At 37.4% G+C, this 1153433-nt stretch overlaps 2 protein-coding genes and 2 pseudogenes across 4 annotated transcripts; all 4 read right to left on the bottom strand.

The window, feature by feature from the left end:
* Positions 1 to 27245: 27245 nt before the first annotated feature.
* LOC307069259 (large ribosomal subunit protein uL29-like) lies at positions 27246 to 27607 on the bottom strand (annotated as a pseudogene). The gene has a single exon. The product of its transcript is annotated as a large ribosomal subunit protein uL29-like (transcript).
* A 145145-nt stretch (positions 27608 to 172752) lies between these two features.
* On the bottom strand, positions 172753 to 173295 carry LOC307069124 (protein ripply3-like; annotated as a pseudogene). Its single transcript has one exon. The product of its transcript is annotated as a protein ripply3-like (transcript).
* A 66593-nt stretch (positions 173296 to 239888) lies between these two features.
* DIAPH2 (diaphanous related formin 2) lies at positions 239889 to 1135418 on the bottom strand (the record flags this gene model as incomplete). Its single annotated transcript, XM_079728322.1, has 27 exons — positions 239889 to 239972; positions 401447 to 401542; positions 437466 to 437601; positions 470231 to 470393; positions 551716 to 551842; positions 656082 to 656211; positions 681946 to 682185; positions 695190 to 695291; positions 735379 to 735473; positions 737293 to 737394; positions 858706 to 858820; positions 860388 to 860702; positions 864884 to 864988; positions 868253 to 868317; positions 875724 to 875842; positions 878574 to 878690; positions 880570 to 880688; positions 886011 to 886121; positions 904484 to 904592; positions 907464 to 907600; positions 910178 to 910247; positions 910327 to 910401; positions 934222 to 934361; positions 1054859 to 1054963; positions 1074632 to 1074808; positions 1077353 to 1077385; positions 1135284 to 1135418. The coding sequence occupies 27 exons, from the start codon at positions 1135416 to 1135418 to the stop codon at positions 239908 to 239910; spliced, it is 3303 nt and encodes a 1100-aa protein (XP_079584448.1). The 3' UTR covers positions 239889 to 239907.
* RPA4 (replication protein A4) lies at positions 931798 to 932631 on the bottom strand (the record flags this gene model as incomplete). Its single annotated transcript, XM_079727197.1, has 1 exon — positions 931798 to 932631. The coding sequence occupies one exon, from the start codon at positions 932629 to 932631 to the stop codon at positions 931798 to 931800; it is 834 nt and encodes a 277-aa protein (XP_079583323.1).
* Positions 1135419 to 1153433: the final 18015 nt, after the last annotated feature.

Raw genomic sequence — 1153433 nt, 5'->3', positions numbered from 1 at the left:
TAAGAACACTTAATATTATACCCTCTTAACAGATTTTTAACTGTACAATGCAAATTTTATTTATTAAAGGACTGGCACACTGGTGACTACATTCCTAATAGGCCTGCCACTTTAATAAAGGAGAGATGAGAGGCCTGATATTGTCCTAACCTAAATAATGATTTAGACCCCAGTCTTTTCTTCCAACCATTTTCAGAGTGCTTTTGAGAGTACCCATACCTGAAATGTGGAATCAAAATCTGCCTGGAACTCTTCTTAGTATATTTGTTTAATGTGTGGACACTGTAGGGAGTCAGGGTTCTCATTGTGGAAGAAAGAATATACAAATAAGGAATGAAGAAAGATGAGATTAGGATTTGAGGTATCCTTCCCACTGAGTAAATATGGCACTATTTGAGCATCAAAATTTAAAAGGTAATGAATAATAATCCACTGAATAAAATAGGTATCCATGAGTCCATAGCTATAAAGTTAATTGATATATTGGGACCCACAAAATGGAGGCTGCCCCAGTGGCCTGGCCCACATCACAAATCTAAACCTTGGTCAGCCTGCACTTACAGGAACCACCTGTCAAGGAAACTTAAAACCAATCACAGTCCTCCAACTCAGCTTTAGTTAGCTTAAATATTTAGCTAGAATAGGACCTGCCTGCCTTATAAGGAAATCCCTAACCTCTAGTGAATCATGCCATTTTCGCATTGCATCTTCTAGTGCTCTATAAACTCACTCTTTCCCAAAATCCTTCAGAAAGACTCCTCCACTGCTTGTTAGGCACCGTACTCCCCCAATCCATGAATTGTTTTCCCTAGAATAAAGGACAGCAAATTCATTACTAAATTGTTTTAGTTTTGTCATTTGACAATAGTGATAACAAATAGAAAGAGAGAGACAGACAGAAAGACAGAGAAAGACAGAGAGGGAAACAGAATGTCAACTAACAAGTATGGAGGGAGTGGTGGATTTAGAAAAGCACCATTTTGTAACCATCATAGTAAAGATCAGTTCAGGCAACAATCAGCAATTTATGCTAAATACAAGGTGGGGGGATGGATGACAAACAATATTTGCATGGTTTTAAAATGTCTCCCCACAATTTCTTTATTAGTTGCAAGGGGAAAGTAGTAACTGTACAGTGAATAAAACAGATGATATGTTGATCAGTGATCAAAATTAACCTCATCAGTGAAGGACAGACAGACAATGTGCGCTTCTGTATGTGCTTCCCTGATATGATATGCTTCCCTACACTGTTGTTGTAGTATGTAGGGAGGTCTCACTTGAATCTAATTATGAGGAAACAGTAGAGAAACTTAAATTGAAGTACATTCTATAAAAAACTGAACTGCGTTCTTTAAATTTCCTGAATTTGATAGCTGCATTGTGCTTATGTAAGATAATTTCTTCTTTTGGGGAAAGACACAAAGAATAGTTAAAGCTTATGAGCATATTCTCAAATAGTTTATTTTAAAATGCTTATATAAATGTATAAATCTATAAATATATATAGAGAGAGGAAAAGAGACACAGAGATAGAGACAAAGAGGACTGACAGAGAGACAATAGTAAAACAAATGTGGCAAAATATTAAATATTAGTGATGAGTGAATCTGGGTAAAGGGCAATCAGAAGTTTTCTATATTGGCCTTCCAACTTTTCTGTAAACTTGACATTACTTCAAACTAAATTTTTCTCAGTTTAAAAAATTGACTGGTGCTGATATTCATTCTAATTTCAAATGATAAATAATATTTATTTCTTTTAAAATTTTCTTGCCTGGGAAATTAATTTATTGGGAAATACCTTTTACTCAAGTACGTTTGTTTTATTTGCAGTGAAAAGGATGATAATGTGAAACATGTGAAGCACTGAACACATATAACCCACTTAGAAGCAACTTTTAAAAGTAAGGGAACAAGCCGGAGGAAGATGGCGGAAGAGTAAGACGCGGAGATCACCTTCCTCCCCACAGATACATCAGAAATTCATCTACACGTGGAACAACTCCAACAGAACACCTACTGAACGCTGACAGAAGACCTCAGACCCCCCAAAAGGCAAGAAACTCCCCACATACCTGGGTAGGGCAAAAGAATAAACAGAGACAATAGGATATGGACGGGACCTGCACCAGTGGGAGGGAGCCGTGAAGGAGGGAAGGTTTCTACACACTACAAGCCCCTTCGAGGGCGGAGACTGCAGGTGGCGGAGGGGGAAAGCTTCGGAGTAGCGGAGGAGAGCACAGCAACAGGGGTGTGGAGGGCAAAGCAGAGAGATTTTGGCACAGAGGATCGGTGCCCTCAGGCACACACCAGCCCGAGAGACTTGTCTGCTCGGCCGCCAGGGCGGGCGGGGCTGGGAGCTGAGGCTCGGGTATCGGCTTTCAGTCGGAGCGCAGGGAGAGGACTGGGGCTGGCGGCAGGAAGAGAGCCTGAAGGGGTTAGTGCACCACAGCTAGCCCGGAGGGAGTCCGGGGAAAAAGTCTGGAGCTGCCGAAGAGGCAAGAGACTTTTTTCCCTTTTGTTGCCTGGTGCGCGAGGAGAGGGCATTCCCCTCCCTCCCCTCTGCCTGAGTGAGCCAGAGCCCCCGAATCAGCGGCTCCTTTAAACCCGTCCTGTCTGAGCGAAGAACGGACGCCCTCCGGCGACCTACGCGCAGAGGCGGGGCCAGGTCCAAGGCTGAGACCCGGGAGTTGTGAGAGCAGAGACAGGGAAATCTCTCTGTGCAGCCTCGGAGGCAGCGGATTAAAGCTCCACGGTCCATTTGATGTGCCCTGCGTCTGTGGAGTGCATGAATGGACAGCGAATCATCCCAAATTGAGGAAGTGGACCTTGAGGACAAGATTTAAGACTTTCCCCCCTTTTTTTCCTCTTTTTACAACGAATTATCTCAAATTAAGGAGGTGGACTTAGCAAGATTTCAGACTTTTCGCCCTTTTCCTCTTTTTACAACGAATTATCCCAAATCGAGGAGGTGGACTTGGAGAGCAAGATTTTTGATTTTTCCCCCTGCTCTCTTTTTGTGAATGTGTATGTGTAATCTTCTGTGTAAGATTCTCTCTGTATAGCTTTGCTTCCACCATATGTCCCAGGGTTCTATCGGTCCGTGTTTTTTTTCAATAATTACTTTTTAATTTTAATAACGCTACTATATTTCATACTTTATTCTATTTTACTTTACCTGCTCTTTCTTTTTTTCCTCCCTTCCCTTCCTCCCTCCCTCCCTCTGCCCCTCCTTTCCTTCTTTCTTTTTCTTTCCTCCATCCCTCCCTCCCTCCCACCCTTCTTCTTTCCACTTTCTTTTTCTTTCCTTCCTCCCTCCCTCCCTCCTGTCTTTCTTTCTTTCTTTCCTTCCTCCCTCCCTCCCTCCCTTCTTCCATTCACTCTTCCTTTTGCTTTCATTCCTCCCTCCCTCCCTCCTTTCTTTCCTTCTTTCTTTCCATCCTTCCTCCCTCCCTCCCTCCTTTCTTTCTTTCTTCCTTCCTTCCTTCCTTTCTTCCCTTCTTCCTTTCTTTCAATCTCTCTTTCTTTCTTCTACTAATTATTTCTTTCTACTTTTTCTCACTGTTATTCTGAGCCGGGTGGATGAAAGGCTCTTGGTGCTGCAGCCAGGAGTTAGTGCTGTGCCTCTGAAGTGGGAGAGCCAACTTCAGGACACGGGTCCACAAGAGACCTCCCAGCTCCACATAATATCAAGCAGCGAAAATCTCCCAGGGATCTCCATCTCAACACCAGCACCCAGATTCAGTCAACGACCAGCAAGCTACAGTGCTGGTCACCCTATGCCAAGCAACTAGCAAGGCAGGAACACAACCCCACCCATTAGCAGAGAGGCTACCTAAAAACATAATAAGGCCACAGGCACCCCAAAACACACCACCAGACGTGGACCTGTCCACCAGAAAGACAAGATCGAGCCTCAACCACCAGAACACAGGCATTAGTCCCCCCCACCAGGAAGCCTACACAACCTACTGAAACAACCTTAGCCACGGGGGACAGACACCAAAAACAACGGGAACTACGAATCTGCAGCCTGCAAAAAGGAGACCCCAAACACAGTAACATAAGCAAAATGAGAAAGCAGAAAAACACACAGCAGGTGAAGGAGCAAAATAAAAACCTACCAGACCTAACAAATGAAGAGGTAATAGGCAGTCTACCTGAAAAAGAATTCAGAATAATGATAGTAAAGCTGATCCAAGATTCTATTTCCCAGATCCAAAATCTTGGAAATAGAATAGACAACATGCAAGAAACAGTTAACAAGGACCTAGAAGAACTAAAGATGAATCAAGCATCGATTAAAAACACAATAAATGAAATGAAAAATACTCTAGATGGGATCAATAGCAGAATAACTGAGGCAGAAGAACAGATAAGTGAGGTGGAAGATAAAATAGTGGAAATAACTGATGCAGAGCAAAATAAAGAAAAAAGAATGAAAAGAACAGAGGACAGTCTCAGAGACCTCTGGGACAATATTAAATGCACCAACATTCGAATTATAGGGGTTCCAGAAGAAGAAGAGAAAAAGAAAGGGACTGAGAAAATATTTGAAGGGATTATAGTTGAAAACTTCCCTAATATGGGAAAGGAAATAGTTAATCCAGTCCAGGAGGCACAGAGAGTCCCATACAGAATAAATCCAAGGAGAAATATGCCAAGACACATATTAATCAAACTGTCAAAAATTAAACACAAAGAAATCATATTAAAAGCAGCAAGGGAAAAAAAAAACAAATAACACACAAGGGAATCCCCATCAGGTTAACAGCTGATCTCTCAGCAGAAACTCTACAAGCCAGAGGGAGTGGCAGGACATAATGAAAGTGATGAAGGAGAGAAACCTGCAACCAAGATTACTCTACCCAGCAAGGATCTCATTCAGATTTGATGGAGAAATTAAAATCTTTACAGACAAGCAAAAGCTGAGAGAGTTCAGCACCACCAAACCAGCTTTACAACAAATGCTAAAGGAACTTCTCTAGGCAAGAAACACAACAGAAGGAATATAGCTACAATAACGAACCCAAAGCAATTAAGGAAATGGGAATAGGAACATACATATCAATAATTACCTTAAATGTAAATGGACTAAATGCTCCCACCAAAAGACACAGAGTGGCTGAATGGATACAAAAACAAGACCCATATATATGCTGTCTACAAGAGACCCACTTCAGACCTAGAGACACATACAGATTGAAAGTAAGGGGATGGAAAAAGATATTCCATGCAAATGGAAATCAAAAGAAAGCTGGAGTAGCAATTCTTATATCAGACAAAATAGACTTTAAAATAAAGACTATTAGAAGAGACAAAGAAGGACACTACATAACGATAAAGGGATCGATCCAAGAAGAAGATATAACAATTGTAAATCTTTATGAACCCAACATAGGAGCACCTCAATACATAAGGCAAATACTAACAGCCATAAAAGGGGAAATCGACAGTAACACAATCATAGTAGGGGACTTTAACACCCCACTTTCACCAATGGACAGATCATCCAAAATGAAAATAAATAAGGAAACACAAGCTTTAAATGATACATTAAACAAGATGGACTTAATTGATATTTATAGGACATTCCACCCAAAAACAACAGAATACACATTTTTCTCAAGTGCTCATGGAACATTCTCCAGGATAGATCATATCTTGGGTCACAAATCAAGCCTTGGTAAATTTAAGAAAATTGAAATTGTATCAAGTATCTTTTCCGACCACAATGCTATGAGACTAGACATCAATTACAGGAAAAGATCTGTAAAAAATACAAACACATGGAGGCTAAACAATACACTACTCAACAACGAAGTGATCACTGAAGAAATCAAAGAGGAAATTAAGAAATACTTAGAAACAAATGACAATGGAGACACGACGACCCAAAACCTATGGGACGCAGCAAAAGCAGTTCTAAGGGGGAAGTTTATAGCAATACAATCCCACCTTAAGAAACAGGAAACATTTCGAGTAAACAACCTGACCCTGCACCTAAAGCAGTTAGAGAAAGAAGAACAAAAAACCCCCAAAGTTAGCAGAAGGAAAGAAATCATAAAGATCAGATCAGAAATAAATGAAAAAGAAATGAAGGAAACGATAGCAAAGATCAACCAAACTAAAAGCTGGTTCTTTGAGAAGATAAACAAAATTGACAAACCATTAGCCAGACTCATCAAGAAAAGAAGGGAGAAGACTCAAATCAATAGAATTCGAAATGAAAAAGGAGAAGTAACAACTGACACTGCAGAAATACAAAAGTTCATGAGAGATTACTATAAGCAACTCTATGCCAATAAAATGGACAACCTGGAAGAAATGGACAAATTCTTAGTAATGCACAATCTGCCAAGACTGAATCAGGAAGAAATAGAAAATATGAATAGACCAATCACAAGCACTGAAATTGAAACTGTGATTAAAAATCTTCCATCAAACAAAAGCCCAGGACCAGATGGATTCACAGGCGAATTCTATCAAACATTTAGAGAAGAGATAACACCCATCCTCCTCAAACTCTTCCAAACAATATCAGAGGAAGGAACACTCCCAAACTCATTCTACGAGGCCACCATCACCTTGATACCAAAACCAGGCAAGGATGTCACAAAGAAAGAAAACTACAGGCCAATATCACTGATGAACATAGATGCAAAAATCCTCAACAAAATACTAGCAAACAGAATCCAACAGAACATTAAAAGGATCATACACCATAATCAAGTGGGGTTTATTCCAGGAATGCAAGGATTCTTCAATATACGCAAATCAATCAATGTGATACACCATATTAACAAGTTGAAGGAGAAAAACCATATGATCATCTCAATAGATGCAGAGAAAGCTTTCGACAAAATTCAACACCCATTTATGATAAAAACCCTGCAGAAAGTAGGCATAGAGGGAACTTTCCTCAACATAATAAAGGCCATATATGACAAACCCACAGCCAACATTGTCCTCAATGGTGAAAAACTGAAACCATTTCCACTAAGATCAGGAACAAGACAAGGCTGCCCACTCTCACCACTCTTATTCAACATACTTTTGGAAGTTTTAGCCACAGCAATCAGAGAAGAAAAGGAAATAAAAGGAATCCAAATTGGAAAAGAAGAAGTAAAGCTGTCACTGTTTGCAGATGACATGATACTCTACATAGAGAATCCTAAAGATGCTACCGAAAAACTACTAGAGCTAATCAATGAATTTGGTAAAGTAGCAGGATACAAAATTAATGCACAGAAATCTCTGGCATTCCTGTACACCAATGATGAAAAATCTGAAAATGAAATCAAGAAAACACTCCCATTTACCATTGCAACAAAAAGAATAAAATATCTAGGAATAAACCTACCTAAGGAGACAAAAGACCTGTATGCAGAAAATTATAAGACACTGATGAAAGAAATTAAAGATGATATAAATAGATGGACAGATATACCATGCTCCTGGATTGGAAGAATCAATATTGTGAAAATGACTCTACTACCCAAAGCAATCTACAGATTCAATGCAATCCCTATCAAACTACCACTGGCATTTTTCACAGAAGTAGAACAAAAAATTTCAAAATTTGTTTGGAAAAACAAAAGACCCCGAATAGCCAAAGCAATCTTGAGAACGAAAAACAGAGCTGGAGGAATCAGGCTGCCTGACTTCAGACTATACTACAAAGCTACAGTAATTAAGACAGTGTGGTACTGGCATAAAAACAGAAAGATAGATCAGTGGATCAGGATAGAAAGCCCAGAGACAAACCCACGCACATATGGCCAACTTATCTTTGATAAAGGAGGCAGGAATGTACAGTGGAGAAAGGACAGCCTCTTCAATAAGTGGTGCTGGGAAAACTGGACAGGGACATGTAAAAGTATGAGATTAGATCATTCCCTAACACCATACACAAAAATAAGCTCAAAATGGATTAAAGACCTAAATGTAAGGCCAGAAACTATCAAACTCTTAGAGGAAAACATAGGTAGAACACTCTATGACATAAATCACAGCAAGATCCTTTTGGACCCACCTCCTAGAGAAATGGAAATAAAAACAAAGATAAACAAATGGGACCTAATGAAACTTCAAAGCTTTTGCACAGCAAAGGAAACCATAAACAAGACCAAAAGACAACCCTCAGAATGGGAGAAAATATTTGCAAATGAAGCAACTGACAAAGGATTAATCTCCAAAATTTATAAACAGCTCATGCAGCTCAATAGCAAAAAAACAAACAACCAAATCCAAAAATGGGCAGAATACTTAAATAGGCATTTCTCCAAAGAAGATATACAGACTGCCAACAAACACATGAAAGAATGCTCAACATCATTAATCATTAGAGAAATGCAAATCAAAACTACAATGAGATATCATCTCACACCAGTCAGAATGGCCATCATCAAGAAATCTAGAAACAATAAATGCTGGAGAGGGTGTGGAGAAAAGGGAACACTCTTGCACTGCTGGTGGGAATGTGAATTGGTACAGCCACTATGGAGAACAGTATGGAGGTTCCTTAAAAAACTAAAAATAGAACTACCATATGACCCAGCAATCCCCCTACTAGGCATATACCCTGAGAAAACCATAATTCAAAAAGAGACATGTACCAAAATGTTCATTGCAGCTCTATTCACAATAGCCTGGAGATGGAAACAACCTAAGTGTCCATCATCGGATGAATGGATAAAGAAGATGTGGCACATATACAATGGAATATTACTCAGCCATAAAAAGAAACGAAACTGAGCTATTTGTAATGAGGTGGATAGACCTAGAGTCTGTCATACAGAGTGAAGTAAGTCAGAAAGAGAAAGACAAATACCGTATGCTAACACATATATATGGAATTAAAAAAAAAATGTCATGAAGAACCTAGGGGTAAAACGGGAATAAAGACACAGACCTACTTGAGAATGGACTTGAGGATATGGGGAGGGGGAAGGGTAAGCTGTGACAAAGTGAAAGAGAGGCATGGACATATATACACTACCAAACGTAAGGTAGATAGATAGTGGGAAGCAGCCGCAGAGCACAGGAAGATCAGCTCGGTGCTTTGTGACCGCCTGGAGGGGTGGGATGGGGAGGGTGGGAGGGAGGGAGATGCATGAGGGAAGGGATGTGGGAACAGATGTATATGTATGACTGATTCACTTTGTTATAAAGCAGAAACTAATAAAAAATAAAAATTAAAATTAAAAAAAAAAATAATAAGGGAAAAAAATTCTTACTCAGTAGAAGGATGTGAAGCACAGCATTTTACTCCTGCACATACATTCAAAAATCTATTTGTATATCAGGTCATTGAACTTTTTTCCCGCAGTTAAAGTCACCCCTGGTCAAACTTTATTAAAACTTTCCCTGTAGAACAGCAAATGGAGCAGTGGAGTGGGAGCCAAGAAGTCCTGAGTTCAAGTCCCAGCTTTGTCACTTAACTAGTCACATAGGTGTAACTGTCTAACTTCAGCTTTCCCATCTATACAATGGGGATAAGGATATCCTGATAGTTTCAGGAGCACACAGACTTTCTGCAAGTACACCTGCAAGTTGGCCTTGTCATGAGGGATAGTGTGGAGCTGGTAGTAAGTGTTGGACTTGCTCATATACTTGTCTTTCTGTTTAATCTGACCATCCTCTAGGGTGGAGCTTGTCTACAGGAGCTATATATTCCTAAATGGAATCTGACAAGCTGCTTTCAAGAGTAGTAAATCCTATACAATCAGTTGCAATGAATTCACTAGCTTGTGCATACTATGGCCAGTTTGCTTCTTGTGTCTGAATCTTCCAAGTAATCATTGTGTTGGTCCAGAGAGTGACAACACAGGAAACAATTTTTTTTATACCCCAGATCTTTCTTGTGTGTACCTTTGAGACCTATCACTTACTGACAATTGCACTTTTTTCCTTCTTGTTAGCTCTGTTGAACCAATCTTCCTATGAGAGAGTAGGAACTGAATTGTATTCTGCCTTCAGCAGCAACAATTTCGTCAGTTAGACTGTGACTGCTGAATCTTTATTCCATGGATATGGCAAGATAGGGTGACAGCTTCAAGATTGCTGACTAGCTTTTCTGGGACTTGTAAATTTGTGGCACAACTGACTTGTAAATCAATGCTTGTATAAATGCATCTGATACCCAAACATAAAAACCTACCATTTTATGTGAGTCTTGTTCACATTAAAATCATAATTTTCTCTAATTCTTCATCTTTTCTTCACATTTTATGCCATTCATGAAACAAGCAGGATTAACTACCAAAGAGAAAGTGAAATGTAGTTGGTAAACATAGGACATACACAGCACTTTGCACTTATAATCTCCCTATATTTTTTTTTTCGAATCTTCACTCTCTTAGGTAATTTTCTCCATCAAAATCTTTGTCCCCGGTAGTTTTCTTTAGTTGTACCTATAGAGTTTTATAGCAGAGGAAAGGATGACTCAGAATATTAAGTAGCAAGCTGGGGAAATGAGTATTGTATTTCTAATTCCTAACATCAGCGCTTCAGTCCAGTCATCTGCAAAATGGGACTAAAGATACACATGATATATAAGTAAAAATTCGTGAGCATGTGTAATGTGATATAAATTCAAAATGATAACACATGTGCTGTCTAAGATTTTTACTAGGAGGAAAACTGCTGGATTCAGAAAGCTCAACGTTCAGCCTGAACAAATTAGTAGATACCAAAGTAATACACCTCAAAATGCACCAAAGTTGGTAAATGATACTTTAACTCCCTGGTGTGAGAACTGGAAGGTGTATTAGTTTTCTACTACTGCTGTAAAAAATTACCATAAACTTCGTGGCTTTAACAATACAAATGTACTATCATACAGTTGTATAGGTCAGAAGTCTGACATGGGTCTCACTGGGCTAAAATCAAGGTGTCAGCAGGACCAAAATCCTTTCTGAAGATTATACTGGATTATCTGGGTGGGCCCAGTATAACCACAAATATCCTTAACACGGGAGCAAACTTGAGAGAAAGAGAGAGGCAGAGAGAGGCAGAGAGCGAGAGAGAAAGAGAGAAAGGGAGAGAAAGAGATATGATGGCGGAAGCAGAGGTTGGAGTGAAGCACTTGAAAAATGAATTATAATCGATTTACAATATATTAATTTCAGGTGTACAGTATAGTGATTCAGAATTTTTACATATTATATTCCATTAAATGTCACTACAAGATAATGGCTACAGTTCCCTGTGCTATACAATATATTCTTGTTGTTTATCTATTTTATACATAGTAGTTTATGTCTCTTAGTCCCATACCCCTGTCTTGCCCCTCCCCCTTCACACTGGGAACCATTGGTTTGTTTTCTGTGTCTGTGAGTCTGTTTGGTTTTGCTATAAACATTCATTTTTATTATGTTTTAGATTCAACATATAAGTGATATCATACAGTATTTATCTTTCTCTGTCTGACTTATTTCACTAAGCATAATATTCTCTAGGTCCATTCACATTGCAGCAAATGGCAGAATTTCATTATTTTTTATGACTGAGTAATATTTCATTGTATTTATATACCACATCTTCTTTTATCCATTCATCTGTTACTGGACACTTTGGTTGTTTCCATGTCTTGGTTATTGTAAATAATGCTGCAATGAACATTGGGGTGCATGTAGCTTTTCAGATTAGTGTTTTTGTTTTTTCTGGATATATGTCCAGGAGTGGAATTGCTAGATCATATGGTAGTTCTATTTTTATTTTTTTGAGGAACCTCCATACTGTTTTCCATAGTGGCTGTACCAATTTACACTCCCACCAACAGTGCACAAGTGTTCCCTTTTCTCCACATTCTCTCCAACACTTGTTATTTGTAGACATTTCTATGATAGTCATTCTGACAGGTGAGGTGATATCTCATTATGGTTTTGGTTTGCATTTCTCTAATAATTAGTGATGTTGAGCATCTTTTCATCTTTCCATGTTAGCCATCTGTATGTCTTCTTGGGAAAAATCTTCTCTATTCAGGTCTTTTGCCCATTTTTTTGATTGGGTTGTTTGTTTTTTTGATGTTGAGCTGTATGAGCTATTTATATATTTTGGATATCAATCCCTTGTCATTCATATCATTTGCAAATACTTTCGCCCATTCAGTAGGTTGTCTTTTCATTTTGTCAGTGGTTACCTTTGCTGTGAAAAAGCTTTTAAGTTTAATTGGGTTCCATTTGTTTATTTTAAGTTTAATTGGGTCCTATTTGTTTATTTTTCCTTTTATTTCTTTTGCCTTAGGAGACAAATCCAAAAAAAATATTGCTACAATTTATGTCAAAGATTGTTCTCCCTATGTTCTCTTCTAGGAGTTTTATGGTTTCAGGTCTCATGTTTGGGTCTTTAATCCATTTTGAGTTTTTGTATATGGTATGAGGAAATGTTCTGATCTCATTGTTTTACATGTAGCTGTCCTGTTTTCCCAGCACCACTTATTGAAGAGACTGTATTTTCTCCATTGTGTATTCTTGCCTCCTTTGTTGTACATTAATTGACTATAGGTGCATAGTTTTATTTCCGGGCTCTCTATTCTGTTCCATTGATCTATGTGTCTGTTTTTGTGCCAGTAACATACTGTTTTCATTACTGCAGCTTTGTAGTATAGTCTGAACTCTGGGAGGATAATACCTCCTGCTTTGTTCTTTATTCTCAAGATTGCTTTGGCAATTTAGGGTCTTTTGTGGTTCCATATGAATTTTAGGATTATTTGTTCTAGTTCTGTAAAAAAATGTCATGAGTATTTTGATAGAGACTGCATTAAATCTGTAGATTTTTTTAGGTAGTTTAGACATTTTAACAGTATTGATTTTTTCAATCCATGAACATGAGATATCTTTCCATTTCTTTGCCTCATCTGCGATTTCCTTTATCAATGTTTTTGCTCTCTGAGAAATTCTTTATCTCTCTTTCAATTCTAAATGATAATGTTGCTGGGTAGAGTGTCCTAGGTTGCATGGTATTCCCTTTCAGGACTTTGACTATATCATGCCACACCCTTCTGGCCTGCAAAGTTTCTGCAGTGAAGTCAGCTGATAGCCTTATGGGGGTTCCATTATGTATGACTCTTTGTTTTCCTCTTGCTGCCTTTAGAATTCTACCTTTACCTTTTGCCATTTTAATTATGATATGTCTTGGTGTGGGTCTGTTTGAATTCATTTCTTTGGGATCCTCTGTGCTTCCTGTACCTGGACATCTGTTTCCTTCTTCAGGTTTGGGAATTTTTCAGTCATAGTTTCCTCAAATACATTTTTGATCCCCTTCTATCTCTCTTCTCCTTCTAGGACCCCTATAATACAAATGTTGTTGGTATGTTTAATGTTATCCCAGAGATCTCTTAAATTGCTTTCATTTTTTTAAATTTGTTTTTCTTTTTTGCTGTTCTGATTGGGTGATTTCCATTATTCTACCTTCCAGGTCACTTATCTGTTCTTCTGTATCACTTAGTCTGCTATTCATTCCTTCTAGTGTGTGTGTGTGTTTTTTGTTTTTTTTATTTTAGCTCTTAAATTATTCATTTCTGATTGGGTCTTTCTATATTTTCTAGTTCCTTGTTAAAAATGTTCACTGTTCACATCAATTCTTTTTCCAAATGCAGTTAACATTTTTATCACCAATATTTTGAATTTTTTGTCTGGTAAATTATTTATTTTTGTTACATTATGTATTTTTCAGGGTTTTTCTCTTGATCTTTCAATTGAGAGTAATTCCTCTGCCTTTTCATTTTGCTTATTTTCCTCTGCCTCTATGAGTTTAGGTGCAACAGTTACCTACTGTGGCCTTGAAAGGGTGTTCTTATATGGGAGCATCCCTATGCAGACTATGTGTGTCCAATGCCTTTTGTGGCAGAGCTAGATTTGATGTGGATGCAAGTCACATCTTCAGGGTGTGCTGGCAGCTATCACCTTGGTAGGGGGTAGGGCTGGAGATGGAGATGCTAGAACTGGAGCCAGGTGTGAGGCAGGACATTCCCTCCACTCAGTGACCATCACCACCCTATCAGGGTCAGGGTCTGACTCCAAGTTGCTGAAGCAGAGCCCCTGACAGTCAGCCCAAGCTTGCTCTACTCCCTTTAAGTGTGTGATTTTCCCTCTCCCCGCTCTGGGACCCTTGCCCCAGAGGAGGGGAGTGCTGAAGCAAGTGGGACCCATGCACACAGAGGTCCAATGTGCTGCCTTGTAGGCGCCTGTGTCTCTGCTCAGACACAGCCTCTGGTGCAAGTCTCCTTTATCCCTCACAGCTGATCACTGCCCCCAGGCTCTGTTGCCCCCGTCTTGCCAAGGAACTGCCCCCACAGGGCTGGCAGGGGCCTGCTTGGACTCTCAGCATGTTTCAGGAGGTGAGCTGTGGTGGAGTGGCCACCATCAGAGATCTGGGCAGCTTCTAAGGCATTGTTTGAGAAAGTGCCAACAAAGGCCACCACCACCCTACCCAGGCTCTATCCCGGGACTGGGTCATCTCTGCATCCCACAGTTGAATATTTTCTTTGGTCATGGCCACCCCAGATCCAGTGCTGTGCTATGGTATGGAGTGAGCAGGGCCAGAGTGTTTGTTCAGCTTGGGCTATGGTGTGCTGCTAGGCATTTGCAGGAAACCCAGCAGCTGCTAGAGCATACCTCTCTCTCCCCTGCCTAGGGGTGCAGCCAGTGTGTGCATGTTCCTAACCAGCAGAGTGCAGGCTTCCCACAGCCCCTCTGTCTGTCCCAGTGCTCCTCCAACCAGATAAGGGGGCTTGTCTCCTCCTCATAGGACCCCAGGACTGAGGTGTCTAATCTATGGTTTATACCAATGACTCCCTAGTGTGGGCATCCACCTGTATAATCTTCCTTTTCCTCTGAGTCCCCTCCCAGGGACACAGGTCCTGACCCAATCACTTTTCTTCCTTCCTACCAGAGCACATGTGTATCTTTCTTACAGCTTTGGTTGTACAGAAGGCCTTCTGCCAGTTTCCATTCAGTTTTCTGTAAGAATTATTCCACATGTAGATGTATTTTTGATGCATCCATGGGGGAGGTAACCTCTACATCATCTTACTCCACTATCTTGATCTCTCCTCTGCTGTCTCTAGTAGCTTGAAAAGGCAAGGTAATCGATCTTCTCCTAAAGCCTCCAGAAAGAATGCAGCACTGCTAACACCTTGATTTTAGCCTGTAAGTCCTATTTTGGACTTCTGGTTTTCAGAATTGTATGATAATAAAATTGTGTTGCTTTAAGAATTAAGCTTGTGGTAATTTGTTAAAGCAGATAGGAAACTAATATATGGAGAATCCATTTCCTTGTCTTTTCTACATTCTAAAAGCCACCTGCGTTACTTGACTTCTTGTGCTGTCCTCCATCTTCAAAGCCAGCAATGTCAAATCTTTCTCTGACCCTTCTTCCATTATCACATCTCTTTCCTTTATTTTTTTAAATAAATTTATTTATTTTTGGCTGCATTGGGTCTTCGTTGCTGCGCACGGGCTTCCTCTAGTTGCAGTGAGCAAGGGTTACTCTTCATTGTGATGTGCAGGCTTCTCATTGTGGTGGTTTCTCTTGTTGCAGAGCATGGGCTCGAGGCGCACGGGCTTCAGTAGGTGTGGCATGTGGGCTTCAGTAGTTGTGGCTTGTGGACTTTAGGGTGCAGCCTCTGTAGTTGTGGTGCCCGGGCTTAGTTGCTCCACAGCATGTGGGATCTCCCCTGACCAGGGCTCGGGCCCGTGTCCCCTGCATTGACAGGCGGATTCTTAACCACTGCGCCACTAAGGAAGTCCCTATCACGTCTCATTCCGACTTTAGCTGGGAAAGGTTCTCTGAGTTTAAAAATTCACATGGTTAGATTGGATAATCCAGAATAACCTCCCCATATCAACATACTTAGTCATTTTCACATCTTCAAAGTCTCGTTTGACATGGACGTTAATTTATTCACAGGTTTCAGGGATTAGGACATGAACATCTTTGGGGGGTGGGGGCATCATTCTGCCTACTACAGAAGGCTTAAGTTCTATGCCTAGTTCATCAGCTCTCTAAAGATGGTACTTTGGGAAAATGTTATCAAATCTCTAGATCATAGATTTCTTTATCTGTGTAATGATCATAATACCTTGCTATGTCACAGGGTTGCTCTCAGCATTAAATGAGTGAAAGCATGTGAAAACACTTATAAACCACAAAGGTTACATAAATATAAGAGATTATTATTTCAGGAAGGATGGAAGGGCAAAAATAACAGTAATTTAAATAATGGATAATGAAGGAGATATGGGTATCCTACCTGTCCTGCACACCAAGCCTTATCAAGCTATTTATGGGCATACTTAGGGGTATCCCTGTTAACTTACAGAGTCCTCTCATATTCTCTTTTCTGAACACTTTCATTTATCTCATTAATTTGGGTTGCCATACAGCCACTGGAGGGTGGCATCTTATCATGACCTAGTTGCTGCTTGCCACAGTGCCCTCCATGTCCATTCCACATTCTTTTGCTGCTCCCAAAGCTGTATACTGTAGAGGTGTCAAAGAGATGCAATAATTTCTTCAAATGCTCATTGAGCTGAGGCCACAGTATGTCCATATAGGATATCCTTTTCCTCCATTTTTCATCATATTTGGTCACCTGACCACAATGGCTGGGCCATTAAAGATTGGAGACAATGATGACTTCTTAGACTTCATTCAAAGTTACTTTCACTCTGTGTTTTTACCAAACCAGCAAACAGGATTGGAAGGACTATACACCAGAAGCACAAGAAAATCAGTGGTGAGTGCACCCTATGCAGAAATAGAGAACTGCAATGTTAGAGGAGTCAAATACCATGAACTTGCTGCCTGTTAGATGATTTTAGCTGGGAGAAGGCCCACATCAGCACTCAAGGGTCTAACCATTACTCTTCACTAAATTCTCACTATACCACAGTTAAATACTTCTGTGTCCTATTGCTTACTGACTCCTTATGGCTACCTGCAGCCTGACCATGGCATTCCACATCACGTGCCTCACAAGTCCTTTGTAAATACAGGTCTTTCTGCTTGTGCCTGCAATGCCTCTATTCAGAAAGCTCAGAAGTCTTTGGGAATAGATCGGGGGACAGACACTGGGCCAGCCGCCCCACCCCTTATCCTCCATCACATCTTTGCCAACCAAGTGACCACTTTCAAGACTCTCCCTGCCATTTCCTCACCTCCTCCTCATCTCACTCTTTCCACACCTCCTCTCTTCCTTCTCCTAGGCCTCTTCTCCCCAAGTGACAAAACCTATTTAAATGGACCCTGTGGATTATTCCTATCAGCTAACTAGATGCACTCAGGTGTATATGAATGGCAGTTAGGCTTAACTGGGACCACTGCTAAAATTATATTTGTTGTGATACATAACCAATAACAGGTACAGTTATGATCACATAACAGATACAGTTCATGATTCAAATAAAAGACAAATGTCTTAAAGCCAAGAAGCTTGTGGCTCTTTATAGAACCACATCCATTGTAACTTTGGGCAGAACTAATTAACTGAGCTCCTGAGACATGGAAAAATCTGTTCCTGTCACTGGGCAGACAATAGCTAATCAGTTTGACTGAAAGTTGAGGTCAGAATGGTTTAGAAAGGATACTGCAGCCCCACATGGAGAAAAAGCTCTATAAAAGAAACATCCACGTCCACAATGACGATTTCATGGTCTGTGGGAAGAATCTGGAGTACGTGCACATATATTAATACCTTCGCCACCCACTATGAGATCTGGGGTATACTTAGAGTTTGCACACCCTTCTGATCTGATAGATCAGAATGATGGATTCAGACCAGAGACTATCACCAAACAAGTACACAAGGAAAAGGAAAAGGTAGACATCTGAGTTCCTCTCCCTGAACCACCCACATGGCTGAGCTGAACATTTAATTCTTACACTTCTTATTGAAGTGTTGTCCGAACTGATCCTTCCAAGGGGATCCAGGGTCTGTAGAAGCCAATGAATCAACTCTGGCACTGGAGGTGAGCAAATTGTTTCATACACACCAGGGAGTGGTAGAGAATTGCTTGCCATCATAATGCAGCAATCAGGGGTCAAGGGACTTCATATCTGAGTTACAACAAGGGATGTGCTATGGAGGAAGCTTGGTTCGTGCCCAAGTTTGTACTTTAATGCTGAGGTCATTTCACTTGGGAAGAATACAAAAGTTCCAAACATTTTGTTTCGTGCAATTTTGTGTCCCAGCAATGCCTGTTTCCACTGATTCCATTCAGTCACTTTGAAGGCTTTGCTTGCACTGCAATGATTAATGAACATTGTATTTTGCTTATAGCAAAAATTGAAAAAATTGGGAGCAGGGCACAACGTGGTAACTCCTCCGGTGTAAGAAATAACATACAGAGGTGTTCATCTTAACTCAGTAGAAGAACCAGTTGTCAGTCAAACTGTAGAGATGGAAATAACTGGTCAATTCAGTCCAACAACTGGTCAGTGACCACTCAATAGCAAGTAGGTAAAGCCTTGGTTCTTTCTAATAAGCTGTGTTATTATAGGTGTTTGAAGGGCAACCTGCCTCCTCAAGATAAATTTCTAATATTTTTCTAACATATAGTGTTTCTAATATACTCTAAATATTCTTGATAGCTCTTGATAGACTATGCTTTATAAACTCTTCACAAAAAATATGTTTTTTCCCCATAAACTCATAGATAACAGAAATAGGGTATTCCTTTATTCTATGATTTCCTCCACTATTTCTACTATTGTCTAAAATGTGATATAAGCTGGAAAAGACTGGAATACTTTTGAAGTCACAGATGACTTTCTGACCCTTTCAAAACGTATGAAAGTTCTCAATAACTGAAACAAACATGTGAATCAAAATATCAGAAATGTAACCTATAGCACATGTCCCAAATGTCACCTTCCCATACAGGATTCGTAGGTTACAATCTCTTAGTAACAATTGAAAATATATATATATAAAATATATATTAATGTATATATATATATATATATATATGTATATATATATATATATATATATATATATATATATATGGCAAATAAACCAACATGCTCCTGATTCAAAACTCTCAACTTAAGGGGCTTCCCTGGTGGCGCAGTGGTTGAGAGTCCGCCTGCCAATGCAGGGGACACGGGTTCATGCCCCGGTCCGGGGAGATCCCACATGCCGCGGAGCGGCTGGGCCCATGAGCCATGGCCGCTGGGCCTGCGCGTCCGGAGCCTGTGCTCCGCAACGGGAGAGGCCACAACAGTGAGAGGCCCGCATACCGCACAAAAAAAAAAAAAAAAAAAAACTCTCAACTTAAAAAATGAGGGGAGGCGGTGACCAGAGCAGTACACAATGAGAGATTATTTATTAGCTGTTTTCTCTTGTAAGAAAAAAAGAAAAATGACAGCAAAGAAATGTCTAAGAAAACTGTTCAAGGCAAGTAAACAATACCTGAATGAAGTCAGAACGTTTGTGTTGGTAGTGCTGCTTCAGCAGCCAGTTAGAGAGATGAACGCTTTTTCCAGAATATGAGTAGCACTCAGTTTAACCATATATAGTCTTCTGATGTCATGTAATAAATAATAGAATATGTACTGTTAGACAAGATGAAAGAGCATGGATGGTACATCAGGGTTTATGCAAGAAAAACTGGTGTGAGAAAAAACAGCTCGTGTAAAGCCAGAGAGGGAAAATGCTTCATGCTTAGAAACATAATTTGAAAGTCACAGAAACCAAAAGTGTCATCCCTGGGAATGGAGATACCATTGATAATCAATCATATTGGTTTGACACTTCCCAGGACTCAGAAAAGGAACGATTAGTATATAAAAGTTAGAGAAAAAATGTCTGACTGACTTGCCACAACCTCATCTTCAGTTCTGTCATTAACACTGAATGTAGATTTATGAGGACAGAGAAATTAGACTTAGCAAAGCTACAGTGAATGGATTTGTAGGGAAGCCCTGTACTGGATGACTAAGGTAGAGTTAAGAGGAGGTTGGCTCTATATTTCCTAAAGGAAACTAGAAGTTAGCCACATGGAATTTTCTTTTCTAGAAGTTGCCTTCATTTTGTGACAAAGAATTGTTCTCTGTATTTAATATTTTTGAATGAGTGGCAGCCTTAGAAATTGAACAGACTATTCCCCAAAGGTTTTTTGGGGGTTTTTTGGGTTTTTTTGTTTTGGTTTTTTTGCAGTACGCGGGCCTCTCACTGCTGCGGCCTCTCCCGCTGCGGAGCACAGGCTCCGGACACACAGGCTCAGCGGCCGTGGACCACGGGCCCAGCCGCTCCGCGGGATGTGGGATCTTCCCGGACCGGGACACGAACCCATGTCTCCTGCATCGGCAGGCAGACTCTCAACCACTGCGCCACCAGGGAAGCCCTCCCCAAAGGTTTTTTTAAAAGAGAATGATAGTTCTCTGCCATACTCCAACAACAAATACATTTTAGTCATTCAGTAGAGACCCTGCAATGCTCATGAAATTGCAAGGGAAAACAACAATCCTGCCAAGAAGGAACATAAAGGTAAAATGCCAAGCCTCTCTGCAATTCTTTTTTTTTTTTCCAAGTGCTAGAAGTGTTGGCAGATGTGTATGTAGGGTCCCAATAATAAGCAAATGAACACGTTTAACCTCTGGGCCAGATGAGCTGTATGGATGAGTCATGTCAGATTGTGTCAAGTCTAGGGGAAGCCACATAAGATGTCAGTACAAACTAGGCTGGTATCCACCAAATATTAGATTCACCAGCTTCTAGGAAGTGCATTCCCCTCCAATTAAGTGACTTTCTAAAAGGAAAAAGAATAAGATAATTCTCCTTCAGTGAGCTATTGCTTTTGGAAAATGTATTTCATGGAAAGCAAAATTATCAAGTTAGAAAAGATTTATAGATATCATTTAGACAAGGTTGTTTAGACCCAGGGAAAGGAAGTGATTTCCTCTAGGAAGTTGCATAGAAAAGCCAAGAACTGCCTGACCAGTGCTGGATCTACATTTGCTGTTAACAAAATATTCCAACCAGCTTTCCTGAATACCCTTCCAGATTTTCCTCCACTGGAGACTTCCTAATTCTTATTCAAAATACAAAATACTCCCTGACATTTTCACTCAGGGCATTTCATGAGGAAAGCAGAGTGGATACTGTAGGTAATAGTGATAAATACAAAAGAGGCTAAGGTCAAATCAGAGGTGATTCAAATTTACCTATGACTTAAACCCAAATTGAAGCCATGTGGACCAATATGTTCTTACAATTTGAGCATAGGACTGTGATCATCCCCCTTCTGTCTTGAATAAAGCATATTTTGCTCAGTAGAAATATTCCCTTTTAATAGCCCACATGATGAATTAACAGAGTGCTAAATTAAAGGAATTTCATCTGTAACACTACTAGTTATTTATTCATCATGGAATACGGGTATTCATCACCTGTAGCCTTATTTTAAGCTATGTATTCCATTCTGCTTTCATACTCAAATGCTACTGCACTAAAGGTTGGAAGAGAAACGGCCTTTCTATAGCAAGAAACACCCTTTCTTGCCATAGAAAGAGTACCTCATTCTGTCACTCACTAGCCATACAACTTTGGACCAGATAACTTCTCTGAGTTTTAGATTTTTCATGTATGAAACACAGTTCACAGAAAGAGTTAAGATCAGTATGCAAAAGTGCTTGACATGTAGTAGGTGCTGAATATATATACAATAGTTGAATATGAGTGTTTGGGCAAGCATTATCTTCTGTTACCAACCTGGAATGGGTTCATGGAGAATGAAATAGAATTAAAATAGAAAATGTTCTTTTTCAGGCTCATAAGCAACTTTTAAACAATGGAGGAGCATAGTAGTAAAAACATGAAGAAAATAATGTAAACTTGTCTTGTTCCATAGGCCTGGGTTTACCCCTAGATAATTCCTTCTTGCTGTATAAGATTACATGTGAATTAAGTCTTCTAAGCTGGAACAGCCCTGGGTGTTCTATAAATAGCATGAGTATTAGTGGATATTAAAGGCACACATACATACACATAAGTGCAGCACACATATACACACACACACATAGGGGCTTGCCATGAGAACCTAGCCTAATGCTATATTTGGTTTAAACTCTGAAGAGTTTCTTGTTTGTGCCTTTTGATTCTCAACTTACACCCTCTATATCAGAGGCTATCCTGTTTCTCAGTCAGCAATTGTGGGCTTCAAAGAACAGGAATGTATTCAGGCAGCTTAAATAGAATGGAATTTAATAAAAGACTGCAACAAACAATCTCATGGAAATCCAAAGGCATCCAACAAAGCCCAGTCAGGAACCTAGGAACCGGAAATTTACCTGTTAAATCAGAAACCATTGTTCACACTATCTCAAAAAGCCTCTCTCATCTCTGCTCTTCTGCCTCCTCTCTCTCTGTCTCAGCTCATTTCCTCTGCTTTCATATGGCACAATTTAGCTAAAGCAGCCATTCAGGTCTATTATCTGCTCATTTGCTAAGTGACTGAAACAATCATTAAAATATGTTGTATATCAAATATTTTATATGAAAAATATTTTATTGAAGTATAATTTTTAAAAAAGTATAATTACAATAATATATTAGTTTCAGGTGTACCACATAGTGATTTGATATTTTTATACGTTACAAAATGACCACTGCAAAAGTCTAGTTACCATCTGTCACCATACAAAGTTACTGATGTATTATTGACCATATTCCCTATGCTGTATATTACATCCTCATGAATTATTTATTTTATTTTTGGAAGTTTGTATCTCAAGCTCCTTCACCTATTTCACTCATCCTCCCACCACCCTCCCTTCTGGCAAACACCTATTTCTTCTCCATATCTATGACTCTGTTTCTGTTTTGTTATGTTTGTTCATTTGTTTTGTTTTCTATTTATTTATTTTATTTTTTACTTGAAGTATAGCTGCTGTACAATATTTTATGAGTTACAGGTGTACAATATAGTGATTCACAATTTTTAAAGGTTATACTCCATTTATAGTAAATATAGATATTGGCTATATTCCTTGTGTTGTACAGTATATCCTTGTAGCTTATTTATTTTTGCTGAAAAGACAGCTGAGAGTTCCCTTCTACATAACTAGTTGCTTTTCTCTTTCTGCTTTTAAGATTCTCTCTTTAATTTTTGCCATTTTAATTATGTGTCTTGGTGTGAACCTCTTTGGGTTTGTCTAGTTTGGGACTCTGTGTTTCCTTGAACTGGATGTCTCTTTCCTTTCCCAGGTTAGGGAATTTTTTAGCTATTATTTCTTCAAATAAGTTATCTGCCCCTACCTCTCTCTCTTGCCTTCTGATATCACTATAATGCGAATGTTAGTGCACTTGATGTTGTCCCAGAAGTCTCTTACACTGTCTTCACTTTTTAAAATCCTTTTTTCTGTTCAGCTTGGATGATTTCCACTACTGATTCTTTCAGTTTGCTGATCTGTTCCTCTGTATCATCTAACTCAGGGGTCCCCAACCCCCGGGCTGCAGACCAGTACTGGTCCACGGCCTGTTAGGAACCCAGCCACACAGCAGGAGCTGAGCAGTGGGTGAGCAAGTGAAGCTTCATCTGCCACTCCCCATCACTCCCCATTGCTTGCATTACCGCCTGAACCATCACCCCTATGTCCATGGAAAAACTGTCTTCCACAGAACTGGTCCCTGGTGCCAAAAATGTTGGGGACCACTGATCTAACCTACTTTTGATCCCTTCTAGTATACTTTTTTACTTCAGTTATTGTATTGTTCAGCTTTACTTGGTTCTTCTTTATATTTCCAAACTCTTTCTTAAACTTCTCACTGTGTTCATCCATTCTTCTCCCAAATTCATTGAGCATCTTTATGATCATTACCTTGAACTCTTTATCAGATAGATTGTTATTCTCCATTTTGTTTAGTTCTTCTTCTGGGATTTTGTCTTATTCCTTCTTTTGGAACATATTCCTCTGTCTCCTCATTTTGCCTAATTCTCTGTGTTTATTTTAAAATATGAGGTAGGTCAGTTACATTTCCTGATTTTGGAGAAATAGTCTTATGTAGGAGACATTCTATGGGGCCCAACAGCATATCACCCCCTGGTCACCTGAGTTATATGCTCTAGTGGTTCCCTTTTGTGGGCTGCATGGGCCCTTTTACTGCAGCAGCACTGACTACTATGGATGCACTGGTAGGCATGGCTGGCCCCTGGCCCAGCTGGCTGCTAGGCCCTTCTTTATGTGATGGCTACCAACCTGCTGGTGGGGGGCTGGGTCCCAGCATGGCTGGCTGCAGGGGTTGGGGTGTCCTGGGGCTGGTGCTGGCCTGCTGGTGGGCAGAGCCAGGTCCCAGGGTGGCTCCTCATCCCAGGAAGTCCCAGGCTGGCTGCCCAGCCCAGAGGGTCCCAGGGCTGGTGCCAGCCTGCTGGTGGATGAGTAGGCCTTGGACACTAATAGGCTAAAAAGATACTCCAAAATGGTGTTTGCCAGCACTAGTGTCCTTGTAATAGAATGAGCTCCAAAAAAAATGGCTTCCACCAGCATCTATGTCCTCAAGGAGAGTCCTAATTTCCTCCTGCCTCTCCAGGAGGCTCTCCAAGATCAGCAAATGGGTCTGACCAGGCTCCTTTCAAGTTACTGCCTCTGTGCTGGGTCTTGGAATGTGTGAGCTTTTGTGTATGCACTTTAAGAGCAGAGTCTCTGTTTGCTATAGCCCTCCACCTCTTGCATACATAAGCCTCACTGGTCTTCAAAGCTACATGTTCTGCAGGCTCATCTTCCCAGTGCACGCCCCCTGGGCTTGGAAGCTTGATGTGTGGCTCAGATCCCTCACTCCTCGGGGAGAACCTCTGCAATTGTGATTAACCTCCCATTTGTGGGTTGCCTCCTCCTGGGATGTGAGTCTTGACTATTCCCCATCGCTGCCCCTCCTACCCATCTTGCTGTGGTTCCTTCTTTTTATCTTTCATTTTATCTTTTCTGCGAGTCTTCTCATAAATAGTTGCTCTGTAAATAGTTGTAATTTTGGTGTGTACTTGGGACGAGTTGTGCTCAGGGTCTTCCTACTCCACCACCTTGGCCATACGTTCCAAATTTTTTTTTTTTGATAACAGGATGATAAGTGGATAGCTTCTCCCTTCTAGGGCCCAGTACATGGATTCCACAATTTTTTTCTACCCTCCAGACTTTTTCTTAAGTATGATTTGACTTTTGTACTTTTGCACTATCTTACTTACGCAAGCCACATCCATAATTTCCAGTTTGGATTCCTTTAAAGAGGAATGAGAACTAAAAAAGACCTATGAGAGGAAGTGATCTGATATCTGTGATTTGCTTCAAAATAACTGTAGCAAAGGATTGGGTGGGTATAGCTAAAATAAGATTGGACATGTATGGATAATTGTTGAAGCTGGGTGATGAGAATATCCTGTTTAATTATACTAGACTCTCTAATTTTAGATATGTTTGAAATTATCCATAAAATAAAGTAAAAAACAAAATATGTGAAGCAATATGAATGTAGAATCTTCTTCATTATAATTTCCCCCATCTTTTACTTTTTTCTTACCCATGCCTAATTTGACAGATTTTTTTAGCATCCTGCATTTACTGAGACTTACAAAGGCATTCAACCTAGATTTCATTGAAGCAACAACTCACTTTGCATTCATATTTCATCAGTTTACATAATATTTAATTAAATCACATAATTGCATTATTATGTACAACTGGCATAAATAGATTTGGAACAAACTCAACTAATTTTCAGTAAGCACACAACTCAAACTGTTGAAGCAGAAGTATCTGGGCACACTAGACTCTTCTAGTCACACTACTTCTAACCACACTACTAACTATAAGCACTTAGCGTACCATGCTTATCGGTCCTGGTTCTCACTGTCAATTAATCCCGCAAGATGATTAAGCAGAAGTTCACTAAGAGAGAATCTACTGTATTTTGTTGTTGTTGTTGTTTATGTATATGTTCTCCTACATTTTTCAAACTTTAATTCTGACTTCAGTTAATCTTCTTTCATGATCTCAAACTCAAGACAGTTGAAGATTTTATGTTTGCCTCAAATGGTCTTCTGGTGTGTAATGGAGCCAGTGGGACTAAATTTTTCAGTTACTTATATTTGGCAAGGATGGGGAGGAAGGGCGTTTCACTTCTATATTCTTATTATTGTATTTTTCTTCTTCCTCACAACTCTCTGATTTTCTCGCTTAAAAAGAAACAGAAGTTAGGTTGTTTTATGGACATTGGCTTTGGCGAGAAGCCTGATTATACTTGCTAAGCCTCCTAGTAGCAATATTGAGGAATTAGTTAAAATGCTGAGACGAGAGTACAGACCCAGAGAGACAAAGAATGAGTGTGCTAGTAGTCCCCAGCTCTAAGTTTCTGCAATCATTTGTTGAAATACCTTGAGGAAGTAAGTCAGTTTTTATTTCTCTACGCAGGGTGGCAAAAGGTGATATGGCGTACCAATCTTTTTATAATGATAAAACTGTAAGGACCAAAATTCCCTCTTTCTCCTCCTCCCTCCATGATACCTCAAAGCTGCTTCCAGAATGAACTAGTCATACTGCCCATTGAGTTTCTTTTACCAAACTCACAGCCATAGATGTTGGAAGGGACTGCTTTCCCTTCACTTAACCACTTTAGTATGACTAACTCATGAACACACAGAAGCAAGGCAATTTACTCCGCCATTTTTCATCTCGAGTATGCAGCAACAGCATGCATTCTGAGTCACGCAGAGTCCACTCTAAAGAATGTGTGCTGTGAGCTCAGAGGGGCTAATAATCAAATTAGGCTGCTAACAAGTGGCAATTTATAATGCTGAAACTAATGAGAGGTCAAAGAACAAAACTCTGCAAGGAGTTTTAATTATCCTGTCCTTTGTGACTCCACAAGAACATTTTTAAAGGAACACTGTCACCAGTATTCAACTGGTACTTTAAGTTCCATTAAGATTTATATAAGCTATTACATAAATGGGAAATACACACTTTCTTTCCAAGTAGAGTAGGGATCTAAATCCTTCTCCAGGGATGGAAAACAAGCACTCTCTTGCTTTGATGTTCAATTTATTGGATACTTTCCTTCCCATAGCAATGATAGAGAAACATGAAGCCTCTCTTCAAGGGAATCTCTAGATTGGATAGTATATAGAAAGAAAAGAACTGTAACAACCAAAACAACTACAACAGTTTTTCTGTCCTTGTGCCCTGTGCCATTTCATTTTCACTTTTTTTTTCTAGTTTGTTTGTGTTTTATTGACTCTGTGATGCTCAGGCCTTGACCACGAACTTTGGCAGTGGGTACAGCTGTTTCTTCTGCTGCTGCTTCTTGGTATTCAACTTCTCCTCATGCTTGTTGAACCTGCAGCATGTGTTTTCTTGGGCTGCAGATCCATAGATTTGTACTTCTTGCCCTTGTAGAATTTCCTGAGGTTCTCTTTCTGAGTCTTATTAACAACAGTGAGAACTCGGACAATGGATGTATAAACATCTAGGATCTTGGAGAGCTTGGATGTCACACTGCTTGTCACTTTGGTGATTTCCAGCTAAGACAGCTCCACCTTCAAGTCATCCAGATGTTTCAGCAGCTCCATCTTTTTGCCAGGAAGATCTCAAGCTTTAATCTTGGCCATGACTGCACAAGCTGCGCCACTGCCTGCTCTTGAGGGAAAGAGTTTTTTCACTTTGTATTTTCACTTTCCTTTGTCATATATATATCCACACACACCACCATAACCACCACACCCAGCATTTCTGCAGGTCAAAATGCCCTTCATCTCTCAGAGCCTAACTTCTTTCTAGGTGTTTAAGATGGGTTTGTCTATTTATCTGTTTGTTTGGAGAAGAGTGGCATAATTAATGAACTGAAGAAAGTGACAATATCAACTGAACATGGAACCTCTCAGGCAAAAATAAAACCAAAAAGCTGCTACCCTTAAAAGCTAGAGAAAAGTGGAGACGTTAGCAGCAACATACTGTAAACACGGCTGGTCTGGAAAGGCTTTTGCTACCAAGAGGGTTAATTGTCCAAAGGTAATGTCTACCCATCAAGCCAATTTAAGGCCAAAGAATGCATCTTGGCAAGTTTTCTTTTATCAATAACTGTGTCAATAAAACAGCACATTCCACTGAACACAAAAAAATCGAGCACATCCATGTCATCAGGGCAGCAAGACAAGTAGCCCAGAGCACTGGAGGGTCTGGGTGTTGAACTAGTTGCCCTTATTACCGAAAAAAAACATTAAAATATAAAGGCAATTCCAACAAGGAAATTGGGAACAATGCAAATAACAAAACTTTCTTCCTGAAAAGGAAGAAAAAATCTGCAAATTCTTCCGCTAAACTTGTCATCACCACACCCTGCCATGTGACATTTACATTGTTCTTTTAAATAGGTAGCCCATTGTTTTATGAGACAGTGTAGCTTAAGGGCTAAGAGTGTGGGCTCTAGAGTCAAACTAAATCCAGTTCCATCACTTCTTAGCCACATAGTCTTGGGCAGGTTACTTTTTTCTTTCTAAGCCTCAGTATCCTCATGTGTAAAACTGGGATAATAGCAAGGCAGCAAAAGTCCAGGCTTTGGAGTCAAACTGCCTGGTTCCCAGTCCTCTACTCCATCACTTACTGGCAGTGTGACCTTGAGCAAATTGCATAACTTCTCTGTGGCTCAGTTTCCCCTTCAATAAAATGGGCCCGATTGATTGTCAGGACCTCACAGGATCATTTTGAAAATTATATATATTACAGAACACATATAAAGCACTTAGTAAGTGCTCCACAGATATAAGTCATTAGTACCTACCTCAGAAGGTTGTAGTAAGGACGAAATGAGACAATGAATGAAAAGCTTTTAAGCTTGGTATACTCAGTGTTCAATAAATGCTAGCTTTTGTTACGTGCTTGTCTTTTGACTCTCCAACTGGCTTTTAAGCTTCTAGAGGAGGAATCTTAATTTTTTTTCTTCATACTATAATATCTAGCACTCTGTTATATGCAAATAAAAGTAACTCAACTATAGCCAAAGGAAAGAAAGGAACAAATCCTCATGCAGAAAAAGTAGAAACTCAAATATCAGAACCGTGGACTCACATGCCATGAAAAGATTGGGTTTATTAAAAATTAATGGTACAGGTCAAACAACATGTCTGATTTTTGGCAAATCATAAATATTATCAAGAGCAAACAATTTGGCATTTGATTTCTTACTTGTGTAGGGGAGTATAAATATTTTTCCCTCTACCCTTCTAGGTTCTTTGCTGAGACCCCCTGTAATAAAAGACAGATTAACAGGAGAAAAACAATTTTAATTATGTACATACTATGTAGTACCAGAGCCCCACAAAGATATGAGGCTCAAAAGGAAGCCAGACAATAGAGGCTTATATACCATCCCGAGGCAAGGAAAAGAATAGGGGTCTGGGGCTTTAAAGCAGGGGAGGCAAGTCATGGGACGATGAGAAGAGAAAATGTATGGTAAACAAAAGTTGCACTGCCAGGTAGATAAATTTCTCAGGTAAAAAAATGATCTCTGATAAAAGCTCTCTTCCTGCTACCAGCCCCCTTTCTAATGTTAATTCCATTTAAAAATGTAGATTTCCCTTACAAAAGGGCAACATTGTTTTCAGAGCTTCTCCTATGTCTGTAGTTTCTCAAGATGATTCTTAGGCCAAAGAGATATATTTTGGGGTGGTGCTTCATTTGAAAATATTGATGACTACAATAGATGACTCAGTTAAAAAAAAATGGCTAAACTAATGATGTTACATAGACACAGCTTAGGAGGTAGTTCTCACACTTGAGACTTCTGTGAATCACCTTTACAAATTTCATTACTTCAGTATACCACCAAAAAAATTCCTTCACAATTTATGCTTTATATGCATACTACATTTACTATTATTTTCTTAACAACTTTTTCTTTGAACTAACTTAAATTGTGTTAAAAACAAGGCAACAGGCCCAAAATGGAGTCATTTATGCCAAGCCCCATGTCACCAAGACTAAATTATGGTTTTGGCCTCTCCCAGAAATGGAATCGAAAACCAGTCAATCAGGAATCACCTCGTTAGCGCTAGTGAGGTCATCTGCCTGACAGACATCTGCCATCCCCTGAAGGAAAGTGACCTTGCCATAAACAATCCACTTTTTGCCCAATTAACTTTTTTTATTCCCACTCCCTTCTACCTATAAAATTCTGTCATTTTGTACAGCTCCTCAGAGCTCCTGTCTATCTGCTAGAAGGGATGTTGTCCAATTCATGAACTATTGAATAAAGCCAATAAGCTCTTTAAAATTTACTCAATTGTACTTAGATTTTTTTTTTTTTTTTGCAGTACGCGGGCCTCTCACTGTTGTGGCCTCTCCCGTTGCGGAGCACAGGCTCTGGACGCGCAGGCTCAGCGGCCATGGCTCACGGGCCCAGCCGCTCCGCGGCATGTGGGATCTTGCCAGACCGGGGCACGAACCCGTGTTCCCTGCATTGGCAGGCGGACTCTCAACCACTGCGCCACCAGGGAAGCCCATGTACTTAGATTTTTAACAATTGTTTTTACTTATCAATTTGAAAAGCTGAGTTTATATCATTACATAAAATAGAAACCAGTATCATTTATCATAAATAGAAGGTGAGAGTAAAAATAAATATAATGAAAACAAACAGTGTTCTTAAAATCTAGATAAATATTGTTGCCTGGCAGAAGCTCCTGAGTCTGTGGCTTTGAGACCTGCTTTTTCTTTGTTAAAAAGTTTGTTTAGAACACAGCAGAAATGTTTAAGACTAACTTTCACCAAAGTGAAAACTGAAAAAGAATTTAAAAGGGAAAACTTCCCCACTCTATGACTCAGTATTATTTAACGTCTATATACTCTGTGCACCATCTGAAATCATTTTGTGATTTTATGAAACACTGGCCTAGATGATCAACGAAGAATGGTTTCTGGCTCCCCAAATGCCTGTGTTCTCAGGGTGTAGCCCCTGAATTACCTGCATCCGAATCACCTATGGGTGCTTGTTTAAAAAGGGGGGTGGTAAGTAAAGAATCACTACTTAATCTGGAGACTGGGACCCGACATATTACGTTATTAAGAAACACCCGCAGGTGATTTTGATGCACAATAAAGTCTGAAAACCAGGGCTATATTATTGCAATTATTGAAGAAGGTGGAACCATCCCTATAACAGCTCTGTAGATACAGAAAAGCTGAAAGGAAAAGTGAACAGAGAATTTAGCTAAAGGAGGTAATCTGCCCCAGACCTGAACTGTGAGGCTACAGCCTGCGAGATAACCACTGCATTTAACTGGAGTATTTTAATACCAGAATGAGGTAGAAAGGAAAAAAAAAAAAAAGGCATCCGGCAATGAGAGAACAAAAAGATTCAATGAAGAAAGGGATTGATTTACAAGAAAAGATGAAAGGAATTTAAAATGTGGCTTTGCTAAGTGATCACTAAGCAGGAGTGTGATAACAGTTTACAAATGTTTGAATCATATACTAAAAGGAGGAGGAGGAATTTGTTAAGTAAGAACAAGAAGGGATAATTAGACATTAAGAGAATGTAATTGACCAAATTCTCATTCCATATAACTCAGCTTAAGCATTCCTGCTCTGCATGTTGTGTCCAACTTCTGTCCTAAGGGATGTGCTCTGATCTTCTCCCCAAAAGAGGCTTGAGCATCACTCTAGTATCTGTGCCTTTGTTCAAACATACTCCTCTGAAGGGGAGCAGAATATGCCATCCCAAAATATGCCTCTTTGGCGTGAGGATTATTTTGAGCTGATTATTTTTGAGAGGCTGCAGATAGAAGATTCTCTGAAAATAGAGTAGAACTTGCCCTTTCCTGAGGGCAAATTACATTTATGAGGGAAACCTCCATTTGTAAGGGTGCTTCCCTCTCTCTACCAGGAAGAGAAAGTTGGCTCTAAATCACAAGAGAATTCTGTCAATGGAGAAGGCACTGACTGAAATCTGCATAACAAGACTTACCCTTGTTTACTGTGCTTTTCCTGGCCACCTCTCATAACTGACTCCCCCACCTAACTTCCAGGTCACTGTGGCTATCATGACCTCCACATCCCTTCCAAAATTACAGCCTAGACTCTCACTCCACTAGGGCAAAGCCTACAGGTCTAGTGGCCCTAACACCTTAAAAGCATTATAGGGGAGTCTGCACTAGAGCTTGGGAGACCTCCACTTTGAGGAGCTGAGAAATTGATTGGCAGTAGGGCCAGACTGGCAAAACCAACCAGTTGTAAAATTTGTCTTCAGCAGCTTTTTTGTGCCACCCCCAGGTCCAGATTCCCAGACATCTTGGAATATATAAGTAAATGTCTCTCTTGTAAGAGGAGAAAGGGATCAAATAAATACCACTCATATATAGAATGTCTTAATATGTATTGGGCTCCACCCCACAGGTCTGCAAGCCCTGTACTTGCCCAATGTCAAGACTAAAGAAAGAGCCCAACATCAGCAATAGAGACATTCGTGGTTTAATGGATGGGGGATCTTACACAGCTGAAGCAACACCGTGTGCAGTGGAAGGCAGGCAGGACACAGCAGCAGTCTTCACTCCTGGGGCGGAGGTTGCTGGGAAACCAGGTGGAAATGTTCTGACCTAGGATTAGGACAATCACTAGCTGGGTCTGGGGGCACGTATGTAGGAAGGTCGGTCATGTGAGTAGGGTGTAGGTGAAGCAGGCACTGGTCGAGCAGGGGATGTAAAGAGAGCAAGAGAACAGCCATCTTGAGTGGTCTGACCATATAATATGTTACCTCTGGGAGCAGGAATGGTAATTACTTTAAAAGAGCACTGTGGGGGGACTTCCCTGGTGGCGCTGTGGTTAAGACTCCGCACTCCCAATGCAGGGGGCTGGGGTTCAATCCTTAGTCAGGGAACTAGATCCCACACGCATGCCACAGCTAAGAGTTCACATGCCACAACTAAGGAGCCAGTGAGCCACAACTAAGACCCAGCACAACCAAATAAATAAATAAAATAAATAAATAAACATTAAAAAAAAGAGCACTGTGGAGAAAGGAAGATGCTTAAATCAAATGCAAAAATTCTAAAATTAGAATTTTAGACACTGAGCATCTGAGTGCTGAGCTTTTGAGGGGAAGAGGAACACCATAAATAGACCTCAGTTTACCACATTAGTGATTCTGTGGGGGAGGAAAACTAATTTTCCATTTACCCTTTTCGTTCTTGATTGAGACTCCCTAGTAATCAAAGACAGATTACAAGAGAAAAACAAACGGAAGTCTAATAACATGTATACCTCCTGTATACATGGGAGATACTCAGGAAAACCAACTCCCTGAGATGAGCTGGGCCAAGCCATCACCTTAAATACTATTTCCATCTAAAAACAAAAGAAGTTGGGGGAGGGAGATGCCAGTTATGGGAGGTGACCAGGAGAAGCACAGTAAACAAGGGTAAGGTTGTTATACAGATTTAAGTCATTGCCTTGTCCATTGATATTGTTGCTGGTGAATTTAAGGTTCTTTCTTCATCGCAAAAGAATTCGGAAATGAAGTGATAGGTAAGAAGTGGATTTATATTTACATTTGTGGATACAAACACTCCACAGACAGAGTGCAGGCCATCTTGGAAGGCAAGAGGCAAGAGGCCTCAAAATATGGCATGGTTAGTTTGTATGGGCTGGATAATTTCATAGACTAATGAGTGGGAAGATTATTCCAACTATTTGGGGGAAGGGGTGGGAGTTTCCAGGAATTGGGCCACCACCCACTTTTTGACCTTTCATGGTTGGCCGCAAAACTGTCATGGCGCTGGTGGGTGTGTCACTTAACTTATGCTAGTGTATTACAATGAGCATGTAACGAGGCTCAAGGTCTACTGGAAGTCGAATCTTCCACCATCTTGGACCTAGTTGGTTCTCACTAGTTTTCATCATGTACAATGGCTATGTCTTCCTTTTAAAGGTTGTGCCTTTCCCCCTTCCCTCCTGTTCCAATATGAGTTTCCAGAAATTTACAGTCATCCTTCCCTTCCTGGTAGAGAGAGGGAGACACCCTTACAAATGGAGATCTCCCTTATAAATATAAATTTGCCTCAGGCAAGGGCAACTTCTACTCTGTTTTCAGAGATTCTCCTGTGTCTGCAGCCTCTCAAAAATAAGTAACCCAAAATAATCCTCAAGCCAAAAATATATATTTTGGGGTGGCATATTCTGCCCCCCTTCACCACATTAGTGACACTAAACTGCTGTCCCCAAATTTCAAACTGATCAGTGACACCTGAAAAAACCTGGATATTGAAGCTATGCCCCGTACTACCCTCTTCTGTCCCCTGACAGTTCAGAGACATAAACCTATTGAGTGACTTTCAGAGCCCACTTACTGAAGGTCTGACATAGCCACATAGCAGTTTGTAACTTTAGATACACTACCAAATGTAAAATAGATAGCTAGTGGGAAGCAGCCGCATAGCACGGGGAGATCAGCTGGGTGCTTTGTGACCACCTAGAGGGGTGGGATAGGGAGGGTGGGAGGGAGATGCAAGAGGGAGGGGATATGGGGATATATGTATACGTATAGCTGATTCACTTTGTTATACAGCAGCAACCAACACAACACTGTAAAGCTATTATACTCCAATGAAGATGTTAAAAATATATATTTTTCAGATTTACATACGCCTTCACATATACCACCTGTATTTCCCCTCCCAGTCCTTTTATAGTTTCTCAATAGCTCACTTTACTGTGGACTCACATGAGCTTAGAAGGCTGTTCAATCAACCAGCAATTTTCTGACTGAATGATTAAGTAATGTGGCATAAGTGGCATAATTTGAGACTCAAGCTAGACTAGACTGAGAAGCAGAAATGCAGAGGAAGGGCTTTAAAATACATCACTTGATGGATAGCCTGAATCATTGCTGGGTCTCTTCCATCTATGTATTTTATATAGTAAAGTAGCACTGTACTTTCCAAGGAATTTCACATTACCATAGAAGATTCTCTTTCATTGTATTTTAATTTGGGTTTAATATAGAAAATATTTGAATGTCCTATTCATCAGCTGAATAGTGTTTCTATCAGAAGTAGATAAAGGCTGTGTTGTTTTTGTCTGTTCAGCACTTTTTCCTCCTTCACTTGGGAGTAGAGCTCTCCTTTCCTCTGGGGAAACACAGTTCATTTGGTTTTACTCCTGCCCTGGCCACTGGGGTGGTCTTATGACCCAGAAGTGTTCTCATGACCCAAATTTGGTCAATCAGAATACCCCATGTCTCTTGCCCCAGTGATTAGTCCAGGGATGATCACATGATTCAGGTCAGACTAGCCAAGGTGCTTTGGCTGAAATCACTGCATGCAAGTCTGGGGTCATCCTTCCATGCCTGTGCCTCTGTAGAGGGGAGCTGTACGAGAATGAAGACAAGCAGAAGTGATGGATGGAGAGAGAGAGAGTTGGAACTCCTAGATGTAGCTGTGTCTGGAGCTCATTGAAACCCCCCTTCGACTTCACACGTACATAAGCCATTACATTCTCCTTTTTTGCTTATTTGGGTTCATATTGGGTTTCTGACACTCGCAACCAAAATATTTCCACATAACACATTTCCAGGTTTTACTTAGGAAAAATGAATTAAACATAGAGGAATACATTGCTTTATGTAATTGGTATCTTTTTCAGAAGTTGAGGTTAAATAAATTTCTGTGAATCAAATCATACGATGGGGGACAGAACATGCCATCCAAAATAGGCCCCTTTGGCATAAGGATTATTCTGAGCTATTTTGAAAAGCTGAAGAGACAGGAGAAGCTCTGTAAACAGTGGAAATGATTCTTTTGTAAGGGACATTTACATTAGAAAGGGGGCCTGTAGCAGGAAGCTCACTTTTTCACCTGAGAGATCTGCCTGGCAGGGCAAGCTTTGTTTACCAAACATTTTCTTTTCTCACCTTCCTGTGAATTGCCTTCCCTGCTTTGAAGCCCCGGACCCCTATCCCCTTCCTTAGCTCAGGATGATAAGACTCTATTGCCTGGCAGCTTTTTGAGTTATATCTTTGTGGGGCTCCCATACATACTTATGTGCTATGTAATTTATTTTTCTTCTGTTCGTCTGTCTTTTTGTTGCTGGGGGTGGGGGTGGGGAGGTTTCAGCCAAGAACATAGAAGAGTAGAGGGAAAATTGTACTTCCTCCCATATACATACTACATCAAAAACAGTACATTGTTAAAAGGAGACTTGTTGGGAATCTTTCATAGTACAGGTTTTTTAGGCGGCTTTCTGTTTGTTTGTTTGTTTTTAAGGAAAGACATTACAAATGTAGAAATGTGCAAGTACCTGTTGGCGATTCTGGGAGAACTACTTGGCTGCTTTCATGATCCCAGAAAGAGAACAATGACTTTATTGATTTCATTATTTCTCGGGTATTAATTCTCACGCTTGTAAGCTTAGAAATTTGATTTAGTTGGTACACTAAGATAGGATCTATCCCTCAGGGAAGGATTCCTAATGAGCAAGCTCACAGAGACTAAAATAGAAAACCAAAATGCCAATTGATTAATGGACAATTACAAAGACAGTCCTCCAATGGACAAGAATCCTTGCGTCAGCAGATCATTGCATTTTGTTTTTGAGGGCATAAGTCTCATCCTGATAATCTTGATTCAGTCACATATGCTTTTCATAGGCCTATAGTATAATACAGGCATACTTCAGAGATACTGGGGGTTGGGTTCACTGCAATAAAGCAAATATTCCAATAAAGTGAGTCACATGATTTTTTTGGTTTCCCAGTGCATATAAGAGTAAGGTTTACCCTATACTGAAGTCTATTAAGTGTGCAATAGCAAAAGCAATATATATACCTTAATTTAAAAATACCTGACTGCTAAAAATGCCCATTTATAATAGTTACATCAAAGATCACTGACACAAATCATAAAAAATATAATAATGATGAAAAAGTTCTAAATATTGTGAGAATTACCAAAATGTGATACATAGACGTGAAGCGAGCAAATGCCGTTGGAAAAATAGCGCTGATAGACTTCCTCCTTGCAATGTTGTCACACACCTTCAATTTGTAAAAAGTGCAGTAACTGTAAAGTGCAATAAACTGCAATAAAATGAGTTATGCCTGTATATAAAATGTTTAGAATTAGATATCAATGTTAACAAATCATGGAACTTCACATAAAAATCTGGATTTACAACTTCTCTTGAAAAATCAAAATACCTACCAACACTAATTTCTCTGATCATGGCAACAATTACATGGACCTGAGTAGGGCCTGAGCCCTTTATATGAGACATGGACTCTCCTATATACTAGAGTCCCCATCAGGCCCATTGTCTTCATTTATATTCCCTTCCTGGCCTATACAGGTATTTGAATTTCATACATTTAGAAATGAAAGCTACATGTGAAGTCAATAAGCTCTTTCCTTCCCCTTAGCCACAGAGTTTGATTCAAGAGTGGGAATGTGAGTGAAGCCAATGTAATTAGAATGAATCTCAGGGGTTTTGCTGGGAATGTTGGGGCAAAGATGCTCACTTTTTTTTCTGCTGAAAATGAAAAAGGAGGCATGTATATCTGGGTGTTACGGACAGCCATCCTGGGACTATAAGGGAAGCAAGTCTTATGATGACAAATTAAATCAAAGAAGACAGCAGAAACACCAAAAGAAATAGGATCCTTTGGGACTTGAGTGAGCCGCAGGATCAAGCCTTACCTAAAGCTGCACTGGAATTTTCAGGTACATAGGTGTCATTATTTAAACCAGTTTGAGTTGGGTGTGAGGGGAGCAGAATATGCTGCCCCAAACTATGTCTTTTTAGCATAAAGATTATTTTGGGCTGATTATTTTTGAGAGCTTGCAGACACAAGAGAATATCTGGAAACAGTAAAAGTTACCCTTGTTAGGGAAATTTATGCTTATAAAGGAAATCGCCACTTGAAAGTGTGGCTGCATTTCTGTACCAGATTATTTAGATGACTAAATCTCTAGGAACTTTTGAATGGAAAAGGCAACCACTCAAATCTGCATAACAACCACACCCTTGTCTACTGTGCTTTTCCTAATAGCCTTCCATAACTGGCCCCCACAACCCTCATCTTCTTTGTCTTTAGCTGTATATGGTGTTTAAGGTGATGACTTGGGCCATTTCCAGAAGTTACTCAGTTTTTGTGGGTCTCTCCAATATATATAGGTATTAAACGTGTTTGTTTTTCTCCTGTTAATCTGTCTTTTATTACAGGGTGTCTCAGCCAAGAACCTAGAAGGGTAAAGGGAAAATAATTTTTCTTCCTCTACAGGTGATTTGCCACAAAAAGTATTCTGATATGGGAAAGGTATCTTTTTTCTCCAATAGAATGTCTAGCAAAACTATTGTTACTCATGAGAGCATGGCAAATCCCTTAGAAATCCCAAAGCAAAAACAGATTAAGAATTACTACTCTCAACTACAAGATATAATAAAATTAGGGTTCACTTACTGAATTCCAGTTTTAGTCTCACTTTCATGAGGTTGTACTTAATTCACCTGGATTAGACTTTTGGATCTTCCCAGACCCTTTAGTCCTCACAGGCAACTTCTTGCTTTACCCACACACGGCTAGTCACATATCTTTTTATAAAGATTTAACGTTTGAGGTCAATTATATTAACCCAATCTCCAAGGTTTGTGTGAGATAATTTAAAGACTTACTCATGTACTGTAAATAAGAGGAACATATATGACTGCACAGCATATAATCTACGTATGCAGGATATTTTAAAATCCAGGAATATATCTCTTATCAAAAGAATCATTATCTGGCAACTCTAACAATCTGAAATATTGATAAATATTAGGAAGAAACTAAAAGATCTTTCTATGAAGCCCAATTACATATAATGAAATTCTCACAAAAATTAACATTGCTTCAGTCAGAGGACTTGCCCCCCCCACCACCACCACCCCACAGACGCATACACCCTCAGGACCATAGAGCCATTTATTCTTATTTTGTATAGAATTCAAACTAAACTGATTCCTCAAGTCATAAAAGTTTAGAAGTAAAAAATCAGAAGTATGTGTGGAGGTGGCATTGTTGAAGTAGGCACTGGAAAGAAGGGAGGGGGATGGAAGAGAGACAGAGAGACAAAGAGAGAGACTCGAAAACCACAGCATTATTATTGAGCCAGAGAAGCTGAAATACAAGAATTTGTTCTAAAAGAAACACAGTATCATGTACAGGGTAGTGTAATTGCTGGTATTTAATTTGATGAACCTGATTAACCTGAAAGTTAAATTATGTCCAATAACTTTTATTTAAGAAGAAATATAACTATGTTATATATTTTAAAAGTATTTCTTCCCAAAGAATTAAGCTGTAGCTTTTAAAGAAATATACTTCAGTTATAACAAATAACACAGTTCTTGGCATATAGTAGGGAATATATATATATATATATATATATATATATATATATATATATATATCAGGTACTTGTAAATCCATTTTGCTTTCTTGTGGATACCATGTCCACTAATTGACAATTTGAGTGTGTGTGTGTGTTTGTAATTGTTGGGGGAAAAAGAAATCATTTATGTGGAATATTACTTACTTATTAAAAAAAGCTGTGTTAAGCTGACCATATTTTTCAACTATAAATTAAGTCATATAGTCAGAAAATAAAATACTTTTTTCCAATTTGTGAATGTATGTGCAAGTCTTACAAAAGCATAGAAACAAAATAATTCCACTTCATTTCAATGAATAAAATGAGATGAAATTAGGGCTGTTCACACAAAAAAATTTAAATTCGTATGGAAACAAAAAAGACCCAAAATAGCCAAAATAATCTTGAGAAAGAAGAACAGAGCTGGAGGCACCATGCTCCCTGACTTCAGACTATACTACAAAGCTACAGTAATCAAAAGAGTATGTTACTGGCACAAAAAAGGATACAGAAATCAATGGACCAGGATAGAAAGCCCAGAAATAAATCCACACACCAATGGTCATTTAATCTATCACAAAGGAGGCAAGAAGATACAGTGGAGAAAAGACAGTCTCTTCAATAACTGGTGCTTGGAAAACTGTACAGCTACATGTAAAAGAATGAAATTAGAACATTCTCTAACACCATTACAAAAATAAACTCAAAATGGATTAAAGACTAAATATAAGACTGGACACTATAAAACTCCTAGAGGAAAACATAGGCAGAACACTCTTTAACATAAATCACAACAATATTTTTTGGATCCGTCTCCCAGAGTAATGGAAATAAAAACAAACATGAACAAATGGGACCTAATTAAACTGAAAAGCTTTTGCACAGCAAAGGAAGCCATAAACAAGATGAAAAGACAACCTACAGACTAGGAGAAAATATTTGCAAATGATGCTACCAACAAGGGGTCAATTTCCAAAATATACAAACAGCTCATACAGCTTAATATTAAAAAAACAACCCAAACAAAAAATGGGCAGAAAACCTAAGCAGACATTTCTCCAAAGGAGACATACAGACAACCAACAGGCACATGAAAAGATGCTCAATATCGCTAATTATTAGAGAAATGCAAATTAAAAGTACAATGATGTATCACCTCACACTAGTCAGAATGGCCATCATCAAAAAGTCTACAAATAATAGGGCTTCACTGGTAGCGCAGTGGTTGAGAGTCCGCCTGCCGATGCAGGGGACACGGGTTCATGCCCCGGTCTGGGAAGATCCCACATGCCGTGGAGCAGCTGGGCCCGTGAGCCATGGCTACTGACCCTGCACGTCTGGAGCCTGTGCTCCGCAATGGGAGAGGCCACAACAGTGAGAGGCCCTCGTACCACAAAAAAAAAAAAAAAAAAAAAAAAAAAGTCTACAAATAATAAATGCTGGAGAGGGTGTGGATTAAAAGGAACCCTCCTACACTCTTGGTGAGAATGTAAATTGGTGCAGCCACTATGGAGAACAGTATGGATGTTCCTTAAAAAACTAAAGATAGAGCTACCATATGATCTTGCAATCCCACTTCTGGGCATATATCTGGAGAAAACTATAATTTGAAAAGATACATGCACCCCAATGTTCATAGTAGCACTGTTACAATAACCAAGACATGGAAGCAACATAAATGTCCATAAACAGATGAATGGATAAAGATGTGGTATATATATACAATGAAATATTACTCAGTCATAAAAAATAATGAAATAATGTCATTTGGCAGCAACATGGATGGAACTAGAGATTATCATGTTCAGTGAAGTCAGACAGAGAAATACACATATCATCTGATATCACTTATATGTGGAATCTAAAAAAAAATGATACAAATAAACTTATTTACAAAACAGAAATAGACTCACAGACATAGAAAACAAATTTATAGTTACCAAAGGGGAAAGGGGAGGGGGAGGGATAAACTAGGAGTATGGGATTAACAGGTACACACTACTATATATAAAATAGGTAATCAACAAAAGACCTACTGTATAGCACAGGGAACTATATTCAATACCTTTTAATAACCTATAATGGAACAGAATCTGAAAAAGAATGTATATAAATAAATCACTTTGCTGTACACCTGAAACACAACATTGTAAATTAATTATACTTCAATAAAAAAAGAAGCATCATGTAGGTATAAAAACTCACCTTACTGAAATAAAAGGAATCCAAATTGGAAAAGAAGAAGTAAAGCTGTCACTGTTTGCAGATGACATGATACTATACATAGAGAATCCTAAAGATGCTACCGAAAAACTACTAGAGCTAATCAATGAATTTGGTAAAGTAGCAGGATACAAAATTAATGCACAGAAATCTCTGGCATTCCTGTACACTAATGATGAAAAATCTGAAAATGAAATCAAGAAAACACTCCCATTTACCATTGCAACAAAAAGAATAAAATATCTAGGAATAAACCTACCTAAGGAGACAAAAGACCTGTATGCAGAAAATTATAAGACACTGATGAAAGAAATTAAAGATGATATAAATAGATGGAGAGATATACCATGCTCCTGGATTGGAAGAATCAATATTGTGAAAATGACTCTACTACCCAAAGCAATCTACAGATTCAATGCAATCCCTATCAAACTACCACTGGCATTTTTCACAGAAGTAGAACAAAAAATTTCAAAATTTGTTTGGAAAAACAAAAGACCCCGAATAGCCAAAGCAATCTTGAGAACGAAAAACGGAGCTGGAGGAATCAGGCTGCCTGACTTCAGACTATACTACAAAGCTACAGTAATTAAGACAGTGTGGTACTGGCATAAAAACAGAAAGATAGATCAGTGGATCAGGATAGAAAGCCCAGAGATAAACCCACGCACATATGGCCAACTTATCTTTGATAAAGGAGGCAGGAATGTACAGTGGAGAAAGGACAGCCTCTTCAATAAGTGGTGCTGGGAAAACTGGACAGGGACATGTAAAAGTATGAGATTAGATCATTCCCTAACACCATACACAAAAATAAGCTCAAAATGGATTAAAGACCTAAATGTAAGGCCAGAAACTATCAAACTCTTAGAGGAAAACATAGGTAGAACACTCTATGACATAAATCACAGCAAGATCCTTTTGGACCCACCTCCTAGAGAAATGGAAATAAAAACAAAGATAAACAAATGGGACCTAATGAAACTTCAAAGCTTTTGCACAGCAAAGGAAACCATAAACAAGACCAAAAGACAACCCTCAGAATGGGAGAAAATATTTGCAAATGAAGCAACTGACAAAGGATTAATCTCCAAAATTTATAAACAGCTCATGCAGCTCAATAGCAAAAAAACAAACAACCCAATCCAAAAATGGGCAGAAGACTTAAATAGGCATTTCTCCAAAGAAGATATACAGACTGCCAACAAACACATGAAAGAATGCTCAACATCATTAATCATTAGAGAAATGCAAATCAAAACTACAATGAGATATCATCTCACACCAGTCAGAATGGCCATCATCAAGAAATCTAGAAACAATAAATGCTGGAGAGGGTGTGGAGAAAAGGGAACACTCTTGCACTGCTGGTGGGAATGTGAATTGGTACAGCCACTATGGAGAACAGTATGGAGGTTCCTTAAAAAACTAAAAATAGAACTACCATATGACCCAGCAATCCCACTACTAGACATATACCCTGAGAAAACCATAATTCAAAAAGAGACATGTACCAAAATGTTCATTGCAGCTCTATTCACAATAGCCCGGAGCTGGAAACAACCTAAGTGTCCATCATCGGATGAATGGATAAAGAAGATGTGGCACATATATACAATGGAATATTACTCAGCCATAAAAAGAAACGAAACTGAGCTATTTGTAATGAGGTGGATAGACCTAGAGTCTGTCATACAGAGTGAAGTAAGTCAGAAAGAGAAAGACAAATACCGTATGCTAACACATATATATGGAATTTAAAAAAAAAAAAATGTCATGAAGAACCTAGGGGTAAAACGGGAATAAAGACACAGACCTACTTGAGAATGGACTTGAGGATATGGGGAAGGGGAAGGGGAAGCTGTGACAAAGGGAAAGAGAGGCATGGACATATATACACTACCAAACGTAAGGTAGATAGATAGTGGGAAGCAGCCGCAGAGCACAGGGAGATCAGCTCGGTGCTTTGTGACCGCCTGGAGGGGTGGGATGGGGAGGGTGGGAGGGAGGGAGATGCATGAGGGAAGGGATGTGGGAACAGATGTATATGTATGACTGATTCACTTTGTTATAAAGCAGAAACTAATAAAAAAAAAAAAAACTCACCTTACTATTACATCAAAAAAATATTTGAAGAAGATGCAATATTTATAAATCAGTTTCAAATTAAAAAAAACAGAAATTTAAAAACTAAACACATTCTCTTTGACTACTGATCATTTTCAGTATTAAATGTCAGTTCAACCTTGGGTATTCTAACCTCGGAGAACTTACCTAGATGGTTTAATGAGAACAAAAATCCCTCTCATTTATCTTATGAAATATGTATAACATGATTTTCTAGTCAATTATTAATCTTTGAGGGGCATTTAAAAATAGACCTGGAAATATTAACTAAAGTCATGTGGTTAACTGTACAACTCATTACAAAGAAACTGAGAAAGTTGTTAAATATGCCTTAAGCATCTTCATCATGAGCAGAAGCAAAAAATCTTGGTAACTTCATTTGAATATGGTTTATAAAAGCAAGCCAATGTTCAAAAGATTTGAAATAAAGTTGTGATTTTGAAAAAAAAAAAATTAGGGCTGTCCAAAAAAAATATCTGGGATGTGTTCTATGTGGAGTATAATCCCTTACCCACCACAAAATTTCCTTAAGTGAAAGTGTATCCTTCAAGAATTTACTTTGGCATAACTTCTACAGCAACAAGGATTTGGTTCTGTTGAGGATAATTTAAAAGAAGGGAATGACCACGTGAAGGAACACATTGCTATGGTCCCTTCCAGGATTTGGAAGTTGCTCCTGCAAGTGAGGGTCTTGGAGCGTAAGCTTCGTTAGCTTCATGGTAAATTTACCTCTGAGGGAGGTAATCCTTCACATGTCCAGAAAGTAAGTAATGATAGATTTAAATTAACTGTACAGAATCGTTTATTATTAAGTGTATATATCCAGAATTAGCCAAACTCTGAGGATTGAGCGCACAGTCCTTCAGACTGCCTAGTCTTCCCAAGACTTCTGATACCAACTGCAAGGAGTTAGTCTAACTACTGTTAAAAAGAAACAGACCCCAAATGGAGTCACTTGTAAGACCCACCTAAATACTTAACCTAATTGCAGTTTCAGCCTCTCCCAGGAGTGGAATTTTAAACCAATCAGTATGGAACCTCCTTATTAGCATAATAAAACCCCTGCCATTCCCTTCACCCCAAAAGAAGATGAAGTGGCCTGAAACAATTCTTTTTTTGCTAATAGCCTTCTCATCCTGCCCAGTTTCTGCCTATAAATACCTTACATTTTGTACTTCTCAGAGTGTCCTCCTGCTTGCTAGGTGAGCTGCTGCATAAAGCCAATTAGAGTTTCAAATTTACTTGGTTGAATTTTCTTTTTTAACACTACAAATTTGGAGAACACCGTCCCCAAGACTACCCTCAGTTTTGACACCAATTGTAAGTTCAGGGGAGCTCCCAAAACCTTCCTCAAGTTTGAAAATTCACTACAAAGAATCACAGTACTCCCTGAAGGCTATTATACTCACAGTTACGGTTTATTATGGAAAAGAGGCACAGATCCAAAGGAAGAGACTCATAGGGCAGGATATGGAGGATTCCAAATGCAAGGCCTCCGTTGTCTCCAGGATGTATTACCTTCCCAGTGTACATGAGCTTTGTGTTTGGAGATTTTATTGGGGCTTCATTGCATAGGCATGATTGACTGATTGCCCTTGTGGTTGAACTCAATTTCCAGCAACCTCCTCCTGTCCCCAGAGATCAGGCTGATACCACATGGTCTGAGGGGCTCATTATAAGTCACCTCATTAGCATGAACTCTCAGATGTAGTTAAGGGGCCCACCATGAATAACAAAGACACTCCTATTACTCCGGAAGTTTCAAGGGCTTAGACATTACCTCCCAGGAACCAGAGACCAAGGTCAGTCCTCTCTTTGGAGCAGGACAAATTCTTTACTACACAGTGTAAAATACCACTGATGTACTCTTTAGTATACTTCTAATTTTATTTTTATGAATCTAAAACTATTCATGTTTCTATAGGTCACCATGGTTCCCCACCTTTGCTTTTTTCTTGCAGGCTTATAAATTCCTCATCGTCTTCATAGTTGCCAGGTAGTTTGAGGGGAGATTATTTTGTCAATGTGATTTAGGTCATCTCTGTAAAATGTGACAATTTACAACTGTGACAAATGTCAAAACTGGTTAAATTGATTTTATTTTTGTATTAACTATTGCAAATGACAGCAACACGTTTAAAAATAAATTTAAGGTAAGAAATGAATTGATTGGCTAGAGTATCTAGAGTAACTAGAGTATCTTGCAAGGAGTATCTTGCTTTAAGAATAGCTGGAATCAGACTTTTAGAAAGTACTATCATGAGTTCTTGAATTTCCATTTTATGTATATATATATACATACATACATATATATATATATATATATATATATATATATATATATATATATATATTGCTGTTGTTGGGATTCTAACTCTGATCACTCATTAATGCAATTTCTCTTTCTCTTTTAATTCTTTGAATACATTTGTAATAACACCTTTGAAGCCTTGTCCATTATAGTCAGTGTGTAGACCCATTCTGAAGTATTTTCTATTGACTGCATTTTTTTCCTGAATGTGAGTTACACTCTCCTGTCTCTTCACATATCTATAATTTTTTTAAATTGGACATTGCAGATAATACATTATGATGATTCTGGATTATGTTTTATTCTGAGGATTTTATTGCTATAATAGGAAGTTAATTTGCAAGAATTGAAACTGTAAACTCTGTCTCCTCCACGGAATGTAGCCCTGATATATTTGCTCAGTTCTTAAGGTTTCCTGCTACTGCTATTTTTACCTCAGCTTTTCAGGAGTTTCACCTGCACCTGCATATCTTGATGGTCAGCCAAAGATTTGGGCACAGATAGTGGGGTTCTGTCCTCTGATACCTCAAGCCAGTAACACTTCAGATTTCTGCCCACCTGAGCAGATTGGGGAACAGAATCAGATTTTAACAAAAGAGAAGCAGCAAATTCACAAACCTCTTAGTGCACCTAGTGCAGTTGTTTTTCAAGAGTAGAAAAACCTCATTGTTTTCTCACCAGATGCCCTGGTATCTCTCTTGCACATGTGTAGTTTAGCAGTAAACCAGCAGTAGCACAGAGTTTATGTTCAGATTTTGTGTCTCACCCATTTTGCAATTCTCTTGCTTCCAGAATTTTCCCCTTAAATTTACAGTTGCTTTTCCAGTTTTGAACTCTTCTCTGCTATCATAATGCTGATTTTTTTTTTTTTTTTTTTTGGCTGTCATAAACATGGAGTAGGGAGAAACCCCGGGAAAGAAAGCCACAAACTTGTAATTCTGCCTCCTTGAACTGCAGATTTTCAAGAGTAAATTTTTCTCCTTCTTCTGTCTACTTCTGGACACCTAATATTTTAAACTGTTGGGAATATATATATTCTAGATTTTGTAATTATGAACTGCACAAGGTTTTGCATAACGACTTCACTTTGCTGTCATTAATGGAAGTACTTCAATAAAACATTATTTTGAAAAGAATCTAAAAGGAATTTGTGGGCTCAATGTAGTCATTAGGAATTTTGATAGCAAATTGACAATTGGACTTTTTTCTTCATTTTCACTTGTTGGCATCACATGGACAGAATGTCAAGTCTATGTTTGTTTGTTTTTTGCCACATCCACAGAAATAGCCAATTGCTAAACCGTTGATTAGATTATCCCATAGACAATCTCATAGGTATTAAGAAGGGAGAAATCCCCTATCTCATGAAAAAGAGTTGATCATATAAAATCAATTAAAATATGATTTGGGGGCTTCCCTGGTGACGCAGTGGTTGAGAGTCCACCTGCCGATGCAGGGGACATGGGTTCGTGCCCCGGTCCGGGAAGATCCCACACGCCGTGGAGCGGCTGGGCCCGTGAGCCATGGAAGCTGAGCCTGCGCGTCTAGAGCCTGTGCTCTGCAACGGGAGAGGCCACAACAGTGAGAGGCCTGTGTATCGCAAAATATACATATATATATATGATTTGGTAAAGTGTGTATACCAAAAAGCAATTACATGATTCAGCATCTTATTAGCATTTTTGAAAAATATTAACTTGACTGAATTTTTTGGTTAAGATTATAAAGAAAATTCTACCAATTTTTGATCTATAATAGAGAAGATTACATACAAATGTAATATCCTATTTTAGAAAATAGGGTTAAAAAGATGATTCTCTTAGAAGTTGAGAGTGGTATTTTATATTTTCCTTTCTTGTAAAAATTTGTATTAATTTAGAATGCTAAAATCTTTTGAGAAAATATTTTAATTTAGAAGAACAAATTCCCTTAACTGATCCAGATGTATGTATCAAAGTGAAGTTACTCTTAGAACAGACATTAATTTTAATGTTCATATTTTCCAAAACACATATACATGCATGTGCATACACCACACACAGGGCATCTCTTGATGTTCAACAACTCTGGTTTTCAAAAGTCATTGATTCTGGGACTTCCCTGGTGGCACAGTGGTTAAGAATCCACCTGCCAATGCAGGGGACAGGGGTTCGAGCCCTGGTCCGGGAAGATCCCACATGCCGCGGAGCAACAAAGCCCATGTGCCACAACTACTGAGCCTGTGCTCTAGAGCCTGCGAGCCACAACTACTGAGCCCATGTGCCACAAATACTGAAGCCGACATGCCTAGAGCTCATGCTCCACAACAAGAGAAGCCACTGCAATGAGAACCCCATGCACCGCAATAAAGAGTAGCCCCTGCTCGCCTCAACTAGAGGAAGCCTGCCCACAGCAATGAAGACCCAACATAGCCATAAATAAATAAATAAATAAATAAATAAATTTATAGTAAAAAAAAGTCATTGACTCCACTTGTGTCTAAGAGTACTATGAACTAAGTAAATAAGCAAGTGCCACCTCTCCAGGTGGGTAGCAATTCAAAGATCATTCTTTAGCATTTCAGAAACATAATACTGAGCATCTCTTTACAAAGAATGTCTCCCCACTATTGAAATTTAAGTGCAAATTACAAATAGACCAACAGTGAAAAAGCATATAGTTCAATGCCTCAACTACTAATAAGAGAGGCAGCTAGTATTACAAAATCAACTTTGTGTAAGGACCAGAATTGTCATATGTGACCAGACTCCGGGCAGTCAAAAGATCAGACCATATAACCTTCCCGGATCCTAGTGTTTCCTTGGGATTTCTACAAAAAGCACTTTCCCTTTGTGTTGCTTCCTTTTTCAGACTTTTTTCTCCACACAGCCAAAGAATTTTGATAAGAAAGCGATGTAAGGAAAAGTTATAAGGGAAAACAGTAATAGCTAATATTTTTAAATAGAAAAATAATCTAGATTCTATTTTGCTTTATTTTTCAATAAAGCTCAATTCAATAAAGTAAAATACTTTCTCAAGATTTCCTGCAGTTTATATAGAAATAACAAGACCATGTCCATGTGGAGTAATTTTTAAGTAAGCACAAATCATAAGTCACAGTTCCATGATATTTTACAAAGTGAACTTTTGTGCATACCACCCATATACATAAATGGAAAATGCCCAGCTTCACAGAAGTCCCTCATAGCCCCTCCCAATTCCTTCTTCCCTAAAGGTAGCTACTGTTATGAGTTCTATCACTATGGGTAAGTTTTGTTTGTTTTTACTTTTATACAAATGAAGTAATAAAATATGTATTTTTGTCTGACATCTCTTGCTCAATATTTGGTTTCGTGACACATTCATGCTGTTGCATGTATAAGTAATATGTTCATTGCCATTGCTGTATAGTATTCCATTTTATGACTATGTCAGAATTTATTGATTTTACTGTTGAATATTTTAGATGCACCTAGTTTTGTCTTTTATGAATGGGTGTTGCTGTCAACATTCTTATACATGTCTCCTGGTGAACATATGTACTAATCTGTAGGATACATACCTGGGAATAAAAGTGCTGAGTCATAGTGTAGACTCATGTTTGTCTCTAGTAGATATTGCCATTTGGGGCAATTTTGAATGGTTCTTGATAGGCTTTTAGGGAATGATTTGGGTCTGATAAATACCATAAAAGTCCTTCAGCAAGACAGCTACAAACATTCTCTGAGATTCAGAGAGCATGAACAGAGTAGTGAATGTGATTCACATTCATTCACTCATTCAACAAGTTTTTGGTAAGCAATTTAATATGTCAAACACTGTGTTAGGCATTGGCATTACAGCATTAAACAAATCAGTCTCTGTTCTCACCAAGTAACTTTACAATTCTGTCTATTAAAATCATTTGTATTTAGCAGAAAACATAGAAGAAAATCTTTGTGACCTTGTGTTATGAAATAAATTATCCTTCCACCCATCTCCCCCATTCATATGTCAAAGCCCTAATCCCCAGCATCTCAGAATGTGACTATATTTGGAGATAAGGCCTTTAAAGATGTAATTAAGGTAAAATGAGGTCATACAAGTGGGTGCTAATCTAATATGACTAATGTCCTTATAAGAGTAAGAAGAGGAGATTAGGATATAGACATGTGTATGAACAGAGGAAAGACCATGTGAGGACACACTGAGAAGTTACCATTTGTAAGTCAAGCAGAGAGGCCTCAGAAGAAACCCAGACTGCTGACACGTTGATCCTGGATCTCTAGCCTCCAGAGCTGTGAGAAAATAAATTTCTGTTCTTTAAGCCACACAGTCTGTGATATTTTGTTATGGTAGGCCTAGCAAACTGACACACCTTGGGTTAGGCAAATAATTTTTAGATATGACAGTAAAAGTGTGATGCATAAAAGAAATTCATAAACTAAACTTAAAACTTTAAAAAGTTTGTTCTGCAAAACATTGTTAGAAGAATGGAAAGCAAGCCACATAATGGGAGAAAATATTTGCAAATTGTATCTCTGATGAAGGAATTATATTAAGTATATATAAAGAATTCTTAAAACTTAATAATGAGAAAACTGAATCCCAATAATGATATAGGCAAGTCCTTTGAAGGGACACTTCAGCAAAGAAGATATACAGATAACATAAAAGCTTATGTAAAGATGCCTGACATAATTAGTCATTATGGAAATTCAAATTAAAACCACACCTATTAGAATGGCTAACATTCAAATGCTGAGCATACCAAATGTTGGTGAGGATGTGGAGGAACTGAAACCCTCATATGCTGCTGGTGGGAATGCAAAACAGTAGAGCCATGTTGGAAAACAGTTTGGCAGTTTTCTTATAAATATGCACTTACCGTACAACTGAGCAATTCCACTCCTGGGCTTATGTCCAAGTGAAATGAAAACCTGTGTCCACATAAAAAAATGTATTAGAATGCTCATAGCAGTTTTATTCATAATTACCCATAACTGGGAACAACCCAAATGTCCTTCACCCAGGGAGAGGGTAATAGACTGTGGTATATCCATACAATGGAACACTACTCAACAATAAAAATGAATGAACTTCTGATACCTGCAACGACATAGGTGTGTCTCAAAATTATTATGCTGAGTGAAACATATATACTGTGTGATTCCATTTACATGTTATTCTAGAAAAGACAAAACTATAAGAATGTAGAACAGATCAGTGGTTGACAGGCAATAAGGGTTTGACTACAAAGATGACAAGAGATTTTCGAGGGAGCAGGGGAGAAGGCAGTGATGGAACTGTTCTGTATCTTGATTGTAGTGGTAGTGGTCACATGACTCAGAATAGTCAACAAACAGTGAATTTTTCTGTATAAATATAAATAAATATAAATAAAATATAAATGACAAAAACATTGATGGACTCAGATATTCACATATAAACACCATCCTTCCTCCTGAATAAAATCATTTGCCAAGTTTTCTAAAAGTAGAGATAAGTTCAAGGATGGATAAGAGTGAGGCAAAAGATACCATGGTGTGTATGGAGAAATAGAATCAATGTATTATTGTAAAGGAGTGATGCTGGGCTTCCCTGGTGGCACAGTGGTTGAGTGTCTGCCTGCCGATGCAGGGAACACGGGTTCGTGCCCCAGTCAGAGAAGATCCCACACGCCACGGAGCGGTTGGGCCTGGGAACCATGGCCGCTGAGCCTGCGCGTCCGGAGCCTGTGCTCCGCAACAGGAGAGGCCACAACAGTGAGAGGCCCGTGTACCGCAAAAAAAAAAAAAAAAGAAAGAAAAAAAAGGAGTGATGCTGAAGAAGTTGACAGGAATGAATTTATGGAGGGTCTTGTATGTACTGCAAAAGGATTTTGACCTTGTACGGTAGGGATTGGGAGCCACTGAATGATTTTGAGAAAAAGCATGGTATGGTCAACTTTTACATAAATCAGTCTGGCTGTGATAAACAGATAGGATTTGACTTGTAGAAAGACTGAAAGCACGGAGATCAGTTGGAAGGTGTTTGCTGTAGTCCAAGTGAGATATGAAAAAAATCCTGCACTCAGGCAGATGCAATAGGAATATAAAGTAGGGAGAGGTTTCTGAGCCCCATGGAGTGTGTATACATAAGTTCAAGAGAGCTAGAAGAGAAGTAATGACCTAAGAAAAGCATCTCTTAACTTTGGAAGGCTTCAGAGTACCTTCTTCTTACTATCTTTTTTCAGTCATAAGGGAGAGAATCACTACTGCTTGACCCTATCTAATTTCTGTGATATGAACCCACATGAATCCCAGACAATTTTTTCAATTACATGGTCTCATATGTTTTTTAGATGTTTCAGTGAAATCCAGATGGCAACAAAATAACAGTGATTAAATGACCTACAGTTAGGATGACCATATATCCAATTTTGCTAAGAGATAGTCCCTGTTTATTCCTGATCTCCTAGAATAATTATTATAGTGTATTAATAATAGTACCTCCTTTCATTCTCAAAAGCACCCTGGTTTGGATGGTAAAATTTATGATCACCCTAGCCTATAGTAGCTTCCCCATTTGACTATTCTTCAAAGGGAAAAAGGAGGGAACATAAAAATGCCAATACATTCATCTTTTTTTTTTTTTTTTTTTTTTGGCCGCACCACGCGTTATGTGGGATCTTAGTTCCCCAACCAGGGATTGAACCCACGTCCTCTGCATCAGAAGAGCAGAGTCTTAACCACTGGATAGCCAGGGAAGTGCCAATACGTTCATCTTTTGAATATAAGCCAAGAGAGATTTTTTCATCTTCAAAGGCCTATAGAGCAGTAAAACAGAATGGAAAGCTATATAATCTGAACACAAAGGTAATCATTTAACTATATATGTATATATACACCCAATTAACAGACTTGATCCTCAAATAATTATTGAGTTATTCTCATTTACTTTTTCTTCTTGTGTACTAACTTTTGTTTAAAATTAAAAACATTACTATCCCTTGGTACTTAAAAATTTCAACAGATTGCCCCAAGGCCTTGAAGGGAATTAGGAGGTGAGGTCGTGACTGATTATGATACCCCTGACTGTTTTCCTTTCAAAGATTCATCCTTCATTCCGTCTCCTATAATCCTGTGAAAAGCCAAAGCAAGCTTGCTTAGAAGGGTTCCTTTTGAAATATCAAGAATTCTACACTAAATCATCACCTCACTCATGCTAGGTCCACATAGGGCAGACAGAAGAGAAAAGAAGCATAACAACTTTGCTTCGTGGCACACTGTTCTGTCACATCAAGACTGGTTTTTGATACACCCCAAACCCTGTTTTCACACTCTGACCATAATGGTAAAATATAATTCTGGCCTGTGTAAGCTAATATGACAGTGACAAACAAATAGAGTACTGAGGCAGACAAGATTGGATTTCTCCCAGAGAAGATTTCAGAGACTGGATTTCTTCCAGAGAAGATTTTAAAATACAAAAAATTGTATTTTATTATTTTATTTACTATTTTATTATTTCTACCCATCCTACTTCCATAAAGGACTTAAAGCAATAAAAACAAATAAGAAGTTGTAATGAATTATAATCATGTTAGCAATAATCAAATGAGGAGTAGTCATTATATTGCCTTTTTTTTTTTACTTCTTTTGCTTGATCTTTAGTTTTATAATAAGAGTCCTGAAAAAACTCGTCACAGGTTCAACAGCTTGAATAAGATACTAACTCAAAAGATTAATACTTGGTTCTTTTATCTTTGTGACAGTCTGATGCCTTCAAGCTTTCTAAAATGAAATTGAATTTGAATAAGGATAGCACTCCTGAGGTCTGTAAATTGTCAGTTCTCAAAAGGTTCCTTGTCTGTATTCCATATTCTCTTTCTAAAGCCTATAGGACAGATAATACAGACTCAATTCTAAGTAGAAGATGTTACATGCATGTCAAAATTTTTCTTTTTAAAGAAACTGATGTGCTCTTCAAGTCTATTAAATCTGAAAGATATCTGCATAAAATTTATCCACAGAAGATGTTTTGACATGGTCAGCATGGGCTTTTGCAAAGAGGTAAAGAAAAAGGCTCCCTTCATCTTCTCATACCCCCAGTAGGGCCCAGAATAGGTACTAAATCAGTTACCACCACCATCTGTTCTATTATTTATTATGTTACACTGTAATTTATCTGTTTCTCTATCTATCTCCCGCACTAGACTCCATGAACTGCTTGAGGGTAAGGGTTGTTTCCCATGCATTTTTATTTCTCTGGCACCTAGCATGAAAGGAATTCAGTAACTTGCTGAATAAATGAATAGGGTCTCATTTTAATTTTGTTAGAGGCCATATACTTAACACTGTGCCTCTTGCATAGTAAGTGTTCAATAAATGTTAACTGTTATTTGTTATAATGGGGTCAAATGGAACTGGGAGCTGCACTGGAGCAGATTCCTACTGGCTGTTAAATTTTCAGGAATTCTGCAAGCTGGTTGTTAAGTTATTGGTAGAAATAGCCCATGGAGGGAGAATTCATACCCTGGAAATTAGCAAATGCCACAGTTCCACACACAGACACCACCTCCCCCCCAAGTCGGTAGTTAAACATTTACCAGCACAACACTGAAGTCAGATAACATACTACCCTGGAGCTTGAATCCCTCTAAACGTTATTAATGTTCATATGATAAAGTGTGCATGTGATATGTGTTGAATGTAGGAGAGAGAGGAAAGTGGAACATTGGGGACAGAGAGGTAGTCTGTCAGCAACTGAGTGAAGTTCCAAGTCCAACCTCCCATAACGCTTCACCTCTCTCAGACAATAGCCTTTGCAACAATTTATGATGCAGGGTCTCCTGGTGGGCTTAATTTAGACCAACAAGAAAGAACTGGCTGAAGGTCTTAGTTCAATATCAATCATTATCGTGCTTCAGAAAAACTTCAAATGTTGTGACACCAACAATATAAAGGTTTACTAACCATTGAAGTTCTCCACGATGAAGTAGTTTGCTTTAAAATGTGAGTTTTTTGTGTAAATTAGGAGTGTTCACAGGGAAGCTACATGAAAATCTGCAGAGATACTGCAGAATGAATTCTCACTAGGTGATTCTCTCACACCGTGCTTCTCAAAGTCTCATCTGCAGACTTCTTGGGACCCACCCAAGACCCACTGAATGAGGACCTGCATTTTAATAAGCTCCTCAGGTTATTCATATGTAAATTAAAGTTTGAGAAGGCTTTGCCCTAGATCACCTCTGAGGTCACAGCTAACTCTGGGATTCTTTGCCTCTACCGTGACTTGATGAAGACATACAAATCACGCTTATAATATTTGGAAGGAAATAAAATGACAGAATGAAACAATTCGACACTAAACTCCAGATACAAGTTCCAAAATAATCTCGACATACTTAATGATAGGCGGAAATCAGCAAGATGAAATTCAAAAGGCAAAGTATGAAATCTACATTTAGAGAAATTCCTAAAACAAGGGAATCAGGCACATCCACAGGACTAAGTCCTGTCAAAGCATCCGGGTGAGTGACATATAGGCAAATCCTTCTGTCCTAGATTCTGAGTTCTATTCATGTGTTCTCATGGGTTTATATTACTTTGTGAATTTTCTGAAGTCACTGCAGGAATATGCAATGACTTTCTGAACTAGATCATTTAGTAAGACCCTTAGTTACAACATCTGCTTCTTTTGGGCTCTCCCCATCTCCCACTGGACCTGGAACAGAGCTCTTTACCAAGTGAGTGCCCAAACAATGCTACTGACTGATAATAATTATTAGTAGCATTTTACATAGTACCCTTGTTTCTATTCCTTTCCAGTGACTACAAAATCTTCATAACACAACAAAATATCTCCATGATAGAAATTATTTATATTGTAAGCAGTATATATGATATAAATTTTAACAAATCAATTAACAAGTGTTAGACTGCTACAATTTCTAAATAATATCCTGCAACTAATATTTTCAGTTTAAACTTTATACTATAAACTTTAAATGTTTCCCCAAAGTGATCAAATCCATTGACCGCTTCTCTGAACCACTGCATTTCTTCCTGATCTCTGTTGGGTAGAACAGAGTTGGCAAATGTGTTGAGAAGCCAGAGCTGTTGTATTAAATGAACAATATGCAGATTGTGACCTGCTGAATGAGGAGACACAAGCCACCACACGGGGATGGCAGGGAGCTCCCTCAGCATCTTACCTCCCACTTTGGGAACCTGAAACCCGTGGGGTCGTTTTGACCAAAGGTGCGGTTTCAATCAATACTCCCACACAAAGGAAATCGAATCACAAGATTTATTATTGCTTACAGATCCGGGGTTGGGGGTTGCTGGCAGCACAGTGAGCCAGGGGAAGGGTAGTCCTTCATCCCAGGTCACAAGCCAGCAGGAGATAGAGAGCAGGGCAGCAAGTACTTATTACCTATAAGGTGGTTGGGACAGAGGTCACTAACTTCGCGGGCTTAGCTTTAACTGTGGTTATTTTAAAAGGTGTCCCAGGGAAAAGCAAAGCAGGAACTTATGGCGGGCATCCTAAACTCAAGTCCTTATCTCAGTGTCCAAACTCTGGGTGTGTACAGGGTTATCATACTGTAAAATGCTGGACAGCAACTCAGAAAAGCAAAGTTGTTTTCCTCAAAAGTTGTTTTTCCCATCACAGCAAACTTTTTGTAAAGGGCCAGACAGTAAATACTTTGGCTTTGTGAGTCAGATAGTCTCTGTTGCAACTACTTAAAAGCAGCCATAAACAATAGGTAAACAAAAGAGAGAATGAGTGCTGCTGTGTTCTATTAAAACTTGACCACAGCAGGCAGGCCACAGTTGGCTGAGCCTGAGTTGGAAGATTCTGTATCACAAGAAGCCAAGGTCCCCTCTTGCACTTACTCCAGGAAAAGATTGCTCCAATTCACATGGATTTGCCCTTCTCAACCCAGGAACCCATATGGATCTTGTTTCTTCAGTAGAAACCAATGAGTATGATCCAGATTCATGTCAACCAAATATTGCAAAAAAATGTCTTTTTTCCCCATTTCTCCTTCTTTCTTCTGTCCTTGTGTCAATAGAAGGCTCTATTTTATTCTGCTTATCTTTTGCAAAGTCGTTCTGGAGGAGAATTCACACACAGAAAATTTTTCTTTCGGTTCTAATAATAGAGATAGGCAGGCCCATGAGCCAAGGCTGAGTTAAGTTGCCTAGAGAAATCTAGGCTGAGAGGGCTGGAGACATTTTGTTCTTCATCCCCTCTACCAGTCATGCCAGAGGAGTGACCAGTCAGAGAAAACATCCCTGCCCTCTGGGGGGTGGGAGGTAGGGGGGTGGGGGAGGGTGTCATAACTAATTCCCCCTAAATCTGTTTAGTTCCAAGTCCATGATACTCCTTCCCATGACACTACTTCCCACATTGACTTATTTAACCTATTTGAAGAGGATTAAGGGCTCAGTTGACACTTACAAACAAGTTTCATGTGGTTGAATGAAAAACATGTTCTGGCAGCTTTGAGCTGTATGTAGCACAATGAGTTGGAATGTCAGAAAAAGGAATCTGGAAATTGGATCCCATTTTGAATTCAAGCAGATATCAGAAAGGCCTTAAAGTTTCCGTTTTAATTTGCAAATTGAGATTTACCAGAAGACAAGAAAGACAAACAGTCTTCATCAAGGCAGTATTTTTGCAAGTTTAATCCACAGGTTCACAGTTTCTTTGACCCTTGTGGTACTCGAGATTACTTTGCTCCTCCCAGAACACTGTGCAATAAAAGGGAGCTGATCAATGGAGAGAGACCTACATTGCCTGTGAGAAGATAGCCATGTGGGATGATAAAACTGTTTTATTTCATGCTTGAGTATATCTGATATTTTTTTCAATATTTTCAATTCAGAATTTTTACCCTGCTTAAAACAAAACAAGGAGGAAAAAAAAAAAAAACCCAAAACCTTATTTTAACTTTTGAAATGTGTTAGAAACACTGACTTTGGCTTGGCTTCTGAAGAGATTTGGGGGGTTAATTTATTTCTTTGAGAAGAGAGACAGTACAGAATCAGATAAACCAGCTGTTATAATTTTGAAGAAAGCATAATTGTGATTTAGAAGCATATTCACCTTGCTATGTGCCTGCTAGTAAAAGATTGTAGTGAAATCCTCAGTAGAGACACCAATTGCAGTAATCTTAATGAACTGGAGCTTGAAAACCATCAAGAAATAGCCACAACATCTGCAATACAGAGAATAAGCAATGGAGAAAACAATGATAAACAAGGAAAATGTTAATATTCCATTTATTCTTTGCAAGACATGCATCAAATATCCCGCAGCGTCTCTCTTTAAACATAGAAATGAATGTAGGATACTTCCCCTTTCACCAAAATGAATGTTGAAGAGAAGCTTCAATCTCATTGACTAATCCAGCTGTCCCTTTAAATTGAATTTTTAAACATATGGGCACACAAGCCAATCTATATGCAGAACAATTCTTTGAACAGCATACAAAACGGTTTGGGATTACATGCTATGTATCACACAAGTGAGTTTTCACAGGACAAAAGAATGAATTTCTTATTGTGACACTTGAGATAACAATGCTAAAGAATTTCAGCTCAACTTTAAATTGCTCCACAACTGCTGTAGTTTTCTTAGTAGGAGTCTAACAGCCTCCTCAGATTCTGGTTTCTCCTACCAAATAATAACTGCTCAACTCTACTAAAGAATGGGTCATTGATCTTCTCATTTATTCAGTCATTCAACAAACATTTCTTGAGCAACTCATGTCTGGTACTCTCTCTTTTTTTAAAATATTTTATTTATTCATTTATTTCCTGGTCATACTTAATTAATTTTAATTAATTAATTAATTTAGTTAGTTATATTTGGCTGTGTTGGATCTTCATTGCTGCACGCGGGCTTTCTCTAGTTGCGCGAGCAGGGGCTACTCTTTGTTGCGGTGTGTGGGCTTCTCGTTGTGGTGGCTTCTCTTGTTGCGGAGCATGGGCTCTAGGTGTGTGGGCTTCAGTAGCTGTGGCACGTGGGTTCAGTAGTTGTGGCTCGCAGGCTCTAGAGCACAGGCTCAGTAGTTGTGGCGCACGGGCTTAGTTGCTCTGCGGCATGTAGGATCTTCCTGGACCAGGGCTTGAACCCCTGTCCTCTGCATTGGTAGGCAGATTCTTAACCACTGTGCCAACAGGGAAGTCTCTAGTACTATCTTTTTTTTTTAACGTGTATTTTTTTTTATTGACGTGTAGTTGATTTACAATGCGTGAATTTCTGCTATACAGCAAAGTGATTCAGTTATACCTATATATACATTCTTTTTTTATATTCTTTTCCATTATGGTTTATCTCAGAATATTGAATATGTTTCCCTGTGCTATACAGAAGGACCTTGTTGTTTATCCTGGTACTATCTTAAACATTGAGAATAGAGAGATGAATATGGAATAAAACCTCTAAAAACTACATTCCTAATAGGTAGGATAGACTTATATAGAGACAAATTATATGAAAAGGAAGAGAAAGGGAAACATCCCTACTTTGAGATTTTTATTCCAATTCAACAAATCTTTTCATCACCGTATAATATATTGACCTTATGTTTTAATTTATGTGTGTGCCTGGGAAATTCCTCTTGTCAGTCATCTTTCTTGGAAAAGAAATGATTACTTAAACCAGCACCTACTATTGTATGTAGAGCACTGACAACCAGGACAGAGCAGGCTGGAATGTGGAGGCCTGATGGAACCTGTTACCAATGATGTATGAGGATGGAAACAATTCAGCCCTGAGATTTCCACATATTATTGGTACACAGTGAGGATTTCAGCTGCTGATTCTGCCCCAGATCAGTTGCCCATAGTTTTGCTGATAAGGGGAACCGATGAAGGGAAGAGGAGACAGGAAAGGAAAAAATGTCTTTAAATATTAAGGTGTTTTTGTGGTCTAAGCAGGGTTGGTATACAACCTGTATGTACTGGTTAGGCATCTGTTCTTATTGCTCACTATTTTAATATCACCCTGAGTGTAGGTACCAAATTTACTGCAGAAAGTGCACAGAAAATTGAAAGAAAATGTGGTGTATATATACAATGGAATACATTTAGCCTTTAAAAAGAAGGAAATCCTGCCATATGTGGCAACACGGATGAACCTGGAGGACATTATGCTAAGTGAAATAAGCCAGTCACAAAAAGACAAGTACTACTATATCATTCCACTTCCATGAGGTAGCTAAGATAGTCAAACTCATAGAAACAGTGTATAATAGTGGTTTCCAGGAGTTGGGGAGAGGGGAAAATGGGGAGATACTGTTCAACAGGTGTAAAGTTTGTTACACAAGATGAATGAGTTCTAGAGCTCTATGGTACATCATGCCTATAGTTAACAATACTGTATTGCGCACTTAAAAGTTTGTCAGAGGGTAGATCTCATGTTAAGTGTTCATACCACAATAAAAAATGGAAATATAATCTTGAAGAACTGCCAAAAAAGAGAATTTGAGTCTTTGAAGCCATGTCATATTTAAGACTAAATTTGGGACGAGGTGCCACATGGGATGAGTCTTTAAAGGATAAATAGGAGTTAGGCTTGCAAGGAGAGGACTGGGGACATCTGAGGCAGAGGGAACACACTCATAAATGGGAAACATCATGATGAGTGTAGGTGAAAGTACAAGGATTTTAGCATGGATGAAGAGGAGAGATAGCAGAGCAGAAATGTACACAGGGTACAAATTATAACTAGTCTTATATGGCAGGTTATGGAGTTTGGACTTTATCCTAAGAATCATGGGGAGCCACTTAAAGGCTTAAGTAAAGCAAGTTGGGGAGGGGAGTCCACCATATGATCAAATTTGCATTTGAAAAGGTTACTAAGGCTGCAGTGTGGGGAATAAATGGGATTGGGCAAAGAAAGGGAGTGAGAATAATTTTGAATACCTGAGGGTTGCATTTTTGCTGGGCTGATACAGCAGAAGGGACAGGTTACGTGACTTTGGAGAGGCCAGTAAGGGGCAAATAGACTAGAGGAAATTGGAGTACAGTAGCCAAGGTAGTGAATGTCTCACTTATAGGAGAGAGCAGCTGTAATGGGTTTGGGGAACAAATGAGTTGGAAAACTTGGAGGTTATAACCAGAGAATGGATTCTTGGAGTGTAAGATTTCTTAGGTGGTGTGGTTTAAAGTAAATGTGATATTGTGATGTATAATAAATATTTTGGTCTTTAGTCCACGATTCCTGACTTACAGCTTCCCCAAACCCTTGGAATTTCCTGAGCTATAAGAGCGATGGGAGCATCTTTTGTCATAATATTTGGCCTCTTGTCCTCAGTTTCTGAAATCCCTTCAGAGCCATAAAGCCGAAACGGGTGTCTTTGAAGCCGAATATGGCCTCTGTACCCTGACACCGAATTAAATCTTGGAGACAGAGTTTTGGATGAAGTAGAAAAGAATAGCTTTATTGCTTTGCCGGGTAAAAGGGGTCACAGCAGGCTAATGCCCTCAAAACTGTGTGTCCCAACCTGGAGGTTGTAGGTAGTGAGAAGTTTTATAGTAATGGTTCAAAGAGGGCGTGATCAGCTTCTAGACATTCTCCTGATTGGTTGGTGGTGAGGTAAGCGGTCGTCAGCATCATCAACCTTCTGGTTCCAACATGTCTGGGGTCTATGTGCTTGTGGGCAGCACACAGTTAAGTTCTCCCACCTGGTAGGGGTTTCAGTGTCTGCAAAACAGCTCAAAGATATTGTTATGTGTATCTCTTGAGGGGAAACCAGGCCCCTGCCCCAAGGCTGCACTATGGTTTCTTGACTGTTCCTCCCTTGTCTCTGCATCCCCTCCCTTCCCTAATTAGCAACTGTTTGAACCTGCCTGTTGGAACTCAGGGAAGGTCATGGAGGCTGAATGAAGCCTGTTTCCTGTAGTCAAGAAATGGGGACACAGGAAGGCTTTTGTGCCCAGGAACCCCGCAGGGTCCTGTTCGGTATCATCGTGTTATTCATAACAAACCCTTTTGTCAACTGAATTGATATTAATGAGCTGACTTTGGAAATCCTCTAAAGATGAGGGGGCTGATTGCCAGGGGAACCAACCAGAATTTTTTTTTTTTTTTTTTTTTTTTTTTTTTTTTTTTTTGTGGTATGCAGGCCTCTCACTGTTGTGGCCTCTCCCGTTGTGGAGCACAGGCTCCAGACACGCAGGCTCAGTGGCCATGGCTCACGGGCCTAGCCGCTCCGCGGCATGTGGGATCTTCCCGGAACGGGACACGAACCCGTGTCCCCTGCATCGGCAGGCGGACTCTCAACCGCTGCGCCACCAGGGAAGCCCCAACCAGAATTTAAGGGTTGAAACTTTCAGTCCCATCCCCTGATTTCCAAGGAGGGGGAGAGGGGCTGCAGGTAGAATCAATCACCAATGGTCCATGATTTAATCAGTTATGCCTCTGTAATGAAGCCTCCATAATAGCACAAAAGGATGAGATTCAGAGAGCTTTTGTGAGTCCTGTGAGCCACTCTAGCAAATTAATTGAACCCACGGAGGGGGTTGTGGGAACCTCAGATTTATAGCCAGTCAGTCAGTAGCACAGGTAACAACTTGGACTTTAGATGGGCATCTGAAGTGAGGGGCAGTCTTGTGGGACTGACCCCTTAATTTGTGGAATCTGATGCTACCTTTGAGTAGATAGCGTCAGAATTCAGTTGAATTGTAGAACACCCAGCTGGTGTCAGAGAATCGCTTGCATGGGAAAAAGCCACACATTGGAATTTGGTACAGAATTGTAGTGTAATGCAAATGTCTACAGTGTAGCCATGATGTTGAACGCAGAGGTAAGAGTAGAAGCAGACAAAACCCAAGGCTGCAAGACAGCTGCAATTCTGATGGTATATCAGAATCATCTGTGGTGGGTTTACAGGTTACAGAATGTAGGGCCCCCATCCTGAGAGATTCTGATATGGTAGGTGGAACTCAGGCATATGCACTTTTAAAAAACTTTTACAGATATTTCTAATGTGCAAGCCAACTTGGGAACCCCTGAACTGAAGTTGGATGGATTGTCCATACAAATCCTAAATCTCCAAATGACAGCAAATTCGGTCAGGATAGAAAGCAAAGTCTTCACCGAGTGTGAGATAGTGAGCCAGTAGTCAGTTTGTAAGGAAGAGGAAGAGGAACTGATTGTGGCATAGCCAGAGGGTAAAAACTTGAAAGGAGCAGGGATTTTTACTGGAGGGTGAAGGATTTAACTCAGCATCACAGAGCAAAGGATGAAGGTGTAAACCTCACCTCCCAACAGTGACTTCCTTTAAACTAGATCCTACAGCACAAAACTGTTTGTTCATCCCCAGTTCACAACTGGCATTTCCAAACTTCTACTTCACTATTGTGAGAAAAGTGACTTTGGAGATGTTCTCATATTCTGAAGTTCTACTTTCCACTTTTCAAAGCTCATTGCCCTCTTTTAGATATTTCCTTCACTTTTAGATAACCACTATGCTTGGAAGGAAGAAATTTTCTTCTACCCTTCTAAGTTCCTCCAACTGCCTAAGAATTAAATTAGCAAGAGACAGGTTAACAGGAGAAAATCAAACAAATTTGAATAACATGTATACATGGGATAGACCCAGGAAAACTGAATAACTCTCCAAAGTGGCCAAAATCCTCACCTTAAATACCATCTTCAGCTAAAGACAAAAGAAGATGTTGGGGGTAGTGGTTTGGGACTTCAAATAGGAGGAAGGCAATTCACATGGAGATGGAAAAGCAAACGTCTGGTAAACAAATATTTGCTGGGCCATGCAGAAAGGATGGGACACAGAGTGGACTCTGATCTCTAGGTTTTGCTGAGTTTTTCTCTCCACACCTAGCCCATATTCTTTGCAGATATCTGGTGATAGCTCTATTCCAGGAACAGGCCCTTTATCTAAATTCCTGTAGGCAGTTAAGGGGGAGGTAAAAAGAAAAAATTCCTGAGTCTTCTGTTTCTTAAAAACAATCAGCCTAAATTAATCTTCATGCCAAAGAGATACATCTTGGGGTGGAAAATTTTGCTCCCTGACAGTAGCTTCTTGGGGGAATGAAGTGAATCCTGTGGACTTGAATCCAGGTAATTTTAAATCAATTATTTTCTACAAGATTCAGGAGCCCACTTCACTTACTTGGTTTTCAAGATATTTGTGTGAAAGAGGATCAGGTTAGAGTGGGATTAGATAATGTAAATTAGATCATTTTTAGAAAAATGGAATTCTATAGAATACATTATGGAGTATTTAGATTGAAGGAAATTCCAAATGACTGTCTCTAGTAACAGTAGTAGTAGTAAGAGGAATAGTAGTAGTAGTAATTCAGCACTACAAAGAAATGAAGAGCATCAAGTCTTATTCACCTAGTATATTTTATTCTTTATCTTTTAAAATGCTTTCATTATAAAAGTAATGCAAACCACGATGAAGAGTGGCCCCCGCTTGCCGCAACTAGAGAAAGCCCTCGCACAGACACGAAGACCCAACACAGCCAAAAAATTAATTAATTAATTAATTAATTTTAAATAAATAATAAATAATAAATAAAAGTAATGCAAGCTCCATATAAAAGTACTGAATAATTCACAGGTATCTAGAGTAAAAGTAAATGTCTTCTTTCCACAACACCACTCCCAACTCCCCTGGCCTAGTGTGCATCTTTTCCAGAACCTTCCCTATGCATTTATAAAATATATACATATACATACATATATAAATATATTATGCATTTTCTGCAACTTCTCTTTCTGTTAACAATATATCACAAATATCTTTCTATACTGATACATATGGATGAACCTCATTCCTTTATCATCTGTATAGCATTTCATAGTATGGGCGCACAATCATATTTTTAAACATACTCTCCTTTTTTGGGTGTTTGTTTCAAATTTCTTTCTTTTATAAAAATAATACTCTCCAAAAAATTCTTGTACACATATTTTTGTGTGCATGTGCTAATATTTCTGTAGCATGTATTCCTAAAAGGAGAATTTCTAGATCAAAAGATATGCATATTTAAATTGTTGTTAGGTTATTGTCCAAGTGTCCTTCAAAAAAAACTTACATTTCCACATATATCAAGCGCCCATTTCCCCCACCCTCTTGCCAATTGTGTATACTATAAATCTTTTTCATTTTACAAGTTAGCTTATTGTTTTTATTTACATTTCTTTGATTTCAAGTAAGGTTTCTTTGATTTCAAATAAAGCTGAGAGCATCTTTTCCTATTTTACTGGCAACATCTCTTTTCCTTGAATTTCTTCATATACATCAGGCTTTTTGGTGGGGGGGCGGTGCCTTCTTAATGATTTGTAGGAGTTCTTTATATATTGTGGATATAAATGCTTTGTCTATTATGTACATTAAAAATAATCCTTGCCAAATCCAATGCCTGTCTTTTAATTTTGTTTATGATGCTTTCATAATACAGAAAGAAAATTTTAATTTTCACATACATCATATCTTTACATAAAGCCATCCTTTATGGCTTCTAGCTTTTATGTTATGTTTAAGAAAGACTTTCCCACACAAAGTTATTTTCAAGATAAATACTCTTTTACATTTTCTTAGAATGTATTTTTGCAAGTTGAGTTCCACAGTATGCAGAATCTGAAACAAAGTTTAGCCTTTTGGATATTTCTTAGGGAATGATCTTGGGACCAACACCTGTGGAAAATGGAGGGCAAGGAAGCAGAAGTGGTCAGAGGAAGAAACTGAGCCAATGACCACCTCAACCCACCTCATGGGTACCTCTGGTGCTCAAATGGTGCTTCAAAATTTTTTTGAGTTGGGCTGAGATAGCCAGGCCTATATATTCCTGCTTTTTCATCAGTCACTGGATGTGGGCTGCCCTGGGAAGGGGTGTGACCCTGCGTGAGGCAGCTCTTTGCAACTGAAGCAATTACTGAAGAGGCCGGCATCTGAAGACTGTCTCCTGACAGCACTCTCAGCAAATGGAGCAGTAAGTCCTTCACTGAAGAGACGTCTGGGCAGTACTTCACAGTGTCTACCAGGCGTGTGTATGGTTTAGAGTCTTTAACCCATCTGGAATTTATTTTTGTGTATGATATGAGGTAGACAGAGGTTCTGATTTTCCTATTCCAGCAGACAGCCAATTCTTCCAACACTTGCTTGATAGTTCATAATTTCCCATTAATCTTTTTACTCATTTTTTAAAAAAATTCAGTGAAAACATTTATTAATTTGTAATCAACTTGATTGGTATTTATGACAACTCAGATACAATGTGGGTATTTTCTATTACGTTAGAGAAAAATAATTGTCTTAGTTCGGGCTGCTATAACAAAGTACCATAAGCGGTTTATAACAATGGAACTTTAGTTTTTACAGCTCTGGAGGCTGGAAGTCTGAGATCAGGGTGCCAGCATAGTCAGGTTCTTGTGAGAGCCCTCTTCCGTGCTTCAGACTATCCCTGACTTCTTGCTGTGCCCTCACATGGCCAAAAGTAAAAGGGCTTGCTATCTTCCTCCTCATATAAGGACACTAATCCCAGCCTGAGGCTTCCACCCTCATGACTTAATTACTTCCCAGAGACCCCACCTCCTAATAACATCCTACTGGGGCTTAGGGTTTCAACATGAATTTTGGAGGGAGACACAAACATGCCGTCCATAACACTAATCATAAAACAGAAGAATGTGTGAAATCATGGGGCTACAGAAAAGAATTTTCTATCACTGAAGGTTTTTTATCATTAGAGTCATAAATCATCAAAACCAGAAGGGAACATAGTACATATTTTCCAGTCTCATTTCCCAGATGAGAAAACTAAGACCTGAAGAGTGGTAGGGGTAGATTAAAAACCAGATCATAAGACTTGATTTCCAGACCAGTGTTACTTCCTCTGTATTGGCAGCTTCTAATATATCATTTTACAGTGTAGGCCTTTGAGGCTTTTTAATACTTTCATTAAAATATTTATTTGTTTACAGTTATTTATACTTCCTAATATGTCCTCTAGTTAAAAATAAGAAAACAGCATTTCATTAAATAATCTTCTTTACTGTAGACTCTTCACAAATCTCAACTGGCCTCTCCTCTCATCCTCTAATTATTTAGAATTAGTGTAAAATTTTTTGTGTTGGCCGCACTCTCCTAGAAACCATGGAGTAATTAGCAAGTAGAAGGCACACCAAAGGCAGATGATACTATATTGGCTTGTAAGGATAATTGTAAGTTTACTGATAAAAATTAATTTTTATCAGCTCACTTATACTTCATAATAAGGCCACCGTGGCACTTCCTGCTCAAGGCACATAAGTGAGAGCTAGTGTGTATTTGATTTTAATAAATACTATCTGTGGGAAGCCTGGGCAGGAATGAACAGATGTTGGAACCATATGATAATAGTGTGACAGGGTAAAAAACCTGTGCATTTATATGGCACACCTGGTGTTTATAATACTTTTTCAACTTTTATAACTACAGCATCTGGCCCTTTGCTGCTGTTCTCTAATTTTCAAATACCCAGGATCTTATGTCTCTTGCAGTGTAGACATGTCCATCAGAAGAAAAAGAAAGGCCATACAGATGTCACGATTCATGCAGAAAGAGACTACTGCCTCCCCACAAGGAACTTATATTAAAATTGTTAGTAAAATTTAAAAATATGAGAAAACGTTTGGATCGGCTTTTCCCAGCTCTTAAACGGCAAGAAAAATTCACTCAAGGATTGCTACATCATCCATCTGCACTGTAAACTTTCCAATATTTTTAATTTGCAATATAGATAATTTAGAGGAAATATCTAAAATATATATAGCACTATAGGCTCTAAGTTATGTCAGTTGTATTCTATTTGATCCAAGTGATGTAGGTTGAGCTGGACAAAGAGAATATAATTTGATGTAACTCAAGTTGATTGAATTTCATGATTTTTCCTCTGAGCTTTAGGGGGTGTTCCATGTGTTAAAGGATACCAAATGTATATACCTGAACCTAACACGATATTGTAAATCAACTGTACTTCAATAAAACTTTTTAAAATAACTTTAAAAGGATATCATATGTAAAATAGTTCTTCTAAATTTTCAGTTGTTCTAATGAGTAAATCAGATTAATAGTATAACTCACTCAAGAGATGGTTTTTAAAAACATCACTAGACACACACACATAGCTTTATACTAAAGCTCATTTAGTAACTCTCTAACTCTTCTGGGGTTTTCTGGACTAGAACTTGGAGGAAACTTCAGAGTAGTGAATATGATCTGAGTTCTATAGCAAAGCATGCTCCCTGAAGATGACCCCAATTTTGACAAGACAGATTTTTCAAAAAACACATCTTACTTGGGTTTTTGTGATGATGAACCTGCTAGGGTTTGTCAGTAATCAAACTTATATTAATATTTTCATGAATTGATAGATTTCAGTGAGAAAGAAGTCCTTCAGATGGCAAAATGAAACCCCTAAATCAGGGATGGAAAACACTCACTGGTGTAATGGATCAAGAATTCTTTCTCATTAAGTACTAGAAACCTTCAACACATGGCCCCAGGAGCCCACTCCCAAGCATTCAGAGTTGGTTTATGGGATAAACCAGGAATGAAAGACAGAGGGCATGAAACAGGGAAAGAAAAGAGAACCAATTCAAGGATGCATTATCAGGTGGCCCACCACTGAGTGCTCAGTCATGTAGGACCATCTAAGTTGCCTCATGAAATGCAACCCAAGACCATCCATGTAAAAGAATGGGAAAAATGTTTAACCATCAGCTCTGTTTCCCCTTGGCTAAAAGTTGCCATACAGGGTATTAACTTTCCCCACCTCACTTCCAGGTTGCCCCTGCTTGAATGCCAAATGCCTTCTTGGAGCATCCATGGGCAAGGAATCAGAGAAGCCCTGTTCCCAGAAGTGAGAGTCATTTGTGGCTGGCCAGAGACAAAGGACTGTCAATGGCATTGAAGCTGGTCAAGGCCTACTAGGTTGCCCAGGTATGACTGGGTGGGAAATGAAACCAGAGGATTTGAAGTGTTTCACAAGCAATGTTCAATATACCTTATACGGGGCCTTCCAGTGAGAAATTATTGGACTATTCCATACAGTAGTGACAAGCAGAAGAGCAGTTTGTTTTTTACAGCTGTTATTTTTAAATTCTCCCCCATAATTTAAGCCTAAACTGTAAAGTTTGTTCCCCTTTCTATTAGTATTAATGAAATAATGCTACTGAGATTGGTTACTATGATTAGCACCATGGAACTGATGAAAAATTGATTTTTTTATTAGTATTTTATCCTTATTAGTAAGGAAATTCCACAATCATGCCATTACACATAATTTTGAATAAGCAGCTTCTCATAATTATGAAATATAGAGTTATGGAACCTAATTTAAATAATTCCACTCATTCTCAGGTTTTTAATCACATATTGTGATTTTTTTTGTTTTCGAGACCAAAGATGACAGGTTTACCTTTTGTGAAAGAAGACAATTTACTTGTCAACAAAATCTTATTGTATCATAATTACTAACATGTCTATTTCTCTTTCTGGCATTGATTTTAAATATTTTGAAATAATGAAATTGCTGTAACTTAACTTTGTGGATATGCTTCACAATATTCCTACTTAGCCCGTTTACTAAAATTACCCAAGCGTATATCCACGAGTACGGAGAATGGGGTGGAGAGTTGAGGGGGGAGTGGAGGAAGTTCATTTTGGAAGGCAATATTATTAATACCTGCCATTTATTGAACTCTTGAAATGTGCTGTTCACTGTGCTAAGCAAATGCTATTTCTATATCATGTCATTTAATACTCACCAATAGGTGTTTTTATCTGCATTTCATAGATAAGGAACATGAAGGTCAGGTAGGCTGAGTAATATGTCCATGGTCACATAGTAGTAACCAATTTAGCCAGGATTCAAACAAGTGTCTTTTATTTCAGCATTCAGGCTGTTATTCAGCACAGTTAGCTGCCTATAATTTAGGTGTCTGGAATGACCAGGAGAGGACATATAATTCTTTATATACTGAGTCCATTAGAAATTGGGTCTCTTGCTAAATGTCTGTAACCAAGTGTCTGGAAGTATCTGTCACTGCTCACTCCTTTTGCAGCTTAGAGCCACGGATGCCCTGTCCAGCTTGGCTGCCATGTACTGCCCTTTCCCTGTCAGCTGCAGTCAGACGATATTGCTTGGCTTTCTTTTGGTATATTCTCAAAGTATTCCAAGCAGCACATTATTCCCAAGAAAAGTAATTCATAAAAAACAATCACATCTCTATTCATCAATTTTTCATCAAACTTACAGATGTCCATTTGAGAGTTTTTAATGAAGTCTCTAAATATTACAGCTTCAATTGCCCTAACAATTTGAAAATTTTGATGTTGTTTGGGCTTCTCTCACAGGAAAAGTCCACATGGCCTCCCTATTCACTGTAAGTCCATATCACTCCCATTTGTATTTTCAAATGTTGAATTAAACAGTATTCATTAAATTCATTAAACTCATCCATTTTTTTTAACATGTCCAAATAGGGACATGGGTACTTAATGAAATTGTTATTCTTCATTTCTCATCCAGCAGAAATGACCCAGCCTAGGCAAAGTGGGTTAGAGACAATATTTTGGGTTCTTTATTTCTAGAACATGTGTGACTCAACTTGGAGGAAACCACATTATCTCTGCCCCAGTCTCAACAAATGTTTCTTTATAATTTGTAATGCTTGACCAAATTATCCTGTATGTCATGAACCAAGACTACTGAAAACCATGAGCTTAATTAATTGGCAGGTAGAATGTCTTTCTACACATCCTAGTTCCTGTTGGAGCAGTGTGTGTTCAAATGGGTCATCACACCAAGACAGAGGTTAAATCTTTCATCTTGTTTTGCTACAAGTTTCCAATTGACATATACCATTTAGTGGTTATAAGAATGATTAAGGCACTACAAAAAGGGTCTATAGCAATAATTAGCTAACTGTACATCAGAAGGTCAAAAGACACTTAGAAAGTTTGCTTACCTAACTACTAAGCTGTGCTCTGGGAGAGATCAGAGTTCTTTTGCTTTGGCAGATTAATGTCACTTCCTTGATAGAGCAATGGATATATGATAAGGAGAGTTAAATTACCTACAGAACAATTCCTGAATTGTGAGATCAAGATTCTTTGTGACAGCTCCCAAGTGGGAATAAAAACTTTTCTGAGATAGTCATCACTGTCTCAAATCCTTACATTGATCTGGGCCCATAAGAGGCTACAATCACCCTATAAGTCAAGGTAGTCTAACTGTTGTAACAAAGAATTCCAGTATCTCAGTGATTACAAAGAATGAAGGTTTAGTTCTCATTCTCCACATAGTCCAATTAGGTGATGAGTGGGAAGCATTCTATAAAGTCATTCAGGACCCCAGACTCCTTCCATGGTGTGGTCTGCCATCCCTAGTGCCTCAGAGTCCTCCACTGGATCCTCTGCTTCTGGCTGGGTGACAAGGGGAGGGAGAGAATATGGAAAAGGTTCACCTGTTTTTAACAGCCTTAGCCAAGCCATGACACCCATGGCCTCCCCTCACATTCCATTGGCAAGAACTAGTCACATGTCCCCACCTAGATGCAGCAAGACTGGGAGATATTGTCTGGTGATATGCCCAAGAAAAGGAAGGAAATGGGTTACACCTGACACAACCACAACAATAAACACATTCCAAAAGGATGCACTTTAGTAGCACCTTGTTTGCTTACTTTGTAACACATCACGCAGTGCCATTACTTTATTTGTTGATTAATTTGAGGTTTACCCGTTGTTTTATTTGTCTGTCTCCACAACAAGAATGTACTGAGGAGAGTGACCATGTCTGTATTTGCCACTATTGTATTCCCAGCATCTGGCATAGTGTCTGGTACTTTATAGGCACTTAAAGATTTGTTAAATGAATGAATGCCAGTGCTACGGTAACAAAGATGAGGGAATAACTGTAATAGTTCCTTAATTCTAAGATGTACTATCTAACAGGTAACAGATTTTCAGTGGAGTGGGTAAACACCACCATAATAAATATCCATGTTGATGATAAGACACATTCAGATTCCAGAAATATTAATCATAAAAACATATAAAAATGAATCATATTTCTGCCTGATGGGCTCTGGAAAGATTCACTGAGGACATGTTATTTGAGCTAATGGAAAGATGGCATTGTCAGGTTTAAAAAAGTTGGGAAAAGACATTCTGGACATGGAGGAGAACATGCACAAAGGCAGTGCAGTTTCCTCCTATTGGGAAGTCAGTAATTCGGTATAGTTAACTGGAAGAGTGCTTAAGGGGAGAACTGGAGATGAGTCTGGAAAGGCAGGCTCCAGCAATGGGGTGTCATTGACAACTCTGAAGCAAAGAACTGTCATTGTCAGGCTTGTGTTTTACCAACTTCATTCTGGCAGCAGTAGGAAGGGTATAATTAAGGGGTCTAGAATGGAGCCAAGGAAGCCAGTTATGAGGCTATTGGAAGTGTGGAAGGTACATGGAAGGGTTAGTGTTTGTTCTATACGTCAGCTCCACAAAATGCAGTATGAAAACACACAATATAATCCCTTCTTTACCAAATATAATTAATATAAATTTAAGGAGTAGAAACAGCATTTGTTGTATGGGATTATTTATTGCAGACAATTCTTTATTACCACAGCAAATTAGCTTGAACTGCCCAAGAGAAATAGAAATGATTTTGTTAATACAGAACTCTTCTTTATAATGATATTCTTTGTAATGTCCTGTATTGAAACCCAGTTTTTCTTTCTGTCTGTTTTAACAATTAAGAACATTCCATCTCCATCATCTATTAAATTATTGTGTACGTGGGGATGGGATATTTTGCCTTCTTTATTTCCAGGCCTATCCTTTCTCCTATGTAAATAAGAATTTATTAGTTACATTTCAATGTTTTATTTACAGATTTGAGGCTCTCCTAAAGCACCTCTTATTCTTAATAGCATTGTGATTGTGGAGCTGAGAAATGTAAACCTTCTGCAGACTACACGTTCTACTAAATATATTGCAAGGATGATCTTGTGCTTTCTAGATATATCCCAGTTTAATGGAAAGAACACAGGCTTTACAGTCGGAACAACCTGGACTGAGTTCCAGCCACTTACTAGCTGTGTGACCTTGGGCAGGTCACTTCACCACTGCCCCATGGGCTAGTTGTGAAAAGGAAGAGGAAGTACCTCCCTACTATATGTAAAGGGCCTAGGACATTGACCCAGGGCTCGGCTAACAATAATCTGATCCAGCCTCCAGGGCCCTAGCCAGCCATCTCCCCACCACCCAGATTCACCCTTTTTCTTTTCACATCAGCACTACATTTTGGCTGGCATTCAAACAGTATTTTTTTCCTTTTGTTATATTATTTATAGAAAATGTTTTTGCATAGCATTCCTTGTCTCTTGTGTTGCATGTAAAGTTGTTTTCTTCCCTAAGTGGCATGGCAGGCAATTCTGCCCATTTCTCCCCATCAGCTTTTATAGAATTTTCTCCTACAAGATTTTGCTTCTTTAAAGTTTGTTTCCTGGGACTTTCCTGGTGGTCCAGTGGTTAAAACTCTGAGCTTCCAATGCAGGGGATATGGGTTCAACCCCTGGTCAGGGAACTAAGATCCCACATGTCACGCAGCCATAAATAAATAAATAGATAGATAGATAGATAGGTAAATAAATAAATAGATAGATAGATAGATAGATGAATAAATAAAGGGGCTTAAACTATAAAAATATATATATAAATAAAGTTTGTTTCCCTATCAGCAGTAGGATTTGTTATAAAAATTAAATCAACAGCAATTATTCCTTAACTTTTCCCTTTAACATATGCTTTGCCTTGTATATGTCTCCCAATTAAGTAGTAGCCTGGTGGAGTGTCCATATGATCCCGCTTTTATCTTTAAAAAATTTTGTTGATGTTGTTTTCTAAAAGTTGGAAATACCACTTCTCTTCCAACCTGCAGACGGTTTCCATGAAATCTCCATTTTCTAATTTCCAGTTGAGTGCACACAACTTTATCTTTTTTAGTAGTTTATATTTTGGATCCAGTCTTCTTGCCTTGAACTTTTACTGAGGCGTCAGCATTGTAAAGTCTTTCTTCCACTCCCACACATCTAGTTATTCTTTGTCCTTAATCATTCCATTTGGGGTCTATCTCTGTTAGTTTTTACTTAACCTGTGCAAACAAACTTGCTTATTCCTCCTACTCGATTGCTTTGGCTATGTAAACTTGATTACACTAAAACAGATTTTATGCAACTTATGACTTTCTTTCTTGGTGGTGGTGATTGTAGGGAATTCCTTTAACGGTTCTTATTTGTTTTAAGAGACTTTTATTTTGTTTATTATACAAGGTGGGCAGGAATCACTGCTTCTTTGCAGTTTTTCCTCTATACATTAAAAGCAACTTAAGACATGTCAGTCTTGAAATCACTTGGAAAGTGGAAAATGTCTCAGTATCCCTATCAGTGATCTGGAGAATCCATATTTTCTGCTGACAGAGTTGAAAGGGACAGTACAAATAACACCCCCTGCTTCTAGCCTTTAGCAAAGGACCACCTCCCAAACTACTGAATATACTCAGAGAATTGTTGGGGAGGAGGACATTTTCATCTACCCTTCTAAGTTCTTTTGGCTGGTCTAAGAATTAAGTTGACATGAGGCAGATTTACAGAAGAAAATCAAGCAAAAGTTTAATAACATATATACATGGGAGAGACCAAGGAGAACTGAGTAACTCTCCAAAATGGCCAAAATCCTCACCTTGAATATCATCTTCAGATAAAGACAAAAGAAGATGTTGGGGAGAGTGGTTTGGGACTTCAAAGGGGAGGATGGCTATTCACATGGAGATGAAAAAGCAAATGTTTGGTAAAAAAATGTTTGCTGGGCCATACAGAGACAATGGGACACAAAGAGGAATTTTAACAAGCAGACTTTGCTAGGTTCCTCCCACACCTACTATACTTATATAACTATAAATACTATAGTTATCTATGGTGATAACCCCCTTTCTGGAATAGGTCCTCTATCTACATTCTTTTAGAAGTGACCAGAGCAGAAAGCTTTTATACCTTTTAGACAAAGAAATAATACATTTGTGAAGAATTGACAAGACAAACGGGTTTGGGCTTGGGATAGCAAATGGGGAAGAAGTAACTATGTTTGTTTATACAGCTTCTAGGCCCTAAATTCCCTGTCTCCAGTGGTAAGGGTGTCTATCTTCCTGGTACAGGAAGGGTATCTTTCACATGGGAGATTTTTCTTTTTTTTAAATAACCCTTTCTTTTCTTTTTTTTAAATTTATTTTTATTCTAATAATTATTTACTTATTTGGCTGCTTTGTTTCTTAGTTGTGGCATGCGGGATCTTCATTGCAGCATGTGGGATCTTTAGTTGTGGCATGCAAACTCTTAGTTGTGGCATGCATGCGGGATCTAGTTCCCTGAACCCAGGCCCCCTGCACTGGGAGTGCAGAGTCTTACCCACTGGACCACCAAGGAAGTCTTCTCACATGAGAGATTTATCTCTTGCTTTCAGGAGGACAAAAGAAGACCAGAGTGTCCTTCTTGCACCAGCTGTTCCCTAAGTATGTTTAATTCAAAATAATCTGTATGCTGAAGGGGCATATTCTGAGGTGGCATATTCTACTACCCTTCACCAAAATGAAGGCAATGGTTTCCAGTCACATATGCTGGAGTTTTGTTTTGCAACTACATGAGGAAAGAAGAAGGTTTGCTTGGGAGAAGGTACTGAGGGAGACTAGAGTGAAGGCTCAAGGGGATGGAATGAGATCTATCTACATTGGGTCTTTGGCCTGGATTTGGCACTGTTACAAAGATAGTAGGTCAGAGGGAGAAGCTGAGGAACAAAACACAATCTTGCTACCCAGAGACAAGGTCCTTGATGTAGACAATGGCCTTATCTTTGTAGAGAATGAAAAATATTTTTTTATATTTTTTCATGTTTGGGGTGTTATATTTTGCTACCCTTCATCATTATGGTCTATAATAGTGGTGAGGTCCCACCAGGATATTTTAAGGGCAGTGAATACAAACAAATGGGATCTGGAGGGGAAGAATACAGAAGATCCTACTCATGAAAGTAGCTGACAAGCTGGTTTTTAGGCTCAGGTGAAGCATTCCTCTGGGGACTCTCAGAAATAACTGGGTAACATTTGCAGGTTGTAACGCTGAGACCCTGTTTCTACGCAGTTGGAAGTTAGCAAGTCAATGAACATCTGGGTAACAGTTGGTAATGCTCTCCCATACTAGCATGCAAAGGTAGAGAGAGCTACAACTCAACATTGTCATGTTCTGGCCTCAAAAAGAATTTAGGGTACTCACTAACCACATCTCCAGAAATGGAAAACTCTCCAGCTTCTCTGTAAGAAACCCCGATCCACCCCAACACTCATCTCAACATATATGCACACACATCTAACCTTGTTTAATTTAAAATCAGCTCGCAAGGCTGTATAGTCAGTTTGCCACCCCTTCATACACACCCACCCCCAATCTGCTCTCCCACCTGAGCACAAAGCACAGTTGCTCTTTTGAAGCATCTGGTTTCTGCTACAAAGTTCGACCTTTTCTTCATGGTCTCCTGCTGCCTACAGGGAGGAAAATCTTTCACCATCCAATTTCTCAGTTTGTTTTTAGCATCCTCCAAAACCCCTATTTCATCCCTTTCCATTACCACCCCCTTTTCGTTTGTTGTACTTTCATCTTCTTTCTTTTTTTTTTTAATTAAATAAGTTTTTTTTTGAAGTATAGTTGATTTACAATGTTTCAGGTGTACAGCAAAGTGATTCAGTTATACATATATGTGTGTGTGTGTATATATATATATATATATATATATTCTTTTTCAGATTCTTTTCCCTTATAGGTTATTACAAGATACTGAATATTGTTCCCTGTGCTATACAGTAGGTCCTTATGGGTTATCTATTTTATATATAGTATTGTGTATATGTCAATCCCAAACTCCCAATTTATCCCTCCTCCCCACCTTTCCCCTTTGGTAACCATAAATTTGTTTTCTGTCTGTGAGTCTATTTCTGTTTTGTAAATAAGTTCATTTGTATCATTTTTTTAGGTTCCACATATAAGTGATATCATATGATATTTGTCTTTCTCTGTCTGACTTACCATCTTCTTTCTACACTCCACCCATCTCCCTGCAGAGAAGTGCCTAGTAACCTACATTCCCTAGGAACAAAAGGCTTCTTTGCGCTCAGTCCCCCAGGGGATTGACATTTGAATAAGGGACAATCCTCCAACCAAATGAAATTAACTACACCTGAAGAAATTGGAGACTTCAGCAAAAGGTCCTGAAAAGTTTGTATGGAAAGTGGGGACTTGCTGCAAATCCTACCACTTAACAATTGCATGCTTTAGGGTAGAGTAGGTTCCTTTATTTTGGTATAGCCTTGGGACTTTACCACACACCCCACTCTTCCCCTGCATCTTCTCTTTTTTTTTTAATTAATTAATTTTTTTATTTATTTTTGGCTGTATTGGGTTTTCATTGTGGTGCGCGAGCTTCTCATTGCAGTGGCTTCTCTTGTTGCAGAGCACGGGCTCTAGGCACGCGGGCTTCAGTAGCTGTGGCATGTGGGCTTCAGTAGCTGTGGCTCGTGGGCTCTAGAGCACAGGCTCAGTAGTTGTGGTGCACGGACTTAGTTGCTCCACGGCATGTGGGACCTTCCTGGACCAGGGATCGAGCCTGTGTCCCCTGCACTAGCAGGCAGATTCTTAACCACTGAGCCACCAGGCAAATCCCCCCTGCATCTTTTCTTGAATTTCGTTTCCTTACACATCTTTCTCAAGTTTTTCAGGGAGGGAAGCATTTTGTGACAGCAACAATAAAATCTAGATTCTGCTGATCCTAGTTGTTTTCTAGGCAAAGGGAGTAAAAACATAGGTCATGTAAGATAGAGAGACAACTGATCTTCTTAGATAGGGAATTTTCCTTGTCACCTTTATGTAGTTACTAATTTATATCTTCGATAGCTATATATTCTAGGGTTCCTTTCCTCTGAAGAGTTTGATATGCCCTTATTGGTCTAAAATTCAAAATAACAATAAAGGTTCTTTTGGTAATTAGTGAAAAACTGTCTTAATATGGTCTTGAAACAAGACTAAAATGGCCGGGAAAAGGCCATCAGTGGGAAAGAGATTGTTCGTGGTCTAGTTTGCAGTAATGAGGACAGGACCTTAGTGGGTGAGCCTAAATTATGCTGTTTTTTTATTCAGAAGCAGTGGGATGGAGACAGAGCCACAGGAATTGTACATTCGTAAATAGAAGTAGGTTAAAGTAATTAATCCTATGTCTTGCAGCTCCAACATTCTTTCCCTTAAGAGAAATAACCCAGGGTCCAAGGCAGCTAACAGCAAGGTGCAATGATAAAGTGGTCGAGTTCTCTCTAATTTGGGACCTGTTATTTGTTTCAGTGTATGTTGTGTGCAAAGCACATGTTTTAGGCAAAAGAGCAAGTATAAATTTGGTGTAACCTCAGATCCTTCCCAGTCACAGATATGGAAAATGCTTTTAGAAACATAAAGTCACATTTTTAAAAGCAACTCACCGGAGCTCTTCAAGAAGCAATTAGATGCCATCCTGAGGGGAAGAAAGCTTCAATAAAATGAGTGGGTGATTTCTCTTAGCATTTCTTGTATTTCTAGTTTCATTCTTAATGAAATGGAAGCATGAGAAAGAAGCTCTGCCCATTACTGTTGTTGTGTTTTTTTTTTTCCCCCTGGGGTAACTTTGAAGTCATTTTTGAAAATTTCACCATTATTTAGGATCCCAGAAAAATAACTGCATTTAGAAGTCTTACTCCTGCCATGTTAATCCTGGAGCTAAGTGCTTCATCCATTGATGCAATAGAAAACACCAAAACAACCTTCAGAAATTCATTTACAGAAAGCCCCCCAAAAAAGACGGATCTGCAATCTTAAAGCTTTTCCAGCACAGTAGTATGCATATTCCTTTAGAGCAAACATAGAGTGCCTATTATGTGCCAGGCATGGCTTAAGTGTCATACCTAAGTTAACTCACTAAATACACAAAATCCTCAGACAGAGGAACTGAAACATTCCCATTCCAATTGTAAATATGGGGCAACTAAGGCTCAAAGAGGTTAAGTGGTTTGCCCCATTAAGTGGTGGAGCTGCTCCAAAGTGGGTCCAAAGCCCATGAATCTCCACATATTCATCCCAGTATACAGCTTCCCCTGTACACAGCATGCTTCTAAGGCACATAAGTAAAGACATATGCTAGTCTGCGGGCATTAGTGTTAAAAACTCCTGGTCTGACACTGATTAGAAAGAGCCCCAGGCAGGTGTGGAAGAGCAGAGTTGAAATATACTGTGCCTGGAAAACAGAGTCTCTTGCTGACTCAGCAACAGATCAGAAACCCAGGGGCTGTTAGTTCTCCTCAAAGCTTTGTCTGAGCACAGATGTGACCTTGATCTCACTAATGAGCCAGGCTGGCCTCAGTTTTCTCATCCGTGACTTAGAAATGGAGACAGAATACTTCAAAACATACCCAGGTGACAGGAAATTTCAAGAATCTAGGCTCTCATACTTGAGGTACAATACATAGTTCTGTATGGAGTTAAGTATATGCTCAATGCAGAAACGTGGACAAAAGACTTATTCCCATTTAGGAAAGAAAAAAAGCCATTTACCAAGTTTTCCCTCTGCTAATAAATGTCACCTTGATGGATATGGCTAAATAGAACATTGAAGGAATGGAAAGGCCTGCCATTTTCAGGAATAAACTTTTTGAATATTCTTTGTTTCTACACTTAGTCAAAGTAATACAGTTTTAATAAACATGGAGATAATAAAATAGTATTATTTTGAGCTTATGAATTGTTAAGCCTATTTATTATAATGATTAATGATGAATCATTTTATAAAGCTTGGGTGATTCATCAACAGAGCAGCATGCCTTTAAAACAGGTGTTCTGAGAATTTAGAACCTCTGTAACATAAAGGTTTTTTTTTATTCTCTAATTTGGGAATTTCCAAATTACCTGCAAATAGGAATAGAAACCAGGAAAGTAGGAGATATATACTCTTAGCTCTTCATATTACTTCCATCTTCATGGAATCTTAATAAATTCAGTATAACAAAATGGAAACTACAAGTAGAGTCCAATTTCAAAGGAGATCTAGCTGCATTATCTAAAAAAGACTGTATAGCTTTTGTATGAGTATTTTTCTTTGAAGTATTTTGTCCCTGCTGTAATCTTAAAGGATTAAAAAAAAAAAAAAGGGAAGAGTAGAAAAGCTATGTCTGCTCCAGAGCTCAGATATTTTGAAAAATGTGGACGGCTTCCCTGGAATTATTTTTCAGAAGGAAGGGTATAAACTTTATTTTAGATAGAAGATATAAGGTGATGTGACAAAGATCATGGAGGAAGAAAAGAAGCTAATAACTGCCCACTGAATTCCACTCCTCTGAACTCATAAAATCATCATTTGGTGGAAAGATAATGATGATAACTATACTTCTATCTCATGATATTTTTAGCTTATCTGAAAAGAAAGTCAATATAAATGACCAACAATAAAGAAATGCTTAAATTATAATATACCTCTCAGACAGAATATGCTACAGCCATTATAACAAATGTTTTAAAAGAATATTTATTTATTTATTTATTTTACCTTTTATTTATTTTTTTATTAGTTTCTGCTTTATAACAAAGTGAATCAGTCATACATATACATCTGTTCCCACATCCCTTCCCTCTTGCGTCTCCCTCCCTCCCACCCTCCCTATCCCACCCCTCCAGGCTGTCACAAAGCACTGAGCTGATATCCCTGTGCTATGCGGCTGCTTCCCACTATCTATCTACTTTACGTTTGGTAGTGTATACATGTCCATGCCTCTCTTTCGCTTTGTCACAGCTTACCCTTCCCCCTCCCCATATCCTCAAGTCCATTCTCAGTAGGTCTGTGTCTTTATTCCTGTTTTACCCCTAGGTTCTTCATGACATTTTTTTTTTCTTAAATTCCATATATATGTGTTAGCATACGGTATTTGTCTTTCTCTTTCTGACTTACTTCACTCTGTATGACAGACTCTAGGTCTATCCGCCTCATTACAAATAGCTCAGTTTCGTTTCTTTTTATGGCTGAGTAATATTCCATTGTATATGTGCCACATCTTCTTTATCCATTCATCCGATGATGGACACTTAGGTTGTTTCCATCTCCAGGCTATTGTGAATAGAGCTGCAATGAACATTTTGGTACATGTCTCTTTTTGAATTATGGTTTTCTCAGGGTATATGCCTAGTAGTGGGATTGCTGGGTCATATGGTAGTTCTATTTTTAGTTTTTTAAGGAACCTCCATACTGTTCTCCACAGCGGCTGTACCAATTCACATTCCCACCAGCAGGGCAAGAGTGTTCCCTTTTCTCCACACCCTCTCCAGCATTTATTGTTTCTAGATTTCTTGATGATGGCCATTCTGACTGGTGTGAGATGATATCTCATTGTAGTTTTGATTTGCATTTCTCTAATGATTAATGATGTTGAGCATTCTTTCATGTGTTTGTTGGCAGTCTGTATACCTTCTTTGGAGAAATGCCTATTTAAGTCTTCTGCCCATTTTTGGATTGGGTTGTTTGTTTTTTTGCTATTGAGCTGCATGAGCTGCTTATAAATTTTGGAGATTAATCCTTTGTCAGTTGCTTCATTTGCAAATATTTTCTCCCATTCTGAGGGTTGTCTTTTGGTCTTGTTTATGGTTTCCTTTGCTGTGCAAAAGCTTTGAAGTTTCATTAGGTCCCATTTGTTTATCTTTGTTTTTAGTTCCATTTCTCTAGGAGGTGGGTCCAAAAGGATCTTGCTGTGATTTATGTCATAGAGTGTTCTGCCTATGTTTTCCTCTAAGAGTTTGATAGTTTCTGGCCTTACATTTAGGTCTTTAATCCATTTTGAGCTTATTTTTGTGTATGGTGTTAGGGAATGATCTAATCTCATACTTTTACATGTCCCTGTCCAGTTTTCCCAGCACCACTTATTGAAGAGGCTGTCCTTTCTCCACTGTACATTCCTGCCTCCTTTATCAAAGATAAGTTGACCATATGTGCGTGGGTTTATCTCTGGGCTTTCTATCCTGTTCCATTGATCTATCTTTCGGTTTTTGGGCCAGTACCACACTGTCTTGATTACTGTAGCTTTGTAGTGTAGTCTGAAGTCAGGGAGCCTGATTCCTCCAGCTCCGTGTTTCGTTCTCAAGATTGCTTTGGCTATTTGGGGTCTTTTGTTTTTTCAAACAAATTTTGAAATTTTTTGTTCTGGTTCTGTGAAAAATGCCAGTGGTAGTAGAATATTTAATAACAGATTGTTTAGACCATAAATGAATAAAAATGTCAGAATACAAAACTATAAGAAGAGTATGAACTCATTTTAAAATATATAACTAGAAAAAAAGAAACAATAATGTGAACGAGTATTTCTGGTGGTAGTTTTATTTGATCCTTTATACTTTTCTGTATGTCTCAAGTATCCTACAATTAACATATATTTGTTTTGCTATTAAAAAACAAATATGCATTTTTAGTCTTAAAGTTTAAAACTTGTACTTCTTTTCAGACGAGTAACATATGTTGACTTATTTTTATCATTTATCTTTATTTTTCTAGAAACAAAACAAAAGTTACTGACATAAGGTCAAGAGTGACAGAATTTTACTTTTTAGTCTCTATCTCTCTCTCTCTGTCAAGGTATATGACCCTCATTCTTGAGAGTTCTGTAAACTCAAGCTTGAGAGCTCTCATTTTACATTATGTTTCACTTTCCTCTGTAAAGAAATCCATTGTCTTTATAATTGTCATGTATTAATGTTTGCATAATCATTTGTCCATTCATTGATTCACTCAACATTCTCTTATTGAGGAACATAAGCATAATAATACCTCAATGTGGGGGGATAGCTTAGAGAAGAAAAACTAAAGATGGTAGACCAGTTAGACAAGGAAAGATGCATGCCTAAAACAGGCTAGTTAGTATGAGAATGTGAAGGAAGAAAGTCAAAAGATATCCTGAGACAGAGAAAGACAAATATCAAATGATATCACTTATATGTGGAATCTAAACAAAATGATACAAATGAACTTGTTTACAAAACAGAAATAGACTCACAGACATAGAAAACAAATTTCTGGATACCAAAGGGGAAAGGAAGTAGAGGGATAAATTAAGAGTTTGAGATTAACAGATACAAACTACTATATATATAATAGATAAACAACAAGGACCTACGGTATAGCACAGGGAACTATATTCAATATTTTGCAATAACTTGTAATGGAAAAGAATCTGAAAAAGAATATACATATGTACACCTGAAACATTGTATACCTGCTGTACACCTGAAACATTGTAAATCAATTATACTTCAAAAAAAAAAAGATATCTTGAGAGTATAAAGAGAATGTGATGACTTTTCATGTGTAGTTATGCCTAACATGTACCAGATAGTGTGGTAATGTAGACTGTATGACAGTAAACAAAACACCTTCTCCTCATTCCTCAAACCTCCAACCCAGCATCACTCACTCCCTCTCACTCTCAGCTGATGTTCTGGGAAAACAGAGCAATCAGAAGAGAACTTAATTACAATTCCACCTCTAAATCTACAATTCTCTACACCCTATGCCATATAGTCTTCCTTTTCTCCTGCTAAAATGGAAGACTTGTTCACCCCTTGATGTATGTCCTGAGTTGCACCCCCTGTCACCTCCACAAGGACATCACTCTTATAATTGCCCAGCTATTCTACATCCTCAAAATTTCCCCCTCTAATGGATCATTCTAATCAACACACAAATATTCTGTTATTCTCTCATCTTAGACAAACAGTCCCTTGAGCTCAACACTCTCTGCAGCCATCACCCCATTTCTGCTAAAATTAAGACTCTAAAAGCTGGTATGTATTCACATAGTCATATGATTTTGTAAAATTTATTAGGTAAAATACAAATTATTCTGATGTTAAGAAGCAAATTTGAGAAGATGCTTTGGAAACTTTCCATAAAACAAGTGAAAATTTACAGACTCCTTATTTGGCTGAATATGACAGGTACTCTTTTTGTCATCTTTAAATTTATTTATTAAAGCACAGAGAGAAAATTCAGATAAAAAATTAATGAAATGTGATGCAAAAGTAATAAAGATGAGTGATGAAATCAATAGAAATTATTCTGACATTGAGAAGTGAATTGAAACATTTTTTTCCAGATTATGCCAAAAGCAGTAATTCATTAAGAGGAAGAGATAAATTTTGAATAGAAGTAATGAATAGGCTCTTGGATTGTTTAAGAGTTCAAATAGTGAAGAGAAGTGAATCATATGAATATATCAGGAAAAGATTTAAATTTCTTGCTGATTTGATACAAAATACTGACATTGCTGAAGATAACATAAAACTCATAATAATGCTACTTACAATGAGCACATTGATGCAAAACTGGTTAATGGATGTCATCAATTCAAATAGTATTTAATATTAGTCACTGTACAAAAAAATTGAAGTACTCTGAAATCTTACAGCTCATAAATTAAATAAACTTGATAGAAGTTTCCCAAATTCGACAAAAAATCTTAATCTCTCTATGATATTACCAATATATGTTGAAGAGGTGAAAGAAAGTGCAAAAGCTATCAATAAAAAAAAATTGATCAACCATGATAGAGATGATTGACTTCTTCTCAAAGAGTTTACAGACAAAAACTGTAGGGAAAAAAAGATAGTATAGCCATGTACCAGACAGTTAATTACTATGAGTATTATGTTATTTTCCTGGATTTGTGTCATGTTTGTGGTCTTTGCCAGGTTTTTTTAAAAAAATAGATGACTTATTGTGATATTATTTCTTGTTTTGTAACAACGGTTACTTTCAATTGCTGCAATAACAAATTAGCCCAAAACTTAGACAATAACAGATATATCATTTCACATCTGTACATCAAGAATTCAAAAGGTCTTAACTTGGTAGTTGTCATTCAAGGTCTTTTATTAGGCTGCAGTTAAGATGTCAGCTGGCACTGCACTTATGTGAAGGCTTGACTGGTGATGGTGTTGCTAAACTTTCCATTCCTATATAACAACGATCCCCTTTCCTCCAGTTTCTAACATTTCCCATTTTCCTTTAAGCCCACATCTGAAGCCTCCTCAAAGCCCATCAGGATGTTATGAACAGTCTCATCAATGTTAGGCTTAATATAACACCTCATAAAAATCCTTCTACCCTTTGATTACTACCTAGTTTCAAAGTTTCTCCATATTTTATGTTTTTATTATGGTAACACTCCACTCCTGACACCAAAATCAGTATTAGGTGTCTTTTCTTACATAACAAATTAGCTCCAAACTTAGTGTCTTAAAATAATAATCATTTATTACCTCACACAGTTTCTGTGGGTCAGGAATTCAGGAATGGCTTCACTGGGTAGTTCTGGCTCGGGATCTTTTATGACATTGCAGTTAAAATATTTCAGGATGCAGTGAAGATCATGGGGGACCATCTTGGAAGCAGACCACAACACATTCAAAATAAATATTTGCCTTCATATATTATTTTTATTTGTAATTTTATATTCATTACATGTATAATTTTCCTTTTCCACAACACGTGGATGTCCAGTAAATCAGACTAAAAGTCTTGACTTCTCTCATTGTCTCAGACCACACAGATGGTCAATTAGTACATCCTGTTAGGTCTACCTTCAAAATATATCCCTAATTCAGTTATATATCACAACCTCCACTGTTACCAAACTTCCTGCAATGATAATCATCACTCACTGAGATTTACTACAATAGTCTTTTCATTGGTCTTCCTGCTTCTATCTTTGTCCTCCTCTCATCTATTGCCAACATGGAAAAGTGATTATTTAAAATAACAGCCATGTCATGTTACCACTTTTCTCAAATCCTCCAATGACTTACTATCTTACCCCAAGCAAAAGCCAACCTCCTTATATGTTCTATAAGACCCTATGTGCCCTGGTCCCTGTCTACCTCTCTGACAGCATAACCACCTCTCTCCTCCTGCTCACTGTGCTCCAACTGGCTTCCATGCTGCTCCTACCTCAAAAACTTTATATTTTCTGTTCTTCTGCCTGAATGCTCTTTCCCCAGATACACCTCTTTTTTTATACTTTTTTGTATATAAACATATTACACACTTTACACTCTAAAAAATATTTTGTACTGCCTCTTACCCTCCACTAAAATATAAGCTCTCTGAGGACCAGAGCTTTGTTTTGTACATGGTAATATTCCTAGCACATAGAACAAGGCCTAACACATGATAGATATTCAATCAATATTTATTGAATGAATGAATAGATGAAGGAATGAATGAATAATTGAATTTTTGGAGAGATCACATTAGAGCTAGAACTGTGCAGTGTTAATATGGTCAAGAGGAAAAAGGATACAGAAAAAACAATGATATGATTGTCTCTGTTAAATGCTGTAGAAAGGTAAATGAGACTGGAAATAAGAGAAGGGGGAAAAAAAGTCAAATTTAGAAGATTAGAAGATTTTTGATAGAATAGTAATGCAGTTGTGGAAAGAGTAGTCATTGCCAGAAGTTAATGAGTGAGGTAGGTAGATGCTATGTATATCCTTTTGAGAAAGAGGATAATGAAAAATGGAAAGGAAGGAGAGAAGAAAGGAAGGAGGGGCAAAGGGAGGGAGGAGAGAAGGAGGGAGGGAGGGATGTAGAGAGAGGGAGAGATGGAGAGAGAAAGAGGGAATGAGAAAAATAGTACCCAGTGCAGTGGTTAAGATCTTAGGCTTTGGAGTCAGACAGTTACGTTTTCAAGTCCCAGCTCCACCACTAAATACTTGCATGATTTGGGGCAAGTTGCTTAAACTCAGGAGCCTCCGTTTTCTCTGTCAATTGAGCATAATATTACCTACCTCATAAGGCAGGTGTGAGGATTAAGTGAAATAACTCATGTAAAAGTTGAGTTTGATCCACTTTCTCAAACACAGTAAGAGCTTAGTAAGTGCTAGCTTAAGAATACGTACCTTTTGGGGCTTCCCTGGTGGGGCAGTGGTTGAGAGTCCACCTGCCGATGCAGGGGACATGGGTTCATGCCCCGGTCCAGGAGGATCCCACATGCCGCAGAGCGGCTGGGCCCGTGAGCCATGGCCGCTGAGCCTGCGCATCTGGAGCCTGTGCTCCTCAGCGGGAGAGGCCCGCGTACTGAAAAAACGAAAAACAAAAACAAAACAAAATACATACCTTTTAAAAAGTCACAGGGTTGAGCAAGGAAGTTTTGGTGTTTTTTTCAGATATGGGAAGACTTGATTCTGCTTAAAACCCAAAGGGAATAAGTTAGTGGAGGGAACAGATTGAAGATGTAAGAAATGTTCCAGTGAAAGGGAAGTGGACAAGTACTGACAGTCCTGAAAAGAGTGGGACTGAATGAGAAAAGTTTCTTTCTGACATTGAAGTAGGGAAGGACAATTGAGTGGGTGACATGGAGAAATTTAAGAAAAGAGGGAGAACTGACTTGTATTTAATAAAACAGAAGAAAGCAAGGCATCTGCTGAGAGGATGAAGATATTGGGTTTAAAGCTGTACAATGCACTGCCTCGTTCTTCCAAATTTGCCTTCACTTTTTAAAGGCTCAGACATTATTTATACTCAAATATATTCACCTTTCCACTTTCTCCAGCACAATCAGATACTGTCTTATGCCTGCCTTTGTAAGAGAGAGAACATTGGAAGTTTCTTTTTAAAAGAAGATGTTCACAACCTGGTAGATAACATATATATATCTACAATTTACACTCTGTATATACATACATAGCATACATAGCATTTGTTGTAAAGTTGGTTTGGTGGTGCTGAATTCTCTTAGCTTTTGCTTGTCTGTAAAGGTTTTAATTTCTCTGTTGAATATAAATGAGATCCTTGCTGGGTAGAGTAATCTTGGTTTTAGTTTTTTCCATTTCATCACTTTAAATATGTCCTGCCACTCCCTTCTGACTTGCAGAGTTTCTGCTGAAAGATCAGCTGTTAACCTTATGGGGATTCCCTTGTATGTTATTTGTTGTTTTTCCCTTGCTGCTTTTAATATTTTTTCTTTGTATTTAATTTTTGATAGTTTGATTAATATGTCTTGGCGTGTTTCTCCCTGGATTTATCCTGTATGGGACTCCCTGTTATTCCTGGACTTGATTAACTATTTCATTTCCCCTATTAGGGAAGTTTTCAACTACTATCACTTCAAATATTTTCTCAGTCCCTTTCTTTTCCTCTTCTGCTTCTGGGACCCCTATATTTCGAATGTTGGTGCATTTAACATTGTCCCAGAGGTCTCTGAGACTGACTGCAATACTTTTTAGTCTTTTTTCTTTATTCTACTCTGCAGTAGTTATTTCCACTATTTTATCTTCCAGGTCACTTATCCATTCTTCTACCTCAGTTATTCTGCTATTGATTCCTTCTAGGGAATTTTTGATTTTATTTATTGTGTTGTTTATCATTGTTTGTTTGCTCTTCAGTTCTTCTAGGTCCTTTTTACACATTTCTTCTATTTTCTCCATTCTATTTCCAAGATTTTGGATCATCTTTACTATCATTATTCTGAATTCTTTTCATGTAGACTGCCTCTTTCCTCTTCATTTGTTTGGTCTGGTGGGTTTTTACCTTGCTCCTTCATCTGCTGTGTGTTTCTCTGTCTTCTCATTTTGCTTAACATACTGTGTTTGGGGTCTCCTTTTTGCAGGCTCCTGGTTCGTATTTCCCTTTGTTTTTGTTGTCTGACCCCAGTGGCTCAGATTGGTTCAGTGAGTTGTGTAGGCTTTGTTGTGGAGAGGACTAATGCCTGTGTTCTTGTGGATGATGCTGTATCTTGTCTTTCTGGTGGGCATATCCACATTTGGTGATGTGTTTTGTGGTGTCTGTGACTCTGTTTTGATTTTAGGCAGCCTCTCTGCTAATGGGTGGGGTTGTGTTCCTGTCTTGCTAGTTCTTTGACATAGGATATCTAGCACTGTAGCTTGCTTGTTGTTGAGTGGAGCTGGGTCTTGGCATTGAGATGGAGATCTCTGGGTGATTTTCACCATTTGATATTACTTGGAGCTCAGAGGTCTCTGGTATACCAATGTCCTGAACTCGGCTCTCCCACTTCAGAGGCACAAGCCTAATGCCTGGCTGGAACACCAAGGCCATGTCAGCCACACGGCTTAGAAGAAAAGGGAGAAAGAAAGAAAGAAAGAAAGAAAGAAAGAAAGAAAGAAAGAAAGAAAGAAAGAAAGAAAGAAAGAAAAGAAAGAAAGAAAGTATAAGTAAAGTTATTAAAATAAAAAAATTATTAAAAATTCAAAGAATTTTTTAAAAGTAATAAAAAGAAAGAAAGAAGAGAACAAACAAACCAATAACAAATCCACCAATTAAAACAAGTGCTAAAAAGTATACAAAAAAAAATAACCCGACAGACAGAACCCTAGGACAAATGGTAAAAGCAAAGCTATAGAGACAAAATCACACAGAAGCACACACATACACTCTCACAAAAAGAGAAAAAGGGGAAAAAATATATATATCATTGTTCCCAAGGTCCACTGCCTCAATTTGGGATGATTTTTCATCTATTCAGGTATTCCACAGATGCAGGGTATATCAAGTTGATTGTGGAGATTTAATCTGCTGCTCCTGAGGCTGCTGGGAGAGATTTCCCTTTCTTTTCTTTGTTTGCATAGCTCCTGGAGTTCAGCTTTGGATTTGGCAGTACATTTGCGTGTAGGTCACCTGAGGGCATCTGTTCCATGCTCAGACAGGATGGGATTAAAGGAGCAGACAAGCCTCTCAGGCTGGTGAATGCTGGTCGGCAGTGATCCTCTGTGTGGGAATCTCTCTGCTTTGCCCTCTGCACCCCTGTTGCTGCGCTCTCCTCCGTGGCTCTGATGCTTCCCCCTTCCACCACCCGCAGTCTCCGCCAGTGAAGGGGCTTCCTAGTGTGTGGAAACCTTTCCTCCTTCACAGCTCCCTCCCACTGGTGCATGTCCCATCCCTATTCTTCTGTCTCTGTTTTTTCTTTTTTCTTTTGCCCTACTCAGGTACGTGGGGAGTTTCTTGCCTTTTGGGAAGTCTGAGGTCTTTTGCCAGCGTTCAGTAGGTGTTCTGTAGGGGATGTCCACATGTAGATGTATTTCTGATATATTTGTGGGGAGCAAGGTGATCTCCAAAACTTACTCTTCCGCCATCTTGAAGCTCCTCAGATGAATGACTTTTAAATGTCACAGCTTAGTGTTGGGAGATTTATCAAAAGAAAAAAACACATCATTTGTAAATTACTTGGATGGTTTTTTTTAAAGACAGATGGGTTACCTAAACCATTCCCCTCATGTGTCTTCTAAATTCTAAGAAGCCAAGAAAATATTATTAGTTTAATATGGCATATGTATTGTATTTTTTCACACCTTGGATTTAGATAGGATTGTGATAGCTGCATTTTTTTACATGATAGTTCCTGCTTAATTCATTTTTTAATAGTTTTTAGAAACATACAGTGCAGCAAGTGATAAGGATCACATGCATGTTTTTCAATTTCAAAATTTGTCCCTTGAATCCATACCTTAAAGTTACTTACCAGTCTGAGTGTCTTTTTTTTAGATTCATTGAAATGTTATTATTTCTTTTAAATTTTTTTAAAAATTGAAGTATAGTTGATTTACAATGTTGTGTTAATTTCTGCTGTACAGCAAAGTGATTCATTTATACATATATAAACTTTTTTTAATATTCTTTTCCATTATAGCCTGAGTGTCTTGATTGGAATCAGCTGAAAAATCATGCCATCCCCGCCCCCATAGGCAGAAAATATTCAAGTCCTAGAGGAGTACTGGCTTAAAAGCTCAGGTACTTACTTAGAGATTTGCTTTTGAAACCTGTTGCAGAGAGAATCTCAGGGAGGGAAGCATGATGCAGGAAAGAAAAAAGGCTAGAAGAGAGGTTATGTTCCAAATAAATGGCTTTTTAAAAGGAATGGCACTTCAAGATGTTCCAGGAAGAGACTGTTCTGAAACTTTGAAGAAGCTGCTGGCCCTTCTGAATTTCAACAGAGTGGTGAGAAAGTAAGTACTAATATTAAACTGGAGTCGTAAGAGAACCTTGAGTGGCTTAGAAGCACCCCTGGGCATGCTCTGTATGGCGAAGTGGCCCCAAGGATGTGTGTTACAAGAGAACATGAAAATAGAGTATCTGCCTTGTATTTCAGTTTTGCTTCCTTTTTCTTGGCTCTGTATTTTACTGTTGTTTTATTTATTTACTTGGGATGCATGAAGTGAATGATAGAGAACTAGCATAACCAATTCACCAAAAGTTTTAGCAAAGAGAAATATTAGATAGGAGTAGAAATTTGTACAACCTTTTTAAAGGGGATTCACATTGAATTTCAAGGCCCTTAAAAATATTTGTAGCCTTTGACTCAGTAATACCACTTAAAGAAAGCGTAAGGAAATAATCAAATGTGCATAAGGGTTTTGTTTATTTGTTTGTTTTTTCAAATTTAAGTATTATTTATTTGAATCAAGTTAGTCTTTTTTTATAAGGTTTTACACAATAGATTAATCTATAAGATTAACAATCTTCTCTCTCCTCTCCTCCCTTCCATTATAGATGATTTAGCAACTACAGAAAAACATCATAATAAAAGTCACCTGTAATTCCAGTACCCAGAGACAATCACTCTAATTACACTTTTCTTGGTGTTATTTTCTTCCAAACTGTGTTGTTAGGTTTCTCTTTGAGGCCACCATAACAAATTATCAAAAACATAGTGGCTTGAAACAACACAAATTTATTATCTTACAATTCTGTTAAGTCACAAGTCAGATGCAGGTCTTACTGGGCTAAAAATCAAGGTGTCTGTGGGGCAGCATTCCTTTCTGGAAGCTCTCGGCGAAAATTCATTTTCTTTCCTTTTCAAGCTTCTGGAGGCCACCCACATTCCTTGGCTAATGGCCTCCTTTGTCCATCTTCAAAGCCAGCAATGTTACCTCTCTGTGCCTTTCTTCCATAGACATAGCTCTCTCTCACCACAGCAGGGAAAGATTCTCTGCTTTGAAAGGCCCATGTTATTAGATTGAGCTCATTCAAATAATTCAGGATTATCTCCCCATTTCAAGGCCCTTAAACAGAATCACATGTGCAAAGTTCTTTTTGTAAGGGCGCATACTCACAGGTTTTGGAAATTAGGGCATGTATAGGCATCTTTGGGGCATTCTGTCTACTACACAAATGTTTTCATGTATATTGAAATATATATATTTTCTAAAATTAGAAACATAAATAATTTCGTATCATGCTTTCCTTCTACTTACACATGGGTAATCAGCTTCCAGATGAAGAAACAGACAATTACCAGCATTCCAGAAGCCCCCCTCATGACACTTTCTAGTCACTACCACCAATGTAAGCACTATTTTGACTTATAACAGCACAGATTAGTTTTGAATGTTTTTGTAGTTATACAGAATGTATGCATTTGTATCTGGTTTCTTTCATGTGACATTATATTTATAAGATTCATCTGTATTGTTTTATATAGTTGTAGGTTGTTGTTTCTCCTACTCTATAATAGTCAGTTGTGTGAGCATACCACAATTCATGTAACCATTCTACACTGGGAAGTTTCTGTTTGGGGGCTGGTAAGCATATGAACACAGTTTTTTAGTTATTAACCTAGGAGAGGAATTGCTGTGTCATAGAGTATGCATATAAGTTAGCATAAGTAGATACTGCCAAGCCATTTTCTGAGGTGATTGTATCCATTTCATTCCCATTAGCAATGAGTGAGAGTTCCACTTGCTGTATACTTTGTCAACACTTGTTATTTTCTATCTTTCTCATTGTAGACATTTTGGTGGGTGGACTCATACATCTTTATATTTATTATCCTCAGTGTAGTTCTATAGTTGCAGCTATGGGTTTTCTTAGTTGATTAAATACAGATTTTCCTCAACTTACCATGGGGTTACATCTCACTAAGCCCATCATAAGTTGAAAATACCATTAAGTCAAAAATGCATTTAAGACACCTAATTTACTGAACATCATAGCTTAACCTAGTCTACCTTCAATGTGCTCAGAACACTTATGTTAGCCTAAAGTTGTTCAAAATAATCTAACACAAAGCCTATTTTATAATGAAGTGTTGAATATCTCTGGTAATTTATTCAATACTGTACTGAAAGTGAAAAACAGAATGGTTGTATGGGTTGTAAGTGTATCAGTTGTTTACCCTCATGACCACATGGCTGACTGGGAACTGGGGCTGGCTGCTGCTGCCCAACATCAGGAGAACATAACATACCATATATCGCTAGCCCGGGAGAAGATCAAAATATAAAATTTGAAGTATAGTTTCTACTGAATGTGTATTGCTTTTGCACCACTGTAAAGTCAAAAAATCATAAGTCCAACCATTATAAGTTAGGGATGGTCTGTAGTTATTTAGGAAAGGTTTTTTGGGTTTTTTTGTTTGTTTGTTTGTTTTAAATTATAACTAGTTGTGTCCTTTAAATTGTTGTTAAATTTTAGTTTTAGCACATTGTGATCAAATAAAGTGGTCTTTACTACCTCGGCTTTTTGGAATTTGTTTTCTTTTAGAATCTAATGTGTGATCAGTTTTGTAATTGTAAAGAGGATGGTTTAAAGTAATATATTCTCTGTAGTCTTTTAAGTTTGTTATGACAGCCTGATTAATGTTTAAATCATTTATTGTTCTTTCTACTTAATCTGTCTAAGACAGAAAGGGTGGATTAAAGATTTCCACTTCAGTTATGTTTCTCTCATTTTTCTAGAAGGCAGTACATGTAGTGCAGTGGCTCTCAAATTTTAGCATGCAGAAGAATCAATTGGAGTACATGTTAAAATGCAAATTTCAGAGCTCTAGAATATATCTGAGGTGATGCCTGGAGTTTGTGTTTTTAGTAACTGTTCTAATGCAGGTAATGCAAGGACTAAACTTTCAGATACAGTAAGGTAGTATCTGAGTGTTTCTCAAGTCATAAAGACCTGGGTCCAAATCCCAGTTATGCCCTTAACAGTGAAAACCTTGAACAAGTCATTGAACCTCTCTGTGCTCAGTTTTTTTGTCTATAAATTGGAATAATTACCATGTCTACCACATAGTATTGTTCTGAACATTAAATTAGTTAATCCATGTGCAAATGGTAGTGCAGTATCTGTCCACATTGTTCATTAATGTATTAGGCCATTCATTGACCATATACTATTTTATATAAAGTGACTCTGCCCCATTTATTAAATTCTACTTTGATTATTATTCATTACCACCTCTTCATTTTATATTTTTCTATTATATCTTTGCTCATTTAAAAAATATTTTTAACTTCTACGACACTTTAGATATCTCTCATATGTTGCAAGTAGTTTTGTTTTCCTTTTGTCACTTCAGTCTGAAACTCTTTTTATTACAGGAGTTAACTCATTTACATTTGCTTGATCTTCAACAAGCTCCCTTGCTTTAGTATTCTCATATTTTTTACGCTGTTGGTTTTGTTTTATATACTATATTTTTCTTTATATTTTTGTTTAGATATTTGGAAGAAATTAACTACCTTTTAAATTTACCTTTGTGTTTAAAATTGTACCTATATTTCTCTTGTCAATGTCAGGTATGAAATGGTATCTCCATCTGTTTGTATCAACGTTAATTTTTTTCAGCAGTGACTTACAGTTTTCTACATACAGGTCTTTTGTCTCCCTAGGTAGGTTTATTCTTAGGTATTTTATTCTTTTTGTTGCAGTGGTAAATGGGAGTGTTTCCATAATTTCTCTTTCAGATTTTTCATCATTAGTGTATAGGAAGGCAAGAGATTTCTGTGCATTAATTTTGTATCCTTCAACCTTACCAAATTCATTTATTAGCTCTAGTAGTTTTCTGGTGACATCTTTAGGATTCTCTATGTATAGTATCATGTCATCTGCAAACAGTGACAGTATTATTTCTTTTCCAATTTGTATTCCGTTTATTTATTTTTCTTCTCTGATTGCCATGGCTAGGACTTCCAAAACTATGTTGAGTTATAGTGGCAAGAGTGGCCAACCTTGTCTCGTTCCTGATCTTAGAAGAAATGCTTTCCGCTTTTCACCATTGAGAATGATGTTTGCTGTGGGTTTGTCATACATGGCCTTTATTATGTTGAGGTAGTTTCTTGCTATGCCCACTTTCTGGAGAGTTTTTATCATAAATGGGTGTTGAATTTTGTCAAAAGCTTTTTCTGCATCTATTGAGATGATCATATGGTTTTTATTTGTCAATTTGTTAATATGGTGTATCACATTGATTGATTTTAGTATATTGAAGAATCCTTGCATCCCTGGGATAAATCCCACTTGATCATGGTGTATGATCCTTTTAATGTGGTGTTGGATTCTGTTTGCTAGTATTTTGTTGAGGATTTTTGCATCTATATTCATCAGTGATATTGGTCTGTAATTGTCTTTTTTTGTAGTATCTTTGTCTGGTTTTGGTATCAGGGTGATGGTGGCCTCATAGAATGAGTTTGGGAGTGTCCCTTCCTCTGCAATTTTTGGGAAGAGTTTGAGAAGGATGGGTGTTAGCTCTTCTCTAAATGTTTGATAGAATTCACCTGTGAAACCACCTGGTCCTGAACTTTTGTTTGTTGAAAGATTTTTAAACACAGTTTCAATTTCATTACTTGTGATTGGGCTGTTCATATTTTCTATTTCTTCCTGGTTCAGTCTTGGAAGGTTATACCTTTCTAAGAATTTGTCCATTTCTTCCAGGTTGTCCATTTTATTGGCATAGAGTTGCTTGTAGTAGTCTCTTAGGATGCTTTGTATTTCTGCATTGTCTGTTGTAACTTCTCCTTTTTCATTTCTAATTTTATTGAGTTGAGTCCTCTTCCCCTTTTTCTTGATGAGTCTGGCTAATGGTTTATCAATTTTGTTTATCTTCTCAAAGATCCAGCTTTTAGTTTTATTGATCTTTGCTATTGTTTTCTTTGCTTCTATTTCATTTATTTCTGCTCTGATCTTCATGATTTCTTTCCTCTGCTAACTTTGGATTTTATTTGTTCTTCCTTCTCTAGTTCCTTTAGGTGTACGGTTGGATTGTTTATTTGAGATTTTTCTTGTTTCTTGAGGTAGGCTTATATAGCTATAAACTTCCCTCTTAGAACTGCTTTTGCTGCATCCCATAGGTTTTGGATTGTCATGTTTTCATTGTCATTTGTCTCTAGGTAATTTTTGATGTCCTCTTTGACTTCTTCAGTTATCTCTTGGTTATTTAATAACGTATTGTTTAGCCTCCATGTGTTTCTGTTTTTTACACTTTTTTCCCTGTAATTCATTTCTAATCTCATAGCGTTGTGGTCAGAAAAGATGCTAGATATGATTTCAGTTTTCTTAAATTTACCGAGGCTTGTTTGTGACCCAAGATGTGTTCTATCCTGGAGAATGTTCCATGCACACTTGAGAAGAAAATGTAATCTGCTGTTTTTGGATGGAATGTCCTATAAATATCAATTAAATCTATCTGGTCTATTGTGTCATTTAAAGTTTCTGTTTCCTTATTAATTTTCTGTTTGGATGATCTGTCCACTGGGGTAAGTGAGATGTTAAAGTCCCCCACTATTACTGTGTTACTGTCAATTTCCTCTTTTATAGCTGTTAGCAGTTGCCTTAGGTATTGAGGTGTTCCTATGTTGAGTGCATATGTATTTACAATTGTTATATCTTCTTCTTGGATTGATCCCTTGATCATTATGTAGTGTCCTTCCTTGTCTCTTGTAACAATTTTTATTTTAAAGTCTATTTTGTCTGATGTGAGAATTGCTATTCTAGCTTTCCTTTGACTTCCATTTGCATGGAATACTGTTTTCCATCTCCTCACTTTCAGTCTTTAGCGTCCCTAGGTCTGAAGTGGGTCTCGTAGACAGCATATATATGGGTCTTGTTTTTGTATCCACTCAGCAAGCCTGTGTCTTTTGGTTGCAGCCTATAATCCATTCAAATTTAAGCTGATTATCGATATGTATGTTCCTGTTACCATTTTCTTAATTGTTTTGGGTTTGTTTTTGTAGGTCCTTTTCTTGTCTTGTGTTTCTCACTTAGAGAAGTTCCTTTAGCATTTGTTGTAGAGCTGGTTTGGTGGTGCTGAATTCTCTTAGCTTTTGCTTGTCTGTAAAGCTTTTTTTTTTAATTTTTTTTAAATTTTTAAAAAATTTTTTTAATTTTTATTTTATTTTTATTTATTTATTTATTTTTATTTTTTATTTTTTTATTTTTTTTTACCGTAAAGCTTTTGATTTCTCCATTGAATTGGCATGAGATACTTGCCAGGTAGAGTAATCTTGGTTGTAGGTTCTTCCCTTTCATCCCTTTAAGCATATCATGCCACTCCCTGCTGGCTTATAGAGTTTCTGTTGAGAAACTAGCTGTTAACCTTATAGGAGTTCCCTTGTATGTTATTTGTCATTTTTCCCTTGCTGCTTTCAATAATTTGTCTTGGTCTTTAATTTTTGCCAATTTGATTATTATGTGTCTTGGCGTGTTTCTCCTTGGGTTTATCCTCTATGGGACTCGCTGAGCTTCCTGGACTTGGGTGGCTATTTCCTTTCCCATGTTGGGGAAGTTTTTGACTATAATCTCTTCAAATATTTTCTCTGGTACCTCTCTCTCTCTTTTCCTTCTGGGACCCCTATAATGCGAATGTTGTTGCATTTAATGTTGTCCCAAAGGCCTCTTAGGCTGTCTTCATTTCTTTTCATTCTTTTTTCTTTATTCTGTTCCGCAGCAGTGAATTCCACCATTCTGTCTTCCAGGTCACTTATCCGTTCTTCTGCCTCAGTTATTCTGCTACTGTTTCCTTCTAGTGTAGTTTTCATTTCAGTTATTGTATTGTTCATCTCTGATTGTTTGTTCTTTAATTCTTCTAGGTTTTGTTTAACATTCCTTGCATCTTCTCGATCTTTGCTTCCTTTCTTTTTTCTATGTCCTGGATCATCTTCACTATCATTATTCTGAATTCTTTTTCTGGAAGGTTGCCTATCTCCACTTCATTTAGTTGTTTTTCTGGGGTTTTATCTTGTTGCTTCATCTGGTATATAGCCCTCTGCCTTTTCATCTTGTCTATCTTTCATTGAATGCGGTTTTTGTTCCACAAGCTGCAGGATTGTAGTTCTTCTTGCTTCTGCTGTCTGCCCTCTGTTGGATGAGGCTATCTACGAGGCTTGATGGGAGGGACTGGTGATGGGTAGAGTTGACTATTGCTCTGGTGGGCAGAGCTTAGTAAAACTTAAATCCACTTGACTGTTGATGGTTGGGGCTGGGTTCCCTCCCTGTTGGTTGTTTGGCCTGAGGCAACCCAACACTGGAGCCTACCTGGACTCTTTGGTGGACCTAATGACAGACTCTGGGAGGTCTCACACCAAGGAGTACTCACCAGATCTTCTGCTGCCAGTGTTCTTGTCCACACAGTGAAACAGAGCCACCCCCTGCCTCTTCAGGGGACCATCCAACACTAGCAGGAAGGTCTGTTTCAGTCTCCCCTGGGGTCACTGCTCCTTCCCCTGGGTTCTGATGTGCACACTACTTTGTTTGTGCCCTCAGAGAGTGGAGTCTCTGTTTCCCCCAGTCCTGTTGAAGTCCTACAATCAATTCCCACTTCAAAGTCTGATTCTCTAGGAATTCCTCCTCCCGTTGCCAGACCCCCAGGTTGGGAAGCCTGACATGGGGCTCAGATCCTGCACTCCAGTGGGTGGACTTCTGTGGTATAAGTGTTTGCCAGTCTGTGAGTCACCCACTCACCAGTTATGGGATTTGATTTTACTGTGATTGTGCCCCTCCTATCATCTCGTTGTGACTTCTCCTTTATCTTTGGATGTGGGGTATCTTTTGTGGTGAGTTCCAGTGTCTTCCTGTTGAAGATTGTCCAGCAGCTAGTTATAATTCTGGTGTTCTCACAAGGGGGAGTGAAATGTTATTTCTTGATTCTTTCCCTTCTCCTGACACTATCACTAGTGTAAATACAGTAATGTTTTACATAGCTATTCATAAGTCTTATTGTTAAACTGTGAATTTATCAATAAAAAAATTCAGTCAGGAAATGTCTGATCTTGCTTGCCTCATTTCATTTGTATTATATTGACCCTTTTCAGCTCAAAGTTTTCTTCTAAACTTTTGTTTTTCATTTTATTTAATCTGTTCTTTATGTAATGGGAAAGCTTGGATCCCCTAGATCAGTTCTCCCTATCTTATTACATTTTTTTTTCATTGTGGACTAAGTTTTGTAAAGGTCTTTTAGGGTTTGATTCTGGCCACTAAACAGCATCAACCCCTCCAATATTATTTCCATATCCCCTACTGTACTCAAAAGACATTTTCTCAACCCTCACAAACTATATAACTTATCTCTGAGGTGGAATAAAAATAAAATAAAATGGCGCTAATTAAACCACAAAAAAGTGACTGAACTATGGTGTTTATAAGAATGAAGTTCTAAATGTCATAAGCCTGCTTTATCTTTCTATTCCTCATTGACTGCCTATTTGGTAGAAGAACTCTTTCTATTTGGACTCCCTGAGCTTAGTGTGTGTTGCCAGCAGAGATAAGGTCCCCAAGACTTTGCCTCTGCCTACTTCTCCAGCTTTATCTTCTTCCATTCCATAGTCTTGTTATGCTGAATTTCTTTCACCCTGTCAAATACTCTCAGTCAGGATACCTTTGACTTTAGGTAGAAAACACTGACTCACACTAGCTCAAGTAATGAGATTATTAACTCAAAACTAGAGGTACAAAGAATGGCATGCTCTAGATAGGATAAAAATCATTTGTTACTCAATTATTATTATGAAATACTTGAATTTATTTCTGTTTGTGCTAAGCTCTCCAAAGTTTGGTTTCATGTTAAGGCTGGTGTAGCAAGAGGATTGCCAATGGAAATAAGGGTTAAAGCTTTTTTTGATCGCATCCAACAGGAAAGAGAGAGGAAAATCTCTCCTTGAAGCATGGATTAGGTCTCTCCCTTTAAGTTTTATTGGGCTGAACAAATAATAGTCGCCAAGGAAATGCCACACACTAATTAGCTTAAACTAATCAAATTCTCCTGTGTATCCAGAGATGGATTCGGATATCTGAGCAAAATTGAAATCATATTCAGAGTAAGAAAAGGCTAAATGGATGTTGATGTGGCAATAAATAGTGTCTACAATGGATGCTATGTTCTTTCTCAAATCCTGATCTTTACACACATCTTTTCCTCTGCCTATGATACTTATTGCCTCCCTCTTTACCTAGCTTACTTTTACTTAGTAAGTAGAAAACTCTCATCTTTTTTCCCCATTTTTATTCAGATATAATTGAGATACAGCACTGTATAAGTTTAAGGTATACTGCATCATGATTTGACTTACATATATTGTAAAATGATTACTACAGTGTTTAGTTAACATCCATCATCTCATATAGATACAAAATTTTTAAAAAGAAAAAAAAGGTTTTTTCTTCTTGTGATGAGAACTCTTAGGATTTACTATCTTAAAAACTTTCATAGAGATTCCCTGGTGGCGCAGTGGTTGAGAGTCCACCTGCCAGTGCAGGGGACACGGGTTCGTGCCCCAGTCCGGGAGGATCCCACATGCCATGGAGCGGCTGGGCCTGTGAGCCATGGCCGCTGAGCCTGCGCATCCAGAACCTGTGCTCCGCAACAGGAGAGACCACAACAGTGAGAGGCCCGTGTACCACAAAAAACAAAAACAAAAACAAAAACTTTCATATATACCATATAGCAGTGTTAACTATAGTCACCATGCTGTACATCACATTGCCAGGACTTATTTATCTTTTAACTGGAAGGTTGTACCTTTTGACTGCCTTCATCCAATTCCCCTACCCTCCTACCACCCCCATTTCTGATAACCCACAAGTCTGGTCTCTTTTTCTATGAGTTTCCTTTTTTTTCTTCCTCTTTTTTTTTTTTAAAGATTCCACATATGAGATCATACAGTATTTGTCATTCTCTGACTTATTTCACTTAGCATAACACCCTCAAGTTCCATCCATGTTGTCACAAATGACAAGATTTCTTCTTTTTTTTTTTTTTTCTTTTTGTGGTACGTGGGCCTCTCACTGTTGTGGCCTCTCCTGTTGCGGAGCACAGGCTCTGGATGCGCAGGCTCAGTGGCCATGGCTCACAGGCCCAGCCATTCCGCGGCATGTGGGATCTTCCTAACTGGGGCATGAACCCGTGTCCCCTGCATCGGCAGGTGGACTCTCAACCACTGCACCACCAGGGAAGCCTGATTTATTCATTTTTAATGGCTGAACAATATTGCATTTACCATTCATCCACTGATGAACACTTAGGTTGTTCCTATGTCTTGGATAGTGTAAATAATGATGTGAGTATAGTGGTGCAGATATCTTTCCACATAGTGTTTTTGTTTCCTTCAGACATACCTAAAGTGGAATTGCTGGATCATACGATTGTTCTATTTTTAATTTTTTGAGGAAACTCCATACTGTTTTCCATAGTGGCTGAACCAATTTATTGGGTTGGCCAAAAAGTTCATTCATGTTTTTCCGTAAGATGTTATGGAAAACCCAAACTTTTTGGCCAACCCAATACAATCCCACCAACAGTGCACAAGTGTTCTTTTTTCTCCACATCTTTGCCAACACTTGTTATTTCTTGTCTTTTTGATAATAGCCATTCTGACAGATGTGAGGTAATATCTCATTGTGGTTTTCATTTGCATTTCCCTGATGAATAGTGATGTCGATCATCTTTTCATGTGCCTGTGGCCAACTGTATGTCTTATTTGAAAAAAACGTTATTCAGGTCCTCTGCACACTTTTTAATCAGGTTTTTGTTTTGGAAATTGAGTTGTGTGAGTTCTTTATGTATTTTGGATATCAACCCCTTAATGGATATATCATTTGCAAATATCTCCTTCCATTCAGTTGGTTGCCTTTTCATTTTGTTGGTCATTTCTTTTGCTGTATAGAAGATTTTTAGTTTGATATAGTCTCACTTGTTTATTTTCTATTTTGTTGCTTGTGCTTATAGGTACCATGTCCAAAAAATAATTGCCAAGACCTACGTCAAGGAGCTTTTTTCTTATCTTTTTTTTTTAGTAGTTTTGTGTTTTTCAGTCTTATATTTCAGCTTTAATCTATTTGGAGTTAATTTTTGTGAGTGGTGTAAGGTAGGGGTTTTATTCTTTTACATGAGAATATCCAGTTTTCCCAGCACCATTTATTGAAGAGACTATTTTTTTTTCCTCCATTAAGTATTCTTGACTCCCTTGTCAAATATTAATTGACTCAGCTCTCATCTTAAAACGAATTCTGTGACCCATGCAAACTGCATTATAGAATTTGGGGCTTATGAAGATTTTTGTAGATTAAATGCAATTTTGCAGAGAGAGTGAGGATAACTCAACAATTTCAGAAATTGTTGTTCCTAGGACATTTCTCAGGGTAGAGGAAGACTGTACTGTATGACCTCACAGGCTGTGTGCTGCAATTGAATGACAACCCCCTGACTAATTCCAGGGGGTCCTCAAACTATGGCCAATGGACTAAATCCAGCCATCATCTCATTTTGTAAATAAAGTTTTATTCAAGCACAACCACATTTATTGATATGTGGCCTACAAGATAAAAATATTTAATATGTGTCCCTTTATAGGAAAAAAAGAAAAAAAAAAAAGCCATCCTCTGTCTTGGAAAACATACAGGCCTTGTCTTTAGGCCTTGTCTTGCTGAGAGTTGCTACACATTGGGAATTGACTTGAGATTGACTACCCTCACTCTAAACAATAAGAATGCAACAGGGTTCTTTTGCCCCTTTTACTTGTACTTGGTGAGGATGCAGACCAGTGACCATAGTTTCTATAACAATTGAGGGAAGAGAGTGTGGGTGGGACAGGAGTTCAGAGAAACACGCATGAGATTGACAAAGATGAGTGACTCACACTTGTTAGATTCCTCATACCATGCTGGCATCAGCAGTGGTAAGTCACTGTGGAAAACTGGGATAAATGGCTAGTTTATACATCCATCCAGGTTCTTGCTGCTTTATTTTCTGTTTTATGGTGTAGTCTCTGAATAGATGGGTTTCTATATCTGTTGGCTTTAAACAGACAGCATTTTTAAATTATACATGTGCATCCATCAATCACTGGACTCTAGTGTAAGAGCAGATTGTCAATCTATATTGATGGCTGAGGGACTTATGGGGATGTAAGGTATGAAAGTATTTACTAAGCAAGTTGCACCTGATTACTTTTTCCAAGTGGTGAACTTGTGGAAGACAAGGACCATACTTGTCTTATACTAGTCTTATACTATTTTCACCTAGAAGAGGATTAAGTGCTAGGCTGCTCAATAAATGCTTATGAATGTGGAATAAAAATAACATAGTCTAGCTTGGCAATCAACAAGATTGAAAGTTTTGTTTGATTCACTGTTTTAAGGAGGGAAAAACTCAGAACACTTTCTATTACCTGTATTTTTATGTATTCTCTTATATAAAAGATGTAAGTGAAATAGTAATAAACCCAAAATAAGTGCAACTAGAATGGTGTATTTGCTGTTAAAAGCACGCATAAGGACTATTATGGTAGACTATATCCCTGATCTGTATTCATAGCCATATTCATAAAAACACAGGGACTTATGCATGCTTGAGCTGCCCCAGACTAACAAGGCAACTCTGTGCTCTATTTCTCGGAAGTGGCATGTAAAAAAACAAAAACAAAAACAGGAGACCTTCAAGATGGTGGAAGAGTAAGACGTGGAGATCACCTTTCTCCCCACAAATACATCAGAAATACATCTACATGTGGAACAACTCCTATAGAACACCTACTGAATGCAAGTAGAAGACCTCAGACTTCCCAAAAGGCAAGAAACTCCCCACGTAACTGGGTGGGACAAAAGAAAAAAAGCAAAAACAGAGACAAAAGAATAGGGATTGGACATGCACCACTGGGAGGGAGCTGTGAAGGAGGAACAGTTTCCACACACTAGGAAACCCCTTCACTGGCGGAGACAGGGTGTGGCGGGGGGAAGCTTTGGAGCCATGGGAAAGAGCACAGCAGTAGGAGTGCAAAGAGGAGAGATTCCCACACAGAGGATCGGTGCTGACCAGCAATCACCAGTCCCAGAGGCTTGTCTGCTCACCCGCCGGTGTTAGCGGGGGCTGGGAGCTGAGGCTCAGGCTTCGGAGGTCAGATCCCAGGGAGAGGACTGGGGTTGGCCACGTGAACACAGCCTGAAGGAGGCTAGTGTGCCACGGCTAGCTGGGAGGGAGTCCGGGAAAAAGTCTGGACCTGCCTAAGAGGCAAGAGGCCATTGTGTCAGGGTGAGCAAGGAGAGGGGATTCAGAGCACCGCCTAAATGAGCTCCAGAGACAGGTGCGAGCTGGGACTATCAGTGTGAACACCAGAGACGGGCATGAAACGCTAAGGCTGTTACTGCAGCCACCAAGAAGCCTGTGTGCAAGCACAGGTCACAATCCACACCTCCCCTCCCGGGAGCCTCTGCAGCCCGCCAAGGCCAGGGTCCTGTGATCCAGGGACAACTTCCTCGGGAGAACGCATGGTGCACCTCAGGCTATTGCAACGTCATGCCAGCCTCTGACACCACAGCCTCGCCCCAGATTCCATAACCTTCCCTCCTCCCGGCCTGAGCGAGCCAGAGCCCCCTAATCAGCTGCTACTTTAACCCCGTCCTGTCTGAGCAAAGAACAGATGCCCTGAGGTGACCTACACCCAAAGGTGGGGCCAAATCCAAAGCTGAACCCCAGGAGCTTTGCAAACAAAGAAGAGAAAGGGAAATATCTTCCAGCAGCCTCAGGAGCAGCAGATCAAATCTCCACAATCAGCTTGATGTACCCTGCATCTGTGGAATGCCTGAATAGAAAACAAATCATCCCAAAATTGAGGCAGTGGACTTTGGGAGCAACAATATATATATATTTTTTTCCTTTTTCTCCTTTTGTGATTGTGTATGTGTATGTTTCTTTGTGTAATTTTGTCTCTATAGCTTTGCTTTTACCATTTGTCCTAGGGTTCCATCTGTCGGCTTTTTTGTTTGTTTCTTTAGTATAGTTTTTAGCACTTATCATTGTTGGATTTGTGCTCTGGTTTGGTTGCTCTCTTCTTATTTATTTATTTATTTATTTATTTATTTTTGCGGTACATGGGCCTCTCATTGTTGTGGCCTCTCCCGCTGTGGAGCACAGGCTCCGGGACGCACAGGCTCCGGGACACTCAGGCTCAGTGACCATGGCTCACGGGCCCAGCTCCTCTGGGGCATGTGGGATCTTCCCGGACCGGGGCATGAGCCCATGTCCCCTGCATTGGCAGGCGGACTCTCAACCACTGTGCCACCAGGGAAGCCCTCTTTCTTTTTTCTAATTGCTTTAATTTTTTAAAAAAATTTTTATAATTATTTATTTTAATAACTTTATTTTATTTTATTTATTTATTTATTTATTTCCTTTTTCCTCTCTTTTCTTCTGAGGAAGAAAAAGCCCAGGAATCTAAATAAATAAATAAATAAATAAATAAGGTTCTGAAGAACTTAGGGGCAGGACAGGAATATAGACACAGGTGTAGAGAATGGACTTGAGGACACAGGGACGGGGAAGGGTAAGGTGGGACAAAGTGAGAGAGTGGCATGGACGAATATATACTACCAAATGTAAAATAGATAGCTAGTGGGAAGCAGCCGCATAGCACAGGGAGATCAGCTCGGTGCTTTGTGACCACCTAGAGGGGTGTGATAGGGAGGGTGGGAGGGAGAAACAAGAGGGAGGAGATATGGGGTTATATGTATATGTATAGCTGGTTCACTGTGTTATACAGAGAAACTAACACACCATTGTAAAGCAATTACACTCCAATAAAGATGTTAAAACAAACAAACAAACAAAAAAGAGCCTGTCAATATCAGAAAGCTCAAAGTCCAATTACTCACAAAGATGAGGCCTTTTGACAAACTCAGAAATGCTTAGAACCAAAGGTGAATTGTGACTTCAGTCTACAAAGTTGATTCATGAAAGGTAGTAAAGGTAGCATAATGCCAACTATATACTGAAATTGAGCCCTAGCTCAGCCTTGGTTCCTGATTCATTTGCAAAAGACATAAGGCCAATAGATTAATTCAGTAATTCTTCCTACCATGTGTCAGACACTGTTCAAAACAATATAAGCACAATGTTGAATAATACAAGCAAGGTCTCTGCCCTCAGGGAGATTGTATTCTACTGGGAAAAGACATATTAAGTAATTAGATTCATTGCAATATAATGATCATATAATAAGTGATGAAGTACTGGGTGCTATGAGAGCACAGGTGAAGAATATTGAAATGGCAGTGAGGGATCAAGCAAGATCTCCCTGAGAAATTACACTAATACCTAATAGATGGGTTGAAGTTGAGTCAGCAGGCAGGGAAGTGGGGAGTTGGTGAAAGTAGTGATGAAGAATATCCCAAGGAAAGGGAATAACAAATGCAAAAGTATCAGGATGGAAGCAGTTGGGAGGAAAATTAAAATTTTAGACAGAATAGCTGATTTTTTAGAAAATGTGTATTTACAAAAAATAAGTCGAGAAATAGTCTGACTGACATAAAATTAGGCTTAAGAGTTAGGTAGAGGTGATGTCATAAACAGTTTTGTTGATTGTGCTAAATATTTTGAACCACATTAATAATTTTAGAGGAATAAGATGTCACAAAAGAATTTTGAGCAGGATAATAGCATGATCAGATTTATGTTTTCTTAAAGAATATCACCAATTCCAGGAGTAGAGATAGCATGAAGGCAGGTTGCCCAGTTGGGATACAATCCACTTCTCTTCTTCACCATGCTTTCATTTGTAGGGAGCATTATGCAGTGTAATAACTACTACTGATGATAAGTCAGTTAGTGACTTATTTGACCCTTTGTATAAGTCAGGCAAGGCTATTATGCTTCAGTAACAAAAAAACCCCAAACCTCCATGACTTAAAACAACTAAAGTTTGTTTTTTGCTTATGATACATGTTCATTTTGAGTCAACTGGTACACTCTGCTCAATGTCATCCTCATTCCAGAACTCAAGCTGACAGAGAAGTCATGATCTAGAGTGTTACTCATTGCTGGGGCATTCACTTGGGGTTACATAAGTCAGCACACTAGCTCCTAGACCTTCCACCTAGAAGTGATGCATATCACTTCTTCTCACATCAAGGAGTTATAGAGAAGTGTAGTCCTATAATATTATTGAAAAGAGGAGAACAAAAGTATTATGATCATAAGACAATCTATAGAATGAGAAAAAATATTTGCAATCACATATCTGATGAGTCTAGTATCTAGAATATATAAACAACTCTTAAAACTCAACAATAAAAAGACAACCCAGTTCAAAAATGGGCTAAGGACTTCAATAGACATGTTTCTAAAGAAGACATACAAATGGCTAACAAAAACATGAAAAGATACTCAGTATCATTAGTCACTAATGCAAATCAAAACACAATGAGTTATTACTTCACACCCGCTAAAATGGCTAATTTTTTTTTTAAATAGAAAATAACTAGTGTTGGCAAAGATGTGGAGAAATTGGAACCTTCATGCGTTGCAGGTGGGAATATAAAATGGTTCAGCTACTGTTGTTCCTCAAGAAGTTAAATATAGAAGTACGACATCACTGAGCAATTCCACTCTTACATTTTGTACTCCAAAGAATTGAAAACAGGTGTTCAAATACTGTACACATGTATTCATAGGAGCACAATTCACAGTAGCCAAAATATCCATCAACTGATGGATAAACAAATTCTGGTAAATACATATAATGAAATATTATTGAGCCATAAAATGGAATGAAGTACTGATACATGCTGCAATGTGGATGAATCTTGAAAACATGCTAAGTGAAATAAGCCAGACACAAAAGGTCACGTGTTGTATTATTCCATTTCTATGAAATATCCAGGACAAGTAAATCCATAAGAGATAGAAAGCAGATCGGTTGTTGTCTGGAGCTGGGGGATAGGTTGGATGGAGAATAATGACTTAATTGGTACGAGATTCCTTTTGAGGTGATTAAAATGTTTTCAAACTAGATAGAGGTCATGGTTGCACAACACCAGAATGTACTAAATGCCGCTGAATTATTCACTTTAAAATGATTAATTTTGTGTTACATGAATTTCCCCTCAATAAAAAAATGTATTTATGACAGGAACTAATGATTACCACACCTCTCTAAAAATCTGTCATGAGGGAGCTTGTAGGGTATTTTGAAATATTTATTTAAGGTACAAAAATACATTTTAGAATATAATGTGAATCTTTGGGAATTGTTTTTATTTAACCATAATCCCCATCTTCTTTTGTAGTTCTATGACAATATAAGATATTTTCCTACACATTTACACATTTTAACTTTCTCTCCATGTAGGTCATAATCAGCAAGAAACTGACAAAATATCCACTCCCTGAAGACCGTTAGGTTTTCCCTTGTCCCTTTGTATAGAGATCAGGTGTGGTTGCCACCTGACTATTTGAGTCAAAATTAGCAGAGTATTTGTTATAATTGTTCAAGAGGAACCAGCTTTTAGTAGGGGTCTAAATGATCAGAATCCTCAGATCTGGCTCAAAGTGCTTGTTCTGTGTTTTTTAATGATATATTGGCCAGCCCTGAAAAGAATCCATCAAAGTGGCTAAGAAACAAAGAAGGTTAGGGACGCTTGCTAAGGAAAGGAGAACAGGCACAATTACCATTTCAAGCTGCAGAGTTCATGCTATTCAGACCTTAATATGCTTGCTGATTAAGAGCATACTGGTAAAACTCTGATCACTCAAGGTCACTTGGGATTGCACTTTCTGCCCAGAGATGGTTTCGTGGTGTGGTCAAGTCATGAAATTCAAATGTTTTTTACTTGCAAAATAAAATGAAAGGTATTTAAATTGTTAGAGCATGTCAAAATAATTTGTCTAATGGTTCCCCAAACAGTCACTGTCCTTTGTAATCTAAGTTGACACTGCTGACAATGGTGTTTTCTATATCAGACTTCTCTACCTCAGCAAGCAATACACAGAGAATCACTCCAGTGGTATGGCCGGTGCAACACCTGCCCTTTCATCACTGACCAGCCTCATGCACAGCATTATGTATGTTCAAGACCAAGTGGGTCCAAAAGGGTATAGATAAAGCAATAGGTTGTGACTTCTTTTTGGTGCAGAACACTAAAAGCATGAGGATAGCTGGGAACAGGCTATGATATCAGAAAAGGGGAGGAAGTGAAAAGAGGCAGAAAGGCTAGTCCCAAGAAATTTTTGAAATTTTGAAAATTTAAAAAATGGGGTTAAAAATCTTGTTTCCATTTCTTACTGGCTGTATGACCTTGGTCACTTACTTACCTTTTAGTGCCTCAGATTCTTCATCTATAAAATGGAGATAATAATAGTATCTACCTCATTGGGTTGTCATGGGGAATAAATGAAGTCAATTCATGTGAAATGCTTAAAACAATGATTCTCAGTCTTTTGTGGTCATCTCAATCACCTGGAAGAGCTTGTTAAAACAGAATGCTGGTTCTCACCCCCTGACTTCCTGATTCAGTAGCTCTGGGATGGGGCTGGAGACGTGCCTTTCTAACAAGTTTCCAGATAATTCTGATGCCACTGGTCTGGGGAACGACACTTTGCAAATCATTGTATTAGAATGATGCCTGGCATGTGGTAAGTTAGGAATTACTGTTTTATAAAATTACAACTACGATTTATTAAGCATTTACTGTTTGCCAGGCACTGTGGAGATTATTTTATGTGTATTGCCTCACTTAAGCATCACCATAGCTCTCTGGGAAGGTGCTGTTACCAGTAAATGAGTAAGTGGTAAGCGAGGAAGAATGAACACCCAAAGCAGTTGGGGAAATTGACCAAGGCCCCATAGCTTATAAAGGCAGAGAAGCAAATTAGACTGTCTGACTCCAGAGAGTATGCAGGTGACTGCTCGAATCTGGTAGTGCCTTCCAACTCAGTAGTACCTTGACCCTGCCCCAGGTATTTTTGTGTTGTTCTCTTTGGTGGCACCAAGGAACCACTCTCCTTGCCAGGCTGTACTAGACCTTTCGAAATGGGGTTTATTTTTCTCCATCACCTCCACCCTTATCTTCTGCCCCTGTTAACCCCAATTAAGGAACACTTGGCCAGTGATCACAGCTTATATCTGGAATGCCCCCCAGCACAAATGTTTCCTATTTTCTATTTTTCACCAATACCTAGCTCAGATGTCATCTTTAGAAACCCTTCCCTGATCACCTCTCTCCCTCTTTCTTCCCTCCCCCCTCTCTTTCTCCTCCTCCCCCTTGCTCTTTCTCTCTCTCTCTCCACCCCTCTTTCTCAACCCAAAAGAGTTGATCTCACTCTTCTGAGAATGTAGTATAGTGGATAAGAGCACAGGACTGGATTTGAATTCTAAACCTACCTCTGCTCCTTACTATCTGTCTGACCTTGAGCAAGTTACTTAACCTCTCTGGGCTCAGTCTCTTCATCTCTAAAATGGTCATAATAATGCCTACCTTAGGATTGTTGAGGACTGAATGAGCTTGTCCGTGTAAAATACTTAACGCAGTTTAGATGATATATACTGCAATATACAAAAAAAAATAAAACCAACTCAAGAGTAGCTATGATTTTTTCATGCTACCTTTATAATATAGTCCATACCTAAATTCTATACCCAATGTTATCTCCTTATCACACTGTATTATAAACCGTCTGTTTCCATACTCATGCCCTTTGCTAGGCTAGGAGCTCCCTGAGGAGATTTTTGCCTCTGCAGTCTCTATACCAGTTGTTCTCAAACTGTGGTCCTTGCTTGTAATCCACTGCTTGGGTTTGTGGTCTAGGTCATGAACCTGGGTTCATTGCTCACTGAGGCCACATTCCTTTGACTCTAGGCCCTATACTTTCATCATCTCTCTCAGAACAGTGTGATTCTCTACGGATGCTGTAAAGGGGAAGTTTTGGATTTTTTTGTTTTTGTTTTTTTTTTTAACTAGTGATTCTCAGTGTGGCCCTTGGACCAGCAGCATCAGCATCACCTGAGAACTTGCTAGATCAGAAACTCTAGGAGAGGGACTTCCCTGGTGGCGCAGTGGTTAAGAATCCGCCTGCCAATGTACGGGACACGGGTTCGATCCCTGGTCTGGGAAAATCCCACATGCCATGGAGCAGCTAAGCCTGTGTGCCATAATTACTGAGCCTGTGCTCTAGAGCCCATGAGCCACAACTACTGAAATCCGCGCACCTAGAGCCCATGCTCTGCAACAAGAGAAGCCACTGCGATGAGAAGCCCGCAGGAAGCCTGCACATAACAACGAAGACCCAATGCAGCTAAAAATAAAAGAAACTCTAGGAGAGGGGCCCAGCAATCTGTGTTTTCACAAGCCCTGGGCTGAAGTTTGAGAACTGTTCTCCCATGCCCGGCTTAAGAAATGTGTGATTTCCTAAAGGTCTACTCTCTATTTGCTTTCTTTTTTATTCACAAGGCATAGTGTCTTTGAGATTTTTCCAGGGACATACACTAGTAACATCCCAGCGAACTAGGCTTTACTGGACTTGGAATTCATATCAAGGTTATGAGGAGAAAAAAATATGGATCTCAATTTTGTATGTAATATTCTTAAACTCACTGCGCTTTGGGCAAGCTGAAATTTTCTAAATCCATGCCATTCCTAGGAGGAAAATATCATTTTTAACCATCCTTATCGCAACTAATAAAGCATCAAAAGACTTAAGGAAAACAAGCCTCTTTCGACAAAAACAAAAAACACCCTTCTTTATGCTAAGCTAAGGCAATTTCCCATTGATTTTAAGATATCTCTTAATCACATATTTAACTCCTCTATTGAATTGTACTACTTATTTATGCATACACGCAATTACTGACAACTGTAGAGAATTTTAACTCCTTGAGAGGGTTCCAGAGGCAAATCCTTAGTGAAAAAACAAAAGTGGCAACTTTATCAATATACTGTAGACTTCGTTTCCACACTGCAGTGTATTCAGGACTCTCAATAGTTCCTCAAAATCATTACAACATGCTTTGTTTGCATAGATCTAAGCAAGAGACTGGGCTGGTGAGGCAACAAAATCTCACTTTCTGGGGTACTTCAGAGAACACTGAATGGGGAGTTAGGACACCTGGATTGTAGCCCAGGCACTTCTGTACACTAACTATGTGACCTTGAGCAAATCACTCCCCCTCTCAGTTGTATTTCCCTGTCTGTAAAATACAGAGGTATGGACCACGTGATGTTTAAAACATATTGCTTCTCTGAAGTTTCCAGATGGCCTGAAAGTCAAGATTTAAAGTGATAGTAAAAACCTGAGCTCACCTTCTTGTAAATGGAACTGTAGGAGCACGACTCTAAAGGAGTCTTGCTAGGGGCTGTGTAGAAGCCACTGGATATCAGCATAGACCGACGAAGGTGGATGCTTCCCAAGCTTAGCCTACTTCCTGAGTGCAGGTTGAATAAACAGCAGACCCAGGGCCTCCTAGATTCACCCTTTCCATTAAGGACCATCCAGGCTCATGCTGTTTAATTTCTAACCCCCTTCCAATAAATTCTGATCCCCTTCTAGGTGTCTTAACACTCTTGGACATCTCTTTTTGGTGTTAGTGACTGTGTCACCAGAGGTTCTGAAAGTAGAATGACCCCCCGGGAGGTCCATCTGGTTTTATGTAGGGCTTCCTAAGGAGGCTCTAGGCTTGGCGTACCAACTCTCTCTTCACTCTTCAGGCCATTCTGCTTTAGAGCCTGCTGCCATCTCAGAGGCTTATGTGGTGTGGGGATTCAGCTGTATGTGACATTGAAGCAGGTGCCAGGATGATGTGCTCTTTTTTTTTCATATTTTTTGGTGAACCGAAGAACATTCTTTAGAACCTCTTAGGTGTCTAAGAGTGATCCAGGAAATATCTTTGAATGTGGAAAACTTTTAGTTCATTGGGTATTTAAAGTGAAGCCATATATATATATATATATATATATATATATATATATATATTTTTTTTTTTTTTTGCGGTACGTGGGCCTCTCACTGTTGTGGCCTCTCCCGCTGCAGAGCACAGGCTCCGGACGCGCAGGCTCAGCGGCCATGGCTCACGGGCCCAGCCGCTCCGCGGCATGTGGGATCTTCCCGGACAGGGGCACGAACCCGTGTCCCCTGCATCGGCAGGCGGACTCTCAACCACTGCGCCACCAGGGAAGCCCGAAGCCTTATATTTTTAAGGCTTTAACCTATTTGTCTTCCTTGTAACATCCATTCTTAACAAGTTTTTTCAGAAACAGTGACCAAAGTAAGAAAGAGCTTCTGATTCACTCCCAAGAAAGGTAGTGATACATTAACCCATTCTCCACAAAACTAAGCATTTAAAATCTTTGTATTGATAGTACTGATAAAGCTATGCTAGAGACATGTCAAAAATTACCATGTGCTGCAACCTTAATTGGCTCACTGTGTAGAATTTTCTATTTCTACCTTAACCTCTAAATGTTTGTTTGGGTCCACATTTATAAGTTTGATGCCTCCTGATTTTGCCTGCCTGATTTGGGATCATTACCCTTGTTTTACCGTTGGTTTTCATCTTTCAATTCCAAGGATTTTTTTTTAAGTGAGTAAATACTAAAATAGCTTCAAGACGAACATAAGCATCTGAGTGCCCAGGGATCTGGCAGTTAGACAAACAAATACAGTCTAAGCAGATGCTTGAACAGCCAGGGGATGCCTTAGGCAGAACAGAGTACTCAGTACTCTGGGGTGATAGAGCCCAGAGACCATCATTTCCTAGCTTGTAAGCAGCCTAATCCCCCAACATTATGCCTCCAGCTTGGGAGTTTTATTTCAGGCCTCAAAGTACATTCCAGTAGCTTTCCTTCACTTTCCCCAAACCTCTGCTCCATCCCACAGAGACTTAGGCCAAGAAAACCAAATGGGGAAGCACAAACTCGAAGCAACAGAGATGAAATCCCCAAAGTTCTAAAAACACTTCCTTGAATTTTAAAATAGAGTTAACATTTGTAGAGCACTTCTGATTTACCAGCCACCACACCAAGCGCTTTATGGGGATTATCTAATTTAATCTCCCACAACAGTCGAGGAAGGGAGACACTATTATTTCCCCCTATGATAGCAACAAGGAAAAACTTGGGCTGAGGAAAGTTAAGGGAGTTGCCCAAGGTCCCAGAGGTAATAAGGGATGGAACTAGAATTTGGAGTCTACAGATCATTTGCCAAATGCACCTAGCAAAAGTCTCATTAAAAAAAAAAAATCCGGGGCTTCCCTGGTGGAGCAGTGGTTGAGAGTCCGCCTGCCGATGCAGGGGACACGGGCTCGTGCCCCGGTCTGGGAAGATCCCACATGCCGCAGAGCGGCTGGGCCCATGAGCCATGGCCGAAGAGCCTGTGCGTCCGGAGCCTGTGTTCCGCAGCGGGAGAGGCCACAACAGTGAGAGGCACGCGTATGGCAAAAAAAAAAAAAATCCAGCCAACACACCGAGCAGGTGAATAAGTGATTGCTAGCAGGTGCACAAAACCATAAAAAAAAAAATCCTGCTTTTCCTGCACGGTCCCATCCTTGATGGCTGTTCTTGCTGATTCTAGCCTGGCATGCCAAGATTGCTTTAGTGCCTGCTTTTTGAAACACAATTATCCTCCTCAGAGGAGTCTAGAGACTCTGGGCCAGGGAGAGTTCTGCAGGTCACCAGGCTATTCTTCTGGTCAAGGAAGTGATGCAAACAGGAGAGGCTTCCAGAGGCTTGAAGAAAATGCACCAGGAGGGAGGAGTGGGTCCAATGGGAAAAGAATGCTACAGAGAACTCAAGGTGATAGTGGCTCCCTAAGAAGGCCCCATGTCTTTTCCTCATGTTCCATATAACACGTTGAACTTTGTCCCACGAGCATTAAAATCTAGTTTACTTTGGTCATGAGCACATGCATTAGTAGTCAGTGGCAAGATGCATATGCATTTTCATCATCCAGGTTGATCCTGTTGTGGCCTCCTGGAGTATTTCCCCACCATCACTCTGCCCCACACCCCTCAGTTTTTACGTCTGGAGAACTTAGGTACCAAAGCTCGAGTTTCTCTCCTGTATTATCCTGGCTCCCTGCCTTGGATGCTAGCTCCGTTCTTTCACTCGTTGAGTGCCCACTCCAAGCCAGGCTCTGTAGGAAAGCACCACTAAGGCTACAGAAGATCTTTAGACACAGCCCCGGCCTCAAAGAGGAGAGAGAGCTATAAAGAAATGTTTCCCAAATTTGAATTTTCCCCAGCCTCAGGATCTACAAGTACAGATGAGACCACTTAACAGCAATGACTTGGTTATCCGCAGCTTACTCTCACGTGCTGATGAAGGAACTACAGGCTCTGTGCCAATAATGTTAGCGTTTTCAGCAAAAAGTCGCTTGCAAGTTTTTACTTATAGCCCGGGTCCTGCTCTCCATAGAGCTTAGACAGGAGCTAAATGGGGAGCTGAACCGGGCACTTACTCCAAGCGACACACAGTAGATGTGGGACAGGAGCTCGGGTCTATTTGGTTTCAGGACCTGAAATCAGAATGACTATACTGTTACTGTCTCTATACACTTAGAGTTTTGCTTGTTTGGGAATGTGAACCTTCCAGTGGAAATTCTTCTGTCCTTCCATTTACACATTTCCAACCTGAGTTTGGAGTGTGGGCATAAGGGACACTGAGAAGGCAATAAAAAAAGTTGAAAGCCCCAAGCCCCTATAAAGCCAAGTTTACAATCTCTCTCAGCTGTGGAAACTAAGAATTGGGCTTTTTACAAAGCATTTCCCCATTTTGAGGGTAGAGAGTTCCCAGAATTTGCCAACAGAAACACTAGACTGACAAGCCAAGCTATAAGCTGCTGAGTACAAAGTAGTCTACAGCCTGTTCTCCACCTTTATTTTTAGATTCTTTTCTGTGTAATTGTGGTAGCTGAGGCTGTCTGTGATCCCTTCTTGGAATATGTTCTGCCCTATTTTTCTCCCCTAAGACTATGGTTTCAAATTCACCTAATTACTTCCCTGTGCAGCATTAAATCATGGTGGCTTCAAAATGGAGACGACCCAGTGACTTTAATTATTCTCTAATGTGCCTCACTGTGGCAAAGGTGTGTTTACTACATAAATAACAATTCTAGAGGACAGCAAGGGTTTTTGTTTGGTTTTTGTGTTTTGTTTTATAAAGATAGAGTATAAGATTTATCTGGATTTTAAACCTTGAGTGCCATCATTTTCAAGTAATGGTACACTATGACAAAACTGTTCATATTAACTCAGAATCTTTCTCCTTGTCTTTTTGAAAGGAACAGACCAGGTCCGATTTTTAGGGAAATTGCATCAGCTATCACCCCAATGATTCTTTTTTTCCGTGGAAATCACTGATGTAGTAATAAACATTGGTGCTACTTTTCTGGGAGTTAAACAGGAACACAGCAATGCATGTGTTAAAATGACAGCAAGACAAATGAAAGTGTAGGAAAAGAAAGTTTGTTGGCCTTTTATCCTTTAACTCATGTCTATTGGGAACTTGAAGTTTTATTTCTCTTTGGGTCCTTCTCAGTTTCCCTTTAATTTTTTCCTGCTAAAGCAGAATGCAGTATGGCTTTAAAGAGAACATTCTCAATTCTCTCTAAAATTGAGAACGTTCTCAATTCTCTCAATTGAGAACATTCTCAATTCTCTCTATCAGTTAACACCTGATAACTAAGATGGCCATCTCTTGGTTACCAGGTGTTATTTCTACCCCACATTTGGAAATGAATCCACAGATTAAAAGACTTTCTGTTGTTGTTTTTTGTTTTTGTTAACAAATAGACTTTCTGGAAGGGCTTTGTATACCTGTTTCATGAGAAAGTGGAACCAGGTGCTCTGAGATTTCTTTGAGTCATGATGTAGCACCAGGCTTTAGTACCCATTTTAGTTAGACCCCACTTAACTTCACACTACAAAGAGCATGACAAAGAGACTCTAGGGGTCCCCGGAAGGGGGGAGTCAACATTCAAGAAGAATTTTGCTCATTTCATTTTTCATTTATCTAACCTTTCATCCTTGGGAAAGCCTATAATCTGCTCATACCAAAATTGAGCAGAGCAAAGGAGTTATGTTGACTTGAATCCATTTAAGATCATGGGCCTCCACTGGGACCAAAGAGAACTGGACTCAGGAGAAGGAAGGGCAGTATACAGTAGACCACGTTCATTTGTGCTGTCCTCTCCGATCCACACGTCACAGGGCCTGGCTACCTCTGCCATTTCATGCCTCTTTCACTAAGATGCCAGAATTTCCCATCTCTGACAAAGACAACACAGGGGACACTATGAGACTGGGGGTTCCTACATAGATTAAGAATTTTTACCAGATCAGTTAGAGCCATGGAACAGCATTGTCCTACAAATGGAGATCTGAGTTCTAGGTCAATATTTGTTCATCTCTAACCTGGGAATTTCTGAGCCTCAGCTTCCTCATCCTTAAAATGAGAAGGTTGGATAAAAGATTGTCTCTGTGGTAGCTTTCAGCTCTAGCATTCTGTGATATTTCCCTTCTCCTCTTCCTCTTCCTCTTTTGGTTTAAAGCAAATCACTGAGCCCAGGGACTGTCTGGTTCAATGCCCTTGCCAAAGGACATTTGGGATACATGAGGCACTGGGGCTCTGCACACATGACTAGAGCATACTCATGGCCAGATCCATCTTCATTTCCTAGGCAATAAACCACTATCCTCATCAAAACTCTATGTAAATGTATCTATCCTCTGGTATCCAGGGCTATAAGTCATGTTAGGTCATTCTACCATTTTCCTTTATAATCTCTTCTACTTTTTATTTTTTTTCACTAGGTAACTGTGGTGGTTACACTTCTTTTTTTCATACACCTTCAATTCTACAAATATTAATTAAATACCTGCCTAGTTCCCACTACTGGACTGGAGGTCATGCTGGGTTAAGCATATATATATTATATATAATATATATATGTGGTTTACATTTATATTATTATACACACACACATACACACATTTGGGAGAGATGAGATTACATAGGAAATAGTTGTAGAGGGGCCACCATTTGTAAGTGGGATGTTTTGGACTACATCCAAGACAATTAAATGTCATATTATGTAATGGGGTCTGTATGAGCCATGGGCCATCAACAAGGAGAGGGGGTTATAATGATTTAAGGAAGACTTCATCAAGGAAATAGGGTTATAATTGACTCTTGAATGATGGATAGGATCTGAATAGGTGGAAAAGTGGGAAGGCCTTACAGGATGGGGTTGCAACCTGAGAAAAGATACTATATTTAAAAAGGTTCTTTTGGTTTCAAGCAACAGAAACCATGTGGAGCTTTGCTACTCAAATGTCACCCCTAAAGTAGTAGCATCGACAGCATCTGGGAAATTATTGGAAACGAAGCATCATGGGCCCCACCACAGACCTACTGAATGAGAATGTGCAGTTTAACGGGATCTTCAGGTGAGTCATGTGCACGTTAAACCTTTCCTAACATTGGAGTAAGGTAACTATTCTCAGCTTTGAATGCCTACTGGTGACCAAAATCCAGAAATAGCTAAATTAAAACCACCAAATCAAAAAATAGTATTTAGTAAGAATTTATTATACATATAAGAATAGTTTATGAACTGGGAGCTTTCAAATTCAAAGACTGGTATGAAGCTCAGGGGCATGAAGTTACGGGATGGCTCATAAAGTAAAAATGAGGAAGTTGTTTATCCTTAACAATGATTGGTTATTACACTGGAGGTTTCTAGACAGCAGGGGATTGGTTAAAAGTGATTATCTCCTACCATTTTTAAGATGACTTAAGTTTCTTTTATGATTGTCAGGCATTAACAATAAATAACCTAAGTTTCACTTATCTTCATGAAATAAGATAGGTTTAGTTTTGCTTAAGTGGCTTAGATGGTCTGTCAGCTCAGGGAATTCTCAAATCTGGTCTCCATGTTGTATTTAATTTTAATATTAGGATCACCTGGGGAACTTTAAAAACAAAAAATACTGGGTCTCGCTCCCATTGACCTAAAGCTAGCTTAAATAGTGGGCAGTGAAAGGGTGAGTTTATTAAAATGTCACTAGAATGTTTCTTGGAATTAGTGAAGAACGAACTCAAGGTGGCCAGGAGCTAAGGTACCTACAGAGAAATATGAGGTGTATTTCATGAGTATTCCTTCTAGAGCAGTGCTTCTCAATTTTAATATCTACCACTAAACCAGTCAGCTTTGGGCAGAAGAAGACAGAACGACTACTTTGTATCCAAGGTCATTTTCAGAGAAGGGAAAATTCTGAATGAGGCATCTGCCTTACAAAGTGTCTGCTATAACCACAAGGGCAAAAATGAGCATGGAACATGCACTCAGACAAAAACACAGAGAAGGAGTTTGTACCTCCTTTCAGTTGAAAGTTTCTTGGCTTAGATAACCCTGATCATATTGATATGTAATTTTATTGCTTCTTTGTTTTGAAGGTGTGGAAAAAATTTTCCTTCTCTTCTAGGTTCTTTGGTTGGTCTAATAATCAAATTAATATAAGACCAATTAACAGAAAAACAAACACATTTTGTATGTATAGGAGCCCCATAAACATGAGATGCAAAGAGCAGCCAGGCAATGGAGGCTTATATAACATCCCGAGCTAAGGACAGGGGTTGGGGTCTGGGGATACAAAGGGGAGTAAAACCATTCACAGGAAGACAGAGAAGATGTTCGGGAAACAAAGATTACCCTGTTATGCAGATAAGTTTCTTAGGTAAGAAGAGAACTCTGGTATATGCTCTCTTCCCGGTACAGGCCCCTTTTCCAATGTAAATTTAGGCAGTTGAGGGGGAGGTAAAGAAGCTTTTCCTGAATCTGCTGCATTTTGCTTGCCTTTAGCTCCAAGTAATCCTCAAGCCAAAGAGACATATTTTGGGATAGCAAAATCTGCTCCCCTTCAGTTTCATTTGTTTCCTTTTAGATATTTTGTAAATGGTTAATTAAAAAAAAAAATCTCTAACAGTACAAAACAGTGTACAATGAAAAGTAAGTCTGCCTTCCACCCTAGATTATCTATCCCGCGGTCTTTTCAGGTTCCGTACACAGAGACCACCACAGTTGAGCCTCTCACACTTGTACTTTGCAAAGACCGCAGTTTCTAGCTCTGAGTTTGATGAAATAAGCCAGTGCCGTTGGGAGAGTCTCCATAATCATATTATTACAGAAAGACTTTCCAGGAAATAAATTGTATGTTAACCATTTGAAATGGAAACAAGTAGATCAAATTAACATCCTAATACCACCTTACCCTTGTATCACAAGACTTTAAATTTTACAAAGCACTTTTGTATTCATTATCTCATTTGATCTTTATATTGATCCTGTGAACTTCTGCAGGGCAGGTATTTTCCCCTGATCTAATTAAATGGTTTCTGAGGTTCATAAAGGTTATGATTTGTCCCATAATTACGTTTTTCACCAAAATAAATGGACTTCTGAGGGTGCTTTGCATATTTCATGGGTAAAATTGAAGTATAGTCAAATATTTATTTTCAACACTTCTCTTAGGAGGCCTCTTGCCCCTGACTGCAAAATTCTACACACTAGGGTAGGGTATCTGACCCCTTTCTCCAATTAAAACATTCTCTAGGTTTTTCCCAGGCCCAGCTATTATGATTAACTAACCAAACTCAGGTAATGAATACAATACCTTGCCATTAACTAGAATTTTCCAGTTTACCACACAGCTTCTTATTCAGGCAAGCATCAATTCATTCAACAAATATTCCATCCTACTCTGTGTCAGGCACTGTTATAGACACTGGGGACACCAGACAGGCAAGCCCCCTGCCTGGAGATTCCATTGCGGGAAAAGAGACAAAGAAGAAAACAGATGAACACAAATTTTAGACAATCCTGGGTGCTATAAAGAGAAGAAAACAAAATGATGGTGATAATACAGAGAATGACTCATGGAGGGTGCTCACAACTTTAGATTAGAGGAGTCAAGAAGACTGAGGAGGTAACCTTTGAGCTGAGATTTGAATTCTAGGCCTGGAGCTGTGGCATTTGCTAGCTCTGTGAACCTCAGGCATGTTAGTTAACTTCTTTAAGTATTACAGTTGACCCTTGAACAACACAGAGGGTTAATCTGCCTATAACTTAGAGTTGGCCATCCATATCTACCTTTCCTTCACATCTGCAGATTCAACCAACCATGGATCTTGTAGTACTGTAGTATTTACTGTTGAAAAATATCCGAGTATGAGTGGACCCACACAGTTCAAATCCATCTTGTACAAGGGTCAACTGTACTGTATTTCTTTGTAGAAAATGGGTTATATATTGTAGTATAATAATGATATCTACTTCACAGTATCATTTTGAGGATTTAATTGAAGTAATGTATGCAGCAAATTACTCACAAAGTTCACTACATAGGTAAGTGCTCAACAAAGATTAGTGTGTGGTTATCCATGATTTCACTTTGTCCATGTAAAGAGCCCATTAAATTGTGTTAAGGAAATTGAGATTTAGAAAGGTGAAGTGATAATGGGTCACTCAATGTGATGATAACTCGCCCAGGTGGTCTACTTGCAGTTAAACAGAGAGTTCTACCAGCAATGCTATATTTGAGGTACTTTGACAGGTTGAAGACCAGGGAGATTTGGAGACAGCTAACCATTTTATGCTGTTCAAATCAGAACAGGGCTTGCTATCCCATTCTGAGACTTCTAGAGGTGTATGAAGCAATCACTTTAATGGTCTCTAGAAAGAAAGCATTATAGGGGATCAGTAATACTAAATACAGTAGGTATAAAGCATCTTCACTAGGTTAGTTGAATGTGTACACCATCACTTGCTCCTGAATAATAAGCAATACTCATTCATTAAAATTAATACTCTCCTGTAAAACTCTAACCTACTTTTTGCTTAGCCCAGTGCATTTTTAATCTAACAGAGTTAGAAAAGAATAATTTGCATGTGCTCAAATCATTACATTTTTATATTCAACAGTGTCTGATATATAGAATCTATAAAACTTGTGTTATTACAAACTGATAGGTTGTGATGGTGCATGATAAAGTTAAACCAACGTTCACAGGAACCATTCACAACCCTAGGATAAAAAGAGCAGACTTCTTAGTGAAATAATCTGCTCTAAAAGGGAATGCTAAACATGACTTCCTAGGCCCACCAGAGAGTCAATCACAACATTCCTATTAGGATCCCTAGAATGTTGAATCCCCTTCAGGGCAGAATCTGGGGTCTATTTTCATCCAGGTCTTTAGCAAAATGAACAGGAAGAGGCCTGACTCCTGTCCCAAGTAAGGTCAGAGGCCAATGGGCAGGTGGCTTTGAATTACACTCAACAACAATGATAATCCCCTTTTGTTGTTCCACTTAGTAGTTAACATACAGTTGTGTTGAGAAGCCAGAGCTGTTGTATTGGATGAAGAATATGCAGATTGTGACCTGCTGAATGAGGAGACACAAGCCACCACACGGGGAAGGCAGGGAGCTCCCTCAGCATCTTACCTCCCACTTTGGGAACCTGAAACCCATGGGGTCGTTTTGATTGAAGGTGCAGTTTCAATCAATACACCCACACAAAGGAAATCGAATCACAAGATTTATTATTGCTTACAGATCCGGGGTTGGGGGTTGCTGGCAGCGCAGTGAGCCAGGGGGAGGGTAGTCCTTCATCCCAGGTCACAAGCCAGCAGGAGATAGAGAGCAGGGCAGCAAGTACTTATTACCTATAAGGTGGTTGGGGCAGAGGTTACTAGCGTTTTGCAGGCTTAACTATATATGGTTATTTTAAAAGGTGTCCCAGGGAAAAGCAAAGCAGGAACTTATGGTAGGCATCCTAAACTCAAGTCCTTATCTCAATGTCCAAACTCTGGGTGTGTACAGGGTTATCATACTGTAAAATGCCTGGGCAGCAAGTCAGAAAAACAAAAGTTGGTTTTTCTCAAAAGTTCTTTTTCTCATCACAACAGTGTTAACTATATGTCAGCCTTCATTTGGGGCATTCTACATGGATTAACTAATTTAATTCTCACAGCACTCTTATAAGGATAAATACTACGTATTACTTTGTTAGGGCTGCCATGACAAAATACCACAGAGTGGGTGGTGTAAACAACAGAAATTAATTTTCTTGAAGTTCTGGAGACTGGAAGTCCAAGTTCAAGGTACTGGCAATGTTGGTTTCCTCTGAGGCTTCTCTCCTAGGCTTATAGATGGCCCCCTTCTTGCTGCCTCTCCTCTGTGCATGTGCATCCCTGGTGATTGCTCTTCTTCTTACAAGGTCATATTGGATTAGAGCCCTATCCTAAAGGCCTCATTTTAATTTAATCACCTCTTTAAATATCTTATCTCCAAATATGGTTACATTCTGAGGTACTGGGGGTTAGGACCTCAGCTTATGAATTTTGAGGGAAGGGAGAGACAATTCAGCCCAAAACATAATATTATTATCTTTGCTCTAAAAATGAGGAAACTGAGGCACTAGGAGATGCCATATCTTGTCCCAGGCAGCACACTTATACGTGGCAACACTGAAAATTGAAACCAAGCAATTTGGCTCCTGAGCTAACAAGTTTTTACTCACTAACCGAGAGTACCTTGTGTGACAGGAGGGTGGAGTTCCCTGCCCCCTCCTTTAATCCCCCTCAGTAGACTGGTTTCTTTGTACAATTTCTCACTATATGTAGGATGTAGGCAAACCTATGACTGTTAGTACTAACTGAATTATTGTTTTGAATTTGGGAGAAGGGGAGGGCAGGATAGCATTTGTTTACCCAAAGAACAGCATATATTGAGTGAGCATTCCCTAGAAGAGTATCTCCCTGAAGGACAGTCCCATATTTCTTATATCATTATACTTCCATCTGGGATGCAACACATTCTGTGAAGAATAGAACCAGGGAACCTTGATTTCTCTCCCAGGTTCCCAATGTCAAGTTTCCCAAGACCTCTCAGTGACTGGGTATGCTCTGCGTTGGTCTCACTTCCTGTTCTCAATGAGGGAGACGAAGGAAAAAGGTGAGGACCAGCCTTAACAGAGCAGACAGTAAAGGTGGCCTGAACGGCCTGAAAATTCTGCTCTCAAGACGACATCATGGAGATCTGTCTGACTTCTGAACAGGTCACATCCCACCTTGCTTGTTTCGAGTTACTTGAGCTGATGTTGTCAACCATGTCTGCTTTCCTCCTTTCTGAAGAGCTGTTTTCAAGGGAATCTTTTTCTTTTCGGAAGCAGGAGTGTGAAGAGCAATATAGTTCCCAGGAAGAAATTTGCATGTGCTGTAACTGTAGAAGCCTGCTTTATGCAGGTACTATTCCAGTGCTGTCGAGGTGGTTTTGAGGAATATTTGTCAGTGACTTCTGAGTCACATACTCCCAGGCTTGTGGGATAAATCCATGATCATTAAGTGCTTTGAAAAACAAAGTCCCTTTAGCTTTCTAAATGTCACACCTGAAAAGATTTTTAAATGGCTAAGTTTCTAAACATTGACATTTTTTGGACAAAGTCAATTAAGAAATTACCATTAATAAGCTCTACCTGTTGGTTAGCTTCAAAACTGGCTCCTTCTGGATTATGCTTCTCCCTCTGCCATTGACAAGAAACGATCTTGTCAGTCTATTCTTGAATTTTCAAGCTGAAAGAATATCAGAGATTACTTAGCCCAGCTCCTTCACAAAACATGGTGGAATCATTTAATAAGCTTCAGGAGTATGGAGATGGGTTTTCTTTTTCATTGCTCTCTCCAGAGCCTAGCACGATGTTTGGCTTATGATAGGTATGCAACAGGTAGTTTAAAATGGGGAAATGATTAGGGACTTCTATGCCTGAAAAAGACCTTAAGAAAGGCCATATGATTATTAATTTCCCTAGCTTTCTAAAAGCCGTGTTAAATCCTCTATAAAAATGCACGTTTATCTTGTTGCTGAAGGCTAACAAAGAAAGAAATTTCACAACCTCTGTGGTAAAATATTCTGTATACCAATGACCTTCGCTGATCAGTAAATCTCTCTCTGATAGATTCTCTGTTCCTCATTTGCACTATTCCCAAGTTGATTGTTTCTTTGAAGACCAACGTTCAGTTGCCCCTCTGTCATCTCTTTCTCTAGCCTGAATAATCTTTACTATTTTGACTTTTTAGTTAACTCCTTAGTTCTCATTTAGTGCCTCTAAGCTTTTCTTAAGAACTAAAAGTACTCTGAATGTACAGAGGTCAAGTATGAAAGTGATTACAAAAATGTAAATGAGATTTAGATAAAATCTATTTCAAATGCAAATACACACAAAAATGATAAGGATAAGCCTTTTCTCTTTATTTTAATGGTATTTTCCAATGGGAGCTAAGTTTGGCAAGTAGGGAAGAGTCAAGAAGAGAGATTTATTTTTTTAATGTTTTCCTCCATTGTCCCACATGAATTTCTTTCAGTCCCCCTTACAGTCTGTGCTTGATAATTCTCTAGAGGACTGCTATTTCAAATGTATTGTTGTGCCTGTTAGCTAGTTGCAAATTGTCACCTATCTCTCTTGGGAGTTCTACCGCCTAGTAAGACTGAAGAAAAATCAAGAAAATCATTTCTAATTACTGCAGTACTGAAGCTGACCAGAAACAATGCAGATCCAAACTTATTTTTCACTGGAGCTGCAGAGTCTCAAAGTTCCTGGCTGCTTTCCTGTTTAGCAACAGTAGTTGATTTTTAAGAATATGCTATGGTTTCCCAGAACGGGATTGTAGATTGTGGGTATGTTAGAAGAGATGATAAAGGAAGTTTCAGACCTTAATGATAAATTGTCATGGGGTTTTGTTTATTTATACAGCTTGAATGCTTCAGAAAATTGAATTTTTATTATGTTTTTATACCTTTAGTTCCTAAGCCCCATCTCATTCTTATGGGGGAAAAATATTGCATAAAGCACAGCTTGCTAGCTGATGCACACACTGAGAAGGCAGAGTGGACACATAGCCTGTTAGTACCGGGTAGTTTCTTGGCATCCTGCTTCTTTTGAAAACATTATTTCTGATGTTTCCCTAGCTCCAGAGAATACCATCAAGTGCAAATGAAAATAGGTGTAGTCCTGTGAAGCTGCACAAATATTGAGAAATTGGTTTTCCACTCTTGTTTTTTTCTTTGTCAACATTATACATGCATAAAGATTAGAGTCAAATAATACAACAGAGTTCTGTAATAATAAAATAATTTTATAATATAATATAATTCTATAATATATGAAAAACAGTGGTCCCTTGACCTTCCCTATATCCTATATCTTGCTCCCTGGAGATAACTTTCATTTATTTTAGTGGGTTTTTGTTTGTTTGTTTTGCTGTTTAATGCCATTAATCTAAATCAGCATTGTCCAGTAGAAATATTAGAACCACATATGTCAATTGTAAATGTTCTAGTAGAAACATTTAAAAAGTAAAAAAAAAAAAAAAGTTAAGAATATTTCATTTAACTTAATATGTCCAAAATATTATCTTTGAAGATGTACTCTATATAAAAAGATTAATTAGATATTTTACATTTTTTTCCATACTAAACTTCTGAAATCCAGTATATAGTTTACATTTACAGCACACCTCTATTTGGATATTAAATTTTCATTAGAAATGTTTGATCTGTGTTTAGATTCCCTATATGTTGAAAAAGGAAATTCACATACCCAAGTTGTTCCAGACACACTTAAAAGCTTTCCAATAACTGAATTGAGTTTAAGATCTTTAAATTTTAATTGTTTAAAATTAAATCAGCTTAAAAATTCAGTTCCTCAATTGGTCTAGCCACACTTCAGGTGCTCCATATCCACATGTGGATGGTGCCTATTTTATTGGACATTGCAGGTCTAAGTGATATGATTATATTGTTTCTTTGTTAGTTTTTAGTTTTTGATGTAATCTACTAGTATCCCACTGTTGAAAATTAGGCTTAACTCTTTTATCATCCCCAACCTCACACAGACATAGAAGCATATTCTCTTCCTATCTTCCCATCCTTCCCTAATTACATCATTTGATTAAATCAAAATTTATAGTTAGTAGTTGTGTTTGTTTTTTTCCCTTAGCTTTCTATATAGGTATTCTTTCCCATGTAAAAATCTTCTTTAATACATTCGGATACATCAAGTATTCTATTAATTTCATCTTCTTGGCAAAAATATCTCCTATAGCTTTTAGAGTGGAGTGTGCTGAGTCTGACTGTCACCATCATTCTGGGAATTGCCTTTGTCTCTTTTCTAAGTTGGAGTCCATGTGACTTTTATTATCAGCCTTCCTCTTTCTTGGTTTACTCCTCCATTTTGGTAGAAGATATGTCCTAGTTACTTTCCGGAAAAGTTTACATAGGAAAGAGGGGTATTTTTTTGAGATTTTTCAAGTTTGAAAATGTATTTATTCTACCCTCACACTTGATTAATGGTTTTGTTGTGTATAGCATTCCAGGTTGAAAATATTTTCCTCATAACATATTGAAAGTTTGTTCTATTGCCATCTAGTTTCCAGTATTGCAACTGAGAAAATGTTTGTCATTCTGAATCCAGTACATTGTCTCTGAAAGCATGTAGGATCTTCTCTTTGTCCCAAGTATCCTGAAATTTCATAGTGATATGCTTTAGTAATGGGCCACTACAATCTGGATTGATGTCTTTTAGAAATGGGAATTTTTCTTGAATTATTGTTTTGATTTTCTTCACTACATTTTCTTTGTTACTTTTCTGGAACTTCTTAATATTTTAATGTTGGACTTCTTATAATGATCCTCTAATTCCATTAACCCTTTCTCTCCCTTTCCTATCATTGTCTTTTTACTCTACATTCTAAAGATTTCCAATGATGTTGTCTTTAAAACAGTCTACTCTTTTGAGTGTTTTTATTTCTGCTATATTTTTTAAAATTTCTGAGATATCTTTCTTATTCCCAGAATGGGGTATGTGTGTGAAAAACATGTTATTGTTTCATGGATCTTTTTTATATCATATATCTCAACTGCATAGTCTGTTTCTCCCCAGTTTCTTTTGTTCAACTTTTGTATATGCGTTTGTTGTTTTGGTCTCTGTCATTCATATGAGACTTTCCTCATATCCCTAGTCATCCTTTGCTCTCTGTTCATGTTGAAGGATGAGAAATTGAAAAGCCAGTTATAAACTTTGAGCTTGCATGTTTCATTGTAGGGTATTCTGGTTGAGTCATTTCTTTAGAGAATCTCTCATTTCAGTATTTTTAGGTCTTTCCTGTTGTGTTGGTTAGATTCACAAAGAAACACTTCAGATTTGCTGCCTCAATAATGACATCATGAGAGACGAGTGGCAAGAGAGCACTGGGGGTCTCAATATTCAACTAATGCTTCTCTTTTCAATACAGTACCCAACCCTCAACTATAACTGTTGGCCCCTGCTCAGAGTCTCTATTTTACCCTCTATGGAGTATAAATTCCTAATCTTCTGTCAAGGTATGGGAAGGCTGGTTCTCTAGTTTGTGGAGAAGAAAAGGGGATTTATTAAATCTAATTGTTTCTTAATGTAAAGTTTGACAATGTGAATTGAATTGTTTCTCTTTCCCCATTGTCAGTTTAGGATTAGGCTTTCTTGGGGTTTCTAGATCAGGTACTACTTACCCATATGCTTTCCAGCTTCCAAAATTTTACTGCTCTGGACAGCTTTCAGGTTTACTTTTTTTTTTTTTTTTTTTTTTTTGCAGTACACGGGCCTCTCACTGTTGTGGCCTCTCCCATTGTGGAGCACAGGTTCTGGACGCGCAGGCTCAGCGGCCATGGCTCATGGGCCCAGCCACTCCGCGGCATGTGGAATCTTCCCAGAATGGGGCATGAACCCATGTCCCCTGCATCAGCAGGTGGACTCTCAACCACTGCACCACCAGGGAATACCCCCATGTTTACTTTTGATTGTAGGTTTATGCCTTTTAAAATATCCCCTTAGTTTTTGGGATAAATCAAAGGCTAGTATTTTTTTTAATCTACCATCTTTAATTTGAAATCCTATTTGCCATTCTTTTGTGGTTTTTGGAACATCATTGATTTTTCTGGTACAAATAGTGTATGAAACCCCTCCTTCCCTGAATCGCTAACCCATTGTTCTCTTCTGTGAAAAATTTCTGCAAATCCCAAGCTGCCATTGTAACATCTGCCATCCCATCCCTGTAGTGGTGGTGCACAGTGAGGCAATAATTCCTGGATAAGAAAAGGTGGCCAAACCCTCTGTGCAATAAATGATACTAGACAGAATTAAGTGATTCTCATACTGCACTGAGTTTTTCTTTCTATAAAAAAGAAAAAACACTTTAGTTTGGGAGAGGGAAAGCAATGACAATTGCTAATGTTGCTCTAATTGTATTCTTTTGAAGTTACTTCAATTTTAATTTATTTTTATCTTAAATAATTTTCAAAATGTTACCAACAAGCTGTACCTTTACAACTCTCAAGTACTGCACCAGCACTTATGTACTATGATGGTGGATCAGACCTTTTCTCTTTTGCTTGCCTACTTTAGACTGTGAAAGGAATAAATCTGTTAAGAGCCCTATATGTCTTTGCATCTTCACCCATTTGTCTTCTATAACTCCAAATCTTTTTGTTTCTAAAGCAGTAGAATTTTTATTTTCTCATTCTACAGTGGTCTATTTGATGCCTTACCCATAAACTCTGCTTGCTGGATCTCCAACCTAGACTATAATACATAAAAATGAGTCCAGTGTATTATTTGCCACTATACCTTGATATTATGGATGTTAGGCTGATTGCTTCAGTAAAGCGTGCAATTAAACACCACAGTGAGCCCCATCTTCTTACATACAACCTAAAATTCAAGGTGAAAAAGATGAACTAATACTGTCACTATTTGCCTAAAATTATTGGAGTTGTCAAATAGTATCTAGGAGAGAGTGTGGTTCTCATCAAGAGCTCCAGAAATCAACCATATAATGTCCAACAGCTCTTACAACAAGTAGGTGAAGCTTTAACCTCAGGTAGAAGTAAACTATTTTTCATGGAATGTCTAAAAATCATCTGCAGTACAGGTGGTCTATTTTGAAAGAAATCATGAATGCTATGCTAACCACAGGGGTATAATATTGTACTTGTTTCAAAAGAGTTGTTAGTCCATGTAAGACTTGGAGAATTCACAACAATATTTCCAACACAATTCATTGTGCACTTGGTACCCATCGGCTATTCTATTTAGCTCTTTATGTCAGCGTCAACAATAGGTGTGACTTGGGTGTCATATTCACAGATCTACTAAAGGTGTTGGTTGCCATAAGTGAGCTGATATGTAAGAAATCTTTCAAAAGTTTAGTCTTATGTGCTATTTTATCCCCACGTCTAGGTAGTCATACGAAGAGTTGGAGGTTGGGAGGTTGGTAGTGCTGGGGGTTGGTGAGGGGTGCATTTGCTGGAAATAATTCCAACTAGATTCTTGAACTCTATTGCTTATCTTGTTTTCAGCAATAGCCTACGCTGACATTCAAAGATGGCAATTTATGAGATTGGGACAGGTGGGAACATGTTCTATCTATGATCATTTTTTAAAATAGTTTTTAGAAATTGAATATAACATACCACACAATAATATTTTCTGGTAAAAAAAAAAAAGAACTAAGGTTTCCGAAGGTTGATGAATGAAAAACTGTGGTTCAGGCAGGGAGTTCTGCAGCAATTGCTCAGTTGGATTTCCCAAGGTTCACTTTGCTTTGGTCTGATCACCAGAACCCCAGAGACAGAGAACAGCACCCAGATAACACCTGTCATCCTGCTAAGTGATTTCCTCTGAAACTTAAGGATATATTTTCTTTATCACCATAGTATCATCTCTTGCAGAACTACCCATGAAGAACAGATAAATGTCTGGATGGCAAAAGCCGTTGCTTTGTGATGAACTCTCTGTAAAAGGTCCACAGTGTTCAGATCAGTACCAAAACAGATGCACATCACACTATCATGCTGGTCACTATGATATGCCACAGTGAGAAATGGTCTTTATAACAAACGCCACATCAAGAAAGAGGGACATTTTACATCAATTGCCTGTACAAGATACACAAAAAATGGCCAAAAAAAAGAGGGCCAAGAAGTCAAGGCTCCAGAAACGTTCAATTCACCCCAACAGAACTTCCTATGGCCAAATCTAGTGTCCTGAATATGCTACTATATTATACAGTAAAGACTCTGATTCTTCTGACTCACCTTTGGGGAATCTTTATAACAACATCTGCTCTCTGTTATGGAAAGCTGTAGTGAAAGTACACTGCATGAGGTTTGAAACATGAAGAAAGTTATGCCTGAGAAGGCATTGTGAACAACAGGAAACCTTTGGCTGAGTTCTGTTGTAACAAAGTAGGCAGCACCTAGCATGGAGCCTGGTGGGTACTAATTGCTCAAGAAATAACGGAGAATTGTGGATGGTGATGATGATGATAATGACATTGATGATGGTGATGGTGATGATGATGATTTTAGTCTCACATAAGCCAACCATAAGACTCGGACATATCATGATATAATCAATATAATTTCGTCTACCAATCTATTTTTTCATTCAGAATGCTCTGTTTTATGTATGAAATAGTGACCTTTTAAAACTTCAGTTTTAGAAACATCATTCTGGCCACTCTCCTAACTAAACAGTTAAAAACAAAATCAGAGAACTGTTGTGTAAATCAAGGGACCTGTAGTTTTAATCAAAGCAGTAAAATAGTCTATTAAAGAGATGGAAATACTATCTTTTTTTTTTTTTTTTTTTTTTTTTTTTTTTTTTGTGTGATACTTGGGCTTCTCACTGTTGTGGCCTCTCCCGTTGCGGAGCACAGGCTCCGGACGCACAGGCTCAGCGGCCATGGCTCACAGGCCCAGCCGCTCCGCGGCATGTGGGATCCCCCTGGACCGGGGCACGAACCTGTGTCCCCTGCATCGGCAGGCGGACTCGCAACCACTGCGCCACCAGGGAAGCCCCGGAAATACTATCTTATTTTATAAATTCTAACTAATATTTGTGTGTGTGTGTGTGTGTGTGTGTGTGTATATATATATATATATAGTTTCTCCCTTCTTTTCCCATTGGGAGAGAGAGAGAGAGAGAGAATAAATGTTACTGAGGAAATATGGCAAATAGCATTGTGGAGAACACAAGCTGTTGCTCCAAATAACAAGGTGCCTTTCTCTTCTTATTCTTTGGGTAGGTTTAGGGGAAAGAAGCAGGGTCTTTATAAGGTGGAGAGACAGAAGGAACTTATTTCAGATTAGCCAGGCAAGGTGGATTGGCTGCCCACTAAAAGACAAAATACCTGAGAGAGAAGTACCCTGGTCATTTTGACTTCCATTTTGGCCTCCTGGAAGTTGGGGCCAAATGCATAGGATGGCTTTTTGACTATAATTCAGAATGATATCATAAAATTCAAGGTTAGTAAATCTGACACCAAATTGTACATAGGCATATATTTCTTTGAAAAGAAAAAAACTAAAACAAAAGAAAATCTTAAAAGCCAAATTATGTCTTTATGGGTTTAAGCAAAGCTTTTTTTTTTTTTTAAACTTTTTTTTTCAATAGGTGATGGGAATAGTGTGCTAATCTTTTCCCTAAAACACATGTTTATAGTTTGTGCCTTATCACTTGGACTATATGGTTGTGCCATACTATCACCACCTGGTGGCAGCATACCTAAATTGAGACTTTGCAAGAGTTTTTTTCTTTTTCATTTTAACAATGTGAGTATTCCCTTGAAGGGCAACACCACAAAACTAGAAATATGAAGGACAGAAAATATCACCCATACTCATCCAGGTACTTAGAGCCCATTTGTGGGCACTTATTAGTCCACCTCCCTATAGAAATAGACTATTGTGATCCGATTTCTGCCATTTACTTGTACATTTATTTTCTTGGTTGCTAATTTGAGATAATTTAGCCTTGGCACGGGTATTGAATCCTATTTTTTTCAAGTACTATACAAATTGCTAAGTGTTGGAGATGAGCTTCTGGGCCTTGTGCGTGTGGCTCATGAACGCTTTGATTAACTTGTTAATGAGACAGGTGGAGTCTCATTATGTGAAAGTTTGTCCTGATGAAAAAATTTTAAGTGTATGATAAAGAGGTTGCACAAACAGGATTTGTCGGGGGCAAAATGATGAGATATGTGAAACTCTTCTTCAGTACCCTGCCTTCTTCCCCCTTTGTCAGTACCTCAGATCTTTTGCAGCAGCCTTCTCTCTCCAGGGACCTGTTGTAGTTCTCTCCTCCCTGTCCAAAATACAGTTGCTCACCCGCCCCTCACCTAGAGCCTGCCCAGGGCTTTCCTGGCCACATTTCCCTAAGCTCTGCAATCAAGTGGAAATTGATCTCTCCTGGATCTTCTCTCAAGCTTTTCAGGATTCTTAATGCAGGGGTTTCCAACCTTCTTTCCACTGCAATGCGTGTGTGTGATGACATTCCCATACATACACTACTCCCATCACATACCAGGATTTCTGCAATTCCTTGTGTCCAATCTGTAATTCTTGCCCACTCAAGAAAACATAGCCAAATGGGAAGAAGTACAAGTGGGGATGTTATAGGGCTATCCTTGAAAGTGCTCTATTTTTATTTTAGTTTTTAAATAGATATTTTAGTAAACAACAAGGACCTACTGTATAGGACAGAGAGCTATACTGAATATCTTGTAATAACCTATAATGGAAAAGAATCTGAAAAAATATATGTATGTATATATATATATATGTATAACTGAATCACTTTGTTGTATACTTCCACACAAAACTGTAAATTAACTATACTTCGATTTTAAAAAATCTTTTAAACTTCAGAAATTTTTATTCCCCCATATTACTTATGATATCTCACAACTGACTGTGAGACACCAATATGTCAAGACACTTCAATACACTATTCTGGTCATGGTCTGATACAATATGTCAATCATTTTTTCTGAGAATCAAATATTTACTTAAAAATGTCAAGCTGGCTTCCCTCTATACTTCAAAATAAATATGGTAACATGAGAAGGAAGAGAGTAACATTTTGATAGATTATTAGGAGAGAGATTTGCACCTGATAAGGCCTTTTACTAGCCTTTTAAATTTTATTTATTTACTTATTTTGAATTTTATTTTATTTTATTTTTATACAGAAGGTTCTTATTAGTTTTCTAATTTATACATAGTAGTGTATACATGTCAATCCCAATCTCCCAATTCATCCCACCACCACCTTACCACCCCTGTGTTCCTGCCTTGGTGTCCATACATTTGTTCTCCACATCTGTGTTTCTGTTTCTGCCTTGCAAACTGGATCATCTGTACCATTTTTCTAGATTCCACATGCATACGTTAATATATGATATCTGTTTTTCTCTTTCTGACTTACTTCACTCTGTATGACAGTCTCTAGGTCCATCCACGTCTCTACAAATGACCCAATTTCATTCCTTTTTATGGCTAAATAATATTCCATTGTATGTATGTACCACATCTTCTTTATCCATTTGTCTGACGATGGGAATTTAGATTGTTTCCATGACCTGTCTATTGTAAATAATGCTGCAATGAACATTGGGGTGTGTCTTATTGAATTATGGTTTGCTCTGAGTGTATGTCCAGTAGTGGGATTGCTGGGTCATATGGTAATTCTATTTTTAGTTTTTTAGGGAACCTCCATACTGTTCTCCATAGTGGCTGTATCAATTTACATTCCCACCAACAGTGAAAGAGGGTTCCCTTTTCTCCACACCCTCTCCATCATTTGTTGTTTATAGATTTTCTGATGATGCCCATTCTAACAGGTATGAGGTAATACCTCATTGTAGTTTTGATTTGCATTTCTCTACTAATTAGTGCTGTTGAGCAGCTTTTCATGTGCCTCTTGGCCATCTGTATGTCTTCTTTGGAGAAATGTCTATTTAGGTCTTCTGCCCATTTTTTGATTGGGTTGTTTATTTTCTTAATATTGAGCTGCATGAGCTGTTTATATATTTTGGAGATTAATCCTTTGTCCATTGATTTGTTTGAAAATATTTTCTCCCATTCTGAGGGTTGTCTTTTCATTTTATTTATAGTTTCCTTTGCTGTGCAAAAGCTTTTAAGTTTCATTAGGTCTCATTTTTTAATTTTTGTTTTTATTTGCATTACTCTAGGAGGTGGGTCAAAAAAGATCGTGCTGTGATTTATGTCAAATAGTGTTCTTCCTATGTTTTCCTCTAAGAGTTTTATAGTGTCCAGTCTTACATTTAGATCTTTAATCCATTTTGAGTTTATTTTTGTGTATGGTGTTAGGGAGTGTTCTACTTTCATTCTTTTACTTGTAGCTGTCCTGTTTTCCCAGCACCAATTATTGAAGAGACTGTCTTTTCTCCACTGTATATCCTTGCCTCCTTTGTCATGATTAGTTGAACATAGGTGTGTGGGTTTAACTCTCGTCTTTCTATCCTGTTCCATTGATCTCTATTTCTGTTTTTGTGCCAATACCATATTGTCTTGATTACTATAGCTTTGTGGTATAGTCTGAAGTCAGAGAGTCTGATTCCCCCAACTCTGTTTTTTTCCCTGAAGATTGATTTGACTATTCAGGGTCTTTTCTGTCTCCATACAAATTTTAAGATTTTTTGTTCTAGTTCTGTAAAACTGCCATTGGAAATTTGATAGGGATTGCAATGAATCTGTAGATTGCTTTGCGTAGTATAGTCATTTTCACAACATTGATTCTTCCAATACAAGAACATGGTATATCTCTCCATCTGTTTGTGTCATCTTTGATTTCTTTCATCAGTGTCGTATAGTTTTCTGAGTACAGGTCTTTTGTCTCCTCAGGTAGGTTTATTCCTAGGTATTTTATTCTTTTTGTTGCAATGGTGAATGGGAGTGTTTCCTTAATTTCTCTTTCAGATATTTGTTGTTAGTGTATAGGAATGCAAGAGATTTCTGTGCATTAATTTTGTATCCTGCAAGCTTACCAAATTCATTGATTAGTTCTAGTAGTTTTCTAGTGGTATCTTTAGGATTCTCTATATATAGTAGCATGTCATCTGAAAACAGTGACAGTTTTACTTCTTCTTTTCCAATTTGTATTCCTTTTATTTCTTTTTCTTCTCTGGTTGCCGTGGCTAGGACTTCCAAAACTATGTTGATTTATAGTGGCAAGAGTGGACATCTTTGTCTCGTTCCTGATCTTAGAAGAAATGCTTTCAGTTTTTCACCATTGAGAATGATGTTTGCTGTGGGTTTGTCATATATGGTCTTTATTATGTTGTGGTAGGTTCCCTCTATGCCCACTTTCTGGGGAGTTTTTATCATAAATAGGTGTTGAAGTTTGTCAAAAGCTTTTTCTGCATCTATTGAGATGATCATATGGTTTTTCTTCTTCAATTTGTTAATATGGTGTATCACATTGATTGATTTTAGTATATTGAAGAATCCTTGCATCCCTGGGATAAATCCCACTTGATCATGGTGTATGATCCTTTTAATGTGGTGTTGGATTCTGTTTGCTAGTATTTTGTTGAGGATTTTTGCATCTATATTCATCAATGATATTGGTCTGTAATTTTCATTTTTTGTAACATCTTTGTCTGCTTTTGGTATCAGGGTGATGCTGGCCTCATAGAGTAAGTTTGGGAGTCTTCTTTCTTCTGCAATTTTTGGGAAGAGTTTGAGAAGGATGGGTGTTAGCTCTTCTCTAAATGTTTGATAGAATTCACCTGTGAAGCCATCTGGTCCTGGACTTTTGTTTGTTGGAAGATTTTTAATCACAGCTTCAATTTCATTACTTGTGATTGGTCTGTTCATATTTTCTGTTTCTTCTTGGTTCATTCTTGGAAGGTTATACATTTCTAAGAATTTGTCCATTTCTTCCTGGTTGTCCATTTTATTGGCATAGAGTTGCTTGTAGTAGTCTCTTAGGATTCTTTGTATTTCTGCATTGTCTGTTGTAACTTCTCCTTTTTCATTTCTAATTATATTGATTTGAGTCCTCTCCCTCTTTTTCTTGATAAGTCTGGCTAAAGGTTTATCAATTTTATTTATTTTCTCAAGGAACCAGCCTCTAGTTTTATTGATTTTGCTATTGTTTTCTTTGCTTCCATTTCATTTACTTCTGTTCTGATCTTTATGATTTCTTTCCTTCTACTAACTTTGGGTTTTATTTGTTCTTCTTTGTCTAGTTCCTTTAGGTGTAAGGTTGGATTGTTTATCTGAGATTTTTCTTCTTTCTCGAGGTAAGATAGTATTGCTATAAACTTCCCTCTTAGAACTACTTTTGCACATCCCATAGGTTTTGGTTCGTCGTGTTTTTGTTGTCATTTGTCTCTAGGTATTTTTTGATTTCCTCTTTGATTTCTTCAGTGATCTCTTGGTTATTTAGTAAGGTATTTTTTAACCTCCCTGTGTTTTTGTTTTTTATGTTTTTTTCCCTGTACTTGATATCTAGTCTCATAGCACTGTGGTCAGAAAAGGTGCTTGATATGATTTAAATTTTCTTAAATTTAACATGGCTTGATTTGTGACCCAAGATATGATTCGTCCTGGGGAATGTTCCATGAGCACTTGAGAAGTAAGTGTAATCTGCTATTTTCGGATGGAATGTCCTATAAGTATCAGTTAAATCTGTCTGGCCTATTGTGTCATTTAAAGCTTGTGTTTCCTTATTAGTTTTCTGTTTGGATGATCTGTCCATTAGTGTAAATGAGGTGTTAAAGTCGCCCACTATTATTGTGTTATTGTCGATTTCCCCTTTTATGGCTGTTAGCAGTTGCCTTTTGTATTGAGGTGCTCCTATGTTGGGTGCATATATATTTATAATTGTTATATCTTCTTCTTGGATTGATCTCTTGATCATTAGGTAGTGTCCTTCCTTGTCTCTTGTAACATTCTTTATTCTAAAGTCTATTTTATCTGATATGAGTATTGGTACTCCAGTTTTCTTTTGATTTCCATTTGAATGGAATATCTTTTTCCATCCCCTCACTTTCAGTCTGTATGTGTCCCTAGGTCTGAAGTGGGTCTCTTGTAGACAACGTATATATGGGTCTTGTTTTTGTATCCATTCAGCAAGCCTGTGTCTTTTGGTTGGAGCCTTTAATCCATTCAAATTTGAGCTAATTGTTGGTATGTATGTTCCTATGACCATTTTCTTAATTGTTTTGCGTTTGTTTTTGTAACATAACAAAATTTCTCTTGTGTTTCCCACTTAGAGAAATTCCTTAGCATTTTGTTGTAGAGCTGGATTGGTGGTGCTGTATTCTCTTAGCTTTAGCTTGTCTGTAAAGTTTTTGATTTCTCCATCAAATCTGAATGAGATCCTTGCTGGATAGAGTAATCTTGGTTGTAGATTTTTCCCTTTTATCACTTTAAATATATCATGCCACTCCCTTTTGGCTTGTAGAGTTTCTGCTGAGAAATCAGCTGTTACCTTTATGTGAGTTCCCTTGTATGTTTCTGTCATTTTTTCCTTGTTGCTTTTAATAATTTTTGTTTGTCTTTAATTTTTGTCAATTTGATTACTATGTGTCTTGGTGTGTTTCTGCTTGGGTTTATCCTGCCTGGGACTCTCTGCATTTCCTGGACTTGGGTGGCTATATCCTTTCCCATGTTGGGGATGTTTTTGACTATAATCTCTTCAAATATTTTCTTGGTCCTTTCTCTCTCTCTTCTCCTTCTGATACCTCTACAATGCGAATGTTGTTGCATTTAATGTTGTCCCAGAAGTCTCTCATGCTGTCTTCATTTCTTTTCATTCTTTTTTCTTTATTCTGTTCTGTGGCAGTGAATTCCACCATTTTGTCTTCCAGGTCACTTATCCATTCTTCTGCCTCAGTTATTCTGCTCTTGATTCCTTCTAGTGTATTTTTCATTTCACTTATTGCATTGTTCTTCTCTGTTCACTTGTTCTTTAATTCTTCTATGTGTTTGTTCTTTAATTCTTCTAGGTCTTTGTTAAACATTTCTTGCATCTTCTCTATCTTTGCCTCCATTCTTTTTCTGAGTTCCTGGATCATCTTTGCTATCATTATTCTGAATTCTTTTTCTGGAAGGTGGCCTATCTCCACTTCATTTAGTTGTTTTTCTGCGGTTTATCTTGTTCCTTCATCTGGTACATAGTCCTCTGCCTTTTCATTTTTGTCTATCTTTCTGTGAATGTGGTTTTCGTTCCACAGGCTGCAGGATTATGGTTCTCCTTGCTACTGCTGTCTGCCCTCTGGTGGATGAGGCTATTTACGAGGGTTGTACAAGCTTCCTAATGTGAGGGACTGGTGGTGGGTAGAGCTGGCTGTTGCTCTGGTGGGCCGAACTCAGTAAAAATTTAATCTGCTTGTCTGCTGATGGGTAGGCCTGAATTCCCTCCCTGTTGGTTGTTTGGCCTGAGGCGACCCAGCACTGGAGGTCACAGGCTTTTTGCTGGGGCTAATGGCAGACTCTGGGAGGGCTCATGCCAAGGAGTACTTCCCAGAACCTCTGCTGCCCGTGTCCTTGTCCCTGTGGTGAGCCACAGCCAGCCCTCACCTCTGCAGGAGACACTCAAACACTAGCAGGTAGGTCTGATTCAGTCTCCTATGAGGTCACTGCTCTTTCCCCCTGGGTCCTGATGCACACACTACTTTGTGTGTGCCCTCCAAGAGTGGAGTCTCTGTTTCCTCCAGTCCTGTCAAGGTCCTGCAGTCAAATTCTGCTAGCCTTCAAAGTCTGATTCTCTAGGAATTCCCCCTCCCGTTGCCGGACCCTGAGGTTGGGAAGCGTGATGTGGGGCTCAGAACCTTCACTCCAGTGGGTGGACTTCTGTGGTATAAGTGTTCTCCAGTTTGTGAGTCACCCACCCAGCCATTATGGGATTTGATTTTGTTGTGATTGCCCCTCTCCTACCATCTCATTGTGGCTTCTCCTTTGTCTTTGGATGTGGGGTACGTTTTTTGGTGAGTTCCAGTGTTTTCCTGTCAATGATTGCTCAGCAGTTAGTTGTGATTCTGGTGCTCTCACAAGAGGGAGTGAGCACACGTCCTTCCACTCTGCCATCTTGAACCAATCTCTTACTAGCTTTTTAATAGTATCAGGTAGTCAATTTCTTATGCTACCTGTGCACAACATCAACCCTTTGTACTTTCCTCCATCTTGGCTTAGTGGGCATCTATTAGATTATTTCCCCAGCACACCTTTTTGAAGGATTGAAGCTGTTTGCTCTACATGATTGTAGCTGAAGCTGTCAGAGTTAGACATTGCAACCTCAGCTCCTAGCCAGGCCTGTTATTTACTAACGATGAGCTGAACCAATTTAGATATGGAGATGACAAGGAAACCAGTTTGTTTCTGGGTGACTGGACAAGAACATGGAATCCTGAGCACTGAGGTTGCATTGTTTTCTATGATGTGGATAAAAGCAGCAGCAAAGCCTGGACTGCAGAGCAAAATAGAGAAATCTCACATGACATTTAATTTCTCACTTTAGCTTCTTCTTGAAACCCAGTTACATTTCTGTCCATGAATTCTCTGAAACACTCCTTTATCCTCCTTATAATCTCTCTTTTTTTTTTCCTTAAGCTACATTGAGTTGGTATTCCATTAATTTCAAGCAAAGAATTCCTAAGCAAAATATCTAGTAACATAATATTTCATTAAATAAATTTTTAGTCTCTTTGTTCAAAGGGAAGGGTCTTTGGGATGTGATTTTAAGAATGTGATAAGTTCTTTTACTGCTCTTTCTCAATTTTTTTTTTTACTTGACAAAAGGGAAATTAAAAGTATATTACTTATCTGTTTATATTACATTTAAATATAATCTCTTAGAAGGGAAGGACCATGATTTTTTTTTTTTTTTTGTATCAAGCCTAAAGTATCTGGCATGGCGTCATATACATGACGGAGACTAATAAATACTTCATCGTGATGTTGCGTTTGATTCCAAAAGGGAAAAACCTCAATTGACCATGGACTTAGAGAAGAACAAGATAGAGGAAAAGTTGTGATCAATGGAGGTTTAGGAGACTGTATTTTCCAAAGATGACTGCAATGCAAGCTCCCATCCCTCATGCTCTCTAGAAAGTTGTCACTCCTCCATCAAGATGTACAGTCTAGTTCCTCTCCCTCTTAAATCTGGCTAGGTTTGTGACTTGCTTGTAACCAGTAATGAGGAAGAAATAGTGCAGTGGGATTTCTGAAGCTAGGTCTTGGAAGGTTTCTTCCTTGTTTTCTGGAACAATCACTTTTTAAAATTATTTTATTTTATTTTTTTTAATTTAATGAAAGAGTTTTTAAATTCTATGGTGCTTTACAATTTTCAAAAGTTTCATACACAATTTCATATAATCTCATAATAATGCTTTTATTTTTCTCCTACCCCTATATTGCCCCTCCATCCTTCCCTCTCCCCACTGGTAAGCACTAGTTCTTTTTATCTGTGAGTCTGCTTCTTTTTCTTATGTTCACTAGTTTGTTGTATTTTTTAGATTTCATATATAAGTGACATCATACAGTATTTGTCTTTCTCTGTCTGACTTACTTCACTTAGCATAATGCCCTCCAAGTCCATCCATGTTGCTGCAAATGGCAAAATTTCCTTCTTTTTTTTATGGCTGAGTAGTATTCCATTGTATATATATACCACATCTTCTTTATCCAGTCATCTGTTGATGGACACTTGGGTTTCTTCCATATCTTGGCCATTGTGAATAATGCTGCTATGAACATTGGGGTGCATGTATCTTTTTGAATTAACATTTCTGGGATTTTTTGCATATATACCCAGGAGTGGAATGCTGAGTCATTAGACACCCTGTAAGCAGTCTAACAGCCCTGAGACTGCCACACTATGAAGAAGCCCAAATTTGCCTAGGCTAGTTCTCCATATGGAGAAGCACTGAAAGTGCAGGAAGAGAGAGAGATGCCTGGCCAGCCTCCTTTGCTCCAGCCCACCACTATCTGGCTCCAGCCACTGTCTGGCTGCAATTACATGGGAGACTCCAAGCCAGAACCTCCCAGATGAACCCTTCCTGACTTCCTGACCCATGGAAGCCATGAGAGGTGATAACATAATTGTTGACATTTTCAGCCTTGACATTTTGAAGTGATTTGTTACAAAACAATAGTAACTAGAACAGGAAGAGTAACTTCAAAATCTGCAGAATGGGAGTTCAAATATAAACTGCACAAGTAATCCTGATGAATAGCAGACGTCTAGAGGAATTCTATTTATCCATCTCTCCAATAAGGTAGTGAGTTAGGAAAGCATAATTAATAGATTATAGATGGGAAGCACAGTAGCAAATCCATTCTAACTAGTAGTGGTACTCACAGCCTTCTACAGTCATTTAAGGGTTATTAACAATCAAGCAAAGAAACCACAAAAACATTCGTGGGTCAGGAGCTCAAAGCAGAGGGGATAAGAAAATGCATTATTCTTAGCTGTATTTTTTCTCTTAAAAATAAATCTAGCCTCTCTTAAAAATAAATAAATCTGTCCTTTCTTTAGAGCAACACCATTTTATTTAGTGTTTTCTATATCCATTGCTCCCATATGTGAAATGTGGTGATAATGTAACAGATGATGGATTTGGTGGTGAAATTGTTTTGGTTACTCAATGATTGTCAGTCTGTAGTGACGTATAGTCACAAAAAATATGCTTATGGACAATTGAAGGGAAGGAAAAGGAAGAAGCGAAAAATCCGTTTAGGAATAATGGCTTATCCTGCTAATTTACTAAGTAAATCAATAGTTACTGTAAGTTCTGATACGCATATGCCCCTTACAAAATAATTGACTCAGATAGCAAGTTGCCCATACAGGTCATTGCCATCCCTCTTTGTAGGATACCATGTAACATGCTCTATATAACCAGGGGAAGGTGATTGACTGGAGAAACATTGACAATGGAATCTGTGGATGAAACTGTGGCTTTGCTGTAAGTGATGTTGAGCAATACTTAAAAGAATTCCCATGCAACCTTCCAATTTTAGGATGAAAAAAAAGTTTCTTCCTGATACGTTAGCAATTAAAGTGTGGTTACCTACCCTAACCTTAACACTCACAGAAAGCTATTTCATCTGTGAATTTCCAGGACAACAATCTAATTTTACCTGTTTGACTCAGCATATCCAAATAGTACATATAAGTTTTACTCAGTATTTTAATTGCTTTTCCCAACTACGTATGAGAAGAACTTTGACAGTCTAGGAAAGTGTATTAATTTTCTCTAGGGTCCGAGAACATGGAAGTTGTAATTTGCCTAATGGCACCCTTGTGGTCTGTAAGTTGATGCAGCTTCTCCAAGTGTCTAACTTTCCCCCGGGGAGGAGTGGAAGCCCTTGGAGAATTTGGCTTTTTAACAATGAAAAGATGTGAGGTTCACTCAATGAATGTGGAGCAGAAGTAAAATATGGCTCTTTTGGGACAGTTCGAGATTTTGTCTCTGACAATCCCTTTTCACAACTCTCTGATAGACTGTTGAATCCGGGGAGAAAACACCGTGTGAGTGAAAGTATGTATGGCAAATATTAATGAATACTGAGTTAGTCCTGCACTGCATGGAAATTTAAAATGCAATGGTTCTAGTTAAAATCAATTTCTTCCAGAAAATAAGGATTGGTTCCATCCAAAATAGTACATGATGGAGAAATGCCCTGACTTAACAACTATGTATTTAAGTGATAAATATACTCATCTGCAAAGCCTGATGTTTGTGACCATTTCATTATAACTGTCATTATTTTACTGAATTAGCATAGTTTTAAGAACAATCTGGCTAGAAAACAGATGCCCTGGCTCTGATAATGTAGAGTTACCATATTCCTAAGCTAGCATGATTTCTTCTTGGGTTCATTTATTTCTTTAGAACATCTTTTGAAACAAGTAGCTTAGCCCTGAATGACAGAAATAGGGAAAAACACTGTGTTTGCCCTCCCTATCATCCTCTCACCTGCCAGAGAGCTCCAGGTAATTGTGTTTATTGAGGTGACATTCACATAGCATAAAACTGACCATTTTAAAGTGTAAAATTAAATTGCATTTAGTACATTCACAATGTTGTATTACTATCACTTCTATTTAGTTCCAAAACATTTTCATCACTCTAAAAGGAGATTCAATACCCATTAAGCAGTAATTCCCCATTCCCCTCTCCCTCTAGCCCATAGCAACCACTAACCTGTGTTCTGACTCTGTGGATTTACCTTTTCTGTATGTTTCATATCAATGGAATCATACAACATTTGGTCTTGTATGTCTGGCTTCTTTCACTTAGGATAATGTTTTCAAGGTTCATACACATTGTAGCATGTGTCAATACTTCATTCTTTTTTATGGCTGTATAATCCTCCATTGTATCTTTCTCCATTCATCTGTTGATGGGCATTTGGAATGTTTCCACCTTTTGACTATTGACAACAGTCACGCTATGAACATTTGTGTACAAGTTTTTGTTTTCAGTTCCTTTGGGTATATAGGAGTGTAATAGTTGGGTGATATGGTATTTCCATGTTTAACGTTTTGAGCAACCACTAAACTGTTTTCCAGCATGGCTGAACCATTTTACATTCCTACCAGCAATGTATGAGTGTTCCAATTTCTCCACATCCTCACCAACACTTTTTAATTTTTTTTTTATTCTAGCCATTCTGCTGAGTGTGAAATGTTATCTCACTGTGGCTTGAGTTTGCAGTTCCCTAACCACTAATGATGTTGAGCATCTTTTCATGTGTTTATTAGCCACATGCATATCTTCTTTGGAGAAATATCTATTCAAGTCCTTTGTCCATTTTTTAATGAGTTGTTTGTCTTTTTGTTGCTGAGTTGTAAGAGCTCTTTATATCTTCTTGATACTAGCCCTTTATTGGATATATGATCTCTAGGTAATTTTGAAATGTACTGTGCTAGCTGTAATATTACACATTCCTAGTGACAGATAGTTGGTAGCAATCTTTCATGGAAATTCCTGGACCTTCCTCAAAAGAAGAATGGGATCTAGACCAATGGCTTGGCCTTATGTACAGAAAGACCCAAGTGAAAAAGATAATTTAGCACTTATGTCTCAGAACCTAATAAATATCTACAGTGGAAGGCAGATTGAATTCCTTGTTTGCCATTTCAGTTCAAAAGCAAATGTCTAACTCTCCTTTTGCCCTGGATACAATGGAATATGTTTGGGGCATGAATTGAATCCTTCTTACCTTGGAAAATTAGTGCAGTGTAACAAGCTAGAGGGAAGGCATTTTCTCATTCATAAGAGAAATGTTTGATGGAACTAGAATTGTCTAACCTAGAGAGCAAAAAACTGAGGGGATATGGTAGCTGTCTACAAATATTTTAAGGGCTGTCATGTGGAAGAGCAATTAGAATTGTTTTACACATCCCCAAAGGGTAAAACCAAGACCAATGGGTGGAAAAACTTCAGGGAGACAGATTTTCAATTCTATTAAAGGATAAAACGTTCTAATAGTCAAGGCAGTCCAAGGCTAGAATGGGCTGCCATGACAGGAAGTGGGCTTCACATCCCTGGATGCAGGAATGCATAGCTCTTGAGTCAGACAGATGGGTTAGAACCTCAGCTCTGCATACACACTAGGTGTGTGACCTGGGGCATGGCTTAGTCTCTTCAAGCCTCAATTTTCTCATATATAAAATGGGGCTAAAATGGCTACCTTATAGTAATGCTATGATGACTAACTGTTCAGTCCAAGGCATATTCCCACTGAGTGCAAAGGTAAGTAAAATCAACAGAACTGTTTTCATGGTGTTTTTCTCTCTTTCTCCCTCTCCTTCTCTCTTCTTCCTTTCCCTCACTCTCGCTCTCCCTCCTCACCTCTTTTTTTCCTCTCCTCCATTCTGATCTATGTGCTTATAGTTAAATTTGCCTGTGTTAAATATGCATATAGTATAGCTCTTTTCTAATATGATAGTTATGAAGTGTTCAGGCAGTAGTTAAATAACTCCTTGTCAGAGATGCTGTCTAAGGAACTCAATATTGGGTAGTAAATGAGACTAAATAGTCCCATCCCCACATTCAATGTAGGTTTTGTCGAGTCATATTTAAAAACCAGATCATCTTAACTGTTCAGTTTGTTTGCCTTGGGAAAACAAACAAACAAACCATTCCCATTCCACCTCCCTTCCCTTTCCTTCCTGAACTATTTAGTCCTAAAGTCATTTGAAGGATCCAAGCCAGATAGGCGTCCATACTGTGAGGGACAGGGACAGCTAATGGGCCTAGAGAAGGGTGTCAAAGGCAAAACAGGGTCAGGGAAGCATCCACACATATGGGTGACTAAGTAAGGGGTGCCAGAGCAAAAAAAGAGTGAAGAGGGTGCCTTGTGGAGGGACAGCCCAGAAAGAGGTAGCCTAGGGAAGACTGTCAGAGCCTGAGCCCACATGGGGGATGGCCTGGTAAGGTCTGTGGGAGCACAAGCAGGATTAGGAGGAATCCACATTGTGGACAGTGACAGCTGTGTAGCATGGCATTCAGAGCCTAAGTAGGACAAAAATATTTGCTCAGGGGAGGACATGGCACCAACAATGGGAAGTTAGTACATGTAAGAGGATTTATCAAATAATCAATGCATTAAGAATAATGGGAGAAAGGTTTCTCACTATCTGAGAAAAGTTAAAATATGGAAATGGAAAAAACTAGAATGAACCCTGTGGTGCTAGATTGGAATTAAAGTTATTGGTGTCAACTCATAGTTATCAGTATACATAATTAGATAAAATTAATAGATGTCAACTTGTGTGTATGTATGTACAGTATGTAATACACATGTCCCCTAGTTCTGTTCATGGAGAGGGCCTGGGAACAGTGACAACAATCATATCTACCATTCAGATCTTGATTCATCAATACCCTTATCCACAAAAAGGAACAATAACTCTTTGCAGAAATGGATGATTTGTGAGCTAGGGCAGGGAGAATACAAAATGATCATAGAATAGCATGTGATAGAAAGTAAGAGGGTACTCAAAGAATAATGAGGACATATCTAAAGGACAGAGGAGCCAGTTTGAATGAGCCTCCCACTAGCCAAATCTGGGACAATGTTAAAAGTAAATACTAAATTTATGGATGACATGATCCTATATGTAAAAAATGCCAATGAACCCAATAAAAAAAAAAACTTCTAGGGCTAATAAAAGAATTCGACAATATTGCCAAATACAAGATCAACACACAAAAGACAATCGTTTTTCTATATAATAGCAATCAATAATCCAAAAAGGAATTTCAGAAAACAATTATATTTACAAGAATATCCAAAAGAATAAGCTACCTAGGAATAAATTTAACCAAATAGGAGCAAAAATTGTACATGGAAAACTATACAACATAGTTGAAAAAGATTAAAGAAGACATGAATAAATGGAAATACATTTTGTGTCCATGGATTGGAAAACTTAATATTGTTAAGAAGGCAATACTCCTCAAAGCAATCTATAGATTGAATGAGTTCCCTATCAAATTTCCAAAGGCCTTTCTTCTTCAGAAATGGAAAAGTCTATCTTAAATCTATATGCAATTGCAATAGCCAAAAACACAAAAACAAAAATGTAAAAGGAGACCAAAATGAGAGGACTCATATTTCCCAATTTCAAAACTTACTGCAAACCTACAATTATGAAAATACTGTGGTGCTGGCATTGAGACAGGCATATAGACCAATAGAACAGAATTGAGAGTCCAGCAATAAAACCATACCTTTATGGCCAATTGATTTTCAACAAGGGCACCAAGACCATTCAGTGGGGGAAAGTATAGTCTTTTCAAGAAATGATGCTGGGACAATTGGATATCCAAATGCAAAGGAATGAAGTTGAACCCCTACCTCACACCACATACAAATATTAACCCAAAATGGATCAACACTCTAAATAAAAACTAAAACTAGAAAACTCTTTGAAGTAAACATAGGTTTAAATCTTCATGACTTTGTGTTTGATAATGGATTCTTAGATATAAAGAATCCATTAGAATTGGATTGGAATTCATCAAAATTAAAAATTCATCCAATTGAATTTTTAGGTTGGAATTCATCAAAATTAAAAATATTTTTGCATCATAGAACATTATCAAGAAAGTGAAAAGACAACCTATAGAAAAGGGAAAAGTATTTGCAAATCATAATAGCTGTTAAGGGTCTGTTATGCAGAATATATAAAGAACTCACACAGAGTTATCTTATAGAAAATATAAAGAACTCAACCTCAAAAAAGACAATCCAGGGCTTCCCTGGTGGTGCAGTGGTTGGGAGTCTGCCTGCCGATGCAGGGGACACGGGTTCGTGCCCCGGTCCGGGAGGATCCCATATGCTGCCGCGGAGCGGCTGGGCCCGTGAGCGGAGCTTGCACGTCCGGAGCCTGTGCTCCAAAATGTGAGAGGCCACAACAGTGAGAGGCCCGCATACTGAAAAAAAAAAAAAAAAAAAGACAATCCAATTTGAAAACAGGTAAAAGACTTTAATAGACATTTCTGTAAATAAGATATTCAAATAGTAAATAAGCATAGGCAAAGATGCTCAATATCATTAGTCACTAGGAAACACACATCAAACTCTCAAAGAGATATCACTTTATACCCACAGGGGTAGCTAGAATCAAATAACAGAAAATAATCAGTGTTGGTGAGGATGTGGAGAAATCAGAACCCTTATACATTGCTGGTGGGAGAGGAAAATGGTTAAGCTACTGTAGAAAACAGTACAGGGAGACCTTCAAGATGGCTGAGGATTAAGACGAGGAGATCACCTTCCTCCTCACAAATACATCAGAAATACATCTACATGTGGAAGAACTCCTAGAGAATACCTACTGAACACAGGCAGAAGACCTCAGACTTAGCAAAATGCAAGAAACTCCCCATGTACCTGGGTAGGGAATAAAAAAGAAGAAAAAACAGAGACAAAAGAATAGTGACAGGACCTGCACCTCTGGGAGGGAGCTGTGAAGGAGGAAAAGTTTCCACACACTAGGAAGCCCCTTCACTGCTGGAGACGGGGGGTGGTGGGGGGTAAGCTTTGGAGCCATGGAGGACAGTGCAGCAACAGGGATGCAGAGGGCAAAGCAGAGAGATTCCCACACAGAGGATCAGTGCCAACCAGCACTCACCAGCCTGAGAGGCTTCTCTGCTCACCCGCTGGAGCGGGTGGGGCCTGGGAGCTGAGGCTTGGGCTATGGAGTTCAGATCCCAGGGAGAGGACAAGGGTTGGCTGCATGAACACAGCCTGAAGTGGGGTAGTGTGCCACAGCTAGCTGGGAGGGAGTCTGGGAAAAAGTCGGGACCTGCCTAAGTGGCAAGAGGCCATTGTTTCAGGGGGCGTGAGGAGAGGGGATTCAGAGCACTGCCTAAACAAGCTCTAGAGATGGGCATGAGCCGTGGCTATCAGCGTGGACACCAGAGACAAGCATGAAATGCTAAGGCTGCTGCTGCAGCCACCAAGAAGCCTGTGTGCAAGCACAGGTCACTATCCACACCTCCCCTCCTGGGAGCCTGTGCAGCCCGCCACTGCCAGGGTCCTGTGATCCAAGGACAACTACCCCAGGAGAACACAGGGTGCGTCTCAGGCTGTTGCAACCTCACACCAGCCTCTGCCACCGAAGGTTCACACTGCATTCCATTCCCCTCCCTCCCCCCGGCCTGAACAAGCCAGAGCCACCTAATCAGCTGCTACTTTAGCCCCGTCCTGTCTGAGTGAAGAACAGACCCCCTCAGGTGACCTACACATGGAGGCAAGGCCAAATCCAAAGCTGAACCCCAGTAGCTGTGCAAATAAAGAAGAGAAAGGGAAATTTCTCCCAGCAGCCTCAGGAGCAGCGGATTAAATCTCCACAATCAACTTGATGTACCCTGCATCTCTGGAATACCAAAATAGACAATGAATCATCCCAAAATTGAAGCAGTGGATTTGGGAGCAACTATAGACTTGGGGTTAGCTTTCTGCATCTAATTTGTTTCTGGTTTTATGTTTATCTTAGTTTAGTATTTAGAGTTTATTATCATTGGTAGATTTGTTTACTGATTTTGTTGCTCTCTTCCATTTTTTTATACATATATATATTTTTTTCCCTTTTTCTCTTTTTGTGAGTGTTTATGTTTATGCTTCTTTGTGTGATTTTGTCTGTATAGGCTTGCCTTTACCATTTGGCCTAGGGTTCTGTCTGTCTATTTTTTTTTTTTTTTTAGTATACTTTTTAGCACTTGTTATCATTGGTGGATTTGTTTTCTGGCTTGGTTGCTCTCTCTTTCATTTTTTAAATTACTTTTCATTTTATAATTTTTTAATATTTTTTTTATTTTAATAACTTTATTTTATTTTATTTTTTTCTTTCGTTCTTTCTTGTTTTCCTCCCTTTTCTTCTGAGCCGTGTGGCTGACAGGGTCTTGGTGCTCCAGCGGGTGTCAGGCCTGTGCCTCTGAGGTGGGAGAGCTGAGTTCAGGACATTAGTCCATGAGAGACCTCCTGGCTCCAAGTAATATCAACTGGCAAAAGCTCTCCCAGAGATCTCCATCTCAACACTAAGACCGAGCTCCACTAAATGACCAGCAAGATACAGGGCTGGACACCCTCTGCCAAACAACTAGGAAGAAAGGAACACAACCCCACCCACTAGCAGAAAGGCTGCCTAAAATCATAATAAGGTCACAGACACCACAAAACACACCAATGGACACGGTCTTGCCCACCAAAAAAGAAGATCCAGCCTCATCCACCAGAACACAGGCACCAGTCCCGTCCACCAGGAAGCCTACACAACCCACTGAACCAACCTTAGTCACTGGGGGCAGACACCAAAAACAATGGAAACTACGAACCTGCAGCCTGTGAAATGGAGAACACAAACACAGTAATTTAAGCAAAAGGAGAAGACAGAGAAAAACACAGCAGATGAAGGAGCAAAGTAAAAACACACCAGGCCAAACAAATGAAGAGGAAATAGGCAGTCTACCTGAAAAAGAATTCAGAGTAATGATAGTAAAGATGATCCAAAATCCTGGAAATTGAATGGAGAAAATATAAGAAATGTTTAACAAGGACCTAGAAGAACTAAAGAGCAAATAAAAAATAATGAACAACACAATAAATGGATTAAAAATTCTCTAGAAGGAATCAATAGCAGAATAACTGAGGCAGAAGAATGGAAAGGTGACCTGGAAGATAAAAGAGTGGAAATAACTACTGCAGAGCAGAATAAAGAAAAAAGAATGAAAAGAATTGAGGACACTCCCAGAGACCTCTGGGACAACATTAAACACACCAACATTCGAATTATAGGGGTGCCAGAAGAAGAAGAGAAGAATAAAAAGGGACTGAGAAGATATTTGAAGAGATTATAGTTGAAAACCTCCCTAATATGGGAAAGGACATAGTCATTCAAGTCCAGGAAGCACAGAGAGTCCCATACAGGATAACTCGAAGGAGAAACACGTCAGGACACATATTAGGCAAACTATCAAAAATTAAATACAAAGAAAAAATATTAAAAGCATCAAGGGGAAAACAACAAATAACATACAAGGGAAACCCCATAGGGTTAACAGCTGAACTTTCAGCAGAAACTCTGCAAACCAGAAGGAAGTGGCAGGACATATTTAAAGTGATGAAAGGGAAAAACATACAAACAACATTACTCTACAAAGCAAGGATCTCATTCAGATTCCATGGAGAAATTAAAACCTTTACAGACAAACAAAAGCTAAGAGAATTCAGCACCACCAAACCAGAATTCCAACAAATGATAAAGGAACTTCTCTGGGCAGGAAACACAAGAGAAGGAAAAGACCTACAATAACAAACCCAAAACAATTAAGAAAATGGTAATAGGAACATACATATTGATAACAACCTTAAATGTAAATAGATTGAATGCACCAACCAAAAAATAAAGACTGGCTGAATGGATACAAAAATAAGACCCATATATATGCTGTCTACAAGAGGCCCACCTCAGACCTAGGGACACATACACACTGAAAGTGAGGGGATGGAAAAAGATAATCCATGCAAATGGAAATCAAAAGAAAGCTGCAGTAGCAATTCTTATATCAGAGAAAAAAGACGTTAAAATAAAGACTATTACAAGAGACAAAGAAAGACACTACATAATGATCAAGGGATCAATCCAAGAAAAAGATATAACAACTGTAAATATTTATGCACCCAACATAGGAACACCTCAATACATAAGGCAAATTCTAACAGCCATAAATTGGGAAATAGACAGTAACACAATCATAGTAGGGGGACTTTAACACCCCACTTTCACCAATGGACAGATCATCCAAAATGAAAATAAATAAAGAAACACAAGCTTTAAATGATACATTAAACATGATGGACTTAATTGATATTTCTAGGACATTCCATCCAAAAACAACAGAATACAGATTCTTCTCAAGTGCTCATGGAACATTCTCTAGGATAGATTATGTCTTCGGTCACAGGTCAAGCCTTGGTAAATTTAAGAAAATTGAAATCATATCAGGTACCTTTCTGACCACAACACTATGAGACTAGATATGAATTGCAGGAAAAAATACAAACACATGGAGGCTAAACAATACACTACTAAATAACCAAGAGATCACTGAAGAAATGAAAAAGGAAATAAAAAAATACCTAGAAACAAATGCCAATGAAAACATGACGACCAAAAACCTAAGTGATGCAGCAAAAGCAGTTCTAAGAGGGAAGTTTATAGCAATAAAATCCTACCTCAAGAAACAAGAAACATCTCAAACAATCTAAATTTACACCTAAAGCAATTAGAGAAGAAGAACAAAAACATCCAAGTTAGCAGAAGGGAAGAAATCGTAAAGATCAGATCAGAAATACATGAAAAAGATATGAAGGAAACAGTAGCAATGATCAATAAAACTAAAAGCTGGTTCTTTGAGAAGATAAACAAAATTGATAAACCATTAGCCAGACTCATCAAGAAAAAAAGGGAGAGGACTCAAATCAGTAGAATTAGAAATGCAAAAGGAAAAGTAACAATGGACACTGCAGAAATACAGAGGATCATGAGAGATTACTACAAGCAGCTATATGCCAATAAAATGGACAACCTGGAAGAAATGGACAAATTCTTAGAAAAGCACAACGTTCTGAGACTGAAACACGAAGAAACAGAAAATATAAACAGACCAATCCCAAGCAATAAAATTGAGACTGTGATTAAAAATCTTCCAAGAAACAAAAGTCCAGGACCAGATGGCTTCACAGGCGAATTCTATCAAACATTTAGAGAAGAGCTAACACCTATCCTTCTCAAACTCTTCCAAAATATAGCAGAGGGTCGAACACTCCCAAACTCATTCTATGAGGCTACCATCACCCTGATACCCAAACCAGACAAAGATGTCACAAAGAAAGAAAACTACAGGCCAATATCACTGATGAACATAAATGCAAAAATCCTCAACAAAATACTAGCAAACGGAATCCAACACCACATTAAAAGGATCATACAACATAATCACATGGGGTTTATTCCAGGAATGCAAGGATTCTTCAATATACACATATCAATCAATGTGATAAACAATATTAACAAACTGAAGGATAAAAACCATATGATCATCTCAATAGATGCAGAAAAAGCTTTTGACAAAATTCAACACTGATATGATAAAAACCCTGCAGAAAGTAGGCATAGAGGGAACTTACCTCAACATAATAAATGCCATATATGAAAAACCCACAGCCAACCTCGTCCTCAATGGTGAAAAAGTGAAACCATTTCCTCTAAGATAAGGAACAAGACGAGGTTGTCCACTCTTACCACTAATATTCAACATAGATTTGGAAGTTTCAGCCACAGCAATCAGAGAAGAAAAAGAAATAAAAGGAATCCAAATCGGAAAAGAGGAAGTAAAGCTGTCACTGTTTGCAGATGACATGGTACTATACATAGAGGATCGATCCTAAAGATGCTATCAGACAACTACTAGAGCTAATCAATGAATTTGGTAAAGTAGCAGGATGCACAATTAATGCACAGAAATATCTTGCTTTCCCATACACTAATGATGAAAAATCTGAAAGAGAACTTAAGGAAACACTCCCATTTACCACTGCAACAAAAAGAATAAAATACCTAGGAATAAACCTACCTAAGGAGACAAAAGACCTGTATGCACAAAACTATAAGACACTGATGAAAGAAATTAGAGATAATACAAACAGATGGTGAGATATACCATGTTCTTGGATTGGAAGAATCAACATTGTGAAAATGACCATACTACCCTAAGCAATCTACAGATTCAAGGCAATCCCTATCAAACTACCACTGGTATTTTTCACAGAACTAGAGCAAAAAATTTCAAAATTTGTATGGAAAAACAAAAGACCCCGAATACCCAAAGCAATCTTGAGAATGAAAACGGACCTGGAGGAATCAGGCTCCCTGACTTCAGACTATACTACAAAGCTACAGTAATCAAGACAGTATGGTACTGGCACAAAAACAGAAAGATAGATCAATGGAACAGGATAGCAAGACCAGAGATAAACCCACGCACATATGGTCACCTTGTCTTTGATAAAGGAGGCAGGAATGTATAGTGGAGAAAGGACAGCCTCTTCAAAAAGTGGTGCTGGGAAAACTGGACAGGTACTTGTGAAAGTATGAGATTAGATCACTCCCTAACACCATACACAAAAATGAGCTCAAAATGGATTAAAGACCTAAATTTAAGGCGACAAACTATCAAACTCTTAGAGGAAAACATAGGCAGAACACTCTATGACATAAATCACAGCAAGATCTTTTTGACCCACCTCCTAGAGAAATGGAAATAAAAACAAAAATAGGGCTTCCCTGGTGGCGCAGTGGTTGAGAGTCCGCCTGCCAATGCAGGGGACATGGGCTCGTGCCCCGGTCTGGGAAGATCCCACATGCTGAGGAGTGGCTGGGCCCGTGAGCCATGGCCACTGAGCCTGCATGTCCAGAGCCTGTGCTACGCAGCGGGGGAGGCCACAATAGTGAGAGGCCTGTGTACCGTAAATAAATAAATAAATAAACAAACAAACAAAAATAAACAAATGGGACCTAATGAAACTTAAAAGCTTTTGCAGAGCAAAGGAAATCATAAACAAGATGAGAAGACAACCCTCAGTATGGGAGGATATATTTGCAAAGGAAGCAACAGGCAAAGGACTAATCTCCAAAATTTACAAGCAGCTCATGCAGCTTAATATCAGAAAAACAAACAACCCAATCCAAAAATGGGCAGAAGAGCTAAATAGACATTTCTCCAAAGAAGATATACAGATTGCCAACACACACATGAAAGGATGCTCAGCATCACTAATCATTAGAGAAATGCAAATCAAAGCTACAGTGGGGTACCACCTTACACCGGTCAGAATGGCCATCATCAAAAAATCTACAAACAATAAATGCTTGGAAGGGTGTGGAGAAAAGGGAACCCTCTTGCACTGTTGGTGGGAATGTAAATTGATACAACCACTATGGAGGACAGTATGGAGGTTCCATATAAAACTAAAAATAGGACTACCGGGCTTCCCTGGTGGCGCAGTGGTTGAGAGTCCACCTGCCGATGCAGGGGACGTGGGTTCGTGCCCTGGTATGGGAAGATTCCACATGCCATGGAGCAGATGGGCCCGTGAGCCATGGCCGCTGAGCCTGCGCGTCTGGAGCCTGTGCTCTGCAACGGAAGAGGCCACAACAGTGAGAGGCCCGCGTACCACCAAAAAAAAAATAAATAAATAAATAAAATAAAATAAAATAAAATAAAATAAAAAAAAAATAGGACTACCATACGACCCAGCAATCCCACTACTGGGCATACACCCTGAGGAAACCATAATTCAAAGAGAGTCATGTACCACAATGTTCATTGCAGTTCTATTTACAATAGCCAGGACATGGAAGCAACCTAAGTGTTCACTGACAGATGAATGGATAAAGAAGATGTGGTACATATATACAATGGAATATTACTCAGCCATAAAAGAAATGAATTTGAGTTATTTGTAGTGAGGTGGATGGACCTAGAGTTTGTCATACAGAGTGAAGTAAGTCCGAAAGAGAAAAACAAATACCGTATGCTAACACATGTATATGGAAACTACAAAAAAAAAAAAAAAGAAAGAAAGAAAATGGTTCTGAGGAACTTAGGGGCAGGGCAGAAATAAAGATGCAGATGTAGAGAATGGACTTGAGGGCATGTGGAGGGGGAAGGGTAAGCTGGGATGAAGTGAGAGAGTGGCATGGACATATATACACTACCAAATGTAAAATAGATAACAGGTGGGAAGCAGCTGCATAGCACAGGGTGGTCAGCTTGGTGTTTTGTGACCACCTAAAGGGGTGGGATAAGGAAGGTGAGAGGGAGACACAAGAGGGAGGGGATATGGGGATATATGTATATGTATAGCTGATTTGCTTTGTTATACAGCAGAAACTAACACAGTATTGTAAAGCAATTATACTCCAATAAAGATGTTAAAAAAATAAAAGGAGGAGCTATGCCTGATCTATGAAAATGAAAGGAACACATTTCAAGGTATTCCTTAAGAAATTAATTGACATTCAGAAGAAATCAAGGATGATCCCAAATTTTCCCTTTACATCTTGTTTATGACATTTCTTCCATTGGGAATCCCCTGCTTATCTCTAAATAGGTATTTGATAAGCAGTGAATTATTATAGCAAGCACAATTCTTTTTCTAGATTATTGTTTTCATTTTTGTAGCCTTAGCATTATTATATTTTATTACAATTTTAATGTAGTCTAAAATTTCCTTTTAAGAATCTCCATTATCCTCTATATTTTACATCTATTTGGGGAGAAATTATATATTAAAATCTGTCGCTATATGAAAAAAAACCCCAGTACAGTATTTTATCTGGGGATTATGGAAATGTTTTGGAAGTACATAAGATAGTGATTACACAACACTGTGAATGTACTAATTGCCACTGAATTGTTGACTTTAAAATAGTCAAATTTATGTTATATGGATTTCACCTCAATAAAAATCAATAAATAGTTATTGATAGTAATAGATTATTCTCCATTCAATAAAATAGGAAGTCCTGAGCCTGTGATGATATAAATTTTAAAATTGAATAAATTGAAAGCTTAATGAGGAATGAATACCTACATGGCTTCAATGTACCCACTCATAAAATATTAACATGGTCATTCAAGATGCTTATGTTAGGGGAAAGCGGGTGATGGATACATGAGATTTGCCATAATATATATTTGCTATAAATCTAAAATAAATTTAAATTAAAAAAATTTTCAAAATATGCTAAAGGAAAAAAAATAAAATTTATAGCAGAGAGACCTGGCAGACATTAAGTTAATCTAGTTATCAAAGTGAACACCACTAATAGAACAAATAGAAATTACATGGCACATGATAAGATGTAGTGAGAAGAATGCAGCATCACTTCTGTAATATTCCTGCCAAATGTCTATAACCTGATTCTCATTAGAATATAACAGAAGACAACCCAGACTGAGGGAGAAATGACAAAGTAACTTGGTCTATAATCTTTGATAGTGTCAAGGTCTAGAAAGTCAAAGTCAAACTAAGGTAACTTCCCAGGATCAAGATGGAGAAAGAGTCATGAAAACTAAATGCAACTCCTTATTTTGAACTGGATCCTCTTACTCTAGAAGACATTATTGGGACAAATGGCAAAACTTGAATGGGCTTTTAGGAAGCTGTCAGGGAGAAAGAATTAAATGGACATGAGACAGAGTAACAGGAGAAAATCAAAGTGTAATAGCATGCATACATGGGAAAGTCCTAGAAAAACTGAATAACTTCCATGTCTGCTGTTTCTTAGAAAATAACCAGCTTAAAACATTATGCCAAAAAGACATGTTTTAGGGTGGGAAACTATGCTCCCCTACAAAGTGATGGTAGTAATGAACATCCTGGTTTGGGTGGTAATATTGTGGTTATGTGGGAGAATGTACTTGCTTGTAGGAAATATGCACTAAACTAGTATTATGGGGTGATGGGGCATCAACTGACTCTTAAATGGTTCAAGGCAAAAACATTCTTTGTACTGTAATTACAACTTTTCTGTAAGTTTGAGGTTACTAAAAACAAAGAGCAAGAAACCTTAAGCCAGTTTACTAAGGGTGCTATTCTTTGAGCATATGAAATGTCATTCTACACCATCTAACGTGAGAATCAGATTGCAGTGACTGTTTTGGCTGTGGCTTGAAAATACCAGTTCTACCATTTATCCTAATCTTTCTTTTCTTGGGATAAGTTACCGATGACATAGCTCATTACCAAGGTGGAGGGTGATTGAAAGGAGAAGCCGGGAAAGCATGACGCTGCCTAAGGAATTGTTACTGAACCAAACTCGGGTCTGCTCACCAACACGTTGTAAAGCCAATCTACTGACACCAGGTTGTGGTGAAGGAAAGTGCAGTGTTTACTGTAAGGTGCCAAGCAAGGAGTCTGGGACAGCTAGTGTTCAAAAAGCCTGAATTCCCCCTGGGTTTCAGCAAAGTATCAATCTGTCATCTATCTATCTATCTATCTATCTATCTATCTATCTATCTATTTATTTTTGCAAATAGCCAAAGAACCTCTTTTATATCATCTCTGTGTGATAGCAGGAGAGAGACAAAGAAGACCTAAACAGGTGGGAGAGGGGGTGAAAGGGGTAAAAGATGCATGTGTGCTCTTTTTTTTTTTGCGGTACACGGGCCTCTCACTGCTGTGGCCTCTCGCATTGCGGAGCACAGGCTCCGGACGCGCAGGCTCAGCGGCCATGGCTCACGGGCCCAGCCGCTCCGCGGCATGTGGGATCCTCCCAGACCGGGGCACGAACCCGTGTCCCCTGCATCGGCAGGCGGACTCTCAACCACTGCGCCACCAGGGAAGCCCCACACGTGTACTCTTGATCTCCAGTGGCCTTGGCCCACAGCGGCTTGAAGCAGGATTTCAGTTCCCCGGCCAGATATTGAAGTTAGGCCGCAGCAATGAGAGTGCTGAATCTTAGCCACTAGACCACCAGGGACCGGTAGCCAGTGACAAGGCCCTGGCCCGTTGGCTTTGTAGAAATGAATTTCCACAAAGAGATGGAAAGTAGTGAAGCAAGTAAAGTGTTTATTAGGAGAAGAGGACGTGTGAATAGACTCACCCGGGCAGACTCAGAGAAAGAGTTGCACTTTTGTGGTAGTTTGAGTCACTTATATGGGGCATTTCTTCTGGGTTTTCTCTGCCAATCATCTCGTATGCCTGGCTCTGAGTCCATATTTGGTTTATCTCAGGGTCCTCCCCTGTGTGCACGTGTATCTCTTAGCCACGATGGATTCTAGCACAGAGGCCTATGAGTAGGTTGACATCACCTACTATGGGGTGGCGCCCCCTCCCTTTTTGGCCTCTGAGGAGGGGGTCCTGTGTATGTGTAGTAGGGAAGGTCTCCTTGACCTTTAGAATGAGAAATATGTGGTCTCTTTATCTCTAATCTGGACAGGGCTCAGCTCCTCCTCGCTCCTGCTATTATCTTCATCTTGGAGTATCTGTCCACAGGGGACAAACTCCAACTGCTCAGCCCGCAGCCCATCTATCTCCTGCCTCACTCTGATGAGGTATATATCACATCAGCAGGATGTCCCCACTGCCAAGTTCCATTGAAACCCAGCTGATATGTTTTCCTGCCGTCTCAGGAAAAGAATGGATTGGCTGATACACAACCATCTACTACCTACTACCACTTCTGCTTGAAGGCACTGGGCACTGAAGTAGCAAAAAATACTCTGGACCCCTTGCAGCGCTGGTGGATGCTTCACTGGTCATCACACACCCAAGAGTAGAGGAGTAGTGAGTAGGTTCTTCCTCAGAGTGTTTATGGTTCATCTTTTAGTGTGAGCAGGATCTGCTGGTGTTGGAGGGTCTCCCAGGGAGGTGGGGGGGTGGTCGCCACCATGGCTCACCCCGGGGTCCTAAAAGCTGATGGCGGACATATCAGGAGGTATGCCCATCCATGCGAACTCTGGCTGGAGGCAGACATCTTGCTTGGGTCCCTGGCACTGAGACGTGGCCCAGCAAAGCATTTTTAAAGGCCAGGTGAGGGAGGGGAGTCTCGGGGTGTGTGATCAGCTCGTGCACAATTCTCTGATTGGTTGATGGTGAGCTAACATGGCCAGGTCACAGGGGTTAACATTATCAATCCTCAGGCTCCAGGAGGTCTGGGAGCTATGTGCTCAGGGTTATCAAGTAGTTAATGACTTCCTTTTGGTGGGGATTTTAGCATCTGTAAAACAACTCAGGAAATGTGCATCAGATTCTGTTAGCTAGGTACTTCAGAGAGGAGCTAAAACAGAGAATATGGGGGATGGATCTGTCTCGGGAAGGCCCCATAGGGTCCTGCTTGGTTACTGAAGTAGTTACGTTGAAGAGGGTACATTAACTCTCCAATCCTGGTTTTGAAGAGGGGCATGATTTGGAGCTGGTGCTTACCACAGCTACCCTCATTGCCTTCTCCTCCACCCCGCCAGTGGCTGGATGATTGTCCCACACTTTGAAGACAGCTCTGTTTAACAGCCCTTAATTAATGTGTTGACTCGACTGGAACCTGGCTATCTTATTAGCAAATCCATCCATTTTCAGGGCCCCAAAGCCTGTTCAGAGTAGACACATTCTCTTTTTAGTTGAGAAAGAGGGAGCTTAGCTTTATAGTTAACACTGTCAGAATCTTTATTAGGACATATGGTAAGAGCAGGGGACTTTAACTCAGAAATGTAAGTGAGCCTCATTTCTTAGCATAATGACCAGGGAGCATAAAACAGTCCGGGAGCCACAACATAAAAGTAATGTCTATCAAGTGTGCAGTTAAGCATTACCTAAATATAATAAACTGCAGGCAACAGCATCCACCCAGCCACACACGGTCAGATTACTCCCTTATCCTTTTATATTACAGTATGACAAAACCACTTTCAGAGAGAAATTGGGGCTTCTTCACAGCACTTGTGAAGTTATTACAAGCTTAACCCAAGCCACATGGGCTGCATCGACAAACACAGACTCTTTAAAATAAAACTACATTTAAAACTCTCTGCCTTTCTACTTGACAAACAATCCATGCAGTTGATGGTGGCACACATTGGTTCAAGTTCCCCTCATTTTTTGGACCCATATTTTATTTCTCATACTATATTAAGAAGCTTTGGAAAAGGTATCTTGTAAAAAGAGAGAACACAGCACCCACTAAAATCTTTCCCAGTTAAGATGCTGGTCCAGGGTTGTTTCTATGAAAATGGCCCTTTAAGCTTAGGTAATTACACCATCCTAGCACAATCACTCACTGTAATTTAAGCCACTCATATGAGTATGACTTGGTACTTAAAGCACCCTTCTTGTAGTAGAGCAAAGCACTTGCTTCTTAACAGGAGCTTCTGTAGCTTAACAAGTAGGCCATTGCAAATCGTTGATTGCTTAAAAAAGAAATCAGTTAAAAACAAGATGTCATTGGTCCAAAGAACCAGAAGCCAGGTTTATGGGAATATGGACAATTGACATATTTCCTAGTGAGAACTTTGTCCAAGAAGAAGGGTCTTCAAGCTACAGCCCTCAGGCTAAGAACAGCTTGCTGCTTATTTTTGTATTTTATATTATATTGGAACACCACCACACCCGTTCCTTTAGTTACTTTCTATGGATTCTTTTTCACTATAATCATAGAGTTAAATAGTTGCCAGAACAGGCTGTCTGGCCCTCAAAGACTAAAATATTTACCATCTGACACTTTATAGAAAAAGTGGGCTGACCTCTGTCCTAGACAACTCTGGCATATAGCACAGCTCTTCTTTTTTTTGTTGTTGTTTTTTTGTATGCGGGCCTCTCACTTTTGTGGCCTTTCCCATTGCAGAGCACAGGCTCCAGACGCGCAGGCTCAGCGGCCATGGCTCACGGGCCCAGCCGCTCCACGGCATGTGGGATCTTCCCGGACCAGGGCATGAACCCGTGTCCCCTGCATTGGCAGGCATACTCTCAACCACTGCAACACCAGGGAAGCCCCCTAGCACAGCTCTTCTAATGCCACTCTGCATCTCTGGCTCCCCACCTAGTCTAGAGATGTCAGTCATATCCTCCTTGCTTATAAAACTTCTTTAGGGAATCTGATCCAGACACTGGTCGGAAGGGGTAGCTCACATGGCTCTATCTTTTGATCACAGCTAATAGGGCCCAGGCTGGAAACCTGGCCCAACTGCCCATGAAAATTGGCAAGAGAAACTGGTTTACCTGGTATCTATGAAGTTGAATCCAGAGTTATTATTATGGCCAACCAAACTAATGTGCAAGCTTATGAGAAGAGGGAAAAGGGGCTGTAAACTTTGCAATGAAGCTTCCGTCTGCAGAAAGGAAATTGGGAGCAGACAGGCAGCACATATGAGAGACCCCCAAAGCTGCAAAGAGACAGACAGAAACAGACCATCTGTCTCAGCACTTTCTAAGACCCATGTGATCTGGCTGTATTTCCTGTCATTGGGGGCCTGTGGGACTTCCTATATTTCTTAACCTAAATTCCTTTTGCTTAACCTAGTCTGAGTGTATTTGTGGTTCTTGTTTTAAAATAAATAATTGACCTTAGACAAAAATACAGGTAGGTATAATACTTATTGAGTGACTGTTATATTATAAACATTGTTCTAGATGATCCAAATTCAGTTGTGAAAGATACAAACTAAAATTTCTGCCCTCGTAGAGTTCATATTTTAGTGGGGTGTGTATTTGGCTCAATTTTCTTGCCTTTCTTTTGTCATTATTCCCATTTGGAAAAAGGACATAAAATAGTACCCATCTCACTCAGGTTATCAAATGATAAAATGAAAACACTTTAGTAACTAGTTTGATGTCCTTTAAATCAAGGGTAAACAATCCATGGATTTGGGGAATATGGTGCCTCATAAGCAGAGGAGCACTCTTCCCAAGGAATGTGGGGCAAGAGTGAGTTTTCTAGAGCATTAGAAGAGGCCTCCCAGAAACAGGCTATGATTGGCTAGGAGGTAGAAGATTTCCTTACAAGGCTGATGGGTCCTATTTTCTAGGGTAAGGTAATCCAGCTAAAGCTGAGTTGAAGGATTGTGATTGGTGTTAAGTTTCCTTGACAGTGAGGGGTTTCCTGTAAGTACAGGCTGACCTAGGTTTAGATTTGTGATATGGGCCGGCCAACTGGGGTGGCCTCCATTTTGTGGGTCCCGATACATAAATTAAGTTTATCAGGGTTCGTTTTGTGATTAAGTGGAATATGTACATGTAGAGTCCCTAGTTATATATGGTGGTGGTGGTCGTTGAAAAGATAAGCTGAAAAGAAACAAAGTCCACAGCCAGAAGAAGGCTTGTGAAGGAGGGCAAATATAGACAGGTGTTGGTGCAGGGATTGCAGAAGGATAGAATCATTTGTATCTTTGACTTTTGTAATCCAGAAAGTAATTGTCATTCATCACTATCAGTGTCCCCAGCAACAATCTGCCTTTGGACCCTTCTGACTCATTTATAAGTTTTGCTCTTTCTTACTCTCCCCAGCAGAAAGGCATGGGGAGAGGAAGAGGGAGCTAGGGTCAATAACTTCCCTCAGTTTCTTTCTGACTATGACAGGGGGTAGTTGTTGTGTTTTGGGCCCCAAATATCCCTGGATGATTTCTACCTGCCCAACAGTACAAACGTTATTATAGCCAACCTCATGACTGTTTACAGCAAAAAATGCCAAACAGAGGACCAGAACTGGTTCTAAATAAAATATGCTTATTTTGAAAAAACCTACAAAGAGTCTTCCTCTTAAGAATTTTCTTTAAAGTATTAATATTTTTCAGAATGGACCAAAGGTGTAGGCAACCACTTAGACCAAAGTGGTCTGTGGATCAGCTGCATTGGAGCCACATGAGGGTCCATTTAGAAAGTAGATGGTTGGGGTCCCCCCAAGTAGATCCATTGAATCAGATTCTCTGTTGATGGCACTTAGGAATCTGTAATGATAGCAAGCTTCCCTGGTGATTGTTAAGCTGGCTAAGCTTGAGAATCACCGACCTGAAATGTCACCATCAAAGATTCTTTGGTTTTATGCTTTGGCCTAAGTTATGACTGTTTCTAGAAAAGACAATACATTAAGATGTGAATGTAATGAATGTGAGTTAATTTGTATCCAGCTATCTAACATCACAGTTCACAGAAAGCATGACTGGAATGGGGAGAGAATGAGGGATCAGCAAGGTACTGGCTCCTGGTGGGCGTACCACAAGGGGAAGAAGGGGTAGAGAGAGTTTTTCACAAGTCTGTTCTGCCTCCACATAGTAGTTATGCCATATGTGAAAGCTCTTGGATATAAGGTGTCCTTCCATCAGAAGTTGCTCTTGAGCTTGGGTCACACCTACCTGACAGGCAGCCCTGCTACTAAGGATAATTGTAATCTTTGCGGTGTGTATTGTCGGGGAGGAAGAAAATTTTCCTCTCCCCTTCTAGGTTCTTCTGGGTAGTTAAGAATTCAATTGACATGAGACAGATTAACAGGAGAAAATCAAATTAATTTTCATACGTACAGGAACCCCACATACATGAGAGGGTCAAAGACATAAAGGGAAAATGAGGTATACAGGCCATCCTGAGCTGAGGAATGGGATAGGGGTCTGGGGCTTCCAAGAACAGGAGAGATATTTACAGGACGATAAGCAGAAGAGTAGATGTTTGGTAATTAGATGTTTGCCCTGCTGTATAGATGGGGCCACTTAAATAAACTTTATCTCTGGTAATAACTCTTTTTCTCCAATTTAAATTCTTCTAGAAGTTTCTCTTGAGCCCACAAGGTCTCTATTGTCTTTAGCACAAAAGAATCCATGTGCCAAAGTGGCACATCTTGGGCAGGCCTGTTGTGAACCCCTACAGCATGTAAAAGGGGACCTTTCTCGGTAGGGCTGGTCCGGCTTGCTCTTGGCTGTATGAATGGGGAGTGGGCTTGGGGACCTTCCTGCTCTCCTTTGCAGGCATTTCTCGGGAGATGGAAGCAGGGATCCACCACGCACAACTCAGAGCTATTCCTTCCCTAGACTGAGTGGTGACCGTTACGGAAAAATCCCTAAGCCTATTATTGTCCGTGTCTTTCCTATGGCTGAATTAAAAGAAAAAAAAAATCATTAGGTGTGTGGGGAGCAAGCTTCCTTTCCTGTTAAATGCTATAAAGCCAAGCCTTGTGGGCAGCTCTGGCTGATTATCAGGATTTTCAAATTGACTCTTCTACTGTGTAGAAGGAACTTAATTCCGTATCTAATTTTAATCTGCATCCCACGGTCAGAAGTGTTGTGTTAAAGCATTTGTTAACATTTAGAGAGGGGGAGCTGATGATATTGATCCTTCTTGTGTAAATTGGCCAAGGTGATCAATTTTGGGTTGTAAACTTTTGATGTTTAAATGCATTACCTTAATACCATTTAAGCACAGTCAATTGTCAACCCCATTAACACATAGTGAACAGTCTGAACTTGGAATTCAACATTTCCAGAATGGTGACGTGAGGAGGGAAGTTTAGCAATTTGCACACAGAGTAGATCCGCTGTTCCCTTACAGGCCATTTCCTGTGTGTGCTGCTGAAACAGGCAATCATGGGGTCGTTGGCATAATCAGAGTAGTTGCCGAGAATCCACTCTTCCTCCCTTATCCCATCCTGACTGCAGTCATGAGAGAATGAGCAGATTTGTATTAAGTTAGCATTCAGGCAGTTAGCATATAGGTAGGAAAGGATTAATAGTGACATCTGTTGTTGCAAACCAACAGATAAACACAGAGACAACATATTGTCAGCGTGAAGCTGCTGACTGACACCCAGAAGCTAAGGGCACAATGATTTCCACGGCCCCGGAGATGGTTCTTGGACACAGGGCTGCTTTGACCTGGTGACCAGAAAATTGCCAACAAATAATCCCCTTCCAAAGGGCTTTCTCTGCCCTTTGCCCATGCAATACATTTCCTTCTATAAGGAAAGAACTTAATTAAATGCTGTATCAGTTAGGATTAGGTACAGCTGTGAGTGACAGAAAACCCAAATTAACAGTAGTTTAAACACACAAGATTTAATCCTCTCATTTGAGAAATCTAAAGTTTGACAATCCAAGGCACAGTTGGCAGTTTCATGAAGTTACCAGGACATGGTCTTCTCCCAGCTTTTAGCTCCATCATCTCTAGGCTGTGTCTCTCCTGCTTGTAACCCAAGGTGATTGCTTAAACTCTGGCTATTGTGTCACTTTTCCAGACAGCAGAAGGGAAAAAGAGGGCAAAGGACAGTGCACCATTTTCCCTTAAGGACACTCTTCAGAAGCCACACATGAAATTTTCATTTACACACTAATGGTCAGGACTTAGCCACATGATCATACTGAGGTACAAGGGAGGCTGGGGAATATAGTATTTAGCATGTGTCCTGCTAAAACTCAAAATTCTCTTACAAATGGGGAGAATAGATATTGAAGGTCAACCAGCTATCTCTGTCCCAAGTGTTGTGTATGTTGCAGATGGGGACAGAAAAACTAAATCAAGCTTTTTGATTTTCCCCCTGCCATCATGGACCAACAACTCTCCATTTCCCCTTATCTCGACCAATCTAAAATGTTTACAGCCTCCTAAACAAAATGGAAAAGCATCCAGAAAGATCCAAGAGAAGGGGAAGGGGCATCTGTAACATCAGTATTTCTCCCCCAAGTGATTTCAAAGCATTTTGTTTCACTTGATCATTGTATATGGCACAGTCTGGCCATCAGCTCTGTCTCATTTTTACTCTGATAAACTAGGAATGTGATGGGGGCGTGGGGGCAGTGCATTTGCCACTCTCATTAAAGCACACCAGTGGAACAATTAATCTTTTTGAATAAAGGTAACTCACATGTAATTTTGGATACTCCAGAAGGCACCTACCTACCTACCTACCTACTTATCACACCTACCACACCAGATGTCCCGGTTGCCTGTGAGAAGTCTCATGAAAACTTAAAGCCTCAAGGTGTCCCTAAACCATATGCCCAGTGTCCAAGACCCAGTTCTGGGGTCACTAGGTTCTCCTGGGGTGAAACAGTCCTTTTCTTAGGAATCCTTTCTTAGGAACTAAGAATTCTTATTTGTTTGGGGAGGTTTGCTGCACACATTTTCAAAAATGAAGAAATCTCTAATAAGGATGATTCTCAACTTATGGATTAACCATGCTTAATGATTCATCCAAGACAGGCTTTGCACAACTATTACATGCTTCTCGACCGTCTCTGTGACTGCCCATTTACGTGTGCTGACGGAATGCAAATTTAAGTTTAACAGAAGCCTAAGCAAAATATAATTGAGAAGGTAACTTTCCCCGAAATGATATACAAGGTAAAATAGAAATGATTTCAAAATTATCAGTGTCACATTCATTGGTGTGGATAATTAAGAAACGACTATACAGAAAAGTATCATTATTTTGGGCCCCAGTAATTGAGAATTTGTGATTAAATTTCTACCCACTTCCTGTTCAAAATACCATTGCACTATCTCTGAACGAATAGTTAGTTCAGCAACGTAACAGTGTAAAGAAGATTGCAAAAGGGCATGTTTCACCTAGGAGGGATTGATCTCTTTTTAAGGGCTTTGACACATTAATTATTTGCATGCAAATGAGTGCTACTTATTCCAAATGAGTCTTATTTGTCATTAAAACTCTTATAAAACGACCTCATTTGGAAATATTTGTTTACCAGTTAGTTTGTTATTAGGTGTTATTGCAAATAATAAAACGACATCTAATCTTTTAAATATGTAACTTAAACCCTTCACAAATTGAGATTAACCCTCCCTGTATTTGGCCTGTATCACTGAGGTTTCCCTGTATGCATGAAGATATATTTAGCTATCCATAGGCTGAACCTAACCCATTTATAGATCAGCAACTATTTCTGCAAATGGGCCAACTAGCCCTGCTGTGTGCAGAAAACATTCAGGATAATTGAAAACTACCTGAAATATTTATAAGCTTTGAACGAGTTCAGTGAAGGCACTGGTCAGACATTCAGACTTTGATTCTAGTCTAATTACATCAAGTCACAGCCAATGATCTCAAATGATTAGAATGGCACTGAAAGTTTTTCTTTGTTTTTGTAGATCTAACCAGCTCAGTCACAAATCTGAGTAATTAGATATGTTTAATACAACTAAAACCAACAAAATATCATTTATAATACATTTAATATCTATGGCTTTTTGGTAAAGTAGATCATGTAATCCAGCTAGTTGCTTTATTATTAATTAAGTCCCAAGACTTAGTCCCTTGGCTTAGCAAATATGCTCACTAGGGAAGCAGTCTTTCATTTAATTAAGAGCATAAGACAACAGAGTTCAGACTCCAGTTTTTCTCCTTCTACCTTAAGCATTCTATTAGTCAGTCTCCTCACTTATAAAATGGGGACTCCAGTCCCTACCTCAAGAGTAAGGGCTTAGCATAGTGCCTGGAAAATATCATTATTATAGCTGTCATTAGGATTAGTGATAATATTTACTGAATTGACATGGAAAGGTAACAGAACTGAAGAACTTTAAAGGGGACAGACAGTCCCATTGGTGGCTAGTTGCAACAAGCTTAACCAATGAAGCTCCCAGTCATCAGCCATTGGCCATTGCAAAGTGTTTAGACCTCAGTTAACCTTTTTATACATTGATACTACTTGAAAACCCATTATGAACTGTGTGTGAGTGTAACTGAAAAGGTCACCGTGGGATCAATCGTACCTTCCAAACTAAGCACATGTGAAGTCTGTCCTCTGATTAGTGAGCATGGCCACTATCCAAATTGCCTGCCACCTAGATTCTTCATATGCCACAACATATTGTATACATGTAAGAAATTCCCAGACTCACGGCATTTCAATAATTTTGAAGACATGTTCATAGATCACGATTGCCCAACAGAAAACCTCCATACAGCATCCATTGAATAGAACAAAATAACAAAATGAATGAAAGTCTGTCTAGAGTCAGTCAGCTAAGCATGTTGTTTGTGGTCTTTTACTGAATGGCACACCTTTCAAAAAGCAGTGTTTATTCCTCCTCAACATCTTAATCTAAGAACACTGTATAAACTATTCGCCAATCTCTAACCCTTGAAAAGTATTTATCGGTACATTACCCACAGGAGCACCCATAGGTGCATGTGAGGAATTCAAAGAAAGAGATCAGTCCTTGCTCAGACTCTAGCCATACAAATTAAGAGGTACAATTTGTCAGAGGAGAAAGAGGGGAACTGGAAGCTTCACTAGCTCGTGTGTATGTCTGTGAGTTGTTTGGTGTGTCACAAGGGATTTGATAAAAATCGTATTTAAACTACTGATGTTTGGGTATGATTTAATTATTTCAAAGAGAGTGAAATCAAATTGATCCTTCTAATGACATCACTTTCATTATTCATGCTGTCTTGAGTAGCAGCTAAATGGGCAGGGTTACACACAGAAAGCGGTATTGCATATAACTCTGGGCATATTCAAAGGGAGGTGACTAGACAGCAACAGTCTCTATCCTGTATGTTGCAACTGGGAAAAGAAAGGTAGTTAAACCTCAGCTCAGAGTACCGTCTAAGGCACCTGCTGCCACCAGGCTTTGTCTTGCTCAGAGCTCCTCATTCCATGGTGTTTTTCACCCTCCCTCCTATCACCATCCCAACTCTTTCCTGTCTAGAAACCCGACATCTGGACATTACTCTTAGGTTTTATTTATTACTAATCAGAGCATAAAAAATATCATTTAAAAAAATTCTTCTTTTCTGTCTAGGGCCATGTGTTTTTGGAATGCTCATGGACCCACAATGAGATGTGGACATGAATTCACATTTGCCTGACAGCTGATATCATGTTGAGGTGAGGAAACTTTGGGACAAAAAATATAAAAGTTTATCTTAGGTAAATGGAGAAGCTCAATCACAGACAGATAGGGTGACATCGCCACCTATCCCCCAAGGTCACATTATCACCGTGTAATAATGGGGAAGTCTGGCTATAGGAATCTACCTTTCTCCACTTTTGAGATGGGTTAGATAACAGTGACCTCCTTTTTTATTGATGGATTCTGAGGGCTATTAAATTAGCACTTCTTAAAGGAGGTTAAATAAATACTAAGCAGTAGTGTAAACAAATTTCACTTAAAACTATGAATAATGGAATCTCAGCTTCATTTATCATTTCTGGCAATGCAAATATATCAGAGGAAACCAGTCATTTCTTCAGCTTTCATGGAAAATTTGCAATTCAGAAATCATTCTTTGGGTTCTTTATGCCTTCCTGCTCAATCTGTCATTGACTGTTGAGATTAGTGCCTGCTTGGTGGTTCTGTTTCTGTTCCCCAGCAATCTGTTAGAAACTAATGGTAAATAAAAGGATACTCTGATGAAACAGTGTGGGCCTGAGGTTGAGAATGCAAGTTAGGCTGGAAAAGGTGAAGGACTGTATGCTGTGAGTTCAGTCTGGAAATGCAATCAGTAGACAGACCCACAATGGGAACTTCTAGGTCTAAATAAATCCCAATTTACTATTATTCCATTATTCAGAATATACACTTGATCTTCCATCTGTGTATGCCTGTTTAAGGCTCTGATACTCATGCACTAATCACAAACCCAACTTACAGCTTTTCCCATTGGGGGATGCTCTATTCCTCATGCTTGAATATTATGGTTGGATGGCTGCATTGCAGGATGAGAAAGCACTCTTAAATGAAGAAGTAGATCAGCATCACAAATTCCTTTTCAAAATACTTTGGCCCACACAGTTTGGGTTGGATCATCCCACATTATGGATGTTACATCCATGTGCCCTCTCTAGGTGACTGGCTTGGGCTTCTTCACAGAATGACAGTCTCAGAGTAGTCAAACTTCTTATGTGTAGGCTAGCTTCCGCCAGGGCAAGTGTTCCAAGAGACAGAAAGTGGAGACTGCTATTTTTTTTTAATTTTTTTTAAGAAGATATTGGGGGTAGGAGTTTATTAATTAATTCATTTATTTTTGCTGTGCTGGGTCTTCGTTTCTGTGTGAGGGCTTTCTCTAGTTGTGGCAAGCGGGGGCCACTCTTCATCGCGGTGCACGGGCCCCTCACTCTCGTGGCCTCTCTTGTTGCAGAGCACAGGCTCCAGACACGCAGGCTCAGTAGTTGTGGCTCACAGGCCTAGTTGCTCCGTGGCATGTGGGATCCTCCCAGACCAGGGCTCGAACCCGTGTCCCCTGCATTAGCAGGCAGATTCTCAACCACTGCGCCACCAGGGAAGCCCGAGACTGCCATTTTTTTAAAGGCCAAGCCTAGAAAGTGGCACATCTTCTTTTGTTCTATTATATTCTATTATTCAGAAAAGTCATACAGGCCACTCAATTTCAATGGAAGGAGAAATAGACCCCACCTCGTGATGAAAGGAGTTTCAAAGAATTTGAGACTGTTTATGATAGGCCACAGGATCCAAACTTATTTCTTTCCATATGGAGAAGCAATTGACCCACTAAAACCTGCATGAGGTCACTACCAACAAAAAAACACTTTAAACTTAATTTTCAAGGGAGATTTTTGCCCCACCATCCAACACCAAGTTTTGAGACAGGCGATTTTCTTTAGAATCCCTTGGTGTGTGAGGAGGAGTATGTTTATTTCCAGTTTACCTTTGTACTGGGCACATAGCTTTTTGGAATCCTAATTTTATAAGAGAGTGGGTGTCTTATAGTAGATGTCCCACCTGGTTGACTCTGGTCTTTTTTTTTTTTTTTTTTTTTTTGTCTTTCAAAATATTTATGTCAAGTAGAAACTGGGAAGACAACCACATGTAAGACAGTTAAGTAAGAAAAAACCTTGACAAATACACTCATTTGGTCATCAAAATATAAAAAGCTGAAAATCATATTGCATTAGATACTTTGATTGAAAACAGTGTTATTCTATGTGTATATGTATAACTGATTCACTTCGCTGTACAGCAAAAACCAACACATTTTAAATCAACTATACTCCAATAAATTTTTTTAAAGTGTTATTCTATTCAAGTAATAAGCCCAAAGCAGTCCCAAACTAAGAGTTAAAGCTCTTCTATTCACACAGACAGACCTTAGACAAGAATCATATACATTTTTATCCAGAACGGTCCCCCACAAATCCTTATCTTTTTATTTTTGTTACCCTTATGAAAATTATTCAGTGTTTTGTGTTTTTCATAAATAAATTTTTTTCAGAATGCCACTAAACAACCACATCAACCTTGGACAATATCTAAAATCACTTTTACGAAAGTGGAAATAGCTAAAGAAGAATTCTCAGGTTAAGTGAGAGGTGTGGGTGTGGGTGGGTTATTAATCGACATGGAATAATTTTTCGTTTGATCGGCACAGTGATATTGCTGAACGTGCTTTGAAAGTTGGCCTACCTGATAACAACCCATGTGGACTCAAACCTTTTCTTGGTCCTAGAATTCTTTCTCAAAGGTATAAATGAGGCTCAAAAAATCACCAAGAGAAGGACGAGTAAAAGCTGAGTCCTTGCCAAGAGTGGGGTGCTGGCCAGAGACAGTCAAGTTCTTGTACACCCAGTGGAAACGCGAAGTGTCCTGGCACAGCTGTCCCCAAGGGCTGTCCCCCAGGGCATATGTGAGGTGGGTCTGGTGAAAGAGAGACAGGCTTATTTGGATGAGGGGCACGCAGCACCTCTGGAGAGTCAGGGCTGGAGAGCGGACCCTTACCACCGAGGCCGCCATGGCCTCCAGGTTGCCGTCCTGGGTTTGTCAGCCTGTCTCTGCCCTTTCCTCCCGGGCCGCCTCCAGCCTTCTGGCACTGAAGGGTTTCTTCCTCTTGCTCCTCATCTGAATCTGACTCATTGCTGCAGAAGTGAATGGTGGCTTGCACAGGGAAACTAGCCAGCACCTTCTCGCACGAACTCTGCAGATACTCTTGACGCTTAGAAATGGGTAAAAAGTCTTAACAGGATGCTGAAACCCAAAGGGCCCCTTCGATTCAAACCTTTGTTGGTCACTCCCGAGCTCAAGCTCACCTCCAGTTCTGGTGGGCTCAGCATCCTGGGGGCGGGGGGTGTCAGGATCCAAGGTCTCCATGGTGTTTGGCTCTTGGGCCGGAGCAGCGTCGGTGGTAGCCGGGGACCATCCCGGTGGCAGTGACCGACGCATCCCTGCGCCTCCCGGGCTCTGGCCGCCGGCTCGGGTCTCATAGTGCCATTGGAGCTCGCGCCCCTCCAGCGGCGCCAGCTATCCGCCACGCCTTTAACTGCTCTGGCGAGGGCGCTCTGACTCTGGTCTTTATCTCTAATCCCCTACACCCCACAAGGTCATAAAAAGCTGAAAGCTCAAATTCACGGTTTTGTTAATGTTCTCCGAGCAAAAGCAAGCTTACTTCTCTGGGTTCCTGTTTTTGTTTTGCTTCCTCTGCATATTCCTTACTTTCTTGACAACTCATTTATGCATTTAATACACACACACACACACACAAATAACACTGTTGAAAAAAATCAGGAATTAATGAATGCTAGCTTTATGGAAATGAAAAGGGGTGGAGGAGATGAGAGAACAGCCTTGGAAAATCTGTGCTCCAGGAGTGTGGAATTCAGTGGAAGCTGTTATTGCTTCCTTAATCAGTGCAAGACATTGATTTGTTTTGTTTTGTTTTGTTTTGCATTGATAGTGAGATTGCTATAGCTCACCCCAGGGGGACAGGAGATAGAACGTACTCATCCCATCTGGGTAAATAGTAAACCGTAAATAAGTCACTACTATTTTGTTGAATTTGTAAATAGTATTCTCCTAACAAGGAGATACTTCGAGTAACATTTCTTAAACTAAATTTGTTTTCCAATCATCATTACCAGGTAGATGTGAAGATTTGAACCTTGAGAAAGAAAGAAATTGATGAGAATTCATGGCAATTTGAAATGGTGGTATTCCTTTTTTTTTTTTTTTTTTGGCGGTACGCGGGCCTCTCACTGTTGTGGCCTCTCCCGTTGTGAAGCACAGGCTCCGGATGCGCAAGCTCAGCGGCCATGGCTCACGGGCCTAGCCGCTCCGCGGCATGTGGTATCTTCCTGGTCCAGGGCACGAACCCGTGTCCCCTGCATTGGCAGGTGGACTCTCAACCACTGCACCACCAAGGAAGCCCGGTGGTATTCCATATTTTTAATTGTTGTTGTTGTTCTGTGTTTGTTTTACTTGGGGACATTGTTATGTGTCCTAAAAAGCAAATCATTAAATTATGTGCTTTAAAGAAAGTTTTATTAGCAAGTAAGCTTTTAAAACAAAACTCTGGGGACTTCCCTGGTGGTGCAGTGGTTATGAATCCACCTGCCAATGCAGGGGACACAGGTTTGATCCCTGGTCCGGGAAGATCCCACAGGCTGCGGAACAACTAAGCCCACTCCCCACAGCTACTGAGCCTGCGCTCTAGAGCCTGCGAGCCACAACTACGTAGCCTACGCACTGCAACTACTGAAGCCCATGCACCTAGAGCCCATGCTCCGCAAAAAGAGAAGCCACTGCATTGAGAAGCCTGTGCACCGCAACAAAGAGTAGCCCCTGCTCTCCATAACTAGAGAAAGCCTGCACGCAGCAATGAAGACCCAATGCAGCCAAAAAATAAATTAAAAAAAAAAAAACTTAAAAAAAAAAAACAAAACTCTGGATCTTCTCCCATGCCTAAACCTGGGATGAGGTGATATAGTATAGCAGTTGCTATGATCTGAATGTGTCACCTCAAAATTCATACATTGAAACCCTAACCCCTGAAGGGTCATAGTATTAGGATGTGAGGCCTTTGGGAGATGGTTGAGTCATGAGGGTCTCATGACCTTTTATAAGGGCATGAGATTAATGCCCCAGAGGCCCCAGAGAGCTCACTTGCCCCTTCCACCATGTGAGGACACAGAGAGAAGGTACTATCTGTGCAAAGGCAGGCCCTCAACAAACACAAATCTGCTAGCGCCTTGATCTTGGACTTCCCAGCCTCTAGAGCTGTAAGAAATACATTTCTGATGTTTATAAGCTACCCAGTCTCTGTTATTTTGTTATAGAAGCCCAAACAAAGTAAGTAAGTAGTCAAGAACAAGCTCTCCAATGTTACTTTCTAGCTCCGCCATTTCCTAGATAGATCATTTTTGTCAAGTCACTTCATCCCTCAACCTTAGTTACCGCATCTGCAAATGTGGACAAATGAATGTTAAATGAGATAACATGTGCCAAGTATAAGATCAGTCATGACACTTATTTGCCTGGCACTTAAGCACATAAATGTTAGCTGTAGTTGTTGTGGCTCTTATAATAATTATTAATATGAAATGAGCCCTAGGAATGATGGTATATGATCAGGGTATTTGCTATAGGTACTACTTGATGGTTAATAGGAAGACAATTAATTTTTTTCACATATTGGGATGACTATTTGACCTCAGTTAATTTTTTTTTTAATTGGAGTATAGTTGCTTTACAATGTTGGGTTAGTTTCTGCTGTACAGCAAAGTGAATCAGTTATGCATGTACATATATCCTCTCTGTTTTAGGTTCCCTTCCCATTTAGGTCACCACAGAGCATTGAGTAGAGTTCCCTGTGCTATACAGTAGGTTTTCATTAGTTATCTAATATTTTATACATAGTATATATGTCAATCCCAATCTCCCAATTCATCCCACCCTCCTCCTTCCCCCCTTGGTAACCATAAGTTTGTTTTCTACACCTATGACTCTGACCTAAGTTAGTTTAAAACAATTATACCATCAACTATACTCCAATAAAAATTTTAAAAAATAAAACAATTGCACCAAAATGGCTGTGGCAGATTTCCTGCATCTTTCAATAAGGACCCTAATAAGTCCTTTACCTCTCAAGAGGAAATAGTCTAGTCTTCTATGAATAGTGTGTGTCAACAGGAAAAGTTTCAGTTAACCAAGCTCTTCTTACAACAATTACTGTATTTCACCTAAGATTGAACAGCAGTGTTCACTATTGCAGGGCAAGGCAATAGGAATTAAAGAGAATCTAATATGTTTAAGATTGTTGTATTTTTACTTTATCAAGAAAGTGTTGACTGAGCTGGCTTCTTCAGTGTGCAGTTGTACTTACAGTTTTATTTATTAATGATCACCAATGGTCTCCATTATTTAGGTGTAATGGTTAAACAATTACCTTTTGCATTTGAACTGAAAAAAGAAGAAAGTCATTTAATTGCTAGTAATTTTTCCTCATTATACAAAAGCCCTGCCTTACTTCTTGGTAACATAATAATAATAACCAGATAAAACAGTGAATCGGCAAACAATAACTCATTTTGCTCCTTAAAAGCCAAACTATAAATCCCAAATGGCCGCATATAGCATATAAGCCATAGGGCTGAAAAGAGTATATTTTCAAAAAGGGATCTTGGTATGAGTTGAGGATAAGGGAGCTCTTTCTCCTATCCCATTGTGTCTTTGTAATAATGTGGTCAACCACAGCAACACAACTCTATGCACTGATTTAGTCCTCCTTTTCTTTTATCATCACCCCACTTTCCAGACTTGTACGTTCATCCCCCCCACCTCATACAGCATCTCCTTACCGTATTCTTGGAAGTGACTTGTTGTGATGACAGGTTTGGGTGAATAATTCTGTCTTTCTGCATGAAGGAGAAAAATATATATACGATATGCATTAGTCTTGTTCTGTGGTTTGACTCCCAGCTGCTCCCAAGCAGCTCACAGAGGGCTAACACGGGTTTGATTAGAGAAATCTGGGGTATTAAGAAGGTCACACAATTTCTGGCAGCTTTCTTGTAAATTAAATCCAAGTAGTTTATTCTTGATGGTATCTATTTCAATTGTGGAGAGAGAGAGTGAAAGAAAACATAGTCTGAACATGACTTGGAAAACAGAAACTCTTGGGCTTTGCTCCCAGCCTTAATGTCAACTACCTCTGTAGCCTGGGTGTGCACCCCAGAAGGGTACTCCAAGGATTAATTAGCTTCTTAAATACTTTGAATGTGGAAATGTACTGAATAAACATATGACAGATTGAATTCACCAGAGGAAAAGAGAGACCTGAGCTGGAGAGGGTGGGGGTGGGAGGAGTGGAGAACAGTTATAGAGTGAGAGATTATTGAATGTTTGTTCATTCTTACTTTGGAACAATAAGAAGAAAATATCCTTAAGGAGTATTTTGCTTTATGTAAGCTGAAGGAGGGGGAAAAGAAGGCTAAAAAATCATCAGAAACTAATAGAATACTGTGATCCATAACCAGTGAATAGAGATGGGAGGCTGAGTGAGGACGAGAGTGAACCATATAATAATGTGGAGCAAGGCTCTGTGGCTAGAAACAAAACAAAAAAAAAAAAAAAGAAAGCTAATCTTTCAAGAAAGGAAATAGGACACTGATCTTAGGAGGCAGGGAGCATTGTGGTACAGAAAGCAAGAGACAAGACTGGATAATTAGATGGACTTGTCCCAGAGGAAATAAGTCAGGACGAAGAGGAGGTGAGTAATATTAATGTTGTAGGTAGATGGACACTATAATATACCACATCAAGCCTGCTGATCTAAAACAAAGGAGTGGAGACATGATGTAGTCAAAACGGCAGGTAATGATTGAAAATGAGATCGAAAATTTCAGCTGTAAGATAATAAGCTCATCATAAAATGCTGCTTATCAGGTCAAAAAAGAAAACCACTGTGAAATGCTGAGGAGGTAGACAGTGAGACAACATAATGTGATCCAAGATGCAGTTTCGGTCAAGTATTAGAACACGAAAGGAGAGAGAAATGGAACAATAACACAAAGAAAGAGAGAGGTACTGAAAATTAGATGATACTGAGGGTGAGGGGCAGAACATTATAGGAAAAGATTTGTAGTGTAATAAGACTGAGTGTGGGTCTTAGACATGCGTGCTCTCTAGGGTTTCAATAAAGGAGGAGTTCAGAAGCAGGAATAGAACTATTCATATATGTGATTGGCTCATTGAACCCAGTATCTCTTCCCCATAATTACTTAGATGTCCAGTTTGCATTTGCTTCTGCAGAATAAATGTGTACACCTGGCCAAATCACTCTGCTATCATATTAGCCTGTCATCCAAGAAAATAATCATAACTTGCTTTCCAATTAAGAGGTTCAAATTCCATCATTCCCCATTATTTCCTTTCAGGGCAATAATTCCATCCAGCAAGGTTTGCTAGTACTATTACCTGTCCAGACATTTGGGAAATCCACTTCATTGACACCCATCATTTAACTCAAGCTTTACATTTTTGACTGAAATTTTAAAGTTAAAACCTTGTTATGAGCTTGTCTTTGCTTATCTTTATTTTATACAAAGTTGGCCCCTAAAATGCTTACAGAGTATTTCTTAAAATCCAGATTACAAAATTATTGGTGATTTAGCTAGTTACCCCTTCTGAATTGGCTAGATAAAAGCCATAAACCTTAATTACATAATAAAGTTCCCTTCTAAATATCAAAATCCCTAAGAGAACAATCATTTGCAGTATCCAGATCAAGATTTTGTATGCGAGATCACCAAGCATCCCACATGGGTTTTGGGCACAGGCTGTTACTGCTTCATGGTTGCATTGCCAGCTCAGCTTGACTTGCTTAACCCTCTGCCTGCCCTGCTTTATGTCACCCGAGCAAATTGATCCACAACGGATAGAGGGGCCTTGGTTTGGAATAAAGTTGCCTCTTTAAGTGTTCTTCAAGTGTTTAATCCTAAACAAGGGCAGTTGCCCCACCCATAGGTTACCTCAATTAGCCAGTCAAGAGTGGCCCATCTACTTATTGCAACAACTTGCTTTATACATTTTTTAAAAATTATTATTACTATTATTCCCAATAACACCTTCAATATAAAAGTTAATAAGTGCTCACTGCAAAAAAAATTAAATATATGGAAAACCACAAAGAGAAAAACAGAGGCAAAGACCTTGACTAGATAGTGCTCCAAAGAAGGTAGACAAATAGCCAACAAATACATGAAAATATGCTCAACATCACCGATCATCAGGAAAACATGAATCAAAACTGTAATGAGGGGCTTCCCTGGTCGCGCAGTGGTTGAGAGTCAGCCTGCCGATTCAGGGGACACGGGTTCGTGCCCCAGTCCGGGAAGATCCCACATGCCATGGAGCGGCTGGGCCCGTGAGCCATGGCCGCTGGGCCTGTGCATCCGGAGCCTGTGCTCCGCAATGGGAGAGGCCAAGGCAGTAAGAGGCCTGCGTACTGCAAAAAAAAAAAAAAAAAAAAAAAAAAAAAAAAAATGTAATGAGATATCACCTCATGTCTATTAGGGTAACCACTATAAAAAAAATTTAAAAAAAAACAGGAAATAATAAGTGTTGGTGAGGATGTGGAGAAATTGGAACCCTTGTGCAGTACTGGTGGGAATGTGAAATGGTGCGGTGTTATGGAAAATAGTATGAAGTTTCCTCAAAAATTAAAAATGGAATTACCATATGATCTAGCAGTACCATTTCTTGGTATTTATCCAAAAGAATTGAAAACAGGATCTCAAAGAGATTTTTACACACACATGTTCATTGCAACATTATTCACAATAGCCAAGAGTCAGAAGCAACCCAAATGTCCATCAGTGTATGAACAAATAAAGGAAATGTGATATATACATACAACAAACTACTATTCGGCCTTAAAAAAGGAAATCCTGTCCCGTGCTACAACATGGGTGAATCTTGAGAGCATTATACTAAGTAAAATAATTCAGTGACAAAAAGACAAATACTGTATAATTTCACTTATATGAAATATGTAAAGTAGTCAAACTCATGGAAACAGAAAAGGGTGGTTACCAGGGGCTAGAAGGAGGGGAAAATGGGGAGTTGTTGTTCAATGGATATAGAGGTTTAGTTTTGCAAAATGAAAAAGTTCTAGAGATCTCTTGCACAAAAAGTTCCAGAGATCTGTGAATGTAGTTGACACTACTGAGCTGTACACATAAAAATGGTCAAGATCATAAATTTTATGGGTTTTTATTACTCACAATTTAAAATATTTAAAGAAAAAAAGAAGCAGCAGCAGCAATAGTTTGAAAAGCACCTGTGCATTAGTACTTATGGACTTGTCAAGCCTGGAACGTTACCAGGATGTGAATGAGCCTGGGCTAGACTACTGGAGGTTACAAGACCACATCTCAGCAGACAGTCAATCAGCCACCAGACAGCTAACCAGTCATCAGCCAACCCAGCAGCCAATAACAGACACATGCATGGGCCACAGCAAAGATCTGCTGAGCCTGACTCAGACCTGAAGAAGCCCCCAGATGAAAACAGCCCAAATTGTTGACCTGTATATTTTTGAGCTAAGTAAATCATTGTTATTTGGGGGAAATTTTTTAATAAAACAGAAATCACTCAAAATTCTTCTACTAAGAGGGAACCCTTGTGAACTAATATAAGTTTTGTGTATGTGTTTATGGTTTATGCTTGTAACAGTATGCTGTCAGGTGTTTACACCTTTATTTCTTTAATCCCAATGCATTTAGCTTGTTTTAAAATCTTGTGATATTGAAAATAACACTGAGATGAGCACTTTGTGGATATATTTTGTGTACAACCATGATTATTTTCTTAAGATGAATTCTTAGACATTGGATATCTGGGTGAAAGTTATATAAATTACTCAGGTATCTTAAAAGTATTCACTAAATCCTTTTTAAATGGGGGAGGCAGAGTTTCTTTTCACATCTGTTCACTAAGTTACACTTTTAAAAAATGATCTAGCATTGTTTAACTGTAAAAATAATTTGATTAACTACTTTGGGTGAGCAGACCAAGAAAGAAATCTATAGGCAATGAAAACAGATATTAGTGGGTAAATTCTTATGACAGTTGAGAGACATGCAAATGCAACCCAAATAGAAAAAAAAAACTTATTGCTTCTGTTCTGATGTCTGCCTGGTCTGTAAAACATAGCAGATTTTTCAGTGCCTGTGGTGAAATGCAGCACATATTTGAGTGAGAAACCAGGCACTAAGAGCTTTATATGTTAATAATGCTGTGAGATCCACTAAATTGTTTGTGTATAAATGTGCCCCAAACACTTAGTTTTATTCACACCCTGGAAGAAATAATATAAAGGTCTATTTATTGTTCATCTTCATCTATTTTAAATGCCAGCCAATGTGTGAATGGTTCATATCAGAAGGCTATTTAGCTGAAGACTATCATTAAAATGGCATAAATCAACATTCTTTTTATTAAGTAAGCCTTCATCCTAGCTAAATATTTTGGATCTCAAGCAAGGGAAACCCTTGTCCTTTTCAACTAGGGAGTAAATAGATGTCTAGTCCCTCTTATTCCCTGTAATGCAAGTATGACCTGGTTCTTATATATGCACGTTGTTGGGGAAAAAGAGCAGTATTTCCTTAGGCAGACAAGAGTGTTTAGCTTATACCCAACATGGTAAGTATAGACTAGGACATTCAGATAATGTTCAACAACTGGTGATTTTCTGGGTGATGTGGATGAGGAATGTCAAAAATGCCTCCTAAACATTGATCAAATCTATGAGGCACTGTGGACAAAGAATGTCACCTGCCATATCAGTAAACAAAGGATGTTGCAGCCATCAAGCCCTCAGACACTGCAGTCACCCCTAACTGTGCACCCAGAGGGGATTCAGGATGAAGAAAAGCAGTATACTGGCCTTAGATAGTTAAAGTACATATGAAAGGATTGATTTCAATGAGCACAGGCTCTTGCATCTTCCCATACATAGAAAAGCGCTAAATTCATTAACTTGAGATGTCTGGTTTTCTTTAATTAATAGTAATCATTTGATGTTCTGACTACCTGGTTTTTGTTGCAAAAACTCCTATATATCCCTTCTTCTCCCTTAGCTCTTTGGAGCAGTCCCTCAGAGCTACCTGAGGGGCTGTCTCCCAGGCTTAAATCCTTATAAAGCCCGCCAGAAAAAACATAATTCTAAACTTTTAGGTTGTGCATTTTTTTCCAGTCAACACTGACTAATATTTGGGGTGAATTCCTATAAGCATAGAAGGTTTAGTTGCCATTCATAATGCATTTAATGGATGTTTCTTGTCAATTCTCTGCACATATTCCTTTGAGAATTAGCAGAACTTTGAATCAGTATGTAGGCAACTAATAATTAGCCCACTTGGTCGATCTCTGGGCCTCAAATCTTACAGGAGATGCTTAGGAAGTAACTATTTCTATAAAGTTAGGGAAGCTTGGTTGTAAATGACACCATTCTTACACATAATCCTTCTCTTTCTAATTCCCAGAGTGTGTATGTGTGTTGGAGGAGGGTCAGTGTGTGTGACTGGAGAGAATCTCCAATATTCTAACAGTTGGGGTCAACAGTCCCACTGAACCCCAAGAAAATTGTCTTCACTGCTGCTCCATGAACTTCATTCACAAAGCAAGTGGTGAGAATGAATCTTACCAAATTCTAGCAGTGGAGCCAAGTCAGTGTGAAACTGAGCATTGAGAACAAATTTAAGAAGATGCAGTATTTTGGTAATTGTTAAAATAATTTTATTTCTTTTGGTGGTGGCCATTGGGATCGGGAACGTACTCCCTTCCCCCACCTCCCACCTTGAAATGCAAACAAAGGCTTGTTAAAGTACTGCTATGAGGAGTGGTTTGGTTCTTGAAGAGCAGGAGTGTTTATTTGTTCTCTTTCATTTGCAAAGCATCATATGAGTTTTGCAGATGGCACTTATAAAAGAAATGGTTCAAATACCTATTTGATCTGGCCCTGACACACACACTTACATGCACATACAAGTTCAAGTCAACCTGATTTCCTCCCACTTTAGAAAAATAATTTATAAGAGACATTTATGGTTTTAACATTTATACCTAAAATATGGTATTTAGCAAGACGCAAAAACCTCTCTTGCTAGTGCTCTCTCTGTCTCTCTCTCTCTCTGTCTCTCTCTCTCTCTGTCTCTCTCTCTCTGTCTCTCTCTCTCTCTCACACACACACACACACACACACACCTTTTGGAAAGAAGAGAAACTTAAGAAGCATAAAACTTTACCTGGTATATAACCTAGAAACGGTACATTTAGGGTATTTTAAATCTAAGGTCTATGATTGAATTCTATCTCCCCCACCTAAAAAATATGAGTTAGGTGCTTTCTTTTTAACCAAAGACTAGACTCTCTTATCTTTGAATTTCTCACTTGAGGAATATAGGGCCTGAATATCCTTGAGATATTTGTAGATACAGAAAATAGAGTGAGGGCTTCCCTGGTGGCGCAGTGGTTGAGAGTCCGCCTGCCGATGCAGGGGACACGGGTTCGTGCCCCGATCCGGGAAGATCCCACATGCCGTGGAGCGTCTGGGCCCGTGAGCCATGGCCACTGAGCCTGTGCGTCTGGAGCCTGTGCTCCGCAACGGGAGAGGCCACAACAGTGAGGGGCCCGTGTAAAGCAAAAAAAAGAAAATAGAGTGAGATTGCGGACAAGCAAAGCAAATCTTTCAAGTACGTAAGTGGAAAGTGGAAATAAGATAGCATGGTAATTAACATAGATAAAAATAGTTCATATGCTTCCCTATATTTCTTATGGGTGATAAACTGCCTTAGCTGGAAACTACATTTTCAAGCTGTAAATCTTCATATGACTAATGACTTCTCTATATCTTGCAATGAAATTAGAGAACAAATATTAAGATGTAGTGTTTATTTATCTGTAAAATTATAATACCAGAGCAACAGCATGAACCTGTACGTGAAATTATGGCCACAAATTATTACTTGATGGCCATTTTCCCCCATTAAATTATATGGGTAGCAGTAGGTAGATAGAAATGCAAGATAAATAAAGTTCATGGCCTGCATCTTGTCAAGTGGTTAAAAGGTTTCCATTGAAAGGACCAATTCATGTTGGGAATATTTATTTTAATTTGAATCTCTTTCATGTATTACAAACTCAGTTGGCTGAAAAGGAAGATCAGAGCTATCTTGCAAACGTCTTTGAAGAGTGCATTTGCCACACCTTAATTTGTATGTCTATTGTAGAATGTCTCTATAAGTGGATATCTCTGGCTTCCCACATATCACAAGTGCTTCAGCCGATTGTTAAACCAGAGAAAGGTACATCAGAAAAATAATGCTTCTGTTGCCTTCCCTGGGCATCCAGTGTGAGTTGCTTCCTCAGTCTAAAGATTACATGGAAGGTGGTTAAGAATCCACCTTCCAATGCAGGGGATGTGGGTCTGATCCCTGGTCAAGGAACTAACATCCCACGTGGGACAACTAAGCCCACACGCTGCAACTACTGAGCCCACGTGACACAACTAGAGAGCCCACATGCCACAGCTACAGAGCCCACATGCTCAGGAGCCCCCACGTCACAACTAGAAAGCCCGTGTGCTGCAACTACTGCACCTCTGCACTCTGGAGCGCACACACCACACCTAGAGAGCAAGTGTGCTGTAACTACTGAGTCCGCACGCTCTGGAGCCCACGCACCACAACTAGAGAGAAGCCCACGTGCCACAATGAAAGATCCTGGTGCTGCAACTAAGACCCAATGGAGTCAAAAATATAAATAAATAAATATTTTTTTTTAATTTAAAAAAGTATAGATTACCTGGAGGGATTTAGCTAGGAACTTAGAACCGCCCTCAAACATGTACATGAATTTCTGGGCACCATTCACACTTTTTTTTTTTTTTTTTTTGTGGTACACAGGCCTCTCACTGTTGTGGCCTCTCCTGTTGAGGAGCACAGTCTCTGGATGCGCAGGCTCAGCAGCCATGGCTCACGGGCCCAGCCGGCTCCGTGGCATGTGGGATCTTCCTGGACTGGGGCACGAACCCACGTCCCCTGCATCAGCAGGCAGACTCTCAACCACTGCGCCACCAGGGAAGCCCCATCCTTCACTTTTTTTTTAAGCTCTCTGCATAGTCCATGGGTGAGAACTAACCTAATTCCAACAGAGGTGGGAAAAGACTGGTTTTGATTCACAAGTCAGCAGTTGTTAAATCTTGAGTCTAATTACATAAGCCACCTCGTAATGTGGAAGAAGTATTTGGAATCAAAGGATATTGATATATTATAGAAAATATAAAAAGTGTAATGCTTTTAAATCTTGGAGTTTAATCAGAGTCTGAATGCCCACGTATCTGGGATGTTGTGAGGTAGATTTCTATATTGGGTGTGTCTTCTGAGGTCCATTCCAACTTTCTGATTCTATGACTTGGAGGTAGAATTACTAAATATGAATATTTGGGGCATAGCCTTATCCTGATGATTTTTATAGTTTTAGTACATAGACACTTGTGCAAATTAGAAGATGCTCCCTTTGGTAAGGTGAGAAGGTGTAGCCCAGAATCTATAATAAAACACCTGGGTAAACAAACTGAGTGTTAAGTGTTAATGTCCATCAGTTTGCCCATTTGATCATTGCTTTATTATAATTCTTATGCTATTAAACATCAGTCTGGCGAGTTCTGGTGATGGAAGACTGGCTTATAGCGACTAAAACTCCCATACACAACAATTATAAACTCTGGAAAAGAAAACATAAAAATAACTGCTATTTGAAGGAGCTGGAGAGTAAGCAAAGCCTTCAGAAATTGTAGGGTTTTTTGACCCTTGAAGAAAGGAAATCATACTGTTTAGGGACCACCTTCATACATCTTTTCCCTGAGACCAATTCCCAGCCTGAGCATCATGGAGGTGGAGGGGAGTTGATAAGCAGATTTGCAAGCTCAACTCATGTAAAGTTTCCTCTTTTCAAGATTTCCCCCCTCGCTAGTGTGCCACGCCTAGCCGGGAGGGTGTCCGGGAAAAAGTCTGGATCTACGGAAGAAGCAAGAGACTTTTTCTTCCCTCTTTGTTTCCTGGTGTGCGAGGAGAGGGGATTAAGAGCACTGCTTAAAGGAGCTCCAGAAACGGGCACGAGCCACGGCTATCAGCGTGGACCCCAGAGACGGGCATGAGACGCTAAGGCTGCTGCTGCCGCCACCAAGCAGCCTGTGTGCGAGCACAGGTCATTATCCACACCTCCCTTCCAGGAGCCTATACAGCCCGCCACTGCCAGGGTCTCGTGATCCAGGGACAACTTCCCCGGGAGAACACACGGCTCGCATCAGGCTGTTGCAACGTCCCGCCAGCCTCTGCCGCGGCAGGCTCACCCCACATCCGTACCCCTCCCTCCACCCGGCCTGAGTGAGCCAGAGCCACTGAATCAGCTGCTACTTTAACCCCGTCCTGTCTAAGTGAAGAACAGAGGCCCTCAGGATAGCTACATGCAGAGGCGGGGCCAAATCCAAAGCTGAGCCCCGGGAGCTGTGTGAAAAAAGAAGAGAAAGGGAAATCTCTCCCAGCAGCTGCAGGAGCAGTGGATTAAATCTCCACAATCAACTTGATGTACCCTGCATCTGTGGAATACCTGAATAGACAATGAATCATCCCAAACTGAGGAGGTGGACTTTGAGAGCAAGATTTATTATTTTATCCCCTTTTCCTCTTTTTGTGAGTGTGTATGTGTATGCTTCTGTGTGAGATTTTTTCACTATAGCTTTGCTTTCATCATTTGTCCTAAGGTTCTGCCCATCCGTTCTTTTTCCTTTTTTTTTTTTACTTTAAAATTTTTTTTTCATAATAATTATTTTTTATTTTAATAACTTTATTTTATCTTACTTTATTTGATTTGATTTTATTTTATCCCTTTCTTTCTTTCTTTCTTTCTTTCTATTTTTTCTCCCTTTTATTCTGAGCCATGTAGATGAAAGGCTCTTGGTGCTCAGGCCAGGAGTCAGTGTTGTGCCTCTGAGGTGGGACAGACAACTTCAGGACACTGGTCCACAAGAGACCTCCCAGCTCCATGTAATATGAAATGGCGAAAATCTCCCAGAGATCTCCATCTCAACACCAACACTCAGTTTCACTCAACGACCAGCAAGCTACAGTGCTGGACACCCTATGCCAAACAACTAGCAAGACAGGAGCACAGCCCCATCCATTAGCAGAGAGGCTGCCTAAAATCATAATAAGTCCACAAACATCACCAAAACACACCACCAGATGTGGACCTGCCCACCAGAAAGACAAGATCTGCCCACCAGAGAGACAAGATCCACCCTCATCCACTAGAACACAGGCACTAGTCCCCTCCACCAGGAAGCCTACACAACCCACTGAACAAACCTCAGCCAACAGGGACAGACACCAAACACAACGGGAACTACGAACCTGCAGCCTGTGAAAAGGAGACCCAAAACACAGTAAGATAAGCAAAATGAGAAGACAGAAAAACACACAGCAGATGAAGGAGCAAGATAAAAACCCACCAGACCCAACAAATGAAGAGTAAATAAGCAGTCTACCTGAAAAAGAATTCAGAATAATGATGTAAAGAAGATCCAAAATCTTGGAAATAGAATAGAGAAAATGCAAGAAACATTTAACAAGGACCTAGAAGAACTAAAGAGGAAACAAGCAATGATGAATAACACAATAAATGAAATTAAAAATACTCTAGAAGGGATCAGTAGCAGAATAACTGAGGCAGAAGAACGGATAAGTGACCTGGAAGATAAAATAGTGGAAAAACCTACTGCAGAGCAGAATAAAGAGAAAAGAATGAAAAGAACTGAGGACAGTCTCAGAGATTTCTGGGACAACATAAAACGCACCAACATTCGAATTATAGGGGTTCCAGAAGAAGAAGAGAAAAAGAAAGGGACTGAGAAGATATTTGAAGACATTATATGTGAAAACTTACCTAATATGGGAAAGGAAATAGTTAATCAAGTCCAGGAAGCATAGAGAGTCCCATACAGGATAAATCCAAGGAGAAACATGCCAAAACACATATTACTCAAACTCTCAAAAATACAAAGAAAACATATTAAAAGCAGCAAGGGAAAAACAACAAATATCACACAAGGGAATCCCCATCAGGTTAACAGCTGATCTCTCAGCAGAAACTCTGCAAGCCAGAAGGGAGTGGCAGGACATATTTAAAGTGATGAAGAGAAAAACCTGCAACCGAGATTACTCTACCCAGCGCGGATCTCATTCAGATTTGATGGAGAAATTACAACATTTACAGACAAGCAAAAGCTGAGAGAGTTCAGCACCACCAAACCAGCTTTACAATAAATACTAAAGGAACTTCTCTAGGCAAGAAACACAAGAGAAGGAAAAGACCTACAATAACAAACCCAAAACAATTAAGAAAATGGGAATAGGAACATACATATTGATAATTACCTTAAATGTAAATGGATTAAATGCTCCTACCAAAAGACACAGACTGGCTGAATGGATACAAATAAAAGACCCGTATATATGCTGTGTACAAGAGACTGACTTAAGGCCTAGGGACACATACAGACTGAAAGTGAGGGGATGGAAAATGATGTTCCATGCAAATGGAAATCAAAAGAAAGCTGGAGTAGCAATTCTCATATCAGACAAAACAGACCTTAAAATAAAGACAATTACAACAGACAAAGAAGGACACTACATAATGATCAAGGGATCAATACAAGAAGAAGATATAACAATTGTAAATATTTATGCACCCAACGTAGGAGTACCTCAATACATAAGGTAAAAGTTAACAGCCATAAAAGGGGAAATCAACAGTAACACAATCATAGTAGGGAACTTTAACACCCCACTTTCACCAATGGACAGATTATCAAAAATGAAAATAAATAAGGAAACACAAGCTTTAAATGATACATTAAACAAGATGGACTTAATTGATATTTATAGGACTTCCCATCCAAAAACAAAAGAATACACATTTTTCTCAAGTGCTCATGGAACATTCTCCAGGATAGATCATATCTTGGGTCACAAATCAAGCCTTGGTAAATTTAAGAAAATTGAAATCGTATCAAGTATCTTTTGCAACCACACCGCTATGAGACTACATATCAATTACAGGAAAAGATCTGTAAAAAATACAAACACATGGAGGCTAAACAATACACTACTTAGTAACCAAGAGATCACTGAGGAAATCAAAGAAGACATCAAAAAATACATAGAAACAAATGACAACGGAGACATGATGACCCAAAACCTATGGTATGCAGCAAAAGCAGTGCTAAGAGGGAAGTTTAGAGCAATAAAATCTTAGCTTAAGAAATAGAAAACATCTCAAATAAACAACCTAACCTTGCAGCTAAAGCAATTAGAGAAAGAAGAACAAAAATCCCCCAAAGTTAGCAGAAGGAAATAAATCATAAAAATCAGATCAGAAATAAATGAAAAAGAAATGAAGGAAACGATAGCAAAGATCAATAAAACTAAAAGCTGGTTCTTTGAGAAGATAAACCAAATTGACAAACCATTAGCCAGACTCATCAAGAAAAAATGGGAGAAGACTCAAATCAAGAGAATTAGAAATGAAAAGGAGAAGTAACAACTGACACTGCAGAAATAGAAAAGATCATGAGAGATTACTACAAGCAACTCTATGCCAATAAAATGGACAACCTGGAAGAAATGGACAAATTCTTAGAAGTGCACAACTGCCGAGACTGAACCAGGAAGAAATAGAAAATATGAACAGACCAATCACAAGCACTGAAATTGAAACTGTCATTCAAAATCTGCTAACAAACAAAAGCCCAGGACCAGATGGCTTCACAGGCGAATTCTATCAAACATTTAGAGAAGCGCTAACACATATCCTTCTCAAACTCTTCCAAAATAAAGCAGAGGGAGGAACACTCCCAAACTCATTCTACGAGGCCACCATCACCCTGACACCAAAACCAGACAAAGATGTCACAAAGAAAGAAAACTACAGGCCAATATCACTGATGAACATAGATGCAGAAATGCTCAACAAAATACTAGCAAACAGGATCCAACAACACAGTAAAAGGATCATACACCATGATCAAGTGGGTTTTATTCCAGGAATGCAAGGATTCTTCAATATACGCAAATCAATCAACGTGATACACCGTAGTAACAAATTGAAGGAGAAAAACAATATGATCATCTCAATAGATGCAGAGAAAGCTTTTTACAAATTCAACACCCATTTATGATAAAAACCCTGCAGAAAGTAGGCATAGAGGGAACTTTACTCAACATAATAAAGGCCATATATGACAAACCCATGGCCAACATCGTACTCAATGGTGAAAAGCTGAAACCATTTCCACTAAAATCAGGAACTAGACAAGGTTGCCCACTCTCACCACTATTATTCATCATAGTTTTGGAAGTTTTAGCCACAGCAATCAGAGAAGAAATAGAAATAAAAGGAATCCAAATTGGAAAAGAAATAAAGCTGTCACTGTTTGCAGATGACATGATAATCTACATAGAGAATCCTAAACATGCTACCAGAAAACTACTAGAGCTAATCAATGAAGTTGGTAAAGTAGCAGGACACAAAATTAATGCACAGAAATCTCTGGCATTCCTATACACTACTGATGAAAAATCTGAAAGTGAAATTAAAAAAACACTCCCATTTACCATTGCAACAAAAAGAATAAAATATCTAAGAATAAACCTACCTAAGGAGACAAAAGACCTGTATGCAGAAAATTATAAGACACTGATGAAAGAAATTAAAGACTATACAAATAGATGGAGAGATATACCATATTCTTGGATTGGAAGAATCAACATTGTGAAAATGACTCTACTACTCAAAGCAATCTACAGATTCAGTGCAATTGCTATCAAACTACCAATGGCATTTTTCACAGAACTAGAACAAAAAATTTCACAATTTGTTTGGAAACACAAAAGACCCTGAATAGCCAATGCAATCTTGAGAATGAAAAATGGAGCTGGAGGAATCAGGCTCCCTGACTTCAGACTATACTACAAAGCTACAGTAATCAACACAGTAAGGTACTGGAACAAAAATAGAAATATAGATCAATGGAACAGGATAGAAATCCCAGAGATAAACCCATGCACATATGGTCACCTTACCTTTGATAAAGGAGGCAAGAATATACAGAGGAGAAAAGACAGCCTCTTCAATAAGTGGTGCTGGGAAAACAGGACAGCTACATGTAAAATTGTGTAATTAGAACACTCCCTAACACCATACACAAAAATAAACTCAAAGTGGATTAGAGACCTAAATGTAAGGCCAGACACTATCAAACTCTTAGAGGAAAACATAAGCAGAACACTCTATGACTTAAAGCACAGCAAGATCCTTTTTGACCCACCTCCTAGAGAAATGGAAATAAAAACAAAAATAAACAAATGGGACCTAATGAAACTTCAAAGCTTTTGCACAGCAAAGGAAACCATAAACAAGACCAAAAGACAACTCTCAGAATGGGAGAAAATATTTGCAAATGAAGCAACTGACAAAGGATTAATCTCCAAGATTTACAAGCAACTCATGCAGCTCAATAACAAAAAAGCAAACAACCCAATCCCCAAATGGGCAGAAGACCTAAATAGACATTTCTCCAAAGAAGATATACAGATTGCCAACAAACAGATGAAAGAATGCTGAACATCATTAATCATTAGAGAAATGCAAATCAAAACTACCATGAGATATCATCTCACACCAGTCAGAATGGCCATCATCAAAAAATCTAGAAACAATAAATGCTGGAGAGGGTGCGGAGAAAAGGGAACACTCTTGCACTGTTGGTGGGAATGTAAATTGATACAGCCACTATGGAGAACAGTATGGAGGTTCCTTAAAAAACTAAAAATAGAACTACCATACGACCCAGCAATCCCACTACTGGGCATATACCCTGAGAAAACCATAATTTAAAAAGAGTCATGTACCAAAATGTTCATTGCAGCTCTATTTACCATAGCCAGGACATGGAAGCAAACTAAGTGTCCATCAACAGATGAATGGATAAAGAAGATGTGGCACATATATACAATGGAATATTACTCAGCCATAAAAAGAAACGAAACTGAGTTATTTGTTGTGAGGTGGCTAGACCTTGAGTCTGTCATACAGAGTGAGGTAAGTCAGAAAGAGAAAAACAAATACTGTATGCTAACACATATATATGGAATCTAAGGGAAAAAAAAGCAGTCATGAAGAGCCTAGGGGTGAGATGGGAATAAAGACACAGACCCTACTAGAGAATGGACTTGAGGCTTTGGGGAGGGAGAAGGGTAAGCTGTGACAAAGTGAGAGAGTGGCATGCACATATACACACTACCAAACGTAAAATAGATAGCTAGTGGGAAGCAGCCGCATAGCACAGGGAGATCAGCTCAGTGGTTTGTGACCACCTAGAGGGGTGGGATAGGGAGAGTGGGAGGGAGGGAGACACAAGAGGGAAGAGATATGGGGACATATGTATAAATGATTCACTTTGTTATAAAGCAGAAACCAACACACCATTGTAAAGCAATTATACTCCAATAAAGATGTTAAAATATATATATATATATATATATATATATATATATATATATTGCCCCCCTCAAATTCCAATCACTATAGCATCCACAAACTCCATCCTTAACACAGGAGACAGGAATGTTTTTGTGTAAAGGACCAGATAGTGCAATAAATAATTATGACTTTATAATACAGTCTCTGTTGCATAATCCCTTTGTTTTCCTTTTTGCTTTATATAAACTTATACAAATACAAAAACCATTCTTAGTTCCCATTTTTAGCTAGAGGGCCCTATAAAAAACAGGCCATTTTTGTCCAGGAGGCAGTAGTTTGCCTATTCCTGATCTAATACCTCAAGCAAATAAAACTGTGCCATCTAACATACATGTATTTGGATTCCCAGAAGGAGAGGAGAGAGAGAATGAAACAAAAAAAGCATTTGAAGTCAAAATCCTGAAAAATTTCCAAATGTGATGAAAAGCATCAATATACTAATCTAAGAAGCTTAAGAAGCTTAGTGAACCCCCAAGAAATATAAATACATAAAACAAAAAACCCAAGGCTCTTCATAATCAAATTTCCCAATAACAAGGTACATAGAACATCTTGAAAATTACTCTTTTTATATTATTAACTCTAAGTAGACTTTGAAATATTAAGGATACATATTGTCATTCCTAAAGCACGTACTAAGAATAATACAAAAATTCAAAGGTTAAAGCTATAAGAGGAACTTAAATGGAAAACTTAAAAAAATTAATTAACCCAAAAGAAGACAGGAAAGGAGAAATAGAGAAACAAAAAACTCAAATGAGAATGCTAGAAAACAAACTGAACAGCAAAATAGTAGACTTAAACCCAACCATATGAATAAACTATTCTACATGTAAGTAGGCTAATCTCTCCAACTGAAAGGCCAAAATTTACAGATTGGTTTTTTTAAGTGACTTTATCTATGCTATTACAGGCATTGTGTTTTGATATTATGACACAGAGAGGTTGAAAATAAAAGTATAGAAAAAGTTATATTGTACAAACAATAAACATAAGAAAGCTTGTATTTCTTTGTGATTATTAAATTAATAAATATAACTTGAGATAAAGAGGGAAATTTCATACTATAAAAGTGTTACTATATAGGAAAGACATGACAACTAAATTTGTTTTTGTAGCTAAAAATATTGCTTCAGCTAAAGCTGACATAACAAAAGGGAGAAATAAACAAATCCACAAAGGGCTGTGTATATGCTCATAAAAGACCTGAGAAAGCCCTCAGCTCTCCCCTCCGTCTGACTTTCAGGTTCTGTACAAACAGGAAGTGAAAGATAAGGCAGAGTTGTAAATTGCCTGTCTGAGTGTTTATTGCGAAACATACACACACCCAGTGCCCATCTGCAAAGACTAGGAGATTTTTTTTTAGTTCTAGCCTTTAAAGAAATTTCTGTACAGTCACTGGTTGACTACTAACCTGAAAGAACAGAGACTTCAGTGGCCATGTACAACAAAGAATACACACTTTACAAAATTAGTTCAGAAAAGTCTCTAACAAACAAACAGACAATTACTACTACAACAAGCAGCACCAACAATCCCTGGGGAGGGAGGAATCTAATTTCTGGAGTTGCCACATTATAATTTTCAAAAAGTCCAGTTTTCAACAACAAAAAATTATGAGGCATGCAAAGAAACAAGAAAGTATAGCCAGTACATAGGGGAAAGGGCAATCAATAGAAACTCTCCTTGAGGAAGCCTAGATATAGGACTTACTACACAAAGACTTTAACTATTTTAAATATGTTTATAGAGCTAAAGGAAATCACATACAAAAAATCTGAAGGAAACTCTGAGAACAATATTTCATGAAATAGAGAATCTCAGTCAAGAGATAGAAATTGTAAAGAGAAACATATAGAAATTCTGGGGTTAAATTGTACAATAACTGAAATGAAAAGTTCACTAGAGGCACTCCCTAGAAAATGTAACCTGACATGAGTTCAACTGAGGTTATCTAGTCTGAGGAACCAAAAGAAAAAAAAATGAAGGAAAATGAAATAAAAAGAGCCTAAGACAACTGTAGGACAACACCAACCATACCAACATATGAACATATGCATAATGGGAGGCCCAGAAGGAGAGAAAGAAAGGGGCAGAAAGAATATTTGAAGAAATAATGGCTGAAAACTTCCCCAATTTGATGAGAAACATCAATCTACACATCCAAAAAGGTCAATGAACTCCAAGTAGGATAAACTTAACAATATCCACAGTAAAACACATTATAATAAAACTGTCAAAAGCCAAAACCTAAGAGAGAATTTTGAAAGCAGCAAGAAAAAAAACAACTCATCATGTACAAGCGTTTGTGAATGAGATTAACAGGTAAATTCTCATCAGAAACTATTAAGGCCAGAAACAGTGGGATGACATATTCAAAGTGCTGAAAGAAAAAATCACAATTGTTAACTAAGCATTCTCATCCAGTAAAACTATCTTCGTAAAGATAAACCAGAAAACCTAAGCAAGTTTGTCACTAGTAGACATACCCTCAAAGACATGCTAAAGGGACTCATTCAGTCTACAATAAAAGTACACTAGAGAGTAACTTGAATCTACATGAAGAAATAAAGAACACTGGTAAAGCTAACTACACAGGTTAATATAAAAGTCAGTATTAATAATTTTTAAAATTTTTTATTCCTCCTTTTTCTTATTTAAAAGACAACCATGTAAAACAGTCATTATAAATCTACACTGATGGACACAGAAGTTTAAAAATGTAATTTGTAATAACAATAAAGGGGAAGAGAGAGCTATATAGGAGCAAAGTTTTTATATCCTATTGAAATCAAGTTGGTAGTAATCCTAACTAGATTATAAATCGTTCACTGTAATTCTCAGAGAAATCACTAAGAAAATAATATTCATAATAGTCAAATGTGTAATCAACCCAAATGGCCATCAGTTGATGAATGAATGAACAAAATGTGGAGTAATCATACAGTGGAATACTGCTCAGCAATAAAAAAGAATAATTAATGCATGGAACGACTTAGTGAATCTCACAAACACTGCGTTGACCAAAAGAAGCCAGAAACAAAAGAATAAATACTATATGACTTACTTTATGAAGTTCTAGAACTGACAAAACTAATCTATGCTGATAGAAATCAAAACAGCTGTTTTCAAAGTAGGGTAGAAATATGAGTAGAAGGAGGCACAAGAGCACTTTCTGAGATGATGGAAATGCTCTCTCTCTTGATTAGTGGTGGTTACCTGAGTGCATAAATTTATCAAGCATCATTGACTTGTCCGCTTAAGATTTGTTCATTTTGCTGAATACAAATTTTGTGCCAATTAAAAGTATGATACACCTTGTGGTTCATGAAATCAGTCTTTTTAGTACAACACCCAAATCTGTAATGTAGTACTGGGGAGAATATTCTTCATCATTTTGTCAGTGAAGAAACAAAATTTTAAAATACTTTAATCTTGAATTATAAAAAATGGTTCAGGTCATTGATTCTAGGAGAAAATACTGTTTCTCCTTGCAAACACCACTTCCTCCAATGTGCTAAAAAGCAAAATTTCCCATGTGTATAAATTTCTTTGTAAAGATATATTGTCTTCTTGCAAAGTCCACTCTTCCCTCCTCCCACCAAATAAAACCATGTATTTTGTGCTTTGTAAAATTTTAGGTAATTTTTATGTGGGCACATTCAACCAAGTCTCTGCTAGGTTCACAAAGGGTTCACGTTCTTCATGGAAGTACTGCTACTTAGTAGATGTTCTTTTTTTAAGATAGAAATACAAGTCAAGATACCTTTGCTTCAGTAGCTGCTAAAAGTTTATTTCAGAAGCCTCTGACAGTGTGAACTTCTAACCAAGGGACAGGGGAGGAATGTTGGCTGCTGTGTGTGCTTCCTTGTCTCTAGTTTATACAGAGTTGGATTATTTGTTTGGTAAAGCATGCAATTTGCTCAGCAGAGAACACCTCTTTGCTTTCTCCAGCAGGATCTTCATTATATTACCTAAAAGTGGTAGGTGCATATTTTTGTTGACGTTTTTCATAAAATCTTTTTAAAAATCTTTCCAATGAAGGGGTTCCCAAAAGGGTCAAGGGTTGTCAAACACCCTTACTCAAATTCCATTCACCAACATCTCCTTAAGTGAAAGGTCTTATTTTAATTTGAGACATCTTAATAAGTAGACATCATTCATTCTATAAATACTCACTGAGCACCAACTGTATGCAGGATCTGAGGTGGGGAGGAGAACAGCCATGCCTGACCTCAAAATCTCACACTCCAGTAAAGAGATTTCTTAAAAAAATGAGAATCAGTTTGGACCATACAATGTTGCCATTTTTGTAGGTCAAAAATAGTAGATTAACAGTGATTTCATAGGATCAATTTAGTGTAATCTGGGGGGAAAAGTGTTCAGTCCAATGCAGTCCAGAAGAAAGGAGTGATCACTTTCAGATGGGGTTTTAAGGGGGTGGGAAAGAAGAGAAACAAGAGAAGTTGCTGCCTTTTTGTGACTCATTTCTTTGTTCCTTTTGTGGTCATCACGAAAGTTCATTGGCTGCCAATCCAGATTAGATAAATACTTCATTTGTGCTTCAAGGGGGAAGAAATGTAAAAATAAGAGGGATGATATATAAAGAGAATGTTGGTATGGAGCCACTCACAATCTGAGCCTGTGAGTAAGGCATTGTGTGACCCTGAAATGTCTCTAATTAGAGTGCTTATTACCTGGGGCGGGGTGTGGGGTGCTCTGCATCTGAAAATTGGGGGATCTTTGTGGGGGGGGGGCGGGGATGCATAGAGCTCTTAGAATTGTAAACAAAAGTATTTGTGTGTTTGGATTGGGATATTACATGCATTTTTATGGGGGCGTGGCAGGTGACATGGGAAGAGAGTTTGTAATGTTCATCAGATTCTCAAAAGGTCTGTAACTCAAAATAGGTTAAGTACTGTAAAGGTATGTACACACAGACTTTGAACATGAATTGGTATACTTGGAGGAAGACTGATCAGCTTCATGATGTCAAGAGGAGGAAAAAGGTCACTTTCAGTGAGAGGGGTCAGTGAAAGGTTTGGAAGGGAAGTTTGGCATCCAAGGTTAGTAGATTTTTCTACAGTGGATTTGGTGAGACATAATGAAATGTAGAACAATCGCAGTGTCAGGGAGGATGGAGAGGTGAGAGGCAGTGCAAGAGCTACCGAGATAGAATTAGCGAGATTTGGCAGCTGATTAACTGAGGGGCCAAGAGAGATGGAGGATTTGAAGTTGATGCTAAACTTTTAAGCCTGGGTGAATGGGGAGATCAATTTCCCACTCAAAGAAGTCTTGAGGTGTCAAATATTTCTTTATAAAAATCATGCTTCTGTTTTCTTCTCTTTTAAAAAAAAAAGCTGGACCGACACTTTAGCTTTTTAACTCTTTATAATGGAAAATTTCAAACATATACAAAGTAGAGATAATAGTATATTGAACTCCCTTGTCCCCATCACCCAACTTCAATAATTATGAATATCAAAAGCCAGGTTTCTGGTTTAGCAACAACATAGCCTAAAATTAAATTCTCCAATAGCTCAGTTCTCCATGGGTAGAGATTCCCTATGATCCCCTAAAAGCGTATATAAAATTGTGTGTGTGTGTGTGTGTGTTTGAAGATACACACAGAGAAAGGATCCATAGCTTCTGATAGGTTCTATGACACGGCCCCATCCCATGCCTTCCCACCACCCTCCATTTCATAGGAAGTCCTGCTCATATAAAAAGAGAATATATTTAAGACATGATCTCTGGAAGCTTGGATACAGGTTAAGCATTACTCTTGAAGAGTTACTCTGATTCTTCAAGACTAGAATATTAAGGAGATAGGACACCAAATGAGTACATTCTCATTTGAGGCCAGGGAGGTCTGGAAGATGGAATTATGCCCACAGAGGATCTGTCCAGATGGGTGTGGACTATGGACCTCCCTGCAAGCACTGGTTGCTTAGGTATGTGCTGAAGTTGTAGCAAGTTGGAGGAGAAAGATTAACAAGGAAATGAGTGTTGATTATATACAGAGTCTTCATTTGTTCACTTAGCAAGTATTTATGGACTGTATATTAGGTACCAGGCACTGTGCTAAGTCCCAGAGGTACAGAAACATTCTTGACATGTGTGAAACTTACATTCTAGCTGGGAATACAGATGTCATCCAAATTATCATAAAAATAAGCACATAACAGTACAATATGATAACTACTAAAAATGAAAGACACAAGGAATAACATGTACAAATGCCCAGTGTTGGGAATGAGCATGAAACTGTATCTACACCCTAAATCATGGCCGCAATTAGCAGGAACTAAAATCTTAAAAGTAGCTGATGCTCATATTGTTAGGAAAATCAGAATGCAGGAGGAAATTTGAGGGAGAGGTAGGCACAGGAACCCTGCGGGGTATTGAAGGCCATAGTAAGGAGTTTTGTCTTTGAAAACTATGGGAAGCTTTTAAAGCACAGGCTCTGGAAGGAGGGAAAGTAAGTTGACATGATCAGCTCTGCATTTAGAAAAGGTGACTCTGCCTGATATATGACTATCAGATTTTGAGAGGGGACACAAGTGCATAGTGAGTGACCAGTTTAATGGCTATTGTAGTTTAGATGAGAGATGGTGAGAGATGATGGCTTATGTTAGGGTGGTGGTGATGAAGATGAAGTGAATTGGATGCTGTGGGGTATGTTAGTCCACCAAACAATTTTGACACAACCCATTGCCGTGGAAAGCATGAGCCCTCACTCTGAATATAAGTAAAATAGAGTTTCATGGTAGTTCAGGTGTTCAACTAGAGTTAAAGCTCTGGGACATACCAAAAGCCACATAGTAAGTGGTCAAGTCAGGCTTTGAGCACAGATACAGGCTCAGGTTGTGTATAGCACAAGATAATAACCACTGATTAATTCTTAAAAAAACAGTTGATCAAGTGGCCCTGTGTAGCCTTAGCTTCAATCAACACAAGATATCGACTATGCACTATGTAGAAAACAGAACTATCCCACAAAAGTAGCCTCTAGTGTACAAAGGAATAAGCACCACCTCAATATGTATGATCCACTCAATGAATACATTCTAAATATTGAATAGATACTATTGAACCTAGCACTTGGCTCTGCAAAATTGCCAAGGGCAATTCACAGTGTGGATATGCAGAGAAGTCTGTTTCATAGGGTGATTTCTAACAATCAGGATGCGGATGGGGGAAAGTCAGTTGTCTTAGGTGTAAGTAAAAGAAGCTTAATGATTCCTTCTCCTAAATCAAAAAAGTAGCAAGTCTGTTGATTTCTCTCTTGTCTCATCTTCTGCAATGGTGTGGTTTTTTCCCCCTCTCTTTTGGGGCCTATATATGACTGTCATTAATAAAGGGATAGAGGCCCTTTAAGACTAAGCTAGCTGAGTAAGAGAATCCAAAAATGCCATCCTCTAAAGGCCTTTGGTTTCTGGAGGAAGTTTGTGCACAATTGATCTCATGAGCCTCAGTTTACAATAACCCTCCGATTGGTCTGGCTGATCCTGCTCTGCTAACTCTCCAGAATCTCTGGCACCTTGAACGGGCTAGCTGACACATGGTGCTTACTTCTCAGATCACCACCCAGCTACCTGTCTTCCATCTCCATCCTTTCCTGAATCTTGCCAGCCTCCCATTCACTGTCTGCCATCTTTACCACTGTCCATTTCTGGGTTTACATCGTTTCTTAACATGGCTTATTGTCCTTCATGTGGCATCATTGGCAATCCTTGGAAGAACATTCTCAACCAGTGGTTTTCAGTCCTTAGTCGTGTGTCAGAATCACTTATCAGATCTTTGAAATGGAGATTCCTTGGTCTGCTTTTGTGTTAGACTCTCTGGACAGTGATTCCCAGTTGTATGCATTTTTAGAAAGCTGTTTTGGAAGCAATGGACCAGTTTTTGGAATCCCTGCAAACTCTTTGACTTCTGTTCTACTTAGAGGTTTCAGATTCCCAGAGGAGGAAAGATGGGTCAGCATGTTGCCCTTTATGAGCCTCTTAAGAAAGAATTTACAATTTCCTCAAGCATGATACTGAATTAGAATAATAGTACTAACCCCAGTTGATACAGAAAATATATTATTTTCATTCATGATAACAAATCCCACTTATTGAGTTCCTGGCGTGTGTGTGCCACCATGCTAAGTGTTTTTCACAGCTTCTAAAACTTAATCTTTTCTTTAAAATCCCATGAGGATTTACATTAATCAGATGAGAAAAGTGGCACTCGGAGGTAAGCAACTTGCCCAGGAGGAAGTGGCCAAGTTAGGATTTGAACCCAGGACTCTCTGATGGCAACATTCATTCTCTTAGTCACATGGCCATCAACTCATAATAAGCAGGTGGCAGAACTGAGAACCAAATGAAGGTCTCCATCCTCTTCTGGGTTCTCTGGTGCTCACTATAATGTGTTCCACAATGTGGAACAGATATCCCCTCTGTGGTTGCTGGGGGCGTTAGGGCAGCTAAGACCCGTAAAGAAGGATTTGATCTTATTGGTGAGTCTCATGAAATGGTTGTGATTACAAACCTGAGGCAAAATCATAAGTGTTTTGTACATCCTGGCTGGCTTTAGATTACTTCAGCCGTACAATTCCAGTTAAAGTCTCAGCCACTTCCTCTATTTTGCCGCGATGCTGTTTCCTCGCTGTGAAACCCCCAGCCGACTAGAGATTGCCAATACTGCAGGTGAATCTCCGGGCAGCAGCAGTGGTTCCTTGATGCCACTGTCTTCCTGACCACTATAACTCCCGCGGTCTCTTCCCCCTTGGTAGGCAGGACTCTGTGTTCACTAGCACAGCCGGCTGCTTTTGTTCAGACCTAGAAAGAGTGGAAAAAACACAAAAAGGTACCCTCTCCTTCATCGCTGTTAAACTACTGCAATCAAAGCACAGTGCTCTGCTAGTCACAAGAAGTTGATGGATCTGTGGCAGAGTTCTAAGAAGTGGACAAGAAAGCAAAAGGATTTTGTAACAGATGGGATTCCTGTTGAGTTATTAACATTTGTATCACAGGTTCTATTTCTGCTACATTCACCAGGGACAAATAACACAGTAGCTCTGATCCTGCTATTCAAAAGGAAGTTATAAGGTGATGTAGTACAAAGGCTGCCCATTATAAAAGTCCCATTGAAATGCAGTATACTCTTAATTGTTCTAAAGTTCCTCATAATGAAAATAAACTTATTCTTAAATGCAAAACTGTATTTTAAAAATAACTTGTATATAATGTTGGCACCAAATACTTATAGTAAAATTTGTTTTTTTGCACTTCCTTTCCCATTGTGCATATACTATTGTTACATTTCATCTTAAATTGTGTTACACAGTATTATCATCCCAATAAAGCATATAACGAACACTTACCAGTCAATAGAAAGGACTTACCCATTTCTGATTATCTATGGAGATCAGATTATAGTATGGTGCTTCCTGAACAATCATATCTTAATGTAAGGGGTAAAAGGCACAACACATACAGACAATGGAGACAGTGATGTCGGATGGACCATTCAGCCATAGAATGGCCCCATGCAAGGATTAGAGACCTCTCCTTTGCCACATTCTAAGATGCCTCCTTGATCCAGTTTGTACAAGTAGAGAGATACTGAAATAATTTGACACTGGCAAAGTGTCTGTCAACTGTCTGAGGTGACAAATGAGGCGTGAGTTTTCTTTGTCACATCTTGAGACACTAAAGTGGGAAGGGCAATTTCAGGTTAATCTTTCAGGAGAGTCCAGATACAGAGGTTGATACATTCCAAGCTGCCTCTGTTCACAGGATGGCAGCTGGGAAAGATGGGACTTTATATCTAGTTGCCCCTCTCAAGAAACACAGGTTTCTGATCTCCCACTTCCCGCCATCTGAGTACATAGATGGACGTTACTTTGCAAACCGAGTCCGGCTTTAAAAAATATAGTCCTAGAAAGGCAACACCCTGCAAGCTTGCCTTTTATTTTCTCCAACATCTGAAAAACAGTTGTCTCAAAAATTTTTCTCGTTTTCTTGGGAGTTAACCATGATTCTTCTCATGACCATATCAGGAAAGCTTCTGGAAATGCTAGCTAACCGACTAGAAGTTTCTTCCCTGAGCTCAATTGTATACCCACAAGAAAATAGGCATTTGGGATTTAGGTGGAGGGATCCACTCACTAAACTTGACGGCAGGCTAAATCCAGACTTCTGACAACTTCCGTTAAGGAAGACATGAGTTCTCAGCACATTATTCAGTTTGAAAAATCTGTATTTTGACTCCTTAGGTTTTTTGGGTTTGCTTTTGTTTTTGCTTTTTTGGACTCAGAATCTTTGCAGGATATCAGGGCTTCAGAGGTAGAAATGATCTCAGTGTAATGACCACAGAGTAACTTTTCAAGGCCACTTTTTATCTTAAGTAGAAGCTATCAACAGGCATGCCAGCCTCCTGGAGAAGGGTAGACTGTCTACATGCACCTTGGTGTGTATTTAAAACAGAGTCCTCCTGAAGTGAGTTAGTGTTTTCTAGAAGCATTCACCTAATTAGCTCTTTTAACTTATTCTTCACTGAAGAGAACACCGGATACTTGACAAAACTTATGTTTTGTCGAGTATTAGCATAGGTACCATTCGCAGAATTCTATGACAATTAGTTTCTATTGTTGGTTGTCCAACTGTCTGGTCAAACACCAATTCTTCCACCATCTGTTTGGAAATTTCTGACAGGAGAAATTGAACCTGGCAAGGCAAACATTTCCAGCCTGTCTTTGGACAAAAGCATATCTCTTGTGGGGTGGTTTCCTCCTCCTTTGCTCCCCAAGTTTGCATGTAGCACAGTGCTGGTTTGGAGGGTGGAATCCACCAAAAAATCAGCGACTGGGCTAAAGAAGCAGTATTTAGGACACTGCACACATTCCACAAGACAGAGCTTTAATCGAAGCTAAATGTTACATTATCAGTGGCAATGAAATTTGCTCACAAAGCTGGCCTCATCAGTGTTTCCACTCCCAACTATCTTTTTCCTGCCCCCTCCCTTATATTTTTCCCTTCTCTTGGCTCCTTAGAGCTGCGGTAAATCATGTTGTGAAATAAGATGAGTTTGAATAGCGAAAACATTGAGATTTCACATTCTGCAGCATAACAATGAACTGCCTTATGTTAGAATTCAAGCTTGTTATTAAGGCTCACAAATATTAACATCTCCTGCGGTGGCAATTTCCTATCTATCCAGGGAAGTGGTTTTGCTACCAGAGCCAACATCAGCCATGCCTTGTGAGCTGCAGATGGGCTCTCTTTGCCACAGTTCCACATTCTGCACTGCACGACACCCCATTCATACTGGTACGCATGGGTGTCATCATCTGTGATGGATTGTACGGTGGTGTCATATTGATCACATGATGGGAAAGGTAGTTCAAAAGTGCCTTTCTTTTTTTTTTTGGAGAGGCAAAGCCTGTTCCAAAGAAGAGGGCCAGTGCCCAGGCACAAGCCTACCATGGCTGTGGGCTGTGTGGAAAGCAGCAATGCTATGTCCAGGTCTGAAAGCGAGGTGGGCAGACAGGCGAGAGGCCTTTCCAGCTAATCGTGACTCTTTCAACAGCCTGCCTATTCAGTAGCCTTGGAGATGCCACTTATCTCTAGTAGCTGTGCTCCAGCTCAGCCCAGGGAGTTTGGGGAGAGTGGAGTTGGAGGGTGCATTGTCAATTTCATGGGTAGGAAACACTTGAAAGATGACGAAAAATTCATTCTGAGACTACCAAACAAAGGGATTGCTGTCTTGGAAAGCCATCAATCTCTCCCTCCCTCATCTCCCCTCCACTCTACCTAGAGGGGCTTAGAGTCTTTGAAAAAGCCAGAGGAGAAATATATTATCCCACTTTCTAACAAATAGGGAGGAGCAGGCCAGATGAGGAATTTTTTAAACTGTCCGTGCTTGGAGTGAATGGGAAACCATTTTTGTTCCTTTTTTTTTTTTTTTGCAGTACACGGGCCTCTCACTGCTGTGGCCTCTCCTGTTGCGGAGCACAGGCTCCGGACGCGCAGGCTCAGCGGCCATGGCTCATGGGCCCAGCCGCTCCGCGGCATGTGGGATCTTCCCGGACCGGGGCACGAACCCGTGTCCCCTGCATCGGCAGGCGGACTCTCAACCACTGCACCACCAGGGAAGCCCCTTGTTCCTTTTTTTAATATTAAAGTTCCTAAGATAAAAATGGGTCAGCAGTTCATATACATAGAGAAGGTTAACCCTAAGCAAGGAGATTTTTTCAGTTGATTATCAGAATTAAACTCTAAACCTCAGAAAGCCTGGAATTTGGCACTTTTCAAATCTTTATTGAGGGTTAATTGCTATGCCTAGTTAGGATATAGATGAAGAAAGGTGTCAAAATTGACAGAGAGATCGGAGAAGAGATTAATATGCTGATGAGAAACATGTTTGCATTCTCCTAACTCAAAAATAGTTTTCTAATTGGGGTTATGAAAGGGACACTTAACCTCTGCGGGGCTCTGGAATGGAAGTAGATATTTTGCTTTCTAATCATCAAGTCTGGCCTTGAATGTAGGCTGACCATGAATTCCTGCTCTTGGAGGAATGAAACCTAAGGTAATACAGGAATGTAAGGAAAAATGTGTTTTCATTTTTTCCAAAAAACTTGAATACTAACAAGAACAATGCTTTTGAATAGTTTATCCTCTCAGAAGGAGAAAGGAGATTGCTAGGAATAGCTCAGTAGCAGCAAGAGTCCTGTCGGGGGGCTCATCTATTCACTCACCACAGGAACTCTGAGAAGGCAAGGAGTATCACCAAAATTGCATCCTTTGATCCCATGGGAGAGATGACAAAGACGTTTCAGGACTGAGTGGCTTCTGGGAAATTAAGGACAAAGACTCGTGAATTTGAAAATGGTTCCAGTCTCTTTTCTTCCTGTGTTGCCCTAGGATTCATTTCTCCGAGAGAAGGAGTTTGCAGTCAATATAAATTCCATGTCATAGTCAATGAGTAAAAAATCCAAATATTGACTTCGACTCCAGGGACACTCAGCAGCAGCAACAGCAAAACCTTTCTCTGACGTCTGTTTACTCCCTTCTCAGCCAAATTCCTCACAAGAGTGTTCTAGTCGAGATTTACTGTTTCCATTGTCCTGTCTCCCAGTTACTTCTCAACCCACTGCATTCTGGTTTTCCTCCCAGCCCCTAAAATCCCACCCCCCAACACAGCCACCCAACTACCATGACTCCCTTGAGTATGTCCTGAGCATGGTAGCCGGTGGCCTGCATGTAATAAAATCCCAAGTGCTCTTTTTAGCCTTGTTCTATCTTGTTTGACTCCCATGTGCAGTTGACGTTTGACCTTCCTCCTTCAAATTCCCCCTTCTGTTGGTTTCTGTTACACTGCCCTCTACTTGTTTTGTTTCTACTTATCTGACCACTCCTTCTCAGACTTTTTCTAAACTTCTGTTCTTCTGCCAAGTCCTTAAGACAGGTGTTCCTAAAAGCTATCTTCTAGGTCTTATGCTTTTTTACTCTACATGCTCCTCGTGGCCTAGCTCGTATATTCACAAATATAACTTCATTCCTGACCTCTCTTTTGTGCTTCAGTTCCCTATATCTATCTAATTGGCATCTCCACTTGCATGTCTTAAAGATACTTCAGGCTCCAAACTCTTAACACCGAAATCATCTTCCTCCCCAAACCAGCTACTTGTCTTGTATTTTCTACCCTGATAAGTGACACTACCACTGACCCCAGTAAGCTACCCAATCCAGAAATCAGGTGCCTGATTCTTTCTTTTCCCTGTTTTCCCATATCTAATTTGAATATATTCTATCTCTCAAATCTGCCCAGTCAGCTCTATCCCCATGCCAGGACCTCAGATCAGGTCACCAACACCTGTAGCTTGTCCACTACAACAGTAGCCTCTTAACTCTTTTCCCCTCACCCTTCCTTGCCCTGTTCCAATTAGTTCTTTCACACTATAGTCAGAGTGGTCTTTCCGAAGTGCAACCCTGTTTCTATCCCATACATGGCTTCCTGTTACTGCATGATAAAGTCTAAAGTTTTTATTTTATTTTTAAAATATTTTTATATGATACATCTTATATGTATATAAAGACTTAAGATACACACACATATGATTTTTTTTAATTTTTATTTATTTTTTGTAAATTTATTTATTTATTGTATTTTGGGCTGCGTTGGGTCTTCGTTGCTGCACGTGGGCTTTCTCTATTTGCGGCAAGCGGGGGCTACTCTTCGTTGTGGTGCGCGGGCTTCTCATTGTGGTGGCTTCTCTTTGTTGCAGAGCACGGGCTCTAGGCACGTGGGCTTCAGTAGTTGTGGCTCATGGGCTCTAGAGAGCAGGCTCAGTAGTTGTGGCGCACGGGCTTAGTTGCTCTGCGGCATGTGGGATCTTCCCAGATCAGGGCCCGAACCCTGGTCCCCTGCATTGGCAGGTGGATTCTTAACCGCTGCGCCACCAGGGAAATCCCTAAAGTTTTCAGAATGTGTTACAAGGCTCCCCATCATATAGATTTTTCCTGTCTACCTGGTCCTATCTCTTACCTCACTTCCCTTTATGTTCTACATTCCAGTTATGCTTAAGTTTTTTTCAGTTTTTTGTTTTGTTTTGTTTTGTTTTTCAAAACTGCCAGGTTCTTTCTTTCCTCTGGTCTTTCATACTTGCCGTCTTCTGAGAACAATCTCCGCCCCTACCTCACCTCTTTTCCTCCTAGCAAATGCCTTCCTGATTCATCTGAAGTGCCATTTCCCTAGAGAGGTTTGTTAGATTCTAGTGCAAAATCTGCTTTCCCCTGCATAACACTTATTGCACTTTTATGCAATTACTTGCTTGTTCTCCTGCTAAACTGTAAACTCTGTGAGGGTCAGAACCTTATATGTCTCATTCATCACTTTATCCCTAGTACTTAGCACAAGTGCTCAACACACATTTGTTGAATGATTGATAGGTATTGTGTGAGGGAGTTATGGGAAAGGAGGTGGGGGAGGACTACTTACCTGTGCATTATCTTGGGAGAGTGGTTAATGGTCAATGAGAAATGCCAAGAGTTAGTCAAATACTTCATGATACTTTCTGGAGGAAATTGCTCTTAATACTTCAAGAATTATAAACCTGAAGGAGTAAATCTACTTTGGATTGGGGATACAAAATCATTGTAATGATCATTCAGGACATTTGAAAATACTATGTCCATGTAGTAGAAAGACTCTCCTCCAGAATCAAGGGTAGCAGAACAAGGGTGCAGGCGGTATAAGTAGGTCCTGAGTCAGGGAATAAGGGCCCTGGTGAGTGCCTCTGTAACAGGAGGAGGACACCAGCTGTAACAGTGGCAGAGAAATCAATGATGAGCTCAGTTATCATCTAAACAGGAATTGCAGATGCTAATGTCATTGCAGTAAGCCACTAGGAGCCTTTGGAAAAGGGCTGCTAATTTGAGGGACTCTTTGCATTTCCCTGGAAAGAAAATTTTGTTTTTTGTGTGTCAGGGACATAGTAGGGAATCTTTGCAGTTAGGATCCTTAGTTCCACTCGCCAAACAGAAATAGTGACCACTTCCTCTGAGGAACATGGGCAAGCCCTCCTTGCTTGCCTATTCTCGTTTTTTCATTGAGCTATCACGTGTATGCCAGCTATCACCCACTCCTTTCCCATCCTGTGTTCCCATCTAGAGCTAATACAAGCTTTTCAAAGAGAAATCACCCAGTCCCTTTCCCCAGACAAAGTGATTCCTTAACTGCTGCTTACTTTCTAAACTCCAAATGGAAAAGAAAACAGGAAAAAAAAAACCCCTCCAGGTTGCAAAATAGATGCTGAAAATGGTAAAGATACAGAAGAGAAATCAAACTTGGCACCTACACATTTCTGACTAAGCAACATACTTTCCCTTTATCTGAAGATATTTGATTTTGGAGCAACAAAGTTCTAGAGAATTCAAAACAGCATATTGAGCATGTGTAATGCCACATTGTCTTCTGTACCTTTACAAAGACATGCTGAGATGTGTTCCTTTGAATGTTCACACATGTGGTTATTTGAATGTATGATTCAAAAGGAAGAGGAAAAAGAAACAGAAGGGAAAAGACCTTGAGGTGATATTAAACACCATGAAGCAAAATTGATCTCCCTTGACCGAGTTTCTTCTAGGAAGCCGGTGCGCTCAACAGCATCACCCAGAGCAGAAGCCAAATCACCTACACTTAATGGTTGGGCTCATCAGCTGCAAAGGGTTTTCCAAAAGTTTCATAAAAAGAAGAAAATGAATTCAAATAATAAAAAAATTTGGGAGGGGGACACATTGTAGTCCTGGAGAATTGTGGTAGCAACCATTTGAGATTCTACTTTTAGATCCAGTTCAGGAAAAAAGGCTGCCTTACTTTTCAATACTGTATTATGATTCCACCCTTAATTATTAAATATATTAATGATGTATCTGCCTACTTTTAGAATGATAATCAATATCTTCCCTGAAAAGAGCCATTAGTGCATAGCAAAGGTCATAAAGAATGAACAAATGAGGTGGGTGATGTTTGTTTCCTACACATTCAGATCTAGCATGGCCATGAACTAGGCTTCTGAGAAAGTATATATATATATATATATATACTTTCTCAGAAGTATATATATATATGTGTATATATATATATGTATATATACTTATATATACATATACATTTTCTCAGAAGTATATATATATGTATATATATACATATATGTATGGTATATATACCATATATAAAAGTATATATACAGTGTTTTCTTTCACCATGATGCCATGTCAAAACGGCACTGAATATCCTACAGTATGGGTGATTGTAACTATTTTTGTAATATGGATTTGCATCTCCTTCTCTGTGCCTTTTCTGTTTTCTCTGTCTTCTCAGGATCTCTCTTTGTTAGTGTAAATGTGTGTGTGTGTGTGTGTGTGTGTGTGTGTGTGCATGTATGTTTCTTTCTCCTCCTTATAGCTGTCTATTTCTGTCTTATTCTAAAAGTTTCTCTTAGACTATGTAACTGTTTGTCTTAGCCTTTCTCTGCCTCTGTTAGTCTCTCATTTGCTAGCCTTGCTAACCTCTGTGCATTTCTACTCACCCTTTGAAGACTGAAGGATAACTCACCTTCTCTGTAAAGCTTTCTATGACCCGTCCTCCCTACTCCTTTCTGACCCCCTCCTCCCTTTAGTTACCTCTCTTGTAGCCCTTTCACATTGGACTATAATCTGCAGTGGGAAGGAACAGTATGGTTGACCAAGTCTGCCCTCAGAGCCAGTCACACATAATATCTAATGTGGTTGAAGAGTTCTGGAAGGGAAATGACTTCTATTCCAGTTCTTCAATACTCATCATTTTACTGTTGGAGCCTAGGCCTGTTGTTACTAAAATGAGAAGGAAGGTGTGCTTCTCTCTGTCCATGGCCTTGAACAGTGGTTCTAAACCAGTGGTCCATGCAGTGGCATAATATTTTCTCAGGTCACTTGTTGTGTAGAGGCATATACCTTTCCCTGAGTACACCCATCCCCTGCTCCCTGACACTGTACTTATATGCTAGAATGATGTGCCTTAAACTTTGCTGTGCATCAAAATTCCCTGGGGAAGCTTGTTAAAAATACAAATGCCTAGATCCTTCCCCAGAATCAAAGTTGGGGCGGGGGATGCTGGGTATTTGTATTTTTAACAAGCTCCCCAGGGCATTCTGATGCTCAGTCAAGGTTGAAAATCAATCATTGAGAAGAATTTCTGTAGGTTAAACATTAACCTCTCCCTGGCCCTCATTTAAAGTAAAAATACTTCTTGAAGAGCAACACAGTAAGAAACCAGTGCCTTGGTATGAATGAGTTTACTGTGAGGGTCTTCGAGGCATGAAGGAAAGCAATAACATGTGTTTAGTGCACACTGTCTCTATACCATATGGCGGTCAGGAGAGCCCTCCATTCCTATGGCCTTATGGGTACTGCTTCTTCTACTAGAGCAACACACTCCTAAATTTTCTTCCCACGCTTACTAACTTTCATCCCATGGGTAGGGTTGCCAGATAAAATACAGGATGTCCCATTAAATTTGAATTTCAGATAAACAAATTTGAATTTCAGACAATGTTGGGGGACTAACTATGCCCTAAACACTGTATGGGTCATACTTATACTAAAAGTTATTCATTGTGTATCTGAAATTCAAATTTAACTCTGTGTTCTGTGTTTTCACATGGTAAATCTGACAATCCTACCCATGGGAGGAGGATTGAATTATCTGAGCAGATCCATTGGCCCATGTTTTGCAATTGGGTAGAACTAGGAGCACATTCTGTGTAAGTTTGTCTGCTCTGCAGACCCAAATTCTCCTTTACGTGAACCATCTCAAAGATTAGAGGTGGAGAGGAGAGAACTACTAAGACCATTTGGCTGCATGTCAAAGTTATATCCTTGAGTTCAGCATTATCAATAATAAAGCTGATATTTTTATCTTCATTTGCCCTAAGCCTGTGTCTTATTTCTCATTTTGCTTTGAAATCAGATATTATTTGTTCCCATGACAACCACAATGGTTATATTATTTACTTTAATCTTAACAGTCTCTCTGTGGGGTAGGTGCTATAATCCCCATTTTACAGTTACAAAATGATGGGACACTGAACTAGGCAATGGAAGAGGCAAAATTCAGATTTCCCAACACATGATTTAGCCTCAGGCATTTGACTGAGGTAGATATTTTCATCCCATTAAAGTGAAACTGACATCTGAATCTGTGTTCGATTTGGCTATTTATAATATACTAGCCTTAAATCATGAGAAAAGGAAAAAACCCTTCGGTGCTAATAGTGCCTTTATCCAGTTTGACAAACGGAAAAGTGAAGTTTTGTCCTTTAACTCCCATCCTATGCTTTATGAATGCACAAATAATTTTTTTTTAATAAACAACAAGGCCACTGACCCAGATAAAAAGCAGCATGCCTAAGGGAAAAAAATCCCCTCCTCAAACATCAATTAGAAACGTTTATTAGTGGTATTCGATTGACAGTTCACATTTATTTCCAAGAAAAGAGAATGAATCCTCTTTAGGCTAGAATGCTTAAAAGACTGCAGGTAAGATGCAGCGCTTCAGAGTAATTGCTAAAGACAAGTGACCTTTGGAGTCTAGCTTCAGTCAGTTTCGGGAAGAGAAAGAGAATGTAGGCAAAAGACCTGCTCAAAACTCATCTTTAGATTTATTCAATGGCCCTTTATTTTAAGCCATGAATATATGCATAAGCTTTAGCTTTCTAAATAAATTAAGGGTAGGTAGGAATAAGTAGTCACTTGAAAAATGATTGCATGTTGACTCTTGAATGTGGATCTGAATATGAGTCTGTAGATCTACATCTGGATCTTTGAGTGAGAATACTGTTGGGTGGGTTTGGATGTTTCTACAGGTACCTGCTATGCTTGACCTTGTAGCTTGTGAGCTCTCTCTCTCCCCTCAACAATTATGGTACAAATAAAACAGAGACATCGGATGTCAGGCCTCCCCAGCTGGAGTCACTAATGCAAGGGGTCTGCAGGTTCAGCCTGGCCAAGTGATTAAGGTAACCCTGACCAGGGCAGAACATATAGAACAATAGAAAATATTAGAAAGTGTTAGCCATACTCTTTGGTGAGGGCTAAAGTTAGTGTTGTTGCCCTAGTACCATTATCTCTTATACCAGCCACAACTCTTGGACATCTGGGTGCTGTTTCCCTACCCCACCCGTCAGATCAGACCACTGTGCTATCAATTCCTGCTGAACCAAGCCCAAGGTCATTACTCCTCCCTGGATATTCTACATTGGAATTTCAGTTATTGTCTTCAGATGTAAGCTCTATGCCCTCCTCTTCCATATCATTTATTTCTTTATCATCTTGTAGCTATTCTTCATTTTCTGTGTATTGAATTATATCCTAGTTCTTACCAGATGATCAATTCTCAATACCAGGCCTGTTGATGCTCATAGCAGAAAGTTCTCACCCTCTCTGCCCACAATTGTACAAACGTTAATCTGTGAAGTATATGAGATTTTTGCCTCAAATACAGAAAGCTCACTCATCACATTTCTGTTGCTCTAGCTATTACACAAATCCATGTGATGTAGACATTCTGGCCTGCATGGACACTGACATAGTCTTTGCTGCTGTAACAGGGCTTCTTTTGGTCTGCTGTGGTTTTAAGCAGAAATAAGAATATCTTCTTGGCTAGGGAAGTTTTTTCTCCATTCTTCAAATAGCCTTTTGTGTGTTCCTTCTAGCCTTTCCATAGGCTTGGGGGACCCAAGCCATCGTTTTTCTTTACCACTACGTATACAATGTATACAACATGAGTCTTGAGCAAATTGTGAAATACCTTTCTGCGGTGCCATCCACCACTTATGCTCAAAAAACCCTGAACTCCTAGAAGGGTTTCAGCAAAGCATTTTTATTTTTTAAAATGTTTTAAAAAATATTTACTTATTTATTTGGCTGCATTGGGTCTTAGTTGTGGCATGCAAGGTCTTCGTTGCAGCATGTGGGATATTTCATTGTGGCATGCTCACTCTGCGCTGTGGCACGTGGGCTTCTCTAGTAGCAGTGCACGGGTTTCTCTCTAGTTGTGGCGCACAGGCTCTCTAGGTGTGGTGCGCAGGCTCAGTAGTTGTGGCGTGCAGGCTCTTTAGTTGTTGTGCACAGGCTCTAGAGTGCACCATCTCAGTAGTTGCAGTGCACAGGCTTAGTTGCCCCGCGGCATGTGGGATCTTAGCTTCCTGACCAGGGATTGAACCTGTGTCCCCTGCATTGGAAGGCAGATTCTTATCCACTGGACCACCAGGGAAGTCCCCAGCAAAGCATTTTTAAAGGCCAGCCGAAGGAAGAGCATCATGTGGTACACGGTCAGCTTGTGAACGATTCTCTGATTGGTTGATTTTGAGGTAATAGGGTGGTTAACATGATCGATCCATAGGTGCTCATGATCATCAAGTAGTTAATTTCTTCCATTTGGTGGTGGTTTTTAGCATCTGAAAAACTCAGGAAATATGCATGAAATACAGCTATCTAGGTACTTCAGAAAGGAGCTAAAGCAGAGGATATGGGGGAGGGGCCTATCCCAGGAAGGCCCCATAGGATCCTGCTCGGCTACATCCCCAGGGCGAGCACAGAGCCTAGCATATGGAAGGTCCCGTAAATTTGTTGAATGAACAAATAAAGTAGGTTCTATAATAAACCTCCTGTTTTACAAATGAAGGAAATGAGGCACAGGGAAGTTAAGTGGCTATTCCAATGTCACACAACCAGTAAATGGTAGAGCCAGGACTGTGATAGACCCATCTCATTCCAAAACCTGCATTCATAGCAACTATCTTATACTGTGTCCCTTTTCAGCAAACCTGTTCCCACCCATTGGGCCCTCAACAGCCCCACGACCTCCACTAGAGAATCCCAATTGGGCTATCCACCCGAAGCAATGCCCATGCTCCCTTTATGACACCAAAAGGATCTGCATCATGAATGCCATCATCCCTGTCACCTCACTTATACTAAGGAGCTCATGGATTAACATTCCTGTTTGAACTTTAGGGTTTCGATCTAGTCATTTAAAGAAGTAAATAGGAGTGGCAATTCCAGTCAATATAGCAAGCCACTGAAGAAATATTTCTAGCCCAGGACATTTCAATAGGAAATTTCAATAGGAAATTGAATCATAACTCATGGGTGTCCTAGTATTTAGGGACATTGTGAGACAATCACTCTTTTACTACATTTAGCACATTAGTATAAAAATGTGGTGAATGAATCCCTTAGTGGTGTGAGTAAGGTAAGAGGTGATGCACTATAGTAAATTATCACATGTGACAGGACACCATGCAGGGTTCTGTCAGGGGGTGTGGAGGATCATGGTACAAAGCTGGATCAGGCAAGGTCCCTACCCTTCAGAAGCTTACAATTTAGTTTTAGAGCTAAGGCAATTTAAGAGTGAAATCAATTCCATGATACATGAGCTGTCACAAGGCTGTCTGTGATTAACTTCCAAATGAGTAGTCCAGTCAATGAAGGCTGAGCTCAAAGGCATAAGACTTCAGTGTGGACTGCGAAGGCTTAGTTGCCTCCTGGTATCTGGCCCATTATTTTCAAAGCGCTTACCATTCAAATGTTATCTTTTCCAAATGGGCTTCAGAATATTTCTATATTAAAAAAAAAAGACTATTTCTTTATTCAAAACATGGCTGTGTCTCTGTGACAGAACAATGGAGTACCCTTCTGCTAATGACTTCCCTGTCTACATTCTATGTCTCTCTATATTAAAATGAGAGTCAAATGCAGCTGTTGCCATACTTGTGGATCAGTTTCACCTACTACAAATACAGATTCCTGGGCCCAGTTCCAAACCCACTGAATCAGAATCCCAGTAATTAGTATTTGAAAGAAAGATCTGTTTTCATTTTGAAATATTTATGGATGAAGTGTGCTTCAAAATAATCCAGGGGTTGGTTGGATGAGATATAAATGAAATAAGATTGACTATGGGTGGTTAATTGTGGAAGCTTAGTGATGATCATCTGGGAGGTTGTTTTTTTTATATTCTCTCTTTTTTATGTGGTTGAAGTTTTCATAATAAAAAGTTTAATAAAACTAAAAGCAAAAGAGTCTATATTTATCACAGGCCTCCTTCCATTTAGATGGAACCATCAAAGGTAGAGGCAGACACATGAAAAAAATATACTGGCTATTATTTTGCATAGAGCTAAAGTCCAGGACAGAAAGGTTTTTTGTTTTGTTTTGTTTTGTTTTGTTTTGGGGGGGGAAGTGAAAAATAGAAGTCTTTCCAATGAAGGTAACTAATAAGTAAACAGTCAAGAGGCTCCTTTGGAACAGTTAGTAATGGCATCATTCAAATAAGAAATGAAGAGTGATGATGCTAATAGTTTGGAGCATCTTTCTAAATACATCTACATTGGCCATTTGAAGCTCAGACTTCACTCATGAGGTAAAGGGGGAGGCTGGATGAGTTGATTTGGGGGAGGCATTTCCAACATTCACATTCTAGGATTCAGGGGGTATGTTGGCATGGCAGGTTTTATCATTCTCATTTTATAAGTGTGGCTACAGAGGTTCAAAGAAGTTGAGTCAAAGTTTCTTTTAAGCTGCTTTGTTTCTTTAGATTAGTTGAAACTACCAGTGTTTTCAAAACCTTAGAACAGGTTTCACCAGTCTGGAAACTTCATAGTATACAAAAACTTTGCTGGGATAGAGGGTTTAGAGTTTGAAAAGTCAGCATCAGACTTTAGATTTCTTTGATTAATATAGGTACAGCTTCTTTGTCCTGGAGTAATAACTGCTAGAAGGTTGAGTATTGGGTTCTATCCCAAGAAGTAAGGGAAATGTTGGCAGTGTCCCCAAGCTTTGGACAGATCTAGCAGAGAGGCAGGTTCATCTAGAAAAGGTACATTTGATAAGGTATGAACAAACAATTGATGGTTAAAGGCTTCTTTTGAAACACTTGAGCAGAAATGTTTCCTGTTTTGAAGGATTATGAGTTAAGTGTTATCTTGGGTGTGGGTTTTCCTCACCAGGGCTTTAGATGACAACATGGAGGTATTCTTCAACTAATTCCTAGGAATGTCATTTTGTCTATCAAATACTTTATACATATCAATCTGGAAATTTACCCATGATCTCACAGAATCATTACCAGCCTTTTCTACACACAAGCCAACATCATAGTGTTGATGCAGTTGATAGCAGCAAGTCTGAAGAAGTACATTATCTCAACTGTGACTTATCTTTTCAATTACTTGAGGACTAAAGCTCTTCTGATAAGGAAGTAAAGTTGATCTTGCAAATACCATTACACAGGGAATGAGGAGACCTCTGTTCTTATTTCAGCCTCTGTTTGATCCACATTGACAGCTGGACTTCAAAAAATTTTTAAAGTTGATCCATGTGTTAGACACAGTCAAGTTACAAAGAATAGTGACATCCTCAACATATCTCAGTTAATGAATGTTTACTGTAAATAAATGAGCCACACATACCTTCTAAAGAACTTGGCCATCCTTACTCATACAACAGTAAGCTCTCCTCTCACAAGGAGTGTTCTATTACTCCAACTTCTACTGCTCTGCTGTGAGGTTAGCTCAGCTATTGTGTCTCTGCTGCTACTTATCCCCCTACTGACCAATGGACTGAGTCTGAGTCTCAAATTGAGACTCCCCATGAGTAAGGATCTGGTTAGGATTCTTAGGCCAGTCCACCTTGGAGGCTGCTGGTCAGCACATAAATACTGCCTTTGGGTCTAGCATTGCTCCACAGTCCAGTTATCTACAGTAAAGTAGCTAGGTCATGTAGTAACTCATCATCTGATCTCAGTTTTCACCTCATTTTTGGAAATTTTTCATGCATGCTTTCGGTGGAGACTGGGAAAAAAGAGTAGGCAGGGAATAATTATATCCAGTGGACACTTTCCAAACTTTTCACAAATGAATTTTTAGCAAACAGGAGATTATTTTGTACAGCAGATGGTTTTATTGAGAAACTTAAAATTACATATGGAACAAAAACTTTGAGTATCACGAAGGAAGGAAATTTTCCAACAGGCTTCCTAATCATAGAGACTAATGGAAATATGTATAGAAGATGGGCTAAGATTACCTGAAAACCAAAGCACTTTGACAGAATATTTCCTTTTTAAATCTTCAAATTAACTTTACTTTTGGTTGGCTTTTATTTCATTTACCTATTTGCCGGTTGGACTAAAAAGGAAAAGTCATAACACACACACACACACTCATTTGAAAAATCATTATATTAAAAATGGCTTTGCAAACCCTGCAGAAAGCTACCCAAATTACTCGGAATCCACAGGTCCTGCCAACAGCATCTCAGATGTTGAAGAATGTCCCTTATTGCATCAGTTGACAGAACAGTTAAAATAGCCACAATTACAAACAAACAAACAAACAATAAAACAAATAGCAGAATATTTGAGCAGATAGAGGAATTGTGAGGCCAATCGGTTTTATGCTCTTTCTGTGGCATGCCTCTTCTCAGATGGACTACAGGGACAGCATGTGATATTAGAATGCTTGGAGAATTATGACCAATTAGAAAATCACTCAAATTGTCCAGTTGCTCTGTAGTTAAGGTTCTCACAGACAGAAGCATTAGCATGTCATACCTCCAGCCAGAGTCATAGGAGTCCATGTAGAGTTTCCCTATGCTGGGTGCTAAGGCAATCTACTAACTCAACCTGAGTTTTAAAAAATCTAGGTCTTCATTTATCCTCTAGCCCAAAGGTTCTGAATCTTTTTGTGTCTATGATTTTACTGGTTGATTCATAAGCTTACAGACAAGGAGTTAATATATTTCAACTCTTGGACCTATTTGAGCTGAAGCTTTCCAAGTTGTTAAGGTAGCTCTTCTGTCCAATGCTGGCTCTACTCTTGTGTGAAATTCGGAACGGCATCTGGTGCTAAGAAATGACACATAACACACTACACTAGCCATCCATTCTCCATCACCATCATCAGCAGTTTCATGTTACTGCTCCCCCTTAATTTCACTTCAAGAATTATAGTTACATGCATACCAGAAAGAGTGGGATAGATAACTTAATTGAAGTACCACTGTTAAGTGTTTAGTGTAGAAGGCATTTGTTGGCTAAAGTGATTGACAGCTAACAAGATTGAAACATGCTGAACTGCACCTGAACAACTTGAACAGGGATTCCATCATTACCTCCCAATGCCTAGGTGGCTTCTAGGACCATGCTATTTAGTGCAGAAGTCAATAGGCAGGGATATTCAGTGCCATGCTTGTTTGGTTCCATGGCTGAGGGAGCAGGTCTAAAGCTTAAAGATTAAGTGGGTAGGTTTGGAATCCTATTACCTGGATTGGGGTCTTTCCTCTAGGGGAAATTTGAACTCATGTCACTCACACACTCCTACACACAGAGTCGGGATAGTGTTAGATTTGGGAGGAAAGTAGAGAAGTTTGGACTGTTGTGGTCTGCTCTGGAAGAAACAGAAGGGATTCATCCTGTCCATTGACTTAAATATTTATTAAGTGCTTCCTCTATCTGCTAGTCACTATGCTAGATACTGAGGATAGAGTGATAGGCTTTGGGCCCTCAGGGAGCTTACTGTCTAAAAGATGAGTTGGGCTTTAATCAAACAATTACACAAATGGTAATGCTTGTATAATCACAACGTGAGACAAGTATTCTGAGGAAAAGATACATGATCCTTTGAAAGGATTTAGCAAGGGAAACTAATGCACAGTAGGGAGCTCAGGAGGTTTTCCCTGTGGTAGAGACATTTGAGCCAAGATCCAAAAGATGAGTAGGGGTTAACTAAGCATGGGTTTGTGTGGGTGTGTGGGGTGGGGAGGGTACAATGGGAAGAGCATTCCATATCCATGGATGAGCATATGCACAGGCTCGGTAGCAGGAGGAGATGGGGTCTGGTCATAGAACTGAAAGAAAGCTAACATGTCTGAAGCACAGAGAGTCAGGGGAGAGGGAAGCAAGATGAGGTTGAAGAAATCGGCAGGGCCAGACTATGCAGAGCCTTGTAGACTCTGATAAAGAGTTTGGTGTCTATCCTAAGAGCAACAGGAAACCATTGAAAGGTTTTATTTAGGCAGGCGATACAACTAGAATTTTATCTTTTAAAGATCATGCAGGCACCTATGTGGAGAATGGACTACTGGGCAGCAAGAGTGCAAGTAGGGAGACCAGGTAAGAGGCTAGGGCAGTAATCCAAGTGAGAGAAAATGGTAGATGAGGTCCTGAATAGCCTAATCAAGGAACTTTCAGTCAATGAATAAATCAGCAAGGAATTACTCGGCACCTATCTAAATATGCATGGCTAGCTCTACTCATCATCTTGAAGGGAGATTCATCTTCAGCCTCCCACCTCTCTTTTTGGCAGCCTGGCTTCTATCCAATGATCAAGAATTCCAATTTAATGGAGCTGAGTTAATAAGGTGTTACTTTATTAAAATTATTAGCATTTAAGGAAATCTGGAGAAAGAATTGATTCAAGTGCCATTAACTAGTGTTTTCACATAGAACAGTATTTCTCAATCTGTGATCCAAGAAAAGTTAATGCCACAGAGCCTCCTGGAGGAGTGGGAAAGGGGAGGCTTTATGAACAATCAAATTCCTGGGCCCTACCCCAGACCCACAAAATCAGAATTTTGTTGTGGGGCTCAGGAAAGGACATCCTTAATGGGTTCCCCAAGTACCTCTATGAACGTTAAAGTTTGAGAACTACTGCATATGGAGGCTAACTTGGAGATTGAGTTTGAACAAGGCAAATACCTGTGACAGAAGAAAGAAGGGGGCATTCCAGGTTGAAGGTGGTCCTGAGAAAGTGTCAAGAAGTAGAATCAGCCAGTTGAGCGCAAGGAAAGAAAGTAGTGAGTAGACTGACTTCGCTGGGTTGTGGAAGCTTTGATGGGAGCAATGAGAAATCACCTGTAGTAGAAGGGAGAAGAGGAGGGACAGCATGCCTAAGAGAGCCAAGCCTGAGAGACACTAAATGAAGAGATTTCTGTAATCCCAGAGTCACCAGGTGAGGGGCCTGTGGGACTGCAAATTTGGAATTTCCCTCTCCCATGAAATGGAGGGAATGTTAACACCACTACTGGTCACATAGCAACAATAGCCAACCTTACTGAGTTTGTACTGTGTGCTAGGCATTTGGCAAATTATTTTAAATACATTGCATCATTTAATCCTCACAGTATCACTATGAGGTAGATACTATAATTATCCCCATTCTACAGATGAAGAGACTGAAGCACAGAGAGGGAAAATAACTTGCTTAAGGTCACACATCTGGTAAGTGGTTAAACCAGAATTCTAATCCAAGTCTATCTCTTGAGACTGCATCTTTAGTTACAATGCCGGGTTACTCACATCAATTCTAACTTATGCCCACAAGTGTTCATAGTCCTCTAAATAAGGGTGCCTCTGTTCTTTGGGACATGATAATGATTATGCATGATGGAGGCTTGGCCCTGCAGGTGCAAAGACAATTCAGGCCATAAGCAGTCCTGGCTAAGGCCAGGATAAGCACACCATCTCATGCAGAACTCCATTGCAGGTTGATGATGGTCCACAATCAGGTAAGTGTAGCTGTTGAGAGTGAGCATTTGGAAACCTTACAGCAATTTTACAGAGTACTTTTATGTCTGTTTATGCTCACCAAAAAATGGGGGTTTTATTTTGCATGTCTTTTTTATTATATTTTTTTCAAGAAATTTTTATTATATTTTATAAAAGTATCTACAGATTGAAAATCTGAAACAAATCAAGACAAAAGGCATGGTTCTTCATTCCAGATGGTTTGTGACGCATGGGTTTAGTGGATATAAGAAAACTGTAAACAGCTAACAATACTAAGGTATTTTCATGCTCAGGTATGGGTGGTAGGCTGACCAGTGGAGCTGACCTGAACCTTTATTTTGAAATGGCAGCGTCTTCTACTTTACAGAATCAACCCCCTTGAGAATTATTATGACAGATTACAGTGTGAAACCAGCCCTTTTTTTTAGTAGACATATTCTTAGAGGTCATGTATTCAATTCTGGGCAATTACTGTCAGTTTAAACATTCAAGATGAGAGAAGGAAGTGTATAATTAATCAAGCAGAGGCACATAGCTCCTGAGCAGTAAAGATTCCATGGGATCATAGACAGAATAGAGGGAATAGGGAAGGGAACTCCTGTCATTTTTCATTGACACTATCCCCAGAGTCATATGTTAAAGAGTCTTAAAGACTTCTAATTTGTACTTTTGCTAAAAACAGAGCAAGACGGGAGGGAAATGATGCGGTAGCATTGAAGAAGTCCTTTTCTGGCACTGTTTATTTCTTCATTCATTCAACAAATATTTAATGTGTACCTATTATCTCCCTGTCTCTCTGCTTGGCACTTGTGGATACAAAGATACAAAGATTACATAGCTGTCCTCAAGGAGGTCACAGTCTAGTAGAATAACATGGAGACAGTTATAAAAAACTTGATAAGTAATGAAAGAAAAATGATCCTCAAGGGGCTGTATGTTTCAGAATCAAGGTGGGAGAGAAATAGTTTGAAAGGTCATATCAATACTCTATCAATCACCTTAAACGTAGCAGAGAAAAAAATAAGCATATTGGCTTCTTAAGACCGAAAATAAAGATCAGTGAAAGTCTGGCTGTTGGGAGGGATAAGATGATGGCTATCCAAATTAGGAGTCTGGACTCTCACTTGGGTGTGAATGTGTATACCAGTGTCTTTGCAAGGAACAGGGGAGAGGGGAGAAGTGGCAGGACATGTAAGATATTTATCCAAAATGGGCATAGTTTTAAAAACTCAAGAAATGCTTTTGAATTTAGGTATAAAGAGAGACTATGAGAACTATGGAGGCTAATAAACTACCTGGGGTTGGAGGGAAGGAGACATATAGAAACGATGCATTTTGAGTCATAAACTTTCAGTAAGGAGTCAGAGTGTAAGAAATAAGAAGTGAGTGAGGCAGGGGAAGGTCCCCTTCTGAAGCACATGGCTATCCCCCTAACCTCCTTGGCAGTTAAAGAACAGCATATGCAACCTACAGCAACAGTGGTGCTGAAAGCTGCTGCCTTTGAGGCATCTGGGATGTAGTGCCATTGGCGCTAGAAGCTCTGGCTTTCAAATGCTACTCTTTCACAAACAGGGCATCATAACCTCCATAGACCTCACAGACCTGTTGTGAGACTCAAAGAAGATGCTAGATGTTAAAGCATTTTGTGAACACTTAGGGAGTATGTGGTTATGTGTTGACTTCCCTGGTCCCCCCAAACCCCCAAGGGTAAGTGAGATCATTGATGTAGAAGGCACTAAGCCCCTCAGAAGGAAGTTAGTATATGGAAACATGAACAGTAATGATCTACATCTGCTTCTTTCTGATAATTCCTTTCTTTTAAGCCTTGACACCAAGAAAGCCCACACACCATGCCCTCTGTTGCTGAAAGTGGGCTGCATTGCCATGTGGTTAGCTGCCAAGCATTCCGTTTCCAATTCAAAAGCAGTGGTGGTTTTTTTCTTGTTTTGTTTTGTTACTTCAATGCTTCTTGCCAAAATCTGGAGACAGAGACTTACATAAACGTCACGTGCATACAATGCTCATCATCTCCTATTGTTTGAGGCCATATATCCGATATCAGATCATGATGAGCTTTTGGTCACATCTGGCAGAGCCCTTTAGGAAACTTTGAGATTGGAATCGCTGGTGGAGCAAAGCTGACTGAAGGCAAAAGATGAAGAGTGTAGTTTTTCTAAAAGTGAAATAATGGGATGATAACTCTCAGCCAAATATCTGGGAATGCTCGTGGTCCCTTAAAATGCCCACTTCTCTCCTTGATGGGACTGGCTGGGTCAGGCCTGGTTTTGGTCTTCCTCTTCCCTGTACTTCCTGGAGTGGTGTAGGGGTGAGTCCATTGCAATTGTTAGCGATGGCAGCCAGCAGGACTGTTCTGAACCATAACCATGAAGTAAGCAAAGTTGACCTCTGTGTAACTCATCTACCCTCTCCCCATCCTGAGCCCTGTCCTGGCCTTCCCAGCTGCCCAGGCTTCAACCCATTCCCTCCTCTCCTTCCTATTCCCTTGTCCTGTGTCCTGTGCCTGAGTGTCTTCCCCAATTAAGTTCTGGTCTGGTCAATTTATTAGAGCTAAAAAATGAATAGTTGCTAATGGCTTTGCTTCTGAACATGGGCTTTCTATCTTCAAGCAAAGAAGTAAGTAGAGCAGCAATTAGGTGTTGGGGGTAGACTGAGGATCTGCTTCTGGATCTCTCCTTGTCTATTGATGGAAAATGTGGGTGATAAGCTGGCATATAGGGCAGAATTTCCACTCTGATTCAGAGGTACAATATAGAGCACGGTGGTATATTTTGCCTCTACCTCAGTCCAAGAGAACTGAGAGAGTTAGACTCTACAATTCAATATACCAAGATTAAAGCAATTATTGTAAATTAGCTTAATCATTCCTCCATATGCCTTCAGAGACAGGGTTTCTTTTTCTTTTTTTATCCTATTGTCACGACCAAATAAATGGAGGCTTGTAAATACAGATAAACTTAACTTTTAAAGGGTTATCTGTGCTCAAATGTTCTGATGCTTTTAATTAAAAATTTCCTCATTATATATAGGAAAGTGTCTGTGTTGAGGCAGTGTGAGACACCAGGAAAGCATGAATGAAATATGGGAAGGAAATGGTGGCGAACACGTAGCTGACTTTTCATTTCACCCACATATATTTTATTCTAAAGACAGCAAGATCTACTCTTAGCATGGCCTCTGACTGACTCTGGAGCTCCTCAAGGCCAGAGAACAGGGAGCAGCTTAAATGATTCCCTCCCTTTCAAGCCATAGGTTTTAGACTTGCGTTTCTGGAACACTCTGCAAGAAATTACTAAGGGAGTACTCCAAAAGATGGAGAGCAGTGCTTTTCAAGCTTTAATGTGCACATGAATCACCTGAGAATGTGTTAAAATGCAGATTCTGATTCAGTAGTCTGGAGTGATGTCTGGGATGCTTCATTTCTAACAAGTTCCCTTGTGATGCTGATGCTGCTTGTCCATGAAGCATATTTTGAATAGCAGGAACATTTGAGATATAGAGGCTAGATACTGAGTCCTCTTTGGCTAGCATTAGTGCAAGGATGAAGAGGCTTGGTGGAAAAGTAGCACAGTTCTATCTGGATCAAGTGAAGGGCAGAGGAAACAAAAGGGAGGCAGATATGAGACTGAATGCACTCATGCTCCCCTGGGCTTCAAATAGATGGGTTTCAAGAAATACGTACCAGAAAGGCAGTTGCTGTCTCAAGCTAAAACAGGACATATGCCTTGTGGTGAAGAACATATGTTCTGAAGTCATATTCTCTGAGTTAAAGTACCACCTCTGTCACTTCCTAATGGAGATCTTGATCATGCCACCTTACCTCCCTGAGCCTGAGTTTACTCTTCTGTAAAAGTTGAATAATAGAACCCATCTCAGGGTGGATGTGAGGATTAAATGAAATGAGAGAGTGGCATGGACATATACACACTACCAAATGTAAAATAGGTAGCTAGTGGGAAGCAGTCACATAGCACAGGGAGATCAGCTGGGTACTTTGTGACCACCTAGAGGGGTGGGATAGAGAGGGTGGGAGGGAGGGAAATGCAAGAGGGAGGGGATATGGGGATATATGTATATGTATAGCTGATTCACTTTGTTATAAAGCAGAAACTAACACACCATTGTAAAGCAATTACACTCCAATAAAGATGTTTAAAAAAAAAAAAAAAGAACATAAAGCCTGAGAATAGCACCTGCTATAGAGTGATTAGTAAGTGGTAGCTATTGTCACTCTTTCCATCCTTGAGCTGATCGCATTTAAGTACCACTGGGCTTTATTGAAATGTTAGGCCAGCCATGGTAGTGCCATATCTGCTTTTGATGTGACTCTCAAAGTAGCTTTAATTGTTTGAAACTTAAGAAAAGTTGGTGATTTCGGATTTAAATAAATGGGATTCTAGACAAAAGCATGAAAACGGGAAGAAAAACTCCCTGGCAGGAACTATGCTAATTTTGTGCTTTGACCCTTGTCACTGCTTCTGCCTACAACTTCTCTGGCTTGAGAATCACTTGAATAATGAAAGAATGATTTAAAAATAAAATGGATTAGAGAAACAAACTGTCTTCTGTTTCTGCAAAAAAGGAAATGCAGAACCTGGCTAATTATCATCCAGCCTGGGGCAGGCCAGGCTCAATGGAAGGGAAGGGAGAAAAGAAGGTTTGAAGAAAGAGATTTCCAAGTCCATCAACTATACACAGAGTATCACTGAGTTGTAGGTACTGTCCTGGGGGTAAATAAGGGCATCAGACAGAACCCCTGGGTTATGGTCTAGTTGGGAAGATATTGGAGTAAAATACACACATGCGTGCATGCACACAGAGATGGATAAAAATACATGTCAACCTGTAGCAAAGCTCCAGTGAGGACACCTGTTCGTTAATACAAAGGATGCATCTCTGGGGAGTAAGGATTAGTCTTGGGGGAAGAGTGGGTCTGACTGTGAAGGTCCTTGAATATGAAAGGTATCTTGTGGGCAATTAGAAGTCAATAGTGTTTTGATGTGGGTGGGGTACCCTATGCAAAAGAGCATTTTAGAAAGAGTAATCTGGTAACAGTTTGAGCAATTCATTTTAACAAACGTTTACTGAGTATTATGTAAAGCACCAGAGTCCAAAACGCAGAGCTATGCAGTGATACAGGAAAAAAAATCTATATCCTCTGAGAATTAAAAGCCTTGTCAGGGAGACAGATATACTTTGTGTACTAGTGTGGAACGATTTCTAAGACAGAGTATTACGTACAAAGAGGTAAGGTACAGAACAGTATGTTTAAAACATGCTGCCATTTGTTAGGAAAGAATGCAAGGAAGACATGTATGTTTACACATGTATTTGTATACATATAAGATTTATACGAGATGTATACGTATACGATTTGTGCAAGGATACCCAAAAGTCTGATGACGTTGCTTGCCTCCAGGGGAAGAAATTAGGGTGACTAGTTGGTGGAGGTGTCAATTGTATGCATATCCTTTGGCACCCTCTGAGTTTTGAAACAAATGAATATATTACCTACTTGCATTAAAAAATATACAATAAAATAATGTGTATGGGAGTATGAGAGGGAAAAGATGAATTCCAGTTGGAAAATCTGGGGAGACTTCTGAGAGCATGTGGGCTATGAAGCTGGGTCTTTGGAAGGTAGCATTTCTACAGGTGATGGTTTGAGTGGGAGGTGTTTCAAGCAGAGGATAGAGCTTGCCTTGAGCCACAGGGTAGGGGCTAGATCGCACTGGTCAGTATGGAAGCCACTAGCCACATGTGACTATTGAACACTTGAAATATGGCTAGTGTGTGCGAATTGAGATGTGCTGTAAGTGTAAAATACTCATGGGTTTTTGAAGACATAGTAAGAAAAAAGAATGTAAAGTTTTTCATTAATAACTTTTATGTTGATTACATATTAAAAGGATAATATTTTGGATATATTGGGTTAAGTTAAATATATTAAAATTAATGTCACTTGTTTCTATTTACTTTTTAAAATGTATCTACTAGATCATGTAAAATTACATCTGTGACTTGCATTAGATGTCTGCTGAACAGGGCTCATCTAGGTAATGGTGATTTTCAGAGAGTGTTGAGTTAGGTAGGTATGGCTGCAGCAGGGCGTATATGGATAAAAGTGGGAGGGAAGTTTGGAAAAAGTGGGCCAGGCCAAATTGTGGAGGGCATTGGCTACTCAGCTAAAGAGTTTGGACTTTAATTTTGTATTCACTAGGGAGCCCCTGCAGGGCTTGGAGTGTAGGAATCAGATGATCAAATGGTTGCTCTGGACAGGGGTGAAAGTATGGTCAGGAAGAGCAGTTATGACAGTAACAAGGAGTGAGGTTAGGGTCTGGGCTTGGGTGGTAGCTTTGAAATCAGAAAGAGATCAATGTAAACTATATTATGAAGGGAGAATTGATAGAACTGAGTGGAGGTATAGATGTCAGAGACAACATGAAGTTTTACATCCCTGGTGATTAGAAGCATGTCAGTGCCAGTAATAAGCATAATGAAGCCTGGAGAGGGAGGTGGATGGGAGCTGCCTGGGAGAGAAAATGATTTTGATTTTTTTTTTTTTTTTTTTTTTTTTTGCGGTACGCGGGGCTTTCACTGTTGTGGCCTCTCCCATTGTGGAGCACAGGCTCCGGACGCGCAGACTCAGCGGCCATGGCTCATGGGCCCAGCAGCTCCCGCGGCATGTGGGATCTTCCGGGACCGGGGCACGAACCCGTGTCCCCTGCATTGGCAGGTGGACTCTCAACCACTGCGCCACCAGGGAAGCCCCGATTTTGATTTTTGATGTGGTGAGCTTGAGGTGGCTGGCTGAAGTGTAGAAGTGAGGGTATGAGAGAAACAGATTTTTGGGTCTTAGTAGAGGTAATCAAATCGGTCAGATAATTATAATAATGATTAGTACTTGTATGGCATTAAAATACACACAATGATCTCACATGGATTATTTTACATAATCCCTACAATAGTCCGGGGCTCAAAGAGTTTAAGTTTCTTGGCCAAGATCACACAGCTAGTTAGTGGCCACGGTAGCAGGCCCAAACTTGCTTTCTATCACTGCACTTGAAATAAAATGCTATGGGAAAATGTAGGGAAAATCTTAGACTCTAGATTATAAAATTTCACTTCCCCCAAGCTGCTGCCTAAATTGAGGGGTGGACCCAACCCTGAGAAAACTATTTTAGCTTCCCCTCAGTTGTTTTAAACATCCTTTTTAGAGATGAGGAATCTGTGGCCCTGGAAGTTAAGTAAAATGTCAGAAATGTCTATTAATGAGAGGGGTAGGTGGAACTCAGACACGTGCTGTGGTACATTGCATGGTTGTTTCCAGGTATTAATATTTCCTCCCGGTTAGAGAGAGTGTCTCTGCCTCCTGCCATGAGCCCTACCAAACTGATGTGGGCTTGGTCATAGAACTTGCTTTGGCCCATGGAATGTGGGATAAAGTGACCTCCGCCACCTAGAATCAGAAGCTTTAACAGCCATGACATGGTTCAGCCTCTTTTGCTCCCTTCCCTCTGTGGTTAGAATGGCATGTCCCAAAGAAGGGCTCCTCCTTCAGTTGAGATCCTGGAATAAGGAAGACATATGAAGCAGAGCCACAGATGACCTGTAGCTACTGCAGGGCCTTTTTCTATGGTGATTGAGTTTGAGAGATTGTTTGCAATTTAGTGCAACCTAGCCTCAGCTGACTGACACACTACCCCATTATATGTGCTTTGTTTCCATTACACTGACTGTTCACAAATGCTCACATTTCACCTGGTTAACTTCTCATCCTTTCGGTCTCCAATTAAATGTCACTTTTTCAGAGAGGCTTTTCTTGACCACAGAGTCTAATTTAGGTCCCCCTCCCCACCATACACTCATACACCATTATTTTCTTTTATAGTATCTGCATTCTTTCCTTCTTAGGCACTTAACGCAGTTGTCATCATATAGACAACGTAGACTTGTTTATCATTGGCATGTTCTGCTTGACTATAAGCTCCTGAAGACCTGGATCACATCTATTTTTGCTTGCTATTATATACCGCCTGTTACACAGTAGTTGCTCTGTGGATATGTGTGGAATAAGTGATGAACAAATGAATAGCTTATTGTTAACCTGGTTGTTGGATCATAAACTGAGAAGGTGGGGGGATGTAGCAATTCGGGGAGATGATAAAGCTCCTAAAGAAGTTCCTGGGTGCAAGGATCAACTACTTTTTTTGTTTTTTGTCCTTCTCTTTCAAGGAAACTTTGAAAGCAGTGGCACTTTTCAAAACCCTTAAAAACAGATTCACTTGCCAACAGGCCTGCGGCCTGGCAGGTTTCCTGCCTAATACCAGGGAGGCCTGCGGAAGACCACAGAGAGACCAGAAGGGCTCCTTTGAAAGAAAAGAGGACCGTTGCCATAGAATGCTTATTTATATAGAGTACAAGAGTCACCTGCCCTTCCCCTTCTGAGTGGTTGTTGCAATTTAGTGAAAAGTGGAAAGGAGGGGGAGAGAAAGAGACAACTGGGAAATAGAAATTATGGGCTGGGTGTAGTGGGTCCTTTTCCGGTCCAAACCAAACAAAAAATCAGGCCTATGCCCCCTCACTTTCACCTGCCAAGAGACCACTTAAGAGGTGGCTCTGGACTGTATGACACCAAGTTGGCAATCAAGAATTTGAAGGCTTTCTGCAAAACTGCCAGCCTCTTCATGACAGGGACATGCACACATGCTCAGGTGGCAGGAGGCAGGAGGAAGGAGGAAGCAACAGTTGTGTATTTTATATCATGAAGTCTCTTGTACTGAGAAACCCACTAGGTCCCACAGCTTGAGTTATGGAAAGCTGCAGTGAAACCTGAGGTCAGGGCTACGTGTCAGTGGGTGGAGTCAATGACCCTTTCCTCCAGGGATGCTCATTAATCCTGTGACCCTCCAGAACACACAGCCAGGGCAGGTTCCTTTGGCAGGGCAGGAGAGCGGAAGCTTATGGGGATATACTGCGCTTTTAAAAAGTAAAATAAACGTAATAAAAAGCAGGCAGCGTAATTGCAGTGACTTATATCCCATGACATTTGATAATAACAAGGTTGGTACGCTACAAATAAGTTCCACATTTACAACTCTGCCTTGATATTTACGCTTATTAAATTGTTTAGGGAGGTGGTTCCTGGATGCTGGAGGACCATATATAAAACATATTAGCATAATTGGAGTACAGCCAAATCCCTCAGTGTACTTTGCAGATACTTGTTAAAAGCTTGACCTTGGAGGAAAAGCCTTCCTCCTTGTCTTCAATCAGTCATCAGCTCCTGAAAGCGCTCCTCTGAAATCAACTTCCAGTCATCCACAGTTCGGGAGGCTTGTCCTCAACGCTGACCTTAGGCAGGCCCTCAGATCCCAGGACAATGATGAAGGCTGCGTTCTCACCTGGATGAGGAAATTAGCTATGATTTTCCATTACCTGTACCAAACATTCCTTTTCATTTGTTTAATTCACTGAGAGTTGACACTACACATTAATTCATTGAGCAATTGCTTTGTGTAAAGGCACAGAGATGAATGAGACAGTCATGGCCATCAAGAAACTTACATTTTAGTCAAGGACACAGACAACTAACTCTAGTAGAAGGCAGAATGAAATAAGGGCCATAATAGGAGCATGAACAAATTGCTATGGGAGCTTAGATTACACAATTTATTTTAATGAGGAAAGGAGAATTAAGGAAGGCTTCAGAAAGGCAGCACTGGTCCTTGAAGGATTAATAGGAGAAAAAGGGTGAAGTTGGGCAGTGAGGTCATACCAGTCAGAGTAAAGTGCATAAAATAGCATGAATGTATATACGTGTTTGGGGATGTAATCATATGTTTGTTTATCACTGGCAGACTCAAATGATCAACCCAGTGCAGCATGGCTGGAGGGATGGCAAAGGGGCTTGGAAGTTATGTTTGAGTCTGCTCCTGGAAACTTTGATGCCTGTACTAGTTTTGTTAATTAAGGGGAACAATCAAAATTTTTGATCAAGAATGGCATTTTAGGAAGCAATCTCTAGCAGTGCGAAGGACAGGTTGAAGAGCTAAAACACCGAAAACAGGGAGACCAACTTCTGTGCCTGACTGGATATTAGGGGAGAAGGAATAATACAAAGATGCTTCTGGTGTTTTTAGCCTTAGAGATTGGGAGAAGTGTAGTGCCCGTAATGACATGGGCAACCTGGAGAGAAGGATCAGCTTGCTGGAGAAGAACATATTTGGTTGGGAGTATACTGAGTTTAGCGTGTGAGCTATCCTTTACAGAGGGAGGGGGGTTCTGGCACTCTGGCGAGATCTCAGTTACCTGCTCATGGGAAATTGTCAAAGCCATGGATATGGCTACCACGACCCTGATGGTGGGGACAATACAAACGAACACTGGAGATACTGCCTGTATTTAGGGGTCATGTGACCCCCTACATATGTGAATATTTACATATTAGTAAATATGTGAAAACAACCACTAATAAATGGGAGTGAAGAATTTTCTGAGTGGTGGGAGAAGACAAGGCTAGGTGTATTTTGTGCCAAACTGGCAAAAAGTAAGCAGGATGAGGATAAAGGGGAATTCGTAGGATTTGGCAATTAGGTGATCCGTGGTAGCCCTGAAGGAGAGAAGATTCACGGGAAGGTTGCTGTTGTTGTTTAATCAGATAGAGGAGACTTGAGGATGCTTGTAGACTGAGAGGAAATGAGCTGATGGAATAATGGATGTGAAAAGTGAAAGTCCTTTTGAAAGTACAAAGCACCACACAATACAAGGTCACAGCAAGTCAGATTTTTATCCCAGATGCTCTAGAGTTGAAAGGTCATTGACATCTAACAGATGCTTTGATTTTTATCATTATACTGAGTTCTGCTAAGGAGACCTTATTCCTGACCTCTTTCATCTCCCTTTCCTCCCTCCTCCAAGCACCACCATAAGTGTTACCAGTCGTTCAGCTGTTCAGCCGGGTAAAATACTCATTACTTGATTTTTGTCAGCAAGTCTAGGTCACTCTGCCATTACATATCACAGGTTTCCAAAAACTGTTTAAAGAGAAAATTCTTAGGATTTGGTTATTTTCAATGTAATTCCCATTGTGATATGCAGGTTTTTGTAGGAAAACAAAGGGACAATAACACAAGGTGTTTGTGGGTAGGGAGGAGATGGAGCAGATTCATAAACCAGGTCCCCTTCCAAAACAAAAAAAATATTAGCTAAAATAAAGCCATTCAGTGTCACATGTACACAGCAGTTGAACGTACTGAGGAGGGAAGCCTTATATGGTTGTTAGAGTAGAAAGGTATTTAGCATAAAGGGAATAGACCTGAGTAGAGTTTGAAAGTCTGAGAGATTCCTGAGAAAACAGTAAAACAGGAGAATTTGCTGTTATTTTAGAGAGTAATGGTTTTTCAAGAACCTCGTAAATGTATGACTTAAAATATTAACCAGACACTTAAGAAGTCCTAGCTATGAACTAATTAAAGCGTTTCCCACGAATTATGCTTCATCTACATGCCTTTCTTTCCTGTCAGTATGGGACCAAAACTGAATCAGTACATTTTAATGTCCACTCAATCTTTGTCAGTTTTTCCTTTCTTTGAACAGCCATTCAGTGTTTTGACTTTCAGTATTATTGAGAAGAAAACAAAAGAGAAGGGACTGGAAAGGGAAAGAGAAAGGGGAAAAGAAGAAAAGGAAAGAAAAAGAACACAGCCTAGAGAGGTTACCCTGGTCCTTATTACCATAATCACTACAGTATCACTAAATACGCTCATGTGTGGAATCATTTTCTCCTGCCTGCTCTATGTCTTCATGACTTGATGCTACTTGTACATGAGGTTTGTTTGAGCCATTCAACAACACAGATAGTAGGATCGTATCAAGTGTCAGAGCTGCAGCTGTACACATCCATGGTATCACTGCAATGATGAGCTCTTCTTCTTGTGTTCAATTTTTTCTGTTGAAAGTAGCCCATCAGTCACTCAGGCCTGAAACCTTGGTGTCAGATTTGAATCTTTCCTCTCCTCACACCCTCAACACCTAATTGAGTTGCCAGTTATTTAGATGCTACTTGGATCTGTCCCACTGATGCTATCCTAGTTCAGGCCTTCATTAATTATCAAAAGTATTATTGCAAAAAAAATATTATTGCAATTGCCTCCAACAAAGTTGGCCTTCTGTGACCTCTCCCATCTGTCTTACACAGAGCTTCCATCACCATCTTCCTTAAGTGCTCCATGTCATTTCTTTCCTCAAAATCCCTCAGTATTCCCCAACATTTATAAAATCAAGCCCAAACCACACAACCACTGCTGCCTTTCATGGAATCTTAAGTTCTAGTCCAACTGAATTGCTCCATATTCCTTGCATATGCACATCAAAATTGTACTTCTGCTTATGCCTTCCCTCCCTCCTCAAAAAGACGTTAAGTTCCATGAGAATAGAGCCCACATCTGTCCAGTTCACTGTTATGGTCTCAGAGCCTAGCATTGTGGTTGGCACACAGTAGGTGCTCATTAAATTTTGACTGAATGAATAAAAACTTGACATATCCAAACCTACTTACCCTTTAAATTTCATTTCAAATGCCACCAGTGCCAAAAAAATCTATACTGATACCTGCTTTCCACCTCAATACCCACCTCACCTAAGTCAACTGTGTTTTCTGAACTCCCCTAGGCCTTATCTGTACCACTCTTACAACACTGATCATGTGCTTTCCACTTTGAATTACAGTTCTTTTTGTACATGTGCCATCTCCCATTAGACTGTGAGATCCCTGAAGGCAGGAGCTGTGTTTAATTCATAATAGTGTCCTGAAAAGTAATGATGTCCACTGAACGGGCACTTGGTGATTAGAATAGCCACACTGGAGCCTTTAGCAAAGTAGAGAAGTTGAAGGTTTATTATTAATATTTCTAATAATATGATAAGAGCCCTTGTGCTTTGCTCATACACATCAAAAGGTGAAAATATTTTCTGCACCTTAGCCAAAATATAGGTAAAAATACTGGCTGAACTTCTATTAGCCAAGATATAAGGTCATCATGGCTAAAGTCTGAACTCTGGCTAATCTCCAAGAACTAGGAACAAAGTTGTGATTTGCACAATTCATGAATTTGCAAGTTGTTTTTCCCTGCAGTGGATACTAACTATAATAATATTTTACTTGTGGCTATTGGGACTCTAGACATCTAAATAAATTCAGTCTGTAAATGGGATCTTTGGCTATAGCTTTCTTTTTACTATAAATCAAAACTATACACCCTGTTACATGCATTGCATATATATCAATTTCCAGATTTCCATTTTCCTTTGAGCTCTTGGCATTAAGCTCGAATTCCCGTAGTTGTGGATACTAAGGTTTTCAGACTCCCTACAAAGGAGTTTGCCTACTTGGGTCTTTGGGGGAGAAAAAGACAATTTTTTTTTATTCCTGGAGCAAACCATTCCAAGGGAAACAATGGTCTTGCCAGGTACTTTGGACCATATCACTTATAGACCTGGTTATTACCTTGTCCAACCCTCCATCTTCAAGTCAGCCCACCTATGATGAGAAATTCTTTTGAAAGCCCTCCAGAGAATAAGTATCTAAAATCCTTTATGACTAATTCCAGATTTTTAACCCTCTGAGCATTTGAAGCCCATTTACTTTCATTCTATAATCACGGTAAAAAACCCTTTTCTGTAGAAACAGTTTCTCTGGAGGATGTAAATCACCCTTCTGACTTTTCTGGACTTTTAAGTAAATAAGTTGTGCAAACATCTCTCCACTACTCTGGCAAGAAGTGCTAAAGACTACTTAAAGAAAATCTTATGATTCCCACAGGTGGGTGTGTCTTTGAATATATCCCATGATTTCCACCTGACCAGGTCCTTATAGAAATACTTTTGTACTTCTGTTAAGCTGAAGCTTCTCCTTCTAGAATGTTCTTACATTCCATCTTTATACTTCTTCAGTTTGTGCCTTTTCACCCATCCTTAGTATTAATTATCATAGGCAGCACAACATTTAATGTAACCTTAAAGTATTAATTATCATAGGCAGCACAACATTTAATGTAACCTTAACTTTATTGAATAAGTAAGTATGCATTACAGATAGATTGCAAGTCATTCTTGGTCCTGCAGAGACAGCTGTTTATGCTGAGGCAAAACGAGAACATGAATCCACAGTTCTACTGCTACTGAAATACTTCTGAGTGTCTTGGTATGGGCACAATCTCCCTCAATATCCATTCAAACAGGTTTTGCCGTCACCTCTCCTTTCAGCTGAGGGATTCACAATATCTAAAATAAACTTGAACGCTTCTGTATCAGAGGTAGTTTTATACCTACATTATTAATCATAGAAAACATTTGGCCAAAGACTCCATAAAAGGGGCAGAGAAGATACACCAGAGCTCAAAGTTGGAACCAATTATTTTTTCAAGCTAATTGGCCACAGTAACAAAATTATCAACTGAATTTTAGAATAGCCTGTTCAGCCATTTAACATCAAAGCATGCAGTAGCCTGTGCATACAATAGCTCTTAGCGACAACCTTGAATTTGGCTTGAGCACCAAGGATGCATTTCAAAATGTGAAAAGTACATTTATGTGCAATGACTAGTGCTGTGAGCTGAAAGGTGGCTCCCCAAAGATACCTCCATGTCCTAATTCTCAGAACCCGTGACGTTAACTTAGTTGGGAAAAGGGTCTTCACAGATGTAATTAAGTTAAGGATATTGAAATGAGGAGATTATCACAGATAAACCCGTGGGCCTCAAATGCCTTCACAAGTGTCTTTATAAGCAGGAGGCAGAGGTAGACTAGACATACAGAGGGCAAGGTGATATGAAGACAGAGCAGAAAGAGATTTGGCCACAAGCTGAGGAATGATGACAGTCACAAGAAACTGGGAGAGGCAAGGAACAGGTTTTCTCTTAGAGCCTCCAGAGGGAGTACAGCCCTGCTAATACCTCAATTTACCACTTCTGGTCTCCAAAACAGTAAGAGAATGAATGCCTGTTGTTTTAAGTGAACGTTTGGAGTACTCTGTTACAGCAACCATAGCAACAAACTACAGATTTTGGTACCAGGAAGTCAGGGACTGCTGTAACAAATACCTAAAAATGTAGAAGTGGCTTTGGAATTAGATCATGTGTAGAGGCTGGAAGAATTTTGACGTATGTGATTGATAGAAAAAGCATGGATTGCCTTAAACAGACTGTCGGGAAGAATAGGAATGTTAAAGGCGCGTCTCGTGAGGGCTCAGAAGGAACTGAGGAACATTTTATTGAAAACTAGAGGAAAGGTGATCCTTGCTATATAGTGGCAAAAAGCTTATCCAAATTGTCTCCAACTGTTGTGTGGAAAGTAGATCTGTAAGTGATGAATTTGGATATTTAGCTGAGGAAATTTGAGAGCAAAGCATTGGCGGTATGGTCTAGTTTTTTCTTGAGCTTAGAGTAAAATATAAGAGGAAAGGGATAAATTGAAGAAAGAACTGTTAAGCAGAAAGGACCCAGCACTTGATGATTCAGGAAATTCTGGGCCTATTCAGATTGCAAAACATGCTAAAATGAAGATTCACTGTTAGGATAGTGTGGATAGTGTGCTCTGGAGAAAAGCCAAGGCTGGATAACCTTTGGCTAGTGCTGTAGAGATTAGGCATTGACTCACTCACTGATCCACTCAGTCATCTCAGTAGAAGCCAGGAACAGAGGTGGTGTTATCTGGCAAAGATCTGTGAGGACTCTCCTGTCTCACTAGTAAATCAATATGATATATATGGGGAGCCCACAAAGTTTTTGAGAAAGCTATACCAGCAGAAACAGTTCCAGCTTGGCCTGAAAGGGACAGAGACAGGACAAAATGAGAGAAGGCGGTCAGACTACCAAAACTTTACAGGCAGGAAGTAGGCTGATAAACCTGCAAAGAGGTGATACCCTTCAATAGAAAAGATCAACCCTAGGGCAGAGCTGCAGGTTTAGAGACAGAAATACAAGCCATGGGCACAGAGGCAGAGACTTGATCCATGGGCCAAGAGGCCAGAGCTGCAGGCCTAAAGGGTGTAGCCCTGAGACCCAGAGGATTACTGTCAAGCCTTGAAACCTAAGGGGATTCTGCCTGGCCAAATTCTTAAAATCATCAGGACAGGTGACTCCTTTCTATGTTTGTTCCATTTTCTCCCTTTTGGAATAGGAATGTCTATAACTATTATCATATGCCTGTCCCACCACTGTATTCTGGAAGCAGGGGCCCTGTTGATGTCTTGTTTCACTGATTCACAGACGCAAAGGAATTTTGCCCCAGGGTTTTCACCTATAGCTGATTTAGATGATCTAGGTGAGCTTTGGGACTTTTGAACTGAAGATGTTTGGATGAGATTTTAGACTTAGGGTTGAGACTTTTGGGAATGTTGGGATAGGGTGAATATACTTTGCACATGGGACAGACATAAATTTGGGGGTCCAGAGGGCAGACTGTCATGGGCTAAAGGTCACCTCCAAAAAGATATGTCCACATCCTAATCCCCAGAACCTATGAATGTTACGTTTTTGGGAAAAGGGTCTTACAGATGTAATTATGTTTAGGGTCTTCACATGAAATTATCCTGGATTATCTAGGTGGACCCTAAATTCCAACAAAAGTGTCCTTATAAGAGAGAGGCATAGGGAGATTAAATACACAGAGGAGAAGGTGATGTGAAGACGGGGCAGAGAGAGATGTGGCCGTAACCAAAAGAATGCCAATAGCTACCCGAAGCTGGAAGAGGCAAGGGAAGAGTTTCTTCTAGAGCCTCTGGAGGGAGCATGGCCCTTGATTTTGGACATCTGGCTACCACAACCATGAAAGAATAAATTTCTGATATGTTAGGTCACCAAGTTTGTAGTAATTTGTTACAGCAGCCAAAGGAATCTAGTATAACTAGTAAACATTTTAAAGGGTTTTGCACTTTTAAAAAACATTCTGAAGAAAATCCGCATAAATTGGTGCTTCTCACGTGTGGCAGTAATAAACCCAACAAAAGACTTTAGTATAATTTGGTTCTATACTAAAAATGTCACTATGTACTTTTTTCTGGTGATAATTTTCAATCTAAAACAAAACTGCAAATGGCTAGAGCAGGACCATTATAAATCTGGGAAGCAAACCCTTTGAGTTATCAGAACTTCGTGAAAGACCCTGAACAGTCTCATAATGTTTGTGAAAAGCATGTGGACTTATTCTAAATACAAATATATAATTTATCAATAATAGTACTTTTTTTCCCCACAAACTAAAAAATAAGGCAAGTTCACATCTGGAAAAGGTGATATGCATCAGTATGTCCACCTTGACCAGCCTGATAATATGGCATGGCAAATGCCCCTAAATATTAGTCAGGGTGAATATTTCAAAATATCATTTTCCTACAGTCTGAAAAGCTATCAAAAGACTCAAAGAAGCCATACCATGAAGATTTCAGAAAAGACTTTGTGAAGTTAAAAATACATACATTAAGTATTTACATAAATTAGTAGAACCTAAATCTTTGTTGTTGTTGTTGTTATTGTTAAAAAAACAGTGTGTGAAGTTGATATGTCCCTTAAACTTGTTTGTGTGTGTGCATATGTGTGTGTCTTAAGATAGATGATAGGATAAAATTGTAAAATCTCAGATCCTGTTACTGCTTTTGATTTCTGTATTGTAGCAGCTTCAGAGCTTTGTAAAGGATAAGACCCAAGTAAGAATGCACTGGAGGAAAAGGCAGCAGTTTGAATCACTGTACATCTATAAAAAGGAAACTGTGAGCTATTGGTCACTTGGTTACATTATCTCAGGGAGTGACTTGCCAAGCCAGTCACTTGTTCTTTCTGAATGTCTATAATGTGCTTTGGAGGAAGTAGAAATAGGATTTTCTTTATAAGAAATATACATATAAGAAACCTTTTACAATCATCTGCATGGATTAGTCCAGAGAAGTTATACATTATTACAATGCATTTTTAAAAATAATAGACAAGTTAAGTATAACTTTTCCTCCCTCATCTTTTTAAGAAAAATGTAGAGCCTGTTTTTTCCTCCTAGAGTTGTTTCGGCAGCATCATTTGAATTTGTTAATATAAGGTAAATAAGTATGATGATGATTGAGAAGTTCACTTAGTCACTGGGATGTGGAATTATTGTAGCAGGAGATATAAATATATACACATATATACAGATACATACATATAATTTCTTTTTCTTCTTCAGATCACCACGGCGGAACTGGAAAGGGGAGTAGAAAGGCAGATGATAAAACAACTGACCTTTCGGACAGTTTTCTGCTGCCTCCTGCGGAGAGAAATCTTTTTCCCCTCAGGTCTCCTAGAACTCTATTCCCTGCTTTCAAGGGGGTTGTGGGAGAAAGAAGCAATAGAGAGAAGAAATAAACCATGGAGAATAGAGAGCAATATTTACCTTTAAAAATCTGAATAAAGGTAACAGAATTTGCAGGTTCAGCCCTAGCATAAACATTAAAATGTGAGGTTTTCCTCAAAAACAGCCATATAAAGTATTTGTATAAAGTAGATATATGTGCATAATTAGAAAATACCTCTTTAAATAAAGTTTAAATCATTTTCTCTAACTGCTTCTGTTAAACTTTCTGGCTTATTTTTAGCAATGATAAGTGCCTGCAATATCATGCTGAAACTCTAGATTAATGATAAGTTTAATTTCAGCCGAAGCAGATGAATCCATCAACTTTCACTTGAGATAAGATTCTAAGTAACTTGACGGGGGGTGAAGCAGTACTTTTTCTGAGTTTCCAAAAATGGCTTCTTTTATAGAGTGTGCAATATCAGTGCCTTTCCAAACCATTAACATACACATTTTCACTGGCCTTTTCCTTTTCTATATAATAGGAATCAGAAGTAGACATTGACTGACTAATTCTTTCTATTCTTTTTTTTCTCTTTTCTTCCTTTTTTTTGGGGGGGGGTGACTTCAAATTTGAGTTATAATATTATACATTTTTTGACAGACTGAATGGTCTTGAAAGTCTTTGGAACGCTTCAATTTCTTACACTTTTCATCATCATGGTCAAGCCACACAGAGTAACAAATAATACACATCTTTACACTAAAAGGGAATGCATGTTTTATAATCCTGGTAATTGTGTTCGTATTAGTGTAACTGTGGGAGGAGTCTTGCAATAACTTTACATATGCACACTATTGCATGTAGCTTAGCTTGATCTTTGCAGAAATGTACTTATTTCCTCTCCATCCCTTGAGTGCATGATGTTTTGTTCTTCCCAAAATGTATGATTTTGTTTACTTTTAAGTATTTTCATATTCTTTGGCATCGGGAATCACTTAGATGAGACAGCTCCATTGTGGCGAGAGCGTGACCTTTCCAAAGGTACTCGTCTGTTATCTGTAAGACAAAGAGAAAAAGAACCAAAAACATGGTGAGCTTTAGATCCCAGCTGTTACGTGATGTCAGGTTGAGAGAGGTTTTCAAACAGTCCTGAAAAATTACTTCAAATGGATATGTAAATAACAAGGAGCCAACATCTGAGGCGTTCATGCTGAAGCTCCCAGGCTGAGTTCAAGAGTTTGCAATCAGCATTAAATGACTTTTCTTGGTAAGTGAAGTCAGAGTGATAAAAGAGATGGAAGAATTCGCTCAAGCACGGTCCCCTTGGAAATAGCAGGCGACAACAAAATTCCTTGGTAAAGATGTTAAATTGAAAGGATCTATGTACAGTGCCTTTTGTTGGAAAGCACTTCAATTCCCCATGAGTTTTCAATCTGTATGTTGGCTATCTCTAGAGCACACCAGCGTGGGCAGAGCAAAGACGAGTTTTTATTTTTTACAATGATTGCAATATATGGCAATCAAATCAGCTACCAAGTCTTTGCCTGATTATGTGATGTAAACAAATTCAATACATTATATAGTCATTATGGGACTGAATAATGAATAGGTCCCATTCCCCTCACCCGTCACGGGAAAAATAATCACTGTAGAGAGAACTGTTGGCACAAAGCATGGAAAGCAAAGTTTAAAAGCATTGAAAGTTGCTGAAAATAGTTTTAGCTTTAATAGGAAAAAGGTTTACAGCTCTGCATTGTGATGATCACTACTATGTTATTATCACCTCCGTTTTATGCTCAGCTTAAATGCAACTGATGTTGGTGAAAATCCCTTTCTGACAAAAACATAATGCACTTAGATTCTCTATTTAGAATGAGACTAGGTCCCTAGAAATAATGACAACTACCAGCACTTACATAAATGCTAACACTTTATACTCGTTAATTTGCTAATTCACACAACATCCCTGGGAGGTGAGCACATTTCATTCTATCCTATTATCTCTGCTTTAGTGATGAAGGTTACACAGCAAATCAATGGTATGACAGGGGCTTATAATGCAAAGTTAATGCCTAAATGTCAGGCCTGCTTTGTTCAGAGGTAGATGTTGGAGCCTCCCAGGCTCCTACTCATTTCCTCCCTAAGATCATACCCAAGGAGCACATTCTGCCTGTCCCATGGGGAGGATGGACTGTGAGAAATGTTCAGGTTTTGCCATGGGCTCTTTCTCATCTGTGCTAGTGTTTCTTGAGTGATTCCGGGTAGTCTGTGGTCAGTACACAGAGCAAAAGCTAACTGGCCTCCATAACCTTGGCCTCATTAACACCACAGAATGAGTGCACTGAACCAACCAGCCATAAGCTCAAAGTGCCTTATAATGCAATAATATCACTGAGAGGTGAGAAAGAAAGAGAGATTTTCTCTATTCAGAGATATATCTGAGTGATGGATTATTTGGGCATCCTTTTAAAGATACCATTAAAAAATCCATTATTTAGTTTGTGATATGGATCACAATTCAGCTAAAAATGTAAAGATAACATTCCTAGATAAAGGACTTATTACTTAGATGTCACTGGTTTGCATACAGATTGGTTTGGGACTTCTTAGAAGACATTTACAAATGAGATTATACTATGATGGCTACCATTGCATTGCTAGCATTTAAGTATTCAGTGTTAAAGCTATCAGATATGAGAATGATGGTACCATTTACAGAGGATTGTCCCAGCTTAGAAAAAAGGCTTGTGCCTTGGTGGTCCTACACACTAAGGTCAGCTGGCATTCACACTCACTCCAGGAATGCTATTGGTACCCCATACCACCACTCACTGCCCACTGGATTCAAGAGACGTACCACATACTAAAACCTAGCCTTGCAGCAGTAATGAAGTGATGACAGGATTCACATCAGCCTGCAACTGTCTTGGTAGCATCTGGTGTGAGAAAATAAACTTTCAAGTTAAAATGAACTGGGGAAAGGACACTGAAGCTTTTGGAAGGCAGGATAAACACTGGTTGATGGCCCAAATCCAGCTCTTGGCATACACAAGAGAGAATTATTCTATATTTCATCCCTTCCTCTCTCCTTCTCTCCCTCTATCCCTCCCTTCCTTCTCTTTCTGTCTCTCTCTCTTTAAATTTTTTTGGTACCTAATTGGTACCTATGTATATGAGATAATTATAAGTAGAAGCAATCCTGAAGGGCCATCACTTGTATTTTGGAAATGTCAACCTCCAACATTGTTTATGAGAAAATGACACTAGAAACAATGGCAGCGGGGGACCTTCAAGATAGCGGAGGAGTAAGACGTGGAGATCACCTTCCTCCCCACAAATACATCAAAAATACATCTAGGGGCTTCCCTGGTGGCGCAGTGGTTGAGAGTCCGCCTGCCGATGCAGGGGACATGGGTTCGTGCCCCGGTCCGGGAGGATCCCACATGCTGCAGGGCGGCTGGGCCCGTGAGCCATGGCCGCTGGGCCTGCGTGTCTGGAGCCTGTGCTCTGCAGCGGGAGAGGCCACAACAGTGAGAGGCCCGCATACCACAAAAAAAATAAAAATACATCTACATGTGGAACAACTCCTACAGAACACCTACTGAATGCTGGCAGAAGACCTCAAACTTCCCCAAAGGCAAGAAACTCCCCACGTACCTGGGTAGGGCAAAAGAAAAAAGAAAAAAACAGAGACAAAAGAATAGGGACAGAACCTGCACCTCTGGGAGGGAGCTGTGAAGGAGGAAAAGTTTCCACACACTAGGAAGCCCCTTCACTGGCAAAGACAGGGAGTGGCGAAGGGGAAGCTTAGGAACCACGGAAGAGAGCGCAGCAACAGGGGTACAGAGGGCAAAATGGAGAGATTCCCACACAGAGGATCACTGCCAATGATCACTCACCTGCCTGACAGGCTTGTCAGTTCACCCACCAGGGAGGGTGGGGGCTGGGAGCTGAGGCTCGGGCTTTGGAGGTCAGATCCCAGGGAGAGGACTGGGGTTGGCTGCGTGAACACAGCCTGAAGGGGGCTAGCGCACCACAGCTAACTGGGAGGGAATCCGGGAAAAAGTCTGGAACTGCCTAAGAGGCAAGAGAGGAGATCCAGAACACCACCTAAATGAGCTTCAAAGACAGGCGTGAGCCGTGGCGGTGCAGCTATCAGCGCGGACACCAGAGATGGGCATGAAACGCTAAGGCTGCTGCTGCTGCCACCAAGAATCCTGTGTGCAAGCACAGGTCATTATCCACACACCCCTACCCGAGGAGCCTGGGCAACCCGCCAATGTCAGGGTTCCGTGATCCAGGGACAACGTCCCTGGAAGAACACACGGCACGCCTCAGGCTTTTGCAAAGTCACGGCAGCCTCTGTCGCTGCAGGCTGGCCCCGCATTCAATTATGGCTACCGTACCCCTCCCTCTCCATGGTCTGAATGAGCAAGAGCACCCTAATCAGCTGCTGCTTTAACCCCCTCCTGTATGGGTAGGGAACAGATGCCTGAGGGCGACGTACACGCAGAGATGGGGCCAAAACCAAAGCTGAACCCCAGGAGCTATGCAAACAAAGAAGAGAAAGGGAAATTTTTCCTGGCAGTCTCAGAGGCATCAGATTAAATCCCCATAATCAACTTGATGTACCTGCATATGTGGAATACCTGAATAGACAATGAATTGTCCCAAAATTGAGGCGGTGGACTTCAGGAGCAACTGTAGACTTGGGGTTTGCAGTCTGTAACTGATTTGTTTCTGATTTTTATGTTTATCTCAGTTTAGTTTTTAGTGCTTGTTATCATTGGTGGATTTGTTTATTGGTTTGGTTGTTCTCTTCATTTTATTTTTTATTTTAATAATTAAAAGAATTTTAAAATTATTTTTAATTTTTCTTTCTTTTCTTTCTTTTTTTTCCTTTTTCTTCTGAGCTGTGTGGCTGACAGGGTCTTGGTGCTCTGGCCTGGTGTCAGGCTTGAGCCTCTGAGGTAGGAGAGCCGAGTTCAGGACACGGGACACCAGAAACCTCCTGGCCTCCCATAATATCAATCAGCGAGAGCTCTCCCAGAGATCTCTGCCTCAACGCTAAGACCCAGCTCCACCCAATGGCCAGCAAGCTCCAGTGCTGGATGTCCCATGCCAAACAACTAGCAAGACAGGAACACAAACCCACCCATTAGCAGAGAGGCTGCCTAAAATCATACTAAGCTCACAAACACCCCAAAACACACCATGGGATGTGGCCCTGCCCACCAGAAACACAAGATCCAGCCCCACCCACCAGAACACAGGCACCAGTCCCCTCCACCAGGAAGCCTAAACAACCCACTGAACCAACCTCACCCATTAGGGGCAGACACCAAAAACAATGGGAACTATGAACCTACAGCCTGTGCAAAGGAAACCCCAAACACAGTAAGTTAAACAAAATGAGAAGACAGAGAAAAACACAGCAGATGAAGGAGCAAGGTAAAAACCCACCAGACCAAACAAATGAAGAGGAAATAGGCAGTCTACCTGAAAAAGAATTCATAGCAAGCATAGTAAAGATGATCCAAAATCTTGGAAATAGAATGGAGAAAAATAAAAGAAACGTTTAACAAGGACTCAGAAGAACTAAAGACCAAACAAACAATGATGAACAACACAATAAATGAATTTAAAATTCTCTAGAAGAAATGAATAGTAGAATGAATGAGGCAGAAGAATGGATAAGTGACCTGGAAGATAAAATAGTGGAAATACCACAGAGCAGAATAAAGAAAAAAGCATGAAAAGATTGAGGACGGGTCCCAGAGACCTCTGGGACAACATTAAATGTACCAACATTCAACTTAAAGCAGTCTCAGAAGAAGAGAGAAAAAGAGACTGAGAAAATATTTGAAGAGATTATAGTTGAAAACTTCCCTAACATGGGAAAGGAAATAATCAATCAAGCCCAGGAAGCACAGAGAGTCCCATACAGGATAAATCCAAGTAGAAACAGGTCAAAGCACATATTAATCAAACTGTCAAAAATTAAATACAAAGAAAAAATATTAAAAGCAGCAGGGGAAGAGCAAGAAATAACATACAAGAGAATCCCCACAAGGTTAAGAGCTGACCTTTCAGCTCAAACTCTGCAAGCCAGAAGGGAGTGGCAGGACGTATTTAAAGTGATGAAGGGAAAAAATTACAACCAAGATTACTCTATTCAGCAAGGATCTCATTCAGGTGTTTTTTTGTTTTTGTTTTTTTGCGGTACGCAGGCCTCTCACTATTGTGGCCTCTCCCGTTGCGGAGCACAGGCTCCGGACGTGCAGGCTCAGCGGCCATGGCTCACAGGCCTAGCGGATCCACGGCATGTGGGATCTTCCCGGACCGGGGCACGAACCCGTGTCCCCTGCATCGGCAGGCGGACTCTCAACCACTGCACCACCAGGGAAGCCCTCATTCAGGTGTGATGGAGAAATTACAAACTTTACAGGCATGCAAAAGTTAAGAGAATTCAGCACCACCAAACCAGCTTTACAACAAATGCTAAAGGAACTTTTCTAAGCAGAAAACACGAGGAGGAAAAGGCCTACAAAAACAAACCCAAAACAATTAAGAAAATGGTAATAGGAACATACATATAGATAACTACCTTAAATGTAAATGGATTAAGTGCTCCAACCAAAAGACATAGATTGGCAGAATGGATACAAAAACAAGACCCGTATATATGCTGTCTACAAGAGACCCACTTCAGACCTAGGGACACATACAGACTGAAAGTGAGGGGATGGAGAAAGGTATTCCATGCAAATGGAAATCAAAGAAAGCTGGAGTAGCAATTCTCATATCAGACAAAATAGACTTTAAAATAAAGACTATTACAAGAGACAAAGAAGGACACTATATAATGATCAAGGGATCAATCCAAGAAGAAGATACAACAATTGTAAACATTTTTGCACCCAACACAGGAGCACCACAATACATAAGGCAAATGCTAACAGCCATAAAAGGGGAAATCGACAGTAACACAATCATAGTAGGGGACTTTAACACCCCACTTTCACCAATGGACAGATCATCCAAAATGAAAAAAATAAGGAAACACAAGCTTTAAATGCCACATTAAACAAGATGGACTGCATTGATATTTATAGGACATTCTATCCAAAAACAACAGAATACACTTTCTTCTCAAGTACTCATGGAACATTCTTCAGGATAGATCATACCTTGGGTCACAGATCAAGCCTTGGTAAATTTAAGAAAACTGAAATCATATCAAGTACCTTTTCCGACCACAATGCTATGAGACTAGATATCAATTACAGGAAAAAATCTGTAAAAAATACAAACACATGGAGGCTAAACAATACACTACTAAATAACCAAGAGATCACTGAAGAAATCAAAGAGGAAATCAAAAAATACCTAGAGACAAATGCCAATGAAAACATGATGACCCAAAAGCTATGGGATGCAGCAAAATCAGTTCTAAGAGGGATGTTTATAGCAATACAATCCTGCCTCAAGAAACAAGAAACATCTCAAATAAGCAACCTAAACTTACACCTGAAGCAATTAGAGAAAGAACAAAAAACCCGGCAAAGTTAGCAGAAGGAAAGAAATCATAAAGATCCCATCAGAAATACATGAAAAAGAAATGAAAGAAACAAAGGTAAAGACCAATAAAACTAAAAGCTGGTTCTTTGAGAAGTAAACAAAATTGATAACCATTAGCCAGACTCATCAAGAAGAAAAGGGAGAAGACTCAAATCAATAGAATTTGAAATGAAAAAGGAGAAGTAACAACTGACACTGCAGAAATACAAAGGGCCATGAGAGATTACTACAAGCAACTATATGCCAATAAAATGGACATCCTGGAAGAAATGGATGAATTCTTATAAAAGCACAACCTTCTGAGACTGAACCAGGAAGAAATAGAAAATATAAGCAGACCAGTCACAAGCACTGAAATTGAAACTGTCATTAAGAAGCTTCCAACAAACAAAAGCCCAGGATCAGATGGCTTCACAGGCAAATTCTATCAAACATTTAGAGAAGAGCTAACACCAATCCTTCTCAAACTCTTCCAAAATATAGCAGAGGGAGGAACACTCCCAAACTCCTTCTTTGAGGCCACCATCACCCTGATACCAAAACCAGAGAAAGATGCCACAAAAAAATAAAACTGCAGGCCAATATTACTGATGAACATAGGTGCAAAAATCCTCAACAAAATACAAGCAAACAGAATCCAACAGCACATTAAAAGTATCATACACCATAATCAAGTGGGGTTTATCCCAGGAATGAAAGGATTCTTCAGTATATGCAAATCAATCAATGTGATACATCATATTAACAAATTGAAGGATGAAAACCATATGATCATCTCAATAGATGCAGAAAAAGCTTCGACAATATTCAACACACATTTATGATAAAAACTCTCCAGGAAGTCGGCATAGAGGGAAACTTCCTCAACATAATAAAGGCCATATATGACAAACCCACAGCCAACATCATTCTCAACAGTGAAAAACTGAAACCATTTTCTCTGAGATCAGGAACAAGGCAAGGTTGCCCAATCTCACCACTGTTACTCAACATAGTTTTGGAAATTTTAGCCATGGCAATCAGAGAAGAAAAAGAAATAAAAGGAATCCAAATCGGAAAAGAAGAAGTAAAACTGTCACTGTTTGCGGGTGATGATACTATACATAGAGAATCCTAAAGATGCTACCCAGAAAACTCCTAGAGCTAATCAATGAATTTGGTAAAGTAGAGCGATACAAAATTAATGCACAGAAATCTTGCATTCCTATAAACTAACGACGAAAAATCTGAAAGAGAAATTAAGGAAACACTCCCATTTACCACTGCAGCAAAAAGAATGAAATACTTCAGGATAAACCTACCTAGGGAGACAAAAGATGTGTATGCACAAAACTATAAGACACTGATGAAAGAAATTAAAGATGATACAAATGGATGGAGAGCTATACCATGTTCTTGGATTTAAAGAATCAACATTTTGAAAATATACCACCCAAAGCAATGTACAGATTCAATTCAATCTCTATCAAGTTACCAATGGCATTTTTCACAGAACTAGAACAAAAATTTCACAATTTGTATGGAAACACAAAAGACCCCGAATAGTCAAAGCAATGTTGAGAAAGAAAAATGGAGCTGGAGGAATCAGGCTTCCTGACTTCAGACTATACTACAAAGCTACAGTAATGAAGACAATATGGTAGTGGCACAAAAACAGAAATATAGATCAATGGAACACGATAGAAAGCCCAGAGATAAAACCACGCACATATGGTCACCTTATTTTTGATAAAGGAGGCAAGAATATACAATGGAGAAAAGACAGCCTCTTCGATAAGTGGTGCTGGGAAAACTGGACAGCTACATGGAAAAGAATGAAGTTAGAACACTCCTGAGCACCATATACAAAACTAAACTGAAAATGGATTAAAGACCTAAATGTAAGGCCAGACACTATCAAACTCTTAGAGGAAAACATCAGCAGAACACTCTATGTCATAAATCACAGCAAGATCCTTTTTGACCCACCTCCTAGAGAAATGGAAATAAAAACAAAAATAAACAAATGGGACCTAATGAAACTTAAAAGCTTTTGCACAGCAAAGGAAACCATAAACAAGACCAAAAGACAGCCCTCAGAATGGGAGAAAATATTTGCAAATGAAGCAACTGACAAGGGATTATTCTCCATAATATACAAGCAGCTCATGCATCTTAATATCAAAAAACAAACAACCCAATCCAAAAATGGGCAGAAGACCAAATAGACATTTCTCCTAAGAAGATATACAAGTTGCCAACAAACACATGAAAGGATGCTCAATATCACTAATCATTAGAGAAATGCAAATCAAAACCACAATGAGGTATCACCTCACACTGGTCAGAATGCCCATCATCAAAAAATCTACAAACAATAAATGCTGGAGAGGATGTGGATGAGATGGAACACTCTTACACTGTTGGTGGGAATGTAAATGATACAGCCACTATGGAGAACAGTATGGAGGTTCCTTAAAAAACTAAAAATACGACTACCATATGACCCAGCAATCCCACTACTGGGCATATACCCTGAGAAAACCATAGTTCAAAAAGAGTCATGTACCACAATGTTCACTACAGCTTTATTTACAATAGCCAGGACATGGAAGCAACCTAAGTGTCCATTGACAGATGAATGGATAAAGAAGATATGGCACATATATACAATGGAATATTACTCAGCCATAAAAAGAAATGAAATTGAGTTATTTGTAGTGAGGTGGATGGACCTAGAGTCTGTCATACAGAGTGAAGTAAGTCAGAAGCAAATACCGTATGCTAACACATATATATGGAATCTAAAAAAAATGGTTCTCATGAACCTAGGGGCAGGACAGGATTAAAGATGCAGACGTAAAGAATGGACTTGAGGACACGGGGAGGGGGAAGGGTAAGCTGGGACGAAGTGAGAGAGTATCACTGATATATATACACTACTAAATGTAAAATAGATAGCTAGTGTGAAGCAGCTACATCACACGGGGAGATTAGCTTGGTGCTTTGTGACCACCTAGAGGGGTGGGATGGGGGGGAGATGCAAGAGGGAGGGCATATGGGGATATATGTATACATATAACTGATTCTCTTTGTTATACAGCAGAAACTAACACAACATTGTAAAGCAATTATACTCCAATAAAGATGTTAAAAAGAAGAAAAAGGAAACAATGACAGCAAGACTGCTCTGGGTTTCTGTGATTTATTTACGATTCTCTGTATGTATGTTAAAACTATTTTAGGTACAAAATATATTTATACTCTAGAGCTGTATGGATCAGGTAGAAGTGCAACTTGGACGATAATATGTTATATGTATATATAATATAGATATATATGAATATAAATATTCATCTCTTCTCACAGTCTAATAGCTCGAAATCTACTGATAGCAATTTTCATACTTGGATTCATGCCTTCTTTGAGGCAGAGATTGAGAATCACTGAATATTTAAAAATACAACTTCTATATTTATAGTATTAAATTCTAATGGGTAAAAAATCAGTGGTTTGACCCTTATAAGGTCAGGACACACGGTTGGCATTAAATTTATGAGAAAAGAGCAAATGCTAGTTATTATTGCTGTCGGGGTGATGGAGTAATTTGGGTGATTGTGAGAGTGACTGCACTTCCTATTTGGAAACATAGGTGAAGGAGGCAGGTGCCCATGTGATATGATTTGAGAGCTCCAGGAGTCCCAGACTGAACCAAATCCACTTTTCTACCCAGTCTTATTCTCCCAACACTACTGATACTAGAATAGTTTAGATGGAAAAAAATAGGAGTCTCTCCTCCAAAAAGTCAATAGTTTAAAAAATATGTATTTACCTGAGGTGATGCGGAGGGCTTTGTTAATAAGTAGTGGCTTCCCTTTCCAATTTGCCTTGTTGTGTTTCTGGAAATGAAAGAGAGGAAGATGGGGGGAGGCATCAGGCTATGTGTGTATACTTGTTGGGTATATTGTGCAATGAGATACAGGAAAATACATTTCATCAGAGGTTGAGGGAACATGATTTGTGATAATGTTCCTCTCTTTCCATTTTCTGAATGTATGAGGTAACACAGTGAATAAGAAAGCCTAGAGAGTCCAATGTATCCTCCTGGTCTAAGAATTCACTAAGGGATTCTATTGTTTGTAAACACAAGGATTAATGCAACAGTAGAGCCTGAGATGTCCATCCCAAGATGAACGCTCTAAGTCCACCATAGTTGGGCATACATACCCTATCAGATTCTTTTTGGTCACCAAAGGCTTGATGCCCTATGTGAAGGTGAAAAGATTCTGATATTACAGACAGTAACCTGGTCATAGTGTGAAATTGAAGAGAGGGGAATAGTTATATGAAAATGTGCAGTCCATGGAGGAGGGGTGACCAAACCTAAAACAATATGCCAATCTGTCACAAAAAGAGAATATAAATACATGGTCCAGCTTTGACATGATTCTGCACATTGTGAATATCAGGTTAACCAGTGCAAACCACTTTCAAGCCTTTCTCCACTGTCATAAGAGCAGGAAGCTCTATGCTTTTTCTGAGCATAAATTGATTTGGCATTCCTCTCAAAACCTTCCCAATAGAGTCCTGAGTGAATAGATTAAACCTGTTATTGTATTGCTCTAAAATTCATTCATGCAATCATTTATTCAACAACTATGTACAAAGCACATCATCCATGAAATACCTGAATGTCACAAAATTTCAGATCATACCTAAATCTACACTGCTAATTTCCTTCCTACTGAAAACTTTGTCAAAGTGAGATAACTGAGGAATAAGCATATGATAAATAAAGCTTAAACAAAATGTGGTGTGAGATAGACCAAAGGACTCAAGCCTGTGGAATGTAACCTGGGAACGTTTAATTACTCCTCTAATAAAGTGAGTGTATGCCAAAGGTACAGGGCTGTGTGTTGGATATTGCATGAGTAGGTCAAGTTGAGATTGAAAACATGTGATAAAAAGACCATGTCCATTATTCATTTCTCCCCAGGCTAGGCATCCATCTGTTGTCTGTAGAAGAACTGTTTCCTTCCTGGTGCTTCATAGGCACGTCAGATGTATCAACGTTGACCTAACACAATGCAGCTATACTCTCCCAATAGGGTAACATAAAATAAGTGTGCCTGGCATATACTGCACATTGTGCTACAAAACATCCCGTTTTAATGATAATTAGTTGGCTAGAAAACAAAGGAAAAGAAAGCCTCTGCAATTTACTGTGAGCTTTCTTTTCTCCAAAGCTCTTCAAAAATGATGGCGTGGCAGATTGACCATTAATGGACAGGCATTGTTCCCAGCAAAAAGAGCAAACAGAGGATGGGGTTTGCGCAGCTCAGGCTAAGAAAACCAAGAAAACTTTAGGTTGCTTTGGGAAATGTCTATTGAGTAGCTATTTGCATGCCAAACACTGATGAAAGATAATTATTTTAGACTGTTATAGTGAAATCATATCATATGAACTTACATCTTTTTTCCCTTCTGTCCCATGATTCCAAAACAGTTTATGTTTTTTTCTGTGCTTTTGGAGATCCTGACTTGATACAGTTTCTCACTCACTAGAAACGACTGGAAGGAAAGTGGCAACAGAATTAGGCTTGGGTCTAACCTCTTGGTGGAGGACAGCCAGTTTGTTGACTATATTCATTCTCTTCACTTACCAGAATAATGTCTTTAAAAAAAAAAAAAAAGTTGAGCTCGAACTATATATTCAAATTGGTGTTCTACTTTTTCATTTAACATTTTATTGTAGAAATTTTCCATGTCTTTAAACTTCTGAAACATGATATTGAAAACATGATTTTTAATGGCCACATACTCTTCTTTTTATATAAATATGTCACAATTTGGTTAACCATTTCTCTACTGTTGGACATGTAGGCTGCTTCCAAGTTTTTGCTATTATACAAAGCCTTGAAATGAATATCCTTATAGTTTATATCTTATTATATACATCATGTGTAGAAGTCCAAATTGTATTCCAGAATACTTGTATTAATTTAAATCCAATCGGCAGTAAGTAAATGAATTTGTCTGTCTTATTGTTGGGTATTAATTTTTTTAAAATGTGCTAATATGAAAAGTGACTAATGGCATCTGATTCTTTTGGCCCTTCTTCAAATCTTAGTAAAGTGGAATTTTTCATATGTTATTATCCATTTATATTTCTTCTTTTAAATGCTGGTCATATCCCTTGCCCAATAAGTTGATCGATCTTTTACACTGTGATCCATTCCTTTATTGTTAACCTTAGGAAGTCTTTCTCTAGCCAGAGACATTTGATAAACATTCAACTATATCTCTTCTTCTTCTTTTTTTAAAATTTATTTATTTATTATTTATTATTTATTTTATTTTGGCTGTGTTGGGTCTTCATTGCTGTGCATGTGGGCTTTTTCTAGTCGTGGTGAGCGGGGGTTACTCTTCGTTGTGGTGCACGGGCTTCTCATTGCGGTGGCATCTCTTTGCTGCAGAGCATGGGCTCTAGGTGTGCGGGCTTCAGTAGTTGTGGCACGCGGGCTCAGTAGTTGTGGCTTGCAGGCTCTAGAGTGCAGGCTCTGTGGTTGTAGCACATGGGCTTAGTTGCTCCACGGCATGTGGGATCCTCCAGGACCAGGGCTCGAACCTGTGTGCCCTGCATTGGCAGGCAGATTCTTAACCACTGTGCCACCAGGGAAGTCCTGATATCTCTTCTCCTTTAAGGTTTGATTTTTTCTAACACTTATTTAAATGATCTAGAATTTATTTTGTTGTACAATGTCAGGTAAGTTTCCACATTCCTTGCTTGCTTTTTTCCTTGCAAAGAGGAAATGGGTTGTCCCAGCATCATCTGTTGAATAATCATGAATTTCTACATTGATTCATGATTTTTTTTTGATTTGTGTGTGTGTGTTTTAATACAGTTTATTTATTTAATTTATTTATTTTTGGCTGTGTTGAGTCTTTGTTGCTGCACGTGGGCTTTCTCTAGTTGTGGCGAGTGGGGGGCTACTCCTCATTGTGGTGCATGGGCTTCTCATTGCAGTGGCTTCTCTTGTTGCAGAGCACAGGCTCTAGGAGCGTGGGCTCAGTAGTTGTGGCACACGGGCTTAGTTGCTCCACGGCATGTGGGATCTTCCCAGACCAGGGCTTGAACCTGTGTCCCCTGCGTTGGCAGGCTGATTCTTAACCACTGCACTACCAGGGAAGCCCCATGATATTTCATTTTTATATATTAAATTATCTATATTAGGGTACATTTCTGTTCCATTGCCTTAAGTATTTTTCTAACTATTTTTGTGCCAATGACTTCTGATTTCATTATGTGTCTCATAATATGTTTTAATGCCTAGTGGAGATAATCCTCTATAATTTATATTTTCATTTCAAACATGTATTTTTAGGGTACATTTTAGAACTCTACATCATGCTCTAATCACAAAACAACTTGAAAACAATACAGTTTGACAGACAAACCCAATAGGTACTAACTAGGCTATCCTAGTAAGGCTAGGCAGATGTCTATTTCTTGAGTGCCAATGAGTCAAGTGACTCTAAAGTCCCTAACGATGTTTTTAAGAGTTCTCCTCAGGTTCTTCATTTTCTTAAAGACTTAATAAGCCTCTTTCCCTGTCTTCTGATCACTTTTTTTTTCTTTCCTGATGGCTAACCACTTTTCTCCTGAAAATACAGCACAAGCCAGCACTAAGGAAAAGAGCATCACCAATTCTACTTAGAGATTTTATAATACACTTATTCTCATTATTTTTGCTTTGTCAAAATTTTGAATAATTGGAATTAAATGTATAGTTTTGTTGTTGATAAAGTCTAGTGCCTCTAGTTTGTAAACCTTATTTTTTTCATACATTTTATATGTTTTACAAATTTGGTTTCCACTAGATACCACAGGTGATAAAATATATTAAATTATTTTATTCCAACTGAATTGTATACACAGGGTGCTGTGCAAAAATGCATGCCTAGAAGCCAACCAATTACCTCTACTTAAATAGTTCTAACCCTATTCTAATCTCAGTGACATCGTAATGTTTTCAAAACTAGAAACAGGCCATGTTATGTAATCTATATGCTTCATTACATGCAAATAAATCCATGCAAAGAAAACAGAAACCCAGATTACCATGGTAGTTCAGGTCAGCAGAAGAGATGAAAGTTATTTCAATGAGGATGGTAATGGAAAGCAATAATGTTAAAGTAGTTCAGAGGCTACTGTGACTATAGACACACAACTCCCATTAACTGTAATTGGAGTTAAGCACATGTAATGATAACAGAATAGACCCCTAAATATCTTTCCAATTGGAAAATAAGCAGATGTGTTCCAGGAAACAGCATGCCTTTGTGTAGAAAATACAGTATTCTAATTGAGATGCACAAATTATTTTCACATTGATATTGCTCAGGGTATGATGGCATTTTTCCTATGCTTGGGGATGTAGATCTGCTCTAGGTAACATCTGTACAAAGAATGCCTTTCCTTTTCTTAATGCTCAGCATTTGTTATGTTATTAAAGGAAAAGTCTCAATAGTTGCAATGGATTTATTATTATTAATTCAGTAGCTTGTTATCAGCATGAAACTCTGCTGTGCTGGGGAAAAACAAATTATATTTTACAAAACTGCAGTAGTGAGATTAAATCACTTTTCTATATTTCACTTTCTTCTTATCCTCCCTGCCAGGTAGTAACTTGACTATCTCTATTATGAACCTCATATTTTGCAAACTATCAAGTCTCGTAGTAAAATAAAGGTACATTATCAAACAAACTCAATTATAGCAACTTTAGGAAGATTGAAATATGTGATAAAAGTAAAACCACATAGTACAATAATATTACTTCAAGGCATTAAAAACTTAATCCATGTTAAGCTACAAATGTAGAAAATATGCAATGCTTACTTTTATCTGTCATAACCATGATATTTTCATAACATGTACAACCAACCTCTTGGGATTTTAAATGACTAGCATTTACCTAATTGATAACTTGAGTATCTCAAGGGATTTTGGAAAAGTATGGCACAGAAAAAATAAAATCAGTATATTCAGTATTTCAACTGCAACAGACCTTGCCATCGATTATCTTTGGACTCAATGTCAAAGCTAATGAATAGGATTTTTAAAAATGTCCTTGGTTTTATTTATTGGCCATGCATTATGTTCGCTTCTTCACTAGGAAATGCAATTGGGCCCTAAGACAAATTTTCTACGAGGTTGAAAGTCCAATGACGATGCCAGCCTATCTGGAAAATATGGGAAAGGGCGACAAATAAAAATGTGAATAATGTTAGAAAATAGTTGGAAAAGCTCCCAAGTATATTAGATATGTGAAACTTATGTTAAAGAGCAAACCAGCAGAAACTACACAAACTGTAACAGAACTGCTCAGGTGTCTATCACAGTGGGTTACACACAGTGGTTTCTCAAAAACTGTCTGTTGATTAAGTAATAATCCAATCATTAGCAATGAATCAGGAACTGGTCCTGCAAATTCACCTTCCACTATACTGCTTACACACAGGGAATATAATTTGCCATTAATATAGGCAAAGGTAAGAAAACGCTCCCTTCCTCCCGTTCATCCACCCACAAATTTTTACTGAATAAAATATCTGCAGAGTACCATAATAAGCACCCTTATAAATTATTAGGAAGGAAAGGATAAATGTACAAACAACTATAACATGAAACTAACTACATGTCTCTTATAGCATCTCTTACAGTCTACGTACAATGGAGGTTAAGAGAAGAGAAAAATCATATCCTTTGAGTGTAGAAGTTGGGGGGTCAGGGAAAACTTCATCCCAATTAGCCCTTAACAGATAGGTGGGATTTCAACAAGAGGAAATAGAAGTGTAGCTGTTAATTTTTGATTAGAAAAAGTGAGTTCTGGTTCCTTATATTGCTGACTATTTTAATTACCAATTTTTTCCTATTTGGAGGGCATGAAAAGCAATTAAAGGGAGAATCAGGATTTCTCTACATGTTTAACCATTTTTTTCTAGGACATGGAGGAAAATAATGATAGGGAATGCACCAAACTGGTCAGATTTGTAGTGTTTCCGTAAACACGTGATTTTAGTTTTAATGGTATTTAAAAAAACAATCCTGAATGATTTACAGAGAAGACAGCAGTTTTGTTTCAAAACAAACAAACAAGCAACCCAGAAAAAGCCCACAACAAAACCACCCAGCAGAAATGAGGTCCTCTGGCATTATCTGGTTAAGTTCTGTTGTTGAAGCCTAGCTAGCATTATTAAGAGTGGCAGCAGAAGAGCTGATCAAGGCAAACATAGATTGCAGTGACCTGGGCCAAGAGTACTTGGCAAGATGAGAGCTTGAGCAACCATTTGGGTTGATGCAGATAAACTAGCTGTTAAATGACAATGTGGATACAGGGTCATTCATTCCTACCACCTGTCATCTCTGTGTCTTTCTATTCCACGTGTGACAGAGATCCCTATGACTAAGAACATTAGGCATCAGCCATTTCTCTAACTTTGATCATATGATGGACAATCCTCTGTCATGTTCTGTGGCAGTTATTTGTGATCTGCCTGAGCTTTGTTTCTGATATGCTGACCTAGAATATATTTACCTGTCATCTGCTTTTGTTTCTAAATCATTCCAAGACTATATATCTACTCTTTTAGTTTTTAACGTGTGCAACCTATCTCTTGGGTCTGGGCTACCTGATTCTTGCTGATGATGAAAGTTTGAGAGTAATCAGCCCAACTCCCCAGCTTCAGTAGCCCTGGATACTCTGGGGTTATGTAAGCTCGCTGGCTTCTACAGCAAGGCAGAAATGGCAGGCTTTCCCCTGCATACTTCCATTTCCCAAAGGACAGGATCACAGAACTATCCCACTGGCTATGATTTTGAGGAGAGAAGATATTAAGCTACAACTTACAATCCGTGAGACTATAAACAGGTGCTTCCTATTAGTAGTGTTCCCCACGCCTAGCCTGTGCTTAATTACTTAACCAGTTGTATGGACAAAGGCAAACTGTATGGGTAATATCACAGACACTTTAGCAGCTGCCAGTGCCATTGTTTTAAAATATAAGCTGTCCCTTAAGGTAGAAGCCAGTCAGCAGTTGTTTTAAAAATGAGCAATTAGGACAGAGTTAAAACACAGCTTCTCAATGTCATATTCATAACTGACAGAAGTGCCTTTGTAATTGTAGTTTCTAAGGCAATCTATTTACAACCCAAGTGCAGGCTGAGCCTTTAGATGATGAAAAATGGTTACTGACTAGCAACTTATCCCTCATACAAAAAGTGTCAAAGAACCCTTTCTGATGTTTAAGTCTACTGGAATAAAGCCAGTCCTCACATTATCAGACAAATATATATATATGGATGGCTGTACATCAATGTTCTTTGCAACACTGTTTATACTAGTGGAAATCATAAAAAGTCTATCTGTCCATCATGGGGTTCGATAAATAAAGGATGGGACCCACATACACTACGTTACAATGCAGCCATTTCTAAATTATCATATAGATCTACACGTACTTGACAGAAAGAGGCCCACACTATAAACTGAAGAGGCAAGTTACAGAAGAGTATATCATATTCTTAGTCCAAAAAATATAATTTTTAGAAGTTGGAAGGCTATCTACCAATGAAAACAGTGGTTATCTCTGAATGGTGAGATTATGTTTTCTTTTTTATATTTTTCCATGTCTGAGTTTTTGGCATTGAGCATGATTAACTTGGTAAATTAGGGAAGCAACCTAGGTAGGACGTAAAATTTTTAGCCTTCAGAGCAAAAGCACATACTGTTCTCAACTTAAAGGGCAGTTTAGGATTCAATAATCTGCATGAATTCTCTGTTGATAACACCATCACTAAGTACACTATAATGTGGGGGAAAAAAAAGACCAGTCAGGTACTATTTTCTGCTTTGTTTAAAAAAGGGCCACAGAATGTTCCCTGGTCAGAAAGTAATGACTTACAAGTAGGCTGGTTTTAGGGCACAAATAAATTTGTCTTCATATACTGCTGTCATTTATAAAAGGATATTATGAATCTTAGATTCTAAATTCTAAAAGTTGGAGTCTTAAGAAGTGAGTGTAGACATTGCCTATCCAAAAGGATAGGTATAAATTCAGAAGGATGAGGAGGTATGTCATGGCATCATCTGGAGAGTTTTACTCCAATGGTAAAATCAAATGAGACTTAAAAATTGCTTTCAGCAATATGTTACCAGTAAATGACAAATTAAAAATAAAGTCTGTCCTTTGATGGGGGACAATACTGACCCATTTTCAATAAGACATACATACTGGGTTATTCTTCCTGGTTAATGCAGGCGGTGTGAGGTTGGAGAGGGGAGTCTTGGCACAAAGCATTACTATACTCTTTCTTACTACCTTTGTACTAGAGCAACAAATGATGATGGGATAAGGTAAAGCTAACTGGTATATGTAGTCTTTGAACTTATTAATGTAGATTACTAGACTCAGTGTTCTAATGAAATGGGCTACCCTCATATTTATGCATCTGCAAAAATGATTCTTCCTAAACATGTCTCCTAATCTGCAAATAATAATAGTACATACATTGTAGGGTGTTAACAGAATGAGATAATCTAGTACTTGGCCCATATTAACCTTTTGATAGATATGAAACACACACACTCACATACACACACAGACACACATGAATCAGTCAACAATCCTCAAGCAAAAAGTGGTTTCTACCTTTAACAGTTATTTATAATGTTGTATTACAAAGTCCTCAGTGTATGACCATATGGGTTCAAATCTTTGTTCCATTGTTTAATAGCAATGTTTTCTTAAACTTATTTTCCCATTTGTGAACATGAAAATAATATTTAAATACCTACCTAAGAGGATAGTTACAAGAACTAAATGAGGCAATAACGTAAAAGGACCAGAATGGTACCTGACAGAGTAAAAGCTTAACATTTTCATATTTGATATTGTAAGAGGCACATTCTACAGATTTCAGCACGAAGATCTTATTATACTTTTTAAAGTCTAGACAGCCTCATTATGGAGACTATGACATGTTTTAGCCAGTTTTGGGACAATGGATAAGATGCAAACATATGTTTATAAAAGTGTTTTTCAGGGCCTCCCTGGTGGCGCAGTGGTTGAGAGTCCGCCTGCCGATGCAGGGGATACGGGTTCGTGCCCCGGTCTGGGAGGATCCCATGTGCCGCGGGGCGGCTGGGCCCGTGGGCCATGGCTGCTGGGCCTGCGCGTCCGGAGCCTGTGCTCCGCAACGGGAGAGGCCACAGCAGTGAGAGGCCCGCGTACCACAAAAAAAAAAAAAAAAAAAAGTGTTTTTCAGATTAGCATATAAAAACAAAGACTAATAAAGATCAGTTAGGAAATCAGAATTTATCAAGGTTCTGACTTTTTATTTATTTCACAAGTCATCATGAGCGAGGGTATTTCTTATGTCCTTCGGAAGCAATGAAAATCTTTTATAGCAATTTATTTATTTTTCTTATTGCCATCCGATGAGTAGAGAAATGCTGCCAGGCTTTCTACTACTTCTCTGCTTTAGGATTCCAGTTGTCTGGACAGAGTTGTCCCCTGGGGTAGGAAGAGATAATTTCTACAGATTCTAGGCTGGCTTGAACGATGCATCTAGTAAAACCAGTCACTCGTTTTTTTTCCCCCTAGGACAGCAGATTTTTTCTTTTTTTTTTTTTTTGCAGTACGCGGGCCTCTCACTGTTGTGGCCTCTTCCGTTGCGGAGCACAGGCTCCGGACGCGCAGGCACAGCGGGCATGGCTCACAGGCCCAACTGCTCCGCAGCATGTGGCATCTTGCCAGACCGGGGCACGAACCCGTGTCCCCTGAATCGGCAGGCGGACCCTCAACCACTGCCCCACCAGGGAAGCCCAGATTTTTTTTTTAACATCTTTATTGGAGCATAATTGATTTACAATGGTGTGTTAGTTTCTGCTTCATAACAAAGTGAATCACTTATACATATACATATGTCCCCATATCTCTTCTCTCTTGCGTCTCCCTCCCTCTCACCATCCCTATCCCACCCCACTAGGTGGTCACAAACCACCGAGCTGATCACCCTGTGCTATGTGGCTGCTACCCACTAGCTATCTATTTTACGTTTGGTAGTGTATATATGTCCATGCCACTCTCTCACTTTGTCACAGCTTCCCCTTCCCCTTCCCCATATCCTCAAGTCCATTCTCTACTAGGTCTGTGTCTTTATTACCGTCTTGCCCCTGGGTTCTTTATGACCATATTTTTTTTTAGATTCCCTATATATGTGTTAGCATACAGTATTTGTTTCTCTCTTTCTGACTTACTTCACTCTGTATGACAGACTCTAGGTCCATCCACCTCTCTACAAATAACTCAAGTTCATTTCTTTTATGGCTGAGTAACATTCCATTGTATATATGTGCCACATCTTCTTTATCCATTCACCTGTGGATGGACACTTAGGTTGCTTCCATGTCCTGGCTATGGTAAATAGAGCTGCAATGAACATTTTGGTACATGACTCTTTTTGAATTATGGTTTTCTCAGAGTATATGCCCAGTAGTGGGATTGCTGGGTCATATGGTAATTCTATTTTTAGTTTTTCTAGGAACCTCCATACTGTTCTCCATAGTGGCTGTATCAATTTACATTCCCACCAACAGTGCAAGAGTGTTCCCTTTTCTCCACACCCTCTCCAGCATTTATTGTTTCTAGATTTTTTGAAGATGGCCATTCTGACTGGTGTGAGATGATATCTCATTGTAGTTTTGATTTGCATTTCTCTAATGATTAATGATGTTCAGCATTCTTTCATCTATTTGTTGGCAATCTGTATATCTTCTCTGGAGAAATGTCTGTTTAGGTCTTCTGCCCATTTTTGGATTGGATTGTTTGTTTTTTTGTTATTGAGCTGCATGAGCTGTTTGTAAATTTTGGAGATTAATCCTTTGTCAGTTGCTTCATTTGAAAATATTTTCTCCCATTCTGAGGGCTGTCTTTTGGTCTTGTTTATGGTTTCCTTTGCTGTGCAAAAGCTTTGAAGTTTCATTAGGTCCCATTTGTTTATTTTTGTTTTTATTTCCATTTCTCTAGGAGGTGAGTCAAAAAGGATCTTGCTGTGATTTATCTCATAGAGTGTCCTGCCTATGTTTTCCTCTAAGAGTTTGATAGTGTCTGGCCTTACATTTAGGTCTTTAATCCATTTTGAGCTTATTTTTGTGTATGGTGTTAGGGAGTGTTCTAATTTCATACTTTTACATGTCCTTGTCCAGTTTTCCCAGCACCACTTATTGAAGAGGCTGTCTTTTCTCCACTGTATATTCTTGCCTCCTTTATCAAAGATAAGGTGAGCATATGTGCATGGGTTAATCTCTAGGCTTTCTATCCTGTTCCATTGATCTATATTTCTGTTTTTGTGCCAGTACCATATTGCCTTGATCACTGTAGCTTTGTAGTATAGTCTGAAGTCAGGGAGCCTGATTCCTCCAGCTCCATTTTTCCTTCTCAAGATTGCTTTGGCTATTCGGGGTCTTTTGTGTTTCCATACAAATTGTGAAATTTTTTGTTCTAGTTCTGTGAAAAATGCCAGTGGTAGTATGATAGGGATTGCATTGAATCTGTAGATTGCTTTGGGTAGTAGAGTCATTTTCACAACGTTGATTCTTCCAATCCAAGAACATGGTATATCTCTCCATCTCTTTGTATCATCTTTAATTTCTTTCATCAGTGTCTTATAATTTTCTGCATACAGGTCTTTTGTCTCCTTAGGTAGGTTTATTCCTAGATATTTTATTCTTCTTGTTGCAATGGTAAATGGGAGTGTTTTCTTGATTTCACTTTCAGATTTTTCATCATTAGTGTATAGGAATGCAAGAGATTTCTGTGCATTAATTTTGTATCCTGCTACTTTACCAAATTCATTGATTACCTCTAGTAGTTTTCTAGTAGCATTTTTAGGATTCTCTATGTATAGTATATCATCTTCAGTGACAGCTTTACTTCTTCTTTTTCGATTTGGATTCCTTTTATTTCTTTCCCTTCTCTGATTGCTGAGGTTAAAACTTCCAAAACTATGTTGAATAACAGTGGTGAGAATGGGCAACCTTGTCTTGTTCCTGATCTTAGTGGAAATGGTTTCAGTTTTTCACCATTGAGGACGATGTTGGCTGTGGGTTTGTCATATGTGGCCTTTATTATGTTGAGGAAAGTTCCCTCTATGCCTACTCTCTGGAGGGTTTTTATCATAAATGGGTGTTGAGTTTTGTCGAAAGCTTTCTCTGCATCTATTGAGATGACCATATGGTTTTTCTCCTTCAATTTGTTAATATGGTGTATCACATTGTTTGATTTGCATATATTGAAGAATCCTTGCATTCCTGGAATAAACCTTACTTGATCATGGTGTATAATACTTTTTATGTGCTGTTGGTTTCTGTTTGCTAGTATTTTGTTGAGGATTTTTGCATCTATGTTCATCAGTGATATTGGCCTGTAGTTTTCTTTCTTTGTGACATCTTTGTCTGGTTTTGGTATCAGGGTGATGGTGACCTCGTAGAATGAGTTTGGGAGTGTTCCTCCCTCTGCTATATTTTGGAAGAGCTTGAGAAGGATAAGTGTTAGCTCTTCTCTAAATGCTTGATAGAATTCGCCTGTGAAGCCATCTGGTCCTGGGCTTTTGTTTCTTGGAAGGTTTTTAATCACAGTTTCAATTTCAGTGCTTGTGATTGGTCTGTTCATATTTTCTATTTCTTCCTGGTTCAGTCTCGGCAGGTTGTGCATTTCTGAGAATTTGTCCATTTCTTCCAGGTTGTCCATTTTATTGGCACAGAGTTTCTTGTAGTAATCTCTCATGATCTTTTGTATTTCTGCAGTGTCAGTTGTTACTTCTCCTTTTTCATTTCTAGTTCTGTTGATTTGAGTCTTCACCCTTTTTTTCTTGATGAGTCTGGCTAATGATTTATCAATTTAGTTTATCTTCTTAAAGAACCAGCTTTTAGATTTATTGATTTTTGCTATTGTTTCCTTCATGTCTTTTTCATTTATTTCTGATCTGATCTTTATGATTTCTTTCCTTCTGTTAACTTTGGGGTTTTGTTGTTCTTCTTTCTCTAATTGCTTTAGGTGCAAGGTTAGGTTGTTTATTTGAGATGTTTCCTGTTTTTTAAGGTAGGATTGTATTGTTATAAATTTCCCTCTGAGAACTGTTTTTGCTGCATCCCATAGGTTTTGGGTTGTCGTGTTTTCATTGTCATTTGTTTCTAGGTATTTTTTGATTTCCCCTTTGATTTCTTCAGTGATCACTTCATTATTAAGTAGTGTATTTTTTAGTCTCCATGTGTTTGTATTTTTTACAGATCTGTGCCTGTAATTGATATCTAGTCTCATAGTGTTGTGGTTGGAAAAGATACTTGATACGATTTAAATTTTCTTAAATTTACCAAGGCTTGATTTGTGACCCAATATATGATCGATCCTGGAGAATGTTCCATGAGCACTTGAGAAAAATGTGTATTCTGTTGTTTTTGGATGGAATGTGCTATAAATACCAATTAAGTCCATCTTGTTTAATGTATCATTTAAAGCTTGTGTTTCCTTATTTATTTTAATTTTGGATGATCTGTAGGACAGCAGATTTACCAGGCAACCTGCTGACCTTTAATTTGGTTTCACTGGAAAGAGGGAGTCTTGCCGTCATAACCAGGGTTGGTTCCCATGTCAGGTATATTTCCTTATGTACAAAAACTGGCCTGCAATTTATTTTAGCGTTCCTTTCTCAAACACTGACCACGTGCCTGTCATAGTGTCAGAGAGAAATGAGCCAGCCTCTTCTTTCCAGGCAGGTACTAGGTAGTGATTGGGGCCTTTGGTTTAAAAATTAGTCTAGTGAGATGTGTTAGGGCTTCCGTAACCTGCTACACAGTTCTCAGTGAGTAAAGTTTAGAGCCTGAATTACATTATATCCCCTGATACAAAACAAAAAGTCTCAGAGCTTTCCATCAAGATATTCTCACTGAAGTGAAGGTAGCATATAAAGATAATGAGAATACAGTTACACTGAGTATTATGATTAGGGGTATACTCTTCTGGAGCACAGAAAAGGAACACTTAGCCAAGCCTTAGAGGGAAGCATCTGTGGGAAGGCTTTCTAGAGATGGCAATGTTCTAGCTGATTCTTAAAAGATGAGAATGAATTAGCTTGGAGGAAAAATATATTCCAGGTAAAGGAGACACTGTGAGAAAAGGGAGAAAAGACATGAGAAAAAATGTGTCTGTGTGACTACAAGTAAATCTGTGTTGATTAAAAGAAGGGGACTATGGGCTCTGAAGCTAGAGAAGTAACATCCAGATTAAAGGCTCTCGGACTTTAGATGTGCAATGGGGAGTGAAATTGTTAAGATCAATCCATTTCGTTATCGTGTAGTGGAGAGGCTTAAAGGGGACAAGACAAGAATTAGGGAGTAACTGGACATGGAGGATAGAGAAAGAGTTAAAGATAACTCTAAAATTTCTAGCTTATACATTTGAAAAAAAATGGTGTTTCCATTGACTATAACAGGTATATGAGGAGAAGTTGCATTCAAGGAGAAGATTATGAGTTCAGTTTGGGATTTTTCAAGTTGAAGGTGTCTTTAAGACATCCAGATGGAGCTGTCCAGCAGGCAGTTAAATATTACAAGACTGAGGTTCAGGGGAGAGGTCGGGAAAGGGTGTGAGAGACTTGGGATACTTATCATAGATGGTAGTTGAAGCCATCACTCAGGAAAGTATGTAGAGTGAGAAAAGCAGTTGGCTGATGATCAACTGCTGGGAAACACTGATATTTAAGAGATGGGCATAGGAAGAGGAGTCCTTGAAGAAAACAGACAGCAAATAATCAGAGAGGGACAGAATGAGACATTGGGGCACATATTATGGAATCCAAGCGAGTAGATATTTTGAAAAATGGAATAAGTAATAATATGAAATGTTGTAGAAAGATGCAGTAAAATAAAGACAGAAAACTATCAGCCTTAGAAATATGAATGTCATTAGACACTTTAATGAGAACAATTTCAGTAAAATAAGGGGAGCAGAAGCCATATTGCAGAAGGCTGAGGAGTAAGTGGAAGCAATGAATATAACTTATACTTGCATTTCCCATGATCCTGAATGCGGTGTGTTCATAGAGCAAAACAGTTATCTCAGGCCACTGTGTCTGACATGCCCAGCACCACTTCTAGCTGAAACTGTCCTGCTCATAGTTTTTTACTTAGGGGAGCAGCACTGAATAGGCTTCCCCCCCCACCAACACTGGCCTTCAGTGAATGGACCACGATGGACACTTGGCCCCCTCAAGGGCAGCCAATTCATAGGCTGGCTAGTAACACATGGCATACTTTGTGATGAAGGGTACTACTCAGTAGGGTAATAAATGAGTCAAAAGAGAAATAACATACCTTGTGATGAAGGGTACTACTCAGTAGGGTAATAAATCAGTCGAAAGAGAAATAAAACAGAATGAACAGACACACAGAAGGAAGTGAAACCCATTTTGTTTCGTAGATGTCCAGAGTAAGTTTCTGTTCTAAAAGAGCCTAATACAACAGAAATGGATTACATGATGCAATTCCTAATATTGGGGCCAACTGCATTTAAAAAATAGTCAGCGAAGCTCACTAGGCCATTGTTTCTTTTTTTTTATTTTTATTTTTTATTTTTTTGCTTTATAACAAATTTAATCAGTTATACATATACATATGTTCCCATATCCCCTCCCTTTTGCGTCTCCCTCCCACCCTCCCTATCCCACCCCTCCAGGCGGTCACAAAGCACCGAGCTGATCTCGCTGTGCTATGCGGCTGCTTCCCACTAGCTATCTACCTTATGTTTCGTAGTGTATATATGTCCATGCCGCTCTTTCACTTTGTCACAGCTTACCCTTCCCCCTCCCCATATCCTCAAGTCCATTCTCTAGTAGGTCTGTGTCTTTATTCCTGTCTTACCCCTATGTTCTTCATGACATTTTTTTTTTCTTAAATTCCATATATATGTGTCAGCATACAGTATTTGTCTTTCTCTTTCTGACTTACTTCACTCTGTATGACAGACTCTAGGTCCATCCACCTCATTACAAATAGCTCAATTTCATTTCTTTTTATGGCTGAGTAATATTCCATTGTATATACGTGCCACATCTTCTTTACCCATTCATCCGATGATGGACACTTAGGTTGTTTCCATCTCTGGGCTATTGTAAATAGGGCTAGGCCATTGTTTCTTAAAGCAAGGTATATTGAATGTTTTGTTTTGTTTTTTCATTTTTATGTAAAAAATATTGACATATGCATATTTGGTATCACCTTATAAGAAACTAGTGTATAGCTCATGGATATATACATTTGTTTCTTTGTGTATTATACAAAAGCCAAGCAACATCATGATGTACTGAACTAAGGAAACTTTCACAATAATATGACTAAAGAAAAATTTTCAGAGTCGAGTCATCCCAGAGGGTGATACTATTAAACACCACAGCATAGGAAAGTTGGACATATGAGGTCCTGTGACAAAGAAGTCAGTACTGTCTTCACGGTGTAAGCAGATGTACTTTGAGAATGTAGTTTTTATGAACCAACTTGCAACTGTTAATTAGCAATAAACAGGGGGTAAATGTGCACTGAATAATTTTTTCTGTTCCTGGTTCCAGCAATAAATGGATTAGATAGCCATATTATGAAGATTTCACTCCCAGCCTTACCTTCTTGTAAGCAAGACAACTTTACAAAATTATCGAGTTGACACCCTATTAAAACTGGAATTTGAGAGTTGCTCAATACCAGAGTTTTCACTCAGTGTGGAGTCCAATGATCCTGAGTTAGATGACAAAGCCTTGATTAATACCATTTTGTTCAGTCTACTTATACAACAGAGATTCTCTGCATTCGTTTCAATGAGGTCAAAATATATAACTGGATTCAAAGCTGAATCTTTCAACTATTAAATCTAGAATCAGTAGACACATTAATGTTAATTTTATTTCTATCTGCTTTATAGTTTTATTCAAATTGTTAAAGCATAAGGACTTTATGCCTATTTTTATATTTGTCCATATTTAAGTAACAACATATTAAAAATAGTTTTAGGTCAATTACCAGAGATCCAAAAGAATTAGATTTCCATTAAAATGAATCTACAGATACCTTTCACTATGACTAAAATTTGAGAAACAAGGTACTAGCTAAACTAATCACTACACCCAGGTTGTTATCCATTCAAGTCATCCTCCATCCCCCCTTTCTGAGCAGTCTTCCCAAAGACACCATACTCCCCAGCTCAAAAGGCTGCTGTGGATTTAAAACAAGACTAACCTGGCTCAACTCTAATTTGAAGTGGTGAAAAAAAGAAAAAAAAAAGACAAACCAGCAATAAAAATTATAACAGGTTAACTTCCAAAAGAACTTTGGGGGGCTGATAGATTGAAATTCACTGCAAGATAAGGCATCTGAAGATAAACGTGAACAGTAGCTCAGGGAAGTTAGACTATATGTGTAATAAATTTGGCTCTAAAATTTGTGGCAGCTAAAAAGGAGAAATTTATGGATTACATACTTGGTTTTCATGTTCTTTTTTTTTTTTTTACACAGACCCCACTCTATCCAATCAGATTTTCCCTTATTCTCTGTTATGTACCCTTAAATCTAATTCAGTTGGCTTCTAACTATTCCGTGAACACACCTATACATAGTCCAAATTTTTGCTTGGGTGCCCACCTTCACCTTCTCCCTCCCCTCTTTGAAAGCCTACCTATCCTTCAGAGCCCAATTCAAATCCCACCTCCCTAACCTCTCTAGCCTTCCTCTCCTCTGGACTCTAAAAGCACGGACTTTGTACAACACAATTCAGCTTTTAATTTTAGACAGTCTCACAGTTTTCACTATCAGTTCATGTATTGCCTTTCCAAGATGATAGTTCCATGATAGCCGAGAATGCGTCTCTTCAGTCTCTTTATTAGCCTCCTCAATACTACATGGCCATTTAATATATTCCTGTTCTTTCTCGGAACAAAACTTTTATGAGGATTTATAGACACAAATATGCCATTTGTTCCCACATACACACATGTGTAGGGATGAGAAATAGTTTACAAACTCTACCTTTTCTATACTTTCTTTTACTGTGGGTCTAATTGTGAATGTTTGAAATTGGTTCTCAAGAGGGCTTCGTGTTTTTAGGGGAACTGAGAGAAAAGGATAGTATGTATGGTTAGATTGTGAAGTAGTACATAAAATGGCATTAACAGCTCTGAGAGCTCCAATGTTGACCACACACAAACAGGCAACGACTTGAAGGGAAGGATATTTCCTTAAAAGACTTTCTTCTAACCAACTGCATTACAATCTCATTCTGAGAGGCTCTATTTTATCCTCTTCTGAGCACTAGTCACAAAATACAATAACCATAAATATCAGAATTTCAAGACCAAGGCAGAAATGCTTGTATTGCTTCTAAAAGAGTCTGATCTGTCAGGATTATTTAACTACCTTTTGAAAGATACTTCAATAGTGAAAACTTTCTTATACATTAACTAGATCATGTAGAAAGATACAATTTCTATAAGTATAAAATGTTACACTGTATAAATAAATTCATTCTTTTCTCTAGTAATACAAATAGAGTGAAATTCTATTGAAAATACAGGGCATGTACCATGATGACCATATTTATGAATAGGCCTATTCTGAATAATTATCATATTCCTGCCTTAAAGCTTAGAAATTTTCTTTCAATTTTTATTTTCCTTGACCTCTCTGTAGCACTTGATACTGTTGACAATTATTCCTTCCATGAAAATCTCTCCTTTCTTGGCTTTTATATTACCATTCTTTCTTAATTTTCAAATTACCTCTTTGTCTGATGCTTCCCTGTATCTTTTAAAGCTACCATTCTTTTCCTTGTCCCTTATATGTTAGTAATTTTCAGGGTTTTACTCTTTGCCCTTTCTCATACTACTCTATATACGTTCCATGAGCTACCCTCCATGGGTATATTCATCCACTTGCAAAACTTCAACTACTCTACTCTATCTCTTTTAGGCTAATGGATCTCAATTCTACATTTCCTAGGCTCCAGTTTCAGTCACCTTCTAAGCATTTCTCCTGATTGTTCAGAAGATACCTCACAGTATCCAAACTGAACTGATTTCCTTTCCTTTGATCCTATTCTCTCCTTTCATGTTTCTTTATTTTGGTGAATGGGGCCATGATATGTGTTGAATTGGGTCCCCCCTCCAAATTCTTATGTTGAAGCCCTAAACCCCATTACCTCAGAACGTGGCCTTATTTGGAGATAGGGTCTTTACAGAGGTAATTAACTTAAAAGGAAGTCATTAGAATGGGTTCTAATCTAATACGATTAGTGTCCTTATTAAAAAGGAGAAATTTAGAGACAGACACAAATTTAGAGACAGAGAATGCCATGTGAAGATGAAGGTAGAGATCAGAGTGACGCTTCTGCAAGCCAAAGAATGCCAAAGATTGTCAGCAAACCACCAGGAACTAAGAGAGAGGCCAGGAACAGAGCCCTCCCTAGCACCTTCAGAGGGAGCATGGCCCTGCTGACACCCTGACTTTGGGCTTCCAGCCTCCATAACTATGAGACAATAAATTTCTTTTGTTTAAGCCACTCAGTCTATATGGTTCTTGGTTATAGCAGGCCTGGAAAACTATTATAGCCACCATACATTAAGTCATAAAAACAAAAACAAAAACACAAAAAACCAACAATTGCCCTAGGCTCCTTCCCTTTTTCCACCTTCATATCCAATTGCTCAACAAGTTCAGTCACTTCTAACTCCTGAATCACTCTTGGATCTATTCCTTTCTCTTCATCATCTCCACTGCCACTGCTCTAGTGTAGGCCTTCTTCCATTGCCTATGCTCTTATAATAGACTCCCATTGAATCTCTCCTGCCTCTAGCCTCACCCTGACTCAATCAACCTTCCACATTGCTAGGAGATTCTGGAAAAGAAGGTAGAAATGACTCCTCATCACCCATGCAATAAAAAATCAAGTTCCTTTAGTATCCAAGGCCTCTCATGACAGTTCATTTTCCTAGCTTCTCATACCTATACTTTAGCAACATTGAACTACTTGCTCTTCCTTGAGTATATTGTGCTCTCCTATTGCCTCTGTAAATGCTGTTCCTTTTCTTGAGACATGTTTCTCTTCCTTTTTCTTCTCCTGCCTGAGAAACTCCTATGCAGTTGTTAAGATTCAGCTCAAGCTTTCTTTTTTTAAAAAATAATTTTATTTATTTATTGTTAAAATTATTTATTTGGTTGCGCCAGCTCTTACTTGCAGCTCGCTGGCTCCCTTGGTTGCGGCACGTGGGTTCCTTAGTTGTGGCAAGCGGGCTCCTTAGTTGTGGCATGCATGTGGGATCTAGTTCCCTGACCAGGGATCAAACCCGGGCTCCCTGCATTGGGAGCACAGAGTCTTAACCACTGTGCCACCAGGGAAGTCCTCCTCAGCTCAAGTTTTCTATTATGACTATCCCTGTGTCAACTATCTGTCTCCCCCACTTTACTGGGAGCTCTGGAAAGGCAGGAACTGCCATTTGCATCTGTTTCCTTGGCACCTGAAAAATAACAGGCACTTAAGAAGTGATTTTTTTGAATAAATACACAGATGAGTAGTTCTTTTGTTTATCCACAAAGAACGTGAAAATATTAGAGCATAATGTTCATGAGTAAGTTTGTGTGTGTGTATATTAAAACTATTCTTTAGGTAAGTTAATTCAGCTTTGATGGCCTTTTCTGGTAAAGAGGACTGGCCATATATTTTTCATAGTTGTTCAGGATATACTGCAAACCTTTTAATTTCCCTGTATGCTCTGAAGCCTCCAATGAGAGAGTTCTATTGAATATCTGTTAGTTCAACAGTCATTATAGGACAGAATTAAATTCATCTTTCCACTCTTTAGATCTTAAATTTTTTTTTTTAGGTCTGTCAGCTCTCCTTAGCTATCTTGTAGGAGAATCAAAAGCAGTCAATTTGCTGCTACAGTCATATAGTGACTTAGGAGAAATGAAAGAGTGCATTACTAAAAAATGCCTAATTGCTCCTTTCTACTTCAATAACCAAAATCATGCTTGACAGCATTTTACTTTATGAAGGGAAAGAGTAAGTGATCCTCATTTCTACCAGGTTACATCCGTTATTTAACAAAACTCTCCCCACTCCACCCCATCCAGTGAGTTCAATCATCTCATATTCTTGCCTCCAGGTGGCAAATGCTTGAGGGCACTTTTATTGTCTTTCGCTGGTGAGAAAACCATTCCCGGTTATACATATCTCCCTCTTCTCCCTCCCTAAGTAGGGACAGGGCAGAGACATACACACTCAGAGCTTCGTTAACACATAACAAAAAATGTATTGCCAAAAATATTCAGCGCCTTCTTGTGAAAACAGTAGCAAGTCCCTTTGGACCACAGCATGGAAAGTGTTCCACTAAACCTTTAATGTGAATTTGCTCAATGGGACTGTGAGTACAGGTGTAGAACAATTATTAGATTTGATATCTGAATGAGCCCAGGTTCCCATTAGAACCTGACTGCTTCAGTGACCCCATTATTTTGCTTCCACTGCTCCCAGAACTGATCAACTTAATTATTCTGACTAACGAAACATTTAGGACATGAATTTCTGATTTGTTTTAAACCATATGGGACATCTAAAAGTGCTTCACTTAAAAAAATCACAATAGAGAAGAAATGACGATAAGGATGTGTAAGATGCCTGGAAGTAGGGCAGGGCCAGGTTCTATGCTGGGACACAGACACCTTCTTTCCTGGAAGGGCCCCTCTGTCTAGATTACTCCTTGGGACCAGTTACATCTTAGCAATTTCGCTCTTCCCTGGAATTTCACTCAAAACAGAAAGCATGAATTTGGCAATGGGGGTAGGGGCATGGGAGTGGCTGAGGTTAAACCCTGCACTTCCTGCTGTAAAACATTCAGTTCCTTAAAACAATTAATGTTCAGAAGCGCAAACAACAACAAAAACAAACAAACAACCCCCCCCCCACTTTGCAGAGCAAGCCAATTACAGTGATTCTTTGTCAAGGAGAATAAAGAACAAGAAATGTCAGAAAACTGGACTAACTTTAGAGTTGATGTGTAAGGAATACGACCTTTTATATATGGAAAGTTAAGGTCAAATTATATTTGTTAATAAAAAACGTATCACCTTTGAAATACTGGATTTTGACATTAACGTTAGCCACAGTGGTACATTACTAGTAGTACGTACCTAGGAAAGAAAAGGATATACTATTTTGATACAGAAATATACTGATTCTGATAAGTCATAGCTGCTTCATAACTGGCATCTTTAAAAGCAAGTCCAACATCACCCATTCTTTCAGTTTATATTAATGACTATTAAAAAGTTATATGTTTACTTACAGGAAAGGGAGGCATAAAAGTATTACCAGTCTCTAAAATTTTACAGATGCCAGTTTATTTCCCATCAGTGAGTGCATCTGTGCTTAAAAAGAATGAAAGTGACATCAAAATGGTTCCCTTTGCCCCTTGCCTCCTTTCACTAATGATATGTAACGGCTGCTGAGCCTGCAATAAATGTGTTTGTGTCCAGTCATATTCCCATCATTTTACAATCCAATCTGATTACTTAAAAAAAAAAAAAGGAAAGAAAAAAAAGCAAAGAAAGCAAGTCACAGGAGATGAGCCCAAGTTCCTGCTTCAAGGCACTGCCTGATATCAGCCTTCACTTCGTACTTCTGCTCGAAGTGCCTGATTTGACAAAGCACACAAAGTCAGCAGACAAGTCGCTTCACCTCCTCTCCAAAACTGTCTGACAGGAGTCAATAATGATCCTTTCACACAGCTATAATCTAACAATTTTAGATGAAAGTCTGAGGGGAAACTTTCTAGCTATTCCTTACAATATTTTATTAAAGAGGGGTGTAGAAATGCATTTGCCTCAGTGGGGCTATTCTCTTCTGGTTCAACTCAATCCATTTTAACAGTTGGCAGTTTCAATAACAGAAGTTACAGGCTGCCATGCACAGGCGCTTTGCATGCGACATGAAAGGAAAGGATTCAGAGATGGAAGCAAAAACGGAAAGAAAAAAAAAAAAGCAGCCTCTCTTCTATAAAAGAATTTCTTTAATAACAGCAGCTGGGAAAAATTTCTCTGAGCTTGTGTCCTTCTCCTACTGCTTTATATAAAGTGGCTACCATACTTTTCTTCCTAAGCTACATCTACTGACAGACTGTCAAAAGCAAACAACTTTCCCCCTTATATTGCAATAATCATCTTCTGTATTTTTAATGCAGTCAAAACAAATTTTCTTATTATAACAAGACAGTGACAATCCCCCCTGTATTCCCAATGTAAAATGATATATTTTAAACATGAAAATCATAAAAGCAGCGTATCCATAATTACTATTTTCAGGTTAAATAAAATATCAACATTTTTTATTCATGTTTAGGTTAACATTTGCAATTCAGCTTTTTGCAATATTTAAATGGAATTGAATAACTTATGGGAAATTTTTTTTTAAAGAACAAAAATTAAAACTGCTTCTTTCTTGGCTGGGTTGTCATCCTCACTGCCCACCCACGACCTTCATCATATAACGTTAAAGAAGACCTTGAAGTTCACCAGATGAGCCCATTATTAACTGTTAGCTATGTCTCTGTGCCCACCAACTGTGACTTACTCAATTTTGAACTTGTACTTAATGATTATTTAGAAAGAAAGTATGTCTATTTTTTATACAATGCGCTGTGATTACTAAGATTAATAGATACAACATAATTCACAAGTTTCTGACACATTGAGATTGTAAATTGGTTAGTGTGGAGGAAGGGGAGGGATCAGGTTCTGTCACTGCATCTTGATACATATAAACTAACTACGTATAAACTTGTGCATACAAACTAACTTTGGGTGCAATGATGATGTCTATATCTTTAAATGCCAATTTCCTATAGCTAGGTCTGAGGGTTTTCTCTTAGGGGAAACAGCTCAGAAAAATAAGTAATTAACAAATATATAAGTAAATACATAAAATGCCTGCACGTGGAATTAGGAGAAACAGCTCCAATCTTGTTTTACACCCTCCTCCTCTTTTTAAAACTCCCTGGCTTTAAATTGCTCTAGAGGGGAGGTTACCTGATATTTTATAATAAATGGTTACCTTCCCTAAGCATCTCCAGCTTCTACAACATGTTGTGGAGCACCATTAAGTTATCTACTCCGGGATTTGGTACAGTTTGCTCCTTCTTAGTTTATCCTTTACCAAGAGAGTGAAAACTGGTCACTCTTTCATCATAAACCTAAAGACTGATTATCCCTGTGCCTTGTCTTAGGCTAAACATTTCCAAACACATGTATGAATCCCTCATCACAGATTCAAGAAAAGAGGAGTTGTTGATATCACATCAGTTCTCAATTCATGTGGGTCAATAAAGTGTTTTTAAAAAGATAGTTATTTTTAAAAGAGCCTCATGAATTTGTATAATAGTTTGGAGATAATGGAACATAGAATTTTAGAACTGGGAGGGAATTTATTGATTATTTCAGTTCAGTCTAACCCTTCATTTTAGAGATGATGATACTGACCTCCAGAGAAGAGAATCAACTTGTCATAAATACCCTGCAATAAAGATATGAAACTGAGAGGCTTAAAGCAGGGAATGGGATGTAAGGTAATGACCCATGTAATCATAATTGTTCTTTCATTTATTGGATAATAGATGATTATGTTTTTAGAAAATAGATATTCATGAAGGAAGACAGCAGTAAAATGATAGAACACGATCTTCTGATGGCCCTGTATAATAAACACTCGAAAGAAGTAATTAGGAAGTAACAATAAGTTTAAAGTTCCTGTAATATTATAATACAACATTCAGTGATCCAGCTCTTTGGTAAGAAAAAGTTCATTGGATCCTATATATAAATCCTATAATATATGTATATATATTATATATATATATATAAATACAGATTATAGGATATATATATACATATATATATATGTGTGTGTGTATAAATATATACATATATATATATATATATATATATATATATATATATATGGCATTAGACTTCTACATAGTTAGGATCGAAAAGTTAAAAGCTGTTCAAGCTGTGAATGTAAGTTAGAAAAGTCACTGCATCGCTCTCTCTGGTGATTCTATCATGCTCCCCATTGTTGACAGAACAGGCTCAAAGCTGCTGGTATCACGTCAATGTTCAGTGTCATTGCTTTTGTTAATCTTTGTCCTGACCTCCATGTTACTGACATACAGTATGTGCTTTAGTATTCAAGACACTGTTTTCAGGGTTTTGCTATGAGTTGGGTATTTTAATTTAGGTTGACTGGTAATAAAATATAATTCAAAGCCAACTGTCAGGTGAACAAGTTAAACGAGTGCTCGGTTTCATAAAGTCCCTGTTCCTAATTAGTCTCTGGAATCTGAATGAGCTGTACGTCGTCAATAGAAGTATTTAGAACTTGAGTAGAAAGCAATACCTGTTTTGCATGCATTCTGTATGCTACTTACTATTGGGTATCTGTTTTAAATGCTAGAAAATGCTGTTTCTTTCACTGACTTCAACTCAAATTCTTTTTCTGAACAATGACCTCTTCATCTTACTCCTGTGAGCCACAAACATGGTGTGACTAGCGCAAAAGGAGATGAATTTTTGGGTATACATGGTTTATGTATATGGATCTCATTATATTAAAGCCACATATCCTATTTCTAAAATATTTACCTTTCCTCCCAAACTCTCCTTTTCTTCTGTTAAACAGGATAGTTTTTCAATTCATCTTTCTACATGATGCATACCAGCAGCCCCTCCTGCCCCCACCTTAAAATATTGGTGATCATCTGGTATACATTTCCAATCTCAATAGTATTCCAGCAGTCACATAGAAGCTAGCATTATACATCCCAATGCAGTCTTAATAATGTTATATGATGAGTGAGAAAACGTTCTTATAGTTAATATACTTTATTGTACCAATCACCCCTTGATGCTTCCATTTAGTCCTTCTGGTTTGTTTATGATTTTCTATGGCTTACTTCAAAATTTTCCTTGTTTGCATTATGTGTTGTATTATGTAATGCTACATTAATTTCCTGTTGTAATTGGTCAGCATGCCAACATCATGCACCTCTTTAAATACAGCTTCAAAATTTTTTATCAGCTCATAAGTTTTATTTAATTGAAATCATTAATGTAGTAGAGAATCTTGCTGCATGCTTGGATTCCACTTAAATTGCTGGTATAATTTTGAATTGCTTTGTATCAAGTTTTGAAATGCCCTTATAAAGAAATTTTATGGCAACTATATACATTTTTTTAAAGTGAGGAAAAGCAGCACACTTCTCTTTTTCTTTGTTTTTAGGAAGATCTTTCTTAAAAATATGCTGCTTTCTAAAAATCTATGTGATACGGGTTCATGACCCGGTCCGGGAAGATCCCACATGCCACGGAACGGCTAGGCCCGTGAGCCATGACCGCTGAGCCTGCGTGTCCAGAGCCTGTGCTCCACAAAGGGAGAGGCCACAACAGTGAGAGGCCTGCGTACCGCAAAAAATACAAATACAAATAAATAAATAAATAAATAAATAAATAAATAAATAAATAAATATGTGATATATTTAAAACTATACTATAAGCCATAACACACAGTGTACCTTCTTTTTGTTGAAAGCTAGCCACTTCAGAGGTACCATGGCAGAAAAGAAAGAGCACTCTCCTAGGCTCTGAAGAGAACTGCATACTGAACTGATGCCTAGAATAGGGATAATGTTTCAGACCTCAGATGGTTACTACCAAGATCAAGTGAGATCTCACAGATATAGAGAACAAACTAGTGGTTACCAATGGGGATGCGGGGGAGGAGCACCATAGGGGTGGGCAGGGGCAGGAGGTACAAACCACTGGGTGTAAGATAGACTCAAGGATGCATTGCACAACATGGGGAATATAGCCAATATTTTGAAATAACTGTAAATGGATTGTAACCTTGAAAAATTGTATAAAAAATAAAATAAATTAAAAAAAAAAAGATCAAGTGAGATCTTCTCTGTAGAGTGCCAGGCAACAACGTTTGGCACATAGTAGGCATTCAGTGCATTCAGTGTGTTAGTTGCATATAAATCTGAACCTTAGCTATGTGTGCTTAATAAACACATCTCAATGTATCAACCTTAAGGGGGGAAACACAACTATCAACTAACAGGTAGAGGTCAAGAATGAGCTACTGGGGACTTCCCTGGTGGCGCAGTGGTTAAGCATCTGTCTGCCAATGCAGTGGACACGGGTTCGATCCCTGGTCTGGGGAGATCCCACTTGCTGCAGAGCAACTAAGCCCGTGTGCCACAACTACTGAGCCTGCACTTTAGAGTCCACGAGTCACAACTACTGAGCCCGCATGCTACAACTACTGAAGCCCATACACCCTAGAGCCCGCGTGCTGCAACTACTGAGCCCACGCGCTGCAACTACTGAAGCCTGCGTGCCTAGAGCCCGTGCTCTGCAACAAGAGAAGCCAACGCAATAAGAAGCCCGCGTACCACAATGAAGAGTAGCCCCTGATCGCCGCAACTAGAGAAAGCCCGCAGCAACGGAGACCCAACGCAGCCAAAAAAAAAAAAAATGAGCTACTGAGTATTGAGAGGATGGTAGCGAGAATCAGCAATAGCAAGCTTATACTTTCTGTATTTATTTTAGGGGAAAGAACTCATGGTGAGGAAGGATTTAAAACGCAGATTGTCAGGATTTATGCGGAGAAGATCTCCTCTTTCCTCATTACTATAATAAACAGTGATCAAAAAATGCCTCATCAGACTTATGGTAGATAACGAAAGGAAGTACAACTTTAATTACGTCCTTGATTTATAGATAATGTTGCAACATCTCAAACAATGAACATCAAATTTTACCACAATCTATTTGCAAAGATTTGTGTATGTGTATGTGTTTTAGGGGTGTGATGGGAAATCATTTTTCATTCCATTCTTTTTAAATTAGAATGCACTTAAATAACTGTTCCAGAAAGAAAATGCAAATGAACATTAAACTACTTACATTCCTTTAAATTCTTTTCCAGTATGTGTCAACATACACACATTATTATAGATATAATCAGTGTTTATATACTCTCTTGGGATCTAATTCTTTCACTTAACATTGTTTCATGTACACATTTCTATGAGTTGTCGTGCAATGGCACCACCATCAGACTGTACCTGTTTCCCTACAGTTCCTCCCTCACCTCACTTTGTGCTTAGACATTCTAATAGATACATGTTGCTACCTTACTGTTATTTTAATTAGAATTTCTTGCTGGTGAAAATTGTGTTTTTCCATGTGATGATTTATCGTGTATTTCTTTTTACATGTAAACTTTCTCTCTCTACCTTTTATTTTCCTGTATGAACTGCCTTGGGAACCACGTCTAGAGGACCCTTATGCATTTATTCCAATGTCAATGTAACCAAATTTGTTGATTACTCCACTAAACTTATACAACTACATGGGATAGCTATATACCTAATCATCGCCCATCTTCCTATGCTTCGAAACCCAATACCCAAATGGTCTCCAAATCCTCTAATAAATCTCTAAATTATTTCCCAATCTATTATTCTCTCTCTGAGACTACTTGCATCTCCTCACAGTTATTTTTAGAAATCGACTTAGAAAGGTAACTAAAGGGCTTCCCTGGTGGCGCAGTGGTTGGGAGTCTGCCTGCCGATGCAGGGGACACGGGTTCGTGCCCCGGTCTGGGAAGATCCCACATGCCGCGGAGCGGCTGGGCCCGTGAACCATGGCCGCTGAGCCTGCGCATCCGGAGCCTATGCTCTGCAACGGGAGAGGCCACAACAGTGAGAGGCCCGCGTACCGCAAAAAAAAAAAAGAAAGGTAACTAAAATACAAACCCGATTGCATAATGCAGTCTCCAGTTAATAAATCTTTTATTGCTTACAGGATAAAAATAAACTTTTGAGCATAGCCTAGAAGGCCTTTGCAATGTAGCCTAATTTCATTTACAGCCAGCCTCATTTCCCCATTGTTTGCATAAATTCTACATTACATCTAACTGTTACATCAAAATATGCTATTCATTGTTCCTGAATATCCTTCTTGCTTTTCTTCAACCATCCCTTTGCTCATGTCATTTTGCCCCCCTATTAGGCTCAGGTCCCCTTACTCCCTATTGTACTCCAAATGCCTATGAATATCTTACACATCCTTTAAGTTTCATCTCAAATATGACTGACCACCTGAAGGCTTTTCTGATATTTCTCAACTGGATATGGCTTCTCCTGTCTGTGAATCCTCAGAGCAGTTTATAGCTTGTTTATTTTCCCAGGTAAGAATTATTTGTATATTTGTTTTATCCCCTTGGAATAGCTTATAAGCTGTTAAGAACAGGGGCTCAACTCACATCTTTCTCCCCACAAATGCTGTGCACATAGTAGGTGTTCTATACATTTTTCTTGAATTGAATATTCTCCAAGGTCTGAAAATCCCTATAACAGCAAGAACTTTGCCACCTACATGGTTGGATCATCCCAACACTCAACATAAATATGGAATGAATAAAAATTAAAAACATGAATGCTTTCAAAGTCATATAATTGGGTAAAAATTAAGAACATGTATATTCTTACCCTCCTAAATCCAAGGCACGCCTCCCCCTCCCAGTTATGTCTCAGAAAAAAGGAAGCTGTCTTATATTTAAGTCCTTATAAATTCTTTAATTATAAGAAGCTTTATCTAAATTACTGTATTTTTTAATATTAAAGTACTCTTTGGAGAACACACATTAGTCTGGGACAAACTCGATTTGAGCTTTAGGTGATTATGGAGGTAAATTTACAGAATTGGGGGGAGGGTTTGGAAACCACAAAATGTAACAAGACCTAAGAATTATTTACAGGGTATGTTCTCAGAGTAAAGTGTTGGATATGATGGTTAAAAAACAAAAAACAAAAGCCTTTGAAAGATCACCTAAAATTGCAATTTAGTAAATACCTAAAGATGATTAAAAAATATACATATTTAGAATGAATGGAATAATCAACTGACCTAGTGTTATGCAAAGGGATGTGTGGCTTGGGATAAAAGTGACAGGAATGCTATCATACACCGATTAAAGTGCTGTATCTCTATCTAACAACTTGGACATAAATGTGATGTGTTCCAGAAAACCGTTAGGTGACTCAAAAATTGGTTACCGTGCTTATACAAACACTGATGTCAGAGATATGTGTGAAGAATTTGAACAACACTGTTTTACAAGATGGGATAGTGGGGGGAAAAGCAATTTTTCTACATGAAGATACTATATTACACCATATGCAAGTTGAATACATCTGTACAATTAAATGAATTTAATATCATAATTAGATATTTTACTATTTCATCTACATTTTTGAGAGGGTATCTATATTCAAAATGGTCAAAAACTTTTAAAAAATTCTATTAGGAAAATGGGGGCACACCTTAGCCATCATATTTGTTACATGTTTTTGAATCCAGGGTGGTACACATGGCTCATTTCAGCCACGATAATAGTAAGAGCTGCCACTTAGCATTTGCTGGGTGTCATGAACTTTAAGTGACTTGAACATGTTATATGTCAATGATTCTTCAAACAATACTACAGTGTAGGTATTAGGAAGCCATTTTACAAATGAGGAGAGTATGCCTCCAAGAAATTAAAACACCTGCTCAAGATCATGCAGTGAATAACTAGTGGATATCCATGGAGTTTCAAAGTCCATAACCTGAAGTGCCACATCGTATGGCCCCCATAAACACTGAGCCTGAATTTCTAGGTCCATGACTTTGACAGGATGGTGCTTTATATGAATAATGGTGAAGTCAAAAGTAGGACAAGAACAAGAATTTTTGCAATCCATAAATGCATTACCATCTTCAATACTAACCCTTTTAATACATTTTTTATTTTGAATACATTTTTCAACTAGAAACCTGAAGAATACCACACTCATGATCTGTTTTGCCACATGATTCTATTTCTGGTGAGCTTCACCAAGGGCTTCTCTATAGAAAGAAATGGTTTGTCCTCCTTTGCTTCCCACGTTCTCTCTGCTAACCACGTGTCTACACAATTCATGGATGAATTGACCCGAATCACTTTACTTTTCAAAATATGCGAGTTCTCTATACTCAATATATTGTAATAACCTATAAAGGAAAAGAATCTGAAAAAGAATAGATATATATATGTATAACTGAATCACTTTACTGTACACCTGAAACTAACACAACACTGTAAATCAACTATACTTCAATAAAATAAATAAATATGCTAGTTCTCACAACTTCTGGGGTAACTTGTTCCACGAGTCATGTATAGTACTACCCCTTCCCCATTGTTTACTTCCATAATGTTTCAAGGATATTCCTTAGTTCCAATATTCTCAGCTTTGGTAAACAGGTTTGCACATATCCTACCCAAAGATTTTTATGATTTCATTTGATGGACTCTGAGCATAGCCTCACGGAAACACTATATTTTCCAACAGAAGAGTCCTAAATATTTTTTAGCCTTTCATAACAGGGAATTCTCACTATTTGCCAGTTCATTACAAATGCCTTCTCTGGCCTGATGCAGCAGCAGCAGTATTTTTTTTTTTAAAAAGGAGCAGCCATCAGAATTACCTGCAATATTTCATCAAGTCTGGAGGACCTTAATCGTGTACAAAGGAAGCAGAATGTCTTCTGTTTGGATGCCAATCTTTTTCCAGATGCAGACCAACAGAAATGTTGACCTTTGTGGCTATGGCAAGTTCCCGAGCTCATTTTTTCAGGGGACAGCTACCAGTCACTCCTAGATCCCTTTGCAAGATGGGAACAGAGAACCCGGAAGCCTGCCAGCCTGTGAATGCAGCCTGGCTTATTTTACTTTTTTTTTTTTTTTTCTAAATACATTTACCCACACAGAAGCTCATCTGCCACTCTCAGCCCACTCGTGAACCTCAGGAGAGCTTCCTGCAGTTTACCCCTGGCAGCTTGGCATTTCACTTTCAGTGAACTCAGAACAGCTGAGTGTCAACTGCAAACTCTCTTTCTTCAGTTTCCTTAACTTTTTGACAGGATCAACTACTTCCTTGAAGTAATTAAAGTGATAATGTTTGAAATTGAAGGAGAAATACTAAGTGTAAAATTATCCTCCAAGTAAACAAAAATGCTCCACACAGTGATAGGTTGTTTTTTTTTTTTTTTAATTTCACCGTTCTTCACAGTGATGATGAAAAGTAGATTGTAACAGAAGCCTAGATTTAAGACATGCTACTGGCCTCATATCTCTGAGGGCATAACAACAAAGGATTAATCTGCCAAATATCCTAAAATGCATTTACTTTCATTGTCATCAATCCTTCCAATTGGTCCCCGCCAGGTTGCCTTGTAATTCTATATGCCTCTTACATAGGTAAAGAGCTTACTGTTTATCATTACTTCATTTTTAAAACTTTTATTTCCTTCTCTAGGAAGCCTTATTAATTTTTATAAGACTCCCTTTTCAGATTGTAAAATAAATAAAATAGATTTTAGTCTTCTCAGATATGCCTCAATGGTATGAAGGCTACTATGGATTTTAAAAAATCAATTAGCAGAATTCTAATTTTCCCAGAGACATTTTAACCGAAAATAATGAAGACAAGATTTTAAAATTCTGTTGTAGCTAATTTAGTATGTGAAGAAATAGATTGTGTAATTGCCTTAATATCTACCTTAGTTTTAAGTTCTGACCTGAACATGGGTTGCTGTGTCATTTAAAGTTCCTGAATGATCCACACAAATCTCACATTAGAAGTAGACTCAGCATGATATAGTGGAAGGCACACAGAACTTGGACTCAGAGGTCCTAGGCTTACATTTTGCTCAGCCTCATTCAAGCCAGGAAACCAGTAATGAGTCAATCTTTCTAATCCTCAGTCTCTTCACCTGCAAAGTGAGGAGGTCAATTTATCTTACTATGTTCACATGTTTCTTGTGAGGCTCAAATAAGGTATTGTAAAATTTTTTTCAAGTAGTTAATAAACAATAAATTTTATTAAAATTGGCTTTATTAACTGCAAGGCTTATCTAAAAATAAACCCTCTTGCAAATGGGCTACTTTGTATCTTTTCTACTGTTGGCTCTCTATTTTATACTACGATCCCTTGAAAAATAGTCATGGCTTTATGGCTGTGCTCATAATTAAAAAAAAAAAAATCTAAGTATTTCTCCATTCCATCTGAACAAGCACAGAAAAAAAAGCCTTGTTGTTTTCATTTTACCATTTTCTTTTTAGTTCAGGTTCTTCAGCACAAGCCACTCTGATGATGTTTAAAACCAAGATATCAAATGACACTGTCATGATCTGGAAATGTCTGCAAAGTCCAATGGGAAGTCTTGGCAAATGTCAGAGTACCTCTAAGGCAAGGCAGATCCTCAGGATGGATAATGATTCAAGAGTTTAGTACTAAAGATACAGCAGGGTGCCAGGGAAAGGCCTGCTTGAGGCTCAAAGGTCAAGCAGCACAAGTTTAATGCGAGTAAAGTAAAAGGTCACTTAGCATTGTGATTAGTGATGCTGAATGGGTACAGGGTGATGTAACAGATACAGTCAACTAACACTTCCATTTTGGGAGGTGTCAGAATGGATATTTTCATCCATTCCCCTTCCTTTCTGACAAATAATTACTTAGAAAAGCCAACGACTGAAAACACATCCTAGGCAGCAGTCAACTGTTTGGTAGTTAGTAGTCTACTGTGGTTGAGTTGCAGTTAAAAGGCATTATAGAGGATGATAACTTACAGACTTTAAGGGAAGAGAAATTATCTCTACACATCTGTTAAGAATGGTCCTGGTGTGTCTGTCACTGGCAATTCAACTGTTGATTTTCTTTTACAGCAAAACAAACACACGCATCAAGACAAACAGAAACCTGGAAGAGGAACTGATCCAAGTGGATGATACTAAAACAAAGGATACACATCATCAAATATGATAGATGCATAGCAATAATCACTAAAAGAAGGGGACAAAAATCCCCCCAATAGGGCTTCCCTGGTGGCGCAGTGGTTGAGAGTCCGCCTGCCGATGCAGGGGACACAGGTTCATGCCCTGGTCCGGGAAGATCCCACATGCCGCGGAGCGGCTAGGCCCGTGAGCCATGGCTGCTGAGCCTGCACGTCCAGAGCCTGTGCTCCGCAACAGGAGAGGCCACAACAGTGAGAGGCCTGCATACCGCAAAAAAAAAAAAAAAAGTCCCCTCAATAACAATATCCCAATACCACCACCACCACCACCACCACCAAAATATTCTCAGAAATAAAAAAAAATAAAGGTTCCCCACCATCCGCTTTAAATAAGTATAAGGAATGCTGAGATATATGGTAATGTGTGAAAGTGAACCCCACACATTCATAATACAAAGGACTTGTGATGGTTAACATAATAAAATCCTTGTAGGGTGATGGCCCATCCTAGGATATGAAGTATGGATGTAATTGGAGTGGAACCTAAGGGTTTTTCATGTGGCATCCACAGGGTCCCAAGAAGAAAGTGAAATCAAAATGACACATTTGAAAAGGAGAATATATATTTTAATCTCATTTTTGATCTAGTCAGAGCATTGAAGGATTTATCCTCACAGCTAACTGGCTATGCATATGTATACTGTAGCCCTCTAGGTTTTATACAGGTTAGAACTGTAAGCTACTCAAGGATTTTTTTCTACATCTTTGTATCTTTAACACCTAACATGGGACCTGCCACAAAGCTTGTGGCAAATAAAAGTATGTTGAATTAGGGCTTCCCTGGTGGCTCAGTGGTTGAGAGTCCGCCTGCCGATGCAGGGCACGCGGGTTCGTGCCCCAGTCCGGGAGGATCCCACATGGTGTGGAGTAGCTGGGCCCGTGAGCCATGGCCGCTGGGCCTGCACGTCCGGAGCCTGTGCTCTGCAACGGGAGAGGCCGCAACGGTGAGAGGCCCGCATACCGCCAAAAAAAAAAAAAAAAAAAAGTATCTTGAATTAAACTTACAGAAACTTTGCTCTTATGGGCCTTAGAGTCTTGTATATAGATGGGAAAAATAATTAAAAAAACAAGCGAGTGAAAACGGATGCTAGGAATTATAATGAGAGCTACTCTTTTTCTCTTTTTTTTTTTTTTTGAGCTACTCTTTTTCATGTCTGTATCTCTGGCATCTAGTGCTGATCCTGGCATGTGGGCAACCCTTAGGAAATATTGAGCTATCAGTGTGTCACATAGAGAAGGTGAAATGTGATGTGGATCTTGAGAGGTGGGTAGGATTCGAAGATGTTTATTCCCAACCCTTCTTAGCAGCAGTTTCTAATGGAACTGGAGAGGGACATCTCTCCCCTAACCCCATACAAATTTACATGAGTCTCTTCTTTCTTAAAGAAGGACCTCTTTTTGATCTTCTTGGGATAGATATGACATGATATCTATCCCAGTTTTCTGGTAGGTCAGGATTGTATAAATCAGAGTTGGAAGTTGGACCAGAGGACAAATACCAGTGAATATCTGTCTTGCTGTAGAAGAGAGCTACCTTTTTTTTTTTAACATCTTTATTGGAGTATAATTGCTTTACAATGTTGTGTTAGTTTCTGCTGTATAACAAAGTGAATCAGCTATATGCATACGTATATCCCCATATCCTCTCTCTCTCTTGCAAGAGAGCTACTTTTGATTTTAAATCCTTGTGGTTTCATGCTATTTAAGTATGTATTTTGTTGGTGAAAGTTTTACTTTGTTCTTGGTGATATTAATTCAGCAGACATTTACTGTGTCTACCATGCATGTGGAAACAAAAAGTGAATTCATAAAATAGAGATGTAACACTATAGGTTGAATTGCATTTTTTTAATTTAATTTAATTTAATTTATTTTTATTTATTTTTGTTTATTTATTTATTTATTTATTTATTTGCAGTACACGGGCTTCTAACTGTTGTGGCCTCTCCCGTTATGGAGCACAGGCTCCGGACACGCAGGCTCAGCGGCCATGGCTCACGGGCCCAGCCGCTCTGCGGCATGTGGGATCTTCCAGGACTGGGTCACGAACCCGTGTCCCCTGCATCGGCAGGCGGACTCTCAACCACTGCGCCACCAGGGAGGCCCTATTTTTTAACTTAATTTAATTTTTACTGAAGTATAGTTGATTTACAATGTTGTGTTATATATATTCTTTTTCAGATTTTTTTCCCTTATAGGTTATTACAAAACATTGAGTATAGTTCCCTGTGCTATACAGTAGGTCCTTGTTGGTTATCTATTTTATATATAGTAGTGTATATATGTTAATCCCAAACTCCTCATTTATCCCCCAACATGATTTTTAAATTTTTAAAAAGTTTTGAATGTTCTATTTATGGTAAATTATTTGAGCCATTGTGACTGTTTTTAGGGGTTCTTTTCCCTCCAGTATCTGTCCTTTTTTATATTTTTAGATCAGTTCTACTGAAGAATACCCTGACATGGCAAGGAGAGTTGTTTAAAACATTATTTACAATGACTTATTACTGCAAACCAGAATTGTCTCAATATGGTACAGTAATAAATCAGATGTAATTTTGATGCTGAATCTGATGTAACACAGAAGCTGTAACGTATAATCCCCAATTTTACACTTTTTAGTTTGAAGCTGTCTTTTTTCACCACCTCCTAGTAAATAAATGTTCTACCTTTGAACACACATGTTGATTCTAATAAAATACCACTCTTATCTTGGTTAGCTAGAAGATTTTATTTAGAAAAGTTTTCTCTGCATAAAAGAAAAAGTGTTTGAAAACCACTGCTCTAGTCTCTTACTCCAAATGGCTCCCAGAGGTCACTTTCTGAAACCCCAAATTTGATCATGGCCCTCTTCTGCTTAAAACATGTCAGTGGATCATACACCATATAAAAGTTCGAACTCCTTTGTATCAGAACCCTTCTTGGCTGCTGTCCAACTCCCCAGCCTCATCTCTCACCTTGCCTCTTCACATCTGTACCTCAAACCATATACTTCCCCCCCCAAACCATACACTTTTCAGTTTTTGCAGTTCTAGGACCATGGCAAAGCCTCCATTTCTCTCAGCTTTTTATTTATTTATTTATTTATTTATTTTTAATTTTATTTATTTATTTATGGCTGTGTTGGGTCTTCGTTTCTGTGCGAGGGCTTTCTCTAGTTGCGGCAAGTGGGGGCCACTCCTCATCGCGGTGTGCAGGCCTCTCATTATCGCGGCCTCTCTTGTTGCGGAGCACAGGCTCCAGACGCGCAGGCTCAGTAATTGTGGCTCACAGGGCCAGCTGCTCCGCGGCATGTGGGATCTTCCCAGACCAGGGCTCGAACCCATGTCCCCTGCATTGGCAGGCAGATTCTCAACCACTGCACCACCAGGGAAGCCCATCTCTCAGCTTTTTAAAGAGTTGTGCCCCAAACCTCAGATACTGACTACGCATTCTGGCCTCCTTGTCTACTAGGAAAACCACTTTTTATCCTTCAAAGTTCAACCTAAATATAAAGCCTTCCCTGATCGCCTGCTTCCCTTCTCCCACTAAGAGTTGAGTCTTTCTTCCATTGCATTCACCCAGCAACCGGTATACACCATTATCCAACTCAACAGATTTTAACGTGATTATTTGTTTCCACCTTAGTCTCTCCCACTAGACTGTCAGTTACATGAGGATAGTGATGTGCCCTGTCATATCTTTGAATCCTTGCTACTTAGGACAGAATCTGGTTCACAGATCTTACGTAATACAATACTTACTTAAATAAATAAAATGTGACTAACTCAGAATTCTTGTTTCCCAGGGACTAGGGTTGACGTTTACTTTTGTTAAGCAAACTCCTTCCCCATAGATAATCTAAAATTAATAGTATAAATAAGATTATAAGGAGAATATTTAAAATGCTTAAGAGAACAAACTTTTCAAATCCCCTCAAGTACTTTACAAGCATCAATTTACATACAATTGATATGCTAATTACAATTTAGCCCTATTTGTTCATTAAAACTGGGTCCTTAAGGACCTCACTAATGTTTGAATGACTGAATCTTGTTAACTTAGCTGAAGCTCCTGAACATACTAGACGTAAATAAACATGCATTTCCTTAAAATTATTGCATAATTCCAATAATTTTCACTAAATCAAAATGGCCTTTCTTATTTTGTAAGATGCTTTATTAACTACTGTTTCACTTCATTTTATGATACTACTTAAGTCCATTCATTGTTACTTTAAGGATTAAAAAAATATCCACAGTGGTATTGGTAGAGGCTTTCTATTATATATTATAAAGCCAAATTCTTTGGCATGAAATAGAGCCCTTTACCATCTACCACCTGTTCATTCTCTCCTATGTAGCCCAACCGTGTATCCTACCATTCCCTACAACTAACCCTACAGTCCAGTTACATCTCCTTGACTTTCTTGAAGGATGCTGGGTCTTTTCATGACATCATCTTTTTATACATATTGTTGCTTTTTTCTGTAATGACCTTTCCATACTCATGACCATGAATTCACTTATTAACTCCAATATCCGTTTTCCCATGCCTCAAAAGACAGCTCCATAAGAAAGCTTTTTGGTCACCTAATACAATGTTAGTCGCCCATTTCTCTGTGTTCCCAGAGCATTTTGTTGAGACGTATATTATTTATGACAATATATTATATATTTATGTCTACCTCCATTTGAATGAAGTCTTTGAGTGCAGAGACTGCATGCTATTCATCTTTCCATCCCCAGCATCCAGCACTGTATCTGGCACAAAGAAGGCACTGTTGTGAGTTGAATTGTGTCCTCCAAAAAGATATGTTGTAGTCCTAACCTGCGGTACCTGCGAATGTGACCTTACTTGGAAATAAGTTCTTTGCAGATGGAATCAAATTAAGATGAGGTCATACTGGATTAGGGTGGGCTTTACATCCAATGACTGGCATCCTTATTAGGAGAAAGAGATTTGTCAACACAAAGACTCAGAGGACACACAAAGGGAAGAAGGCCATGTGACAACAAAGGCAGAAATTAGAGTGATGCAGCTGCAAGCCAAGGAATGCAAAGGATTGCTGGCAACCACCAGATGCTAGCAGTGAGATATGCAGCAGATTCTTCCCTCAGAGCCCCCCAAAGGAACCAGCCCTGCTGATACCTTGATTTTGTATTTCTAGCCTCTAGAACTGTGATAGAATAAACCTCTAGTTTTGCCACCCAGTTTGTGGCAATACATTATGGTAGCCCTGGGAAACTAATATAGCACCCAATATATTTTTATTGAATAAATAAATAAGTGGATGATGAATGACTTAACAGAGGCGATCCTTTTACTCGGTAGAGGATCTATGTCCAGTGAATTCTCCAAAGCGTCTATTCTTCTCTGCCAGCTAAGAGTCTCAGTAAGCATATGGAGCGTCCCTTTACAACTTCCATACATGTTTAATTCCAAGATGATTCTGGCTAGAAGGAAGGGAACAGACATAAAACCCATGGAAAATTGACTGCTTCTCTCTACCATCATATCCACTGGGAATAGAGCAGAGATCTCAAAGCCACAGCTGAAATATTTAGGATCATGTTTCACCTAATGAAACTGCTTCTCTGTTGTACGATATTCCCTTTGAAGTTTTGGTTGGTGTTCTGTGCTCTAAAATGGGATATATAGTGCTGGAATGCTCATGTGAAAGTTCCTGAGTCCATAGTAGAACGGTAGAGTCATGAGGATGGTTGCTACTACTGCTGTTGTTCACAAAACCTATTTTAGGGGAAGTTTACAACAAAAATTACAGTAATGCACACAGTAGATCTACATATAAAACCAGGTAAAATGTTACTTCTCTAGCCATTTCATTAACACGGCCTTTGCTATACAAGCATAACCATCTTCTACAGTCATAGAAAGTTTTATTATTTATGAAACGCTTTGACAGTCTTATTTAAAATAAAAATAAAATCACCTTTTATTCATTTTTTCATTAAAAAATTCCTTTTCTACCTTACAGTCTTTTTCCTACACTAACACTGATTTCCAGGTTTTTTTACCTGAAGTCCTTTTCTTCATCGCTGTTTCTCATTTTCTTAATAAGGTTTTCTCCCACTCACGCTACTTACAACTATAGTCAATCACATTGAATATAATGATGTCTCTGTAAAAATATTTCAACTTCCACCTTGTAGCTAGCTCTCTCTTCTTACCTCTCTCACTTAAAAACCATACAGTGAAATAAAACACGAAATTGAAGGTAAAGGAAGATTGCATTTCATAAAGGTTGCCATATAACTGCTTTTCTGAAGATCTGGTTTGCAGCCAACGGACATGCAACTCTTTCTTTGTTGGTGCTAGAGCTATCATCATACAGAAGTATTAGAACTCAATGAGATCCATATTCTTCCTCTCTTCCAGGGACCAGTTTAAGTCAAAACAGACACAGATGAGTAATGACAGAGTGCAAGCCCAGAAAAGAGACACACACTAATGATGCAGTCACTAGAAACACAGACTGTAAAGCATCAGAGAAACACATACCAAATGTCCCACCAGCCTGTTTCTTTAAGCCTCTTCAGGAAGGCCTTGGCTGGGAACAACTTATACTCTTCTGTCTGACGAACCCCAACACAAACGCTGAGAGATATACAGCTGCCTTTTTGGGAGAGCTCTACTAGACTTATAGTGGCTCTTGGTCGGGAAGACCTGTGTGGAACAGACTAGTTTTGGGGCCACTGTTTTAAGTAGCTAGGAGGTGTCAACCATTATTTGATTTTACTTATGTCGCATATACTTAAGGTAAGTGCTATCACTTACTTTGTGCCAGGAACTATTTTAAGCATGTTACAAATACACATTTACTTAACTTCAGAACTCTATAAAGTAGATAATCTGATTATCTCCAGATTATAGAGGAGGAAAATGTGGCACAGAGAAGTCAAACAACTCACCCAAGTTGTACAACTATTGAGCTGCAGAGCTAGGATTTGAATCCAGGGAGCCTTTTCTCTGTAGTCCAAGCAGTAACCACTATCCTTCCTGCCGTTCACTAATTTCTTGAGCCTTCTAGACTACTGTGGTTCCAGAGGAGGGAACCTCTTTAGCCTTTCTCAGTTTCTTGGATTATGGGTTAGTTTCAGGATCCCATTGGACTTCATGATTTACTCAGTGTTTAAGGTGTGAGAAAGCTTCTAGCAGGTATCTCTGGATTGTATGAGAGAGGGGTGTAGTCTTTGTCTTCTGAGAGCTCGAAAATGAGTTAATCATAAAGGCCACATGTAGACCAAAGAAAAACTTAAGGACCTTTACAAAGCTTTCTATGCATCAAGAGATTGCTCAGGGACTGAGAGGCATGGAAGCAAGGGATTTGGATTCTGCGCCACAATTCTCCTCTAGGCTAGAGGTAGTGTCTGAGGCAATCACTAGGCATCCTGCTATGGATCCTATGTCTGATTACAGAAAGATGTACCATTTGAGACTGATTTCACCAGCTGACTATGTCTCTGCTAGCTTCCACCGTGAGAGAAGGAGCTCTATAATTGTAACTGAGCCTGTAATTGAGCTACATACACCCTAGTAGTATACCAAAGGGAGGGTGTAATTGAGCTACATACACCCTAGTAGTATACCAAAGGGAGGGTGGCAAATGTGAAGATGCATTCTAATATTTATGTATTCACATACATAATATGAATAATATATGTGTGTATATATATATATATACAAGTATACATATACATAGGCACATATACATATATACACATACACCAATATATAACTAGAAATTGTTGAGAATTTACTCTATGCCAGGCTCTGTACTGAATGTTTCATGTGAATTATTCTGTTCTTCATCACATCAAGCCTGTAATATAGGTATCATTATTTATCCACTTTGACAGATGAGAAAACGGAGGTACAAAGAAGTAAAGTCAGTTAGTAAGTAGGAATTGTCAGGATACAAATCCAGGCTGCTGGCACCACAGCCATATAATCTATGGCATATAATTTGAGTTAGGCCTTATGCTTTATCATACTTTCTTAAAACTCTTTTACTTTTACATTTTCCCAACCATTTTTTTTAACCTACTCATTACATAAAGTCTTTTAAAGTCAGCCAGAGAATAGAGTTGCAGATTCAGTAAAATGTCAAAAGTTGCAGTATTGTGTTTCAGCACTGGGCCACACTGGACTTGAATATTTTCCCTCTTAATTTTTCTATTTCAGGTTTAAACAACTGCTTCATATATAATATCCCTTGTAAAAAAGTCCATTGTGTTTGTAATTAAGGGAGTCTTAGAAGTTGAAGGCAACAAAATTTATTGTTGCCATGGGGAAAAAAAAGTCCTTATCAACACAGAGTATGGTAAAAATGCCTGGTTTATTGGCTGATCTGTGATATGTGAACAACATCCAATTCTCTGTTATGTTTAACAAGGAAAAAAAATCAAATGCTATGAAAATGTTGTGAATATATAATTATCTTAATTAGGATGTATTTTGAAGCAGTAAATTTCACATCCTTGGCACATGGTGATAAGCTGATACATGTGCAAGGCAATTATATAATCAAAATTAAAATATATTCAGTGCACAAAACAGTAGTAAGAATAACATAAATCCAGGTCCATTATTTTGGAAAGAAACATAGTATTATGAGCTGAATTGTGTCCCTCCAAATTCCTGTGTTGAAGCCCTAACCCCTAGTACCCCAGAATGTGACTATATTTGGAGAGTGGGCCTTTAAAGAAGTAATTAAATTAAAATGGGGCTGTCAGGGTGGGCCCTAATCCAGTATGACTGGTGTCCTTATAAGAAAAGGAAATTAGGACAGAGGCAACACAAAGTAATGACCATGTGAGGACACAGCAAGATGGAAGCCATCTGCAAGCCAAGGAGAGAGGCCACAGAAGAAACCAAACCTGCCAACACCTTGATCTTGGACTTCTAACCTCCAAAACTGTGAGGAAGTAAATTTCTGTTGTTTAAGCTGTGGTATTTGTTACAGAAACCCTAGTAAATGAATACACGTAGCAATGATTAAGAAGTCAACAACTATTACTAGTTCTTCGAAATTCCATGATTTAGAAGTTCTAATTTAGGGGGGGTTCTTCGGATAGGAACACATATGTTACTTTTCCATATGGAGTTGTATTATCATTAAAAGAAAAAACTCTAGCCATCTTGAGATTTTCTTTTTACTTTATCTTATGGGAAAGAAATTTATACTTTCAAAAAGAAAACTGTGAAGAGTGAAATGGATTAGATGCTACATTTTGAGGTGATGGTTCCAGAGCATAAAAACCTATTCATTAAGAGTAGGTATTCTCAAATATAATTTAGCCCCGAATGTTATGATTCCATCCACTGGAAGTCCACTATTTAACTGAGGCTGTATTAATTGCTGATTCTATTTATTATCTATCTATTTATTTACAATGTTGACTTGCTGATTTTTCATGTAAACTTTTCACATTCTCTTCTCTAAATATGTACAAACAAAATAACTTAGTAAGGTTAAGATGTCTGGCTTTTTCATTCCCATGGAATGCTGTATATAGTAGAAGCTCAATAAATTTGCATCCATAAATGAATGAAATTTTTCCCCCTTAAGTGATTTTGTAAGTTCCTACACTCAAAATTATTGAGTTCATAGCTTGGGAGAAAATGCAAAGATCATCTAGTCCAACAACCTCATTTCATGCAAGGGGAGACTGCTGATGCCTAGACAGCCTTAGTGACCAGATCAAGGTCACACAGTTATGGACTAAAATTAGACTTCTGTAAGTCTTAGTAAGTCTAAGTCTATACACTTGCCATGATCACTAGCTGAGTCAGTGTTACTTTCAGAAATCATAAGTCAGAAATGTTTCATACATATCTGTGGACCATTTGCCTCATTTTCCAATGAGGAAATGACTTCATGCTATAATTTTTTGGCTTGTACCTTCACAACGCCATTTCTAGAGAATGGAGAGATGGAAAATAGGGATTAAAAAAAATGTCTTAGGAAGGAAGTTATATGTAGAATAGGCAGTATGGGAGACTCTATGCTTTGGGAATAACCAGAGTGAGAAATCCACCTAGGGACTTCTGAAAATAGCCACTGGATTAAACAAATTATAGAGAAAAAAAAAAAAAACCTACCATGACACACATGTTTTACTGAATCATAACAATGCAAATATTAGTTTCAAAATTCATTCAGACAATAACCAGGAAGTGTTACTGATCTAGTTTATCATCATTTGCAGATGTGACAAACTCGAAACCAGGCTTCAGCTGCATAGATTTGTGTTACCAGGCAAAATTGCAAAGTAGGTGGCCTTCTACATATTTTTAGGCACTCCTTCCCTGCCTTTTAGTGCATGTACAGGGCCCTCTTGCTACTTATAATTCCCTAGTATAGGGGCCCAAAGAGCCACTCTCACCTCTAACCCTAACCCTTTCACCAAATAACCCTTGCCCTACATTACTTCTCCCATTCTCCCTGCTCCACAACAAAATATTCTATTCACTTACAAACCAGAAAGTAGTCAGAGTGGAGTGATTAATATGGAGGTGTAAAATATTGATAGTGATAGATATTCTTACTTGTGTTTTATAGGAAGATCTTATTTAACTAAATGCAGCCTGAATTGGTAGAGGACCTGTGGGAGGTCTTTTTGGGGAGATGAGTCTTCCCAATTGCCCTTACCTATCCCTCCTTAAAGGAAAGATTCGTAAGAACTTCATATGCCATTTAGAACTCTTTTCTAGACTTTTGGGCTCAGAGTTAGGTGGTGGTGTTATATGCATGGTAGTGGGAGATAGCTATGAGGCAGAATGTAAGAAACAAAAGTACTCAACAAGCAGGAAAATGTTCTTAGTTTAAAATCCCATGGAAGAAATATTGCTCAACTCAGAATGAACAAGCAATTGTCTGAAATCTCTATATGAAAGATAGATTTTCCTTAACTTATTATATAATACTTCTTTTTGAAATGGCCATTCTATGTTTAAATTAAAATTTGAGAGTTTGAGTGTTTTTCTTTGACATTCAAAAATAGGTCTTTAGGGCTTCCCTGGTGGCGCAGTGGATGGGAGTCCGCCTGCCAATGCAGGGGACACGTGTTCGTGCCCCGGCCTGGGAAGATCCCACATGCCGCGGAGCGGCTGGGCCCGTGAGCCATGGCTGCTAAGCCTGCACGTCCAGAGCCTGTGCTCCACAACGGGAGAGGCCACAACAGTGAGAGGCCCGTGTACCGCAAAAAAAAAAAAAAAAAAAAAAAAAGGTCTTTATTTGAAAACATACTTAGGTATTATTTTGAGTTTTTCTTTTTCTTAGAGGAAATTAAAAAGGAAAAAATGCATCTGTACTCTACTAGAGACGTGCCATAACTTTAAAAAGTATAATATTTCTGAAGAGTACAGGTAAATTAGTTTGTAGAATGTGGATTTGTTTGACGTTTCCTCACGGTTAGAGCCAAGTTAATGCATTTTGGGCATGGGAAATGTTCTAGATTAAAGGGGATTAAAAAGACATTATAGAGATTTGAGAAGATGTTGGAAGAGTAAGACGCGGAAATCACCTTCCTCCCCACAGATACATCAGAAATACATCTACATGTGGAACAGCTCCTACAGAATACCCACTGAACGCTGGCAGAAGACCTCAGACCTCCCAAAAAGCAAGAAATCCCCCAAGTACCTGGGTAGGGCAAAAGAAAAAAAAAGAGACAAAAAAATAGGGACGGGACCTGCACTAGTGGAAGGGAGCTGTGAAGGAGGAAAGGTTTCCACACACTAGGAAGCCCCTTCACGGGCTGAGACTGCGGGTGGTGGAGCGGGGAAGCTTCGGAGCTGCGGAGGAGAGCACAGCAACAGGAGTGTGGAGGGCAAAGCGGAGAGATTCCCGCACAGAGGATCAGTGCCGACCAGCACTCACCGGAACGGGAGGCTTGCCTGCTAACCCGCTGGGGTGGGCAGGGCTGCGAGCTGAGGCTCGGGCTTCGGTCGGATCGAGGGAGTCCAGGAAAAGGTCTGGAGCTGCCGAAGAGGCAAGAGACTTTTTCTTCCCTCTTTGTTTCCTGGTGCGCGAGGAGAGGGGATTAAGAGCGTTGCTTAAAGGAGCTCCCGAGAAGGGCGCGAGCTGCGGCTATCAATGCGGACCCCAGAGACGGGCATGAGACGCTAAGGCTGCTGCTGCAGCCACCAAGAAGCCTGTGTGCGAGCACAGGTCACTATCCACACCTCCCCTCCCGGAGCCTGTGCAGCCCGCCACTGCCAGGGTCCCGTGAGCCAGGGACAACTTACCCGGGAGAACGCACAGCGCGCCTCAGGCTGGTGCAATGTCACGCCGGCCTCTGCTGCCGCAGGCTCCCCCTGCATCCATACCCCTCCCTCCCCCAGGCCTGAGTGATCCAGAGCACCCTAATCAGCTACTCCTATAACCCGGTCCTGTCTGACCAAAGAACAGACGCTCTCAGGCGACCTACAAGCAGAGGCGGGGCCAAATCAAAAGCTGAACCCCAGGAGCTGTATGAAAAAGAAGAGAAAGGGAAATTTCTCCCACAGGAGCAGCAAATTAAATCTCCACAATCGACTTGATGTACCCTGCATCTGTGGAATACCTGAATAGACAACGAATCATCACAAATTGAGGAGGTGGACTTAGGGAGCAAGATATATAATTTTTTCCCCTTTTCCTCTTTTTGTAAGTGTGTATGTGTATGATTCTGTGTCAGATTTTGTCTGTATAGCTTTGTTTTCACCATGTGTCCTAGGGTTCTGTCCGTCAGTTTTTGTTTACTTAAAAAAATTTTTTTCTTAATAATTATTTTTTATTTTTTATTTTAATAACTTTATTTTATTTTATTTTACTTTATTTTATTTGATTTGATTTTATCCTCTTTCTTTCTTTCTTTCTTTCTTTCTTTCTTTCTGTTTTTTCTCCCTTTTATTCTGAGCCGTGTGGATGAAAGGCTCTTGGTGCTGCAGCCAGGAGTCAGTGCTGTGCCTCTGAGGTGGGAGAGCCAATTTTAGGACACCGGTCCACAAGAGACCTCCCAGCTCCACGTAATATCAAGTGGCAAAAACCTCCCAGAGATCTCCATCTCAACGCCAAGACCCAGCTTCACTCAACGACCAGCAAGCTACTGTGCTGGAAACCCTATGACAAACAACTAGCAAGACAGGAACACAGCCCCATCCATTACCAGAGAGGCTGCCTGAAATCAAAATAAGGCCAGAGACACCCCAAAACACACCACCAGATGAGGACCTGCCCACCAGAAAGACAAGATACACCATCATCCACCAGAACACAGACACTAGTCCCCTCCACCAGGAAGCCTACACAACTCACTAACCAACCTTAGCCACTGGGGACAGACACGAAAAACAATGGGAACTACGAACCTGCACGCTGCAAAAAAGAGATCCCAAACACAGTAAGATAAGCAAAGTGAGAAAACACAAAAACACACAGCAGATGAAGGAGCAAGGTAAAAACCCACCAGACCCAACAAATGAAGAGGAAATAGGCAGTCTACCTGAAGAAGAATTCAGAATAATGATAGTAAAGATGATCCAAAATCTTGGAAATAGAATAGAGAAGACGTAAGAAACATTTAAAAAGGACCTAGAAGAACTAAAGAGGAAACAAGCAATGATGAACAACACAATAAATGAAATTAAAAATACTCTAGAAGGGATCAATAGCAGAATAACTGAGGCAGAAGAAAGGATAAGTGACCTGGAAGATAAAATAGTGGAAATAACTACTGCAGAGCAGAAGAAAGAAAAAAGAATGAAAAGAACTGATGACAGTCTCAGAGACTTCTGGGACAACATTAAATGCACCAACATTCGAATTATAGGGGTCCAACATGAAGAAGAGAAAAAGAAAGGGACTGAGAAAATACTTGAAGAGATTATAGTTGAAAACTTCCCTAATATGGGAAAGGAAATAGTTAATCAAGTCCAGGAAGCACAGAGAGTCCCATACAGGATAAATCCAAGGAGAAACATGCAAAGACACATATTAATCAAACTGTCAAAAATTAAATACAAGAAAACATATTAAAGCAGCAAGGGAAAAACAACAAATAACACACAAAGGAATCTCCATAAGGTTAACAGCTGATCTTTCAGCAGAAACTCTGTAAGCCAAAAGGGAGTGGCAGGACATATTTAAAGTGATGAAGGAGAAAAACCTACAACCAAGATTACTCTACCCAGCAAGGATCTCATTCAGATTTGATGGAGAAATTAAAACCTTTACAGACAAGCGAAAGCTGAGACAGTTCAGCACCACCAAACCAGCTTTACAACAAATGCTAAAGGAACTTCTCTAGGCAAGAAACACAACAGAAGGAATATACCTACAATAACGAACCCAAAACAATTAAGAAAATGGTAATAGGAACATACATATCAATAATTACATTAACTGTAAATGGATTAAATACTCCCACCAAAAGACACAGACTGGCTGAATGGATACAATAACAAGACCCGTATATATGCTGTCAAAAAAGACCCACTTCAGACTTAGGGACACATACAGACTGAAAGTGAGGGGATGGAAAAAGATATTCCATGCAAATGGAAATCAAAAGAAAGCTGGAGTAGCAATTCTCATATCAGAAAAAATAGATTTTAAAATAAAGAGTATTACAGGAGACAAAGAAGGACAGTACATAATGACTGAGGGATTGACCCAAGAAGAAGATATAACAATTGTAAATATTTATGCACCCAACGTAGGAGCACCTCAATACATAAGGCAAATACTAACAGCCATAGAAGGGGAAATCGACAGTAACACAATCATAGTAGGGGATTTTAACACCCCACTTTCACCAATGGACAGATCATCCAAAAAGAAAATAAATAAGGAAACACAAGCTTTAAATGATACATTAAACCAGATGGACTTAATTTATATTTATAGGAGATTCCATGCAAAAACAACAGAATACACATTTTTCTCGAGTGCTCATGGAACATTCTCCAGGATAGATCATATCTTGGGTCACAAATCAAGCCTTGGTAAATTTAAGGTAACTGAAATCGTATCAAGTATCTTTTGCGACCACAACGTTATGAGACTAGATATCAGTTATAGGAACAGATCTGTATAAAATATAAACATATGGAGGCTAAACAATACACTCCTTAATAACGAAGTGATCACTGAAGAAATCAAAGAGGAAATCAAAAAATAACTAGAAACAAATGACAATGAAAACATGATGACCCAAAACCTATGGGATGCAGCAAAAGCACTTCTCAGAGGGAAAATTTATAACAATACAATCCTACCTTAAGAAACAGGAAACATCTCAAATAAAAAACCTAATCTTGCACCTAAAGCAATTAGAGAAAGAAGAACAACAAAACCCCAAAGTTAGCAGAAGGAAAGAAATCATAAAGATCAGATCAGAAATAAATGAAAAAGAAATGAAGGAAATGATAGCAAACATCAATAAAACTAGAAGCTGGTTCTTTGAGAAGATAAACAAAATTGATAAACCATTAGCCAGACTCATCAAGAAAAAAAGGGAGAAGACTCAAATCAATAGAATTAGAAATGAAAAAAGAGACTAACAACTGACACTGCAGAAATACAAAGGATCATGACAGATTACTACAAGCAACTCTATGCCAATAAATTGGACAACCTGGAAGAAATGGACAAATTCTCAGAAATGCACAACCTGCCGAGGCTGAACCAGGAAGAAATAGAAAATGTGAACAGATAAATCACAAGCACTGAAATTGAAACTGTGATTAAAAATCTTCCAAGAAACAAAAGCCCAGGACCAGATGGCTTCACAGGCGAATTCTATCAAACATTTAGAGAAGAGCTAACACTTATCCTTCTCAAGCTCTTCCAAAATATAGCAGAGGGAGGAACACTCCCAAACTCATTCTACGAGGTCACCATCACCCTGATACCAAAACCAGACAAAGATGTCACAAAGAAAGAAAACTACAGGCCAATATCACTGATGAACATAGATGCAAAAATCCTCAACAAAATACTAGCAAACAGAAGCCAACAGCACATAAAAAGTATTATACACCATGATCAAGTAAGGTTTATTCCAGGAAGGCAAGGATTCTTCAATATATGCAAATCAATCAATGTGATACACCATATTAACAAATTGAAGGAGAAAAACCATATGGTCATCTCAATAGATGCAGAGAAAGCTTTCGACAAAACTCAACACCCATTTATGATAAAAACCCTCCAGAAACTAGGCATAGAGGGAACTTTCCTCAACATAATAAAGGCCAAATATGAAAAACCCACAGCCACCATCGTCCTCAATGGTGAAAAACTGAAACCATTTCCACTAAGATCAGGAACAAGACAAGATTGCCCACTCTCACCACTGTTATTCAACATAGTTTTGGAAGTTTTAACCTCAGCAATCAGAGAAGAAAAAGAAATAAAAGGAATCCAAATCGGAAAAGAAGAAGTAAAGCTGTCACTGTTTGCAGATGACATACTATACAGAGAGAATCCTAAAGATGCTACCAGAAAACTACTAGAGGTAATCAATGAATTTGGTAAAGTAGCAGGATACAAAATTAATGCTCAGAAATCTCTGGCATTCCTATACACTAATGATGAAAAATCTGAAAGTGAAATTAAGAAAACACTGCTATTTACCATTGCAACAAGAAGAATAAAATACCTAGGAATAAACCTACCTAAGGAGACAAAAGACCTGTATGCAGAATATTATAAGGCACTGATGAAAGAAACTGAATGTGATACAAATAGATGGAGAGGTATACCATGTGCTTGGCTTGGAAGAATCAACATTGTGAAAATGACTCTACTACCCAAAGCAATCTACAGATTCAATGCAATCCCTATCGAACTACCACTGGCATTTTTCACAGAACTGGAACAAAAAATTTCACAATTTGTATGGAAACACAAAAGACCCCGAATAGCCAAAGCAATCTTGAGAAGGAAAAATGGAGCTGGAGGAATCAGGCTCCCTGACTTCAGACTATACTACAAAGCTACAGTGATCAAGGCAATATGGTACTGGCACAAAAACAGAAAGATAGATCAATGGAACAGGATAGAAAGCCCAGAGATAAACCCACGCACATATGGACACCTTATCTTTGATAAAGGAGTCAGGAATGTACAGTGGAGAAAGGACAGCCTCTTCAATAAGTGGTGCTGGGAAAACTGGACAGCTACATGTAAAAGTATGAGATTAGAACACTCCCTAACACCATACACAAAAATAAGCTCAAAATGGATTAAAGACCTAAATGTAAGGCCAGACACTATCAAACTCTTAGAGGAAAACATAGGCAGAACACTCTATGACATAAATCACAGCAAGATCCTTTTTGACCCACCTCTTAGAGAAATGGAAATAAAGACAAAAATAAACAAATGGGACCTAATGAAACTTCAAAGCTTTTGCACAGCAAAGGAAACCATAAACAAGACCAAAAGACAACCCTCAGAATGGGAGAAAATATTTGCAAATGAAGCAACTGACAAAGGATTAATCTCCAAGATTTACAAGCAGCTCATGCAGCTCAATAACAAAAAAAGGACAATCCAATCCAAAAATGGGCAGAAGACCTAAATAGACATTTCTCCACAGAAGATATACAGATTGCCAACAAATAGATGAAAGAATGCTCAACATCATTAATCATTAGAGAAATGCAAATCAAACTACAATGAGATATCCTCTCACACCATTCAGAATGGCCATCATCAAAAAATCTAGAAACAATAAATGCTGGAGAGGGTGTGGAGAAAAGGGAACACTCTTGCACTCTTGGTGGGAATGTGAATTGATACAGCCACTATGGGGAACAGAATGGAGGTTCCTCAGAATACTGCAGATAGAATTATCATACGACCCAGCAATCTCACTACTGGGCATATACCCTGAGAAAACCACAATTCAAAAAGAGTCATGTACCAAAATGTTCATTGCAGCTCTATTTACACTAGCCAGGACACGGAAGCCACCTAAGTGTCCATCATTGGATGAATGGATAAAGAAGATGTGGCACATATATACAATGGAATATTACTCAGCCATAAAAAGAAATGAAATTGAGTTATTTGTAGAGAGGTGGATGGACCTAGAGTCTGTCATGCAGAGTGAAGTAGGTCAGAAAGAGAAAAACAAATACCTTATGCTAACATATATATATGGAATCTAAGAAAAAAAAAAAAAAAGAAGGTCATGAAGAACCTAGGGGTAAGACGGGAATAAAGACACAGACCTACTAGAGAATGGACTTGAGGATACGGGGAGGGGGAAGGGTAAGCTGTGACAAAGCGAGAGAGAGGCATGGACATATATACACTACCAAATGTAAAATAAATAGCTAGTGGGAAGCAGCTGCAGAGCACAGGGAGATCAGCTCGGTGCTTTGTGACCACCTAGAGGGGTGGGATAGGGAGGGTGCGAGGGGGAGATGCAAGAGGGAAGAGATATGTGAATATAAGTATATGTATAGCTGATTCACTCTGTTATAAAGCAGAATGTAACACACCATTGTGAAGCAATTATACTCCAATAAAGATGTTAAAAAAAAAAAGTGCACAGAAAAAAAAAGACATTATAACTAAATGCAATGTGTGATCTTGCATTTTTTTTTATTTTGCTATAAAATATATTAGTGAGATAATTGACAAAATTTGAATAAAATCTATCAATTAGATAGGATTTTATCAATTTGAACTTACTGATGCTGATAAATGTACTGTTACATTAAAGAATGTTTTCATTTTATACTTAAATACATTTAAGTACTTAGAGGTAAAGGAACATCATATTACAATTTACTCCCAAACATTCAGAAAAAACAATGCATGTGTGTATGTCTGTATCTAAAAAGAGAAAGAATGATAAAGCAGATGTGATGAAATATTAATATTTGGGAATCTGGGTGAAGGGCATATGAACATCTTTGGACTAGTTTTGTATTTTTTGTTACTTTCCTGTAAGCCTAAAATTATTTCAAAATTAAAAACATTTTTAAGAGCTATAGAATATTTTGAATGTGTTTATGCACATTAGGTTATTTCCATATTTCCGTATACACTTAGGCAAGAACACCTGAAAGGCAAGTTTTAACCTGAAACTTTAATTTCTAAGATCCACTTTACAGTAAGTTAAACCCAAATACTGAAGCCATTTAGCAAGTCAGCCTATCTACAAATTGGATCATAGGTGAATAAAATCAAACAAATCGAATAAAAAGCAAGTTAAAATCACAAAAAATGTTAAAGTGTTTTCAAATTTGTTTCTTTTCTTCTTCTTTTAAAATTTAGATAAAATATTTTCCCAGCACTTGGGAAAATCTCTACCTGTCATTTTACAAATGGGCAGATTTCTCATGTGGGCTTTCATGTACAAATAACTCAGCAAAATTCCAAAATATATTCTTTTTAATAACAAACATGAATTAACTTATTTCAGTTGCAGGTAAGTTAGTGAGCTGCTTGGACGTTTTTCAAGTTCTTATTGTGACAAAAAAAAGCCTTCAAAGCAACATAAAGGTTTAGAGTCAACTTGGTCAATTAATTAAATCAAACCGTGAGCCAGAAGACCAAGTTACATTAATCTTTTTATAGATATTTTTTCATTTCAAGGTGTCATCTTGCACAGAGCATACAAGAAAAATTATGTACGGCATATGCAAAAAAACATTCACAAGAAATGAGCAAAATACTACACATTGCTTTAAAGGCATTGTCAGCTTTGGATAGAAGTGGGCTTGTATTTAATCCCCAATACCCTATCATTGTACATTCGATTAGATTAGAAAACTAAGGCATATCATTGAATAGTGGTGCCTTTTCACGATTAAGAAAAGCAACATGGCTTACAGAGCCATCCTGACATGCCATTCTTTCCCACCAAAGGCCACCCCTGCTCTTTAGACCATATTCAAAAAGGAGGCACAGAAATGAGAACTCATAACAAGGGCCCTCAAGGAGAGTCACAGAGAGTGAGTCATACTGTTGTGGGCAGGTTGTAGGGCCAAGTAATTAGAAAAGAAGAGAGGAACAAATTCTCCAGATTAAAAATGATATAAAATTGTGTGTCCATCAAAAATTGTGTGTGGGGGGCTTCCCTGGTGGCGCAGTGGTTGAGAGTCCACCTGCCGATGCAGGGGACGTGGGTTCGTGCCCCGGTCCGGGAAGATCCCTCATGCCACGGAACCGCTGGTCCCGTGAGCCATGGCTGCTGAGCCTGCGTGTCCGGAGCCTGTGCTCCGCAACGGGAGAGGCCACAACAGTGAGAGGCCCACATACCGCAAAAAAAAAAATAAATAAATAAACCAAAAATAAAAAAATTGTGTGTGTGTGTAGGGGGTGCTAGTGATAGAGAGAATATGAATAAATGAATGACTGGGGAGTTTGGCTTTGGATTGCACAAAGCATTCTGGCATCCTCAGTTCTGCTCCTTTCCCTAGAAGAGAGTGGTTTCTGTTGTCAGACGTTGGAGCATGGGTTTGAACTTGGATCTGGAGGCCACTGGAGAATTTCCATCAGCAATGTCGAACCCAGACCAGCTCAAAAGAACTGATGCTAAACTTACTGCAACTTAGTTCCAATAGGATAGATATATGTGAAGGGCAAATATAAATAAGATTCCTAGCAGCCGCATAGCACAGGAAGATCAGCTCGGTGCTTTGTGACCACCTAGAGGGGTGGGATAGGGAGGGTGGGAGGGAGACGCAAGAGGGAGGAGATATGGGGATATATGTATATGTATAGTTGATTCGCTTCGTTATACAGCAGAAACTAACACACCATTGTAAAGCAACAATACTCCAATAAAGATGCTACAAAAAAAAATCTATATCTATCTATATCTATATTTATCTATATCTATATCATCTATAACTAATCTATATCTATATCTATATCTATCTATCTATCTATCTCTATATATATAAATAAGATTCCTAAATAGGGAGGCGACATGGAATAACGTGAAGACCAAAGGATTCCGAATCAGGCAGATCTGGTATCAATTCTAACTATCATTTAGCCATTGTATGGCCTTTGGCAGCTTCCTTAACTTCTCTGGGCCTCAGGTGCTTCATCTATCAAATGAGGATAATGATATCTATCCTGTAAAGATTCTTTGAGGATTAGATGAGTGATAGCTCTTGCCCCAGATTGGTACCAAAAATGTTAGTTGTGTGGGAGCAAAGGTTGGAATGCTGGAAACTGAAATGAGGCATGGAAAACCTGAAGCCACCTCAAAGGAGATGCTGGAGTTAGAGTGACTTCTAAGAAGAAGGGTTATCAAGCATCTAATCTGAGGCTGATTTTAAAAGCACAGGCTTGGATAGAAATTCAAAGAACAGCACCTATGCAAAGTAAGAGGCATGCTGGTCATGTTTCAACATCTTTTGAAGCAAAAGCTTAGGGATTTGCTGATAATGCTCAATTATCCACAGGTGATTAACTAGATTTTGGCCTTCATCCTCTGGCTTCTTTCTACTTCTGGTTATACTCATCTTGTTCTGCTTGTTGACATTTATACATTTCTTGCTCTAGGACTGCAAAAGCTAGAAGAGTAGGTCTGGTCAACTTAACCAGAGAGAACCTTCCATGCCCCAAGCAGAGTTTGAGCTAGAAAAGTAATGTATCTGAGCGAGACAGAAGACAATTTCTTGTAAAGTTTTACCATCGGTCTGATAGGTGATACCACTGATCCCTAGCAAGAGCAGGGGAGGCAGGGAGAAAGGATGTGGTGTCCACAGGCATTCAGCTCTTTCTGATTGAGGTCCCCACAGTTTGACCTCATTCTTTCATGTAAAGTATAATGACTGTCATGAACGTGAACCACATCTATATTCAAATGCTCAGTATAGGATTGGAGTTGCAAACAGAAATAATTTGGAGTTGTGTCTGCTAACATTTCCTCTTAACTATATGAAAAAAGTTAACTTTGAGCAAACTGCTGCCTGGTTAAAAAAAAGTGGAAGTGAGTGACACACATGAGGTCATACTACACAGATAGAAATACACTCTCCACCTTATTGCTTCACTGAGAAAGTGATTGTAATTCTGCACTGCCTAGCAGATGGACATATTCTATCAGCAGTCTTATGACAGCTAAATGTACTGCTGGATGGTACATGATGCAACTTGGGTTAGAAAAAAAGAGTGATTGGAGGCGAAAGAAACCCCCACAACATTTTAAGCCTATTTATCAATGTCTCTCAACCTTTTGTAATTTTAATGAACTTTTAATCTGAGGTCATGTACAGATGTGTAGCTGAAACTAAAAATTAAGAGCTATATTTTATTAGCTTGATGTAAGTTAACATCTCTGGATATATAGGGCAGTTTGGTTTTAGGAACTGAGTTGTGATTTCAATGTGTTAGTATCAGTATGTGACAACAAAATTCCTTTGCAGGGAGGGAGGAGAGGAATGCTTTTGTTTGTAGAATAAACACTATTTAAATCTCATGCAAATCAATTTCTGTGTTATTGTACTGAATTTTCCTTTGATTTCCAGAGTATCACCTTTCAGAGTTAGCTATATGGATTGTCCATAAATTAAGGCTCACTGGAATTTGAGAAACCTCTCAAAGTGAATGAAAATAGACTCCTCCCTCCCCACACTGAGAAAGAACTATACCCTTCCATTCTAACTCATTTAAAAAGGGGAGGAAATATTAAAAAGGAAGAAACAGGTTCTGAATTCAATTGATTCTTTTTTTCCTATTAAGGCTAAGTTGAAAATTGGTTATCCAATTTACCACGGAGACGGTATTCAAATATTTCTGCTCAATCCCTCATTGCTTCTAAATTCACTCAAAGGCAAGATTATTAATTCCTCCTGACAGAAAATCAAGATTTAAAGAGCAGCTGACAGCCCTTAGGAATTACTGGGGAAATTTAACACGATAGTTCTGACTAAATAATGTGCTTTTACCTATATGAGAAACACATTATGCAGAGTAATGAACATACAGTAATGTTAGTTTAGCAGTTAAATTTTGGCCAAGTGATTCATTTTACAGGAGTATATATTTTTTATCAAACTTCCAAGAAAAAAAGCTACCTTGTCTCCTACACTGTCACAGGGACTATACATTTTGGCAGATGGTCACAAAATTTTCTTGCGTTCACTTTTAATTCAACTAAATAGCTATTTTGCCTCTAAGTGCTAGGTACTGGAGGAGATAGAGCTAAACAGTGTCTCTGCTTTCAGTACTCCACATCTAATGGGTGGTGGAGATAGGATAAAGAGACAACTATAACACAAAGAATTAAGTGCAATGACAGAGGGACAAGGGGAAACAACGTTGGATTTGGGGGCGAGTGGGTGGGAGTGATGTGTGTGTTTTCAGGCAGCAAGTCTTCATGAAGGAATTTGTATTTGAAATGGGCCTTGAAGCGTGGATATGGGGAAAATGGTGGGGAAAGCCATAGAGGTTAGAAAGGTAAGGTATAGTCAGAGAAAAGGGAATCATTCAGTTAGGCTGGAGTAGAGGGTAGGTAATGGGGGAAGTAGTGAAAAAACAGGCAGAAAAGGTCTCTTGAAGACTATACCATGGAAAGTCTTGAATACCAAGTTGAGTCCATAATTAAGTGTTCAGTTTGTCTCACCAACTGGATTCTAAGTATCTCAAGCACAGAGACTGTTTGAATTTGTCTCCGCTATTTCCATAGCAGCCAGGGACAGCAAGCTTGGATGCAGAGTAGGTCTGCAATACATACTCAAGAAACTGAATGGGTTGTAAAATTATTTTTCAGTGGATCTTTTTCTTTTACTATTTCTTAAGACTTCTTTTTTAAACCTCCTTTAAAAGTAGAGTTTAACTTGCCTTTCTAAGATGAAAATATGAATAGAATGTTAGTCCAATGATTCAGACAAGCATTAGAGTCCCAACTAAAAGAATGTGCCACTGCTGGAGCTCAGGTAGTCTGTAGAGCCTGGTGCCTCTTGAACCAAAACTGTTAAAGTAATATCTTGTGGTATATTTCATAGGAAAGCTGACTTCTAGTCAGTAAAAATGACATGGCCTAAGTGATTTTTATATAGGATTTTAGCTTTCAGATAGCTTCCAGAGGGAAATAACATCAAAACTAAAACTGAGGTGGAAAAATGGAGATGCAGAAACACTGCATCTCATGCATTGATTTTATTTCTGGTTCCCTCTCTCCTCAGAGGAATACTCTACAACAAACTGAAAAGAAGCTAGTGACAATCCATTTATAAATTTCACTTTGTTGCCGTAATGACAACTGAATCACTTTGGTTTTAGACACTCTACATAATGTTTAACTATCACATTAAATAATATTCATTTAAGTATGTATATTATTGATTTAATATTCTATTAGCTTTCATTTCTTGGGAAGAAGATGTCTCATATGCTTGGAATTCAATTTAAATAAACCTTACTAGTTTTCCCCTTCCCTTCCAACTACAATTTCATGTGATGTGATACTATTTGAATCTCTGGGACAGCAGAATGGTGACAATTGAAGGAATTTGATAGGGAAGGGTACTTCTTGTGTTTTTGATGAAAAAATATATGAATTAATCTTTTTTCTATCAAAGGTCAGTAATGCATTTACAAAGAAAGTTCAACAATTATTATAATAAAGCAGCAAAGAATCATTTTACATCTCAGGCTGCTGATAGATTTGAGAGTGACAGATCAATCATAGTGCCTGACACCAATTGGTATTCAATGCTTTTTGAGTGAATAAAATGTAAATATTTCTCAGTACTATTATCTTTCAATGGATTCAAGAATAATATATGTTGAGACATTTAAAACATGTTAAATGGAGGCTCTTCAAGGAGTACTTTAAAATGGCGGATATTAAAAATGATTCCACTTAAGAATACACTAGACTTGGCCATGATTTTTTTTTCACAGTCCTTTAAATTCTATCATAGATTAAATATGAACATGTATTACGTGCAGCTTCTCCCATCTAGAGGTAGAATCTATTTCTCCCACCCCTTCACTCTGGACTGGCTTTGTGACTTGCTTTGGCTAATAGAATGCAGCATAAGTGACACTATGTGACTTCTGACCCAGGCCCCCTGAGACTGTGTAGATTCCATTCTTGACCTCTTGAAACACTGCACAGGCCATATAAGAAGTCTGCACTTCCTTCTGGAGAGGCCATGAGATTGGAAATGCTGGGCTGACATTTCCAACTAACCACCAGGCATGTGAGCGAGTCCACCCTGGACCATCCAGACCCAGCAGAGCCTCCATATAACTGTAGCCGTATGAGTGACCTTAGGTGAGCCTAACAGAGGAACTGTCCAGTTGAGGCCTGCTTAAATTGCAGCATCATGAATTATTGGTTTAAGCCATTAAATTTGGGGTGGTTTGTTATACAGCAATTGATAATGGATATACCTTCTGATATTAATACTTATCCTCTCTTGAGCCCTTTATTCTTTCTACTCTTGCTTGCTTTTTCCACTTTTCACCTTTATCTCAGACTATTCATTCAGTATATTTCTTGGCTTTTAAAGAATGTCTCCTCCAAAAAAAAAAAAAAGTCCCCTCCTGGTCATTTTCTCTACCATATATTGGTTATGTTTTTGCTGCTGAGTTTAGCATGTATGTTTAAGACCAATAAGCAGAATCGTGTGTTCCAGGATATAGAATGATGCAACCACCACCCAGAGCCCTGGCAGGAAAGGGGATTATGTCTCCCTTGACTGCAGTGTCATGGCTTTGCAAGAATGCATGAAAGGGGAACAGGTTAAACTGTCAGTTTTGAATCTAAAACACCATCAAGAAAGATCCACTGAGAAGTCCTGTTTCTTCACATTTAGCAGGTAGTAATGAATCACCATTTTCGGAGCTGATACCCAGAAAGAATTGCCTTTGATAGACCCAAATCAGAATATGAGATTCAATGATCAAACCCATATCTGTATTTACTTACATATAATACAAATAATATATCCATAATATATTTGAGTTTTCCAAACCAACAATTCAGCCTGGTATTCTGGGCCTCTAGCACCCATTATTAGTTACATTCTCATATAAACCTCAGCTAGAGTCTTGTCTTACCCTTACCCATCCCTCTACTTGAAGCCTGAAACACTTACTGAGGGCCTTCTGACTGGGAGGCTGGCATAACTGGTTACCATATGACTATATGAAAAATTAATCATGCCGTGGCAGCAGCTCCAAGATGCCCAGCAAACTGCTTAATCTCATGCCTATCAGAAAGAAGAACCCATTTTGAATCAGCTCTCATCTGATTCCGCTGAAGTTGTTTTAGACCCACATTGTGCTTCCAAGTAGGCTTATGTGCCAAAACCACCAGAAAACTGATCAGCCACTGTCTTTTCAACGCATTCTAGGAGATCTCACTATCTCCCTTTGCAACACTCTTTCACAATCCTTACAGAACAAAACAATGCTTTTAAAGTCCATGATCCTAGTTGGTAATTTAAACATGATACTTTTTATTTCTCCTAAGAGGAAAAGAAAAACACCTCCTCTTTAGAATTCTAGAACCACATTTATTTTTGTGATTCTTATTTTTGTGATGTTTTTGTGATTTTTATTCTTGTGATGTTTTTGTGATTATGCTGCCCATCTGCCCTCTTGTCCAGGGCATATAATGGAAAGGAAATTCCAGAATGCAATTAGTGAAGCCAAATTTATTTTGGCATGTGCACTCAGGTGTGCACGCACACACACACGCACACACACACACACAGGCATGTATGAACACTGGAAAAAAGAACTGTCACTCTGAGTTTGTCCTTCCCTTGCTAGCTCAAGTGTATCATGGCATGGCAATGTAGAAATATTTGCATTCCCTTCGGATATGGCAGGAATGGATAGAGTCACAAAAGACTTATTTTAGGTCATGATATCTTCCTATTGAGTACTTCAGTAATTGCCCCCCCTTTTCATTGCATGTGATATACAGGCAATATTGACCAGAAAGATGACTTGAGAGAAGGAAAGTTTGCTTTCCTCTGTGAGATGAACTTACCTACCCTCCCCCCTGCTTTGGTTACCATATTCAGTACTTCTTGGCAACCTCATAATGATTCCTCTAGTACCTATAAAAATCATTTCATCCCAATTTAAAAAATGCTAAATGCAAATGCCACAGTGAAAAAATGTTGAGTACCCTAGTAAGGATCTAAGTGGATTGGGACCCTTGCGAAATATAATTAACTCTCTTCTCTTCTCCTTATCTTCTTGACTTGAATTTTCTTTAATTTCCTTTGCTTCAGAAACAGAAATCTAGTTTGGCTTTTAATATCTGGGAGGAAATGTCAGGGTGAATTGGGGAGTTAGGTTACCCATGAGGAATGGGCAATTTTTACCATGCCTATAAGTAGTAAGTAGTAGGTAGTTTACTTTTCTTATCTCCCTGCTCGTGCCCTCTCTTTCTCACTTTCCCTCTCTCTCCTTCTCTCTCCTTCCTGAGAGCTCAAGAGAGATATATGCATATATCGTGTCTAGAAAATTCAATGTCACTCTATGAACAGTTACTAGAAAGTTATAGAATTATTATAAATATAAAATTTTAAGTGTCTATAACTGATGACTAGCAAAGGAACTGAAGGTCACACATCTTCCCTTCTAAAGAAAGTTTCCAACAAGGATGCTAAACCACTGTTTGGCTTCTAGACTATATTTACAGGTAATTGTTATTTGTCAAGCACTTGCCTTCACAGCTTAAAATTCTGCAGCACCTACTATTTTATACATGATAGATTCGTATATTTATATCTTCTAATCAGTTGCATATTGATGATCAATTCTCTGATAATAACTTGGTGATATTAAGTTATTTAGGACTTTCTTTGCATTTTTAATTTACAACCTTATTTTAAAAAACATGCAAAACAATGTCATATGACTTGAAGTCCATTAAACCATTCTAAAGTTAAGTATTGCTTCACTTAGTCTCAGCAAGATGCTAATTACCAGAAAATTCTACTGTAGGTTTTGCAAATCAATGAAAAAAACATCTGGTTTGCATTTTGTGCACAGGGGTAAATTACATAATATTTTATCTTTATCTCCACTCCTGTGAAAGTGTCCATTTCTAGTTGGCATTTCCCACTTGCAGAACTCTTCTTTTTCTCATTAAACACACACATGCCCTTGGGGAGGGAGTGTGAAACAAGACAAAGATAAACAAAACAATAGAAAGCTGTGTCCATTCATCTAAGCCTTTAAAAAAATGTAAAGATTTTTCACTCAGATCTTATCAATGACTGATTGCAGTTCATATATTTCTCTCTTCTGGATCCTGAGTTGAGCCATTTTGGGCAAATATTTGCTAATGCCAACAGCATACTGAGTATGAAAAAGATAGAAGACAAGCATTGTCTTTAGGGATCTTTCACTGCTAGAGCAGATGGATAATCATAGGCCAATCGCTTAAATTAATGCCTTTGGAAAGGAAATTACTTTGTATCCAGTAGCATTTCTTTGCTCATATTTCTCATCAGTAAATTCAACATAATCCTAGATAATCTATAATGGAGTAAACATGTAATCCGCTTCCTAATGAATGGGTATTACATGCTTACGATATGGTGGGGATAGCATATGAGGTATAAATTTATATATATCTTTCTCTATTTTTTTTCTCATTCTCTATGGTACTACCCAGTAGGATAGGGTCTCAAGGTAGAATTAAGTTCAATTACAAAAAATAAAGTTACATTTCTTATGTACCCAAATTTGTGGATTTCAGACTTATGCCCATTATATATATGTGTATATCAAAAGTCTAATATTTCTGAACTCTTTTAAAATTGAGGACCAAAATTAAAGGAATAGATAAATAAAATGATATATCAAAATAAGTTATCATAGGGCTTCCCTGGTGGCGCAGTGGTTGAGAGTCCGCCTGCCGATGCAGGGGACACGGGTTCGTGCCCCGGTCTGGGAAGATCCCACATGCCGCAGAGCGGCTAGGCCCGTGAGCCATGGCTGCTGGGCCTGCATGTCCAGAGCCTGTGCTCCGCAACGGGAGAGGCCACAGCAGTGAGAAGCCCACGTAATGCAAAAAAAAAAAAAAAAAAAAAAAAAAAAAAAAAAAAAAAAAAATAAGTTATCATATACATCTGTCCATATGAAGGGAGTCTTTTGTTTTTCTTTTTTAAAGACTTTTTTTTTGATGTGGACCATTTTTAAAGTCTTTATTGAATTTGTTACAATATTGGTTCTGTTTTGGTTTTCTGGCCGCAAGACACGTGGGATCTTAGCTCCCAGACCAGGGATCGAACCCACACCCCCTGTATTCAAAGGCAAAGTCTTAACCACTGGACCTCCAGGGAAGTCCCCCAAGGGAGTCTTAAATGCAATTGCCAGGTCATCTGTTTCTCCTTCATAGGCTATTGCTTTGAATCTAAATTATTTTGCTTTCAGAAAATAACACATACTGGTGTCTGGCTCAAACCTAATGAAACTCAAGTGAGTTCCAATTCTGAACCTGCAAATTCTTCTAGGATTTGGCTTTTAAAAACACCAATACATTTGAAGGTCAGTATCAAGAGAGGAGAGGAAGAGCTATATTGTTTTAAGTCAGATTTTAGTCACCCCTTTTACCCTTTAGAGAACCTTAGACCTTGTGAAGAGACCTCTCTGGAAGATCTACTCTAATTATAATTGAAAATCTATGTTTTTTCAGGCTACAATGCCTCACTGCCATAATTATAGCTAAGGCACCATAGAGAGTGGGAAGGACCAGATGCATTCTAACTGCTGACAAATATTTTTGTCCATGGACAGAATTTTGGGTAACCTTTTAGTATCCAGCTATTTAATCCTTTTGATTGGGTTACAAAACCATTGTTGTAATGCAGTGAGCAAGGTGTTATTAGTTTTTTCCTCTTCTTTCTAAGTATATTTAGCATTCAGAAAATGAAAATGGTCAACGGGTTATAAATGCAAACAAAACCAAAAGCAAAAACTAAAGACAGACTGATTAAATATAGTTCAAAGTAATCTTGAGAACTAAGGCATAGTGCAGAGTCTTAGTGGAAGCTTGAATCTATGCATAGGTGGAAGTTTCTTCATTCAGTGTTTTAGAGACAGATCTCCTTAGATAGAAATCAACCACAAAGGAAAGTCAATTTAGTTTATCTTCCCTCTTGACTTTATTTGCGAGGGAGTTTCTGGCTAACACAGCACCCTTTTCAATTTGTTTCTGTATAATGTGCAGCAGATACACTTGATTAATGAAGTGATTAGCAACTTCTTTAATTATTTTCCCGTAGGTTTTTATCCCCCCCATTATCAAAGTGGCAACAAATCCTCAAAATTACTGTCCTCTAACTACGGTACTCCAAAAACTTTAAAAACAAATTTGTTTTCCTAAAAAGAATAAACAGAAAATACGAGAAGTGTCTAATTTCAAAATAGGTGCCTAGGGGCTTCCCTGGTGGCGCAGTGGTTAAGAATCCGCCTGTCAATGCAGGGGACACGGGTTTGATCCCTGGTCCGGGAAGATCCCACATGCCGCAGAGCAACTAAGTCCGTGCGCCACAACTACTGAGCCTGTGCTCTAGAGCCTGTGAGCCACAACTACTGAGCCTGCGTGCCACAGCTACTGAAGCCCATACACCTAGAGCCCGTGCTCCACAATGAGGGAAGCCACCGTAATGAGAAGCCTGCACACTACAATGAAGAGTAGCCCCCGCTAGCCACAACTAGACAAAGCCCACACACAGCAACGAAGACCCAACGCAGCCAAAAATAAATAAAATAAATAAATTTATTTAAAAAACGACAACAACAAAAAACACAAAATAGGTTCCTAAGACCTCTCTTACATATAAATCCTGTGTCTTTCATTTCTCTAAAAGCTTTACTTATTTTTTTTAGAGGTTATTTCGATGTGGACCATTTTTAAAGTCTTTATTGAATTTGTTACAATACTGCTTGCGGTTTTTCATGTTTTGGTTTTTTGGCCACGAGGCATGTGGGATCTTAGCTCCCTGACCGGGGATCGAACCCGCACTCCCTGCACTGGAAGGTGAAGGCTTAACCACTGGACCTCCAGGGAAGTCCCTCCAACAGCTTTAAATGTCAAGGGATCACAAAGATATTTTTGAATGAGCACTTTACACACAGCGCAAACAACTAGAAGTATTACCCGGGGGGAAATACTTCTACAACAAATATAATAGTTAAGATTATACAAAGAAATATGGAGAATATTCTGGATGTTTTTAATAATCCAGTAATTTTCAAGCCATATTATGTACAGAAATGACAAAGATGAAATATTTGATAATCTAGCACAAAGACAAGACAGGCTAGATATTGAATTTGACCTACTATATGCATTAGTTACCTACTGCTGCCTAACAAATTACCCCCAAATTCAGTGGCTAAAAAATAAACAGTTATGATCTCACAGTTTCTATATGTTAAAAATCTGGATTTAGTTTGGGTGGTGCCAGCAGCACAAGGTCTTTTCTGTGGTTACAGTCAAGCCATTGGCCAGGGCTTCAATTTTATCTGAAGGCTCAACCAGGGCAGGATAGTCTTCCAAGCTCAATCACATGGTTGCTGGTAGCCATTGACTCCTGAACATGTGAGTCTCTCCTCAGACTGCCTAAGTGTCTTCACAACGTGGCAGCTGGTGATCCATGAGAGGGACAGAGAGAGAGCACACAAAATGGAAGCTAGGTCTTTTTGTAACCTAATCTCAGAAATGACATCCCATCAGTTTTTCCATATTCTATTATTAGAAGGACATGAATACCTGGAGGTTGGGATCATGAGAAACCATCTCAGAGGCTGTTTACCACACATTCTAAGCTGTTAAAATTAAGCTAACTAATTGACTTCCATAAACTTGAGCTTATCATTGCATCACCTAAATGATCTCTGTCCCTTCCATCTATCCTTCATGTGACTGTCCAATAGATCATTCAAACATCAGGTGTGATCTTGAAATTCTATTGCCCAAGAACATTTAATGTTTTCCCCATTGCATGCAAAATGCTGTTCAAACTCCCATGTCATCTATTTGACCTCCTGTGATCTGATTTCTTACTCTAGTCACACTGGACTACTTGTAAACACTGTACCCATTTCCACCTTCAGCCTCCCTCTGTCTGAAATGCTTCCATCCCACACTTACTTCCCCTTCTCCTATTCCACTTTTACCTGTGAAAGTTTAACCCATTAATTTAGGACCCAGTTCAAATACTTTTCCTGCCATGAATGCTTCCAAGAGGTCCCTAGTAAAAGCTAATCCTTCCTTCCTCCATATTTCCGTATAGTTTAGTTTTTACCTCTATTATAGAATTATGTACATGTACCATATTAAAATTATTTCCCTCTGTACTTGTGTCCTCCAATGAACTGTACGCTCCTTGAAGATAGGGATTATGGTTTATTCAGCTTTAATATTCAGACTTGACAGCACCTAGCACTTTGCCTTGCTTATAATTCAGCAGTAAGTAAATATATTTTAGACTCAATCACTTGTGTATAATTTTGTGTAATTTTTGTATAATGCAGGTCTCTATTGGATCTCACTCAATCTGATGACATATTCTTTGGCAATAGTATTTTATGAGGTCACAGGATATATGCTTCTCAATCCAATATTTAAACATACTTGAAAAGAGTGCAACTGGGCTGCTGGATTTATGGAGGCAGAAGGTGTGAAGCCAAAATGCCACTGAAAGAAGAGGTAAATGATCCAGTGTACCTATTCTACAAATAGGTATTTCTAGTGTGGGGTATTTGAAGGCCTTGGTAATTTAATATACTCTGGTATAAATACGAAATGGCTATTTGTCTTTTAGGATAGTTGCCATACCTCCAAAATATTCTGTTTAAAAATAGCTGATCCAAATGTTGAGGATAATTTTCATGTAGCTATAATGTGTTAAGATCAGACCAATAGAAATTCTTTGAAAGTTCAAAAGCTGACTCATACAATATTTTCATTCTAAAGAGCCAGAAGTGCTCATGTGACTTCATACACTCAATAATACAGCCGAGTAATTTGCTAACTGGGGTTCTTATTCACAGCAAAATTTACACTGAGTATTCAAGGTCAAAAATGGTATTAAGTTTTCAAAGGGATTTATTTTGCCTTAGTCCATAAAATGCCACATATTGTAAGAGCTGCGCCTGAGTTTCCATTGATACATTTTAAAACTTACACTCTTTATGATTCACTCAGCTGTATTTTCCTCTAATTCTTCATTTAGTAAAGTCCTTGAAATTCTTAGAATTCCCTGGTATTACAAGTGTTTTAGTTGTATGGCATCTCCATGAAGTGTAAAGCAATTATCTCATTTAGATAGTGCTTTCCCTAAGGATGCATAAAAGATTGGAATCAACACTCTATTCTCTGTTGTTGTATAAATTATGTTCACCTATATTACCATGTACAGGGACCACAGTCTTTTAATCATTTTCTACTATTTTCATGTTTTCTGCAACATATAGTACTTGAAATACTGATTAATAATAATCAGGGGCTTCCCTGGTGGTGCAGTGGTTGAGAGTCCGCCTGCCGATGCAGGGGACACGGGTTCATGCCCGGGTCTGGGAAGATCCCACATGCCGCAGAGAGGCTGGGCCCGTGAGCCATGGCCACTGAGCCTGCGCGTCTGGAGCCTGTGCTCCGCAACGGGAGAGGCCACAACAGTGAGAGGCCCGCGTACAGAAAAAAAAAAAAATCAGTATATCAGTAAATATCAAATTATATTTGAATACTTTGTTCTTAAAACAAAAGCTAGATTATAGTGACCTTGGGCATTATCTATTCTTTATCAAGTATAAAAAAATTATGGTATTTTTTATTTTCAGGAACTTCCTGATTTTAGAATTTTTAACTTTACATCTCATATCAAATATAATATTCCTAAGGCACTTAATTTTTTAATAAATTATTTAAAAATAATTTTAGACTTATAGAAAAATTATAAAGATAGTACAGAGTTCTCATATACATCATGCCCACTTTCCTCTATTATTATTATCTTACATTAGTGTGGTACATTTGTCACAACTAATGAACCAACACTGATACATTATCATTAGGTAAAGTTCATACTTTACTCTGATTTCCTTATTTTTTACTTAATGTCCTTTTTCTGTCCCAGAATCTCATCCAGGATATCACATCACGTTTAGTTATCATATCTCTTTGGGCTCCTCTAGGCTGTGACAGTTTCTCAGACTTTCCTTGTTTTTGATGTCCTTGACAGTTTTTAGGAGTAATGGTCAAATATTTTGCAGGATGTCCCTCGATTTGGGTTTGCCTGGTATTTTCCTCTTGATTAGACTGAGCTTATATGTTTCGGGAAGGAAAACCACAAAGGTAAAATGCCAGGTTTATCATATGAAGGGAACATATTATCTACATGTCTTATCACTAATGATGTTGACCTTCATCATCTGGCTGAGGTAGCCAATGAACCTAATTTTCATAATTTTTGTTTATCCAAAATGTATCAGAGACTTAAGGAAGTGACTAGAAAGTTGTCAGGTAAATGATTTTTTTCACCTACTTCAATTTACTTATATATATACACTAAGCAGTTAGGGTTCATGAGGATGTTGAATTTTTTTTTTTCATTGAAACACTAAAATTGTTGGCTATTTATGGGGGATGCTAAATAGAAAAGATGAAATTTTTTAATTAAAAAAATTATATTAAAATATTAAAATTAGGGTTGTTATACAGGACAGAAGTTGACTTTTGTACAGTTAACTAAATATATAAAACATTAGTTAGCAACTCTGATACAAACATTTTATAATATTGATATAATGCAACTTTAATCTCTTTCATCGTGATGCCTGAAAAGTCTCATCTCCAACTTTAGAAAATGGCTGAGAAAACCAAATTGAAAAATTTAAGTACTCCCAACCACAAAGGATTTAGGTAATGTGGAAGGGCAGAAGGAAGGAAGAATAGAAATATATAAATTAGATGAAACATGAATAAATGGATGAGGTGATAATTTGTTAAAGACACAGAAAAGCAAAGGCTGAAAAGTTTGAAAGTACATAAACAAATTCTAAAAACATAAGGTTGTTGGAAACTACAGAATTCTGCCATTAAATCAATTAAAAATACTTTCATTTTTTCAAGAAGCACTGAAATCATGTTTATATATACCTCGTGTATTGTTTTAGCAGAGTTTACTGTATAACTTGTTGGAGAGCATTTATACATTTATCTTGATTCTAGAGCAAAAATCATTTGATTTTAATTACTGCTCGTTTTGAGTTACATTGAATAGACTACTCTGATTCCAGAGAGAACAATTTCCTTTATTAGAACATTGTGGAAGGAAATCAACTGGATTCTTCTGAAAATTACCAGAATAAATTATTGGATTTTCTTCCCCTGCTCCCAAAGAAATTAACACAAGATGACTCGCAACCATTGTGGTAAAGATTGGTTCAGGCAAGAATCATCAATAGTTGTTAAATCTATGGGGGAAGTTTGATGCAGAGCAATATATTTACACAGTCTTAAAGTGTCTCCCCACAGATTGCTTATTATTTTGAACAGGAAAAATAATACCTATTAAGTGGAGACACCAGGCAACACATCGACCAGGTGATCAAAATGACAATCACCAACGAGGGACAGAAAGACATGGTGTGCCTCTAGATGGGAAATCCTAAGGAGGATATATTTGGCTCATGTAATATTCCAAATGGAAGTGCATAACTTGAACCTAATCATCAGAAAAATCGAAACTGAGGAATGTTCTATAAAATAACCGACCAGCATTCTTCATATTTAACAAGGTGATGCAATGCCACAAGGGGCTACAGTAAAGGAGACTAAAAGGACAAGACAACTAAATGCAGTATAGGCCCCTGAAATGGATCCTATATTGGAGGGGGAAATGCTATAAAAGAAATCATCGGGACGATTGACACAACTGGAATACAGACTATGGACTGTTGATTAGATGAAAGTATTATATTATGATAAATTTCCTGAATTTGATAATTATACTATGGTTCCCTAAGAAAATAATCTTCTTCTTAGGAAACAGTCACTGAAATATTAAGGAGTAAAGGGGTATAACAAAACAAAGGTGGCCAAGTGTTTAAAATGGTGAATCTGAGTAAAGGGTATACAGGAAATTTCAATAGTATTCTTGCAACTTTTCTGTGAATTTGAAATTATTGCAAATAAAAATTAGTAAAAAAAGGATGACTTTGGGGACCCAAGCCAGATGGCTTGTCCACTAAGATAAAAATTGACTAATTACTCTACATATTAAATACAGCAGACGAAACCAAACTTTTCTGTCACTCGCAAGTCACTGGGCTAGCTAGCTCACTCTGCTGTTAGTCAAATACCATGTCCTCAGGGCAGTTACACAGTCTATGGAGAGGTTCTTCCTCCTGATTAGAGGGAACAAATGTCTTAAGATGGATTTTTAAAGAAACTTTATTGAAGTATAGTTGATTTACAATGTTGTGTTAATTTCTTCTGTACAGCAGAGTGATTCAGATATACATAGATATTCTTTTTTTATATTCTTTTCCATAATGTTTTATCATATGATATGGAATATATAGTTCCCTGTGCTATACAGTAGGACCTTGCTGTTTATCCATCCAATATATAATAGTTTGCCTCTGCTAATCCCTAACTCCCATTCCTTCCCTCCCCTAACCAACCCCAACTCTGGCAACCACAAGTCTGTTCTCTATATTAAGATAGATTTTAATTTTATGTTAAGTGAGGGGAAGGAATGTTTAGCAGTTTTTTTTCTACAGTATGCTAGTGATTTTTACTTAGAATCAACTGATACATTTCTTCAAACAGGATCACAAGAGAAAAAGAATGCAGAGTTAAAGCTGTCTGTACTTTTGGATTTGGGATTTACTTTTTGGATTTTGTTAACCTATTTCTGACTCTTAGCCATTCTTATTATTTACCTGCTGACAGAGCTATGTCCTTTGTTTCAAACTGCCCACTTACCCAGTGTGGGGGAAAAAGCCTCTTTCTGGGGATGATACTGGGCAGCAATTCAAGATGGAATCAGATTTAGTGACACTTAAGATTTGGCCTAGACTAGAATGCAAAATGAAATGCAGAAGTTTTACAGCTCACCAAATTGCCTCTGCATTCACCCAGAAAAAAATGTTCCAAAGTATTCAAGCTAGCTTTTCAGAAATATTACAGTTGTAAAATCTGTGACACCAGTAATAGTTGTGCCAAGCATGGGTTTTATTTTCTTAAGTTGTTTACCTATGCCAATGTTTAAGTGTACTTCTGTGCAAAAAGATGTGGATAATAGTTCTCTTTATAGAAAAATCAATGCACCCAAATAGCCATAAAATATACCAGTGTGTACATGTACATGCATTATGCAAGTACAAATAGATCTACATTGGGCCAGATGTGATCTAATCATTCTGGAAGTTCTGTTTAGGTATATGATATTAAAAAATGCTGAAAGGGCTTTTTTCCTCAGAGGGAAGTCATACATTTCACGTTACTCCTAGCAAATGATATTTGACATGTAATTTTAAAATGAAGTTACTCTAATCTAAAGTAATAGTGCAACAACAGGGATAAGCACTGAAGCTTTTCATAAGACAAAATGGATTTTAAAATTCTAGAAAGTTTTAGTTATAAGTAATTAGAAATGTAATTTAGAACACTTAAAAGGTATTTCTTTCAATAGTTAATTACATTAGAACAGCTATTGTTCCAAATGGTGATGGACTAATAAATTGTAATAATCACCTCTCTAAAAATTGGATTGCAATGTTTTAAAAAGTAGTCTGTATGACTAGAGAAGCCTATTTTTCCAACTCTGGAAATTTACTTCAGTAAATTACATATATGGATGCATATAGATATGTGCACATGACAGATAAATAGTATGTGTATATATAAATATATACATTTAATTATAGTCTTGTAAAACATATGGGACTCTAAAAAGCATTTTAATTGTAATGTATGCTATGTCTGTAAAAATTCAGATAGTAGAGTAGATTGTACTAGAATACACATCACTTTTAAAAATCATCTCAGATTTATGATGGCATGGCTTGGGTCTAAGTAGGTCTCTTTGTATACAGGCTCCATTCTCTTAATCTACAAAAGTTATCACTCTTTCCATTATTAGAAACAAAGGAAGGAAAGAAAGGAAACAGAAAGAAATAAATGGAAAGGAGGAGAAAGAGAGGAAAGGGAAAGAAAAGGGTACAAGACAGAAGTGGAAAAGGAAGCAGAAATGGAAATGTGCAGGGGTGGGGACAGGGTAAAGAGGGAAATCTCCACGTTCTTGAACGTGTAAAAACTCACTTCCACCAGTACACTGACCACAGGAAGCACAATCATTAGGAAAAGGTACAACCTAAGGCTTTGGTCACACCCAATTTTGCCACCCTACAAATAATGTGAATTATTTTATGTCAAAAGCAAATAGATGATGATGAGAACATGATCATGAATTTGTTAGGATTTTTAATGAAATCTTAATGTACATTTATTATATATTTTTGGAGATTATTTTTCTACTCATACGGTCAGTACTGAACACCCCCTCCATGGGGTACTTTTTATTCCCTGTGCCCCGCACAACACACCACACACACATACACAGATGTTTCAATCATTGACTCCATACATCTCATTTAAGACAGTAATTCAAACTAATTCAACTAACTCCACCCCAGAAATGATAATAACTTCATGCATCCCTTTTCTCTGATGGCAAGCTCCTATGTTTCCAGCTCTTTCACATAGTGATTCCTACTATACCCTTTCTTCCATTTAAAAGGCATTCCTTATTTCTGGACCCCTCTACTTTGTTTTTAGCTGTATGTCCCTTCCTGTCCTAACTTCCTTCCATCTTCAGCCTAGAGCCCATAGTATATCTGTTGTTTTGTTGCAGATAACAGTGGTTAGCTAACCCAACAACCATTGCCAATTACACTGTCCCCCACCTTGATAGGTAAGTAAACTAAATAGCCACTTTACCAGCATCTTTTGCAGTGACAAATGTAACAGAGTTCTGGCCAGTGAAATGATAGTGAAAGTTTTCCTGATAAAAGAAAATGACAGAATTGGCATTTCCCGCTTTCCCCATTCTGCCTGCCTTGAATGCAGATAGAATGCTCCAAGTTGTGAGATATATCTTGTGACCATTAAGGAAAGGTGAAAAGAATGAGGTTCTAGCTCTAACACACTCGAGCCACTGAACCATCAGGAGGAGCCACCTACTTCCACACTTGTTATGTGAGAATAAGTGCATACTTGTTTAAACCACTCTAAGTTGGGTTAGCTGTTAGTACTTCCAACCAAAAGCATTCTTATCTTCTCTCTCACTAATTCCTCAATTCCCCTGGCCCACTGTACTTCTCTCAAACTTTGCTGATGAAACTCCAACTCTGAATCAACCTAATAGTCCAACCGATCCCTAGATTTCTACCCAAGTTGATGAGTATTACTAGAGAAAATTACAGAGCCATATAGATTGATGTCACTATAAACTCATGGACCACAACTTTAACTAAGTCCATCATGCCATCTATGTTTGCACAGTCACATTCCCTACTCACTTCAAATCTATGACCTTATCATCACCATGGCTTCTGTATCCATCACTCCATTGAAAATGTTTGCATCCAAGGTCACCAACAAGCTACTTATAAAATTCAAAGGACTTCTCAGTACTTACCCTCTTTGTTACAACATCCAAAGGACGTCTTGGCAGCGTGAGTCACTATCAACTATTCCCTCCTTCCTGAAACAGTCTTCACTAATATTAATGACACTCTCTTACCTCTTTGACTATTCTTTAATTGTTTAAAGTGGATTCCAGTTCCCTGGTGAAATTCTCCACAATGTCATCTATTTTCTTGAACATGTTAACATAGTAACTTTTTAATCAGAGTGATTTAAAAGTCTATGAGAATGCCAATATCTAGATCATTTGTAGGTCTATATCTATTGTCCAATTTTTCCCTTGGTCCAGTTTCTTCCTGTGAATATTAATGTTTGATTGAATGCAGGCATTTTGTATGAAAAAACCCATAGAGGCTCTGAATGGTATCTTCCTTCAGAGAGGATTCACCCTATCATTTGTAGGCAGCTAGAGTAGAGGCAGATCACCTTAATCTAATCAAGGAGTAAAATAACTAGAAGTTGAGTTGCAGGTTCAGTCTACCTCTAGTTCACCCCCATTCCTAGAGGGCAGGTTCTTCAGGGGTCCCAACTGACGTCCTGAGGTGTTTCTTGGGGTCACTCCTCCTTGGACGGTCATGAACATTAATTGCTATTTCTTCAGTAGCTGTGAGACTGGGAAAAACTCTACTCTGTTTTACAGCCATTTTCTGCTCAAATAGTAAGGCTCTTGCACCATGCATAGCTTACGACTTTGGCACGTGCCTAGAGGGAAAAACTACTGAGTGCCAAGCTCACTTCTCTGCTCATCCCTTCTTTTCAAGATTTTGGCCTCTCAAGAGCTGACTGATTGACAGCCCCCCAGCTTTCTTCTCTCCCCATCCCTCTAAGATAGCTGAGACCTCTGGTGACTACTTCATATCACGCAATCAAGAATTGGCAAATGCCCCAAGGGGAAATCCATATGGCTAACTTCTCTATAGTTTTCCTTACCTAGAGATTTTAACTTAAGCCCTGGCTGCCTTGATAGCTTTCCCATGCCTTCAAATAGAATTTTTGTTTTTTACCTGGCATTTATAGAGGTTCTTAGTAGATCCCAATTGAGGCTCAGGTTACTACATCATTGTCAGAAGTGGAAATCCTTCTTTGGCAATTTTTTTTTTCAGTCCCCCCCCAGGTCCTCGCCATGTGATTCAGTCTTGAATATGATTTCTTCTGCTAGGAACATTTGTCACTCATCTTTTCTTTTCCTGTTTCACTCCTATCCATCTTTTAGGTATCAGCTTAGAATGCTCTAGGAAGTGTTTGGTAATTGCCAAAGTCTGAGTTAGATGACTTTTCTATATATGCCCTTAACACTCTATAGTACTTCCACATTAGCACTTAACACAATTCATTATGATTTCCTATTTAATTCCTACTTCTCTCTACCTGCTCTCTATGTGAGGGCAGAGACAATATCATGCTTACCATTATATCCCCAGTACTTTTTTTTTTTTTGCGGTACGCGGGCCCCTCACTGCTGTGGCCTCTCCCGTCGTGGAACACAGGCTCCAGACGCGCAGGCCCAGCAGCCATGGCCCACGGGCCCAGCCACTCCGCGGCATGTGGGATCCTCCCGAACCAGGGCACGAACCCATGTCCCCTGCATCGGCAGGTGGACTCTCAACCACTGCGCCACCAGGGAAGCCCTCCCCAGTACTTTTTTCCACTGCATCTCCAAGCACTTAGCACAGTAAATATTTGTTGAATTAATATCTGGTAATTACCTGGTGAGCAGCATAGAGAACTATGTGGCTCAAGGTCCTTCCTCGATCACCTTTCTTCTCTTTCTTCAGGGTAATCATGCTATGAGGAGTTCCTCATCTCCTCGTCCTTACTGACAGCTCACTTCATCTCATTTTGGGAAATTATCACACCTGTATAATTTGAGCAAAGCCAAGCTACCCCACGGTTCCCTACTGGCATGGAGCTATACGCAAGTAAAAATCAATCTGAATAAAACATGATTGAAAAACAATGTAAATAGTTACTGAATTCTCTCCAAGGACACCCAAAGGAGGATTCCATTTATAATGTGCAACAAAACTGAAAAAAAGTTTTTTTCTATACCTTTCTCTGACTCAACCTTTCACAACTCAAAGCACCACATTCCCAATTCTTCCTGTTCCATCCTAAGATCTATCCTACACAACTGAAAAAAAAAGCCAATAAATAGTTTTCTCCCTACCTCAGCTCATGCAAGCTCTGCAGTTCACTCTTCCCTCCCTGTATATTATGGCTCAACTTAGGCTCTCTAACATATTTCAACTTTTCTGTCTATTTACATATATATAAAAAATGGCCTGAGAATTGACTAAATAAGCAAGAATTCCCTTTCCTTTGGATGGTAGTGCTTGTGGATGGCTAAAGCATATATGTTATTTATTTTTTTTAATCCTTCATATTTGTATATGTCTCCTCTTTCCAAAATTTTCCTCTGACACCATATTTTCACCCTCCCCCCTTTAACTGATGTCCACTGTAGTACAGTAGTAGTCTCACTATAAAAACCCCTATAACCGAAAAAAAAAAAAGGAAGCAAAAGTTCACAAGTTTTAAAATCCAATTAGGCTTGATGAAGAACACATGGTGTCATTTAAAGTCTTTAAAAATGCTCATGAATCCTATTCTGAGATTTTACACAGTTTTGATCTACTTCTTCATACTCTTATAATTAGACCTGCTTTTTCTCAAGTACCACCATTCCAGCTAAAAATATAAAATTCTCTTATTCAGTGGTAGTGCTTTTGTTTAAGACTGTATCACAAAAGTGTTTGCTACTGTTCACTGAAAACGTATAGGATTTTGTTGACTTATTGGTATCCTGGGGGGGCCCAACCACCATTTATAACATTGCTTCTGTGGGAAAATGCTTTCTGGATTCCAAACAGCTGACATCCAAGCAAAGTTTTCCCACTTGAGTAATCAGGATTCAAACTATTATATGCCCTACATCTGTCTACAAGCCATTTTTAAGAACGGGACTTCCTTTATTTGAAAAACACATGTTGGTATGTTGCTCTTAATCAGGGAAAAAGAAATATTAGGATGATGAGGTTTCATGCCTGAATTTTTCTTCCCAGTTTTCAATTACATTCCTCCCTTCTATCAGATTAGACTCATGTAAATCCCAAAGAAAATTCTATAAGGACAACAGATGCTCTATTTTTTAATCTTTTGAGAATAATTTTCAACACACAAAACACCAGTTAAGCATGCAGGTTACAGAAACCTCTCAATAATTACAGAAATCAGTTTTTCAGAACCAAGGAGATATACTGGGACAGACGTTTTGCTTTCAAATTTTTATCTAATGAATTGAAAATTTTTCTTTCACTAACAATGAACCCAAACAACATACTACTGTTGAATGACATTGCCTACCAGCATGAATTAGCCTGGGGGCAACAGAGGAGGAACCGGGTCAATGGCTATTTGTAGAGTTAGGGGTTGTAAAGCCAAAAGCAACTGAAGAACTGGGTAATGAGTAAATTAGGAGTATTCTTGAGTACAGTGCTAAAATGGCTGTTGGTTCATGGTTGGGTAGGGACAAAAATGAGACCAAGAGGGAATGAGACAATGGCTTGTAGAACACCAAATGGAAAAGCACAAGTACAGTGGGTGTGATGGACCAGGAAAGATGGAAGGAGAAGTGGCTGTGTTCAAATAAGAGAATTTTAGAGTACCTAAGGTACAACAGTTTCAAGTGATAGAATCTCTATTGGTGATTACTGAATCTAGGGAATCAATGAGAGGCTTGAGTCAAAGTTGACTCCAAGGGTTTGAACCTAGGTGCCTGGGCAAAAGTAGAAAGAGTAACATGCTTTGGAGGGAAATGAAACTCAGCACTGTGCTGGGATAGATACTAACTAAAGATGGTACAAAATTCAATGCCTGTTCTTAGCTTTTTGTTAAAAAGTGACAAATGGATAGGATGGCATTGGTTTTTATTTTTCATTCCTTCTTCTCAAGTGGCCTGATCACAAAACTTTCCATTCCTATGGATTCAATAAGAGGAGATTCTATTTTAAGACCTCAAAAGCAGTGGCATTTTACCCTTCTGTTTGATGGGTCACTTTAGGACAGCCATTCAAATCCCTCATGTTCAGTGTCACAATCATCTGTATAAAGCAACCTCTGCATGACTGCTTCAGACATTTGAGGAGGCTACAATCTGCTCAGGGTTAGAAAAGCTTTCTCAGAGAAAACTACACACTCCTGCTTGAGGTCATTTTTGTTAGGAAACAGGTCTGAGAAGGCTCCACTGATACTAACTCAACCTGCCATGCCAGGGTACAGTTATCTAAAGATGACAAGGAATTTCTCTGGACAGTCAAAATTGTGAAGTGATTGCCAGAGGCCTGGTTTGCTGACATTGATCAAGGTCAGATTTATGTATTTGAAGTAGGAACAAAGAAGCATTTTTCATTTATAGCAGTCATGCAAATTAGGTCTACAGTCAAGGGGCTTACATGGAGCCAAGCCATGGGCAAAAGAATTTGTCAAAACATTCCAAAGCTCTAGCAGTTTATCAAGGCCCATATACTTTCTGTAACATCAGTGTCAAAAAGGCCAAGTTGGATGAAATGGCAGTGGAACATAGGACTGCATGTGGGCTGGTAGATTACAGCCCTTTCATGTTTTTATTTTTCCTTTCCTTTTTTTTTTTAAATTGAAGTACAGTTGATTTACAATGTTGTGCTAGTTTCAGGTGTACAGCAAAGCGATTCAGTTATACATATGCATATACATATATCCACTCTTTATTAGATTCTTTCCCATATAGGTCATTACAGAGTATTGAGTAGAGTTCCCTGTGCTATACAGTAGTTATCTATTTTATATAGATATCTATTTAAATAGATTATTAGTTCTCTATTTATATGTAGTTATCTTATTAGTTATCTATTTTATGTATAGTAGTGTGTATATGTTAATCCCAAACTTCTAATTATTTTTCCTAATCAATTTATAAGATTGATAGCTAAAGGAGAAAGAATATAATTTTATATTCTTTTATACCCTAATATCATACCTCAAAGCCACCCTCTGCTGGCTTGTTTGTTCTTTTGTTCATTCATCTATTCATTTATTCAAACATCTCAGAAGGGCCAATTAAGTTGCAAGTGACATGCTTAATGCTGGATCTACACACATGAATAAGACACCATGCCCCCAGAGAGCTCACGGTCTAATAGGAGAGGCAGGCAGGCAAAGAAACCAGCACAGAGTGGTGTGGGAGTTTGGCAAGGGCAATGTGCTGAAAGCATCAGGGGAGGGCTGAAGAGATATAGGCAGCCCTCCTGATCATAGGGCCAAACTGAGTTTGAAAGGATGAGCAATAATAAATCAGGTGAAAAGAATAAGGGAGGGTGGTCGAGGCAGAGGGACACAGTGAGCAAAGTTACAAAAGGATGGGTGGGCAAGATGGTGGACAAGACCAGAAGCTGGAATACCATTTTGAAGATTGCTGCACTAAGTCTCGGCAAAGCGTGGTGAGAGATGGAAACTGGGCAGTGGACGTTAGGATAGCACAGGGGTGACACATTTCAGAAATATACAGGAGTGGAAATAGTCAGGATGTGGAGATCGTAAGATGTGGAGACTTATCATAGAAAAGGAGTCAAGGGTCACCCCCAGTTCCTAGCCAGAGTGATGCGCTGGGTGGTGGGGCTCCCTACGAAGAATCAAAAAAATGAAGAGATTTTAGAGGAAAAAGCAGAGTGAAGATTCTGACATGTTGAATTGAGGGTGCCTGTGGGGCATCCCGGTAGAAGTGTTCAGTAGGTATTTGGCTATGTAAGTCTGGGAAACATCTGTATGGCAAATACGTAAAAACATGAGGGTGGGAAAAGTCACACTGACAGAGTCTCATGTAGAGCAAGGGCTGAGGGTGGAACCTTGGTCAACAAGAGCATTTAACGTGCAGGGAGAAAAGGAAACATCAACCGAAGGAGAAATAGAAAGGTGTCAGAATAGTGGCATCACAGACACAACACTGAAATACAGTTTTGTGGAGAAATTCACAAACAGCTATGGAGATGGCAGAGATTGTAAATTTTTTTCTGCAGTTGTGTTCTAACAGTTACAGCAAGGGTGTGGTATCTGAATTATCTTTGTGTCTCTCTTTCGGGGCTAGTGTCTGGCTCGCTGTTTTTAATGAATATTTATTGAATGACTGAATGAATGAATGTCTGTTAATGTGCAGACTGTATATGTTGTTTGTTTTTGTAAGTGTATATTTTTAAGTAAAGTATAAAGGTATATAGATGTGGAAAATATACGTCTATAAATATTTGCCAGACACTGTTCTAGGTACTGTGGAGTCTTTGCATAACTAGAAGACTCAAAACTTTTTTCTCTCATGGAGTTCACATGTTGGTAGGGGAGGAAGACAGAGACAATGAACAAATAACTAGATGGTAGGTGGTGATATACACGGAACCAAGCCATGAGCAAAAGAGTTTCTGTCAAAATATTCCAGAGCTCTGGAGAAGAAGTAGTAGGGTAAGGAGAGCTAAGAGAGGGTTACTGGCTTTACATTAAAATCTAGTTATTTCTTATTTCTAACACGAAGGTGATTATAAACTTTATGAAAAACAATATGGAAAATAAATGTAAGAACCAAATAATTTGGGGGAAATTCTACTACAAGCCATAGTTTAAAATCTTTTTAAGTAACTTAGAAAATAGAAATGAAATAGGTCATAAAAAGCTGCAAAAAGGAAGCAACAGCTGCTATCTATTTCAAGTAATATTTTTAATGGGCAAATCTGGTTTTGAAACTGCTCCAAATTTTCTTGAATGAGTTCTCCCCCCAGATCTTTTTTTTTCTTCCCGAATATTGCCCAAAAGGGGAGGGCAGGGGTGGACAAGTGAAATTATGTCAAGACAGATTCTACAAAGTGAACCCTGGGAGCTGTAGAAACAGAAGAAATAATTTCCCTTGGCAGGCTGTATTATTATCAGCACTGGCATCCGGTGGCTACTTGGAATTCCAAAGGACAAGGATAACCGCTTAAATAAAATAGGATTATGAACTGGAATTGATATGAATGAGATGTTCAGTCCTTTTAATCTTGGTTATTATCTCAGGCTTGTATCTGAGGTTAGTTTGAATTCTTTCGAATGAATTTCTATACATATTAGGAAGGGAGAGCATTCTGGATAGAACTTAGGGACAAAGGAATCCCCCATCAAACTTTCTGCCTCTATCTGGTCTCAAAAATATGGGGGTGAGGGTATGGAGGTGCAGAGGGACACAGAGAGGAAAACATTCAAATTTTCCACTAATTTGCTTTGAAAGTTTATACGTAATAAGAACAAAAGTCTTATGACATCCTCTTTGCCTCTGGGATGAAATAAATTGCCATTGTTTGTGAAAGTCCTGTGAGACTGAGGTTTTACTCAACTAGCTGCCCTTTTTCTGGGATCTCCCAAGGCATGAAAGGGTATGGCACCACCGTAAATAACAAAGCAAAACAGCTCTGCCTGAATCAGTTATGTAAAGGGTTAAAAATGCCTTCCATTCTCTGCTGGTGATCACCAGCTTCACTTTCTTGCACTGCACGCTCAGTTCAGGACTGCTGCTGGGGAACAGACAAGCGTCGAGGAAGACCCTCAAGGAGTGAACATCAAAATCTTCATCTAGACCCTTAAAAAGAGAAAGGTGTAATCATGGGCAGGAGGGAAACAGATTTACTGTTTGTGGTAATGTGGTGATGATGCTCCTTTTCCTAGTAAAAACAAGAGCACACAGAATATTGATAATGAACATAAGGACAAAAAGTCAGGGCTCCATCTGCCTAAAAGGAATCTTGTACCTCAATTATCAGTTAAACCCAGTTCCCAGTTTTGCCTCTCTGAAATACAGAATTAGGCTAATTAAAGTGCTAATGAGAGCAGTCATGACTTTTAACCAAATGGACCTCAAATTAAAAACTATATAGTTCAGAAGTATTTGTTGACGGAATGTATGGATCAAAGACTCATTCATCTGTTAGATAAACAATTTCATTATGAACGTTAAAAACTGAGAATCGGGCTTCCCTGGTGGCGCAGTGGTTGAGAGTCCTCCTGCCGATGCAGGGGACACGGGTTCGTGACCCAATCCGGGAAGATCCCACATGCCGTGGAGCGGCTGGCCCCGTGAGCCATGGCCGCTGAGCCTGTGCGTCCGGAGCCTGTGCTCCACAACGGAAGAGGCCACAACAGTGAGAGGCCCGCCTACCGCAAAAAAAACAAAAACAACAACAACAAAACAAAATAAAACTGAGAATCTACATGATAATCAGGAATATGCATTCTATATAGAAAGGGAAAAGATTATATGAGGCTCGGGTTTGTGACATGTGGGGATGCCACAGCAATTTGAAAGCATACCTAATCCTGTGATTCTATGTTGAATAGTCATCAGAGGGTGTGAGTTCTAGTGTCCACTTTTGTACTCATGAGGTATGTGAGCCTGCTGCACAAGTCCTTAAACTTTATGTAAAAGGAATGAGTTGGTAAATATACTTTAAGATCATGTCCATCTTTAAATTTCTATGATTCTAGGACATAGATGCAAATAACTTCCACTGGTAAGATAGGTAAATAGTTATTAATCACAAACTCCTTCTATAAGGTCTGTTTGGTTAAATATTTCTAGGGTTAACATTTCCTGTCCATTTGAAATTGTTTATAATTTGAAAAGAGGGAGAGGCACAAAGTTGGTTCTTGATACATGCATGCAAGTAAATTTAAGATTTCATAACTTAGAAATAAATGATTTTTTTCTGGTCCCAGAACTATCACCAGTCACATACTTTTGGGGGTGAGGAAAGGCAAGGAAGGGATGTATATGGGGAAAGGGGAATGAGGAGAGGGAAGAGGACTTATTTCAGAATAAATGTTGTTTCCTATAACATCTTGCAAAGGTATTCCACAAATGCAATGATATTTAATTGTGCTTCATAAGTGAACGCAATCAAAGGAAATAAGGAAGTGGCTTGTTGATGAAGCAAATGACCATGAAGAATATTTTGGTACTATCTCTATTTTAGAGGAGATTTTGTATCGTCTCTCTCTCTAGTTGGTACCTCAAACTGCTATTGAAGACAATGTTGTTCTTTGTCTATCATTTTAAACTGTCTTTGTTTTCATAATGAGAGCTATAAAATACATCAGGTTTTTCTTTCTGGCTTGGCTTCTAGGAAGCTCGAAGCTAAATTTAATGCTCAATAATAATAACCATTCTTTTTTTTTTTTTTTTTTTTTTTTTTTTTGTGGTACGCAGGCCTCTCACTGTTGTGGCCTCTCCCTCTGCGGAGCACAGGCTCCGGACGCGCAGGCTCAGCGGCCATGGCTCACGGGCCCAGCCGCTCCGTGGCATGTGGGATCTTCTCGGACCGGGACACGAACCCGTGTCCCCTTCATCGGCAGGCGGACTCTTAACCACTGCGCCACCAGGGAAGCCCTAATAACCATTCTTAATTTAGGTATCTGTAGTAACTGCCTAAAATTTTCCCTCTAATTTTTAATCTTATTTTAATGGCCTTTTGTTGTGAGCTATCTGAAATCATTCTGGGAAGTAGATGAGGGATAAATACATGAATGCATACAGAAAAGAAAGGAAAGAGGGAGGAAGGAAGGAAGGAAGGAAGGAAGGCCTGCCGGCCAATTTAGATGGAAAGAGGAAGGTTGAATAACCAGCCCTTCCATATTTAAATTCGGGATAATAACTTGGTGAAATGGACCAAAGATACCTATCTGGTTAGGATGCAATCAACATGTATCCATGTTCTATCTAGAGGGGGAAAACATTTCTATACACGGAAAATAGAGTATATTTTAAAATCATGGTCTGACAAAAATTCATTAGAAATAAATCAGCTCTGAGTAATTAATTCCATGAAAGCACTGTTATTTGTGGGAAAAGGTATAACTGTTAACTAGATGTGGAACCCTGCAACCAATCTAGAATGTAAAATTCAGCGCCTTCAGGCATCACTGGGACTACACAGAACAACAGGAAGTATAAGGAAAAACAAGATGAAACAATTTTGAAAATGCAACATTTGGAAATCCTTTGAAGTTGTACAATTTTAACAGTTTCCCTACAAAAATAGAGTCTCTACATACATCAAAAATCCTTTTTATTTCAATTGGAAAAGACTAAGAAGAAAAGAAGGTCTAAGGATAGCTAAGATTAAAGTAAAAACTAAATAACATTCTTGTTATCCAGACTGAGGAGGTGAATTTCTTGATTCACTTTTAGAATGGAACATTGGGAAAAGGGGGAGGACGGATGTGGGGAAAGAAGAAAAACAATCTAAGGGGCTGCAGAAAAATGAATAACAAATAAGCTATTTGACAAAGATTGACAAATGGATATCTGGGCCACCATTGAAATAGTAACCTCTGTTGAAAATTACTGGCATCCTTATCAATCACACTCACAAGTATACTTCATCTTCTTAGGTTCATGGAGGGCTATGCACGGACTACTATTTCTTTAAACATTTACAAATCGTTGTAAAGGCATCTAAGCATTTTTAAAGAAAAGACAGAACATCTAGCTGGTGAGTGATATGTGGCAATAACTATCTTCTAACCTGTTCTTGCAGATGCAGGTGACTTATGATGTATTTGTGGCAGGAAAGTTATTCATAAATTTGATTTTTTTCTTTAAAACAGAGATGTTTTAAATGCCATCAGGGAAATGCCTAAAGAAGTAACCCTACAGTGAATCTCTTTCTAAGTTAAGAGATCCATGAAGGGAAAAAAAAATCACCTTAGCTTATCATTTTTGTAAAATACTATTTTTTCTTTTATTGAGTGTGCTTAAATAGAGGCACATCTGTATACCACTGTGAGCAAAAATGAAGTAGCCCAGCCTGGCTTTGTGCATCTGAAATTGCAGCCATTAAAATGTACTGTTCAGAATGTTCAATTCTTTTTATAGGTATCAGGTAATATACAGCCAACTCTCAATTATCTAGGCTAATGGAGAGGAACAGTGGCATGGCTAATTTAAACTAGCAAATAATCCAGAAATTATTTATGTAGATTTGGAGAGCCATTTTCAATCCAAAATTACCTTTGAGGGATGAGTCACTATTCAGGAAGATTAGAAACCAAGCTGGCATCGGGAATCCTGAGGGGGCTGAGCAAACTTTCTTGATGGATTCTCGAGGCTTTAAAATTCCAGCTTCTAGAAGTGGAGGCAATAGAAGGTCTGCATCTATTATGTTCAGCTAGAGGGAAAGGTTTAAGAATAGGAAGGGCAGGGAGGGTCCTGGAGGATGACAGCCAAAAAGTTTCTTGGAAAATCCCGTATTTTCTCATTTCGGAGTGTCCTAGTTCATTTAAGGACTGAAGCTGCACTCACTGATGCCCTAATACACAGATTCTAATTCATGGCTTGAGAAACCACCCAGATTAAGTGGACACTACTGAGAGAAAACTAGAAAAAAAAGACATATATATTTTTAATATATCCTTATATATAAGGACTTAAAAATAATTGGAAGGAATTTTTTAAAAAGTTTGCAACATGTTTTCCAGCAGGGATTAATAAAATGTCAAGCTGTTCTGGGAAGTCTTCCCCATTCTGACTTTTCAAACATAGTCCTATGCTCTCCGTTATCTCTTCAAGTTTTAGAACTACATGTAAAGAAACTACTGACTTTAGATCTCTAGTAAATATCAACATCGAGAACTCACTGTTTACGTAGGTTTATCGCATACTTCCAGTTCTGCCTACCCCAAATATGGTAGAATAGAATGAAACAAAATAAAATTGCCTCCTGGGCACTTAGAACCCATGCCAGGTTCCATGGCAGTGAGCAGTCTTCACGTCCATTTAAAGTTTAGATAGAGCTTCATAGCTTTCTGGCCCCAAGACTTCTGCTCATTTGATTTGCCATGAAAGATTACATTCCTAGTGCCAGGGCCAGCAGGAATTGGCCCAAGAGTAGAGTGTCATTCATTTTCAGAGCAACCTGATTTTGCAGGTGAGCTGTTCTACCTCCACAGAGTTCTACCTCTGTGGCTAACAGACACCTATTCTGGGGTCTGATGAGTATCATCATTGGGTGTCTTAACTCAGCATTTGGCTCTATATAACATCATTTTGTTTGTTCTGACATCCGCCATATGTCCAATCTTAGAAAAATTACATTTTTGCCTGTAGGGTTTCCTTTAATAAAAACAGGGCTAGAGAAATGTGGAGATGATGCATGTAAACAGATTTTTTAAAAATCATAAAAGCTATAGGTTTCTGAAAAACTAAGAATATGTCTGACCAAAGCTTCAGCTGCTCATATTTTTATTAGCAATATATTTTAATAACAACTTATAAAAATGCTATTGTTCCCCCCCCCCCAAAATATAGCTTTGCATATAATTTTTTTTTTAGAAAAGCTGGGGAAAACTATCATCACTTTATGTAGAAAGATGTCTTTTCTCCCCCTCCCTTTTTGTCCTGTCAATGAATCTCAGCCTTACAGATGAAAGATACATAAATTATACATCATTGCCCTGCTTTGTGAGAATTGTGAGAGAGATGGTTTGAATTGCTCATTTTTATTGTTTCATTGATAAGAAGAAAACAAGAATCAAGACAGACTGTTGAGGGCTTTCAAGTAATTTTTTTTCTTCAAACCATGGAACGAATGTTTATAAAATGAGAACAGAATTAGACTTGCTGCCTGACCACAATGAATGGGTTCAAATGCTGAGTTTACTGAGTTCAAATGCTCTGTAATTATTTATTCCATGTTACTGTGAACTAGCACAGTGAAATGTGTTTGAATGGGGACTCTGATAGAAGCAGGGTTGAAACAACCTAAAAATTAATTCAAAAGATGTGGAATTGCTTCCAATTCTGGGTTATTATGAACGAGTGGAAAGGAAGACAAAAGAAAAAAAAATCAAGTAGTAAAAAATTCAAAGGGAAACAGCAGAAGTTTCATTAGAAAAAAATTATCTGAAAAGAGATAATGCAATATTTCTAAGATTAACAAACTGCCCTGCCTCCTCTGTGAAGCCTTCTTGGAATATTTCAAACTGCAGTAATCTTGTCCCTCCCTGAGGTCCTATTACCATAGAGGCATTTTTTTTTTTTTTTGCAGTAACAATGTGAACACATGATGTGATACTGAATTGAGACTATTTTGGAAAATCTAGGATATACCAGAACCTATAGAACAACATTTTAGTACGTTTATTGTTGTGCATAATTGTTTGATTTTGGTAAGTCTGATTCCCCAAGGAAAGGGACCATGCTTTCTACTTTTATGCTTCCCACAAATACTAAGCTCATGATATTTCTTCAATAAATACTATTGGTTGAATATCTTCATGGCCTGATGGGTTATTTTATATGTGTGAGTATGATCCTTCAGAAGTAGAGTTCAACGATCTAGTACCTTTCCAGAATGAGAAGTCCCTTCTCTGTTTTGCTACATAAGGGCAACAGTTAGATTTAAATGGGTATCATGAAAGACTGCTTTGCCCAGAGACAAGTCCTGTGTCAAAACTGGATTTAACAAATGTTGCTTTTCTATCATTACCCAGTATTCTAGCCCCCTTCAAAGGGCAGTTTAAGCTCTGTAAATTATAAACTCTGCTGGGTAGGAGCTATCTGCATTTAGAGAACAAATCCATGGTTTCCTGTGTTTGTTACTTCATAATGTAATGACTCCAGATGTATTAACCATAGATATGAGAGGACGACGGGGTGGGCTGGCGGTGGGGAGCAGTAGGTGCAATTAAAGAGACAGCACACGCAGGTTTGCTGGCATAACTCTCCACTTTACAGAATTCCTAACAATGCTAATTAGGCAGGTCTATTAAAAATTTTATCCATTCTCTATGCTAGATATGTAATCTCATTAGTCTTGACAAAGGTCAAGAAACCGAAAGTAAATCAGTACATACAGTAGTATGCTTCAATTTCCTTCATTTATAATTAAGCGTCTCCATTACTTCATTTTAAACTCTCATTTTGTCAGCTATAAATCTATGCAAGGAATGAGGAATGAGCAGTTCCTTAAAAAAGCAAAGTATTTAGATTCACAGTAGTGCAGTGTCTAAGGGAAAGTGTGCAGGATACTGGGAGTAAGGGCTGTGCAGATGAAAGGGCCAATGGAAATAAAGATTTAAAGAAAAGGTCATGTGATTTTTCTTTTTAGATCAGTACCTCGTCTACTTCTAATTTTGAATGTTAAAAGACAAAGGAGAGTATAGGAAATTACTTGGTGGTAGTGATGGTTTGGGTGGGGATAGGAGGGTGTTACAGCAGATAACTGATCAGGTGGGACACTTTGCCATTTAGGGGTTGGAAAAGGCAATTACATAGTCCTCTTTACCATCACCATAATCTGCCGGCTCTACCCTTACCATAATCTCACCCTTTCCATTTCCTGCGCCCTTTCACTGGCCCCTTCCTCCCTTCCACTCTCCCCTCATCACCCTTCAACTCATCCTCAGCATCCAATCATCAGCTTCTAAGGGCTGTATGCTCTGTTGGAGAATCAGTGGCATCTATGGCCTGACTTTGTAAAAAGCTGCCATAATATTAGCCAACTCTGAGTCTCAAGCAAAAGGTTGTCTTTTGTTATGGAGTAAAATGCTTTCGTCTAAATTCCCATTCTCCAACGCTATGAACTTGGAGAATTCAAGGATGGAGACTCCCTGGAAGACAAACTCATTGTTTTAACTGTCACATATACAAAATGATCTCTTGTGAAACATCTACCATTTTAGAAAGCTTTCAGAATCAAATATAATTATGATTATCTCTCATAAGGAGGCTCCATAATCAGGACCTCATCAGGAATAAAAGTTACACTAAGATAGGAGACCATTTTATTAAGTACCAGAATAAAAATTCTTTGACAAGTAAGTAGTGTTTCAGTTTTTTAATCTAAAAACTCCAGGAAAAGAGTCTTAATATAAAGGTTAAAAAAATACATTTAATCACATTATATAGAATGTTTGTCTATATTATGTGATATTGGAGGACAGATTCCATGTATGCCTCAGTCATTCACTTCACAAATATTCATTGAGTATGTACTGTATGTAAGTAGTGTGAAGTTAACAAAGATGGGTTCCTATTCCATGTAAAATAGACCTATAAATAGAATTTAGTTTCCTTGAAAGTAGGAATTTTTGGTCTGTTTTGTTCATTGTTGTGTCCCTAACATCTAGAACAAGGGCTAGCAATCTTTTCCTTCTAAAGGGTCAGAAAGTAAATATTTAAGGTTTTGCTGTTCACATATGGTGTCTATTGCTTATTCTTCTTTGTTTGTTTTTACAACCCTTTGAAAATGGAAGATTGTATAAGCAATGGAGAAATAACAAAGACAGTATGGTTGATCCCCTCTAAGAGCTAATGGATAAGGAAAGGAGACAACTGGACAGAAGTATATATAGAACTAATGATAGGGTATGAAGATTCAGAGAAGGAAACTTGGAATGCACAAGGAATATGACATTTGAGCTGATCTTGGACAGGACTTTTAGTGAAAAAGTGTTCAAATAAGTTTAGTTCTGATGACTTGAATTAGGGGAGCAATTTTGCAGCTCATGGATGAATCTATGTAATTATTTCTGCACCTCTCAGAATGGATAAACCAAAATTATGGCACATCCTCCTAGTTTAGCATATGCATAAAAATGCCAGTGGATATCCAGAAACGTTATGCTGAAATCTTTTCTTTGGATGAGGATGATGAATTCAATGGTCTACTTTTGGTAACATACAAATGCCATTGCTATGAGGTGAACCAAGCATAATAGGCAAGACAAATCTTTCCAAGCTGGCTGTTAACTATAATCAAAGCAGTATATTCTATAAAAAGAGAGACGATTAGCAGATATACAGAGCCATACCAACACAACAATCCATTTAGAGTCTGATAAATAAGAAGAACAGGGACAATCCAGAGACCTTGTTAGTGAAACTGCACATCGGTATTTATATACAAATCATTTGACATTTTCAATTTGTTAGTACAGGTGTGGAGTTGGCTTTAAACTGCTGTTCATTTAGTTATAGCAGATGCCTGAGATTTTTTTTAAAGCCCACAACTTCCTGAAAAGATAAGTTCGAATGTTCTAGGATTGATGAGTTAAAAACAAAACCAAAAAAACCTACCTCATTTGCTGCATTATGCTTCAGTGATCACTACAGCGGAATTGACCTTTCTTTATTACGTACCGCATATGTTCATTCTTTACATGGCATCCAAATGATTCAAAAGGCAGTGAGGCTATTTGCTCCATTCTGCACACTCCAGGATGCTCATTTACACAAAGGAGGTCGTTCAATTCTTATTTTCCTTCAATCCAGGGCTAATCTATACAATCTAGGATGTTTGTAATCCTACTCAAATGGTTCCTTGCATCCAGCTGTCTTTGCTAACGTTGCTTCTGAATCTTGGGTTTTTCTCCTTAAATTACATGATGATGGATGCCCTTTCCCTGGGATGTTACAGGGATGTTACTTCTCCCTGTTGAAAATCACCGTTGTCAGCAGCATGGCCTAACATGACTAGTGTCATACCCCATAATGATGATGATTCCAAAGCAGACATGACACAGAAAAGAAAAAGCAGCATCAGCCACAGAAGAGGAAGCCTGTTCTGCAATGTAGGCATCACAACCTCCTTAATTGTAAAACATGATAAGGACTTTTAAAGACATAATTGTACATCAATGTTTGCACTGAGAATGTTGACCATTTTGTACCTGATCCTCTAGATTTCCCATTAGGAAAGACAATATATGAAAATAGCTTCCTGGCTTTTGATTAAGTGAATCACAATTCTGACCTATGTTTATTACAGCCATGTGATACGTTTTATACTATGTCAGTGTGTCTATTAGTGACTCACTCTTAGAGACCCACATAACAATCTGGTTTAGGTTGTAAGAAAGACTGTGGCAATCTCAAAATCATCCTTCGGGAACACTAATCCTTGAAAAACTTCAAATTAGTGTATTTTTTCTCTTAGGAAATCTTTCTGGGTTTCAACAGAAATGCTATGAATTTGGATTTCTCCTCTCTATTTTACCTGGCATCACTTCCGACACAGAAACTGACCAAGTAATAGTCAATTAGGTTGACTGTTGTCATTGCACATGTGAAAGAAACAGTAAGTGCAGGACCTGCTTCATAAAGGCAGCTCCAGTGAGTAATGACTTATTTATCACGGATATTCATATGGATGTTAGAAAAGGGATCCAGGATGCTTGCCTGACAGCTGACTTACATGAAAAGGACATCTGAGAGCCAATGAAAACAGTATAACCTTCCTTTACTACAATACCAAAAGACTTGTAAGGTAGCAGAAGGTAAAATAATCTATTTACCCAACATGTACTTTCAAAACATCATTGGGATGAGATGGGCAACAATTGGGCAGGGCAGGTTAACATTGTGACAGGCTATGTATTCCACTTTTCATCAGATAAGGATCAAGGAAAGTAAGAAATTAAAAAAACAAAACAAAAAAACAACTAAGGAAACATCTGGAAAGACAAGTAGGACAACATAGCGTCGTTCTCCTTCCAGTAAAATATCTACTCTGTGGCTTAGCTATGTTATGAGGTGCTATGGTGAACTTAAGATGCTTTCATAGATAATTACCAGTGATATTATCATAAACATATTCCCCATTTTCTAAGAATTTGAATATAAAATACGGTTTAAAATGAAAGTAGGCTCAGCATAATAGAATTTTTTTTTGATGGTTCAAAAGGTACTTTGGGGCATTACACTGCCTCAGGGTCATCATTATGCATATCAGTCATCACTACTCAGCAGCTGTACAAATGTGCCGGGTAACAGAGTTCTGCAGTTTAATGTGTGGGTACCTAACAGAGCTGACTCTATTTATTTTGAAAAAGAAAAATGTTGAAGCAAACTGAATGCATAAAACTAGACCCATGGCATTTTAGCCTGTTTTTCCATAAAAATAAGTGCTAATGGATAATTATTTCAGTCCTCTTTTCTTTGTAATTTTTTCTTTTTTTTTCATTCTTGCCATTGGGTGTCTCTGAATTCTCTCTCTGGTCTTTATTTGCTCCCTCCTTCCTTTTAACCATTTTTTCACCTTGTCTTCCAATTTCTTTACTGACCTCATGAGCATTCTATCCAGGGCCTTTTTTCCTCATTTGGGGAATTTCCTTTTTCCACAGACTTCTTGTGTCACTGTCTTTATCATTAAAGGGGAGGATGGGGAGAGAGCTTAAAGAAAAAGGTTTGTCAGTGTGGAGGTTCCTTAAAAAACTAAAAATAGAGTTATTATATGATCCAGCAATCCTACTCCTGGGCATATATCTGGAAAAGATGAAAACTCTAATTTGAAAAAAACACATGAACCCCAATGTTCATAGCAGCACTATTTACAATAGCCAAGATGTGGAAGCAACCTAAATGTCCATCGACAGATGAATGGATAAAGATGTGGTACATATGTATACAATGGAATATTACTGAGCCATAAAAAAGAATAAGATAATGCCATCTGCAGCAACATGGATGGACCTAGAGATTATCATATTAAGTGAAGTAAGACAGATAGAGAAAGACAAATATCATATGATAGCACTTATATGTGGAATCTTAAAAAATGATTCAAATGAGCTTATTTAAAAAACAGAAACAGACTCACAGACATAGGAAACAAACTTACGGTTACCACAGGGGAAATGGGTGGGGGTAATTATGAGTTTGGGATTAAAAGATACACACTACTGTATATAAAATAGATAAACAAGGTCCTACTGTATAGCACAGGTAGCCATTCATAACCTATAATGGCAAAGAATCTGAAAAAGAATATAAATATATATATTTATCTACTGAATCACTTTGCTGTACACCTGAAACATTGTAAATCAACTATACTCCAATAAAAAAAAAGAAAGAAAGAAAAAAAAAGAAAAAGATTTGTGTTTGTCTCCTCCAGAAAGACTGGACTGAGAATTAAGAGAGCTGAGTTCTAGTCCCCACTGTCATGAATTCACTGTGTGACCTGGATTAAATTACTTTACCCTCTCTGGGCCTAGTTTTCCTCTTCTGGGAAATGAGAGATTTGGACTAGGTGGTCTCTAAGAGTACCTCCAGCTCTATAATTTCCCATCTACAATTTTGTCAGCAATCACAGAGGATGACAGTTATTCAGGGTAGTTCAAATACATGTAGACTTTGCCTGGATCCCACAATCTTTGAGTAGATCTGTCTGTAATATGTCAATTCACTGTGAATTCCTTCAACTGTTGGCCCTTTGGAGTGTTTCTACTCAGTGTTTATACACTGTTCTTATATCAAGAAATTATTTTCTTGAGGAAAGGAACCATCCTTTCAGTGTCCCCAGTACTTAGAACAGTGCAGGGTACTTAGTAGCAGTTAATAAAATGGTCCTTCTACTTTGTGTTTCCTCACATCACAGCATTTTTTGTCCATAAATGTTTATGTTATAAAAGTTTATCACATTTAACTTAAACTATTCAATGTCTATGGTTTCTGCCTACTTAGTTACCAATAATATCCTGGTTTTGGAATAGAATATTCTCCTATAAAATGGCAGCACTAATGGGAACAACACTATTTTCAGAAAGAGACGGGAAATGGACTGACTCATAAGGGAATCAATGTTTCACCTCTTAAATAGCTCAGTAAAACTTACTACTAGGACTCTGCACTGGTGTATACTACTTGTGTTACTAGAATTTCAGTTCCCACGTGAAACTGTGACTTTCATAGTAAAAGGCTTAAATTGAAAAGCCATGACTTTTGGAAACACATTTGAAAAGGCAGCTACAGATAAAATAAAAAATTTTAATAACATGTTTCTGTTTCTCAGATTCCAGAAGTAAGCCCACAGTAGTATAATAAAAATTACTGTCACGACTTACACTTAACATCAATAATGGATTTTAGAGAGGGAATGCTATTAAGAGAAGTTCTCAGATTCATACACTGATCTTGTAAAAACAGGAAAAGAAAATCTGTAGACCAGTCATAGATCTCAAATTAAAACACTGGTATCTGTTTGGACCACTTTGTATAAAAAGTATGCTCTCTTTGCATCTTAAATTTTACATTTATAACATTTAACAATGATTAATCGTAAAGGACACATGTAAGACTATAATGCAGCCAAATGATGCATTTGTAATTCATGTGAAACAACATAATTAGTTCTCCAAGGATTCATCAATATATTATTCTACTAAACAGAATACTTGAAAGTCCCACTTGAGTTTTAAATGCAATATGAAGCCTTTATTTTAAGCATGGCTTCCTCTGTGTAATATTTTCATAATTATTTTCCAGCAACAAGAAATATTAGGTTGATTATTTTTATTCTAGCTGTTAGCCCCTCATGCTGCGAAGAAAGCAACTTCATGAATTCATTTATTTCAATACAAAACTGACATATTTGGGCAGCTATGTTTAAAAGAAGAAAAAGAAGAAAAGATCTAAGTTCAAAAATCTTAAAAGAGGAGAAAAGTTGAACTGAAATAATTCTTTTAAAAGCCATATTTATTAAAAGCCAGAAAATATTTCTATCACCGTCCCACCAAAAAAAAACACCTTTCTATCACAACCATATATAAACAAGTAGAGGTCAGCTTTAATTATAAAACTTAATTTATGGAAATAAATTATCATCCTGCAATACATAGTAACATTTTCATACATACTAAGAAGAAAAACAAAAAGCCATCTTCTTCATTTTGATACATGTCTCTGTGTACAAGACAAACTCCTTAACACAAACTTTTCTTTTAAGAATAATATCAGTATATGTTGGCTAAACTTTTAGGTATGAGTTAATGCTAGTCATACAGCTTACACATCACATGAAAGTTCTTTTTCTTGCAACTACTGTCTGCTAATTGTCTCCAGAAACTCTAAAACTTGAAAAATACATAGTACTTTTGAAAAGAAGCTGGATGAGGTCATTCAAAGACTTTTCCTTCTAAACTTCCAGGTAATCTGGTTTTCAGCCACTGTTCTCAGTTTATTTAGAAAATCTACAACCCCAAAGAAGAGTATTCGGCTTTGTACAGTGGCCTGTCAATGTGCCTTGCTCTATAGAAGGAGAACACAAATTAGCAGGCATGAAGCCATGGGAAGCATTTGCTTAAGTACTGCCAAAAGGACTAATGAGACTTTTATTCCTGATGCTAGATTTGGGGAGGAGGCTCAGTGGGGAGTATGTGCTAAATTAGTTTCAGACAAGAGCAGCCTGCTGCATTTCCTGCGAGTTAGCTGAGGGGTGGAAAATAGAAGACTGGAATAAAAACCAAAGGAAAGGAAGAAATAGAAGAATAGATGCAAGAAGACCCAGCACATGTGCAGGAGTGGAAGGGGAAGATTGAAGAACACATGTTCCAGGCTCCCAAGAAGGCACCTATAACGACGAAGACTTACCTCCATCACCAAAGGACCAATGCTGGTCATTTAAGTCACTTGGAGTGTATTATGCTAAATGAAATAAGTCAGACAGTAAAAGACAAAGTGGATGATATCACTTATATGTGGAATCGAAACAAATACAACAAACTACTGAATATAACAAATATAGAGGACAAACTAGTGGTTACCAGTGGGGAGAAGGAAGGGGGAGGGGCAATATACGGGTAGGGAGTAAGAGGTACAAACTATTAGGTATAAGATAAGCTACATGGATATATTGTACAACGTGGGGAGTATAGCCAATATTGTATAATAACTATAAACGGAGTATAACCTTTAAAAATTGCGAATCGCTATATTATATACTGATATACCTGTAACATATAATATTGTATATCAATTATACTTCAATTTAAAAAAAAAAAAAGGAGCATTTACCTGTTTGGAAGTGGGGTTGGAAATTGGGCAGAGATGAAAACAGGTATGAGAGGGAGACTTTTTACTTTATACATATTTTTCAAATTTATTTTATTGAAGTATAGTTGATTTATAAGTTATATTAGTTTATGGTATACAGCAAAGTGATTCAGTTATACATACATATAAGAGTTTGCATTTGCTAATCCCAAACTCCCAATCCGTCTCCCACTCCTCCTTGGCAGCCATAAGTCTGTTCTCTATGTCTGTGAGTCTGTTTCTGTTTTGTAGATAAGTTAATTTGTGTCATATTTTAGATCCCACATATAAGTGATATCATATGGTATTTGCCTTTTTCTGTCTTACTTCACTTAGTATGATAATCTCTAGGTCCATCCATGTTGCTGCAAGTGGCATTATTTCATTCTTTTTAATAGCTGAGTAATATTCCATTGTATATATGTACCACATCTTCTTTATCCATTCCTCTGTAGATGGACATTTAGGTTGCTTCCATGCCTTGGCTATTGTAAATTCACTTTATACATTTTTATACTTAATTTTTGCCTCATGTGAGTGATTATTTTAAAAAATGTTCAATAAACAATTCTGTGATTGTTTAAAATAGTCACTTGGAAATTGTTCAATACAGTTAACCCTTGAACAACATATGGAGGTTAATCCTAATATAACTTACTGTCAGCCCGCAGATTCAACCAACCATGGACTGTATAGTACTATAGTTTTTACTATTGAAAAGTACCTGCTTATAAGTGGACCTGCACAGTTCAAACCCGCCTTGTTCAACAGTCAACTGTACTTCATCCTATTCTGCCCCCCCAAATATCACTGAATGGCCTCTGTAGAATCCAAGTGTATTTATAGACATTGTTACCCTAGTCTCCAATATGTACAACAAATGGTACTGAAATAATAGATAGAAAGGTACTGTGTATGAGAGAGCTTTTTATCATTAAAGCTAAGCTCTTTCTTAGGATATATAAAGTTCAGCCTATCAGGCTAGCCCTTCCAGTGTGCTCTAAGGACAATATGAACACTTGAATGCCTTCTTCCAGAGCATAACTGAGAGTTTAGTTTAGGCTCAGAAACCAAAATGCTCCCTTTATTGAAATTCTCCTTGTGAAATGTCTAGGGCAGTGACACACATAACTAGGTACTTTGCTATCATCTTGAGCCATCTTGCTCTGGTTCATAGTTTAAAAGGAGTCCCCTTGGGGTTGGGCTGGGACCACAGTAGTTTTGAAGTGTGTAGGAAAAGATTAGTTATCTTAGGCGTTGAGGTCTCAGAAGGTGAAAGGGCCCCAAGAGACCAACCTGAAAATCATAGTAGCTGTGAAAATAATCCTATGATAGCTGTGGAACCTACGAGTAGTACCCAGAGGTTCAGCAAGAGAGAGTTCTCAGAACCCTTTATTTTACCCAACGTTATTTTATCCAGCATTTTTACCCAACCCTTTTTTGCACAAGACATATAGCAATGTCTGATAAAACAAATGTTGAGTAGCAACACATTGGGAAATGTGGTCCTAACCAACAGCTGTCTTACATCTCATAGCTACAGACCTGGAGTAAACCTATCCCTGAATGCTGGGACCATCGCCTGGGAGCTCTCTCCTCAGATAACTGCCCAGTTGGCATGAGAGCCAAGGGGAGTCTGGTAAGGACTTTCTTCCATGCCAATCACATTAATGTGGGACTTTGCTCTACTAACTCAGTAGAGACTCAAAGAGAGCCATGTTGATTCATAATTATGATTAAAGCTATGTTACCTTCCTAATAACAAAAAAGGTGTCAACAGCTAGAGATTATTCATTAACGTATCACAATCGTAAGCTTAACTCTCCCTGGCCATGCTATTTTAGGCACCTTATAGACAAAATACAGCATTTGTTTTATTAAATGACCTTACTTCCAGAGATGTAGTTAATGTACAAGTAATAAACAAAGAGGTGTTTTAGAAGACAAAAGAAATAACTGAATTGAGTATAAGTGGAGATTTAACACAAACAGACATCCATGATCTACCCATGTCATTTAAAACAATATGGGAATGTGCTCCTCTCTCCCCTTGGGTCCACCTTCTGATATTTGTCAGATCCCTGACCCAAACCACACTCTGGATCAGTGACTGGCCTCCTCCTTACTTGCAGACAGATACCAGCTATCTATCCTCCAGACACTACCTTCTAGTTTCTCAGATTTGTAACCTAACCCCCAGCCTTTAGCATTTACCCCACTGTATGCGTCAGGGGGCTCACTCAACACACTTTGATCCCATGACGATCTCAGATACATGACAGACACCATGTTTCACCATAACGTCTTTGAGACTGGGATACATCTAATAACCAATGGTGTGCTGTGGTTTAATTGGCAGCATTTCTTTCTTTCTTAATGGTATACATAAAGTAATGTATATCTTACAATTGATATCATCTTAGATTCAATGATATACGGTAACAGTAAACATTAGTACCTCAAGTCCCTTGATGTGATGGCTCAATACACAAAATATTCTGGGCATGATGCTTCTAGGTTGCACTGCCCTCTTCTGAGATAACTTAGAGTGTTCTTCTAAAGAGGTACCTTCTATATAGGCCACAATGCTTGGTATAATATGATCCCCATCACAGTAGATTAGATAATGAGTAAGTGCTCAAGAAAAATATCCATAGGCTACCAGGAGAGCTCTTTCCTGCAGGGACCCTCTGCTCTGAACCAAACCAACCAAACCTTTCTGGGGGGAATTTAATGAGACATATGCAGAAAGGGATACAAATGGTAGGCAGCAGCAGAAGCTACGAGAGATGTTAAGCAAAAGCAACATGGTGGTAGAAGCCATGAATATGCAGACCCCTTGATGTAAAAGGAGAACAGAGAGTTACCTTCATTGTTAGGGAGTACAAAGAAGAATTAGATAGACAGAAAAAAAACCAAATGGAGTAGCCGAGTGAGTCACCGCAACAGCAGAGCATGAGAGTGGACAGATTAGTAAGCACAAGTGGAAGGAAGACTCCCAGCAGACTGGTCACTGTGTCACCAGAGCTGCTGTCAGCCTGCCAGAGCTGCTGTTGTAATTGAGACATTCTAGTTTTGATGAGGCATGGCTGGGCAACTACTGTTATTTTTTCCCCAGGTTTCCTTAACACTCTGCCAGGCCTCTGTTCCCTGCAATTGAAAAACCCCTTAATACACTATTAAACAACTGCAAGAAAGCAAAAGATAAAGTACAGAGACAATGTGGTAAGGAATGTGGTAAGAGTTACAAAGTGGTTGAGCCAGAGAAAGGAAGAGGAGGTTAGCAGAGAGGAGCTCAAAAACTTGAGGTGGGGGAGGGGCAGGACAGAGGTAGAGGGCCAACTCCATTCTCTCTCTTCTTTTTATCTTCTGAAGGAGCATTAGCATATATCCCAGTGTCTTCTCAGTGATAGTATTTTATTGGGTCCTGGCCAAATCCTAAAATTTGGCTTTCATTCTGCACCCCCAGCAATAACAGCTCACCTCTTTTCCTCAAATCACCTTGGACTAATGAAACTCGGACTTTTTTCCAGCCAACAGATCTAACAATATTCCCACGATGATTTAAATGAATTTGGTTAGGTCAAAATTTATTAGGGGCCTTGTTTTCCTGTCCAACAGTCCTTTGAGGGGCCCGAGTTCTTCGACTGAGGACTGAAAGAAACTCCCAACTCAAAGGTGTATCCTTTTTTTTTTTTTTTTTTTGCGGTACACGGGTCTCTCACTGCTGTGGCCTCTCCCGTTGCGGAGCAAGGGCTCCGGACGCACAGGCTCCGCGGCCATGGCTCACGGGCCCAGCCGCTCCGCGGCATGTGGGATCTTCCCGGACCAGGGCACGAACCCGTGTCCCCTGCATCGGCAGGCGGACTGTCAACCACTGCGCCACCAGGGAAGCCCCAAAGGTGTATCCTTTATTTTGGAATTTTTTAATCGGAAAAAGTACTGGTTTTAAAATTTAATTTAGGGAATATAAAATTATGAGAATTCTTTTTCTCTCTAAGAGAAAACTATCAAAAGCTTCTCCTAATTCAGTGTCACAAGGGACTACTTACCCGTGGAATGTACCAATCTGTATAAGGGTGTTTAAGAGAACTGTTTTCATTCATTGTATTACCTCCTGTGAAGATTGCAAACTAAAACGTGGTTATGCTCTCTTTTCTTTTTAACATTTGCACGAATTTAAGACTCGAAATGGTAGTAATTCAAATCCAATTTGTTACTCTTAATCTTTGTAAAGGTGCAATTCTATTACAGTCTTTAGTATCTGAATTCTAGCAATGACCTTCTGGGATAGTTTCTGCCCCTTAATAAATTCAATGCTTTTCTTGCACTTCTTTGGCTTTGAAAAGACTAGAGCTTGTTTCATTTGGATATCTTTGCTGCTTTTTCTAAGGTTTGACCATACGGGGTGAGCTGTTAATTCTCTTCCATTTTGGCTACCAAATAGGCAATGATTTCCTAACATAACAGAATGACACTCTCCAGGACTGGTCATCACTATGGATTTTACTGTGTAAGGGAAGGGATAAAATGAAACAGAACAGTCATCTTGGCTCTGATATACATTTATCACCAGGACAAGAAAGAGTTCAAACTGTATATTTAATACGTGACAGCATTCCTTTGAAAACATGCTTTCAAAGACTTTTATCACCTTTCTCTTTCTTTCCTTTCATCATCTTGAATACATTTTTAGTCACCTTCTAAGATCTCATTTTCCATCAAATTCATGAATAAAACTTAATTGTGGGAATTCCTGTCTCTTATCCTTTAGACTGGTGGCCTGTGGGGAGTGTTTGGTTTTATATTAGGCCCCAAACAGCCTGCAGGGACCCTGTCAGTTACCTGAGCACCACACTGAAACCCTTTTTTGCTTTAACAGTGCCAGAGTGGAGGGGGGATTCCAGATGGCCTTTTGTAATTTAGTCATTCAAGGGGAAATGCGCACATCAACCTGCATTAAATTGTATTACTCACCTAAGTAAAGGAAACTGCCCATTTAAACAACAGTCTGTTGTTTCTGAGGGGAAAAAAAAGTGACTGCCAACTGACACCAGAGTATCTGAGTAGGCCAGGCTACAAGGTATGTGGTTATATATCACTAGAACTGTAAACTCAAGCTCTGCAAATAATTTCCAGGCAATGCTTAGAATGGCCACAAGTAATGTCTCACAAAAAGGCTAGGAAGTTTTCCCCTGGCATGATTAATTTTATAAGTCAGTTGCAACATATATACTGTTTAGGTAAGCTGTAGGTTGAGCTTGGCTTCATTTTTTATAGCTCTCTCATTTTTTCTAGCTCTAGAGTACAAAAAGCACCCAGAGAACACTGGTGCAAGGACGGACATATTCAAACCACATGCTACTTTCTTGGTCTTGAGCTACCGCAGAGGATACAGTTTTAGGCAACTAAAACTAAAGCTGTACTGTAAGTTCTATAATTGGTCTCAAAAGCTATTTTTCAATAGTCAAAACTACTTATTTGCTTAAGTTAAAGGGTATATAACATTGCAGCAAAATAACTGTCAAAGACATAGCCATTTCCATCAACTTTTTATTTTAAATTACTCAGACTATCTCGTGTATATCTTTTTTTAGAAAAGAAGCACAAATTAGATGCAGTTTATTTTTCTTGAGAAGGAATGCTGACCTCTATCCAGAGCCTGCTAATAGCATTATTTCTCCTCCTCTGTCTGTACATGCAGAGCAAGGGAGGGGAGGGGTATTGGGGGAAGGGAGTGTTATAAAGACCTTTCTGTAGAAGTGGTTTTTTGCACTTTCAATTACCTCATGGCAGGTGCAATGACCACTCTGTGTTCTCTTGAGGACAAACGTGGCAATTTGTACTTACAAATACATAACCATATCAGTAAAAATGAGGTCATGCTGAAAATCTGCCCCGAGATGTTTAAAGGACACTGAGTTTTGGCTCAAATTTACACATAAGTCAATGCCAAACGACAAATTTCAAGTTTCACAAGTTCAGACATTGATCAGGGAATTGGAGCTTCAAAGCCATAAGGCTGAAAGCTTTTGGACCAAGGAATATTCAACAAAAGCTGTATAAAAATGCATCAATGAAATCTGGTCACCTCAAGCAAAAATCAGCAAGGCACAACAAGGATTTGATGAATGAAGAATTCTAATTTCATCAATTCTTTGGACTTCTCTGGAAAATGAGAATGCAATCACTGTCAAAAGTTGATAACTACATTTTCCAAATGGACTTTCAGTCCATTTGAAAAGGCATGAAGTAATACCTTACATTTATATAGAACTTAACAGTTTACAAATGATTCCTACATATATTACCATATTTCCTTCTCACTTCAAGGCTCTGAGGTAGGACAAATATGATTTATCCTCATTTTATACAAGGAGGCGTTGGGGGTAAGAGGTTTGTCTGAGGTAACAGAGTATTATGGACTGTATGCTTGTGTCCCCCCATAAATTCATATGCTGAAGCCTAATCCCCAATGGGATGATTTTTGGAGGTGGGGCCTTTGGGAGGTAACTAGGTAATAAGGGTAGAGCCCTCATGAAAGGGATTAATATCCTTATAAGAAGAAACATGAGAGAGATGATCTCTCTCCTTGTCTCTCTGTCTCTGTCTGTCTCTCTCTCTGTCTCTCTTTGTCAGTCATGTGAGAACATGGTGAGAAGGCTGGCTGTCTACAAACCAGGAAGTGAGCCCTTACCAGACACGGGATCTTGGGCACCTTGATCTTGGACTTCCCAGCCCCCAGAATTGTGAGAAATAAATGTTTGTTGTTTAAGCAACCAAGTCTATGTTATTTATTTATTTATTTATTCATTCATTCATTTTTATAGCAGCCTGAACTAAGATACAGAGCTAGGAAGCACTGGCATTAGATATGAAAAAATATCCAGTGATCTTTTCTCCATTCCATGCTATGAAGATAAAGACTCTCCCTGTTTAGACATGATAATATTTGACTATCTTTGGGTGTGAGATGGGTGGTGCTGCTGGTGTCTACAGTATCACATTAACATCCTAGGCGTTTTTTCCCCCCCTCACTCAATAAATTCAGTACCTTAATGCTCTTTAATTATACATTCATAATGAATAAGATGTATAACCAGTTGCCTACATACAATTAATATTAATAAGGATATTCTACTCTGAGAATAAGCATGTACCATTACTGTAGTCTAAGATAGTTTTGTTTCCCTATTGGGTAACATGAACTGATGGGTATGACTAATCTTATTAACTCTTTGAGACATGAAAAAGGTACAGTAATATAACCTAAATGGGAAAAGAATTTGAAAAAGAACAGATACATGTATAACTAAATCACTTTGCTGTACACCTGAAACTAACACAGCATTGTTAATCAACTATGCACCAATATAAAATAAAAATTAGAAAAAAAAAGAAACTTGGTCAGATAAAGGAACTCTTTAAAAATAAAAGAGACGTTTATTCTTTCATTTAGGACATAATGTGAATCCAATGTCATTTATTTAAAAACGTGTTAATTTGGTTAAGAAAAATGCCTTCTACACTGAACAGAATCCATGAATGAGTATAATTGGAGAGAATTAAAATCAGTGATTGTGGCAGAATACTGATTTAGAACACAGCTACTGGATCAAGTGGGATCAAGGGGCCACACAGTCCCTTAGACTCATAGGAGTCCTCTGAAACCTGCTGCTCTTTCCCACATAATAAACTTGAGTGATTATAAAGGGAAGGCACTGGTTACTGGAGGATCCTATAGCTTAAAGGAGAACCAGTCCTGACTCCTTCAGGATGATTTATGTGCTTTTTTGTTTCTTCGGTTGGTTCACTGATTTTAATCTATAGCAAAAGAATCATTTTGTTTGTGGATAAATATCATATCAAGCAACATGAGGTCAGCCATACCACAACGAATGAGCTTAAATACTAATTTAATATAATAAACCAGATCTGAAGCAGACACATAGTTGAAAATTGTCACCTTTGTTATTTTTCCCAAATGCTTTAGTAAATTGCCAAAATCCCATGAAAAGTAAATGAATAATAAACTCATGATCTGAATGTAGATCTTCTGGAACCTAATCTAGACCTCTAAGTAAGTAAAACTTGGAATACACTGTTACAACTGCTTTGTTAAAACATTTATGGTATAGATTTTGATGATGAACAATATTTAACACTTGCAAAGAATAACAAAATTAATATAAAAAGTAAAGTTTTAAAATAGTTGAGTAGGTTACTTGACCTAACCAAGTCTCAGTTGCCCTCCTACTAAAATGGGGTGGAAAGAAACGGAGTTATGTGTGTTACAGCATCTGTTACGATAGCTGGCACAGAGCAGATCACCAATAAAGCTATATTCCCCTCCCTGCCTTTTCCTGTTCTCTCTTCCTTGATCTTTGTATTTCATTCTCATTTCCCCTTTCTTCCTTTTCTTTCATTTCCTTTGCCAACCTTTATGTTTCTTGCTCTCTTTTTCATGAATTATTGTTTACTTTCAAAGACAATGTGTAGTTTAATACTGTAGAAAAAAAGGTACTGTATGGGCTAATATAATATTGAAGTAGAACCTTATATTTACTTCAAAGGCAAAACGAACAACCCATAGGAAAGAATCTATTTCTAAATCATAAAAGATAAACAATATCAACAATATGGACTATATATTGGTATTATAATCACCAACTACTATGTTAAGTGTTTTATAGTAATTATCATATTTGATCCTCAGAACAACCTTATTATGTAATAAGCATTGTTATGTACACATGATGGGTGAGGAAACTGGGTTTTAGAGAGCCCAGGGAATTTACCAAGGTTCACACAGCTAGTAATGGTGAAAAATGGATCAGAATCCAGTTTATCTGATTAAACACTGCTCTTTAACCATTATGTCTCTAGTGTTCAAATTTCAGTAGTACGCACAAGAATGATTTGGAGCACGTGTTAAAATGTGATTCCTGGGCACCATATACTGGGATTCAGTAGATCTGGGGTGGGGTCCGAGAATGTAAATTTTAATAAGCTCCCCAGGTAACTCTCATGCTGATTTTTTTTTTTTTACAGACTTTGAGAAATACCACCATCCATTATACTGACATAGCTAACATTGCTTTCTCCGTATTAATTTCTATGAGTCTTTTTAAAACAAGTCATATATTTGAGATTGCTTTCCCTTTTCTAAAAGTTATGATGCTCACTGTCTCACTGTAATTGAGAAACTCACCAGGAGAACAGAAATTGTGATGTGATGTGAAGTGAATGTATTGATATTTGCATAATAACTGCATATGTACGAAACAGGGTTAGTCTGATTCAATGAGGCCAGACAACAACAAGCTTTCTCTGTAGGTTTAAGTAAAGGCAGGTAGATAGGGAATTCAGAGAAGAGGGAAAGGAGAAAGGAAGGTAGAAGAAAAGAGAGGGCAGAAAAGACAGAACGGGAACACAGTAAAGGAGTAAGCTACTTTTGAACATAAATAACTACATTTCTCTCAAAAGACAAACAGGTTCTGATTAAAATTTGTGTTTTGACAGCTGTGTCTTTTATTTGGTTTTGTTTAGGTCCTCAAATTGATGACAGGGCACACAATCCAATTGGCAGTTGTGATTAAGAGGTCAGGCAGTGAATTCAGTACTTGAAAAAAAATCTCGCTCTCTTTCTAGTCTCCCCTTCAACTGGCACTTTAGTCTCCTAACTTATTCATATCAGCAGGAAGCAGTGGCCGAATACCGCCCTCCACACACAAATCTAAGGACAGGCTTCATTATTGCCTTTTGCTTCATGGAAATAAATTCAGTGACGTTTAGATAATCCAGGCACATATATAGCTTTTCAGTCTCAATTATTGTTTTCTTTTTCTCCTTCTGAACTATTAATCTAGTATGAAAAGCTTAAAAAATTAAAAGGCCTTTTAGAAAAGGAATCACTTTTGTCCCCATACAAAAGAACAGCAAAAAAGGCACTCCCAAGGACAGAGTCTGCTAAAAATCAGATTATTTCCACCACGCTCCCCTATTATTCACCTGTCAGTAAAATATTTCCCCTCATTGTCTTGGTTTGAATGCCTATTTTTATCTGACTGGAGCTATATGGTCATTTTTTGTATTTATTACTAAGTTCTTTAGGTTTCCTCCCCATTCTACTCTCCCCACCCCAAAGCATGTTTTTCTGTTCTTAAAAACTGGGCCACATGCCTCTGAGGAGAAAGTAGTGCATTATTTCATTCCCACCTTTTCTTCTTTTTTGGCATCTCTGAGGCCTGCTATGCCCAGAAGTGCTTCCACTCAAGCTGGACCATCAAATCAATTATCACAGCAGTCTGCTTTCTAAATATGAATGGCAGTGAATGACAACAGGCCAGGCAAACTTTCAGCTTTGATTTGTCATTGGTAATGTAAATTTTTTTTTTCCTTGCCGCCTCCCCTCCTCCTTTTCCATCTCTCTCAATTTCTCCCAGTCAGTCTCTCCCTTTCCATCTCTCCCTCTCTCACAGATGTTTGAGAGGGTCCAGCCTTTCGGCCAAATTCTTCCCGCTGCTGTCTGCAGCTGCATTGTATCAAATCTTCAAATAAAAGTTTCACCTTTGTGAGTCAAAGTCACAAGAGAAAAATGGTACTGGGAGCCATTATTGCTATAAAATCTCTTCCTGCTAACCTCTAAGCCTGATTATGACTACACCTGAAGAAACAAGACAATGTTGCATCCTTATTCATTTGGGCTGTTTAAAATTCTTGCCTGCTCCAGTGTTTGAAGCTTCAATTGTTTTGTGCTTAATGTTGCTCATTTCATATCAAGTTTTTGGTTACGGGAAATACTTTAATTTTTAAAGTGTTATTATATCCTAGCTGTTTAAAAAGATTGAGGATGCCATAAAGAGAGAGACTGGTTTAAGCAAACTATAACTAGCTTTCCTAATGCTCTATGTGATCATGAATCCATCACTTTGGTGGGGAGGCCTGCAATTTCTAGTAGACTACAGTGCTTTAGTTTCTTTTCTGAAACTAGAAGCAATTCCTTTCATTGGTCAATGATGCCATAATTTTACCAATTATATTATAAATATTGCTTTTAAAAATGACTTCAGAGCAATAATGTAACTTGAAAATAACAGGCAAGAGAATTAATTATGCCAACCACTATTAACCAGAAATTCTGTACCAGAGTCTTAGAAGACAGATTGTCTTGATTTAGTCAAATAATGATGAGTTGTGTAAGGCTATGCCTCGAATCAGTTAATTGCTGAATTAAGTTGTTGATTCTGTCATAATTAGCCCACCATAATTGAAAAATACTTATCACAACCTATTTTATGACATGCATATACTGCTCTTTGTGTACTGCAGGTGCAGGATAGGGATACAAGAGTATGAATTATAATCCCTATCCTCTAGAACATCTAATTGAAGAGGTAAGTCACACAGATATTAAAAAAAAAAACTATAACAAAGGATACTACTTGCTAAGTGCCAAGGGAATTACATAGAAAGCATAAATTATGTAATTGTGGGAAGCAGATTATTTCAAAATAGGGTGGTTGATGATGCCTTCAGAAGAGATCTGAGCTGTACAGAGTGGAAGCATGGATGAGGTTTTCATAGGTAGAGAGTAGGAAAGAGGTTATTCCACATGGGCAAGTAAACAGCTTAAATTGATTTATTCATTGTTCATCTTTTAAAAAAGTATTTCTGAGCTCAAAGATCCTTAGTATCTAACTGCATAAATGGTTAACTAAAAATGGACAAAGAAAACCTGCATAAAGTAGAAAAAGGTATATCAATAAATGGATGAGAACTCTACAGCACAGTCTTTCTGCTTCTTACCCTTAGGCTTGTGGGTATGAAATCCTGGGTCAAAGGTGGCTTTCAAGGGACCAGTACTAGCTATAACAAATAGGATTCTAGTTCAGGCTGATTAGAGCTTTTAGACGATAGTTCCTGATCTTTTAAGGAATTCTGAGTTGCCCCCAAAAGATATCTTAATGGTCAATTTCCATCTAGATTTATAATGACATCCTAGGCTGAGGGTGGATGTCCTACAGTGGTCTGGAGCTGTATCCCTTGGGGACTCTTCCTAGACTAGTGTCCAAACCTTCTATATTAGTTTCCTAGGGCTGTTGCAATGAATTACCACAAACCGAGTGGCTTAAAAACAACAGAAATGTTTTCTCTCCTGGCTCTGGAGGGTAGAAGTACGAAATAAGGTGCTGGCAAGGTTGGTTCTTTCTGGGGGCTCTGAGGGAGAATCTATTCCAGAGCTCTCTCCTAGCTTCTGCTGGCGGCCATCAATCCTTGGCATCCCTTAGCTTGTAGCTCCATCCTTCCAATCTCTGCTTCCATCATCACATGGCATTCTCCCTGTGGGTCTCTGTGTCCATACATGGCCTTCTTATGAGGACAACAGTCATTGGATTTAGGCTCACACTAATTCAATACAACCTCATCTTAACTTTATTACATCTACAATGACCCTATTTTCAAATAAGATCATGTTTACAGGTACCGGGGAGGTTAGGTCATCAACATATCTTTTTGGGGGGATGCAATTCAATCAACAACACTTTTGGAGCCAGTTATTAAAGTATTATTCCTCTAAATAGGATTACATGATCCCAACCCAATGATTCATTTACCACAATTTTTTTTCTTTTGAAACATGCAAGTTTGTATGACATCTACACCTAATAAATAACCTGACTTTCAAATAAAATGGAATGTCTAATTTCTAAACTAGTTTAGTACTTATTACAGTTGTCTTTAAAATCTATTCTCTATTTCACATAGTGGGAGCAAGGTAGTGAACTCAAAGCTACATTAGGCCCTGTGGGGAGATAAAAAAATGATAAAAAAAAATTGGCTCCTACTCTCATATAGTTTACAGCCTTGAGGTTTCACTGCATAGAACGTTGGCAATGTAAGGGATCATAAAGATCATCTATTCTATACCACTCATTTTAAAGATGAGGACTTTGAGGCCCAGAGAGGTTAACTAACTTGCCCAGGGCTCAAAAAGTTAATTGGGGAAATAGAACATGCAAAAGAAACAAATGAAGGGCACAATTTTAAAGAAACCCCACAACGGCTAGTATTCGGTTTTCATATACGAGGTATACACTGAATGGTGATGATGTGCCATAGAAAGATTTGATCGAAGTTTAGCAGTTGCATGCAATTCTGAAGCAGATGCCAAGGCTCTTCCTCCTCTCCTTTGTGCCGATCTCTGAAGCCTCCCAGAAAGCAAAGTGATTCCCTGACCTTTCTTTCCTGGGCACAGGTGTAAGTCAAGTTTCAGTTGTCTGGGGAAGCAACACCTTTACAGTAGAAAGGTAAGACAGGCTTTCATGACCGTGTTATTCTGTCTGGTGTAATTCTCTGATGACCACAAACGAATCAGGGAGAAGTAGCCCCCAAGGAGGGCGGAGGCTGGGAGGAAGGACTTAGGAATTATAGATCTGTCACAGATAAGAGAACTGTCATACGGGGTTCACTCTTTCTTGTTTCCAAAAGGAAATATGCAGTATTATTAACTGATTCTAAAGGAAAAAACAAAAGGTGCATTGCCTACTTCAGATATAACTAACTGCTGGAATGCTTGCAAGGCACTGTCAGTCACAGCTCTTCTTTTCCTTTCTCCTTTTACAGAAAAGTTTGATATTTAAAAAGTGACTACCAAGAACGGAATTAAAATAACCAATCACTAGTGTTAAAGAACAGTGAGGTCCCATGGCATTCTTATCACAACCTAACTGAAGATTTAACAAACCAAGAAAAAATCTGGAAAAAAATAAGAAAAAATTATAGGAAGGAAGCAAGAATTTGTTTATCTTATTTTTTAACCAGCATTAAATCATCATCAAATGAGCCTAGTTTCCCTAAAGTAATGGAGCTAGCATTTCATCTGACTTGCCTAATATAGGCACAAGCTTGTTTCTTGCCCATAAAATGTACAGGACTAAAATTAAAGTAGAAAAGCACCACTTTCCAAGCTTACTATTTTGGGATGTATTGAAAAATTAACTATGTGTCCACTAATTTATTCAATATTTCATTCAAAATATCCTTTACATAATTACATTTCTTAGAGCTAACTCTAAGAACTGCAATTTCAAATTAGGTGATTTCCAGTACACCTATATGCCTAGATGGGAATTAACACAAATTTTAGCATCATCAGCTTGAAAACAGAGCTGCAATGAAACCAAATAATGTGTTATAGATTAACATAAATGAATTTACATACTCAGAGATTCGGAGACATAGTAGAATGCCACATTTTCTTTGGGATTTTGAAAAAAGAATAAAATTTGACAGTTACCACCTCCATGAGTGTATAACTGTGGAATAGAATTTTTGACTTTACTAGCAACAAGCCTCACAAATTGAATGCTGTAAGTGTATGCACGTCATGATTCTTTGGGGATAGTTACACACTCGCGACAATACCAAAAGATGAATTCTCATGAAATGTTTTCACCTGATAGGAAAGTTACGATGCACGCTAACTTTGGAAAACTCCACAAATGATTGACTAACTAGAAGAGTCACTCTTCCACTTATCAGTGACTTATGCCTGGAGAGCTGAGTTTTTGGTCATTTATGATGTAGCTGAGGTGAGGAGCTTTTTAGTATTTTTTTTCATTAGAAATCTCATGAAGATCTGTAATTGGAAAAAGTACTGATTACCTTGGCATTAAATCTAAATTCTATAATAGTCCCTACACTGTACTTCAGTGGTCAAACACACACACATAAATCAATGCGAGATTTCAATAACACATTGATAGGAAAATATAATTTCACATGACAGTTGAAATCGAAATGTACTTCAATTTGTAATTATTTAATTCACCTTCTGAACACTATAGAGATGATTCATTTGCATAACTTTTTCTTTCTAACACAATGGATTAACCTGAAAAGGATATATATATATATATATATATATATATATATATATATATATATATATATATATATATATATATATATATATGTTTTAACATCTTTATTGGATTATAATTGCTTTACAATGGTGTGTTAGTCTCTGCTGTATAACAAAGTGAATCAGCTATGCGTATACATATATCCCCATATCCTCTGCCTCTTGCGTCTCCCTCGCACCCTCCCTATCCCACCCCTCTAGGTGGTCACAAAGCACCGAGCTGATCTCCCTGTGCCATGCGGCTGCTTCCCACTAGCTATCTGTTTTACATTTGGTAGTGTATATATGTCCATGCCACTATCTCACTTTGTCCCAGCTTACCCTTCCCCCTCCCCGGGTCCTCAAGTCCATTCTCTACGTCTGCGTCTTTATTCCTGTCCTGCCCCTAGGTTCTTCAGAACCGTTTTTTTTTTTTAGATTCCATATATATGTGTTAGCATACGGTATTTGTTTTTCTCTTTCTGACTTACTTCACTCTGTAAGAAAGATTCTAGGTCCATCCACCTCACTACAAGTAACTCAATTTCATTTCTGTTTATGGCTGAGTAATATTCCATTGTATATATGCACCACATCTTCTTTATCCATTCATCTGTCAATGGATACTTAGGCTGCTTCCATGTCCTGGCTATTGTAAATAGAGCTGCAATGAACATTGTGGTACATGACTCTTTTTGAATTATGGTTTTCTCAGGGTATATGCCCAGTAGTGGGATTGCTGGGTCATATGGTAGTTCTATTTTTAGTTTCTTATAAAGTACTACTCATTCAATCAAAATAAATTAATTCTACAGCCCAGGTTTTTTTGAAGTCATATCTCACAGTACAAGTTCTGTACAAAAGCACCTTTTAAGCTCTTAAATATTGGTTGAATTTCAGAATTTCAGTCCTCAGACCCAGGAGACATATAATTTAATTAAGATTAGGCAAGATACAGGCATCGGCTGTACACAATGGCGACAGAGAGGAACTTTAGCTTAGAGTGTTTACACGCTCACTATTACATTTCTATCACAAGCCCAAGCTGAACTTTGCCAGTTTATGCAAATCTTTAGCTCAGGGGAGTGGCTGATGTGTAAATTTACACTTCCACAACACTAACGTGTTAAACCACTACTCCTCTTGACTCCGTGTGAAAAGTACAGCTATAGTTTTGAACCAAATCAAAACACCATAGTAAATTCTGGGTATTTATATAGTTCATGACTTAACCCAAAATTCGAACATGACTTTCTCCATCTTTATGTTAATGTGTTGTGACTTATCTCCAGGTAGACTGAAATCAAATATGAACATTTCACTTAGAATGAAAGACTTAGGAACTTCCCTGGTGGCGCAATGGTTAGGAATCTGCCTGCCAATGCAGGGCACACGGGTTCGAGCCCTGGTCTGGGAAGATCCCACATGCCATGGAGCAACTAAGCCCATGAGTCACAACTAATGAGCCTGCGCGCCACAACTACTGAAGTCCGTGCGCCTAGAGCCCGTGCTCCACAACAAGAGTAGCCACCACAATGAGAAGCCTGCGCACCACAGTGAGGAGTAGCCCCTGCTCGCCGCAACTAGAGAAAGCCCACACGCAGCAACAAAGACCCAACGTGGCCATAAATAAATAAATAAATAAAAATTAAAAGAAAAAGAAAGAAAGACTTAGATGACAGGAAATTTCTCAAGTATTTATGTACTGGGGTCTAACAACACAAAGTAAAGCTGCAATTGACTGAATTTTACATGGAATATGGTGCACGTAGGTGGATTTCTAACGTCTTCCTGATGACTCATGTACAGTGCTTTATTGTTTTAAATGGGTCATGTTATTCACTCTGGAATACTAATGGTATTTTGTGATTAATTCAGGAAGCCCTACAACCTTTCCCTAAATTACTGGGAGATGCAGCTTGACAACTGTATTTACTTAGCTAGCACAATAATTAGAATCTAAAACTTTCATTTCAAGATGGCATATCACCTACCTATATAGCTCTGTCAATAAGCCATTTTCTTGGCAAAGAACTGATTGATGGTTCATTCTTAACATGCTTGGAGAAACACATCAATAAGATAACCCATGCCTTTTTTCACTCTTTAATATCTACAGATAATCTCTATTTCAGATGACTCTAAGTAGCTAAACACGAATAAAAACGAACACCTTTCTGGCTCATTAAGGCAAGTGCTCAAGCTGTCATTAGCATTACCTCTCTGCAAATGCAGTATGGGATATGCAGTAGGCCTTGTCTGCTGCAGAAACTAATGGCACAAAGTTACCTTTTGACAGCAGGACTAAATTTACATACTCTACATATTCAGTGAGTAAAGAATAATTTACATTAATCAAATAGGCTATGTTTGGGGGATTTCCCCCTCCCCCATTTGAAATATACCTATGCACATCACAGGCCTAGTCACCCAGGACTGCATACTAAACGAATTAATTGTGCCAAAGCCAAAGGAGGCTTTTTCTCCTTATTTAATCCTACTCATTTTCTAGAGTGCAATTGTAAACTATGCCTCCAAAGCAAGTCAGGCCTGAAAAGATGAGATGCTCTGGTTTTCATCCTCAGACCTGCTAGGCTGACTACCTGTCAGATAAGGTTGAAGGCAGGATTATGCCTTGAAATGCTGACAAACCACAGATTTTTATCACTAAATCAAACCTGCTGGGTTTAAACTCTGTGAACTTTAATGATTTCATATTTAATTAAAAGAACGAGATTAAACCCAAAGTGGAGGGGTGAGGGTTCTGGCAAAAGAGAATCAGGGAGTTGTTGGGGATGAGACTTCATTTTCACAAATCAAATTTCTCATTTGTAGTAAAGCAAGGTTTCCATATAGAGGAGATTCCAGGAATCACTGGGCTGCACAATACTGGAGGTTATTTAGTCTATCCCAGAATGATAATCATCTACCCTGTTCTTAAAAATCTCCACAGGAAGAGGTTCTGCATGTGTTTAGAAGGTTTCCAGCTGCTAAGGGCACAATGTCAGTTTACTGGAGATGGAGAAAATAAAAATTGTACTTCAGCAAGTAAAAGGCAAGAATGATCTGTGCTCCAAAGGTTGCTTTTATTGTTTTGTTTTTTTTTAATGTAAGGTAAGACAACATAATTACCAGTCCTTTCAGAGTATCTTGTTTCATAATGGAAGAGTCATAAGATATTGAATTATTTAACCAGTAAGTACTCACTGATGGTCTACTCCAGCACTTGGCACACTTTCTCTGTAAAGGGCCAGGTAGGAAGTACTTTAGGCTTTGTGGGCCATAGGGTCTCTGTCACAACTGTTCATCTCTACTGTTGTAGCCCCAAAGCAGCCATAGACAATAGATAAATGAATGAACATGGCTATAGCTCAGAAAACTTTATTCTTCTTCTTGTTATTGTTTTCAACCATTTACAAATGTAAAACTCATTCTTAGATTTGGGGCCAGATTTGCCCTGTAGGCCAAAGTCTGTCAACTTCTGGTCTAGTCTATATTTAAATCATTATGTAGGGGAGAGAAAATAGTGTCAAACATGGCCACTTTTCATAATGGTTGGAGAAACAAGGATAAAAATCTTAAAAGACTGGCTAATAATACAGTAAAGGGCTAAAGCATGTAGGACAGCCCATGTGGGCTAAAAGAACAGGGGTGAGGGGGACATGACTCTGTGACAGTAGAACAGTCAGAACGGGACTCATGTATCGACTAATTGTACCAGAAAGAACTAGCTGGATTAATATAGATGGAGAAGAGAAGAAAAAATAACTCCAGGTGAGAGAAATAATATGAACCAAGATAGAGGAACATGAATTAGCAGGATTCATTTATGGAGAAGTAGAAGAAAGGCCTAATGAAGTAGTATCAATTGAAGAAATTCATTGGCTCATTCAATAGATAATTTTTGATCACTTCTGTGCCAAACATTTTGCTAATACTAGAGATACTGTGACAATTTTAAAACTTATGTCAATCCTCAACATCTCATTCATTTACATTTAAGGTAGAGATCTGTGATTTAAACCATAAAGGGAATCCAAATGCAAAATAAAAATCTCTTTGTGACCCACCCAAGGCCTGATCAGTTAAGTGTTCACACCTAACTTCCTCTCCTACAGAAATGGCAAAATCACAGAAACTTCCTATGAGTAACTTCCAGGGACCCTTTGAAGATTATAATTTTCAAAGGGATTATTATTTTATTGGCTTAATTCACTGGAACTGGACATAGTGTCATTAGCCCTAACAATGGAAGCCTTTTCAGCAGTGAAGTAAATTACTATGGAAAAGCCTGAAGTATTTTTCACCAGAGATCTTTAAGAAAAGGATTTATATCTACCTGCATGAGATGACTCAGGATCACTAATGCCTAGAGCACAGCATGAATTTTCAACTCTATGATTTGAAAACTCTTAAAAGTATTCCAATGACTATTTCCACAAATTAATTACTCAATTCTTTAAAAATGTAGTGGTGTTACTAGCCTTATTTGAGGCCAGAGCTAAAAATTCAGCTACAAGTGTTCTTAGGAGTATGATGGAAGAAAATCTGAATGATCTCATAAACCTTTTGCATGAGCCCTCAAGTGAAAGGCAACGTTGCAAGGAAATAGCAGAGCGTGTGGTTTGGAATTAGACAAACTAGACAAACTAGGCAAATTAGAACTGGTGTTCAGATTCTGATTCAACTGCTCACTAGCTGTGACCTTGGCCAAGCTACTTCTCTAATCCTCTATTCCTTCTCCTGTAAACTTGAGAAAATAAAAGCTAACATTCCAGAATATTGTGAAGATGTAGTGAGATGGTTACTAATACAGTGCCTTTGCAGAAAGAAAAGGGAACTGGGTAGAATGAACAGCTTGTTTTGCCATTTGATTATCTTGAAAAGTCACGTTGTACAATCATCCCATCTTGTTTAAAACAGCTCTTAGGCCAGTAGCCGATCTTGGATTAGCCCTTGTTGTGCAAGGATGATTTACCATTGTAGAAAAGAAGAAATAAACAAAAAGTCTTTGAAATATGCAAAAAAAAAAAAAAGAGATAAGTGTTATACTGTTCCTGGAACACTGAATAAGACAAAATGATGAACAGTACATTTATAATACGGGCTCAGGATAAAAATGAGATTATAGATTAGACACAAATCACATTTTTATTTCATTGGTTATTATGCAGTTCATGATGAATGTGTTACACAATAAAGGAACAAACTGGTTATTGCCAGCATTCCATCCCAAGCTGCATTCTTGCTTCTTTCTTTGGAAAGTAGTAAGTTAATGAATAGATGCTATTTTCTATGATACGGATGTCCTTCACTATTAGAATCTATTGAATTCAGCAATGAATGCATATTCATGAATGTGCACTCTTCTCAAAACAGGGATTTAGACAGTCTACTTCATTAAACATAAGTTTATTTTTCTTCCAGGTGTCAGCCAGGGAATCAACATTTTGGTCAGTGGCCTTTTCTTGATGTTTGTCCTAATGGATGCCACCTGGAAATAAAATCAACTTATGTTTAATGGAATAGATTTTCTAACTCTCCGTTCTGAGAAGGCCATTATTTCAGGAAGAAGTAATTAATTCTAAATATCAGAATTAAAACATAGATTCATAAACATAACTAGCTTAATTTGGTGTTGATTAAAACAAGAGTTAAACAAAAACTACATAATTTGCATTTTATTATTTATTCACATTATATTGATGATGCTAATAATTACAGCCTGCATGCCATCATCCACTTGTCATTTTCTTAGGTGAACTGTTTATTTTGCTAATCCTACTGGGGTTTCTTGCATATTTGATGAGGCCAACTGTGTCACCCATCAGTCTGTTCGAGTTACAACAGGTATACACAACACATTACCTTTGTGTTGATCTAGCGATCAAAACTCCCGATCACCTAAATGGTTAATAAATATTAGCTAATGTGTTAGTGTTAAATAAAATGTGTACATAAAACCTAACAAACTGCATATTCAAACTGCATATTCTTGGTTTCCTTTACAAGTAATGATTTAGTTTTAAAAAGCCCTTTGAAGTATTCTATTCATGCTCAAGCAATAGATATACCAAAGTCAAACTTAAATAATACAGGCTTGCTAAATAGAAAACAATACACCTTGACGATATGGCTGAAACACAAGAAATAATTTTGTTAAATTTTGTTAGACCAAAAGGAATGGGGAATGGGGTGGTGAAGACCATATATATGCTAGATTCACACAGTAGTTTCTGTTTTGGGTGTTCAGTTAAGACCAACCAACATCTGAGCACCTTCTGTGTTTCCACTGCTGTGGTAAGATACTGGGGCTACTCTATTCACTCTAGGTGACGATGATGATTACAAAGAGGACAGTGGCAGCCATGCTCATAAGTGACTGTGGCCAGAGGCTGACATTTGGAACATTATAATGGCCTAAAGAAAAAAAAAGTCTACTCCCTGGTATGGACAATGTGACGGCCGTAGGGATACAATGTGGAAAAATCCTAAGTGGGAAATTTTTGCTTCTATTTTTTTTTTTTTAAAGTATTCTCCTGCCAGCTTGACCTGACTGACAGCTCTTACAGACTGACCTAATGAACCTTCAGCCTGGGAGCCTTTGCATATTCCCTGATAAGCAGTGAACTCAGGTTTTACTGTAGGCATCATATCCTAAGCCCCACTGATCTGACTAAAGTGGCACGGCCTCCAAATACCACCACAAATAGTTAGTGAAGGCCAATCCCAGCAGAAATGTTGTCAAACTGATTTTTCAGCTTTTCTAGTCCCTCTGCAAATCAGCTCAAATCACATTGTTCCAGGTTTAGATGAAGCATCTAATTGTATATCCCCATAGAAAATACATGGTCTCTGCTAGAATTTTCCAAAGGGGTAAATTATGGCATATGAAAACACCAGAGAGACACAAGGATATATGCAAAGTATCTGCTTATTCCCCTATAGACTGTGAAATATATTTTAAAGTTTAAAAAACTCTACCATTTATCTTATAGTTATTTTATTTTTCTGTTTCTTCCTTAGCTATTAGAGCCAGCTTATAAATGTACAACAGGGAAGATGAGTCATAAGGCCAGGACAGGAATGAGTCAGGACTGCAATTAACACCAAAAATGTGTCCTGTACAAAGGGAGTCCCTGGGTCACCTTTAGAAGGAGTCTTCTACACTGCATATCTTAGGTATTAAAGGCTAATTCCACCAGTAAAGTGTGCAAACCAGTATACTACTCTATTAGACAGAAGGAAGACAGTGCATTGGTTTCAGATCTTTGTGCAACAACAACAAAAAGGAATTAGTCTAACTATTAGTAGTTTCCTAGAAATAACGAGTGACTTACCTTGGAATTAAATGAGGATCATGGGACTTTACGGTATGGAAGCTGTGATTAACATTTCAAACTTCAGAAACCACTTTTATGTTGGACTTTTCCTATGAGTTATTCTTAAATTAAGTAAATTGATTGCTCTAAATCTTAGATAAAGGGCGTGCTCAGGGGATTATATTTAGATAGAATTCTAATTGTAGCTTTAAAATGGTCTTTCATTCCTCTTAGAAATTAGAATGACTAATCTAGACACTCATTTAAAAAAGAGGGAGGGCTTCCCTGGTGGCGCAGTGGCTGAGAGTCCGCCTGCCGATGCAGGGGACACGGGTTTGTGCCCCGGTCCGGGAGGATCCCACATGCCGCGGAGCGGCTGGGCCTGTGAGCCATGGCCGCTGAGCCTGCGCGTCCGGAGCCTGTGCTCCGCAACGGGAGGGGCCACAACGGTGAGAGGCCCGCGTACCGCAAAAAAATAAATAAATAAATAAATAAATTAAAAAAATAAAAAAGAGGGAAATGGGGGCTTCCCTGGTGGTGCAGTGGTTGAGAATCCGCCTGCCGATGCAGGGGACACGGGTTCGTGCCCCGGTCTGGGAAGATCCCACATGCCACGGAGCGGCTAGGGCTATGGCTGCTGAGCCTGCGCGTCCGGAGCCTGTGCTCCGCAACGGGAGAGGCCACAACAGTGAGAGGCTGGCATACCGCAAAAAAAAAAAAAAAAAGAGAGGGAAATGAAGACATTTTAATCTATAGGAAAAGAGAAAAAATATATACAACACTTTTCTCAAATCACTTTTCACATACAGCATATTTAACCCAATGATTTTGCATTTGTCTGCAGAAATACATACAAACATATCTACACACGCGCACACACACATTTAAGCTACACAGCTGTCATGAAAAGACAGTGTCTAAGCACCAAAATGAAACCAGGTCCATCTATTTTGCTGAATTTCAACTACCCCATCTGGAGTTTCTGCCTGTATTTGCAGCACTGATTGTGTTTAACTATGGCAAAACAACAACAAAAACAACAACAACACACAAGAATTAGTTAAACTGTCTGGTTCAGGAGGAGATCCATGGCAAGGTGTTCTTTTCCTTCTTCTCAAAGCTCTAAATTCATCTACTTAATTTCTTGTGTGTACAAAGCACTTCAATCTATATTTTTTCTATGTGGGCATAAGAAAAAGTATACTGATCACGGGTCAGAGTAGCTGACCAAATTATTTTAAGTCTCATAACTGGCTAACTACGGACTGAACTGGGCATTTGTATTTTGTATACTTTCTTATAATTTTGATACTATAAGTCATGTGAATGATTTCGTAAATAACCTCCATGTGTTGGTAAATGAGATCTATCCTCATTAACGTAGTTGCTTTGGGAATTACAGAATCAAGTAATGATGGTGTGAAACATTTGTGAAGTGCCTCTTTGGGATATATTTAGAGTCAGCCTCACATTCTTCTGAATAGTCTCAGTGACAGCAAATCTTTGATCTTTTGTAGTGGGTTTGAGTTTTGGAAAACAGATGAGTATTTCAGAGCCAAATAGAATAAATAAGCTGGGTAATTAAGCCGTGTAATACTAATGTTTGGTTAAAAGCTAGGTGCGACTATAAAGAAATGATACTGAATTTCTTCTTTAGCTCAAATCATGGTACTTTGAAGAACATTTATTGGGATAAATCAATTCTTGTTGGTTTGGTAATAAAAGCAATATAGTCATTAAGATATAATAAATGCATAAATATATAGGTACATGTGCGTGTGCATGCAAGTGGCAGAATTCTAAAGCTAGACAGGATCATTTATCTTACAGATAAGGAAATGGAGGCCCAGCATTTTCTATTCTCCTAGTGAAGTAGCCAGCATATAGTAAAGTGCTTATTAAGTGGTAAAATATTATCTATGCAGCCAAAACAATGATCTATGGAGAAATACACAGTATGTTTGAAAACAGCATTAGTGCTAGGATGATGGGTATAGCAAACAGACCATTTGCTTGCCCTTCCTATACTTGAAGAATCTGCTCTTCCAAACAGTCAGTGCAAGAGGCAACCATCCTATGGACCCTGTGATCTTATCCCTCCCTGGTTGATTGTACACAGGTTGGACACCTGACTCAAGGGGAATAAATCCATAGGCTAGGCTGGGACAGTTAGATTCTGTCACAAGAATCTGCACTCAAAGGGACCAATGTCACATAAAGATAGGCACTTGAAGAAAGGGTCACGCTGTATCACAGCTGTGGCAGTCATGTTCAAACAAAGGAAACCAATGAAGAAAAAGAGGAGACAGAGATGAGTGAGACCATGGAAGGTCAGAGAAAGCAACTTATATTTCTAACTTGCCAGTTTTGGTTCCAGCCCAAGGCACACTGTGGTCTAACTGTTGTTTCCTGTCCTTGGATGCCCAAAAGGTCACCTATCATATCCTTGGAGAAATCCCCCTTCACTCAAGCTAGCTTGACTAGATTTCTCTTCCTTTTAACTAAGCAAGCCCAGAGACAATGTGTTATTGGGCTACTATTCCCTCTTTTAGCTTTTTAATAAAAAAATTAGGAAAACAATTTTTAAACTGTTCAGGGAATGGCTGAATGCCCAGAAAGATTAAAGTGATTCCCTCCAAGTCATTCACATAGCGACAAGTTAGAAACCAGATCTCCAAACTCACCACACAGTACCTATCAGTAGAGTATGCCATTTCAGAGCATAGACCCGGGAGCTACATGACCTTGGGAATCTTACCTAACCTCTCCTTGCCTCAGTTTCCCCCTCTATAAAAGGGGGTATAATAATAGTACTTAATAAATAGGGTTGATGTGAGAAATTAGTTATCATATGACACAAGTAGTAATAGCCGATTGAACCTGTGTAGGAACCTGACCTAAAGGGCAGTCATCCTAGGCTCTGGTACAGAAAATATAGGAGGGGCTAGGTGCACCAAATAACATTCCTCACACAGGAATATGGAATTGGGACCCAAGAGTCTTTGTCAGGGGGTAGAAGGGGAAGTTAGATTGGGATAAGTAAAGTCTCCCTCCAAGCACAAGATAAGCAAAGTACTCCACTCCCCCCCCCCAAAAAAAAAGCCCATGAACTCATGCTGTGGAGGACCTGAGAACTACTTGGAATATAAAACAAAGATCCCACTTCTGGGGATCTGGCTCTAGATGTACAACATTTCTTGTCCTCAATTCCCTTGAGCCTCTCTGTATCTCTTCAATAAATACTCAGTTTAAATAGTTTTTTGTTTCTTGAAATCAAAAGAGACAAAATTAAGTAAAATACTTATTAATATTAGCTTACCTTTTAGTATGAACATTAAAAGTAATGACATACACAGGGCATAGGCAGTCAGGGATGGCCCATATGCTTTCCATCTCAAACATGTTTTTCCAGTGTTCTTGCACTCTTTTCCTGCATTGTCAACACAATACCCGCATTGCTCTCTTTCTGGGTAAAAGTGCTTTATCACCACCTTATCACCAGGAACTAAATGGCACAGGTCTTAAGAATGAGTAATTAATTATTCTATATCCATTTAGAGTCATTGGATTCATTTTGTTTAACATGATAGAGAATAGTTTAAGCCTACATTCTTCCAATTAAAATGTGAAAATGTTCCTTACTGAGACCAAACTCTAGCGTATGTTCTATAATTAGCACCCTGAAAATAATTTTTAAAACAGCAAACCAGCAACCTGAGCACAAACCAGAAGAAAAACAAGACAACTGCAAATTGTAAACAACTTCAGATGATTTATAGGGAGAGAATTCTACAAAGCTTCCTTAATGTCAGGATATAAACAGTTTTTAGTGCTATTTAGTTAAATGATAATTATAAAACTCATTGAACTGAATGAGAATCAGGATTGTCAGACAAATGCTTGTAAGGGGTTAATTAATTCATATGAACCGCACAGCTCAGCTGAAAATGGGCTCATTATTCTAAACCACCAACTTTGTTTCTTAGTACTGTCCTTTCTCTATCAGATTCACCCTGTTACAACCCCATCCCCAGTAGCATATGTCAGGAGATAGAAATATTTAAAAGGAAATGTGAGCTAAAGGCATTTTACAAGGGAACATCGGGGGGTACAAAGATGTCTGCTGGAACACTGAAATGGAAAGATCATTTATTAGTACACCATGGTTCATAACATCCCAAAGGGTTCAATATTTTCATTACACACACAAACAGACCCCCCTCCTCCTTTTCAAACGCCTCATTACAGCTAAGCCTGGAGCTCTTTTCTTAAAAAGCTTTCCTCTGAAATTATTAATAATTTGAAGTTCCCTACAGGCCAAGAGTATTATTACAGTCAAAATGCATCAATATGTATATATACTTATATATTCTCTTTTATGGTATTTTAAATAACAAAGTATTTAGTGGGAACAGTAAAGAATTTATAAACTATATACAGAAAAGCCTAGAGGAAGATGGCAATATCCCAGGCTCTAAGGCAACGGCTCTTGAAGCTTATTAGGTGGCTATAGGAGACTGTAATAGGATTATGAGTTTTGGTTTAGCCTGTCCATCATTTCAAAATCCCCGTAACTAAAGGGAATATCTTCATAGGGGTCTCAGTTTAATATTGAAGCTGCCTTTTTTAATTCTTCCTATTTTATAATGCTGAGTGCTAATTAGTTCCATCCACTTTCTTCAGGCTTGTCAATAAGGCAACTTGGAAGCCAAGAACCTGCTGAATTATGGATTAACCAGTTCTGTAACAGCATGTTCAAGCAACGTAGTTAGCTACTCCAAAGCATAATGTTATCATGGGTACAGGAGAGCACAAAACACTCTTTTGTTATTCTCTGCTTAAAAGCAGAAAAATAACTCCCTAGAAGTAAACTGTTTATTTTGGATGTGTTAATGAACATTTTGGATACGTAAACTAAAATAAATAACATTTATTTTCAAGTGCGTCTGACATTGCCTATCACATTCACAACATCCACAATGTCTGCTACAGAAAATGACAAACTAGTCTTAAAATTCTTTTTTGCACATACCATGCGAACAAATTTTAAAGGCAGCAAAGATTGGGAGATTGAATCTGACTAGCATGAGTTCCCTCGTCTACCCTCACTTTTATTGAACCTTCACGCTAACCTCCCTGAGCCTTCCCATCACTTTCCTACTTTTGGCATTTCAATCAACTCCTTTCCTCTGCAGCTAGACTCTAGAATCAGTCCCTTAGTATCATAAATTCCACAGTGAGAAGGGATGTTAGAGATAAACTGATGTAGCGCTCTCATTTCACAAGGGAATTAACTGAGATCCAAAGGTCAAGTGACCTATTTGAGGGTCATACAAGCTAGGTGATTGTAGAGGTGAAAAATGAACCAAAGTCTCCTGATTCCCTGTTCAATGCTCCTTCACTTCTACATCATAACCATTCCACTCTGGCCTCACTAGGCTACTGAGCTACTCCTCCAATAACCTGGGATCGCCCTCCCCAGACATTCCTTTCCTTAGGCTCCAGGAATCGAGCTATGTTAGAGTAAGGACAAAACTCCACTTGGCTGTATCTACTCTGTGCTCCCTGGCTTACTCGCCAAGTGTGTCCAAACTCCCCTTGTGTCCACAGGCTTCCAACTCTACCTTCCTTTCCTCATTCCTAAAGGATGATCTTGATTTCTACCTTCTTGTCTGAATGAGTCTGTCTCCCAAAAGTTTCACCATCTGCTTTTGCCTAGACATCAATTACCTTCTCTGCTGTCCGTCTTTGTGGTAGAAACAGCTCTCCTTTTCTTGCCTCCTAAAGGTTAACACTCCTACACTTATTTCCTTCCTCCTGAGCACCTTCCATCTCTCCTTCTTAACTGCTGCCGTTTCTTTAAACCCAAACTAATATAAATAATTGATAATAATGAATAGTGCAGTAATAACAACTAGCTAGTATACACAAAGTGCTTATTATGTACTAGGCATCATTTTAGGTACTTTGCAAGTATTAATTCATTTAATCCTCATAATAACCTATGAGGTAGGTATTACTATCATGCTCATTTTATAGATAACGAAACTGAAATATAGAGTGCTTAAGTAACTTGACCAAGATACACAACTAGGAAGCAGCAATGCTAGGATCAGAACCCAGACAGCTCAGCTCCAGATTCTGTGCTCCGAATCATCACACTGCCTCTTTAGTATGTATCTCATCTATACCATCACTTATTACCTCCATTACGTTGGGCAACTTACTGAACTTCTTGGAGACTCAGTTTCCTTATATGTAAAATGAGAATAATATTGCTAATCTTGTAGGATTGATATGAGGATTAAGTGAACCAGAGAATATATGTAATCCACCATGCCTGGCATATGCGAAGTATTCAGTAAATAACAGTTAATTTAATAGTGATGACATTAATAGTAATAAGAACCAAGCCTTGATTTTACTAAAAACAAAATTAGATATTTCTCCCAGAGGGAGACAAGCTTTATTATGTGTTTAAGAACTGCTTACCAAGGACTATTCTAAGCATTTGACCAGTGTTAACTCATTTAGTCCTCAAAACAACCATCAGGTGAATCCTACTATCATTTCCATTTTGTATATGAGAAAACTGAGACACAGAAGCAATTAACTTCTCCAAGGTCACAAAGCTAGAAAGAGGCAGAACCAAGATTTGGACCCAAGCAGTCTAACTCCAGAGTCTATGATAGACAGATTTCAATGTAACAGTTTGTTGCAGGAGGGCAAATTGAGATACCCATGTCCTGGTAGAATAGCATAGACACATACAGCCACAGTAAGTATGTAAAGGTACCATCTAGTGTAGTTCCCCAAACTTGTCAACTCAAGAGAATTACCTGGAGATTAAAAAAAAAAAAAAAAAAACAGAATCATGGACCGCATTCCATACCTACTAAGTCAGACTCTGGGCATGGTGACCAGTAGAAGTTAATAGAGGAGCAAATCAGAATCACTTAGGAAGCTTTTACAAAATCCCCATGCCTAGGACCCACCCCTGGAGATTCTGCTTCAGCATATTCATGGTGGTTCCCAGACCTCACTTGTTACCTTTGGGGGATGCTAGGGAGCCAGCAAACCATTCTGAAAACAAACCATTTGTAAATAAAGGGAAAAACAAGCATTTACCCTGCCTTCTCTGTACAAAATATACTTCGATGTAACCAAATGGCTGATGAGAGGACATTGCTCTTTATCGAAGTATTCCAAATAATAAAAAAGGAGGGAAAGATAGAATATCACTCTTTTGAATTCATGGATCTAGGCAATGATTGTCAATACCTGCCAATATAAGAAGAGCCAACCAGCCATCATGTGCTCCATTATAAAATGACACACCTATAACTACAAGGAGGTCTTGCCCAAAATATGGAACCTGAATCTGATCAAGCTTTTATATCTAAGTTTATAGGAAATGTATGGAGTGGGTGGGGTGGGGGGCAGGCAAGGATATATGTAAATGACACCACTGGGATGCAATAAGCAAACTACAAACTCTATCAGATAAATGACCTGGTTGCTTCAGCAAAAACAATTTTGAGAATTATAGTTAAAAAACTTATAATTAAAGTATAATTATACAAATTATAATTAAAGTATAATTATACAAATTATAATTAAATTAAAATTTTAATTTTAAAAAAGAGAGAGAAAGAGAGATGTAGTAGCCAGCCTCCAAGACGACTGTCCAATTATCCTCACCCTTTGGTGTTCATGTTCTAGTGTATTTCTCTCCCACATTGTTTCTGGGTTGGTCTGTATGACTAATAGAATATGCCAGAAGTGCTGTTATATCATTTCCAAGGTTAGGATATAGAAAGTACTACAGCTTCCTCTTTGCTCTCGCTTAGATCACTCACTCTTGGGGAAGCCAGCTGCCATGTTGTGAAGAGACTCAAGATGCCCTACAGAGAGGACCACATGGTGAAGATGTGAGCTTGAAAGCCCATTCTCCAGCCTCAGTCAAGCCCACAGACTATTGCAGCCATGGCAAACATCCTAACTGTCACTTCATGAGAGACAATGAGACAGACTAAGCTGCTCTCAAGTTCCTGACACAGAAACTTTGAGATAATAAATATTTGCTATTTTAAGCTGCTAAGTTTTGAGGATAATTTATGTAGCAACTGATAACTAATACAAGAGGGATCTCACAGTTTTTTTAAAAGAAAATAATTTAATATTTTTTATACAGCAGGTTCTTATTAGTTATCTATTTTATACATATTAGTGTATATGGGATGAATTGGGGAGAATCTCACAGTTTAAAAGAACAATAATAATAAATAGAACTTATTTAGTTCCTGATTCAAACAGGAAAGGGGGGGAGTAGTAGACAATCAACAAAATGTGAAAACTAGATATTTGTTATTAAGGAGCCTTTTTTTTTGGATACATGTACCCCAATGTTCATAGCAGCACTATTTACAATAGCCAAGACATGGAAGCAACCTAAGAGTCCATCGACAGATGAATGGATAAAGATGTAGTGTATATGTGTGTGTGTGTGTATACACATACACACACATACAATGGAATATTACTCAGTCATAAAAAAAGAATGAAATAATGACATTTGCAGCAACATGGATGGACCTAGACATGATCATACTAAGTGAAGTAAGTCAGACAGAGAAAGACAAATACCATATGATATCACTTATATGTGGAATCTAAAATATGGTACAAATGAACTTATTTACAAAACAGAAACAGACTTAGACATAGACAACAAACTTATGGTTACCAAAGGGGAAAGGGAGGGGGGAGAGATAAAACAGGAGTTTGGGATTAGCAGATATGACTACTATATATAAAATAGATAAACAACAAAGACATACTGTATAGCACAGGGAATTATATTAAACATCTTTTAATAAACCATAACAGAAAGGAATCTGAAAAGAATATATATATGTATATGTATATATATGTATTTCTCTCTCTCTCTCTCTCTCTATATATATATATATACAGACACACACACACACACACACATATATATATATATATATCTGAATCACTTTGCTGTATACCAGAAATTAATACAACATTGTAAATCAACTATACTTCAATTAAAAAAAAATTAAAGAACACTTTTTTGGGCGATAAGGCATGATAATATTATTTGGTTATGTTAAAAATAATCCTTATATTTTGTGGATAGATATGGAAATGTTTACAAATAAAAATTAAAAAGTAATGTCTAGGATTTCCCACTCCAAGAGTGGGAGTATAGATGGAACAAGATTCATGAGGAGCTGATCATTGTTGAAGCTGGGTGCTGAGTTCATTATATTGTTCTATTTGGTACGTATTTGAAAATTTCAAAATAAAGAGTAAGGGGGGAAAAAAAGGACTGGCTGGCCACCAAGGCACGATATCAGATGAAGCAATTCCAGCTAAACCACCCAATATGGAGAGGCAATTTCCCAATCCATACCTTGTACATACATACGGGTATATATATATATATATATATATATATATATATATATATATGGAGGAGGTAAGAGCGGTGAGATGAAGAGCATAATGTGGGCCTTAGGAAGGGGGACTGAGGGAAAATGAGGGAACTTGGAAGATTAGGTCATTTACTAAGATTGACAGGTGTGAGTTTCAGTTTGCAGGATTGGGGAGAGTATAGAAAATCTGAAAAAGGCACCAATGCATGTGGCTCAGTGAATAATGAATAAGGAGACTGCTAAGCAATAATGAAGACTCAATTAATGCTACAAGCATACTGCATACCTAAAAAATGAAGATAATATTTGAGATTCTTCCACGGGGGCCATGAATTCATTTTTAGTATTTATTTTGTTTTGTTGCTGTTGTTTGATTTTTATCTTTAGGAGGAGAGGATTGAGTAGCAACTGTGCTTCAATTGTAACACGACTAGCAGAGAGTTATGATTCTAAATACTATATTCTGTATGTTGTATATGTTTTTCCCAGGAAACTTTCCAAATAGCTTGAATAATTTATGGTTTGATTTGAATAGTTTGCAATAGTTTGGAAATATGTAAATATTTCGTCTCTTACTTTGTGAAAGTCTGAAAAAGCAAGGGTCAACCAGCAAAGACAAAAATCAAACAGTAAAAACCTCATATTTGAGAAAAGAAGATATGTTTTAACATCTAACTGGGCCATTTACAAAAGAATAAAGACAATCACTGCAACATTTGTTCCCATGGCCATCTGAGAATAATCCCTCAATAAATAACTATGGACACTTAGGAAAAGAAGCTTAGATATAATAATACTGCATAATTTAATAGGACAAATAGCTGCAGAGCAATTTCATTTTAAAATAGAAAAGAACTAAAATGATATCTCAGCTATCCAGAAACTTCAGAAAATGCATTGGTCTGGATAGCTGAGGGTTTATAAATTTTAAATAACAACGTTTTTTTAGCTTAGCTATTTTGTATAGAAATGTTTTGAAGATGTATTATACACTTTGCTGCCTTCATAAAGGGAATCTACTAAAAATACATCTTTGTTGATTCACATAATTATCATGAACATCAAAGACTGTGCTGCGCTCTAAATCCACCAAGGTCCTCAGGGCATACTTGAGGTACGTCTATTTGTTTCTTTAAATACACCAGAACTACTCTGTGTTTAAAGTTCTTTTTCATCTTAAAAATTTCATGTTTAAATTATTATTTTATTAAATCCAATGATATAATCAGCACATGGTCACGACAGAATATTTTGAAAAGTAGAAAGTAAAAATCACCCATAATACCATGACATAGCCACAAAGCCTGTTAATATTTTGACATATTTCATTCTGATTTCTTTTTAGAAACTATATACATATATTTTACTTAGCCGAGATCAATTATAACCAGTTTTGTATCCTGTGCTTTTGCTTTGCGAATTAGTTCATCTCCTACTGGAGTCAGCATATTAGCTATCATTTCTTATTGCTGCCAGTGGGTCTTAACATAACCATCCCTCTCCCCATCCTACTACGCTGTTTCCCAATTGCTGGGGGATGAAAAACCAGAAAACCCAATTTCACAGAACTGTGTCTAACAGAAGAATAAATAGATTTGAGCGAGGGACTGGGAAAGCTGTCTTCAGATGAAAGTCCATGTGCTATTGTTTAGGGACTTGATCACATTCCTTTTGCCTATTCAGAAATCTTTTTGTTTTTGTTTACTTTTAGGCTTATGGCCATGTTTTGAAGAGACAGATGCCATTTCCAGGTAAGCATGATTGCTGGAATAGCTGAATTTCAGAGAAGTGAAGTGTTACTGTACTGCAATGCCAATTAATACCATAAATTGAATGCATGAGTCTGATCTACCATCTTTCTGGTACACAGACAAGAAAGGACCCACTCCAATTCATTCTTGCTGAATAAGCAGCGACAATGTACATCATCTCTCTTCAGAAGAATGAATTGCTTACACATCTGTGTTCCTACACCACCATGTATTCACTTCAATATAAAATCATATTGTATTACACTAGGTGGAAGAAAGTAAAATGAACATTGTTTTGTAGATCAAAAATTGACAATTCATATGGCTCAACCTAATGGTTAATTTCATGTGTCTCTCTTGTCCACACTAGATAGTAAGTAGCCTTGGGGGAAGGTCCATCTTGGTGCCCTAAAGGTCTGGCTATAATAAATATTGAAAATATTTCTTTAAAGAATGTGAAAAATAGGTAGATTGATCTAGATTTGGATATCTAGATCTATCTATCTATCTATCTATCTATCTATCTATCTAAAAACCAGCAATTACAGGTTTTATGCTGACTTGACCCAGGTAAATGATGCTTTGTACCTGGTAAGTAATAAAGAATTCTCATTTCACTTCGTTTATTATTTTTAAGATAATGCAGTGGATCAACTTTATTCCCCCTTCTAATTGCTTTTTTTTTTTTTTTTTTTGGTCTATAGCTTGGAGATGTTCTTCTCATAAGCCTTCTTTTTTTCCCCCCAGCTTTACTGAGATATAATCAACCTATAACATAACGTATGCTTCAGGTGTACAACACGATGATTTGATATACATATATATTGTGAAATGATCCATCACCTCACGTAGTTACAATTTTGTTGATGTTGTTGACATTTAGGATTTATTCCTTTAGCAACTCTCAAGTATACAATCCAGTATTGTTAACTGTAGTCACCATGCTGCACATTAGATCCCCAGAACTTATTTCACCTTCTAACTGAAAGTTTATACTCTTTGACCAACATCTCATTTCCCACACTCCCCAGCCCCTGGCAACCACTAATCTACACTTTTTTTCTACGAGTTCACCTTTTTAATATTCCACATGCAAGTGAGATCATACAGTATTTGTCATTCTCTGCCTGACTTATCTCACTTAGCATAGTGTCCTCCATTTGGTCTGTAGTGTTATTCAAGTCCACTATTTCCTTAATGATTTTCTGTCTAGATGATCTATCCAATGTTGGAAGTGGGTATTGAAGTTCCCTAACATTACTGCATTGCTGTTTATTTCTCCCTTTAGTTGTTAATATTTGCTTTAAATATTTAGGTGCTCCAACGTTGGGTGCGTATATATTCATAATTGTTATATTCTCTTGATGAATTGACACCTTTGTCACTATATAGTGACCTCCTTCATTGCTTGTGACCAATTTGTTTACTTGTTTATCTGTATTCTCTTGAATTTCATTAAATTCCTTTAAAATAATTATTCTGAATTTTTTGTCAGGCAATCCATGGATCTCCGTTTCTTTGAGATCAGTTACTGGAGCTTTAATTAGTTTCCTCTGGTGATGTCATATTTGCCTGATTCTTCATGATCCATGTAGCCTTGCATTGGTGTCTGTACATTTGAAGGAGCAAACATTCCTTCTAGTTTTTACAGACGGGTTTCAGGAGGTAAATATCTTTTCCTGTTGGTTCTCCAGACTAAGTGGATTGTCTCTGGAATTGCAGTCCTGACGTGTTGGAGCTGGATCACAAGGCTATCGCTGCGTCTGCAGTTGGCAGGTGGGTGTGGATACCGTGTGATCCCTGGGTGGATGGGATGGCCTCTAGGAACTTGCTCAGTAGGGTGGTGCTGGGACAAGGGTCTGCTTCAGGATCCACAATTGGGTCCTCAGACAGTGTGTCTGTCACCAGGTGTATGGATGGGTATGACTCCCACTAGGTCCCTGAGAGGGTTCCTGCCGGGTCACTGGGTGGGTCCCTAGGCAGGCAGGACTGGCTATGGACTAGGGTTGAGAAGTGTTAAAACCAAGTCCCAGGGCAGCTTAAGGGTCCACTGCCAGGACTGAGGTTTGTAGAACTGACTCTGGAGGCTTGGATGGGTGTGTCTTCTGCCAGGTGCCTGGGTCGGCTGGACTGCTCCCTGACCCCAGCAGGGAGGGGCTGGAGCCAGGTACAGGGTGATTTCAGGATCTCAAGAGGTGCAGATGGGAGTGTCTCTAACTGGGTTCCTGGACTGGCAGGACCGCTCACAAACTGCAGCTATGAGGGGTTGGAGCCCAGTTACAGGGCTGTTTCACAATTTCTAGTTGGACCGAGTTTGGCAGCCTTACCTCCAGGGGCTTCAGGACCACAGCTGAGAGAGGCTGGAGCTGGTTCACTGGCCACTTCCAGATAAAATAGATAATACATTTATTTAGATAACTTATTCATTCCACAGACCTTTACTGAGGACATATAATATGCCAAGATCATAAACAATCTTAGCCATTATTTATTATATGGGTGACAGAATACTTCAGAAGTCCATTTCCATTGTGTTTTGCATTTTATCTTTTTGAAAAAGAAACCAAACCATATATTATTTTAGTCAGATGGTTCTAGAATACTAGCAAGGGGGCACTGACCAATTTGTAATTCTATAAGTGATGTCCTTCTTCATGTGGTATGGTTCCTTTTCACAGTCACATTATTTACCATCAAAATCAAATATAATAAGAGCACAAGAACCTCTAGAGAATAAGAGTTTTAAATAAGAATTATATTTGAGGGGACTTCCCTAGTGGCACAGAGGTTGAGAATCTGCCTGCCAATGCAGGGGACATGGGTTCCATCCCTGGTCCGGGAAGATCCTACATGATGCAGAGCAACTAAGTCCGCATGCCACAACTACTGAACCTGCGCTCTAGAGCCGGCAAACCACAACTACTGAGCCTGCGCACCTAGAGCCAGTGTTCCACAACAAGAGAAGCCACCGCAATGAGAAGCTTGTGCACCTCAACGAAGAGCAGCCCCCGCTTGCTGCAAATAGAGAAAGCCCACACACAGCAACGAAGACCCAATGCGGCCAAAAATAAAATAAAAAATTTAAAAGAAAAAGAATTATATTTGAGAATAAGAATGCACCCACAGTCATTTCTCAGGATGGCCAAATTCTGGATGACCTCAGCAGGAAATCCTAGTATCACTTTTTACAGCATGCTGAATTTGTCATTTGAAGCCAACCTCTAGACACTGATAGCTTCTGTTCATAGGTTTCATGAAAGCAAGTGGAAAGCTAAAATATTAATATCAATAGTACGTTTCTGCTTCTGACAGAGCTGTGATGGCTATGGCTCCTCTGATCATAAGACTTAAATATACATTTGTCTCCAGGAAGGGACACTTAAATCAGAATAACAATATGAAAATATTTATGGTGATATTATTATGTATAAACAAGTGATATCTCTTAGATGCATATTTGACTATATCGGCTTCTTTTTTTTAGAAAGATATATTACTTTTGTAGTCCAGTTATAACTAAAATGTTTGAATATTCAGTGTATCAAAGCAAAATATCAAAAAAAATTTTCTAGATTGAAAAATAATCAGGGGAAAAAATGACTATTTTAACTCCTGGAGTTGCTTGTCCTTCATCCAAAATAATTTTTCTTTCAAAAATTTTACTGCACTCGAATAGGTTAGCCAGGAAAATAAAACAATTTCTATATTATAGATGTAGCCACAGAAATATAAGTCTAAGGTTGAACTATGAAGGCCAGGGTACAGGCAATATTTCCATTGCTTTGTAAAGTTATAATAGTAGCAACATTAGATATCACTATAATTATTTAGAACCTGGAGTATGGAGAGGTGGATACTTTAAAATAAGGTTCGTTCTAATTGTCCCATTTAGAAAATATCAGACTTACCCTATATTGAAGGTCTGACAAGCAGTGTAACTGGAAGTTCAATATACTATATTTACTGCGATTAATTAAATACCTCATAAATTCCGGCTTACATTTTATTTGTTCATTACCTTAATCAATTAAAGACATAAATGAAACCAATAACATTTTACCTATTTTCATAAGAATGACCAAACAATCATAATAATCTGGTATCACAGTTTCTTAACCATCAAATGACTACTCAAGTATTACCAAAAGCTCCAGTTTCAGGGATGAATACTGGAAGATCTCTTCACCCAAAACAATGCTCCTCTTTTTAATATGATAACAGTTTTGTAGCTGAGTGCTCTATGTCCTCCCAGCCTTGAACTATTCAAGAAGATGCAGGTAATGTAGGTACAAGTCAGATCATACAGAGCCTTTCCAGCCACTGTAAAATTTTTGAATTTTCCTAAGAGTAATGAGAAGCCACTGACATAAATGGTATTGATTTAATATAGTAATGATAGCAACCTTTAAACACTGTAAAGTTTTGTTCAAGCTTTAAATAAATTTACTTTAAAAGTTTCAAAAAATTTCACAACTACCATCTCACTTTAACTTTTTATTAATTTCTATTTGCTTAACTATTTTAAAAAATTTAAGTATAGTTGATTTACAATGTTGTGTTAGTTTCAGGTATACAGCAAAGTGATTCAGTTATACATATATATATATATAAATAGAAATATATGTATTCTTTTTCAGATTCTTTCCCCTTATAGGTTATTACAAAACATTGAGTATAGTTCCCTGTGCTATATAGTAGGTGCTTGTTGGTCATCTATTTTATATACAGTAGTGTGTACATGTTAATCCCAACCCCCTAATTTATCCCCCCCCTTCCCCTTTGGTAACCATAAGTTTGTTTTGTACGTCTGCTTGTCACTTTATCTTCATAGTCACTGTAGGAAATAAGCAAAGTATCCTCACTTGTGATTAACTTATGGATTAATTTATAAAAGTATGGAAAATGTGCTATCATTATGAAGATTCCCCAAGTTTCAATGTCGAAACTTCCTCTTTTATTGAGGGAGAGGGTGTTGAGTGGATTAGCCATGGTAGATTTTCTGAGAGGTTTTAACTTTTTTTTTTAATTACAAATTTTCCCTTCCTTCAAAAAAAAAAAAAAAAGTAGACCATTTTAAAGGCGGCTTATCCTGTGACTTAAGGCTGTCACTCGAATGGGCAGTACATCTTAATGAATGGTGCTAATCGCATTAATATTCTATACTACCACATAAAAGCATAGCACAGAGATATGTTAATAAGAGATACAGGCTGTAGTTATAGCACTTCAGTAAACTGTGGGACATAAGAGTTCCCAGATGGAAAGAGAAGAAAAGAGACAATGTGGTTGAGGGATCAAGGCAGAACCTGTGGGGAGGCAGGGGCTGCAGAATGAGAAAGTCTCAGACTTGAAATAGCCCAAGGAGAGAGTGGAAAACATGATAGAATGGCACCTAGTTCTTACTAGACACCAAAGGAGTTACATATGTACATGCAGACATACAACATAGCTTGTTTTACCAAGTATGATTTTCAAAGAGGCTTTTATAATTAAAACCCATCCTCCCCAGACCCACATACTTTAAAAGAAACTAACCAAGCTGCTTATCATTCTGAAGGTATCTTTTCAAGGGTGTTATAGGTTAAAAAATTGTACACGTATTAATTCATGGTACGCACAGACATCCCTTAGTTTTGAACCATTGTAAAAACTGAACTATATAACATGATTTTATAATATCTTTGAGGATTTTTACCTTTTGATACCCACGTGCAAATAAATTCCACTAACATTAAGGTGCAGATGTATATGTGCTCACCAATGGATGTATATATCTAAGTTTTATTGAAATAAAAGGGTCCTACAGCCACTATTTATTTCCAGGCAATGTAGAATTTGAAGAATAGCATAAAAGTCTTTTTTTTTTAAAGCCTAATGTTTATTTACTACCCTTCATCTAGATGCCACAGCACTCAAGAAACTTGAACTGATGTTCGCACAATACATAATAATCACTTGATCCACCAAAAAAAAAAAAAAAAAAAAAAAAAAGCAGCTGCTTTGTAGGCTTAACCATGCTACATAATGCTGAGGACAGAACATGATAAATACCATAGCCAATTGAAATTGTATAAGCAATTTTAGTAAGTAGAATGTAAGACATACAGCACCATTCAATGCCGAGTATTTTCACAAGCAATGGTGAGAGGTTCTAACCCAGGGCATAATGGGTCCCTCTAAAGGGCACCATGGGGGGAGGAGGGGCTCATTCAGATATTGGTCCCCTTATCCTTTGTTCCTGACTACAGCTCTCACTCCTTGCTTGTCATCTGAGTGGGGATTTAGGCAGATGAAATTCTCTAGGATTATAATAGGAATTGTTTTGTTAAAAGCCTGGTAACCAATTGAAAATCCTACCTTCTCCCACCCCTCCCCAACAATCTTGCTTTGGAATGACCATCAGTTGTTTCACAAGATAAAATACATTTATATTGTATCAAGTTGTTTACCTGCTAGTTAGCCAGGAAATATTATTTAGTTTTATTACTTTAATTACAAAATCATAAAATAAAATACATACGCAATAAAAACAGATTATGCAACAAATACCTGTTTTCAGATTGCCTTGGGACTGCTTATGGAGCGGTTTGGCCCGACGCAGTGACTAAAACCAGATTTGAATGCTATTTTAAACAGGCATAGGCTTTCCTTACATAACCCATATTTATATTTATCAATAAAAGCTGAGACTTAAGGCTTGCGGTAATAACTTTGTGGAGAAAGCAGGGCAAATTTATTATCTGTGATCCCTTCTTTATCTCCCCCTCTTTACATCTGGGACAACTCTGTAGTACTTAGGTGATATGACTAAATCTTATTAGTGGAGGGCTTTTCTATTTTAAGCACAAATCTGACATTTAAAACTCCCAATGTAAAACATTTACATAGAAAATGTCAGGAAATTAAGCAAATTAAAAGATACTGTCAATAGCATGCAGTACTGTCAAAGGACTAATAACCCCAGTTAAATAGTATCAGGAATGGGTAGTAGATTTTTAAAAAGTAGATACCAAGGCAAGAGAGACATTTAATGTCAAAGCATAAAAGATATCTAGAGCACAATAGCTATTATACTGACCATCAGTCCTTTGATTATTATTTTATCATTTGTACAGTTGACACATAGGGTTACAAAGAGCAGTAAAAATCTGAGGTTTGTAAATTACCAGCTTGCACCAGTGCTAACCATGAATCATACATAACCAGTGCTAGAATAAGGAAGATTCTTTTCCAGCTTCACATATTTACATGTTTCAAAACTACCTTATTTAAGAAAATATAAACTACCAAAAGTGTTAATATCATCTTTTCAAAGCAGGCTTATTTCTTTTTATTCCACAACTTGATTTTTCCTTCCATGAATGTTTAAGCAGCAGGCAGTCAGTAATATAAATTACCCATGTGAATTCTGTTTCAATTAGCCTACGAAGGATCATAAATGTGAGAAAAAAGAATTTTTAAAGTTTGTTAGTTAAGAAAGAAAACAACATTTTAACCATAACAAAATATTAATTCCCTTGCTCTTCTGATGCAGAATCTTGACATTATTAAAGGAGTTAGAAGAGTAGAACACTTTAGAGTACTTATTGAATTTCTCACTTTAATAATGAAGATATGGTTCCATGTAATCTACAATTAATTTAAAGGTAGTGAAAAAGAAGTAATATTCTACTATCTCTGTTCTGTTCTCTCCCATTCAAATTTAACAAGTGGTGGGAGCTTTCAGAACAGCATGCACAAAAGATTCAAATTAGATGTCAAAGTTGAATGTCAAGTTTGCCTCCTTCTATTATTTGAGTGGGATTTAACTAATTTGTTTGATAACCTATTTTTTTTTATTTTTTTAAGAAAATTATCATCTTCTCAATAAAACTTAAAGCTCTGGAAAGTGAACTTCAAAAGCAGTGACCATGTCATAAATAGTATGATATTCACATTGAAAACAAATAAAATGACAAGTGTGTGGGAAAGTGGAGGAATCACATAAAAGAAATGCTTTGGAGGAAGGGGAATAAACAAGGCAACCGTAGCAAAGTTCTCTCATTCTCTGCCCCAAATGCAAGTCAAATGGGACTTTTTCACTTGGCAGCAATGTTGTCCTATGACTGAAGCACCGTGAAAATGTACCAGGGGTTTGTTTTCATTTTAGCTGCATTTCTGACGTTTTATGGGCTGTGGAGATGTTCCCCGTATCACATACACAGGGAATGCACTGTGTGTCATCTCTAAAGATCGTGTTATTATGACTGTGTTCAGAGGGCTCTTGCTTTGGGTTATTTCTCTAATAGAAAAGATGGATTTATAAGTATTCATTCAGACCCTCTTACCCATAAACCCATATGTCTCCATAATTCCTACAAGCTGCATGGTCAACTGATGTGAAATAAGTTGACAAAGAAACAATGTGCTTTAAAAACGCGACTGAGGCTTTCACATCATTTAGAAGAGGAAAATTCCAGGAATAAAAGAGCGTGGGTCTACCCTAAAGCAGGAATTTACCTGCGGAGAGAAACAGAAAGAAACGAAGGCACGTAATGCCACTGCAGCTGCAATATTTCTTAAGTAAGACACTCAGAAAAGGGCACAAGCTCTTCACATTTTCAGAAACATTACGTTTATTTCCTCTGTGAAAGATTTAGCAGCTTAGTGGAAAGAAGCAGCACACGGGGGGCGGGGACCGCCCTGAAAAAGAGTCAGCACTGCAAGGAAATTTGCTTAAACTACTATTAGAAAGAAAATATTTCAGAAATGGTTGCCTCTAATAATCTCATACCTTAAGGCTAGAATAAAAGGTCATAGCTAATTGGTACAAAAGCACCTTTGGATACACAGTTAGGAAGTGAAATTCTGTGATGAATTCTACCCAATCACTACCCTTTTTACCTTCAATTATGCCAGGACATGTACCACATGTTATAGAGCTCAGAAAAGCCAAAAGAAGGGATACTTCAAAATGGAGCTTCTTTTCCATTAAAAAAAAATTGCCACATTTAACTTCTGTAGCCAAATCAATGAGGGTAACAAAACTTATTTAATGGTCAAGAATAGAAGTTAAGTAGTAGTTGGATAAATTATGCATAATGCATAACAAAAATGTTTTTGCATGATTTGATGAAAACAATCACGATTGATAAGTGGTGCTACTTTCCAAGGGCCACACTTGGGTTTAGGTAAACAGATAAGAACACACACTGTACAGTCTTTCTTTTACTGGAGTTAGTCTTCAAGTTAAGGAAAAAAGTAAATGAACGGAGGCGTATGTTTTCAAGATATTAGAGAAAAATTTAACATATTAGCTTATAAGAAAAGTGCTTTTTTAAGAAAGTTTTGTTTTATGTGCCTTAATAATAAAGAAATCTCCTTAGAGTAGAACTTAATTATGACCTGTTCCAGGAAAATCTAATATTTTATTTGAATGAATGTAGAGAGACAAAAATAAAAAAATACTAAACCTGCTAAACTACTCATTGAAATCCTGAACATCTTCCTTTTCATTGAAGACATTCATACCTGTCAAGCTGTAAATAACAGTGCATTGTGATTTGAGGAATTTTTATGAAAAGGTATTTTTGGTTTTCTTTTTAAGAGTGTATACTTTTTGAGAGCAAAAAATCATGTAGTCATTTCACAACTGTCTATACTAATTGATGAAATAATTTATGTATTATGTAATTTATTAAGGTTTATTGTCTACTTGATGCTTTCCTCACTATCAGGAGTACTTATAAATTTCAGCAGCAGTGACATCATAATTCCAAAAAGGTTGGGAGCCAAGAGTCCATCCAGGAACGTTTCCCTGTCCCTTTGAAATGTCCTTCGTTGCCCCCCTCCCTGCCACTAAGATCAGGAACAATTTGGCATAAAGTAAGAGAGGATTTATATGGAACAATAAGTATTGCCAGTGGTCTTTGTTTTCATAAAAGGGACAATGCTGAGATTTAAGAGAAATAAAATAGACTTAAACAATACTGATATAATTATATTCCCCCATTTCCTCCCCCTAGTTTTTCTTTTCCACGGCTAGCATGTGGAAAATCAGATTGGGACAATGGAGGTGGGAAACAGTGTTGTGAGGGAGATAAGTTGATAAAACAGGATTCTTCTGAAGCAGCAGAAGGGAAGTGAGGAAAGTGGTGTACAAAAGGCCCCAGGACCTCAAAGCATGGTAAGTGGGAAAAAAGTTAAGAAACTGGAAGCATAAGGATAATTTATAATGCAAAGAATCTGTGTGGACACCATTCAACTTGACCATAATCCTTTTTCAGTGCTTTGCATCTTCCTCTGCCAGGAAGTTTCAGTTCTAAATGAGCCATGCAAACTAATCAATACTATTTATGGCAACTGGAAAAAAATATTTAAATTGCTAGATGTGATACTTTTCTTCCCATTTGCCCTTCCCAATCTGCTACCACCCTGAATTCAACATTTTAAATATCCTCTAATAATTTCCTAGAAGTTCATTATGTTGGAACTTCATTTCTAAATTTATTTTCTATCTTGGACCATTACCCCAGTCACTAAGGAAGGCACTTGGTGCCTTCATGTTGTGCATTTTTAGGACTATTAACTGAACTTGTTTTAATGTTCTCTACATGTGCACGAGAGTTCAATTTGGACCTTAAAATGAAATCTACATACTAGAAAAGTTTTTTAAAGAGTCCTTTTTCTTTTCAATTCAAAAATGTTTATGTTTGATTTCAATTATCTGTTGATATGATAATAAAATAAAATCTACAAATATTATGCACAAAGCACAGTCATCTCTCATGATCTCTGTCACATAAAATAATACTGATATAGATGACTGAGATGAAGTCACAAACATAACTAAAATAAACACTGGCCTATCCACACAAAGCCATACTTCTTATCCCTCCTGGTACAAATTTCCCTTCACAGGTTAACTCCAAATATTTGAAGATAATCTATTAGTTTATTAGGAAACACAATAAACATGTACACTTTTGATTAATAGCTATAAGGCTGCTAAAAGTCTAACAGGAATTCTAACTGTGCAAGAAAGATGAAATCCATGTACAACAGTATTAACTTTCCAAACAACAAGATGAAAATCATATCCCGTTTTTGTGTTTTTTCGTTTCTTTGTGTCCAGGATATGCACTGGCTTTCTGAAACCACTGCAGAGTGGTGAATAATGTATGACATGAAAAAAAAAAAATCCCTGTTCATTGTCCAGAGAGTACTGTATTGCTTGCTATATATTACATCTATGCAAGACAAACAATAGAACAGACCAGTAACCCCAGAAATCTCAAGCTAAAACCTTCCCAAGTGGAAAGGGAAAATATCATCCTGGATTCTAGAAAGTCTCTGAAACAAACAGTTCAAATCCCTAGAATACCCCTACGTAATAGATAAAACCCCTTAAATTTCAGAAAGATTGGTCCTCCTGAGTAAATCTGTGAGAAAACTGGAAAAACAATTACAATTTAATGTTATTCTAAAGAGATTCACTAACTCCCGTCCACCTCCCCTGTCTTATAGGACATATTTGCAAAGACTGATGAGAAGATATGTAGAACTTAAAAGGCTGTTGTCAATCTACTTTCCCTGTATTTTCTCTAGTAGTACTTAGGAATTTTGCCCTCTAAGTCATAGGAATAGAACAAACCATGATTTGAGTTGAGAATGACAAAGAGGCAGCAGTCAAATGCAAGTACAGTGGATGTAAGAATAGGAGTAACGGCATATAGTTATATTTCGTTTTTTATAAAAACTCAGTATTGGGCTTCCCTGGTGGCGCAGTGGTTGAGAGTCTGCCTGCCGATGCAGGGGACACGGGTTCATGCCCCGGTCCGGGAGGATCCCACATGCCACGGAGCGGCTGGGCCCATGAGCCATGGCCGCTGAGCCTGCGCGTCCGGAGCCTGTGCTCCGCAACGGGAGAGGCCACAACAGGGAGAGGCCCACGTACCGCAAACAAAACCAAAACAACAACAACAAAAACTCAGCATTTTTCTTCACTTGTCAAGCCTAAAAACATTACTGAGTAGAAAAGGTCATGTGAAGGTAACATACCTAGGACATTCGAGCTTGCCCATAAAATAAACTCAGATTTAATGGAATTCCATTTACATTGATGTAGAATGGAATTTCTATTTCCTTCATCCTTCAAATTTCAAACTTGAGAGATAGCTTTAGGTACAATATATTGAAAAGGCTTTCATGTAGATTCAGTTTTCTTTTTTCTGATAATTGTGAAGTGTTCAACAAGCAGTTATCAAGAGTATACACTATACTGAGGTATGTGCTAGGTAATAAAAATATATCACAATCTTTTAATAGTGAAATATAGTTATAAACCTTGCCGTATTTTAACACTTTGTATCATCAGTATCTTTAAGAGAGTTGACACTGTGCATAACCTTAAAAGGCTTCCTGGAATAGGTGAAGCACAATATTAGGTTCAAGGTATCTGGGCTCATCCTTTTGCAAATGCAAAAAATACCAATGAATAATGGAAGAACCTGAATCTCAGAAGGGTATTATAGAGCCTTAGGTACCCACTGCCCTCTTCCTTCCTTCTCCTTCGGCTCCTCTCATTTTAATGGACACGAGGAAAGAAACTACTAGGAGTAAGGTTCAAATCATAATACACAGGAGAGGTATTTCCAAAGGTTTCATTAAAACTGGGAGATGGGTAGGGAGTACATTCATTTGCAGGTGAATCTAGCTGCCTTTGGCCATTGGGGCAGCAGATGGAATTCAGCTGGACAGGAAGCAGAGTTTATCATTTCTTATCCCCGTTTAGGAAAATTTTCAATAATATACTACCGAGTCCATATGAGAGAAATAAGCCTATCATTACAACCACCAATTAGAACAATTATTTCCTTTTAGTTTTGAAAGCAATTAGTTTTCTAGAAAATTTAAGATACTTATGACAGTCTGATAAATACCTTGTCATTTAATATAGTTATAGATGCACAGAGTGTCTGCTCATGTTAGAGCGGTATCACGCACCTGACATATAGGGTCCCAACGATTTACTCCTGAACTGAAGGTTTGTAAATAAGCAGGTGGCTATGGGAGCTCAGCTACTAACATTAGCATGTCTGCGAATTCTTGACATGGAATTAAAACTACCAAGGGAACTTTACTGCTGCATAATAATTGCTTGTCCTAACTTATCCCATATTCCAATATCTAAAGGAAGCCTGTTAAATTCATATTCTCATAAAAATCAACTGAAATTGACCTTATCTCCTACTAGCTTGCAGAGATCACCAGTGAAGAAATCTGCAGCAGAGCTGATTATATTGTGTAGGAGAACAGACAAGCAAAGTGATTGAAATTTCTATAGAGAACATCATCAGTGCTTGCTTAGAACAATTTTGCATATAAATAGGGCATAAATGGTCTGTGTTCAATTTGTTCTCTAGTTGTCAAAGAATAATCAAGGATAGACTACATAGCAATCTTCTGTTTCTAGCCTCCCTAATGCAAACCTAGGTCTTATTAATCAATACATGTATGTGTCTGTCCTGAAAGTAAAATTTAATTTCTGTAAAGAAAAAGATAAAAAACAAAAATTAAGTAACTAATACAGGTACACACTTCATCGTAAGATTCACATGAGACGATGAAAAAAAAAGACACTAAATTAAGTGGCCTTAAAAATGAATAGCATTTTAGAACTCAAGGCATCTGCCTCACTCTCACCCCCATCCAAACACACTCTTCTAAAACTGTTTTTGCTAAGGTCACCAATGAATTCCTAACAGTTAAATCCACTGGATTCTTTCCAATCCTTATTTTATTGGTCCTCCTGGCTACATCCGATGCTATTCAGCACTTACTCTTTGAAAAGCTCTATTCCTTTGGCCTCAGCGATACCACACTAGCTTTTTTCTCCCCACTCCTCCAGAACAAACCCCTTCATGCTATCTTTTATGTGCTTCGGTTTCCAAGCTAGTCCCATAAATTGGTGGTTGTCAACTTTTGTGACACATTAAAATCGCCCGAGTAACTTTTTTTTTTTATTGAAGTACAGTTGATTTACAATGTTGTGTTGGTTTGAGATGTACAGCAAAGTGATTCAGTTACACACATATTTCTTCTTTTTCAGATTATTTTCCATTATAGGCTATTATGAGATATTGAATACGGTGCCCTGTGCTATACAGTAGGTGTTCGTTGTTTATCTATTTAATATATAGTAGTGTATACCTGAATTACTTTAAAAATATGCTATTGCTCAGACTCTGACTCCATAGATTTGGATTTGATTGCTTCAGAGAGGAACTGGACATGGGTATTTTTTAGAAGTACCTCAAAGTGATTCCAGTGTGTAGCCAGGGTTAAGAACCAGTGTCACAAATGTTTGTTTTCTCCAGGGTTTTCCCTTTGCCCGCTGCTCTACTCATTTTCCCCAGATTATTTTACCTGCTCTCGTATTTTTAACTGTCACCTAAATGTTGATAGACTTCACCAAGATCCTAGAATTCACCCTCTAGTTATTGCCAAGAGGTAACCGAGCTAATGCTCCTGAGAACACTGAATGGCTGGCCTGAGGATTATTTGATCCTTTTTGTCTCCTTCCCCACCTCCACCCCCACCAGCTAAAATCTCTGTATGAGCCACAAATGTCCTTCATTTTAACTTATGCAAACAGAACTCTGCATTATTAGATGGCTATGAATCACATACACACAACAGATGAGAAAGTGCTTTGTTAACTGTAAAACGCCAAGCATGCTAAAGTATTTTAAGTACATCGTGTAGTATATGCTCAATAAATAGAGTTGAATTAAGAGGGAAAAGTGTCCTATATTTGGAAGTAAAACCAGGCATAATTTATGATTGGCAATGCCATTCAAGACCCTTAAAAGCATCTAGAGTTTCCTGTCAGAATCTCTAGAAGAGATACAATTTATCTTTTCATTCTCTAACTCCCTTTCTTTCCTTCAAGCGCCAGCACTTAAGGAACAAAAGATATTCTTCATTCTTTAATCCATTAAATCCTCCCTCTTGGCCCTCACCATTCTACTGAAACTGCTCGGGAAAAGGACAGCTGTTACCTGCCAGTTGACAAACCCACTGGTCTATTTTCGGTCATCATTCTACTTACTTAATTTTCTGCAGGATGTGACCTTGCTGACTTTCTCCATTCTGAAATTCTCTCTAACCTCGGTCTTCCAGGCATCACTTTTTGCTGTTTATCTTCTTCCCTTTCTGACTATTTGTTTTTTCTCAGTGCCCTTTGTTGATTCCTCTATTTTCCGCCTAAATATTGTAATTCCCAAAGGCACTAGTCTTGGCCTTTACCTCTCATTGGACATACTCTTCCTGGGTGATCCCAAGGTTTCTATATTCATATACATGCAGATGTTCTCCAAATTGGTTATCTCCAGTCTCAACCCCGCTTGCTTTCGTGTGTGTGTGTGTGTGTGTGTGTGTGTGTGTGTTGGCTTTTTGTTGCAACAAACTTTTCATCATTACCACTGTTCCCTTCCATGTCTCCATTGCATGTATTTGGCACCATTCCCCCTGCTCTCCAGACAAACTACTGTTCATCCTTCAAAACAGTTCAAATGCCACTTTCATCATGAAAACTTTCTTGAATTCTCCAGGCAGTTTATTCCTCTTTTAGGACTTTGTACATACTTATATCATAGCATTTACATTATGTATAATTCTGTCTTTCCCATGAGCCACTGAGTTCTTGAGGGCAAGACCCATGCTTTATCCATCTTTGCCCTCCAGGTCCTAGCACTGTTGCCTGGTCCCTACTATTTGATCAATAAATAGGGGCTTCCCTGGTGGCACAGTTGTTGAATGTCTGCCTGCTGATGCAGGGGACATGGGTTTGTGCTCCGGTCCGGGAAGATCCCACATGCTGCGGGGTGGCTGGGCCCGTGAGCCATGGCCACTGAGCCTGCACGTCCGGAGCCTGTGCTCTGCAACAGGAGAGGCCACAGTGGTGAGAGGCCCGTGTACCGCAAAAAAAATAATAAATAAAATAAATAAAATAAAAATAAATAAATAGTTGGATGAATGCTGTGTGTTTATTTGTTTGCATAATGTCATTTTTTACTAAATTTGAACTGCACATTCCAATCTAATAACTGTACTATTGACAAAATGGGGTTTAGTTGGCTAATCTAAGATTCTAACACTTAGAAACAGAGACTGAGGAGGCTCAAGGGAAAGAACTCTTCCACAGGGAGAAAGAAGTAAACAGCTTAGAATGAATGACCAGCTTGACCTAGTAAAAATAATAAAAGAAAAACAAACGCAAAACCCCAACAGACCCTGGTCATCAAAAAAGGAGGAGGATACTGAGTACTACATGGGCTTGTCTTTGGGCCTTGCTGTATGGGGCCAAATCCTACGGAGATGAAGAGGGCTATAACTTAAATCTGAAAGCTGTTTTTCTAAAAATGTCTGTAAGACCTTGATGCTTAAGTAGTATATTATCTTGGTACATTGGTGGAGTGTCACACTCAAGGAAGAGAGAGGCATTTCTTCCCTCTTTGCCACTGACCTCTCACAGGCTCTGGCATCGTGAAGGCAGAAGAGTGCCGGTTGCTATAGCAAACAGCAGGCAGGGAAATGCATGGTATTATAGGTGAAAGTGAAGAAACTGGTTACTGTGAGGTAGAGAGGCCCAAGAAAATGTGGGTTTTGTTTTGCTATGAAAATACTTCTCCTAATACTTAGAGTTTGGTTTTTTTCCTCTGTTGAATATCATTGTTTCTTGTCTCCTCTCTATTCTCAAATGGTAAATTATACCTTCTCATTCAGACTTTTATCTTGCTGATCCATAGAAGTAGGATCATGTGTCTCCAGAGTTTCTTCTGTTTTTTTCAAATTTAGTTTTCTTGGTTGCCCTGAGTGGTTCTAAAACCAAAGTACATTTCTTTTGTTTCCTGCTTTCATTTCTTCATAATGCTTTTCTTGTGTGTGTGTGTTTTAATGTCTAGAACTATATATCAAAATCTAGTCAGAGCCAAAATAGCTAAGTTAGATATCTATCTATTGTCGCGAAGCCTGTTTATACTTACAGTGGGCAAAGAAGGAAGAGGTGGAGTTGGTTCAAAGAGAAGAAGCATGTTCTAAGTATCTGTAGCTATTCAGAAAGAAAACAGATGTGGCATTGTGTATTAATATTTTAAGTGTGGTTTTTACTCCTGCAAGGTTTTTTGTCATGTGTTTCTTTTTCCTCCAAAGCTTGCCTTTGATCTTATAATGACAAAGTCGGGAATACTGATGGGCAATTCTTTACAAAGTAGATTGTAAACATATGGGACTTATTACCTTAAGTGCTAACACAGGCTGTAACAAAGAGGGTCCAGAAAGATTTGGCCAAATTTATAGATGATAAATCCATCCTAGATAATTAAGGAAAACTGAGATGCTCCTTTCGCAAACCAAACTTCTAGAAAGTGTAGTCCATATTCTAGGGAATATAAAGACGAGAGGGGAGGGGATGCAGGGAGTTACTCTATGTCCTGTGCTGCACAAGCACACGATTCCTACCTCATTATGGCACATATAAGATTGCATTGCATTTTTTAATTAAAATTTTTTTTTTAAATTGAAGTATAGTTGATTTGAAATGTTATGTTAGTTTCTTGCACTACACTTGTATCATGTGGATTATATTCATGTTTCCCAAATGGTACGTGAGCTCCTTGAGGCAAGAGTCCTGTTTGGTGTTGCATCCTCAGTACCTAATCCAGCACGTGATGCCCAGGGGGCATCCAATAGAATTGTTTCATTGTTGAATGAATACTATCTACCCCTAGAGCCTCACCATCTACTCACTGCTGAGTCCCTGCATTCTGGCTCCCAATTCCATTCCAATATTGAAAAGATGCTCTTAAAATGTCACCAGAAAGCTCCCAAATGGCAAATCATTGGTCTTTATCCTTTTTGATTCCACTGTAGCATATGCCATTATTGAAAATGCCCACCTTTTCTGCCTTCCTTTGCTTCTAGAATAATAATGTCTTGATTGGCCTCCTACATACCCAACTGCTCCTGGTCTATCTTCTCTGCTAGTTCTGCTTTTAGCCCCAAAGGGGAGGCATTTTCAAGGTTCTGGTTTTGGATCTCTTTTCGCTTAATAATCTCTCTAATAATCTCTTCCATTTCCCAAGTATAACCAGAAATCTCACAAACTCAACCTCTTGTGATGAAATCTACACTCATATTTCCAAGAAAGTTCTGGACATCTTGACCTCAATGCTCTGCTACCACTTTCAGTTTCACTTGCCCAAAACTGAATTTGTCTTCTATCACTATTCCTTTTCCCTGATCTTAATAATTTTCTCTCATAACCCAACTGTCCTCCCGGCTAATCAAAGTCAAAACCCTAGGATTATCCTTGACTCCTGGCTACTCCCCTTCCCCTAAATTATCTCCTTTTGACTAAGAATTAGTCATATGACTAAGAATATGACTAATTCATCACCTACATTCCTCTAGATTAAATGTCCTAATATAGAGCTTTGATCATATTCTTCCACTGCTAAAAACAATATACTCCCATTGCCTAAAGAATGATATGCGAACACCTTAGTCTCTTATTCAAGCACTGTATGATAGGGTAACAACCCACTTTTCCAGAATTATCTCCATACTTTTACACTTTATATAACCTATTTTCTTACTAGCTGTACCATTGGCCATTCTCCCAAAATGCTTTGCACTTTCTAAACTCTTAATGATGTTTCATTTGACTCAAATGCCCACTATCCCCACCTCCAACTCCTACTGCTGAAATCCATACTCATCCTTCAAAGCCTTTTTCTCCATGATTTTTTTTCTGATATATCAATATGGTACAATATTTCCCTCCTCAGAACTCACACAGTATGCTATTAACATCTGGTGTATAATGCCCCTTATCATCTGCCTTATCCTGTAGTCCTTCTGTCTTTTTTTTATCTTTCCTATAAGACACAAGGGTCTTATAACGAAGGAAATCTTATCTTAATTATTTCTGCATCTGCCATCATGTCCAGCATAGTACCTTTCACAGAACAGAGGTCCAATGCATGAATAAATGTTTAGGGGCTCATTTCCTAAGCTCCAAGTTTGACACCAACACAGCCATAATCTGGGTAATACAGCCAGTAGCAGCCATAGTGGCTACTTATAGCCTGTGCACGTTCTGATTGGCTGGGGCCCACGCTATATCAGTTATTTATATTTTCAATATCACTGCTGATATGATCGTCTCCCTTAAAATGGTTTTGGTGCCCTTAACTGAAACAACACACTCAGCTGAATGGGCTGGAGGCAATATTTGGGAGCTCCTTCTGAGTTAACTAATATGAGTTCTTCTTGGGGAGGGGAACATCGGCTCACTGTGGAAGATTTGCAATGTCGGTAACTAATCATACCATTTATTAACATTCTGATTTTCTAATGAAGAATACAGACTCTCACCTGATTTTGTTTAAATATGCAATTGAAAACACTGCAATTAGAAGCACAATTGTAGGGCTCTGTATTTTACATGCCGGGGTGTCCATCTGTAAGCAATGATAATGGGGTTGGCAAGTGGAGCAGTACCTCTTTGCTGTCTGTGTTGACTCTGATTCCAGATTTTTTGGCTATTTCCTCTGATACGACTTTACTTGGAGAAAACAGCCTTCTTTATAATTTGAGTTTTCTGCTTTTATCTCATCATGGTGAAGTAGAGGTTTCTGGACAGGAGCAAGGATGCTGGGGTTAAACAGGGAAAGTGTAGCAATAGAAAGTCAATGGGATCTTGGAAAGGAACCTAATAAGGTACTTAGGAAAGTGAAAACAAAAGGAGGCCAGCAGGAAAAGATGATCTTAGCTAAGAGAGGCAGAAACAGAGAGGAAATCTGGAAAAGCCCCCCCAGTTCTGTCGCTTTTAGAAAGAGGGAAGCAGACGGGAGAGTTTTTGGCAGACTTGCTAACTCTGTGCCTGCCTTTCCCTCCCCATCCCTTCAAGCACTTCTACTGATGTCCAAGATGCTTTACCAATCACTGCCACTGTCTGCCTTCTAGTTTCTTACCGCTAGATATTTTCATTGGCTGCTGCCACTTGGAATGACTGCCAGGGCTAACTGGGCTGATATTTTTGACCCTACGTGTTCATGGAGGCCCTCCAACTACAAAGCAAAAGAGGTCCCAATTTAGATTACTTGGAATCAGTACTAAAAAATTATGCAGTTTGTGAATATATTCTTGGTGTTTCACAGTTGACAACACTATATTCCCTTGAGTACCCAACTCACAGAAACCCCATGGAATGATCTCTTTCTCTCAGTACAGTTGTTCTAGAGTCAGTATGAGGTGTGAGACTAGTCAGACAGGGGCCTTAGCAAATGTATTTTAAAAATAAACAGCCTAGAAAGATGATGGCAGTTCTTTTATGGCACAGAATAACATGCTTTTACTTATCAGCTGCTTAACAGAGAACAGAATTGATAGAAAAATTATTTCAGTTTGCTTCCACTGCCTATTAATGCTCTGATTGTTCAAGAAAGAGCAGGGAGGGTTTCTATTTTCCTTAAAAGGTGGCAGGGGCCTCTGGTAGCATGATAGAATATTCTCATTTTACAGGTAAAGATTGAGGACAGACTAGTAGTGCTCCTAACATTCTGCTATGCAGCATTACTGTAAAAAATATGGACATATAAATATAGATGTTAAGTTTCTTTCCTGCAGTCTTCCACTTTTTGTGTAGGCCATCTGCAATGTCTTCATCCACATAAAGCGGTCTTACACTCCAACCAAAACACTCTTGTCCTCTCAACCAAATCTAACCTTCAGGCTAATGTACCCATCGGGATTCACTCAAATGTGAAAAAGATGAAATATAACTTATATTGTCTTCCACCATGAATTTCACCATTGCCAAAAGCTTTTCTGGACCATTCTTCTCTGGGCTCCATTTCTTTCACTGGTTTGTTGGAGTACAATGGTTTTGAGAGGTACCCATTTCCATTTTAATAAAATGTGATCGTTTCTGGTCTAAACACAGAATATTTTTGAATTGTAGGCTATTCACGGCAAATCTTACTAATCTAAGTAGAGTTTCCATGTTTACTATTAATTTTCCTTTTTTCATTTATGTCTCCATATAGCTCTACAGCCCATGAAGAGAGCTTTTACAGTCAACACACTTAGTTTCTCCCTCTACTTCAAGAAAGATAGGGACTAAAAATATAAAAATTTCCTTAGAGGAGATGGATAGCTCAGCCTACTTGGATTATTCTGAGAGGAGCTATTATTTACTTCAGTCATAGGGTATGAAGAGGAAAGGCAGACAACTTTCTGGGTCCACTTGAGTGAGGGAGGTTGTTCTGCTTCTTTTATGTTTTTTTCTTCCTCCAAGATCAATTTTTCATAGTGTGGCTTTGTTACTAATCAAACAAACACAAAAGGGGGGTTCCAACATTTTGGGACTTTTGGGGATCTTGGATCATCTGTGCCTGTCCTCTCTTTAGTAACATGGAGAATGGAGAATGGACTGCAAAGCCAAAATGGCCTCTGGAAAGGAGCATTATCTCAGTTTCCTTACCCATAAGTAGCTAAAGTGACATCATTAGGACTAATTACTTGGAATGATTTAATTACATTTATGGTTTTAAACCATCTTCTACTCAAACCACATGTTCATAAAATCACAATTAAAAATATTTAATATGAAACACAGCAGGAATCCTTGCTTCTAAATTTTTTTTGCAAAGCCTACAGTTATTTGAAGATGCTTTTACCAAGTTGAAACTTGTGATCACGTAGATATAGAAGCCTGCTGAGATTTCACACATGAACTGAGATCAACTGTTTAAAAACATTTTTTTCATGAGAAAGGTTGTTTTTGTCTTTTGGGTTATTTTTGGTACTTGGCTCTGAGCACTTACATTCTATAATATCATGTGAGCTGGAATGGCCCTTACCTGGATTCCTTGGAATCCTCTTTCTGCGGTCTCGGAATGCTGCACCTGATTGCAGGGCTTCTAGAAGATTATCCATCACGCCCGTCTCATCACCCTCTGGAGGAAGGGAGAAATTGGAATTAATCTTGGAGCAATTAAAGTTAAACTACAGGAAAATAAAGGGAAAAACTCCTGTCAGATTTACATAATACCCCTAAATTAAAGACATATATCTGTTTTAACATAATGGATCCTGTCAGTTTCTGGCACCACAGACTACTTTCCTTATTATGCACCATTAAGCAAAATTCATGCCAATCCCACTGTTCTTTCAACTTAAAGACCTTGTCTTTTGTATTATTGATGACATGCTCAGTATGCAAATAAACAGTAGCTGATCAGCTACTGCTGCCTTCCTGTTCAGATTCTTATAAGATATTCCTAAGCAAGAAACCACTGACCCGGCTTAATGCAATCAACGGGCAGGGCGTGATTTGATGAAGCGGAGTTACACAAGGTTAAATACTGATTGTATTAATACCTTAAGCATTCAACCATCATCTGCAGTTATCTTAAAAGACACTATTTGCAAAACACACTTGCATTCAGTTCCTATCTAATCCATATCCTTTACCCATTTTGAAATGCTGACATTGCAGAAGGCAAAGGTGACCACATCATCTGAAAGTCCACATTTTACATTTGAGAGACATTAGCCAGAGTCTCATCACCCCTTTTAGAATGCTGTTGTGTTTCTGAACTTTTCCTATGAGCAGGGTACTCAGAGATGTTCATGGAAATTCCTAACGGAAACGTATATAAAACATTTCACCCTACTCTTATCTTTGACAATTCTGGCTGTCAAAAATACTTTTAAGATTTGCTAGGGCAAGGTGTCCATTGCCAGAAACTCTCTGCGAAGCTGTGGATGATCCACAGTGAGCTGAGGACCCTCTTCTCAACAGGCCTCACTGATGAAAAGGACCCTCTCCAGGTGGTTAATTTGAGTGGTAGCTAAGTGTGTGGGTCTGGGGTAGAGGACACTTGTAGGCAGGAGGGTTAAGAGAAGAAAAGGGGGCCAGTGAGGGAGAAGAAATTATTTCTGATGTTACTCCAAAGTTAAATTTAAATCCTACTTTGTTTAAAGAATTGACTGTGGGGTGTCAGATCACAGGAAAAAAAAATATTTTCTTATGGGGCACGAATAAGCTAAAATCTCTTTTGATTATGCTCTTCATTTGACTTGAGATTTCCTCAATGTTACAATCATTTATTCTTTGAAAAATGAATTCTTTAGGACAGGATATTGAGTGAAAAAATAAAAGGAAACACAGAGGTTCTCAGGTATAATATTTGGTGAAAACAGGAAAAATAAAGGGAAAGTAGAACCCCAGTGACTAAACAGGGAAAGAGGATTGTGCACTTTTAGGAATATTAAGGCTGCAGACACATCTGAACCATGACCTGCTCTTTACAATGGAAAGAAAAGAGGAAATGAAGTAAGTCTGGCGTGGCTGGAATATATCTGGGAGAATTAAGTTTTATGCAGTACGCACTTCACACTGGTTATATCTTTTTTTTGTTTTTTTTTTTTTGGCCGCACTACGTGGCTTGTGGGACCTTAGTTCCTCGACCAGAGATTGTACCCAGGCCTACAGCAGTGAAAGCGCTGAGTCTTAACCACTGGACCGCCAGGGAATTCCCATATTGGTTATATCTTATAATCCTCCCAACAACATATTGAAGCAGGAAATATCTCTGTTTTTCAGCTGGGTATACTGAAACTTAGAGAGTTTAAGCATCTTGCTCCAGATGGCACAGCTGGCATGTGGAGGGGCCCAGGTATGAACCCAGGTCAATCTTTGCATGACAGCTAGAAGAAGATGAAATGAACTAGGCAAGTGATGGCCAGATGATGAAACATCATAATTCTGTTGTTAAAAAAGAGACAACAGGCACAAAATGGAGTCACTTGTGCTAAGACTCACATCAACAACCGGAGACTTGATACTTAACCTAACTGCAGTTTCAGTCTTTCCCAGGAACGTAATCTTAACCACTCAATCTGGAATTTCCTGGTCAACACTAGTAAGGAAATCTACCTGATAGACCCCCCACTGTCCCACAAAGGAAGGTAACCTTGTCTGAACAATCCACTCTTTGCTAGAAGAACTTCCTTGTCTTGCTTCCTTCTTCCTATAAAAGTCTTCCATTTTGTACACCTCTTTGGAGCTCCTTTCTATTTACTAGATGAGATGCTGCCCAATTTATGATTCATTGAATAAATCCAATTAGCTCTTTAAAATTTACTCAGTTGAATTTGATTTTTTAACATGATGATACGGGTTTGAGCACTATCTTATAAGCCAGCACTTTCCAACAGATATATAATGCAGGTCACAAATGTGAGCCGCCTAAATAATTTTAAGTTTTCTAGTAGCCATATTTAAAAAATAAAAAAGAAAGAGGTGAAATGCATTTTAATGTATTAATATTTAACTCAATATATACAAAAATTATATATTTTACATTCCTTTTATTAGAGCAAGTTTCAGAAACCTAACATGTTTTTATTTCATCCTTCACTTCAGATTAGCTACATTTCAAGCGCTCAACAGCTATATGTGGCTCGTGGCTGCTGTATTGGGCAGTGCAGCCATAAGCAATATAGGAAGTGACTTGATCAGATTTATACTTTAGAAAGACTTGTCAGACAGCACTATGGAGGATGACTCTGGGGATGGCATGACAGAAGGCAGGGAGATGTTTAGGAGTATAGTGTAATTGTCTAAGTAAGAGATAAAGAACTGAAATAAAGGGCTAGCAGAGTGAATAGAGAGGAGGGATATTTTAAAGGTATTAGTACATTCATTAGGACCTGGCTGGAAGGGTGAGATCAACGGGGAGAAAAAGAGTCTAGAGGACAAGGGATAAACAGGTTTGAAAAAAAAATTTTTTTTTGAGGAATATCTAAGTAGAGAAATCCAGTAAGAAGTTGGAAATATGGGGAATTCCCTGGCGGTCCAGTGGTTAGGACTCTGTGCTTCCACTGCCAGAGGCATGGGTTTGATCTCTGGTCCAGGAACTAAGATGGAAATATGAATCTGGAACCCAGGAGTGAAGTCTGGGCTGGAGCTAAAGATGAGAGTGCTGTTGGAAGATGGGTGAGATGACCCTGAGATGTATGAGAAGGAGGGGCATAGGATGCAATTCCTGAGGATCTCAGTTTTTAATAGGCAGTCAGGAGAAGCAGAACTGCAAAGAAGACACAGAAGGAATTTTTAGACACAGAAGTACAACCGGAAGAGAACTGCGGTACAACAGAATCTCAGGCATCCTCATAAAAACAGTCACTATGAAGACTATGTAGAAAGATGAATATCTGTATATGAGTGATGAGAACAGAATACCAAAGAGTATTTATGAGTTTACATAAATAATATGCAAACATGAAAAAATCTACAACAACATTATGGATGTCATTTCATTAAAATTCTTTAAAGCTATTATATTGTTTACGGACTAAGGAGATGAAAAGAACAAATATGACATAAAGTAGAGAGGAATTACAAATAAATCCCTTTGCTTAATTTAGTGGTTGCCATCTGAAAACACTTAAAAAATGTTATGCCAGATCAGTTTCTCAACTTTTTTCTTCCATTGTCGTTCCCTCCTCCCTTAACAGAACCTTGTTAGATATCTTTTTCCTAATCCCCTCCACATTAATATTTACAGATATAACTATATATCTGCTTATGTATTGTGGTCTTTTGGAAGGTCACAAACCATTGTAATATCTAAGATTTTTTTCCTCCCACCTCTCCAAGAACCAATATTGATTCCCTTGGGGGTGATATTGCTCCTGCTGAGAAGGCATATTCTAGATGGTTCTGTTAAAAAAAAAAATCCAGGTCTTTGTAAACATCAGTAATGCCTTTAAGGAAAGAAATATAAGTTTTAGTACACCAGTCCACCATTACTTTTTCATTGGCTTCATGATAACTTTCAAAGGAACTGAGAAATTTTCATGAAATGTTTAACCTTAAGGAATAAAGCTTTTATGAATATATTATAGATTTATATTTCAGTTAGTCTTCCTGAAACAAAATGAAAGTAAACATGATCATTTGAAAGTTATCCTTCATTTCAAATAAGTTTCATTGCAATTTGGTCAGTGATTGAATTGTGTGAGGTTGACAGTTCACTTAGAATTTCCAAGTTCACAGAACCATTAATTCTTACTTAGATGTGATTAGTAGTGAGTAGTTGTTTGGATTTTTTTTTCTTTTTTCTTTTTTTTTTTGGTCTATGAGATCAAACTCAGGGGGAAAAAAAACTTTTAAGTGCTTTATGTTTCATTGAAAAAGAGAATAACCTTACTGAGTTACATAGAAAAATGCGTTTTCTTAAAACTTACAATACGTATTTTACTGAGTGAAAGAATATCAAGGAGAAATCGGTAATGTTTTTTAGCCACTAAAACAGTAACATATGGGCATGTCTGAGAAATAACAATTCAGAGGCAACTTTCTAATCTTTCATCCTGAAATTAGATCACAGACAGTATTAAGGAGCTAGAAGGGTTGCATGCAGTCCAGTGGGCTCTGTGTGAGCTACTTATCTTTGGGTATAATGAAAGGCATGGCTTGTATCTTCTATTTCATATTTCCAACAGTGTTGGTCATTCAGTGGATCCTGAATGCCCATTGATTTCACCTTTCAGCATCAGTGCATACCTGGGTTGTGTCGACTTAATTTCTCCAGAAGAGTTTGGAGATGCCACAGATTAAAATTAGCACTAGGTAAATTAATGATCTCTACGACAGTTTTATGCAAGACTATTCACCGATAGCTAGCACAAACTTATTTAGAGGGAATTCCCTATGGGTTTCTCACATTTCTGTACATTTTGTGGGCACAGGCGTTGATGACCTTTGTTCTGGACTATCTTTTCAAGAATTTTTTAGAGTCAATGGCCTTGAAGGCACAGTGTCTCCCTCCAGAGCAGAGGGTAGGTTTACTTTGAAGAAAGATTATATCTCCCTCTAGGGCAGATGTCAGACAGGTTTGCTTTCAGTCCATTATAAAAGATTTGGGTTCTTTAAGCGTGGGATCCTCAGACATAACACAAACCCACTCTGTGCCTAGCATCCACCTGGGCCCACCTTGGCATCACCCTGTGGGAGTTGGAGTGCAAGGGAAAGCAATTCGAACATGAAGCTCACACTGCTTGCTGTGCTGTGGATAACAGTTCTTTGTCTCTGAACCAGGAATCTTGTGTCTTCTGCCGGCATCCCTGAAACTGTGGCAGCTGACTTGCTGGCATGCAAGAAGAGTAAAATCTCTGACCCTTTACAATTTTTGAAAATACTCTGAGCTCTTCTTCCTTTTTAAGCAAACATTATTAATTAAATACCCTTTATTCCTCTAGAAACCTAAACATCTAGTGCCTTGGACTTTTCCATTAACTAACACCCAACTCTAGCTCATTATTCCTCAAAAATGACTAAAGTAAAACCAATACCATAAAAATCATTCCCTAAGATCCTTACAACCTGGTCATAATGGCTTCATTATTCACTACAATTGCCTCCTTGAATTCTCAATTATATAATTAAGGCTTTCTGGAAAAGTTGAGCCACTCAAAGTTGAAGAAGTTGCCATCAAACAATAAAAATGGCCCAAAAGTAAATAAAGGGAACCAAAAGAAGCAAAAGCCTTCTTAATGAGGGCAGGATCCTACCACACAAAATACTACTTAGGTAGATTAAATAATTTAAAAAATAAAACTATGTTCTCCATGGGTTCAAACAGTAGGGGAGGGACTTCCCTGGTGGTGCAGTGGTTAAGACTCTGCCTGCCAATGCAGAGAACATGGGTTCAATCCCCGGTCAGGGAAGATCCCACATGCTGCGGAGCAACTAAGCCCGGGCACCACAACTACTGAGCCTGTGCTCTGGAGCCCGTGAGCCACAACTACTGAAGCCTGCGTGCCCTAGAGCCTGTGTGCCCCAACTACTGAAGCCTGCACACTCTAGGGCCCGCATGCCACAACTACTGAGCCCGTGTTCTGCAACTACTGAAGCCTGTGCACCTACAGCCCGTGCTCTGCAACAAGAGAAGCCACCTCAATGAGAAGCCCATGCACCACAACAAAGACCCAATGCAGCCAAAAATATAAATAAATATAAAATAATTTTAAAAAAGCATAGCCAAAAAAAAAAAATAGTAGGGAAGCCTTGTGGAAGAATTAGGGCTTAAGTTAAGCCCCTGAAAAAAATTAACATTTAAAACGTTGAATAGTGACCAGTTTAAAGAGAGTAAAATCCAGATTTAAAAAAAAATATATAAAACAATTTAATTTATTTAACCATAAGTTTGTTTTCTATGTCTGTGAGTCTACTTCTGTTTTGTAAATAAGTTCACTTGTATCATTTTCTTTTTTTTTAGATTCTACATATAATCGATATCATATGATATTTGTCTTTCTCTGTCTGGCTTACTTCACTTAGTATGATAATCGCTAGGTCCATCCATGTTGTTGCAAATGGCATTATTTCATTCTTTTTTATGGCTGACTCTTGGCTATTGTAAATAGTGCTGCAACGAACACTGGGGTGCACGTATCTTTTAGAGTTTCCTCCAGATATATGCCCAGTAGTGGGATTGCTGGGTCATATAGTAATTCTATTTTTAGTTTTTTAAGGAACCTCCATATTGTTCTCTATAATGGCTGCACCAATTTACATTCCCACCAACAGTGCAGTAGGGTTCCCTTTTCCCCACACCCTCTCCAGCATTTATTATCTGTAGACTTTTTGATGATGGCCATTCTGACCAGTGTGAGGTGGTACCTCACTGCAGTTTTGTAAAGTCTAGATTTAATAACTCCTCGTGTACATGCATATGCTTACTTGCTCACTTTATGTGTGTGTGCATGTGTCTGTGTACAAATTTACAAGTATTGTAATGCACAGATCTTGCGTACAGCTTGATGAATTCTGACAAGTAACTAAACCCATGTAACCACCACCACGATGAAGGTACTGAATGTTTCCATCATCCTCAGAAAGTTCCCTCTTGCCTCCACCACTCAAAGGCAGCCACTGTTCTGATTTCTATCACTGTATATTAGTTTTGCCTGTTCATATCATGTAATGTTAAGAGGGTAAAATGTGTTGAGGTGGTTTTGAATCAGCATGGCCACCTGAAATCAAATATGCACGGAGTACATGAGAAACCATGAGGAGAGCATCAGAGCAAAGTTCTAAAGGGCCTCGGGTATGAAAGTAAGAAGTTTGAATGTGATGAAAGGGCCTCCAAAGAGCCATTGGTAGATCTTCAGCAAGGTAATGACATGATAAAGGTGACATTTAAGATCAGCCTCACAGTATTATGCAAAATAGACCAGAGTGGGTGAGAAATTCTGCAAAGAATACAATTGAATTTGCAGTGACAAATATTTTTCTGTATATAACCCTGGGCAAAGTACGATAGTCAATTTTGGCATTATTGGTAAAAGACTGAATAGAACAGTAAAACTGGTTTTGTGAGCAAGGTCATAAGCAGTGGTAAATGGAAGCTGACAGCATAAGAAGGCAGTGACAAGTGGAGGGCAAGAAAAATCAGTGTTAGATTCAATCTTTTTCACACTATCTATTATGGGCCAGATTAAGACCCTGCTGCAAGATGTATGGATTTGTAGATGACACAAAATTAGAAGACCGCTCACTTATCGAAAAAGAGGGAAACAAAATTCCTTCTCTGGGGTCTGAAAAAAATGAAGGCCTGGGGCTGACAAATAGCTCTTATAATTCAACACAATAAGAGGTAAGGCATGACAAAAACCTGAACAACTTCTACTGCAGTCCACAAACATCTAGAAAGCCTCTACCTGATGGGAGGTTTTTGTCAGTTTGCAGTTTAATTGGAAGTGAGTGAAGAATGGAGATAATGGTGACTTGACAAACCAACAGATGGTAACTAAGATAATAGTCTATGAAGTAATTTAGGGCCACAAAAAGTGTTTAAAAAATCAAGATATTATTCCATAGAGATTAAAAGAGGGCATAAATAGAATGTACAAAGTTCTAAGGGAAATAATGAAGGCAGATGTTCCTGTTCAAAAGAAGAAAACTTTCAAGAGGGAAAAGAGGACAGAGGAGCTTAGAAGAAATTACCAGAAACCACAGGATGAGCTAGGGGCAGACTAGTAATTACATTATGCAGCAGTTGAAGATTTGCAAAACAAAACAGAAAAACATTATGCTCCCAGGTTGAGGCCTTGCACAGTGGTATGCACCAAAAAGCAAAATTAATCTCAGAGCAATTAAAGTTAAAACTATAGAGGAAAATGTTGGTTAGAGAGTTCATTCATTCTGTTATCGCATCTCCTTGCCAGAACAGATAATGAACAGTTTCCTATAGTGAAGGGAATTATCAGATTCAGATAAACTTCATAGTGAATACTACTCTTCCTTACCACTTTTAATTGAAGGTTAATGTGATAGGTACATTTTGTCATGAAATAAATATTGTACTAGAGGGTCACAAACTAATGGATATTCCACTCCAGAGTGATGAATGGTAAAGGATAAAGTGATTTCTCCCCAAATATCTACATGGTAGGTGTCACCTCGAAGTCTGTCACAGTAGCTAAATTGGTGAGTTAACTTTCCTTAATGTATTTGCACTTTAAAGAGTTGCCTGTTGGGCTTCCCAGGTGGCGCAGTGGTTGAGAGTCCGCCTGCCGATGCAGGGGACACGGGTTCGTGCCCCGGTCAGAGAAGATCCCACATGCCGCGGAGTGGCTGGGCCTGTGAGCCATGGCCGCTGGGCCTGCGCGTCCGGAACCTGTGCTCCTCAACGGGAGAGGCCACAACAGTGAGAGACCCACGTACAGCAAAAAAGGAAAAAAAAAAAAGAGTTGCCTGTTAACACACTTGAATGGATTTCTACTGGTGGTCTCAGTGAAGGAAATTTTATGGCCAGAGGCACCTTTTGGGCAGTCCACCTGCGGTAAGACAGCTTGATAGTAAATGGTAGTTAAAAAGTAATGTTTATGCGTATTCATTTTTTCCCCAGTTACCTACATGCTAGAAGATTGGGAGAAGAAAATTACACTCTATAAATAAGCCTGAATAAACCTGAATGTTAACGCTTACCAGAACCAATGTTGATGCCTCTGGTAAAATATCTCATGTTCGATATTTTAAATAATTAATATTTCAAAGATACCTTTGAAATACTGTGTGTCTTATCAGAATCAATCATTTACTAAGGGCATGGAACACTTGTGAAGGGAGAACTAAGCAAAAACAAACTTGGAAAAAGAATAAATTCAAAATCATCCGCCAAAGTAAATCTCAGTGACTTTCTGAAAAGATAAAGCAAAGATGTTTTGGGACATAGGAATAGTAATAATGCCTGTCATTTATTGAGAGCTTACTATATGTCAGGCCCTGTTCTAAGGGATGTTGGATCCCTACGCCAACCTATTTTTCAGGTAACGAAACTGAGGCATATTTGGGTAAAGTAACTCACTCAAGTTCGCAAGGTTGGGAGGTGACAGAACCAGCCTTAGACCCTCAGGAGTATGTCTCTAGAGCAGGGGTTGGCAAATTATAGCCCCAGTGGTCAAATCCAGCCTAACACCTGTGTTTGTACAGCCCACATCATAAGAATGGTTTTCACATATTAAACGCTTTTTTTTAAAACTAAAAGAAGAATAATCTTTCATGCCTCATGAAAATTTCCCCAAATTCAAATTTCAGTACCTGACTTTTATTGTAACATAGCCATACTCATTCATGATGTATTGGCCTATGGCTGCTTTCAAGCTACAACAGCAGAGTTGAGTAGTTGTAACGGAGATTTTTGATCTTCGAGGCCTAAAATATTTACTATCGGGCCCTTTACAGAAAAAGTTTGCTCACCCCTGCTCTAGAGCACACTCTGTCAACATCAGCATCATGCTACATACAGACACCTGTGGAACTCACAATCTGTCTCTGAGGTGCCGAAGGAGCTTGGCAACCTCCGTGTCAGTGAAACAGGCTCACCATGGGTGGAAGGTGGGAAAGAACGTGCAAAGTCGATGTCGGCCTACTTGAAATTGAAATGCTTCCTTTTAGAGGGCCAAAGCCAAGAATGAGACAGAATCATTCATGAAGCAACAATTATACATACACTTCTATGTGGATTTACATTTAAGAATCCTTGAAGTTAGTTCCAAAAGAACAATTACAAAAAGAGAAGAGAGGTTTTTTTTTCAAACGCCAGTGGGAGGCCAGTGGGAGACCTGCTTTCCAAGTTTTGATTTCCTGTCTGAGAACCAGCCTCTGACTGACAGAGAGTAAATTCAGCTCCGTTACAGAAGACCTAGCTCCTTACCTCTGGACTTCAACTGGATGGCCATATCAGAACATGATACCATGCAATGAACCTAACCATCATCATAAGAAATACGAACACAGCCCTAGTGGTGGAGAGAAGGAAATGGAGAGTTTGAGCTTCCAGAGCACCATCATGAGGTCAAATGTATACTTTTATGTTCCTTGGTGCCTAGCATAGGCACCAGGTAAGGGAGGGATGGAAGTAACTTTTGAAGAACGGCTGTCATGAGAGTCCTGTCAGGTAGTTTTAACAAACGTCACACACCACAGCTACAGTGGCAGCCTACCACCAGGTATAAAAATGTACGAGAGGGAATTGGTACTCTTAGTTGCTGATGGTTGGAGTACAGGAAACAAGTGGACAATTCATCTGTTGCTAGGCCATCTTTTGAATTCTTCTTCCTCTCTCCAGTCAGAAAGGCAATGACAACTTCACTCCACTTTTGCACAGGAACTTAACTGTTGGTTATACATTTTTAAAGTGCAAGGAGTCATGTGTGTACGTGTGTGTGTGCATGTGTGTGTGTGTGTGTCTTTCTGATCAAGTCATTTTTTTGAATGCCCCAAGAGTGAATATTGCTGCAAACTGATTTGTTCTTATTACAACTACCACTTTCAAATTGAGGAGCACATATCTTGTTTTAACATGATATTATACACTTTTGCTTTTTTCAAAAAGCAAAAAGCAGTATGAAAAAAGGCATGTATGACCAACTAGTTTTTTGAACAGTCTCAACTCAGTGAAGGAACAAACATAAAATTGGTTTTCATTTTTTCAGCATTGTTCCTAGACATATAATGTCAAGTCTCACTTTCATGTCCCTTAATGACATCTTGGGAAGATTCTACAACTTTCTGGTTGTAATTTAAATACTGATTGTATGTTTGCTTCAAGGTGTTTCCTTCCCCCTTGTTGGTTAGTCTTTTGGACCCAAGGGCCTGAAGGGGAGAATGGGTGGCATAAGCTGTTTGCCCGCTCACTCCCCCAGCCTCTCTCATGGAAAAATTTGACCCCCAGTAGGCTGGGGTGGGGAGGAAGAAAAAGGAAGACAGGGAATGTTATAATCCTCTTGATGAACGTGTTAGATGGGCTTACAAGAGACAAAGGTGGGGATTTAGTGTAAGGATGTATGCAGAAGTAGAAGGAATAGGAAACAGGCTTCAGCAGCTACGTGGTCAGGTGTGACTCACAAAGAAGTGAAACACCATTCAAGATACAACCTTAGGGCTTCCCTGGTGGTGCAGTGGTTGAGAGTCCGCCTGCCAGTGCAGGGGACACGGGTTCGTGCCTTGGTCCGGGAAGATCCCACAAGCCGTGGAGCGGCTGGGCCTGTGAGCCATGGCCACTGAGCCTGTGCGTCCGGAGCCTGTGCTCCGCAATGGGAGAGGCCACAACAGTGAGAGGCCCGCGTACCACAAAAAAAATAATAATAAAAAAATAAAAGATACAACCTTAAAGGGAAGGCGTGTGGGGGAGGGAAGGATTGGGAGTTTAGGATTAGCAGATGCAAACTATTATATATAGGATGAATAAATAACAAGGTCCTATTGTATAGCACAGGGAACTATATTCAATATCTTGTAATAACCTATATTGGAAAAGAATCTGAAAAAGAATATATATATATATATGTATAACTGAGTCACTTTTCTGTACAGCAGAAATTAACACAACATTGTAAATCAACTATACTTCAATAAAATTAAAAAAATATGTAACTTTGACTCTAATCCTCCAGCTACAACAATAGCACTAGTCATCCATTAATGTTATTACTTCAGTACTTTGATGTCCATTCTCACCTACCATGTGAACCTACTCTTAGTATTTGTTATTATTTTCTTTTCTGCTATTTCTGAACTATCTCTCCATCTTTGTGTCTTTGAGTCCAAACTCCCCAAGAAAAAGAATCAAACTGATTCAACCAGGACAGACCATCCTTTGGAGGAAGAGTGTTCATGACAGGCTATTTCTTAGGAAATAGAAAAGCCTACAGATGGCTGTCCTTGGGTCAAGAATCAATCTCTGGCCCATTTTGAAGGTAGGGGAGGAATGCGTGGCACAAAGCATGGTCAGCATTGCTTAAGAAGCTGCCGATTGCCACATGCCTCAGAAAAGGAGCTGAAGGTATGCACTTCTGATATGCATTATCATAACTCAATAGTGTAATTTACATTGATGTTTCAAAATGGGAGAGGGAAGGATTTACCTTTAAGCCTTGATCTAAATCCCTCAATAATTCCTTAAGAGGAGTTTAATAATCTGCTCCAGGAGAGAGCCAGTCTGACTCTGAGCATGGCTGGCTTCCTTCTCGATCAACTAGAATGTATATTTGTACTTCTAGCAATCTCACTCCTGTCTCCTGATGGGATTGAAACAAGTTGCTGAAAAATAATTATTTAGAAAGCAGAATGAAGTGTCACTGGACAGTCTGTGGCCTTTCTTTCTTGGGCTCTGGGAAGTGATCTCAGTTTCAAGGCTTCTAGTTCTCTTCTATGATGGAGATGCCTTAATTCACAACCTCACTATTTACCTGCATTCCCATTTCAAGGACAAACCATTAGCTATGCCCAAACAATGTTATTTATAAAATTTCCTATCATTTCAGACTCATCTCAGACGCATGGAATCACCCACAGATTTCCCCACCTAATCACACCCCTAATGACTTCTTATCCCAATTTTCTCATTTTTGATTATCCTCCAGGCTTAGAACCGTTGAATGGTCTCTAGTATTTTTTCTTCATTTCCAAAGTCAAATAGTGACTAAGCTATAGCACATCTTCACAGGCAATACAGAGTCTCCTCCCCTAGTGTAACACTTATCCCTTAACCTGGATAACCTATATGAATCAACTTGCTGAATTTTGTTTCTAGTCTCTCCTATCACTAAACTATAACTTTAATTACATTATCCTCTTTTCCAAGATTCAATGCTCATCTGATCCAATCCAAATTCCAAAGGTCTCACTAATTATTTCCAGATTTTTCTTTGGCTCCTCCAACCACACCAACCAAGCTACCTCTCCTTACCATTTTCTACAGATCCTAAGTATTCACACCTATATGTCTTCCCCCATGTTCGTAATTTAAGAAACAAAAGATTAATGTAAATTCTAAAGAAAAAAGCAAACAACAACAAAAAAGATAGATACTTTATACTTTCAAGTTTAAATGGATATAGCTTTTAGGAAGATTATTAAAGTGAATACACTTCAGCTCACCAGACCTATTCCAGGGGTCAAATTCTTAGAGTGAGTGCTTTGGAAACGTAAATGGCCTAAATTCAGGTAATTTAGGCAATTTATACAGATACACATTAACAATATCCTGTTCTATTAAATAATTAAAATTTAGATAAACCTTAATTATATGCTTTACTAAATAAAAGGAAGTTGGTCTCCAATAGAAAAAATTTAATTTCAAAATAAATAAATAAATAACTCCCTGAGGCAGATACTCATGGTAAATTTAACATACTGCTACTACCATTTAATTGAATTCAACCTTTAAATTAAAAAGAAGACATATTAAAAGTAATATGGTAATTGTATATTAGGTGGTATTGCCTTTTGGTGTTTCAAACAATCAAGGCAACAGTGATTAAACTCTTCGTTACTTTATAATGTTCATCAGGGAAAAAAATTCCCCTCCAAGTTCAAATTTTCTAAAATTGAAACCCACAGAGCTCCTAAGAACACAGGGCAATAAAGCATAGGGTGCTTCATTAGAGGAAGTCTATAATTACAGATTACTGAGTAAATAATATGGATGCCATTGAATTACACGGGGGTCGATCAGTTAGTAGAAAATGGCATAAAATTACAAAATTAGGCACCAATACCTCAGAGATATAATTATGTCAATTTCTGAACATTATGTTGTTCTTTTAAAATAAAGTCATAAGGACTTCCCTAGTGGTGCAGTGGTTAAGAATCCGCTTGCCACTGCAGAACACACGGGTTCCAGCCCTGGTCTGGGAAGATCCCACATGCCGCAGAGCAACTAAGCCCGCGCACCACAACTACTGAGCCTGCATGCCATAGCTACTGAAGCCCATGTGCCTAGAGCCCGTGCTCCACAACAAGAGAAGCCACCTTAATGAGAAGCCTTCACACCTCATGGAAGAGTAGCCCTCGCTTGCCGCAACTAGAGAAAGCCCACCCGCAGAAATGAAGACCCAACACAGCCAAAAATAAATAAATTTATTTTAAAAAAAGGCATAGATGATAATTATGCTTAACTTAAATAACCCACTGCAAGCTGGTAAAACCAGAGAAGACACTGGCATTTAAACATTGTCATTCCTTGGAGCTTAACTTCATAAGCACTTTATTTTGACATGTCTACTTAATTTTTACTTTTACACACAAAAACTTCCATGGTTTATATTATACTATTTTATGAAGTAACTATATCACTATCTAGCTACTGTTGGGTGACTACTGTTTGTAAATATTGTTATATTTTTATTAAAATGTATAGAGCTCTGTTCAGAGACAGGACTTGCAAACAGGCGCTAAATTTCTTACTTGGGATTAAGTAGAAAAGGTTTACAATTTCATTGTTTCAGCCATCTCTCTTCTTGGGATAGTAGGCTCCCAAGAAGAAAGCAGGGAGGACTTAGACACAGTATGCTTCACTCATACCCCCAGCACATTCCTTATTTAGCATTTAATTCACTCTTTCAAGCTATCAACACATGACCACTGGACACTTAGTAGTGGATAGCACTGTACAAAACAGGGAACTGTAATGCATCCTCCTAAGATGCATTTCCGCAAAGAGGTCAATTATGTATTTCTTCTACTATGTAGTCTAATTTGTAAATGAAGAGAATTTTTGGCTAATAAAGAGCCTTGCAAATCAAACTGAATACAAATGAAATACTCTGAAAATCTCTACTTGTTTAACATATATCTGAAGAACAGAAAGAAAAATACTGTAGATTTTTTGGCTCTTAGAACATTAATTTAATAGGACACCCTAATTTTTACATTATAATTTGGGCATGGCTCAAATGTTTGCAGAAGCCAAGATTCTACCATTTAGAAAAGCAAGTTATTTTTGTATAGTCCGTGTATTGATAAATTACCTCAGATAAATACACTATAAAGGGAAGAACTGCTGATTTTATTAAATAAAGGATATTAAAACGACTGTTTATTTTCCCTGTCCACTGAACAGTAAATTTTTTAATATTCTTAACTATTTTCCCTCTTTTAGATAAGTAAAAAAAAATCAAAACCAAATATCTGTTACTCTTCAAAAATGGGGTTAAAAAGTGGTATCTGCCCAAAGGGTAGAGAGTGAGGAAGTCACTAAACACTCCTTGGCAAAGATTTAGGACCAGGTACTATTTTGTTCTTTTTATGATTTGCTCACCTAAACTTATCAGTGAAATCTTTGCATACTATATGATTTCATTCGACTGTTTATTTCCTATTTATAGCCTATATCAAGGGGGAAAATTGCAGTCCACAAAGAAATGATAAGGACTATCTTTTACTCAGCACTTCCGTGGCAGCTGGTGATTTTTAGTATAAGGGAAATTTATCCTCATCCTTTAGAAGGAATGTACAACGTATGCTCTTATGACGTATGGAATCCTGGGTCTTAGAGAAGACTAGGATTTTCCACTTCAGGAAAAGGAAGGAAAAAAATGCACCATCATTTCTTTAAAGCAATTACCTGCCTTGTGAGGCTTTAAAAATGCTGTTACATTTGTTTTAGTAACTAAGCATTCACATTAGCACTGTCTTGAACAAAGAAGTATACTTAGAGAATATATTCAGTGCTGAAATCTTATTTCTATCCAGTCTAGAGGAAGCTATTTTAAGGTACATCCTGAACTGGGGAGTAAAGTGAGGAAGAGGTCACTTCCACCTCAGAGTCAAATTGGGAGAAGTCAACATGTGCTGGATGGATTAATCATCCTCATGTAAGAGGTGATTTGGAAATAGGTGGCCAAGGAAACCTTGTCAACATCCAGCTCCATCCAAGAAATGACAATGTCTCTTAATCTCATTAGAATGACAGAGTTTGAGTTTCATACACAACAAAAAGTGGCTAAGTCACCATTGTAAAGCAATTATACTCCAATAAAGATGTTAAAAAGAAAAAAAAAAGAGTGGTTAAGTAATAGGAGAATATTACCTTTCTGTTTGGGGAGTTGTGTGTTTTTCATTAGTTTGAACCATGTGAGGCTGCCATTTTTATAGGCCAAAAAGTAGTTAAAGAGCAACAGTTTCATATGGTTCAAAGTGTTATTTAGGGATACAGTGAAGTCATTTGAATTATTACCAACTCTCTGAAAAAAAATATTTCAAAACAGAAGAGGGAAGATTGTACAATGCAGAAGGCTATGACAATGATGATATGCATTTTAAAATATTTTCTAAAATGCAGAACTTGAAAAGCACAGTCTTTCCAATAGTCCCTATTTCCCATAACTCCAAATTCCATGTTCTAACTCTGTATGAGTCATCAATACAAAATCAAGACAAGCCTGTGCTCGGCACACAGTCAACACGTCCTCTGAGCTATTATGTTCATGATGGCGACGCTGCTGACTTTTCACTGAGGTCAATCATTTGCACTTCTTTCCCTAAAGCTTAGGATGGTTTTGCAAAATCTCCCAGAACTCTGTCCCTTGCCCCTACTACAGCATTGGGATGCAAGGCAGCTTATCTTGTCATTTTCATGAAACATCTTTGAGGTATGATTTCACTAGGGAGAGATTTAGAAATCAAAGCTTAAGTAGGGCTGTGAAAGTAAGTTATCCAGTACTGAGCAAAACACAATCTCTAGAACTCATTTTTTCCCGTGGCAAGCATTAATGAATGTCAAGCCTTTATAGATTAGTTAATATACTTAGAGATAGAGAATGCATGTTTGTTTTGCTAAAACCTTGATACAGCCAGTACCTCACTGAGAACTGAATAAATAAATCCACTTGTTATAGTATTTTTCAAGGAAAAGTTCACCAGTATTTGCAAAAAAAGTCAAATTTATTTTTTTCTATTGCAATCACATGAAATAATGATAACTGCCTCAATATTATGTAGAATACCAATATGTCTGCTACATTTGTACTCTCTTATTAATTGTAATTTTATTTTTGTGTATTAGAATTTGTCAGATAGGAAAACCAACCAACCAGTGCCGTTCAACCAAACATCTAATTACATTTTTCATGCTCTTTGTCATTTTAGTGAGTTTCTTGTAAGAGAACGCCAGCATGACTTTTATTAATGTCAGAAAATGCATTTTTTCCTTTTGATAAAAGAAGAAAGGACCTTTCACATTCAAATTCAATTTTTTATCCTAACATTTCCAATATGACATAAACATATGGTAAATAAAATTATTCTAATAAATATTAGAGCCAGTGGACCAGTGAGAGAAACTCTGAGCATGCTGTGAATATACTGAATACTAAAAAGCATTTGAAATATAAAAATCATTGAACTTTTAAGAAAAACTGAATAATTCAATAGTTTTTCATTAAAAAAGAAAGAAACACACATAACAATAATGATTAACCAGGATATGTCTACATATCAGAAAGGGCTGACAAATGGACAAATGTGATGACAAAGTTTTCAAGAGTTTTACATGGTGGAATATATTGGTTAGAAGAGTCTGCTTTCCTCCACGAGAATATAATTAAGGTTAGTTTTCAAAATAAAGCACTTTGCCTAAAGTAAGGGTATAAGACACATCAAATAATTTCAATAAAAAGAAAAGAATAATGATTGCTTTCAAGAACAATGGAACTTGTGAGGAATATAAGTGCATTGGTGTTCCCCAGACATCCCTCACTATATAAGGATTATTGGTGCTACTACAGTTTCCTTCTCCTGGGACATTTAGAAACATGCTATCTAACCATTTGTCTTACAGAGTTACATACGGATATACCTTGAGGCAGGGAACTGGCCTGGATAATCTAGAGAGCATCTTCATGTTTTATGAAAACCAAATCACAGAAAACAAATTCAAAGGATGGATATTATTCTAAATGAAGTCAACATCAAGTGCAAACAGACCCAAAGACAACGCTGAAGAATGAAATCCTATGTCTTATTACGTTACTTATATAGAAATGTGGTGTAAACTATCTGTAGATAGGATACCTTAAGCCACTGGGGATTTAAAAAAAGAAATAGGAATCTCTTCAGAAAAATATGTGAGAAATTTGAAGCTGTTTACTCAGAGTATATAAAGTATTCATCAGAGGAAAATGTTCAAACCTACTTTAAGACAGATGAAAACTATTCCTTAATATATCAGAAGAGGGCCGAAGAAGATTGTTTCTTGACAGGAGTTCTCATGGGAAAAGCCCCCTATTTCATTTGCTACAGAGATCATGCTGGAATTGATGGGAAAAGAAGAGACATTTTGAAATAAATAAAAGAGGTCGCTTGCAGGAAAAGACTTTTTTTTAAAAGAGGATTCTTGTTAAGAGATTCCCACTTTTATTCAAGTTAAAATGTTCATTTTGTTCCATGAACAAAGGCATGTGGATTTTACTTCTTTCATTCACTGTACACTTAGGCAAAACACAGGGGCTTCCTGGGTATGTGACCCATGCAGTCGCACAGGGTCTTGGGCTCAGAAGGGCCCCATACTTGCTTTAATGCTCTGCTGCTGCCATCTTGAAATTCTTAACAATCTTTGAACAAGAGGCACAGATTTTCATCTTGCAGTCGGCCCCACAAATTATGTATCCAATGCTGGTAAAAATAAAACCCATCTGTAACGTAATAAACAATTTTGATTGTCCATTTTTCATAAATTTCTTATTAGTATTTGAAAAAGATTACAAGGTCTTCAGAATGATGTAGTACTGACTACTCCTGATAATTTCTTCATGCTATTTTCTTTTTATTTATTTATTTATCTGTCTAGTTATTTATTTTTTCTTTTTAAAAATGTATTTATTTATTTATTTATTTATTTATTTATTTATTTATTTATTGTCTGTGTTGGGTCTACGTTGCTGTGCGCAGGCTTTCTCTAGTTGTGGCGAGCCGGGGCTACTCTTCACTGCGGTGCACAGGCTTCTCCTTGCAGTGGCTTCTTTTGTTGAGGAGCAGGGCCTCTAGGTGCATGGGCTGCACTGGTTGCAGCACTTGGGCTCAGCAGTTGTGACTCACGGGCTTAGTTGCTCCGCAACATGTGGGTTCTTCCCGGGCCAGGGCTCGAACCTGTGTCCCCTGCATTGGCAGGTGGACTCTTAACCACTGTGCCACCAGGGAAGTCCCCATGCTATTTTCTTTAACATTCATAAAATCATATCAAAGAAAAATTTCCCAGTGTTTGAGTCACTTCCTTTAGAGGCTACACTAACTTTTTCAATCCACTCAAGTGTGATTTAGTAAGAAAATGGTCTCAATGCTTTAATTATCAGTGAAAAGAAATGTTTGGCTGTTGAAAATAAAATCGAAAGCAGAAAAGATTGAAACAGTAGCTTTGTATTTCCTTTCCTCTAAGTTCATATCCATGAGGGTATATGGGGCAAAGATGTCAACCCAAGACAAATGGAAACTCACACGTTTATTTGCTATCTGAATCCATCCATCAAGAGCAAACAAAAGGCTTTAAATGATGTACAAATAATGATAATTATACAACAAATATACTAATACTCAATTAATAAGTAATATAAAGTAAACTTGCTTTTCAATAGATGTGTTCCTAGTTATGTAATTCAGTATCTACCTCCTCCCCATGACCAAGAAACTCTATTTTAACATATCAGGGACATTGATACTTAAGAATTTCTTTGGTAATTCACTTTACAAATCAAGTACACACATACATATATGCATACATATATATATGTATATACATATACATATATACACACACAATGTAAATGATCATTCCTTAGTAAATCAGTTGCTTGAGTTCATTTTGGAATGTTATAGTTGGAAAAAACCTGGCACTATCCATCCATCAAAGCCATATTGGACAACACAAATACTCTGCTGAGTTCCCTGTAAACTTCCAATGCCAAGGATATCCTCCCACCTTGTCACTGAAAACTACTTGATTCTGACTGATCCTGTCACTTGTCAGAAGGTTCAAAAATGATAGGAATGTAAAGCTTGGAGGACAAGTCTCTCATTTTCACATGTACAATAATCAATCATGACTACATTTAAACAATTTAAAACAATTTAAAGGACTAGCACTGTGGAGTAGTACAGCAGAAGGAGCAGTGGATGAGGCAGGCTCTACTCCTGGCTCTCCTATTTAGCACTAAACTAGCTTTATGACCTTGAGCGGTGTGCTGAGTGAGGGACCACACTTTGAGAACCACTGGCCTAGGAGAATGCCAAGAATCTGAAGGGCACGATCTGAACCCACCCACTGTGGGAGAGTTCCTGAGGCACCCGCCAAAGTGTCACAAGATATCAACAGATGATGGCAGTATTCTTTTGAAGGAAGAAACTCAAGCTGAAAGATGGCACTGCATTAGCCTGCCAATTAGCAACAGGAGCAGGGTTGGGGGGAAGGGGGTGGGTGAGCCAGGAGGAAATCAGGAAGTTGTAACCTGAAACTGAGACTAATAAGACTACACAAAGCCCTAAATCAGGAAATAAAGCCAGGTTGAGCCCAAAGCTGGATGAAATATTTTGGTTTGTTGTAAACTAAGGGATGGGAGAAAATGACTGAAACTAATGAGTCAGGACACAGGAGGAACACTTTTGGTGAGATAGAACTATAGGAAGGAAAACTCCTGTGAGATTAATAAGAAGGCCAAAGGTCCTAAGCTTTGGGGGTAGGGTGGGACAAGGGTTGGGTCTCTCTTGGCCCAGAAAGTTCCTAAAGAGGCTTGGCCCAAACAGTTTGCCATCTTCACTCAAAGGAAATTCTAAAAGATGTATTGCAGGCAGAAAGAGTAATTCCAGGTGTATGGTCTGAAATATAAAAAGGAATGAAGAGCAATATGTGGGTAGTATAAATGAACACTAACTGTTTGAAAATAATTATCATACCATCTTGCTCTAAGGTGGGTAATGCAAGACCCTGACATCACTACATATGCCTTTCTGTTTCGTTAAAAAAATAATTCTTTTTTTGAAGTCTAGTTGATTTACAATGATGTGTTAGATTCAGGTGTACAGCAAAGTGATTCAGTTATATATATAGTCTTTTTCAGATTATTTTCCAATATAGGTTATTACAAGATAATGAATATAGTTCCCTGTGCTATACAGTAGGACCTTGTTGTTTATCTATTTTATTTACATTAGTGTGTATCTGTTAATCCCAAACTCCTAATTTATCCCTCCCCCCCTTCCCCTTTGGTAACCATAGTTTGTTTTCTGCCTGTACATCTGTTTCTGTTTTGTAAATCAGTTCATTTGTATCACTGTTTTAGATTCCACGTATAAGTGATATCATATGATATTTTTCTTTCTCTTCCTGACTTACTTCACTTGACATGATAATCTTTAGGTCCATCCATGTTGCTGCAACTGTATGCCTTTCTAATTAGCTTTAAATACTTCAGTGGAACTTGAAAAATAAGTTGTGATAGTCAATTCTATTATTACATAGACACATACAAATAGCCACTTATTTGTGGGAGTCCATGTAATAATGTGCATGTATGTATATATGTATGTATGTATGTATACATTCATTATATATATTGTAACCTTTGTTATACTTAAAAAGTATCTTTGCTAAGGAGTTCATCCAGTAAAACCACATCCATATTCACTTTTGAACATATTAAAGTTTTATTGATCTCACACATATTTTCTTGCTTACCAAAGGCCACAAAACACCTATGTACATGTAATGTCTACAGTCAAGAAGGTCGAAGTTTGATAATTCACTCTTATCACTCTTTCTAGATAAACACTCCTTTAATATCAGCAAAAATAAAAACATACTGATTGAAGAAGCATCTGTAGTTCCTGAGATGCTCCTAGAAAATGAGTAGTTATTAGCTATTGCTGAATGATACATTCTAGTGTGATAAAAATGTATATGGTAGGAGAGGTCTATTATAACACATGGGGTAGTACATTTCCAAGAAGATTTTGAGTCAACCAAATGTTTTTTGAAATGGAGTGAAAGTGAAAAGAGGCCCTCCTGTAGTGCCTAATATAATTGTGAAAACACGATGTAGGGGGAAATGTAAGAAAACAGAAAGAGACTGCTTAATTCCTTTAAAACAGAAACTGAATTGCTGAGGCAGTTCTTACCACCTTATTTATATATTGGATTGCTTGCAAATCATGATGTCACCCACGAGGAAGCAATGCATCAGGAAGAGTGTGACAGTGTCACAATCCCCAAGAAGGCGAGAGAGGTGCAGCTGAATGACAAAAAGGCACCATCAACTCAAAAAAATGCAAAAGGTTTTATGGATAAATATTGTATAAAAGCATCACATGGGAGTCAGAAACCAGTTTCAGAAACTGCCTAGAGGCCCCCCCCCCAAAAAAGATGCTTATAACAAAGGACTTGCATTTTGTGAACTGAAACTTGGTATTTCTTGAATACCAGAGATTTAGAGATGGCCAACTACCATAGTTGTGAGATGATCAACTAGCTTCTTATCCTCCTCGCCCCCCAAGAAGCAAGCAGAATGAAACAAAACCCGGCCCTGTTTTCTATTTAAAGAATACATTTTTTTCTTTAACACATACTACTGTCTGTGGAAAAGTTTGTGAGGGGATACAGACTTCCAGTTTTACTTTGGAATGTAACTTCCAATCAGTCCTTAGTTAACTGTTGTCTTTAAAGAGCCTTCTCCTGCAGAAGAAGCGTTAACTACTGAAGTCCAAAGCACACAGTAGATTTTCCTAAGGTTATAATTACCTATGATTTTAAAAGAAAGAACCTGTATATTTCTTTTTTTAAATTTAATCAATCAATATTCTTTTATTGAAGTATAGTTGATTTACAATATACATTTCTTTATAAAAATGCTTATTTTTCTGGGGTCTTAAAATGGGAGAGGGGACAGGAAGAAGGGCTGGGAACTGTACTGCAAACCCCTCACGGCCACCTCCTTTTCCACCCTTGAGGAGAGAGGTACCCTTAGGGGGTTTCATTTACTGTCATGGTTACTCAGGTGAAAAGGGCTAGTTTTCAACATGCCTGGGTCACAGGAGCTTACATGAGATTACTGAAAAGTCCAGGCTGTATGTACTGTGGGGATGGAGCGTGGGTACACTTAAAGCTTAATGTAGCCAGAGTTCACCTCTATAGCTCAATCTCCATTTCCCCTCAAAATATGATCAGATAGCCCTTTGAACAAAGCTGCATTCACTCTTTGAGATGCAAAGAACAGTATAACAAGGCCTAACAACATAATGGATTCCAGTGATGCCAGAAAGAGCTCTGACTCAGAAACAGTTGCCTCAAACAAGTAAAGCATCTTTTTAAAACACTGGGGAAAGACACAGGGGAGGCAGTTTCATATACCATACTGAAGTGCAGTAGAACAAGGTCGGTTAAGCACTCTATCCTGAGACACACACCTTTCATTTTCAATTGTTTTCAAATAAAAAGAGAGAAATCCCCTTTTCAAGTTGGATTGTTTAAATGCACCTACAGCTACTCTTGTCTAGCAAAGGCTAGGCAAGCTCTCCCTACTGATGCATTTCAAAAAAGGTTCAATTGGCAAAAAAAAAAGGAAGTGCAAAGGGTTTTTGACAAAAGAGGACTAGAGGGAACACATTTTCCTTTCACAGAAATACTGTTCTAGAAAATCAGATGAGGTAGCAACTCAAACCAGGAATGTGTACATATTGGTGAGACAAACAGGGAATTTGGAAAACTTCAACTTCAGACATTCAACTACATAAAATGATTAGCTTAAAAATTGGGGTGGGGGGGATAAATTTGGAGTTTGGGATTAACAGATACACACTACTATATATTAAATAGATAAACAAGGACCTACTGTATAGCACAGGGAACTACATGGTCAATATCTTGTAATAACCTATAATGGAAAAGAATCTGAAAAAGAACACATATATATGTGTAACTGAATCTCTTTGCTGTACACCTGAAACTAACACAACATTGTAAATCAACTATACTTCAATTAAAAAATTAAAAAATAAATTGGGGTGGGAGTTACGTTATAAAAATGGGAGACTAAACGCTTAAACAAAACAAGGTATTCAGATTACAGTACAGCCTAACTCAGTATGCAGTTCTTCTACCACAGAACCTACAGGTCTGTAAAGAACCCCTGGGACACTGTCCCACCCTCAGCAGGGCTGTGCCTGCAACTCCCTAGACCTATAGCCATACATCCTGTTTAGCGATGCTCTAAGTAATTCCTAGGCAGCCCTCTCCAGGGCTCAGCAAATGTAAAAGACTAAATCAAAATCAGGACCTCTAAAATATCTCCTCTGATGAAGAGATAATTTTTTATATATATATAATGTACATTTAGAGTAGATTCCAATACTGGTTCAAACAAATAAAAGCATTATGGCATCCATAGTTAATTGCACATTTAAAAGGATAATTATTTTTTCCTTCCCAAATGAATCATGCCATCATCTCCTGAGCTACTATGAAATAGTATATAAAGCCAATTGTTGATTTAGATGACAATCAGGTATTTTAAGTTTAGGTTATAATGTGTTTCTAATACCATTATAACAAAGACATAACTGCTTTCTTAAACTAAGATCTTTTTTCCCATTTTTTTCTAACTAGTCAAGATATCATATACTATATAGATTGTTCATGTGTGAAGGGAGTGACTGAGGACTGAGGCTTGACTAGACATAAAGAAGAAAAATAGAATTTTTCATATATTAAAATATGTGGAAAAAATGAAATATATATGCTATATGCTGCATATAGCATGGTCCCGTGTGAGTGGATACACACACACACACACACACACACACACATACATACATATGCAGCAAGAGCCATTATTTCTTACAGAAAAGACACACACAGAGGCAGAGAGGCTGACGGTTAGTAACCCCTTAAGTAGTCTAATGGTGCTGAGTTAACAGACAACAATACTATGATTAGGGTGTGTCACCCTGCTCAGCACACTGTGGGCACTCAGTAAACACTTGCAGAATTAAATTAAAAATCACTGAAAGGTTTTCATCCATAATAAGCCTTTCACACGTTTAGCATAACAATAGATTTTGCCCTGATTCTGAAGCAGCCCGGGGGCTCAGGGATTCAATGTGGGTGGAACAAATATAATATTCAAAGAAAAAGAAGTCCTTAGAGACTCAGCTGGGTCCAGTGCAGCTTATTGGTTCTATGAAGCTGTTAGGTGTAATTACCGATGTGAATCTAAATGCATTTGACTGAGAACACAGCCAAGTTAATTGCAATGTTGGTATATAACAGCTGTTATTCATTTGACACTTTTGTAATAAGAATTAGAATACTGAAATATGGAACGGAAGCATGTTTCTAATAAATGATTAGGCCATCTACAACGTGTTTTGGTCATTTCTTATGTAGTCAATTTGATTGTTTTCACCCACCTGCTCCAATATTTTCATGGTTTTCTGGCTAGTGAAGTTACATAAGGCATACATGGCAACAAGCACATACTGTAGAGAAAAGCCAAATTTGTAACTGCTAGCAGTACTCATCTTCTACATAAAAACTGATGAAATCTTGTTAAATGCTCAACACACTGAAGACAGTTCTTAGAGTTTTTGCAAATCAGAGTTTCTGCATTTAGAATGTAAGAACCCTTAATGAGATCTAAAGTGCATTACCTATCTTCTTTCGCATATTTATTTTTGTGTCCTATTTAAAAGAATATTTTGGGCTTTCCTGGTGGCGCAGTGGTTGAGAGTCCGCCTGCCGATGCAGGGGACACGGGTTCGTGCCCCAGTCCGGGAAGATCCCACATGCCGCAGAGCGGCTGGGCCCGTGAGCCATGGCCGCTGAGCCTGCGCGTCCAAGAGCCTGTGCTCCACAACGGGAGAGACCACAACAGGGAGAGGCCCGCATACCGCAAAAACAAACAAACAAACAAGAATATTTTTAGTTGGTGTAGAAATTTGCTTTACTGCTAAGGCAGACAGAATCAGAGTTTAGCACTTATTTCCAGTGAACTGATGCCAGAAATGTAATTATTCTAGCATGAGGTCAGAAAAAAATTACTAGTGATAAGTGGCTCAAATAGACTACTGGAAAAATAACTAGAACTTTCGATTAATCTAGAGTGTATTCTGGAATTAGAACAGATGAAGCCCACTCTCCAACACTTGTTTGCAATGATCACTCATGCTCTGAATACAGGTCCAGAGACAATAACAAAGTTCTATTGATTTACCAGTGACCTATATATTGTGGGCTGACTGTATGTACAAACCTATATTTAAACACTATACGTGGCACATTTTCACCTGTGTAAAATGTGAAGCCAAAAATACTGGGGGAAGGTATTTGGGTGAGTCAGAGGAGGGTTGTGCACTGAGTTCAGAAAGATTATGAATGATAAAGACTGATACCCAAATGGCTTTCTTATAATTGCAAAATCAGATTAATCAAAACACCTCTTCCCCTAGGCATTCTAGTCAACTAAGATTTTATTGTAGTGATTATTGCTATTAATTGTTTTCCATGATATGTTCACTGAAATAACTATTATTATTAAGGGGATAACAACATTTAACACTTATTAAGTGCTAACCGTGTACCAAGCAACTGCTAAGAGATTTGTACGTATTGTCTCATTTCATTCTTATGAAAATCCTGGGAGGTGGATGCCATTCTTTCCTCTGTTTTATAGGCAAGGAAGCTGAGGATCAGAAGGGTTAGGTGAATTGCTCAACACACACACACTCACACACCACATATTTCCACTGAAAAAAACAAACCTAGAGAACAAAGAGAAAAAGTTCTGATTTTGAATAAACAGATTTCTTGAAATGTTTGCTGATATAGGGAGCAAGACAATTTAAATAAATGGAATATCAGATATTATTTTTTCTTCATAAGTAAGGCTTATTAGGTCAATATTTAGTTTTGCATTAGCATCTATGAGCTGCTCACTATCATTTGTAAAATATGCCAGAATGGTGGTACCCATTTTGTCTCAGGAATTTATATAGGGGTAGACAAAAAGTTCGGTCGGGTTTTTCCATAACATCTTATGGAAAAACATGACCGAACTTTTTGGCCAACCCGATGTTATCGGGGGTGCTTTAATACTACTTGGGATCAATTCCATTATTTAGCGGTATTCTAATCTATACTACTGGTTACTATAATTTAATGCCTGGGGTATGACATTAGGAAACATAATTTTGATCTATTCAGATGAAAATAATGTAATGTGAAATGAATTAATTCACTTATAAGATGTAATTATTTTAAAACTTGGAAAACAGAAAAATAAAATTGCTATTCACCACTAATGATAGAGCTTAAATGTTTAGGTTTATTGGTTAAAATTTGCTTATTCACTCTCAGAAGACTGATTTATCATGAAATCTGACTCAGGTAGCTATCTTTATCATCATACTAGAAGTAAATAGGCAATTCTAATTTCCATATAATCTTATATAAGGAGGAGCAAAACTGTTCCTGATTAAATGATATTTGCATAAGAATCACATTTGGAGTTTCCAATTTCAAAACACCCTTTTTTAAATGCACTTCTTTTTATTGCTTCCTCCAAGTCCTTGCAATTAATTTGCTGACTTCCAGAAACATGAAGAGATTTATTCACCAATATTACAAATATTCAGTAAGCTTTCTTACTTTACCTACAGAATTAATTAATTTATTTTCGTGATCCCTAAGTTAATTATCATATATTAATATAATCAAAGGTTGGAGAACATAGATTATGCCAAGTACTTTGCACAGTTTACATACTATTACACACATTTTAGAGTACATTTATTGATTTAGCATATTTTTGCTGCATTTAAATTAGCTTTCTCAATTTTACATTTAAATAAATGGTGTATTACTGTGCATGCTTTAATTATAATTATTTGGGAAATGGTGCAATAAATGTCGGTTGGATGAATGAAATAACCTAATATGTCAAAAAACATTAATACATAGTTATATATTGATGAAACCTTGCTGTTCTTAAGAAAAGTCTAGGCCATCAGTAAATCCACTGCTTCCAACTCTCACTGCCTTTTTTTCCATCTCTTTTATGACATTTTTCTTTCCTGTTACCACCTTCTTAAACTGCCACAGGTTGAAACTCCTTTGAAGAGAGCATCAGCTATGAGCTAACTCCTTTTTTTTTTTTTTTCTTTTTTCACCTTTCACTGTTCTCTTCCAGCTACATCCACCTTGTGTTCACCTTTCCTTTCTTGTATTCTGGCTCACTACCTGGGTGATCCCTGAACAAATTCCTATAATCAATTTGGCTCTCCTACCTCATCGCATCACAACCTCCCATCTGACTTGGAAAGCTCTTCACAGTCTTTCCAACAGTCTTCCTACTTTTCCAACAGTTTCCCAGTTCAAACCCTCCTTTGCCAACGACGACAACGAGGACAATGACAACATGAGAAAATATTTACTGAACATTGAACTATTCATCAGAGACCAATGACATCAACATGTAATGGATAGGCTAGAGTATTAGTAACACCAGTCTCTGTGGGTTACCTCATCTAACCCTCAGAATAACAAGGGAACGTTTTACTATTCCATTTCATAGAGCAGGAACTTACGGCACAGAGAGATGAAATACCTTGTCAGAGATTATATGGCTACTCAGTTGTAGATCTGAGACCTGAACTTAGGACCTGTCCTTGTCATCATTTTGATGTACTTCCCTGTGGGCCACTGAACAGATCCTCTGTGAGGCCTGTTGCCTTCCGTGCTGACGTGCACCACTGCTGACGTTAGTCCCATTTACTTGAAGAGTCTCGCCCCTGCTTTAGCTAAATATTACCCATCCTTCAGCATCTAGTTCAACAGATACATTCAGAGACCATATTTAGCCTTCTCCACGAAGCCTTACATCATTTTACCAGATCTCATTGATCTCCCCTTTTAGATAGTTCGAAATGATCTCTATTATTTATCAGTACACTGTTTGCTGGTTCAGCTTTATTACATCTGAAGAGTAGCAGAATATGTCACCCAAAGATATGCCACTTTGGCATAAGGGTTATTTCGAGCTGAAGGTAAGTGAGAAGAAGCAGATACCAGAAAACCTCTCGGCCCTCTAGCTATTTCCTTAAAAGCAGGATATAAATTTGTAAAGGTGTCCCTCTATTACTCTTTACCAGGAATAACAGAAGTTATTCACCAGAGACTACTCTAGATAGACTCTTATCCGTCCAGAAATGGCACCAGAGGAACCTACATAACAATTTACTAACTAGCCCTTATCTTCCATTAGTTCCCCCATATATTTACCTTCCCACAATTTGCCACACTAGAAACTCAAAGTCCTCTTCCTTTGTCTCATCTAAAAACTTCTCAAAATGGGGCTTCCCTGGTGGCGCAGTGGTTGAGAGTCTGCCTGCCGATGCAGGGGACACGGGTTCGTGCCCCGGTCCGGGAGGATCCCACATGCTGCAGAGCGGCTGGGCCTGTGAGCCATGGCCGCTGAGCCTGCGCGTTGGGAGCCTGTGCTCCGCAATGGGAGAGGCCACAGCAGTGAGAGGCCCACGTACAGCAAAAAAAAAAAAAAAAAAAAAAAAAAAACTTCTCAAAATGTATTATCCTTTTGCTAAGATGCTATATAAGCCCACATTCTAACCAGCCCTCTGAGTTACTCATCACCAAATGCTGCCAGGTGTATTTTCTCCTGCTAACCTGTCTTTTGTCAGTGTAGTTTACAGGGCCCCAGCCAATGAACAGTTTCTCCTCCCCTACACATCTCTATGACAAAATTGTCAACTAGAAAGGATGGGTTCTATGTCTTGAACTGTCTTGAACTTTTTTCTGATTCTCCAGTGAGCACAAAATGACTCTTTCATCATCAGCAGTGGCAAGAATATTCTAGGCCCCTTGTTATATACTGTACTTAATTATCTCATTTAACCTTCACTAAAATGATAGGAGGTAAATGTCATTATCCTCCATTACAGATGAGGTAACTGAGGCATGAAGAGATGAAGGAACAGAACAAGGTCATAAAGCGAGCAGGTGGCAGAGCTAGGACTGATCTCCACTTTTTTAATGTACAGACTTTAATAACTTTTTAGGCATGCCACTTAATGTTTGCAAATGATGGTCTCTTTAATATATAACCATGTCTTTTTTCCCTTTTACAATTAAAAAAATACTATTTCTTATCATGGTCTTTGACTTTGGATCTCTAATTCTTTCAAAATGGAGCCTTGAAACATGGCTTTTTTTTTTTTGAAACATGGCATTTTTAATGGATTTAACTGAAAAGGTATAATTCTCTGGCTGCTTGGTTTCCATGATATCTTTACTTAATTCTGAGCTCAGCTGATCACATCTAGATTACAGAAATAATCTTTTGTGGTTGCTTTATCCTATTATTCTTCTGAATAATTAGATTCCAGAATATTTCCTCATGATGAATGCATATAATTTTGCATGCCAGATAAATATATATTGTTGTTGTTACTTATTAGCTATATGGGATCACAGGAGATTTTTTTAAAGGGAGGGGTTGGCAATTTTGCTAAGTTGATATGAAATACAAACTTTACAGAAAGAGTATTTGTGTTTTCAAAGTTGTTTGTAATTTTCAAGTGGCTTTCTTTACCCAAGAGACTCTTTACTTGACGACCTTTGTTATAGGTCAGATCCCCGGGTTCCAATGGTATGTATCTCTAGTCACATGTGCATGAACTATCTCTACAGTTTAAATTATATGTATCTCACAATGGCAATCAAATGTTCTATATCAGTTCTCTTTCAGTGGAAAGTGGATAACACCATTCTAGTTGGACACATTTAAAAGTTCTCTATGGCACCTCATTCTCATTTCTAACATGGATTCACCTTTTACGTAGCTCCATCATGCCTCCTCCCAGGCTCTCAGAATATCTGCAACTGACTTCCACCTAGTTAACAACAGCATCTTTTATAAGGTACTAAGAAACTCACCGACACTGAGCTCCATCTTGACACCCAATTACCCAACTCTGTTCTTATTCTTTCTTTTCTGCATCTTTTCATCTTCTTAAGACTATACAATTTCAATGGAAGGATCTCTTTTTAAAACATATTTATAAGTACTAACAAACATATACTCTTAAGTGTAAAATAATATTACAATAAATAACAATAATAATAATAAGTACTTGCCACATATGGGCCACAAATCAAGAATCTAATGGTGAAGTTTATTATTTAATTGATCTGTAAATAGAGATATGGTAAGAATATACAAAAGATTAATCCTATTTTAAAGTGTGTCTTTCGCATTCAGATCACTCAGCTCAGCATTTGCATAAAAAACTTATTTGGATCTATATACTATGCCTTCAATGATGTTTGAAGAGGTCATCAATCAAATCTTGGCAAATGAAAATATATACATATTATAGACACAGTCAAAATAGGTTCTTTCTTTTTTTTCTTTCTATTGTAGGTATGTTTTTAAGGAAATAGTGAAAGCTTGATACATACTTGGGGTGGAGGTCAGGGAGGGGGGCAGTGTGATGTGGGAACAAGATTATGTTCTCGGCACAAAACTGGACAGACTCTGCCTTGACTCCCTCTTTTCACTATTCACCCCGGAGAGTCTCAAAAGTGTAATCTGGGAACTTGTGGAGACCTCTGAGATCATTTCAGATCTGCAAGGTTGAAACTATCTTCATAAGAATACTGACACATTTTTGCCTTTTTCTCTCTCATTCTTTCATGAGTGTATAGTGCTTTCTAGAAGCTACATGAAGAATGATATCTCATTAGAACGAATGTAGAATCAGGTATGAGAATCAAGCTGTCTTTCATTAAGCCAGATTTTGAAAAGATTTACAACACTATTTTTTTCTCTTCTTACTAAGTTTTTTGAAGGGGAGATTTTGGAAGATAAAGCTACATTTCATTAAAAAAATGTTATTTAACACATAATAGTTTATTTTAATAGAATTAATAAATAATTACTTTTAAAATTATTTCTTAAATAATTTTATTTATTATGTCTTCACTTAAATTCTAATATAATAAATGTCAATACATATAGCCCAAATAAGTAAAAGGTATTGGAGGTCCTCAGTAATTTTTAAGAGTGTAAATGGGTTCTGAGACCAAATACTTTCAGAAATTCTGATTTATACTTTACCCTGTGATCTCATTCAAACTCATATGTTATAAGATAAGTTGTGTAATTAATTAAGGTGAATTTAAACTAGACTAGGTTGGACCCTTAATCCAACATGACTGGTGTCCTAATAAAAAGAACACCATGTGAAGAGACAGAAGTGCACACAGGGAGAATTCCATGCGACCATCGAAGTTATGCTGCCACAAGCCAAGGAACTAACAGAAGATAGGAGAGAGGCCTGGAATGGGTCCTTCCCTAGTGTCTTCAGAAAGAGCAGGACACTGCCTACACCTTGATTTCAGGCGTCTGTCCTCCAGAACTGTGAGACAATAAATTCCTGTTGTCCTAAACCATCCAGTTTGCGGTACTTTGTTACAGAAGCCCTAGCAAACTAATATACCCTAACTTTAATCCTCAAAAATCAATGATCCCCAAGTCTGTCTGTCTAGTCTAAACCTCTTTCCTGAGTTTCATACACGCACACACACAATGGCTTCTTAGACATTTCCCATCTTTACAAGGTTTCTGAAAATGAAACAGTTTCAAAATGTCACTAATCATTGTAACCCTCCTGATAAAGTCTGCTCTATTCTTGAACTGTTTTTTCTTTATGAAGGGTACCACCTTCTTTAATGCCTCCTTCCCTTAATTCCCACATCTAAAATCATCAGGGTCAGTCAGTTCTACCTTTTAACAACCCTCTGGTGATGGTTAATTTTATGTGTCAGCTTGGCTGGGCCATGGTGTCCAGATATTTGTTTAAACATTACTCAGGATGTTTTTCTGAGGGTGTTTTTGGATGAGATAAACATTTAAATCAGTGGATTTTGAGTAAAGCAGATTGCCCTCTGTAATGTAGGTGGACCTCATCTAATCAGCTGAAGGCCTGAATAGATCAAAAAACTGATCTCCCCAGAGCAAGAGGGAATTCTACCAGCAGACTGCCCTTGGACTTGAACTGCAACACTGGTTCTTCCCTGGGTCTCCAGGCTGCCATCCTACCCTGCAGATTTTGGACTTGCCAGCTTCCATAATCACGCAAGCCAGTTCCTTAAAATAGATCTGTCTCTGCATATCCACAACCTAGAGAATCTAATACACCTCTTACTGGTGACTTCTGTAACCTCACTACCACTGCATTAGTTCAGGCCACCATCATCTCTTGTCAGGACAATGATAACCTCTTAACCTCTGTTGTCTCAGGCTGTTCCCTTTCCAGTCCATTCTCTATGCTTCTGTCAAAATGATCTTTCTAAGATAAAAGCATATCACTTTCCCATTTAGGAACATTCATAGGTTTCCCACAGCTCTCAGGGTAAGACCCTTAGCATAGCCAAGTGAATGCACAGTCTGTCCTGTACCTCTTCCAGCCTCTTCTCTCAGTACTTCTTCATGCACGTAAGGGAACTAACATTCAGCACAGTTCTACTGACTCCATCACCTATTAAGTGATAACTTCCTACAAATACTGTGCTCTAGCACTTTTCCTAATTGAGTGAGACATGTCCCACCCAATCCAAGGAGACAGAAAATAATCAAGTTCAGGGAAAGACCTTGCCTTTAACATGGATTTTATGGAGTGGGCATGAATCAGCAAAGAAACACTGGAGTGAAAAACACGTCAATCTCCACACCTTCAGTATTACAGGTGGGTACCTTGAAGTGTGTGTGTATGTGAGTGTATGTGTGAGTGTGTGTGTGTTTGTATTTGCAAGACCCAAATGTTGCACTGAGATTCTGCCTCACTTATAAAACTGGGGATGTCAGCACATCTGTGTAGTGGCTTACAAGTACTGTTGTGCTCCATTTTCCCCCAAGTAAATCATAGTCATTTATTAAAAAAATATATATATATATTATTTTTCATATTCATTTCTATTATGGTTTTTAATAGGCTACTGAATATAGCTCCCTGTGCTATACAGTAGGACCTTGTTGTATCCCTTCTATATACTTTTCTCATCTTTTAAAATTATGTTATATTTATTTCCTGGGTAAAAATATAAACTGCAGTCAATTCCTGAAAAATTTTATGTATTTTAGAGATATGAAGAAGAAAGGTATAGATATTATTTCAGAAGATTCGCCATTAAGGGACATTACTACAGAGTGACTGAAAATGATTAAAAATATGTAATAATAATTAATAATTAACTTTGGCCACAGAATGCCTAGGCTCAGATCTTGGTTCTACCTCTTACTATCTTTGTCAACTTGGGCAACTCAATTTCTCTGTGCCTGTTTCCTCATCTAAAAATGAGATAGTAGCACCCTCCTACTAGGGTTTTATGAGGATTAAATATGTTCAAATGCATAAAATTCCTAGAACAGTTCTTGGTACATAGTAAGTACTATATGCTAGCTGTTGCTGTTGTTGTTATTGTTATTATTATTTGACAATGGCATTTATAAGCGCAAAGATTCTATCGCCAGACTACTTAGATTCTAATCTTGCTGCTAATACTTCTATTTGTGTGACCTTGGCAAGTTCCTTAATTTCTATGAGCTTCAGTTTCCTCATCTGTAAAATGAGATAATAATAGTACCTACCTCACAGAGATGTTATGAAGATTAACTTACTTAAAATATGGTACACAGTCAACATTATACAGTGCTTGCAATTTTTAATATCATTATACTTAGAAATAGGTGGTCCATATTAATCATATTATCTTGCATCTTGTTCAGATTTTGTTTTGTTTTTCAATTCTCTAACCCTCAGTGGCAAAGGCTATGTTTTTGCATTCTTAAGTTGCAGCTACCTGGTGCTGATCATTTTCATTCCTTACCCTTTCTTCTTTAAAAAGAAAACCAAACCAAACCAAACCAAACCAAAAAGATCTACCTTTAATATACAGTCATTCTTGCTAAACAAGAAAACAACTTACTGTATACTATGTGGATATATCAGTGTTTTGTTTGTAGGCTCACAGCTGGACAAGGTGCTTCTCCTTATTTTTTTTGCAACTTATAACAGTGCTATCAATATCATTATGACTTGAAATGTTCAAGCCCCCAAGAGAGGGTGTTAATTATTACTGTACTGTCAACAGACATGTGTCAACAAAATAAAATTAGAGCCATAAGGCTCATCTCCCCAGACCAGTGTTTCTCTTTTCATCTCACTCTCTTCTTCTCTTACCACTGCCTCATCCAGAACATAATATGATTTGGTAAAATAAATGAAGAAAAAAAGAGTGTTGCAACAACATATTACCTTGCATTGGTTATCTAAAAGCCTGTGTTCAGTGCAGGATGAAAAGAAATACAGATAATAACATGAAAGACATTTGATAAAAGTAACTAATAATATTGTGAATTTTCTACCAAAACCATTATTCACTTTATAATTCAAAATTATCAATAATTAAGTGCAATTATTTTGCACTTCATACCTCTTTCTTAAAAAACGGAAGCACTTCATACCTTTGTTTATATCAATGAGTTGTTTCTTTTTCTTCTGGCGTTCTAACTTTTCTTGTTCAGCTTTCTCTTTTGCAAGCTTTGCCCTCCTAGTCTTCTCTTCCATTTCTTTTCTCTTGTTGTTTTCTTTCACTGCTTCCTGTACAAATAAACAAAGTTAAACAAAAATTCTTCCATTACATATATATTGGAGGAGTTGTGCAACATTAAAATTCTATACACACAAGCGTGGGTGCTCAGAGGTGGAAAAGTATTACAGCAGCTTTGAGGTACATTCATATACTTTTTTGTGTGTGTGTGTGGTACGCGGGCCTCTCACTGTTGTGGCCTCTCCCATTGCAGAACACAGGCTCCAGACGCGCAGGCCCAGCGGCCATGGCTCACAGGCCCAGCCACTCCGCGGCACGCGGGATCCTCCCAGACTGGGGCACGAACCCGCGTCCCCTGCATTGGCAGGCGGACTCCCAACCACTGTGCCACCAGGGAAGCCCCCATATACTTTTGAGAGAAAGAAATAATCGTAAGATAATTCTTCTTGAAAAAAAACTATATGCAACTCAGGCTTTAACTGCTATTACCTGGGGTGCTAGAAAATTCGAAACATGAATGTTCACAGATTTTTTAACAATAAATATATTGTCTCTGTGGTTGAAATATGAAATAGTTTTGATACATAAGAAAAAGTTTAAGAGGGAAATATGGCTTAGCAGGTATTGTACCACTCTATTTTACATTTTTCCCTTATCTGAAAAATGTTCTTTTTTAAACTACGTGATAAGATTTTTGTAAGAAAAATGAGATACATTTATAAAATACTTAGAACACTTTTTCTACAACAGTGATAGTGGTGGGTGGGTGTGGCAGAGGTGGTCACCATTCCATCTATATTATTACAGGAAGGAAACACCTGCACGTTTAATAGCTTTTTTACATGCCAAGGTCTTTAAGAGTGCTGAAGCATATTTCAAGCTATTGTCTATTTTATTTTGGATAGATTATCTGTGGAACTCAAGGTAATCAGTACATTCCAGTAGACTGTATGGGAGAACGCTGGAGTAAAGTGTTCTGCTGGACTAATAGTATTTTAGAGAATAGTCATTTTAGAGAAATCACTAATGCAGAGATACACCGACTGCAAGTTCCTTCCATCAAGTTGTTCTGGGTTTTTTTCCTCTTATGATTCATCAGACATACTTCACAGCATGTACCAACTATCTCACAAAAGCTATTTTGTTCCAGAAACCCTAAAGAAAAGGACTCAATAACAAGAATACATGTACAAGCCTTGGCCTGGAGGTGTCTACATTGAAATATTTTTTCTTTGTATTAAAAGGTAATAATAGTTTTTAAAAGCCTTGAAAACACTTTCAAAAAATTCTCTTGATTTGCAAGAATTATTGGTACCTCCCCCTTCTCCTGCCCCTGTAACACTAGTACATCTAACATTAGGCTAAGAGCACAAAATAATCTGGCTCCTGTAGACAAACTCAAAGACTGCCACTTAAAATAAATTTGAATAATAGAGTCATAATTTTAGAACAGGGTTTCTTAGCTTCAGCACTATTGTCATTTGGGGCAAGACAATTCTTTGTTGTGGGAGCACCCTGTGTCTTGTAAGATATTTAGCAGCACTCCTGACCTCTACTGACTAGATGCCAGTAGCACCCCTCCCCGGTACTGACAACCAAAATTGTCTCCAGAGATTGCCAAATGTTACCCAGGTTGAGAACCACTAACGTAGGGGGTTTCATAGAGATTAATTTATTCACCCAAAATTGCAAATTGTCTGCCTGCTGAATCCAGCTTCTTTTTGCAGATGTGGAAACTGGGTTCTGAATGAGTTTAAATATTTGCCTAAGGTCACACATTTATGTAATTGCAAAGTTGGGAAAATAACTCATGTCTCTCTTCTCAGGGTTTAGTGTTTGTTTTATTCTTCATGGAAGAAAGACAATGTGGTTGACACCAAAAGCACAAACAACCAAAGGGAAAAAATAGATAAATAAGACTTCATCAAAACCAAAAACTTTTATCCATCAAAGGACACTGCCAAGGGAATTCCCTGGGGGTCGAGTGGTTAGGACTCGGCACTCTCACTGCCAGAGCCCAGGTTTGATCTCTGGTTGGGGAACTAAGGTCCGGCAATCTGTGTGGGGCGGCCAAAAGGGAGGAAAAAAAAAAAAAAAAAGAGAACACTGTCAAGAGAGCGAAGAGATAACCCACAGAATGGGAGAAAATATCTGCAAATCATATATCTGATAATAATATATAAAAACTCTTACTACTCAACAATAAAATGACAAATAACCCAACTAAAAATGGGCAAAGGATTTAAACAGATATTTCTGCAAAGAGGATAAAGAGCCAATAAGTATTTGAAAAGACGTTCAACATCATTAATCACTAGGGAACTGCAAATCAAAACCACAATGAGGCACCACTTCATGAACACTAGGATGGCTATAATAAAAAACAACAAAACAGATAATAATAAATGAAGAATTGGAGAAATTAGAATGCTTTGTATTGCTGGTGTGAATGTAAAATAATGAGTCATCCTGGAAAGCTGTCTGAGTTCCTCAAAATGCTAAACATAGAGTTATAATATGACACAACAATTCCACTCCTAGGTATATATCCAAGACAAAAGAAAACATGTGTTCACACAAAAACTTGCACAAGAATGTTCATTAGCAGCATCATTTCTAATAGCCAATAAGTAGAAACAACCCAAATGTCCACCAATTGATAAATGGATAAACAAAATGTGGTACATATATATCCATATGATGGACTATTATTCAAGTATAAAAAGAATAAAGTACTGATACATGCCACAACATGGATGAACCTTAAAATATTATGCTCAGTGAAAGAAGACACGAAAGGCCACATATGGTTATGATTCCATTTATATATAATGTCCAGAATAGGTAAATCCATGGAGACAAAGTAGATTAGTGGTTGCCAGGGGAAGGAGGAGGGGGGAATGCAGAGTGACTGCTAATGAGAATGGGGTTTCTTTCTGGACATGATGAAAATGTTCTGGAATTATGTACTGGTGATGGTTGCAGAACCTTGTGAACATACGAAAAAACACTGAATTGTATACTGCAAAATGGTGAATTTTATGATATGTAAATTATATCTCAATAAAAATTAATACAATTTTAAAAAGTAGATGTTTGAAAAAGGCAGGATTGAAATAAAATTGTAACTTAGAATAAAAAGACAATGTGCAAAGGCAACATACATTCAGGCTCTGATATTAACAAGTTGCATGATCTTTGGTAAGTAATATGAGAGAAGGTGAGTAGAAGAGGAGAGAAGGGAGGTTAATGCTTGTGTACATTTTATTATCAGTCAAATCTCTGATCTGGTAAACAATCAACCAACATCTGGGTGTGAGGCAGGAGGTAGATGGGCCACCCCCTGCAACCCAGGGAAAGCAACTGGAGATTCACTCTCTGTGGACCGATACTCCGAGATGAGAATAGCAGGACAATTGAGAGAGGAGGCTGGCCCTGCCCAGCTAGAAGATAGGAGACCACATTTTTCTCATTCTTGAAGTCAAGGAAACCTTCCCAACTAGAAAGCTCCTTGGAGGTCAAAAAGGGAGGGGGCACCACCCCATAGTAAGTGGTGCCAACTACCCACAGGCCTCTTCGTTAGAATCCATCTTGGCTGAGAGACGTGTGCACACACAGGGGAGGATCCTGAGCCAAATAGGGACTCTGAACCAAGCAAATCAAAAGGACTGGCCAAAGGAAACCCGACCTCAATCTCTAGCTGGGAACCGAAAGCCTGCTTCAAGCCACTGGAGGCCGAGGCCACCTGAGATCAGGTGGACTCTTCCATTATCAATCTAATGGGCTATTTAGCTGCTGAGTGCTGTCATTTATTATGAAGATGGAAAAAACTGGTAACTTGCTTTTGTATTTCTTCCTTGTTCTGATAATAACAGCTATTGTTTAATGGAAATTTATTATGTGCCAGGTGTTTTAAGTAAATAACTTCAAATATTTATAGAAAACCTAGTATTTGTTCTCATTTTACAGATGCTGAAACTTAGGTTGAGGTAGGTTAAGTGAGATGCCCAAGGCTACACAGCTACTTAAGTACCAGAAGCACATATGTTCACTCACATTACCATGATGCCTTCCAAGTAGAGTTGTCAGATAAAAGACAGGACACTCAGTTAAACTTGAATTTAGATAAACCGTGAATCATTTTTTTTAGTGTAAGTATATCCTATTCAATACTTGGCATATACTTATACTAAAAAATTTCATGCAATATGTGGGACATATTGATACTAAAAATTATTCATTATCCATACAATACTTGGGATATATTTATGTTAAAAAATCATGTAATATTTGGGACACATTGCTAAAAAAAGATTTTTTCATGGTTTACCTAAATTCAAATTTAACTGGGCATTCAGTATTTTTATGTGATAAATTTGGCAATCCTATTCCCAAGACTGTTGATTTTTTATAAGCATCCTTTTATAGACTAAGATTATGTAATGAAGACAGTAGAATAATTATAAAAACACAAGAAAGCCCAAGTCTAAACTATATTTTGAGAACAGAAATGTTGATATAGATCACTGATAGGCATTATGTGATTCATTGACGTGAATCATACTATTCTGTAGCATTCTTCACATTTCATTCCTTTTTCTTTCTTAAAAATAGAGTAAAACTAAAAAAATAGTTTATATAAAAATCTGAACTAATGCAATTTGGGGTAGAAGAAAATCAGTCAACAATATCACTGAATCGCCAGTAGAGAAATTTGGCGTATGTGAATAGGTTAAATTTCTATATGAAAGGTAGACTTGCAACTGGCACTACTAAAACACCATGAATGTAAATCTATAAACAATGAAACAGACCAAGTAATAGGTTCATCAGTTCACACCTTAAATGTTTTAGGAATAAATTTAACTACAAAACAATCACACAATTTGAAATGGCATGTGCAATCCCAAAGAGACCGAAACAGAAGAGGAAAATAATTTCTGTGGTTTGGCATTAATAGAAATGAATGAACGCATCTACAAAGGCATATATTTTTCAAGCAACATAGACTGTGGAGTAAGATTCAGTTCTGATATTACCAATTCTGTCTTCATGAAGAGGCCTCATGAAGGCCTAAAACGAACATCCTATTCGTCTTGGTGGTTTCACTCTTTGACTCTGGCTTTAGGAAATTAGGGATGGGAAACACATGCCTGTTTACTTCTCTCTCCTTAAGAAATAAATTTAAAAAGAGAAAGGGAAATCTTAACTATGGTTTCATATCAACAACCTTTAGTTTTACTAGAGAGCAAGATAGGAAATTTCAAGACTTTGTTTAACTCTCTAAAAAATGTGAAAGCTGATGGGGAGAGAACCCTTTTGAGGGATGGGATGTATTCTTTTCACCCTAATTCCTATAAAACAAAACCCAAATGATTAAAAGAATAAAAGCAACAGGAACAAATTTAAGCTCAGAATTTTTTTTGAAAAAACCTTTAAATAATTGACTGTGGTTAACAACACTGTATATTTGTTAAGCCTCACTAAACATTTTAAAATGCTAACTCCTATACTTCAACATGATTCTCAAGTAAGCGTCAATCATTATTTCTTAGGGTTGGGAATGCCAGCTGATTAGATTCTGTCAATGTACAGAACTGTGTTCTGCTAAAAGGATGCTGCTAATTGAGAAAGTTTTTTGGTAGTAACCTCATACAAGATAAGAAATGTTTACAGAAAAAAAAGTCTCAGTTTTACTGGCATATCTATTTTTCAAGAGTCAGGAAAAAGCACAGAAGGAGCAAAATGTAACAAAAATTGTCTCTAGGATTTACTGCAAAATGTATTCACTAACCTCATTTTAAGTCTCTCACTGATTGTAAGACTCTATTGCCTTACTGAAAAGTATGAATAAATTACAAATCTTATTTCCCTTGTTGTGCATAATTAACAAATGAGACCTATGGACTAAAAATGTCATATGCAAAAAAAAAAGCTCATGTAAATGCTAGGACCTCTCATATATTCTAATTAGGCTTTATGAAATGGATGAAACTGGCTTCGAAAATTCCAAGGGGCTCAGATGCCAGCTTCTTTCATGTCAGGTCTACACAAACCCAGCATCCAACCTCGTGATATTTAAAAACAAAAACCACCTCCCACCAAAACCCTTTCCTTACTCCCATTGCCTTCAATGGCTTTTTATCCCAGTGCTGACTTCAGAAGCACTTTGCGAGCACTGTGATCTCACTGGAAGACAAAGTTTATTTGAGGGATGGAGAAGTGCAGCAATTAGGAAGAAAAATATATCTTGGAGTCACCTTAACCTGGTTTCATATCTAAATTCCCATCACTTATCCTAAAAGCTGTGTGACCTTGAACAAGTTAGTTACTTCATTTCTCTGAGCTTTAGTTACCACATCTGTAGAATGGAGACACTACTACTGAAATCGCTTGGTTGTTAAATAGATTAAGGGAAGTAATGTTTATATAAAACACTGAAGACGATGCCTGGTACAGAGAAATGCTCAATACATGATGGCAGTGATTATTATGTGTAAAAGAAACATCTGAACGTTTAAACAGTAAGCACACATTACCTCATAGGTTTTCAATAGTTTATTCTGCACAACCCCCTCCCTCTTTTTTGGAAGACATGAGGATGTGACCCAGGACTAGAAATGTAGCATCTTGACACCATCTACCCTCATAAGCATACTGAACATAATTTATAACTGTACCATATTATTGGCACCTAAGGTAATTTTAAAAATCTATATATATCACCATCACTTGGCACTCATGAAAAAAAAACCTAGAAATTTATTCTTTTCTGAGTTTTGGATCATCCTGGGTACCTGTGTGAATACACTTGTCAAGATTGTGATTCATTTCAGTCTCAGAAGCTGTGTTAGAAGAGAGTCACGTAACCTTAAAAGAATGTATTGGAAATGTCCTGGTGAACAAATTGGCAATATTGGTGCCAGAGGCACACTGTGATCATGCCCCTGAGTGTTTCTTCATACATCAGGGATATTAGAAGGATTCACAGATGATACTGAGTCAAGTCATTTAGCAACAATATAAAGAAACCTGGTACGTATTATATTGAAAGTCTTTTTATACACTAAATGTAAGTCACTGAGAGATTATTCTTTAATGAAAACTCAGTGAAATAGGTGAAATTCTCTCCACACCTTTTATCTTGAACTGTCCTAGGACCTGATCCTCTTTTAACTTTAATTCAAACGGTGCTTTTGGAGCTTTTTTTTTCTTTTACCTTCTTTCTGTTTTATGCTAACCTCTTTAGAATTTGAAATTGTTTCTTTTAATCACCTCTTTTAAAGTAACATAGAACACTTAAAATTTAAATCAAAGAAGTGCTGACCTGGATACTGTACATTTCTATCTTTCTTAGATAGGTATGATGATTCTAAGGCTCCATTTTTTAATGCATCTTGTTGCTAAGATTTCTAAAGTTTCCTGACCCAGAAATTTTATTCCCAGAGTAAAAATAATGGGAAAGAGGCCTATTTATTTTGTTCCTCTCAAATCAGGACCCATAATCCAAACACTCTGAGTAGAGCAGCATACCCTTGTGAACACAGGATGGCCTTTAGGAGCTGAGAGATCTGGTTTAAATCCTAGCTGCCTAGTGATCATCATGCTTTATCACTTTGGGTCACTTACTTAACTGTGTTAAGCCTGCTCTGCTGATCTACGAAATAACTGTACTTCACAGTGTTGGTTTGTGATTTAATGCGATATTGCATCGAAAGCAATTAAGCACAGTGCCTGGCACATAGAAGAAGTATGCAGTAAATGGGCTGGTTATTATTATTATATAATTCCACAGTTGGGCAGTACCATTTCAGAATCTGTACTCCATTTCCTCTAGCCCAGGAGCAGGCTCACATATGCTCATGTGCACTGGGGAGAAGGAAGACTCCTTTTTGATATGGAAATCTTGCAATATCAGTTAAAACTATGAAGAAATGAAACACACAATCTCTCTCAGACCCCAAACCTTTGAACAGATGACAGAAGTTGCCTTCTTGAGCCATGAGAAAAAAGATATAGATAAAATGAACGATAAGTTTTGGGGGAAAATTCTGGGGTTTATATACTGTATTTGACAAATCTAAGAAACAAAAACATCATAGAACATTTTGCTATGTAGACTAATAATGAAATGCACACATCGTCTTACTTAAGGTTCAACACGACTTATGAGATTGTGGCAAAAACAGAGGGATGAAGTTTCCTGGGGGAAGGCAGTGGATTTTTTTTTTTTTTTTTGCTGTTATTGTTTGTTGTTTAACATCTGGAGTTAGTTCTGTCATCTCCCTGAGAAAATGAAGCACATACTCTAATGCCATTTGATGTGGAAATAAGAACTTTGCTTTTCTTTCTTTTGTGAGTATTTATCTCAGAATGTCACATTCACTTGGTCTGCTTAAAGGAGAATTAGTCTACACTCAGTCTTCTACCCCAGGCCTCACGAAACTTTCTTAAACTTTCCCCACCTGACCCATAGGAGGCTGCTGGTCCTGCTGGAAAACCATCTACTGGAGGATTTCAAAGAGAAGAGAAGATGAACATTATAACCTTTTTGCTGGTTGGGGTTCTCATTTAATTCCAGGCATAACAGGAGGCAAAAAAGGTAGAGATGGAAATGTGGTCCAGACCAGTGAACTAGGGTTAGAGCAGCAATGTCCTTTCCTTGTCCCAGAGATGTGCTGAGCATGATGATGAAAAGGAAAGTCAATTCTATGTATGATGCCTTTTCATCATTTTCCAAAAAAATTTTCTTTAACAAAATTCTCCTTCCTTCCCATTTACTCTGCTTCATATAGGTAGATACCTACCACATTCTCTGCTTGAATTGTTCTGGCTGCTAGACATTTCTGAAATTTGCTGCACTTGCCTGTAACCAAGGGTAAGGGCTACTGGGAAACACAGATCCCAATATATGTTACCACTACTGATGTGTAACTTGGGCTGAGGTCCCTATTTGTTAGTACAAGTGGGTGAAAATCCTAAAGAATACCAAAGGTCATAGTAAATCTGGACGCATCTACTCTTCCAGGTCTTTGTCAGTCCCAATTTAAGAATGGTCATGGCAGGTTACAAATGGGAATAGACAATGTGAGCCGAGATGAATTTTTCAGTATTTGAACAAAGAACTGAACTACCAGATGATTAGAGAAAAACCTACATAAGATGCTAGCGTGATTTGGGCACAAATTTTATGGCTTTCCATTTAAAAAAAGGAAAGAATCCTACTTTTTTTTTTCTTTTTTCTTTTTTTTTTTTTTTTGCGGTACGCGGGCCTCTCACTGTTGTGGCCTCTCCCGTTGCGGAGCACAGGCTCCAGACGCGCAGGCTCAGCAGCCATGGCTCACGGGACCAGCTGCTCCGTGGCATGTGGGATCTTCCCGCACCAGGGCACGAACCCGTGTCCCCTGCATCGGCATGTGGATTCTCAACCACTGCGCCACCAGAGAAGCCCCTACTCTTTAATTAACATCAAACAACTTTAGATGTTCCTTTTCTCTAGTTTCACTGTGTTTAGAGGGCATGTTGGATTGAAGGAGTCATGACAAATGCTCAGGGCAAAGAATTTTCAGCTGCAGCAACCACACTGAGAGTCAGTACCTTTGAAGACTCTATCAGCACCGTAATACTGCTAAACTTTTTTCTTTCCCAGATATTTCCACTTATTATGGTGCAAGCGACCTATAAAATTCCTCTTATGGAAGATCTCATGAATACTTCATCAACCAGTCAACTGTGATTGTAACTGAGAAGTGTAACTTTCTCACTGGGGTAATTGAAACCTTGATTAGCTTGCTCGAGTGCTTAGGTGTCTCAGTAATAGACACCGAACATATGTACTGATACTGTAGTTAGATGGAGATTTAAGTTGTGCTCACTAACCTAAGTAACTATGGTATGAGTCACAGAGGTATAGGCTACATAACCAAATCAAACAAAATAGATATTTTCTGCCCTCTTAGATTCCAGAGATGCTATGTTCCTTCCTTCCTCAACTACACTGCCCTCTCCCACCCTTAATTTTTACCTTCTCCTAAAGCTCTGTCCTCAGCTCATTCCCCCTCCTTCCTTCCTCCTCCTTTCTCTCAGTCTGTTTGTCAGAGAATCCATCTATTCCTACTCAGAGTTGAAGAAAAAAAGCCCTTCCAACAGCCTACAAGGCCTGACATGATCTGGTCCCCCCCTACTTGTTCTGGGTCATTCTGTTCTATCTCCGCTGGTCAACTTCCCTCAGAGACTTTCCACTTGTGTTCTCTCTGCTCTCAGACAGGGCTACTGAGTCTCTGCTTCAATGTCTCCTAATCAGTGAGGACTTCCCTGACCACCTTACATAAAATAATCCCTAATGAACTTCCTAGCTCCATTCTTCCCTATTGTAGTCTTCCTAACATAAAAGGTCAAAACCTAGTTAAACTTCAGATACGCTTCTCATTTTCTAAGAACTGGAAGCTGGAGTTTGTCGATTTACATAATAATAGTTTTCAGCCTGGGAATTCTCAAAACATGAAATTACCAAGAACCTCTCTATACATAATTCCCTACACATCTCATATTTCTTTATTGTGGAAAATCTGAGTGGCCTTGAAATAAGCATCATCCACCTTCGAATGGTGGGTTTCTTTCGTAATCATCCAAAGGTTGTGGTTCACTGACCTCTACATTTATTTTCTTAAAAATGCCAATGCTTAGTGTTTCTGAGGGCTGAAATCCATGACATTTGTCACAGGGACATAGCGCCACACTCTGCAGCGAAAGTTCACTTGTGTAGAGATGAGTGTTTACATAGAACCTCCAAGGTTAAAAGAAAAGATGTTTTCTAACTTTGAAAAGGAGATCTTTGTTTTGAATGAGATATTTGCATGATCCACACACGTTCATAACACACAGCTTTGCCAGTGATCTTTTGGTTTAAGACCAAACCGTCTCAGGTTCGGGAGGAAAGTTTAGATGAAAAGTTCCTTGAGTTTATTTGTATAAATGACTCCCTCTTGGCAGAGGAGAGACATAGAAGAAACTGATCTGCTGCAGGAGAGGAAGCCAGTTAAGTGAATTCCAGTACATGTTCACTAAAGCAGTCCTCTCTTGTATTCAGCACAACCAGCTTACTGTTCAGCCTCCTTAGGAAACAAGTAAAAAATTAATGCATCTTTCACATGCTGTACATATCAGGAGGTTTGACAGACAAACAGATCTTTGCACACTAGTGTGGTCGTGAAGAGAATCTCAAAGGTAAATTATTCAAAATGAGAAGAAGGAAGAAAAGAAGACTGTTATGTGCAAATCTCCTTGTATATTAAACTTGCAGTTGGTTACAAAGCGGTCATGCACTGATAATGAAGGCTGGATGTAATCCCCAAGGCCTTCTTTTAAAATTTGCCTTACAACTGCAAAAACATGGGATCTGAAGTTGGAGGAAAAATTGCCTCTCCCGTCACAGTCCATTAGAAAGCTGAACTCTGATTAGCTAGAAGTTAATCGACAATCTGGAGCATGGAGGAGGTTTTCAAATGCTGCAAGTTTCTTCAGACATATTTTTCTTAGTAGGTATTGGAGTATCCCTCTTTCCATCTGGGAAAGAAAAACAATTGAGTTTGACATGCCTCTATGGACCTTGACTTGATTAAAATCTAAGAAGCGCTTTGGGCGCCTATAGGAAGTTAATCTATAACTTAAAAAAAAAATTATATTTTGAACCAAAGAAACAAAATAAAATTCTGAAGTGACTGATAAGATATTTTAATGGGAAAGCATCTTGGGGAGGAGTGGGTGGGGAGGAAAGGGCAAAACAAGTGGTATGTTACAGCTCTGAGAGCTGAGTTTACAGCCTTATTACTGTCACCATCTTAGAAGATGCAAGAGGCAGCACAATCAATTAGGTTTTTGATGAGACCAATTTGGGTGGGTTGAAAAGCACCTTGGAGACTTGGAAAAGAATATCAGATTACCTTGACAAGTAGAAATATACACTCAGAACAGGAAAGACCCTCAAGAAATGCGCTCCAGTTCTCTGCCTGTGAATAGGGTTCCATGAACTCCTGCAGGAACCTATGCTGATACTTAATCACTTCTAAGAGGAAATACTTACTGATGTCTAATTAAAAGTTGCTAGTTTCTTAAGTCCATATCTTGTCTACTAGCTGCTGAGAAATAGAAACCTGGTCAATATCTTCCTTAAAAAATTCCTCACGGAGGTATAACGTGTCCCCAGGAAGCACTGTGGTGCCTGAGTCCCACAAAAGTAAAGCTGATCCTCAAATGCAATGTGGGGGAATTTCTGACTTTGTAGGGTAAATGCTAGGAGGAGGGAAGTGGTAAGAGAGGACCTTAGGGAAATTAGTCTGGACTCCAAATTAAGCCGCTCAACATCATTTTCTAAAATAACAAGTCTCAGCTTCCCCTGGTGGCGCAGTGGTTGAGAATCTGCCTGCCAATGCAGAGGACTCGGGTTTGAGCCCTGGTCTGGGAAGATCTCACATGCTGCGGAGCAACTAGGCCTGTGAGCCACAACTACTTAGCCTGCGCATCTGGAGCTTGTGCTCCGCAACAAGAGAGGCTGCAACAGTGAGAGGCCCACGCACCGTGATGAAGAGTGGCCCCCGCTGGCCTCAACTCGAGAAAGCCCTCGCACAGAAACGAAGACCCAACACAGCCAAAAATAAATAAATAAATAAGTAAATTAAATTAAAAATTAAAAAAAAATAAAATAACAAGTCTCTCATACAGAGTCCTCGCTATAAATTTAATAATGTTTAGGTTTTCCCTTGGGTCTTCTCTCCTTGTTGGACATTATTTTTTAAATTATAGGTTTCTCCATCCTCATATGTATGTCTCCCCCACCCCCGAAAATGAACCAAGCTGGGAAAAAAATACCCTAAAAGATGGGCTAACCAATATCTAGAGTAAGGCTATTCCCAGTTTTCCATGCTCTAATTCTCACAACACATCATAGCATTTGTTTTGTAACATTTTAAGGTGCAACTGTGAACTTGTAAGATTGGTTCCAATATATCTGTTGAAACCAGGAATCCCATCCTTCAAATGGCCACCTTGGGAAGCCATAAACTTATTTTGGTGAGGACCATTACTCTGTGATTGAAACTCCTCTTTCAGAATTGAGCTCTGAATCAAATAAAATCAGTCTCATTATTTTAGATCCGCAATATTTTTGACCAGAGATTTTGTTACCCAGTTCGATCATACACCTTATTCATAAAACTTGGCTCGTTATCACTTTTGGCTGAGTTCAAAAATCAAATCTACCTTCAAATTGCAAAGATTTAGTACCCCTGAAAAGATCTAAAGCACAGGCCACATAACCCTTCGGACAAATCTAAAACAGGCATTTACAAAATATTTTGGGAAATGTCATTATCTTTCTTTTTTAAAAAATAAATTTATTTATTTATTTGTTTTTATTTTTGGCTGTGTTGGGTCCTCGTTGCTGTGCGCGGGCTTTCTCTAGTTGCGGCGAGCGGGGGCTACTCTTCATTGTGGTGCGTGGGTTTCTCATTGTCGTGGCTTCTCTTGTTGCGGAGCGTGGGCTCTAGGCATGCGGGCTTCAGTAGTTGTGGCACGTGGGCTCAGCAGTTGTGGCTCACAGGCTCTAGAGTGCAGGTTCAGTAGTTGTGGCGCACGGGCTTAGTTGCTCCGTGGCATGTGGGATCTTCCCAGGCCAGGGATGGAACCCGTGTCCCCTGCATTGGCGGGCGGATTCTTAAGCACTGCGCCACCAGGGAAGCCCTGTCATTATCTTTCAATTAAGATAACAATGGGGGTAAAATTCCTTTGACTCTACACATTTCTGGTTTGTCTTTAAAAAATAGTCATACCTCATATACTGCTGATTCACGATTAGTACTCTAAGAATCAAAAACCTTTTCCTAGTGAATTTATGCATGTTGTTGTGTCTATGCTGTCTGCTTGATGCCCTTAATTATTTTCTATTTGACTAATTCCTAACTGAACTTATTTCTAAGGGAAGATACACATCAAAAAAATGTTCATATATATATTAAATTTGCATATACATATTAAAATTTATATATATATATTTTTTTTTAATGAAGTGTTCGAAATTCCTCTGGACTTATTGCCATTGATAATTTTTCTGTCCTTTTGGTGATGGGAAAGACAGGGAAAGGAAGAAAAGCCCCAGGAAGCACAAAAGCTAAGACAAATGGAGCCTTATTTGCACCCAGTGACTTGCACCTTCTCTGAGAAGCAGGAAACTTTCATTGAGTAACTACCATGTAGGGGGATCAGCGACAGTATTACAGACAAGGCTCTTGTGCTTCTGGCACTTAGGGGTCATCCAAAGAAGCACTAGAGTATTAGTCCTCTTTCAGTCAATCTCCTAGACTGTCAGTTGAAATAGTATTCTAGAGTCTAGAGTCTAGATCCTATTTTTTTGTTTCAATCATCATTGAGAATAAATGTCACATGGGAGGGAATCAAATTCTTTGCGAATAAAGATTCTGTCTTGGACTAACAAGGCACCAATTCTTTCACAGAAGTAAACGAAAATGGTTTTGCTCATTTTGCTTTTCACAAAGCCATCTTGATTGCCAGTCAGAACTCTGTGCTCTTCTAAGAAGAAAGTGATTATTTGATGAGTTGTTGTCCCACTTTCCAGGATATTGAGAGAAAGATGTCCTTCCGGTAATTATGGAGTAGCACCTTTCCCTTTATTGATGTCTGAACAATCAGGGTACTTTTCATACATAGAGAAACATATATAACACTAAACAATGACTGGAAGCCAAGCAACACAAATAAAAAAAGGAAAGCTGATGAGGCACAGTAAAGCATGGCAAGACGGCCCCTAGAGGTCACAGCGGTCCTGCAGTGAACCTGACACTTCCATGCTTTATTGTTGGTAAGGGAAATGTCATTTTCATTAAGTAGAAGAGAGAGAGCATACTTCTAAACCTCTCTTCCCTCAGATTAAATTGGAGACCCCAAGGACTGCTTCCCTAACCATCACATCAAGATACGCTCATCCTTTTTCATATATGTTAAATATGTAACATGGATTCAGATAACCAAAGATTTCCTTTATGTACGTTTGCTTCAGTCTTGGTTTAGTTTAACAGCATCTGAAAGGGCAGGCGCTGTGTTGGTTTAGTTTGCTTCACATATGATATATTCAGATAAGCACTCAAGTATAAGCCGAACAGAGCATCTAATACAAAGGCGGCATGTAATAAGTATTTCTTAATTAATGAAGACAGTGATGATTAAGTTAGTGTAAATACTAGCTTAGCATGTGTTATAACAACATTCTGACTTAGGTTTATCTCTTTTGACAGTTTGGCCTTTTTTAAAGAGCCGTGCTTAATTTATGGGAGGAACAACTCTAAGGGAAGAGGCAGGCAGATTCACCATGAAGCTAAATGAAGCAAGAGCATCAGTACCCCTCACTTGCATGGAGTGGGGGAGGGGCGCTGGCAACGTGTTCACCTGCCCATGTGTTTTTGTGAAGCTTGCAAAAGAAAAATATTTTCATATTCTTTTTCCTAAATGGATCATCCCAATTTATATAAACTCAGGCCTCACAAATCTGGATCTTCCTTTGTTTAAGGGATATATAAAAACCTGAGGAGAACTCTAATGAAGAATAAGGGAAGTGCTGAAAGTTTGGGAAATGCCAAACCAGGAACCAAAAAAAGATGGATAACTAAGCTCAGGGAAGACAGGATTAAGGGATATAACTCTATCTGTGGAAGTGGATATTTATTTAAACGACAAAGCTTATCTGATATCTTCCAGATTTCCAGAAGCAGAATAACAGTGCCTGCGTTTGAACTCTAAGAAGAGAAACTCTGTTTGAGAATTAAAAAGAATTTTATAGTAAGAATGGCAAAGCAGGGGAACCAAGTCAAGTTATGAACATGCTTTCTCTAAAAACCTATTTGAAGAATAGCTATTTAGCTGCTAAAAGGCTCTGGAAAACATGCCAGGAGCCTGAGTTATGAGATAAACCTACGGGGAATTCCTCACTTTCTATTCTAGGATATTTTGGCTCTAGAAGTGTGTATGTCTGAGTCAGTAGTTCATAAAACAGGAGAAACTACATGAATATCTTGTTATTCAACCCCTTGAATTTGGGGTTGGTATAGCCAGAAAGAGTTGATCTGTAAAAATACCTGAAAATAAAATTAGAGTGTGGATCACTTCACAATTGGGTTTAGATAGGATAGAGGGCAGGGACCAGGGTATCCTGCTTTAAGATCCTCTTTTCAAAACTAGAAATAATAAGGACATTGTTATACGGTGGTGATTGTTTTCTGGGAAGCAAGCCATTCCATCTGTATACGCGCATTGCAGCTACATTCCACAATGTAAAACCCATCCCATTTGTGATTATATCCTTGATCATGACCTAGATTTGGCCAAATATCACTGCTTCCTTACTGATGGAAATATCCTTGTCTTACTATGCTAATGATCTACTGCCCTCTCTTTTACCTCCTCCCTCCCTGGATACTATGCCATTATTTATAGAGGGGTTTTCTGGCTTCATCATGAATCTTCTGCTTAAGTTGCCTTATTTATTGGTATAGAGGGATTTTGCCATTAGGCCTGACATGTTGGACAAATAACTTACTAGGGGATTTAGGGAGTTTACAGACACACTGGATTTTATTTCCTGTACAAAACTTTGCAATAATAAACGTTGTGTTTTAGATTTGACTTTTCAGTGTGAACTTCTGTATAACGCCTTTCTGACTCACAGATACTCTACTACAATGAAATCTCAATGTTACTTTCTACATACTGTGCATGTTTATGCTTAAGTACTATAAGGGTAAAATACAACACTATGATATACTTAAGAAATTTAATATGACTAAATTTTATCCTGTAAAACTTAACGACTATTTTTCTTCTTTGAAAATGCAGCAACTCCCCTAAATAAAAGTTTTATTCCCTTCAAAGGGTTTTTGAAGATGGCAAGACTTAGAGAAGGTAGAAAGATCAGGTGTATGTTTGAAGAATAGTCCTTCTGTAATGATTTTTACCATAAAGAGAAAAACATCCTAGAGACATAAGCAGGGGAGTAGTTGGCCATGGATAAATAATGAAGATTTAAGGGGTCATAGTCAGTCATAAGGGAACAGTAAATCACAATGTAATGCTGACAAATGAGAGGCTGGATACTAGAATGTACAAATAAACCAGTAAACATGAGGTACTTCCTGTGCCTTTGGATAGCTCACTCAAGAGTTATATGTACGTGGAAAATATAGGTCACTTTGGGATTTCACAATGATGAGTGATGGGGTGAATGTAGATAAGTTTAAGTACTTCAGTCAAATATTTGCTGAATCAATGTTGATGAAGAGTCAAAAGAATCATTAAAATAATGAAAGGTTTTGGAAAAACTGGCCGAGGAAGTCCAGGGGAAGCGGAAGGAGACAGCTAGAGGACTTTGAAGCATTTAATACAAAAGACATTTATTATTTGGTGTCTAGCACAGAAGGAGCACGATCACCAGTTACAAATATGGTTACGGATCAATAAATATCTGCTGGTGACTAAGTGCCACACACTCTGCTGTGTGACAAAAATTCACAGACAGGTGAGATACATTTATTCCAGAGGAACTCACAGCATAAAGGAGAAAGCAGGTCTGCACACCACCAATTATAATGAGCGCAGTGTGACATCACACTAACCACATGATGGAAACATACAAACTAGGGAGTGATGAATTCCCCTTGGAGTTGAGGAGGAGAGATTAGGAAAGATGTAATGGAGAAAGTCACCACTGAACGGAGTCTTGAAGGAAGAAAATGATTTCACCAGGTGAAAGGACGATGGTGCACATGATGGCATTCTGAGCAGAGGAAAAGAAGAGTGGTTGGGGGCAAATTAGACTGCCAAGGGTTTCCAAATGATAGTTTAGACTTTACTGTCACCCGTGGGTGGCCATTAAAGGTCTGAGAAAATGGGTCTCCCAGTGAGACCTAGGCTTTATTATTATTTTTTAAATGTTTAAAATTGAAGTATAGTTGATTTACAGTGTTGTGTTAATTACTGCTGTACAGCAAAGTGACTCAGTGAAACATATATATACATTCTTTTTCATATTCTTTTCCATTATGGTTTATCACAGGACACTGAATATAGTTTCCTGTGCTATACAGTAGGACCTTGTTGTTTATCCATTCTGTATATACCAGTTTGCATCTGCTAATCCCAAACTCCCACTCCATCCCTCTCCCACCCGCCTCCCCCTTGGCAACCACCAGTCTTTTCTCTATGTCCCTGATTGTGTTTCTGTTTCGTAGACAGGTTCATTTGTGTCATATTTTAGATTCCACATATAAGTGATATCATATGGCATTTGTCTTTCTCTTTCTGACTTACTTCACTTAGTATGATCATCTCTAATTGCATCCATGTCACTGCAAATGGGAGACCTAGGTTTTAGAAAGAAATATCTTCCAGTGGTATAAAGATGGTTTGGAGGGTACTAAGTCTGAAGTCAGGATGACTGAAAAGATTACTGCAGGGGAGAGACAACAAATACCAAAACTAGGGCAGTTGAAGTGACTGTGATTCAGACAGAATCAACATGAACTTGGGGTTGAATAGATGTGAATGGGGGCGGAGAAGAAGATATCAAGTCGTATAATTAACCAAAAGAGAGAATATGTTTATTTAATTAACAGAAGCAGAGAATCTGTTTATTTAATTAACCAAAACAGAGAATATGTTCATTAATTAGTTATATAATTAACCAAAACAGGAAATTGGGAATAGATGTAATGAGTTCCATTCTGAATATGCTGAGTTGGAGACAGTTGTGGGAAATCTAGTTGGAGACATCCAACAGACAGTAAACTTGAGGCTAGAGCTGAAGAATGAGATCACAACTCAAGAAAGAGTAGAAACCGTGAGAATAGATATGAACTGCTCAGGAAAAATTATGTAGGACAAAGGGTAGACCCTTGGTAATGCTCACATTTAAGATTGAAGGATGGGGATCCAAAGGAATAGACTGTGGAGATATTCCTCCTGAAAGTCAAAACCAAGAAATTCTGCCCACGTTATGACAAAGGATTGTTCTACTGATTGGGATACATGTGTATCATAGTATAAGGCAGAGTAGGGGGAAAATAAGGAGTATAAAGCATATATTGTATATCTAATATACTATAGGCACTAAAATGACATAGAAGTACAGTATCTTTTGCCTCCAGGGATACAGAAGTAAGTTCAGGACTATTGGCTAAGAAAGACTTGGGTCTCACTAAGGCTTGGGTCACTCCCAGCAGTATCCTGCTGAGCATGCAAGATGAGGGCAGCAGTTCTGTCTCAGGGGCAATATATAAAGACATGAATGTCACCTGGAAAGGAAAGGGGAAATCAACAGTCCAGCTGATACCACATCTCTTCTAGTGAAACTCCTAATTCCCATCTTCTCTAAAAGCTAACCCCTCTTAAGGAGGGACTTCATTTGAAAGTTAAAACACAAGAGACTGTATCTGTTTTCTGTGATTTTCCTATCAGAATCTCACCTCCACCCCCTTGTTTGCATGTGCTATATTAAGGGTCAGCAAGCTTTTTCTGTAAAGGGCCATATGGTAAATATTTTCAGTCTTGTGGGTCCTATGGACCCTGTCTCAAAGACTCAGCACCACCATTGCCATCATAGAGTGAAGGCAGCCACAGACAATACAGAAACAAAGGAGCTTGGCTGTGAGCCAACACAACTTTATTTACAAAAGCAGAGGGCAGGTTGGATTTGGCCCCTGGGTCATAGACTGGTGATCCCTGATCTATATCACGGGGGAAGCCGACACCAGAGGATGCCAATCTGAAAAACACAGATCATAGAGCTGGATTATGAGACCAAAACAGACAAGTTGAGTTGTGGAATGTCCTTGATGGGGAGAAAAAAATCTTAGACCTAGAAAGATTAGGCAGCCACTTACATGATGTTCTTTCAGAGTTACAAGAAAGGCTGCCTTTCTCCCCAACATTTCCTCTATCAGCTAGCCATGCTGCAAGAAGTTCTTGACAGCAGAATTGCTCTGCCAGATTAAGGCACTATCCTGAATTTAAAGGGCATGCATGTAGTGGAGAATTGAGTGACACAGTACTGCATTAGTTTATCAGATCAATTAGCTGACAGCTGGCAGAGAACAAGGACCAGTGCGAAAAGAATCCAAGATGAACTCAATGTCTTTGTAAGTTCCTTAGAATTTTTCACTTTTTTGGCACTAAAAATATGCTTTTACTGTACTACATGCTTTGCTATACATCCCATCTTTTGTCAGAGCTCCTGTCTGCTTCTAGGTAAAGATCTCTGTTTGCATAGACTCCATATTTCAGATGACAAGGTTATAATTATTTAATTGAAATGATAAAGCCCTTGGGAAGACTCTCTCTCAATGGGGGCAGAATTCATTTTTATTTCTCCTATACCACATAAGGATACACAACTTATGAAATAGTTAGGGTTTGTATAAAAAAAAATCATCTAATTGTAACTAGTGAAGTCTTCTAAACAAGAAAACTCAGTGATTCCTATACTTACAGAAAAAGTTATAGTGCTAAAATCTAAGTCTTAATTTAAAATACTGATTGTACAAGGAACTTTATCTTTTTTTTTTTTTTTTTTTTTTGCAGTATGTGGGCCTCTCACTGTTGTGGCCTTTCCCGTTGCGGAGCACAGGCTCCGGACGCGCAGGCTCAGCGGCCATGGCTCACGGGCCTAGCTGCTCTGCGGCATGTGGGATCTTCCCAGACCCGGGCACGAACCCGTGTCCCCTGCATCGGCAGGCGGACTCTCAACCACTGCGCCACCAGGGAAGCCCTGTCCAAGGAACTTTAATGCTGAAACCTGTCAGCCATTGCCATGTGGCTTTCCCATTTGGCACATTTTTTTTTCTTTCCATTGCGTTTATTATGTTGTAACACATAATTCTCCTAATAATAATGTTTATAGTTTATTATCTCATTTTCCCCATTACAAGTCAAATTTCATGAGGGCGAAATTTTAGTCAACTAAAAAGCGCCAGTAGCTAGAACACTATCTTTAATTCAGTGGGAACTCAGTAAATATTTGCTGAATGAATGAATGAGAAAAAGCAAGCAAGCAAGCTGGAAAAGCAGAGCTGTCTTGTATCAGCATATTCCAGCTAAAGACAGAAAACAAACAAAGAAGGGTACCTTGGAAATAAACAAATAATCTTTTCTATTTAAAGTTCTATTCCCCAAGATTGTTTTTTAAACTATTTAAATGAACCCAAGTGTGCATTTCACAAAAAACATCTCCTTCATTTGTATTTTGTGAATTTGGAACTTTTGGCAATTCAAACAATGCTGAGCAGCAATGTACTTTTGGGTTGTCTATTTTATAGATACTTTCCAGGCACTTACAAAAATATTCGAGCAACAATATCTACATACGTAAGCAGTTATAGTTACAGTAATAGTTATAAATTAATTTGCCCTATGCATTAAAGCCTGTTGCCTAAAGGATTATCTAAAACATATCTGGCCTAAATAATGCTCAAATGTAATAAAAATGTATTTCTATGAAAATATTATATGCTTTAGACTTTTAATACAGTATGAAAGAACAACCACATAATTATGATGTATTAAAGAAGCTTAATCTTAAATTGATTTTTTATTTATAAATCTTGTATTTTAAACTAAGGAGCAAGTATTTGGGCAAATACTTTCTTAGAGATGTCATCTGATGAAGGAGAATGGCTTATAACACTAAAAATAATTAATCTTCAAAATAAAGTTTCCAGGTTGTAAGGGACATCAACCCATATCTCCCATCTGGAGATTACAATTGGTCATTACAGTTATATTTATTATTTCATCCACATTTTAGTTGATCATCTGTCTTGCTCTTCCGAATCACTGTTGCTTTATTTGTCTCTAATGCACATGAAGCTTGTTTCTTTTTCTTCTAGACCAAAGACAACTGAGCAAAAACAAATTATACACTATTCCAAACTATACTGTCCCCATATAAACAAGTTTGGCTCTTTTATGCACTATTAGTGAAATCTGAAAAAAATAAATGACTTCAACTAAACCATCATAGTGAGTAATCCACTAATTTGAACACAGAATTTATAAGATCTTGAAGAATAATAGACTTTGAACATCTTCCAATTCAAAATGCCAGGATTTAAACGAATGACTGGTCTATTTCCTGGATTTTCGGGAATACCATACAATCTCTGATTTGCCTAAAAGTCCTATCAAGAAAATCAGGACATTCTGATTATTGTGAGACCAAACACTTGTAGAAAATAAAATCAAAACAGTTATATGAGCAAAAATAGAAACTGTTTCATCATCAGGATTATAACATGTTTTAGATCTAAAAAAAAAAAGGGCTTCAAAGACTGTATTCTATGATTTAGAAATTTGATTCAAGGAGAGAATGAGAGGAAACAAAAGGAAAACATATATATATATATATATATATATATATTTAATATATAAATATATTTATATAAATGTATTTATATAAATATAGATAGATATATTTAGAAGGATATTTGGTCTGACTTCAAATCATACTATTACTTTTGTGAAAGGTTTTTATGATTTAACAGTTTGCATTTGTTAACTAAAAGACAGCCTAGCTGAGGTAAATAATGGTTCTTAAATCAAACTGTACAGCAGAGACAAGTAGCAGAAGGCTTATGAAGCACTAGTGTGAATGGGCCCAACTAGCAATTCACCAATTACCAATTGCCACAGGCAAGTTTAATGAGGGTATTATGTAAAAACAAAAAGAGAAAGCAAGATTACACTGGTCTATTTACAGGTAACTTCCAATAGTCAATGATGGCTAGCATGGCACCAAAGACCAGGTATTTTGGAAAAGGCATCATGAAATCAGCTAATTAATATTTTAAATCACAACTGAAGGGATAACCAATGGCACTATACACTAAATGCTGATGGTCATATACATACAGGCATAAGCTGCTAGGAAGTACAAGTAAATATACACTTAGGGCTTAAACTTTCACAAGACTTTTTATTATTATTATTTTAAGAAAAATACATTCATAATTTAAATACATATGTACTTGCACAGACAAATGTCTGGAAGAATATATGGCAAGCTATTAATATTGTCTCTGGGTAGTAGGATTTCAGTTAATTTTTTTTTCTTTTTTGCCTATGGTTTCTAGTTTTCCTACAATTTACATGCATGATTTAAAAATTATACAAGTCATATGAACCAGAACAGCTTTCAATGATACAGAAAATATCAGTAATTAAAACAATACTTTACAGTGATCACATCAATAATTGAAATTATTGTTAATATATTAAATTGATGTGACAAATAGATGCATTATTAATTTATCTAGTACAAATTCTGCTTATTAATTTGAGTCACCTCACATTGTCTTCCAAATGAAAATTAAAAAAAAAAAAATCTTTAGCAGCTAACCCTAAAGCTGGGTTTCTCAATCTTGGCAAGGATTATTTCTTTGTTGTGAGGGACCGTCCTGTACATTGTAGGATATTTAGTGGCATCTCAGGTATCATCCACTAGATGCTAGCAGCACTTCCTCCTTGTTTGTAACAACCAAAAATGTCTCTAGACCTTGCCAAATGTCTCCTGGGAGGCAAGATCATCCCTGGATAAGACCCACTGCCCCAAAGTAACACCAGACAAGTCAATCTTTAAGTAACTGATTTTGCCCTAGATAATCTGCCTTGATTAGCCTATTGCTCAGGACGGCTGTCAGTCATAAGAAGTAATTGAAGCTTGGTTACTGCTGTCCAACCATATGATAGATAACCTTTAGATCATAATAATTACCTGAAAGCTGCTTCCCTGGAAATGAAGTAGCTGTCTTTCCACTTTGAACTCAGCATGGAAAACTAGGAAATATACATGTTTACCACTATACATAAACACCAAACCAGTTGGGGAAACAAAAAAAGGAAGGACTTCTTTAAATGTGAAAGGCTGCAGTACACATGTCTCTTCTTTGAAGCCTTCCTTAAATCAGACAGAACAAATGCCTCTCTCCTCTTCTCTCTCACAAGCCCTTCGTATATATGTATCATTTTATTATTAGAATTTGTTCCTTTGATGGCCTTTTCCACTAGAATGTGAGCTCTGGACAGCCAAAATTTTGATTTTCTTCATCTATGGTTGTTTGGTTCATTCACTGTTATATTAATTCATTGAGTTAATATAACTCAATGAGTATATGTGTGTGTGTGTGTGTGTGTGTGTGTGCATGTATGTGTGTGTGGGGGTGGGTGGGTGTATACACACACACACACACATCCTTAGTGATTAGCCTACCCATGGTAGGCTAATTATAGTGCTGGTCACCGAGGATATGGAGATGAACACATTACAGGGTAAAATATGCTAAGATGGAGGTACGAAAGCACCCAGAAGGGATATCTAGGCTAAAGCTGGAGCTGTAGAGAGGGTTTCTTAGATGAAGGGTTTCTTGATCAAGTTGTTAAAGCAACTGGAGAGGAAGTGGGGGGAGGAGAAGAAGAGGGAGGAGACATATTGGGCAAAAGGAGCTCCATGGGCAGGGTTCCAGGGAAAGTCCTGCCTCCTACTGCCTCCTACAGGGACTAGGGCATGTTTTCTGATAAACAAATGAGGATGAAGCAGAATGAAGAAAAACAGCAAGCTGAGAGGGTGACACCAGGAGCATTAACCTCTGGAATCTTCCTGCTCAGGTTTTAACAGGCAGGCTTTGATAACAATCAATAGGTTTGGCCAATCTCAGGGCCACTGGAAAAGGTCAGCTCATATATTTTCCCGCTTATCTTATAACTTTCCAGCTAGTGAAACCGAGCGGGACTCTGTGGGGTTCCTGGGCATGAAAGCCTTTCTGTGTCCCGTTTCCTGTTTGTAGAGAATAAACTCCAGCCTCTGTGACCTTCTCTGAGTTCCAAAGGGCAGATTCAAACAGTTACTAATGAGGGAAGGGAGGGGATGCAAAGACAAGGGAGGGGCAGCCAAGAAACAACAGTGCAGCCTTGGGGCACGGTCCTGGTTCCACCTCAAGGCATACACATAACAATATCTTTGAGCTCTTCTGCAGAACTAAAACTCCCAACAAATGGAAGATGAACTGCTTGATGAAGCATTTCTTCATTCCAGAGAGAAGGTCATAGTTTGATAACCTCAAGAACCACAGCTCATCACGAGACCACGGGAGGCCAGATTCAAGGAATGCAGACCCTGCACATACCCTGATACTTACTAGCAACGCTGCCCTTGAACCATTGCTATTAAACTCCTCACCAAACTCCTCTGGGTTGGGACACAGAGTTTTGAGGGGCATGAGCCTGCTGTGTCCTCCTTTGCCTGGCAAAGCAATAAAGCTATTCTTCTCTACTTCACCCAAAACTCTGTCTCCAAAATTCCATCTGGCACCAGTGCACAGAGGCCGAGTTTCAGCATCACTTCCTGGTGTTTGGACATAATTCAATAATAACTTATTTATGGGGAACACTTCCTTGAAAAATTCTATGTGAGGTGTTATTGCTAGAACTAAAGATATTGCATTGTGTGTGTGTGTGTGTGTGTGTGTGTGTGTGTGTGTGTGTGTGGTACGCGGGCCTCTCACTGCTGTGGCCTCTCCCGTTGTGGAGCACAGGCTCCAGACGCGCAGGCCCAGTGGCCATGGCCCACGGGTCCAGCCACTCCACGGCATGTGGGATCCTCCCGGACCGGGGCACGAACCCGCGTCCGCCGCATCGGCAGGTGGACTCTCAACCACTGCGCCACTAGGGAAGCCCAAGATGTTGCATTTTGTTTCCTGGTTCTAGTTATTACTAGACTTTAATGAGAAAAGTAGGCATTGAACTGATTTTGTTAATATTTTCAGTGTGAGGTATTATGTTGTCTTAGATTTCTAAAGGGCAATATCCAGCTTGCCATAATCAATTCTGACAACTTTGAGAAATATCTTTAGAAACATTTATGATATCCTAAATTTTTATAATATTAATCTAAAATGTGTACCCATTTAAAAACCATTTATAGGGCCTCCCTGGTGGCGCAGTGGTTGAGAGTCCGCCTGCCGATGCAGGGGATACGGGTTCGTGCCCCGGTCCGGGAGGATCCCATGTGCCGCGGAGCGGCTGGGCCCGTGAGCCATGGCCGCTGGGCCTGCGCGTCGGAGCCTGTGCTCCACAACGGGAGAGGCCACAACAGTGAGAGGCCCGCGTACCGCAAAAAAAAAAAAAAAAAAAAAAAAAACCATTTATACCAGTAGGCATTTTTCTCATGTTGGGGAATGTGGGTTTTCTTTAAACCATGGATGCCATTATTACATATTCCTTTAGTTCCTTATGATATAATATTTAGCTTTTTTATACAAGGAACAATCATATGAGAAAAATAGGGCATCTACTTCTGGCCCAAAGTAAACAGTCAAACAGAATACAACAGTTGATAGGTGACATCATTTTCTAAAGAAGAATTCAATGGTGTCTGTATAATACAGTAAAGTTTGCTCTCTGGCACAGCTGGGGAATGAAGTATTCTGGTCAAATATTCTGCTTAATAGAGTTACCATGTATTTTACATGGATTGCCTATTTTCAAAGAGTTGCAATAGCTCAGAATAAACCTAAGGCTATGTAGCCAGGGTGGTCCCATCTGAGCTCAAAGGGAATTATCTGGGTGTGTGTGATTAAATAGGGGGAGCTGGTGGGCCCTTAGGGCTCTATCTGCATGAAAGGATTTATGCTGGTACTTCATTTATCCCTGGCTTCTAGGAAAAGGAAGATACCTGCCTAGGTGCTTGAACAAAAGGGAGGAAGAAGGGCAATGGAGGGGATTATGGTTTGAGGATCCCCTTTAGGTCTCTAGGACTTCAAAAAAAAAACTTTTAAGCCTACAAGGAGAAAGGGATCAGAAGAGATGAGAAATAAACTTTTTAAGAAGGGTCTCGGGAAGCGTGGCTACGTCTGCACTGAGCATAACCCCACACTCAAGTACTGCAAGGATTGATGGCAAAATTGGAGCAGCAGGAGACTGCAACCTTGGCCCGGATGTGGCCATTATCATTGAGGGCAACTCAAGCAGCTTTGCCAGCAAAAGCATTCAGCAGAGGGGAGCGGGAGCTGCAGGAGGACAGGAAGGGCAGGACTTTGTCTATTTTGTTTAATGCTATATTCTCATCACCCTAGAATAGGAGGCACTCAAATATGTGTGGGCAAATGTCAAGCGGTGACTATAGATGACACGTTTGAGCCCATATGAGATGACTCCAGATGTACTTGTGGGAGTGGAGACTTTGAAGAGAGTTTGAGTCCTGCCAGTGGGGGTAGAGAAGAGATAATCTGGGATATCTGGATTATTGTTACTAGTGTAAACATCTGAATTCACAGGTGATGAGACAGTTAGCTTACAAATAAAACTATATTATTTCAAGAGGCACATCAGGGTCTTTGCTGTTTCTCAAGGGCATCTTCATAATATTAATTACCATTTTATTGGCAAAGCAAATAGGCATCAACTTTTGAGGCATCTAATAGAGATTTTGGATGACGGAATTCTAGATAATAGAGCTTATATTACTGATTAAGACTTCTTTGCTCAAGAACATATTTGGTTTCTAACATAAGTCCACCATTTTTACAATACTGTACTAAAGTTTCCTTTAAATGTCAAGTGCTTTGTGAATTGAAGCCTTAAAAATGTTTCAAAATAACTTAGTATTCTTGGATCAGGAATTATATACACAGTCTTTTTATGCAAAAATTCATCCTCATTTCTTTAAAGGCAAATTGCCTTTAATGAATGAATAAAATGTTCTATATATTATCAATTTAGCCTTTGAGTGCAGATGCAGATGCTCACCTTGCTTTCCAATTATAGCTTAGATTTAGACATGATTGAGTCCTTATAAAGAGGAAGATGGCTTGAGGAAAATGAGAGCTTCTCAAAATTAAGTATCTCCATAAGCCAAAATGGCTACAAGGAGCTTTCGGATAAGGTTAGATTTTAAAAGAACAATTACTTAAGACAGAAGGAAGAACATCCCTAACTGAGAATTAGGATAAGAGTGACCTTGGTTGTCATAACTCTCGATGCTGCACTAGCTAGGGAGCAATTAACACAAGATGACAATCACACATTTGCCTCCGAGCCTTCATTTACTAAGCCTTCGATACTGTGCTCTCTGTTGTAAGAGGCTCAGGTTCTCTTAGGCACTTCCTGCTGTTTTGTTCTGCTGCCTCCACTGTCAATACTTGACTTTTCCCAGTCTGGAAGGAGAGTTCAAGTGATTATGGCTTATTCAGCCAACCTTAGGATGGTCTGGGCTTTAAGTAATCTTAGTTCTTTTGATTTTGTAAACCACATTAATTTTCAACAGTTTAGGCTTTATCCTGAAGACACAAGTCATTAAAGAATCATAAGTCAGGAAAGTAACATTATCTTGTTTGTTTGGTTTTCTAAGTTTTACTCTGACTATAATGTGGGGAATGGATTAGAAGTTAGAAATGGTAGGAGAAGTAGGCAGAGAGACCAGTCAGGACATCATTGTAATTAATAGTCCAGCTGAGAGATGGCAGGGACCCAGAACTAATGTAGCGTCAGTGGGCTTGGAGAGAAATGAGTGAAGTCCAAAAATATTTAGGCGGTAGAAGCAACAAGACTGAACAATGGCATAAAACGCCATGATTTATAGATATCACTTAGCCTCCTAACACAGCCATTTTAATGCTCATCTAAGAGCTGTTGAAAAATCGTTAAAGTCTTGATTTTTAAAAAAATTCTTAAAGTTTAGTTATCAAATGAACAGTAGCAAACACTTATTTTGTTGAGGGGAAATCTGCTAGCCTGATTAATAGTAATGGTAACATTTTCTTCTTAAGTTAGGCCAATGGATCTAGTAATCCTATAAAGCCTTGTTCCTCTATTTCTAGTATATAAGATATAGAATGAGGACGTTCACACAACAAATATTTATTGAGTGCCTGGGTAACAGATTGTTCTTTAAAAAACAAAACAAAAACACACAGAAGCAGCGGGAAACTGACAGATTTAAAAGAGAAAAGAAATATTTTCTATAATTTATTTGGAGCTATGAAAGTTATTGAAGTATAATACTTGCCTCAAACACTTTCCCAACAGCTGAAATTAATTTTTATGCCTAAGCAAGATGCTGCATGGTGGTGAAACACACAAGGTTCACTGATTTTGAACATTCTATTCCAAATATCTCGAAAGAAAAAAGACTGTGCAGTCAACTATTTGAACTAGTCGAATGACTGAAGCATAAAGGAGAATAAGCAAAAGAGATGCTTTGATATTATGTAAATCTGGAATTTTTCTTCTACAAAATATTCAACTTAAATTTAGGGATTATTAATTAACCTTGCCTATATTATAAGCAGTTTTTAAAACTCTCTTGCTCTCAGAGAAGCTAACTAGAAAGAGAGTCTTAATTCTGAATTTAGAAATGTTTCCAATTACATATATCTTCATGACAATATATAGGACATTCAACTGAACATCTTCAATATCCTTATTAGTTGATTAATATGTAATATGAATGATATGAATAATTTATAGAGCAGCATCTCATAGAGATTGCCCAATTTTGCTTTCATTCATTTGAATGTGATTATTTTGAAAAAGGTCTTAATCCATAATGTCAACCCTTTTTGTTTATTTCCATATGCCCCATCTTTTAGAGGTTATCTCTTTTAGGAAGATTTTTTTCGTATCTGTATTTTGTTTATGCTACACATGCCAAATAGATCTCCCAAGATGAAACTCTGAGCTCATTTGGAAGTAATTTTATGTAGCACATGAATCAGAACTCTTATTTTCTTCTCAGCACTACTGATATTTTATTGCTTCCATCTATAGTCCAATATGCTTTTAAGCGCCAAGAACCCTGAGGCCAAACACACAAAGCACTAAGAAAATGGGAACTTGTGGTGATGACAACTTTTGTCTCTCTTTCAAGGCTCTTCCCCCCCCCTGGGAGAGTGAAATCACTTTAAGCTCACTATGAAACAGGGACATGGTGAGCATAGATGATTGACTGAAGTTGGTGATGTTGATTTAGGAGTCTTCGGCTTATAGGTCAGGTATAAAACCCTTAAACCTACTTGTCAAAATCAGCTTGTCAAAGTCCTATGGATTTTTCCAGACTGTCTAAATGTCACTTTCCCTATGAAGGCTTCTCTGGCCAGCTCAGGCAGGGTTAGGCAGCCCCTCTTTTATATTACTATAACACCCTGACATATTTCTATGGCAGCACTTATCAAACTATATTGCATTTGTCCATCGCCCTCCACTCACGGATAGAAACCATTCTCTTCCTTTTGTCTCTGGACTAAAGCATTACCAAAATCAAGTTGGTTCTCAATAAGTAATAATTGAATGGACAGGGAGAGAATGGCTAATAATACTCTCCATCTGCACAGCATAGGTTATGAAGTGTTTTCACATTGTGGTGAGGAAGCCATGGCAGGAATTATCACTCATATTTTAAAAATGAGGAAACTGATGCCCAGAGAGGTTATGTGACCAACTCAAGTTCAAAACAGCTAAAAAGTTGCACACTACTTCTCATGACAGCAAGTCTAAAAGGATTGGTAAATAGAAGTGGTAGCAGTAGTATTCTGTAGGACAGGTGGCAATGGCTGGCCAAGACACAGTGTAGGAGCTGGTCACCTGTTTTGAAAGCTCCCAAACTCTTAGCAGGTTCGCAAGAAGTTAACTTAAATGCACACACAACCGGGCTTCAGAATGTCAACTTATTTACAATGAGAATGATTTGTGACAAATAATTTCCCTGTACTCAAGATACACCCACAGTGAAGCCAGTAGACAAAAAGATATATCCTGTTTATGTATGGAATGCAAATGACTCTCTGAAATTCCCACCATGACTCATAGACTCTAAAGAGAAAGAAGTTCTTTGAGATCAGCAGTGTAATCCCACCATTTCCTAACTAACTAACTAGCTAACTAGCTAGAAAGATAAATGACTTACCTAATCACATAGCTTGTTTGTGAGAGCACCAGGACATAGAATCAGTTCTTCTTAACAATAATATCCTTACCTTTTTAAAACTAAGCTAGGACTGAGAAATAATACAAGTATAGTTCTTGGCAAGGCTTCTAAGCATCTGGCTAATAGGACTAAACATAGGCTGTCACACAGGAATTATAATTAAACAAATGCTACAACATGAGAGAAGTACAGCAAATTCTACTCTATGTCCACGTATTGGGGAGGTAGGGGGCACATAATATGACAGGCAGTGTTTTAGGATCCTATTTATGTTAAAAACAAGGTCCTTTTTCATAGAGATTGACAATATTAATTATATTTATTTATCTCTATTAACCCATAGACATTGATGCTACCAAAAAAGAGAATTATTGGATTTATCTTTTCTGTGTCAACTGAAGTGTATTTTCTAGTCCCCGTCCCTTTTCAACATACATTTTTTTTTTCTTTTTGAAAATTATCCAAGTAAGTATAACCTGGGTGTGTTCCTAATGTCCAAGTTTTGAAAAAGCCACTCATTGCCCGTAGAATATATTTTGCTACTTATTGACCAGCTAAAAAGTTAAATATGTGTGTCTATTAAGAGGCAAAGATCTAAAACAAAAATCAGCTAATATTCTCAGCAAAAAATAAGACAAATGATCATATTTATGAAAGTTTCTGGTTTAGCTTCTATTATCAAAGCCGGGGTGTACTCTCGGTTGTCTGTCCTAAATCAGTAGATGAAAGCAAGTGCTTTCCACAAGTATATTTGTATTTCATAGACTGTGCAAATCACACCAAAATCAAATGATTTCATGGAGCAACACCATCAATTAAGAGAGAGAGTCTTATTTAGCGAAGGATTGCTTTGGGGATAGAAACATACCTCTAACTACAACGAATTAGTTTGTTGATTGATCTTCCTACTGGGGATAATTGCTAGAATTCCTTCTTTAACATAAAGGGACTTTTACCTGTTTGATATCAACTATTGTGCATATCTTTCTGTTACTATCATAATCGGAGACTGTGCTCTTCTATGTCTTCACTGGATGCAGAGAAATATTCCCACAGCATTTATACAACAAAGCTTTTGCTTCCCTCTAGCATCATAACAGGCACCCTGATGATCGACCTCCGATTAATGCTAACGTTTACCATTATCCCCAAGTTACAGTTTGAAAAAGGAGAGCTCACATTCTGAAAGAAACTTTAGGTATTTCAGGTCATTTATTGATACAGAGTCCAATTTAGAATCAGTTTCTCATCTAGACTATGAAAGAAACTTATTCATCAGTCACAGCATTTTAATGTATTGAGTAAAAGATGATTTTAGATGTTAATTTTTAAGCTAGGTCAAATCATAGTATGCTGTATAAAAAATCAGGGTCATTTGAGTACCAATTCATTCATTTTCTATAAAATTTCAGCAGTAAAATTCCCATGTGTACCTAAAGTTGAAGATAATTCATTTAGGTTCCCATTATACATTAAGCCAGCCAACAATTTTTAATCCATGTCACAGGTATAAAATATCTGTCAATTCCTGTTAAAGGGCTATAACATGAAATCAATATGGTCAGTAGGTATGTAAAATAAAATGCCTATGGAAGAAATTATATAAAAACAAAAGCAACAGGCCTTGCAAGGCTTTAAGACGTATTACTTACCAGGAACAAAGTTTGGAAGTTGCTGAGATCACCGAAAAATTCTTCTATGCTCACTCTCTTAGCGTCAAAAATAAAGTATTCTCCAAGATTCTCATAGAGCTTTATCATGTTGTTGTGCATGGTGAGTAGTTTTTCATACTGTTCTCTGGCACCCTTTGTAAAGCTGTAGCTTTCTGTTAAGGAAACTGATCCAATAGTACCTCAAAGGCAATCACTAGGTGTTAGGACTGAATTATAACATTATTTCTGTAAACACTTCTGCATTACTTTGCTCGGGTTGCCATGACAAAATACCACAGATCAGGTAACTTAAATAACGGAAATTTATTTTCTCACAATTTTGCAGGCTAGCAATACAATATCGAGGTGTCAGCAAATTTGCTTTCTTCTGTGGCCTCTTTCCTTGGCTTGAAGATGGCTGCCTTCTCCCTGTATCCTTACCTGGTGGTCCCTCTGTACATGTTGTCTGTGTCCTAATCTCCGCTTCCTAAGAAGACACTGGTTATATTGGATTAGGGCCCACCCTAAGGACCTCATTTTAACTTACTTACCTCTGTAAATGTCCTATCTCCAAATACAGTCACATTTTGGAAGTTTTGAGGGTTAGGGCTTCAACACATGAATTGGGGGGGTACAATTCAGCCCATAACAACTTGCTGGAGTCATTATATTGGTCAGTGAGCTTTGAAAATCTATAAATGAGGCAGAACTATTTAATGTATAACCATGAAGAACATATTTGCTAAAACATGTTTGCTAAATGAAAACACAGAAGTATAAACACCAGAAAACTGCCTCATATCTTTTTAGGAGGGAGATAGGGTAGAAACAAACAGCAATGAAAAACTTAGGGAAAAAAGTATATATTTTCTTTTTTTTAAAATACATATTTTATATAGATGGAGAGGTTACAGTGAATTCTATATATAGGTTATGTATCTATACGTGTGTATATATACCTATACACATATATCCCATATGAGGAGGGGAAAAAGAGGGAGAGAGAAAAAGAAGGGACGAGAGGAAGAGCTTTGGAGAGGGAAGGATGGAGAGGGGAGAGAGAGGGGGAGAGAGATTCTGCTGTAGCTCTAGAACCTTAATCGCCCAAAGGGCTTGTTCAAACCCGAATGCTATTTGCTGAGCCTGAGCCCAGGGGCCTGAGGATTATAATTTCTAACAAGTTCCCAGATGATACTGAGGCTGCCAGTCCGGTGTAACACAGCAGGACCCAATGAGGCCTTCCCATGACAGACCCCTCCTCCATATCCTCTCCTTTAACTCCTTTCTAAGTGCTTAGATAACAGTATCTGATGCACATTTCCTCAGTTGTTTTACAGATGCTAAAACCCCCACCAAATGGAAGAGGTTAACTACTTGGTGACCTTGAGCACATAGCCCTGCAGGCCTACTGGAGCTTGAGGATTGACAGTGTTAACCCCTGTGACACCACCCTGTTACCTCACCACCAACTAATCAGAGAAATGTGCACAAGTTGATCACATACCCTGCAACCCCCCTCCCTCACCTGGTCTTTAAAAATGCTTCCCTGAAACCCTCTGGGAGTTTGGAGCTTTTGAGCACAAGCCACCCACACGCACTCTCCTTGTCTGGCGCCTATAATAAATGCTGCACTTTCCTTCACCACAACCTGGTGCCAGTAGATTGGCTTTACTGTGCATGGCCAGAGGACCCAAGTTTGGTTCGGTAACACCAGGACTACACTTTCAGCAGTATACTCCAGAAAAGTATTTATCCCAAAATTAATTACATCACTGTTTTAAAATTTTTATCAAAAAAGTGATAACAACTACCACTACTACCAAACATAAAATGAACCAGGTATGTAAATGTGTCTGACTAAATGTATCTCATTATGTGTAAATTTATAGAAAGAAATTATCGACTTTATTCCTGATTATAGAAGATACAGATATAGAAAATTATCTCTTTAGGTGACTTAGAAATATAAAAACGTAAGTAAACTAAAATTTCCAGCAACTCAGTATTGTGAACTTTTTGGGACATTTCTTTCTGGTCTTTCTTCTATGGCTGAAAGCTTTTGAATGTTAATTGATAAGAATGCTTCAGAAAAAGGGCTTCCCTGGTGGCGCAGTGGTTGAGAGTCCGCCTGCCGATGCAGGGGATATGGGTTCATGCCCCGGTCCGGGAAGATCCCACATGCCACAGAGCGGCTGGGCCCGTGAGTCATGGTCGCTGAGTCTGCGCGTCCAGAGCCTGTGCTCCACAACGGGAGAGGCCACAACAGTGAGAGGCCCGCGTGCCGCAAAAAAAAGAATGCTTCAGAAAAAAGTAAGTAGACTAACCATGAAGAATATAAAGGAAAGCAAATCTACCTTTTACAATTAAGTCTATTAAAAATCAATAATGATCACAGAAGTAAAATGTCTTTAAATGTAAAGGTACTAGACTTGGACTTGTTAAAAAAAAGAATAATAGCACAGTTTGGGGTGTGCTATTTTAAGATCTACTACAGTGTATTCACATTTTGTGATAGTATTATTTTAACAGGTACTGATAACTGTGTCTTGAAATGCTGGATTTTATAAAATTTTCTGAACTCTTCAGTGTGTTTTATCATAACCTGGGGCCAAATTTATTTTCCATGGGAACACAGCTCTAGTTTCACAATGGAAGTCAGTGGGGAAATCAGACCCTTTCTGGAAAATTACTTTACAGCTGACACTTACAGGATACAGCAGGATTTTAAAAGTGAGATGCTCCCCTTACCAGTCTCCTTCTTATGCTACTTAAGTATTAGCATTCATATTAGCCACACAACAACCTCTTCCTTGCTAAGGAGTGACATTAAATCTTTTAACCCTCAAGTCCATTTTGCTGTCAATAGACCAGAAAGAATTAATGCATTTCTGACTTATTCTACTTGCTTTTTACAAACAAAAGGGTTGTATGTAATGCTACCTAAATATTCTGATTTTACCTCTGAGAATATCAACATATATTTGTTTGATTTTTAAAAATTAATTAATTAATTTATTTATTTTTGGCTGCATTGGGTCTTTGCTGCTACGCGTGGGCTTTCTCTAGTTGCGGCTAGCGGGGGCTACTTTTCGTTGCAGTGCGCGGGATTCTCATTGTGGTGGCTTCTCTTGTTGCGGAGCACGGGCTCTAGGCACATGGGCTTCAGTAGGTGAGGCTCGCAGGCTCTAGAGCGCAGGTTCAGTAGTTGTGGCACATGGGCTTAGTTGCTCTGTGGCACGTGGGATCTTCCCGGACCAGGGCTCGAACCCGTGTCCCCTGTATTGGAAGGCGGATTCTTAACCACCTGCCACCAAGGAAGTCCCTATTTGTTTGATTTTTAAGAGAGTGTTGAACATCCTGTTTGAGAGCTGCAGAAATAAGACAATTTTCTTTATTTCTCAGCACAGAATGAAAGTTAGATTTTTGTTTTCTAGTCTCTCTTGCCTAAATAAAACAGACTCATGCCAGACTTGCTAAGAATACACACTTTGCAAAGGTCACTTACTTATATTCTATTTGCAGCAAGGTACTAAACTGTGTATATTTCGGAAGGCTCAACACCTGTACAACACACAGAAAAAGCCAAAGATAAAAAAAAAAGGCAAAAAAACTGGACATTTACCATTTATCATAACACAATTTTTCACCAGCTAAAATATGCCCATGTGGTGATACCCAATTTCATAAATTTGCTCTCCTAGAAGAAAAACTGATTTCGGAAATTCTGTCTGTATACCAAAGTGAGAAAATCTGAAAACCTCTGGGAATGGTTTCGCTTAGAAATAACAAATGGAAAGCAGCCCAGTCTCCAAGTCCTTTACTTCTCTTCACAGTGATTACTTTGTAAAAGGGATGCAGGGCATGACTCAGCACTGAAATCTTTCACAAGAGCAACCCTGTCACCAAATCCTACTTGGGATTCTGCAGGTGAAAAAGAACTGGACACCATCATTCCTTTCCACCTCTTTATTTCATTTAAGACATTTTTTATTTTCTTTTTTTGAGCAACCACTAAACACAAGATACTGGTTAGTATTATGCTAAGCATTGTGCTTGATACAATGATCATTAAAGCCTAATCCAGACCCTGAAGCAGTTTATAATCTAATATTACAAATAATTCTACTTATTAATTTGCATTTGTACAGGACTTTACCATTTTCGATATACTTTTCCTTCCACTATGTTCCATATCCTTCATAACAACCTTGCCAAAAAGGCAAATACCACTATTCCATTTTTAGAGCTGTGGAAACTAGATAAAAGGCACTCATTTTATCAATAAAACTATAAACATAATAAATTACATTCTCCCCCCCCAAAAAAAAACAAAGGCACTCATCCATCTAAGGTTAGAATGTAGTGAAGGTGAGCAGATGTGCCACACCAAAATATGCCTCTTTGGCATAGATTATTTTGAGCTGATTGAAAAACAGCAGACATAGGAAAAGCTCTGAAAAGAGTAAAAGTTACCCATTTGAAAGGGAAATTTCCATTTATAAAGGAAATCTCCATTTGTAAGTGTGTCTTCCTCTCTGTACCAGGAAGAGAAGGACGACACCAGAGAATCAAGGGTATCAGGTGCATCACTGGTGAAGTTGCAGATTTAATCCTGCAGAACAAACCTTATCCTTGTGTATGGTGCTTTTCCCTGTAACCCTCTCCCCCATTATGGGTGTCCTCACATCTTTCATTTGTCTTTAGCTGAAGATGGTATTTAAGCTGGTGACTTAGGCTACTTTGGGGAGTTACTCATTTTTTTCCGAGTATCTCCCAGGTACACATGAGGTATTCAAGTTTATTAACTTCTCTCTGGTTTTCTCTTGTTATTCTGTCTTGTATTACGGGGAAGCGGTGGTGGTGGGGGGGTTGGTCCTCAGCCAATTACTCAGTAGGGTAGAGAAACAATTATTTTTCCTCCCCTATAGTAGACATCATGATAGACCCCTGCATGATACTAGTCTAACATTCTTTTCACATGGTAGAAGTGTACTATTTATAATGACAATGACCTTCACGCTGCCAAATCCAACATTCACCCCTCTGTCCTCCTTTTGATGTCTCAGCTACATCTGACACATTTAGCCACTCTTCTTAGTTTCTATGACACACACTCTCATGCTTAAAATGTTTTTCCTCTTACCTCCTCTCCTTCTTTGGCAACTTCTATAAAATGTTAGAGTACCCTGAGGGCTTGGTCCTGACTCCTCTGTCTATAGTCTAACTGACCAGAGCAATTCACATGACTTTAAATACCATCTATATTGATGACTCCCAAATTACTTGTAGCTCCAGTCTCTCTCCTGAGATACTTTTATAATCAACTGCCTGCTTGTCATCTCTACTTAATTTTTTTTGTTGTTCATGGCATCTATTGGTATCTCAAATGTAAATCCTCTCCTTCAAACCCTCTGATAGTTTCCCACGACACTTGGAATAAAATCCAATTTTCTTCTCAGCATTTATGAGGCTCTACATGATCTGGCCTTTACCCACCACTGCAACCTAATCTCACCCCATTCTCCCTCTTAAGCACTATGCTGAGACTCATTAACCTTCTTTCTCTTCCTTGTGCCTAGCAAGCTCTCATACCCAATTCAGGGCCCTTGCACTTGCTCTTCTTTCTGCCTAGAATGTTTCTTTTTTACCAGGTCATTCAACCTCAGCTCAACTGCCACCTCCCCAGAGAGGCTTTTCCCCAACCATCCAGTCTAAAAGGTCCACTCCCATCACTATTACTCTGGCCTATTTTATTTCATTCTGAGAACTTATCACTATCTGACATTATCTCTTTTATTTATTTACCTGTTCATTGCCTATCTTTCCTCACTTAAAAATATAGCCCAGGAGAATAGACCTTGCCTGTCTTGTTGACCACTGACTCACTGAAAGCAGCTCTTTTGCCCCTTTCCTGTTTGCCCATTTCTGTTCCCCTCTAACCTTAAAAGAACCTAATTATAAGAATGAGATCACTAGGTAATTTAACCTAACTCCTAACTTATGCTCTCCTGAATGCACACCACACCTTGCCTAACCTGTTGGTTCTTTTCCTAGATAAAAAGCAGTAAGAATGAAGAATTAAGTAGTTAAAGAATGACTAGCTCTCTACCCCCAACGGCCCCCTTAGCAATTCTGCAGGCAGATCACACAGGCAAGATACCATCTGAAGAGAGAGTCAGCCCCTCTGCACACAATGGAGAATGATGCAGAATCCAACCTCCTGCCTTGATGATTCACTGAGATTCTTCCTCCTTTTCCCCTTTAAAAACTGTCATGGCTGAGCAGAATCTTGGGAGTTGGTCATGGGACATGAGTCCATCTTTTCCCCAGATTGCCAGCTTTTCTGATTAAAGCACCTTTCCTTTCTACTGACACTTGCCTCTTGATCATTGACTTTAGAGTGGTGAGCAGCCGAACCTGAGTTCAGTAACATCATCAGCCCCTAAAACACGTAGCAGAAATAGTAGCAGTGAAAAAATAACTAAAATCAACAATAATAATAATGATCATTATACCTAATCTTTTATTTATTTTTTTGTTTTAACTTACACTGTGGGAGTCATTGTGAACGCTTCCCATGGATTAATGCAATTAATCCTCACAACTGTTTTCTGAGGTAAGAATTTACCCAAGGTCAGACAGCTGGTAAGTCACAGTAATGGGAACAAACTGAGAATGGGTCCAGAACTCATATTCTTAACAACTATGCTATAGTTTCTCAAGAAATATTTAGTGAAAGAGAAAAGTCTCATTATAACATCACATTGGAAGATGAGCCATGGGTTTGACTTGGATACTTGGGAAACTAAAACCCTTCTTATACATCTTAAGATAAACCAATTTCACAACAAACCTTATTGATAGAGAATATTTTAATAGTGATTTTCTGAATACTTGAGAAAAATTTTCAATCCCCTCATATTTTCATCAATCTTGACATTTTAAATTCATTTTTAAAGGTAGACTTCAATCATTGATTTTATTTTAAACCTATATATGCAATAGAATATATTTATCAGTAGAATGATGGTCTGTTTAAGTTGTTTGTGTAATTAGACCTAGATGTGGCCCTAGTAGACACTTTAGTAGATAACATTTTAAATTGGGCACTTTATTTATCTCCCATATTAGAGACCTGAAATTGAGAATACATTTTAAAGGAAATAAGTCTTAAAGTTATCTTCTGGGATGCCTGGTAAAGAAATAATTTATTAGAAAATGTATTTTATGAAAGGGTATTTTGTGGCTCATGGGTAGTTTTCATCCTAGAGGCCAAAAGCCACTTTCTTGTCATAGAGATACAAGGCATCCTTATAGCTACCTATAGAATTCTGTTCTATTTATAATGTAAAGTGCATATAACAGGATTGTGCCTACAGAGAAGAGGGAGAAAGTAGAGATTTGAACTGAGCTGCTGCTTCCTATTTGGGAGTATTTAAAGCTTCATTATAAGAGAGACTTTAGAAAATATGTTGTAGACTCTTGTGATGGACTTCTCTGGGCCAGGCAGCCTGCCCTTAGCTGGGTTGTGAGAGCACGGAATGAGAAGCCAGTGGCCATGTTTAGGGTGAAATAGGAAGGACAGTTACGGGCACACTGTGTAACTAATGCTAGAAGCTCTTCTGATGCCTTTCCCTGAAGAAGTATTGAAGAAAATGGTGAGAGCAGCAGGAAAAGGCCATTTGCTCCTGGATGCCCAGATTTCTTGGCCTTTGGTGCCACAGGAGATGGTGACAATAGCTGTATTGGTATCAAAGAATAAGGTATTTTGTGGAAGATGGTTAGACTATTCTGGGACCAAAATGTATACTGACCTCTTCCCACCTGCTTAAGCAACCTTGGGAGTCCTTGAAATATTGAGAGAGAAGAACCCTGGAAAAACAATGATCTTTCCAAGATGAAGTTCAGAGATAGGGGTAATTCATAGTAATTTATATACTAAAAGAAATAGAAGCTTAAAGTGGTAAAGTGGGCATATCAAATGCATGTAAAGTTATCAGTTGTAAGGGGAAAAAAGCAATTGAGAGCAATTTTCCTTTTATTAGTTGACTTTCAGATTCCTTTTTCTACAAAGACAAGCATTTCTGATTTTTCCAGCTTAGAAATTTTTGAAGATAACTGTGAACTATTGTAAAATTACATCATCTTCTCTCTAAGAGAAGTGTTTGTTGCAGGGTTTATAAGCTAAAATGTGGTCAGCATTTTGAAAAGCTAGGAGGTAAAATGTTAACCTTCAAAAAGTATTATTAATTTTAAACCATTTGATATCAATCATGAATTTGGAAACAATTTATAAAACATACATCGTAAGTCCCACAAAGCATTTTTATATTAACTCATTTGAAAATCTGACATAGGGAAGCAGTCTTCACACAATTACTTTGGTATTTACACACTACACAGAATTGTCTAAAGCTTTTATCATCTATGCTTTCGTGTGACTATATACATATTTATAGATTATATTCCTTACTAATATAATAATAGTATGGACTTGAAATTCAACCTGAAATAGCTATAATTCACCCATAGGCATATATTCAAATAGGAAATATTTTTAATACTTTTATATTATTTTATACTTTTATAGTGTATATTTATATACATTATATATAGTTTTAAACTATTTTCAGTAGCTATAATTAGCTGTCTATAAGTTGATTGAAGGTAGGTATTATAACCCTTGCCCTCTAACTGGCACAATAGCTGATGGGGTTCATAACACATTACCCCAAAATATGGCACGGTGGCATACTGAATACTTTAAGCTGAAGGAATTTGAGAAAATGGAAGAAGTAGGAAGATCAGTGCTCTTCTCCCCTGAAACAGGTCAGAAAATGCCGACGTGGGAGGTAGCTTCCCTATACCCCAAAGAAAGGAACAACCTTATCTCCAAGATGGAGGAGGGGCACCAAGAAGTATCTGAATGAACAGGCTTTTCTTAGTCCCCCCCCCCCCAGTTTACTATACTTCATACTATTTGCCCATTCATATATTTCTATGACTTTCCACTATTTATCAAACCTAGCATAAAACCACTCAAGTTTAACCATTTCTTTGGGTCTTCATTTCCTAATGAAGGCTTCCATGCCACATAAAACTTATATTTAATAAATGTGTATGCTTTTCTCCCATTAATCTGTCTTTGTCAATCTTAATTTTCAGATGCAGCCAGGGACCTTATGAGGACCGGGGAAAACTTTTCGTTGCCCTACAATAGCATTGCTGCATCAAATACTAGGTAGAGTACTACTAACACTACTGTTTGTCATTTTACTTAATTTTGATGTGGAGAATAATTGTTAATACAGAAAACTTGTTCCATTAGAACTGGAATAAGCATTAGCAGAGCACTGGGGATGAAGGAGTTTATGTACCTCACAGCTAATTGAGTGAAATCCGTTCTTACAAGTTCTCATATTAATAGGCAGTACATTAGTTATGATTTTAATAAAAAACTTGAAATTTGAAATATCATTACTGCTGGATTGTTGAGAACATGGAAAAATCAACTTGAGATCCACTTAACCTTCACACAAGATTTAGTTAGGAACATAGCATAATTATCCATTTAAATAAAAGGAAGTCACAAATATAAAATCTATTACAGAATACAGACAGTATTTCCTCTTTCCATAACCTGTCAGAAAAGATGTCTCTAAATGCTAAAAACCAAATATTAATTTTTTTCATTTAATTTGAATACATAATTTTTAGTCAAAAATGATTACTATTTTAAAGAAATTTATCTTTAAAAACTAATACTAAGGCATATTAAAGCAGCTGGAATTTACTTAGAGACCACACATTATGTGATAAATACACACTGGTGAATAGTTTAAAATGTGAAACATTAATAAGAACAATATAGAATATATATATTAACCTGCAATTGGGTTCAACATAATAGTTTAAAATGGTTCAGGATTTAGACTACAAAATTCTTTTAACAATCAGATTACAAAACTTAGGCATAGGACATTTAAATGACATAACAAAGATAGCATAGCCAACGATAGGAATTCTGAACCAGTCTCCAGTTTTTAACATATAGGAGGCAATTATGTTTCCAGAGAGATGAACCAATTTTGTAATGAGCCCACTTTTTCACAGATGGCCTGAGTCGGCTGGGTATAAAGAAAATGCTTTTAAATCAGTTTCCAGTTAAAGCCACAAATGTGATGATCATTATAGAGGTAAGAGGTGAGTAAGAGGTACACTCAAGCCCTCCTACTTTTCTCTACCCCATTCATTTCATTATTCACTCACTGTGCCTTTTGTGTACATTTCTTTTTACTCTTCCTTTGAAGACAGACTCTAGCTTTGCAATCTGAGACGCCTAACAGAGTGATTTTTCATTTAGTCAAAGATATTTATTAAGTGCCTACTCTGTGCCAGGTATCTTCTAGGTTCTGAAGATATAGTAGTTAATATTGATACAAAGTCACTGGTCACTGCTTTTATGGAGATTACAGATTCATGGGAAAGCATACATTAAACAAGTAGAAAAAATTTTAAATTACAAATTGAAAACTGTGATTGCAAAGCACAGGTTGTTAAAGAGTGTATATTTGGGAGACCTAACTCAGACTTGTGGGAGTACGGGTGGGCCAGGGGTCTGGTAATGCCACTTGAGGGGTGAAATATTAAAACTCAGACCTGAAGGGGCAGAGCCAGGAGGAGCACTGGAGTAGGGTGAGTGAAGGCTCTGAAGGATATTAAATACTGTAGGAACATAAAGGAGAGAGAAAAGTCCTGGACTACTAGAGCCTATGGAGGAAGTGGGAGATAGGAGGGAGATGGTTCCTGACGTCCGTAGGGGCCAGATTCTATAGGTCTCTTAAGCATTTTGAAATTTTTCCTGAGACAGATGTAAGTCATTGAAGGGTTTTAAACAGGGAACTGATACCATCCGATTGTTTTTGCTCAAAGGCATAAAAAAAGCTAGCTAAATGAACAGGTACACTAACAACAATAAGAAAAAACCCTAGGACTAATGCAACACAGAATACTGTCCAAATGATAGTAAGTCTACTAGCTAGTTCCTAACTACTGATAAGAAGAGTATATATTATGTAAACATCCAATTAAAGTGTATCTGATAAATTATTGAGAATTTACATAGTATCAAAGGCAGTTAAAAAATAGCAGGTGTTAGGCAACGCATAACTATTGAGACTGGCATATAAATAGTTGCATTTAGAGTAACATAAGAGTTATGATTAGAAAATTTTGAGATTGATGTGTATGTTTTGGAATGTCAGTATTATTATTGAATATTCATAGTCTACACACACAGGTGTTAATTAGATCAAGTACTACCTCCAGCCCTACCTCATGTTCAGCTCTCAGCATCATTTATCATGTGGCAACAATGTATAAGAAACTGGGAGATTAAGTAGAGAAAAAGGAAGTAAATAAAGTGATCAGACATGGCTCCTAACCCTCACTGAATTTACAAACTAGTGTTGGGACACAGATAAATAATAGCAGAGCAACAGTAGCAGGAACTAATGTTTAGTGAACTCTTACAATGAACCAGGCACTGAGCTAAATGCTTTACAAGCGTTGTCTTATTTAATCCTCCCAACGGCCCTCTGGTGCATATATGCTATCAGTAACTCCATTTTACACATGATGAAATTTGCCTCAGGGAGGCCTTCTGACCTTCTCAGTGCCATCTCCGCAGTAAGTGGTGGCTTCAGGATTTGAACCTGGGTACCCTTACCCCCATAGCTCCCCCATAACATAAAAGTATGAATTTAACCAGCATACCATACTGCTTCTCTTGTTTAAAATAAATAAGTAAATAAATAAAAGTGCATGGTAAAATAAACTAAGCTCCACAAAGGAATTCCAGAAAATTATAGAAACACATAGAAAGAAGTGATTCTGAGATTATTAGGTAAGGTTTCAGAAGGAAGTAACTTTCGACTTCCATCTTGAGGTATGGAAAAGATTTTTCTATCCAAAGAGAAGACACCACAGGCAAGGAGAATAGCATGACCAGAGGTATAACTGTATCTGGAGTTATCAAGAAACTTGGACTATTCCAAGATAACATAGATTGGGAACACAGGGAGCTGTAGAGGAGGACAGCCTGTGATGGGTGGCAGAATAAGTCACCCTAAAATATGCCCATTAGGCATAAGAATTATTTTGAGTTGAAGGCACTTGGGAAAACAGCAAATGCAGGGAGAGGCTTTCTCTGAACTCCCCTTATCTGCATAAAGACAGATACTCCAAAAAGAACTCAACTGTCATAAACCTCTTCCCTGGGAGTTTCATCAACCAGAGAAGAATGACTCTTACCAAAGGAGAGGAGACTAGAAGTCGACACCACACCCAGACAAACTTTGCCTCATACTATCATATCTTCCATCTATCCTCCTGAGGTTCCACTCATCTTTCCTAAAAATCCTTTACTCTCCTCTAAGTGGCCTACGTCCCATCTTCCCTTCCCCTATTAAGATGTTGTATAAGCTCTCAAATATCACCGCTTGTTGGGTGTTCACTTTTTTTTCTCCCTGTTATGTCATAATATTAAATCTTAATAAATTTGTATACCTTATCTTCAGGCTAACCTGTCTAGTGTCAGTTTGTTTCATAGACTCAGCTGTTGAACCCAGGAACATGGAGGGCAAGTCTTTCCTTCCCTACACGTGGAAAGGTATTGAATGCATGTTAAGGTTTTCAAGTTTTCTTTGGAGGTAATGGCTAATCAATGGTTTTTATACAGAGGAGCAATATGGTCTTATGGTTTGTAGGAATCTCACTCTGGCAACCATGGAAAGGATGGTTTGGAGAGATGAGACATTGAACCCTGGGACATGGTGACTAGACTAGATGTGAGTGGTTAGAGAGAGGGAAGTATTGAGGATACTTGAGTTTTCTTGCCCTAGTAACTCAAAGTGTGTTTTCTGTATACTTGTTTTTTAATACAACTTGGGAGACAAGAAAGGGAACATTATTTAGTGTGGGTGGAGCAGGGAGAGAGGGAGAATAATAAATAGTTTTGAACACACTGAGTTTGAGATAGCTAGGAAACACTGGGATGGTAATATCTAACAGGCAGGTGGAAATAGTGGCCTCCTTGATAACTTGGAGATCAGCTTATATGGCGACAGTGAGAACAAATGGAGCAAAGATTTCCCCTTATCTATTCAGATCTAGATCAGGACAGTACCTCAAGCCTGTTCCCCAACACTCTTGTGGGTTCAATGAACATGCCCTTAGTCTGAATATGTTTGGCCCTGATATGTTCTCCCTAAATAGAAACTATCCTGGGATTATAATAACTTCAGCTAAAAGAGCAAAATATCAGATCCCGCAGTCTCTGCTAACAGTTTCCAATGATCTTAAAAGATCATTTTACTACAAATGTCAATGAAGCAAAATATGTAGTCAGTGTGAATTTTGCCAAAGGGTATGTCCCTGGGGAATTGAGTTTTATTGTTTTGGGTAGTGACAGAGTCAGGGTGTAAAGGACTTTGAGACATATTACTACAGACTCAACAATAACTGTACACAGTTACAAAATTAGTTATAAATGGTGATGCCGAGTATCTGAGAATTCTTATGTTTCTCATCATTACTGTGCACCCATTTGTTTTTTTATTTTTTAATTTTTACTATACCAGGTAATTCTGTCATGTCTGCTGCTCTGAAATGAATGTCTAGGTGCTTGGGATTGATCGTTTACTGTAAAATAATTCTGTGACTTCTTTGAGCATTTATTTTTTCTATTTTTCCTACATTTGTTTTCAAGGGCCCCTGTTTCAAGTTTGGGGATTAGTATACTGAATTGTAGACAGTTTTCAACCATGCATTTTCAATTCGAGTGGTAGCTTCAAATTCAGCAGATAATGCTTTATCATTTTTTGCTTATCTTTCCTTAATTAAAATCACCAACGAGGTAAAGAAGTAGTAACGAAAAGGAAAAAGTCTTCTTAAGCAAGTTTACTCATAAAGATAAAAGGCAACTCTGTGCTTTTGAAAGACCTATGAACTGAGGTAAGAGATTTAATCCCTTTTTTGCATGGACAGGGTCATCTGTAGGATTTACTTCCCTCAATTGCAAAATAGAGCAACAAGAATAGAAATTCTGTGAAGTTCTTTCCAGCTGTAAAATGCTTGATTCCATAAATATTCAGTAAAAATGGAAGCACTTTAGAAAAAATGAATACTTTGATTTCTTTAATGGAAATACTTGAATATATTATTTAAGCTACTTGCTTAATTTTATATTGTTTTCCGATTCTAGATTGAAGGCAGTTGGTGGTAAAAATATATTTTGCACATCTTTTTTATGTCCTATAATCTCTAAAACAGGGTAAGAACCTTGTAAGTGCAGAGCAATCTCATCCTGAATTTAATCCACAATAAACTACCTCAAAGACTGACATGTTACTCTAAAATAAAATAATGGCATTTAAACACAACTTTGTATTTCTAACCCAATTGCTTATTGATGGCTCTTGTTTCTTTTCAATCTGGGCTGTTTGTCATCCCTGACATTCAACTTCCAACTCCTAGTTCTCTAAGCTTTGAAGATCTATGTTCACTTATCAGAATCTATTCACACCATCACCTTATATAAAATTTTTTTAGATGATCATGTAACCCCAACCCTAAGCCTAGTCTCTTCCTCATTTACTAAAATTTTTTGCAAGGTTGAAAACAAATTCATTTCAGGATATAAAGCCCATTAATCTAATACCTCCGTCATGGCACCTAAACATTTCAGAATGTTTCCCTGCATTTATTCAATATAGTCAGTTATTCTGGACCAACACTGGGCCAGACATTCCACTAGGAAAATGTTATTCTTGCTACAATAGAATTTTCTCAGACAAAGCTGTGTTTTTTGCACCACATTTCTTATGCTTTTCAGCAACTCTTCATCCATTTTTTAAGGTTCCCTAAATATGTATGTATGTGTATGCGCATGTATGGACCTATGTATGTTCATGTATATATACATATATAACAATTGATTAATTTTACTGTATCACTAATGGATGCTGTGTTTTCTCTAGTATCAATGTAATGTATGTCTTAAATATGAAATTGTATTATTTAATTCTGAAAGACAGTTTTAGATGCTTTCTGTGGAAGAAGCTATTCAAATACAGTGGTATTACTTCCAAACAACACATCCCTTCTCTTTTCTCTCCTTTGTTGGAAAGATAAAAATGTGCCTGTGAAAGTTTTCTGCTTTAGGAAAACAATAACAAAATAGCTTCAGTAGCGTTGTATTTGTGACATGGATATAAACTAGGACTCTGAATCTATCTTTCACTGTGTTTGCTGTGTCTAGGTGTCTCTGACATCTCAAAAAATTACATGATCTTAGGAATCATATATATTTCAATGTCAATGTGTTATTCAAAGTCAGCACTTGAACTTAAAAAAAAGAAAAAAGGAAGCATTTCAAAGAGATATTTGCATTCCCATGTTCATTACAGCATCACTCACAATAGCCAAGAGGTGGAAACAATCTAAATGTCTCAGGGCAGATGAATGAATAAAGAAAATGTGGTATATACATACAATGGAATATTATTCACCATAAAAGAGAAGGAAGTCTGTCATATGCTACAACATGGATGTACCTGGAGGATATTATGCTAAGGGAAATAAGCCAGACACAGAAGGACAAATACTGCATGATACAATTTATATGAGGTGTCTAATAAAGTAATCAAACTCATAGAAACAGAAAGTATACGGTAGTTGCCAGCGGCTGAGGGGAGAGGAAAACGGGGAGTTGCCATACAATAGGTATAGAATTTCAGTCCTGCAAGATGAAAAATTTCGAGAGATTGTAAGCAGCTCTTTGAAGGAAACAACCCTCAGTGGGAAGCCCCTTTCCTTGTCATTTCAGCAAAGCTATATGGTAACTAACTTTTAACCGGAAACACCCATGCTCTACTCATCTCCAGCCCAAGCACACCTTTCAGATCTTTTAATCACACAATACCTTGCCTAACTCAGTTCTTTTCGTAGATCAAAGAAGTAGGAATAAAAAATAAATAGATGACCAGATCTCTTCCCTAGCTTCCCGTTCGGTAATCTCGAGAACAAGCTGTGTGACCAAACTGTGTGAACAAGATAAAGTCTAGAGGAAGATCACAAGGAGTCAACAAGGCTGCACACAAGCCTGCACACAGTGGGGGATGGCGATGACTCTGACCCCCTATCTAAATGATTCACTGAGATTACTTCCCCCCTTTCCTAAACTTTCATGACTGAGCAGAATCTTTGGCGGTGGTTCTTTGGGGACACTGAGTCCATCATCTCCCCAGATTGTCGGCATTCTGATTAAAGACAACTTTCCCCTCTACAAAAGCTTTATGAGTTTGATTTTGTAAGTGGCGAGCAGCAGGGCCTAATTCAATTGGTAACAAGATGTACCACACAACGTTGTACTTAAAGTTAAGAATACTGTATTGCACACTTAAAATGTTGTTAAGAGGGTAGATCTCATTTTATGTATTTTTTACCACAATTTTAAAAAGGGCAGGGCTTCCCTGGTGGCGCAGTGGTTGAGAGTCCGCCTGCCGATGCAGGGGATGAGGGTTCGTGCCCCGGTCCGGGAAGATCCCACATGCCGCGGAGCGGCTGGGCCCGTGAGCCATGGCTGCTGAGCCTGCGCGTCCAGAGCCTGTGCTCTGCAACGGGAGAGGCCACAACAGTGAGAGGCCCGCGTACCACAAAAAAAAAAAAAAAAAAAAAAAAAAAAGGGCAAACTTCTACTGAGGTCATTAACTGTACACACACACGCACACACACACACACACACACACATACCCAAACACATACCTACACATAAAATGAATCTGAAATTTTACTTGTACGTCTGAGTAGTCTCACGGTTCTGTGCAAGCTCAAGGTAGAGGGGCCAGTGGCTTTCTCCTCCCCTCCACCCACCGCCCCGTCAATTTAGTATACAGACTTTGCTTAGGAGCCCAGAAGATGTTTGTGTGTGTGTGTGTGTGTGTGTGTGTGTGTGTGTCTTGGAAGGAAGAGAGGGCAGAAAGAATGCCAGCGGATGTGCCTAGATAAATTTTGAGACTCACATTTTAGAGCTACTTTGTGACAATGCCAAGAGAAGGCTTCTAAGTATTAGGCAGAGTTACCCAGGGAACAGCAAAGAACAGTAGAAACAGTCTCTCATTCTATGATTAAGCTGACTCTAAAAGTAGAGAACCTGGCTGGCTCCCTCTGGTGTGCCCTCCCCTTTATAACACGTGGGTGCCCTGGAAGACCTATTGCTGCCTGAAAATATTGGAAGTAGTCATTGGCTGGTCTAAGGAAATTCAGATACTTCTACAAAAGCTCTGCATAAGCTCTAAACAAGTGATAGAATAGGTTATATATACCAGTGCCCAGTTTAGTGAAAGTCTCGAAAACAAAACAAAAATACTGATTGTTCATGTATGCTTCTTTTGTATATTAATACTTAAATCACTCTCATACATAAGATTTCGTGTTTGTTTGTTTTAAAGTGGGTACTTTCCTTTTAGCATCTCAGTGTATTCTCATTTTAGTGAGGGGAGTAGCTGGGAGTGATTTTCACTCCTCTCTATGTACAAACAAAAATATATCTCTTTTACCCACAAATGCCCAGGCTTTGTCAAGACATAAGAGCGAAGTGTGCCAAAATGTTAGGCTGTTAGTATTTTGCATAAAACACACATTTAAACATGTATTAACTGAACAGCAGATGGCAGAGAAAAGAAAATCAGATAGATTGCAGTGTGGGTGAAACAGACCCAGCAAGTTCTGTAAAGATGGAAACCTGGGCATAAAAGACACCATATTGAGTAAGCAAATGGAATGTCTAATCTGATTCTTTCATCTTTACTGCTTTTGATTTATCCTGTCTCTATAAATACATTATCATTTTTATCATAATGCCTTAAAGCTACTTTTTGCTGGAAAGGGAGGGGGGTGGAAATAATATATTTATATAGTAATACTTCTTGGGAAATACTTAGTCTAGGAATAAAGACTTTTAATGATGTACAATGTTTCCTAATATTCATTAGTGGATGAAAATTAATTTAGATAAAAATACTCATGTACTAGCAAAAAAAATGATGAATATGGCTATATAGTCTAACACAGCGGGTCCCCAAACTTTTTGGCGCCAGGGACCGGTTTTGTGGAAGACAATTTTTCCACAGATGGGGCGGGGGGGAAGGGGTGATGGTGCAGGCGGTAATGCGAGTGACGGGGATTGGGGGTCAATGGGGAGCGGCAGATGAAGCTTTGCTTGCTGGTCCCACTTCTCACCTCCTACTGTGCAGCTCAGTTCCTGACAGGCCGTGGACTAGTACCAATCCGTGGCCCGGGGGTTGGGGACCCCTGGTCTAACATATACGAGAAGCCCCTTGAGCTCATTTTACGAATCAAATTAACAGAATATTTATATATTTTAATATTATTTAGCTTATAAATTACTTTTTTCCCAGTCAAAACAAAAGTGGAAAATGAGGATAAATATCTAAAAAGAACATGTAGAAAAGAAAGAAAATATTTACACATTCACTACTGATTTAGAACTTTCAGCTAATAAAAATGGCATTTTGTTAAAACTGGATTGAAACTTAGGTGCATATAAGCTAAACAAGAGCAATGACAGATTCTAGATCTAGGAAAAAAACAATAAGATAACCTAATACTTAAGGAGCTAATAATATATATTTTAGACCAAAATAATTATATGATGAAACTAGACGCCCCAATACTATATACCTATATGTTTTGATATTACAAAACAAAAAAACACATGCCCCAAGCTAACAACAACAGGGAAGAAAAGTGATTGCTTATGGAGGAGCAATTAATTAATTAAGAAGGAATTAATTAAATGGATTATAGGGAAGGGTATGAAAAATGCTATTTAAAAAGGCAATGAAGGGACTACCCTGGCAGTCCAGTGGTTAAGACTTTGCCTTCCAATGCAGGGCATGTGGGTTCGATCCCTGGTCAGGGAGCTGAGATCCCACATGCCTCGGGGCCAAAAAAACAAAACATAAAACAGAAGCAATATTGTAACAAATTCAATAAAGTCTTTTTAAAAAAATTAAAAGGCAACATAAGTATTAGGGAAATGTCAACTTTGAAAAAGGATTAAATGCATAACAAAGAAATTCCCTAAGCCTGCAGATACTTGTCCATAAAAATAAAACCTGGTGAACATTCTTATATTTCAGAATGCAAGCATAGAAATTATACTATAACTGTTCCATTTGTAAGTGGTGGGGATTCTTTCTCAACAAGATTTCAAACTGTCTAATCAAACAACCTCCTCCTGTTTACTTTGTTACTGTTTCCCTCTTCTAGAAATGACCGAGTGAAAATAGCACAGAGACCCCTTCTATGAAAACACAAAAGCACTACATACATTGCTCTCCCAGGACAGGTGGGCATCAATTACCACGGCAGGCCGTGAGTGAGTCTTTGCTATTGTGATGCTGAGCTTAATATATGCACATTTGCCAAGCAGGAGGATATTAATCAATCACGGAGAGTCATTGAGTGCAGCTCAGCACAACTGTGGACCCCATCTTGCTTTCCTTTGATGCCACTTGGCTGAAACCTTAAGCAGCAATGTGTCCTTCTGAGACTAGGTTTTGTACCATTCTGGACAAGCTGAAAATGGTATTGTCACAGCCCATTATAATTTTCATAGCAGCCATCTCACAGCCCTAGGAAGCGAGTCTGTTTTGTATGCATAAAAGAAAGTCCCAAGTCTCAGGCAGGTGGGTAGGTGGTTATTTCTGGCTGCAATTTTGCTAAGTTTCTAGATCAGTCCTGCTTTAATTAGGAGCTTTTCTTCTGAGTTATTTTGATGTTAATAATATATGGCTGTCGCATTCCTTGTACATGTTCCCAAACAGTGATACAAACATTATTAAATCTAGTCAGTGTTTATGGAGTATTCCATATGCTACCCACCGTGAATCTTTTAAAATGCCATTTTATTGGATAATGCATAAAGAAAGGTTGGTATTTACAATGACATGCTTTTGTTCCTGCAGACAGTGATTTTTATGAAAAATTTTCTACAGATGGTAGTTGCTTTCAGTTTGTATTTGACCATCTTTAAAAAAAGAATCTTTTATTTATTAGACTTCTATATAATGTATATTTAAATTCACAGACTTTCAACTCCAAAGAGTACAATCATTAACTTTCCCTTCACTAAATTAAAGAACAGAAACAATGCTGCAAATGATGTAGATCAAATAAAGAAGATCCTGTTAAAATGAGGCTCCTCAGAAGTATGCATTAAGAAATATTTAGCAAGAATTGAAAACCAGGCACCATGCCTAAAATACCTAAAGTAACATTAGGAAGAAAACCTAAGCAATGCAAAACTTACTTTTGCCTAAGACATCTACGTGACTGCCCAGACTGGACTGCTGCTGTGCATTCCAATATAATGTCCTTCCTGCTCACGGTATCAATGATGAACGACTAACATTCAATGTGTCCACTAAAAGTAATTCTAACCAGATGGTCCTATATTTCTGAAGATGTCTATATGTAGTTTCTCTCCTTGAGCAAGGCTATCAAATACATTATGTCTCTAAGAAGCAGGGCTGCAGATGCAGACTCTGTACTAAAAAGACACATTGTCAACCACAGAAGAGCCAGCTCACCACTCACATGCGTGAAGTGGATGCTGTAGCTTGTTCACCTATCTCTTCTATAGCCAGGTACACAAATAGCAATCGTCACTAGAGTCACTGTCTTTAAACTCTAAGATGAGTGATATATGTTTAAGAAAAACAATTTGCTTCTATAGCTTTCTAGCACTCTTGGTATAGATGGTTTAAGTCATCACTGCCTAAAGAGAGAGCACTGAAAGAGCTGATGAGTGGTGTTTTCCTCTGGACATCAATACGTTCTTAAGTCTTAAGCTGCACAGGACTTTTATACTGCACTATTTGTAGGTTCCTCTTGATCTCTCAAACCTTTGTGTTTGAATATAGACTATCAAAATATGTCTGTTAGGTTAGACAGAAAAACAGGAACAAAAATGGAGATGCCATCATTAAAAAATACAAGAGATGAAAAGCAAAAAAAAATTGTAAAAGACAGATTTTAAAAATTTATTATTTGACTAGTTGATTATATCCACTGTGAATGTGGGGTTGACTGTTTTGTCATTTTACTGATCTTATCATGCTTTCCTATCACTATGGCATTCTTTTCTAAGATGTTATTTAATGCTAGTAAACTATAAAGGAGTTTTTGCTTTTTTTTCTCTCTTTTTGCAAATCTGTTCTAAAAAGCACTAGAAGTATGTGACTTCTCTACTGTTTACTTTCATAGTTAAAAGAAGGACATTCAAAGCCTGGCAGGCAGGTACAGTATTTTATAGTTAATGAAAGGCATTTTACATGAAATGACAGTACAGTTGCCACCTGAAAATATTAAGTGGTATATCTGACTTTTAGAACATGAGGTATTTATTTGCTCCTTTGATTACAGCTTTCTATATAGTGGTAAACAATGCATGCCTTTTCATAAGCCCTCACCAACCCCTGCTGGAGACTTGCCAGAACCATTAGAGAAAGTGGCTTCCCAAGTGGGAATATCATGGAAGTCTTTGAATTACCAGCAAAACACTCGTTTTCTTGAAATATGTTTTATGAAATGCAGAATCATCTTTAGGCACCAAAGAGTAATTGTTTCCCTTAAAGTTGGTTATCAGTAGAGTCAAATTAGAGCACTGAGATATTGAATACACAAATGAGGGATGAATTAGGTCCAACTAAGTTATTTGAAAAAGCATCTCTTTTCTGTGCCTGCTTTTTAAGGAATGGGGAAAAAATTAAGAGTAAATGTTAAAAGATTTCTATTTGCAAAGGTATTACATAGTTTACAGCAAATCCTAGAGTTGTAAATGACCTATTGCTATTAACAACCTACTTTTTAGTCAGGAAGAAAATCTCAAAGCGCCGTCTCTAACAAATTTTGAGGGATCGGTTTTCAATTGAAAATGTGTTTTCTTCTTCTTCTTCTTGAAAAACTAATCAAAATCAGTAGATTCAGGTGGACTCCCAAACCTCTCCAAAACTGTACATATTAAACCAGTGGCTAAGAGTCAGCAATAGTTTCTGGTGTGTTTTCTTTCCATATGCCTTCAGGCACACACATGTAATTTTGTGCTTCAAGGAGTTAGCACTTCATAAAAACAGAGATGAACAGTTATAAAGCATATACGAGCACCCTTTGCAAATAATTAAAAATATGGCCTTTCCCTGTGCTCATTTCCTTTCCTTTTGACATTGCCCCTTCTATAACCTATGTGCAGCTTCCCCTCTAACTCACAAAATACATTTTATCTCTTTTTTGCTCTCCCCAAAGAATCGTATGCTTAAACTTACAGAAATGTGCCATGAATAATATTATTAGGCTTCTAAATTCATTTTTAATTGCATTAAAACTAATAAGAATAAACTCAGGGGAACACTGGCTCCAATCCACAAACTATGTAGACTATTCTCTGTCTTGAAAGTACACTTTTACTATCTTCAAAGGGGCCTCCAAAGTGAGAAATAAAAACAATATATTTTCATTAAATACAGTGGGACATATATTTGATGCATACATTAAAATTTACTTGTAATTAAATGCTCAACTCTACTGCTGTGGGCTTTTGCATTTGGCACTACCATTTGTTAATCCAAATACTTTAATAAAATTGTGTCTTTCTAAAGTATACCACATGCAAATATCTTTCGAGAGGTATAAATTAGCATGTCATTTGTTTGAACATGCATAAAATCAAAACAATTTCCAATCTGGTTTTCAACCAAGATTTGAAGGTAACTTTAAAGATCTGGTGGGCTTCCCTGCTGGCTCAGTGGTTGAGAGTCCGCCTGCCGATGCAGGGGACGCGGGCTTGTGCCCCAGTCTGGGAAGATCCCACATGCCGCGGAGCAGCTAGGCCCTTGAGCCATGGCTGCTGAGCCTGCGCGTCCAGAGCCTGCACATCCGGAGCCTGTGCTCCACAACGGGAGAGGCCACAACAGTGAGAGGCCCGCGTAAGGCAAAAAAAAAAAGATCTGGCAAGTGACCATTTAAAACACACGTATATATCAGTGTATGTGAATAGGACTATAATTATACATAAGTTCATTTAAGTTGTATTACTTATTATGCAATGACAATATTCTAAAAGGAAACATAACTTAGGAGAAGAAACAGTATACTAATGACAGTTAAACACATTTTGTTGCGTGCTCGGGGCTGTGATAATGTCTAGATATCATATGCTATGTGCATTATTTCAGATTTTAACTACACAGTAATGCTATCTTTCACATGACATACTTTGATCTCTGATATATATGAGACAGGTTATGAAGTTCCACTAGATGCTTTATCCTTAAATTTGTTTCCACACCACAGTAAATGTAACCCTAATTTCCTAGTATGTAATGTGATTCAGAGGTTAATTCTCTACCTAGCCCTCTCTCTTCCAATCTCCAGCTATTGAAGAATTGCTTAATACTATTCTAAATAGTTCAGCTTAGAAAACGTGCTCCTATTCAGTCATCTTATAAATGATGTCATAAAGGATAACTGAAAATCATAGTGGACTCATAAATATTAACTGAATTAGTAATAAAATCTCTACTAATACCACTTGAAATTAAAGATCTAGTCTTTAATGAAAATAATTTTTATACTCTTCTTTTTACTCTTTCTATGATGAATATAATGTTATATATTTCAAGTAAAAGGGAGGATCCTTCGTTGGACTCTCAGGTTTTAAGGTAAAAAATTATCCAAAAGCTCAGATTGACCTACATACAATGTAACCTCAACTTGAGAAATAATTTTGAGGGTGGACAGTTTGTTCCAGTTTTCCTGGGACTTCCCCAGTTTTAGCACCAAGAGTAACACTCAAACATACGGTCCCTTAGGCTGTTTAAATATTTATGGTCTGAATATTCCACAAAAACAAATAAATAGGCTTTATTGTTGTTGTTGTTGTTAGAAAGTAATGCATTGCTTAGCAGAAACAATAACTTTTAAAGAATATATTTAAATGTGCATCATCAGGAACACTGATGATGTCTTGAATGCCTACTAAGTCCCAAGTGCTATACTAGGCACTAATTCTTTTTTGAAACCATTTTATGAAAATTGTATGTTCGAGATACTTGAAGGTTCTGATGACCTATAAAAGAGCTAAATCTTTCCAATTAGAGTAGGAAAAATGATGTTTTACCAACCTTGATTTATTACTGCCTTTTGTGTGAATACACCCTAAAATCTCTACATTGCCATGGAGGGGGCAAGGAACACAGATTAAAACTTATTTATTGAAGAAGTGGGATAGCAAACATTCAGGATAGCTGGAAAGACAAGCAAATACCTTATCGAGTTCTGTACAACTTTTTTTTTTTCTTACTGTAAAACCTGTTTACTCATCAATTTTAGAAAATTCTCAAGATTATGAATGGAAAACAGTCATGCTCAACATTCTAGATTGAAAGAATTATGAAAAAAAAAGAGTGCTTCGAGAAGTGTATCAAAAGGCAAGATTTTTAATCTGATCTTTTCCTCAGAAGGGAAAAAAATACAGCTACTTTTTTTTTTTTTAATAATTGTTTTCCTGTCCTTTTCCTGGAATGTCTATTAGTTTTCTTTTCTTTTTTTAAATTTATTTATTTTATTTATTTATTTTTGGCTGCATTGGGTATTTGTTGCTGCACTCAGGCTTTCTCTAGTTGCGGCGAGCGGGGGCTACTCTTCATTGTGGTGTGCAGGCTTCTCACTGTGGTGGCTTCTCTTTGTTGCAGAGCATGGGCTCTAGGCATGTGGGCTCAGTAGTTGTGGCTCACGGGCTCTAGAGTGCAGGGTCAGTAGTTGTGGTGCACGGGCTTAGTTGCTCCGTGGCATTTGGGATCTTCCTGGACCAGGGCTCGAACCTGCATCCCCTGCATTAGCAGGCAGATTCTAAACCACAGTGCCACCATGGAAGCCCACAGCTACTGTTGCTTCTTGAAGATCCTTTTGTGTTTGAGTCCTTATGAGAAAGCATTCTATATTTCTGACTCTTAACAATACATCTGAGAAGCCTTATCTGAGTTGAATGTTTCTGTAGTTTTACCACTATCCTTTCTCCAATGATGGGTGATGTTTAAGACATTGGTGATGATGTGACATGTTAAAAACTGTAATCAGTTACAGTGGAATGATTACAATCACTGACAAGGTCAGGATACACTGGTTCTTAAAGTGGAAAGGGGTGCAGGTAATTACCATTGCCTTCAGTCACATTTATGCATATGAACAGTAGTACCAGAATCTCATTCTTTTGCAAATGCAAAGTGTAATATTCCCCAGTTCTACTAATTTCCCTCTGGTATTATTAGGCAAAAATATATGTTTACAAAGGTTCAACGTGGTTTGGTGTTAATACCAATATTTCTCCCATCAAATTGATGTACGCGTTTTAACATCTGGCTGATTTAACTTGAATTATCACCAGGTAATAGGAAGTACAAGAGTAATGTCTGTTTATAAACAACTAAAAAATGAACAATCACCCCTAAGAGAGGAAAATGATATTCAAGTCTGAATCTTGCCTTGTGTTCCCTAGGCAAGTGAAGGTGAGGCATTAAAAAAATGCCCTTGAACCTTTTATTTTAAAGCATTCTTAATACGTTATTTGAGTTTAAAGAAGTTAATCATAAGAACTACTGACAAACAATGGATACAACTGAAGAACTCACTTTGCAATCAGAAAACTGGTGGTTGGGCTGTAAAACAAATGATGACATTTTAACATTTTCAGTGTTCACCTGTTTTAGTTCATTTCTTACAGATCACACCCAGAATGGACACGCAATCCTTCTGGTTCAAGCTCAACATAAAGCCATCCTGAATTTTCAGAAAATAATAGGAACATCACAAGAGTCATCATGCAATTCATATTCAAGGCAATTTGCTTTCTCATTTTGCCTAGACGCCCTGCACTGGTTTCTATTACCTTTCTGTTTCAATTCGTGCTGTTTCCATTACGGAAGCTAGTGCACATCTGACTTTTTCATTTGGCATGGACTCCAATACGTGAACACATTTGCCCCACGTACACACAACTGTTGCAGATTTTGCTTGAGGCAAATGGAAACCCAGAGGGAATCTAGTCAACTTGTCAAAACATATTTTTTCCTCTTAATGTGTAAATAAAGTTTATCTAAATAGGGCTTGAGGTCCAGAAAAAAAGAATTGGACTCTCTTGCCTTCATCAAATTGCCTATGCTCCCTACCCCTAGTCTCCTTGTTTTTTTGGTCTTTATGAATCAGGGGGTTTGAAGGCAAGAAAGTGAGAAAAGAAGGAACAGAGGGGAAGGGGTAAAAGAGGAAAGGAAACAGGAGAAGGACCATCTATGTTTCTCTATGCATCTATATACAATTTATATATTGTGGTATATTTAAGAAATGATAATATTTGCCTGGCACTCTGGGAGAAATGGATGAGGCTGCTCATGTACTGAGGCAACAGGCTCCAGGGCATGGGCTACCCCAAGGGCTAAGGGGTCTCATATCTCATCATAGTGAGGCTAAAATTTGGCAATTCTCTGCTCCAGAGCTCCAAATTCTACACAATTAGAAAGACAAAAGATAAACACAACAGAATCAAATGTAATCGAAATGCTTTATGTTCTGTGGGGATCAGAAACAAATACAAGTAGATAGTTAAATGGATGCCAGCTATGGTTATTTAGGCAAAACCACACGAAGAAACTTAGAATAGACATGAAACCAACAACCATCAGCATAAGAAATATGTGAAGCTGCTTTTTCCAAGTTTTTAAAATAAGACCCATGATATCAAAATAGTTGAATAGAATCCACATTCTTCTAATTCAATAGGAATGTTTGGTCAGCCACTGCAACAGGTGCTGTCTACAAGTCACTCATTTGATCTTGACAAATGAGAGACTTCTGTAGAGGGCTTATGGTGATGGATGATGTAAGCATCATCTAAGGGCAGAACTGAAATTTTAACCTAGAATTCTCTTATATCAACCCAAATATCATGTTCTTTCTACTAAAGTTGTGGCTTAAAAAAAAATTGTTTTAATCAAAAGAATGCTTTCATTTCACAAAGCCTTACTTTTGCAAAAAGATGAAAGAGATAAAAATGGAGCTGTTCTGTGTGAGCATGTGTGTAGGGGGATGGGGGTGGAGGGTGGTAAGGTTCCCATCTCATCAACAGTCTCCGATGCATCTTGAGGGAAATCCCTAGGATACCTTGGTGCACACTTTGAGAAACAATTGCATTGAATCATGAAATCACATACATATATGTGATGTATAATTCACATCTACTCACATGCTAACTTCCAGTAAAAACAGGATTTAACCTATAAAAGTATCTGTTACAACCACATCATGTCATGTTTCTTGTTTTATTTGTGTTCTTGTTTTATCTCCCTTACTGGGTCTTGAAGGGCAGAGGAAAGAAGGATAAGAATTTAATAAAAAGAAGGAGAATGATAAATAAAACTAGTCAACAGCCATATATTAAAGGTAAGTTTCTATACTAAGGGTAGAATATTGCTTCTCATCATCCTTTTCTAAGGGAGGAAAATGTTTAAAATGTGGAGCAATTTGCTGCTAAGGATTCTTCAACTGAAACATTTCCCAGTGACAAAATGAAGCCTGCCTTCCAACGACTTGGGGCACCACTTATGTTAATACACAACGTGTTATCTTGAAAATAGTAGCTTGAACAAACAGCTTTTATGGTTTCTAAATTTGGACACACTGTATGATGCATATAAGTATTCCTCTAAATTCTCTAACACTTTTTCAGTCCAATTCTATTTTTCCCCTTATAAATTCAAATGCAGAAGAAGAAATCAGCCCCCATAATAGACAAAGATATGTATCACAGAGACTACTAGTCAGGCAAAAGGATAACGTCAGGCCACGTGATAGACCCTTACCTTTAACTCGTCCTAGACAACTACTGGGACTCCTTTAAAAAGTATATTATCAGCATTCTTGACAAATAGCTATCAATGGTTGCTAATTTCTGACTTAAATGTAACTCAGCAGTACACATTTTCCACAAAGTTATATTTTGCCGTGATGAACATGCCTCATATCTTTAATGTACCGAAAGAAAATACATGGTCAAGTATTTTACTTTCACTTTTATGGATGTATACAGTATTGCTGGCAAGGCCATTCAAGTCAGGATGCAAAGTTTGTTCAACTTGGGCTTGTGTGTATCTACCTTCATTGCTTCCTGAAAGCAGACTTAGAACATGGTAAAACCCTACTCTAGCCTGACTCTAAAGTCCTAATTTCCACACTTGATCACAGAACATAAAGACAAGCCTTCCAAATTGTATGTACCAACATACACTTAGCCTAGCTGAATCTTAACTGATTTAGAGTGACAGGAAGTCGTGAAAGAATATAATAAAACAGGAAGAAAATGAGCTGGGACAATGAAAGTTGAAAGAGGTGGTATGAGTGTAAGCAAATATTGAAATCACATATTTTAAACCACATTATATAAAAGATACAAGTAATGCTCTATTCTTCTAACATGAAGATGACCATGCTGATCCAATATCAATCAGTATAACAGGAAATCTTGATTACTTTTGCCATCAGTGGGCACAGATCTACAACGAACATGCACCTTATTATCTAGTGTCCACTTGTGACCACTGGTATACAGCAACAAAATATTTGGTGGAAACTAAACTAATTCACTGTCTGGGAACAGAAAGCTAACTAGCTCCAGCAGGTATCAAACTAACAGCCTTGGGCTCCCCATCATCTCAATTAATGGCAACTCTATTCTTACCAAGTACTAAGGTCAAAAGCCTTGGCATTTTTCCTTGACTCCTCTCCTATCTCATATGTTCATTCTGTCATTCTAGTAAAATTATTTCCATACTACCTTCAAGATTAGAAAGAACTATATTAGAAGTCATAGACTTTATTGATCAAAAATGTTACATATTGGCAATTTCATATGGTTCAGACTGATATATCAAGGTATTTGGCCACTTTTCACGACCTCTACTAACACTACCCTGGTCAAAGCCACCATTATCTCCAGCCTAGATTACTGCAATAACTTCCTATCTTGTCTCCCTACTTCCAACCTGCCACACTGATCACTCTGTTCTTAACACAGTAGTCAGAGTGATTTTTATCAATATCTAAGTGGCAGTGCGTCTTTTTTTCTGTTCAAAACCTTTCAATGGCTTCTCATCTTTCTTTTAATAAAAGCTCAGGTCCTTATTAATGACACATGAGGCCCTACCTCACTTGGGTGTACAACTCCCTCCCTTCCTCAGGACTTATCTGACCTTATCTTCTATTCCTCTTCCCCTCATTTAGTTTGCTCCAGGCATGCTGAACTCACTACTTTTCCTGGATCACACCAGGATTTCCCAGTATACTTTTGCCTTAGGGCCTTTGCACTTGCACTTGCTCTTGCCTCATGCCTGGAATGCTCTTTCTCCATATGTCTGCATGACTTACTTCATTTAGAGCCTTATTTCGAACTCACCATGTCAAGGAAGCTTTCCTTGGCTACCCTCTCTCAAATACCAACATACCCTCAACTCCTTTCTTACTTTCTTTTTCCTATGGCACTTATCATCTTCTGACATACCCTGTAATTTAAAAAAAAAATGTTTGTTTCTCCTTACTAGTATATCAGTTCTAGAAACACAGAGATTTAGCAGGCACTCAATAACTTTTTGCTGAATGAATGAATGAATGGGTCTTAAAAATTAAGCTCATCAGTCAGTTAATTTACCTTTTACTCTATTCTATTCTTCAAAACCCATTCATACTGATTCTTTGCAAGCAATTTTGTCCCTTTGCAAATTCAGAGTAAGGAAATCTCATTTGACTCATGAATCACTGTGTTATTCTAGGAGGGGACCAGGTAAAGCAGTATAGGGAGGATTTCTCTAAAGTTCTCTCTGGAATTCTTTAGGAACAGAACACCAGTCTAGCTTTTTCTTTTCTTTTCCTTTCCTTTCCCTTTTTCACTCCAGGAAGGTCACGATAGCTTGTCCAGCAACTTTGGTTATTACGTCAAGATGAGAACTGGCAGGGAAGAAATAGGCCTGTGAATTCATCATGCCTTGGGCCCTAAAACTGTTTCCTGCTTTTCTTCACCCAAATGGCTCTATCTCTCAAGGACTCAAAGAGATCCTTCAGAAGAGGACATGAAATCTTAGATAGCTTATCCACAGTCTTGTATAATTGATACTTAAAGCCGTCATCTATGAAAATGGTTGAAAACTGACCAGGATCTACACATAGCATTCTTGGGAGACATAAGAAAAGTTTCCGGGAAACATTCTGGCAGCTATAATGAGATTCACAGAAATATTGTTCTCAAAATGTTATTTATAGGGCATTTTCTAGAGCAACACTAGTAAAACAAACTATTTAAAAAGTGCGACTACAATTCCTTCAGTTTCTTCTATGACAAAGTTACCTTATTGCTAAAGCCCATGTGGCATTAGAAAACATTACCTTTGGCAGGCACTCCATTATTATTTTAGTCTTGAGAACGCATCAGTGAAAACTGGCGCTAAAAAAAGTAAAATTGAGCAAGCCACTGATAAAATGTTGAATCAAAACCTACTAGCACAGGTTTTTTAACACATAAAACCTGTAGGTGGTACAGAAGTGAGGGCAAAGTGGAGGATAGCAAGCAAAGCAAAGGGGCAGGGTCTGAGGATTAGAGTAGCCCTGCCACTTCAGATATGAGGGGCCTTAATAAACATAGTGTGAGAAGACTTCTGACCCAGAAGTGAGTCAAGGTCTGTCTGTAAGATCAGAGTCAGTTAAGCAGTAATGAAATCCTGTTTCATTTAATTAGGAAGGTACGTGATTTAGGCCTAGGTCATTCTATTTCTTTTCAACCTTGCCTCAGTCTTTTTTAATTTTATTTTATTATTTTTTTATCATTGCTAATATGCATGTCTAACTAACTAGTGTTTAGACAGTAGTGACACTGTTTGAAAATGATTCCTTTTAATATCAAAAACTTATTGAAAAGTAAATGATAATATTATCTCTGAGACTCATAAGGCTAAGTTTGGAGAATCTATATGATCTGCCTTTTAAGCCACCTGGTTCACAAATACTACCCTAGTGCAGGTCGCTGAATGGCAGGTATAAAATTACTAGGTAGAAAGAGTCAATCTCTAAATGAGATTTAGTCATGCCAATCTAGTCTTTGGTAATACTTTCTTACAGCTAATAACCCTATGTGCTAATAAAATTTATACAGCTAATGCTTTTTCTATTCTCTGTTCAGACTGAATCTGAAATCTATAAAAGCTTAGTAAATATTAAGAAAAAATAAAAAGAAAACCTTTACATGGCTTCATAATCTTTTTAGGCAAAGTCGATTGCTTATAAATCACATTTAATTATAGTCTTCTTCCAATCAACTGATCATTCAATTCTCATAAAAGATTACTATCATTCTTTCACCAAAAAGATTTCCTTCCTGACAAAGGGCAAGGCTGTTTCTGACTAGGGCCAAAGATGGTTTGCCAAGTAAGACAGAAGGATTAAAGCTGAAAGGCAGGCAAATACTACCAGCTTTTGCACAAATGTTCTTTTCACTTTTTTTTCTCTCTATAGTCAGCTATGACTATTTATTTTTTTTTAAATTGAAGTATAGTTGATTAACAATGTTGTGTTAGTTTCAGGTGTAGAGCAAAGTGATTCAGTTATACATACGTATATACATATTCTTTTTCAGATTCTTTCCCATTATAGGTTATTACAAAATATTGTATATAGTTCTCTGTGCTATACAGTAGGTCCTTGTTGGTTATCTATTTTATATATAGTAGTTTCTTTCTGTTAATCTCAAACTGTTAATTTATCCCTCACCCCTTTCCCCTTTGGTAACCATGAGTTTGTTTTCTATGTCTGAGGGTCTATTTCTGTTTTGTATATAAGTTCCTTTGAATCATTTATTATTTTTTTTAGATTCCACATATAAGTGATAGCATATGATATTTGTCTTTCTCTGCCTTTCACTTAGATTTCTATCTTAAAGGAATAAACTTCTAGCTTCCCAATGCAAGGAGTCTGTAACTGGCAAGATGATTCAGTACTGGCCTTTTCTTCATGTCTGCCTCCTCACAGTAGGCTCTACTCAAAAATCTGACTTACACATTTAATAAAAGCTTCTTCCTTAGGCACTCAAGACTCTGAGGGGGCTAGCCTCAATGGACGTTTCCAACCTTATTTTGTACTATATCTCATGCACAATTCATTATCTACCCAATCATCCAATTAAATATAACAGTCCACTGTTCCTTAACTGTTAGAGTTTCCCACTTCTCAGCCTTTGTTAACTGTCCCTTTGGTAGGGAAAGTCTTTCTTATCCTCATTCCTACTTGAGATACATAGCTGAAAGTCAATCTCATTGTGGTAGAGGATAAAGTTCCAAAGCAAGTGTTGATGTATCAGAAGTGCTTCCAGGAAGCTATGTTGATAAGCACAAAAGTATCACTGAGGAAACAGATTTGTGACTAAGGTCCTCCAAAAATCGAGGCAGGGCTTCCCTGGTGGCGCAGTGGTTGAGAGTTCGCGTGCCGATGCAGGGGACGTGGGTTCGTGCCCCGGTCCGGGAGGATCCCACATGCCGCGGAGCGGCTGGGCCCGTGAGCCATGGCCACTGAGCCTGCGCGTCCGGAGCCTGTGCTCCGCAATGGGAGAGGCCACAACAGTGAGAGGCCCGCGTACCGCAAAAAAACAAAAACAAAAACAAAAAACAAAAAACGAGGCAGTATCCTAACCCTCCAGATGAAAGGATATTAGAGAGTGTACGCGCATGTGGAGCGGGGGTGGGAGTGGTAAACTGACGGCAGGAAGTGGAGAAAGATACTGTTCCAGGATACCTGGCCTTGACTCTTTTGTCCTCCCTTCAGATGGAGCCCACGGCCTCGGTAATTCTGAATTTGGTTCAGGGATGAGGAAAGCCCAGTGTTTGTACACATTCCTTTAAATGAGAATGTAGACATTCTAGAAATACTATACGAATGGTGATGATAGGTGTGTATGAAAAAGAGCAGTGGTACAGCAAAAGTTGAACTTTCCTGATCCGGCGACAGCTGACAGTAAGGGGATAAGTAAGCCTATCACTCCCGACCACTACCTCCCCCCACCGCCAATGGCGCCATCCCCTCATGCAACTCGGAACCAAAGGAGCTATAGGCCGAATTCTGCTGTCTGTACTTCTGCCCTTACTTCCTATAGCGTGGTGCATCCTTGGCTAACAAAGTCGAGAACTTTTTCTAACCTGAGAAAGAAAGAGAGTGGGAAAGAGAGAGAAGGAGACGGAAGCACAGGAGGAGCCAGTCTGTACCTGATTAGAGACGCTTTCAATGGACTAGCACACTGCAAATTAATTACACCAGGTTTCTTGAAACTTCTTTTTTATATACGTTCTATTCAACCTTGTTCAATTTATTTTACAGACAGACCTTTCTGGGGCCAGACATCAATTTAAAAATGTCACTGGGCATGAGGTCGTTAAAAGCATCTCCAGGTGAGAAAAACACTACCCAGCACAACTGGCTGACCTGCCCTAGTGACAGCTCCCTGCCTCCTTGCCTCCCATTCTTTGACTATTTTCTCAGCCTGGGATCTCTCAGCTCCGAGTCTTGACTATGGCACTAGACACTGCCTCAGTTCAGCTTAGGAGAAATGATGCTTATTGACTTTGGATGTTCTCCTCCTGGGACTCTTGCATTGTGGTCAATCTGATGTGCTCTCCCTTACTGCATGCTCATTTTCCCTGGTCTTCGAGTTGTTCTTCTATCAAAGTATGTCCAGCCACACAGTATTGCCTACTTTGTTATTTCTCCTTAAAAGTGTACACTATTTAAAAACAAATACAAAATAAAAATAACGCTAGGTCCTTTCTTATAACGTAACAACAAAACACACTAATCGATCCATTAAAAAAATATAGTCCTGCTCCGTTGGTGGCAAAATACTCACTTTACAACGTGGCAATGACTAGTGCAGCATACAGAATGTAATTTCTGAAAAGACAGCTTCCTGTCAGTGTTTATACGCAACAGCATCCTTTATTAAAAAGGAAACAGCTATAATAAACACAAATCATAGTGACAGCAGGAATCATGCTAGCAACAAACCCATCAAAATGGAATCAAACATCATGAGACGAATGCCATCAGAGAGATATGTACAAGTGTTTTTCCCATATGGGAGTCTCTGCAACTTCCATTTGAAACTACAGAACTAGGGCAACTGTTTCTGGCAATATATCTACGTGGGTTTTTCTCAGTGTTACTCTGTTCTCAGTAATGGTTCACAGAGGGTTTTATGCTGTAGCAGGAGAGTTTTTCATGATCACAGCTTCACTGCAGTCCCATGTTTTTCATATTGCTGTTATAGGTATTCACGTTCAGCCACTGTGACTTATTTTCAGATCAACTAAAGATATTGTTAAACACCTGGAGAATGTTTTAAGTAACTCACACAGGAAATAATATGTTTACAAACTGATAATCCTTGGACGGGGTTATGGCATGTTGGTGTAAATGGATCACATGTTCTGAAAGCAACATCTTTCTAATTACTGATAATCAGGCTTGCATTCATGTGTAGCTTTATAACGTTCTAAAGTCCTAGATATAATATAATCCATATTGTTTAGATAGTAGCTAAAGTATTCTATTCTTTCTTATATCCAACAACAGGGGTATTGCCAATGCATTTTTAAAAGTAATCCTATTTGATTTTTTTCTCCCTCCTCCTGAACATTTCAAGGGGAATTTCCTATAATCAGGAAGCTTTGCCAGTAAGGTCTGCAGCCATTTAAGGTATGGTGTATAATGAAATTTTAACCATTTTCTCCGGGTCCATTTCACTTACATTTTAGGCATACAAGAATAAATAGCTAGACCACCTTTTCCCAAACCGTGCACCATGCTTGAGATGTTAAAAGGTATTACACACACACACACACAGATGCACACATGGCTAAATAAGTTGGGAAACATTTCATATCATAGCTCCTCTTAGAAATTTACAACAAAAGTAGCATATTAAGTCAGGAGCAATTCTGCAGTAAATAGACTTGTTGATCTTTGTTTAACCCAGCATATCCACAACTTATTGGCCACAGACAATTTCCCTGACTACCCTCAACCAACCTTTTCTTTTTAATTTTATTTTCACATCCTATGGAACAATATTCTGTAGAACAGTTTGGGAACACTAAATTCAATAAATAAATAATATCCCCCATGTATAATTTAACATAATTTCAATATCTCAAAATAACAACCTATCACAACCTTCTTTCTTGAGAATGCTAGTTTATCAAGACTGGTATGTACCATTTTCTGAGTGGTATGGGACTAAGAAGCAGAGGACAACATAGGGAATTTGCAACCTTCTCTGTATATCTTACAATATATGTAAGCTATAGTTGGATGTCTCCTGTTGGTAACAGAAACTAGATCTAGCCTTCTGGTGTCCATATGGATTTGAAAAGCAAAAGCAATGGCAAAACAGACTATAATCCGTTAGAGGCTAAAGCAAATTACTTCTCATTACTGATCAAAGACACTAAGTAACAAAAATTCAAACCAATAAGGGCATAAACCTTTTATCTATACCAAAGTTTAAAAAAAGGGACATGCAAATCTGAAAAGCAAAAAGTTAGGTCAAGTACTAAGAGTGTCAAGAGCAGCAAAACAAAATAGAACCGAGATTTTTTTTTTTTTTTTTTGCGGTATGCGGGCCTCTCACTGTTGTGGCCTCTCCCGTTGCAGAGCACAGGCTCAGCAGTCATGGCTCACGGGTCTAGCCGCTCCGCGGCGGCATGTGGAATCTTCCCGGACCGGGGCACGAACCCGGGTCCCCTGCATTGGCAGGCAGACTCCCAACCACTGCGCCACCAGGGAAGCCCCGGAACTGGGATCTTAATCAAGCAAGTCTTCCTCGCATCATTGGGATAGGCAAGGTATAGGGGACAGCTAGCTGTATGAGACAACATGCAACTCCCCAGGATCATGTTCACTGCAGCTCTATTTACAATAACCAGGTCATGGAAGCAACCTAAGTGTCTATCAACAGATGACTGGATAAAGAAGATGGTGCACATATATACAATGGGATATTACTCAGCCATGAAAAGAAACAAAATTGAGTTATTTGTAGTGAGGTGGATGGATCTAGAGTCTGTCATACAGAATGAAGTAAGTCAGAAACAGAAAAACAAATACCGTATGCTAACACATATATATGGAATCTAAAACAAAACAAAAAAATGGTTCTGAAGAACCTAGGGGCAGGACAGGAATAAAGACGCAGATGTAGAGAATGGACTTGAGGATACGGGAAGGGGGAAGGGTAAGCTGGGACGAAATGAGAGAGTGGCATGGACTTATACACACTACCAAATGTAAAATAGATAGCTAGTGGGAAGCAGCCGCATAACACAGGGAGATCAGCTCGGTGCTTTGTGACCACCTAGAGGGGTGGGATAGGGAGGGTGGGAGGGAGGGAGACTCAAGAGGGAAGAGATATGGGAACATATGTATATGTATAACTGATTCACTTTGTTATACAGCAGAAACTAACACACCATTGTAAAGCAATTACACTCCAATAAAGATGTTAAAAAGAAAAAATAGCGGGTTTCAAGGTGAGCGTATGCCTTAGAAATAAGAGCTGCACGTAAGGGAAATTCTGCCATTTTCAAAAGTCTTTTGGGTATCAGAAAACCTCCCAAACCAACTCATCTGCAATTCCTAAGAATAGCAAAATATGATATCTCTGCAAACAGCACAGAATTGTAAATTAGCTATTCAATATTAATCCAATGTTTGTCAGTCTTACAGCACACAATTGGGAAAAGAATTCTTGTTAATCACTTATATCTATAGTTATGCTTTCCTATTCTATTACCAAGCATAATTCTCAAGCTTCAATTGTTCTAAAAGAGGTGCAATAAACAAATCTCAACTAGTATTTGAACATAAAGAAAACTGACATGGCTTTTTCAGTTGGAGCATAAATTAGCCTTGATATTTGAATTTGAATGTATTATAAATGTACGACATAGAGAATAAAGTAACTATAAATGGCATTTATTATGCAGCTTTGATGAAAGTGCCTTAATTTAAATTTTAAAAGTCTGTTTACTTTGGTCACTATGGTTACATCATCTCCAATGTATATGCATAATTCTTGATTCTCTAACTGAAATTAAAAATATAAAAATATTTTGCTTTAGAGTGACATTTGGCAATCCCTTTATAATATCCATTCTGGACATTGTTTAAATGAAAAGACTACTAGGCTATCTTCATGTCAGGTGTCTGAGGTGCAAGAGCTTGTTTTGCCACCAACAAATGGTGTGACCTTGGGCAAATCACCCAAACCTCGCAACATTTCAAAAATGGTAGGGGTTGCACTCAGCAATGTTTAAAGCTCCTGAAATTCAAATCTATGATATAGGTCTTCCTAAAGTATTTTTCCATTAGTGCATTTTTATAAGGTAAAGTTCAAGCTATACAGTCTGTAACTCAGGATCCTCTGACTTTTCCTTCTAGCCTTTTCTACCAGCACTCTCCAAAATGTAACACTTTATCCAGATGGGTTGATGGTAGTCCTCACTGGGAACTTCATCATATTTAAGCCTGAATTATGTTTTCGTGTGTAACTCAGGATCCTCTGACTTTTCCTTCTAGCCTTTTCTACCAGCACTCTCCAAAATGTAACACTTTATCCAGATGGGTTGATGGTAGTCCTCACTGGGAACTTCATCATATTTAAGCCTGAATTATGTTTTCGTGTGTATCTCTTGTCACCTCAAAATATAATAGTATTAATAATACTGATATCAACATTAGTATTATTAATGCTAATGATAATTTAAGGCCCCCAGCATTATTTAGGTCAAGGCCTTATCAATAATAATAACAACTATTATTACTATTAATTATAGGACACTATATGCCACATCTATGCTAGGCCCTTTTTATCTGTCTCATTTAGTTTTCACAGCTAGCTCTGGTTACTTTCCCTTTTTATAGCTCCTTTTCTATTCTACCTCAAAAATGTGGCAAACCTCTCAAGAGAGGCAGGCCAACAAATTAACATTCTTTGTAGTCTGTGTGACAGGTACAAACCCAGAAAGGGGGAAGAAAAGAATTGAGAGTTCCCTAATAGTAAATGTGAAAATAACATACATCAGACCTATAATTTCATAGATTGTTTAATAACAAATTCTACATCCTGGGCTGTCTAATGATGAATTTCTACATTTCTGATTTATTCAAATGAGTTTTGCAAACATGATTTCTTAAATCTTATCATTTCATTTTCTTTTAAATGTAACTAAAGTTAAACTATGTTGTATTTATCATATAATAGATTTGTTTCCATACTGAAAAAAATAAGGAAACCATAATAAAACTCTGCTGACTCTTGTTATCAACAATGTCAGGTATCACGTTCAATCCATGTCTCTATTTTATCAGTTAAATAAAATTCATTTATATCATCTTCATTATTTATTCAAATTTCAACTACCTACTAAGTTCCAAATGCCTAGTATCATGGTATGAGGATAAAATTAATTCAGTTATGATAACAACCAGAAAGCATAAAGTCAAATATTAAATTATTGTGTTAATATTTAATACAAATCATACTAGGAAATATACCATATTGAAATTGGAAGCATCTTGATGCAAACATTACATTAATATATGCAGTTATCATGATGGGATGATATTATAAACCATGGGGCAGTTGTTAAGAAAGCTCTCCAGTGAAATTCTGCCTTTATGTAAATGCGTGCTTATTTAGAGGTACATAAAATTTTATCAAGTCATAGGAATATTCTTTCTGATATAGCAAATAAACAAAAAAGAAAAGTAATGAAATGGGTAATTTAGAATCTACAGCTAAAAATATCAATTGTTTTTTTAAACATCTTTATTTGAGTATAATTGCTTTACAATGGTGTGTTAGTTTTACAGCATTAGTTATAATAAGAAACATGTCTTATGTGCTCAAAACCATAAACAGAATTATATACTGCTTATGATTTTGGATTTAACACATGCTCTTGACCCCTGAGACAACTATGGCTGTGCAAATGTGTTCTATTTTTGTTTGCCCAGAAAATTCACTGATAAACGTGTTAATTCTCACATCAAACTCAATACCTTCGTGTCCCTGTATTAAGGGGCAGAGGGGAACTGTGGTGTACAAATAAAGAATTTTCCCAAAGTCATGAAATTCACAAGAGAATCAGAAACAGTCCTCAGTTTTCACAATAAAAACTTGATCAAACTCCACCCCATATTTTGTAAGGTGGAAACAAAATAGTAGTAACAGTAATAGCAATGATTATCTTTAGGGGAAAAAGTCACTCCAATGGTAATACTTGGTACCTGTCCATTTATCAAAACCACTACAACCCATAGCCATTTTCACTCATACTCTGCTTTGGTCCAACACCACCGAAAAAAAAAACCCCAAAACACAAAAAAACCGGGGCACTATAAATCACTGAAATAAACTGGCAGAGTAGTTTATGGAATTGTGCAGGATACTTTGACTCACTAGCTCATGTTTGCCACTAGTGCTATTTTCATGAATAAAAATCTACAGGAAAATTGACAAAAACATATTACTGACAGGTGGTTAGAGCCCCTGTTTCTATATAAATCTATATTACACAGGAAAGAAAATAGTAAGTCAGGACAACTTGCTTGCTTTCAATCTCTACTGCTATTTTATATTGTTTTTCACTCTTAAAACAAGCAACTCTGTGGGATCAAGAATTTCATATAAGCTGCTAAATGCAGGTCTCAATTTGGATATACTCTTTAAGAAAATTATTTCCCCAAAGGCCATATTTTAGTTCTGTTTTCTCTTATGATTTGTCACTTGTGTAATTTCTACATGTCAGAGTTGGTTAGCTCATGGTGCTAATGAGGCCACGGTCATGAGTCTGATTCCTATAGGAGCCAGTTAGCTTTCTAAAAGGAAAAAAAAAAAAAAAAGGCTCTGTAGCCAGTACCTATAACTGCAGCCAGCCAGGATGCAAATTCACATCTTTGGTAAAAACAAGAACCAGAGAAGGTATAGATGAGCACATGTCCTAATGGAAGTGAGTCAAGGGTTTCTTCTTCATATTCAAATCCTGTAAGGTTCACATAAACATTGGGGAATTAATGCTGTAAAACCACCATCATGCCAATTACACATTGGAAACATTTTCAAAAGAAATCAACACCACATGTTTACATGTGAGAGCATTTTAAAGGTCTCAGAGGGAAAATAAGTAATACAGATGATGGCTATTACATGATCTAGAGGTATACATACATAGGATGATGTATAATATGGATAATTACAAAATCCCATATATAAAAAAAGAAATTACATGTGAGAACATTTTAAAGGGAAAGGAAATTATAAAGATGAAGTTTCTCATATCCAAAGGAAAGATTCACTATGTTAATGGCATAAAATAAAATATACATGTAATGTCATATACTTAGAACTCCATAAACATTAGCTGAAATTTTCTTAACTTATAAATATCTACTCTCAATTTTATAATCGAGTGCTATGACCTACACATTTTCCAGAGAAATTAATATAATGATGATAGTATATAACAAATCGTTTCAAGGTTCAATAGAGTATGATATATCTAAATTGTTATGTTAATTACTATTAATTTTTTTCTGGTGGTTGCTCTACATTACTATAATTATCTACACAAAATAAGAAAAACTAGTGTCCCTTCTGTAACTATTATACACATACACAACTCAAATAACTCAAAGGAAAATATAATTTCTTTTAAAACTCTGCAAAACTCTATAGAAATCGTCTCTGTCTTCAGATTCCAATAAAAAGGTTACAAAATGTTATTCAATGCAAACGTAAGTCACCTCTTCTAAGTCTCAGTTTACTCATCCATAAATTAAGACCAATAGACTAGAATATTCTTAAATTACTTTCCATTCCTAATAAGTAAAGATATAATCTTTATAAAAACCTTGCTTGGATAGTCTGGCACTGGGTAGTGAAAGTAAACAAGAGGCTGGCCAGGTGACCATCAGATAATCTATGAGTGACAGTCAGGGACTGTCTGGGACTCGAGAGGTGAACTACAGGGTAGACAGCAAGGGCTGGTTCGTGACTATGAGTCTACCCAGGATAAGAAGGCAAATAATCCATTTAGGTATAGTGATGACTAGTGGACTAACAGATCGTATCCAGCCAGTAAATTCTTCTAAGTAGCTTCCTTCAAGCTATTTTTATGGAATCTCTTTTGTACACAGAGAAGCTTGCTTTCCACTTGGTCTCAGATGCTAAAATTTTACCTTAGATACTTTTAACATACTATTATCATAAAAGGAATAAGGTAGTTTTTGAAATTCAAGTATTATCTCTTGCAGTAGCCACTCTGAACTGGAATCATTATTTGTGTACAAATTAGAAACAAACTAAAAAAGACAAGAGAATCAAGAAAATGTGAAACCAAAGCTATTAAAAGAATGTTGTTTTTCCCTGGAATGTAATTAAATCTGACTGCTTAAATTACAACAAAGAAACAAACACCTAAAACAATCCAAACATAGAGTCTATAAAAATAATCAAATATTTATAAAACGTACATTTCAAAAATTTAGTTGTTATATCTACTGTGAAAGACTAGACCTTCCAACATCTAAATCTCTAGCCATGATACACACAAAATAATTAACAATAAAGAAATGTCAAAGAACGAGAGAGCAAAAATAAAAATTATAGGGCCTGAGCATCAGAGACTATAAAAAATTGAGAGATGATGGGTAGGACACAGAAGTGCTGGAATTTATAGTGACATTATACAATCTCTGGAGTAGAAGATTGGTTGGCCTAAGTCATTTGCAGTTTCACACATGCTTTTTAACTTGCCTGTTATCACTCAATCTTATATTTTATTTAATCAGTGGATGCTTATCTGACTTGTCAGCTACTTCCTGCTTTAACCAGCTTGAATGGGTAAGTCCCCCATACTATTGCTCAGCCACTTAAACATTCCTTTGTGCTTCTTCTTATTCTTTTGCACAAATTTCCAAATGGTTATTATTTCATTTCTAAGGTAAGGATTTATATCCTGAATGCTTCCAAATGTATTTGAAGTAACATAAAATGTAATATGAGAAAATTGAATATAATGTGAAAATAGCATTGTCAAGGATAGAAACAGTAGACACCATCTAGAGCGAGTCAAGGGATTGGATGAGCTAATTTTGAAAATTGGGTGCTGAGTTTGAATATAAGTTCCCTGACAGCCAGGTTAAAGAGTGGTGCATGGAACATTTTTTAATGTCTGAGTAAAAGAAAACAGACATCTTGGTACAAAAAAATCTTGCTGGCATTCAACTAAAAAATCCATCATGTGGATATTTGTATGTACAAGGAGCTTTGAAAACACTGTGGACAACGTCTTTAACTACAATTTAGTGCAATTCACCAAAAAGTGCAAACGGACAAAAAGATGCTTTAAAAATTGCTTTCATTAAATAGTTCTTAATAATAAAACTAGTAATACGAGTAGAGTAGAAATATCAGTAGTGCAATGTCAAAAGGGCTGCTTCAAATCCCTTATACATCATCCACTAGCCACATAATTGTTGGCAAGTCACTTAACTATTTCTTTATCTATAAACCAAGGATAACAATATATACCTTGCCTGACAATCAGGTGGTTGAAGGATCAAATGACAATAGTGTACATGAAAGTGTTTAAGTGCTATACTAATGGAAGCTATTACTAGTACCATCACTACTATTACCAACATAAGAGTTAAAAATCACAGAAAAAATATGGAGATAGACACACCAGTTTTCATAAAAGCCACTGGTAGTACCTGGTGTCTCAGCTCAACAATCCATTTATCTGCCTAGCGATCAGAGCAATCTTTATAATGAGCCTTAAGTCACTCCCTTGCCTAAACCTTTCCTGTCTCCCACTACCTTCAGAATTTAACTAAAGTCAGGGCCATCTCTGAGGGAAGGGACTTGGGCAGTAACACAGGGCCCCATGCTTAGAAGGGTTCTGTGCTTGGTTTAATGTTCTTCTGCCGCCATCTTAAAATTCTTAATGATTTATGAACAGGGGCTCCACATTGTCACTTTGCACTGACCCCACAAATTATGTACTTGGTCCTAATCAAACCCCTTGAAATGAGATACAAAGTCCTTCAGAATACAGCGCATACTTACCTCTCCAGCTATTCTGAGGCTCCTTCACACTAAACAACCATTAGCTCCCCCAGTGTCTCATCCTCTTTCAAACTCCTTTGTCTCTGCTCAGTCTCCTGGCCCTTCTCCCTTTGTATCACAATAACGTGAGTGTAGAGCAAATGGATCTCCTTTAAAATCTTCAAATGCAATCTTACTTCTGGAATCCTGTTGCATTTTGCAATAGTAAATTTGAGGCAGGTGGGGAAATAGTAAGCTCTGATAACCCATGAATGTGATGGTTTTTAATCACATTAAAAAAAAAAAAACTACTGCCAAATGAAGAAAAATAAAAGTGGAAGGGATGAGGTAAAGAACTGGACTGTTGCTGTTTTAACTGCCTCAACCTCACACCGAGCAGAGTGTTCTGAGTGGCACTGGTCAAAGAATAGGAATTATCACCATGGTTCTCGGAGCTACAACTCCCAGAGGTTCTGATTTAATTAGTCTGGGATGGTGCCCAGGCATCAGTATTTTTTAAGACTTCCCTAGATAATTCTAATGTGTATCCAGGGCTAAGAACCACTGAGTTACAAGAACTTTAAAGAGCAATAAGTTAAATGAGATGTAGCAGCTCAAGGTGTTGAGGTATAAATAAGCCAAATAATTACCAGAGCTGACTGCTGGGGAAGCCTATTACACGGACAGTGTAAATGAAGACATACCAGACCACTGTTTAAAGCAAATCAAATTGAAAAGATTAGAGACATTACCGCATATGTTGTACTTGTGATTTATCTTGAATATTTCTGAGCTCCTGAACGAATTAACAACGTCCATATATGTTGAAACATATATGTGGTGTGAAACTACCATTTCAACACCTGATAAGATTATAGACAAATATCACATAATTATGGACATGTCACATTTTAGCATCAACTTAGAAAGCAAGATTTTACATCATGCTAAACGCTCATATTTTTCTCTCAACAATCCTGTATTTGGCTGACAGAGTCCACAATTCGTTTGAGTGAAACGTAATATGTTTACCTACAAAATAACCATGACAGCAGCAGTACCCTGGACAAAAAAAATTGGTATGCTCAGAAAATATCTGAGAAGAATTCTCCAATATAAAAACATTAGTTAACCAAAAAGATGAAATGATAAAGTTGTTACAAGAGAAGGAATACTGCTCCCAATTGACCTGGAACAAAGAAGAGGAGATGAACCAGTTTCAACTGGTTGGCTTTCCAATGTTACAGAGAAGTGCTCCTAGAGTGAAAGATGTTTTTAAAAAGAGACAATAATGGTTTATATGAGAAGAGTATGGTGTAGTGGAAAGAACATAGGCTTTGAAGTCACACAGATCTGGGTTCAAGTTCTGGCTTAGTCACTTGTGAAATAGCCATGGAATCTTGGGCAAAGTGCTTAAACTGTATGAATCTCAGGTTTTTTTCACCTGAAATAGGGATTAATTGGTAAAATAGTAATAATTGCTGAAGCTGAATGACAGGTACACTGGGGCTCATCATGTCATTTTCTCTACTTTTGTATATACTTATTATTTTCCATAATAAACAAGATAAAAATAATATGTATTTTGATGAGTTAGGGTACAAATTAGTAAATATGAAGAACCCAATCCACTGTAGACACAAAATGAAGGAAGTGGTTTTCTTTTCCTAATACTGCTTTCATTTTCTTACCTTTCCACTCTAATCCTTGTTTCTTATAGGCATGCTGTTCAACTATACCACCACCCCACTACTGTTCCATTGACAAAATTTACAAAAAATTCAACCATGCTTATGAGGTCTTTGGTGCCTGGCTCACAGACTCATCCTCTACAGTAAATCCTACCAAAAACACTGTGCATCACTTCACTAGCTCTCCTCTCTCTCACTGCCACATATTGGTACTTTGTCATTGCCTGGAGGACAAATGAATGCTTATTCCACCTCTGAAATCTTAAACTCAAAATCCCCCTCTATGACAGCAGTCTCAAGGCCTTCTACCCTCACATACTCTCACTCTCTACAACATCCATTCTTTCACAGAGAAGTTTTCTTATTCACTTCATGTATGTGATGTGACTACCCAGAACTGCACTGCTCTTGAAATCTCCAAGTAAAACATCCCATTTTGTGATCCACTGTGATCACAGCCTTTAAGTCTTCTCATTCCCTGCTCTTCACGTGCAGAAATCCTTTTATGTAAGCCATCTATTAGTTGACTCTTGGCCTCCTTCCTTCACCACCCAGTATGGCTCCATGGCTTATCACTTAAACTGTAATCCCTAGCCCTATCAATTTCCTTCTACCATTTTGCTTCATCATCTGCCAAGGAAAGCTCCAACTCTGGACCAATACTACAAGTACTATCTCTACTCTTATACTGGAGTGACTGCATGATACTGAAGAAAATCATGTAACTACAAAATAGCAACAATAAAAATCCATAAATCCAACCACAGCCAAGCCCTCAGCATCATCTATGAGGTTTTTTGTTTGAATGTGGTTAGTGTTTCCTGCTACTCTGCACAGCTAATATCCCAGATCCACCACGTTTCTAACGTCCCACAACTAGACTCTTTCAGTCACACAGAAAATTTAGATCTTTAAGTCTTCCTCTCTAAAGACAAGAAGATGTGCATCTTTCTGAAGGTATAATTGGCTTTCTTAAACTTCTTTTTACAGAAGTCAGATATCAACTTCAAAACAGAGGAGAGCTTATTCTGCAATCTAAGAATTGTGTCATCTACACCCTGATTGTGGTAATCTGCATGTTTCTGGTGGCAAATAAAAGCACCAGACACCACAAAGTATAGAAATGCCTTTTACTGTCTCATAGAGCCTACTGAAGCATCCCAGGTGTGAAAATAACAACAAAAACACACTTAATGTGTAACTAGATTGGACTCCAATCTAGTGACGTGCCAATGTCAGATAAACATTCGATAGAAAAATGTCTGTAGGCAGACTCCCATATGCAGAACTTTCAGAACTATAAAAGGTTAGCAGAGTGGAGGAGGACAGGATTTATAAAGAGACTCTTTGGAGAAAGCATGTTGTCTGCCAAGGGTGTGTATGTATACGGAGATACTACATCCTTCAATTCAAGCTTAGAGAAGGGGGCTTCCATCAGACTATTCAGAGCATGAATGTGTTCTATGATTTTGGGGGACACAGAAGAGGGGTACCTGACTTATTCCTGAAGAAGCTAAAGTGGCCTGGTCCAGGGGCATAGACACAGCTGGGCTTTGATCCCTACAGAGTTTTTCAGGACAAAGACCTGCATGAGTGTTTTCCATGGACTAGAAGTGAGCCTGGTGGGGAAGAGAGATGATCTGGAGCCTTAATTTAAGTCCTATACAAGAGGAACATCTGAGAGGGGGCGGGTACACTGACAGAGAATCTGTGTTATAATGCGTGTGGCATGGAGCCCTGAGAAAAGTGGGACAAGGGGGAAGTGGCAAGCTGGAGGAAATGCCATCAGCCCACATCAAGGGAGTGGCAGGGGAGGCTCCCTGCACTATTGCAATAGCCTAGCTTGGGAAGCAGAAACGCTTTTACTTTCAACTCGAAATCTGTGAGTTTAGATTGCCAGTATCACTAGCACGCTAGAGGCCAGCACTCTGATTTCTGGATTGAGACTGTGTTCGCAATTTAAAGAGACTTCAGAGATCTGAAAACCATGGGGGACTGTCTGTGTTTCCCTCTATGTGCAGGGCAAGATAATCCCCACGGAATAAACATTAAATAGGTAACAGGAGACACACAATTGCATTCTGACTATTTCCTATGGGATTTGCTTGCTCAACATATGGGTTACGAGTACAAGTTGTAAGATGATAACAATAACCAAGTTTGTAGGATCTAACCCTGACATCTTTTTTTTTTTTGCGGTACACGGGCCTCTCACTGCTGTGGCCTCTCCCGTTGTGGAGCACAGGCTCCGGATGCGCAGGACCAGTGGCCATGGCTCACGGGCCCAGCCGCTCCGCGGCATGTTATCCCTGACATCTTGATGTAGTATTAAAAATGGTGCAACACAGCCTTTGAAGAGATCATATGGAATATCAGCCTGACCATAAGTGAATCTTACAAGCCTTCAGGGAAGCATAATTTGAAAGGTTCATGTCATGATGCACGAAATACAAGAAAGGGGGAAGGGGGAATCATTAATTTAAATAACTGAGGTTGTTTTCAGGTTTTTTTCACTGTCAATCTGACTGTTATAAACACTTGGCCAGTTGGCTTCACACTTGGTGCATTGAGGACATTGTACTTTCTTTGTTTTATAGACGAAGAAGTAAACTTACAGCTAGGTTAATGACTCTGGCAAGATTAGGGAGCTTATTTCTTTAACTTATGCCTCTTGATTACCAATAGAGTGGTATTTTATTAGTGGGGTTCAATGCTTTTATTTGTTCAGTAACTCTTGAGCCCCTGCTCTGTGCCAAGTACTGTACTAGGCAGTAGAGACAGAGATGAGTAAGATACATCCCTTGCCCTCTCTGTAGCCATAGTCTATGGAGACAAGAGAAAGATACACAAGTAAGATATGGCTCACTGGACACACACTCTCTCTCTTTCCATTGCTGTAACTCCAAATAGTCACAGTTTGAGGATTTCCTGGGGGCTGGTGAGAGGAAGAATGGGGCTGGTGCATGCAGTCGGCCTTACTACAAAGGGTCACAGCATGTTCATTCACCTGTCAGGAATCGTGTCACTCTTATGTGTTGAACACAGAAACACCAGTAAGAGATATCCTTATGAATGTGACAACCACCACTGTCAATTAGCTTGTCCTGTTGAACACCGTATTGGGCCGATATTCAGCCATTATACATCAGAATGGCCATGCTGGTTATTAAAATGTTTAAAATACTACCATGCGACCCAGCAATTCCATTCCTGGGTATATATCTGAAAAACAAACAAAAACACTAATTCAAAAAGATATATGCATCCCAATGTTCAAGGCAGCATTTTTTACAATAGCTAAGATATGGAAACAACCTAAGTGTCCATCAACAGATGAATGGATAAAGAAGATGTGATACACACGCGCACACACACACACACACACACACACACACACACACACACACACACTGGAATACTACTCAGCCATAAAAAAGAACAAAATTTTGCCATTTCCAGCAACATGGATAGACGTGGAGGGCATTATGCTAAGGGAAATAAGTCAGACAGAGAAAGACAAATACTGCATGAGATCACTTATATGTGGAATCTAAAAAATACAACAAACTAGTGAATAAAACAGAAAAGCAGACTTGGATAAACAGAACAAGCTAGTGGTTACCAGTGGGAGAGGGAGGGGCAATACAGGTGTGGAAGAGTGAGGGGTACAAACTGTTGGGTGTAAGATAGCCTCAAGGATGTACAGGTGTGTATCATACAGCAGGGGCAATATGCTATATAAATCGTGACACAAGTCATGATTTTTTTGTTCTATAATAGTGAAAAGAACATTTTTGGTAAGGCAGAAAAAAACAACAAGCATAAATTAATTCAGAGAGCCACTACTATCATGTTAGAACTGTTTCTAACCTCATTTTAGTTACACCATGCCTCTGGTTGAAATTGTTAAAAAGCAAAAATACAAAGTGTATCTATTGAGAGGACAATAAAAGGAAAGGATTAAGGATGACTTCAGTTAAAGAATGTGCTTTTCTTAATTCAATTGGTCTGTTACTTGGATACATTCTTTTAAAAATGCACTGAAAATGGCTACTGGGAATTGCAATTTAGCACTTCTGGGTGTGATTCAGTTGCAGCTGTGACGGCAAAGGCACATTAAGACAAAATACAGGTGCCTTTTTCTATACAAAAGCCCACGAGACTTCATCTAGTTTATTGTTGAACTCCAAGGGCCTAATTTTTTTTTTTTTTTTTTTTTTTGCGGTATGAGGACCTCTCACTGTTGTGGCCTCTCCCGTTGCAGAGCACAGGCTTCGGACGCACAGGCCCAGCGGCCATGGCTCATGGGCCCAGCCGCCCCGCGGCATATGGGATCTCCCTGGACCGGGGCACGAACCCGTGTCCCCTGCATCGGCAGGCGGACTCTCAACCACTGGGCCACCAGGGAAGCCCTCCAAGGGCCTAATTTGACAAATTAGTTTTCCCACTCCCCAAACTTCACAACCGACACAACTGAGTTCTTAACCAGTAAGTAAAAATTTCATTTTTTTTCCTTAAAAGCAACTACTCATGTGGGTTTTCAATTAAAAAACTCCCCCTTTTCTCAGACTTAACATTAGAAAAGGCTAGTCTTTTCAAATAAGTGTTTACTGGGTGTCAAAATTGCTTAGTATATTTAATATTGCAATCTTTACATTTTGTGGTCTTCTATATCAAGCTAATGAGCCTTCCATTACACATTTTTTTCCAGTGACTTCAATGAACTTTGTTGCAAATGTATATGCAATGAATTGCTTTACCTTAACCTTTTTCATAGGTCTTCTATTTAATATGTAAAAGGTATCAGGAGCTTTAAATGATCTCCCCATGAATTTTGGTAAGTTTCAAGAAATCTTTGCAAAGGGACCAGAGAAACTACAAATATAGTAAATAGTAAGGATGTTAATCTATTAAAATCAAATTCTGAAGAAGAACTTGTTCCACATGGATTATGCTATTCCAGTGATGTGTTTATACATAAATATATATCACTTTTTTAAGAAATACTTTTTCTGCATGTTTTGTCCCTTGTGAGTATCAACAGCACTATTAAATATAAAACAATCCTCAAGGAGCATAGAGTTTTACTCTCGTATTTGAGTTTAAAGAAAATGTATCATGATACAGAAAGTAGAAAATCTTTCAATGTAAGAGCAACTTAAACACATTTTTACATTTAACTTCCTTTACTTTGGAAACTACTGAAGGTATACCTGTAAAACAGTCATTTCTCGGTTGAAATTAGTGATAGCTGAAAGCTACACAAAAAGAACTGGTGGTTTTAATTTTATTCATCACATCTCTACCTCAGGGACCTGGGGAAATGCAGAGAAGTGTACTGCATATTGATAAGGCCTCTGGGACCCTAACAGGCTTCCAAATGCTTTGTTTGTTGCAATCTGCTTGTCAAACTATTAAAGAAGTAAAATCCACACTTTATCCCCTATTGTATATGCAGAACTTTCTCTGTTAATTAAATCAAACTCTATGATTCCAAGAATGAGAACTGATGTAACATCTAGCTTATCAACACCTTTTCTAGGTAACCTGAAGATGTAACACTTCTAGTAACCAGACTTTCATTTAGAAAAAAAATTTCATCAACTATCATGTTCAACAAATATTTTAACCCTCATTACTCAAAATGTTCACTGCAACTTCAGATTTCACAGATCTGTTATTAAAAAGGTCTCTACTCTAGCCCTTAATTATAGCTACTGTAATATAATTCTAATCTGGTGTAGATCTATTTACCCCTCAGTTCAAAGAGGCTAAACACGAAAAAGGACCGAGACTAAGAAAGCTTGTGATGATTAAGGAAAAAGAAAACTCCAGGATTTTAAAAGATTAGAAAAGGAGGGAGAAAAAAATCCATATCTATCTACATCTACCATTCTCTCAATGTATTTATGATGTAGAAAATGGGCAATTTTGGTATCCACTTGAACTGCAACCAAGTCAGCGGAAAGGCTAACTCATTCACCTATCTACTTGATAATGAACTTGGTCACAGGTGGTTACAGCATTACAAGGTTATAAGTGTAGTGGCCTGACTGGGAACAGTGAAGAGACACCCCAGGAAGAATATTCTTTCACTTATTTTCACCCGTTACATTTTGCAATGCTATTACGGATATAAATAAATATTCACTATCCTTTTAAATCTGCTATGATAAGTGGGAACAACCCATCAGTGGTGAAAATGTTATAAAAAGCATTTACCTCCGGGACACTATAGAATTACATGTTTTAGAAATAGAAGCCTGGATGCACATTTTCAATGCAGTCAAAGCTCAGATAAAGAGAAAAGATTCTGTTCCTTTCAATCTCTATTTCTTATTTTTCCCCCAATTTACGTAATCAGTGGCTGTTAAAAAAGCCACTGATTACGTAAAAGATAGGTTCCTACATGAAAAATTAGGAAGCACGGGGTGAAATGAGGGAAAAAATGCTAGACCAACTGTAGAGACTAAATTTCTAGTCCAAGCAGTGCCAATAATTTGTTGTATTAGCTCATTGAGATTAGTTAGTTTCCTTGTGCTTTGTTTTCTCACCTTTAAAAAACTAGAGGATGAGACCAGATTATCACATTTCAGAATTTAAATGACGCTTAGAGTTCATCTTGCACCTACCTTATTTTCCACATCAGGAAACCAAAGTCCAGAGAGGAGAACGGCACCGTTTAAGGCATTCAGTAAGCTACAGAACACAGCCGTAAGCTGCAGATACCTGAAAACCTGTCTTGCATCTTTCTCCTACACGTTGTTATGTCCAGCAAACCAGTGCTGCAGGTCCTTTCCTTATCTTAGTGGCTGGGATTCTATGGTTGTGACAACAGAATATGCTTCACTGATAAACTGCAACTTGTGCCAGGGGCAAAGCTGAATACGGACATGCCTTGGAACTATTTTCAAAACCCGTGGCTATTTTTAAGCATCCAGACAATAGAATATTATTTAACAATAAAAAGAAATGAGTCACCAAGCCTTGAAAAGCCATGGACAAACCTTAAATACATATTACTAAGTGTAAGAAGCCAGTGTGAAAAATCTACATACTGCATGATTCCAACTGTATGAGACTCTGGAAAAGGCAAAACTATGGAGATGGAGACAATAAAAAGATCAATGGTTGCTAGAGGTTCTGGAGGAGGGAGGGAAGGAAGGAGGGAGGGATGAATACAAGAAGCACAGGGAATGCTTAGGGCAGTGAAACCATTCTGTATGATACGGTAATGGTGGATACAAGTCATTATACATTTTTCAGAAACCATAGATGTGCAACACAAAGAATGAACCCTAATGTAAACTATGGACTTTAGTTAATAACAGTATGTCAATACTTGTTCATCAATTGCAACAAAAGTACAGCACTGATGCAAGATGTTAATTACAGAGGAAACTGTGAGGGGTGAAGAGGGTATATGAGAACTCTGTACTATCTGCTTAGTTTTTCCATAAACCTAAAACTGCTCTAAAACATATATTAATTTTTTTTAAAAAAGTTCTTCTTTTCAAGGATTTAGAATGAGGGATGCTAACAATAGAGCAGCATGGCCCTAAATCCATATTTTTGGAGTGGAGTTGTTCAATGCACTATAGTCATTTCTACAAATTGTTCTCAATTGGGGTAATAGCATGGATTTGATCAAAGTCCCCTGACAAGGAACACTCAAACCGAGGAGTAGGGTTGGGAGTAGGGAAGGGAGGGGTAGAGGTAGCTCCAAAATCTAGTGGGAGGGGTGCTAGGAGAGGACACTGGTGGACTTACGCTTGTAACTCAGCTGGGGTCTTTGGGGCATACATATGGACCTTCCTTATCCTGGCTAAAGCCACTCTATCCACTCAAACTTCTCCTGATACTCCCTTCCAAAGGTGATCTTTCTCACCTCTGACAGATTCTTCCAGCATTTCACCTAATATTGGAAAGGCACCCATTTGGCCATGCAGTGTCATCCTTTTATATAAAGCACTTAGCTTCTCTTCTGTGCTCTATAGGCCACTTCGGGCTTGGATTTTATAGTATGTGATATATATAGCAGGTGCTCAATGGTATTTCTTGGCTGAATGGATTTTCTTTACTATGTTGAACATGCTAAAGGTTTTTGGTTGGATGACAAACAAGTATCTCAATGAAGACACTACCCCTATGTTTAACTGCATCATTTATTCATTTCTGTGAATGGCTTTGTTTTACTTTACAAGTTTTCTTTAATGGGCTTTAATTCACGCAAGATTCATGGGAATTTCCAAACTGAAAGAGGAAACAATGTTTAGATCCCCTGTACAACAGTGGGAGCAGACTCAACCTTCAGAGCTAGAAAGAACTATAAAAATCATCTAGTTCAACTTCTTCACTTGCACAGATGAGGAAACTGATAACCAGAGGGATGAACTGATTTTCAAACAAATTCACAGCTGTTTTGTTTTGTTTCTTTTTTTTTTTGCAGGATCAGGATTTGAATCCATATCTGCTAATTCAGTACTCTAATATCCCACATGCCTTTTTAGTTATAGCAGTTTCTTCCCTAGAATATTTTTAATGAATCACATAAGACATCTAACATTGACCAGCAGAAATAGTCAATGGTCAATCATAGATTATGTCATTTAGACATTTCAGTTTCACTTCAATTGTTTTTGTTTTTTTAACTTCAACACCTTAAACATCTAGCCACCTAAATTGCTCTTCTTCTATGGAGTGAACAGAGTACAACTGTATATATTTCAGGCACAATTCTCATATAAATGCTATTTACTATATCTCTATTAATGTATTTATGTCCAAACTACTTAATGTCACACTGAGTCATGACTATAGACGTTCCCCATTCATGAGAAGACATTAAATGGTAAACTCTAGAGGTGATAACAGTGTATATTTCAGCTTACCTGACAACTCGAAGCAACTGGTAAAGACTGCCTAGGATGCTGCACTTGAGAAGGATTCTGAGGTCATTTCTGATAGTGGAAATCTAGAAAGGCTAGAAATCTGGATTGTTTTGCTGGCTCTGCCTGGGGAAGGAAGCTCATTTGAAGTACTCCATCTCTCAGAAGTAAAAAATGAGATGAGGCTGGAATTTTGTAGCTAATGAACAGGTGCCTGGCTTCGTTATGGTAGGAACGCACTGTAGTGGATTAGCAAGGGAAGGCCTGACTTTGTCTCCAACTTTCCCACCACATATAGTCTTAGGATTAAAGACCAAGAAAAGATAACCCTTTTCAAAATGATAAAATCTTTTAAAAACTTGGGCTGAAAAGATGACAGGAGAAAAATACTGCCCTTTATATACTGACATGATTCTACTTATCTTTACCAACAAGATACATGACTTTGTTATATTTCTTGTAGCCAAAATGGGTTCTAATTATCCAGTCTTCTTGGTTCTTAGAAATGTGTTCCTGATGAGCTAATGAACTCAAAGATGTGTGTTCAGTACCTGTTTAGTTCATGTAGTTTAGATACAGAGAAAATCTAAATTGTTTCCAGGTTCTCTCTCTAAACACACACACACATACACACTGATCACTAGTTTTACTTGCTGCGAAAGTTTCAAGTCATTAATTAGAAGGAGGCTGATGATGGCCACTTCTACTTCTTGCTGGTAATGATGTCAAGGCTAAGAGTAAATATGTGGAATTATTGGCATAGCGGAAAAGTTTCCTAAGGCCCAAGTATTCATTAAAATGACCAATGTCAAATTACATGTGAAACAGGGTATTGACTCAGTGGAAACCTAAAATAACTATTATCCTGGCCCCCAGGTGGCCTAATTAGTCAAACAGACTTCTGGGGCCATTTTAAATGTAATAATTCCCCCTTGAACATAAGCTTAATGGAAAATACCTGAGCATCACTAAATAGTATGTCATTTAGCTGATGGTAAATGTTTCCAAACCTGTTTTACATACACACACACACACACACACACACACACACACACACACACACACACACACATTTATGCAATCTTTCATATTATTATAGGAAGCAGCATAGAAAGATCTGAGTTCAAACCCAACTCTACCATTAAATGGGTACAAGATCTTGGGAATTTTCATAATATCTCTGAGCCTATAAAGTGTGACAAGCTGAAAAAAACTAATAATGTATTTAAAGTGCCTAAATACAGTGATTGGCTAATAGTTTACATTCAATAAATGTTAGCTTCTTTACAAGTTCTGCCATTCAGATAATATAATTATTATTATTATTATTTTTGGCGGTATGCGGACCTCTCACTGTTGTGGCCTCTCCTGTTGCGGAGCACAGGCTCCGGACGCACAGGCTCAGTAGACAAAGCTAAATTACTTATATGTGGAAATATATTCAGAGCCCCAATCACAAACAATAGCTGTTGCTTCCTTGTTGACAACGATATTTATTTATTTTGTTCGCTTACCTATTTTGTATACCCCTTGAATGCAGTGGATATTGCCTTTTATTTGCTGGTGTAGGGGATGACATGTGGCCAATGGAATTCCTGTTACATTTCTGTATCTTATAAATTCTCTGGTCTATTTGAATTATTTCCCTGTCTTCATTGGTATTTTCTGCATCTATTAATTTATTACCCATGAACTTAAAATGTTGTTTACTCGTACTCCTTACAGATCATTAATGAAAATGTTAATTAATTACAGGCCTAGCACTATCAGAATCTTTAACAATAATAAAAGAACCTCTCCCATTCTATTATATCTTAGGTTTTATCCTAGAGTTATTCCACAGAGGTCCTGTACAATAAATGTTGACTTATTCTTAAAATGATTTTTAAAAATTATGCTACATTAAATTTCTCAGTTAATTATCAGTACGGTAACACTAATAAAGGCATGATATTAAGGTTATGCCAAGTGAGACAGCAGAAAGGATAATAATTTGTTCACAAATAGGCGCCTGAAGTTTTTAACATGGGCATGAATCATTGTATTATTTACAGTACCCTGCCACTCATACAACTTTTCACAGACTACAGAATGGAAAAAAAAAAAAAAAGAGGGCTTCCCTGGTGGCGCAGTGGTTGAGAGTCCGCCTGCCGATGCAGGGGACACGGGTTCGTGCCCCGGTCCGGGAAGATCCCACATGCCGTGGAGTGGCTGGGCCCGTGAGCCATGGCCGCTGAGCCTGCACGTCTGGAGCCTGTGCTCCGCAACAGGAGAGGCCACAGCAGTGAGAGGCCCGTGTACCGCAAAAAAAAAATAAAGATATATAGATATAGATATATAGATATATCCATAGACAGCCCGTCCTCCTTAAAAAGCAGAGCAAACAATAATGTACTGGGGTTAAAATCTCATCTGAACTTGACTGCTTGACTGTGTGACGCACTATACAAATGCCAACTGAATGGTCAGAGTACAGATTCCATGTTTTTGCTGCACTTTCCACTATGATAACAATATTAGCCAGGAAAATAGGCTCCAAAGGAACACTCCATGGTGGTAACCTAGAAAATGACTCTACTGGGCTTACATGGTGGCAGAGAACTTCTCAGATGATAACAGTGAATCTTTTCAAAGAGAGTTGAGCACTAATCAATACTGTTAAAGTCCTATACTTCTGGCTGCTGAATCGCCTTGTTGTCTTTCAAACATTCTACTCAGGCATTTCTCCTGGGGAAATTTGTTTCTTTAGTGCTATTATTTAACTTGGCAAAATAACAATTTTAAAGAAATCCAAACGGCAAAGTAAAACTGGCTTCCTTATTGTTATTACCACATGTGAATTTCATAAGAATAATTATCTGAAGCAGCATTAATAAATACTGTATTTCTCTCACTCATTCACTCACTCACTCATTCATTCATTCAAAAACATTTATTGTTCATTTGCTCCACACAAGGCTTGGTGCTAGGAGCTGTGGGGAATACAAGGCTGGATTAGCGGTCTCTGCCCACAGGTTTGTAATCCGGTGGGGTAATTAAGGCATGCATACAAGTGCACCTAGGAAGCCACCACTTATTTCAAACCTTACTTCAATTAGTGCAGACAATAGGTCTATTCCTCAGTTTGTATCTTATATGATAATTACAACATCTTGGGTAGGAACTGAATAGCTCAGTGCAGAGAACTTACTTTGCTATTCAGTCTCTCTCCAGTTGGTAGCACCTGGTACAACATTTTGCACATAGTAGAAACTCTATAAATAAGTGCTCAGTTAAATAATGGAACTTGCGAATTACTCCCAAATACTATTTTCTTTTTAGATCCTGTTGCCCAGCAAATGGAAAAGACAGTGCAGAATTCAAGCAGGAGGCATGGGACATGTTTTCTGATACTTCAACAGTCATCATGTGGAAAGAGGTGTAGAATTAATCTGTGTGATGTCAGAATGCAGACACGGAATCAGTGAGTGGAGGTTATAGGAATAGCAGAGTTTGGCTCAAATTCAGAACTCTTTAGTAATAACAGCTGTCCAGAAATGTAGCTAGCTATTTCAACAGGTAGTTATTAGCACCTTGTCATTTCTCTAGGTCCTCAAATAGAGATCAAAATGGCCACTTCAGGATGCCATAGAAGGGATACTAGCACTGGATTCAAGCATAGATGTCAACTTCTGTGTCAGTGGGTGATGGGGAAGCACTATAGCAAACCTAGTTAAGGGTGCCACCTCTAGAGCCTGACTCTCAGGTTCAAAATCAACTCCGCCAGTTAGTAGCCCTGTAACCTAGGGCAACTTAGCCCCTCTGTACCAATTTTCTCATAATGTAAAATGAAGTTAATAGCATCTACCTCACTGCGGTTACCAATAGGATCAAACGAGTTACCATTGTAAAACATTTAGAACAGTGTCTTGCATATAGCAAATACTACACAAATGTCTGTTAAAACAATCAATGACACTGACGGTAAGATTGTGTCTTAGTATCTACAAAGAGTTTTTGAATTTTCCACACCTATCTTGTTTTATCCTCATTTTTCACCTATTCCCCATTCCCCTGGTCAGAGGTCACTGCTTCCACTTCCTGCCAGCTATGGCACATTTGTATATATCACTTGTGCCACCGATTCCATCAGGAATTTATCACACTTGCTGAGTGCTTGGCTTTTCCCCCACCATACTGTGGACTCTTTAATATAGGGACCCTGCCTCGCCATCTCTCTCCCCTGTTTGTCTGAACAATGCCTGAGTACACGGGAGGAGGTGCTTGATCATTTCAATCAACTGACAGTTACTCTACCTGGTGTTAACAATGGGAGAAATATAGGACTTAAACACTTTATCTGCAACTGACATTTACTGCATTGATTATTCTAACCTTGTAAAGTTTGGAGAGAGATGCAAAAAACACTACTTTTAAAACTGAGTAGGGACTTCCTGGTGGTCCAGTGGTAAAGAATCCGCCTTCCACTGCAGGGGACATGGGCTCGATCCCTGGTCAGGGGACTAAGATCCCACATGCCGCGGGGCAACTAAGCCCATGCGCCACAACTACTGAGCTCATGCGCCTCAACAAGAGAGCCTGTGTGCTGCAAATTACAGAGCCCATGCGCCCTGGAGCCCATGCGCCACAACTAGAGAGAAGGCCATGTACCACAATTGGAGAGAAGTCCATGAGCCACAACTAGAGAGAAGCCTGCACACCACAACAAAAGATCCCACATGCCACAACTAAGACCCGACGCAGCCAAAAAAGATAAAGAAAATTAATAAATTAAACAAAAATTGAGTAAATTCGAGCAAGAATTGGCAAGTGACTTTCCCAAGGTCACATATTTGGAAGAACTAGGCACATAACTCTAACCTAAGTTTTATATTATTTCCCAATAGGCCACACCACCTGAAAAGAAGTGAGAGTACACCCTAGGCAAGACATTTTGTTAATACAGTCATTTATAGGTGACCAGAGAAATGCTATAAGAATCAACATATCACAGTAGCCCAGTAAATGTGAAATACCGTTGGATGACATATCTTCTTCAGGATAGGCCTTGGAAAAATACTCAGTTGTGGGCTTCGCTGGTGGCGCAGTAGTTGAGAGTCCGCCTGCCGATGCAGGGGACACGGGTTCGTGTCCCGGTCCGGGAAGATCCCACATGCCGCGGAGCGGCTAGGCCCGTGAGCCATGGCCGCTGAGCCTGCGCATCCGGAGCCTGTGCTCCACAAAGGGAGAGGCCACAACAGTGAGAGGCTAGCGTACCGCACACAAAAAAAACCAACAAACAACAACAACAACAACAACAACAAAAATACTCAGTTGATTGGAGTTAGAAAGATTTAAAAATAAGCCAGGACACATTGTTCTGGAAGTAGGTAGAGTGTAAATAATAAATAAATGAAGTTCTTTGTAAATGAAATGAAATTACTCAAGCATGTATAATAGCACAATTCAAGGGTCAGTAATTTGTTTCATTTTACAAATTAAGAACAAGAGGAGGACTAGAACAGTAGGCGACGCAAAATAACCCAGGGAGCTGCCAAGAGCAGCATTGCACAAACACAAATTGGCTAGAAATCAGAACCAGCATATTTTCTGCTGGAACTCTTTGATTATGGTAAATTGCCAGACTTAACAGTGCTTAACTTATTCAGGCCACGATGGTTCATCTGGTAAATGGCTCTAAATGACTTGCAAGTTCCTTTCATTTAGTGGCCTGAGAGCAGCAAGGCAAGGGGGTGAAAAGAGCTCCCTTTCTCATTAGAGGGAGGAGACCCCGTTGAACCAGACCCTCCCAGATGAGTGAACTATTTGGGGGGGTCAAAGTTGGACAGTGTAGCTGTACGTTAAGTCTTTTAAGTCACATGGGTACTATTTCACACACTGAGGTCACAAGGAAATCAATGGGGTCTAGGCGCCCTGAAAGAGTTATGTATGTAAACTGCCTAATTTATACCCCAGGGAGTATCTTATTCACTAAGCAGGAACTGACATGCTGTGACATGAGTTTTTCATTCCACTTAGTGAAAGCAAGTCCTAAGTTCATTCAATCATGGCTCCTGAGAACAAGCAGTTTCAGAAGCAATATCTCATGGCCAAATGTAGTTCTTGTCTGAGGAGTTAAGAAGTTAATGTGACTTACTACTTGTTAGCAGTGCACCTGGGAGCTTGGCATGTTCTATTTCTAGGGATTGTCATTCTTCATCTTAATGAGGGCACCAAGACAAAAAAAGTTAAAAAAAAAAAAAAAAACCCTTAGGATACTGGAAAGGTCAGTGGTCAGAGACTACCTCAAAGGTTTGTTTGTTTGTTTTTTTTTTTTGGCTATAACCAAAGTAGGTTAATTTTTTAAAAGAAAAAAAGATACATTTTAATGGATTAAAATATTATGCAAAAAGAATAGGTGACAGATGGTAATGCTGAGCAACATTTACTACAATATCTCACTCGGATCCAGCTGACACACCCCATTACATTTCATACATAGCATTCTTATTATTGATAACTCGGAACCTCTTTGCAGAGCTTTAATGTGTCCAAGTCAGATGGAACAATCGATAATTGGAGAGTTAATTTATATTACAAATCAACTCTATGCACAGTCCAAGTGGCAGCATCCTGTGTAAGAAAATCAGTTCTTTTATGCATGCATGTTTCTGGCGCAACACATCATTTCTTGGTTTGATGGCAGATATTAGAAAGCTTATTCTTGTAGATTAGCTATACCTTGCAATCTCAAAATAAGCAATTTGTTCTAAGCCATGGGAATCTTAACCACAGCAAAGGAGGTTTCGAAAAACAAGTTGTGCTACACTTCAGAAAAGCAACAAAAATCACATTTCACGTACACTGTTTTGACTCAAAGAATTAGCCTGTCATTTTTGACAAATACAGCAAAATGCAGTGATTTTTCTTTAAAGGTAAAGCCAAAATAGATTTGGCAATTAAAAGCATGCACGGATCAGAAAAATTCCTACCAAGTGTAAAAAAGTAAAAACTATAATCATATTTTTTTTTGTTTGATACTTTACTGAAACAACACAGATTAAGATGTGACATGCTTTACCAGGACAAAGGCTTGATGTGCTATGTTTTTTTCTAAATTTTCACTTTTTCTCCCGCTCCACTTTACAAATTAGATTATAGCAGAGAAGTACATAAGGGGAGAAGTTATAAGATATCCAACCACCAATGAATCATTTGTTTGGAGGTAGAAGGCATAACTGCTTTATATTAAACATGGTGCCAGATGTCCTGGCAGTGTTCCAGTAAGGATGATGATAGCCATTGCACTAATTCTAAGGCACTGCACATAAAAATAATACTGTCCAAACTTAGAGTGAATGAAACTCACAATTTCAAGTCCATCATCAAAATAAATGCTTATGGGACAAAATAATTTGTTTAAGGCAAAAAGAAAATAGCCAATATTGGTTCTTCCAAAGTTGTGGGCACAATTCAAAAGAATCTTATTTTTTTAAAATCAAAAGAATATATTATTTATACTGTAAACTCCTTTGGCAGCAAGTACTATGACATTCTCCATGAGCTCTCTAGCACTGAGCTAGGATTCATCCTAAACACTAACTCATTTGGAGAACTGGCTAGTTAAAACTCAACTCAATAGCAATAATAATATTACCCAACACCTAGATTGGTTCAGTTATGTTCAAACTCCTCATCCTGGCGAACAAGGACTGACATGATCTATTTCCTACCTGTTTCTCAGCTTTCATCTTACATTAATTTCCCCTTCTTTAACCACACACCAACCAAATCGACCTTCTTTCCATTCCTTGAATATATTAAACTCATTTCCATTTTCATAATTTTGAACAAGTTCTTCTCCCAACCCCAAATGCTTTTACCCAGATTTTTGTCTTGGTTCAAATGTCACCGTGACGAAAAGGCCATTTCTGCCCTCCCAACCGAAAGTAGCACCTCAGCCACTATCACATAACTATTTCATTTCATGGCACTGCATCCCCAATGCAACCCAACTAAGATTTAAGCTCATGAGAACAGGGACCTTATCCGTCTCATTAAGCCCTCTACCTGAAAGGCCCAGAATAGTGCCTGGCACATAGGAAATATTTGATTTTCTTAACTCATACTGTTTTCAGCTTCAACCATTTCTTCGTCATTGTGCATGCCACTGGCAGATGGAGATTATTAAATACCACTCCTCTCTAGGCCCCAGCTTTCTACCAAGAGAGAAGAGCATGTTTTGAGTGCCTCTCATCTCCACTACTGTCAGTGGCCTCCAGCTTTGATATTCTTACTCTGTACTGATCTGGACTGATGAGGTACTGGAACAAAAATAATGGTAGAATAACTGTTGCAGAAATGAAGAGCCGTAACACAGGTAGTACACACTGACGACAGAGAGTAAAGTCAGTTCTAAAGAGACAGAAGATAGACCATCCCTGAATTCCTAGAGGGTAGAAGGTGAAGAGGACCAACAGAAATATAGCCCTGGAAGCCATGTAACTTCTCCAAAATGTATGTGTGCATTTTGACTGAACAGATTGCCCTGATGGCATCAAAGGCATGGGCATATGTGTGTGCATGTATGCATGTGCACAGGCGGGAAATGAAGAGCCAATTTTGCTTCAACACACTGCCCTTAAACAATGCAGGGCATGTTCTCTGTGTGTATACGAGTGTGTCTGTGCATAAGTATTTCTGTGAGAAACACATGCATGTAGAGAGACTGAGAAAGAGAAAGATGAGAAAGATATAGACATATATTCACACATTCATGCATGTATTCACACACAAGGGGGCAATCATCTGGGCCCCAAGAACACAAAGTTGATATTTTTAAAGCAAGAAATGAAATAGAGTTTCAGACCTAAGGTAGGATGGACAGATATAATACTGCATCACCAGGACAAATATTTCTAGAGCGCTTCACAGGAATTGAGAATCCAAGATCATATGAATAAGGTTAAGTTATAGTTGGAACATTGTTTAGGAAAGCAGATAAGAGTACAGTTACTGTGCCTAATGAGATGCCTAGTGCTCTATATAATAATGAACTTCAGAGGCTATTCCCTAAAAACCAAAACCCAACCAAAACAACAATAACAAACCTCAAAACAAACAAACAAAAAGGTATAATTCTAGCATTTTACAAAGGGATATATGCTACTGAAATTACAAAATAATTGAGATTTCACTGAAAACTTGTTCAAAGCATTTGATAGCATTTAATGCAGAGGATTCTAAAAACATGAAATGAATGGCTTATGGCAATTATTTGTGACTTAACTGACAACTTAATGGGGACATTTTGATTGATCTGGAAATACAGAGTCAGGTACAATAGAAGAAAAAAAATCTAACATAACTCTGTGTGTGCTATCTGAACAAATAGAGAAAAGAAGAAATGCATGATATGAGTCTACATTTTGTCAATAAAATACTGAGAGGTTCTGAAGTCACTAGCTCCTCTCTGCTGTCTGAGCTCAATGCCTTACACGTATTACTGGTCGAGAGTTTAGCTAAACTAGTGCGTGATGTTGCTGCCTCATCATCCATTAAATATAGCCAGGTGGCCTGCAGGGTCCTTGAACTGACACTAGTGAAACCGAGTCCCCCTAAAACCTAGTTTTCCTGTTGAGTTAATGATTAACCTCTCTATCCAAAACTTTATTCTCTTTCTTGTCCTGCCCCCTGGTCCCCTCAGGATAGAGGAGTATCAAAGAAAAGGGGGAACTGAAACCGAGCAGGACCCGCTGGAACCCTCCCAGGTAAAAAGCCCCTCTGTGTCCCTGGTTTCTTGTTTGTAGAAAGACTTTGGTCTCCTAGACTTTCCCTGAGTTCCAAAGAGCAGACTCAAACAGTTACTAATTAGGGAAGTGAGGGATGCAGAAGCAAAGGAAAAGCAGTCAAGAAATAACAGTTCAGTGGTAAAACAGAGTCCTAGTTCCTCCTCAAGGGATACATTCAACTATCTGACACATATCTTTGCCTTGTTCTGCAGGAACTAAGACCCCCAGCCAGGTGGAGGATGGTGACTACATGCTGACCACAAGCCCACAGACCCCAGACTTGTTGGAACCAGAAGGTTGATGATTAAGATTCCTGAAACACTACCCTGTTACCTCACCACCAACCAATCAGAAGAAAGTCATGCCCCTGGCAACCCTACCCCAAATGTTGCTTTAAATATGCTTCCCTGAAAACCATCTGGCAATTTGCGTTTTCTGAGCAAGAGCCACTTGTACTCCTTGCTTGCTGCCTGCAATAAACACTGTACTTTCCTTCACCACAACCTCATGTCAGTAAATTGGCTTTGCTGCATGGTGGACGAGCAGACACAAATGTGGTTTGGTAACACTAGTCCTTCCTGAGTAACAGCCCACAGAGTCACAAGCAAATATAAGTTCCTGATGTGATGTCCCCAGCAGCCCACATGAGCAAGTCTCCCCCACCTCCCAGGGCCTTCCCCTAGTGTATCAGTAGATAAGACCCCTGAAGAGCTTGACAATCTCCCCCCCCACATGCTCTTTTTGGTTTGAATTGACCAATCTGGCCTTAGCCCAGGAACCCCAAAGCAGTCCACCCATGGACCCTAACAAAGGCATGTGCCCCAGGTCTTGCCCTCTCCCTCTTCTTGCACCCAGCTTTAACCTCCCCATGGGGCCCCTGGAGGCCTGCTTTGTACTTCCTCCAGATCTTGAGGGTAAGAAACTTCCCTTTTGCTGAACTGGCCTGGGGCTCTACTTAACAAATGTTAATTTAACGAAGCCACGGCGATACCTTTTAAATCAATGCATAGAATAAATGGGTCCAGTCAAATGGATCCTTCTTCAAACATTTTTGTTACTTGGCTTCCAGGCCAGTACAATTTTCTGGTTTCCTCCTACCACACTAGCTGTATCTTTTATTTCTACAGGTCTTTTGTTAAAATTCTTCTCATCTTCTTAACTTCTCAATGGTGGAGTAGCCCAGACCTTAGTTCTTGGACCTCTCTTCTCTGTCTGTACTCTCTAGGTAATCTTATATAGTCTAATGGCTTTAAATACCATCTATGTGCTGATGGTTCCTAAATTTTTATCTCCAGTCTGGATCTTTCCCTAGAGTCTAGGCTCAATTATTCAAACGTTCTAGGCTTTGAATCTCCACTTGGATGCCTAATAGTGTCTCAAACTGAACATCTTGAAGCCAAACTTTTGATTCACCACTGCTACAACCTCCCTTCTACCTCATCCAGTCTTCCTCATCTCTGTAACCATCATTCTTCCTCTTTTCAATCCTCAAATGGCTTTCCATCATACATCAAGGTCTTCCATGATTTTACCTTCACTACCCTTTCTCCTTCTTCCTTTCTCCCTCCCTCATTGCAAAACAGCCACACTAGCCTTCTTGCTATTCCTTGTGGAGGGAAGAAAGTTTTGTCACCCCAAAATATCTCTCTGACATCTGGATTATTTTGAGCTGAAAACAATCAAGACCCAAAAGACTCAGGAAGAACCTTTGACCTTCCCCCTAACTGCCTTTAGAATGTAGATAGAGGATGTGTTCCAGGCAGGGAGCTATCACCATAGATAACTATAGTATGAAGTAGGTGTGTAGACAGGGAGGAACCTAGCAGAGTCTGTTTGTTAAAATTCCTCTCTGTGTCCCACTGTCTGCATAGACCAGCAAAGATTTGTTTACCAAACATTTGCTTTTCCATCTCTAGGTCAATTGACTTCCTCCCCTTTGAAGTCCTAAACCACTACCCTCAACATCCTCTTTTGTCTTTAGCTGAAGATGGTATTTAAGGGTGAGGGTCTCAGCCATTTTGGAGAGTTACTCAAGTTTTCCTGGGTCTCTCCCATGAATACATGTTACTAGACTTTTGATTGATTTTCTCCTGTTAATCTGTCTCATGTTAACTTAATTCTTAGGCCAGCCAGAATAAACTAGAAGGGTAGAAGAAAATGTCCTCAGCCTGACACATGCTTCAAGCACACTCATGTTTGCACTTTAGAGCCTTAGAACACTAGTTGTCCCCTCTACATGGAAAGCTCTTCCCTCAGTTATTCACACAAATCATCTCCTCACTTGATTCAAATCTCTGTTTAAATGTCACTCCCTCAAGAGGGGTCCTCCCTGACGAATTTATCTTTTTAAAAAAGCAACACTATCATTCTTAATCCTTTTGCCCATCTTATTTTTCTTATCACTTATTACTGTCTGGTATTATACTATGAATTTGTTTTTTGACCATCTACTGCACCAGATTATATGCTCAAAGATTGATATATATATATATATATATATATATATATATATATATATATATTTAAGTTTCTCATCACTGAAAACAACAGAGCTTGGCATATAGTAGGTATTTGATACATATTTGCTGAATGAACAGATGAATTTGTTATCAGTAAAAACAATGTTATAGCATTATACTATGAATACTGGTAAAATGAATCAGGGAGCAAATTAATTCAACATTTATGCATTTAATGTTTGAGTGGAACAGAATGGATATACTACACTGGATTGAGAATATAAGAACATTTTAGAGCTGAAAGGGACATTCGAGATTACCTAATACAATCCCTTTGTACTTAAAATGTACTTAATTGCGTAACTTGGAATTATCATTTCATTTCCCTGGTTTTCTGGATTCAGGCTAATTTATTGAAAGGTGATACTTTTATTTCCTCTAAATAAAATGAGGATTAAAACACTTTATTTTTAAAAATATTAAGATTTAAATGCAAAGCAATGATTTACAGGAGAGGAAGATAGGTAAAAATCATTCATAAGTCCAAAGAGTTTCAGATCAATATTAGTATTATTAACCTAAGCACATCTTGGCATTTTATGTTATGAGAAAGATAAATAACAACATATAAAATATGTGCAGAAAAACAAATAGTGAGGCAATATGTCTCATTTGTAGTGTGACAATGTGTATTTGAGTTAACATAATCTTCTTTTAATTAACATATCAATAATGTTAATCTCATTACTCTTTTGGTATTTCACACACAGGCGCATGCACACACATATGCATGCACGTGCACATACACCAGACACAAATCAAAAGAATTGCCAGGTTTTTATAAACTTGTAATTAAAAGATATGACTTTACAATCCAAACTAGATCTTTTGGTATTTAATAAAACATCATTTTAACACCTAAACTTCCTGTAGGCAGCAGGGTTTCTTCTGTAAGACTAACCCATGGCAGCTGCATTTCATTTTTATTTGAAAAGACTGATCCAGTGTTTTTATAGCTCTCGATTAAGCTGTTTAAATAAAAAAAGTAAATGTTGAAAATGGAAACCACTGTAGTTAAGCTCTATGTAAACAAGTAATGGGAAAATCTCTGGTGGTCTGAAAGTTCGGTTTGGATAAATATCTAAATCTGTTGGAACCTCTTTAGCTAAAAAATTCCAGCTCCCACAAGGTTAGTAGAGCTTTAGGTTTTCCACTGAATCTGACATAGCTTTTCAAAAATGCTTTTCAGAAATACTCACATTCAATCCTTAACCAATAGTAAAAGCAACTTTGGGGGAAAAAAGTTAAAAGATCTTAAAACATAAAATGTCTTCAGTATTTGGTTCCACTTGAGAGATTTCTAACTCTCCAACTTTAAAACTCCACTAGAAGTGCAAATCCAGTAAGACCACGGACAAGAAAATAGATGAATTAGAATTTCAATAAACCAAATCATCATCAAGCTACCAAACTGTCAAATATTTTTAATACCTATAGATAAACAGGCAGAAGTAAAGATTCATCTTCACCTCTTCCCTGACTTCTTATCCATCCTTCACATCTCAGCTGAAGCATCACCTTCTCAAGAGAGATCTCCCTAACTAGGTTGCTGACTGGTATGGCATTATAAATCTCTTCCATGTCACCTGCCACGGTTGCTTGTGGAGTTGTTTAATGTCCATCTCTTCCATCAGACTAAAACCTCCCTGAGGCTATGTCACGTCTTTTTTGCTCACCACTGTATTCCAAGTATCTAACACAATGCCTGGCACGTAGCGAGAATCACTAGGTAAATATTTGTGGAATGAATAACTCCTCATAAACATCGACTAGGTGCAAGACTTAATATAACAGTTTTCATTATGGAACATTTCAGAGGAGACAGGGGAAGATAAAAGAGCTTTTTAAACTGTAAAATACTATACAAATATAAGTTGTTATTGCTGTATTACAAATCCAAGCTACAGGACAGTTAAATTGAAGGTAAAAAAAAAGTCCATCTGCCCCATCAGACACACACAAATACAATCTTTCTAATACTGGAAACAATTCTGATTTTAGTCCTTACTTGGATCAGTAATTGGCAGGTAGCAAGTAGCACCTCATTCAAGCAAATGCCATGTGGTGGTTGGAAACAGGGAAAGGAGAAGTAAAGTTATGTGCCTTTCAGCCCTTTACAACCCACCAAATACTGTTCAACCTCTTCAGACCACTCTTCTTGATCTTTTGGGATTTGATTTTTTATTCGTTTTCCTAGTTGTAACTCTCACTACTTTGAGCCAGTCATGTGTATTTGATATTCTTTCAACACACTTTTGATCTTTACAGATTGAGTCTTTGCTTGTGTCTGGTCTGTAACTCTCCATAAAACCTTCCCCTAAGTTTTCAGTCAGAAGTGATCTGAAATCAGAAGTGGTCTGAATTACTAAGATGATGTATGTGAACACTCTACACAGATTGGAAACCTCTATGAATGTACTAGGATTTATTATTTTATAGAGCAATTTCCCCACTTTATATTGCATTTATCATACCCACATTGTCTTACAACTGTTTGGGTATATTGTTGATTCTGTTCTGAAATTAAAGGTCCACGTTTTACTCATTTTTATATACCTCACAGACCTAATGCATTGTTCACAAGGCATATTCGGGCATTAAAGGAATGACAATACACGTGTGGGGAAAAGGGAGATACAATCTTTTGTGTACAAAAGGGAGAGCAGAGGGCAAACTCTCTGGGTCAATTTTGTATTGATAGCTGAATTTTTAGACAGATATGTTAAATAACCTAACACATATGCTCATCATATGGTATCTCAATTCCTATAACTAATTATTTTTAACATGAAATATGAATTTAAGCTATTTAATTCTATAATATAGGAATCACTGAACAAAATAAAGTTTAGTAATAAAAAATCCTGTTTGTAAATACAATAAGGCTTATAATGTTTAGTTGATCACTTCAAATCTTAAATTCTGACTCTCCTTCCATCCAATCCTAGAATATCTGCATACAGTCCAGTATGGGTGAGTTCTTGAAATGCAAAATCATTTTCATATTTATCGAATCAGACATAGTTAATGAAGGGCTTTCGGGGGGTTTGTTTGAATAGACATTAAATGAACTTCAAAGTCAAACAGAATTACATCTTGGATGACCTATGAGAGGATCTAACAAAATATTTTTAACTACTACCTCTACAAAATACTCCAACATCCTTGAAATGTCAGCAGAGAGTAAATCATGCATTCACTCACTCCCCAGACATGTATTGAGCCCTACTGTGTGCCAGGCACTGGGAGTACAAAAGATGATCAACACAAAACCAACACAGTAAACTTCCTGCACACGGAGAGCTAATGTTGTAGCAGGAGTTGAGTCTTATCTCCTCTATGAAGCTGCTCCAAACTCCACAACCTTCCCTACTTGGTGAATTTTTAATGCATTTAAAACCAATATTGTGACCAAGCAGGACCCTATGGGGCCTTCCTGGGACAGGACTCCCCACCCCCACTGGCAATGTCCTCTGCCTGCCTCTTGTTCCTAGAAAAGCTATAAGTTTCCCAGGCCTCCCCTCAGTCACAAAAGCCTGGCTCAAGGATGAATGATTGGGGTGGGGGGGGGGGCAGTGGTGATGTGATGAATTGGGGGATTGGGATTGAAATATATATACACAAATATGTATAAAATAGATAACTAATAAGAACCTGCTGTATAAAAAATAAATTAACTTAAATTAAAAGAAAAAAAGGAATGAATGATTGAAAGGATGTGACCATGCAGCAACAAAAACAGCAATTGAGCCAGGAGAACTGGTAAGAATTTAAACAGTGAATCAGTCATATGGCAGTCACAGACTCTTTAGTTCCTCCCTGAAATATATAGATAACAGTATCTGATGTACATTTCCTGAGTTGTTTTACAGATGTAAAAACCGTCATCAAATGGAAGTGGTTAACTACTTGATGACCATGAGCACACAGCCCCCAGACCTACTGGAGCCTGAGGATTGATAATGTTAACCCCTGTGACACCACCCTGTTACCTCACCACCAACCAATGAGAGAATTGTGCATGAGCTGATCACAAACCTTGCAACTCCCCTACCTCACCTTGCCTTTAAAAATGCTTTCTTGAAACTCATTGAGGAGTTCGGGTTTTTTGAGCATTAGCTGCCCCGACTCCTTGTCTGTTCCTTTACCACAACCCAGGGTCAGTAGATTGGCTTTATTGCATGTGGGCAAGCGGACCCAAGTTGGGTTCAGTAACAATGTCACACAATTAAACTTTATGAAACACCATCATTTGAGTGCCTTATTTCTCATACACATGCTCTTAAGTAAATGTTAAGCTTCTTTAGAGCAGAGAATATTTTGTACTTCATTTTTATGCTTCAGCCCCATGGTACTTAGTATGGTGCTAGGTTCTGCAGTAGCTGCTTAATGAGTAGATGTTGATTGACTGATAAAAACATGGAAAGAAACTTATTTTTGAACTTAGAGAAATTGTTGGTACAGTCAGTTCTTAATTATCTGCGTTGAGGGAAATAGTTGATGCAAAACAAAGACTAATATACAAGTCATTTCCATTTGGCTTTGGAATGCATTTCCATAATTAACTTTTCATTTGGGTCTATTGCTTGGCTAGAGAATACATTTCCAACAAAATAATAAAGTTGCCACGTTAATTTCCAACTGTGGTCAAAGCTGGAATGCTGTCTCACTATAGACGAAAGAGGGGAAGAAATATTGAAAAGGCCTATTGCATTTTTAGTCTGCACTATACTCATTTATTATGAAATGAGCTTGGATTATTTGTTGCTATCTTCTCTCTATCACTTTTATCTCCCTGACTACATGCCTTCTTGAAAGCAGGAAACATACCTGCATCTTACTTTATAGGTGCCCTAACATTTAGAATATCACCTTTCATGGAGTATACAAGTATCTTCAAATTCTATTAGTTGCTTCTTTCTCTTGTATACCTAAGTGAAAAACGTAGGGATTTGTTTAATCCCAAACATCTGGATACTCCTAGAATAATGAAGTACAAGCCTCCTGCTTCTTCCATAGGCACTTACTACATGAATGTATATTTTTTCTTTCAGTCTTAAAAAAAAAATTGAAAACAACAACAACAAAAAAACAACTTAGATAAAATGAAGTTGGACAAAAGCAGACTGTGGTTGTTTACAAAGAATATTTTCCTTGGGGGAAATAATTTATCTCCCATTTGTGAGGTTTAGAGCAGAATGACCAATGACACCTTGTATGTTATTTCTTCATTTTACAAAGCATGTTCAAAGTCATTACTATACATAGTCCTAATAAAAACATATGTGAGGTGGGCAAGGCAAGTATTTTCGTTACAGTTTTACAAATGAGGAAACAGAGTGTCTTTCCTATGTTTGCAAAGACCAAGGCTAACACTTAGGTCTATTGATACTCATCCACATGTCTTTTCATTCAAATGGATTAATAAAAATGCTTTGCATTTGTACAGAACATTAAAGTTCAAAAGTACTTTTATATATATGGGGCAAATAAAGTGGACAGAGTACTTCTCAACAGTGTGCAAAATGAAATTGGATCTCTTTAGGTTTTGAGTCAGGACCATAATACAGAAATCTGGAGATGAGTAATCAGTGTTGCCATGCACAAAGTTGATAATGCCTTAGCTGTTATAAAAAAGCCACTTACTAAATGTTTGCTTTTGATAAGGTAAAGAGGAGTTGGTACCTTCACCCCTTGGAACCATTTTCAACTCAGTTACTCATGACTTTTCTTACCCAGACAACATCAATTGGTGACTAGGTCATATTCTCCTTTTCACTAATGATTTTGGGAAAGCTTTTCTATAGTTTCTTTTTAAATTTTTCATTAATTTTCAATTCTCACCACTGGTGAGTGCCTAAGCTTTAAATGAGTAGATGAGATGTAATCCTCTCAAGTTGATTGTAATTTTAAATGTTTGTCTTATGAGGTATGTGTGTATGTGCATGTGTATGGATATATAAATATCCATCATTAAGATTCAACTGAAAAATTTCAGTGATGTTTTTTTATGTATTTCTTTCCATTTCTAACTTCAGTAATGAATTGGGACAATGTAGTAGGTAATTATCCTATTTTACCTTTGCAACACAAAGGACAGTATCATTACATGTTTATTAAGCATATTGACTTGCTTTCTTGCATTTTTTTGTTTTCACTTCCCATACCTCAAAGTTTAAAACCAGAAGAAAGGAACAGGGAACGTTCAATGAAAAGCTAAGTTTACTTGCTATAATTTTCAAAAGTTATATCTCAGAGAGCCTAACTAGAAATAATTGAACAGACATCTAATATAGAAAAAGACACTTATGTATTTACCTACATTTCTCAAATAATACCTGATTGATATTTTGCTGCAAGAGTATATTTACTGACTAGTTATACTAACATCACCATCACTGCCTATAAACTGTGTGTATTTAACATACTATGTGTGCCTTCAATAATTGAAAATAAAAGAATTTTAGTAAATTTGAAATCAAAGCAAAAGGAAACAAACTCATATTCATTGCTACGATATCCAATTTAAGCTCTTGTGAATACCAGAATGGCTTTAAATCATATCTCTATCTATGTATAGATACATGTATATGCTACATGTTTTCTAGTATACATGCATACACAAAACCATAACCACATTGGGTCATTTAGTTTTTCAAACTTCTTTTTTTATATCATTTCTACTCAGTATGAATAAATCCCATAGAAAGGTTTTTAGTCTCTTAAAACTTAGCTTCTGGTAGGAATGAGAATTTGTAAGGTTGAGGGTACATTAACTCTTTCAGATGACTTATGTCCTGTTTTATGTTCTGAAAAAGATGATTTCTCAGATGAGTCTCTAGTGGCCTGAAAGGGTTTATGTACCCTTTAACCAAGCAGTATGTTCTTCTCTCACCATTAGCATCATGCACCAAATGTCCATCAATTCCCTAAACAAAGTTTGAAAAATGGAGCTCATGGTAATTTCAGGCTGAAGTTCAAACAAGCAAGACTCTTCAAATAAAAAAATTTTGAACTGACTGATCTGAAAAACCATATGCTCCATTGAGACAGTTTCTTAGAATGTGATTTCTAAGAGCTAAAGAGATAATTCTTAATACCTGTATTTAAAATCAAAACATATAAAGGAATAACAGTGGAAACATGTTATACCCCTTTCTCTTGTCAAATTGAAGTTATGCCAGGATCACAAGCTAATGTTTTCTGTCTACTTGCCAGAATGTTGTTTAACATTAATCATTTTGCAATGACCTCTAACATCTTAAATAAACGTTTATTACGACAACTTTCTATAAAGCATTGTGCTAGGCTTGTTGTACTCAAAGATGAATAAGGATCTCTATCTCAAAAGATTTTATAACCCAGTGTTCAAAACACACATGCACATAAGCAGAGTACAGGCAAGTCAGCGAGCACAATAATCAAAATATTAAAATGTTATGAGAACACAGGGGACAAGGAAATTAATTTTGATTGCTATGATTAAGGAAGACTTTGTGGAAGACACGAGCAGCTAATTTTTAAATTAGTTTACAAACCTTTCAAAAAGAAATGCTTTTTCTTCTGAAGCAACACATTATTTCACAGTGAACAAATGTGGAATTCATCTCAGATTTACAAAGCTTTGTGACCCTAGAGGCAGCACAATACCATGGTTACAAGCACAAGGCTTGGAGTCTGAAGGACCAAGACTTACTTGAATCCTGGCCCTCATTAACCAGACTTGTAACATACATGATCTCACACACGTGTTTGAAACTTTGAACCCCTATAGCCTCAATTCTCACATATTTGAAATGGGGTTAATCATAGTACTTCCCCTATTGTATTGCATTGGAGATCACTTGAGATTATACAGACACCTATATATTCTTAGCACTGTGACGGACACATGACATTCACTAAACAGTTGCTATTATTACTATTTTATCATTTTTATTTTTATTATTATAGATGATCATGCCTTCTACTGCAAATCAATGCACAAATAATGGAAGTTAAAAAAAAAAAGAAAACTTGCTTTCACTGCAGAGGGCCTGGGTTCAATCCCTAGTTGGGGAACTAAGATCCTACAAAGCATGCACAGTGGACAAAAAAAAAAAAAAAAAACAAACTTCCAATACCATTATGAAGAGTGTATATTTCAAAGAATGCTAACAATCTTCCTTTTTTAAAAAAGCAATATTTTCCCCCATGTGATTTTCTAAAACAATTTGCTTTTCAATGTATGCATTTTCTCTATTACTGCTCCCATATGCTCACTGTCTCTTTTCTTCCTTCCCTTTCCTTTCCTTTCCTTCTTTGTCCTCCCTCCCTCCCTTCCTTCCTTCCTTCCTTCCTTCCTTCCTTCCTTCCTTCCTTCCTTCAATCCTGGACCCTCTCTCCCTGAGCAGTCTCATTTAAAAATGTTTTGCTTTGAACTTCCTAATTTTCTGAGTTTGAGACCAGCAGGCAATTAAAGGTAATGAGAGAGAGTCCGAGCCACTAAACTTCCCTCCAGTCTAACTTAAACCTCTCGATTTTTCGGAAGCTAGAAAACAGCCTGGATTAGTACATTCATACCAGAGAGGAAAAAAAAAAAACCCAAAACAAAAAACCTTGCTCTTGAGGTTTCCGTTTTGTTTTTGTTTTGTCTATTTTTTATATGGCATGTTCTCAAATGTGATTAATATTACTGAGGTTGAACACTAACCCTGTTAGTTTTTCATCTTTTCAAAAATTACTCACTTAATAAAGAATAGTGGGAGAAAAATCAACGTAATTGCAGTGCAGTAGAGACCCCGAATCTGTTCTGAATTGTCTGGTCAGGGCAATGTGCTTCCTCCGGAACTTGATTTTTAACCACTTCAAATGACTCTCCCTCCCACTATGAGAAACTCCCAGGTGTTGATAGTTAGCTACAGGGTGTTAATGTCATTAACTTTCTGTCAGCTCCTTTTGTCAATGTGTTAATGGGGCCCCTGCTGCTCAGTCCTCCCTGCCCTCCAGTTGGTGAGATGATTTAGCCAGCAGTCAATCAAAAAGCTAAGCTGATTTGGGGCAATAGACAGCTCTGCCATTGACAAAAATCTATGTAAGTAAATGTAAGAAATTTGTCAACAGGATATAAGCAGTAAGGTCAACACGGTGGATAACGTGTTTTTTAGACAGTGCAAGATGTTAAGAATGGACCACAACGCATATTCTAAAGTCTAAGAAGCCCTCTTTTAAGAATGGTTTTTCCCGTTGGAAAAAGCAAGGAGCAGTAAGTAAAAGTGATGCTTAGATTTAAAAGAAAGAAAGAAAAACTGTTTCATAGTCACATGATTGATCAAAAGACAAAAGCTGAAAAAATCAAAATCCTCATATAATGTCAAGTCCATGAGAACAAGCCTCAGGGAATTCTCTGGTGGTCCAGTGGTTAGGACTCCTTATTTTTCACTGCCTAGGGCCCAGGTTCAATTCCTGGTCAAGGAACTAGGATCCCAGAAGCCGCATGGTGTGGCCAAAACAAAACAAAACAAAAAACAAAAAACAAAACCCAAGAATGAGCCTCAGGATTGGCACACAGACCACTCACAGTGCTCCCTCTCACCCCTCCTTAGCATGGGTTATTTTTCAAAACTTTGAAACCGGATGTGATTCTGAACCTCACCCTACCAATTTTTGCAATAGGTGCCAAACACAGACAGAGACTACAGAATTCCTGGTAACCTTAAAAGATAAAAAGAGATGACCCTTCGAAATTAATGAATTTAAAACCATGGGGCTATGACAAATAACTTTATGGGTTGCTATCCTGAGACAATTTGAGCTCACTACAATGACAAAGGGACAACTGTGATCAATTTCATCACCAGATATGGAAAATACCCTTCATTTAATGAATACGACCATTTTTTAAAAGCTCAAGTATGTAAAATTAGGCAGTGTCTGCTACATAGTAAACATTCAATTAATGAGTGAATATTATCATCATTTTTATAACTTACCCAAAAAGGAATATAGATTCTATTTGAATTCACTGTACAAACAATTGAACTTAAAACTTCTCCAATATTATTATGATGAGCATACTGGCATGAAGAATACAAAGAAATTTGCTTTTTAAAAAAATCAGAATAATAGCAAATTCTCACACATGGTATCCAGATTTTTGAACCATGTGTGTTTCAATATATATGGTGCTATTGTATCCATTATAGACCATCCCCTTTCATCCTAGAAACTCTCTCCTATGATTTATGAGAGAATTTTCTCCATTTCTCCCTGTTTTGTAGTCTTACAAAATTAATATTGCTTATTTTACTCCTTGCTTTTTTTTTTTTTTTTTTTTGAGTTGGAACAAGCAACCAATTTGGGGTAGAGAAAGGGAAGCAGAGTTGACAAGCTTCATTCAAAAGCCAATGACTATTGCTTAGGAGGCAGGAAAGAGCCTGGGCCACTCCATTCATAGGAGAGGTATCATTCTCTTTTTTTTTGGTTAATTTTTTTGACATTTACTTTTAAAAGGTGTGGATTATCTTTTCTAAAACTGATTACACTTTACATGCTCTGAAAAGGTGATTCAATGTGACTCAAGTTCCTGTGAAAATTTATATGAAGAAAAGTTTTATAACTACAAGCACAGCCTACTACTCTTTCAACAATATCCCCTTTGATGTGTTAAGTCAAAGTAGGATCTTGGACCAGATGATCTCCATTGTCTCTATAGCTATAATATTCTGTGATTCAATATGCATTTACTGAGTGCCTTCATGTTGCTAGGTGCTGTGCATTGGGATGGGCATATAGAAATTAACACACTAGACCTGATCTTGGCCACTGGGCCAGCAAGACAGAGAAGCAGGTAAATGCCAGACTGTCAGCAACTTGTGGTCAAATCTTCTATCTCGTGCACTGTTGTATTTCCATGGCCTGTCAATTCCGAGTATGTTATGAGTTCAATCAATAATGTGAAAGAAAAATTAATGCACAGAAATCTCTGGCATTCCTATATACTAATGATGAAAAATCTGAAAGTGAAATCAAGGAAACACTCCCATTTACCACTGCAACAAAAAGAATAAAATATCTAGGAATAAACCTACCTAAGGAGACAAAAGACCTGTATGCAGAAAATTATAAGACACTGATGAAAGAAATTAAAGATGACACAAACAGATGGAGAGATATACCATGTTCTTGGATTGGAAGAATCAACATTGTGAAAATGACTCTACTACTCAAAGCAATCTAAAGATTCAATGCAATCCCTATCAAACTACCACTGGCATTTTTCACAGAACTAGAACAAAAAATTTCACAATTTTTATGGAAGCACAAAAGACCCCGAATGGCCAAAGCAATCTTGAGAACGAAAAATGGAGCTGGAGGAATCAGGCTCCCTGACTTCAGACTATACTACAAAGCTACAGTAATCAAGACAGTATGGTACTGGCACAAAAACAGAAAGGTAGATCAATGGAACAGGATAGAAAGCCCAGAGATAAACCCACGCACATATGGTCACCTTATCTTTGATAAAGGAGGCAGGAATGTACAGTGGAGAAAGGACAGTCTCTTCAATAAGTGGTGCTGGGAAAACTGGATAGGGACATGTAAAAGTATGAGATTAGATCACTCCCTAACACTATACACAAAAATAAGCTCAAAATGGATTAAAGACCTAAATGTAAGGCCAGACACTATCAAACTCTTAGAGGAAAACATAGGCAGAACACTCTATGACATAAATCACGGCAAGATCCTTTTTGACCCACCTCCTAGAGAAATGGAAATAAAGACAAAAATAAACACATGGGACCTAATGAAACTTAAAAGCTTTTGCACAGCAAAGGAAACCATAAACAAGACCAAAAGACAACCCTCAGAATGGGAGAAAATATTTGCAAATGAAGCAACTGACAAAGGATTAATCTCCAAAATTTATAAGCAGCTCATGCAGCTCAATAACAAAAAAACAAACAACCCAATCCAAAAATGGGCAGAAGACCTAAATAGACATTTCTCCACAGAAGATATACAGACTGCCAACAAACACATGAAAGGATGCTCAACATCTTTACTCATTAGAGAAATGCAAATCAAAACTACAATGAGATATCATCTCACACCAGTCAGAATGGCCATCATCAAAAAATTTAGAAACAATAAATGCTGGAGAGGGTGTGGGAAAAAGGGAACACTCTTGCACTGCTGGTGGGAATGTGAATTGGTACAGCCACTATGGAGAACGGTATGGAGGTTCCTTAAAAAAACTAAAAATAGAACTACCATATGACCCAGCAATCCCACTACTGGGCATATACCCTGAGAAAACCATAATTCAAAAAGAGACATGTACCAAAATGTTCATAGCAGCCCTATTTACAATAGCCCGGAGATGGAAACAACCTAAGTGTCCATCATCGGATGAATGGGTAAAGAAGATGTGGAACATATATACAATGGAATATTACTCAGCCATAAAAAGAAATGAAATTGAGCTATTTGTAATGAGGTGGATGGACCTAGAGTCTGTCATACAGAGTGAAGTAAGTCAGAAAGAGAAAGACAAATACTGTATGCTGACACATATATATGGAATTTAAGAAAAAAAAATGTCATGAAGAACATAGGGGTAAGACAGGAATAAAGACACAGACCTACTAGAGAATGGACTTGAGGATATGGAGAATGGGAAGGGTAAGCTGTGACAAAGTGAAAGAGCGGCATGGATATATATACACTACCAAACGTAAGGTAGATAGCTAGTGGGAAGCAGCCGCATAGCACAGGGAGATCAGCTCAGTGCTTTGTGACCGCCTGGAGGGGTGGGATAGGGAGGGTGGGAGGGAGACGCAAAAGGGAGGGGATATGGGAACATATGTATATTTATAACTGATTAAATTTGTTATAAAGCAAAAAGAATAATAATAAATAAATAAATAAAAATTAAAAAAAAAATACTGTGAAAGAGAAGGGTGAACATAGGATGCTATGGTACTTAGCCCAACCTGGAGATTTGGTGAAGATTCAACCTGCATACTCACTTGCCCTTGGCCATCATGCCACTGCTGCTAACTATAGCACTGATGCCCTTCTGAAAGCCCAGAGGAGTGGCACTGCTATTCAGTTTTTGAACTCACAGTCCTTATTGAGAGATTACTGTTTAAGTAGGTAAGGTTATTTTCAAGGGGAAACTACCCCCATACTTGTGCCCATAGTTATTCAATTTAAAAGGCCAGTGCCTGAAGCAAAAGAATTTATTGGCAGGGGACAGAAACATTGGAAAGATCATCCAGTACAAAGAATCCTATACTAGAAATAGGATCATGGCTCTAATTTTAAAACAGAATCAAGTACCCCACAAGAAAATATCCCTCTCTTTTGGAATTGCCAGAAGAGTAGAAAAAATATTAAGAAGGTACCAGAATTCATATATCATATATATATATGATGATTAAACATTTTGTTTGCCATTTTCTAGAAGATACAAACTCTCACTGGGTGTCCAAAGAGTCTCCCGAAGCAAGAATAATTTGAGCTACAGTTCTATCATTGTAATTTATTAATTTGGAGTTCTTAGACAACTCAACACAATAGTCTAACTTTTTCTCTAAAATAAATTGCTGTGTATTTTATTTTGCTTTTTAAAATATGATATGCAAAGTAACAGCCCAATACATTTTAATACAGTTTTCAATTCCCTAGTGGACAAACAGTCACACTATAGTGTCACTTAAATGAAGAATAACCATTCATCTGTAACATACAGATACAGAAGGCTCTGGATTTTCATTTTAAAGCGCTTAATTACCTGCATAAAGAGAGAATTAAAATAGAGTCCAGGCCAAGTTCATGAGGGTTTGAAATTACTTTTCTTTTTCTAAATGAGCAACGAAGACCCCTCAATGTTGTATGCTGTCGTGTGGCCACAAGCCAACTATAGAAGAAAATGTTAAAAAGAACAAGGGAATTAGGAATTAAATTCAAATATGTGAGGCAAGAATCAAAATCAAAAGTTGAAAAATGTAGGTGGTGCTTCCAGCCACAGGACAATATAACAAATTTGAAAGAAAAGTCTAATCAGCAACAAAGTTAAATCTTCACATTAAATATCCTGATGTGGACAGTTATGTAATCCAAGGATATTTTTGAGGATTTCCTGCCACCAGTCACCCACAAACTTATGTTCCCAATATTCCTATTTATATAACTACTCACGATCACTAAAGGTCCACACAAAATACAGTATTAATTCATGAACCAAAAGAGTGAATATAAAAATTTTTTTTCACATAAACCTAAATTGCCATTCTCAAGTAATTCAAGTTCAGGACCATAACTTCCAAGTTGGGCAGGAAAGAAAGCATATCAGAGAAGAAAAAGGCAATAGATTTAACCTTGAAACAAGGTGACTGCCGTATAGTTGTTGAAGGAATTTACTTATTATCAGATAAAGAATTTACAGTATTTATTCCCTCTTGAGATATAAAATGGTGAATCAATCTGCAGTTCAAGATATTTATTTAAACCCAGAAGAGTAGGATATGGCTTTAACTTTTGAAAACCAAAAGAGAAAAAAAAATCAGCTCTAATGTAGTTTATCTTTAGACAACAGATTTAACATTAAACAATTCAAGCTAAATATCATTTCTCAAGTTTTCCTTTCATATATTTCTGTAATTTATATGAATACACTATATGTAAAATAGGGATTTAAAAACATTTAGGTAGCAGGCAATGCCTAGCGTTATACAGATAGTTATTACAAATTACTTAAATACATAATCTACTGATCAATTAATCTATCTGTTCATGCATGCATCCATTTTATTCTTTGTAACCTTTCAGTCTACTGATACCAGTTATCCTCTGATTGCCCTTGAAAATGCACATATCACCTCAGGAAATACCTGCACACACACATAAAAAGAAAAAAAGAAAAAAAAACCTCTGAGCAAAAAAATTCTTCTGTTGATCATTTCCTTTAAACAATAAGGAGATTCTTTGTTTTGTTTTAGGTCACATCAAGCCTCAAAAGACTTACCTTGCATATCTTGTGGGCCTTCAAATGAAATTCGTCTTTGAGAAATGGCATTTTTTCTTATATAATTGTTCCCTTGCCTACTCTAGGATTCAAAACGTCATGAACTAAAATTTATGCTGGTAATATAAAAACAGCCTATATACAAATATTTCCAAACTGTGAATAGAATGGTAAGTTTAGAACTAACCACAAGGTAAATAGGTATATGGACAGAAAGACAGACACACACACACACAGAAACTAACAAATAAACAAAGTGCTTAAATAAATAAAGGATATCGTCAGCTTTTCCACAAACTTATCACGTTGATTTTCTGTTTTGGGGAATTGCTTGATGTCACGTTCCAGATGAAGAATTTGTTGTTCCATTGCTGCAAGGTTGCTCTTGAGAATTTGAGCTGAAACTAAAGAACAATGTGCAAAGTGTTTAGAACATTTTTTTTACAACTAAAAGAAAACAGTATCAGTTCAAGTATTTTTTTAATGTGGAGAATAGTTCCATGAAATCAACTCACATTTTTCTGAATTACTACTCATAAAAATTCTACTCTCCATGAAATAAGTGAAAATGTGTAATATAATATACCAAATCATGTTTAATATGGCAACGTCATCATTTTATTCAGCCATTAGCTCAAATGAATCCATTTCTATTTAAATTTATTGATGGAATTCGTAATATTTCATTCTTTAAAATCTAATTTGAAGATTAAAGAGAAACTAAGGTTCAAAGAGATCCTATTTTATTAGTGCGTGTTCTTGGCTATATAAATGATTTAAAGTTAAATTACATAAAAGGATCAAATATTTTTCTCTTGTTGAAAGATCCTGATTTTTATAAACCAATATCTATGGTAAAAGTTCCTGACTTTAGTACTTTTCATACTCATAGAGAAATGATAAATAACTGTTGATACAGAGAATTTAGAGCAAACCAGAGCAAACATGTGTGTGCATACACACCCACAAAGCTTCAGTGAGCCCTCAAACACTAATGTTAGTTACTTTAATTACCCCTAACATTCTCTGCACTTTTCTTTTTCTCTCCTCATTGACAACCAATAATCTTAAGTATTGTATTCCAACTACTCTTAAATACGTGCACACTTTCCAGATCTCTCACAATGCTTTCTTTTTACAGAGGTACTTTTTTTTATTAAGCTTACACTAGTTTATAGATACCCTATTACTCTATGACTGCCAATTATGTATGAAGACACTTCTATCAATATCAATGGCATTTGGCAGGGTTCTAGTTGAAAAGGCAAGGTAACTATTAAAATTTGATAGGTAGCCCGTGACATTGTTTTTTTTTTTTTTTTTTTTTTTTTTTTTTTTTTGCGTATGCAGGCCTCTCATTGTTGTGGCCTCTCCCATTGCAGAGCACAGGCTACGGACGCGCAGGCTCAGCGGCCATGGCTCATGGGCCCAGTCGCTCCGCGGCATGTGGGATCTTCCCGGACCGGGGCACGAACCCATGTCCCCTGCATCGGCAGGCGGACCCTCAACCACTGCGCCACCAGGGAAGACCCCGTGACATTGATTTTTAAATCCAGGTCTCTGAAACAGTTCTTTTCATTAAAGGACCATGAAACAGAAATAGAATAATATTACAATTCTTTTTTTTTTAAAGTAAATTTCAGCCTCATTCAGAGGCATATCAGTATTACAATGAAAAATTCAAGAGACTGACAAAAATCAACCCCGTGGTAAATTTCAGCCAAAGTCTTCTGATACAAATTCATCACGCTGACACGTACACCTTTATAACTCAATGAGGAGAAATTGCTTAAATATACCTGGAAGTTCAAGAGACTGAAAATCAAACACCAACACTAAAGACAAATTATTTTTTTTTTCCTATTACTCTGTCAGTTCAAGTAGCTATGTCCAATTTAGTTCCATTTGTTTAGATCTGACAAGCTTGGAAATTATTCTTTATTGGAGAAGTCGAAGAGAGTCTTGTCCTGCCATAAATGTGCTAATGGCTCAGCAATCATTGCTTGCTTTATTTAAAAGATGAGTTTGCTGTGGAGGTAACCATTTTCTCTGACTTTAAAGCTGAACTTTTTCACTTGGGATTTTCCAGGAGGTTCTTGCTAATTATTCAAAGGGTTTCTTCTTTCCCACTTGCTTGACTGAAAAACTGAAGATATGAAGTTGACAAGTTGTTTATGTCATATAGGCTACACAGAAGAAATAAACTCATGACAACTTTCTGCAATAAACAAAATGTGCCCACAGGCGAGGTTTAAGTCACAATAGTAATCCTCCTGCTAAAAGCAATAGTAATTCCAGTAGTAAAAAAGGGGGTGATCATGAGGATTCTTCTGATTGTTCAACAGAGTAACAGCCTAATCAAGTTGCTATGCACACAAAAGTCTAGATAACTCAAATAACGAGACACTCTTTTTAATCCACTAAAATTGCTTTTACACTAAAGTTGAATTTTGAATAAAACAATGTTTTCTAGACATCTATCCTCCTCAGTTCCACCTGTCAAATCCTTAGTCCTCTGTAAATCCCTCTAGAGCTCTAGTCCAAATTCTCTACCATTTATAGACACTTCTATTTGTTTAAGTGATCTTCCACACACCACCTTCTGCTTTAAGTGAGAATTTTTTTTTCGTTTTTTGTATATGGAGTCTCTGCTATAAAACCTCATGCTACTTAATGGTAAGATCCCTACCTAGTACTTGGCTTTTCCCTCAGTACTTACCACACATGGTACTCAATAAAGGTTTGTTGAATGAATACGTATATTTCAAGAAATTTTGATTCAGATTTAAATGTTTTCCCACTTCTGCAACTGGATGTGCATGTAGAAGTTAGATACGACCAAAGTGATTGGAAGTTAGCATATCAATTATTATGTGAGTATGAAAGGAAGCAGAAAGTTGAAGGAGATGCTTAGACAAAGGGGAAAGTGAGAAACAGAGATAAGGAAGAGAAGTAAGGGACACTTTTTTTCAGCTTCTCTATTCTCCCTCTCTAATAATTTATTAACATTATGAATGAACGAAAGAAAATAAAGTACTGGAGATGTAAGAATCCAAGGATGTTAGCCCACATGCAAACTTATGGCTGCATTAAAAGTGCCCTGCACTTTGTTTAACGCTTTGTTGTCACCGTTTTGAAAGTCTTAGTAATTTTTTAAATGGGGCTCTGCAATTTCATTTTGCGCTAGGTCCCCCTAAACATGTAGTCAGTCCTGGTCTCCATGTAAGACAACTAAAGCAACTCCAACTTGGAAGAGTTGGTTAAAGGGGCTGGGAATTTCACCTGCTGGCTCCTTCTCATTTCTTATTCTCTCATTGGTGGAATTCTATTTCAAGGGGTGTTAATCTACGGTGTTGCATAAACTAGACCCACAACAGGGGTTTCACTCTATCCCTAAGTGGCTTACTTCGTTTTTGACAGTTGATATAATTAGAAAAATTTTATTTGCTTATAATCGAAACCAGCCTACTTGAACTCTTTTTACCCATTAGTCCTCATTTTGCCTTAAATCAACACTGCTCAAGTCTACTCCCTATTTTACAGGAAAGGTGTCACTTGCATCTTCTTAATCTGCCCAGCTTACAAACACCCGGTTCCTTCAACTAGACCTCCTAAGGTATAAGGGTTAGTCATTACTTATGCTCCTAAGTAATAACTAACATTTACTGAGTACTTACTATGTGCTAGATATTATTTTAAGTAGTTTTATGTATTAACTCTCACAAAAACTCTATGAGGTATATACTACTCTCAAGAAGGGGTATAGTATGAGCTAAATGATGTCTTGTCAGGAAATTGCAAATGTAAAGCAGTGTCTCTAGTTCTGGAAGGCCAACAACTTGAAATAAAATCTGGGAAAGGGGGTGGGGGGATAGATAAATTAGGAGGTTGGGATTAACATATACACACTACTATATATAAAATAGATCACCAACAAGGACCTACTGTATAGCACAGGGAACTATACTCAGTATCTTGTAATAACCTATAAGGGAAAAGAACCTGAAAAAGTACATACATATATATATATATATATATATATATATATATATATATATATATATATATATACACATATATATGTGTGTGTGTGTATAACTGAATCGCTGTGCTCTACACCTGAAACTAACACGATATTGTAAATCAACTATACTTCAATTAAAAAAATTTTTAAAAAATCTGTACCCATTGGCACAAGGGTATGTCACCTATACTTGGGGACAGGAGTCAGGGTCAACCTAGATTCTAACCTCTACCATATCCACTAATAGGTGGGTTACTTTGAGCCAGTCACTTAGCCTCTCTGGGTCTTCATTTCCCAATGTGCAAAATAAAGATAATAATACCTTCCTTAAGTGGTAGCCATTCAAGTTAAATAATTTGATTAATATAAAGTTTCTATCATTATAACAAGTACATAATAGGTAATCTATAAATATTCATTTCATATTCTACTATCCTTCCCACTATATTCTACCAACAGACAAATTCCTACTGTAAATGTGCCACCAAAAACTAAACAACAATTTAGATGTAATCTGAACAAAAAAAGCAGTCATTCCCTACCTGCTACCTCACTACGGCCTGATTTAATATCGGTCTTCTTTCTAATCAAGAGAACTAAACTTAGATTGGGTTCTCTTTTTGTAGGTTTTACAGGGTACGTGGAATTTTACGTCTGGGAGGCAGTGACAGTTATACTAATGAACAGCCAATTTATTAGAGATACAAGCAAGTTCCAAATTTAAAGAATATTTCTGGAAATTAAAATCTGTGCAGTATTATTTCTCTGGAGACATTTACAAGTTAGTTACTTTGCTTTTCTAGACATGTCTAAATCATAAGAGATTTTTTGTAAGTGTTATAAAGAATTAACATGTGTTTACCTGCCTGATTATTTGCCTTGAATACATTTGTTTTAATCTTAAGAGTTAGGAGACAATTTGATTATGTAACTAGTTAGATCCTAGCCTACATTTCTTCTAATATATCTTCAGGGTGTGTGTGTGCATGCGTGCGTGTGTGTGTGTGTGTGTGAAAGAGGGAGAGAAAGACAGAAATATATATATATATATATACACATATATATATATATATATATACATATATATTTACTGGAGGTGGTAGGGAGATGTAAGGCAGCTGGAGTTCCAAGAACATTTAAGTACCAGAGTGGGTTAGAAATGCTTGTCTACTGCATAGCCCCCACCTCAGGGTTTATTGTTGTGCCTGTCATTATATTAGTTCACTAATATAAATTAAGGAGTCTTTAGTGACAGGGCAAACATTTTCTATCTGAGTAAATTTCCACTACAAGCATTTTCAATGACTGATTAGTCAGTCTGGTGGCACTTTAACTTTTTTCACTAATTTCATTTTTTACATCTGCTACTGAATCACTGAATCTGAATTATAACACTAAAAAATTAAATTATAGCTATCAGGTTCTTTATTATAGCTTTCTTCCTTATACTCCATAAATAACCTTTTAAGCTTAGTACACTTTCTTGAGTTATACGTAGGTAGAAACCTTCCCCACGAATCTAATTTATCTGCTTACTTCAGTTGAAAAATATACATATAGTACTTCATTGCTGGCTTCAAGCAAATATAGGAGAGTGGCCTGATCTTTATTCAAAACATTTGAAATGACAGACTTGCTCCAATTCATAATTTGAAGAAAAGTAAAGTGTAAGAAAAATATTTTAAGTGAGATTTTTATATGGAAAGACTCTTCAATTACATAGTACCTAAGAGAACTGATATGCATTTAAGGAAAAAAAAATCACAGTACTCTGGTGACATTCTCCAGACCATGTGCAGAATGTGTAATTTTATGTAAATATAAAAGCTTTTCCAGCAACTTGAGGAATTTTTTCCTCTGAATTAAAAATTTCTATTAATTTTACCCATTGACAAAGTAACCCAGCACTTCTTGACATCTTTGCTCTAAGAAAGGCCAGGTAACAATTGACTCTTGCAAGTCTGTATGTGAATAGGCCCCAACCTGATTATAAGCACCCTGTAATTTTCTTTAACTGAATATATTTAGTTGAAGAATTACTATCAGCCGAGCGGCATAACATTAAAGTGACTCATCCAGAAAGCACATGTATAAAAGAAAAGGACATTACAAGCAGCCCAAACAATAGGCACAGTTGTATTCTTTCTCAAGTACATTTATAAGTTAATAGTTTCATTTTATATGACTGTTATACACGAAAATGAAGCAAATGTGTTTATACAATAAAAATAGCAAAGGCTCAGTCAGCACTGTGGGCTTCTCAGGCCTTTAAAGAAAATAAGTGATAAATGGCACCCAAATAAGAAATTCCTCTAATTAAAAAAAAAATCTGTTAGAGAATGACTCATTCTTAGGAGAAAAAAAAATTGTTAAAAAGTCACCTTAACAGAAAACACAACTAGAGTCCTTACTAAATGAAATTTAAAAACGTATGTCCTCAATGTGTGTTCACAAGAGCCATCCATCACTTGCCCCTGGAACACGTGCGTTTGGGTATAAGGTGCAGTTTTTCTCAGTCGGATCCATAATACGGCCTGAACTGATGCTGAGAGCAGAGGAACATCCATAACAAAACATGAAAACTACTTTATAAACCATATACATGTTTAACTCGAAAAGCTTCACTAAGTATATTTCACTGTCTGGGTTCATACATTTGTACGAGATCTCAGCCTGTAAGCCTCAGTCTGAATGCATTTTTTTTAAAGAAAGAAGTGGAGCCTTCTAACGAAAAGAAAAGTCAAAACAAACAAACAACCTTGCTAATAACTATGGAAGGTATGGTGAAAGGATAGCCGGGGTAAAGGAGGAGAGAAGAAAAGTTTAAAACCCTCTGAATCATGATTTGCAACCCCAAATTCTGTAGCCTGACCACCGACCCACTAGCACTGGACAGCCAAGCTGCCTGTGAAGCATCGAGTTCTTTCACCTGCTGTCTCTTCTCCAACTGTTATTCTGCCTGCAGCAAATACTATGTGTGAATTTTTAAATCAAAGACTAAAAAACAAACTAAAATCTCTTACTCTTGTTAACAGTCTTAGTTCAAGGCCAGGATTGGGAAGAACAGGTGCAAGCTGAAGCTTCTATAAAGCAATGCTAGATGTAGTCTTGTTGGAATAATTTGTTCTCATTATGAAGAATCTTTTTTAAAGCTCATTTGTTTTTCTTATAGTAAAAGATCTCTCACTCACCCACATCACAAACTGGAATAATTTTAATGGGTCAAGTCATGTCTTTATTTTTTATTTATTTTATTTTTTTGCGGTATGCGGGCCTCTCACTGTGGTGGCCTCTCCCGTTGTGGAGCACAGGCTCCGGACGCGCAGGCTCAGCGGCCATGGCTCATGGGCCCAGTCGTTCCGCAGCATGTGGGATCTTCCCAGACCGGGGCACAAACCCGTGTCCCCTGCATCGGCAGGCGGACTCTCAACCACTGCACCACCAGGGAAGTCCCTAAGTCATGTCTTTATTGAGTTGAGGCTGGGCTATACTGACTTGTCCTCCCTTGGAGATTTTATGTAAGTGGCTGGAATGGTATTCTCCTTAGCAAAAAAGCTTGCTAGAACCTTCAGATATTGATAAATCCTTTATGGCAATCCTATATTAAAGTCTTCACTTGTCAAGTCTATGTAATGCATTTTTCTTTTGCTTGTAATCAGAACACAAGTGGTAAAAAGGACCCTTATGAAAGGAGGCTACTTAATATTACCTATAACAGGAGGCCTTAAAACTAAATTAGTGAAATTATGGAAAAATATGTAAAATGTAGACTTGTTGACTAAAGACTAGAAAGGACAAAAATCTTACAAACTCTGAAATTACATCTTTGTAAATTTTGGAATTTTGAGTCCATGTTTATGTATGCATTTAGTTTTGAGCTATAATAATTACTGAAAAAAATCACACAGAAAAAACATGTGAAAAACAACTATATTCAATGTTGTCAAAGTTCTGATAAACCAGCTGTGAGAAATGAGCACTGTTTTTTTTTTTTTTTCACATCAAAACAACTACGGCTTCTTGAAAAAGCATTCACAAATGTTCTCATCCGAGGAACCACTTAATGGCAACTTTACTAACCCCCCTACTCCTGGTATATTATATCCTTAATAAGGTATAGAAAGATTATATTGATTGATAAACCATTTGAATACTTTCTTCCACGTGTTACTTGGCAAGAATTAAATACATGTAGGTAGCGTCATCATAAAGCTATAATGCAGGACTTCCCTGGTGGTCCAGTGGGTAAGACTCCATGCTCCCAATGCGGGGGGCCCAGGTTCAATCCCTGGTCGGGGAACTAGCTCTCGCATGCCGCAACTAAATAGTCCGCATGCTGGGTTTCCCTGGTGGCGCAGTGGTTAAGAATCCGCCTGCCAATGCAGGTGACATGGGTTCGAGCCCTGGGCTGGGAAGATCCAACATTCTGTGGAGCAACTAACCCTAGGCGCCACAACTACTGAACCTGCACTCTAGAGCCCATAAGCCACAACTACTGAGCCCACTCGCCACAGCTACTGAAGCCTGCGCGCCTAGAGCCCGTGCTCTGCAACAAGAGAAGCCACCGCAATGAGAAGCCCGCACACCACAACAAAGAGTACCCCCTGCTCACCGCAAGTAGAGAAAGCCTGTGCGCAGCAATGAAGACCCAATGCAGTCAAAAATAAATAAATAAAAATAGATTTAAAAAATAAAAAAAAATAAATAAAACTATAATTCTATATTAAAAGACTGTTAGCCTTCTTGAGTGTAACTTTTGTGACTATGGCCAAATTATCCAAGAAATGTATTTCTGAACTCACTCATCAGGGGAATCACTGGGACTGTACGATTTTGCAAGGTTATTCTTGCACTTGCCTGGGTTCTCCCGGAACAAGTCTAATGAGTGAAGTCCACAGATATGTACTTATATAAAGCCATCGACTTTCACCCAAACTGAATGCAGGTTGTCATGAGGTCAGTGTCAGTGCTGAGGTCATAATGCTGGAGTCATCAGAGTCCCTTCCACATTAGTGCTGCTTGAATTGGCAGTTCTGCCTGGCAGTAGGGTTACAGGTCAGATAAAAGAGGCTTGGGAAGGGTACAGTAAGGTTTGAGTTACGTTTTCCTTCTTCATTAACTGACTGTGGATACTAAAAGGATTACTATATGCCCCCAGATAAGAGATTGGCAGTGCAAACTAAACAAATTAGAGGATATAACTGTAATGATTTTCTAAGTTCCTCACCACTGAAATCAGTCCATAAATAAAGTGGGGCTTTATCTGGGTGTTATCATCTCATAAATCTACTATACCTTAAGTGTTTTTGCCTAATAACCTAACAACGGATTAAAAGAGGAAATGAGGTTCGAGGGGTAGGTGGGGCCTTTTAGGCCATGATAAGGACTTTAGGTTTCACCCTAAGAGTAATGGGAATGCACTGAAGGGCTTTAAGCAGGGGAGGCTGATGAAAATTACACTTTAAAAAAGATTGAACTCTGGCAGCTATGTGGAAAATGGAGGGAGGGGGTCAAGAATAGAAAAGGGGAGAAGAGTTAAGAAACAATGATTATGGTCTAGACAGGAGGTGATGGTGGCTTGGATTAGGGTGACCAAAGATGGTTGTGGTATGTAATTTAGACACAGAGCTGACTGGGCTTGGGGTGAATAAAACGTGAGTGGTAAGGAAGAAGGGATTGTTAAGAATGATTCCTGGGTTTCCGGCATGAACAAAGGAAACGGAGACATCAGGAGGGAGATTTTGGGGGAATATTCGTGGGTTTATTCAGCTTTGGACCAACTAAGTTTCAATTGTATGAAGCATCCAAGTTGAGATTGAAAATAGGAGGTTGGATATATGGATCTGGAGGTCAGAAGAGAGTTCTGAGCTGGATACAGGAAATAGGGAGGCATTTGTATACAGATCCAACTTCAGTTACATTGTTTCATTATATAATTTAGTGCAGTTAGTTTTCTGGCTGTATAAGTCTAGGTAATAATTCCTCATCCTTGACTCATTCCAAGTACAGACATTTCTAGATGTTGGGTAAGGTCATTCTCCTCTAGGCTATGCTTGTAATTTATTCCTATTTTTCCTCTTTCCTCTACTTTGCTGTGAGTTACTCTGAACTTTCATAGGTACCAGGGATATTCCTATTGTCCCCCCCCAAAAGTCTTGCTGTTATACTTCTCTTGAAACAAATATTGCTAATAACAACCACACAGCTAACTGCATTTGGAGGTGGGGGGGAGTACACAAAATCTAAAAGCTGCAGGCCTTTAAAGCACAGAGTCAAGAAAATATCTGCCTAAATTTCCTTAAAAGAAGGAGAAATCTGAAAGACTCGATTGTTTTTCCTTCACAGTGTACATAATTGATACATTAACACTGGTACAAGTGGAAGGGTTAAGGGTGGTTTAGCCAATATAAGACAAAGTAGGTTTCATCCTTCTTTGGTCCCTCTTTCCCACCAGCTCCACTTGAGGTATTCATGGCAAGCATGTCTTCTTCCTGTTTGTAGCTCTACAACCTTATTTTAGGGTATACACATTTCTAGCTTTCACTGTTGCTTGTTTTTCTTTGAGTGGTCATTGAAATTAATTGCAGAGTTTCTTATCAGTGAACTTTTTTTTTTTTTAAGGCTGACAGCAGTGATTACCTGTATTTTAATCAGAGTGGAACAATATAATTACCACTCCTGAGTGTACTGAGTAGAAAGGGATGCTGCACACATCTGCTTTAGTTCCCAGGTCAGTAACCCTGTTGCTGCCCTGGACGTGATAAAGTCCTTCTCTCCTTTATTTTTTTTAAAGGATCTATTTATTTATCCCTTTATTTTTATTTCTAAATTTTTAAAATTAATTTCACCTTCCATCAATTTCAAAAGATCCATCATTGTCCCTCCAGTTAGTCAGCGAGTTACATTTGCCACTGTAATCTCTATCCTTCAGTATTTGAAAATAAATGTTTAACAATTATGGTCCTTTTACCGAAATTATTTTGCCAATTTATAAAGGATTTGGAGGTCTTCTATGGAGCCAGTAATGGATAAGAAAACTCAAATAAGAATTCCACCCAAATGGTCATTACTTTCAACCTCAGTCAACTAGAAATTAATATTCATTATGTAGGTCTATCAATTTCCCACCAAAATCAAAACCACTATTTCAGTATTAAATATGGTTGGCTGCTAAAAGTTGCAGAATGACATTTTTTAACCTGTGATCACAGGAAATTCTAACCATGACACACAACCAGATGCCATGCTGGTAATACTTGCTGACAAAAGAGATTTAGCCCTGAACATCATACATGTTCTTCCAAAACAGTTTTTCTAGTAGCTCAAACTAGCCAAATGTTATAAAACATGTTTCAGCATTAAAATACTGTATTCAACCACAATTAACGCTAATTTACAGAATGTGGTAAAACACACGTAGCGGAGTGCCCAGCACTACGAGGTGCTGACTAGTGTCAGTAGAATTGGGATTGGAATCCGAAGGAACAATACATCTGACGAAGTAGTCCTCCTAGAATAGAAACACACCTCCAAATTAGTCAGCAATGGCGTCATAAAATCTGGTTCCACACTATGCCAGACTTATTCTTTAAAAACTAAAACCTGATTTTGCCACCACAATACTTAAAATCTTTCAGTATCCAATGGTGTGCTATGCTATGGTGGAGAAAAAAAGCATGGCCTTTGGAGTCAGACACACCTATTTCAAATTCTATATCCACTACTTATTATGCGATTCTGGGCAAGTTACTTCAACTTTATGAACCTTCGTTTCTTCATCAGTGAAATGGGGAAAACAATTCTAACCTTATAAGGTTGTCATAGTGATAAAGTGAAATGATGTAGACAGAGCTCTTATCATATAAACTAGCACCTTATAGAATTAGAAAGATGTTATTTCTTTTTGTGCTCCCCTCACATACAGGATCAATATGTATAAGGCCTTTAAATAGATGACTTCCATCTCCTCATCTCTCATTTTCATTTAAGGTCATTCTTCCACACTTAATGCTCCTGAACTGCCATCCTCAGCTTCTCTTTCATGTCTCCCTCCCTTGGTTCACATTTCTCTGCCTGGAATATCTTTCTGCTACCCTGGACTAATGAACTCCCATTCTTCTTCTTCTTTTTAAAGAATAAGCAACTTTTAATTATTTCTTTGTGGAAGTTTTAAGCATAGTTTTTGTTTTTACGAAAGTTATAAATGTACATAATTTATAGAGTCAAATCATTCTATAAAACTGGTTACGAAAATAGCACCTGCTGTCTCCTGCCCCCTATTTCCCACTCCCCAGAGGCACTTGCTTCCTTTTACTTGATTAAAAAAAATTTTTGCCCTCCATAATGGGGGGATAAAAGCAAATGTTACTACTTCTTATTTTATTGTATGTTTTTGTTTTTCCTTCTCAGCTTTATTGAAATATAATTGACCCATAGCATTATGTAAGTTTAAGTATACTGATGTGTTGATTTGACACATTTATATACTGCAAAATTATCACCACCATAGCTTTAGTTAACACCTCTATCCCGTCACATAATTATCATTTCTTTTTTGTGGTGAGAACATTTAAAATCTACTCTCTTAGCAACATTCAAGTATCTGATACAATATTATTAGTTATAGTCACTATGCTGTATAATAGATCCCCAGAACTGCTTAATCTAATAACTAGGAGTTTGTACCCTTTGACTAATATCTCCCAATTTATCCCACGCCACCCTGGTAACCATCACTCTACTCTCTTTCTCTGGAATTTCCATTCTGTTCAAGGTCAACTTGTCTATGGAGTTTTTCATGACATCTCTAGATGTAGTAACCCCATTCTCAGTGCTTCCATAGTACTTTTGATTCTTTTAAGGTTTTTTCATTGCATTCTAATAGTTTATACGGCTATTTCTCTCAAAAGAATTTTAGTTCCTTGAAAGCACAGTGAGGCTATCAAAAATATTTGCCTATTCTCAGCTTTTAACACTGTACCTGCCATACAGTGAGTGCTTAATACATTTTGTCTGAACTGAGACACCACGTTTCTTTTACCCAATTAGCAAACATGATTTTTAAAGTGTAGACTACTTTGTACTGCTGAGGGTACAGTTACAGAAACTCTTGTACAATGTAAACCGAAAAAAAAATCATAACTTTCCAAGAAAAGAATTAGAGTTAAGTGGCTTATAAATATTCTAACATTTGACACAGTAATACTAGTTGTTGTTAACTATCTTCAAAAAAAAAAAAAAAAAGCCTGAAAGAGAAGCCAGGCTTTTAGCCAAAGAAAATCATATGATCTTATATAAAATGACAATCTAGATGATCAGAGTTAAGGGAATAATTAAGTAAAAACTTTAGTACAATGATATGAATGATAATTATATAGCCAATAATGTGAAATTCACAAAAACTTTGTAATACATGTGATTTCTTTCATATTAATTGAAAAAAATCATCTTATGAAAGTTTATGTACAGTAGGATCTTAACTGTTTAATGCATTATGTTTTAATAATCTCTTTGTAAAAGAAAAGACACTCCCTAACTTTGAATGGTACCCCCATATCACTCATGTTCATTCTGAATTTTATAGGAGATACAATATTGGGACATAGGGTGAATCTGATAGTTAAGAAAGAAGGGAAAGAACCTTTTTAAGTGTATAGGGAGATTCTATGAAGCAACACCTACCCACCAAAAATCACTGGATATGTCTCAGGTCCTGAAGAAATGAACTACCTTAGAGGCACAAAGGATGTTTTAAATCTGTCATCTTCCATAAGACCCCCCCCCCCAAATTATCTGAACTTTGTCATGAAGAATTTTCAATCTATTCAAATATGTTCCTGAAAAGTCCCTCCACCCCTGTAAAAAGGGACTCATCAAATATACAAGGGAGGGCTACAGAAACCTTTGGGTAATTTAAATAGCAACTAGTTTTGAAAGCCATGCAAAGAAAAGCTGTCGAAAACCTTCATTCATCTACACAGATGGGAAAACATTCGGCAAAGTAAAGGTGAATAAAGAGCTCAGAGACTTTGAAGTATTCTGGAAAAAATATCTACAAGCACATACACACATAATCTGGTCAAAGGCCCTTCGGATTTTTCAAATGCCTCATGATCAGGTATGAAATCAGGGAAAGGAAAGTGAAAATAATTGTGAATACAAGCACCACAAGGTAATACCTTACGTATTGTATGTCCTCAAATATATAAATACATGTATAAATTGTTATTCCAGATCAAGAGTTGGCAAACTACTTGCACATAGGCCAAATCTGGCTCACTGCCTGTTTTTATATGGCCTGCAAGCTAAGAATGCTTTTTACATTTATAAGTGGTTGCAAAAAAATGAAAAAATAAAATTTGTGACACACGAAAATTGTATGAAATTCAAATTTAAGTGTCTATAAGTAAAGTTTTATAGGAACACGGCCATTGACACATTGCCTACGGCTGCAGAGCTGAGTCCTTGTGACATGGATGTTGTGTGGTCAGCAAAGCCCGAAATATTTAACTTCTGACTCTTGATGGGAAATGTCTGCTGACCTGTGTTCTATTTTTTTTAATTGAGATATAATTGACATATATCTTTGTATTAGTTTTAGGTGTACAATGCACTGATTGGATGTTTGTATATATTGTGAAATGATGACCACAATAAGTTTAGTAACATCCATCACCTCACACAGTTACAAAATTTTTGTGTGTGTGATGAGAAATTTTAAGATCTAGTCTCTTAGCAACTCTCAAATATATAACACAGCATCATAACTACAGTCACTTGCTATCCATTACATACCTCCCTAGAACTTGATTATCTTATAACTAGAAGTCTGTACCTTTCAACCACCTTCACCCATTTTGCTCACTCCTCACCCCTCACCTCTAGCAAACACCGTGAGCTCTAGATGAATAAAAGTACACTCTTGGGAGGGGCAACAGCAATTTCCTAGCCCAGATCGCTCATGAGGATATGGAGAAAGAGAGGAATCAAAAGTGATTGTCCATGTATATACAGCCAGGTCTCTGGATTTCTGGTTCCTCTTCCAATCACAATGCACCTGAGTCTCTTTACAACAACTATTTCCATCCTTCTGAGGATAAATGCATACTGTGAATTCCACAAGGTGCAGCTGATTATATAAGCTTATTCTGCCAAATGCATCAACAGAATAATTATTTAACAGCTAAAAAAAGCATTTTTTTATATAGCTAGCATAATACCACAGGCAGATAGGATCAAGGCACCTCTGGCAAAATTTGAAAAATCTTCAAATTAAGTAAAATATAACAGCAATAGGTGCATGCAGAAACTCAAAGCCAGGTCGTGTAAGCCAACCAATATAAGAGGAAAAATCAGCCATTATAAAGTAATATGATATGTAATCTCAATGGCCAAATGATCACTTGTCAAAGTAACACAGAGGGATGCAAATCAAATTCTCCAGTATTGTATCTTTACCTTATATTTCCTTTCAGACTTTTCTAAAGATCTAATAAATAATTGACCAAGAAGTATACTATATAACTGATCTATTTGTAGTTAACTTGGGCTTTAAAATGATAATCCAATACATTTTAGGAAGTTGACAAGTTACACATCCCAGTGTTACACACACATGCGTGCACGCACACACACACACACACACACACTCATTTTATTCTCATAACTACTCTGGGAGATATAACCTGTTATTATCCCTATTTACATATGAGAAATCTGAGGCAAAGGGAGACTAAATAATTTCCTCAAGGTTATATACATAGTAAGTGGCAGAACTAGTATGTGAAGTTATGTAGTCTAGTCTGTGCTTTTAACCAATATGCTCTACTGGCTCTTAGGAATAAGGAAAGGCAAGTTTTAGTTAAGCAGCATTTCCAAGTATGAGAAGTTATGTAGTCTAGTCTGTGCTTTTAACCAATATGCTCTACTGGCTCTTAGGAATAAGGAAAGGCAAGTTTTAGTTAAGCAGCATTTCCAAGTATGAGAAGTACAAGCGGAACTTGGTACGTGAAGTTCTTTTATGTCCCTAATTTAACACATGGTTATTTAGTGTCTGCTAAGGGCACAACATTGTAATATCAAAGGACAAGGACCTGAGAGAGGAGTAAAGCACAGTCCTACTATGCTCAGAGCTTGTAATTTTGTAAAGAGGTTAAAACAAGTACATACAAGGATGGATACATTGATGAGAGGTACCAGTCAGATTATAAGCGTTAAAGAGTGAGTAGGCACAGACATAGCAAACAAACTTATGGTTACCAAAGGGGAAAGAGGGGAAGGGATAAATTAGGAGTTTGGGATTAACAGATACACACTACTATAGATAAAACAGATAAACAACAAGGACCTATTGTATAGCACAGGGAACTATACTAAATATCTTGTAATAACCTATAATGGGAAACAATCTGAAAAATAATATATGTATATATATATATATACACATATGTATAAATGAATCACTTTTCTGTACACTTGAAACTAACACAACATATTAAATTAATTATACTTCAATAAAAAAAGTGAGCAGGAAGTAAGAAACTTTGGAAAGAGATGGAGGATGATGTATTCCTTGAGATATGTAACTGTAAATGAAAGGGGTAGTTTCCATCTTCTCAGTCAAGAGGGAGAAAAGGTGATCTTCTAGGCATACAGAGGATGGACTTGGGGGCTTGAGGAGAACAAACACAGTTTGGAATTGCTGTTGTGGGAGAACAAGAGAGGATTTGAGTTAAACGGAAATCGGTCGCTACTCCATTAGGAGCTCAATGTTAGAAATCATGGGATAGAAGATCCCATCAGGTGGACTGTATGACTTTTGTTATCTATGCAGGACTTGGAATTGGAACAGAGCAATAGGAATAGCCGGGTATGAATGACAGAAGACAAAAGGAGGGGGGCTTGAGGAAAAGTGTGAGATTCCAATGTGCTGGCAGTGTGTGCTAGAAATGTACAGGTCAGGTGATGTGGTGAGTGCAGCGAGAAGGGAACTGATAGACTGGAAGAAAAGAGAGAGGGTAAGGAAGGGTAAAGGTGAAGTCATAATGAGGCCAACAGACAAGCTTGAGAGGCGAGGGCTGTGTGAGGATGGCTGTGGGAATGAAAGGCACATTTCAAAGTATGGAATCCTGGAGGCAGCCATATTCTATGACAAAGGCTATTGTTTCCATGCTTTTGGGGGAGCTGAATTGGAGAGAAAAATTCATGGGGATGGAATCCAGGCCAAGGAACTTTGAGGCCAAGTGGTAGAATGGGATTCATTTTCAATGGCAGAGTCATCAACGTTCATTTCTTATTTTCTACTAAAGAGACATATTCATTTTCTTGTTTTTTATACTGCTTTTGTAGTTCTGTAATTTTCTTTCTTGGAGGATGTTTTTGTTTTGTTTCTTGTTTTGATGGAGTGTTATAGTTAGAAGGGAGTAGGAGAAGAACTCTGAGGAAGAGGATATGATTAGCATAAGGTGAAAATCAGATTTTAGCAGAGCAATATTTGATTATCTCTCCAGGGGAATGCAGATTAACAAAAACTGTGTTTTGGTTCATGGAATGACATGCACACAAACATCTTGAACAATCTTGTTTCCCATATTTTCAAAGCAGATAATATAAAAATAATTGGTAATTCTCTCAAAATGAGAATGGAGTGCTGCTGTAAAAATGTTTTTTAGTTATTTAAATTACACTGAATTCATAGTTACATAGATACACTGGGATATTTTTAACATGGTGCTATAAACTTGAGGGCTTTTTCTTTTTTAAAACATTTTTATAATGTGCATAGAGCTACAGTGAATTATTCTTAATTATATACATACTGTTTACTTGCCATAGTTTTTTTAAATGGCCACAGTTTTCAGACATGAATACATAATAGTAAAAAAAAAATAAAACAGTACATCCAGATGTTAAGAGATGAGTGAACTATTCCCTGAGTGCAATCCACATATGTTTTGTAAACCAATTAACTCATCTGGGCCTCTGGAGGGTACCAATAAGAACCCTTTCAAGAGTAATTTACTCAAGAAGCTTGAAGGAATTAATATGCCTCAAAATGTGTCCCCCAAAGCCCAGTAAACAGTCACTTTTGACCTCTGACCTAATGTATGGCATACTGCCTAAATGGATTTTTACTCAGTAAAACAGAGAGTAAATTCATAATGTACCTTTAGGATCCACTTTGATGAAATTCTAGTCTCACTTACAGTGGTCTTCAGGGAAGGTATAATAAATGTGGGGCAGCAGGATAACAACAAAAAGAAAGCTGGTCTTAGAAGACCCGAGTCCCACTTACTTTCTATATGACTGCATAAGACACATAAACCACTTTGAGTCTTTGTTTTCTCACCTGTAAAACACAAATGATACCACCTGCCTTGCTGACCTCATAGGGCGGTTATAAAGTTACAAATGAGTTGTGAAAACTCTTTGAAAACTGTGCTTGTGTCATAAAAAACTTGAGTTGATGGTGTTACGAGATGTTGATACAGGGAAATTGTAGTTGGCAGAAGGATGGGGCCAAAACAGCCCCCTAACTCTCTTTTCTATGTATAAAGGTAATATTTAGAAAGCAAGGCACAGTACATGAGATATATTTTTCATAGGAAACATTTCAGGAATATCTCTATTCTATGCCACAGATACTTGTATTCATTAGAATTCTATCAACTCATAAAATGGTTACTTTTAGGCCCAAAGTATAGGATATGAAATTTCTAGGTACCTGGAAAAATTATTTGAGGCCAATATTATCATGCTGATTCAACTCCAAATACAAATTCTCTTTCATTCTATAGAGCAATATGACTCTTCTTTCTAACTGTTACATTTGCTGCCTTCTATGCTTCTCCCTACCATGTAAATGGAAGTATTCCCAAGACCCTCTGCTCTTTTCTCTAAAAACTCTTCATCTTAAGGCATTGCTTTCACATCAAGGCTTTCATTATTGTATATAAGCTGAGGATTCCCAAATCTCTATATTCAAGCTCCTACCTCTTATTTGAAGAACAGTCTTCTCTTCTCACTTACCAACTAAACACATCCCATTGGGTGGTCCATGTCCTGGTAAGCAACATATCCAAACCTGGGCAATCACTTTCTGCCAGAAACCAAAATCTATTTCCAATTATCCTGTTTGCCACAATGGTACCACCATTCTTTCAGCTGCCATTTCTTAAAACCAGTGAGTTAGATTTTACTCTTTATCCTTTTTATTAACCACACCTAGCCAATTCTCGTCAATTGTTATTTTTCAATATGCCTTTTAGCATCCATCTTTGCCTTTCCATGGCAACTGCCACTTTTCTGAGACTCACATCACCCAAAGATTAGACTACTGCAACTGGTCTCCACACTTTCAATCCATCTCACAAATGCCTCCAGGGGAAAATGTGTTCTTCTTAGAACACTGATGTCACCATCACTCCTTGATTCTATGAGTTAAAATGAAAACTTTCAATTACATTTGAAGTCTCAAAAGCTACCAGAGGTTACCAAATGCAATTAGAAACTAATGAATATGACTAATATCCTGAACACAAATCAAGAGGTTTTTAGGATAGAAGGCATTAAAGTAACACAAATTAATAGAAGATTACCATGCTATCTCAGAGATAAACAATAGTCACAATATCCATGGTGGACATAAAATGAAACAGCTTCTGTAAACTTCATACACCAGCCTTATTGCCTCTGAGAATTAAAAATGCACTAGTGTCCTGACAAACACATGGACTCTGCTACACATAGACGGACAATGGTGCATCCATGTTATGTTGCTTTTCTCTCTGTGGAGTGGGTTACAAGCTATGGTTTAAATCAATTCTTTAAATATGCAAATCACATTTCATGCAGAGATCCCTCACTGATCTTGCAAAGACCAGCTCTTAGCTGCATTTTTAGCATGATGTACAGAGAGAAATCTCAATTTTGCCAAGATAATCTTGTTTTATTGCATTTATACAGTTTGCTCTTTGCAAATTGTTACTAGTGTCACTCTTTAATGAGTAGCGAGGTACAGGGATTCTAATTTTATTTGAGACTTTATTCATTTAGGGAGGAAATGTTCTATTACTTTTCAGAAATAGAAAAACTATGCCTTATTTACAGAATTGTAAACCGCTCATTTTCTTTTCTCCATTAGGAGAATATTGCTGCCTAATAAAGGGTATGATCTTAGAAAGAAAATAGTGATCATACACTAATGAGTAGTACTAGAACAACAAGGAAAGTTAGAAAACACTTTCTTTTTTTCACTTGTAAGACACTTCTTTTTGTCCTACTATACATCAACAGACTTCATTTTCTACATGAATTCTTTCCTCGTAAAAAAGAGTATTTTCAAATTTTCCACCATAAACACAGAATCCAGCATGTGACCCCAATCATTTTAGGATCATGTCCTCATATTATTTGTAGTCAAAAGCTCAAAATATTAGGCAGCAAAACTATCATTTTCTCCCTAAGATTTGCTTCAGGTACTTGCTGAATTTTCTAATATAAATTCGGGGGAGGACAAGATTTAAGAATATAAATAGTTTAAGGTTTTATACATTTGCCTAGGAATGACTTGGATATTAAAAAAACTGGATCTCAGTTTTGCAGTTAGTTTTATTTAACTATGCCTTATATTCACTAACATGAACGTAGCAAATGGGTTTGACTTTTTGATTATTGCCTCTACTTATGGGATCTAAAGAAGACTCTTGGTTTCCTTCAGTATTCACTATTGCATGTAAGTTTGACTTTGCAAGAGTTGGAATAAACTAAGAACTGTTTGAAATGTCTTTTAAAAATTTATCTTAATCAACCTGATTAAATTCTTTGCAATCATTTTATCAGGGAAATTATATTCTGGTCACGTTCTTGAAGGTCAGAGGTAGTTTTTGCTCTTCTCACAGGGCCTAACACAGTGCATCACACAAAGTACGACTGAATAAATATTGGGTAAAATTAAAAAAACATGTTACTAACCAATAGTCTAATCATTAGTCAACTAAGAACAAACTACATCAAGTCCTAAATAATAAACGGGTAGAATGGGGAAATACCCTTCTGTTATTTATGTATCATGTCGAAGCACACTGCTTCAATGATTTTGTAAGTCTTATACTGTGTCCAGAACACTTCAGTGCCATGAATAGCTCAGGTATTTTGTTAATGCTGATCAAATTAAGTGAATGAATAAATGTGGTATATATTTTACTGTTAATATATTTTCTATATTGTTATATAGCATTCTTATACATATTAAATGTGCCTACTGGAAATACGTGTGCATATATATATGTAGATATATGCATTTCTACTGATTAATGTCCCCATGGGAATTTTGAATATAAATGTAATGGTTGAACCAGATGAAACTGCCATTTGTAGGACAGTATCTCCATGCCAAGGTTTAGATGATGCAACAAGTTCTAATTCCATCCTAAGAAGCAGAATTCTTTTGACTTCATTGACCACCTGAACATTTGCATTACATGCTTTTAAACAAATATTCATTCTTCACCCTTCAGAAATAAGTCTTGTCATGTTTTAAATTATATTAGGTAATTCCTAATATAGTATTTATTTTTGTAGTCTTACGTTTTATCAATTATTCTCCAATTTACAATGGAAAGGATGTTCCATTGATAACACCCAGACTTCCAAGTCTTCCTGAGCCATTCTCTGATTCAATCATTAGAGATGGGTAAACATTCTAGGATTGGTAACATAATTATACTTTTTACTATCTTTCTCTTAGCTCCTAGAAAATTTATAATCTGCCCTTTACCATCTAGGCATTTCAGTATCTTATATGGCTCTCTAAGTATTTCTTATCTGTAAAACTTATCTCTTCAAAAAGGTTGTAAATTCCTCTAGAGCAGAGGCATCACATTTTTCTTACAGGATGTACCATGGTCAGGCCCCACAAGAAGCCCTCCCTATTTATCTCTGATCTTAGCATTAAGATTGCCAACAAAATTATTCTCTGGCCACCATGAGACTCTCCTCCTCAGATGGTCTGTATGCTATTGGTAACATATTCACACTGGTAATAATATTCACAAGAGAGAGAAAAAAGATGCCTTCAGCTTGTTTGTATGATTTTTAATACCTTAACTGGGTAAAATGACAAAAGCCTATAGAAATGGAGTTTGTCTTGGGGGAAGAAATAAAATCTTCAAGGTATAAACACACATGGCCCATTTTTACACTGCAGAAAGGAGAGAAAAGGATGGACTTAGAATATGAAGTTAACACTTCTAGTGAATATGAGTGAGCAGCAATATAGTTTTTAATACACTAGACATGACTAGAAAGACAATTAGAAAATCAGGCAGGGTCAGTTAATCAAAGAGTTCAGTTAAAGTAGGTGTTCATAAAACATGACATACATCTTAAATATTTTAACAGAAAAAGTATAAATAATATTCATTTGCCAATCTTTTTGATGTAGAACTAAGGTATTCTATTTGAGTTAGGGTCCTCTGATTGGCTCCGTGCCGAGGCTTGCTTGCATATAAACTACACACAAAATATACCCTCTCAGCCAGTTTCTAGATTGGTTTCTAGATTTAAGTTGCTAGGACTTAAATACAATCATGGAACAATCTGAGTACAGAAGGCTTTTGGAATTGGTTCCTATCTTTTGTTTTCTTACCCACCCCGATTAGACAGCAAACTTAAAATGACTTTATCAAGCATAAAGCATTTTGCAAAGCATTCAACATAGTTTTCATAAAAATGACATTTTTTTTTTTTTTTTTTTTTTGGGGTACGCGGGCCTCTCACTGTTCTGGCCTCTCCCGTTGCGGAGCACAGGCTCCGGACGTGCAGGCCCAGCGGCCATGGTTCACGGGCCCAGCCGCTCCGTGGCATGTGGGATCCTCCCAGACCGGGGCACGAACCCGTGTCCTCTGCATCTGCAGGCAGACTCAACCACTGCGCCACCAGGGAAGCCCAAAAAAATGACATATTTTTGAAACACTATTTCTTCGTTCACATAATATTTAATTGAAAGACATAACTGAGGTGGTGGGATGAATTGGGAGATTGGGATTGACATATATACACTAATATGTATAAAACAGATAACTAATAAGAACCTGCTGTATAAAAAATAAATAAATAAGAAAACAAAAAGAAAGAAACTTCTGTATAGTGCAGGGAACTCTACTCAATACTCTGTAATGACCTATATGGGAATAGAATCTAAAAAAGAGTAGATATATGTGTATGTATAACTGATTCACTTTGCTGTACAGCAGAAACTAACACAATATTATAAATCAACTATACTCCAATAAAAATTAATTTAAAAAATAAAAAAAAGAAAGACATAATTGAACTAACAAGTACAACTGACACATACAGGAGGTTTGGAGAATAAGCACAATAGACTTGTGGCACGCCACGATCTCAAACGTTAAGAGTACAAGTGCCAGGATGTACTTGAGAACAGCCTACTAGCTGCAAGGGCATCAGTCAACACCTTACATCCAGCGAAGCGTGAGCATTGATTTCTCAGGCAACTTGGTTACGAGGAGGTGGGTTAAGAGAATTTCTACCATAAAGGTGAGAGAATGACAGAGAGCCCAATATGAGACGCCTCCTTTATGAACCCCTCGCTGAGATCATTTTCAATTCTTAGAATATTCAAGTATTTTGAATTGGAAATTGTATAAGACAGATATCTGTCTAAAATGAATGACTCATGTAAAGATTAAGATGCCACTGATTTTGGAGCTTATCTAATCTTAGAAAATCTATTCCTCTGTCAAATCTATGCTGAAAAACTGAGAAAGAACACAGCACATTTCCCTTAAAAGACATACCAGTTCACCTAGAAATAATTTATTGCTTTCATAAACAGGTACCAAAAGTCAAGGAAGTATAAAAGCAACACATACTCAAAGAATTTCTGTTAAGCCATCGTCCCCTCAAGAATGAAAGAAGGTAATGAGTTTGTTGTTAGATTTGCACACAATTAGAAGTAGGATCATTAGAGGCAGAAAGTAGTTTATTGATGGGACTCATTGTTCTCAGTCCATAAATGAGACCATTTTACTCCTAATGACCATAATCCCCTCCTTAATCTTGACAGTGTTAAATTACAGTTGGATATCTAATGATCTCAATCTTTCCCTTAGTTTATTAAAGCATAAAAAGATTAAGCAGATACTAAGTGACCTGACGATAGTTAAAAAAAGACCATATCGTAATTTTACTGACTAAACTCTAGTGATTAGCAAGACTGGCGTTTGTCACTACGGTCTAATTGAAAATCTTGAAATGTTGAAAACTGCTATTTTCAGAAACTGAAAACTAACCACTGAGGTAACACTACAACCCAAATAAATTAAGCACCATCATGTTTTTATAGTTAATAAGAGTCTAATTTGGTCCAGAAACAGTGGTTTTACATGAGTACATGCAATTCCACTTGATAGTCAAGACTAATCTAGTCTTGTGTTTTTCATTTGATTTTAAACTAAAAAGGATAACAGTTATAATTAATAATTTACTTTAAAGCTAGACCCACCATCTGTTTTTTGAACAATGACCAAAAAAAAAACCAACAACCCCCCCCCCAAATTTCAGAAATAGATAACCATTGCTTCCTGAATTCCTAATGTTGAAATTCTCTGATCCACGCATCTTTGACCCTACAGATCAAATTCCTAAACTACAAGGAGTTGAGTGCTTGCTTAAAGTTGTTGCTCATAAATACGAGGACACTACTAATTAAAAAAAAATTTATTGAAGTATAATTGATTTACAATATCATATAAGTTTCAGGTATAGAGCACAGTGATTTTTTATATATATATATATATATACACATATATATATAAATATATAATTATTCAGATTCTTTTACCTTATAGGTTATTACATAATATTGCATATAGTTTTCTGTGCTATACAGTAGATCCTTGTTGGTAGGACACTACTAATTTATTTCAGTAGAAATATTGGTTTTACTACATATTAGGGAAAGTTTATTAAATGTCAATTACCCTACACGTTTTAGTAATCAGAAAATACACAGTAAAAAATGGAGAAAGACAGTACAAGAGTTATCAAAAATGACATTTGTAACTTGACCTATATAAAAGATTTGTAGAAACGTACAAATAAATGAAAACATATCAGAAAATAAATGAGGAATTAACAGTGTTTGAACTTAAAATAATCAAGCCATGGTGACTATAATGATATGGTACAATCTACCATTTTCTACCCCAAAGGCAGTGGGGTAAACATTTACAAAAAAGCAAAAACAAACAAACGAAAAAATACACAAGCTCATATAAGTCAACTGGAATCACTCCTATTTGAGAAAATAAGAAAAACACTATTCGTGGGCTAAAATTTAGGGAAGGAGAGTTGGAAACCATCTATAACCAGTAAGAGCACACTAAAATAAACTAACTGAAAATTAGAGTAAAAAACTAAACCATATATATAATAAGAAAATTTCTTCATTTAAAATAGTAAACATTACATAAGAAGAAAAAATCACTTTGGGCTGAGAAATAAGAAAAACTCAAGGACAAGAGCAAAACCAAGATACTTTTTCCACTTTTAACAAAACTAAAACCACAAAACAAAGCATAATCTCCAGGCAATTCTCTCTCAGAATTCAGGGGTCACATTATACTAGCACTGTGCTTTAATTCAAGCTTGTGAATGAATGAAGTCTAATATTACGACCTTCAGACCTTCCTTTAAATTTTTTCCACAATATCATGTTACAGTGAATTTAAGAGAAATCCAAGAGATGATTCATTTATAACATGCATTCTTACCATTAAAATCTATTTTAATTTCTGTATATGGGTTAACCTACTTCGGTTGGAAATATTTTGTCATTCATGAACACTTGTTTTTCCTATTTGATAAACTAGACTTTCCCTTTTTTCTTCAAATACCAAAATAAACAACAAAAGGAAGGAACAAGCCTGGATGTGACTGAGACACTTCTCAAAAATGATATATGCTGGGCTTCCCTGGTGGCGCAGTGGTTGAGAGTCCGCCGGCCGATGCAGGGGACACGGGTTCGTGCCCCGGTCCGGGAAGATCCCACAAGCCGCGGAGAAGCTGGGCCCATGAGCCATGGCCGCTGGGCCTGCGCGTCCGGAGCCTGTGCTCCACAACGGGAGAGGCCACAACAGTGAGAGGCCCGCGTACCGCAAAAAAAAAAAAAAAAAAAAAAAAAGATACATGCTACAGTGTAATTAATACTATGAGGTTTGCTACAGACATGTAATTAACATTTCAATACTGTAATAACTTCATCCGAATACAAAACCCAGTTCAACTTTCATCCCAGTTCAAAAAACTAAGCACTTTCAGACTAAAGAGACAGATATTTAATCATCTGTGCACTTTATAGTTCATTCTAATCTAAAAACTGTCTCAGAAAGAAAAAAATAGGGAGCAAAATCATTTTGTTAAATTGTGGGGGAAGTTTAATGCTATTATTTTGGACACAATTTTGAACAAGAAATTCCAGTGACCACGATAAGAATTAATTCATTTATTTTTAAACACATTATTTAGCTGCCTCTCTGTTGCAATGAATATATTTATACATAACAGAGTTACGTCTGAGTAGATGTATTAGCAAAAGAAGCTTTGGTTAATAAAATACATTATCAACCAACCTTCTCAGAGCACTTTTATGAAGACAAATCTCAATACCTGGGCAAACTATTTTTAATTGAGCTAGACACTCTGAAGGTTTGTAAAATTACATATCACCTTTATTTAGCTGCAAGATGAAACATACATATACATGGTCTATAATTTATTTATTTTACTCAAACTCAACATAAAGAATAAAAAAAATGTACAGATCAGGATGAACCATACCAAATTGCTATTTATAGTTCAAAAATGATTAAATATCAGCAATTACATGTGGTTTGACCTAATACAATATATTTTTTCTTCAACTGTGCCATATGGGTGAAAACTTCAAATTAATGCACTATGTATATCCTCTAAGGACATTTTAGGCACTGGAAATGGCGGTAACATTTGCAATGAATGCATTTTTGCAGAAATATGAGACTGTAGTCAAGGATCTATTTCAACTTAAATTAGGCCATTTCCTTTTATTTTTTGAAAGGAAACCAGAATTTCAACTAAAGATGAGACAAGCAAATGCTCACGAGTCCTACAACCGAAGGGGAAAAGAGGAAAAAAAAAGTCCACCGAACTGTTTTTAACAATATTTGCTCCTGCTATACAAATAGATTGTACGGCAAAGCTATTTATAATCACACACACACACACACACATACACGTGTGTGTGTGTGTGTGATTATTAGGAGACCAAGCACAGTGCACACTTTTTTCCTACATATCAGTAGATTAATTATAACACATATAAGGGTTATTATGGGGCTTATATGAAATCATCTGTGTGAAACTTTTGAAAATTGTAAAGCACTATAGAATTTAAAGAATTTTTCAGTTAAAAAATAGCATTTAGACAGTGTATGGAAAAGAATGTTTTTTATAGGAACTGTTTGCAAAAGGGGAAGCTATATGGTGATAGCAAATGAGTAAAGTTTGAGGCCACAAGCCACAAAGTGGAATTCTTGAAACACGCAGTGATGGACACAGCTTGTCAGCACACTTACCGCTTCCCAGCTACCATCTGCTGGGCACCACCTCCCCTATTCTAACCTCATCCCCACTGTACCACGCCCCCTCCTGCTCCTTGCTGTTCTGCCATTCCACTGTCAGTCTGCTACTAGATGGAGGAACAGAATGTTTACCAGTAAACCTACATCTTCAGGCTGTTGCTCTATTTGCTCTCCTGAAGACCCAAGTTAAATAATGACATTAAAGGTCATCTTAGATTTCTTTTTTTTTTTTCCTTCCTTCTAAAATTTGTAATCGCTGATAAGGTCATCCTGAAAAAGAGGACTTGTCAGAATGAAACTTGTATACATTCAGGTTTTTAAAAACAAAACTTTCACTTCTCTAGCTGGGGAGTACAAAAGTGGCAGAATCCAGGGAGTAAGGCCTGAGAGGAACTACTTTCAACAAAAGATAGCAAAAGAAATAACGTTTTGACAGAAGGTGAGGAACATCTGGGGAGGAGGAAAACGCATTATATAACAAATGTGGATCGACAATAAATACAGGTGTAATTTTCTACTTGCAGCGTTTATTCTGCAAACAATCGCACACTATAAACTGTCCCCCTTTCCTACCATGAAAGGAAAATATCCCTGAGAATTTACTGAATCACTGCTATGATTCTGCATGCCTGGTGAGAGACCTATTTTCAGTTTTAACTTGTCCTTGCCAATCTTCTAACCGGTCTATAATTCTCAACAATGAGTATCTTGCAGACGGTAAATCTAATCATTCTGACATCTATAAAAGATATTCACTTGGTGAGTGAGATGAAAAATGATGGTGCAGAAATATGAAAAGTCTATCTTGGGATAACAATAGGCTACAACTATGGGTAAGCATATACCTTCATCAAGGTAGTTTCTCTTTAGAGCTCTATTTCCATTTCGGTATTATTGATATTCCTGCAAAACAATCACACATAAAACCCGTATAGATATGTTTGGTCATACTTATTTAGTGGATTTCATTATACAGCTGTGAATCCCTAAGAATAAAAATATGGCTCTAAAATGTGATTTTAAAAAATAATAACAACAACAGTACTTATAAGACCTATTGGATTATGGGTACATTTTTCCTTTTTTCATCTTTACATTTCAAACTTGGTGAAGTATCATGGAAGAAAATCTGTTTGCCTTCTTTTACTTCTGTTTTTCCCCAGACTTGATGACAATTAAAAAAATCCCAAATTTTATTTCAAAGAATCAATAAGTAAACTATTTACATGTAATATTCCCATTTGGTATCCTATAAGACAAGATAGTTAAATAATATATTATTATTATTGTCTATGATAATTACCTATCATGGAAAACACTAAAATATTAAAAAACTATAGCATAGGAACATATGTATATGTATAACTGATTCACTTTGTTATAAAGCAGAAACTAACACACCATTGTAAAGCAATTATACTCCAATAAAGATGTAAAAAAAATCAAATTAAATGGTAGAATCATAACACACTGGAAAAAAAACACTATAGCACAGAGTTTTAAATTTTACTATTGAAATAATTATACACCTTTCTCTATGACTTGCTTTCAGAAGAACCTGCTAAACATAGGAAACAATATTTTTCAGGTACAGCTTAACCTACACCAGACTGCTAATTTCATATGTGCAGAACATATTCACTGTATACTCATTATATGAAAGTTTAATAATTTCTCTGAAGACTGCCTACAAGAAGTCTATTTGAAAGAAGCAGAAGATATCCTATTCTGACTTTAATAAATAACATTGTTTTAAGTATGAGTTACAGTAACCCATAGATAAGAAAATTTATTAGAATATATATTGGGCGTGATTTCTTTTTTCTTGCATTGGAAGGCAGTATTTAATTTGTCCTCCTTGGTCACAAGGCTAAAGTTGATAAAGCCAATGGAATAAAATACATATACACGTGAGATATTTCAATAACTGAGATCACTAGTCTAATTTATTACATGTGCTTTTCATATCATTATTGAAAAGCTCAAATGTCAAACTCACATGAAAAGCTTGCCTTAACTTCTCAAAACATAAATTAAGAGTGCTAGCCTTTGTATTCCTAGTGCATGCCTCAGCTCTAATTTTTGGGAAATCCTAAATTTCTTTTTGCAAAAGTCAAGTGTGCACCATTGAATTAACAACAACAAAGAAGTATGAATTAAACACCCATGTCAAATTATGAGCAAATACTTGATTAGTTAAGGGAAAGCATGAAATGGTGGGAAAACATCTCCTTCACTGTGGGTGGGGAGAGAACAGTGGCTTTCAGGAAAGTGGGTGGGGGATGAGTGTGGTGACAGTGGTGCCTGAGTCAGCGGACACAGAGCAGAACATGGCAGCTGCAAACAGAACAACTTTGGGGTGTGACCATGAGGGTGGCAGCGTAAGTACCCATGAGAAACCCAGGAACAGAGGTGTATTTCCTGCCTTCCAAAGCAGGGGGCCAAAGGAATTAAGTAGTAGCTAGAGTTTGTATGAGAGTGACTTAAACTATTTATCTCTTCCATGTGGCTTGAGGAAACAAGAATTTGAAGTGAGATGACATGACACCATAGTTTTTAATGTGGTCTTGATTCTCTGTACCGATAAGTGTGAGTGATATAGAGAAGGAGATGGGCACGGCCCTGGTGCTTTTTATGGGAGCTTGGAAGGCCTGCATCAAATACATTTCTTTCTATTTGATTTTTGTCCTCAGCCTCTTGGACTTTAACCCATACTATAGTCTACATTTTCTTGTGTTAAACTGATTAATATTAAACTCAATTCCACACATTCTCATTAAGTGTTTATTATGTGAGGGAAATATTGTGTTAGGTATGGCAGAAGTCTTTGTCTCACGTGTTCCCACTCCCCCCTTTCTGATTTTAGATTCTAATAGTTGAGAGCAGGTAATCAAAATACCCTTCAAGGCAGAAAATCATGAGTTCTATAAAAGAATTACAAGAAAAGTGTTTGTTCAAAGGAAGACACCATTGCCTCCAGAGCAGGTATTGCCACTGACGAGAAAGCTTTTGAGATGAAGCTCAAAGCATAGTATATTTTATTTGTAACACGGAATTCTTCTCTCAGGGTCATACAGACATCACAACCTGATTCTTCTTTCTTACCTACCCCACTTGTTCTCTTAACCAACATTTGTCGCTTTCTTGAGAAATGTGTTGCATGAGCTAACAATTTTATCTCTAACCCACATGACAGGCCTCTGTATAATTACAAAATATTTTTAACATAGTCAACATCATTTTGAAAGATGTTTGCTAGAGAGTAGAAAGGTGGTTACCAGGGGCAAGGGGGCGGGGGAATTGGGGAGATGTTGGACAAAGAGTACAAATACCCACATAGAGAAGATGAATAAGTTCCGGGGATTTAATGCACAGCCTTGTGATTATAAGTAACAATACTGCGTTGTATGCTTGAAAATTGCTAAAAGGCTAGATATTAAAGGTTCTCACCACACACAAACATAAAATGGTAATTATGTGATGTGTTGGAGATGTTAGTTAACATCTATGGTGGTAATCATATTGCAGTATATAAGTGGATCAAATCAACACATTGTATACGTTAAACTAACACAAATATATGTTAATTATATCTCAATAAAGCTGGAAAAAAGAAAAAGTAAAAAAAAAAGATCGAGGTTTCCCACAGAAGAGTCATTAATTGAGGCCTTATAGTATCTGCATTGGTATAATGACATTCCTGGCTAAGAAACACTAAATATAACGTTTCACAAGTAAATCCACCAGTTCTTGGGCTGATCCAAATGTTAGTTAAAAATTCCTTCAATAGATGAGTCCAGTGAGTAAGTCTCTAATATTATGAGAAAGGGGTTAATCACTACACAATAATACAAAATAGGATAACTTTGGTCTCAAGATTTGATTGTTGAACCTATTAGATCAATTTCATACTTGTATCTTTAGGAACAAAATATTTTAAGCATGTGAACTACAAATGAAAATAAACTATAATTTTTCCTCATTGTCAATAAGATATATGTGTTCTATATAAATGTATGAGCCATATGTACATATGCATGTGTGTCTATATAGGTAAATATATATTTTTTTCCATTATGGAAATCTAACTTAGTCAGCAGAAGGTAGCAGTGGTTTAATAGCACAAACAAGCAGATAAACCCACATTATATATCTAACAGACTTTAATATAAAATATGGGTTTCACACATCACCTTGCAGTCCCTTAATGTATAATCTCATGGCTAAAAAGGCACACGAAGGCCTACTGAATGAATGACAGAACACCTAGTGGAGGATTTCTCTCTTTAGCCTTCTTCATCTTCAATGATTATATGGCTGATGGTGAGCTAAGAACTTGATTCCCCTTTCTCTTTTCCACAGGCAGTGATATGATTCACTTCACAGAGCTACCCACAGTTAGAACTAGAAATTAACAGGTTTTTTAACAACTGGAACCTATTTCCCTCTTAGTATACATGAATGACTCATATCACTGTTAATAACAGTTGAATTCTTGCATGACTAGAAAGAAAAATCTCCTCAAGGTGGAATGTTGACCCAACTCAGTAAAAGGCTTTTAAACCAATCAACTGCTGAAATTCAATGAAACAAAACCACCTAATATCCAAGAAAACTATATTACAAGAATCCTAAGAGGAAGACCAGTAGGCCCCTGTCTATCAGCAGACAGATTTAAGAGATCACTAAATTTCCTTTATGCAAGTTGTTATTAAAAACAAAAAACACCTAGGGACTTCCCTGGTGGTGCAGTGGTTAAGAATCTGTCTGCCAATGCAGGGGACATGGGTTCGAGCCCTGGTCCAGGAAGATCCCATATGCCCCGGAGCAACTAAGCCCATGCGCCACAACTACTGAAGCCCGCGTGCCTAGAGCCCTTGCTCCACAACAAGAGAAGCCATCGCAATGAGAAGCCCATGCACCGCCACAAAGAATAGCCCCCGCTCATCGCAACTAGAGAAAGCCCATGAAGTAACGAAGACCCAACGCAGCCAAAAATAAATAAATAAATAAAAATTAAAAAAACAAAACCTAAACCTATTCATCTAGATTGAATACTATATGGAAGTTGCATATCAGAGATTTGTTTTTAAGCAGATTATAATAGGCTAAACCAACTCTGTCATTTTCATGACCAAAAATTTGACCAGCTTAATCATGTCTTATCTAAATTGTCCTTGTTATTATAGAAAGAAACTTGAATAACCCAAGAAAAATAGAAACCCAATACCCAAGTTTATAATAGGCATAAAAATTTAGGATTTTTTTAAAGAAAGCCGTTTCTAGGAAAATCATAAATATGAAGACATTACAATTTTTAACACCATGCACACACAATAAATACTTTTTGGTCTCACTTTTCAGTGAAAACATGCTATATTCAAATTCTACGATTAATATGGTTTGGCCTGTGGAATGTCAGAATAGAAGATTGGCCTTTTAGTTATCAAGTATTGAATAGCATACATTTCATTCTATGCTCCTACAATTAGCTACTCCTTAGTCTATGGATATTAGATACTTTCATGACCCCATTTCTCTGCACGTGCAATTCTATGCTCTTATACTCCTTCCTTTTTATGGAGCAATCTCGCACTTGTCCTCTGAGATCAAGACCAAAAGCCAGTTGCTCAGTAAAGCTTTCTTGGACTCCAACAGACAGTTGCTTGTTAGGTCTACTGTACTCCAAAGCACTGAGGTTGATATTAGTACAATATATGTTAACAGGCTGTACTGTAATTTACATGCTTAGATTATCTGTTTTTTTTTTACAGTATGGGACTCTGGATGGCAGATGCTACACTGTATTTATCTTTGTATCCTCACAGTTTCTGATATATAGATATTTAATAACTGTTTATTGAATGAATTAGTGAAAATGAAAATATAACCACTTTAACAAAATGCTTCTCTACAGTAAATCAAGAGTGCATTTGCATATTGCCCAAGTAGTACATTCAGCCCTTCACTAATATTTAATACAGTTAAGAGTTACTGGAAACATTTTTTTTTTTTTTTTTTTTTTTTTTGCGGTACATGGGCCTCTCACTGTTGTGGCCTCTCCCATTGCGGAGCACAGGCTCCCGACGCGCAGGCTCAGCGGCCATGGCTCACGGGCTCAGCTGCTCCGCGGCATGTGGGATCCTCCCGGACCAGGGCATGAACCCGTGTCCCCTGCATCGGCAAGCGGACTCTCAACCACTGCGCCACCAGGGAAGGCCTACTGGAAACATTTTTAAAGATACAAACCAATATTTGCTGCATCCTAACACCTGATAATGCAAAGCAAAATTCTAAAACATATCATGTAGTAGTATTTAGATGGCTTTGGTAACTGACAGCAATTTGATAGGAAATGAGAGAACTGACGTAGAGGTTAGTCTTTTTTTTTTTTTTTTTTTTTTTTTTTGCAGTACGCAGGCCTCTCACTGCTGTGGCCTCTCCCATTGCGGAGCACAGGCTCTGGATGCGCAGGCTCAGCGGCCATGGCTCATGGGCCCAGCAGCTCCACGGCATGTGGGATCCTCCAGGACCGGGGCACGAACCCGTGTCCCCTGCATCGGCAGGCGGACTCTCAACCACTGCGCCACCAGGGAAGCCCGAGGTTAGTCTTAATGATATTAAAACCATAATGCACACAGTGTGCATATTTTAACATTTCAACGAAAATGCTTTTCTTAATCTTGCAAACAAGTGAAAACAGAAGCAGTCTTAAGAGAATATGATGAGTAGCATAGAAAGGGGGGAAAACAGAAGAAAAAACAATCTTTTCTCCTTTGGTTTGGGGAAATCCAAACGTGATCTGTTTTCAACTGAAGTTAGAGCCTGATATATGTCTATTATTTCATTATTTTAACACATTTTCATCTCATATCTTAGTAAATAGTCTCAGGTTGCCTTCTTAAAGTTCATACACTCCAACAAGAAAAACATGTGCAATCCCTTTCTTGATAATGAAGGTAATTTCTATAGAGAAAATAACATTGACCTATTATCAAAATTTCATGTGAATTCCAAGTTTTTAAAATTTCTTAACATCAACAACCCAAACTGCATTTGCTACACATTTCAACCATTCCTTTACAGCATACAGACAAACTTAACCATAATAATGGTTGTATGATGATGAAAATACCCAAGCCTACCTTTCAACTATTTAACCAATGACTTTTTACAAATTTGAAAATTTATAAAAGGTAATAAATCACAGATGCTCCTGTGTATGCAGTGAACAAAGCACTTTTTATGTAGATTATCTCACTTAATTTTAGTAACACCCTCAAAGAAGCAAATATGACAATTATACTTATTTTACTAGGGAAATCTAGTGATGGAAGAAGTTACAAGTATGCCTAATACCACACAACTAGTCACTTGCAGAGCAAGGACTCTAACTCAGGTTCCGTGACTCTAAATCCCGTGGATTCACCCACCTACCAAACACTGCTTTCCTCTTTAATAACCCCAATTAAAAACAAAAACAAAGGGACTTCCCTGGTGGTCTAGTGGTTAAGACTCCACGATCCCAATGCAGGGGACCCAGGTTCCATCTCTGGTCAGGGAACTAGATCCCGCATGCCGCAACTAAAAGATCCCACATGCTGCAACTAAAGATCCTGCACACCGCAATGAAGATCCCACACGCCACAATGAAGATCCCATGTGCTACAACTAAGACCCGGCACAGCCAAATAAATGAATAAATATTAAAAAAAAAATCAAAACAGAATTCCTATTATTTAATACCACACTGTTTATTTTATTTTGAGAAAGAGGAAAACAGGATCTTGATTGAGGCTACCTTAAAATTAATACAATTTTAAAAACCTAGACTATTTAAATAAGATGATACCAAAATTAGGCCTCCTTAGCCATGCATCTGATGATTTAAGCAAAAACCCAAACCAAAGGTTCTAACATACTTTTTCTTGAATAACCTACAAAATAGTGAGTCAAGATCATTATCTTTAAATGCCCTAAAATGCAAACTGATAACTTCCATTAAATATTTATCATACTCTCCACTCATCTTCTGACAATTTTACCTACTCCTAACTAGAGTTCACAATGTTAATTCGAGTGGCATTTCTGAGGCTAATAAGGGATATTTTTTTACTCAGTAGAAGACAGGATAAATATGGGTATACCATATTACTTCAGGTCACATGAATAATGTTTATGGATTTTAGAACTAAAATTCATCATTGCATGGAATGGTAGAATCCCAAGATACTATTAAAGTACGTATTGAAATGGTCCCAGATTTTCTTTTTTTGCCCTTTTACCAAACATGGAGGTTGACTGATAATCCTTTAGGCCAGTTGTTCTATGAATTTATGGGTCTCTGGTTTGCTATTTTTTCAAGTTAAAGTTATTGTTTTATACTAAAAGACCGCTGCTATCCCTATACACAAGGGCAAGTTTTCCAAATTTCAAATTGATTAGGTAGCAAACTGACACGGTTTACAGAGTAAAAACCAAGACACTTTAGGCAACAGTGCACAATATGCTAGATGACACTACTTATTTACAAAATGTTAGATGGCAGAGCAGCTCTCTAATATGCTGCGTAAAGACTCAGAGGAAAGCCTGAAGAGCAGAGTTCTACAAATTCTGGTGTTGGGTCAGGGAAACGGTACACAGGGGTGGAATTCATGTTATGAGGGTGCCGTATGGCAGTGGCTGGGTGGTGGGATGTAAGAATCAGGAAAGAAAAATCAGCTGCTAGATGGTGATCCCAACCCTAAGGAAGCATTCACAACTTGTCCTCCGATGGCCAGCATGATCCAGGGCTGGCCAACATCTTCATTCCTTGCTCACAAAGTGTTTTCAATTTAGTCTATGGAAGGATTCACCTCCTTTTTCTGCCTCTCATTCATACCAACCAATGACCATGCCCCTGACTCTACAATGGAATAGAAGGGGGAAATATAATTGTTACAAAGTTGTTTTGTTTTGTCTTATCTGTTCCTAAGATAAGAAAAACAACCATTGAGATAGCCCTTTTACTGAAAATGGATAGAATAAAACCCTTACCCTCAACTCACCTTGCGTAACTCAAGAAATGAGAACATTACTTTTTAAATGAGGCTGGGGAAGAGAAGGACTGTCAGTATGTTGTTTAATTAAGTAGATATGTTCTGTTTGTCCAAATAAGGCAAAATGTGATTGAAGCAAAATAGAATAATGCCCAATAATACATAAATTTGTAGTCACTCTTTATGCTGATCTGCTTTATGTGTGATTTTAATCTCTCTATCCCACGGGCTTATTTTAGCAAAACAATATTTCAGTTTGTCAAAGATAAAGTGCACTGTGCATTGATTTCACTGTCTTGTCCATTTCCTTTGCCAAGAGGGACAGAACAAAATTTTAAGATAAGAGTGCTTCATAACAAGTGCAGCCCAAAGTAGCTCCTGGCCTCATCAGAGTTTAATGAGACATTCAATCTAAGAAATAAATTAAATGACATTTTGGGATCATGCTTAATGAAGCGGGTACCTACAGAAGCTCTAGACCGCAATAGTGTTCTCATAATCTGTGGAGAATAGGGCAGGAAAATGTCATCAATCATTTGGGACAAAATGGCACTCTGTGAAATAGAAACTCTTGAACCTCGGTAGCTCCTGGTCTCAATCATGGCCTGGAACTGGTTTCTTGTTATGTCAGTACCATAATATAGTTTGCACGTGTCTATGTTAATTCCATAAGTCAGTGTCTCATCATTGTCATAACCACATAAAGCAGACAGTGTCTGTGAAACTCCAAAATGAACAAAGCCAGGACAAATACAATGCTGGAAAGGTAAAGTAGAAAATAGTGCAATTTTCCTATAACAGAAATGAAAGTGAGTTAGGTATAGCATGTCTAAATGAAATACTAAAGAGCCATCCTAGTTAAGAAGAGATTTTTGTCCAAATCATATCGAAAGGAAGATAATAAGTGGTCCTAACAAAAGGATGCACTTAGCCTATAATAGCAGTTGTGATAGACCCACAAACTCATTTGGCATCTATGATTCCAAATCAACAAGATATTTCACTTAAAAATTAAGTGAAAATAATTTTAAAGTATCTTATTATTTACAAATACAAATATACTAAGTCATAGTTACAATTCTTGATAAGATTTTTGAAAATTATAATCATATAATGATAATTAGAGAATGAGGAAACATTTAGAATGAATACATGTTATGTAAAGAATTCATAGAAAATAAAGAGCAAAATACTTGACCTCAGTCAATAAATGGACAAAGCAGAAAAGAAGTGATAAAGTTAATTTTAAAGATGGGAAAATACTCTCATTCACAGCCATAGGCATTTAAATTACAACAAAAGAGATTATGACTGTATATTTATTGGCACAATTCTTAAAAAGTTTCATTTTTATTTTTACACTTTTATTGAATTTATTTCTTTTCACAGCTGTCTCAATCTCTCTTTGAAAATAGGAATAATATAAACAAAATAGATAAAAATTACTGTTTTTGAGGCTGTGGTGAAACTCATATTTATTTATTCCTGATGGTTGATATAATCTTCCTGGAAGATAATTTTTCCAGAAAATTCCAGACCAGAAAAATGTTTATAGATCTTGGCACAATTAAAGGAAATAATCAAATCAAGGAAAGGCATGTATAGTTAAAGAGAGAAATTATACAGCTATTTTTAATAGTGAAAACTTAGAAGTCTTTGTGTCTCACAGCATGATACTGATTTAATGAAGTTAAGCACATCAGTTTGAGTCAAGATTACATAATAAAAATAATTATAAGGAAAATGTAGCAACAAAAGAATATTGTGCTTTAAAATATTAAGTATAATAAATGCAAATAAAGACCATATAATTCTATAAACATTGTCTATGAACAAAGACTCGGGGGGGTGGGACTTAAAAATAGAGACAACAAGAACTGATCAATGTCTTAGATTCTTGAGAGAGGGGATATTAAAAACATCCTTTCGTTTCCTTAATGCTGTTTAAAAAATAAATAAGATCGAAATTAAAATAATGCAAAGGCTTACATAATATTCCACTTAATTCTGGGCCAACAGAATGAGAATCCTACTCAAAGATATTTTTTGTAAGAACATTTGTTAGAATATTTTATTATCTTTAAACACTCAGAGATGCCACACATTCCTCTCTAAATATATATTTCCACAGAAAATAGACTATTCTGCATATTAAATTGATATAGAATTGTGTTAAACATTCCTCTTTGGCTGAAGTAGCTAACAGAGAACAGCAACCCTTATCTAATAGTAACTAATGCATTAATTAGACCCAAACTAATCTGAAAACATACTGAAGCAAATTAAGCAAATTAAATTCAAGTTTGAAGCAAAATTTATTCTTATAATCTGAATCACAGAACTGGTCGACTCCTTGAAAGTTAATCTGCTTTCAGGAAGGTGAATATATAATCATCAAAGATAAATGGGTTTCTATTCTCTTCTTGAGTTTGATTAAGTTTTTTGAAAACAGGACCCATGTCTTGTTTACTATTATTTTCCTATCACCTATGACAGTGTTGGTCACACAATAAGCTCTGGATGGATGGATGGATAGAAAGAATATTTCTAGTGAAAGACATCAGAATTCTTTTTATTTCCCTGATGATTCACGCTGGTGGCAGAGTTCTTCCTTTCAAAAAGTAAAACAAGAATTTCAGTAGGAGCAATCACAGCTGCATATGGTTTTGTCTACTAAATATATGGGTAGTGACTGGTAAGCAACACTTACTGAAAGTATTATCTTTGTGTAGCTCCTTGATGTTTATTAATCAGATACTAAGCAGAAAGTAAGAAAACTCTTACTATCTCAATTTGATGAATGAAAAAAATAGGGGTCAAGTTCTGGCTCTTACACTTCCTAGCTTTATAACTTTGGGCATGTTACTGCTCAGTTTTCTCACCCATAAAATGGGACGGTAATGGTTCTAACTTCATAAGGTTGGTGTAAGGATTAAATAAATTCATGTAAAATACTTAGAACAGCTCTGACATATGCTAAAAACTCAATAAATGTGAGCTGTTACCACCATCATTGTTATTACATTGTATCATTATGATCGTTACAAACTTGTCCTAGACAATCTTAAAAGATGTCCATAAGTGCTTGTGGAAAGAGTAGCTTTCACCCTAACTTGGGTTTATATTCTGTTCACAGTGTTAAAGAATTTCAAATGAACCCCATAGACATTTGTTATATGGCATCTATACTATACAACTGGTAACATTTTTGTACTATATGGATATTTTCTTTATGTGATTAAACATGCAAATATCCAGTTCACCTATTAATTTGATAAGAAACAGCAACAGAGATACTGCTAGCATGATAAAGGATTGGTTAGGAGCAGTGCCAAAACCCAATAAAATGACAGTAGGTTTGTTTCATGCTCCAAGAGATTGGCAGTGGCAAACATCAGGAGGCAATGAGGAGATCATTGGAGGTCGCTATGAGACACTGAGAATAGAATGAGGGAGATGCCAAAATGCAAAATCCAGAGCAAATTTATAAAACATAGTCAAGGTAATTGGTAACAAAGACATAGAAACAGGGTCACAGGCCATTAAAATAACTCTGCCAAATGATATCATTCCTGCCAAGGATGCTTTTAGTGTGTCACGAGTATATATCACACTGAGTGTGCCTGATCCATAGCATCTTAAAAGCACTGCCTGACCCTTGACAGGTATGACTGCCTTGACTTTTTTTTGGTCAAACATAACTACTTTAAACTCGCCAATTTTTGAAAATTGATTTTAGTATAAGCTCACCTGAGCTTAAAATGAGTCAAATACTAAATATTCATGTTTAATTATTGTTCAGTATCACAGGAGATATAATGACATACGAATATCATAAATTGACCGTTTGAATACATGCATTGTACATGCCTTTATATGTTTTTTTTTGTTTGTTTGCTTGTTTGTTTGCAGTACGCGGGTCTCTCACTGTTGCGGCCCCTCCCGTTGCGGAGCACAGGCTCCGAACGCGCAGGCTCAGCGGCCATGGCTCACGGGCCCAGCCGCTCCACGGCATGTGGGATCCTCCCAGACCGGGGCACGAACCCGTGTCCCCTGCATCGGGAGGCGGACTCTCAACCACTGAGCCACCAGGGAAGCCCTATATGTTTTTTAATGTATGATCCAAGTCTTTCAAGGTGCCTGTTTGGGAAAGATTTTATGACACAAGTATTCATTTTCCCTATTAAACTCCACAGTGAGTATGAAACAGCATTTTAGGACTCCATGGTAAGTACATTCATAATCACTCCACCATTTAAATAGGTTGGTCTTTTTATAACGTGTCATTTCCAGAAGTAGTCCAGATGAGGCAGAGTTGAAGAATGCTGTTAAAAAGGTATATATTTTATTATACTTGGTCTAGCTCTTTTAAAAGTAGGTAACCTTTAACAAGTACTTAAGTCCAGAAAAGAAATATAAGAGACCATATATTCAGATTTCTTTATGGCCGAAAAAGTTTCAAATAATTCAATTCCATAGAAATAGGAGTAAAAGCCAAAGCATTAAGTTGCTATTGATACCAACTTGGTGTAAGGAAGCCTCCTTTCTTTACCACCCTCCCCCCAGTCCTGGTTCAAATCAGACCTGAAAACAGCTGTTGGTATGTAAAGGTCCCAGCTTCAATGCTGAGAAGAGTAACATTTCAGAAGAACTAGAACATTCTGGGAAATAAATAAAAAAGAAGAAGAAGAAAAAAAGGCACTGCTTCAAAAAAGGGGCAAGGAGCATGATGTGAAGGAAAAAATGTCCCTAGAGTAAGCTTTCTATAAATGTTTGCTTGGGAGTCTGGAATGCATAATTATGCCACTCCATATCTTAGTATATAATATAAACACACATCTATATACATAGACACATGAGTATGTATATATACATATATACATATATTCCATGTGCATATATGGAATAAAAGCAATTTAAATATATTATGAAAAAGCAAGCTATTCTTATAACCCTCATATTATCAGTTTTTGTGCTGTGATTATATATATATATATATATATATATATATATATAATATCTGTATCTATAGATATAAAATCAGCAAAAAACAACCCTATGGGGTGATTGTTGGGATCTAGTGGCTGATTATTGAAAGGGGAGATTGCAAAAATGGGAGGAAAAAGCTCAGTGAGCACCACCTTCCCATGGAAACGTGCTGATGGCTAGGCTCCCTTCCTCACACCAGCTACCAACCGGACTCCCCCTTCCCAAGCCACCTTATTCTCTGCTTGTTAATTCTTCTTTCTACATTTACTTCCCCTCACCTTTAATAAAGTTTGACCACAGCTCACATGCCAACCTAATATATTTGAAATACAAAGTATATCTCCTGATTTCCTTTCTTAACAGAGTATAATGCTGTCTAAGTATGAGAGGGATTTGTGGGCTGTCAGGGATGGAAATATCAAAGGAATGTGTCGGGAAATCACTGCAACTTTACGATAAAGGAAGGCCACATTGCTTAAACTATGCAGGTGAAGGTCAATATATGTGATTCAACCTATCAAGTGCTTACTTGTCTATACTCAGCATTGCACTAACAGATAGAAATGTGGTAGCTGGTATGGACTGTTTGCCTGAAGTTTCATGGAATAAAAGATCAAAAGAAACAATATACTTAGGGTATTGTTGATGGTTCCATAAGCTTGTAATAACATGCACATAAGGATATTATATAATTGTGTAATTACATAAAGATATTGATTATAAATGCAAATATATTAAATACAAAGTCAAATATATTTGTGCCTATATATATGCATAACATACATATTCAAATTAAATATGTTCTAGTTTCATACCCTTAACTTTCTATGGGAAACACTTTTGTGACCTTACACAATATTGGACAATTTTAGCTTAAAAGGGATAGTAAAATATCATATTTCATATATATAGATTACATTCCTTATATATATATTCATTATATTATATTCCATATATATATATATGTATGTGTGTGTATGTATATATAATACATTTTTTTTTCTTTTCTCCCCTCACTGATCTGACCAGCATGTTTTAGGTAGAGCATAGCATCCTTAGGTTTCTTATATAGCTCTCTAGAGCCATCCAATGAGGCTTTTTTTCCTTTAACATGAGATGAGCTTCTCAACATTCATGACACATGCACCAGAATCATTCATTCCCATTGCCTTTAGAAAGAAACAAATGGTATTCAGCTGACTGTCATGAATCTGCCAGTCTCTCTGCTTGAGTCCTATAAAGCCCTCTAAGTGATGCACACATAACCAGCTTGCTTTGGAATACTGAATAGTCGTTTCTTTTCTATTTATTTTTATTCAACTAGAAACACATAAGGCATGGGAAATACAAAAAAGAATTAAAATAACTGGTTTTGAAACAACAATCTGGTGAAATGGCATTAGCAAATATCTAAGTCCTTGACAGTCAACTTGGCTGTGGTCAAGATCATAAAATGACCTGAACACCTCAAACTTAACCAAGGGGAAAGGCCGAGCAGTAGCCATCATTAAGGGGAAGCTACTAATTCTGTAACATGTATGTAAATATCACTCTCCCCTGCCTCTGGTAAACAAAATGACTGGAACAAATGTCATCAATAGTAGGTGAGGTACCTTAAAAGCATTTTTAAAATGCAGATGTAGCTCATTTTCTACTGTAGAATTCTCTTCCCCAAAAGTAAGCTCATTCAATTTCTTATGTATTGATTCATCTGTTAGATACCTGAAGGAAGTTTATAACTTACACTGTAACCTTATAAGAGATGAGTAACCACCCAAATGTTTCTCCTTTTTATGGACCTAGACTGTTGTAATTAGAAGTATTCTTAAAATTAGGCATATATATAAATTGAAACACGTAACATTTGACGACTACTTTGAGGAAATATATTAAAAAAAAACAATAATGTGTAATTGGAGAAGGAAAATGAAATGGAAGGAAAAGAGGAGGTGACTTCCTGTGCTGCTGCTACTTGGCTGTTTTACTTACCATACCCACCTGCTACTTCTATTTCCACTCATGTGTCAGAAGAAAAATTGCTTTATACCTAATTCATAAGTGTGTAGTGAGGAGAAATTATATTCCACATGTGATGTGTTCTGAGTTAATAGAAGGTTATCTGCATACATATACATAGGCCTATACACATATAGAACAAATCATAAATTAGAGAGTATACTTGATAACTGTTATGTGTAATAACGCACACCCTAGAATGTTTCACAGATCCTGATAAATCCATCCACCTGCCTCAGAAATGAAGAATGGAAATAATGGAGCTAATTCACTATATTCAATGGCAGGGGTCAAATCTTTTATTACAAACCTTTTCTCATTTGCATTTTCTGAATGAAAATCATATGTGCACCAGCTTCAAAAACATATTCTCAACATAGAAATCTCCTTTTAAATAACTATACAGTGGTATCTGGCCTATTATCTATATTTTTATCTTGAAAGAAGTTGTTAGTAAAGGGAATAGTGAACATTTTTCCTCTTTCTGTAAGAAACTTCCAGTACTAGCTCATAACTGAAGCATTTCATGTTCTTTCTTTCTTGGTATCTCTACCACTTCTATGTTTATTAACATTTGATGAAAAATCCCTCGTTAGTTTTGTGAATTTCACACCACTAGAATCATATTCTCTTTCAACAAATTTCTGTTAGCATTTGATGATTTCCTAATGCCTACAATCTTCTGTTATATCCGGCTTAGCTTCGAAACAGATAAGAAGGCAGTAACATGGAACTGAATGAAAGAAGGCAAAATATAATATTGAAAATCCCCTTTTTTTATTGTTCTTTCTCCATGCACTGCAATATAACAAAACTACACCCGCACACGTGTGAGTGCAGATTTTTCCATGCCTGCGACTATAACTCCAAGCCTGAGTTCCAGATCCAGTGATAAGCTATCAACATCTGCTATCCTGTGCTATTGTCACTGTATGTTTCAGGCGACTGATGGTTTCCTAAGAGATCAGGGGTATGCTCTTTCATATGTTTTTAATTACAAGTAATAAAATGCTGCCAGGATTGCTTTATTTTATTTTGAAAAACAATGACACCATGTCATTGTGTTTTATTTGCATGTGCCATTTTTATTTGCCTATAATTTAACTATCCAGTTACAGATATAAGCTCTTCTGCTTATAAACGTACAATATCACTTCCCCATGTATGCCTAGTCTTTTTTTTAAAAAAAATAATATAGTGTATTAGCTTCCCTTCTGTTTCATTAACATGTAGAACATATTTCAACACCACAAATTTGCAAAATGTTAGGCTGGTGTGAGCTATCCTAGGGTTTGTACTACTTTCTATTTACCAACAACCTATACGCTTTTAATCATTTCCAGTTTTGCCAAGGGCAATTTCTTATAACACACTACAAGGGACTTTGCTGCATTTAAGTTACATTTTAAAAGTAAAGTACAAATTTATCCTGATACCTGTAATTTCTAAACTGTTATACAATATATCTGGGTGTTACATATGTTTCAACTATTTCTCAGAGTATATCATTTGCCTTTTAATTTTGTTCATACCTTATTTTTTGCATTACAGAGTTTACTCTTTGATACGTATCTAGTAAACTGTACCTGTGTTTTTTCCCCAAGCTTTCATGCTTTGCAAGCCCTACTCTATCCTAAGATCAGACAATAGTCACCTACATTTTATTTTCTTTCTTCTATTGATTTATTTTATTAACTTTTGCTTTTTTAATCTAGATGGTAGAAATTTATTTTAGGATATAGTGTGAGGTTAGGACCTATACCCTGCATCCAGATAGGTTAACCAATTATCACAGAACTACTGATTAAGTAATCCATCCTTGAGGAAGACAGTTATAGAATTTGAGACGTGATTTTGATGGATCTACAATAAAAATGGACCTTTAGAACCTGAATGTGGACTCTTTCACTTGTTAACATAATTAATATGCTTCTGTATAGTGTTAGGCTATAAAATGGTTCATTTAATCAAGTTTATGATTTTATACTTAATTCAGGTTTAAACTCTAGAACAATACTATTTATTCTTTTCCCTCCCTTCTCATCATGGTGTTTGAAGTAACTTACCCCAGAAGGTAGAACCACTAAAACAAATTAAACAATTTGAAAACATTTCCAGGATATTAAAATGAGAATGGGATGTTTGATTAAGAATGGTGTCACTCTCGGGCTTCCCTGGTGGCGCAGTGGTTGAGAGTCTGCCTGCCGACGCAGGGGACACGGGTTCGTGCCCCGGTCTGGGAAGATCCCACATGCCGCGGAGCGGCTGGGCCCGTGACCCATGGCCACTGAGCCTGCACGTTCGGAGCCTGTGCTCTGAAATGGAAGGGGCCGCAACAGTGAGAGGCCCGCGTACCGCAAAAACAAGCAAACAAACAAACAAAAAAAACCCCCAAAAAAGAATGGTGTCACTCTCAGAGAGGGAAGGGGGAAGACATATTTTAAGAACAATATGCCAAGAGAAGCACTAGCATGGATCTGAAATATAGAACAAATGCAAGACTTGCAGTCATGTGACCTGAGGTTCCAGTCCTGACTCTGCCATTTACTGGCTAGTTGTGCAATTTGGGGCACATTGCTTAGATATTTGAGCTTCAGTTTTGTCATCTATAAAATGGGAATAACAGCACCGATGTCCTCCCAGCATTACTGAGAAAAAGTCTCACAATGTACATAAAAAAGTGCACTGAAAACCAAAATAAATATTTTTATATTATGTAAAGTTTTGTACAAATATAAATTATTATGATCATAACAAACTTATTTATAGGCCTGGAATTAGAACCCATCATATATGGATTTAAATTTTCCACCTGGCTTCATATCCTAATTCCAGCAGAGAAAACAAACTGACTAGGCATTTTCTTGGGACAGATAATAATTTGTAAGGATGCTAAAATCCTGCTTGGTAAACAGCAAAATAAAATAAATGAATGTAACATGTTATTAAATGCATCATACCAGTACCCATTCCATTCAACTCATCAGCATAAACTTCACCAGAAAATGAAATAGCTTTTCCAGCACCAGGAGGCAGCCAAGTAAAATGCTATCAATGCCTTTCTCAAATGATACCAATGGGGAGACAGCTTAGTCCTAGTACAAGGACAATGAAAGGCCTTGAATTTTTGACAAATGTACCTTTAATTCATTTTGATAAAATAAGAAGCAAGTCAATAATGAAAAAGTGCTTGACAAACTAACAACTGCATAATGAAAGTAACCAAATGCAGCACTGGCATATCAAAATATAGGAGACATGAATCTGGTAAAAGAAGAAAAGTAAAAGGGACAAAGTTTAGGTTAATTTAAACATATAAATGCGTTATTTAGGAAAGAGAAAAGGTAATTGATTGCTTGATTCAGAGCTCTGGACTAGGAATATGGATGCTTAGATTCTAGTTTCAATTCCATGATTTCCTGGCAATGAATTATGGGAAACTCTCTTGACTTCTCTAGGCCTTACTTTTCTCAACTGTGGAATAAGGAGATTAAACTAGATCAGCTGTTCCCAGGTGTAAGGATTCCAGAGAGCATGCCCCCAAAAGGGGGGAGACTACCTTTCTGTATTGCCACATTAGGCCATTATTTTTAAAGGAAAACTACCATTTATCACCACTACTATCTCATAAAAGTAAGACATTGATCATGAAAAGTAGTGGAAAGAAAATAATCTCAGAACAAAGGAGAAGTTCTTTATATTTAATACGTTTAGCTTAACTTTCTGAGTGTATGTATGTGTGTGTGTTTATGCGTGTGTATGTTTGCATGTGCATTTACATTATCATTTAACTACAGGCTGGTGAAACGTTACAGACTGACACTGGTCCGTGGACCAGTGTTTTATGACCAATGAAGACTAAGGGTACCACCTCAAGCTTTTATATTCCGTGGCTCTACTCTCCTTTTCCCACACTTTTTAGTTTATAAAATTGGTATGTGTATGTACATGTATAAAAAACATGTATTAGGCGTCCTTCTAGTTGCTGGATGGGATGCTGGCCCATTCATGAATCACTGAATAAAGCCAACTGCATCTTTAAAAAAAGAGAACAAAAACATGTATTAGTGTTGGGTGTTAGGGGTGGGGATGGAGAGGACTTCTATTTTTTTTTTAAAGTACTCATTTTTCATTGTGCCAAGGCAACATGTCTGGTCAGGGATACATTCTTTTTTGCATGTGGCCATTCTCATATTAGATTCATTGAACATACTAATTATTAGTGTTTCATTCCTTCTTTTGAGATGTCTAAAGTAGACTCATATTGATCTTTTTAGCACTGATTTGGAGGGCAACTAAGATTTTCCTCTTTACCTTGATCAACCTAAGATTTAACTATAAATTGATGATATTATGGACTCGAAAGTTGAAAGGCTTTAAATATGAAAAGTGTCCTGTTTGTTTTACACTTGGAATCATAAGCATAGAATACTAATGAATGAATAGTAGGTTTCTTAAGGGGTATTCTCCATACTTAGCAAGGTAATTGAACTATTGTGCTAATTCAAATATAGAAATAGAGTTACACTTTGAGCAGCCCATAGCACACCCTTTTTAAAAATTTTATTTTATTGTAGTAAGAACACAACATGAGATCTACCCTCTTGACAAAACATTTAACTGTATATAATACATTGTTGACTATAGATACAAAGTTGCACAGTAGATCTCTAGAGCTTACTCATCTTGCTTAACCAAAACTCTATGCCCATTTATTAGTAACTCCTCATATTCCCCCACCCCAGCAACCACGATCCCACGTTTTGATTCTATGACTATTATGGTATATCAAATAAGTGAAATCATGCAGTATTTGGCTTTCTGTGACTATATGATCCAGCAATCCAACTTCTGAGTATTTATTCAAAGTAACTGAAATCAGGATCTCAAAGAGATATCTACACTCCCATGTTCACTGAAGTTCTAGTCACAATAGTCAAGTTATGGAAACAACCTTTGACTGTCTCTCTTGCTATGGAGCAAGATGGGACAGCATCCCCAGTGAGGCTCACCCCCATGTCACTCATCTGAAGCTGCTTAGATGTGTACTTTGAAAAGTTTCTAAAAGTTACACAAGATGAAGTTTAAACACTACTGGTAGTATTGAGAGTGCTTGGTTTTGAATTCCCACCATTCTCTTGAAACAAAAGTAGGCCCACAGAAAAACCTTTAAGCCTTTAAAACCTTTTTCTAATCAGCACTAGCACAACATTCTAGAACCCCAAATCTCCCCATTTACCCTTGTGATGACCGACGCAGCTATAACTGAAAACCTGTATCCCTCAAGATATGAGTGGTCTGATGACCAGGACATTAGACTGACACAAAGAACAGGCTACAAATACAAATGCACATGGAATTTGGTTGAAAACCAGAGCACACCACTGGTAGCTAAGCAAGTGACTAGAAACCAAAATTAAACTTGAAATCTGTTTCTGCTACTTCTTTGTTATTTAAGATTGGTAAAGCCATTTTTATACTGCCTATGTGAAACAGGCGTTTTCCAACAGCACTGGAGTTTTTGTCCTGAGCCAAAACACCTGTACACATAGCACACAACTAAACAAGCCAACAAAAAGTGCCCAGAGTTGCAGTAGGCAGCCTTTACTGCCCACGTGGTGACAATCTCCGCCTCTGCTTTTACCCTAAGAACTCTGCGATCATCATACCTGCATAGTTAAGCACCTCTCAAGGGCCTTGCCCTACAAAGGGAGGCAACACACACTGCCTGCTAGCTTTAAAGGTTACATTTTCTAACAATAAATCCTACTCACTTTTTGTTTTCTTTTTCTGTTTGGCTAGGCAAAGGGCAGGGTTATTTTATTTTATTTTTTTTTAGTTGCTTTCTCTTATTTGTTTTTATTCTTTTAGTTGAGACTTTACTATTGTACTTTGGGCCATTTGAGGCTGATAATTTTTAATGAACCAAATTATTTTCTTTGGTAATAGGTGGTTTTAAGTATCATTTATAATTCACTATCTGTATTCCTGAGATACATCTGGGGATGTAGTGTTTAGCCATTCCTTAGCATTGAAGGAAGGAAAGAATGAACAAAAGAAGGGAGAGAGGGAGGGAGGGAGAGAGGAAGGAATCCTGAGGACAGTAAGGCAAATTTTCAGAGGCCAATCTCTTTTGTATCTTTTCTCAGAGCCTTCTCTCTGGTTAACATGACCCATGGGGCCACATTTTTCTTCTATTCTTCCAAATACTACTGCTGCTAGACCTCTAGTCAACCCTAGTTATTGATTATTGTGGGTTCACGTATGGCTTTTTGTTAGTCAACGTTTCTCCTGACTTTCTTTCCTCAACGGCCAGAATAATGTTTTCATTCATCTCTTGAACTTGCTTATATACCTGAATTATTTGCCCAGCTTTTCTCTTTCTATATCTACTTCATTTTAAATTACTGCACACCATTTCCCTCTTTTTTTCAGCTACAATAGCTGTCTTGGCACAGGGAAGAAAAGGTAATTTTACCAACTCTTCTGGCTGTTATTTACCTTTTTCATTTCTTAGCTTTTTACTGGCACCCTGGCTGGCACGTGCTCATATATACCTATGGAATTCAAAACTGGATCACTAGGGAATGTAAATGATGGTGGCAGTTTCAAAGCAAGAACCATGGAAATGCAAAAGTTACAATCATTTTGCACCAGTCTCCAGACAGAAGGCTTTCTATGTTACATGATGTGGCATAAATGTGCTTCTATTACCATAAAAAAAGTTTTTAAATTATTTTTTTAAAGTACACACATATGAATGTAATTAAAATGCTCTATAGCATTATAAGTCCAAAGTAATTTAGAGAACAACCTTTGTTGCTTTTACTGAAAAACTAACATCTGTCTGTTATTGCAGTCACGCAGAGTAAAGAACTCAATTTCATTCCTGTGGTGGTTAAACTATGTACTCATTATTGAACAGTCTGAAGTTAAAATCAATTAAAACAGTAGAGCAAACTTCCAGTAATTTTTCAACAAATAAGTGAAACTTCCCTTTCCCTTTCATTCACAAAACTACTGGATAAACAGGAAGAAGTAACAGTAAAGCCATTTTCTTACTGTCACAGCCAATTATGTTTATAATGGATATATTGCTCATGGTTCCTCCACTCCTGGTCATATTACATAAGGGCTTCCAATCTGCCCTTAACATTCTCCTGAACCTATTCTGTGGAAGGTCTCCGATAACTATGTCATCACCAAATATGAACGCCTGACATTAGCTTACACTTCTCTACTTCTTTGGGGAAGTTGATGATGCTGTTTTACTCCGTAATGTCCTTAAACAAACAAACAAACAAAAAATGCTTTCTCTCTTTGGCTCCTGAGATGCAGCATCAGTTTTGTTTATCTTCCCTCTTTCTTAACACTCTTTTGGAAAATTCTTTCCAACCCCCATCCTAAATGTAGGCATTATTCTCCACGATTTTATCTGTAAGCCCTTCCTCTTCTGCTCCAAAGACTCTTCTCTGAATTCACCTATTATCTTCTTGGCAACAATCCCCAAGTATCTCTCTAGGTAGGAACTTCTAACTGTATGCTTAAAATCACCCAGAGTATGCTAGCATCATTAAAAATCCATCATGATTTTCTTCCTGCTCTCTTCCTCCAGTAGACATCATTCCCAACTGCCTTGTTCCCCGAAAGAGTATCCCTTTTATTCAACCATCTTGGCTCAAAGGCTTCACTTATTATCTGACTCTTTTTCTCCCTTGTCTCATATTTTATCTATTTCCCAATTCTACTGCTGGACTGTCTATCCATTCCCACTGCTACAAAGTAGTTAAGGTACTCATCACATCTCACATAGAAGACAATAATAGCTACTTAACTGGTCTTTAATCCCTAGTCCTTCCTAATTTTCCACATTTCTGCCTGATTAGGTGGCAGTTTATGACCATACTCCGTGGTATTGCAGGATGGTAATCTCCGCCATATGAATGCCAAGGTCATCATGTTACTACTATATAAGTTACTATTTTATTGAATGTATATGGGAAAAAGTCATAAAAATGTAGGTAGAGTGGAATCTCACAGAGAGGATGAGGTCATTCCTGGTAAAAATCATGTAGAGATAAAGCATCCCTTTCATTCTAGAAACAGGAATTGAGAGAGTGGGCAGATGTGGATGCAGACCAAATTAAGGGGTCAAAGTAAAGCCTCTCTTTTCCATAGGTCTCCATGTGGAATGGGTCAGGCCCTGTAGGTCACATTAGCTAGAGGGGGATTCAAATTCTATACGTTGCAAACCATTTTTTTTTTTAAGATTTCTTATACCTTCCCTGCTTCTCCCTTAGCAAAGTCTTGGTTAAAGTATCAGTGTTTCTCAGTTGTGTTAAAGAAAATAAAGCAGCCCCAACCCTGCCCCATGTGGGTTTACCAAACAAAAGGTTTTCATGAGCTTACAAAACATGTTGAAAATCAAGATGAAAATCAAGAAGTAGCATGGATTATGTAAAATAACTGATGCCAAGTTACTGACAAGTCTTTCTTAGAGAGAAAAAGCAACTGAAAGGCAAAAACAGAGAATATTTTTATTTCATGATGACTCTGGGCAAATTCTCTCCATACCATTGTTAGAAAGGCATATAAGTACCTACAGGATAACAGTACAGGGGGGTAGATTTTAATGTGGTTGAAAAATTAAATTCAAAGCCTATTAATTATTAGATTGATGTCAACCCAGTAGGAGGTTTCTGATAGTTAGTTCCAGGCATTTCTTCTTATTCCTGTCTTTTTCAATATATCAATGGCATAGAAGATGTTTGAAGGTATACTTGTTAAATTTGCAAATGATGCAATGCCTGAAGAGATTTTAATAAGATAGATGATAGAATCAGGATTCAAAGTTTTTGTAAAAGGAAGCAGTGCTGAACTAAAACTGAATAAAATTAAACTTAACAAGGATAAACACAAACCTTACAGATTGTTTAAAAAAACAAAAAAAAAATCAATGGCATAGGTCCAGGATTTGGGATAATCTAATTTGACTGTGGTTTGTACTTTTTTAAGAAATGAGGATTTCAGTTGCCCACAGAGTCAACATGTATCCACTGCAAGATGCAATTACTATAAAAGCTAAATATCTTGGTCCGTCATTGATAATCTAAGATGGGAACCTATACTCTACGGATTTGATCTTTAAATGTATAATGTGTAAGACGTCATTCAATAGTATTCTGCAAAGATCAGGCTCTATTTAGAGTGCTGGGTTAAATAATCTGTGACATTTTAGGAGAGGCATTGACAAATTATAATAAATGAGAAGGGGAGCAACCAACATTCTGGAGAGGACAATGATCAAGGGACGGGTGATAAAATTATGCATATAGACCATAGAAAAGTTCTTTGGAAAAGTGAACAAAATGGAAAAGAACTTCAAATATTTGAATAGCTATTATGAGGAAGAGGTAAGTCTTGGATCCTATATTGTCCCTCAGGGCAGAACTAAGTGAGAGCTTACAGGAAGACAGATCACAATTCAGTACGAAGAATATATTTTTAGTGGAAAAGGAGCCCACAGAAAGTAAGGTATTCCATGTCATTGGACATTTCTCTCTCAGGTGTGTTAACAGAAACTACTGCTGTGCTGGAAAAAGAGAACAAATTAGATGATCCTCTAAGGTTCCTTCCAACAAACCAGATTTCATTATTCTATGAAACAAGTGTTACTCCAAATCATAGGAGAATCACAACCTCAAAGTTTTCTACCATTTTTCAATCTGCTACTCATTCAGAGTATTACACTTTGGATGCTGTGCAAACAGAATTCCCGACTGCCCTAACATTACTAAGATGGCGTTTTGAGTTCATTTGCCAATCATAATGATTGGTCTCACTGAGCCATACATGCTTTAACCCAATCTCCCAAGTTCTAGAGGCATATTTGTAAAATAGCTAGCTGGATTTTGAATTTCAGCTTGTGACTGTGGAGTAGAGATTTTTCTCATGTGAAGCTAAGGGATAAAACCTGCCTCATTAGACTATGAGCTAAACAGTTAAACTTTCTGCCTTTCTGCTTTACAACCTGTCTCTCACTACTCTGTAATATGAATTTATACATGTATTTATATATGCATGGGTATACGTACGTTGTGCATGCCTGTACGTGTAATGTATATGGAATGTATGTATGTGTAAATGACATGACACAGTAATAATAGAAAAAAGGTGAAGAAAAAGAAGAGAAAAGTGACAACAAAGCCATATGAGATTAAAACACTGTTTGCAACTAAGACGAGCCACTAGCAGGTTTCCAAATTGAAAACTAGAGGAAAGCCCTTGTTTGCCAATGGCGGGGAAAAGGCAAGAAGAGCAGAAGGGGAAAGAGGAAAATAAAAGCTCATGTCCCTGGTGGCAGACAACTCAATCAAGAAATTATAATTGGATCTCCATGAAAGTATGATTTACTCCAACATAATATATTTTCATGATAATCATATCTTATTATTTGGCCACAATTAGAAATATTGGTCAAATAAAAATCTCTCAAAATGGGTAGTTTCACCTGGTATGGGGTTATAGTGTTACAAATCAACAGAAGCTAGTCAGAAGTGAATTGTGCATCATCAAATTACATTTTGCTGCTCATTAGCATTTGAAGAATAGTGCATTCAGTTCCATATCAGAGAACCTACAAAATACAAATAATGTCCATTCTCTTTCTCATTTTTTGTTGTTCATGCAGCACATATTTATCTTAGTGAGTACATGGCTTTTTAAAAGATAGCTGTAAAACAAAATAGCACTATTTGCATTTCAGAGTAATCAGTAATATCCAGCTTGAATTTTGTCCAGAACTAAAACGGTGCTAAAGAGAATCTGTCTCATGCTGATCAGTTCAAAATCTGAAATTAGAGCTTTAAAAATCTGCTACAAAATGATAAAAATGCTTCTTGCGTGTAATATAAAAATGTATAATAGGCCCAGCTTAACGCTATGAAAGCAAAAATAAGCAATGTTCACCTTCTGAAAAGACTGCAATCTACACAAACTTGACTTCACTTCATTAAAACCCAGGACCTGCTTAACCCCTTCCATCTGATCCCTATCCTTTCCACTCCTGAAATTGTCCTGACAGCATCAGCACTCTGACCAAGGCCAACAAATTCAACAACTTTTTCATCCTCAACCCACGTATTTTCTCTTGATAATTTTGGATTGTTGATTAACCCTTTCTTCCTGAAATTTTCTCCTCCATAGGCTTTCTAACACTGCTTTCACATGATTCCCCCACCCAGCTCCTCTAACTTTTCCTTCTCTAGCAACTCTCATTTCTTTACTCAAATGAGGTGTTCGCCAAAGTCCTCTCCTTGGCCTTCTTCCTTTCTTACACTCTTCCCTAGCAACCTCTTTTAATTTCATAATTGCAATTATTTCCTTTGTGGGGATACCTGCAAAAATAGGTAATTATTTATACCCCTGCAAACACCATATGTACATCTCCCTATTAGGCAACTCTAGCTATATACTCAATCTATACTTCAAATCAGAGAAGTTCAAAAACCATTTGTCCCCAAACAGGATCCTTTCTCTGAAATGATAACTCTCTCACTTAAAAAAAACGGCATCCCTTTTCAGCAAGTTATTCCGGCTCAGAATTGTCTTTGATTTCTAACCTGTTCCCATAAAAAAAGTCAAGTACTGTTGAGCTATTCTTCCAAATGTCGGTTGCATCAATTCTGGTTTGGGTTCTTCTTGCTCGGACTATTGCACTTATCTAGTAGTAGTTCCTCCTTCTTCAGTTTTTCCTCTTCCATTTTATTCTTATCTCTCAGATCAATCTTCTCAAAACCACCTCTGATAATATTCCTCTGCTACTTAAAATTCTTCAACGGTTCCCCTACTGCCTTATAAATAAAATCTAAATTCCTTAAAAATGGCATTCAAGGCTATTCTTGATAGGGTCTCAAACTTCCTTTTCAGTGGAATTTCTCTCAATACCATACACATATCTTATGATTCAGCAAGATGGAGCACTCACTGCTTCTCAAATTTACTCTGTACTTCCTTCACCTTTTATCTTGGTATAATTTGTTCTTTCTACCTTAAATTCCAACCTCTTCTCTTCCCCCTACCTTGCCTAATCCGCACAGGCTATACCAAGATCTCAACCTACGGGAATCCCAACAAGGAATTCCACCACTTCTATGAAGCCAGGCCCCTAGCCAGAAGTTGCCCGTACCTTCTCTGAAGTCCCAAATTATTTTATGTAGCATATTTCAGGGTCCATTTTTATCGTTAAGGATACTAACAAATGATAGCAAAGAGTGACAGGCAAAGTAAATGGTTAATCGATGGCTCACATCCTTAAAAGAGTGTTTATAAAATTTTCACAATCCTACAGTTTATTACATATTAACATACCATGATCTTTTTATAAAAGCTAAATGTATAGCACATTATTGGTAGCAATTTATATATTACATAAAATGATAAAATAGTTACCTACTTATAAATCTTGTAATCTCATAAAAGACTACCATTGTCACGTTAATTAAAACTAGGATTGGGATAAGGATATGGCACGGAAGCCTTTGTTAAAAAGATAGACTCAGAGCTTGGGATCACCAAAAAATTAGAGCCTCCCATTCAACCAACACACATTTAACACATACACATAAGTAACCCCACCTCCACCACTAACACCACTTGACTAGGTGTTTGGTAGAGGTTGGGTTAATTTAAGGCATAGGGTAGTACAATAAGTGCAAAGAGCAATATAACGCTGTCATAGGGCTTTTAAATCATTGTCCTGAAAAGCTATGGATATACTAGTTTTTAAAAATTAATAAAATAACCACCAATACCAAAACGATCACCTTTCTTTTCCATACCTTAAAACACAGCAATACCATCATATATTTTCTATGCACCATTCTCAGAGAAAGCCCTAAACATATCCAGATCTTTAAATTAAATTTTGTTGATAACTCTTCAGCACAGAGAAAAACCACTTTATGGGTAGAAAACTGGAGCACAGAGCATTTATGCCATAGGTCAAGGTAAGAAAAAACATCAGGGTTTTCTTATTCCCAATCTAGTGTCTTATTCAGCTTATTCAGTAGACCAGGAAGAAAAACCAGTTAGCAGGGTGATTGTGTGTGTGTGTGTGTGTGTGTGTGTGTGTTTCTTTAAGTAAGCTTTTCAGAGGTTTAATGAAAAAGTGATGCAGAAAAAAGAAACAAACAGGAAATTCCAAAGGAAAATTATAGATACTTCTATGGTTTCTGAAATGCAGTAATGAAGGAGAAAGGAAGATCTTATAGGGTGGGAGGGTGGAAGAAAGGGAGGAAAAAAGGAAACAGAAATGGGGCACAACTAAAAACTTTCTTATCAGTGTTCTGCTCTGAGTATGAATTCTGAAGTCAGGTAAGTCACAGAGTTTGGTGAGGAACCTGAAGCCAGCGAAGTATAAAGATATTCAGATGTACATAGTCAAGCCAGTTGGGAGGGAACACTACCAAGTGAACAGAATACTGGAATGCCATGAGATCTAGGTTCTAACCCTACCCGAGCCATTTAATTGCTAGGTGATATTTGACAAGTTGTTGAAACCCTAAGGCCTCAGGTTTCTCATTTGGAAAATAAGGTTGGACAGAACAGCATCTCAAGCCTGTTCCGAACTAACATCAGAAGACACAGGATTCCAAAAGGCAGCATCACATCCAGCTTTGAGAAGGAAGACAGGAAATTGCTCAAAGCCTACAAAGATAGCTGGATTTGGCAGGCTCTCAGATATGAAGGAAGAGATGGAATCTGGAATCTAAGTTCACTTGTATTCAACTAATCAAATTTAACACAATAATCACTAAGAAGAGACATTTCTAGAGTATACTGTATGCTAAGAAAAAGGAGGGTGGAAGAGAAAGACTGAAGATAAAGGAGGAGAAAGAATGAGAAAAGGAACGTTAAAAAGAAAAAGAAAGACAGTAAAGTAGTTATCATGGGTCCATGTTATCTGGAGCTAAGGCACTTGACAGCCATTCTTAAGAACAACGTGTTTGGAGTAAGAAAAGAGCTTCTTTGTTGATGCTGAATGGTAATAGTAGCTAGAGAAAGAACCCCTCATTTTTATGGTCACTTTCCAACCTAGATCTTTCCAATTTTACCGTGAAACTCCCTAAGTCTTGGGGCACAGGAAATTCATAGAGCCACAAAACAACATACAGAAAGTTGTGAGCACTCCATTTGGTGACATCTGAAAACACCTGCGAAAGATAACTCCACCAATTGTTCTATAAAGTAGACAAATGAATCACAAATAAACACCAAAGAAGATACGTTGTGAGTTAATTTGCATAGTCATCATATACCTGTAAAGTAATTGAGTTTTTATACATCTTTTGTCTTGTAAAAATATTTTTGTTAAGCTGGCACTCACCATTGCAGTCTTGTCAAATGCTTAAAATGAATTTACCAGAGCAAGTAGCATCTGGCTAAACTAATCATAGGCAGTTGTCAGCTATTTTGCTGAAAATCAGCAGTAGAAATGGCCAAACTGGGGGTGGGGGGAGTTTAAAAAGGCAGCGATTCCAACCCCACCAGTAGTTTAATACAAATAGCTTAATCTCCACACAGGCTGACATCAGTGCTACAAATAATACTGCTTGCCATTCAGGCCCCAGCGTACTGCTGCTCTGGCTACCAGAAGAATCAAGAAGGCAGTCAAGGTATTTTACTAACAGAGAATGAAAGAATGTGGTCCTTTGAAAAATTTTTAGTTATTCGTGAATTTCCTAAAAGCAGGGCTCAGAAGACCTTTTTATATTTTTTCTCTCCTTTTGATTTCACTGGTCAAATAACACTTTATATTTTCCTATAATGCCAATCAATATAGAGCTATGGCACCACCTATTGTGACATTACTTAAATGCTGATATCAAATGACAACCTATTAAATACTGGAAGACTAGAACAAGACATTTAGTATTCAAGGAAATGTAAATGATTATTTTCTCCAATAGCTCCTTCTGAGACCATAATGATATAAAAGGTGGCTGTGAAACAGATGCCTCAAACCTGTTATAACTTGTTTTTAATCTAGTAGAAATAGGTTCATAATGCAGTGTGTGCACACAACTATCTTGAGTAGCAGTAGGACTGTAGGTATTAACAACATTCTTTCATCCAAGTGGCCAAAAGCTGGGATAATGGTTACTATAATCTCCTGGCTAGATATCTCTTTCAGAGTATTCAAAATGAATTCCTTTCCTCCCTCCCTCCCTCCTTCCCTTCCTTCCAGAAATACATGCTAGTATAACCGTGTATCCTCACTGATAGAGTCCCCTCTAAGTCACTATTCTCTAAGGGAAGTGTATGGCTGGGGGCAGTCCTAAGTTAGCGTATGCACGTGTCAGGTCAAAGTGGTTCAGGTACCTCTCCTTAAAAAATGTTTTAAGAGGTTGTTCTAATTTAGAATCTAGAAGGCAGGATCAGTCAAAAATAATTAAAATGACAACGAAATCAAGTATGTGTAGTTTTACTGACAGCTCTTTTAAACAGATACATGCTCTTAGAAACTTAACTCCAGGAATTAGGTTTCTAAAGAATCCCACTTTGGGGTAATTCATTATTTAAAATGTTAATGTTTCATAGGAAAACAGCTTTAAAGGCATAAAGGGATCAAGTTAGTGCATGAAAGCTTTTATAAATACATTTTTCCCCATTAATATTTAAGACCACTAGAGATATATTAATTTAACCTTTTTCCATTGGTTAGGAGCTCTTTTCCATTACAAAGTCATAATGCATACACATCAATATTTCTTACTCACAGTAGTGACCTCCTTCCTAACATACATGGGATGACAATCTTAAAACCCAGGTAAAATTTCTCTTGTTTTCCTTTCTGGATCCTAAGACTCCATTTCAAGACGTTATACTCTGTCTGTGACTATATGTGGGAACTTATGCAGGTCTCCCCAAGTCCCACTATCTTCATTAGTAAAATAGGGAAAATAATAGTATCTTACCTCATGGACTGTGTGTAACATATAAAGGAAATAATGCATATGAACAACTTATAATGTACCATATAATAAATGCTTAATAAGTGCTACTATCATTCTACTCCTCACCACTGCTATTTAAGCTACTATTCTACTAAGCTCCTTTTCTCACTTCTTAAAAATACTCGTAAGAGGAATACTTAGGATTTGTGAATACTCAATCCAAAACTCTTATGGTTGCCAAAAAGGTACATAAATATAAATCTACATATGCTAGAGATTTTCAAAAGGAAAACTTACACTTATGGATTATCTACTGTATACGTCACACATTATAATAGTGTAACAGAGCAGATCAAGATCCCACACAGTCAGAACTATGTTCCAGCACAGGGGTAGCCTCTGGGGATACAGAAATAAATTAAAGTTCAATGGAAGAGCCTGTACTTTTAGTTGTGGTATTCAGGGAGGCCTACTTGGAGGAGGTGGTAGCTTAACTGAACCTAAAATGATGGATAAGATTACATTTTCAAAGTCCTGGATATAGGAAATCTAGGTGGAGAGAATATCTTACAGACAAGAGTAAAAAAGTGCAATTGTGAGTGGTGAATAGAAAGTAAATTCAGTTCACTTGGAGTACACAGTCCTGAGTGGGAAGTTTAAGGAGACAATTTGAACTAGGGGGCTTGATCTTCAAATCACAGTGTTTATAGATTTTGACTGTTAAATAGCAGTAACGGTAAGTTCTATGCATATGTAATAAAAAAGAGTCCCCATCAGGCACATCTCTTAAACTCTTCACTTGAACCCTCTTTTCATCACCTAAAATAATAATTTTTAAAAAGCTTTATTTTCCCCCTGATCTTTCGGACAATGCATTCTTACTGGGAAATAGTCAGAGGCTATATAAAAACGAAAAGAATATTTTATCTTACTTATTAATGCTTTAGTAAATACAATGTTTGAAAAGGAAGGCAAGAGATACAGACGTTTCTGTGAGCAGTAATAATATCCAAGCTATTTGGCCTTTTGAAAATCTAAACTGAGAAACTATTCCTGTCAACTGAGTTACTAAGCAACATCAACATCAGGTAAAACACCATCTCCATGGTCCCTTTTGCTGGAAATCACAACAGAAGCTTCAAGAAAATAATTTGATTGACTTACACATTCCTCAAGATAGTAAACAAACTGGAAAACTATAGAGTTCAAGTAGTTCAAGGTCAAGAAAGAGAAAATACTTGTTTTGTCTTCAGAAAATTGAATCCTCTCCAAATTGATTTAAAAATATTTTTAAATTCTAGAAATCTATTTCAAACCATGTATTCTGTAAACTATCAGTATAACGAGAATGAAAGTTCCTCACCTACAACACAGGTATATATATATACATATCCAAATGGGGCTGTGTTGGATTCTGGAATGCATAGAAAGTTTATATTTGCACCTATAAGATAATGTGGTATAACAAACATCATGTGACTTATAATTCAGTGAAACATGGAAAATTTCTGATTTAAAAATTGCTATAAATATAAACAACTGTTGAAGATCCCATCCAGATCTTTCTATGGATGGGACCACTTCCTGCCCCCCTCTCTACTACCCTCTGCTGCAACTCTTCTTATATCCTCTCTTTGTATGACGTGGTTTCCAGACCTACCAGCATCAGAGTATTTCACTTTTGGACATGTTCCAGTGGACTAATTGTCTAAACAGTTAAGAGTATGTCAGTGAAAGCCCATTTTTACATATTCATATGCTCAATGCAGCGTTCTTCTAAAAGATAATGTTGAAAACTGGAAATAACCTAAATGTCTTAAGATAAAGAGTTTCTTTAACAAAACACAAAGAGTTTAAGCCATAAAGGGAATAAATAATAAAAATGATTAAATATTTTAAAAATTCTGTTCATTAAAAGGCATGGTTTTAAAAAGTAAAAATAGAAGTCTTAACTGTGATAAGACATTTGCATCACATATAACTGACAATGGATTAGTATCTGCAATATTTAAATAATTCGTTAATGGAATTAGGAAGAAGATAGCCCAAAAGAAAATGGGAAAAAGACCTAACAGTTTTTTGAATAGCCAGTAAAAATCTTGAGCCTCATTAGTGATCACAGAAATGCAATTTAAAACCACAGCAAGACACCATTTTACACTCACTAGATTGACTAAAATTTAAAAGCTTGACAATACTTAAAGTTGGCCAGAAGGTGTAGCAAAGCAAATACTAATATCCTTCTACTGAAAGTATAAATTGGTACAACTGCTTTGGAAAAAAATATTTGGTATTATCTAGTAAATTTAAAGAGACATATGCCATCACTTGATAATTCAAATCCTAGATCTATACTGGAGCAGTAGTTCTCAATGTGTGGTCCAGGGACACCACGTGTCTCTGAGGCCTCTTCAGCAAGTCTCTGAGGGGAAAACTACTTTCATAATAATACTAAGACATTATTTGCCTTTTCACTCTCATTTCACAAGAGTGTGCAGTGGAGTTTTCTAGAGTCTAGATGATGTGTAACATCATCATTGCTTTGATGGTTAATGCAATGTAAGCTTGTGTATTCTTCTGTTGTAAAACTACCTCACTTTTAATTTCTAATATAACAAATATTGATACATTTAACCCACATAAGCAAAAGCTCTTAGAGTCCTCAATTCTTAAGAATGTAAAAGGGTTCTGAGATTTAGAAGTTTGAAAATAGTTGCCCTAGAGGAAAATCACTGCACACTTGCATCATTGTTCACATGTACACTGACAGTAGAATAGATAAGTAAATTGTGTAGTATTCCTCCAATGGCATGCTATATGACAGGGGAACTGAAATTCAAGTATATATACCAACACTGGTAAATGTCAGAAACATTATGTTTAGTGAAAAAAATAATTGCATTAGAATAAAGCAAATTTTATGATTCCATTTATAGAATGGCTTAAAACTGAGCAAAAGTAGATGCCATACTGTTTAGGGATGTCTCATGGTAAAACTATAAGGAAAAACAAAGGGATGATAGACACGTAACTGAGGACAGTGGTTACCTTTGGAGTGGAAGAAAGAGGATGGGACCTAAGAGGAGCACACAGGAGGCACTACAAGGGTGTCAACAAAGTTGCGATTGGTAAGTTGGATGGTAAGTTCATGAAATTAAATTTTTTTTTCTCCTTTATATTTTACATGGCATGTAAATGTGTGTGTTTTTCTATAACCATAAAATATTCTGTAATGGTTTTGAAAATGTCTTTACTAACATTTAAAAAATATGAAAGACAACTGTTTGCATAGATGTTGTTTTCTAGTCTTTTAGAAGGAAGGGAGTGGGTCAGACCCTATTCAATAGCCCATGTAGCCTGTGTGTGTTTGTACTTTTATTTTCATTTGTTCATTTCTGTATTATATTCTAACTTAATTTCAAAAAGTAGATATACTCATCTCTCAGTCTTTCTTTCTTTCTTTCTTTTTTTTTTTTTTTTTGTGGTACGCGGGCCTCTAGCTGTTGTGGCCTCTCCCGTTGCGGAGCACAGGCTCTGGACGTGCAGGCTCAGTGGCCATGGCTCACGGGCCTAGCCGCTCCATGGCATGTGGGATCTTCCCAGACCGGGACACGAACCCGTGTCCCCTGCATCGGCAGGCGGACTCTCAACCACTGCGCCACCAGGGAAGCCCTCTCAGTCTTTCTTAAACATTTATTTATTGCATCATCTTTAATGCATCAGAATGTTGTCAATCATAATTGACCATTTTATTGACATTATTGTATAAAACAGAATGATATTCAAGGCATTAATAAGCAGTAGGATACATTACACCAAAGGCTCTTTTTTTCCCATAAAACAACATTTGGCATTGATGTCTTACCTTTTTCCCATATTATAAAAATACTCAGTATACAATACCTAAGGCAATAGTCAATTAATACAAATTAAATAGGAATTTTGTTAACTGCATAGTTTTATAAGAAAAAAAGAAATAAAATATTTAGAATTCAATGAAGAATACTGTTAACATATATTTGGTTATCCTTAAATAACTCATAGTATTAACATCTCTCTTAAAATGTAAGGAGTGATAGTCAAGCAGTATGCAAACAGATTTAATATTCCTAAAGACAGGACAGAGAGAGAGGAGAGAGGTAGGAGGGAAGGAGAAGGGGAGGGGAGGGGGAGGGGGAGGAGGGAGGAGGGAGGTTTTATGAGGAGCTGAAGTTTTAATCATGCAGAATACCTTGTACTTGCTGCCTATACTTGTTTGTTCTGAAATTGTATCGCTGTATGAAGAATGGATATAAATTGAAATATTCACAAACAAGCACAATCCACAGGTTAAGATGTAAAGAATCTTATTCTGATGATGCTTCTTTGGAAAAAATTTTATGCCTCCCACGAAACACTAATGCTGCCAACAGAAAAGACTGCAACCTCTTTCTAAGCACTTAGATCACCATCTAAGTGGCCACTCTTCAGAGAAGCCATCTCTAAGCATACTATCAAAAGTAGCCCTCCTGCTGCACCCACCCCACAGTATTACTGTCCATTTTTGCACCCGGTATGTTTCTTTCCTAACATATATCAAAGTCAAATAGTTATGTAATTGTTATTGTCTGTCTCTCCTATGAGACTCTAAGCACCAAGAAGGCAGTGACCACATCTGGCTTGATCACCAATGTATCACCAGTGCCTAGTATAATCCCTGGTATATATTCAGCATTCAATAAATGTTTGTTGAAAGAACGAATGTTCTTCAATGTGTCCTCCTCCTGCTTTACTATTTACCTGGAATATTTCTCTCTTGGTCCTCTGTTGCAGTTTCCATTTTGTTTTTATGATGCCCTGAGGTATCATGGGAACAGATAATACCATGGGGGACCATATAACAAACCCCATGATGTACATATACATATCTTTTATATCAATCACTGTAGAAAATCATTACCCATCATTCATTTTCAGAGAACTTGTAAAACACTATTAGATGGAGGGATAAAGAAGAGAATTTAAATTTATTCTTAAATACCAAAAAGAGTAACAAAATAACAAAGACTTCTAAGAAGCAATTGCCAAGAATGCAAAACAATTATTTAGCACAAGAAAGCTGGTAACAGGCACATATCTAAGAAGTTAAAAGTCACATGTGTTAAAATAGTAAAGCCAATGTGTATGAAGACATACTTTTCTAAATTTGATGCACTGCTCAGAGTTGAACATTTCACTGTATCTATGGCAACTCGGTCTCTCCTTTTTGATTAAAAAAAAAAGAGTAGTGTTCACTCAGAACCATAAGCCTGCCTCACTTTTGCTGACAGACAATAAAGGTTGGGGGTAGGGGCATTTTAAAAAATTTCTTCTTGGAAAGTAGGAAAGATAGGCGTGCCTTGGGCATGTATAAGTACAGTTGTGTAACCTGCCAGTTTAAGGTACTCCAGCCCAAATGACTCTGATCTAGAGGAATATGGAACAGTTGCTTTGCACTTCTACTTAGTCCTTTTCATTATACTTTATTTATTTATTTCTTACTTCCAACTAGACTGTAAGTACCTTAAAGATTCACAACATCTTTGAAATGGAACTAATATAGTAATGACCTTAAAAATGTATTAAAGTAGATTCTCAATAAACTCTTTTTTTTTTTTTTTTTTGCCTCTCACTGCTGTGGCCTCTCCCGTTGCAGAGCACAGGCTCCGGACGTGCAGGCTCAGCAGCCATGGCTCACAGGTCCAGCCGCTCCGCAGCATGTGCGATCCTCCTGGACAGGGGCACAAACCCGTGTCCCCTGCATCGGCAGGCAGACTCTCAACCACTGCTCCACCAGGGAAGCCCTAAACTCTTGATTTTAGTGAATCCTGCTTACTTATGTGAAATCAGAGATCTTAGATATCACGACACACACACAAAAAAGGTAATTATGTGAGGGGATGGAGGTGTTAAATACCCTTATTGTAGTAATTATTTTGTAACATATATGTATATCAAATCATCCCACTGTATACCTTAAACTTACATGTTATGTATCAATAATATCTCAATAAAGCTAGAAAAGGGGGCTTATGAATCAGTTAATGCATACATTGAGCTACTTTACTCATTAAAGAAATATAACTTTGGTAAATTTACACTGTCATTCTTTTTTTTTTTTTTTTTTGTGTGTGTGTGTGTGTGTTATGCGGGCCTCTCACTGTCGTGGCCTCTCCTGTTGCGGAGCACAGGCTCCGGACACGCAGGCTCAGCAGCCATGGCTCACGGGCCCAGCCGCTCCACAGCATGTGGGATCTTCCCAGACCAGGGCACGAACCCGTGTCCCCTTCATTGGCAGGCGTACTCTCAACCACTGTGCCACCAGGGAAGCCCTACGTTGTCATTCTTGACAGTATTCCACCAAACAAAATGGTAGCATAAGCTAATATGAAAGGATACTACTGCTATTCAAGTTATTCTATATAATATTTAAGGAAAAACCCAGGTTCAAAATTACACTTGTCAAATTCCCAGGGGCTAGAAACAAAAAAGAAAAAATTCAAAGCCAGAGCTCCAATAAGAAGCTAAAGGATAGACCAAGAGGAAAATGGAACTAAATATAAGCATAAAGACTAGGGATTTAATATCTGCATACGGAAGCAAATTTATGTCACAAGCTTCTTGAACATGAGGAGCAGGAACTGAGCTCTCTGAGTAAGAATAGGAGCCTGAAATGGTGGTCCTTTCTGGAAAACCTTCAACCGCTTGCTGAGGAGTGTGACAGGAAAACAAACTAACCATGTCAAGCTATGGGTAGAAAAGTGGGATACCGTGCCTTACCAACATGTGTGGGAACCCTGTACTAAAAAGCAATATAAAAACTGGTAAAACTTCGCAGAGGCAGAAAAACAGAAACCATTCCATATGGTACCTCCACAACCCAGAGTATCTGGAACTTTCGAAGAAAACAATTTCTGCTGAAGGTGAGCTACCAAGTAAAGAAATTACAAATCTTATGAACAAACCAACCACTAGGAGATAGTCAGCAGAAATAACAAAATGTGAAATTCATACCTTAAGAACTACAGATATTAGAATAATCAGAAGGAAATTTTAAAATAACTATGGTCAATAATCCAAGATACGGAGAAGAGAATGGACAACATAAAACAGGGAGACAAAAGCATGGATAGATTAGAAAAAAGAAACAAGCTATATATGTAGCTAACTCCCATACTAGATTGTCTTTGGAGGGCAGGGACCCAATCTCACTCATCTTTTTGTCACCTTGCAGTATCTAGCACAGAGTATTATGCACAGTAGACAAGGTTTATTTAACTGAACTGTGTTCTGTGCCCATATTTTAATGTTTCCAATGTTAAGAAGAAATAAATGTTCATCAGGAAACCATTTTTTTTTAAACCTCCAGCTAGATTGATTAGGAAAAAGTAAACACAAATTAAGAATGAGAGAGGGGACCTCACTACAGATTCTATAAATATTAAAAGGATAATAAGGGGATATTATAAACAATTTTATGTCAATAAATTCCATAACTTAGATGATATGGACAATTTCCTTGAAAGACTCAAACTACTAAAGCTCAGTCAAGAAGAAATAGATAACTTGAATAGCCCTATATTTACTAAAGAAATTAAATTTGTATAGCTAAAAAATCTTCTCACAAAGAAAACCCCAGGAAACCATTCTTAATGGCAGTCTATTGTATTAAAACATGATCAATGATGTTAAAGATATGGAGGATTTAGTCAAAATAAAACAATGATTTGTGTGCATTGTAAGAATGAATGCTTTTTCTTGCCCACCTCCATAATATTGGACAAAAGTACACATGACAGTGAAGGGTGGTAGAATATGTCACCTCAGAATATGCCACTTTGACATAAGCATTATTTTGAGCTGAAGGCAATTAAAAAGGAGACCTGAGAAAAACTCTCTGCTCCCCGCTCTCCTCTCCCCCCTCCAACACACATACACACAAGGAAAGGCAGGGTGACTTTTAATCACTGGAGACAATTCTAGACTCTCATCAGCCCATAAACAGCAACTGAAGAATCAACATAGCAAACCTCACTAACTCACTTTTACCTTCCATTAATTTTCCCCATTCATTTATTTACCTTCTCACAATTTGCTGCGCCTAGAAGCTCAAAGTCCCTTTCCTTTGTCATGTCGCTTCTCTACAAAAGGTACTGTTCTTTTGTTAGCATGCTATTAAATTAAACCTCAAGTTCTAACCACCCTTTTGAATTACTCATCACTGAATACTCCCCTGTGTATGCCATTTGCACATGTTTATAAACTTGTTTGTTTTCCTCTTGTTAATCTGTCTTTTGTCAGTCTACTTCACAGGGCCCCAGCCAGAGAACTTAGGAGGGTGGAGAAAATAAAATTCTTCCTCCCCTACAACAGGTACATTTAATAAAAAGAATTTGGCAGGGAGACTCTGAAATGCCAAACGTTATTAACCAATTTGTAAAAGATTCTTCATACTAGAAAAAATAAATCCACTAGAACAATATTTAAAGAAAACTTTAACAATTAGAAAAATATGTACTCATTATTTTTTTAAATATAAATAATGGCTGCATATTAAACAAAAGGTACTGAGAATAATGCTTGGAAATAATACTTAAAACTTGTGAAGCAACTATTTAAGTAAAGTCAAACAAAGTTGATACATTAGGATTAATTACTGCTAGTAGTAAAAGCATTCATACCTACACACACAGAACATATGCCCAAAATATGTGCTTGAACTACAGGCCCATGAACTTCTTGTCTGTGCTTCTGTTATAAGAAACACAGAAATTGTTAGTCTGTGACTCAACTTTTCACTAACACCAGTGCTATTTCTGTTATAATCTTGTTAAATTTTTGCCCCTTTCTCTCCCTTAATACCAAGACATCTGAGGCATGAATTCTGCTGGTTACTTTAATAGACCTATTTTTACTGGCATAAGTCTCTACAAGGTTTATTTATTAGTTCCATGGAGACTAGGTAACCTTTCGGGTAGAAAGATTTAGTTTTAAAGATTCACCGTCCTGAGAAATTTTTACGTGTGAGTCTCACTGTTTTATTGACCTCTCAGTGATTTGCAGTATTCGTATTACAAATTCTAATCATGAGCTACAGATGAATCAGAAAACGAAGAAAAGGTGAATCCTGGTAGAGGAAAATACCCATGATGGGCTGCTGAGAGGGAAGTATGGCAGAATGAAAAAGCCAAGAAAACCTGAGCAGCACAAATAGGCAGATTATCTATATGCTTGTGGGTAAATGAGATGGTAAGAAGGGGAGAGGTAAGAAGGAAAGGGGCTAAAGGAAAGAAAAAGAGGCACCTAACAAAAATCAGAAGTGAGGCTGACCTCAGTTAAAGATCATGATGATGATAATCCATATTGGAGAGGAAACGTGTATATATCTAAAAACAGCCAACATCACTTGGCCACAAAAAGCCCTTGGCTCAGACCTCTTCACTTCTAAAGGCCAAAAGAAAGGAAACATGCATATTCATCAAGCACCTCCTCTCTGCCAGGCATGCTGTTGGGTACTCAGTTCTACTCTGACCTAGCCCTTGTGTACCTTTCCAGCCTCATCTTATGCCACTCTCCCCTTTCAACACTATTTTCTAGCCACACTTACTTATCAGGTCCTAGAACATGTTAAACTCTTTCTGCCTTGGGCTCACTGTCCTTGTTATTTCCTCTACCTGGAAATCCTAAATGCCACATCTTCAGAGAATATTAATCGAGTCATCTGACCTAAAATAGGAAAACCTGTCATTTTTTTTCCTAGCACTTACCACAATTCATAAGTATATATTTATGTATCTGTTTGTCCTCTGTATCTCCCACTAGACTGTAAGTTTCATGAGGGCAGGGATTATATCTGTCTAGTTCACTATCACATCCCTAAGCACAAAACCTGAAGTATATAGTAAATGCTCAATAAATATTAGTTGAATATTAGTTGAATGCTACCAGAAATCTACTAGAGCTAATAAATGAATTTGGTAAAGTTTGCAGGACACAAAATTAATGCACAGAAACCTCTTGCATTCCTATACACTAGTGATGAAAAATCTGAAAAAGAATTTAAGGAAACACTCCCATTTACCATTGCAACAAAAAGAATAAAATACCTAGGAATAAACCTACCTAGAGAGAAAAAAGACCTGTATGCAGAAAACTATAAGGCACTGATGAAAGAAATTAAAGATGATACCAACAGATTGGGAGATACACCATGTTCTTGGATTGGAAGAATCAATATTGTGAAAAGGACCATACTACCCAAAGCAATGTACAGATTCAATGCAATCCCTATCAAATTACCAATGGCATTTTTTACAGAACTAGAAGAAAAAATCTTAAAATTTGTATGGAGACACAAAAGACCCCGAATAGCCAAAGCAGTGTTGAGGGAAAAAAACAGAGCTGGAGGAATCAGACTCTCTGACTTCAGACTATACTACAAAGCTACAGTAATCAAGAGATTATGGTACTGGCACAAAAACAGAAATATAGATCAATGGAACAGGACAGAAAGCCCAGAGGTAAATCCACACACCTATGGTCAACTAATCTATGACAAAGGGGGCAAAGATATACAATGGAGTAAAGACAGTCTCTTCAATAAGTGGTGCTGGGAAAACTGGACAGCTACATGGAAAAGAATGAAATTAGGACACTCCCTAACACCATACACAAAAATAAATTCAAAATGGATTAGAGACCTAAATGTAAGACCAGACACTATAAAACTCTTAGAGGAAAACATAGGAAGAACACTCTCTGACATAAATCACAGCAAGATCTTTTTTGATCCACCTCCTAGAGTAATGGAAATAAAAACAAAAATAAACAAATAGGACCTAATGAAACTTCAAAGTTTTTGCACAGCAAAGGAAACCATAAACAAGAGAAAAAGACAACCCGCAGAATGGGAGAAAATATTCACAAATGAATCAACAGACAAAGGATTAATCTCCAAAATATATAAACAGCTCATGCAGCTCAATATAAAAGAAACAAACAACCCAAACCAAAAATAGGCAGAAGACCTAAATAGACATTTCTCCAAAGAAGACATACAGATGGCCGAGAAGCACATGAAAAGCTGCTCAACATCACTAATTATTAGAGAAATGCAAATCAAAACTACAATGAGGTGTCACCTCACACCAGTTAGAGTGGGCATCATCAGAAAATCTATGAACAACAAATGCTGGAGAGGGTGCGGAGAAAAGGGAAGCCTCTTGCACTGTTGGTGGGAATGTAAATGATACAGCCACTATGGAGAACAGTATGGAGGTTCCTTAAAAAACTAAAAATAGAATTACCATATGATCCAGCAATCCCACTACTGGGCATATACCCTGAGAAAACCATAATTCAAAAAGACACATGCACCCCAATGTTCATTGCAGTACTATTTACAATAGTCAGGTCATGGAAGCAACCTAAATGCCCATCAACAGACGAATGGATAAAGAAGATGTGGTACATATATACAATGGAATATTACTCAGCCATAAAAAGGAACAAAACTGAGTCATTTGTTGAGACGTGGATGGATCCAGAGACTGTCACATAGAGTGAAGTAAGTCAGAAAGAGAAAAACAAATATTGTGTATTAATTCATGTATATGGAACCTAGAAAAATGGTACAGATGAACCGGTTTGCAGGGCAGAAGTTGAGACACAGATGTAGAGAACAAACATATGGACACCAAGGTGGGAAAACTGTGGTGGGGTGGGGATGGTGGTGTGCTGAACTGGGCAATTGGCATTGACATGTATACACTGATGTGCATAAAATTGATGACTAATAAGAACCTGCAGTATAAAAGAACAAACAAGCAAACAAACAAAACAACTAATACTAAACTTTCTTTAGGTTATTTGTATGGAAATCTGTTAATATATATGTTTCAGACATAACATGAAATTTCTAAAAATCTTATATGTTCTGGTATAATGTTATAAGTCATAATTCTAGTTATTACTTTAAAATGTATATCTCAGAAATAACTAAATTTCCTTGTCAATTGCATTATTATTATTATTATTATTATTTGTGGTACGCAGGCCTCTCACTGTTGTGGCCTCTCCCGTTGTGGAGCAGAGGCTCCGGACGCACAGGCTCAGCGGCCATGGCTCACGGGCCCAGCCGCTCTGTGGCATGTGGGACCTTCCCAGACCGGGGCATGAACCCGTGTCCCCTGCATTGGCAGGCGGACTCTCAACCACTGCGCCACCAGGGAAGCCCGTCAATTGCATTATTATGAACATTTATCGAATCTTTAACTGTGGTCATTTTTAAGTCTTTTGTCATTTACAGACAGTTTTGGGTGTGCTCTGATGCTTTTGTAAATATGTTCCTATAAAAGGCTTTCATCTTCAAGGAATTCTTGGAAAATACTCTGACAAGTACAGGTTTCTGGTAACTGACTATACTGCTGAACTGAATGAATAAGCATTTTCAGAACTCTAATGGAAAACTGATGAATTCATAAAAGTTCTAACGAAAGATCAAGATGAAAACAAAATTAATTACATGGGACTGAGTGAACTGAGGAGGATGATTATAAGTTTTGTAACTTTCTGTTTGAATTAAAAAAAAAATCCCACAAGGACTCAGGGGCAAAAAATATACAAATCAATTTTCACTGAAAAGTAAAGGAGCTGTTACAGTGGAGTATTACTGGACTGAATGTCAATATTATAACATAGTATGGGTGTGTTTCGTGTTTGGTAATTGCAATCATTGTTGCTTTTGTTGTGGTCATCCATTTACAATGCTTGGTGTCAGTCTATTTATCTCTTGTAAAAATAAAATACAGTGTGTGTGTGGAAAAAAAATTGCATAATAACCCATTTAATGTTTACAACAACACAGCGAGGTAAGTATGATCTACATCTTAAGGACGAGAAAATAAGGCTCAGAACAGTGGCATACCTTACTTAAAATCACATATAACCAGAAAGCAGACTTGAGATTCAAACTCAGGTCTTTCTGATCACAGAACTCTTTATATTAAATAATATCCTATTCTTATGGCCAATGCCTGCCCCCTCAAAAAACAAACAAACAAACAAAACCCTTAAAGGGAGAAATGTTATCTGTAACAAAATTTCCTCCTTAATCCACTCCTCAAGTTAATAAGAATTCAAAGGAAATGATCATTCCACTGGTTGCAAATTTATTCATTTTTATAATTCTTTTCCATTTATACTATAATCATCAATAGCAACCATACCAATAGAATTTAAGTATTTGGTAATCATCTCTATGTAATCAATAAATAACAAATTCTTTATTTTAAATACATTTTCCAATCAACAATTATGAATTGTTAGCATTTGAGGATGCAGTAACTAGGGTACTATGAAAATATCTAAAAGTGTACAAGATTCTGACCAAACTCTAGTTGTTAAAAGGTTTCAATAGATTTTAATTCTAAAGTAAGATTAAATCATTAAACAGATTTCAAAATCTGCCACTATAGGTGCTAAGTTAAATGTCACTCACCCATACAGTGGAATACTGTGCAGCTAGGAAAATTATGCATTAGAAAAATTTTTAATGACAAGTTTGTGTTCTCCTACATAGGAAAAAAATCATACTGTGATTCAGCTTGTGATACCAATTTTACAATATATGTACCTGTGTGTACACATAATATAAAGATTTGAAGGACGTGCACCAACATGTAACCAGTGGTTATCCCTGGTGTGAGGGATTAAGGGTTCGTATTCTTTATTCTTTTTATGTCTTTAATTTTTCTATATTTACTAACTCTTCTGTAATATTTTAGTTTTCCTAAGCAGTGAATTTTATAGCCAGAAAAATGAGATTAATTCAAAAGAAATACATTTCCATTTTCTATAAATCTGTTCAGTGTCTGCATATGTGGCTATGGATATATACAAAATCTCAAACTGTCAGTTTAACGTTTCAATCCCCATGCTTCTCACTGACCTTTGAACAGAATCAACCAGTTGCTTGGCTGTAGTGTTGATACATTATGGAGTGCTTTCAGAAGCCATTATTCAATTGGTAACAGGAAGTATTTTGGCTCACGGCTCCGAGACAAGTTCAGAGTTTCTTGGGTACAAGGACTAAATTAGATTGAGAAAAGTTTTCTTTAACTCTGTTAATCAGTTATACTGACAGGGCTAATATTTGTCAGACAGTTTCTATAATTAAGGAGCCACAATATATGATTCCATTAAAATATTTCATAGCATAAAAAGTAGTATATGTTCATTTTAATGTTTACTACATATTTAATCACACTCATACCCATCACTACCACTACAAGTTAGAAATGCATATGCCAACCTTCAGCCCAGGGTGACTTCTAAAGCTGAGTTATGAACCCCAACTGGAAATGCTGACAACCTTAACTATAGTGGCGTGAACAACGCTGACTATAATAAAATTCTTGTTCAGATATAACTCACATAAAAAGTAAAAGCCAAGGGCTGTGAGTAGCTCAGTACATTTAAGCTATTTTTCAACACATTCGAGATCCATATAATTCTGCATTACTTTCAAAGCAATACCTGATGGCTTTTCAGACTTCTGTGTTTTGTTTCTAAAAATCTGTATACAGTAATATCTCATACGACTCCCGATGAAACATTCTTCCCTTTTATCTTCGGCTAGTGAGAGTGCTAATGAAACTTTTATGAAATAAATGTTATTTCTGTCTTGTCTTGCTTTGCATGTTCAATATTGCAGGGAATGGACCTGTTCGGTGAATTCAGAGATAAAAAGCGCCCAAGAAATTCTGATTTGCAAAGCCTGTTAAAGTGACTCTGCACTAAAATTGTCAGTGTAAAACTGAAGAGGATATTGTTCCACAACAGTTTAATTAGCACTTCACTTTTCTTCCCCCTGAATGTAAAAGGAGGGACTACTTTTTTCTTTCATGCAAATAATAATAATGATAATAATAATAACAATAATAATAGCAGAGGAAATCAAGTACATGAGTCCAAACCTCTGGCAAAAGCAGCAGTGACAGTCACTGTTTATTTTTTATTTATTTTTTAATTGGGGCATAGTTATTTTACAATGTTGTGTTAGTTTCTACTGTACAGCGAAGTGAAGTAGAGTTCCCTGTGCTATACAGCAGGTTCTCATTAGTTATCTATTTTATACATATTAGTGTATATATGTCAGTCCCAGTCTCCCAATTCATCCCACCCTCCCCTTTCCCCTCTTGGTGTCAATACGTTTGTTCTCTACATCTGTGTCTCTGTTTCTGCCTTGCAAACCGGTTCATGTGTACCATTTTTCTAGATTCCACATATATGCGTTAATATACGATATTTGTTTTTCTCTTTCTGACTTACTTCACTCTGTATGATAGTCTCCAGGTGCTACAGTGCTCTGAACACTCATAGCTGCAAGTACCCCACACGTGTGGATAGCTGGCTGCGAGCACTGTTGAAGGGAACAACACTGATTAGCCACAGAGTTGCTATAGATACTCCCTCAAGTCCAGTTGGCACAAACTTAGAATTTAACGATCTGGAGAATTATGTAGAATTGATTTAGTGTATATTAACTATTTCTAGAAGAATCTGAAAATTCCTTATGGGAGATAGAGCTCTTTGTTTCCTCCAATCTCAGATATTTGCTTATAATTTAAACATTATAGCATTTCAACATGAATATGGTCCTAAACATCATCTTGCAAGTAGCCTTATTAATTACAATCATTTCCCATTGTAACGCTATGGAAGACCAGGGTAAGACACAGAATGAAGATGATCAAATGATTATGGTTGGTAGAGAGGCAAGAAAAAAAGCCTGTTTATAGATATACATTTCTTTTCATATATAATAAATCATGAATGTGATTGACTTCATACAAGATTGTATTTAGAGGCAATTCTGCCATGACTAATATCCATGGAAAGTTAAATTTTATTTTGCAAACTATTTGAACTTCACAAGCCTTTAACATCACTGTAAGGCTCAGCATATACTTTTATGTACTAACTACTTTAAATGACAGTAACTCTTAGAGAAATAATTAGTTTTGAGAATGGAAATACAGCTAAAACACAAAATACAAATATGCTAATTGTTTGACCCTGCTATACACTTGTTTTGGAATTTGATCAGACAGACTAAATACTTTTTTTCTTTATACTTCCTTCCAAAGTTAATTGATGATACTAAATCATCAATTCTAGAACTTTTATTTAACTTTGAAGTGTTAGGGATATGACACTGCTGATGCTAGAAGTAAAATCCATTCAGGGAATTGTGTGTTTTGAAAACCAGATACAGGTGATTTCAAATTCTTACATACATTTTTTGGGTGCAATATCTGCACACAAATATTATTTCCACTGTTTTTGCAAACTGTCTCCCCATTGGTGGTTTCCTCACACTGCATCCCAAATCCAATAGATTTTTAAGTCCTGCATTTTTTCCAAAATCTCTCCTTTCCTTTCTAGTCTCACTGCTATGACTCCTCAGCTACTAAAAAGTAAGATTCCAGATCATGGAGGACTTGATATTATAATAAAATAAGATTTGACTAAATAATGAAAGAGTTCAAATTGTGTTTGTAAATCATTTTAAAAAATCCTCAAGTCTAAGAAATATGTTTCTTTCTGGGTGTTAATTCCACGTCTATTAGTTTACTTATTAAAGATTTGACAATGTGGAAAATTCTGTAGCCTATATTGCTGCTTTTGTAAAACAGTCATTAAGACAGAAAAACTGAAATGTCAGTGATCACTTTTGTACAATTTTCTCTAGGAGAAGACAACATAAACAGGATAATAACTTCTAGTGCTAGAACAAAGTCAAGATTAGGTGGTTATCTATCACGCAGATGGAGTTTACTAGGTGCATACCTGAATTTCATTTTTCTAGGCTTTATTTTGGTAAATAGTATTTCTGAAGTAAAGCAATTAGTTGGGCTCATGTTGGCTTACTGTTTTCAGGAAAAACAGTTGCCTAACTTCATTATTAGCAATGCAAAACCTTTGAAAAAGTGTTGCTCAGTGCCACATGGCAACGGTGTCAGGCCTTGGAAGACACTACCACAAAACCCTTGCTTACTGGCTACTTGTCTACCTATGTTTAAACTGCATCCTCCTGTGATAAACCATAATGGAAAAGAATATGAAAAAAGGATATGTATATATATACGTATAACTGAATCACTTTGCAGTATAGTAGAAATTAACACAACATTGTAAATCAAATATACTTCAATAAAATAAATTAAAAATAAAAAATAAGCTGCATGCATTTCCTGAAATTACCTGCCTGTCAATTCCCCAAATGATTATATTTTAATGCATGAAAATATAATAAATATATAGACATACACATCAGTCTTCTATTTAATAAAACGTTGCTGGTGGGACTTCCCTGGTGGTCCAGTGGTTAAGAATTTGCCTTCCAATGCAGGGGATGTGGGTTCGATCCCTGGCCGGGGAACCATGATTCACAACAACTAAGCCTGCGCACCACAACTACTGAGCCCCTGCGCTCTGGAGCCCGTGCACCACAACTAGAGAAGCCCACACGCCGCAACGAAGATCCCACGTGCCTCAACTAAGACCCAATGCAGCCAAATCAATCAATCAATCAATATTAAAAAAAATGTTGCTGGCTACAAGTAGGTATTTTGAGTAGGTGTTGAAGGGATTTTTAATGTTTAAAAATATGGTGAGGAGTTGAAACCATAAAACTCTTAGAAGAAAAGATGGGGGAGAGCTCCTTGACATTTGGTCTTGGTGATGAATTTTTGGATTTGATACCAAAAGCATAAGCAAAAAAATCAAAAATAAACAAGCAGAATTACATCAAACTAAAATGCTTCTGTATAGGAGAGGAAACAATCAACAAAATGAAAAGACAACTTACAAAATAGGAAAAAATATTTGGAAATATATTTGATAAGGGGTTAGTATCTAAAATATACAAGGAACACATGCATATAAATCAATAGCAAAAAAAAAAACACAAACAACCCAATTAGAAAATGGGCAAAGGGCATGAAAATGTATTTTTCCAAAGAAGACATACAAGTGACCAACGGGTATATGAAAAGGTGATCAACAGCACTAATCATCAGGGAAATACAAATCAAAACCACAATGAGATTATCACTGTACACCTGTTAGGATGACTATTATAAAAAAGTCAAAAGACAGGAGGCATTGGTGAGGATGTGAAGAAAAGGAAACCCCTATACACTGTTGGTGGGAACATAAATTGGTACAGCTACTATGGAAAAACAGTATGGAGGTTCTTCAAAAAATTAAAAATAGAGCTACTATATGATCCAGTAATCCTACTTCTGGGTATATATCCAAATGACAAGAAATCAATATTTTATAGAGATATCTGCGCCCCCATATTCATTACAGCATTATTCATAGTAGGCAAGACATGGAAAGAAACTAAGTGTCCATTGACAGATGAATGTATAAGGAAAATTTTATATATAAATTACACACACACACACACACACACACATACACAGTCCCTGGTGCCATGAGTTCAATTTTTTTTTTTTCATTTCACACATAATTGAGATCATGCAATATTTATCTTTCTGTGTCTGGCTTTTTCATTGAGCGTAATGTCCTCCAGGTTCATCTATATTGTTACAAATGGCAGGATTTCCTTCTCTTTTAAGGCTGAATAATATTCTATTTCACTTATATGTGAAATGAAAAAAAAAAATTGAACTCATAGTACCAGAGAGTAGGCTGATGGCTACCAGAGGCTGGGGGGTGAGCAGTGGGTGGGGGAAAAGGGGAGATTTTGATCAAAAGGTACAAACTTTCAGTTATAAGATGAATAAGCTCTGGAAACCTAATATACAGCATGGTGACTACAGTTAATAATAATGTATTGTATACTGAAAATTGCTAAGACAGCAATCTCAAATATTCTCACCACACATACATGTGCATGCACACGCATGCATGTGCACTCACACACACACACATACACAGAGGGTAACTCTGTGAGATGATGAATTGTTAATTAGCTTGTTTTTGGTATTCATTTCACAATACATAAATTTATGAAAACATCACATTGTACAACATAAATATACACCTTTTAAACTTGTCAATCATACCTCAATAAAAAAATACAGTGAGGAATACATATGGTAGAGTCTTAAGGCCACCAAAATGGTGTCCATTTTCCTCAATGCTTTTTTCATAAGAATTTCAATATGCTCAGAGTTCTGATTAGAAGATTCCGTAACCAAAGATTTATAAAATAAATAAAAGCAGTCATACGTATTAAAAAATAAAAGACTTTCTTGGTGACAAATCTTTGTGCACTTGCAGATCCTCTCAACCCCAGAACACTGTATACTATTTCATGTGTGTTCATCTCTAAATAACTATCTACAGTCCTCCCTTGGTATACATGGGATTGGTTCCAGGATCCCCCATGGTTACCAAAATCCATGGAAGCTCTTATATAAAATGGCATGGTACAGTCAGTTTTCCATATCCATAGGCTCTGCATCTGTGGATTCAACCAACGGGGGACGGAAATTTGTTGAATCTGTGGATGCAGAACCCGTGGATTTGGAGGACCAATTGCATGGAGTTTTGTGATGATCAAGAGTTTATCAGGGCTCATACATATCTACGTGTGTTTGCGCACATGTGTGTGTGTGTGTGCACGTGCGTGTGATTTTCTGCATGTATGTGTTCATGACTACATTAGTATTTTTTTCTTTAAAACAAAGGCTCCTTCATAGGTAATACAAATGATACATTATGTGCAGAACAGAACAACATCTGGTGCACTGGTTTAACAGAGCATATCTAAACATTGTACTTATCATTATTCTTTACAGTTTCAATCAAATTAAATTCTTCTCCATGCTGGAAGGTCCAGAGGCATTTTTATGCCCTCTCAAATGGGTGTCCTCCTAATTCACTCAAAAGTACCCTATCACTTACCTGGATCCCTGGTCTCAGGGTTTGGTATTTCAGCCACTTCTCTTGACTATCCATTCTCACTCTCTTGGTGATCGTATCCACTCACACAGATTTAACTACTATCTATGTCCTCGTCACTTTCAAATGTCTATCTATCTCTAGCCCCAATATCTCCGTGAACTCCAGACTCCCATATCCAACTGCCTACCTGATGTCTCCATTTTGATATCTAATAGGTATCGAAACCTTACTATGACCAAAACTGAACTCCAGATATTCCCAACTCCCAAACCCAGTCCTTCCACAGTCTTCTCCACTTCGACTGATGGCAAAACCATCTTATTTCGGTTGCTCTATTCACAGCCTTTGGAGTCATTGTTGAAGAATCATACTGTCATACTCCTCTTCCTATTCATAAGCAAATTCAGGTGGCTTAATCTTTAGAAAAATAGTAAGTCTACATTTCTCATAAGCTCCACCACTGTCACCCTAATTGACACTAACATCTTTCCTCACTTGATCAACTTCAGTGGTCTCCTGATCTCCCACTACTCTTGCCATATTGCAATCCATTTCTCCACTTGGCAGTCTGAATGATTCTTTTAAATATAAGTCAGATCTCATTACTCCCATACTCTCAACCTGCTAATTGTTTCCTATCAGACTCTGAATAAAATCCAAAGTCCATTCCAGAGCCTACAATGTCATACATGCTCTTGCCTGTGGCTACACCTCCAACCTCTTTTCCTATCACTCTCCCCGACCACTCACTGGCTCCCTTACTCTCCTTGAACTACAATATGCACTTAGAAGACTCAGCGAATTTTGCATTTGCTGTTTCCATTGCTTGAAGTATCCTTGACTGAGATATGAATGTGGCATGTTACTTCAGTTTAATCAAGTTTCTGGACAAAGGTCACCTACACAAAGAGGCCTCCCTGACCACTATATGTAGTACTACAGTACCCTCTGCCATTCTCTATTCTCTTACCTTGCTTTATTTTTCTTCATAATACTCATGACTGAAGGCAATTATATTTTTGTCTGTTTTTCCCATGAAAATGAGAACTTTGTTTTATTCATAACTATAGCCCAAGGGTCCAGAATATGATCAGTGCTCAATAATTACTTGTTCAGGAAATGAGTGAATGAATGAATGAACTGTATGATGAGTTATATCTTAAAAATATTTCATGATTATAAATATAAATACATAGTCGATCCTCATTATTCATGGATTCCATATTTGTGAATTTGCCTACTTGCTGAAATTTATCTGTAACCCCAATCAATACTTGCAGTGATTTTGTGGTCATTCAGAGACATGCGCACGTGCAGAGTGGTGAAAAAATTTGAGTTGTCTTCGGTGCATGTTTCCAACTGAGGTTGAACAAGGGGACACTGTGCCTTCTTGTTTCAGCTCTCACACTGTAAACAAGTGTCCTTTTGCAACCTATTTAGTACCATATTTTTCTCATTTTTGTGCTTTTTTGGGTGGTTTTGCTTTTTTAAAGTGACCCCCAAGCACAGTGCTGAAGTGCTGTCTGGTGTTCCTAAGTGCAGGAAGGCTGTAATGTGCCTTACAGAGAATATACTTATGTTAAATAGGTTTCATTCAGGAGTGAGTTATAGTGCTGTTGGCTATGAGTTCAATGTTAATGAATCAATCATATATATTAAATATGGTATCTTTAAACAGAAACACACATAAACAAGGTTATGTATCGATTGCTTGATGAAAATTGTATGAACAGAGGCTCGCAGGAACCTAACTCCGTATTTCCCGTAGAAGCAATGGTTCAGTATTCCCTAATTCAATGTTTACGATGACTTTATAGAACATAACTACTATAAGTAACAATAATCAATTGTATATACCACACAGAAGACACAGAAAATACAAAAATACTACTGACAACAAATATTACTGTTACGTATATTATGATTAATAAAATTTGGATCTTATTGTCTATTATTTGTATTCACCATGTCATTAAAGTTCATTGAAGGCTTCATTTTATTCAAAATATATTACATTATATGTATGTTCTATGATTCATTTTATTATTTTTCTTAATTCTTAGCTCTTTTGGATATTTCCAAATATTCACTGTTACAAATAACGTTACAAATGAATTTTTTTTTTTTTTTTTTTTTTTTTTGCGGTACACGGGCCTCTCACTGTTGTGGCCTCTCCCGTTGCAGAGCACAGGCTCCAGATGCGCAGGCTCAGCGGCCATGGCTCACGGGTCCAGCCACTCCACGGCATGTGGGATCTTCCCAGACCGGGGCACAAACCCGTGTCCCCTGCATTGGCAGGCGGACTCTCAACCACTGCGCCACCGGGGAAGCCCACAAATGAAATTTTTGTGCATAAATCTTGGTACCCATTTCTGATCATCTTCTTAGGACAAATTAAATGTTTGCAATTAGTTTGAGGCTCTTGATACATTTTCCTTTCCGAAAAATTGAGATCATCTTGAACTTGGACCATTAATGCATATGTATCTCCCTTATACCACCTGTGTCAGTACTGAGTATGTGACAGTTTGTTTTTAAACTTTGTCACTTCAATAGCTGAAAAATTGTATATTATTGTTTTATGTGTATTTCTTCCATTACTGATGAAGTTGAATATTTTTGGTATGTTTGTCTTCTGAGAACATTCTGTCCATGTGCCATTTGTCCACATGGATGGCACATGTATTAGAATTGTTTCTAATGAATTTCTAAGTTGGGATATCAACTGAAATAATTAATAGAAGTGTAAGATATAACTCATTTTCCTTTGAAGAACTCCTATTCAGTGTGATTTCTAGTAGTAAAAGATACATGAATAAACACCCAAATTAATTTACAGCATGCCCCACACTTCCATGGAATAGACAGCTGAAGAAAAAGTGATATATTTAAAACAAGGGATACAAATGTGCAACTCAGGGACTATAAGTCCTTATACTATTAGAATTAAATAAACAAGTGTTTAGGTGGTGACCATATCCCTCAAGAAGGGTGAGAAATAGAGATATTCTTTGTTCATCACCACAGGGTGTGTTACTACTCTCTGTGAAAATGTAGAAGGAAAAATGAATTGAATGAAACCCTAAATCCTGACAATACCATTTTATATATTTATCAGTTTACTGTAGTTTTAAAGTAAAACAATAAGTGTTTGTATTTATACGATTTCATTGGGTGTTTCTAATGGTAATAATTAATTTCCCATTAAAATCCAGAATTTATCAAGGTTTATATTGCCTTCTCAGTTTATCTTAAATTTATGAGGAAAAATTTCATTTTTCATATCTTCTTCAACTATGTTTTTGATATTACTCTCAGTGTTGTTATAATGAAAAGAATAAGTGATATAGAAGTAGCCAAAATCTTAGCTCTTATTAATTGTGTGACCTTGAGCACTTTATTTAATGTTTCTGAGACTCAGCTCCTTTTCTCTAAAACCAGGCTTACTGCAGTGCCAGGCACTTAGTAAGCCCTTTATAAATGGTAGTGGTTAATATTATCATTAGTATTAGAAAAAAATGCATAATTAAGTGAAGAAGCAATAGCTAGCATAAATATTAGCCTTGGGTTTTGTGCTACAAATGCAAGAAGAATCCATTTCTTAAAAATGCACGTAAAAGAAATGTTTTATTATCATTGGTATTAGTTATTATAATAATATTTTAAATTCACACATTTTTTATGTTCCCCTAAACATTTACTATTATTTAGAACATTCAATTAAAACTATACATTTTTTCTTTTCTTCCATGTTTACACATGCTAAGGACAAAGATATCCTATCAGAATAGGATATTGGAAATTTTATGGTCAACTCTTAAATGTGGAATAATAATTCTTCCATCACAGCTTGGAGATGTCATTCAAATGAGATGAGCCTATGTGATCACGTTTTCAGAGTCTAATTTCAAAAAGACTAAGAGATGGAAAAAAGTAAAAGAACATGTAAAGAAAAGAAAATTAATGACATCATATGTTATTTCTGAGTGCTTTATGATTTAACAAGTGAATTTTTTTTTTTTTTTTTTTTTTTTTTTTCTTTTTTAAAATTTTTATTGGAGTATTGTTGATTTACAATGTTGTGTTAGTTTCAGGTGTACAGCAAAGTGAATCAGTTATACATATAGATGTATCCACTCTTTTTCAGATTCTTTTCCCATATAGGTCATTACAGAGTATTGCGTAGAGTTCCCTGTGCTATACAGTAGGTCCTTATTAGTTACCAGTTTTATATATATAGTAGTGTGTATATGTCAATCCCAATCTCCCAATTTATCCCCCCCCATTTTCCCCCTGGTAACATTCTTAAAGTTATGAGGGGATTTTATTTTATTTTATTTTTTTTTATTTATTTTTTTTTTTTTATTTTTTGCTTTATCACAAATTTAATCAGTTATATGTATACATATGTTCCCATATCCCCTCCCTTTTGCGTCTCCCTCCCACCCTCCCTATCCCACCCCTCCAGGCGGTCACAAAGCACCGAGCTGATCTCCCTGTGCTATGCGGCTGCTTCCCACTAGCTATCTACCTTACGTTTGGTAGTGTATATATGTCCATGCCGCTCTTTCACTTTGTCACAGCTTACCCTTCCCCCTCCCCATATCCTCAAGTCCATTCTCTAGTAGGTCTGTGTCTTTATTCCTGTCTTACCCCTATGTTCTTCATGACCTTTTTTTTTCTTAAATTCCATATATATGTGTCAGCATACAGTATTTGTCTTTCTCTTTCTGACTTACTTCACTCTGTATGACAGACTCTAGGTCCATCCACCTCATTACAAATAGTTCAATTTCATTTCTTTTTATGGCTGAGTAATATTCCATTGTATGTATGTGCCACATCTTCTTTACCCATTCATCCAATGATGGACACTTAGGTTGTTTCCATCTCCGGGCTATTGTAAATAGGGCTGCTATGAACATTTTGGTACATGTCTCTTTTTGAATTATGGTTTTCTCAGGGTATATGCCCAGTAGTGGGATTGCAGGGTCATATGGTAGTTCTATTTGTAGTTTTTTAAGGAACCTCCATACCGTTCTCCATAGTGGCTGTACCAATTCACATTCCCACCAGCAGTGCAAGAGTGTTCCCTTTTTTCCACACCCTCTCCAGCATTTATTGTTTCTAGATTTTTTGATGATGGCCATTCTGACTGGTGTGAGATGATATCTCATTGTAGTTTTGATTTGCATTTCTCTAATTAGTAAAGATGTTGAGCATCCTTTCATGTGTTTGTTGGCAGTCTGTATATCTTCTGTGGAGAAATGTCTATTTAGGTCTTCTGCCCATTTTTGGATTGGGTTGTTTGTTTTTTTGTTATTGAGCTGCATGAGCTGCTTATAAATTTTGGAGATTAATCCTTTGTCAGTTGCTTCATTTGCAAATATTTTCTCCCATTCTGAGGGTTGTCTTTTGGTCTTGTTTATGGTTTCCTTTGCTGTGCAAAAGCTTTTAAGTTTCATTAGGTCCCATGTGTTTATTTTTGTCTTTATTTCCATTTCTCTAGGAGGTGGGTCAAAAAGGATCTTGCTGTGATTTATGTCATAGAGTGTTCTGCCTATGTTGTCCTCTAAGAGTTTGATAGTGTCTGGCCTTACATTTAGGTCTTTAATCCATTTTGAGCTTATTTTTGTGTATGGTGTTAGGGAGTGATCGAATCTCATACTTTTACATGTCCCTGTCCAGTTTTCCCAACACCACTTATTGAAGAGACTGTCCTTTCTCCACTGTACATTCCTGCCTCCTTTATCAAAGATAAGGTGACCATATGTCCGTGGGTTTATCTCTGGGCTTTCTATCCTGTTCCATTGATCTATCTTTCTGTTTCTGTGCCAGTACCATACTGTCTTGATTACTGCAGCTTTGTAGTATAGTCTGAAGTCAGGGAGCCTGATTCCTCCAGCTCCATTTTTCGTTCTCAAGATTGCTTTGGCTATTCGGGGTCTTTTGTGTTTCCATACAAATTGTGAAATTTTTTGTTCTAGTTCTGTGAAAAATGCCAGTGGTATTTTGATAGGGATTGCATTGAATCTGTAGATTGCTTTGGGTAGTAGAGTCATTTTCACAATGTTGATTCTTCCAATCCAAGAACATGGTACATCTCTCCATCTATTTGTATCATCTTTAATTTCTTTCATCAGTGTCTTATAATTTTCTGCATACAGGTCTTTTGTCTCCTTAGGTAGGTTTATTCCTAGATATTTTATTCTTTTTGTTGCAATGGTAAATGGGAGTGTTTCCTTGATTTCACTTTCAGATTTTTCATCATTAGTATATAGGAATGCCAGAGATTTCTGTGCATTAATTTTGTATCCTTTCATTTCTAATTCTATTGATTTGAGTCTTCTCCCTTTTTTTCTTGATGAGTCTGGCTAATGGTTTATCAATTTTGTTTATCTTCTCAAAGAACCAGCTTTTAGTTTTATTGATCTTTGCTATTGTTTCCTTCATTTCTTTTTCATTTATTTCTGATCTGATTTTTATGATTTCTTTCCTTCTGCTAACTTTGGGATGTTTTTGTTCTTCTTTCTCTAATTGCTTTAGGTGCAAGGTTAGGTTGTTTAGTCGAGATATTTCCTGTTTCTTAAGGTGGGATTGTATTGCTATAAACTTCCCTCTTAGAACTGCTTTTGCTGCATCCCATAGGTTTTGGGTCGTCGTGTCTCCATTGTCATTTGTTTCTAGGTATTTTTTTATTTCCTCTTTGATTTCTTCAGTGATCACTTCGTTATTAAGTAATGTATTGTTTAGCCTCCATGTGTTTGTATTTTTTATAGCTCTTTTCCTGTAATTGATATCTAGTCTCATAGCATTGTGGTCGGAAAAGATACTTGATACAATTTCAATTTTCTTAAATTTACCAAGGCTTGATTTGTGACCCAAGATATGATCTATCCTGGAGAATGTTCCATGAGCACTTGAGAAAAATGTGTATTCTGTTGTTTTTGGATGGAATGTCCTATAAATATCAATTAAGTCCATCTTAACAAGTGAATTTTGACCTTCATTTTTTTAAATGGGACCAAACAAACATAAAAAACCTGATCAAAATCATCTGGAATTAATATCTTTATGCTAGCTTGAATAATAAATCATTATTTATATATAACACTTTTCTCTTAAGGCATATCCACACTGAATATCTAATTTTATTATCATAATCACCTGAGGGATAAATATGACCATCTATATTTTTCAAATTAAGAAATGTTATGATACAATGAGGAAAAAGGCACTGAGAGGTTAAGTGTCAAAACTATGATCCAACAAGTAGGTAGTAACAAAGTTGAAATTAGAATATATATGTTATGATTCTCATCCTTGGCCATATTATTTCTAGCATGCGTCTCTTTCAGATATGACTGTATCAGAATTCTTTGCCACAGAGCTATTAGCTTCCAGTAGGAGTCAGGGTTTTTTTCCCTCACTATTTCAATGAATCTTCTAATAGAAATGCCAGCTCCATTCTGACTGTTTTATGTGGAAATACTCTAAAGGAGTTTGGGTCATATAAAATTAGCAAAAGTCAATATTACATTTGCTATTTACTATAATTTACCTCATCAACTTGTAGAATCCCAATTCCAGAAAAAGACCCAGTTAAATTCAAGAAATCACCCCAGCCACGTAGTCCCCTGTGTTCAAGCCACGTTTGAAATGTGTAAAAAATGGAGAATGGGGGCAGCTTATTAGGTAGATCTGATACTGTTCTTTCTTCTTCCAAAATCACCAACCCTAATATCCCTAAACCAGATTCATCCTTATTGATGAATCTATCAAAAGAACTGGTAGTGGTAAAAACTGCAGTGACAGTAACAAGTTGATTACCAGATGATACCAATTTCCCCTGGTGGTACAAGGGAATCTCCACTCAGGACAGGAGCCACCTCTTCCTATGATTCTGCCGTGGTGGCAGAGAGCTGGTTTTTTCTTCATTTCTTTCACTCTTCCCTCTTCCCTTACTCTACCCTCTCTACCTTGACATTACTACTTAACATCAGTCCCTAAACCTCTTGCATCAAATATGTCTCCGTGTTTTACTTCAGGAGTCAATCACATTTTAACATTTGCTCTATGAATATTCATTTTTCACCTAACAAGACTGTATCCACAAGGAGATTAAACAAGCAATATTCCCACATATCCTCTTTCCTGACATTGAAGCAAAGACACAATGATAACAATGACAGCAGTGACAGGCCCTTGGTGAAAATTTTACCTCAGGATGTGCTGAGGACATGTTAGGACTCAATGATATACAAGACAGCATAATATTGACAACAGCTATGGAAAAGAAACATTCACCCTGAATGTTTACATGGCATATAATGTGCTTGGTGATTTTTTTAACTTTTTTTTTTTCCTTTTTAATACGAGAGTGTACCCATCCACTCTCAGACTAAAAGACACTTTGACAAAATCCTTAAGTGACATACAACTTGCTGAAAAACAGTAATTATTTACAATAACATCAGATCAACTCTGACAGCAGTTATTTATACAACACGTGATTATTATAACTAAGCACAAGTAAAAACACGAGGACCTTTTGAATTAAAATGTAATACCTTTCTCACTTTTCATCATTCATTACACATTTTAAAAATACAAATGAACACCTATTAAAAAATGCTTTGTTGGGCTTCCCTGGTGGTGCAGTGGTTGAGACTCTGCCTGCCGATGCAGGGGACACGGGTTTGTGCCCCGGTCTGGGAAGATCCCACATGTCGCGGAGCAGCTGGGCCCGTGAGCCACAGCCTCTGAGCCTACACGTCCGGAGCCTGTGCTCCACAACGGGAGAGGCCACAACACTGAGAGGCCCACGTACCACAAAAAAAAAAAAAAAAAAAGCTTTGTTGAAGCATATATCCCTGGTGCACACAGGTGAACAGCTGAATTTTCACAAACTGAACACACCCATGTCACCAGGATCCAGATCAAGAAACAGAATGTGACCAGCACCCCAGAGGCCTTCACATGTTCCCTTCCAGCCATTAACCCACTCCAAAACTAACCATTTATAATGATTTCTAACATCCTATTGACAGATTAGTTTTGCCTTAAACAGCTACTTTTAAAGAAAACATTTTGAAGACCTGGGCTCAATGTGTAAGAAGTTGAAATTAAGTAACTGCAGATATATTTTAGCTATTTTAAGTACCCAGAAAGTTTCACTGGGGTTAAATAAAGATGGCAGCTAAGATCAGGTGGAGGTTTCAAAATCATTCACTGAGCTGAATTTACTATGCCAATACTGTGTTAGATTCTCCCTTGAGAAAGCAAACTATGATAACATACATTATTTCAGAAAGCATCATGCCAGGATGCCATGATGCAAAAGAGTATAGGATATTGTAATGCAAAAGAGTATAGGATCAAGCACGAAACTAAGAAGCTCAAGTAAGTACTATGGTAGAAGAGGGGAAGTGAGAGACGCCTGAAAGCCAAAGCAGTTGGGGAAGGCTTCATAGAGGGCCATCAAAAGATACATATATTAGGTTCAAAAGGGCTGAGAGAAGAGGGGGGAATTTCAGTTTAGAAAAACACAGAAGCCTAGGCTCTGAGACAGGCTGGGCCATGGAGTGGGTGTGAGACAGATGAGCTATGCATACAGTTCTCTAGCAGAAAGAGATTCTGGATTGCAAAAGCTAAGGTACCCTAACAAATGCCTATACGTCTATAAAAAATAGCTGATTTATATTGAAGCATTTTACTCAAGTACAAATGGCCATGGTCTCTGCTTCCTTTCACTGTTCCCTGAAGATATGAATGTTTTAAATAGTTTCCTGTAGAAATGAAAATTAATTACAGGGTTTATATGTTATGAATTAAAAACACTGGTTGGTAATGACTAGATTACTGACCGGTAAGAAAACATGACTCTCTTTCCTAAGTCCTTTTGACATTTCAGGTTGAAAACATATTTTCTATGCATGTGTTGGACCTCTTGTGGTTTGTACTATTTTAAAGAAATTCACTTTGTTTAAAAAAAAAATTGGACCTTAGTGTCCATTGACAAATGAATGAATAAAGAAGATGTGGCACATATATACATGGAATATTACTCAGCCATAAAAAGAAACAAAATTGAGTTATTTGTAGTGAGGTGGATGGACCAAGAGTCTGTCATATAGAGTGAAGTAAGTCAGAAAGAGAAAAACAAATAACATATGTTAACACATATATATGGAACCTAAAAAAAAAAAAAAGGTTCTGAAGAACCTAGGGGCAGGACAGGAATAAAGACACAGACGAAGAGTATGGATTTGAGGACACGGGGAGGGGGAAGGGTAAGCTGGGATGAAGTGAGAGAGTAGCATTGACATATATACACTACCAAATGTAAAATAGATATTTAGTGGGAAGCAGCCACATAGCACAGGGAGATCAACTCGGTGCTGTGTGACCACCTGGAGGGGTGGGATAGGGATGGTGGGAGGGAGGGAGACACAAGAGGAAGAGGATATGGGGATATAGGTATACATATAGCTGATTCAATTTGTTATACAGCAGAAACTAACACACCATTGTAAAGCAATTATACTCCAATAAAGATGTTAAAAAAAGGAATAATAATAGTATCTGATGAAAATATAGCAAATATTTGAAAAACCATACTGAAAAAGAAACCTCATTTTCATTACTGGAAATGGCTATATCACCAACCCATTACTTTAAAAACTGACAAATAAAGGGAATAAGTTGAGCATTTAGCCTAACTTTCCTGTATGAGCTATATTTCAGCAAAGCCAATAGTTGCTGAGGAAAGTCTTTTACACAACATTTCTAGCCAATAAATGCAGAAAGTATAGTAAAATTAGAAAGTCACCATTCTGCAACCTCTAATAAAATAATGGATCAGGGTAATAATCATCGTAGGTGCTAAGACCACGAGGTGAAATTTGATAAAGAACTTTATAAGGAAAAAATCAGGCTGACACCATCTGAAAGTGGAACATCCAATATTACGTCTCCTCATATGATGCAACAAAAAGTACAAAGCACTTGCTTCAAAAAAAAAAGAAAGAAAGAAAAGAAGAATAAAACAAAGAAACCCAGCTCTAATCAAGCCTCCAGTTCTAATTTCTCATGTACAAGAAATAAGGAGGCTAGTAAAAAAGTTAAACACCAGAAGAAACCAATCAGCCACATTCAGAATCCAGCACATTCTTCATGATAATTAACTTGGTTTATACAATAAACAAAAGCATTTTTTAACAAAAAAGGAGAGACCATTATAAATTAAAAATATAAAAACCAAATGTGATGTGCACATTTTGTTTGCACCCTGATTCAAATAAACTAACTCTAAAAAACACTTTTGAAATAATCAAGGAAACTTGGACTGGGTATTAGATAATGATAAGAAACTGTTCATTATGTTAGGCATGGTAATGGCATTGATTTGTGTTTTAAAAAATATGCCCTTATATGTCAGACATATATTATACATATAATGTGCATAATAAACTAGTAACTCTAGTTAGATAATAGATTGGGATTTTCTTTAAAGGCTGAAATATACCTGCAAAAACACTATCACCATCACCAGTAGTAGTAGTAGTAGTAGTAGTAGTAGTAGTAGGGATGGGGAAATAAGACTAACAAAATGTTTTATAATATGGACACTGAATACTAGGTACCCTAGGGTTCATTATATTTTTCTCTGTAATTCTGTATATGTTTGAAAATTTCCATAACAAAAATAATTTAAGACAAAAACAAGATGGTGGAAGAGTAACACACGGAGATCACCTTCCTCCCCACAGATACACCAGAAATACAGCTACACGTGGAACAACTCCTACAGAACAACTACTGAACGCTGACAGAAGACCTCAGACCTCCCAAAAGGCAAGAAACTCCCCACGTACCTGGGTAGGGCAAAGCGGAGAGATTCCCGCACAGAGGATCGGTGCCAACCGGCACTCACCAGCCCGAGAGGCTTGTCTGCTCGCCCGCCGGGGCAGGCGGGGCTGAGAGCTGAGGCTCGGGCTTCGGTCTGAGCGCAGGGAGAGGACTGGGGCTGGCGGCGTGAACACAGCCTGAAGGGGCTAATGCACCACAGCTAGACGGGAGGGAGTCCGGGAAAAAGTCTGGACCTGCCGAAGAGGCAAGAGACTTTTTCTTCCCTCTTTGTTTCCTGGTGCGCGAGGAGAGGGGATTAAAGAGCGCTGCTTAAAGGAGCTCCTGAGACGGACACGAGCCGCGGCTGAAAGCGCGGACCCCAGAGACGGTCGTGGGACACTGGGGCTGCTGCCGCCGCCACGAGGCCTGTGTGCGAGCGCAGGTCACTGTCCATGCCCCCCTTCCGGGAGCCTGTGCAGCCCGTCACTGCCGGGGTCCTGGGATCCACGGACAGCTTCCCCGGGAGAACGCACGGCATGCCTCGGGCTGGTGCAACGTCATGCTGGCCTCTGCTGCCGCAGGCTCGCCCCGCACTCGGTGCCCCTCCCTCCCTCCCGGCCTGAGTGAGCCAGAGTCCCCGAAGCGGCTGCTAGTTTAACCATGTCCTGTCTGAGCGAAGAACAGATGCCCTTCAGCGACCTACAATGGAGAGGCGGGGCCAAATCCAAAGCTGAGACCCGCGAGCTGTGAGAACAAAGAAGAGAAAGGGAAATCTCTCCCAGCAGCCTCAGAAGCAGCGGATTAAAGCTCCACAATCAAATTGATGTACCCTGCATCTGTGGAATACATGAATAGACAATGAATCATCCCAAACTGAGGAGCCAGGAGTCAGTGCTGTGCCTCTGAGGTGGGAGAGCCAACTTCAGGACACTGGTCCACAAGAGACCTCCCAGCTCCACATACTACCAAACAGCGAAAATCTTCCAGAGATCTCCATCTCAACACCAGCACCCAGCTTCACTCAACGACCAGCAAGCTACAGTTTTGGACACCCTATGCCAAACAACTAGCAAGACAGGAACACAAGGCCACCCATTAGCAGAGAGGCTGAATAAAATCATAAAAAGTCCACAGACACCCAAAAAAAACCCCACCAGACGTGGACCTGTCCACCAGAAAGACAAGATCCAGCCTCATCCAACAGAACACAGGCACTAGTCCCCTCCACCAGGAAGCCTACACAACCCACTGAACCAACCTTAGCCACTGGGAACAGACAGCAAAAACAACGGGAACTACGAACCTGCAGACTACAAAAGGAGACCCCAAACACAGTAAGATAAGAAAAATGAGAAGACAGAAAAACACACAGAAGGAGAAGGAGCAAGATAAAAACCCACCAGACCTAACCAATGAAGAGGAAATAGGCAGTCTACCTGAAAAAGAATTCAGAATAATGATAGTAAAGATGATACAAAATCTTGGAAATAGAATAGACAAAATGTAAGAAACAGTTAACAAGGACCTAGAAGAAATAAAGATGAATCAAGCAACGATTAAAAACACAATAAATGAATTGAAAAATACTCTAGATGGGATTAAGAGCAGAATAACTGAGGCAGAAGAACGGATAAGTGACGTGGAAGATAAAATAGTGGAAATAACTACTGCAGAGCAGAAGAAAGAAAAAAGAATGAAAAGAACTGAGGACAGTCTCAGAGACCTCTGGGACAACATTAAACACACCAACATTCGAATTATAGGGGTTCCAGAAGAAGAAGAGAAAAAGAAAGGGACTGAGAAAATATTTGAAGAGATTATAGTTGAAAACTTCCCTAATATGGGAAAGCAAATAGTCAGTCAAGTCCAGGAGGCACAGAGAGTCCCATACAGGATAAATCCAAGGAGAAATATGCCAAGACACATATTAATCAAACTGTCAAAAATTAAATACAAAGAAAACATATTAAAAGCAGCAAGGGAAAAACAACAAATAACACACAAGGGAATCCCCATAAGGTTAACAGCTGATCTTTCAGCAGAAACTCTGCAAGCCAGAAGGGACTGGCAGGACATATTTAAAGTGATGAAGGAGAAAAACCTGCAACCAAGATTATTCTACCCAGCAAGGATCTCATTCAGATTTGATGGAGAAATTAAAACGTTTACAGACAAGCGAAAGCTGAGAGTTCAGCACCACCAAACCAGCTTTACAACAAATGCTAAAGGAACTTCTCTAGGCAAGAAACACAACAGAAGGAAAAGACCTACAATAACGAACCCAAAACAATTAAGAAAATGGGAATAGGAACATACATATTGATAATTACCTTAAATGTAAATGGACTAAATGCTCCCACCAAAAGACACAGAGTGGCTGAATGGATACAAAAACAAGACCCATATATATGCTGTCTACAAGAGACCCACTTCAGACCTAGAGACACATACAGACTGAAAGTAAGGGGATGGAAAAAGATATTCCATGAAAATGGAAACCAAAAGAAAGCTGGAGTAGCAATTCTCATATCAGACAAAATAGACTTTAAAATAAAGCCTGCTAGAAGAGACAAAGAAGGACACTACATAATGACCAAGGGATTGATCCAAGAAGAAGATATAACAATTGTAAATATTTATGCAGCCAACATAGGAGCACCTCAATACATAAGGCAAATACTAACAGCCATAAAAGGGGAAATTGACAGTAACACATTCATAGTAGGGGACTTTAACACCCCACTTTCACCAATGGACAGATCATCCAAAATGAAAATAAATAAGGAAACACAAGCTTTAAATGATACATTAAACAAGATGGACTTAATTCATATTTATCGGACATTCCATCCAAAAACAACAGAATACACATTTTTCTCAAGTGCTCATGGAACATTCTCCAGGATAGATCATATCTTGGGACACAAATCAAGCCTGGGTAAATTTAAGAAAATTGAAATTGTATCAGGTATCTTTTCTGACCACAATGCTGTGAGACTAGATATGAATTACAGGAAAAGATCTGTAAAAAATACAAACACATGGAGGCTAAACAATACACTACTTAATAACGAAGTGATCACTGAAGAAATCAAAGAGGAAATTAAAAAATACCTAGAAACAAATGACAATGGAGACACGATGACCCAAAACCTATGGGATGCAGCAAAAGCAGTTCTAAGAGGGAAAAGAAGGAAAGAAATCATAAAAATCAGATCAGAAATAAATGAAAAAGAAATGAAGGAAACAATAGCAAAGATCAATAAAACGAAGAGTTGGTACTTTGAGAAGATAAACAACATTGATAAACCATTAGGCAGACTCATCAAGAAAAAAAGGGAGAAGACTCAAATCAATAGAATTAGAAATGAAAAAGGAGAAGTAACAACTGACACTGCAGAAATACAAAAGATCATGAGAGATTACTACAAGCAACTCTATGCCAATAAAATGGACAACCTGGAAGAAATGGACAAATTCTTAGAAATGCACAACCTGCCAAGACTGAATCAGGAAGAAATAGAAAATATGAACAGACCAATCACAAGCACTGAAAGTGAAACTGTGACTAAAAATCTTCCAAGAAACAAAAGCCCAGGACCAGATGACTTCACAGGCGAATTCTATCAAGAATTTAGAGAAGAGCTAACACCTATCCTTCTCAAACTCTTCCAAAATACAGAGGAGGGAGGAACACTCCCAATCTCATTCTACGAGGCCACCATCACCTTGATACCAAAACCAGGCAAGGATGTCACAAAGAAAGAAAACTACAGGCCAATATCACTGATGAACATAGATGCAAAAATCCTCAACAAAATACTAGCAAACAGAATCCAACAGCACATTAAAAGGATCATACACCATGATCAAGTGGGGTTTATTCCAGGAATGCAAGGGTTCTTCAATATACGCAAATCAATCAATGTGATACACCATATTAACAAGTTGAAGGAGAAAAACCATATGATCATCTCAATAGATGCAGAGAAAGCTTTCGACAAAATTCAACACCCATTTATGATAAAAACCCTGCAGAAAGTAGGCATAGAGGGAACTTTCCTCAACATAATAAAGGCCATATATGACAAACCCACAGCCAACATTGTCCTCAATGGTGAAAAACTGAAACCATTTCCACTAAGATCAGGAACAAGACAAGGCTGCCCACTCTCACCACTCTTATTCAACATAGTTTTGGAAGTTTTAGCCACAGCAATCAGAGAAGAAAAGGAAATAAAAGGAATCCAAATTGGAAAAGAAGAAGTAAAGCTGTCACTGTTTGCAGATGACATGATACTATACATAGAGAATCCTAAAGATGCTACCAGAAAACTACTAGAGCTAATCAATGAATCTGGTAAAGTAGCAGGATACAAAATTAATGTACAGAAATCTCTGGCATTCCTGTACACTAATGATGAAAAATCTGAAAGTGAAATCAAGAAAACACTCCCGTTTACGATTGCAACGAAAAGAATAAACTATCTGGGAATAAACCTACCTAAGGAGACAAAAGACCTGTATGCAGAAAATTATAAGACACTGATGAAAGAAATTAAAGATGATACAAATAGATGGAGAGATATACCATGTTCTTGGATTGGAAGAATCAACATTGTGAAATTGACTCTACTACCCAAAGCAATCTACAGATTCAATGCAATCCCTATCAAACTACCACTGGCATTTTTCACAGAACTAGAACAAAAAATTTCACAATTTGTATGGAAGCACAAAAGACCCCGAATAGCCAAAGCAATCTTGAGAACGAAAAATGGAGCTGGAGGAATCAGGCTCCCTGACTTCAGACTATATTACAAAGCTACAGTAATCAATACAGTATGGTACTGGCACAAAAACAGAAAGATAGATCAATGGAACAGGATAGAAAGCCCAGAGATAAACCCACGCACATATGGTCACCTTATCTTTGATAAAGGAGGCAGGAATGTACAGTGGAGAATGGACAGTCTCTTCAATAAGTGGTGCTGGGAAAACTGGACAGGGACATGTAAAAGTATGAGATTAGATCACTCCCTAACACCATACACAAAAATAAGGTCAAAGTGGATTAAAGACCTAAATGTAAGGCCACAAACTATCAAACTCTTAGAGGAAAACATAGGCAGAACACTCTACGACATAAATCACAGCAAGATCCTTTTTGACCCACCTCCTAGAGAAATGGAAATAAAGACAAAAATAAACATATGGGACCTAATGAAACTTAAAAGCTTTTGCACAGCAAAGGAAACCATAAACAAGACCAAAAGACAACCCTCAGAATGGGAGAAAATATTTGCAAATGAAGCAACTGACAAAGTATTAATCTCCAAAATTTACAAGCAGCTCATGCAGCTCAATAACAAAAAAACAAAAAACCCGATCCAAAAATGAGCAGAAGACCTAAATAGACATTTCTCCAAAGAAGATATACAGACTGCCAACAAACACATGAAAGAATGCTCAACATCTTTAATCATTAGAGAAATGCAAATCAAAACTACAATGAGATATCATCTCACACCAGTCAGAATGGCCATCATCAAAAAAATCTAGAAACAATAAATGCTGGAGAGGGTGTGGAAAAAAGGGAACACTCTTGCACTGCTGGTGGGAATGTCAATTGGTACAGCCACTGTGGAGAACAGTATGGACGTTCCTTGGAAGACTACAGATAGGGCTGCCATGTGACCCAGCGGTCCCAGTGCTGGGCATGTACACTGAGAGAACCATGGTTCAGGGGGAGTTATGTACCAGAATGTTCACGGCAGCCCTATTTACAGTGGCCCGGAGATGGAGGCACCCTAGGTGTCCATCATTGGATGAGTGGATGCAGAGGATGTGGCATATGTATACAATGGAGTATTGCTCAGCCATGGGGAGAAACGAGATTGAGCTGTTTGTGGTGAGGTGGATGGACCTGGAGTCTGTCGTGCAGAGTGAGGTAAGTCAGAAGGAGAAAGACAGGTGCTGTGTGCTGACATATATGTATGGAATTTAAGAAAAAAAAATGTCATGAGGAGCATAGAGGCAGGACAGGAATAAAGACACAAACCTACTAGATAATGGACTTGGGGATATGGAGACGGGGAAGGGTAATCTGTGACAGAGCAGGGGAGGGGTGTGGACATATATACACTACCAGGCGTGGGGTAGATGGCTGGTGGGAGGCAGCCGCGTGACGCGGGGAGATCAGCTCGGTGCTTTGTGGCCGCCTGGAGCGATGGGGTGGGGTGGGGAGGGTGGGGGTGAGGCACAGGAGGGAGGGGATATGGAAAAAAAAATTAAGGCTCTCCAGGCTTCTCTGGTGGCGCAGTGGTTGAGACTCTGCCTGCCAATGCAGGGGACACGGGCTTGAGCCCTGGTCTGGGAAGATCCCGCATGCTATGGAGCAACTAGGCCCGTGAGCCATGGCTGCTGAGCCTGCGCGTCTGGAGCCTGTGCTCCGCAACAAGAGAGGCTGCGATAGTGAGAGGCCCACGCACCGCAATGAAGAGTGGCCCCCGCTCGCCGCAACTAGAGAAAGCCCTCGCACAGAAACGAAGACCCAACACAGCCAAAATAAATAAATTAATTAATAAAAAAATAATAATAATTTAAGCCTCAAAAAAAAAAATTGGGGTGACCTGGTGAGAGTAAGGAAGAAAGTATATCAAACTGGAAAATGTATGAATTAGACTCCCTAAAACTTAATATTCCTCTCAATTTTTATAAGATTTTTATGGTGTCAATATGATAGAATGTAATTCATTCAGCAAAATTATTTATTTGAAATAGTGTAGGAAAGGTCCAAAAAAAGCTAAACAAACAATTTAACTTTTTTATTAAAATGATATAGTGGTACAATATATACTCAGTTTTATTCAGACTGCTAACATCTAAGTAAGGTCAATTCCACGGACATTCTGTTAACATTGGTTTATTATCATTCTGTGCTTCTAAAAAGTTAGACCAAAACAAAAGTTTTTTTTAAAATTTTTATTACAGTATAGTTGCTTTACAATGCTGTGTTAGTTTGTACTGTACAGCAAGGTGAATCAGCTATATGTATACATATATCTCCTCTTTTTTGGATTTCCTTCCCCTTTAGGTCACCTCAGAGCACTGAGTAGAGTTCTCTGTACTTTACAGTAGGTTCTCAAAAGTTATCTATTTTATACATAGTATCAATAGTGTATATATGTCAATCCCCATCTCCCAATTCATCCCATCCCCCCCTTCCACCTTGGTATCCATGCATTTGTTCTCTATGTCTGTACCTCTATTTCTGCTTTGCAAATAAGATCATCTATACCATTTTTTTAGATTCCACATAATATGCGTTAATATACGATATTTGTTTTTCTCTGACTTACTTCACTCTGTATGACAGTCTTTAGGTCCATCCACGTCTCTACAAATGACCCAATTTTGTTCCTTTTTATGGCCGAGTAATATTCCATTGTGTATATATGTACCACATCTTCTTTGTCCATTCCTCTGTTGATGGACATTTAGGTTGTTCCATGTCCTGGCTATCGTAAATAGTGCTGCAATGAAGACTGGAGTGAATGTATCTTTTTGAATTATGGTTTTCTCTGGGATTGCTGTATCCCAGTAGTGGGATTGCTGGGTCATATGGTAATCCTATTTTTAGTTTTTTAAGGAACCTCCATACTGTTCTCCATAGTGGCTGTACCAATTTACCTTCCCACCAACAGTGCAAGAGGGTTCCCTTTTCTCCAAACCTTCTTCAGCATTTATTGTTCCAAAACACAAAGTTGAAATCTGCTAGGATATCCTATGGTTTCATACTTTCTCACATCTTGGGTCCTATGAGTTACTGTGCATTGAATGCTCTAAAAACAGTAGGATTTTGTCCCATAACTCAAAAGATTTTTCAATAAAACAGTAGACAGTATAAAAGTAATTTTTTTTGTTCAGTCATTAGAATAAAAGATGTTTTAGCAGTTAGATATTACGTTAAGACAGTTGGCTGCCATTAGTTCCTATGAGACTTTTATTTTTATTTTTATTTTTTTTTGCAGTACGCGGGCCTCTCACTGTTGTGGCCTCTCCCATTGTGGAGCACAGGCTCCGGATGCTTAGGCTCAGCGGCCATGGCTCACGGGCCTAGCCACTCCGCAGCATGTGGGATCTTCCCGGACCGGGGCACGAACCCATGTCCCCTGCATCGGCAGGCAGACTCTTAACCACTGCGCCACCAGAGAAGCCCTCCTATGAGACTTTTAATCCTTACTGTTCACCATAAACCTTTATGGTTTGGCAGTCTCCATAAGTTTAGATATTATCCATTAAGAGCTTGATTGTTTCCAATTTTAACTTTCTCCATGAAAGAAGTAAAACATGGACCAGGAAATATTGTTAAGTCATGGTGTCTTCTTTATTCTAACTTATCTTGTTTCTCCTCTGGTATTTACAGTAAACAGTAATTTTCAGGTTACTATTCTCAACTTGTCAACTTCCCATAATGCCTTATTTTGAAATACGCCTGATGTACTAAAAGGATATGCAATGATTCAATGTAATAAACATTTACTGAGCATTTACTTCTCTCTGAGATGCTGGGCTAGCACTGAGTCTGTTGGGACAAATGGGGCATATTCTTTGCCACTGAGGTACTCAACCTAGGAGGTACAGAGATAAGCATACAATGAAATAAAAAAATGCAAATGTGGCAGGTGCTGTATTACTAATAAAGCTAAAGTACTGCTGTGACTCAGAGAAAGGAAAGGGTATTTCTGTCAAAATGGGGATAGAGAGACTGGAGTACTATATAGAGGAAGTGGCATTCATACTCCAGTAAATCTTTTATTTGGTCAGCGTTGATTTTCTATGTTTTCCAATATGTGAGCATGAATCTCTGTTGTATATTTTAGACCACAAAGGAAAGAAAAGTGGAGCTGAAATGTATGTAATAAAACAATAGACAAAGGTCTGTAAACCTTCATTGACTGTGTGATCGTGGGCAATTCCTTCATCATTCTGGGCCTCAGTTTCTTCAACTGTAAAATGATGAATTTGGACTAAATGCCATCATGGGTCTCTTAGCAGGGACGAGATGATCTCTAAAGCTTCTGCCAGCTCTGGAGTTTCAGAAAATGTTGTTTTGTTTTTTTGCATTACCTCAACTTTTTTAAAACTCTGCTATGATTTTACTTTTTTCTTTTCCTTTATCTCATAGGTTTTCCCCTACAATATTTCCTCTAATCTAAACTTTCATCATGATTAATCCTGTGAAAAAGTCAGAGTGGGTAAATAGCTAATCAGAGTTACTAATATAGCATGGAAAGATGGCAGATTATCAAAAGGTATGGTTGGTCATTAAAATTTATAATAGTTGATTTAAATCATAAGAAATTAACACTGCTTATAGAAAACTTAACCAACTTTTATTTTGTAGGATGGCAGTAATTTAACTGAAGTGAAACCCATTTCGGAGGTATGCAAAACCTTAGGATTAATAGTACCTTCAAATACATTAATATAATTTTCTCCTGCTAAATGGAATAGTTTTAATTAAACTTTACTAACCCTTTTGGTTTAATCCCTGGAGCTGTCCTATAAAACACTAGAGGTTTTACATCAAACTGTAAAAATCCTCAAAGCCGAAAGTTAAAGTGATAGCCACAGGGTGGGGAAGAACAATGAAGGATTTACAAACTAGGTCTCGTAAACCAGCAATGCTTTATACAATACAGATCTATATATCTATTATATATAATTATATATACATATGTAATCTTTAAAATTATTCATTGGGGAAAAGGTAATTGTGGTTTATCAAATATATTTTCAATATTTTAAAGGCATTAGATTCTCTATAGCAACCACTTTTTTTCTCTCTAAAGACTCATTGGTATGTCAAACAGGAATGAGAGGACCTGCAGATTTATAATTTAACTTGGAAGAAAATGATGAGAGAAATATTATTTTATGAATTCCACTGGTAATAAAATTCCATTGTACTGTTTGATTCTGAACTTCATAGGAGCGGCTTGCCTCCTGCACTCCCTGCAATAATAACTAAATAGATAAATAAATAAGTGAAACCAAAGCAAAACCAAACCACTCTCCAATTCTTTAGGCAATGCTTCATAAACGTTTCCCACCCAAGAACCCCTAATGGAAGAGAAAATTGAACACACTCCCCAAGGGATCTGCGGCAAGTGTGAAATTTCTTTGAAGTCATCTGTTTTATTTTAAAAATTCATGTGAATTTTGCATTCCACTCCATAATATATATCTGTGTTAATGTAAAATGATGTGTTTTCTCCCAATATCTTTGAGTTACTGAGCTCTAGGAAAATATGCTAAGTTTATACCATAGCTTTGCATCGTCCAAGACGCACACAATTTTAGAAGGTTAGCTTAACAAGGAATGAAGGCAATTTATAAAATACGTTTTTCCATGAATCCCACATATTTCTTACTTTCAGTTTTCTTTTCACTTCAAGGTAATTTTTTTTCTTTGTCAGTTAATTTGAGGTCTATAACTTTAGCACTGAGCTGAAATACATTTATTTGCTAGAGCAGACAGAAAAGATCCTTATTCTATCAAAATAGGTACTTGGGTTTTAATAATCAAAAAACACAGAAGGGGGGAGGGATACAAGAGGAGTATGGGATTAATAGATACACACTATTATATATACAATACATAGGCAACAAGGATTTACTATATAGCACAGGGAACTATATTCAATAGCTTGTAATAACCTATAATGGAAAAGAATCTGAAAAAAGATATAGATATATATAACTGAATCACTTTGTTGTACACCTGAAACTAACACAATATTGTTAATCAACTGTACTTCAAAAAAAATTAAAAAATAAAGAGAGAATTTTCAAAAGTATAAGAAAAAAAAACAAAAACAAAAGAAGATATTAGTAATCATACAATTATTCTTGAAATATGAGTTATATAACTCAATTATTAACTGAATTAGTTTCACACCAGTTTAAAAAGACAGGTACTTTTTTTCTTTTTGTAGGCAATCATTTCACAAGGAGATAGTCCAAAATCATGGAAAATGAATTAATATATAGTGTTGATCTATTTTTATTTTTGTGGTTGGTTGTGAATATAGATATGCTTGCTATATACACAGTACTGGAGGTGACAGAATGTGATTCAAACAGGACTGAAAACTGTATTAAGCAAAAAAGACAAGTTAGACACCAAGGAAAAGCATTTAACTATAAATAAGAAGTTGGGTGGCTTGATCTTTCACACCACATTCTGTTTTTTCTTGCAAACTAAATTCACAAGTATTTTGTTCTAAGGCTTTAGTAGCAAAACATTAAAAAAATTAAGGAAATGGATTCTGAACAGTGATTTGACAAATAATAGTCAGTTGTCTTAGAGGAGAGGGCAGGTGAGATTTCCAGGCATATGATGCAGCATGAAATCATACACAGAGACAGGATTATTAGAAAGGAATAAAAATGGCTCAAAAGAAAATATTTCTGGACACATGAGAACTAGAAGGAAATGAAAGGGGGATGCAAGCAGGCAGAATGTACTTAAAGACTTGTTGAGTTGCAAACTCTGAGTCTGAATTTCATAGGGAAAGAAAAAGAACTAGTCAAAATAACTTGAGAATGGGGATTGCCGCAGTCCAAACAGAAAGATAGGAAGAGGACTTCTGGCAAGTCTTTCGAATACAATGTCAGGAAGACTACACCAAAGCAGAAATAAGCAAAATACAACAGAGAGGTGTTGCTCTTGAAATGGATAGGAAGAAAGAAGTTGGTGATATCGTAAAAGAAAAATATGAAAGGATTTACCAAAAGCCCAGACGTAGGAAACAAACAAATAGAACTGAGTATAATACATACTTGGCTGAGACCAGAGGAGCTATAGGTACCCTTATGATTGTTCTCTTCCAACAAGACAACAGCAACAACTGTAATATTCATTATATTAAAGGAATTAAAGAAATTTCATTAACTTCATTAAATTCAAGAAATATGTTGAGGATGTGATCAACAATACCAGACCGGCAGAGATGACCACTGAACAATATTACACAAACGACTTTCTGGGTTTTGTAGACACACTTTTTTTCTCCTTCAATGGACACTAATGGTTTATATGATTTGTAATAAACTCGGGAAACGTATATGCTTTTGAGTCCTTACTGAAAGTCCTCGGAGTTATAGAGAAGCAGAATTACTATAGTGCAGTTTCAAATATAAGATTTATGGCCTACTCTTCTTATCCAAGAGGAAAAATGTACTTCTCCACATACGTCAACCTCACTTTCAAAAAAGTTTCCTTGACCCTTCCTCCTTTCTTTCACTTTTCAACTTCTTCTAAAAGTAGACAATAGTTACTAACCAACAAAGCTAATCCGTTCGAATTAAAGTCTTGGAGACATTTTTGTTCCTCCTCTCTTGTTCTTCACTGGTGCCAGGTTCTGCCCATTCTAGTCCTTCAATGATGCCCTGCCACCTACCTCATCAAGATCAGACTGCTTAGCATGACACTGAAGTCTCTGAAATGGCTACCTTACTACTTCAGCCTGATAGTCAATGACTCTTTCACCATCCTAACACATTCCGCCACTGTGCCTTCTCATATTGTCTGCTCTCTGGACAGCATACCCCTTTTCCATGTCAGTAACAATCCTATTCTCGTGCTTCACCCTGTTGGCCTCCTCTTATCTATCCATTCAAAGGTTCTTCCTCTCTCATCTAAACCACAGTCCATTATCTTTTCCTGTAGCACTTCTCATATTCATCTTTGTTTTATAGAGTATTTGTGTATATGTCTTTTCTTCCCTTCTGGATTTTAAACACATTCAAGCAAGAACTATCTCACGATCATTTTGATATCACCAACAGCCCCAGAGTATGATTCCTTTGCAAATAATATACACGTAAGTATTTATGAAATGAACAAATATACTATTTGATCAGAGATATGAAAGCTTCAATAACCTAGAGCGTTAAAAAATAAAGTCGGTCAAAAGCAGGTCATTAAAACACACTATGCTGTCAAATATAAGCTAATGGAAACTATCTTCCTGCTTTTCTTATATCAGTAACCAAATAAAAATTACTATTAATGCTTATAAATTATTTAATCCTACCGTTTAAAATATTTACTTAGACAAGATGTAGTCTCAAAGCAGTTACAAATCAATTACCTTTGCTTGCACTTTCCACATGTTCCAGTTCTTCAGGAAATTTTAGGATATCCCGGTATTTTTCCTCACAAATTTCAGCAATAAAATGCAAGAGGGTTGTCTTTTGATCTGCTGATTTAGTATCTCGGATCTGGAATGGAATAACAACAATATTTTTAGTTGTTTTTTTTTTTTTTTTTTTTTTTTGTGGTACACGGGCCTCTCACTGTCATGGCCTCTCCTGTTGCGGAGCACAGGCTCCGGACGCGCAGGCCCAGCGGCCATGGCTCACGGGCCCAGCCGCTCCGCGGCATGTGGGATCTTCCCGGACTGGGGCACGAACCCGTGTCCCCTGCATCGGCAGGCGGAGTCCCAACCACTGCGCCACCAGGGAGGCCCTTTTAGTATTTTTTAATAATATATATAGAGAGATTTTTTCTTTTTTAAAAATTATTATTACTTATTTATTTATTTTTGGCTGAGTTGGGTCTCTTCATTGCTGCACACGGGCTTTCTCTAGTTCTGGCGAGCGGGGCCACTCTTCCCTGCAGTGCATGGGCCCCTCATTGCGGTGGCCTCTCCCATTGGGGAGCATGGGCTCTGGGCGCATGGGCCTCAGCAGCTGTGGCCCACGGGCTCCAGAGCGCAGGCTCAGTAGTTGTGGCGCACGGGCCCAGTTGCTCCACTGGCATGTGGGATCCTCCCGGACCAGGGATTGAACCCATGTCCCCTGCATTGGCAGGTGGATTCCTAACCGCTGCACCACCAGGGAAGCCCAAGAGACTTTTTCTTAAACAAGATAAATAAATGAATAAATGAACTCAATTCATTGTAACTAATTAAATTTTTTTTAAATGTCTGGGGTAGTTCCTACTGGGGTCTAGTGACAATGCTCTGGATTTTAAAATGAACTCCGCATTTTAAAAGAGAGAAAGATGACCAAGAAAAGTAAAAAATTAAACATTAATCTGTATTTCTTAAAATGTCTAGATTATTATGGCAAAATGAACTATTCTTTTCATGAGAAAAGAACATTCACTTAAGTATTGATAATAATAGTCCAAGTGAATGTGTGTTTATGTTATCAGCATTCTGTTCTTTGCTTTATCACAGAAATATATTCTTGAAAGCTGGATTCGTCTGTGAGGTTATATTTATTTCTGGCCATTGCTGATGCAAATTAATGTAAAAGAGCAAGCACATTTTACCCTCGTTTACTTGCATGGGCCATCAAAAAAGAATAACTGAAGGCTTTTTATGCTGATTTATAAACAGAATCTGACCACACAATCGTGATAATATGTCAAATTTTATTTGTCTGCCTACACATTGTATCTTCTTTTCAGAGACACTAGAAAAGGGATGCTGCGGTTAGAATGATAAAAGTCTTTAAAGTATAGGACCAAAAAAATCTATGATGAGAATCTAAGTGTTTTCTTTAATATAACTCTCATACTAGACTAAGCTGCAAATGAAATCAAGGATTTACTTCAAAACAAAGGATAAATACAGTATAAAGTATCAACTTTTCTCATTCTATTGGATGTTTTAATTCTATAATCCTTAGATGACGGATTTGTCCACTGATGTTCATACTGATTTGGGGTTTTCAGCTTTAAGGATTACTGTTTAGAATAAATGAATATTCTTTGCAAATAGGTTTATGTAAAGGCTGTGGAGGATATTTAGGTAATTACAGAGTAATTTAATCCTTATTGTTTTAGTGTCTAAGGAAAAAAAATCATATTTAATCAATCAGTCCCATACTTTTTGTGCTACAGCTTTCTAACAACTGTTATGTTCTAATGATATGAACAACTTAAAAGAAATGTTAGTCTTCAGGCTCAAAACAAATAGCCACAGGAAGCATGATGCTGATAACTTAAGTGGCCACAATGATTTCTTTAAGAATTTCTGGGATTACTATTTATCCCATGTAGGTAAAATATTTAAAATTTTGCATTATTATGCTGATCCACCAAACACTTTTAAGTACTACAAGGTTGAAATGACACAATTCAAGAACAAGCTATAAGAACAAAAAGCAACAAAAACCTCAAGGGCAACTTGTCTTAAGTAAGGCTTGCAGCTGTAGAAGAATCAATGGGAGGTTCACTTTCCTAAAGAGAGGGCTTTACCCGAGATTGCAGTGTTATATGATAACAAAGTGCATCCCCTTCAGAGTATGCTGAATATTCCAAGTAATAAGGAAATAAACATTTTCTTTTTTTCTTACAGATTAATTGAATCCCTAAATCCTAAAATCCTAAAAACATTAGGAGCTTAGGGAAACTGAAGGCATATCTTCCTAAAGGAAAGGCAATTGATCTATATTTTGTGAATTCTATAGAAACAAATTATTTACACATACACATACACATACATCAACAACAAAAAACCCACGCAATTTTTTAGGACACTAAATTGTACAAGTATATCATAATTTTTTTTAAATGCACATGGTGAATACAAGAAAGGAACACACAAAAATAGAAAAATAGCACTGTGCTCATATGGCAATCTTCTGGGTGATTTAAAAATTTCCTTTTTGACATGCATGCTTATAAGTGGTTAATTTTCAGAAACTGTATTTGATAAATATTTATCCAGAAGGAGGGCCATACATTTAATTCCTGTTAAAAAATTTAGTAGAGTCAATGGTTACATTTTTAAAAGATAAACAATGCATAACATTTATATCATTAACTATTAAATATCTTTGTCGAAATCAGAAAGAGTGGTAGACAGAGTATGCATGTATTTTTTTAGAATTGTAACATTCCTTTCAAAGCAGGGACAAAGATGGCCAAGTGCCTATCCTGTCAAGCTGAGAAATATCTTGGTATGGTAGACAAACTGCTAAGTTTGTATTGCAATATTTATTTTTTACATAACCTTACACCAGGAGTCCATCTTAAGGTTTCAAACTGGCAGGGAATAAGTGGTCTTTTAAATTTTTCTTTATGTGCATGACACTTAGACCAATCATTTAAAAATGAATATATATATTATATATATATATATATTATATATATATATATATATATATATTTAATATATATATAAAGGGAATTCACTGGCAGTCCAGCGGTTAGGACTCGGCACTTTCACTGCTGTGGGCCTGGGTTTGAACCCTGGTTGGGGAACTAAGGTTCTGCAAGCCGTACGGCATGGTCAAAAACAAATGAATATATAATATTAAAATATAAAGGCAAAGCATTTTTACTTATTAAAGTATATTTACTTTGTATTATCATGTCTTCAGTCTCTCTTACCACATCTACACGATCCACACATTAGCCATCATCTCTCTCAGGACCTATTGTGTGGTTCGATGTCAAGTACAGAAGGCAGTTAAGAACATTCACCTTCATCGCTTCTAATGGCTAATGGCATTTATGCAATAATTTGCCCTTCCAAGTGTACTACCTGTATATAGACATCTCTTGGGTTAGTACAAAGGTAATCTAATCTGAGTATGTTCAAAATCACTTCCAAAGTGTTTGGGTTAGTTTATTAAGAAATAAAATTGTCTTCCCTTCGATATCGGGTTAACTCAAAATTATGTTATTTTTACATTAACATCAAATATTCCAATAATACTTGTCCAGATTGCCAGAGTCTCACTGGTAGCTATTCCATAAGCATTTCAAGGTTCACTCCAGCCAGGAGCCAAGTGCCATCTTGCATCCTAGACTGTGCTTCCCCTCTCACCAGCAACAGTTAGGCAGAGGTATGAGATAGATATAGGACTGCTCTTTATAACATGCAAAAGGATGAACAAAATGGTCACCCTATAATCCTCTGTCTTGTATATATTTTCAAACAATAAAAACACAAACAGTAGTTCCAGAAATTGGAATTATTTGAAAAAACTAACATTTTATAATATCTTAATAAGGTGAGTTATCAACAAATGATAACAAAAAAAAGAGTAATTCACTATATTCACTGATAAAGTGCCATCAGTTAATAAACCATATAGTGATTTTAATTATAATCCTCTGAACAATAAATGTTACACATAAAGATTAATAACTGAGTTTATACTAACTGTATCTACCTAATCTTTAATAACTTTCTGAAATGGTACATGAATACAAAATACCTTTAACAAATTAACACCTATTTCTCTAGCAAATTCTGATCATTTCTTTTTTCTAATAAACAGGAGTGCTATATTATGAAAGATAATATTTATATGTGATGTGTTCAAATACATTTCCAAAACTTCAGTTAGGCAGATAGCAAAATATCTGAATAACTAATTGCCTTGCAAAAGATTTTTTCATTTTGAATACTCTCATTCAAGCCTGAAAACCTGCAATCTCTGCCTTGTTTTTGAAATCAGGTGGTTTGAACACACAGAAGCCAGCACACAGCCAGAGAGCCTGAGCAAACAACATTTTAATCATCTACGTCAGTCACACACAATCTTTCTGCGAAGGACCCCTTCTATAGGTAATTTTCCCTTCTACTGAGATCTTAAGCCTATTTCTTATTGCTCTGTCGACAGTGGAAACTGAAAATAACTGGTTGCTATTCTCTGTATAACCACCTCTCAGAGAGTGAAAGCTCCCTTCTCAGGTGTCCTGTTCTCTTAAACCAAACAATTTCAGTTCATTTAACCTCGCCACACAGATGTTAGTTTTCAAATGTTTAATTTTGTTAGGATGGTTAGAACCCATTCAAAGTTTCCATTGCAAAGTCTCCCTTCAGCTACTAGAAAAGCACACAAACTTCTTGGTTTTACATTTAAGGCCCTTTTCGAGCTGGCCCTTGCCTACCTTTCTAATGTGTCCCCTGCTGCTTCCTGGTGCCTACCCTTAACTTCAGTCTGACTACAACTGCTTGAAAATACCATGCAATGTCATACCACTGTGCTTTTGTACATCTTGCTCTCTCTTTGACCCTCCTCTTTTTTTTTTTTTTCTATCTGCCAAGTGAATACCTACTCAAATTTCAAGACTACTCAACTACCCCCTCCTTTCTGAAGACTCCTCTAAGGAGTAATTGATGACTTCCTTTGCCATATTCCTTCACTATAAACATTTCAACACAGTAGTTTCTTCCAGTCAGTATGAGCTCTTTCAAGGGAAGAGACCCTGTTTTACTAATTTTTATTATCCACGGTACCTAGGAGCATGCTAGGACATACTAGGGAGGCAATCAATGTTTTCTAAATGAAGATTTCTCTCCACTTGGGTGGGCTACAGAGCAATACTTCTAAATTCAACTCTACTCTTGTTAAGTGTGTGTGTGTACATACATATACATATACAAATATACATACATATATATATACAGAGAGACTGACCCCAAAGCCCAGACTCTTCTAGGACACCGTATTTATTGAGAGTTATGTGAGAGTGAATGCCAGAATAAAGTTACAACGTTCCCCTTGGGAAATGAAGCACTGTACATTTATAAGGGGAGACAGGAGCAAAGCAATTATGAATGTAGAAGTACATTTGATGATCCACTGTGGGCTGGACACTAGGGATCAGAGATAAACAATGCATGGTACTTTCAAAGCCTCAGGGAACCCAGAATTTAGGAGACAACACAAAATTATACAGAAAGGAGATGACATAGGAGAGTAATTTGGTGGTAAATGTCAAGGACTGATATAGTTAAAATGATAACTATGGTACATGTAAACAAAGGCAGAGAAAGGACAAATTCAAGACACATTGTGAAGACAAACAGGATTAAGTCACTGAAAATAAATACTTGGGATGAGGGAAAGGGAAAAATCAAAGACTCCAAAAGTTTTTAGTCCTGGTGATTAAAAGAATGGTTGTATTGTGTCAATGATAAGGAAGCAATAACTCTAGAGTAAGCTGGCTTTGGGAAGGAGGTGGCAGTTCATTTTTTAAACATAAGTCATAGGTAGCTATGTGGAGCTAATCTATGAGAAGGTGGTCATGGCCATTCCATCCTCTCTGCTTCATTTTATCCTATATGATTTCACCTAATAATGCTTCTTAAACATCCATATGATCATGTCACTCTCTTCCTTCAAAAAATCCAATGGTTCTCTACAACTCATATAATAAAGTTCACATTTCTAATCAGAACAGTTACTGAGCACAGACTTTGGATTCAAACAGAACTGGGTTTGAACCCTGACTCTACCATTCACTAGTTGTGTGACGTTGGGCAAGTGAACCCTAAACAATCTGTGTCTCAGCTTTCTCATCCATAAAATGGGCATTAGATAACACTTGTAGAATTGAATAAGATAATGTATTATCATGACCATGATCATCATCCAGATTAGAAGTGATGAGAGGCTACTTTAGCTTCCCATCTTCACACAGAGTAAGTCATTACCATAACCTAAAAGTCCCTCTGTGATCTGGTCCCCCATTACCACTGAGATCTTATCTCTAGCTATTATCCCTCAGCAGCCCCCTTCAACCATGCTGGCCTTCATTCTGCTGCTCCTTGAATTCACCAGGCATGTGTCTTACTCAGAGTCTGTGCGTGTGCTTTTTCTCTGCCTGGAAGGTTTCGCTTTTATTCACTTGCATGCCCAGTTCCTTCCCATCTTTCAAGATCTATACTCAAAAGTCACTTTCTCATTATGGTCTTTCCTAGCTACTCTATCTAAAATTGCAGTCCACTCTCAAAACACCTCTTACCTCTTTCCCTCTTTTATTTTTCCCCATAGCAATTATCACAAATATACTATGTACCCTATTTATTTATTTATTGTCTGTCTCTCTCTGCTACAATGTCAGCTACACAAGTACAGGGTATTTTTTTCTTTTGTCTGCTTTGTTCACTTTCATACACTCAGCAACTAGAACAATGGCTGGCACATAACAGGCACTTAATACATATTTACTGAATGCACGGATGGATGAAGGTTTCCACCCATTTTCTTATGCTCTTCCTGACCTTAAATGCCTTCTTCCTTCATCAGGTGGTAGTAGCCTGTACCTCCTTTAAGGCAGAGGAGAACGAATATTTTTAACCCATCTGTCATGTGCTTATGGGCCAGACACTTTGATAAGTGTTTTATATGGGTCACCTTTTTAAAAAAATCCTCAAAAGAATTCAGTTACTCAGTTATTAACAAGCCCATTTTATAGGTAAGGGACCAGGTTTAGAGTGCGTAAGTAACTTGACCTAGGTAAACAGATAATAAGAGCTGGTGCCAGAACACAACATGGTTAACTTATGTACACTGGGTGTCTAATGCATAGTGGACTGAATTAAGTGTCATGGATGACTAAGGTGATGGGAGTTGGGGGGCCAGGTCATTCAGGGAGAGCGGTGCTAATGATCCTCTCTAAACTTTCCTGAACAGAATTAATAAATTCTGTTTTTGTTTTCCCATAGTGCCTTATATATACTCTAGTTACAGGGTTTATTCCACAAAATATAATTTTGTTTATGCAAGGAGTCTCACCTACCAAATTGTGAACTCCTTAAGAAAGAGGAATACATCAATTTTGTTCAGTAAATGTTTGTTGAATGAATAAATGCCACAGAGAGGCCAAAGATAATGAGGACTGACTTGATGACTAGAGAAATCTTCGGTAACCTTCAAGCAGTTTCAATACAGTGCCAGGGGTGCAGACTTAAAAACAATGGACAGCCAGGAAGAGGAGGTAACATGTAAGGTAATTTATTCAAAATATTGATTATGGATAACAAATAACTAGATAATAAAGGGGGCAGCAGAGCTGGCAGCTAGAAAATGGTGAGTCTAGTAAGGAAGGTTATTATAATTATTTGTACCAAATACATTGAGCATAATTAGGCCTGTGGGGATCAGGCAATGGAAGAAATAAGAATTAAAAATCATGAGAAAGGAAAATGGATGGACAGTGACTATTTCACTGGTTCTCAAACCGTGGTCCCTGAACCAGCATTATCAGTATCACCTGTGAACCTGACAGAAATGCAAATTTGGGGGCCACACACCAAACTGACCAAATTAGAAACTCTGAGGGCAGAGTCCATCAATATGTGATTTAATATACTGGCCAAAAAATTCTGATAGCACCTCCAGGTGATTCTGAGTCATGCTAAAGTTTGAGAACCACTAGACTTTTTTGAAGGAAATTTCCAGGCAAGAAGATGCTTGGCAATTGTCCACAGCTTGCTTGGGCCCTCTCATAATTACTTTCACATATAAAAAGTTGAAGTGCTGATATGATTTCAAAGCTTAGTGTCAATTCAAAACTAGAGAGGAACAGACTAGCAATCTGTGCCATCTGAAGGACAGAATCGCTCTGAATGTTCTTAATTTACATTAAAAATGAGACTGATTTGTATCATAATTTACCATCTACTTATCTAAGAGTAGATGACCCAAACAGTATGTCCCATGCTGTGAAGATTCTAAATACATTGTTCATAAGTCTTTTAAACTGTCCCTCATCCTTCACCCAAAACTGTATTGAAAATACACTCACATGATGTTGCAGTGTGTCTTGTCTACTCTGTATTATCAGAGTGATGGACTAGGTAACCCAGGAGATCGTTTACCCCTTCAACTCTAACTGAAGCTGCACACTCACTTCTTACTGGCAAATCTGAATTAGTGTTTAAATATTTACTCAAGAATTTTTGAATCAGAATAACAAACGTCAGTTGCAGACCTCAGGTTTCAATGCTTTCCCTAAAAAGTCTTGCCTTGCAAATGCATTTCACCAGTCCTAATTTCCGGGCTAATGTGTACTGGCTCTAAGTAGACAAACACCGTGACCCATATGTGAAACAGTTTCTTCGTATGAACCTACAGAGATCAGACAACAGCGGGTGAATGTAAAGAGAAAGAGGGCAAAAGGGGGGAAGCATCATCTCTGTCCATGACACAGGCACATTCTGATGCTGCCTCTCCAATGTCGGCAACAGCATGTGTGGTGGAAGGCCAAGAGTGAGAACGTGTTCCTCCATTACCACACATTATGTAGGAACAAAGTTGTGGACCGTATGCCCCCAGCTAAAGAAATCTTACACCCAACTTGCAGAGTGGCCCAGAGAATTCTCAGAATGACTAAACAAGCAAATATTCAGCCAGCTGCCAGAGAATATTCTCTTGCAGAAGAAGCAAGAATGTGCAGGATAAACACCAGGTTTTCTTGCATGAATTGCTGTAGAATGAATATTTATCAGAGAAGAAACTGATTTTCATGTAAAGATTGTAAGAAATGCCATGGTAAGGCAGAGTGGACGTTACTTAAGGAAAATTTTCAGGACACGTTTAAGCAGGCCTAAGAGTATTAAAACTTCAATGTGATATAATCTAAAATCTACAACAAAGTAGTGAATGTAACAAAAAAGAAGTAAACTCAGATTTAGAGAATAAACTAGTGGTTATCAGTGGGGAGAGGGAAGGGGGAGGAGGGGCAATATAGGAGTAGGGGATTAAGAGGTACAAATTGTTATGTATCAAATAAGCTACAAGGATATATTGTACAACATGGGGAATATAGCCAATATTTTATAATAACTATAATGGAGTATGACCATTAAAATTTTTTAAAAATTGTGACTCACTATATTGTACACCTGTAACTTACATAATATTGTACAGCAACTATACTTCAATAAAAATAGAAAAAACTTCAATGTGAGATAAAAGTCCATGTCTCTAGACTGTATCAGAAGGAAGGCCTTTCTAGATACATCCCGTCCTTTTTCCCCTGGTGTTTATACAAATGGCCACATGAAATTCAGCAAACTTATCAACAGGTCCTTTACTCAGGAAAACCCAGAATTGCCTAATCCCTCTGTGTCAAGAAAAGGGTTCTGACAGATAGCAATGCCACATGATCCACATTTACATCGAACTGTCCTTAGAAGTAAAGGAGATAGTGAAATGCAGTGAAGGAATCTGGTTGAATCATTGGAATAAACCCACCTAGATTACCAATACGATCAGATCATTCAACTTCAGTTATTTTAGCAAAAATTTTCCCTAATCATGGCTCCTTTTTTCCCTATTATATTTGTATATTCATGGAACAGTTAATATTTAAGCAATCAGGAATGCTCCAGTGCATATACCAAAACAACTACTACTGCATGCCAGTCGTGGTACAGCACATGAATTCTAATGTTTGTCTCCTTTATTTAAACAAAATTAAGTTCTGTGCTCTCTGCCAAGGGTTGTTTACAAATTATTGCTTTCTTCAACACCACCACACGCTGCAATAACATTGAGAAAGATAATGTATTTTTAAGGATTGCAATTATCATAAAGACATTAGCTTTGTAGCGGAGACCAGACAGGTTTCATACATGCTTTCCTGGCTTTACTTCTAACTCTCACCCAAAATGCTTTTCTGGGTACTACATGACCAGGGCTGACGCTAATTCAGCCAAATGTAATCTAGAGTAGAAAGATGTCTTAATTCTTTATGTAGGCCTGACTGTCCCGTTTTTATGCTCTTGATTTGGGTATTAAGTGGTATTTCTTATAAAAAGGGAAAAGATGATATCAACTGTGTAAAAATCAAGCAATATAAGAGTTTTACACTTGTTAGCATAATTTATGGCAGCAATCTGTGAAAGGAGAGCTTAAACTTGAAACCATGACAACATGAAAATGGCATAAGGATTCATCTCAATTGCCACCTCCAGGCTCAGCAGGACAGTGGTGATGTGAGTTTCCCAGAGAAGACAAATTTTGCTTTCCTGTTCTTCCTGCTTCACCTCTCACCATCTCCCCTTCTAGCCCTACTTATGCATTCAAGGAGAATACCCTGCATATGCATTAGCCTGAAGTAGCCAGCACCAGTGGCAAATCAACAACCATTTTAATCCTTATTTGAGGAAAGGCCAGAAAGAATTAATGAATTATGTCTATACTTTAAAAAGAAAAGCTGGTCTGGCACTTTCAACGGCTCTTAGTTAATCAACCTGCCTATAGGAGGCTTACCAAATAGAAGTTCTTCTGAGAATGGTTTCAACAAAATCAAGTTATTCTAAATTGGTATAGAAATAGTTTACAAGCATGAACATCCCTAAGGTCTTCAGTGGTTTCTCTCAGAAATGGTTTAAGCATTTAACTAAAACTTGTGACTTTTATTGTCATGAGGATTTTACTTAACAAAACTGTTTTATATGCATGAGGTTTGAGAGTGGGTGGAAGAGTTTTGGGTTTTTTTTTTTCTGTACATAGCTTTAAAGATTATCACCACCACCAACTGAGTGTATAGAATTGATCTTGCTATCTATATACAGTGTAAATAAATGACATTTGGTGGTGCAACACTAGTGGTTTTATCTATTTAAGAACAACCTTTAAGGCCCAAGATATGTAATATTGCTAAAGTATAATTAGAATCTGGCATAATTAGAATCTGAGGAGTGGCTATTTAGGGGTGAGTTACATAATTAGCTATGTCCATTCATTTGTTTTCATGACTGTATATTATTCCACCACATGAAAACAATTAATTTTAGTTACAGTCCCGTGTTGACCATTTCCATTATCTAGTTTCCTTTTTTTGGTGGGTGGGGGAGTCATTATTACTGATATTCTTATAGATAATGGTGCCGTGAACATTATTTTATTATAGTAAAATACACATAAAATAAAATTTACCATTTTAAGCATTTTTAAGTATACAGTAAAGTGGTGTTAAGTACATTCAACACTGTTGTGCAACCATCACCACTGTCCATCTCCAGAAATTTTTCCCATACTGAAATTCTGTACCCATTAAACAGTAATTCTCCATCCCCCTCTCCCCTCCCCACCCCCCAGCAACCACTATTCTACTTTCTGTCTCTATTAAGTTGTCTATTCTAGATACCTCAATTAAGTGGAATTATCAATATTTGTCCTAATGTGTCTGGCTTATTACACTTAGCATAATGTCTTCAAGGTTCATCCATGCTGTAGGATATACCAGAATTTCCTTCTTTTTAAAGGCTGAATAATATCCCTTTGTATGTATATACCACATTTTGCTTATCCATTCATCTGTCAGTGGACACTTAGGTTGCTCACACCTTTGGCTATTGTGAATATAATGCTGCCATGAATAATGGTATACAAATATGTGTTCAAGTCTCTGCTTTCAATTCTTTTATGTGTACATCCAGAAGTGGAATGCTGCATCATATGGTAATTCCATGTTTAATTTTTTTTTTTTTTCCTGTACGCGGGCCTCTCACTGTTGTGGCCTCTCCCGTTGCGGAGCACAGGCTCCGGACGCGCAGGCTCAGCGGCCATGGCTCACGGGCCCAGCTGCTCCGCGGCATGTGGGATCTTCCCGGACCGGGGCACGAACCCGTGTCCCCTGCACTGGCAGGCGGACTCTCAACCACTGTGCCGCCAGGGAAGCCCCATGTTTAATTTTTTGATTAACTACCATACTATTTTCCACAGGGGCTGGACCATTTTACATTCACACAAGCCAATCCACAAGGGTTCCAATTTCTCCATTTCCTCTCTAACACTTTTGTTTTCTGTTTTTTTTAGATAGTAGCCATCCTAATGGATATGAAGTGGTATCTCATTGTGGTTTTGATTCACATTTCCCTAATGATTAGTGACGTTGAGCATATTTTCATGTGCTCATTGGCCATCTTCTTTAGAAAAATGTCTTAAAATCTTTTGCTCAATTTTTTTTTTTTTTTTTTTTTTTGCGGTACGCGAGCCTCTCACTGTTGTGGCCTCTCCCGTTGCGGAGCACAGGCTCCGGACGCGCAGGCTCAGCGGCCATGGACCACGGGCCCAGCCGCTCCGCGGCATGTGGGATCCTCCCGGACCGGGGCACGAACCAGTGTCCCCTGCATCGGCAGGCGGGCTCTCAACCACTGCGCCACCAGGGAAGCCCTTTTGCTCATTTTTGAATTAGGTTGCTTGTGTTTTGTTGTTGTTGTTGTTCAGTCGTAGGAGTTCTTTATGTATTTTGGATATTAATCCTTTATCAGATATGTGATTTACAAATACTTTCTCCCATTCTGTGGGTTGTCTTTTTACTCTATTGATAGTGATTATTTCTTTACATGTCTACAGAGTGATTATTCTTGTACCTGTCTCCAGAGTCCTTATGTAAGCTCTTATCTAGAGAATATACTAGGAGTTGCATTTCTGGTTATTGTATCTTCAGTATTTCTAAATCTTACCAAATTGTTTTCCAAAGTAGAGGTACCAAGTTACATTCTCACCAGTAGTTCCCCTTGACACATATTCTTTTTTTTTTTTATTATTAGTTTCTGCTTTATAACAAAGTGAATCAGTCATACATATACATCTGTTCCCACATCCCTTCCCTCTTGCGTCTCCCTCCCTCCCACCCTCCCTATCCCACCCCTCCAGGCAGTCACAAAGCACCGAGCTGATCTCCCTGTTGACACATATTCTTAGTCATACTTGATATTATCAGAATTTTAAAAATTTTGCCCATCTCACAGGTATGAAATGATATGTCCTTGTGGTTTAATTGTAGGTGTGAATACAAAATGGTACAAGCATTTTGGAAAACAGTATCTTTTAAAATTAAACCTTACTTTCCATAAGACACAGCATTCCCAGTCCTAGGTATTTACCCAAGATAAAAGAAATTTATATCTTGTACATGAATATTAAGAGCAGCATTATTTGTAATAGAAACAAAGTAGAAACCCAAATGTCCATCAACTGATGAATAAAAATGTGGTATATGCATACAGTGGAATATTATTGAGTAATAAAAATAAACTACTGATATATGCCACAATATTATGCTGAGTGAAATCCACACCAAATACAAAGTAACACAAAAGACTACATTATTGGATGATCTCATTCATATGAAATTCTAGAAAAAGGTAAAACTATAGTGACTGAAAGCAAATAAGAGGTTGCCTGGAGCTGGGAGTGGGGATTGACTGCAAAGGGGCATGAAGAAACTACAGGTTGATAGAACCGTTTCGTGCCTTGATTGTAGTATATACAAATAACAAATTTCATCAGACTGTATACTTAAAAATGAGTCAATTTGATTGTATGTCAATTATATTTTAGTTAAGTTACTTTAAAAAATTACAGGTTAAGTTCAAATCTATCTTGATTGTGAACATATTTTACTTCTGAAATAATTAACACAACAACAAACAAAAGTCCTATGGAGATGCTTCCAGAATTTGACAAGTACCCAGGCATTTCTCTATATTTCTCATATATTTCATGAAAGCTGAAACTTGTAAACATAAAAAGATTTGAATGAACCAGGCTGTGGCTGATGAAAAATCCTTTGAATCGTACATCAGCATCTCTCCCCAGATCTTTCAATAGCTTACAATGCTTTTCAACTTCCTTCAGCACAGGTTTCCAAAGTAAAATATTCTGTTTTGATATAAGTATCTAATAAGGAGTTTGGGATTAACATATACACACTACTATATATAAAATAGACAACCGACAAGGACCTACTGTGTGGCAGGGGTCCCCAACCCCCGGGCCACAAACTGGTACCGGTCTTTGGCCTGTTAGGAACCGGGCCACACAGCAGGAGATGAGCAGCGGGCCGGCCAGTGAGCAAAGCTTCATCTGCTGCTCCCCAGGGCTCCCTGTCGCTTGCATTACCGCCTGAACCATCCCCCTCACCCCGACCCCGGTCCGTGGAAAAACTGTCTTCCACGAAACCTGTCCCTGGTGCCAAAAAGTTTGGGGCTGGTGCTGTATAGCACAGCGAACTATACTCAAAATTCTGTAATAATATATATGGGAAAAGAATCTGAAAAAGAATATATAAACATATATGTATAACTGAATCACTCTTCTGTACACCTGAAACTAATACAGCATTGTAAATCAACTATATTTCAATAAAAATTAAAAAAAAAGTATCTAGTTATTTGCTTGTATTTTAAGATTCAGTTCCTTTTTCTAAATAGTCAACTTCTGAAATAGCTTATATTTCCTCATACTAAGTTGCTTGGATTCCAAAGAGTGATTCCTCACACAGAGCATTAAACAGTGACTTTCTTCATTCTTACTTAATATATCTGAAAAATCTCAGGACATTCTCTTGTTAAAAGAAATATTACTTGATTTTTTTTTTGTCCAATTAGTGAATAAGGAAGGGTACAGACACATAACAGTTATACAGTGGTACCATTATATTAATGTTTTTGAACAGGTACTGATGAATTTTGTCCAAAATTTTAAAAATAATAAGAACTAATTATAGAAAGCAGGTAGAAACTTATGAAAAGCAGTTTTAAAGATACTCTTACTGTACCATAAAAGGCAAGAGAGTATTCTGAGAATGCAGATTAAAAAAAAAAGATGAAAAAAAATGAATGGCAAGTCTGTGTGCTCGTCCCCATGACAGAAGTCAGGAAAAGCAAAATCTAAGCTTTGGTTTGTGGGAGAGAAGTAAAGCACATGTTGTAAATAAGGCTGGTATTGTGCTTTTCCTTTCTAAAGAAGAGGGGGGCAGCTTTATAGTATGGGCTATCATATAAATAACAGAGTACTTTGTTATTTTGTAGTTAGTTAACCAGTATTTATAGCAACATAGACTATTTTTCATGTGTGCTATTATATAAAAGCCATCACCTCCCTGCTCTCCACCCCATTTTTCCCTATTTTTCCTCCCTGTCCCTTGTTTTAGTATTACAATGTTCTGTATTTGGCAACTAGCTCATCAGGCCCTCAAGGACTAGATACATATGTTTTATTTCTCTTTATTCCTGCAAAGCATCTAGCACAGGGCTCCACAGAAAATAATCAATAAATGTGGCCAACTTGCTGCCCCAATACTATCTAAAATGTATTTATATGTATATAAATACTTCTTAGATTCCCTAAAATTATCATAGGGATAATTGGATGTTCAGAGTTTTATTTGAATATTAACTGCTTATAAACCCCCTTCCATGGTCATCAGCCCTCCTTCTTAAAGTTCTGCCATGCCTTCATTAGTATGGTTTCATTGGACAGGAAAATCAGTTTGTAAGATAATCACTCACATTCAGTCACAGTAGCCACAATTTTTTGAACAACAGTCTCATACAGGGTCGAAATCCCCTTTGAACAAAGCTTTTATAGAGTAAAAAGGCATTTGTCTTCAAGCTTCCTAATTATATTCACTAAATGCTGTTCATGTTGTCAACTTTCCCCCACTGTGAGAATTACAAAATCAGTGATAAGATTAAACTCAGAAAATGACTAAGCAATTCACAGAATACTAAGCCAGCTGGGTTCATTTAAATCCTCTATGGAAACAGTCTTTGTGGTGAACCTAGCAAGACCTACAGCTAGTCCCATAAATCATCATTTTTTTGGTCTGCTCCAGTGCTGAAATTATTTATTGCCACTCCTGATATATGGGAGACTCATCAAGAACCAAAAAAAAAAAAAAGCTTTTTTATAAACTAGAGAATTATTCATCTCTGCCAGCCATACTACCCAATAGAACAGTTAACTATATCCATTATTGTTTAGTCACAATGACTTCAATGAGTATCTTTATGGCACAGTATTAAGTTGACTGTGTTTTTCATATCAATGTAAGAAGATAAAATTTTAAAAATGAAAGAAAATACAGATGTGTTCGTTGTTTTTGTTTCCTTGAAACGAGTCTGTATTTAATGAGTCATAAACAAAGCCATATATGAGTCCCCTACTGGAAACAAATTATACCCCTCACTATAGTTCTCTATACAAATATATATTGTTGGCTTTTTAAATAATTATTATTGGCAGAAGATAAGGAGCATAATATGGCAACTCATACTTTGCATTTTTAAAAGCTCTTTACAAGTTTGTCAATTTACATGTAAGAAGTATTTAACTCAATCTTATTTTTCTCTGATCATCCAATTCTGAAAATCATTGCTGAAACTTTCTCACTCCTTCATTCTCTCTCTCTTATTTTGTCTCTCAATCTCTCTCTCCCACTCTCATTCTCTCTCTACACACACACACACACACACACACACACTTTTTGATTGGGTCTGGCTTTTAATTCCTTTTTCTCAATCCTTCCCCTAACATAAAACTTTCAAAAATTGGAATCTCTTCCATATCAAAAAGATCATGTGTTTGCATAGGGAAGTGCAGTAACTAGGCATAACTAGTCCACAAGGCAAGTGTGTACGTATGTACAATATATATTCATGTTACCCCTCATATCAAGTTATCTAGACTAATGGAAGGCAAGTTTAACTGTAACACAGAGAAGTTAAAACCAGGGCTAGCAGCATAGGCATCACAATATTAAGAATTACAGTTAAGAGTCTTGTGTGTGTGTGTGTGTGTGTATGTGTGTGTTTAGAGGACAGAACATCTTCACATATATAAGTAAAATAGAAAAAAATATTGAGAGGGAAAAAAAATGTTTCCAAAGCAGCCTGTGTTGACAAGGAATACTAATCAAGTCTGTATCAGACAAATTACATTTATAGACTACTGTTCTCCAGAGAATTTAATAAACTGAAAATTGGGGGAATATAATGAAGTTTTCACACAACCTATAGTGTTGTAAATGTGATAATATCTAAACAGATGCAATCAAATTCTGAGAAAACAAACAAGTGTTACATTTAAAGTATTAGCGGACTAATTTGCAGCAATGGAGGTAAATTAATGAATATTTCAACTTAGAGAAAAATCTTTAAATAAGCTCATGGAAACTCTGTATTTTTAGAGGGAAGTAGGAAAATAAATGTGTGAGTCTGTTTCTTTTCATCAGAGCTCAAGATTTCAAAAAAAGGTATTCTCATAGACATACTCTTTCATAACTATACCAATTTGAAGTACATCTACAAAATAGGTTAATCCCTGTGCCTAACATGATCATATAGTTTTACCCCTGCTGATACAGCAGTCTTTTCTCCCATCTCAATTCTGTAACGTAGGCCACAGAGAATAAGAAAGATACAATGCGTCTCCACATTAACATAAATCTGGGAAATGTGACCATTTGGAATAATTGAGATATCTATCTTAGAAGAAAGCACCTCTAAAGACAGAAACACACACTACCTTCATCAAGTTTTCTTTCTACTTAAGGAGTCAATCTGTATGTGCAGGACACTATAGTATAGGGATATAAAGAGACTAGGTACCTTACATCTTAGAAGTGGAAAAAAAGCTGATTTTCAAACTGAAGGACAATCTTCAAAGCATTTGGTAGCGTATTCACGGGATTACAAAATTAGGGAGATGGGCTCATATGTTCCCAACTCTTAGAGGGCTGTATTTTTAAAAAGAGAACCTCAGAAGTAGCCTGTGTTTTCCTCAGATTTTTAAATGGCATGAAGGACACTGGAGGTGAGGACTCTGGATTGGATTTCTGAGCTGGTATCCACACATCTTGATTACTGGAGAAATGAGATGACTGAAGCAATCTTTCAGTATTACCATTTGCCCATTTGCACAAGTCCACATGCACTGATTAATAATATGTGCTTGAGGACATATAATGAATAACATCTGGGAATTAAAAGAACTTATGGAGAATTGTTTCTTTAAACAAATAAATTTAGAGTTCTTTAAATTTAAACATTTCTGCATTTACTGACTTAAGTAATATTAATGCTTGCTCTTTGAAAATCACAACTTTGGGTATACTGATTTTTGTGAAGAACTACGGGAAACAAAACCCTTGACACAGTTATAAAAACTGAATCTAAAATGTCACCACTGACATAGTCACACAAGAGTTGAACATTCATCTTTTCAACACTGAATGCTTCTCAATGATGAGAACCCATTAAGCACAATACAATACAACACAAAGGATTTAAATAAAGGTCGACCGTCAAATAAGCTGAACAAAGAAAACCATCTAACATTAAGAATGATATCCTGTCCTTATGTCATTCTATGGTGCTTAGTTATTTCAAAGTCAACAATGGTGAATGTTCTTGCTTCAACGTAATATAATGAGACACAGACAAACCCTTAACTTGAGATGTTTGTGTCTATTGGTCATGAATAATGAATGAATGATATGGTGTATCACTATTTTATGTGGTGACATTTTAAAATGCAAAGTAACATGAGTGAGCACCTCTGTATTTTGCTGTAGCTTTGGATCTTATATCACTGATTATAACAGGTGAATCATAGAGATCACCAGCTGAAAACTCTGCTGCAAAGAGCCCACAGAAAGGAAGGCTAAAAGGACCCACAGGGAAAAAAAGGAAAGCTTGGTAAGAGGACCTAACATTCCATCCAACCCTGTTCTTGACAGAGAATCTAATCTTCCCTTACACAGAATTGTTCCAGGACAAATTGTCTCCCTCAAAGCAATTTTCTTCTCAGCAAATTATCAATCACATCTCCCCCAAATCCAAATAATGCCATACACTGTCTTATAGGAGAAAGCATATTTGAGTGATGCAAAAGAGGTCATCAAATTCTAAAAACTACCTTGAGCCACTGAAATAATTTGAGTCCCAGGAAATGTGGGATTCTAACTTTGCCTCCAATACTGAGTGATCCTGGGTAAACCATCTCTCTGGAGAACAGATGTTCATTTGTAGAAAATATGTATTGAGAAGAGCAGCCAACCCTGCCTCCACAAAACTGATATGGTCTGAGAGCCTGTACATACAAAGCAAGTGATTGCTCTATAATTATGTAGATTATTAGGTGTTATTTTATTACAAATATATAGGTTCCACTACCTGGATACATTAAAATCTATTAGAGGAAGACAAACTTTCTATTAATATTCCTCTAATGACTTCTATTTCAATTTGAATAATAAAAAAGAGAGATTCCTCATTTTACAAGCCACTGGAGAGTCAAGAAAGTCCACCTGTGATTTTCCCCATTTTCAGTACCCTGTAAGGGACAGAGTTGGTTCTGTAATGCTTCCTTGAAATGAGCCACATATGACTAAACCTTCTGTTACAATTTAGTGAGAGGCAGTGTGTTGCAAGGTTTTGGACACAGAAAACCTAGATTTAGGCCCAAACGTGGACATTTAATAGCTTTCTGATCTTGAAAAAAATTGCATAACCTCACTGGGTTTTAGTTTTCTAATTTGAAAAATGGGGTTAATAATAATAAACCTCTCTGAATCACAAGGGATACATCTAAACTGTAAAAGCATAGGCAACCAAGTGTGTAGACTAGTGACCAGGATTTATTGACCTTTGCTAAGGTGCCTTTCAGTATATTTTACAGTGGTTATTTTCAACAATATCTTTGGTTTTAAATTAATAGTCCCATATTTATTTATTAACCCATATTTGAGGGTGAATTTTTGGTTTATATTGATAGCAAACAATACATTTTTATGTTTTTACAACTAAACCATAGCATAGTGTTACATTTACATATTTAATAGTTTCGCTGGTAAAAATACACTCTTTATATCTGTGAGACACTAAATTCTCTCACTTAAAAAAATGCTAATACTTATGTTGAACACTCACAACAAATCCTTTTATTTAATCAAATTGCCTACCTTTCATTCAGTAGTAATCTATTGAGGGCTTCCTATACAATAGACACTGCGGATAAAATGTAGAATAAAATAATAACCACCCTCCATGAGTTCTGAGTCTTTAGAGAGAAAGAGAGATAGAATAATTATAGTGCAGTGTGAACAGTCCTATAATAATTAGACTCACAGTGTGTAGTGGCAACCAGAGAAGAAGAGCTAAAGGGTAAAAACCAGGTGAAGAAGAGTAGCAAAGGACATTATAAAAATGTGAAAGGCAAGCTGTTCCAGTTACATGTTTTTAAAAAAAGGGTGAGAGAGAGAAAGATAGAAAGCGTAATCAGGAGGCCAAGACTCTACCTCTAATTTCATAACTAAAGTGACCAACTGTCCCAGCTTACCTAGGACTGTCCCAATTTTAGTAGTGAAAGTCCTGAATCCCAGGAAAGCTCTTAGTCCTGGGTAAACCAAAACAGTTGGTCGCTATATCCAGCTTTATGAACCTGACTGTCACCTAGTAAGAAGGTGGCTGTCTGCAATTCAGAAGGAGAGCCCTCACCATATACCAACCAGGCTAGCATCTTGATCTTGAACTTCCAATCTCCAAAACTGTGAGAAAATAAATTTCTGTTTTTTTTGTTTTTTATTATTTTATGACTTATGTTTTTTTTTTTTAACATCTTTATTGGAGTATAATTGCTTTACAATTGTGTGTTAGTAAATTTCTGTTGTTTAAGCCACCAAGCCTATGGTATTCTTTTATGGCAGCACGAGCTGACCAACACACCAACCAAAGTATTTCACTTCTCTAATGGTCAGTTTTCTCATTTGCAGGCTGAAGGGGTTAGATTAGATACTTTCTAATGTTAAGGTTCTAAGTTTAGATAGAGATAATCCACATCATTTCAGCTAAAAACGATTAGATACTGTAAAGTTTTTAGAATACTTAGATGTAACTTTTTGCTTAGATCTTTTATAGATTTTCTCTTGAATTACACATTTCTAAATTGTGCTTCCATAGACAGCAGTCATTTTCCTTACAAATCACATTTTCTGGTACATTATATTTTGCACTGAAACTGAACCTAATTCACTCTCCATTTTACAACTTCTCTAGGGGAGATAGATGCCTTCTTTTGTATACTTGGGGAGATATCTGTAATACTCTGTCACTAATACCATGAGATGACCTCTAGGAAATAAGGCCTTTATGTTACATACACTTTATATAAATGATGAATCTTAGAAAAAAGTAGCATAATTACATTACTTTATTAACCCTACTAAATTAAAGTTAGATATCTAAAATTTTCTCCACAGTAAAACTAAATGTTTTCTTCAGGTTCTTTGTATGCCATATTTCACATCTGTACAAAAACACATCATTATACCATATCATAATTTGTTATGTCTCTCTGTCCAGCTACAATGACTGGAAAGTCACAGTATGGGTGAAGGAGATATTAACTCAAGGCAGAAAAACAAAGGTTTTTGGCCTTCATAAGTTATAAAATGGGCTGTGAGTGATTTTCAAAAAAAAAAAAACAGTTACGGAGGCAAGATACTGAAGCTAGTATACAAATTACTCAAAATCGTCTCACAACCTGCCAATCAATGTTATTTGTTTCCAACCTACACCCAATATTCAAGGCAGTGTAGTTTTCCAATTCAGCTTCAAACACATCATGATTATTCCTAGTCATATACCATCATTAAAAAGAACTACTACCATTTTTTAACATTATAATTCTTCAAAGTACTGTGACAAAGATCGTTTTATTTGACCCTGAAAACAACCCTATGAAAATACACAAGGGGTATGGTATACTTCCTCATGTATAGATGAGGAAACAGGTTTGGAGAGAGTAAGTGACTTGGCCATGAAAATTTAGCTAGTGATGGGCAAAATGGAAGCTAAAATGTAAGTTCTAAGGCCAGTGTTCTCCCATCTTATAAGGTTATGGCTTCTTCCCTTTGTATAACTTAATTATACCTATCCTTCAAGATCCTTCTGTTCTAATTTATGAGTACCACTCACCGCCACACCCATCACCAAAAAATTCCTCCCTCCTGAAGTCCTGCTAATCTGAAAGTAATCTCAATGGCCATTAATTTTTATATTCATTGCTAGAAGTATATTGTGACATTATGTAATATTCTGTATGTATATTTCCTGGCTACTCAACTGTATCAACTGTATCACAAGCTCCTTGAGCTTTCTATGTGTCTTCTGTAATGTTTGTATTCCCTAGTATACCGACCATCTGTTTTGTTTTGCCTTTGTTTGTTCAGGCCTGGCTTTTATCCCTTCATCTGCCCCTAACCTTCGGTATCCTCATCCTTGGTAACAGCCTCCTTTAGGGCATGACCAATCATCCATCACAGTAGTCTTGGTAGCACTGTCACTCAAGGTTCTTTGCCCTCCCTTGGACAAAGGGTATTCTGATAATCTACGCCAGGCCAATTGGTCTCTCTTTCTAATTAGAATTTGAATCAAATACAAGGAAAGGAGGAAGAAAATGGAATATACCCCAGAGGCAACTTCCTGGAAAGACTTTCCATTCATTCCTGCTCTCTGCATTCTCAAAGCTGCCATAGTTGCTGCTCTTTTAAAGGCCAAGTTCTTCAGCCTTTCCTCAGTTTCTGGCTGAGCTCCTCCTTATAAATTCTATTTTTTGCTTAAATCAGGCAGAGGCACTTTCTGTTGCTTGCAAACAAAGATCCTTATCTGATATACCCACAAAGCTTAGTGCCTAGGGAGTGCTAAGTATTTTTAAATGTTTCATTCTTATGTAGATTATATGTTATTACACACTGAAAACACAAACAACAAATGGCCCTGAAGTACAACACTGCTATTGGTTAGAATTTTAATAACCAGCAGGCGAGCAGGGGCCAAGCTAACATTGGAGACTCATCTGCATAGAAATGATTTTTATTACAGTTCAGCACCCTGGATTGGAGACTCACAAAGTGATACTACACTGTTGCAAATGAACAAAGTATTTTGTGGTGAGGGTAGTACTTATAGTAATGGTACCATTTAGTGATATTTGACATTTAAGTTAACCCGTCTGTTTTCCTTTTTGTCCCAAATATTATAGGAGCCAAATGTGACCATCTGAATTTTTAATATTACTTTACTACAAGAAACATCTGATAAGTTTAACTGCTTATGTTGTGGTTCCTTTTTAACTAGGTGAATATTTTAACATAATCTATAGCTTCATGTGAAAAGCAGTAGATTACAGTTTTAAATTCACTGAGAAAAGAAATTATCATTGAATATTAATTAGGTAAATGGTATCATTTTAAAAGCATAATCAGTGCCCTGCAAAGCAATTTCCCTCTGCTATTTTTTAACAACAACAACAACAACAACAAACAAACACTGAGAGAAATCAACCAAGTAATCTTTTACAATATAACTGGAATTTAACACCAATTCTAGCTAACCATACATCAGTAGTTAACTCAGTTTCGAACAGTTTATAAACCTAAGCTAACTATTTCTATGTACTTCAGTAAATTTCTGTCATTTTAGACATTTACATCTAATCAGAATCCTTTGTATTCCAGGAGCATCCTTTTAATCCTAGATATTGTGGGAATATCATACATGTATATGATATTTCTTTCTTAATGACAAGTATTTCCCTGAAGATAAAAATCCTACTGAAAAGTGGGAGAGGGTAGAAGATTTTTAAACATTCACTTCTTTCTCTTTTAGAACATCTATTACTACATGCTAGTATTTCCCATAAGATTATTTTTTATTTTATTTGAAGTTGGCGAAAATCTTTGTGCAGAATCCTTTGAGCATACCTCTAGTGATAGATGTCAGAGCAGCGCTGTGTGGAAGAACTTTTATTTGACAGGTAGATGACAGGAAGAAGCCTCTCTCCAAAATACAAGATGCAACTGTACAATCCTTCTGTGAGATTAATATAATCTTTTGTTCCTACGTATAAATGACTTATTCATTCTTGCCTCAAAAATATCAGTTCATGTAATTAATTTGAAATTAAGACACTTAAAAAAGGTACATATTTGTTCAAATTAGGATAGTTTGTTTTAAATGTTTTTTTATATGAATTAAATGTGAAACAGGTAACAATACAAATTTCCAATGATATTTTCTTTTAATTTATAATATTTTTGTAATCGCCAACCAAGAACACTTTAAGATTCACTCACTGTGCCTATAGTGTATACTCTAAACAAGTAGCATCTTGATAAAATATGCTTTTACTAGTGTTGAGTATATGATGTGCAATAAAATGAAAAAGTCTTAAATATTTAGTTTATCCTATAAATCGGGGTGTGAGTTATTCTAATTTATTACAAGCATAGCCTTATTCTTGTTGGTATTATCAAATAATTGCACATGTCCCCTAATATCATAAGAAGAGGGACCAAAAATATTTTTTTGACAAAAATCTAGCATGCCAGACCATCTTTCCTATCTTTCTTGCTTTCTTTCCTTACACCCCTCAAAAATAAATCGGGGGTAAACAGATACAATTTCATTATTCATCCTACTATCTACAAATGTTATTCTTTATGTCTATCCGGGTGAGAACTACCAGGAGCAAATCATTTTTGATACATATTAAAATGCTAGTCCATGTATATGTAATGCACATCTATTTAATGCATGAATAGAAAAGAAATTTATATCCATTCCTAGATTGGGGATTCTTGTAATAATATACTTCAAGAACTAACCAAAGTTCTGTAATGTTTTCAGATGTGAAAGAAAAAAAAAAGTGAAACAATGGTGAGATGTCAAAGATACATCGCTTGTTTTCAGACTTATTTTTGTCTCCAGCTTTCTTACAGGCCTTCCCCTTAGAGTCTGTTCAGTTTTCTTGTGTAACAGACAGATCTTTTCCTTTAATAAGGTGGTTTGCGCTAACCTAGAAATGGACATATACCATCACTTTTGCACTTGTCTGTTTCTTAGTTTACTTTTCACAAGAATGAAAGCGTAATCAAAACAATAAAACGATTATCACTTGATTTTTAAAAAAACTTTTAGTTAATGCACTAGATACCTAGTATAAGTTTAATAACACAACACTATTCAACAATAAAGAGTATTATTTTCTTGGAGGACAAAAAGCAAAGCATATTCAGAAGGCAATTTCTGGCTATCACCTCATTGAATTTAGCTCCTCAAATACTTTTTGGAGAGACATAAAACAAGTTTGAAGGGACTGAAATACAAGATTGCATCTACTTTATAAAAGCAAATTTTTTTGGACCTAAAAACTCCAGAAAGATTTGATCAGCAAGAGCTGAGTACTATACTACAAAAGAATTTGCAGTCTGAGATTTTACTACAGTAAGGTTTTTAAAAATAATTTATCTGTTTTAATTTAGATACAATTCACGTGCCATAAAATTCATCCTTTTAAAGGATACTTTTTTGGGCTTATGTACTATTGCTATTTAAAGTGACCCCTCTTGTAGATGAGATTATTGCTGTAAATTGGCATTATAAAGTGTTATCTTACCTTAGAGAGAAAGTTGATCTTAAAACCCAAAGACTGGGCATTTCTTGAGCCTGAGTTCATGTAGTTTCCAACCAAAAGAACTAACTCTAAAAGTCTGTTAAAGCTTTCACTTTTCTTCAGTTCTTCACAGGCCAGGGTTACTGCTATGATGCTTGGTTTGATGTTGTTTACATGTTCTTCAAACGTGAGCTTGAAAAGAATGCTATTGAGACGAGGACGCAACATTTTCACTGAGCTCATCTGTAAGATAAGGAATGCTGTATAAGAATATATATATATAGCCTGCTATTTTTCTCTCTAGTAGGGATCATTTTATAGACAATACTGTAAAACTTCTGAATAAAATGAATTCTCTCTGGGTTTTAACAAATATTATTCTACTTTGTTTTAGACATTTCAAAGGAATATTTTTTTTCAAAGTTTAAAGAAATAGCTGTTCAATTTTAAAGGAATAAATGAAATCATCCTTACCGCATTAAGAAAATATTATTGAAGCTAAACAGTTGCTGTATGTTAACTGCATAATCATTAGTCACCAATAGCATTTAAACTGCCAAAAATCTGTCCCTGAGGCAAAGTACAAAAATGTACAAACATGACATTGAGTTGAGTGAATAGTTGGGCCACATATAAAAAATGTACACGATGACAGAAAATGTAAGTGCAACCACATTTCCTAAAAAAAAATTACATATCAGTATGCTGTCTGAAACCAGAAGACTATCTCTGATTGAGCATTTAATAATTTTAAACCTAGGATTTTTATTAATAAAATGTATTAAATATTTATATATGCTCTAAAGAAGTTCACCTACTTGACAGAATGTTGATGTTAAATAATTAAGTTATGGTAAAATCACATGAACTTACTTTTAAGTACATTATTCAAGAAATCTATATTGGTTTTCTTCAAAACAGTTCAACTTAGGTTTTAATTAATTGTTTCATAGTATCGGTGCACATTCTCTATTCCCTTTGGTATAGCTCCTACGATAATAATTTCTTTTAGTCTTTAATTCCCCAAAACTCCAAGTCATTTCACTAGTTTTTATTCACCAAAGGGATTCTGGGAGAGAGGTGGGGGGAGGGTAGACACATGCACACACACAATGAAATTATTAACAATCCTAATTACATTTATTCTTTTTACACATATAGCTTAGTTTTCTTTTTAAATACAAATGCCAGGCACAGTGTAGGCATGAGATATCTGTAGACAACATGAAAAGAACTTGACAGCATAAACAAGAGTCCTTAAGCCACAAAGAACCCTTCAAAAGCAGCAAAATGAGCTGCTGAATAGACCCTACCTGCTCTAATACAAAAGCAAGCATAATTTATCATTTTAACTCTTTGAAATGAATTTTCACATTAACCATGGGTGTCTGCCTGTCCAAAAATTAACCTTTGCCATCTGCTAATCCCCCATACGCTTTCATGCTTTTTATAGGCAGATTATAAAAGTATGCTGGGAATATCTGCCTGTTACTATATCTACATAAGTCAGATCACTTATCAATAGCTTTTTTTTTAATACGATCAGGGTAGTATTCAAAGCATCCTACTGGGACTTCCCTGGCGGCGCAGTGGATAAGACTCTGCACTCCCAATGCAGGGGCCCAGGTTCAATCCCTGGTTAGGCAACTAGATCCCACACGCATGTCGCAACTAAGAGTTCGCATGCCACAACTAAGGAGCCCTGGAGCCGCAACTAAGGAGTCCACCTGCTGCAACTAAGGCCCGGTGCAACCACATAAATAAATAAATAAATAAATAAAATCTTAAAGAAAGAAAAAGCATCCTACTGTTTCTTCAGTACTCGCATGGTAACTATAAGACACACCATCTACTCACAAAAGGTGTCCAATATACCTCAAAACTCATAACACAATCACTTGAAAAATATACCTAGCGATAGAACCAGCCCATGATTCTAAATGGGTAAACAGAAATTAAGTGCTGGAGATGTTCACTGAAAGAAGAGAAAACTTTAAACTCTATGACTACAATGTTTAATGAAGGCTACACAGTAGAGGGGATACAAATGGATAAATAGATAAAAATTAAACGAGAGAGAGAGAGAGAGAAAGCGAGCAAACACAAACGAGGACCAAAAGGAAGTTGTGAAAAAAGGTTTATAGGTTAGGAATATATGAGGTATATACCTAGGGGCAGAATTTAGATCAAAGTACCTTAAGATTCCATGTAAAGGCTATAAAATTGGAAGCTAACCACACCAAAGTCTATGTCTCCATGAATGTGCAAAACTCCATGTGTATGTTTGTGGGGGAATCTAAGTTTCTATGTCATTTTCTGCCTTCATTTATGCCTCTACCACTGTCTCCAAATCCTTTCCCACTTAATTTTTCCTTTCTTTTCATTGTTAACTGGCTATCATTAGCACAGAAGTATGTTTCCTATCATTTTATATGTTTAGGAAGTAGTGGTTTTTCAGTCTCCCTGATGGTTAAAAAAGCCATAGAACTACTTTGACCAGGTGCTAGTCACCAAATACCTGTCCTTCTGCCCATGCTCTGTAGGATTTGTAGGAACCCTGCTCACCAGGGTGGCCTTGGTCTGAGGTCCACAGGGAATTTAAACCCTAGGCTCACATAGATTTTCTTTTAGTCTTGCTTCAGTTCTAATACCACTTGTTTTCATTCATATTTGTATCCTTTCTGGACTTTGTATTTCAATCCTTGGCCTAAAAACCCAAAGAGCAGGGATTTGATTTTTTTTTTTTTAATACCAGCTCCAACCAAAATAATGGACCAAAAGTGTACTTTCATAATTATAATAACAACAATCACGGCAAATGACATTTATTGAGTATTCTGTGCCAGACATTTTTCTACAGATGTGTTATATACATATATGCAGATTTGATTATCAAAACAACCCTAGGAAAAGGTTATTAGCCCTAGTCTCATTCTAAAGATGAGGAAAGTGAGACACAGAAATACTAAGGAACTAGCAGAGAGTCAAATTGTATGTTGAAGATCTGGAGATTTGAACTCAGGCATTCTGGCTACAGAATCCAGACTCTCAACCACTACACCACGCTGTCTCTTGAGTCATACTGAGAGCAGTATGTATGAGTGGCTGAAGGAGAGATTAGCGGCAGGGATACCATTAGTTAAGTCTTCAAATGGTCTTAGAAACAGGTAATGACCTAGGATGCTGACAGTAGGAAAGGAAAGGAAGCAATAGATACAAAAGGCAGAGTTAAGGAAGAAGCAGTGGGACTTAGTAAATGACCAGTTATGGGAGGAGAAAGTCAAAGATGGCTCCAAGGTGTAAAGTCCTTTGTGAGGTAAAATGTTGTTGGCATTAATGAAGGCCAAAGGAGATGCTGATTTGATGCAGTTTACTGTTTGTTTTTTTTTTGTTTGTTTCAGAGAATGAGGATAGATGAATTTGCTTCCCCTTATCTTCTGCCTACACTTCAGTAAGCTAACCAGGGACTAAGGCAGTGGGGGCCGGTAGGGTACAGCTTATTAGCAAATGCAACCAAAGGACTGAATCTAGAAACTTTTGCGTAGTTAGACTGTGTGAAACTAATCCACCTAATTTTTCTGCTTCAGTTTCCTCATTTGTAAAGCAGGGCAAAGTCCTGTCGAGCAGTCTTGTTTTGATAATTAGGTAGGAGCCAAATAAATGATCCATATATATTCTTTCTTTCTTTTTTAGTCTCTGCCTCTAGAGTTATGGAAAAGGTGAGGTAAACAGTGTGAGATTCAGAAGTGAAAAATATTACTTGGATGTTACCAAGACATTTTTATTAGCATTTAAGTGAACTTGGTTCACCATCCTCTCAGACACCAGTGTATTTTATTATTAACAAAGACACTATTAGATCCCCACTATGAAGACTCCAAATCTTGGAGTCATATTCAAATTCTGGTAAAGACAATGTAAGTTAATACCATTCCTTGCCTATATTTTAACCTGAAGAATTTCTTAGAATTGGTTCTTATTTTCAATTCTCACCATTCAAGCTTAAAATTTATGTACTTCAAGGTTGAATTACTAAAATAGACTATTTAAATATGTTCCCTGATCCCTCCAGCCTTCCCCCCTCCAAATTCTCACATGAATAGTAAAATGACACCTCTATAATAGGGAAATAACATTGCTTTCTTGGCATTTTGAGTTTTAGGTATTGTTATGATATCTGATAGCATTTGGAGATTCAGTCCTTGAGTTTAGGAGGAGATAAGTATCAGAGTTGGCAGATTTGGGAGTGACTGGATGGGTCACCTAGCATGGGTCCTTGCATTTATTAGACATTCAAATATTTGCTGACTGATTTTAAAAGCACTCCTTAGATGACTAACCATTTTCCAGATCTTCTCCCAAGGAGGACAGACAGGTTGTCTATTGAACAAAATTAACAGCCGACGGTAATGTTTTACTGCCCCCAAAATAATGTCTTCAGCTAAGATGTCAAACCAGAAATGCTAGGGAATTAACTTTGTTGAACTGCTGTTACTGGATACAATCTATCGTCAGTCAACCTGATTTGGGGAAGAGGTTGTGCGTCATAAGAGGATCAGAGTTGACCTCTGACTTGGCAAATTTTCTTCCGTCAATTACTCACTAGAGTAAAGTTTAGTGCAGAGCAGGTGATAAACATCATAGGTGATTTGAAAAAAAAAATCCTTGTAAAACAAATGGATGGATGGATGTATTCATTCATACAAACAGAAACTCCAGTATCAGCAAAGTGCTGGATTGGGAAGCAGATGCATAGTGTGAAGAGGTATCACAGTAGGCTGATGTGAGGCAGGAGGAGGGTACCCTACTCCCTATGTAAAGTCATTAGCTACCAAAAGTGTCATCCCAATTGTATTGCCCAGGCTCAATCTTAGCCTGGATTCAGAGCCCCGTATAACTATTTTGAAGGGTAGGTTAGAGAGAATTTTCCCCTTAATCCTCAGGGAGGGAGAGAAACTATTCTCTGCATTCTCTAGACCTATAAGGTACATTGTAGTGGAAGAAACAGGGACTTTTGAGTTATACAGACCTGGACTTGAACTATACTTCTGTTACTTTATAGTTATGATCTAATCCAAGTTACTGAATGTTCCTGAGACTTTATGTCCCCATCAGTAAAATGTATTTCTTAAGTCACTCATGCAAGTTGCAGTAAGACTTAAATGAGATCCTATGTGTAACATTACTGTCATGGTAGCTGACACAATGGAAGCACTCTAAAACAATAGCTCTTGTTGTTATTACCCTCTTTACTCATCCTCAGAAATTCCTAAGAAGGTACCATGGTCCCTGACTGTTCTCCCAAACCTGAGATAAAGTTTCTCTCATCCACAATTAAGGATTGTGTGTTACCAGGGCTTGGTGAAGAATGGCCCTCATTATCTATTTCACACTTTGTAAATATCGTGCAGTGCTCCCTTCAGTCTGTTTCAATGCATAATATACATTTACTATTAGAAATGTTAGCACTGAAAATGTGTTACTGTAAAAATCAAGAGGATTATGGAGGAGGTGAAACTATATGGATGTATCTCTTTAAAGGAGCCACAAAACAGTATGCTTTGATCATACTAATAGACTTTGCTGCAATCAGAAGTGTGAATTTTTATGATCAGACCAGGGTAGACTGATAGACAATAGTTGAATCTCCATTAGAGGATTTGAGTGTGTAAGTGAATGTCTTGGATAACTAAGCTTAGAAATCAAAGGAAGCACTGAGCGACATCCCCAGCCACAGATACAATTATTAAAAGGCGCATGTCTCGTAAAGGCATTTGAATGCACCTAAGTGATATAAGAAAATATAACAAAAGCTTGGCTGAAATGTATGTTTGTTTTTCCTTGTGGTTCCTCGCAGCATTTTAGATGACTGGCATCCTTTGTTTTATAATTCATTCCTTGAAGTGCTGTGGGCTGGTGACCAAGGTGTTGTATTATGTAGGGGATTTTTTTGTGTTACAAGATACTTGTCTGTCAAATCACATCAAGCAGCTATCATTTCTTTAGCTGATCTGCACTATATTAAAAAGAAAAAAAATGTACCCTGATGGCTTTAGTGAGAGCAGCTACAAGTGGGTTATTTCCCCAAAGAGTTAGACACAGTTTTGTTTATATAATTTGAATTTTATACACTTCACTACCTATGCAGCTGGTGAATACTGATGTTCTGCCATACTACCATAAGAATCCATAGAGAAAGAGAAAAGACCCAAGTGTAACAATCATGTGCGAAGAAGGAGGTAGCCACGTGCCACTCCTGCAGTCACGCGTCGCTCACCTTTAAGGGGATTTCTGTTACCTTTCATTTTGCATTGCTAAGAAACACACCTTCAACTGCCATCATATGTGAACATAACTGATCTTCTAGTGTCTTCAAAATATAATGTTAAAAATTTATTTGAATTAACAGATATATTTGTAAGAAATATACATTTGTTACAAGATGTCCCCTCCATACCTAAATACTATTGGGACCCAATGTATGGATACATTGAATATACAGAATAACTTTGTATAAGTGACTATAATTAAGGTGATGATAACAAAGTGACAATAAAGAAGAGTGGATTTAAGTTAGAAAGCAGGCAGAACTGCCTATAAAAGTTGTGAGATCCAGACTCCATGACTGAGCAAAAGTCTGCCTGGAAGTATGGAAATAAAGCAAGGACATCTGTAATTCTCTGTTAAATAAATCATTTTACTATCCTATTTAGACATAACTCCCTCCAGACTAGGCTCTCTACTGCTCACTGCTTTACTTTCCGCAGTACACCTAGTACTTGGACTGCACAAAATCATAAATACAGGTATATCTGCTGTATGGAGCCAATGGCAAATGTTTGTGTACTAGATATCAGGAGAGACAAGAGCTATGGTTGATCTGTAAAATGAGGCTTTGAAAAAACGGAGTGTTGAAAACTGACTGTACCCCAGAAAAGCAATGATAGGCTGATAGAGAATATTTTCCCCAAATAGAATGATATGTGGAAATTATGCATCAACAAACATTTACTCATCTACAGTCTGGAACAGAAAATGGTAACAATGTCGGCCCCAAGAGACACTGGAAACTCAGAACTACACTGAGAATTAGAGCAAGAATTTCAAAACATCCTTCTGAAAACAACTGTCTGAAGCCAAGAACGGCCATCAGAGCATCTGTAATGGTAATGCTATGCTGCTATCTTATGGATTACTGATATATGGAGAAAGAAAAGGGGTTAATTTTTTATTTAAAAAATTAATGAAAAGCAATCAACAGCAAAATTGATTGACATCCCCAGACTTAATCTGAATATTCAGTTTTCAGGTGGTTTTATTTTACCTCATTTTATTGCAAAAGCTGATGGAAATAAGCAATCTTGTCACAAAATGGACTATTATGAGAAGTTAATGAAATGAACAAGAATCTGAATACATGGATTTGAGAACGAGTCATGGCGAGTTTTCTTTTACTTGATCTCACAATTATTAAACCAGCTTTTTTTCAGATAAAATGAATGCACATCTGGAAGTAAGAGCTAGCATTCATATTTACAGAAGGAATGAAAATAGAAACAATCAAGGCATTACATATCAAAACACTGAACACTTTGAATGAAAGCAGATAAAGAAAAATGCAATTTTCCAAATGAATATGCAAACCTGAATAATTTAATATTAATGGAACAGAAGAGCTACAATTTTCCATCCAAACTAATTGCCTTTGATGATATGTAGGAGAAAAAAAAAAAGCTTTTAAGAATTTCCTTTTCACCTGGTTAAGCTATCTTGAATAGAGCTCATAAGCTCTTAGGGGACTTTAAAAAAATTAAAAAGCACACTGACTTTATAGTTGTACTTCCAACAATAGGCATAAATCCACTCCTCCTGCCTTCACATATTTATGTAGAGAAAGAAAAAAATTAAATATGCTGTCAGCAGTATCACATAATCTTTGCTTTTCATTATAAATGTTTTTATGCACAAGGCTATCTCAACATCTTTTTATTAGATTATAGCTTTAGAATGTTTTTAATTGAAAAATATGGGTAATTTTTGAGGTGAGAAAAACAAAGTACCGATTACCAAGAGAACTAATAATTGCCTTCTTTTTCTCAGAAGATGTGTTAGTTTAATAGATACACATAGTATGGGTCTCCATCCTCAGTGCAAGACAAGTGGGAGTTTCCGACGCTCTGAGGTTTAAGAACAGCTGAGCTGCAAACACACTCAGAAGAATCTAAAAGCTCCTGCTGGGGGGTCTAACTGGCAGAGCTTTCAAAGATCTGTGCTTTATTCCCAGTAAAGGTACAGCACATAATTACAACAATGTACCAAATTCAATTCTGTGTGAGGCAGGGTGGAGGACAAGTCAGTGGGAAGCTATGCAGCCAATATACCCCCCTAAAGAAAAGGATTATTGATCATAGAAGGTGTGGGAACTAGCATACCCCTCTTCCCAGGAGGTCTGCTTGGGAAGACCTCCTGGGAAGAGGGATATGCTAGTTTTTTTTAATTTGTTTCTTTTCTCTCTCTCTCTCTCTCTCTTGCTCTCGCTCTTTTTTTTCTTTTTTTTTTTTTTTTGGTTTATTTTAAACTTATTATTTTAAACCCAATGATGCTGCTTTAAAAAAAAAAACAAAAAACAAAGAAAACAAAACACCCAAAACGTTTAGAGAAAGCTTAGCAGCCCAGTCACTGTCTCAGGTAAGTTTATTTCTTTCAAAAAGTCAAAGCCAGATTTTTCCCTAGTCTTGCCAATTTTATTCTTTTTTGTTTGATGATGATTTTAATGAACCTTGCAGGAGTAATCACACTTCTGGCATATGTCTATCCCTAACTGATGAGATTTTGTTTTTATCATCCAGGAAGTTATGTACTAATGGAAACTCTACAGGACACTGGCAAGGGTAATAGGTGTAAAACTAGGAAAGAGTATTTATCGCTAGAGAAGGCAAAGAAAGAAAAGGACTCAGTAAGGAATCTAAATTCTTCAATGTTATCAAGTGCCATATGGATACAGAATTAGACAGGACTGAAAAGAGCCCACTTGATTTTGCATTCAAGCTAATACATTCAACAAACATTTGGCAAGTATATGTCATGTGAATTAAATCAATATGATACATATACTTAAAGAAGTTGCAATCTAGCAGGGGTTATAGATATTCAATAAATAACTTCGCAATTAAATATTTAATTAAAAACCATGAGAAAGGAAAAGAAAAAAGGTGCTCTGAGAGAGTTTAATAGGGAGACCTAATTTTGATTGATAGGTAAGTGAAGGCATCATGGAGAGAATGAAATTTAAGCAGAAACTCGAAGAATAAGCAGGAGAGAGGCAGGCAGCGAGTGGGAGTAAGAGGGAGCAATGTGTATAACGGTCCAAAGGCAGGAAAGAGCATGGTAAATTCAGAAAACAATGCACTCATGTTTTAAGCAGGTAGATAAATAACGATGCAACACAAATGTACTCTAGAAATGTCACATCGAGGGCTGTGCCGAGGCTGATTTGGAAAATGGCAGAAGTATAAGTGGAAAAAACAGGCTAAAAGTATATTATAATGGTTAAGGCAAAGATGATGCTGGCTTGGGCTAAAGTGGTGACGGCACGGAAAAAGAGAAGTGAGTAGAACCGATGTATATTTTAGATACAATTAGGAGGTAATTAATGATCTCTTCTAGATCAGTTTCAATGCATTGTTTAAGGCAGAATTCTGATTGCTGTTTGTTAAATAGTAACTAGAGGCAAGGAAGTAGAGAACAAATACACTAATCTTTGAAAAAACTGATGCTAGGTAATGAAGAGAGGGCAGTAGCTATCATGGACCTCAGGGCCAGTGAAGGATTTTTATTCATCCATCCATCCATCCATCCAGCTATCCATTCATACTGACGAACTGAAGAGGCAATAGAATAACAAAACAAGAGTAGGCAGGGGATAATAATGCCTTAAACAGAGATAAGTAAATTAGTATGTAGTAGACTATCTCACACATACGTGGACGTACACACCAGCTCAGTACAGTGGTTAAAATCACAATCCATGATGTCAGATTGCCTGGGATTGAATTCTGTACCTACTACTTACTATGTAACCTTGGACAAGGTCCCCAGCCTTCCTTGACCTTAGTTTCTTCATCTGTAACATGAAGCTAATAATAGTGCCAATCTCATAGGGCCGTGAGGAATTCATAAGATGGTACATGTAAAAACGCTTAGCATAGAATCAGACACAGTAACACCTCAATACGTTCTTATTTCTATCACTAATCATGACAACAATAGTATTAGTGATAATAAAGTATCCCTTTTTCTAAGGTTTGACAGAAAGGAAGCTAATAAAAGATATGGGTAGAGATAACTGTAGGTAGGAGAGATGTTGGAAGTTCTGAAGCTTAGGTGCTTTCCCTTTTCCCTGGTAAGAGATTAGGTTGTTTGTAGTAAGTGAAAAGAATGGGGAGGGGAGGGAGTGAAGACTTGTGGAAAGCAGGTAAGATACAGTATAGGGTACAGCCGCTATGGAAAAATGAAAGACCACTGAATAGGAACAAGTAAAATAACTGCTGAAATGGCAAAGAAAGTTCCGCTGAGGTAAAAGCTAAAATGTCATAAAGACACCAATTCGCTCAGTTCACCAAAGAGAACAGGGAGGCATAAAGCCAGAGAGTTAGAGGCAGAATGAGAATGCAAAGGAGCTTAGGTTTGTAAACTCTGGAAGACACTGAAGGGTTTTAATACAGAAATCATAAGGTTAATATAGATTTTAAGATGACTACACTAATACTTTTGATGGGGGAAGAAAGCAGAAGTAAGACAACCAGTTTGGAGCCTTTCTCATTAGGGCAGATGATTCTATGCATTTCCAAAGTTGTCCTAAATGTAGGCTGTCAATATATTTTGAGGATTAAAAAGTATTTGGGCGTTTCCAGACAGAAGTGAATTTAATTTCAGCATAGACCTGGAGAAATATACTTGAACATAATTTTTACTTTTAGAGATCTAAACTATGCTATTTTTAATATCAGGCTCATACTTGGTTTGAATAATTGTCCTATAATTCAATTCAAAAAACACTTATCTACTATCTATTATATACAAGATATACATGCTTACATACATAGTTAAAAGACTGAGTCATATCTTTATCTCAAGAATCTTTTTGCTAGATATATATGAGATGGCCTAAACTTTATTTGGCACATCCTGATTGATACTGCCTTAAGTAATTTACATAGCATAAACTACTTTGTAATGTCCTTGACTATTTCGCCTACAGACATGTAGCTAAGGATGGGGAGAGTAAATAAGAGGACCAGGTGACTTCATGTTCACAGCCCCAGAATTATTTATGGTTATGTGCACAAACAAGAAATCTCTTTCATTTTCTACTTTGCTTTGAGTTCAGAAGTTATATTGCTTTTTATGTCCCCAAACTTCATTTCCTCAGTGTGGTACCAAGGATATTCCTCTTGAAGGATTTGCTTGGCAAACTAATACATCTTCCGAGATAAACTGTATTCAGAAAAAAAATGGCTTCAGAGAAATTGTGTAGTGTACCTACTGTAAAACTCATAACCACCATGGCACAGCTGAATTCTCAGATGGTATATAGCCTTGCTTCAATTATAATACGAATTCAAGTAGCTTAAGTTTCAAGTGTGGACTTCGGTCTAGAAAATTTTACTATTTAATATTGTGTTAAAGTGCTGCTACTTAGTAAATAATATTTGGCCAGTTTAGTTGATTAATTTGCCTAATTAAAAAATGAGAGATATCTCTTCCTCAGGTACCTTTACATGCTCTATCTCACCCTAAAAATACATTCCTGATTTGCTTTTCAAGGATTTGACAGAATCCTCCTACATCAGCATATGCAATGCCATATCTGAAAATTAATAAACTCTAAATATGATCAAGCAGTTATTGCATATGTTCAAAAGGAACGCACTCTGTTCCATCTATCACATTTTGATTTTAAACAGGATTTTTAAATTGCAAGGTACCAAATCAGATCAATTCAAATACATTACTATTAAAGAGGTTAAACCCGAACGAACTTTTTGGCCAGCCCAATATTTCAGATGAAGTAGACAGTGTTTGACTATTTGGTCCGGTGGTAATTTTAAGAAGTCTTAGTATGCAGATGGAAAGTGGTCAGAGAGCCAGGGTAAAACTAAAAGCTGTAATAGAACTGTTTGTTCACATGGCAAACAAACTTGTATGGAACACCTAAGTCAAAAATAGCTTTTCTCGGGCTTCCCTGGTGGCGCAGTGGTTGAGAGTCCACCTGCCGATGCAGGGGACACGGGTTCGTGCCCCGGTCCGGGAAGATCCCACATGCCGCGGAGCGGCTAGGCCCGTGAGCCATGGCCACTGAGCCTGAGCGTCTGGAGCCTGTGCTCCGCAACGGGAGAAGCCACAACAGTGAGAGGCCCATGTACCGCAAAAAAAAAAAAAAAAAAAAAAAAAAAAGCTTTTCTTTAAGAAAGTAAATAAATCATCATGCCCTCTTTCCCACCATCTTTTTAATATTTTTCCCTATTATTTGAATAGAGGTTTTGGGGAAAGCTAAAAACATATATATATATGTATACGTATATATAGGTATATGTATATATATACATATATATATTTTTTTTAATACATATTTATACCTCATCATCTTTTGTACCCCTTAAAATGAAGAGGAGATAAGAAAACATAATTCATTCCAATAATTATTTAACCATGATAAAGCATGATGTGTATTTATGAAATTTTCTTTCTAGTTGAAGCAGTGTATGTAAAGCTTTCAATCAATTAATGACACTCTATGGGATATCTGAAAATTCTTGTGCTTTTTCTAATACAATATATACCACAGAAAACAGTCTCCAGAACATTACTAAGTATCTAGTTTCCACCCTTATTCTTAGCCTAACTCTTTTAGGGCTAAATTCTAGCATCAAGATCTAAATAGAAGAAAAAACAGTCAATACAATAATATGTATTATTTTTCATATATTAATATCAGCACTGATATAGAGGAAGGTCCATGAGATGTCTAGAGGTATTTCATAATGTAAATCTTAATTTCTTTAGTTTTCAATAATATTATAAATAATAAACAAGGATTTTTTTCCTGACAGCTAATGTTATATTAAGTTATATAGTTATTATACAGTAGAAAAAAATATCAGCGATTGAAATGTCTTTTTTTTTCATTGTTTCTGATAAGTGTTACCTCCAAGCTGAGTTTGTGGGCCCTTAGGCTAGATACATACCACAACTCCAAACTGTTCAGGCTCACAAAGGTCATTATATTCATTCTTCAGCTGTGCTAATTCATTGAGTACCTTCTGCTCAGGAAGATGTTTTATAAGGTTCTAAAAAGAAATAAAAGCATAAAAGTTTAGTATTTAATGATTAGGATTATTAAACATGCATTAACAACTCTAAAAGTGATTAACTAGAAAAGTGGATAAGTTTCTGATTATGGTTCTGCCATAGTACCAGTGTATCTTCCCCTTCTCCCCAAAAACTTAACCAAAAAATGAACGACAATTTAATGTGAATAAATACATAAACATGTTTGGTGTCTATGCACTACAGTACATAAATGTTAAATTAAAAAATCATATGACAATAAATAACAATCCAAAACTGACTAACTTTCTGGGCCTTAAACACATAGCATAATTTTTAAGTTTTATTTCCTGTCCTGGTAATTAGTCAATCTATATAAAAAACTGAAAAATACTATGTAGAATTAACTCATGGGCAATAATAATAATAATAATCAACTTTACTCTTCATAATTGGCAAAATTGGGAATCATCTTCAATCTTATAAACCGCACCAAGCCTGTAAAAATTAATCTCCCATTATTTACAATATCTGCATTTTTTTTCTTTTTTTCTATTCTGTTCTTCTATGTGATTCCTAATTTCCAATACAATTATCAAGAAACAAGCCTAGTCTTGGCCCCTAAAGTCCATACATCATTTTCCCAGCTATTTCAGCTTTACCACCTCACAGCTGGCCACATAAGAGTCCAACACTGAGTCTGAGGGACAAGTGTGCAGCCCAACTAAAATATTCAAGCACATTAAAACTGCCTTTCAGAACAACTTGAATATATATACAATACCTGTATTTAAATACATAATACATTCCAACTTTAATGGAGAACCAAGAAAAAGTGATGAAGTCTGATGCATGTTCAAGTTTGATGCCTAAGAGAATCAAAATTAATGAATTCTTCCCAACCTAGCTTATCTTGGACTTTGGTACAGTTCTAACTATCATCACATTAACCTGCAACCAATGTTTTGGGGATCTGTATGGAATTTAAAAAGGCATATCAAAGGGAAAAAAGCAGGAAACAAAGATTTAAGAAAGTAGAGTTGATGAAAAATGGCAGAGAAGGAAGCTCCAGAGATTGATTCCTCCATCAAAGCAGCCACTGAGCTGGAAAGAGTGATTTAATAAACTATTTCAGAACTGTAGAACCTGACTGGATAATTACAACAAGGGAAGTGTTTGATAAAGAGAGACTCTGGTAAGAGAATGACATGCATAAAACAGATACCATATACTATTCCTCAGCACCACTGTGAAGATAGTGCCTGAGTTGCAAAAGTGGACGGCTGATGCCAGGGTGAGCAGTGGGGACCTTGTTCTCCGAAATTTGGAGATCTGAGTTTTGGTTGGTTTGGCAGATGCTTGCCTTGGTTTCAACATTCTCTGCTTGCAGCAGCTTTCCCTGATGGCATCTATTGGAAGATTTAAACAGATAGAAACACCTCTCCTGCTTTTTGGAACCAGATATTTAAGGAAATATTTGTCAGGTCACTGGCTGACAGAAGAGATAATGAAACCCAAACTACAATGACCACACACAAGGAATACACACTACCACTCTCAGCAAACAAAAATCAGCAGTCTGTAAGGAGTGGCAGAATCAGATTCCCAGAGTTATAGTATATTCAAATGTCCAGTTCTCAAAAAAAAAAAAATTACAAAACATGTGAAGAAACAGGAAACAGGGCCTGTGAAGGGGGAAAAAAAAGAATTTGACAGAAACTATCCCTAAAGAAGCTCAGACTTTAAAGTTATTAGTCAAAAATATTAAATCAACTGTCTTAAACATGCTTAATGAGCTAAAGGAAACTATGGACAAATAACTAAAGGAAATCAGGAGGATGATGTTATGAACAGAATGAGAATATCAATAAAGATATAGAAATTACAAAAAGGAATCCAAAAGAAATTATGGAAGTGTAAAGTACAATAACTGAAATGAAAAATTCACTAGAGGGGTTCCACAGAAGATGTGAGCAGGCAGAAGAAAGGACTGATGAACTTGAAGATAAGGAAATTGAAATGATTCAGTCTGAGGAAAAGAAAGATAAAAGAATGAAGAAAAATAAACAGAGCCTGAGGGATCTGTGGGACACCAAGCACACCAACATGTACATCACAGGATTCCCGGAAGAGAAAGGGGCAGAAAAAATATATGAAGAAATAACGGTTTAAAACTTCCTGACTCTGATGAAATACATAAATATTCACATCCAAAAAGCTCATTAACTCCAAGCAGGACATCAAAGAGGTCCACTCTGAGACACTTCCTACTTAAACTGTCAAAATGTAGAAAAAGAATTTTTAAAGCAGCAATAGGGAAGTGAATTGTCACATTTAATAGATCCTCAATAGGATTAATATATGATTTCTCCCACAGGAGTCAAAAGGTAGTGAGATAACATATTTAAAGTGCTGAAATAAATGACTATCAATAAGAATTTTATATCCACCAAACCATCCTCCTCCAAGAATGAAAAACTAAGACACTCCCAAAGTAACAATAACAACAACAAAAGAGACAATTTATTGCTAGCAAACCTGTCCTGCCAGAAATACTAAAGGAGGTCCTACAAGCAGAAATGAAATGACACCAAAAAGTAACTCAAAGATATAAGAAGAAATAAAGAGCAAGGTAACTACATAGATAAATATAAAAGTCAATGTTATTGTACTTTGGTATGTAACTCCTCTTTTTTTTTTCTATATGATTTAAAAGGAAAGTGCATAAAAAATAATTATAAATCTTTGTTAATGGGCATATAATGTATAAACATGTAATCTATGACAACAGCAATACAGAGGGAGAAAAACGTACAGGAACACAGTGTTTATATATAATTGAAATTAAGTTTTTATTATTAAGACTAGGTTGTTATAAGTTTAAGATGTTAATTTTAATCTCTAAGGTAATTACTAAGAAAATAACTAAAAAATACACAGAATAAAGAGAAGAATCAAAATAGTAGGCTACCAAAAAAAACCACAACTAACTACAAAAATAGATAATAATAGAGAAATTAAGGAACAAAAACATGTAAGACATACAGAAAACAGCTAAATGGCAGAAAAAAGCCCTTCCTTATGAATAATTAATTTAAATGTAAATGAATTAAACTCTCCAATTAAAAGAAAGTGTTTTGCAGAACAGATTTAAAAACAAACAAATATTATGTACTCTTGGTGGGCATGTAAATTTGTACAGGCACTATGGAAAACAGTAAGGAGGTTCCTCAAAAATTTTTAAAAAGAACTATCATATAATCCAGCAATTCCACTTCTGGGTATCAAAGAGATATCAGTATGCCCATGTTCAATGCACTATTATTTACAATTGCCAACGTATGAAAACAACCTGTGTCCATTAATGGATGAATGAATAAAGAAGATGATACAACACACACACACACACACACACACACACGCATGCACACGCGTGCACGCATGCCACAATGGAATACTATTCAGCCCTAAAAAAGGATGAAATCTTGCCATTTGCAACAACACAGACGGACCTTGAGGGCATTATACTAAGTGAAATAAGTCAGACAGAGAAAGACAACTACCATATGATCTGATTTACATGTGGACTCTAAAAAAACAAAAACAAAACAAGAACCAAAAACCAAGTTGATAGATGCAGAGAACAGACTGGTGGTTGCTGGAGTGGGGGGGTGGGGAGCAAAATAGGTGAAGCGGGGTCAAAAGGGACAAACTTCCAGCTATAAAACAAGACATGGGGATGTAACATACAGCATGGTGACTATAGTTATTAATACTGTATTGCATATTTGAGAGTTCTAAGACAGTAGATCTTAAAAGTTCTCATTATAAGAAAAAAAAAAGAAGAAAATTTCTATATGTATGGTGACATATTGTGGTGATCCTGTTACAATTATACAAATACTGAATTATTATGTTGTACACCTGAAACTGATATGCTATGTGTCAATTATACCTCAATAAAACAAGTAAATAAATAAATAAATAAAAGACATATCTTCTATATGCAGTCTACATGAGACTCACTTTCAATAAAAAGACAAAAAGTTGTTGAAAAGGATAGAAAAAGATATTGCATATAAACAGTAACCAAAAAAAAAAGCTGAGGTGTCTATATTATTGTCAAACTAAATAGACTTTAAATCACAAAATGATAACAACCAAGATATTATATATTAAAAAAAGTTTCAACCCATCAAGAAGATATAATTATAAACATATTCACATCTAAGAACAGAGCTGCAAAATATATGAAGTAAAAATTGACAGAATTGAAGGAAGAAACAGACAGTTGTAAAACAATAGTTGGAATGCAGGGGTGATTCAACATACAAAAACCAATCAATATAATATACCACATTAATAGAATGAAGGGAAAAAAAACCCTCACATGATCATTTCAACTAATGCATGAAAAGCATTTGACAAAATCCAACACACATTTGTGAGAAAAAAATATTCTTTAAACTAGGAGTAAAAGGAAGCTTTCTCAATATGATAAAGGTCGTATATGAAAAAGTCACAGTTAACATCATACTCAATGGTGAAAGACTGAAAGCATATCTGTTAAGAACAAGAACAAGGCAAGGATGCCTACTTACACCATGTCTATCCATCATAGTACTGGAAGTTCTAACCAGAGAAATTAGGCAAGAAAGAGAAATAAAAGGCATCCAAATTGTAAAAGAAAAAAAAAACTGTCTCTGTTTACAGATGGCATGATTTTATATGCAGAAAACACTAAATAATCCACCAAAAATAATCCACCAAAAATACTGTTAAAGCTAATAAATGAATTCAGCAAAGTTTCAAGATACATAATCAGCACACAAAAATCAGTTGTATTTCTAGGTACCATCAATGAACAATCTGGAAGGAAATTAAGAAAACAATTCCATTTATAATAACATTTTTTTTTTTTTTTTTTTTTTTTTTTTGTGGTACGTGGGCCTCTCACTGTTGTGGCCTCTCTCGTTGTGGAGCACAGGCTCCGGAAGCCCAGACTCAGCAGCCATGGCTCACGGGCCAAACTGCTCCGCGGCATGTGGGACCTTCCCAGACCAGGGCTCGAACCAGTGTCCCCTGCATCGGCAGGCGGACGCCCAACCACTGCGTCACCAGGGAAGCCCTATAATAACATTTTTTAAAGCACCCAAAATGAGATACCATTTCATGCACACTAGAATAGCTATTGCCAAAAAAATGGGAAATAACAAGTGTTGGTGAGGATGTGCTAAAATAGGAACCCTCATGCACTGCTGGTTGGAATGTAAAATGGCACCAGCACTGTGGAAAACAGTTTGGTGGTTTCTTAGAAATTAAACATAGAACTACTGTATGACCCCACACAATTCCACTCCTAGGTATGTATCAAAAAGAACTGAAAACAGTGTCTCAGACAGATACCTGTACACAAATGTCCATGGCATCATTATTCAATAGCCAGCAGGTAGAAACAACCTACTTGTCCATCAACAGATGCATTGATAAATGTGGTATGTACATACAACAGAATATTATTCAGCCAAAAAAGGAAGTTTTGATCCATGCTTAAACATGGATGAATCTTGAAAATATTTCGCTTAGTGAAATAAGATAGACAAAAAAGGACAAATAATGTATGAACCCACTTATGTGTGGTATCTAGAACAGACAAATTCTTAGAGACAGTAGAACAGTGGTTACCAGGGGCTAGGGGCAGAAGGGAATGGGGAGTTACTGCTTAAAAGGTATAGAGTTTCTTTTAGGATGATGAAAAAGTTCTGAAAATAGTGGTGATGTTTGAACAACACTGTAAATATACTTAACACCACTTAAATTGTACAATTAAAATAGGTTAAATGGTATACTGTATATTATTGATGTTTCCAGATCAAAAAAACAAAAGTAGACAACATATAGCCTTATAAGTTCCACAGGAAACAAGTGTATCATGTCTACTTTAAGTCCTCTTTTTTTTTTTTTTTTTTTTTTTTTTTTTTTTTTTTTTGTGGTACGCGGGCCTCTCACTGTTGTGGCCTCTCCCGTTGCGGAGCACAGGCTCCGGATGCGCAGGCTCAGCAGCCATGGCTCACGGGCCCAGCCGCTCCGCGGCATATGGGATCCTCCCAGACCGGGGCACGAACCCGTATCCCCTGCATCGGCAGGCGGACTCTCAACCACTGCGCCACCAGGGAGGCCCTAAGTCCTCTTTTGTTCTCTCCATTTACCTTTTCTCTCCTCCCACTAATTCTGCGTTTCCACTAAGCGCTACACCTGCAATGGCACCCATTGTGTAACTGATGAGACCAAAGATTTAAAATATCAAGTCCTTTGACTTAAAAGAAATATCGATGTTGATATAACAATATAAACATATAATCAAATGAAATTAAGAACATCTACTATTTTGCTTAATTAATATCATTTTCTTTTATAGAATGAAAAGGTAAGTAAATACCAAGGTGTTATTTCTATTTTTCTAGAACATTTCTGATGTATATAAATTGTTTTTAAAATTTTTTCTCTGTTAATGGGACTTTTTGTGAAGTATGTTATTAAGAAAAACAAAGAATCAGATTGGTAACTTGTATAATTTTCCCGACAGGGAAACTCAATTAGAAAGATTAAGAACATTAATATAATTATTAAAAATATCAATTCTGCATATTTCAAACTCTCCATCTCAATTTAAAGTTTTAACTGTGAAAATAACTATCACAGAATGAATCAAGCCTAAAATAGAATTTTAGCTCTGAATGTGAAACTTGTTATTTTGCTTCTCTTCCAGCTGTAGATAACCTGTTAAGTCATCTTTACAACACAGGCTCCACTGTAGGTGGCATATCTTTTCTTTCTCTGCTTAGCTATATGAAATATTGAACACATTCGGTGGGCTTAGATGTATTCTGATTCTGGATATGGTCTTCTGACTGAGTTACAAGCTTATATAACTGCCAGTGCTTAATGGGTTCTACTTGCAAATAAGGCTTAGAGTAACACTCTCTCAATGCGTGGCAGATGCAGACTACTTTATAGGACTTATTGCTTAATGAGCCCACTACCTCTAGAACCCCATGTTGCAAGTGGCCATCATAGCCAATAGATAAAGATACCTGACTTTTTTTCCCATACATACTAGACTTTATAGACAAAATGGTGTATAAGATCAGACATTAATAATGTTTTCATGCCCATCAATTCCTGAATAGAAGAGAAAGGAGGATTAGAAGACAGAGGAGAGAGAGGCATAGTGGTACTCATTTGCCTCTATCCCCTTCACCTGCTCAATAGCATGTCAAGAGAGAAAACAGATGTTCAAGGCACAGTTTGAGACTAATGTGGACAGTCCTTGGAGTCAGTTGGAAGTCTATTTGTAAGGCCTCCTGGAAGAGAAATGTCCCACCTAACAGAAGGGAAGTGTGTATCATGTAGTCAGGCTGGGCCCAGTAAGAAAGCCTACATTTTGGAAAGGATCAGGGTGATTCTGAGCACAGTACATTTGTTTCTTGAATGTGTATCCAGGCCTGGCCTACCCACCCCCAACAGAGTCATATGTCTGAGTGCTGTGGAAAGGGAAGCTGTGTGATGAGCATGGCTTGGGTATCCCCCAGATCAAGGATGTTAAAAAAGGAGACAAGGGAAGAAACACATGTTTCTGTATTTTGCCACAGGACACTCCACACCCTTGGCATTGAGAGGGCTTTAGTGCATATCAGCTGTGCCCCGTGAGAAACTCCTCCCCTCTCCCCACATACAGTGGTCCTTAGAAAAGGGTTCAAAGCAGGAAATGAAGAAAATCACCCACAGCAGCTACATGGAAGCTGACAAAATTAGTTCATGAGATTTGGAAGATATTCCCTGAGAGCCATAGAAACATCTAATGTAGGTAGTTTTTAAAAACAATTAAGGTTCTGCAACAGCAGCTAGGAACAAGAGGAAGCAAAACACATGTGAACAGATGTGGACTGGGCTAGTGTTTAAAAATCATATTGCCCAAGGACTCTGTACTTAAACAATTGTAAATAGCTTTTGACTTTAGCTGCCCTATTGATAGTATCGGTACTTATGATCGGTAAATAAATTGCAAAGATGAGTTCAGACACTCTCTATACTGTAAGGGAAAAGCTGTTCATAATAGCAGAAGCTAGAAATTATACATTTTTAAGTACAACTTAGATTCTGGCAAACTGTGAGTTAATAGGCAAATATCCTGTAAAGTTTCAACCCGTCTAGTTTTCCCTCCTGCTGCTCCTGCTTACTACCGACCATCTTCTTTCAAATATTGTACGATTTGTGTTTAAAAGATCAATTCTAGGTCAGTATGAAAATTTCATCCTAGAAAATGTCAATGAGCTGAAGTTCACAAAGAAAACAACAAAGGGGAAAGCAGTAATCATGTCACCAAATGAGCAGATTTTTCTTCCTCTTTTATGCATCACAAATTCACTTTCTGATGACTGTCACAGTTATCTGAAGGGATTTCTCCTAACAGACCATAGGCTTTTAACTACTTTTTACATTTCTGCAATTACTCTATAATACTTTCAAAACTTTATTTCCTTTAAATGTTAATTGCATACTTAAAGGTTAGTTAAGTGAAGGTATTGAACCATAATGCCCTTTCCTTCTTGCCAAAACATAACCTTTCTTTTTTATCTTATATCTCATTAAGTCTTTTTAGTAGTAGGAAAGTCAAGTTAGGTTCACTGTGATTAAGTCTATCATTCCCCACGTAAATGGACTGGGGCCAAAATTTCTTTTTAAAAATTTATTATTTATTCCTTTTAAAATTATACTATTATAGAGCATGTATAAATATGTTTATTTATATTTATACACAGGATTATATTTATATATAGGAGATATATATACATATATATAAGTGTTATCTTAACTTATGTCATCAAATACTTTATTTTGTAGAAAAACCCAGATAAGAAACGTTTCTCCGAAGTCTTGGATAAATCTCTGTGAGCTTAACGTAACCCTCCTCCTATTTTGCCTGGTCAAAAAACTCAATCCCTTAACTACTGTAATTTATTGTATGTTTTTCAACACTTTCTCATGGCATGTCTTAAATTGTGTGTGTATTTTCATGTTCTAAAATCACATTCACGTGTTCTTGTTCTTTGGTTTGAGTTAAATGGCACACACTTTGATGCCGGGCCTAGTTCTGTATTTATTTTGTGATTTATCCATCGTTCAGCTAATATATACTGGCTGCCGACTATGTGCTTACCACCACATTAACCACTAGAGATTCTGCCCTGACGAAGATTACAGGTCCAGAAGGACTGTGTATACTCCTCCCTACACAGTGAAACCATAATCAACATATGACTGACAGTAATTTGTTGCATTGGATCCTAAATACATTTCTTGCCAGGTGGTCATGCTACAATTCTCTCCTTTTGATTTGAAATTCTTAACATTTCTGTAACCCCTAAAACAGACTCTAAGAGTCTGCTAAAGTATGTTAAAATGCTGATTAAATGGCCTCAAGCATTCAGTGAGAAATTTTCTAGCCTTTTTCACGGAGCCACTCCTTTAAAAAAATATTAGTTGAGGGGCTTCCCTGGTGGCGCAGTGGTTGAGAGTCCGCCTGCCGATGCAGGGGACACGGGTTCGTGCCCTGGTCTGGGAAGATCCCACATGCCACGGAGCGGCTGGGCCCGTGAGCCATGGCCGCTGAGCCTGCACGTCCAGAGCCTGTGCTCCGCAACGGGAGAGGCCACAACAGTGAGAGGCCCGCATACCGCCAAAAAAAAAAAATTAGTTGATTAAAAAAAAAATACAAGCATGAAAACATGATAAGAAAATTCATGACCTTGGAGTATGACATTTATATCTTACAAAGAGGCAGCCTTTTACAGGTTTCCTACCTATTTGATCTTCAACTTGGCCCAGGTAGGAAAATTTTCAGTAACACCTCAGCGCTAATAACACCAAATGAACAGCTCCAGCCCTCACTACTCCTGCCCATCTCTAAGTTCCATGTTTCTAACCGACAGTCTGTCCCATCCAGATGTCCCGTCGTTAACTCAAATTCAACAAATCTAAAGGAGAATCCATCCTCACTCTGACCCCTCATCCCTACCTCTTGTCAGCTTCTCTTAAAGGCCCCATTCTACCAACAGGACTGGCATCCTCTCCACCTTCTAAGCCTTCAAACTGGCATTTGTCACTCAGTCACAAGTTCTGATGGTTCTTTCTGTCAAAATCTCTTTTGGGTTCAACCCTTCTTTTACATTGTACAGCCAAAAATCTGGGCTATGGAAATCATATGTATCTAAACTTTCCTAATTTAACTTCAATTAAATTCCTCAAAGTGTTCTCATTTTGTATTAGATTAATGGAGATCGCAGATATATTTATAACTTCTATAATTATAAAAAGAAAAATTGTGACTACTTTGTATATAAAAATTTCAACTCCCACTAATGTCATGATCCTATTTGCAGACAAAATGTATTGCCTTCTAAAATAATTAACATGATTTACAATTAATCTGAAAGATTATTACTAAAAGCATTCATTCTTTTGATGCTAATTATCTTCTATTTTGTTTATGTCCCACTCTGTACTCAAAAATAAAACTTCGAAATCATATTAAACCTAAAAGGTGATTTTAAGAATTAAACAAAATATAGAACCTACAGAATGAATGACTATGAATATTGAATAGCATATGAGGTGGGTATGGCTGTGTCTAAATGTAATATATTCTGCCTAAGTATAATACAAACAATATCCACATTATTAACATTCCTTTATAAATTATATAGCCCTCATATATTTTAAATTAACGTATTTCAAATTAAACGTAAAATATCTTCTCATTATAAGAAGACAAACTGATATTCTCAGATATTTAATAGAAGATTTGTATTAGCTAAAATAGATGACAGGTATACAATATCCTGTTTACGCTACATTCTGCTTTTATTAGATATCCCCTTATCATGGCCATGACAAACAAATGCAAGGATGTATTACTATAAAATATTATATATAGATGTCAACCAAAGCTGAATCCTACCATAACAGTCAAGACACCTATCTACGATTAACTATAGAGTTTGAAGGGTGCTAACATTTCACAGGTCTTGAAATGAGAATAGTGCAAAGTACTTTATGTGAAATATCCCAAAGGACAACCTGGAAATTTCACTCAAATATACAGGTGTATGCTAATGCAATATCCAATCATTTCACATTAAGAACTCTGTTTCTCCTCCACAATTTTTGTTTGGGCACATGGAACAATGTAAGCCTATGCAGACTATGAAAACTAGCACAGTAACAGAATGGCCATATCATTAAATGAAACAGGCCACATCAGAATGCCACCACTCCTATGCAAATCCAAAGGTAGAAACACTTCACTGTCTAGGAAGACAATCCACACACAAACACAAGGTTGCTTCTATTTCCAAGATCATCATAATACCAGTAAATCATTCCAATTAGTTCAAAAAGAGTTGTAATAGAAACATACATGACAAGCTATTGTTAAGTATTTATTTCCCAGTTTTCATATAAGTACTGGTTATAGACACCTGCATCCAAAATAAATGTAGAAGTATATAGTTATGCCTTAGATTAAAGAACCAGACAGTCAATGTGAAGCATCTAATACTCTGGACATTTTTTGACACATCAAGCATCCATGTCAAGCTGAAAAAATGTTTTGTTTTGTTTTTTTAATTTATTGATTGATTTATTTATTTTTGGCTGCATTGGGTCTTCATTGCTATGTGCGGGCTTTCCCTAGTTGTGGGGAGCGGGGGCTACTCTTTGTTGCAGTGTGCAGGCTTCTCATTGTGGTGGCTTCTCTTTTTGCAGAGCACAGGCTCTAGGTGTGCGGGCTTCAGTAGTTGTGGCTCACGGGCTCTAAAGCGCAGGCTCAGTAGTTGTGGTGCACAGGCTTAGTTGGTCTGCGGTACATGGGCTCTTCCTGGACCAGGGATCGAACCTGCGTCCCCTGCACTGGCAGGCAGATTCTTAACCACTGTGCCACCAGGGAAGTACATGTTTTTTAACTAAGCAGAAACAACATTTGGCATCTGTGGAACTTAAAACACACTGACCTGAACATAGTGGTAGATTAGCACTATCTAATATGTTTCTCTAAACTTCCCAATAAAAGAGTTGTCGAGATATTTTAGAAAACACTTCTGTTTCTTGTCGGTTAGTTACCCTAGTCAATTGGGTAGTCAAATTGCCTAGGGACTGTCAATTTACAGAACACCTAAAATTCTTAAAAATACCTTTAGATGAAAAGCTAAGCTATGCAAGAAATTAAGAAATACCTCCCTCCACCTCCCCTCAAAGAAAGAAAACTAAAGGAAAGCATTAATGCAGAGACATAACCAAACACTGAAGGCCAAGACTGCCCTAGGAATATGTACCAGTTTCCAGTGCTCTAGAGTTTTTAGATTTAATGGGCCTCAAACATAAGATGGTACACAAAGCCTAGAGCTTTCACAAGATATAGGCAGACTCAGTTCATGGTGGAAATCTAAAACCCCAAAAGATAATCTCCCCAGTGAAGGGCTTACTGTAAAGAAAACAAAAACAAAAACAAAAAGCCCACCCACAGAGTAAAAGAGTACAGGATCTTGTCTGTTTTTGCCTTGACTGTGGGTTTAGGAGTAAGACTTTACTCCCTGTAAACCTCTAACCACAAGACAGCACCCATGCAGGTTTTTGGTCAGAATTTAAAATACCTAGTTGTCAAAAAAATATGCTGAGAATTTAAATTTAATGTGATTACATTTTGGCAGTGCTCCCAAATAACTGGCAGTCATTCATGCAAATTTCCAAGGAGCAAAGTACCTTTAAACTTCAGTTTCAAAATATTTCCACAGATTAAGGCTCAGCAGTCATTAGTTCACAACAAAAATACAGATGATACAGAAAGAAGTAAACAAACATTAGTAAGAGTCAGCAAAAACAAACAGAATTAGACCTATAAAGACATAAGACAGAATATTCGATAAACAGAGAATCTCTAGATATAAGAAATATAATAAGTGACATTAGAAACTCATTGGATAGGTAAAACAGGTGATTAGGCACAAATCACAAAAGAATTAGTAAACTGGAAGATAGGCCTGAAAGAAATACTCTGGAGTACAGTATGTAAAGATAAAATATGAAAGAGATGTAAAAATAAGCAATCAAAAAAACCCCAAACAGAGTGAGAATGTTCAAAATGTGCTTAACTGGAGTTACAGAAGGCAAGAATAGAGAGCATGGGAGAAGGATAATATTCTAAATGAAAATGGCTAATAACTTTCCAGAATTGATGGAGCAGAACAATGTTTAAATTCAAGAAGCCCAATGAATCAAGATAAACAGAAGGATGAAAAAAAGAAATCCACACCAAGACACATCTTAATAAAACTACAGAACACCAAAAACAAAAAGAAGATCAAAAAATAGAATAGAGAGTTTACCTCCAAGGAATGTCAATTTAGACTACAGCTTGCTTAACAATAATCGAAGCCAGAATATGGTGCAATAATTTGTTCATACTGCTGAGAAAAAAAAAATTTGCAAGCTAGAATTACATACCCACTGAATATATCTTTTAATAAAAAAGGTGAAATAAATACAATATCAAACAAATAAAAACTGTTTACTATGTCTAGAATCTCACTAAAGGTACTTTAAAAAGATGTGCTTCAGTAAGAAAGTGATCCTAGAAGGAAGTTATGTCACACAAAAAAGAAGGTAATTCATGTAAGTTAAATATGTGAGTAAATCTAAGCAAACCTGCAAGAGTCAGCAAAAATAATGTCTAACCTGTTAAATTTTAAACATAACCAAAATATGAAACGACAACAGATAAATTAGGAGGGTGTGAAGAAAGGTTTTTGCAAGTCATGAATAAGTAAATAAATAGACACACATGCCATGTTCCAGAATAGGAAGAATCACATGTCATATGGGTCTCAATATACCCAAATTTGACCAGAGACTTTATGTAATTCCAGTAAAATACCCAAACAGAGTTTGTGTTGTTGCTGGAGCTTGACAAGCTGATTATAAAATTTATGTGGCAGAATGAAGAGAGAATAATCAATACATTCTTGGAAAACAACAAGAATGTGGGTTGACTTCCCCCAGCACGTATCAAATGTTATTACAATTATACAATTAAAGAGTGTGTGATATTAGTACAGGGACAGATGTATGGGTCAATGGATCAGAACTCCAAAACTGAAACCCCAGAAACAGAGCCATACATACTTGGAAACATGATATATAACAGAAGCAACATTACAAAAATTAGGGGAAAGATGGATTATTTAATAAATTATGCTGGCACAAGAGTTATTCATATGTAAAAAAAATGAAATTAAATCTGTTCCTTATAGTATACACAAAAATCAATTCCAGGTAGATTAAAGATTTAAGGCAAATGACAATCTTCTTAAAACTTTTAGAAGAAAATAGAAGGAGAATACCTACATGACCTTAGATAAGTAAGGAATTTCTTAAATAAGACACAAAAACTAAAAGAAAAGTCTGATGAATTAAACTACATTAAAATTAGCAACAGATGTTCATGAAAAGATACTGTGAAGAAAATGGAAAGAGAAGAAAATGGGAAAATACTTGCAATACGTAAGCAACAAAAAAAATTACTATTCCAAATATATCAAGAACTCAGATGAAACAAATAAAAAAAGATAAGCAGCACAATAGGATTTAAAAAGTGGACAAAAGACTGAATCAAGCATTTTAAAGAAGAGGAAACACAAATGGCCCATAAGTGGTCCACAAATGGCCCCAAAGTGGCTCAACTTCACTCATACTCAAGAAAAAAAAAAATTTGAATGCAAGAAATGAGATTCTTTATTCACATCTTCCAAGCTGGCAAAAGTACAAAATTCCTACAATATCAAGTGTTCCCCAGGGTGTAGAACACTGGTTTTCAATACCATCTTCACATAAAAATAAACCTGGAAGCTTTAAAAGATGGTGTGTGCAGAATGGCCAAAGCAACATGGAGAAAAATAAATAAAGGTGGAATCATCTCACTTCTCGATTTCAAAATATATTACAAAGCTATAGTAAGTAAAGCAGCATGGTACTGACATAAAGACAGACATATGGAAAAAAATTGAAAGCCCATAAATAAATCCATGCAACTGATCTTTGGCAAGAGTTGAAGAATACATGATGGGGAAATTTTAGTGCTGAGAAAACTGGGTATCTACATAACAACAACAACAACAACAAAGAAATTGGAATTCTATTTTACACTTTACAGAAAAATCAACTCAAAGTAGATTAAACACTTAAACATAAGACCTGAAAACATAGAGGAATTGTTGTATCATTTTGGTCTTGGCAATAATTTCATGAATATGACACCAAAAGCAGGGGCAAAAAAAGAAAAAAGAAACAAACGGGACTACATCAAACTAAAGAGCTTCTCTGAAGAGCAAAGAAAATAATCAACAAAAAAGGCAACCAAGGGGGAGAAAATATTTGCAAACCATAGATCTGATAAAGAGTTAATTTCTAAAATATACAAGGAATTTCTACAATATAATAGCAAGAAACTAAATAACCCTGTTAAAAAAAAAAAAAGGATAACAGACTTAAACAGACATTTCTCCAAAGACATACAAATCAGGGAAACACAAATCAAAATTACAGTTAGATATCACCTCACACCTGTTAGAATGGCGATTACAAAAAACAAAAGATAACAAGTGTTGGTAAGGGTTGGGGAAAACTGCAAACTTTGTACCCTGTTGGTAGAAATACAAAACAGTGCAGCCACTATGGGAAAAAGTATGGAAGTCCCTCAAAATACTAAAAATAAAATTACCATATGATCCAGCAATCTCACTTCTGGGTATATATCCAAAAGAATTGAAATAAGGATCTTGAGGAGATATCTGCACACCCATGTTAACTGCAGCATTATTCACAGTAGCCAAGATATGGAAAAAACTCAACTGTCCACTGACAGATAAATGGATAAAAAGTGATATGTGTGTGTATACATACTTAAATACACACACTGGAATATTATGCAGCCTTAAAAAAAAGGAAACCCTACCATTTGAGACAACATGGATGGAGCTAGAAGACATTATGCTAAGTGAAATAAGTTAGTCACAGAAGGACAAACACTGCATTCCTCCATTTAAATGAAGTATGTAAAATAGGCAAACTTATAGACACATAAAACAGAATCGTGATTGTCAGGGATGAGAGGAGGGTGAAATGAGGCACTGTTAAATGGTTATAAAGTTACAGTTATACATGATGAGTAAGTTCTAGAGATCTACTCTACAACACTGTGCCTATAACTAACAACATGGTATCATGCACTTAAAAATTTGTTAAGAAGGTAGAGCTCATATTATGTGTTCATACCACAAAAACAAAAACAAAAAATTAAATGGACACAGGGAAACTTTTGTAGGTAAAGGACATGTTTATTACTTTGACATGGTGATGGTATCATGGGTATATGCATATGTCTAAACTCATCAAATTATATACACTAAATAAGTACAGTTTTTGGAATATCAATTATATCTAAATAAAGCTAAGGGGAAAATGATACCTGGGTCCCATCCCCCCAAATTATGATTGAATTGATCTGGTCAAGGCAATGGTATTTTTCTAACTTTCCCTAATGATACTAATGCACAGCTGAGTTTGAGAATTATTCATTTAAAGCAATGAGAGTTCTCATACAGTGTTAGTAGGATAAATTAATACAAGCACTCCAGAAATTAATTTGGCATTACTTGGTAAAGCTGAAGAAGCATACACGCCATAACCCAGTAATTATAAGACTAGAATCAAGGCTTCCCTGGTGGCACAGTGGTTAAGAATCCGCCTGCCAATGCAGGGGACATGGGTTTGATCCCTGGTCCGGGAAGACCCCACACGCCGTGGAGCAATTAGGCCTGTGCGCCACAACTACTAAGCCTGCACTCTAGATCCTGTGAGTCACAACTACTGAGCCCACATGCCACAACTACTGAAGCCCAAGCACCTAGAGCCCATGCTCCGCAACAAGAGAAGCCACCTCAATGAGAAGCCCGCGCACTGCAACGAAGAGTAGCCCCCACTCACTGCAACTAGAGAAAGCCCGTGAGCAACAACGAAGACCCAATGCAGCCCAAAATACAATAAATAAATAAAAGTAAAAAAGGGACTAGAATCAGTCTCAAACTACAGTGTGCTATGGAATCACGTGGAGGGCTAGTTAAACAAAGATTTCTGGGCCCCAAACTTTTTGGTTTGATTCAGCAGGTCTGGGTTAGGGGTGGAGATTATCCTTTCCTAACCTGTACGCAGATGATGTTGAAACAATCACACTTTGAGAACTACTGATCTGGAGGAGCTCTTCAAGATTTGCACCGAGATGTATATAAGAATATTCATGGCAATATTATTTGTACAGGCAGTCTTAATGATAATGATAACAATAACAACAACAGTAATAAAACAAAAACCTAGGAACAATCCAAATGTTCACTGACAGGATAATGGGGAAATGAATCATGGCATATTCATACTATGGAATACTATAGCATGGCAAAAATGAAAAAAAAATAGCTACATACATCAAAATGGATCAATCTCAAAAAAAAAAGTGAAAAATCTAACAATATAACATGTATGCAGAATGAGTCTACTCATCCAATGTTTTAAAAAAGGCAAAAACTAAGCATATATTTTAGGGCTACATATCCATATGTAATAAAAGCATAAAGAAATGCATGAGATGATGAGCCCAAGATTCAGAATAATGGCTTCTTTGGGAGTGAAGGGATAAATAATGGGCTTCACAGATATTGGTGATGTGGGCACATAGGGATACATTTTATTAATGTTATGCTTTGAAGTGCATACATACAGCCAAATATCAGAAAAGTAATCCCAAATGATTTTTTGTAAAACTTACTTCAATCTTCTGTCCTCAGGTATTCCTGATCATTCTGAGAGAGTTCACATTGTTGCCTTAATACTTTACAGTTTGGGACTTAAGCTTCTATTCATCTGATTCAATTCAATATTGATTTCTTCTGTTGAGCCAGTCAGGTACATTTTTCAGCCACTCATCATTATCTACATAATGACTCTTCACATTTGCAAAGTCCTAGACTTACTCCTCAGTTTACTTTTCCTCTATGGGCTAAGTAATGATCCCCAAGGCTTTAACTCATCTTGTTCAAACTTTTGATTTTTTTTTTTTAAGGAAAAATAATTGTTGGCTTTTGGCTGACTCTTTTCAAATATCCCATACATTTTCACATGGAGAACTGTCAATTGAGTTTAAAAAGAATGAGATAAGAGACAATGAGATGATCCTGAACAACTCTTATCCTTAGGCATTCATTTGTACCATAAACTGAGGGGAGCTAATCAAACAAAAATTGAAGAAATCCTATAACAAATCACAAATCTAGTTTTGTTTGAAATATTTCCCCCTTGAAGCAATATTCAAATTATCTATTGAAAATAACCCATACAGTATTTTTGCTCTGCAGCACTGAGTTTGTAAACCAATAACAGTCTTCACTGTGATCCTCAAAAATTGATTGTTTTCCCAACTAGTGACATGTGTTAAAAGTTTATTTATAAACATTCATTGAACCAAGTTTACCCCTACTCTGCCATCAAATGCAAAGCAATGGATTAGACTATATGTAGAGAGGATCTGGAACATATGCCAATGCCAAATTCCACAAAAATAAAATGATTACTCATCACAAATAAGACAATATATCAATATAGGGTGACCAAACACGTTTGTTATCCCATGCCTGGCTTTTTGCTGGTGAGGCAGAGTTTATCACTTTGGGGAATCTTGGCTTCACTTCAGATGTAGTCCTACTCTAAGCAGTCACTCCTATGTGGCTGTTCACTCCATCAGCAACTAATTACTCATCCTCTGAAGGTCTGCCCTCTTTATGACACACGACCTATTAGAATCAACATTGTGAAAATGACTATACTACCCAAAGCAATCTACAGATTCAATGCAATCCCTATCAAATTACCAATGGCATTTTTTACAGAACTAGAACAAAAAATCTTAAAATTTGTATGGAAATACAAAAGACCACAAATAGCCAAAGCAGTCTTGAGGGAAAAAAATGGAGCTGGAGGAATCAGACTCCCTGACTTCAGACTATACTACAAAGCTACAGTAATCAAGACTATATGGTACTGGCACAAAAACAGAAACATAGATCAATGGAACAAGATAGAAAGCCTAGAGATAAACCCACGCACCTATGGTCAACTAATCTATGACAAAGGAGGCAAGGTTATACAATGGAGAAAAGACAGTCTCTTCAGTAAGTGGTGCTGGAGAAACTCAATAGCTACATGTGAAAGAATAAAATTAGAAGTTCCTAGCACCATACACAAAAATAAACTCAAAATGGATTCGAGACCTAAATGAAAGACCGGACACTATGAAACTCTTAATGGAAAACATAGGAAGAACACTCTCTGACATAAATCACAGCAAGATCTTTTTTGATCCACCTCCTAGAGAAATGGAAATAAAAACAAAAATAAACAAATGGGACCTAATGAAACTTCAAAGCTTTTGCACAGCAAAGGAAACCATAAACAAGACCAAAAGACAACCCTCAGAATGGGAGAAAATATTTGCCAATGAAGCAACTGACAAAGGATTAATCTCTAAAATTTACAGGCAGCTCAATATTAAAAAAACAAACAACCCAATCCAAAAATGGGCAGAAGACCTAAATAGACATATCTCCAAAGAAGACATACAGATGGCCAAGAAGCACATGGAAAGCTGCTCAACATCACTAATTATCAGAGAAATGCAAATCAAAACTACAATGAGGTATCACCTCACACCAGTTAGAATGGGCATCATCAGAAAATCTACAAACAATAAATGCTGGAGAGGGTGTGGAGGAAAGGGAACCCTCTTGCACTGTTGGTGGGAATATAAATTGATACAGCCACTATGGAGAACAGTATGGAGGTTCCTTAAAAAACTAAAAATAGAGCTACCATATGATCCAGCAATCCCACTACTGGGAATATACCCAGAGAAAACCATAATTCAAAAATACACATGCACCCCAATGTTCACTGCAGCACTATTTACAATAGCCAGGTCATGGAAGCAACCTAAATGCACATCGACAGATGAATGGATAAAGAAGATGTGGTACATATATACAGTGTAATGTTACTCAGCCATAAAAAGGAATGAAATTGGGTCATTTGTTGAGACATGGATGGATCCAGAGACTGTCATACAGAGTGAAGTAAGTCAGAAAGAGCAAAACAAATATCATATATTAACGCATATATGTGGAACGTAGAAAAATGGTACAGATGAACCAGTTTGCAGGGCAGAAATTGAGACACAGATGTAGAGAACAAATGTATGGACACCAAGGGGGGAAAGCGGCAGGGGGGTGGTGGTGGTGGTGTGCTGAATTGGGTGATTGGGACTGACATGTATACACTGATGTGTATAAAACTGATGACTAGTAAGAAACTGCTGTATAAAAAAATAAATAAAACAAAATTCAAACAAACAAAAAAATATTATATACTTCATGGAACTTACATAAACTGAAACTAGTGGTTGCTCCCTTTGGATCTAATGTGCCAAAAACACTGTTTGCCGTGTTTAGATTAATGGAGACCACCAATATCCCTTTGGCTGAATGACACTCCCTCCAAATAGCCAGTTGGGGCCCAGGGAAACTACACAGACTAGGATAGTTTTCACCGTTCAGTGCAAAAGAACTTTCAGAGCAGAGTCATCTATGACAGAAATGTGTAGAAACACCTACAACTAATCATGACTCTATATAAGTATTGCTTGACACTGTATGGAATCCTTATGCTTATTTTGATAAAGACCTTTGGTTCATCAAAGGAGGTTGGGATGGTTCTTATAATTCTCATAAACACCTGAGAGACAACACAGACCTAAACATTCAAGAAGGGGAAATCTGTAAATCTGACACCAATCTTAGCATGGACTGCTCACCCCCTCAATATGGCCCTGCACAGAGGGTCAGTCTAACATTTTGACAATCTCTAATTTAAAATGCCACCAAATGACATGATAACAGAATGTTTATCATATAAACAGAGCACAATACCATGTATCTGATTGGTTCTAAAAGAACTAAAAAAAATTACTAAAACGGAGAATGCTTATGACATAGTTCAGAATGTCAGCATCACATGCAAAGATCATTTTCAAAGACCATTACAAAAGACTATGAATACCATAGTACAAATGTGCAGGCGAAGAATAAAAAAAATATTCAGTTTGGTATAGAAAGTAGGGAGTATTTCTAGGATAAGGTGAGTTTTAAGTCGTGTTTTGAAAGATATGAAAGATACCTAAAGGATGCAAAGGCATGGAGAAAAGGAAAGACAAGTCATGTACAGATTATTCAAAATCAAGACTGAGAAATTCAACAAATCTTTGAAATTAACTAGAGATCCCCTACAGTATTTAAAACAAGCAAGCAAGCAAAAACAGATGGCAATCACTGCTATTGCTTCTTAAGGAAGAAAATGAATTGGTGGAGGAAAAATAAAATCGAGTTGAATCAAGTTAAGATGCACTGGATTGGAGGCAGCCTAGAGACAAAAAGATTAGCTAGGAAACAAAAGCAATAAAATGACTGAAGTGATGAGAGATAAGCCTAGTCCTGTGGGAATGGGAGGTAAGAGTGGCTCTAATGAATCTTCAGTCAAAGGATCAGTAAGAATGCATGATGAGCTGGGATGAGTCTCAGGCAGAGTCAAAGAAGAGAGAAGGGATGAAAAGAATTCCAGGAGATAAGGAAAGGAGGTCTTTAGTTGGGGTATAGAACAAGAAGATGAGTTCTTTTGGGGAATGCTCTTTCAAGGGATGGTTGAACGTTTAAGTCAAGAGTTAATTATCTTTACTAAATGGCTAGAAAAGGTGAAAGAGTAGAGCTAAGTAGACATCCAAGGGACTTGTCCATATTTGTGTTCTATTTGTTTAGTGTTTTACCAGTTTGCACATACGCTCATATTGAATTGTTATAATAACCCAGTTTTGGAAGTACACATATCCCCCCTTGTATATACAAGAAATTAAAGGTTAAAAGAAGATAAGTGACTTGTCCAAGGTTGCAAAGGGTTTAAGTGACTAAAACCCAACATAATGCTTTTTTTCCCCACTATACTGAGAGTGGTATTTTAAGAATAAACCACTGAAGAGTAGAAAGTCCGAGGAGATGATGTAGCAATTAGTCACAGCACTCAAGGAAAATAAGGAGACACTTTATTTACTTTTCCTGAGAAGCAAGTAATTTTTCAACTCTATTCAACTGTATATATTTAAGAAAAATTATAAAATGAAGGCCAAAATATTGACTCTTATTTATCTCAGAGAGTTGAAAGACTTCATCTCATTAAAAGGGGCCATCACTTTGAATCCTTCATATGGGATAAAATAAATGATGGTCTTATTAGTATTTGAACTACACTTTCATTTTATTAAAATGCTGCTTATTAATACGGAAATGAAATCCTATGCCCCTTATATTGCATTAAGTAAAATTAAGTCTTTATTTCTTGGCACCTAATTATACATTTCACAACACAAACAATAATGAATGTCAATGAAGACATTTATAATGTCTTCTAATACTGGAAGAAAATATTTTCAACAATAATTTAATTTCTACTCTGACTTTTGATGATAGATATTGCATGAACTCTTTAATTAGTAAACTTTTGTGGCTACTTTTTATTCCTGTCCAACCTCCTCACTCATCTGCATATCACAACAGGGAAAAACACATACCAAACAACAGGAGAAAAAAAAAAGAAATCAATGAACTGGGCATCACATGAACTGAGTTGTGATCCCAGATTGACTGTGTGATATAAACTTCTTTGAGCCTCAGTTTCTCCTTCCATGAAATAAGGGAAATGAATAAGAGAATTTATAAAGTTAATTTTAGCCTTAACTTTTGATGGTCTCTAATTCCATGATTGAGACACAAAGGCAAAATTAAATTTAAGTACAATGTGTACAGTCTGGAAGACAATGAGGTATTCTAGCAAATACCTCATAGAAGACAGGTTCCACAGTTGGAAGAGAAGGAAAAATAAGATCTTTTAAACATTCCATCATGTAGAATTCTCTGTATCATATCTGCTCTCACTCATGCTTTCTTACCATTCCTAGGAGGTTATCTTGCTTGCAAACTTTCACGTAAGGTCACAACTCAGCAGGTTACACCCATCTAACAAGTCTCCCCTTTCCTTGCTGTCATAAAGCAATCCCACCTTCCTATTTCTGGCCAACCCAAAACACTCTTGAGGCCATGAACTGTCATTAGCACTGTCTGTTAGCACTGTCATCTAAGCTTATTTAGCCCCTAAACTTTTAATGTCTTTTGTGATTCTTTATTAGAACAAATACTCAAAGTAGCTATTAAATTATAAGCAATTATTTGGAATGCATCACAACATTTCTGATTAACTCTTTAATATGACAAATTCTTCTACCACCAAAACTTTAGAACAAGGTCATGTTCTCAATTTCAGGTACTTTGATTTTTATAAAATATTGTTTACTAATATTCAAACTAAAATATACAATTTCATTCACAATAGATATTGGTAATTTCATAAAGCCATGATTTCATATATGTTGGCATATATTTTAAGTGATTCTAAGTATAAAATATATGATTCTAATACTACCCAACATACTAAAATAAAATACTCCTAAACAAATAAAACACAAATATAAAAATGCCAGGCATTTATCTAAAACATTTTCAGATCATTTGCCCTAAGGACCTCAAATTATGATAGCCTTATCTCATGCTTAATGATAGTACAAGCATTGAAAGCTAAATTTTACGACATGAAGACAGGAATAACATAATAATATAAATTCAACAACAGTAAAAACTGTGGGAAACAATTGGTGGATAAAATTTTGTTTCATTAATTCAAGTGGAATATTAAAAATCTACAAAACACTTTAAAAAGGTTAAAAGGTTTTGATAACATCTGAGGGTCCCCAGTCTCAGATCTGTGAGTCCCCCAGTCGGCTCCATCAATGAATTCTATCTTAATTCAAGCATATTTGTCTACTTTAAAGTCTACATTTACCTTTGCAGCATGCAAATGAACAGAACTACAGAATAAGGAATATGATATAAAGGATCAAAGAGGTTGAAGTGAGGCTTCTGAATTATCCTCTCAAAAATGGTAGACTATTCCTGGAGATTTCCTTTGTCCCTATTTGATGTCTCTGTTTCTGAGATTACAGACAGTGCATAGTAAGCAAGACGCCCCAGGAGAATTATCACCCTGCTGAGATTCTTTCTATTAACATAGAAAACTGAGCACTGACTATTCAACCAAACGTTTTGCAGGAGGATGTTTGGGAAAAAAAGGAAACCTAACTGAACTGATCTCACTCACTTCAAAAGTCATTTGTTGTATCCTTACCTTGTAACCAGCACTGTGCTAAGGGGATTTTCACGTATGTTTAACTTAATCCTCATAACAGACTCATCACCTCTTTAGAGGATAAAGACAAGGTGCCCAGAGAGGCTAGGTAACTTTCTCAGGTTCACATGGCTGGCAAGTGGCAGTGTTGGGATTCAGACCCAGCTTTTTGACTCCAAACTGAAAGTTGTAATCACTATACTATTTGCCTTACTTTTATGACATATTTTTTTAAAAATAAACATAAGGTTTTTTAAATGGTGTAAAGTGAACTGTTCAACACTATTGAGTTGTTAATGTAAAACAACAACAACCAAAAAACCCATCTAGTACATTATAAAGGAAAAAAAAATCAAATCACACATAGAATTGTCTGTATTCACCACTGAAAAATAATTAGGCCTATATTTTAAACAATGCTTGATATTTGCAATTTAATGAGAATGTATTCTATCAGAATTTGAACTTAACATGAACACTTTACATTCCTGGGAAAGAGATTTTTTTAAACACATGGAATCAAGTTTTGGTTTTGCCTATAATAATCAAATGTCCAAAACCTCTGTCATGAGGGTTTCCAATGAACATAGAAAATAAAAGCAAATGATTGGAAGCTTATTATATTCTGAAACTTTACTACCTGTATTTCAGAAATAAAAATAATTCTTCAGACAGTCTAACCTGGGACAATTTTGCCCACTCGGGGACATGGGTCAATGTCTGAGGCATTTTTGGTTGTCACAACTGGTGGGCTGCAACTAGTAGGCAGAGGTTAAGGGTACTGCTCAACATCCTACAATTTATAGGACAGCACTCCACAAAAAAGAATTAAGTCCTGCCTTAAGCATACGCTTTCAGCACTTGTCAAATAATCTAAAATGTATTTATTGTGTAATATTTAAGACATACAAAAATATATACATAATATAATGACTCTATGTGCCTACCACTGAGCTTAAGAAATAAAGAGCATTCAGTCTCTCTCTTGTGTATTCCTTCCTGACTGCCTCTCAAAAATATTTGGTAAAGAGATTAAAATACCCATTATGTTATATCTATATTACACTGTATTAAAGTATGCCATAGCATGTTAACTACACTCTATTATGTTAAATTATACTGTAACTATCATATGACTTTCCTAGACTTGAAGACTAGGTACCATTCTTCTTTACACAGGAGATCTAGAATTATAATAGAGCATTGAAAAAAACAATATGGTAAGTAAATATTTATTCCCTGTATACAGAAAATAATGTTTTGATTACCTACTGAATGCACAAAAGAGGAAGTAGGTTTTATAGATATAATCAATTACAAAGGTGTTATACTTCATTAAATATATGACTGGCCAACCAACAATCTTTGGATTCAAAGAAATATATAGTAAAAAACGAGTAGGAAGATAGTAGGAAAAAACAGTGTAATTGTTCTCCATCTCTGTTAGTTTAATTGAGGGCATTGGCAACTGGACACTCTGCCCTCCAATTATTTTGGGCTGAGAGACTTCAGCTTTTTGTCCAGAGGTAGCCTTATAGCTACAAGTTAGAGTAGCGGGGGTTGGGTCTAACCTTGCTTCTCATTTCCTAATTCAGGGTTCTGGAAGTCTAAGGAAAATAAGGGCACTTTCCAAGTTCTACAATTGCAAGGGAATTCCTAGTCAACCCCAAACATCATCTCACATCAATAGACTCAGTGGATCTGTAGTATGAAAGGGCCAGTATTTTAATGAAGTTCTACCATGGCTTAAAGTCTACAAGGCTGCATAAAATATGATCTCTGAGGCCACATCTTACTCAACTATTAATAAGACCTATGCTTTGTTCAAAGTATAAATAGACTAATTTTTTTTTTGCCTGTTTAATGTATGGTTTACAGTCTGACTAGTATAAGAAAAATTAATGAATTGTTTAAAGCTACCTCTTCTTTCTTTGTGAAACAGTCTGGTATCAATTGTGGAAAACAGCACAACCAGTAATGGTGACAATTGAAATACTGGTATTAATCAACAATAGACATAGAGGGGGTGAAAATAAATAGTCATCACATTTGCTTGGAATAGGTGTGATTTTACCAACAGACTGAAAGTAGCAAACAAGGGCCAAAGAAAGTTTCAGTGAAGGAAGGGTAAAGAAAAAAAAAATTACTCAACTAACCAGTTAGAAGCAAAAGATGAAAAAGAACAGCAGCTCACAGATACAAGTATTTTAAGGTTACAGTAGCATGACATAAAGTAACTATTTATTCCTCCATGATGAGAAATGGGAAAGAAATGTTTTGTGATTGTTGCCATCATTGCTAATGTTTCATTTTCCCTAAAGAACTATGAAAATGAACATGGTGAATACAAGTTGTTATCTCAGACAAAAATGTTTTCAAATTCTACAATACTAATGCCATTATAGCCTTAATTGATATACTTGTAGTCTTCTAAAGTCATCAACCCTTGTAAAGTGCATGTACACAGGCAGAATCACAAGCCTGCATAAAATACAGATGGTCGATAACCACGTAAATAGATCAATGATTACAAAGATGGATTGAGGAGACAAAAACGAGCTCTACTATTACACATGCATGAATTTCCTGACTATAAGAATAATTATACTCTAGAACTGGTTAATTGAGGGAAGTTGAAGAATCTTTTTCCCCCGCAGAATCGATAGATACCCATCTATCTTTGATGGCTTAGGAGGAGCATTGCCTGGAATCAGGGGAATGGATTATATGACCTTTGCTCCACTCCCATCATTTTGTCAGGACCCAGCAATAAGTTCTATAAATCATAAAATCTGTTTTGAGACATAAAATAACATTTGAAAACATAATCATGTGGTTACCTGTAGACCCCTACACACTGGGTTCAGAGTTGGACACTTGAATGGGTTTCAGAAAAGTAACAGAGCCAGCATAAATGGAAACTATCTGGGGAAGAAAAAGCCAGCTGGAATATTCCCGTGCATGTGAATGCAGCTCTTTTGTCCCTTTCCTGTTTGTCCATTTCTGTTCCTCTCTAACCTTAAAAGAACCCAATTATAGGAATGAGATCACTAAACTATTGAAACTAACTCCTGACATACGCTCTCCTGAATGCACAGCATGCCTTGTCTAACCTGTTGATTCCTTTCCTAAAGAGGAGTAAGAATGTAGAATTAAGCAGATAAAAATGGCTAGCTCTCTACGCCTTACATCTCCCGTAGCAATCCTGCAGGCAGATCACACAGGTAAAATAACATCTGAAGAGAGTCAGCCAGTCTGCATGCAATGGAGAATGATGCAGAACCCAACCTCCTGCCTCGATGATTCACTGAGATTCTCCCCCACTGCCATTTCTCCCTTTAAAAACTGTCATGGCTTAGCAGAATCTTCAGAGTTGGTCTCTGGATACAAGTCCACCTTCTCCCCAGACTGCCAGCTTTTCTGATCAAAGCACCCTTCCTTTCTACCAACACTTGCCTCTCGAATTATTGGCTTATGAGCGGCGGCAGCTAAACCTGAGCTCAGTAACACAGGTATCACAGAAAGACATCTATGCAGGTATTTCTGTAGTTTCCAGGTAAGTAGGAGATACCCTAGAGCTATATTTCACCAAGGGATAATTATTTAGAATGATTAGGACCCTTTACACAAAAAAGAATTTATTTAAATGAAAGAAAAGAAGAAAGGAAAGGAGGGTGGAAGAAGGAAAGAAAGAAGGGGGGAAGTGAGACAGAGTAGGAAAAAGGGAGGGAGGGAGGGAGGAAAGGAAGGAAAATTCAGAGAAAACAAAGCAGGTGGAAGGGGAGCAGAAAATATTATACCGGACAGTTGCATGCCCAACAGGAATGCATCTGTCCCTTAAAAATAAGGGCAGCAGAGACCAAAAGGCAATAAATAGAACATTTGCTTAAGGAATACAGGTGTCTAGTAAATAGTGTGGATTGTTTGAAGAAAGAACTGCAAGAAAATAACTACTTTAAGTATGACACTTCATTTCAGGATATCAAGAGAGGTATCCTTTCCCCTGATATCATTCTCTTATTCATCACTCCTCAAAACTCTCTCCTGTGCTAGCTTTTGTGATGCACCAAAGAACCTGGCACTCCCTCTGATATGCTGGCTCCCTTTGTTCTTATTTCTCTAACAACATCCATCCCCTCAACCTGTGTGGTCTCCAGAAATGTGGACCTTAACGTTCCAATGGTCACTTTTTTCACTAGCAACCTCAAGAATGTCTCTGGTCTTTAAACTAGAACAATCATTTCTTTGCAAATGATTCCCCAAATCCTTAATTTCAGTCATCATCTCTATTCTGACTTCCAACACATATTCTAATGCAGTGTATCCATAAAAATTTTCTCCTCTACCCTGGAAGTATTTTCTCTCCCACATGATTTGCCTCATTTTATTAGTAGTACAACCATTCTTTCTATCACCAAGACTTTTCGATGAATCTTTTCTTTGTAACTTCTTATTTATCCACCTTTCCTCTTTTTTCTCTACCCACAATGTATTTCAGGGCTTCATTGTACCTTATACTTGTTTTTCTGTTTTTGTTTTTGTTTTTTTTCAGCCATGCCACATGGCTTTGCGGGATCTTAGTTCCCTGACCAGGGATTGCACCCAGGCCCTCAGCAGTGAAAGCATGGAGTCCTAACCACTGGACTGCCAGGGAATTCCCCTATACCTTATACTTGAAATTACAATTACCTCTCTATCTGTAATCTCTTTTCACAAAGCCATTTGGCATACTGCAGCTACAGAAATCTTCCTAAACACACATGTAAACATGTCCAAATCCAATAGCTTGGCATTCAAATTATCTACCAGGGGTCAAAAAGCCTGATGCTTATAGGGACTAGGAATAAATCAGAGTGGGTAAAATGTAGTAGGGGGTGGTAGGGCCTGTAGCAAATGGGACAGTATGTAACACTCAAATTCTACCATTTAAGCACTACAAAGGCCAAAGAAAACATATTGTGGGTCACTAATTTGTGATCTCTATGCCTCAAGAGTATGACCCCAAAAAATCTTTTACATGCTCTTTCTCATTGCCACCCTACATGACTTCTGAGGCATAGCAGAATATAAATATTTTCCTTTAGATGCTCAAGCCTTTACCCACTATTCCCTTTTCCTAGCCCTCTCTAACTGAGCCCTAATAATGTTGCAAAGTCCAATTTAAGTTACACTTCTCCCAAAAAAACACCGTAACCACAGGCCACCCAAACCTAGAGCTCCCCTTCTGTGAGCCTCTGTACTAGTTTCTTTCTTTTTTTATTAGATTTTATTTTTTAGAGCAGTTTTAGTTTTACAGCAAAACTGAGCAGCAAAATACAGAGAATTCCCATGTATTTCCTGCCCTTACACACGTATAGCCTCACCAACTATAAACAGCCTCCCCACTAAAATGCTACATTTGTAACAACTGATGAACCTACACTGACACATCAATATTGCCTAAAGTCCGCAGTTTACATTAGGGTTCACTCTTCCTTTTGTACATTCTATGGGATTTTAACAAATGTATGACATGAATCCACAATTATATTACCACACAGAATAGTTAGTTTCACTGTCCTAAAAATCCTCTGTGCTCTGCGTATTCATCCCTCCCTCCCCACTAATGCCTGGTAACCACTGATCGTTTTACTATCTTGCAGTATTTTTAAGGGAAACTTCTAAGTCATGTAACTGGGAGACTTTTTCTTTTTAAAATGTTTTTTCCAGTTTTATTAAGATATATAACATTGTGAAAGTTTAAGATGTAAAATGTGATTATTTGATATATGCATATACTGCAAAATGATTATCAGAATAAGGTTCCTTTAAACACCCATCACATATACAATGGAATATTACTCAGCCATAAAAAGAAATGAAATTGGGTTATTTGTAGTGAGGTGGATGGACCTACAGTCTGTCATACAGAGTGAAGTAAGTCAGAAAGAGAAAAACAAATACAGTATGCTAACACATATATATGGAATCTAAAAAAAAAAAAAAAAAAGGTTATGAAGAACCTAGGGGCAGGAAGGGAATAAAGACGCAGACCTACTAGAGAATGGACTTGAGGACATGGGGAGGGGGAAGGGTAAGCTGGGACAAAGTGAGAGAGTGGCATGGACATATATAGTAAAATCGATAGCTAGTGGGAAGCAGCTGCATAGCACAGGGAGATCAGCTTGGTGCTCTGTGACCACCTAGAGGGGTGGGATAGGGAGGGTGGGAGGGAGGGAGACACAATAGGGAAGAGATATGGGGATATATATATGTGTATAGCTGATTCACTTTGTTATAAAGCAGAAAGCAACACACCATTGTAAAGCAATTATACTCCAATAAAGATGTTAAAAAAAAAAAACCCACCCATCACAACACATAGTCATAATTTTTCTTTATTCTGGCAAGGACTTTTAAGACTTACTCTCTTAGCAACTTTCAAATATACAGTACAGTACTGTTAACTATAGTCACCATGGTGTACATTACATCCCCAGAATTTATTCATTTTATAGCTGGGATTTTGTACCCGTGAGCCATTTTCATCCATTCTCCCCTTCCCTCCACCCTTGGCAAACAAACAACAACCTACTCTGTTCCTATGAGTCTGGTTTGTCTTAATTCCACATATAAATGATACCCCACAGTATTTGTCTTTGCCTGACATATTTCACTTAGCATAATGTCCTCAAAGTCCATCCATGTTGTCACATATCACAGATTTCCTTCTTTTTAAAATCTGAATAATATTCCTGTGTGTGTGTGTGTGTGTGTGTATGTATACATACATACATAACATCACAACTTTATCCACATATCCATCAATGGACACCTAGGTTGTTTGCATGCTTTGGTTATTGTAAAAAAAAAAATGCTGCAATGAACATGGACATTTGGATCTCTCTCTGATATGGTGATTTTATTTCCTTCAAATATATACACAGAAGTGAGATTTCTGGATCATACAGTAGTTCTATTTTAATTTTTAAAGGAATCTCTGTACCTTTTTCCATAGTGGCTGTACCAACTTACATTCCCTCCAACAGTGCACAAGAGTTCCCTTTTTTTCATATCCTCACCAGCATTATCTGTCTTTTTGATAACAGCCATTCTAACAGGTGCAAGGTGATATCTCATTGTAGTTTTGATTTGCATTTCCCTGATGATTAGTGATACTGAGCACCTTTTCATGTACAGGTTGGCCATTGGAATATCTTCTTTGGAAAATGTCTACTCAAGTCCTTTGCCCAATTTTTCTTGTAGTGTCCTTATCTGGCTTTAGTATCAGGGTAACGCTGACCTCAAAAAATGAGCTTGTGAGTGTTCCTTCCTCTTCAATTTTTTGGAAGTGTTTCAAAAGGATCGATGTTAATTCTTTTTTAAAGGTTTGGTAGAATTCACCAGTGAAACAGCCTGATCCCAGACTTCTCTTTGAGAGGTTTTTAAATACTGTTTCAATCTCCTTAGTCATTACTGATGTGTTCATATTTTCTACTTCTTCATGATTCATTCTTGGTAAGTTGTATGTCACTAGGAATTTATTCATTTCTTCAGTTAGTTGGTATCTGTTTATGGTAGTCTCTTATGATCTGTTGTATTTCTTTAACATAGGTTGCAATGTCTCCTCTTTCATTATGATTGTATTTATCTGAGTCTTCTCTCTTGTTTTCTTAGTCTAGCTAATGGTTTGTCAAATTTACCTTTTCAAAAAATTACCTCTTAGTTTCATTATCTTTTCTATTGTCTTGTACTCTCATTTATTTCTGCTCTAGTCTTTATTATTTCCTCCCTTCTACTAACTTTGGGATTAGTTTTTGCTTATTTTTCTATTTCCTTGAGGAGTAAAGTTAGGTTGTTTGAGATCTTTCTTTCTTCTTGATGTGTTTATCCCTATAAACTTGCCAGTTAGAATTGCTTATTTTTCCTCATCCAATAAGTTCTGGTATGTTGTGTTTCCATTTTGATTTGTCTCAAGGTATTTCTTTATTTCTTCTTTTTTCCTTCTTTGATCCATTAGTTGTTCAGGAGTGTTATGTTTAATTTTCATGTTTCTATGCATTTTCCACCTTTCCTCCTGTTATTGATTTCTAGTTCTATGTCACTGTGGTCAGAAAATATATGTGATACAATTTCAATCTTCTTAAATTTGCTATCTATTAACTATCATATGATCTATCTTGGAGAATGTTCCATGTGTACTTGAAAAGAATATGTAGTCTGCTGCTGTTGGATGAAATGTTCTGTATATGTCTGTTAGGTTCATTAAGTCGTAGTGTTGTTCAAATCCACTGTTTACTTATTGATTCTCTGTATGGATGGTGTATCCATTGTTTAAAGTGGGGTACTAAAGTCCCCATCTATTACTTTATTGTTGTTTATTTCTCCTTTTAGCCCTTGTTTTAGTTCTATTAGTATTTACTTTATATATTTAGATGTTCCAATGTTGGATGCCTAAATATTTACAATTGTTATATCTTCTTGATGAACTGACCACTCTGTCATTACATAATGACTGTCTTTGTCTGTTTTGACCATTTTTTTGCTTAATGTCTATTTTGTCTGTTATAAGTATCACAACCCTTGCTTTCTTTTGGTTACTATTTGCTTGAAGTGTCTTTTTCCATCCCTTCAATCTCAAGCTATGTGTGTACTTAAAGCTAAAGTGAGTCTCTTATAGACAGCATATGTCTTAATCTTGTTTTTATACATTCAGGCTATTCTATGTCTTCTGATTGGAGATTTTAATACTTGTATCTTTTAAAGTAATTTTTGATAGGTAGGAACTTGCTTTTGCCTTTTGTTAATTGTTTTCTGAATGTTTTGTTCCTTGCTTCTTCTAATGTTCTCATCCTTTGTGATTTGAGTACTTTTTGTGGCAGTATGTTTTGACTCCTTTATCATAATCTTTTGTGTATCTACTATAGGCTTTTCCTTGGTGGTTACCATGAGGCTTACATAAAATATATTTATAACATCCTAATTTAAACTGATAACAACTTAATTTCAATAGCATACTAAACTTTATAATTTTTACTTCTTGCCGCCCCTCACAGTTTAAATTATTTTAGGTTACAATTTACACTTTTTATAATGTGTACCTAATAACAGATTATTGAAGTTATGATTATTTTTAATACATTTGTTTTTTTAACTTTTAAACGAGTTGTAAGTGAATAATGCAACACCATTATAATATTAGAGAATCTGACTTTGGCTACATATTTACCATCACCAGTGAGTTTTACACATTCATATGTTTTTACAGTTTAAATTAGCATCTTTTCATGTTAGCATAAAAAACACCATTTAGTATTTCTAGTGATGATGAACTCCTTCAGCTGTGTTTGTTTGAGAAAATATTTATCTTTTCTTCATTTCTAAAGGAGAGCTTTTCTGGGTAGAGTGGTCTTGGTTGACAGGTGTTTTTTCTTTTTTTTTTTTTTTCTTTCAATATTTTGAATATATCATTCCACATTTTCCTGGCCTGTAATATTTCTTTTGAGAAATTCACTGATAGTCCTGTAGGCTTTCTTCATTCTTTTTCATTCTTTTTCCTTTTTCCTCCTATGACTGGATAATTTCAAATGGCCTACCTTCCAGGTCACTTGTCTCTCTTCTGCTTGATCAAGTGTGATATTGAATCTCTCTATTGAATTTTTCAGTTCAGTCATTGTATTACTCAGCTCTAGGATTTCTGTTTGTTTGTGTGTTTTTTTGATGGTCACTTTTCCTTTGTTCAACTTCTCATTTTGTTTATGCATTGTTTTCCCAATTTTGTTTAGTTGTCTTTCTGTGTACTCCTATAGTTCACTGAACTTCTTTAAGAGGATTATTCTTAATTATTTTTCAGAAAGTTCATAGATCTCCATTTCTTTAGGGTCAGTTATTGGAGTCCTATTAGTTTCCTTTGGTGGTGTCATTTTTACCTGATTCTTTGTGATTCTTGACTCCTTGCATTAGTATCTGTTTGCTATCACAGGGTAAGACCTTCACTCATCAGCCCAACCTGGGGTACTAGATGAGTCAGCTGGTAGCATTTTTTGGTAATTGGGGCTTGCTATTGGAGTCCCTAGTTGGATGACGCTATTGCTCAGTATCTGAGGTCAGAGGTGGTGCCACTGGTTGAGCTCCACTGTTGGCTGGAACCGCTGGCTGAGCTCCACATTCAAGCAGGGCTACTGCGTGGATGATCAGATTGAGTGGGGCTACTGACTGTGCTCTGTGGTCAGGTGGGGCCACTAACTGGGTTCTGTAATCACCTCTGGTCAGGCGAGGTGACAGGCTGTGTTCCCTGGTAGGGTGGTGCTACTGGTTGGCAAGTGGGCAGGGCTATGAATGGGCTTTGCAATTGCTCCTGGTCAGCTGAGGTCTCAGGCTGTGTTCCTTGAGTGAATGGCACTGCTGGCTGGACTATGTTCAGTTGGAGCTGCAGGCTGTGCTCTGTCATCAAGTAGGGCTTCAGGCTGTGCCCTAATGTTGCACAGGGCTGCAGGCTGGGCCTCACGACCTGGTAGGCTACTGGCTATGCTCTGACCAGGCTCTCTGGTGGTGAGGGACTTCCAACTGTATCCTGCAGTTGGGTGGGGCTAGGGACTGTGCTCTGTGGTCGGGCACGGTCACTGTCTATGGTCCCTTATCAGGTGAGGCAACAGGCTATGCTCCACAATTGGGCAGGGTAACTGTCTGGGTTCCCTGCTTGGGTGAGGCTGCAGGCCTGGACAAGGCTAGATGTTCAACAATCGGGCAGGGTCATAGATTGTACTCTGCTGTTGGGTGGGGTTATAGTCTAGACTCCGCGGCTTAGTGTTACTGTAGATTAGGCTCTGAGACTATCCATGGTCACTGTTCAAGCTTCCTGGTTATGTGGAGCCAAAGAGTATGCTTAACAGTTGGGCAAGGCTGCTTGCTTGGCTCTCTGACCAAGCAGGGCTATAGCATGGGCTCCACAGTGGCCTGGGTTCTTAGGCTAGGCTACTTGGACAGGTAAGACTAGAGGCTATGCTCAGCAGTTACACAGGGCTGCAAATCTGCTTTCCAGCCCAGGCAGGACAGCACAACAAGCTCCATGGCTAGCACAGCCCATTGACCAGGCACCCAAATCAGGCAGAACTGTCCACCAAACTCTCTAGCCAGATGGGGCCACCAGTTTGGCTCCAAAGATGGGCAGAGCCACTGGCTGGGATCTCTGCTTGGGCACTGCTACAAGCAGAAATATAGTCTGCCAAGATCTAAGTGTTGTTGCTGTAAGCCCCACCTCAACTCCTCCACCTCTATCTGATCTCCAGTGGTTGAGCCCCACAGATTCCCCCAGTTATCTCTATGCAGTGTGGCCCAAATGGTCCTTCTGGGAAGCGTCCTACAATGCTGGGGGAGCTAGACGTCCACCTAGGGCTCTCTTTTTCCAGTGGAGAAACTATAGGCCCAGGGGGCCCTCTTGGTGCAGTGCTGTGCCAGTCTGGGGAGGGGCAATGTGGTCAGAATGCAGCTGATCCTCTCACCCTTCTAATGTGGTACTTCTTAGTCTGCCATCTTGATTGGCAAACTTTTCTGTACTAGTTTCTATCCTCTTTGTTTTTGCCATGAACTCTGTAACACCAGCTTACGGATCCCTTCTCAGAATAAAGTAAAATACATAAAAATGCAAAAGAAACAAATTACATTGAAATAGTTATCAAGATATTTAAGAAAATAAATTGTGATATAATAATAGATGTGCTGCTTGATTAAAGCATTAAAAAATAATATCTAGTGGCAGCTTTAATAACTAGTGTAATTTTGAAGTAGTAATGACTGTAAACAATATTTCAAGATATCTGCCACAAATTTAATATGATAGGAAAACATTTATTATTTCTATTAGTGACAAAGTTAGAGGTACTGTTAATACTACTTTGGTCTGTTGCCTATATTGTTCATCAGATGAAATACTAAATATTAGTTAGCAGGTAAAGAAAATAAAGAGGCAGTATTTTTCACATCTAAGTTCAGGAGCCCCTGAATTCTCTCCATTGGTCTCCCAGGGGCCTTTGGACTCCTGGTTAAAAAACCCTGCTTTATACATATCTTTGTAATTATTCTGCAGCAATTTTATACTGCCTTCTATGTTAATCATCTTTTTTCTGCTTAGGCTTTGTGAATATGACCGTAATCTCCCTACCAACATGAATTTCCTCAGCATTTAAGAATCATTTGCATGCACTGATGTTCTAAAATAGAATATACTGTTATTTTCCCTTCAACACTTGAATCACTTTTTTAAAACTGCTAATTTTTTTTTTTTGTTCAATGTTCTATATGTAAATGTGCCTACAAATATTTCATTTTTACCACTGATGCCCTAAAAACACTGGTCTTAGAGTTTTCTCTCAATAGATCAAATTAAATTACACTAAAGCAGATTTTCAGAGCTGAAATAATAACTCGAAGAATCACCTAAATTTAGTACACATTATTTGGAACTCATAGTTGCATATATTAGAAGCTCCTCAACAATCTCAGGATATGGTGTACTTTTTAAGTGTTTCTATGTGTTCTTGTAAGTATTTTAGGACTTTTCAACTTCCTCCATATAGTGAACTTGGTTTCTAGCTTCAATTTAGATATTTTGAAATAAAGGAGACATTAATATTTTTATTAATAACCTTAAATTTGGGGCTCTCTTTTGCTGATTAAATTAACATTTGGGGGTTTGTTTTTGTTTTGTTTTGTTTTGTTAGTAAAGGATTTATCCTGCCAAATAACTAAAATCTATCAGTTGTCTGGCAGGAAAGAGCTTATTGACCCATACTAGGAGAGATAATACTGGTGTTAATTCAAGTCTCTGGGAAGCAATGTGTCCTTAATTGTTTTGTGTTGTTTTTGTTGTTATAAGGAGACAACCATGCCACATGAGCAACAAACTATGATTATGCATGGATGGAGTTTAGCACTGTAATCAAGTAGAACTTACAACAAAGTTAATCTGATGATACATATTTAATGCTATGCATTATCAATGTGCTACATGGTAATTAGTCATAAATGGTAAACAGCTCCTTTGAATGGCAAATTGATGTTACTTTCGCATCACTGAAGCAAACCCTTTCTAGGATGGGAGGGAGAAAGGCAGTGGTGACCTAGTCTTTTCTCTGGCCTGAGGGAAGCAGTCTCCTTTGGGTACTTGAAAATCAAATGACTGTTTCTACCCAGGACCTTCCTCCTTACTAGAAGATACTCAGACATTGGATTTGTCTGCATAAACGCAATATTAACTTTCATAACTCAGATGAGTTATTCACAATCTGTGCCTCATACCCAAGCAGCACAATTCCAATCATGCATACTATTAAATTACATGTTAAATTGTTTTCTCCTACAAGCAGAAGTAAGAAAATGAGTTTTGATTGAGCAGGGTAAGGAATGAGAAGAAAGTTTAGAGTATCTGGCATCGAGGAGGAAGGCAAGCCAGCTTGGAAGAAAGTCTTCAGTGGCCTGTTTTAAACAAAAGGAAAGCACAAAATTGTTGGGGCAATGGATGCAAGTGATAAAACACACAGAGATGTGAAAAAGAGAAAGATACAGGCTTAGAAAAGGGAATGGATGTCTAGAAAAGAGGAAGAGATGAGACAGAAAAAGGTTAACCCATCCCCAGCAAACAGGAAATGCATGGAAGCAATGGGTATAACACTCGCAGAAGGAACCTGGCAGGATCTACACTTTGTGGTTCTCCTTCACTCACCTTCTGAGATTTAGCATAATAATGTGATTTCACAAGCAGTCCTTTTGACTGCATAGTGGATATGATTAAACCAGCTGAATTCAATAATTTAGACATAATTGACTGCCTTCTCCAAATTGAAAGCAATTCCTTCCTCCCAACTGGACCAGGCAATTTAAAGAGAGAAACAAATATGTATCGTTTATGCTACAAAATCAAGTGAAACAGAAAAAAAAAAAATCCCACGTAATACATTTCTATACATACATTTTTAAAGCTTGTTGCATATTAGAGGGCCATTCATAAGTGAGACTCCTTCTGTTTCTTACATTCCATAAAGAGCTGAAAACATGACTTAAAAATAATAAATGTTTTTAATGTTACTGGTAAATAAATATCACAGTAGCATTCTGCATATTTACATTCTTTTTTATTTACTAAGGCACGTGAAGGAAAAGCTACAGTCTTAATGGGCAAAATAAATGCCTACGTTGATTAATTCTTCAAAATATGGTTCTCTTTTACTAAAATTTGATTATACAGAAAACACTAGAAAGCTTCAACTACTGAATAGGAGTCAGATGTTTGTTTGCCTTTTTGTACTTTAAAATGAAACTGTCCAACTGGATAAAAAGAGGGAGAACTAAGTCACATTTAGGCTTCTTAACTTGCTCATTCTGACTATTGTGCAAAGAATCATGGGACTAAGCCGGGCAGGACAAATGTGATCAGCTCTCCATTTCAACTCAGAGAACTCTGGACCTGGCTAGCTGGACAAAGAAAACACATTTTCCAAAAAACATTTCCACAAGGGAATTTCTTAGCACAGTGTAATTTTTGTTGAGGTTAATAAAGTTGTGTCATGATAATAAAGAGCCTACATAAACTCATTAACCCTTAGTCTTACAGGGTAAACTGTAATGCAAGCCTACACTACGCAATGGAGAAACTTCTATATAGACACAGCCTGCTCAAATGGCAGACACTGGTGCTCTGAGATTTAGAGACAGTCTAAGGGAGGTATAACAAAATTGTTACAGCATAAACTACTCAATCTTCTTAAAATCAAAGCAAGCCACGTGGCTCAAAAACAAACAACAAAAAACCTGCAATGACTATGCCCATCCATGAAATATCTTGCAGTTCTTCCTTCCAAAAATTAAACCAGACAGGGTCAAACATATGAAGAATTCTAAGAATTAGATCTAATAGAGTGCTTTATTCTACCAAGCAGTTTATTTGGTGTAATCCTCACAGTGACCTAGTAATGTCAGATGAGAAGATAGGGCTTTAGCAAACTGACATAGTTTGCCCATAGGAGGCAGAATAATAGAATAAAAAGAGCAATGGCTTTAGAGTCTTGATAGGCTTTGTTCTGAGTCTCAGCTCTACTACTCTGCCACTTACCAGCTAGGTGACAGCGGGCAATCTCTCTAAGCCTCAGTTTCCTGATGTGTAAATGAGGATAATAGTACTTATCTCATAGGACTGTTGCAAGATTCAATGAGATAAAATATATAAAGAGCACAATCCCCAGCACGTTAAGTGCTTAACAAGGGATAACTTTACCATTCACCCATTGATCCTGAGGAAGCTATTTTAACCTCTTGGCCTGTACACTTTTACGTCCATACAATGGTAATAACAATATCTACTTAAAAGTGTCATTGTAATGATGAAATAGATGCAATTTTATGTACAGAGGATGATGCGTCTACATGTGCACAGACAAATTTAAAAGGACACATATCTAATAAATGGCAGACACATACCTAGAACCTAGATTGTCTGAGTCCTCTTACTGTCCACACAGCTAGATATTCCTAATTCTATTATCCAAACATAGAAGAACATTTTCACACAACTCCATTGAAAGGACAGCAATCTAGAAATATCTGTGAAAATGAAATTCAAAAGCAAAATATGCAAGTTACCTGAATTAAGGCCTCACTCAACATGTCTTCATTAACCTCCAGAATGATGTTTTTTATATCTTCATATGGCATACGATACGATCCTAGGAAGATAGCTAAAATAAAAATTGATTTTATTAAAAAGAGAGCAGCATCACAATTTTAAAGTCCTAATAAATACCTGATTCCCACTTCATAGACTCAAAATATGAAATTCCTGTCACTAATATTACTCTACAGAATTATGAATAAACAAAAGTAGCTTCCATTTGATGGACTATACTACTCATCTAGGCAAAATGGCCTATTAGCTCAGGGTCTAATGTTTACAGTTCATGCGTATTTATATACAAGATAAAACTACTAACAGCACTGATGACTACATGCTTATGCATTTTAGATGAAGCTAATACAAAATAACCCATGAAAAGTTAGAAATTTTATCTCAAGTAAGCCTTTTAATTCAACATAGAATTTACTGTGGAGATTGTCAGATGCATCCAATACAGCACTTCTCGAGAATGACAATAAAGTAACCCGATACTAAGAAAACCATATCAATCTACTTTGCAGTTCTCCCACATAACAAAAAATTAAAGTGTCTGAATCCTCGATGTTCTCTGTATCCCTGATGACATTCATGAGGTATGCTATTAGTTGCTTTTATGCTGAATCAACGATTTCCCTTGTCAACTTTTTCTTAAATGGATATATATTATGCCACATGGGAATAATTCAACAAATTATACCTAGAAAAGCTCACACTGACTCAGAAAGCATTGTTCAACAATACATTCCACTTTAACCTCCACTGAACATACTTTTTAAAGAACATACATGTGTTCTTATCACCAGAACATAAATATATTCCTAAGAATTTTTTTTTTTCATGGAGAGGTCTATATGCCTTCACTGGTACCTAAAGAAAAAGCATCCTCCCCTGTCCAGGCAAACATAAACACCAAATGAGACCTCCATAATCCAAATAAATAATGTTGACAGATATCAACTAGCAATTAAGATCATACTATGTTTTTTTTTTTAAAGTACTGAACATCCACTTTATAAAAAAAAAAGGACTGTCAGGTAAGCAACGTACACAGGCAAAACAGCTATTAGGAGACTGCTTTTCTGACAACAACATTCCTACTGACACAAGAATGAGATTGACGAGTTGTTTATTTTAATCTGATTCTCTATAGCACACTCCTTCACAAAATAAACTCCCAAGATATTTCTCTGCATTTTTAGAAATGCTTGATGTGCTGAAATTTTTCATACATAGTGTTTTAGTATCCTCAGAATATAAACACAGCATACTGTGGTGACACACACACACACACAAATGCTGAATTTAATACAGAGTGGAGACTATGTCAAGAAAAACTTAGGACCTGTGTAAATGAAGATGGGTTTAACTGTCCAGCTACTTTAGGAAAAGCGTATTTAATGGTTGACTGCTTTGTTAAAGGCTTTAAGGTTCACTAACCAGTTTTAAAGTACAGTGGTTAACAACTAGCTCACATCACAATTCCTTCAAATATAAAGCAAATAGTAGTAAAAGGATTTGCCCAATGTGACTAGTGAATACTCTAAAACTAACACTCCCAGGCCTAGGCAGAAGGAAAAAAAATATAACACTCTTTTCAACTCTGCCTTTCCTCTCACTGTGGCCTCTAACAATGTTAAATGATCAGTACTTTCCAAAGCTTTATTATTCATAAATTTCACCTGGCCTAGCCAAGGCTAAATTATGGTAGTCTCTATTGTGGCTGAATGCCAAAAGGCAGCCTAAATCATGTTTACACAGAATTTTGTTCCTAGTAGGCGCTAAATATACCTGTTCAAAGAAGTTATAACTTTGTTTTAAATACATCCAACAACCCCTCACCACCACCATCACCACCACTCCCTACTGAGAAAATAATCACATACAAAGATTCTGGGCTGTTTTGGGATCCAAAATTCTCAACTCTTTCACTTTCTTCTTTGTAGGCAGCGTCTTCTTTTCTTCAAAAGCTTCTGCATTCTTTTGAACTGAAACAAAAATGTTGATTCATAAATAATAACAGTGCTAATCCAAATACACAGAATCACATTAGTAAGGCATATTAACTACATTAATAAAGCTCATGCCCAAATCAATAAACGGGTTTATTTCATTAGTTCAAGGAAGAGGATAAACATAAAAATATAGACCTGTTTAGAGGCTTCCCTACAAATTAAATATCAGCACTTAAGCAGAAAAGATAAGCCAAATAGAACCAAAAATCAATTGCTGCTTCTTACCTAATGTGCAGCATTAATTACTCCTTAACCAGGTTCCTACAGCAGTAATAGAATTAAATATATAGTAAAATCTCCCTAATTTGGACTAGTTGAGGAAAAAGGCAGATGTGCATTTATCCTAAAATATGCAGGTCTTTAATTCAGTGAAATTGCTTTAAAGATATCTAAGGTAACTTTAACTGCTAAACAGGTTGCCATATAAAAACTCCTGCTGAGACTGTTTTGAAGAATAGACATGAAACATTGGCAAGTTAGACAACAGTTAGCACCTATTTGCATACCCATAATTAATAAACCTCAAAGACATGGTCTTTTCAGTAAGTTCCCTTTGTCTCCCTCACCATTTTTCAGTGCTCTTTGCTTTCTTTGAATGAAAGATTTATTTATGCTATATTCAGAAGGTAACCCTTGAGTTCCAAACAGTTAAAATGTCCTGAAACCGTGAGGAGTGACAGTGTCAAGGAGGGGCTTTAGACCCCCATCACTTCCACCAGCCCTCCCTCCAAACAAGCCATCCCCCAAACCAAAGTGAAAAACAACATCCTGTCTGCTAAGAAAATGAAGATTTATGTCAAATCCCTAAACCCCTCCTACACAGAAATTCTACAGCTACCACTATATTCCTGTGTTGGCAGTTTACCTCTTCTAATATAAAAACAAGGTTGCAGGTAATGGGAAAAAATATGAGAAAAGTAAAGCCAACATTTTTCAGTCAAGTAGAATGATATGCTCTTGGCCCCAAACTCTTGCTGCTAAATTTCATCACTAAATCACATGGCCATCATCATGCTGTTTCTTTATTACTTTTAAAAAATATAATGTCATTTTGAGGCAATCAATATTTATCTGATCTTTGTTAAGGAGATCACAAATGAGTTACTGATCTTCTTGAGAGGAAAAGTAACCCACGACCACAGTAGATTTTTTTGCTAAGCTATGTGTTCACAGATGTGAGCATCTGGAAAACTTTCTAGAAGGCATCAAAATATTGTGGGTCCATTAAGACACCCCCCCTTTGTTTTACTGGTGCAAAATATATGAAAATTAAATGAACTTACTATAAAATTCACAGGAAAAAAATAATTACCTGAATAAGTAAATTCCTAACAGTGCTAAGCTCTACAAGTATGACCAATCTAAAGTGATGGAGAGTCCAATCAGGCTAGGTAATTACACTTGACAATCACGATCATATGGGAGTGCCAAGTAGTTTGCCATGTTTACACAAGATAAGAGAGTTATTGGTCAACTGGAAGAAAAATGCCTTTTAAGATATTCTTTTAAAACCATCACAAGTGTTCCCCCAAAGAATCTAAGACTACAGTGTCTCTCCTATAAAATAATCAGCATTTTAATTTATCCTAATTTTCAAGCCACTCCCAGCTTAACACAACTCTATATAAAGAAATAACAGTCCAAGAGTCAGTCCTTTTGTCAATAAAAATTTATCTGAATTTTACTGAAATTACTTCTAGTATCATTCAGAAATGTGTCCTAGTCAAACAGATTAGTCAAGAAAACTGTCCTAATCTTTCAATATGCCTTAAATCCCACTATGGGAGACTAATTAACAAAGTACATATACAATGAAAATGCTATAGTATGAAAGACATATTAAGATTATCCTTCAAACTAACAGATTCCTGACTAACCCAGGCATATATAATGCTCATTTTGTATGACTTCATATTTTTGCTTTTTTTAAAAAGTATATTTCAACCTCTCCCCTTTTCACATGAACAGACTGTTTAAAATTAAGATTAGATCTCTTAAATATCTTGAGTTCACAGTTTTGTTTTTTTGAATCCTAGCATATTTTCCTTGTATTATACAATTTGGTTTTATCTTGGGTTCAAGGAATGGTAAGAATTCCATGAGTGGGCACTGCTGTTCTGAGAATCATTAGAGCAAAGCTAGTTTAAAATAACTCCTTAACTAGACAGGCTTTCAGAAACAATAATATTTTCACCAGGATCAGTAGATATTGACCAGTGGCTATTATCACCTTTGGCTTTCTTGTCTTTAAAAGCATTCCTTAGCTATCACAACCACAGGCTCAGATAAATATAGAATTTGAAGAGACGCAATGATATATGAAACTTAACTATATAGTATTGAAGCTTTCCTATATTAAAAAGTTCCTGCTTTCATAATGACTAGAAAATGCCACTTGTCCTAAGATGCTTTTATTTCATATATGTTTCTAATACTTACAAAACTTAAATATTCCATAACTTAATTTAAAAAATGGATAATCCCATAACTCGATTAAAACTCAAATAGATATCTCTCCAAGGAAGACATATGGAATGGCCAACAGGCTTATGAAAAGATGTTCAACATTGCTAATCACAAAGGAAATGCAAATCAAAACCATAATGAGATATCACCTCACACCTGTTAAGATGGCTATTATTTAAAAAAAAAGATAAGTGCTGGTGAGAATATTGAGAAATTGGAACCCTTGTACACTATTTGTAGGAATGTAAAATGGTACAGCAACTAGGGCCAGTAGGAAAAACAGTATGGAGATTCCTCAAATAATTAAAATAGAACTACCATACAATCCATCAATCCCACTTCTGGGTATATATCCAAAAGAATTGAAATTCAATTCTTGAAGAGTTATCTGTGTGCCTATGTTTACTGCAGCATTATTCACAATAGCCAAGATATGGAAACAATCTAAATGTCCATCAAAGGATGAATGAATAAAGAAAGTGTGGTATATACATATAATGGAATATTATTTAGCTTTCAAAAAGAAGGAAATCCTCTGAATAGCCAAAGCAATCTTGAGAAAGAAAAACGGAGCTGGAGGAATCAGGCTTCCAGACTTCAGATTATACTACAAAGCTACAGTAATCAAGACTGTATGGTACTGCCACAAAAACAGAAATATAGACCAGTGGAACAGGATAGAAAGCCCAGAGATAAACCCACACACCTATGGCCACCTAGTCTATGACAAAGGAGGCAAGAATATGCAATGGAAAAAAGACAGCCTCTTCAATAAATGGTGTTGGGAACACTGGATAGCTACATGTAAAAGAATGAAATTAGAACACTCCCTAACACCATACACAAAAATAAACTCAAAATGGATTAAAGAGCTAAATGTAAGGCCAGACACCATCAAACTCTTAGAGGAAAACATAGGCAGAACACTCTTTGACATAAATTGCAGCAAGATCTTTTTTGACCCACCTCCTAGAGTAATGAAAATAAAAACAAAAATAAACAAATGGGACCTAATGAAGCTTAAAAGCTTTTGCCCAGCAAAGGAAACCATAAACAAGAAAAAAGACAACCCTCAGAATGGGAGAAAATATTTGCAAACAAAGTAATGGACAAAGGATTAATCTCCAAAATATACAAGCAGCTCACGTAGCTCAATATCAAAAAAACAAACAGCCCAATCAAAAAATTTGTGGAAGACCTAAATAGACATTTCTCCAAAGAAGACATACAGATGGCCAGCAAACACATGAAAAGATGCTCAACATCACTAATTATTAGAGAAATACAAATCAAAACTACGAGGTATCACTTCACACTGGTCAGAATGGCCATCATCAAAAAAAAAATCTACAAACAATAAATGCTGGAGAAGGTGTGGAGAAAAGAGAACCATCTTGCACTGTTGGTGGGAATGTAAATTGATACAGCCACTGTGGAGAACAGTATGGAGGTTCCTTGAAAACCTGAAAATAGAACTACCATATGACCCAGCAACCCCACAGCTGGGCATATACCCAGAGAAAACCATAATTCAAAAAGATACATGCACCCCAATGTTCACTGCAGCACTATGTACAATAGCCAAGACATGGAAGCAACTTAAATGTCCATCAACAGAGGAATAGATAAAGAAGATGTGGTACATATATACAATGGAATGTAACTCAGCTATAAAAAGGAATGAAATTGAGTCATTTGTAGAGATGTGGATGGACCTGGAGACTGTCATACAGAGTGAAGTAAGTCAGAAAGAGAAAAACAAATATCGTATATTAATGCATATATGTGCAACTAGAAAAATGGTATAGATGATCTTATTTGAAAAGAAAAAATAGAGACACAGATGTAGAGAAAAAACATAGAGAACAAATGTATGGATACCAAGGGGGAAGGAGAGCGGGATGAATTGGGAGATTGGGATTGACATATATACACTACTTTTTTTCTTTGGCTGCATTGCATCTTAGTTGTGCAACATGGGATCTTTCATTGTAGTACATGGGCTCTTCATTGCAGTGCGTGGGCTTCAGAGCATGCAGGGTCAGTAGTTGTGGCGTGTGGGCTCTCCAGTTGTGGGGCACGGGTTCCGGAGTGTGTGGGCTCTGTGGTTGTGGTGTGCAGGCTCCAGAGCATGTGGGCTCTGTAGCTGTGGCACAAGGGCTCTCTAGTTGTGGCGCACAGGCTTAGTAGTTGCAGCATGTGGGCTTTGTTGCCCCATGGCATGTGGGATCCTAGTTCCCCTACCAGGGATCGAACCCACATCCCCCACATTGGGAGGTGGATTCTTAACCACTGGACCACCAGGGAAGTCCCTGACATATATACACTATTGATACTATGTATAAAATAGATAACTAATGAGACCCTACTATATAGCTCAGGGAACTCTACTCAATGCTCTGTGGTGACCTAAATGGGAAGGAAATCCAAAAAAGAGGGGATATATGTATACATATAGCTGATTCACTTTGCTGTACAGTAGAAGCTAACACAACATTGTAAAGCAACTATACTCCAATAAAAATTAGTTTAAAAAAAAAGAAAGAAAATCACCATCCCAGAGTACACAGAAAAATAAATAAATAAATACAGAAGGAAATCCTGCCATATGCAACAACATGGATGAACCTGGAGAACATTATGCTAAGTGAAATAAGCAATTCACAAAAGGGAAAATACTGCAATGATTACACTTATATGAGGCATCTAAAATGTCACACTCATAGAAACAGTGTAGAATCGTGGCTGCCAGGATCTGGAGGGAGAGGGATATGGGGCATTACTGTTCAGTGTGTTATACAAGTTAAATAAGTTCTACAGATCTATGGTAAAACACTGAGCCTTACAGTTAACAATACTGTATTGTGCACTTAAAATTTTGTTAAGGGGGTATCTCTCATGTTAAATGTGTTTATAACAACAAAAAAATAAAACTTAAATTTATTTTAAAACAAAGTAAATTATAGTGATTCGATAATTATTTCAAATTACTTGAATGAGACTAGAGATGTTTTTTAATTCTCAATACAAAAACTTCAAAAATTGATTTTAGCATCAACGGCCCTATGATCCTCAGGTTCACAATGAGGCCTCCAGTCATATGTGATCTCTCCCTGTACAAATGAAAACCCATACAGCCACTGGGCTTAAAACCGATGGATTAAATTAATTTGTGTGCTTAAATTGGCAATGCTAATCGACTGAATAATGATGAAACATTATAAAATACTGTCTGTAGGAAGATAATGATGTAAAAATAAAGACATTTGTATTATTATTAAAGATATTTTAACATCAAGATACTAATTATCTAAGATAAAATGCCCACTGAGTATTCTTATATTTCCTGTAATACATGGATTTTTACATGCAGTTGTACTATAAATTTATTCCTTTACAGCTGAGGGATGATCATCAGCATAAGTAAAGTAAACATGGTTACATTCTTTCCCCAATCTAATTTAGGCAATGTTCAGGAATCCCCTATTAATTTCCACTATCCCTGTGGATACACAGAACATGTGTCAAGATGTTTGTAATTTGTAGCAAATATTAAGATAATATAAATGGGTAACACTGAATGATTTACATGGTGATAACTGCCATAAATCATAATAAAATTTTTATAACTAACTTATCTCAAAATTCCTGTGAGAAAGATTGATTCCTAAAGTCGGCATCAATACTATTCATTCATTTACTCATTCATCCAGCAAATACTTGTTGAACACCTACTATGCGTTAGCCTAGCATGAACATATAATGGTACACAAGACTTAAATGTCTACTCACATGTCTTTAGTAAGTGGTCATAGAAAAATTACTAATTGTGGAAGTATCTCCAAATGGTATATAACAATTATAATTTCCTTATCCATAATAATATAGCTTGAACGAATACCTGCACAGCACTCAGCAAATCTCCCTTTTGTTATTGGAAGGCATAGCTCCATATTAGATAATATTGTTATCTTCAAATCAGCATCAACTGATGTGTTACATCATAGAATAAGGAATATATGAGAACTTTCCTGGTTGTCCAATGGTAAAGAATCCGCCTTCCAATGAAGGGGACACAGGTTCAATCCTGGTCGGGGAACTAAGATCCCACATGCCACGGGTCAACTAAGGCCATGTGCTGCAACTACAGAGCTCGAGCGCCTCAACCAGAGAGGCTGCGTGCCTCAAACTACAGATCCCATGCGCCCTGGAGCCTGTGCACCACAACTAGAGAGAGAAAACCCACACGCTACAACTAGAGAGAAGCCTGCATGACAGAACGAAAAAATAATGATCCTGCATGCCTCAACGAAGATCCCATGTGCTGCAACTAAGACCCAACGCAGCCAAAAAAATAAATAAAATAAAATAAAATAAATATTTTTTAAAAGAAGGAATATATGGAAAAGTAAAATATGACACTTCCTATTAAGTGCACTATATACAAAGCCAGGGTAAATAAAGCTAATAATAGTAGTGTTCCAAGCCACACTGAAAATTTGTATAGCTTCATACATACATATATGCATGTATATTCAACAAGTAATGCCCAACTGTCATTTCAGATATATCATACAAATAAAATAATTGTGATGTCCTGACATATGTACATATTTTGTTCACCTGCATACAATTCCAGAAGTGATTCTAACTATATGGAAATAACTTTTCATGTATTAGTTGAAACAGCTGTTATTTTAGCTTCAATTAACAATTGGTAAAATGAGTGCAACTATGACAATGGCAGGAAGGGAAAATCTACTATGATTTCTGTATGATAGCTGCAGCGATTTTTTCATTTAATTGTTAGCTTCCACTCTCTTCAAATCATCTTTATCTTTGCATTTCTGGAAATATTAAATAAACACAACTGAAAAATGCACAAAGGCTTATACACGTATATATACATATATATACACACACGTATATATACATGTATATGTATCTGCATACACACTAAAGAGGTAAGTGTACTAATGATAATAACTAAAACAATAATAATAGTGGTAGTAGTACTAGAAGTAGTAGTAGCTACAACCACAAACATCACAACCCCCACCAAAATCAACTTTTATTAAATATCTGCTCTGTGTCTGGAACTAACTAATTTAATTTTTATATCACCTTATATGATAGGTATTACCATTGTCATTTTACAAAGGAGGAAACTAAGGAAGAAAAAAATTGAGTCATTTGCCCAAGGTCGTATAGCAAGTAATAAAAGGATGCTCAACCTCATCAGTAAATCAGGGAAATGCAAATGAAAACAACCAAGGAAACACCATTTCACACTCATCAAATCGGAAATCACAAAAAAAGTCTCACAATACCAAGTATGGATGAGAAGGTGGAGAAATAAGGATTTGATTGTGCCAACAGCAATAAAAATCAGGACAACCTTAAAATAAGCATTTATTAATGCCAAATATATTTAAGGTCTGCTTACCCTGAGTATACCCCAATCCTTCCACTTACACGTCAAACGATCAAGGAGACAAGGATGTTCACTGTAGATATGTTTATAACAGTACAAAAATTGGAAACAACCCACATGCCAGGGGTTATGAAATGGGTAAATAAATTGTGGTATATTAATATAATGGAATACAACCCAGCATTTACAGTGACAGTGCTACAACTAAATATTTCAACAAGAAGAGATCCCAAATACAATGCTGAATGGAAAAATAAAAGTGGTGGAAAATGGTGAATGCAGTATATTAGCATTCATCTAAATTAAAAATAAAACACAGACTAATCTGTATTATTTGTAGATGAGTATATATATATACGTACACACACACACACACACACACACACACACACATATATATATATATATATATATATATATATACAGAAAAAGTATAAAAACATAGAATAGATACTCAGGAGATTAATGACGGTGTCTGTCTTGGAGGAGGAAAGTGATACTAGAATAAGTAGAACCCTTAAAACCTCAACTTTATCTCTAATGTTTTATTTCTTACAAAGCAAAGATCTGTAGTAAATAAGACTAAATGTTATTAGCATTTGTTCATTCTGGGAGGCTGCTGCATGGATGTTTGCTATATCAGCCTGTGCAAAGTACCTTTTTTTCAACATAAAAGTAAAAATATGGCTAGATTGATACTTAAATATGTCCATCCTTTTTTACAGTTCACAGACTGTTAGTTAGCCTCAGCAATCCCAAGTACCAAGTGTAAGCAGGAATCAGAAACAATAGAGGAGAGAATGATTAAAAAAAAAAAATACTGGTCAAGATTAGTCAGTTTGGAAAGCAAGCACGATTTTGTTTTCAATTGTCTGTGAATCCATTTTGTGAGGAATAACACATTTGTTTACAAAACCTTGGGAGGAAAGGCTGATGCAATATGTACTGGGAAATTGCTTCTGTCTCCTCTTACAAGAGCCGCATATTGCAGCTGTGAAGCTTCCCCTCTCCACATTGCCTACAGCTGTGCACTGACTACAGCATCCCACAGAAAGGTAGATTTCATCCTGACACCTGCAGAGTACCTGAAGCCATAGGAATGGCATTACCAGGAGTGTTCTCGAAGTTTAGAGCACATTGCACAAGACTAATGGTTCTAATGGTGGGAATCACACACACATACTCTGTAATGATTTCCTAATTAAGGAGCAAATCTTACTGGTTGTATTTTAGACAAGAACCCCCCAAATCAGGCAGCACATGTTACTGCAAATTAACATCTGCATAACTAATATACTTGTACACCTGTTCATTAAACCAATTCCTGAACACTGCTAAATGTCACCAGAACACTATGTTTAACAACGTGCATAGCTAATGTATATCTTCAATTGGGCCTCAATAGCTAAGCAGGTAATGGATATTTTAGGAAGGACAAATAAAGTTAGCTTAGAGGTTTTAGGGAGAGTTTCCCTCATTTGAAATGATCATTTAAATGCCAAAACTCAAGTATGGTTTTTACCTCAACCTCATACTTGATAAATGAGGTGGTGGGAGTTCTTCCTGTTAACCTTTACTCTCTGTGAGTACCTGACTCAAGCTCTAGTTAATCCCTTTACCTGCAGCTTGGCTCTGGCTTTGCTACGTAGGGACTAATGTTTTTCTGGCCATCCCATACACTCAGAGGACCTCCTGTTCTGTCAAATTTCCTAATTTCTTGTCACAAATCAATAAGTCCAGCAAGAAACCCCAAACAAAGAGGAGTATTGAGAAAACATCAGGGTTGGAATTACGATGCTAAAACCCAGTGCCACTGGGCTAATAGGGCATTTCTTGTTGAGAATACAGTTTGGGCATTCATCATATCCAGGTTTTTCTTTCTTGATGTGGTCCATCTCAGACTGGTACAAGTCCTGCACACAATTCAGTTTAATGCAGAAGGTAATTAACCTTGTTGAGCAAAAGTGAGCAAAATAACACACTGAGAGAGTTGGAGCCAGGGCCTCAACTTGACAATGTAGGATTTTTCAGTCTGGGTTTCAAGTGTACCTGAGCATGTCTAGAAGAACGTCAGTGTTCTAGATCCCACCAGGGACTTATTAAAATGACAGAAACTGGGAGACTATGTATCCTAAAAAGAAACTTCTAATCTCCTGGATATTTCCACTTGGTTGCCCAATAATTGTCTCTAATTTAGCACATCCCAAACCAAACTCCTTGTCTGACTCCCAAACCTGCCTTAGTCTTTTTCTCGACAAATGGCAACTTAATTCCAATTGTTCAAGCAAAAAAAAGTTGGAATCATCACTGACTCTTTTCTTTCACAGGCCACATCCCACTCTTCAGCAAATCCAGCATTTGATAACTTCTGATCACCTCCACTTCCTACCCAAGGGTTTCAAGCCACCGTAACTTCTAGCCTAGGTTATTGCAGTAAACTGATTAGCTGTCTCCATCCTATCTTTGCCCTTCTTCACTATATCCTGTCAATTCATTTTATTCCACTGTTCAGAAACCCCCTATGGTTTTCTGTCTCATTCAGAGTAAAAACCAAAGTCTTTACAGTAGCCTAGAATGCCTTGCTTTGTTTTTTATTAAATTTAATGTTTTTATTTTATATTGGAATATAGTTGATTTACAATGTTGTGTTAGTATCAGGTGTACAGCAAAGTGATTCAGTTAAACATATACACAGATCCATTCTTTTTCAGATTCTTTTCCCACATAATTTATTACAGAATATTGAGTAGAGTTCCCTGTGCTATACAGTAGGTCTTGTTGATTATCTACTTTATATATAGTAGTGTCTATATGTTAATCCCAAACTCTTACTTTATCCCCCACCCCACATTTCCCCTTTGGTAACCATAAGCTAGAAGGCCTTACTTACTTACTTTATTTATTTATTTATTTATTTATTTATTTTTGCAGTACACGGGCCTCTCACTGTTGTGGCCTCTCCCGTTGCGGAGCACAGGCTCCGGACACGCAGGCTCAGCGGCCATGGCTCACGGGCCCAGCCACTCCGCGGCATGTGGGATCTTCCCAGACCGGGGCACGAACCCGTCTCCCCTGCATCGGCAGGCGGACTCTCAACCACTGTGCCACCAGGGAAGCCCAGAAGGCCTTACTTTATATTCCATGTCCTCTCCGTAGCTACTGTGACCTCAGCTCCTACTACTTTCCTCTCATTCTTTCTCCTCCAGCCACACTATCTTCCTTGCTGTTTTTCAAATATACCAGACCAACTCCCACAGCAGAGCCTTTGCACTCAAGGTTATATCATCCCCAGATCTTCCCCCACTTCTTTCAGATCTTTGGTCAATGTCACTTTCTCATAGAGGTCTTTCCTGATGATGTGCTTCAAAATCATAACTCCTCCCTCTTGGCACTCCTTTCCCCCTTTGCCTGCTTCATTTTTCTCCATAGCAGTTATCACCAACTGACATAATACATGTCTTCTTTATTTATTGTCTGCTCCTTCCACTTTGATGTCAGCTCCATTTAAGAAAGGTATCTGTGACTGTTTTGTGCACTGTTACATGCTAGCACCTAAATCTGTGCCTGGAAAAGAACAGGCCCTCCAATTATTTCACAATTTATCCATATATATATTTTTTGGAATAATTCATATATATTCACATTTGTGCACAATGATTTATGTCTAAGATTATGTATTCCAGTATTGTTACTAGCAAAAAATTACAAATGTTCATCAATTGGAGACAGATTCAATAAACTATGGTACACTGGGCATTGTTTGGGTTTTTTTTTTTTTTTTGGTTTTTTTGGCCGCACCACGCAGCATGTGGGATCCTAGTTCCTGGACCGGGGATCGAACCTATGCCCCCTGCAGTGGAAGCACGGAGTCCTAACCACTGGACGGCTGGGGAAATCACTGGGCATTGTTTTTAATAGCAAAAGGTTTGAAATGATCCAAAAACTCATCAGTAGAAGACTGCCTGATTAAACCATCGTGTGTTCCACTCAACGGACTACTCTGCTGCTATATCCATGACCAAGGAAGCTCTTTATGGAATGATCTTCACAAATATCGTTATTTGAAACAAACAAGGTATACAAGACTGTACAGCACATGCTACCATTTATGGGGAAAACAGAGGAACGAATATTGATATGTATTTGCCGGAATATACGTAAATGTTCCCGGGAAGATTTACAAGACATTTATTACATTAGTTACTTCTAGGGAAGCAACTTAGGTAGCTGGAGGAACTGATTTCTGTGTAACTTATGAAGAACTAGAGTGAGAGGCTTAGAGATTATATCAGGGACCCAAGGACTCAGAGAAGTCACCAGATTTTTAAAAAATGGTTGTGCGGACTGGAGGAATATACTCATAAGAGGCATAGGATTGATGAGGAAGCCCAAACCAAAGAACATTAGCTGACGAAGTGTGATCACCGCCACCCCCACAGACTCCTGGAATGAACCAAGAGAACCTTTGAAAAGCAGTTGAGGCAAATTCTAGGAGTTGTGTAAGTGGCAGTCCCGGATAGGGCTAGATAGTAAATATTTCAGGCTTTGCAGGTCATACAGTTTTTGTTGCAATTCTATTCAACTCTCCCATTGTCTCCTAAAGGCAGCCATAGACAATGAGTAACAAACAAGCATGGTGGCTTTCAAATAACACCTATGTGTTTACAAAACTAGGTGGCAGTCCGGATTTGCCTTCTGTAGTTTACCAACCCTTGACATAATAAGTGCTCAGTAAGTATCTAGTCCCTCATCCCCTTCCTTTTGTAACTGAGGTCAACTTATTCTTGCTTCAACTTTTGAAAATGTGAGTAAATGTTCAACCTCTTCCCTGCAAAATAGCACCTAGAAGTGCCTTACTGTAACTGTTGATTGATAATTCTGTTTCTCAAATAGCGTTCACGTAATCAAACACATTTATACTCCTGATGTTTTCTTAAATGTGTCAACTCTATGGGAATCAATGATTTAATCCCAGACCATAACTGTCTCTTATTTATTCTCTGTATATTCTCATATGATTTCATCATATGTCTACAAGTAAAATGACCATAAAAACAAATCAGCCTTAATAAAATTATGAAATTAGCTTCTACCATCCCATCAATATCTGGGTAGAATGAGAGCTCATAAGGAGCTAAAATGTTTGGTAATGTTTCACTTGGGATACACTGGTTTATGAAAAGATGAAAATCCGAGTTCTATAAAAAAACACACATAAATCAGAACTTTGAATTTCATATAATACAGTTCTCTTACTTTATGTACATAAAAATATTACTAAGTATCTCAATTTGGTTTGTTACTGGCTGAGCTCAATGGGAAACAACCACAGTTACATCGTCTCTGTTTTCCCCTTTCGGATTCCAACTGGTTTCAATTTTATCTTTCAGCAGTAATTTTCTTTAGTTCAGAAACCACATCAGTGTATTTTGTTGAAGGCAATCGAAGCATTAGAAAAATTTTGAGAGGGTAGGAGAGGGGGTATCTGAACTTTTCATTTCTTTTTTTTTTAAGTCAAGTTTGGTTTGTTGGTGACTTTCTATTTCAAAGTAGTAAGCAATATGTTAGATTACTCTGGAAATGTTGGAAAGACATGTTCAGAACAAAATTTGAATAAGCTTAGAGTTATCCTATTCTTAAGACAAACAGATTCATAACCCTCTTCTATCCCTACCTATCATCCTGTTATACTATCAAGAATGTCGAATGCTTGACCCCATCTTCTTGTCCTTCCCTACTCTCTCAGCTACTTATAATCTGGATTGGAACACACCCATAACTACAGAATCAAAATGCCAAGATCTCTGTACGTAGGGCCTCAGGACCTGTATCTCTTAACGACTCCCCAGGTAATTCTGGACGTCAACAAGGTTTGGAACAACTGCTCTCTGGCATATAATACAACACTCTGTAATAGCTCAATAATCCCCAAATTGAAAACTGCAAATATCATCAACGGTAATCTATGGAAGTCCTGTTTGTAATTTCTTCTACAGCTCAGAATCTAACACTGAAGGCAACACTTGCTCAACAGCTGGGTACACAGTAGTGACAACTGAGGAGATTTTAAAAGAAAGCTAATGATTCTCATGGCACACTCTTTACTTTTATTTTTATTTTTTTCAGCCACGCCACGCGGCATGTGGGATCTTAGTTCCCCGACCAGGGATAGAACCCGCACCCCCTGTACTGAAAGCATGGAGTCTTAACCACTGGACTGCCAGGGAAGTCCCTAGTTTTAAATCAATTATCAACTAGATATATTCCCTGAGAGCAAGGATCTTGCCACATGTTCCTTGCTATAATCTATCACTCTAAGTACATAGAAGTACATAGAAGTTTTAAGAGTAAATAAGAATGCATTTCGGGCTTCCCTGGTGGCGCAGTGGTTGAGAGTCTGCCTGCCGATGCAGGGGACACGGGTTCGTGCCCCAGTTCGGGAAGATCCCACATGCTTCAGAGCGGCTGTCCCGTGAGCCATGGCCGCTGAGCCTGTGAGTCCGGAGCCGGTGCTCCGCAACGGGAGAGGACACAACAGTGAGAGGCCCGCGTACCGCAAAAAAAAAGAGAAAAAAAAGAAAAAAGAATGCATTTTGTACATTAATTTAAAATGTGTATATACATAATATATTAATAGATGATACTAAAATTAATATTAGATACCAGGGCCTCCCTTCCCTTTTATAGATGCAGTTATCACCATGCTAGAAGAGAAAGGAAAAAAACAATGGTTTGTTGTTGAAAGGAAAGTGGAAGATAGTTGAAGACAGATTCATCGTTGTTTGATGTAAACACGCTCCTTTTTTATCACGTCACTGAGAACAACCAGAGCAGGTAAGGCTTGGAATATGCAAAATAGGGAGACTTAAAATATTTTATTCCATGAAAACTAGAGTTTTCAAGAAAGGGAAAATTCAGTCTAACCAAAATCCACAGTTGAGCTCAACAAAATGATACCGAAGCAAGCACACTGGAGCTTGGTTTCATTGCTTTTGCTCACCAGGTAGCCATTTTCAAGATTGTATGCCTTAGACCAATAGATCTCAAGAACCAAACTCTAGTGAAAGTACATAATCCCTAAAGAAAATGCTCTACTTTATGCCAAGGTCAACTTCAGTTATGTTCCTAGCTAGTAGCATGTTGATATCACCTATAAACAATGAGAATAATGATAACCTGAGTTCAGCATGTAAGCTATTCATCAAAATAAATTAAATCAACTTCTATGAAATCTAGTCCATAGATGCACTCAGTTTAATATTGAGGCATTGATAGCCATAACTGGCGTCTATGTGTGAGTGTGCACATCACTAAATAGATCATAGTTAGGTGACTTCTGTTTAACAATGAGCTTCCATGAGGTACTTTATTCTACTAAATGCCAGAAACAGTTTGGGTTGTAAGCTTTTAAGAACTTAAAAAAAGTTGTTGGATAAGGGTCCAGCTATAAGAAACTCTGTCTCCTGTGACAACTATGTTTTAATAATACAATATTCAGTGCTGTAGAGCATTTTTAACATAACTATAAAAGATACAGTATAAAACAAGAACATAAGCCTAATAGTTTATTGTAGAATAATTGGTAATTGCCTTCTGTGTACCTTTTATTAGTTTTTGAGCCTAAGAGGTAGATAATAGAGGTTCCTGTATTGTTTATAGAGGCATATATAAGATAAAAACAATGTTTAAGATTAAATACTAAATCTCAGAGCAAAGCAAAACTCAGTGTATCAATACATTGCATCCTCACTGCACTGCCTCCCAAATTCTCTGAAATCTGTAGAATTCAGATACAGCTATCACCATATAAAGTCAAACACATCTCATAAAGATTAGAATGAAATCTACATTGTGTAAAAAAAAAAAAAACCTCAGAAATCCCTTGTATTGAAGGTTTTACCTGAAATGTAAAAGAGAAAGTAATAACCCAGGTAAGAAGCAGCTCCTAATAGTCACAGACAGCAAATAAATTTGACTGCATGAGGACAGCAACCTGCTGACTCTTTTTCCTAGCAAACTATTTCAAACCTGCTGTGCTCGCCATTAGGCTGGCCTTTACTTCACCCCAGCCACTTCAGTCTCATCACTGCGGGGGCTCATTGTGGCATTACTCATGGTTGCCACCAAAGTGTGCCTCTGCTTTCAGCCTGGGATACTTTGAATGCGAACTTAAGCACTGGTCATAACTACAGAGAGGGAGCAGGAAGTCAATACATAAAATTTGGAACAGAGGTGTCATAAAGAAATATAATCAGTGACTTCCCTGATCATGCAGTGGTAAAGAATCCACCTGCCGATGTAGGGGACACGGGTTCGAGCCCTGGTCCGGGAAGATCCCACATGCCGCAGAGCAACTAAGCCCGTGTGCCACAGCTACTGAGCCTGTGCTCTAGAGCCTGCAAGCCACAATTACTGAGCCTGCATGCTGCAACTACTGAGCCCACGTGCCACAACTACTGAAGCCCGCACACCTAAAGCCCGGGCTCTGCAACAAGAGAAGCCACCGCAATGAGAAGCCTGTGCATCACAACGAGAAGTAGCCCCTGCTCACCACAGCTAGAGAAAGCCCGCTCGCAGCAACGAAGACCCAAAGCAGCCAAAAATAAATAAAATTAATTAATTAAAAAAAATTTTTAAAAAAGAAATATAATCAAATTAAAAGCTTCAAATTGGTTAGTAAGAAATGATAAGACTCCTATTTCTTCCTGGAAAATGGTTCTAAAATATCAGGTGAAAAACACATGAACTCCAAAGTTGGGTGTGACAATCCATGAAGAGGAATGAAAGAAGCACTAATATACCTAGCTTTCCACTCAGAGCTCATGGAGAAAAATCTGAAAAGACACTTAAAATGTCAGAGATTACATCTGATATCTGGTGTAGTATATTTAAAAGCCAAGGCATACAAGATACAATAGGAGTAAGTAAATGTAGAAAGCTAAACAGTTATACTTCTTTAAAATTACCCTTGAAGTTCTGCCTCTAATACATATGTATTTTAAATATATTACGGGTATGACATGAGTTATTGTGCATATGGTTATTCTGGGTGTCTAATATAGATGAAAAGATTACAGGTTCCAATTTTAAGCAATTTTTTGTGTATTGTCTACCTAGGACAAGTCTACCTAAAGTCAGAAGGATATGACAGGACTCCCAAAGGATTGCAAAATAATTTGAGCTCACCTCCCTTCACATCTGTGCTGTCAAACCTATATCTATCCATTAAGACCCAAATAAAGTGTCACTTTCTCTATGAAACCTCCAATTACCACTACATGGTTTGCCTCCTACATCACTGATAATGTACTTCCATATGTTGTCCTACTTAACTAAGGCTCATGTATGCATCTTTTTGCCTTCTCTAAGTTACAAACTCACAACTTTGTGAGGGAAGACAACAGGTTTGGTACAAATTTGTCTCCCACATCCATTCCACCTCCCATGGTATCTAGAAAATGATACTCAAGAAATACTATGTGAATAAAACATGTGAAATATGAGAGTGTTAAATGATGAGGGTGCAGGAAGAGAAATGCGAATTTGACGATCTTCTGTCTTCAAGATATAACTGAAGCCTAAGCGGAGATTGAACAGTCAGTGAGAAAGAATCCAAGACAGAAGATTAGACCCTGGGGATGATGCCTGAAGTCGTGGACATGGAGAAGAACATCCAATTAAGAGGACAAAAAGAACAATCAAAAAGGTGTGAGAAACAGGAGACCACATTGCCCCCACAGTGAGAAAGGAAAATGTTTCAATAAGAAAAAGTAATCAACAGTGTCAAACATAGCAAGAAGGTCAAGCATAGACTAAGTCCCGAAAAAAAAGACCAGAAGAATATAGGCCATTTCAGACCATATAGAGCAATTTCAAGAGAGCAATGACAACAGAAGCCGTATTACAGGATGCAGGGAAGAAGTGAAGGGAAATGGCATAAAGACCACTCACTTGAGAAGTTAGGAAAAATAACCATCTATAGTATGAAGGAGACAGAAACAAAATGACTGAATCCCAGCTTGGCATAAGTTTGCCAATTACAAGAAGGTACCTGGTTGTCAAACTCAAGAACAGCTTTTATGCCCCCAAAAATTTCAGAACAAACCCAGCATACAATGATTTACTGGACAAGATCAATAGAAACTGTGCAAAAGAGATTATACTGTTCAGTGATCCATGTTGCATCAATATCTATAATGGAATGAAACAAAGTGATACAATGGCCCAATGCTTCCTGGAATTGCTCATTAATGAAATCAAGCAGGAAAAGAAAGTCCACATAGACAGTAAACAAGTACCCCACCCTCTTTTTTTTTTTTTTTTTTTTTTTGCGGTATGCGGGCCTCTCACTGCCGCGGCCTCTCCCGCCACGGAGCACAGGCTCCGGACGCGCAGGCCCAGCGGCCACGGCTCACCGGCCCAGCCGCTCCGCGGCATACGGGATCCTCCCGGACCGGGGCACGAACCCGCATCCCCTGCATCGGCAGGCGGACTCTCAACCACTGCGCCACCAGGGAGGCCCCCCACCCTCTTTTTACTGATGATGAAAGAGCATTTTCCAGGGTCATAGTAAGAGAAAAGTAGTATTTAGCAGTACCACCAGAACTAGATTGGAAATTATTGTTTAGAGAACTAAATGTTTATACAGCAAAGGCCCATAAGGTCCTGTCAACATCTACGGCAAAGAAATACAACAACTCCATCTATCTGGGTCGACAAATGAACAAAATTGGTATGTTAAAATGGTAAATTCTCCAGAAGCTGCAGCCTCTGACATTTTTATTGAAATACAAAGTTTCTGGGTCACAAAGTGCTGATGAAGATTAGAACACTGTAATTCTGTCATATCAGGGCTAAACTAAAATATGAAGTGTTTATCTACAACATTAGCTGAAGGAAATAAACTGGCTATCACCCAGTTAACCACGGTGTCCTGAAGGTGTGAAATCTGACACTATGCAGACCTAATGGTAGTTTTTAAAGCTGCCCTCTACACCGAGTCCAGATGGACCAGCTAGGTAGCCTACCAACAAGACAGCAGGTGGCTTTCTCAACTTACTGACTGCATGTATAGTCATATTAACAGAAAATATTCAAATGAAAGAATAAAATTTGCTGGGCCAATTTAGTTACAAAATCATGCTACCTCAAACAATTTCAGTGTGATACAATTAAAGAAATAGTTAAGTTCCTAGTAGGGGGCAAGATGTTACGCTAGGAAGGGAAAGAGTTCCATGAAACAGCCACTGACTTTAACAAACCTACGATATCCAACATGCTTGCCAAATTAACATTTTAAAGTTTTATTTAAAAAGTGACTGCCTATACCTTCCCATATCTCTGTATGCCATGCATGAATTATCTAATTCATGATAGAATTAAAATCAAACATTTAATTTCCTTTCTAATATCCGTTATTATTAATGATATTGATTATTCTATTATTTCCTATCTAATGAGTGCCTTAGGTTATATATCTCCATCTCTTAAATCATAATAACTCTTCAAGGTAAATATTCTGTTTTTACTATAAAAAAACCTAGGCTCAGAGCAGTGAAGTAACTTTGTCCATCCAACAAGTAATAAATCTGGATTTCAAACCCACATCAGTAGAGCTTTCCAGTTCATATTCCTTCCACCACAGCAAGGTGCCTCCCGTAGCGTGTGAACTAACATATGTAAAACATGAAGCAGAGTGACTGGCTCTTAAAAGGAACCTTCTTAAATGCTAATTTCCATTCAATAGCCTCCACCAATCACTCTCAAATACTGCACTACATGTTATCTAACCCAGTGAGCTACAGAAAGAAAAGGGCTTCAGTAAAGTTACAAGTAAGCATACCAGACATCCCAAATTCCATCTCTAAAGATGATAAAGGAAAAACCTGGTTTAATAAAAAGAACAGAAATGAATCCATAAGTCTATCCACTGATATATTTAATGGTGATTGAAGCATGACACAATGACTTAACTGTTTCCTAAAGACAAGGATGATTATTTGCTGGCAGTTTTCTGGGCTTGCCGTCCAGTGCATATGGTCATTATCAGTTTGAAAATACAGAATCTCGGTATGAATTTTGCTTAAGTAACTCCAGTAATTTATAATCCACAGTAAAAATGCACACTCAAAAGATAATATAAAACCTAGCCTTCTATACAAAGTGGAATGAAATTTCCCTGGCATAAAATACCTTTGGGAATGAGTTACCTCTTGGCAAAATAAAGAGTATCAAAATAATAACAAAAAACCTGTCAAATACAATAAGGGAGAAGACACTGCATTTTCAGCAGTTATTAAATGCTGGAGTTTACCACCACATAAAGACTCATACAGCTACATCGTCAATACTTGGCCACATTAAAACCTTTTAAAGCATGTAATCAATGAAACTGAAATGCATAAACACACATAAAAAAAAAACTACTTCAAGCTGATCACTTGAAAAATGAGAGAACCATTCTATTAAATGAGACATAAACCAAGAAGTGTCTGTTCTTTTTTTTTCTTCACTCCTTCCTAGAAATTGTCTTATTGCTTTAAGGTATGAAATTACATAACACCAGATATGGGTGATCTCACTATCCTCCAAGTCTATAGTAATATATGTGTGTTGCATACATATCCATAATATCATATGCATCAATACAGGAAGCTACTGAATTACTCCTTATTACTAAAACAGTTCTGGAAACTTTCTCTTCAAGACCAAAGACTTCCCTGATAATCAAACCTATGCTTCTGACCAGCCTTTGATTTTCCACACTGTATTCTCTACCTACTCCTTAAATATTAGTGACCCATGCTTCCAGCTTTTTTTTTTTTTTTTTTTTTTTTTTTTTTTGAGGTACGCGGGCCTCTCACTGTTGTGGCCTCTCCCGTTGCAGAGCACAGGCTCCGGACGCGCAGGCTCAGCGGCCATGGCTCACGGGCCCAGCCGCTCCGCGGCATGTGGGATCTTCCCGGACCGCGGCACGAACCCGTGTTCCCTGCATTGGCAGGCGGACTCTCAACCACTGCACCACCAGGGAAGCCCCAGCTTTTTATTTTATATTTTCACCCTGTGTGATCTGCTCCCCTGACTTTGATCATTAATCTATGTGCTTATGTTTCTTGAATCTTTATCTCCAGCCCAGGACTTTCCCCTGAGCTACAGACTCATAAATCCAATTTCTTACTTCTTCCACAGGGTGTACAAATAAAGATGCTCCAACATGAACTCAAATCCAGTAAAGTGAAAAGTGGTTTGCCTGTTCCCTACATGTGTTAAAGGTATCATAACCCAATTATCATACAAGTAAGAAACCATCAAGTCATCTTTGACCTTTCTCTTCCTAAGCCTATGCCACACCCTGTAAAATTCTGCTTCCCTTTCTACTGTCTTGTTTACAGCCTTCCACAATTATTGCTTAGATCATTCATTCATTAATCTATTTATTCTACAGCTATGCACTATGGTAGGCAATATGAATGCAAAAACGATTAAAGGACAGCCTCTGTCTTAGGAAAGAACAAATGAGTAACTCCAAAAATGTAATGTGTATGAAAGAGCTATGAATTTAAAGTAGTCTCCTGGATTTTCGTTTTGAATTTTTTTCATTCTACTCTGTTTTTTTCTACACATTCATTACTGTGGTTACCTTTGAAAAATATTATGATCCTACTACTTATACATGATTTTTTTCACTACCTTATAGGATAAAGCTTAAGTAATAAGCGTGGCATTCAGGGCCTTTCAAAACCTCACTGGTAAGTAAAGTAATAGCCCCCAGATAGCCCAATGATCCAGCGATACCAGAGTACTCACCATTCCTGGAAAAAGTCAGTAAATTCCAAGCCTATATGTCTTAGCTGAAAGCTCTTTATGTCCCATTCCTTCTGAGCCTGAAAACATTTGGCTGGGCTAAAATATCATCTCCTCCGGGATGTCTTCCTGAACTCTTCCAAGCAGAATTAATTACTCCCTCCTCTGGACCTCTACAGCTTTTTGTTCCTAGCATGGATATAGCACTTAATATACTGCCTTATCATTAGTTTAGATAGCCAGCTCCCTAATTAAGTGTGAGCTTCTTAAAGCCATCAGCCATATCTTGTCCATATTTGTATCACTGGAAACTAGTACCAACTTGGTACATAACAGGCGTTTTTAAAACATGCTTGCAGAATTGGATGAAAGTACTACATGGTCAAACCATAAAATTCCTTAAAATTCTATGCATTAGAAATGAAAACATATTCTAATTTAACAAATTAAAAGCCAGCCTTTCCAGAGTTATTGGACATCAACCCTTATATCCATAATTAAATTACTTTTAAGATGACACAGCTATTCATTGCTGCATATTGCATTTAATAATGGTGATTCGATGATTGATTTGTTTTCTGTTTCCATCACTAGCATGAAACTTAACAGCTGGCATATGTGTTTCCCTGGTAAAACCCATTACTGGTGGCAGATAACAACTAAGACGGATTTTCCCATGGCAAAATCCTAGTGTCAAGTCACTCTACCTGATAAGCAGAGCCTCTGTGAGTGCTTCTAGAGCCTGAAGCAACTGCATGCAGGCAGCTTTCACTGAATGCCCTCCAATCCTGAGCTGAAAATGCAGACACCACACACATATACACAGAAGCACACATGCATTCATTAAGGGCCTGTTAGTATGATACTGTTCTATGTAGACTGAATTGATTTTTTTCTTGGTCTTCTCCCCACCTTTTTAAAAAAATTCTTTTGTGAAAGAGGAGGGGGATAATTTTTCTGTGAAAGTGGGACTAGAAACTATACCTGTTGACAAAACATAGTCCTTGGAATCACCTCTTAAATCACTGTGATTCTTCAATAGCTCGTTACAATTTTTTTTCCTGTTCTAAAAATGAACATTAAAATGTAACTAAGTTGGATCAGAAAAAGACTGGACACCACAATTTCTGTATTCAAGTATGAATGTCTCATGTTTAGGAAACTACAAAATAAGAATAAAGTCATTTTGAGGTGTCACGTGTCCACAAAAAATGGGTCACCTGAACTTCTGTTTCTGAAAGTATGGCAGAATATATACTCTGATTTACGCCCCACTGAAAGAACTAAATGTGATGAATCTTTTAAAAATAATCTTAAAAGCATAATCTGGCCAGAAAGTAAGGAATACCTGGAGGCCAAAAACTAAGTGAAAGAACTCAGAGAGGTAAACATCATTAGACCTTGAGTGAATTTGCTAAAGCCAGATGAACTTGAGCTTGTTTCCAAGGCATCAAGTATGGGGGAATGGGAACCAAGCCCAGGGCCTGATCAAAGCTGAAAGAGTAATAATAGAACATGGTCCTAAAAGCCCCAGAAGACTACAACTCAGTTTAACAGTAAATTAGAAATGAACTTGCTCATCTCCCAAGGGGCCTAAGAAGAAAACTGCCCACATCAAACCCTGGTGCTAAATGGAGAAGGTAAAAATCTTCTCCGAGAATTCCTAGTCAAAAGCCAGTCCTCATACAGCCTGAATTCACACTTCCTCCAGTCTTAACTTAAGCCAAAATTTTAACATGATTCTAGGTTTGTAGTAACCTGGCAAAAGAAATATGAATCTCCTCTGAAGGATATTAACTCTCACATGAGGCCTTAAAATATTCCCACAGATACATGTACAAGAAATAACATATTTAATATGTTTAAAGAAATAAGAGGGATTGAAATTATTAATAAAGAGCAAGATGCTATTAAAATACTAATACCAATACTCAGCAGATCTGCAAAAGAACCAAATGAAATTTCTTAAAACTAAAAAAAAAAAAAAAAAAAAAAGTAACAATTAAAATTTTAAAACTCAAGAAGGGGGCTTCCCTGGTGGAGCAGTGGTTGAGAGTCCGCCTGCTGATGCAGGGGACATGGGTTCGTGCCCGGTCCGGGAAGATCCCACATGCCGCAGAGCGGCTACGCCCGTGAGCCATGGCCGCTGAGCCTGTGCGTCCGGAGCCTGTGCTGTGCAACGGGAAAGGCCACAACAGTGAGAGGCCCGCGTACCTCAAGAAAAAAAAAAAAAAAAAACTCAAGAGGGTTGGTTTACCAGCAGATGAAACAAAGATTAAGAGAGATTCATGAAGTGGAAGATACAGCTGAAGGAATGTTCTAGAATGTATCACTTAAGCAATAAATACATAGAAAATTTGAGAGGTTAAGTGAAATGCAGCATAGAGTGACAAGGTATAATTTTTATAATTCAATTTCCAGAAGGTCAGAAAAGGGTGAATGGGACAGAGGCAATATTTGAGGAGATAATGGTTGATAATTTTCCAATATTCCAGAAAGACACAAATACACAGATTCAGGAAGCTCAAAAAACTCCCAAGCAGGATAAATAAAAAGAAATCAACACCTAAGCATAGTGATGTAAACTCTAATACCAAAGATAAACACATGATCTTAAGATCAAATACACAGAAAAGACATTACCTTAAAGGTAACAAACATAGAATGAGAGCTAACCTATCAATAACAACAGAAGCCAAAATTGGGGGACTGATCTCTTCAATGTGCTGAGAGAAAATAATAACCCAGAATATCTAGACAAAATATTTTTCAAAATAAGATATTAAAAAGGCATTTTCAAAAAAGCAAAACCTAGAACTCTGCCACCAATAGACCCTCACTAAAAGAAATTATAAAGGACATACTTTAAGGAAGGAAAATGACTCTAGAAGGAAGGTGGAAAATATATGAAGCCATGTGGAGCAAAGAAAGGGGTAAACATGTGGGCAAATCTAAACAAATAATGATGTCATGAAACAACTGCAACAACAATACCAGTTTTGTAGATGATGGTGTGTATATCCCACGACCCAGCAATTTCACTCCCAGGAATATACTTTAAAAGAATTTTCACCCAAGACTAGACTGGCATTTCTAAGCCTACTGGATAGTTCCTGCTGGATGCTGAGAACTAGCAACTCACTCTCATGGTTTCCAAGACCCATTCATCATCTTCCTCTGAGCCTGTTCTTCCTCTCTCTTTCCCTCCCCTAGTTACGTTAAAAGTATCGCCATTTTCCCAGTCACATAGTCTTAAAATTCCAGACTCACCTTTAACTCTTACCTATACCCTACTACACAACAATAATAAGTTCTCTAGTCCTAGAGATTCTAACTTAAAGGGACAATTCTTATTCAGGCCCTCAGGCCCTTTCACCTTAGCAACTCCACTAAATGTCTTTAAAAACAGCTTTGCTCAGGTCAGTCTTCTAAGATCCCTTAATGCTTCCAAATTTCTTATCAGTTAAAATCAGGATTTCTTAGTCTAGCAATTAAAGGCCCTCATAATCCAGTTCAAACATATCTTTCTAACACCAGTTTCTGCCATTTCCTCTAAAGTGCCCCCCTCCTTCCATCTCTAACATGAACTCTACAGTCTAGCCACATGTTAACACACCTGCTGTTGCCTGGGGAAAAGAACATTATAAGCTCCAGGTTTTTCAACATAAAATTTGTTCCGCTGAAATTTTTTTTTTTTCCTTCTCAGCCACATTACTTAAATACCTGAATCTCACTCATCCTTAAAGGCCCAGCTAGCTTACCTCCATTTTCATGACACTGTCCACTATATCCCCTTCCCTCATTCCCTTAAAACCAGCACCACTTCATCTCAATCTCACCTACATGACTTTGCTATGTTTGGTATATTCTTATTAGCTGTGTGAATGTCTCATTCATGAAAATTAAGCTCCTAGATGTAAGGGTCCAAGTCTAACTTAATCATCTTGGTAGATCTCACAATGCTTAGCAAAGTAGCTTTCATGTAGCTCAATAAATATTGTTTGAACTGATCAATAAATTGGCCTTAAAAGCACATATTCAGTAATCACTAAATTGATGACCTATAAACTGAATCATGAGCATCCCAAATCCCTGTTGTTTGTCAATGTTTATTTTTAACCAAAGCAGCTAATGAGGTAAAAGATAAAAAATCAGGTTGGCCCAAGTTCTTTACAGGCTATCTCATCTCAGATGAAATGGGGAAAATGGTTCTTCTTTAGCCTAGGTAGGTGATTTTACTATAGAAATGAGCCATGGAAATGAAGCTGGCTGCGATTTTCATTTTCTTTCTTGTAGGTAAACTTTTGAGCTAATTATAGAAATCCCACATTATTCTTGAAAATATATTCAACTACTTAACAGAAACGTCCATCTAATTCAAAGGTTTTGGTAGATATATCCCCTAAGCTTCCTTTGGGGGGCAGGGGCCAAAAAAAAAACCAGGGAACAAAGCAAGACAGTTTTACACCAGCAAGATCACAAAGAAATAGATATTATGAAGTGTTAAACTAGAGAACAGATATCTGTGTCTCTTTCTATATATTTGAGAGTACTTCAAACTCCAGATTCTGCAAACATCTGCTAAACATACCCCCCAAACCCACCAAGCCAGCAGCTGTGTGATCTATTCATATTCCCACTACCACCTGGAAAAATGCAAATTGTATAGCCTTGTTCATAAAAGAAAATAAATAAATGTCTCTGTTGAATTTCTATACTCCCTGTATCATAAAAGTTAACAGCCCTGCCAAGGGAGATTATACAATTAAGAATTAAAATCTTAATGACTTAAATATTCTAATCAGTCTTTGATATCACCTTAATTATATGATAGATGGCCAGAAAGGGAGAAATCTGATGTCCTGTAGAAATTTAAAGTCTCTTTAAATCAATAATAAAAATGAGAGTGAAAGTATATTTAACATTTATATTATCCTAGATATACCATAGGACCAGACACTAAATATAGTGTTTTAAGAATTTATGTAAACTGATACTTTAAAAAATCATTCTGTAAACCTACAAACCATGTTACCTCCTTCCTGCCACATGACTGTTAATTCAAGATACAATATTCCACATAATTTGCTTTAAATTTAGCAAGTAACATTACTGAGAGTAATGAATGCAAAGATAATCATTGAGACAGTATGAAAAATAAAATAGAAGTAAGTGCCAAGTTTTCCAAAGACGAGACAAATCAAAGGAGAAAGGACTACAAAAAAATTATAAATCAGATGGACATATTAAATAGGATCCTGAGGCAATGATCTAGTTTAATGTAACACTCAAAGAGCATAACAAAGTTCTTCTGTTCCCTTAAGCTAAGCGAACATCTTTGTATGGTTTCACAAAATTGACACATTTAAATAAAGTCCAAAGATGACTCCAGTTTCAATGTTAGTATTCCCTTTCCAGAGAGGGAAAAAAAAAAAAAAAAAAAACATGGCTCAATTATTTGTAAGTTGTTGATGTCTCATATAGCTTGGGTCAATCTAAAAGAAATTCTTAAAATATACTATCATAATTATGCTACTACTACTTAATGAACCAAGTGAGAATACATAATTATTCATAAAGGAAGAGGCAATAAAAGGAAAAGATGAATCAAAAAGAAGCACTGGTTAAAGAAAAAATACCTCATTTGTACATGTCAGGAAAATGTTTCAAAAAGCAAGCACTTGAATTGTCACTGTCATGTCAAAGGGGGAAATGGTACACCATCAATTCCAAGATATGTTTTAGAGAAAACTTAATAGCTAAAAATATAAGATTTTAGGAAGAAATATATTTGGAGAGAAGAGAGATAAAAAGTATTATCTGTTTTCACTACCAGATATGGCACTGGTAATGAACAGAGAGGGAAAACTTCAAATGTCATTATGTTATAAACTTCAAGCTCTGACCTTATGCCTTAGCAACCTAACAAGTAATGTATCTTACAAGGTGGTCTAATGCGGTTTGGTAGGGAGGGACCATACTCTATTATCAGCTTCACTGGAAACACCAGTAATTCAAACAACTTTTTTTTTTTTTTTTTTGCGGTATGCGGGCCTCTCACTGTTGTGGCCTCTCCCGTTGCGGAGCACAGGCCACGGACGCGCAGGCTCAGCGGCCATGGCTCACGGGCCCAGCCGCTCCGCGGCATATGGGATCCTCCCGGACCGGGGCACGAACCCGTGCCCCCTGCATTGGCAGGCGGACTCTCAACCACTGCGCCACCAGGGAGGCCCCCAAACAACTTTTAAAGAAATAGAGCTCCCTGCACAATGCCTTGAATACAGTAAGTGCTCACTTAATGTCTTGAGCATAAAAGAACATATCTAAGTGTGTTAACTAGGTTTCTGTTGCTGTAGCTCCATGTATGCTGATTTCTAGAAAGGTCAATTATCAAGTGATGCAAGACTGAAGAGAAAAATGTAAATGCTTAGGAGGAGGAAAGGAATTCAAATAAACAGGGTGATTTCAGAAAATAAAGTAGAACACGGAATGCAGGAGTTTTGAATTGAATTTTGAATTTAATTATTCAATTTATTGAATAGGTAGGAGTTTGTTTCATCAACTGTTATTTCCCAACTACCATAAAGATATGTTCAGAAAAATCAAAGAACTATTTATACACAGAACAAACTCTATGAAACTCCATAACCTGAGAGATATTTTTATGTTGAAAATATAAATTCAAGAAGAGTTTTGTTCATCTGTAGCACTCCATAGTGGATTATTAAAGTTACTGTTTAACTGAAACTTTCTGAGGTGGAAACAGATTCTGTTTTCTCACTAAAATCCCTTGTCTAATTCTGTTTGATATTTTAATTTCTCATTTTATTAACTATGTTATCAAAGCAACTCAAATAGAGTACTAATATATGGCCATTACACAAGTTGGCAGTATTTTCTTTATGTTAGGTCAGGTAAGTACTTGCTACTTCCTCACCTTACATACTAATTATTATTTTTTAAAATTAAACTTATTAATTATAACTAGGCTACCACATATGGGTTTGAGGTTTCATACCTCTGTCACACCAATGGGACATTCGAAAAGTGAAACCCAATGATTTGGGTAAAAATGTCATATCCTAACTACATTTTTAATGCTTTGCCCTCTGTTGATTTAAATTGTTTTTATTTTCCTTCATTCCAGTAACAATGACCACATACCTAGTATCTAGGTATTGCTCTGTCATACGATTCTCCACTAAAAGGAATAAGATTCCTCAGAGAAATAGCTATCCCATGGCTATGGAAGAGTAGGCACAAGATGAAACTAAAATATCTTTATATCAGCAAGTAAGGTAGTGCTAAAAGTGTAGGGAGGGGGTAGGTATGTCACAAGGATAGCTTAAGGGGGTTCCCTCTGACCAAATCTGGGAAAAGTTGAGCACCAAAATCATTCAGTAATGCATTATGAACCACTGCAAAAGAGGAATTTATAAGTCCATAGTGATAACAAATCAATCATTAAGTAGATATATCAATATACTGATCGATTGATATATGAGAAAGGAGAGGTCTTGCTTACAACAGAATGCTGATTACCAACTGTGTGGAGGGAGGTTGGAAAATCATCATTTTACAACCATTATGGAAAATATCGGATAACCGAAGGGAACACTTTGATGAGAAGCAGGAGATCTGCATGGTCTTCAAATGTCTCTCTACACGCTGCTTACTAGTTTCGAAGGAAAAATAGTAATTACACACTGGAGAAATCATATAATACCTCGACCAAGTGATCAAAATGAATGCTATCTATGAGGGACAGACAGAGATTGTGTGCCACTAGATGTGATACTTGAAACAGCATGACCTCTGTATAATTCTGACCAAAAATGCATATCCTAAATCTAATCATGAGGAAACATTAGATATATTCAAGATGAAAAAACATCCTGTTAAAGAAAAGGAGATACATATTGCTCAAAAATGTCAATGTTTTAAAAGACAAAGAATGGCTGTGGAAATGTTCCCAGATTCGAGGAGGCTGAAGAAGAAACGGAGCCAGAGATGGAGATGGGGTTGATGGGAGAGGAGTGAGATAGAAAGAGATGGGAGGGCGGAATGAGGTCAACAGTAGGTGAATCTGGGTAAAACATATATACGAATGTTCTTTGAAATATTCTCACAATTTCTGTCAGTATGAAATGATTTCCAAATAAAAACTTAAAATATAACTCATCTTTCCTTAGTGTTTCTTAGTTTACTATGTTATGCTATTTTCCTGGTCTTATTTTAAAGATATGCCTATTTAATGATATTTATGATGATTTATATTTAATGATGCCATTTAAATGATATTACAGAATAAGAGGAAAACATGAAGCATTAAATCACACCATCACTAACAGCTTGGAATCCTGTATCAAGGGGGTACAAATATACATAGCATATATTTATATTTGTCTACACTAAAAGCTAAGATACAATTTTCATAAAAATGTCTCAAATTTATTTTCATAGAATCATAAAACGGAATCAGAGGATCCCTTAAAAATCTTTTTTTTTCTACAACTTTATTGGAGTATAATTACTTTACAGTGGATTGTTTCTGCTTTATAACAAAGTGAATCAGTTATACATATACATCTTTTCCCATATCCCTTCCCTCTTGCGTCTCCCTCTTTCCCACCCTCCCTATCCCACCCCTCCAGGCAGTCACAAAGCACTGATCTAATCTCCCTGTGCTATGCAGCTGCTTCACACTAGCTATCTACCTTACGTTTGGTAGTGTATATATATCCATGCCTCTGTTTCGCTTTGTCACAGATTACCCTTCCCCCTCCACATATCCTCAAATCCATTCTCAAGTAGGTCTGTGTCTTAATTCCTGTTTTACCCCTAGGTTATTCATGACATTTTTTTTTAATTCCATATATATGTGTTAGCATACGGCATTTCTCTTTCTCTTTCTGACTTACTTCACTCTGTATGACAGACTCTAGGTCTATCCACCTCATTACAAATAGCTCAATTTCGTTTCTTTCTATGACTGAGTAATATTCCATTGTATATATGTGCCACATCTTCTTTATCCATTCATCCGATGATGGACACTTAAGTTGTTTCCATCTCTGGGCTATTGTAAATAGAGCTGCAATGAACATTTTGGTACATGTCTCTTTTTGAATTATGGTTTTCTCAGGGTATATGCTCAGGAGTGGGATTGCTGGGTCATATGGTAGTTCTATTTGTTTTTTTTTTAAGGAACCTCCATACTGTTCTCCATAGTGGCTGTACCAATTCACATTCCCACCAGCAGTGCAAGAGTGTTCCCTTTTCGCCACACCCTCTCCAGCATTTATTGTTTCTAGATTTTTTGATGATGGCTATTCTGACTGGTGTGAGATGATATCTCATTGTAGTTTTGATTTGCATTTCTCTAATGATTAAAGATGTTGAGCATTCTTTCATGTGTTTGTTGGCAATCTGTATATCTTCTTTGGAGAAATGTCTGTTTGGTTCTTCTGCCCAATTTTGGATTGGGTTGTTTGTTTTTTTGTTATTGAGCTGCATGAGCTGCTTATAAATTTTGGAGGTAAATCCTTTGTCAGTTGCTTCATTTGAAAATATTTTCTCCCTTCCTGAGGGTTGTCTTTTGGACTCATTTATGGTTTCCTTTGCTGTGCAAAAGTTTTGAAGTTTCATTAGGTACCATGTGTTTATTTTTGTCTTTATTTCCATTTCTCTAGGAGGTGGGTCAAAAAGGATCTTGCTGTGATTTATGTCATAGAGTGTTCTGCCTATGTTTTCCTCTAAGAGTTTGATAGTCTGTGGCCATACATTTAGGTCTTTAATCCATTTTGAGCTTATTTTTGTGTATGGTGTTAGGGAGTGATCTAATCTCATAAATTTACATGTCCCTGTCCAGTTTTCCCAGAACCATTATTGAAGAGGCTGTCCTTTCTCCACTGTACATTCCTGCCTCCTTTATCAAAGATAAGGTGACCATATGTGTGTGGGTTTATCTCTGGGCTTTCTATCCAGTTCCATTGATCGATCTTTCTGTTTTTGTGCCAGTACCATACTGTCTTGATTACTGTAGCTTTGTAGTATAGTCTGAAGTCAGGGAGCCTGATTCCTCCAGCTCCGTTTTTCGTTCTCAAGATTGCTTTGGCTATTCGGGGTCTTTTGTTTTTCCAAACAAATTGTGAAATTTTTTCTTCTAGTTCTGTGAAAAATGCCATTGGTAGTTTGATAGGGATTGCATTGAATCTGCAGATTGCTTTGGGTAGTAGAGTCATTTTCACAATGTTGATTCTTCCAATCCAAGAACATGGTATATCTCTCCAACTGTTTGTATCACCTTTAATTTCATTCATCAGTGTCTTATAATTTTCTACATACAGGTCTTTTGTCTCCTTAGGTAGGTTTATTCCTAGATAGTTTTTTCTTTTTGTTGCAATCGTAAATGGCAGTGTTTTCTTGATTTCACTTTCAGATTTTTCATCATTAGTATATAGGAACGACAGAGATTTCTGTGCATTAATTTTGTATCCTGCTACTTTACCAAATTCATTGATTACCTCTAGTAGTTTCCTGGTAGCATCTTTAGGATTCTTTATGTATAGTGTCATGTCACCTGCAAACACTGACAGCTTTACTTCTTCTTTTCCAATTTGGATTCCTTTTATTTCCTTTTCTTCTCTGATTGCTGTGGCTAAAACTTCCAAAACTATGTTGAATAAGAGTTGTGAGAGTGGGCAACCTTGTCTTGTTCCTGATCTTAGTGGAAATGCTTTCAGTTTTTCACCACTGAGGATGATGTTGGCTGTGGGTTTGTCATATATGGCCTTTATTATGTTGAGAAAAGTGCACTTTAAGCCTACTATCTGCAGGGTTTTTATCAAAAATGGGTGTTGAATTTTGTCAAAAGTTTCTCTGCATCTATTGAGGTGATCATATGGTATTTCCCCTTCAATTTGTTAATATGGTGTATCACGCTGAATGATTTGCGTATATTGAAGATTCCTTGCATTCCTGGAATAAACCCCACTTGATCATGGTGTATGATCCTTTTAATGTGCTGTTGCATTCTGTTTGCTAGGATTTTGTTGAGGATTTTTGCATCTATGTTCATCAGTGATATTGATCTGTAGTTTTCTTTCTTTGTGACATCCTTGTCTGGTTTTGGTATCAAGGTGATGGTGGCCTCATAGACTGAGTTTGGGAGTGTTCCTCCCTCTGCTATATTTTGGAAGAGTTTGAGACAGATAGGTGTTAGCTTTTCTCTAAATGTTTGATAGAATTCGCCTGTGAAGCCATCTGGTCCGGGGCTTTTGTTTGTTAGCAGATTTTGAATGACAGTTTCAATTACAGTACTTGTGATTGGACTGTTCATATTTTCTATTTTTCCTGATTCAGTCTTGGCAGGTTCTGCATTTCTAAGAATTTGTCCATTTCTTCCAGGTTGTCCATTTTATTGGCATAGAGTTGCTTGTAGTAATCTCTCATGATCTTTTGTATTTCTGCAGTGTCAGTTGTTACTTCTCCTTTTTCATTTCTCATTCTATTGATTTGAGTCTTCTCCCTTCTTTTCTTGGTGAGTCTGGATAATGGTTTATCAATTTTGTTTATCTTCTCAAAGAACCAGCTCTTAGTTTTATAGATCTTTGCTATCATTTCCTTCATTTCTTTTTCATTTATTTCTGATCTGATTTTTATGATTTCTTTCCTTCTGCTAACTTTGGGTTTTTTTTTTTCTTCTTTCTCTAATTGCTTTAGGTGCAAGGTTAGGTTGTTTATTTGAGATGTTTCCTGTTTCTTAAGGTGGGATTGTATTGCTATAAACTTCTCTCTTAGAACTGCTTTTGCCGCATCCCATAGGTTTTGGGTCATCGTGTCTCCATTGTCATTTGTTTCTAGGTATTTTTTTTAATTTCCTCTTTGACTTCTTCAGTGATCACTTCGTTATTAAGGAGTGTATTGTTTAGCCTCCATGTGTTTGTATTTTTTACAGATCTTTTCCTGTAATTGATATCTAGTCTCATAATGTTGTGGTCAGAATAGATACCTGATACAATTTCAATTTTCTTAAATTTACCAAGGCTTGATTTGTGTCCCAAGATATGATCTATCCTGTAGAATGTTCCATGAGCACTTGAGAAGAATGTGTATTCTGTTGTTTTTGGATGGAATGTCCTATAAATATCAATTAAGTCCATCTTGTTTAATGTACCATTGAGAGCTTGTGTTTCTTTATTTATTTTCATTTTGGATGATCTGTCCATTGGTGAAAGTGGGGTGTTAAAGTCCCCTACTATGAATGTGTTACTGTCGATTTCCCCTTTTATGGCTGTTAGTATTTGCCTTATGTATTGAGGTGCTCCTATGTTGGGTGCATAAATATTTACAATTGTTATCTCTTCTTTTTGGATCTATCCCTTGGTCATTATGTAGTGTCCTTCTTTGTCTGTTCTAATAGTCTTTATTTTAAAGCCTATTTTTTCTGATATGAGAATTGCTACTCCAGCTTTCTTTTGGTTTCCATTTTCATGGAATATCTTTTTCCATCCCCTTACTTTCAGTCTGTATGTGTCTCTAGGTCTGAAGTGGGTCTCTTGTAGACAGCATATATATGGGTCTTGTTTTTGTATCCATTCAGCCACTCTGTGTCTTTTGGTGGGAGTATTTAGTCCATTTACATTTAAGGTAATTATCGATATGTATGTTCCTATTCCCATTTTCTTAATTGTTTTGGGTTCGTAATTGTAGGTCTTTTCCTTCTGTTGTGTTTCTTGCCTAGAGAAGTTCCTTTAGCATTTGTTGTAAAGCTGGTTTTGTGGTGCTGAACTCTCTCAGCTTTTGCTTGTCTGTAAACATTTTAATTTCTCCATCAGATCTGAATGAGATCCTTGCTGGTTAGAGTAATCTTGGATGCAGGTTTTTCCCCTTCATCACTTTAAATACGTCCTGCCCTTCCCTTCTGGCTTGCAGAGTTTCTGCTGAAAGATCAGCTGTTAACCTTATGGGGATTCCCTTGTGTGTTATTTGTTGTTTTTCCCTTGCTGCTTTTAATATGTTTTCTTTGTATTTAATTTTTGATAGTTTGATTAATATGTGTCTTAGCGTATTTCTCCTTGGATTTATCCTGTATGGGACTCTCTGTGCCTCCTGGACTTGATTAACTATTTCCTTTCCCATATTAGGAAATTTTTCAACTATAATCTCTTCAAATATTTTCTCAGTCCCTTTCTTTTTCTCTTCTTTTTTGGAACCCCTATAATTCGAATGTTGGTGCGTTTAATGTTGTCCCAGAGGTCTCTGAGACTGTCCTCAGTTCTTTTCATTCTTTTTTCTTTCTTCTGCTCTGCAGTCGTTATTTCCACTATTTTATCTTCCACATCACTCATCCATTCTTCTGCCTCAGTTATTCTGCTATTGATCCCATGTAGAGTATTTTTAATTTCATTTATTGTGTTGTTCATCGTTGCTTGTTTCATCTTTAGTTCTTCTATGTCCTTGTTATATGTTTCTTGCATTTTGTCTATTCTATTTCCAAGAGTTTGGATCATCTTTACTATCATTATTCTGAATTGTTTTTCAGGTAGACCGCCTATTTCTTCTTCATTGGTTAGGTCTGGTGGGTTTTTATCTTGCTCCTTCACCTGCTGTGTGTTTTTCTGTCTTCTCATTTTGCTTATCTTACTGTGTTTGGGTCTCCTTTTTGCAGGTTGTAGGTTCGTAGTTCCCGTTTTTTTCTGGTGTCTGTCCCCAGTGGCTAAGGTTGGTTCAGTGGGTTGTGTAAGCTTCCTGGTGGAGGGGAGCAGTGCCTTTGTTCTGGTGGATGAGGCTGGATCTTGTCTTTCTGGTGGGCAGGTCTGGTGGTGTGTTTTGGGGTGTCTGTGGACTTATTATCATTTTAGGTAGCATCTCTGCTAATGGGTGGCATTGTGTTCCTGTGTTGCTAGTTGTTTGGCATACAGTGTCCAGCACTGTAGCTTGCTGGTTGTTGAGTAAAGCTGGGTTCTGGTGTTGGGATGGAGATCTCTGGAAGATTTTCGCCGTTTGATATTATGGGGAGCAGGGAGGTCTCTTGTGGACCAGTGTCCTGAAGTTGGCTCTCCCAGCTCAGAGGCTGAGCACTGACTCCTGGCTGCAGCAACAAGAGCCTCTCATCCACACGGTTCCTCAATTTGGGATGATTTGTTGTCTATTCATGTATTCCACAGATGCAGGGTACATTACGTTGATTGCGGAGCTTTAATCTGCTGCTTCTGAGCCTGCTGGGAGGCAGAGATTTCCCTTTCTCTTCTTTGTTCTCACAGCTCCAGGGTCTCAGCTTTGGATTGGGCCCCGCCTATGCATGTAGGTCACCGGAGGGCGTCTGTTCTTCGCTCAGACAGGACGGGGTTAAAGGAGCAGCCACTTCGGGGACTCTGTCTCACTCAGGCCAGGGGGGAGGAAGGGGCACAGAGTGCGGGGCGAGCCTGCGGCGGCAGAGGCCAGCGTGACGTTACACCAGCACGAGGCGTGCCGTGCGCTCTCCCGGGGAAGCGGTCCCTGGGTCCCAGGACCCCGGCAGTGGCGGGCTGCACAGGCTCCCCGGAAGGGTGGGTGGACAGTGACCTGCGCTCGCTCACAGGCCTTTTGGCGGCGGCAGCAGCAGCCCCAGCATCCCATGCCCGTCTCTGGGGTCCGCACTTTCAGCCGCGGCTCGCGCCCGTCTCTGGAGCTCCTTTAAAAGCAGCGCTCTTAATCCCCTCTCCTCGCACACCAGGAAACAAAGAGGGAAGAAAAAGTCTCTTGCCTCTTCGGCAGGTCCAGACTTTTTCCCGGACTCCCTCCCGGCTAGCCGTGGCACACGAATCCCCTTCAGGCTGTGTTCACACCGCCAGCCCCAGTCCTCTCCCTGCGCTCCGACTGAAGCCCGAGCCTCGGCTCCCAGCCCCGCCCGCCCCGGCGGGCGAGCAGACAAGCCTCTCGGGCTGGTGAGTGCCAGTGGGCACCAATCCTCTGTGCGGGAATCTCACCGCTTTGCCTTCCGCACCCCTGTTGCTGCGCTATCCTCCGTGACTCGGAAGCTTTCCCCCTCCACCACCCACAGTCTCCGCCCACAAAGGGGCTTCCTAGTGTGTGGAAACCTTTCCTCCTTCACGGCTCCTTCCCACTGGTGCAGGTCCCGTCCCTATCCTTTTGTCTCTGTTTATTCTTTTTTCTTTTGCCCTACCTAGGTACGTGGGGAGTTTCTTGCCTTTTGGGAGGTCTGAGGTCTTCTGCCAGCATTCAGTAGGTGTTCTGTAGGAGTTGTTCCACGTGTAGATGTATTTCTGGTGTATCTGTGGGGAGGAAGATGATCTCCGCATCTTACTCTTCCACCATCTTCCCCGGAAGTCCTTAAAAATATCTTAACACAGCCTCCCCATGTTTCTGTGTATGGAACTGAGGTCACACAGTCACAGAGAACCAAGACTAAAACACTAGGACTCCCTTTGAGCCTTGTTACCTCCCAGTATATAATCTTGGCTAACCTGACCAATCTAAACTGTTTCAAGTAAGTCCCTTACACACCATTCCTATGAAACAGAGTAGAAAGCACATTTCATCTCTGAAATCATGACTGTCATGTTATTTTAAAATCATTTGTAATTATATATTTTTCTTTACAACGTGCTTTTTTCTCAAAGAGGAGTATGTAAACCTAACTGATCAATCTAAGATTGACAAATTGATTATAATCATAGCTAGCCATCATTAATGTCATTCCACTTAAACTGTCCTCATTAAATGTACCATCCGAACTAGATAAACACAATGGAATCCATTTTCATTGGGCTACCTCTAACAGTGCATGAGTTATCTTCATTCAGTCATCAGTTTATAAGGTAATTCGTTTGCCAATGTTTAATTTTCATATTACCCTTGTGAGGTAAATAGGTAGTAGCTAGCATAATCCAGCTACACCATTTTTTCCATTATCTTCAGATCTCTTGGTCACTCCCCTTCATTTACTGAGGACTTGACCAACTGAGTTTATCTTTTTGTCCACTCTAAATTCTGTTGTTTTCACTGACTTTATCAGCCACATCCCAAACCTATCTAGTCTCTCAATTTCCTGTGCTTCTTTAAATCTATGTTGTACTGAATTCAACTAAAGCCATTCAATCCCATGGCTACAACATGGTCACCAAAAATAACTCAACCTCCTAAATCCCAATTCAATCACAATATCTGATGATCTTTTCTCCCATAGTTCCTGCTTAATTGATTAAGTAACCCTGCTGAATCAATCTCTAAGTGTCATTGAAACCACCAGTCCTTTGACCCAGCATCCATCATTCCTCTCCTGTCCTCAATTTTCTCCCCCTCTAGTTTAAATTCCAAGGCCAAATAAGTATTACTAGGCATTAGTAATCATTTTCTAACATACCATACTCAACGCACTTTCCTATTAATGCTTCTACTCTATTTCCTAGGCCTGCATTTTCACAGCTGAGTATTTCTGAAAAAAAAATGACATAACTGGGAAGAGTCATATCACTCTAAAGTAATAATCATCAATTTCAAATGAATACTCAATATTGCCCAGCAATGGTGGCAACTCTTTACCAACAATTATTTCAGTTTTTTCAAATGATCTACTCCTCATCAAATCACACTGTTGCTAAACTGTTAGGTGATAACCCTGATGACTAACCCATGAGAAAACAGAAATCACTAATCAAATGGAAACATTCTAATCATGCCACTAGCAAATAAACCTGCATTTACACCACCTCCCTCTTTCCTATTATAAAGGAGAAAAGGATTCTCCTATCAAAGGTAAGTTCTTCTACATATGGATCTAGTATTCCTCTCTTTTCAGTTTTTTTTAAATCACTCTTCTATATCTTCAATCTTTCTTTCTCACCTCTATTATTCCCAACAGCATTCAAAGATGCTTTAGCATTTCCCATCTGAACAAAAATCTTAAATCCCCTACTAACATACACCCTGCAGATACCACCCTCTCTGTGCTCTTCCAGAACCAAGCCTCTCAAGGGTTATCTAGCCACAGTGCATACACCTTCTCACCTCCTATTTCACTCTTCAACTCACTCCAACATGGCATCTAGGTCAAACTCTATTCTGAAACTTCCTAAGGGCATCAATGACCCCAATGTTGCCAGCTCAACTGATATTTCACAGTCCTTCTCCCTAATCTGTCAGATCATATCTTCCTTCTTGGAACATTTTCTTATCTTGGTTCTCTGACACCATATTATTCCACTTTTTTCTGGCCATACTCTGCTCGATTTCCTTTGCTGAATCTTCCTCCCTTCTCCAATCTCTAACTGATAGAATACACCAGGGCTTGGTCCCATACTTCCTTTCCTTCTCCACATACACATTATCAAAAAATGATTTCATGCAGACACATTATTTTAATATGATCTGTGTGACAATGATCTTAAATTGATATCTTTAGCTATAATTAATCTTTGGAATTCCAGACTCAAATCCAACTACTTACCTGACATCTTCACTATGATCTCTGCCTAGAAGATATCTCAAACATAACGTGGCCAAAGCAAAATTCTTCATTCCTAACCCTGGCCCTACCACTAGCCAAGTCTTCCCTTTCTCAATAAATGGCACCATCATCCAGTTGCTTGGGCCAAACAATTAGGAGTCTTTCTTGATTCCTTTTTGTCTTTTATCCCACACATCCAGTTCATCATCAAGTCTTGTTGACTCCAGCCCCAAGACATATCTCAAAAGCAACTAAAACTGTGAACAATACAAACTGAGAAAGAGTGGGCTGGAGAAGAAGGAAACCCAGAGAGTATGGAGTCATGTATAAATGTCCTCTATGAGAGATGGAGTGATCAGCTATATCAAATGGTGCTGAGAGGTTAAAACAATAATTACAAAGCAAACATTGAAGGTCACTGGTGATCTTGACAAGAGTAGACTCTGGAGTGATGGGGATGAAAGTTTCGTTGGAGGGGACTGAAGAAAGAGAGTAAGATGAGAATGCAAAGTCAGCAACTAACATAGAAATCTTTCAAGGGGTTTTGCTCTCTGGAAAGCATAGAGATTAGTAACAGCTGTAGAGGGTGATGAGGTCAAGAGTGGTTCTTTTTTTTTCAAGAGAGGAGATACTAAGGCATGTTAGTATGTGACTGAAAATGGTCCATTTGTGATGAAAAAAATAAATATAGCATGGGGAAAGGGGATAAATCACTGAGGAGTGGGAACCACTGCCCAAGTGGACAGGCTATTTTTCCACAGGTGGAGGGATTCTTTTGATCCACAGTCATAGGAAAAGGTACACTTATAGATGCAGGGCAATTTGGTAGATTTCACAGGGGGAGATGAAGGAACTCTTAATTGAGTGCTTCTAGATTTGTCAAAGAATTGTGAAGCGGGTAATCAGAGTGTGTGTGTATATCTGTTTGTCTGTATGTGTCTGTGTGGTGTGTGCTTTGGGTATTGAGAACTTGGTAATGAAAGAGGTTAAAGAAAAGGTATAAATTAGCTATGTTAAAGAGAAGATACTAGGCAATTTATTAATACAAGGCAGAACTGAGTGTCTATTTGGTCATGTATAAGGTTTTCTAAAATGTTTTTTTTTTTTTATTGAAGTATAGTTGACTTACAATGTTGTGTTAATTTCTGCTGTATAGCAAAGTGGCTCAGTTATACACATATATAAATTCTTTTTTATATTCTTTTCCATTATGGTTTATCCCAGGAGACTGGATATAGTTCCTTGTGCTATACAGTAGGACCTTGTTGATTATGCATTCTATATGTAATAGTTTGCATCTACTAACCCCAAACTCCCAGTCTATCCCTTTCCCTCCCCACTGCCCTTGGCAACAACAAGTCTCTTCTCCACGTGTGTGAGTCTGTTTCTGTTTTGTAGACAGGTTCATTTGTGCCATATTTTAGAGTCCACATATAAGTGATATCATATGGTATTTGTCTTGTGTAAGATTTAACAAAAAATTTTATATAAATATAAAATATATGTCTATATAGTGGATTTTCTTTTACTGCCAAATTAGAATTTCTTATTATACAGCAAAGTATTTTTGAAAGATAAAACAACATCACATATTTCCATTGTTGTATGCCCAGACAGAAACTCTGTTATAATGGTTCACAAATGAAATGACATTCTTGTAGACAAAAAAGTTATTCATTTTCCTTTATACAAGTCTATCCCTGTATAGAGATGTCATGAATTAATTTGAAGATATAGAAGCATACAATTAATATTGCACCGTGGTAAAACTATACTCATTTCAAACATGTTTCTATTATTCTGTGGTTTACCATTACATGATCAGAAAGCATTATGTCTTAATGTCAAGAGTATTTATTTAAAATTATATCAAGTAAGCAAGTTGTATTTACAATACCAGCAGCACTGGCTGCAACTGTTTGCCTTCCTTTTAGCATTTTAATTTAGAGCTTTCTAAATGCAAATTAGGCAAAGAAAGTCTCTGCTCACTAGATGGTAAGTAGTTTTTTTTTTTTAATATCTCACCTGTATTAGCTGTGTTATTTTATTGGGAGTATACGTACAGACAGCCTTCATGCATGGCCCTCAAAATAATTTATAAATATTAAAAGCACACCTACAATTCCCTCCTCCAAAATCTCTGCAATGTACCATTAAAATTATCCTCCAGAAAAGGCAAAATATCACTATGTTTACCTAAAGAAGTAAGCTGTTGATTACTTTTTCTTATTGAAACATTCTCCTTTCTCACTGGGGGGACAATGTGGTTTCCTGTTTCTCACTCCTTTTTGATTGTTCTTTTCATCCTCTTAATTGGCTGTTTGTTCTTCTCTGTGTCCATGACTTTGGCCTTTCAAGTCTCTGCTCCATTTTTATTACAGGGAACTAAAACACTGGGGCTAAGTAGCAGAGGGAGTTTTCAAAAAGTCATCAAATCCTCTCCCTCTGTCAAGCAAAGATAGCAAAGAATTCAAGAGATAAAGCCTTTTGTGAAAAATGACTCATCTTAAGTTCTCCAAAATTGAAATGCTAAAACTGGTGAAGCTTGTCCACATTCACAAAAAGGAATTCACTCATTTGAAAAAATACCAACAGGGAAAACAGTCTAATCCCAGTAACATTTGCAGCCATAAATATATGAACTTTATTACCAAAAAACAATGTCCACTTGATTTTGCCAGCTTTCACTCTAGATAACACAAAAGAAATCTCATTTTAAACATCTAAATAAGTAAATTTGCACTATCAAAACTAATGTCCATGCATTTTAATCTATAGATACTGTCAGACAAGTGTGGTTTAAAACTCCAAACTTTAAGGTTGTTTAAAAAATAAAAGCATCTTCATGTGGCACATATATACAATGGAATATTACTCAGCCATAAAAAGAAACGAAGTTGAGTTATTTGTAGTGAGGTGGATGGGCCCAGAATCTGTCATACAGAGTGAAGTAAGTCAGAAAGAGAAAAACAAATACTGTATGCTAACATGTATATATGGAATCTAAAAAAAAAAAAAAAAAAAAAAATGGTTCTGAAGAACCTAGGGGCAAGATGGGAATAAAGACGCAGGTGTAGAGAATGGACTTGAGGACATGGGGAGGGGGAAGGGTAAGCTGGGACGAAGTGAGAGAGTGGCATGGACATATATACACTACCAAATGTAAAACAGATAGCTAGTGGGAAGCAACCACATAGCACAGGGAGATCAGCTCGGTGCTTTGTGACCACTTAGAGGGGTGGGACAGGGAGGGTGGGAGGGAGATGCAAGAGGGAGGAGATATGGGGATATATGTATATGTATAGCTGATTCACTTTGTTATACAGCAGCAACCAATACAACACTGTAAAAGCAATTATACTCCAATAAAGATGTTAAAAAATATTAAAAAAATAAAAGCATCTTCAATGGAATTTATAGCTACTTAAAAACAGCTGGTTGAAAAACTGATTTATTTTGACCAATTACGGTGAGTTCCAAATTTTAGCAGTGGTTTTCAGCATAAACTCACTTAAATTTTTCCTCAGTGCCAAGTAGCAAACAAAATAAACAAGATGATAATAAGCAATAGTTTCTCCAGTTTCGTGATAATTGTTTCATTTCTTTTATTCTTATGGGACTGTCAAAGTTGAACTGACCTCACAAAACAAAAATAAGCACAAATAGGATTTCAGTCCTTTAGGTTAACACACACAGACAATAAAGGCTGCTATTATGATAGTAAAACTCAAAGGTCAAGCATTCTTATTTTAAAATGTAATATAGTTAAAAGAATTTTGACTAGACTTTATTTTCAATGACTGACTCAACTATTTTCTGGATTTTATCTTATGACATTAGAAATGGTCCAATAGTCACTCAATGAAAACATAAATCAGAAGCCTGAGAGGGAGAAAATAAAGTACTAGCTTCCCGATTTACATAGAAAGAGGACTGTAGTTCTACACTGAATAGGAAATTTTCCCAAAGCACAGCCATTAGCTATGAAAAGAAAGCTCTCCCATGTTCAATAAATTCGTGTAAGAAACATTAGAAATGTATTCATGGATCAAGAAGAAGTCCAATTTGGTCTATGACAATATTACAGTTATTATTATAACAACAAATTACTAGTGACTAATGGCAATGATTTCCATGTACATTATTCTATTTAATCACACTAACAACCATATGAGAAAGGTATTATTATCATGACTCAGAAGAAACTGAGATTTAGAGAAGGTAAAATATTTTCTCTTGGTTGCATAGCAGCTAAGATTTAAACTCAGATTTCCTAACTTCAATCATATGTTCTCAATTAAACTCTTGCTGGAACAATAACAACTAACCTCTGCAAGAGCAACAGTCAGCAGATTATGTAAGAATTTACCAAGAAATGATGCTAACGCCTAGCCTGGAGGCATCATGGCCAGCTAGTCAATGTATAATCTTACAACTAAAAAGAAAAAAGAATGATAGAACTAGAAAAGAAAATAAATTAACTCAAATAAGTCTACATTTATACTCCTCATTTCTGCTGATATTTACTTACTTATTATTTATTTATTTATTTGGAATGCTTTGTTCCACTAAAAAAAATTGATCCACCCATTCAGGGAGTGTAAATATTAGAATTCTTTTTCACTAACTGATAGACTTATTGCAGAAAATTTACAAGGGGAAATTCATTAAGTGAAGTCAAAATTTCCCATTAACTTACACTTCCCCAGAAGCAAGGAATAATTAGTTTCAAGGAAAAATACTGCTTTTTCTAATGCCTCCACTAACTTCTAATAAGGAAGACATGAAGAAATGTCCATCACAAACAGGAAAATGCCCAGAATGGCCACCAATTAAAACAGCCCCCATACATCATTTCCTTGCAAATAAATGTCTGAAATATAATTGGAACAGGCCACCCCTGTGGAACTTAGGGAAACACTTCACAAGCAGAAATCTAAAGTCAGTAATCAGTTATTATACCATTTGGTCAGCAAAGGGTTTTCCCTTTTAAAGCCTTTTGTCACACATTACCTCATTTCATCACTGGGGTGCATAGGTTGGTGACTTCCTGCAGAGTCTCTCGGAGTGTCTTAACACTCAATAAACAAATTTTATTTATTGAGCACTCAATAAATAGTTACTGGAGAAAGGTACAGTCTAAATGAATGAATGAATAACCTAAAGAAGTGACTACACCATCATCAAAGGATGAGCCAAATATCAGTACACATATACAGGACATTATGTATTTGTCAAAACCTATAGAATGTACAACACAAAGAGTGAACTCTGATGTAAACTATAAACTTTAGTTAATAATAATGTATCAAAACTGGTTCACCAGGCTTCCCTGGTGGCGCAGTGGTTGAGAGTCCGCCTGCCGATGCAGGGGACACGGGTTCGTGCCCCAGTCCGGGAAGATCCCACATGCCGCGGAGCGGCTGGGCCTGTGAGCCATGGCCGCTGAGCCTGCACGTCCGGAGCCTGTGCTCCGCAACGGGAGAGGCCACGGCAGTGAGAGACCCACGTATCGCAAAAAAACCCAAAAAGCAAAAAACAAAAAAAAACTGGTTCACCAATTGTGACCAATGTACCACATTAATGATAAGGGTAATTCTGTGGGGGTGGGAAGGGGCATATGAGAACTCTGAACTTTCTGCTTAAATTTCCTGTGAGCCTAAAACTGCTCCAAAAAGAAAGTCTATTAAAAAAAAATGAACAGTATATTTTCAAATTAAGAAATGCCAGACCTGTCTGAAAAGCTAACTTATTATTATTATTTTGAAAACAGGAAAAAGAACAAAAAGCAAGAAAAATTTTTAAAAAAGATCTGTTACTAATACTTCCCATGAAAAGTTACAGTCATCAAAAGAAAGACAACCAAAAGAAAAACAATGAACACCATATGTATTATTTATTATTTTGATTTTTAAAATGTAGCACTGCAAAAGCGCCTCCAACAACGTGTATAAAAATGTGTCAATCTACATATTAAAATGAAAACCCTCAAAAAAACCCAAACACAGACTAATAAAGCTGATATACATGAAATTCAAAGTACATTCAATGCAACCACAAGTCTCAAATCGCTGGGAAAGATAAACCACTCAGAGGCAGGCTTGCTCAAAGCCCTGACATCTGATGATGTGAGCTACGGTCCTGTCAGGTCAGGAGGGAATAATATATTTCATCTGAGGCCCCAACATATTTCCAGCCTATAACATTCCAAGCTGGGAAATGATGGCTATCCCAAACTGCTGTGAGACCTGTGAATTAAGTAGTACTCACACTGACTGAGATATGTTTGTTAAGTTATGTAAACTGTGAAAAACAGTTACTTTTGTCTCCCTATGTTAACAAACACATAAGTGTGTTTAATGAATGCTTTTCATAATAGCGCCATAGACAGAACACCACCACAGACACCACATTCTGGAAAAACCCTCAAATGGCTAGGTTATTTGCCAAGTCTCATAGAGTTTTTGACAAGAATCATGCACTACAGTAGCCTAGCTTCTATTAGATCAAGAAAATATTATGCTCCCATATATTATGAGTACAAAGTAAAAGTGTAGTGGGATCAATACCAATAAAGTCTCTACAACATAGTGTGGCTGTCCAGGACTCAAGCAAGTTCACTTTTTCCAGTGAAGTCTGCATGCCTGAGAAAGAAAACAAAAGCAGTGTCTCTGGGTTTGACTCATCTGCACAGTGAGATTTTCAGACTTAAGGTCGCTTTCAGATTGAATATGGTTTGGTTTGATGACATAGCTATGACCCACTTGAGTCTTAGGAAACTTGAATGTTCTACACACATGCATATATTGTTCTGCCAATACAAGAGCTCCAAGCCAATATGTGTACAGTGACAGGGAACTCCTCCCAGAGAGCAGGAGAAGCTGGCTCAGCTCCAACCACAAATAGAAATGATAGAAGTGGATTGAAATCCTGCCAAGAGACTGTCACAGATGGAGACTCAGGAAGGGGAATATGAAAATAACAAAGCTTAGCTCCCTCTGAATGGAAGCCAGGGATAATGAATAGCACTACTTGTATAATTTCTCTTGAGTCTATATTACAATTATTATACTCTCCCCTGTGTCCCTGGAGTAACTAAAGTAAAATTTTTCTACCTATACGGGAAATTCTGGTTTAAATGGTTCCACCAGCTTTCCATGAAAACAAACAAAAACACTTTTTTTTGTGAACAAAAAAAAGTTCAACACAAAATTAAAATGCAAATGAAAACTCTGGGGAAAAAACTGCAAACTGTGATAAAGGTGACAAAGGGTTATTATAAACATACAACAAGATCTTTAAAGAAATAAGAAAAATACTATCCCTGTAATATAAAGTTGAGTAAAAAATCTGAACAAATAACGGACAAAGAAATACAAGTGGTCAATATGTATTAAACCTGTTTAACATAATTAGTAAGCAAATAAAACAAATGAAAACAATGAGATACAGTTTTTCAGTCATCAATGACAAATTATTTTTTAATTATGATACTCAGCATTGGTGATGGTTCTAAATGATTGCCACTCATTTACGGCTGGTAGGAATCTAAATTTGAGCAGGGTTTTAGAAACAAATTAGCAATACATAACAAGAGTTGAAGATAACTCATACCTTTCCATTAGTAATTTCAATAAGAGATTTACAAAAAGATTAATGTATACAAGACTAGTCCATGTGGCATAAGACCAAGTAACTGGAAATGATCTAAATATTGAACAACAGGGGAATTACTAAATAAATAAGGGTATATCCTTATGAAGGAGTTTTATACAGCCATTAAAATCATGTATTTGCAAAATATTACTGTTTATGTCCCAAGAAGATATTAGGCTCAAAAAGCAGAATATAGTATATACCATATATACAGTAAGATACTATTTTATTAAAAAAAAGATACAAACATAGATTGAAAAAAAAGAACACAGAAACTATCACTGAAATAATTCATAACAAAATGGCAAGAGTGGCTATCACAATTAGGTGATATAAATTCAAGAGATCTTTTTAAAAATAAATCTCTTCTATGCTTTCTAAATGGTATAAATGAACATACATACTAGAAATGGACATGAAAGGGAACATGAAAACAGCCCCCAAGGTAACCCTTAGGGGAAAGAGACACTATGTGTAGCAACTACAGTGTGAAGACAAAGAGGCCAAATTACGAGCATTTGCAAGAGCAAAAGGTATGTGGAAGAAGTAGAAGGGAATACATACATGCCTGAGATCTCAGCAGCAGAAAGCTTAGGATGATTTTCTAACAGCAATATTTCAGTACAGTATACAAAAGATGGAATGAGGTCATCTATTGAGCAGCTAAATCAAAAAGTTGATTCAAGAGAAATTTTCATTCATCTCAATGCTTAATTATATAATTCAATTGTATTGAAGTGGATTCGATGATTGAATTCTGGATTTACATTTAAAATTTGTATGACTTCAAGCAAAATGCTCATCTTTATAAATTTGTTTCTTCAACTGCAATTTTGAGATTAAAAAAATAGTTCCTTTAACTCACAAGGGATCTGCTAGCATTAAATGAAGAGTCTTAGGTAAACTCATCTAGCACATCATGTAGCACAATCAAAATGATCAACACTCAGCAAGTATCCTCTGCTATTTTGATGACTGTCATATATCTACTGCACACCCCTAAGTTAACATCCCTAAAGTTAAGTATGTTCGCATAAAATAAAGAGCAGTTTAGTCTGACTCATGACCCACTTGTTGTCAGTCAACTCTCTCCTCAACAGTGTCCTGACAGTGAAATGAAAAACACCATGTGCTTTTTGACTTGTTCAAAGCTGGGACAGATAGAATGATAATTATTTCTAAATTTATTACTATTCTTATTCTATTTTCATCACCAAAATAGGTATAACCCCCTGCTCCAGTTATACTCAGTGAGTGCATATAAAGGTATGAGTTAGTATTGTGGACAACCATGAGAGCACTGGACATGGTAAGCGCCATACAGAGCCTGCTTTTCTGCTAAATGGTACATAGCACTATGATCCTACATACAAATAATCGGTTTCTTAGAAGAATTCTATAAAATAAATATATGGATTATTTTAGCTGTTTTTGTTCTAATTTCACATCTCAAAACACTGACTTTTTTCAAGAATATTGTCTTTGTAGTGGTTTCTAAGATGTTTGCAAACAGAAAGCACATGAAAAATGTTACTGAGGTCAGATATAAAATAAAAAAATATTAACATTAATTGTGTATTTTACATAAAAGCTAGCCATACATTTAAATGAGGAATCTAATGCCGAACTGTTTTGAAGGCGGTGGGAGTGGTAAAAAATAATTCCTCAAATTTAGAGTCTTTAACAGTTATCAAAAGTAGTTTTAAATTCTAGGTGTTCTTATGCTAAATTATAAACCTTAAACTAAGAATAAAATATTGTTTAAATTGAATGAAATGTCTAATTTTCAGACAGATCTTATACTCCTGGATTTTTTTCAACTGGAGATAAATCTGTTTTTGAATATTATTCCTCCTACCACTTCTTTGGCTCCCCTTCCCATAAGCCTTAAACTTAAAACAAATTAATTCCATTCACTCTCTAAATCTTTCCTCAAAATTGATGATTTCTTTGGTAAAGAAATCTTATAGACCCCAAAGAACTGAATCCAAGATTTTCAACACTCTGGCTAGAGGCAAATATTCTGGAATATAATGTGCCCAGATCACCTTATTTAAAATATCAAAGCGATAATATCTAGTGCATCTCTATCAAACTACTCATAATCAACTTAATTGGTTCTATGAAGAATAGCTACTGTTTCCCACCTTGTGTATTTGAGACTTTGAAGAAAATAGGTCCATTTCACTTGATCATACTATTTCATGATATGCAATTTCTTTTTTTTTGTGCTCCAGAAATTGAGACTATGCAGAATCAAAAAGTTAAAATACTATTTTAAAATTCTTTATACAGCATAATGCCTGAATTTCTCTTCATTAACTTGGCACAAAAATCATTCCCAATAATGAAGGAGTCCCATAGATCAAGACTACTTATATGAATGTATTCATATTTCATGATAATTAGTCCCTGTACACGTAGTATCTTCCCCTGCTGTGTCCAGTACATGTGTCTCTGTCCTAGATTGCTCATTAAATCTGCTATACTTCATTTGAGCACTGCATCACTGTGACTGGGTTAGACATTGCAGAATCCAAGACCTATGATTCCTTTCTCCTGTGTATTTCTTACAAAATCTTACAAGCAATGCTCTGGTAGTGTTGTAGAAATGATGCATACAGTAGTCAATATGTTCTGTAAGTCTATAAACAAGGTTATCACAAAGGTAGACTGCTACCCTCAATGCCTCCATTGTGAATGCAGGTAATATGCCCAGTATCTGACAAGGTTTGAGAAGTAGCAATCCTTATTCTTTTTAATGGGGACCTCTGAGACCAACAATGTCTAGAAAAATACCAGGCTCACTGTTACACAGAGACTTTTCCTAGATTACTGGATATCCAGGCCACACACACACATACACACACGCCCTTTTTAAAAATTAGGTAGCAGAGAGTGTTCAGTAGTTACAATGGTAATATATTCCTGCCTGAACTATAATGTTCTGAATCCAGTTCTTTATAAGTGACAGAAGGAAGTTATGTTAAAATGACACAGTGGTGCAGGGGTCTCAGGTATGGATTAATTTTTAAATCGTTACATGGTGGTAGCTTGATTTCTATCTTTTTTGCAGTCCTATGTTATGAAAGAACATTGCTGGAGGATGAAGTTTCTGACTTTTCTTTCAGAACCAGTTCTGCACAATCCCAAGGTAAGATATTTTGCAGACTTGACAACTCCAGATTGATTTTCACTTTCCTATTTTTTGGAACCTTAGGCTAACAACACTGAAAAAAAAAAATCTGTCCTCTATATACCATACAGATTGTTTTAAAGACCAATTTATATCATGTATGTGTTTCTACTCAGAATATATTTGAAACTGTTAATTATCTACACGTCAATAATACAAGTAGACTGCAATGCTTATTGAAATAACTATTTTCTCTTTTTCGTTGACTTTTTAAAATCTAATTTCTATATACAAACGATTCTGACCAAATGCTATCTGGCAATACCTGTACCCTTTTATTTTTCATTTCTAGCAGTAATAAAAGTATTTGCCATTAAGATTAAATCACAAAACAGTATCACGGTCTCAGAAACATATCCACTAAAAATGCTTACTCTACAAAAAGTAACAAAATTAATAACTTCAGATTTGTGTAATTTAAATTTGAAATCCCTGTTAAATTATCAATAACCTTCAATAGAAAGTTTAAGAAATTGACTTAATAAGTCAGAAAGAGAAAAAACAAATACCATATGCTAACGCACATATATGGAATCTAAAAAAAAAAAAATGGTTCTGAAGAACCTAGGGGCAGGACAGGAATAAAGATGCAGACATAGAGAATGGACTTGAGGACACGGGGAGGGGGAAGGGTAAGCTGGGACGAAGTGAGAGAGTGGCATGGACTTATATATACTACCAATGTAAAATAGAGAGCTAGTGGGAAGCAACCACATAGCACAGGGAGATCAGCTAGGTGCTTTGTGACCACCTAGAGGTGTGGGGTATGGAGGGTGGGAGGGAGACGCAAGAGGGAGGAGATATGGGATATATGCATATATATAGCTGATTCACTTCGTTGTACAGCAGAAATTAACAACATTGTAAGGCAATTATATTCCAATAAAGATATATAAAAAAAAGAAATTGACTTAAGACATTCCCAGCTGAAAGACAGTTCCAACTGGTAGACCAGTTGCCTTCATGCTAATTACAACTTATATACAAATATAAAGAGTTGTCATCAAAAGAACAAGTTAGGTTCTGAAGAACCTAGGGGCAGGACAGGAATAAAGATGCAGACGAAGAGAATGGACTTGAGGACACGGGGAGGGGGAAGGGTAAGCTGGGACGAAGTGAGAGAGAGGCATAGACATATATACACTACCAAATGTAAAATAGATAGCTAGTGGGAAGCAACTACATAGCACAAGGAGATCAGCTAGGTGCTCTGTGACCACCTAGAGGGGTGGGATAGGGCTGGTGGGAGGGAGACACAAGAGGGAAGAGATATGGGGATATATGTATATGTATAGCTGATTCACTTTGTTATAAAGCAGAAACTAACACACCATTGTAAAACAATTATACTCCAATAAGATGTTAAAAAAAGAAGAGCAAGTTAAATAACTTTTACCCTTTATATCTATGTATATTTTCTTTTGGGGGCCCTTGTGTTTAATACCTGCTTGTAACGTCATAATCATCAAAATATGGGTTTACACAATATTTATAGTTTATTTTTAAGAGTTTGAAAAGTTACCTTGATCCACTGACTTTTTAAAATTTATTCTTATGTATCACAAAATATCTGACCCTGAGTGAATTTGCTAATCCTTGTGATAGTGACTTTTGTTTTCCAGTTCTTCTCTTTGAAGAAAGTATGTGTTTACTTATGTTGTTATACTACTTAGACATTCTCTATTACTTTATTTTGCTTAAATATAGAGGCTTTAAATAATTCATAAAGTTCTCTATTTAGTTAAAAGTAAGTTATGGTACACCAGCGATCATTTTAAAAAGAAAAGAAGAGAGAGAAGTAGAGGAAAAAAACCTCAAGGACAGCAACAGAGGAACTAATGGAGATGACCTTTCAAAATGACATTTATTAGCACTCTAATGCAACTGACTCAGTTTATTAGATCTGGAATCTTTCTGCTCTCCAGTGCTATTATCTTACTTCGGAAAATAAGCACATTTCGAATGTGAGGATTCTAAATATTTAACGTTCCTAACTGGTTTTAACTGTTTTCTGATTTTACTCCTAAAAATCTCACATTTTCATTCCTTGACATAGAATGGATATCTCATCTGGAGGCATCTAGGCATACCTAACTATATCTGAAGATCAAATATTTTCAACAAAATTTTTAATAGCCTACTAGGAATTATTTTTTTATAGTAGAAAAAGAAGAAAAGTTGTTGTGGATGGGTGCAATGGACTTGAGACTTTCAGAATACAGAATACAGAACCTTTGGGGAGGATACCATACAGTGGTTTACATGTGTTCCCTAAGAGCATCATGGTGTCTTATTACATGGGTATTACAGCCCTTCAAATAGAGTAGCCCTTCAGCAAATGACTGTGTGAGATAAACAATTAATCATCCCAACAGAGATGCCAACAATGGAAATTAAATTATTTTGACCAAAAATAGGTTTACTGCATTATCTGAGAAAAACATAAAACCGCCAACGTAGTTAGTTATACAAATCAGACTCTCTTAAATAAAGGGGCTCCATCCCTTTAGGCAAAACTTAAAGGGTACAAATAAAGTTTTCATAATATATTCTTAATAAAATGTTCCAGGAAATATTATACAAGTCGTCAGGTAATTGGGGTAATCTCTTTCAAATTCTTTTTTTTACCCTAAAATTTGTGGACTTGAGTGCTTTTTAAAGTGGAATATGCCAGTAATAGGAGATATAAAGGGGGACAAGAGTGAGAGAGATGCTACACCAGCCCCCAAGAGCTTAAAAGTTAGAGAAATAAATAAGACCGGTAAAAATCCTACACATAATAGCTACTGTTAGCTATCTAGTGGCATAAAATTGAGATTAGTTCAAAGATTTGGGCACTAAATTGCCCAATCACCACTCGAAATCCCAATTAAGATGACAGGGATAACCACAGGAAACAGAACTATAATTTAGTAAATTGAGTAATATAATATAATAGCCCTTATCATGTTCTAGGAATTAAATTTTATACTTTCTACATCTACAGAATTTGTACCAGCCTTTATTCCCACTACTTTTGTTTGGATGTGTGCAATGTCTTGCTTAGATTTCTATTGCAATAAGCTCCAGACAGGTCTCTCTTCCTCAAGTCCAAATGTCCCCTCCATACCTGCAACCATGTCCCAATCACCTCTCCTACCATAATCAGAGTGATCTAATGTTTTAATGTGAAAATGTCAATTCTGTGCTTAAAATTCATATTCCATGTTGCCTTTAGGAAAAAAACATCCAAATTCCTAAATACTGCAGAATAGGCCATTAATGAATTGACCCCAACTTGCTTCTATACACTTATTTCTTACCACTTTCTCTAGAATTACACTACCCATTTGCTATACCAAACAACTTAAGAGTTTTCTGAATACACCTTGATTCCTTATACCATAACACAGGCCTCGATTTGTACTTCCACTCTGTCTAGAATTCCTTGCTACTGTGATCTCCTTTTTCCATTGACTAATCTTTATTAAGATTTCGAAACTCACAACTGGCATCAACATCCACTCTGAATTCTTGCTTACTTCTCTTCAACTGAATTCAGTGGTCCTCCAGTACCCTACTTAACCTCTCTTCTGGTGTTTATCACATGTTATGATAATAATCTATTTGCCTATCTTCCCCACTATACTTGAATTGCCTGTGGACATAGAGTCTTATTTCTGTCTCCCCAGCATTCAGCACAGTGCCTAGAAAAAAGTGGGCACTTAATAAATGTGTATTGACTGAAGAAAACAGAAAGATGCAACTAGCATTTGCAGCTAAACTGCTATTAACAAGATTGGATACAGGTAGGCAACTCCTATAAGGAAAGATGCTGGGACAAAAATATGGGAATACATTATGTCATAAGGTTTATTGAATTATGGGTTTTTTCCATTATTTCTCTAACATTCTATATAGTGTTATCAGAATTTTGGCTTTCTTCTCTCCCTTAGGTTCTAATGAAAACATCATAAGGTCATTCCTCAAAATTTTATCATAGAGCATTCTGGTGAAAATTAGTTATGGAGACCTCTTGTGGGGCTCCAGAATCCAGTAGCCTCCATAACTAAATGGCTCCCCTGAGGTAACCTGTAGACATCAGCTTCAGCAAATACTTAACGTCTCCCTACATAGCCTGATTCCAACTCACACACTAGAGCTGAGAAATATTGCAAACGATGGTTAATCAGTGGGCCTTGGGAAGCCAGAACAAGTCAAGATGGATGTATAAAGAGGGTAGAAGAAGTAACACCTCTGAGCTGAACAAATATCTTAAAGTCTTGAATAAAGCAATTAGTTAAACTAAATAGGAAATAAAAGCAGTGCTCAAAAATATGGCAGAAAAGGCAAGAGGTCTATAAAAGACTTTCTTATATTAAAATTATGTCTCTACTCACTAAAATTTAAGCCATGAGTTACTTTAGAATCAGTAGCTATACCATCATGGTACAAATGACACTACTATATTTTCACAGAGCCATGAAGAAACAGTTCACTAAAATTCTAAAGGGGTTAATATAATTTTCTCTTTAAAAATGAAATCAGTGATATTATTTATATACTACGTTATATCTGATTCAGGTGTAGCAAAATTGAATAAGGTGGAAACACATATAGAAAACATGAGGGGAAACACTAAAGTCATTCTGAAATAAGAGTGTGAAAATATGAGTTCTTTATTCCTGTGATTTGTATATTTCCCCTTGTTGCCAGATAGGGTTTATATATTATGGGTATGCAAGGTACATATAGGTATAACATTGTAATATTAAATTATCAATACTAAGAAGTATAACAAACCATCAAAAATATTTGCCTCATGCTTTAGCACTTTCAACTAAAACGAGATTTTATCATCTTGCTCTCAGATATAACTATCTGATTGGTGGAAGAAAAAGGAGGAAGTGGTGGCAATTATGATGTTTGCTAATATATAGCAAAATGACTTGTTTTTTGGTTCTCTCTCAAGTGTTCAATTATTTCTCTAACAGTAATAATCTTGTTCACCCTACCTTTAAAGGAATTCTCAAAAATTTCTCTCTATCCCTGCTACCTCCTCTCTGACTCACTTCAGGCCTGAGATATATTAATTGGTCAATTTAAATTATCAAATTTAATTTTAAATTCAATTAAATTATTAAATTATTGAATTATTATTGAATTATTTGTCTTACTTCTCCATCTTCTACTCCTCAGACCATAGAGCATTATTAAGTAGGTAGGATTTGGGAATATTTTTCTAAGTAAAGAAAATAGGATTATATAAAACCATCAAAGGATGTGATAATGGTAGGTATTTGGTGTGATGGGGGCCAGTGAAGAATGTTAAGGAAAAGCCGAAGAAAACAGTGGTCACACACTGGTGGGAAGAAAACCTGATCATCATAAGAAAGCAGAAGGATAAGACAGTATGTATCAAAAAAAAAAAAAAGGAAAAAAGGAGGACTCACACTTTCCAGTTAAAAACTTACTACAAAGCTATAGTAATCAAGACAGTATGGTACTGACACAAAGATCTAGATCAATGGAATAAAACGGGGAGTCCAGGAATAACTCCTTCTATTTATGGTCAATGGATTTTAGACAATGGTGCCAAGAAAATTATGGGAAAGAAAAGTCTCAACAAATTGTGTTGGGACAACTGGATATCTATGTGCAAAAGAATGTAATTATCTAAAATAATAAAACTCTTAGAAGGAAACATAAGTGCATATCTTTGTGACCTTGGATCAGGCAATGGTTTCTTAAATATGAAATCAAAAGCACAATCAACAAAAGAAAAAGTAAATAAATCAGGCTTAATCAAAGTTAAAAACTTTTGTTTCAAAAGACAACTATCAAGAAAATGAAAAGACAGCCCACAGAAGATATTTATAAAAATTCAACCATAAAAAGACAAATAATCCAACTAAAAATGGGCAAAGGATCTGAATAAATACCTGTAAAGAAGATATACAGATAGCTAATAAATACATGAAAAGCTGCCCAACATCAGTAACCACTGGGAAAATGCAAATCAAAACCACAATCGTGGGCTTCCCTGGTGGCGCAGTGGTTGAGAGTCCGCCTGCCGATGCAGGGGACACGGGTTCGTGCCCCAGTCAGGGAAGATCCCACATGCCACGGAGCGGCTGGGCCCGTGAGCTATGACCGCTGAGCCTGTGCGTCTGGAGCCTGTGCTCCGCAGCGGGAGAGGCCACAACAGTGAGTGGCCCGCGTACCGCAAAAAACAAACAAACAAAACCCCCCAAAACCACAATCATGTACCACTTCATACCCTTTATGATGGCTACTATCAAAAGACAAATAATAACAAATGTTAGAGAGGATATGGAGAAACTGGAACTCTCCTACATTACTGGTTGGAAATGTGAAATGGTACAACCACTTTGGAAACGAGTTTGGCAGTTCTGCAAAATATTAAACACAGAATCACCATATGGCTCAGTAATTCCCATTCCGAGGTACAGAGGCCCCAAAATTGAAAGCAGGCATTCAAACAAATACTTATACATGAATATCAATAGAAGCACTATTCACAATAGCCAAAAGGTGGAAACAACCTTTGTTTATCTAATGTCTATCACCTGAGGAATAAATACATAATCTGTGGTAAATCATACAATAGAATATTATCCAGCCATTAAAAGGAATGAATTACTGATATATACTACGACATGGATGGATCTTGAAAACATACCCTAAGTGAAAGAAGTCAGAAGACACAACAGGCCAAAAATGATATAATTCAATTTTTATGAAATGTCCAGAATAACAAAATTCATAGAAAGTATCAGTAGATTAGTGCTTATAAGTGGCAGAGGATTAAGGATAGGAAATGAGGAGAGACTTCTAAGGGGCTGGGGTTTCTTGTTCGATGATGAAAACGTTCTAAAATCAGATTGTGGCGATGGCTGCACAACTCTGTAAATATACTAAAACCACTGCTTTGTTTAAAAAAGCAAAAGCAAGAGGGAGAGTATGTATCGAGAAGATCCTGTGAAGCATAATATAAAGATGCAGAATGATAAGAAATAGCTAACAGAAAAGGTTGGGAGGTAGTAGCTAGAAGCCAGAGAGAAGGTAGTTTTAATAGAATAGCAAACTTGGGCATCATACTGCCAGGAGTCAATGAAATTGCAGGGAAGCAGGAGAGGCGCCGAATGTGGACATCTTTACTGAAGATGATTAGCCATAAAGGAATACAAAAAATATCATTTAGATGCTAGAACAGTAAGCACATTGAAAACAGTTCCATGAACATTTTTCAAATATATTCTATGGAATATTTTGGCAACATTGTTTCTATAATGCAATTAATTTTCTAATACCTTAAGAAGATTAAAGTAATATTTATGCAAATGATCAAGCTTATATATGACATTGCCACAGCTTTTGACACAATACAGCTTTTGAAATTCAAAATTACAGTTAAAACTTTTTCCATTCTTGTTCTGCATCAACTATTTTTTTCCCCTCAAAATAAAGACCTGGATGTAATTCCATGAAAAGTAAAAAGGAAATATAGGCAGACTCAGTGTTGACAAGCGCCCCTGCTTGGGGGAAGCACTGATGTCTTTTGGCGTCATTGGAATGCTCCTCTTTATGTAGGTCCATTGTGCAGTGATGAATGAAATGGCTACTGATGCTCTCTAAATAAAAGACTCACTCTCCCTCAACAGAAGCAGGTGCTATCGAACAGCTACTGTTTGCACAGTGACTTTCCAGACAAAAACTTTACACAAAAGGAACATACAAATAATTCCTGGGAGGCCTCCTCTGTGAATCTCCTAGACAATAGCCCAGCTGCAGTAATGCCACATGTGTCATTCTTAAGGTCAGTTTGGTATGGGTGCCTTTTTTTTTTTATAGCACTACTACAAGCATATTTATAAGGCATTCTCATCACATAGAATTCGACATTGGGGGTTATATTTCATTAGTTAATGAATGTCTCAGTATAAGGCCTTTATTGCAAACAATCTTTTGGCCGTTGATGCTTACAGCGTTAACATAATTAAGTATTGGCAAGAAATATCTTTAGAGCACTTTCTCTATCAGCCATCATAGTTTAGATTAATCTATCATTACCTTGAAAAGTAACAGTTACATATACTTGACTTACGTGAGAAAAGGAAGAATTAGATTTGCAGCTTGTAATAATGTAAAGTGATATTATGATTCATGATAATTCAACAATCCACACTAAGGGCTATGTTATTTCTAATCTACTCTGCACATAATTTGCATAAATGTTTGTATCTCCACACCTTCACGGTCCCAGGCAATTTCATTAAAATAAACATTTGAATGAATAAAGGGACAGATGAGACTTAGATTTCCACCTGGAGTTGTACCAATAGGTTTTCATATCCAGTTATTTGGGTACTTCTAAAAACCCTTAGTACCAGATGAGTCCAAAATAAGTTATGGGATAAAATAGCAACACTACTCTGAAAATGAGAAGAAGAAATATGAATAGAATCATCTTTTTTTAAAATAATGCTAGAATACTGGTATACTTTCCAGAAGCATTATCAACACTATAACTGGTATTTAGAAAATCTTCATACAAGACATGCAAAGGAAGACCAGAAGCATTCTAAAGAAAGGCTAAGCAATATGTTTTTAAAAATCAATCTTCTACATGTGAGAAAACAAAGCTATGTTGCTTAAGATCCAATAATAAGACAATTATCAGAAGTTTCAAGAGGAGGTCTGATAATCTGAGTGAAAATGTTTTTCCAAGCAGTTAGAGGACAGGAAGAAGGTAGAGCAACAGTTCTTAACCTAAACGTAGAACTGAAAGATCAAGAGAGCCACCTGCAGTTTAAAGTCCAGAAATATGAAAACTCCCCTGACTTCCCATTTAAAAGCATTGCTTCTGGGGATGATACTCCCTGAGTTCCTAATTAAGTTAGACTTGGTGAGGAAAGCACATCAATGATATAACCCAGATATACTATAAAAGTAAATTCATGTTTTAAGTTCCAAGATGCTTTCAATATGAATCATTTTTTAAAAACAATTTGATATTAATGCATTAAAACAATCACTTGAAACATATTTATTGAGCACCTACTACACTGTTTACTTCTTATTTCCTAACCAAATGGCAGCTGGACAAGTATTATAAATGATATTTTCCTATCTATGTTAACATATTAGTCCTCATAAGAAGAATCGTCAACTTTTGGGGACATTATCAAAAATATAACATTATCCTGTTTTTAAAGTGACGTTTCCATTTTCAAGTTTGGCTTATAATAATTCTCAAATGCTTTTATTCCCTCTACCCCTAGTTGGGTATCATAATGTCCTCATGGCCTGTATCAAATATGCCCTTAATAAATAAATGTACCCCAGTTAACATATAAAATTGTCAGGCAAGAGCTCAGTCTATTATGAACCATGAATCTGTTGGGGTACTAAAAGATAATACTCTACTTGATGTTGGCATGTAAGTCTCTGCTGGATCCTATCAACATTCAACCAGGGGAATAGACTATTTCCCATCTTCAGTTTTCACAATGGAGGAGAACCTCCTTCACCTGAGATTTAGGAGAAAGTTGACTGAAATGGTTTATAAGTCTGTTTACTACTTATAAAAATTACCACATGACTTCTAGACTGTTGAAGATGGAATATTGGTTTAGAGATTACTGCATTCTTAATTGACCTCTGGGTAAGTAACTCCTAAGTCTAGAGCTGAATCTATCAGTAGCACATAAAACCTAACATGATAGAACTGTTGCCACCACAAGCAAATGTCCCCCAGATAGCCAGATGCCAGCTTTCTCAGAAGGAACACCACCCCCAATCTAGGATATTAGAAAAATATAGGGAATCAGGTCTAATCAACAGGAGCCTGTTGGCTTTTTAAAGAAGGAGCAGTCAGAGTTGATGAGCTAGCCCATCTTTAGTAGATTAGGTCATTCCCAACTGAGAAATAATTCAGCTGTTTTGAGCTAGAAATCAAGAAAAATCAGCTCTTATCCAGAGAGCAATAAACCAGCTTTCATCCTGCTCTGGCTAGTTGCTTTGTTTCCTTAAGTCTTCTCATCAGATCAGATTCAGGAAAAATAAGTGGAAATATAAGTGAAACTGTTCAAACCTGCTACTAGAACAAAGCTCTGGTAAATTTACATTTGAACATAACCCCCGCCAAGCACCAACAGGGTTAAGGGAGAGGAGACAAGGCCTTCATTTGGGTGGAGGAGTGAAAATGGCTGACACACAAAGAGAGCTATTCTTGCCTCTCTAGCCTACACAGATCAAAGCATGCCTTTCTCTGGTGTGGGAACAACCTAAACATGCATCTCTTTCAGAGACACTCGCTCTGGTAATATGCGTAGATATGAATACTACTCCTGGGTGTTCGTTTGAAGGTATCGCCAAAGATTTCACAGACACTCAAGGATCTTACAAACCTCTCCATTTCAAAGAGTTTGACAACATTAACTGAAAACATTAAAGGCAATATCATATTTTTAGCACAATCTATGCACAAAGTAGACTTTTTTTTTTTCTGGGTACAATAGCCTAAAGGTAAGAGTGTAAAGATTTCTAATCCACTTTGATTAGTCCCTAAGATCTAAAGAAACAATGTCTATCTTCTCATGTGAATTGATACATAAGAAAACTCCCAGTATCTCATTGTATTGCAGATGGCTACTATTTCTTCCTAGACTAGTACCTATAAATTTTTAGACAGACTATAACTTGCAAGAATGACTAGTGTATATGTATGTGTCTTTGTGTGCTTGTGAGTGTGTATAAATTTTGTTTTCAAATGCCTGCTTATTGATTGGTACTCATTCCAACTGAAATCTGACTTTGGTAACACTGGAGTAGATTTGTCATCTTTAGCTATGTTTTCGTGGAAAGTCTTTTATGTGTAGTGTTGCTGCCAAGATAATGAGCTTAAACTGTTCATTTACATGGGTAACAAGTAAATTGCAAATAAAATACTGAATCTAAAAATCTTACCTATACCAACACGGCATAACCTTTTTTTCTCTTAATGATTACATTCTTAATGCTATAGGCATGAATCCAAATCTGCTTCCAATAAGTCACCCTCAAAAATATTTAATATTATAAAGGTTAAAATGCATAGATATGTTTGTCATGTAATATCAATAGAAAATAGAAAGTGAAATGCCTGCTTTGGTAAATCTTTTCACTTGATAAAATGTCCTAGAAGTCAAGAAGAGCAGTATAATGAAGGAATTGAGTATGAGCCATGGAGCCAGACTGCCTGGGTTCAGACTCCATCTCTCTCACTTACTAGCTGTGTGACCTTGAGTAATTAATCTGTGCTTCACTTTTCCCATTTATAAAATGAGGATATTATCAGCTTTCATTGGGTTATTGTGAGAATTAAATGAGTCAATATGTGTAAATCACCTAGAACAACGCCAGGCACATAAGGAAGCACTAGATATTTGTTGGCTGTTAGAGCCTTTAGAATAATCTGAATCAATTAACAGGCACACAGAAAGATACAACAACTATGAAATTTTCAATAAAATTAAACGGAAGGGAACTATTAGAAATAAGGAAAGAATAAGAAAAATAGCAAGTCTTATAGCACAGGGAACTATATTGAATATCCTGTGATAAACCATAATGGAAAAGAATATGAAAAAAAAATATATAAAACTAAGTCACTTTGCTGTACAGCAGAAATTAACACAACATTGTAAATTAACTATACTTCAATAAATTTTTTTAAAAAAAAGAAAAATAGCAAGTCTAATATCTAACATAAAGCAATTAAAATTGGAAAATAAAATCTGCATCATTCCCAATGGCAATACAGTATCATGGATGATTTCAAACTATTAATAAGTGTGAAATCAGAAACTCAAATTATATAATAATAAAAAATCAAATATTGTAATATGCTGAATAGGAATGAAATTTGTGATTGCCAAAAAGCTAACACATCCATATATCATACATATACATATGTAACATTTTAAGGAACATGTATCTATCTGAAAAGATGGATTTTGAGATTATTATATAAAAGTTAAAAATCATTATGTTGAGCTGCCAGAATTCCAGATGACAGTAATTTTTTATTTATATACTATTGTTTCCAAATTTGCCAATGATTTCTCCAGATTTTCCATAACAAACATTAATTTTAGCATAAAATCACTTTACTAGAAATGAATTGCACTTCCACAGTCTTAAGAACATTATTTTCTGAGAAAAAGCTAACTTAATGTGAACAACTTTGCATTAAAACAAAATTCACATATCTGTACAGACATCTACCTAGAGAACAGAGGTTTTCTTCTGCCAAAACTCACTAAAGTCACCTTATTGAACCTTTCCTATTCTACTTCAGAAGGAAAATAATATCACACCGTACTCCAAACAAAGGTGTTCAGGATGTCACACACTGTCAACACTAGAAACAATGTATGTGAACATGTATATAGCATTTTATAGGAAAACCATTTTCCCAGTTTCTCATCACCCTCAAAATAATCCTAAAACTAGTTTCAGTTACTTTTAATACTAAAACCTAGTACTGTTATTGTACTTTACACTGGAGGAAACGGGTTCAGAGAAGTAAGCTGACTCACTTGAGGTCAGGGTTAGAAAGTTACAGAGCTGGGACCTTAAGCTAGATCCTCTCATTCCCAGACCAGTAATAGATCCTATTCTTTATTACATTCCATGTAATCACTGGCCTTTAATAATCTAATTGCAAACCCTTACTTCTAGTCAGGCCAACTTAAGTTTTCTTTTCCAGTTTTTCCCATTGCTCTTACTCTTAGTGCATGCTTTCATTAGAACAACTATCTTACCATACCATAACTGTTTCTTTACAAGCCGCTCTCCCCACTACATGATAAGCTCCCTGATAAGAGTACTCCGCACAAAGGAAATACTCGGTCAATATTCTCTGAATGACTATTCTGTACTTTAAATGCGTACAATATATCCTACTTGTCCAGCCTCAGAGTATGTTGCTTTATCAAATGTACTGATATAGTAACAACTAATTACTAGTAACGATTTCCTTAATTCAGAATCTACTTATTCCTTATATTTCAATATCACTGACCATCATTAATTTCTAGACTTTAACACTGTTTGAATTATATTCTTTGCTCTTTGAGAAATTCCTATGTAACATTTACTCTAAATAAATTGCTCAAGCCTCTCAATATCCATTCATATAACAATAATTTTAAAGACTTTCTCTGCACAAGTCCCTAAGGACATTAGAGGAATAGAAGATGGCCCCCGCCCATGAAGATCTCACCTTCTGGGATGAAGAAAGACTATTTGCTCGTCAAAGAGTTAAGGACAGCATCGGAAAGGAAGAGTTATATTCATCTTACCTGCAACTTCCCTTTTGATGGCTCAAATAATCTTCATTGTGTGTAATAACATTTTTTAGGGAGTGACAATGAGTACAACCACAGAATCACTTTGCTACTACAAATACATGTGCAAAAGTTGCCTGTTGTTAATTAGAAGGAAGCCCCCTAAGATATAATTACACACACACATACATGTTTAGAGAGCTCTAAGTAAATTAGGAATTGTGTTCCGGAGTCAGGTCACACAAAGGTTTATTTAAAGTACGCTTCAGGTTGATTCTCACTAGAAAGTGTTTCATATAATAACATTAACCATCCCTTGTTAAAATGTATTGATACTGAAGTGCGTGTTAACTTGATTACCTGAACAGAGAAGTGAATGGGTCAACCACAGCACCACATGGCTGAGAGCTTCCCTTTCCCTCATTCTTTAGGATTTCTTTTAATCCAGTTGATGTTTCAGTTGAACTGACATTATTCCCATTAGCTTTAGGGTGCAGGTAGATTTAAAATACAGGAGTCTTGGCATTAACAATTTGACATATTCCCCCAAGGATCTGCTTCCCATATTGATGTGACAATCCTAGTCTTTCCTGATTTTTATAACTTCACTAACAGCCTTAGTTCTTTAGCAGAAGACTCTTTCTTTCTATGTCGCCAGTGGAATATATATCATAAATACTTAGAACAGCGTTGAAATGGATAAAATTAATAACAGATCAAGTAAAAATCTATTAAGGCCTATTGCATATTTGGAGGGTCAAAACTGTTCAGAATCATTTGTTTGATTATTCTTGAGAAGTATGGCCTAAATAACTGATTAACTTTTAAACAATAAAAACACATAGTGAACCATTTTAAAATCTAAACTTAGAGTACTGGCCTTGGTTTGGGGGAAGCACAGGATAGACTGGTAAAGAGAGGCATGGAGTTAAGCAAAAGGTTATTGTCAAGGTCCTAGATTTTGTTTTGGGTGATGAAGTCAAAGGAACTGAGTATATTATCAAAAATAGCTAATTAAACAACTTAATAAATAAATAGTGAGTCACACACAAATCAATTATAACAGTGGGTTATGAATTAAGGGGGTGCGATTAGTCCAATTCTGTGCACCTGAAGTCCAAAAAAAAAAAAAAAGGAAGGATAAAACAGCACCAGCCATACAAAACTAAATATATGATCTAGCAATCAGGCTCCATGGTATTACACAAATGAGTTGAAAACTTACATTGGCACACAAATGTTTATAGCACATTTATCCATAATTGTTAAAACATGGAAGCAACCAAGATGTCCTTCAGTAGGTGAATAGGTAAACTACAAGGGGATATTATCCAGTGATAAGAAGAAACGAGCTATCAGGCCATGAAAAGACATGGAGCAACCTTAAATACGTATTGCTCAGTGAAAAAAGTCAATCTGAAAAGGTTAGGCAAAACTATGGAGACAGTAAAATGATCAATGGGTGTCAGGGGTTTTGGGCGGGGGTCAAGGAGGGAAGAATGAATAGACAGAGAACAGAGGATTTTTAGGGTAGTGAAACTATTCTGTATAATACTATAATGGCAGATACATGTCACTAAACATTTGTCAAAACCCATAGACTGTACAACATAGAGTGAACCCTAATGAAAAGTAAGGATTTTAGCTAAAAATAATGTATCAATATTGGTTCACCAATTGTAACAAATGTACCACAATAATGAAAGATGCTAGTAATAGGAGAAACTGGGAGCAGGGTGAGGGCATACATGGGAACACTGTACTTTCCACTCAAATTTTTTGTAAACCTGAAGCTGCTCTAAAAATAGTCTGTTAATTAAAACAACAAAAACTAAAATAGCATCAGCCACTTACGATTGCCTAATTAACCACATGGGTTTATAGTATATTATAAACTAATTTCTTTCTATTAAAGCCAATGTATGGTAAGCATGATGCAAAAGTATAATGTATAAAATATGTTGGTATTTTGGTACTGTTGTCATGATAGCAGCAACGCTATTGTAGTACTTCTCATAAAAATAAAACCTAAAAACCAATAATAACAAAATCATGTTTTACCACCTTACTTTGCAATGACAGAAGGATATTTTTTTTAAAATCACCCCAAAGCTTCATAAACTAAACATGTACATACAAACTTTCGTACTAAATTTCTATGATGCTAGCCTCTCCTGTTCCACATATGAATAGGCAAACACAATTAGAGGCTTGTTAACATGACAAGACAGCTATACTTTATTTTATTTTATTATTTTTAATTGAAGTATAGATGATTTACAATGTTGTGTTAGTTTTAGGTATACAGCAAAGTGATTCAGTTATATATACATATAAATCCTATTTCAGATTCTTTTCCATTATAGGTTATTACAAGATATTGAATATAGTTCCCTGTGCTATACAGTAGGTCTTTGCTGTTTATCTATTTTATATATAGTAGTACATATCTGTTAATCCTAAACTCCTAACTTACCCCCCCTTCCACTTTGGTAACCATAAGTTTATTTTCTATGTGTCTATTTCTGTTTTGTAAAGAAGTTCATTTGTATCATTGTTTTTTAGATTCCACATATAAGTGATATGATACCTGTCTTTCTATGTCTGACTTACTTCACTTAGTGTGATAATCTCTAGGTCCAGCCATGTTGCTGCAAATGGCATTATTTCATCCTTTTTTATGGCCGAGTAGTATTCCATTGTATATAAATACCACATCTTCTTTATCCATTCATCTGTCGATGGACATTTAGGTGGCTTCCATGTCTTGGCTATTGTAAATAGTGCTGATATGAACACTGGGGTGCATGTAACTTCTCCAATTAGAGTTTTCTCATCTTTTCCATATATATGCCCAGGAGTGGGATTGCTGGATCATATGGCAGCTCCATTTTTAGTTTTTTAAGGAACCTCCATACTGTTCCCCATAGTGGCTGCACCAATTTACAACTATATTTTAAATGATCACTCAATCAACTAAAAATATATGAACATATGATGTTGATGGTAAGGGAAACTTCTTCTAGATCTGGTCTTCTGTTTAAAACACAGAAATATATCATAAATGCATTAAGGCAGATTAATAAATGCAAATGCTAAAACATCTTATGCTAATAGCTTCAAACAGGTTTTGCACACAGTAATTTCCTTGCTCACCTAGGCAACTAAGATTCTGCTACATTCATGTGCTTCTCCCAGGTCCTGGCTCTCCACCATGCTATCTTGGCATAATGTACTAAGGTACAATTAATTTACAGCAGGACAGTTCCACTCACATAGCTTTCCTCCTTCTATTATTTGGGTTTCATGAAGACTGTACCAGTAATCTAGAGAAGAGGCAATCCTGTAATTTTTTTTTTTTGAGTCACACCACGGTAATGTTTTTAATCTCACCATCACTGAAACATTTGAAAAGTGCTAAAGAAACTCATTACTAGGAACTACTTGCACCTCCAGCTACCATTAAGCTGCACCATAAGCTCACAGGTGGGGTTAAAAAAAAATAAATTACATAAAATTGGAGGGTCATGTTATCAAATTAATTAAAAACCAAAATACTAATTTGAAAAGATAGGTGCACCCCAATGTTCATAGTAGCATTATTTACAGTTGCGAAGATATGGAAGCAACCTAAGTGTCTATCAACATGGAAATGGATAAAGAAGATACACACACACGCACACACACACACACACACAATGGAATAATACTCAGACATAAAAAAGAATGGAATTTTGCCATTTGCACCAACATGGATAGACTTGAAGGGCATTATGCTAAGTGAAATAAGTCAGACAGAAAAATAGAAATACTGTATGATATCACTTATATGTGGAATCTAAAAAATACAAAAAATTAGTAAATATAACAAGAAAGAAGCAGACTCACAAATATAGAGAACAAACTAGTGGTTACGGTGGGGTGCAATATAGAGGTGGGAGGTACAAACTACTGGATGTAAGATAGGCACAAGGGTGTATTGTACAACACAGGGAATACAGCCAATATTTTGTAGTAACTATAAATGGAAAGTAACCCCTTTAAGAATTGCATGAATTTTTTAAAATTAAAAAATAATTTTTTAATAAAACTATATATTTCAATACATCTGTGCTGTCTCAAAAAAACACAAAAACAAATCTCCAGTGAAACTTACCTTGAACATATATGACTATAAAATGAACTAAGGGGTTTCCCTGGTGGCACAGTGGTTGAGAGTCCGCCTGCCGATGCAGGGGACACGGGTTCGTGCCCTGGCCCGGGAAGATCCCACATGCCGCGGAGCGGCTGGGCCCGTGAGCCATGGCCACTGAGCCTGCACGTCCAGAGCCTGTGCTCCGCAACGGGAGAGGCCACAACAGTGAGAGGCCCGCGTACCGCAAAAAAAAAAAAAAAAAAAAAATGAACTAAGAAGATCCCACATTACCTTGAGGGAGACACTTCCTACCTCTTCTTACCCCATTTGAATTATATCCAAATTTGTGTTATTATACAGTGCTTTATCAAAGTTTTACTGTATTTATTACCTTTGACTTAATATGCAATTTATAATCTTTGAAAAATGAGCTTTCTCCCCTCACCACCATTGACCAAAGGAAAAAAAGGGTAAAAACTCTAAAATACTGATGTCCAATAAGTAAAATTCATATAGGGAACTGAAAAGACTAGTGGTAACTATTTATAATCCTTTCCTCAAAGGGTCATATTAGAAAGATTCGTGATTAGCAAGTTAGTATTAAGAGACACACTTTAAGGGTAAAGTTTTCTGGTAGTTATGTTTGGCAAATACTAAATTAAGCATGTTCCAATAAATGTACCTAAAAAGTTCCTGCAATTCACCTCAGGCAGCTCCAAGAAAAGTGTTCAAAGCAGAAGTGGTACGCAACTCCATCCCAGCTTCACGATGGGAACTGGTGACTCCCAGTTTTGCCAAGGACAAAAATCAGTCATATCTAACATTAACCAGTAAAAGTAGATCACCAACAGGTTTCTGCTAGAATCTGATATATTATCTCCTGCTCACTACACAACCCCGAAGAACTGTAGTGTGAGCTAAGGCAACTACAGACAAAGTAGATGGACACAATGATTTAAGGAATACTACAGTTTAGGAGAGTAAAACAAATTACGTTGTGATGGACAGCTTGGAAACTACAGAAGCAGTGACAACAGATAAATATGCAGCACCTAAGAACTGGGTGGCGCCTTTTGAACAACTTTTTTGGGAAGAGACAGAAGCTACTTGTCAAAGGTATCCTTAGCACCCATTCTATAAGTAGTGGCTCTAGCCTCAAACTATTAAGAAAAAAGGACTTCTATACCCCGATCTTTAAGAATAAACTAGCTTAGAGACAGCATAAACTCCATCAGTATGACCAATTCCTTACACACAAAAAGTAACCCACAATAAACAGCACATCTACGGTTAAAAAGAAAGCTGATTATCTATGTCTCTTCATTTTATCTGATTTTTTCTTTTTCTTTTTTATGACTTTTTTCATAAAGACATTCTGATGACACTAAAATTACCATTCCAAAATAAAAGGTCAAGAATGAGTTAATTTTAATACTTCAAAATATGTTTTCACTTTTTGCCAAATTTTATAAACTCATAGGCTAAGTGAAAGGTTCTCTACGACAAATGAGAACAACTTAACCTTAAGAAAAGCCAAGCTTCAATTTTTCATGAATTAGCCACTGGTGGGTTTACATTTCATGAAAAGAAAGATTAAATGTCGATTTCACACTTGGTGAACTGCCCCACCTACTGATTCAAATGAAAATAGAAGAAATTCATCACAACATATTGACAGCTTGTGATTTGTTTCAAGACATGCCTTTTTACCAGTATTCTAGTCTGAGGATAATAGATTCCTACGATATGAAGTTAATAGTAGTTCCCAACATAATCATTTTACGTACTTCTAACAAAAAGGTCGAGTACCTTTTTAAGACATTCCTAGCAACAGAAGCATTTAAACATAATAGCTTTTTAAGACATTCCTAGCAACAGAACCATTTAAACAATTTGCTCAGAAATAAAGAAAGCATACAGGAATTGATCAATATACAGTTTCAGTGTATAAATATGAAGTTAGATCACTCCAGGTGCAGCTATTAATTTTCTCTTACACAGATCATCTGTTGCCTGCTAGAAGCTTTTTTAAAAGAGATTTTTGAGGTACTGTTTGCTCTAACTGAGGAAGGTATGTTACAAAGCCACCCTGCATAAAAAATGCCATGTTAACATGTACATAGATACATATTTGCATGTGAGTCGTGAAGCACAGATTAACGAATTTTTAAATAGAAAGAAAAAAGTAAACTGGACATAAGGTCAGCAGATTGGATGATATTTGTTACTATATGAAGCTTGGAAGCATTGCCAGAAGCCGGGTCACTTCAAGAACAAAGAGTGAATGCACGTAGGCAAGACAGTATGGTAGTTATTGAATTCATTCATTGTTTTATTGTGGATTCATGAAAATCAAAATGAGACCTTTCCTAAAATGAAACACTAGAGGATTTAGGAGGGCAGAGCATTTACACAATAAAAAATAGCATTATCATCAGAGTGCCATTTAAAAAATAATGTTCATTAAAAATGCTTATTGGTTCACTTATAAAAGTTGGTATTAAAGAATATTTGAAGCTAAATATGGTAAATTTTGGTGTCTCAAAGACACTATACATAGCCGAATTTCTTTTCTGTATAACTGTCATGTTATTTTTATTTTTTAGATAAATAGAAGTGCTACTTTTCCCCATTCTTCCTGAAATACGTTTTTAAATGTGAATACTATCCCATTGTTAAAGAGACTGAATTAGCATCTTATTTTAAAAATAAAATCAATTACTTTGAGGATAAATTTCTCCAATATACAAAAAATCAAATCAAATCAAGTATAAAAGTGGGATATATTACTTCAAGTCTGTATAACAATAAATCAAAATAACAACAAGAAGAAAATATTGGCACCCAACACTCATAACATTTACTATGGGTCAGACCACTATTCTAAACCTCGTAATCCTTTGAACCCTCATGAAGACCCTACGAGGTAATATCATCCCTCCTATTTTACAGATGAGTAAGTTGAGATGTAAGAGGTTAGGTAACCTGCTGAAGGTCACTCAGGTAGTTAAGTGGCACGCTGCCTTCAGAGTTCATTCCCTGTAAGCACTCACTATGCTGGAGTTGCAGAATCTCCACCCACTGTGAGAAAGCTGATGGTATCTCGGAAGTAGTTTTAAACTGGCAAATGTCTGTAACTAGTTCTCAGAGGAGTAGAAGCTGTGGAATTGATCCGGTTCAAGTTGTTGAAAATGTGGATGCTCAGGATTTATGACAAGATTAGAAAAAAAAAAAAGTTAAAATGATGATGTTTCAGGAGGGATGGTAGAATATAAGTGTGGGGGGAAATAGAGGCAAAGAAAAGTACACAACAAAAGTGATAAGTCTGGGAATCTGAAACAATAAGAGAAGGGAATTTTATCAAAAGAAAATAAAATTAAGAAGGAAAGCCATACTCCATCTTTAAACCCTAACAACCTGGTTTGCAGATACACCACTTGACTGAAACTGCTAGTTTTGCCCATAAATTTCCCCTGAATTCTTTTTCATTCTTTTTCTTCCTGAATGATTGTCTAAGCTTAACTGCTAGCACCATCCCCACTTTTCTACCTCTTTTTCTTCCTTTGACATTAACCATGGCTACTTCCCCTGGTTCAATGCTAAATTTCTAGTTCCTCTCCTGAGTGGCAGTCTTAAAAAGCTCACCTTTCAACATCTATATTTTTGGTTGCCGAAAACTCACCTCTAATTATGCATCCCACTGCCTCATGAAAGTAAACACAGTGAAAGCGTGAATAGTATACCACATTACAAAAAGGCTCTTTCCTATTTCTCCATCATCAGGGCCATTCTCTATTTCCTTAGGCTTATCAGCCAATTGATCCTTGGGCTCCATAGTCAATGCTCACAGATGCTTTAAGACGTGCCTCTTTCTTGCTATATCCACTCCTATTAGCACAGTTTCTCAGCTTTCAGTACTTTCCCCCCTTGGTTGCTAAAACAGTCCCATACCTCATGCCTCTGCCCAAACCTTCTCCTCCTCCAGTGTCCACATCCAGTTGCCAGATCACTTCGTCTCAAACATCACCCTGCAAGATCCACCAAGGCTCCCTAATACCAGTTGGATACAACCTAACCTCCAAAATTTCTTTTTAAAAAATGATTTAAACAGTTCTCCCATCCTCATTTCACTTGCCACCTCTTTAAATGCACTTCTCCCTATTCCTCAACGTGCTAATCCAGTCAAACCGACTAAGTTGTACAATCTCATCCAATGTAATTTTTGCAAACTCCCTACCCTGTGCTTTCAAAGGTAAACATCTTAAAATATCAAGACCTTGGGTATTTTGAATAACTAACTGCACCTATTTCTTTATGGAGATGTGGGACTGCAGAAAACTTCACATTCCTTGAATGTCTACCCTAGGGAAGGAACAGTGCTAGGTTAGTCTTCATCACAATAGTGCAAAGTAGGTATTATTATTATTATTATTATTTTTTTTTTTTGCGGTACGCGGGCCCCTCACCGCTGCGGCCTCTCCCGCCGCGGAGCACAGGCTCCGGACGCGCTGGCCCAGCGGCCATGGCTCACGGGCCCAGCCGCTCCGTGGCACGTGGGATCCTCCCGGACCGGGGCACGAACCCGCGTCCCCTGCATCGGCAGGCGGACCCCCAACCACTGCGCCACCAGGGAAGCCCCAAAGTAGGTATTATTAAACAATTTTCTACCTAAGAACAAGAAGTGATGTTAAACCACTTGTCCAAGTTCACACAGCAGAATCAAAATCCAAAGTTGATGCTGATGACCCTTCCTATTCTTTTCCCCTGCACCTTCTATCTTGGAACCCGACTGGAAGCCACAGGTACTCTTGCTGCCCCTCTGAACTTAGCCAAGTCTCTTCCTTGCTGGTGCCCCTGTTTCCCTGCTGATATTGGAGGCTTCTGACAGCCAGGCTAATTTCGTGACATATTATAGAAAAAAAGGTGTTGCAGCCTTTAATTTCTTTAATGCCAGCACTTGGGCCCTGACTACTGAGGTACGGCAGGCGCACTGACAGTTCCACAAAGTGACAGCTGACAGTGAAAGAGAAAAGAAAAATACCTATAAAAAGCAGATACGAAAACTATTAAATGACAGCAGGCTGGGACCATGAGCCTCTCCTGGTATTCGCTCTGTGCATTCCTCTCCCACTGAAAACTGACAAGCAAGAACAGAACAGCTGTCCACCCCCTTTTCTCCATGCCTATTTTCTGTTCAATGAACACATGAAGAAAAAGGAGGGTATATCTCCAGTCCCTTCAGTTTTCTCTGTGTTTATTCCACAACTGCCTCCTTTTCCTTGTAATGATGCCCACATATCAGACCAAGGCAACGCTCAGCTCTCAGCAGGTCTGCTAACAAATTTCACGTGCTTTCCTAAGGAGGCTTCTCAAGGCATCATCCTGTTCTTTCAAATTACTTTTCTGTAGTGAACTCTGAACTCATTCTTCAAGGCCCAGTGCTACTTCTTCTCTGATGCTTTCCCTCAACACCCTGGGAATGTGTATAAGGAAATGCATGGTCACCCCTGTGAAGCTGGTGGTCTTATCCCTGTTTTATAGTTGAAGCAACAATGATACCACATTTCCAAGGTCCCAGATCTAGTAAGTTTTGTGTAACTTCAAAGGCCATGTGCTCTGCATTGCCATGTAAGTGCCTGACATTAAGGTTTTGTTTGCTGAGGCATCCACTTCAAAGACACCCATCTTGACTAGATGAAGAGCCAGGCCGCACCTCTCATGAATTTCCCTCGTCTTAGAGAGATCTGGTTGACTTAGATAACTGACCATTTGTCCTCTTGCCTTTCCCTCCCTTTCCCTCCCTATCTATCCCTGTGTGGCCCCAGGCATCCCATGTACCCTCCAGGGCCTATGAGTCATAAACTTTGTTTTTTTCAAAGTTCCCTGATGCTTGTTGCTGAGGTGCATCTTAACAATCATAGTAAGAATCACAAGGGCCAGTCCGGCAACAGCACTGGCTCCACAGGGGAAATGTCCCTGGGGGGCTCATCTTGGGCCCAGGGGAGTGTCCCCAGGCATTTCTAGCCAATAACATCACTTTCCATAGGTGGAGACCGGCACAAAACACCAAGGACACAGAATTTTCTCAAAGGAATTCTATGTGTTATTATTTGAAGATGGTAGATTCAAAAGTCACATAGTGCTTTCTACAGCCTCATTGGTTTATCTTATTAATTATTCGTAATAGCCCTATAAGGCAGTTATTGAGTTTAAACTCAATTTAGAATCCTGAACATCAAAAAAGCTAGACAATTTGTTTAAAGTTATATAGGTAGTAACAAAAATAGGGATTGAACCTATATCTTTTGCACTAAATCTGGTGGTTTCCTCACAATTAGAGAGCTGCTTCCAGAACCTTAAAAATATCTCCAGCATAGGATATATCATTTTACTCTATAACTATTTATGAGTTGAACTGCACAACTCCTCGAGTATGAAATTCTCAAGGAGAGAGGATGTGTCATATTTAATATTTATATTTTTCATTTCCACTGTAATATATGAGGTGGCTCATTGCATGGAACGTATGTGTTAAAAAAGGATCTAGAGTCAGATTGACTGGGCTTAAACCCCAGTTCTGCCATTTCCATAAGACTTATTTAGGGGACTTATTTAACCACTTGGAGCTTCACCTTTAAAAAAAAAAATTCGGCTTCAATAATATTCAGTAGTATCAACTTCAGAGAGTTGTGAGGGTTAAATGAGAGAACACATGTGATGTACTTGGCACAGTGGCTAGCACAGAGCAACCTTTCGATAAATGTTGGTGGATATTATTCTTGTTATTGTTGAGGTCATTTGCCTCAGGAACTACTTCTTTCAGTACTAGAGCTGTCTGCCCTATAAAGCTTTCCCAGACAAGGCACAGTTAGGAATATCTTCCCATGTTCCTGCTGCATCTTAACCCATACTATTACTAAACAAAATGGCTGGTGGTTATCTGGTTTAATGTCTATCTCCCACTCTGTAAGAAGCATTCCTTCTGGGCAGGAATCATCTTATTCAATCTTGTAACATCATCATCTACAGTGCCTTACATGCATGCAAAAATCTCTTTGCCTGGTAATATCCTTTACTATCTTCTCTACCTGGAAAATCCCTACTTATTCTTCAGAAACAATTCTTACTTTTAATGTGAGTCCTTCTCAACTGTCTCAGGACAAATTCCAATTCCCAGACCAGTTTTTTCACACCTTGACTATAGTATTTAGCACACTATAGTATAATTTATTTATTCATCTACACGCCCGTCTCTCTAACTAAACTGTGAACTCTTCCATGTCAAGAATCCCATTTTATTCCTTGGCTAGGCCCAGCCCAAGCAGAATATAACATATGACAGATAATAACTAGTTATTTTGATGAATACCTGATGAACATATGAAGCAAGCAGGAATAAACAATACCTAATACAACTTGTTAAATGGAATTTGAAGTATTATGAAGTAACTAGGCCCCATATCACCATTTATGAACTGTTGCAACAGCTATAATTATTGTAGAGAAGGGTACTTTGAGAGGGATTCACATCTTCACGGGTTATTTCACTTTGAAGGAATTACAGGAAAGTGTATGTGTAGGTAGAGACTTGGAGTTAAAGGCAAGTAAGATTTTGCTTCTTGACTTGAGTTGTTTAGAAAGCAGAACCATTTGACAATTTCAGCATAATCATAAATAATACTCCATGGGGTAGATTTTTTAAGAGATAAAGGGTTAGATCATTTCATCCTTGAGTACAGGTTGTAGTATACGTTTGTGCAGGAAAGAGCAGAGAAAAGAGAGAAGATAGGGAGAAGGCTGGAAATGGGGAAAGGAAAATGCAGAAACAGAGGTAAACACAGAAAGGGGTGTGGTTTGCATCCAAAAACTAGAATTGGAAAGATCTATAGGTCATCTTAAGTTTGGACTACAAAGTTGCCTGGCTTTAATCTAAGACTGCTCAGCCTGACCATTTTCACAAGTACTAGATGTATTTTATAACAATGAAAATAACATCTTATAATATCTTCCTTTGAGAAAAATCACTCTCTGCTATTTCCCACTTCCATTTCTTGGTGATTTGGCAGCAAATAAAATGAGAATTAGATATGCTAAGAAAACTTACAACATAATTTATTTTTATCCCATCTCATAATTAATTATATATTGAAAAGTGATCAGTTTGATACAGTGAGTTAAAACAATAAGGAAAAGGGGAGGATATTGAGATCTTGAACTAACAATTAAGGGTCAAAATCTTCTATGGAATCAATGCAGTCATGCTTTAGGAAAATATCAATGTTATCTGTTGGCTTTATTCACATTAAGAGTTACAAAAAGTTTACATGAAATTGCAGCTTTGCATTCAGATATTTTGATCATCCTTGCTGCAGTCTGCACAGGGATGGGCCACAGGACACTGTACATATATGCAATACAAGTTATCACTTTTTTCCATTGGAAAGTAAAGATAATGGATAAAACTTTTAATAATGTACTCAAGCTTAGATATATAAAAACATGCAATGCTTAAATACACAGAGTTAAGCCAGTGTGCAAATGAGCAGTTAAGACTATAGATACATGGATTAGATTTGACCTACCGAGTGACAATGGACTCTCAGCCAGTGAGACTAATACACATTCATGGATTAACAATTTGAATTATCAAGACAGTATCTGTTCATCAGCCTTTCTTTTTACAGAAAAGCTCATTATACCTACGATTTTTTTTTCTCTCTCTGATCTTGGAATGTTCATTCTGATTTCAAGAAAAAAGCTAAAGTTACATAAAATCTTGTACCAAATTTAGAAAATCAACATTCTTCCAAATGTGGAGCTACTTAAACACATGGCCAAATAAGACTACCTTTGCCAAGCAAACTGGAAAAAAAAAATCGAGGCTACAGGTACAATCTTCAGTGTCTAACATTTCTAGGGCCTGCTCCCATCTTCAGGGTTAAAAAAAATAAAGAATAGGCAAAAAAGAAAAAGACAGTTCAACATTGATACGCTCCATACTAATAAGGAATACATTTGGCTTGGGGTTTTAAAGATATCATAAATCTCCCCAACTCCTGCATTTGCCTACTTTTCTATTATGTAAGCTAATTTAAAATAACTCTGTATACCCTGAGCATTTCCCCACTGTGGTAGTCAGGAAAGAGCTTGAACTAAACACCCAATGGTGTTGTGAAGGGAACGAAACAAATAGATGACCTGTTTCCTACCCTCAGGAAGCTAGAAACAGGTTGAGGACACCAAAGAGAACATTTAAAAGTAGCTCAAGAGCATTTAGAAAGCAAAATGCACACCTTAATAGCATGCATATTAAGAAAATGAAAAGCTCCACGCAGGCATGCTTAGCTCCCCTCAGTATTCTCAAAGCTGGTATCAGGAATAATTAGAAGAAGCAAACAAGATTGGGAAGGAGGTAAGTGCTGTGATTAGTTGAGTCAGAGGCATCAGGCATTTCATTTCGGGAAGTGTCTGTGACAGGGATATGAGCAGACTGTGTCACTCATATGCACAAGTGAGCACAACAAGATTGGCCTGAATGAAGCAAGAGTATGGTTCAAACACACAAAACACTGAGTTTGAAAGCAGTGAGGGTTGGACAAGGAACTGGTAGATAATAATGGCAGATGACAACAGGAGCACAGGAGGGATTATTCATTTTTACTGTATTAATCAATAGTGCTATAGGTATTTTTCATTTAAAACAGATATTATAATGTACAAAATTCATAAAATAGGCATATATTTTAAATGTTTTCTAGAAACTCATGTTTATGGAAACCTGAACCTCTAAACTAAGAAGTGAGAAAGAAGAATCAATATTATTGAGCTAAAAGCTGCAAGATTGAATGAATCTTGAAACTTTCAGCAATCTCTGTTTACTGAAGATGGAGGAATTTTCCATTCCTTGGTTGTCAGACCTTTACTTTAAACGTGAACAATCTGGGGGCTTCCCTGGTGGCGCAGTGGTTGAGAGTCTGCCTGCCGATGCAGGGGACACGGGTTCGTGCCCCGATCCAGGAAGATCCCACATGCCGTGGAGTGGCTGGACCCGTGAGCCATGGCCACTGAGCCTGCGTGTCCAGAGCCTGTGCTCCACAACGGGAGAGGCCGCAACAGTGAGAGGCCCGTGTACCGCAAAAAAAAAAAAAGTAAACAATTTGGAAATATTACATCCTACCTTTATTTTGAAAGTGGGCAATTTGGAAATATTATACTCCTATCACTGATTTTTTCTCAAGCCTATGTCTTCTACTCATAATGGTCAAAGCCAATCTCTGAGTCTTATTTGTCTTTTATTTGTCACTAATCATATTGCCCTCCATTCTCAAGTCTAAACTTTTATCACATGTTAGGTACACTTATACACAGTTTCATGATAGGCATCAACAGAAAGATAATCCCATAAACTGCATTTCAGAGTTCACTTTTTTCCTTGGTTAAAGCCAAAACAACCACACCTATACTAACAGTTCATACATTTCACACATGGTGCTTAGACTGAAGGAATTCATTATTCAAAAATGAAGAAAAAGACATGGCCGAACTTAAACCATAAAAAACTAGCACCAAAGAAGCCATCAGAATAGCTATATTCAAAATCAGACTCTTGGGAATTCCCTGGTGGTGCACTGGTTAAGAATCCACCTGCCAAGGCAGGGGACATGGGTTCGATCCCTGGTCCAGGAAGATCCCACATGCTGCGGAGCAACTAAGCCCGTGTGCCACAACTATTGAGCCCACACACAACTACTGAAGCCTGCGTGCCCTAGAGCCCACGCACCCCCAACTACTGAGCCCACGTGCCACAACTACTGAAGCCTGAGCACTCTGGGACCCGTGTGCCACAATTACTGAGCCCGCATGCTGCAACTACTGAAGCCCACACACCTAGAGCCTGTGCTCCACAACAAGAGAAGCCACCACAATGAGAAGACTGCACTGCAACAAAGAGTAGCCCCCACTCGCCACAACTAGAGAAAGCCTGCATGTAGCAAAGAAGACCCAACGCAGCCAAAAAAAAAGAAATCAAAATCATATACTTCTGGCCCACAGTTTCTTTTTCTACAAAAGAAGATTGCTGTCTGTACCAAGTACTAGCCAGATCACAGACTCTCCAAGGAAGTTGAACAGGTAATAGTGGTGTCAAAGGTCTTGACCATATTCTCTGCAAACAGATGACAAAGAACTGACTACACCCCTGGACCAAAAAATACATGCTGCTATAATAAGCGAACATTACTGGTAGAGATAAAAATGATCACAAGAACTACCTTATCTAGTACATGACGAGCACTATTTCAAACGTACATTGACTCAATTGTCACAATAAACCTAAGGGGTAGATACTATTATTATCTCCATTTTATAGATGACGAGATTGAGATAGTAAGTATTACCCAAGATCACACCAATTACAGAGTGGTACGAGTGAGTTTTGAAGCTGGCTCTAAAGCCTGCTTTCCTAATTCTGCTTCTCTGACCAACTGTTAGTGGGGCTTTGTTTCTCTTTTTACCATGACCCCCCACTGATGAGCATAAAGTACAAAAAAAGCATGTGAAGTTCACTGATTTTTATTCTATCATAAAGGACTACCTTTAATGGAAAAATGCATGTAAATCAGTTTCATTTTTATCATCAAAGACAATTAGAAAATTAATATATGAGTTTGGCTTCACTTAACAACAATAAAAACTATTACTAATATTAAAGGAATCCAGTTTTTCAAACTCAAAATGATTAACGTATCCCCCATAAACTGAGCATTTGCATTTCTTCCCTCATTTGGGAAGGGGGGTAAAATCATTAAAATGAGATGATTTTCTCTAATACAACTGTCATTTTTTCCCCCAATCAAAAATCTACTCAGTAAGTTATGGCAAAAAACATGTGAGTAAAATAGATTTTAGGGTTTTTTTTTTCCTCCTTGTTTTGTGATAAATGACAGAATATATTCACATATTCTAAACAGAAATGTCACAGAGGTTAAAGGTTAATATATATTAATTACTATATAGGTACAGTATAAAAATTTCTTCAGAGTATAACTATCTTTACTGACTGGAAAAATACCCAACTTAAATCACAGAAATTAAAAGCTAAGGATGTCCTTTAAGGAAAAAGCATTTGCTTCCTCTGTAAAATGCTGTCATTTAACTATGAATACAGCCTCCCACAATTAATCTGATAAAAACTAAGCCAGTCTTAGTGGACAATGACATTTTATAATAAAAGCATGAATTACACAAATGATAGTTGGTTGCCTACCTCAGACAATTTGCACTAAATTCACCATTTTACCTTTAATGTTTATGCTATCTAGTGAAATACCTTTTCAAAGCAGGAATATTAAAAGCATGACATTTAATATAATCAAAATGATCACAACAATCAGATGAAATGAGAAAATCCAACGAAGTACATTAGACATTGAAGATTGTTAAGAAAATAGAGGTGATATCAGGATGGGGGTAGGAATACAGCCCTGCCTAGAAAAAGGGCAATGATGGCTCAAGGTCATCTGAAGGCCCATGAAACTCACAAACTCTCAGAAAATGAAGAATAACTATGTCCAGAGCTTTGAGATTCTTAGACACATCTATAATCATTAGTAACCAAAAGAGTGTCATGATTCCTATATGGAATACAAAGTTAAATAGGATTGAATACTTCAATGAAGATCTTGAAGGGAAAAAAAAAAAACCCAAGGTACTAGAGAGCCATAGAGTGTACATCCATTTGCTAAATGTGATTCAAAAATCCAAGTTAAAAGGTCATTTATAACAACAAGGTCCTACTGTATAGTACAGGGAACTATATTCAATATCCTGTGATAAACCATAATGGAAAAGAATATGAAAAATAATGTATATATATATGTGTAACTGAATCACTTTACTGTACAGCAGAAATTAACACATTTACTTCAATAAAATTAAAAAAGAATCCTCAAGTGTCCCATTTAGAATCCCTTCACCAAAGATGACATGTATCAAGTCAATTAACAAGTGAGAAGGTAACTTCATCCTCAGTTTGTTTGCATTAAACACTGACATTTCCTTGAAAAAAAAAAAAAAGGTCATCTGTATCATGGGACACCAGGTATGGGGGCATATGAGGCCGTATATACCATCCAAGCCTCTCTCACACACTGAGGCCAAATAATTCTGAGGGATAATTTCACAATACTTACATAATTTCCCAGCTACCACAACCATAGCATCTCCAAGGATGCATGAGTTTAAAATATTTGTCCACATACAGATGGTCCCAAGTTACCATGGTTAACTTACAATCTTTTGACTTTACAATGCAAAAGCAATACATGTTCAGAAAAACTGTACTTCAAATTGTGAATTTTCATCTTTCCCTGAGCTAGTGATATGCAGTACAATACTCTCTCGTGATGCTGGGCAGTGGCGGTGACTCACAGCTCCCAGTCAGCCCCATAGTCATGAGGGGAAATAACCGATATACACTTACAACCATTCTGTACCCATACAACCATTCTGCTTTCCACTTTCAGTACACTATTCAATAGATTACATGACTTTATTATAAAATAGGCTTTGTGTTAGTTGATTCTACCCAACTGTAGGATAATGTAAGTGTTCTGAGCCAGTTTAAGATAGGTTAGACTAAGCAATCATGTTGTGTAGGTAGGTGTATTAAATGTATTTTTGGTTTATGATATTTTCAACTTATGACAGGTTTATCAGGATGTATCCTCAACATAAGAGGAAGAAGATCTGTACTACATCAATAGAACGTATATGTGAATATACCTAAGTATGGATAAACACACATCCACAGAGAGAGAGAAAGGGATCTTACTATACAAGTACTCACTGACCTCATTAAAAGAGGTAATCCTGAGATTTGTTGACATTATGCTTATATATCCATAGAAGGGTAGCAGAGTATGCCACCCCAGAATATGCCTCGTTGACATAAAGATTATTTTCAATTGATTATTTTTGAGAAGCAGCAGATACAAGAGAAGCTCTGAAACCAGAGTAGAAGTTACCCTTCCATAAGAGAAATTTACCTTTATAAAGGAAACCTCTATTTATAAGGGCATCTCCCTCTCTGTACCAGGAAGAGAAGGGTGACTAAATCACAGGAGGATCTTGTCAATGGAGAAGGCACTGACTGAAATCTGCATAAAAAGCCTTACTCTTGTTTATTGTGCTTTTCCTGGTCACCTCCCATAACTGGCCTCTTCCCCACCCAACATCTTTCTTTGTGTCTTTAGCTGAAGATGGTATTTAAGATGGTGGCTTGGACCATGGTTGGGGGTGGTAATCTCCCCAGGTAGATATGAGGTACATATGTTAATAAACTTCTGTTTGTTTTTCTCTTGTTAATCTGTCCTTTATTACAGGAGGTCTCAATCAAGAACCTAGAAATGGTAAAGGGAAAATTATTTTTCCTTGCCTATACCATATACTCATTATATTTCAATATTAGGCCTTCAGAACTATTGTGTTTATTATAACCATCTCCTTAAAGAAAACCAGGGTTGGGGGGAAAAAACATAGCTATGTAAAAACAGAAACTCTTGTTTAGGAGGTAGGTAACAAACTGGTTCACAAAATACACACTGCACTGACTAGGTGATGGGCAAGTTTTGAATAAGAAAATAAGACAATATTCCAGCTTTTCCTTATTGTTTTTGTTCTGTGACTTTACTAGTTTAGAGAGTGACTTTGCAGATCAAATTGCGGATGTCTAAATTCAATATTGATATCAAAAATACATTAAGGTCAGCACAATTACCAATGCACTTGGAATATCCACACAATTACGTCTCATCCAAATGCACGCCATATACACATAGTCATTGAGAATGACACAACTGTAACATTTAAACTAAATGTATATTAAATGAGAATTGAGACTGTGACCGCTAAGTTTTGACACTTAACACACACTCTAATTAAGGCAATATTTAATGAATTAGTGGTTGTTACTAAGAAAAATAATGAGCAAAATCTGGCCTTATCATTAGACAATTTCTTTAAAAATGTGACAGTATTGTCAGTGAGAATTCAACCACCTAGTTAATTTCTGTCAATATTTTACCGACAAAAATGCCCTAATAGAATCCTTGACCTTCAATAAAGAGTTTAAATGTATCAAGCACAAATCATCAACTATTTTTCAAAAGCATACAACAGCAATTTTGACATTTTACAAGATCATTTTTCAGAAGCATAAATAGATAAAGGTTTCATTCTGTAAAATCACTAACATAACTTTTATTAAATTATATAAAATTAAAATTAATAAGGTCAATCATATTCCATGTTTTCTTTACTAGTATCAAAAACTATGTGACAAAAATAATTTAAATCAAAAATCATCATTTCCACATTTCTGACTGTACCACTCCATTGTGAATGAAATAGTCTGTGGGGGGAACTTTTACTAGAGAATTTACTTCCAAAATAACTATTTGAATTTCAGAGATTCTCAGCTATTTGCCTGACAATATTTTTATCTTTAAGTGAACAGTAGAGATAAATAAGCAGATAACTTAGGATGGCACTTCATAAAAATCTAGAGTATAAGTATAGTAGAAACAAATCAGTGATCTATATTCTTAAGTCTTTCTCTTTTTTCAAGGCTAGCTACTTAAATGGGACTATCTGCTTTGATTAGGTTCGGGTTTTAAAAGGATGCTTGATTTTAACAAATTTTTTCATTAACTAAGATCCTAGATTCAAAAAATATACTCTTTAGGTATTAACTGCCTTGACCAATGTAAGAGTGTATTCAAATAATTAGTCTTTAGAGAAGGCTAGGCTAACCCATTTCATTTGTCAACTGTCTCCTTTGCAAACTGCGATGTACATGTGTATAACTGTGATGAATTTTACATTAATAAAAAATGCCAATTTTCCATAATAAAGTAGTCCCAATTTTATGTCAAATGTGGCTGGGAGTATCCAGTGAGGCTTCAACTACTGAATAACCTCCCCAATCCTTATCTCCAGGTCAGATTGCTCTTGTGAGTTCCAGATCATACACTTTTCTAGCTACTGAACATCTCCAGATGAGTATCATACTTAACAGGATCCACACTTCATTCTGTATTTCTCCTACCAAAGCTCATACTCCTTCTGTACTATCACAATGACTGGCACCCCAGATACCTCCAATGGTCCTAAACTCCAAAGAATTCCAACCTGGCTTCCATTCATACCAACCCTTAGAAAATATTTATGTTAAGATCACTAATGTTCTCCGTACTGCCATAGCTAAATGTTTTTTGTTGCCCTCATCTGACTTAAATTCTCAGCAATATTCTACCTGATTAAACCAGCCCTTTCTTGCTTCCTGAAATATTTTCCTCTCTTGGCTTCTATGATGACACATTTTCTTCATTTTGCTACTTCTTTTGTTGGCATTTCATTTGCCGGCTCTCCTCTTCCACTGGCCCTTGAAATGTTGGTGTTCCTCAGGGATTCATGTTGGGCCCTCTTTTTTCTGTCTCTATAATACTTCTTTAGGTAATCTCATCCATTCTCCTAATATTAAATTCCATGTACATGTAGATAAACTCCCAATCTCTCTCTCAAACCCAAATATTCTTCTGAGCTCCAATTTTCTACATATAACTGCCTATAGGACACAGCCACTAAACTATCTTATATCTCAAACTTAGAATGTCAGACACCTAACTTTTGTTTTTTCCACTCTTCCTCACCTCGTTAAGTAGCACCGTCACCCACCACATGGAAATCATATTAGAGGTCTCTTTCCTCCTTCTTCCCTGTCTCTCACCTCCCCAAGTTTAATGCCATTAATAACTGTTAATTTCACTTTCTAACATTTAGTTCCCTCTTTATATCCCCACTTCCACTGCCTCAGTTCAAGTCATTAAAATCTCTCAATTAGATTATTAAAAAGCCTGCTAAATGCCTTCCCATCAATCTTTCACTTTCCTACTGAAAGTGACCATTCTAAAATGCAATCTGATCATACATCGCTAACCCCTAATTAAAAATGCATTAAAGGTTAACCATAGGTCATAGTAAAAAGGTCCTTTACTAGTTGACTTCAACCTTCAATCTCCCTCCTGTCCTTCACACCACATTCTCCAACCAAACATTTTACGTCTCACTCCCAACGTGTGATGCTTTATCGTATCTGCCCTTGTTCATGTAGTTTCATCTGCCCTGAATAGCCTTCTCTTTTTTGGGGAAAAAAACAAAAACCAAAAAAAAACTACATAAACTTCAAGTCCCAATTCAAATGTTTTTTTCCTCTGAAAACCTCTGAATTCATCTTTAATTATTCTTCAATAATAAGGATAGTATTCTTTCATGGTTCTGTATAGCAGTTATCACATTTTAGTACAGCAATTACTTTATGTATAACAGATACTTTATGCATCTCCCTCTCTTTTGAAAAATAATGAGCTCTTGAGGAGCCAAGCCCTTTTTTCTTCATCTTAACTGCCAAGACCATGGTGGCCTGAAATGTAATATTCTCTCCCAAAGAGCCAAGATATTGGTCTATTGCCCTTCTTTACCAATAAACCCATACTAGGAGGTGCTTCTCCCACTGGATTAGCACGAAACGCCCTCTAGCGGACAACAATCACAGTGTCTTGTCACACTGGTGTGATATCATCAATTCCGAGGTAAAAGGCAGAGGTTTTTTTGTGGGTTTTTTTTTCCCAGAGTTTTTATTTTCATAAATACTTTACGAAAGTGTGAATCAGTCATGTTAAAAAAAAATAGATTCCGTGTTTCCTCTGTAATAAAGTCATTCTAACTTGCTCTCATTCCAACATGTCTTTTGAGAGAGAAAGAATACAGTAAAGTTGCTGCTAGCACAGGAGTAACTGAACAACACCTTGTATGCGACCTTGGAAGCAGTCATGATAGGAACATCGTTCATTACCCGAATTTTGGCAGGCAATGTTCTGCTCGAGATCTTCTTCCCAACATCTTTTCAACTAGGAGTACATTTCTAGACCTCTTTTCTGATCTCCCAGTTAGAGACAGTCCCAGTGTTCTTCCTTTGTACTACCTTCCACATAAATCTTCCTCATTAATTCTGCTTGTAGGCATTGGTCATATCACACTACGCAATCCCATTCCCTGAGCTATAACCATTTGTGGCCATCACACGTGGATTACTATGGCTATACAAAATGCAAAGCAAAATCAGATTGCCAAATAACACAAAAATACTAATAAAACCTTAAATAAAAGGAAAAAGAAAACTACTATTTGGGGAAGTGGCAGGAAAAAGATGGGCAGGTCATTCTGTTCCCTGCCTGTGGCGTAAAAGAGAAAGAAACATGGTGGTCTGAGATATAGTACGTTTACTGTTATAAAATGTCATCCAGTAGCAGAATTTCATCAGGAAACTTCTGCTCTAGATCTCCTTCTGCAAATACTTTCAGTTTGGAGCAAGTACCAAAGTATCGAAAGGAATATGGTAGACAACATAGCTTGTGTTAAAAAGAGAAAGAATAGGTTGAGCCGGAGGAAGATGGCGGAAGAGTAAGACGCGGAGGTCACCTTCCTCCCCACAGATACATCAGAAATTCATCTACACGTGGAACAACTCCAACAGAACACCTACTGAATGCTGACAGAAGACCTCAGACCCCCCAAAAGGCAAGAAACTCCCCACATACCTGGGTAGGGCAAAAGAAAAAAAGAATAAACAGAGACAATAGGATATGGACGGGACCTGCACCAGTGGGAGGGAGCTGTGAAGGAGGGAAGGTTTCTACACACTACAAGCCCCTTCGAGGGCGGAGACTGCAGGTGGCGGAGGGGGAAGGCTTCGGAGTAGCGGAGGAGAGCACAGCAACAGGGGTGTGGAGGGCAAAGCAGAGAGATTTTGGCACAGAGGATCGGTGCCCTCAGGCACACACCAGCCCGAGAGACTTGTCTGCTCGGCCGCCAGGGCGGGCGGGGCTGGGAGCTGAGGCTCGGGTATCGGCTTTCAGTCGGAGCGCAGGGAGAGGTCTGGGGCTGGAGGCAGGAAGAGACCCTGAAGGGGTTAGTTCTAGCCCGGAGGGAGTCCGGGGAAAGGGTCTGGAGCTACCGGAGAGGCAAGAGACTTTTTTCCCTTTTGTTGCCTGGTGCGCGAGGAGAGGGCATTCCCCTCCCTCCCCTCTGCCTGAGTGAGCCAGAGCCCCCGAATCAGCGGCTCCTTTAAACCCGTCCTGTCTGAGCGAAGAACGGACGCCCTCCGGCGACCTACGCGCAGAGGCGGGGCCAGGTCCAAGGCTGAGACCCGGGAGCTGTGAGAGCAGAGACAGGGAAATCTCTCTGTGCAGCCTCCGAGGCAGCGGATTAAAGCTCCACGGTCCATTTGATGTGCCCTGCGTCTGTGGAGTGCATGAATGGACAGCGAATCATCCCAAATTGAGGAAGTGGACCTTGAGGACAAGATTTAAGACTTTCCCCCCCTTTTTTTTTCCTCTTTTTACAACGAATTATCTCAAATTAAGGAGGTGGACTTAGCAAGATTTCAGACTTTTCGCCCTTTTCCTCTTTTTACAACGAATTATCCCAAATCGAGGAGGTGGACTTGGAGAGCAAGATTTTTGATTTTTCCCCCTGCTCTCTTTTTGTGAATGTGTATGTGTAATCTTCTGTGTAAGATTCTCTCTGTATAGCTTTGCTTCCACCATATGTCCCAGGGTTCTTTCGGTCCGTGTTTTTTTTCAATAATTACTTTTTAATTTTAATAACGCTACTATATTTCATACTTTATTCTATTTTACTTTACCTGCTCTTTCTTTTTTTCCTCCCTTCCCTTCCTCCCTCCCTCCCTCCGCTCCTCCTTTCCTTCTTTCTTTTTCTTTCCTCCATCCCTCCCTCCCTCCCACCCTTCTTCTTTCCACTTTCTTTTTCTTTCCTTCCTCCCTCCGTCCCTCCCTTCTGTCTTTCTTTCTTTCTTTCCTTCCTCCCTCCCTTCTGTCTTTCTTTCTTTCTTTTCTTCCTCCCTCCCTCCCTCTCTTCTTCCATTCACTCTTCCTTTTGCTTTCATTCCTCCCTCCCTCCCTCCTTTCTTTCCTTTCTTTCCATCCTTCCTCCCTCCCTCCTTTCTTTCTTTCTTCCTTCCTTCCTTACTTCCCTTCTTCCTTTCTTTCAATCTCTCTTTCTTTGTTCTACTAATTATTTCTTTCTACTTTTTCTCACTGTTATTCTGAGCCGGGTGGATGAAAGGCTCTTGGTGCTGCAGCCAGGAGTCAGTGCTGTGCCTCTGAAGTGGGAGAGCCAACTTCAGGACACGGGTCCACAAGAGACCTCCCAGCTCCACATAATATCAAGCAGCGAAAATCTCCCAGGGATCTCCATCTCAACACCAGCACCCAGCTTCAGTCAACGACCAGCAAGCTACAGTGCTGGTCACCCTATGCCAAGCAACTAGCAAGGCAGGAACACAACCCCACCCATTAGCAGAGAGGATACCTAAAAACATAATAAGGCCACAGGCACCCCAAAACACACCACCAGACGTGGACCTGTCCACCAGAAAGACAAGATCGAGCTTCAACCATCAGAACACAGGCATTAGTCCCCCCCACCAGGAAGCCTACACAACCTACTGAAACAACCTTAGCCACGGGGGACAGACACCAAAAACAACGGGAACTACGAATCTGCAGCCTGCAAAAAGGAGACCCCAAACACAGTAACATAAGCAAAATGAGAAAGCAGAAAAACACACAGCAGGTGAAGGAGCAAGATAAAAACCTACCAGACCTAACAAATGAAGAGGTAATAGGCAGTCTACCTGAAAAAGAATTCAGAATAATGATAGTAAAGCTGATCCAAGATTCTATTTCCCAGATCCAAAATCTTGGAAATAGAATAGACAATATGCAAGAAACAGTTAACAAGGACCTAGAAGAACTAAAGATGAATCAAGCATCGATTAAAAACACAATAAATGAAATGAAAAATACTCTAGATGGGATCAATAGCAGAATAACTGAGGCAGAAGAACGGATAAGTGAGGTGGAAGATAAAATAGTGGAAATAACTGATGCAGAGCAAAATAAAGAAAAAAGAATGAAAAGAACAGAGGACAGTCTCAGAGACCTCTGGGACAACATTAAACGCACCAACATTCGAATTATAGGGGTTCCAGAAGAAGAAGAGAAAAAGAAAGGGACTGAGAAAATATTTGAAGAGATTATAGTTGAAAACTTCCCTAATATGGGAAAGGAAATAGTTAATCAAGTCCAGGAGGCACAGAGAGTCCCATACAGAATAAATCCAAGAAGAAATACGCCAAGACACATATTAATCAAACTGTCAAAAATTAAACACAAAGAAATCATATTAAAAGCAGCAAGGGAAAAACAACAAATAACACACAAGGGAATCCCCATCAGGTTAACAGCTGATCTCTCAGCAGAAACTCTACAAGCCAGAAGGGAGTGGCAGGACATAATTAAAGTGATGAAGGAGAGAAACCTGCAACCAAGATTACTCTACCCAGCAAGGATCTCATTCAGATTTGATGGAGAAATTAAAACCTTTACAGACAAGCATAAGCTGAGAGAGTTCAGCACCACCAAACCAGCTTTACAACAAATGCTAAAGGAACTTCTCTAGGCAAGAAACACAACAGAAGGACTATACCTACAATAACGAACCCAAAGCCATTAAGGAAATGGGAATAGGAACATACATATCAATAATTACCTTAAATGTAAATGGACTAAATGCTCCCACCAAAAGACACAGAGTGGCTGAATGGATACAAAAACAAGACCCATATATATGCTGTCTACAAGAGACCCACTTCAGACCTAGAGACACATACAGACTGAAAGTAAGGGGATGGAAAAAGATATTCCATGCAAATGGAAATCAAAAGAAAGCTGGAGTAGCAATTCTTATATCAGACAAAATAGACTTTAAAATAAAGACTATTAGAAGAGACAAAGAAGGACACTACATAATGATCAAGGGATCGATCCAAGAAGAAGATATAACAATTGTAAATATTTATGCACCCAACATAGGAGCACCTCAATACATAAGGCAAATACTAACAGCCATAAAAGGAGAAATCGACAGTAACACAATCATAGTAGGGGACTTTAACACCCCACTTTCACCAATGGACAGATCATCCAAAATGAAAATAAATAAGGAAACACAAGCTTTAAATGATACATTAAACAAGATGGACTTAATTGATATTTATAGGACATTCCACCCAAAAACAACAGAATACACATTTTTCTCAAGTGCTCATGGAACATTCTCCAGGATAGATCATATCTTGGGTCACAAATCAAGCCTTGGTAAATTTAAGAAAATTGAAATTGTATCAAGTATCTTTTCTGACCACAATGCTATGAGACTAGACATCAATTACAGGAAAAGATCTGTAAAAAATACAAACACATGGAGGCTAAACAATACACTACTCAATAATGAAGTGATCACTGAAGAAATCAAAGAGGAAATTAAGAAATACTTAGAAACAAATGACAATGGAGACACGACGACCCAAAACCTATGGGACGCAGCAAAAGCAGTTCTAAGGGGGAAGTTTATAGCAATACAATCCCACCTTAAGAAACAGGAAACATTTCGAGTAAACAACCTGACCCTGCACCTAAAGCAATTAGAGAAAGAAGAACAAAAAACCCCCAAAGTTAGCAGAAGGAAAGAAATCATAAAGATCAGATCAGAAATAAATGAAAAAGAAATGAAGGAAACGATAGCAAAGATCAACCAAACTAAAAGCTGGTTCTTTGAGAAGATAAACAAAATTGACAAACCATTAGCCAGACTCATCAAGAAAAGAAGGGAGAAGACTCAAATCAGTAGAATTAGAAATGAAAAAGGAGAAGTAACAACTGACACTGCAGAAATACAAAACATCATGAGAGATTACTATAAGCAACTCTATGCCAATAAAATGGACAACCTGGAAGAAATGGACAAATTCTTAGAAATGCACAACCTACCAAGACTGACTCAGGAAGAAATAGAAAATATGAATAGACCAATCACAAGCACTGAAATTGAAACTGTGATTAAAAATCTTCCATCAAACAAAAGCCCAGGACCAGATGGCTTCACAGGCGAATTCTATCAAACATTTAGAGAAGAGCTAACACCCATCCTTCTCAAACTCTTCCAAACAATATCAGAGGAAGGAACACTCCCAAACTCATTCTACGAGGCCACCATCACCTTGATACCAAAACCAGGCAAGGATGTCACAAAGAAAGAAAACTACAGGCCAATATCACTGATGAACATAGATGCAAAAATCCTCAACAAAATACTAGCAAACAGAATCCAACAGCACATTAAAAGGATCATACACCATGATCAAGTGGGGTTTATTCCAGGAATGCAAGGATTCTTCAATATACGCAAATCAATCAATGTGATACACCATATTAACAAGTTGAAGGAGAAAAACCATATGATCATCTCAATAGATGCAGAGAAAGCTTTCGACAAAATTCAACACCCATTTATGATAAAAACCCTGCAGAAAGTAGGCATAGAGGGAACTTTCCTCAACATAATAAAGGCCATATATGACAAACCCACAGCCAACATTGTCCTCAATGGTGAAAAACTGAAACCATTTCCACTAAGATCAGGAACAAGACAAGGCTGCCCACTCTCACCACTCTTATTCAACATAGTTTTGGAAGTTTTAGCCACAGCAATCAGAGAAGAAAAGGAAATAAAAGGAATCCAAATTGGAAAAGAAGAAGTAAAGCTGTCACTGTTTGCAGATGACATGATACTATACATAGAGAATCCTAAAGATGCTACCGAAAAACTACTAGAGCTAATCAATGAATTTGGTAAAGTAGCAGGATACAAAATTAATGCACAGAAATCTCTGGCATTCCTGTACACTAATGATGAAAAATCCGAAAATGAAATCAAGAAAACACTCCCATTTACCATTGCAACAAAAAGAATAAAATATCTAGGAATAAACCTACCTAAGGAGACAAAAGACCTGTATGCAGAAAATTATAAGACACTGATGAAAGAAATTAAAGATGATATAAATAGATGGAGAGATATACCATGCTCCTGGATTGGAAGAATCAATATTGTGAAAATGACTCTACTACCCAAAGCAATCTACAGATTCAATGCAATCCCTATCAAACTACCACTGGCATTTTTCACAGAACTAGAACAACAAATTTCAAAATTTGTTTGGAAAAACAAAAGACCCCGAATAGCCAAAGCAATCTTGAGAACGAAAAACGGAGCTGGAGGAATCAGGCTGCCTGACTTCAGACTATACTACAAAGCTACAGTAATTAAGACAGTGTGGTACTGGCATAAAAACAGAAAGATAGATCAGTGGATCAGGATAGAAAGCCCAGAGATAAACCCACGCACATATGGCCAACTTATCTTTGATAAAGGAGGCAGGAATGTACAGTGGAGAAAGGACAGCCTCTTCAATAAGTGGTGCTGGGAAAACTGGACAGGGACATGTAAAAGTATGAGATTAGATCATTCCCTAACACCATACACAAAAATAAGCTCAAAATGGATTAAAGACCTAAATGTAAGGCCAGAAACTATCAAACTCTTAGAGGAAAACATAGGTAGAACACTCTATGACATAAATCACAGCAAGATCCTTTTGGACCCACCTCCTAGAGAAATGGAAATAAAAACAAAGATAAACAAATGGGACCTAATGAAACTTCAAAGCTTTTGCACAGCAAAGGAAACCATAAACAAGACCAAAAGACAACCCTCAGAATGGGAGAAAATATTTGCAAATGAAGCAACTGACAAAGGATTAATCTCCAAAATTTATAAACAGCTCATGCAGCTCAATAGCAAAAAAACAAACAACCCAATCCAAAAATGGGCAGAAGACTTAAATAGGCATTTCTCCAAAGAAGATATACAGACTGCCAACAAACACATGAAAGAATGCTCAACATCATTAATCATTAGAGAAATGCAAATCAAAACTACAATGAGATATCATCTCACACCAGTCAGAATGGCCATCATCAAGAAATCTAGAAACAATAAATGCTGGAGAGGGTGTGGAGAAAAGGGAACACTCTTGCACTGCTGGTGGGAATGTGAATTGGTACAGCCACTATGGAGAACAGTATGGAGGTTCCTTAAAAAACTAAAAATAGAACTACCATATGACCCAGCAATCCCACTACTAGGCATATACCCTGAGAAAACCATAATTCAAAAAGAGACATGTACCAAAATGTTCATTGCAGCTCTATTCACAATAGCCCGGAGCTGGAAACAACCTAAGTGTCCATCATCGGATGAATGGATAAAGAAGATGTGGCACATATATACAATGGAATATTACTCAGCCATAAAAAGAAACGAAACTGAGCTATTTGTAATGAGGTGGATAGACCTAGAGTCTGTCATACAGAGTGAAGTAAGTCAGAAAGAGAAAGACAAATACCGTATGCTAACACATATATATGGAATTTAAAAAAAAAAATGTCATGAAGAACCTAGGGGTAAAACGGGAATAAAGACACAGACCTACTTGAGAATGGACTTGAGGATATGGGGAAGGGGAAGGGTAAGCTGTGACAAAGGGAAAGAGAGGCATGGACATATATACACTACCAAACGTAAGGTAGATAGATAGTGGGAAGCAGCCGCAGAGCACAGGGAGATCAGCTCGGTGCTTTGTGACCGCCTGGAGGGGTGGGATGGGGAGGGTGGGAGGGAGGGAGATGCATGAGGGAGGGGATGTGGGAACAGATGTATATGTATGACTGATTCACTTTGTTATAAAGCAGAAATTAAAAAAAAAAAAAGGCAAAAAAAAAAAAAAAAAAAAAGAGAAAGAATAAATCCTTATCTACTATATGCTTTTATTATGTTGGTTATCACTGCTCTTTATCCAGTCATCTTTTGACAGTTCGATTGAGGTTTAATGCCAACTAACCAGTTGAAATACCATCATAAATAATCTTCTTGTTTAATAGGTCCAAATGTATCCAATCTCCCTATATTCATCATATTAACATTTCAGGCTAAACAGTGGTCTAGCAGCATGCACATCAAGGAAATCCCCCTATAGTTGTGAAACATGTATCTATGAACTTTCAATTATTATCACAAACCTCAGGCATTACAAAAATTTAGTTAGGGTGTAGGTCTTCATGTGCTTGACCACCTGGAGAGGCAAATATATATATTGCAGGGGAAAAAGATGATGAGGGCAACTCTTTGAAAAGATGTTACAGACCAATATGTTCATTACTTCTTTGCTATACTGTAGGTATTTTGGAGTATTTCTTCTTTCTAAAGAAACGTTGATAAGTTGAGGCACAGTAACCGCACTTAAGGCACACCGAAGTTTACACCATTAGCTTAGAGACAGAGAAAACAAACTGTTGGTTATATATGTGTTCACATATATACAATAAGCTGGTTCTTCCAGTCATCCATTATGGAAATGGTGCTTTTATAATATACTAACTTCTCAAAACACTATACTGATTAAACAGAAAACCTCTGATAGCTACTGATACGATGCTACTATATCCCCTGTGAATAGCAAGAAAAAATAAGTGATGATTTATTGCACAGCTTGATGAAATGTTAAAGGGAAAACGATATCAAGGCAATTAGCAAATTCATAAATTATAGCATTAAAAAATGCCATGAAACAGAATGCCTAGGTTTGAATCATCATCCCCTCATTTATTAGTATCTGTGTTATCTTGAGCAAGTTATGTAACTTTTCTGTTCCTTATTTTCTTCATATATAAAATGGGACTAATAATAGTAAAGTCAAGGAGTTTATTGAGAAGATATAATGAGTTAATGCATGTAAGACAATTATAACCATGCTCAGCACAGAGGAAAAGCTATGGAAGTGTGAGCCGTTATTATTATCATTTCCTTCCCAGCCTCCATTTGTGAGTTTATTTAAATTGGGTTTTCTTTTTAATGCACAAGACTTCAATCATTCACCCAGAGGTCAGGAAGTATGAAAATTGCAATTAAGGATGCTGCATTTTTAAGTAAGAGGGTGCTGAGAAAAGAGAGAAAATGCTGAGATACATTCCAGATGCCAGTGATATTGACATAATAATTATAGCAAATATAACTCTCCAGGTCAACATTTGCCTTATTCCCAACAAAGACAAATAATTAAGCACCTTTAGTGGAATTAGTTTCCTGCTAGCAATGGAAAAGTAAAGAGGAGGAGAGAATGAAGCAGCACAGGGCAGGAAGCACGGCAGGAAACACTCCAAGGGGAGCATGAGGACTGAAGGTCAGTAGTCATGCTCAGTGCTGCCTGGCGTATGAGCAGCATGCGCTGGGCTGCCTCTGGAGGGCTACAACACTACTGCGCAAATCAAAGAAGCTGGATGCAGACCTGCGGATACACAACTTGGCAAGTAGAGCTTGCACCAAACTGCTGCCCTAGTCAGACCTGCAGTAGGGCATCCCTGTGCAATAAACAACGATAACAGAAGTCCTGGCCCTACGGTACCATGCCCCTAGAAAGAGCCTTTCTGGAATATCGAAATGGAAAGACTGGGGTTTTCCAAGCCTGGCACAAATCACTTTTTCTACTGCTTAGCTTCCTACCGTCTCTAGGTTGAAGCTGGCCTTTTCCCTTTGTTAAAGCCCCAGTATGAGGGAAGAATTCCTGAGCAGGCCAGAATCCACTTTAGTCTAGGGCATGCACAAATGACTGAGATTTTATGTAGAAATGTAGACAAGTTATATAAATTTAAAGATAGGCTTATGTGTGCAACTTATATAAGACACTAAAATATGTTGGTTACCCTTCTACATACATATGCACATGCATGACTACACACGTTTTAAAATCCCCATTGTGATAACATTTTTAGAAGACAAAAAACCGGTGACTAGAATTGTGTGATCCCTTTTATACATTACTACTTCAAAATGTCAAGTGATAAATAAACACTGGAAACAGAAGAGAGACCAATAACCTAAAAGAGTTGCTTTGAAACTTTCTTATATACCTTCCAGAGGCCTTCCAAAAAATTTTCTCTGGAGTTCACTAATCAAATAAACTAAGCTATATTAGATGCAGGTTAGCATATCTCAATTGCAATATGCTTTCCACATGTGCTAGAATGCCATTTGAAAAGATTATCATACAGAGAATTTGCATTATCTTCCTGAGTACAATTCTCCCATGCTTTCACAAACGTAACTGTCATACTGGTGCTAAAACACCTCTCTGCTTATATGAAATGAAGTAAAATATCACAAATGATATATATCAATGGTCATGAATAAAGTTGGAAAGCTCAACCAACCCACTGAAGATTAAGATTCGGTGCTAAGTTTTCTGGGTTATAAAGACAAGGAAATAATTAACAATCACAGTTGCTTTACTAATTCCGCTCATTCTGTAGGACTAAGTTATCAGAGAGAGAGCTGCTTAAGCGCGAAGCACCAAGAAATGAGTGAGAAGGCCCTTTAGTATCTATCATAAATAATACAACCACAGGAAGAACACTTTAAAAGTTAACATGAACATTTTTGTCACATATGTATAATCCATTTTGGCAATTTCCCAATAATTAATAAACGATAAATTTACTCTCAACTCGTAGAACAAGATGATGCAAAACCTTTTAAAATTTCCTAGATAGAGGGTGTTATTTCTATATGGAAAGTGGACTTTGGAATCTGGTGCTTCAGGCCATTTAGTAAAAGATCTGAAAGAAATGACCTATCTTTCTGAACTCGACAATAGGGTTTTTATCAGTACACTTTCGGTGCCTCTCAGGCACACAAAGAAAGTAAAGATCCTCCTTAGATCACAGATTTAGTTGGAATGAGAATAAAATTCTCTTTTCACCAGAGCAAAACTGTTCATTTCGTACTTAATTCATACTTAGTGCACAATGTGACCTCAGCCTAGCGTAAATCAAAAGAAACACTTAAAAGTGCAATGTTCATTTGACCAAATAGTTAAACACAGAGGAAAAAGTAAAGGTTGTCTTTACAATCAAATCAAAAGAGGCACAAACCCCTAGAGTTGAAGCAAAGGTTAATGCCAAAGAGATACATCTTATTTCCATGCATCAACACTGAACTAATTCAAACTGCACTGTATTTCCTACCTTTGGAAATACTAGCATAGTACATCCAAAGATGGTTTTCTCTTGATTATTACATTGTTTTAATCCTCTGACCACTTTTTCTGTCAACACCATCCCTCTCAGCCTTTTCTGATTCTAGTGTGGCTAGGATATTTATTGTACAATACTTTATTTGGCTCAAGCCCCCAACCTCTGAGTAATCAGATTCCTTGTGTTTTCCTTACCCCCCGGTACCCAACCCATCAACAAATCCTGTTGACTTCTGCATCTGAAGATATGTGTTTTAAATTCCCCAATTTATATGCTTTTAAAATGACTTCCCTTAATTAACCGCCACACTTAATTGCCCACCTAAGGAATTCTCTATCACATCACTATATTATATCATCTTTAGGATACCTAACACCAACTGAAATTCATATTAATTTAATGACATGTTTATTATTATATTGTTTCTGTTAGACTGTAAGTTCTAACACAATCAAGATCACATCTACTTTAATTACAGCTATATCCCCTCCCCCCCATCCAAGGATAGCATTTGGTACAGAGTAGATGCTCAATAATTTTATTTGTTAATATAAGACTGTATAGAAAAATAAACTTACTGATAACTATTAAGGGACTCAGAGTTTCTAGAAAGATTGTTTACTATATACTTTTTGAAAATAAAAAACACATTTCTGAGAAAATATAAGCAGTTCCCTCAAAAAAAGAAAATCATATTACTGTATTAATTCTGTAAAACAAATGCCATAGTGAGGTGACAAGCATATCATACCACCCCTAACAGCCTTTATCATGAATTTAGTTTTCCTTTTATTGCATATTCTAACTGCTGTCGTTTTCACTCCCATTTCCAAACCTCAAAATATAGGTTGACCCCAAAGTCCACTGGAACATTTTGGTAGTATTGTGTTTTAGGAAGCAATGAGAGGACTCAGATAAAAATAGGGCAATGAGAATAACTAAGCAGAAACTTTCTGGAAAATACTGTCTGTCATTGAATACAGTGGTTCAATTAACATGTAACAGGTTAAGCATGTCTAACCAACAACAATGAAATAATTTAGATCCTAGGAAATTCTTGAAGGTAGTAGAAATAGTTATCTTGACTTTAAGTAAGCAAGCAAGGCTGCAAGTACAGAAATACAGGGATTCTGTCATGACAAAACAAGATAAACAAAATCCTTTTTCACCACTGGGAATTCAGTTACTCATTCTGTGGGTCACAGGACTAATGGAGCAATAAACATTCTGAGAAAACTAGTAGTGTATAGCATATAATAGAAATTCAATACATATTTGTTGAATGTGCAAATAAGACAAGGAAGACGCAGCCTCAATGGCAGCTTGGAGGAATTGCTAGAATAATGCTGTTAACTCATTTCTACAGTAAGTTAGTCTCCATGTAGGCCATCATTACTTATTAATACCTACACACGGAAATATAGCTCCCAAGCATCAGTGGATCAGTGGATCCAAGATTTGTGAAACGTAAATTTGTCACTAGGTTGATTATGCAGGTATCTGGGCCCACTGGGAGAGGGGAGATGTGCGCGTCTGAGGGAAATAGGTGAAAAGAGGACTATTTTACAAAGTTTAGTTATACTGAATTTAGACACATTATTATATGCACGGTTTATAAAAAACTATTTCATCTTTCACTAAAATTTAGTCTCAAAAAAAATCTTCAATCACTGCTCAGTAATGGAGATTAGCAGAGAACATCTCTTGGGAAATGTATTGTCCACAGCCAGCAAATTCTGTACAGTGGTTAGTATGTTAATATATTAAGCCTATTAGATGGTATATTTAACTCATAGCTAGTGCCTTCACTAACAGTTATTAGTATATCAAAATATTGTCTATTCTGACTGGCAAAGAGCTGTCTAATATTACATGTGCCCCAGTTGCCCACCTCTATATGGTAAAGGAAATAGGTTGCTTTAATTCTATAGATTTCAGGGTACACATCCTAAAGAGTGAAGGCATTATTAAAATATTAATTGCTTAGGTAGAAATAGAGACACAAATGTAGAGAACAAGCGTATGGACACCAAGGGGGGAAAGTGGTGGGTGGGTGGGTGTGGGATGAATTGGGAGATTGGGATTGACATATATACAAATATACAAATATGTGTAAAATAGATAACTAATAAGAACCTGCTGTATAAAAAATTAAATTTAATTTAACTTAAAAAAAACATTAATTGCTTAAGTTTTGTATTTCTATTATTCAGATATACATAATATAAATAATAAAGTAGGGCATACTTTCCTTTCCTCTCCAAAGATCACAATGATGAATTTTAATATGATAAGTAAAATACTGATGTTCTATAAGCAGCCATTCCACAGACTCCAATGTCCTGGCAACTCTGTTAGTTTCTGCATGGAAAGTTGCTTGGTTCCAAGGTGAATTTCCTTAAGGGCAGTGTTCAGGCTAAAATTTGTTCAGAAATTCTCAAAGCAACCTTATTCTAGGTAAACTGATAGGTTTCATTATTCATAATGTCCAACTATTGATATGTTACAAATGCACATATTAATATCACTAACATATCAAATCCCATTTATATAACCTCTTTTGCTGATTCAAATTTCAAATATTTTCTGTAAACTCTCTAATCCGACCTTAATTCAAAATTGGAAAGGGCAGAAAATTTGAAGGGAATGCCCATTGGACACCAAACATTTTAGCAAGCCAGTACTGATGTGCATTCAATAGATTATTCTTATAAATGATCAGGTGCTTTTCATACAAAAAATAAAAATGACGTAGCATGATTTCAATTTAATAACTAATTTGACAAAAACTGTTATAAAATTAAACTTTCCACAATCTTTCAAATGGTTTACACATTTTCAGTAACTTGGCTAAAGCAATCTATTTGAAACAGTATAAAAAATGTTTGTTGATAAGTTGAAATATTGATTCCTTTCGGTCAAAGAAATATGTCATGCCTGCAACTGCTACACACAGTCACCTCCTAGGAGACATTTGGAAATGACCTTGAAACTCAAAACCCCAAACTTCAAAAGACTATTAGGAAAGCATTAATATCTTACATGTGAAATGTAATTTAGGTACCTATATTACAGTGTTTCTAGGAGTCAGATGAACTGGAGGCCTCCAGGAAGAGAGAACATTACTGACAGACTCTAACCCCCTCCTTTATAGTAAGGGTAGATAGTAGGGGATAATGATCAATATATAAATACTATATCAAATATAAGACATAGCGATATCTGTTAAGAATTCTTTTAAGAGAACAGTGAAATAAACTTGAAAAACATTTTGCAGTAATTCCTAATAAAGGAATTCTGAAACCCTTCCTACAGAGCAGTTACAGTAGGAAAGACTTTTTGGTAAGAATTAATACACAGTTGGAAGGCTTAAAACAACAGCAGAAACTGCTGTTAAGAGTTTTTCATGTCCTTCTCAAGCTGCAAATGCCACTTCAAGATTTGATTCTAAAACAAGGACACTTAGATGCCAAGAATGAATAATATTGTTCAGACACAGAAGCAACTCAGAAATGTGGATAGTCTGGAAATTCTCCCGCAGCTAGCGTCTATCACTGAACCAGACTAACTCTCTTCCCTGCTGTCACACCCACCCATTCCGGCTTCCAGATAAATCCCAGACCTGCATAGGCATGTATCGGGCCAGTGGAAGTGGAATGTGGTTTCTATGATATATACTTCATAAATGAATAAAAGGAACCTAGATTACCGGTTATATGACTGACTGAACCACTTACATAAATGAACTGGAACCTGGCAGTTTGTAGCATAAGTAAGGGCACTGGGTTCAAACTCAACTTTGCTATCTTCTACCCTTGTCACCTTTGGGCAAGTCACTTAATCTTCCTGTGACTCAGTTATTTCTTCTATAGAACTGGAGATAAGAACATCACCTCATAGGCTTTCTTTCCTGAGGATTAATAAAATGATTTCATATATATAAAAAGTTCAGAAGAATGTATGGTATGTAACAAACACGTTTTGAATCAACTCTTCTCTGTCACTATATCCATATTCTCCCATTAGATAAACACTGAAGTTCTAGTTCATATGTATGTTCCTGGTTGTCTACTGCTGAGTGGCTAAGAAATACAGAGTACCCTTGGTAACCAGCCAACAGAACACTCACAGACCAAACTGAATCTACCACAGTTCACGAATGAATCCGTTTTACATGTATTTATTGCAATTCTAACCATATCAATCCTGAGGTGTTTGTTGGACCCTTACCAACAATATCACTGTTGCTACAAGAGACAAAAAATGGAGATGGGGGAATTAAGACAATCTACAGGAAGAGAGTCTTACAACTTAAAATAGCACCCCAAACAGGACAAATCCATTGCAATCCTTATGACCATAAAGAAATTGAATAGTAGATACACAGTTTTCTGTAATGTGCACAGTAGAAGAAACTTAAGGTATGAGACAGGACCAATATGGGTTTTCCAAAGGCCAAGAGCACATTTTTCTCTCTGCTAACAAGGGTTTAAAAATTATCTTTGAAAAGTCTTTAAACAAGCCCTAGTAGATCTTGCCAAAGGACAGTTGTTTTCACAGCTTCTTTTGTTTCTTACTCCTAATCCAAAAAAAACACAAATAGGCCTGAGCTAAAGATACTGAAATGCAAGAAAAAGACCACTATAAAAACATTTAATTGCCTTTACCTTCCAGTTATACCCCCAACAGTTCCATACATTCATTCTACTTTATTAAAGCAGATAACTGAGAGTTGTCACATACATCTCATAAATACTAAATTATAAAAAGAAAAGATTAGCCATTTGTAGTCACTTGTAATATTCATAAAAATCAGAGCAAACTCTTAAGACTACTACTTTATTAGATCCTAACTAAGGTCTAGTCTAATTTAATAAACTTATTTATTGGTAATAACTCCCAAGCAAATATTATGCAATACATAAACGTCAAGGCACAAATATAATCTGCCCACCAAGGAAACTGATAATGGTATTTTGAAAAAATTATTAAATTTAAGAGAATGATAATAATAGCTGATAACAATAAAGAATTGCCTCGATGTCTGAAGGTATGAAGAAATGTAGACTATCACTGAAACAAAGTGAAAATGATACCATAATATTAAGATAATGATGAAAAGGCTTTGTACAAGTTACTATCTCTCTCAAAAAAAGCTTAGTTAAAATATATTCAGTTATGTCCCTGAAAATAGCAAAATTAAGAATTAATTGGCTTGCCTCTTTTTTCTACAAGATTAATAATATATGGTTATATCCTTATCTGGTAAGGTACTAAATTTAAAAAGCACTTTTGTAAGTCTTCAATATTAAACAATTCAAGAACCCTACAGTATGAAGCTGTTGTCAGGCACTGCTACTGCAGAAAGCAAACACTATCAAGTTCATGTCTACTATAGAAAAAGCTGTTTAAAATAGTTGACAGTTACCTTTGTCATCATATTGTTTAAATTGGTTATAACACCACACCAAGATCATGAGTTCAAGGCTTACTGAGTCAGTTACCTGGTCTGTGCACCATGGGCACAAACTCTACCCCTAACCCACTGTCATCATAAATGAGTATCACTGGTCATGAGAAACATTAGGCAAAAATAGGTGAAATGATCAGTTTAAAAACATTTTTACCACTGGAAATCAAAATAGTACCATGCCCTATTAATTATGGTAGTTAGCATCATCTTTTTATACGGATGACAGACAACATTAGTAAACCAAATAACAAGCAGAAAATAATATGAAAAATCTCACTGCTTTCACAGGTTATATATAAGTGAACCTAACAAACACTATGGCTAATTAGAAGTCATCTCAGGAAAGGATAAAAAGTTTCAAATTTTTAAGGAATTTTAAATTCTAAAGGAATCCCTTAGCTAAACTATATCTCTGTCGGAAATAATTTTAAAAGGGCTAGATGTGTCCCCAAATCCTGCTTCAAATCTATGAAATTAATTTCCTATTATTTCACCTTTATATGTGGTCAGATTATGCCCTAAAATGGATTAAGAAGCTGTGTAATGCCAAATGATAATATTATTTATACAATGAATGTCTATAAAACTATGATACAAGGATTTTAGAACCATATTCTGATCCATCATACAGATATATTAACATTTGATAATACAATAAATTATTAAAATACTTAAATTGTCAGCATTGGGAAAACAAAAGCATGTGAAATAGAATAGAAATGCCAATAATTAACAAGAATGTGATCTGATTGGTACTGAAAGTGCAAATAGTAAGTAAAACCTAGGAGAGGAGTGATAGCATCTTTATTATTGCTGTTAATGGAACAAAAGGTACCTAATCACACTAGCTTCTCTTTTCAAAGACAACTACAAACATCCTAATAGCATCACATGTCAAAGAGTAGTTACTTTTGCTGCCTTCTATTAAAAGCAATTACATGCTAGGAAACAACACATTGCTCACACATTGCCAGGAGCATGTTATCAGTCTATTCTTATCACGTGAAGCCAGACACAGTCAACTCTCAGTAAGCCATTCGCATGGAGGGAACACTGACAATTCACAAGAGTTATATCTGCCATTTGAATGCATCACACAGTTTGTTTAGGTTCCTATAAAATTAATTTAAATTAAAAATATGATCCTTAAGCCAGTGTCAACACATGACAAAGAGCATGAGGTAATGGTGCTGGGGAGGCAGGGAAACATCAGACTAGTATTAGTACTGGGCCACTGGATAAGCTAAAGGCACACCACACATATGTGGAGAGCTTAGCCAAGAGTGGCTAGGAACTTCAATATATTGTCACTCTTTCTAGATTGGTTTTATATTGGGAGCTATGTTTTTCAACACATGTTTTTCAACACACCATATGTACATTTTGTTTGTTTGTTTAGTGGGCAAATTGATTCATTCAGTTCTGTCACTTTATGAGCATAATTTTACTGGGTCATATTAATAGAAATACATTAATACTCTACATAAGCTAGGTAGCATTGAGTACACAAGAATAAAGTACTTAAAAGGGCAAGATCACATAAATAGCCTATCCTTGTCCTATGGGACAGACAAGGGGATACTGAATTGAGGTTTTTGTTAATAGAGCTTTAATCGGCACAATCATACTACAGAGAGATGCAGTGATGTTGAAAAGCACAGGCTGTGGATTCAGTCTTGCTCTAATGAACCCTAACTCCATGACTTTGCCCACAGAGTAAGCAAAGCAAAGTGGTGAAGCACATGGGCTGTGGAATCATCCTGCTTGAGCTTGATTTCTACCTCCACTTTGTTCATCTGTAAAATGGCTACAATCATAGTACCTACAGCATAGGACAGATGAAAAAATTAAATGAAATAATCCACGGAAAACACTTAACAAAGAATCTGGCATATAGTAAGTGCACAACAGATATTAACATTTGTAATTGTTAAAATTGTCAGTTTTGTTGAGTCTGTGATATGTATTTATCTTCATTCTCACAAGGCTCCGATTGATGGTTTTTCTATTTTACTGATCATTATTCTACTTTATTGTTGTTTAGAGACAATAAGAAGCTAAGTAGTTTGCTTAGAATCAAACAACAAATCATGAAATAGACATTCACTTTAGCACACTAAACTTCTGTTTATTTAAGTGGGCCAACCATAAATTTAAAAAAATTATTGACTAAATCAACCACAGGCCACTATGAAAAAAATCTGGCTTTCATTTTTGAAAATTTCAACAAAAATCTGTGGTAGTATACACGTATACACACACACACACACACACACACACACACACACCCCTAAATGAAGTGAATTACTAAATCATAGGAACTTAAATGGCAAAATAACGTTAACAAACTACCACAGCCAGATTCAATTATGTAGATCTCCGGTATTTAATCAGTTATAAGAAGGATTTTCAAAAAACAGGTTCTATTATATGTATCACCAAATGAATCATTAAATACACACACACTTCTTACTATGTGCCTAAATTTTGGGTTAGCACCCATACTTTATTTTATTTGCTTGGTACTATGAAACTAAGTACACATAACTGTAATTCTCTTGTGTGTTCATCAAACACACTTATACTTGCCAGAAGCTATACTACATACTGGGAAAAAACAGTAAACAAAATGGAAACACTTCTTCCTGCCTGCAACAAGTTCAGTGTCTGATGGGGAGTCAAATGAATGAAGACATTTATAATATATTATGAAGACTGCATTCTGACAGAAGTGTCATATAAACAGAAGCTAAATGAAGGATTGGTGAAGGTTCAGAGAGAAGTTGCAAAGCCTTGTAAGTGTCTCTGTTCCAGGAACAAAAGAGTCCAGCCTGAGGATGTTTTAGGGGGAGTGAAGAGGCAAATGACCTTGAAATGCGTGAGTTTAGGTTCCCTAGGAGACAATGGGTGGTCAGTGAAATGTTCCAAGCATAGGAGTGCCAGGATAATTTATACTTTAGAAAGACAATTCTGATTAGGTTGTAGAAAACTGATCACAAGGAAAGAGGACGGAAGGCAGAGAGACCAGACTACTTAGGATTCTGTTGAAGTCATCAAGAAGAGAGATGCCATAGCATTTGTAATTACTGAGAAATCAAATTGTATATATCCATATGGTAGGCAGCTTCTGAAATGGTTCCAAATGCTTCCTGCCTCCTTCATGCCCTTGAGTAAATTTCCTCCCCGTGTGTGAAGCCTGGACCTAGTTAATTGCTTCCAATGATGAAATTGGGCTACAAAAGACTGTGACTTCCCTTTTGCTTCTATTCTCTATTCACTTCTTCTGGGTGTGCACAATTTGATGAAGCAAACTGCCTTTTGTCAGCTGCATTACTGAGAGGCCCATGAGGCAAGGAACTGAGGGCAGCCTCTGGATAAAAGCAAGCAAAGACGAATGGTGGCCCTCAGTCCAATAGTCCTAGAGGAACGGAATGCTGTCAAAAATCATATGGGTGGACAAAAATCATCCTCCACTCAAGCCTTCAGATTAGATCACAACCCTGACAACACCTCACATGCAGCCTTGTGACAGACCTTGAGACAGAGGACTCAGCTGAGCTCTGCCACGATTCCAGAAACTGTGAGAAAATAAATGTGTGTTCATTTAAGTTGCTAAATTTCAGGATAATTCGTTATGTATCAATAGCTATAGGCAACTAACATTATCCACAACAATAAAATAAAAAGTTAAAATTCTTCCAACTTCCACAAAAATGTGAAGCCGTTTTGAAGTGTAACTGTATTCCTAGGAACTTGTGTTAAAATGGAACTGATTTTTTTTTTTTTTTTTTTTTTTGCGGTATGCGGGCCTCTCACTGTTGTGGCCTCTTTTGTTGCGGAGCACAGGCTCCGGATGCACAGGCTCAGCGGCCATGGCTCACGGGCCTAGCCGCTCCACAGCATGTGGGATCTTCCTGGACCGGGGCACGAACCCGTGTCCCCTGCATTGGCAGGCGGACTCTCAACCGCTGTGCCACCAGGGAAGCCCTGGAACTGATATTTTTAAGTTATCATTTTTAATTTCTTGAGTCATCTCCCGTACAGTATCTGGAGGGCACTAAGTAACAAAATTAAGCTCACTCAATCAACACACCTACAAGATGTTAAACGTTGTTTTAAAATAATGATATGCTCATAGAAACAGAGATGAGAATTGTAGTTGCCAGAGGCAGGGGATAGGGGGTAGGGGAATTGGGTGAAGATGGACAAAAGGTACAAATTTCCAATTATAAAATAAATAAGTTTTGGTGATGTAATGTACAGCATGGTGACTACAGTGAACGATATACTGTATTGTATATTTGAGAGTTGCTAAGAGTGAATCTTAAAAGTTCCCATCAGGGCTTCCCTGGTTGCGCAGTTGTTGAGAGTCCGCCTGCCTATGCAGGGGACACAGGTTCGTGCCCCAGTCGGGGAGGATCCCACATGCCGCGGAGCGGCTGGGCCCGTGAGCCATGGCTGCTGAGCCTGCGCGTCCAGAGCCTGTGCTCCACAACGGGAGAGGCCGCAACAGTGAGAGGCCCGCGTACCGCAAAAAAAAAAAAAAAAAAAAAGTTCCCATCACAAGGAAAAAAAGTTTCTAACTATGTGAGTTGAGGGATGTTAACTAAACTTATTGTGGTAATCATTTTGCAATATATACATATATCAAATCATTATGTGGTACACCCTAAACTTACCCAATGTTATATGTCAATTATGTTGCAATAAAACTGGAAAAAATAAAAACATAAGCAAATCAAAAAACAATGATATGAATGAAAATTATAATAATGGTCCCAAAAAACACAGTTTAAAATTAGTGAAAACAAGATAACACCCAGATATTACTGAATAACCTATTAAAAATAAAGAATTAAATTTACTCTTACCCACAAGGACTAATTGGCCAAAGGATTACTTATATATAATGTCTCAGAAAAGCTACAAGATTTGCACATCCCTAAATTAAATATATTTCTCTTAAACAAATTAGAGAAACCTCTTGCCTTTATCATGTAAAATATATAGTCTGGAACTGGTATAACTGCCATCAATATACAGTTGGACCAAAACACACCCCATTATATTTTATATAGCTGTGTGAAAAAATTCCATGGGATTTCAATGTAAATAATTTCTATTTGTCAAAATAAAACTAATTTAGCTAGAACAATAATTCTAAATGAGAATCATTATCTGTGTGAATTGTAAATGCTATCAACTGAACACCTGTTATTGTGCCTAATCCATACAATGTATATAAGCAAAAATTACTGAAATGGGGAGAGACAGTCTCACTAACTCATAGCTAAAAAGTGTCATATTAAAATAACACAAGGTGTCTATAATGTTATAAAGCTAACCTCAAAGGAGCCCCATGAAAAACTGATTTCATTACTTTATGTACCCCATGTATATTAATATATCCTTACCAAATGTCTAATGACATGAAGACCGCATTCCTTCATTCATTATTAGAAGAGACAGACGTTAAGTCATAGCAGAGCCGGAGGAAGATGGCGGAAGAGTAAGACGCGGAGGTCACCTTCCTCCCCACAGATACATCAGAAATTCATCTACACGTGGAACAACTCCTACAGAACACCTACTGAACGCTGACAGAAGACCTCAGACCCCCCCAAAGGCAAGAAACTCCCCACATACCTGGGTAGGTCAAAAGAAAAAAAGAATAAACAGAGACAATAGGATATGGACGGGACCTGCACCAGTGGGAGGGAGCCGTGAAGGAGGGAAGGTTTCTACACACTACAAGCCCCTTCGAGGGCGGAGACTGCAGGTGGCGGAGGGGGAAAGCTTCGGAGTAGCGGAGGAGAGCACAGCAACAGGGGTGTGGAGGGCAAAGCAGAGAGATTTTGGCACAGAGGATCGGTGCCCTCAGGCACACACCAGCCCAAGAGGCTTGTCTGCTCGGCCGCCGGGGCGGGCGGGGCTGGGAGCTGAGGCTCGGGTATCGGCTTTCAGTCGGAGCGCAGGGAGAGGACTGGGGCTGGCTGCAGGAAGAGACCCTGAAGGGGTTAGTGCTAGCCCGGAGGGAGTCCGGGGAAAGGGTCTGGAGCTACCGGAGAGGCAAGAGACTTTTTTCCCTTTTGTTGCCTGGTGCGCGAGGAGAGGGCATTCCCCTCCCTCCCGTCTGCCTGAGTGAGCCAGAGCCCCCGAATCAGCGGCTCCTTTAAACCCGTCCTGTCTGAGCGAAGAACGGACGCCCTCCGGCGACCTACGCGCAGAGGCGGGGCCAGGTCCAAGGCTGAGACCCGGGAGTTGTGAGAGCAGAGACAGGGAAATCTCTCTGGGCAGCATCGGAGGCAGCGGATTAAAGCTCCACGGTCCATTTGATGTGCCCTGCGTCTGTGGAGTGCATGAATGGACAGCGAATCATCCCAAATTGAGGAAGTGGACTTTGAGGACAAGATTTAAGACTTTCCCCCCTTTTTTCCTCTTTTTACAACGAATTATCTCAAATTAAGGAGGTGGACTTAGCAAGATTTCAGACTTTTCGCCCTTTTCCTCTTTTTACAACGAATTATCCCAAATCGAGGAGGTGGACTTGGAGAGCAAGATTTTTGATTTTTCCCCCTGCTCTCTTTTTGTGAATGTGTATGTGTAATCTTCTGTGTAAGATTCTCTCTGTATAGCTTTGCTTCCACCATATGTCCCAGGGTTCTATTGGTCCGTGTTTTTTTCAATAATTACTTTTTAATTTTAATAATGCTACTATATTTCATACTTTATTCTATTTTACTTTACCTGCTCTTTCTTTTTTTCCTCCCTTCCCTTCCTCCCTCCCTCCCTCCGCTCCTCCTTTCCTTCTTTCTTTTTCTTTCCTCCATCCCTCCCTCCCTCCCACCCTTCTTCTTTCCAATTTCTTTTTCTTTCCTTCCTCCCTCCCTCCCTCCCTCCTGTCTTTCTTTCTTTTCCTTCCTCCCTCCCTCCCTCCCTTCTTCCATTCACTCTTCCTTTTGCTTTCATTCCTCCCTCCCTCCCTCCTTTCTTTCCTTCTTTCTTTCCATCCTTCCTCCCTCCCTCCCTCCTTTCTTTCTTTCTTCCTTCCTTCCTTCCTTTCTTCCCTTCTTCCTTTCTTTCAATCTCTCTTTCTTTGTTCTACTAATTATTTCTTTCTACTTTTTCTCACTGTTATTCTGAGCCGGGTGGATGAAAGGCTCTTGGTGCTGCAGCCAGGAGTTAGTGCTGTGCCTCTGAAGTGGGAGAGCCAACTTCAGGACACGGGTCCACAAGAGACCTCCCAGCTCCACATAATATCAAGCAGCGAAAATCTCCCAGGGATCTCCATCTCAACACCAGCACCCAGCTTCAGTCAACGACCAGCAAGCTACAGTGCTGGTCACCCTATGCCAAGCAACTAGCAAGGCAGGAACACAACCCCACCCATTAGCAGAGAGGATACCTAAAAACATAATAAGGCCACAGGCACCCCAAAACACACCACCAGACGTGGACCTGTCCACCAGAAAGACAAGATCAAGCCTCAACCACCAGAACACAGGCATTAGTCCCGCCCACCAGGAAGCCTACACAACCTACTGAAACAACCTTAGCCACGGGGGACAGACACCAAAAACAACGGGAACTACGAATCTGCAGCCTGCAAAAAGGAGACCCCAAACACAGTAACATAAGCAAAATGAGAAAGCAGAAAAACACACAGCAGGTGAAGGAGCAAGATAAAAACCTACCAGACCTAACAAATGAAGAGGTAATAGGCAGTCTACCTGAAAAAGAATTCAGAATAATGATAGTAAAGCTGATCCAAGATTCTATTTCCCAGATCCAAAATCTTGGAAATAGAATAGACAATATGCAAGAAACAGTTAACAAGGACCTAGAAGAACTAAAGATGAATCAAGCATCGATTAAAAACACAATAAATGAAATGAAAAATACTCTAGATGGGATCAATAGCAGAATAACTGAGGCAGAAGAACGGATAAGTGAGGTGGAAGATAAAATAGTGGAAATAACTGCTGCAGAGCAAAATAAAGAAAAAAGAATGAAAAGAACAGAGGACAGTCTCAGAGACCTCTGGGACAACATTAAACGCACCAACATTCGAATTATAGGGATTCCAGAAGAAGAAGAGAAAAAGAAAGGGACTGAGAAAATATTTGAAGAGATTATAGTTGAAAACTTCCCTAATATGGGAAAGGAAATAGTTAATCAAGTCCAGGAGGCACAGAGAGTCCCATACAGGATAAATCCAAGAAGAAATACGCCAAGACACATATTAATCAAGCTGTCAAAAATTAAACACAAAGAAATCATATTAAAAGCAGCAAGGGAAAAACAACAAATAACACTCAAGGGAATCCCCATCAGGTTAACAGCTGATCTCTCAGCAGAAACTCTACAAGCCAGAAGGGAGTGGCAGGACATAATTAAAGTGATGAAGGAGAGAAACCTGCAACCAAGATTACTCTACCCAGCAAGGATCTCATTCAGATTTGATGGAGAAATTAAAACCTTTACAGACAAGCAAAAGCTGAGAGAGTTCAGCACCACCAAACCAGCTTTACAACAAATGCTAAAGGAACTTCTCTAGGCAAGAAACACAACAGAAGGTCTATACCTACAATAACGAACCCAAAGCAATTAAGGAAATGGGAATAGGAACATACATATCAATAATTACCTTAAATGTAAATGGACTAAATGCTCCCACCAAAAGACACAGAGTGGCTGAATGGATACAAAAACAAGACCCATATATATGCTGTCTACAAGAGACCCACTTCAGACCTAGAGACACATACAGATTGAAAGTAAGGGGATGGAAAAAGATATTCCATGCAAATGGAAATCAAAAGAAAGCTGGAGTAGCAATTCTTATATCAGACAAAATAGACTTTAAAATAAAGACTACTAGAAGAGACAAAGAAGGACACTACATAATGATCAAGGGATCGATCCAAGAAGAAGATATAACAATTGTAAATATTTATGCACCCAACATAGGAGCACCTCAATACATAAGGCAAATACTAACAGCCATAAAAGGGGAAATTGACAGTAACACAATCATAGTAGGGGACTTTAACACCCCACTTTCACCAATGGACAGATCATCCAAAATGAAAATAAATAAGGAAACACAAGCTTTAAATGATACATTAAACAAGATGGACTTAATTGATATTTATAGGACATTCCACCCAAAAACAACAGAATACACATTTTTCTCAAGTGCTCATGGAACATTCTCCAGGATAGATCATATCTTGGGTCACAAATCAAGCCTTGGTAAATTTAAGAAAATTGAAATTGTATCAAGTATCTTTTCTGACCACAATGCTATGAGACTAGACATCAATTACAGGAAAAGATCTGTAAAAAATACAAACACATGGAGGCTAAACAATACACTACTCAATAACGAAGTGATCACTGAAGAAATCACACAGGAAATTAAGAAATACCTAGAAACAAATGACAGTGGAGACACGACGACCCAAAACCTATGGGACGCAGCAAAAGCAGTTCTAAGGGGGAAGTTTATAGCAATACAATCCCACCTTAAGAAACAGGAAACATTTCGAGTAAACAACCTGACCCTGCACCTAAAGCAATTAGAGAAAGAAGAACAAAAAACCCCCAAAGTTAGCAGAAGGAAGGAAATCATAAAGATCAGATCAGAAATAAATGAAAAAGAAATGAAGGAAACGATAGCAAAGATCAACCAAACTAAAAGCTGGTTCTTTGCGAAGATAAACAAAATTGATAAACCATTAGCCAGACTCATCAAGAAAAGAAGGGAGAAGACTCAAATCAGTAGAATTAGAAATGAAAAAGGAGAAGTAACAACTGACACTGCAGAAATACAAAAGATCATGAGAGATTACTATAAGCAACTCTATGCCAATAAAATGGACAACCTGGAAGAAATGGACAAATTCTTAGAAATGCACAACCTACCAAGACTGACTCAGGAAGAAATAGAAAATATGAATAGACCAATCACAAGCACTGAAATTGAAACTGTGATTAAAAATCTTCCAACAAACAAAAGCCCAGGACCAGATGGCTTCACAGGCGAATTCTACCAAACATTTAGAGAAGAGCTAACACCCATCCTTCTCAAACTCTTCCAAACAATATCAGAGGAAGGAACACTCCCAAACTCATTCTACGAGGCCGCCATCACCTTGATACCAAAACCAGGCAAGGATGTCACAAAGAAAGAAAACTACAGGCCAATATCACTGATGAACATAGATGCAAAAATCCTCAACAAAATCCTAGCAAACAGAATGCAACAGCACATTAAAAGGATCATACACCATGATCAAGTGGGGTTTATTCCAGGAATGCAAGGATTCTTCATATATATGCAAATCAATCAATGTGATACACCATATTAACAAGTTGAAGGAGAAAAACCATATGATCATCTCAATAGATGCAGAGAAAGCTTTCGACAAAATTCAACACCCATTTATGATAAAAACCCTGCAGAAAGTAGGCATAGAGGGAACTTTCCTCAACATAATAAAGGCCATATATGACAAACCCACAGCCAACATTGTCCTCAATGGTGAAAAACTGAAACCATTTCCACTAAGATCAGGAACAAGACAAGGCTGCCCACTCTCACCACTCTTATTCAACCTAGTTTTGGAAGTTTTAGCCACAGCAATCAGAGAAGAAAAGGAAATAAAAGGAATCCAAATTGGAAAAGAAGAAGTAAAGCTGTCACTGTTTGCAGATGACATGATACTATACATAGAGAATCCTAAAGATGCTACCGAAAAACTACTAGAGCTAATCAATGAATTTGGTAAAGTAGCAGGATACAAAATTAATGCACAGAAATCTCTGGCATTCCTGTACACTAATGATGAAAAATCCGAAAATGAAATCAAGAAAACACTCCCATTTACCATTGCAACAAAAAGAATAAAATATCTAGGAATAAACCTACCTAAGGAGACAAAAGACCTGTATGCAGAAAATTATAAGACACTGATGAAAGAAATTAAAGATGACACAAACAGAAGGAGAGATATACCATGCTCCTGGATTGGAAGAATCAATATTGTGAAAATGACTCTACTACCCAAAGCAATCTACAAATTCAATGCAATCCCTATCAAACTACCACTGGCATTTTTCACTGAACTAGAACAAAAAATTTCAAAATTTGTTTGGAAAAACAAAAGACCCCGAATAGCCAAAGCAATCTTGAGAACGAAAAACGGAGCTGGAGGAATCAGGCTCCCTGACTTCAGACTATACTACAAAGCTACAGTAATTAAGACAGTGTGGTACTGGCATAAAAACAGAAAGATAGATCAGTGGATCAGGATAGAAAGCCCAGAGATAAACCCACGCACATATGGCCAACTTATCTTTGATAAAGGAGGCAGGAATGTACAGTGGAGAAAGGACAGCCTCTTCAATAAGTGGTGCTGGGAAAACTGGACAGGGACATGTAAAAGTATGAGATTAGATCATTCCCTAGCACCATACACAAAAATAAGCTCAAAATGGATTAAAGACCTAAATGTAAGGCCAGAAACTATCAAACTCTTAGAGGAAAACATAGGTAGAACACTCTATGACATAAATCACAGCAAGATCCTTTTGGACCCACCTCCTAGAGAAATGGAAATAAAAACAAAGATAAACAAATGGGACCTAATGAGACTTCAAAGCTTTTGCACAGCAAAGGAAACCATAAACAAGACCAAAAGACAACCCTCAGAATGGGAGAAAATATTTGCAAATGAAGCAACTGACAAAGGATTAATCTCCAAAATTTATAAACAGCTCATGCAGCTCAATAGCAAAAAAACAAACAACCCAATCCAAAAATGGGCAGAAGACTTAAATAGGCATTTCTCCAAAGAAGATGTACAGACTGCCAACAAACACATGAAAGAATGCTCAACATCATTAATCATTAGAGAAATGCAAATCAAAACTACAATGAGATATCATCTCACACCAGTCAGAATAGCCATCATCAAAAAATCTAGAAACAATAAATGCTGGAGAGGGTGTGGAGAAAAGGGAACACTCTTGCACTGCTGGTGGGAATGTGAATTGGTACAGCCACTATGGAGAACAGTATGGAGGTTCCTTAAAAAACTAAAAATAGAACTACCATATGACCCAGCAATCCCACTACTAGGCATATACCCTGAGAAAACCATAATTCAGAAAGAGACATGTACCAAAATGTTCATTGCAGCTCTATTCACAATAGCCCGGAGCTGGAAACAACCTAAGTGTCCATCATCGGATGAATGGATAAAGAAGATGTGGCACATATATACAATGGAATATTACTCAGCCATAAAAAGAAACGAAACTGAGCTATTTGTAATGAGGTGGATAGACCTAGAGTCTGTCATACAGAGTGAAGTAAGTCAGAAAGAGAAAGACAAATACCGTATGCTAACACATATATATGGAATTTTAAAAAAAAAATGTCATGAAGAACCTAGGGGTAAAACGGGAATAAAGACACAGACCTACTTGAGAATGGACTTGAGGATATGGGGAGGGGGACGGGTAAGCTGTGACAAAGGGAAAGAGAGGCATGGACATATATACACTACCAAACGTAAGGTAGATAGATTGTGGGAAGCAGCCGCAGAGCACAGGGAGATCAGCTCGGTGCTTTGTGACCACCTGGAGGGGTGGGATGGGGAGGGTGGGAGGGAGGGAGATGCATGAGGGAAGGGATGTGGGAACAGATGTATATGTATGACTGATTCACTTTGTTATAAAGCAGAAACTAATAAAAAAAAAAGTCATAGCAATGCTTTACAACTGATAGATTCCATTCAAAAAATGCCTTAAAAATTTTAGTCATAGAAAAAAATAACCTTATTCCCTTCCAAATATACAACTTCCTAGCTTTGGTTTAAGTTCTAAAGAACTATCTTCAGTGCCAGAATAATAGGATTACACATTTCACAAGATAATATATGTGAAACTATAGCTTTAAAAAGGGATCAGTTGGGGCTTCCCTGGTGGCGCAGTGGTTGAGAGTCCGCCTGCCGATGCAGGGGACACGGGTTTGTGCCCCGGTCCGGGAATATCCCATATGCCGCGGAGCGGCTGGGCCCGTGAGCCATGGCTGCTGAGCCTGCGCGTCTGGAGCCTGTGCTCCGCAACGGGAGAGGCCAGGACAGTGAGAGGCCCGCCTACCACAGAAAAAAAAAAAAAAAGGGATCAGTTAACTATGCAGCAAAACGCACAAATTACTAAGGGCATAAAAGCCACTGTTACAACATGGGGAAGTGATTAAGAACAAACCTGGGTTCAAACATCAGCTTTGCCACTTACTAGCTATGTAAACAAGACATAATTCTTAATTCCCGTAGCCTCAGTTTCCTCATCTATAAAACAATAATATAGGTTATCTAGGGCTGTTGTGAGGACTAAATGAGATATGAATTTAAAATGCTTATCACATCTCTTGGGACATAGTAAATGCTTAATATATGTGCTATTACTGCTATTATTGTTATTATTATGATTGCTATTATTATTGTTATTAGTAGTGATGGTGTAGGTAGTAGTACAGTCACCATACCATCACTAATATGTAAAGAAAGAGCTATTTTGAAGCCTACTCATTCAGAAGGCTAAAGATACACTGCCTCAATTTCTCTTTACAATTAGTGACTCTTATAATTAAGTAATGGCATGGACCTCTAGCTCATGAATTCTTTGTTTCCTCTTCCACAAGCCAACTGGAAATGAAAACATGAGTCATCATTAAGTTAAAACACTTAAAATGTTCATAATGAAAAAATCTTTGATAAGGTGATAATATATATATTCAAAGAATTTAGATATAATAAGAATGATTAAATTATATATGGTTTTTAGCTGGCTGCCTGAAAAAATTAAAGCCTTCTCGGTTTGTTCCCTTACATATTAACGTTTACACTAAGAAGCATGTATATTATGTCATTAAGATGACAAATTATTTGTTAAGACACCAGGTCTCTCAGGACACTTTAGCACCATTTATAAGGAGTGTGTGCTGAGACTGACATCTCATTATTTTGAAGTCAATTCCAAGACTTCCTATATTATAAAGACAGAGATAAATTAGATTTTAACACTTTTTTGTTTTTTTTTTCACTGATTTGCTAAATATATAAGACTGTGTTAAGCAACCAAACAAGGGTGGGTATCTTCAAAAGCAACCAGCTGATTCTAAGACTAAGAAACATAATTTAAAATATGATCCTAGAGGAAAAGTGCTTTTACATAAATATATCTTCAGACTCAGTTCAACCATAATTTTGAAGCTAGCCCAATATTTCAAGCATTGCAAAATGATCTTTATATGCATTTGAAATATTTATAACACCTCAATTTTCTGTTATTAAAGCTAAATTACACTACAGAAATATATTATTGAAGAAGCTAAAGTTTATTAGCCTTCTATGTTTATTTCTTAAATTTCCTCCAAGCAACATTAAAACCAAAGAAATTGCTTACAATTTCCACACACACTATCTTTGTTCTTCCTGAAGCCTTTAGAGAACCCTAGAAATTCTAATTAGAATTAGCAGTTATAACCTACATATTTTATTATTTATTTCAAGTTTAGTTAATATTAACCATCATTACTTTAATTCTTATATAATATCACTATTATCTATAATTACCATAGATTTTTAAGGAAAATGACATTATTATTATAGCCTTGTTGTTCATATGTCCCCAAATATCATCAATTTGAATAATAAAACTAGAACACATATGCAAATTCCAACAGTTACATGTATGATATACAGTCCAAAGTATCGGGTGTGTTTGGGTTTTCCGTAAGATCTTACGGACAACAAACTTTTTGGCCAACCCAATACTAAGTCTTTTCCAACTGCCTCTAATATATACACTTTTTGTCATTAATCCAGAGAGCATTTTGAGATCTAGTTTGTCATACAGCATCATTATGGCTTGTAAGAAGACCCTAAATATTATAAGCATGAGGACACAGGATTTGGGAACTAGAAGAAACTGTAGAGATTAAGAACTCATACTGATCAGGATATCATCACATCTTGTCTAGCCTACTGGTATTGATTCACAATCAATGGTCCATCATCTATCTGTGAATTCCCATTACCTATCTGTCCTCCAAAGGCCCGCTCAATGGCTAATCATCAAATTATTGGGCCCCTAGGCTTAAAGAACAAAACCCCATTTCCTCAGTGTGAAATTCACCTCACCACCTTCACTCCAAGTCCCAACCCAACAGGCTGTGCTTTCAACACAGCGTGCACTTCACCCTCTCCATATTTTGCTAATGGTGTTCTCTGCCTAGAATGTCTTCTTTCCTTCTCCCCCTATTGAAATTTTGCTTAAATTTCAAGGCCCAGAACAAATTATACCGCCTCTGGGATCTCCATTTGCCCTAGTCAAAATTAACTGTTTCTCTTTTGTGCTCCTTTGGCTTCTTAAAAATATCTAGGCTAACATTTAATAAAAATTGACTAAGTGGAGTATACCTCTTTCTTTCTCCCTGACTAGATGAGTTCCCTGGTGCAAAGGCAAGACCTTATTCATTTATATCCCTCCTATTTAGTAGAAGACCTTGCACATAGTGGGTACCCAACAAATACAAATTAAATGAAATGAGAGATCCATTCTCTCCTAAGATGGAAACATTTTGGATTATAATAGGAAATTTAGAATAATTTTCTCTACAACTCTAAGAATAAGTGATTCAAATAGAAAGTATAATTTGATGGTACTTTCCTATATTAAACATTTACACACTTAAATATTATAGGTATCAGAACTAGCCTATTTTAAAACTTCTTTCTATTTAGCAATCTGAAGCAACTATAAACTCCTAAGTGAAACATTTTCTTGAAACACAGACCAGTAATGCTTCACAGTGCATTTAGGGAGAAGAGAGACATGAGCTTTCCAGACCCCTTGCAGAAGGAGGAAATTCTCAGAGGTTTTGGAACACTGGGTCTAAGAGCTTTGGAAATAGGTCTTAGATACAACGAGTATGTTGCTCCTTCCAGAACACAGCAGCGTGAGTGGCAAACCGCAGCAGAATAGGGAAAAAAGTGGTGCCCTGAAGCTAGGAAAGCCAGGGCAGTGTGGTTTGAGTTGCCTGGAGCCAGAGCCTCCAGCTGATTTCTTACTGATCCTGCCACCTATTGACCAAATTATGAATCAAGGCACTGCAAGTGACAAGGAACTTCAGCTGTTAGAGTTAAGATCAATCAATACTTATCAAAACAAATGGAAGGTTGTATCATTCAAATTTGTTTTGGCTATGTTATGGAATATGCTATGATGCTTAACTGTTCCTTTAAATGTCCCTTCAGAAATAAATCTTAGTAAAAGTAATGGTACTGAAAGGTGCTCCTGACCTAATTTGGACTCAAATATTCAAAATTAGGAAAGTAGAAGAGGTAGTAGTATCACATAGAAAATTCAGAGAATCAGAGTTAAGAGGAATGGAAATGCAGAATTCTCAGTAGTGAGTACGTGAGAGCCTTTACATGACTTTGGTTTTACTTTGCTTTGATTATGTTTCAGAAGCCAGAGTAAGAATGGCTTCTACTCTAACTGACTAGCTTTGCCAAGTGCTGCTCAGAAGAGCACGGAAGTCTCTTGCTGAATTAACAGTTGTAAGAAGTGTCAATAGCTAAAACAAAACACACACAAACACACACACAGCATCATGTTAAATGAAAGGGAAAGGGGAATTGATATTTATTGAGTGCCTGCTATATCAAGCACCATGCTGGGTGCTTTAAATATATAACCTTATTTAATTCTCACACTTCTAGTTAAACATTAGTCTTTCTCATTTTACAGATGAGAAAATTCAGTCGCAGAGGTTACTAGTATCACAGCTGAAATACAAGAATGTATGACTCCATTTCCTCTGGGCTTTTCCCACTATACCACACTACCTTGAGAAACTCTAATAGATTTTATAATAACCTCCATGTTTCAAACTCCACTTTCTTCATTTGTAAAATAGAGTTTGGCTTAATCACTTCTAAGGTCCAGACAGACTCTGAAATTTTATGAAACCTATAATTCTTATGGGACTCAATACAAATACATCAATAAGTAAAAGAACAAACGCTCAACACGAAATGTGCAAATAACTAGAGGAAGCTGTTCACAGAAAAAGAGGTTAAAATTGCCTTTGAATAGAAGGAAAGCTACTCAACTTCACTCCTAATTTAAGGAGTAAAAATTATAACATGGATGATTTACCATTTCACCTCTGAGATAGGCAAAGTTTGTAGGGAAACAGATACTCATATGTATTTTAGATGTAACACTATAAGTGGACACAAACTCTTTGGAAGGAAATTTGGTAATATCTATCAAAATTGTAAATGCAGGCAGCATTTTATCCAGGAATTTCACTTCTAAAATTTATCCTACAGATAGATCCTATGTGCACAAACGTATATGTAGGTACACGTTTGCCACAGCATTGCTTGAAATAGCAAAAGGCTGGAAATAATCTAAATATCCATCAGTAGGAGACAGGTTAAATAAATTCAGATAGGCCCATACCACAGAATACCATGCAATGTGTAAAAAGAACAAAGTAGATAAACATAAACTACTATGGTGGGCCTCCCTGGTGGCGCAGTGGTTGAGAGTCCGCCTGCTGATGCAGGGGATACGGGTTCGTGCCCCGGTCTGGGAGGATCCCATATGCCGCGGAGCGGCTGGGCCCGTGAGCCATGGCCGCTGAGCCTGCGCATCCAGAGCCTGTGCTCCGCAACGGGAGAGGCCACAACAGTGAGAGGCCCGCGTACCGCAAAAAAAAAAAAAAAAAAAAAAAAAAAAAAAAAAAAAAAAAAAAAAACTACTATGGAATAATATCCAAGTATATAAAGTGAAAACAGAAAGAAGTAAAAAACAAAAAATGATATATACACATATGCTTCTAGAGGCATAGACTATTTCTAGGAGGCAATGTGGGAAATCAGTAAGAGTGGTTTCTCTTGGGAAGAAGCTGTAAGTCTGCGATTGAAGGGATATGCTTACCACACATCTTTTTATTATTATTATTATTATTAATACCTTGATGTGTAAGCATGTTTTACTTTTTCAATTTAAAAAAAGTGATTATAATAAATAGTAATCTCTGGAGTCCTTGAAGAATCCTTTAAATGTGAAGTCTAGTAGAGCAAATAAGGGAAGCAAAAGACTTGAATGGCAGGAATTTTCTTAAATGTCAAAATTCTTCAGAATACTCTAATCACCCCAGATTTCTGTATGTGTGTGCGCTTCAATCTACAAGGAACAACAAATACAGTACAAGTACCTCCAGTGTGCAAGATAAGCTAGAAGGGCTGAAAAGGAATAATTTTCACCTCTCTCTCTCTCCCTCTCTCTCTCTCTGAATCTTCCAAAATTCACATTCTCACATTCTAAGGCATGTTGTGACAAATCAGACAAATGAATGGTAAAGGAGCTAATTCCAAGGGCATGGCCATGTGGAATATATCAATTTCTTAGTTGTAAAGACTCACTCAGGCTGAAAAAACTCCTATGCTTAAGTAAGCTATCAATTCTGTGATAATTAGTAAAATAGTAATGTTAAAATGAAATACCAAAAATTCACAAACTACAATGATTAATTATGAGATTGAGAAGTTATCTATATAGTACCAAAATTATGTGTGAAATTCATAAGTGGTTAAGGATCCAATCATAAAGAAGGCACTCAATTATCAAATCAGTAAAATACACTTATTAGGTACCAGATTTTGATATTATTCCAGACAATCTGCTTATAGAAAAAAACTATCAAATTTCCAAAAAAAACAAAATGGATTAGTACAAATGTAAGACTACATAAGCACGATGGCACCAAACTTACTCCAATTACATTATTTTCTCTTACATGGTGAATCAACAGATTCATCCCCTCTGCTTCTCAGTAAAAATGACAACTTTACAATAGAGGAGTATAAGTTACATATTAAACAATAAAAATAAAACCCATATTTTCAGATGAATAATAACATTTATGCAAAATAAATTTAACAGGAAAAAAGCTATCCTTCTTTCGTTGTTAGGTAAAATACAGTTAATATGTCAATCTAATTATGTTTGACTCTGCCCCAAAAATTATACATGTACACATTACTAGAAATTTTTAGCAAAGCACTGAATTCAATATATCAGAACAAGAACTCTATATTAAAAAATAAAATATACCTTTTATCTGGGTAGCGAAATTCAGTGCCAATTTTGCAAAGAGATCTGGGTTTTCAAACTTCTCTTCCTTAACTTTCAACCAGAAACAGTTCTCAGACAATTCTTTGGGTTCAATCTGAAACAAAAATAACAAAGGTAAGGTTCTAAATTATTACTTCATATTTAATTTTTCAAAGAATTCACTTTCACCAAGGTAGAATGATATCACCTTTATTCATCTACCTACTAAATCAATTTTAGGATCTATCAAAACAACACTTTTTAAGTAAACATTCAGTGGGAAAGTCACAGACTTCTACTAGTGTACAGAAAAACACACAACAGCAACAGGCCATGTAGCAAATTACATTTTAAAAAATCTTCTACTGGAAGGAATCTTAAAAATAATTTAGTAAATCCCTCCCCCCAACTTACATACCTTCTTCTTGCTCCTGGATTTTTAACAATGGGGAAACTGAGATTCAGAAAAGTAAATTTCCCATGGCTGCAGAAAATAACCATAATAGCTGACACTTACATACCTCCTAAAATGTGTCAGGTACTCCTTTAAGTGATTTCACACATTAATTCATCTCATCTAATCCTCACAATAATCCTTTGAAGTAGGACCTGTTATTATCTCCATGTTAAAGATGAGGAAACCGAGCCCCAGGAAGTCTGAGTGGCTGCCCAAGCTAGTAAATAGCGAAGATGGCTTTCAAACCCAGGAAGTGTAGGTCCACAGAATTGTGCTCTCAGCCACTACACTGAAACCCAATATTAGAACTGTGCATTTTCCAGTACATATCATGATGCTTTGTGATATGTAAGTGCCATTACGCTATATGCTTAATTGCTAAATTAACATATCATTACATTTACACACACAGATAACTGGGCCAGCAGCTTCTGGGTCCTATAGTTTGGTCCATTGTGCTTAACAAAAAATAACTACATTCCAAAAACATTTATACCTCCTTTACTCTTATGAGCAAAGCATAAGTTTATGCTTAATTTTAAAAATGATTTAACCATTATTCTGGTCAAACCAATTTAATATGTATATACTGTCAGATATCACTGTAACTATGTTCTTGGAATAGACATTTCCCCAAATGGTGGCCTGGTTAATTGTATTTTCATTAGATTTGTTCCCAGTGAATGCGGACTGTGTCAATCTTGATAATAAGCTTTTTATAAGACATGTTATTTGATAATAATAAAGCAAAATAAAATTCAAAAGAAAAATCTTTCACACATCATATAAAGAAACAGTTTATGTCTCTACTGAATACTGTCAGCGATTCCACACTATCTGAAAGTTTAAAACTAAAAAAAAAACTAATAATTTTCTAAGAAAAACATAACTAAAAAGGCCCATTAATACAAAGATTATATTTAAGAATGTTATAGCAATTAAAGTTAACATTGGTAAAAGAATCAAAATTATTTTTCATATACTATTCTCTAAAACCACTTTCACTTTCCTTTTGTCTTCTATGTTAATTTCAAGTTGTCTGTGGAGTTTCCAATTCTCCAGCTATGAAAGATGAACATAAGACGGTGAACTCACAAGCGAAAGCAAAAGAATCAGTGGTCATGTTCTCAATTACTATATCATACTTATAAGTAGCAATATGTCATTCACACATTAATGAGCAACTATGACTGGCAAAGCCATAAAGCTATAGTCATAGTATTACCTTTGACCAATTGATCCTCTTCATGGACACCTCAGGTTTATATATTTTTTTATGCTTCATTCCATATGGCAGATCAACTGTTCCCGGAGGAGGAGGAGGAACTCCTCCAAGGGGAGGTGGTGGAGGAGGTCCCCCAAACAAAGGCAGTGGTGATGCTATTCCATGTACCCCAGGTAAAGGAGGTGGAGGAGGAGGGGGACCTCCTCCGGGTAGAGGTGGTGCTGGTGGAGGTGGGGGCGGGGGTGGCCCAGCACCTGGCAATGGAGGTGGTAGAGGAGGGCCTGGAATTCCTGATGAACCTGAGAGTCCATGTCCCTGAAATATAAAATAACCCAATGCTTATTTAAATGCTTACAGTAAAGTATAGTAGCAAAGAAAACTTATCAGTAGACATTTGTGGCTGGGTTGTTTAAGATTTATTTAATTTAGCAACATCTAAGGGCTTAAGAATACATGAAAAAGACTTGCATAGATTTTTGGTAAGCATTCTAAACCCTGGATAATGACTAACTCTGCTAATATACTAAGGCTAGGAAAGTTGGCATGCTCAAAGATTTTGTGAAACACTCCTCCAAAATAATGAAACTTACCTTTCATTATAAATATATGCAAAGAAGAAGTACTGTATATGGCTTGGGCCTGTTAAGACTAGTTGGTATGAATACGGGATGATTAATACAAAATAACTGATTTAATTCCCTTGGAGACGATTAGCTTTACACGAAGAGTCTGTCTCATAGCACCAGTAACTTAGCTATCTTCTAATACCAAGAATTAATGCTAAGTAACATCCATTGCATAATAATACAGGTTTATCAATGTTTTTACATCTATTATTTCTTTTCATCCTTATTATAACCCTATAATGTAGGTTGGGTATTTTTATCTCACCGCTTATAGATGAGGAAACTGTAACTGCAAAGAGGTTCAATGACTAACCAAAGGTCACACAGTCTGAAATATGATTAAGATTTACATGTGATTCTTCTCATATCTAAAGCAGTCCTCTTTCCACTACAACAGACTAGCTCCTAATGAATGGGTGTCAGTTGCCTTGAGTGGAATTAATTACAGCTTGCAGTATGAGCAGATTATAACTTATTTCTCCCATCAGAAAGAAACTTCAAGCTCATTCTCTAATAATGATGGATGACAGCTGACGGAGATCACTGCATTCCATATTGCCCACTTTTTGATTATTAATCTGGACCTGTTTCTTTAAACCATTACTGATGACAACGGTTTACTTTCCGAAATGAAAATGAATATAAAAGTGAGTTTGTTAATTATAAACATTCCTATGAAAGTCCTACAAATGAACACGCATCTTCTGTAATTGAGATACGACATTAGACTAACTGAATGAAAAGTTTAAAACTATTAACATGTCTTGGTATAGTGTTATTTTAATTTGGGGAGAAACTCTTCTAATCTTTACTAATATGAAATTCCTCCACAGACTACTTAATTGAACTAAACAAACTTAGTATTATCTTTACATAATAAATAAGTGGAAGCCTATTTTTGAAACAATCAACTTAAAGGATTGACCCATTTACAAGAATGTTAAAAATTAACAATCACAGGTAAACAGCATCACAGAAATGTTTCTCCTAATATTCAGTGCACATTGTCCACAAATATTTTATTCACACATATGAATGTTTATGTGTGTATATACATATATACAACTAAAGTGTTTATACACTTAAATGACAATCCTCTCCTGGAATGCAATCCCCTCCTGAGATTAGGAAGAAGGATAGGAATAAAATATGCAAATTCTTTCTATTTTATTTTTAATGCAGCAAAACTATAGAAAACAGTCTGATTTTTCCAATCTTGATTGAAATAGCAAAGAAATTCTGAGGAAAATTAAAATAATTTTTCTGAAAAGTTCAGTAAATTAGTAATTTACCCTATAAATTTTGTATATAAATGGATTTGTTTAATAATTTGAAAGGTAAAATGTGTATCCCATATTTTGTATTAATTGACAGCAAAATGAAAGTAATGCTTGTTTATAAACATAAAATTTTGCCTCTATGAGATCATGTTTATGATATAAAACTTGTGTAACCACAAAAATGCTATTACTTTAAAATAGGACTTTTTACTCAAGTTAATTAGATATTTTACAAATTGAATAAAAGTCTCAAATGCCACCAGCCTTAAAATCAAATCATATCAGCCCTTTTCTTCCCTCCTATGAACTATTAGGAATGGAACAATTAAATGAGACCACAATAGAGTATTCAGAATTGAATACGGCAAATGGACCATTTACTATTTGACACAATTTGGGGTGCACTAGAAAGTACTGTGTGACTCTGCACTTTTCCAGATCCGTTGATAATAAATAAGCAACTACACAATTAAATGGTAAGGTCCTGTGCTAGGTGCAGTAGGGACTTTAATAAGAGTAAGCACAGGAAGTAAAGACATTGTCCTCAAAGTGTTTATGCTGCAGGGGAAGGGATAAAGCAGGCACACCACCAAATATGATAGGAGTGGTCTACAAAAGTGATATAAAAGTTCAAAGAAATTCCCAGAGTTTTGGGTGACGCTTTCCAAAGGATGTTATACTGAGCTGATCCTTAAAGGAGATGTTTCATTGGCACAGAGGAGCAAGGGAGGGTGTTTCTGAGAGAGAATAATTTAAGTCAGCATTTCTCAACTAAGTTCCATGAACAAACTCTTCTGCAGGAGATATTAATAGGTGGTCTGAGATAAAGGGTTCTGTGGCTAAATGAGTTTGAGAAAGCTATAGGAAAAATAGTTCGACAGGTTTCTTTAATGTAGGCCATCTCAGACCCTTTAGTATGCTAATGAGAATGATGAATCTCTAAGAGGAGAATTTCAAGCATACCAAATTTATTGGACTATGGAATGCTTTCCTCATGAAAAACCTATTAGCATCTCTGTAACTAATGTCTGGGAAATGCTGGCCAAAAGAAAAGTGTGGAGACAGTAAATTCTACATGTGAAGGGAGGAGGAAAGGTGACTTAGCTGCAACAGAGGCTGGAGTTAGGGGAGCAGAGACGAGGCTGCAAAGGGGAGATAAGGGAGCCCTGGATAGAAGGCCTTCAAATTCCCGGGAAGGAGATTTTTTTCTTTAATCCTGAATGCAACAGGCAACCATTGAACATATTAAAGCCTGGAGTGACAATAATCAGGGCAGTGTTTTAAGAAGATTAATTTGAAACGACATAAAGCATGAATCTGAAGAGGAAGAGACTATAGGCATAGCGGAAAGTTTGGAAACTACTGTAATATTCCAGGCAGGATGGAATGAGAGAGTGGCCCTGTGGGGTTCAGGGTTTTGATGCAAAGCATAAAAAAGAGAAAGAACTGACATAAAACAGTGACCAATTTAATAATCTGTCAGGAGGCAGGGCGGGGAAAAGGCCAGGACAACTCCAGCTTCACAATAAAAAAAAATTGGTGGTAAAATTTAAACAAATAAGAATGGAGACCAAGCTGGTTTGAGGACAGAGAAGTGACCACAAATAATGGGTTTGATTTCAACATGCAGCAGGACCTGCCCACGCGGAGATCTAATCAAGAGCTGGAAATAGACGACAAATCCAGGGGACTTGACACCTACTAAAAGGTGATATTTGAATTTATGATATTGGATGGGATATTAGTGCAAGGACACACAGAGAAAAAAGAGCAGAGGACAGAACACTGGGGAATGTCATCATTTGGAGGATGAAAACAAAGAGAAACTGAGTTCTGAGACATGTAGAAAACGAAGTCAGATGACACAAAAAGGAGAGATTGAGTGAAAAGAAATTATCAAATATTACAGATAAGTGAAAGAGGCTAAGGGTAGGAAAAGGCCACTGCATTGGGTAATGTGGAGTTCACTGTTGACTTCTGAAGTCACTTTTCAGTAGATTGACAGAAACAGACCTAGTCAATCAACAAACACCCTACTGGGCATCTATGAGGCTAAGAACTAATCTTATGTTTCTTTATATTCATTTAAAAAATATGTTGTGTTGAGAGTATGTAATCAGCTCTAAAATTTAGACACCATAATTAAGATTTTAAGTGTATATGGGGGGTTTTCATCATAGGGAATGTTGGTGGAAATATAAAGTTTATAGATTTTGAAATTATGGTAGTCGAGATTTAAAGAGATCTCAAAAAGCTTTAATGAGCATTTCCACATTCCTTTTGAAAGAAAATACTATGCATCCAATTTTTCAAATCATCATGAAAATTTCATCTCAAGAAAGAGTTTTGCTTGTGTAATACATTCCTTTAAAAAATATTCAGGGCAGTTTATGCAATGAATGCCATATTTTTATCCAAACATTAAAATGATTTATTGTCCTGGAAAATCAAATCTGTAGTTATTTCAAGTAAAATGGGAAACTACCAGAAAGTCTGCTTCTGGTCACCTTTTTCCCTTCATCTAACAAGACAGTTTTCTACCTTCGAACTCAATGTGACATGACACAAAGTCTGTATCTTGTTTCATTACCTGGGTTCGAAGTTGTTGGATTTCTGTTTCAAGCTCTTTGATTTTTTCTTCTCTTTTTTGAAGCTCAGCTTGAGCTTCCTGTCGAGCTGTGAATTCTTCATCGAACTGCAATGATCACCACCATAAATGTACACTTAATAATACAGTTTTGAGAAAGCTTTAAACAACAATATGTATTAAATAAGTGGAGTGTCTTTTGCTACTTAAATTTCCCAGGCCACTCAGAAAATCAGAGCTCTTGATTATTTTATGGCAATTGAGCACCTCCATGGGGATGGGGTGGTAGTAAAGAAGAACTATGTCCCCAGCCCAAGGTAAAAAAACCCATTTTCACTTCTGAAAAAAACATACTAAACAAAATTTTAAAAGGGTGGAGTAAGAAGGCTCTCTTCATATATAATGGACATTTTTGTGTTTTGTTATTGAAAGTTAGGTTTTAGAATTAATCATTTTTTTAATGTTTCATCCCATACTTTTACGTTTATTTAATTAGAAAATGAAACCTAAAAATTAGGAATCAAGCAGTTCAACTCTTTAAAACTATATTTAATCTTGATAAGAGACTGTACTTTTAGAACGCTCAAACGGATGTACATTAATACAAATCAGACTATTTTTATTATAATCTTAATTGTCTAGCATTCAAAAAGTGATGCTCCACAAAATCTGACAGTAGAATGATATATGCTCTAATGGCATTCTCATTCAGATGTTTAACCAAAACACTTGTATAAAATGTCATAAGAGGGAAGATGAGAGGTTAAATTACAGCGTGCTAAGCCAAAGAGACCATCAGAATGGTGACTATCCATTTACTGCATCCTGCCCAGCACTTACCTCAGTCAGGTGAATACTGCTCATGTCCAGCTATAGAACATTTCCCCTTTATTGTCACTGTCACTTCAAGTTATTTTAGAAGTCTATACATTATTCCAAAAATGTTATTTATGTTTTTAAAAGTGATATATCTTACTGCCAAAAACTGCCTTTAGAGTTTGTGGAAGAAGGAAAAAGTGTGTTTACTGTTAATAAATATTCCTCCTCATAGTAGACTTGACCTTTGGAAATTATAAAATGCCATTCAGATCCAGTCTGAAGAAAGAGTGGGTGAGCAAAGTGGATAATAGTGTTTGAGTCAAACCTGCAATACTACTTAATTAATTATTTTATTCATCTTTACTTGAGTCCTGGGAAAATGTCCCACAGAGGTTGGTCCAAATCGTTTCTAATCTCTTTACATTTCAAACTTACCCTGATCCTTCAGTATCAGCAAATGACCTTGTTTCCTAGGTCACTGAGAAGATGGAGCTTTTTTGACTTCACTAGTATACATGTTAAGATTGATCTGATTCTGGGACTTCCCTGGTTGCACAGTGGTTAAGACCCCATGCTCCCAATGCAGGGGGCCTGGGTTCGATCCCTGGTCAGGTAACTAGATCCCACACGCATGTCGCAACTAAGAGTTCGCGTGCCACAACTAAGGAGCACATGAGCCGCAATTAAGGAGCCTGCCTGCCGCAACAAAGAAGCCCCCCTGCCACAACTAAGGAGCCCACCTACAGCAACTAAGATCCAGAGCAACCAAATAAATAAATAAATATTTTAAAAAAATTTGATCTGATTCTATACTCCCAGCCTCCTTGCCAGTGTTATCTTCTCCCGTGTGCTTCTCAAGCATGCTGTCCACACAAGCACACAATTTTGCTCTACAAATGGTTTATTAGTACACTTGCGGAGAGGCACACAAGGCTTCTGCTTGTAATTTAAAATGATCTTAATCTGTAAACCTACAGAGAAGCCTGAGATATGTGAGCTGGAAGACTTCTTACAAGTCCACTAACCTTATTCTCTCCTTTTAAGGATGAAAAAATTAAGATCCAAGGAGAGTAAATGGCTTAAAGTCACAGCTAACTAGCAGAAACACTGAGACCAGATCTTACAACTACCGCTTCTCATTCTAGCTGTCCCCCTTCATTTTTATTTTCTTTTCTTTCTTTTCTTTTTTTTTTTTACTACTTTATACTGCCTCTTAAAATCACCCAGAATAAGAGAAGGTACGCAGATAACCACTGGGAGACCATACATGTTTTCATTCTAAATGTTGGCGAGGAGAATAAAGCATCAAACACTGAAATTTCTTTTTTATTATTTCAGGACTCCTTTTCCAATAATAGATGCTTACAGAAATTTTTACCAGATAGATCATCACAATTTGCTCCAGCCTTGTGGTATCTAATCACAGTGCCAGAGAAAAAGAGATCCTAAGATTTTCAAAGGGAATTTTAAATGTGCTACTTAAAACAAGAACATTAGAAATATAAAGGTCTACTAATCGAAAAATGTACAGTTTCTTTCACCAATAAAAATGACGGCTTCACACAAACATTTTATGCTCAAGCTCTTAAAATCTATTCTAGTAACTGAAAGAGCAAAAACATTTCTTCAGATGCCCTGAAGTAACTTCAGTAATACTCTATAATTTCTAGAGTGATAGGAAAAGTGATTATTTAATCTCCAAGGTAAGTCATAACTTTGAAGAGACAGCAATATGTAAGCACTTTATCTTGCTGTCAAAAGACTCAAAACTGTAGAGCTTTTAGACTTGGGCTTCAATCCTTCTCCTTCCACCAACAGGAGAGAAATACTATACTAATGCTTTATAGGGTCTAAAACCAAACAATGCAACTTTCCGTAGAAGTTCATAAAATTGTAGCTATGCTTTCATGAAATAAGGAAAAGACCATCTGAGATCTAAATAAAATTCAGATATTCATAAAGTTGGCATTTACATGAGGCATTACACAAAGAAAGGGGAACCTCAAATTCCACTAAGACTACATACATGGAGTAGCAGCATCACTTTAAAAATGGTAATTACAAAATTCAAAGAAGATAAGTCTAAGCAGAGAGAGACAAAGAGAAAGAAAATATTGCATCATTCTGTTTCTATCAATAGCACTGATTTAAAGAACATAACAGATAAGACTAGCTAAACATCTCCACAGTTCTCCAAGGAGCTAACTACTGTTAAGTGAGAGCTGCAGGAAAGCAATGGGGGAATGTGTTTTGGTTGACCATTTCAAACTATATGCTTCCAGCAACCTAATTTTATTTCATTTATCAGTTTAGTAGAATATGGTTAGTGTTATTCTTCCATAATGGATTAAAGGTGATGAGCAGGGAACAGTAGCAACCTTATCCTACTGGGAAAGAAATCAATATTCTGTGGTGGTGTCTGAATCCAGAAACATAAAGAACTATATAACTGAAACAACATTTATAAGGCCTCGCATAAGGAAACAAGGTAGAATATGTACTGTGATTACATTTTACATTTCATAATTACGGCTAATATTTGATAAGTCTTACCTTCTTTGAAAATTCTGCTGCTTTTTGTTCACTTTCTTCAACTTTTGCCTTGTTCACACAAGAATCTATTAAGATTGATGAAAAATGATTAGAAATTATTGCATTGGATCACTAGGCAAATAATGGCTACCAGCCTATAATTCTACTATGTAAACTATCATTTTTATGTCAATTGCTGTTAGAGGGAAATTGACCTATACTGCACATAAAACATAAACTACCAGGTTTCTTTTGTATACCAACTGAATTCAATGATAGCATTGTTGAGGCACAAAACCTAGCATCCAAGAATATATTTGACTCAATCATCATCATTTTAAAGGTATTCCATTATTTACCAACTTTAACAATTATAGAACTCTTTAAAAATTTTTTTGTAGTTTATTATGGGTGGAGAAGTGCCAAAGAATCTATGCTATGCTTAAGATTATTAAAGATCAGGAACTTCCCTGGTGGTCCAGTGGTAAAGATTCCGCCTTACAAAGCAGGGGACTCGGGTCCAATCCCTCGTCAGGGAACTAAGATCCCACATGCTGCAGGGCAAATAAGCCCGCGCACCACAACTACTGAGCTCCTGCGCCTCACCTAGAGCCCGCATGCTGCAAAGGACAGAGCCCACGTGCTCTGGAACCCATGCGCCACAACTAAAGAGCCAACGCGCCCTGGAGTCTACACACCACAACGAGAGAAAAGAAAACCTGCACGCCACAACTCAAGAGAAGCCCACGCGATGCAACGAAGAGCCCGGGCCACAACGAAGAGCTTGTGCCATAACGAAAGATCCCGCACACCTCAATGAAGATCCCGCATGCCACAACAAAGACCCGATGGAGCCAAAAATTTTTAAAAATAAAATAATTTTTTAAAAAAATCAACAAGCTCATCTTAAAATATCATATTAAAAAAAGATTATTAAGGCTCAAAATGGCCTTAAAATAAGGCTACAGGGGAAGATACAATAACATTCATTAATTCAGGCTTCCTAAAGAAAGATTTCACTTGAACAACTTCTGAACAGGGGCAGAATATAGTATTACATAAATAAGATAACAAACATCAAACTTCTCAGGTCTAATCAAACACTCCAAAATATAAATAAGTGAAGAACCTCTTTTGGGAAATATTCTCAATACCGTATACACAGTTTATTCTGTATACCTATACTTAGCCATCCTATACCTATTTATTTACCTAAAAGAAATGAAAGCATATGTCTATACCCAGAATTGTATGTGAATGCTCATAGCAGCTTTATTTATAATAGCTAAAACTAAGAAATAATCCAAATGTCCATCAACAAGTAAATGTATAAACAGATTGTGCTATATCGATATACCGTGAAAGTACTCAGTTATGAAAACAAATGATACATGCCAATACCACAACACAAATGAACCGCAAAATAATTATGCTGAATGAAAAAATCCAGCAAAGACAGTACATGCTGTATGTTTCCATTTACATAAAATTTTAGAAAACTAGTCTATACCAAGAGAAGATCAGTGATTGTCTCACAATGGAGAGAAGGGGGAAACATGGGAAGAAGACTACAAATGAGAATGCAGAAATTTTAGGGGGTGACAGAGATGCTTATTATCGTTTTTTTTAAATTTTATGTTCTTATACAGCAGGTACTTATCAGTTATCAATTTTATACATATTAGTGTATACATGTCAATCCTAATCTCCCAATTCATCACACCACCACACCACCCCACCACCACTTTCCCCACCTGGTGTCCATACGTTTGTTCTCTTCATCTGTGTCTCAATTTCTGCCCTGCAAACTGGTTCATCTGTACCATTTTTCTAGGTTCCACATATATGTGTTAATATACGATATTTGTTTTTCTCTTTCTGACTTACTTCACTCTGTATGACAGTCTCTAGATCCATCCACGTCTCTACAAATGACCCAATTTCATTCCTTTTCATGGCCGAGTAACATTTCATTGTATATATACATATACCACATTTCTTTATCCATTTGTCTGTCAACGGGCATTTAGGTTGCTTCCATGACCTGGCTATTGTAAATAGGGCTTCAGCAAACACTGGGGTGCATGTGTATTTTTGAATTATGGTTTTCTCTGGGTATATGCCCAGTAGTGGCATCACCAGGTCATATGGTAATTCTATTTTTAGTTTTTTAAAGAACCTCCATACTGTTCTCCAAAGTGGCTGAATCAATTTACATTCCCACCAACAGTGCAAGAGGGTTCCCTTTTCTCCAGACCCTCTCCAGCATTTGTTGTTTCTACATTTTCTGATGATGCCCATTCTCACTGGTGTGAGGTGACACCTCATTGTAGTTTTGATTTGCATTTCTCTAATAATTAGTGATGTTGAGAAGTTTTCATGGGCTTCTTGCCCATCTGTATGTCTTCTTTGGAGAAATGTGTATTTAAGTCCTCTGTCTATTTTTTGATTGGCTTGTTTGTTTTTTTTAATATTGAGCTACATTAGCTGTATATATATCTTGGAGATTACTCCATTGTCCATTGATTTGTTTGCAAATATTTTCTCGCATTCTGAGGGTTGACTTTTCATCTTGTTTGTAGTTTCTATTGCTTTGCAAAAGCTTTTAAGTCTCATTAGGTCCCATTTGTTTATTTTTCTTTTTATTTCCATTATACTAGGAAGTGGATCAAAAAAAGATCTTGCTGTGATTTAAGTCAAAGAGTGCTCTTCCTATGTTTTCCTCTAAGAGTTTTATAGTGTCTGGTCTTACATTTTGGTCTCTAACCAATTTTGAGTTTATTTCAGGGTATGGTGTAACGGAGTGTCCTAATTCCATTCTTTTACATGTAGCTGTCCAGTTTTCCCAGAACCACTTATTGAAGAGACTATGTTTTCCCCATTGTATATCCTTGCCTCCTTTGTCATAGATCAGTTGACCATAGGTGTGAGGGTTTTTCTCTGGGCTTTCTATCCTGTGCCATTGGACACAAGTGGATCATTCAACGTGATACACCATATTAACAAACTGGATAAAAAGCATATGATAGTCTCAACAGATGAAGAAAAAGTTTTTGAGAAAATTCAACATGAATTTATGATAAAAACTCTCCAGAAAGTAAGCATAGAGGGAACCTATTTCAACATAATAAAGGCCATATATGACATACTCACAGCTAACATCATTCTCAATGGTGAAAAACTGAAACCATTCCCTCTAAGATCAGGAACAAGACAAGGTTTCCCACACTCACCACTATTATTCAACATAGTTTTGGAAGTTTTAGCCACAGCAATCAGAGAAGAAAAAGAAGTAAAAGGAATCCAAATTGGAAAAGAAGAAGTAAAACTGTCACTGTTTGCAAGTGAGATGCTACTAAACATAGAGAATCCTAAAGATACTACAAGAAAACTACTAGAGGTAATCCATGAATTTGGTAAAGTAGCAGGATACAAAATTAATGCACAGAAATCTCTTGCATTCTTATACACTAATGATGAAAAATCTGAAAGAGAAATTAAGGAAACACTCCCATTTACCACAGCAACAAAAAGAATAACACACCTAGGAATAAACCTACCTAAGGAGACAAAAGACCTGTAGGCAGAAATCTATAAGACACTGATGAAAGAAATTAAAGAGAATACAAACAGATGGAGAGATACACCATGATCTTGGATTGGAAGAATCAACATTGTGGAAATGACTCTACTACCCAAAGCAATCCAGTGATTCAATGCAATCCCTATCAAACTACCAATGGCATTTTTCACAGAACCAGAACCAGAAATTTCACAATTTTTATGGAAACATAAAAGACCCTGAATAGCCTAAGGAATCATGAGAAAGAAAAATGGAGCTGGAGAAATTAGGCTCCCTGACTTCAGACTATACTCCAAAGCTACAGTAATCAAGGCAGTATGATATTGGCACAAAAAGAGAAATATAGCTCAATGGAACAGGATAGAAAGCCCAGAGATAAACCAACACATATATGATCACTTTATCGTTGATGAAGGAGGCAAGAATATACAATAGAGAAAAGACAGCCGCTTCAATAAGTGGTGCTGGGAAAACCAGACAGCTACATGTAAAAGAATGATACTAGAACACTCCCTAACACCATACAGAAAAATAAACTCAAAATGGATTAAAGCCCTAAATGTAAGGCCAGACACTATACGACTCTTAGAGCAAAACATAAGCAGAACACTCTATGACATAAATCACAGTAAGACCCTTTTTGACTCACCTCCTAGAGAAATGGAAATAAAAACAAATGGGACCTAATGAAACTTCAAAGCTTTTGCACAGCAAAGGAAACCATAAACAAGACCACAAGACAACCCTCAGAATGGGAGAAAATATTTGCAAACGAAGCAACTGACAAAGGATTAATCTCCAAAATATACAAGCAGCTCACACAGCTCAATATCAAAAAAACAAACAATCCAATCCAAAAATGGGCAGAAGACCTAAATAGACATTTCTCCAAAGAAGATATACAGATTGCCAACAAACACATGAAAGGATGCTCAACATCACTAATCATTAGAGAAATGCAAATCAAAACTACAATGAGGTATCACCTCACACCAGTCAGAATGGCCATCCTCAAAAAATCTACAAACAATAAACGCTGGAGAGGGTGTGGAGAAAAGGGAACCATCTTGCACTGTTGGTGGAAATGTAAATTTATATAGTCACTATGGAGAAGAGTATGGAGGTTCCTTAAATAACAAAAAATAAAACTACCATATGACCCAGTAATCCCACTACTGGGCATATGCCCTGAGAAAACCATAATTCAAACGGAGTCATGTACCACAATGTTCATTGCAGCACTATTTACAATAGCCAGGTCATGGAAGCAACCTAAGTGTCCATCGACAGATGAATGGATAAAGAAGATGTGAAACATATATACAATGGAATATTACTCAGCCATAAAAAGAAACGAAATTGAGTTATTTGTAGTGAGGTGGATGGACCTAGAGTTTGTCATACAGAGTGAAGTAAGTCAGAAAGAGAAAAATAAATACCATATGCTAACACATATATATGGAATCTAAAAAATAATAATAAAAAAAAAGGTTCTGACAAACCTAGGGGCAGGATAGGAATAAAGACCCAGAGGTAGAGAATCAGTTGAGGACATGGGGAGTGGGAAGGGTAAGCTGCGACGAAGTGAGAGAGTGGCATTGACATATGCACACTACCAAATGTAAAATAGATAGTGGGAATCAGCCGCATCACACAGGGAGATCAGCTCGGTGCTTTGTCACCACCTAGAGGGGTGGGATAGGCAGCGTGGGAGGGAGGCACAAGAGGGAGAGGATATGGGGATATATGTATACATATAGCTGATTCACTTTGTTATACAGCAGAAACTAACACAACATTGTAAAGTAATTACACTCCAATAAAAATGTTAAAAAAAATAAAAATCTCAATGGGAAGGCGTTGAAGAAATTTAGGTCAGGATATGATCTGATTTATAAAAAAAAAAGTACTAGACTCACAGACCTGTGAAATCAGAAGAGACTTTATGCTCCTCAAGTCCAGATGATCTTTATTTTAAGAGATCCATTGATTTCCTAGAAGTTCTTCAAGCACCAGCTAATATCTGTGTGTGTGTGTGTGTGTGTGTGTGTGTGTGTGTGTGTGTGTTCTAATGAAAGGTGCATAGCCTTCATCAGCTACTCAAGACATCTGAGCATAAAACATTAAGGACCACACATATATATGACTTATCTGAATTTAGAGCTGAGGAAACTGAAGCCTAGTCAAGTTAAATGATTTGTTCACAATCACAGAGATGATACGTGGATGAGGTCATAATGGGTTTTTGATACTGACTACCCTCTCTCACCTGATTCCTTCATGTCTTCCCACCCCAGTGCTCTTGATTAATGGTGCACAATCCTAAGTACCTGGCACACAGTACCCAAAACAAATATCCACTGAACACTGAATGAGTTAGCCAAAATCAACAGTAGCGTATATGCACCAACTATGGTCCATAATAGATTGTAAGCCAATACAAGTATTTGGAAACAGTCCCTTATAACTCTCAACAAATATGAAATAAGCTACTGAGTCTATTAAGCCCAGGGAAATATATGCAGTGAGGCCAACATTCACATTAATTGCAGGGGCAGGGTACGTTGGCACAAGCTTTCTGAGAAGCATTTGGCCTTTCAAAGTTCACACCCTCAGGGGAATCAATCCTAAGGAAATATTGAGAAGAAGCCAAATATTTATATAAAGGATGTTCACAGTAAATTCATTTATAATTATAAAAACCTGAAAACAATCTATATGTACAATAAGAAAGGACTGGTCAAGATGATTATGACATTGTATAAAATGGAATATTATATAGACATTCAAAGTCACATTTTGCAGGTTAATATTGAAAAATTCTAATAATATAATGCTCCATGAAAAATCAGCATATAGATATATAGAAGAGGAATAGAGGAGGGAGGGAGATAGAGTGAGAGCAAGAGAGAGAGAGGGAGAGAGATGAAAATGGAGATAACAAGACGTGCTGAGCTGAACAGTGAGTAATGGTGAAATGTACTGAGCTTGAAAAGTGTAATTGGTGGTTTATTTTGTCACTTACATAAGTCTCCAGATTGCCTATGATAAGTGAGCATCAGTTTCACAATCAGATGAGAATAATACATGATAAATAACAAGGAATTCATCTTTGAATATTGCTGTGAGTCTTCCCTGGGCTATGGAGTGAAGAATAACATATAACTGGCATTCAACAGCTGTTGTTTCCTACCTTTAAACACAAAGACAAATGTTTGAATCGTAGCAGTAGTGATTTCGACTAGGTATAAATAAAACTGCTTAACTATAAGGTCATATGGCATAGTATATTTCACAAAAGAGGTTTCACATCATCCTTCAGAGATTATTCCAGAAACTGTAGCTAGTTACCAGTCTCAGATAATATAAGGTCATTTCCACAACAATCCAAGTAGATGAACATGATCATCTCAAATTCTTTCCTAGCTCTAAGCTCTATGAAAATATAAAATGATCTACTTTAATAGAATTAAAAGGTCTTAAGTTACTGAAACCAACCTGTATTTTCTTTCTCAGACCTGAACACTAATAACATAGCATTACTAATTAGACCCTGTTGTTCACAACAAAACCATAAATGTACCAGCATAAATTGAATCAATGCATTTCAGAGTCATGTTTCTAAAAAGCAAGGCATTCACCCCTAATATAATGTTTTTGGTGTGGCATTGACTTTAAACTGAATTCAAGAGTGTTGAAACTTAACAAATAGATTAGTATCTCCAATCACAGAGGCAGAACTCTCATGATCATCATAATTAATAGTTATAGCAAATGAGTACCCACAGACACAATGACTTACCAGGTATTAATAGAGGAAGTTTAGTGAGAGAGCTACACTTAAAAAGTGTCTATTAGACAGAAGAGAGTAAAACACAATCAAATGACATTGAGGATTATATCACATACCTATCAGATGAGTGAAATCAATGTCTAGTCTTTGTCTGTACTTGAAATCTGGGTCCATACCACTGCAGTGCAGCACTATCTGTGAAACACACTCCTCAACTATTTTGTAATACTGTGGCCTGCAAAAAAGAAGAAGTAATCTTGAATACCTTTTCTACCTATACAAATCAATTTTCTTAAGAAGTGATTCTGCATGATAAAGAAAACTAGGTCATTTTCTAGCAGGCTAAAAAACTCTTTTCTAGCCATTACACTCACTCAGGAGGAATATGCCTAAGCTTAAAGATGGGTTGGATGTTATAGTGCAAAACCCATTGTAATATAATCAGCTGTGAACACTTAGTGACTTAATACTCTAGTTTGCAGGGATTCATGCTTGTGTTCAAAGATACTTATCAACCTTATCTACTAAATTAAGCTATTGTTCCTAAAGTTAATAAAAACAAATGACTCTTTAGTTCTACATCTATGGATACAGAAATGGTTCTAGGCCTCTCCAAGTTCTCAATTTCAATAAGGAATGAGTACCTTGGCATTACATGGCAAACAATGTATTGAATTTACTGCCACACTTTTACTCAAGATAGCTATAACAGCTTTTACAAAACTGGACTCAGCCACTTATGTTACAGACTACTCCAAAGATCTATTTATACACATATTTTAAAAGATCCATTTTATAGAAGCATACACACTAAATATGCATGGTGATAGCTTCAATTTGTTCAGTGTCAAAGGTTTGAAACATTTCCTAATTCTGTAATCTATCAAGGTAATTCTGGCCTTAAAAATGACCACTTACATACTTCAAAAATTTTAAAAAGGCACTTTTTGCATTAAAATTCGGGGAAAATTTAGTATTTATCAGCAGCTAATAAGTTCAATAGAGAAAAAATCAGAAAGAAATACTACTATGGACAAACTATGACATAAACATCCCTAAAATTAGTGTGCTGATAACTAGCCAACCTACTAAAAGTTTGCAAATAAAGCCAAACATACTCTAATTGCTCTTATATGTCTTTTGTCATGGGGCTGATCTCAAGGATGAGAATAAATAGCAATATGTATTACACATCTGAGGCTTTTTCAAGTCATCATCAGATCTAGGGTAAACAATATTGGATTATAATCAATCTAGTCAATGACTCTGGGTAAACAGGGAAAACACAGTGGTTCTCTTTCAGGACAAATTAATTATCCATAAGTAGAATAAAAGTGCTAGTCGCACATCTACCTCACATGGATGTTCTCAGGATGAAAAGGACGTCATGTTAGAACAACTTCTCGTTTATTCAAAGTTACTGAGAAATGGACGGTTTCACACAAATTATTTCCCCAGGTAACTGTGTACCCATGGGCACAGTACCCCTTTAGTTGTCAGTACTTATTTGAGAAAACAACAATCATTTTGGTTGGATTACTGTCTTTCCTGCTTAAAAAAAACAGCATATTTTAAACATTTTTCTATGTTTCTGTAACATCATGATGCCCATCAGTTATTGCAACTGGCCTGAACTATAAAGAAAACTATAATAGTTCTCTATGGACTTTAGAATTGTCATTTTTGTTGTGACTGTACCCGACCCCATGGTAGCCTTCCTTTGCCCTTTAATCAACCAAGGTTTGAGAAATCAGAGAACCTAGGTTGCTAGAATTTCATGCATATTAGAGTATGAAGAACAACTAAGAGTCTCTTAAACAGTTAAATATAAGATCACGGTCACCAACTTATGGATAATTTCAGTCATTCAGAAACCCTTCTCTAATTTTCTGGTTTTCAGATATATTCCCAGAACTACACTCTGAAATTTCTGACTTTATGGATTATTATTATATTCGTTTATTTAGAAGAATTACATTGCTGTGTATAAAGCTGAAATATTAGTATTATTATTTTCTTAGATAAGATCACACCTATTTCTAGATAATACAAGAGGAATAACAATAGTCTTATTAAAATATACAAGGACTTAAAATGCTTACTAAATAGCAAATTTTATCATTGCTGTTTTTATTATTATTAAACTTCTGAAAGAGGGCTTCCTTCAGCTACCAGGTTCAAAAAAATATCCACATCCACACACCCTGTGCACACTAAAACTAAAGCACTTTTACCACATTACAATATAGTGATACTATCTCTATATTCTATTGTTCCTACCACCACATTATATAAATTCATGGGAAGTGTGGCAGATACTGCTAGATGTCCTATGATGTCCACGCTTCTCTTTTTCCTTTACTATTTGAACTTTATGTTTACCTGTGTATATTGCTTGCCAGAATAATATTTCCCATTTCCTTTCACTTATTGCTTCATAAAATCATCTCAGAACTTAGTGGTTCAAAACAATAACATAATCTTATTATCCCTCACATTTTTGTGGGTAAGAAATTCAGGAGGCGCCAATCAAGTCCGTTGGCTCAGATCTTACACACGGCTTCAGCCAGCTAGAGAGAGACCTAGAAGAATAGGGTGGACTGAACATAAAAAAAAAAAAAAAAAAAAGTACGAGGACTTAAAAGTTCTACCATAGACTCTTCAGAGCTTACTCTGTGCCACAAAAAAAATTCATCATAGGGTCAGTAAAATCTGTTGGGTTCATTGCTACTGAAATGGCATACCCCGTTTTTATAAGTATATTCTTCTGGCTCAATTAAAAATAGATTGAAAAAAATGTTATCTAGAGTCGTCAAACTCTTATACTCCATGCATATATATATATATATATATATATATATATATATATATATATGCATATACTGTCTAGACACCACTACATTGTTAATTTTCCTTTAAAATCCAATTCAAATTATACAAATTGTACTCTCATAGCAGCTTCTTACCTGATATAATAATCATTTCTGATGAGCAAAAAATGTTGTAGAATGGATAATAAGTAATTTTCAGCAGCAGTGTCCTTCAACATATTATACAGAAGATGGTACACTTCATTCATATCAGTGGAAAGTAAGTAAAGGAAAAAAATCAAGGATTCTTGATAACAGTTTCATTCATAACAAAAGCAGCTTCAGTTTTGAAAACACTGATATATCATTTTGCTTGCATTACTGTTTCTAAACCTTCAACTCCATGTTCCAGTATTTAAAACATTTCCATAAAGAAATTTAATCTATGGATCACTTTAATCTTTTAACAAGTGAAAGAGACTTAGAGTATTTCCAAGACCATTTAACCATTAAACATTTAAATTATCAGCTGTTCATTATATTTTAAAATTCCAGCTTATAGTTGGTACCATTGGAACAGCAATGCTATTAATGAAAATGTTTTTTCTTGACCTTCCTGTGGTTGTGATGGAAACCTATATTAATGCATGCAAGCCAATACTCCTGTCTTTTCACTGCCCACATAAGATAGTAATGCAAATAAGCATTGTGTGGGCTGCTAAAAGTTCATAAAAACCAGTTTTATTTTATACAGATGAAATACTTACTACATATGAAATCATTACTGTTTGTATTTATTTGTATGTCATTATTTGATAAGGAACTTGAAACATATTTTTCTTAGGATATAAAAAGAGTGGTAGAAGTTTAAATGCTTTTAGTAAACTAGAAAACAGATTTAAAAAATGGATTCACTTTTATAAGAAAAGCGAGGACCTAGAAAAATCGATGTAAAAGAAAAGGAGAAGAGGAGATGTAATCCAGCATCTTAAAAATAACCTGAAATGTCAACGTTTTCTCTGAAATAGAATTAAGTATATGATGGATTACTTCTTAGACCCCATGTAAGAGTGTTGTGTTAAAGTCTCATAAGGTCCTTTTGATGGCTATGGAATAGATCCAAAAATAGCTTTCTGATGAAGGGAAATTTATATAAAGCAAGATATTTATTAATTGATATAAAAAGCATTTAATTTTATGGAGACCACTGTAGACTAGAGTCACTGATTAAGAATAAGAAATTACTAGAAATTATCTCTCATAATAACAAAATTGTTATTCATTGCACTTATCCAGTACTCATGTGTAAGATGCTTTGATAGGAACATTGTAGGAAAAAGTTGAAACACTTGTGCCCTCCATCTCATAGGCACAAAGAAGTGTGTATAAATAAGGCAGATGCAAGCAAAGCACTGTAGAGTGAGGAGGAAGATGGAAAAAGACGTTATAGAGAAAAAGTCCAGCTCAAAGGTCATTTTGGTTCCGAAGTATTTCCCAATTTCCTCAGAACCCATAAGTAAGAAGTTTAATGGGTGTGAAACAAATGGCCATCAATGCTATGACAACCATCTTTCAGATCTAAAATCATTTTGTATAAAATCATTGCCATAGGAAGATTATATGCTAGTTGTATTTGACTCAAATGCTTCTACTCTAGCATCATTGTTATAGTCAGACCCTATCACATCTAAACATTTTCCCCCCGCTAAAGAACCAAAATATTTGAATTGAGAATAAGACATCTATTTGAATTGAATGATATCTCTAAGTCACTGGAGTACCATTTAATAAACTGAAAAAGTATATTACCTATAGTCACATATGAACTCACTGACCTTTTCCCCAAAAAAATCCTTATCCATGAGGAATACTGCCTTAGGCTCTTGTCTATTCAAGACCATTGAGCAGAGTATACCTATAATGCAGCAAGCCATTGTGCGGATTTCAATACAGTCTGTGTAAATCATCAGGACAGTCTGACAATTCTTCAACATGAATCTCAAGGACAGCATCATCGTGAAGTTCTAATATAAATAAATGGATATAAATTGGGCTGGCAGACAAGAATTCTAATAATGGTTCACAAAATCACCCACAAATCCCTTTTTCACAGTACATGCAAAATGATTTTTGTGGTTCGTCAAAAGGATATTCCATTTCTGCTCGAATGTCATTGAGACGGTGTGATAATTCAGTTAGGTCGTCCTCTTTGTTCTCATCAAATACTTTCAACTGAATATCAAGCTCGTCATTCTCTTTTTCTTTCAGATCCTAATATATAAACAGAAAAATTAACAGACGAATAACAGTTTAACAACATCATACTTTGGCAATAAAGGCCTGACACTATTATTCATCTACATACACAGAAGCAATTTCAAATATTGACCCAGGCACTTGGTTTCCTGAAAGAAAGTAAATGTACTCTGTTTTTCTATTTTAAAATGAAAGAACCTCATTGCATTCACCGCTTTTCTTTTCATGCTCCAGATTTTGACGATTCACATTAAAAAATTAACGATCACTTTCGCAACGGAAAAAAAAACTAATTGCTACAAACCCAAATTAAATGCTGTCGTTTTGACTAAACACACTAATCAAAGATCACAAAAGAACTCATGCAGTTAGAATATTCACATATGCCTCTGGCAAAAAATGCGAATATAGATCAATTGTATTAATGAAGAACAAATGCAAGGATATATTCAAGCACAACAGTCCCAAGTATGGCGTGGAAAGTTGTAAAAACAAATTTACTTTAAATGACATTTTGTGATTTTTAAAGCAAAAAGGCGTCAGGACTTTCTTAATCAAGATGCAAAATTAGCCTCCTCCCCCACCTTTTATTTTTGCTTAGCCGAATCACAAAATACCAACTTGGGCATCAAAGACCTGTTTTTGTAATACATTATAAGCACATGCATTACAAACCTCTGATAATTTTCAAAATCATAGTATAAACAAAATCTTTGGAAGCATGCCACACTAGAGATTGTTGGGCTTAATATATATCACCTGGAATATCTTTTAATATGTGTCCATTAAGTTGCCGCTTTCAAAACCCAAATCGATAATCACAACTGTGGATGCTCAAGGGTGATACCGAAAGAGGGACTAGGATGTTCAGAGCTGAGCTTGAACTCTAAAAGGAAATGCAAGCACGGTGTACTTCAAATTAGGTCGATAAAACAAACTCGGATCCATTTTCTTGTTTCTATTTTTATTCAATAGGACGACTTTAAATGGAGATGCAACGCATATTACTGAAGCCAAACACAAATTTATGCAATTTCTAGGTGTTCTTTTTCTAACGTTCACATACATAATAATTTACCTACAGAGCATATGAAAATATTAATATGTTTCTATATAATTGCATATAAAATACATAACAAATACATGTATTTAAACTTAATTTCCTCTTGAGTAATAATTTGTTTTAGGTCTAACTTTCCACTTTGAAAGGGAATGAAGAAATTTATTGGAATTAAAGTTATCTAACATTGGTGAGTTATATTATCAGGTGATTTCTGAACTCAATTCAGAAAAGAGCAGGAGCCAGACACACCCAATATGCTGGTCATTGCAGAAAAAAACCTTTAATATGTGGGATAGGGAGGGTGGGAGGGAGGAAGATGCAAGAGGGAAGAGATATGGGAACATATGTATATGTATAACTGATTCACTTTGTTATAAAGCAGAAACTAACACACCATTGTAAAGCAATTATACTCCAATAAAGATGTAAAAAAAATAAAAACTTCATGTGTAATGTAAGGAGCTGATAAGAATATACTTTCATTCTCTCTCAAAAAAAAAACCTTTATAATATGGAATTTTTCCTTATTCTTATGTCACAAGATATTCTTTCTTAGATGTTCACTATCAGACTTTAACACACCCAAATATGTTTGGAAAATAGAAAAAACAAGTTAATTAAATGCTGTCATTTAATCAGCATCAGAACTTTACAAAACACGGACTCAACCTTCATGATTAAAATATTTTCAGGGAAAATAACTGGTTAAATGTTTATTTCAGTTTTTAATTAGGACAACACATTAGTTATATAAGATATATAGTATATGAACATGTACAGTACAATATAAAAATATAGATATGTATAAATGAAATATCTCATAAATAGTGTTCATTAATAATGCTCTGTAAAAATATATATGCATATCTACATACACACACATATATAAAAATCTTCCTTTTATTCAAATGTCAAACCTTGAAAGGTATATTCAAAAATTCTTGATAAAATAAACATTTAATGAATTAATAAAAGTTTCATATAGCACAAATGTGACAGATACCCCATTGAAAAAAGGGAAATGCATCACTGAAGTTTATATTTTAAATGAAGAATGGCATAAAATTACTGAATTACACTACTAATAATTATGTGAAATACTGTAAATATGTTTCAGTTATTTTTTAAACAGATTTGCGGTACAGATACAGAATATTTTCAGCAGATTCTCTAAAACATATAAATAAGTCTCTATAATATGGTGTACTTCAAAGGAAATCAAAGTCCATTACCAGTACATGACTGATTACCAGTCAAGCCATCAAAATTGAGTCTTCAAAAGAGTAAGAAAGGGTTTGTCGGTCTTTTAAAAGAGGTTAAGAATGCCTGCTGCCTACAGACACAATTTCTTACTATCTTGTTCCTTCACATATCTGACTTATTTAATATTTTCTTAATTTATTTAACTAACTAAAAGGCAGATGGAGAAAACTTCACAAGAAATCAATGTAAGTTAACTACAGAGAAAATACTATTTTAAAAATCACTATATACTGTTTAATAACTCATTTGTCCCAAATTACTAAAGCAAATTTATGAAAAGTAAATTTTCCATGTAAGTGAAATATAAACTCTCTTTAATCATAATTTATCTATAGAGACAGGGCAAATTTTGAAAATAAATTTCTACAGAATGTAATTAAAATAACTGTCCTTGTCTTGAGGATTCTAATTATTATATGAAACAAAAGTTTCACTCTACTACAATGATGGTCTCAGGGATTACTGAAATACTAAGAACTATTAAGAACTATTCTTCCCCAACACCTAATGATTCCAGATATTTATAATTTTTGATCCATGTACCAACAATTTATATTAGCCCTAGCCACGTCTAATTTGCTGCTTTGAATATGATATATTCCAGAAAATTAGCAAGCTCCTCCTGTTAGAACAGTGTATAAAATAAGAGTAAATAGGATAAAAGCCAGGATATTAAAGACTCATTATGAATATATTATTAGGCTTCCATGCATGTGTAAAAGATGTTTGATATTACTATAAATTCTAGTGGTTGAAATTTAAATATTTAGTAAATTAGATAGCTAGACAGCAGTTGACATGTTAGGTACATCTAGTATACATTAAAGCATGACCATTCTGACTTTTGCTCCAAATTGTGATAATAAAACTTCAAGGACAACAACAGTAGTGAAATGTATGGTATTAAGGGAAGGACCTCTAATCTCAGGGTTTATCTGCCTAGATCCTGATTCTCATATTGTATATCAGAAATACCTGGGGAGGATTATTTTCTTTCAAACCAAACATCTCTGCCCTACCCCCAATAAGATTTTGATAGACTCTCTTTAGGGGGACATGCCCAACTTCTTGAGAACCAGAGCCCTATTTAGCCATATTTCACTCCATTGTCACAGGAAGAAAAAGAAATTGAGAATCCTTGTAGGTTCTATTCCAAAACTTTAAGAGGCAGAAACATGATACTTCTCACTTTCCTCTTGCTGAAGGATCCCTGAGATCTAAGAATCAGGGCATACTGAAGGGATGTGATAGTTAAAGAAAAATCTAACTGGAAGCATAAGTTAAGAGGTACAGGGTACCGCAAGGGGCTTTATATACAGCTACAGGGCCAATGCGAAAGTGTAGCTAAGAAACACTGATGCAAAATCTTAGCTGTCAATGTAACCAAAGGAAAAATACCATGAGACCACTGAGCCCAGCAGAAATGAGCACACCCTGGCAAACGTGCAAAAGGTAAGGACAAGAGCTACTGTGCCTACCCTTTCTGAAAAGATGAGGACTTAAATAAATTGAGAGTCACAGTTTTCTTGACCAGCCATTCAGTAGCATAAGGTAAAAAATGAATGTTTAATTATAAATAGACACAGGGAAATGAAAGCTGGAGCAGACAGCAACAACTAAGGCAGAAAAACATGGCATATTAGTAAATGAGTAGAGGATCTTCAGGAGCCCCTGAGGCCAACAAGTGTCCAAAGACATGATTACTCTCCCAGAAACAGAGGACCAGTTCCGAGAGGACAAGGATGGAAACACTGAGTAGGCAACTCAAAAGCACACTAGAATGAGGACTGTAATATTACCTCTAGCTACATAAGACCACAGACTTTTCATGAGGAGAGATTTGTGACAAAAAAAAGAATAAGTGTGTTACATGCACTATAATTAGTGAATGTGCCTAAGTTATTGAACCTCTATTCGGGTCACTTACGATGATGCTTTGATTCACTGCAACCAATTCCTTGCTTTTTAAAGTCATGGATGAAAGAACCATTCAAAGTGGAATTGACATAGAAATTTCTAAAAATGCACAGATCCAATCATATATCTTATTAAAATGGGTTTCAATAGACCCAATTGTATATTTTATGATGATGAGTTTCAACTACTTTCAGTTAAGACTATCAGAAGACAAGTTACAGATGCATGCTACACACTAGTCCCTCACCAGGAAATATCCCTGATTTTGGTATTTCTAATACCCTAGGAATACCTTATATATACGCTCATTGACATTTGTTTTATTTTGTTTTTTCTTTCCTCAGTCCTTTTATTCCCCACCCCTACATTTACTTCTTGTTTATCAGGTATGGTCTAAGTAGCTTAAATAAAGAAACTAGTGAGATTTTACTTGTCTCCTTTAAAAATGCCACAGTCTTGAACAAAATCCTTCTTTAGTTAACATACTAAGTATAAAGTCATGGTAGTTGTATTTCTATTTATAGAATAAGTGTGCTCATTTATCTTAGAACAAGCCTATAAAGTTATTTCAAAAATGTTTTTAACAGTATCACAATTAGCACAGATATCCACACTCAACTTAAGAAATAAAATTTGTTTTTCTTTAGAAAAGTTGCTATGGATTTATAACAAGAATACCTTATGTTATGTGTCTAGAATATACTAATCAAAATTTTATGCATACTTATGCTGAATATAAAGGAAATCAATCTAAGTTATCAAAGAAGAAAGCAAAAAATTTTAATGAAAAATTGAAATGGCAAAAAAATAGCAGTCTTTTATGTTCTCAGTATTCAAAGTCAAAGAAAAGTTCCCTTTGACTTCAAGAAGACCAAAAAAGCCATCACTTCTGGACATACCATTAGCTGAATTCCGAATCATCAGTTGTATGTAGAGACTAACGCTACTGCAACATCAAAAAGCTAACAAAATGTCCAGTGCTTTACAAAAGGAAACGGCAAGGCACATTTATTTACTTTGCTGAAAGTACTTTTGTCTAAAGAGAGAAAAACATTAAAGTTCATAAGCATAATAAATGTGCACATTCCACTTACTGGTAACATTGTTTTTAGTCCTGAACGAAGGAATTCATTCCTTAAATGTATTCGAAAATCAAGCTCATAAGGAGATGTGACAAGGGCATTTATAAACTGCATGCAGGCCACCTGCAATTAGAAAGTAAACTTTGTTAAAAAAAAGTTTTTTTTTTAATTAAAGAAATACTTAATGCATTCAGATAATTTTTTTCCATTTACTAAAGGAATACATACATATATTATGAAATACATCAAGAAATGCAAATGTTTATATAAGTATAATGATTATGACTTTACAGTAGAAACAAAAACATTAACAATAGAGTTTCTAATGTCCAGAGAAATTCTAACGAAGATATGATGGTTGGTCAAGTACTGCTATGCTTTGCTAAACAATATGAAGGAATATTAAACTTTCTCTGAGAAACTCCAAGTTCCAACAGTGTGGATATGGATCCCTTTAAAAAGATCATGAAATGTATCTTTCATATCCAGCTGTCCTCAGAGGGTGCTTGGCCTCAATTCTATATGGTTATAAACACTTTTCTAAAATAAATCAAACAAAGCTATAAAAGTACCCTGATGTTAAACAGGGAACAGCGATAACTTAGAGGTATTATTACACTGAGTTACACTCTCTCCATTCTATTATTGGATAGATTTGCACAAAATATAGAGTATTAAACTATATGAATAAGATGAATTAATTTACTATATAAAAAAATGAATGCAAGTGAATTAAGATAAACTAGAAGGCACTATGACACAAATACTAATGTGCATTGCATGATAAAGTAAATATAAGAGCTTGTTTTCAAGTAAAGGTGATTCATTACTTAGACTGACGCTGGAAAATGAGTTTTGGTTTTCTTCTGTTATTGAGGTTCCCTTTTATAAAAGAGGAGGGAGTTATTTTCCATTAATTGCAAGCTAGGAGAGTGTCAACCAAATGCTAACTGCCAAGTGTTCCAAAGATTATTCCTCATTTTTGGAAAATGCTGCTCACGTATAAGGCAATTGGCTAATAGTTTAAGTGAAGGGCTGCACACTGAAATTTATTATTTCTAAAGTATGCAATGAGTCTTGTGTTCAAAGAGCTGACTGCAAGGGGACCACTGGAAAATACCAGATTTAGTAAATATGTTAAGTATATATAGAAAGGAGCACAAATAAATCAATAGTTAGTATGGAAAAACACATCAGCAAAAGAAAAATATTTCAAATGTATTTTGACTTGACTTCATCCAGACCTGTTATTATGATAGTGATTTTTTTCAAGTAGAGACAAATATTAAAAGCTATATTGCATTTATTGTTATACCTTTATCTTATGCATTTAAGCTGTTTTGGAGGAGATTAGCCTATCTAGCTCACATCCAGGTTCAAAAATCAAAAGTTGCATGCATTAAAAGGGATTATCGAGGTTGTCTCTAACATTACTAGCTATCTAAATGATAATTGAACAATTCAGTCCAATTCTTATGAATGCTCAAATGTCAAGCTAAATCACTTAGACATCTGACTAAATATTTGCCATTGACTTGGCATTACCTCAAAAGTCATATCAGATAAGTTATTATGATGCTTGTGCCTTAATGGGTTACTTAACCTTCCTGTTTACAGTAAGAAAATGTTTAAGTCTTCATATAGTTTCAGTAGGCTGGAATATAAGTTTGCACAGCGTATGAGTCCATAGGTATATTATGACTGTATTTGCATGAATGATTCTTGTTATGTTACAATTCTGACCTGACAGAACAAGCCAAAATACATGTCCAATCCAAAATTAATAGAGAGAAAAGTTGCCATCTGCTAGGATTGTTCTTGCCAGAAGAAATTCTAGCTTAATGGCTTGTATTAATACCCTACAAGCAAAGAGAACATTTCCATAAGAAACAAGTTAATGAGTCTTGGAATTGTACCTTTATACAATAAAAGTATTTGGATCAGGAAATTATAAAAATAGTAAAAGCCAAAAAAATTAATGAATGTAACATCAAAATAATTTTACATTTAATAATATAAATGTTGCAATGCTTTTAAATACTCACTTAACACACAATGTATGAATATATAACTAAATGCTAAAAAAATAAGTTACATCCATTGACTATAGTAAAAAATACCACACACTTTGAAGTCAGTAGTTTAAACAGGTAATAGCACTGGTTTATCAATGTACTATTTATTGTTTATCAAATTCTAAAAGATATTTAATTACTTACAAATAGCATAAGATGAATATTCATACTATCATGTCATTTTTCAACATAATCTGCTAAAGCAATGCTCTTTAATAGGAATATTTACATTGTATGAATGTGGAGAACAAAAAGAATCATCTTAATTATCTCCATTCCTTTATACTGCTACACAATTACTGCCCTTTTCAGAGGATAGGAACAAAATCAATCCAACTGTCACTATTTACAAAGTTAAATTTTTAAAATGTAATTAGTTTATAGGACAGAGTATATTATTATTTAATTAAAATATGAAATGCCCATTGTGTGGATTCTGAATTCATAGCTAAATACAAACCTCCAAACTATTATCATCATTAATGTGTTGTATTAGTTTTTGTTACCAGACAATTTAGGAGCTTTACATAATTCACCATCTAATCTCACCCTCACAAAAACCATGAGATAAGTGTTACTATTATCCTTATTTCACAGATGATGAAGCTGAGGCTCAAAGCAGATAAATAACTTATACAAGGTGACACAGCAAGGAGGAAATTCATGATTCTAAACATATCACTTTACTCCAAATACAGTATAATTTTCAGCACATTCCAGATGCCTCATAAACTCCATTCCTAGATTAACACAACAAAATATTTTAAGGATGGGTAAGATAATAAAATTTAATTCATGTTTAAAATATTGGGAATACCTAACTTTGAAACTATAGGTGAATTAGAAAAACATATAATTATTTTAATATGCTGTCTAGTATATAAAATGGTTATCTTATGGTTATCAAGTATACCTCAATAAAAATAAAGTGGTTATCATAATACATAATGGAATGTGAAAGGAAGGAAGGAAAGAAGAAAGAAACAAAGAAACAAAGAAAGAAACAAAGAAAGATAGAAAAGGAAGAGAGAGGAAGGGTGGGGGGAAGGGAGGAAGGGAGATAGAAAATGGTTTCTGGAGTTACATCCCACTTTATATATATCCTGAACAGTGACCTATGGACAGCATCCCATCATCCAAAACGATGGTCCCTCACTCTCCTTTACTTCCTGCCACCCTACTCCCTCCACTCCCTATTCAGCATAGATGTGCACGCAAATACACACATCACATACACACACACACACACACACACACACACACACGAGTATGCTGTTCAATACAGAGTCACTGACTACAATTTAAATTTAGCTTAATTATAATTAAATAAAATTTAAAATGCTGTTTCTCAGTTTCATTAGTTACAGTTCAAGTGTTCAACAGCCACATGTGGCTAGTGGCTCCCATATTGGACAGCACGGATATAGGAGACTGCAGAAAGTCTGACTGAATAGCACTGCACTGGACACTTTAAAAAGGATTCTGGCCTAATATCTAAAACCTAAGCTCCAAAGCAGTATAAAACTCATTTCTGAATAATGGAACTTTCAAAATTGACATTGTTCGACTTCCAAATATATAAATCTTTAAGAGCATCACTGAACGATATTGTCCTCTTACAATGAAAAATCAATCTACTTTCAAAAAACAAAACTCTAACTCCAGAGATAGAAAATAAAGAATTATGGGATTTGAAAGCTAGAAAGAACATAAAATACTCTGGTCCAATATCCTCATTTAAAGATAAGGAAACTGAAAACCTAGGAAGATTAGATGATTTGCCCAAGACTGTATAGCTAATAATAAAACACAAAGATTGGATTTGAACTCAGGCCTCATGACTTTTAGTCTTTTAGGTAGAATCTTTTAGGTAGAATCTTTCTACCACACTATAATGCACAAGTCAGGCATTGCTGAATAGCATTTTTCCCTGTACTGGAAAGAAAACAAGTGCCTTTAAATAGAAATCAGAGTCCACTAGCCAGATTTCATCTGTTGCTTAGTTTCTTTAAAATGTATCTAAGGTTCAAAATGGTCTGCCATATTTATTTGATTTAAATTCAGCTTCCATGAGAACTAAAATTCAAAAATAATAGGAAGTCTGAATTTTCTCCATTATTGATAAACATACTAGGCTAGAACCATGATTATGATTTTTAACCAGTAAAAAATGTTTCTGTATTTGCAATGTTATTAAATGATCTCCCTATATTATATGGAAATTTTTACATATCTATATAACCCATTTAACAAATGCATAAAAATGTAGATAAAAGCATACAATGAGAAAGCATCCAATAATTTCTGCCATGCATAATTACAATAAACTGAATTACTATCAATTTTTCTATAACATTATGATCCTTCTTTTACCATAATAGTATACATTCTTTGTATAATAATCACCTATTCTTTATAATCACCCATTCTTTAGTCACAGGGTGCTATTGTCTTCATCCTGGGGTGTGGCGTGTGGTATAGAGAGTGAAATATCACAAAATAAATTTCAAGCTTCCTAAAGATATGGCTCTGTATTTGTTTAGGGTTTTCTTTGTAACCCCTAACTGCCGCCAATAAAATGTTTAAAATATAATGGGTGAATAGTCATTAAATGTTTCAAATTTTATTGACGAGATATATTACTACAAAAAGAAATGGCATTCATTTTCTTAAGTGATAGAGAGGGAAAATATTTAAACATAAAATATATTCACAAAATTCCTGGGAAAATGCTAGAACCTTTTATTTACTGTAACTCACCAGCTTTGAAAACTACAAACATCTATTTGTTTGATAACAATTCACAGAGCTATATAGTACAATAATTGCCAACTCTAGGACATTCTCAGACAGATTATCCATATTGCCATTAGCTGTGACAAGTTGTGCTTTTAAAATGTTATTGACATTGTCACACATTGACCTTATTAAGTACTTTCTTGACACTAACAAGGTCTTTCTTTATCCAGCCCAGCAGGAGTTAGGAAAAAAGATGGTTTGAGTCAAAATAAGTACCAACGAAGAAAGATACAAACGTACAGAGAAAGTTATTAAGTCATAAAATGGAGGATTCCACGCACGGCATTGCCAAGTACAAAGGTATGGAGGCAGAGAGACAAAATAGCATAAAATGTTCAGGGAACTGGGTACAGTATAACTGGATCAAAAACTATATGTAGAAGAATGACGGAATATGAGGTTAGAGACAAAGCCACAGTTAGATGATGAAGTATTGATATTTTTTGTGGACTAGCATTAGACTTTACTCTTAGTGGCTGTTGGAAGATGTAACAGGATTTTAAGCAGTGATATAACAAGAATGGCATTTCAGAAGTATAACTTTGTGGAAAATGATTTAAAAGGGGGTGAAATGAAGGGTAGAAGATATTTAAGAGTCCAGGGAAATTATAAAACGTTGAGATGTGACAACGCCCTGAAACAAAAAAGTGGCAGGGGCGGGGGGTAGATACTGTTATACTAAGGAAGGAAAGTACAGCACTAAGGCAGTAGAATTGGTAGGATTTGTTGACTGAGGGAATGGTGGATGGAGAACGAGTATATTCGAGAATGACTTATGTTTCTCGTTTATGCTACTTGGTGGACAATGCTAAGGTTAACCAGGAATGGGCAAACAAGAGAAAGGCAGGCCTGGAAAACCATCAAGATGGCAGAGGAGTAAGACGCGGAGATCACCTTCTTCCCACAAATACATCAGAAATACATCTACATGTGGAACAACTCCTACAGAACACCTACTGAACGCTGGCAGAGGACCTCAGACCTCCCAAAAGGCAAGAAACTCCCCACGTACCTGGGTAGGGCAAAAGAAAACAGAATAAACAGAGACAAAAGAATAGGGACGGGACCTGCACCAGTGGGAGGGAGCCGTGAAGGAGGAAAAGTTTCCACACACTAGGAAGCCCCTCCGCAGGAGGAGACTGTGGGTGGCGGAGGGGGAAGCTTCGGAGCCGCGGAGGAGAGCACAGCAACAGGGATGCAGAGGGCAAAGCGGAGAGATTCCGGCACACAGGATCGGTGCCGACCGGCACTCCCCAGCCAGAGAGGCTTGTCTGTTCCCGCCCCGGGGCAGGCGGGGTCTGGGAGCTGAGGCTCAGGCTTCGGAGCTTAGATCTCAGGGAGAGGACTGGGGTTGGCTGTGTGAACACAGCCTGAAGGGGGCTAGTGCACCACAGCTAGCCGGGAGGGAGTCCGGGAAATGTCTGGACCTGCCGAAGAGGCAAGAGACCATTGTTTCGGGGTGCACAAGGAGAGGTGATTCAGAGCAGCGCCTAAACGACCTCCAGAAATGGGTGTGAGCCGCGGCTATCAGCACAGACCCCACAGACGGACATGAAGTGCTAAGGCTGCTGCTGTAGCCACCAAGAAGCCTGTGTGCAAGCACAGGTCACTATCCACACCTCCCCTCCCGGGAGCCTGTGCAGCCCGCCACTGCCAGGGTCCCGTGATCCAGGGACAACTTTCCCGGGAGAACACATGGCATGCCTCAGACTGGTGCAACGTCATGGGGGCCTCTGCCGCCACAGGCTTGCCCCGCATTCTGTACCCATCCATCCCACTGGCCTGAGTGAGCAAGAGCCCCCTAATCGGCTGCTACTTTAACCCCTTCCTGTCTGGGTGGGGAACAGATGCCCTCAGGCGACCTACACACAGAGGCGGGGCCAAATCCAAAGCTGAACTCCAGGAGCTGTGCAAACAAAGAAGAGAAAGGGAAATCTCTCCATGCAGCCTCAGGAGCAGTGGATTAAATCCCCACAATCAACTTCATATACCCATCATCTCTGGAATACCTGAATAGACAATGAAACATCCCAAAATTGAGGCGGTGGACTTTGGGAGCAACTGTAGACTTGGGGTTTGCTTCCTGCATCTAACTTATTCCTGGCTTTATGTTTATCTTAGTTTAGTATTTACAGTTTATTATTACTGGTAGATTTGTTTATTGATTTTGTTACTCTCTTCCTTTTTCTTTTTTTTATATATAGATTTTTCTTTCCTTTTTCTCTTTTTGTGACTGTGTATGTGTATACTTCTTTCTGTAATTTTGTCTGTAAAGCTCTGCTTTTACCATTTGTGCTAGGGTTCTGTCTGTCGGTTTTTTTTTTTTTCCTACAGTTTTTAGTGCTTGATATCATTGGTGGATTTGTTTGTTGGTTTGGTTGTTCTCTTCTTCCCTTCTTTTTTTTCAATTTTTAATTTTTATATTTTTAATAATGTTTTTTAAATTTCTTGAGTTTATTTTATTTAATTAATTTATTTATTTCATGCTTTGTTTGTCCCTTTTCTTCTGAGCTGCGTGGCTGACAGGGTCTTCATGCCCTGGCCAGGTGTCAGGCCTGTGCCTCTGAGGTGGGAGAGCTGAGTTCAGACACTGGTCCACCAGAGACCTCCTGGCTCCACGTAATATCAAATGGTGAAAGCCCTCCCAGAGATCTCCATCTCAACACTAAGACCCAGCTCCACTCAATGACCACCAACTACATATCTGGACATCCTATGCCAAACAACTAGCAAGACAGGAACACAACCACATCCATTAGCAGAGTGGCTGCCTAAAATCATTATAAGGTCACAGACACCCGAAAACACACCACTGGACACAGTCCTGCAGAGCAGAAACACAAGATCCAGCCTCATCTACCAGAACACAGGCATCAGTCCCCTCCACCAGGAAGCCTACAAAATCCACTGAACCAAACTTACCCACTGGGGGCAGATACCAAAAACAACGGGAACTAAGAACATGCAGCCTGTGAAAAGGTGACCACAAACACAGTAAGTTAAGCAAAATGAGAAGACAGAAAAACACACAGCAGATGAAGGAACAAGGTAAAAACCCACCATACCAAACAAATGAAGAGGACATAGGCAGTCCACCTGAAAAAGAATTCAGAGTAATGATAGTAAAGATGATCCAAAATCGTGGAAATAGAAACAAGAAAATACAAGAAACATTTAACAAGGATCTAGAAGAACGGAAGAGCAAACAAACGATGAACAACAAAATAAATAAAATTAAAAATTCTCTAGAAGGAATCAATAGCAGAATAACTGAGGCAGAAGAACGGATAAGTGACCTGGAAGATAAAATAGTGGAAATAACTACCTCAGAGCAGAATAAAGAAAAAAGAATGAAAAGAATTGAGGACAGTCTCAGAGACCTCTGGGATAACAATAAACACACCAACATTCGAATTATAGGGGTCCCAGGAAAAGAAGAGAAAAAGAAAGGGACTGAGAAAATATTTGAAGAGATTATAGTTGAAAACTTTCCTAATATGGGAAAGGAAATAGTCAATCAAGTCCAGGAAGCACAGAGAGTCCCATACAGGATAAATACAAGGAGAAACATGCCAACACATATTAATCAAACTAACAAAAATTAAATACCAAGAAAAAATATTAAAAGCAGCAAGGGAAAATCAACAAATAACATACAAGGGAATCCTCATAAGGTTAAGAGCTGACCTTTCAGCAAAAACTCTGCAAGCCAGAAGGGAGTGGCATGACATATTAAAAGTGATGAAAGGGAAAAACCTACAACCAAGATTACTCTACACAGTAAGGATCTCATTCACATTCAATGGAGAAAGTAAAACCTTGACAGACAAGCAAAAGAAAAGAGAATTCAGCACCACCAAACCAGCTTTACAACAAATGCAAGTTCTCTAGTCAGGAAACGCAAAAGAAGGAAAAGACCTACAATAACAAACCCAAAACAGTTAAGAAAATGGTAATAGGAACATACATATTGATAACTACCTTAAATGTAAATGGATTAAATGCTCCAACCAAAAGACACAGAATGGCTGAATGGATACAAAAACGAGACCCATATACATTCTGTCTACAGGAGATGCACTTCAGACCTAGGGACACATACAGACTGAAAGTGAGGGGATGGAAAAAGATATTCCATGCAAATGGAAATCAAAAGAAAGCTGGAGTAGCAATTCTCATATCAGACAAAATAGACTTTAAAATAAAGACTATTAGAAGAGACAAAGAAGGACACTACATAATGATCAAGGGATCGATCCAAGAAGAAAATATAACAGTTGTAAATATTTATACACCCAACATAGGAGCCCCTCAATACATAAGGCAAATGCTAACAGCCATAAAAGGGGAAATTGACAGTAACACAATCATAGTAGGGGACTTTAACACCCCACTTTCACTGATGGACAGATAATCCAAAATGAAAATAAATAAGGAAACAAAAGCTTTAAATGACACATTAAACAAGATGGACTTAATTGATATTTATAGGACATTCCAACCAAAAAAAAAACAGAATATACTTTCTTCTCAAGTGCTCATGGAACATTCTCCAGGATAGATCATATCTTGGGTCACAAATGAAGCCTTGGTAAATTTAAGAAAATTGAAATCATATCAAGTATCTTTTCTGACCACAACGTTATAAGACTAGATATAAATTACAGGAAAAAAGCTGTAAAAAATACAAACACTTGGAGGCTAAACAATATGTTACTAAATAACCAAGAGGTCACTGAAGAAATCCAAGAGGAAATCAAAAAATACCTAGAAACAAATGACAATGAAAACACAATGACCCAAAACCTATGAGATGCAGCAAAAGCAGTTCTAAGAGGTAAATTTATAGCAATACAATCCTACCTCAAGAAAAAAGAAACATCTCAAATAAACAACCTAACCTTACACCAAAAGAAATTAGAGAAAGAAGAACAAAAAAAACCCCCAAAGTTAGCAGAAGGAAAGAAATCATAAAGATCAGATCAGAAATAAATGAAAAAGAAATGAAGGAAACAATAGCAAAGATGAATAAAACTAAAAGCTGGTTCTTTGAGAAGATACACAAAATTGATAAACCATTAGCAAGACTCATCACAAAAAAAGGGAGAAGACTCAAATCAACAGAATTAGAAATGAAAAAGGAGAAGTAACAGCTGACACTGCAGAAATACAAAGGATCATGAGAGATTACTACAAAAAACTATATGCCAATAAAATGGAAAACTTGGAAGAAATGGACAAATTCTTAGAAAAGCACAACCTTCTGAGACTGAACCACGAAGAAACAGAAATTATAAACAGACCAATCACAAGCACTGAAATTGAAAGTCTGATTAAAAATCTTCCCACAAACAGAAGCCCAGGACCAGATGGCTTCACAGGTGAATTCTATCAAACATTTACAGAAGAGCTAACACCTACTGTTCTCAAACTCTTCCAAAATATAGCAGAGGGAGGAACACACATTCTACAAGGCCATCATCACCGTGATACCAAAACCAGACAAAGATGTCACAAAGAAAGAGAACTATAGGCCAATATCAGTGATGAACACAGATGCAAAAATCCTCAACAAAATACTAGCAAACGGAATCCGACAGCACATTAAAAGGATCACACACCATGATCAAGTGGGGTTTATCCCAGGAATGCAAGGATTCTTCAGTATATGCAAATCAATCAATATGACACACCATATTAACAAATTAAAGGAGAAAACCCATATGATCATCTGAATAGATGCAGAAAAAGCTTTCAACAAAATTCAACACCATTTATGATAAAAACCCTCCAGAAAGTAGGCATAGAGGGAACTTACCTCAACATAATAAAGGCATATATGACAAACCCACAGCCAACATCATTCTCAATGGTGAAAAACTGAAACCATTTCTACTACGATCAGGAACAAGACAGGGTTGTCTACTCTCACCACTATTATTGAACATAGTTTTGGAAGTTTTAGCCACAGCAATCAAGGAAGAAAAAGAAATAAAAGGAATCTAAATTGGAAAACAAGAAGTAAAACTTTCACTGTTTGCATATGATACTATACATAGAGAATCCTAAAGATGTCACCAGAAAACTACTAGAGCTAATCAATGAATATGGTAAAGTAGCAGGATACAAAATTAATGCACAGAAACCTGTCGCATTCCTATACACTAACAACAAAAGAATATCTCTTTGAAAAAAAAATAGTTCTGAAAAACCTAGGGGCAGGACAGGAATAAAGACGCAGCTGTAGAGAATGGACTTGAGGACACAGGGAGGGGGAAGTGTAAGCTGGGAGGAAGTGAGAGAGTGGCATGGACATATATACACTACCAAATGTAAAATAGATAGCTAGTGGGAAGCAGCCACATAGCACAGGGAGATCAGCTGGGTGCTTTGTGACCACCTAGAGCAGTGGGATAGGGAGGGTGGGGGGGATACACAAGAGGAAGGAGATATGGGGATATATGTATATGTATAGGTGATTCACTTTGTTATAAAGCAGAAAGTAACACACCATTGTAAAGCAATTATACTCCAATAAAGATGTAAAAAAAGAGAGAAAGGCAGGTGAAGGTTGGAGAGTGGATTGGAGTAGGAAGGAGAGGATGAAGATAAGGAAGAAAAGTACAGTTAAGGACAATACTGAATTTGAAGTCCAGTCAGAAGGCAGCTGAATATATGGAATCTGTGAGTCAGTATGTATTTGGAATGGAAGAGTTCAGAGAGATTCATCACATAGAAGTGCTGGTGGAAGTCATAAGGATGGATAATGCTGCCAAGGACAATGTACAGAATGAGCAAAGGACCAGAGCAAAGGATCAAAGGACTATGGATCAACCTCTAGGAATAAGTATATTTTAAGGCCAAGCATAGAGACAGGAGATTTTACATGTAACAAAGAGGTAGAAGAAGAATGAGGAGAGCTTAGTATCATAGAAGTTGAGGGAGGAGACAGCTTTGTTCAAGCGTGACCAATAGCATTGAATGGTGCTGTAGAAACCAATATGATGACTTCCAAACTATCTGTTGCTTTTTATATTACAGAGGTCACTAGTGATTCCCCGTTACCAAAAATGGTCGATTTGGCAATTATTCAACTTTGAAACAGGTTTAAAATAGAAGACATCCTTCTTTAACTCCGAAGTTATTTTTGTACTTGAAACATGACTACATGTTGTAAATATTTCTATACAACCCCCCATTGTACTAATTCTAGTTTTAAAATGTTAGTAGTATAAAATTGCCAATCAATAGTTATTTAGCTTCCTAAGTATATCAGACATTCCTTCAACACAATATTTAACACACTCATTTACTTTTCCACAAATTTCCTCCTTATTCATAGCTTCAGTGCCTTGTTTTATTATAAATGTACCTCTACTGACAAATAATAAATGATTTATCCAAAGCTACTTTCTCATATGTGATGGTATGAGTGCACTAATAGCTAATTTATAAGTATGCTTAGAGTAAAATCTCAACACTTGAGAACCACTGTGGAAAGAATCGAGCTACAGAGAATCAGTCCATATGCCTGAGGGTTTGTCTATTTAAGCATGAACATCTGTTTTTGCATGGAACTCTTTCTGAAGAGAATTCCAGAATTCCCACATTCTTAAAATATCCTAGGTATAATTTGTTATTTTATTTTTTTGCTGACTCGGGGGCATGATTAAATATGTGAGTTAGTGAGAGATGATGGAACACATAGATGCCCTCAGGAGCTATTGAGAGACACAGGGCTATATGCTCTGATGCCAAATAAACCAAATGTTATAATTTCTGAATTCCAGTTCCACTCTTTTATTATGTTTCTATCTCCTTCTCCCTTGCTTTCATTGTGTTAGTTGTTGCTTCTTCATCTCAGTGTACGAGTCTGGAATAAATCATCTACCAACCTCCCAACTCATGCTTCCTGTCTGCTATGGATGGAAAACAGAAAATCAGGCCCATTAAGATAACATAGGAAGAAAGAGTTAATAGGCTCTGATTAAAGGCCAAAAGGTCTTTGTCATCATGAGGCTTACTTGATGGATTTGGTGACATTTTGTAGGCCACTCAGATTATTTTATTTTTTTCTTTTTTCTTTTTTTTTTTTTGGTTCTGAGTTATATTCCAAAATGATAAATCTCTCAAATAGATGAGGTCTGGATAAGTGAACCAACTGTATATTTACTTCTATGTTTTTGTGTACCATATCTAATTATAACATGCACAATTTTTTTATTATTTTCAGCATGTTAGACAACATTTTTTAGATGTATTAAATCATGCTAAAATAAAAACACTTCTGCACACAGCTCCTGAAATACTTTAAGACATTGCACCTTTCAGACTAATAGAAGCCTGTGAAGACTGGGGATGGTTTTTATAATACATCATTGGAGGTTAACTCTATGACTTTCTCTTTCCAAAACCAACTATTATTGGGAGGGACAAATTAGGAGTTTGGGATTAACATATACATACTACTATATATAAAATAGATCACCAACAAAGACCTACTGTTATAGCACAGGGAGCTATACTCAATATCTTGTAATAACCTATAATGGAAGAGAATGTAAAATATATATACACACACATTCATAGGTATACAGTCATACATATATACGTATATGTATAGCTAAATCACTTTGCTGTACACCTGAAACTAACACAACACTGTAAATCAACCATACTTCAATTAAAAAAAATTTTTTAATAATAAAAATAAAAGTTAAAGGGGAAAAAAAAACAACTATTACTAATGCTCGGTGTACCCTAGCTTTTCCTGCTGGGCTACGTAGAAATCAGTTTCAACTATATGTTGTTATTACCTCACTCTGTCTTTTGTGAAGAGACTGGCAGACTACTCTGGCCTCTATTTTTTTTTTTTTTTTTTTTTTTTTGCGGTACGCGGGCCTCTCACTGTTGTGGCCTCTCCCGTTGCAGAGCACAGGCTCTGGACGCACAGGCCCAGCGGCTATGGCTCACGGGCCCTGCCGCTCCACGGCATGTGGGATCCTCCCGGACCGGGGCACAAACCCGTGTCCCCTGCATCGGCAGGTGGACTCTCAACCTCTGTGCCACCAGAGAAGCCCTCTGGCCTCTATTTTTACCTACTGGAAGCCGTTCTGCCTCCCACCCTACCAGAGTACTGGTTTTCTATCAGTAAAGATAATTTTCTGGAAAATTCCTATTGATCCTTCAAGACCCAGTTAAAGCATCACCTCATCACTGAAGCCTTCCTTGACTTATGCAGGACATACCTAAATTTGCCTTCCCTTTGTGTCCTCATTAAATCTTACCAAGAGGAAAGGGACATGGCTGGGGAAGCGTTGCTATTCCAAGCAAAGTGTTCTGCATGATAAAATGTTTGAGGGCATTTAAAAGGCTACAGCATATTTGGGAAACACCAGGTTTAGTATAGCTAAAACATATGGTACATTTGGGAGTGTGACGGGCTGTAAGGCCAGAATGTTAGGTCGGGACCACATTGAGAAAGGTCATTCATCATGTTTAGGCTTTTCACTTTTATCAAGCAATGGGTCATGAGCATAGATAGGTTTCTAGGAATGCTACTATGTTAGAATCAGATTTATTTTTTAAGGATAACCAACAGTAGTACAAAACATTTGTCTGTTTTTGGGAAGAGTGTATCAGTTTGGGGTACTAATTAGGAAATTGTTGGAATTATATTGCTGGGAGAAGATAAAGACAGTGGAGATAGACAGACTGGGATAGATTCATAGTCTTTTGTAAGACTTGATGATTAATTGGATGCAGGGAACAAAGAAGAATGAAGTCTTGGGGAAAACCAAAGATCAGGAAGAAAATGATACCTCTCTTATCTAAAATGAAAGGCAGGAAGAAGAGTAGACTTCTTTTAGGGGGGAAATCATGCTAAGGGAAAGAGAAAATAAGCTCATTTTACTAAGAGGAGGTACCATATAGTGGTTAAGAGCAAGTACTCTGAAGCCAGATACTCTAGGGTCTAAAGTGAGCTTTACTTCCTATTTACTATGTGACCCTAGAAAAGTTATCTAACCTCTGTGAGCCTCAGCTTACTCATCTATAAAATGGGGATACTACTACTATCTCTAGCAGAGAATTGCTGTGAGTTTTAAAATGAGGTAACATATTGGGCTTCCCTGGTGGCACAGTGGTTGAGAGTCCACCTGCCGATGTAGGGGACACAGGTTCGTGCCCTGGTCCGGGAAGATCCCACATGCCGTGGAGCGGCGGGGCCCATGAGCCATGGCTGCTGAGCTTGTGAGTCCGGAGCCTGTGCTCCGCAACGGGAGAGGCCACAACAGTGACAGCCCCGCATACCACACACAAAAAAAAAGAGGTAACATATTAAAGTATTTAGAACATTGGCACATGGCTTATAAATGCTATATTTAATTTTGAATTTTTATGATGCTTCTAAAACATGCAGTTAGTTATTTGGACAGGTAGGATTGAATACCGATATGAGCCAGACTTAAAACCTGGGGAATCACTAGAACATAGTTGGACGTTAAAGCTAGAGAAGCAATTGAGAGCATTCACATATGTGTGTATCAATACATATAAATGTATATGTATATGAGCTTATATACGTGTGTATATGTGTATCCATATGTATGTATAAACAAAAATGATGACAGAATAGGACCAAGAAAAGAACATAAAGAATAAAATAGCCAAGAAGTAAGAAGAAACACACGAAGAAGATAGAGAAAGAACAGTTAGAGGTAGTCAGCGAGCAAGGAGAGGACGGTGCCTAGAAAGCCAAAGGCAGGAAAATTTTCAAGGAGGGAGTGACCAATAGAGCCAAGCAATCAGGATTGGAAAGAAGCCACTGGACTTTGAAATTCAAAGATTCAACCTTTTGAAGAACTGTGAAAAAGTTGAGTTGTGAAAGGTAATTTAGGAAACAGAGAAAACAAGTGTGGATGATTCTTTTAGAGACTTAGACTATAAAATGAAAAAAATAAGATGAGAAGCTACTTCGAAGGATAAGTAGGATCAAAAGAAGGCACTGTAGTATGGGGGAGACTTGAGAAGGCTACTCAGCTGTCAATGAACAGAGAACATATGAAGATATATGATTTATTGTCTATTTCTTGAACTACTGAAGATAATAAAACTCCTAACACAGGTACAAAATTTCACTTTAAATATGAGCTAGAAAACCTCTGTGAGAACTTAATAACCTCTTTTGGAATCCAAAAAGCAGGGGGGTGGGGGTGGGAGGTATGTAGTGATTATTTAAAAATATAATTAGTCCTGTATTTTTTTTTTTTTTTTTTTTTTTTTGCGGTACGCGGGCCTCTCACTGTTGTGGCCTCTTCCGCTGTGGAGCACAGGCTCCGGACGCGCAGGCCCAGCAGCCATGGCTCACGGGCCCAGCTGCTCCGTGGCACGTGGGATCCTCCCGGACCGGGGCACGAACCCGTGTCCCCTGCACCGGCAGGCGGACTCTCAACCACTGCGCCACCAGGGAAGCCCTAGTCCTGTATTTTAACAGAATTACTTCCTGAGACTGTAATAACCTTTTGAGAAGTCTCAGGATACTACAGAAATAGAAAAGTAATTCTGTTAAAATACAGCACTCATTTCATTCTTTAAACAACAGATTTTAAACTTTTGTTTTTCATTCTGTATTCTGAATATAGTTTTGAACTTTTAGATATTTTTTTCATCCATGTGAAATAATCCAAATAAACAGACCCACTTCACAATTCTTCTGAGAGTACCAGGCTTTGGATATAACAAATCACTAACTTTCGTACCTCATAAAAATAGGAAATTTCAAATTGTGATTTGCATATGTTTGTATTTATAATCAGTATTCAACAATTTCTTGAATACCTAGCAAGACGTCTATGATTCTTCCATGTTACTTGTTAAAAACTTGACACTTTTATCATTCCATTCAGTCCAGCTTTGTGAAGGCTAGAAAATGTCATTCCCACCTCATTGTGTGGGCTGAACTATTCTATTGCAGGGGTGTCATTTAAAGGTCAGACAATACAGTATACAAATGTTGGCATCACGTAGACCTGGCTTCAAATCATAGCTCTACCTCTCAACAGCTGTGTGATTTTGAGTGAGTGAGTGATCTGAGTGAGGAATGAAAACTTTGAATATAGATAAAACACTTAATTCCTCCTAAGCAAACTTTGCAAGACAAGTACAAACTCCTACATACAGCTGAAAGTCAATGAGATTTAGTTAGGTAAGCCCAAGCACAGGAACAAGAACAAAGATTTCAAGAAGTCATCTTAAAAAAGACAGTTTCCAAACCTTTCAGTAGATATGTTAAATTTTATTGAAATAAATTGTATAATAAGAAGTATATTTAAAAAAGGAAAGCACTGAAAGGAAATCCCCCAAGCATTAAAAAATGTAGTACACTGGCCATAAAAGGCACACCATAAAAGTCTATCTGAAATGCTCATCATAGCTGGAGTAGAAGTAACAATTAACAAATTTCTTCAAGTATTTGGAAAGGGATTATAGTTTTGTAACACTACAGTATTTTCTTTGGACAAGCCAAATTATCTACCTGCTATAGTTTGAAACTCTGGTGAAAACAGGTAACTACACTTGGCAATAAAATTAAAAAGGGGAAAAGAAACTCTTTGTTTTTATATCAGATAAGAAATTTTAATATTTAAACACTCACTACTAAGTAATTTCATAAAATAAACGTGGACCCATGTTCTCTTTGTTGAATGACACTACAAGGGTTTAAAAAATATTTCAGAAAGTGTTTCCCATGGTACATTAAATGCTAAACACTGTCTAAAAGAAAGAGATGGGCACCACAGACTAACAAACCTGGCAGCGAATTTGACTGTTCCACTTACAAGCTGTGTCACCTTAGACAAGTTATTTAATCTCAGCCTATTTGTCTCATAAGCAAAATGGAGATAATAATAGTACCTACATAGCCGAATTGTGAGAATTAAACTAGATAGTATATGTAAATTCAAATGTTTAGTCCAGGATCTCACACGATAAGTACGGCCAATAAATAAGAGTTCTCATCACTAAAGAACAATGTTATCTTTCACAAAATGGCTCATTTCCTGAAACCATCTAAGAAAAGATAGCAAATTTTGTCATTTTCTAAAGAAGAAATGTAGGCTGGGTCTACACAGGGCTATGAGACAGACCATGACCTAAGTGTTGCAATTCAATCCTCCCTATTCTGGGCAGTGAAACTTCTGAATGCTGCGTGAATGGCACAAAAAAAGAGATTTGTTTAGTTTTCTTAAATTTCTACAACGAGCCCACACAGACTTCATTAACCCTCAGGATAATGGCACTGGCTGAACTATTTGCCCTCCTGCCCTGATTATTGCTAAGGATTTAATTTCCATGGCTTATTACAATAATTACTAAATTTCTACCCAAATATTTATGATAATCATGATCATCATATTTATAATAATTCAAAGTACTTTTCCTAATTTTAAACAAATTGTCATTTTCACAGACAAAACCTTAGCTTCTATGAATGACCAAGCAAAAGGAACAATTTCATTTTTATGTTCCCTTCTATTTAAATGCTAGCTAAAATGGAGTTGGTGTCATACAAAACCAGTACTCTAAATATAACCCCGGAAACTAACTCACCTGTAATTGCAAAGCTTCATGGTTTTCTAATCCTTCCACAATTGGTGAAAATCGTTCTCTGTTATTTCGTTCTGCTGCTGTAGTTATAGCCCCTAAAAGTTTATCTAGACTATAGAAAAAAAAAATAGAAATGAGAAATACATCTTACACATACTATATGAATATGGGTTATCCCTTATACAGTCTTCCCTGTTTTCTTTCTGGTGCTTGATGTTTTCACATAGACCACTACAATTTAAGATTTGTGTTCTTGTCCACATATTTCTACAAGTCAAATGTTGATAGAGTTAAATAACTTTAGGGCACCAAAATGAAAATTCGATTTGAAAGTCTTGAGGAAAATAATTTTTCTGGGTGACATTTAAAAAAAAAAACTTAATTGATAAACATTAAAATTTTAAGTTTCAGGTTTTGATATTTCATGTGTTAACATAGATATTGTCACTTAAACATGATATGGCATTTACAATTATTCAAAGTTTATTCAAGTGTAAATGGTCTGCAATTTTATAATAAAGTGCTGAAAAGCGTAAATATTTTTTTTTTTTTTTTTTTTTTTTTGCGGTACGCGGGCCTCTCACTGCTGTGGCCCCTCCTGCCGCGGAGCACAGGCTCCGGACGCGCAGGCCCATCGGCCATGGCTCATGGGCCCAGCCGCTCCGCGGCATGTGGGATCTTCCCGGACCGGGGCATGAACCCATGTCCCCTGCGTCGGCAGGCAGACCCTCAACCACTGCGCCACCAGGGAAGCCCGTAAATATTTTTTAAAGAACTTAAAAAAAAAAAACCCAGGATTCTTTGAAAATGGAACAAGGAAAAAAACCTAAAAGAGAAAGCACAGTAAATTAGAGAAGCATCTATAATTACCGAGCACAAGAAACTTATTCACCTGAACAAAAATATTGGAAACTATCTCTGTACAGTGTCTGAGTCAAATTAACCTCTATGTAGTATACAACTATTATCAAATTATATCTGAAATTATAATTAACTCATAAAATATACCAGGGTAGGGTGCATTATATGAATTAAGTACTGAAAACCTAACAGACTATAAAAATATTTCTTACTTGTGTATAAACTGATTTTTCTATAAAACCTACGGAAGGAAGCCTATCTGCATAAGCTATCTCATGCTCAGTTTGTTCTCACTGAGATAAGACTTAATGTTGTGTGATAATATTTTTGTTCAGTGTTTGTTTTTTGGTTTCAAAGGATGAACCAGCACTAAGCATCATCTCATTTTATTCCAAGAGGTATGAGAAGTCAAGATATTAGAAGAATCTTAAATCTTTGCCTGCCCCATTCTAATTCAAACTGAAATGATTACTGCCACACAGAGTGTTCAGAAGAAATATTTTAGTTCATGTTCATAGCAGGTATTACAATCTTTATCACAATGGTTTCTTACCAACTGGATATCAAATCTGTAATTTTGCTTCTAACTCAATATTATTTCCATAAGAAGAAATGATCTAATGCATAGTCAGCAACAACTTGCTGAAATTGGCACTTATGTGCACTCTGAGTAGTTACCAACAGCCTTTTGTTCTTTCCAACCAGTTAATTTCATTCCATTAATATTGCTTCATCTTTTCACTTACCATAGGCAGAAAGGATGCTCAACATCACTAATCATTAGAGAAATGCAAATCAAAACTACAATGAGGTATCACCTCACACCAGTCAGAATGGCCATCATCAAAAAATCTAGAAACAATAAATGCTGGAGAGGGTGTGGAGAAAAGGGAATCCTCTTGCACTGTTGGTGGGGATGTAAATTGATACAGTCACTATGGAGAACAGTATGGGGATTCCTTAAAAAACTAAAAATAGAACTACCATATGAACCAGCAATCCCACTACTGGGCATATACCCTGAGAAAACCATAATTCAAAAAGAGTCATGTACCACAATGTTCATTGCAGCACTATTTACAATAGCCAGGACATGGAAGCAACCTAAGTGTCCGTTGACAGATGAATGTATAAAGAAGATGTGGCACATATATACAATGGAATATTACTCAGCCATAAAAAGAAACGAAAATGAGTTATTTGTACTGACGTGGATGGACCTAGAGTCTGTCATACAGAGTGAAGTAAGACAGAAAGAGAAAATCAAATACTGTATGCTAACACATACATATGGAATCTAAAAAAAAAAAAAAAAAAAACTGGTTCTGAAGAACCTAGGGGCAGGACAGGAATAAAGATGCAGACATAGAGAATGGACTTGAGGACACGGGGAGGGGAAGGGTAAGCTGGGACGAAGTGAGAGAGTGGCATGGACTAATATATACTACGAAATGTAAAATAGATAGCTAGTGGGAAGCAGCCACATAGCACAGGGAGATCAGCTCGGTGCTTTGTGACCACCTAGAGGGGTGGGATAAGGAGGGTGGGAGGGAGACACAAGAGGGAGGAGATATGGGGATATATGTATATGTATGGCTGATTCACTTTGTTATACAGCAGAAACTAACAGAACATTGTAAAGCAATTATACTCCAATAAAGATGTTAAAAAAATAAAATAAAATTATAGTACAAAATAAAGCATCTAGTTAATTCAGTCAAGGAAGTCAAATTTTGTGATGTGCATGTGTGAGGGTGTATGTTGTGTAGGGTATGTATATGTGTGTGCCTCTGTGTGTGCTTAGCCAAAATTACTCCTTAACTGACCTTTTCCCACTTTTCTAATAATTGCTTTACCTTCAACTAGACAAAATTCTATTCATTCACTTTGAATATTCAACTTTGAAGAACCCCCCATTAGGATTCTATTTTTTAAACCTATTTTTCAAAGAATGAAAAAAAGCTAATATCCAAATAGATAAGGTAAAAATACCAATTTTTTTTTCTAAAATTTAATACTATTTTCATGCAAGTTATCAAAAGAAACAGCACAAAAGTAGGACTTGTTAATTTCTCAAGTGTCATTTTCTATGCAGTTAATATAATAATAGAGCAATACGTACATGTTCTCTTCTCCAACAATACAAATAGCAGAAAGTATTTTTACTATTTCAGTCATCATGTTGGGTTGTTTGGGGTCAACTGCTCTTGCCAACAGTAAAAGGCTTCTTTCATCCCCTAGAATCCTTTGCAATCCAAACTGAAAAAAATTTTTAAAAATCAACTTTCATTCAAAATGTTTTTGGAACACATCTTTAATTTAAAAAGCAACTAAACAATGTTTTCTAAAAACCAATACCTCCACAGTGAGGTTCTACTTAATTAGATGAATGTTCTTCAAATGCAGTTGTTTGTTTTCTATTTGAAATGACTGCATCTTGGAGTTTTGGTCCTTTGGTCAGATATGATCTCCATTAGCCTGCCTAAAACTTCCATAAAAATTTGGAAGAAATATGGGAACAATCAATATTTTCTCAACAAAGAAGAATATGTAAAGCACATACTGATATGATTTTCTAAAGCAGTTCTACTTATGTCACTGGGTCTCCCTGGAGATGTCTGGAACTCATGGTTAAATTCTCCATATGTTTGTATGGAAAACTAAGTTGAACAAAAAGGGTAAAACGTTGAAAAGCTCTTTTGTATACTACATGCCAGTTAAAGAAGCAGTAGACCTCTGTATGGATTTTCCCGTACCTTCTCTCCCTTAGCCTCCCTCTTTCAAGCAGTTGTGCTGCATTACAAAAGTTATGAACAGAAAGAAATGGAGCCTGAGTTTTACTAAGTGTCACAGTCAACTAGGCAGAGAAGCCAGACACCATTTTCATTTATTTTCTAGGCTTGAATATATGCATGCAAATGTGTATCATAAGAATGACTAGGTAAAAAAATGTTGAAGAAAGCCCAAAACTCAGGTTTTCACTACATGAGGAATATAATATTTTCTTTGATCTTTGTCCCACAAAGTATTTCTCAGATTTCTTATGAAATATGTTTGCTTCTTTTTACAGTTTAACAGTGAAATCCGACAACATTTCATTGGAGCAAAATTGCCATTTCAAGCTATCCTTTAGTTAAACACCACACATTTGAATATTTTCATGGTTCCTAATTTATCTTCTAAAAGAATTCAGGGCTAAAAAAAAACATAGCTAAAGCTCTTAAATATGACTTTACTCGAGGTCATAATAAATAAGGAAATTTACAGAGACAAGACAAAAAAAGGAAGTGGAAGAGATGAGATTAAAAAGAAGCAAAGAAAAATAGAAGGACTACGTAAGTATAAAGGTAGCTGGTAAATAATAAATAGTAAGGAAAATAAGTGATGTGTAAAACTGAGAGAGATGGTTACCATGCAATTACCAAACTTAAAGTAACTTTAAAAATCAGTTAGACTGAGAGTGAAATCATTTAATTTTTCAAATTTCCATTTTATTATTAAAAGTAGTTTGTAATGTGTAGGGACATACTCAAAATAAAAATGAAGATATGAGAAATGATGGAAAACCATCAATCTAAACATCAGAGCAATATTACAGCAATGGAAGTTAAGGGACAATGGGTTGCTTTTTATGGTCCTATTATTACATGCATTGTATAGTCCAAATCATGGACTATATTTCCTGATTTCTAGTACTGTGTTGTTTTTCCTTTATTTCTTTGTTTCCCTCAATTGAAAAAAGAAATTCATCTTGAGCTGTGGAGAAGCAATGTTCATTAACTGCTTTCTTGTTAGGTATCAGATTCTGCATAACTTTGTCACCAAAGACTAAGAGCTCAGAAGTTCAGAAATTCTGTACTAGTACTAATGGAAATCTTTCTGGAAGAAACTTCCAAGAACAGCACAATTAGTATATTCTATATGGGAGACTCATGTCAATTGGCAAGCATCCATCTGTTCCACATGCCAAAAAATGCTGATACATGTGTGTATAATATACACACACTTATATATAATCCCACACACTTAAGAAAGATTGCAGATTACTTAAGTAGATAATCTTACTGCATTGGCTATTAATAGCTATATTTCACTTCTGGCAAGTTTTGGGTTATTGTTATAATTAGTTATTTTTAATAAATATTTTGAGATTATTAAAACACCATCTAAAGGGAATTATTCAATTAGTGAATTAGTCAGTGGTATTTTACCTATAGGAATATAGCACAAATCATGTCTAAGAGAGTAACAAAACAAGTTTATAGAAAAAATGACTTTAACTTCATAACCTGAGCAAAGGCTACTTTTAGAAGAAAAACCCTTGTCTGGCATTCCTAGAGCCCCTCATAATGCAACTGGTATCACACAGGTACAAAAAGAAAACCTGGTATGTGCCAGAAATGTCTTTTATGTATGTTAACTCACTGACATTAATTGAACATAAAAAGAAAGAAATATCTTAACCTTATAACGTTCTCAGCAAAAAAAAAATCAAATCATACCTTTAATTGTCCTTTACATTAGAATAAAAACTCTCTGTAAGGAAATGGTATTCAACCTATCCCATTTAAATTTTCCTACTACCATGCAAAAAAAAAAGAGTATTATCTGATTTGGGAACAAGACTTGTAGGTTTGCATGATTGCAAAAACCTGCCAATAAATATTTTGTGAAGCAAAGTATATTTTAAATAATATTTAAATGAAACTCATGATGATTTGCATTATAAAGACCCTTTTGAAAACTGAGTAAGCATCCACTATTTTGCCTGTTTCATAGTGTCTGTCGGGCAAGTTCTCACCTTTTGCGACAGAGGCAGAAATAAATACTACTTGCCTTATTGTTCATAAATGCTTTGAGGCACTGAATAAGTTTATACTGATTCTTCTTGTCAATATTTTCTTGCCTGAATAAAAGGAAAAAACATATTATGTTGTGCTTAAAAATGTCCCCCGTGGTGATTTTTTTTTCATGTTTATTCTTACTGTTTCTTGTCCAGAAGCTTTTCCAGCACATCCAACAAGAGTCCAAGACCTTCATGGCCAAAATTGTTAACCCAGCTGTTAAATAAACAAGAAAAAAAAAGTATAAATAAGTTTATATAATTAAAACATTAAATATCCCAAATTAAATTTTGATTTTCAGATCTGTTAATCCTGTCTTTATATTGCTTGTCCTTCTTTTTTCCACTCCCATTGCTTTGAGTATTGACTCTGTGGGGATGACTCAGAGATCTTTACCTCAATCCCAGACTTCTCTTCACATTTTAGATTGCCCATTCTACAGCACTGCCTTGGTTGTTTCACCTGCGTCGAATAATTAAGCCTGAATTTACAAAGCCAAATTTCTCTTCTCCTATGTCTCTGTTCTCCTAAATCAACTCCTCTTCCCCTCTTCCATATTCTGATAATAATACTACTATCCCTTGCATCCTTCAGACTTTAAATACTGGCATAATTTCTTGATCCGCCACCTCTTTCACCTTTGCATTTATTCTGTTCATTCATTTAACAAATATTTATTGAGTTCCCACTAAGTACCAGGCATGTTCTAGGTGACAGAGATATAACTGGCAACAAACTAAGCCCCTACCCTCATGCAGCTTACCATCTACTAAAAGGGAGACAGAAGATAAATAAATAACTATAGAATAAAATGTCAATGCTTTGGTACTATGAAGAGAAATAAACCTTGGCAAATGGAATAAGGAGAGCCAGGATGTTATTTTTTAATGTGTAGTCAGAGAAAGATTATTTGATAAGGTGATATTTGAGCAGAGCCTTGAAGGAAATAAGGACTTTCCTAATAGAGGGAATAAAAGCAAATAGGGTGCTGAGGTGGTAGCTAGTGTGCTTGGAATGTTCCAGGATCTGTGAGGAGACCTGTGTGGTCACAGCTGAACAAGAAGGCTTAGAAGCAAGAATGGCAGGAGATGAAGTCCCATGTGTGACAAAAGACTTGAAGACTGATCACGGAGAACTTGATTTGACTTATTGTCATGACCCTACTCTACTACTACTCTACTTCTAGAATGACCCCCTTTCATTGTCTACCGTTCTAATTTAGCCCTAGTTACCTTTCCTTTAATATGGCAGAAGCCTCCCAACTAGGGTCTCTGCAGCATCATTCTTTTCTTTTATTCATTTTATAAAATGCCAGATTACCACAGTCTTCTGTCCAAAAATTTTCTCTGGACTATTTAACACATTTCAAGTCCTGATTCTGATCAAGCCTCAACCTACCTTTCTAGCCTCAGGCCTTAGACCACATGTTCCAATAAAAATCAGACATATTCTCTTTCCTGGAGTCTCCCCTGCATTTCCCTGCTTGACCTCATTTTTCATTCCTTCTTCCCAGAAGGTAACTCCAACTCCATCTCTCCCAACCCATCAAGGCTCAAATTGACTGTCAATTCCTCCATTAATGTTTTTTTCCTGTAAGTCCTCCATCCAAATGCATTATTTTCCCTTTGAATGCCCGTGCATTCAAATGCCTGTGCATCTCTTACTACTTGACATTATGATTCATACCACAAGTGTCTTTACCCACCTTTCTGGATTATAAATTCTCTGAAGACTGTTATATGATCTCACTCATCTTTCTGCCTCCCATAATGCTTAGCAGAATGGATTACATATAGTCAACACTAAATATTTTCTAATTAAAATTTAATTAAATTTACTGACTTGTGTGGTTAAGAGAATCAGCAGAATCATATTGCCCAAGAACTTTACAAATGTAAATTAACATACAGCAGGATGCCTGTGAAGCAATAATTAAAATGTATACTCTACATATTTAAACATGATTATAGTTCAATTCCACAGTTTTTAAATCACATTTCATATCTACCTAAGGTAAAGCTTATCGACAAAGAAGATACCTAAATTTCTAAGAGACTATCAGTAAAAATAACAGATCACTGAAGAAAATACACTTTAAAAATAGCTCAAATATTCGGAACCAATCACATCCACAATATATATGGAAATTCATTTTAAACAAATTCTGCTTTAATTTCCACAGCGGAAATGAGAAAAAATCAATATGGCATTGTAATGATAATTGGCAGCAAGCTACTATTCAATTGAGGCATGTAATCAACCAGTACAATGAGCTATTTTCTCTAAAGACTCGATAATCAGTGGGGTGGTGGGAGAAGGAGAAAAGGACATCAGCTCTCTAAACATAAAATACTGTATTTAATCTATCACAGAGAGAAATCAGCAGATATCCTAACAGCAGAAAATACCCTACAGCAACCTTAAAATAACAGAAATTCTGAACAAATTTATATATACAGCCCTCAGTATCTGCTTTGGCATCTGTAAAGATGAAATAATCTACCTTAAATTTAACACTCACAAATTCTTTAAAGATTCTAAATTCTACCCGTTTCTTTTTATACTTAGTGCTATTAAAGTTATTAGGATTATTTGCTTCTTGGTCTAGGGAAGTATTTGATACAAGACCATGATTTCTATTTGTTCACTTGAAATCAGTCACCCACACATCCCAGGCTGTTTCAATTTGGGCAGCTGATGGTACTTTGGTTTCATTCAGTGAAAATTATTATCGGTCTGAAAAAAAAATTGGATACAATCATGAAACCTAAGTGTGAGGAGGCTGGGCCTATTTATTACAAAGTAGGCAGTGAAAAGTATTAACTGAGAATATGTTAGGGCAATGTGCAGAGGAGGACTGGTAAGAGTCCTCAGAGCTTTTAAAGTAGAGAGAATGGGAGTACAAAAGGAGCCTGTAGCTAGGGGAATAAAATAATTACGATATAGTAGGATGACACTCAAGAGGTGAAGAGGAAGGGGTACAGCTAGACATACCTTTTTTTCCTTTGTCTTGCCATTTCTCTGTCTTTAAGCATCAAATACTCTGTAGCCTCTAGCCAAATGCTTACTGTCTGTCTGTCTCTCTATATATACATATATATGTATATATAGAGAGAGAGAGTCTATATATAAATATACATATATTTAGGTTTTACCCAATACAAAAGTGGCCATGAAATGATTAAGTGGTTTATAAACAAAATGTTGGCTACTGTATGTAGGTAGGAATTTTGATACTGCAACACCAGAGTAAGTATAAATCGGTGGTTCTCAAGGTGTGTGCCCCAAACCAGGGGCATCAACAGCATTTGGAAATTTGTTAGAAATACAAAATTCTTGGGTCCCACCCCAGGCCTACTGACTCAGTAACTCTGTGGGTGGAGCCCAGAAATGTGTTTTAATTACTCCTCCAGGTGATTCTGATGTTCACTCAAGTTTGAGAACCCCTGGCATAGAACAATGGTTTGCTGAGAAGTGGAGGAAGCCTTTCTCAAGCAGGACCCCAGGTTCAAAATTCAAGATTGATCTATATACCCTCCCAACCATAATGTACACTCCCACTGCCACAGAACAGAGATGAGGAATCCAGTCAAAGCAAGTATATTTGGTATATTTTACAGAGTCTGCCAATAGTCTGCTAGCTCTGATTTATGCAGTACTAACTGGAATATCTAGAAGTATAAAAATACAGTTGATCACTCCGTTTAAAATCTGACTCAGATTGCAGAAAAAGATAAAGCCATCAATTTTCTGTAGTATCTCAGCTTTGAAATAAGAAATTGTAATTTATCATGGACTCCAAAGTTATGAGACACAGAAGCAACAGAGGAAATGAAGAACCAAGCAGCAGAAAAAATGGGCGAGGAAGATGATCTCTTATAATTTCCATAACCACTCTGAACACAAGTTTTTTTCCCTTTCTTTTTATTGGGATATGATTTACATACAGTAAAATTCATCATTTTGACAAAATATAGTCATGCAACCTCTAACACAAGCAAGATTTGGAACATTTCCACCACACCAAAATATTCCCTCATTCCCCTTTTGCAGTCAATCCCCTTTTCCTTACTCCCAGTTGCCTGGCAACCACTTACCTGGTTTGTGTCCCTATAGTTTTGCTTTTTCCAGAATGTCATTAGAAATGGAATCATGCTGTATACAGCTTTCAGTGTCTGGTTCCTTTCATTTAACATAAATATTATGATATTCAACTATGTTATTGCATGTATCAGTAGTCCATTCCTTTTTATCGTATGGATATAACACAATTTGTTTATCCATTCATCAGTTGATGAATATCTGGGTTGTTTCCAGGTTTTGATGATTATGAATAGAGCTGCTATAAACATTCACATGTAAGTATTTGTGTAAGCATATATTTTCATTTCTCTTTGGAAAATAACTAGGGGTAGAATTACTGGGTCTTATTATAAGTGCATGTTTAAATTTTTAAAAACTGCTTTCCAAAGTGGCTATACCATTTGGGACTCCTTCAGCAAAGTGTAACAGCTCTAATTGCTCCAGATCCTTCAAACACTTCATATTGTCAATCTTTTTGACTTTAGCCATTCCCAAAAGTGTTTTCACATAAAGAAACTGAGAAGCAAAGTGGCTAAGTCACTTGAAAACATCATTCAACAAGTATCAGTTCTAGGACTCACACCCACACACCTAGGTCTGACTCCAAAGCCCATGTTTATTTCAATCATACCATTAGAAATTACTAACAGGACCAGTACCTAGTTTCCTGTAACATCTGGCTCATGGCTCCAACAATAACTCATTGAAGAAGAATTAGTGGTTGTTCCAGAACTATATTGGGCTTAAACCTACATATCTATGTCTAGACACAGAATTACATGTTTTGTATTATTTAACAGCTTACTTCATTCATTTAGGTGTGATAGGTACTTTTCAACCCACGTTTTTCTTGTCTTTCAAAGTCCTAAGCTTCATAAGAAATCTACCAAATACTGTTAAAGAAAGATATCTGGTAACTCCAACTAAAACTTCCAATCAAATTTAGGTATGGCAGCTTATTGGAAAGAACAGAGCCAGATGTAGCTTATACTTTTTTTTTTTTTAAGATGGGCTATAGCCCGTAATCTCATTTCTTGGTATTAACATATTGGTGATTCCATAATCTCATTTCTTGGTATTAATATATTGGTGATTTTATGTTATCAAGTTACCTACGTTAAAGAGTTGTCTTCACATGCTACAAATACATGGTGATATTTGTAACCATGACTTGACAGGGACCAGGTGGAACAAATGAACCACCCAAACAAAAACAATAGAAAGATAAGTGAGGACAGTTAACATATGAGTGAGCAAGAGTCCAAGATTAGAACTGAACACTGAAAAAAGAAGCCAGGAAAATTTTCTAGGGAAGAAGAGGACTGACCCAAAATGAGACAGTATTTTCTGACCTTAGGTATAAAAGGTGTGGCTATATCTATAAGGCAGTCCAACACCCCTATATTGCTCAAGAAGTTAAAAATTAGAGATCTTTTCCCAAGTTTATTCAAAGGTCAGAAAAATAAGCCTCCATTCATCAATGGAATATCTCTGTGAGATCACAGAGTGACATGGTTAAGTGCATAAGCTTTAGAAGAAGATAGATTTAGGTTCCAATCCCATCTCTGTCATATTCTAGCTGTGTTATTTTTGATCAATTACTTAAAACCTCTAAGCTTTAAAATAGGGATGAGAATAGTACCTGTACCCCAGAAGACCTTTGTGACTATTAAATGAAATCGTGCACAGTGAACTTGTATTAAGATATTTCTGAAAGTATTAAAAATCAAAATCTTGAATGCTCTTTAAATCTTCTTGTCCAAAATACAGTATGATTTTAGGCATAAATTAAAGACTCCTTTTCAAAAATATTAACACTTAATAACATTTCATCCATTCATTTATTGAAAATTATTTTAATTGTATGAAATATGCAGAAGAATCTAAATAGACACTAAACTTCTACTGATTGATTTTTTGGAAAAGATTTCATAATTTAAATATTTGGCACTCATATCACATCATGTGCTTTCTTTAACTTATTGCTATTATTCAACTTTGTGTATATTCATTACTATATTAATGCTGGCCAATTCACATTGAAATAGAGATGGAAGTTATGATGGTGGGGGAAGGGGGATGTGGAGAGAGAGAGGTCTATTTATAGTTCATGCATAATTCTGACAGAAAGATATCAAAATATATCAAGGTTTTAAAACAGAAATCTACCCCAGGCTTTCAGAACTTCTGAGGTCATTATTTTTAAAGGGCCCACTTACACTGATTGGCATGATCAAAGGAAAGAAAATCTTATATTTAATGAAAGTATCAGAGGATTCGTTGAACCCTAAGTCCATGAGAAAGCAAGATTCTCCCCTCTCTAGCTCTCCAGGGCAAAACAAAGTGAGGAAAACTCTATAAATGTGCCTATTTTACGAGGAAATGATGTTCTGCTCCCTCACACATAAATGTAAAGGAAAATCCTTCACAGTTTCCAAAAACTTCAATCTTTTATCTGTAAGTTGGACATTCAGACTCTGAATTATTTAATTACAGTTCATGTAAATATAATTTAAAATCAGATTAGTGGACAGATGAGTTCAGTATACTATACCCAATACAGACATAACAGGAAGCAGTGACTACATGCACATTTATAATTAGACTGTCCAGATTCATGTCTTTCTTTCAAAAGGCTTAAAGCTAAAATTAGGAAGTTCTATCTTGAGTCCCATAAGCAGTAAAGGCAATTGGTCTCATGTGCCAAAGTCCAATATTAGTCATGTCATCCCTTTATCACTGTTTGTACAGTGCTAAAGGCTAGTATAGAGGGTTATGTGTTCTGTACAAAGAATTTTATTTCTCTCTAATGGTGTTCTATTCCCATGTGTAATCTCATACTACAACCCAAATCACTGGAACATCAAATAAAATGAAGGATAGTCCAGAGTTTCTTGGGGCAATTGAGAAAATTGGTAAAATTATAAGACACGAAACAACTAATTCAAAGGGTTGAGGAGACTTTAAAGATAATTGCAAATGGTGTTTACATATTTTAATACCAGGGAAACATCTCATTTTAATACCAATGTTGCCAATGTAATGTTTTCAGTGAAATTAAAACCAAACCTTAGTTATACGTCCTTATGGAAAGAAAAAGGGTGCTGGGTGATTAAAACCAATGCACAACCCAATGCAAACAGTATCATACCTTCAGTCTACAGATCAATACCTCCAAACAGTAGCCAAGAAAAACCTAGTATTTTCAGCCTTTTTAAAGGATAATTTGTTCAGCCAAATCAACTTCATAGATAATTCCACTATCAATAACATATATCCGTGAAAAAGTTAAATGTTAACAATGAAAAAGACATGGATTTGTATATGCTATGACTGCCTTGGTCTTAACCAGATTAATATATATATATATATATCCACTCAGGTTTGTCTACATGAAAGTAAATACAATACCCTTGGGCATTTCAATGTCCTTTGAAACTATTCATCATGGTAGATTAGTACATGAACCATTTCTGACCAATTTAGAATATCTATTATTTGTAACACTACCATTTCCAGATATTTGTACAAATCCCTTTGAAGCATGATATTCACTGACCACTTATTTCACCTGATTCATAAAAAGGTTGAATATGTCAATTTTCCAGCTCTCAGTGGTTTTGAGTTCAGTATTGAAACAGATTACAATTTCCTTTGAAAACACCAAAGAAGACACTCCATCTTTCCCTCTATCCTCTGTTTTTTTCCTTAAGAGGGTTTTACCTGGCTGCATTTATTCTCCCCATCAGGTCTCAATGGAAAAATCCTGTTCTGTTTCATGCTACTCACACATTTTTTTAAGAGTTGCTCACAACAAATTGTAAATGCCTGAGTTACATATAAAAATCTCCTGAAGGCAATAGTTTAAGTAAAATTCTCCCTCAAAGGATAAAAGTTTCTTATTTATTAAAATCAATTTCTTAAGCTTTCAAAATTATCAATACTTTGGAGATAGTCGTAATGGCTTAAGTCCAAATCTGTTAAAATGCCCGAAAGGCTATCGAACAAAGAATATTTTCCTCTCCACCCTCCTTTAAGAAGTATTCTTAGAAAAATATAAGAGATGGTCTTAGCCTAATGTAATGATGAAAACAAAATGTACCAAAAATGTGAATGAAATTAAAAATAGAGTCTTTAATCTATAGTAAATAGAGGGGAAGCAGGGAAAAAGAGCATTCCAAATATTCAAGCAAAAGCCAGTCATATTTTAAATTTTCTTCATATGTTTGAAATTGTGAATATAATTATGTTAGCATACTTAAGTCATCTTCTTAGTGATATAACCAGTCAAACTTATAATAAAATGTTAACTTCCACAAGAAAAATGTATTGGTTTATTTTCCTAAGCTAAGTAATAAAGTTAAAATTCTATCACACTCCACAGGACGTCCAATTTCTTTTAGTAGTGGAATTTTGTTAAAATGAACTTACTCCAGGAAATCACATTCCTAATTTATAAACCCTGGAAATGAAAGAGAGCGGACACCAAGTTTATCTATTGTGAATAAGGTAAGAAGTTCTTTGAATGCAAGGAGGAAAACAGAGATGTATTAGCACGTACCGCCACACATTTCCTTTTTTCCTACACCAATCTGCATGTTATACTAACTGGTTCTGGTGGGCAGCAGAGAAGGTCAATGAATGCTCTTTCATGGTAACAGGGGTAAGGAGAGTTGAAAGATAATTGCTATTTGATGACTGAACAACAGAAATGTAACAGTCCTTCTCACCTACCAGGTGCAGTTCCAAAAACATAATTAAAGACTCATTATAGAGTGTGATAGCTATGTAGACAAAGATCAAAGAAATTTTATGTTCCTGAATATTTTTAGCACAGGATAACTGCAACCAAACCACAAGGAACCATTTCTTTGGGTCCTCATGGTGGATGTCAAAAAATCTCAGCAAGTTCAAATGTTTTATTGTCTCAGAATGTGATCTGTAATGGTAAATTTCTGGTCTTTTCTAGTTTATCTTTATATAATATTTTAAAAGCCCCTTCCCCTAAAACTGAGAAAGATACTATGGAAATTATGTGTGTACCTGTATGTACATATGTGCACTCTTAAATATAGTTAAACATCTTAATACATCCAAATTTAATAATTTTTTTTCAAAACATAATCATTGAACAATGAACAGTCAAAATCTTTAATAACCCCACATTAAACACCGTGAAAATTGTTAAGGCTTATCTAACACGAATTAAACCAAAAAAGTCACTATTTTTCTCTTCCACAGTGATATAAATCATCTAAAGCAATGACAACAAAACAATAATAATAAACTGTATATGACATACAGATAAAACCTTTATAGGATTACAATGCAGTATAAAGTCCCTAAGAAAGAAATATTAGCCTTCTACTATATTCAACCTGCCTTGCACTCACTTTCAGAAAAATCTAGAAACATAGCTACTCCTAAAGTTACATATTTGATAAGTCTTTCAAAACATATGAATGCTTTTTAAAGAAAGCATAATGCTTTAACTGCTTAAGTAACTTTGACCTCCTTCAAAAATGCAAGGACTTTCTTTTCAATTGGAACAGTTAAAAACCGAAACAAACACAACTTAAATTAACAACAAGGTTTTATCTTCATTTATAAACGAAACTCTATGAAAGAATATGCACTCACAAGAGTAGCTTTACTGGTTGTGAAATTAAACTAAGTTACTCCATATTGGCTCCTTCATTTTACAGATGAAGAAAATAAAGAATTTTATTGACTTGTTTTAGATCACAGAGCTTGTTAATGGCAAAACCATGATTGGAATCAATCATTCCTCAGTCCTTACATACCTCCCATTCAACTATATTATCAACAATTAACAAATATATCACCAATTAGTGGTTACAAGTTTTTTGGTTATTTTCCTTTCATGAAGGAATATTGGATAAAAGTTAAACTATATTCAAATATCATCAATGTGTATATTTAGATGTGAAAGCAATACCAGTGAGGGATTTTTTTTAAATTATTTATTACGGATTCTATCAAGAAGCAAGGGAAACTTTAGATAATAAACACATCAGGGATATACAAACATATACTTTCTTTCTTCTTCCCATATACCAATAAATAAAATAGTTAACTTGCTCAGCACAGATGCAGAGCCCTGCCATATTGCAATTCATTATTATAGATTGTAGACATACCAGTGAAGCACAGATCTGTAAACATCCACATCAAAAAATGTAGCAATTGTTAGTTGATATTTGGCCTGACACAATAATCAAGTATTAGGAAGCACCTGGAAAAAATGGAGCCATTCAACTTTAATTTGGGAATAATAGTTCTTGGTTAGCCTTACTTGCTTCCTTACCTAGCACTAATGAAGTGGTCAGCCATCTTAAGATTGCTTCCAATGGAGTTCAGAACACAATGCCCCAAAATATGGCACCCCGGCATAATGAATATCTTAAGCTGAAGGAGTCTGAGCAAAGGGCAGAACCAAGAAGGTCACTCTGACCTCACTGCTCCCCATCCCAGCCCCTTCTTCCATGAAAGCAGGAGATAAGTCTCCCATGTAAAAGTCACCCATCCTGCCTGTATGTACCACATGAAGGAAATGCATTCTTATCATCCGAGGCAGGGAATTGAGGGCGCAAAAGGCTGTATAAATAAACTTTGTTAAACTAACCCTTATCATCCTATTTACTTCTTCACCATTTACTACCCCTAGCCCAAATCCCTTTGTCTTGGCAATTTCTCACAAATTTGTTGCTTCTTTGTCTAAAAGGTATAAAAGCTTCTGGCTTTGTTCAGTTCTTTGGGTCTTCATCTTCTTGTGAAGGCTCCTATGTATATGTAAAAATTCAGTAAAATTTGTATGCTTTTCTCCTGTTAATCTTTGTCAGTTTAATTTTCAGACACAGCCAGGGACCCTAAGAGGGTCGAGTAAAACTTTTTCCTCCCCTACACTTCCTGCTAACCTCCTTAACTTCTCTATCCCTCTGTGCTTTGCCTTGCTCACTTTGGCTATAACAAACAAACCCAGTGAACAGTGAACTCTTTGCTGGACAATCAGTTCCTCTGTCAATTCCTGTCTGCAAATGGAATGAGACCTGAACTAAAGTATTGACAATGGAAACGTAAAAAATACGCAAGAGATATTGCAAATAAGAAAATGGGCAAGTGTCATGAACAAGGAGTCTCAAAGATGATCCCAAATCATACACACAGGGCTCAGAGCCAAATCCTTGAATAGATGGACGAGTGCTCTAAGTCCAGAATCATGCTTACCTAAGCTCCACAGTATGTGTTCAGCATGGTGCTTGTATCTCCACAGTACTATTTGATAATTCATATTTATCTAGCATCCCTCCTATCAATATGTTTCAGAAATTTCCAGCCACATATTTGAAAAATCCATATGCATGTATAATTTGCTCTTGCCCCTCGAAATTAACTCCTCTATAGCTGTCTCTTCTTAACTTTTATTACTCCAATTTTCCAAGATCATTTGAAAGAGTTGAGAAATGCATGAAGGTGAATGCTTGCATCAAACTACTGTCATCAGCAAACACATGATTCCAACATGTAAAATCAGTTCTGTCATGTATAAACAATACTAAATAATAGCAGAAACCAAAATTAATGAAAAGCTCACATGGTAACACAGCACAGCGTAGCCTGCATTCTATTCCTGGGAGAAAGTAATGATGAGGAAATAAACTGACAGAAGTTTTTTTCAAGATACAAAACATGTCATAAGGTCAGAGAATATCCCTAGGGCAATGTCCCATACCACTTACAATTAAAATATTTTGCCATTTTAATTGATGCTTATAATGTTGACCAAGCATTTTCTATATCAAAGAAAAATGCTTAATATAGTTTTAGTGCTGGATTCATTTCAGGGTATTCTTATTCTTTGACAAATGCTAATTCACACATGGAAATTTATGATAACTCAATTTTTTTTAAATCCATTTAACACTCCAGCTTAGCACTTAGTCTTTAATACTTTTTGATGAATGAATGTTGAATGCACCAATTCAAGAAACGATATCCAGGTAACTCTCTTGGAAGCTGGTATCAAGGGTGGTATGGTACCATAGCCTTGCCCTAAAAAAAACCTATAGCAATACTCAGTACTCAGGCAGCACCCTCCAAAATAGAATTAGACCAAATCTACATATTTTCAGTAATGCTGGGTGCTGCAGAACAGACCTAACAAATAGTAGTGGGTTGATTCTGAGCGTATGAAGGTTTGAGATTCACATTCATATGGCAGACTACTAAGCTAGCTATCTCACTTGAAGCTGATTTACTTTTTCAAAGTACACTACAATGTTATACTGCCTTCTATGTTCTCCCTTCAAGGATTCCATCTCAACAGAAGATTTTCAGGTTTAAACTGCCTGATGTGAGAGGACATACACCTACAGCTTTATTGACCAGGTGGGAAATCTCCCTAAACTAGCTGCCCATTATCTAACACCAATCAAACAGCTGGGGTCATAAAGCAAACACTGTTATCTAGTGCACATGGATCTTCTTTCAATCGACTACACAGAATACCTGCGCTCCAGGTGCTAGCTGTCATCTTAATTGTGAATTGTCAGCTATCCAGCTCCTATCAAAAGTCCAGCAGAGATGATAGATATTCCAGAGGGAGAGCCTCAGGGACATTACTCAAGTACACCTTGGTAGCAGCTTGGATTATGGGGAAGCTGTATACCAGTACTATTACTCTGGGTCTTTGTAGAAATATCATGACTTTGTGGGTTTTTTTTTTTAAACTCAAGGCCCCATGGAGGAAATGGACATTCACAGAAATCCTCTGTACTTTATGGAAAACTATCAAAGACTCACTCTACTGTGTTGTTCAATACCCCTCGTTTAAAGAAACACAAAATAAAATTCTCTGAGTTTAGAATCAGAAAGAATGTCCTTCCCTGAAAAATAAATGCACTGTCATTCATCAGATAACAGCTATGTCTGTCAATACTCTGCCTTTTTTTCCCCTTGGCTATGGGGAAAATTGGAACTATTTTATACTCAAATCACTACCTGACATTGTCCTAGACTTTTTGAAAACTACCACGTTCCCGCCTTACTTGGAGCTTGTATTTTTACCCTCATCTTAATGGTATTGGGATATCTGCATCTCTTATTGAAAGCTGCAATTGCTTTAGTAATAGTCCCATAATAATAAGTATATAAAACTCTAGTATGTGTCTAAGACCTTTACTTAAATTAATTCATATAAACCAAAATAAAAATATCTCAAACAACACATATTTATAAGCATTTTCTTCCCAAGGCTAGTTTTGAATATACAGAAAATACAATAAAATGCATATAAGATATTTTTAAATGGAAAGAAATTCACCTTCTATTTAGAAATCCATTTAACTATTGTGCCTAGACTCTGCTGCTAGATTTTATATACCTTTATAATTACATGTCCAGTTACAAGTTTCTAATTATTTTAGACAATTATTATATATACATATTGGTTTTCAAATTTAAAACACATCATTTAAATGAGAAAATGCATTGCCTTGGTGGAGCTTCCTATGTCATATAATAATAAAATAAATACCAACATAGGAGCCATCATTTATTCTACTTTAATGTCTCTAACATTTTCTCCAACTGAAACAATACTTCAGAAACCCGAGTCAGTATTTGCTGTTCTTATGTTTTTCTTTTTGAAAATAATATAGGACACATAGATCTAGTTTGGTTCTATTATGAGATATAATATTGGATCTGCATAAGTTAAAATTCTGTTTTGAAGCTAATATTATATAATTAAAATTCAATGTCACTGAATATTTATGGGACCAACTTAGCTAAATGAGCCAACATAGTTGCTGTTAATACAAATTGTTGACCAAGATTTTAAAAGAAAGCATACAATTTGACATAACTACTCTGAATTTACTATTTTCTAGTCTATGTAAAAATGTACTAGGGTCTTCTAAAATGATTTATGCATTTGAAAGTTAAAGTGAACAAATTTAAAATACAACCCTGCTTTCACAATACTGCACATAATGCTGCCTTATGAGATGTGCTCACAATTTTAAGTCCTCTTCCCATTTCTGCACCATAAAAAATTGTCCTCATTATTCTGCTTTCCATAAGTAGTCCAGTGCAAAATGTTCTTAGAGTATTGATCTGCATCTAACGTTATATTAACTTTCTAAGTAGCGTCAGCTGCTTTGCCAAGCTTTTAGTGCATTTAATATAGGCTGTTCAAATAGTTATTAACACCCATAATTCAGAAAGTACTTTCTATTCCTAATTTGTATTACTGACAAGAGTCAGCTATTTTCATTATGATGATTATGTTAAAATGCATATTAATGTGCTAGAAAAATATGTTTAAATCTAAAGTGAAGTTCGAAAATATCAAGTAAAAACAAATATGCCAGAGGTAATGCAAATAACTACACCTACAGAAACTCTAAAAGATATTTTATCTGTTTTCATCTGCTTGAAAAGATTGGCTGAGGAAGCTATCGTCACAGAAAGGGAATATACACACTATGCCATGAATTTGGCAGATAACTAAGATTCCAAGCAAAACAGAAAAAAACAGTTTCCTAGTGGGGTAACATACCCTTCAAGCTATAAGGCAATTTCAGCAACAACTCTGAAAGAATTCTACACAATCACAACTCTCATACTATTCTTCAAACCAGTATTTCCTGTTTTTGTCATGTGTTGAGAAAGCTTAGTGACAATGATTTATTGCTACACATTTCTTTGGATCTTCATAAAATGTACTGCCAAATACCTATGCATCCTGTAATGGGTTGGCTGGGAATAAAATTGTCCAAACTCATTGGTCATTTCTCAGCAGGCACTGCTTCCTTTCATAAACTTTAGTAGAGGAAAATGAACAAAAATCTGTAAATAACATAGTTGTTCATTCTGAAACACACAGACCATGGTATGTGCAAAGTCTAATACGATTTGTGGTGGCAGATTGGGATTTATTTTATAGTCAAAACTCATGGATTTTTAGGGTGTTAAATAGAGTTGTAAACATTCAGTTTCATTAACTCACCATGCAACCATAAAAAGACCATCGTGGAAAGCATGCTATGTTGTCTGTAGCTGATGAATATGGTTCAAATCAAACCAATAGGTTTCACTCTTGTATGGAGGAAGTTTGCTTCATTCTTTTTCTCCGATTACATCTTAAAATGCATGGCCACAAAATAGAGCCAGATTAATGCAAATTCATTCTCATGGCTGTAGAAGCATAGGTTTTTACTGATGGTGGGTCAACATCTACATCAAATCACACATTATTGTATATAAATTACACCGTACCTGCCATCATGAAACAAATAAGAGGGCAAGAGGTTCCCTTCCCCAGAGGAGTCTAAAATCGAAATGAGAAAAGCAGACATACATGCATGAAATTATTATACAGCATAAGCAGGTACAGGTGAATGTGTACAGTACAAAATAAATGTTGAAGGAATGTACAGTAATGGAGTGATTTGGGATATGGCCAGTTAATGATGGCTTATAAAAGGAATTTTTAAATATTTGCTATTAGCAGAAAATAATATAAAGAAATTACTTTCTTAGAGCCTTTATCATCTAAGTGATTAAATACTATATGAATTTGAATATCATGACTGTTTAATATTTTGAAATGACTGTGCTTTGAAAATGTTTAGTAAAGCTATTAGTGTGTGTATGAGTGTCTATATATTTATTATTTTACTAGGGGCTGAACAAAAGAAATCAGTTAAAACTGTGGTACAGAAGCACATGAGCCATGAAGAGGGCAAATGCCCAGATTCCAATGAATATCAGCTTTGGAAAATAGTTATGTAACAGAGACACAGACACTGCTTCCTTCAATATTTTAAAGGAAACTAAATACCTTTAAAAAAAATAAAATAAAACTAAATACCTGTCCAGAGTTGGTTAAATATATTTACAAATGCAAGAAACTAACAGAATGCTAGGAAATCATTTAGTCTTAATAGAGGAATATTTTTCTCACTCTTCAAAATCATTTCTTAACAATAATCTAGTTCCTATAGCAAAAGTAAGAGGATTGGAACTAAGCAAAAGAGAACACAGAACATAGAAATTTAGAGCTGGAAGGCTCCAATCTCATTTACATATGGAAAAACTGAGGCCCAAAGAGTTCACTGATTGGACTAAGGTCATAGAGAGTGAGAAATCAAGGCCTGGAAATCAGATATCATGACTGGCATTCTAGTGGTACTCTATCATATAACATGCTCTCTCTCATAATTTAGTATCCAGAAAAATTTTCTTTATAAAGAGAACAAGGCTAACAAAATTTAATTTCATTAATGATAGTTCTGTGTAAGGAAGAATAATATTAAATGATTACTGTTGAATTTCAAGGATTCTTTTACTGTTATATAACAAATAAGACATGATGCATTCAAGGTTATTTTTCCCTCTACACGCCATTTTTTCTTTGTTTTCTATATAATTTACTTATTATTATACAAATTATTCTCTTTCTTGGGTTTATTCTTACACTGATTTCCTCCTCTTTTTTTTTTTTTTTTTTTTTTTTTTTTTTTTGGCAGTACGCAGGCCTCTCACTGTTGTGGCCTCTCCCGTTGTGGAGCACAGGCTCCGGACGCGCAGGCTCAGCGGCCATGGCTCACGGGCCCAGCCGCTCCACAGCATGTGGGATCCTCCCGGACGGAGGCATGAACCCGTGTCCCCTGCATCGGCAGGCGGACTCTCAACCACTGCACCACCAGGGAAGCCCCTCCTCCTTTTCTTAGGGCAACACTCTCCAGAGACACATTCTGAGATGGACAAATTCTGGACATCACCTTGCCTTCCTTTCCCTTCCCAAGGACACGACTGACTCGATTAGGGATGGTCACCTGACCAGAGGTGTGGCCAGCATATAGGTGGGCCTGTAGGCTGAGGTGGCCTGGCATGAAAAGCTTTGCCAGAGCAGAAACAAATGGGGACCAGCATCTCCCCATTAAGAATTCTAAATGAGGAATACAGCGAAGGCCAGGTAGTTAATATCAGGAAAAGAAGCAGACTCATATAGAGTCCATGTTCACAATGAATAAATCAGGGAGAGGCACCATGAATTTCTGCTGTGGAGTTGAAGACTCATGACAAAAATAATCAGGCTCTAGGACTACCCTGGGATGTCAAGTGACCTTCCATATCGGCCTCCACGAAGCACAGCTATACGGCTGTCTCTAGAATTCCTGTGAAATTTCTAGCTCCTTCACTGCAACATGTTACATGGTCTCCCTGCTTCTACCCAGAGTTATCCTTTAAAAACCTAGGTCAGGTCAGGCCATTACTCTCCTCAAAACCCTCTTACAGCTTCCCAGCTCACTCAGAGTAAAAGCCAAAGTCCTACCAATGGCTCACAATTCTCTGCCTCCAGCCACACTGGCCTCTTTGACATTCCTGGAACAGGCCAAGCATTTGCTGCTGCTGCTGCTGCTGCTGCTTCCTGTTTCTAACAATGTTCTTCCTCCAGTGGACAACACAGCTCACTCTCACACTTCCTTTAGATCTCTGCTCACATGTCACTGAAGTCAGGGAGGCCTTCACTGACCATGTGATATGAAATAGCAACATTCTGTCCCCAGGAAAGATCACAACCTGACATTTTATGTATGTATGTATGTATGTATGTATGTATGTATGTGTGTGTGTGTGTGTATATATAAATATATATTTATTTTTTAATTGTCTGACTTCTCTTACTAGAATGTAAGCTCCCTATGCAGGCCCCATATGGACAAGGGGAATTTGTTATTCCTTTCTGGGATATCCAACTGCTATATAAAAACAAACTACATAATATTAAGTGCTATTCATTGAACTGCTCCAACCTAAGGTATTACCAAAAAAAAAAAAAAAAAAAAAAGCAACTCTCAATAGTAAAATTAAAAAGCTTTCTTGATTTATCATATAATGGTAAATAGGAATAATATCATATGGATGGCATTTGAATTACTAGAGGTATCATCCATAATGTATAGAGCAAAGGAGTCCCAAATTTCTCTACAAAGAGCCATGAGGTCATAAGAAGAAGACTTTTCAATGTAATGATATATATTCTTAAGATAGTACACTTCAAAAAATAAATGCATTGGTTTATAGAAGATGTAGACTTTCAGATGATTTTTTAATCAGTGAAAATGCAGGCTCAAAGGATGTTATAGTGCCATTAAACATTAATGAGTTATATGGCTAAGTTCTCTACAACTATAGTAAAAATAAATTTTGTTTCTTAAACTGGTAATGAATACAGAGGTGTTTTTATATTCTCTATACTTGTTGCTGAAATATTTCAGAGTGTTTTTTTAAAAATTCAAGTCAGGCAAATTTTAATGAAAGGAATAAAGTCAAAATATTTAGTATGTGACAAGAATGAAAGGAGGATATTTTAAAAGACTTTCCTTATTGTGAGGTAGTACAAAGAAATGGATAAGGACACAGGATTGGAACCTTAGCTCTGACACTTACTAGCCATGTAACATTAAAATGGAGCAAATTACTTAACCTTTCTTAGCCTCAAGTTCCTCATCTATAAAATGAGAACAATATTAATACTAATCATAATGATTCCCTGGTTGTATGTGTGTATTTCAAGTTCTTAGAACATTTCCTGGGGGATAAAAAGTGGTATATATGTTAAGCGTTCCTTGCTATTATTTTTTAATGTTTTAAAGATGCCTGTAGGGCATCTGAGAAGACATTTGGAGATGGGGTCTGAACTTCAAGAGAAAGGTCTAAGCTGGAAATATAAATCGAGGTACAGGGACCTTGATTATAAATCACAGGGACACACACATACACATTCTCTCTCTCTCTCTTAGAACAGTGCCTAGCAGATAATAAGTACTATATAAATGTTAAAATATTAACTATTATTATTTTTGATAAGCATTTCATAAGTCAATTAAATTTAAGCTTAGTAAAATTAAAGTTAACTCCTATTGCATATAGTAGGTGCTCACTAACGGTTTAATGACTAAAGAATTCTCAGTGGTTACCTTTTTTCATTCATCATTATGTGAATGGAAATTGTAAAAATACAATGTATAAGTTACTCAAAATATAAATCTAAATTTAGTAGGTAAAATAAAACAAGTACTAACAATTGTGATGACAGTATTAGCTTTGACTTGAAAACATTTTCAAATTTATTTATTCCATTCATTTAGAATCAAGTTCAATATAAATGCATACATTTCTTATGCCTATGAGCCATAGAAAAACAACCCCCAGTGGCTTATAATTATCAATTATCAGGTTCCTCAGAGTTAAATGTCCCTGCTGAAAATAGTCAATGGTATTTCCCCAGGATTTCTATCTTATCCTCAAAGATTTGGCTCACATACAGGGCAGAACTGGAGAGGAAGGGGAGCACTGGCCAAGTTTATTCACCATCTAAACAAAATTGAAGAAGAAGTCTGCATACCAAGTGGATGGTTTAAAATGAATTTGAAAAATCTGGTACCCCTAACATGCACTAAATATGCATGTATGGCAATCTAGCAATTGTTTCTGCCTCAAAATGTTTGATTTTCATTCGCATTATAGCTAGACCTACTTAGTATTCTTCCATTGCAGTCCCTTACCTGCAGCAGAAACCCAGTAAAACACAAGAAGAATGGGGGGGGCGGTGCTAGGGTAATTAACAAAGCTAAAAAGTACCTCAAGTCACAAAGATAGAGGACAGTCCCCCTCAAAGGATGAGGCAGGAAGTGGGGGTGGTCCCTGGCCTTAAATTCGGGTATACATATAGCGTCAGTTCCCAGGCACAAAGGCAGCCACAAAAAGCTTCTTTGGCTCTAGGAATATTCCTAGAGTGAGGGGAAAGGTGACTACCCAGCCAACCGCCAATTGAATCAACTTGACAATTAGGAAAGTGACCTACGAAGTCATAAATATCAGATTTTAATCTCAGGCTTCCAGCATTTGTATAAGTAATACCACAAAAGAATATTATGTCTCTTAGACTATTTCTTTCCACACTGACATCTTGAGGAAGAAATATGCCCTCATCTGTCTCTCCTTCAGTATGATTTTCCCCAGGGCAGGCAACCTTTTCGACAAAGAGTAGTTCAGAATTTCTTATGTTTATGAAGACTAGAATTTGGAAAGATGTCTGATAATTTAAATAACAAACACATTTATAGTATGTTAACCATTTGTGGTTTTCAAAAGAATGTCATTTATGACTTCTTTGCTTTTGAAGGGAAGAAAAGTTAAATTTATGCCTCAGGAAGCTTAAGCAAGAACTGTTGATAAGTATTCCTAAGAACTGGCAAAAAGAGGCCACATTCTAACAGTATGGATTGTTGGCTTTTAAGAGATTTTCTGTTTTTGCACCTTCTTTTTGTGATTGAGACAAGTAATGCTTTTCTCTTCTACCTATCTGAATGTATATATTTTTTCTTTCCACTAATGTAACAGAGCTAGTAACTTGAAAGATACCATCTTCAGTGTATGTACAACTGAGTGCTTAGTGTGTTCAATTATTTAAAAGCCTCACATAAGTCATATAACCTATACTAAAATGTATTATTACAAATAGGATGTATGTTATTGATATCATATAGAGAAGAGAAAAAATTATTCTGGATAATTACAATATTAATCTTCAAAAACAAAACTATAGGCTTTTCAAATGAATTTAGAAAAAAATCACACAGGGAGATAAAGATTTGCAAAAATGCTTTAATAAAACGTTTAAATAAATTTTGGTTAAACTTGCAAAGTTTAATAAAATTCCTGTTACTTTTTGTTTGTCTACCCTACAAGAATAAAACCTTCTTATACATAAAACAGAGCATTTAGTACTATAAATAATACATCAGAACATGAAACTTACATAAAGTCTGGTATCTGTGTACTATGCAACTACAAGAGATTGTAATTTAATCCAAATATCTCCATATTGTATTTGAAACAATCATTAATCATATTTTAAGAAAAAAAGTCAAAGCTGACCCTCCCATTTAAACATAGTATAATCTTATCTTTTAAAAAACATAAACCTACAGTGTAAGAGCAAATCACTAAATGAACATTTGAACTGAGTGCCTGAATTCATAAACTGCTATCTTTAGCACATCTGAATTAATCAACTACTATATTTAGCAAGAGATACTAATATGACTATAATATGCCAAATCCAAACACAGAAAATAAGTCTAATGTAAAAACAGAATATTTTTTTGTCTCTTAACTGGCTCCTTGACTGCATCTACTTTCTCCTAATATGTAGGTATTTCAGAAGAAGAAGCTCCCATGCAACTAATAATTTTCAACTTTTTCTATACCTTTTCTCCCCCAAAATCATCTGTCCAAGAGTGTTTTCATTTGCTTGCTGGTAAACTCTACAAAAAGGCCAATTTATCCATCGCCATCTCCCTCTGAGCTTCAAATATAGTTAGAAAAATAGAAAAGTTCAAAGCAGTTGGAAAAGCAGTGAAGTTCCAAAAGGATGCCAGTTCCAATCTTTTGTTTAAAGAAATCTACTTCCTAAAAGTCAAACAGTCAAACTCAGTCACAACTGGAGGCAGGGTCTTCAGAAAATGAAAAAAAGTTTTCAGTGCTTCGATCAGCAGATTTAAAATGCTCCCCATCCACAGTGGAGTAGATGTGGCCCTCGACGGTCAGATACTCAATGGCTTGATTGATGGTCCCGATGCTCAGGTTGCTAAGCTCGGTCTGGAGCTCACGAACGCTCTTGCCTTCCTGTCGAGGACACTCGTGAATCAAATGCAGCACCTCCTTCCGGATGAAGTCGGAGTGGTACTCGCTGTGCATCTGGGCCTCATCCATTTCTGAGGGAACAACAGGGACACTTTGCCCAGAGGCCGCTTTATCCAGCATCATGTGCGCGTTAACCGTTTCTAGAATACGTGTGGTGAACTCGTTCATGTCCTCCAGGACACGGATTTTCAACACCTCAAGGCTCTTCACCTCCGCAGAACATTTGAGGATACCTAACACTTCGGCGTATACTCCCACTGGAAGGAGAGTTATGCCCTGCTTTGCTCTATCTCTGCCGACCCACTGGCGGACGCTGATAAGCTTGGTGGTCATATCATCAATCTTGTAAAGAACGGAATTTGCAGCCGTCTCTGCCTGCCTGATTATCCCCACGATAGAGACTAGGGAAACCTCGATTCCCCTAATCGTGAAGACATTATCAATCACAGTGGAGGTGAGCAGCTGGTTTACACAACAAGGTATAATATCCTGGATTCGGGACCTGTATCGTATGGACTTAAAAGCAAGACCTACCCTGCCCTGAGACGGTGGGTCATTGCTTCCGACGGCTCCGCCTGCAGCAGAGATGTCGCCATAGCTCCCAAACCCATTCTTATTCATTTTAAGGGCAGCTCCGGCAGACGAGGAGGTGGTGTTTGGCTCCCGTCAGCAAGTTCCGCGAGTTCCACAGGCAGGCTACAACGGCTACAACGGCTACAACGGCATGCTGGGATTGTGACGACACAAGCAGCCCCACGCAACTGTGGAGCCAATCACCTGCCAGGATGCAGCTGTCTCTAACCAATCAAGACCTGCCATCTTCTCACTTCGCCCCACAATTCTTTGGAGTTGTCGGGTAGCTGCTCCCCTACATCTTAAAGGACCCGCGTGTAATTTCAAACCTTTCCCGCTATCTTTATAAAAATGCATTTTTACTAGGTTCCCCCCAACCCCGGCTTCATTCCTAAATGTAACGACTGCTGTAGTCACTTCTGAAAGACTCATTTATTCAACTCACTCAACCACTCAACAGCAATTTTCAGAGAAATAAGTTCAGTATAGTTTTTGTGTGGAGGCGGCAGAGGCTGAAGCGGGGGAGGGGGGGAGGGGGGACGACACACCGCGTTTACTGTCCACCAGTAAACTTTTTCAAATCATTAAAACCAGAAGCATTCTGGAAAAAATGGCAAGACAGCCACCTCTGAATAATTATCATATTCAAACGCAAGTCATATCTTACCATTACCTTTTTATATTTTTTATTGTAGAATTATGCTTTTCCAGTTATTCTGCCAAATGCATTATCGGTAAAAATAAATAGTATATTTCAATTTATACATAAATTCAAATGAAACAACTGAGCTCTAAATTATTTTCAAGGCTCTGTGGATAGGTCGGGGAAGTACAAATCCCATCATATATTAGGAAAAACAAGAATAAAATCAAAATATGGTTTCTATATACTCTTATCCAGTCATTTCTGAACTTAATATTTTAGTAATTGTGTAAGTAGATCCCAGAATATTTTCATATTACACTGAAAATCTATTTTTCCCTATAAAAACATTTTATTTGGGGCGTAATTAACTGAAAGGCTTTTTATAGTTAATAAAAGAACATCAGTTATTGGAATCCACCATTGGCAAGAACTTCTTCCTTAAAAATCCTCTGTACCTAGGTAATAGCCTAAATGTGTAGATTTTTGAGGAGTTTATTAATATTTTCTTACTTACTTTATTGGTTAAAATTAACTAATTTTGCTATCCCAAATTACAGAAATGTGTGAATGACATATCTAAAACTTGTAGAATACAAAACTATATTTACTTATCACGTTAAAAAGGAAAAATATCATAGAGCCAATGTACTTAATTTATTTTATAAATAAATAGATAATAATTGTTATCCGAGTACAGATTTTCATATAAGTGTGGATGTTTAACTTCTGGACACATATTTTACATAATAAAAGAGGACCTAACCATCCAACTAATATTTGTATTCTTAAAATTGCATGTTATTAGAGATCAGATTAGCTATATATTTTTAAATGTTTACAAACTCATAATTAGACATTGTTGTTTTATTAACTAACATCAGACTTCTGGTCAGAAAAACGTGAGGTTTACATGACGTGAGTGATTATATTCCCAACAATTATATACAGTACAAATTGTATGAATCATACCAAAACAGTAGAAAAGCACCTACCTGACAGGATTGCTGGTTAAAGAAACCCTCAGAGATTCTAGGCAATTAAGAAGTTTCTCATCTGAAATACCAGATCGTAATTCATGAACATATTCTTGTGAAGACAGAGTGCATTCATGTTTGCTGTTTTTCAGCCCTCCCTATTAAAAAAGAAAGATATTATTTTAGACAAACAACAGGTTTTTTTAACATTTAAAATACAATAATGCATAGAATATGCAAATATTTTACCGTATAAAAACATGTACAGAGTGCCAGGTGCTTAAAAACTTTTGGTCATAAAACTCACGTGGTAAAATCATGTTGTATATATCTCAACACTCTCCTCAGCCTCATTTAAAGGAAAATTACACTGATGGTACTCATAACCTGAACAGAATATGGACTTCAGTAGCATAAAGTATCACAGACAGGGATGCTAAAATTTACAATCCAGGCATTAGGATTAACATTAGCTGGTCCTCCTTAACCCACAGGATGAGCACTTAGAAGTCATCTTATTAATTTTCCTAGTTATTTATATTCTATTCTACAAAATACAGTGAACAAAATTTAATGCAAAACATTATACATAACCCAAATCTACTGAAATATGTCAGAATATCACCCTATCTGAAAACCAAGTGAAAATGTTTATTAAAATGCAAAACAATATAGTCTCCAATTAGCATGTTAGTTAACAAATTAGTGTAAAGCATTCACCAATTCCTAACTATTCTTTCCTATGTTAATCCCATGCTGTAGTAATCTTAAAAAGCCATTAAATGAATTTATCTGATAGCGACTAGTTTTTAGCTTAATTTCCAATATTCATGGGGTTATTACTAGAACTCATTATCTCATCACAGCTCCTTAGCTTCATCACCTTGCCATAACTATGTAAGTAGTTTGGGGAAAAGGCTGGGAGGAAAACATCATCAACACATTCATTGTACTAACAACTCATAGTTTCACATTCCAGATCTACATAATCATAACTGCCCCTTTCCTGTATTACAAATGTATCCCCCTGAATTAAAACCCTAGCTTGAGTCCCATTTTGTAAGTTCATATGAATTACACTCAGTTTCTGCTAAGTATCTAAGCTAGAAGAAGGAAAGCAATTTTTTTTCCAATTTGATAGAAGTTATATCATTAGAGGATATAGAGTTTAAAAAAAAACAATATGTTAATAATGAGAAATAGATTCCCTAGGGTTTCATACTATTTGGCTTTTTATTGAGAATGCCTCCTGCTACAGAAATTGTCAATCATTCTTAATGTCTGAACTTGTAAAAATTCCATTAAACAGTAAATGTTTAAAGTCTGATAAAGTCTTCTGTACAGGAACTCTATTCCCTTGTACCACTGTGACACTATCACTACTATAGCACTTAAGACATTGGGGCAGAGGTCATTATGTGTGTCTCTTTCTCTTCCAGACTGGGAACTCCATGTATGCCAAGTATCTAACACAGTGATGGGGTTTAGTGAGCCTCCACAAAAGTGTGCTGTTATTGAATCTGTCCATAACAATTACAGAATAAGGAATACAATTTCATACTTTTTGCTCCCATATATTGTGTAATGGCCACAGACTTGATTTTTCTTGGTTTAGTAGGATATACAGTAGATGTTCAGAAAGTCTACTGAATGAATCACCATACAGATGGCACAGTAAGTAAAACCATCATCGTGAAATCATTTCCACATTTCTATAACTTATTTACCCATCTCTTAAGGCTACAGATCCAAAAGGAATAAAAAACATTTATAGTATAAAATTTTGCAGATCTGCTGTCACTTTCACTTTCATATGATCCTCAAACTTATTTTCTTAATTAATGGATGACAAGGCCATACTGACTCCCCTGGAGGCTTATATATAGGGCTTATTCCTGTAGAATGACCTTTGTATTTGCTGTTTTCTCTGCCTGGAAGACTCTTACCTCTGACCTCTCCATTGCTGGTTCTCATCATTTAAGTCTTGGCCCAACAGTCTTATATAAGTTTATGACGTTTAGCACTTTACTTGTTTACTGTGTCCTCCTCATTAAAACATAGGTTCCACAAATCAGGAAAGTTGCCTATTTTGTTCACTACTGTATCTCCAGATCTTAACACAGTACCTGGCATACAGTTAAGTACTCAGTATATATTTCTTGAATGAATGATGGATCTATGAATGGTGAATAACCAAACAGGTGAATGAATGATGAGCTTCAATATGCCAAAGCTTTCAAATTCAGTTTAGTTTCACTTCAGAATATTACAGTCCTGAGACACTCCACTATAATATATTCAGATATGCTTGTATAGAACAGGTAAACTTAGACAGTATATGGTATGCTGGGGATGGCTCAAACTGCCACTGGGTATGAATCATGGCCCTTCACCTACCTTCTAGGTAATCTTTGATCAGACGACTGAATGGATCTCTATAAATCTGTTTGCTCATCCATGACAAAGGGGTAATAAACACTGACCCTTCATATTTGTTATGAGGCTTAAGTAAAACAATGCATACCAAGTGCCAAAAACAGGCATTTCATATGTGTTGGATCATAGACAGAGTAAGGTGCTCAGAAAATGTTAGATCCTTTCTTCTACATGGTTGTGTGTGAGATATTCTTTATGGAACAATTGGGCCAGCCTATCACCTTGGGACTCACCCCTCCTCCAAGCCTTAGAAACTGCTTTAAATTATATGATTGAGGATACTCTACAGTTATAAGGAATGGAATCAAACAATGTAATGGAGGAAGACAGAAGACATATAACTTTAGAGAACAAATGCCTTTTATCAAGCTTAGGAGGACTCTGTGGTTTTAACATAACCTCATATTTGAAAATTATGAAAACATGATAGCATGGAAAGGCTGGACTGGCCCTAAAAGACCAGCTGTTCTAATGCTCTCATTACATAAACAGAGAATCAAGTTGATTTCCCAAGTTCACGTAATTAGTGAGGTTGCAAGAATAAAACACTAACATTCTGGTCCTTGGGTTACTTCTTTTTTTTTTACTGTATGTCACCTTTTCTCAATATTGAGTAAAAAATTAAAGCAACAAGTATTTAATTCTGAACTCTCTATTACAAAATGTCAAAGTATCTTCAGCAAAATCAATATGGTGCAACATAATATTAAAGAAATCATCTAAAAACAAAACAGTGCAATAGATTAAACTAATTCTCACTGTATTTAATAGGGCTGTAATACAACAATGGTTTATTATTAACATCCTGTTCTGATACTGAACAAAGGAAACAACTAGATAATGGATGGATAATAATGGAAATTTTAATTAGCTGCTCTGTATGAGATTAATGAAAATTACCACTGTGCCCATTTGATCTTTAAAAAAAAATGCAGACAAAGTTAGCAATTAGCATACATCATGCTCTTGCAAAGCTAGGTGAACAAAGAGCTTTCATAATCTGAAATGATTCCTTAATTTGAAAATCATTAGAATGGAGATACTTGCCAGGGTGACTGTGTTTGTACTATTCTAAAACACTACACAAAGAACCAAAAGACACTTTGGTCAGTTTAATAATCACAACCACCCTACTCTGATACAAAATGTTAGTATCAAAACCAAACATGCTCGAGATTGGTTCAAGATGGTGGAGTAGAAGGACGTGCTCTCACTCCCTCTTGCAAGAGCAACAGAATCACAAATAACTGCTGAACGATCATCCACAGGAAGACAGTGCAACTCACCAAAAAAGATACCCCACACCGAAAGACAAAGGAGAAGCCAAAATGAGATGGTAGGAGGGGCGCAGTCACAATAAAATCAAACCCCATAACTACTGGGTGGGTGACTCACAAACTGGAGAACACTTATACCACAGAAGTCCACCCACTGGAGTGAAGGTTCTGAGGCCAACGTCAGGCTTCCCAACCTGGGGGTCTCGCAACAGGAGGAGGAATTCCTAGAGAATCAGACTTTGAAGGCTAGCGGGATTTGACTGCAGGACTTCAACAAGATTGGGGGAAACAGAGACTTCACTCTTGGAGGGCACACAAAAAGTAGTGTATGCATCAGAACCCAGGGGAAGGAGCAGTGGCCACATAGCAGACTGAACAAGACTTACCTGCTAGTGTTGGAGGGTCTCCTGCAGAGGTGGGGGGTGGCTGTAGCTCACCGTGAGGACAAGGAAACTGGCAGCAGAAATTCTGGAAAGTACTCCTTGGCGTGAGCCCTCCCGGAGTCCACCATTAGCCCCAACAAAAGAGCCCGGGTAGGCTCCAGTGTTGGGTCACCTCAGGCCAAACAACCAACAGGGTGGGAACCCAGCCCCACCCATCAGCAGACAAGTGGATTAAAGTTTTACTGAGCTCTGCCCACCAGAGCAACAGCCAGCTCTACCCTCCACCAGTCCCTCCCATCAGTAAACTTGCTCAAGCCTCTTAGATAGCCTCATCCACCAGAGGGCAGACAGCAGAACCAAGAAGAACTACAATCTTGCAGCCTGTGGGAAAAAACCCACATTCACAGAAAGACAGACAAGATGAAAAGGCAAAGGGCTATGTACCAAATGAACAAACAAGATAAAACCCCAGAAAAACAACTAAATGAAATGAAGATAGGCAACCTTCCAGAAAAAGAATTCAGAATAACGATAGTGAAGATGATCCAGGCTGGCGGAAAAAGAATGGAGGCAAAGATCGAGAAGATGCAAGAAATGTTTAACAAAGACCTAGAAGAATTAAAGAACAAACAAACAGAGATGAATAATATAATAACTGAAACGAAAAATAAAATAGAAGGAATCAATAGCAGAATAACTGAGGCAGAAGAACAGATAAGTGACCTGGAAGACAGAATGATAGAACTCACTGCTGTGGAAAAGAATAAAGAAAAAAGAATGAAAAGAAATGAAGACAGCCTAAGCGACCTCTGGGACAACATTAAACATAACAACATTCAAATTATAGGGGTCCCAGAAGGAGAAGAGAGAGAGAAACGACCAGAGAAAATATTTGAAGAGATTATAGTCGAAAACTTCCCTAACATGGGAAAGGAAAGAGCCACCCAAGTCCAGGAAGCGCAAAGAGTCCCACACAGGATAAACCCAAGGAAAAACACACCAAGGCACATAGTAATCATATTGGCAAAAATTAAAGACAAACAAAAATTATTGAAAGCAGCAAGTGAAAAACAACAAATAACGTACAAGGGAATTCCCATAAGGTTAACAGCTGATTTCTCAGCAGAAACTCTACAAGCCAGAAGGGAGTGGCATGACATATTTAAAGTGATGAAAGGGAAGAACCTACAACCAAGATTACTCTACCTGGCAAGGATCTCATTCAGATTTGATGGAGAAATCAAAAGCTTTACAGACAAGAAAAAGCTAAGAGAATTCAGCACCACCGAACCAGCTTTACAACAAATGCTTAAGGAACTTCTCTAAGTGGGAAACACAAGAGAAGAAAAGGACCTAGAAAAACCCAAAACAATTAAGAAAATGGTAACAGAAACTTGCATATCGATAATTACCTTAAATGTGAGTGGATTAAATGCTCCAACCAAAAGACACAGGCTTGCTCAATGGATACAAAAACAAGACCCATATATATGCTGTCTACAAGAGACCCACTTCAGACCTAGGAACAACATACACACTGAAAGTGAGGTGATGGAAAAAGATATTACATGCAAATGTAAATCAAAAGAAAGCTGTAGTAGTAATACTCATATCAGATAAAATAGACTGACCTTACATGAGTAAAAAAGATTGTAAGAGAATACTGGGAATAACTGCATGCCAACAAATGGGATAACCTAGATGAAATGGAAAACTCCTAGAAACATACAAATTACCAAAACTGGCTTAAGAGGAAATAGAAAATCTCAGCAGACCATCAACAAGTAAAAAGATTGCATCAGTAATTTAAAAAAACTTCCAGTAAAGAAAAGTCCCGAACAAGATGGTTTCAATAGTGAATTCTGGGCTTCCCTGGTGGCACAGTGATTGAGAGTCCGCCTGCCGATGCAGGGGACACGGGTTTGTGCCCCGGTCCAGGAAGATCCCACATACCTCGGAGCAGCTAGGCCCGTGAGCCATGGCCGCTGAGCCCGTGTGTCCAGAGCCTGTGCTCCACAACAGGAGAGGCCACAACAGTGAGAGGCCCGCGTACCACAAAAAAAAAAAAAAAATGTAGTGAATTCTATGAAACTCTAAAGAAGAATTAATACCAATTCTTCTCAAACTCTTCCAAGAAACACAAGAGGAGGGAACTCTTCCTTAGTCATTCTACAGAGCCAGTATTACCTTGATGCCAAATCCAGACAAAGACACCACAGGAAAGAAAACTATAGACCAGTATATAAATATAGATATAAAAACTCTCAACAAAACAGTAGCAAACTGAATTCAACAGCATATTTAATAAGGACTGTACACCATAACTAAGTGGGAATTGGCTTTTTTCACTCAGCATACTTCCTTGGAGATTCATCCCAGTTGTCAAATTGATGACTCTTTCCTTTTTATTGCTGAGTAGTATTCTATGGCATCGACATACCACTGTTTGTTTAACCATTTATCCATTGGATGACAGTTGTTTCTAATTTTTTTAGTTATTATGAACAAAGTTGTTATCAATATTCATGTTCAGTTTTTGTATGTCTTCAAGTCTCTTGGATAAGTGCCCAAGATTCCAATTCCTGAGTCAAAAAAAAAAACAAAAAACACCAAACATGCAATATTCTAAAAAGAATATTTTAAGTTTGCAGTGGAGATACCACTTCTGATTTTAAATTGACTTGGTCTGTGTATGACCTGGTCTGAGTATGACCTGTCATTCTTTAATGTAAATACAGATTTATTTATAAATTGAGGAAAGGCTTCACAGTTCTAGGCTGTAAAGGTGTCTTGCTGCAGACACTGGGAAAAACTATTGATTGTACACAGGTCTTTTCAACTACAGTGTGCACAAAATAACGATTACTATCAGTGGTATGATCTTCAAATAGGAAGGACAATATTATTGTCATGAAAACAGTAATGCCATTACTGTTATCGACCATGATTTATAAACCCTAATGTAGTCAGGTTTCTTTGGCTACTTTAATCAAGTGAGTGTGTTATTGTTCACTACAGTTTTCTGAAAAAGCAATGCTATATAAATGGAATCTAAAAAAATGGTACTGATGAACCCAGTGGCAGGGCAGGAATAAAGAGGCAGATGTAGCGAACGGACTTGAGGACACAGTGGGGAAGGGGAAGCTGGGATGAAGTGAGAGGGTAGCACTGACATATATACACTACCAGATGTAAAATGGATGGCTAGTGGGAAGCTGCTGCATAGCACAGGGAGATCAGCTCCATGCTTTGTGATGACTTAGAGGGGTGGGATAAGGAGGGTGGGAGGGAGGCTCAAGAGGGAGGGGATATGGGGATATATGTATAATATATATATATATATATATATATATATATGTTATACATATATACATTCACTGTGTTTTACAGCAGAAACTAACACAACATTGTAAAGCAATTATACTCCAATAAAGATTTTTTTTAAAAAGCAATGTTATAGATTTACAAATTTGGAATTATATCTACAAAGGTTCACAGTGTGCTTTTGAGAGGCTCTTATAAGTTTAAAAGCATAAGAAATCGAAAAGTCAATTTCTCATCGTAAGTCCCATGAATTCCAGTAGAAAAAGGAAATGAAAAACAAGTGCCTGACAGAAGTTGATCTACCTATTTTTTCTAAGAATGATGTATTTGGTGGGTTATACAAAGCTGAATATATTGCTAAACCTTTAGATGGCTTCTCTAGTATTATATAAGGAAAACACCTTGAAAAGGGAAGTTATTAGAGGTAAGTAATTAATTTCTCCAAAATATAAAAGGTACTTTAAAATAAATATATTAATTATAACAACGTTTCAAATAATTTTATATGCAATTTACACTGAAAATTGATTTTAATTGCATGAAAAATATAGTATAAACTATATTAATATTATCAAATCAAGGTCTGTAAGATAAAAACTTATACAAAACAGTAGTATCATGAGATAAATTCATATATTGTCATTTCCCATTGCAGGACACATAGTTTATAATTAAGACCTTTTTCAGGGACCAAAAGTAATACTCAGAATAAGAGAACATATCCTAACATCAAGTGGAATAACATTCATATTACAGAGGTCCCAGAAGAAGAAACAAGAGGCCAGAAAAATTATTTGAGGAAATAATGGCTGAAAACTTCCTGAATCTGTGGAAGGAAACAGATATCCAGGTCCAGGAAGCCCAGAGAATTCCAAATAATATGAACGCAAAGAGAAAACACACTGAGATGCATTATAATTAAATGGTAAAAGTAAAGGATAAAGAGAGAATCTTAAAAGGAGAAAGAGAAAAGCAATTTATTGCATGCAAAGGAAATTCCGTAATGCTATCAGCAGATTTTTTGCAGAAACTTACAGGCCAAAAGGGAGTGGCAAGATATATTAATAATGTTGAAAGAAAAAAACTGCCAACCAAGAATTCTCTACACAACAAGGTAATCATTCACAATTGAAGAAGTTAAGAGGTTTCCAGATAAGCAAAAGCAAAAGGAATTCATCACCACTAAACCAGCATTACAAGAAATGTTAAAGGGACTTTGGTAAGCTAAAAAGGAAAGGAACTAATTAATAATAAGAAAACATAAATAGGTAAAAATCTCACTGGAAAACATGAATAAATAATAAGGGTAGTGGAGCAATCACTTATAAAGCAAGTATGAAGGGTAAAAGACAAAAGAAGTAAAACTATTTGAAAAACCAGTAATTAGTTAAGGGATGTATGAAATAAAAAGATGTAAATTGTGTCAGTAAAAACATAAAATATGAGGGGGGTAAAAATATAAAGTTTTGGAATGTGTTCCAAATTAAGTTACTATTAACTTAAAAGACTATGTTATACACTTAGGATGTCATATGTGAACCTCACAGTAACCACACACAAAAAAATTATAATAAATACAAAAAAGAAAATGAGAAAGAATCTAAACATAACAATCAAACCACAAGGGAAGAGAGAGAGAAGAAGAAACAGAGAACTACAAAATCTGCCAGAAAACAACTAACAAAATTACAATAATTATATAGCTATCAATAATTACTCTAAATGGAATAAATGCTCTAATCAAAAGACAAAGTATAGCTGAATAGATTTTTTTTAAAAGACCTTTCTATATGCTACCTACAAGAGACTCACATCAAACCTAAAGAAACTCACAGACTAAAAATGAGGGGATAGAAAAAGATATACAATGCAAATGGAAATAAAAAGGTAGCTTGGGTAGCAATACTTATATCAGACAAAATAGAGTTTAAAACAAAGACTGTAACAAAAGTCAAAGAAGGCATTACATAATAATAAAAGAGTCAATCCAACAAGAAGATATCACATTTATAAACATTTATGCACCAGACAAAGAAGTACCTAAATATACAAAGCAAATATTAACAGAGATAAGGGAAGAAAGAGACAACAATACAGTAAGAGTGCAGGACTTTAATACCCCTACCCTCCTTATATCAATGGATAGATCATCCAGATAGAAAATCAGTAAGGAAACATTAGCCTTAAACAACACATTAGACAAGATGAACTTAATATATATACAGAACACTGCATCTAAAAACAGCAGAATACACATTGTTTTCAAGTGCACATGGAACATTCTCCAGTTTAGATCATATGTAAGGTAACAAAACAAGTCTCAATAAATTTAAGAAGGCTGAAATCATATCAAGCATCTTTTGCGACCAAAAGTGTATAAAATTAGAAATCAATAGTAAGCAAAAAAACTGGAATAAAAACACAAATGCGTGGAGACTAAACAACTTGCTACTAAACAACCAATGGGTCAATGAAGAAATCAAAGAAGAAAGCAAAAAATAACTTGAAACAAATAAAAATGCAAACAGAACATTCCAAAATCTTCGGGACACAGGAAAAGCAGTTCTAAGAGTAAAACTCATAGAAATACAGGCCTATCCCAAGAAACAAACAAACAAATCTAACTTTACATTTAAAGGAGCTAGAAAAATAAGAAGAAAATAAACCTAAAGTTGGTAGAAGGAAGGAAATACTAAAGATCAAAGAGGAAATAAATAAAATAGAAACTAAAATTTTAAAAAGATCAATAAAACAAAGAGCTGGTTCTCTGAAAACATAAACAAAATTGACACACCTTTAGTCAGACTCAGCAAGAAAAAAACAGAGGGGGCCCAAATAAAATCAGAAATGAAAGAGAAGGTACAAGTAACACCACAAAAATACAAAGGATCATAAGAGATTACTATGAACAATTATATGCCAACAAATTAAACAAAACAAATGGATAAATTCCTAGAAACACACAACCTTCCCAGACTCAATCATGAAGAAAGAGAAAATCTGAATAGATGGATTACTAGTATAAATGGAATATTACTCAGCTATAAAAAGAATGAACTCTTGCCACTGCCACAAAATGGTTGGTCCTATAGGATATTATGCTAAGTGAAACAAGTCAGACAGAGAAAGAAAAATACTGTATGAGTTCACTTGTATGTGGAATCTAAAAAACAAAACAAACAAACATACAAAACAAAATAGAAATAGACTCATGGATACAAAAAGCTAAGTGGTGGTTGTCAAGTGGGGGTGGGTAGGAGATGGGCAAAATAGGTGAAGGGGATTAAGAGGTACAATGTGAAAGCATCATCATTCTTCAGACTATACATACCATTTGTCTCAAAAGAATTTGGCTAAGTTTATTTAAGTATAATTAGCTAAAATGTTTTAAGTGTAAGGTTTTCTATGAGAAAACATTTATTGTTTACTTATTGAAGCTTCTATATATTAAATACCAGATTAAGCTCTTCACCCCCAAATTATAGAATCTAAAACCATCACAGAATGAATACTTAAATCATTCTTTCAGCACACATACTATTAGAAATGTCAAGTACACAAGGAAACCCGAAACACGTATTTAAATTCTGTGGCCTTATTGTTATTTCTTTTGTTGTGAAACACATAATTTATGGAGTATGGAAGAAAATACTTCATAATAACACTAAATAATTACTCAGTTAAACACACAATAAATTTTATCATTGACTGAAACAAAACGGTGATATTTTAATAAGTAGAATGTTGATCCCCAAACACTAAACTTCATTTCTTGTAAAACAACAGCCTTATCTGATCTAGACACTCTTAGAGACATTAACAATGAGAAGCTAAACCACCATTAAATGATTTCCTAGAGAAAGTTAATTAAAATATTTAATGATATTCAAAATTAGTCAATCTGTATAATTAGCAATCAGTCTGACATGTTTCTTTTTCATATCAAACACAATAAACATGTGGTCTACTCCATACTTAAAATCTATCCAGGGACTTCCCTTGTGGCACTGTGGTCAAGAATCCACCTGCCAATGCAGGGGACACAGGTTCGATCCCTAGTCCGGGAAGATCCCACATGCCGCGGAGCAACTAAGCCCGTGCGCCACAACTACTGAGCCTGTGCTCTAGAGCCCACAAGCCACAACTACTGAGCCTGTGTGCCACAACTACTGAAGACCACACACCTTAGAGCCCACGTGCACAACTACTGAGCCCATGCCCCGCAACTACTGAAGTCCACACTCTGCAACAAGAGAAGTCACTGCACTGAGAAGCCCACGCACTGCAACAAAGAGTAGCCCCTGCTCTCCACAACTAGAGAAAGCCCACACACAGCAACGAAGACCCAACACAGCCAAAAGAAAAAAATTAAAAATCTATCCATACTTGCCTTTTAAAACTAGTATTTAGCAATTATAATGAACAACGTGCATGTGAGTGAATGGACACCCAGTAAATCTTTAAAACTGTAAAGTGTGTGCCTACTAGCATTTTTTATGAGACCTTATCACCACCCACTGTACTTGATTAAGAGAAAGCTTAAGCATTATGTTTATCTTTTATTTGACAGAGGCCCTAGAGAAATATCAGATAATGAAATGTAAACAGATAGAAAGTAACCCAGGGGCTTCTTAACCCTGGGTCCCAATTCAGGGAGTATGCAAACTTGGAAGGGGAAAAATGACATCTTTATTTTCAGTAACTGCTGACTTGAATTTAGCATCTCTTTCAATTAGGAATGTAGGCAATAGACCACAGTGTATAAGCAGCACCTACCACTTGGTCACTGTGACTAACAGAAGTCACAGATATTTTCCTATCACACCACACACCACATTTGTGGTGGTATATTAAAATATCAGGGGCTTCCCTGGTGGAGCAGTTGTTAAGAATCCGCCTGCCAATGCAGGGGACACGGGTTCAAGCCCTGATCCAGGAAGATCCCACATGCCGCGCAGAGCAACTAAGCCCGGGCACCACAACTACTGAGCCTGCACTCTAGAGCCCTTGAGCCACAACTACGAAGCCCGCGTGCCACAACTACTGAAGCCCACGCACCTAGAACCTGTGCTCCACAACAAGAGAAGCCACTGCAATGAGAAGTCCTCGCACCGCAACAAAGAGTAGCCCCTGCTCACCGCAACTAGAGAAAGCCAGCAACAAAGATCCAACACAGCCAAAAATAAATTAATATTTTTTAAAAAAGTAAAATATCATCATTTCTTAAAAATTCCACTAGTTATACGAGCTGCCACTTTGTCTTGTTATTTTAAAAATCTTGTAAAGGGGCTTCCCTGGTGGCACAGTGGTAGGGAGTCCACCTGCCGATGCAGGGGACGCGGGTTTGTGCCCCGGTCCGGGAGGATCCCGCATGCCGCAGAGCGGCTGGGCCCGTGAGCCATGGCCGCTGAGCCTGCGCGTCCGGAGCCTGTGCTCCACAATGGGAGGGGCCACGATGGTGAGAGGCCCGCGTACCACCAAAAAAAAAAAAAAAAAAAAAATCTTGTAAAGAAGCCCATTACTGTCTCGATTTTTAAATTAAACTTTCTATTTTGAGATAATTGTAAATATGCACCCAGTTATAAGAGAAATGCAGAGAAACCCTTGTTTTCCCCCAGTGGTAACGTCTTGCAAAACTATATTACAATATCACAACTGGGATACTGACATTGAGAAAACCCACCTATCCTAATGAGAGTTCCTTAGTTTTACTTGCACTTATTTGTGTGTGTGTGTGTGTATTTAAGTTCTTTGCAATTTGATCACCTGTAGATTCTTGGATCCAACCACCAAAATCAAGATACAGAACACTCCCACCGCCACAAGGATGCTTCACGTTACCTTTCACAACCACACTCAAGTCCCTTCCACAGCCCTCCACCCCCGGCAACCACTAATCTATTCTCCATTTCTATAATTTTGTCAATGTCATATAAAGGCAATCATACAATAGTAATCTTTTGGCATGGGCTTTTTCACTCAGCATAATGCTCTGGAGATCCATACAAATAATTGCACATATCAATAGTTTGTTCCTGTTTATTGCCGAGTAGTAGCCCATGGTATGGATATACTACAATTATTTAGCCATTCACCCATTGAGGACATTTGGGTTGATTCCAGTTTTTGTCAATTATGAACAAACTGCTATAAACATTCGTCCTCAGGTTTTTGTGCAAACATAAGTTTCTATTTCTCTGGAATGTGTCATAAGTTTAAAAAATAGTTCGATAAGTATATTTTAATATAATTAGTTTCCTTGTTAATCCTATGTAGTTTGTGCTTTACGTTTAAAAACATGATTCTGAGAAGGTGCCCATAGGTTCACCAGACTGCCAAAGGGGCTCACGGTACAAAACAAGCTAAGAACCCTTACAGGTGTCTGTTTTCTCTATTTTGTACTGGCACTATATTCACTCTATCCTCTGCCCCATGAAGGGAGAAAAAATACGCTACCCTTTCAAATAGAGAAAGCTCACCTATGCAAAAGACAACAAGAAAGTGGACAGAATTTCACCAATGATAATGTCCAATAGGATAACCAGTTTCTTCATGTACCATTTAAAGATAAGAACAATAGGGAAAGCTTCATCAGCATTTGTTATGTTGGGCAAAGACCATAAGGATATTTAAGAATAAGATATTTAGATATTTAAGATATTCAGAAAACAAATTTATGGTTACCAAAGAGGAAGGGGGGAAGGGATAAATTGGCAATTTGGGATTAACAGATACACATTACTATATATAAAATAGATAAACAACAAGGACCTACTACTGTATAGCACAAGGAACTGTATTTGATATCTTATAACATAATGGAAAAGAATCTGAAAAAGGAGATAGATAGATAGATAGAACTGGATCACTTTGGTGTATACCTGAAACACTGTAAATCAACTATACTTCAATTAAAATTTTTTTAATTTAAAAAAAGATATTTAAGTATAATGTTTTCCCTCCCTTCTTTACCATTTTTAGACCTAATTCTAAGAGTAACTTTAGACACTGTAACAAAGAGAGTTTAATAATACTTTTGCAGATTATAAATGTTTTCTATAGCCCAGATAGAAACTACATCTTAAAGGAGGTAATGAAGCTATAAATCGTAAATGAAATAAAGAAAAATTCCTTCCACAAAACAAAAAATTTCCCTATTATTTTTAGACCCCTAGCCTTGTAAACATTTTACTAAGTGCTATCAGCCAAAATGAACACACTGAATTTTATTCAGTTCCTTGCCTACCTTTATCAATGGTGCATCAATAGTAAAATATCCAAAGCATAGAAAAACAAAGTAAAAGATCTATGACTGATTGACATGTAAATAAATGGATGTGTGTCATCGGCACTCAATGAGATTCATAGATTTAGACATCAAAAAGGCCTTATATTTCTATAACACAAACAGCTTTCAGAACTTTTCCTATATACTCTTGCATCTGAATCTAACACCAGGGGAAGATACTGCTAAAACCATTTTTCTTTTCTGCAGCTGTGAAAATTGAGCCATGGAGAAGTCATGACTTGCCTGAGACTGTCTAACTAGCAAATTATTGTCAGAAACCGGCTAGAATCTAAAATAGAGAGTTCCTTTCGGAAGACAGGGCAGAACTATTTTCAAGGGAGTACAATTTGCTTTCGATGTCGGATTATAACAAAAAGAGGAAAGGTGGGCAAAAGTTTCAGAAATACTCCTTACCCTCAAAAGCTGTGTGAATTTAGTCAAGTTATTACTTGACCTCCTGGGCCTCAGGTTCCTTATCTGAAAAATGGGAACAATATTGTATCTACCTTCAGAGTTGTTATAAGGATGAAATAAGAATCCATGTAAAATACAATAATGTCTGGTATATAATAAGTACTCAATTAATGTTTGCTGCCATTATATATTATTTTATCCTTAATCTAATGAGAAATGTCTTTTAAAATTGCCTAATGAAAGAAATACTGGTAGTATGAAATTAGTAGTTTCTGGTCACCTTGTTCAGGTGATGCTGAGTTGGGCTGCTTATCTTTCTGCAATGCTCAGGAAAAGATTTCTACCTTAGGCAGATAAGGTGATTATTTTCAAACTGTATTCTAAGGGCCCACAGATTTCCTTAAGTTGTTTTCGGGGCTGCTTTGGGGGCTGAAGAGGGGATGCGTACAGAGGAAGGCTCAGCAGGGGAGTGTCCATATCTTCTCTCCCCCAAGAATAAGGACATTTGCACGTTTATCTGCTTTATATATTCCTATTCCACATTTGATTTCTTATGGATAAGCTGCTTTGATGTTAAATAAAGTTTAAACCCACTGAGCTGGATGATCTTGAAGGTCCTGCCCTTTTGAATCTATGACTCAGAATATGCCTCCATTTGTGTACTAAAGCAGAAGCTTTTCTTTTTTAAATATAAAATTTTAATTGACTGCCATATTCTCTGCACACACACGATTAGTCAGGTTTTCAGTTTCTTCACAAAATAATCTATCTCTTTTGCATACGGTGTCTTTTTCATATAAGAATAGTCCCACTCAACATTTATTGAGTTCTCATGAGGTTCCAGGAACTGGGAGTACAGATACAAGCCAAGACATACACTTGCCATCAAAGAGCTTACACTCTGGGTAAGGGTGAGGGGCGATAAGCAGACTTATTAAACAATGTGATAAGTGCCGTGACAGAAGTAGATATGGGGAGGTACGGGAATTTGAAGGGTAGATGGTCTGATTTTATTTGGGAGAAGATGGTCAGGCAAGCTGTAAAAGGTAAGTGCATGTTCACCCAAGGCAGATCAAGTTATTTTAGTAAGAAGTCAGAATAAACACTGAGGCACAATGTTTGCCAACTTGCTAGTAGATAAATAAAACTGGAGCTCAGAGGTAACATTTCTCAAACTGGGATCCTCAAACATATTCCTAATGGCCTCTGACTTGTGTAAGATAACTTAAAATTCTGCAGTTTCATTTCGTCAGATAATGTGATAAAACTCTGCATTAACTGGATTATCGGGATAACCATGTTACCCCCACCTAATCTCAGCATCCACATTTGCATTTAGGATCACACTGTTACTCGGAAGGATGACTTTCATTATCTCAGACTAATGAGAACAGAGATGGTCTCAGTATCAAAACAATGTATTTGCACCAAATAAAAAGCAAATGACACTGCAGCTTGCTAGACTAGTCAAAATTTAACCACAGATGTAGTAAACGGATGGTAAAATTGGGTCATCTTATGGCACTCTAGTCACAGAGAATGAAAAAAATGCCTTCCTGTACTGTAGTATCTTCACATTGTAAATAGCAATTTAGGTTCATAACATCATTTATCATTTAAAATAATGTTAATTTAAATTTTATTGGTTTTTGTATTTTTCTTTAACACGTATATATTTTATAAAGTGTGTAAGACTTATGGGCAGAGTGTAAATCTTATTCTGTATTGGCACACATTTAAACAGTTTAATTAAAATATTTTAACACTGGGGTCTTTGAGATGGCTTTTCCTTTAAAAGGGGGCTATATCTTGGTCAAATCCGAGAAATTGCCATAGGTGAGAGAAAAGCACTGGAAGGATTTAGGCTGTGGAATGACAAATATATCTGTATTGTAAATGATGGCTTGAGCTGGGCAGTGTGTAGAAAAGCAGTTGGGGGAGAGAATGGAGCAGTAGATTTGTTTAGGGAAGAATATGATGAAGCGATAGCTATAAACATTGCAGTTAAAAAGACAAGACTGGATTAGAGGATTGTTTAGGACCTAGACATACTTCACCTAGCTAAGTGAATGGGGATGCCGGGCCAAGTAAGATGGGTGAATTAACATGCTTCCCAGATTTAGGCAGCCCCTCTGAGCTAAGTGATAATGTTATCTGCATTTTTACAAATCAAGAAACTTAGGTTTCAGGAACTTGGACAAGGTCACATTACTAGTAAGAACCTGAACTTGACCCCAAATCCTGACTCTGAGGCCTGTGTGCTTAAACATGGAACAACACTGCTTCCATATTAGTAGTGATAAAGTTTGGTTCAAGATTCCCACAGAAAATATAGAAAGTGAGAAAACAAGGTCAAGTAAGAAAATCTGATTAGTGCTTACATTTAGAAACAGACAGCAAGAAGTACAGAATAGAATTTTTTATAAATCGACAAGAATATGTGAAAGGGAGGGGACATTTGAATTTGCACATATGCAACTGAATACTCAATTTTCCCTTTTTGTGATCTGGTCTCTAAAAAAATGATTGCAACATTAAAAATGACAATTTATTTACAATAAAATCAGCTACTCCATAAATGTTCAGTTTAATTAAAGAAACTGTCTTTGGGATCAAATAGTATTTTAGGAGGACAGTCTTCTGGTTAGTGTTTAAAAGAGGAAAGATTTGTTCAGGTTTGTATATGTAAACTCTAAGAATACCTGGAAGCTGATCTTTTTTGGTTTCATTTCAAAAGACTGATTTTACCTAACAAAGTTAAACATTTGTTTGTATTTTCTACAGTAGTGATGGATTTACAAGTTATTCAAGACATTTGGTGATAAATAATTCATCTCTGCAGCATGAGAACCAATTCTAGTTCTCAAATCATATACAATGAATATCACAAAACACTGTTTGTTCAAAGCCCTAGCCTAACTTGAAAGAACACCCTGATAAGAATACCGAGCTAGTACTAGAGAATGTAGTCTTCGTAGAGTTTTTTATAAAAGCACAAACAAGGTTCTGGCTCATAAGTGCTACATAATATATCATGTTACAGTTTGAGGTAATGCCAATAGAAGCAGCAGGATCAAATTACCCAATATTATGGCATTACTTTCATAGATTACCAACCATCTGTTTCAGCTGGTAGCATTCTTACCTCTAAAGACCTAAGTTGAGAATTTGATTATAAGAGAACCCACATTCCTGTTTCATCAAAATAATTATTCTAAAAATAACATTTCTTCACAGTCTACCTACAATGGTTTATTATTTTAGTGTGTCATTTACTTCTCAGAGAGAAAATGAATATAATCTAACAACCCAACATATACACACATCTCGAAAAGTCTTCATTTCCTTCTCCTACCCAAAGTAAAACATTGATGTTAAATCTCTTCAATAGTTTAGACAATCAGTAACGTCTTTCTAAACTTCACAAAATGAATGAGCCTTTCAACTTCTCAAATATATTCAGTGAGGGTTCTGTACATCAAAGAATAAAAAGTACACCACGTGATTTTTTAAAGCGCATGTTTACTCTCCAAACACAGCAATTTACACTACCCAAATCTGACACCAGTCTGAGGGCTCTGCCGCCAATTCTGCATTCCTTTAAACAAAACAAGAGGAGGCAAAACAACCCAAAAAGTCAGCCATATGGAGCTCAGTAGGTTAATGCACTATTCTGACACTTTCATCTAGTACAATTGAGGGCAAAACATTTTCAAAAGAAGAGGCTGGGGCTTCCCTGGTGGCGCAGTGGTTGAGAGTCTGCCTGCTGATGCAGGGGACACAGGTTCGTGCCCCGGTCCGGGAAGATCCCACATGCTGCGGAGTGGCTGGGCCCGTGAGCCATGGCCGCTGAGCCTGAGCGTCCCGGAGCCTGTGCTCCGCAACGGGAGAGGCCACAACAGTGAGAGGCCCGCGTACCGCAAAAAAAAAAAAAAAAAAAGAAGAAGAGGCTGCTATATGATATGTGTCTTTGAGAAAAAATAAGAAATCTTGCAAAAACAAAAAACCTGAAGACTCCTTAGGTTTCTTCAAAAGTTGTGGCATGTTGTTGGCAAGTATTCATATTGTTATGCAGATCCACTTAGTTAAAAAACACAGTGAGAGTATTTCTAGAAGGAACAAGACATTATCCTAAGCACTGAGAGGAATGTCAACTGGTATTCCTGCGGGGCAAAAGGTATTCATGTAACATCAGAGATTAATTTCATCTCTAAAAGCATGTATACAGTCACAAAGTGCATTTAAATACAAAACCAACCAACACATTATAATTGCTTTACTCCCTTAATATAGTGGGAGGAAACTGACTTTGGAATCATGGAGATTTGATTTTGAATCCAATATCTGCTACTTAGGAATGTTTAACTGTGTGTAACCATTTTTCTGAGTTTCACTATATATTACAGAATTGTTTTGAAAATTTAAATATAAATAAATGTAAGGTATCCAGCACTATGCCTAACACATAGTTAGGTATGCAATGGATATTTATTGCTTAGCATTATCATCAACATCCAACGTCTTGAGTGTACTATGCTCCAGTCACTGTATTAACTCACTTAACATTTATTATCCTAATCCTTGTAAACAATCCTGAAGAGGAATAATTATCCCCAATTCACAAATGAGAAAACTGAAGCTCACAGAAGTTACAAAACTTATCTGAAGTCACACACACAGTTCGTAAGTAGTAGAGATACAAACTCTGGTCCATTTGAACTCCTTGCTGAGGTCCACAAAGCCCTGTGTAATTTTGCCCCTACCTGTCTCTACAACTACATCTGATTCCATCCCATCCTTATTCACTACTTCCCAGCCACAGTGGTCTGTTATCTGGCACTCAAACACCTCAAGCCCATTCCCACACTAGAGCCTCTACACATGTTCTTCCCTCAGCTTGGAAAGCCCTTTTCCTGAATATGTGCATGGTTATCTTCTTCCCATTATTCAAATACCACCTCCTCACACAGGCTTTCTCTGGCCATCCTACATGACATAGCCCACCCTCAAAATAGCAACCTAAAAAACTCACATCACTCTTTTAGGGGCTCTTATTACTACTTGGTATATTCTTTGTTTATTACTATTTGGCATGTTCTTTGTTTATTCATCTGTTGATTACCTGTCCGCCTTCACTGAAATATAAATCCCATGGCAGCAAGGGCTTTGTTTCTCTTCTTTTGGGCTGTATCCCCAGTCCATAGCATAGTGCTCAGAACACAGGAGATAATGGATGGATGGATACACAACAAGAGCTTTCAACTACGCTGCTTAAATACACAAAAATATACATACACGTAAACACAGACGTACACCAGATTTGGAAAGTAGATGAGTTACAGGTGATTTTTCATGAGACACAAATTTGATAGAATTTGTGGCATGTTTTCCTAAAATACTGCCTAGTATATATATATCCGATACACTCATTAACCTGCAATGGGAACAAACTTCTCACCTTCAGTCAGACTCCCTTACTTTTAGAAAGCTATATCTTCTGTGACTCCTGGAAACAAATCTCTAGATTCCTGATCTTATGCAAACCTCCTTTGTGTAAGGATCACAAAGATCAACTCTCCTTTTTCATCACACTGGGATCTATAAATCAGTCCATTTGATCTGAGCAGTTGACAACCCACATGTGTCATTTTAGATGAGCAGAATGTGGTGCGAGAGACTGTGCTAGTCTAAGTTGCCAATTAAAACACAACACCAATAATACTAAGGAGGCAGTATGCTAAAGAGGGCAACTTACTGGAGTGGAAGTCATGACACTTAGATTTTAAGCCTGGCTCAGCCATCATTTGCTTTGTGCCATGAAACATACAAAGATTCTCCGGGCCAATCTGTTTCTTCCTCTTATGAAAATGAGGGGCTAGAAGATGATCTCTAATGTCATGTGCAGCTTGAACATTCCACAGTTCTGGGACAAAATAAGGATTAAAGATATTGCCTGGGGCCTGTGAGAGAGAGTGGCCATTATCAAGACCAAATATGGGGTAGAATCACACACACCCCTGAGAGCATAAGTCTCTCCCCAAAAGTGATATTCCATTGAGATCCTGAGTCCCATATGACTTCCCAAATTTTTAATTTATTCTCTGTCCAGAGGTAAACATATTACTTACTCCCGAGTTTACGTACTGCCCCATTATTATTCTCAATAATTCTTTGCTTCATCCACCAGCCACTATAAGTTTTACTTATTCAGCAGATTTCCCCAAGGGCAGTGACTTTTTTTGTAATGGTTTGTGTAATTCTTCAGGAATATATCTATCATTCAATGTGTGATATATATTTTACATTACTAGAACTCTACAAAATCCTAGGGTTGAGGGAGGAGGCTTCTTTCCTCCACTATATTTTTTCATTTATTGAAGCACACAAATCTGCATGCAGGGTGGAGGGAAGCATTTTTATGAGAAATATCATATACACTACTAAATGTATTGATGTAGATATCACAACTAATTTGTGACAATTCACAAAAATGGTATGTGCCATTACCACTAAATATGGCCCCTCAAATTAAAACCAGTTTGAAACATTACCGACATTCCAAAGCATTCAAAAACAGAGTTTCCCTTGGAATACTGAAAATTGCTACAGACTCACTATCAAACTGGCTAAGTCCCTGAAAGCAAAACTAAAACAAGTATTGAAGAGCAAAAGTGCTACTCTTCTCCCAGATAATAATAACTTGTATGGCTTTACACAAAGTATGAGCTCTTGGTGGTCAAAATAGAACCAGTCTGAAATATCCTCACCCAGCATAGTTTCCACATTAGAAATGTGAATTTTATTTTATTTTATTTTATTTATTTTTTTTTTTGTGCGGTACGCGGGCCTCTCACTGCTGTGGCCTCTCCCATTGCGGAGCACAGGCTCCGGACGCCCAGGCTCAGCAGCCATGGCTCACCGGCCCAGCCGCTCCGCGGCATGTGGGATCCTCCCAGACCGGGGCACGAACCCATGTCCCCTGCATCGGCAGGCGGACTCTCAACCACTGCGCCACCAGGGAAGCCCAGAAATGTGAATTTTAAAGAGTGGTAAATGCTTCGAATTCTAGAAAAGTGTGGTACATGTGTGGAATGTTATTTTTATCTAAGATATTATTTCAAAGAACATTTTAGCTCCTACTGCATATTATTTTTCTTGGAAGCAGATGACCTTTATGCATTACTTTTATATCTTATCTCAACCCGCAGATTAATTTCCTCATTAAACATTTACTAAGTACCACTATGTGCTAGGCACTGGCTATACAAAGATGTCTAGGGCAACATCCCCTGTCCTCAAGGAGCTCTAAGTCAGGTTGAATAGCATTTTCTTTACCAGGCGAGTTTTTAATGAAAATTTCTAAATGAGGCTTATGGATTATTCAAATTTGTCACCTAACTCTTCTACTCAGCCCAAGGTTTCTACTCTAGATTAGAAAAAAGGAGATCAATTTATAGACAGAACTTTGCCAAATTCAGAAAAAAACACTGACTCAAGCAATGAGGCTAAAGAAATTCTTTTTCATGTCACTGTTTCATAGACCTTTTCTTAAATAAAAATATCATAAACTAGTAAAGCAAAATACTTGTCTACTGTTGTTAGACTCGCCATATTAACTCATGGTGGTTTTTTTAAAGAATTGATTCTCCTTCTTTCATTTTAATGTAATATATGATAAATACAGAAGAACATATGTAAAATGATGTAAGTTTTAAAGTAGAAACTAATTGTTCATAAACCCAGTATCACTTTTTACCACATTTGGGGAAATACTGCAGTCAATCTATACTTTGTATAAGTAACCAATAAAGGCTTTAAGTTAACAAACTAAACTAGGGATATAAAAGTTTGAAAGTATAAAAATTAACTTCTACTTTCAAATTTTACATTGACCTTAGTTTTTGATCTCTAATGTTAGAATTCTCTTTGAAGAACACAAATGTATTAGAAAAAAAATATTGCATTAATCCCTCTAGCATCCCTGTAAAGTGAGACGTATTAACCCTGTTTTACAGATTGGGCAAGTTCTTTCATCAAATTTGTCCATGATACACAATGAAAAATGGAACTGGGAATAGAACCTAGGGCATCTGATTTCTAGTCCAGTGTTCTATCCATTAGTCTTTCTCTCTTATGCCTTGGCACTTCTCATTGTCCTAAAATACTGTCCAGGATCACTGACTCTTCAAAGTCCTGGCTCAGTTGTCAAAGCCACAAAGATACTGAACTTAGAAAAAAATTAATTGCTTTAGTTTGGGATTTAACAAAGTAGTGCAATATCACAGAGTAATAACTCAGCACAAAAAAAGATTCCAAGTGTAGAAAAAATATAACAGGTGACTACTGCCTTCAAAATACATTGTGTAAGATTCAAATGTGTTCGTAAAATAACATACTTTGTTTAATGGATTCACTTGATAATTCAGTACACACAGCTATACAGAAATTATGCACTTATTGACACAGAATACAATTAAAGCAACTAAAAAACCAGTCCATCTCCCCTCCCCCAAAAAAGCCCTGCCCATGGGGTGAGATAGAAATTCTTTCACAATGCTGAGAGCAAGATGAAGGCTTGGCATAATCTTCCTAGAAAGCCATCTGGTAAGAAGAACCAAGAGCCTCAAAAAAAAGTATGCATTCTCTTTGACCTAGTAATGCTACTTCTAGGGATCTAGCATCAGAAATAATCTGAATTGTAGACCAAGCTTTATGCTTTAAGATATTCAAGACATCATTTTTTTGAAAAGGAAACTTGTAAACACTTTAAGAGATCAAATGTAGGGAAATGAGGAGGTAAACTATGGCATCTACTTAAAATGGAATATTATGCAGCCATTAGAATGTTTTCATGATGGGGAAATATATCTTTGAGTCACTGTTATGTGAAATGAGAAACAAAACTCTTTGTACAGTATGATTTCAATTATGTAAAAATGTTTCTATCATTCAAATGGTAATCTATGGAAATGTTAATGGTAATTATCCCTAAGTAATAGAATTTTAGATGTATATTTTCCTCTTCAAAACTTGTTGCACTTCCAGATTTTCTAAATTTAAAATGATTACTTTTGTAATTAAAATATATTAAATATTTTTAAAAGAAAGCTCTACCGGGGCCTCCCTGGTGGCGCAGTGGTTGAGAGTCCGCCTGCCGATGCAGGGGATGCGGGTTCGTGCCCCGGTCTGGGAGGATCCCATATGCCGCGGAGCGGCTGGGCCCGTGAGCCATGGCTGCTGAGCCTGCGCGTCCGGAGCCTGTGCTCCGCAACGGGAGAGGCCACGACAGTGAGAGGCCCGCGTACCACAAAAAAAAAAAAAAAAAAAAAAAAAAGAAAGCTCTACCATCTGCTTTGGTTGAATTTACTCATATACATAGGTATAAGGCTTGAGTAAACAAAAGGTGAGAGTAAAAGAGATAAGGGATGAAAGAATTAAAACAATAATAATAAAGGAGAGATACAAAACAATACAGAAAAAAAAAGAGAAAGGAATAAAGAAACTTGAGGACACAAAAGAAAACCCTTCCCTCATAACAAAGCAGGAAAACTCTCTCTTGCTTCAAACAAAGGTTTGTACACTTTCAACCTCAATCACTAAGAGGATGTTTATTCAAATATGTATCACCTTCTGTTTGTTAAAACAGGCCTCAAGACACATCTCTATAGGCAGACATTTATAAGTAAAACACATTGATGAGGGGAGGAAGAGGTGAAGGAATATGGATTACATGTCACCTGAAGTTCTATGATCAAGCAAAAAAGAAAGAAAAAAGAACCTTCCCCATAAAGGGTTTCCCACACCTATTTCCTTCAGTTAAAAATTCTTTCTCAAATCCTAATACGCTCTCATTGATTACACAGTGAATGATTAGGACAAGCCCTGGACTTTGCCTTAAAAGTTACAGAGCAACCCAGGATCCCTTGCAAGATCAACACAAAAACAGCCACAGTAAAACAAATCAACAACCTAACAATGAGAAGAGAATTTTGACTATTTGTAGGGTGAGGGCATCATTTTAATGGTCACTAAGTAGTATAAATGAATATGAAACCAGTCTTCTACCTTTAAATACTGTATGTTGACATTACATGCATACAGGCACACATACATAAATATATAGAGAAATCTAGCTAAAGTTCAAATTCCGGACATCGTCAAGATCAACTAATTAACACTAGCATTAGTTGGAACTTTCTAAATAGTGTTCAATCTTGGGAACTCAAGGTAATTATCCACTGAGTGTCTACCATGTATAAGTCACTATGTTAGGTACCATAGGTAAAACAGAGACAAATAAGACAGTCTTTGCCTTCAAGGAACTTAAAGAGGGGAAGAATGCTTATTAACCTCAGTGAGGTGTCACCATTACAATGATTCATTCATTCAAATGCTGTCATTCATTCATTTCAAACCATTATTGAAGATGTACTGTGTATGGCATTTGTGCTTGGTGTTAACAAACGGATGATTAAGAAGACGATGCTCAAATTGAAAGTTGAAAATACAAATCTTAAGGAGTTTACAATATTCACTGTAGGTCAAAACCAGAGAAACTCATTCAATGGATACATATTGAGCAGCTCCTATGGGCCCAATCTGCTGAAACTGAGGATCTGGGAGTAAACCAAGTAGACAATGAGCTCTACACGGGTGGTCCTTATTTTCTAGTAATATGAATAGAAAGGGGGTAGCATACGGTTGGATGAGAACACAAAAGGATCAGATCCAGATGTCCAGAAAGGCTTCATGGAGAAAAGAATGTCTAAGATGAAACCTGAAGGATAAGCAGGAATTGGAGAACATAGGAAAAAGCTTGAGTGAGGTTTGACAGGTGAGGGAGAGACTGTAAGACTCAGTGATGGGAAAAGATAAAATGTGTTTTACAGAGATAATCAATTTATTTGCTGGGGAGCAGATGCTGGTGAAGTAATTATAGACTAAGGCCTGAAGTCCCTTGAAAGCCCTTTTAAAAGGTTTAGACTTTATTTAGCAAAGTGAAATCACTGAGGAGTTTTAAGCTGCAATGTTTAGATTTGTGTGGAAAATGGAAGAAAAGGAAACAAGGACAGAAGAAAAGAGATCAGTTAGGAGGCTGGTGGTGAAAGCTAGGTGAATAGGATGGTGACCTAAACTGGGAAACTGACACTGCGAGTGGGAAGGAAAGGATGAGCTTAGGAAATATCTGAGCAGTTAAAATCAAGAGAACGTGATATCAGAATGGAAGTTGAGAATGAGGAAGTGCAAGGAATCAAGGACAAGGAAGGCCAAGTTTCTGGCTCAGGCATCCGGATGTACGGTGATGCCCATTTCCAGAGGTGGAGAATACAGAAAGAGGAACACGTGTGTGTTTGTTGCTGTTTTGATTTGTTGCTGTTTTGGTTTGTTACCATTAAGTCAAGTTCTGTTTCCTTAACATTTTTACGTTGTTGATAATAGTTGTTTTTGTTTTGTATTACTGCAATGGAATCAAAGATGACTATTCTAATTGTGCTTTTCTGTCACAGCCCTTCAATGATTTGGAGACAAGTATACCCCGCCAAAACCTTCTCTCTTTCAGCTTTCTCTCATTTCAGAATGAGAGAATGCATGCAAAACACTTAAAACACTTAAAGTGGTTCCTGGTCCACAGAACATGATCAATACAAATTGTCGAGCAGCACGCTTTAGCATTCCCAATGTTATTCTTAGAAGTCTGTGCCATTTTTGTTTTCTCTACACCCCCTTAAAAATAAGTTTGGCCAGGAGAATGTAAAAAAAAAAAAATCATTAAAAATCCCACCATACCAGACACCAGTTTTTACACTGTCATCCAATCTTTGATCATAGGCTTACTAAAATGTAATAGCTGAAAGCATACATCACACCACTCACGTAATTTCTTTTAACCATTGTATCAGATGAATGCTTTCATTTTTCTACACAGCCTATATAAGTCATTTTAGTGCCTAGATAATATTCTCCTAAGGGTCTGGCCCATAATTTAGACATTCCCTTCTTCTTGGAATTAAGGTTTCCACCCACCTTGATTTTTCATTAGTATGAACAATCCTGCAAGGAATCTCTTTTTCCTTCTTTTGGATAATTTCCTCAGGATAAATTCTCTGAAGTATACTATATAACAGGGGTCAAAGGGTATAAGCATTTTGTATATTCTGTCCAATTGCTTTTCAAACAGATTTAATTCTACCAGCACAATACAGTAAGGTACAAATTTCACTGTAGTAGGTAATGTCAATCTTATTGCTCCAATTGAGTAGATGGAAAATGATACCTCATTTTCAAAATGTGCATTTCTCAGTTGGTACGTTAAAATTTTCCCCATTTTCCTGATTTTATTTCCACTTATGTGAATTATCTATTTCTTTTACAGATTTATCTATCCAAAACTAAATGTCTCCATCACGCTCTATGCAGTACTTAGATACTAACAACATTGATCCCTTGTGTGATAAACTTGTAAATATTTCTTCAGTGTTTTATTTTTTATATTTTCCATACAAATTAGCTTTTATTTATTCAAAGGAGTAAACCTTTTCTTTTGTAACTTCAATTACTTCAAAGCTTACAAAGTTTTCACTTTGCTGTTTACTTTTAATGTATGATTTTGGTATACAATATGACTTATGGACCTATTTTTCCCCCGAGACTTATAGGCAGATTAATGAATGGTGTTGGGATGCCTATCTACTCTCCTTATATTATACACTTACAAAACACTTTCTCTTCCTTTCTCTCTCCCTCTCTCTCTCTCTTTCTTCTCCCCTACCACCAAAATATTGTCCCTGGTTCTCAAAATGGTATTTTACATTCTTGCCGGTTTCCTTTTCCATATATATAACACTCTTGTCAGATTCAATTCAGTTAAAATGTCTGTTTTTATTTCATTATAATTATGTTAAATGTATAAATTTAAAAAGAGAAATTTACCTTTATGGTCTTTATTCATCCCATCTAGAATTGTATTGTCTTTACATGTATTCTCATCTTTTTCTATAGCTCTCCAAGTGATGTAGATTTATTTATGTAGATTATATACATCTATTAATTTCATTCAAGTCATCTTATACTTTATTACTATTTTGAATGAGTTTTTTTCATTGTGTTCTTTTTTTAAAATTGTGGTTAAATACACATAACATAAAAAATTTACCATCTTAACCATTTCATTGTGTTAACTGGTTATTATTGTCATAAAGAAATGCTATTGAAGCAAATCACTTTACTAAATATCAAACAGAATTTAATATTTAATTTAGGTACATAGTCAGCAAATTACTCTCTTGCTCCTCCTGACCCTCAAAATTCTAGCCTTCAGGGGCCTCCCTGGTGGCTCAGTGGTTGAGAGTCCGCCTGCCGATGCGGGAGACACGGGTTCGTGCCCTGGTCCGGGAAGATCCCACATGCCGTGGAGCGGCTAGGCCCGTGAGCCATGGCCGCTGGGCCTGTGCATCCGGAGCCTGTGCTCCGCAACGGGAGAGGCCACAACGGTGAGAGGCCTGCATACCGCAAAAAAAAAAAAAAAAAAAAAAAAAAAAAAAATACTAGCCTTCAGCTGGAAGATGAGACAAAAACAACACCTGTGACTCTAGCCTCTTTGATTTCTAGTCCAGGGTTCTATTGTCTTTAGGGGTATTTTTCAACTTTTTCTTGGTTATATCAATCAATACCCTTATAAGTCAACAAAAGCAGAGAGAATTAAACATATCTGTAATGTTGCAGATGCATGTTTCATGGTGCTAGTGTGTTCTATCAGATTTATATTGGCTACTTCCAGGCACTGACTCCTTCAATCTGCAGGCTCGGTTATGACCAAGGAAACTCGAAATATTTAAGATCCTCATCACTGCCTATAAGTGGTGTTGAGATTTACCTTTGCTGTCCTGAGTCTAAAGCCCAATATACTTAGGGTAAACATCCCCTGCTGGGATAGGAACTTGCCTTGAACCCTAGCTAACTTGGCATCATGCTAACCTTTTCCCCTAGGAATCGAAGACAGCACCCTACATTATGAACCCGAAAATTTGGCAAGTGTTTTTCCTCCGAACCACTGACCACCTGGACCCACAATACTGCCAAAGTTCTGTCTAGAAGATCAAGTAGCTGCATCCTAACTACCACATCAGAAGACTCCTTGGATATTGTCAATGCGCCAGATCAAATGCCACTTTCCCACATCTTTTTGAACCTTGATTTCATCTATAGCCACCCCACATGGAATTCAACCAAGTTCCAAAACTTTGACTCATGGCTGTCAATTTACTCCCTTTTCACCATGGGCCATTACATCGGTGGTCACAGTAGCCTCAAGGCTGAAATGGGCCAATACATAGCAGAAATAACTTGTATACACTGTGAATCACTTTCTCTAGTAGCCTGGAATACAAAATTAAAGCTATCTATATATGTGCTTCAAAAGAATCAAATGAACATTGTCAATTTACTTCACATACTACTAAATACCTTTGTATCCATCAAAGATTTTATCATTGTTATATCAGCAAAAAAGAATTCTTATAGGTATATACTTTGCTTCAAACATTTACTGTGACATAATAATAAATCATTTTAACAGGAAGAGAAATTCAGATTTGTTTTTTTATAGCACGCATAGGGTTAACTTCCTCTACTGGATAAAAATACTTATAGCTTAGCTTCCTTATAATAAGTGTACTTGACATTACATAGCAAGTTATAACTTACAAACATTTTCACATATATTATGCCATTTAATCCTCATAACAACCACGTGTGATATTCAGGGCAGATAAGAACAGAACAAAGAAAACAGTGTCCAAGCAAGCTGAGTGTGATGCTGAACTCACACAACTTATCCCAGGAAACAACAGATCCCAACTGTTTTGGCTACTCTTGGTCAGTGTTTTCTTCTACGTCATGTAGAAAAGCCTTTTTAAAGAAAAATTGGGATGTCTGAATGGGAAGAAATGCCTAACTACAAAATAAAATCAGTATAAGTTTCAATAACTATGTGAAACACAATTAAGATTACTTGGTGTGGTACCTTTAAAAGATGGATTTTTCTATGGGCATTTAACAACATTGCAGGAAAATTTTTAGAAATCTGTATTTAAGTGGATTTTAAGTGTTTCCTTGAGATATGGACAGTAGCTTTAGAAACAGGCGTTTGGAACTTTCACTGCTATGATAAATCTTTCTGTTAAAGTAAAAATTTGCAATTTCTGAACGTTTTTTAAAATAGGTAATTATTATTCTTGAGTGTATTTTTCACTCTTTCCTATACAAATGGAAAGAATGCACACCTGAAGATGATGTAAATAAATTTGCAGAAAGTTCCAACAAGTGCTGTAACGTGTATATTCAAAGAGCATTCACATTATATTCATGTAAAATACATCAGAAATGAAATACTAAGGTATTTTCAATCTCTCCCTAACAAAAAAACAAAACAAAACAAAACCAACCCTGAATTCAGAAGGATACTTGTTTCCATCTCATGGTCTGATGAGAATGTGCATATCTTTCATTTCACTGGTTATATTGAAAACTCCTCAAGGGCAAAGACCATGTTTTTTTCTTTCTTAAGGCTATCCCTTCAACACCATACACCAGAAACATTCAATAAATACTTGCTGAAAGAGTGAATGAGTTGGTACAGGCAGCTTTGAATTATCAGAAAGTTTGTGTTTTCCCCTCTCTGCCTCTGAACAAGGTTTTTTTTCTCCTTTCTTAAAAAATCTTAGAACAAATAAACATTCAACTCTTCTGAAGTATACAAATCTAACTAATTAGGACGTGCTACTGAAAAACAACACAAACTTGAAAGACAGTGTCACCACAGTAAGAGTGCATCACACACACACAAAAACTTGGATTCTATTTTTAAATCTTCTCTTAACTCACTTGGCAGCCATACAACTTATTTAACTTTGTGAGAACTGGGGCATCTGAAGGCAGCTAATAAGACACCTTTTATCACCCAGGGGGCCCAAGCATACAGTTACCTAGAACAGAAACTTTGGAATTTGTTGTTGGATGAAAATTATCTAGCAAACACTTCAATTATGAGTTACTTGGGTCAAAAGGTCAGACACCCAGTCGTGGGTAGTTTGCTTATTAAATGACATGGAGAATTCGATATCACACTGGCTTCTTATAAGCGTCTTTCATGTTTGAAACTATCCTCCCCCTCCATTCCACACACACATATGTTAATGGATTAGTTTTTGTTAAGTGTTTGTTTTTCTACATTTTGTTCCTTTTTTTTTTTACATCTTTATTAGAGTATAATTGCTTTACAGTGGTGTGTCAGTTTCTGCTCCGAAGCTTCCCCCCTCCGCCACCCACAGTCTCCGCCCGCAAAGGGGCTTCCTAGTGTGTGGAAACCTTTCCTTTTTCACAGCTCCCTCCCACTGGTGCAGGTCCCGTCCCTATTCTTTTGTCTCTGTTTATTCTGTTTTCTTTTGCCCTACCCAGGTACGTGGGGAGTTCCTTGCCTTTTGGGAGGTCTGAGGTCTTCTGCCAGCGTTCAGTAGGAGTTGTTCCACATGTAGATGTATTTCTGATGTATTTGTGGGAAGGAAGGTGATCTCCGAGTCTTACTCTTCCGCCATCTTGAAGCTCCTCCCCACATTTTGTTCTTAATCAAAGTAGCCACTGAGGGACTTCCCTGGTGGTCCAATGGTTAAGAATCCGGCTTCCAGGGCTTCCCTGGTGGTGCAGTGGTTGAGAGTCCGCCTGCCGATGCAGGGGACATGGGTTCGTGCCCCGGTCCGCGAAGATCCCACATGCCGCAGAGCGGCTGGGCCCGTGAGCCATGGCCGCTGAGCCTGCGCGTCCGGAGCCTGTGCTCCGCAACGGGAGAGGCCACAACAGTGAGAGGCCCGCGTACCGCAAAAAAAAAAAAAAAAGAATCCGGCTTCCAGTGCAGGGGACGCGGGGTCGATCGTGGGTCAGGGAACTAAGATCCTACACGCCGTGGGGCAACTAACCCCACGTGCCACAACGAGCCTGCACACCACAACTACTGAGCCCATCCACTCTGGAGCCTGTGCAGCACACCTACAGAAGCCCCCACGCGGCAACAAAGAAGAACCCACGCGCCACAATGAAGACCCAGCACAGTCAAAAAAAAAAAAAAAAAAAAAAAGTAGCCATTGACATTTGGCTGGCTGCTATATTTCCTTCCTAATACTCCAGTTACAGGCAGTTGAACCAAAGTGTGGCCTTCATTCAAAATAAAATCTAGATTCAGTAAGATTAATCGTCAGCAAGGTTCTAACATTAGCATATTTTGTTATTTCCATGCTGTTCTAGAGCTCACAATGTTTAAACAGCTTAAATTTTTAGCTTTAATTATCCTCCATCCCTGATTCTATTTATATATTTTTTTAAATATTAGACTTTAACTTGCCCACGATGAAAAAATGTTCTTACCTTCTTTGATTGTCTAATCCTTATTCATCATTAAAGATTCAGCTTAAATATCAATTCCTCAGGGAAGCTTTCCCTGTGTTCCCAAACTAGTTCCTTTAATCTCCTGGATGTCTCCTTTGAGCACCTAGGATAATTAAAATGAATGCTGGTTTTATATCTGTCTCCCCTGTCTTCATGAGGATAGGGACTATGCTGTACTTGTCTACTGCTGCATCTGCTTGCACAGTATTCAATGTATATTTAATAAATGAATATACAACAAAACATATTCCTTTCTCAATATGGATCATATTTATTTAGAAACCAGAAGGCTACATAAACCTCGCTTTCATAAGCTACATACATAATAAACCCAGTCCTAATTTGAAGGGTATTACAGTAAGGGTTAGAAATGTTTGGGGTTTTAATGCCAAAGCTAGAACCTCAGCTCTCAGTTCTAATTTGGTTAAAATACATTTAAACATGAATTTAATCATACTATAGTGTCTCTAATTGATTAAATGAAGAAAAACCATCTGACTGTAACAACAGTTCAGAGAAATTCTGAGTAGGTATAAATTGCTAATTACCTTAGAGAGATATTCTAAACAAAGAGGGACTAATCATAAAATATAAAATTGAAATTTAAGAAATTTAAAGTGTAGAACATAGCACAAATTAGATTAAGAATTTTAGAGCTAAGAAGGAAGCTTAGATTTAAAAAAACAATAGCTGCTATAAAATATTCACTCAATACCTCAATTTTCAATTCAGATGCCTCTGAGACATACCTAAAATACAAAGATTATGTTTTGAGCCTGCCACTTGGTTAGTACTTCTGATTTTTTGTTTTTTAACTAATGGCATTTCATTTCAAAGTATGTTCATATAAAACCCATAATAGAACAAGCTATGCTCAGCAAGGAAAATAAGGTTTGCATGTTTTTTATCCTGCATGTCACTACTTTGCATTTTCGTTTGCCTCCTTTAACTGCTGCAAAGATAAACGAGGCCATTTGTATTTTTGTTAGTTTTGATATAAATTTTTGTACACTATTATTAGACTCTCTCATTGTGATGTAAAGGACATATCTAGTACCAGTAGAAAGACTTAGCTTTGGATTAAATCGAATAAGATATACAGGGGGGAGGGCTTCCCTGGTGGCGCAGTGGTTGGGAGTCTGCCTGCCGATGCAGGGGACACGGGTTCGTGCCCCGGTCCGGGAAGATCCCGCATGCCACAGAGCGGCTGGGCCCATGAGCCATGGCCGCTGAGCCTGCGTGTCCGGAGCCTGTGCTCCGCAACGGGAGAGGCCACCAGAGTGAGAGGCCCGCGTACCGCAAAAAAAAAAAAAAAAAAAAGATATACTGGGGGAAAAGAAATTTCACCAATACCATAGTACCTAATATTTTCATACATCGTATAAGGTGACACCAGTAATGTATTAGTGCTGGTACACTATGATACAAACTGAAGCTACCCACAATAATTTTAAAAGCACGATTCTTCAATTTCAAAAATAAATCTAGAGCTAGTATATAGATCTTCTTTACCTAGTTGTCAAAAGCAAGCACTAAACATTTAAATCTAGTATATGCACATCATATGACTGACTTATCCTCCATTAAACTAGGAAACATAAAGCAGCTTTCAAAAAATAAAACCAATAAAATGCTATAGTCTTGAAGTGCAATTAACCCATTTTAGAAGCTATAACTAATGACAGAAATAGTAAATAGTGTTTTAAGATGGGTTCAGAAATATTTTCATAATGCTTAAGAAAGTTTTACAGCTATTTCTGAAAAGTAAAGTCCTAAAATAGGGGAACAGTAAGACACAGTGATGAATCTATTTAGCAGTATAGGTATCTTTGAAGTGAATGTATTTGAATATATTAATGGGAAATGGGAATTTCTCTTTAATGTGAGAACCAACAGAACCTCTTTCTGTCTTAAGATAAATAGGAGTCTTAAACCAGAAAACGCTGTGTGATCCTGCCAAGTCTGAAAACTTGAAAAGGGCATCTAGAATAGGGCTGTGAGCTAGTAAAATCCACGGATTAGCACTTAGTATTATCTAATGCTGTCATATACAAAAATAACATTCTACTAATATTGTTTAAACTAATAGTATACAAGTTAATTTGTGTCTATAAAAATAAATGTTTAAAACTTCCTGGAATAATTCCTTATAAGACAGATTTACTAAGCACAAGTATACAGAAATGTGTCATCAATTAAGCAAACTGTAGTACTCTTTCACCCCTCATCCTCCATTCCCCCAACCCCCAGCCTCAGAAATCTAAAATTAAAATTATCTATACAAAGTGTGTGTCTTCAGAATGGCTTAAAGGAAAAACACTAACTGGCCTTATAAGTCACAACACCAGAATCAAGTCCCGATGCCTCCATTTTCATTGCCTTTTGAGGGCAAATCACTCAGCCTCTCTGAACCTTCAAGTATTAAGTAGGGATATTAAATAGGGATAATAATCCTTGCACTCCTCAGTGGGTTGTTTTGAGATTCAGATTTATTTAAGGCAATTTTTGACCTGAAACTTGCTATTGGTAGTATCATTATCTTCCATTTGCATTTGGGATCCCTTTGACAGCAGGGGCTCTAGATAAATCACAGAAAAGCCTATTTGCTAAATGTCAATTCCCAGAAAGATCAATTAGCAGAATTTACAAGGTGTATTGGAAATGCTTTTCTCAATTATTTTTAAAGTTTCAAATGAGTCACATTGGATTGGCAGAACAAAAGAAAACTGGGGAGTCAGAGCTCTAGGTTTTGGAGACCTCAGACTCTTTAACTCTTCCACCTGAGACAGAAGGGGAAGGGACAGGACACAAACACTAGATGATGAAGAAGGGGCTCAGCTATTGTGATCCATTAAGACTGGCTAGAAACAGCTGAAACCAAGGTGGCTTTGAGAATAGTCCAGTCACTGGCCTTTAGTTCATTATACCTTCACTGTAATACTAAAAATCACTACCCCTTACACCATGACAATTTCCAGGAGGACCATAAAAGGCCAAAAAGTGGGCAGCGGCCCAATTCCTGGGAAATCCCACCCTTCCCCGAAATAGCAAGAATATTCCTCCCACTCGTTAGCCTATGAAATTACTTAGCCCATAAAAACCATCGACGCCACGACCTGGCGCTGCTCTCGCCTTCTGAGAAGGACAGCATTCTGCCTGTGGAATGTGTATCTCTAAATAAACTTGCTTTCCCTTTACTCTGGCTCGCTCTTGAATTCTTTTCTGTGAGGAGCCAAGGACTCTCGCTTGGTGGTCCGTCCTAAGGACTCCTGCACGTCCCAGGACAAGACATCTCCCTCTCTTGCAACACACCCAATCTCCTCCCTCACTCTGGTCCTCAGACTCCATGTTCTTAAGGATTACCAATCCAGGCCCATATGTCAACTTGCCTTTGTATCTTTCCCTCTGCAGAGAGTCCCCCTCGGCACCCCAGCTCCCTCTAGTTCTAGCAGCAAGGAGCTGGGTAGAAACAAATATTCCTCAAAATGCTGTTACAAAGACAACATGAAAATGAGACAAGTAAAATCTCCGAGAACTATGAACACCCACCAAAAAGCACTGCATTCACTTTAAGTGCTGTTAAACTGGACATGAATACATTCAATAGAAGAACACAGTCATTTAATAATTTTAAGAAGAATGTTCCTTAAAACTAAGTTTTGGTAAACTGGATCAATTTGACCAACAAGATACTTGAAAAAGCTTACAAGCACGGGAACCATTTCCTCATGGTCTTTGAAATGTTCAGTGCCTAGCACATTCAAAAGATGTTTGGCTGAATTGGAATGAAATAAAAGAGAAATTTGATGTCTATTTTATTTCAACCTGTTAAATTTTAATTAAAATCAATTACCACTTCAGGTTTAAAATATGAAATGGACTAAGATAGTTGACATTCTAAAATAAGAAGAGGTTTTACAGATAGGTAATATATATTTTGCACTCCTACTTATTTTGAACTAAGTAGGAATCTGAATTAAAAAGCTTTAACTACCATACCAAACAAAATATCATCATCAATCTGCCCTGTGACTTAACTACAGTGGAATTCGTACGGCACATGTACAATTACTTCTCTTTCAAAACCCAAATATTGATTAACCGGAATGACTGTTTGGCGTGAATGATGCTATGTTGTAGTAAATTTAACTTTCACTTTAAACTTTTCATGACTGCACTACCTTTTTTGGTTACTGTTATTTAAACCCATGATGATTAAAATACTTCTGAAAAAGAAGTATCCACATTCCTGCTTCGAAAAGTACATTCTAGGGAACAAAGATCTTGATGCCTTCTCAGGGTTATCATTATGAATAGTAATTATCACTGTACCTCACCGTAGAATGGGGGTGGGGAGATAAGATCTAGGCAAAATCTTTGCTCATCTTATTACCTAATCTCAGAATTGAGATACCATGCAAACCAAACATTATTTGCTTTATTAATTTCTATTTCAATTGCTATTTAAACCAGCATTTATAAATGTAGAAAATCAATATGTTTGAAAATAACTTCAAGTGCTGCATGCCTCAGAGAATGAAGCAATTACCATGATTAAAATCATAAGACAGAATAATAGTTTTTACTGACTTCAGACAGTTCATACAGAAGCAGACACTAGGGATGGAATAAACAGGTGAAAATGAAGAGCTTCTACTTTTCCCCTTTCTATGCTTTCTCCATTAATGAAGGCCAATTGAAAATGAAATAGGGAAAAAAGCAGGAAGCATGGTAGCCTCTTAAAGTATCTACCAGCTGCATAACATAATAGTTAAGAGAATAGATCCTTGAGTCAAATTACCTGTGTGGATTCACTTAACTAGCTACTATTCTTGGGAAAGTTACTCAACCTCTCCGTGCCTCAGTTTAGGCCTCTATAAAATGGAATAAAAATATTACTTACTTCATTGGGATGTGGTGATAAAACTAACCAGGACCCTGTGGGGCCCTCCTGGCCACAAATCCTTTCCGTGTCCCCCATGTTCCCTGTTTCTTGTTTGTAGGAAATAGGCTTCATTCAGCTTCCTAGATTCAAACAGTTGCTAATCTAGGAAGGGAGGGGATGCAGAGACAAGGGAGGATCAGTCAAGAAACAATAGTGCAGGGCTTCCCTGGTGGCACAGTGGTTGAGAGTCTGCCTGCTGATGCAGGGGACACGGGTTCGTGCCCTGGTCCGCGAGGATTCCACAAGCCACGAAGCGGCCGGGCCCGTGAGCCATGGTCACTGAGCCTACGTGTCCGCAGAGGCCCACATACCGCAAAAAAAAAAAAAAAAAAAAAAAGAAACAATAGTGCAGCGAAGGGGCAGGGTCCCGGTTCCTCCACAAGGAATATACATGACAAAGTACCTTTGAGTTCTTCTGCAGAAACTAAGGCCCCCTGGCCCCTGCCCAGGTGGAGGAAGTAACTTCAGGCTGAGCATAAGATTCCTGGAGCACCACCCTGTTATCTCACCACCAACCAATCAGAAGAAAGCCACACCCCCTGCAGCCCTCACCCCCAATTTTGCCTATTAAAAACTTCTCCCACCAAACCATCAAGGAGTTCAGGGTTTTTGAGCACAAACCACCTGTTCTCCTTGCATGGCCCTGCAATAAACCTTTATCTGCACCAAACTCTGACCTTTTGGTTTGTTTGGCCTCTTTGTGGGTGGGGCACACAACAATGTTTGGCACACAGTAAGGATTACATATTGTTATTATTATTATTATCTCACCAGGCAGTCTCTCTCTGGATTGTGTCTATACTTAATAAGAAATACTTTTTTTTAGATATGAGCTCAATTTGATGCCAATTCACCACGTTATATTATGACCGTTAACACTATAAGGATCTGATCCAATGGAGTTTAGTATTTACTGTACCAGGAGTACCTTGTTGAAATAACTGAACCCTAAGGACAGAAATATCACAAGGTGTCGAGGAATAATTTTTCCCAGGTTTTTTACTAGAAGAACAGAAGTAGAAATGATGGGAAAGCACCAAGTGTGAGTCCCTTTAGTGCTACAATAAAAAAACAATAGAAGCTTTTCTGATTATTCTGCCACACTTTAAGGAATTATTCTGCATTTGTAGAGGCACTAAAAGGTTACTGAGCTATTAAGCAATAAAAAAGTTACTGCATTCTTCTGAACAACTGTTTTACATATGTGCTAAGTGAATAGAAAATGTATTGGTTCATTATTCATTCACAGATAGTTTTTGCAATATTTTACCATGTAATTATTTTCAATCCAAAAGTATTCCAAATTTCTGATAACTTCATCATTCATGAGGAAAGATTTTTATCAGGTATCACCACCTGACAAATGACAGTTGAGAAAAGGAGCCAATGTTTAAACCGGATTAGGTAACAAAAAATATCTTTAATAGAAATCAGGAAAAAACAGTATCATTAATTCTTGGCCCTATGCAAACAATGGGCATCCCTGGGGAAAGAAGCACCTCAAAGTGAGGCAAACTTTGAAAACAATGTTCGTGCTTTACATACTAGATTCAAAGAAATTAAAAAAAAAAAAAAGCCTGGGCTTCCCTGGTGGCGCAGTGGTTGAGAGTGCACCTGCTGATGCAGGGGACACGGGTTCGTGCCCCGGTCCGGGATGATCCCACATGCCACGGAGCGGCTGGGCCCGTGAGCCATGGCCACTGAGCCTGTGCGTCCGGAGCCTGTGCTCTGCAACGGGAGAGGCCACAACAGTGAGAGGCCCACGTACCGCAAAAAAAAAAAAAAAAGAAAAAGAAAAGCCTGAAAAGTATATAACATAAAATCAGAAACCCATTATCCCAATGCTACTGTCATAAATTGATAATGTTCTAGATAATAATTCTGATGACCAAAGAAAAGACAAGTGACAGTTTTGTTGGCATTTAATGAAGTTAAGGTTTAGGATATAATTCTCTCTTACCTTGATCCCCAAAACTCTTATGGAAAAAATCATCACTACTCCTGTCACTATCATTTATCACTTAACAACCTCCCAGCGAAGAGGCTTGTACTTGTACTTTTTTTTTATTTTTAGTTTATTAATTTATTTATTTATTTTTGGCTGCGTTGGGTCTTCATTTCTGTGCGTGGGCTTTCTCTAGTTGAGGCAAGCGGGGGCCACTCTTCATCGCGGTGTATGGGCCTCTCACTATCGCGGCCTCTCTTGTTGTGGAGCACAGGCTCCAGACCCACAGGCTCAGTAGTTGTGGCTCACGGGCGTAGTTGCTCCGCAGCATGTGGGATCCTCCCAGACCAGGGCTCAAACCCGTGTCCCCTGCATTAGCAGGCAGATTCTCAACCACTGCACCACCAGGGAAGCCCCGAGGCTTGTATGTTTTAAGATTCTCTTCAAAAAGTCAGACTAAAAGTGAATGCATTGCATTTTACCATGATCCTCCTCAATTTCCTACTTTTTCCCAAAAATATTATCAGCAACGTAGACATGAAAATTACTTTAAGAATTTAATGTTAACTGATTTTGAGCAAACGGTCAATTTACTTACAACAGGCTGAAATGCATGAAATTGCCAAAAAGCTCAACCCCTGTATCCACGTATTCAACAAAAACATTGACCATTGCTTGCTGTGGAACACGCACATTGTTGGGCACGGCAGAAATAAAGACTAGGGGGGAATTCCCTGGCGGTCCAGAGGTTAGGACTCCATACTTCCATTACAGGGGACACAGGTTCGATCCCTGGTCAGGCAACTAATATCCCACATGCTGTGATGCAGCCAAAAAAATGTTTTTTAATTTAAAAAAAAAGAAAGACTTGGAATATGCTCTGAAGGTCTACATGAACTATAACTCCAGATTAGATTAGTGGGGGAAGAATAAAAAAAAGAGTAGTGGTTGACATAGCCATAAAAAAACATCATCATCAGAATAAAATGTTCCTGACTGACAACATACGTTTTCACTTAAAATGCTGGGGGGAGTGGGGTGGGTCTGGAAAGCAAGGCATAATCCTGTTTTCTCTCCATTAACTACTAACCCAGTTACTATACCATAGAGAGAGAAGGGTAGTGCTCAGTACCAGGCAACCACATATCTTTAAAAGTGATATAAGATCATATCAGCAAGGTAGATGGGACAACACAAATGATCAAATTTATTTCACTACCTTGTGCAATTCTTCAATATCATTTTTAAAGAGTAACCTTGGATCACTCCTAAAATGAATAAAAAAGTAACAACAGCAACTACCATTCACTGAGTACCTACTACATGCCAGGCACAATGCTAAGGAGCTTTACACACACCATCTCTTAACCTTTATGTCAACCTGCAAGGTAAGCCCCATCTCCCACATTAGAGATAAAGAAACTAAGGTTCTGTCATTCAGTGACTTGCTTATGGCCACACAGCTGTTAAGATGTAGAGCCAAAATTGGAATACAGATCTGTCTGATTGCAAAGCTCACACCTTCTTTCCATTATCGTTCACTGCCTTGTCAACAGTGCATTCAGTATCCCTTAAGGCAGACATTCCATATCTGGGCATCTTGAGCTATCAATCACTTAGTTCTTTTATTAATGTGAAACATGCCTCACGGTAATGTATTCCTTTGTTCTACTTATTCCTTTTGAGCCTACAGAGCACAAGTCTGCTGCTGCTTCTACACCACACTTCTTTAGATACTGGAAATTGCTATAAGGCCCTGCTACAAGTTTCTTCTTATATTTTGTCTTTTCACCCACAGAGGCAGCAGCAAAGGATGAGGGCCATAGGGATGGGAATGGGAACAAAGGAGTGGTAGCAACTAAAACGACAACAAGTCAGTAATAAAAGGCAATGCATATATAAGGAATGTATCTAAGCCAGGATATCCTCTCTCAAGAAACACTTATTAACATAGTTATTGATTCCACTAGGCCTGAATGGTCCAGCAGTTGCAGTGGCTATACCATTAAAATAGGTACAATGTAGAACTCAAGTTAGGTATTCCAAAAGCAATTGAGATTTCAGACAGAATTCCTACTGTACTTTGAAACATGGGACCAAAATCTCTGCCAGATTCTCTTAAAAAAAAAAAACCAAACAAACCTATCTTTTACATAACACTTTAGACTTTACAAAAATACTATTAAAGAACACTAAATATATAATTAGAAAAATATTTGCACTATTGATTCATTCAGCCAGAAGATTCTGCAGAGTTTCAAATGCAAATTATAATACTCAAGATATGCATATTTTAACTTTCCTTGCTTTGTTAAATGTGTTAAATTAGAAGCTGGACTCAATGAATATGAATATAATTGGATACATTTATACATTTGCTTTAGTTCAAAGTTTAACTCCGTTAAATTGCAGGTTTCACAATTGAGGGAACTCAAATAAACATATATAAAATATAGTGCTATCATGGAGATCCAAAGAAATGCACTGCTTGAAGTAAATCCTTTTTTTTTCTACCACTGCCAGGACTTTTCACACTCAACTGTAAATGGTGCTTTTGCTTTAACTTATACTTTATATTAGGTGAAATTAGAAAAACTAAAGGTGAAATACAAAAATATTCTTGCTACATGCAAATCTGTGTCAAGAGCTTCACTGAATAAAATTCATCCTAAATAATAATTGTAAATGCACAGTTTCCCTGCTTGCCTTCATGGGATAATTATTTGTTAATCTGGCTTAACAGAAACAGAAACAGGGAAAATTATTAATCATCTCATTAAAGAAAAGAGTAACACATCCCTGTCTTTTGAACATGGAAATGGTGCCTCATCAATAAATCGACTTCTACATACTTAAAGGGAGAGCCCATCAAGATGGTAATGTTCTTTAATTTATTGATGGCTTGTTCTTTTCCCCAGCAGTTAGCCTTGGTTTTGGCTAATAGGATTAATGTCATTTTAATCAGGTAGTCACCCTAGTGTCTGTGTGAAAAGTAGTCAGTTGAAGGGGAGCAGAATCTCCACCCCAAAATATGTCACTTTGGCATGAGGATCATTTTGAGATAAAGGCAATCAAAACCCAGAAGATTCAGGAAAAGCTCTTTACCTCTCCCCCTCCCCCTCAACTGCCTAAATTTACATTGGAAGGAAGGCCTGTACCTAGAAGAGAGCTTTGACCAGAGATACCTTTTTACCTAAGAAGCTTATCTGCATAGCAATACAACCTTTAGTTTTCCAAACATCTCCTCTCTTCTTCTGGTGAATGGCCTTCCTCTCCTTTGTATCCCCCAGACCCCTATCCATCCCTTTCCTTAGCTCAGGATGTTATATAGGTCTCAATTACCTGACTGCCTTTGGGTCTCACATTTATGGGACTCCCATACATCCAAAATTAAATTTGTTTTTCGCTTGTTCATCTGTCTTATGTCCATTTGATTATTAGACCAATCGAAGAACCTAGAAGGGTAGAAGGAAATTTTCCCCTCCCCTACACAGTGTATATTTGCAAAGGGTTGAATACCTATCTCTGAATAACTATCTGTGAAGAGACCAGTCATCAACTAGTAACAACATGCCACTTACAAACAAGAACAGGCGATATTAGACAGCTATCATTTTAATTTGGCAGAAAAATTGCAATGCTTCCTTAAGATATTTACAGCATTTTCTAACTTAAAAATCTGGGAAGAAAAATGAGAAATTTATGACAGGAAGACAAAAATCTTTTTATAAGGAGAGGTTTTTGCCACTAAAAATGTTTAATGATTAACTGCCTCCAGGATAAGTGGGACCAGCCCATACATAAAGTCAGGATTAATGATGGGGTAAGAAGAAATGTGTTTTCCTTACCAAAGTGTCTTTAAATAAATCTTAAAATATTATTTTTCATATCTCATAACCACAACTGAATTATAAGGAGACTGTTAAAGCTTGCTAGATTTTAAGAGTTCTGGCTTGAGTAATGAATGGTATGATCAGTGTTTTCAATGAATGGGGGTTGAGAGAGGGTTAGTATATTGATGTGAAATAGCACTTCCTCTACAATCTGTTAAATATCCCTGAAAAATCTGTGTGTCCACATAAATCTCCTAGACTCACTGGGGTTACTGTTATCCACAAAATCATATGACACAGAGCTATCACCGTGTACTTTGGTGGGTTAGGAAGTTTGATTACCAAAAACAATTTAGCATTTAGATCTTCAGAGTTTATATATAAATCAATGACAATTTTACTATTGACATTAAAAGGATGGGATTTATTTTATGTTATCTTCTTTCAGCTTCAGCCGAAAGAAAAAAATTTGACTTTCCAAAAAGTAAAGGAAAAGTGAAATAAATGACTTAGTGAAAAATATTAATATCATTTAAAAGGTGTGACAGAGTGACTATTACCTTCAAATTGTGCGTTTAAGCATGTTTAATGAAAAATAAGCCACTTCACCTATGTAAAGCTTATGCATAACTGGAAAGAAGGAATTGACTGATGGCAGTTTAAATGGTTACAATATGTTTTCATTTAGCATATGTAGTCAAGAATTATGAATGTAGATTTTAGATGCCTACTGATAGAGCAATTTTGAAATTCATCTTTGTACTACTTATGAAATATATTTGCTAATAAAATTAATGGAGTAACAGTACAGAAAGAATACTGAAATTAGTTATTGGCATATTTGAAAGGACGTGTGCTTGGGGGGAGCTGGAAAAATATATATTTGTATGCTAATCCACCATTTACTCACTTTGTAATTTAAGCAAGTGCTTTAACCTCTTCAAACCTCAATTTACAAATCTTGGGTTACCTATCTCATAGGGCCGTATGAGGACTGCATAAATTATGCCACTCGACTAATAGCATTGCTACTTTTCTACCTCTTCCCAATATACTTCTAAAGCCCCTACCTATTGACAAATAATTGATATGCTAATTAATAAAAGCTTTTATACATTCAGTAAATCATGTTTCCTAAGGTCCTCTACTGGACAATGCTGTTAACCTACTCCCAATCATTATATTTCTTTCAAAGAAAAATTCTGTAATTCAAACTTTTTACTAATTTAGAAGAATCCTTCTACAGCCATCTTTTACTAACTTACATTTCACATAAGTACATTACCAATAATAACCCTTCCAAAGTTTAGTATACATCAACATAGGGAAACAGGAACATAAGCAACTTAATTAAACTAGTGCACCTTGGGTAAGAGTTATCAGGTTGAAATGCCTGCACCATAATACTCATCATGCTTGACTCAGTTGATCTAGTTAGCCAAGATTGTTACCTCCTACCACCTCCAAAGTTTCTTTCTTTACCCTAAGTCTGTATTTTCAAATCTAAGGAGGCAACCTTCAGTCACACCTGGATTCAGAGCCTAGCTCTGCCATTTACTGGGTGCATGATTTGGGTAACTGGTTGACTTCATTTAGCTTCAGTTTCCTCATCTTTAAAATGGGGAAACTCGGGGCTTCCCTGGTGGCGCAGTAGTTGAGAGTCCACCTGCTGATGTGGGGGACACGGGTTCGTGCCCCGGTCCGGGAAGATCCCACATGCCGTTGAGCGGCTGGGCTCATGAGCCATGGCTGCTGAGCCTGCGCGTCCGGAGCCTGTGCTCCGCAACGGGAGAGGCCACAGTGGTGAGAGGCCCGCATACCACAAAAAAAAAAAAAAAAGGGGGGGGGGGAACTCTACCAACCACACAGGGTTATTGCCAATACTAAATGAAATTATATGTATAAAGCACCTACTAGGCATTTAATACATGTCAGTTTCCTCCCCATATGGAACTGCTCAGTTAGGACTCCAAAAGGAGTTCTAATGGATTTTAAAAGCTGTAAACAACATAAAACTCCACAGATATTTACTACATCACTACTATATTCTACGTCGGTGCTGGGATTGCAGATATAAATTAAAAATACCTAGCATAGGGCCTGGAACCTAGATGCTCAATAAATGCCAGTTGTGTTTCTTTCCAGCCCAAGGAGTTTACTATGAAACAAAAGAGACATAAAACTCCCATACAATATTAAAAGCAAGAAAACTGCGAAAAGAAATGTGTTATGAGAGTGCCAAAAAAAGAATAATTCCAATGGATGGGAGGGACATTATGGAAAACAGTGACCTTTACAGTGGCTTGAGGGAGAAGGGCATTCTGTGAATGAGGAATATCATGAACAGAGGCAAGAATGTTTGCAATGCACTGGGAAATATAAACAGAGTTAGGCCAGAGTGCTGAATGTTCAGGTTTGTGGGGGATGGAGAGTGGGGAGGAAGGGAATGACAGGCAGTGTGGATGGAAAGCCAGGCAGCTAAGGAGACTGCCTGTCACACTGAGCTGGACCATTGCTAGACAACAAGGAACAACATGATTCGATTTATTTTTTGAATAATAATTCTGGAGGCACTTTCAAGGGGTAAGAGCATACAACCTGGGAGGCTCTCCTAAAACTCCTGGCCTATAAACATGGAAGTGGAGAGGGAATAAAAAGAAGGCGATTATTTCAAGAGACAGCTCATTGGAGAGAGTGTGGAACACGGATGAATGGAACACAGTGAGCCAGCTTCATCTACTTCCTGAGTTCTTCTTGTGTTTGTCCTTTTCTCAATTCTAAATTTCTCAATTCCCAGTAAGCCATCACATGATGGGCTTTGCGTGACCTTATTTGGTAAGAGGGTACCACCAGCATGAAGGTGAAGGGAAGAGGAGACCCTACAGATGCTTAGAAGAGCCCAAAGAACCATGCAAACAGGTAACTCATTTCCCTCTGATAAAGAAGAAAGTATGGAGAGTGCAAGCCCATCTACACACATAGGACAATCCTACCAGATGGCACACAAAGCAGGGTAAAGAATAAAGAAAAAGGGGTTGCACAAAGAATAATGATTAAGGTTGAGTCTGGAGTCTGATTCCCTGAATGTGACCCACCAACCTCACCCCTCAGTGGTCGTATGAATTTGAGAAAGTCATTTCAACTCTCTGAGCTTCAATTTCTTCACTTCAAAAAAGAGAGAGAACAAGAGAAGCTACCTTCTTTGGTTGTTATAAAGATTATGTTTAAAAAAAATTAAAAGTTAAAAATTTTTTTAAAAAAAGATTATGTGAGATGATTCAGGCAAAGGGCTTAGAAGAACATTAAGCACATGATCAGTAACTGTTATCTTGGTGGTAGTAGTGTAGTAGAAAGACACTTTCAAAAGGAACAAAAAGACACTACCAGTTAATAACGGGGAGGAGAGATGTTTTTCAAAGCAGAGAATAGATTGGCAATTTATTTTCAAAATGCTAAGCAATTAGTTCTGATTTGTTGAATCTACAACAGGGTGTGACTTAAATAACAGGTAGAGATTCAAAGAGAATAGAGGCAATGGACATTTAAAAAGAAAAATAGCATCCGGAGAACCATCATTAGTGAAATGTGATGTCTCCATTCCATTAGATATCCACATTGGAGCAGAAGGAAAACAGATTTATGCCAAAAAGTGAACAAACTAACATGGGGAAAGGTAACCGCAGAATAGAAAGAAATCTGAGACTGCCAACCTTATCCCAGGACATAGGCCCTGGAATGAATCTGGACCTCATTTCCTCATGGGTAAGATAAGGAGATCAAGTAAGATCAATGATTCTCAGTGGAGAAGGCGGCTCCCCTACTTCAGGTGGGATACTCATCAGATCATGTGAAATGCACTGCCCCTCCCCCCCAAAAAAAATACAGAAGACAGCTTCTGTCACCCGGATTTTCTTATAATGCCTTACCAAGGAGGTATGTCCTACTTGGTAAGCCATTAGCACTATTCTCATATGCCATATCATCAGGGACATTTGTATGGAAAAAAAATTGACACTCCAGATCTGCACTGTCCAATACAGTAGCCACAAGTCATGTGTGGCAACCGATCACTTGAAATGTGGTTAGGTGGAATTGAAATGTGCTTTACATGTAAAATACACACCAGTTTGAAGAGTTTGTACCCCCAAAATGTAATATATGTCATTAATAACTTTTTATTGATTACATATTAAAATGATAATGTTCTGAATATGTTGGATCAAATAAAACAGATTATTAAAATGAATTTCACCTGTTTCTTTTACTTTTTAAATGTGGCTACTAGAATATTTTAAATTATATGTGTGTCTCACATTATATTTCTTCGAGACAGCTCTGCTCTAGTTGAAATTTTTACATGCCTTCTGGTGCAATAATTCTATGCTATCATGACTCCACTGTTAAAAGGGTAAAATAAAGTATAACTAGTTCTTGCATCTTTGTGGAGAATAACACAAAAATGTTTTAAAAGTTCCAAACATAAAAGACTGACACTAAATACCACTATGTACAAAAGCACCAACATTAATTTTAAGAAAATGAAATTTAAGTTTATTGCTTAAAAGCATTCACACACTGACAGTAGGAAAAGAAAAGTTCATGCCCAAGGTAAAATATTCTTTTGTTTCAATTAAACTCTTAAATTAATGTTGAACATAATTTGACAAAAATTAGATATTTAATTGTTTTAGGAACGTAATTGTTTTAGAAGCCACTCATTGGTGTAGGAAAAACATTAAGTCTCTTAAAATTAAAAATGACACCATACCATTTTTCTAAGAAATAATTAAATCATGGTTGGCAATTTAACATAGTCAAAAATATTCTCTACAATATTTTATTTCCTGAATACAGGCAGGAACTTTGCGTTGTAGAAAGTAAGAGCATTAAACTTTATTATACATGATGACGGAAAGATGAGTACTACAGAGGAAAAGGACATGGGCAAAAAAGATCTATGCAACGAGGGGAGCAGTGTAAGCACTTAGGGGAATGACATTTTTAAACTTCTCTGACCATGAATAAAAGCTTTGGTTTGGGAGTCAGACAGACTTGGCTTAAATCTACTCTACCTAACTCCAAATCCCAATGTCTTAAGCATTTCATGTATCTTCGTGTGTGTGTGTGTATATATATATATATATATATATATATATATATATATATGTGATTATATGATATATATATGATTATGATTCTGAATTTGTATATAAACACAGACACCTGCTCTTCACCCCTTGGCCAAACTTCTTGAATAAATAATTGACAACTGCTTCCTTACAAAATACTCCTCAGCACATATTTGCCAAGATGTATTTATCCACAACATTTTGGCCTGCTAACATTTTTTCCTTATAAATCCTTTCATTATAATTTCTCTAAAATACTTCTCCTAGCTGCGTACATCCTATAAAATCTGACGCTCTACGTGATGTAGATGTGGTATTGGGTTTCAGTTTTTCCCCTGTAATTAACAAATGAGAATTATATGCAGCTATGAAGATTCAAATATATGACTCAAAATTTGATGATAAACATTAGAATCCAAATTTTCTGGCAGGAGAAGTACCTTCTCTGGTAGCACATTTAAATACTGACTTAGGGAAATTCATTACAATTCTGTATAGGCTCAGTTCCAATATTAGAAATATGCCTCTAGGCTCATTTGTACAAGAATTTCTTATTCAGCATCTCAGCTGCACAGGTTTCCACACAGAAATGAGCAGGTAAAAATGGTTGGAGCTTCATAATGAGTTAACATTAACATAATTACTTTCCACTTCATCTATTATGGTACACTGTTTGACTCTCTCATTTCTTTTCATTTCAATCATTCCTTTAGAACACCCACAAGGCCCTGTTAAAGAAATGAGACTTTAGAGGCTCTGCTATAGAAACTGAGGTGAACTAAACACTTTTGAAATTTTCCCTTAGAAATGATCAAATGTTCCACACTACCATAAATGATATAATTTTGTACTCTAATATAATATTTCTTTACATCTCTTAAAACAATGTATACAATTAAATAATGGCATGAAAATGATTTACTTTGGCATCACAAAGTGTGACTATAAAATACCTATCCTGTTTCGTTTTATAACAAACAGAACTTAATCTTCCAAATATGAACTGCCTATCACAGTTATCTCAGGGGCTAGATACACACTATAATTATGCTGCCACTGCTGAAAACATCTCTGAACGTCCTTTCTGGATGAAGGAATTACCTTCAGGGACAGTTTACCCCCCAAACAATAAAACATGTCTCATTGCTTTATATTTTAAGGCTAGGATTTGATTAATTTTGTCACCCATCTTATTCATCAAATTTAAGGCATAAAATGTCAGATGTTTCTAAAGATTACTTCCACTCTCAGAAGAAGAAGATTTACTACCAGCAAGGATGGATATTCAAGAGAAAAAGCACTTGAGTTCAAATAAAAGCCCCGGTACTTACTATCAAGCAAATGATTGGGCAGCTTGCTGAAATTCTGAGTCAGAATATCTGGTAAATAAGATGACATCTGTAAAAGTACCAGCATGGTGCCTATTAAGAAGTAAGGGATCAATAGATGAACACACTGTATTTACACTGTGGGAAATAAATTTTAGAAGCCACACATGAAAAACCTTAGTAAAATAGTTCTGATGTGTTGCCTGCTCCATTTTAATTACAGAATTATCCTATTTGATACCATACACATGTCCCTGAAGGTAGCATAAATATTTTTATAACCAAAATCCAAGTCTCCTTTTTACTTACAAAAATGCAATCAAAACTTTTGACCACCTACTATTCCTAGGCACTATTCTAGGCACCAAAGGAGAAAAAGAAAACCCAGTGCCCTTAAAAAGTAAAATTGACTAGTTACTTTACTTTGACTTGATCAATCGGGGAGGCTACACTACCTCACCCTGAAGTTCATTTGCTGCTCCCACAGCTACACATACACACACACACACACACTCTTACACAGTAAGCTGCTAGTAAGATGTAAACATGTTCATCCATGAAGCTATTTATACAGTTGCTTTGGGAACTGGTCATTACCTAATGTGACATATAGTTCAGATTTTTATATCCATACTTCGCAAAACACCCTTACCTAATATATAATAACTGATATCTAAAATACGAGTGCTTGGCTTCCCAGTGACATCATTTTTCTTTAAAGCACAAAAGAAAAGGAATACATTGCATGTGAATTTTATTTTACCACTCTTTAGGCTAGAATGTCTCTATTCCTTATATTAAGTAGACCTGTACTGCTGTAAAATGAAATTAATCAAGTGCCTTAAGATTGGAAGTTGAGAAATATAGTCATCATGCAAAATAATATTTTGCAGCTATTTTTTTTTTCTATTCTGTAATGAGTATAAATAATTGGTCTAGGTCAGCCTGATTACTTAGCCTATCAGAGGAAAGAAGAATAGTTAGTCATTAATTATATCATTAAATTATGCAAAATCCTAGACTGTTTTGCTAATAAACTAGAGTATAACTAGCTATTTAATTATATGGAAATCAATATGCCTTTGAGAACAGTCATTTATCATGAGAAAAATTCATTCCATAACCAAACAGCCTTTTATGAGTACCTTAAACTCTGGACAACAAAAGTTCTCTAAATCATTTAGATTATATAATCCTATAAGGCAAGGACTCTGGGTACAAAGTCTTGTTTAGCTTTCAAGGCCCTGAACACCACTGTAGTTAAGACTCCATGCTTAACCACAGTGGTGCAATTGTAAAAACTAGGCCAATGTCAAATGTGACACTCAGACACTACCCTCCCAGTAGAGAAGAACTTACTGTATTAGAGTTAAGTAGATAACTGTATTTATAACTAAATAACATTCTTTTGGATAAAAGCAAGTACCTTAAATTTTTAAAATATTTTAAACATAAAATCTAAAAAAAAACCTGATAAGACAATATACTTCCAAAGCAATGGATATTTAAAATCTTAAAAAAATTAACTTTAATTTAGTAATTAAATAAAATATATTTAATTTTAATAAAATATATAAATATCTTCCTTCTATTTTGGCATTAGCCCCGGTGGGGTAGGAGAGGGTGAAAGGTGATTAGAAAAGTCTTTGGTCCCCTTCTCTTTTAGAAAAGTCTTTAAAATCACCAAACATGGGTGGTGATTGGGTTTTCCATGTAACCCAAGAATCTTTAGGTGGTTTTACTGCCCCTCTGGGGTCAGCTCAGGTGGCCATGGGGGAAGGGAGAGATCTCTTTCACCTCTATTTGGAAGGGGGCAGGTAGAGGATAGAAGGCAGGGCCCATGCTCTGGCTACACAGTAACAATAGAAACTGAGGAACCTTGCTAGAGCTTGCCCTTGCCCTTCCTCTCTCTCAATTCTCAGAGGCTTTTTAACATTCAGTGGATTCACTACACTGGCTACACTGGCTTGGTTTTACCACTCCGTACTAATTTACACAGAGGCAGCACAGCATAAAGATTAGATAGAGTATGATCTCCAAAGCGAGACTACCGTAGGCTTCAAACACTGGTTCCACCACTTACTACATGTGGAACTCTGAGCAAGCAAGCTCTCTGGACCTCAGTTTCTCCACTTATAAAATGGGAATAATAACTGTACCTACCTCATGTTGCTGTGATGGTGAAATTATTTCATGTAGTAAAAGCACTCAGAAAAATGCTCAACACATAGTAAGTGTCCAATCAATATTAGCTATATTTATTGCTGCTGTTGTCATTATTATTATATTATTTCCTTACTTCCTAGCACATGTCTTCTTTTTGGATTGAACCAGCTTCCTCCTTACCATTTTTAAAATTCCATTTTTGTTATTCCTCTCCCAGTAACATCCTTTAAAATCCAATTCAACTGTCATCTACTCCACGAAGTCTTTCCTGCTATGGAAGAGACAATTTAACATAGTAATAAAAATGCCTCTGGAATCACAAGGCTCTCTCTCAGTTCTGCCCTGACCAGCTATAATTCCTTGGACAAATTATTTAACCTCTCTCAGAAGATCAAACAAGAAAATTTTAACTTCCTTGAAATCAAGGTATTTTATACTTTCTTCCTATATTCTCCACACTTAATTATAGTGTTGAGTAAATAATAGGAACTCAGTAAACAACAGTTAATTGAACAGTAGGCCTGTCTTCTCTGTTTCTTTCCAGCATGCTCTACAATAGAGTATGGAAGAAAAGTTGACTATTTATGACCTAACATATTTTCGTTTCCATTAAGAATTATTTTTTTGAAAATATGATCAAAAGATAAAAGTAATATTTACCAAATATGCTTGGTTTTCCTAATGTAGCATACTACTAAAATTTAAATGAGGGCTTCCATCTGTATCAGATATAGAAAGAATCTGCAAGCTTGTATATTACATGTTCCTGTGTTTTACCATATTGCTTTTAATATCCATTTTGAATATCATATCTGGTCATTTTCTTAAATGTATTAATTATGCATGCATAACTACTAAAGGGAAAAACTTAGAGTTACTAGAAATTTAAGGAAAGGAAGCACATGACACCTACTTCAAAATACTTCTTCAAGATGTATCTCAAACTGTTGAGCAGAATACTAGTCTCACTAGTTGATACAGATCACCAGCCAAGAAGTACATGGTGAATGTTGCAATCTAAATGCAGCAGATTTAAAGAAACAATATTTACATTGAAACATTCCTTGACGGACTAGATGCTCAGTAATGTTGAGGAAATCTTGTTGTCTTCAATATGATCATGTAAGAGTGTAAAGCACATAAAGTACTGTTTTCAAGCATATCACTGGATGGTAATAAACCCCTTTGAAAAGTCAACCAGTTGAGTAAGTGAAAGACCTACAGACACATCTGAGTTTTCTGGACTCACTCTTATATAGTGAGATATATATTAATACCTGAATCTAACCCTTTAAATTTATTGACCAGTCTTGGAGAGGACTGTGTTTGCCTTCCTATGTAAAATGTAAGTACTACACTACTCATTTTAACACAAGGCTATGAAAACAGAACCAAAATACATATTTAAAATATATACTTAATCATAATTTTTGACCTTAACTATAGCTTTAAATACTAATTAAAATAAAAATATAACACCAGTTTTACAAACACATTACAAAGAGCAATTAAAGATAATAGAAAATCTTCCTTCAAATACCCTCACAGTGTTTTCTCTATATAGATCTCTTATGACACTCTGCAAATTATTCATTAATTTTTTAATTTCAAAAGTCCTTCAATTTATCACTATATCTACTTTACAAGCTAAATTCATGCCTCCATACAGAACTTCCATGATTTGTGTCTCCCCCTCAAAAAGTATGCATTTCCAAAAAATGTCCCAAAAAAGGTAAACAACAAGGGAAATAATTAGGCATATAATCTACCCAAGTCGTTACAAATTACAAAAAATCTAAACAGAAGTGACTTTTACCTGAAATCAATGCTTCCTCGATTGTCTGCAAATCATACACAGGTGTATCTTTTCATGTCTTACTTTTTAAGAAGTATGAAAGTTAGGAATTTTCAATCTGGGAAAAGCCCTGGAATGATTGCTGACAGCAATTTTAAGAGATCAGAAATATATCACCTCCCTGTGTCATGTTTCTAACCAAGTGCAAAGTGATATAAAAATCTTTTTGTGGTCTGCCCCTGCTTCCCTGGTTCATACCTACCCAGAATGCTAGTAAGCTTGGAAATTTTACCATGCAAACTCCCTCCACCAGATAGTTTATAGAACTTTAGTACTGCCGCTGGTCCTTAAAGAACCCATTCTATACTTCTCTATGCAGAAAATCATCTATTTATTCTTTTTTTTTTCCTTGTTACTAAATCAGTTTCCGTGAGATGTAAAATATGGCATCTCATATTGACTCAATTTTAATAACATTTGCCATGGCACATTGTCAAAGTATAGATGAGGGGAAGCTGAGAGACAATTTTTTTAGTCATGAAAGTAACACATGTGCACATTGAAAAATATATCAAACAGTACATAAAGGTGTGATGTGAAAAGTAAATATCCCACTTCCCAGAGCAGACCACTGTTAAGAGTTTTTTGTGGATTATTCCACACATTTTTATAATATAAATCCAAGAACTTTACACACACACACACACACACACACACATCTTTGAAAAAATAGGCTCTTACCATACCTGCTCTTTTGTCCCTTTTTTCTCAATTATATTCCCATTACTAATGACTGCTCATGGATATTTCAAGTTCTCCTCTTTAGAGTAAAATAATAGGACTGTACTTTCCTATCCCTTGAAGTTAGATGTGACTATCTGACTTATTTTGGTTGATGCAGTGTAAGTAGAGTGAAGGATGGTACGTCTTCTACTTCCTTTTGTAATACGGCAGAGCCAGAATCCTGAGTAAGAATAACATGGGACAGAGACCCTCAGTGACACGTGACGGACATGGAGCATGAGTAAGAAATAAGCCTTTGCTGTTTAAGGACTGAGGTTAAATTCTGAAGTTAACATCTCAGTGTAACTAGCCTATCCTCACTAACATCACATCTTGAAGTCCATTCATATATAAACACACAGATCTACCTCATTCACTGAAATGGTTTCATAATATTCTTTTTTTATGATTCTTTTTTAAAATCCTTTTAAAATTGAAGTATTATTAACTTACAATGTTTCAGGTATATTATAATATTCTTTTGCATGAATGAATGATAATTTAATTCACTTGATCAACAAGTATTTTGTGAGTATCTGCCATGTCTCAAATATTGCTTGAAATGTTAAAGTTCATTTCATTCTCACAGCAAGTCTATGAGGTAGATTCTATCCTCACCCACAGTTTTGCAGGTGATGAAAGTGAAATACATCAAGATTAAGTTAAAACTGCCCACAGATATTAAATGGTAGAGCCAGAATTTAAACCCAGCTGTGGCTCCAGAGTCAATGCTTTCAATCAACAAGTTATATACTGCCTTTCCCTATTCTGGGGAAACAGATAATACTGAAATATGCAAGAAAATATCAAATACTAATAGCTACTATGATGAAAATAATACACAGTAATATGATGAGGAGAAGGAGTGACTTTATGGTAGGTAGTTAGGAAAGGCTTCTTTGAAGAGTGATAATTAAACGGAGACCTAATTGACAAAGAGTAGGTCATGTAAAAAAATCTGGCGAAAAAGCTTTCAAAGTGGAGGGACTAGCTAATGCAGAGGCCCTGAAGTGGAAATGCCTGCCTGTATTCAAGAAACAGCAAGGCAAGTGTGGTTGGAGTGCACCGAGCCAGCGAAAGAGTGATGGCAGATTATTTTACCAATCCTCCCCTGATAGACAAGTTGCCTCCAATATTCTTATACCTTCATCTTTTTATGTCTATATAGGATTAAGTGTAGGATAAATCCCAACTGGAATTGCTGGGACAAATTTTGATAGACATCATGAAATTTCACTTCTAAAAGATGACAGGGAAAAGACTGGTGCCAAGAGTAGAAGAAAGTGCTTGGTCACCATACAAGCTCTTACACTACTGTCATATTATCAGACGTTTTAACCCTTGCTAATTTAATTTGCTACATTTTTTAAATGTTATGCCACTGCTAGTTTAATCTACATTTATTTAATTCTGTTTAAAGTACCTTTTATATATTTATTGGTTATTTATATTTCTTTAGCTGTAAACTGCCCACTTAAGGGTTTTGCCATTTAAAAAAAAATATTTATTTATTTATTTGGCTACGTGGGGTCTTAGTTTTGTGGCACGCAGGATCTTTAGTTGTGGCATGCAGGCTCTTAGTTGCGGCATGTGGGATCTAGTTCCCTGACCAGGGATCAAACCCAGGCCCCCTGCACTGGGAGCACAGAGTCTTAATCACTGGACCACCAGCGAAGTCCTGGGTTTTGCCATTTTTAAATTGGGATTTTAGTTTGCTTGTACTTATTTTGTAAAGTCTTTGTATATTAAGAGCATGAGGCCTTTGTCACACGTGTTGCAAATATATTTTTTCACATTTTAATGTGAAAGAGCAGAGGAGGGGAAGCTAACATGGGTAATAAGGAAAACTGACAGAGTCTATATTAGGTATATTAAGTATAAGGTGCCAGTGGAACACTGAAGTATATAGCATAAACTAATCATCATTACGGGCCAGCTAATACAACATGTTCTCTTGTAACAAGAAAAGCAAACTGATAAAAGAAATTTGATCTAAGAGAATAGTATAGTTATCTAGATTTCTAGTAAACCTGCTTACATAGCAAGAAAAAGCTCTTGTTTCTAGTTTTGTGATTTAGCATAATTTTCTACCCACATAAACACAGCCAATAAAAAAACTCCACTTAAAAACCTCCATGAAGATATAACTGACAATATTCTTTTTTTCCCTCTCCATTCATATTGTTTTATTTTTTATTTATTGTTTTTTTTCTTTTCCACCATGGTTTATTACAGGATATTGAATATAGTTCCCTATACTATACAGTAGGACCTTGTTGTTTATCCATCCTATATATACTAGTTTGCATCTGCTAGCCCCAAACTCCCAATCCAACCCTCCCCCTCCCCCTTGGCGACCACAAGTCTGTTCGCTATATAACAGACAATATTCTTTAGCAAAATAGTGTTTTTTTTAAACGAAAGAAAGTAAATAAATGTAGTAATCAAACAATTTACATCAGAATTTTGAAGTTTTTCAAAACGAAAGCTTTATCTGATTAGAAAAGTATTTAATACTTGTGAGGGAGAGAAAAGCTTATTCAGTTACATATAAACGACCACTTACCAAAGGATTAAAGGTCTCACTTTAAGAGATATGCCTAAGCAAAGCGATTGTCTTTGCTAATATGCATTTGCTAATATGCAGCATAGGTTTTTAATATGTGGTATATGTTCAATTTAAACCTTTACATAAATAATCAGGGGATAAAATCATATGGTCCATGGACCCAATTGTTTGCATATGCAAATTAACTGACATTTTCTTAAATAGCTCATGAGATTGGTCTTTCGAGAACATCAAAAACACTTTGAGGGAAAAGCATCCTGATGAACATCTGTAGGTAAATTAAACTAGTATATTTGTCCCTTACAGTGATGCACAATGTTATCATCTCTTTCTGAATACCTTATCTAAAACTGAAATTGCGAAGCATTTATTTGTTTGTTTTTCAAGAGCTTATTGCCATGAGTGTGGACCGTGGGACTTTTATTTGTAATACAGACAGCACATGCGAAGATGTTACCAACTATCAGACTTGTTTTTATTTTACTCTTCACATCTGTACCAGAGCATTTCAGTCCCAATAAGTTGATAATTTAAGGACATACAATTTCCCCCATGTGTGCTCTTCAACTCTGGATGTCTGGTGCTCAGTTAAATTTCATCTGTTTGCAATTTTTTCCCTTACAAGGCATTATTTTTAGCTTCCCAGTCTATTAACAAAACAAAAAAACTTGGTTACAAATCTATTTCTAAATGTTAACTCCCATTAAATCCATTGTCATTATAGTCTCACCAAATATAAAACCCCCTAAATGTGGTCAAAATAAATTACTAATATGATGCCTTGTCTAAAGGTAAAATCCAGATATGATCAGAAGGTCAGGGTTTGGAAGGAAAGGTGGAGATATTTACGTATCTGTTTTCTTGTTTTTCCTTAGATCAACAGGACATATGACACATTTGTCTTTTTTAATATCTAAAAGAAATGGTAGGCAAAAGAATTGCTGTGGGTTCCTTCATCCTCTGCCCTCACATCATGAAAAAAATCAGAAAATATATTTTCATCCTTTATAAATAAAATGGAATTTAAATAATATTTCTTCTTGCTAAACTCTGAGTTGATAAACAAGGCAGATACAAAGAGTTTATTAATTCTATCAATGAATGCTACACTGTGAACACTGAGAATAAAAATAATGTAATCCAACTTCTTCTTGATCATTTTTTCCTTTTGTCTCATTCCAAAACTAACACAGACTCGTTGGAAATTTGGAAAATAAAGTTAACATAAAAGAAGAAAATAAAAATCACCACCATTTCTCATTTAGTGAGAACTGCTATTAACATTTTAGCACATAGTTGTTTTTTTTTTCCTGTGTACAATATAGTGTTAAACAAAACTGAGGTCATACTATATGTTGTATATACATTTCATATCCTGCTTTTACCACTTAATATATCATGAATATCTTTTCATATAATTAAATATATAGAAGATTAGTTTTAATTACCATATAATAATTACTTAACAAACTCTTATTACTGGGCATCTATGCTCTAAATTTTCACTATTAGAAATAATGCTGAAGTGAACATCCATATACAGATATCTTCTTTATACACCTGCTTCATTAGGATATTTCATCCAGGATTAGAACTGCTGGATGTCATTATAAACATTTGTATTACTTATGTTTCATTCTGCTAAACTGCCTTCCAGGAGGTCTGTACTATTTTATAAATCAACCATCAAGAAATGAGATTACATGCTTCTAAGCACCCTCACTGATCAGATAATTATTTTATATTTTTATTAAATTGCACAATTATTTTAATAGGCATTTCTTTTACCACTAGTAAGGCTGAACATATACAGACCCAATGCACAGCCATACATGCCCATACACACCCACATTAAGCCCACCCGTACATAACATACATACCACGTACATTATATATGTAACTTATGCCATGTCAATATCATGTTCATTACCTTTGCTCATGTTTCTATTAAGATATTTATTTTTCTTTTTGCTGAGTAAGAACACATATAGAAAAGTATTAATCCATTATCAAAATTTTATAAAGTTGTTCTAAATTCATTATTTGCATTTTAATAATGCATACTGTGTTCTTGACTTACAAAAGTTCCTAATTTGTCTACAGTCAAAAATATTTTTTCTTTTATGTCTTCTATATCATTACACCTAATTCTTTAGGTGTTCTGAATTTTATTTTGATGTATGGTGTGAGGTAGGAGATCAATTTATATTTTCCCTTCAATAATTTGTCAGTTACTCTAGCAACACTTTCCCCTTCTGATTTGGAGTATCTAACGTAACTTCTCAAACTAGAAAAGGATTCTTGCCATAACTCTTCCTCTATCTGTCACATTCCATTCTTAGAAATATACCAGTAGCAACAATTGTGAATACTAGCTACCTAACTATCTGATTAACATTTTAAATAATATGTGCTCAAGGGTATAAAAACCACCCTTGATTTAACAGTATCCTTTTCATTCAAACAATACTAGGGGACCATGCATGTATTCAAGCTCCCTTTAGTTTCAGGCACAATCCAACAGCAAGCCAGTGTGTACTGGGAAGGTAGGGAAGAGAGGAACACAATATTCAGGAAACCAAACACAATATTCCTTTGTTTTAAAGTTGTATCATTATATAATAATTTTTTTGATATTCATGAAATAAATTGACAATACAAGGAAGTAGAGTTTAATGTGAATTTGACAGTTTCTTATACTCAGAAGGTCTAAAAGACCATTGTTCATGAGATTTAACTGCACTTTATAATATATATGTAACCTAGGAAAGAGTATAGAAACTTTCAAAAAGTCGAGACAAAAAAAAACACAACGTAGCAAGATTGACTTTTGATGTTTTAAAAGCAGCCCAAACAATGTATTCTACAGGAAAATCTAAGGCAGACGTATATAATTTTGCCTGTTGTGAGCCTTGTATTTGGGAAACTTGTGTTACTATGTCTTACGTAAATGGATTATACAGCTTTAGAAAAAAAGCTCAATGCATCTTTAAAGTGTTTCCAAAGTGAAAATAACTTTCTTAAGAGCTAAAAGTAAGACTCAATACCTGTATTAGTGACAGCAAACTATCAGAGTTACATTCAGTCTCTTACTTTCAAAGGCAATAAAAGCTATATAATAGAGCCCAATAAAAACCCCAGTCTTAAAATTATGGGAGGGTGATTGACGTTAGATTTAAGATTGAAAACTTGCACTTTGGCCAAAAGGTAACTTAAAAGAACAAAAAATACTATTTTAAAAGCTGTTGATATGTTCTTTAGAGAATTGACTTTAATTCCAATTTTTTTTCACAAGTTCAAAATTGTTAAATGTTTGATGCATTCACCTGGGAGATGTAGACATGACCATCATTGATCACCTACCCATCCAGCAATTCAAAAGCTCTCTTCTCCTGCCTTCATTGCCCCAGCTCAAGGGCTGTCACAGCTCCCTCTATGTGCACATATGCAAGGAAGTCAATGATTGAAATCTAGAGTAAAGCAAAAAGTCAATGGGTTCTGCTGTTTAGCCAAAAGGAAAAAAGAGCCAAGGAGAATATAAAACAAATAAGTTAAAATGAAAGACTGGAACATGAGTTTGCCTGTGTTAACTAAGTGAAGCCTAAATTATTATGACTTCCTTCTGTCTTATAAGCAGCTGGAAAGTTCTCGGGGCTACTCAGGAAGTGGTTTTATTTTAAAGATAGAAAGCTGTTTCACTCAGTTGGTATACATAAACAACTATACTTGATCTGGCCCCTGCCTCACTGTGTGCTCTCTTTCCATATCCCTTGGCCCTCATACTACTTCACAGCCAAACTGACTTTCTTCCTGTTTTTCCACCATGCCGAGTTTTCCAACATTAAGGTTTTTGTATTAGCTGCTCCCTTAGCATGGAAGGGCATTTGGCTTGATGGTCCCATGGCTGGTTTCTTCATATCATTCAGGATTCAGAATACAAATCACTACTTTAGAAAAGCCTTCTTTCAAAATGAGAACTATAGCCCAGGAGACAGCATTTCAGATAGCTCTGAGAAAGTGCTCCAAAGAGGTGGTGGGGGCGGAGGGGGAGGTCAGTATATATGAGATTTTGATGAAGGGGGAGTACATGTAATCAAGCACACAGTTTTTGCAGAAGGTCTTGTGAGGGTTACGAGTCACAAGGAGCAGACATCACCATGAAGAAATTTAGTGCTTTGCTAGATATGAGGAGATGCAAGAATTGGGCTCATAAAAAAAAAAAAAAAAAAAAAAGAAAAAAAAGAAAGAAAAGAAAAGAAAAGAAAGAAAAGCCTTCTTTGAATATCAAGTTAAAAGATTCACTCTGGGAGTTCAGGGGTTTTTTAGCACAAGCTACCCGTTCTCTTTCTTTGGCCCTGCAATAAACCTTTCTCTGCTCCAAAAAAAAAAAAAAAAAAAAAAAAAAAGTCACTCTGTCATTATCATACCTCTCCACTTTGTCTCCATATCATTTATGATTGTCCTGTTTTCTTAATCAATTATTTGTTCTCTTGGTCACTAATCTTCACTGCAAGCTCCATGAAGGCAGGGATTTTTGTTTCTTTTATTTAATGCTCTATCTGCAGCACCTAGAACACTGTTACATGCTACGTGTCCAATGGATATTTTTTCAGCAAATATATTTAACTGGTTTGCATTTTTATTTTTAAAACCAGTCACCTGTGAATGATCCTGATTACCTCTAAGAATAGATTAGATCTCAAAGAGTATGTCTTCATCTATGTCTTAGTTGAAACATAAACCCCCTCCCAGAATATTTTAGGATCAACTAACTATATTTCTAATCAGCTCACTCTTGCCCATATTCCTCAATACAATGAGGTTGAACAAGAGTCCATGCCTCTGCCTCCAGTTGGATCTGGCCTATTTGTCTCTTTTATTGCCACAGCAAACAAGGCCATGGTTCTCAACTAGAAAATGAAGCAACTTTGGTGTATGTGAGGAGAAGGCACAAAGAGACAATCTTTCCCATTAATCATCTCAATAATTAAGAGTTTACTGAACTGGCATGGAAGTTTAGTCTCAATAAAATGTAAGTTCTTTGAGGGAAGGAACTTTTTGTCTCTTTGGTTCACTGCTGTTTCTCCAGCACCTAGAAGAGAGTTCAGTGCATAGCAGGCATCCACTAAATGTTTCTTGAATGAATCAATGAATGAAAGAGTAAATGAATGATTATACAGTAAGTTTCAAATACTGATTTAGAAACAAACATACTTAATTGCACAGGTTTGTTCTGCTTCTGAAGCCATATGGAGAAACACAGACTACAGTTAGATTTTATATTCCTACTTCTAAGGAATTCTATACCATGTGCTATTGATCATAAGGTAATTGAGCAAGAAAGAGCTTACAGACAGTTTAGAAAACTTATCATTGATACTAGAAATGCCTCTAATGGTAAAATGACTCAAATATCAAATGCCCTAGAAAAATGGGCAGCCTAGGATATTGATCACTTACATGAATTTTGTAAAAAAATTTGAACAGTTATAAATCACTAATGTTTACTTATAATTTGCTTTGTTCTTACGGAATTTGAAGTGTCTTGCAAGATTATTGTTAACAGCTAAAAACAGCTGTTATTATTGTTAAACAGCTAAAAATAGAAAACAGGAATAGGAAAAAATGTAAATCAGAACAGGTCGAGATTAAGAAAAATGTTACAAAAAAGATTTAACTGTATTTTCTGGTGGCCAAATCAAAAAAAGAAAGAAAGAAAATACAGTTAGTTACTTTTCAAGGAAGCAAAGGTTTTTCTAGCATTTACACTTGAAAAAAATGGTTCATGTGGGTTTTCATAAAATGGACCCAATGATATAGTGAACCATATCCACAATAGCATTGCTATATTAAAAGTAGTAACAGATTTTTAGACGAGTAGTTCTTGTAACATTCCTCAGGGTAATCTAAAAACAAACAACAAATCAGTAAAAAACAATTCTTCTGGGACACGGGATAAGCAAGAAAATGGATCCAAGTACATAACTCATTTATGGGTACGGATTGATCCACGGTTATACATAGGATATGGAAAATTGATTTCATCTTGCATACCAAATTGGGTTGATTTGTAGTCAGTGTCTTTCATGGTAAATTGCCTGTAGTACTGTGTTAAAAATAACACTCATAATCATAAATATTTTAGGCTTTACAAGGCATACAGTCTCTGTAGCAAGTAAACTCTGTCACTGTAGCATGAAAACCGTCATAGAAAATATGTAAAGAAATGGACATAGTTAGGGTCAAATAAAATTTTATTTAGAAAAGCAGGTGGCAGGCCAGATCTGGCCCACAGTCCACAATTTGCTGATCCTTGATTTAGAAGGATGGATGGACTACTATTCCTTCAAATAGGCTCCCAGAAAGATAGTATTTCTTGATAGGGCTTTTAATAAAATTTGGATACTTGGCAGATTAAAATTACATCCTCTTTCCAGAGCCCATAGTTCATATTTTCTAGTCTTTTCATTAAGGGCAAATACATTTTTGAAAGGATAAACAAGCAAATAGCAAGACTGACATTTTAAATTACTCATAAGTATCAAAACTGAGTAACTTTAATTTATACTAGCACTATACACTAGAAATTTCTATGATGATAAAAGAAGTTTTATTCTATATGTTTCCTGTCTGATAACAGTAGTCTCTAGTTGTGGCTACCAGTACTTGAAATGTGGCTAATGTGACTGAGGAACTAAATATCTAACTTTATTTAATTTAAATTAATTTAAATTTAAATAGCCATATGTGACTCAGGGCTATTTTATATTTAAACATACCATTCAGCATTTACCTAGCTGTAGACAATAAAAAAGAAGTGCCTTGATTCAAAATGTTAGTGGTTATTATTCCCTTTATCCCAAAAGGAGTTCCTTGATAACACAGGTTTGAGAAATACTGGTTTTTTAAAAAGTTAAACAACAGACTTTTTACAGCTTTTAATATACTAGCACACTTCACTAATTTTCAAGAAGGGAATACGGTATTCAACTTTCCTTTGTTACAAAAATAGCCCCCAATATGTCAAAAGCTAATGTCTTTGTTTGCATTTAAATATGGTATATTTATCTGATGATTTGGAAATTTACAAAAATAAATCATAAAACACCATTATTCTCCATCTTCAATTAATTTCTTATCACTTCACACACTGATAAAAAAGACAACCATATAAGGGAACAATGTCAGCAATATGGTAAACTATGAAGCCTCAGACTCCTCTTCCTCCCACAGAGACACTGATTCAACAACAATACCTGGACCAATTTTCTTGGTCAGAAATCCAGAAACCAGTTAAGAGGCTTTGCACTCCAGGTAAGTACCATAGACACACACACACCCATCCCCCACACAGAGCCATGCAGTTTGGAGGAAATGCCCGGCTCCTGGCTTCTCCCTGGGGAGGGTAAGAGAAGACTGGGCCATATATCCAATGTTCTGACTTTTTGGGTGAGGCTGCCCAAGAGAGTGGGGCCTGACTTGGAGAACTGATGAGACGTGGCATACTCTAGGTAGCTGGGGGCCATTGAGAACAAAAAAAGAGCTGAGCAATATGCTGCTGCTTCACAGAACCCACGGAACAGCAGAGAAATATCAGAGGGAGCAAGAGATTACAAGTTCCTGAAAAAAAAAAATAAATGGAAATGTCCCTCAATTAAAAATCTACACACACAAGTCCAGAAAATACATGTCTAGAAAAAAGGTTTGAGAGGCTGCCAGAATCTCTAGCAAGGCTGATTGGTGAAGGCCTTTCCCAGTTTCTAAAGACTTGGAGACTTGGTTCTTTTTTCAAATGCACAGATAACAACACAAAGTTCAATGAACACACACACATACACACAAACCAAGGAAAAATGGCCCAAAGGAACAAAAATCTACAGAAACTGACTCTAAAAAGAAAGTGGTATATGAATTTACTGACAAAGAATTCAAAATAGCTATCAAAAATATGCTCAACGAGCTCAGAAAAATAACCAAATTAAGAATTTCAACAAAGAAATAGAAAATATAAAAAAGAACCAAACAGAAATTTGGGACCTGAAGAATGCAACCATTGAACTAAAGATTCATTACAGGTGTTTAACAACAGAGTTGATCAAGCAAAAGAAAGAATAGCATATTTGAAGACAAGTCATTTGAAATTACCCAATCAAAGGAACAAAAAGAAAAAAGAATAAAAAAGGGTGAAGAAAGCCTAAGGGACCTAAGGGATATAAATGAGAAGACTAATAAATGTATTAAACCAGTCCCAAGGGGTAAGAGAGAGAAAAAAGGGCAGAAACTTACTTAAAGAAATAATGGGCCCTTCCCACCAGCACACTTCCCTCTCGTCACCCAAGTATTTGCAAATGATATGTCCAATAAGGGGTTAATAGCCAAAATACATAAACAGCTCATACAACTTAACATCAAAAAAGCAAAAAACCTGATTTAAAAATGGGCAGAAGAATTGAATAGACATTGGTCCAAAGAAGAAATGCAAATGTCCAACAGGCACATGAAAAGATGCTCGACATCACTAATCATCTGGAAAAGGCAAATCAAAACCACAATGAGGGAGAGACAGAGACAGAGAGAGAGATGGAGATCTTGTTTACATCAAATACCCAAAGGACACCACGGAATATCAGGAAACATCATTTGTGTCTGGGTGTCCAAAAACTTAATAATTTACTATTTTATTTGATATAACAATCAATGAAATATGCAATAAGCAATTAATAACATCTTTACCAAGCATATCTTTAAATACTTTTAAAACACATAAATATATATACTGTTCAAAGTAGTCTAAGAAGCCACTTTTAAGTGATGAAAGAGGATAAAGTGAAGATCCCTGGCATTGTGTAATTTAAAACAATCATCAATAGAAGAAAATTTAAGAGAAAATGGTAAGATATCTTTAAATGGTGATATCCTTAAAAAGCACAAAATCAAACTGTAGACTAATCTTATAGTCCAATGGTAATGGTCATTTTTTGGTGTTATTTGGATTTCCGTTAAATAATTTTTTCCTCAGTGTGGTATTTCAAATGTATTTCTATGGACATTCCTGCCACAGTAGTAGTTGAAAAACATCTACACTAATGCTTGCTGTGCCAGCCCTCCTCTGTTGAATAAATGGCTTAATAAAAGTAGGAAACCGTTCATGTTGAAAATGTGAAATGTCTTATTTAATGGACAATTAGGCATTACCGTGTGTATGTGAAGCACATACATTTTTTTATTGTAAACTTTTAAACAAGATTTAAACCAGCCTTGCACATACATTCAAAATAGGAGGTGTAGGGACTTCCCTGGTGGCACAGTGGTTAAGAGGCCGCCTGCCAATGCAGGGGACATGTGTTTGAGCCCTGGTCCGGGAAGATCCCACATACCACAGAGCAACTACGCTGGTGAGCCACAACTACTGAGCCTGCACTCTAGAGCCCGCAAGCCACAACTACTGAGCCTGCGCGCCTAGAGCCCATGCTCCGTAACAAGAGCAGCCACCGCAATGAGAAGCCTGCGCACCGCAATGAAGAGTAGCCCCCTGCTCTCCGCAACTAGAGAAAGCCCGTGTGTAGCAACGAAGACCCAATGCAGCCAAAGAGAAATAAAGCAAGAAAGCAAGCAAGAAAGAAAATATTTAAAAAAAAAAAAATAGGAGGTGGTATGAGGAAAGAATGCACATTCATTTTTTTTTTCTTTTGCCTAATAGAAAATCTTTTGTCACTATAAATGCAGAACAATGATTAGTCTTTAGAGTAATACAGGTACTGGTGCAATTGATGGCATTTTGTAAATTTTATAATTCTATTCTTTATACCATATCCACACCTCCTTTGAGTTACCAATCAATGCTGGTGAGATTTTTGCCTATCTACTGAGTATTTGTTAAATCAGCCCCATTGTGAAGATAGGAGAGAGTGGGAAGGATGGCATCTTTATTAAAGTATCTAGGAATGAGAGTGATATGTAATACAAAAGGTCAAGAAACTAAATCTTCCCAATTAAGAGTGGGCAAAAAACTATACAATTTTTAAACTGATTGTGCTTTGAGATACGTTATTTTTAATGTATATGAAACATGGACCTCATAAAGGGCTCACGTATTTTTTAAGGTCCACAAGGAGATTTTGTTGTTTTTCTGCAACACTAAATCTCATCTGTGGTGGACAGTAGATGTAGGAGCGGCCTCCTTCCCAATCTGAGCTTCGTGGACCAGAGTCCCTCTAAGTGTATTTTCTGTGCTGATATGCTTCTCAGCAGAAAAGCTCATGGTCTATAAAACCTTTAGCTCCATATCAAGTTTTATGAATTCCTGGTATCCTCTTTCCTTTGCCGAGCATCTCTGACATCTATTTAGGACTTTTTTCTTAGCCCAGATGCTGTTCCTGGGTCCCAGACTCTGGTTCTCAATTTCCTAGACTATCAATGATTCCTCTTCAACACTGAAACCTAGGTGCCTAAACCAATGACATTTACCTATACTCCCTGCCTTACTTAAAGTTGTCCACTGGCCCAGCTGGATTATTATTGACCTGGTTCCTTCACTAATGAGTCCAGGATGTCAATACCTCTCCTTCCTTGTTGCGAGAGTTAAACATATACAATCAGCTAAAGAAACATATGATATTTAACATTTAATGTTAAAGTGGCAATTCCAGTTTAACAGAAACCAGAAGCCAGGAAACTAAGCAAAGGTACATTGGATCATACATAGTTAGAACCTATAAAACGTAATAGCTAACCCTTAATTTTTCAAATTACAAGCCCTGTGTGTTCTCACTTTAATATGAGTGATACGTTGCCATATTGGAAAACTGAAGATTTATCTATAAAACTACATAAAAGTAGAAGGAAAATTCCCCAAACAGATTCTAGAATTCTGAATACTGAGTTGGAAAGTCAGGATACAACTATTAGGTTTCTGTGTAGAATAATCACCAAACATCCGGGAAAACAACACCCCTATTTATTCCAATGATACTTAGCAGTAACATAACAAACTAAGAGCCATCTATTCAGAGTTCACTTTCTAGATATTCCAGGTTTCTCAATTACAGTGATGGTGAATAACGGGGAAAGTCAGCAACCAGAGCAGATGCTACATAACTGGAATAGGTAATTTCCTATGCTGTGTGATTTGAGGACTACTTTTAGGTCTTATCTGCCTTCAACTTTACCAGAAATTCAGCATTATTTCACTCAGCAGATAATAACATCGGAAGAATTATTTCCAAAAAATCACTGTTACAATGGCTTCACATTACGTAGGCGTTTCCAGTAAACTTTCTGGCATTCCTTCTCATTGGATATTTAGATTAGAAAATCTGTACTCCACAAGAACCAGGTTCAGGGTCTGAGGTGATGTTCCAATCTAAGTCAATTTCATCAGGTGAGGAAACATTACAGTGACATACCTACCCTCAGTGATGACTGTGGGCAGCATGGAACCCCAGAGAGCACGCCGACAGTAAAACAAAAGTCCAGGCAGACCACTTCCCCAGAGTAAACTACGTTTTCCCTAGCATGGTTCCCTTATGTTATCAAAGGCAGAAAATGTCACTGTATCACGTTTTACTTCAGTTTTGATCTACTAACTAATTTAGGCACTGAATCCTTTCAGGAATGAAGTGAGAAGTAAATTAAAAACCTACTAAATAAACACTGTATCAGGTGTTTGTTTGGCTCACTCCCTTACCTTGTTCCCATCTTCGCTCAAATATCACAACAACGCCTATCCTGACCATCCTACTTCAAATTGTAAACCTCACCCCTGGTACTCTCTACCCTGGTCTATTTCCATTCTTTTCACCACAGCATTTACACCTGGGATTTTATCTATCTATCTGTCTATCTATCTATCTATATGTGTGTGTACATATATGCATGTGTATGTACATGAACATACATGTGTGTATTTTTTTTCTTTGTCCTTACAAGCTGCTACAATAATGCCTGCATCATAGTAGGCACCCAAATATGTTATTTTACCTATGTTAGTTTACCAGCAAATTCACCTAAGTACCCTACATGTTGGCAGTATATCAAGGATATTAAAGAATTTCAGTGACTCTCCCCATTCCCTATGAGATTAAGGGCTTCCACATTTGGAAATGACACTCTGATTAATTATATGCTTTTCTCAAAAGTTTTAAACTAACTCCATTTAGATTCAGAGAATATTAGTGCCTCACTGGAAAGACATGCTTTTTCTTAACCACCCAGAAGCAATCCCTTTTTTAAGATGATAGTTATCACTTATTTATGCTGAATAAATTATTTTTAAATTTTAGCATATATTTATAACTTTATTTTTGGAACACTAGAGAGAACTGAACTATGATCATTGTTCAATTAGAATGATCTAGCACTACTCTTATACAATTTTCCAAAATTAACTTGCCTAACTACCCCAAACTATGGCTGTAAAATGAGTTATATTTGGTGAACAAATATCCAAGTTAACAGTACTTCATATCATTTTGAATACAGTTATACATTTCTTTCCTAATACGAGTTTTATAAAATGTGCCATTCCTTCCCTTTCCTTTCATTTAACCAAATAAGAAATTGTTCTATTCCTTCCTAGTTATCAAAGCTTAATAAAACACTTCTATCTACTCTGTGTTTGTTAAATGGAATAAAGGGGAGGTTGGGACTTTGGGGGGAAGGAGAAAAGAGAAAATAAATGGTGAATATTATGAGTTTCACTTTAGATATTTAAATTTGAGAAGATGAGGTGAAATAATCATATCTTCTAGGTATCTGGAAATATAAGACCAGAAGGCAGGTGAGAAGTCTGGATCAAAGATGTAAATTTAAGGGCATACACATCGGGCTTCCCAGGTGGCGCAGTGGTTAAGAATCCACCTGACGATGCAGGGGACACGGGTTCGAGCCCTGGTCTGGGAAGATCCCACCTGCCGTGGAGCAACTAAGCCAGTGGGCCACAACTACTGAGACTGGGCTCTACAACCCATGCACCACAACTACTGAAGCCCGCACGCCTAGAGCCCGTGCTCCGCAACAAGAGAAGACACTGCAATGAGAAGCCCACGAACTCCAACGCAGAGTAGCCCCTGCTCGCCGCAACTAGAGAAAGCCCACGCACAGCAACGAACACGCAACGCAGCCAAAAATAAATAAATAAATTTTAAAAAAGAGCATACACGTGAGCCATGGCCGCTGAGCCTGCGCGTCTGGAGCCTGTGCTCTGCAATGGGAGAGGCCACAACAGCGAGAGGCCCGCGTACCGCAAAAAAAAAAAAAAAAAGGAGCATACACATAAGGATGATAATATGAACTCATCACAGCAGGCAAATTTCAGCAGGAGAATAAAGGCCTTGAACAAAAACTCAGGAACTAGGCAAAATTATTGAGGCAGGAAAATGGGAAGCTAGGAAATAGAAACAGGGTACAGGTAGGTAGAAAGCACCAGAGGGTCAAGAAAGAATGGATAGTAGTTGATACCAAATGCCAAAAAAGAATTTCAAGAAGATGACATTTGAGAAAAGGACTTTGGATTTGGACTCTAAGTTAAAGGTCATAGATAACCTCGGAAAAGGCTATTAATAGAGTACATGTGCAGAAATTATGTTATCTAGGATTGAAGTATTCTCCTTTGTTCTGCATGGCCACCCTAATGCTACCATGAGATATTTGTTGAGAATAAAAGTCAGTTCAATCAGTTCAATACATAATTTACACAATGTATGCTGTGTCGCTCCTTTAACATATGAGGATTAAGGAAAATAAGTGGTTAAATGAGAGGCCAACATATTATACAAAATTTTCTATATGGACTTTTGTGATTAGATAATATAAGTTGATATATGGAGTCTCTAATGTTTTAATTTTTAATGAAAATATCATCATGCATTATGTATAACTTAATTTAGTAAGGAAAATATCTCTTAAAAAGACTGACAATAACAACTGATGATGAGTGTAACTACCGGTAGGAGTGTAAATTAATCTATCACTTTGGAAAACCATTTGACATTACTATTGATGTTGAACCTAGGTATGTAACCTTTGAGGAGGCAAGTCTATATACCAAACAGAAATGCATGCACATGTATACAAAAACACATGTATGACAGTATTCATTGCCAAAACACAAAGGTCTGTCAATATTTGAATGGGTAAGTTACTTTTGATATATTTATATAATGGAATACTGTACAGCAGGGGTTTGCAAACTATGGCCCATGGGCCAAATCAGGCCTGCAGCCTATTTTTGTAAATAAAGTTTTATTGGAATACAACCACATTCATTTGTATATTGTCTATGGCTACTTTTGTATTACAACAGTCAAACTGAGCAGTTGTGACAGGGACTACAATGATACACAAAGTCTAAAATATTTACCATCTTGCCCTTTAAAGAAAATGTTTGCCAACCTGGGCAAAAAATGACAAACCACAGTTACATTCAAGACTGTGAATGAGTCTCACAAACAAGGGGTTGAGTGAAAGAACCCAGAATCAGAAAAGGAGATACTCTATGATTCAATTCATATAAAGTTCAAAAATAGGCAGTACTAGGGACCTCCCTGGTGGTCCAGTGGTTAAGACTCCATGCTTGCACTACAGGGATTGTGGGTTTGATCGCCGGTCAGGGAACTAAGATCCCACAGGCCATGCAGCAGCCAAAAAACAAAAGAGGCAGTACTAAACTTTAGTGCTTCTAGTCAAATTAGTAGTTATCTTTGGGGAGGAGGAAGGCAACAGGAATTGGGAAGAACTGGCAATGTTCTACTTCTTGAATTGGGTGTTGGTTATGAGGGTGAATTGACTTTGAGATAATTCATTGAACTGCTTGCTTATAATTTGTGCACTTTTATGTGTTTTCCTTCAATAAATGAGTTTTTTTTAAAGATATGCAGAAGGATTATACACCAAATTATTAACAGTAGTTACCCCTAGAGTATAGGATGGGAAGAATGAGAGATTTTATTTTTAATGGGTATACTTCCATATTTTTTAACTTTTTAAATAAGCCTATTGTTTTAGAAAAATTAAAATGAAGTAATAAAATGACATATATTATTACATATCTTCATCATGATGTGGTTTTATATTTTTATCGACAAGACAATGCATTGTGGGCACTCACAAGTGACAACAGGAGGTCAGAAACTAAATGTTTAAATCACTCAACATCTCTAAGCTTTGTGAACCAACAATAGAAAATACATCTTAAACCTGTTACTCTTTATGTTTTATCTAAAAGTTTCATAATCTTATGAAACCGTCTCACATGTTTTTAAAATACTATCTTAATTATCTTTGTCAGAGTATAGCTGTTATACATCCCCTATCTTTAGTAATATTGTGCATTAACATGATGGTCTTAACCAACACCATAAGCTAAATCTGTTCCTTTTCAGAGATAAAAGACTTCAGGAATTGAAAGTGACATTAAAAAAAATGGTGTTGGCAACTACCAATTGTTGCTTAAAGTAAAGATTTAAGAAAGAAATATTTCTGCATGATTTCATGATTGCTCGCTGTAGCAAAGTTCTTTTGTCTGGTCTCTAATATAACTCCCTAGAGTGTCTTGTTCAATATGCAACAAAACAATGATGTAGAGATTTTGACAAAGAGCCCATCTCCCTATTGAGGTGTCATTACAGGATAATAGCTGCCTAAGCTATATAATTCAATGAGATATATTTTAGTATTAAAATATCTGTTAATCAGTTTTTAAAGCTGTGATGTTAAAAACTCAGAACAATATGTAAAACATTCTTTTACCAAAGGGAATGACTAATCTTCTGTACAGCTTTGATAAGTTACAAGAAATAGGTTTATCTCAGAAGACTGGTTATGATTAATATGCAGTTCGTAAAGCTCCTTAGCTCTGTATGGTCTCTCTCTAACTGAATCTAATAAAGATAGGTCACGCATTTTTCATATTCCTTTTTCACCCATGACAGATCTCTAATAGGATTTATATGCATTTGATATTAATTGTATTGGAGACTGCACCAACTGCAATAATCCTTCATTTCTTTGCCTTTTTAAAGCTATACATAAATTACAAAGTTTCCATTTTTGTTTGACTGCAGCTCTCACTGACGATCAACCGCGTTAATGATACAGAGGTAGAAAAAGGTTAAGAACCACCTCACCTAGTTCACTGAAATACCAAATGATACTGAAGGCTATAAACCCAGGTTTGAGAGCTGTTTTCGCTCCCCTCTCCTTTGTGTCAGAAGAACTCAAGCATATAACCTCAGTGAAAATCTTGCACTCTGAATTGGAGAGGAAAGGACATGCTTTTAATAACCATCTCACAGAGGGGTGTTGGCAGGAACCCATCGTTTTGATGAAGTATTGCTTTTCTAACCATCTACAGAGACAACACAGGAAATGTAAAAATGAGATAGCGCTGCCTAGAATGAAAAAACGAGTGTCCTAGGGACTCAATCGAAAACAGTCCTTAATTTTAGCTCTGAACTCAAAAGAGGCTTCACTTATGTCTGGGGAAAAAGAAATGTATCTTGTGAGACTATTCAAACTGTAATTGCAGTTAAGAGAAGTGGACAATTATTTTTTCATATTCTATATTCTGTACTATGACATAAATAGTGAAAAATTTCATTCTGCAAGAGAACATAGCAAGGGATTTGAGAAACAAGTAAAATGTTGCTTTACGCTCTATCAAAACACTTGGTTATTAGTGAATAAAATACAATGGAAAAAAGTAGGTCACAATTGTAATAACTTGCTTTAGTTGAAACAGACTACATACAAATTCAGCATATAAATGTCTCTCATACATACAGGAATTCTAAAAACAACCCACAAACAAGTCTGTATGACTAATTAAACTTAGACAGCTACCTCATGGTTTTATATAGATATTTATGTATATAAAATTTTGCCCTTGAATTAAGAAAGGTTACTTTTTAAATGCAACACCCAAGAAAAAAATGAACACAAATCCAAAAGTCTATTAACTAAAGAAAGGCAACCAAATACCCCTCATCCATCTATAAAAGCTATATTAGGGAATTCTTTTGCTTCTGGCCACAAAGGAGTAACTGGTGCTAGACTAGCCCTCCATCTGTAAACAACTAGGGAACTATACAAAATATATGAAACAACTGTTTTCAGACATTGGACAACAGGCAGCACAGGGCTGTGATCCCTGAGACAAAGAAAACAAAGTGAGCCCTACAGTCATACCAGTTTTGTGTGTGGAGGCACATTCTCCATTAAAGTTCAGGGAGGGGGAAGTTATGCAGAGTACTGTAGTCTTACAGAGCTGAAGAGAGAGAGATGCAAGATCAGGGAGGCTGAGGCAGTTTGGATTTATGGGGTACAGTATCAGAGAAGAGAAAGCCCCACAGAAAAATAGTTCCAGACATCCACAGTGGAGTCTCCTTGAGTTTTTGGCTGAATACTAATCTGAACAAGGGTAAGGGAGACTTGATGAGGATGGGCAGAGAACACTACTGTACTAGAGAAGGAATGACTACCAAAAAACAATAAACTTAACACCTGCTGGAGATCACACAGGGCTGGGAGACATTCTGATCATCCAGAGTGGAAAGACTTCACTGAGTATTCAGAGACCAGAAAAAGTCCACACTTTAGAAGTAGAGCCAAACTAGCCCTATAGAAAATGCTACTTTAGATACATACAAAGTTTAAGAACAAGTCTTGAAATGATCAAGCTGATCTACATATAAATTAACAGCCAGAACAAAGCCTAACATGCTTTAAGACAACCAAATTACAATATTCAACAATGTCACATTCTAATATCTAGAATCCAGTCAAAAATTCTCAGATAATCAAAAAAGCAGGGAAATATGACTCAAAGACACAAGGAAAATCACCCAATAGAAACAAATATAGAAGTGACAGAGATGGCAGAAAAAGCTGGCAAAGATTTTAAAACATATTATTAGTATATTCAAGATTTAAAGAAGACATGAACACAATGAGAATAGAAATGGAACTATAAAAAAAGAACCAAATAGGACTCTAGAGCTGAAAACTACAATATCTGAAATGAAAATTTCACTGTATGGGCTAACAGCAGATTAGACACTGAAATAAAAAAAAAAAAGATGAGTGAAATAGAAATAATGTCAATAAGAACTACCAATCTGAAGCACAGAAAGGAAAAAAATGGTTAAAAAATTATCAGAGAGCTTCAATGACATATGGGACAATATAATGTGATATAATACAGAAGAAACTCCCAAAATGGTAAAGCAATAAATCAAAAGAAATATGTGAATGAGTGAAGACCCACAATCTTCCAAACTTGATGAAAAATATCAATTTACAAATGTAAGAATCTCAACGAACCCCAAACAAAATAAACATAAAATAACCCCAAGGTACATTATAATCATATTGTTGAAAACCAATGATAAAGGAAAAAAACCTTAATAGCCAGAGAGAAAAGCATGTTACATAGAGGGGATCAGAGTTTAAAATGATTGCTGACTTCTCATCAGAAACAGTTCAAGCCATATGAGAAGAGATGACATCTTTAAAGTGCTAAAAAAAAAAAAAAGAAAACCAAAGGGGGGGGGGTGGACCTATCATCTTAGAATTCTGTATCCCATGAAAATATCCTTCAAAAATGAAGGTAAAATAAAGATGTTACTAGACAGACATAATCTGAAAGAATCAAGTTGAAGAGAACCTGCACTACAAGAAATATTTAAAGGAAGTTCTTTAGGTTAAAGGAAATCAATACCAGACAGAAACTCAGATCTACATAAAGGAATGAAGAGTGCCAGAACTGCCTGTGAAATAGAGAATGAGAATAGATAAGACATTGTTTCTAGTTTGTTTTCCTTAAAGTATAATTCATTATTTGAGGAAAAAAATAATACAATGTAAGGTCAGATCTATAACATATGTAGAAGTAAAATGTATGACAACAATGAAACAAAAGATGAGAGGGAAGAATGTAAGTATGATATTGTAAGGTTCTTACATTATACAGGAATATATACAATATCATTTTAAGCTAGACTGTCACAAGTTAAAGATGCATACTGTAAACCCTATAGCAACCACTGAAAACTAAAATAAAGAAGTTTATCTAATAAGCTAATACATGAGATAAAATGGAATTATAAAAAAATAAATACTTAATCCAAAGGAAGGCAGGAAAAGAGAATAAAGGAACAAAGGACAGATGAAACAGAAAACAAATAAGACTACAGACATAAACACAGCTATATTAATAATTATATTAAGTGTAAATGTATTGACCATAGAGATTAATAGGCAGAGATTATCAGACAGCATAAAAAGTATATATACCCAAATATATGCTTTCTACCAGGAACACACTTTAAATATAAAGATACAGATGGGTTAAATGTAAAAGGATAGAAAATGATATATCATGCAAATAGTAATCATACGAAAGCTGGAGTAGCTAAATAAATATCACACAAGGTAGACTTTAGGACAAGGAATATCACCAAAGATAAAGAAAGATAGTCCATTATTATGAAATGGTCAATTAATAGAGAAGACAATCCTAAATGTGTATATAATTAATAATAGAGTTCCAAAATACATGAAGCAAAAACTGACATAACTAAAGAAGAAATGGACAAATCCATAATTAGAGTTGGTGATTTCAGCATGCCTCTTTCAGTAACTGATAAAATAAGTCGACAGAAAATCATTAAGAATATAGAAGACTCGAACAACACTATTAACTGACTTGATCTAAATGATGTTTATAGAACACTTTAACCAACCTCAGAATATATCTTCTCTTTCAAGTGTACCAGGAACATTCAATAAAATAGACTATATGCCAGGTCATAAAACTAGCCTTAATAAATTTAAAAGTAATGCAATAAAGCCATAATCACTCTTCTCTCTAGTTTTCAATTATTGACGTGGTAATGAAATAACCTGCCATGTATCAGGAACTACTAGAAGACCAGAACAAACAGCATGGAAGTTAGGCTTAGTTTCAGTATAAATACTACTGCTCTAAACCTCTGTTGAAATGGTAAGTTGAATGGTGGCCCCAAAAAAGGTATGTCCACATTCTAACCCTAAGAACCTGTGAATGTGACCTTATTTGGAAAAAGCATTCTTATAAATATAATTAAGTTAAGGATCTTGATATGAGATCATTCTGGATTATCCAGGTGGGTACTCAATCCAATGAAAAGTATCCTTATAAAAGACACACAGAGGAGAGTCACACTGGGAAAAGGAGAAGATTATGTGAAGTCAGAAGAAGAGACTGGAGGAATGCAGCCACAAGCCAAAGAATATATGGAGCTATCTGAAGCAGAAGAGGCAAGGAAGAAACCTCCCCTAGAGCTTTTGTAGAGAGTATGGCCCTGCCAACACCTTGATTTCACATTTCTGGCCTCCAGAACTGTGAGACAGTAAGTTTCTGTTGTTTTAAGCCACGAAAGTTGTGGTAATTTGTTATGGAAGCCCTAGGAAGTTAATACAATCACATAGGTGAGAGTTTCTCTAGTGTCTATATATTAAAGGAGAATTTTTTATGTCATAGGATATATAATACTTATCTTCAACTTGAATTGATGCTGCCAATTTACACGCTAACATGACTGTACCTATTTAAAACACCTATGAGCAGAAAATGAGAGTTTCCAGTACCTGATATTATCAGAATATTGGTGGTGGCGGGGGTGGCAATTTAATGAGTGTGAAATGGTATTTGGTTATTTTAATGTTCCAAGTAGATTTGAACTAGTTTGGGAAACTCGACCACTTGACTTCTAAAGTCCCTGTCCACTCAAAAGTCTATTTCCATGACTTTTCATTTATCCATTGATAAATGAGTATTATTCATTGAGTACCTACTTTGTGTATATAGGCACTGTGATCAGCACTAAGGAGACACATATAAACAACATATTGTCTCTGTCTTTCTACCTCAACAGCTTTCCTCTACTCTATATCCCCACGACACTTAAATATGGACTGTGTACTATACTATATTTTACATATTGTCTTATATTATTTAAGTTCTTATGAAAATAATACACACACAAACACACACACACACATATATATATATATATCTACGCATGTATATTTTTTCTCTGAACTAGACTGTAAGTTTGATGTGAATGAGATTCCATTCTATCATACTACTCTTGCAGTGGCTAGTCCAGTGTTTTGCACATGAAAGTTCAATACGTCCTTTCTGAAATTAGCCCAATGCACAAAATCACCCCACAAATTATTATTATTTTTTTACCTCAAGCCATATTCCCCTAATCAGGTGATAGGATTTTTTTTTATGCTCTGCATTATCTCCTTTCTTATATATATATCTTTCTGACAAAGAAGATAACTTATGGTATGACTGGAAAAGACTGATGTTTCTGGTCAAAGAACAGTGATGATCTCAATAAGATATTAAATGGTTCATGTCAGGAACAGGGTGGAGGTAGAGAAAAACAAAATCCAGGGACATTCATTTCAATTACTATCATGTCCTCAGTCCCAAAACCCATTCTTTAGCAAAGCTCAGCTTGATGATTAGGGAAATGTGAAAGAAGAATAAAAAAGATGCATCTGACACAGTGGAAAGATCAGGAACTTTGGTATCAGACCTGGATTTGACTCCTGATTCTATTCCACAAATTTCGTGACTTTAGGCAAGTTACTGTATCACTCTAAGATTCAGTTTCTTCATCTCTAAGAGAACAAGAATTCCATCTACCTCACAGAATTGTGAGGATTAAATGAGATAAAAGTAAATGCCCAGTGCACAGTAAGTACTCAAATACTAAAGTTCTTTCCTAACCTCCCTAATAAAAATGGAACAAAAAAGATATAAGTGAGGGTTGGCAATTTAGTAACAACTATCAAAAGTCTTCAAATAGGAGTATTCCCTGACCCAGAAATTCTACTTCTTGTATCTAAAGACAAAAAAATTAAATAATTCTTCAAGGTTGCATAAATAAGGATGATCACTTTAGAATTGTCACGGTTAAAAACTGAAAATAATCCAAATGTCTTTCAACAGTGGAATGGTATGAGATATGTTTCCAAAGAGAGAAGGAGACTTTCACTCTGCTCTCTGGAAGGGAACAGCACTAGGAAGAAGACTTAGAATACTCCTGTCCAAGCCCTCACTTCCTTCTTCCCCTGGAAGGACAGATTTATCTAATTAATGCAATTGCTGGGACTCTGTCACTCATTAAGCTTCCATTCTCCATGGACAGAGTTATTCAGTTAGAGTTCACTGCTTATGCACCGACCCATACCTTGTTTCTTTCTCCTCTTGACTTGGACCCACATGCCCTCTGTAACTCTATGTTTCCACCTCTGCTTTGTTTCCCCCAGGTAAGCCCAAGAGCATCTCCCTCCACCCCAAATGGTCTGCTGTTTGTTGGAGGATGGGGAATCCACCAAATCTCTGACATAAAAGAATACCATGGAGCCATTCAAAATTATGTAGCTTTATATATTTTGACATGGAAAGATAACCATACTATCTTGTTGAGTAAAACTAAAAAATAAAACAAACACTAACACTGCTTTGCTCAAGATAGTAAAATTAAGGCGCATTGTGGGTGGGGAGGGGAGTCTGGTTTCTTGACTAACTTTTCTACAAGATAGTTGTACTATTTGTATAAAATTATTTTTTTAAGTGTGGAAATAGAATACAAAGAAAAGAGTACAATAAGAAAGATCAGTAATAAAGTACACAATAGGGAGTGAAATCAAAATAGATAAGCTAGAGTGATCTCTTTCATCATTCTCCAATGGTTATATAAGATTCTGGAACCAGGTTCCAAGTATGTGTTCCTCAAGCAAAAGTTCTAATATGGTAGAACCTACACTCCAATATCCCAAAATAGCAGACCTTTTAATATGTTAAAGTCCTACTGCTCCTGAAACTATCACTGTATATAGTAAAATCATGATATAGCAAAATTAGTCCTCATTAACAGGTAGTGTACCCTGTAACGGCAGCATTACAAAGAGAGTTTACTGCAGTTTCATTATGTGTATTCATTGACAAGTATAGTTTTTTCCAAAGCACCAAACTCATTACTAATAATTTAACTAACACCTCCTTGGAGCTCATTTTAAAGTAACTTTCATTTCCAAATGTAATGATATTGAAATACAAAAAAACATTACCAGGCCTACACAAACAAACCTATTTTAAAATATCTAAAATTTAAATAAATTAACATTGAAATGAACAAAGCAACTCTGTCTCCAAAGTTACATTAAATTTACATACTATTGAAATTATGCTTTTATAGCAACTGAAGTGTTAAACTAACTGCAGCATACACAATTTCCTATATATCACAGGATTCAAACTGGAATATTCAATCTAATCTGATAGAAAAACTATCCCCAACCCTATCTGTGTTATAGAAGCAGTCCCAATTTACAAGTGGGTTGTATTCTAAAGATAGTGTACAAATCATTTGGCAAAAAATGCTGGGACATATTTAATAAGAAAAACAAGTTTAAATAAAATGCTCAAGTTCCAAGGCTATCCTGAAAAACACAGTAAACACATAAAATAATGTGTTATTGTAATAACAGAAGTTCTAAGCCCTGAACTCCCTTGCAACGAGGGATGGGGTCCAGAGGAAGCCCTGAAAACTGGCGGGGAGGAAAAGAGCACTGCCTTAATTTTTTTTTTTTTTTTTCGCCTTGCCACCCGGCTTACAGGATCTTAGTTTAGCATCAGGCATAACCAACCTTCGGTGGGTTAGTCTTCTCTGAATCAGCCTCTTCCTAAACTGGAGATAAAAATAATGACCACCCCATAGGGTTATAGAGGATAAAATGAGGTTATCCATGAAAACCATTTATCACAGTGCCTGGTCCACATGGCAAGTGGTCAGTAAATGTTACTGTACAGAAAGTTACCTAGCAGAGATGCTGGGGCTGTGGTGGACCTTTATATAACCAACTGGCATAAGTCCTCTCCCAGTTGATAAGTAAAACTGTCAGCCTGCCAAAGAACTGTTTACCTGAAGTCTGAAAAGTGGGAAGATTTTTCCTCCCCATGAGATGGCACGAGGGTTCAAGTATCTTTTATCCTATTTCTAGGCTTAATTGTCTTCCCTCTCCCCACCAAGTTTAAGACTTCTTTGCCTCATCGAGAACAGGAAACATCTTTGAAAAACAATATATTTTACTTGTGACCAATTGTTTTCTTTGAATATCAATCTCAGAAATATTAATGTGAGGCAAGGAGGAAAACATGAAAAATGCATTCCACATTTTACCAGGTATTTCTGGATACTTCCCTCTTGCACTTGGTGTGTTGCTTCTGTAGTTATACCCATAACCTTTTTAATTATATTATTGAATAAGGCACAGATATGCATTTATCCCATGAGCTTTTCATAAGAAGAACAAAATACGAGTCCTTTATCCAGCAGTCAGTGATCTATGAATGTGTGCTGTATAGGTACTTGAAAGATATCTCTTTAAGTATAACAACTAAGGGGGGGGAGGGGAGGAAGCTAACCATTCCTGATGGAAACTTGCTGAAAATATATTATGCCTAGACTGCACTGATGAAGAATACATTCAATCTCCCCTTGATGACTCCTCATCAAGATCAATTTCTATTCTGTGCAATAATACAGAGTTGCCCTCTGAAACCACTGAAGAGCAGCGGGCTGTTTTTCTCTCTGTGAAATAACCAAAGACTGCTATATTTTTATAGTTCCTCTTTCTGCTGTTAGCTGTCACATCTCACTGTCAATAGCACTTTTCATTTTTTTTTTTCTTTTCAAAACACAAGATTAACTGGGTGAGAACCTGAGTTGACACCACAATTCTCTAAGACACACAAGAGTCTTTTTTTTTCCTCTTAATTTGCAGAAATGCAGGCCATACTGCAAATAGTTGAGATCAGCCAGAATACTGAGTTTCTGATCAGGCTACCTCTGCTGAATACAAAACTGCCATAATTGTATTCCAAAAAGCAGGAAGGTAAAGCCCAATTGATGGAAACCTTTAAAATCAGAAAACATGTTATCACAGAAAACTACATAAAGCAGTAATCAAAGGTGATTTTCTATCAATCACCATGGAGATGCCATCTATCAGGGATTCATCTAAACAGCTCAGAAATTAAGCTTTGAACATTTTAGGACGTGATACTACAACAATATGCCCAGATTTTCTGGAATCCTCACTTTTTCCTTTGTTTTATTGCTTTCTTAGCTCCTATCCTATGAATACCCCAACCCACCAACCAAAATAAAGAAAATTAAACACTCAGAATAGAAGCTGTTATAATATTATGTGGGTTTATAACAACTATCTGTAACCAGGAATCAACAGAGAGTATGGCCTAGTTGACTGTATTTGCAAGACGACATGGAGTATAAGCAATTGTACTTGTAGCAAGCTCTGTTGTGGGGATGGGGAAGACAGGTATGTCTGGTACATTCATAAAGCTCCAGAAGGGAATTTAGTAACAACCCAAGCTGATGAACAGGCATTTAAACCACCAAGGTATTAAAGGCACCCCTAATAAAGAACAGAAACCTTAATCTCCCTAACGAATTAAGCATAAGACTATTATGAAGTAATAAAAAGAAATGCCATCCAGGTTCCTTCTCCTACCCAAAGTGGTATTCATACAAATCCACACCATGTAGAAAAGCATTAACATAGCAGGTCTAAGATCAAGGCTTGCTAGCAAGGTTTACCTTTGGCTGGTGTCTGGGAACTTGGTTTTGTGGCGAGTTCCCACTGTTCCTTAACTGATAAGGATGGTTTACTGTGCCTGCTTGTACAAATAATGTGGATTATACTGAGTGCTTGCTTTACTTTAGGGCATCTGGAATTTTGGTACATGCTAAACATAGCGCCTGCATGACTAGCCCCCAGTAAAAATCTTGGGCTCTGACTCCCTAATGGGCTTCCCTGGGTGGAAATATTGCAGATATATTGTTTCATTTTCACTGTTGAGGGAAGAGAACACTGTATGTGACCCCTTATGAGAGAGAGAGAGAGAGAGAGAGAGAGAGAGAGAGAGAGAGCATAAGGAAGACTGCCCATGGATTCCTCCAGAATTCACCTGTACTTCTCCCCTTATGATCTGGTGGTGTATCCTCACTATGTCACTATGGTAAATCTTAGCTGTTAGTAGAACCATATTCTGAGTCCTGTGAGTCCTTCTAGTGTATCTCTGAATGTGGGAGTGGTCTTGGGAATCTCCAACTATACATGTGGAACTGTTTTGAATGTGGGACAGAGGAGAATTTAAAAATGACTAATACTTGGGTCCCACCTTCAAACTGCTTATCATCTAGTGGGAGAGTTGGGAGGGTATGCTGGCAGTAAACCAGGAAACCCTGATCATTCATTCAAAATTTTAATGAGCATCATCAATTACATCACTGGCAATGCTAGGTAATAGGCTTAATAGGAATACAAAAATTAAACACAGCCTTTGTGTAAAGGACACAGTCACAAACAGTCCTCTTGAAAATGACACTGCCTGAAATATTAGAAACAAAAAGATGTTAACTACTCCATCATAGGCATTCCAATTTTCTCTGACCCATAATTTGACTTGCACAAGTTATATGCTTCCTTGGGTAATACTAGGGCCGTTAGTTAATTTTCCTCAAAATATTTTGAAAAGGCAGGGTCGTGGGCCCCTAAGTTTCGCCAGACCTTTAAATGTTAGTTGTCAGCACCTTCTTAGAGTTTATCAGCTATCAACTAAGTATCAAGCACTATGCAAGATTTGTTGCAATAGAAACATAAACATGTCCCAACCCTCCAGGATCCCATAATCTCCTGAAAGAGAGAGAAGTAAACAAATTATTAGAATTCCAGGTTAGAGGTCTATGAAGTTTGCAGGAAGTGATGTAGCAGTGTCAACGAAGAGCAAACTTATGATCTCTACCATTACACACCATTATTGTTAGAAAACAAATGTGTGAAAAGGAGCTAACAATTATAACACCTGAGTGGCAGAGTCTGAAAATTAACTGAGTCTTACTACTAACTACACTTTAAAATAGTTCTAAATTTTCCTTCGAGTTCTAAAATTAGAAAAACATTTTATCAAGATATCGTTTTTGCCTGATAACAAAATTTAGTATAAAATATCCCTTAAGAGTGATCACACCATCCTCATCAACAATGGCATTGGTGAATAAATGACATAAGGCCCTGTGCCGGTCCTCACCAAAAAACAATTTTGCCTTCCTCCCACTAAAAAAAGTTCCCAGTGTTGAATGGTATGTTCCATCCTATTTGGCATTATGCTGAAAAGGATCCTAATTTTTTAACCAATTTCCTTTAAGCCACGAAAAACAATTTTTATAAAGGGCAAATAAATCTTGAAATTACTTTTAATCACTTCATTAAATTTAAACCTCTTGGGACTTCCCTGGTGGCGCAGTGGTTGGGAATCCCCCTGCCAATGCAGGGGACACAGGTGTGAGCCCTGGTCTGGGAAGATCCCACATACCACAGAGCAACTATGCCCGTGCACCACAACTACTGAGCCTGCGCTCTAGAGCCCACGAGACGCAACTACTGAGCCTGCGAGCCACAACTACTGAGCCCGCGCACCTAGAGCCCATGCTCTGCAACAAGAGAAGCCACCGCAATGAGGAGCCCGCACACCGCAACGAAGAGTAGCCCCTGCTCGCCGCAGCTAGAGAAAGCCCGCGTGCAGCAACGAAGACCCAACACAGCCAAAAATAAACTACTTTTTAAAAAAATTTAAACCTCTTTACCTTAAAAAAATCACCAACTTATTTTTCTTTACACAGAATATTACGATCTCCTATCTTTGAAGACTTCAAAAATATATTAGTTCAAAATCCATTTCTTGGCTCCCACTGAGATTTAAATTACCTGAAACTAATAGCCTCACTGCAAGAGTTCTATTCCATGGTTTGTAAGTTGAATTCACCAGCATGACATCTATGTTTTATATATGTAAATTCCACAGGTTTACTGTAAATTCATGACATCAACAACACTGGTTGCTGAAAAGATTGGTACTATGACTGAAGCAAATATATAAAATGAGACAGGAAGTAGCCATAATTTTTCCTGCTCGCCTATTTTGTTACTGTAACCATAGAAAAAATGGAGATAGTCTAGAACACAAAAACTAAGATAGCAGCTGAAAGCAATGTAAACTATAAGAATAAGAAATATTTGCATATAAATCAAAGCAAACAATAAGGTTTACATCACAGTACATAATATACAATTATTTTCTTACAGAAGCTACTGCTTGCATACTAGGTTCAATTATTACATTTTCTAAAATTTGGAACACGCTATACTAAAAGAAAATTTACTAGCAATACCATACATGGTATTGACCAGGACTATCCTTTACCTTCTGAATTCTTCCTAATACTGTAGTGAGCCTAGTCCACAAAACAAAACATTAAATTGTTACTGAAGTAAAGTAAAAGGATGAGTGTTGTCATCACTGGAAGTCAAGCAGGATGACATGCTTCAGTTTGAGGCTCTCTCCTTTATTTCCTGTAAGTATTTCTTCCCACTGTTAAATAGCTATGCAAGTAACATTGTCAGTGCTCATCAAACTGGAATCAATAGTTTGTACTTCTTTTCTTAAACACAAACAGAAACTGATCTAAATACATCTGTTATATTTTCTGTAATAGGAATTACATTTTTAATAACTAAATTGTAGAGTGGCCCTCTGTATCTGCAGGCTCCATATCCGCAGATTCAACCAACAGTAGAGCCAAAATATTCAGGAAAAACAAGAATTTCAGAAACTTCCAAAAAGCAAAACTTGAATTTGCCAGGCACCAGCAACTATTTAGATAGCATTTACATTGTAGTAGGTATTTTAAGTAACTTAGAGATGATTTAAAGTATACAGGAGGTTGTGCATAGGTTATACACAAATATTACACCAATTTATATAAGGGACTTGAGCATTCTCTGGATTTTGGTACCCACAGCCGGAGTGGGGCGGGGGGAGGGGGAGGGAGAGGGAGAGTAGATTGTCCCAGAACCAATCCCCAGTGGACATGAAGGGATGACGATATTTGTTACCATACTTAATACTCTCCCCAAACCTGCTTACAATCCCAGCTACTCACAACAGACCTGACTAATTCCAAGTTCTAATTACCTGAAGCCCCGTTCTCCACAGCACCTTAATTACTCCCTGGTAATCAGGTGAGCACTTACAGTAGGCTACTAACTTCTTCAGAGGTTATCAAGGGGCTGTTTAGTTCATTTGGGCTGCCAAATTCTTGATTAGTACTGCACTAAATTTTATACTACACAATGGTGTAAAGTTTCACCAACGGTGACAGGGGACTTATAGTACCTTTCTGTGGAAAAGGACCTGTGGGTACAATCATATTTTGGATTAACTCCCTTGGTTTCTTCAAACATAAACAGGTTTCCTCCACCTTGTGAAAGTCTCACTTGACTTCACTCACCTCCCTGCTAATGTCTATTCCTCAAAGACATCCTCCTCTGCTCTTGTATTTGTGCCATTAGCTCCAGCTCATCCTTCTGCTCAGTAAACATGAGCACTCCTTGCATACACTTTTTGTCCCCCAACTCTTTTCTGTCCACTCTCTCCCCCTCAGGGAGCCCATGTTTTCTAAGGTTTGGACTATGGCTCCTATATGAAGACCCACAGAGTAACAACTCTTGCTCTCCCCCTCTACCTAATTTCTATTCAGCTTCTCCAGCAGCTAATCAGATACTTCCACTTATATTTGACTACTTCTACAAGCCTAATTCATTTTTTCTGTCCAAAACCACATCCATTTCACTCCCCTAGTAATGACAACCATCACAGTGGCTAACATTTAATTCTCACAACATAGCTTGGAAGTAGATGCTATTTTTTGTCATCACCATTTTACGGATGAGAAAACCAAGATTACACAGCCTGCCAGGATTCAAACTCAGGCAGACTGACTCCAGGGGCTGCCTTTGTAACCACTGTTGCTCACCATATCTTTGATTATATGACTATGATTTAGCCAACCTTCCAGAAATGGCTATTTTCCAAATTGCATTCAAAGTCCAGCCAACATTTCTAAGGTCTCCATTCTGTATTGATGATTTCCTCCACAATAATCCAATATCTAGACAGTTCAAATAGACTCCACTGAAGTCCAGCTTTATCATCCGGGCCCTGATGCTACTCACTGCCCTCTAAACTCATGGACCACATACCATCACATCTTCCTGTCTCTAATTAAGCAAGTCCTCTACACAGTGCAGGGATATGTAACCACCTGCACACTAATTTTTTCAAACTGCACACCTTTTATAAACCCTGATAGTCAAACTGATGATTTTAATTACACTCATTTAATTGTGGATGCTTATATTTACACTACTGTTTTTACATATACTTTAGATGGGTTTTAGTGTATGGAGGAGCCTCCTCCTAATATACCAAAATTAGAAGGACTGGATTATATTTCAATCAATATTGCCAATCCCATACATGTATAACTACAAGAAATCAAAAGCCAGAATACGTTTCTTGATTCAAACCAATGGACAATGAAAAAAATCAGTTAAATGAAGTCTGAATATGGATCTTAATATTTTAATAAAAATAAATGGCTTATTCGTTAAGATGATACACACACTCATTCTATTCCAGTATTATTTTTAGCCATATGAGAGAATTCTGTACCTGTAATTATGTAATCTGGCTGTGTCATTATTCACAAAGAAAGCCAGTGCACCTATGTGGGATATTAAAATCCCAAATAGCTGGAAAGTGGATCAATAAAGCAAAATGCCTCCCGACCTACAATCAGTAGGGAATGAGACATTCTAGGAAAATATATTCCAGGGAAATGAAAGTTTCCATTCCAATGCATCTATTTTAAGTTTTTTGGTTGAAATTTGTCTCTATCGACATTGACTATACTTCCCAGTGATCCGAACACATTACAATATACTATACTTCCCAGTGATCCGAACACATTACAATATACTACCGATAAAACTGGGATATTCAGATGCAGATGGATGGTACCTTGGGCCAAAAGACTGATCAGTGTGTGTCATGGGTTCCACATTCACACAATACCTTTCAGAGTTATTAAGGTACCAGCAGATTTTTTTTGGACAGACATAAAACACAGAATAGAGGAGTGATTCCCACAGGGGGAAGGGAGGGAACTTTTTCTAGTTGCATGTGTCCGTTCTCAGAATCAAGGGTAGGAGGAGGGAGAGTAGTCCTCAAACTGCTGACATTCCTCATCTATAGTTGAGAATTACCACAGAGGCCATGCCTTGTGACTTAGTCTAAAAGCCTCTTTGCTCCTTGACCTGCTGCTATACAGAGCTCTTCTACACGTGTCTTTATTTCGTCTCTCACCAGCCAGCTACCTCAAACACTCCTTCTAAAGTCCATTGGAAAATTGTTACCACCATCTCTAGTTTGCATCTGTCTCAGTGACTTGCGGATGTTAACATCCACAAGCCACTAAATGCTGATGTTATTGCTGATCGCCTCCACTCTCTCTCACTTTTTAGTTTCTCTTTTTAGCTTCTGTGCAAGAAGGCTAGGCTTTTCTAGTCAGTTACCAGGCAAACAGAACATGCCATTTTCTCTTGCCATCAAACCAAGGACTTAATGTGTAAAATGTAATCCCTAAGTCTTCTTTGGCTGTAGCTCTGGCCCTGCCTGGTGCACTCTTGTGTTTCTCTCTTTCTCTCTGTCTCTTTCTCTCTCCCCGTCACCTCCCATTTTAGTCATAACTCAGATATTCTGGGCTTTTCTCCCCTCCATGGTAGATCCCCACCCCACCCCTTACTTGTAGAGTGTTATTTGTTCTGATTGTTTCACGAGTATCAAAAGATCTAGCCTTCACTTACTACTAATATTTCAGTGTGGTCTGATTTAATGCACTCGATGGTTAATGCTAAATAAGACCTTGTGGGGAAAGAAAATACTTTATGAGAGGCTAATAGCAACTGTGTTTTATAAAATAAAATGATCAATTTACACACTAGAAAATGTGACCTCTGCTCCCCTTAGAGTGAAGACATTGAGACTTACCCAAAAAACATATTGTTTCACTGATCTACTCTAACACTAGCCCAACTAGACTTTAAGTTCTAAGGAACTTTCTTCCTGTATTGTTTTTCTTCCCTCAGTACCTAGAAAAATACCTGGTACGTTCAATAAATATTCAATAAATATTTTATAAATAAATAAGAAATATTGAGGACAAAAAGTAGGGCTTATATAACATTAAATAGCAGGATAAAAGTCATAATATAGATTTCACACCTTTGAATTTAAAAGCACTATAGGATCATTTTTACACCTCTGTTTTCAATAGTATGAATTTTATTTCTTAAAATTGACATCTGTAAGTAAGATAAGGTACTTAAATTTATAAATATATGTGTTTTAATATATTTTAGTGTTAGTTCATTCTCTCACTATTTACACGTAACACTTATCTGGGTATAACGTTTTAACCTAAGCTATTCTCCAGGCATTATAAAGTTATATAAACAGGATTTTAAAGAATTAATTTATTAACAGCTGTTCCTTACATAAGGAAATTACCCCATGCTCTACCTTCATCCATAAAATGCTTATGTATATTTATGTAGTCTCTTCTGATTTATAGGACATAATATTTCTAGGAAAATAGTTTTGAGTGTAGAACCGAAGGATAATTTTGACAATTAGGAATATGCTTTTTTCCCTAACCAGACAGCAAGTAATGCTTATAAAATGAAATTTCACAAATCACTTATCCTGTTACCAAAGGGGAAAGGGGGTGGGGGAGGGATAAATTAGGAGTTTGGGAGTAGTATATAAAAGAGAGGAACAACAAGCTCCTACTGTATAACACATGTAACTATATTCAATATCCTGTAGTAAACCGTAATGGAAAAGAATATGCAAAAGAATATATATACAAAAAACTGAATCAGTTTGCTGTACACCAGAAATTAACACAACACTGTAAATCAACTATACTTCAATAAAATAATAAAATTTTTTAAAAAGAAGTCACTTATCCTAATTACTCAAAGAGACTAATTGGAAGGGCAGAAATCAAGATACAGATATAAACTGGACAGTAGAATATGGTAGAGGTAATAAGGAGAACCTGGAAATAGATTGTGAAGGGCCACAAAACTTTTGGCTAAACTTTACCTTGATCTTATGGACAATACAAACTCCAGTGTCAGTTCTGAAATACAGTAATGCCATGAGATTGCTGCCCCCCTCATAGTTCCTTGACCATTTTGCCACAATCTGTTTTTCAGCCACACAGATTTACAGGTAAGTGTGACTGCTGCTTTTCACAACCCCTCGATCCAGACCACTAAAAGGATTCTTGTTTTTACTTAAGAGCAGCACAAATTCCTAATTTCCACCCTTTATTTTATTAGGATCAAGGAGAGCTAATTTTAAAGTCCTGATTCAATGTTCCATGAAAGGAAATACACTTAAAATTCATACAAACACATATACTTTAAATAATGGGTCTCCTAAATTTACATATTCAAATGAATATTTTCTCTAAGACTGGTAGTTTACAAACTTTTTTGCAAAGACTAACCTTTTTTCCATGTATATTAAAATAGTATTCCATTAGTGGGAATTGATAGGTCAATCAAGAAGAACAATGTGACTATTTGGATAAACAGAAACATCTAACATCAGGTATTTTATAAAAGAGCTATAGTTCTATTAAGCAAAGCATATAGATGATTTACACATTTCATTTTAGTTGTATTATATGAAGAAAACCCACATTTTCACAAATAAATATCTATACATATTAAGAGTTTTAAAACAGCATCTCTTGCAATCTTAGAACATTTTATCACTGAAGATGCCAAAAGATGGGACTTCCCTCCCTGGTGGCGCAGTGGTTAAGAATCCACCTGCCAATAAAAGAGACACGGGTTCGAGCTCTGGTCTGAGAAGACCCCCCATGCCGCAGAGCAACTAAGCCTGTGTGCCACAACTACTGAGCCTGTGCTCTAGAGCCCGTGAGGCACAACTGCTGAGCCCACGTGCCACAACTACTGAAGCCCACGTGCCTAGAACCTATGCTCTGCAACAAGAGAAGCCACTGCGATAAAAAGCCCGTGCACAGCAGTGAAGATCCAATGCAGCCAAAAGGAAATAAATAAATAAACAAATTAAAGATGTTAAGAGAAGCTACATTCTGAAGTGTACACAAAAATGAATGCATCTGGCCTTATAAATTACTTATCTGGATATCTTTGAACATGGGTGTTATTTTTGTAACCTTCTAAAATAAGTAAACCTCTCTTTTTACATGGAACTGGGGAAAAAACCTGCAGAAATCATGAAGCACCTCTACCAAAGCCTCGGGTGGAGAGCATGCAAGGAGACAGTTTGAAAAGCACTGCTCTGGATGATCAAACATTATGGCAACCCACATTCCTACATGCAAATGTCTTTATTTTTCCAGAAAACACATTTGTGAGTGTTTATAGATTCATGCTTGATAACAGCTAAAGGTAAACTCTCATGACTTTGTAAAGACACTGGAACTCTGAAAATAAAGATGTCTAAAGGCATTCTGATTCAAATAGCAATCTGATATAAGCTTTCTTATGTCTGATAAGATACAAAAGTAGATTTTAATGTTTAGAATATTCAGAAGGAATATGCAGCAATGAAACTAAGTAAGGCCCAAATATAGCAATTGCAGTGAATAAATGGATCATGTCAGACATTTCATTACTTCAGATTCCACTATACCTAATGTTTTCTTCTGGAATGCTGGGGTGAGGGGAACAGAACTGCTCCTGGATGAGAGTTAATAAACTAGTATGTGTATAATTACCTCATAAAGTTCAAACAAAACAGATAATAACTGCTTATTTTTATTTGTTATTTTCAGTAAGTAATTAAAAGGTTTTAACAGAGTTTTTACCAATAAGCTAAGGCAGTGAACAGAATTTAAATAATGAATCCATTATTCCATAATAATATTTCTTTAAAAATTAAAAGGGGAAGGGGAAATAAGGGAAAGTTCTACTTTAAAGAAGAATGCTAAAAAAAACAGGGTACAAATGAACTTATTTACAAAACAGAAGTAGAATCACAAATGTAGAAAACAAACTTATGGTCACCAGGGGATGGGGGGCAGGGAGAGATAAGTTGGGAGATTGGGACAGACATATACACACTACTACATATAAAATAGATAACTAATAAGAACCTGCTATATAGCACAGGGAACTCTACTCAATACTCTGTAATGGCCTATATGGGGAAAGAATCTAAAAAAAAAGAAGAGTGGATATATGTATATGTATAACTGATTCACTTTGCTGTACCCCTGAAACTAACACAACACTGTAAATCAACTACACTCCAATAAAATTTTTTTAAAAAATAGAAGAATGCTAGATGATAAATGTAGAAGGAATGATAAAATTAGAAATCACCATTTTGTGAAAACCCCAGTTATAATTTGATTCAGACAAGAATCATCAACCAACGTTAAAACTATGTGAAATGACGCTGGGGAACAGGTTATTTAAGTGATCTCAAAGTATAACCCCACATATCATTTGTTAATTGCAAAGAAAAATATGGAAGATACCTTCTCGACCAAACTACCACCCTTAACATCACCAATAATGGGGCAAATTGATATCCACGTGCCCTAGGAAGTGATACACTGAGGACAAACAACACCCACATAGCATGCTTGAAAAAAATGTTTACCCTGAATCTAATTACAGGGAAACAGTTAGACAAATGCAAATTGAGAAACATAAGGTAAAACTGGTTTGCCCTCATCAAAACACTAATGAAATGAAATAAAATTTTAAGGTCTAGGAACTGTTCTTGGTTAAAGAAGACTAGAAAGATATGACAAATAAATATAACATGTGATCTCTGATTGGATTCTAGAGAAAAGAAGTTATAAAAGACATTCCCAAAGGGATAGTTCAGGAAACTTGAATATGGGCTGTATATTAGGTAACAGTATTGTATCAGTGATAAATTCTCTGTGATTTAAAAGTACACTATGCTTATACAGGAGAAGGTCCTTGTTCTTAAGAGATACACACAGAAGAGAACAACCTTCCAGACGGTGGAGGAGTAAGACATGGAGATCACCTTCCTTCCCACAAATACATCAGAAATACATCTACATGTGGAACAACTCCTACAGAACACCTACTCAATGCTGGCAGAAGACCTCAGACCTCCCAAAAGGCAAGAAACTCCCCACGTGGCTGGGTAAGGCAAAAGAAAAAAGAAAAAACAGAGACAAAAGAATAGGGACAGGACCTGCACCAGTGGGAGGGAGCCGTGGAAGAGGAAAGGTATCCACACACTAGGAAGCCCCTTCGCGGGCGGAGATGGCGGGTGGTGGGGGCGAAGCTTCAGAGCCACGGAGGAGAGTGGAGCAACAGGGGTACGGAGGGCAAAGCAGAGAGATTCCCTCACAGAGGATCACTGCCGACCAGCACTCACCAGCCCGAGAGGCTTGTATGCTCACCCGCCGGGGCAGGCAGGGGCTGGGTGCTGAGGCTTGGGATTTGGAGGTCAGATCCCAGGGAGAAGACTGGGGTTGGCTGCGTGAACACAGCCTGAAGGGAGATAGTGCACCACAACTAGCCGGGAGGGAGTCCGGGCAAAAGTCTGGACCTGCCTAAGGGGCAAGAGACCATTGTTTTGGGGTACGCAAGGAGAGGAGATTCAGAGCACCACCTAAACAAGCTCAAAAGATGGGCGTGAGCCACAGGTATCAGTGTGGACACGAGAGATGGGCATGAAGCACTAACGCTGCTGCTGCAGTGACCAAGAATCCTGTGTGCAAGCACAGGTCACTATCCACACCTCCCCTCCCAGAAGCCTGTGCAGCCCGCCACTGCCAGGGTCTCGTGATCCAGGGACAACTTCTCCGGAAAAACACACAGCGTGCCCCAGGCTGTTGCAACATCACACTGGGCTCTGCCGCCGCAGGCTCGCCCGACATGCCATACCCCTCCCTCCCACCGGCCTGAGTGAGCCGGAACCCCCTAATCAGCCGCTCCTCTAACCCCCTCCTGTCTGGGTGAAGAACAGGTGCCAGAGGGCAACCTACATGCAGAGGCAGGGCCAAATCCAAAGCTGAACCCCAGGAGCTGTGCGAACAAAGAAGAGAAAGGGAAATTTCTCTGTGCAGCCTCAGGAGCAGCAGATTAAATCTCCACAATCAACTTGATGTACCCTGCATCTGTGGAATACATGAATAGACAAAGAATCATCCCAAAACGTACGTGGTGGACTTTAGGAGCAACTGTAGACTTGGGGTTTGCCATACGTGACTGACTAGTTTCTGACTTATATATTTATCTTAGTTTACTTTTTAGCGCTTCTTATCATTGGTGGATTTGTTTACTGGTTTCATTGCACTCTTCTTTTTCTTTATATTACTTTTTTATTTTTTATTTTAATAATATTTAAAAAATTTTTCATTTTAATTATTTTATTTTTGCCTTTCTTTCTTCTATTTCTCCCTTTTTTTCTAAGCCATGTGACAGACAGGGTCTTGGTGCTCTGACCGGTGTCAGGCCTGAGCCTCAGAGGTGGTAGAGCTGAGCTCAGGACACTGGAAAACCAGAGACCTCCTGGCCCCAGCTAATATCAATCAGCAAGGCCTCTCCCAGATACCTCCATCTTGATGCTAAGACCCAGCTCCACTCAACGATGAGCAAGCTCCAAAGCTGCACACCCCATGCCAAACAACTAGCAAGACAGGAACAAAACCCCACCCATTAGCGGATAGGCTGCCTAAAATCATAATAAGTTCACAGAAATACCAAAACACACCACTGGACATGGTCCTGCCCACCAGAAAGACAATATCCAGCCTCACCCACTAGAACACAGGAACAAGTCCTCTCCACCAGGAAGCCTACACAACCCATTGAACTACCCATACCCATTGTGGGCAGACACCAAAAACAATGGGAACTACGAACCTGCAGCCTGCAAAAAGGAGACCCCAAACACATTAAGTTAAGCAAAATGAAAGAAAGAGAAATATGAAGCAGATGATGGAGCAAGGTAAAAACCTACCAGACCAAACAAATGAAGAGGAAATAAGCAGTCGACCTGAAAAACAACCCAGAGTAATGATAGTAAAGATGATCCAAAATCCTGGAAATACAATGGAGAAAATAAAAGAAAAGTTTAACAAGGATCTAGAAGAACTAAAGAGCAAATAAACAATGATGACCAACACAATAAATGAATTTAAAATTTTTCTAGAAGGAAACACAAGGGAAGGAAAACACCTACAATAACAAACCCAAAACAATTAAGAAAATGGTAATAGGAACATACATATAGATAACTACCTTAAATGTAAATGGATTAAATGTTCCAACCAAAAGACACAGACTGACTGAATAGATAAAAAAAAAACAAGACCTGTATATATGCTGTCTACAAGAGACCCACTTCAGACCTAGGGACACATACAGGCTGAAAGTGAGGAGACGGAAAAAGATATTCCATGCAAATGGAAATCAAAAGAAAGCTGGAATAGCAATTCTCATATCGGACAATATAGACTTTAAAGACTATTACAAGAGACAAAGAAGCACACTACAAAATAATCAAGGGAACAATGCAAAAAGAAGAGATAAGAATTGTAATTTATGCACCCAAAATAGAAGCACCTCAATAAGTAAACTGCTAACAGCCATAAAAGGGGAAATCGATAGTAACACAATAATAGTAGGGGACTTTAATATCCCACTCTCACCAATGGACAGATCATCCAAAATGAAAATAAATAAGAAAACACAAGCTTTAAATGATACATTAAACAAGATAGACTTAATTGATATTTATAGGACATTCCATCCAAAAACAACAGAATACACTCTCTTCTCAAGTGCTCATGGAACAGTCTCCAGGGGAGATCATAACTTGGGTCACAAATGAAGCCTTGGTAAATTTAAGAAAACTGAAGTCGTATCAGGTATCTTTTCTGACCACAATGCTATGAGACTAGATATCAATTACAGGAAAAAAACCGTAAAAAATACAAACACTTGGAGGCTAAACAATACATGACTAAATAACCAAGAGATCACTGAAGAAATCAGAGTGGAAATAAAAAAATACCTAGGAACAAATGACAGTGAAAACACGACGGCCCAAAACTTCTGGGATGCAACAGAAGCAATTCTAAGAGGAAAGTTTATAGCAATACAATCCTACCTCAAAAAACAAGAAAAATCTCAAATAAACAACCTAACCTTACACCTAAAGCAATTAGAGAAAGAAGAAGAAAAAAAAAACCAAAGTTAGCAGAAGGAAAGAAATAATAAATATATGATCAGAAATACATGAAAAAGAAATGAAGGAACCAGTAGCAAACATCAGTAAAACGAAAAGCTGGTTCTTTGAGAAGATAAACAAAATTGATAAACCATTAGCCAGACACATAAGAAAAAAAGGGAGAAGACTCAAATCAACAGAATTAGAAATGAAAAAGGAGAAGTAACAACTGACACTGCAGAAATAAAAAGGATCATGAGAGATTACTACAAGCAGCCATATGCCAATAAATTGGACAACCTGGAAGAAATGGACAAATTCCTAGAAAAGCACAACCTTCTGAGACTGAACCAGGAAGAAATAGAAAATATAAACAGGCCAATCACAAGCTCTGAAATTGACACTGCAATTAAAAATCTTCCAACAAATAAAAGCCCAGGACCCGAAGGCTTCACAGGCAAATTCTACCAAACATTTAGAGAAGAACTAACACCTATCCTTCTCAAACTCTTCGAAAACATAGCAGAGGGAGGAACACTCCCAAACCCATTCTATGAGGCCACCATCACCCTGATACCAAAACCAGACAAATATGTCACACACAAAAAGAAAACTGTAGGCCAATTATCACTGATCGACTTGGATGCAATAATCCTCAACAAAACACTAGCAAACAGAATCCAGCAGCACAATAAAAGGATCATATAACATGGTCAAGTGTGGTTTATCCCAGGAATGCAAGGATTCTTTAATATATGCAAATCAATCAATGTGATATACCATATTAACAAACTGAAGGATAAAAACCATATGATCGTCTCAACAGATGCAGAAAAAGCTTTTCACAAAATTCAACACCCGTTTATGACAAAAGCTCTCCAGAAAGTAGGCATAGAGGGAACTTCCCTCAACATAATAAAGGCCATATATGACAAACCCACAGCCAACATCGTTCTCAATGGTGAAATACTGAAACCATTTCTACTAAGATCAGGAAAAAGACAACGTTGCCCACTCTCACCACTCTTATTCAACATAGTTTTGGAAGTCCTAGCCACAGCAATCAGAGATGAAAAAGAAATACAAGGAACCCAAATTGGAAAAGAAGAAGTAAAACTGTCACTGTTTGCAGATGACATGATATTATAGATAGAAAATCCTAAAGACTCTACCAGAAAACTACTAGAGCTAATCAATGAATTTGGTAAAGTAGCTGGATACAAAATTAATGCACAGAAATCTCTGGCATTCCTGTACATGAATGATGAAAAATCTGAAAGAGAAACTAAGGAAACACTCCTATTTACCACTGCAACAAAAATAATAATATACCTAGGAATAAACCTACCTAAGGACACAAAAGATCTGTATGCAGAAAACTATAAGATACTGATGAAAGAAATTAAAGATGATACAAACAGATGGAGAGATATACCATGTTCTTGGACTGGAAAAATCAACATTGTGAAAATGACTCTACTACCCAAAGCAATCTACAGATTCAATGCAATCCCTATCAAACTACCACTGGCATTTTTCACAGAACTAGAACAAAAAATTTCACAATTTGTATGGATACACAAAAGCCCCCGAATAGCCTAAGGAATCTTCAGAAAGAAAAACGGAGCTGAAGGAATCAGGCTCCCTGATTTCAAAGTATACGACAAAGCTACAGTAATCAAGACAGTGTGGTACTGGCACAAAAACAGAAATATAGATCAATAGAACAGGATAGAAAGCCCAGAGACAAACCCACACACATATGGTCATCTTATCTTTGATATAGGAGACAAGAACACACAATGGAGAAAAGACAGCCTCTTCAATAAGTGGTGCTGGGAAAACTGGACAGCTACATGTAGAAGACTGAAATTAGAACACTCCTTAAGACCACACACAAAAATAAACTCAAAATGGATTAAAGACCTAAATGTAAGGCCAGTCTCTATAAAACTCTTAGAGGAAAACATAGCAGAACACTCTGACATAAATCACAGCAAGATCCTTTTGACCCATCTCCTACAGAAATGGAAAAAAAAAAAGAAAATAAACAAATGGGACCTAAGGAAACTTAAAACCTTTTGCACAGCAAAGGAAACAATAAACGAGATGAAAAGACAACTCTCAGAATGGGAGAAAACATTTGCAAACGAAGCAATGGACAAAGGCTTAATCTCCAAAATATATAAGCAGCTCATGCAGCTCAATATTAAAAAAACAAACAGCCCAATCCAAAAATGAGCAGAATACCTAAATAGGCATTTCTCCAAAGAAGATATACAGATTGCCAACAAACACATGAGAGGATGGTCAACATCACTAATAATTAGAGAAATGCAAATCAAAACTACAATGAGGTATTGCCTCACATCTGTCAGAATGGCCATCATCAAATATCTACAAACAATAAATGCTGGAGAGCATGTAGAGAAAAGGGAACCCTGTTGTACTGTTGGTGGGAATGTAAATTGATACAGTCACTATGGAGAACAGTATGGAGATTCCCTAAAAAACTAAAACTAGAACTAACACATGACCCAGTAATCCCACTACGGGCATATACCCTGAGAAAGCCATAATTCAAAAAGAGTCATGTACCAAAATGTTCATTGCAGCTCTATTTACAATAGCCCAGAGATGGAAACAACCTAAGTGTCCATCATCGGATGAATGGATAAGGAAGACGTGGCACATATATACAATGGAATATTACTCAGCCATAAAAAGAAACGAAACTGAGCTATTTGTAATGAGGTGGATAGACCTAGAGTCTGTCATACAGAGTGAAGTAAGTCAGAAAGAGAAAGACAAATACCGTAGGCTAACACATATATATGTAATTAAAAAAAAAATGTCATGAAGAACCTAAGGGTAAAACAGGAATAAAGACACAGACCTACTTGAGAATGGACTTGAGGATATGGGGAGGGGGAAGGGTAAGTTGTGACAAAGCGAAAGAGAGGCATGGACATATATACACTACCAAACGTAAGGTAGATAGATAGTGGGAAGCAGCCGCAGAGCACAGGGAGATCAGCTCGGTGCTTTGTGACCGCCTGGAGGGGTGGGATGGGGAGGGTGGGAGGGAGGGAGATGCATGAGGGAAGGGATGTGGGAACAGATGTATATGTATGACTGATTCACTTTGTTATAAAGCAGAAACTAATAAATAAATAAATAAATATATATATATATATATATATATATATATATAAATAAAAAAGAGTCATGTACCACAATGTTCACTGCAGCACTATTTACAATAGCTGGGACATGGAAGCAACCTAAGTGTCCATCAACAGATGAATCAATAAAGAAGATGTGGCCCATATGTACAATGGAATATTACTCAGCCATAAAAATAAATGAAATTGAGTTATTTATAGTGAGGTGGATGGACCTAGAGTCTGTCATACTGAGTGAAGTAAGTCAGAAAGAGAAAAATACCGTATGCTAACACATATATATGGAATCTAAAAAAAAAAAAATGTTTCTGAAGAATCTAGGGGCAGGACAGGAATAAAGATGCAGTCGTAGAGAATGGACTTGAGGACATGGGGAGGGGGAAGGGTAAGCTGGGAAGAAGTGAGAGAGTGGCATGGACATACACTACCAAATGTAAAATAGATAGCTAATGGGAAGCAGCCGCATAGCACAGGGAGATCAGCTCAGTGCTTGGTGACCACCTAGTTGGGTGGGATAGGGAGGGTGGGAGGGAGACACAAGAGGGAGGGTATAAGGGGATATATGTATACGTATAGCTGATTGGCTTTGTTATACAGAAGAAACTAACACAACAATGTAAAGCAATTATACTCCAATAAAGATGTTCAAAAAAGAGAGAGAGATACATGCTGAAGTATTTAGGGGTAAAGAGTTATATATCAGCAGCTAAGACTCAGAAAAGAATAAAAAGGAGAAATAGAAAAATAAAAAGAGAATGTAGCAAATATGACAATGTGAAAAAATTAGAGAATCATGGTGATGGGTGTGAATATTCACTGTAATATTCTTTAATGATTCTGCAGATTTGAAACTTTTCAAAATAAGAAATTAAAGCAAATAATAAAATGTGGTAGTGAATACCTTGCTACAAAGGACAAAATAGGTAACTATAAAATAATTGATCTGTTCCTTTAATAAAGGTACTGACTGCCAAACTTTCAATCTTGCTTTAACTCAGTGGCAATGGTTAATTTGTTATATAGAAAAAGCTTATCAAATATTTTGGGTGATTTTAATCAATTTCTTAAAATGTGACAACTCAGAAATAAAATTAAAATTATGCACTTGTATACTCACACACAATCTGATGTGACATTGTATAATTGGACTACATTAAAAACAAAAGCATGAAATCATTTTTGCAGCTACTTCAGCCTAGTCATGTGTTTAATACAAGTAATCTTTCCAAATGGTCTTGCTTCATTTGCAACAGTAATTCAACCACACCCCCCAAAAGTAATGAATATAGAGGTTTACACAATTTCATGAGAGTCACTGATACACTTTTCTGCTACTTAATATCCACTCAACACCTCTAGATTCTTCTCTAAATTATTCATATCTCATAAATAAGAAAAATATATTATAAATAGTTACCTGAGAAAATTGAGATTTAGTGTTGTTTCATATCTTGATGGCAATCTGTATATTATGTTCATCCAATAATGGAATAGATAGATCATGGACATTTTTTCATTAGGTTTTTTTAAGCAACCCAGGAAAACACGTAAAAATGGCCTATTACTGTCCACATACTCAAACATTACTAAATATAAAATCATGCCGTAACTATACAAGGCATCAAATGCCTCTAGATACTGTGTTTACAGTAACCAGAATGTAATTAAATGAAGTGAGAGTGCCGGGATTGGTTAAAATACGACTTTGATATCAGAAGGTACAATTTACCAAAAATCATCTGTATCAGTTTACCGCATCATAAAATAGAGATGCATTTCTGAAGAAGTATAGCTACAAAGAGTGATAGAAATCATGTTAAAAATAAAACTATACAGCAGAGAAATGACTGGCTATCAGTACCAAATTACTAACTGTGGTTTATGTTAGGGTTATGAGGGTATGGTCTTTTTTTTTTTTCTTTTTTAATTCCCTCTCCTTAACTCCATTATCCAATTTTCTGAAACATATTGTATTACTCTTAGAATGAGAATAACAAACTTGAAAAGTATTTGCTTTCAGTCATATATTTGGTTTAAAACATATTTAAAGGTAACATGGCCTTTTGTACGTAAATATTTGGCATTACTTAAAAAAAAAGCCCAAATTCTTAAGTACTACTACAATATCAAAATACTACTCCAGAAACTTTCCCACCTCTGAGTTCATGTGACTTTAGTTTAGAAGTTGCTGAATCCCTAATTTGTAGAGTATATACAATATTCAGTTGAAGAAAAGAGTTCAAATGAAATGAGAAAATGAGACCATGGCCGTGCAGTTTCAAATGCAGACATTTTAATATTTAGATGGAAGACTGGGGATAATTCTCATGGTTCCTTGTGCCTTTTCATTAAAAGGGTGGCTTTTAAATGTAGTCTGTGGTCCAGGGAGCCTTCTTAGAAGACCTGAGCTTTTACAACAATTATAACTACAACTGGTTTCGAAACTGATCCTGAGGAATGAAGGAATGAATGCCTGCGTGCATGTGTCACTGTAAGCAGTAGTTGTGCTTTAGCGCTTTCTTCCAAAAAATGTGTATTAGGAACTACCGTGAGAATCATTTCTTTCATGAGTACCATAATAATGATTTCTATGTGCAGTGTGTTTTGCAGTTTACTAAGTACTTCATAATTCTATTAGGATGGCAGGAGAGCTACAGATAAAGAGACCTGGGCTCAGAAAAGGTTGAGTGCTTCACCCCAAATCACTTAGCCATTAAGAGACAGAGCCATGAGCCAAACACCAGGTCTTCTGAGTCCAAATGCAGTAATTTCTACTATGTTATAATTTACTCTCTAAGCATCCATTTTGTGTGGTGGCTTACAGATGGGTATGATTTACTTTGTACACCAAGCTGTGAGCAAGCAATTCGAGAAAGACTCCAGGTGAAACATCCAGGATGTTTCTAGTTCATGTGATGAGGAGCTATTTTTGGAGTTTCCTACATAATGAGAAAAGAATGGGGTGGGGGACGGTTCTCAGTCTTTAATTTTAGTCACATCTGTACATAAAAATCACAATCGCTATCAACAGTGTCACTGCTAAAACTAAGAAACTACACACACTGAGTAAAATGAGAATGAGAGCATTTAAACTGGGTGTATTATCAAGTTGCACTTACAGTTCTGAAGCCCTAAACTGTACAGTCCAAAAGCAATTAAAAAGAAGGCAGCACGATATGGAAAAGTTAAAGCAAGTGGGAGAAGAGGAAACTGAGGGGCCACTTAAATCTACAAGGTCCTAGGAGAGGTTGTCTGGGTAATGATGAACAACTGTCCCCAGTGGAAGTAGGAAACGTATCAAGAGGAAAGGGGCCTGAACTGCAATAGGAGAAATTTAGTTTGTTCTTGAAAAAGTAAGATTTTAAGATGCTGGACTGCATTTCCAATGGAAGAGGACTTCTGTTCTTGAAAAGCATTATGAAATCACCTTTCTTATTTCAGTTTTTATACAGTTCAGTGTCAGAGGCATTGTGAATATGCAGAGATTGAACAAAAGGATGTTTAATTATTTTATTGCTGTTATAGCCTAGTGTATTTTAAAATGTCTAAGGAGTATTAAGACACAGTCCTTGCCCTTTGGGAGCTTATAAGCATTTTAATTACACAATCTTAATTAAACAAAACTAATGTTTAATTGAAATTAATTATAAAAGGCAATAATGCATAAGAAAGGTGAACACTGATGACATAAAACTTGAAGAAGCACAATGTCTTATCTAATTTAGACACAGGGAAAAGGGCTTTAAGAAATTAAAGGTAATACCTAATAATGGGATTATTTCTAATATTTATGTTTGGTTTACAAAGCAGCAGTATCTCTTTCCTCACATTTATGTTGCTCAGTACATTCTGTTCATCTGAGGTAATGTTACTTGTTTTTTAATATCTGCTATGAAAGCACAAAGACCATGTCTACTCAGTCATTTTTGGCCCATAGAGCAACATTTGCATAGAGGCACTTAATTCTCTGTGATAGGCAGGGTTCTCTCTGTGTTGTTGGTGTGATTAGAAGCATTCTCCAGCTGGTGGAAGATAATCCCCTATTAGCAATCCGTGAAGGACTAAATAAAAATGTTAGAAATAAAAAATACTGGAGCGGGTGTGGAGAAAAGGGGAACCTCCTACACTGTTGGTGGGAATGTAAATTGGTACAGCCACTATGGAGAAGAGTATGGAGGTTCCTTAAAAAACGGAAAATAGAACTACCATATGACCCAGCAATCCCACTCCTGGGCATATATCCAGACAAAACTATAACTCGAAAAGATACATGCACCCCAATGTTCCATAGCACCAATATTACAATAGCCAAGATGTGGAAACAACCTAGATGCACATCAACAGAAGAATGGATAAAGAAGATGTGAGATAGATAGATATAGATATAGATATAGATATAGATATAGATATAGATATAGATATACACACAATAGAATACTACTCAGCCACAAAAAAGAATGAAATTTTGCCATTTGCGACAACATGGACAGACTTGGAGCACATTATGCTAGGTGATATAAGTCAGACAGAGAGAAACAAGTACTGTATTATATCATTTATATGGGGAATCTAAAAAATACAACAAACTAGTTCTTTTCTTGACCTAAATGGTGATTAAGAGTGTTTGTCCTACTTCAAAAAATTAGAAATAGAACTACCATATGATCCAGCAATTCCACTTCTGGATATTTATCTGAAGGAAACAAACAAACAAACAAAAAACTAACAGTAAAAGGTCTATGCACCATGATGTTCACTGCAGCATTATTTGCAATAGCTGAGACATGAAAGCAACCTAAGTGTTCATCAATGGATGAATGGATAAAGAAAATGTGGTACATATGCATAGTGTGAAATATTATTCAACCATATAGAAGAAGGAAATCCTGCTATTTGTGACAACATGGACGGACTTTGAGGGAATTATGCTAATTAAGTTAAGACAGACAGAGAAAGACAAATACTGAAATATCTCACTTATATGTGGAATTTAATAAACAAAAACAAAAAGCCAAACTCAGAGATACAGAGAAGACATTAGCGGTTGCCGGAGGTAGGCCAGGGCAGGGAGGGGTGGGGTGCAAAAATGGGTGAAGGGGGTCAAAAGGGACAAACTTCCAGTTATAAAATAAATAAGTCCTGGGGATGTAATATACAGTATGGTGACTTTAGTTAATAACACTGTATTGTATATTTGAAAGTTGTTTAGAGTAGATGAAAAATGTGTAACTATGTGGGGTGATGGATGTTAACTAGACTTATTGTGGTGATCATTTTATAATATATACATAAATCGAATCATTATGTTATATACCTGAAACTAATAGAATGTTATATGTCAATTATATCTCAATAAAAATATTTGTTGAGTATTTTTTTAAAAGTGTTTGTCCTAAACTATAAATCAAAAAGATACATGTACCTTTATGTTCATAGCAGCACTATTTATAATAACCAAGACATGGAAGCAACCTAAATGTCTATCGACAGATGAATGGATCAAGAAGATGTGGTATACATATACAATGGAATACTACTCAACCATAAAAAAAATGAAATAATGCCATTTGCAGCAACATGGATGGACCTAGAGATTATCATACTAAGTGAAGTAAGTCAGACAGAGAAAGACAAATATATGATATCACTTATATGTGGAATCTAAAATATGACACAAATGAACATATTTATGAAACAGAAACAGACTCACACACATAGAGAACAGACTTGTGGTTGCCAAGGGGGAGAGGGATGAGGGAGGGATAGACTGGGAGTTTGGGATTAGCAGATGCAAACTATTATATATAGAATGGATAAACAACAAAGTCCTACTGTATAGCACCGAGAACTATATTCAGTATCCTGTGATAAACCATAATAGAAAAGAATATGAAAAAGAATATATATGCATAACTGACTCACTTTGCTGTGCAGCAGAAATTAACACAACATTGTAAATCAACTATACTTCAATAAAATAAATTTTAAAAATAATAATAATGTTAGCGAAAGTAAGCACCCATGGTGATGACCATTATCCATAACTGCCTGGAATCTACCAAATTCTTACTCAGGTTTTGGTTAAGAGGCCAAGCTCTGGACTCAGTCTGACTGGATTCAAGTCCTAGTTCTCTTACCTACTTGCTGTACAACCCCAGATAATGTACTTGCTTTCCTAAGCTTCACTTTCCTCCTCCAAACAATGGGGGTGATAAGTGTTATGAGGATTAAATTGGTTTTTACATGAAACTTACTTAGTGTAGTTCCTGGCACTCAGTGCCCTCTAAAGGTTAGCTATTATTACATGTTGAATATAACAGAATGAATATTATATACTGTATTAGTTTGCTAGGGCTGTCATAACAAAAAAAAAAAAAAAAAAAAGAAGAAGAAGATGATGAGAAAAGCAAAACTACAGAGCAGGTGGCTTAAACAACCAAAATTTATTTCCTCACAGTCTGTGGCTAGAATTCCAAGATCAGGGTTTCAGCAGGGTTGGTTTCCTCTGAGGCCTCTCTCCTTGGCTGACATACGGCCACCTTCTCTCTGTGTCCTCACATGGTGTTTCCTCTGTGCATTCCTCTGGTGTTTCTTTGTCCAAATTTCCTCTTATAAGGACACCAGTTAGATTGGATTAGGGTATACCCTAACAGCCTCATTTTAATTTAATAAACTCTTTAAAGGCCCTATCTCCAAATAGTCACATTCTCAGGTACTGGGGGTTAGGGCTTCAACATAGGACTTTTGGGAGACACAATTCAGCCCATAACATATACTTACCTCACTGTACGCAAAAACATTCCACACAATAAGAAAAACTGAAATAATTCTGAGGAAAAGTCTCAGTTCTCATAACTTCTCAGCTTTCGAACATAGAGAGAACCTATGTGACCTCATTTAACTCTGAGAGGATAGACAGATAGATGGATATACAGATACACAGACACATATGCACACACACTCTCTATCTACCTAGTATACAGGTGCCAATCACACTTTGTAAAACAGCTCTCTGGATGCAAACCACTCTGCCAAAAAAGCATCATCATCAATGAAAATAAATGATTCACCTAAAGTATACAAAGTAGTTACTACACTCAAAGCACAAGAATTACACTGCATGAGCAATTATGTTCTCCTTAGATCACAAATTCATTGAAGAAAGGAGCCATGACAGGTTAGTAAAAATTTACGAACAGATCAGCATAAAAAATGAACTTGGAAAGTTTTTTGTACCTTTGATTGACGCTCTTAAAATTCATTTTTGTTTTCGATATTGTTTTGATAGGCAATTGTGGTCACAATTAGAATAGCACATGCAATGAATGCAGTAATCCAGTATCTGAATTATGGTGACCACAATAAAAAAAATTACCTTAAATGTTACTAGTCACATGACCATTATTTAGCGATGCAGGCCCACAAAGCATTAGGCTCAAAAAGCATTTCATACAAGCATATAAACTGGATACTAATTCACGTTATGAATATCTGTTGACCACCGACAAAATACCCTGGACAGTATATACCACTCAAAAAAACTCCATGGAAAATGGCCAGACCCCAGGAATCTGGGGATGGAGGCAATGTCTTCCTGAAAAAATGATGCACAGACCTACAGAAATACATATAGCATGTAGCTCAAATGAGAAAATGTGTGAAAGGGCTTTAAAAACTCTAAAGCACTTTATAAGTCTAAGGTGGCATTTTTAAGATGATCTTATTCTGCCCTTACCCCATTCAAAGGAGCTAATTATGATTCAACCAGTCTTTTCCTAACAAATAAGCAAGAACAAGAAATCTGATTAACTGAAATGGGAAATCAAACATGTGAGAAAAAGACCAAAATTTGATATACAGTAAGTTAAGGTAACTCTTTAATATTGATCATCATCTTAGAGTGTCTAATTTTTCCCCTGCTGACAACCCTACCTGGATCAAGAAAGCATTTTCTCGTAAGAAATATCCCTGTGTCATGCCACTTGTTTTATAATGGTAACAGTAAATTTTACACAGAGCTTTTAAAGGATATGTGGTATAGAGACCATACTATTTAACAACCAAAACAAACATTAAAAAACACTTCTCGATAGGGAGGGTGGGAGGGAGGGAGACGCAAGAGGGAAGGGATGGGGGAACAGATGTATATGTATGACTGATTCACTTTGTTATAAAGCAGAAACTAAAAAAAAAAAAAAAAAACACTTCTCATGTAATTATCTCATGCTCTATGGCTGATCAAAATTGTTGCCATAATTGAAAAAAAAATTAAATAATAAATTTAAAAAATTGTTGCCATAAATGAAAAATAAAAAAATTTTTAAAATAAAAAATAAATAAAAATTTAATAAATATGAAATAATAACTACATGAGTGTTAAATGTCTTATACCAAGCATCAGATTTTAAATGTATTCTTTTTACCTGATGATATACACAGAGAAAGAAGCTCAATCGAAAATTTTAACATGATCACAAGCAAAATACACAGAAAATAAACTTGCAGTGCAGAATTCTACATGAAAAGGATATCTTTTTGTTTCTAATATCAGGATACACTATAAAACATAACTACTCCATACTCATAAATATTAATGCATCAATTTACAAAATATATGTCTAAACGAAAGTCAATATTCATACTGTCTTTTCGATGTTTCCAAATGCTCAAGGTAAGATGACTTGCTAATATTTTATAATTGACATTATCTTAGCATTCCTTAAACAATGAATTTAATCTGGCATGATAAAATAATGTAATTTATGACAATGCACTGGAAGGGAAGGGACTGATAAGAAATTGTTCTAAAAATGAATGGAGGTTTAAATAACAAAACTTTTCAAAACATATGCAGATATTCCTATCCAAAACAAGTATAATACACAAGCCAGCTTGAAGTATCAAAACATAAGGAAATGGGAAGGAAGCTACTCATTGCACATAATGAATATGAAATTAGGAAAGACCAAAAGTGGAATGTTAATATTGCTTGTGCTATTTTTAAAAGATCACATAAAGTATACCCTCATTAAACAGTCTTAGGTCTTATTTTCACCTGATTACCAAATGAGATTTTCTACTTTATATATACTAGTTAAAAATAATTGCACTGATTATTTTTATTCTGATTGAATTTAGATTTTTAACAAATTGTTACCACCATAAAACTAAACATTTTTCAGTAGCAACTATCCTACAATTTCTAAACCTATAACAAGAGAAAGAGGAACAAAAAACAATCAAATTGGCGTACAAAAAAGCCATGTTTTATCAGGAAGCAGCTACTTCAAACTCCAATAATCAATGTTTTGTCTCCCCCTTCTGGACCATACAATTATTTTTTTAAAAAAGAAACAGCAAAGTAAGATTTGATCTTTTTTTCACAGGATATATTCAAATAATTGGTCTGACACAAGTGTAACGTTACTTGAAGTAATCATGACGATACTATTAGATCAGTAAACTAATAAAACTTCAATTTAATAATGCAATAGCAGCTTAACAGCCCACAAATACATACTGCCACGCTTAGTGGTATTTTATGGCTATTATAATTAGTAGGTAGCTTGTAGTAAGAAACACATCAATAGCATTTTGAATTTATTACTTTGAGCCTGGCTATAAGTTTACTGTTAACAGGAACTTTCTTTCAGCATGAACTTCTTCAACAGCCTAGGGAAACAAATTCATCTGACTCTATTTTGAGAAAAAGGTCCTATAATATTCACTCAATCGTGCCCAAAATTGCCATGCTCCAATTAGGGCAAAGAAACATACATGTGTACCTACCCTTCACCTATGATGGGGCTGTCCCTTTGACTCAGATTATTTAGAAACACTGCAAAACGTACAAATGTGACATCCTAATTACATAAAATGGCTTATCTAGTAAGCAATACTACAGGCCAACAAAATGATTAGCTCTTTTCTATCCGGGTCCACTGAGTCAACAAGAAACACACATGACCTTCATTCCCTAGTACAGGTAATGAGGCTGTGGTTTATAAACAGGTAAATGTCATTAGAATGATAAACAACATATGTTCAGCAGCATGTGCAGAGAATATATTTACAATAGTTAAAGTAGGTGCTTGAAACAGAAAACCTAATTATAAAATTCTACTCTATGCTACGAGTGCCAAAGAAATGGTCTTGCGTGGCAATAACTTTATTCTTGTTTCTGTGATTTTACTAATTTCTCCTTGATTAACATGTCTAAACTGAACTCATCCTGTTTTACTCCAAACGTAGTCTTGCTCCTGACTTCTCCATGAAGGCTCAAGTCACCATCACTTCAGTCACCCATGCTTGCAAATTCACTCATTATTGATTCACACATCTCCTCTGCCCTTTTTCATCATTTGCTGAGGCTGATATATTCTACTTCTGCAATCTCTCTCTCATCTATCACCTCCATTTAGTTTTTACTAACCACTCTCCATTCCAGGGTCTTATTACTTCAAGTACAGCAACAATTTCCAGCTTGATCTCCCTGCCCCAGTCTCTAACCTCTCCAATTTCCACTGCTCCATTAATCTTCCCCAAATGTAACTCAGATTTTGTCATTCCATTGCTCAAAACCTTCCAGGATTCCTCACTGACTATTAAAGTACCATCTCCTTGGCATATCTCTCCTAAAATGACCTTAACCTACCTTTCCACATTTACAACCCCCGATATAATTAACCTATGTTTTTAGTCACCTTAACAAAAACACCCCCGTACTTCCCCTTGGTTCACTCCACTCCATCCACAGTGGCCTCTTTGCAATTCTTCAAATACTCAAGGCACACTCCTGCCTCAAAGCCAGAGCACTTGATGCTCTCTCTGCCTGTAAAGCTCTTCCCTAGATATTTGCATTGGCTCTCTCCAGTTTCACTCATGTCTCTGTTCAAATGTCATTTGCTCAGAGAGCTCACCTATCTAAAACAGCACATCCCTGATCACACTCGGCTTTCTCATCTTACTTTTTTTCCTTCATAGCTCTTACCACTACCTGCCGTTATATTTGATATGCGTCTTACTGTCTGCCTCCCCAAGTAGAAATATAAGTTCCATGAGGAATTTATCTGTAATGGTTCATCATCCAAGCACCTAGAATAGTGTCTGGCACATAATAGGTGAGCAGTAAATTTTTATCCAAAAAAGAAAAGAATCTGTGGCTAGAGAGATTAACCAGACCTAGAGAATGAATGAGTGCTGAATCAGGATTTAAATTCAGGTTTTTATGATGCCAAAATAAACACTATCCCAAAAGAGAACCCTACTGCTTGTCCTAGGTGCTCAACTATTTCTGTCATTAAGTTACTTTATATTTAACATTGTTAGGTCTGGTCATTATAATTCTATTTTCCAATTATCATGTAATCATGTCAATTTTTACCCTTTTTTCCCACAGAAGAATGGTTCTTCTTCCTCCGGTGGATACATTATTCCTGGTTTGCAGTGAAATCAAATTAGTCATTTTAGCTGATTCCCAAACCTGTTTCATGCAATGTGTTACTAAATAATAAAAACAATTTATTTTCTTTCTAAAAGTTTACAACACTTACCTATAACTAGAAGCCATTGAAAAAGTCACTCAGTTCTTTCTATCTCTATCCTACTCTAAGTTCTCTTTTGCTATTTTAAGATATTGATAAGAAGATATTCTACCCTTTCTTAGATAGTATCTATAACAAATCTTCAACTATCTTATTAAATCTTTAAAATAACCTTGTTATATTATCTTGAGACCATATATGAATTCTTTTCAAAGCCCAGCAATAATCTATACCACATAACACATAGCTTCCAATAAACAGGCAAAACATTCTCTTTCTTCCACCCAGCCAAATCTCTCCCAACATTCTTGACCCAGAATAAATCACTCTATTAAATAGCACACATCTTGAATACTTAGCAAAAAAAAAAAAAAAAAAAAAAGAGGCAGCTCAAAGTCTCATCTTGTTTTACCATGTTATCTTCATGTTTTATGTCTGTCATACCAAGCATTTCATAAAATTTAATACATTTAACCAAAAAATGTAATTTAGACCTGCTACTTGCAAGGTTCTTAATATGTTAAATATATTAAATATAAACAATAAACTTCAAAACCGTCCTGAATTGAGTATTATTATCCTCATTGTGTTAATAGGGAGACTGAGGTTCAGAGACATTAAGTAAATTATTTAAGGTCACACAGTTAGTATGTGGCAGAATTGGAATCTGAGCTCAGGTCTATTTGCCTCTGAATCCATGACCTCTACTAAAATTTGTATCCCTTCATAGGGTCTATATTGTGGACATAAAAAGACAGACCTGCACAGTAACAGAAAGTATTATTCAAGGACATATATTATTATAAACTAAAGTAATATAGGTGTATTATTAAAAAGGCCCTTAAAGAATATATAATGTAATAGAAACTATAAAATAGAGTAGAAAGTGATTCCAAAAGAAATTTAAAAATAAAGTGCTATAGAAGTTCAGAGAAATTATTAGGAGGAAATCAGGAGGTGGGGGAATGGGGGGGAAGGTCATTGGGATAGACTTCATGGAAGAGCTGAGGATGGGGAGAATGTTGACACAGGAAGGAAAATATTTGAAGCAAAAAAAAGAAAAAGATCCAATGAGCCAAGTCAGAAGCAAGACTGCTTGAGGCTGAGTGGGTGGTTATGTTCAGGTACAGCCTGATTTGTAATGTAAATTTCTGAAAGAGAATAGTGAAAACTAAGGCTAATGGTAGTCTGAGATCAGGAGGACCTCAAATGCCTCCAATTCTGCTTCTAATCAACACTGGAGAGATAAAAGGAAGACAGGGTCATGAAGACCTGGTTCATTACATATTCCATCTTTCCAGTTTCAGTCTGACTTCTACATCACTCATTTTTTGACCAACATATGTAGTCTTTAGGCAACCAGAATACTTAAAGTGTTATTCTAGGATTTCTTCTCTGTTGAACACTTCTTATGAAATTCTTATCTGTCCATTTTATCAACAAACACTTTCCATCTTTTGTAGATTAGTGAGACCACGAAAAATAAGCCCTTTTGTACCTTTCAACTAGTAATTTTAAATATTTTTCTTCACTCCTCTCTCTAGTCTCAACAAACAACAAAAAACCTTCCTCCTGAAGGCACCCTTCCCAGCTAAACTCTAGAATTAATTCCCTCATCACTTCCTCTAGAAGCTGGTCGATCTCTAGAGTGTCCTCCCCTTAGTTCAGGATTTGCAAACTCCAACGTAAGAAACAGCTCACAGATAAAACAATGGGTATGAAATCATTTCTACTGTAGATCAATCATAACATCTTTCTCATTATAGTGTCTTTCAAAACACTCTCAGACAAGATGAAACTGTTCACTAAACCATAAGCAGCCACTTTGCAACCCTTCCTATATTACATCTTCAGGCCCTATCTTATATTCTGTTTTCCTGTCCACCTTCCCCATTAGACCTAGTATTTTGAGGGCACCAGCTATGTTCATTGGGGAAGAAAAACATATAACTTATCATAATAAAATGTGCTAAATATTATAATTGAGCTATATACACGGTGCTATGGAAAGGAAGGTGTTATCTAAGACAGCTTCTCCTTCAAAGACTGACATGAAGCTTAATTTTGATGGATATTTAGGAGCTTGCTGGGCACACTCAAGAAGAAAAGGGCATTCTGGCTCAAAGAAACAGAATGTGCTTGATTTAGAGGGATTAAAGAATAGGATGTTAAGGAATTGCCAAGTGTTCCTGTACAGACGGAGGACAGGCACATGTAAGAATGCAGCTGGAGGTGAAATTAGAAAAGGAAGCGGGGATAAGATCACAAAAGGAATAGGGAGTCATTTGAAAGTTTTGATGGGGTAGAAGCAGCATCTCTTGTAACCATGTAGAGCATGTGTGGGTGGGGTGTGAGGGCCAAGACTAGGAGAGTATTGAGGAGACTGGGGCAGTCACAGGTGTGTTAAATGATGGGTCTGAGATTAGGGGAGAGAGCTGAGAGTTATTTAGGAGAAACAATTTGGTAACTGGATGTGGAGAAATCAGTAATCTTTCAGTAGCTTCTGGCATAGGCCATTGGATTGCTTATGGTACCAAGACCAGAAATATAGGCTGGCTATGGTCCACATTAAAATGAGCTCCAGATTCCTTCATTACCCCAAACTCTGTTATTTAACCCCACCCTTATACACCTAAGCCTCCAGTTTAATGCAGGTCCTCACTGACTCACACATGTCTCCTAGGTAGCACCCCAAACAAATCTCTCTCTATCCTAATCCAGTATTTCTCAAAGTCAGCTCTTGAGCCTACCTTATCAGAATCTCCTGTGGTGCTTGATAAAAAGGCAGAGTTCTTGGCCCTATCCCAAACCCTATGAAGGACAAAATCTGCATTTTGATAACTTTCAACTTTGGGAACCACTAGCCTGATCCAGCCTACCTACTACTATCAAATTTATTTTTCTTAAGCCCTGCTTCCCTCATGTCACTTGCTTGCCCCAACTAATTTCTAATCTTCTACCTGGACTTCAAGATCCTCTTTCAACTTGATTTTTGAATCTTTCCAATTTACATTTTTGTTCTTTGTTCCAACAAAGTCAACCTCATCCCTCATTTCCCTCTTCTCCCCCCACCCCCTCCCAAACACAGTTTGGTTCTTTCTCCAAGCCTTTGCATTCAATATTACTTCCACAATCTGCGAGCTTCTCCATCATCTTTCCTCCCCAGTCAAATCTCAGCCAACAGATCCTGAAAGTCTAGAAATTTGCATGGAGTTTCTCTAATTACTCTAACCCTACTTCTCTCTCCTGCTCATGTATTCCTATTACACTTACAATCAGCCGGCACAATTTAAGGTTTGATTATTTCAACATATATTATTGAAACTATAAGGTCTTATCTCATTCTTATTTGCCAGTCATCAGTGTGCCTAGCACAGTTCTTGGCACATAATAAGCACTGAAGAAATATTTGTTGATTTTTGAAATCACCCCAAAAGATGATTGGCTTTGTTTTCCCCTAAATGTCACGTGAATTCAAAAAGAAAAAAAAACAGAGGACTTCAATTTATAAAAGCAAAACAAATGTAAATATATTTACTATTCTAGATACCACGGTACCTGATAATGCTAAACATAATGTTTCCTGGCCTGTTTTCGAAATGCAGACTGCTTAATCATGAAGGCAAGATAATTACAAATAGCTCTTAATTACAATACACGCCACTTTTGGTGTATTGATATAATAGTGTATCATGTAATTGTGGCACTGAAATGCAGTGTCTGTAGTAAAAGAACCTTTAGAAGACAGCAACAGAAAGAACCTTAAAAGATAATGCAAGCCAATCATTTCAATTTACCCACTTAATAACTGAACCTCAGAGAAACTACATGACTTGCCCAAAGTCACAGAGCTGATGAGTAGCACCCAACAAAGACAAGCACACGGGTCTCCTGACTGAACATCAAAGGTTGCTCTCATTACACTATGTGCTTAGGGATACTAAAGTCAAAGTCAGATACTTCAATAAGAATTCCTGTTAGCATAAACCAACCTTTTAGGAGTCTCTGCCTGCCGTCCTGAAAAACTGAGGTAAAACACACAGTTTTATCAGAATCATAAAGACTGACATGGGTACAATTACGAAAAAAAAAGAAAAAAAATTTAAAAAGAAGTAAAACTTTCTAAGACAGAGTATACAAGCATATTCTACTTCTAAAGCATTTCCCAAAGCCACAGGAAAGATACTTACCATAGCTAAATTCTATTCACCTGATCTTAATATTCACCTCACTGTTTTGGTAAAATATACACCAAAAGAAGAACCCAACATATAAAATACTATAAGCAAAAATCACTCAATCCCCAAAAGCACAAATTCACTTCTAAGGGTAAAACACATCTTTTGTACTCACCATAACTTTACTTCCAACTATCTGCATGCAGTGGTCAACGGAGAGTGGTTATGGTGTAAAAAAAAACAAACAGCAACAGTATTAGTAATCAGAAGCTTTTCACAGAAGTTAAGTGTTTAGTAAATTAGTAAATAGCTACCCCCATGTATACTTTTAATACTTTAGATCTAGAGGCTAACACAAATATATCAGTATTGATTTCTACCATATTTCAAAAATGTGTAGTCTGCAGAATAAAGATTCCACATAAAAGATTTTTACAACTTGAGGATTTTTTTTTTTCTGTAATGGGCTTCTCAGCTAGTGCATTGTAAACATCAAGTAACGCAAGATTAAGTGTAATCAGGCATCAGATATTTTATCAGCCCACAACCCCTCAAAAAAATTACTACAAGAAAATCGAATTTTTTCCAAATATTGCTTTTTTTTCTCTTTCCTTATTTTAACAGGTATACTATTAAGGTTGAAATTATGTATTTTAGAATATAAATGTTGCATTTAAAGTCATGCATTAAGTTAATAAATAAAGTTTAGGTTGAAAACTGGAATATTTTATATTGTTATGAATTTAAGGTTTAAAATATTGTTTTATATTATACTTGAAAATTACAAAGCAGATAGATTGCTTATGATTCTAGTTTTCTAGGTCATCCTAGAATTTATATTATAAGAGCACAGTTTTGTATATAATGCGAAGACAAAGAAGTAGTTTGTATTTAAACATAGTTATTCATAAGGAGGAAACAGTTCAAAAATTACAACCTCGACTGAGCTTTTCTAATGGTTAAGAGAAAAGAGAATTTCTGAGAATTTGTGTTTAAGAAAGCAAGAAGTAAAATCATAGTCCTGGGCTTCCCTGGTGGCGCAGTGGTTGAGAGTCCACCTGACGATGCAGGGGACACCGGTTCGTGCCCCGGTCCGGGAAGATCCCACATGACGCGGAGCGGCTGGGCCTGTGAGCCATGGCCGCTGAGCCTGCGCGTCCGGAGCCCATGCTCCACAACGGGAGAGGCCACAACAGTGAGAGGCCCGCGTACCGCAAAAAAATAAAATAAAATAAATCATAGTCCTAAAACATAATTTTATACTAAAATCCAATCTAAATCATTGTTATCAGTTTCCTACACTTGAATATCAAGCAATGTTCAAAAAAGACCTAATCCAAAATTGAAAACCATTAACCTGATAGCAGTTTTATTATCACTATGTGCTCTGTTTTTCAACTAGTACTTTAAAAATAAAAATCAAATATAATTGAAATCCCAATAAGAATTCTAAGTTTAACAGGATACTGCAAGATACAAAAAGATAATGACAGTTTCCCAGTAAATTATTTCAGAGGAATCCATGAATCTCCAAATAGAGAAGTAGCTTTCTTAAATATTCATTCAACAGACTATTTACAGGCAGTGATTATCTAGTTGAATAAAAGCTTCTGTGGTGCCATTAACCACCTTCTGAATTGAAAGGTATGCTATTGACCTAAATTATTTCCTCTCACCAAAAAGACGGAGATCTTATTTGTCCCTTGTTTATTTAGCACAGACATGAAGCTAAAAAAATGAATGCAAGCCTTCTTAACAATTAAGGCAGGTCTATACTCAGTGAAACGACCAGAATATGGCCCATTTAATGATTCATTCCGATTGCAAAATGATTGCATTTAGCTAAAGCACATACAGCAAAGAGATTAGATGAGACAAGGAAAGCTAAAAGAAACTGGTTTGGTCATGTTTGGGTTCAATTGTTCACCATATCTAGGTGATGCCTCGAAAAGACCTGAGAAAGAAAATATCTGATAATGGCAAAGGCAAAACCATTAATATAGGTATACACACATACAAATATACTACAGCTCTCAAATGCTTATTATATGGGTCAATCTAAAAAAATTTAGAGATGTATTTGGTATCACTATTTTGAATTATTTCCTATTGAGAGTTTTTTAAGTCAATGATACCTTTCAATGTATCTTCGTGAAAATATAATTTTACATATTTTTAAATCTCAACTTCAAAGACTGCAATTTAAATTAGAAATAAGCTAGTTTCTTAATATTCTCATAAGGACATTGACATCTGGCAAACTAATGTTAGGATTTCAGTGACTAATTTTTCCTCATAAACATCTATATATGCTGTTAAAAAATAACATGCAACATTCCCTCTAAATCACTTATGTCTTGTGCCTCTCAGGATTATGAATTGATATGACAGTGTTGCAATATTAACAAAGCTTGGTTTTCCATTTCTGAAAACATATGTTGGTGTTTTGAAAACAAAGCCTCTTCCAGATTATCTGTGGCCAAATTATCTACACATACTAACTACCCTAGATCAGGTCCACTTGCTACAATGAGCAAATGAGTACAGCTCCAGCAGAGAAGAGGCTCTTTTCCACTCCCTTAAAGTCGATTCATCACTGACAGAGTTACTCAAGGTACTTTTTCCTTCGCATTCACACAACTTAACATTCTCTACTAAGGAACTTGAAAAGGAAAAAAAAAAAACCAAGCAATAGTTTTCATCATTATCTTTCAATTTCCTTTATATATTCTCTTATTCCAGGCTAATTTTGGCATAGTCAATTACACAATAAAAGACTCTCCTTTGCTTTAGAAACAGGTTTTGAGCCCAAACCTGTGTATTAGTTTCATGTTGCTTTACGGTCCTTACCCACAAACCCAGGAGAATGACCCATATCTCTTATTGATCTCATATTTTATTTGTTTTTCAACTCCATACAAAATGACTAATGCAGGTGTTAAAGGTGGAAATGTACAATTTATGTTTAAATTTAACTATAATTTTCACACATTTTTCATATGACTACAAGACTTTTCCACCACGGACTGTAGTCCTTAACTTTACTTTTACTTCAAGATGAAAGTTTTGGCTACTTGTAAAGCATTTTCATAAAGAAGTGGTTACAATCATATCTACTTTAAATGTGGAAACATTTTTAATCAGTGTATCAATATAATGAAAAAGTAAGCATAAAAAAGTATGACAAGCAAAGCATATCTAAAGCCTAATAAAAGACAGCAGGATGGAAACGTTGGTTACACATAGGTAAATGGGCATAGGTTAGGTTATAATTTATGCAAATTTTATTATCATGATCACGAAGAGGTCAAAAGATGAGAGGATGGTTTGTCACTGAATGGCATCCCTATCACCTTCAAAAGGAAATCACATATGCAATTTCCTTTGTTTTCGCCACAGAAAACACAGCACTAATGAATGTCTCCCCAAAGTGAGAAAGCTTTAAAGCATGCTTATCAACAGGCTTTCTTTCATCATAATATTTGGTCCATGAAAAATATTTGCAAATAAAATGTATAACCTTAGAGCTCTAATGAAAGTTCTGTACACACATCAGGTGCTCCTATGTGTGCTAAAGGAAACAAATAAGGATCACATACTAAATATTTATAGTACTGATTTTGAGCCTAACACCTTAAATATAGTATTTTCATGTCTTTTGAGAAACATTCAATTTCCATGTTTCAAATAAAGCAATTGTAGAGAGCTCATCCAATGTTTACCCAAAGTTTAGCATTTTAATCTTAAAAATGAGTCTATAAATTAAAAGTGTGCATCTCTCTGGTCAGTTGAAGAGGAAACAATAGGATAAGTGAAAACAAGCTCTACATAGAGTCGATATCAAAAGGTTAAGGAGTAAGAGCTTCATACAATCTTGATTATATTTAGTCCCACTTACACAAACAAAAACAACAACAGAGCCAGAAACACTAACAAAATCTTATCATTAAAAACACCACACAATTATTCATGTATTATTATCTGTACTTTGCACTCAGATTTAGCTATATAGATTTACTAGTGTATTTGCCTTTAGGTATTTGAAAAATAACATTGAATGTACACCCTGCACTTCCTAAAGCATTTTACTGTGAACAATAAGCTGACTACAAAAATGAGGAGATTCATCAGAATTTCAAAGCAAAACCTATGCCTCACCTAATTCTATTGAAAACGATGCTCATGGCAAATTTCACTTATCACTTGAAACATATTTCTGCCCTTGGATACCAGAAGCAAATTAAAAAACATGCTGTTGCTCTGCTCTGGCAGAGCTGCAATGCGTTATGTTTAAATAGTTCAGCATTCAGATTTAGTTTGCTTGAAGTACAATATGGAATCAATACAATTGTAGAATTCAGGGAAAAATGCATCAGTAATTGCCACTGCAATTACTGTACTGAAATAGCATTAATAGGATAGCCAAATAACTTTAGAACATATTTTTCCACTGAAGAGCTATTTTATTCACTGGTCAAGTTTTTAAATTTAAAATATGTATGTCTTAAATGTAAATGTGTGTGTGTGTGTGTGTGATATACATATTACACAAACATAAAATCACTGTGTGTGATACATACATATATACATACACACATGTATATAATATATACAAATATAGTGATGTTATGAACTCTAAATGTGAAAAGCTTCTTCTTTACAGAAATGTAAAAGATATATTTCATCATTTCAAAAAATACATTTTTTCTTACAAAAATAAATCAAACCTGAAGACTATTTTTGGAAGCACCTTAGGAAATGAACAAAGCAACACATTCCATTAAAACACGAAGATTTTCCTGCTGAAGACAAGTCTTTTCAATGAACCCTACTTTCAAGTCTTTTGAGACTCGCACAGAGTTCATTAAAGCTCCTATTAAACACCCTTCTTTGTGTTAAATTTAGCTGTACAATAACAATTATGAGGTAGTTTACATAGTTAGCATCACAGAAAATAATGAAAAAAACAAAACTGCTTATTAAAAACATTGCTAAAAATTTCATGCAAGCAGATACTGGACATATAGCTTTAACGTAAACTTAGTTAAATCTTGTGACTAGGCTATGTTTGTATCTTCTCCCTCAAAATCTGAAATGTTCATGTAACAAACTGTGTATTAAGTGGAATACCTGCAAATTGCTGTCATTTGTTAGTAAGTGCACAAAAACTCAGCCCCAAAACTTACTGGATTAACTCAGAGCCCTCTATCCTTAGTCTGTCTTGTTTATAAGAATGGAAGTCTCTTTAATTAAGAACAGTTTTGAAATATATACAAAATGTATTAAAGTACATGTATATGCTTCCTTTACAAGTCTATATAAGTACATTGAGGTAAGAACTTGGAGAGCCAAGATTTGTTTCTTTTTAAGCAGATAACGCTAAGCTCATTATGTGGGTGCCGGGAGATTCTCACTACTTACAGATTTGGCAGTAGCAGAAATATACTGGACGACCATCTCACGCTTGGTGGTAAAATCTTTGTTTCTTAAAGGAGCTTTTCGTTCTTCATTAAGGTTCATGTCCTCCTGTTAAAAAGAACATTTATTGTGAGCATTATCAAATTTCTGCTTACGAGTTTCAAAAGTGATTAATAAATATTAAACAACAAGGTCCTACCGTATAGCACAGGGAACTATACTCAATATCCTATAATAAACCATAATGGAAAAGAATATAAAAAAGAATATGTATATATATATATATATATATGTATGACTGAATCACTTTGTTGTACAGCACAAATTAACACACCATTATAAATCAACTATACCTCAATAAAATAAATTTTAAAAAAAGAAAAAGAAAACAATATTTTTTGTCTTAAAATAGAAAGTCATGCTATGACTAACAACAACCATCATTTTTCTGGCTCCTTCACTATTATTTTTCACTCTATATACCATAATCTTATATAAACTTTACCATATAATAATGGTTCATATCCCTACCTACTCAATAAATGAGCAGAAAGAAAAAAAAAACTTTTAACTATTCCATAGAACAAACTGTCAGTTTATAGCATAGATATACATCATACCTTAGCAAAGCTATTTATTTACACTGATAGCAAAAATAAACAGATAAACAAACACTTTATTATTTGGCATATGTTCTCGTAAGATAATTATTAACTAGAAGAGCAAATATGATTTGTAAATTAACAGGAAATATACAGCTACAATATGTCACTGAAGAAAGATTCATAAGAAGTTGCTGAATTTGGAAAAAAAAATCAGAAACATAGTTACCTGTATAGGGATAACAAAAACTGCTCACTGTAGAGAAAAATATCATGACAACACATTGTTTTGAGGTTCAATAAGCTTTAATTTGGTTGGAAATCTTCCTTTATATTGTGATACACACACATGTATAATATTTTCACTAGAAAAATTATTTTTCTTCATTTTGAAACTCATGTTAACCCCTGCAACACATTAAGACAGGGGCCCCCAAACCCCCAGGCCATGGCCTGTTAGGAACTGGGCCACACAGTAGGAGGTGAGCGGCAGGTGAGCAAAGCTTCATCTGCCGCTTCCCATCGCTCCCCATCGCTCCCCATCACTCTCATTACGGCCTAAACCATCCCCCACTTCCCTGTCCTTGGAAAAATTGTCTTTCACAAAACCAGTCCCTGGTGCCAAAAAGGTTGGGGACCGCTACATTAAGACACACTTGAAGGGTCACAAAATCAAGTTGGAAAGGACTATGCTTCAAAAAGTAACATCAAATGAAAAGCCAACCTACAGAATGGGTGAAAATGTTTACAAGTCATATGTCTGATAAGGGGCTTGTATATAAATTATAAAAAGAAGCCTTACAAGTCAACAATAAAAAGACAAATAACCCAAATACAAGTGGGCAAAGGATTTGAATAGACATTTCTCTAAAGAAGATATACAAATGGCCAATAAGCACATGATGTTCAACATCATTATTCATCAGGGAAATGCAAATCAAAATCACAGTGAGATAACATTTCACTCCCACCAGGATGGCTATGATGAAAAAGGTAATAACAATTGTTGGTGAGGATGTGGAGAAATTGGAACCCTCACACACTGCTGGTGAGAATGTGAAATGATGCAGCCACTTTGGAAAACAGTCTAGCAGTTCCTCAAAAAGTTATACTTAGAGTTACCACATGACTCAGCTTATACCCAAGAGAAATGAAAACATCTGTTCACACAAAAACTTGTACATGGGGACTTCCCTGGCAGTCCAGCGGTTAAGACTTCGCCTTCCAATGCAGGGAGTACAGGTTTGATCCCTGGTCAGGGAGCTAAGATCCCACATGCCTCAGGGCCAGAAAAACAAAAAAACATACAACAGAAGCAATATCGTAACAAATTCAATAAAGACTTTAAAAATGGTTCACATCAAAAAATCTTTTAAAAAAAAATAGAAACTTGTACATGAATGTTCATAGCAGCAGCAGCATCAGAGTGGAAACAATCCAAATATCCATCAAGTGATGAATGGATAAACAAATGTCATATGTCCATGCAACTGAATATTATTCAGCCACAAAGAGGAATAAAGTACTGATACATGCTACAGCATGGATGAAACTTGAAATCACATTATGCTAAATGAAAGAAGCCAGTCACAAAAGGCCATATATTATAAGATCCCATTTATATTAAATATCCAGAACAGGCAAATCTATAAAGACAGAAAGTGGATTAGAGGTTGTCAGGGGCAGGGTAAGGGGGGGACGGGAGAATTGGGGTGTGACTGCCAACAGATATGGTGTTTCTTTTGGGGGTGATAAAAATGTTCTGAAAGTGATTGTTGTGATGGTTGCACAGCTCTTTGAATATATGAAAAAAACACATTGAACTGTATACTTTAATAGGATGAACTTTATGGCATCTGAATGGTACCTCAATTTTTTAAAAACAGAAAAAGAAATCAGTATTTTTATCCCTTTACTTGCTTAGTAATTCTAACCATTACTATTTTTTTAATCAAGTAAACTAATAGGCCAACAAAGAAAAATACTAAAATTATTTTAAAGATTCATATGTGAGAATGTGGGGGAAAAAACAAAGAATACATAAAAAGTAATCAAACTGCATCAATTGAATAGTAACTTCAGTGACAGCAAGAATCTCATGATCTATAGTTGCACCCACTGCAGTGACTCCTATGATGATTAATTCACAACCAATACTTATAAATTTCATGTATATATACGTATCCCCTTTCCCAATCACCTCCATCACTGTCTCTACTTCTCTACCTTTCCTGTCTTATCTCCTTATTTCTCATTTGTATATCCCACTTGTTAATGACTTACTTGAAGGCAGGCTCTCTTTCTCTGACTAGATCTAGCGTTGTTGAATCAAAGTAGAATCACAGAAACGAGACTGGATGGCACTTTATAAAGTCCACAGACACTCATCTATGTTCTGTGTCAACTTCAGCTAACAGGGTACTCACTATCTCTACAGGCAGCCCATCCCATTATAGGGCAGTTTAATTTTTGCCAAGTTTTTCCTTGGAGGACTGGATCTAAAATACATACAACAAAATATTAATATCATATTAAGGTGGAAAGACTGTGTCATTATTTTTTCTCTTCTACTTTCTAAATTTTGGATCACTTATTTACTGAACACATACCATGCACCATGCACTATGCTAGACTGGGTAGGGAATGCAAATTTGAAAGAGTGCTTGAGCCTACAAATTAAATGTTATTATTTGTGAAATACTTAGAACAATGCCTGATACTTAGTAAATGCTATATTTGTCTGTTAAAGAAATAAAAATAAATGGTTCATGGTCTAGTATGGAAGACAGACATGCAAACAAATCATTATAACAGAGGCATGTAGAGGACGTTTTGGGAACACAGAGGATAGATGGGAAGGTCAGCAAAGAAGTCTTCATCAGCATTTGGGTCTTGAGAAAAATCTGAGTGAAGGTCAAGAGACTAGCTACCAGACCACAGTGGGCTTCTGTCATGGTTGGTTGCCCAATAGCACTTGAACATGCCCTCTACATTTTAAACACTCACCCAGTGTCAGCCCCATCAAGGAAGAATCCATAAAAACCACATTTGTCAGTCTCCCTTATAACTAGAGTACAGGTAAGGTAGCTTAGTTTCCACCCATGAAATTCATGCATAGGAGATGTAGATTCAGAAGTATGTAAGGGAACAAGCCATGAGTAAGCCACCTGTTTCGTTGGTATTGGTGGCAACAGAGATGACGTGGTTATGGAATTGATGGCAGCAGACGTGTCTTTTTTATCACAACAGTTTGACAAAATGGTTCTGGGGTGGCAACAGTTCCTTCATCAGATATTTCAGTTGTGTGGTTCTGGAAGTTATTCCTATAATAATGTTACCTGGAGCCTGTTTTGCAACCCTCCTAATTCGTACCTCTTTTTTTTTATATATATAAATTTATTTATTTATTTTTCCCTGCATTGGGTCTTCGTTGCTGCACTCGGGCTTCCTCTAGTTATGGTGAGCGGGGGTTACTCTTCCTTGTGGTGTGTGGGGGTTACTCTTCCTTGTGGTGTGTGGGCTTCTCATTGCTGTGGCTTCTCTTGTTGCGGAGCATGGGCTCTAGGCACACAGGCTTCAGTAGCTGTGCAACACAGGCTCAGTAGTTGTGGCTCACAGGCTTAGTTGCTCCGTGGCTCACGGGCTTAGTTGCTCCGTGACATGTGGGATCTTCCCGGACCCGGGGCTCGAACTCACGTCCCCTGCATTGGCAGGCGGATTCTTAACCACTGCGCCACTAGAGAAGCCCCGTACCTCTTAATATGTGTGTGTGTGTGTGTGTGTGTGTGTGTGTGTGTATATATATATATAAATATATATATTCTATTTAAAGTAGCCAGAATGAATTCTCTTATGTTTAATAATTTGGGCTATTAAAGTAATTCAAGTAACTAGTGATAAGAGTCCGAACTAAGAGAAATGATAATCAGATTGGACAGGGGAATAAACTAAAGGAACATGTAAATGTTACAGGAAGGCAACATTCTCTCCTTCAGGCTAAAGTATACCTACCAGTTTCAACCTATCTTCGTGTGACATGGCTCAGCGTCTCTCTCAAATACCCTGTGGTCTGATAAATCCAAGGAAGGAAAGGACTTCCACGTCCTTCATCTTGAAATACTATACCTCTATTAATTCAGCTTCAGATTTTATGGCTTTATTGGCAAGTACATCATTCTGCTGACTCATATTGTGTTTGTTTCCATCAAAACCCCCTAAATACTGCTCATGTACGCTGGACTATGTCCCTACCATCTCATAATGTTCTGGTTAAATTATAGTCTCCTGCAAATGTAGTTAGCATGAATCTGCATCCCCAAGTAGAATCGACTCTGGAACAGTGACAAGATTGTATTTGTACACGTCACAGCCAGGCTCAAGAGTGTGGTAATGTCACCTTTGGCAGCCTCTAGGTAGAGAGTTTGCTCTCCTTCCAGTGCCATTTCTCTGTTACCATGTACCTCTAATCCAATTTTCAATGGCACACACTGCTAAGATCATGCTATCAGACTAGAATCATGGAGGCAGGCAGGACACTAAGGGGAATATGGAGAATACAGACCTCAGAGGAATGTCAAGATTAATTGTGATCATGAACCCAAGCCTCGTGTATATTAACTAGCCATCAAAGAATGTCAGGTATTAGTGTTATTGTCACTTCCCTGGTCTCATTTCTTTTCTTTTTTTTTTTTTTTTCCTGTAAATGGCCTAGACCCTTCTTTTTTTTGTTTTATTTTTATTGGAGTATAGTTGATTTACAATATTGTATTAGCCTCAGGTTTACAGCAAAGTTAATCAGTTACACATATACATATATGCACTCTTTTTTTCTTTTTTTTTAGATTCTTTTCCCATATAGGCCATTACAGAGTATTGAGTAGAGTTCCCAGTGCTATATAGCAGGTTCTTATTAGTTATCTATTTTATATATAGTAGTGTGTATATGTCAATCCCAATCTCCCAATTTATCCCTCCCCACACCCATATCCCCTGGTAACCATAAGCCTGTCTTCCGCATCCATGACTCTACTTATGTTTTGTAAATAAGTTCATTTGTACCTTTTCTTTTTTTACCACTTTTCATCTTACCCCTTAGGTTTGAATGATGCAAGCTTGTTTGCAGTTTTTCTACATACACTATGCTATTACACACTTCCATTACTTTGTTCATGATGCTGTTCTCTCTGCCTAGAATGCTGTCAACTTCAGCACCCTCTTCATCTATTAACCCCCATCTTATCCCACCTCACCGTACTCCATAACACCCAAATCCATATTGGGCTAACTAATGTACTTCTGCTAATTCAGATTTCCCTCAAAGCACCTCATTTAGAAATGACTATCTTCATTCTATTCTTCCATATTAATTTCCTATATTGTATCAATATAAGCTAACTGAGGGAAGAAACTGGGTTCTTTTTTTCTTTGTATTTCCAAGCAAAGAGTATGCATTCCTGGAATGTACCAGGCATTTAATAAATATCTGTTGAACCAATGTGATATTTAGGAGCTTTTCTCTAAATATTTTAATTTGCTTTACCACAAACACAAAATCCACAAAATCCATTAATTTATAATTTTAAATCCATTAATTTATAATCTTAAAATAATCAAAGATAACTATAATTGCTGTTCATGCTAGGGTATATTTTTAGGTACTAAGGTATCATTAGTTTATTCTCTTCAGGGGTACAGGTCCCCTCGAGATAGAAGTTAAAGAATACTTGAATAATTATTATTGAGAAGCAGAAGGAAGAGGGCAAGCATTTGATGGTGAAGTCAAGTTCAGATTTACAAACAGCGAGTGGAAAATCCAGCCTTAAACTGGGATCAGTGCATGTTGCAGAAACAGAAACAGTTACTTTATAGAAAATATATAGACATTTTTAGCAACTGTATAGAAAGAAGGAGCAAGTATTACTTCTTATAGAGGAGGAGAAGATGTAAAAACATAAAGGGTTGACATTTACCTTTCATAAAACAAGTGAGGAATGCTTTCATTAGAATTTTAAAAAGAAATGTCCTGTCCTTTCTAGTTCTAGTAGAGGAATTATCCATAGAGCAAAGCCACAAACATTTTTTATGCCTATAAATCTGCTGCATAGGTTGATTGGGACTAGGTACCATTTATATGAACAGAGGAGACCATAATGACTCATCTTATTTTTACAGAAAGAAGCAGCATACTACTAATTAGGCAGCTAATACTTCCAAATCATTAATTCCAGCTTTACAATACAATCATAAAACTAAATAGAGCAATACTCATAATTCAATATTAATTCTAAAAAAAGTAATTGAATATGAAATTACTTCTAAACACACTGAGTTTTTTTTAATTGAAATATAGTTGATTTACAATGTTAAGTTTCAGGTGTACAGTAAAATGATTCAGTTATATATATGTATATATACATATATACACACACATAAATATTCTTTTTCAGATTCTTTTCCATTATAGGTTATTATAAGATATTGAGTAGAGCTCCCTGTGCTATACAGTATGTCCTTATTGGTCTTCTATTTTATATATAGTAGTGTTAAACACACTGAGTTCTTATAGTACCCAAAACACAAAAGCAAGCTTTTAGTGTATTTAACATTTAGTTAGTACTTCCACAATACATGAGAAGAATGTGGTATTTTGTAATTTAAGAAATGCTGAAGTAAATAACTGACCACTTATAATATTTGTATTATATTTGTATCAAGCCATATTTGTAAACACTAAACCATTTTTTCTCCTACCACTTATGTCATGATGCAATTTTCCCATTATAGACAAACTCCTTCACTTCTTCAGCAAATACACATTGTATTCTTAAAGTTATAACTGAGGAGCCGTATAAGAATAGAGTCAAATGAGAAGGTTAAAAGTAGAACCAGCTGCCTATTCATTCATTTGTACTCTCTTTCATTCATTCATTCTCATTCTCTCTCTCTTTCTCCCTCTCACCCCCCAGTGAATCTTTAAACAGGTGACAGTATAATTTTTTAAACTTTCTCATGTCCTAACATCATTTTCTATTTTCCTAACCCTTCCACTGTTTTCCTCACTTGTTTTATGAAAGGTAAATGTCAACCCTTTATGTTTTTACATCTTCTCCTCCTCTATAAGAAGTAATACTTGCTCCTTCTTTCTATACAGTTGCTAAAAATGTCTATATATTTTCTATAAAGTAACTGTTTCTGTTTCTGCAACATGCACTGATCCCAGTTTAAGGCTGGATTTTCCACTCACTGTTTTTAAATCTGAACTTGACTTCACCATCAAATGCTTGCCCTCTTCCTTCTGCTTCTCAATAGTAATTATTCAAGTATTCTTTAACTTCTATCTCGAGGGGAACTGTACCCCTGAAGAGAATAAACTAATGATACCTTAGTACCTAAAAATATACCCTAGCATGAACAGCAATTATAGTTATCTTTGATTATTTTAAGATTATAAATTAATGGATTTTTACATTTATTTCTTTATTCTCTTCTAAAGAAACGTTTATATAAAGATATGCTCCATAGATAATTCCTCTACTAGAACTAGAAAGGACAGAACATTTCTTTTTAAAATTCCAATAAAAACATCAGGAATTTTCTACATAAGTAAATAAACAGCCAATTGTACCTGGTATTAATTAACTACCTCATGTCTTCAAATGATCCAGTTAAGTTTACCTGTATAGAATGTAGCGGCATAACATATAGAAGTTTACATGGAAAACAAAGTTAAAGGGGAAAAAAAATTGTCCAAATACATTATCCCTACAAATGGTATGAAGCCAAAAGCCAGGGCAAGCAAGCATGAAATTAAGTGAATGTTACTGAGTACTACACAAAAAGTCTTCAGCTATTTCTACTTTCAGGGCCTATTGGAGGAAACTACAACTATGAACACCTACATATACCACTTCACCATCAAGAAGGTAAACTCAGAACATCTATTTAGCTATTAGGAAACCCAAATATTATTTTCACTCTCCCATAATCCTTAATCCTGAGCTCAACATGGAACCAGTGTCCAGAGTCCAAAGATTACATAAAGGATCAACTGTGGTTTGTGAAATATTGATGTTTCTTCAAAATACAAGAAAATAAGCTTCAATATTTAACATGAGATTAACACTGAAGCCCTCACTGGATCCATAGGTCCAAATGGTACATGAGGTATCTCAAGGGAAGAGTGGGGTATTCACAATGCATATTTTTTCACTGTCAGTGTACTGCAATGTACTGCAGTTTACAAGTACCTGGTTAAGTGGAATTACAGGCTATTTTACCTAGTTTTAACCAAGTCTAGCCTCAAAACAACAACAACAAAATAGAAAAGTAGCTTTAAAAGATTCTTGCAAAGACAACAGATTGAGGATAATAAGATAATACCAATAATGCAAGTAGGGGGAACAAGAAAATACTAGACTGTTATATCTCCTACTCATAGGTCTGAGACTTTCATCAATCATATCATAAGATAAAAGTAATAAAAATATAAGGCTGATAAGAAGCTGGTCCCACAAGATTAAAAATTAGTAAGGTAACTATCTGAAATATGCATGTATATCAATCATCACTGATGACTTTCATTTTATGTGCATACTGCACCTTAAAAATATTAGCTAATGATAGTATAAAGCTACCTCAAACTTGCAGGCCATTTAAAATCCAAACATCTAGACCATGAGGAAAGCTTTTTCGATTTTCTCAGCAATAATTAGAATCATGTGATACGCAATCCAGTACTTAGTGAAATTTTGTAAACTTAATGACACATGTTTAGAAGACTCTTTTGCATGTTTTCTTTCTTTAATAGCAAAAGACACAAGTTCCCATGACACTGGGGGAACACTTGGTAGAAGCAGCTGAAATAATACATGCAAAACAACATGGCAGTAAATGAAAACACATTCCTTTGTCAGCAAATACTGTCAGAAGACACATAGAAATCATTGCTGAAAATTTGCTAAAACAAGTATTAGAAAAATTACTCAGTGCGGGAGGTTTATCATACAGCTGAATAAAAATACAGCTGTTTTTTTTTTCTTTTAAACAACTCAGCTTATATTATTTGCTAGATTGTTCCAATAATGAAATATAAAAACTACTTTTCTTTGAGTTGCTAATGGAACAATGTAACAGAGAAAACATACTGTCAAAATAAATGATTTATTTAATAAAAGGATGTTTTATGAAAAAACTGTAAGTGGGAAGCATTCCTGAGTAAGGAAGGTTAGCCCACTTATAAAATTCAAACCATTGCAAGAAAGAAGTTGAAATCAAAATACACACAGTGGTATGCAGAGTCAAGAATGTAGGTGTTTTTTGTTGTTGTTTATAAAAGCAAGATATTTCAAATACTGTAAATATTTACAATATTTTAAAATGATACAGGAAGTGAGTATGAAAACATGTATCTTACAGATAGATCTCCAGCTATCTCATGACAAAGTATTTTAAAACTTCTGAAATTTCACATGACTTGGGCATTTTTCATTCACAAAAGGACGAGTAATCCCTTAAGAGTTAACAACTGGTGAGAAAGTAACTGCTTTTCAAATGAACTTCATTGAAAAAGCCACACACTGGCAGACCCAACTGCCAGGTGGGTCTCCTTCACCCTTGCATGACTCACCTCTTCTTTCTTCTTCCGGGTATTAGGTACAATGTCTGCAGTGGATATGAGTAGACAAACATGGGGGCGAGGGTCTACACATTAAGTATGTGGAAGGAAAAATGGAAAAAGCCTATGTCCCTGATGACATCTAGTGAAGCCCGTTTTTTAAAGCCCATTTTGAACCAATTTATTCACAAATATAAAAACGCAACACCAGATTAGTACCAAGAACAACTGACCGTCATCAAGGGAGATGGAAATTTACTAGCCGTGGCTCAGCAGGAAACTTTTGCTTGATTCATGGATTGGACTGAGCAAAGTTAATACTATGATTTAATAAGTGTTGCTAATGATGTTCTCGTTCCACTTGGACCCATGCATCGTTGTCAGATTTATGTTTCAACTATAACAGACATTAAACCAAATATCAAAATAAAATGGACTTGGAACTAAACCTTCTAATTAGTCTCTTTTTTAAAACAAGACATAAAAAATAATGACACATTGACATTGCTCTCACTAAAAAGTTATTAATCGCGACAGCAAAGGCTTTTGCACCATTAATAAATAAACTCATTTTAAATCATTTTAAAATCTTGTTCATTGCATGTTTTTCTCATTCTTTTCTATGTCTGCATTTTATACATAGTATTAGTACATACATATATGTATATATTTTATAAATAAAACATATTGGTGTTACTTGCTGAAATATATATATATTTTTTTTCTAACGGGATAGGAAATCAGAAAGTTTAGAGACTACTACACTAGTCCAGAGGTTGACACTTTTACTGTAAAGGGCCAGACACTAAATGTTTTAGGCTTTGCAGGTCACAGGGTCTTTGTCACAACTACCCAACTCTGCAGTTACAGTGTAAAATGAGCCATCAACAATATGTAAACAAATGGCTGTGGCTGCATTCAACAAAATTGCATTTATGAACACTGAATTTCAGATTTTCATGTGCCCTGAAACAGTCTTCTTTTGATTTTCTGAAACCATTTAAAAATATAAAAGCTATTCTTACCTTGGGAGTCATACAAAATAAAAACCTAGAGGCAGGGATAGTGTCTTTGTCATCTTTATGCTCCCCTGCACCTAACAAAGTATCTGGCATTCAGTAGAGAGTTGTCAAATAAACTTCTCCATGACACAGAAATATGTCTTTGCTTTTCCTTTTTTTTTTCCCCACAATTACACCTTACGTTCTGCTATATCACCTCTATTCTTGACAGCAGGGATTTTCCTTGAGTTGCTCGCTCGCTCGCTCTCTCTCTCTCTCTCTCTCTCTCTCTCTCTCTCTCTCTCTCCTCAGAACTTAGAACAGTACCTGGCATATAGAAGGCACTGGACCTTGATGAACTAAGTCATTCAAACTTTGAGAACACTTTAATGTCAAAAAAATAAAGACTGAAAATTCAGAAGTGACACTGGGTTTCGTAGTATATTCAGATCTTCTCTGTTTCCTCCCTGAGCCCCTGTGCTGGCTTAAGTACTCACAGTAGCCTATTCACAGCTGTCCTACTACTATGGAAATCCTGTGTTTACTTGCTTACCTCCCTGACTAAATTCTGAGCTCTCTGGGGGCAAGTGAGGAACTGGATTTATCTGTGTACCTGCAGCATGTAGCACATGACCTGGCACACTGCACATAACAATACACAGTCGTGAAAATGCCTTCATGGCATAAAACACTAGTGGAACTTTTCAAACAGAAAAAAATACCTTAGGAAACATTTCTATGTACAAATCAAGAACAGAATCAGTGAATTGTGAAGTTTATCAGCTACAATCAGAGTAAATTTCCAAACCTAGTTCCTGTAATTCCTCTTCCTGGGACTTCTATCTTACTACTCCCTCATTTGTGAACTTTTGGTGAGAATTATATTTGGGAAGGAAATTTAAAAGTGACCCAGACTTAGCTAACTTTGAGACCTGTTTACAGGGTAAGTTTTGCTCCTCCTTTATATGCTTTACTTGGGCGTGTGTGTAAGAAAATAAAATGACTAGAAATGATGCCGGTGTTCTCTCAGTCCAATGATACAGAGTAAGGATATTGGAAATATAAATGTAAAAAATGGAAAGTAGGCTATCTAGATAATTTCTAAGGATCTAGACATTCCTGAAAATTATTTCCATGCCTTATTATAGATTTTAAGACCTATGTTACCAATAACTTATTTTACAGTAACTTAACCTTTAATTAAAAGTACTTATGCTGAGAGCACTAAAAGGTTCTCATCCAAGCTAACCAACTCCTAAAAGACTGATGTTGGGTGAGAAAGAAACCCATGACAGCAGTCAGGGGAAAACAAGGACAGCACCTGGGGTTCAAAGTCAAACAGGCTCTCAAAACTGATGAAAGGCAAAAGTGAGAGAACAAAATGAAAAGCTTTGGGATTACTTATGAGTTCTACCAGATGGAATATGGGGCAGATAATTTAATATTTATTGCTTATGACTGTACAATCATTAAATTATGCCCAAACTGCAAAATATATTAATGTAAATTGCTGAACAGAAACAAAGTATAAAACATCACATTTGCATGTGGAATCATATATTAAACATTGCCTTTAATAACGGAAGTTGAAATGAGGTGTGCCTAGAAATTAACCATAAATCATAAATCATTAATCATCACTAGCCTCATCTTTTGTATACAATCAAACTATTTAATTACCTATATTAAAACACAGTCCTTATTGACATATCTGTAGGACTCTAATGTGACCAACACCAGCTGGACTTCCACTCAATAGATCCTGTACTAGGTAAAAGAAATTAAATTCCAACTTGAACTTCCAAGACATCTCTGTATGTTTATTTTTTTAAGCTTAAAATGGAAATCCCCTATCCCCTAAGCAAAAAAAAAAAAAAAAAAAAAAAAAACAGTTTTAGAACAGTTGCATACAAAAGGGAAATAATATTCAAAAGGAAATGGACAGTGTCCAGACACATTTCTCTCCTTGCTCTAATTGCATTATTCAAAAATGAGCTATTGCTATTAAACATTTAATAGTCCTTAAGCAGTATTCTCAATGTACAAAGACCAGTTCAGTTATTCTCAGTAAGCTCAAAGGCTATGATACCTTAACATGTTGAATAGTTATTCAATTGCAGCATTATTAATTTCCTTATATTTAAAGTGTAAGGGAGAAGATATTTCACCAGTCCTAATTAGAGACAATACAAAATGTCTCTGATTAACATGAAAAAGATGATAAGTATGAAACTCATTCAAATTTGAATTTGGGGTTAAAGATGATATGTAATATTACGATAGTTCAGTCATCTTTTAAAGTTACCCTCCCCAAAATGTGGTAGCAGTATTGTTGTCTTGGTCCTACTACCTTTACCCACTTGTGGAAGATTTGAAAACATGACTGGGCAGAAAAGGGGAACAGGAATCTTAAAGAGCAAGTATAGTTTACCCCCATGCAGGTAATTATAAAAATCATATAAAAACGAGTGAGGGTATTTTTTTCCACTCCTGAAAGTTTTAATAAAAGAACCACTTTCTAATTTTCAGTTAATAGGCAATGACTACACTCCAAGTACAAAATCCAGTTTTACAAACTACTGAAGACACACTGATAATAAATAGCGTGCACTCCATGAAAAAAGCAATCATCTAAAAGTTTCAAATTTAGAACTTTACATCTGTCAGCAATAGCCATGGATACCGTTACTCAGAAGATCTGTCTATACTTGTTTCCTTGAGCAGCCACAATATGAAAAGTGGCATATCAATGCGTAGAACAGATGTCAGTGTCAATGGAACGTTAGTAATCTACTAACTCACTAGTAAAGTAAAACCTAACCATTCAGATCTTTCAGTTAACTGGACTCATCCCAGGATTTTACTTGGCTATAAAGTGTCAAGTGATGTTTAAAATGAGCTATTAGTAGTTAAAGTTACAGTAATCAAATAAAAGAATTAATACTTTTTTAAAAATCTGTAGTAATTTCAGATTGAGCCCAACATTGCCCTATTATCTACATCTACAAACCTGTACAGGGAGAACTTCTGTTGACAAATATGATCCTCAGACATAACAAGAGTTTCAATTATCAGAGTAATAGAGGATTTATTTGAATATTGCCTTTCATTACTGAAGCTTTCACCAAAAGTTTCACCAAAATATATCATCCCCCAGAAATTCCAAATAATAAATTATATTAGCAATTTTAACGTAATATGTTTCTTGTCAAGCGTCTCATACCCTGTTACTGTCTATAATGTTGTGCTATTTTATGTAATTATTTTAAATGTTTCACTCCTCAAGGTATGCTATCTTAAAACACATACAAGGTGTTTATGCCCAATGGTCTAAACATTTGTAGTACTCTAAAGTGTAAAAAGTCTGAAAACAGGAATAGCACAATGAAGGATGAGAATCAAGAGAGACAAGATTGTCATAATAGCCATCAAGTAGGACAAGTACATCTATTACATTATTTGTACATGGAAGGACACCTACAAAGAATGAAATAAAAAAGGGAAATTTCATATCTGGAAATCAACTTCTGACGACTTAAGTGTCTTCTCCCAATCAACTATGAAGATGGCATTTGAACAGTTTTCCAAAACTAAATTGTGGGCCTCTTTCTTTTCAATCGATGCTCTGTAAAATGCAATAACTCGGAAAAAGACAACCTTCTGTCATCAATAGGAAACAATCCATCCATCTCGCTTTACCTGCGAGGCAATGTACCTCAGAGTTGCCTTCTACTTCCACTCAGTATGAGTGCAAAAAAGTGTATTAATTTTACATTTAGCTTAAATGAAATATTATTAAAGATAGAGATTACCAAAATGCCAATTTTTTAGATTTTATGTACCTAAATTTAAGTTTGAGCTCAGCCCCTTATTAGCTAAGGCAAGTTACAGAACCAATTTCTTTAGCCTCTCTCTAAGCTTTAATTTCCTTATCTGAAAAATGGAGGATAACTATGTTGCCTACTTTGCAGCACTGTCACAAAGATCAGCTGAAATAATACATGTAAACTGTTCAATTACATGCTGGGCCCAAGGGTGCACAGTAAATGAAAACTGTGAAAATTCGTAAAATAACTTGTTCACTTAACCTGATTACAGACAAACTAAAGATAATAAAGAAAATTCAAAATGTTCAATGTACAAGTAGACTTCTCTCAAAGAAGAGATACAACCCTTAAAAAGTTTTTTATTGATCTTTTGCTGTTACTTTTAAGCAAATCATAATTGTCTGATTTCCTTTTCCAATATTCCCATAGAAGGAAAAATTCTCATTAGGGAAAATGTAGCACCAAGTTGTACCTTTCTTTAAGTCACATTTATGAATCCACAAGCAAATCTTTTTAAAAACATAACACATTTAAAGAGGAAAGTGGTAATTTGTTGAGGAAACATTAGAATTAAAATTGAAACCACAAAACGGAAACATTGTAAAAGGTTTGAAAACATAGTAAATGCTGTACACAAATTGAAAAAAATTATAAGTGCCAGGAATCATTTTTGCTTACAGCTATCATCATGTAAAAGTCATGTGTGTGTCACTGAAGCAAATGAAGAGGGTAGTAGAGGAAGATATCAAAGAGGTAAAGTGGGGATCAGATCATACAGGGCCTTACAGGCTCTTATAAGGATACTGGCTTTTGTACCCTGAGGGAAATAAGAAGCCATAGTGGAGATTTGAGAACCCAAGTGACATGACATTGTTCAGGTTTTAAAAGGGTAATGTTTCTGTGTTGAGAATATACTGCAGAGGGTCATGGTGGAAGCAGGGAGACCAATGAGGAACTGTGTTAGTCCTAATAGTTCTACCACTATTGTAGCAGCCTGGGTGAGGCTTCAACCAGTATGGGACCAGTGAAGGCGGTAAGAAATGGTCAGCTCTTGTAAGTACCGTACTTTGAAGGAAGAGTGCATGGGTTTCCTAGTCAATTGAATGTAGAATGTGAGAAAGAGAGACTAGACAAAGACAATTCCAAAGTTTTAGGCCTGACTAACTGGACAGACGGATATACCATCAACTGAGAAGGGGGAGACACTGGGAGGAGCAGGTTTGGAGGGGAATATCAACAGTCTGGTTTTGGATATGTTACTTTTGAGAAGTCTACTGACCAATCAGAGAGAGATGTCAATTATGAAGTTTGATTATGAGAGTCTAGAGTTCAGACACGAGCACTAAGCTGTAGATAAATTTGAGAATTGTGAGCATACCAGTGGAATGTGAAGCCACAGTGCTGGTTGCAATCACAAAAGAAGATAGTGTAGCTAGAGAAGAGAACATGTCCAAGGATGGATCCCTGGGCCTCTCCAACATTTAAAGGTTGAGGACATGAAAAGGAATCAGCAAAGAAGACTAAAAAGCAGCAGCCAAAGAGATAGGAGGAAAACCATATAAAGGGGGAGCAGGGGGCAGTTTATGACCAAATGCATCACCTGCTGCTGATCGGTCAGTTAAGATGAGAACTGAAAACTGAACATGGGACTCAGCAGCATAAAGATCTCTGGTGACACTGATAAGAGCCATTTTGATGGAATGGTGGGATGGAAGCCTAGCTAGAATGAGTTTTAAGACAGAAAGTTAAGACAAGAGAAATCAGAAGCAGTGAATATAAACAAAATTATTAGGAGGTGTCTTCCTTCAAAGGAGAGTAAAAATACAGTGGTAGCAGGCAAGGGAGATAAGGTCATGAAAAACTTGTAAAGTGAGATAGCACATTTGTATGCTGCTGGGAAGGGCAGAAGAGAGAGGAGAAAATGATTGGAGCAATGTCCTTGAGTAAGTAGGTCTAAAGGAATGGAACCTTGTACACAAATGGAAGGACTGGAAGATGAAAACTTCATCTATGGTGGTGATAGGTAGCAAGACTGCAGATACTCAAACTTAGGTAGATGTGGTGGTGAGAGTCTGTGGAAGTTCTCTTCTGATCACTTCAGTTTACTCAGTAAATTACACAGTAAGCTCATCAGCAGAGCATAGAGATGGGTAAGAGTTCTGAGGATTGAGCAGCAAAGTAAAGGTGTGAAATAGTCATCTAGAAGCACAGTGGATGGAATGGAGTAGGGAAATAGAAGATGACTGTGTGAAAACAGAAGGGCCTACTTGGGGCTTTGGAAAAGGAATCTGTTTCAGAATCATGAATAGACCACCACTGGATTAGAAGAGGCAAAACCTAGAGGACAGGAGGAAGACCAGATAGAAGGCTACTTTCATAGCCCACAAGAAAAAGCCAGAGAGGGCTACTGCCTAAAGCAGGGCAAGAGCATCTGGAGGGCAACTGAGGAAACAGATGTGAAAGTCATTGCAAAAGCAGAACCAGGGCTTCCCTGGTGGTGCAGTGGTTGAGAGTCCGCCTGCCGATGCAGGGGACACAGGTTCGTGCCCTGGTCCGGGAAGATCCCACATGCCACGGAGCGGCTGGGCCCGTGAGCCATGGCCACTGAGCCTGCGCGTCCAGAGCCTGTGCTCTGCAACGGGAGAGGCCACAGCAGTGAGAGGCCCGCATACTGCAAAAAAAAAAAAAAAAAAAAAAAAAAAAAAAAAAAAGCAGAACCAATGGGATTTGGAAAGCAATTAGAAGTGACTGAGAAAATGAATGGCATGGAAGAAGGCCCGTAAGTGTTGAGCTAAAGTGAACTGGAGGGTGGCAATACCACTGATAAACTAAAAGAACTATTTCACTACTGCAAAAATTAGTAACCGATTGGTCAGCTGATTAAAGGAGTAATTATCATTTGAGTGAAGTTTGAGTAAAGAGAAGAAGAGTTTAAAATAAGATTTAAAAGTTTGATTAATGTCAAAGAATGTTTGCTTCTGTCGTTGTTGGTTTGGGGTGATTAAGATAAGACAACCGAGTTGCAAATTGAGGGGCAACTGAAGAAAGAACAGAGCTTTATTTGCTAAAGGAAGGAAATGCAACAAACATTTATAAAATTATTTTTACAGAAAGTTTTATGCCAGGCACATTCTAGGAATATCATCTCCTCTAATCCTAAAAATAACCATATGAGGTAGACCCTCTTATGCCTTTGTTACAGTTATGGAAAATAAAGTGTAGAGGGGCTGTATCACCTTCACAGGGTAATGTGATTAATGGCAGAGCCAGAACTCAGCCTCAAGGCTGAATGACCCCAAAGTCCAAGCTCTTAACCAGTACACAAACATGCCCTGTAAAATTAAGGGCCTGGAAAAGGTAATATAGGTTGCTTAGCTTCTGAGAAGAGTTTCAGAGCTAAAGATCTCAGAGGTGGAATCATTCCAAAGAGTGACACAGTCCAAGGTGTAGTTATGTCTATAATTAGCTACATACATGGATGCAAAGGTCAGAGTTCAGGAAACCAAGGAACTAAGGGCAACAATGCGATGGCAAGGTTATCAATGTAATAGCTGAAATCACCAAAACGAATAGCAAGGGAAGGGTCAAAAGGATAGCCAGATGCTATCATCATCATGGCTGGTCAGCAGATAATAGACTTTACAAGAGAACGGGTTGTTGAAAGATGGTTCAAAGAATTTGTCATAGAAGGAGCAGCAGGAAAGAGGGTATACCATAGGACTAGGAGGAAAGGCTGAAGAGAGTGGGAATGTCAGGACTTGTGACAAGGGAAAAGCTGGATGTCAGCTCTGGCTAGACAGAAGGAACATTAAAGGAAAAGTTTAAAGATAAAGGGAATTTGTATTCACTCAACGACTTTCAATTACTAGTGGGGTTGGGGGCAGGGTGGTAACAAGATGTTCCATAATGGGCAGAGTAGAAGGGTCTAGATTTCCAGTATTCTTAACCTCTTCTTTTGGTATGGGTAAGGAGACCTTTGAAACTCTTGTGGACCTTAACTCAAAATGAATAGAGATTCACACACACACAAAAAAATCTGCCATGATAAGTGGGACAGAATTAGAAAGTAATGAATCATGAATCAGGATCTCCACTTCTCTGATCAAGCAAACCAATCCAAGATGGCCCGATGCCTCATCTCTCCCCTCTCTTGGTATAAACTGCTGAATAATCAAAGTATTATATTTATTATCTAATATAAGAAATAGTCTAGATCACAAGCTATAAAATATAAGAAGTGTGCTAGAAAATATAGATGGTATGACTGTTGATAATAGAACAAACTTGGAGGAATTCATTCTTCTCTCCCCTCTACTGTTTTGTTTTGTTTTGTTTTGTTTACACTCTGTCCTTCCAACTCTATTTCATATACCTAACAAGATACCTTATATTGTTTTCAGAAAAGTGGACTTAGGCCTGTTTTGCTTTATAGAAACAGATACACAAGTTAGGTAGTTAAAAAATTGATTCAGTGTGCCACAGACCACTGAATACTAGAGAACAAAAATAAGTAAGACAGCCCCCGCTTTTAGGAGCTCATAGTGGAAGAGACAGACATATTATAGCTCAAAAAGACAGATGCTTTCGAAAACAGTTCTGTTGTATCAACAAGTTTCTGGTCTCCCCTTTATGTGATATAAACACAGTCCATACAAACAGCCCTACTTAGAACCCAGTGCCATTCTGGGTTCATACATTTTAAAATTACAAGAAAATCAGGGGGTCTAACTTACCATCATTTTTTCAAAGAGATCCAGTACTTCCTTTTCGGACAAATTCAAAGATCGTTCATCATATAATGGCTGAGCCGCTGGAAACTCACTCATCGCAACTTGAGAATCAATAGGATGTTGGATAAGAGGTTTTTCTTTTTTGACAGTAGATTTTCTAAAACTCGTAATTCGGTCACGCTGCAAACAGAAAAAAACAAGAAGCCCTAAGGAAGAGATCAAGAATCACAAACGAACATGAAGAACTGAAACATCAAAATAGCACTTAGGATAATATATATCATTATTGTCTCTTGACAAAATGATATTTTAAGCAGCAAGCTCCAGTTAGAGATTGTACTATTTTGAAACCTTGAAGTAGCTCTGCAGCCACAGAAATCTAGGGAGTGAAAAGTATTCCTCAAAAGTAAAACTTAGTCCCTTGTCATTTCTGTTCTGCACAGTAACTAGATCAGAAAAGTCCGGCCTCAAAGTCGTGTGGTGGTTTGAAAGAGAACGTGTCTTTGGCGGCAACTTTCAAACTATGAGAAAAAAAAACAAAGAAAAGAAAAGAATATCCAATTCTAAGGGGGAAATTATAGTAATGTTTCTCTTCAAAGCGCCAAAATATTTGTGACAAGTATTTATGAATACTTTGGCAGTGTAGTAGTAGAATATAATGGTTAAGAGCATGGACTCTGGAGCCAGACTACCTAGATTTGAATCTGCAATTTACTAGGTCAGTTACCCTGTGCAAATTACTTGGTCTCTCTATGACTGTTTCCTCATCTCTAAAATAGGGATAACAAGTTAATGTATGTAGGAGGAAGGAAGGAGGGAAGGAGGAAGGGGAGACAGAGAAAGCAAGAAAGAAACAGTTATTGTGGGATTTAAATAAGTTATATGTTTTGTGTACTTAGCTACTATTTATTACTACTGTTGTTGTTACTATTACTATTATTATTATTACACACACCTTTTTCTTCCCTAAAAAGTGGGACCAACAAGGAAGCACAACAAAATTAAAAACATTACCTTTTTGCCCTGGAAATATAAAATAAACAGAAATATCTTATTCCTACAAATACTACTATGAAGAACTTGCTACTTTATGGATATTGACTTGGAACCATTGATTCCGCATACAATCTCTAATAATTAGCTTGCAATTTCACATAAAGTGAGTTAACGACTCCACTTGCATGTAAATAGGCCATTCTGTTTTAAACCACAGAACACTGGACATCAAAAATTAGTAATGACCATAAAACTGAATACAACTCAGTTTTATTCTGGTTTCTGTTAGGAAGCACATGCATGCATACTGTCAGCTCACATTAAACAAGCAGATATGTTAGATATCAGGACAGTGCCTCGTCACTGCCACATTACCAAGTCCTTATAAATCACTTCAACAGTACAAAAAGTATCACAGAAGTTCTTACCACAATTATGTCGACTTCTGTTGAACCCCATTAGAAGAACATACTTTTTATTTTGATTCAAAGAACACTTTTTTTCTAAAAGGTGTACTTTGAAAGAAATATGAGCAGTTTTAAGCAGCTTATTTAGGATTCCAAAAATGATCTTAGTACATGGTTGCTTACAAAGAGATTATGTAAATCATAATATTTTAGAGCTGGGAAGAAACTTGAAAAATCATCTAGGCCGACTCTCTCGTTTCACAGAAAAAGTGACTCGCTAAATTCACAAGTCCCTGGTTCCTAGACCAATGTTCACATAAAGATTCATTTCTTCGTATCACCTTCTATATTTTCATATTTTCTTTTAAATTTGAATGTCTTTGAGGAAAATTAAGTTAGATTAGATATGTGATATAACTCAAACAACTCAAGAAAAAACATTAAGCAATCCCAAATAAGCTGAGTATATAACCAAGAGTCAAATTCCACTAAAAGATATGGTGGACACAAAAGCATTTAAATATGCAATCGACCATTAAATCAACATATCTCTGTTCCTTTCCCTTCATATCACTTAATATTTACTTTTGCAGTGCTGGCTTTTTTACTGAGTAGCATTATTTACATATATATTTGATCTTCCACTGTGCCCTTCACTTCGATCTAGAAAATTGGCTTTTGCTTTCAGCTATATCTTGATAAGAAAATAAAGTTAAGCCATATACTTTCACTTCCTTAAATCATGAACGATATTCTACATTATTTGTAGACAGGTAATTTCACAAGGAAAAAATACTTAAAATACCCCATTTTAAAAGTTTAGCTATAAAAGGGCACATTTAAATTTTAAGCCCATAACTTTTAATAAGTTTTACTATGATAGACTCAGATCAAAAATATTTGAGGATTTTAAATGTAATACCACATTTCTAACATAATGAACTTAACTTCCTTTCCATTTTAAATTAATACCCTTTACTGTTAATATTAATGCTTAACATATTCAGAGTCAATTTATATGTCTATTGAGAAAGGAAGCATTTGTGTTTCCCAGAGTTAGATTTATACAGATTTTTTTAAATTGGCTAAGGTATATATCAGGATGGCAATATCAAAATTATTTTGAGAACACATACAATTGATTATGTTTACATCAAGAAAAAGAAAAGCCACTCTATTGATAATTCTTCCATCTACTGTACTTTGTAAACATCTAGACATTTTATATCTTTACATATATCAATGCTTTAATGTCCACCCACTTTAATAAAAAGGCAACATGCATAAGTAAGGTAATAACATGCTACTAAGTCCACCTTACCACATCATCTGCCAAAGTTTTTATTTGAATGTTCTATTAAAACCAAAAAGGAAAAAAAAAATACCTGTCAGATAAGAGAAATTCATAGATCAAACAAGAAAATAATTGAATGATTCTCATTTTTTATTTTATCAACTATAACTCTTCAAAGAGAATTAGAAACTTTAAATCTATAAACACATTCTTTACAAAAGAAAAAAACAACATATTAAGGATTAAAAATGAAGGTTTGGTGAAGGGGGTGTCTCTTCATTTTTGAAGATGACTCCCAAGTTCCCAAAGTCAGATTTGGAACAGACATCACTACCACAGTGCTCAAATGTGAGAACAGATATAAAAATGTCATAAGCCCTTTCAAGATTTTTCAAAGTTTTAGAATGAATAATCATATTTTTGAGATACATAAAACTTTTAAAAACATGAACAACAGGAAAAATGTCACATTTAATAGTAATGACATATAATGAAACAGCTCAGTCTAGAATTCAGTTGCATATGACAGATAATTTAATGAACACCTTTATAAATATTCTAGATAACACTGAACTTACTGAATCTGTTAATATATGCCCATTTCTCAAAAACCCCAACACTTTCTTTTTTTTTTGCATGTGGTTTTCTACTTCTGATGTTGAGAATCATTGGAAATGGTATACTCTAGTTAATAAAATACAGTGGTTAATAAAAACTACCACATAGAGTACAAACAATACTGGAATAATAAAGCAATATTAAAGTAAGCAAAGTAACAGCTAACAATTTAGTAATCTTCCAGGATTCAGAAGATGCTTCAAGATCTTACAATAACATACAATCAGCACGAAAGCAGTTATTATTATATTATAAATATGTTGAAATATGTTGTAGTGCTAGTTAAGAGATGTGATTAGGAAAGAACCATATTTTTTTAAATAGCCTGTTAGGAACTGAAATTAACCCTTCTGCCACAACCTGTATATTTATTTCCTACAACAAACAGAAGCTGAATGATGTACATGATGCATGCTCACATCCCTTTTAACTAAGAAAAATATGGTCGTATCACTGGTGGGGAGAATTCCATTAAGAGTTTTAAGTGAGAATTATTTAGTCACAGGATCTCAAAAAACTGTCTTCAAATATCACCAACTAAATGCTGTTAAAGATCATCCTCCCCTCCATCAGTTGGGACAAATATATTATTATAAGTGGACTTCTTTTTCTACTTTTAATCCATCTATTCCCTCAGGGATCTACACTTCTACATCTTTGTACTATGTCTTCATCACATCCTGCTGACACAAACCCCAATCAATCTTTACTGCCTACAAAAAAGAAAAGAAGGGGGATTACTTATAGCAGAACTGAAGCCTTTTTAAGAGAGATCAGTCCACCCTAGGACTATCTCTATCTGGTATTTTCTCTTTAATTTTCCCAGTGGGGTACAGAAAATTGTTCTATGCACAGTGACAAGCTTCATGATTTCCTGTCATGTAAAATCAGAGTGAGAAATGTCAAAGTCTCAAAAGTGCCTCAACTACCCTGCTACCATCCAGATACGTACCTGTCCACCTGTGTTATTTATTAGACAGATTATACAGTTCTTCAAGCAACCCCTGCTTTTCTTTTCTTCCCATCCTTTGAGGTTATAAACTCAAGATTGGAAACATATAAATCTTCAAAGTGAATATGTAAATTCAGGGAAAATAAGATTTTAGTCAAATTCTCTAAGTTAAGGTACACATTTGTCTTGAATGCCTTAAGTCTGTACCTCAATTGAATATATGTTGATAGTTTAATCATGGGGGACAGAAACAACAACAACAAAAAAGCATTGCTAGCAATAGTTCCACCTTGTCTTATGGGAAGAGACTTGAGTTTTCTCCTCTTCTCCCACCTCCACTCTCTCTCTTTTTTGAAATTAACATATTTTTGTCCATATTAAATCCCACAGTATGGAGTTAGACACTATTAAATTGGATGAAATTTGAGATAATATGGTCAAAACCTCTCAATTTACAAATGGTGAAACTGAAGTTTGAAGAGGCTAAGTGACTCACCCACGGACCACAGATCTGGTTGTCACTAGATACTAACTCTTAGTCAACATATGGCCCCTTCAGGTGGTATAAGTAAGCTGTAGGATATTAGGGTTGAACTACTGAATTGAAACAGTTCATGGTAACCTCAAATCCACAGATATGCCCCAAGCCCCATCAGTTTCATTTTCCTTTGGGTAACTGCCTTTTGCCATCATTACCAGGGGGTCAAGCATCATCCTGAAGAGCATTCCCCTGGCAACCAAAGTCCTTCCCTAACACGTCATATGTGTCACCTACTAAATTCATTTTGACCAATATACACTAATATTTTTCCAGCAGCTGATTATTCTTCATATACAAACTATACACAATTTAGATTCTTTGGTCTTTCATAATTCTTCATTCCTAATTATATCTTACTACTGCCACAATTGTAAGAATCAGAGCTGTTCTCTCAGCTCTCTAGGTGGGTAATAGGAGGGACAATAGAGTAGGAAAAAGTTGGTATATAATTAATAACCCAGTGGAAACACTACATGAGCACCAAGGGTTGTCACAGAGTGTTAGGACAGACTTTCAAAAAAAGGGTCATGTTTATGGTAACGGTTACCATCCAATTTTAAGACTTCCATGTCACCTTGGTCTCCTCCCTCTCTTCATTCCCTACAGCCAAAACAGTTGTCAAGTTCCACGGTGATCTTTCTGCAGTTTCTTCTTCATTCCCACACAAACCATCCCAGTTTAGAGTCTAATCACTGGCAGTAGCCTCCTAATAATTACCTCTGCCACCATTCTCTCCTCATTGCCAAAGTCATCTTCTTCAAGCAAAGATCTGGTTCAAGTCACCATCACATCACCTCTTCCCTAGATTTCTGTAAGAACCTCCTAACCTATCTCTCTTTTTCCACCTTTACCCTGCTATAGTTCATTCTGAACACATTGAGGAAGTGACAGTTTTAAAACCCAAGTCAGTTTGCAGCCAATTAAACCAACCATGCTCTTTTCCCCGTAGGGGCCAGGTGTGCAATGGCTGCAAACAGCAGCCTCCTCAGTAGTGTATGCAGCCTGTTGCCTGTATGCGTTGCCCTAAGGGACCCTGGAGACAGCCCTTTCCAGTGGACATTCGTGACTGGCAATGCTGCCCCCAATCTAGGCTCCAGACAGGTATACGCGGTGCCTTTGGAAAGCTCCAGGGCACAGTGGCCAGGGTCCACATTGGCCACGTCATAATGTCCATCCGCACCAAGCTGCAGAGTGAGGAGCACGTGTTTGAGGCCCTGTGCAGGGCCAAGTTCAAGTTCCCTGGCTGCCAGAAGATCCACATCTCCAAGAAGTGGGGATTTACTAAGTTTAATACAGATGAATTTGAAAACATGGTGGCAGATAAGCGGCTCCTCCCAGATGGCTGTGGGGTCAAATACATCCCTAATCGTGGCCCCCTGGACACATGGCAGGCCCTGCACTCATGAGAGCCTTGAGGCTGTCCCTTCCTTACTCACGTGCACCAATAAATACCACTTTCCTGTCAAAAAAAAAAAAAAGAAAAGAAAAAGCTAAAGAAATCTGAATAAACCATGAACTTTAGTCCAGAAAAAAAAAAAAAAAAACAAGTCAGAAGATCATGTCACTCCTCTGCTCAAAACTTTTCAATGGTGCCCTATTTTCACTCCCAGTGAAAGTCCAAATCGTTAGAATAGCCTGCAAGGCCCTATGGAGCTGCATACTCTTCATATTCCTCTGACCTCATCTCCTACTACAGTTCCTTTCATTCACTCAGCTCTAGTCACAGCAACCACCTCACTGTTCCCCATAAGGCAATAAGCCACATATACTGTCTCTTCCCTGTGCCTGGAATGCTCTTTTCCATTTTCCATATGCTTTCCTCCATCACTCCTCCCCCTTTCAAGTTCTTGCTCAGGGAGACCTACTCTGTTCATCCTATTTAAATGGAAACACCCACCTCCTCCACACTCTCCTGACCTGCTTTAGCATGCTCTGCTTTCCTTTTTTCAATAAAACTTACCACATTCTCACAGAGTCTATAATTTATTTTTGTCTGTTTCTCCCACTAAAACTGTGAGCTCCATGAGAACCAAGGTTTTCATCTGTTTGTTTCAGGGATGTACCCCTAATTCCTAGATCAGTTTTTGGCACACAGAACTCAATAAAAAATTATAAATGACTATTACTTGCCCATCTGTATTCAATGGCTCCTGATGACTTACAGAATAAAGACTAATACCCTTAATATGGCATTCAAAGCCCTGTATTATTCAGTCCTAGGCTACCTTTTACGTCTTCCCTCAATGATCTGTGTGCTATGGAAAAATGGAAATCCTTTTCCCACCGCATGCCTCATTATGTCCTGTTTGTGCACATTCCCTCTACTGGAATGTCAATCCAGCTAGGTACCTTTCTATTTCTAGAGCTTCCCTTGAGTTTAAAGTTTGGTTATTAATAAACCAAATGTGGACCCGTGGTCAAAAATGGAGAACTATGCTTTGTTTAGTGTCTTCTTAAAGACTATTTTTCCTAAAAGGCATCCTTAAGAATGATAGAGGGCTTCCCTGGTGGCACAGTGGTTGAGAGTCCGCCTGCTGATGCAGGAGACACGGGTTCGTACCCGGGTCTGGGAAGATCCCACATGCCGCAGAGCCTGCGCGTCCAGAGCCTGCACGTCCAGAGCCTGTGCTCCGCAACGGGAGAGGCCACAGCAGTGAGAGGCCCGCATACCACAGCAAAAAAAAAAAAAAAAAAAAAAAAAAGAATGATAGAGCACCTTAAGACAAAGAGGAAATTATATTCATGTAAAAAATTATCCCAATTACTTGTAATAGAGAACCATAAAGAAAAACACTCTGCTTATGATTTCTTGATTTACAAGTTTCATTCAACTACAGACTGGATATCCTATATAACTATGCACATTTGACTGATATGGATATTTTTCTCATAGATTTCCCTCATGTAAAACTCTGCTGTCATAAATATCTTCTTGAGACCATTACTTAGAACTCTACAACTATTCAGAAAAGAGAGATAAATGTGGTCTATTGAAAAGAAAAATATTTAAGGACATTTGTAGAGTTTGAGTTTAGGAGGGGGCCATTTTTGGCCACTGCACATTGAAATTATTGTATAAATTACAGTTAAATTATCTGCAATAGAAAATAAATTATTTCTGCCACACAACTGTTTTTATACATTAGTCAAAAAAAGAGAAAGTTACAAAAGGAGAACAATAACAAAAACACCACCAACATGTAAAAAGTTCAGAGAGCTGTAAAGAGCTATCTCTTTGACAAGATTCAATCGCAGTCATTTTTATGTGAATTGACCTGTAAAACATTTTTAAATGGTTGTATTAAGATACAGTCTCATTTATAATGATGTTCTACAGGGACAAGCTCTCAAATTTTATCTGAATGTAATTTATATAGGTGCATGCGCCTCTCTCTCTCACACCACTTGCAAGCAGACATTATGGATTTTACTCCTGTGTACAAACTATACAGCTACTATGGAGTTAAAACAACAACAAAAAATGACCAAAAAAATGTTTATTAGAGTCACACCCCTGAATTAAAAGCACTGATTAAAGTCATTTTAGTAAGTTTTTATTGCAAATCTAATGATAATGGTCATTAGGATGAGGGCATATTACACCAATAAGTATAGTGACCATATATTTTCATTAAAATCAACTCTAGGGCTTCCCTTGTGGCGCAGTGGTTGCGAGTCCGCCTGCCGATGCAGGGGACACGGGTTTGTGCCCCGGTCTGGGAAGATCCCACATGCCGTGGAGTGGCTGGGCCCGTGAGCCATGGCCGCTGAGCCTGCATGTCCAGAGCCTGTGCTCTGCAACGGGAGAGGCCACAACAGTGAGAGGCCTGCATACCTCAAAAAAAAAAAAAAATCTACTCTTGAAAAGCAATACGCTTGTGAATTAGTCAAGCAATTAGAGTTTATTAAACTTCATTTATGATCAGTTATATTAAATATAACTTACTACAGTACTCTATGAGTACTGCATAATTATAAAAGTTTCACTCCAGAGTCTCAACCCCTTAAGAATAAGAGAAATGGATGATTTACTTATAAACTCTAATGCTGAAGTTCTGATTGAAATGCAGGAGCCATTATTGCAAGAAAATTAAGTTTTAATTTTCTCGATCAGGCAGAAATTAACAAAAACAGCAGGATGTAAAGATTCGACTCTCTTATGGCTAATGTTACATGGTAATACAATGTTTTATAAGCATCTTGAAATTACTCCAGTACCACAGAAATTGGACAACTGAATTGCATACATTCAAAAGTCTCACCACCAACTCAAAAACTTGGCCACACTTCTTTGACTTTGACTATTTTCTTCTCTTTTAGAGAAAGTAAGTTGGCCATCACAATAAAGATGAAGGGTCAATTATTTACCCAGCTTAAGTTTCTTAATCTCTAATTAGGGCAGGGCAATATAATATAGAAAAGCATGTTCAATTCAATTGAACAAATATTTGAGCATCTACCATGCACCTGTTCAGTGCTGGGCACTAGGAATACAATCATAAACAAGATAAGCATACACCTTACGGAAGTTGTAGTCTAGTCAAAGATCAGATGAATGAAAGAACAATCACAACAGAGAAATTCTGAGAGCACTGTTCGGGTGGTACTCTATCATAACCTCCATATACTTTCCAAGTAAGAAGGGCCTTTAAGAAAGGCTATCCATCTCAACCAATGATCCAGGGTTTGAAATCTCTAGATGACATCCCTGACCAATACTGATTCAGATCAGCAGCAGTCACAGAAGGAAGTAATTATTCTTCAAAGTGCTGCCTTTCAACTTTTCAGATCCTGGATTCACCCTGAACTTTACAAATCAGCAAGACCAATCAAGACAATTCAAGGCTATTTAACCATCTGGCAACCAAGCTGAACATTCTGTTCAGCCATTCAAATCCCTTTACTATGAAGATTGTTTTAGTTGAGTATCTCTCCGTTGTGTTTCACCAACAAAGGTATATATAATCTGATTTTTAGAACTGAGATCATCGTAGATAGGGGTTTGATTCTAAGAAGACAGGAGGAAAAAAAATTGGCTTTCAAAACCATTGAACTATTACTTCTTGTATTTAAAATTACTCTAAAACATTCTTTCATCTCCTTTCTAACACTAAGGGGCATTTTCAGACACCCAGATGTCCTCTTAGGCACTGCATTCTTCCATCACCATTAGCACTTCCGAATAGATGATAGATCAGCTGGCAGTGTGCGAAGCATGGGATTTAAAGAGACATGTTCAGCTTAAGGACTAGGGGTGAAGCGCTCAAGAAACATATGTTTTAGAAAACAAATTTATGGTTACCAAAGGGGAAAGGTATGGGGTTGGGGAGATAAATTAGGAGTTTGGGGTTAACAAATACAAACTACTATACATAAAATAGATAAGCAGCAAGGACCTACTGTACAGCAGAGGGAACCATATTCACTATCTTGTAATAATCTATGCAGGAAAAGAATCTGGAAAAGAATACATATATGTATGTATGTATAACTGAATCAGCACAACATTGTAAAGCAACTATACTCCAATAAAAATTAATTAAAAAGAGAGGAAAGAAAACTGAATCACTTTGCTGTACACCAGAAACTAATGCAACACTGTAAATCAACTATACCTCAATCAAAAGAAATTAATAGAGAAATAAAAATAAAATTTTTAAAGAAATGTATGTTTGCCACTTAGGTTTTAAAAAACGTTCATGCTAATGAATTAGAGGAAGTCACTTAGTACCTGAGTTAATCAAAAACAATTGCATGAATAATCCAGGTTTTTCAAGTAGTAACTTCTTCTGTAGGTACTAAACCATTTCAAATGGGAAAACTGTTGGGACGTGAAAGTTTTATATAATTCTACAAATAAAAAGGAACAGAAATGAAAAGAAAGCCAGCTTTGCCCAGCACAGTACTTTGTACATAATAGATACTCTTAGATCAATGGGTTAGCCAAGTGGAGCTCAATATTTAATAAATAAATTTTTACCTTCTCTGTTTTAAAAAGAAGACAGATGTCTCCACCAAACATTAATGTTTCAGAACTCATCATAGTCTCAGCACTTTGTGGCAAAGAGAAGTTTAAGACGCGATTCTGCCCTTAAGGCGTTTACAATCTAACCAGGGAGTGAAAACTAACCACAGAGGAGATTCTGGGGTATGTTCCTGCTCTTCCTCCCTGGGCACTATCACATGTCCTGTCTTACTATTTTCATAGCAGAACCACTACCTGAAATTATCTGTTCACTTACCTATTTACTTACTTATGTTCTAGCTTCTAGAAAACAAGTTCCCTAATAGCAGAGCCCTTAATTTTCCTGTCTTAATCACTTTTGGATCTCTAACATTTAGAGCAGTAGCTGGCACATCATACCTGCCCAAATATTTGGTGAATAAATTAAGTACAATAGGAATTCAGAGAAGAAATAAATATAGCTTCATTAAGAAACTATAAAGAATTGTGCCCTAATTGCTGGGTAGGATTTGAATAGACAGAAAGAGAGGAAGAAAAGGAAATGAGACAGGGAGCAGTGTTAACATTTTACTTTAGGGAAGCAGCCTTAGGAAACAAAGGGTTCAAGTTAGAGGGTATTAAATTTCGAACATGTAGGGTGGTGGGGATGAAAAATGTCACCTGCCACATCAGTAAACAAAGGATGTTGCAGCCATCAAGCCCTCAGCCACTGCAGCCACCCCTAACTGTGCATCCTGATGGGATTCAGGATGGAGAAAAGCAGGTACTGGCCCTAGATTGTTAAGGTGCATATCGAAGGAATGATTTTAACGAGCCCACACTCTTGCATCTTCCTATACCTAGAGGAGCGCTAAATTCATTAACTTGAGATGTCTGGTTTTCTTTAATTCACAGTAATCTTTTGATGTTCCGACTACCTGTTTTTTTGCAAAAACTCCTATGTATCCTGGCTCCTCCCTTACCTCTTTGGAGCACTCCCTCAGAGCGATCTGAGAGGCTGTCTTCCGGGCTTAAGTCCTTAGAAATTTCTGCCCAATAGAACATAATTCTCAACTTTTAGGTTGTACATTTTTTTCAGTTGACAGTGGGGACAGATTAGAGACAGTCTTGAAAACCACAAGGAGTAGTCTAGACTATGTCTGACAACCATCAAGGGTCCTTATGAGTTCCTGATTCAGAGACAGACATGGAGAAGGTGGAATTTTAGAAAGATGACTTCGGGTTGTACAGGTCCACAATCTCTTATCTGAAACCCTTGAAGCCAGATGTGTTTTGGAATTCAGAGTGCTTCACATTTTAGAAAGGAATATGGTATGTGTACCATATATTACAAAACACACCCAGTGCGAGCTGGGCTGGCACCCTAAATCAAATGCATTCAAGGTTAGCAGGGAAACATGAATACTCCACAAGACAGGATAAGTAAAGATCATATACAGCCTCAAGCCAGGCTGGGTTTTGGGGCCAAATGATAAAATTCTGTTTTCAGAACTTTCAGATTTTAGCATTTCAGAGAAGGGTTGTAGGCTGTAATATTCAGGATAGACTGAGGAAGGAATCAAAGGCTAAAAAGGCAGCTTGCAGAGATCAGCAAGTTGGATCTATTCTACCTAAATACTAGCCACCATTTACTGAGCATTTATTATATGCCAGGAACTATGCTAAGAGCTTTACATGCATTGCCTCATTTAAATACTCAGAGCAATCCTATGATATAGGAATTTATTGTCCTATTTGGCAGATTAGGAAATCAAGGTTTGCAGTCATTAAGTTACTTGCCTAAATGCACAAAGATAATAAATTACTCAGTTGGAATTAGCATTTAGGTCTGAGTAGAACCCAAGCTCTAAAACCTCTATCTATATTCTGAAATCTGTCTTCATCTTATATATATATAAGATGATGAAGTGTCTTCATCATATATAACAATAGTGGTTAGAGTGCAAGTTCTTTTTCAATCTTGGGCTTTCCGTGTAGACTTTGCTTCAGGCGCTCACCCCTCACCCCCTCTTTCTTCATCTGCCCATCTCCTACTCACCCTTTCTGGTCTCAGTTGAGCTGAAGTTGGTCCTGTTATCGTCTCCCATGGTTCCTGACTTCTCCTTTTAGAACACACCCCAATTATCAGATTATAATTCCCTATCAATGCCAGTCTTCTGGCTATACTGTAAACTCAATGTAGTAAGGACTAGGTCTCTCTTGGTCCCCACTGTGTCCTCAGTTTTTTGCACTCTTTCTAGCACAGAGCTGCACTCAAACCTGTCATGATTTACTGAATTGGAGATGCAAACAGAGAAGAGGGAGAGAGAGAGAGATCCAGTTGTGAGGTGATAAGAGCTTAGACTATGATAGTAGCAATAGGAATAGAGACAAGGCAGTTACTAAATATAATTTTGTTTAAAATTATGCATGTTATTGAGGCAACTATATCCAGACATATGATTGCTGCTTGTATTAAATGGAGTAATTTGATATCTGTTGCTGTGATTACTATCTTTATAACACACAAATAACCTCTAAATGGCTATGATTATCACTCTGGAGATATTTCACCTCACAATGACTTGCCATTTATCTACTTCAAGTAGCTTTTATAAATAACCACATCATTTAGTTTTCTGATGTAGCTGCAAAATTAATCTGACAAAACAAAATAATTCACTCCTCTATAAAGATTCAAGAGTATGAACTGCCTAAAACTGAAAATTATACCTGAGTTGTGAATAAGGTATTATTACAACATACTTCTTGTATGTTGTAATAATACATATAATAACATAATATCTTAACATGACATCATCATAATAATAACATAATAATAACATACATATCTTTAGGAAAAGATAACTAAAGTCAACCAATGATTTAATTTCACAGTTAGTACTTTTAACTAATATTCTTGAATTTGCAAACAATTCCCAATTCAGGAACAGGTTGTGGTCTAAAAGTTCAATTGTGTGGCAGTTGTTTAGCTCCTGGAACACATGTTTCCAAAGGTGCAACTAGTAAAAATGGCTTCCAAAGTGAAAGTGGACAACCTTCTCCCCACAGAAAACAAAACAGTTTATTTGCAGTCATACAGGAAGGATGTTTAAAATAACTAATTATAACAAATATTGAACACTTAAACATTAAGCAAAACATAATTATATGATAGACAAAAATGATTTAAAATTTCAGAAAACTTCAAAAGGATCTTTCGAAGAATTTAGGATTAGCAAAAAATTATCAAATTTGGTAAACTTCAATTTTTTCCCCATTGGCTTAAGATTCTATGCTGATTACTGATAACTCCCTCTAAAACTTCTGTCCTATATAGTTCCTTAAATGGTTTTTTACTTAGTTTCCATTTAGATGAGGAATTCCATCTGAAGATAGTGACAGAAATTCTGTCAAAATAACACATTGCAGAAAAATTTCATTTATGTCACTGTTTTACAAATAGTATCATAACAAACTAACAGGTAGTTTCAAATTCTTGACTGTTTTTGTGATTTGAGGCAAAGCATCAATTGTATTAATGTTTATTCTGATAAACCTCAAATTTCTTCCACTCTAACAGTGTTTTTCACAATGGACTCTTCACATTTTGAATTAACTGAGGTGGAGTTAGGAACCACAACTATTAAACAACAAGGTCCCACTGTATAGCACAAGGAACTATATTCAATATCCTGTGATAAACCATAATGTAAAAGAATATATATATATATATATAGTAAGTCCCCTACATACAAACCTTCAAGTTGCGAACTTTCAAAAATGCAAACATGCATTTGCATGTCTAATCACATAAGTTAGACCATGTGTCTGACGTACACTGTCACATGTGTGCATCCTCTACAAGTGGCTGTGCTTTTGTGTACTTTACTGTACAGTACTGTATAGATACAGTAGTATGGTGTCTTTATTTCAAGCCCAGGATGTCTGGAAGCAAGTGTAAAAGCAGCGGTATATGGCCAATTGTGTTAGTTGGGTACGTAGGCTAACTTTGTTGGACTTACAAACAAATTGGACTTACAAATGCTCTCCTAGAACGGAGCTTGTTTGTATGTAGGGGACTTATATAAGTTTAGTTTTATAGTTGTAGTTTTTTTTTTAATTTTATTGACATATAGTTGATTTACAATGTTCTGTTAATCTCTGCTGTACAGCAAAGTGACTCAGATATATATATATTTTTTTTTAAAAAAGAGCTACAACTATAAAACTAAACTAAACCAGCAACTATACGTAGCCTCTGAAGCTTTATATGTAATGTTTAACCAATTACCAATTACAACATGAAATAATGATTAACTGTATGTCCCTTTGCATGAAAAAGTATAGGCAACTCAAGAACTACCATAATGGCCCTTACACAGGAACAGGTCAAAGCAGATGATTCAAACTTTCTTTTTTTTTTTTTTTTAATTGGGATTTTTTTTTTGAATTTTATTTTATTTATTATTTTATACAGCAGGTTCTTATTAGTCATCCATTTTATACACATCAGTGTAAACATGTCAATCCCAATTGCCCAATTCATCACACCACCATCCCCACCCCCCCCCCCCCGCAGCTTTCCCCCCTTGGTGTCCATACGTTGCTTCTCTACATCTGTGTCTCAAATTCTACCCTGCAAACCGGTTCATCTATACCATTTTTCTAGGTTCCACATACATGCGTTAATATACGATATTTGTTTCTCTCTTTCTGACTTACTTCACTCTGTATGACAGTCTCTAGTTCCATCCATGTCTCAACAAATCACCCAATTTCGTTCCTTTTTATGGCTGAGTAATATTCCATTGTATATATGTACCACTTCTTCTTTATCCGTGCATCTGTCGATGGGCATTTAGGTTGCTTCCATGACCTGGCTATTGTAAATACTGTTGCAATGAACACTGGGGTCTGTGTGTCTTTTTGAATTATGGTTTTCTCTGGGTATATGCCCAGTAGTGGGATTGCTGGATCATATGGTAATTCTATTTTTAGTTTTTTAAGGAAACTCCATACTGTTCTCCATAGTGGCTGTATCAATTTACATTCCCACCAACAGTGCAAGAGGGTTCCCTCTTCTCCACACCCTCCCCAGCAATTGTTGTTTGTAGATTTTCTTTTTTTTTTTTTTTTTTTTTGCGGTATGCGGGCCTCTCACTGTTGTGACTCTCCTGTTGCAGAGCACAGGCTCCGGACGCGCAGGCTCAGTGGCCATGGCTCACTGGCCCAGCCGCTCCGCGGCATGTGGGATCTTCCCAGACCGGGGCACGAACCCGTGTCCCCTGCATTGGCAGGCAGACTCTCAACCACTGCGCCACCAGGGAAGCCCTGTTTGTAGATTTTCTGATGATGCCCATTCTAACTGGTGTGAGGTGATACCTCATTGTAGTTTTGATTTGCATTTCTCTAATAATTAGTGCTTCTAATAACATGTGCTTCTTGGCCATCTGTATGTCTTCTTTGGATAAATGTCTATTTAGGCCTTCTGCCCATTTTTGGATTGGGTTGCTTGTTTCTTTAATATTGAGCTTCATGAGCTGTTTATATATTTTGGAGATTAATCCTTTGTCCATTGATTCCTTTGCAAATATTTTCTCCCATTCTGAGGATTGTCTTTTCGTCTTGTTTATGGTTTCCTTTGCTGGTCAAAAGCTTTCAAGCTTCATTAGGTCCCATCTGTTTATTTTTGTTTTTATTTCCATTACTCTAGGAGGTGGATCAAAAAAGATCTTTCTGTGATTTATGTCAAAGAGTGTTCCTCCTACGTTTTCCTCTAAGAGTTTTATAGTGTCCGGTCTTACATTTAGGTCTCAAATCTATTTTGAGTTTATTTTTGTGTATGGTGTTAGGGAGTGTCCTAATTTCATTCTTTTACATGTAGCTGTCCAGTTTTCCCAGCACCACTTACTGAAGAGACTATCTTTTCTCCATTCTATATCCTTGCCTCCTTTATCATAGGCTGACCATGGGTGCATGAGTTTATCTCTGGGCTTTCTATCTTCGTCCATTGATCTATGTTTCTGTTTTTGTGCCAGTACCATATTGTCTTGATTACTGTAGCTTTGTAGTATAGTCTGAAGTCAGGGATTCTGATTCGTCCAACTCCATTTTTTTCCCTCAAGACTGCTTTGGCTATTCGGGGTCTTTTGTGTCTCCATACAAATTTTAAGATTTCTTGTTCTAGTTCCGTAAAAAATGCCATTAGTAATTTGATAGGGATTTCATTGAATCTGTAGATTGCTTTGGGTAGTATAGTCATTTTCACAATATTGATTCTTCCAGTCCAAGAACATGGTATATCTCTCCATCTGTTTGTATCATCTTTAATTACTTTCCTGAGTATCTTATAGTTTTCTGCAAACAGGTCTTTTGTCTCCCTAGGTAGGTGTATTCCTAGGTATTTTATTCTTTTTGTTGCAATGGTAAATGGGAGTGTTTCCTTAATTTCTCTTTCAGATGTTTCATCATTAGTGTATAGGAATGCAAGAGATTTCTGTGCATTAATTTTGTATCCTGCAACTTTAGCAAATTCATTGATTAGCTCTAGTAGTTTTCTAGTGGCATTTTTAGGATTCTCTATGTATAGTATCATGTCATCTGCAAACAGTGACAGTTTTACTTCTTCTTTTCCAATTTGTATTCCTTTTATTTCTTTTTCTTCTCTGATTGCCAAGGCTAGGACTTCCAAAACTATGTTGAATAATATTGGTGAGAGTAGACATCCTTGTCTTGTTCCTGATCTTAGAGGTAATGGTTTCAGTTTTTCACCACTGAGAATGATGTTTGCTGTGGGTTTGTCATATATGGCCTTTAATATGTTGAGGTAGGTTCCCTCTATGCCCACTTTCTGGAGAGTTTTTATCATAAATGGGTGTTGAATTTTGTGAAAAGCTTTTTCTGCATCTATTGAGATGATCATATGGTTTTTCTTCTTCAATTTGTTAATATGGTGTATCACATTGATTGATTTGCATATATTGAAGAATCCTTGCATCCCTGGGATAAATCCCACTTGATCATGGTGTATGATCCTTTAAGTGTGTTGCTGGATTCTGTTTGCTCATATTTTGTTGCAGATTTTTGCATCTATATCCATCAGTGATATTGGTCTGGAATATTCTTTTTTTGCTGTATCTTTGTCTGGTTTTGGTATCAGGGTGATGGTGGCCTCATAGAATGAGTTTGGGAGTGTTCCTTCCTCTGAACTTTTTTGGAAGAGTTTGAGAAGGATGGGTGTTGGCTCTTCTCTAAATGTTTTATAGAATTTACATGTGAAGCCATCTGGTCCTGGACTTTTGTTTGTTGGAAGATTTTCAATCACAGTTTCAATTTCATTACTTGTGATTGGTCTGTTCATATTTTCTATTTCTTCCTGGTTCAGTCTTGGAAGGTTATACCTTTCTAAGAATTTGTCCATTTCTTCCAGGTTGTCCACTTTATTGGCATAGAATTGCTTGTAGTAGTATCTTCGGATACTTTGTATTTCTGTGTTGTCTGTTGTAACTTCTCCTTTTTCATTTCTAATTTTATTGATTTGAGTCTTCTCCCTCTTTTTCTTGATGAGTCTGGCTAATGGTTTATCAATTTTGTTTATCTTCTCAAAGAACCACCTTTTAGTTTTATTGATCTTTGCTATTGTTTTCTTTGTTTCTATTTCATTTATTTCTGCTCTTTATGATTTATTTCCTTCTGCTAACTTTGGGTTTTGTTTGTTCTTCTTTCTCTAGTTCCTTTAGGCATAAGGTTAGATTGTTTATTTGAGATTTTTCTTGTTTCTTGAGGTAGGCTTCGATAGCTATAAACTTCCCTCTTAGAACTGCTTTTACTGCATCCCATAGGTTTTGGATCATCCTGTTTTTATTGTCATTTGTCTCTAGGTATTTTTTGATTTCCTCTTTGATTTCTTCAGTGATCTCTTGGTTATTTAGTAAGGTATTGTTTAGCCACCATGTGTTTGTGTTCTTTATATTTTTTTCCATGTAACTGATTTCTAATCTCATAGTGTTGTGGTCAGGAAAGATGCTTGATATGATTTCAATTTTCTTAAATTTACTGAGGCTTGATTTGTGACCCAAGATGTGATCTATCCTGAAGAATGTTCCATGCACACTTGAGAAGAAAGTATAATCTGCCGTTTTTGGATGGGATGTCCTATAAATATCAATTAACTCTATCTGGTCTATTGTGTCATTTATTGCTTCTGTTTCCTTATTTATTTTCATTTTGGATGATCTGTCTGTTGGTGTAAGTGAGGTGTTAGAGTCCCCCACTATTATTGTGTTACTGTCGATTTCCTCTTTTATAACCATTAGTAGTTGCCATATTTATCAAGGTGTTCCTATGTTGGGTGCATATATATTTATAATTGTTATATCTTCTTCTTGGATTGACCCCTTCAACATTAGGTAGTGTCCTTCCTTGTCTCTTGTAACATTCTTTATTTTAAAGTCTATTTTATCGGATATGAGAATGTCTACTCCAGCTTTCCTTTGATTTCCATTTGCATGGAATATCTTTTTCCATCCCCTCACTTTCAATCTGTATGTGTCCCTAGGTCTGAAGTGGGTCTCCTGTAGACAGCATATATATGGGTCTTGTTTTTGTATCCATTCAGCAAGCCTGTGCCTTTTGGTTGGAGCATTTAATCCATTCATGTTTAAGGTAATTATCGATATGTATGTTCCTATGACCATCTTCTTAATTGTTTTGGGTTTGTTTATGTAGGTCCTTTTCTTCTCTTGTGTTTCCCACTTAGAGAAGTGCCTTTAGCATCTGTTGTAGAGCTGGTTTGGTGGTGCTGAGTTCTCTTAGCTTTTGCTTGTCTGTAAAGTTTTTGATTTCTCCATTGAATCTGAATGAGATTCTTGCCAGGTAGAGTAATCTTGGTTGTAGGTTCTTCCCTTTCATCACTTTAAGTATATCATGCCACTCCCTTCTGGCTTGTAGAGTTTCTGCTGAGAAATCAACTGCTAACCTTATGGGAGTTCCCTTGTATGTTATTTGTCATTTTTCCCTTGCTGCTTTCAATAATTTTTCTTTGTCTTTATTTTTTGCCTATTTGATTACTATGTGTCTCGGTGTGTTTATCCTTGGGTTTTTCCTGTATGGGACTCGCTGTACTTCCTGGACCTGGGTGGCTATTTCCTTTCCCATGTTAGGGACGTTTTTGACTATAATCTCTTCAAATATTTTCTCTGGTCCTTTCTCTCTCTCTTCTTCTTCTGGGACCCCCACAATGCAAATGTTTTTGCATTTAATGTTGTCCCAGAGGTCTCTTAAGTTGTCTTCATTTCCTTTCATTCTTTTTTCTTTATTCTATTCCACAGCAGTGAATTCCACCATTCTGTCTTCCAGGTTACTTATCCGTTCTTCTGCCTCAGTTATTCTGCTATTGATTCCTTCTAGTGTAGCTTTCATTTCAGTTATTGTATTGTTCATCTGTGTTTGCTTGTTCTTTCATTCTTCTGGGTCTTTATTAAACATATTTTGCATCTTCTCGATCTTTGCCTCCATTCTTTTTCCGCCATCCTGGATCATCTTCACTATCATTATTCTGAATTCTTTTTCTGGAAGGTTGCCTATCTCCACTTCATTTAGTTGTTTTTCTGCAGTTTTATCTTGTTCCTTCATCTGGTTCATAGCCCTTTGCCTTTTCATCTTGTCTGTCTTTCGGTCAATGTGGTTTTTGATCCACAGGCTGCTTCTGCTGTCTGCCCTCTGGTCAATGAGGCTATCTAAGAGGCTTCTGTAGGTTTCCTGATGGGAGGGACTGGTGGTGGGTAAAGCTGACTGTTGCTGTGTTGGGCAGAGCTAAGTAAAACTTTAATCTGCTTGACTGCTGATGGGTGGGGCTGGGTTCCCTCCCTATTGGTTGTTTGTCCTGAGGCAACCCAACACTGGAGCCTACCTGAGCTCTTTGGTGGGGCTAATGACAGACTCTGTGAGGGCTCAAGCCAAGGAGTACTTCCCAGAACTTCTTCTGCCAGTGTCCTTGTACTCACGGTGAGCCACAGCCACCCCCCACCTCTGCAGGAGACTCTCCAACACTAGCAGGTAGGTCTGGTTCAGTCTCCCCTGGGGTCACTGCTCCTTCTCCTTGGTCCCGATAAGCACACTACTTTGTGTGTGCCCTCCAAGAGTGGAGTCTCTGTTTTCCCCAGTCCTGTCGAAATCCTGCAATCAAATCCCACTAGGCTTCAAAGTCTGATTCTCTAGGAATTCTCCCTCCCCTTGCCAGATCCCCAGGTTGGGAAGCCTGACGTGCGGCTCAGAACCTTCACTCCAGTGGGTGGACTTCTGTGGTATAAGTGTTCTTCAGTCTGTGAGTCACCCACCCAGCAGTTATGGGATTTGATTTTACTGTGATTGTGCCCCTCCTACTGTCTCACTGTGGCTTCTCCTTTGTCTTTGGATGTGGGGCATCTTTTTTGGTGAGTTCCAGTGTCTTCCTGTAGATGACTGTCCAGCAGCTAGTTGTGATTCTGGTGTGCTCACAAGAGGGAGTCTTTTTTTTTTTTAATATTGCAAAATCACAGACACTTTTCAGTCAAACAATTTTGATGTTAAAAACCATTCTTGGGGTGCTTCCCTGGTGGCGCAGTGGTTAAGAATCTGCCTGCTAGTGAAGGGGACATGGGTTCAAGCCCTGGCCAGGGAAGATCCCACATGCCGCGGAGCAACTAAGCTCGTGAGCCACAACTACTGAGCCCGTGCTCAGCAACAAAAGAAGCCACCACAATGAGAAGCCCGCACACTGCAACGAAGAGTAGCCCCTGCTCGCCACAACTAGGGAAAAGCCCGCGTGCAGCAACAAAGACCCAATGCAGCCAAAACTTAAAATAAATAAATTAAAAGAAAATAAAAAGGTTCTTAGGGTTTCCCTGGTGGCACAGTGGTTAAGAATCCACCTGCCAATGCAGGGGACACGGGTTCAAGCCCTGGTCCAGTAAGATCCCACATGCCATGGAGCATCTAAGCCCATGAGCCACAACTACTGAAGCCTGTGTGCCTAGAGCCCATGCTCTGCAACAAGAGAAGCCACTGCAATGAGAAGCCCACGCATCGCAGCGAAGAGTAGCACCCACTCACCACAACTAGAGAAAGCCTGCGCGCAGCAACGAAGACCCAATGCAGCCAAAAATAAATAAATAAAATAAATAAATTTATTTTAAAAAAAGAACTCTTTTTTTCCCTTTTCACCTAGACTTTAAGACAACAGTGGTGTCTCCTATCCATCAATATATAGATCACTTGTTACACAAAGCTGGAAAATATGATGGACCTATTAACCTCTTCTGCAATTGTTTGACCAACAAAGGCTGCTGACCAGCAGAATCAAGTTCTTCCCTGGGGGTGCCTAAAAACCAGTAAGAGATACATATACATCTCTGTTCATAATACTCCAGCCATGTTAAACTTGCCAATAACACTCAGATATCAATGAGAGGTGCTCTTTGATAAAACAGAGAAAGTCTAAGTTATAAAGGGTAATTTGAGAAGTTCTGAACTTATTTTAATAACATTTGTTCAAATTTCTATTTTCCTCACTGCTGAGTAATTTGGCTTTATAACAGGTTAGTCAATTAGAGATTGGGAAGTTTGAAAAACGTTGCTATGCAACTGATGGAAAGATTTATAATCAGTAGATCACTGAAGTACAAATATAGGTGTGTTTCAAGATTTATAGAATTTCTCTTACTGTATTGTCATGAGGTCTAGCCCCAAATTAATGAGCCAGCATCAAAACCATAGCCAGGGGCTTCCCTGGTGGTGCAGTGGTTGAGAGTCCGCCTGCCGATGCAGGGGACACGGGTTCGTGCCCCGGTCTGGGAAGATCCCACATGCCGCAGAGCGGCTAGGCCCGTGAGCCATGGCCGCTGAGCCTGCGCGTCCGGAGCCTGTGCTCTGCAAGGGGAGAGGCCACAACAGTGAGAGGCCCGCCTACCACAAAAAAAAAAAAAAAAAAACATAGCCAGGATTTTTACAAAATTCCTTGAGTTCTCTTCAAGTATCATTCTATTTGCTAACAATGTTATACTTATTTTTAACAAAATTACTTATTTAACCGCCATGTCATCAATAATATTGAAGTTTTGGACACACATGGGCCCTTTATAGCCCTGAAGCAACATATAGACTCAGTTCTGCTACTATATTTTGCTACAGAGACAAAGTTCTCAATGATGGTTGAATTCCCAACTCAGTTTACAAACTCTTATTTCATCTATAATACACTTTTCAGATTAGCACTAGTAGTAGTGTTCCAACTGCATCCTCTTTGAAACACTTTCTGTAGAAAATATACATTCTAACCCAGGATGTGAAAAACTTGGTTTTCCCTTTCTGCAGGCAGGGCTAGCTACCCTAGCAATGGTACTTAAGGGGATAGAAGAGAGACAACTGGCAACTTACTTCAGTATAAGGGTTTAGAGAGTAACACAGGAGGGGTTCAAGCTCCTGGAGTATCTTAACTGGGAAACCGAGGGCAATATACACCCCTTCCATTAAAAAAAAAAATTGTCCTGGGACCTAACTATCTTCATAAAGGCTGCCTCTAGAGTACTTACAGTGCATCTGTTCAAGTACAAACTTGACCTACCAAGTTGAAAAGTCTCTCCATTTTCAGATATCCACTGAGTTCTTAATATCTCAAATTTCACAAACTATGCACAAGTGCTTTCCTAGGTGAGTTTTTAAACAGTAACCATTTATTTTAGGAAGGTACTAGAATGACCTCCTCCCTTTCTAGTAATAACATAATATAATGTGCTAAGAGAGGTATTTTCTTTTACATGAAATGCAGAAATGAAACTTTATGTAGGCCCAAAGCTACAGTGACTAAACATGAACATGTAAGCCATAGACATTAAAAGGGAGGCAGAGTTGTAAAACTCAAAAGTCAATGAAGCATGGTGTCTGCCAATGATGTTGAGTGCTTGCCTCGGCGAGAGTATGCTTTAAAGAACCTGGAAACATCACAAAAGTGGCATCTTTTTTTTTTTTTAATTCCTAGAGGGTATCATTCTCAATGTCACTCCCAAGGTCTTAGTTCAAACCTTGATTATAGCATTTTATCAAAGTATGTAATTTCCCACTAGAGAGTAGGAATTTCTTGAGGTAGGGACTGGCTCTTAAATAGTTTGGGGTATGTGATATAAATGGGTAAAAGATGGCCTCTGTATATTGGCCCTATGTTGTCTACCTCTTTATAGCAGCTAAGACCCATTAAAAGTCCACAGGTACCAAATGCAAATTTCTACACATCCAATTGTTTTAAATATCACCCCAATACGCAGATTTTTCAGCCATTAGAAGCTGCCTGGTTTGCATACACTGTGAAACTACACCCAACATCTGCTGGCCAAAGATAAAATAATCCCTGTAGCTATATATAAAAAAAAAAAAAAAAACGCAATCACTGCTGTCCTCTGGAGCTCTCTGACCCAAAGATTCCCCATTGTGCTGCTGAGGGACATCATCTAGACACATATGCTCCCTCTCTGATCCTCCTCACCCCAAGGTGTTCCCTTGCCCTCCTCCCCTTCTGGGTAGTGAGTGACTCCCTGCTGTTGTCTCTGGAAGGTCTCAGGCTATGAGGGGGCTTCCCCCACTGCAAATCCGCCAAAGCATCACCCAAATAAAGCTCACTGTGTACTACTGTCATCTTGTGGTCATATCTATTTTCTTTGATCAGTCCCCAAATCCTTCAAATTCACTATACAATACCTAGCTAATGGCCCTTGGAGCAGCTACACATTTCTTAAATGAATTACTGGAAGCTGGTAATTTCTCAATTTAAATAGGATCTCTCTCAGGTTTGATAATAGCCCTTCCCACCACTGGAACCGTCCATCACATAAAGAACCTCTGAGACAGAACACTGGTTGTCACAAAGCTGAAATGGTAAGAGAGGAGAAGGGATAGGAAGCTATAATATGGATGCCAACAATAAAAGCATAACTATAATTATCATTTACTGAGGGGTAACTATGTTCTAAGTACCATACTAAGCATTTTTACATATATTTGAAGATTTAATTTATGCAACAACCCTTAACGTACATTCCATTATTTATCCCCATTTTACAAATGGGCAACCCAAGGCTTATAGATATAATTTAACTTAATCATGGCTCAAAGATGTTAAAAGATGGAAGCAAGATAATCCAGATTTGTTATTCTCCAAAGTCAATGCTCTAAACAATACATCAGAGAAATCACATATTTCTCTGATCACATATCAGAGAAATAAGAGCACCTAAGAACTCAATGACAGCTAAAGAAATATCAGTAGCCAAAGAAGAAACAGGGCCGACCTTAGAAAAGAGAACATATAATAGGCATTTAGGGCCACCACAGCCAACTCAGCTAGAGGGCAAGAGGGTGGGGGGTTAGGAAGTTAGTAATCAAAGAGAACAATATAGAAGAATTTTAAAACCAAGAAAATAAATCTACAGAGAAAAATCCAGATGAGCAAAGAATTACCAGCACCCTAAAAAACATCAAATTAACAGCTAACCTTCAAAACATAGTCATAACATTCACTTAAACATATCTTAAGAAATATCTGTAATCTCTATGGTTTCCACTGACCAATCAGACTAGCTGATTAAGTTTACCCACATCCCTACCTATGAGGCCAAGAAAAAGTGTGTGTGTGTTGATCAGCGAGGGGATCATTCGGGAAGGAATTATTATATATACACAGCTCTGGAAGTTACATATTCAGAAACCCTGGGGGGGGTGGTTGTTGGAAAGTGACCTCCCCCCTCACCCTAGTTACCTGATTGCTTGTTAACAAGCAACAAATAGGAAGTTTATTTTAAAAATCAGTGTTTAAATACATTGCAAAATTTAATCTGAATTTTATAAAAACATAAATTAGAAACCAAAGAAAGGGACATCTGGGTCTCTTTTCCTCTTCTGGATATATGGCTTCAAATTCTATCTTCTAATTAAATTGCTACAGTTCAAAGTGCAATATTTACATCCTGAGTCTATTACTACTGCTTCAGCTAGACAGCAACAAGACCAAGAAATGCAATGGAGGGAAGCAGGGAGGGAGAGAAAGTGGGAAGGAGGGGGAAGAAATGAGAAGGAGAGGGAGGGGCAGGGAGAGGGAGGAAAGGATAGAAATGAATCAGACTCTGTTTAACTGCTAAATTGTAGAGGTGACCATTTAACAAGGAATGGCGTTAATTAATCATGTGTATACAAAAAGAAAGAAAAGCTAGACCTAAAGAGAGACCATCACTACTCTTAGTGCTACTAATTAAGATTCACTGAGAACCTACTATGTGCCAGGCACTATTCTTAGTGCTTTGGTTTAATTAATTAATCCCCATAACAAACCTGTAATGTAGATATTAGTATTATCCCCATTTTACTGATTAGAAACCCGAGGGACACAGAACTTAAACAAAACCATTTTATAATATTCTCTGACCTGTATGCAGTATTGTCACGCCAGCTAACAATATACCTTCACAAAGTAATTAGCAAACATAGAACTAGGGATGGTGTGATCCATCACAGAACAGATGGCAGCATCTTACCATCTTCGATAGCTGAAAACCAAGGGAAGTTTTTAAACTGACATCTTAGGTCATTTACAGAGTTTACTTTCAGAATTCGAGCAGAGAGCTATGGAGCACAAAGGTCACATGCTTCCCTGATCACTCACATGAACTCAGCCGGTATGACTCAGCTTGTGTATAAAAGCTATTGAATTTATTTTCTGACACCAATAACACACAGACCTTTTCAGGTGTTCATTAGTCAGCACTTGACTAACCAACTGTAAAATACAAAATAGTCAGTATGTGACAAAAATGCACTGATGAACACATATGAGAAGATCTTCCCATGGTGTTTGCATTTAAAAAATACGGAAGGAAAACTTCACGAAATAAATGTTAATGATCTCTATAAAATGAATTCTCAGTTTGGATTTGCATTAAAAATGTTTACTCTCTTTATTTAAATTATGTAGAAAAAGAATTAGGTACTCCCATCTAACATAATAAGCCCTACAACAGAGATTAAAAACCTTCCCAGTTTCTGCTTTCATCTCCCTAAATTTAGTTTCAGCAACATACAAGATGAGTATTTTAACTTAATCCCTCAAGGACTTGACAATTGGAATATAAATTTAGGAGACGGTCAACAGTGAAGAATTCATTCCCTTTGACCTAGCTTTGTCAAACAGAAGCTTCCCTTGAATTCCAGAAAGAAGGTAGAACCACAAACTTAACAGTCTTACTAAGTGGAAACAGGAGGGGGAAAACCAGTATAAAATGAGATCATGTATTTAATATGCTACTAGTCTCTACATCCAATATGTTTTAAATAAATCATTATACGGTACAGTTTCAAGGGAGCGGGAAAAACCTGGAACTGAAAATGAATTAGAAAGGATTACTTCAGAAATATCCATTTATAACTGAGTGGTTTGTTGCAAGCCGTCTAGAAGTACATTTATCACGAATAAAATCTGTCAAATTGATGGGAAATTTTCTGCCAAAATCCATGTTGATGTGATCACGCAGGACAAATGTAACATTTGTTCTTAGTGAACAGTGACTTTGATTTTCTTCCGTCTTCTCTTCTCCCTGTCAACAGGACCAATGAGAATGTTCCAGCTTAAAGAATATGTGAGGTTATACTAATAAAATAATCCCTAAATTATATTATGTATTTAAAGCATTCTAAAAAGGTTATATCTGAATGTTTACAATAATCAAGGATGGTGACTTCCCTGGTGGTCCAGTGGCTAAGACTCCACGCTCCCAGTGCAGGGGGCCCAGGTTCGATCCCTGGTCAGGGAACTAGATCCCACATGATGCAACTAAGACCCGATGTAGCCAAATAAATAAATATATATATATATTTTTAAAAAAATCAAGGACGAAAATATCTTAAATATTGTGTGACAAGGCAAAACATCAACGGCAGCTTACTAGAAAGACTGAGAAGTGCACTCTCAATCTCCTTACGTATAAGTGATAAAGTGCAAGGTTCTCCTTAGCACTAAAATTCTGTTTCTGTTTTAAGTTTCTAGTAAAAATATGATACATGCTTCAGCTGGAGACTTTGATATGTGAGCCCAGAAGGATAAAATTTTGATCAAGGCTGGAAAGGTTGTTGTAATAAACAACCAGAAAGGAATAGATGTATCACATGACCAAGAAGAGAACAGTTAGGAGGAAAAAATTTGGAAACAGGGACAAGCTTTATGTATGCAATTTCTCTGAACTAACCCAGCTCAGTAAAGGAAGGAATTGTCAAACAACTATTGACCATAATAAAAGGAGACTGCCAGATTGAGGTAAAGTAATTGTTAGGTAGGCAGTTTTGACCTAAATCCAAGAGATTATACCTGGAGACTAAGTAAAAAAGTTGCAAGGGGTTGGCTAACATTCAGCCAAGACTGACCAGGTGCTGGGGTGGGGCAAGAGGTAGCGAAAAAGAGAAACATAGAAATCTCGATCAGTTTAATTAGCTATGTCAAACCGGTTTGGTTTTTTTCAATGTGTCTAGGACTTCTAGTTCTGCCTAGACTTACCATCCTGCCTGAAACAACCAAAAAATAAAAGAGAGACATAAATATTTCAAACAATGATTTTCAAGACACTAGACATCAGGCAAGAAGGTCCAGTGATCCCTCAAAGACAGTAAGAAAAATGAGGCAAGCCCTACAACTGCCCCCACATACTGCCTTGAGAGAGTGGGCAGGTCGTGGCTCAGGGAGGGGACCCAGGCAAAGCTCTACAGACCAACCACCTGAGTTGATGAACTGAGAATCCAGGGATACTAGACTGCTGGAGTTCACAAGGCAGTGTGTCAGAAAGGAGAAAGCTACACAGAGACAAAACTTAGCCGACCTGTGGAGGTCCACCCCACATGTTCAGCAGAGTGCTGAATGGTGCATGTATGTAAGAAAACCACCTGAGGATGGGAAAAGAAAGATCCTTCTAAGAAGCTCAGAGAGAGGACATTGCCTGGCACTCACACAGAGCCGGGAAGAAAACCTGTTTCTACCAGCCAGACTGGAAAAACTCATAATTAATGAGGCATTGCATAGAGCTCTCAGAAGGCTCTTGTTCAGTAGTAAGAGAATAATTAGCCCTGGACTAAACCTTGCTCTGGTCTTGCCAAACAAATCTTAAAAGCAGGACCCAAAAGGATCAACCTGTTTCCAAGTAACTTAACTGCATCCCAGAACAACACTCTAGAATAATTACAGCAATACAAAAATATCCACAATCCAACAAGGTAAAATTCACAAAATCTGGCATCCAATCAAATACTTCCAGGCAGGCAAAAAAGCAGGAATATATGACCTATAATGAAGAAAAAAAGAAAACTGTCCCAGAACTGACACAGCTGTTAAAATTAACATATAAGGACACTAAAAGTTATTTTTTAACTTGTATTCCATATGTTTTAAAAGTTAAGTAGAGATATGGCAGATATAAAAAAGACCCAAATTGAACGTGTTGAGATGAAGATTGCAACGTCTGAGCAGAAAAATTCACTGGATAGGATTAATGGCAAATTAGACATTGCAGTAGGAAAGATCAGTGCACTTGAAGACATATGCTGTAGAAATGAAACATATGCTATCCAAAATGAAAAACAGAGAAAAGAAAAACAAAACAAATAAAAATGAAAAGAGCATCAGTAGCATGAGGGACAATTTCAAGTAATCAAATATATGTGTAATTGAAATCCCAAAGGAAAAGAGGGTGGGTGAATAACAAATATTTAAAGATATAATGGCTAAAAATGTTACAGATATGTTTTTAAAAAAACTATAAACCCACTGATCCAAAGAGCCCAATGAACCCCAGCACAAGAAACATGAAGAAAACTACACCAAGGCACATCTTAATCAAATTACTGAAAACTAGTGATAAAGAGAAAATATTAAAAGCAGCTAAGGGGAGGAAGGAAAGACATGTTACATAAAAGGATGGAAGAAGATAAACCATGCTAACACAAGTCAAAAGAAGGCTAGAGTAACTATATTTTAATATCAAAGTGGAATTCACAGCAAAAAAAAATATTACCAGGGATAAAAAGGTCATTTCATAATGATAAAGGGGTCAATGAATCAGAAGGATATAACAATTCAAATGTTTATGCCTGTAATAACAGAACTTCAAAATACATGAAGTAGAAACTGATAGAACTGTGAGGAGAAACAGACAAATCTATAATTCTAGTCAGAGATTTCAATATCCCTCTCTCAATAATTGGTAGAACAAGTTGACAGAAAATCAGCAAGAATATGGAGGAGTTGAACAACACTATCAATCAACATGATCAGATTGACATTTTTAGAACATTCCACCCAACAACAGAATACACATTCTTCTCAAGTACACATGGTACATTTACCACAAAGTCTCAATAAACTTGAAAGTATTCAAGTCATACAAAGTATATTCTCTGACCACAGTACAATTACATTAGAAATCAAAACCAAAGATTTCTGGAAATTCTCCAAATATTTGGAATGAAATGCACTTCTAAATAACAGATGAGTCAAAGAAGAAAGCAAAAGAGTAATTAGAAAGTATTTTGAACTAAAGGAAAAGAAAATCACAAGCATATCAGAATTTGTGGGATGCTACAAAAGCAAGAACTAGGGGGAAATCTATAACAAAGAAAATATTTATATTAGAAAATAAGAGAGTTCTCAAATCAATGACCTTAGCTGCTGCTTTAAACGAATAGAAAAAGAAGAGCAACTGAAACCCAAAGCAAGCAGAAGGAAATCATAAAAGTCAAAATGGAAATCAATAAAGTAGAAAAACAATATAGAAAAATCAATAAAACCAAAAGTTGTTTAAGAAGATCCATAAAACTGATTTTTAAAAAGAGAGAGAAGACCCACTGCACTATGGCTTCACAGATGTATTCTACCAAAATCAATTATACAGAAATGCTTTCAGAAAACTGAAAGAAAATGCAAACCGATTCTTGGTTTGGGACGAAGGGGAAAGGGAGGGACTCACAAAGGGCATAACCCCTTTGTGGGAAGGGGTGGATACAGGCTCACTATCTTTTTTTTTTCTCTGAAAGGTTGAGGTTCTTTTTTTTTTTTTTTTTTTTTGCAGTACGCGGGCCTCTCACTCACTGTCGTGGCCTCTCCCGCTGCGGAGCACAGGCTCCAGACGCGCAAGCTCAGCGGCCATGGCTCACGGGCCCAGCCTCTCCACGGCACGTGGGATCTTTCCGGACCGGGGCACGAACCCATGTCCCCTGCATCGGCAGGCGGACTCTCAACCACTGTGCCACCAGGGAAGCCCGAGGTTCTTTTTATTATTATTATTATTATTATTATATTTTATTTTGGGCTGTGTTGGGTCTTTGTTGCTGCACACAGGCTTTCTCTAGTTGCAGAGAGCGGGGTCTAATCTTCTCATTGAAGTAGCTTCTCTTGTTGGGGAGCACGGGCTCTAGGCACGCGGGCTTCAGTAGTTGTGGCTCGTGGGCTCTAGAGTGCATGCTCAGTAGGTGTGGTGCACGGGCTTAGCTGCTCCGCAGCATGTGGGATCTTCCCAGACCAGGGATCAAACCCGTGTCCCCTGTGTTGGCAGGCAGATTCTTAACCACTGCACCACCAGGGAAGTCCCACATTTTCACTATCTTGATTGAGGTGATGGCTTCACAGTGTGCACATATGCAAAACTTGGCAAGCTGTACACTTTAAATATGTCTGGTTTGTTGTATGTCAATTACACTTCAATAAAGCTATTTAAATAGATTGATAGAATAGACAGATAGATAAATGACTATAAGTAACCAACTTACCTCCATTTACAATGTATGAAAAAAATAACAGGACTGAGTTTATTCTTTAATATACTAGAATGTACATATTCAAATCACCTGTTCCCTTTCAAATATCGTAAAATCTGATTACCAATGCAGGCACTCAAATATATGCCAGACTCAAAGCAAAATGTGACCTTGAATGTGGCTTTCTATGTGTCTTATAAACTGGTTCTGAATATAGTTCACAAACATTCCAAAAGGCATTCTGAGAAAATGGTAGCAGCATCATTACAATATAAAAACAAAACCCCTATCACCCAGGGTGACCATACTGAAGGACAACAATTGAACGTATTTACAAGGATTTGTGGACTTTATTATAGCCTTAGTTTATCATCTGTAATCTGAGATTTTTTTTAACACTTTGACAGAACAGGTTTTACACCCTAACCAGATGACTGAAAGAGTTTTATGGTTGACCCAGTTCAAAAGAAAGGTACCCAAAATACATAAAAGGGTCTAGGTTGTGCCTTTTGTTTTGCAGCCATGTCAGAAGACATTTAAAAAAAAAAGAAAAAAGATAGTCCAAAAGTAAAGGAGACAATGGAGGAACGTTATGTTTATGAAGTAATTTCTGTGACAAGATTCCTACTTTTGGCTATGTTTAAATATACACTGAGTAGCAGTCACTCCCTCAAACCCTCATCTTTTCTCATCAATAATCAAACATGAAGACACTCATTTTAATTATGTATCAAACTTCTCGAAAAATACTCTGGCTTAGGCCATGGAAGCTTAAAATAGAAATAAACATGAGGCAAAGCATCACATTACATCTTATACATGTCCCACTTCCTCTTAACTATGACTGCTTAATTCCAATGATGACAGAGAATCAATCTTCACTGTTTAATCGATATTGCCATGAGGAAGCATATATAATCCAGCCAAAACAAGTGAAGTTTTGCAATCAGTGTCCCTAGAGTGTGACTTTCAATGAGATTTGGCTCCATTAATAGCTTGCATCGTTATTCAATAATTGTTGCCCTGAATTGAAAATCTTTGTTCTGAAATTCACTTTCAACTGCAAGGATATTGTGGTGCACAAAAGTGAATGATTCGAATGGATGCTTTGCTCCATAGATATTAAAATATAATTAAAATATAATATTATAAATATAATCAAATGATTATCAAAAATAAACCACATACAAGTCTTAAGATTTAAATTATATGTATTTTTTATTGTGCAGTATACATTTATCCTGTAAGAATGCAAGCTGTTTTATTTTTTTAATATGTATTTATTTATTTGGACTGCACCAGGTCTTAGTTGTGGCATGCAGGACCTTCGTTGTGGCATGTTTACTTGTGGCCTGTGGACTTCTTAGTTGCAGCATTGTGTACTCTTAGTTGCGGCATGCAAACTCTTAGTTGCGGCATGCATGTGGAATCTAGTTCCCTGACCAGGGATTGAACCCGGGGCCCCTGAATTGGGAGTGTGGAGTCTTACCCACTGGATCACCAGGGAAGTCCCAAGAATGCAAGCAAAGTTTTAATATAGTGATTTTTATAAAACACACAGAACTTTCCACTTCATGATTTAACCATTCATGGCACTCAAGAGAAGTCAGGAATTCTCTCTTGTTTAATAATGACACACTTCTCCAAAAGAATTACCTAATGGGCTTCCCTGGTGGCGCAGTGGTTGAGAGTCCACCTGCTGATGCAGGGAACACGGGTTCGTGCCCCAGTCCAGGAAGATCCCACATGCCGCGGAGCAGCTGGGCCCGTGAGCCATGGCCGCTGAGCCTGCGCGCCTGGAGCCTGTGCTCCGCAACGGGAGAGGCCACAGCAGTGAGAGGCCCACGTACCGCAAAAAAAAGAAAAAAAAAAAAAAGAATTTTTTTCTTTGCTTGGTCAACAGCCATCACAAATTGATTAAGTCGCTTGAAAACATGCTATTTTTAGTGCTTAAAAATACACATACACAAGTATCTATACCTATGTGTGGATAAACACAGAGACACAAACTTTGGGGTTTAGAGAACTTTTGTGGCTCATCTTTTCTGACCTGAAGTTTCAAATGGTTTTGCCTATTTTTTCTGCAGTCTTCTAGGTAAAATTCTTCAAGCAAAATAAACTTGCCAAATCAAAACATAATTATCAATCATCATGGAAAAAGAACATTGATGCAATTTATTTATTTACTCATTCATTCATTCATTCATTCAATATATACTTAAGAAATATTTGCTAAAATGCCAGACACTGTGCTAGGTGCTAAAGATAAATTGGTGAGCAAATAATCAAACAGGATCCATGCTTCCATACAGCTTACAAACTTGTGGGAAAGACAGACATTAAAGAATCACATGCACAAACTTCCAATATGATAAGTGCTATAAAGGAGAGATACATGTGCTATGACAGCATGCAATGGGAAGAAATTACTGAGTCAATGAGGTGATGAGAGAGAACTGAGCTGAGGTCTTAAGGAAGAATAGAGGTTTAACTAGAAAATAAGTGGGGGCTGTAGGAACAGCCCATGCAAAATTCTTGATACAGCCACTTTAGAAGACAGTTTGGCAGTTTCTTATAAAACTAAACATAGCTAAACATACTCTTACCACTCCTTGGTATTAACCCAAAGGAGTTGACACTTACATCCATACAAAAACCCACACACAGATGTTTTTAGTAGCTTTATTCACAATTGCCAAAACTTGGAAGCAACCACAACATCCCTAAGTAAGTGAATTGATAAACAAACTCTCGTACATCCAGACAATGGAATACTATTTAGCATTAAAAAGAAATGAGCTATCAAGCCATGAGAAGACATGGAGGAAATGTAAATGCATATTACTTAGTGAAAGAAGCCAATCAGAAAAGGCAGCATGCTGTATGATTCCAACTACATGACACTGTGGAAAAGGCAAAACTATGGAGACCGTAAAAAGATCAGTGGTTGCCGGGCGTTAGGGTGGAGGGAGGGATGAATGGGCAGAGCACAGAGAATTTTTAGGGCGGTGAAACTATTCTGTATGACACTATAATGGTCGATACATGTCATTATACATTTGTCGAAACCCATGGAATGTACAACACCAAGAGTGAAGCTAATGTAAACTATGGACTTTGGGTGATAAAGATGTGTCAATATAGGTTTCTCATTTGTAATAAATATACCACCCTGGTGCAGGAGGTTGATAGAAGGGGAGGCTGTACATGTGTGGAGGTAGAGGGTATATGGGAACTCTCCATACTTTCTGCTCAATTTTGCTGTGAATCTAAATCTGCTTTAAAAATAATAATAATAAAGTCTATTTTAAAATCAAATAAACATGCACCATCCTTGAGGCAGGAATGAGCCTGACACTGCTGCCAAGACCACTGATTGCAAAAACTAAGAAGGACATGCTCTCAGAGTAAAGGAAATAAAAACAAAATTAGGAGAGAATGTGTGCATTGAAACAAACTCAAGTTCAGGCTGTGAATTACTCCAGCTCGTCTTTATTATCTTTTCTGACATGCATGAACTTTGAAATATGTACTGGGGTGTGCACGTGCACACACACAAGCATGTGAACAGGAACACACACACACACCCATACCACTCTTCATGGTAAGCAGCCAAACCAATTCAAATATAAATGATCAGAAAGGGACCAAAAGAGAATCTATGCATAAAATTTGCAAAAAATCTAGATGGACTTTAAATGTTGTTCTTCATTGGTCTCAAATAAATCACATGTGATCATGTAAAAAGAGATCAAAGAAGGTATACTCTTAAACCAGAAGAACTAAAAACAGTGATAGCAGTATTGTGATGATAAGCATGGAATGGTGAGGGGTGCAATGAGCTCAATCCTCTTCTATCATAGCAAGAAGTCAATAGATAGTATCTAAGATAGATAAGGTAAGACACAGCAGTATAAGCATACTACTTGGAGATAAGGAGCAAACTACCAGACAAAACAGTTAAAAGGGGTTGCCACTGGTGAACACTAGGGATGGAAAGAGATGGGGCATGAGAGGTTACTATTTATTACAAGCCTTTCTGTACCACTGACCTTAATTATATACATATACTGTTTTGATAAAACTAAAATCCTTTTAAGAAAAATAATTTTTAAGAAAATAAAATCCTTTTAAGAAAAAAAATGATGAAAGAGAAGGAGGAAGTAAAAACCATGCTGGGAGAGTTCTAGAAAGAAAAGATGAAAAATCATAAACAAAATCCACAAAGGAGGCAACAACAATAAAGAGGATAAGACATTTGAAACACAAAGTTAGGAACAAGGTTGATAGGCTTAAGGAAGGAACAAAATTGCAACAAACTATATCGTGATTGTAGAGAAGATGACAGATATGGAAAACAAAGGAGAGCCAGAATAGTGAAGTAATGTGGCCAAAGTCACAGAAGAGTCAAGGTTGTTACCCTCACAGCAGCTTTGTAATAAAACCGCTTATTTAGCAGAGTTCAAAATTCTAAGAATTCAATACCTAGCCAGATAATCACTTCTGTTTGTCAAGAATGCTGTCCATTTAGAAGTTTGGGGGTTTTAATTTTGTTTTTACTATAGACTTATTTTCTATAAAAAGCCCACCTTGATTATATGCAAGAACAGAAAATGCTAGCAAATATTATGACATTTGAGTAGACTGCTGCATCTAAAACTGACTTAGATAAACACAGCAGTAGTAAACTAAAAGAAAAATTTCTTTCTGAAAAGGAAAAAAACGAGAATTTTTTTAAAAAACTGAGACCCATTCTTCTCTACGTCATATAATTTCTCTGATATTTCACCCATTTAAGTATCCAGCTAGCACAGTAACACATAAGCAGTCAATCATTTTGAATCAACAAAATACTTACCATATACACAAACTATAAAACTACTTTCCCAACCAGTGGCTAATTTTCTCTCTTATCCTACAGCGGGGAAGTTGAGGAGAGGAATCATGGGGTGTTATATGTTATCCAAAGATTCACTAGCCCTTCAAATCCAGGGCACTAATCCACACAAAGGAACAAGAGAAAAATGGAAATTTCTTTTTTGCTCATCAAAAGCAATCAATTCAAATTTTTAAATATCAGGAAGAATATGGCAGACAGTACAGTGAAGGAGCAATTTGCAGTAAAGATTGTGATATGGTATACTCCTCTGCATATGATCTCTAACCACTTGACTATTATACATTCTAACATTAAAAAGACATAAAGGATCCTTGGTTAAGTATGTTATTTTCTCAATACAGTAGGGACAAAAGTCCAGCAAACTCCTTGGGACAAATTGCTTTATTCATCCTACCTTGAAGGCTGAGTCAGATCAGAGTAAGCCTAGGTAGTTGAATGACTGAAAAGACCCGTTAGGATATGGGAAAGGTTCCAGAGTCCCCCTATCAGACGTCACTCATAAATGATACTTAGCAACCTCCCTACTAAAAATCCTACCAAAAATGCAGAATACTGTGATAAATGTCAACGTACAAATATATAGAATCCCTTAAGACTACCTAAGAAGACCACAAAAGTTCCAGGAAGCCTACCCCTGGATAAATTCTTGAAAAAATTCTGTAATTAGACAAGAACTCAATCACTATATATTAAAATCACTGCCTACTTTTTCATTTCCACAAAATAAAATTTCCACATTCAATAAATGCCTTCATCTCTCATGGAAAGGAAGTTATAATAAATTAATTTGTGATCAGTCAATTTTGAAAAATGAGAATACAATCTGCTTGACTACCATGGTCATTCAATAAGCAATTTCAAGGCATGTTGGTCCCTCACTATGCCCAGAAATGACAAAGAAGTGACATGCTGACTAGAATTTCATTTCAGAGCATGGAAAATGAGCCTTTACTGTATAGTATTGTACAGACATGATAAGGTCCAGTGGGTGGTTACTTTTTAAAAGTTGATTAAAGTGAGGAATCATTAAAAGTAAAAATTATCTTCAACGTTTTATTGTAACTTACAACATGAAATATACCTCATTCATTAATCTTCTGATGTAGAACGAAGGCCTTTTCTTTTAATATAGGCTCCTTAGCGAGAGTTCAGAGCAGTTTTCCTTTCATAAACCACACCCTCAATGCATTCCCTACTATTTGCATTTTCTTTAGAAGAGAGAACTTAAAGATACCTGCAAAGCCATAGGAATCCTTTTAGATTTTTTTTTATTTTTCCCTAGACTTTCAGTTGCCTCTGAAAGTAGACTTTCTGCATTTAATACAATGGGCGATCTTTTCAGCTGCTTTATTAACTCATGCAAAACACTTCTACTTAATTTTCATAGGAGTATCTCTTTTATCTCACACTCACAGTTCATCAATTTCATGATGTTTAAGTAAAGCATATAATTACAATAGCAATTACAGCTGGCAGTATAGGTTTGCGAACAAAGCGACTCTTTGGTAAGCATACAACTCAACAGATAAGAACAGAAGGTAGTTTATAAATTATTAGAAACCAATGCTTTTAATACTATCCATCATTTGCCTCAATAATCAAATTGTCTGAGCTTAGAAATTGCATTTCACCATTTGTGGGTAAGAAATATGAAACGATTTTTTATTAGTTAATTGCTGCTTATATTAAGCCATCTTGGAATATACCCTTCACTCAAAAGGTCGTATAAGCAGTCTCAAACTTAGAAGAGTCACTCTTCTGGCCCTGTTTACCTACCCTCAACTCCAGAAGCCTCTCTGCTTCTCTCATGGAAGCAGTCATGAATACAGAGAAGCTCTGAGAGAGATAGGCTCATAAGTGAAGAGGCAAGACTTCCTCTTTCTCAAAAGGAGAAAGAGCTTAGAGGCAATTATTCCCAAGTGAAAATATTAAATCAGGGCTGCTGATGTAACGAACCACTCCCCTAAAACATTCTTTCATTATCTAACTTTATTCACTTTCCTGTGCTACCTGCTGGATATTTTACCGAGCAATTAATTTTTGTTAACAACCGTCTTTTAAAAATAACAATAACATTGCACCAGCAGAAATGATTTTAGCATAACTTAGTTTGTTCTGATACTTAGGAGAGAGAAGCTATACGACAGAAATGAGGAGTTTAGCAAGAAGGGGTAATGAATTTTGGAATACTAAGGAACATGGAAGATCTGGGAGGGGGGATCACAGAAGGAGGGGTGTCATCTGAAGGGAGGGGCACCATTGTATAGAAAAGGGGTACACAAAGGGATTTGGGGAATCCCAAAGATAAAATTCACTAATTTCAAAATATTGTCAAGGGTCAGCCCGGTACCTAGAAAAGAGACAGGAAGGATCATTGTTCCTACACTATATGGTACATGACTGCTCCCAGAGTCCAGACTCATACTATTAATAAAACAGGTCATGTGAAATGTACATTAAGTCAGATTTGAAAAGGGGGAGCTACCCTGGGAACCTAACCTCCCTACATAACATGTTCCCAAAGAAACAATGTTTTCAGAGATATAAAAAAAGAAAAATGTCTTACAAACACTTTTTGGAATACAGCGTGTTCCTAGTGTCCACAGTACTAACGAATACTCACAAAGCAAAACTAAAAATGTAGAAGAGATCAAGGAAAGTTACCATTTGCAAGAAAGCAGTGGTTGTCACTAAATCACTGTGTCATCTTGATATGCTACAGCAATGTGTCAACCTTTGCTAACCTTTGATGCTTTAGATAAAAATCTCTCACACTCAAGGGACTTGGATACACCTCTGCCAAGGGATTCTTTGTTCAGTGCCTCCTCCGGGGTTAGGTTAAGGTGACGATTTGCTATTTTCTGTCTATTCCCGCTAGTCACAATTTTGTAGATTTTTTTTTTCAGCTTGCATTAGGAAAGCAGGCAGATTTTTTAATATGCTTTTTCAATCAAAACACATAGATCCAGGACATTTTTATATGCTCCTCTCGGAGTCATCCTCTCCTCTAACACAGTAGGGAGGGTCTCTGCTCCCTAACAAGCTATACCTCAGTACCTAGCAACGATGTCCCACAATCACCTAAAGTAACTGTGTCCAAAACCAAACTCATCTTCCCACCTACTTCCCTCTCTCCCTACTCCACCATGCCTGTTCTTCCTTTTCCCTTCCAGATCCTACCGCAATTCAGTCAGTCACCAAGGTTGGCAGCTTCTACATAACTAAACTTCCTCCTTTTCTCCACCAGTCTTACCCCTGTCCTAGTTCAGCAGTTCATTTCTTATCTCTACTACTGTAATAAATCCTCTGGTCTCCCAGCCTCCAATCTCACCTCTTTCCAAACATTTTTCCTCACTATTTTTTAACTTTTGGATTCAGAGTCAAAAACTCAAATGCGTACGGATTCTAAGCAGGGGATATAACTGGGTGATGCAGCTCAACCGTAGGAAAGTAAATGTCACCTAACACTAGACCCCAGGATGAAATGTGGTAAGGGTGGACTGTAGTTAATCTCGGAATACCTGGCCCATTCAAATGGGTACAGTGGACTCCTGACAGTCACATGGGAACATGGGTTCAGTATTACAAAATTACACTGATGTTTCAAGGGAAGCCAGAAATTTGGATTTAAATGTGTAAAATCCCAATTTTTAAGAGCTGGCAAAGAAATCAAATTTTCAAAACCATACTGCCAAGACTGCAAGCCAAACTAAACAAATCTGTGGGCCGGATGTGACTTGCAGGGCTGCCATTTTGCAAACTGTGCATGAGATTATTGGTTCTCCAACTTTAGGGTACAGAATCATCTGGGCAGCTTATCAGTGCAGATTCGCAGGGCCCACACCAAAAGGATTCTCATTCGGTTGGTTCACTGGGGCTCCAGAATCTATGTTTTCTAGCACGCTTTTCTGGTGGCCTTCAGGCAAGTGGTCCTAAAATCACTTTTTTCACAAATCTGTATGAAAGGGAATCTAGAGGATTAGAGGGAATAAGAATAGAAGAATGGAAACTGTATTTCTAATGCATTTAAAATACCTTAAATATTTTCATTTGCTGTCCCAGGGAAATACAACTTAGCATCATACCTGTTTCAACTTTGAACAATAGTGCTCGTTCATAAACACATTTTCAAGTAACATATGAAACCAGTTAGACTTATCAAGAAATTACTTATTTCAATGTACTGGGCATCTCTCATTAGTAGTATGGCAATGGTTATAATTGGCATTAAAATATAAAGTGGTCTTCTAAAAATATCAGGAACATTTTGTTTACTAAAAAAAATCAACTTTAAAAGTTTTATTTGGTTTTTATTATAACTTTTTTTTTTTTTTGGCTGCACCGCGTGGCATGTGGGATCTGTTTTGAATTCTGAATGCATTTTCCCCATGAGGAATGTGGGGGGAGGGAGGAAGAAGTACCTAGTGAGTCAGTTCCTAGTGTATTTCAACCCAAATTATTAATCTTTCCTGTCTCTAAATCCCAGTCATTCATATGGCACTAATCAAATACTGACATGTATACAAGTTATATTCTCCTTATAATATTGTAAGACCCTTGATAACAAGCACCTCTATTTCACAACTCTATATCTTTCAGCATTAAATAGAATATTAGGAAACTGAACTGCACTATGATATTTATCAAATAAGGGAATAATGTCTAAGGGAAAATACATCCCCCACTATTAGGCAAGGAGTGGGGAGGGGCAAGTAGCAAAGGAAAAAGTTCAGGCCTCTCACCAGCCCCTACATTTAGGCAATAAAGTCAGATGGTAGGGCGAGTGGGAGAGAGACTTGAGAAGTAAATTGTTTCCAGCACCACCACATTTATGGAGGTCACTGAGAAAGAAAGAAAACAGAGACTTAATTCCTACTCAGGATTGGGTCACCAAGTCCCAAGGCAACATCACTGGGAAGGGGAGGCAAAAAGCCAGGCAATATTTTTGGCTCTCACGTACCAGGGGAGCCCCTGCTCAAGCGCCTTTCATACGGCCATGTATTTATAACTCAGAATTCTTGTCCTCAGCTTTGGTAGCAATACTCTTCGCACTTCGAGGCTCAAAAGGGATTCTGCAAGAACCACAAATCTCTCTTGAGAAAGTTGTCTAGCAAAGGATGATTCATGTCCTACAGACCGATGTCTTTTTAGAATAATTTTGTAATGCAACAAGGAGCTTGAAAAATTTCCCAGCCTATACCTTGCAAAATAATGTTCTGTTTCTATAGCTACAAACCACTGCACAAAAAATAATAACTTGCTTTCAGTAAAACAAATGCTAGGTAACATCTCTAAACTCAAGAAAGAGAAAATAACCACAAAACATTCCATTTTGGCCTAAGTATCGATAGCTTTACCCTCAACTAAATGAAAACACTGAATAACAGTTACGTATATAACAGAAAGAGAGTTTACTTTTACTTTTAAGGGAGCAGCTAAACCTCAAAACCCTATACATATTTTTAAAATTTTATGTTCAAATCAACATAACAATTAATAAAAACAATGATAATAGATACTATTTCAGTCACATGTTACAAAACAAGTTTTGTGCAAAAACTAGATTTGAACACAGATTAACACATACTTTGATATCCTGGGTATGTGAAATCCTTTGCATATAGACAAATTTCCATTCCTCTGGCTCTTATCTCAAATTTAGTTGGGCCTCTGTAGTAATAAAAGCTTTAAATGCTGTAGTAATAAAACTAAGTTGACAGTGTCTTTTAATACAAAGCTCACCTGTTTAAGTGAATTATCCTAAGTAGGGGACTTGAGTTCAAATTATAGCCCTTAGATGACTTTGCCATAGTTGGGAGCAATGCATCTCTTCTTACACTGTCCTAGGAGATTCATAAGTGAAAATAGAAATAAACAACCAAATCATGACAAGACTTCAGTGAGGGTAATTTTACCTAGTTTTGTGCATCATAAATCTTGCATCTTCTGTGGGATTATTCTGGGGACTGTAATTCAGCCCAGAACAGAACACATCAGTCTGACAGCAGCAGCATTGTATGTAAGCTACCTGACCTTTACAGCAGTATCAATTTGCAAAAAACAAAACAAAAACAAACAAAAACAAAAAGCAAACAAAAACAAAACACTGTATACTTAGGGGCACTGATCTACAGAAGAAGGTGGGAGCGAGGGCCAATTAGGTCGCTACAAAACAGTAAGTTATCAAAGTGCCCTATTTACGGTACATGTTTAATTTCACTAGTTCAAAGCTGTCAAATAAAAGCATGCCAAAAGGTATCAGAATTAATAGATGCCTTTCTATTTATACTACAAACAGGCCAATTACCACGGAGTCTTGACAAAAGATTTTAGACTTCATGATACTTTGAATTATAAAAAGTCTAAAGGAAGGTCTGATTGTAAGGCCTATCACCTCACTTCCCTGCTTAGATACTCTTCCAGGGTTACAGAATGGGGTCCAAACTGTTTAGAGAAGCATCTGGCCTCACTGTGATGGAGCGGCTCTCTCCCTGCCCACCACTCTCACTTGTACAACTGGGTGTCCCTGGCCTAAAACTCTTAAGGCCTCAAACTTGCCCAAACTCCTTAGCTTCCTGGCAGTGGTACGTACTGTTCTCACCACAGGGAATGCCCCCTCTTCACTTTCCACCATTGTTTGTTTAAGAAGGACTCCCTGTACTTTAAGACTCTCTTCTATTGCCAACCTTTCCATGAAGTCGGCAGTACATTCTCAGCGTGTTTTGCCTGTGCAGTAGCAGTTACCACATCCCCCACCCCAACCCCGCCACCCTAGGTCTGTGTTCCTAGCAGGCCACGACTATTGATTTTAGTACCTTAATAAAGCTTAGCACAGTCCTGGGGTGGGTTTCTCCGAAACACTTATTAAATTAGATTAAGCCTTGAACAAGAATTTCAGAGCTAGAACTTTTCCACCTGAGTAGCCTGTCCAAATCCTCAGTGGTAAAACAAACCATATTCAGCTCTAAATTAGATGTCTGTGGACAACTCCCAGCCAGGTCCTCAAGCTCTATTCTTTCTCAGCTAATTTAGTCTAACAATGAAGAAATGTGTTAAGATACATTTATTAGGCTCTTAGTAAGGTTTGTGATAGGAGGAAAAATAATATATAAAAATACAAAATATGAAGTTGATTTTCATAAAGTAGAAAAATATTATAGTTCATTTCTAAATTTTAAATACAATCTGTTACTTCTGAGAAGGCAGCATGCTATCATAAAAGAGCGTGTATTTTGGAATCAGAATTAACCTCTGAGACTCATTTCCCTTCTTTGTAAAATGTGGGAAATAACTATACTTCCCATATATATTTAGGATAAAAATTAAGTCAGGTGGTAATGTAAAGCTCCCAAAACAATGCCTTGAACGCTGTAGGTGCTCAGTGAATGTTAGTTCCCTCTCTCCACCTCACTTACGAGTTGGTGAAAAAATGCGTCATATGATCATCCATATTGGGTTACAAAGCAAGTTGTCACAGCCTTCCTTCCCTCCCAGATCTTAACATTCTCAAATCAACGACTCTTAAAAATTAAAAAAAAAAAACTGCTTTTCCATAACTCTAAACGTCTGTACATGATGATCCCTCTATTGAGAATGTCCTCCCTTTTAAACTTACCAAACTATTCTTAATTCTCCAGGACTCAGATTCCAGTATGGCCTCTGCAAAGTCTCTCCCTTCCCTGCCAGGCTCAGTATGTGACATTCCCAAGAGCACTATGCCCACACCTGTGTATCATAGGACTTACTACTTGAGACTCACTTGTCCCTCTTTTCTCGCTAGGCCACAAGCTCCTCAAGAGTAAGGCCTATGTGTAGTTGTGTTTATCCCCTCAGTATGGTGCCTCATACGTAATGAGGATTTGATGTGTGGAATGGTCATACACCGTAACATCCATTTATAATGAGCACAACCGTGAACACGGCCACGCGTGTTGCAGAAAGAACTGGTTCTCTATGGGAAATTGCAAGTTGAAGGGGAAGAAGTTGACCATAACACTTTCAATCAGGCAATTAAGATTTTAAGAATTTATGAAAAAAATGGAAGGAAAGTACGTAGATTCACTGTGAAGAGAAAAAAAAAAGGATAAGAGGTCATCTCAGGCAGATGGACCAACAGAGCTAATGGCTTCACTTAAATAAATGTGCAAACATAAAAAGGAAGATAAGAAGATAAAACTAGATAACTTAACAGTAACCCTAAATATGAACATAAGCCTGGTCCTGATGAGTTGGGTGAGAAGTAGTCACTGACTTTCACTGGTGAAACAGGGAAGTTAGCCTTGATCGCAAATGCAACAGAAACCGTAAAGGTCAGTCAGTGACTAATATTATAGTAATACAGTCTGGTGGTAAGTGAGGCAAGAGTAAACTTCATTGTGAGTAAGTAAGTAAGCTTAATAAATACCGTGTGTGCGTGTGTGTGTGTGTGTGTGTGTCTGTCTGTCTGTTAAAGGGGTAGGGGTGTCAAGTTAACTTTTATTTTCCCTGCAAAGAGGAAGAATATTAAAACCACTGCCATAAAGAATTTCAGGTTTCAGATGTGTCTCAGATAAATGAATCGACAATTATATGCTGTTTTTAGTAGCAGCGCACCATAGTTAGGAGACGTCTTCCAGCACACAACGATCTAGTATTGAACTGAGAGTCAGAGTAGCTAGAAAGGCTTGGCATCAACTGCATTCAGGTAGCACTGGAAGAGGCATATGATTGCCTGGAACTGGACATGGAAAAGAGCAGAAAAATTTTTGAGGTGGGAGGCAAGGAAAGCTGTTACTTTTGGCAGTCAACCGATTCAGAGGCAGAAGTTGCCAGAGAAGACTGGACCGTGGAATCTAAACTCCGTATAGATAGATGATGACTTAAAAGTGACCAGTGTCAAAAGTTGTTGAGGTATCAAGGAATCAGCAGATGGAAAAACAGCCTTTTAAATGCATTGGGATGAGAATGAGTATTTTTCTTAGAGGTTAGAAGTGAGATAAACGATAAGAGGCATCGTTTACAGCTACGAAGTTATAAACACTCAAGCCCAGCAGATATCCAGTAATGGAAAGGAAAGAAATGAAAATAAAATTGGTGGGAGTCAATGAAATAAACGATGCTTCCTTGAAGACATCTTCCTTGAAGATCTGGCCCCGTGTCTCAATACAGAGGAAAGGACAGAACGAAGCGTAAAGAATGGCTAAGGAGCCACAAGCATTTTTCAGGCTAGGTAAACAAAAAGTCATAGGTTCCACAGCAGGGTTTCTCATCCTTGGCACTACTGACATTTTGGGTGGGATAATTCTTTGTCATGGGGGGCTGTCTTGCACACTATAGAATGTTCAGCGGCATCCCTGGCCTCTATTCACTAGATACCAGCAGCATCCTCCTCCCCTATTTGTGACAATCAAAAATGTCTGGACATTTGACAATCAAAAATTACCAAGTGTCCCCTGGGAGGTAAAACTGTACCTCACTGAGAACCACCGGTGTAAAGAAAAAGAACCTACTTTGGGGGACAGAGGAATGCTACATCCTTCCTTAAATATTCGTCCAAAACACAAAGCTCTTTGTGTTAGATGAGGTCAAAAACCAAAGAAGAACATCAGCAACCACTACCATATTTGGAGGAAACAAGAATTTGTAAGAAGAGATAGGAGGGATGTTTGAAAAACAAAATTTTTTTAAATACTCAGTCTGCTTAATTATCTGCTGCCCCAGTTATGTTTATGTCATCATGTGAGCTTAAGACAGCCTTTACCTCCTAGTTCGTACATAGTTGTATGAAAAGAATGGTACATAGTTCTATGGTACATACTGATGGTACATAGTTCCATGAAAAGAACCAACCTAGAAATTTCAGCTCATTAAGATTACTGAGCATAAGTGTGAAATAGCCTGATTCCAGGCATATACTGGTGTATTCATGATCTATTTTACTAATCACATTTTGTTTGAAGGTTCCCTTTTCCTTTGGGGAGGAATGATGGTTAAGGCTGAGGAACTAGACCACAAATCACATTATGAACTTCCATATCACTTGGCACCTAAGCCCATAGTTTAGGACTCTATTACTTGTCAACATGTTAATGCAAAAATAGTTTGTCACAACAGTTTGAGCAGCCTAATTAAAAAAGATAGCACTTGGCTGAATATGCCACACTTTTTTAGCAGCCAATCTTTAGGCAAAGCAGGAAGGAGAAGGAAGCAGCAGGAGAAGGTAGGTGGTTCTTGGCACTCCCCTCAACAAGAAACAATGCATGTCATGTACTTGTATAATAGGAGATAGCATTAGCTTTTCCAAAGCAGTTTTACTTCACACAGAATTTCACAAACAGAAGGAGAGTGGGGAGGGAAGGAGAGATAGAAACTACAAGATGAAGCAGGCAGGATGGCTTGCAAAGTAACCAGTTCAGAAACTACTCTCTCCATGGCTAACAAAAAAAAGACCAAAAAAAAAAAAAAAAAAAAAAGAGAAAGATAGAGAGAGAATCATAAGGAATATTCAACAGTAGTAAAGTACAGTAGGCCTTATGTTGAACATGACATTATTTGATAGAAGCCAGACTGGTATTTTTAAGAATTACATCCATGCATCCTTAAAATCCACAGCCTCATCACTTTCATCCTCACAGCTCTTTCCTAATAAGTGGTCACATATCTGACCCACTATTTCATGGCAGTGATTCAAAGAATCTTAACTTTTGATTATCAGTTGCACTAAAATGGATGGCCCCTGAACTATCCCTTCTAAATTAGACATAAGCATAGTGCAAATCTAGAGCAGGTCCAACGATCACCAGTCTAGAGAACCATTAGGTCTTCAGGTCAATTTAGAGCTACTCTGAAGTTTACGGTCTTAGGCAATATATGCAAAATCTTGGTTAAAAACATGGATTTTTATAGGCACACTGGTCTTGAATTCCAAATTCACCACTACATATCCTCAGGTAAGTTACTGATTGGCTCTGAGCCTTTTCTCCACACCTACAAAATAACTGTTGTGAGGATCAAATGAATTACTGTTGATGGGGGGAGGATATCCGCCATCAATACCCAAGCATCGCTGCACATTCTTGCTGGGTTTGCCAAGGCTGAAAGGCCCGACAACACTTCAGCCAGGCCATTTCCCAAGGTTGTGTTTGTAGCAAGTGACCGAGATGATGAGGTACTAATATCAATCCTCCCCAGACAAAGAGCAGGCTTGCTTCTGCTTACCATAAAAGTGGGAAGTCGGGCTTCCCTGGTGGCACAGTGGTTTAGAGTCCGCCTGCCGATGCAGAGGACATGGGTTCGTGCCCCGGTCTGGGAGGATCCCACATGACGCGGAGCCGCTGGGCCCGTGAGCCATGGCCGCTGAGCCTGCGCGTCCGGAGCTTGTGCTCCGCAATGGGAGAGGCCACAACAGTGAGAGGTCCACGTACCACAAAAAAAAAAAAAAAAAAAAAAAAGTGGGAAGTCCACCAAGCTCAGTGTTCCTCTCCTGTAATGCAACTGACTGCCTGGGTAGGCATCCGTCCTGGGCTACCTCATGGGACTTAGGACCGTAGTGAACCAGCATGTCATGCTGACATTCTGGTTACTGGTTTTGTAATGAATAAAAAAACATCTTTTGTCGCTGACCCGGGAGTCTTGAGTCCTCTGTAATCATCCGGGAAGTAGCAACAGATGGGTAAGCAGGATAAAACCCCAGACCCTGCACGGTTCTTGACAATTATTGGGTTGGCCAAAAGGTTCATTCGGTTTTTCCTATAAGATGGCACTTAGTTGTCTTTAACTTCATTCAAAATAATTGTTAGAGTGTACGTGACAGCTGTCATATCAGCATGCATTTAAAAAAAGACTTAATAAAATTGGTGAATTTTTGTGTAGCCATTTTAGTATTAAAGATGGAAGAAAAAAAGCAACATTTTCAGCATATTATGCTTTATTATTTCAAGAAAGATAAAAACACAACTGAAATGCAAAAAAACATTTATGCAGTGTATGGAGAAGGTGCTGTGAATGATCCAACATGTCAAAAGTGGTTTGCGAAGTTTCGTTCTGGAGATTTCTCACTGGACAATGCTCCATGGTCAGGTAGACCAGTTGAAGTTGATAGTGATCAAATCGAGACATTGAGAACAATCAACGTTATACCACGCGGGAGATAGCCATCATACTCAAAATATCCAAATCAGGCACTGAAAATCATTTGCACCAGCTTGCTTATGTGAATAGCTTTGATGTTTGGGTTCCACAGAAGTTAAGGAAAAAAAACCTCCTTGACCGTATTTCCTCATGCAATTCTCTACTTAAACGTAATGAAAACGTTCTGTTTTTAAAACAAATTGTGACGGGCGATGGAAAGTGGAGACTGTACAATAACGTGGAATGGAAGAGATCATGGGGCAAGCGAAATGAACCACCACCAACCACACCAAAGGCCGGTCTTCATCCAAAGAAGGTGACGTGTATATGGTGGGATTGGAAGGGAGTCCTCAATTAATGAGCTCCTTCCAGAAAACCAAACAATTAATTAGAACAAGTACTGCTCCCAATTAGACCAACTGAAAGCAGCACTTGACGAAAAGCGTCCAGAATTAGTCAAAAGAAAACACATAATCGACCATCAGAAAATGCATAATCGTCCATCAGGGTAACGCCAGACCGCATGTTTCTTTGATGACCAGGCAAAAACTGTTACAGCTTGGCTGGGAAGTTCTGATTCATCCGCCTTATTCACCAGACATTGTACCTTCGGATTTCCATTTATTTCATTCTTTACAGAATTCTCTTAAGGGAAAAAAATTTCAGTTCCCTGGAAAACTGTAAAAGGCGCCTGGGGGCTTCCCTGGTGGTGCAGTGGTTGAGAGTCTGCCTGCCGATGCAGGGGACACGGGTTTGTGCCCCGGTCCGGGAAGATCCCACATGCCGCGGAGCGGCTAGGCCTGTGAGCCATGGCCGCTGAGCCTGCAAGTCCGGAGCCTGACCACAAAAAAAAAAAAAAAAAAAAAAGCGCCTGGAACAGTTCTCTGCTCAAAAAGATAAAAAGTTTTGGGAAGATGGAATTATGAAGTTGCCTGAAAAATGGCAGAAAGTAGTGGAACAAAAGCATGAATACATTGTTCAATAAAGTTCTTGGTAAAAATGAAAAATGTGTCTTTTATTTTTACTTAAAAACTGAAGGCACTTTTTAGCCAACCCAATACATGCAAGGTACTTAGGGTAACAACTGGCACGTATGATCTTACTGGTTACTGAGAATCAGCTCTGGGCAGGCTTGAGTACTGCACTTGGTCAGTGAACCAAGGCTACCACCCAAGGATGAGGATGACCCAGAGGAGAGCCAGCAGGGCCCTGCACACAATGCATGGTTAAAACCATGTTGACGTTACCTTCACTGAACTAGGCTAACTCAGACTCCAGAAACAGGACAGTAAAGTTAACTTGTATTTTCACCCTTAGCATTCAGCCTTAAACAGTCATCTTTCATGACTGCCAACTTTTCTTCTAACTAGAACCCAGATGTCATGTATTTATGTTAGGGCAGATTCATTACAGCTCTCAATAACCTTTGACTCCCAGAATGTCAGAACTGAATAGAACCTTGAAGACTTTATTTCAACTCCCTTATTTTACAGAATAAACTGACACCCAGAGAGAAAAGAGATAAAGGACTTGCCCAGCGTTACATTTTAAGAAGTAGTTAGCTTACTCTCTATATAAACTTTTTAAATTGCCAGAAACTCTTAAAAAAATACAACTTAATAGGATCAGTTAGATATCCTATTTAGCTTATTTCAACTCTGTATAGCATGATTCTATAAAATAAGATGCACCTTGAAAACACGAAGCGGTGGTACTAAGATCAAAATGAAGTTTCTACTAGTTTATGGCAACATGGTTGATGACAGGTGTAGATAGGAAATGCTTTTAAACAAATCTTTCACATTCAGTCATTGATTTCCTATCCATTGGCCACCCTTCTGTATGTTACTGCTGATTTTGTAATGCCATAGGATACACCATTAATAATATTCGCAGAAACAAATGAAAATGATGGTGATGATCTTCAGGGTTGGAAACATGCAAGTGATAATAGATTACTTAAAGGGAGGGTTGAAAGCAGGGGTTTGTAATGTAACATTTTGATCCACAATTAGCTACAACAGAGATGGTAGAAAGAGCATGGAGCCCTGCACAATTCCTACTTTAAGGTATAGCTAATGCCTCAATTCCATTTTATACAGAGATATGGCCACTTAAAGCTTCGTATTTGGTCTCAGACCTACTCGGCTTATATAAAAATGGAGGATTTGGATCTCTCAGAAATTCACAAGACCATCTGAAAACGGTCTGATGAAGCAAGCATAGGATATATGCAGCAAGCCTGAGAATTTAGAGATCAGAGAACATGAGTTAGCCCTGCTTTAGTAAAACAAATACATGAAAAGCCAAACCACCAGCATGGATAAAATCCAGGACACTTTTATTTTTTTGCATTGTAAAATTATTCTTCCCTTTAATAGCTTGTTTAAAGACCATTAGCTACTCAACCAAAGGGGGGAAAAATGCAAGCTAATGCACTGCCAATGAAAAACAAGCTGTGAGGTCAGCCCAAGAAAAGATTATTTCTACTCACAAACGTTCTGTGTACACACTGACTCTTCTGGAACACATTGATTTTGTAATACAAGGTATTAGACTTCAGAGCATATTATTAGAGGAAATGCTTCTGCCAAATTTATTTTAACCCATCTTAACTTTCCATAAGTTCTTGCCTTGAATCGTGGGCAATGTAAGTGAAGAGAAATTGGAGTTATGACACAAACTTCAAAAAAATGCAGTCTTACCTGTACAATCTGTAACCATGCGAAGCACTGCGGGACAAGAAAGTCAAGAAAATGACTAGGAGGAGGGCAGAAAGGGAGGAGCCTTAGGTCAGAGAAAGTAATCAACGTATTGAACCTGTAGCCTAGATCTTCAAAAACACAGCCCTCTACATTTGAGGGCTGCAATCATTCACAAGCAGGTTTAGGACAACCTAGTACATACATGGACAGCTTATACTGTTTTTTCCGAATCAATGACAAATGGAAAACACCTATGGTAAATGAGACATAAGTTCTGTGCCTTGCTGAATTTCTCATCTGGTGTGAGAATAAAATCCAACTGGTCTTAACTGCAGTAGCTAGCCCGTATGACACCTCTGTGTGAACTAGGAAAAGTGGTCCCTGGAAGTCACAGTCCTGTGGCTAGGCAAATGATTTGATAAGTGATGTGACCTCTATGGTTTCACACCCATGAGCGGGGCCCAACCATACACAGCGGCCCTGGTCTCGATTACACGTTTAAGTTCAAAATGTCAGTGTGCAGTCTACACAAGGTCTTGCTTTCTCCACATAGAATCTTCCTTAAGCAGCTTCAGCCAGCATAATATGCTATTAAGCCTTTGAGTGATTGATCTCGAAGCACATAAAACACCACCTCCAGAGTTGTCCCTCCCTCGACCAAAACGAAAGGTGAAAAACACCACCTGTCCAGCCCCAACAATGATCACTCATCTCCTGTTTTGAGGAAAAATCTCCCACCTGATTGGGTCAGTAAATGGTTAGCTTAGAAGTTGCAGGTTGGAGATGGGTTGCCAGCCTAAAGCTACCTGAGTCCGCAAAGCTCAAGAAATTATATGCCTATTGCCACACAGCACAATAACAGCACTAAATTGCTGTCCAGAAAGTAGTGGTTACACAATTTCTTTAGTAAATCTGTGTGGAGTGTAGGCCTTTTGCCCAAGTCGATTTCTCACACTTACCCACTCTACCCATCCCCAGCTCTATCACCTCATTAGTGTAGCCTGGTTTTTCAGTTTTAACCCCACAAATGTCTAAATAAGGAAACTTAATAGTTCAGACTTCTTTGTAAAGCTTTGCTCACCCAATTATCCACATGCGGCAACTTAGAGTGTATTAAAAAGGCTAAAAAAACAAAGACACTTCAAGTACCAAATTGGCCTGTGTATGGAAATTGAAACTAGAGCTAGTAACATAAACTTAGTTATATGCGTGTGTGTATCAAAGAGTTACATGAACCCTTTATTGACAGAGCTCAAGAAGACGGTCCTTTGCCCAACTGTCTACAATTTCCCTGGGAGGGAAATTCTTGCATATAACCCCACTCCACAAATTGCAAAATGAAGAATGAGTGATTACCCAATTAGTGAGTGGAGCCAAAAGTCTTAATTTGGTCTCTTTTCTCAACACATAGTAGCTGTTCTAAGGAGCCTCGCCACACTTGTACAGTCAAACTTTCCAGATAGTTCTACAGAATTAAAGACACAAGTGAACTTAACTGGAGCTGATACTTTATGATAGCACTTTATGTGGAGCAACTTTGAACGACATTTTACCATTAATTTAAAGCTGTATTTGTTTAAAGAGCTCGATGACATGTACATTAATTAGGCACACATGAGATTAAAAATCTGTTTTTTGAGGCAACTGGGTATATTTGATTATGAACTGAGTGTTAGATGATACCAAGGAATATGTTAATTTTTAAAGATGTGACAAAGTCAGTAATTTTTATAGAGATGCACACTGAAGTATGCAGGAGTAAAATGACAATATCTGGGATTTGCATTAAAGTACTTTAGCATGGAAAAAAATAAAGGATGGATGAAGCAAATGTTGAAAATCAAAATAACTACTATACATAGTTAATGGTATAATACCCAATGGTGGTTCATTATACTATCCTCTCTACTTTTTAGTATGTTGAAATTTTTCATACCTTTTATTAAAAAAGCCTTATTAACTAGCCCATATTATAACTAAAGTGAAAACTCTATTTTAGCCCTTTTATTGATACTTTTAGCTAGGGGAAAGACCAACAAATTAAAGGTAGAGAAAAATTCCTCATAATTTTGAGCAGATCTTTACAAAAGCATGTGGATATCTATCACAGAAGAACAAATAGAGTTGTTTTTTTTTTTTAAGGATTTTACCCAAAATCTTTTCTCCCTTGGATGAACACCAGAAGTGCCAGGTGATTGAATCAATAGCGTTTGTGAAATCATTCATTCCTAATGAAGTCGAGATTCCTACCTAGGCCTGCCTGAATAGCCAGCTGAGAAACTTCTCACTTGCACTAGGCACCATGACATAGAGCCCTAGCAGACGGAGAGACTGGAGGCCGATTTGCTGTTCTGTATCTGGTAGCAATGTAGCTGACTCTCGCTAAAGCAATACAGCAAAACCTTCATTAAACCAAAGCCTGTGTAAGTGGTGATTACACTGTGTAATCTTACTGTGTAAGTAAGAGTTTGCTTTCTACATTATTTCATGAGAAAGGCACCAATACCCTTTTCCCCAGGCCACCTCACATAAAGCAAGCAAGGATCAGGATTCAGCTGAACGTCTGTTCAAGCTACAGCCCAAGTAAATCATTTAGACTGAAATGGATTCAGCCTGATCAGGTAAACAAGTTTTAAATTAGTGTGAATTGATTTCTTTCTACTACATTCATAATAAATAGCTACGTGAAAATGTATCTCAGCCTCCCTTTACATGCATCATTTTTGAGCTGTCTTCCACTTGAGTATCTTCTACAAGATGCCCACTTGGATATCAAGTATATAACTGTATTTCAAGTCATCTGTCCATCATCTTAGTTTCTTCAGTCATGAGTCAAAAGAAAATATCAAACAGCCAAAACCTGACAGAAGGAATTGGTCTCTTCTGCATGGCAGATGGAATATAGGACCAGGAGAAAGTTGGGTCTTCAATAATCATCCCTATGGTGCTACTGATATCCAGTGCTATTTAGTCAAATGTGCTGATTCATGTAAATTAGCATATATTATGTACGTACTATTTTCAGAGCATCCTGTTATTTACAGTGTTCTTTGAGACCAGGTTGGAAAAGAATATAATTTTACTTCAATGACATGTTGCTACTGCCAGAGCTCTTGACACTCAGAGTGAAATCTAGGTGGATTACAATGATAATTGTTCCAAAAAGGAACAAGAAAAGAGATTGAATAATTTTTCACTTTCAGAGTGCCTGAAGCATAATGACTCAGTGCTATAGCTAACTTTGACAAGAGAACTGAGAAACTTTTAAACTTATCTCTAGGTCAGACTCCTTAACACATCAGTGACTCAGTTTTCTTATTTGTACAACAGCAGTAAGCTGCCTGACAAGACAGAATTGTCATAGGTATCTAGTGAAGCTTTCTTAACAGAAATTTTAAATGCCTCAAATTGATACATGGAAAGAAAAGGATAGCCTGATTCTTTTTTAAAAAAATTAGAGTGAAAAATAAAAGCTAAACTCACATCTTGTATTCATTAAACAGAAAGAATTATTAGCAGAAGGACAGAATGTATAATCTTTCAAATGGACAAATGGAATTGGAGAGAGAATAAGCAATCAATCAGCACACAGCCATATTATGGCACTTCATACAATAATAATCTTAGAACTATCAAATTGCAAGAAAGCCATTAAACTATCCAACCACAATACATTTGATTCAGGTAATGTAAGGGGTTAACAATAATGCTCTATATTTGCATAGCAATATAGAATTTCCTATATGCTTTCTCATTCATTACTGTGTTTTATCTAAACCACCTTGTAAAGCAAATCAGGAAAGCATTTATCGCTGACTGGCAGATGTTAATCAAGGGCTCAAACCTCTGGTATTAAACGGCTCATCAGAGATCACAAGCAACTAAAAGATAGAATAAATACTGGAACGCAGGTCCTTTGGTCCTCCATTCAGTATTCTTTAGCCAATAATCTGATATCTCCTATTAATACCAATAAAATGTTACTTCGGTCATCATCAGTTGTTTTTTTTTAAATTTTTCTGGGAGTATAGTTGATTTACAAGGTTGTGTTAGTTTCTGCTGTACAGCAAAGTGAATCAGTTATACATATACATATATCCACTCTTTTTTAGATTCTTGTCCCATATAGGTCATTACAGAGTATTGAGAAGAGTTCCCTGTGCTATACAGTAGGTTCTTATTAGTTATCTATTTTATATATAATACTCTGTATATGTTAATCTCTATCTCCCAATTTATCCCACCTTCCCACACTTCCCCCTTTCTCCTATGGTAACCGTAAGTTTGTTTTCTACATCTCTGACTCTATTTCTGTTTTGTAAATACGTTCATTTGTACCATTTTTTTTTTTTTTTTTGATACTGGTTCCTCACATGGAAGTTCAGGCTGTGACATCACAAGAACCCAACCAAACAAACGAGGCAGTAAGGGATGAGATCGTCCAGGCAAGAAGTTTCTCAACTTTCAAAATTAGAGAAAGGACACAGAAGAATGTACAGATAGGTTCATTTGATGGAGCATATATTCTAAGAGAAAAAATGGCACATTTCTTTTTCAAAAAGCCTCTTTTCAACAATTTACACTCTCAAAATTTCTGGCCTATAGGGAAAGAATTCCCAGCTAATAATCATTTGTTGAGTAGCTCTGCACACCAGCACTGGTCTGCAAGGTTTTCAAGAATAGGCATAAAGCAGGACCCTTGCCCAGAAGCACTTTAAAATCTTTTGGAGGTATGAGATCAGCATATAACATTCAGACCCACGATAGGAATTCAGAATAAGGAAGAGCCTTCAGTAAGCTGAAGTTTAATGGAAGAATGAGAGAATTATGAGGCACCAGCTGGACTGTGAGAGGCGGGTTAGATTTATAAAGGAGAAATATGGCGGACATTTCCCAACTTGGTGAAGATGTTCAAGGTGGGTAGCAGGAAGGAGAGGCAACGAATCAGCAGAAGGAAACTGAGATGTAGAGAAATATGCCAAGTAAATGGATGAGCTAGGAAATGGATGAGTGGATGCACTGCAATTGGAATCCAGGTCTCTAACCCTAAACATCAAACTCTTATGCCATTCTGCTCCTCCTAACTGGTCTTCCTGCCTCCATTCTGGCATCCCTGTCCAAGAAATTCTCCACCGTATTAAGTTTCTTTCTGAAACACAATTCTGATCAGCTCAGTCTCCTCCTTAACATTTCTTCAATGACTTAGTATGGCTTTCAGAAAGAAGCTGAAACTCTAACGTGGCATACAAATACCCATCATGACCTGGACTCAGTCTCTTTTCTAACAGGTCTACCATATGGAACCTTTGTTTCAGCCACTACCATCTATCCACAGTTTCTTTACTGGACATGCTACCATGTCTCTCTACCTTTGTATTCATTGTTCTTTCACCCTTAAGTGCCTTTCCCTCCCCTTCTTCAATTAATGCCTTATTCTTCAAGCCTTGGTGCAAATGTCACCTACTATGGTAAGCCTTTCCTTACCACACTCAAGCATCCAATTAGATTCAGATGCCTCTCCACATTTCTATTATCACCCTGCTAATACATATTCCCATTGTTCCTTATCACACCACTCTATAGTCATTAATTAACTTCCCTGTCTCCCTCACTAGACAATGGCACTTTGTATCACCAATCTTCAGAATAATGCCTAGAATGTAGTACGTGCTCAGTAAGTGTTTGTGTCATACAGGAACACACTGTGCTCAGCCTTTATCAATTAAAATCAAAACATGATTTATCCAACTAAAAAGAAATAACCAAATACTCAGGAAGTTATGTAAGAACCAGAACATCAACTTCTGTTATTTCAAGTTACTAACGTGACTCTACTATCTAAACAACCAAAGGCTTCAGGAATTATACAGAAACACAAAGTCAAAATGCAAAAACATCAAAGAATGTTAAGCCACTCTACACCATGGTATGTGTGTGAGGACTGCTGGTTCTACCTTAACACTAGCCTCTCTAATGGTTAAGTCACTGCCTTAAAAACGTGGGGTTTAGGATGTCCCCTTCATGACACTTCTAGAGCTCTCTGTACTACTTGAGTTGACAAAATACATTCCATGGTTGACATCAAATTACTAATTAAGATTCATGCTGTTTGATGACATGCTACAATCTGGGCCTAACCAGATAGTTACATAAAATACAAAGCTCTACTACTAAGGCATTATCCAAACTGTAATGAGTCCAAAACAAAGTTGCCTTCATTAAAAAGAACCAAAATAAAAGGGTCATTATGAGGATGCACAGATGAAGAAAATGGAAGTAAGCTTTGTCAAATTGATTTAATTAATCTCAAGCAGAAGTCATTAAGAGTCCTGAAATGTCGCTCTGAAAAAATTCTAATACCCATCAAAAGGTTGAGGATATAAATGAAAGTAGATCCTCTCTATAGAAAACATGCCTTCCTTCTCCAGTTTCCCAGAACAATGAGAAACTAAATGAAAACAACTGAATCACAAGCCTTATACTGTACACATCCACTATACCACAGCTATCAATTTAAATTTTCTATGCAGTAAAAACTTTCATTTTAGCTAATACTATATAGTTGTGTGTAATTAACCGCTTACTCCCAGACGCAGTATCTTCAATATCTACCACTCATGTGGTCAGTGTTATTGCCCTTCTCCCTTGTCGGTGACCTCCTCCTCTCCCCAGTCTCTTCAAGTGGAATCAACTGGCATTTCCTTTACTCTCTCTCTGGTAACCCAAAAGTTCTTATTCTTCTATAGGAGACATATGCCTTTGAGAAACTGATGAAAACTATGAGGCCCAGAAAACTGAAGGTACCTACATACACTCAAATTTTTTCATATGATTTCAGTTTAAGAGCCCTTATCCCCCATAATCACCTACACAAATAATTTCTACTACCATATGGCTCTCTTTTACAATCCCCCACAACTCCTTTACACACACACACACACACACACACACACACACAAACACAATTAAGGACTACTACAGTGGTTAACAACATAATACTCAAAATAATAAAATTTAGTCTAGGTAAAGCTTTATTCTACCAGCAGTATTTTAAGAATCCCAGATGAACTCCTCTCTACATGGCCTTAGAACATGTTGAGCACTTCAATAAGATAACTCAAAATAAGGAGTAAGGCATTTCCTTTAAAAGTTTTCCAAGTCTTATTATTTGGTCAACTTTCTTGCCTTAAAATGTGCTGAAATGTCTTCCTAAATTTATGTTTATAAACTCTGACATATCTGCTTGTAAAATCATGTAAGGCTCAAAAATTATTTTGAGTACAAAAGCAAGTTCCCATTGATATTCACAAACTCTTGGATTCAAATACTTGTTCTACTATATCAAGCTATACTCAACACCAAATAGTGTTAGCTAGGAACTGAAAGTGATACCATCTCATAACTATCTAGTTACCTTGTCAAAGCATAAAAGATGAAGCAGGACAAATGACCAAAAGGATGGGAAGAATAGAATCAAGGCGTTGTTACTAACAGACAGAGATAAGTGCTTTTCCTTGAGCTCACACATCCTAAAAGTGGAAGGCTCTTGCTAGATGTACCAAACTCTTTGCGGAAACTATCAGCTCGCTTTTACTTTTGCTTAAACTTTTAATCACTGTTTAAACCAGTTCTGTACTGGATCCAAAAAGAAAAAAGAAAGAAAGAAAGAAACATGATCACTCTTTTACCGCAAACTGATAAAATTTCAACATCAGGATTTTTAAATACATTAAACTTTGGTAATACACTCACAAAACTTTTCTAAGTTTTATAATAGGGGCACCCATTAATCCCATTAACCCCCTGCCAGTATAGACAATTCACAAAGAGCTTGTGACTCAGTTCCTTCACTTGTAAATACCTGGGGGGGGGGGGATAAGAGGACACATCAAGTAATTCTTAATTTGCCTCAAGTTAGGGTGGAATTAATGAGAATTTAGACTGGTTGTTTTATTCTACCCCACTATGTCCCTTTCCACATAATGGAAGGCTATTACATATTTCCTGTAACGATAACACTTTGGTCACTGTTTTCCAGTCTGGACAGTTCATAATTGAAAGGCAAACAGCAGGCAAGGGAGAGAAGCACAACAGGTACATACCAAATGGCCAGATACCCTAAGAAAAGGCTATAGTTATACGTCACTGCCTCCTTCCTTATTATAACCAAGTTGCTGGTTAAAACAGAAAACTAGATATGCAACATGGGGCTTGTGCTCCAGACCTAAACGAAGAACCTTCAGACAGAAGGAGTATTTGCTGAATTTGTGCTGGAAAACCATATCCCCTCTGCCACCCAAATTAGAAAGTTTATTGATAAACGTCTGCCTAATATTTGCCAGGGTTGGCAAAAATAGTCTGGCCAATATACGGTAAGAATTTGACCTGTTTTTAAGTTTCACTATTATTAAACCATTTTCCTATAAGCTGAAGGCGGAAAAAAAAAAAAAAAAAAGAGGAACCGTTTTAACTGATGAGTTGAAGACACTCCAGTATTTCTCAATCTAATACCAGGCCCCATAGATTTCATTCCTCTGCACATGAAGTCAGGGGCAGGAAATGGACTGCTCCCCACGGGGGCACACACTCTCAGGACGGGGAGATTTGTGCGGTCTGCCTACTGCTTTTGAGCGTTCTTAATCAACTAACTGGAAGTACTGGACGACTCTGACGATTACACACACGACAGTTGGTGGTACCTCACCCAGCCTCTAACTCCCACGCTCCCCCCACTCTTCCAAAGAAATGTTTCTTGGAAGAGCACATGGAGAGGCAAGGGGGAAAAAATCATGTAGGCGCCTCTTCCTTAGATATCTGGTCAAGTAGAAAGACTGGGGGCCTACGTTGTGTGTTTTTTGTTGTTGTTTTGGGGATTTTTTGTTCGGTTGGTTAACTGGTAGTTCTGGGGGGTTTTTTTTGTAAGTCTGTGGGTGGGCTCCCAAGTAGTGGGACTGAAAAAAAGAGCTAGGTTCCCCTGCCCGAACCCTAAGCTTTAAGAGGCAAAAACCCAGCAATTGACAAGGGTGGGAGGGGAATGGAATCGCGCAAAGAAGGTTCGCGCCCACAAGTTAGACAAACAACAGCCCCTACCCGGTACTCGGGGTCTCCCCAAGTTGGGGTGGGGCCTTTCTCCTTCCCGCACCGCCTCCCGGGCTGCCAAGAGGGAGAAAGGGGTTAAGTGGAGAAGGGGGTGCTCTTCCGCCCCCACGCCGTCTCCGCGCCTCGGCGTGGCCGCTGCTTTAGCGGCTCCCGGAGTTGCACAGCGAGGTCGCGGTCACCCTTGGGAGGGGGCCCCGGGTCCCCCCGTGTTCAACGGCAGGAGGATCCCGGGGCTCTCGCTGTCCCCAAGGCCGGCGGGGGCTGCGGGAGCACTCACCAATTTAGGTTTGTTTTTCGTTTCCTCTTCGTTGGCGGCCCGGTTCCCCGCGCTCCGCTTGTTGCTTCGGCCCCCACCGGGTTCCTCGCCGCAGCCTCCGGAGCCCGACGCCGCCGCCGCCCCGGGCTGCTCCATCTTTCTCCGGCCCTGTCACCTGTGCCCTGGAACCCCACCTCTTCTCCACTGAGGAAGCCCCTCGGGGCGGTCCCGCTGCCCCGCGTGGATTCGGCAGCACCTCCTCCTGCGAGGGGGAGAGAGTGGGTCTGCCGAGTTCACGTCCCCGGGGCTCCCGACGCGACAAGCCGTTGCCACTACTCCGCGCTGGGGCAAGCCCTGCCCCCGAGAGGCTGCAATTACCACGGTCGCCGCCGCCGCCGCCCTCAGGGTGGTGTTTAGGGTGGAGGGAAAGTAGGTGCCTATCTCTTTAAGAGGGCCTCCGCACACGTGATTCATCAAAGTGCCCGCAGTCCGCCGCCCGGGCGCGGAAAGCTGCTTCCTACTCCTGCTGCCGAGCCGGCCGGGCTACTGAGCATGCCCGGCGCGGCGACAGCTGCCAAACTAAAGGACTTTAAGCTGCGGTTAAGCACTGATTTCCCTTCCTAGGGGCCTAGCGTGAAATGGGAGGGAACTAGCCAAGAGAGAGGAGGTGTAGCCCATTTTAGAGATGGGGACAGTGAGGCCCGGCAGGATTCACGTGTGAGTTTCACCTGAGTCTCCGCTTCCACTCGTGTAGGCCAGAGCACCTTTCCCGGCTGGCCGAGGCCTCGCCGGGGGTGTGGTTGTGCTCCACTCCGTGGGAGGGGTTGACTGGCAAGGCAACTAGCATCCTGTAGGAAAATCGCCACGGGGAGCGCTGATTAATTGCCTAGACAGACTGTACGGGTGAAACTGGAAGGAGTGGGTGCTTCCTGTTGCCATGATTGCGTTGCCACCAAAGAAATACAGTAGTTCCTTTATTCCCAGGCTGCCAGGTAGTAGAAGCAGCAGGCGCCCACTGCTTAATCCCGAGGGGGTGTAAGGCTCTTTAGCCAAAGCACCTATGGAGAGCTAACAATTGGATTGAGGGCTATTTTCAGTTTCCTGAGCTACTTTAGGTTTATAGTTGTTGTGGGGAGCGAATAAGATCATGGGTGTCAAAGCTTTGTTAAAAATGTAAATCTCTAGACAAATGCTAGGTGATTTGGTGCAGCAGCAGCAACAGGGCACCACTGGTATTCGTAATCTTTCCTCCTGCAGTTGTCAGGAAGAGGCCCACGCCGCTTTAAAAATAAAGTTCACATTGAGAACATTAGCGGGGCCGGGCAGAACTTGAATGAACCACCATCCTACAATCTAGAGAAGCTACCTGAAGTGTACATTTAGATCCCAGGTCTATAAACATGCTCATGTGCCTGTTATTCAGATATCTTCAGGCTATGACCCTTTTGCCCTTCTCCCCTTCAACCTAAATTCTGCTATGCTGAAGCTAATATGTTTATGAACATATTTTTTGAGAGTGCATTAGGATAAATTTGACCATGCTGTAGGTGTGACTGTGATGAGGCAATTAACTTGGAAAGTAGAATAAAAAGAATGTTAGACATCTGAAAGCAGTCCTAATCCTGGCTTTGCCATTGTCATTAACTTTCTTTTTAATCGTGCAGGTGGTAAACTACCCAAGGACAGCAGAGAAGAGGGAATACATGCTCCCAGACAGGGTGGGCAAGGAGCCCTAAGGTAACTTTGCTTTGTTGAAGTTCCTGTTTGACTTAAAATTTGATGTATATTCTGAATTTAACTCACTACACACACACGCACACACACACACACACACACACACACTCACGTGTGATTTGAATTACTTAAATGCCCCCCCCTCCTGAAAAATGGCATAGAAGTGGTCGCTGCAGTAAGATGTGACCTGGTTATCCACTGCTTTCACGTAATTCCTGTTTGAGAGATGTGGATGTGCGCCATAGCTGAGTATCCCCCAAGCTCAAATGTTGCTTAATAATCTGCCCAGTAGATCTTTATTGAGATCCTTAGAGTATACCAGGTGATATCCAGAGTGCTGTGGGTTAAGAGGATGAAGCTCACAGTCCTGCCCTTTAGAACCTCCTAGTCTACTGGGAGAGGCCGGTTGTTAATGACTGCACTTCACTGCAACACATAGGAACAGGGAGCCCACAGAGCACATGAGGGGGGTCACCACCGGAGTGCCAGAGACTCTAGGACACCTTACCAAAGAGGATGATGTTTGAGCTGAGTCTTAAGGGTCTGACTGAAGACACTAAGTATTTGTTGACAGCCTACTAAGTGTTAGATACCCTGCTAGGCATTGAGGGTCCAGTGGTGAACAAGACGGATGTGGCTTGCTCTTGTGGAACTTTCTGGCTATCGGGAAGGATATTAAACAAAAAAGTATTGAGCAATTACAAGGCAAAAAAGGAGAGTGAAGAGCATCCCAGGCAAAGGAAATGACCATAGCATGTGCAGAGACTCTGTGGTTAAGAAATCGGAGGTGACGGATAGGGGCTGCTCTTGGCAAGAGAAGCAGAACAGATGAGCAGCTTCCAGATCATGAAGGTCCCCACTTGTAGATCTCATTGGTCTGGTTTTAAAAGCGGTGAAGGCGTTGTAATACAAGTGACTTCTGTTTTGAGTGTGTGAATATTTGAAAATGGATCAACATTGTTTTGAGTGTAAGGCTGGGTTTCACCATCCTCAGGCCAGGTGAAGCTACATTTGAAGTCAAATGAGAGGTACATGTAAAAGATGCATAATCTGTACTGCAAAAAGTGAGAAAGTTTGTCCCTGAGATGGCTTACATTTGACTTTATTGTGGTTATCTCAGCCCCATCTTAATTCTGGCTGTTTTCTTTTCAGCATTTTGTTCCAGTTAATGTAAACAGTCATTACAAACCAACCAACCAACCTCCTTCCTTCAAATATCAGGGCCTCTCTTGGAAGCTAACACACAAAAGGAGCCACTGGTTCCCTGCAAGGACACTTTGTCCACTGATTATGAACCAGGCACCTCACCAAGTGCAGTCCTAGGGCTGATCCCACTACATTTCTTTATCTTTACCTTCCTGGGACACACAAATAGGCAGGTGGATGGAGAGACATCTTTTCTCTGATGCTGCAGAAAGAAGAAGGCTACTACCATCAGTTGGGACTTCAAAAGTGTGTGTTAGACCCGCTGACCTTGTAGTCTCTCCCTCTGGCCTCTCATGAGCTTAGCACCCGGTTAACATTAAAAGCCAGCCCTGGGAAAAAAGAAAGATAAAAGGCTGCTAGGCTCTCTCTTCAAACTGATTTAGAGCCATCCATTACCCCAGAGGTTTCTTTTTATTTTTTCAATTGGGGTATAGTTGTTTTACTATGTTGTGCTAGTTTCTACTGTACAGCTAAGTGAAGCAGAGTTCCCTGTGCTATACAGCAGGTTCTCATTATTTATTTATTTTATACATATTAGTATGTATATGTTAGTCACAATCTCCCAGTTCATCCTGATGATCCTTACTAGTATCACTCTGGCTTTCTGTGTCTCCCTTCTGTTACGTGTTCTCATCTAAACAATCTGGGCCATTAATAGAGAAATTAAAGCCAACATGGATTAGACAAAAGTAAGAAATAACCACCTCCAAGGTTATGGAAAAATATTTATGAATTAAAGGTTGCCTGAGAATAAACAAGTATTTATTAGCACATACTACATGGGCAACACCAAACTAGATGTTGTGTGAATAAAAAAGTACCAGATGTTCTGCTCTAAAGGCATATATGTCTTCCTGAAGAATCTCCTGTTCTGCAAAATTGCACACTAAAGATAACAGGGCTTCTGGGGAAACGTGGTTAGGGAAGGTCACTTAAACCCAATGCAAATTTGTAATCAGAGCACTAATGTAAACAATAACCATCCTAATAAAAACACTCAGGAGGTTGAATCTCCACTGGCATCTGCACCCAGCATCACAGCCATCAATGCTTGGTAGACTTCACGCTTCCTCTTTCCCCAATGTGAATCCTCAAGGGCATTTACTTTCAATAGATGCCATTTTCATCAGAATTAAAAATGTAATTGAGGAGTAACCAACTTTTTAGAATCACACGGTAAAAGGTCTTCACAGCTTCATTATCAGTACTCACAGCTTCACCAGCTAGTTTAATGTGATGGGAAATTTAGAGGTTGTTGAAATCACTAAACCAGTCACAAAAAAAGGGGCAGTTCTGTGCAGGATTCTTCTTTTTTTCTGAAAGTCTTCATATTGTGAAGGCTTCTCTTTAATTGTGAGAAAGCTGGCTCCTGATCACGTCAAAACTTAAAGTGCTAAAACACTTCACACGTGAACCAGCTGGCCTTCCACCTAATTTTAATGACCCCATTCTCCTATTTACCAATCACTAATGTGCTATTTGTGGTACACAAACGCTTGTAATGGAACAGAGTGTAAAATATAAATTCTTTGCCATCAAAGGTATAAAATCTGCTTGAGAAAACAAACAAGGAAACGAATGTGTGGAACAGTAAGAGCAAATTGGCTGCCTAATTCGGAGGTCCTGACCCGAAATTCAGGATAATGTGGAGAAGGGGTGAGATTTGTCAGGCCTAGAATAGAAGAAAAAGTTTTCAAGGAGAACTTGAACTGCCAAGGGCTGAAGCAGAAATCATAGTTGAATAGCCAAAGCAAAGAAAGGAAGTAAGGAAAAGACAACATATGGAATGGCCTGGAAACAATACTGACCAATAATGTAGAGGAGCCAGTGGGGCTTGAGTAGAATGGTGAGAACATAGATGTTGAATAATAGTAGGAAACATGGTTCTCCCCATAGCGTTTGCCCAGTATGTAAACAGATTTAAATATAAGACATAATAGTAGTGACTGATAAGGATATTTAGCAGGAATGTTATAAAATAAAGGAATATTTTAAGGAGCTGGTCTGGCAGTGGTATGCAGAATAACTGGACACTGATTCTCCAACTTATTTTTCTCTCAGTACAGAATTTTTTTTCCCCAAAACAAAACCTTTACAGAAGCTCAGTATGTACAACAACAGATACAAATCTAGCTGACCTTGTTTGAAGTTACTGTGGGAATGGAGATTGCAGTCCTCATGACCGCTTGGCTTCTCTCTTATCCTCTGAGGCGACCCTTTGAGGCACCAGTGCTGAACTCTAGCTAAAACTAGATAGAGTCCTGCTGGATAAAGTCGTGAGGATGGGAACTAGAGTAGCCCCAGAGGAACTAAAGAGAAAGGAACGAATCCAAGAGATGTTTAAAGGAACACACTGTTCCTCTCCGCAGATTACATACAGGAAACAAAGGGAATGAAAAAGTAAACAAGAATTACTAAGACGTTGGCCCAAGGCAATAAAAACCTAGTAGTAAACTGGGAGATAGTATCTTAACAGGTACTTGTTGTTGGCAGGCAGAGCCAGACCAAGGAGCCTGATACCCAGACACTAAAGAGACTCATTAGGGCAGGACAGGAAAGCTAACAAGGTTCCTGTAGTCACCAACAGAAAGAGTCTGGAAAGGCTGGTAAAGCAGAAGGGTTGTGTAACAGTAGGCAGGAAGACAGACAGCTAAACTCAGGAAGTCTAACGATGGATGTCCTGTCAGGCAGGCAGAGAATAGAATCCACTCTGGTGGCAGGCACTAGGGAGAGAATGAAGCAAGCAGTACGTAGTAGGAATCCAGTCACGGGGTTTGGAATTAAGAAACAAATGAACAATCCCTTAAGAGGTCTGGCAAAACAGTGCTAAACAAGGTAGTGCACCAAGCCTAAATGAACCGGCATGTCAGGTGAAGTCCACGAGAAAAGGCAGAGACAGGCGAATAAAAATGGCACCCAAGGGCTTCCCTGGTGGCTCAGTGGTTGAGAGTCTGCCTGCCGATGCAGGGGACACGGGTTCGTGCCCTGGTCTGGGAACATCCCACATGCCGCGGAGCGGCTGGGCCCGTGAGCCATGGCCGTTGAGCCTGCGCGTCTGGAGCCTGTGCTCCGCAGCGGGAGAGGCCACAACAGTGAGAGGCCCACATTCCGAAAAAAAAAAAAAAATAGCACCCAAGAGACCCAGTTACTTCAACTGGTCTGTGAGATCTAAGAAGGACCGGAAGCAATAGGCCCACTGGATGCTAAGCCACCAAACTACTGAAATACTGCTCCTTAAATCCTCTCTGAGTAGAAGCAGGATTGGTCCCAGTAGAAGAAAAGTGGACAACAAGAAAAGGCCTGGAAACAGTAATGACCAATAGTGGTCACTTACCTGGATGTAAAGGTTAATGTGTTGAGTTGTGATGATTACAGGGTTTGGTGCAGCTAAGATATAGCCCCACAAAAATTAGTCCAAGAGATAATAGTGCCCATGTCTCCTTTTGGGGAAAATGTTGAGACTGCTAGAGACTGAGAATTCCCAGATTCGTGCTATCTATGGTTTTATACAGTATGCTGAAAAGCAACCCTTTGAATTTTATCTGGAAAATATGCTTCTAACAAAGAACAGACTTCCTGTTCTACATTAACCAAAGCCCCCAGAGTGCTTTTCAAGAGTGGCTTAACAGATCATAAATGGCAATTGTCCAATCTATAAGTTACTAGGACATAAATGTAGTAATAAACAGTGAGAGAAAAACGTTCAGTTTGCTTGCTAAATTATGTGGATCACAGAAGCACACATTGGTGGTTATAGGGATGCTATCTATTTAATGAAATTGAGTTATTTTTTTAAAAAATCAGTATAAACAGTCTCTTGAAGATGAGTATAGTTCAAAATTGAGACTACAATTATGCAATTAAAATTGAGTGTCTCTTTTACTTTGTGGTTTGTGTTTATTTTCTGACATTTTCAAAATATAATTAACTACATGAAAATTAAGGAATACCTGTTTGACATCTGTAAACAATAAAAACATTTTCATATCTGGACATCAGTAGTTAGGCAAGTCTTCGAAATAGGCTTATTTTTGTTTTACATATTCTCCCACATAAATTTTAACAGGTTTATTGAGATATAATTCACATAACATACAATTCACCTTTTTTAATGTATAATTCAGTGGTTTTTAGTATATTCCCAGAATTGTACAACCATCACTGCAATCAATTTTAGAATTCTTTCATTGCACCTAAAAGGATCCCTTCCTTAGCCATCTTCCCTCCCCAGTTCTCCCAAACCACTCCTCAGACTCCCCCTCAACCCCCAGCCCAGGCAACCACTAATTTACTTTATGTCTCTGTAGATTTGCCTATTCTGGACATTTCACATAAATATAGTCATACAATATATGGCGTTTTGTGACTGGCTTCTTTCTCTGAGAATAATACTTTCAAGGTTCAAGCATCCCACATCAGTTTTTATTTGTTCATTATTACTTATTTTTTCCTTGGATGCAAATACAGATCAGTTATTTAAGCCACCTCCCCTGTTATACACACAGTGACGTATACCTACTTAAAATTCCAAAGAGTTGACATTTTCACACAAACACCAACCTTGCCCCTCCTTTCCTGGCAAAACCAGGAGATCTGGGGTTTGATTTTCCTATACAGTGATATAACAGAAGAATTTATTTCTGACCCAGGGCCTAGTGTTTTATGGAAATGACCACAAGCAGCATACTTAATCAAGTATACATTATGTACCAGAATAACTCTTAGAAGTTTACATAAATGAATTCAACAGAGAAACCCAGAAACCAATTACATTAAATTGTGTTTTACCTAATACAGTAGCAGAGAATATATAGGCCTTTACTTTCAAGTGTTCCATTATAACATTTTAGAAGCTAAAATGTACATCAGATTCATTCAGGAGGTCTTCTTTGAGATTTGCACATGAATTTTTATGAAAATTTTTGGGAAAGACTTTTCATCATTGGATGATTAATTGAAAACTAGATTCTAGGATATCTATTTTGCTGCTACTTTTATTGTATTCATTTATGTTCTCAAGTAGCCCTGTATCATTGGCTTTCTGCTGCCTTCAAAACAGAAAGTAATGTGAGCTGCCATCTCATCAGTACTAGCAGCTTCACCTCACACCCTGAAATTATACAAGGGCAGACCTGCCTCTAAACTCTGTGAACCAACCCTGATTTGCATCAGAATTTCCATCCTTTAATCCCTCACCATGTTGTTGCTTTACACCATCAAAATGCCTTAAAGCCTTGGCTTTGATAGTGGCCAAATTCAAAGACACACAGGGCCAAGCTTGATCCTAAATCTACAGAATAAATCTTTTCCATCACAGGCACAGCCCTGTGATAATATGTAACTGTTATTAAAAGATTGCTTTTTTCCCTTTTACACTATTTTCGATTATTAAAACTGTTAAGTAATTAGATTTTATTTTAGCTAGTATATTAGAACTTATACATATAATTTTAATTAAATAATATATTAACACATATTGAGTAGTAACTATATCTAGGGCATGGTGCTAAGGATAAGTGACATACACTATGAATGATCTCAACGGGCTTAGGATGTAGTCAAGGCAACTGACGAGTAAGTATACATTTAACTGCAAGAGAATGTTACAGAAGCATATAGGAGGAAGAGAATAGGGGAGGTTTCATGGAAAAGCTGGACCTTTAAGTAGTATCCCAAAAGCTGAAAATTAGAGAAAAGGGCATTTGAGAAAGAGGGAACAGCATGACCTACGGCATAGAGAAAGGAAAATGTGGGCTGAGTTTGGAAACTGACTAGTCATCTAATGGGGCTGGAGGGTAGGTTTTGTAATGGTATAGTGGGAGATAAAGCTGGGAAAGCACAATGAGACCAAGGTGGGAAGTCTTGAAATGCCATCCTGAACTCTGAATTTATTATTTAAGCTGTGGAGAATCATGAGAGATATATGAACAGGAAAAACACATGATTAGCCCTATGTTTTAGGGAAATGCTCTGGCATTGGTATGTAGGATGGTTGTAAGATGAGAAACTAGAGGTGGGGGATATATTAGGATACCACTTTCAAAAGCCATTCTCTCATTGGGGAATAAGTATGTTAGCTCAACCTGAGTGCCAGCAATAGAAACCTGACATCATGTAGGTATCCAAGATAGTCCAGAGAAGGAGGAGCTAGAAGGAGGAGCCAAGGCAAAATCTGCTAAGCATAACCAATGAGTCAAAAATAAATAGGGAATTCCTTGGTGGCCTAGTGGTTAGGATTCCGGGCTTTCACTGCTGTGGCCCAGGTTCTATCCCTGGTCGGGGAACTTAGATCTCACAAGCCAGGCGGTGTGGCAATCAATCAGTCAATTAATTAATGTAAAAATGCACAGGACTGGGACTTCCCTGGTGGCACAGTGGTTAAGAATCCACCTGTCAATGCAGGGGACACTGGTTCAATCCCTGTTCCGGGAAGATCCCACATGCTGCAGAGCAACTAAGTCCGTGCTTCACAACTACTGAGCCTGCACTCTAGAGCCCACGAGCCACAACTACTGAGCCTGTGTGCCACAATTATTGAAGCCTGTGCACCCTAGAGCCTGTGTGCCACAACTACTGAGCCCACGTGCCACAACTACTGAAGCCCACGCGCCTAGAGCCCGTACTCTGCAACAAGAGAAGCCAATGCAATGAGAAGCCTGTGCACTACAATGAAGAGTAGCCCCCCACTCACCACAACTAGAGAAAGCCCTTATGCAGCAACAAAGACCCAACAGAACAAAAAATAAAAAATATAATAAAATAAATTTTAAAAAATTAAAAAAAAATGCACAGGACTAAAGTCTCCATTGGACTTGGCTTGTAGACCCAAGAGTTTGTAAGGTAGAGTCAGGATCGTAGGGAGAAGGTGTCTTAAGAAACAAAAGAGAATCAGTAGTAAACAGCCGGGAGGCATCCATAGCTTAACTTTATTGCTTGGTGGATATGAGATGCATGGTTGTGTTGGGCTGGTTCAAGGGACCAGGGGAAGTTAGTTAGATATTTCGATGATAGTCTCACGATAATAAGACCATGACTTGGGGCAGTAGAAAAGAGAATGGAAAGATGGGAACAGATTTCACAGGTAATAGTCCCAGGATTTGATGACCTGTTATAGGCAATGGGAGAATGGGAAAAGTAGAAGAAATTCTGAGGTTTCAATACTGAATAACAGGGAGAGTGATAATATTGCAATGCAGTTTAGGAATCTAGGAGGAGAAGTACACTTGGAAAATATAATACTGAGTTATGTATGAAAGAAGCCACATTTCAGGTGCCTGCAGAAGGAAATGGCATTAGACATTAGGTCTGGTGTTTTTGAGAAGGTTTGGAGACAGACATGAAGATTTACAGTCATTTACATAACTATTAGGTGAAGATGTGGCAGTAGGTAAGATAACCAGGGAAGAGAGTATAGAGGGTTTTGGGAAGCAAAGAAGTTTGTTGAAAGCTCATTTTTAAGTGTGGACAGAGGGAAAGAAATCATCCAAAGATATCACTTAACAAAGTTTACTACTCCTGGTAGGTTCTCTTTGATTTCGTACTGAGTGACAGGGAGGGTCGTGATAGCAGGATACTAGAATGCAGATTGGGAATCTGGGAAAAGAAACATTTTTGATATTGGATGGTGGGATGCTAAAAAAACATTCGGACAGGTAGGATGGGATCCAGGAAAGTACAATGACACAGAGGTCAGACATTAAAGATATGGTAGCCAGCAGAAAAGTCAGAAAGGATGAAGCCTTTGGTGATAATAAATACAGAAATTGGGAAACTGGTGAGCAATTTCTTCTTGGAAACAATACCCACTTGGAAGACTATACTCACATTAAAATAAAGCTAACGTTGCTCAGAACTCCACCCTTGAGATGGCTTTCAGAGACAGTTCATCAACCAAACAATAAAAACAGTCTAGTTTCTTCAGAGAATACTCACTCTTGACATACACATGTGTCTCTGTTGGCTTCTTTCTCTCTTTAATTCCTCTCTTTTCTCCCTTCCCTCCTTTCTCTCCGTTATTCAGCTTAGTTCATTATCTTGCCCCTCCTGCCAGATGTAGTAGTTCTAACCCCCTCACTGCTCCATGAAAGTCTCTGCTGGAGTCGGCTTGTGACCAGACACAGGGTACAGGGACTATGTAAGGTGGAGGCTAGGTTCAAGGAGTCAAGTTGAAGCTAATAGCCAGGGGGAGCAGTACTCAGAATGTATCAGAAAGGAGACTGCCTGCCATATTTTATTTGTGTGCTGGAAGCCTGCTCTAAGTGCTAGAGGTTTATATCATGTAAATTACATTAACTTAAAAAATGCCTAGATGTATCTTTATATATTAAAAAACATACAGGGCTTCCCTGGTGGCGCACTGGTTGAGAGTCCGCCTGCCGATGCAGGGGACACGGGTTCGTGCCCCGGTCCGGGAAGATCCCACATGCCGTGGAGCGGCTGGGCCCGTGAGCCATGGCCGCTGAGCCTGTGCGTCCGGAGCCTGCGCTCTGCAGAGGGAGAGGCCACAACAGTGAGGCCCGCGTACCGCAAAAAAAAAAAAAAAAAAAAAAAAACATACAGAAAGCACACAAATAGATAGACACATAGGTAATCCTTAATTTGTCCTGTTAATTTATACACATACAAACATATCCAAATTAATAATGACAGAGAGAATGAGTATGAATATGAGAGACCACATTCATTTAGGTTATTCAGGAGTAGGTTGCACCTCATTTTCTAAATTTATTCTTCCTCTCAGTTACTTCTAGATAGCTGAACTGGCTTAATTTGGACAGCAAGCTACATTTTAGAAATACGTTTCAAAAGCTTTAGCACATAAATCTTACATCTTGATTCTGAGTTCTTACCTCTAGAGAGCGCAGTGAGTTTCTACCTTTAGAGTAACCCAAGATCAGGGGCTCTGATTTAGACTTGCCTCTGGGTCATGGTGGCATATCCAGAGAGTTTACCATGTGGGCCTCAGAGGTCAGGATTCTTAGCCACACCTGCCAGCTGTGCACATCAAGGCAGTTCACAAGAAAGGACCTAGTAGACAAGCCCTAGAGATAGAACGGTGATCTGTAAGAACAGTGTTGATCTAGAACAGTGGTTCTCAAAGTATAGTCCCCAGAGCAACAGCATCAGCATCACCTGGAAGCTTGTTAGAACTAAAAATTCTAGAGCACCAACCCAGACCTACTGGATCAGAAGCTATATGGTGTAATCCAGCAATTCGTGTTTAACGAGCCCTCCAGGTGATTCCGATGCATGCTCAAGTTTGAGAACCACTGGGGTAAAAGAAAACAAATCATGAGGCGGAGGGTTATAGGACACAGGAGAGAGAACAACAAGGTACCAGCAAGGGAGATGGAACTGAATGAAGGAGGGGGAATCCTGAATTGTACCTCTCCGAATGCCATCCCAAGAACAACAATTCCATTCAGATGTTTTCAAAGTGCTAAACTGCATGTTTAAAATATAGCAATAAATGGAATGGAATGAGAGACCAAATGTTGAACGAAGGGTGAGAACAGAGTCAGGAGTAAATGGTAGAAGAAAAGGATCAAATCCAACCCAGCAGGAGCTGTCAGGAGTAGAGCAAAGCACAGCAGTGGTAGATGAGCAAAAGAGGCAAATTTGTTGCTTCTGATACTTAAGGAAAACGCTGATGTCCCTGACACTCAATATTGTACTACCAGAGAGAACAAGCAGCTCCAGGGGTGGCAATGGGATCAAGGAGATGGGATATATTTATATTCAAAAATTATCTGAGTTCACACATGAAGGAAACAAGACATTACTGTAATCCAGGCCCTTGATATTTCAGCAGGGAGTATGGCTTGTGAAACCATCTTATTCCACATTAACAGCTCTCAGCTGTGCATGGAATTTCTAAAGTGAACAGAAATCAATGGATCTATAAGAAAGGAGATACATTTAAATCTGAGTAAGATGGTTTGTGACCTAGTCTTTGTCATAACGTGGATATACTCTGCTAGGAGGCTTTATGGTTATCAGTAACACAAGTCTGTAAGGAAAGGAAACTAACTAGGAGTGGTAGAGACCCAGGTATTTAAGGTCAAGGATCTGGGAGAACCAATTTATCTGTACAGTGTGGCTTGGGGGTGGTGGGGAAGGGCAAGGAGGCAGTCAGTCAGGTAGTAAGGCTCGGCAGGCTCCACTGCAATGCAAGCTGTAGTCAGTACCTGAGTATCTACTCAGACAGGTGGACCAAAGCAGTGAGGGATCCACACAACAAACGACTGTGTTCAGCATCAGGCAAAGAGTGACCTGTCTGATCAGGCAAGTATCAGATCCACCTGCATGTTGGTCCACAGGTCCAACTTCTTAACAGAATAGTTCTCAACCTATTTTATCCTGGGACTCACCTGATGGATGAAGGGCCTTCGTTCAAATCTCCGCTCCTCCACTACTTACTATATAATTTGGAGCATGTTGCTTTGTTCCACTGTGCCAGTTTCCTCCTCTGTAAATCAGTAGCAACTTCATAGTGTGGATGAGGTGGAAATGAGATAGTGCATGTCAGGGTCTGCTACATAAGGTGCTGAATACATTTCAGCTACCATCATGAGACGAAGTACACATTATGGTTTGTTCCACATTTTATGAGACATTATGACCTTGGCCAAGTAATTTAACTTTACTATGCTTTAGTTTCCTCATAAATAAAACGGGGTTAAGAATAATACTTCCATCATAGGTTGCTTTCAGCATGAGATTAATTAATGCATAGAAAATGCTTAGTGCAGTACTTGGCACATAGTAAGTACTCATTAACTGTTAACTACAATTATTACTTATCGCAGTTATGTGCAATTCCCTGAACGCTTTATTGAGGTGTAATTGACAGACAACAAACTACACATATTAAAGTGTATGACAGCACGCAGCCCCGCCTCCCATGGGGACACAGCCTGAGGAGCAGGGGCGGGAGCTTCGAGACTAGGGTGGTGCGAAAGCCGTGTGGATGAAAGGCTCTTAGTGCTGCATCCAGGAGTCAGTGCTGTGCCTCTGGGGTGGGAGAGCCAACTTCAGGACACTGCTCCACAAGAGACTCCCCAGCTCCACATAATATCAAACCGCAAAAATCTCCCAGAGATCTCCATCTCAACACAGTACCCAGCTTCACTCAACGACCAGAAAGCTACAGTGCTGGACACCCTATGCCAAACAACTAGCAACAGGAACACAACCCCACCCATTAGCAGAGAGGCTGCCTAAAATCATAATAAGGCCACAGACACCCCAAAACACACAACCAGATGTGGACCTGTCCACCAGAAAGACAAGATCGAGCCTCATCCACCAGAACACAGGCACCGGTCCCCTCCAACAGGAAGTCTACACAACCCACTGAAACAACCTTAGCCACTGGGGACAGACACCAAAAACAACGGGAACTATGAACCTGCAGCCTGCAAAGAGGAGACCCCAAACACAGTAAGATAAACAAAATGAGAAGACAAAAAAACACACAGCAGGTGAAGGAGCAAGATAAAAACCCACCAGACCTAACAAATGAAGAGGAAATAGGCAGTATACCTGAAAAGGAATCCAGAATAATGATAGTAAAGATGATCCAAAATCTTGGAAATAGAATAGATAAAATGTAAGAAACAGTTAACAAGGACCTAGAAGAACTAAAGATGAATCAAGCAACGATTAAAAACACAATAAATGAAATTAAAAGTACTCTAGATGGGATAAATAGCAAAATAACTGAGGCAGAAGAACGGATAAGTGATGTGGAAGATAAAATAGTGGAAATAACTGCTGCAGAGCAGAGTAAAGAAAAAAGAAGGAAAAGAACAGAGGACAGCCTCAGAGACCTCTGGGACAACATTAAACGCACCAACATTTGAATTATAGGGGTTCCAGAAGAAGAAGAGAAAAAGAAAGGGACTGAGAAAATATTTGAAGAGATTATAGTAGAAAACTACCCTAATGTGGGAAAGGAAATAGTTAATAAAGTCCAGGAGGCACAGAGAGTCCCATACAGAATAAATCCAAGGAGAAATATGCCAAGACACATATTAATCAAACTTTCAAAAATTAAACACAAAGAAAACATACTAAAAGCAGCAAGGGTAAAACAACAAATAACACACAAGGGAATCCCCATCAGGTTAACAGCTGATCTTTCAGCAGAAACTCTACAAGCCAGAAGGCAGTGGCAGGACATATTTAAAGTGATGAAGGAGAAAAACCTGCAACCAAGATTACTCTATCCAGCAAGGATCTCATTCAGATTTGATGGAGAAATTAAAACCTTTACAGATAAGCAAAAGCTGAGAGAGTTCAGCACCACCAAACCAGCTTTACAACAAATGCTAAAGGAACTTATCTGGGCAAGAAACACAACAGAAGGAAAATACCTACAATAACAAACCCAAAACAATTAAGAACATAGGAATGGGAACATACATATCAATAATTACCTTAAATGTAAATGGACTAAATGCTCCCACCAAAAGACACAGATTGGCTGAATGGATACAAAAACAAGACCCATATATATGCTGTCTATAAGAGACCCACTTCAGACCCAGAGACACATACAGACTGAAAGTAAGGGGATGGAAAAAGATATTCCATGCAAACGGAAACCAAAAGAAAATTGGAGTAGCAATTCTCATATCAGAAAAAATAGACTTTAAAATAAAGACTATTAGAAGAGACAAAGAAGGACACTACATAATGATCAAGGGATCAATCCAAGAAGAAGATATAACAATTGTAAATATTTATGCACCCAACAAAGGAGCACCTCAATACATAAGGCAAATACTAACAGCCATAAAAGGGGAAATTCTCAGTAACATACTCATAGTAGGGGACTTCAACACCCCACTTTTACCAATGGACAGATCATCCAAAATGAAAATAAATAAGGAAACACAAGCTTTAAATGATACATTAAAAAAGATGGACTTAATTGATATTTATAGGACATTCCATCCAAAAACAACAAAATACACATTTTTCTCAAGTGCTCATGGAACATTCTCCAGGATAGATCATATCTTGGGTCACAAATCAAGCCCTGGTAAATTTAAGAAAATTGAAATTGTATCAAGTATCTTTTCCAACCACAATGCTATGAGATTAAATATCAATTACAGGAAAAGATCTGTAAAAAATACAAACACATGGAGGCTAAACAATACAATACTTAATAACGAAGTGATCACTGAAGAAATCAAAGAGGAAATTAAAAAATACCTATAAACAAATGACAATGGAGACATGATGACCCAAAAGCTATGAGATGCAGCAAAAGCAGTTCTAAGAGGGAAGTTTATAGCAATACAATCCCAACTTAAGAAACAGGAAACATCTCGAGTAAACAACCTGACCTTGCTCCTAAACCAATTACAGAAAGAAGAACACAAAACCGCAAAGTTAGCAGAAGGAAAGAAATCATAAAGATCAGATGAGAAATAAATGAAAAAGAAATGAAGGAAATGATAGCAAAGATCAATAAAACTAAAAGCCGGTTCTTTGAGAAGATAAACAAAATTGATAAACCATTAGCCAGACTCATCAAGAATAAAAGGGAGAAGACTCAAATCAATAGAATTAGAAATGAAGAAGGAGAAGTAACAACTGACACTGCAGAAATACAAAAGATCATGAGAGATTACCACGAATAACTCTATGGCAATAAAAGGGACAACCTGGAAGAAATGGACAAATTCTTAGAAATGCACAACCTGCTGAGAGGGAACCAGGAAGAAATAGAAAATATAATCAGACCAACCACAAGCACTGAAATTGAAACTGTGATTAAAAATCATCCAACAAACAAAAGCCCAGGACCAGATGGCTTCACAGGCAAGTCTATCAAACATTTAGAGAAGACCTAACACCTATCCTTCTCAAACTCTTCCAAAATATAGCACAGGGAGGAACACTCCTAAACTCATTTTACGAGGCCACCACCACCTTCATACCAAAACCAGACGAGGATGTCACAAAGAGAGAAAACTACAGGCCAATATCATTGATGAACATAGATGCAAAAATCCTCAACAAAATACTAGCAAAGAGAATCCAACAACACAGTAAAAGGATCATACACCATGATCAAGTGGGGTTTATTCCAGGAATGCAAGGATTCTTCAATATACGCAGATCAATCAACATGATACACCATATTAACAAACTGAAGGAGGAAAAACATATGATTATCTCAATAGATGCAGAGAAAGTTTTTGACAAAAATTCAACACCCATTTATGAGAAAAACCCTGCCGAAAGTAGGCATAAAGGGAACTTTCCTCAACATAATAAAGGCCATATATGACAAAACCACAGCAAACGTCATCCTCAATGGTGAAAAACTGAAACCATTCCCACTAAGATCAGGAACAAGGCAAGGCTGCCCACTCTCACCACTCTTATTCAACATAGTTTTGGAAGTTTTAGCCACAGCAATCAGAGAAGAAAAGGAACTAAAAGGAATCCAAATAGCAAAAGAAGAACTAAAGCTGTCACTGTTTGCAGATGACATGATACTATACATAGAGAATCCTAAAGATGCTACCAGAAAACTACTAAAGCTAATCAATGAATTTGGTAACGTACCAAGATACAAAATTTATTCACAGAAATCTCTGTCATTCCTGTACATTAATGATGAAAAATCTGAAAGTGAAATCAAGAAAACACTCCCATTTACCATTGCAACTAAAAGAATAAAATATCTAGGAATAAACCTACCCAAGGAGACAAAAGACCTGTATGCAGAAAATTATAAGACACTGATGAAAGAAATTAAAGATGATACAAATAGATGGAGAGATATACCATGTTCCTGGATTGGAAGAATCAATATTGTGAAAATGACTCTACTACCCAAAGCAATCTACAAATTCAATGCAATCCCTATCAAACCACCACTGGCATTTTTCACAGAACTAGAGCAAAAAATTTCAAAATTTGTATGGAAAAACAAAAGACCCCGAATACCCAAAGCAATCTTGAGAACGAAAACGGACCTGGAGGAATCAGACTCCCTGACTTCAGACTATACTCCAAAGCTACAGTAATCAAGACAGTATGGTACTGGCACAAAAACAGAAAGATAGATCAATGGAACAGGATAGAAAGCCCAGAGATAAACCCACGCACATATGGTCATCTTGTCTTTGATAAAGGAGGCAGGAATGTACAGTGGAGAATGGAGAGCCTCTTCAAAAAGTGGTGCTGGGAAAAGTGGACAGGTAC

The sequence above is a fragment of the Hyperoodon ampullatus genome, assembly GCF_949752795.1.
Source record: "Hyperoodon ampullatus genome assembly, chromosome: X".
In the NCBI taxonomy this organism is placed as follows: Eukaryota; Metazoa; Chordata; class Mammalia; order Artiodactyla; family Ziphiidae; genus Hyperoodon; species Hyperoodon ampullatus.
This window is presented reverse-complemented; position numbering and strand designations above follow the sequence as displayed.